Here is a 1,021,062-nt window from a genome sequence, read left to right as displayed (position 1 = left end):
CGAACTAATATAGATTGTACGGGGACAAATGTGCCCTCAGAGTAGTTCGCCAACATTTATAAGCGTGCTTTATATAACGTGATGTATTAGAATTGTACTAATCTGACATAACCGTAAACGTGTGCCATGATTTGCTTGTTTGAAATGTTTTAACTTAGCATAACTTTAGTGGAGGCTTCGGCCTAGTTGCCTTGTCTCACGGTTTAGATGCTCGTGTTTTTCTAATGTGCTAATGAAACGTGTATTCTTGCTTGAAGCTGTACTTTTCCAGTGGGATCGGTTCACATGCTTATCTTTAAGGTTTCGTGCCAGCCTGGCATCTTCTTCTTTGCTCCAAGGTCAATCTGCAGGTGCAGACAATGGAAGCTCTGAAAGTGAGTTAATTGGTAAAATATGTTGCAACTTACGTTCCCGACTCCAAGGATAATGTATGCCTAGGTAGAAGCTTGTAAATTGTTGTTTTTGATTGGACAATTTGAAGCCAACCTATGAACCCTCGAATGGAAGACCCTACTGGATTTGAACTGTTGTTTATTTAAACCTGGTGCACAAGAAGAAAGCGGCCATTACCCATTGCACCCATTGAGGACATTATTGCCCATTGCAGCCATTATGGCCCATCTTGCCGACCTCGTCATTTTGCCATCTTCTACGATGCCAATTGATGTTCGACGCCATTTTGAATGAGACTTTGATGCTTTCTCTAATCGAGAGAAAGATACTTTAAGTAATTCTCGCCCTAGAGACTTTAACTTTGATTTGTCCCTTTGCATGAAGTAGTAGTTTTGTCCTTTTATCTTGCCGCTGTGAGGCAATTGCCCCGTCCACCCTGCCCCTTTGCCCCCGTCCCATGCTGATCGAAACCGGTACCTGTGAGACGAAAACTTCCTTGAATGCTGATTGAATTTGGTAAATATGAAAGGAAAATGTACAATTGCATTGTGTTTCTTTTAGGTAACCAACTGCTGATTTTTGATAAGAGCCCTAGTTAGGAGTTTTTTCCAAATTAATGTTGCTAAATTGTTTTTGCATGAAATCCCACATGCCGATGCTAATTTGATGTTAGATGAGGATTCATTTGTTGCACGATGCAATTTGAGACCTTGTTATGCTGACTAATGTATGCAATTAGCTCATTACAGATTATAGTTTTAGTGGTTTGCGTTGCTATTATCGAATGCATTGTTATTCAAATGCTGCATAGATTGCATCTTTTTCGCCGTTATGGACAGCTATTAATGTTCATTTACATATATCATTTGGTGTTGAGACACATTTATATCGTGCTAGCTTTGTTAATATAGGGAAATAAATTCATTAACTTTGAATAAACTGGTGTAGTTATTCATGGCCGGAAGGTCATAGTTCGCCGAAATGTTTTCTGGATTAATTGTGAAGTGTTATGTTGATCAGGGCATTGCTTATGTTCGTTATTGATTATTGATTTGATTAAATTGACTAATCTCGGGTGAAGAGAGCCCCACTTGGTCAAAAGATTCATCGACCCAAGAGCGTCCAAATACAGGTAATTTATTAGGATGGAACGCTCTATCAGTAGATGGTAGCAGAGGACGGTTTCGCCCTTTGGGACCCCACTCGAGAGGTAACGGTTTCGCCCTTTGGGACCCCACTCGAGAGGTAACGGTTCCGCCCTTTGGGACCCCGCTCGAGAGGTAACGGTTGCGCTCTTTGAGACCCCACTCGAGAGGTATATGGTGTTGAATTAGATTTTTCTTGGGTAAAACAGATTGAGAGAATGATGATGCCCTAAGTCCCCCGCGACTTTCCCGGGATCTCGGAGCTTGCGAATGGAGAGAATGGAGGTGTGAAATCGGCGTTGGCGGTACTAGTGACGGTATGAGTGAAGTCAGGGTTTTGCGCTTGCACAGCTTATTGCCGCAGATTGTTTGAAAAGGTTGCGAGGATTTTAGAGAATAGCGGAGGTGCGACTCCGAGTGTGAGAGTAGGGAAGTCGTCGAACTTCATGTGCATGTGGCGCTTTGTGCAGAAAAAGGTCCACGTGGTTGTTGTTGTTGAGACGGGCCCTGCGAGGTCAAGAGACTCCGCAGTATGTTGAAAAGTGTATGAGACACTTGTTTTATGTTGTGGTCTGGTCGGTTTAATAGGTTGACCGGGCGTGGTCAACGAGTCGGTACGTGTGTTAAGGGAGTGAAAGAAAACTTCGACTTCGGGCTTTGACAAATTCTAAGTGCACTAGAATAGATCACTGACAAGTTGAGAGCAGAGTCTGCGGGTCAGAATTTGCTTGCGAAAGTGGGGACCGAGAAAGATGGAATAACTGCCGAGGCTAGTGAAAAATCCCTAAGGTCCTGAAGCGATTGTGTTACCCTTCCTGTAGTAAACCGACAGATCTGTTTTATTATTATTTGGTTGCTCGCGATACATGCTAGAAGTTGTTACGAGAGGAGCTGAGTGAAGGAGGACAAGCCGCGAGGCTTTGTCAGCCGCAGTGTGTGTGAGTGTGACGTCACTAGGAGCCGTGCTGGGATAGGTTGGTTGCAGAGAAGGGTCGCGCACGGATTGGACGCAGTCCGTGGGGCTCGATTGGAAGGGGAAAGGCAAGCGAAGAGTATTCCGGGAATTAAAGTCACTTATTGATTACAAATTTTGTGAAATAAAAGACGAGAAAATGAAATTTTTTAAAGCATTAAAGAGTGCGATGAAGGGGGAGTCTTACATTAAAGCGAGCTTAGGAGAGGAGACGCCACCCGAAGGTACACCAGCTTACATTGTAATGGAGGAAAGGGGGGTAGCTCCGTGCCTTTGGCTAAAGCAATGGCACAAGCTGACAGAGAAACATGGGAGCGTAGCGTTCCCGATCCATGGGACATTCAATATAAGGATCCTAGAGAATTTGAGATTCGCGATGTACGACATGAAGGTACCTCCAAGGCCAGCACAGTTTGAGGCTCTAGCGGTTTGGGAACTAATGGCTAGACAGCAACAGCAAAAGAAGTTCTAGGCCAGGATAAGAAAGGTAGAAAAGACACTAGCGGACGCTAGGTGGGATAATGCACAGAAGGTGTGGAGGTCAGATATATTGCAGGGGATAAAATTGTTTCCCGCAATTGCTAAGGAAGAAGAGGCGACAGGCAAGAAAGCTACCTGTAAGACAAACAGGAGGTGTTCCAAAGATAGAGAAGACGAGTTAGAGGATGAGGAGTTCATCATGCAATTGCTGAACGACCGTCCACCACCTTATGCAGAGAGTGAACAAGGTCCAAGTACCAGTTCTGCCCCTCCGGCACCGGTACAGAATAATGAAATTCCGAATTCAGAAACGCCATCGGGATCTAAGGACCCGAGTTTACTGTTCACCCCGCAGATACCGCAGGTTAGGAGAATATATCCAGATGTGCCTATATTGAAAACAGCAGAAAATTATCAGCCGCAGGTCCCAAGGTACTACAGCAGTGACAACAGTACGGGAATGATTCTAGATCCAACCGTAATGGGAGTACAGAATGGTCGCAACCCAACATTGGCACAAGCTGAATCAACCCAGTTTTTGATGCCTCAAAAGCAGATGCAGGGGGGAACCGCACATGCTCAGATGACAGGGAGTCAGACGGGCATGCCGGCAATGATGACCCATAGTGTGGGAATGAACATGCCTCAGAACCTGGGGAATGGACAGAACCCAGATGCGATATCCCTACCCATTACTGTAGGTCCACCGGTACCTTTGTACATTCAGCCTAACTCAGGTATGAGCGGTCAAGGATCAATGGTGCAGAGTGGGACGGAAAGGAGGTGCATAGAAAACACTCCAGAGACAACTCCGATAGCGGCTCAGCCAACTGGATCTGGGTCCTTGATGGAGTTTAGTCCCATATGTGCTCAGTCAACAGTGGTGAGGTCGAGTCCCCCACTGATGATACCTCTATCATCGAACACTGAAAAATTGCCGCAACCATCAATGGCAGTCGATGTGAATGCTACACTGATGGGGTTGAATGCGCAACAGCTGACACAGTGGTTCAACAGTCTGAATTCCACACAAAGCTCAGCTAGTGGGAAGGGAGAAGACTATCTGAATAAGGTCAGGTTGAACATGGAAGCAGAAGAATTGGTGGAAGGGACTATGGGTTTGAATAGGTTAGAGTCCTACTCGGAAGAAGAGCTGAGGTATCTATGTCCCAGGATTACGAGAGAAGTGAACAAGGTACATAGAAGGTTGCAAGAAATAACTGACAAAAACGGGGTTGAGATAGACAAGACAAAACACTTGAGCAGGAGCTATAGATTGGATTTCAGGACCACAGGCTTTGAACACATGAGGTCAGCAGGCATGAAAACGCACCTTAGAGAATTGCTGCAGAGTGCACAAGTGTGGAGGTGCTTAGACAAATGGGAAAGCAGATGGGCAAAGAAAAAGGAAAAGAGGAAAGACAGTGTCCCAGAGCACAAGGAGAAAAGACCACAGAGTAGTGATGCAATAACCATGTTACCAATGAGGGAGACAGCAGGGGGGAAATTAATATATGTACCGTGGCACAGGAGCGACATTCAGTCTTTTACGGATGATTTTCCCAAACTGAGAGAGAAACCGATTGAATGGTATCAACAGACTGATAGGTTTGTGAAGCTTGCAAAATGTCTTTGGGAAGACCTGAACACCCTCTTTGAGATTGTGGTTCCGGCAGATTTGTGGGAAGACTGCAAAAGGGCTGTAGGTTGGCCGACAAGTGAACCAGAGAGAGACAGGGATACGGGTGCACCATCACCTATGGTAATGAGCTTGTACTATAAGGTGATTGAGCATTTGAAGACGAAGGTTGCCGCGAAAAATGTGGATTGGCAGAAGATTGATCGAACTGCCCAAGAGGCTAAAGAGTCGATTCATGGTTACTATGAGAGGTTGTTGAAGGCGTTCAAGAACTACAGTGGCACGGAAACAATAGAGGCGAAGGACATGCTTCATTTTGTGTTTAGATTTGTGGAAGGGCTGAGACCAGAGATAAGTCAGATGATAAAGACGCATTTGATTTGTTGGCAGTCGAAACCGATTGATGAGGTGTTGAATTATGCGAAATACTGTAGCGACGAAATTGAAGTGAAACAGAAAAGGTTGAAAGAGAAAGTGATGATGATGCAACTTAAAGCAGCTCAGACAGGTTTGCAAGGGTTGCAAGGGTTCCAACAGCAGATACCGCAGCCGCAGCCGCAGCCTCAGCCGCAGGGAAATATGGTGTTTCAGCCACAGGCGAGAGGCAGAGGCAGAGGAGGCTTTGGGAGTAATGGTCCGGATTTGAACACTGTTGCGATTCCGAATGGTGTGCAGGCAATGAAAAGGGTGATGCCGTGTCACGTGTGCGGAATCGTCGGACATTGGAAACGCGAGTGCCCGATGGTGGTGCAGGAAGGTGCAGTTGTTGGTCAGCAAAACAATGATGTCAATGCATTCCAGACAATGAGGGGACCGAAAATGAGAGGTCCAAACCCAAATTTTCAGACCATAAATAAGCTGCAGGGATTACAGCCCATGCAGCCGCAGCAGATGCAGATGCCCCGTATGCAGATGACGCAAATGCAGCCAATGCAACAGCAGTTTCCCATGGTACCTAATCAGCAAATTCAAATACCTTTGGCACCAGTGAGTCAGCAGCAAGTGATGGTTCCTCCACAGGTCTCGAGTCAGGTGATGAATACAAATGGCACAGTACAACAGTTCCCATTACACAGTGAGAATGGAATAAACAATGTATGGGAGAGTGAAAGTTCAGATGAGGAGGGAAATTGTGTGCTTGCAGCATCCTTGGAAGTCGATCAAAAGGGTCCATATGTGGAGGGAAGAGTTATGGGTCACCGTGTGTCATTCTTGGTTGACACAGGAGCCACACGTTCAACTGTTAGGAGCATTGAAGTACCAAATTTGCCACTCTCAGGGAGAACAGTTCAAGTAGTGGGAGTAGCAAACAGGCACCTGACGAACCCAATCACAGATCCAGTACCAGTCAGAATTGGTAACTATCAAGGGTCACATAATTTTGTGGTATGTGACTCAAGCCCGATAGCACTGTTAGGGAGAGACCTATTGTGCAAATTGGGATGTTCGATTATGTGTTCGAACGATGGAATTAGAATTCAGACGAGCAGTGATGGGGAAGAAGAGGACAGTGTAGAAGGGGATGAGATGGAAACTGTCGATGAAGAATATCCTCTGATTAACCTTTTTCCGATGATAACTGAAGAAGATATTCCAGCTGAATTACGGGAAACAGTCGGAAAGGAAGTTTGGGATATGACAGGAAAAGAGGTGGGATTGGTGAAAGGAGTGGAACCAGTGAAAGTGACCGTAAAACCCAATGTAACCTTTCCCCAGACCCCACAATACCACATGGCACAAGACACCCTCATGAAAGTCGCCCAACTCATTGACGAGTTTGTAAAACAGGGAGTACTGAAAGAAGTGTTAAGCAGTCCATGTAATTCACCAATCATGGGACTAATAAAGCCGAGTGGAAAGGTCCGAATCGTGCAGGACTTGAGGAAAATAAATGACATCATAATTAAATGCTGCCCTGTAGTACCGAATCCAGCTGTGATAATGTTTCAAGTCCCTTGCGATGCCGAGTGGTTCTCAGTCATCGACTTGTCACAAGCATTCTTTTCGGTGCCTCTTCATGAGGACAGCCAATTTCTCTTTTGTTTCAAATTCTTAGACAGAGTTTACAGTTGGTGTCGAATTCCTCAAGGGTTTTCTGAGTCACCGTCAATTTTCAATCAGATTCTAAAGAAAGACTTGGAAGCGTTAGAATTGCCATTCGAGTCAACCCTAGTACAGTACATTGATGGCTTACTGATTGCATCTAAGACAGAAAGTGGCTGCACAGCCGACACCATTGCTCTACTGAACCATTTGGGAAGGAGTGGACACAAGGTGTCTCCTTCAAAGTTGCAGTTCTGTCAGAAGAAAGTGAAATACCTGGGTCATCAAATAGAGAAAGGGTCACGGAGAATAATGAAGGAAAGAATAACAAGTGTACTTCAAATGAGTCCACCAAAGACAAGGAGGGAGGTGAGGAAGTTTTTGGGGATGGTGAGCTACTGTCGCCAGTGGATTCCCAACTTCTCAACTCTAGCAAAGCCTTTACTGAAACTGACCCAAAAGGATGCCTTGGATGAAATTGAGCTGAAAGGAGATGAAATGGATGCTTTTATTGAATTGAAAGAATGCATGTGCAGGGCTCCAGCTTTAGGTATGCCTGATTACACAAAGCCTTTCACATTGTTTTGTCATGAACGTGATGCATGTTCTTTGTCTGTCTTGACCCAAGCCCATGGTGGCATAAACAGACCAGTAGCGTATTTTTCAGCTACTTTGGATCCGGTCGCAGCAGCACTGCCAGGGTGTTTGCGCGCCGTAGCAGCAGTTGGTATCAGCCTCACTCAGAGTGAAGGTATAGTGATGGGACACCCATTAACAGTCATGGTCCCTCACTCAGTTGAGATACTTTTGACCCGCTCCCGAACGCAACACATGACTGGAGCAAGACTCACAAGGTATGAAACAATAATTCTGGGCTCACCAAATGTGCAGCTGAAAAGGTGCACTACGTTGAATCCAGCAACCTTGCTTCCCGGTGAAAATGCTGAAATTGAGAACGCTGAAGACGTCGAGCACGACTGCCTTCAGGTGACTGAATTTTGCACAAAACCCCGACCTGATATTAAGGATACTAAGCTTGATAAGAATGACCAAATTGTTTTTGTTGATGGGTCATGTTTAAGAGATGCATTGGGAATATTGAAAGCAGGATATGCTGTATGTACTGTAACAGGTGTCTTGGAAGCGTCCTGGCTTCAAGGAGTCTATTCCGCACAAGTAGCAGAGCTTGTAGCCCTTACAAGAGCATGCCAACTGTCTACATTGATGAAGGCTACCATTTACACTGATAGTCAGTACGGGTTTGGAATTGTGCACGACTTTGGGCAACTATGGTCACAGAGAGGTTTCCTGACCTCTTCAGGGTCCCCAGTGAAAAACGGGGAGAGAATAAGGGAATTGTTACACGCCATTCAGATGCCAGCCGAAATTGCAGTGGTAAAGTGTAGTGCTCATACAAAAGGACAGGACTATGTTTCCCTGGGAAATGCATATGCGGATCAAGTCGCAAGATTTTGTGCCTTGAACTGTATATTGCTCAGGGATGAATGGAATTTGATAAGTGAGCCAGAGCTCGAACCAGCTGAAGCATTTGCCTTGAAGGTCGTGGATACAATGGATGAACTAAAAGCATTACAGAATAGCGTCATGGAGGATGAAAGAGCTTCCTGGATTAAGTCACAATGTACAAGGAGACCAGATGAGTTATGGGTTTCAAATGAAGGAAAATTTGTTTTACCAAATAGTCTCTTATCGCAGCTAGCGCGGTTCTATCATGGGCAGGCTCACCTAGGGAGAGATGCCATGATAAGATTGTTCAAAACTGATTGGTTTAACCCCAGATTCCGTCAAGTTGCAGAAGCAGTTTGCCATCGTTGTGTCATTTGTCAGCAGATGAACCCAGGAAAGGGAACGGTTGTGAACGTGAGCCACATTGGCAGGGCGGGTGGCCCGTTCAGCAGAATGCAGATGGACTTTATTGAGATGCCTGTGCATGGAGGTCTGAAGTATGTGTTGGTGATTGTGTGCATTTTTTGTCACTGGATTGAAGCATACCCCACACGTAGAAATGACAGCCTTACAGTTGCAAAACTATTGTTGAGGGAGTTGATACCACGTTTCGGATTCCCGATCTCTTTAGAATCAGATAGAGGAAGTCACTTCAATAACGAGGTGATAAAGTTACTTTGCGCAGCGCTGAACATTGAGCAAAAACTGCATTGTAGCTATCGCCCTGAAGCCTCAGGACTCGTGGAACAAATGAATGGTACACTGAAATCAAGAATGGCGAAAATATGTGCATCGACAAATTTGAAATGGCCTGACGCATTGCCTTTGGTGTTAATGTCAATGAGAAACACCCCTGACAGAAAGACTGGATTGTCCCCGCACGAAATTCTCATGGGCAGGGCCATGAGACTTCCTGCAGTTCCCGCAAACGCGCTTTTGAATATTACAGATGATATGGTGTTAGACTACTGCAAAGGTCTGGCTGACGTGGTTCGCTCTTTCTCTCACCAGGTGGAAGCAACCACCTTGCCACCGATCCAAGGTCCAGGACACACACTGAAAGCAGGTGACTGGGTCGTGATAAAGAAGCACGTGAGGAAGTCGTGTCTGGAACCCCGTTGGAAAGGCCCTTTCCAAGTGATCCTGACGACCACTACCGCTGTGAAGTGTGCGGGAGTTCCCAACTGGATTCACGCCAGTCATACAAAGAAAGTGTTGTGTCCCACAGATGAGGAATTTGAAGCGCTGAAACTGCCAGTACCTGATAACAAAGTGCCGAGCGCTGAGACAGAGCAAAACAGAACTAGAAGCGAACAGGTAGAAATAGAGGAGAGAGAAATATTCTCTGAGGACGTAACAACCGATTCACTTGGGGAAGACCAAGGAGAAACCTCAGACAGCGACGAAGCAGCTGAAGGCAACAAAGAGCCTGAAGCAGCTGAAAGTGACCAAGAGCCTGAAGAAAGTAACGGTGACAAAGGGCTCGAAAGAGGTGAAGAAGCAGGAGAGCCTGATCAGAGGAGGGCTTTCCCAGAAGCAGACGGTACAGAAAAAGAAAAGGAAAACCTGATTGACTCCCCAGAAGGAGGGGACAAGGCAGAACAGAACGAAACTGTTCAAACTTCTTCAGAAGAGATCGCCGGTCCATCAAGTGGACACAGTGCAAAGAGAAGACCAAGTATATCACCAGTAAAACTAAGAACTAGAGAAACGTTGAACGACAGTGAAGGGCCAAGAGTGAAAGAGAAAAGAAAGGAAGTGTCTGTCGTAGTGCCAACATCAAGTGAAGAAAAAGACTTGGCCAAAGAGGAAAGTACCAGTGAGGCAGAATCAAAGAGAGATGCAAAATTGAAAAGGAAAAGGATACCAAACAGGAGATATTCCGGTCCAGAATGGGCATATGTAGTCAATGACGATTGGACCGACGAATTTGTATCTCTTAGCCTCGAGAACGAAGAAGAAGAGATACCAATAGAAAAGAAAAGTTTTATGGACACTGTTGACTGAAAAACTGATAAATGACATTGCTTGCTATAATCTAACGTGATACAACCAGCTGAGACATTGCTAAACCGGATGAGACATTTGCTAACTTGATAAGACTTTGATAACCTGATTGACTCTTAAACCCGATTTGAGACAACGTTGCTAACTGATAAAAGACTGAGTTATTGCCGAATTGAGACAAATGCTGCTAACCGATAAGTGACTGGGCTCCTGAAGAAAACTGTGTGAACATTGCGCTCGTTCAGCTTTGTAACTAATTGCTAAATCGTTTCTTTTATAAGTGCTTCTAGCTCTCTGATTCTATACAGATCATGACTAAGTACGCTACACAAAACAGTAGAGTGAAATATTGTAAATATGCGTGTATAGGCTTTATAACTGCATGTGTACTAATAATAATGGCAATAGTGCTTGCAACGCGTGGTAAGGGTGAGAATGAGAAAATTGATGCTTCTACTTCTGCTCCTGTTACTGTCACTGAACTAACCGCATTGAAAAGACTAGAATTAGATGAGAGACACTTGCATGATAAGAAGGAGCTTTCGTATAATGTTTTCTATCGCCTACTAACAGAATATGTTGAGACTATGGATGCGAAAGATTGTTATGTGTGTACACAGATACCGACATCGGTAACGGAAGGGGTGACTTATCACCACATGCCTCTTCCATATGGGATTACATGTAGTTTAGTAACTTCTAGGTTTTATGGTCAAACTAACATACAGTATTTTTATTCAAATTATGATGTGACCTTTGCATATGTTCCTATAATAACGCAACTAAGCCAGATTGCTAAAGATTGGGATGCTAAAATAATGAGGGAATTTTTCGAGCCAATGCAACCTTTTGAAACAGCTCACGCTCATAGGGAAAACCTTACCTGCTCGCTCTCTGCAGTAGAAATAAGCTTTTTAGATCGCACAGATGATAGAAGGGCACAAATGAATGCGAAATTAGAAAAAGAGCTAAGTAAGAGGACTTCAGTAGATAATTATGCTTTTGCCGCAATAAAAACACAAGGAAGAATAGCTTTAGACGCTTGGCATGTAGGGAAATTTTGTATATATCGTGGTGAATCTTATTTTGATAACATTTTCGTGGGAGAGAGTGAATGTAAACATACGTTTATCTTTAAGGCCAAATGGACATTCATGCTGAACGGACTTGACCCTGTCATACCTGGTGTATATTACATTTGTGGGCATAATGCCTGTTATCGTCTTCCAAAGGGATGGTGGGGGAGATGTTATTTGGGTATAGTGTTCCCAAAGGTTTATCAACTGGATGACCTATTGGTGATTCCAAAGACGCCTGGATCTCATCGTATCCAGAAAAGAGAGACCGCAGCTGCTGTGGTAGGAGATATATTTGGAGCCATGATTCCTTCATTGGGAGTTGTGTTGAATTCCATCAAAGTAAGAAAGTTGTCTACTATAGTGGATAACATGTTGACAAAGTTTTCAGGTGCTATAATCCTGATGGATGCTGAACTTGCAGCGGAAAGAGCTATGACTCTTCAAAACAGGCTTGCCCTAGACATTCTTTTAGCAAAGGATGGCGGCGTTTGCAAAATGCTTGGTGCGCGTCACTGTTGCACGTATATACCAGACAACAGTGTAAAGATTAAAACAATGCTTGCAAATCTAACAAAAGAGAGTGCAGACTTGAAGGAATTGAAAGAACCAGGAGTTTGGGAGAAGGTTGGAAAGGGAGTTGCTTCAGTGGGAAATTGGCTTGGTGGCATTTGGAATGGAATATTACTAAAAATAATACAGGGAATACTAATAGTACTAATTTGCATCTTTGGGATTTGGGGAATAAAGAGGGGAATACTAATGATCATGGCAAGAATTAAAAGAAGGAAGGAAGAGAAAATGATGAAAAGAATGGCAGAAGAATACAAGGCAAGAACAAGGGGAACTAAAAGGCAAAGAGAACTGACAGAATTTTAATGGAATAAAATTTGTGGGAATAGTTTTGTGTGATGACAAGTAGTCATCAGAGGAGGGATTGATGACGCAGAAACGAAGGTTTTACATTTATTAGCGCATAAACGTAGTGCCGCAATAATCAAGTGTGACTTTAACCGAACTAATATAGATTGTACGGGGACAAATGTGCCCTCAGAGTAGTTCGCCAACATTTATAAGCGTGCTTTATATAACGTGATGTATTAGAATTTTACTAATCTGACATAACCGTAAACGTGTGCCATGATTTGCTTGTTTGAAATGTTTTAACTTAGCATAAATTTAGTGGAGGCTTCGGCCTAGTTGCCTTGTCTCACGGTTTAGATGCTCGTGTTTTTCTAATGTGCTAATGAAACGTGTATTCTTGCTTGAAGCTGTACTTTTCCAGTGAGATCGGTTCACATGCTTATCTTTAAGGTTTCGTGCCAGCCTGGCATCTTCTTCTTTGCTCCAAGGTCAATCTGCAGGTGCAGACAATGGAAGCTCTGAAAGTGAGTTAATTGGTAAAATATGTTGCAACTTACGTTCCCGACTCCAAGGATAATGTATGCCTAGGTAGAAGCTTGTAAATTGTTGTTTTTGATTGGACAATTTGAAGCCAACCTATGAACCCTCCAATGGAAGACCCTACTGGATTTGAACTGTTGTTTATTTAAACCTGGTGCACAAGAAGAAAGCGGCCATTACCCATTGCACCCATTGAGGACAGTATTGCCCATTGCAGCCATTATGGCCCATCTTGCCGACCTCGTCATTTTGCCATCTTCTACGATGCCAATTGATGTTCGACGCCATTTTGAATGAGACTTTGATGCTTTCTCTAATCGAGAGAAAGAGACTTTAAGTAATTCTCGCCCTAGAGACTTTAACTTTGATTTGTCCCTTTGCATGAAGTAGTAGTTTTGTCCTTTTATCTTGCCGCTGTGAGGCAATTGCCCCGTCCACCCTGCCCCTTTGCCCCGTCCCATGCTGATCGAAACCGGTACCTGTGAGACGAAGACTTCCTTGAATGCTGATTGAATTTGGTAAATATGAAAGGAAAATGTACAATTGCATTGTGTTTCTTTTAGGTAACCAACTGCTGATTTTTGATAAGAGCCCTAGTTAGGAGTTTTTTCCAAATTAATGTTGCTAAATTGTTTTTGCATGAAATCCCACATGCCAATGCTAATTTGATGTTAGATGAGGATTCATTTGTTGCACGATGCAATTTGAGACCTTGTTATGCTGACTAATGTATGCAATTAGCTCATTACAGATTATAGTTTTAGTGGTTTGCGTTGCTATTATCGAATGCATTGTTATTCAAATGCTGCATAGATTGCATCTTTTTCGCCGTTATGGACAGCTATTAATGTTCATTTACATATATCATTTGGTGTTGAGACACATTTATATCGTGCTAGCTTTGTTAATATAGGGAAATAAATTCATTAACTTTGAATAAACTAGTGTGGTTATTCATGGCCGGAAGGTCATAGTTCGCCGAAATGTTTTCTGGATTAATTGTGAAGTGTTATGTTGATCAGGGCATTGCTTATGTTCGTTATTGATTATTGATTTGATTAAATTGACTAATCTCGGGTGAAGAGAGCCCCACTTGGTCAAAAGATTCATCGACCCAAGAGCGTCCAAATACAGGTAATTTATTAGGACGGAACGCTCTATCAGTTATGAAAGAGTATGGTGACCACCCGTTGGTAAATTTCACGGACTGCCCGTAATTTCGCCCTGCCATACGTTGTCCGTGATGAAAGGCTTAACCAACGGCATTTGTCCATAATTTTAGCCTTCCACCAAAAGGACAAGGGATGGCAGGGCGAAATTAGGAGCAGATTAGTTTCCCCAGCTTGTTTCAAAGGCAGGGAGTCTCCTGTGCTCCGAGGGAGGGAGGGGCAGACAGATAAGAAACAGACCTTCTTGCCAGGGTGTCTCCTTCCCTAAAGAAATACAAATGAGGACAACTAGGTAAATCTGCAAATGCAAAGGGGCTTGAAAACCTGCATTGACTTTAACCAAGGGAGTCACTTGAACCTTTCTGATGGCAAAGGTATTTTCTTTTAGAGAGGTACTGTAATGGTGTTCCAAGGTGAGCGGTGGAGTGTGTGGTTTTAATGGAGTGTTTTAAAAATTGTTAGTACTAGTTATAAACTGTATATTATTCAAATCTGTATTTGAGAAGCACTTTTTTATCTAGCCAAATGTATTTGCGCATTTTTTAGCAGCCTATATTATGAAATTGTATTTATATAGCACTTACTACCCCTGACAAGGCGTTGAATGCAAGTTTAAAATAAGGACTCACATACTCACAGTTCTTTCAGGGACTTCAGTACCTTATAATACTAACAAACATTGGCAAAGCCAATAGGTCTCATCTACGCAAGAGTTATTGGCTTTGCCAATGTGTTTTAGCCATGTTATACACCAGAGTAGCTGCTGTTCAGCATGGTTAAAAGTTAGTGGCATAGTGGTGTGGAGTAGAGTGGCATGGGAGCAGTGACGTAGAGCCCAGTGGTGCACAGTACAGTGCAGTGGGGTACAGTGCAGTTGTTTAGAGTGCAGTGGTTTAGAGTGCAGTGGCATGGAGTAGTGTGGGACAGAGTAGAGTGGCATAGAGTGCAGTGGAGTAGAGTGGCATACAATAGAGTGGAAGAGAGTGCAGTAGTGTAGAGTGGTGCAGTGGCATAGAGTGCAGAGTAGGATCGCGTGGCAGAAAGTGCAGTGGCATAGTGTAGAGTGGTGCAGTGCAGAATATAGTGCTGTAGAGTGCAGTCGTGTAGAGTGGAGTGATGCAGAGTAGAGTGGCATAGAGTGCAGTGGCGTAGAATGCAGTAGTACAGAGTAGATCGGTGTACAATATAGTGGCGGAGAGTGCAATGTTGCAGAGTAGAGTGTCAGTGCAGTGATGTAGAGTGGCACAGAGAGCAGTGGCGTACAGTGCAGTTGTTTAGAGTGCATTGGCGCAGAGTGCAGTGGCACAGAGTGGCATAGGGTAGAGTAGCATAGAGTGCAGTGGAGTAGAGTGGCATACAATAGAATGCAGAGAGTGCAGTCATGCAGAGTGGTGCAGTGTCATAGAGTGCAGAGTAGACTCATGTGGCATAGAGTGCAGTGGAGTAGAGTGGTGCAGAGTGGAGTATTGTAGAGTGGTTCAGTGTAGAGTATAGTGCCTAGAGTGCAGTGGCGTAGAGTGCAGTGATACACAGTGCAGTGGCATAGAATGCAGTAGTACAGAGTAGAGTGGGGTAGAGTGCAGTGTTGCAGAGTAGAGTGTCAGTGCAGTGTGTAGAGTGGTACAGAGAACTGTGGCATAGAGTACAGTGGTGCTGAGTAAATGGCAGTGGCATACAGAGCAGTTGTTTAGAATGCACTGGTGTAGATTGCAGTGGCATAGAGTGGCATGGGGCAGAGTAGAGTGGCATGGAGTGCAGTGGAATAGAGTGTACTGGTGCAGAATGTAGTAGTACAGAGTAGAGTGGTGTAGAGTATAGTTGCGGCCAGTGCAGAGTTGCAAAGTAGAGTGTCAGCGTGCAGTGGTGTAAAGTGCATTGAACTAGAGTGCAGTGATCAGAGTGGCATAGAGTGCAGTGGCGTAGAATAGATTGTTTCAGATTAGAGTGCAGTTGCATAGAGTGGAGAGGTGCAGGGTAGAGTGCAGTGGCATAGAATGCAGTGGCACAGAGTGCAGTGGCATAAAGTAGATTGTTTCACAGTAGAGTGAAGTGGCTTAGAGTGGAGAGGTGCAGGGTAGAGTGGAGTTGCATAGAGTGGCATAGAGTGTGATGGCATAGAGTAAAGTGGTGTAGAGTGCCGTGGCATAGCGTGCAGAGGTGCAGAGTTGATTAGAGTGACGTACAGTGTATTAATGTAGAGTGCAGGGGCATAGAGTTGAGTGTTACAGAGTAAAGTGCACCAGCATAGAGTGTATTAGCTTAGAGTGCAGTGGCGTACAGGGCAGTGTTGCAGAGTGGCATAGAGTGGACTTGTGCGGACTAGATTGGTGTTACCTGGAGTGGAGTGGTATAGCGAGCAGAGCGCAGTGGTGTAGAGAGGCGTAAAGTGCAGTGGCATAGAGTAGAATGTTACAGAGTACAGTAGAGAGGCATAGCGTGAAGTAGCATAGAGTGCATTGGCATAATGTGGAGTGGTTCAGAATGGTGAAGAGTGCGGTGCAGTGGCATGGAGTGGCGTAAAGTGGAGTGATACAGAGTAGGGTGCAGTGGTGTGGAGTGGTGCAGAGCAGAGTGGAGTGGAGTATGCATGGTGTGGTAACACACTGCCATTACAGACAACACATTTTTGATCGAAATGACCATTAGATTTGCACAGATATACAGTTTTTCAAATCAAACTATACTGTGTACAGACGATGACGTATGGAAATTGCATCACCTAATGCAAGGATTTGTTTTAATCATATATAGGTATTTGTTTCCAGCACAGTTAAGAATTGACAAACATGTGCTTCATTTGTACTCCTAATTCTGATATATTCTGAAGTTTATTTAAATGTTGTCATGTGATAGAAAAAAGTCTTTCCTAACCCCAGTATCCAGAAAGATTGTCCCATAAATCCTTTCACTTTGAAGTCAGAGAAAGAAAAGTAAACACTAAGTTCCCACCAAAGACAGAGCCTGACATTTGACTTTTTGTCTTTTAATGCACAGCAAATGTGATGAGATAAGGACAAGATTTACATGCCCGTTTACAGAAAGGGAGCACTCAGAAGGATACTGTAAATAAGGTTTAGGCAAGGGAAGGGATGATTTCAAGCTACACAGCCTAAAACAAATAAAGCCAGCAAACTGAAAACAACAAAATGTGAGTTACAAACCACAAGGCCAATGGCAAGCAACGGGTGGAATGCATTCACAAGGAAGCACTATGAATGTACTTAAAGTGACATCCGTGGGATACTTTGTGGGGAGTACAGTATTTTAGTCCAGTCCATATCTTGCAGATGTTTGGCTGCATCAATCACCCAGGTAGTATGACGAGAAGACCTGGAGTGGTTTCCATATTGCAGGAAAGGTCTGTACACCCATTCTATCAATTTGACACCAGTTCCTATGGTGCGAGCTTCTGGCACACCTCTTGTAGGGTTAGTGCTAGATGGCAGACATGAAATAGGGCATTTAATGATTATTTGAGGTGGTTCTAAATAAGGAGTTGACCGGGGTGAAGATGGTAGTCTGCCACAAGGGTTTGGAAATTTAGTAGCTCGCTATCCAGAAACAAATCCCCCAATTTTAAAATACCTGCAGCATGCCACTGATGGAGTTGCTCTGAGCACAGCCATCCTGTGCGAGTGAGAAGGCTTAGCAAAGGTAGTGCAGGAGCACAGTTTTCTTTTGTGTAAGTGAGTTTACAGGTTATAGCAAGGCAAGAGAAAGCTGTGCATGATAACTAGCATAAGGGTAATTACCTTAAGGTTTCCCAAACTGTTTGCCAGGGGTTTTAAAATGTTCAGAAACATAATCAAAATGTTTCTCTTCAAGAAAGATTGGGTCGATTTGGGTAGGGGTGAAGGCATTGTAGCAGTACTGAAGGGCATTAATTTACTACTGAACAAGGACGTAAAGTGACAGCTGAATGTAGCATACCAGGAGGCAATCACAAAAAGACCACAATGAATAAATAGTGCTATGTTAACAAAGAGTAAATAAATACACTGACAACATAGTGAGGCATGGCCTCTCTTGCGTGTGTTTGTAGAACTGATGTTTGTTCTTGAATTTTTTTCCTGAATTTTGACCCTTTGTTCTGAATTTTTGTCCTGAATTTTGACCCTTGTTCTGAATCTTTAACAGTACTGTCCAGAATTTGCCTCAATGCCAGGTGGTCACCCTAAAAGAGGGGCGTGGGTCTGAAACAATATATTTGCTCACTGACAGTTGTAGATTCTAACGCAGGACCGGGGCATCTCTCTTTCTTTACTGAGAAAATGACAGCAGCCAATCAACATTAACACATGCAAAAATCCCAACATTCCTCTTAGTCCATATCATGCCAAATCTCAGGCCTGCTCTGCATATAAATGTCCCTGTCTTCTTATTCCTTCCTCTTTCTTTGCTGCTCACAGCCAGAGATAAATACTGCTCATGCTAATTGTTTAGTTATACTGCTTACACTATTAAAGTGTTTTATTATCTAATATACGGCCCTGGAGCGGCGTTTGAACAGTGCTTTGCTGGGTTCTCCACCCCCCCCCCCCCCCTTGGTTATTCACACTCTTCGTTGCGCTTGCTCGAAGCCCGATCCCTTAACTGCAGTACCTTGGATCATCCGCAGCGAGTGCTAACTCTCTTGCAATGCTTTTATTGTACAGAGTGTCCTGGCTGGGCACTCGGTGTGTGTGTGTAATTGAGTGTAACTGGGCTCCCAGAGAGGCCAGGCGAGCGCTGGTTAGAAAGGACTGTCCTCTCTCTATGGCAATGAACGTGCATGTGCGATGCGATCTCTGAGGTCGTTTTTCATTTAGAAGATCGGCTGAGTGCAACGTTTAGTGCTCCCACGTGTATTCAACCCCCAGAATGCCCGGTGAGGAGCAAAAACGATAAAGGGCTTTGCCCTAGGGAAAATATTGAGCAGGTGCTCCCTCCACTCTGAATTCTGGACATTTTGAGAGTTTTACTCTCTTGTTTGATAAGGATTTTCTCCTCAAGTGACCTGCTGGGGCTAATTCCCCCCTCCCCCTTTCTTGAACTCCTCCATAATCCTGTACTCTAAAATGGCGTATTACGTAGAAGAGGATGAATACTATCAGGAAGAGGCCGAAGTGCCGTATGAACATCAAATGGAGGCGATACTAGCACAGGCCCTGGGTCACCATGTACAGGAGTCTGTTAATCAGGCTCTGATAGAGGCTGTAAAACATTTTACTCAACCCAAGATGCGTTTTGGACAAAGAGAGCTGATAGGGCGCCATCTCTGAGACACTGGTTAGGGACTGTCAGACTTCTGATCTGGGCCATGCCCCAAGAGCCTCTATGGGACCAATTTCCTCAGTGGAAATATTAGCAAAGATGGCTATTTCTGTCCCAAAAGATCATGAGTATGGACCTGGGGTCTCGTTAAACTCGTCTGAGATTTTTCCTACTCCCTCAGTACCATGCTCTGAGGCACCTCAGTCCTCTGTTTCACACAAGACTCCGACTTAGCGTTGGATGAACCCAAACAGCAGAGTAAGCGAAAACGCCAGACCCATCATACCACGATGGAGACGGTGGTCCAGAAGAATTTATTCTTTGACCCTGAAAGTATAATTCTTCCAAGGTCTACAGAATAGGTTCCTTCTGTGGAGGTGGTACATTATGTGCAAGAGAGGCTTCGTAAAGGTTTCAATAAAGATGTGCGTAATACTTTATGCTCAGAGTGCCCCCATTCCTCTCTTCTCGGCAAGGTGGCTGATACTCCGGAATCGGACCGTAGCATGGCCATCTTCCTCAAGAAACTTGCTAAAGATCCTAAGAAAGGCCTGGATCGAGGCTGGAGAGGTTGCCAGGACAAACTGGTTGATGTCTCAGGCCCATCACTAAAATCCTGGAGCTGGCAGTGCACGCGTAAGATTCCAGTACACCATTGGATACTAAAGCTGTTTTGGAATGGGCACAGAGAGCAATATGCCTCCTCGGGATGCCAACTGTGCCATGTCCACAGAACAGTAAAAATCTTTTCTAACGTGAATAGACCCTAAACTGGTCAAAATGACCCCTTCAGAACCAGGAACATCAGCTAATGGTCTACTGTTTGGAGAAAAGTTTGTGAAAGATTTGGGCAAATATGTCTCCACTTTTGCCGCCCTTGACAAGGCTCAGACCTCTATGAAGAGGATGGTCAGTGGAGGCCTTTTTGCAAGGGCCAGACGCTATCGAGGCCGCGCGCCAGGCCGAGGATTCTATCAGACCTCTTCAGGCTAATTCCAGACAGGTCATGGCACATACCAAGCTATGCCAGGATTCTATCCCTCCTGAACAAGGAGAGGTTGTGGTTGCATCCACAGAGGCAGTGGTAGAAGTGGCTTCAACACCTCAGACATTGCGGCATCAGGTGAGAATAATTCCCTTTTCAGAAGTTATTCTGGGGGAGAGACTGAAATGGCATTTATATGCTTGGGAACAGATTTTTTAAGATCCTTGGAGCCTGCAAACAGTTTAGGGTTACAAACTAGAGTTGTACTCCCCTCCAGAGCAAGAAGTTATCCCCTATCCACTTCATTTTTCCAACTCAGAGAGCAATTTCATAGACAACTAAATCAACTCTCTGCTGCACAAACAGGTAATAGTAAGGACGGTTCCACACCCCACAGGTTTTGTCAGCACAATCTTTTCGGTACAGAAAAAAGGTGGAGGTTACCGTTTAGTCCTAAATCTAAAAACGTTCAACTCTTGGATATTGTATCGCCATTTCAAAATGGTGGGTATCCACCTGTTAAGAGATCTGTTACAAGAAAGAGATTGGTTTGACGGGTTAGATCTCAAAGACGCTTATTTAACAGTGGCAATTTTTGCACCGCATCATCACTTTCTTCAATTTTGTTAGCCAAATCTATGATAAGAGTTCACCTCCCATCCGTTCGTACTGTCCTCAACCCCCTGGTGTTTCACCAAACAGCTACGACCAGTAGTTCACTTCCTTCTGGAACAAGGTGTTCGTCTCATTATATACCTCAACGACATTCTGATCATGGCCCAAATCAAAGAACTGGTTCTATTGCATCTATCTTGGACCATTCAGATTCTACAAGATCTGGGTTTTCTGATAAACTCAAAAAAGTCAGTCACAAATCCCTCACATTGTATAGCATTCTTAGGCTTCCAGGTAGACTCTATCAAAGCACAGTTGAAATGACCTCCTCTGAAACAAACTTTGATCAAGAGAGAGTTACGGAGAGCCCTTGCCTCTCTGATTATATCATTAAGAACCCATGCTCGCCTGTTGGGGCTTCTATCCTCTTCTATCTAAGCAATATTTCTGCCCCCCGCACTACTGGGCCCTTCGTCATTTAAAAATCATGAAGCTTTGCAAGGGGTTATCTTACTCAGAACCGATTCTCCTGACAATCGAGGCCAGGACATAGATACTTTGGTGGCTAGATCACATGGATGTGTGGATTGGCAAAGCCATTTTTGCATCCTCTCCTGAGGTAATAATAGAATCAGATGCCAGTCAATGGGGATGGAGAGCTTGCTGTGGAATAGAGGAGACAGGGGCTGGTGGTCTCCAGAAGAGTTGTATCTCCACATCAATTGTTTGGAGATTCTAGCAGGAGCTTTCGCAATTCGCTCTCTCTCCCCACAAGGTCAGTTTTTGCATGTATGTTGCACGTATGGGCAAAATATCAGCAGTGCGATATATAAATTGCCTAGGCAGAACCAGGTCTCGCGTCCTAGTGGAGATTGCCTAAGACTTTTGGCACTTTTGCTTAGAGTACCAAATTTCAGTGACAGTGGAGAGCATTCCGAGACGCGCCAATGTGGTAGCGGATTGGAACTCTCATTTTTTTAAGTATAGCACCGACTGGAAACTTCACCAGTCGTTTTTTGACAACCTGATCAGACTGCGGTGAGTGCTCAACTGACCTTTTTGCATCACAGCTCAATGATCAGCTCCCACGATTTTACTGTTGTAGACCGGTATCCTCTAGCCCTGGGATCAGATGCTTCTCTCCAGAACTGGACCAATGGTCTCCATTATGCCTTCCCTCCGTTCTCCATGATTCAGAGAGTACTCTCTCAGGTGAAGAGACAATTGGGGGAGATAATTTCAGTGACCCCTTCTCTGGAGAGCTCAGTCGTGTTTTCTGGTGGCGATGTCACTACTGTGTGCTCCCCTGGTCCTACTCCCTTCCTTCCCATCCTTGCTCCTGGATCTGGAGGACCTTCCTCATCAACTGATAATACAGGTGCACTTGTCGCTCATGGCATGGAGACTTTCTGGGTTGGCAAGTAGTGCCAGGAGTTTCAAGAGAGGCTATGTTTTTCTTATCCCAATCTTGGTCACCTTCAACCCATAACAGATATGAAGCCTTCTGGAGACGATGGGTGGGTTAGTGTAATGAACAGAGTGTTGAACCCTTGGGGCCCATATTAGTATGATTGTCAATTTCCTTTTGGATTTGGCTAACCATGGTTTAGCATACAGGACCATTAATAACTTTAGAATGCTATTTCTGCAGGGCATCCTCATATTGAGGGTAAATCAGTAGGTGAACATCCTTTGGTTTGTAAGCTTTTCTGCGCGTCATTAGAATGGTCAAACCCTCTCAACCTAGATATGCAACGTTATGGGACATAGACATTGTTTTAAGGTTTCTGAGAAATTGGCATTGTGATGAAGAACTATCTGGTAAGCAGTTGTCGGACAAACTCACTGTACTTCTGTGTATTAGTTCATGTAGAAGTGTGTCAGATGTACGAGCTCTTGATTTAGCAGGTAGAGTGTTTACTCCTTCAGGAGTTTCTTTCACTATTTCCAAATGTGCAAAGACTGCAACTAAATCTATTTCTTATCCTGTCTTTCCCCTTAACCAAAAATTGTGTGTTGTAAAATGTTTAAAAGCTTATGAAGATTGCACTCTCGAATTTCACAGAGATGCTCGGGGGCAATTACTCATTTCATTACAAAGTCCATTCTCTCCTGTATCGTCAGCCACGCTGGCCACATGGATCGGGTGGTTGTTGGGAGAGTCTGGTATAGATGTTACCACTTTTGGAGCACATTTTGTGTGCGGCGCCATAGCATCCAAATCGTTTAGAGCTGGTTCTCATTTAGAGGATATTATGGCTGACGCAGATTGGTCTTCTGACAATACTGTTAGTTTTTTTTATCATAAACCTATTGTTGAAGTAGCATCTGCTGTGGTGGATCAGCTTTGAATTAGCATAATCAGAAGCCTCTGATCCTGCCATAAAATTAAAACAATTCCAGCTATTGCGTCAAGAATTTTCAATTCTGTTAAGGACACAGAGGCAAGGATTATCCCGTCCTTATTAATGCTTCTGTTCCAGATAATGTTTATAAGCAAGTGTGAAACTATGATCTATATAGTATATTTGATTTACATATATGGTAAATCCTCATGTAATTTATTTGTACCGTCCCATGTTTCATAATCATTACCAGTTGATTAGCGCATTTTCCTTTCATTGGTAGGATCAGACAATAAAGGCGCCTGAATAATCGGGAGTTACGCAGAAGACAATAGGCTCGCGCCAGTGTTCAGTCGGTGGCTTCAGTTCTTTATTCCTCATTGGAGTTTTGGAGAATCCAGTTTGTGGAGATAAGATTGTCATCTTCTGTTGTTGCAAAGAAAAAGGAAAGACTAAGGAGACAAAGACATTTATATGCAGAGCAGGCCTGGGATTGGGAATGATATGGACTACGAGGAATGTTGGGAAACATAGGTGGTCATTATGAACATGGCGGTAAACACCGCCCCGCTGGTGGTAACTACCGTCAACAGGCTGGCGGTTCAGACCGCCAAGTAATGAAGCCAATGAGAAACAAGTAGCGGTCTATCCACACACCACCATCTTTGTAGTCCCGACGAGGACGGAGAAGGACGCCCACAGGTCAGCGGAAAGGTCCTACCTGCCCACCAAATAATGAAACACAAGTCCGCCATCAGTTCCTGGGCGGGAACCACCGCCAGGCAAAGTGTGGCGGAAACGAACAATATAAAAGGACACGCTCACCAGAGGCACACACAACACGCTGACATGGAGAGAGAGTTGGAAACAATGCCAGTGCTGCTCCTTGCCATATACCTCCACGACCGTGACCGTCGACGTAGACAACAGTAAGTTCTGCAACCTAGTACACATGGGATGAAAGGGCAGAGTTACACACCTACCCCACTCACCCCACCCACCCTGCAACGCACTCCCAACCCCTCCCACATCCCAAGCCAAACATACCAATATAAGATGTACTTACCAGACACAAGGCAACAAAGACCTGCACCAAAGTACACACATGTGCACAACAGCCCCCCCATAGTGAAACGCTGAACAACGTCACAATATTGTGCCAACAGCACTACTGGGCACTAAAATGTTATTAGCACGAAAAAAAATATTGTCCAAATAAGGCCATTGGCCAGTCCATTGTAAATACCCTGAAGGGCCAAAATAGGTCTCCCACATGTGCAAGTGGTACTCTACTTGAAAGGGGCATCAATGGGAGCAACCAGGCACCTGAGGGAACAGGGGCAGGGGGTGGCGGGGTGGGGACTTACATCTGGAAGAGGGGTGCTTGGGCTTAGGTTTGGGAGGTGGAGGGGGTTTGGCCTTGCCCTTGGAAGGAGGGGGAGTGGGCTTGGACCTGGGGGTGGTAGAGGGACCTGGGCCAACACAAGGCTTCTTCCTCCCTGGGGAAGAGGCACGCGAATGGGAAGGGCGGACTGGGGCGGACTTGGACGTGGAAGGAGTGGACTGGGCAAGGGGAAGGGCACATTAGGGACGAGACGGGGTGGACCAGTGGGTTCGAACAGATCAATACGGGAGAGGAAAAGCTTCTTAGGGGCAGTTGGAGGGGATTTGTAAGCAGGTCTGGGAGTGGAGGTAGAGGGAGTGTTTGTATCAGGTGTAGATGTGCCAGACATGGATGCAGGTGCCTGTAGAGTATGCTGATGTGTGGTGGATGTGTGTGGTGTGAATTTCTGCAAATGTTTGCGTGTTTTGGGAGGAGGGGGTGGACACAGTAGGAGAAGACAGGCTGCCAGTGCACATGGATGTTGTCTGGGTGTCTGTAGGTCTGGTGAGTGCACTGCAAGTGTCTGTCAATGTAGTTGTTGTGAGTGCAGGTGTGGTGTCTGGGGTGCATGTCTGGATGTCAGTTGTTGTCGTGACTGCATGAATGAGGGCAGCAGCAGTGACTGAGGGTGCAGTGCATGTGGGTGTGCATGGTGAGGTGACAGACAGGGTGGCGGGAGGATGACAACTGGGGGAAGGTGATGTTGTTGTGTGTGCTTTGGTATGTTGAGTGTGTGCCTGCCTGTGGTGGGAAGTGTGGTGCTTGTGTTTGTCTGTGTGCTTCTTGTGCGTTGACGTGTGTGCATGGCTGTCTGTACGTGTGCTTGAGATGGGTGAAGAGAGTGGGGCGCTGGAAGGGGTTGAGGTGGTGGGAGGTGGGACGGAAAGATCAGAGACACTGGCTTCCGTCAAAGAGAAGGCCAGAGCCTGAAAAGATCTCTGTAGGCCAGACATAGCACCATGAATGCCTTCCAGGTATGCATTGCATTGCTGCATCTGGGATGCTAGCCCCTGGATGCCATTCACGACTGCCCTACAGAGATGGTTCTCAGGGGGTTAATAGCCTCCTCTGTGAGAGCAGCAGGGCTGACTGGGGCAGGGGATGAGGTGCCTGGGGTGAAGGAGACGCCCACCCTCCTGGGTGAGAGGGCATGGGCAACTCAGTGGGGAGCAACTGGGAGGGAGTTGATGGCATGGGTGGTGGCATAAGATGGCATAGAATGGGTGTGCCCAGTAGGGTGCACCACCACCAGGGAGCCACCATCGGAGAAGGTATCTGAGACACTACCTCCATTGGTAGTTGCCTCCCCCGTGGTACTCCCCTCGCCCTCCAACCCACTGGTCCCCTTGGCGTCGCTCAACTCTGCCTCCTTGAAACTGTGGGCTGCTGCATCCCCACTCACTGGTACCACTGCTCCCTCGCCAGATGATACTGATGTACATAAAGGACACAAGAGCACAGGGGTGGAGAGACAAAACAAGGAAGAAATTTGTCAAAAACAGGAAATATGTACATCGAAAACAGATGACATGTCGTTCCCTATGGCACGGCCCTTGTTGAAAGCCATGTTATCAACTCACATACAGTACATGCCAGACAATCTACGTCTGGGCAGTCACACATCGAACCCACATGCATACAGGCATCCGCCACAATCACACACATCTAAGGATGACAGACGCCAACTCACCTGCTCCTCTGGTCACCCATACAACTTGGCATACAGGGTGAAGGCCGGTGCCCGTTCCCCTGTGACCCGCGCCATCTCAGGGACCAGAGTCAGGACACAGCAGCACATGCAGTGGAGTACTACCCTGCACAGGAATCAGGAGTCATGTCAAGGGTCTGATGAAATGGCGTAGATACCGCAGCGGTGTACTCCGTCACCACCGGCTGCGATCAGGATTGGCCCAGGTTCTCCATTGACAACCATGTAATCCAATGATTGGGTGCACGGTGGTGAACACCCCCTTTCGCCATGATGACTAACGGAATGAAGTCACTTCCACTCCCTTATACCTGGATGGCAGGAGGCTGCCATTGTGCTACCACCACATCACCATAGCCTGGACAGGGGCCTCATCCAGGGGCTCAAAATCTCTGACCATAGTTGCTTGCTGACATGAGTCTAGGATCCTCACATGCACCCATCTTTGGAACTGTTTCCACACTGGGATGCCATTATTATAGAGTGAACTCAGCACACATATGCCTGACGGTGTACTGCATACTTTGCGTCTGTTTGTGTTACCTACGTGTCGCACGTACAAAGGTACAGTGACATCATGTGATGCAGGTGTATGTTGACAATAAAAATGTGTTCTTTCCTCCCCCACAGGTACAGACCCATGTGGCGAGGGAGGGCCCCATCTGTTTACAGACCTCTGGTTGATTTGGAAACTATGGAGGAATGTCACATCATTGTCACCTACAGACTCAATAGAGCTACTGTCCATGACCTTTGTGTGTTAATGAATCCTGTAATGACACCGGCTAATCGGAACCAGCATACCATCCCTACAACTGTGCAAGTGCTATCTGTACTCCATTTTTTAGCTACAAGCTTGTTTCAGGTGACAGTGGGCATGGGTGCGGGGGTCTCACCGCCAATGTTCAGCCTCATCCTGTCAAAATGTCTGGATGCATTCGCCCAACACCTGCAAACATATGTCCAGTTCTCCCAAAGGGCTGAACCTCCTGCCATCAAATCTGGATTTTATGCCTTTGCTAACATCCCACATGTGATTGGTGCCATTGATGGAACACACAGAGCTCTCATACCCCCAAGAGTGAATGAACAGGTGTACAGCTATCTGAAGAACTATCATTCCATGAATATACAATTGGTGTGTACTGCTGACCAGTACATTTCACATGTCATTGCCAGGTTCCTAGGCTCAGTCCATGATTCCTTTGTCCTGAGAAACAGCAGTGTACCACACTTGATGGAACAACTACAAGGGGACAGAGGATGGCTCATAGGTGAGTGTGTGTGACACTGGATCTGTACATAGCTGACAGCTAGCCAATGTGCATGTAAAGTCAGTTTATGATGGTCCTGTTTTGCTCACTTTTGCAGGTGATTCTGGCTACCCCAACTTGCAATGGCTCCTGACACCTGAGGAATCTCAGAACAGATGCAGAGAGGAATTATAATGAGGCCTATGGACGTACTAGGAGGGTGATTGAGCGCACTATAGGTCTCCTGAAAGCTAGATTTAATTGCCTCCAGCTCTCTGGGGGATCCCTGTGCTATGTCCCTGACAAGGTTTGTAAGATAGTGGTGGCCTGCTGCATGCTGCACAACCTGGCTGTGAGGAAAGTTGTCCCCCTTCTGGAAGAGGAGGGTGCTGTCCAACCAGCCCAACAACCTCAGAGAGGGGATGAGAGTGATGGTGAGGGAGAAGAGGGAAACCGGCTGATCCACCTATACCTCCAGTGACTCTAAGGTACTGTTCAATGATGCTGATGTCTTCACTGCGTAGTTTCAGTCTGACTCATGTAATTGGTAATGTGGTGTCTGTAGTCATTGACACTGTTAACTGATGACTGAAGTGGCATGTGCCAGGTAACCCAATGTTAGGTACAGTGTGACATACTTCAGACACTACAGTGCATTGACTCCCCTCCTGCAATAAAGGTATGGTTATGAAATCGACTGGGTAATGCATTCACACTCGCAATTTATATCTCAAAATGACGAGGGACATATGATTTGAGTGCATAGGTGTATTTGTTAAGTGACAAAATATACATATTTCATGGGACAGTGATAGGGAGGGGACACATGGTGCATATCCATACTCAGGTACATATGCTCAGCTGTTGGTAGCACTGGGTTTTGTTCCATGTGGCCATTGGTTAGATGGTGTGATGGCAGTAGCAAGTCAACAAGGGAGCACAGTGGCATACAAGGGAGACAGTTCAGGGCACAGTCACTTCCTAGGGGTGGGCTTGGTCTTGGCTGTGGTTTAAGTGGCATGTCTGGGTCTGAGGGCACGTTTGCACGGCTGGAGCTGGGCTGCAGGGGTAGGGGTGCTAGATTCCTGTGTGTCCTCTGGCAGTGCCACCAGTCGAGTAGCTGCTGCAGATGTAGATGGCAGGGCAGTGTCATGGCTAGTGGTAGGGGTGTGCAGGTGGGTGGAGGTCTCATACTGGCCGTGGTACTGGTGCTGCAGCACCCCTGCAATGGTGACCATGGTGGCATTGAGCTGTTTTCATTGCTCAATGGCCTCCTGGTGGTGTGCTATCTGCAGCCTGTGATTCTGCTCCAAGGTGGCCAGGATCTGGCCCATCCTTTCCTGGGTAGGGTAATTTGCTCCCAGGACCTCAGATAACACCTCTTGGGCTGCTTCATCCATCCTTTGGCCACCTCCCTGGGCCACTGATGTCCTCCCACTGAGCCTAGCCCCCTGTACCTGTGTCCCCTCCCCAGGTCTGGCAGTCCCACTTGCACTGGGCCCTTCATCATCCTGCCTGTTGGTGGGTGGAGGCTGTGGCCTCTGTACATGTGGGCCGCCCGTTTGTGGAGTCACTGGTGTGGGGTTGTTCGGCCAGAGCTGATGATGGTGGCTGGGTGGTAGGGCTGTCAGGGTATTCCTCAGTTTCCATACATCCCTCTGCACTCTTCTGAGTGGGGCCTCTGTCTTCGTTTGGGGTGCTGGCACTCCTTGGCGTTTCCGTCCGGGTGGCATGGGTGGTGGTGCCTGTGGGGGGGGGGGGGGTGAATGGACATGGGGACGTCAGGTACTTTTTCAGCAACTGATGCACTGCTCTTCCCTATTTTGTGCTTATATTCCCCTGTCGTGCCATGCAAGGTCCCTTCGTGTACATATCTTTGCATTTCATGGGGGGGTGGAGGTGCATTGTGGGTGCTGTTGTGCCACTGGGAATCCATGCAGGGGTAGGTGACTGTGCATAGGGGGCAGGATGGAGGTCTGTTTGTGGGATAGAGGGCATGCAGGGTAGTTGGATGTGGGTGTTGTGGACTGAGTAGAGATGGGGTCCTGGTGAGAGTGAGAGGGGTGAGGTGATACATGCATTATAGGTGGGGTGACTGTTAAGGTATTGTAGTAGACTTACCCGAGTCCAGTCCTCCAGTGAGTCCAGTGAGGCCCTCTGGGTGCAGGATAGCCAAGACCTTTTCCTACCAGTTGGTGTAATCGGGGGGTGTAGGTGGTGGACCACCACCAGTCTTTTGTACTGCGATGTTGTGCCTGGATTCCATTGACCGAACATTCCCGTGCAGGCGTACTGCCTTTCCGCCGTTGTAGGCCCTGGCGGTGGCTGGAGATTGCAGGATTTTTGGAGGTTTGTCTTTTTGGCACCATAATTCGGCGGTGTCCAGTCTACCACCGCTGGCTCTGTTCACCGTCGCCAAGGCGGTCAGCGGTGATTGCCGCCAAGTTCATAATGAGGGCAATAGTTTTTTTGTATGTTTTAATGTTGATTGGTGGCTGTCATTTTCTCAGTAACTAAGGAGAAAGCATAATCCTCGCCTCCGTGTCCTTGATTGAATTGAAAATTCTTGACGCGATAGCTAGAAATCTTTTTATTGTGTGAGTGGTTTTCTTTGTACTGTTACTGTGCCCTTAATGATAAAGCGCTAACAGATTAATTGAAATTCAAAACTGAAGGTGTTTGGCAAATTAATACCTTTAATAACTTGCAAAACATTAGGCTCCACAAGAAAGGCAGAGAGTGGTTAAGCGTTCAAAAGAAGAAGATTTATTAAGGTGGTCATTCCAACCTCGGCGGTAAAAGGCGCTTACCGCCAGACAGAAGACCGCCATAACACCGCAGCGGTCGAGGTAAACCGCCACGGTCATTCTGACCCACACTAGGCAAACCGCCAAAATACCGCCATCCACAAAAGTCCGCCACACCAAAGGTCAGCGATAAACTGGCGATGACCAAACCTCCACCGTTACGCCAACAGAAATACGCCCATGCCATTACGACCCACGAATCCACGCGGCGGTCTTTCAACCGCAGTATTCTATTGGCGGTACACACCGCTGCGGTCGAAATACACATACACCTACAAAACAGTACCACATTGGACAATTCGAAATACACACAACTGATACACATACACACACCACTCCCACACACCCAATACAATATAAAACACACACCCACAAACTCCTACGGCCAAAAATTTCGAACGAAGACCAGAGAGAGACACCACAGTCAACTACCAAACATCCACAGGCACACAATACCAATACCCACAGAACTTCCACGCACCTCACACAACACACCACTAAATAGCACCCCACCTATCACTACACACTCCACCCCACACATCATCCACACCACCCCATGGCACCTCAAAGACACCCCAGGTTCTCAGATGCTGAACTCAGGGTCATGGTGGAGGAAATCCTACGAGTAGAGCCCCAGCTGTTCGGGACACAGGTGCAGCACACCACCATTGCCAGGAAGATGGAGCTATGGAGCAGAATAGTGGACAGGGTCAACGCTGTGGGACAGCACCCAAGAAATCAGGATGACATCAGGAAGAGGTGGAACGACCTACGGGGGAAGGTGCGTTCCATGGTATCAAGGCACAACATCGCGGTACAGCGGACTGGCGGCGGACCCCCACCTCCTCCCCCCAAATTTACAACATGGGAGGAGCAAGTCTTGAACATCCTGCATCCTGAGGGCCTCGCTGGAGTATCTGGAGGAATGGACTCTGGTAAGTCTCATCTTCACTACTTCATCCCCCCCACCCCACCTGTATGCCAACTCATACCCCCATCCCTCGCCCCCTTCACAACTACCCCTTGCAAATGTCTCACCATCACAACCCACCCATCCCAAAACTTAGCCCTGCATGCGGCCCCAAAGCATGGACACCCATCACCAAAGCATGCCCAATGCACATACCCATCACCCCCCCCCAAAACACTGTCACAACAGCCCCCACAAAGGAATGCCAGCACTGGGGTACACGGGCACCCATTGCTCACCATTGGCACACACAGAAGCAATAACCATACTTTTATACCCCTGCAGGACCCGAACGCCAGGTCACCGCGCAGGAGGGTCCACAAATGTCCCCTCCACCCCCAGAAGAGGCCCACAGTGATGACAGCAGCTCTGTCTCCCTAGATCTAGATGACCAGCCCGGTCCATCAGGGACCTCTGGACAGTCGGTTCCCCTCAGACAGGCACAGGCCACAGCAGACCTACCCCCCTCTGGGAACACCAGCACAGCACCCACCCAGCGGGCCCATACCTCTGTCCCCAGGACACGTCAATCAGCGGTGTGTCCACCACTACAGGGAACCCAGGCTAACCCACCACCCCAACAACAACAGGGACCTGGGGGCAGTGGTAGTGGGCACACGGTCCAGGGGACGGAGGCCCAAGGAGACAGGGGAACTGGGAGGGCAGCTGTGCGACAGGGGGGGGACAGGCCAAGGGAACCCACTCTCCACGAGGCCCTCTCCTCCATCATGGGAGCATACCACCACTCCCAGGAGACGATGGCGACGGTCCTGGCCAGGTTTCAGGAAATCCAGCTTCTGCAGGAACAACAGTATATGGGGTTCAGGGAGGAACTGAGAAACATCAGTACCGCCATGGGTACCATCGTAGTGGCCCTGAATGAGTTAATCTCCACATTGCGGACCACTCTGGCACCTCAAAGGGCCCCTGACACTAGCATTGACCAAGAACTGGCTACCACCTCTGCCGGCGTTAGTGGACAGGAGGCCCCGACAGAAGACCAACAGGCCACCAGAACCCCACCCCCTGCAGAAGGAGAACCACCCCGCAAGCGGGCCCTGAGATCCAGGAAGAAGACAGAATAACATGTCAAGACCCCCGCCAGCAAAGGATACCGCCCTGATTGTCATCCCACTGTCCCACATTGTCACCCTGTCCAACCTTAAACTGCCCCTGCTCCACTTCCCACAGGCATTTGGACAATGCACCTGTGAACCTGATAGTCTGGACTCTGCCATGGACAATCCTCCACCATCACCCCTCACCGATTTGCAACCACCCATCCAAATTAGAGCACTTGAATAAACACACTTATTGCACATAAACAATCTGGAGTCTGTCTGTGATTTTAACAAATGTATTAGACATGACAGTGCCAACATTTTTATTCACATTGTTATGCCAACAAACCGCTGTCACACAGCTGTAGTCCATGGGGAAACTAAGCAGATGTCACGCAGTGGGGCCCACAGCTCTGAAAACGGAAGGGAAAGTCACAACACAGTTACCATACACTGGGGGAAAAAGTCAGTAGAGAGGTAGGAGTCTTTAAGTAAATGTAATATGCCGGTGTCTACTCTTACCTGTGTGTCACTGAAAGTATTGCTCTATTACTGTGTTCCTGTTGTCTATGTCGTCCTTTTCGGCTTCCTCTTCTTCACTCTCCACAGGCTCCACAGCTGCTACAACACGACCATCTGGACCATCCTCCTGCAGAAAAGGCACCTGGCGGCGCAAAGCCAGGTTGTGAAGCATACAGCAATCCACGATGATCTGGCACACCTTCTTTGGTGAGTACATTAGGGATCCACCTGTCATATGGAGGCACCTGAACCTGGCCTTCAGGAGGCCAAAGGTGCGTTCGATCACCCTCCTAGTCCGCCCATGGGCCTCATTGTAGCGTTCCTCTGCCCTGGTCCTGGGATTCCTCACTGGGGTCAATAGCCAGGAAAGGTTGGGGTAACCAGAGTCCCCTAATAGCCACACACAGTGCCTCTGGAGTTGACCCATCACATACGGGATGCTGCTATTCCGCAGGATGTAGGCGTCATGCACAGAGCCAGGGAACTTGGCATTAACATGGGAGATGTAATGGTCTGCCAAACAGACCATCTGTACATTCATCGAATGATAACTTTTCCTGTTCCTGTACACCTGTTCACTTTCTCTGGGGGGTACCAAAGCCACATGGGTCCCATCAATGACACCTATGATGTTGGGGATATGTCCAAGGGCATAGAAGTCACCCTTCACTGTAGCCAAATCCCCCACCTCAGGGAAAACGATGTAGCTCCGCATGTGTTTGAGCAGGGCAGACAACACTCTGGACAACACCTTGGAAAACATAGGTTGAGACAGCCCTGATGATATGGCCACTGTTGTTTGAAATGACCCACTTGCTAAGAAATGGAGTACTGACAGCACCTGCACTAGAGGGGGGATCCCTGTGGGTTGGCGGATGGGTGACATCAGGTCTGCCTCCAGCTGGGCACACAGTTCATGTATAGTGGCTTGGTCAAGCCTGTATGTCAGAATGACATGTCGTTCCTCCATTGTCGACAGGTCCACCAGCGGTCTGTACACGGGAAGATTCCTCCATCTCCTCCCATTGCCAAACGGACGGTGCCTAGGAAGGACAACAGTGAGCACAGAGTCAATCAACCCACAGGTACGTTCCCACAGCTTGCACACAACACGATTCACTATGCATTGAATGGTGTGTATGAGTGTTGAGGAAAGGCCTAGGTATGTGTGACGCAGCAGAAATTAAGCCATGTGGGCCCTTGAAATGGCGGCTGCCTGACTTGTGAAGTGTGACAATGGGATGTGAGGTCAATGCGCTGGCGTGGCACACCATGGCGGTAGGCGGTCGAAGACCGCGGCGCAAAGCCGCATTGGTTAACATTGAAACCTATGGGTTTCAGGAGCCAATGACGATGTGCGCCGGCGGTCGCGGTACGCACCGCCGCGGGCGTGACCGCCATTTTCTATCAGCTTAATCACTTGATACCTGATCTTCCACAGGAGAGGACCTACACTGCAAGTGCTGCTGTGACCTCGGTCTGGAAGAGACAATGGCTGCTGCGACTGGGGAAAGGGCCCCTGCCTTCACTTCTGAAGAATTGGAGAAACTCGTGGATGGGGTCCTCCCCCAGTATGCGCTACTCTACGGTCCTCCAGACCAACAGGTAAGTACACTGGGAGCATGCTTTGTGGGCAATGCCTGGGTTGAGTCGGGTGGATGAAAGATGGTGGGGAGGGGAGCGATTGAGTCATGCATCAGACGACAGATGAGAGCATGTGCCACATGGCAAGGGTGGGGATGGGGGGCCACTCACATCGAGCATGCAGAAGGTGATGACAATCTTTCTCTCCCTGTACATGTCACATAGGTCAACGCCCACCAGAAAATCGCGATTTGGTGTGCCATCGCCAAGGACGTCCGGACCCTGGGGGTCCACAACAGACGGGGCACCCACTGCCGGAAGAGGTGGGAGGACATCCACCGCGGGAGCAGGAAGACGGCGGAGGCTCTGCTGGGGATGGCCTCCCAACGTAGGAGGGGTGCCAGTCGTCAATTGACCCCCCTGATGTCCCGGATCCTGGCGGTGGCCTACCCCGATTTGGATGGGCGAGTGAGGACATCACAGCAGACACAAGGGGGTGAGTACACTCTCATTCTGGTGACTTTGCACGCTGTGGAGGTGTCTGGGTGGGGGAGGAGGGCTGTGGGTCTCCCTAGGCCAGGGCGAATTCTGTGCCCCCGCCCCCCACCTCTGTAGGGTGCCAAGTTCAGGTATCCATGGCCCTGTGTCATCTATGTGTGCAGTTGTCGTCGATAGGCTTGTAGGCCATGTCCCACGGATTGCGTAGTGGACCCCAAGTGCGCGGCATAGTGCAGGGGGCTTCTGTGTATGTCTCGTCCGCCAACGGTAGCGGTAATCCATGCACTCAACATGTCTTTATTTCCCCCCCCCCTTTTTTGTGGTCTTCCTGTTCATGTGTGCATCAGCATCATCAGGCGGAGGAGAAGTGGCATCGGAGCACGAGGGAGCTGCATCTCACATGGCCATGGCGGGCCATGCAACTGACTCGGATTTCACCAGTGAGACGGAGGGAGAGGGGAGCTCCACAGCGGGGACTCGTGCTGATGTCAGTGGCAGTGACTCGTCCTCTGAAGGGAGCTCCCTTGTGGTGGCGGCAAACATCCGTGCCCCCCGCAACAACAGGTACAGCCGCCACCCAGCGCACCAGCACTGCCCTCCCAGCAGCCCCTCAGCCTTCGCCCCGTGCCCGCTCACCCAGGAAGGTGGGCATCTCCTTTGCCCCAGGCACCTCAGGCCCTGCCCCAGTCACCCCTGCTGCCCTCAGTGAGGAGGTCATTGACCGCCTGAGGACCATCATTGTTGGGCAGTCTACCCTTTTGAATGCCATCCAGGGTGTGGAAAGGGAGGTGCACCGGAGTAATGCATACCTGGAGGGCATTCATTCGGGTCAGGCTGCCCATCAGCGATCGTTCAACGCTCTGGCCTCAGCACTGACGGCAGCAATTGTCCCTGTCTCTAGCCTCCCCCCTCCAACTTCCTCCACCCAGACCCAATCCCCAGTACCTCTGCCTATCCCAGACACACCATCAGACCAGCCTGCACACACCTCAACACCCAAGGGAAGCTCATCCAGACATAAGCACCACACATCACACAAGCATTCACACAAGCAACATCCACATGCAGACATACCAACAGCCACTGCCTCCACTGTGTCCCCCTCCTCCTCGTCGACCTCCTCCCTCCCTGTGATGACTCCACTCACACTTGCATGCACAACATCTTCAGCACACCCACCAGAACACTCCGCACACGTGCAGTCACCACCCCCACTACCATTTACACGTCCCCTGTGTCCTCTCCCAGTGTGTCTGTCACCCCCTCTTCCAAACCACACAAACACAAGCAGCCACCCACCCAACAGCCATCCACCTCACGACAGCCTCCAGCCCAAGCACCTGCACCCAAAGACACCAGACTTCACACTCCTACAACCACATCCTCTTCCTCCACTCCCATACCCACTACACCTACCCGTCACTCTCTTTCCAAATTGCTTTTCCTTGCCAACCTTAACCTCTTTCCAACAACTCCCCCACCCCGTCCATCTCATAAGACTGCAATCAGCACCTCAGCCACCACCAAACCAGGACCTATAAGGACTGTGGAGTCCCCCACCCTTAAGGGCAACAACTCTGGCGAGGAGCCAAGGCACGGCCAGCCCACCCCCGGAAAAGCACACAAAAGTTAGCAGTGCCCGGCGCGAGAGGCCACGGACACCAGGGACCAAAATCCCTACCCTGGCTCCGTCTGGAAGTGGGGTGCCACCTGGCACACTGCCAAAGGTGTCAAAGGGCCACAGACGACCAGGGAAGGGTGGGAAGGGCAGCACGCCCGACAAGTCCGGCAGCAGGCCAGCTGACCAGGAGTGCCCCACCAGCCCCCTCCCAGGTGTGCAGGAGGACACCCAGAGGCCCGGTACGGCAGCCCAGGAGGGCCCCGCAAGCCAACGGACAGATGGGCAGGAAGGCCCTGCCAGCCACATGCCAGGTGGCGAGGGACACCCATGCCTGGGCCGGACCCGCTGAACTGGGCCCTTTCAAACAAGCACCGCTGAACTGGGCCCTTTCAATCAAGCACCGCTGAACTGGGCACCGCCGTCTCAAGCACCGCTGAACAGGGCACCGCCGTCTCAAGCACCGCTGAACAGGGCACCGCCGTCTCAAGCACCGCTGAACTGGGCCCCGCCGTCTCAAGCACCGCTCCGCTGGGCCCTTCATCTCAAGCACCGCTCCGCTGGGCCCTTCATCTCAAGCACCGCTGAACTGGGCCCTTCATCTCAAGCACCGCTCCGCTGGGCCCTTCATCTCAAGCACCGCTCCGCTGGGCCCTTCATCTCAAGCACCGCTGAACTGGGCTCTTCATCTCAAGCACCGCTCCGCTGAGCCCTTCATCTCAAGCACCGCTGAACTGGGCCCTTCATCTCAAGCACCGCTCCGCTGGGCACCGCCGTCTCAAGAACCGCTGAACTGGGCACCGCCGTCTCAAGCACCGCTGAACAGGGCACTGCCGTCTCAAGCACCGCTCCGCTGGGCCCTTCATCTCAAGCACCACTCCGCTGGGCCCTTCATCTCAAGCACCGTTGAACTGGGCCCTTCATCTCAAGCACCGCTCCGCTGAGCCCTTCATCTCAAGCACCGCTCCGCTGGGCCCTTCATCTCAAGCACCGCTCCGCTGGGCCCTTCATCTCAAGCACCGCTCCGCTGGGCCCTTCATCTCAAGCACCGCTGGCCTGGGCACCGCCGTCTCAAGCACCGCTGAACAGGGCACCGCCGTCTCAAGCACCGCTCCGCTGGGCCCTTCATCTCAAGCACCGCTCCGCTGGGCACCGCCGTCTTAAGCACCGCTGAGCTGGGCACCGCCGTCTCAAGCACCGCTGAACAGGGCACCGCCGTCTCAAGCACCGCTCCGCTGGGCCCTTCATCTCAAGCACAGCTGAACTGGGCCCTTCATCTCAAGCACCGCTCCGCTGGGCCCTTCATCTCAAGCACCGCTGAACTGGGCCCTTCATCTCAAGCACCGCTGGCCCATTGGCGGAAGGGGCAGGCCCGCATCTGTGTCGGGCAGGGCTGCACGAAGCACTCTGGGCACTAGTCCCCCTCCAGTACCAGTGGAGACTGTTATCCACTTGAGAGACTGTGGCTTTGCACTCCCCAGGATTGAACAGTGGGCAACCCACCCACTGTAGAGACTTGAGAGACTGTGGCTTTGCACTCCCCAGGATGGCACAGTGGGCAAGCCACCCACTGTAGAGACTTGAGAGACTGTGGCTTTGCACTCCCCAGGATGGAACAGTGGGCAAGCCACCCACTGTAGAGACTTGAGAGACTGTGGCTTTGCACTCCCCAGGATATGGCAGTGGGCAACCCACCCACTGTAGAGACTTGTGAGACTGTGGCTTTGCACTCCCCAGGATGGGACAGTGGGCAACCCACCCACTGAAGAGACTTGTGAGACTGTGGCTTTGCACTCCTCAGGATGGGACAGTGGCCATGGAGGCCCCTCGTGGATCTGGCGTCGTGTACTCATGTGGCTGAGGTGCCCCCCCTTCCCTTCCCCCTGAGGTGCCTGTAGGTTTTCTATCTGATGCCCCTGCAGTGTTCTCTCCGTTGGTGTCAGGTATCTTGTGTGGGCCTTGCCCATGTGATTTGGGCCCAGTGGTCCACGGACAATGACAGCTAGAATTATCGGACTTTTAATATTTATGTATATATTAGTTTTAAATGTGTGATATTTTTATAAGGCAATAATACAATATATTTGACTGTTTATGATCTATTCCTTTTGTCTTTGCATTCTTTCGGGGGGGTTTGGGGGTTGTAACAGTGATGTATTGCTATGCATTGATGTGTGTGTTGTAGTGGGTGGGGGTGGGTGTGCCGCGTATGTGTGTCCCCGTAATATTTTCTCCTCCCCCCTCCCCTGTGTCGTAGGTGCAGTACTCACCGTTGTCTTCTGCGCCGGCGTTCGTGCTCCTGGTAGAGAAGCAGGAATACAATAGCTGGTAGAATGTGTAATTCGGGTTCCATGCTGTCCAGATTCCTCGTGTGGTGTATGGAGGTGAGAGTTTTCGGTTTGAAATGTCTGTTTCCGCCGTGTTTTTATCGGTGGGGCTACCGCCCCGGAAAAGGTGGCGGATTGGTGGGTTGTGTTAGGGTGGGCGGTACATTGTCTCCCGCCTGTCTGTTGGCGGTGACCACTGCGCTGTTTGTTTGTCCCGCCGTGGCAGTCGGAGTGTTAAAGTGGCGGTCTCTGTTGGCGGTTTCCGCCAGGGTCAGAATTCCATTTTTTTAACCGCCAGCCTGTTGGCGGGTTAGCCGCCGCTTTAACACCGACCGCCAGGGTTGGAATGACCCCCTAAATGTTAATTGCTTACAGAGACAAAGTTATCAAGTTAGTGTCAATCAATAATGAATATATGCAAGCACTAGTTAATATGAAGTTCAAATGAGTAAAACTCACAAAGGTAAAAGGGGAAACTATCATAAAGTTACCTCAATGGAACAGTTAAGCAAGATCAGTTTTCTCATAAAGAGAGTGCCCTACTCTGCTCCCAGCTGCGTGCACCATTTCTCTCTGAGCATTCTGAACGTTTTCTGAAGCATTTCTTCTCTTTTCTAACTTCAATCACACAATTTTAACATTTGCTACACCTGCACACAGTTCCAATAAACACTTTCCAAGATTAGCACAATGGAAAGAAAACATCTCACACGAGGGTGAAAGCAAATGACCATTGCTTTAATTAATTATGACTTCAGCTTTGCCTAGAAATAAAATGATCACCTATCATCAAGGAAAATGGCAATACTACGGAAGCCTTTTAAAATGCAAGGCTACATTAGATATTGGCAACTCTAAACACATATAGGATGCAATTATATTTGTGTGTCACATGTTAATGTTGATTGATGTAAATTAGGTAATATAAAACAAAATCCTTCAATTGCAACTGGAGGATTTTAATGCTGCTTCTTGGGGGACAATGCATTCTCTCGGTCACTCTTCGATCTTTTACTACTTAATTATGTAGAAGAACACGATTTTACAAACTGTATTTTATGTAGTTGACTAGTCATCATTTTAATTTAGTCTAAAACAGTATTTTGCTTGTGGTCCCTTTGCGTAGGCTGAAGATGGTATGTTGATTGTATGATAATTTGTGCAAGATAACAAATGGTAATGAAAATATAACACACACTTTTATACCTATATGATACATCACGCAATATGGTCCACTTTGCCACAGAGGCATCTTGGCGACAGGTAAACCGAAGTGATTGGGTTGTCAATGTCACCATAGCTCTGAGATGACATAAAGGCATGGGCCTAATGCATGCTCCTGCTGCCCCTGCGGCACAGTGGTACCCTTCAGGGTGCCCCCAACCAACCTAAGGCCTAAGAATATTTGTAAGATATGTGAGTCTCAAGGGCCCCTCACACATTCTGTAAGGGGCACCATCATTTTGAGTTACGCCACTGCCAAAATGACCATATTACGTATGTTACCTGTATTGTATGTATTGTTATATTACTTGTTTATTGTTGGGTAGGTAGATTGAAAGGGTTTTTTGTTCTTAAAGGGAAGTGTTTTCGAAGATAGTAAGTGAAATACTGAACTAAATTGTTTAGTTGAATGCAGTAGAAAAACAGAACAATAGTTATTATGCAACTGGGAATGTAGACTTTCAGAGTAAAACAACCATTGCCTTTATTTAAATACAATATTTCTGTAGAAGGGAGAGTTTTTTAAGCTGATCCTTTCATGGAGCAGCTACCAATGTGCTCTGATAGTAATTAGAAAGTTTACATGTTTTTACATTTGCTGAATAGAGTGCTATTTGAAGTAATTGACAATGTGCAGGGCCAGTGGAATGATGCAATTCTATGACTCCAGTGTGAATGGATTTAACCCATTTGCAACTTAATTTCCCACATGATTGTTAGATTTCAACAAAAAATATTATTTCTAGCTCAGTTGCATCAAAATAATACTACCAGAGAATGTGTTGCATGTGCCACATAATTTGCCTGCTCTTGCTCTAAAATGTAGATAAAAGTGCTATATAATTTAGTCCTCTATTCCCATATAATCGTGATGGCCCTGCCAATGGTAAAGCGCTGCAGATTTTTGGGAGATATAGTTATGTTGGTAAATCTGTCTTTCCCAGTGTGAAATCTTTTCTATATTTCACAGTTCTCTCTGAAACATGGATCTTCATACAATTGCATTTTGTTCTATCACCTCCCCTAGTGTTATGAGGGGCATGTTCTATGCCATAATATGCAAGTTTAGTTGTATCACTTTAATGTGACTCTTTAAAATTCCTTGCCATGGGTAATGGGGATCATTGTTGTCGATGGCCGGCAAGTGTTCAAGCACCCTCTTTTTTACTGCAAGAATAGTGCTGCTTACATATCTTTTGTTATAGGGGCATACTGATATGTAGATAACAAACTGAGTAATACAAGTTAGAAATTGTTGAATAATAATTGTGCCATTGCCATAAGGTACTTCACACTTTGTTTTTACACTTCTACTGTAGCAGCAAGCTTTACATTTGCAGCATCAAAAGAAACCTTTAAGTTCCTGATTCTGAGTATCTCTTTTGGTAGTTACATCATTGTGTACCCAATGGTCCCTTTGGGAGCGTCCTTTCCTCTTTGTTATGCTGGTCTTTCCATCTAAGATTTTATCCAAAATGGGATAACATGTTAATATATTCCAGTTGGGTTCTAGTATTTTCCTTACTTCACTAGATTTAGTATTGTGAGCCGTAATCATTTGGGTGACCTGATCCTTGTTGGTTTGTTTTTCACATCTGTTATCAAACAGGATCTGGTTCCTGTTGATGTGTTTTACAAGTTCAACACCTTTGATCAGGAACGACCCAGGGTAACCTCGCTCCTTCAACCTTCTGATCATATTTTCCTGTTCCTGTAAAGTAAAGTTCTTCTATACTGCAATTGTGTTTGGCTCTTAAGAGTTCTGCATATAGGATACTACATTTGAGAGTACGGGTGACCACTGAGTACATGAAGCTCTGCATTGCCTGCTGTATGTTTTTTGTGTAGAGTGGTCACCAAGTCTTTATCAACAATCTTAATATTGATATTTAACAAGGCAATACTTTATTTGCTAATATTGTAGGTAAAGTCTAGATTCAAATCATTTCTCTTTAGTTTTCGCACTTTTTTTTAGCTGACCTTTCTGTACTTCTTCATGTTATAAAGAGGTCATCAATGTACCTCAGCCACAAAACTGCTTGTTCCCTTTCTTGGACAGTGTCATCGGCGATAGATACTCGCTCCTCCCACCTGCCCATGAAGATATTTGTGAAGCTAGGGACAAAGAAGTTTCCATTGCAGTACTCCTCTTCTGTCTGTATATTGTCCCATTAATCATAAAGATATTGTTAGTAAATTAGCATCTGTCATTTCAAGAATTGCCTTTGTGCGTAACAGATAATACAAAGGTCCTCCTCTTAAGAAATGTCAGAATGCTGAGATGCCATGATCGTGACTAATACTGGTGCAAAGGGAACAGACATTAATGGTCATTAACAGGAAATCATCAGACCAAGTTAAACCCTCAATACCTCTCATGAAATCTTTTGTATCTTGGATTTAAGCTAATGCTAAATTCCGGGAGGTAAAAATCAACGTATCTGGAAGCATTTTCTAAATTGCTCCCACGTGAGCATACAATAGGTCTCCTTGGAGGATTGGTACTGTGTTTGTGCATCTCTGGCAACAAATACAAGAGTGGTAAACAGGGAAACTCTTTATGTAAATAACAATATTTCTCATGTTCCAATAGAAACTTTATCTTTCCAGTTAACCCATTTCCTCCAGTAATCTATGATACTCCTGGTATAGGTCTCTCTATTGATGATTTCATAACAATCCCGGTTACTTAGTTGTCTTTCTGCCTCTTTAATATACGTATCCTTGCGTAAAATCACAATATTTCCAAAATTATCAGCTGGATGAATAATTATATTTTCATCTCTGGCTAATGTATTGATAGCTTTCCTTTGATCTTATGTTAAATTATCATTTTTTGTTGCTTATCCCTTCTTAATTTCTTCAGATCTTTTATGGCTTTATCATGAAAGATATCAATTGCATCATTTTTTCACATTCTTTTTAATGAGTTATTTCACCAGTACAATATAGCATAAAAGGATAATGACAACATAACATGTTCATCAAAATTATTGTATGGCAGCATGAACTCTTCAGTCTGAGGAAAAGTCCACTGTGTGGCTCAAGGTGAAGATGAAGTGGGGCTAGGACGAATGTGGGCCACCACTGGAAAAAGGAAGAAAGAACATGAGATAACTGTGTGGTCCGAGTCAAGCGCTGGAGGGAGGGAGTTGTTCCATTATGTCATTCGCAAGTACGGGCACCTCTGCAACAGTCAACTTGGGATTGGGGTGAACTAAAATGGCAGCAAAAGACTAACTAAATTACAGTGTCAGAGGGTATTTATGTCAAACCACAAGGCTCTAAAGGGTGTGTTGTAGCAGAGGAGTGGAATTTGCAATGATGTGAGATGTAAGGTAGCATCAGGGGCCGTGTGGCTGAAGTTCAGTGGGAGGCCCAATTGGTGTAGTCTGAGGGGCTATAAGTGTACATAATGTGTCAAGTTGTGGGGTGCAGTGAGTGGAGAGGGGCAGGAAGGGATAGTCTGAGATTTGATTGCTCATGAATAAGGGGGAGGGCTACTGGCTTCTCTCATCTCCTCGCGAAAGTTTCCAGTACGGTATCCCATGCATCTGCAATGTGCCATTTACGGAGGCGGCGGGCCTCTTCGGAGTGAAGATTTGTGCTTTTGGAGTCTCCCCACCGAAGAAGGGTGTTTTTATATTTAATCAGGAGAAGAGACTAGGTGGCTCTCCAGTGTAGGGTAATAACTCTCTTGGCAAACAGCAGCACCAAATTAGCAAATCGGGCTCTAATGATATGTGTTGGCACCCTCTTATAGACCCCTAGAGCCATTGCTTTCCACGAACTGAGGTGAGCAAGTTTCGTAACGGATGCCAGTGCATTGTCGACTGTCTACCAATTGGTGGTTAGCGTGGGGCACTCCAAAAGCATATGGTGGAGATTTGCACTCTCTCTGTGACATCTGGGGAACATGAGGTTGGCAGTAGGGAACATGCAGTGGAGTTTTGCTGGGGTCATATAGGGTCAGTGTAAAATTGTGTACTAGATGCACTTAAATCATGCATTGCAGGAGCTTTTGGGAGATGAGCCGAATGTCTGTGCCATTTCCAAGTCATGTAGTGGCTGCCCAACGTCCACCTCCCACTGTTGACATAGGGGTGCCAGTGGTGCCTTGTACAGCCAGGTGATTAAGTGACATCCGCTAGCCATGGTGTATAAAGTGTGGATGAAAGCAAGAGTGGAGGGCTTCTCATCTGCTGTGTGCGCTGTAGCCTGCGGCATGTTGTCTATAGCTGGCCATGTGGGAGGAACTGTCTCAGAGTTATACCATGGTCTAGACACAGGTGGTCAAACATCAACAGGTGCAGGTATTCCATTGTTTCAATTGATCTGTCATGTCAGTGGGTGAGGGCCTCTGGCATGAATGCGCCTGGGAATTGAGGTAGCCCCTAGAGTGGGGTCCCAGCGGCATAGAGTAGGATATGACACGTTAAATTAAACATCCGCATCTGGCACTTGTGGCCTACCCACATGAGCAGTGTCTAGGATCATTGGAGTTTGACCGGGGGAAGGCAGTTAATAGGATCTGGCGAAGAACAGCTTCTGAAAGTGGACCATATTCCGTCATAATTTCACACAGATTGTTACCTGCCAACCAGCAGGACACCCACCAAAGCTGTGCTGCTAAGCAGTAGGATTCAAACAAAGGGGCTCCCAGCCCACCCTGCCCCACAAGTAACTGAAGTTTGGCAAGGGCTACCTGGTGGTGCTTATCATCCCATAAAAGTTCTCCCTGTATAATGCCTATTTTGTGGAACAATAACCTGGGTAAGTATACTGGGACATTCGTAAAACAATGCAGGAGAATTATCACCTGAGAACAAGTGATTTTTCGTCTGATCTCCAGTGGAAGGAGTTTCCAGAAAGGGATCTGGATTTGAGGGAGATGAGCTTGTGTTTCAGGTTCTCTTTAAAAAGATCGGCTTGGGAATGGTTAAGCTGAATTCCGAAGTTTAGGGTTATATCCCCGGCCCAGTTAAGGAGGTCACTCCCCATTTGAAGATGTGGGATTTTGCCCAGCTGAGCAGAGGCTGGACACCTTTTCAAACCCCAGAAGTGTGCCGTATATGAGGTCTGTGCCAACGCGGACATCGCAAAGGTTTACCAACACATCATCTGCATATAGAGATACCACGTAAACTCTCCCCCCACTGGGATTCCCCAACGTTCTCCCTTGGTCCTGCGGCACACGATGAGGGGTTCCATAGCAATGGCAAATAGGACTGGGAGAGGGGACAGCCCTGACGGGTCCCCAGCCAATTTGAAAGGGGGTGGAGATTAAGCAGTTGATTCATACTCTGGGGAGGTATAAAGCCACTTAGTGTATGCTAAAAGCCAGTTTCCTATGACCATCTTCGTTAGGACTTGGAAGAGGTATTCCCAGGATAGCATATCGAATGCCTTCTCCATGTCAAGGATCAACGCTGCGGCATGCGGGAACTGTAGCAGTGCCTGATCCATCACATGAAAGAGGTGCTTAATATCGTTAGAAGTGTTGCGACCGGGAACAAACCCATTTTGGTATGGATGCATAAGGTTGGATAACACTTGATGGTAATGGTCCGCAAGTATTTTTCCTAGGATTTTATAGTTGACTGCCATGATTGCTATGGGGTGATAGAACGATAAGTGTGTTGGGTCTCTTCCTGGTTTTAGTAGGAAGGTGATGAGAGAATCCCTAAGTGTGGGGATTAACATTCCCATTTCTAGTGCCTTGTTGTACACAGTTGAGAGTTTCAGAGCCAAATGGGTTGAAAAATTATCATAGTATTTGATGAGCAGACCGTCCATACCCAGGGATTTATATCGGGCCATGTCATAAATGGCTGCTTTTACTTTGGCCTCCGTGATTGGGGCATCTAGTTCCTCCCGTTCCAACGCTGAGATACTAGGGGAGGCGCGGTCAGAAAAGAGCTGACTGCCATCGAACTGTCTATTGGATGTGCTTGGTATAAAGCTGAGAAACAGGCTTGGAAGGCTTGAAGGATATTGTGTTGTGTATGGAGGGAAGGGCTTTGGGTCATTATTATCTCTGTGATTGTTGATACAGTGACCTCCTGGCATGCTAGCCACACCAGGAGGTGACCTTGAGTGTGTCCTGTGGAGTGTATCCAAGCTGTATATGCTGCAAAGTAATAGCAGAGAAGAAGCTCTAAGAGAGCAGCGTGACTGGTTTTGGTGTCAGTGAGGGTCGCCTGGGTGTCATGCATGATCTGACACTCCAGCTCCTTCAAGGCTAACTCTGTCTGGGTTAAGCCTCACTTTTGAGCCTTTGGTTCACTCCCACTATATTCTGGGTGCACATCCCCCATGTAGCAACCTTAAAGGCCTCTCATCCCATGGCACAAAAGGTGACTGTGGCATGGTTCTCTGCAAAATAATGGCTAATGTGTTCGAGTTGCATGTCTCTGAAGCTAGGGTCATAGATTATTTCTCCAGGGAGCCGTCCGGTGGGGACTGGGGTGAGTGGCATGCTCTAATCCATGTCTATGATGTGTGCTGCATGGTCAGAGATACTATGTTCAAGATAGTTGGAGTGTTTGAGTTGTGAGAGAATAGTGGGGGTACAGAGGAAGCGCTTGATGCAGGCATATACGTTGTGGGGACTGAATAGTGCAAATATTGCTTAAGTGTTGGTTGGTGGGGCCTCCAAGCATCTGACAGGGACCAATGCCTGACCCAATGTGTGAATTGCACAGGTTGGAGGTGAGTGGGTGTCTGTGGGAGGGTAAAGTGAGATCTGTCTAGATGGACATCTAGTATGGAATTGTAGTCCCCGCCCAGTAGCCAGGTGATATCTGGCAATTGCACCAGGACCCCGGAGAAAGTGGTCCAGAACCTGGACAGCTCTGTGCTTGGGACATAAGTGCTACCTAGGAGCACCAGAGTGCCATTGAGGCAGCCCTAATCGAAGGCATACCTGCCCCCGCTGTCTATAACCATAGTAAATAGTTGGAAGGGCGTGCCTGGGTGGATCCAGATTAGAGCTCCTTGGGCATATGTGGAATATGTGACTTTCCTGCAGGAAACATACATGTGCATGTTACTGTTTTAGTTAAGAGTTTACAGAATAGGGACGGCGTGCTGTGTGCATGCCCCCTGATGTTTAGGGTAAGGAATAGCAGCTGTGGGTCGTGTGTCATCTAATGGGAAAAGGGTGGTGCTTACAAGAGGGGCAATGGTTTGGCTGAGGTAATCGCCTCCACGCCCACGTCTGCGTGTATCTGTATATCAATTGCATCATAAATTTGATTTAAAAAAATGTAGATATTGGGTGAAAATTATTTGGAGGTGATAAATTACATGTATTACCCAATGTGTCAAGAAAATCTGGCAGGTTAATTTGGTTAATCATATCAGTTTTATTCATGCCTAACTCATGTAATGTAATAAGCATGTCAATATCCCCTATTGTCAAGTTGCTACTATCTTGTACAGTGAGTTCATTCTTTGATCATTCTTTGTTTATTAGGGGTATTTTATAAATAATGCCGTCTTCTCAATTTAAGCTTTTTGACAAATTGAAATAAATCAATAAGAGTTTCCACATAATCAAATCCCGTAATAGAACAGAAGGAAAGGCCATAATTGAGAACTGATTTTCCATTGTTAGTTAAGTCCCTACAGGAGAGATTGACAATTGTACTATCATCAGTCTTACCATCCATCATTTTTTCATTGATTGGCCCCTTTTGCCTCTTCCCACTGGGGCATGTATTGTTTCTGTACTTTCTTTTTTTTGCCCCTGCCTTCATTTTTTTTTCTCTGTTTGTTCCCCCTTATCCACTTGTAGCCCTTCCTCTTCCTCTCGTTGTTTATTATTTTCCGACCTTTTGTTAGTATTCTGAAAATGTTTTAAAAGGTAAACAGTTTCCAAGTTGTTTCTATGTGTGAGGTGTAACTTTCTGATGTTACAACGAAAGTATCTGTTTTATCCAGTTTCAAATTCAGTTTTCATCAGTGTTGTCAATGTTGGTGCAGATGGTCCTGTCAAATCTATTCTCTACATATAATCAAACCTGTGACCATATGTGTCAGAAATGGCCCTCTCTACAGGGTCACTCCCAAATGTTTTGCATTCCTCCTTCTACTGTTTGCAGGATTTTTGCTTGTTGGCCTTAGGACTCTGTGCACTTTACCACTGCTAACCAGCATAAGGTGCCTGTTCTCTCTCCCTAAAACATGACTTGATTGGTAGTTACCTTATTGGCATATTTAATGTACATGTTAGTCCCTTGTAGAATGGTATCTCATATACCGAGGGCCTGTAAATTAAATGCTACCAGAGGGCCTGCAGCACTTATTGTGCCACCCATTTCAGTAGCACTCTAAAACATGTCCCATGCCTGCCATTGCACCCGGGAGGCAGTGTCCCGCCACCATGTCAATGTGGCATTTAAAACACCTTGCCAAGCCTTCAACTCCCCTTTTTATTATATATTAGTCACCCCTAAGTTTGGCTCTAGGTAGCTAATAGGGAGGGTGCTGTGTAATTAAAAGGTAGGACATGTACTTTTTAGTTTTACATGTACTAGTAGTGAAAAACTTCCAAATTCATTTTTTCACTACAGTGATGTCTACCCTTCCCAAAGAACAACATTGAGAATTCCTTATTATTATATTTAATAAGCTGTAATTCCTAAACTAGGGGTGGTAGATAAGCCATGTTTGATATCTATGAACTTGTAATGATAAACCCTCTTTAATATTAAAGTTGAATTTATAATTACACATTTGAAAATGCCATCTTTAGAAAGTTGGCATTTTCCTGCCTTAGTCCTCTGTGCCTATAGCCTATCTTAGGTCACATGACCAGGTGTAACTGACAGTTGAGACTTTGTAAATTCACCCCAGACAGTCACTTAACAGTTGAATTAGTAGAGCCTGAATGGGCCATCAACTGACTTGATTGGGGAATGGGTTGAGCTAAATACAACCCCTCTTACACTGAATAGGCTAGACTCGCAATAAGCTTAACAACCCTGTATTGTCAGTACAGCCAGCTAAGGGCCAAGGCAGGGAAGGCAGGATAGTCCTAAAGAACCCTTCTGGAAAGGTTTCCCAAATTCCAGGAACAGGGCACCAGGGTACAAAAATAGGGCTGTCAGACCCACTCTTCAGTTCACTACTGGACCTACAGAAGGACTCTCAGAGGACTGCCAGCTGTCGTGACCTGCTGTGCACTCTGCCACATTGCTGCTATGCCTGGAATGACTGCTTTGCTGCCTGGGGCCTGCTTGAAACTTTCAGAGACCAGCCCTGCTGTAGAGTCCCACATCACCACCTGCACCCAGGACTTCAGAAGTGTCTCTAAGGGCTGGTTGGCTGGTTTCTTGTTCTGACAGACAGGGACATAACAGACTCCCACTATTTAAAACAGGCACCTGGACCCAGCCTGAGTGAGTTTTGAACCCCCAAAAGGCCTCCATCCATTCCTGGACCCTTGGTTGTGGTGTTAAAGATACCAAGGTGGCCATTTTCTAAAACTGAGGACTTGCTGTTTTGACCCTTAAGATTTCAAAATAAATAACTCCGCTTTTACTAATTGGATTTTGATGGATTTTGTGTCAAATAATTTGTTAAATAGTTCTTTTTTCAAAATTGGTTTGGGATTTTGCATTGTGTTGTGGTTTCACTATGTTGTTGTTGGTGTGCTGCATAAATACTTAACACATTGCCTCTAAGTTTAGTCTGACTTTTTTGTGCACCAAGCTACCTAGGGTTAAGCACAGGTTAAATTGGTGACTTTTTGTGGTTCACCCTCCAAGGGACTGTGGCTGTTGCTTGACTATGGCTTGCACCCCAGTTAACCAACAACCCAATTTCTCACAATATGTAAGAATCCTCCTAGTCTCATAGGCCTGAAAATCTCTTATAAATATACATTGTTTTCTTTCTTTTATTTCATCCTCAAGTATTTCAGGTCTTAATTCAAGTTTTTGCATAATTTGTCAATCATTTCTTTTTCAGGTCTTAGCTTTAACTGATCTTTCAAGATGTCAATTTCTTTTAGAAACATTTTGCTATCAGACCATTCATATTTTACTAGAATTTCCAACATGATTTCAGGACAGTAGATACAATTAGCTGCCCATTCCTTCAACATCTTAGGGCTAGGGGACTCATGTGATGGTACTGTATGTATCTACAGTCCAGATGAAAACATTTCTTTATCCAAGTAAATCTGCAATTAAGTCTTTTCCCATCACTTTGAAATTTCAGTTTTACTCATTTTTTCTAATTTTCTTAACATGTCATTCAAGTCATAACATTTAGGACCAAATTACATCTCACTACTCTCTTTCATAGGCATTCTCATAAATAGGGCCTGTGCTTCCTTTGTTCTACGTGTTTCTATGGCTTCAGCTATGGTCAGATTGTGTCTAGATTGTGAGAAAGAACTAGGTGTACTCTGCAAGAACACTCAAAAATATTGAGCTTCCCCTTCTGACAAAAACATCCAATAGTGTCAATAGTAAAACCCAATGAGGTGGGGAAAGCTCTGCTATTCCATAATACAATGCATGCAATTGACCAGATCGCGATTAAAAACATTTTGCACACATAAATGCCAGGGTAAGTCAGGGTGTAAACTGGAACCTATTATAGTAATATCCTGGTTCTGATTTATTGTCTTAAAGATATATAGAATACCATTATTTCAGGGACATAGAAACGTGAAGTCACTTTATACTTTCCCTCTTGGGATCATCCACCCATCCCCCAAAGCATTTGGTTCCCCGTTTTAGGAGAAAAGCTTGCATTGCAGAGTGGAGTGCCATAGAGTCGAGTAGCATAGAGTGGAGTGATGTAAAGTACAGTGGAGGAGAGTGTAGTAGAGTGGAGTGGTGTGTCATACAGTGGAGTGGTGTGTCTTAGAGTGGAGTGATGTGTAGTAGAGTGAGCGTCATAGACTGGAGTTGAGTGGTATCTCGTAGAGTGTTGTATAGTGGAGCACAGTGCCATAGACTGGAGGGGCATAGAGTGGAGCAGAGTGTTGACAGTAGAGTGTCGTAGACAGTGGCAGCTGGTGAGTTTTTAAAGCAGTAGGGCGTAAATATGGGGGAGGAGGGAGTTTGGTTTACCCAAGTGACCCCTAATGGGTTTGGTGAGATGCTCCCCATGAAAATAATGTGAAAAACATAAAAGGGGCAGATAACAAAATTAAGGCTAATTTTGATTAATGTACGAAATAAAATCTACTATTAGGTAACTATGAAAACACATATTCCCTTTTTAACTTACAAATAACTATGGTGGCTAATTGGCAATATAAGTAAATGACTTCACTGTGTCTGCTGTGTAACCAGGAAGTGAAGGTGCTAACCTTCGAGGTTGCTTAAAGGATTACTATTCAGTATGCATGGGCCTGGCTTTAGCACGAAACTGTAGTAAGTGGCTATATTGATTATTTAAATGACTAAGATTATTAAAATTGGTAGACTAGATGTGCTCAAGGGTTTGGAACAAGTAAGTGGCTTTGGTAAAAAAAAAAAGTTTATGTCTCTAAATTCAGTCCACGCTAGTGGATGATTGACTGAAATTGGGAGTGATAAGCTTACATGCAGAATGATCATCCAGCAGACAAAAGATAGTGCAGAGGGTTTACCACTTGCTGCTGATATTTGCCTGTAACACTGAATCTCGGCTATGTATTTCAAGAGGCCCATTCATTTTCCACAATGGACTGTTGCTCCACAAATAACTCATACTATACTAACTTTCAGAAAATATTAGTTGCATTATCTTTTTGAGGCTCTTGACCAGAATGTTTTAATAATTAGAAGAGAGCAATTGGGAGCCGCTAGGCCATTCTCTACTCACAAGCCTTAAACAACCTATAGTTGTATCCTGTGCTCACTCCACTCTGAAGAACTTGTTATTGACAGCGCAGTTAAGCAGTTGCAAAACATGTCACACGTCTGAATGCTCCTGGTCTGAGATTGGGCACCCTGCGCATTTTCATTTAAGCTGGGCAATTTAGTGAAAAACACACTACTGCTATTCATCGCAAAGTCAAGTGTCAGTTAGGAACTAAAACAAACGTTGTCCTCTTGTATTGAATCTTTCATTTGATACCACAAATCATAACTGCTTAATTGTGCAGTGAATAACAAACCATTTAGAGGGAGGTGAATTTTAAAAGCTGTTAAAAATGCACGGAAGCGGGTTGCCCACAAGGCCTAGCCTGTGGCCAGTCCCTGCAGCTAACCCCTAGAGGCAACCAACCCCATCTTGCGCTCAGGCTTTGGTCATGCGTAGCGTGGGGTTGACCGCAGGGTCTGGCTTTCAGCCAGGCCCTGCGTCCAACCTCCTGAAGACAGCCAGACCTCCTGCAGGCACTCAGCTCAATACTACCCACTGGCTTGAGCAGGCCATGGCAAGGGGGTGGCCACGTCCTGTTGCCAACTCTCTCCAGGTGGCCAACCCCTCACAGGCTTGGGTGAAATATGGTTGGCCTTCGAGCTACGGGGAAACCATCCCCTGGGGCCAAGTTTTATGGTGGGGCATGCAGCCCCCACTCCCAGAACCCTATTACACTTCGGGGACCAATCTCCTAGGGCCAAATGTAATAAAAAAAGGGGACGGGGCTGTGCGCCCCCCCCTCTCTGAACCTTATTAGGCCCCTAGGACACCATACTGTAGTGCCAAAAGCAATTAAAAAGGAGAAGGAGGCCCTACAGGCCCCTTCCCTGAACCGTACTTGGCCCCTAGGGCCCCATCAGTCAGGGCAAAATTCCATAAGTAAATGGTGGGGGGCATGCGGCTCCCCTCCCTGAGCCTTCTTTTACCCCATCCTCAGGGTCCAATATATATATTTTTCTTTTCACTGAAAAAACAAAGGTTACAGGGATGTTATAGTTAGGATCTGAATTTACTCGTACAAAACCATAGAAATTCAACAGTTATAGTTAGAGTTCTTTCAGGTAACTATAACTCGCGCCCTAAGATAACTATAACTTGCGCCCTTGTCATGCACAGTTTTCTTATCGAAAATTTTGTTGCAAATGTTGCAGTGATAATATCAAAGATGCCATACAACATCTAATCAATGATATAGTACGTGGAGTAATTAGCTGTGCATGGTGAAGGTGGGACTTATAGTTACTTTAGGGCACGAGTTATAGTTACTTGAAAGAACTCTATAACTGCTGAATTTCTGTGGTTTTGTGCAAGTAAATTCAGAACGTATCTGTAAAATCCCTGTAACCTTTGTTTTTTTCAGTGAATTTCTATGGTTTTTTAGCATAAAGTAATTGTAATTAGTATATGTTATTCCAACCCCCACTGCACACAGCCTTTGGCCATGGGAAAGGGGGATTGGTCTCAAGGCCTGGCATGCAGCGAAGTTTTGCAGCCAAGCCCTTATGACCACCCAAGCCACACACGTCCTTTGGCCGTGCGCAGCGAAAGTTGGCCACAAGGCCTGTCCCTGTCAGTGGATCTGTGAGTGGGTGCTTGAGTGTTTCAGTGAATCTGAAAGTGGGACTGGGAGTCTGAGTTGATCTGAGTGGGTGCATGAGTGTCTGAGTGGGTCCGTGAGTGGGTGCATGCGTCTCTGAGTGCATGCATGAGTGAATAAATTAGTGTATGAATGAGTCTTTGGTTTTTCTTTCAAATATTTTCTTATTCGCAAATATCTTGCAAATAATGCATGGACATTTGTGAAAATTCACAAATTATATCAAATATCACGCTTACTGACGCAAAAATATTTTAAAACCATAATTTGCCCCTAACTCACACCTATATCACACCCCAATTACAGTGCTTGTTTTTGCATGCGCATTTGCAAAATAAATTTGTGAATTTTCATGAGATATTTGTGAAATAATCACGAAGGCGCAGTTGCCAGAGATATACAAATTTGTTTTCCCTTTAATTTCTCAAAAACTACTGCATGGATAACCACCAAATAGGTGGAAGTACAATCTGTGTACCGATAGCTAGTTTCTGCAAAATGTGGTGTAATTCCGTCCTGCAGTTTGGGCTGCAGTCGTGTCTAAAGTACCTATGGGAATTAGCATGAGAAGCCCAACTTTTTTGACACCCCATTTATTTCAGCCCCGCTTGATGGATCACCGTGAAACTTTCTGTGCACACCAAGAATCACCACAACACTTTTGTGGGAAAATTTCGTGAAGATTCGTCAAACAGCGCCAAAGAGATAGACAAGTCAAAAAATGCATTTTCTATGGAAACGTGGTCCTAACTAAAAAGGGGGTATTTCTGGGTAATTCTGCCCAATTGCCAGGCTACTGATATGTCAATAACTACGTTCTCTACCCTTCCTATTCTTTATTATTAATTTTTTTCTTATGTCACAGGGGTGTTCTACCAAAAAATTTGCAAAAATATTTTGAAAGGTAGGTCCACCACTTGCACTCAGTGTTTTAACCTTCCAGAATAATTGTTTGGGTTAAGGTTTTATATTGTAGCCCTGATGAATGCCCTTGACCTTTTTTAGGCTACTAACAAATGGACAGAAACATGTTGTCAGGCAATAGTTAGGGGCATAACCTGGCATAATACCCAACTAATGACCCCCAGTGTAATACCTTCATGGTGTTGTTTTAATCATATTGGGGATACTCCTCTAATAAAAGGATACCTTTTGTGGTTTATCCTGAGATATTTTTAATTTCATCTGGACCAGAGTTCTTTGTCCGGTTAAATAATATCTAAGAACTCCCTCAAGAAAGCCCCACTTGAGGTTGAGTCCACCCTGGTAGTATCTTCTCCACAAGGAAAAATATTTTCAACCCTTCTGCAAAGCTTTAAAAGGCTGTTCTTTGATTACATTGTGGCTCCTACTATGTACTTTACTGCTGTGTGACACAAAACTATTTTAGTGAGTTTATGTGCACATAACAATTACATATAAAGAAAGTACAACAAAAAATAAATCTGCCCACAATCACTTTTCCTCAAAGGCATTTCATATTTTTACATAAGCCAGAATATAACATATCATTGTTGTTTCCAAGTCCTGCTTAGGAACATCCTGGGGGGATCCTGTTTGACTCAAAAATAAAAGGGTGATATTCAATGATTGTACTAATATGAATGGTGATTCTCCAAATTTTATTTGTAAGCCATAGCCATCCCTTCAAGCAAGCACACTGATAAAATCCCTACTGACCATGAAATAAAACCATGCATAGTCCAGTTGTTGGGGATGACCATTGTTTGCATGGTACCGCCCTGGAATTTTACTTTGACTGTTTATGTTGGGTGTTGAATTCTGTGCACTTCCTCCTGCAACCTAGTGGTCAAATGACTGTGCTTCCCCTTTCTACTTGATGAAATTTGCATCCCCTTGATTGGCATAACTAACTTATCTGTAAGTCCCTAGTACATGTTACCAAAGTGTAACAGGGCCTGTAAGTTACATGTCACAAGTGGACTACAGCACTCCACTCATTGTGCCATCCACTATAGAATCAATGTAAACATGACCGCAGGTTTGCCACCAGTAGCCTGGCTTTGCAGGTTAAAACAGGCCTAAACTCTCCTTTTAAATATAAATAAGTCACCCCTAGGTGCATGGTATTTAAAAGTGAGACGTTCTCACAGTGAAAAAGCCCTCAAAGCAATTTCTTCTGTAGCAGAGTTAGCTGTTCCATTGGAAAGCATCGGGATGCTATATTAAATGTAATATTGTCTATCTCCGCTTAGGAAGCAGCAACAGACTTCATGTTTGGACCTTTTAAAATATTTATTACAAATCCAATTCCTTGGCACAGTCAGATTTTGTAATAAATATTTTATAACAGGTATGCCTAAAGCCTTTACAAGCTTATTTGCATGTACTTCCATCTGTCAACCAGAAGCTGTCAGGGGTACCCAAGGTATACCAGTAGGGAGGCTGACATACAGCCAATTATAGTGGCCAACCTGCAGCATGACCCTAAGGTGTCACGCCAAGATGAGCTCAAGATCATTTTGAAAATCCTAAAGACTGAGGTGCTTATTTACAAGAAAGTGGTGCATCGTTGACGATGCACCACTTTTCTTGCACCCCCTACCGGTACCTAACAACACCATGGTAGCGCTGTATTTATGATACTGCACACCATGGCGGTCGTTAGGCCAATCGCGTCAGTATTTTATATGCTATTGTGGCCCTTAGCTGCACTAGCGTCAAAAATTCTGACGCTAGTGCAGCAAAGTACAAGGAGGCACATAGGTTATTATGGGTGTGTCATTTTAAAGCCTGCTTTGATCAGGCATTAAAAATGATGTTAAAAACCTCACAGTGAAATCTTTTAATTTTCACTGTGCCATTTTTGCGGGCTCCTAGCGCCGGAACGCCCCTCCTTGCATACATTATGCCTGTAATGTAGCGCAGAGGATTACAAAGTGGCGCAATGCATGTATTGCGCCACTTTGTAAATATGGCGAGGGAAAAATGCCTCCTTAACTCCACATTAGCGTCAAAAGAATGATGCTAATGTGGTGCAAGGAGGCGCTAGGGGCTTGTAAATATGTCCCTGAATTCTCACGAGAATTTAGGTTCTTCCAAGAACGGCTGCTATTGTGAGCACAGCTGGCTACACAAGCCGCGCATGCCGGATATGTAAAGCCTGTTTTTGCTTCGCTGCCTTGTAGGATGCATTCTGCCGGTTCCTGTCTTCCCACTGGGAGTCTCCCTGACCCGCGACCTTTGCCTCATAATATCACGAAGCCAGAATCCCTTCCGAGAAGACTTTGTTATCGACAACATATAAGAAAAGAAAAAGAGAGACACCTTACCAACAGACAACTGCGTTGGAATTAATGGCAATGTGTGCCTGTGCTGCGCAGTACGGAGCCTCCTACTTATCGTCCCAAGATCCTGCTGGCTGATTCTTGCCATTCCACACTCACGAGCCCCAGGCTACCTAAAACGTGAATCAAAAGTTAAATTGCTTGTTAAAAAAGATTCAAGTGAACACGATGAATAAGTAAAACAGTCGAGTTATAAGTAAAAGCAAATTAACTTGCTTAATTTTGGAGGAAAAGAACATTATTCAAAATCCTATATTGTTTTCCCAAGTACAATTGAAAGGGTTAATCAAGATTCTAGATGTTTTCATGGTATGACAATAATTCCTGAGGACGAATTCCCGTGGAGTCTGATTGAGAGAGAAGGTAATTCAGAGGGAGAGTTGCAGCAGGGTTAAAATGCTAGAAATCGTAAGCACATAGGATTTAGGGCCAGATGTAGCAAAGGGTTTTTCCCATTCTGTGTCAATGGGAAAATGTGTTCGTACATATGGCCCTTAATTACAGTGTTTCCCTTTTTAGATATTTCCCAGCTGCTGAAAAGACTAGAACCCTGAAACTAAGGATAGGAATCCATTAAGGTGGGAAAGAGTGAATAACTAGGTGAGACCTGTACAATACTCAAGCCTTGTGTAGGAGGCTGGCCATCTATGTAGTGTGCAAAGCTAGGCACACTGTGCAGGGGGTCCAGGCAACCACACATTGGTTTACAGGGTTAAAAAGTAGATCACCTAATGCTCCAATTTTTAAGGTACCTTGGTCGAGCAATTGTACTCACACTATCAATCATACAACTCACACATTCGAAGGAATAACTCAAGGCTAATTTATAAAAATTCTTCAGATTTTTATGTAAGTTTTAAGACCAAGACTATCAAAATTGGTAAGTACTTTTTGAGAAATGGATTTTTGAAGTTAAAAAGAAAATAGTCTTTTGTGCGTAATTATGCACTATAGAAATCACTCGAAAGACCCCTTTAAAAATGCATATAAAATCACACAGTTGTTTTATCAAGTTCTTCTTTTGCAGGTTGGTCGAGGTCATCGGTGGGCACACTGCCAGCTGGAGAAATCTGGGCGGCTCCCAGTTCTGGCAGGAGCAGCGTCAAAAAGTCTCTGGAGCTGGTGCAGGGCCACTGCGTGGGACCACTTGGAAAAGGTCTGTGCAGGTAAGTTTAGAGGTGGTTTCTTGGGGTCCCCTTGGAGTGTTGAGGTCGCCAGGGGTGTGGGACCCCAGGGCACAGGGTGGCTGGGTCCAGAGCGAATTGGTGAGCCAGGAGCTGTGTGCAAAGATGCCTTTGGACCTGGTGGTAAGTCACTTCAAAGGTCACTTGCAGGACAATGGGGGCTCTTTGGCTAGAGGTCTGGGGTGTTCCTGAAGTTCCTTGACTAGGGCTGCATCCTGGTCCTTTTTCAGCCCCAGACAGACTGCTTTTCCTGGTGTCCGATGTCAGCTGATCAGTACCAGAGTATTAATATGGCTCGGCCACTGGAGGGCGCTGTGCCACCAAACTTAGCACACTTGCAGGGTTGTCCTTGTGGTCATTGGTGTGTTGTCGGGTCTGGCTACAACTTCCGGTTCGGGAGTTAGCAGCCAGTCAGTGAAGTGACCCTCAGTGGGTTGCTGGTTTCTTCTTTGTTGCAGAGTGGTACCGCCACTCTGGAGGGAGTTCTTAGGCAATTGACAAAGCCTGGAGGTCCTCTGGGGTTCTTGAGGTCAGTCCAAGAACCCTTGGACAATTGTCAGCGGCAATTGTCAGGTCCTGGGTGCAACAGTCAGGGTTTGGCGCCTTTTCTTTGTGCAGCAGGTCCACACTTCTCGTGCCTTGGATAATCTTGGTGCTGGACTTCTTTGTGCTCTTCAAAACTGATTATCTGGGCTAGGGGTGCCCACTAAATACTGTATTTAGTGGCCATTTTAGGGGGAACCTGGTTGTGCCCAATGGGACACTTACCTTTGGGTGGCTACACCCACTATAGGGTCACTTTCCTATCCCTGATTGGCTATTTTTTCTCCATCTCAGATGAAGGAAAATGAAATGGAGTGTCCACCTTGCAAGCAACACCTTAGCGGTGGTGCATGCCAGGTGGGGCCACTCCTCCAACTATTTGTGTGGTTTTCCACCTTTGCTCCTGCCAAAAGTGGGGGCTTTCAAAGGGACTGGTCCTCCACTGCTAGCAGCAGGCCTGGGGGTCGAGTTTCAAATGTGGTAAGTCCTTTGAAGCTCGCTGCTAAGGCAGTGAAATTCCTGAGGGAGCAGGTGTTAATACCTCCACCCAGGAATGGCATTGTTCTACAAACCACAGAGACAGGGCTCTCCCCCAAGGCTTGTAGATTGGGTGTCTGAAGGTGGCAGACTGGATAGAACCAGTCAGTAATCATGCCAGGGTAGTTAGCTTTTGCAGGGGCCTCTAAGGTGACCCCCTGGGTACATTTAGGGATACATCCAATACTGGTACCAGTTCTGAGTTGTTTGATACCAAACAACCTATGGTTCAGAGTGGCCATCATGTAGCTGGGAAACTCGTGTTGGCCAGTGTCCAGCACATGTATTAAAATAGCTGCTCTGTTCACTCGCTATGTCCCAGGTTTGGCAAGGACACAGTGGGGGCATATTGCTCATGCAGCTATGCCCTCACATATAATATGGTCCACCCTGCCTTAGGGCTGTAAGGCCTCCCAGAGGGGTGTCTTACCCATATTAAAAGCAGTGTATGGTGGACAGGGAACACAGGCAGTGTGCCATGTCGAGTTTGTGTTTAAGCTTTGCACCAGGACACTTAGCCTGCAATGGCAGCGCTGGTTGCATCGTGATGCATGACCCTAGAGCAGAGGTCTTCAAACTGGGGTGCAAGCCCCCCTAGGGGGGCCTCAAGTGACCCCAGGGGGTGCGCCAGCCTCTGGCCAAAAGAAGCATTCTACAGATAACAGGGCTTTGTTTGAAGCAGAAGCATGTTATTGTATTTTAAACAACGTAACAGTACTTAAATGCAATGTTTAAATAGGTCTAGACACATTTAAACATTGCCAACTTATAAAATAATTGTGATAAAATCAGAGTGGGGGGGCAATGGCTTTTATTTTTCAACTGGGGGGCGCAACATTAAAAAATTTGGAGACCACTGCCCTGGAGGGTGGCACAATCAGTGCTGCTGCCCTCAGGGGCCTACCCATAGTACCCCATGCCCTGGGTACCTAGGTACCCTTTTACAAGTGACTTATAGTGGTAGCTAAGGATGTATTGAATTGTGCCAATGCATCACAACAGTTTTAGGGAAAGAGCTCTGGACCAAGGAACTTGGTGCTCAGGGGCCCTGGGCACTACAATTTCTAGGATACATCATACAGCAGGCAAAAAGTAGTGGCTAGCCATGTCAACAAGAGGCCATTTCTCACACCTTGGAGCAGGGGTTAGAATAAAACTGTGAGAGTCCCTTTGCAATTTCTTTAGCATATGTGTTCCTTTTCTTTCTGTAAGGATATACACAAGTATACCCAACCCCAACAGAGGATGAACAGACCAGGCACGAGAGAGACGATCTTCACAAAGACTGACCAGTTAAGGCAGAAGATCTCTGTCTATATATGAAAAACATTCCTTTTCCGTGTGGGGCTGACCCATTCTTGAGTGCTAATTAGTGTTATAACTGCAGCAGTCTCTGGGATGAGTTAGAAGCCAGCTTCTTTCTCCTGTCTTACGCCTACATGAATAGTTCCCTGAAGAGGCATAAACTTGTTCCCGGAGCTGATACAAAGGTCTTTGGTGTGGGAAGGCGTCCTGCTTCTATAGAAGGATGATACTCTGGACTATGCCCAGTAACTTATTTACCTTCAAAAGGGCCTACCCTTCACAAGTAGATATAGCTAACACATGAGCCTGCCCCACCTAGCAAGTCAGGCAAAAGGCGCAGGGGGAGAGGAGCTGCCTCCAGAACTGGTCATTTCCCTGGACGCACATCAAGGGTAGGCATATGAGCTCTGCACAAGGGAGGAGAGCTTCTGCATTGCTGGTTTTGGCAGAGAGTGATGTTGTGGGATTGATTATAGTAAAACACCCACAAAGTGTTGCAGGGGCACTCCCTGGGAACTTTTACCCCATTGGTTAGGGAGTGGTCAGGGGTTTCCTCCAACCACTGATCAGCACTGGGCATACCTGAGGCACCCACAGATCCCTCCTGTGAATACTATGGGACCTCTGAATAATCAGAAGAAAGACTGCCCTGCTGTATGAAGAACCCAAAGGAAGAATGGAACTGCTTGCCTTGAACCCAGGACCCCAAACGTGACTCCAGTGATCCGTTGGCTGACCTCCTGTTTAAGCTACTGGGATGCAAGAAGCTTCCAGATCCTTCTCTTCCTGCAACTAACCAGCTGACCAATTCCAACTCTACTGCTGGCCTCTGCTGGAGAGAGTCCCCCAAGGTTCTGGACACTTGTGTGTACTCCTCGTGTCCTCAAACCGCAAGACGTGAGACCTAGAAACTTTTTACCAACTTTCTGCCTGAAGAACTGATGGCAATTGGGATCACAGTTGAAGCCGTCAACGTCAGATCGACAGTCACCCTCAAATTGTTAGTTTGCTCCACTGAAGGACATGCGTCTTTTAGAAATGTTTCTAAGTCTGAATTTTAGAGGGATTCATTAACATCGATGCTGAGCATTATCTGATAAGCACCGAGGCCTTCCTGGACACAGTCTTCAGACTTCGTTTGGTATTTCCCACCTTTGTCAACAACCATACCAAGAAACCACTGTTCAGTAACATGCATCATTGTGCTCCTCTTTGGATCCAGCTTGTAGGTGATGCTGCTGGGACTTGCACTGTCCAAATCTTTGTGCAAACTCAAGTAGAAGCTGCACTTGAATGGATAGACCTTTAGTCCCGGGATATGTCTTAACATGAACAAATCAACAAAACATTAGTGACAGTGAAGCACAGTAGGCCCCACAAGAACGATGAAGAGTGTTAGATTTGAAAAAGATAAAGGTTTATTAGCAGATTAGCAAAGTTACACTTCAAAACACTCAAATTAATTGGGACTTAGTAATTGATTCATTAATGTATTAAATTGGTACTATTCATGCAATCCAAATTTGCAAATACAAAGGTAAGTCATTTAGGCCCTCATTCCGACCCTGGCGGTTTCAAACCGCCAGGGTGGAGGGCAGAGGAAGCACCGCCAACAGGCTGGCGGTGCTTCCCGGGCCATTCTGCCGCGGTCAGAAAAGGGGAACCAGCGGTTTCCCGCCGGTTTTCCCCTGGCCCAGGGAATCCTCCATGGCGGCGCTGCTTGCAGCGCCTCCATGGGGATTCCGACCCCCTTCCCGCCAGCCTGTTGGAGGCTGGCGGGAACGGGTGTCGTGGGGCCCCTGGGGGCCCCTGCACTGCCCATGCCACTGGCATGGGCAGTGCAGGGGCCCCCTAACAGGGCCCCACAAAGATTTTCAGTGTCTGCTTTGCACACACTGAAAATTGCGACGGGTGCCACTGCACCCGTCGCACCCCTGCAAATCCGCCGGCCCTATTCGGAGCCGGCTTCCTCTTTGCAGGGGCTTTCCCGCTGGGCCGGCGGGCGATCTTTTGGAGATCGCCCGCCGGCCCAGCGGGAAAGTTGTAATGACCCCCGCGGTCATTTGACCGTGGTGCGGTCTTTTGAAGGTTTCCGCCCGGCGGGCGGTGCCCGCCGCCCGCCGGGGTCGGAATGACCCCCTTAATGTTGTCAATGAAATGAATCAAGACAGGCAATAGTTCCTATGAAGGGTAATTCCCGAATTTGTTAAGTTAGAAAAATAAGGGAAATTCAAGAGAAGACAAGCAGACGGTGTCAGCAAAATAAAAGTCTCTAATGACAGAATAAATGAAAGATCTAGAGCCTGATTTAGAAGTCAGCGGAAGAGAATACTCTGTCACAAATGTGAGGGATATCCTGTCCGCCATATTACGATCCCATTCTGTCCTATGCGTATTGTGATATGGCAGACGGGATATCCGTCACGTTTGTGACAGAGTATTCCCTCCACAGACATCTAGATCAGGCCCGTAGCCAAGTAGAAGACAGGGATTTGCCCCGGAGTCTAACTCTTGCAGGCAAGTATTTCCACTAAGGAAGCTGAAAAGGGTATCTGAAACTAACTCAGCAATGTACAATTAAAATACATTCTCAACAATATGCAACACCCCCATGGTCTAGACTTTTCTAGTTCCATTAACTCATCATGCAGGTGACTCTCCATCTCCACAAACTCCACTTCTTCCCTCGTTCACTTTCTCCAAAGTTCATTTGTCACTAGCTCCCCTCCCTTAATATTTGACCTATTTCTTCCAGTCATCAGTTTAATTACCTTTATGAAAATAAACAAGCATATAGCAAGGATGGCAATGATTACTATAGGGGTCAAAATAGTCCACAAAAGTCCACTACCAGTGCCATCTACCAACTGCAGAATACCCCTTGCAAACTGGTGCAAAGGCAGTTTGGCCACAGTGATACTGTCAGTCCTTCTAGTCAAGCATACTTCCACCCAACAAGAAAAGATACACTCTGCCACTAATATGTAACAGAGCCCATTGCGAAAGGACATCACAACAATTTTGATTTGCATTTAATTGAAGGGCCCCCTGATCTCCATATATGGCTCAGGATGACAGATGCTCTCCTGCCCACATTTAACTGCTGGCAGGTGACGCAGCTGTGGCACAGCTATACTGCAATGACGTGGAAGAAGGGATTAAGCCAATAAGTTCCAAAGAGACATACCATTGCATCTCTCCCTTTATGGGCAGGACTATGAAAATGTCTGGCCATAGGGAACATCAGGGTTTTGGTTAGGACAGGTCTTCCATCACTCAAAACCCAAATCTCTTCCTGATTCTTCACAGAACCTGCTCTGACACACCTCTCTTGCTCTCTGGGACTTCTCCCTGTAGATTATTGATCTCCTACCATGTGTCAGGAGTAGTTAACAACAGGCTCCTCTCACCATCAACACAACATCATCTTCTGTTTCTCCTGAATGATCCCTGTTTATTGTGCAGGACTCAACTGTGCAGTATTTTGCCATCTGATCCGCATAGCGGTTTTAGGCTGTCACATAATCACTTCTGCCTCTGTGTGCTGCACATTTGACCACTGCTATTTCAGCAGGTACCTGAAATGTGTGCAACAAGTTCATAAAGTAGTTCCCACTTCTAATCAGGGAGCCAGAGGAAAACATGAAACCCCTTTGAGACCATAACTTCCCAAAATCAGTATAGATGGTAACTTTCAAATTGTTAGAGACACAGCAAGCTCTAGAAGAGTGGTCAGTTTGGCCACCTGTGAGAAGGATACAATCCACAAGTCAGAGGCTTCAATTACACCTTCTAAGGTGCAGACAGCATAGGATGCTTTCAGGATTCCTCGTCAATCCCTTAACCAAGAGCTGTATACAAACAACATACAACTGGGCTCTGATGTCTGGATAGTCAGGTCTTGGCTTGATACACAGTTCAGAAATGTCCAGGCAATCATGGTCATCCATTTCATCATCCTCCTAAGATACGGGCAAAGGCAACAGTGTGGCAGCGTTCATAGAAGTGCACTTCAGCAGAGTATTGTTCTCTGCGGCAAGTATCACTTACCCATAGTATGTAAGCCTGCTGTTTGTCATGTGCTGTGTTTCAGTAAGGGTAAGCAGGCTCTCAACAGAATGTAGAACCATAACTGAAAGCAGTAAACCCGCCACAAGGCCTTTACATTGCTGAATGCTGGCACCAACTGCTTTCACCCAGTAACTTTGCTGCTTTTCATGGGTCCATGGGTCTGTGTTAACACAGACAACGAGCACCTATCATGTTCACCACAGTACAGGACAAACAACTTGTCCTAATCTACCATTCCTAGAGCTGGGGCATGGCAGAGATGTTCTCTCAGCTTGAGTAAGGCACTCTTGCCTTTCTTGTCCCAAAGTATTCGATCTGACACATCTTTGTGTGTAAGCCTCTCTATCCTGACTTCTCTTTGCGTTGAAGGTGGGTTCATTTTCGGAATGGTAGAGATTCTTTCATGAGAGACCTTCCTAGAGCTTTTCTCAATTTTCTGTACCAAATATAGGACCTCTCTCTGAGAGTTATGTACTTTGATTAGGGATACTTTCTGACCATTATCTGTCAAGTGGTTCAGTAAGGCAATGGTGTCTTGTCTGCATGCATCTGCGGACATTGATGCTACCAATAGGTATTCGATGTATTGGACAAGGTCTCCAGAATTTTCTTCAGTATCTGATTGAAGATTGAGCTGCTTTCTGTATGCCCCTGTGGGACTCAGCACCATGCTAGAACTTTTGGAATCTGAAGTTGAAGAGGATCCTGCTTTCCTCAGGAAAAGCAATGGAGAATGCTTGACACAATTCAATAACAGTACACAACTCATCCTCATGGGATATTTGGAAAACTATAACAGCAGGATTTGGTACCACAGGACACAATAGTACAACAATATTATTGCTGCAGCACCACTATGGAGGCACAATCATAGGTTGAAAGGCAGGACCTTCGCCTTGACAAAAGTGTGACTACAGGTGAGGTTCCCCTGCATAGTGACTGATGGTGCAGAAACCTGACAACTGTCATTTCTGTTAATAGGTGAAATTTACTCTTACTATTTTTGCATGGCTTTGGCATGGTAGGGTGTTCCAGGTGGTGGTGGCGAGGTAGGAAAAGGAGTGTCCTTCTGTTATGGTTTTCCTGATGCGGTGTACTTCTGCGAGAGAGATCTGGGCTGAGCGTAGGGTCCTGTGGGGTACGTGGAAGTCGAGTCGCTGGTTAAGGTAGGCAGGTCCGGTGTTGTGGAGGGCTTTGTGTGCATAGGTAAGGATTTTAAAAGTGATTCTTTTTTCAGGAGGGAGTCAGTGCAGTGTGCGTAAGTGTTGTGAGATGTGGCAGTGTCAGGGTAGATCGAGGGTCAATCTGGCGGCGGTGTTCTGGGTGTTTTGCAATTTTTGGGTGAGTTTTTTGTTGGTTCCAGCATAGAGTGCGTTGCCGTAGTCCAGTCTGCTGGTGATGAGGGCGTGTGTGACGGTCATTCTATGCTTGAGGGGGATCCATTTGAAGGTCTTTCGTAGGAGGCAGTGGGTGCGGGAGCAGGTGGAGGTGACTGCGTTGATCTGATGGTTCATGCTGAGGTCCGGGTCCAGGATGATTCTGAGGTTGCAGGCATGGCTGGCAGGGGTAGGTGGGTTTCAGAAGGTGGGTGGCCACCAGGAGTCGCTCCATGCATTGGGTTGGGGGCCCAAGAGGAGTACCTCGGTCTTGTTTGTGTTGAGTTGAAGGCAGCTATCTCTCATCCAGTTGGCGACTGCTTTCATGCCCTCGTGGAAGTTGTGTCTGGCCTTGTCTGGTTCGTTGGAGAGGCAGAGGATGAGTTGGGTGTCGTCGGCGTAGGAGATGATGTTTATTCCGTATCTTCTGACGATGGTGGCTAGCGGTGCCATGTAGACGTTGAACAGCGTGGGGCTGAGGGAGGATCCTTGGGGCACTCCGCAGGTGGTGGGTGTGGGTTCTGCGAGGAGAGGGGCGAGCCTCACTCGTTGCATTCTGCCGGAGAGGAAGGATTGGATCCAGTCGAGGGCCTTGTCTCTAATGCCGGCTTCGTGGAGTCTTCTTATCAGGGTGTGATGGGAGACTGTGTAGAACGCTGCAGAGAGGTTAAGTAGGATGAGTACCTCCGTCTCTCTGTTGTCCAGTAGGTAGCGGATGTCGTCTGTTGTGGACAGGAGGGCTGTTTCAGTGCTGTGGTTTGAATTAAATCCGGATTGGGAGATGTCGAGGATGTTGTGGCTTTCTGAAAATGTGGTGAGTTGGCTGTTGAATGCTTTTTCTATGACTTTCGCAGGAAATGGAAGTAGGGAGGTGGGGTCAGCCGATGGTTGCTTGAGGAAGGGGTTGATCTTGGCGTGTTTTCAGTCATCTAGAAAGGTGGTGGCAGCTAGTGAGCAGTTGATGGTAAGGCAGAGCTTGGGGGCGATGGTGTCTGCAGCTCTGTTGAAGACGGGATGGGGGCATGGGTCTGTGGGGGCCCCGGAGTAGATGGACTTCATGGTTTTCAAAGTATCTTCGGTGGAGAGGGGTGTCCAGGTGGAGATTGTGGGTTTGTTGGTGTCGGTTGTTGGACGGGAGGGTTTGGTGCGTGAGTTGTCCTTGTTGAAACTGTCATAGATGGTCTTGATAGTGCGGTGGAAGTAGGTGTTGAGTCTGTCGCATAGGTCCTGTGAGGGTGGGATGTTCGTTGTCTCACTGTTGGGTTGGGCGAACTCCTTGATGATGTTGAAGAGTTCCTTGCTGTTGTGTGGTTGTGAGGAGATCCTGTCTTGGATAGACTTCTTTCTGGTGTCTCTGATGAGTTGGTGGTGTGCGGTGGTGGCGTCTTTGAAGTTGTAGTGGGCTTCTGGGGATTTAGTGTTTCTCCAGATTTTCTCAAGGCGGTGACAGGCGCGTCTTGATTCCCAGAGTTTGGGGGTGAACCAGCTGGCTCTCTTTGCGTGGGTGTTGTTGTTCTTTTTGAGGGGTGCTATGGTGTTGGCGCAGTCGGTGATCCACTTGTGGAAGGTGCGTGCTGCGGTGTTTGGGTCCTCGTTGCGTGCAATGGGGGTGCGGCGATGGAGAGGGCGGCGGAGAGTTCTATAAATCATTCAAAAAATCATCACTTGCGTCACTATCACTAGTCTTATCTTTCCTGTCTTCAATTCCACCCCTCTCCCAATTTCTTTCTCGCTGCTGCGTGTCTCTTTAGCGCAGAGTACATCCTTATACCCGCAATTACATTCTCCCTTCATTCTTACTGTTCTGCATTTTAGCTGACTTCCATTCAAATATGGACCTTTTTATTGGCTTGGGTCTGATATTTCTCCTTCTCTTTCACATGTGAGGCATGCTGCCATGCATTCAAAGCCTCATATTGTGCAGGGCTTGGTGGGAGTTTCATTCCATACAACACGAGCCTCAAATTCTCAATTATTCTCAAATTAAAGGTATCATGTGGGGGAAACTGCAACAACCCTACATTCCCTGTGACCTTATTCCAATGTCTGACTAAAATACACATGTGTACACCGATCTTTTCATGTAATGTGGGACCTTCCCCTGTGGAGGTACTGCCTCACTGTCCTACACAGTTATTCTTACACCATCACTAAACAAAGTCCTCAATTTCTTGAAAACTTTAATCTTTCCCTGAATGTGGTGCAACACAAAATTAAGAAAGCTTCACTTGAAATAACTGGCAGTTCTTAACACCTCACAATGTAATACACAACAGCACTAGTGCCCAGTCTCAGCTTGACACTACTATATCGACCACTCCCTTTTTGGCACTCACCGATGTAATGACCAATCCCAGCATGCCACACACACCAAACGACCAATACCTGCGCAGCACCTTATGATGCAATGCGCAGAACCTCACAACAGCACTCACACCACAGCGATTACCTTAACATAAGCAAATTATTAAAAATCAAAAATGAAGCAATGACTCTTGTCTGTACCACCAAAGACAATTCAAAGTCGTGGATCACTCTAGGGTAAGAATGAGCAATAACCCCCTTGTGGCACTAACACATACACACAATGTGAATTTTCGACCAGCGGGGAATCACTCAGACTAGTGCTGTCTACTCATCTGTGCAAAAGGATTAACCAAACACCAATATCAGTTAGTACATCATCATTACAGAAGTTTATTAAGTCATTATCTTTAGTGCGAATGATAGCGCTTCACGGCCTGACATCACAAACCTTAACAGAAAAGTAACAACTTAATATATGTCAGTAGCTGTCCTGGATTCTTAGACTATGATGAGTCTAATAACCAAATTTCAACTCTGCAGCAAGCACGTTTCTCTTCATAATCCCAAGCATTATACACAAAACAGCATTTTGAATCTCAACTTCAACAAAGGAAAAGCCCTTTCAGACCCAAAGGACACCACATGCAAAACACACTACCTCATCAAATCCGCAAGCACGGCAAGGAAGGTTTCCGCCCGGCGGGCGGTGCCCGCCGCCCGCCGGGGTCGGAATGACCCCCTTAATGTTGTCAATGAAATTAATCAAGACAGGCAATAGTTCCTATGAAGGGTAATTCCCAAATTTGTTAAGTTAGAAAAATAAGGGAAATTCAAGAGAAGACAAGCAGACGGTGTCAGCAAAATAAAAGTCTCTAATGACAGAATAAATGAAAGATCTAGAGCCTGATTTAGAAGTCAGCGGAAGAGAATACTCTGTCACAAATGTGAGGGATATCCTGTCCGCCATATTACGATCCCATTCTGTCCTATGCGTATTGTGATATGGCAGACGGGATATCCGTCACGTTTGTGACAGAGTATTCCCTCCACAGACATCTAGATCAGGCCCGTAGCCAAGTAGAAGACAGGGATTTGCCCCGGAGTCTAACTCTTGCAGGCAAGTATTTCCACTAAGGAAGCTGAAAAGGGTATCTGAAACTAACTCAGCAATGTACAATTAAAATACATTCTCAACAATATGCAACACCCCCATGGTCTAGACTTTTCTAGTTCCATTAACTCATCATGCAGGTGACTCTCCATCTCCACAAACTCCACTTCTTCCCTCGTTCACTTTCTCCAAAGTTCATTTGTCACTAGCTCCCCTCCCTTAATATTTGACCTATTTCTTCCAGTCATCAGTTTAATTACCTTTATGAAAATAAACAAGCATATAGCAAGGATGGCAATGATTACTATAGGGGTCAAAATAGTCCACAAAATTCCACTACCAGTGCCATCTACCAACTGCAGAATACCCCTTGCAAACTGCTGCAAAGGCAGTTTGGCCACAGTGATACTGTCAGTCCTTCTAGTCAAGCATACTTCCACCCAACAAGAAAAGATACACTCTGCCACTAATATGTAACAGAGCCCATTGCGAAAGGACATCACAACAATTTTGATTTGCATTTAATTGAAGGGCCCCCTGATCTCCATATATGGCTCAGGATGACAGATGCTCTCCTGCCCACATTTAACTGCTGGCAGGTGACGCAGCTGTGGCACAGCTATACTGCAATGACGTGGAAGAAGGGATTAAGCCAATAAGTTCCAAAGAGATATACCATTGCATCTCTCCCTTTATGGGCAGGACTATGAAAATGTCTGGCCATAGGGAACATCAGGGTTTTGGTTAGGACAGGTCTTCCATCACTCAAAACCCAAATCTCTTCCTGATTCTTCACAGAACCTGCTCTGACACACCTCTCTTGCTCTCTGGGACTTCTCCCTGTAGATTATTGATCTCCTACCATGTGTCAGGAGTAGTTAACAACAGGCTCCTCTCACCATCAACACAACATCATCTTCTGTTTCTCCTGAATGATCCCTGTTTATTGTGCAGGACTCAACTGTGCAGTATTTTGCCATCTGATCCGCATAGCGGTTTTAGGCTGTCACATAATCACTTCTGCCTCTGTGTGCTGCACATTTGACCACTGCTATTTCAGCAGGTACCTGAAATGTGTGCAACAAGTTCATAAAGTAGTTCCTACTTCTAATCAGGGAGCCAGAGGAAAACATGAAACCCCTTTGAGACCATAACTTCCCAAAATCAGTATAGATGGTAACTTTCAAATTGTTAGAGACACAGCAAGCTCTAGAAGAGTGGTCAGTTTGGCCACCTGTGAGAAGGATACAATCCACAAGTCAGAGGCTTCAATTACACCTTCTAAGGTGCAGACAGCATAGGATGCTTTCAGGATTCCTCGTCAATCCCTTAACCAAGAGCTGTATACAAACAACATACAATTGGGCTCTGATGTCTGGATAGTCAGGTCTTGGCTTGATACACAGTTCAGAAATGTCCAGGCAATCATGGTCATCCATTTCATCATCCTCCTAAGATACGGGCAAAGGCAACAGTGTGGCAGCGTTCATAGAAGTGCACTTCAGCAGAGTATTGTTCTCTGCGGCAAGTATCACTTACCCATAGTATGTATGCCTGCTGTTTGTCATGTGCTGTGTTTCAGTAAGGGTAAGCAGGCTCTCAACAGAATGTAGAACCATAACTGAAAGCAGTAAACCCGCCACAAGGCCTTTACATTGCTGAATGCTGGCACCAACTGCTTTCACCCAGTAACTTTGCTGCTTTTCATGGGTCCATGGGTCTGTGTTAACACAGACAACGAGCAACTATCATGTTCACCACAGTACAGGACAAACAACTTGTCCTAATCTACCATTCCTAGAGCTGGGGCATGGCAGAGATGTTCTCTCAGCTTGAGTAAGGCACTCTTGCCTTTCTTGTCCCAAAGTATTCGATCTGACACATCTTTGTGTGTAAGCCTCTCTATCCTGACTTCTCTTTGCGTTGAAGGTGGGTTCATTTTCGGAATGGTAGAGATTCTTTCATGAGAGACCTTCCTAGAGCTTTTCTCAATTTTCTGTACCAAATATAGGACCTCTCTCTGAGAGTTATGTACTTTGATTAGGGATACTTTCTGACCATTATCTGTCAAGTGGTTCAGTAAGGCAATGGTGTCTTGTCTGCATGCATCTGCGGACATTGATGCTACCAATAGGTATTCGATGTATTGGACAAGGTCTCCAGAATTTTCTTCAGTATCTGATTGAAGATTGAGCTGCTTTCTGTATGCCCCTGTGGGACTCAGCACCATGCTAGAACTTTTGGAATCTGAAGTTGAAGAGGATCCTGCTTTCCTCAGGAAAAGCAATGGAGAATGCTTGACACAATTCAATAACAGTACACAACTCATCCTCATGGGATATTTGGAAAACTATAACAGCAGGATTTGGTACCACAGGACACAATAGTACAACAATATTATTGCTGCAGCACCACTATGGAGGCACAATCATAGGTTGAAAGGCAGGACCTTCGCCTTGACAAAAGTGTGACTACAGGTGAGGTTCCCCTGCATAGTGACTGATGGTGCAGAAACCTGACGACTGTCATTTCTGTTAATAGGTGAAATTTACTCTTACTATTTTTGCATGGCTTTGGCATGGTAGGGTGTTCCAGGTGGTGGTGGCGAGGTAGGAAAAGGAGTGTCCTTCTGTTATGGTTTTCCTGATGCGGTGTACTTCTGCGAGAGAGATCTGGGCTGAGCGTAGGGTCCTGTGGGGTACGTGGAAGTCGAGTCGCTGGTTAAGGTAGGCAGGTCCGGTGTTGTGGAGGGCTTTGTGTGCATAGGTAAGGATTTTAAAAGTGATTCTTTTTTCAGGAGGGAGTCAGTGCAGTGTGCGTAAGTGTTGTGAGATGTGGCAGTGTCAGGGTAGATCGAGGGTCAATCTGGCGGCGGTGTTCTGGGTGTTTTGCAATTTTTGGGTGAGTTTTTTGTTGGTTCCAGCATAGAGTGCGTTGCCGTAGTCCAGTCTGCTGGTGATGAGGGCGTGTGTGACGGTCATTCTATGCTTGAGGGGGATCCATTTGAAGGTCTTTCGTAGGAGGCAGTGGGTGCGGGAGCAGGTGGAGGTGACTGCGTTGATCTGATGGTTCATGCTGAGGTCCGGGTCCAGGATGATTCTGAGGTTGCAGGCATGGCTGGCAGGGGTAGGTGGGTTTCAGAAGGTGGGTGGCCACCAGGAGTCGCTCCATGCATTGGGTTGGGGGCCCAAGAGGAGTACCTCGGTCTTGTTTGTGTTGAGTTGAAGGCAGCTATCTCTCATCCAGTTGGCGACTGCTTTCATGCCCTCGTGGAAGTTGTGTCTGGCCTTGTCTGGTTCGTTGGAGAGGCAGAGGATGAGTTGGGTGTCGTCGGCGTAGGAGATGATGTTTATTCCGTATCTTCTGACGATGGTGGCTAGCGGTGCCATGTAGACGTTGAACAGCGTGGGGCTGAGGGAGGATCCTTGGGGCACTCCGCAGGTGGTGGGTGTGGGTTCTGCGAGGAGAGGGGCGAGCCTCACTCGTTGCATTCTGCCGGAGAGGAAGGATTGGATCCAGTCGAGGGCCTTGTCTCTAATGCCGGCTTCGTGGAGTCTTCTTATCAGGGTGTGATGGGAGACTGTGTAGAACGCTGCAGAGAGGTTAAGTAGGATGAGTACCTCCGTCTCTCTGTTGTCCAGTAGGTAGCGGATGTCGTCTGTTGTGGACAGGAGGGCTGTTTCAGTGCTGTGGTTTGAATTAAATCCGGATTGGGAGATGTCGAGGATGTTGTGGCTTTCTGAAAATGTGGTGAGTTGGCTGTTGAATGCTTTTTCTATGACTTTCGCAGGAAATGGAAGTAGGGAGGTGGGGTCAGCCGATGGTTGCTTGAGGAAGGGGTTGATCTTGGCGTGTTTTCAGTCATCTAGAAAGGTGGTGGCAGCTAGTGAGCAGTTGATGGTAAGGCAGAGCTTGGGGGCGATGGTGTCTGCAGCTCTGTTGAAGACGGGATGGGGGCATGGGTCTGTGGGGGCCCCGGAGTAGATGGACTTCATGGTTTTCAAAGTATCTTCGGTGGAGAGGGGTGTCCAGGTGGAGATTGTGGGTTTGTTGGTGTCGGTTGTTGGACGGGAGGGTTTGGTGCGTGAGTTGTCCTTGTTGAAACTGTCATAGATGGTCTTGATAGTGCGGTGGAAGTAGGTGTTGAGTCTGTCGCATAGGTCCTGTGAGGGTGGGATGTTCGTTGTCTCACTGTTGGGTTGGGCGAACTCCTTGATGATGTTGAAGAGTTCCTTGCTGTTGTGTGGTTGTGAGGAGATCCTGTCTTGGATAGACTTCTTTCTGGTGTCTCTGATGAGTTGGTGGTGTGCGGTGGTGGCGTCTTTGAAGTTGTAGTGGGCTTCTGGGGATTTAGTGTTTCTCCAGATTTTCTCAAGGCGGTGACAGGCGCGTCTTGATTCCCAGAGTTTGGGGGTGAACCAGCTGGCTCTCTTTGCGTGGGTGTTGTTGTTCTTTTTGAGGGGTGCTATGGTGTTGGCGCAGTCGGTGATCCACTTGTGGAAGGTGCGTGCTGCGGTGTTTGGGTCCTCGTTGCGTGCAATGGGGGTGCGGCGATGGAGAGGGCGGCGGAGAGTTCTATAAATCATTCAAAAAATCATCACTTGCGTCACTATCACTAGTCTTATCTTTCCTGTCTTCAATTCCACCCCTCTCCCAATTTCTTTCTCGCTGCTGCGTGTCTCTTTAGCGCAGAGTACATCCTTATACCCGCAATTACATTCTCCCTTCATTCTTACTGTTCTGCATTTTAGCTGACTTCCATTCAAATATGGACCTTTTTATTGGCTTGGGTCTGATATTTCTCCTTCTCTTTCACATGTGAGGCATGCTGCCATGCATTCAAAGCCTCATATTGTGCAGGGCTTGGTGGGAGTTTCATTCCATACAACACGAGCCTCAAATTCTCAATTATTCTCAAATTAAAGGTATCATGTGGGGGAAACTGCAACAACCCTACATTCCCTGTGACCTTATTCCAATGTCTGACTAAAATACACATGTGTACACCGATCTTTTCATGTAATGTGGGACCTTCCCCTGTGGAGGTACTGCCTCACTGTCCTACACAGTTATTCTTACACCATCACTAAACAAAGTCCTCAATTTCTTGAAAACTTTAATCTTTCCCTGAATGTGGTGCAACACAAAATTAAGAAAGCTTCACTTGAAATAACTGGCAGTTCTTAACACCTCACAATGTAATACACAACAGCACTAGTGCCCAGTCTCAGCTTGACACTACTATATCGACCACTCCCTTTTTGGCACTCACCGATGTAATGACCAATCCCAGCATGCCACACACACCAAACGACCAATACCTGCGCAGCACCTTATGATGCAATGCGCAGAACCTCACAACAGCACTCACACCACAGCGATTACCTTAACATAAGCAAATTATTAAAAATCAAAAATGAAGCAATGACTCTTGTCTGTACCACCAAAGACAATTCAAAGTCGTGGATCACTCTAGGGTAAGAATGAGCAATAACCCCCTTGTGGCACTAACACATACACACAATGTGAATTTTCGACCAGCGGGGAATCACTCAGACTAGTGCTGTCTACTCATCTGTGCAAAAGGATTAACCAAACACCAATATCAGTTAGTACATCATCATTACAGAAGTTTATTAAGTCATTATCTTTAGTACGAATGATAGCGCTTCACGGCCTGACATCACAAACCTTAACAGAAAAGTAACAACTTAATATATGTCAGTAGCTGTCCTGGATTCTTAGACTATGATGAGTCTAATAACCAAATTTCAACTCTGCAGCAAGCACGTTTCTCTTCATAATCCCAAGCATTATACACAAAACAGCATTTTGAATCTCAACTTCAACAAAGGAAAAGCCCTTTCAGACCCAAAGGACACCACATGCAAAACACACTACCTCATCAAATCCGCAAGCACGGCAAGGAAGGTTTCCGCCCGGCGGGCGGTGCCCGCCGCCCGCCGGGGTCGGAATGACCCCCTTAATGTTGTCAATGAAATTAATCAAGACAGGCAATAGTTCCTATGAAGGGTAATTCCCAAATTTGTTAAGTTAGAAAAATAAGGGAAATTCAAGAGAAGACAAGCAGACGGTGTCAGCAAAATAAAAGTCTCTAATGACAGAATAAATGAAAGATCTAGAGCCTGATTTAGAAGTCAGCGGAAGAGAATACTCTGTCACAAATGTGAGGGATATCCTGTCCGCCATATTACGATCCCATTCTGTCCTATGCGTATTGTGATATGGCAGACGGGATATCCGTCACGTTTGTGACAGAGTATTCCCTCCACAGACATCTAGATCAGGCCCGTAGCCAAGTAGAAGACAGGGATTTGCCCCGGAGTCTAACTCTTGCAGGCAAGTATTTCCACTAAGGAAGCTGAAAAGGGTATCTGAAACTAACTCAGCAATGTACAATTAAAATACATTCTCAACAATATGCAACACCCCCATGGTCTAGACTTTTCTAGTTCCATTAACTCATCATGCAGGTGACTCTCCATCTCCACAAACTCCACTTCTTCCCTCGTTCACTTTCTCCAAAGTTCATTTGTCACTAGCTCCCCTCCCTTAATATTTGACCTATTTCTTCCAGTCATCAGTTTAATTACCTTTATGAAAATAAACAAGCATATAGCAAGGATGGCAATGATTACTATAGGGGTCAAAATAGTCCACAAAATTCCACTACCAGTGCCATCTACCAACTGCAGAATACCCCTTGCAAACTGCTGCAAAGGCAGTTTGGCCACAGTGATACTGTCAGTCCTTCTAGTCAAGCATACTTCCACCCAACAAGAAAAGATACACTCTGCCACTAATATGTAACAGAGCCCATTGCGAAAGGACATCACAACAATTTTGATTTGCATTTAATTGAAGGGCCCCCTGATCTCCATATATGGCTCAGGATGACAGATGCTCTCCTGCCCACATTTAACTGCTGGCAGGTGACGCAGCTGTGGCACAGCTATACTGCAATGACGTGGAAGAAGGGATTAAGCCAATAAGTTCCAAAGAGATATACCATTGCATCTCTCCCTTTATGGGCAGGACTATGAAAATGTCTGGCCATAGGGAACATCAGGGTTTTGGTTAGGACAGGTCTTCCATCACTCAAAACCCAAATCTCTTCCTGATTCTTCACAGAACCTGCTCTGACACACCTCTCTTGCTCTCTGGGACTTCTCCCTGTAGATTATTGATCTCCTACCATGTGTCAGGAGTAGTTAACAACAGGCTCCTCTCACCATCAACACAACATCATCTTCTGTTTCTCCTGAATGATCCCTGTTTATTGTGCAGGACTCAACTGTGCAGTATTTTGCCATCTGATCCGCATAGCGGTTTTAGGCTGTCACATAATCACTTCTGCCTCTGTGTGCTGCACATTTGACCACTGCTATTTCAGCAGGTACCTGAAATGTGTGCAACAAGTTCATAAAGTAGTTCCTACTTCTAATCAGGGAGCCAGAGGAAAACATGAAACCCCTTTGAGACCATAACTTCCCAAAATCAGTATAGATGGTAACTTTCAAATTGTTAGAGACACAGCAAGCTCTAGAAGAGTGGTCAGTTTGGCCACCTGTGAGAAGGATACAATCCACAAGTCAGAGGCTTCAATTACACCTTCTAAGGTGCAGACAGCATAGGATGCTTTCAGGATTCCTCGTCAATCCCTTAACCAAGAGCTGTATACAAACAACATACAATTGGGCTCTGATGTCTGGATAGTCAGGTCTTGGCTTGATACACAGTTCAGAAATGTCCAGGCAATCATGGTCATCCATTTCATCATCCTCCTAAGATACGGGCAAAGGCAACAGTGTGGCAGCGTTCATAGAAGTGCACTTCAGCAGAGTATTGTTCTCTGCGGCAAGTATCACTTACCCATAGTATGTATGCCTGCTGTTTGTCATGTGCTGTGTTTCAGTAAGGGTAAGCAGGCTCTCAACAGAATGTAGAACCATAACTGAAAGCAGTAAACCCGCCACAAGGCCTTTACATTGCTGAATGCTGGCACCAACTGCTTTCACCCAGTAACTTTGCTGCTTTTCATGGGTCCATGGGTCTGTGTTAACACAGACAACGAGCAACTATCATGTTCACCACAGTACAGGACAAACAACTTGTCCTAATCTACCATTCCTAGAGCTGGGGCATGGCAGAGATGTTCTCTCAGCTTGAGTAAGGCACTCTTGCCTTTCTTGTCCCAAAGTATTCGATCTGACACATCTTTGTGTGTAAGCCTCTCTATCCTGACTTCTCTTTGCGTTGAAGGTGGGTTCATTTTCGGAATGGTAGAGATTCTTTCATGAGAGACCTTCCTAGAGCTTTTCTCAATTTTCTGTACCAAATATAGGACCTCTCTCTGAGAGTTATGTACTTTGATTAGGGATACTTTCTGACCATTATCTGTCAAGTGGTTCAGTAAGGCAATGGTGTCTTGTCTGCATGCATCTGCGGACATTGATGCTACCAATAGGTATTCGATGTATTGGACAAGGTCTCCAGAATTTTCTTCAGTATCTGATTGAAGATTGAGCTGCTTTCTGTATGCCCCTGTGGGACTCAGCACCATGCTAGAACTTTTGGAATCTGAAGTTGAAGAGGATCCTGCTTTCCTCAGGAAAAGCAATGGAGAATGCTTGACACAATTCAATAACAGTACACAACTCATCCTCATGGGATATTTGGAAAACTATAACAGCAGGATTTGGTACCACAGGACACAATAGTACAACAATATTATTGCTGCAGCACCACTATGGAGGCACAATCATAGGTTGAAAGGCAGGACCTTCGCCTTGACAAAAGTGTGACTACAGGTGAGGTTCCCCTGCATAGTGACTGATGGTGCAGAAACCTGACGACTGTCATTTCTGTTAATAGGTGAAATTTACTCTTACTATTTTTGCATGGCTTTGGCATGGTAGGGTGTTCCAGGTGGTGGTGGCGAGGTAGGAAAAGGAGTGTCCTTCTGTTATGGTTTTCCTGATGCGGTGTACTTCTGCGAGAGAGATCTGGGCTGAGCGTAGGGTCCTGTGGGGTACGTGGAAGTCGAGTCGCTGGTTAAGGTAGGCAGGTCCGGTGTTGTGGAGGGCTTTGTGTGCATAGGTAAGGATTTTAAAAGTGATTCTTTTTTCAGGAGGGAGTCAGTGCAGTGTGCGTAAGTGTTGTGAGATGTGGCAGTGTCAGGGTAGATCGAGGGTCAATCTGGCGGCGGTGTTCTGGGTGTTTTGCAATTTTTGGGTGAGTTTTTTGTTGGTTCCAGCATAGAGTGCGTTGCCGTAGTCCAGTCTGCTGGTGATGAGGGCGTGTGTGACGGTCATTCTATGCTTGAGGGGGATCCATTTGAAGGTCTTTCGTAGGAGGCAGTGGGTGCGGGAGCAGGTGGAGGTGACTGCGTTGATCTGATGGTTCATGCTGAGGTCCGGGTCCAGGATGATTCTGAGGTTGCAGGCATGGCTGGCAGGGGTAGGTGGGTTTCAGAAGGTGGGTGGCCACCAGGAGTCGCTCCATGCATTGGGTTGGGGGCCCAAGAGGAGTACCTCGGTCTTGTTTGTGTTGAGTTGAAGGCAGCTATCTCTCATCCAGTTGGCGACTGCTTTCATGCCCTCGTGGAAGTTGTGTCTGGCCTTGTCTGGTTCGTTGGAGAGGCAGAGGATGAGTTGGGTGTCGTCGGCGTAGGAGATGATGTTTATTCCGTATCTTCTGACGATGGTGGCTAGCGGTGCCATGTAGACGTTGAACAGCGTGGGGCTGAGGGAGGATCCTTGGGGCACTCCGCAGGTGGTGGGTGTGGGTTCTGCGAGGAGAGGGGCGAGCCTCACTCGTTGCATTCTGCCGGAGAGGAAGGATTGGATCCAGTCGAGGGCCTTGTCTCTAATGCCGGCTTCGTGGAGTCTTCTTATCAGGGTGTGATGGGAGACTGTGTAGAACGCTGCAGAGAGGTTAAGTAGGATGAGTACCTCCGTCTCTCTGTTGTCCAGTAGGTAGCGGATGTCGTCTGTTGTGGACAGGAGGGCTGTTTCAGTGCTGTGGTTTGAATTAAATCCGGATTGGGAGATGTCGAGGATGTTGTGGCTTTCTGAAAATGTGGTGAGTTGGCTGTTGAATGCTTTTTCTATGACTTTCGCAGGAAATGGAAGTAGGGAGGTGGGGTCAGCCGATGGTTGCTTGAGGAAGGGGTTGATCTTGGCGTGTTTTCAGTCATCTAGAAAGGTGGTGGCAGCTAGTGAGCAGTTGATGGTAAGGCAGAGCTTGGGGGCGATGGTGTCTGCAGCTCTGTTGAAGACGGGATGGGGGCATGGGTCTGTGGGGGCCCCGGAGTAGATGGACTTCATGGTTTTCAAAGTATCTTCGGTGGAGAGGGGTGTCCAGGTGGAGATTGTGGGTTTGTTGGTGTCGGTTGTTGGACGGGAGGGTTTGGTGCGTGAGTTGTCCTTGTTGAAACTGTCATAGATGGTCTTGATAGTGCGGTGGAAGTAGGTGTTGAGTCTGTCGCATAGGTCCTGTGAGGGTGGGATGTTCGTTGTCTCACTGTTGGGTTGGGCGAACTCCTTGATGATGTTGAAGAGTTCCTTGCTGTTGTGTGGTTGTGAGGAGATCCTGTCTTGGATAGACTTCTTTCTGGTGTCTCTGATGAGTTGGTGGTGTGCGGTGGTGGCGTCTTTGAAGTTGTAGTGGGCTTCTGGGGATTTAGTGTTTCTCCAGATTTTCTCAAGGCGGTGACAGGCGCGTCTTGATTCCCAGAGTTTGGGGGTGAACCAGCTGGCTCTCTTTGCGTGGGTGTTGTTGTTCTTTTTGAGGGGTGCTATGGTGTTGGCGCAGTCGGTGATCCACTTGTGGAAGGTGCGTGCTGCGGTGTTTGGGTCCTCGTTGCGTGCAATGGGGGTGCGGCGATGGAGAGGGCGGCGGAGAGTTCTATAAATCATTCAAAAAATCATCACTTGCGTCACTATCACTAGTCTTATCTTTCCTGTCTTCAATTCCACCCCTCTCCCAATTTCTTTCTCGCTGCTGCGTGTCTCTTTAGCGCAGAGTACATCCTTATACCCGCAATTACATTCTCCCTTCATTCTTACTGTTCTGCATTTTAGCTGACTTCCATTCAAATATGGACCTTTTTATTGGCTTGGGTCTGATATTTCTCCTTCTCTTTCACATGTGAGGCATGCTGCCATGCATTCAAAGCCTCATATTGTGCAGGGCTTGGTGGGAGTTTCATTCCATACAACACGAGCCTCAAATTCTCAATTATTCTCAAATTAAAGGTATCATGTGGGGGAAACTGCAACAACCCTACATTCCCTGTGACCTTATTCCAATGTCTGACTAAAATACACATGTGTACACCGATCTTTTCATGTAATGTGGGACCTTCCCCTGTGGAGGTACTGCCTCACTGTCCTACACAGTTATTCTTACACCATCACTAAACAAAGTCCTCAATTTCTTGAAAACTTTAATCTTTCCCTGAATGTGGTGCAACACAAAATTAAGAAAGCTTCACTTGAAATAACTGGCAGTTCTTAACACCTCACAATGTAATACACAACAGCACTAGTGCCCAGTCTCAGCTTGACACTACTATATCGACCACTCCCTTTTTGGCACTCACCGATGTAATGACCAATCCCAGCATGCCACACACACCAAACGACCAATACCTGCGCAGCACCTTATGATGCAATGCGCAGAACCTCACAACAGCACTCACACCACAGCGATTACCTTAACATAAGCAAATTATTAAAAATCAAAAATGAAGCAATGACTCTTGTCTGTACCACCAAAGACAATTCAAAGTCGTGGATCACTCTAGGGTAAGAATGAGCAATAACCCCCTTGTGGCACTAACACATACACACAATGTGAATTTTCGACCAGCGGGGAATCACTCAGACTAGTGCTGTCTACTCATCTGTGCAAAAGGATTAACCAAACACCAATATCAGTTAGTACATCATCATTACAGAAGTTTATTAAGTCATTATCTTTAGTGCGAATGATAGCGCTTCACGGCCTGACATCACAAACCTTAACAGAAAAGTAACAACTTAATATATGTCAGTAGCTGTCCTGGATTCTTAGACTATGATGAGTCTAATAACCAAATTTCAACTCTGCAGCAAGCACGTTTCTCTTCATAATCCCAAGCATTATACACAAAACAGCATTTTGAATCTCAACTTCAACAAAGGAAAAGCCCTTTCAGACCCAAAGGACACCACATGCAAAACACACTACCTCATCAAATCCGCAAGCACGGCAAGGAAGGTTTCCGCCCGGCGGGCGGTGCCCGCCGCCCGCCGGGGTCGGAATGACCCCCTTAATGTTGTCAATGAAATTAATCAAGACAGGCAATAGTTCCTATGAAGGGTAATTCCCAAATTTGTTAAGTTAGAAAAATAAGGGAAATTCAAGAGAAGACAAGCAGACGGTGTCAGCAAAATAAAAGTCTCTAATGACAGAATAAATGAAAGATCTAGAGCCTGATTTAGAAGTCAGCGGAAGAGAATACTCTGTCACAAATGTGAGGGATATCCTGTCCGCCATATTACGATCCCATTCTGTCCTATGCGTATTGTGATATGGCAGACGGGATATCCGTCACGTTTGTGACAGAGTATTCCCTCCACAGACATCTAGATCAGGCCCGTAGCCAAGTAGAAGACAGGGATTTGCCCCGGAGTCTAACTCTTGCAGGCAAGTATTTCCACTAAGGAAGCTGAAAAGGGTATCTGAAACTAACTCAGCAATGTACAATTAAAATACATTCTCAACAATATGCAACACCCCCATGGTCTAGACTTTTCTAGTTCCATTAACTCATCATGCAGGTGACTCTCCATCTCCACAAACTCCACTTCTTCCCTCGTTCACTTTCTCCAAAGTTCATTTGTCACTAGCTCCCCTCCCTTAATATTTGACCTATTTCTTCCAGTCATCAGTTTAATTACCTTTATGAAAATAAACAAGCATATAGCAAGGATGGCAATGATTACTATAGGGGTCAAAATAGTCCACAAAATTCCACTACCAGTGCCATCTACCAACTGCAGAATACCCCTTGCAAACTGCTGCAAAGGCAGTTTGGCCACAGTGATACTGTCAGTCCTTCTAGTCAAGCATACTTCCACCCAACAAGAAAAGATACACTCTGCCACTAATATGTAACAGAGCCCATTGCGAAAGGACATCACAACAATTTTGATTTGCATTTAATTGAAGGGCCCCCTGATCTCCATATATGGCTCAGGATGACAGATGCTCTCCTGCCCACATTTAACTGCTGGCAGGTGACGCAGCTGTGGCACAGCTATACTGCAATGACGTGGAAGAAGGGATTAAGCCAATAAGTTCCAAAGAGATATACCATTGCATCTCTCCCTTTATGGGCAGGACTATGAAAATGTCTGGCCATAGGGAACATCAGGGTTTTGGTTAGGACAGGTCTTCCATCACTCAAAACCCAAATCTCTTCCTGATTCTTCACAGAACCTGCTCTGACACACCTCTCTTGCTCTCTGGGACTTCTCCCTGTAGATTATTGATCTCCTACCATGTGTCAGGAGTAGTTAACAACAGGCTCCTCTCACCATCAACACAACATCATCTTCTGTTTCTCCTGAATGATCCCTGTTTATTGTGCAGGACTCAACTGTGCAGTATTTTGCCATCTGATCCGCATAGCGGTTTTAGGCTGTCACATAATCACTTCTGCCTCTGTGTGCTGCACATTTGACCACTGCTATTTCAGCAGGTACCTGAAATGTGTGCAACAAGTTCATAAAGTAGTTCCTACTTCTAATCAGGGAGCCAGAGGAAAACATGAAACCCCTTTGAGACCATAACTTCCCAAAATCAGTATAGATGGTAACTTTCAAATTGTTAGAGACACAGCAAGCTCTAGAAGAGTGGTCAGTTTGGCCACCTGTGAGAAGGATACAATCCACAAGTCAGAGGCTTCAATTACACCTTCTAAGGTGCAGACAGCATAGGATGCTTTCAGGATTCCTCGTCAATCCCTTAACCAAGAGCTGTATACAAACAACATACAATTGGGCTCTGATGTCTGGATAGTCAGGTCTTGGCTTGATACACAGTTCAGAAATGTCCAGGCAATCATGGTCATCCATTTCATCATCCTCCTAAGATACGGGCAAAGGCAACAGTGTGGCAGCGTTCATAGAAGTGCACTTCAGCAGAGTATTGTTCTCTGCGGCAAGTATCACTTACCCATAGTATGTATGCCTGCTGTTTGTCATGTGCTGTGTTTCAGTAAGGGTAAGCAGGCTCTCAACAGAATGTAGAACCATAACTGAAAGCAGTAAACCCGCCACAAGGCCTTTACATTGCTGAATGCTGGCACCAACTGCTTTCACCCAGTAACTTTGCTGCTTTTCATGGGTCCATGGGTCTGTGTTAACACAGACAACGAGCAACTATCATGTTCACCACAGTACAGGACAAACAACTTGTCCTAATCTACCATTCCTAGAGCTGGGGCATGGCAGAGATGTTCTCTCAGCTTGAGTAAGGCACTCTTGCCTTTCTTGTCCCAAAGTATTCGATCTGACACATCTTTGTGTGTAAGCCTCTCTATCCTGACTTCTCTTTGCGTTGAAGGTGGGTTCATTTTCGGAATGGTAGAGATTCTTTCATGAGAGACCTTCCTAGAGCTTTTCTCAATTTTCTGTACCAAATATAGGACCTCTCTCTGAGAGTTATGTACTTTGATTAGGGATACTTTCTGACCATTATCTGTCAAGTGGTTCAGTAAGGCAATGGTGTCTTGTCTGCATGCATCTGCGGACATTGATGCTACCAATAGGTATTCGATGTATTGGACAAGGTCTCCAGAATTTTCTTCAGTATCTGATTGAAGATTGAGCTGCTTTCTGTATGCCCCTGTGGGACTCAGCACCATGCTAGAACTTTTGGAATCTGAAGTTGAAGAGGATCCTGCTTTCCTCAGGAAAAGCAATGGAGAATGCTTGACACAATTCAATAACAGTACACAACTCATCCTCATGGGATATTTGGAAAACTATAACAGCAGGATTTGGTACCACAGGACACAATAGTACAACAATATTATTGCTGCAGCACCACTATGGAGGCACAATCATAGGTTGAAAGGCAGGACCTTCGCCTTGACAAAAGTGTGACTACAGGTGAGGTTCCCCTGCATAGTGACTGATGGTGCAGAACCCTGACGACTGTCATTTCTGTTAATAGGTGAAATTTACTCTTACTATTTTTGCATGGCTTTGGCATGGTAGGGTGTTCCAGGTGGTGGTGGCGAGGTAGGAGAAGGAGTGTCCTTCTGTTATGGTTTTCCTGATGCGGTGTACTTCTGCGAGAGAGATCTGGGCTGAGCGTAGGGTCCTGTGGGGTACGTGGAAGTCGAGTCGCTGGTTAAGGTAGGCAGGTCCGGTGTTGTGGAGGGCTTTGTGTGCATAGGTAAGGATTTTAAAAGTGATTCTTTTTTCAGGAGGGAGTCAGTGCAGTGTGCGTACGTGTTGTGAGATGTGGCAGTGTCAGGGTAGATCGAGGGTCAATCTGGCGGCGGTGTTCTGGGTGTTTTGCAATTTTTGGGTGAGTTTTTTGTTGGTTCCAGCATAGAGTGCGTTGCCGTAGTCCAGTCTGCTGGTGATGAGGGCGTGTGTGACGGTCATTCTATGCTTGAGGGGGATCCATTTGAAGGTCTTTCGTAGGAGGCAGAGGGTGCGGGAGCAGGTGGAGGTGACTGCGTTGATCTGATGGTTCATGCTGAGGTCCGGGTCCAGGATGATTCTGAGGTTGCAGGCATGGCTGGCAGGGGTAGGTGGGTTTCAGAGGGTGGGTGGCCACCAGGAGTCGCTCCATGCATTGGGTTGGGGGCCCAAGAGGAGTACCTCGGTCTTGTTTGTGTTGAGTTGAAGGCAGCTATCTCTCATCCAGTTGGCGACTGCTTTCATGCCCTCGTGGAAGTTGTGTCTGGCCTTGTCTGGTTCGTTGGAGAGGCAGAGGATGAGTTGGGTGTCGTCGGCGTAGGAGATGATGTTTATTCCGTATCTTCTGACGATGGTGGCTAGCGGTGCCATGTAGACGTTGAACAGCGTGGGGCTGAGGGAGGATCCTTGGGGCACTCCGCAGGTGGTGGGTGTGGGTTCTGCGAGGAGAGGGGCGAGCCTCACTCGTTGCATTCTGCCGGAGAGGAAGGATTGGATCCAGTCGAGGGCCTTGTCTCTAATGCCGGCTTCGTGGAGTCTTCTTATCAGGGTGTGATGGGAGACTGTGTAGAACGCTGCAGAGAGGTTAAGTAGGATGAGTGCCTCCGTCTCTCTGTTGTCCAGTAGGTAGCGGATGTCGTCTGTTGTGGACAGGAGGGCTGTTTCAGTGCTGTGGTTTGAATTAAATCCGGATTGGGAGATGTCGAGGGTGTTGTGGCTTTCTGAAAATGTGGTGAGTTGGCTGTTGAATGCTTTTTCTATGACTTTCGCAGGAAATGGAAGTAGGGAGGTGGGGTCAGCCGATGGTTGCTTGAGGAAGGGGTTGATCTTGGCGTGTTTTCAGTCATCTAGAAAGGTGGTGGCAGCTAGTGAGCAGTTGATGGTAAGGCAGAGCTTGGGGGCGATGGTGTCTGCAGCTCTGTTGAAGACGGGATGGGGGCATGGGTCTGTGGGGGCCCCGGAGTAGATGGACTTCATGGTTTTCAAAGTATCTTCGGTGGAGAGGGGTTTCCAGGTGGAGATTGTGGGTTTGTTGGTGTCGGTTGTTGGACGGGAGGGTTTGGTGCGTGAGTTGTCCTTGTTGAAACTGTCATAGATGGTCTTGATAGTGCGGTGGAAGTAGGTGTTGAGTCTGTCGCATAGGTCCTGTGAGGGTGGGATGTTCGTTGTCTCACTGTTGGGTTGGGCGAACTCCTTGATGATGTTGAAGAGTTCCTTGCTGTTGTGTGGTTGTGAGGAGATCCTGTCTTGGATAGACTTCTTTCTGGTGTCTCTGATGAGTTGGTGGTGTGCAGTGGTGGCGTCTTTGAAGTTGTAGTGGGCTTCTGGGGATTTAGTGTTTCTCCAGATTTTCTTAAGGCGGTGACAGGCGCGTCTTGATTCCCAGAGTTTGGGGGTGAACCAGCTGGCTCTCTTTGCGTGGGTGTTGTTGTTCTTTTTGAGGGGTGCTATGGTGTTGGCGCAGTCGGTGATCCACTTGTGGAAGGTGCGTGCTGCGGTGTTTGGGTCCTCGTTGCGTGCAATGGGGGTGCGGCGATGGAGAGGGCGGCGGAGAGTTCTATAAATCATTCAAAAAATCATCACTTGCGTCACTATCACTAGTCTTATCTTTCCTGTCTTCAATTCCACCCCTCTCCCAATTTCTTTCTCGCTGCTGCGTGTCTCTTTAGCGCAGAGTACATCCTTATACCCGCAATTACATTCTCCCTTCATTCTTACTGTTCTGCATTTTAGCTGACTTCCATTCAAATATGGACCTTTTTATTGGCTTGGGTCTGATATTTCTCCTTCTCTTTCACATGTGAGGCATGCTGCCATGCATTCAAAGCCTCATATTGTGCAGGGCTTGGTGGGAGTTTCATTCCATACAACACTCGCCTCAAATTCTCAATTATTCTCAAATTAAAGGTATCATGTGGGGGAAACTGCAACAACCCTACATTCCCTGTGACCTTATTCCAATGTCTGACTAAAATACACATGTGTACACCGATCTTTTCATGTAATGTGGGACCTTCCCCTGTGGAGGTACTGCCTCACTGTCCTACACAGTTATTCTTACACCATCACTAAACAAAGTCCTCAATTTCTTGAAAACTTTCATCTTTCCCTGAATGTGGTGCAACACAAAATTAAGAAAGCTTCACTTGAAATAACTGGCAGTTCTTAACACCTCACAATGTAATACACAACAGCACTAGTGCCCAGTCTCAGCTTGACACTACTATATCGACCACTCCCTTTTTGGCACTCACCGATGTAATGACCAATCCCAGCATGCCACACACACCAAACGACCAATACCTGCGCAGCACCTTATGATGCAATGCGCAGCACCTCACAACAGCACTCACACCACAGCGATTACCTTAACATAAGCAAATTATTAAAAATCAAAAATGAAGCAATGACTCTTGTCTGTACCACCAAAGACAATTCAAAGTCGTGGATCACTCTAGGGTAAGAATGAGCAATAACCCCCTTGTGGCACTAACACATACACACAATGTGAATTTTCGACCAGCGGGGAATCACTCAGACTAGTGCTGTCTACTCATCTGTGCAAAAGGATTAACCAAACACCAATATCAGTTAGTACATCATCATTACAGAAGTTTATTAAGTCATTATCTTTAGTGCGAATGATAGCGCTTCACGGCCTGACATCACAAACCTTAACAGAAAAGTAACAACTTAATATATGTCAGTAGCTGTCCTGGATTCTTAGACTATGATGAGTCTAATAACCAAATTTCAACTCTGCAGCAAGCACGTTTCTCTTCATAATCCCAAGCATTATACACAAAACAGCATTTTGAATCTCAACTTCAACAAAGGAAAAGCCCTTTCAGACCCAAAGGACACCACATGCGAAACACACTACCTCATCAAATCCGCAAGCACGGCAACGCTCAACAACACATGATCAAAGACACATAATCCTACTTATACTCACAATCCTAGGACACCGCAACCACTTTAGGAACGCAGGAATTTTGCTAATACTCTGATCTGCACCATGGATTCTCAGGGACGTGGACTGGGCTAGGGAAGATTCTAACTGTCTCTGGGAAAAAATCTAGCTTTCTAAACCACAGCGGGAATCATTCTCTGCTACCAGATTGATGCAACAGGGAGTTGCACAATGGAGATCTTAATGGAAACTCAAGTATAAGCTACACTTGAACAGATGCACTTTTAGTCACATGCAGAGGCTTAACATGAATAAGTCATAATACATTAGTGACAGTGAAACACGTTAGCCCCACAAGAATGACAGAGAGTGATCTGAAACCCATAAAAGTTTATTAGCAGTTTTGAAATTAAGTCAGTAATTGGTTTATTAATGCATAGAATCAGTACAATTCAGAGAATTCAAAACAGTAAATACTAATATAAGTACCTTAACGTTGTCATAAAATGAATCAAAGCAAGCAACAATTCCTATGAGGGATATATTAATTAATATTAATCAATTTACTAGGCTAGGAAAATAAAGGATATTCAAGAGAGGTCAAGAAGGGAAAAAAAAGTTGGAAGGGCATTTGAAACTAGCTAACTCAAGAATGTACGATTGAAATACATTTCTCAACAATGTGCAACACTCCCAACAGTTCCCAGGGAGCCAATCGGGATCCAATTTTTCACAAAATCTAGGGTCGCCCTCTTCGCAGCCATTACATGATGGAAGTTTTCTGCTGCACAAATTAGTGTTAACTTTATATACGGCATAAAATTGTGATAGAGCGCAGCCACAGGGTGGCCTGCTGACAAATCTTTGGTGACCACTTTTTCTCCATAGACTTTTAGAAGTCAGAGATAACCTTTTCACCGGGATGAACCTGGTCCCTATACCCATCTGGAGGTCCATTGTGATCGGCCTTAACTTTTGATGTAGCACAACCGAATAATCGCAGTTGGCATTTTATACTTTTTGGAGCTATTTTTATTTAAACTTTAAAATGTCATATCTCTGGTTTTACTCGTTCTATTTTTGTCTTTCATGTGTCATTTTATTTATTAAAATGTACTATTTTTCCTCAATTGGTTTCGAAATTTTCTTTGCTCTTTTTTGACTTTATCACTGCTTATTATTTGCATAAATACTTTACACATCACTTCTACATTAAGCCTGTCTGCTCTGTGCTGCAGCTAGTAGGGGGTTGAACTCAGGTTAATTTTGTGACGTTAGTTGTTCACTTTGACAAGAATTATGGTTATTATTTGGGTGTGCAACCCTTCAACTAATACTCCAATTTCTTACAACAGTGTTTTGTGATTTATTCTGGCAATCCTTTTTTGGGTGAATTCTAATAATGCCAAGTTAGGAAGTGTGACAAATGTGTGTTAGCAATGGATACAAAAAGCGCAAACAAGGCATCCAGGAGTCTACTGTGGGAGGGAGTCACAAAGATTATTCAAAGACGAGGAAGGTGGGTGTCACTATCCCTTTCACTTATTCACCAATAGACCTGCCCTCATTGCTTCAGGTTAGTCAATGGCCACAACAGCCGCACACCTACTAATGGGTGCTGCTACCTACATTATAGCTTTAAGAATGGGGCACCAAGCATACCCTTGGCCTTCTGTGCAGAAGTATCAGTCCACATTTCCTAAAATACCTATCCAATCAGGAACCCAGTGTAATCTTCATCACCTCTACCCAGTGAAGTGGTAGTTACAGGACAGACAGCACACAATGTTGCTCTATTGGGGGCTCAAAAGGAGCACAAAGAAGACATGGGAAGTTAGGGAGAGTTTGGGGGAGGGGGTGTGACTCATTGGTACTGAGCCCCAGACCATTCCATTAGCAGGAAATGTGAGACAACTATGATTTCAGGTACAAATGCTGAATGAGCACAGTCTACTAGCGAAGAGCAGGACAATTGGTGAGGCACTTATGTAAGTAAATTGAAAAAAAGATTTGCAAGAGTCTTTATATTGATGTTTGGTCCGACTTGATAAAGGCCATTATGGTGTAATGTTAAAAAACAAAGGGAATAGATAGAAGGTGATGCTTGGAAATTACTGACAAAAGAAATCAAGAAATGGTTGCAAAACTATTTACAAGTAGTCTGTCATAATAGGTCCTCAAAATAATGTGTTAAAGATGAATGGATGGTACTAGGTTTTGGAGAGTGAAGGCAGCAAACACCACCATACAGTGGGATAAGTGGTCAGTAGGAAGACAGGGTTTTTATGGTATCTCATTCTTTTGACCCCCTCAATTTCAATTCTATTGCATTCAGTCAACAATTGACCTCTCCAATCAAAACGTTGCAGATATAGAGGGAAGGTTGAAGAATAAGATGTGAAGGGATCAAAGCATGACAAGAACTATGTCAGAATCAAAGAGTTGTGCTTGCGGCCATCTTTTTTTCATCATAAAGTGTAGGTAGGAAACCACTGTAGCCAATGTTTTAGTTCATGCATTCACAAGAAAGTATAGCAGCATCTCTTTACAGTTTTGGATTGATGAATCCTTGCAGTCCTTTCATGAAATCTTCTTCTGCACTGTCTTCTACCATTTGAAAAGGAAAAGGATGTTGAAGTGCTTCTGTGCTTGCCCACTATTGCATCCACATTTATCTGAGTCTCTTCAAACAATGAAGCTGCCTGTCTTCATTGTTAGTGGTTTTCATTATATGCATTTGGTTTGAGAAGAGTGAAACGAGGATTCATATACGTAGTTCTAGATATGAATGATGATATAGGTAGTTCTAGGCTATGAATGATGTGAAAATTAGATACTTATCGACATTGATGGATGAACTTGCCTTTAGCACTCCTAGAGTACTAACTCAAATAAATTCAGAACCAATTGCTATTAGAGCTATGGTGATGCAGAAGCACTTAGCATTAGATATCCTTCTTGTGAAGGAAGGCGGTATTTGCAAGGTACTAAAAGCCAAGAGATGATGCACCTTTATTTGAGATAACAGTCTTGTTGTTAAATCTTATATCATAACCATGACTAATAACGTTTGTGAACCTTTTTTCTTTAGAAGAGCATGGCTTATTAAAAACAATAGGTTTTTGAGTTAGTGAAATAAGGAAGAGTTTTAGCAAGGTTGGTGAATGCATCTATAATTTAATTGAAGGGGACTTTATGTATTATCCAAATCCCTGTGGGAATTATAATAATTTGTGCAATAGTTCTGTTTCTCTTGCTAAACTTTTCTTGATGTCTGATTAGAAATTATGGGTATAAAAAGTAGAAAAGACCATTAAAGAAGAAATGGTCTGAAGATTACAAAATGAGAATATCAAGGATCGTGTCAACCAGTTAAAGATGGTGGAGGAGAATTCCAGAAAAAAGCAGAAAGTGATGCAGACTGAATTAATTCCTCAATAATAAGTAAGTAAAATGCCATTTTAGACCAGATGAATACTATTTCTGTCACTCACTCATGCTTTTCCCCTACACACATCCTCTAAACCCAGGCTTTGCAAAGCATAAAGCTAGACTGATGACATAATGGTTTATTTCCAATGCAGTATTTGCCTTGCTAGTGCTGAACTTTCTATAGTACGAATGTTAGATTGCAACAAGTATCTTTCTCATTTGTTTTTTCTCAGGATCTGTTCACTGAGAGACCGATGTATTGCTAAATGTTTCATATTTTTTTAAACATCTCCAGATGACATAAACACAGAGGGGGTTGAATAATTTTAGTAGAATTGGGATGGTGTTTAGGTATTAAAGTAACAACAAGTATTAGCATTGTGTTCTGGTTTATTAAAGAAATAATATTTTGCTCACACCACGATAAGCTTGCACTATTAGTAATTTTCCATACAAGAATTGGGTATAAAGAACCACTTGTTTTTGGGGTGAGCCAGAAGACTTTGTTATTCTTCTAGGGGTGCTATTACTGATTTTGCTGCCTATTGAGACTTAGAATTGCTTCTGATTTCACATACTCTGTATAACTTTGCATCTGAGAGCCTTGAGAGGTAGTCTTGCATAATGATTACCTTATTATTTTAATGTTGAGACACAAAGTTATGGCCGTGAATTCATACAAATTATATTTTTTGTCATTATGCGTTATATTATGACAAATGCAAGCACAGATTTTTAAAAGCATGGAACTCGTGGCGGGGTTTGAGTGGTGATGCCACCTCTACAGTCTACTTCTATGACAGCTCTAGAACTGACAGTCGGACAGATCTCTACATAAAAGATTCTTTCAGATTGCATGTGAGCTGCTGGGTCTGCACTACATAATTTCACAGCTGACAAATTTGCTGAGCCGTTGTTTTTGTACATGGTAGATGCTGGTCTAAAGGAATCCATGCACCAAAAACTCTAGGTTACGATGGTGAGTAATTGTATAACTTTTTGCATAAACGGTGTTAGCCATGACAAACTGTTATCAATGCAGCTGAGAGTTGACTGATATATTTGAGGTCAGATGCATTACTACTCAGTACAGTTCTGTGACTAGTCATCCGTTGTGGTACAATCCAACATGGTCAGGGGTTCAGAATTCATCCCACTATTTGTGGCATGACAGCCTTCTTGCCTTGTCTACACTAGTCTCAAATCTAAAAAATCTAACCAGGTGAAACTGACTCTTTTTGTGCATATGGGGCTGCCAGATTTTTTCCTCAATGCCATGTGTACAACCAATTGATTCTGGTTGGTATAAGCAAATATTCACCAACCCAGTTTCATTTTAATAATTACCATAAAGTGAACCATTCTGGGTACAACAATGACATAAGCTAATAAGGAAAGGTGTGTTTTCCATGGTATACATATGTCAACTCACAGAGTTATATTTTCATGCCGGACGTCTGAGGATTAATATACAAAATCTCTGTTTATCTAAATCTAATTGAGAGGAACTGAACCTGCTTTAGTCATGAATCATTAAGTATTCAAGCAACTCTAGGAGAAATTGAGAACCTGAGTTGAAACACAAAGATGGCGGCTAGCCACAATATGGTGCAGCATTTCACTCACCAAAAATAGACTGAAGAGAATGTACAAGACACCATTGGCCTCTTTCTAAATGCTGTGGTAATTTTAAGATCGTGTGTAGACATTGTTTACACTCTGCTTTACAGTGACAGGCTAAGAGAAAACTCCACCCTGCCCCTTTGTTATTGTGCTAACAATTTCTTTCAGAAGGCACCAGCTCGAAATTGTGCAGGCACAACAGTGCTATAATGAGACTTGGGTGTAAAACGCAATCAAAGATTGTTACTGCAAGTTATTCCCCATTGTATTGGGAAACTTTAGGCAACAAAAAACGACCTGAAGCAAAGCTCAAAAAGATTTTTTCTAGGTTTTCTTGCGCCCAATTCAAGCGTGACACTCAGAATGAGGCATTACTTGTTTTTTTTCCTGTTCTTTTAGGGAGGAAGAAAAGTGGGGGCATTTGCTGGGGAGGAGAGGGGTCAGAATTCATCCTTGGATAGCATTCCATTTCAATTTTCAATAGGAAAGTTAATACTTTTTTTTGCAATTTATTAGATTATAAAATAATTCCATAGGAAATAACACAACTGTACTGATTCTCATACGCAACACAAAGAATCATGTAGGCAAATAGTGGAATACCAAGAATATAATTTGAAAAACGTGTAGTTACATGTGTTGATTTATTTCCTTAAGAAACAATATATACAATTGATACCATTGCACAACACTGCATCTGATAGCGTTTGTGAAGGTCACGTTTTGAAAATGTTGTAGCCGTTTTACAAGTCTTTAGTGTTCAAAGACACACCACAACACTGTGGTACCGAGTCGCTCTCAAGACAAGAAGCTAAAAGTAGTCCGCCTCCTGGTACATAAGGCCCATGTGAGTTACTTGTTGTCGGGCTGATCCATGTCCAGGTTGGCCTGATAGACAGCTGGCTTTGTGTGTTTTCCCCGCTGGACCTCGCACTGGCACTCTTCTACTATCATGACCACCTTCACCAGGGTGGTGAAACCAGTGCAATTCATCTGCAAACGCTGCATGGTGAACTTGGTTGGCAAACAGTGGGAGCAGAAGGTGTAAAGATGGTCTTCTGGGCCTGGAACATGGAAAGAGCTGCACTTCCCAAAGCACAGATTGTTCTCTACCACAACCTTCTCACAATTTTCGTGGACAATGCTCTGAAAATAAAAATAAAAACACATTCCTGGTTACTGTAGTTTACTGCTGTTTCAGCATTTTACTCATCATTTTACATGTTTTTGGTTTGCACATGTGAAGAGCCTTGGAGGTGTGGACTACACTTGTAAGCAAAGAAATCTCACTGCCCAATGGCCCAGCAGATTTCCAATGAGTACAATAACAAAATGTTTGTTGTCTTTGTGAGCTTTTGTTTATTCATATCGAGTGACATAATCGTAAAATATTTGAAGAAAGAATGTGTGGCCTGTCCACACACCTCCTTATTTATTTTTTGGAGTTTATGCAAAACTATTTGGATTCACCCACTACGTGTCACAAACAGCATTGTATCAGGGCCTGCAATGGCTACTGCACACCTCATAACAGAGAAAAGTAACTTGAGATATGCCAGATCTATCATGTCAACAGCCAGAAGGGGTCACACATAAAAGGTTCCCGAGGATTCTAGTGAGAAGCATCCACGCATCAATGAACCTCTAAAACAAATCAATGAATGTCTGCAGGAACCTCTATCAATGACCGGGTTGCCTCTCCTTACTGCACATGAAATCCTCCCCATGGACAGAGGCCTCCGGTTCTGGAGTAGTTGCCTCTAAGGGAGATTTAAAGGCATTTTAGAAGGAAAAGGTTTATCTCCAAGAAGGAGATCTCATCCGAGAGAGCTCAGGCTCTTATGAACGATCCTGAGAGTCACTGCAGCTGAAAGTACTGCTTTTAGCATATGTCTACATTAGTTATCCAGATCACTGCATTTCAATCAGAACTCTTGTCAGTCAGGGGTTGTTGTGAGAGCTGCATTGTGTGGTGAGGTTCCCCGCTTCCTTTGTTTAACTTCCAGAAATGTGAGACAGCTGTGCGTGCGCATATGTGGAAAAAATAATTTTAAGAAACAGGTGTGTTTTTGTCTTACAATCATCATTATGAGTTTAAAAACATCCTGGTGCATATATTATTTCTGGTGTTTTTGAACTTTACTTATAAACTGGGAAGAAAAATGCGTATGAAAATGCAATCATGTTTTTATTACTACTACTGCATTGTGTTTGCATCTGCAAGCACCAACCTCACAGTGGTACCTGGCAGCAGACACTGCGGTGAGTGTAATTTGACCTCAGCTGTTTACAGACGCAGTTACGTAAACAGGTGCTAATTGCATTTACGCCCATCTATGCAGACACGAATGGGTCTAAATGTAAACGATGCTGTCGGTAGTTGCCTTTGCATCGCACTGACACTGGCATGAGCAGCTCTAGAAGCTGCCATAGCATTTGCCAGCTAGCGTCTTCCAGGGAATCTCCTCCTCAAAGCATCTGAGTGACTGCCCCGCTGCGGGGCAGAGCTACCTCTTGGAGCTCCTTCCTGCTTTAATGGTGAAAAATGGGACCAAGTCATGAGGCTGTGGAGGAGAAAAGGCCTTCGTAAAAAAACTAGAAACCCAAATCAGGACACATCACCTCCTGACCGCCAACTGTGTCCCTCCAGGAAGGAATGTACATCTGAAGGCAACCAAAAATGCCAACAGTTGTGCATTGTCGTACATGTGAATTTGTAAGACTCCATTCTACATGATGTTCGAAAAGGGAGGTTGAATTCAGTCTCATTTTGAGCATCTAATTTTGGTTAAGTGGATTAGGCAAGAAACGAGCACTCTGTGCATTATTTGCATTACATTTAAAACATGTGCAGGATGTGAAAAGAATAGGACTAAAAGGCTTTCCGTGGAAAACAAATATGGATAAAAAAAAAATGCACGGATGGAGTGAGGTAGGAACGCAGCAACCCAAGCTCATTCTGCACTCTGTCTCATGATACCTCATCCTCCCATTTAGGTAGCGATGCTTTAGAAGTAGGGGCTTGTGGTTCTGGGCACTGTGTCTGTGGGTGTCCCACACCCTGCCACTGTCAGACAGAGCTATTTCCATTTCTGGACTGGCCTATAGGACAACCAGGCAGTGCCCGGCGGACTGGTCTGACAGGTCAGTGCGCGGTCGTTTATTTTAGAAGTTTGCGGGCCTGTTTTGTGGCCAGGTGGGCGTTTTTTTACTGTTGATTTACCTGACATAATCGCAGGCATTACCTGCAGCAAACGCAAATGCAAGCAATCTCCCATACTTTGCAAAATACCCAAATAACGTGTCCTCACACGTTCAAAACTGGACTGACTTGCAAGGATGGGCCACTGTTTTTTTTAGCTATCTGGTTCTCTCGTGGGGACACTTTTATTGTGCTGCCGGGGCATATTTTTTGTCCCAGTCCGACCATAGCTGTTTCCAGTGATAGGCCAAATATACCACCTATTTCCCCTTCACACAAACATCATGAGACCTAAAATAGTCAAATAGTCATATAGTTAACTGCCTAGACAGATGTCAGTACATAGTCAGTCCTACAAACATTGGCAACCAGTTGCTGCGCCACGACCCCCTCAGGCCCGCAGAAAAGGAAACACTTTACACAATTCTGAGGTTTAGGTTGCGTTAATGGTATGCAATTACGTAAGTGTAAAATCCGTTTGCTTGTGCTAAAATGTAGGAAATATAGCCTCGCGTCTGTCAGAAACTGGCAGTAAGTAACCACGGCTTGTTGCGCATATTTGTGAGAAACACGCTATAACCGTATTGGTGTATTTCTTGTTTTGGTGAAGTGCCGCCCACACAGCCCTGCGGCTACTTCGCAGTGCTGGTTAACAAAGGGAGGTTTGCACATGGCACGGATGTGATGCAAGATATTGAAGAGACAGTTGTCTCCAGTTCGGACACTACTACCTGGGCCGGGTAACTGAAAGCATGCCTCTCACTAGCCATGTGTTTTAAAGTGACACTTTAGTTGTTTTCAGCAGCAGACGGGGTGTAGTGCATTGTATGACAAAAGTGTGAATCTGAAGAGCTCGAAGCCGTTAAAATCTGTGACCCTGCTGTTTTAAACAAAAGGTGAGATTACTCATAAAACTAGGAGAGCAACGTTATAGGAATGTGAATATCTTGTAGGAATCGGGCCACTTTGTTAGAGCCACCCAATTGGCCGGACCACTTTGTTAACGCCATAATGGCACGTCATGTGTGTTAGGTTGTAGTATGATGTGGTATGGAATTGCATGCTATAGTATGCTCTTTTATACTATAGAGTGGCAAGCTTTTTCTATGTGTTACATCCTGTTATCTTTTTATATTATGTTATATTTTTGTGCTGCGGTACGGTCTGCCGCTGATTTAAAGATTGCTACGGGCAACTAGAAGTCTGCTTCAGTGCGCTTGGACACCGGGGAGAGGAGTGGTAAAAGGTGGTGTATACAGCCATCACCACGAAGATGGCGCTTACCTGGGAGAAGGGCAGCGTGCGGCAGTTTTCCTGCTGCATCTCCTCAGTCTTCACGGGCAGAGCCAGCTCCCCCGAGGCCGAGTTCCGCCTGAGCAGGAAGTGGTTCCAGAACTTCTTGGCGTTCTTCATGTTCGTGGGCTCCTTGTTTCTCCTCTCAGGGGGAGGCGGCGGGAAAGCGTTGCTCAGAGCATCTAATGGGATGTTTTCAGTGTCTGGCAGCCCCCAGTTGCCCAGGTTGCTTTCCAAATGAAGCTCGATTGGGGGTAGGCTCAGCCTGGTTTTTCTCCTCTCCCCTGGTGGGTGTAGGGGCTCGACCAGCTCTGGCTCAACAGCCAGATCAGGCCCACCCTGCTGCAGCATATCTTTGAAGGCTTCGGGCTCAACCCCCAACATTTCTATGCCTTGGCCCTCCCTCCCGAGTCGGACCTGGTCCTGGTAGGACAGCAGTCGAGCTTGTCGTCTCCTTTTGTCCTGCAGCTCTCTCCCCAGTTTACTGTCTGCAAGCCAGGCCACCACCAAAAGCTGAAACAGCTGCAGAAGCATCCTCTCTCTCTTCAAGGCCTCGGGCTAAGTGTGCTGTGGTGCCCTCGGGCCCTGTCTCTTTATACCGGAAGCAGCGTCATTGCAGCTGCAAGGAGTCCGCAGGGCAGCAGCTTTGGCACATTTACTGGAGTCCTCGATTATAAATAGGGATATTTGAGCTCATTGAACTGCCAGCTCGTAATCTAGGCGTGTGTGTATGTTAGGAGAAACTTTCAAGCCTCGGCCCAGGGGGTCATTACTTGGCGGGGCAGCTTGCAGAAGTTGTTGATTCGCCGTCTGGGAAAGAGGCTGCCCACCCTTGGGTGTGTATTAGCTAAATCAACAAATCATTTGCGGGACCCACGAGTGCGCATTGCAGACAAGAAGTCCTGACCATCCATGTGCTCAGAACTGGATAAACAAATGTTATGTGCTGCCCACCCCAGCTGTCGCACATAAGTCAACGCTTATATACTGAAACAAAATTTGCTTGTTCAAATTTAATGTATGTCATGCTAAAAAAATGTTTTCGGTTTTATATAGCGAACTAGGCCAAAGGACATTAGAGTGCTTTACCAGAGCACCAGATTACATTACACAAAGGGGGGATTACATGATTTTCATAGATTCACAGGACCTTGAGCCGATGTCGGTACTCGAACCTGGTTCTCCACTCCATTTGGGCCACAGCTCCTTTCTGTTGGCGTTTCGTTGTATATTATTTATTGTAAAGTGTCCATCCACTAACCCGCGGTGCATTCATATAATCACAAAAGTTGAGTTTGTTGTCACAAACGCCTGCATGCCTTTCAAACATGGCTGATTCAAAAAGCTTACATTCAGTAAATGTACAGGCCTGAGAGCTATCCAGCCCTGTGCGACACTATAATCCATAAGCCATTCTTTGGTGAAAGGTCAGCTCGCATAGCTCGGAAGTGACCCTTATTCGGATGGCCGGGCCCTCTTAGCTTGAGTTTGTTCATTTCCCGGCTCTGAAGTGTCGTCACACTCACGCAGCTCACTGCATTTCAGGGGTACGTTCACATTGGCCCAGCACTTCATCTTCTTTGTATCCTCATTATCGGCGGGAACCCGTCCAGACAAGGGCCTTAGAGCATGGACCACGCATTAGCATTAACTTTGTGGTTCAGGAATGTATCTTGCTCGTATTTATCTCAGCGACATCTCTACCACAATCATTAACTACGAGGCAGAAAAATACAATTTAAGCATGCCATACCTAATGTTATATCATATTTTTTATTCCTAAATTAAAACAGTCTTTTGAGTCGATGGTTGATCCCTCAACGAATGTTTCTCACACCACACAGGCCAGCGTTTCGTTCAAAATAAACGCCGTCGTAAAATTATGCAATCTTTACATCTGTTTCGAAATGTCCTGAGAACTTTCTGGGAGATGTACCTTGGTTCGCTTGTAAAAGTCTAACTCCGGCGTCCCCATAGGCACTAGATGAAGCGCCGAGGCAAAACGTCGAAAACCTTCACATAAGAGCTCCCCCCCTCCCCTCCCCCGCGCCCTGGCACTGAGAGAGCTCCAAAACCCACGTGCGGGATAAATCCGATAGCATTTTAAAGGTGGAATTTGATGTGGGATGCCAATATATCTACTGCTATGCATACCAACCATGAGCCTAACTGCATAACCAGAACACGAAATACGACACTGTAAGTTAAAGCACAAAGATAACAGCACACTTATCTTTGGCAAATTAAGGGTGGGGTGGGTGAGAAAGAAAAGACTGTATAGGCGTCATGGGCAGGAGTCAGTTGCGCCCCTTGAAACCAAAGAGGCCAAGCGATCTTTGGCCTGTGAATGTAACTGCTTCTGAAGCCTGGCCACATTCACCTCCGGCCCTCCTTGCATGCATGTCTGGTTTCTGGTTCTGGTGGACTCCTCTTTTCGTAGGCCTACCTTTACTCAGCCCACCCAAACACTGACCCCCATTGTCTGGAACCCTTCCCCGTTGCTGGGGCCCACTCCTAACTACGGCACAATGGGGTGCACCTTCCTGAAGTCTTTTGACAGGTTGTGCGCCATGAATTCTCGAAGCTCCCAGGAAGCTGCCCCAATCAAACCTTGACATCTACGCTTGTCACACAGGGTCATTCTGCACCCTGCTTTGTTAGCCTAAATTAGGTACATACATTGAAGCGAGAGATAGTACTCTTGTACAGTTCTCTGGTGGGACGAGCTATAAGCTTTCCCAAACACCAAATGATCAGATCAGATTTTCGGAATGATGCACTTGTTTGTACTATATGATCTACAAATACAAAGCAACACCCACTCTGGCTGCTAGGTTCAATAACATTCCCTACGTTCTCAGAAAAGATCCATCAATCTATGAGCCCACAAATTTTCAAGGACATCATCAAGCCATGTTTTTATTTGCCAGCAACCTCACTACATGCTTTTCTTTTCAATCCATAAAAAATAAAAACAAATGATCTGTCTACTATTTGATCTTGGGAAGACACCCACAAAACTCAGCTAAATCTGGGCACATTTGTAATAATAATAGCGCACCTGAAGGACCCATCAGAGCATACACAGTCTCTAATTGCACTTTTATACACTTGATGGCAAAAACATAAGAACTCTTAGCACAACAGGTTAGGGCCCGGATACCCCCAGTCTGGCCCATGCCCCACAATAACCCAAATGAGGCACCAACAGAACTCACAGAGATTGAGAGATTGGTGGGACAGTTTTTATTGCAAGCAAGTAAAACATACTTAGGTTAGATAATAGTGACACATCGTGAAGAATTAGGCACTCGTGAGAAGGAAACATCAGCAATAAGCAGTGCATTAAATGAATGACTAAATCATAAAAAATTAACACCAACAACACCAGAGGCTTTCCGCAATCCCAAAAGCCATTGGACCACACAAGTGTAACCACCTTCATCAGGGAGGGGCGGTCCCCGCCTCTCTGCACCCTTGTCCTTATCCTAGGGCACTGCCCTCCAAATATCAAACTGCCAGATGGGCTGCGATCAAGTGTGCCCACCTCAGGTGATCTGTGCACCCTAGCCCCCTAAGCTACTGTGTTCAACCTACGTTTAGCTCAGGACTGCTGGACCTTACCCTTTGTGCTATTCTGGGGAGTCTGCGTTGGAGGACACCTATGCTGACTAGGGGTGAATTGAGGATTAGAGATCCCACGAAAAGGGTGACCAGGGCAATAAGGTCCTTCGTCCTCCCCGCCACAAAACATCCCTTGGGAAAATGCCCAAATGTCCTTGATGAACAAATCTGTCCCAAAGTCTGAGAGGTGGACACCATCCTTAGGAAACATATCCTGGCCTCTCATCAGTTTATGCGCAATAATCCAAAGGTGACCAAGGCACAGCATGGACATCTCTGACTTCAGTCGCCTAATGGATACGTTGCTTGCTCCGGACCTGATATCCTTACCCCAGTTTAACGTGGAACAATGTGGGACCAAGCAATGCCCTCTTCCTGGAAAACCTTTGCCAGTTGTACACATTCCTTCAGAATTGCTTCCCTAAGGCCATTGTGGCCCAGTTTTACCAAGTCATTGCCTCCAAGGTGGATAACAATGAGGTCCAGGAGCTGGAGTCCCTTGCGACTCTTGGTTCCCTCACTCACTTGTTGCAGTTTGAGAAATCCGGAGGCCTCCCATCCTGCACCACTGGAAGGAAACATCACTCAGCGCTGCAGGCTTGGGCTTATGGAGCAGTTGTAACCTGTGCACCACTTGTCGGATGAAGGAATGGCCAACAACCCACATGACCTTAGATGGCAACTAAGAACAAGCATGAGCTCACAAAGAGAGAAAGAACCATGTTCCATTGCACATTCATTGCAGGTCAGGGCAAATGTAGCACTTGTAAGACTTTGAACACCAGCATCCTATTTTTTTTAACCTCCTCTGGAGACAGGCCTGCTCCTGCCACCACAGTGGCTGTGCCTATTCTAAAATAGTGTGATGAGTAACCACTCGTATTAACACCGGCTGCCATAAAGGCTGTATTCAAGACCATGACAAACTGATAATGTAATAGGCAGTCTCTGTTTCCGTGGATGAATAACGCAGAAGTAACAACGTCAGGTCGAATGGCCAGGTAAGGCTCTAAGCAAGCCACTGAACAAAGAAGGGAGTCCTTAGCTGCTCTGAGTTCAATCACTGTCCCCTTTCTCTCCTGATCGTTCTTGGACTTTCTCAACCAGATCATCAGCAACTACTCGCTTAACCGAACATCCTCCCCCTGTAGGTTCCCAGCAAAGTCCGTTCTAGAAGACCCCACCAGTTCTTTCACCCTGAAGGCACTGTAGAAGGCCATAGTAAATTCTGAAGCAAACAGCATGGTCTCATATGGAGAAGTGCAAACCTTCTGCAAGCTAGACTAGAGGAGTCCCAGGACATGTGCGCTGAGTGGATGCCTGCCATCTTTTACTCAACCCAATTACACTTTCTTAACGAGAAGGGAACCACTCATATCCTTTGCGCCCTTCAGTTTATCAAAGAACCTAATGGCTGAAAGATGGGCCTTCGCACAAGATACCAAACTTCCCTGCTCTCTGAGGGTACTCAGAAAAAGACAGAGGCCTCTGCAGTGAACATGTTAGGGAGATTACGTGAACGCAAGAAAGACCTATAATGTGCAAAACACTTTTCAGAGGAAATTCGCATGTGCTTTGTAAGTGAGGCAACCACTAAATCCGGTAAGGCGGGACTTCAATACTCCACAATTATGACAGGAACTCTGTCACCTTCTCGGCCGCCTGCAGATGGAAATCCTGAAATTCCTGCAGCTTGGAGCAAGATAAGGTATCAGCAGAGTTATTATGAATACCAGGCATATGCTTAGCTCGATACAAAATGTGAGATTTGAAACCTAATAAAACTGAATGTTTTAAAATTCTTAAGACACACTTGCAAGAAGGTCCCTGCCTGTTAATAGCTTCCACTACTGCCATGTTGTCAGACCAGAAGACCACGCTCTTATCCTTGAGAACCTTGGCGCACATGGTCACTGCCACTAAGATGGGGAACAACACTAAAAAGGAAACTTTCCTAGTGATTCCGCTGTCATGCCAGGCCGCAGGCCAGTTGCCCCTACACCATTCTGTGCCTAATATAGATAGCTCCAAACCCTACACTGCCTGCTCCATCTGTGAAGCGGCCTAGAGCACGATTAGAAATCAGGAGTGTAGGCCATATGATGGAGCCATTGAAATGTTGAAGAAAGTGAACCATATCCCCAAGTCTTCCTTTACCTCACTTGACAGCCAGGTATGTTGGTGTTTTTCTCTGAGGCGGGTCATTGCCCTTGCAATTGATAGCAAAAAAGGGCATGCTATGGGAAGGCCAACTATGACGTGCAGCTGATGGAAAGACACTTTCTTCAATGCCAGCACAGCGTCAATCGACTGCTTGAAGGCTTGAACCTTTTCAAGAAGGAGGTGGCACTCACTGGCCACAGTATCAACTTCAATACCCCACAAGGTAGAACACATGGAAGGACCTACTGTCTTGTCTGGTGCTATGGGCACCCACAAGTTCCCTAAAAAGGGCAGTCAGATCATGCTTGAGAGCACACCACAGATTCCGGTGGGCCCAAGACTAGAAAATCGTCCTGCTAGTGAATCACTTCTTTGTGGCTCGTGCATGATGTGGATATCCATTGTAACAGTGAGGTGAACTGCCCAAAGTATGTACATGACGAAGCACATCCCACTGGCATGCACTTGTCAGAATAGTAAGAGCCCGTAAATTGGGGTAACAAGAGTTTGTAGTCTTCAGGATGGTCTGGGGGCAGCCAAAATGCAGGCTCTATATCTGCTTTGGCCAATAGGGCCCCCTGGCCGATCTCGTGCAGCACAGCTAATGCTGGATCTACTGATGCATACCTAATTAAGCATAACTGTAGGCCAATAGCTTCATTCACCGAATAACCTGTGGGGGTGAAAGGTTATGAATCAACCTAAATTGCACTGGTTCCTTCTTCGGTATCACACCCAAAGGAGAACAAACAAAGAGGCATATTTACAAGCCCTTTGGCCACATTAGCGCACTTTTTTTACACTAATGTGGCGTTAGGTAGGCATTTCCAATGTGCCAATTTCACAAAGTGGCACAATACCCCCTTGCGTTAAATTATGTCTGTGCTAGGCATAATGTATGTAAGGGGAGGTGGCATTCCGGGGCCGGAGGCACCGAAAAAATGGCGCAGTGAAATTTAAAACATTTCACTGCACCATTTTTTGTGTCATTTTTAACACCTGCTCAGAGCAGGAGTTAAAATGACGCACCCATTATGTTCACTGGGCCTCCCTTTGCTTTGCTGCACTAGCGTCAACATGTTTTGACAATGTGTCACAATAGCATCAAAAATGTTAACGCTATTGCGCTAACGACGACCATGCTGCGCCATATTCTAAATACAGCGCAACCATGGTGTTGTTATGTGCCATCAGGGGGGTGCAAGGAAAGTGGCGCATCATCAATGATGCACTACTTTCTTGTAAATATATCCCAAACAGGGTCGGATTGGAATCATAATTAGGCCCGGACAGTCTCAAAAAAGTGGCCCACATTCCTGGACAGCGCCCTTTCATGAAATACTGAATGCTTAGTCTCACTAGACTCATTTTTAGAGAAATGTGACAGGGGCGGGGTTCCAGTGAAGCACACAGCTGCTATTGCTCCAGTAACAGAGAGGTGGAGGCCAAAGGCCACAAAATCACCTATCTCTGAGTAACCTCCTTCCAGCCCACCATAATCTCAGGGCGATTGCTTGGCAGGGGAGGGGTTAAGAAAAACACAATGCTGCTATTCTGTGGGGCTGAGGTGAAATGACCCAATGGTCACAAAACCACCTGCCCGCCCCCTCTCCTTCAGGGAGGCCCTGCATACAGCCATGCCCTTTATGTATGTGGCCCAGTGGGGATGGGGCCAGAGAAAAGAGATTGCTTCTGGGCATGGCCTTACCGCAGGGAGCCGAGGTGAGAATGGCCTGAGGGCAAGAGCAACACCTGGCCCCTAGCGAGCCCATCTCAGCCTTACCCCTTTCTTCCCATCATATCCTGAAGAATGATGATCGCCTGGCAGGGGAGGAATAAAGCAAATGGCATGCCGTTGGATGGTTGACAGAGGCCCTAAAAAATGTCCCACAGGTCACCTTTGGGCATCGGCCCATCGGCCAATGCCCGACTGCTCACCTTACCAATCTGACCCTGTCCCCAAAGTCTTCAAAAGGAGGAGAGGAAAAGGGGCTGTCTATCCTGCCCAAGATGCTCTCTTTGTTTATTTTCTTATATCCCGTAGCTTGATGCATGCGGGCAGACAGCAAATTGTTACAATGTGGGATGGGTACCACTCTGCGTGCAGGAATCCTAAAGCCAGTACAAAAACCCAAATACAGAAACTTTACTGTTTCTTTGCCCGGGTACAAGTTCAGCCATGGAATCAGCTTGGTAGTCTGGACCAGTGTGGGCAGCTCATAACTAGCTCGAGGGCTTAACTCCATCTTTTCCCTTCTCTTTGACTTCTTGTTGTATTTGAATTCTGGGTGAGAGGGGTGGCCACAGAAGGAGCAAATATGTTTGTATTTCCAGGATCCTTCTGGGTGCGTGCATACCTTTTTATTGAAGGCGTACCACGAGCCCTTCTTATTCCCAGTGTGTTGCTGGTTAAAAAGAGTTTTATGCGGGGTCTTGTTGTTAACGCTCTCTAACCATAGGTTGACCTCTGTCTGGTTCCACCCTATATCCGATCCTTCACTTTGGCCCACCTAAAATCTTGGTCATAATCCAACCACACCGTGCCCCAATACACATGGTGTGGCTTCAATATTTTATTAGAATAAAATTTCATTGAGGTCGTAACCTCTGGTTTCTTCTCTATCATAACTGACATATAGATGTCAAAACCAAATAACTAATTTGTGATTGTCTCTTCCATTTTGGGTTTCTTGTCTTTAGATGAAGCTTCTTTACTATCTTTATCTGTGTGCTCACAATCCCTTCCTTTGGCTATAATCGAGGAAAATATATCTACAAAATCACCTATCAAGTTTTTTTTCCTTCACATCAGCAGGTACATGTGAAGCTAACTTATCAGGTCTGGATAGCAAAGTGTCTCGACACCCAATAGCCAAGTTAGAAACAGAATCCACTTTCTCCGTGGCCTGATCAGCTTTCTTACCTGATTCTGTACTTGCAGGGCCCTTTGCCACAGCTGCTTGAGGTTCACCTGTCCTCTTTTGTTGGGAGCCCTCATTATCCCTGGACCGTGTCTTACTGATTGCCTCTATCTGTTTCTTAAGCTCCGCAATAGCTATAATATTATCTTTGGATGGGGCTATTGGGAAAGTTTGCAGAGGGGGTGGAGCTACCTTATCCACAGGGCTGGCTAGCTTGGATAGCAATTGGGCCACCAAGATCAACGCTTATGCAGTGGCATCCTGTGAATCTGCTAGCTGCCGCTGAGGGTGCGACAAGATCAGTGCAGAGAGGTGGACTGAGGCTGGGCTAATATTGCAGAATGTGCTGTAGAGCTCTGGAGCGCCTGCCTAATATCTGTCAAGGACACTTAAACCCCTTGGGCCTCAGTTGCGTTTGGTAATTGAGGGTGAGTGGCGGTTATTGTCTGCAGGGATGCAATAGGAATAGGCTGCTGAATTTAGGAACCATGATGGTCCTCCACTATGCCATCAACAATAAGCTGGTATGCTTGTGCAGCATGTTGGACCAAAGGGGTGGGTGCTACGGGGATATCAGGTATAACTGCTGTTGGGAGGGGTACCCCCCAACGTGTTAGAGGGGACCCACGCCTGTTTTTTGGCCCTGCACTTCAGCTGTGGAAAAGCAGCCCGGGGAGGAACATGGGACTACTACTGGCGATCAGCCAATGCAATGTTCTTCCCCCACTCAGACTCCGACCCAGAAACTTCTGCTTCCCATCATCGCCTAACTTAGCTGGGACCAACTTCAGCCGCTGGGTTAACTAAAAATCCCTCCCCTCTCTCTTTCCAACCAAGCCTCCCTTAGCAACCATTAGGCCAATGGCTAATCGATTACTGGGATCAAATACAGTGGAGGTGAGGACAGTCAAGCCACAAGTAAGTATACCGCTGCCCCAGCAGGTACAAAAAGCAGGTAAGTGCTGCCAGAAAATCTCAGGTGGCGAGGGATAAAAAAATGAAGAGGGGTGCCCCCCCAACCAACAAGGTATTAAAAGGAACAACAGCAATCCGTGAGGTGCACGGCTAGACTATATACATTAATGAAAAAAAGACACCCTTTTCCCCTCCGCTTACATCGTGTCTAGCTGATCCCAGTTCCGTGCCCTGCTAGGCTGGACGTCCAATCCCAGATGTGGGTACTGCAATTCCTCCCCACCAGGTCAAGAAAGAGGTCAGGACAAGGTGGTGAGTAGGGTGAGCTGAGCACTACGTTGATGCAATAGGTCACTGCCCAAATAGCGTTAATAGATTGAGGGAAATAAGTCATAATAGTGCCTTAAATGTACCTCAGTGGAGGCCAAGGCGCAGGGTTAACGTGCACAAAAATCCAGAGCTCCCGGGCCGAGTAACAAGGACCCAGGATCCGGAGACCGCCAGACAGCCCACACTCCCCCCACCAGCTATACGCAGACCGACAATCTTACTTGTTGGAAGAAGTTTTTATTAACACAACTTTAGTATTCTCCTAGCATAAAGTCATAAATCATTTTTATAAAAACATTACACAAATATTTACAAGTCATGAGATATCAAATTAGTGACCATAAATCTTTTTCTGACAGGATCCCTTCCTGTCCTGAACCACAATTGGACCACAAAAGTGACCCATACCTCACCTGTATCCTTAGGAGGGGCGGTTACCCTGACTACACCATTCCTTGTCCTCACTCTCAGGGTTCCGCTCCCCCTCCAAACACCAATCAGTCTCTGGGTGTAACAGGGCGGCCAAGAGCTGGAGCCCCATGGCCCCCCCCCAGCGATCTGTGCTCCCTTACCCCTTAATCTGGTGTGTACATCCGCAGGCTGGCTCAGAACTTCAGGATCCTATCCCTGGTGTCCTCCCGGGGCCCCAACCTTGGGGACCCCCCTGTTGTTTCTGGTCACTTTAATACCTCCATTTCCACGTAAACCTTTCTTCGCAACCTAAATTAAGGAGAGGATGGGTGGGACAACTGCGGGCCCCCGCAAGCTCCAGCCGCTGCGTCCGAAAGAAAAAGGACGAGCCTTCGTGGGAGGGGCTCTTAAATAGCCCCCCACCAGCACGCGGCGGCTGAAACCGGCTAGCGGCCAACGCAGCCGCTATGATTCCTCTGATTAACTTCCGCCCTCACGTGGCATGAGGGCGGAAGTCACTGTCCAGCCCCTCGCATTACCAGTGCGTAGGGGAGCGTCGGGCCTCGGTGGCCCCATCCCCTAACGGGCCGTGCTCCCCCATTTTGGGGGGTGCTTTACCCTAGGATCCGGAGACCGCCAGACAGCCCACACTCCCCCCACCAGCTATACGCAGACCAACAATCTTACTTGTTGGAAGAAGTTTTTATTAACACAACTTTAGTATTCTCCTAGCATAAAGTCATAAATCATTTTTATAAAAACATTAGTCAAATATTTACAAGTCATGAGATATCAAATTAGTGACCATAAATCTTTTTCTGACAGGATCCCTTCCTGAACCACCATTGGACCACACAAGTGACCCATACCTCACCTGTATCCTTAGGAGGGGCAGTTACCTTGACTACACCGTTCCTTGTCCTCATGCTCAGGGTTCCGCCCCTCCTCCAAACACCAATCAGTCTCGGGGTGTAACGGGCGGCCAAGAGCTGAAGCCCCATGTCCCCCAAGCGATCTGTGCTCCCTTACCCCTTAATCTGGTGTCTACATCCGCAGGTTGGCTCAGAACTTCAGGATCCTATCCCTGGTGTCCTCCCAGGGCCCCAACCTTGGGGACCCCCCTGTTGTTTCTGGTCACTTTAATACCTCAATTTCCACCAGAAGGGCGACCAGGGCCCCAAAAGTCTTTCGCCCTCCCCACTCGTGAAAAGATTGCGAGCAAAAAACCACATGTCATGAATGAACTGATCGGTACCAGCACCCGACAGATGCACCATGTCCTTGTGAAACATGTGAGGGCCCTTCAAAAGTTTGTGAGGAATGTTCCATATCCGCCCTGGACCAGGGCATAGTTTAGCCATTTCCGCGTTAAGTCGGCGTACTGAGACGTTGATTGTTCTTGATTTGATTCCTGTGCCCCACTTGCGTCTAGGCACCATGTGGGACCAGGCAATTGCCGCGTTTGGGTATTGTTTTGCCAATTTCGTGATCTCCATGAATATCGTTTCTCTCAGTGCCTTGCGACCCATTCGCACCAAGTCATTGCCTCCTAGGTGAATAATGATGAGATCCGGGACCTGGAGCCCCTCAAATCCTTTTGCTAATGTGACCAACTGTTGCAGTTGGGCGATTCCCACTCCGCCAACCCCGCACGAACGAAAAGCCACGCCTTGAACCATTCCGGATTCGGCTCACGGAGCTGTTGCACCCTGTACGCCGCCCGTCAAACAAACCAATGCCCCAAGACCTATACTACATGATGTGACATTGCACTGAAATTAAAAGAAAAGAGCATGAGGAGATCACACTTCAGAAACCAGTTTTGTGCCTAACCCAGGTCAGGCCTAATGTGCTGCCTGTAGCAATCCGATGACCACCGACCGATACCCTTCACCTTGGATACCGACAGGCCCGCGGTAGCCGCCAGGGCAGCTGCCCCGATTCGAAAGGAATGGGAGGAGTACCCTTGTTGATCAACCCTCATTGCCCTCAACGCTACCTTGAAGACGTCTAGGAATTGGCAGCGGGAAAGACATTCCCCATTAGCGTGGATGAACAAAGCAGAAGAGCCTGATGGTGGACGGGCAGAGAGGTAAGCTCTCATCAGTTTCACAGGGCAGAGGGGGGATCCAATAGCAGCACTAAGTGTAATGCACACTCCTCTTTTAAGCTGGTCCGTTTTTGACTTGCGCAGGACTATTGATAATAACTCTGCACTGACAACCACGTCACCCCACGGCAACCCTCCTGCATGATCGCCCCTGGTAGAGCCCACCAATTCACTGATGAGGAATGCCCTGTAGAAGGCTACCGAAAACGCTGCCAAAAATAGTGCTGCCGCGTCCGAAAGAAGAAGGACAAGCCTTTTTGGGGGGGCTCTTAAATAGCCCCCCACCGGCATGCGGCGGCTGAAACCGGCTAGCTGCCAACGCGGCCGCTATGATTCCTCTGATTAACTTCCGCCCTCACGCCTCGTGAGGCGCGAGGGTGGAAGTCACTGGCCAGCCCCTTGCACCACCAGTGCGTAGGGGAGTGTCGGGCCTCGGCGGCCCGTCCCCTAACGGGCTGCGCTCCCCCATGTTGGGGGGCGCTTTATCCAAGGAGGGAAAAAAAGGTGAGAGAAACCACCTGCTCGACCAGGTAGCGGCAACTTAGAAAATAATCGGGTAGCATTTGTACCAGGTGCAGGTAAGAGCTGGTACTGTTAAAGCTGAAACCTGCTCCTCGGGCTCTGGATAGCGTGAAAGCGATGAGAGTGGGAGTGCAAAAATGAGGTGTGAGAAAGTGCGGCAGCTCGCACAACAATGCATGGAAAAGATGAAGCCAATCACGTTGAAACCCACTCTTCAGGCTGCTAGAAAACAGGTGAAGGTGCCGACATATTGAAGATTCCCCCGCTGGGTCCTGGGTTCTGTGTGTGCTCTCAGTGTGCCTCCATGATGCTGTGCTTCAGAAAGGCAGAGATCAGGGGCAAGGTAACCTATATGCCACTGGCAATTGCGGCTGGGCGGGCGATAGGGACGCGTAAACAGCACGACTTTCGCACTTCCCATTGGCAAGGTGGGGTGATAGGAAATTGTCAGATGCTGACATGTGGCTGGATTGAGGAGGGCCACGGTGGTCCCGGATCCTAACCACCGTGCACCTCTATGGGTGGGGCATTCTGCCCATTTGTGAAATACCTATACCATAATGCTCTGGGACGACTGGTGCTAACAGACCAGAAGTGTGCTCCCAACTTTAGCCATAGTTTCAGGTTACTTTCAATGGAACTGCTACTGTTGACTAGTTGTTAGAATGCTACTGAGCTTGGGGAGATACATTACCTGAAAAACTTGAACACCCTTGCACAGCCAACTTTAGATAAATGGCTCCTTGCATGAAACGCTTATCAAAAGATGACCTGCACTGATGACACTCATACTTGGTGGTGAAAACTTAAAATCTATTAGGTCAAATATTTATGTGAACTGCATATACTATAATGTATTAAAATGCCAACAGAGTGCTCCCATTGTTTAAATGGTTGGTTGCATAATGGTCATTCCTAACACACACATGGCCCTTTGTGGATTCCTTGGGCATAATTTTATTTGCATAATTCTAATTATTTAATAAAGTACACCTCTACCTTGGGTTCGCTTAAGGTAGGAGTGGGCCCTGCAGTGGTAGGGGCAGCTAAACAATGACTGAAGAGTCACTTCGGGGCTTGGAAGCCCTCTGTTAGCCTTAAATCTGGGGCAAGGTTAGTGGGCCTCTTTATGCTTCTTGACACTACAGTCACGTCCTGCTCTCAGCATCCCTCTCTGTGAAGCTGCTTTTTTACCAGCCCCAATATTATGTGCTAGTCGTAGGAGGTGTGGTTTTCTTTAGATTTCTAAATTGTTATTTTCTATTTTGTGTTGCAGTTTAAGCACAGGTAGGCTCCTACTTGACATGGATAAATGTGGACACTTTTTGCATCCCGTATCAATTTCCATAGTGAAATCTTTGTCTCCGCCCCAAGTGTGACATTTTGGAGAGTTCTTGGTGCTGGGGGCCGGGGGAGCACTTATGCTGCTTTTCTAGCCCTTTGCTGGGTGTTCCATTTTATTGTCTATAGGCAGAGTGAAGATGGGCCTGCACTAGAGGTCAAAGTTATGGCCTGGTTGCCAGTCACCTCTCAGAAGAGAATCGGGGATCTCGACAGGAGCACCTCTGCCATGGTTTTCAAGTCTGCATAAGAGCTTACCTTCATCCTTGGTAGGGTAGCAGAGTGTTTAATAATTCATCTGGGTTCTTAATTTGCCTAAGGTGCGTTGAAATGCGCTACAAGAAAGAATAGTTGAGAAGCCATCCACAAGTCTACTAAATGTTTTCAGCTACAGTTCAGATATGCTAATGTTTGAATATATCACTGGATATCTTTCATGCATATACCATTGAACTGAATATATTTCAATCACATTGCCTACTGTTATTGTGTTCCTAACAATTGTGAAGTCTAATAAATACATCACAAAATGCTTTTTTTCTCAAACTACAAAGCTATCGTCTTGGGCATATTATTATTTTGTACTTAATCTGAGGCCTCTTCCATCCTTCGACTTCCCTCCTACTGGGCATTGATTGTTTACCACTACTGGGTGGACTCTTGGCGCATACCATCATCAGCTTGTGTAATGCCAATTTCTAAACATTGCTCCTATGCCAGTCCCTGGTGAACTCCAGAGCATATTGTAGTAAGTGCCTTGTGGAATGTTGGAGTGGAATGTAGAGTGTAGGATTATAGGGGCAGTTAGGACAAGAGCCTCGGCGTGAGTGGCGTCGCTCTTCGTACTTTGTGCAATCCTTGAATACACTCTGTTTTTTCTCACGGTTGTGTGACCTTCATTGGAACATTGGCAACGAGCAGAAGAACTTTGAGAGAAGAGTGACGCTGTATTTCATGGACCCTGAATTTACTTCATCTTTTTTCAGGGAGGAGATTTGTGTGGCAAGGAGTGTTTACATAAGCAAGGAGGACAGCCGAGGGTCATTCTGGTGTCTTGTGAAGCTGCTTGCGGTGGAATTTTGTGGCTCTGGTGTCTTTTATCCTAAAGGTAATTTGGACTTCTTTCATCACTCTCTCCCGTAGAAAGTGGCATATTGGAATTCTTAGAAGATGTATTTTGGAAAAGCGCCCCCCCCCAACATGGGGGGAGCATGGCCCCTTAGGGGTCGGGGATGCCAGGGGCCGGACCCTCCGCACTAGTTGTGTGCGGGCTGGCCAGCTGCTTCCGCCTGCACGCCTCGCGAGGTGTGTAGGTGGAAGTAGCACCCCGGGGGGGGGGGAACGTTGGCCCGACGTTGTGGCCATTCCGGTTTGGGCCGCCTGAACAGACAGGCATTTGTTACCACGGTAGCCGGACTTCCCAGAGCTGCAGCCTGTACCACTCACGGCACCGGATACCCCTTTCTTGGTGCCCATCCACCGCAGCCAGACTACGCACAGCTCCAGTCTGCACCACTGCAACGCAGCCGGACACCCTAGGCGCTGCCTGGTGCCTTCTCTCACGCCTGCACACCTAGGCACAGCCAGGCAGGGCCAGGACGCTCTTGGGCACACAGCACTTCTCTCTGAGGAGGAATGCGTTTTTGGAGGCCGTGCCTGGGGTGTGGAGCTGACAGCGAGCCACGAGGATTAGGAGACCCGGACGTGCTGGTTTGGTATTGCTGCCCGTAACTGGAATCCCCGGGATTGAATTACGTGCCGAGGTGAGTGGGTGCACGGAGGCTGGACTCTGTTTTTGGGAGTGAGCTTAATTTCTGTGCGCGCTCTCACCTGTGAGGCCAAACCTTTGTTAGTTGCTTGCTGGCTGGGACGCACATGCCCTGAAGCGCTTGTTGTCCAGATATTGGTTCCTGAGGGGTTCCACCAACTGTTGATGTTTTTCTTTATTAAAAGAGCAGCGAAGGGCCGCAAATCTTTTCCCCCAACTCTTGATGTTTTTCTTTATTAAATGAGCAACGAAGGGTCACACATTTTTAAAGTGTGCAGATCTGCATAGAACGGAGAAGCACAATATCAAGGAATGGTAGCGCAGTGGCAAGGTCTAGTGCCTTTGGTGCAGCAGCCTACCCCTGTACTGTGGTTCGAATCCAGCCAATGCCCTTAAAAAGCATTCGTACCTTATTTGAACAGTGTATTTATTTTCATTAACCCATTTTTTCTCTTGCACATCTTGTGACGGGCTTACACTATTCACATCTGCTATGTTGTTGTTTTAACACACATTTATTTTCAGGTGAATTTCCTTGTTTAACAGTGTGTTAGTTCCATCTTGTGACTGGTTAAAAATGGCACGAGGCCTTTGTTATTAGTGGAGTGTGAGTGTGAAATTACTTGTGTTTGCGGTTTATCACCAGCCTCCTGCATTATGACTTCTAATAGGGTTAGGGTGGGCAAGAGGAAGGGAAGCAATCCAGAGTTGGCGCAACTTTTGAAACTGGTCTTAGCAAAATTAGGTGATGGTGACTCAGATGGGGGGGGGATGCCCTTTCAGAGGGAGAGGACAGTGGGGAGGGCCCTTCCCGTCCTCGGCAAACAAACACGTGGCCCAGTGCGCAGATTTCCTCCAGTCAAGCGGAGGAATGAGAAGCAGGTCACGGAAGTCCAGCAACCCATGCCTCTCATTCGGTGGGTACAGTTACAACCCCCACCCCATAGTGGGTCCAGTCACAGTTGGGGCCGCTGTTCCTGCTACTGCTTTACCCTCCGAGAACATTCCTGCGCCTCGCTCAGGGGTGGTGTCGGCTACGCCAGAACCTGCGTTAGGGGCTTAATCTATGCCTGCCGACATACGGCGATCTCTAGCAGTCCTGGCAGCACTGGCAGCACCCCCGAAGGGGTTAACCGTCCAATCATCCCCCAAGCCTCAGGTGTTGGCACTGCCTCAGAGCAGGGGCAGGTCGCTCTAGCCCCCCCAGGAGCATCACAGGACCCAACTACCCAAGTTTTGTTGGCGGTCTCGCAGATGTTAACCAATATTAATACAACAACCGCCCCCTCCCCTACGACTGCTAGGGCTAACGATTCATTGCAGAATTCGGTTCAAGAGCTTAAGCGCCAGGTAGAGGCACTGGCGTTGGCGCGGAATGTTCCTTCTTTACAGATGACGACCGCAAGCCCATGTATCTCCCCGGCACCGGGCTCTCTGTCTCAGGCTGCTCCGGTGGAAAAAGAGAAGGGTAAGGTTACCGAACAGGGCACCATTGCTGCGAAAACACTTACATCTGCTCAGGGGACGGGAATGGACACATTGCTATCTAGACCGGGGAAGTTAGCTGCACATGAGGCTCCTGACATTAGAGAAAAAATATGGAAAGGTGAATTTGTTGATATGTTCAGCCTGATCAGGGCTAAGAGAAGAGATGTAGAAACAAAAGATAAAGATGCAAAAGCTTCATCATCTAGGGATAAAAAGCCAAAGATTGAAGAAAGCATTACAAATTGGTTGTTTGGTTTTAATGTGTTTATGTCGGTCATGCTAGAGAAGAAACCCGAAACAGGTATTGCTATGATCTGCTATGTAAACAAAATACTAAAAGCCCACCATATGTATGGAGGGAACGCTTGGCTGGAGTACGACAGGGATTTCAGGTGGAGGACCCAGCAATTGGTTGGGACCAGACCGAAGTAAATGTTTGGTTAGAATGTGTGAATAACAAGTTACCTAGTAACTCAGTATACAAGTGACAAAAAAGGCTCATGTTGGGCGTTCAACAGAAAGATATGTTCCCGCCCCCCAGTGACGTGCAAATTCAGGCACACCTGTTCATTTTGTGGGCATCCCTCCCACCCCGAATTCAAATGCCTTAAGAAGTCAAGGGATAAAGTTAAAGACGGGAGTAAGCCCAATGTCTAGTTTTTCCCTGCCTTCTCCCATAAAGTTAGATGCACTATTTCCTTGGTAAAGGTTTACCCAGTCAAAGTTTCAGCTGAACTGCTGATTAAAGGTTTTTCTCAGGGCTTCAGAATTCCCGCCACCTGCGTCTCCCCTTTGGATCATTGCAAGAATCTTATGTCTGCCGTAAGGAACCCTGGTGTAGTGGCAAAAAAGATTGGCAAGGAATGGGCGCGAGGCAGACTGGCAGGTCCTTTCCCTTTCCCCCCTTCAAAAGATTTTGTTTGTTCCCCCTTAGGGGTAGTACCCAAGAAAGATCCAGGTCAGTTCAGGTTGATTCATAACTTGTCGGCTCCTCAGGGTTCTTCAGTGAATGAGGCCATTGACCCGGTTCTATGTTGAGTCCACTATGCTACTGTCGACCAGGCTCTGGAGAAGCTAAGGGTTTTGGGGCGTGGTGCGCTGTTAGCAAAAACTGATATTGAAGCAGCTTTCAGGCTACTGCCAGTCCACCCAGAGGATCACCACCTCCTGGGACTCCAATTTAATGGAGATTACTTTTATGATAAGTGTATGCCTATGGGCTGCAGTGTGTCCTACAGCTATTTTGAACAGTTTAGCTCGGCGTTACAGTGGATCTTCACTAGGCGCACCGGCTATTTAAATGTGATGTATTACTTGGATGATTTTCTAGTTTTGGGCCCCCTCCCCCCCAGTCTGAAAAATGCCTCTGCGCTCTGCAGGCCCTAACAGCCCTGTTCAAGGAATTCGGGGTCCCAATAGCACCAGACAAAACTGAAGGCCCGCCACTTGCATTGCTTTTTTGGGCATTGAGATTGACTCTGTGGCTGGGGAGTGTCGTGTCGCCTTCCACTAGATAAACTTCAGGCATTTAAGGGGTCCATCAGAACTGTCCTGTCCCTTAATAAAGTCACACTTCACCAACTTCAGGTCCTGGTGAGACAATTGAATTTCGCCCTGAGGATCATCCCTATGGCCTGCCCTTTCTCCAGATCCATAGCTAGGGCCATGGCAGGTTTGACCGAGAAACACCACCACACCAGGCTGTCTGCAGAAGTTAGGGAAGATTTGAAGGTCTGGGATACATTCTTACAGGACTTTAATGGAGCTGTGATTTGGCCCCATCCCCCGGTAGCTAGCCTCTCCCTAGGCCTATTCACTGGCGCAGCAGGCAGCGTGGGGTTTGGCACCATTCTTGGTTCCTCTTGATGCAGGGCGGATTGGCCAATCGAATGGGTTAACTTGGGAATCACCAAAAATATTGCCTTTTTAGAACTGTTTCCCATCATTGTCGCGGTTTCTGTCTGGGATGGCATATTAAAGGACAGGTCTGTGGTCTTTTGGTCCGACAACATGGCTGTTGTAGAGTCAATCAATAGAGAGAAAGCTAGTTGTAGATGGGTACTTAGACTTCTTAAGCATTTGGTGTTACGGTGCTTGAAACTCAACATTACCTTTCGGGCAAAACATGTTCCGGGGGTGAATAACAATGCGGCTGATGCCTTGTCACGATCATTGATGCAGGATTTTCAGAGGTTCCACCCACAGGCATCGGAGAAGATGACAGAGTTTCCAACATCACTGTGGAAGATTGGTGTCCCGCATTCTCAGCCCTAGTAGTGACGTTGTTAGCTACACGCACAAGGGTGGCATACGAAAGGGCCTTCTTGCATTATAGACTGTTTTTGAAATCCTTGAATACATTAGATTGGTTTTCTGCTGAAGCAATCTGTGCCTTTTTACAACATTTAAAGAGTAATGGTAAACCAGTGTCTTGCGCCAAAGCTAACCTGTCAGCCATTCGTTTTTTCGTCAAACTCAGGAAGCAAGACTCTCAGCTAAACTCATTTGTCATTAAGCAGGCGCTAGTAGGTTGGTCTAAAACGGACGGTCCCAGGTCAGACACCAGGTGGCCCATAACCCCCCACTTACTGGAAAAATTACTGGGCGCAGTCACCGCAGTTACATCTTCACCTTTCGAGGCTACCTTATTTCCAGCGGCCTTTTCTGTTGCCTTTTATGGGGCTTTCCGCATTGGGGAACTGATAGGTGCCTCCAAGAGCGACCACGCGGGGGGGTCTCCAGTGGGCTGATGTTGTAATCGATAAAAATTCTACAACTATACAGCTGCGTAGGTCCAAAACGGATCAGTTAGGTAGCGGTGCACGTATTTGGCTTCGGGCAGCGCATGGGTCACTTATATGTCCTGTGGGCAATCTAGCTGCTTACTTGACAGTACGCCCTCTAGACAAATCCACTGCGCTATTCATACATGCAAATGGGGACTGCCTATTGCGCTACCAATTCGCCGAGGTATTGAAGGTTACACTACTGGCAGCAGGGGTCGAACCTCTGGGTTACCCCCCCCATTCATTTAGGATTGGTGCAGCTACTTTGGCAGCAGGGGTAGGTTTGCCCATGTCAGAGGTAAAAGCCATTGGAAGATGGGCGTCCAACTGTTACTAATGTTACATTAGACCTTAATTGGCGTAATCAGTGGTTATCTTCGTTATGTCTGCAAATTCAATATCGTTTCTCACGCAATTTTCCTTTATTACAGTAGATGGCTCCTCGTGTGGTTTGGGTCTTGGGGCATTCATTCGTTCGTCGGGCGGCCTACCGGTTGCAACAGCTCCGTAAACCGAATCCGGCGGCAAGCTAAGACGTGGCATTCTGGTGGTGCGAGGTTGGCGGCAAAGGAATCAAACAGCTGCAACAACTTGTAGCTCTGGCCCGTGGATGTGCTTGGCTCCAGTCTCCGGATCTCATCATCATTCATCTTGGTGGCAACGACCTGGTGCACATGGGGTGGAAGGCACTCAGGGAGACCATTTTTCTAGAAATTACAAAGCTAGCTAAACAATTTCCAAATACAGCCATCACCTGGTCTCACATGGTGCCACGTCGAAACTGGGGCCCAGGAATAAAGCCACGAACAATCAATGTGTCAGTTAGGAGACTCAACGTGGAGATGGCGAAGCTCTGCCCTGGTCCAGGCCGACTGTGGAATATCCCTCATAAACTGCTAAAAGGTCCTAAAATGTTTCACAGGGACATGGTTCACTTGTCTGATGCCGGTACTGACCAATTTATGGCTGATATGTGGTTCTTCTCTCGGAGGTTGTTTTCTGGTGGGGAGGGCGAAGGACCTTTGAGGCCCTGGTCGCCCTTGTGGCGGGAGAAGAGATACTAAAGTAACCTGAAGCAACAGAGGGGTCCCCAAGGGTTTGGCCCCAGTATAACAACAGAGATAGGATCCTGAAGTCCTGGACCAACCTGTGGATGTACACACCAGATTGGGCGTAGGAAGCCCGGATCACTGGGGTGGTCACGGGGCTCATGCCCTGGGCCACCCCGTTACTACCCTTGGCTGATTGGTGTTTGGAGACGGGGCGGAACCCTGAGCATGTGGGCAAGGAACAGAGGAAGCAGGGGTACCGCCCCCCCTAGGGATACAGGGGACGTCCAGTCCCTGTGTGGTCCAAAGGAGATTCAGGACAAGAAAGGATCCTGTCAAAATGATTTATGGTTACAGATGTAAATAGTACGAATTTCATTTGATATTAATTTTGGATTTGCAGTGAAAAGTTTATTAGAGTGATTTGCATAAAAATGATTAATGTATTTGATTTTAATGAAAGTATATAAAATAAATACTTCTTCCAACTAAATGATTGTCGGTCTGTGTATGACCGGTGTTGGGGCAAGGGCCTGCTGGCGGCTTCCGAGTCCTATGGAAAAGCACCCCCCCAACATGGGGGGAGTGCGGCCCCTTAGAGGTCGGGGATGCTGGGGGCCGGACCCTCCGCACTAGTTGTGCGCGGGCTGGCCAGCTGCTTCCGCCTGCACGCCTCGCGAGGTGTGTAGGTGGAAATAGCGCCTCAGGTGGGGAACGTTGGGCCTACGTTGTGGCCATTCCGGTTTGGGCTGCCGCGCGCCAGTGGGGGGCTTATAAGTGCCCCCCCCAAGAAGGCTCGGCCTTCTTCTTCTCGGTGCGGCGGCCTAAACGGACAGGCATTTGTTGACCCACCCACCCTCTCCCTAGTATTAGGCGGAAGAAGAGGTACTAAAGTAACCTCAAGCAACAGAGGGGTCCCCAAGGGTGGGGCCCCGATATAACAACAGAGATAGGATCCTAAAGTCCTGGACAAACCTGCGGATGTACACACCAGATTGGGGGTAGGGAGCCCAGATCACTGGGGTGGTCAAGGGGCTCATGCCCTGGGCCGCCCCGTTACACCCCTTGGCTGATTGGTGTTTGGAGAGGGGGCGGAACCCTGAGCATGTGGGCAAGGAACAGAGGAAGCAGGGGTACCGCCCCCCCTAGGGATACAGGTGACGTCCAGTCCCTGTGTGGTCCAAAGGAGGTTCAGGACAGGAAGGGATCCTGTCAAAATGATTTATGGATACAGATATAAATAGTACAAATTTAATTTGATATTAATTTTGGATTTGCAGTGAAAAGTTTATTAGAGTGATTTGCATAAAAATGATTAATGTATTTGATTTTAATGAAAGTATATAAAATAAATACTTCTTCCAATTAAATGATTGTCGGTCTGTGTATGACCGGTGTTGGGGCAAGGGCCTGCTGGCGGCTTCCGAGTCCTATTAAAAGGAGGTGTTCCAGAAATGTTGGTGTCTGACAATGGTGTGCAACGTACATCAGAAAACATTTCATTGTTCTTTAGGAAGAATGGTATTAAGCATTCAAAGGTGGCTTTGTATAATCCCTCTTCAAATGGTCAGGTGGAAAGGTTTAATAGAGTTATTAAGGATGCCAAACAGCTGGCGTTGAAATCAGGAATTTCTTGGAAAAAGTCTTTACAACGTATACTTCAGTCGCACAGGACAACACCCCTTTCGGTGACAGGGTAAATGCTTTTTGAGTTGCTGAGGGGAAGAAAACCAGCTATTAATTTTGTACCATGGTGGTTAATGGAGAAGGACAGTAAAACATTTGGTATTGTTCAGGATTGTGAGATGAGAAAGAGGGTGGAGGAACATCAAATATGTACTACAATGTCTCATGGTGGAACAGTAAGGGTGACTGAATTAAGTGGTGGACAGTATGTTCGGGTTAAGAAGCCAGGATTTGTTGATAAAGTGAAGCCACGTTGGTCGGAACCATTGAGAATCAATAAAATATTGAGAAATGCTGTACAGTTGGAGGATTGCAAAGTATGGAATTTGCGTTGGGTATCTGTGTGTTGGGAGCAAAGAAGTGGAGGAAAGGTCGAATGTGGTGAGGAATGTAATGAAGAGTATGATGGTTACATTAGGGATGGTGTGGTTGTTCAATGGGTGTTTGTGACCAAGGTAGATTCACTGAATGTAGTGAGAATGTTTCCTGTGGTTAAATGTAAGGGAAAGCTAGGAATGTTTGGTTTGCCGCGAAGTAAAAGGGGAAAGAAGACTGCAGCCTATCTGAAATGTTAGGTTATGGGCTGATAATTTATTTCCTTCTTTTCTCTAGAGTGTTACTTGCATAAACCATTGTGAACGATGCACTTTGCTTTGTTTCATCCTGATGAATTATATTATGTAGGGCTAAGTTATTAACATCTTATTTGTATGCTTTTTTAGTATTTCTTAAATGTTCCTTATTCTATATTATTTTATTTGTGTGGTGTATAAATATATTAAGAGGGAAGATGTGTGGTAAGTGTCTTGTGGAATGTTGGAGTGGAATGTAGAGTGTGAGATTCTAGGGGCAGTTAGGACGAGAGCCTTGGAGTGAGTGGCGTCTCTCTTCGTTCTTTGTACAACCCTTGAGTAAACCCTGTTTTTACTCACGGTTGTGAGATCATCATTGCAACACATATACTATAGTCAAGGGAAACCTGTATCTCCAAATGATGGAACCGTTGATATCTGGGTTCTGCCTATGCTCCTATTCAGTGATGTTTTAAGCTTTAGGGTAAAGAGCACTGAGTAGATGATAGGAACTATATTTGTGACCGCGCCTATTCAAGCACATTTCTTCCACGAGCATGTGCAAGCAAATGTGTGCTGAAACAGGCTTTGAAGTCTCTGTCACACATGCACTACCCTTCTCACATAGGCAACACTGAACTCCATTGCTATCGATCTAAATATCCATGCAGTAGTATTTAAAAGTTAAGCATCTTCTGTCACACTCCTTTTCGCTTCAGTTCATGCCAAGGTGCAGTGACAAGACATAATAGGAGCACAACACTGGTCCACGTGCATGACATCAAATCACTACCCGGATAGGCCGCGCAATTTTCCATCCAAAGCACTTGCATGGAGCAGTGTGCTCGCCATCCACAAAAGTACTTCAGTGCCACTCAGGGTTAAGAAGTGCTACATAAAAGTAACTATGGGACAATATGCGCACTATGCAATAATGAAATTACACATCAGAAATAGCAAGAGTAAATCAGGTTACAGGGATTCTCAACCTGTGGCCCGCACAACGCCGACTCAGAGTCCGTGATTGTTTAGAAAAATGAAATAATATTAGCAAATTATGAAAAACTATGCATGAAAAACCAGAATGTAAAACAAACTTTTAACATGCTCTGTAAACATAAAGGAACTGGAAAGCTGTTTTCCTTCCCTTGAGTCGTGGCAGCAGCACTAACAGAGCAACGATTGATGGCCTCAGCTGAAACATTAGTATGTGCTGACAACAAGAGGCGTTGTGTTAGGAGCGAAAAAGACAACGTGATGTTGCTAGAGTCTAGCATATCGCTTTGTCCTTTAGAATTAAAACCAGATTTTAATAAGTCCCAACCTTTCCATTCTAATTAAAATTTCTAATTGTAATTTTTGGTTGTGAGAAAATAATTAATCATTTGTGTATGTGTGAAATGTATACTTGTTTCTTTAGTTGTGTGTGTGGTTTCAGGTTCAGCTCTTAGAAATTGCCTAAACTGGGATAACGATTCAGTTGGGGTCCACAGAAATCGAAAGATTAAGAACCATATTAATAGCAAACGGAAACACCTTAAACAAACTCCATTTGACTAGCTGCAAATAGTTTCACTTGATGCAGTGCATTAAATGGGCCGGTACTGTCCGGTACTGAGTACAGGCACTTTTTTATTTTGAGAGGGAGAGTACCGGCACATCTCAAGAAAAACGGAATACTTTTAATTGGAGAGTACCGGCACTTCTCAAGAAAAACGGAATACTTTTAATTGGAGAGTACCGGCACTTCTCGGAAACAAGCAGGTACTCTGGCACAGAGTAACTGCACTTTAATTTTTCCATTTCAAGCACTGACTGGATGCACGCACAGCATGAGACTTTTGGAGATTTCACTGTATAAGACAGAACGGAAACGTGAGATCAATAGACCTCATCCGACCCCAAGTAGATATCAAAGGAGCCATGTGTCATAACGGGATCCAATTTTACCCATTTGTAACCGGTGAACTGGAATTTTCACCGGAGGCTTCCCTGTACGGTTTGTCAATGCGGAAAGGCAACTGTTTCTTCCCCCCTCTGGCCTGTGCTGTCTCCTCTCTTCCCTGGCGTCCAAAGGATGTCAAAAGTGACATCCCCCGCAGAAAGACAGCTGGCGATGTTAAGTGGCTCCAGGGGTCTGACAGCGTTGATACGTGAAAAGCGAAATGTAGGCCAGCTGAGAAACAGAATATTTTAGAAGCATTAAACTTCGGAAAATCAATGCCAAAATCATGAGAAGAAATCACTCTTCCGACCGCGACTACATCTTAAACGAGCCCATTAGTAACCAGAGCAGCCTTTTCTAAAAACAGCGTGTGCAGGACAGGTGTTTATTTATATATCACACAAAGCATCAGTGGCGAAAAAGTGTCACACACGGTATGGTTACCTTTCCTCGCTTGCGGACTCGTTGTGTCCAGGCGCAGCCCGTCCTATAGGGCGGAGGGGCCACGCCCTCCCACCTTTTGCCCCTCATGAAGAGTGTCTGTCAGGTTGAACAAAGGTCAGCCTGACAGACACTCTTCATTTTCAGCTCAGACAGCTAGGAGTGAGCCATGCACGATTTGCGCAGACTCCTGGCTGCCTGTGCTGAACTTTGCTGGGCTGAGGAGGTCACAGCTCCTATGGGCGTGACCTACTCGGCTCAGCAAAGGTGCCTGGAGGCCCTCCCCTGGGTGACGAGGAAAGCTTCACCCATTGACTTCAACCTGGGCACTTCAGGTTTAAGCCCTGAAGCGCCCAGGGCTAGTGTCAATCAGTGATACTTCGTCACAGAGGGGGGTGGGGTCAGCAGTCTCACTGACCCCATCCCACTCTGTGACAAGGCTGGGACTGCAGCATTCCCTCATTGGCTGACCTAAGGTCAGCCAATGAGGGAAGGCAGCAGTCCCGACCCTCCTGTGACCTCGAGGCTGAAGGTAAGTGTGTGTGTGTGATGTTTTAAAATGAATGTTTGGTGCGTGCGTGCATGTTTGAATGCTATGAGTGTTGTTAATGGATGTGCATGCGTGTGTGTGTGTGTGTGAAAGAATGAGTGTGTGTGATCTTTTAAAATGAATGTTTGGTGCGTGCGTGCATGTTTGAATGTTCTGAGTGTAAATGGATGTGCGTGAGTGTGTAAAAGAATGAGTGTGTGTGTGATGTTTTAAAATGAATGTTTGGTGCGTGCGTGCATGTTTGAATGTTATGAGTGTTGTTAATGGATGTGTGTGCATGCGTGTGTGTGTGAAAGAATGAATGTGTGTGAGCTTTTAAATTGAATGTTTGGTGCATGCGTGCATGTTTGAATGGTATGAGTGTTGTTGATGGATGTGTGTGCCTGTGTGCCTGTGTGTGAAAGAATGTGTGTGTGTGTGCTTCCCGCCCGCCCCCCCTCCCTCCTAAAGCTGCCAGCCGCCACTGGTTGTGTCACTAATTGCTGTGTGTGATGCACTAATGCAGACTTGCAGTGCCTGCGCTATCTCCTTTTGGGTGCTGTCCTTCATTGTGAATGCTGCTAGTTATAGCCGTCGGAGTCCGGCCTTTTCACTGTAAAAAAAAAAGGACTATTCTTAACTAACCGACTGCACCTTTTATTTTTAATTTACCGACTGCACCTATTATGGAGTTTCACCATTTTACGTGCAACCTTAACTATTACTTGGAGGAAGTGCTTACGCTCCTTTAGCACTATAGTGGCTCAAGATCGGAACCTTTGATGGCCTGAACAGATAAATTTTTATACGTTTTTTTCTTCAAAGTGAAAAATAGTTGTAAGATCTTAGTCAAAGAACCAACCACTGTGTAACAATATGATCCATCTATATATCTCACAATTCTACTCCGCAAGTAATGGGCACTAGGCATGTGTTAAGGTTCCTACTAATAGACTGCTTATTAGGACAGCATAACTTCACAATGTAGGGGACTGAGTCCTTCCACACCATCAGAGACTGTCGGCCCAATTCCTGGCTAGCTCACAGTGCCTCGCTCAAACCCTTAACCCTATCAGGGTGGAAGGTGATTGTGGCAACCTAAAGATAACATTCTGATCCCGAGGGGAATCGTGGAAACAGATCCTACTTTTTTTGTGATATTACTTATGCATGCCCAGGCCAAAACATAAGAGAGATACAAAATATGTTTTCAATACTTTTATTGAAACAATCATAGGCTTACGTAGAGAGAATGAGCTGCAATAATTAGGCAGATGAAACAAAGCAAAGTTACCAACATTGTGACCCCAGTGAAGAAAATGAACAATCCAATCATGGTAAATGGTTTCTAGATATTCCTTCATAACCCTAATCCAGGGGTCTCCAAACTTTTTAATGCAGCGCCCCCCAGTTGAAAAATAAAAATCATTGGGGCCCCCCTCAGAATGTTTCACAAATATTTTATAAAGATGGCAATGTTTAAATAAGTTTAGACGTATTTAAACATTGCAGTTAAGTACTGTTACCTTTTTTAAAATGCAATAGCATGTTTCTGCTTAAAACAAAACACTGTTATCTGTGTAATGCTTCTTTTGGCCAGAGTCTGGCGCCCTCCCTGGGATCACTTGAGGCCCCCCGAGGGGGGCCCGCCCCACAGTTTGAAAACCACTGCCCTAAGCCTATACAGAGAGCATAGTGGATGTACCCTCTGCCTTTGCCCAATCTAAGAGGTTAGCCTTAGCCCCCACCTGAAAAAGTGGTTCAGGAGTCAGCCTGTAGTCTGAATGGCAATCCTTTAGGGAAGCCGATGGATTAGTGCCAGCAGAGCTGCATTTCGAACACAGTATTCATCCCAGGATGGTCATGACTGGAGTGCCCCTCTGCCCCTTCTAGGCACATGCAATAATATGTCTAGGTGTTGGAAGCTGTCTCTGAACGGGCAATGTAAACATTAAGATATTTTGTACTGTGACCCTAGCCTTGGACAGCATACACTGATAATATGCTGAGAAAAGCTAACTAAAACAAGCAACTCGCACAATATATTCCTAGAATAAAATCATGCAAGCAGAGTGTAAAATGTCACAGCTAGAAAACGATGCAGCTAAAAAATATAAATGGTAAAGTATAAAACAAAGCTAGAATGGGGAACCTACCTAGGTCTAAGAGGGTCTCACTACAGGCCCTGTGTGCCATGCATGGATGCCTCTCTCCGTTTCACAAGGAGCTATAGAACACTCTTTAGGGCCAGTGGATAAGTGCACCTGGATCATGCTGCAGTATGTTGACCAGTGCAGTGCTAATTTGAGCAGGTGTAGTTGCTGCAGCACTTTTTTGGTCTGCCACAATGTAAACCACATTACTGTAGTCCAGTCTGTAGAGAAGGACATTTAACAGAAAGGACTTGTGCTCCATGACCAAGAAAAGTGTATGTTCACAGCATGTTTTTAACCAAAATGATTTTGTTTACCAGCAGGTGAGCGTGGGCATTGAGGGTGGTGTTATAGTAAAGAATGCCAAGCAGGTTATAGCTTTAGTTATGGATTTCAGGGGTGGGTCGCAGATAAGCTGTTATGGAATTAAGGCCCTGATTTATACTTTTTGTTGCAAAACTGCACTAACGCAGTTTCGCACCAAAAAGTTTAGCACTGGCTTGCACCATTTCTGTGCACCAGTCAGGCACCATATTTATGGAATGGTGCAAGCCGGTGCAAAGGGTAGGCTAGCATAAAAAAAAATGCCGTTAGTCGGGTGGGACTGGCGGTATGGAAGAAGGGGGTCTTGCACGAAAAAATGATGTTAGGAAGGTTAGAGTAAAAAAAAATGACTCTAACCTGCATAGAGTCATTTTCTGATGTAAAACCATCTAAACCACATGACTCCTGTCTTAGAAAAGACAGGAGTCATGCCTACCACCCCAATGGCCAGCACAGGGGACCAGGGTGCCCTGAGCATAGCCATTGCACCCAGCACTTAAAAAAAAATACTTACCTGAACTTACCTATACTTACCTGGAATGGGGTCCCCCATCCTCCGCTGTCCCTCTGGTGTGGGTGGGGGTGTCCCTGGGCATGGGGAGGGCACCTGTGCGCCTATTCCGTGGTGTTCCACCATGGAAATAGGCCAACAGGTCCCCTAACGGCTGCCCTGACCCAGGCATTAAAAAATGGTGCAAAGCTAGCTGTGCACCATTTTTTGACCCCTTCTTCCCCCGTGTGTGATTTTTGCATGGGAGAATAAATAAGGCGTTAGGGCCTTAGAGTAATTTTTTGCACGGGAACGCCTACTTTGCATCTCATTGACGCAAAGTAGGTTTCCACGTCCAAAACATGACTTCAGCTCCATAAATTTGACGCTAGACAGGTCAAGCGCCAAAGTATAAATATGGAGTTAGTTTTGCACCAAATTTGCGTGAAAAAAAATATGCAAATTCATTGAAAAACAAGTATAAAGATGCCCCTAAGTGTGGTGTTACTGTCTGAAAACCATATCTAAGAATGCCCATCTTAGCCCCTTTCAGGGGAAGACACTTTTGGTTCATCTAACTGTTTATTTCTATCAAATATCTACAAAAATTATTCTCCTCTTCCTTGCAGGTTATCCTGCTCTGGCTCCACTTTGACCATTAGTCGAATATTGTTGTCAGGGATACAGGATTTTATGCTGCTGTGGTGCCACATTATTGTTTTAGCAACTTTAGTGATTGACAGTAATGTGAAGAGGTGAGAGTTTTAAGCGTTGCACAGTTAAGAGGTCTGTCTATAGAGTGAAAGCAATGATCATGACCTGTTTTGTCCAAATTCCTAACAACGCCTTTTTCCACTAATGGTCTCCATATGTGTTACCAAACCAAGGAGTTAGTCAGGCCAGTTGGATGGTGTGGCCCAAAGCCAAAAGTTGTCTGACAAGTTAAAAAGCAGAAGTCTGCCTATCAGCCATTACACTTAATTCAGTTTGTCTCACATCCACAAGGGAACTTTTTGTCACACGATAGAACACCAGGCTTGGTCTTGTCGGGCTTCTTTCGCAAAACAGGCCTTCCAATGGTTTGTGATAACTTTTTCTATGATTTTTGCAAGTCAAGGAAGATTGGTTTAAGGTCTCAAGTTGCTCAGAGTAGCTGTGTCTAGGTTGGATTTCTTGAACTATCTCTGCCCTTTCCTTCCTTTCTTGACCCAAACCTTTTTGATAATATTTAAAATATTTAGTCAAAAGGCAGAAAAATGTGACTTGATAATGGCAGTGGGACAGAGATAGTGTGGGGACCTTTACGTGTAATCGATTGTAGCTCTGTCAATGTGACAAAATGAATATTCGAGAAAGTGGAAAGAGTTGCGGTTGGCAGTAGGAGGCTACACTAGGTTGCGCTGGGGACTTAAATTCAATTTCTAATGGTGTAGATTCTGTTAAGATAGGCAATAGCAAAGTCAATAGCCTTCCTGATCTTATGCAAGTGCAGAGCAGTTGACTTTGCCAGTGTTTGTCTTTAAAGTATCGTTAAAAAAAGTGAAAGAAAAAACATTTAACAATACTGGAAGAAGAGCAAGCACTCATCTTATGATACCTCAAAACTGTGCATTCCATTCAACATTTTCCATCTTCATAAATGACATGTTTTATTCTAATTTTTTTCACTCAGGAAACTTTGAATAGAATTTAGAAAGAATAAGGTAGTGTGAGAATGTAAGGGGAAATGCTTGCCAGGTCTAATATACTTTCAAAATTTGTTGTACAAGCCAATGTTCTAGACACTTACTTAACTTTTCCTCATCCAATAGTTCATATCTTAGTCATAATGGCATCTGCGGTCAAAATAATTCACAAATCTAGATTTTGTGAACCAGGACATTTCTAGACTGAATGCTTCGCTTAGGGTTGCAACAAATGTAAATGTGGCCTATATTTTGAGCCAGAATGTTCTTTCATGTTTTAATATGAAGATATGTTTAACAATACCTTCTCCTGCTACACAGTTCCTATGGATCAAGTAGGACTGCGTATCTGGTCAATATAATTGTCAGTGTGTAAGGGCTCAGTCCACCTGTATCACTAGGAAATGTTGACACGGTCCTTAGCTAGTTCAGAGTGCCCCTCCTGAACCCCTAACCATAACAGGGTACCTGATGACATCAACATCTTCAACATTACTACTCAGGTTCCCAAGGAAAATGTAGAAACAGATCTACTCTTTTACTGTCACACTGCACACCCAAGATGAGACACAAGAAAGATGTGAAAGTATTGTTTCAAACATTTATCACAACAGTGGTATTCTAGCGTAGACATATGAGCTGTGATTATTAGGCAAACTAGACAAATCATGGTAGCCAGCATTATGAAAATGGTGAAGAAGATAAACAGTTCAACAGTGATAATTTTATTTTGTTGGTACACTTCTATCTGTTACTACCTACCCTATTGAGAGCATAGTGGGAGTACCCTCTGCCAGATCAATTGGCATAGCCTACCGCCCCATACCTGGGTAAGATGTACCGGGAAACCAGGGAGCCAGTTTCATGTAGTGCAGACTATCGCCCCTTGCAGACTAGAGGTCAGAATCAGCAGGGCTGCATCTCGGCCACAGTGCACCGGGTTCGAGGATAGTCCTAGCAGAAGTGCTACTCTGCTGAATGTTACACAGAGGCAGTATTTATAATACAAGCACCGTTAGTATTTCACTGTGTCATATGTGCAGAGACGATGTGATGATATATCTGTAAATGATCAGCTGTCTCCATAGACAGTCATAATACTTAGGGAATTGCTTTCTGTGTGCTTAGCCGTTGGACGGAGTGTACAGACTGAACAGCAGCAGCGCTTGCCAGAAAGATGCTGCTTGCACAGTGATTTCTCAGTACATTATCACATGAGCAAAAAGCAGAGTAAAACATCACCATCAGAAAGAAAGACTAAGTTAAAATGTGTAATCTAAAATGGAGGCTGTATGCGGGCCCTGCTGCGCTTTATAACACTCCCCCTTTTGTGCACTCTTTTAGTTTATGGGCTGGCTTTGTACACCCTCTCAGAGCTGTTGGAAGTTTTATCCCAGTTTGAGAACACCTTGCCATTTGGCTTTTGGAGACTTGAGAGCTGGTCTCAATAAAGCTACATATTTTGGTTTTAATGAACACTTTGGATGCAGTGTATATGTTACAGTATCTAGCTATTCTGGTGATTGTGTAGTATATTAAATACTAGGAGGAGGAGAGTTCTGAGATGCAGACACTCTTATGGGGTCAGGGTGTATAAATGCATTTCTTGAGTGCTAACTGGATGGCTTTGGCTCTTTGGTAGTTGTGAATGGATTTCAGCAACCACTATAGGGGCCTACCAATTGAGGAATGTGGCCTGTGCGAATGACAATAACATAACTTGCAGGGGTGGTGGGTTGGAAAGCAGGGTTGATTGGGGCATTGTTGGGTTGTAGGCTAGCAAGGAGGGTGGTATGAGCTTATTGTTGAGAGACACTTTGGTGGTTTGGCCTTTGGTATAGCAGTGGATGTAAAGACAATGAGATGAAATAGGGGAATGGTGGGCTTTTTAGCAGATGTGGTACATGCAGGGCAAATGTTTGGTTTTACCTATTTAGGCCCTTTGAATTGATTCAGAGTTGGGAGTCCGAGGGATGGCCGGGTGTAAAATAGTTGAGGAAGAAATGACATAAAAAATCATAAAGGCTTTTAGATATGGCTTTATAAACCATGGGTACAGCGACCTATTGTGGACAACCAAGTCCAGAGAGCAACTAGTATCCCTCACTGCATAGCCAAAGAGTCCCAAGATAGGATCCCAATTCTCATTACATACATCCTTCCATTAGAAACTGTATGCAAGATTCCAAGGAAATTACAACCCATTCTGCAGTAAGATGAACGATCCTGAGCTGTCATCCCTGATATGCCCATCCTTGTACTCTGACAACCACGCTATCAAAAAAGGTTTATGGTAAGAAGCAAATTTCCTGCCCAGACAATGGAGAATGGAACAATATCATGCCAAAACAAAAGGTGTCTTTTCTGCCATTGCACATTTCTGATAAATTCAAGATGCCGTGTACAAGGAAGGACTACAAAATAAATACAAGATTCACCTGTTCTTATAACGATGTGCTATTTTTAAACATGAGTATAAAATGCACAGGTAAAGACTATTCTGTTGGAGAAATGAGAAGCCCATTACGTAAACGAATGAATTGCCCCTGCAGCACTTAAGGAGACCAGACCTAGACCAGGACTGAGCTCTGGGTGACCATCATCAGGACCTAACCACAGCATCCCACATCTAGACAATGCAGTACTCAAAGAAAAGAGACACCTCAGTGTCAGGGTCAGCAGCAAGGGGCCATTTGCTTGCAAAACTAACCATCAGATTACTCCTCCCCTTATTAACCATAAACAGTTCCTGCTGTGACGCAGAAATGAGAAAAGAAAAGTACTCACATTCACCTCATGGTAACACTGGGCAGAGCAAGGAGAAAATATCATAATATCATTTGCAAGGTGAAATGACTGATGTCGAATGTGGGGTGTTGGAAATGGTTGTTTCTGCAGGGTTATCCGCAAACCTTTTGCCTTTCTCCTCCTATTTTTCGGAACCTCTTTTGTTGGCTTTAGTACTCTGGCCCCTTCACCACAGCTAATCAGTGCTAAAGGGCATGCACTATCTCACCTACAACTTGGTATGATTGACTTACACCTGATTGGCACATTTCCCTTGTACAGTGATATCCCTTCTACCCAGGTCCTGTAAATGAAATGCCAGTAGTGGGCCTGCTGCGCAGCTTGCCCTACCCACAGGAGTAGCCTTTCAAAACTGTCTCAGGCCTGCCACTTCAGGGCTTGCATGCACAGTTTACTGCCACATTGTTCTGGCTCCTAAATTAACTTTCCAGACCTGGAACTCCGCTTTAAATACATATCTATCACCCCCTAAGGTAGAACCTAGGTAGACCCATGGGCAGGGTGCTATGTAGGTAAGAGGTAGGACAAGGTCCTTAATGGTGTAGCATGTTCTGGTAATGACAAACAGATAGCCCTTTTGGTTTCTCACTGCTGTGATTGCTACCCCTCTTATAGGTTTTCATTAGTAATGCTCTTGCATATGTCTAAGTTGTATTTTATGATCTATGGGGATTAGCGTGGCCATTTTTGGTATGTTTGGAATGGTAATGAGAAGTCCTGCTTATAGGTGTTGGTGTATTTTTTATTACCATTGTGGAAATGCCACTTTTAAAAAGTGGGTATTGCACTGTGCTTATGACTCTTGTGCTTTGCAGCCTGATTCCAATCCACATCTGGGGTAGAGTGACAGCTGGGCTTTGTGTTTACTTTCCAGACAGGCACTACACAGGAAGGGTGGAGGTGTAACAGGATTACATTTGCATACTGAATGGTCTTCCTAGGCTGGGAGAGGGAGAGGCGGGGCACACTTACATTTGTATAGATTGTGTCCTGCCCTCACACAAAGGACTTGTTTACCCCCTACCGATGTCTGGAGCCAGGGCTGGGGTTGAAGGGGGGTGTGGTGCACGTCTAAAGGTCCTTTGAAGTGCCCCTTGAGATCAAAGGCAAAATGAGTATAAGTACAGGGGTTGTTACCCATGGTTTTAGACACTGTGTGGACTGGAACCAGATGCTGCTGGAGGGGGCTGTGATGCTATAAGGAACCGCCATTGGACTGACTTGTGTTGTGCTGACTTGTGGTCTGTGAGCCACAAGAAGGACTGCCACTTACTTTGCAAGGCCCCTGGTGTGCTGGTCTATTGCGTGCCTCCTGCTCTGTGTGCCACAGTTGTCTCCAGGGGCTGGGTGGTGTGCCCACTTTCCCCTTGTTTACTGATATCTAGTGTGAAGTGAGAGCTAATATCTCTTCCTGGACTACTGCCCTCACTCTGCAGGGAGCGCGTGGTTAACGCCCCTGCTGTACCTGGCTGTGTGGTTGAGTTCATCACTGCACCCCTGAGGGGGGTTTGCGCTGTTCCCCCTCCGTTCAGGAGGGCAGGAGAAATGAAGGAGCACAAAGGGGACAGCTAGTCAGACTTTGTGGAGAATGCAGACAGAGTGTGCACTCCATGACAATGAATACAGATAGACCAAGGCACACAGAGAGGTAAAAGTTCTTCGATGTTTCTGGGACGCAAGTAGAGCCCAAGTATTGTAAATCCAGAGGTGAAGAGTAAAAGCGATGAATCCAAGTTGTTGATATGTTAGAGTCTTTATTCGCAGGTATAGGTTTGTGTCGTCTTACAGGAAATAGCCAACACGTGTTTCGTCACGCAAGTGACTTTATCAAGGCTGTAAAGAAGTAATAGAAACATACCGATATGTACAATTGGTCTGAAGGTATGTACTAATTAAGTGTTAGAGACATAGTGGTGAGCCCATAATCCGCTAAGGAAGGATGCATGTGCGATTGTAAACACGTGAGTAAGGTTTCATGCGGCATGGCACAGTATATGTTGTCGTAAACGCTAAAGACCAAGTGCAAGTTACAACAAAGACTATAATCAGTGATTTAGGTGTAGAGAACGTCAATGGTGGGTATTTGGTGAACCGAATATTGGTGAATTAGGTGCCAAAGAGATAAAGAAGCAGTGGTGACAGTGCTAGTAGAGTAGGGTTGGTAAAGCCAGGTGAGTAGGTATACACGAGGTATCCCTTAAAAAGTGGTAAAGAAATGGATAGAAAGTTGGGTACCAGATAGGAATACAGTTAAGATAAGAGAGGAACGTGCTAGGGGGTAATGATGGAGCTTGTGCAAAGGTACTCAGTAGTGAGACCCTACCTGGGCCCGTCCGGCCAGGTGCAGAAGACAGCAGTGAGTTCAGAAAGGCAAAAAATACGATGGTCAGTCCCGGGTGGGACTGCCGCGGGTGTGCGGTGATCCCAGTAGTCAAAAGGCTGGTGCTAACGAGGCCCTGATAAGCCCGAAGTATTGATCCTGGTTGGAGAAAACGTATGAATAAAATTACTACAGGTTGGGACCTCCAAGTAAGACTGCGTGTACAATCGAATCTAACGAGAGGTGTGACAACAGGGGAGGACCCAGATCCCAAATGTAACTGATTATGGACAATGCACACAGGACCGCCGTCAGATGGGTTTCAAGGTGGCTGTAAGGTGTTCCAGAAGTATGAGGCCGGGGCCCAATAGTGGCATTAATTACTAGCGTGTGCAGAGACCTAAGCGTGATACCGGGCACGTCCAACATAGTTAAAATGGAGCATGTCCAAGCTGGAGGCCAATATATAAATCGCCTCGAGCAATCATACAACGGTACTTAGTAATTTAAGTACAGGCGCACGCGAGAACCGCGTTTAAGCGGGACCGGAGTGTTGGTTTGTATGCCAATAGTTGATAATAAGTGGCGACGGGCTTGACTGCTAACAAAAGGATAACGGTCCAACATTGGAAGATCCCCCGAACAGTGGAAAAATGTTGAAAAGGGTTCCCGAATACCTGAAATTCAGTAAGGTAGCGTCCAGTCCATCACGCGAGGCGAGTCTGTATGCTCGATGTCGCGCGATCTATTTGAGCCGACTCTCGGTTAGAAAAAATAGAGGACGGACTGTTTTTTACAATGGTGTCGGGGTGGAAAGTAAAGAACACAGGAGAAGGACGGAAACTATGGCGGCCATATTAGAAAGAGAAAATTATTAAAGTCAGAGACAGTAAAAAAGTATGAGAGACGATTGGGAAGAAGGAAAGGTAACAAGCGATCAAGAGCAAGTAGGTGAATATTAGGCCTTAATATAATGGCAACAGTGTGGGGAAAGGTAGCGTATTGAGTGGGAGTTGGAAGTGAAGAATGGGATTGATGTGGTGTGTAAAGACACCCAAGAGGGTTGTGCGACGTACTGGAAAAAACTGTAATAGGGGAAGGTAGAGCTAAGAAAAATGGCCCGTTTATGCTATTCATCCTTAAAGGACACAAACTGTGATTCGGGCGTCACATTGTACAGGGTAGTGACTTAGCAGCACAACAGAAAAATATAGACAATGTAGAGGCGAAAGACAGTAGAAGAGTTGAAAAACACATGGTACTGTAGAAATGTTAGGGAAAGCAACCAGATGCTTGATAACAGCAATAATAGGATAACAACAAATTAGCGAGGTAACTTTGAGCTAGTGAGAACGTACGATACATAAGGAAAATATAGTCAGATGACAAGTGGAGCTGGTGCCAAAAATACATCCTAGGGCATTCTAAAACAAATTAGACAGAACAATGCAAATCAAATGAGAGAAAATAAACAGTGATGTATGTCAAAGAATACAGATATTTGTATCATTAGTTGTGAAAACATTTCATGCGAGGAAGTAATGTAATTCATGGTCGGTGTTAAGTCCAAATTCAACTGCACGGAGTTTGAGAATCCATTTGGCCTCGCACTTGCGGAGGTCCCTGGTTCTATCACCCAGTCTGGGTGATCCTGTGACCTGAGCAATCCCGTGGAATTTGATGTTAAGTATGTCTCTTTCCCCATGTGTGGTGTTGAAATGAACAGCCAGCGGGTATGCATTGTTGTTGTTTCTGATAGCCCTAATGTGTTCCTGAATACGTTCTTTGAGTGGGCGTATGGTACTGCCAATATAGATGCGGCCACATGCACAGATGATACAGTACACAGTGTATCTAGTGTTACAGTTGATGAAGCTCCTAACAGTATATACCATCCTGGTATTGTAAGAGAAAGAAGTGGTTTTGTTGAGAGCCATTTGGCATGAAATACAACCACCACATTTGAAGAATCCATTGGGTTTGGTAGGAATCCATGTTGAAGGGCATGTATGTGTGTGGGGCATGAGAAAGCTGGGGCATAGGATGTTCCTAAGGGTGCGTCCCCTGCTGTGAGTCATGGTAGGGTCGTTGTTGATGTAGTTTCTAAGACCTGAGTCTAGGAGTAGTAAATGCCAGTGTCGTTTGAGGATGTGGAGCACAGTTTTACTAGCAGGGCTGAATTGAGTGATGAAGGAAACGGGACGTTTGTTAGACGTTTTAGGCGTTTTTTTGGGGCGCCTGATGAGAAGCGAGTGTTGGTCAATAGAGGATACGCGTTTGGAAGCCGTTGATATAAGCTTGTCAGTGTACCCACGTGCTTGGAAGCGGCGTGTCAGATTCTTCAGTTTGTGTTTGAAGATGTCAGTGTCGGTGCAGTTTCGTCGAATTCTGATCATTTCCCCATAGGGAATCGCTTTGATTTGTGTCAGTGGATGGGCACTATGCGCATGTAAGATAGAGTTGCAGGCTGTTGGTTTTCTGTATAACCTGGAGGTAATTCTATTGTTGGTAGTGTATAGGAGAAGGTCAAGGAACTCGATTTGAGTACGGTCCGCCTTATGTGTGAAGGTAAGATTGTAGTCATTGGTGTTAAGGTGGACTATAAGTGTGTCAAGATCAGGGATATTGCCTGTCCAGATTGTCAGGATATCATCAATGTACCTTCCCCAAAACAAGATGTGTTGAGTAATGTGTGCCGGGCACTTGGACCAAAGGTGAAACTTTTCGAATTGCCCCATGTACAGATTGGCATATGATGGAGAGAATTTGGCACCCATCGCTACCCCCTGGCATTGTCGGTACCATTTGCCATTATGTAAGAACACATTGTTTTCAAGAACCAAGCGCGTCAGATCGAGGAGCATCATTGTGTGTTCGTACAAGGTAGCATCGTGTGAGATGAGAGTCTTTGAGAGCATCTCCAGACCCTTTTCCAGGGGGATTGAGGTGTACAGAGAACTGACATCCAAACTGACAAACATACAGTCATCATTCCATTCTATGTCCTCAAGTTGGCATAGGAGATCCCTGGTATCCTGAATGTAAGAGGGAAGATTCCGGACCATAGGTTGTAGAAAGGAGTCAATATACTCAGAGATGTGTTCTGTGGGAGAACCGATTCCTGAGATAATGGGTCTGCCTTGTGGGAAGCTGCCTTGTTTGTGTACTTTTGGTAGAACGTAAATGCAAGGTGCTCGCGGTGCTGTCACATAAAGGTATTTAAACTCCTGATCGGATATGAGACAGTTGTTTTTCCAATGGGTCAGTTTACTCTCGATTAGTGTGGTGATGTGAGGAAGAGGGTTAGTGTGGATTGTAATGTAAGCCCGTGTGTCTTCAAGTTGTCTGTTTATTTCAGAGATATAGTCAGATCTGTCCATCACCACTACGTTGCCCCCTTTGTCAGCTTCCTTGATGACTAAGTCTGTGCGTTTGGAAAGACTTGGTAGGGCTAAGATTTCTTTCTGTGTCAAATTGTTGTTACGTCTGTACGTGCACGTCCTGAGTTTGTCCTCGAGCTGGAAGAGGTCGGTACTGACTGCCTTGTAAAAGACGTCAATGCAGTTGTCAGGTGGTAGTGTCGGCATAAAGGTGGATTTAGGTCTGAGTCCACTGTTCAGATCCAAATTGGAAGGAACATCGAGTTGGATTAATAGTTCGTCCAGACAGTTGGAGGACAGTGAAGGGTTATCTAGTGAGAGTATTGTCTGTACATCTTGCAGATCCTTAATGGATCTGTTGCACGGTGGTGTTGGGTTAGGTAGATCCTTGTTGGGTGCTATTTTGTTGTGAAAGAATTTTTTAAGTTTGAGATTACGTATGAATTTAAAAAGATCAATGTGTATGTTGGTGTAATTAGGCGTGGAAGTAGGACAGAAGCCCAGTCCTTTTTTCAGAACATTTATTTCATGTATAGACAGACAAGCGCTAGAAAGGTTAATAACCTGTACAGAGTTATCTAGTGCGGTTGACGTAGCCTGATCTGATATGCTACTCAAGACTTCTGAGTTTTTGAGGTGGAGCGAGTTGTCACTCCCTCTCTTGTGTTTGTTGTTCCGTCTGAGCCCTCCCCTACGGGTGTGTTTCTGTTTGGACCTAATCTGTTGAAATTCTGCCGTATCCCTTTTCTGTATCGGCCTAGTTCCTCTAAAAAAGCATTTGGTTGGTGAGAGGCATTTGGACGGGTAGTGTTGTCAGAGGACCTGTCCAAGGACAAGCCCGTGCTGTCACTAGAGAGATTGGAGACGTCAGAAAGACTATCGGAGATGGACTCACCCGGAGTGTCGATTCTAGCCAATTTGTTGGTGGTTTCCCTATTGACCTGATCAAACTTGCGTGCAAATGTGTAAATTCTTCCACTACTATAGTCATTCTCGTCCCTAATGAGCTTTCTCATCTTTTTATCTTTTACATATAGTTGGTATCCATTCAGGATGTCTTTCATGATGGCATAGTTCTTATTGGTTGCTTCAGTAAGGTTGAGATTCTTGATCTCCTCCTCTAGTGAAGCAATATCCAAAAGTAATTTGTTTCGTTTTCTGTCGGCATGTTTAATGAGTATGTTAATCATGCCGAAAGAGGTAGAGGATATGAGATGTTCCCATTCTCCCAGTAGGTCAGGGTCTAAGTCTTCAAATGAGGGAAATATTATGACACGTAGTCCCCTCGGGACTTGTTTTATTTCTAAGTAACGTTTGAGAGTTGTAATGTCCCACCAGCGAGCTAGTTCCTGTTTCCTAAGTCTCTCTAGTTTAATTAATTTATGTTTAAGCCCCTCTTTGGGTGGTGCAGAATTGGTACTGCGTGTGGTAATTGATTTTCTTGAGAACAATTCAGCAGCCAAAATATCTCGGTTATCGTCAAAAGATGCCATGCCTAAGAGTTTAATGAAGAGTACGTCTTGGAAGTAAACCACAGCTGTTGGTGCAAAATGTGTTAAAGTTGGCGGAGTGCAGCTATACCACAATGGAGGCAAGACCAAGCCAGAGACAAAAAATACAAGGGTAGTGCGTGGTAAGAAAGCCGCACTTCCGTTCCGTTACAGTTCTTGTTTGAGCAAGAAAGTGAGTCCGATAAGAGAAAGAAGGTGCCACTCGGTCAGGTGCCCCACTACCCTGTTGGGCACAAAGAGTTGTGTACCAGGGTACACAATGACAATGAATACAGATAGACCAAGGCACACAGAGAGGTAAAAGTTCTTCGATGTTTCTGGGACGCAAGTAGAGCCCAAGTATTGTAAATCCAGAGGTGAAGAGTAAAAGCGATGAATCCAAGTTGTTGATATGTTAGAGTCTTTATTCGCAGGTATAGGTTTGTGTCGTCTTACAGGAAACAGCCAACACGTGTTTCGTCACGCAAGTGACTTTATCAAGGCTGTAAAGAAGTAATAGAAACATACCGATATGTACAATTGGTCTGAAGGTATGTACTAATTAAGTGTTAGAGACATAGTGGTGAGCCCATAATCCGCTAAGGAAGGATGCATGTGCGATTGTAAACACGTGAGTGAGGTTTCATGCGGCATGGCACAGTATATGTTGTCGTAAACGCTAAAGACCAAGTGCAAGTTACAACAAAGACTATAATCAGTGATTTAGGTGTAGAGAACGTCTATGGTGGGTATTTGGTGAACCGAATATTGGTGAATTAGGTGCCAAAGAGATAAAGAAGCAGTGGTGACAGTGCTAGTAGAGTAGGGTTGGTAAAGCCAGGTGAGTAGGTATACACGAGGTATCCCTTAAAAAGTGGTAAAGAAATGGATAGAAAGGATGAATAGCATAAACGGGCCATTTTTCTTAGCTCTACCTTCCCCTATTACAGTTTTTTCCAGTACGTCGCACAACCCTCTTGGGTGTCTTTACACACCACATCAATCCCATTCTTCACTTCCAACTCCCACTCAATACGCTACCTTTCCCCACACTGTTGCCATTATATTAAGGCCTAATATTCACCTACTTGCTCTTGATCGCTTGTTACCTTTCCTTCTTCCCAATCGTCTCTCATACTTTTTTACTGTCTCTGACTTTAATAATTTTCTCTTTCTAATATGGCCGCCATAGTTTCCGTCCTTCTCCTGTGTTCTTTACTTTCCACCCCGACACCATTGTAAAAAACAGTCCGTCCTCTATTTTTTCTAACCGAGAGTCGGCTCAAATAGATCGCGCGACATCGAGCATACAGACTCGCCTCGCGTGATGGACTGGACGCTACCTTACTGAATTTCAGGTATTCGGGAACCCTTTTCAACATTTTTCCACTGTTCGGGGGATCTTCCAATGTTGGACCGTTATCCTTTTGTTAGCAGTCAAGCCCGTCGCCACTTATTATCAACTATTGGCATACAAACCAACACTCCGGTCCCGCTTAAACGCGGTTCTCGCGTGCGCCTGTACTTAAATTACTAAGTACCGTTGTATGATTGCTCGAGGCGATTTACATATTGGCCTCCAGCTTGGACATGCTCCATTTTAACTATGTTGGACGTGCCCGGTATCACGCTTAGGTCTCTGCACACGCTAGTAATTAATGCCACTATTGGGCCCCGGCCTCATACTTCTGGAACACCTTACAGCCACCTTGAAACCCATCTGACGGCGGTCCTGTGTGCATTGTCCATAATCAGTTACATTTGGGATCTGGGTCCTCCCCTGTTGTCACACCTCTCGTTAGATTCGCTGTACACGCAGTCTTACTTGGAGGTCCCAACCTGTAGTAATTTTATTCATACGTTTTCTCCAACCAGGATCAATACTTCGGGCTTATCAGGGCCTCGTTAGCACCAGCCTTTTGACTACTGGGATCACCGCACACCCGCGGCAGTCCCACCCGGGACTGACCATCGTATTTTTTGCCTTTCTGAACTCACTGCTGTCTTCTGCACCTGGCCGGACGGGCCCAGGTAGGGTCTCACTACTGAGTACCTTTGCACAAGCTCCATCATTACCCCCTAGCACGTTCCTCTCTTATCTTAACTGTATTCCTATCTGGTACCCAACTTTCTATCCATTTCTTTACCACTTTTTAAGGGATACCTCGTGTATACCTACTCACCTGGCTTTACCAACCCTACTCTACTAGCACTGTCACCACTGCTTCTTTATCTCTTTGGCACCTAATTCACCAATATTCGGTTCACCAAATACCCACCATAGACGTTCTCTACACCTAAATCACTGATTATAGTCTTTGTTGTAACTTGCACTTGGTCTTTAGCGTTTACGACAACATATACTGTGCCATGCCGCATGAAACCTCACTCACGTGTTTACAATCGCACATGCATCCTTCCTTAGCGGATTATGGGCTCACCACTATGTATCTAACACTTAATTAGTACATACCTTCAGACCAATTGTACATATCGGTATGTTTCTATTACTTCTTTACAGCCTTGATAAAGTCACTTGCGTGACGAAACACGTGTTGGCTGTTTCCTGTAAGACGACACAAACCTATACCTGCGAATAAAGACTCTAACATATCAACAACTTGGATTCATCGCTTTTACTCTTCACCTCTGGATTTACAATACTTGGGCTCTACTTGCGTCCCAGAAACATCGAAGAACTTTTACCTCTCTGTGTGCCTTGGTCTATCTGTATTCATTGTCATTGTGTACCCTGGTACACAACTCTTTGTGCCCAACAGGGTAGTGGGGCACCTGACCGAGTGGCACCTTCTTTCTCTTATCGGACTCACTTTGTTGCTCAAACAAGAACTGTAACGGAACGGAAGTGCGGCTTTCTTACCGCGCACTACCCTTGTATAGAGTGTGCACTCCCATGGTGCCCCAGGGGCACAAGCAAACACCTGCTGGGGTGTACTCACCACTGCGACCCTGCCAAAGCCCAAGAAGGAGCTCCTTTTGACCCAGGGACCAGCACCGCTCTGAGTTGTGAGTGCCCCACTGGAGGAGGACAGAAGATCATGGCAGCTGGAGGACCAGGCCCGGCATGCCTGACTCGCCTGTAGGCGGGGCCGTAATTCCTCTGCTAGAGGCGCACACACAGGCCTCGCACGCCACCTCTGTATTCAAAGACTCAGAGAGCTCTCCCCACCCCCAGGGGAGCCAGATGTACCAGTACTTTTTGGGCCTATCAGTGAGTGCGAGCATCGGCCTCCTAGAACCGCCACCCTGATAGGGAGGAATCCACATCGGAGGCCCTGGTCCAGCTACTTCTTGTTACTGAGAGGAATTACTGAACGCCTCCTAATAGGGCGTCTCCGGCGGCCCATCATTGTTTTACATGCATGGGAGGTTAGGAGAGATCTCCCCATCACACTGGGTAGTGTGTTTGTGCGCCCCCTCCTGTTTGTGGCATACCTTTAGGGGAATTTGTATCTCAGTTAACAGGACGGCAAGAGAACATACAATAGAGGCCGTGTTCCTGCTGAGCCAGTACAGTACCGCATTTCTAGTAGTAGGAGAGCAGGCGGTCCTGAATCTGACACGAGAGATTAGCTTTTGGTACCATATACAGTGTAGAGGAAGCGCAGACCCGCTGCAACCTTCATGTAGGAGGTGGGGTTGGTGATTCTTGGAACATTTTATCACAGTGCTTCTGCCCTCATTATGTCTGCTGCATTTCTTTTTATGACCTGACTTATGCTATATGTCATGCTTGCCATGTTGGGGTGACATATATATTCTCAGGGTCTGCCTCATATGCAGAAGGGGTGTGTGTTTATTACTATCTGTGCAGTATAGGAAAGTGTAAGGAAATGCCTCCTTGGCATGGTTACCCCCTGACTTTTTGCCTTTGCTGATGCTATGTTTTGATTTGAAAGTGTGCTGAGGCCTGCTAACCAGGCCCCAGCACCAGTGTTCTTTCCCTAACCTGTACTTTTGTTTACACAATTGGCACAACCTGGCATCCAGGTAAGTCCCTTGTAACTGGTACCCCTGGTACCAAGGGCCCTGATGCCAGGGAAGGTCTCTAAGGGCTGCAGCATATCTTATGCCACCCTGGGGACCCCTCACTCAGCACAGACACACTGCTTGCCAGCTTGCGTGTGCTGGTGAGGACAAAACGAGTAAGTCGACATGGCACTCCCCTCAGGGTGCCATGCCAACCTCACACTGCCTATGCAGTATAGATAAGTCACCCCTCTAACAGGCCTTACAGCCCTAAGGCAGGGTGCACTATACCATAGGTGAGGGCACCAGTGCATGAGCACTGTGCCCCTACAGTGTCTAAGCCAAACCTTAGACATTGTAAGTGCAGGGTAGCCATAAGAGTATATGGTCTGGGAGTCTGTCAAACACGAACTCCACAGCACCATAATGGCTACACTGAAAACTGGGAAGTTTGGTATCAAACTTCTCAGCACAATAAATGCACACTGATGCCAGTGTACATTGTATTGTAAAATACACCCCAGAGGGCACCTTAGAGGTGCCCCCTGAAACCTTAACCAACTACCCGTGTAGGCTGACTGGTTTTAGCAGCCTGCCACACTCAAGACATGTTGCTGGCCACATGGGGAGAGTGCCTTTGTCACTCTGTGGCTAGTAACAAAGCCTGCACTGGGTGGAGATGCTTATCACCCCCCCCCCCCCCTTGCAGGAGCTGTAACACCTGGCGGTGAGCCTCAAAGGCTCACCCCCTTTGTTACAGCACCACAGGGCATTCCAGCTAGTGGAGTTGCCCGCCCCCTCCGGCCACAGCCCCACTTTTGGCGGCAAGGCCGGAGGAGATAATGAGAAAAACAAGGAGGAGTCACTGGCCAGTCAGGACAGCCCCTAAGGCAACCTGAGCTGAAGTGACTCTGACTTTTAGGAATCCTCCATCTTGCAGATGGAGGATCCCCCCAATAGGGATAGGAATGTGACCCCCTCCCCTTGGGAGGAGGCACAAAGAGGGTGTAGCCACCCTCAGGGCAAGTAGCCATTGGCTACTGCCCTCCCTGACCTAAACACACCCCTAAATTCTGTATTTAGGGGCTCACCTGAACCTAGGAACTCAGATTCCTGCAACCTAAGAAGAAGAGGACTGCTGAGCTGAAAAACCCTGCAGAGAAGACGGAGACACCAACTGCTTTGGCCCCAGCTCTACCGGCCTGTCTCCCCCCTTCGGAAGAATACTGCTCCAGAGACGCTTTCCCCAGGACCAGCGACCTCTGAATCCTCAGAGGACTGCCCTGCTCTAAAAGGACCAAGAGACTCCCGAGAACAGCGGCCCTGTTCACCCAAGACTGCAACTTTGTTTCCAAAGAAGCAACTTAAAGACAACTGCATTTCCTGCCAGAAGCGTGAGACTTGCAACTGTGCACCCGACGCCCCCGGCTCGACTTGTGGAGAACAAACACTTCAGGGAGGACTCCCCGGCGACTACGAGACCGTGAGTAGCCAGAGTTGCCCCCCCTGAGCCCCCACAGCGACGCCTGCAGAGGGAATCCTGAGGCTCCCCCTGATCGCGACTGTCTGACTCCCAGGTCCCGACGCCTGGAAAAGACTCTGCACCCATAGCCCCCAGGACCTGAAAGAACGGAACTCCAGCGCAGGAGTGACCCCCAGGAGGCCCTCTCCCTTGCCCAGGTGGTGGCTACCCCGAGGAGCCCCCCCCTTGCCTGCCTGCATCGCTGAAGAGACCCCTTGGTCTCCCATTGATTCCAATTGAAAACCTGACGTGTGTTTGCACACTGCACCCGGCTGCCCCGTGCTGCTGAGGGTGTACTTTCTGTGCTAACTTGTGTCCCCCCCGGTGCCCTACAAAACCCCCCTGGTCTGCCCTCCGAAGACGCGGGTACTTACCTGCTGGCAGACTTGAACCGGGGCACCCCCTTCTCCATTGAAGCCTATGCGTTTTGGGCACCACTTTGAACTCTGCACCTGACCGGCCCTGAGCTGCTGGTGTGGTAACTTTGGGGTTGCTCTGAACCCCCAAAGGTGGGCTACCTTGGACCCAAACTTGAACACCGTAGGTGGTTTACTTACCTGCAAGAACTAACAATTACTTACCTCCCCTAGGAACTGTGAAAATTGCAGTGTCTAGTTTTAAAATAGCTATATGTGTTTTATTTGAAAAGTATATATGCTATTGTGATTATTCAAAGTTCCTAAAGTACTTACCTGCAATACCTTTCATTTGAGATATTACATGTAAAATTTGAACCTGTGGTTCTTAAAATAAACTAAGAAAATATATTTTTCTATACAAAAACCTATTGGCCTGGAATTGTCTCTGAGTGTGTGTTCCTCATTTATTGCCTGTGTATATGTACAACAAATGCTTAACACTACTCCTTTGATATGCCTACTGCTCGACCACACTACCACAAAATAGAGCATTAGTATTATCTCTTTTTGCCACTATCTTACCTCTAAGGGGAACCCTTGGACTCTGTGCATACTATTCCTTACTTTGAAATAGTGCATACAGAGCCAACTTCCTACAGAAGGTTTTCTACTAAGTGCACTCATGATGATCTGACAACTGCTGGCTTAGCAGAGTATTACTGACGTCTGTCATTTTTGGTCTAGTTATTTTTATGCAACACCGTTTATTTTTATATAACTTATTGTGAAGTCTCCTTTTGTTGTGTATTTATTGTGTCACTGGGTTGTGTGTGTTGTGCAAATGCTTTACACATTGCCTCCAGGGTAAGCCTGACTTATCTGGCCAAAGCTACTAAGAGGGCGAGCAGGGGTTATCTTAGGTGTGTAGTTCCCTTGCCCTGACTAGAGTGGTGGTTACTGCCTGGCTGAGGTGCCTACCCTAGCCAACCAGGAACCCCATTTCTAACATGGGTGTTTGAAGTTGGAAGGACATATACTAAGGGTGTTCACATACTGTCACTTAGTTTTATCATTTTAATTTTCTAGGTCACTTCTGGGTCATTACATGCAGGTACAGTATAAAATAGAGCTCATTCCTTCAGACTGTGCCTGCTATCTTCTTGTATTTGCATTGTCTTTTCAGCTGTCAGTTTAGTTTACACCCAGCATAGAGCTTCACTTACTTTCTTACCTTTCCAGTTACCCCATGGCTCCTTCCTTGGATATTGTATGCTTGTTCCTTTTCCTGCCCTAACTGTGCTTTGTTCCAGGCTCTCCTCCTCAGAGATGAAGAGCTGGCTTCTGCTAAGATGCTTATACTTTGAACTGGTATTTCATTTTCAGACTCGCTGTTTCCGTCTCTTCCTATGAATGTGCTGTGTGTGTCATTGTGAAATAATACAGTCCATGCCACCATTAAGCATAAAAGGCCACTGTACTTGGACAGGTTTGTAAAACATTGAACTTTCAACAACATAACATAGCGTCAAATGTTTTGATCCATCATCCCATTTTTCACCCGCATTTCTCACATCGCACCAAGCTTTATCAGTGCCCCATACCTCGCCTTATTCTTTCCCTTTTCATTCACTGACCTCCTTCCATTCCCCGATCTCTCTCTCAATTACCCTACCACACTTCCTCCAATTAAGCCTTATTGTCCAGTTCCAAGAATCCCATGCCGTATCTTTCTTTGCCTGTGCTCCCCTAACCCACTCGATGGGTGGATATGCCCCATCTCATTCTCCACCCCCCCAACTACCACCATCAGGAAAACCTTGTAGAGCTTTGCCAGCCCCACCCCTAAAGCCTGTTGGTCACCAAGCTCCCTCCAAATCCTCTCATTCCACAGTTTGCTGATCATGTCACTCATTTCCATCATATAATAAACATTCCCAATTATTAAAGGTGTACCCCATCATTCCTGAACAGGCACTGTTCTTCTTCACTGATACCCCAATGGGCTATCACCTTAATGTCATTAGACATGAAAAACACCCTCATTGCTCTGTTGAGCTTCCTCCTGGCCTTGACAATGGGCACATGCTTAGGCATTCCTCTCCACTGATGCCTAGGTACAAACTCATTTACAGGTGGCGCAGGGCTCCTAATCATATCTATGAGGCGATGCAAAGCCACCTTGCGTGGCTTTGCATGGCCCCATAGATATGGAGTAAGGCAATGCAGAGCAAAGTGCTGTGTTGCCTTACTCTACATAAAGGGAGCATACCATGGGCTTTGCAGTGGGCTTTCCGATGCAAGACCCATGGGTTTTGACACATTCTCAGATTTACAAGAGTCTGTAAACATGGGAATGCGTCAAAACTGTGCACCTCCTCAAAGGGTCGTAATGAGGAGAAATAACTTTATTTCTCCTCGTTTTTCCCTCTTTTTGTGTGTGGTGCATTCTGCTGTACACACAGAAAGAGGAAAACACCTTCATTGATTGTTTTTTGTGCAGGAAAATGTCCCTTCCTGCACAAAAACAATTGTGGCAACAATGCAGGCACCATTCACCATGGTGCAAGGGTGTCTGCATTGGGGCTAGGCACCAATGTGTGCACCAGCGCATGCAAAAGGGACAGAAATGCACCGAATTTCGTTAATACAGCGTTTTCCTGCCCTTTCCTTTTGACGCAGGGCAGTGCAGTAAAGTGACATGCTGCCCTGCTGCAAAAACTAGTAAATGAGACCCTCAGTCCAAACCAGACATGTCCCCACAAAGCTCTTCTCAATCAATTGCAGATCCTGCTGCATGTGCTGCAATAATGTGAGTCCCGACAACTGAACCAGGCCATTCTTTCCCAAATGCATCCTGAGCATGTCCAGGTAACCCCGCTGTGGAACCAGCTTAGTTAGAAACTGTAACAAATTTCCCCATTGCAACCCACTCTTCCTCCACCGTATCACATCATACCTGCTAATGGACAACCCCAGGCTCCCTCCATAGATCTGCTGGTCCACATACTTAGCCACCCATTGTACAAAAGAGTGTCCAGCTGTCTAAGGACCATTCATGCACCCTACGGTGAAAAATAATGTGTCCCACCAGACGTGCTTTGAAGCCCCAATCCTAAAGGAGTGTGTCCCAAAAGTAGCTTGATCTTGCCCTAGTTTACTGAAAGCCATGCACAGCACTGACAACAACTGAAAGGCCATAACCTTTGACCCACCTTCCTGACAAAATATTGCTTCTTGCTTGCACCCTGACCAGACCTGAAATCTGCTCCGCTCAGCCACCGGGCACTCCTCCTGTCTCCCCCCTGCCTGCAGCCACATCCACATGCCACTTCGAGCTTGGCTCATCTTAGATTTCTGCAGCCAAATCCTCAACTGTCTCTCTTCTGAACGGATCTCATTATACAGAAAACTGCCAGTGCTGCGCACACCCCAGTAATTCAGACACCCTTAAAGCACCCAAAAAAATCATATCATACACAGTGTGAAAAATGTTACTTCAAAAACTTCATAACAACAATCCGGCAAAGCTGACATAATGCTCAGCAACAAATCAAACGTGATTGCCTCCCATGTGCTTGACCACCCCAGCCTCATCTCTCTGCCCCAACCTTTCAAAATCTTCTCCAAAATGTCATCCCGTGCTGGGTCAAAACCCCAGCATAACTTCCCATATAATGAAATCCCCTAACTTCCCCGCAATAATAGTGGGCAACAAACCTCTGTCACTTAAAGACAAAGCAAAATGTATCACTCTCCCTTCTCTGTCATTGTGATCCAGTGTCCCCAGCCTGTGTGGGTTTCCTTCAAATCTCTCAAATTAGGTCCAGGCCAGATGATAGCTTCTCCTTGTGGATTCTGCTAAAGACCTCTCCACCAGCCTAATCACTCTCTCTCTCTCCTCATGGTCAAATGTCTGTAGGTATTGGTGTCCTCTGCCCCCAGTGTTCGGCTGCGAAAACTTTGCCACTGTGAACGAGATAAAGAATTAGCTATATCGTTGTTCACCCCTGGGACATGCTTTGCCCCAAAAACAATGTTCTATCTCAAACAGCCCAGCGTAAAATACCTCAACAGCAGCAGCACTCTCAGGTCCCTTGCCCTCTGGCTGTTCACCAGATCGACTACTGTCATGTTGTCAACATTAAACATTACTAACCAACTCCCAACTCCACACTGACAAGGCCATCAAAAGTGGAATAAATTCAAAGAAGGCAATGCTCCTTCCATGTTGCAACCAATTCAGTGACCACCCCACCGCATCTGAAAATATCTGCACCTGCTAAACCGTGTTACCCTACAGAAACAACATAAATATACCATTAAAATCACCTGGAAAGTCTTCCAGATACACAGAACCACACGTACTGCCAACGGAATGCACACTCTATGATGAGGTATCAAAGCCCCTGACAACGCCAGGCCCAGCCTGCTGCAAAAGGTCAGTCTCCCTGCACTACTCTGCATGTGAAATTCAAAAACCCCAGCAACTTCTGCACTTTTCTCAACTCCAACCTCCTTTCCCCAATCACCTCACCTAAAAACTGCTGTATCTCCTTCACCTTCTCACATGGTAACCTCGCCACCAACTACTATGTGTCCTACTGAATTCCTAGAAATGTCAGGACCATACTGGGGCCTTCTGTCTTTTCTGGAGCCAACAGCACTCCTAGTTCATCTGCCAGCTGTTCAAAATATCTCAGAGCCCTGTGATGTTCATCTGACTCCAGACTGCCTACAAACAAAAAATCATCCAGATAGTGCAACACTTTGTAAATCTGGTGTGGCGATTTTTGGCTTTGTTGAGCCACATTAGCATTAACAAATGATGCTAATGTGGCGCAAGGAGGTACTAGGCACTCTTAAATCTGGGTCTTGGGTTGTGGTATGCCCTATAAGACAGGTTTATTTTGCAAGCCCGATTTTTAGTGTGTAATCCTTTGTAAATGATGCAAAAGTATTTGAATTTGATCATAGAGAGTGAGTGATTGAGTGAGTGAGTTAGTTAGTTAGTGGTGGCAATCATTTAGATCCCACTCAGCAGAAGCCAAACGTTGGTGCTTATATAAACCCTGCTTAGCCAATCAGTGAATTCTTCAGTTTTATCCCGGTTTAGAGCCGGATTCTCCAACTAGTAGCTCGCAAGCAACTGCTAGCTCTCCAGCTATTTGCTGGTAGCTTCCCTGTGTGTAGCCCAATCTATTCAATGAAAAGCTTTGTTTTGATTCTATTAGATCCATTTAAAAAAATGAAAAGAATTCCTTCAACAGTAAATTGTGTGTACTTTTGGAACTAGTAAGTCTGATAGTTAGTTAAATATATAGTTAAGACACGTGGTTAAATAGTAACTCATGCTGCATTGGCCAGTCTTATTACTTATGTTCTTTTCTTGGTGCCAGGTGGCATTGTGCATGAAACTCCTACTGCATGTTGAGGCATTCAAAAATGTTAACTGATAAAAGATTTATTTTTACATTTATGATGAATTGGCCTTTTGCACTCAAGCAATGCACTGAAGTGGTCACTGCTAGCAATCCTGCATTTACTGAAGTGGTCAGCCTTGTAAAACTAATAATTTGTTTTGGTAGCTGGAGATGATTTCTATTGAAGATAAATAGCTCCTATTAAAGTGAAGGTTGGAGAATCCCTGGTTTAGAGCATGGCTGGGCATTCTGTACTTTGAGTAACGTGTAAAACAAAGAACCAGTTTGCATGTGTGACAAAACTGTATTGGGTGACTGGTTGTCTTTACTGCATATTCACTCACTTCAGAATGTTGTGAGATTTATCTGTAAGGCAGCGTGCAAGGATATTGACAGCATTAGGCAGTGAAAGAGTAGACTCCAGATCTTGAATCCAGTTGTGCCTTTACCGGGAGGCAATGGAGCAAACAATGAGCATTGGAGAAATGCTGTTTTTTATCCAGACCATTGTTAGCTATACAGCTGCAATCATAATATTGTAACCAGAATATCATCTGACAGAAGTATTGGGACATATTTAAGAGCCCCTAGCGACACCGGAGCATCACTTTCAGTAATGCTCCGGTGGTGCTATGCCCTGTGCCGTATTTACAAGGTGGCGTTAAGCCGCTTTTTGTGGCTAAACGTCACCTTGTAAATACGGCCCCTTCACACGCAGCCCTTTGCGTGGAAGGGGTGTGCAATGGGTGTTGCTGTGGGCATGCCACAGCAACACCCAATGCATTTTGAAGCTGCCTCAGATTTTGGGAAATTTTTAAACCTGAGACAGTGCCAAAATCTAACGCCACCCCAGGGGTAGCGTAGGCATGGGGCAACAAGGAGAATTGCTTTCATTTCTCTTTGTTTTTTGCTCTTTGTATGAGTGCTGCATTCTGCAGCACGCATAGAGAAAGTAAAATGCCAGACATGATTGTTTACGTGTGGGAATGTGTCCCTTCCTGCACATAAACAATCATTCTGCAGCACACTTTGAAGTGCCAAATCGCCATTAGTGATTGTTTATGTGCAGGAAGGGACACCATCTTGCACATAAACAATCAATCCTCTCAACGCAGACATCCTTGCACGATGGTGCAAGGATGCCTGTGTTGGCACAGGCAGCTTAATTTAGCACCAGCGCAGCGGACAACCATATTCAATTAAATACGGCACATCCCTGTGTTGTGATAATGACGGAGCGCAGCACTGACAATTTTGGCGCAGTGTCACGCTCCATCATTTTCTTTTAACTATGGGCCATTGTGTCTTACATATCACTTACAAGTAATTCACCCAGTTGGAGTTTAATAATAGAAAATGTATACCCAAGAGAATGATACTTTTGTAAACCACATTTAGCACACCATGGGGCCTATTTACCAATCTATATTTACTCACATGAATTTTTAGCACTACTCCTAGGTATAACTTTACACTTTTGTATTTACATAGATTTACACTTAAGTGTAGATTTACACTTCTCCATCTTCTCAGTTCAGGGGTGGAGGCATCTAAGACTGAATTTACAAGTGTAAAGTCACTGCTAGTTACTTTTTACAAGTGTAAAGTCACTGCCAGTTACTTTTCACCTGTAGGTGAAGTCCTCCACTTCTGTGGCAGAGTTCTCCCTATGGGAAAATGTGGGAAATTTAATTGAGCATATTAATTTAAAAATATTGCAAATGTTTTATTGTGAAATATAACTATGATTTAAAGTAATTATTTTTAACCTACAACCCATAACATAAAATGTTACATCACATTGCTACTCCAAAGTAAATGTTTATTAAACAATTAAATAATTACATGCTTAATTTATTTGATAAATATACCTTAGAAATAAAGCAATCCATCCCTCCATAGCACTTCAATTAATAGTTAGTAAATTGAATAAATTATGTATTCAATTAATGTACACTTATAACATTTTAATATAAGTTTGAAATTTAATTTAGTGTTTTACATGTTGTATAAAAAGTTGTATTTTTTTTTAAGTACATACCTTCCAAACCTTTTTAATAAATAGTTTTAAATCCATCAAAAATGTATATAAACATTCAGGGGCAGATTTAAGGAAAGTGGCGCTACACCTAGTGCAGCAGCACTTTCCTTGCACTCCTTAGCATCCCACAGCCACTACCATGTGGCACCATATTTAAAGTACTGCGCACCATGACACAGGTAAGGGGCCAATAGCATCAGGATTTCTGATGCTATTGAGGTACTGTTCTGGGTTAGCGCCAAACTTTTGGAGCTAACCTTGAACAGTACATAGGGACCCATTGAAAACAATGGCATGCCCCCTTTTAACGCCTGCTCTGAGTTACAAATGCCAAAAAAAATGTCACAAAGAAATCTTTTATATTTCTTTGCACCCTTTTTTCGACCCTCTAATGGGGGAACTCCCACCTTGCATACATTATGCCTGTCGCAGGCATAATGTGGTGCAAGAGGTTACAAAGTGGCGCAATACATGCATTGCACCACTTTGTAAATCTGGCGTGGTGATTTTGGCCTCGTTGGGCCACATTCATTTTTAAAAAATAACACTAATGTGGCGCAAGGAGGCACTAGGGGCTCTTAAATATGCCCCTCGGTTGTAGTTTTTTTACTTACATATCTGTAGCTTTTAGATTGTCTCACATATGAAAACTAGTTTGTGGTGATGCTGTGCCCAATGACAGTGCTCTTGGCATCCTCTTGTGCACCGTGTGCCTCGTTTTCCATTTGTGGTTGCTCATCACCATAAAACACTAGTGTGATATATGTCATCAACACTGGGCATTAAAACTACACTACCCACAAAATTGTAGTGCACCATAGATCATACATGTGACATTCCTTTTTCTTCTCTGTTTTTTGCCTTATGTAGAGCAAATACATTTTGTACTTCTACAGTGTTACTGGTCCTGCACCCGTAGAGAGATGTCATGATTTATGGCATCAGAGGGTATCGGAAGCCAATTACGGTGGATGTAGAGTATCTCAATTGTGTTTAATTTTCACTGTGCATTTCAATATCAGTGTTTTTTTGTTTTTTTTGCTAGGACGGAAAATAAATGTGTCTAATGAGCGCTGCCATTTACTCAGCAGGACACCATGCCATTTCCAACGGAATTAAGATGATTTGGAGACCAAAGCTGTCTGTCAGCATCAGTTATCCATCCATAATTACAACAACAGGGGGACATTTTTACAGCCGTGGGGGTGACATCTAATGTATAGGGGCCAATTCCCAAAGGCATGTAAAACTACATGAAGTAGTTCTCATTTGTATAGTCATTCTTGCCTCTGGGAACTGGACCTACCACACCTGGAATGGGGATAACATTGCACTATTCATACACAATTAGTACAAATAGAAAGGATTGTGCCCTCTTTGTACTTTTACTAATGATGACATGGACCGTTCAGGGTCTATTCACAAAGACATGCACGAGTAAGTAAAATAACACTACTTTAGTACAGCATTCCTTACTCATGAAAGGTTTTGTGAATGGCCTCTAAGTCTTAATTTGAAATACATGCTGTACTTTACCCACTCAAATTAAAAAGCGCAGAAAACCACGTGTCTTAATAGTATTCTCCAACACAATTTGTAACAAATATAGTTACAGGATACACATACTGACGTACCAAATACTTTTTCCGCCCAATCACGTGATCAGCTATCTGCTAAATTGTGTTCTTTTGACTTTATTACATTCTGGGAGACTCTTTGGTTACTTTTGATGAATTCTTGAGAATTGCCCTGAGGAAGTTGTTAGTTTATGCACCACAGTGACGAAACATGTGTTGGCTACATTGTGAGGCTGAAAATAAACTGAAGGATAAGAAGATTGGAAAATAAATAATTTATTTGGATACATGGACTCTTCCTATTGAGATGCATAAATTTTGTTTGCTCGGGAGGTCGTTCTTACCTATATGGAGGCTTGTTGCTTTCATGTGAAGTGTTTGGCAGCTCCCTTCTCTCCCTTGAAGCACCAGTTATTGATATTGATTATCTCTATGTAATAGGTACACAGGTGTTGCGTCCTTTGAGTGTCTAGCCAGCCCTCTTTTTTTCCTATAAATGAAATGACTTAGTAGTACACAGGCGAGCCCATACATCCATCAATGCTTTTGTACAATATTTGCACATGCATTGGTTTAAAAGCCACAATAGTGACAACACAAAGTTACTGAACAGAGATTTTGCAGTCTTCAAACCATTATGATTTATGACATGTCACTGAAGATACACATTCACTCTAGTAAGTCATCAGTGTCATAAGAGGGGGGGTTTGTTTCCATCTGTACCAAGGAGCCAAGTCTTGCAATGTTGATTTGTCTCCACAGTACCTGGGGTTGTTTTACACAAAGTGCCCTGGGTGCGCAATGGGTGATTGTACATGCTTTGTGTGCCCCTGGGAACTTAAGTATTACAGAAGGGGCCGCAGACGATTATACAGCCACTTTTTTAAAATAGATAGCGCTGGTGCACATTTAGTGCCAACATGACCATCTGAGGGAGTTTCGTCATTTGCATGGGAGCGTGGTCCAATTCAAATGAGAGAATCTCTTTGCCTCTGAAATAGTGACAAAGGCTGAAAGTAGGTACCTTCAAACGTGGGATAATGGGACAGGGTATGCCTGGCAGTGGAATTAAGACGCATGAGTTGGAATCAAGATTATGCAGTCTTGACATTCAGCACGCTGACATTTAATAGTGCTGGTCACAGGCATCTGAGCACAACTTTGGACCCCAGCACTTATACTGTTTAAACAAAAGTGTGTGGTGTTGGCACTATATTTTAGAATGAACTGTGACACAGAATTGCAGTACTGTAAGAAAAGTTACTACTGGTGGTATGGTAGCATGTATCCTTATATTGGGCTTTGACGTAACGCAAACACAACATCAACATCACCTCATACGCCGACGACACTCAGCTGATGCTTTCCCTCACCAAGGACCCCACTGGCGCCAAGACCAACCTGCAAAATGGAATGAAAGACGTCGCAGAATGGATGAAACTCAGCCGTCTGAAACTGAACTCAGAAAAAACTGAAGTCCTCATCCTCGGAAACACCCCGTCCGCCTGGGATGACTCTTGGTGGCCCACGGCCCTAGGCACCGCCCCAACCCCCTCAGACCATGCACGCAACCTCAGATTCATCCTGGACCCGCTTCTCACCATGACCAAACAAGTCAACGCCGTATCATCCTCCTGCTTCCTCACTCTCCGCATGCTCCGAAAGATCTTCCGCTGGATCCCCGCCGACACCAGAAAAACTGTGACCCACGCCCTCGTCACAAGCCGCCTGGACTACAGAAACACCCTATGTGCAGGAACCACCGCTGAACTCCAGAAACGTCTTCAGCGAATACAAAATGCCTCCGCCCGCCTCGTCCTCGACATACCCCGCAACAGCCACATCTCCGCCCACCTGAGACACCTGCACTGGCTTCCCGTCAGCAAAAGAATCACCTTCCGGCTCCTCACCCACGCACACAAAGCCCTCCACAACAAGGGACCCGAATACCTCAACCGTCGCCTCAGTTTCTACACGCCCACCCGTCAACTTCGCTCCGCCAACCTCGCACTCGCCGCCGTCCCTCGCATCCGCCGCACCACAGCAGGTGGGAAATCATTCTCCTACCTGGCGGCCAAGACATGTAACTCCCTCCCCGCCAACCTCAGGACCACCCAAGACCACCCTGCATTCCGGAGGCAGCTCAAAACCTGGCTCTTCGAGCAGCAGTAACTCCCTTCCCCTAGCGCCTTGAGACCCTCACGGGTGAGTAGCGCGCTTTATAAATGTTTTTGATTTGATTTGATTTGATATTCAACGACAGACTTGACATGATATATGGTCACCAAACTGAGACAATATGAAATCTGGGATGTTAAAAAATATATTGCGTCGGCGTGAGCACACTGAAGACACAGGTGTAATAGTGGTACAGCTCCAGGATGCCTACCAGTAACAGCTGTACTCTAGAAATCTAGGCCCAAGTTTCAGAAAACTGATGCTGCATCCTATGCAGCGCCACTTTTCTTGCACCACATAGTGCCCCCCTACCACCAGCATGTTGCACCGTATTTAATGTATGGTGCACCAAGGCGCAAGGCAGGGGGAATAGCATCAAAATTATTGATGCTACTGATGTACTGTTCAGGATCAGCATCAAAATGTTGGCACTAATCCTGCAGAGTACATAGGGGCCCACTGAAAACAATGGTATGCCCCCTTTTAACGCCTGCTCTGTACAGGCATTAAAAATAGCCGCTAAAAATGGTGCAGTGGACTCTCTTAGATTCCACTGTGCCATTTTTGCGGGTCCCCCTAATGGGGGAACGCCCCCCTTTCATACATTATGCCTGGAGCAGGCATAATGTGGCGCAAGGGGTTGCAAAGAGGCGCAATGTATGCAATGCGCCATATGGTACAGAAAATTTGGTCACGTTGGTCCACATTAGCATCAGAAAAAATTACACTAATGTGGCACAAGGAGGCACTAGGGCCTCTTAAATCTGGGCCCTAGTTTCATTTATTCATAGTGGAAATATTTGAATCCCTGGAGAAAATGAACAATGCAAAATGCAAGGACTTTCAGCAGAAGACGCTTCAAAGGCTGAAGGGTGGTAGTCGGAAAGGCTCAGTTGTCATTTTACAAAATATGTTTCATAGCAATGTTAATGAATGTAAGAAGAATCTCCCCATCAGAAGTTGGCAGGCAAACACGAAATATGAATTCAACAGGGCATTCGACAGACATGGAGAAGTCATAGTGCTGTGAAAGAAAACTTGGAGGCCATGCAGGGTGTAGGTGTCAAGAGCAGGAAATGGAGGGACATGATGGACGTGACGTACATTTTGTGTCGGCGAATTTTATGTTTCTTTACGAAAGTGAAATACTGACAGTTGAAGACTACAAAAACATATAGAGCAATGCACAGGGAACGTGGCAGGCATTTCAGACCCATCTGCAAGAATAAGAGCAAAGAGCTTGAACGGTTACGGTACATTCTGCATCTGTTGATTGATTGAGGCGTTGCAGTAAAGAGAGCTGTCTGGGGCAGTAATTAGGTTTGACATACTCGGCCTTTTTAGATGCATCTTGTAACAGGATTGCGGATGCATGCGGGAGCGGTGTGTGTTTTATGGCACGACCAATTCAATTAAAGGACCGGGACACTTTACGCACATCCCCCTCTGTCCCCAGCCGAGGTGGAATCCTGTTACACGAAGCTTTTGGTTGAGTTGTCCGTGATCCCAGGAGATCTCACGGCACACAGTGAAATACGAATCCTCTCTTGGGATTAAAACAGAGGGAAGCAACTTTCCGTGCGGCCCTATACCAGCTGATCTCTGATGTGGAGACTTGATGTACGACCCAGGACTTCGCTTCGGTGTGTATTTCTTCCACTTCTCCCATGATGGCCAGTGTGTCTGCGACTCGCCCCTTTTCGAGTTTTTGTACATAGGTTCACGTTTTGTAAGGATGCTTGACCAACAAGACATTTTAAGGATTTGGGGGGCCCTGGGCCAAACTATTTTCGGGGACCCTGTTTGGAACAGCTTTGAATTTATGACCCACTTTCATGGCCTCTTTGGCCAGGTCACTGACAGTACACAGAGACACTCGTCCAAATTCTAAATGTGCTTCCATCTGATATTCAGGAGCAGCTCACTAGTATTACTGCAAATAATCTCCGTGACACCCTCTTATTTCTCATTTGTGAAGTTCTGGTTTGATATACAAGAAACCTTTTCAATGAATGTTGCATGAAACATAAACATGACTTTTGTCTGCAAAATGTTTATCATAGACTCTCACGCATCACCTACATTAAAAAATAAAGGGAAAATAAATGTAAAAGATTAAAAATAAATTAAAGGAAAAGGGTATTTAAAAAAATCTGTTCAAGATTTATTTAAGGTTATCAGGGCAAGACTCTCTAAAGAGCAGAGGTGGCTCTATCAGGCGTCCCCCTGAAAGGCTGGAACCTGGGCCAGAGTCCACCTGTATGCTGCTATGTTATTTCTGCTTGATTTTTATGTACTTACATTGTGTACAGTGCTATTTTCAACCATTAGGGTCACCGCCAGTGCTTAATTTGTAAATAAAAAGTTGGTGTGAGAATTTTGGGTGAAACAGGCGCAATAAGATTTGTCTTTGGAGTTCTCCACAATATGGTGAATAATACCCAGGGCCGGCTTAAGCACTGACGGTTCGCGGTGCTACAGCCCTTTTGGCAGTGCCGGATTAAACCCTGTGGAGGCCCATAGACAGTTGAAATTTCGTCTGCTGCAAATTATCTCCTAATACGTTTTTAATTTTACCACCCAACAATTTTAATAAACCAATTTTCTTATACAAAACCAAACATTACAAGCACTTAGTTTGCACCGAATTTTCAAACTGACAGCTGACAGAAGATGAGCTTTTAAGAAACAAACTGTTATGTTACTGATGTCTATGGTTTATGTACTTTAAGTTGTTAATGGATATATCACATTAATACAGTATTTTCTCCAGAGAGTCTTTAATGTAAAGTTTTCATTTATTTGAGTTGATTCATTGTTTTCTATCTTTTGGAAAAAATGTAAAAAAGCTTGATTGGAATTTTTTTTCAAGATAAAATCAATATTATTTTGACCTGTTGTCGCAGGGTGTAATGATATTTGTGTTTTGACCACTGACTCCACGTTGCACTTAGCCTATCAGCACACCGTCACATTAGTGACCACCAACTTCATTTTGCCTATTGACTTTATTTTAGCATTAGCACCGCCACGTTAAAAGCTGCAAGTATTTTTCCATGCTCACGTTATACAATGTGCTCATGTTTTTAGTCTGCATGTTTGCATGTTCTTTCTCACCAAGGGCTTAGGCTGAAAAGTAGGGACTACACTGATGTTTATGGTACAGCAGGGAACGGTTTTGTTGTGAGAGAGGGCAGCTTGGGATCTTGGCCAATTCCCAATGTGTTCTTTTCAAAACAGACCTGAAGTAGCCAGCATTTGTTTGTTTAAAGTATATTAAAGGCCGAGACCAGATGGACCGGGGAGTTACTCAGATCTCGGACATACTCAGGATGCTGAGGTGTATCATCCTTCCCGTTAGGATAATTGATCTCTCTTTCCACTATCTATTCTGGGATCTGGAGGTCTGATGCTGATAAGGAGGGAGATGATGCAGATTACCCAGGCCTCATGGTTATGCATTTTTAATTCACTGTTTGTGTTGCATTGTAATACAGATACATATATTTGCTGTGTATATTGCAGTGGAGAATCATTTGTACATGTTTTCATTTCATTGCTGTGACCATGTGTGCTTTCAGCATGTTAATCTCCTCTACGAACTTTGCAGAGTGAATTCATAAATGTATTTTTTAGACTAAGAAGTGCATTCAAGAGATTTTTGACAGTGCATGAGTGTTTCATCTCGGTCATTAGTGAAGCAAAACGCTGGGCCCCTAAAAGGAGTGGGGCCCATAGGCCGGTGCCTACTTTGCCTATTTGCAACCCAACCCTGCCTTTTGGAGCCTCCCCCACACATGACCTCCTTCTCCACAAATTCCCTCACTACCACTTTCCCCAAGAGTGCCCCTCATCTCTCCTAGGTCCCTCTCTGACATTTCTTCCATGATTTTTTAAAGTGCTTCTCATAGTTCACTCACACTCATTTTGTGATCTCCATGGTGCGCTATCTGCAGCAGGCACACTAACACTCTGTGCTACTTTATGATGAGTCAAAACTACCACTTAACAAAATTTGATCTCTCACTAGCAGTAACATTATTCAACAGTTTTCTTCACATTTGTATTGTGGACTGAAACTACTGGGCATGCCAGGAAGTTCACATGCTTTAAAACCCATAAGTTATTTTTAAACACAGCGCCCCCCACCAAAGTCAGCACCAGGTCCAGCTGCACTGGGGCACCACCCGTAAGCCGCCTCTGATAATGCACGTCTCAAGCCTTTAGTAGGAATTAGGTGCATCTTCTAGGTGGCACTCTAAGGGGTGTCGACTTCCCTCGCGTTATGCAGGCACTGGCCCTGCATCTAGACCCCGGATGTGGGTGGGGACTGGGGAGTAGAGATTGTTCTTCGACTGGGCAGAGTTTGTGGTAGTCTTGCTTGTGGGCAGCAATGATGCACTTTAAGAATGAATGTTTCAATGTATTTGTTTTTTTAATATGCTTTATTTGTGCAGTAGGGATCACCTTATTTAGAGCTCCCACCATCACTGTATTGATCCAAAGGAACTATCTAGCAAGGAATTGAGCCTATGACCTGCAGAATGTACACGAATCTAGGCAGTAGATGATATAATCTATTGACCTGTTTCACAAGTATTAGGACCTGTGACCTGATGGTTACACCATAATCTCAGTACTAGGCACATTTACCCACTGAGCTTTTTTACTGGAATTAAAACCTGCAAGCTACAAACAGATTTATGCAGTAACTATGTTAACCGGCTAAGCTGTTTTTTTAATTTAAGAGTTTTATAGGGTGCTACATGTAACATTGCTATGAAAGATAGGGCGGTGACGAATCTAAAGAAAGTGATTGGAGGGGAGAGCGTATCTAAACTTATAGGGCTGTTGCTGCGATTTCAGCCTTTAGCAATCCAGTAGACCCGTTTAGAAAGTGAGTTCGATTTCCAGGCGTTTCCTGCAGAGTTCATGATTGGGTTCGGATCTCAAGAAGAAGCACACTTGTGAGCCTTGTACTTCCTGTAATCTGTTATAGCCACTTAAAAGCTCCTTCTTGGATTAGTTTTGCAGCCAAGAAGGGAAGGAATTTGGCTGAGATGTATTGTGGAGCTAGATTTTACAAATATTTGGGCCCTTTCCCAAATTCTTTGTGGATGTTGCTGATCCAGCCTGAACTCTATCTCCAATTCTTAAGTCTGATGAATCTTTTCTGTCTTTGTTCTGAGGGACGAGGAGACTCACATCAATTTATTTAAGTTAATTACTGCACAACCAAATAGTCACACATTCAATCTCGGAGACCAACTTAAAGTTTCAAACAGCTTTATTATTTACTCGCTGAAAATCAAGAAAAGGGTTCGATGTTTGAAATCAAAAATCAAATTCTCTTGCCTAACCATTGAATCTAGATTACTAACTATTCTAATATTAGAGGGGTTTCAGAGAAAAGGTCAGCATAACAGAACTTCTGTCAAGAGAGAAGTGTGCAGCATAAAGCCACTAAATCTTCAAGAATTAGAGGTCTGTACCTCTGAGAGGTCCACTGTGCACAAACAAATTTTGGGGTCTGAGTCTTTTACTAACTAGTCCACACTTAGGGGGCCATTATGACCCCGGCGGTTGGTGATAATGTGGCAGTAGTACCGCCAACAGGCTGGCGGTATATATCGCCACATTATGACATCTTTTAGTGAAGTTGTTTTTAAAATTGTAAGTTTGAAAATTATACTTTTTGAAAGTGGGCATTTTCTTGCTTAACCATTGTGTGCCTCTGCCTGTCTGTGGAATACACATCTGGGTCAGGATGACAGTTGGGCTGTTTGTGAATTCACTCTAGACAGTCACACAAAGGTATCTGAGGTGTGTCCTGCATATCCTGATGGGTCTACTTGAGTTACAGTAGTGGGAGGAACTGACACTTGCACCTGAATAGGGCTGTGCCTGTCCTTACACAAAACAGTCTCCAACTCCCTAGAGTGTGTTTGGGGCCGGGCAGGAAAAGGAGGGTCTTGTGCACTACAAAGACTTTTCTTTGATGTTTGCCTACTTCAAATACATAAATGAGTATTAGTACTGGACCTCTGACCCCACTAAGTTAGAATCCTTCTTGACCAAGGAAATTCTGTCAGGAAGAAGAGCTGGATGCTGTAGAAGGGACTGCCATTCTGCCTGTTGCTTTGCTGTGCTTGCCTGCTGCTTGCCGCTTCTGTCCTGGGAGTGAAAGGACTGGACTTTGGTTTCTGAGTCATGATTTCAAAGGTTCTCCAAGCATTTGGACTGAGGTTGCCTCCTGCTAAGAAGTCTCAGAGACATCAAAAACGTAATCTGCCAGCACCTGGGTTCTCTTGCTGAGAGTCCTGACTTGCCAAGTGGTGCCAAATCCAGTTCCTGGGCCCTTGGAATTGAGTTCTAGTGTAATCAAGAAGAAACAAGCACATCAACTCCAGAGCGACTTCGGAACCGACGCTGCTGTCTGACTTCAGGCTCCTGCCTGTACCAGAGGGGTGGTCCCCGCTGCATGCAAAGACAGCGACAGACGCCACAGGTCCCTCGCTGCCGCAGCACCTCAGAATTCACACCACAGCATGAGCCCGAGTGCCATATCACCGATGTTAGTGACACCATACTCTGACTCTGCCGCAGCACCAGTGGCCCTGTGGTGTGATTGCGACACAGCAAAGTCTACGCCTCACAGTTGACCTGCTGGATTCAATGACCCTGTCCTGTTGTAATGAACCGACGCCTCACCCCCAACACTGCATCACCTACCCTGTAACCATAAGGAGCCAATGCCTCACCTCCCCTGCCTAGCAGTAAGGAGCCAATGCCTCACCACTCCGGTAGCAGTAAGGAACCAACACTGCACCAGCTTCAGCGAAGCCTCACCTCCTCGACTCTGTGCAATGTCTTTGTTTCCTCATTTTCCAAGGTACTGTATCTGGGATCCGTGTGACTCCATGACTGGCCCGCGCTTCCTCGCAAGTGGCATCGGACTGTTGAAAATGACTCTGTCAAGTCATCATGATAGCCCCAGTTGGAGTTATTGTGTTTCTAAGCACTATACTAAGATTTCATTTTTGAAAATGTGTTTCTTTGCTTGTGTATGTTGGCTCTTGTTTTACTCAGATAAATATTGGACATTTTTCTAAACTGGTGTGGAGTACATTTGTGGTGTTTTCACTTTATTACTCTGTGTGTGTGAGTGCGTGTGTACAAATACTTTACACATTGCTTTTGAGATAAGCCAGACTGCTCGTTCAAAGCTACCAAATGGAGTAAGCAGGGGTATCTTAGCTGTGTGACTCCCTTACCCTGATTAGAGTGAGGGTTCCTACTTAGAGAGGTTGTAAACCACTGCAAACTAGCGACCTCATTTCTAATACAGGATGTTGCACAGCACATCTGATTTTAAGTCTTGCCTACCAGACTGCACATGATGTCTGGCTGTGAAAAACCTATTGCAGACTTACTAAGTACTTACAGAGGCTTACAGCCTCCCTATTGCTTACCGTTGGTTACTTTATTGCCACTCTCATTTGCTTGCTTAGTTTGCAATGTCTTTCCTTGTCCTTGTGTTTGTCTTTTCCATCCTTACGATCTCTTTGGTTGGCTGACTTGTATCCTTCCACTGCTCATTTTTGTGGAGCCATTTTTCTTTTTGCTTATGCACTCCATGAGAGTTCATGTGTTTTCCAGCTCTCTTCCTCGTGTGTCCCACCCAAAATCCTCCAGCATTCTGTGTTGTTGTCACACGTATGCTGCTCTCTTGTGTATTTCCCCTGCCTTAGTAGTTTGTGTTGATCTCTCCCGTGTGTGCTACTTCCCCACTTTGCCCTCACCCTTGTTTGCTTCTCTCTCACCACATGTTGCTCTCTCTCACTTAAACTTGTGCTTCTATCATTCCTATTTCCTTTGTGTGCTTCTCCCCACCTTTGTACTGCTGTCTTTCTCATGCTCTGCTTTTCGCCTCCTCTCTCACCTGTCCCCCTCACTCACTCCTCTGTTCCCTTCAACCCTGCAGTCCTTTTGTAAAAAAATCAGCTTTTATGCAAAACAAAATCTATTTAGTTTATTTATCAATCCATGTGGCATTCACCATTTGGATTGGTAAATGAAAAACCAGTGCAAATGGCAGTCATTTCATTCCACTGGTTCACACATTTGAGATTATGTAAGAGTGTGCATGCATTACAATGCATATATACCAGGGGAATGATGCGGGCACCATTTCTGCCATTGTGCCTAGTTTTTCTTTTTTGGTTGATGCTGCACAGCATGCAAAAAGCATTTAGAACCAAATGTGTGACCTTTTGTTTTGCCACTCGCAAATTTGCGATCCGTTTGGGAATCACAAATTGCGAGTCGCAAAACAAAATGTACAGCAGTGTTAAGTACACTGTTTTAGATTCCCAATGGGGTCGCAAATGACCTACCTCATCAATATTCTTGAGGTAGGTCATGATTTGCGACCCCATGTCTGTGACTGCTGTTTAAATAAAGCAGTTTTTAAAAATAATTGCACTTTCATTTACAAAGGGGAAGGTCTTCACATTTGCGAATATGTTAACACCAATTTTAAATTGGTGTTAACTGAGATTGTTTTACTACTGCATTCATGATCACAAAAAATCATACATACCTTTCACATTCGGTATTAGGAACGGACACCCTCAAAACGCCCCTTCCTAATACCAAACCGCAAAACCCAAACTGCGATTCGGTAATAAGTTAACAAATCGCAAATTAGGCTTTGTACATCCCCAAAAACATTTTTATAGTCGCAAATGGTCCAATTCTGCACATCATCCCGTTTGTGACAAGAAAAATGATTTGTACATGTGGCCCCTTGCCTTTTCTCCTGGCACTGTCCAGTATTGTCTAAAAACATTGGCAAAGCCAATAGATCATGGAGGTGAGACTTATTGGCTTTGCCAATGCTGGTATTGTTTCTAAGGTTGTGATGAGAGTGTAGAATTACAGTACACTATAGCCCTCCTTGCATTTTTTATTTTTATGTGGGAAGTTAGATTATGTGCTCTGAAACCTCCAACATGTTTTTGAGTCTGGCATTAGACAATGCCTTTCGACTATACTAAAATTGTGTGTATAATATACATATTTAAAGAGGCTTTCAGTCAGCTCTCTTCATCCATCGGTCTGAGGTTGTGTCATTCACATTCTGTTTACATCCGTTACAGCATATAGCATGGGGCAGTGGTTCAGCCTACTTCAGTCACTGGATGAGTTCACTCGCAGTGACTGCATTTTGCTCTTTCACAAAGAGCACATCTGCACTCACTGTAATTCCCATCAGTGCCATGTAGGAGGCTGGCTCTCTATGTAGTGTGCAAAGCTAGGCCCGCTGTGCAGGGAGGCCAGGCAACCACACATTGGTCTATAGGAGTAAACACTAGACCACCTAATGCTCCAATTTTTATGGTAGCTTGGTCGAGCAGTTAGGCCAACCCTGGGGGAGTGCAAATCATTTGCAATACTCACAGCATCAATCTTGCAACTCACAGGCTCAAAGGGATACCTCAAGACCAATGTGTAGAAATACTTCAGATTTTCATATAAAGTTTAAGACTAAGATCATCAGAATTGGTTCAGTACTTTTCGAGATATGGATTTTTAAAGCTTAATAAAAGTAGTCTTCCTCTGTGTAATTACGCACCATAGGAATCAATGGCGGATAACCTTTTAAAATACACAGTAAGTCACACAGTTGGTTTACCAGGTTCTTCTTTTTGCAAGTTGGTTGAGGTCATCGGTGGGCACGCTGTGCTTTAGAAAGGTACCCTCCACTCTGGAGGGAGTTCTCTGGTGATTTGCGAAGCCTGGAGGTCCTCTGGGGTTTCTGTAGAGTTGTCCAGTTATCCAGCAACTCCTCAGCGGGGATTGCCAGGACCTGGGTGCAGCAGGCTAGGTTTGGCACCTTTTCTGTGTGCAGCAGGTCCATAGTTCTCGTGCCTTCAGATGTTCTTCGGATCTTGTTGTTCCTGGTCTTCTTTTGTCCATTGAATCTGAGTTCTTGGTCTAGAGCTGCCCACTAAATACTGTATTTAGTGGGCGTTTTAAGGGAAATCTGGTAATGACCAATCGGTCATCTACCTTAGGGTGGCTACACCCAGTAAGTGACCACTTCCGTGGGCAGAGGTCACATCCCTATACCTGATTGACTATTTACCTTCCATCCAAGATGGAGGAAAATTAAATGGAGAGTCCACCCCGCATGCAACACTTTAGGGGTGGTACATGCTTGGTAGGGCCACTTCTCCTGTCCTAGGCTTGAATTTCCCACTGTTGGCGGTAAGCTCTTTAAAGTTCACTAACAGGGAAGTGCACATTCTTGAGGGCAGGGGTGTTAGCAACTCCATCCTGGAAGGGCTTTGTCTTGTATCCCAAAGGGCTCTAGATGTACAGACTTGTGTCTGGAAATGGCAGGCTGGTTGGGACTGGCCAGCAACCATGCCAGGGTAGTTAGCTTTTGCAGCGGCACTTCTAAGGTGACCTCTGGGTACATTTTATATTAAATACAACACTGGTACCAGTTTGGATTTGTCATTCTGAGTTGTTTGTTACCAAACAACCGAGGGCTCAGAGTGGCCATCAGGTAGCTGTGAAACTCATAGTGGCCAATGTCCAGCACATGCATTTAAAATGGCTGCTCTGTTCACTCACTATGTCTCAGGTTTGGCAAGGACACAGTGGGAGGATATTGCTCATGCAGCTAATCCCTCACATACAGTATAGTGCACCCTGCCTTAGGGCTGGAAGGCCAGCCAGAGGGCTGACTTATCTATATTGCATGAAGTGTGTAGTGGACAGGGCACACAGGCAGTGTGCCATGTTGAGTTTCCATTTTAGGTTTGCAACAGGACACTCAGCCTGCAATGGCAGTGTGGGTGCATCAGGGTGAAAGGCCCTAGAGGGTGGCACAAACAATGCTGCTGCCCTCAGGGGCCTACCCCTAGTACCTTTGCCCTAGGCACATAGGTATCCACTTACTAGGGACTTAAAGCGGTAGTTTTGAGTGTATCCAGTTGAGCCAATGCAACACAACAGATTTAGGGAAAGAGCTCTGGCCCAAGGAATCTGGTTAGTAGGGGCCCTGGGCACTGCAACTTATAGGACACATCAACATCAGGCAAAAAGTGGGGGGCTAACCATGTCAAAAAGAGGCCTTTTCTCACATTGAGTATGTTTGGAGTAGTAGCACACAGCCATTATAGACAAATCATAGGCCCATTACAACCCTGGAGGTCAGTGATAAAGCAGCGGTAATACCGCCAACAGGCCGGCGGTAAAAAAAATGGAATTATGACCACGGCGGAAAAAGCCCACACAGACAGCCACTTTAACACACCGACCGCCACTGCGGTAGCAACAAGCACCACAACGGTAACCGCCAACAGCCAGGTGGAAGACAATGTTCCGCCCACTGTATTACAACAGGCCTACCCGCCACCTTTTCCAGGGCGGTACCAACGACATCAAAAGCACGGCGGAAACAGTACACAGAAGGCAAAGGACTCACCTCTGGAGACTCAAGGAAGAACCACAATGCCATGGAGCCCGAGTTGCACATCTTCCCCGTGCTTGTATGCCACCCAATGCACTACGAACAGCAACGCCGGCGAAGACTACCACGGTGAGTACTGCCGCCTAGCACACAAGGGAGAGGGGAGGGAAAAGAGAGTGACACACACGCAACACACAACAACCCCACCCCCAACACCATACACACAAACAGATGCAGTAACATTACATTTACATCCCGTACCCCTCAGGAATAATGCAAGGACAAAAGGAATAGATTAAAGTGAGTGTAATAAGATAAAATACTAGAAAATTGTGCTTCAAAATCAAAACAGTATATACATATATACAAATGAAGGGACACTGCCCAGTCGTCAATGTCTGTGGGCCACAGGGCCACAACACATAGGCCAAGGCCCCACTTGACTCCTGCAACAACACGGAGAGAACACTGCAGGGGCATCAGGTTGAAAATACACAGGTACCTCAGGGGGACGGGAATAGGGGGCACCTCAGCTGGAAGACGGTACAACACCACTGGTCCTGGAGGGGGCTACATGCCCTGTACGATGTCCTGGGGAGTGCAAAGCCACAGTCTCTCAAGTGGGTGGTTTGCCCAATGCTTGGTCCTGGGGAGTGCAAAGCCACAGTCTCTCTAGTGGGTGGTTTGCCCACTGCTTGGTCCTGGGGAGTGCAAAGCCACAGTCTCTCAAGCGGTGGTTTGCCCACTGCTTGGTCCTGGGGAGTGCAAAGCCACAGTCTCTCTAGTGGGTGGTTTGCCCAGTGCTTGGTCCTGGGGAGTGCAAAGCCACAGTCTCTCAAGTGGGTGGTTTGCACACTGCTTGGTCCTGGGGAGTGCAAAGCCACAGTCTCTCTAGTGGGTGGTTTGCCCACTGGTTCTGGAGGGGACCTTGTGCCCAGTGTGCTTCATCCTGGCAAGGAGGGGGTGAGTGAATGGCTTCTCCACTGGTTCTGGAGGGGGCCTTGTGCCCAGTGTGCTTTATCCTGGCAAGGAGTGGGTGAGTGGATGGCTTCTCCACTAATTCTGGAGGGGGCCTTGTGCCCAGTGTGCTTCATCCTGGCAAGGAGGGGGTGAGTGGATGCCTTCTCCACTGGTTCTGCAGGGGGCCTTGTGTCCTGTGGTGCAGCACTTGGGAAGTGCAAGGTCACAGCCTCTCACCTGGGTGTCACACCTACAGGATTTTCTGGGTCCAGGACGCACTACAGCCCATGGAGACAGGGCTACACACTGCCCGCTGGCGGTGATGGCTGCTCAGTAGTGGCAGTGGTGGTGCTGGTGTTGGGGATGCCAGTGTTGGGGGGAGGCTCCAGCTCTTCCCACTGCGGCTGCTGCTGCTGGCAGTGGTGCTGGTGGCGGTGCTGGTGTCGAGGATGCCAGTGGTGGGGGGAGGCTCCAGCCCTTCCCCTGCAGCCTTGGACGGCTGCCCACTGGGGCTGCTGCTGCTGGCAGTGGTGGGTGGCGGTGCTGGTGGCAGTGCTGGTGTTGGGGATGCCAGTGGTGGGGGGAGGCTCCAGCCCTTCCCCTGCAGCCTCGGACGGCTGAACCGCCATGGTTGGTGGTGGGGGCTCAGAATCAGTCCCAGAACCAGGTCTCCTGTCCTTCCTGCCTGCATGTGCAGGCCCCTTGCCCTTCCCCTTGGCAGCTGTTGGTGCCTCCTTCCCCTTCCCCTTGGCAGCTGGTGCAGGCACACTGTCAATGCTGATGGCTGGTTCCCTGGAGCCTCTCACACCTTCAGCAGCTGCCGACACTACTGTGGCCGTGGACTGATTGGCTGAGGTGCTCGCCTGGGTTCTGACCACCCTGGCCCAACGTGAAGGACAAGGAAGGGAGGGGTAGGGAAGAGGTCAACGGCGGAGAGGAAAAGCTTTTTAGGGACAGTGGGGCGGGAAGAGGGTGAAGGTTTGTGGTTGTAGGAGGTGTCTGTCTGCTGCTGTGTTTGGGTGCAGGTGCATGGGCTGGATGCTATTGTGAGGTGGATGGCTGTTGGGTGTCTGAGTGCTTGCGTTTGTGTACTTTTGGAAGAGGGGGCACAGACACAGTGGAAGAGGACACAGGGGATGTGTACATGGATGTGGGGGTGGTGACTGCCAGTGAGGGGTGTGTAGTCATAGGCATGATGGTGATGGGGGTATTGGATGAGGATGTAGTGCATGCAGGTGTGAATGTAGACGGTACTGGGAGGGTGCTGGATGATGAGGAGGAGGGGGACACAGGGGAGGCAGTGGATGTTGGTATGGCTGCATCTGGATGGTGTTTGTGTGAATGTCTGTGAGATGATGTGTGGTGCTTGTGTTTGTCTGAGCCACTCCTGTGTGTTGTCTTGGGTGCATGCTGGTCTGAATGTGTGCTTGGGATAGGTTGGGGTTGAGGGGAATGGGAATGGATAAAGGAAGTTGGAGGGGGGAGGCTAGAGACAGGGACAATGGCTGCCATCAGTTGGGAGGCCACAGTCTGGATTTATCTCTGTTGGGCCTCTATGCCAGAGTGAATGCCCTCCAGGAATGCATTTGTTTGTTGTAAATGGCCTGCCAGCCCATGGATGGCATTCACTATGGTTGACTGCCCAACAGAGATGGATCGTAGGAGGTCAATAGCCTCCTCACTCAGGGCAGCAGGGCTTACTGGGGCAGGGCCTGAGGTGCCTGGGGCGAAGGAGATGCCCACGCTCCTGGGTGAGCAGGCAGGGGAAACTCGCTGAGGGGCTGCTGGGAGGGCAGTGCTGGTGCGGGGGTCGCGGCTGTACCTGTAGTTGGGGTGGGCACAGAGGCATCTGCCACCAGCAGGGAGCTTCCATCGGAGGAGGTGTCACTGTCAGAACTGTCCCCTCCTGTCTCCGCCGTGGTACTCCCCTCGCCCTCTGTCCCACTAGTGCCCTCACTGTTGGTGGATTCGGCCTCATGGCCCCTGTGGGATGCAGCTCCCTCCGTCGCCGGTGCCTCTGCTCCTCCACCAGATGATTCTAATGCACATAAGGACAAGGTGACAAAATAAAAAGGGGGGGAGAGACAAAGGATACACTTGGTCAATGGAAGCAACAACACCATTGTTGGTGTACACAAGACACACACACACAAGGAACAGCCCTACGCACTAGGCAATGCACTACCAGTCACAATGCTAGTCACCAGCCCATGGACAGGAATACCTAACGCCAATAGCAGCATACCTGACACTCACAGACCCCTGCCCAGTAGTGGCTGCCTACTAGCTTGGTTGGAGGTGGTTCACATCATACCCTGCCCAATAAGGGACCTACCCTGCAATGTCCGGCCTGGCCTAGGGGCACCCACAGGCCCACATCCCCCACCCGGAGACCACCCCACCACGAGCAAGTAGTATATTGAGAAACTGTACTCACCCCCTTGTGGCTGCTGTGATGCCCTCAAGCGCCCATCTAGCTTAGGATAGGCCACCTGCCAGTATGCGGGCCATCAGGGGGGTCAGGTTTCAACAGGCACCCCTTCCTCGTTGGGAGGCCATCCCCAGCTAGGCCTCCGCCGTCTTCCTTGCCCAGCGTCTTAGGTCCTCCCACCATTTCTGACAGTGGGTGCTCCGCCTGCCGTAGACCCCCTGGGTCCGCACATCCTTGGCAATTGCACACCATATACCCTTTTTCTGATGGCCGCTGCCCTGCAGAAAAAGAAACATAGAAAAAGGAATCAGTCATACCGGCCGGCCTGTTACATTCATGGCCCATCATAGCCCTCACATCCCCTTATGCACATACATTGCCCACCATACATGCAGCACGCTGCCCAGAACCCTTTCACCAAGCCCCCCACACAAGGCCCTCACACACAGCACTCCATGCATCCATGCCCCTTGCATTGTGCTCACAGCGTACTCACCTGTTGGTCTGGAGGCCCATACAGCATTCGGTACTGGGGTAGGACCCCATCCACCACTCTCTCCAACTCCACAGCGGTGAAGGCTAGGGGCCCTTTCCCCAGTGATACGAGCCATGGTCGGTTTCAGACACAGGTCGCAGCAGCACTTGCAGTGTAGGCCCTCTCCTGTTGAAGGTCAGGTAGCAAGTGAGTGAACAGATAGAAAATGGCGGTCACGTCCGCGGCAGTGCGTACCGTCACCGCCGGCGTACATCATCATTGGCCACTGTAACCCATTGGGCCAAATGACAACCAATGAGGAGTTGCACAGTGGTACTCGACCGCCTCCCGCAATGGCGCACAACGTCAGCGGCATTACATCATTTCCACATGTCCATCCACACAGGACAGGCGGACGCCATTTCAGGTGGGGGGCAGGCCATGGCACCTAACTGCATCACAGTTCACATAGTCACCATTTGGGCCTATACAACAACATACTGTTACAGTCACAACATGCAATGCAGTGTAGTGTTTGGGAATGTGGTATACAGACCATCTGCTCCCCGTTTTGCCCCCTAGATTACAAACGATGTGGATGAATAGGAGTTCGAGACATCCCCCTGTGTACAGACCCCTGGTGGACTTGGCAACAATAGAAAACAGGCACATCATCCTCACCTATAGACTGGACATAGCCACAATCACAGAGCTGTGTGCCCAACTGGAGCCTGACCTGATATCTGCTTTCCATCAGCCCCCTGGGATCCCCCTCTTGTGCAAGTCCTATCTGTGCTCCAATTCTTGGCAAGTGGCTCCTTCCAAGTGACAGTGGGCTTGGCAGCTGGAATATCTCAGCCAATGTTCTCAATAGTGCTGACCAGAGTGTTGTCTGCCCTGATTAAACACATGTGCAGCTCCATTGTTTCCCCCAGGTGGAGGATTTAGCCACAGTGAAAGCTGACTTCTGTGCAAGGGGACATATCCCCAACATTATTGGGGCTATTGATGGTACACATATTGCATTTGTCCCCCCCCGAGAAATGAACAGGTGTTTAGAAATCGAAAGAGCTTTCACTCGATTAATGTGCAGCTAGTGTGCCTGCGGACCAGTACATCTCCCATGTCAGTGCAAAGTATCCTAGCTCTGTGCATGATGCCTATATCCCGAGGAATAGCAGCATCCCATATGTGATGGCTCAACTCCAGAGGCACCGGGTGTGGCTAATAGGTGAGCCCTGGTTCCCACCCAGTGTATGTTGGTGTATGGGGTGGGCCCTAAGGGTTAGTGTGTCTAACAGTTGTCCCTCGATATTTGCAGGTGACTCTGGTTACCCCAACTTCTCATGGCTACTGACCCCTGTGAGTAATCCCAGGACAAGGGCAGAGGAACGTTACAATGAGGCATATGGGCGAACAAGGAGAATTATAGAGAGGGCATTTGGCCTCCTGAAGGCAGGTTTTGTTGCCTCCATCTAACAGGCGGATCCCTGTACTATTCACCCAAGAAGGTGTGCCAGATAATCGTGGCATGTCGCCACAGGCTGCCACAGGCTGGAGATGGGCGTGTTGCAGTAGTGGACTCTGTGGACAGTGAAGATGAGGAGGCAGAGGATGAGAATAAGGACAACAGAACAGCTATTATACAACAGTACTTCCAGTGACACACAGGTAAGACACTAACTTCCCTTTGCATTGACAGTTTTGTATTTGACATTGTACATGGCAGGCAGATTCTCACAATTCTATGGCCACTTACTGTACCCTTTCACATCTCTATTTTCAGATAGCTGTGCCCCACTCTGGCACCTGGTGTGTTGACTGTAGCCAACTACAGGTCATTCCTACGTATACATTACTGTACAGTTGTATTGCAGTGTTTAAACCTTGTTAAACGAATACATAGTCAAAGCATTTGACATACTGCATACTTTTATTTTTTCAAAGGGTGTTTACTTCAGTGCTAATAAGTGGAGGTGTATGTGCAATGGGCTGGGTTGATGGTGGAGGAAAGTCCAGGATAGAGTCCAGTCTATTTTATCACAAGTGTATTGTCCAAGGGGGCAGAGGAAGGGAAGGAATGGCAGTTCAAGGTGGACAGGGTGACAGAGTGGAACACAAAGGTGACAATCAGGAGAGTCTTATTTCCTGGTGGGGGTCTTGGCAATGTTATCTGACTTCTGCCTGGATCGCAGGGACCGTTTGCCTGGTGGTTCTCCTTCTGCAGGGGGAGGGGTGCTGGTGGCCTATTGTTCCTGTGGCGGGGCCTCCTGTTCACTAGCGTCAGCAGAGGTGGAGGGCTGTTCATCGGTGTGGCTAGTGTCAGGGGCCGGTGGTGTGCCACTGCCTCCCTCATGGTGTTGGCCATGCCTGCCACCACCCCTGCAATGGTGACCAGGGTGGGGTCGATGTCCTTCAGGTCCTCCCTGATCCCCAGGTACTGTCTCTCCTGCAGCCGCCGGGTCTCTTGCAACTTGTACAGGATCTGGGCCATCGTCTCCTGGGAATGGTGATGTGCTCCCACGATGTTGGTGAGTGCCTCCTGGAGAGTCGGTTCCCTGGGCCTGTCCTCCCCCTGTCGCACAGCAGTCCTCCCAGCTTCCCTGTTGTCCTGTGTATCTGACCCCAGAACCGTGTGCCCACTGCCACTAACCCCAGGTCCCTGATCATCCTGTGTTTGTGGGGTGGCCTGGGGTCCCTGTAGTGGTGAACACACTGCTGATTGATGTGTCCTGGGGACAGAGGTATGGGCCCACTGGGTGGGTGCTGTGGTGGTGTTCCCTGAGGGGGAAGCTCTGTAGTGGTATGGGACTGTGCCTGGGTAACCGACTGTCCGGAGATCCCTAATGGGCCAGGTGGGTCATCCAGATCCAGGCGTCCAGAGCTGCTTTCATCACTGTGGGCCTCTTCTGGAAGGGGACTGGATGTTGCTGGCACCTCCTCTCCGGTGACACTGTGTGGGGGACCTGTGGGGATGTAAATGCAGTGTTATTGTTTCTGCGTGTGACATCTTGTGCATGGGCGTGTTGCCCTGTATGGTTGTGATTGCCCTGTCAGCTTTGCCTTGTATGAGTAGTGATTTTGTAGGCTAGGTGATTGTCTCAAATATGCATGCTTTAGTGATGGGTGTCCATGCAGGGCTGTGAGGGATGTCAATGCATTGGTGATGCATGCAGGGCTTGGTATTGGGATGGGTGAGTTGTGATGGTGGGGTGCATGTGAAGTGGTGGAGTGATGGAGGTGAGGGTAGGGGTGGGGGTATGTGGCGGCATGCAGGTAAGGGTGGGATAGTAATAGAGATTTGACTTATCGGAGTCCAGTCCTCCTTCTACTCCTGCCAGGCCCTCAGGATGCAGTGTTGCCAAGACTTGCTCCTCCCATGTTGTTAGTTGTGGGGGAGGAGGTGGCGTCCACTGCCAGTCCTCTGTATAGCTATCTGGTGTCTTGGAACCACGGAATGCACCTTTCCCCGTAGTTCGTCCCACCTCTTCCTGATGTCATCCCTTGTTCTGGGGTGCTGTCCCACGGCGTTGACCCTGTCCACGATTCTCCGCCATATCTCCATCTTCCTAGCAATGGATATCTGCTGCACCTGTGATCCGAATAGCTGTGGCTCTACCCAGATGATTTCCTCCACCATGACCCTTAGCTCCTCCTCTGAGAACTTGGAGTGTCTTTGTGGGGCTTTTGGTGTAGTGTGAGTGGTGTGTGTGAGGGTGTGTGGGGTGATGTGTTGAGGTGTGTGCTGTAAGGTGCGTGGATCATGTATGGGTGATGGTGTTCTGTGGCTCTGGTTCTGTGGGTGTTCTTGGTGCGTCTCTCTCTCAGTTGTCAATTGTTTTGAGTCATAAAGGATTGTGGGTAATGTGTGTGTGTGTTTTATAGTGGTGTCGGTGTGGTGTGTGTCAGGTGTGTGCAGTTTGAATTGTCCAATGTGGTGTTGTTTTGTATGTGTGTGTGTATTTTGAGCGTGGCGGTATGTACCACCAATGGTTTACCGCAGTTGAATGTCTGTCGCGATGATTCGTGAGTCATAATGTGATGGGCGTAGTTCTGTTGGCGTAACTGTGTGGGTTTCGCTACCGCCAGTTTATCACTGACCTTTGGGCTGTCGGACTTGTATGTATGTCTGTATAGTGACGGATTGCTATGTGTGGGTCATAATATGGGTAGCGGTAAACCGCTGCAGCGGTGGTATGTTGGCGGCAGTCAGCATGGAGGTAAGTGGGACTTACCGCAAATGTCATAATAAGGGCCATAATCAATTGAAATTACCATTACATTCTCACAGGCATACAGTTTTACTGATAAAACTATGCAGCGTACAAAGGATAATGTGTGGAAATCGGCATCACCTAGTGTACTGATTTTTTTAGATTGTATTAAAGTATTGTTTTCCACCACACTTCGAAACTACAAAAATGTGCTTCGTTTGTGCTTTCCTAATTCTGATATATTCTGAAATATCTCTACAGTTTATTTACAGACATATAATTGTTTTGTTTGCTGGAATAAAGCCTTTCCTTTCCGAAACTCCAGCAAGATTGTCACGTAAATCCTCTCACTTTGAAGTCAGAGAAAGAAAAATAAAGGCTCAGCTTACTCGGACAAACAGAGCCTAACATTTGACCTCTGTCTTCTAATGCACAGAAAATGTGACAAGCTAAGAGCAAAATGTCAAGGTCGTTTACAGAAAGCAAACGCTCTTGGAATAATGCAAGGAGCAAAGTAAACAAGTTATGCTCCACAGGAGGGACTAACTCAAGCTGTACAGCCTAAACCAAATAAAGCCAGCAAATAGAAAGCAAGCAAATGTGAGTTACAAAATGCAAAGCCAGTGGTGAGCAATTGGGGGAATGCATTACCAGGGAATCTTTCAGAATATTTAGTAAATTAAACAGTACTGTCTGGACCTAGGCTTGGACCTAATAGTGGAATTCACTACTGCTGGCATGAAAGTGGCAGAGCCTCAGCTGGAAAATGTGGAGGGAAGAGCAGGTCCGTGGGTACTGGAGTCTGCAAAAATATTAGCAGGCAATTGCAAGACAGATCACAGGCATACAGTTAATTAATGGTATTAATGTTGGCTGAACCAGTGTATGTGGCCCCTCAGTGTCTAGATTAAGGATTTGATTTTGCTACAGGAGAAGGTAAGGCACGTTCAGGTATGTAAATCACCTGATTGCTGAGGATTTGAGTACAAATGGGAGCATCCTGGAGCCCGGACCACCTTGTAGTAATGCTTAACCACCCTGTCTGGGATGACTCATTTTGCCACCCACTCTTTTCATCACATCCCAATTCACATCTTACTCAAGTCATATGGTTTCAGCTGGCCTGGGTACCTGATGTTAGCCTTGAGCTTGGGAGGCAAGCTGAATCCCTGAGGCCTGCAGAACACGCACCAAAGGCGTAACCCTGTGAACTGGAACCAAAAAAGGGAGCAGTGCGGTAAGGCTCGAACATACTTCAGTGATCAAATTCCTAATTCCTACATTCACGGAAGCAATACCAGCTTTCTTAGGAATTCATTTTCTGAACCTATATACTGCATCCCTGTACCTTCACCTTGTTTATCCATTATCCAGAAGAGCTTGGTGGCACAGCTGGTTAACAGTTCAGTGGGCGAAGCACAAGAAGCAAAACATCCCCTAAGTTCGACCAAAGTCCTAGTGAGTGTCATTTGGCAATTCACTGACTAATGAGTACTATAAAATACTCAATATAGTCCATCAGCCGGTTGAAGTGAAGATAATCACTCGAAGTTCAGCGCCCGGCCATGCACGGAGAATCAAATGGTGTGTAACAGATTCTTCTCATCGCTGTCTTCAGAAGTCCCAGCATATTGGAAAATGCCCAAATTCCTTATGAGTCTGTTTGTGCAGAGTCAATCTCGGTGACATAAAGCTGTGATGTCAGGTTCCTAATTGAAATATGTGCGACATTGCTGTAGCCAGGTGTATTCAAGCTACCTTTCACCTATTCCTGGCGCAGGCTATGTCTTGCAGATATATCGCACCAATTTCCTTGCGCCCCTTAGCGCCCCCTACCGCCACCATGTGTGCGCCATATTTAAAATACAGCGCACCATGGCGCAGGGTAGGAGGCAATAGCATCAACATTTTTAACACTATTGATGTACTGTACATAGGGACCCATTGAAAACAACGGGAGCCCCTTTTTAATGACTGCTCTGAGCAGGCGTTAAAAATACCAGAAAAAATGATGCAAAGAAATCTCTTAGTTTTCTTTGCGCCATTTGTCCGTCCCCCCCAACAGGGGAATGCCCCCCTCTTAAACTAAATATGGGCCATAGTTTGAAACTCACCTAGGCCCACCAAAAGGTAATAGCAGTGAGTTGTGTTGACACTAAGGGGCAGTTTTAAGAGCCTCTAGCGCCACTTTAGCACCGCCTTAGCGTCATTTGTTTTGCGCTAAGGTAGCCTTTTCCCTGCGCCATATTTACCAAGTGGTGCATGCATTGCTCTACTTTGTAACCCCTTGCTCCACATTATGCTTGCACCAGGCATAATGTATGCAAAGGGGGGCATTCTTCCTTTAGGAGGCCTGAAAAAATGGTGCATTGAAATTTAAAATATTTCGCTGCACCATTTTTTCTGTCATTTTTAAGGCCTGCTCAGAGAAGGTGTTAAAATGACGCACCCATTTAAATCAATGGGCCTCCTTGCACTATGCTACACTAGCGTCAACATTTTTTACTCTAGTGTAGCAAAGCATCACAATAGCATAAAAAATGTTGACACTATTGTTCTAACTACCACCATGGTATGTTGTATCTTAAATACGGTGCGCACATGGTGGCGTTAGAGGGCCACGGGGGGAGGGGATGCTAGAAAAGTGGCGCTGCATTGGATGCAGCACCACTTTTCTTAAATCATGCCCTAAATACTGTAGAACAGTTTACTTTGCATATGTTATTTTATGTGCTCAGCACACATGAGCTTAGCACAGTTGTATGTCTTAGCTCATTCATTTATCAGACTCAATCTCTGTGGCTGATTTCAGGCAGATTCAATCTTTTGTTTGCCGCTGCCACCGTCTCCACAGGGCTGTATGACTGTGACTATCTCAGGCAGAGGAAAGTCCTAAACTTTGAAACAGTACAGTACACCCAGCACAGTAAGTGGACCACAGCCAGTGAACTGCCCAGTCATGTCCCTGGAATTATGTCCATAGATCTATACAGAAGGGATGTGTCGAAAATGGTGGACTCCTGCACCCCTCAAACCTAGTTAGGAAATGGTTTCATCCTAGCGACATCAGAGGTGATATTTAATAAACGGGTGCAGATGCGCATGTTAGCATGTGTGAGCCGAGACCAGATGTTGATGTGTATGCTTTTCTGTCATAGAGGTCTAGATATGTGGGCTTTCCAATGCAGTCATCCTAACATACAACAATGGGAATGAGGATAATTTGCAGTCACGTGCCTCATGATACCTCGCATGCTCTGCCATCTCTGTGATAGAAGCACCAATGTCCTACATCCTGGAGCACATTCCCTGTGGCCTGATGGAGCTCCTCAGTCAAACTGATGTTTTTGTTCGCAGCGAATCATGGTAGCTGCTGCTGAATCGGACAACTCTGTCACGTGGCAGAAATAATGGTTGATCCACGGTTGCTGGACACGACCAGCCCACCTGTTGGGTCGCCGCGCTAGACCCCCAACATGACACTGGTAGGTGGTGCCTTTGCTGTGGTATATCTGGCATGATGTGATTGGTTTGGAAGGCTGATTGTCAGCCACACATGCACGTTGCCTGGACTGTAGCTTATATACTTGCTACTTGTCCTTCAAAGGTGGCTGTGGTAATTTGAGTTGGACTGTGCTGTGGAGGGCCACACATGGACGGTGCGGGGGCCAAGAGACTGCACACAGAGCCCTCTAGGAGCTGACATATATCATCCACCTATTGCCCCCAAGTCTCTTACGGCTCTTGTTATGCACCCCATCGCACTGTTTTTTTCACACTTCAGAAAGTCAAGCACAAAAGTCAGCAACATAAGGTAGCACTTGACATAATGCTCCAAGGAACACTGCAGAAACATTAATACCACTCAACACATGTCTCACCATGAAGGTCATCAACAGCAAACCCCAGCCATGCTGAATAATGCTGCTGCAGCCATCATACCTTTTGACTTACTATCTGCCCCACTGTCAGTAGCCTTGTGATGGAAGCCGTGGGTAACTTGCCTAGAAAATTACCTGTCTGTAATAAAGGAGACAGACTTGGCAACCAAAAACTCAATACTGCTCTATCTGGCTGATGAAGAAGTCATCAAATACTGACTTTGATTATTCTGGAACTTCTCCATTCCTTCTGTGCTGCCTAACTCAGACTACGTCGCCCACAGCAGGGAGAAGGGTGTTGAGCAAGTCACAAGGGTCAAGGGGCCAGATTTGAAGGGCCCTACCGCCTCCTTGCACCATACTAGCATTATTTTGTATTAACGCTAATGTGGCTCAGGGAGGTAATTTTTGCCATGCCATAATTATAAAGTGGTGCATTGCATGCATTGCGCCACTTTGTGACCACTTATACTATGTTATGGTTATGTCAGGCATAATGTATGCAAGAGGGGGTTCTGGCATTAGTAGGCCCGCAAAAATGGTGCAGTGAAATCTACAAGATTTCACTGGGTCATTTTTTACATCATTTTTAATGCCTGCTCAAAGCTCAAGTGACGCACCCATTTTAATCAATAGGCCCCCTTGCCCTTTGTGGCACTTGCGTCAAAACTTTGACGATATTGGCCTAATCTGCACCATAGTGCGCATTATTGTAAATACGGCGCACCCATGGTGTCGTTAGGGTGGGTAGGGGCGATTCAAGAAAATTGGCGCATCAGCACTGATGCCCCCGTTTCTTGTAAATATGCCCCAAGGTGTCAAGACTGCTAACAGAGTAATGCTGTTATTCACTCCTCTGGAAGGAATAGACATGACACTGGGGCCAGGTAACCACAATGAGCATTTATTATAGCTAAGTAATACAGCACCACCAGTACGGAGGCACAGAATTACTCCTGGGATCTGGTAAGAATGAAGCGCAGTCATGTCTTTTTTATGCCTGCCACATAGGAATGTTGTCAGCGGTCAGTTCAGGATGGGCCTGTTCCATAACAGAAAGATACAGTAGTTTTGCAGGCCAAACCGTTTATGCGTGAAGAGATTTTGGTGGTTTTTACGACCCTGGCGGTCTGAGACCGCCAGGGCTAAAGTGGCGTCCGTACCGCCAACAGACTGGCGGTACGGAGATCCATATTTCGACCGCGGCGATAGCGCCGCGGTCGCACCGCCGGGGCCGGCAGTTTCCCGCCGTTTTAGCCCCGGCGGTGATAATCCGCCAGGGCAGCGCTGCAAGCAGCGCTGCCCTGGGGATTATGACTTCCCTACCTCCAGCCTGTTTCTGGCGGTTTGCACCGCCAGGAGGAGGCTGGCGGTAAGGGGAGTCCTGGGGCCCCTGGGGGCCGCTGCACTGCCCATGCCACTGGCATGGGCAGTGCAGGGGCCCCCTAACAGGGCCCCGTGCAGCTTTTCACTGTCTGCATAGCAGACAGTGAAAAGCGCGACGGGTGCAACTGCACCCGTCGCACGGCCGCAACACCGCCGGCTCCATTAGGAGCCGGCTTCTATGTTGCGCCGCATCCCCGCTGGGCCGGCGGGCGTAAAGTAGGTTTGCGCCCGCCGGCCCAGGGGGGGGATGTTGTAATGGGCACAGCGGGAGTGCGGCTGCATTGGCGGCCGCATGGCGGTTACAGCTTCCGCCGCCCGCCAATGTTGTAATGACCCCCTATGTCCGCCTCAGATAGGTTTGCTCAAGTTGTAAAAAAAGGTCATGTACAGTCCTCCCTCGGAGGGATGTTGACCTTGAGATAGCTGAACTCCTCTTCAAACTGTCCGTGTTTCAGAGGCATAGCAAAGGTCCCTGCAGCCCTCGCGATGCGGGCGGCCCCCAGCTCCCAGGGGTCCCCTCAGCACTGGACCTGGCCTGAGTGAGTCTGGAGGGGGGCTCTTCCATGGTCCATGTTCTGTGCGGGCGGGGAGGAGGGGGGAGGACTTCAGTTATATTACGTCACTGCCATGGTCATACCTTTATCTGAGTGATCTGAGGTACCAGCAAGCGATGATCCCACCCTGGGTGCTGGGACAAGACAATGAAATGACAAAATGGTGTGTTCACCAGTCTGAAAAGTGAGAGAAAACCACAAATTACTGAGCGGAACCATATTCTTAGTAATGAAAAAAAATGGATTTCTTATTTCAATAAATATCTATTGTAACAATGATTACAATACAGCCCTGACACCACTCATTGCCCAGTTCACACAACCAAACCTTCACTATGAAAGGTTTATCCTCTCGCAGTCAAAGCAAATCCCTCACGAAGCCACAGATGCTTTTCATGCCTATCTTTATGGTTTAATTACTACATGCAAGCCTGCCTACACCGATGAAGAAATCCAAGCACAAATAATGCACGTTTGCCACTATTCACATTTGCAGAGTAATATAGCGTCAAGAAAATAATTATACTGCCAACCATTCTCACTCTTGGAAATTCACTTGAACTGATAGAAGTCTGCACTGGCAATATGGAGGCCTCCTTTGCTTTTCTCCCTCCTCAAGACTGAACCTGTTGAATCTGCGAGCAAACTGACTGCTGCAATGCACTATTTATTACTGAAGACACAGAACAAAACCTACGCATTCTGTAGTAACCCAGCATACCAACATTTCCTCTGCCTAGCGAAACAGAAGACATTGTTCGGCAAGGCAAATCATTTTGCTAAAATTTGCAGATCTTCCACAGGTGCCAAAACTCGACAGTGAAACGGCACGTCTACCACTCAAAAGTCTGTCAAGTGCTTAGAAGCCTGTCCTGAAGTACCCCGCAGGTGAATGTGTAAATCTTCGGCAACACTTCACCATTAGACATCACTGCCACTCTTGCCACAACAGTTGTGCATCACAGCCAGTCCATATCTCGCACAGAGGGAAACACGCTCATCAGCTGTGAAGCCTCTGAGTCACTGTGCCTGACACCGTTTGCTTTCGAAATGCAAGAATCCAATGTAACCTTTTCAACTGGATCATCAGTCTAAAAGGATAAGATATTGGCAAAGCCAAAAGGCCACACCCTCGTGACCTATTAGCTTTGCCAATGGTTTTTCACTATGCTGCACAGCATCCCTGATGCATTGCAGCATGGCTAAAGGGAATAAACCTAAAATAAGGGCGCTGTGAGGCAGCAATCATGTCATTTTGTAGGCATGCTCGCTCACCATTTATGATTGTGCCAAGAAAATACCACAAGCATTTTTTTTATTGAAGCGCTGGTTGGAGGCAAGAAACATGGAGGTTCAGGGTTGGAGGGAAGCAATTTGGAGAGCTTGGTTTGGCTTTGGGGGCAAGCAACAATGGCGGGGTTGGTAAAGGAACCAACATGGGGGTAGGAAAAAACACAGAGGTCAGGATGGGGAAGAAGAGCAGCTTGTGAGAGAGAAGGTCACAAGAAGGAAGCAAAATGGAGGACAGGGTGGAGGGGAGAAGCAGTGGGGCAAGACAGCAGCATAGAGCAGAGAGGGTTAGGCACATGCGTGAGCAAGCAATGCGGAGTATGGGGTGTGGAGGAGAAGCAACAGGTGAGAGAAAATAACCCACAAATAGGAGAAGCAACAGGAAGGGCGGGGAGGAAAAGCAATGAGCGAGAAAGCAACATAGAGCAAGCAGAGAAGTACATGGGTTAAAGAGAGCAATACGGAGTGCGGAGGGGAAAGAGAAGCACACTAGAGAGACAGCTGAAAAACACATGCACTCTTGTGGAGTGGTTAGGATAAAAAATGTAGTTCCCTAAAAATGAGCAGCGAAAAGACACAAGTAAATTAGAGCTGTTCCAAAGAAGAGGGAGATACAAGTTGGACAAGGCAAGTCCTTGAATATGTATCAACCAAATGAGAGTGATAGGAAAGCCAGGCAATGTGAGACAATGAGCGTGCTCCAAGCCCCTGCATGTTCTTGTTAAGCCCAAAATATGTTTCACAACAGACAGCTCATGCGCTGTCTAGAAGGCTTGACCTAAAAAGCACCATTATCCATACAAACAGTTAAATACAACCAGTTGCACTATGACACAGGAGCATACCATTCCATGTAAGAGAGCAGGTAGTGAAGTAAATAAATGTACTGGTGGTGGCAGGTGTCATTGAAAAGGAGGAAAGGCCCACCCCATGGGTATCTCCAATAGTAATTGCATAGAAACCAAGCCAGCTTTGTGAAGTCAGAATCTATGTGGACAAGCAGATGCTGAACAGGTCAATCAAAAAAGGAACATCACAGCATGCCAATTGTCAACTGCCTCATTGTGAAAAAGAACTTAGTAAAAGGATTCTTGAAATGGACCTCAAAACAGGGTTTCATCAGCTATGGCTGCACAAGGCATCTGCTTCATCCCTACTTTCTCCATGTATGTTGGCCTGTGTAGATATAACCATCTCATTGCTAAAATCTTAAGTGTGGTGGAGGTATTCCACAATTGCATAAAGGAAGTACTCTCAAGTCTGCAATGAATATTGCAATGTCATCCGGGAATATGCATTCACAATCAAACAAAATAACATCTGCCTATGAGCACTTTTAAACAGGATTAAAAAAGGTGGTCTCACTCTTCACCTCCAAAAGTATGAGTTCTTCAAGCCAGAAATCAAATTCTCTAGATATAATTTCACCTCAGAAAAAGCAGATCCTGACCACCAGAAGGCGTTGGGATAGTCACCTATTGTGGCCGGTCCAGTCAGCACTTAACGACAACAAAAAAAAACATTATGGTGGTCATTCTGACCTCGGCGGTAAAAGGCGCTTACCGCCGGTCAGAAGACCGCCATAACACCACCGCGGTCGCGGTAAACCGCCACGGTCATTCTGACCCGCAACTGGCAAACCGCCAAAAACCCGACATCAACAAAAGTCCGCCACAGCAACGGCCAGCGAAAAACTGGCGATGACCAAACCTCCACCGTCACGCCAACAGAAATACGCCCATGCCATTCCGACCCACAAATCCCCGCAGCGGTCTTTCAACCGCGGTATTCCATTGGCGGTACACACCGCCGCGGTCAAAATACACACACCTTTACAAAACACTACCACATTGGACAATTCAAAATACACACACCTTAGACACATACACACACCACTCCCACACACCCAATTAAATATAAAACACACACCCACATCACCCACAAACCCTTACAACCACAATTGCGACTGAAGGACAGAGAGAAACAGCACAGCATAGAGTAGACCATCACACAGAGGCAAATCACAACATCACCCACACAATTTCCACGCACAAAACACCATACACCACCACACTCACCACACTCTACAACACATACACCACCCCTCACCCCATCCACACCACCCCATGGCACCCCAAAGACACCCCAGGTTCTCTGACGCCGAACTCAGGGTCATGGTGGAGGAAATAGTTCCGGTAGAGCCCCAGCTCTTCGGGGCACAGGTGCAGCACACCACCATTGCCAGGAAGATGGAGCTATGGAGCAGAATAGTGGACAGGGTCAACGCTGTGGGACAGCATCCACGAAATCGGGACAACATCAGGAAGCGGTGGAACGACCTACGGGGGAAGGTGCGTTCCATGGTATCAAGGCACAACATCGCGGTACAGCGGACTGGCGGCGGACCCCCACCTACTCCCCCAGAATTCACAGCATGGGAGGAGGAAGTCTTGCACATCCTGCATCCTGAGGGCCTCGCAGGAGTAGGCGGAGGAATGGACCCTGGTAAGTCAAATCTTCACTACTTCATTCCCCCCACCCCACCTGCATGCCAAATCATACCCCCACCCTCAACCCCACCCCCATCACACCAACTCCTTGCAAATGGCTCACCATCACAACCCACCCATCCCAAAACCTAGCCCTGCATGCCTCCCCAAAGCATGGACACCCATCACCAAAGCATGCCCACTGCACATACCCATCTCCCCCACAAGCCACCGTCACAAAAGCCCCCACAAGGGAATGCCAGCACTGGGGTACACGGCCACCCACCCATTACACGAAATGGCACACACAGAAGCAATAACCATACTCTTTTACCCCTGCAGGACCCGAACGCCACCACACCGCCCAGGAGGGTCCAGAGATGTCCATCCCACCCCCAGAAGAGGCCCCCAGTGATGACAGCAGCTCTGTCTCCCTGGACCCAGATGACCAGCCCGGCCCATCGGGGACCTCAGGACAGTCGGTTCCCCACAGACAGCCACAGGCTACAGCAGACCTAACCCCCTCTGGGAACACCAGCACAGCTCCCACCCAGCGGGCCCATGCCTCTGTCTCCAGGACACGTCAATCAGCGGTGTGTCCACCACTACAGGGTACCCAGGTTGACCCACCACCCCAACAACAACAGGGACCTGGGGGCAGTGGTAGTGGGCACACGGTCCAGGGGACAGAGGCCCAGGGAAACAGGGGAACTGGGAGGGCTGCTGTGCGACAGGGGGGGGGACCGGCCCAGGGGACCGACTCTCCAAGAGGCCCTCTCCTCCATCATGGGAGCATACCACCACTCCCAGGAGACGATGGCTACGGTACTGGCCAGGTTCCAGGAGATCCAGGTACTGCAGGAGGAACAGTACATGGGGTTCAGAGAGGAACTGAGAAACATTAGTTCCGCAATGGGGACCATCGTCGTGGCCCTTAACCAGAGAGGCACCACATTGCGGGACCATTTGGCACCACAAAGGGCCCCTGTCACTAGCATGGACCAGGAACAGCCTACCACCTCCGCCGGCGCTAGTGGACAGGAGGCCCCCACACAACGACAGGCCACCAGAACCCCACCTCCTGCAGAAGAAGAACCACCCCGCAAGCGGTACCTGAGATCTCACAAGAAGACAGAGTAGGATGCCAAGACCCCGCCAGCAAACGATACCCCCTGATGTCATCCCACTGTCCCACATTGTCACCCTGTCCAAACTTAAACTGCCCCTGCTCCATCCTTCTACAGGCATATGGACAATGCACCTGTGAGACTGAAAACTGGACTCTGCCATGGACATTACTCCACCATCACCCATCACCGTTTTTACAATCATGTTCCTAAATTTAGCACTTTAATAAAATCACTTATTGCACTTAAAAAAACTGGAGTCTGCTTGTATTTTGAACAAATGTATTAGACTTAACGTTGCCAAAATGTTCAGTTACATTGTGATGACAACATACCACTGTCACACAGCTGTAGTCCATGGGCAAACAAAGCAGAGGTCACGCAGTGGGGCCCACAGCTCTGAAAACGGAAGGGAAATTCACAACTCAGTTAACAGGAACTGGGGGGAAACACAGACAGTAGAGAGGCAGGAGACTTTAAGTAAATGTAAAATGGCGGGGTTGATTCATACCTGTGTGCTACTGAAAATACTGTTGTATCACTGTGTCCCTGTTGTCTGTGTCGTCCCCGTCGTCTTCCTCCTCTTCACTCTCCACAGGCTCCACAGCTGCTACAACACCACCATCTGGACCATCCTCCTGCAGGAAAGGCACCTGGCGTCGCAAAGCCAGGTTGTGAAGCATACAGCAGGCCACGATGATCTGGCACACCTTCTTTGGTGAGTACATTAGGGATCCACCTGTCATATGCAGGCACCTAAACCTGGCCTTCAGGAGGCCGAAGGTCCGCTCGATCACCCTCCTAGTACGCCCATGGGCCTCATTGTACCGTTCATCTGCCCTTGTCCTGGGATTCCTCACTGGGGTCAGTAGCCACGACAGGTTGGGGTAACCAGAGTCACCAATTAGCCACACTCGGTGTCTCTGTAGCTGTTCCATCACGTAAGGGATGCTGCTATTTCGCATGATGTACGCGTCATGCACTGACCGAGGGAACTTGGCATTTACATGGGAGATATACTGGTCAGCCAAACAGACCACCTGGACATTCATCGAATGATAACTTTTTCTGTTCCTGTACACCTGCTCACTTTCACTGGGGGGAACCAAAGCCACATGGGTCCCATCAATGGCACCAATGATGTTGGGGATATGGCCAATGGCATAGAAATCACCCTTCACTGTAGCCAAATCGCCCACCTCAGGGAAAACAATGTAGCTCTGCATGTATTTCATCAGAGCAGACAACACTCTGGACAAAACCTTAGAAAACATAGGCTGAGACATCCCTGATGATATGGCCACTGTTGTTTGGAATGATCCACTTGCCAAAAAATGGAGTACTGACAGAACCTGCACCAGAGGGGGAATCCCTGTGGGTTGGCGAATGGGGGACATCAGGTCTGGCTCCAGCTGGGCACACAGTTCCTGTATAGTGGCTCGGTCAAGTCTGTATGTCAGTATGACATGTCTTTCTTCCATTGTCAACAGGTCCACCAGCGGTCTGTACACGGGAACATTCCTCCATCTCCTCGCAAGTCCCAGCGGACGGTGCCTAGGAAGGACAACATGGAGCACAGAGTCAAGCAACCCACAGGTACGTAACCACAGCTTGCACAGAACACGATTCGCTATGCATTGAATGGCTTGTATGAGTGGCAATGCAAGGCCTAGGCCTGTGTGACGCAGTACAAATTAAGCCATGTGGGCCCTTGAAATGGCGGCTGCCTGACCTGTGAAGTGTGACAATGGGATGTGAGGTCAATGCGCTGGCGTGGCACACCGTGGCGGTAGGCGGTCGAAGACCGCGGCGCAAAGCAGCATTGGTTAACATTGAACCCTATGGGTCTCAGGAGCCAATGACGATGTGCGCCGGCGGTCGCGGTACGCACTGCCGCGGGCGTGACCGCCATCTTCTATCTGCTTAATCACTCGAGACCTGATCATCCACAGGAGAGGACCTATACTGCAAGTGCTGCTGTGACCTCGGTCTGGAAGGTACAATGGCTGCTGCGACTGGGGAAAGGGCCCCTGCCTTCACATCTGAGGAATTGGAGAAACTTGTTGATGGGGTCCTCCCCCAGTATGCGCTACTCTACGGTCCTCCAGACCAACAGGTAAGTACACTGGGACCATGCTTTGTGGGCAATGCCTGTGTTGAGTGGGGTGGATGAAAGATGGTGGGGAGGGGAGCGAATGAGGCATGCATCGCACGACAGATGAGAGCATGTGCCATATGGCAAGGTTGGGGAGGGGGGGCCACTCACATCGACCATGCAGAAAATGATGATATTTTTTTCCCCACCCTGTCCATGTCACATAGGTCAGCGCCCATCAGAAGATCGACATTTGGCGTGCCATCGCCAAGGACGTCCGGACCCTGGGGGTCCACAACAGACGGGGCACCCACTGCCGCAAGAGGTGGGAGGACATCCGCCGCGGGAGCAGGAAGCCCGCGGAGGCTCTGCTGAGGATGGCCTCCCAACATAGGAGGGGTGGCTCCCGTCAATTGACCCCCCTGATGTCCCGGATCCTGGCAGTGGCCTACCCCGATTTGGATGGGCACGTGAGGACATCACAGCAGACACAAGGGGGTGAGTACCAGCACATTCTGCTATGTTAGCGCACAGTGGAGGTGTCTGGGTGGGGGAGGAGGGCTGTGGGTATCTCTAGGCCAGGGCGACTTCTGTAGGCTGGTCCCCTCCGTAAGGCATGGCCCTGTGCCCCCGCCCCCCACCTCTGTAGGGTGCTAAGTACAGCTATCCATGGCCCTGGGTCACCTATGTGTGCAGTTGTCGTCCATAGGCTTGTAGGCCAAGTCACAATAATTGAGTAGTGTACACTGAGTGCGCGGTGTAGTGCAGGGGGCTTCTGTGTCTGTCCTCTCCGCCAACGGTGTCGCCAATGCATGCACTCAACATGTCATTTTTTCTCCCCCCCCTTTTTTGTGGTCTTCCTGTTCATGTGTGCATTAGCATAATCAGGCGGAGGAGAAGTGGCATCGGAGCACGAGGGAGCTGCATCTCACATGGCCCCGGAGGGCCATGCAACCGACTCTGAGTTCACCAGTGAGACGGAGGGCGAGGGGAGCTCCACAACGGGTACCCGTGGAGATGTCAGCGACACAGACACGTCCTCGGAAGGGAGCTCCCTTGTGGTGGCGGCAACATCCGTGCCCACCGCTACAACAGGTACAGCCGCCATCCCGCGCACCAGCTCCGCCCTCCAAGCAGCCCCTCAGCGTTCGCCCCGTGCCCGCTCGGCCAGGAAGGCGGGCATCTCCTTCGCCCCAGGCACCTCAAGCCCTGCCCCAGTTACCCCTGCTGCCCTCAGTGAGGAGATCATTGACCTCCTCCAGACGCTCATTGTTGGGCAGTCTACCCTTTTGAATGCCATCCAGGGTGTAGAAAGGGAGGTGCACCGGAGCAATGCATACCTGGAGGGCATTCATTCGGGTCAGGCTGCCCATCAGCGATCGTTAAACGCTCTGGCCTCAGCACTGACCGCAGCCATTGTCCCTGTCTCCTGCCTCCCCCCTCCAATTTCCTCATCCCAGTCCCACTCCCCTGTTCCTCTGCCTATCCCAGCCACACCTACAGACCAGCCTGCACACACATCAACACCCAAGGGCAGCTCATCCAGACATAAGCACCACAGATCACACAAGCATTCACACATGCAACATCCACATGCAGACATGCCAACAGCCACTGCCTCCTCTGTGTCCCCCTCCTCCTCGTCTCCCTCCTCCCTCCCTGTGATGTCTCCACTCACACCTGCATGCACACCACCATCAGCCAGTACGTCCATCACCAGCACACCCACCAGAACACTCTGCACACGTGCAGTCACCACCCCCACTGCCATTTACACGTCCCCTGTGTCCTCTCCCAGTGTGTCTGTCACCCCCTCTTCCAAACCACACAAACGCAGGCAGCCACCCACCCAACAGCCATCCACCTCACGACAGCCTCCTTCACAAGCACCTGCACCCAAAGACAGCACACTTGACTCTCCTACAACCACATCCTCTTCCTCCACTCCCATACCCACTGCACCTACCCTTCCCACTGCTCCTAAAAAGTTTTTCCTCTCCAAAATTAACCTCTTTGCATCACCTGACCCACCCCCTCCATCTCGTAAGAGTCAAAACAGCACCTCAGCCACCACAAGCCCTGCACCTACAAGGACCATAGTCCAGGGCTATTGGAGTCCACCAGCTTCTAGGGCAGCAACATCGGCCAGCAGCAAGGGGACAGCCAGCCCACCCCCTGGGAAAAAATCTAAAAAAGGGAAGGGCCGGCGCGAGAGGCCAGAGACGGCAGCCCCCAAAGGCAATACCCTGGCACCGTCACCTGGCACATCCACAAAGGGAGGCAAGGGCCCCAGAGAATTGGCGAAGGAGGGCAAGGGCAGCAGGGCGGACATTTCCGGCAGCAGGCGAGCTGCCCAGGAGTGCCCCACCAGCCCCATTTCGGGTGTGAAGGAGGACACCCACGGGCCCAGGACTCCAGCACAGGAGGGCCCCGCAAGCGAAAGGTCGGATGGCGACTGAGCGGAAAATATTGGCCCGATCTGGTTCCCTGGGAACACATGTCAAGCACCGCCGAACAGGGCCCCGCAGTGGCAAGCACTGCCGAACTGGGCCCCGACGTGGCAAGCACCGCCGAACTGGGCACCGCCGTGACAAGCACCGCTGAACAGGGCCCCGCCGTGGCAAGCACCGCTGAACAGGGCCCCGCCGTGGCAAGCACCGCCGAACTGGGCACCGCCGTGACAAGCACCGCCGAACAGGGCCCCGCCGTGACAAGCACCGCTGAACAGGGCCCCGCCGTGACAAGCACTGCTGAACAGGGCCCGCCGTGACAAGCACCGCTGAACAGGGCCCCGCCGTGACAAGCACCGCCGAACTGGGCCCCGCCGTGACAAGCACCGCTGAACAGGGCCCGCCGTGGCAAGCACCGCTGAACAGGGTCCCGCCGTGGCAAGCACCGCCGAACTGGGCCCCGCCGTGACAAGCACCGCTGAACAGGGCCCCGCCGTGACAAGCACCGCTCCGCTGGGCCCTTCCTGTCAAGCACCGCTCCGCTGTGCCCTTCCTGTCAAGCACCGCTCCGCTGGGCCCTTCCTGTCAAGCACCGCTCCGCTGGGCCCTTCATCTCAAGCACTGCTCCGCTGGGCCCTTCCTGTCAAGCACCGCTCCGCTGGGCCCTTCATCTCAAGCACCGCTCCGCTGGGCCCTTCCTGTCAAGCACCGCTCCGCTGGGCCCTTCATCTCAAGCACCGCTCCGCTGGGCCCTTCCTGTCAAGCACCGCTCCGCTGGGCCCTTCCTGTCAAGCACCGCTCCGCTGGGCCCTTCCTGTCAAGCACCGCTCTGCTGTGCCCTTCCTGTCAAGCACCGCTCCGCTGGGCCCTTCCTGTCAAGCACCGCTCCGCTGTGCCCTTCCTGTCAAGCACCGCTCCGCTGTGCCCTTCCTGTCAAGCACCGCTCCGCTGGGCCCTTCCTGTCAAGCACCGCTCCGCTGGGCCCTTCCTGTCAAGCACCGCTCCGCTGTGCCATTCATCTCAAGCACCGCTCCGCTGGGCCCTTCCTGTCAAGCACCGCTCCGCTGGGCCCTTCCTGTCAAGCACCGCTCCGCTGGGCCCTTCATCTCAAGCACCGCTACGCTGGACCCTTCCTGTCAAGCACCGCTCCGCTGGGCCCTTCCTGTCAAGCACCACTCCGCTGGGGCCTTCATCTCAAGCACCGCTCCGCTGGGCCCTTCCTGTCAAGCACTGCTCCGCTGGGCCCTTCCTGTCAAGCACCGCTCCGCTGGGCCCTTCCTTTCAAGCACCGCTCCGCTGTGCCCTTCCTGTCAAGCACCGCTCCGCTGGGCCCTTCCTGTCAAGCACCGCTCCGCTGGGCCCTTCCTGTCAAGCACCGCTCCGCTGGGCCCTTCATCTTAAGCACCGCTGGCCCATTGGCAGGGCCGGATCTGTGTCGGCCAGGGCTTCACGAAGCACTCTGGGCACCATGCCTCCTCCAGAACCAGTGGAGTCTGTAATCCACTTGATGGACTGTGGCTTTGCACTACCCAGGATGGTACAGTGGGCAACCCACCCACTGTAGAGACTTGTGAGACTGTGGCTTTGCACTCCCCAGGATGGTACAGTGGCCATGGAGGCCCCTCGTGGATCTGGCGTCGTGGACTCAACTGGCTGAGGTGCCCCCCTTCCCTTCCCCCTGAGGTGCCTGTAGTTTTACTATCTGATGCCCCTGCAGTGTTCTCTCCAATGGAATCGGGTCTCGTGTGTGGGCTTTGCCCATGTGTTTAGGCCCATTGGCCCACGAACAATGGATGATAGCCAATATGGGCCGGACTTTTGACCTATGTATATATTGTTCATGATGTAATATATTTTATTTATATTTTCATATTTCACTTAACTTCAATTATGCTATAATATACTTCATTTTTAATGATCATTTTATTTTGTCTTTGCATTCTTCCGGGGGGGTTGGGGGATGTCACTCTGACTTGTTGCTCTGCATTGATGTGTGTGTTGTAGTGGGTGAGGGTGGGGGTGGGTGTGTGGCGTATGTGTGTCCCCGTAATTTTTTGCCTCCCCCCTCCCCTGTGTCGTAGGTGCAGTACTTACCGTTGTCTACTGTGCCGGCGTTCGTGCTCCTGGTAGAGGAGCAGGTAGACAATAGCTGGTAGGATGTGTAGTTCGGGTTCCATCCTGTCCAGATTCCTCGTGGGGTGTATGGAGGTGAGCGTTTTCCTGTTCGAAGTCTGTTTCCGCTGTGTTTTTATCGGCGGGGCTCCCGCCCCGGAAAAGGTGGCGGATTGGTGAGTTGTGATAGGGTGGGCGGTACATTGTCTGCCGCCTGTCTGTTGGCTTGTTTGTACCGCCGTGGCGGTCGGAGTGGTAAAGTGGCGGGCTGTGTTGGCGGTTCCCGCCAGGGTCGGAATTCCATTTTTTTGGCCGCCTGCCTGTTTGTGGGTTGGCCGCCGTTTTTACACCGACCGCCATGGTTGGAATGACCCCCTATGTGATGTATTAAAGATGCACTATTCGTGAAGACAAAAATGAAATTTTGTGACACAAACAAATCCACTGAGCTGTCAGTTCATTGCAAATCCTTCTTGGCTCAATCTGTTGTGCTTCAACAGCAGACTACTGAACAATGGACTCCTATGGCAGACGGCAAGCTCAAAGCAGAGGTTTTCTCATATGAAATGGAGTCAATTGTGAACCTATCAAGAATCAGACACTTGTAACTTTATCAGTATGGATACTGCTTCTGTGCATGCATGCATTACAAGGCTTTTAGCCTACTGTTCCAAGGTTCAGCAGCCAAACTACCCACACATGTTGTGAAGTGGATACTCCAGCTTCAAGAGCATTCATTCAAAGTGAAAGTTAAAGATCAAATGCAGGCACTGCTCATTTACAGAAGATAGGTTACTGCTGCGAGCAAATAGCATAGTCATACATACCTTGTTTATCCCTTGGATGGTGAAGTTAGCTCATGCTGGACTCCAGTTAATCATGAAAATAAATATGTACCTCCAGCAGAAAGTCTAGTTCCCTGAGCTGGATATGCACATTGAATGCACAGTAGCAACATGTCTGCTATGTCAAAGGACCACCAGAGCCACAGGCTCCAATCCACTCATTGTAGGGGCATATTTATGAGTCCCTTGCTCCTCTAGAAAGCTAATAGTAAACAGCCATGAATCCATGCAACAACAGCAGAAAATGTCATCGACAAAGTAAGCAGAAGGAGGAGGGTGAAAAAGAGTGACCTGGTGCTGGGGGACATCATATTGCTTCAGGACTGTCTCCAAGGCAGTTCAATCCGATTCCAAACCTCTGTGGTGGACCGTAAGTTTAAAAACATGGACCCTGGTCTCAGCTGTGTGGGGTATCACATTTATAACTAGAAACATATTTCATTTAAGTAACTTGCATACCAAGATGTAGGTGAGGAGGATTCAGCCAAGAGGGAAATCATCATTGATCCGGAACCCTTTGCTGAACTAATGCAACAGTTTGACAACATGGCTGTGTCTGAACTGGCTGCATCAAAACCCTGTGAAGTGAAAGATGTGACTGCAGAGTCTCAATCAGAACCAACACCAGCACTGAGCAATTCTGGGCCACATTCTAAAAGCCATCAGTACTTCCTAAGACCAAATCCCATACTGTCTCAGGGACCTTACGACTTAAGAACAACATGTGTGATTTTTTATTATGATTTGTGAGCCGCATGTTTGGTTGTTAGTTTCTGAATTCAGTGTTTGGGAGAAATGTAATGTCCATACATCTTTATAGCAAGGATGTGTTGACAGTGGGGAAGCAGACACACCCTCAGATCTACTTAGGACAGAGGTTTGGTCCTAGTGACATCAAAAGTAATATATAATAAACAGGTTGCACATGTTCATGCTTAGCACACATGTGCCGATACCAAATACAGATGTGTGCTCATTTCTGTTTTTGGGGCCAAGATGCGTTTGCCTTGTAGTGTGGTCTTTCTAACACATAAAGTTCTGAGTCCCAGTGGTACTTCTTCCACATTGATAGCTATGCTCCTGTCAACAGTGACCCAAGGTCTATGATTAAGTGACACTAAAGTGTTGCAATGCCAAGCACAAGAGCATCCGTGGAGGGGTGGACAATGATGACTTTTGGTGACCACAGTTTCATGATGTTACTTCTTAATGATTTTATTTTGTCCTCGAGTTGGGCCAATGTTAGGGCATCACGGCCTTATCATCACGGCAGGTGGGTAATTAGGCTCTAAGTGCAGCACAATTCACCACTTCAGACAAAGTCAGAGTCGGGGATTATGCATGGATTCAGAAGATGTTTTCATCACCAGCATAGAGGCCTAGCTGCAACTGGCACATTGTAATATATAGAACCAAGAATTTATTTTAGAACTATATAATCATCTGCTGAATATGGGAGGGCAGTGAGAGCGCCAGTGGTGGAGTTGTATCCTGAGGCACCCGCATACCACTCTAACAATTCGGTGTCTCCCAAATTACACCCCTCACTTTGCGGGAGCAAAAGGGTACCACAAAATTGAGATCCCCCTCAATTTATCTCAATCAGATTTCCCACAATTACTGGATCGGAGACCATGTTAAACCAAAATTTCATTAGGGACCTCCAAGAACATCAAAGTCAGGAAAATATGATTCATGCAATAATTGGGCCCACCGAATTATTGAGTTCTATATCAATGAAAAGTTAAAGGGTTTTATTACAGTGTTAAAAAATAATGTGGTGTAGAGTCAATGCCATGAAGACTATGCAGATTTTATACAAAATATACAAAAAAAAAATCAGAAAATATTCCAAGTCCAAAGTGGCAGCAAAGTTAATAGAAACAATAAGGATAGCATCACAAGCAGCATCTAAGTCTCCAGAAAAATCTTTTGTCTCACCCCCTCCAAATTGAGGGTTTTATTAATTATTCTTGCAAATCAGGGCACATGAAACACAAGCATCACTTTGCCTTAATACCTAGGTGAATGAATAATTATTCAGCACCATATAGGCCAATCTCATCCAAAGATGCTTCAACAAAATAAGTTATATTAACAAAAGTGTGTTATATCATTGAATAGCTCTCAGAGACTAAGCGTAAGACTTTGCAACATGATACAAGTTGCAGCTGAATTGTGGACGGTTCTTAGTAAGCAGGACAACAATATCACTGAAAAATAAATCTTTACAGCTGGACAGCTGGACTGCGCTTTTGGTGCTTGTGGAAAGAGGATGTGCACAGGGGGAGCACTAAATAGTTGACAGAAATGACTTCCATATTTGACAAGATGGGTTTTTCCACAGAATTGTGGCCTAGTTAACATACATCAGAAAAAGGCACTTCTACATATAATAGGAAAATTGTTTCAGAACCAGCTGTAGGAAAGTTCCATTGTTGGCATGGTTACCCCCACACTTTTTGCCTAGTGTTGATGCCAACGTTGATTGAAAGTGTGCTGGGATCCTGCTAACCAGACCCCAGCACCAGTGTTCTTTCCCAAAATCTGTACCTTTGTTTTCACAATTGGCACACCCTTGGCACACAGTTAAGTCCCTTATAAAAGGTACCTATGGTACCAAGGGCCCTGTGGCCAGGAATGGTCCCTAACGGCTGCAGCATGTATTATGCCACCCTAGGGGACCCCTCACCTAGCACATGTATACTGCCTTTGCAGTTTGTGTGTGCTGGTGGGGAGAAAAAGTAAAAGTCGACATGGCACCCCTCTCAGGGTGCCATGCCCACAAACCACTGCCTTTCGCATAGGTAAGACACCCCTCTAGCAGGCCTTACAGACCTAAGGCAGGGTGCACTATACCACAGCTGAGGGCATAGCTGCATGAGAAATATGTCCCTATAATGTCTAAGTCCATTCATAGACATTGTAACTGCAGTGCAGCCATACTGAGTATATGGTCTGGGAGTTTGTCACTACGAACTCCACAGATCCATAATGGCTTCACTAAATACTGGGAAGTTTGATATCAAACTTCTCAGCACAATAACCCCCCACTGATTCCAGTGTGGGATTTACTGAAAAATGCACACAGGGGGTATGCCACCTGTATTTTAGCCAAACTGCTACTGTAGGACTGACCAGTCTGTGCCAGACTGCCACTTTCAGACAAGTTTCTGAGCACATGGGGTGTGCTCTCGGTGGTCAGAAACAAAGCCTGTTGCAGGAACTGTAACACCTAAAAGGCTCAAACCTCGGGTTACAGTGCCCCAAAGTCCTCCAACTAGTGGAGTCCCCTGCCACCAGGACAAAGCCCAACTTTTGGTGGCAAGTCCGGTGAGAAAATTAAGGAAAACAGGGAGGTTCGACCACCCCAGCCAGGACCACCCCTAAGATGTCCAGAACTGAGGTGACCCCCTGCCTGCAGAATCCTCCATCTTGGTTTGGAGGACAGGGACCAACAGGATTAGGGTTGTGCCCCCTCCCTAAAGGGAGGGGGGCACAAGGAGGGTGTAGCCACCTTCAGGGACAGTAGCCATTGGCTACTGCCCTCTGTCCCCTGTAACACCACTAAATCCAGGGTTTAAGGTCCTCCCTGAACCCAGCTGACCAGATTCCTGGCGACCTGAAAAGAAGAAGAAGGACTGCTTAGCTGAAACCCCAGCAGAAAAGAAGAACGATGACAACTGCTTTGGACCCAGCCCTACCAGCCTGTCTCCTGCTTCAAAGAACCTGCAAAAGAACAGTGACACATCCAGCGGGACCAGCAACCTCTGCCAAGCTCCAGAGGACTGCCCTGCACCCAAAAGGACCATGAACTCCCGTGGACAGAGGCCCTGTCCAAGAAGAAAACAACAATTAAGGATTCTACCCTCACTCCGAATGCGTGAGTCCTAATCACTCTGCACCCGACGCCCACAGCCTGTGTCCAGGTGGCCCAACCAGCTAGAGAGGATCTCCAGGCGATTCCAAGCAAGTGCCCACCCTGGGTTCATCTCTCCACCTCTCCACAATGATGCCTGCAGAGGGAATCCCGAGGACTCCCTTGACCGTGAAGCTTCGGACAAAGATATCAGGCGCCTAAAGGCACACTGCACCCGCAGCCCCCAGGCCTTGGAGAACCCAACCTCTGGTCCAGCAACGTTCAGCTGGTGGCCTTCCTCTATGTCCAGCCTGTGGTTTGCCCGAGACAACCCCCTGGACCTCGCCTGCAGCCTCTGAGTGATCCCTGGGGTCCCCTCGTAGAGAATCATTGGAGACCCGATTTCTTGTTTGCACCTTGCACCTGGCCGCCCCAGTGCCACTGAGGGTGTATGTTTGCTGCCTACTTGTGGCCCCTCCAGTGCTCCTCTAAACCCCCCAGGTCTGCCCCCCGAAGTCCCGGTTACTTACCTCCCTGCCAATCTGAAACCCAGTGCCCCCAGGCTCCATAGGAGCCAATGTTAATTTTGTCTACACTTTGACCTCTGCACCCGGCCAGCCCCGTGTTGCTGGTGGTGGGTGTTTGGGGTTAACTTGAACCCCCAACCTGTGGACTTCGTAACCCCAGAGACTGGAACTGTAAGTGATGTATTTATCTGGATATCGATCTAACTTTTCTTCCCCCCAGGAACTGTTTCTGAAAATTGCACTGTCAACTTTTAAAATAGATTATTGACAATAATTCAGAAACTGTATAACTTATCAATTTCAAACGAAGTCATGTTAAGCATGTGGGAAATACAAAACTATTGAGGTACTTACCTGCAACTTGAATCTCGTGGTTCTAAAAATAAATTCAGAAAATATATTTTTGCTATATAAAAACCATTGGTCTGGAGTTAAGTCATTGAGTGTGTGCTTCTTCTATTGTCTGTGTGTGTACAACAAATGCTTTGCACTACTCTATGATAAGCCTAACTGCTCGACCACACTACCACAAAAGAGAGCATTAGTGTTATCTACTTTAGCCTCTGTTAAGCCTCTGGTGAACCCCTGGGCTCTGTGCACACTATGGGGGTGATTCTTACTTTGGCGGGCGGCGGAGGCCGCCCGCCAAAGTAACCCCGTCAGAACACCGCACCGCGGTCGAAAGACCGCTGCGGTGATTCTGAGATTTGCCCTGGGCTGGCGGGCGGCCGCCAAAAGGCCACCCGCCAGCCCAGGGCAAATCAACCTTCCCACTGGGATGCCGGCTCCGAATGGAGCCGGCGGAGTGGGAAGGTCGACGGGTGCAGTTGCACCCGTCGCGTATTTCAGTGTCTGCAAAGCAGACACTGAAATACTTTGCGGGGCCCTCTTACGGGGGCCCCGCGGCACCCCCTACCGCCATCCTGTTCATGGCGGGATTCCCGCCATGAACAGGATGGCGGTAGGGGGTGTCTGAATCCCCATGGCGGCGGAACCGGCGGGAGACCGCCGGTTTACCCTTTCTGACCGCAGCTGAACCGCCGCGGTCAGAATGCCCTCGGGAGCACCGCCAGCCTGTTGGCGGTGCTCCCGTGGTCGGTGACCCTGGCGGTCACCGGCCGCCAGGGTCAGAATGACCCCCTATATCTCACTTTGATATAGTATATACAGAGCCAGCTTCCTACACCAGCCATTTTATATTAGTCTATACATGTGAATTTGTGTGTTTAAATACATATTTCACACTAATAATGCTGCACAAAAATGCAAACATAAAAACAGGCGTGGCTCGCAGGGGTTAAAAGGGACGGGGAGGCGCAGAGCAGCACGAGGCAGGGGGATTTTAATTTTATAAAAAATAAAAATAGATTTAAAAAACTTACTTGCTGCACCCCACCGCGTCGCTCCTCCTTCCCCTCAGTTGGCACAGGCTCCCAGCCTGCCCTGCGGCCAATCTTAACGCTACATGAAAGCAGACTGGGAGCATGTGCCTGCTCTCTCCAGCCCGGGAACACAGTGCCGGGCGGGAGAGAGCACAGGCCCAAGATGGCTGGCCAAACACACATGCGCACTGAGGGGAGTGCACAATTCACTCCCCATCATCCCCCATGGCCCCACCCTTTTAACGAAGAAACAAAAATAAACATAGTTTATTATTGTTTCACTGTTGAAGGTTTGAAGTGGCTGCTGCTGGTGGGGGGCGGGGCAACGCTCTCCGACATAGCGGAGGAGATGCCGCTGCATAAAAATATTTTACAATTTATGAATCACATTGCCATTTCCAACGCACCAGCAGTTAACAGTACTTGTGGCTCTGTAGGCATTCGGGAGCGACAACACTACAATAAAAATGCATAATTGATAATCAACAAATGACTGAAAATCCAAAAAAGATCTGTTAGATAATGTATGTATTTCTTCACGCTGGAATTGGTAAATTGTTGCTCAGGCGAGAAATGTACTTACACTTGTGATTGCACAACCCATGGCTGAGCACCAGACCTCGATTTGGGACTAATAAGACCCTTTCTATGACTTTGATTAATATATTATTTTTCTGATTGTATTAAAGACATTCGAGTACACAACATATGCACAAATACACAATGAACTACGCCGGAGCCTAAGCACCGATTTGCAAATTATTGGATTTGACGACGTGTTGTTATATTAGCCATCATATGATCAAGCCTACAAAAGAGCGGGAGACTGTGGCCTTAGAGTAATTGGCAGAAATTACTGCTGTGCCCGACTGGCCGTGTTTGCAGTTACACTACTGCTGTGAAGGTCCTTGGAGTATTAGGTCAGCACCAATTTGTCTCCAACAGTTTAATGATTCGTGTTAATTAATGCCAGTTTGGTCTCTAAATATCGCTGCTATAATTTTGCGCATCATTGTGTTTGTGCTCACAGGCTGTCAATATGACTCAGCGGTTTGGTACTTGCAGTTGTTTGCAAGGGCAGCGCTTTGAATTGTCTTTATTAAATTAAAGAATGCACGTAAATATGTGGCTCCTTTGGCTCGCGCTTTGCCGGTATAGCCTTCAAGTACCTTAGCAACCACCTGTTTGTTTAACCCTTTTCTCACCTTTTAGAAAAGAAACAAAAAAAATCACAATAATCATTTTTATGATAAGTAAGCACTTACTGCCCCTCTTTGATGACCAAACCATTCTGTGACGTAAGTACATATTCCCTGGCCTATCATATACTAAACATAGTGAAGTCAGTTTGACAGTTTGTCGAAAGGTATAAATAATATGATGTCCATGTCGTGATATCTTCTCTTCGAACCATAACATCGCCTACGAAACGTTCCTTTGTGCAGACTCTTTGGCGACAGCCTGAACGTACTGCTTATCATTCTCATGTTAGACATTACGGGCCAGATCTACAAGAAAATGGCGCATCAGTCCTGATGTTCCACTTTTCTAGCACCGCCCTTATGCCCAGATTTAAGAGAGCCTAGTGCCTCCTTGCACTACATTAGAGTGATTTTTTTTACACTTATGTTGCCCAACGAGGCCAAAATCGCCCCACCATATTTACAAAGTGGTGCAACGCATGCATTACGCCACTTTGTATCCCCTTGCGCCATTTTATGCCTGCGCAGGCATTCTGTATGCAAGGGGGGCTGTTCCCCTGTTAGCGGGACCGCAAAAGTGGCGCAGTGGAATCTGAAAGATTCCACTGCGTCATTTTTTGCAGCTACTTTTAATGCCTGCACAGAGCAGATGTTAAAAGGGGGCACACCGTTGCTTTCAATGGGCTGCTATGTACTGTGCAGGAGTAGTGCCAAAATGTTGGCACTAATCCTACACAGTACATAAATAGCATCAAAAATGTAGTCGCTAATGCCCCTATCCTGCGCCATGGTGCGCCATATAGTAAACATGGCACACACATGGTGGCTGTAGGGGGCCGCTAAGGGGTGCCAGAAATGGGGCGCTGCATTGGATGCAGGGGCACTTTTCTTAAATCAGGCCTTTACTCCCCATAACGTCACCATGGTAGCACTGTATTTACAGTTACTGTACAGCGCACCATGGGGCACGTTACCAAAATGGTGTCAGAATTTATAGCACTATTGTGGTGCTTTTTTGGTTTAGCACCGTTAATTATGGCGCAAGTCCAGCAAAGCACTAGGGAGGCCCATAGGTTATTATTGGCACGTCATTTCATCTCCTGCGATGTGCAGGCATTAAAAATGGTGGAAACAATTATGCAGTTAAATCTTATACACTGTGCCATTTTTTTGTGATCTGCCTGTGGGGGAATGCCTTCTTGCATACATTATGTCTGGCACAGGCATAATGTGGCAAAAGAGGTTACAAAGTGGCATAATGCTAACATTGTAAATATGTTGCATTGGAAATGCCTACCTAACACCATATTAGAATTACAAAAATTATGCTAATGTGGCACAAGGAGGCACAAGGACCTTGTAAATCTGGCCTCACTTTGTTTATGCATCTGCTAACTTGTTTATAAAGCAGATGGGAAAAGAAAATAGTTAAAATCCTCTATATAATCACTTCTTTGTTGTCACTGTTTGAGTTCCCACTGAATATTATGCCTCTCAAGAATGGTAAACCACTCATAACTTTCTGACACATAAGCAATATAGTCTACAGGTTGGTAATACCCAGCCTTCCTTGTCCCAGACAGTGATCTCCTGATTGGAGAGGGTACGGTAAGGTGACCTTAACAATATGCCCTCTGAAGGGCCATTCTGGGATTTGCGGGCCCTTGGGAATATGTGAGAACCCTGTAATTTGTGTAAGATGTAACCTCACAGGAAGTGACAATTGACCATTAATTCCTTTGCATCTTTAAAGCAACTGCTAGTGGGAGAGCAGTGAATTCTAAATTTATAAAATACTCTGCACCTCTTAGATACTCAGGAATGGATCTTGGGTATGAGTTGTATGTGCAAGCTGTAATGCTCATAAACAATACATTTAATATTTTTTCAAGAGTCAATGATGGGAGTTTTAATTGAATCTTTAAAGTTTTATTTTATTATAGGTTTTAAGTCTTTCTTTATTAGTCAATTAAAATTTTGCCTAACAGCAAATGTGCGCATTTGCTCAGAAAGAAGCAGAAGCAACAGCCAAGTTCATCAAGTCTATAGCTGTTCTTTCCCTTGGTCAGATTTATGCATGAATACAAAAATACACAATTTACTACATAGTTTCATCTCAGATATTAGACAGGCAATCAAATTCAGACGATGAGGTCAGCTTCCATTGGGATGGCAACGTTTAACAAAAGACAGTACTACTGCAAGATATAATTAATACCATTTCTACATAAGCTGTTATAAATTACTATTTTCGCACTCGTCTTGGTTGCTGAAAGAAAAGACACTCATTTAAATTTTTTGTATGAATACACTTAGATCATGCCTTTCAAAACATCTCCACACTAAATCCTATTCATAAAAAAGCAAGTTCCAAATTAGTTTAGTAAGTTTTGGAATTCCAATGCAGGTCAGGCAGTTAAAAAGAATAAAATAATATCACTTTCTTTGTTATCATAAGACGTTTGCCTTATGCATAGGCCATGTAAAAGTTACAATAGAAATATTTCTGCTGAATTAAATCTTGTTGGAATTTGGCAATGTTAGCAAATCAAGCAAGTCAAGCAAATACGGGTCATGTGAAATTTAGAAAGGAAAATGCACGTTTAAATGCAGGTTTGGTTAGGCCTAGTTTTCACTCATGTGCTACTTAATTAAATGGCTTTTATTTTCTACTAAAATCTTTAACTCTACTCACCTTTTGTGGATCAGTAAAATGGCTAAACATATATATAACAATCCGTATAAAATAAGTTCATATAGGTTAAAGATATATTATGTGGAAATGCATTACATTAGGCAAACTAGGTGGAAAAGCTAGGGCTATGTCTCCCCAAAACTACTATGATTATTACGATGTCCACTAATTGTTTCCAGATTTGTGCATGATTCAAATTCAGATTGTCCGAGAGGTATCAAGCAGGACTTCAAGTTCCCCAAACCTCCCCTTATGCCAGTGAGAGCTAAAAATAAGGCATTTGGGCCCAGATTTATACTTTTTACCGCAAAACTGTGCAAATGCAGTTTTGCAGCAAAAAGTATAGCTCCGGCTTGCGCCATTCCACAGCATCTGACGGGCGCCATTTTAAAGGAATGGAGCAAGCCGGTGCTAAACTTGGGGTAACATCTTAAAAAAAGACGCTAGCCGGTTGGGGGTGTCGGTAGGGAAGGAGGGGGTTGTGCATCAAAAAATGATGCTAGCCTATTTAGAAGCAAAAAAATATGCCTCTAACCAGACTAGTGCCATTTCCTGGTGCACATCTACCAAAAACATGACTCCTGCCTTAGGAAACTCAGGAGTCATGCTCACCATCCCAATGGCCAGCACAGAGGACAGGTGTCCCCTGGACATGGCCATTGCACCATGTGCATGCAGGGGGCCACAAGTTAGGGCCCTCGATGACACCTTAAAAAACATTTACTTACCTATACTTACCCTACTTACCTGGGATGGGGTCCCCCATCCTCTGGTGTCCCTCCGGTGTGGGTAGTGGTGTTCCTGGGGCTTGGGGAGAGCACCTGTGGACCCATTCCATGGTGTTTAACCATGAAAAATGGGTCACGAGGTCCCCTAGCGCCTGGTCTGTCCCAGATGTTAAATAATGGTGCAAAGCAGGCTTTGCACCATTATTTAGCCCCTCATCCCACCCATGCATCATCTTAGCACGTGGGGATAAATAGGGGGCTATGGGGATAGCACCATTTTTTAGATGGGAACGCCTACCTTGCATCTCATTGATACAAGGTAGGTGCACGCATGCACAAAATGGTGTAAACTCCTATATTTTGATGCTCAATGTGTCTAACATCAAAATATAAATATGGAGTTAGGTTTGCACCGAATTTGCGTAAAAAAATGACGCAAATTCGGCACAATTGAAGTATAAATATGGGCCTTGGTTTTAGGCAGGCATGTGGCTCAATACGAAAAGGATACATTCCGGATCAGGTGAGCAAACTGCAAAGTGCTGCAGCAAAGAATTCGAAGCACAGTTTACAAAAGAGAAGAAAAGGCACCAATGTTCTACACGGTTTGAGTGACTGATACATGGCAGGCAGAAGCATCAAATACTGGACCACAGCTAGAACACCGAGAACCTAAACACAGCAATTACTCTCATTCACCATTTTTTAATAGAGCCAAAGAGATGAACTAATTTGGATATAAAGCAGAGATGGCTATAAAGGGCCAGCAGTCTGATGCCAGTGGGAACACAACTACCAGAAGTTATACTGAGCAAGTCACTAAATAAGAGGAAAGTAATATAGTATACTTTGTGCAATTTACACTTGAAAGGACAGGAAGTCCAGAAAGGTGGGATATGTTAGGTTGGGGAGAGATGATTAACTTGCAAAATGAAGCTACTGAAATGCCAGAGATTTGCAGTTTTAAAAAGAGAAGACACTTGCCAATATGCAAAGGGTCCAGAACCAAGCCACTTTCCTCATATTTAGCCTAAAGTGTAATTACGAAAATGCTCCTGTCCTCATGTAAATGTACTGGATTGTGGTTAAATGGATAATTGTCACACCAGCTGGCCCCAGCCATAGGCACATTGGTCAACTTAAGATCTTCTTGCCTACCCTAATCCCCCTTTTTGTGGTCCTCACAGTGCCTAAGTCTTCTAAGGTGGATTGTTTTTCTTATCACTTCTCAGGAGACTTTGCACACACAGAGACAGCATACGAGGTTTGTTGAGGATTGGGGACTATTATTCACCAAGCTCATTTTTTGGTGTTTCATTCCATAACCACCTTCTCTAAATCCAATCATTTTAAAAGCAATAACTAGAATGGCAAATAAGGTGCTTATAAGGTTTGATTAATGTGGCATACTGTAATTGAGGTCCAATTTCTTTGCCACCTTTTGGAGTAAGTCTTGACTGCTCATTATTGCCACCTTTGGAGAGACATGTTTCTAGAAGGGGGAACTCATCCAAATGAAATGCAATAGTCTTAAATTCTGAAAATATAATTTTAAACAATGGTCCAGACTGAAAGTAAAGGTCTCAAAGTATACTTTTTGCCTTTTTTTCCATTACATTAAAATATTGTAAGAGCTTAAGAAGACCCAATACTGGTAGCAACTGATGTAAAAAAAACATATTGACAGCAGGACCCCAACCAAATGGGAAATTCGCTGGGGTAAGCAAACACCACCACTAGATATGGCTGAGTGGTACATTTTGATCATAGAACACAGAGGCTTTCCATATAAACCTGGCATTACCACTTTATCCAAATATGCTAGAACTAAAGACTTGATCATCAGTGTGGACAGGTAAGACATGGTGACATTGTCATAGGAAGGGTAGTCTCTTGTCCTTGCCATCAGAGGCACTGTCACCTACATTTGGTCCAAGAGGCATTTTTAAGAGCTCCTAACGCCACCGGAGCATCATTTTCGGTGATGCTCCGGTGGTGCTATGCACTGCACCGTATTTACAAGGTGGCCACTTTTTGTGGCTTAACACCACCTTGTAAATTTGGCCCCTTTACATGCAGCACTTTGTGTGGAAGGGGCATGCAATGGGTGTAGCTGTGGGTGCGCCACAGCAACACCCATTGCATTTTGATGCTGCCCCAGATTTACGAGTTTTCATAAACCTGAGGCAACGCCAAAATATAACGCCACCCCATGGGTGGTGTTAGCAGGGCGCAACGATGAGAAATGCTTTCATTTCTCCTAGTTTTTTGCTCTATGTATGCTGCAAACGGCCGCACTCACAGAAAGAGCAAATCCCCATTTAAGATTGTTTTTGTGCAGGAAGGTGTCCCTTCCTGCACAAAAACAATCTCCCCCTCAACACAGCCATCCTTGCACAGTGGTGCAAGGGTTGCTGCATTGGCCCACATCAGCAAATTCAGCACTGGCACAGGGGGCAACACAGGGGTGCGTTATATTCTAATAAATACGGCACATTCCTGCGTTGTGAAAATGATGGTGCGCAATGCTGCCAAATTTGACAACGCGCACTGTCATTTTTCCTTAAATCGGGTCCATGGTTTGTAATAGCTGCCCTATTTGTCCAAACTGTATGCTCTTTGGCAACAACTTTTTGATCATATTCTTCTGCTCCCATTTTGTACAAAGACTGGGTGCCTTTACAACGATCTAAAATTTCAGTAAGGGTGTGTGGGAAAAAACACAAAAATGCACTGAATAATACTTTGAGTGTTAGGGGTTTCAACAACACCTATTCTCATTGTCTATTATCAAAACTGTAAAATGTGGTAAAGTTAGAGTGTTTGGAGCTTGAAGTAATGTGTGATAGTCTTTGATCTTCTACTTTATGAACGTTCACATAATCTCTGTGTTCTCAGTCCCCTAATCTGACAACATATGTGCACTTTGAATCTGGCTTAATGAAATAAATAAATATAAAAATAAATATTTTAAGGAGATGTCTCAGGAAAGTTTTTATTCACACATTTAGGAGCATTAAATGTATTTGTGCACATTCCGTTCTAGCATCTCTAAAAGCAACTGCATCCCTGAAGGTGCATTGTGCAGTGTCCTTCTTGTGCTGCAGCTCCTCTGACACAGCCTTGCAATAAAGAAAATCAAGCCACCAGGCACCTCTTTTAAAGCCCCACAGGGTTGGAAAGCTGAGAGAGGTGCACCCTGCCAAAATGCCCAGATGGTCTCGATGAGCATTTTGTATGTTTACCCAGAGGACAGTAAAGTCCAGGAAATTTCGGGCCTCATTACGACCCTTGCGGTCTAATGACCACCAGGGATGTGGTGGCGGTTGGACTGCCGCCAATGCGGCAGTCTGAGCGCCATATTACGACTGCGTGGGTAGCGCCTCGGTCGGACCACCATCATTGCCAGATTGCAACTTCACAACGCCTTAGCGGTGATGGCGGTCCTAATCCACCAGGGCAGCGCTGCTTGAGGATTATGACCCCCTTCTCCACCAGCGATTTCATGGTGGTAGCACTGCCATTAAAAGGCTGGTGGAGACGGTGTGCAGGTGGCCCCCCTGGGGCACCCTATGCACTACAGCATTGCCACTAGCTCTATTACAAGCTGGAGACAATGCTGTATACTGTTTCCCTCTGGGCCCGTGGGTGGAAACTGAGTTTCCACCCTCTGACCCAGCAGAAAACTCATAAAGGCTGTGACACTAGCGGTAACCTACCACTGGACTTTAGTGGACAGGCTTTTTCCGTCTGACGAAGTCATAATAAGGCCATATGTGTCTAGTCCACTATAAACTTGGAGAAACCAGCAAAACATGGAAAGGGAGACCACCATAAACTTTGGTCCATAGCTACACTGAGGCTGTGAGCTCAGTCGAGGGAGGACTTCTCCCATGAATCTAGTAGCACTGGACCATGGGTGCAATGTCTAGTGGAGGAGGCCACTTTCTCCTTGTCCTTGCAGTGCTGGACCAGGGAAACACCTAGACCCAAACTTCGGAGAGGGTAAACTTCAAATGCAAGAGGTGGAGACAAATTCAATGTAGAACTCAAAATGACTTGTAGGGCATCCCCGCTCTGTTTTTGTATATAAGGAGTATGTTTTTCTGGACATATGTGGCCAACTGTGCATTTTAAAGCACACCGGTCTGTACCACTGCCCTCAGCATAATAGCACTTAACAACCATTACAGAATCTTAGAGAGCTCATTCACAGGATTTTAGCAGAACAAATGATGAATGTAATATTTTGATATACAAGGTTGTGAAGCCCTCCTTACCAGATACCACCCTACTCCAACTTCATCCTGTAACTTTCTCCTCCTTTACAGACCTCCACCTAACAACTCCACTTTCCCTGATGCTTTTCTTGACACAGTCTCAAACCTTATTACACTATACTCCAATCTATGCATTCTTGGGGATCGAAACATTTGGTTTGACAAACCCAATATGACCCATCCAAAAGCTATCACCACTGGCCTACTCGCATTGAACCTACATCAGATTGTACACAATCCCACACACATCGCTGGTCACATCCTAGATGTCATTTTTGCTAAGCCTGAACTCGTTGCTATTCATAGCATCACACCAACCACCTGGTCAGACCACCATCTGATAACTTTCCGACAGACAACTCCACAAATCAACACACCCCACAACCACTTACATACATACACCTACCGACCATGGAGCAAACTCAATTTAGATCACTTAGAAACACAACTAACAGCAAACACAGATCTAGATACAATCAATTCTGTACCAAAACTTTATGAGTGGCTACAGGAAGCTTTTGATGTCCTAATACCATTCAGAAAAACTAAACATGACAAAAGAAAACCAACACCTTGGAGAAACACAGAACTTAAAAAGATAAAGCAACAAATCAGAAAGTTGCAGCGGACCTGGCTCAAAACAAACAACAGTCAAGACAAACTGCAGCTACACAAACTTAACAGGATATACAAATCATCAATCAAAAAAGCTAAAAAAAGATACTACTCAGACCGAATTCTAAATGCTCAATCTACAACCAAGGAATTTTATAAAATTCTCAATGAATTTCGAAAACCCACATGCATGGAAGGAAGTCATCCCACCACTCAAGATTTCACAAACAAATTGGCAACTCACTACACAACCAAGGCAGACACATTGGACTCCTATTTAAAACAGAAGAAAACCATCAGCGCCAACCCCTTTACTAAAATACCCTTTAAGTATAAACCATCCCAACCTCTACAGTCTTTCAAACAAATATCCCAGGATGAATTTATGGATTTGGTCAAAGCAAGCAGACCTTCTGGTTGCCCTTCTGACCCTTGCCCACCACAAATCTTCAAGAACATCCTGCTATCTACTTCTGCTGCCACACCTGTAAGAAGAATCATCAACAACTCTTTAACTTCAGGAACTTTTCCTACAGACCTGAAAAAGGCATACATACGACCATTATTAAAGAAAACAAACCTAGACCCGCAAGACCCCAACAACTACAGACCTATCACAAATGGACCTTTCCTGGGCAAATTGATAGAAAGAGCAGCATTCGCCCAGATGTCACAATTCATTGAAGACAATTCTATACTTTCTGACTTCCAAACTGGATTCCGCCCAGGAAGAAGCACTGAATCGGCACTCATGGCAATCTGGGACGATCTTAAAAACACAGTCGACCGAAATGGAGTTGCTGCACTACTTCTCTTGGACCTCTCAGCTGCCTTTGATACGGTTGACCATGACACCCTAACTCAAAGACTCCACGAAGCCGGCATACAAGGGATTGCTCTCGACTGGATTACTTCCTATCTCCAAAAAAGAGCGAATATCATCCACTCGCCCCCCTTCTCGTCCGAACCCTACCTCACAAAAACAGGGGTCCCCCAAGGGTCAATCATCTCACCTTTGCTTTTTAACATCTACATGATATCTTTACAAGAACTGATCAATGAGTTCCGTCTCACATGCTACAACTATGCAGATGACACACAAATACTACTTCAATTAGAAGACCCCAAAAACATTGAAAAGTCACAAATCTTCAGTTGCCTCAGAGCCGTTGATCAGTGGATGACCTGGAGCCATCTCAAACTAAATACCTCCAAAACAGAAATACTCATATGTGGTGACTGGAAAAAGTATGACCCTCTGTGCGTCTGGCCTCCCGATCTCGGACCACCTCCTCAATTATCCAAGGAAGTGAAAAACCTAGGAATCACCATGGATTCCAAGCTAACTATGAATACCCAAGTAGACAAATTAGCACGCACAAGCTTCATCACCTTAAAGACTTTACGACGCATCTTCCCCCACCTCGGATTTCCACACAAGGTGCAAGCTACTATCTCACTTGTATTATCCAAACTGGATTATGCCAATAGCCTCTACCATGGATCATCTCTATCTGTTATGAAAAAACTACAACGTATCCAGAATTCCTCAGCCAGGCTACTACTACATATAAAGCCGCAAGACCACATCTCCCCTGCCTTGAGAGCACTACACTGGTTACCCGTTGCCAGAAGATGCACTTTCAAACTGCTTTGTATCACCCACAAAGCTATACATGGAACAGGACCGCTTTTTATCAGAAAGAAAATTACCAAATACATCCAACAAAGAACCCTCCGCTCAAGACTGGCACCCCGCCTTAGAACACCACCATACAAGAAAAAGACTGTAGGTGGTACATCCTTCTCCGTCCAAGCAGCAAAACTATGGAATTCATTACCCCCAACTATAAGAGCCACAGATAACTTTCTTGTTTTCAGAAAACTACTCAAGAGTTGGCTCTTTCCTTCATAACCACCTTTTTCAAACAACTATGAACTGCATATGCCTATGTGGATAAATATTTTTTCAGATTATATGTATATTTCTATTTATTTATAGTTTCTTTGGAAAATATGTATTGCTACTGTCATAACAATAAAATACACACACACTCTTTTAAACCTGTCTGACTAAGTATTTTTTTACCCATGATTCTAATTATGTATTGTATGTGCATATGTGTGTATTCGTGTGTGTGTGTATAAATATATATATATATATATGTGTGTATGTATGTGTATATGTTGTTTCTGTGCTTGGCATGTTGTGGATCATTGCATGGCTCCTGGTTTTTTTGGGTTGTTATACTAGATATCTATGAATTTCTGCTCTCATTTTTCATCACTCTTATGTCATGTCTCTATCAAACTATCCTCCATTCTCACTCTGACTCATCCCAAATCCCTTCGACCACTTTCATCTCCTAAATATCTCTGCCTAAGCTCTTCCCTCCACCTCCACATCTAACTCACCAAACCTCACTCTACCTCTGTGACCTCCCACACAACCCTACTAAATTCTCCTGCATTCATCTCACCCTGCTACTATGCTCTCCCTAACCCTTCCACATACTCCTCCCCCCTCCACCCCTCTTTATTCATCCCAAGACTTTGGATTGAGTAAATGAAGGATATACTCCCAATTAACACTTTTAGATTTCTTTCCTCCTCCACCCCTCCATTACTCCAGTCAATCTAACTAACAAACTCTCATATCCGCAGCTCAAATTAACTCATAATAATACTAAAACTGTACTCATTATTAAATGATACTAATCCATCACTAATTCTTGTTGGGTTCCGGAGTAGCGTGCTACTCATCGAAAAGCGCTTCGACGCCTCGTCAGGGGTAGTAAGCGCTATATAAATACGATTACAATACAATTACAATACAATATACTTTGGAAAAGTATTACTAGTAGTGTGCAATGTATGGTTCTAGTTTCGTAGACAATTAGTGACAGTGATAAATGGTGCTCTGCTAAATACATACTGGGGCAGATATATTGGTCTCAACCTACTAGGCCTTCAAAATAAATGTAGAAGATATTTGGGTTCCCTCACCTCCCCCTTCCTGGGGACTTTTTTGTAAAATTGCAGCCAAAGGTACAGTTTAAGCACCTTTCTTCAGTTAATACTCTATTTAATGAGTTGAATGGAAATACACTAAAAGGACATCCTGTCACTAAGGGATTTCCAAAGCAGGGATGTTGGCTGTACTAATGTAGGAAAAGCCCAGTTTTGAATGATTTTCCAGAAGATTGGAGCTACACCACAGCTCAATAGGGAGAGATTTCCAGTCCTTCGCAGAAAGAAAGGAAAAGGATTTTCCTTCAATTTGTGCCCTCTTGATTTTAGAATGGCATAGGAGCTTGGTGGTCAAAGGGTTTAGTATTCTGGAGTGAATGCAAGAAGTAATATGGTGCCGAAAAAAGAGGACCTTTTCATGCAGTACACAACGACAAATGGACAAAGCCTTGCAGACTGAGCGTGTGGTAACAGGAAAGAGATGACAAGAAAGTGAGAAGAAATGGCATAGAAATGGAGCAGACTCAGATGAGGAGCTGGGCAGTGTTCTGAATGATTTGAGGGGCACCAGACTCAAAAGGCAGGATGTCCAAGATAGAGAACATTTCTATAAGTTAGGAGAAGATTACTGACTGTGCGACAGTTGTGAGAGGGGAGAAAATGGATGAGTGTGTAGTATATAAGAATGTAATAAAACCAAGTGGTTGAAAAATAATTATTCTGTTTTGAAAAGGAGAGAAGGTGCTGGAAAATGAATCCAATTTTTTTTAGCTGACCCAACCAGGCTGGATATTTGGCCTACTTCCACTGACCACCAAAGAGAACACCATACTTTACAAGATCCCTTAAAGAGGAGCACATGATCAGTTGGCATAAGGTTCTAATGAGTTTGTCTTCTTTCAGAAAGCAACTGCTAGCACGCAAGTCCAAAAATGTTCTTGACCAGATTGTCACTTAGGGAAATGAAGAGCTGGGTATCAATATGCAAAAGATTTCAGCAAGAAATCAAATGATTGTATAAATAAGACTAACTGGGAAAGATTAACATGAAATAGCGGAGGCCCAAGAAATTCCACGCATCAGAGGCTTAGTACATGATAGTAGTAGATGATCAGTGGACTATTTCAGACCTCTCAGATAGGACAGTACATCAGGGGAATTCTTTGAATTTCAGGTTGTATCGGGTGGTTCATAAGCACCAGCTGGGAAGCCTTTTCAAATGTGGCACCAAGATTAAGTAATATTAGTGCTGCTCTGCATCATTAATGGAGAAAGAAGCACAAACCATTGTTCAGTGCAAGAAGGCATCACTGACTGAATTTTGAAACCAACAATATTGCAATACAGAAATTTTGAGTTAAAAATATTGATTACAAACATATAGTTTCCCTACAATTTTAATAGTAAGTAAAAAATGGAAAAAAACATCATTTCATGCTAATATCATTAAAAAACAATGAACAAGTTTGTTTTTAATATATATTTAAAATAGTAAATCTTAAATGTTTTAAAATATTACAATAGGTTGTAAATTAAATAAATATAAATGTAAATAATGTTTAATACTATACATAAAATATACGTATATAAACACACACATATGTATGTGTGTATGTTTGAATAGACATACATATAATGTAACTCTATTATTAAAACTATATATTTGACATTATGTTGCATTTTTGGGGTTATTTTTTCAAACATACTACTACAGGAGGCATATATATATGTATATATAATATATATCTGTCTATGTCTACATCTATATCTATATCTATATGTATTTCTATATATATCTATTAATATTTATATATATATATATATGGATATACATATATATATATATATATATATATCCCACTGCAATGCGGTCAACAAAGCAGAGCTACTCAACAGCTGGTGCCAGCGTTAGGAGGCTGACCATCCGCCTCCAAATAAATGTTCCCAAAACATTCACGCTGATCGCGCTGCAGCACACCGTGAATCCAATGTGCACTTTATTTCATCAAACGGCAGCTGTCCAATGTGTTTTGACCTGACGGTCTTGATCACGGATGGCAAGTCCTATTTCCGTGTCTCATTATATACCAATTGTCCACTGTGCCTGTTATGGAGCATTATGGGAATCGCAGTTGAACAACAAATCTTGCAGTGAGAATCCAATTAATAACATGCAAACACAACTCGAAAAATTTGATGCCTCAGACTTTTCACAGTTACGGGGGAAATAGTTACCAATTAATCTGATTATACATCAAGAGGGCACTTGCTGTAATATGTTTAAACAAATTCTCAATTATCCAGTTTGCATTTCTCAAATTGGTGTACACCCCTCTCATAGAAAATCTAATTATTGACAAAGCAGACATTATAAATTGTGATGTTCGTGATGGTATAGTACCACTGTTCATCATACCATTAAATTCGATCTCTTGTAATTGCCTCACTACGTTTTGCAATTCAAGTAAACTTTTCTTTGAAAGCCCCCCTATTTCTCATTAAGCTTTCTGAAACCTAAAAGTAAACCACAATCAAGCAACAAAACATTCATCTATAATATTCAAAGTATAATTATACCATTTATCTAACTAAAAAGCAATTTTATACCACAATTATTCCATTACCACAGCCTCTGTTCCCAGCAATCTCAATACTATCACTTTGATCCTTTACAAATGGACAAACATTTCTTCATCGTTGTTAAACCGGAAAGGCGTTTTAGTCTGTAGCTGAATGATATAGCTTGGTTCCATTTGCCTCAGTTTTCGAGTTCTGTCTCCTTCCCTTTCATGTGCATGTATGTGAACTGTCATATTACTGAAGCACTTTCCAGTCTTTAACCTCATGTATTTGTAAACGTTTAGCCACTGCATAGCTTAAATCGGCATGTTTCACTGCCCTTGTATGCTCTAAAATCTTCTTTCTGAGCATGCATGTGCTACTCCCAATCTATTTTAGACCACGATGGCACTCAGTGGCATAGATCACAAATTTCATATCGCAAGTAATCCTGTCTTTAATCAGTGTTTCAGTTTGATCTCTTTTCAAAAAGATTTTCGTTGTCCGTCCGATATTATACGCTTTACCCTGATTACATTTACCAAAACTACTATTCTGTTCTTTAAGCCAGTTTGTCTTTGATTTCGGGGAAAAGTGACTACTAACCAGTATATCCTTGATTAATGGCACCCGTTCGCAATCAATGGTTTGTCTCCAGCAAGGTGGCCAATATCAGGATTCTCTTGCTATTAAATTCCAATGTTTCTGTAAAAGTCTGCATATCTGGCCACTTTTCTTAGTGTACATTGTGATCATTCTTGGGGAATTGTTGCTACTCAACAGCTGGCGCCAATGTTAGGAGGTTAACCGTCTGCCTCCACAATGGACAATTGGTATATGAGACAGGGACTTTTACATTGCTTTACCAGTTCTCATCCTTTACATCCACCTCTCCACTTCCACCTTGCCACTCTCCCTCATACTATTTTGATCAGATTATGCCCCTCTTACACCTCTCTCTTTTGGATGATATGACCTTGATCTCATCTCTCTCCATGGGTCAAAGCTACCATTGGTGCAGCAGTTGCCATGCACCGGGACCGAGAGCCCTGAGGGGTACATTTAACCCTGATAATTGCTCTTTTTTCCAACCTCAATGACTATGAAAGGGACCATTTTTCTTGCTTGCACTAGGGCCTATGGCATCCTTCATTTTTTAATGCTCTCCCATGGGACTCTTAACACCAGAGTTTTTGAAAAGGTAGCACAGTGGTGCGAGGCCCCTTGGTTTGTGAGTGCCCTGGCCAAGCGCTGGCCCAGCTTTTCATGTGGAAACCCAGGCATTCTTGCCAGTATGGGTGTCCCAGTGAAGGGTTAAACATGAGACTGACAACCTGCTTGACTTTCCACTTTCTGGAAGGGCAAAGGATTAGGACCCCTGTGCTCAATCACCCACAGAAGCTGCCATGCACGTGGATAGTGTATTCCTCACACCCACCAAAATCCCAGATAATTCATCAAATGCAACTCACAGCCCCAAGCACTGTATGGCACACTTACCTGACAAAAAAGCGCACCAACAACTCTATCATCAGGTCACCTGAGTTGCCCCTCTCATCCAATGAAGACTTCTGAAGAGAGAATAAATGCTTAAGCATAACGCATTTGCACTTTAATTAGAAGGAAAATGAAAATGGAAGGAACCCACTTCTAAAGAGAAAGAACATTCAGACCTCTTTACAGTCTAAAGTGGTCTAGCTATCTAAAGCCAGAGAGTCTGAATAAAGTGTCTCAACCTACTCTAATACATGAATTCATATAAACAACCAATGTTGTTTCCCTTTCTCTGCTCACAATGTCCAATAGGATTTTAGCAAACTCCCGAGAATAGGTGAATGCCCCATTCTCTCACGTCTACACAATGGCTACAGACACAAGTCCTTGAAAAGATACTTAATTCACTTTTTGCAGTTCAGACAGTTCTTCCCATGAATCACCCTTCCTTTTATTTCCTCTTCTCCCGGTGAGAACTTCACTATCAGTTGTTTAAAACAGAACAAATGCCTATTCACTAGCTAACAGAAGGCTTCTGGAAAGTTACAGCACCTGCACCCCATGCAAAACAACTGTTTAATGTGAAAACAGCCCTTTCAATGCTAATGTGAAACTTCAGTTAATATGGCATTAGAAGTTATGCTAATTGAGAATTTCCTAGCCTTGGTGTCAGAAAGGCTAGATTGTATTAAAGATACATAGGCGAGTATTATGCTCATCTTTTCTTTCCTTTAATCAACAGCAGCCAAGAAATAAAAAAAACTACATTACCAAGAAGCCCTGGGAAAAGAACGACTAACATACATCACAATGGAACAACCAATAGAACATTAAACACCATAATAATGATCTTGAATGAGAGCAACAATTCCTCTTTTCTTGTAAGAGTCAATCAAGATGAGGTCCAGAGAACAAAATCAAAACAGAACTCAAGGCTAGAACAAGAGTTACCAAATCCTTGACAATATCCATGAGGAACAGAGGAAGCCAACTCCAAAATCCAGGAGTAGAGAAAGAAAACAACAAGGAGGGATCCAGACGAGGAGAAGCTCTGAATGGGTTAAGTTGGCAAAGCATTAGTGGTTGAAGGCACTGGGACTTGTTAAAATAAAACCAGGGAGGGTTAATAAACAGTGGTGGGATAATACTTGCCTCCATGAATTAAATAAAATCTAGCCTTTCTGACACGAGGGCTAGGAAAATCTCAATTTTATTACAAGACTGGAGGCTCATAATATGCTTGTTAAAAGTAATGATATAACTGATTTAGGTGGATGAGCTATTGGTTTACAATAAAAAATTCTGAATGTGTCAACGTTTGACCAATCTGCAGATCTGGGAATATCATGTAAACCCGCCCCCACCCAGAAAGCCCCAGAGACCCCAGAGACAATCAGACCTCTTTGGCTGAATGGGCGCCAAAGGAATAAGTGTTAATGCCAGGCAGGGGCATTATCCATCTCACCCAACGGGCCAAAGTGGAAGCAGAAACAGGCTTGTGTGGTTTTTTAGAGGAAATGAGGAGTTGGGACATGGATGGAGATCCGAGATCTGCAGTTCGTGAAACGTACAATTTCAAACAATTGCTAACACACAACTTAGGCTGAGAAGGGTAAAAGGGTTAATGTACTGACATCAAATTAGTTTTAGTTTAGTAATCTGAAAGTTAACACCTAGAGATAAGGAATGTAAAGAAGATATGTCTAGTGCTTTAATATCAGAAAACACGTTAGAAAGACACCAAACACAAAAGCATGGTTAACTTTGCAGATAAATGCTTGAGAAATATTTTAGCACTGTTTGGCCATGAAATGAACAAAAATAAAACCAAATTAACATCCCACATGATATTATACTTGGGAACAGGAGGTTAAGTAAAACATTCATCTTTCAAAAGGTGGCAATGTTCTCAGATAGGGCTTCTATCCACTCTGACGTGTTCTGCAGAGATTGCTGATCTGTAGGTATTAATGGTGCTGTAAGCTTTCCCTTATGAAGCCAAAGAGGCTAGGAAGTTAACCACCAAGGTTACACTAGCTGAGAGTGGATCGGAACCCTGTCCACACACCATCTACACCAGATTAACCAGGCTGACTTGTAGACCTTTGATATGCCAGGGGCCCAGGGCTGTTAAAAGAGCCGGATAGCTTTCTCCAAAATTCCCGGGGTTCTCCAGGAAGTCCCAAAATCCTCCTTGCTATGAGGGGAAAAAGAGCCTTCTAGAAAGAGGTTGTGGCTTAGGCCCTGAAGGTTGAGAAACACTTCAGGAAAGGGAGGAATCCAAACCGGGAAATCCAAAGCCATATCTCGCAGAAATGGATACCAAGGTTGGGCTCGCTAAAAGGGGATGATCAGAACCAGAGATGATTGTTGTCTGAGAACATGTGGAATAACTCAGGCTATAAAGAGGAAGAGGGTTGAGGCATAAAGAAGAAGAGACTGAGGCAATGATTGGAAAAATGCATCTGTAGCAAGAGCCAGAGGATCTGGTCTCTAACTGAAGCAGGACAGTAGTTGGGAGTTGATGCGGGAGGCAAAAAGGTATATTGACATAGTGCTGAAGATTGAAGAAAGAGGATTGAATACTGAAGGATAAAGCCTCCAGTCGCTTGAATCATGAAGGTGTCTGGAAAACTAGTTGGCTATCTCATTCAATTTGCTTGGAAGATATTCCATTCTAACAAAAATGTTCCTTTGGAGACAGAATTCCCAAAGACTCTTGGCAACAACTGCCAGAGGTTTGGACCTTGTACCTCTAAGATGGTTTATGTACCTGAACACTGAAAGAGTGTCCATCAGTAGGTGGATCATGCATTTTGCTCTGTCTTTTACAAGTGTCTGTTTGGCAAAGTAACCTGCAAGCATTTCCAAACAACTGATGTGCAAGGATGACTCTTAAGAGAGCATGTACCTCCAGTCGAGAGTTGCCCACTTCTTACACCCCATCCTGTCCAGCTGGCATCTGATTCTAAGACAAGATCTGGGGAGGCAGAGAAAATTGTTGTCCTGTTCCAAGGCATCTAAATGATTAAGCCACAAGAGTTCTTCTCTGGACCTGGACTCTGAATCCAGACTTACTGGGTCCGAATAAGCCAGACCTTTGCAAAGATTACACATATTTAATATATGTAAAGCCTGATAATGTAGTGGACAGAGAAAGAAAGCTTGAATGAAGGAAGTTAGTAGACCAACTAGCCAAGCTAGAGATCTGAGGGAACAGTGGGACAGAGATAAGGTGTGCTATATCTTTTTTTGATTTAGGTGACCTTTCGTTTTGGAAGTTAAAGGATTGACAGAGAAGTGTCTTTTACAAAGCCCAGAAATTCCAGACGTTGAGAAGGAATAAGGGCACGTTTTTAAAAATTGTTGAGGAAACCCAGTCTTAAAAGCAGGTCTTGACACAGGTGTAAATGAGCGAGGAGACAGTTTGGGGCATATTTATACTTGTTTTGCAGTGAATTTGCATAATTTTTTTAATGCAAATTCAGTGCAAAACTAACTCCATATTTATACTTTAGCGCTAAACCTGTCTACCGCCAAGTTTATGGAGTTAAAGTAATTTTTTGGACGAGGAAACCTACTTTGCATCAATGAGATGCAAAGTAGGTGTTCACGTGCAAAAAATGACTCTATGGCCTTAGCGCTATATCTAGCCCCCCGTGCTAAAGTCAAGCATCCCAGGTAAGTATAGGTAAGTACAGGAAAGTATTTTATTTTATTTTTTAAAGTGACATTGGGGGGCCCTGAAATGGGCCCCCCTCCATGGCAATGGGTGCAATGACCATGCCCAGGGGACCTTGGTCCCCTGTGCTGGCCTTTGGGGTGGTGTGCATGAATCCTGTTTTTTCTAAGACAGGAGTCATGTGGTATGGATGGTTTTGTGTCGGAAAATGACTCTAGGTTGGGTGGAGTAATTTCTTTTGCCTCTAACCTGCCTAACGTAATTTTTTGGTGCAAACCCCCCTTCTTCCATACGCCAGCCCCACCCGACTAACATCATTTTGTTTTTACGCTTGCCTACCCTTTGCACCGGCTTGCACCATTCCATAAATATGGTGCTCGACTGGTGCACAGAAATGGTGCAAGCCGGTGCTAAACTTTCTGGCGCAAAACTGCATTAGTGCAGTTTTGCACCGAAAACTATAAATTAGGGCTTTGTGTCTTGTGCCATGAGCAAAAAATTGCCGAGGTAAATGATGAGTCTGACTCCCTGAGCCTTACATTGTTTGTAAATCAATAAGAGGCTGAAGAAAGGCAGAAAGGGGGTGTTTTGAAGTGGAAGAGGGATTTATCCCACTGAAACTGAGTACTGGCTACTTCCTGTAAGATGGGTGAACTGGGACTGTCAAGTAAGTGTCTAGGAGTTCAAGACCTCCTAACCAATCATCTTAGAGGAATAAATCTCTGAGTTGGAGAATGGTCTCCATCTTGAAGTGATGATGAACTACAAAATTGTGAAAACTTTCAAATTGATCTCTGGATGATTTTTTCTTTCTTTTTGAGCGACAATAAGATGGTACTGAGGAAACTTGAAAGATCGAATGAGGTTTGTTCGATAGCCTGCTTCGAAAGAAGTTATTGCACCTCCTCTTGAACTAGAAGGAACTGCTCTTGTGAAAAACAAAGAGGGCTGGGCTTGTGAAATTGAACTGGAGTCTGGTAAAGATCTATGTGATAACCCTGGATGGTTTGAATTACCCAGGGATCTGATGTGAGAGACGACCAAGCATTTGCCTCCTACAGGAGAAAGGCCAAAAATGAAAATTCTTATTTGAGTACTGATCTAGTTCAATTCGGTAGGAACGGCATGGGTAGAAATTGGGTTTGTAGTCTTGGTAGAATTCTTGGGAAGCCTTTATGGAGGGACTGGCCTTTTGGGGGGTAACGGCCAGCAAAGTGACTCCTTCTTTTGACGGCCCTGGCAGAAACCTGAGAAGATTTTTTTTGTTTTTTAAATTGGGCCTTGCCTATGGTAGTCAAGTTGGTAATATACTTTCTCATTTTCTTGATAACGGAGTCTCCAAAAAGTAGTCCATTGGCTTGGGGTTCCTCTTCTTTAGCTGTCAGGCTACTTAGCTTAGGGGCTATTTCTAATAGAAGGCTTTTCTCCCCTGAGAGATATATTCGTTCTTGTTATCCAACATACGAATAGCACATTGTGCTCAATTTGATAGGGTATCTGGGTCCACTTGTTCGCCCTCCACTTCTGCCTCCTCAACCAAATCCAGGATTCTGGTTAAAGAACCAACTAAATCCAAAATTCGGTCCTGCAGTTTGATCAGGGTCTATCAACCACTTTTTTGGGATCCTTGCCAAACTTGGTGAAAAATAACTACATATTGGGATTTTTGATTGGAATGTTAGCTACTTTATTAGGAAGGGAAGGGCAAGAGCATTTGGACGTAAGTTTATTTCTTGAAGTTGTATCTAGTGCATGACATAATGAAAAAGAGACATTATCAGAAACAGGTTCTGATTTGCATTCAGAACTTAAAGTGCCAATGAACTCTCAACTTCAATTGCAGAGCTAGCATTCCGAGGATGTCAGTTGGTAGCTGACTGGCTGATGGACAGCCACGCTCTGGTTGCAGGGCATCTACCAAATAAATATATATATTCTTCTTCTTACCTGTGTGGTGAACATCCATAACTCAACTCAAGATTTGGCGACGAGTTGAGTCAGTATGCAAGCACTCAAGGTGGCTGCGGACCCATTGTCGTCGTCGGTGGCCGTTATGGAGAGCTGGAATGGGGAACAGTAACGGGAAAGAGAAGGCAAAGATTGAGGGTGCATCGATCTACATTGGTAGCACTGTACAAACTCAATCTTTGAGTTTTTCATTTTTTTTTTTTTTTGTTGGCGAAGGAAGACATGCTCTTGTGCTGATACCTCCTGTGCGCATACTGTATGCGTCATCACACTGGTGACGTTCAAACGTGGGTGCCGCCATCTTGCTGAGGATCGTAGTGGAGCGCATACTTCAAACGTCATCATGCTGGCGACGTTCAAAAGTCGTGCGTGCCGCCATCTTGCTGAGAACTGTAGCGATGATACCCACACCATTCAACATTGTGTGTGTCACTATGCACATCATGCGTGCTGCCATCTTGCTGGAGATTGTAGTGGTGATATGCACATCACTGAACATCGTACAGTCTGTGTATTACGTATCACCCTGGAAACAGTGATACGCACACTGAACTAAATTTATTTCTTTAGAAGCGTGTCACCGTTGACATCGATAACAGCAGTGATACGCACACCAATTAACTTTGCATAATTTTGTACATCAATAATCCTAAACTTTTGTGTGGGCCCACCATTTTGGATGGGAAAAACAGTGGTGATACGCACACCATAGGACCTCGTATGACTTGTACATTATATTTGGCTTGACTTACAACTGTGTATTGTTGGCATTAATGTTTATGTGCACATTTACACATATTCCAATTATTAGTATTTATTAGTATACCACAATAATACATGTACCAGCAGTGATATGCACACTTGATTTCACTCTTGGTTTCAGTGCCAAATTCCAATCTACAACATGCAGTTTAATACCATAAACTCATCACCAACATTTGTAGAGCAACCAGGGGCATTATCTATAGAATGGGAAGATTGGATATCTATGTTTGAAACATATGTGGAAACATTAGGGGGTCAAGAATTTAATGCTTCAAGGACAAAGGCCCTACTTCTCAAAGCAAAGAATGTCAACACATTTTAAGTACTTACCAGTAGCTACAGCAAGTAATGGTGATCCAATTGAAGATGTTTATCTCAAGGCAAAGAAACACCTGGAATTCAGGTTTGCAAAGGAAATAAATATAGCAATGAACAGATATAAATGTTATACTCATTCACAAACTGAAGGTGAAACAATTGATTACTTTGTTTCAAAATTAAGAGAATTATCTTTGAAATGTAAATTTGGTGCCATGACTGATGAATTGGTGCATGATTAACTCATTCTACATTGTAAGAGGAAGAAAATTCAAGAGCCACTTTGGGCAGTCAAGAATCCATCTCTTAAGGATGCTATTGACATTGCGAAAGTTGTTGAACAATCAGAACATTGCATGAGAAAAATAAAATAGTAACAACAGAGTGTCCACAACCACAGGTTTTGACAAAGCTGAACCAGAAGTTGGGGCTGTTGCGAAAAGTAATAAAAATGTCTAAGAATTCAAACAGCAAACTAGTAGATGTTATCGTTGTGTAAGCAACATCCATACTGCAGAATGCTCAAAATGTTTAGCCATCAATAAAACTTGTTGAAAGTGTGGACGTAAAGGGCACTTCGCAAACTAGGTAGTTCCTAAGGTTCAGGGAAGGGTAGCAAAAAGGGTTAGTAAGGGGTTTTAGCATTTAGCGAAGAATAATGTGAAGGGGTAGTAAGACTGTTTAAGGGTTCAAGAAAGGGTAGTTGCAAGGTGTAAAAAGTGGATTTTAGGGCTTAAAGGGTAGTTTGGAATTTTAAGAGTTTAGGAATGGGAAGTGTTAAGGTGTACCAAGGGGCTATTAAGATATGGTTTGAACAATTAAAGAATCCATATAATAAAACAACTGTTAACATTCAACATTTTTTCAATTGTCTTAGGTAATAATGAAGGACACAACATTATTACTGTGCCACTTTCAACTCATCTTTATTGTAGTCAACATTTTAAAAGGTGACTCTATCACATACAACTGACCAACAATTGCCATACAAACATTTATTGGATGAGGTGATGGGGGTTTGGGGAGAAAAAGAAAAGCAAGGAGAATGAAAGGTTAGGGGTGATTGTTGCTACAGGCAGAATCAAAGAGAAAGAAAAAATTTCTCTTGCAGATGATGTCTGTGCAAAATTGTGTTACATGAAGCTCAATGCGCCCCTTTGTGCTCAAGTGCACAAGGTAAAACTGGTGGATCCTTCAGAAGTGCTCAGACAAAGGGTTACCACTAGCTTTCACTCTCATCCTCTTGATGGACAGCACCAGATGGAATGGTACAGCAGTGATTACTATTTGCTTGTAGGAATAATGCCCTTCTTCCACAGTTCTTCATGAGATCCTCAGATTCAGAGACCAGGACAGTGAATTCCAAAGCCTAATATAAACTGTCTTAGAAGTGATTCCCATAGTTCAGACAAATGTCAGAAGGAGGAAGCAAAAGTCCTACAAATCATTCTGTAATGAGACAGGCATGACCATTTCCCTCTATCCAGAAGCAGTTTGCATTCTGCCAAGAATAGCGTCTTCTTTGTATCCTGTGCATCTTCAGATAGCTCTTCTAGCCTCGATCCACAATCTCCACTATCTAATGGTATGGAGATTGAAAGTTTAGGAGAGGTATAAGAGGAACTATATGTAGAATTAACAACCTCCCCTGTCATGTGTACATTGAGGGGTTAGACATGATCAAAACATATATACAAATGGATAGACGGATTCTCTTCAGATCAGATGTGTGATGTGTGGTTAAGAGACATTTGTTTTGTTTCTTTCTGCAATTATTGTCCCTTTTTGGTTCACTCCTTATGAGTCATACAGCTTGAAAGTTCACTGCTAGTCAAAACGTTTTTAGTGAGAGTGACAATAAGATAATTTAGGACACAGCGAATTAGTGACTATATAGAAAAAGCCTTTGCAATGCTTTTTCCATGTTGAATGAGGGTGGATGGGTGAGTGGAAAGTCTGAGAAATGTTAATTTTATTAATTTTAATTTTATTAACTTTACATGTAAATATGTAAGAGAAATGTGGCCTCGGATGTAAAATGTAAAACCAAATACGATAAAATACACATTATTAAAGACAAAACCGTAACTGACGAGTTCAACTCAGAAAGGTCATTATTTTTGGAGTATACTGTCTTGTTGAGGTGCATCACCAATAAACTATGACCCCAAAACAAGTAGTATATTAGCTATTACCTGTGAGTTTATATTATAAAAGTAGTAGACAGGTTTACAGGTCTGGTTGTACATTTCATATATTTGTAAAATGTAATTAATTTTACAAAGTACTAGTTGAAATGGTCATATTTATGTTGCATAGTCCTTCTGTATTTGATTAAAACGTGTAAAATATGAGCTGGCTTATAGCCCATGCTGAGATGTTTGCATTTTAAATATGTGACTAACATAAGTAGGGACATTGCTTGGTCAGTATGAATGGGGGGTGTTAGCTTCAAATTTCCCGACAATCACACTGGCACATGATGTTAAAATAAATTGGGCCAGATTTTTAAAAAGTGGCGTGGAACCCAGTGCCGCACCACTTTTCTTGTGCCCCTTAGTTCCTCCCTAATGCCACAATGTGTGGGCCTGTACCTAGGATACGGCGCGCCATGGCGGTACTTAGGAAACTAGCGTAAACATTTTTGATGTTAGTGTGGAGCTTTGCAGGATTAGCGTAAAAAATGTTGACACTAATCCTGACAAGCCTATTGAGGTCCATTGTAAACAGAGGTGTGTCTACTTTTAACACCTGCTCTGAGCAGACATAAAACATGTTTTGGCCCCCTTAACATTACATACATACATTATGCCTGGCGCAAACATAATGTAGCGACAAAGGGTTACAAAGTGATCAATGCAGGCACTGTGCCACTTTGTAAATTTGGCACTTCGATTACGGCCTCATTGGGTCACGTTTGGTAAAAAAATGACATTAATGTTTCATTAGATGGCACGATGGGCTTTTAATTCTTGCCCCATTATACAATAAAGAGGGCGCACAAGAGGTGCTTAAGGGGCAGTGGAAAGGGAGAGGAGTGTGTATTGGAAGGGGCACTAAGGGGCAGATTTATGGAAAGCGGCTGCACCGAGTGCAACGCCACGTTCCCTGCGTCCATTAGCACCCCCCTATTGCCACCATGTGCGCACCGTATTTAAAATATGGCACACCATGGCGCAGGGTAGGGGGCAATAGCGTCATCTTTCATGACGCTATTGATGTACTCCGCAGGAGTAGCATCAAAATATTGGCGCTACTCCTGCAGAGTTCATAGGGCCACATTATAAAGAATGGAAGCCCCCTTTTAACATCTGCTCTTGAGCAGGCATTAAAAGTGCCGTAAAAAATGGCATAAGGAAATCTCATAGATTTGCTTAAGCCATTTTTCCGGCTCTCCTAATGGGGGAACGCCCCCTTTGCATACATTATGCCTGGCGCAGGCGTAACATAGCGCAAAGGTTTACAGAGTGGCGCAATGCATGCATTGTGCCACTCTGTAAATTTGGCACAGGGATTTTGGCCTCGTTGGGCCACATTAACGTCAAAATAAATGACGTTAATGTGGCACAGGGTGGTGCTAGGGGCCTATAAATATGCCCCTGGGTGAGAGAAAGTGCGTTATTTAGTGAAATAACCAAACAATTTTAAGTCTCTCCAAACAGATAGAAGGAGAGAGTGTGTGTGTTTTTTTATCTGTGTGTGTAAACATTTCTGGTGCAATCCGACAGACACCTCACCATACCGGACTGAAGGCACCTGCACCCAACTATTCATCAGAACTCCCCAAAACCAACCCCACCTCGTTGCGCCCCACAGTCCCCGCCCCTGTAAAGGCCAGTGGATTTACATGCTTTGTTTTGGAATTAGTATTTGTTCGAAGTTAAAAGTCCCGACCAGGCTACTGTGCTGCACTTTCATGCTGAAGGTTCCAAAAGGCTTAACAAACTGTTGTTGCTGTTGAAAGGAAGTTGATACGATTGCACACCTGGAGAATCTGATGAGTTTGCCATAGTCAGAGGCTGGCGCAGGCATAATGAGGCTTTGTGCCACTTTGTAAATATGGCACGTGGGAAATGACACTTTAACACCACACTTGTGTAAAAAAATTAAACAAACGTGGCACAAGGTGACACTAAGGGCATCATAAATATGCCCCTAAATTTACATTTACGCTGACTCAGCATTAGCACTTGCGTAAGGAATCAGGTTCAATTTGTAAAAAATAATCTGTAAGTGGGATCTCTACAAGCTGAAAGTTGTGTACACAGATGAAAGATAAGTATATATATGCACTGTTTTAAAATAACTTGGGGCCAGATGTAGCAAAATAACATTTTGCGACTTGCAAATAGCGAGTCATTGCGACTCGCTGTTTGCAAGTCGCAAAATGTTATGCAGAACGGTGTCTCAGACACCGTCTGCAAGTCGGTATGGGGTCGCAATGACCCACCTCATGAATATTCATGAGGTGGGTCGCAAATTGCGGCCCCATACCGACTATGGGCACTCGCAAACATGGAGGCCTGCTGTAGTCAGCAGACCTCCGTGTTCGTGACTGCTTTAAATAAAGCAGTTTTTTTTTTTTAAGTGTAGCCCGTTTTCCTTAAAGGAAAACGAGCTGCACTTAAAAAAAAAAACGAAACCTTTAGTTTCGGTATTTTTTCAGGGCAGGGAGTGGTCCCTTGGACCACTCCCTGCCCTGAAAAAATGTTTCTGGGTCCAGTCACAAACTGGAAGGGGTCCCATGGGGACCCCTTCCAATTTGCGAGTGGGTTACCATCCACTTGAAGTGGATGGTAACTGCAACACCATTTGCGACCGCATGTGCGGTCGCAAATGGTGTTGCATACCACTAGGAATCGCAAATAGGAAGGGAACACCCCTTCCTATTTGCAATTCTGAAATGCATTTTGCGAGTCGGTCCGACTCGCAGAATGCATTTCTGCATAGGAAAATGTGATTTGCAACTCGCAAACGGCAGTTTTTGCCGTTTGCGAGTTGCAATTCCTTTCCTACATCTGGCCCTTGGCTCTTAATTGAGATTATGGGGGTCATTCCGCCCTGGCGGGCGGCTGGCGCTGCCCGCCGGGCGGAAACCACCCAAAGAGCGCACCGCGGGGGTCATTTCAACATTCCCGCTGGGCCGGCGGGCGATCTCCAAAAGATCGCCCGCCGGCCCAGCGGGAAAGCCCCTGCAAAGAGGAAGCCGGCTCTGAATGGAGCCGGCGGATTTGCAGGGTGCGACGGTTGCAGTGGCACCCGTCGCGATTTTCACTGTCTGCTAAGCAGACAGTGAAAATCTTTGTGGGGCCCTGTTAGGGGGCCCCTGCACTGCCGATGCCAGTGGCATGGGCAGTGCAGGGGCCCCCAGGGGCCCCACGACACCCATTCCCGCCAGCCTCTTCCTGGCGGTGTAAACCGCCAGGAAGAGGCTGGCGGGAAGGGGGTCGGAATACCCATGGCGGTGCTGCAAGCAGCGCCGCCATGGAGGATTCCCTGGGCCAGGGGAAAACCGGCGGGAAACCGCCGGTTCCCCTTTTCTGACCGCGGCTTTACCGCCACGGTCAGAATGGCCCAGGAAGCACCGCCAGCCTGTTGGCGGTGCTTCCTCTGCCCTCCACCCTGGCGGTTTGAAACCGCCAGGGTCGGAATGAGGGCCTATATCTTTACAAAACTGTACCCATCCCAAAACCTGTTAGGTACATTGTTTTGTAATCTATTGTGCACTTATGTACGCTGAATATTAACTATAACCAATCCATAGGCTCACATAATGCCCCCCTGACTCTGTGAATTAGGTTTACATTTAAAACAATTGTAAAAATAATAAGATCATGGGCCTGATTACGAGCTTGGTGGTCAGCTTTGTCGATCGTCAGACCCGTGTTGATGAGACCGCCGTTAAGGTGGTGGTCTCCCAAGCGGCCCTATTACGACTTTCCCACTGGGCTGACGGGCAGGAATTAAGGTTCCCGTCCATCAGCTCAGTGGGAAAGGTGCGTCAGCATTGCTGGCGGCTCATAATAGAGCCGGTGACAGTGCTGCCGCTCACAGGGGGCACCATCACCCTTGAAATTCACACTGTCTTGACAGTGCACATTTCGAGGGTACTGGGCAAGGGGGGGGCTGCACTGCCCATACCATGCGATGGGCATTGGCAGTGCAGGGATCCTCCTGTGGGCCCCTGCACTTGTTCTCTGTCAGCATTTTCATGGCGGTTGAACTGAGTTCAGTGCCGCCCCCGCCGGAGATCCTGGAGGGGACAGTGGTATGTTGGCAGGACTGCGTGTCAACCTCATAATGTGGCATTCAGATTGCTACAACTGCGGTGGTTTGACTGCCACCAAGAGTCAGGCAGTCTGTTGACCTCCAGACTCGTACTAGGGCTCCCAATATTTCATGTTAAATTGGTTCAATCAGTGAGATTTTGTAATTTGCAAGGGCCATCACATTGTTCAAATGCACTGAAAGAAAGACATTCAAAGAGGATGTCAGACTTGATAACATTATTTGAAACACAACAGTGCCCTGTGGGAACCTGAATTCCCCAAGAAGTTACCAAATCACACGCTTGAGGCCACAAGACAGGGGTAACACCTCTGGATGGCTTGTCCGTGGGTTTGCCTCCACTGTTGGTGGGGGTCAGTATGGTGTGCATCAGGAAGAAGCTTCAGCGTGGGGGTATTACACCATTCCTTTATCAATGGCCAGTGTAGCGGTGATGAGTAGTAGTGAGATATTCTAAAGCAGATGAATGATACCAAAGTGGAAAGAAGCACATGTATTCTCACCCCATTTCTTTAATGTGCATATTTCAGTTGTGTGGGAGAGGTTAGAGACTGAAGTAATATACCTCTACTTTGGAAAAAGAACCCAGAGGTGATGGCAAGAACCATACTGCAAATGGGTAACAGAACGCTCTGTGAACCCTGAAGCAATATTACCTAAGAAATTTGGAAAGCATTTCCCTAAACACCAAAGTACTGCATTTTGGCCTAGTGTGGGGAATGAGTAGGTGACGTATTGTGAGTGAAAAACTGAAGAAATTACAAACTTAGGGGCCTATTTAAGAGCATTTAGCGCCACTGGAGCGTCACTATATGTGACGCTCCAGTGGCGCTAACCTCTGCTCCATATTTAGAAGAATGTGCAACGCCACTTTTTGTGGTGTTACACCTCTTTGTAATTATGGGCCTCTCTGATGCACTTTTCTGCGTCAGAGGGGCGTGCAATGGGTGTTGCTGTGGGCGTGCCACAGCAACACCTATTGCATTTTGACTCTGCCTCAGATTTAGGAGATTTCGTAAACCTGAGACACCAACAAAATCTAACACCACCCCAGGGGTGGTGTTAGCAAGGCACAACGAGGAGGAATACTTTTATTCCTCCTCGTTTTTTGCTTTTTCTATGCATGCTTTACAATGGGCCAGCTTTGTCGATCGTCAGACCCGTGTTGATGAGACCGCCGTTAAGGTGGTGGTCTCCCAAGCGGCCCTATTACGACTTTCCCACTGGGCTGACGGGCAGGAATTAAGGTTCCCGTCCATCAGCTCAGTGGGAAAGGTGCGTCAGCATTGCTGGCGGCTCATAATAGAGCCGGTGACAGTGCTGCCGCTCACAGGGGGCACCATCACCCTTGAAATTCACACTGTCTTGACAGTGCACATTTCGAGGGTACTGGGCAAGGGGGGGGCTGCACTGCCCATACCATGCGATGGGCATTGGCAGTGCAGGGATCCTCCTGTGGGCCCCTGCACTTGTTCTCTGTCAGCATTTTCATGGCGGTTGAACTGAGTTCAGTGCCGCCCCCGCCGGAGATCCTGGAGGGGACAGTGGTATGTTGGCAGGACTGCGTGTCAACCTCATAATGTGGCATTCAGATTGCTACAACTGCGGTGGTTTGACTGCCACCAAGAGTCAGGCAGTCTGTTGACCTCCAGACTCGTACTAGGGCTCCCAATATTTCATGTTAAATTGGTTCAATCAGTGAGATTTTGTAATTTGCAAGGGCCATCACATTGTTCAAATGCACTGAAAGAAAGACATTCAAAGAGGATGTCAGACTTGATAACATTATTTGAAACACAACAGTGCCCTGTGGGAACCTGAATTCCCCAAGAAGTTACCAAATCACACGCTTGAGGCCACAAGACAGGGGTAACACCTCTGGATGGCTTGTCCGTGGGTTTGCCTCCACTGTTGGTGGGGGTCAGTATGGTGTGCATCAGGAAGAAGCTTCAGCGTGGGGGTATTACACCATTCCTTTATCAATGGCCAGTGTAGCGGTGATGAGTAGTAGTGAGATATTCTAAAGCAGATGAATGATACCAAAGTGGAAAGAAGCACATGTATTCTCACCCCATTTCTTTAATGTGCATATTTCAGTTGTGTGGGAGAGGTTAGAGACTGAAGTAATATACCTCTACTTTGGAAAAAGAACCCAGAGGTGATGGCAAGAACCATACTGCAAATGGGTAACAGAACGCTCTGTGAACCCTGAAGCAATATTACCTAAGAAATTTGGAAAGCATTTCCCTAAACACCAAAGTACTGCATTTTGGCCTAGTGTGGGGAATGAGTAGGTGACGTATTGTGAGTGAAAAACTGAAGAAATTACAAACTTAGGGGCCTATTTAAGAGCATTTAGCGCCACTGGAGCGTCACTATATGTGACGCTCCAGTGGCGCTAACCTCTGCTCCATATTTAGAAGAATGTGCAACGCCACTTTTTGTGGTGTTACACCTCCTTGTAATTATGGGCCTCTCTGATGCACTTTTCTGCGTCAGAGGGGCGTGCAATGGGTGTTGCTGTGGGCGTGCCACAGCAACACCTATTGCATTTTGACTCTGCCTCAGATTTAGGAGATTTCGTAAACCTGAGACACCAACAAAATCTAACACCACCCCAGGGGTGGTGTTAGCAAGGCACAACGAGGAGGAATACTTTTATTCCTCCTCGTTTTTTGCTTTTTCTATGCATGCTTTACAATGGGCCAGCTTTGTCGATCGTCAGACCCGTGTTGATGAGACCGCCGTTAAGGTGGTGGTCTCCCAAGCGGCCCTATTACGACTTTCCCACTGGGCTGACGGGCAGGAATTAAGGTTCCCGTCCATCAGCTCAGTGGGAAAGGTGCGTCAGCATTGCTGGCGGCTCATAATAGAGCCGGTGACAGTGCTGCCGCTCACAGGGGGCACCATCACCCTTGAAATTCACACTGTCTTGACAGTGCACATTTCGAGGGTACTGGGCAAGGGGGGGGCTGCACTGCCCATACCATGCGATGGGCATTGGCAGTGCAGGGATCCTCCTGTGGGCCCCTGCACTTGTTCTCTGTCAGCATTTTCATGGCGGTTGAACTGAGTTCAGTGCCGCCCCCGCCGGAGATCCTGGAGGGGACAGTGGTATGTTGGCAGGACTGCGTGTCAACCTCATAATGTGGCATTCAGATTGCTACAACTGCGGTGGTTTGACTGCCACCAAGAGTCAGGCAGTCTGTTGACCTCCAGACTCGTACTAGGGCTCCCAATATTTCATGTTAAATTGGTTCAATCAGTGAGATTTTGTAATTTGCAAGGGCCATCACATTGTTCAAATGCACTGAAAGAAAGACATTCAAAGAGGATGTCAGACTTGATAACATTATTTGAAACACAACAGTGCCCTGTGGGAACCTGAATTCCCCAAGAAGTTACCAAATCACACGCTTGAGGCCACAAGACAGGGGTAACACCTCTGGATGGCTTGTCCGTGGGTTTGCCTCCACTGTTGGTGGGGGTCAGTATGGTGTGCATCAGGAAGAAGCTTCAGCGTGGGGGTATTACACCATTCCTTTATCAATGGCCAGTGTAGCGGTGATGAGTAGTAGTGAGATATTCTAAAGCAGATGAATGATACCAAAGTGGAAAGAAGCACATGTATTCTCACCCCATTTCTTTAATGTGCATATTTCAGTTGTGTGGGAGAGGTTAGAGACTGAAGTAATATACCTCTACTTTGGAAAAAGAACCCAGAGGTGATGGCAAGAACCATACTGCAAATGGGTAACAGAACGCTCTGTGAACCCTGAAGCAATATTACCTAAGAAATTTGGAAAGCATTTCCCTAAACACCAAAGTACTGCATTTTGGCCTAGTGTGGGGAATGAGTAGGTGACGTATTGTGAGTGAAAAACTGAAGAAATTACAAACTTAGGGGCCTATTTAAGAGCATTTAGCGCCACTGGAGCGTCACTATATGTGACGCTCCAGTGGCGCTAACCTCTGCTCCATATTTAGAAGAATGTGCAACGCCACTTTTTGTGGTGTTACACCTCCTTGTAATTATGGGCCTCTCTGATGCAGTTTTCTGCGTCAGAGGGGCGTGCAATGGGTGTTGCTGTGGGCGTGCCACAGCAACACCTATTGCATTTTGACTCTGCCTCAGATTTAGGAGATTTCGTAAACCTGAGACACCAACAAAATCTAACACCACCCCAGGGGTGGTGTTAGCAAGGCACAACGAGGAGGAATACTTTTATTCCTCCTCGTTTTTTGCTTTTTCTATGCATGCTTTACAATGGGCCCCTATGTACTGAAATTGTGGCGCTAACCCTGAACAGTACATCAATAGCGCCAAACGTTTTGAGGCTATTGAAGCTATTGCCCCCTACCCTGCGCCATGGTATGCCATATCTTAGATACGGCGCACACATGATAGGGGTAGGGGGTCGCTAAGGGGTGCAAGGAAAGTGGCACTGTACTGGGTGGAGAGACACTTTCCTTAAATCTGCTCCTTAGTCTTGACGGCTGCCAAAGCTGAGGAGCATGCTGAAAGACAAGCAGCTGACATGAAGGCTGGAGGTGCCCAGAGCAAATCAGTCATGAGTGTAAAAAGTAAGCTGAAGCAAAAGACTGAAGGACGAGGTCGCTGGTCTTAGGACCGCCATTTGGCGGTGGCGGTCATATCGCCAACATATGACTTTGGCGATATTCCCTACAGAATACAACCAAAGCACTCCTGCCACCGCCACTGCAGTCAGACCACAACAGACGACTGAAGGCAGCTGCAGGCCAGAAGAGAACATGTTTCCTCCGCACCACCATGTTTCCGCCGCACCACCATGAAAACCCAGGCAGAAACAAACTCAATAAAAGGAGACACTCACCTTCAGGAAGCCATACTCGTCCGGATCCACCAGTGAACCACAACTAGACGTCATCCCGCTGCTCGCCCAAAGACTTCAGAATCTTCGCAGACGACAGCAACTGTAAGTACACACACACTTACCTGTAACTGTTGTATATTTTACATTTTTGTACACTTACACAACATACCATCGGGAAGGGAGTGCGAGGGCGACACACACGTAACTGTGCACTGACATGCACACACATATAGCCGCACATACAACCGCACATACACAGGACACACACTACAGCCACCACACACACACACACTCACATCACTAACACACACTTATGCACAGAAAGACAGCACAGGCCCAGTCTCGCACAATACCACAATATGTCACAACCACACCACAACTGCACCATCATCAATACTTTGACAAGCTCCCACAATAGACACTACTCAAGGACACATCACTCATACAACACAACATAAAACCAACAGGGAACAAACACACACAATTACAAAATCACACAACCATACAACCTACCAATCGACACACACATCACACACATAGCACATCATACCTAACATACCAGCACAAAACAAGCACACTACCCAGTCAAAGCACACAATGCCATACAACACAAAAACAAACACATGTCTACACAAACACCATTCAATATCATAACAACAACATGTATCCTACATACACATGCCCATCATAGAGCACACACCCTATCCCTGGGAGTCAAAAGCACTGCACACATCCTCACATACTTCCCAAACAATACAGGAAGCACAAGCAGTACACACACACAAATACTGACACCCAACCAATGTCAGCCAGGAACAACTCTAACCTAGGAAAAGAAATGCAGGACAAAGATGTAACCAGGAAACCAACAACTGGTTGGCTTGATTATATCTGGTAAACATTAAGTTAAAAGTCGAAGGCCATAGGCAAGTCCATACAGTTAGGTTTGTGCACCAAAGGCGCATATTGGTGCCCCGAACTTGACTCCTGACTTCCATGTAACGTCCACAGGTAGAGGCATCCAGGGGGCAGGCACCTCAGTGATTATCTGGGGGGATGGCGGGGGTTGGGCTTAGGCTTTGGAGGAAGTTTGGGATTTGTCTTGGGAGGGGGTGTTTAGGTTTAGGTTTGGGGAGGGTTGATTCTTCTTGGGAGGGGTCGACTTCTTGGTGGGGGGAGGCCTTGTAGGTGGAAGGGATGGACTTGGAGAGGGAAACAGAACATTTAGGGATTTCACAGTGGGGGAGAGGAGTAGGGAAAAGGGCAAACTCCAAAAGGATAGATTTCTTACACACACAGGGATGGTCATAGCAAAAGGGTTTGGGTGTGGAGGGAGAGGGAGAGGTTGTCTGAGGTGTTGGTGGGGATGTCTTGGGTGCTTGTTTGTGGGAGGCATACTTGTGGGTGGTTGGTGTCAGTTGGGTGGGTGAGTGAGGACGTTTATGTGTTTTGCACTGAGGAGGGGTGGAGGTGCTGGGGCATGCAGTGGTGGGTGAGTGACTGTCTGTTGGGGTGGTGACTGCAGGTATGGTGGATGTGCTGCATGTAGGAGTGTCAGTGGTTGTGGTATCTGTGGGTGTGATGACTGGGGTGGATGTCTGAGGGTCTGCTGTGGTGCTGTCTGTGGGTAGGATTAGTGTGGTGGCTGGATCTTTGAATGTTGGTGTGGTGTCTGCAGGTGTGTCAGATGTGCTGTTTATGATGCTGGACGTGGTGAGGGTGTCAGGGCAGATTGTGACCGATGCTGTCTGTGCATCTGAATGTTGCTTGTGTGCATGCCGGTGGTGTGTCTTTTGGTGCTTATGTTTGTCTGAGCTACCTTTGGATGTTGAGGTGGATGTATGCCTGTCTGTTTATGTGTCTTGGCTGGGTCAGGGAAGCGGGGTTTGGGATTGGGAAGAGGAAGGGGGGGGGGCAGTAGACAAAGAGTGACTAGCTGCCATCAGTGTTGAGGCCAGAGCCTGAAAGGATCTCTGTAGGTCAGCCAGTTCACCATAAATGCCCTCCAGGAATGCATTACTCTGTTGGATTTGAGTCGACAGTCCCTGGATGGCATTCATGATGGTTGACTGATCCATAGAGAAGGACGTCAGGAGGTCAATAGCCTCCTCACTCAGGCCAGCAGGGCTGACAGGGGCTGGGGCAGCGGTGCTTTCAGCACAGAAGACACCCACCCTCATGGGTGAGTGGCCATGACCAACTGGGTGGGGAGCTACAGGGGGGGCTATGGTAGAAAGGGGGGTGGCAGACAGAGATGGTGCTGGGGTGATCTCAGATGGGACCGCCACAGCCAGGGAGTGTCCAATGAAGGAGGATTCGGAAAAAGATGAGGTGGATCTTGTCTCCCCCTTGGCACTCCCCTCGCCCTTTAGGCCTCTGGGTCCCTCAGTGTCTGTGGTATCATGACTTGGAATCCTATGGCCAGCAGCTTCCCCACTTGGCTGTGCCCCGTCTCCTTCACCTGCCAATGCTGATGCTGGAAAACAGAGAGAGAGGTAGGGTCATCACATTAATTTCATACACTTACATCACACTGTACGCATCATAAACATTAGATCTAGGTGTACGATGACTACAGGTAGAAGCTGTTTTGTGCCAACATTGTGGTGGTCATTATGACTTTGAAGACTGCCAAAGCTGCGGGCACCAGAAGACCACCAGTGCTTGGGGTCTTCCGCCCACCATATCATGGGTACTGCTGGATTTCCGCCACACTTTGGGCGGGAATCCAGCAGTAGTCGTGCTGATGGGCGGAGGCGCATGGGCGGTTCCACCACCGGCCCTGCCCCACCAAAAGGACACCGCCCGCCATATTATGTGCAATAATGCGGCCTGGCAGTGTCCTGATGGCGGGCGCTGCTAGAGGTGGAAGGGCCCCTTCTTGTTCCCTGCCGGATTACCTCCTCCCCCGACCAGGTAAGTTGATCGTCCAACAGGGGAGGGAGGTGGGAGGGTGGTGGTTGTTGTGGGTGCGTGTCTGAGGGGGTGTTTGTCTGCATGTGTGTATGCTTGTTGGATGGGTGTGTGTATGCATGTTTGGATGGGTGTGTGCATGCGTGTTTGGATGGGTGTGTGTATGCGTCTTTGGATGGGTGTGTGCTGAGGTGAATGCAAGTATGGATACGTGTGAGTCAATGCATGTATGTAAGTGTAGGTGAATGAGTGTATGCATGGTGCGTGTGGGTGTCTGTGTGCATGTATGCGGGAAAGGTTGGTGCTGTACCTAAGGGGGGTGCGTTGTATCTGGAGGGGAAGTGGGGAGAAGGCGGCGCTGTACCTGGAGGGAGGGTGGAGGGGTTGTGTTTGCAAGGGGGCTGGGGGAGTCATCTACTGGTGACAGGGAAGAAATTCCCTGTCACCGGTAGCCCTTCTGCCAGAGTTTTGTGGCGGTGCTACTGGTGCAGAAACCCTGATGGAAAGGCAGCTCCTAATACCGCCGGCAGTCTTTTCTGGACCGCCGGGCTGGAGGTGCCCATCTCCAACCCAGCTGGTCCGACCGCCATGGCGGTATGAGTGGAGATGTGGCGGGGGTTTGGTAGAAGCCAACCCGCCACACTCATAATGTGGCAGTCTTCATCGCCAGCCTGTTGGCAGTGAAACCACCACCTTTGCCCTGGCGGTCAGGAGACCACCAGGGTCATAATGACCACCTATGTCACACCAACATGCAATCCACACCCCTATATATAACAACGTCACACACCACCTAAGCCACCTATCTCACAGCTACAATACCATTCTATCAATACAGCTATCACACTAACCATTCATTTACAAGCTGACTTGGTAACATGAATTTGGGTCCCTATTCACAGCAACATTGTCAACCCAACAAACAAGCTATGGAAAATAGTGGTAACATTGATTTCCACATATCACATACACCAAATCTACACATACTTACAATCTGACCTGATGTCATGTTCCAGGAAAGGAACCTTATCATATGCTAAACACAAGACAGCATGTTGCATACAAGCCAAAACAATTTAATTTCACAGAGTTCACAACCTTCACAATTGAAAATTACAAACGTGCACCTTCTCTATTTGGCATATCTAAATTTGGAGTATGGTAGAGTCGAAACACATGTCACAAACACATGTTCCAATAATGTTGTAGAAAAGGATGATACTTACTTTGTGGACCTTCGCATCTTAGTCATTCTTTACCTGTAAACAAAGTCTTGTACACTTACAGGGCCTACCTACTTAGCCCATAGCATTTACCCACAGACAACTGCAGGTAGCATACCTACTTCTCAAATAAAACAGACACCTTTCATGTGCATAAAGGCCACATACAGTTCAATGTATCATGATGAGTGGCAATTTCAATACCCCAGTGTTTGAGTGGCAACATCACTATCCACACTTCAGACATGAGTAATCTTACATCTGTATAGGAAATTGTCAATGCCACAAACCACATATGAGGATACCATGATAGAGACATGAGGCAAGCCAGATGACTGACTACACATACCATTCCACCCACATGTTAAGGTGAACTACCACACCTACACCACAATGTAGTCAGTGCGAACAATTGGTTTCCATACAAAAAGCATTCAAAACATATTGAAAATAGCAAAAGTTAGTATGTTTAAAATACATCACAATGTTGATATATGGCAGAACCTTACAATGTACACATGATGTTGGCAAAAAACAGTGAAGAATGTACCTGTTAATAAGATGTCTTCACCTATTTAGCATGCCCACAACACGTTGGCCAAAGAAGTAGCTGTGTAACAACTTACCATCAAAAGTACATGTACATGGTACTAACATTCAGAGCTCTGATATCAATGTATGTGTTGCAATAGGAGTCTAGTAATACCACCATGGTTTCCATCATGTAGGATGTCCACTCTGATGAGACATTACTGGTGCCAATGTGTAGTTTTCACTTACCAATGGGGACACCTTCTAACAGTTCTGAGTAAGTTTAGGAAGTATGGCGTGTGGAATGTCAGATGGAGATCACAGCCTCACATTAAGTTGTCACTCATCTGAAACCTCAGTAATAGTAAGACTGTCTTAAACTTGTTGTCAGACTGTATGTTGCACATAGACATGGCTGGCATTAGGGAGCCACGAGTGGTGTGGCGACCCCAGGAGCTGGCCTGGATTGGTGGGGAGGTGGGAGCTGACCTCAGTGGGGCGCTGGGATTGGCAATAACTTACAAAACTTGCGATTTAAAGACACCTACTGAAAAGGAAGCAATTAAAATGTCAAGATATCTCTTGTGATTAATGTTTCTGCTAGGGAGAGAGATAGGAGTTTTGTCTAGTGGAAAGTTTTGACTCACCATAAAGTAGCGTAGAGGGTTAATATGCCTGCTGCAAAGAGCAGAACTATATTCTATGTGGATAGCTGAGTGGACAAGCGCTTTAAAACACCCTGCATATAGACATGGAGCAAGGGGCATTGGAATGGACAGAGGGCAGAGACCTGGAGAAATTACCATCAGGATATTCAGAGTATGGATCTGTAGGTGGCAAGGAGCAACCAGCAGGGTATATAAAGCAGCACAGTGGTACACGTATGACAAAGTCATGTGTGCATCATCATATGCTTTTGAACAGAAGGGATAACATAAGTGAATAATATGTCCCTATACACAATAAAATGTGCACACCTGTGTACCAGTCTGTACGGTTATGTGTTACTAGGAGATCTTTAACCTTTTGCACTTAACACATTGTCACAGCTTAGATTCTTACACATCATACACTGACCTGGCAGAGGGATGACAATGTGTTTAGTCAGTACCTACCCTCTTGTGGCTACTGTGCTGCCCTCAAATGCCATCCAATCCAGAGTAAGCCACTTTCAATATTCAGGCCATTGGGGGGTCAATATCCAGTGGGCACCCCTTCCTCCTTGGGAGGACATCCCCAGCTGGGCCTCTGCGGTCTTCTGGGCCCAGGGTCTCAGGTCCTCCAACTGCTTTTTACGGTGAGTGCTCCACCGGCTGTGGAACCCCAGGGTCCGCAATTTCTTGGCGATGGCACGCAAGATCCCATTATTCTAATGGGTGTTGACCTGCATGGATGACACAGAGAAGAGGAGAAAGTCATGTCCACATGCACCATACCAAAACAAGGAGGGTGAAAACAAAAGTTAGTGCACGTAGCCAAACACACACTTCCTCCAACATCCCCCTCTTTGTCAAATGACCATCAACAGTCAGGCCATGTGTGAGGGGGAGTCAGCAAAACAACATGCATATCCAGTACCAGGTGTTATTGAGTCATTCACATACATACTGGCATTGAAACATATGACTGGACCACAAGGATGTCCTTAAAAAGTTATAGGTGGACATTGCAATGTCCACCGCGGTTGTAACCGCCTACCGCCATGAGTTAGTGCAAGTAGCCAAACATACACTTCCTCCAACATCCTCCTCTTTGTCAAATGACCATCTACAGTCAGGCCATGTGTGAAATGGAGTCAGCAAAACAACATGCATATCCAGTACCAGGTGTTAGCTTGAAACATATGACTGGACCACAAGGATGTCCTTAAAAAGTTAATGCTGTAAAGTATTTTTGTGGATCAGGGTACATACATTACACACTACCTACTATGTATCAGGGTTCCAAATTGTTCTATGCACATGTTCACATGTCCATCTACTCACACACATTACCTTAATCCTTCATTCCTGCACATTTCATCTACATCATCATACACTCTACCTTTCAACCATTGGTATTGCATTGGACGTACCTGGTCCTCTGGTGAACCATAGAGCTGGTCATATAGGGGTAGGACCTCCTTCAAAAGCTTGTCCAGCTCTTCCGGAGAGAAGGCAGGGGCCCCATCACCTGTAGGAGTGGTGTGGTTGCTCCCAGAGGCAGTACACATCAGCTCTGGTCGTGGAAGTCTTGCTGGCAGCAGTGTCAGGAGTCAAGTGAAGGATTCAGCAGAAGATGGCACTCACATCCGCCACATACAGGACCGTCACCACTGGCGGACGTCTCCATTGGCCCCAGTCCGCCAAACGCAGCAATGTGTTCCAATTGCAATGTCCACCGCGGTTGTAACCGCCTACCGCCATGACGACATCTACCGGCGGAGTTAGATCACTTCATGAGGTCCAGTACAATACGTCAGGCAGCTGCCATTTTAAGGCTCATATATGTATGTTAAGGTTATGACAGGTGTGCCATTTACTAAAAATCATATCTATGATAATGTGTTAAGTGCTGGCTTTACGCTAAGATGTAGAAATGTGGATGTCATATTTAGAGGATGTGAAAATGATGTATTCTGGGTTATGCACATGAAACAGTATTGTCAGCATAGTATTGACAATCTGAACATAGTATAGGTGCAATAAATATGTGTCACATGTTAACTAAGTTGATGTAACTTTTACTGTCAGTGACATGTTTCTCCATTTAAAGAACATGCAAGGAGTTAGGGGATCTGAGTATAGTAACGAGTCAAATGTTGCCTAGCTATGTGCTGAGTACCACTTTTATTACTGTTTCATGTGACATGATGTAGATTTATGTGTGACATTGGTGTGATCATAGTATGATGTATAGATTGAGTCATTCACATACATACTGGTATTGTCCCACATAGTAACCCTGGCATGAGAAGAGAAAGACAACCTCCAGTGTACCGTCCACTAGCAGACCTGCACACCATGGAGGAGTGACATGTTATCCAAATATACCGCCTGGATAGGCATCCAATCATGGATCTCTGTCGTCAGTTGGAGCCAGATCTGATGCCTGCCATTGCCAATCTCAACAGCATACCTCCCATCATTCAAGTCATATCAGTGCTACACTTCCTGGCCACTGGGTCCTTTCAAACTACAGTGGCCCTAATTGCAGGGATGTCTCAGCACATGCTCAGTCTGGTTTTGAAGGCTGTACTGTCTGTATTGCTAAAACACCTGGACAGCTACATCACATTTCCCCAACTTGAGGATTTGGCCCATGTGAAGGCAGATTTTTATGCTTTGGGACACATTCCACATGGGTTGGAGTCATAGATGGCACCCATGTCGCCTTGGTACCCCAAAGTGCCAATGAACAGGTGTACAGGAACGGGAAAAACTTCAACTCGATCCATGTCCAAGTGGTCTGTTTGGCTGACTTTTACATTTCAAAAGTTTGTGCATAATGTCCTGGGTCAGTCCATGATTCCTTCATCATGCAGAAAAGCAATATCCCACTGCTGATGATGCAACAGTACACAGAGAGGGCATGGCTGGTTGGTAAGTCATATATGTCAGGTGTGTCTGTACCTTTTTTCCTGCTACCATATATGTGGGTGTCCAAGATTAATGTTTGTATTGGTGTAACTATTCCTTACAGGGGAGTCTGGCTGCCCTTGGTTATTGACACCAGTGAGATACCCCATCACGCCAGGAGAAGTCCGCTTCAGTGAGGCCCACGTAAGGACAAGACATGTCGTGGAGCAGACGTTTGGGCTCATGAAAGCAAGATTTTGCAGAATTGACAAGTCTGGTGGAGCCCTCCTCTACTCACCCTACAAGGTTTGTCAAATTATTGTTGCCTGCTGCATCATCAATCAGTACTTCATGTGACTCAAGGTATGTGATGTGATGGTACAAAAGAGATTCAGTGGGGTATTGGGGAGGTTATGCATGACATTTATTGTTCTTTTTACCACCATCAGAGAGCTCAAAAGTGGCTCCAAAGCCTATGACTCAGATATGCATGCATATTGTTCTGTAGAGTTCTGTACAGAACTGTTATGTACGTAGTGTAATGTTTTCAAAATGCACATTCAAAGTCACAATTGTACATATGACTTGGCAGTATAATGTATGGGTATCACTGTGGCCTATAACTTACGTTTGTCAAACACAGATTGCAGATTAACTGTTTGGCTCATCCTCATTTGGCAATATCAGACAGCGTCTCAGGCAGATGGGATTTGCAGACTGACATGTGAAGTGAACAAGAATTAAACCAGGTACTGTTTGGCATGAGATTTGTGGTATGTGAGTTCTATGTCCTGACTGTCACGACAGTGGGATAGTAGTGTCCTTTTCCACACTAAAGACCTCTTTTTTTTGGGAGATGGTGCCATGTGTGTGCTCATTTGTGTCCGACACATATCATAATGTGGTATCCAGACCCTCTAACATCATGATGGTTTTTGTTCTATATGAACCAACTCCGACATAGCTGTCAGAGTGTTTCCACTTTGCAAACCAATATGCATGTCTCTGAAGACTGACATAGGTGAGTGGCAAGCCTACAGACACTTGACCATGGTAAGTGCAAGGTTCCATGACTGGGGACAATAGTACTGACCTCTATCTGTTCATGGGGTAGGTCATTTGAGAGTTATGTTATGGGTATGTGATAAGGCTTTTGCTGATGATAAATTGAACCAATATGTTTGCCTCCTGGGATGGTGAAAGTCTGACATATCACTAACTTCAGTAGTCTGTGGGTTGATAGTGAATGACACCTATCCTGAAACACTGAAGCCCACAGCAGTACTTCACTATGTGGTGATTGGCATTCTCTAAATAAATATGTGGGGATGTACAATACAAGTGATTTGTGTAATTTATATATTACATTCTCAATGTAATATGTATCCAGGTTATACAGTACATGTGTGATGACTATGACAAATATTTTACATTAGAGAGGAACATTTTGCTACAAGAGTCGTCATACATGATAGTTGTATATGGTTGATACATCACACTTACTCAGGATCTGTGGTTAAGTGGTATTTATTGGGGAGTGCACAGAAAAATGAGTGAAATGAAACACAAATGACACAAAGTAAACAGTGAATGGTTTAGTCATAATGGATGAAATCATCAGGGCAGCTGCTACACCATTTGGACACACAAGTCCAGTGTCCATGCACCATAGGAAAATGGAGTTAGGCTTCAGAACAGTCAACTAGGTGTGTCCGTGGCAAGCAAGGGCAATCACTCAGTAGAGGTTTACTTCCTGGCAGTGAGTTTGGTGTTGGCATCTGCTCCTCCTGGATGTCTGGGTGGACATCCATGTTTGCGGTGGGTTCTTCTGCTACAGAGAGTGGGGTGTCTGACGCATTCTGAGGCATTCCTTTCCACTGGTAGGGCCTCAATTTCTCTAGCAGCAACAGATATAGAAGGGCCTGATGTTTCATTGCTAGTGGAAGAGGCCTGATGTTCGGTACAAAACCTAGGGTGGTATTTATGTCCCTCAGCACCACAGCAATGGGAGCCAGGATGGCATTTTGGGCTGGCAATGCTGCATAGCTTCCTGGTGTTAGATCTCCTCCATCATGGTGAGTACCTGGCCCATCATGCCTTGGGATTGTTGGTAGGCTCCTAAGACCTGGGAGATAGAGGCCTGGTCAGTTGTGTTCCTTGAAGCCCCTATCCTCTGGCCCACACCATCCCTCCTACATACCCTATGCCCATGTCCTTGTGCCCCTGGCACAGTGTGCCCACTCCCACTGGTGGCAGGGTTATCATTATCAGAGGTGATAAGAGGAGACTCAGGTACCTGACTGGGGGGCACACAATGGAAGAGAGTGTACTTGGCACACTGGTTGGGGGCAATTGTTGCCTGTGATGTGGATGCAACAGGGCTGGGAGGAGTCAATGTGGGCAGGGTGAGGCTGACAGTTGTTGACAGACCAGGTGTCCCCGATGTACCAGCTTCGTCCTCAGTGTCCAAACATACAGAGGTGTTTTCTTGACTGGGGCCTTCATCCGGAGGGGAAGTGGTAGTCTCTGGTGTCCTCTCCATGTTGAGAATAGCAAGGTTACCTTTAGGAGAAGTGGAACACACAGTTGGTGTAAGTGATACAACAAGTGATGATTAACTTTGACAACTAAACATATTATGTGAGATGCACACACTGTCTTTACATAATCCCCTGATTTGAGAATGACAGCTGCTTCCAAATCTGGGTTATAGCAATGTGGAACACATAGATTTGCAATTGCATCCACCATGCTCCAAGCTCCTAGAGTATGTTGGTGCTTAGATGACTACTGAGACCCTCATATCTTGTCTGAGTAAAGAAATGAAAATGTACATTTCTCCCCTAGAAAAGCGTATGGCATCATTGATTCAACTAAAAACTGAACAATGAACAATGGTGTCAGAGCTGGCAAACAGTATAGGGTTTACCATTTGACCTGGGCCTCTGCCTGGATGTACTGCAAGTGCAACCAGTTTGCCATTTATTCCCCTGCTCCCCACAGGTGAGTGTATGAAATTGTTAGGACGGTTTTCTCAAAGGCCTGTTTGGTAGGAGACCCAGCTGTAACTGTTTTGCTTGTAATGGTACTGGTAGTGAGCCATTGCATTTCTGTTATTCGCATGGGCTGTTAAACAGCGGTGCATTCAGGATGGCTTTCTTTGATTGTTAGTTTCACATGCAAGACATTTAAATTTAATACAGTGTTCTGGTTTTTCTTACAGGTGGAATAGTGGCTTCTGGGAGTTGTAGTGCTTCAGTTCCCAGTACTTCACATGCCATTCCCAAACACTGTGACCCCAGGTGAGTTTAATTGATACGTGACATGCCACAGAAGGGAAATTGGACATTAGGACAGAGGGGTGGTGGGTGGTTTGGTCATTGAGGTGGGGAAAGGTTATCAGTGAGCATACAAGACAAAACAGTTTGGTGACATGAATAGTGTAGTGACTTACCAGACCCCACTCCCCCAGGTATTCCTGTCAGGCCCTCAGGATGCAGGATGTCCAAGACTTCCTCCTCCAAAGATGTGAAAGTAGGGGGGGAGGTGAGGGTCCACGGCCAGTCTTGAGGACACCCAGATGGTGCCTGGTGGCCATGGAACTGACCTTTCCCCTGAGGTTTTTCCACATCTTCCCAATGTCCTCCCTTGTGCGTGGGTAACTACCTGCAGAATTCACCCTGTCGACTATCCTTTGCCATAACTCAATTTTCCTGGCTATTGATGTTTGCTGGTTCTGTGCTTCAAAAAGGAATGCTCTACCATAACAATTTCGTCCACCATGACCCTCAACTCATCATCAGTGAAACATGGATGTTTTGTGGGGACAAGGTAGTGGTGGAAAAGACAGTGAGGTAGTGAAAAAATGGGAAAACAACATTTTAGTGATGAGGTGTGGGTGCTTTGATGTGAGTGGGTGACAATTGTTGTGTATTGTGTGGTATAGTAAATTGTGTGTTGTGTATGTTGTGCAGGTGTGGGATTGTGCTGAGTGAAATGTGTATGGGGGCCTATTCTTCGTTTTTCTATCATCTGAAAACATGTTGCTTTTCCGTGGCTGCATGTGGCGTTTTAGTTACAAAGGATTGTGGGTTGTGTAGAGGTGTCTTGTGTAATGTGTAGGTGTGCCAGGTGTGTGGATGTGTGTCAGGTGTGGGGTATTCAAACTATCCAATGTGGTGTGGTGTTCTGACTGATGTGAAATCAGACCACCGCAGTTTGCACCGCTAATGGTTTTCTGCCATGGAAGAACCACTCTTGTGAATTGTGGATCATAATATGATGAGAGGAATTTTGTCAGGCTAGCGGTGCTGGTGGTGGAACCGCTTCTTTTCCATCCTCCAGTGTCTTGGTGGTTTCAGAAATTTGGCTGATTTGGCGGACTGAGCTGTGTGACTCTAAATAGGCGCTCAGATTACCGCCAACATGGCGTTTTTTTGCCAGCAGACACTGCAGCGGTCTTGCCAAAGGTCCGCCAAACTCATAATGACCTCCAAAGTGATATCCACATGTAAAAATAAGTTAAGGTTAAGATGTGGATTTGCGTTTCCACATGAAAGAACTTGGACAGATATATAAAGGCTGTGGGAAAGAGAACCATTTTGTGATGATGTGTAGAGTGAAGGAAAAAGGTAAGTGCGTCCTTGTGAGAAGGCAAAATGGCCGCCAGAATGTTGAAGAAGTAACATTCAATGCACATTTATAGCGACAGTAAAACAAAAGAAAGAGAAGGTACAAGCACCGATCCATGTGTTGCAGGGCACAGCGTCAAGTACCTGTTTACGCAGCTTAAATATGGCTGCTGATATGAGACTGATTTCTGTGAGTTACAACATGAATGCTCATCACAAAATAGTAAGTCAGTGTCCTTTGTTTCATGGTTTAGGAAAGCTTAAGACTATGAAAGTAAAAGTAAAAGAGGATGTCTGTCCAGTTGATCAGAGACTGTTAGAAATCGAGTGCCATAGTTACTAAAAAGTGGTGCAGCGCAGTGCTGTATCAAAATTGGCAGCGCTGCGTCACTTTAGAAACGCAGGGATGCACCATATTTATTAGAATACAGTGTACCCTGCAGTTTTCCCTTGCACTGGTGTTAAATTGAGCTGCCTAGCGTCAACGCAGGCCTCCTTGCACCATCGTGCAAGGATGTCTGCTTTGAGGGGTTTGATTGTTTATGTGTGGAAAGGTTTCCCTTCCTGCACATAAACAATCACTAATGGCGCTTTAACAATAATTTCTGGCATTTTGCTCTTTCTATGCATGCTGCAGAATGCAGCACACATAGAAAAAGCAAAAAGAAGGATAAATAAAAGAATTCCTCCTTGATGCGCCTTGCTAACGCTACCCCTGGTGTGGCGTTAGATTTTGGCACTGCCTCAGGTTAACAAAAACTCGTAAATCTGAGGCAGTGTCAAAATGCAATAGGTGTTGCTGTGGCACACCAACAGCAACACCCATTGCACACCCCTTCCACACAAAGGGCTGCGTGTGAAGGGGCCGTATTTACAAGGTGGCTCAACCCATAAAAAGTGTAAATACGGCGCAGGGCATTGCGCCACCGGATTGTCACAAAAAAGTGACGCTCTGGGGCACTAGGGGCTATTAAATATACCCCTGAGTCTCTAGTTGGTAGAGGTATGCACCCTGCCCAAGTAGGGAGCACAATCTGGTCAGGGCAAGTCAATTACAAGACATAAATTAGCCTGTGCTCACCCTCTTGTAGCTTGGTGCAGAGCAGGCAGGCCTAACTTAGAAGACAATGTGTAAAGTAGTTTTGCAATACACACATGATAATCACAGGAGACACACCACAAAAAGACTTCACATGTAGAAGAATAAAGCTAGTTTATCTGGTTAACGTAAGATCCGAACAATACAGATCCAATTTGTAAATGGTTAAATATTTGCATTGCGGAATCAAAGTAAAACAGGAATGATAACTAATGATGAGGTCGAAGAGGTGGTGCCAGGGACTCCTCAGCAAGTGTGCATGTTGATTCCACAGGTTAAGGTGATATCTTGGCTGCACTCCTCTCGGAGAGCAGATGAGTAATTCCTGAGCGCGGTTGCTAGGGAAGGAGGTGGGGACCGCAGGGAAATGGTGGGCGGCTGGGTCTGATCCTAGATGCAAGCGGCAGAGGTTGCCAGAGCTGCTTGGGGTGACTGAAGAAGTGAGCAGTAAAGGTTCAGCAGAGCTGCTCCAGTCGATCGAAGAAGCAAATGTCAGAGTTTGCCACAGAGGCTTGGGGTTATTGGAGTAGTGAGCGGCAAAGGTTCAGCAGAGTAGAGCAGAGTTTGAATGTCGTATGGGCTTGTTGAACATTTCCATGTTTTCCTGAACGGAAAGCCTTTCACTCTGGTAACTGATGATCAAGTTCTACTGACCATCTATGGCAATCCAAAAGCTAAGATTCCTCCTCGCATTGAACGATGGGGACTCCGATTGCAAGAATACAATTATATGATTGTTCACCATCCACAATAGGATCAGAATCCTGCTGACTACTTTTCAAGAGTGCTTATACAAGGACACGGTGCTCCATCCAAGAACGTTGAAGCCTACATTAATTTTAATGCCAAGTCAAATACACAAGCTGCAATATCGTTACCCCAAAATATCACTGCCACGTGCAAAAGTTAAGACATAATCACACATTAGTTGTGGAACTGACACACTCAACCTCTCAACAATGATGTGAATATCAAAAATACAAAAATGTCAAGGATGAATTGTCCATAACTCAAGAAGGAGTCATACTACGAGGGTCAAGAATCCTGATTCCAGAAAGTCTGTGATAGAAAGTAATTGAAGTGGCTCATGAAAGACATTGAGGTATCGTTGCTGTAGGAGGCCGGCTAAGTATATTGTGTGCATCTTTGGGTGAGGCACCTTGCACTGAGTCCAGGCATCCCTTAGTGATAGTGTAAAAGGTTCTAGATAACCAGAGCTCTCGAATGGTAGCTGTGGAGAGCAGCTGAGGCTTATCCAGGAGGGTGTACAGCAGTTGCAGTTACCACACAGGCCAGTAAGTGATGTACACATAGGAAACAACCACATCAGTGTTAGAAAAATAATGTATTATTTAATATAACACAAGCACTAGACTAAGTGATCTGTTAGAAAAATAATGTATTATTTATTATAACACAAGCACTAGACTAAGGCCCTCATTCTGACCTTGGCGGGCGGCGGAGGCCGCCCGCCAAAGTCCCGCCGTCAGATTACCGTTCCGCGGTCGAAAGACCGCAGCGGTAATTCTGACTTTCCCGCTGGGCTGGCGGGCGGTCGCCTTCAGACCGCCCGCCAGCCCAGCGGAAAAGAGGCTTCCACGATGAAGCCGGCTCGGAATCGAGCCGGCGGAGTGGAAGCTGTGCGACGGGTGCAGTTGCACCCGTCGCGTATTTCACTGTCTGCGCAGCAGACAGTGAAATACATGTAGGGGCCCTCTTACGGGGGCCCCTGCAATGCCCATGCCAGTGGCATGGGCACTGCAGGGGCCCCCAGGGGCCCCGCGACCCCCCCTACCGCCATCCGGATCCCAGCGGTCGGACCGCCGGGATCTGGATGGCGGTAGGGGGGGTCGGAATCCCCGCGGCGGTGCAGCAAGCTGCGCCGCCGTGGAGGATTCAATGGGGCGGCGGTACACTGGCGGGAGCCCGCCAGTGGTGCCGGTCCGACCGCGGCTTTACCGCCGCGGTCGGAATCCCCATTGGAGCACCGCCGGCCTGTCGGCGGTGCTCCCGCGGTCCTCCGCCCTGGCGGTCAAAGACCGCCAGGGTCAGAATGAGGGCCTAAGTGTGGTACATCTCCTTACCGGAGATATGGACTTAGAAATATTTACCCAGAAACAGCTAAGTAAAAGCATAAAATAACATGGGTACCTATGGAGGGGGCCAAACCATATACTAAGAAAATGGAATGTGAAAATCACTACCAACCCAAACTACCACCCAAGGACCCCCAGGACTTGGGAAGCACTGGAAAACCAAAGGTAAGTAAGTAGGATTCCCCAGGTACCAGTGTGCGGAGATAGTACCCCGGGTTAGGTATCCAAAGGATAAGGTGGGAAAGACGCTGTTGGTGTTTTCGAGTTTTAGGACCCTTCCCAGAGGACCCTCAGGAAACCTATTGGGACAAGGAAGGTTCAAGAGTGTCCTCACCCGTGGATACCCAGAGAAGTGGAGTACCTACACCAGGGAGCCCAGGTGCATAGGGTAGAACTTGCATCAGATCCTCCCTTTGAAGCCAAAGGGAACCTCGGTTGTCTAGCTGCTGACGTGACCCATGGACCAGGTTGTTGGAACTCAGATGTGGATTCCAGAAGAAGAGGACATAAGGAAAGAAGGGGCAGAGTCCAGACCACCCAAAGGTGCCAAGGCAGTGCAGGAGGGCAATGCCCATACTTCTAGGAGATGCTTTCCTGTTCGACAGTGGTCGAAGAAGTGCAGCTGTGGGGTCCAGGTGATTAAGAAGGATCCACAAGCTGTCCCACACCGGTGGTCAAATCACAGAGGAGTCAGTGGTCAGCAAAACCACCAGTGTAGTGCAGTACAGTGCAGTGTTGCAGAATGTTGGGGACCAGCAAGGTCACCCTTTAGAGTTAAGTCAGGGCCAGCCCTCAGCAAGCAGGAGAGCCAGAAGGAATCATTTGAGTCCCAGCATGGCCCTCTGGCAGCAGGCACATGGAGTCGCAGAGAGGCCTCAGCAGCACAGCAAAGAGGGGTGCCCACATCCCAGAAGTTGCAGAGAGGATGTCGTTCTTGGAACAGTATAGTGCTGGAGGCCGGGGCTTCATGGAGATAGGAGGTCTTTGGACTGAAGAGCCAGCAACCCTTGGCAATGACAAACAGATGTGGGGCACAGGGATTCCAGCCAGGCAGCTCCAGCAAGGGACCGTAGACTTCTTGGATGTAAAGAAGACAGGCCAGACCTCTGGAGAGCCACAGAGCCACCACCTGTGTTGTAGATCCTTGGAGAGTCCGTGGGACAGCAGGATCCTCAAACTAGTCATTGATGTTGAAGTGCCTGTGATGCAGGAAAGTGACTCCTTCACTCCAAGGGAGATTCCTTTTTGCTCTCCTAAATGCAGGCAGAGTCTTTGTGACTCTGCAGGATGCAGAGTCATGGAGGTTGCAGAGTCCTTGAAGTGCACAGGGGAAAGTTGTGGTAGGAGCCCTCCTACTAGGTGCAGTCTTCGGTCCCATTGACGTCCAGAAGCGGTTCCAGTGTCCATGTTGCAAAAGTGTCTTGCAGAAGAGTCTTCAGACACTTCCAGAGATGACTCCACAAATGAATCTGGGTCCTACCCTCAGAGGAGCCCTTAAGTAACCCAGGGAAGGGGTTGGACACTTACTGCAGTGACCCACCTATCAGCAGGGGTAAGGGACGTCACCCAGCTGGACTAACCAGTCAGATGCTCCCAGGGCCTCTGCTCATCCTATTTCCAAGATGGTAGAATCAAGTGACCACCTTGCAGAGCTCTAGGCATCTCCCTATGGGAGGAGCTGGACAGGGGGTTGGTCACTTTGTGTGGTTTCACACCAGTGTGGGAGATGGGGGCTCCTGCAATGCAGTCAACTGGTTTATGCAAGGGGGCACCAAAGTGGTAACCCCTCTCCTCTACAGGAAATCCTTTGTTCTGTCTTCCCCTCCTTGAGTTAGGCTCAGCAGCAGGAGGACAGAACAGTGTCTGGGGTCAGCAGCAGTACGAACAGGCATGCAGACCCTTTGAGGCTGTACAGGCAGACATGGGGATTCCCCTAGGCAACCCCCAGAATACATGGTATCATGCAACTAGCACTGGAATTGGTGTAGTTGCATGATTCCAACATATTTGATACCAAATAGGATTATGTTTGGTGAAACCATTGTGTAACTGGACCTCTCGTGTTGACCAGTGTCCAAAACATACCTTAAGATGGCTTCCCCACACTTACAAAGCCCAGGAAATTGAGTCTCGGGTTTGTAGGGGCACCTATGCTCATGCAGGGGTGCCCTTGCATTTAGAACCATGCACCCTGCCCTATGGCTGAAGGGATTACCTTAGGGGTGACTTATAGAGTGAGAGTTCAGTGACCGTAATATAAGGTAAACCTTATATCTGGGGTGAACAGTGCATGCACCATTCCACACAAGCAACACCCATTGCATGCCACTTCCACGCAAAGTGCTGCATGTGAAGGGGCCGTATTTACAAGGTGGCATTAAGCCATTGTAAATATGGAGCAGGGCATAGCGCCACCGGAGCGTCACTAGAAGTGACGCTCCGGTGGAGCTAGGGGACTTAATGATGCCCCTTCGTTAAGCAGAAAATGAAAGCTTAAGCTGATAAGAGGCAACATGCAAAGGACATCACATTTCAAAAAGATGATTGAGTGATTGCCTGACAGATGCGCAAATGAAAATCTGATGCTCCATATGATACTGAACTGTTCCAAGTGGTGTCTACCAAAGGACACACACTGACTGCCCAGCACCCTGGGAAGTCTGTTACCAGAGACGCTCCTTACTTCAGGCCTGTGATTCAACGGTCTTTCTTACACACTGGCTTAAATGTGAAGACAAAAATGCAGCAAAATCCAATTGGTAATAATAAACGTTCTACTATTCTGTGTGCCACATATCGTCCGGTAAAAATGATACCTCACTTGTGTGGACAGCCCTAGTTGCCACAACAAGAAATGGCCCAGAACACAACATGGACACAGCACATTTTTCCACTGAAACTGACCCTTCTTTTCCATTTTGGGTAACTGTGGAGTTTGGGCCTTACCTCAGTTTGTACTTGGGGAAACCTAACACACCTGATTAGTTTTGAAGACTAGATACCTGAGAACTCCAAATTGGGTTAACTTGCATGGATTTCACTATTTGTTTTTATACTCAGAATCCCTTGCAAACCTCAAACTTTGACTACAAAAAACAGATTTTCCCCACAGTTCTGTGACAGAAAGTTCTGGAATCTGTGGGAAACTCCATACTTCCTCACAGTCAGCATTCCCCCAAGTCTCCTGATAAAAATGGTGCCTCACTTGTGTGGGTAGGCCTAGTCTCTTTGACAGGAAACTGTCTAAAATGCAACATGGATACATCACATTTTTCCATTTAAAACTGACACCTTTTTTTACTGGGGTAGCTGTATATTATGGGCCTTAGCTCATCCCGCCCCTGGGTAAACCTAACAAACTTGCACATTTTTGAAAACTAGATACCTGGGGGAATCCAGGTGGGGTGACATGCGTGGCTTTCATCACACAACCTCAAACTTTGGCTAAAAAAATGTCCTCATATTTATGTGATGCAAAGTTCTGGAATCTTTGGGGAGCCATAAACTTCTCTCCTCCCAGCATTTCCCCACATCTCATGGTAAAAATGACACCTCCCTTGTGTCGGAAGGCCTAGTGCCAGTGGCAGGATACGGTCCCAAAACCAAGATGAACACATCAAGGGGCATATTTATACTCCGTTTGCGCCGAATTTGCGTCGTTTTTTTCGACGCAAATTCGGCGCAAAACTAACGCCATATTTATACTTTGGCGTTAGACGCGTCTAGCGCCAAAGTATGGGCAAATAGCGTCATTTTTTTGCGTGAACGCCTTCCTTGCGTTAATGAGATGCAAGGAAGGCGTTCCCGTCTAAAAAAATGACGACGACGCAAATGCGTCGTATTTATACTCCCGGGCAAAAATCACGCCCGGGAGTTGGCGGGTCAAAAAACCCCGCATTTGCGCCACTATTTAACGCCTGGGTCAGGGTAGGCGTTAAGGGGCCTGTGGGCTCAAAATGAGCCCACAGGTGCCCTCCCCTGCCCCCAGGGACCCCCCCTGCCACCCCTGCCCACCCCAGGAGGACACCCAAGGATGGAGGGACCCACCCCAAGGACATTCAGGTAAGTTCAGGTAAGTATAATTTTTTATATTTTTAATTTTTTTTGGTGGCATAGGGGGGCCTTATTTGTGCCCCCCTACATGCCACTATGCCCAATGACCATGCCCAGGGGACATAAGTCCCCTGGGCATGGCCATTGGGCAAGGGGGCATGACTCCTGTCTTTACTAAGACAGGAGTCATTTAAATGGCGTCTGGGCGTCGAAAAAAATGGCGCAAATCGGGTTGAGGCGATTTTTTTGCCTCAACCTGACTTGCCCCATTTTAAGACGCCCTAACGCCATTTTCCCCCTACGCCGGCGCTGCCTGGTCTACGTGGTTTTTTTCCACGCACACCAGGCAGCGCCGGTCTGCTAGCGCCGGCTAACGCCATTCCATAAATACGGCGCCCGCATGGCGCTTCAGAATGGCGTTAGACGGCGCTAAATTTTTTTACGCTAAACTGCGTTAGCGCAGTTTAGCGTCAAAAAGTATAAATATGGGCCCAAATTTTTGCACTCAAAACTGGCAATTTTTTTGCAGTGGGTAGCTGTGGATTTTGGGCCATTGCTCAGCCGGCACCTAGGGAAACCTAGCAAACATGCACCTTTTTAAAAGCTAGACAACTAGGGGGGGCAGGGGTACATGGATTGTGTGGCTCTCACTAGGTAATTTTACCCAGAATCCCTTACAAACACCAACGTTTGTCAAAAAACACATTTTTCTGACATTTCTGTGACATAAAGTTCTGGAATCTTTGAGAAGCCACAAATATCCTACCCCCACATTTCCCCCAATAAGAACGGTACCCCACTTGTGTGCGTGAGCCAAGAGACCACGACACAAAAAAACCCTAATGTACTATTTTGATAGATAAACAGTAGGGGACAACCAGGGGATTCCACGATGAGCGCCTTACATGAGGTTTTCTAGCCAACAATGTCCTGCACTCCTCAAACATTTTTAAACCCTCTACATGTAACAGACGGGTACTCAGAATAGATTCTGTGCTGTTCTTATGCACGGTGTTCTATGTGTACTCAGCACTGTACATTGAAGTACCAACAACTTTGACTTATGAGGTTGAATGCAATTTGAGGTGCTATAAACAGCACTCTGCACCCCATTCTTCCTTTGTATAATTAAGAATGTTGCACAGTGAGGGGACTACAGCAGCGGCCTCTCACGCTCTTTGTTCTCGAAGGAAATATTAACATAATCTTGTTTAGGCCTTGATACCGAAACCTAAAGGAGAATTCTATAAGCAGCAATATATATATAGATATTTAATCAGTAGCAACACGAAATACGTACAATTTAAACAATAGTGGTTCCCCTGATCCTCCCAATTAATGCAAGGTGCTACATAAGACCATTTTCAGCAGTCATTCCCACTTTGCTAACATATAAGATGAATAAAGGGTTATAAGACACAACCATGCATGCCTAAACAATGCATGCCTGAACAACGCGGTCGGAACCACGACCGCATCTTTACTATGCATGCCTTTACCACGCATACCTTTGCAATGAATTTCATTGTAAAAGCATATGTGGTAAAGAAAATGTGTGGTAAATCCTCCCGCCCTGCGCCCTAACACCAGCCACCCCTGCCCTGCAATGCACCCTGCCCCTGGCCTTAAAACTACCCCGCTCCCTTGTCCCTTAAACTACCCAACCCCCCCCCCGTCCTGAGCCTTAAATCTAAAAAAATTATCCTAGGCCCCTGCCCTTATAACTACCCAGCCCCCCCGCCCTGAGGCCTAAATCCACAAACCTACCCGACCCCACTGCCCTCCCTCCATTAAATCCACTCCAAAGAATTCCCAAAACTAAACGACCCCCCCACCCTGAGCTTTAAAGCTGCTCACATATCCCTGAAAACAACCTCCCCACCCCAAACTTCACTGACCCCGCCCCTGCCCTTAAACCTACCTCATCCCCCTGCCCTGAGGCCTAAATCTACTAAACTACCCCGATCCACCAGCCCCCTGCCCTTAAATCTACCCTGACACTACAGCCATGAGCCCCAAATTCCCAAAACTACCCTGACCCCCTGCCCTGAGTCCTAAAACCCCCATGCACCGCTAAAACAACCTCTAATCCCCAAACTACCCTAACCCCCCGCCCTCAGCCCTAAATAAAAATAAAACTACCCCACCCCTGAAAGCAAATCCAGCCCCACTTACCTCTCCCAATCCTTCTTCCTGCTCCCTCCTGCTTGCCCACCCATCTGCAAAGCTAGATGCTGCCTGAACCACGCATATGTGTACTCCCTTAACCACGCTTTTGCATATGCATGGTTTAGGCATATGCATGGCTCAGGCAGGAGTTGTTCAGCTTGCGGACAAACGGCACACGTGGCTGAGCCTGTGTAGTTTAGGCCGTTTCCCTGAATAAAGCCATGAATTATGTAACAGCCTTCAAGGATGATGCAGGCATAGACTGGTATTAGTTTTGTAATATAACATTTGAATAAATAACACAGCTAAATATGATGATATCTGTAAGACTTATGAAGAGTAACTGGATTTAAATCCGGTAAATCACTGCTACAAAAGACAATTTGTTTTCTGTTCTGTGACCAGACAATTCTTCCTTTGCCTGTGTTCTGCCACCTTCCCGCGTATGTGGAGACTCAAACACTGTGACAGAATGGTGGTTGGCAGTATCACTCACTTTTTTCCACCTCTCTTGTGTCTCCACAGACCAAAGAGAGGTGGGAGAAAGTGGGTGGCTTTGTACCTGCACCAGCTGCCATATTTGTCTATCTTCACAAGTCTTTGTAGACCCATGCATTGCAGAATAGAGCTAGGCTTTGGTGGCAGGGAGGAGCAGCGAAGTCACAGAGGGCAGTTGGAGGCAGGAGAGTGTTTTTTTTACCTGTGTGTGTGTGTGGATAAATGTAGATATTGATGGGTTGGATAGCAGGATACCAAGTACCTGGTTTAATATGGGCAAGGGAAAGTCTATTTGTAGTGAGTGATGGGGGTTGGGTGGATGGAGGCCAGGTATTTTATTAACTTTGGGAGGGAGAACACGTTCTGTGTGGCTCCCCCGTTAGTCCTCTGTTTCCGTATAGCTGTTGAAAGCAGTGGAAGATTATCAGTAGGACAAACATAACATACAATGATAGATGAGTATGAAGTGGCTAACAGGGGAATGAACAACAATAAAGTCAATTCGAGCTTCACTCTCCTTGTCTATTTGATGTCATTCAAAAGCTCTTAATAGAAAACATCCTTATTAATCACAGTTTCTCATCTACAGTTCTATATATATATTTTCATTTGATCTGCTGAAAATAGTGGTTTCACAATTAGCGAAGTGTGGGGGAGCACAGTGACTTCTGGGGAGATGAAGGCCAGCAGTTGCAATAATATTTTCTTCTTAATCCCTAAATTATTCTGTTTAATGACTAGTACTGTGTTGTTGATGCATCTTGAGCAAGAGAAAATAGCTTGCTGGGCATGCAGCCTTCTGTTTGTGATGTATGCCTCGAGGTTGATGGGTGTTCAGTAAGTGTTGTTGTTTGCAGAGTCTATCTTGGGGTGTGGGCCAGGTGAATCATGCTGCTAAGCACTTTTTGTTGGACTGGGCAGCCACATTGCTCTCAAACATTTCTTGTTGTGCAGGTTGTTTTTCAAAATCATATTTCAAATGCACAATAACTGTTGGAAGAAATTCAGGAAATCATCTTAGGTTCACCCGAGAAAACCTTTAACAAACATTTGTTCTTCACTTTCTGGTCCATTAGTGTGAGAGCTGTACATAAAGGTTCATTTACAGTTGAGTAAATCTAAACATGTACATTTACTCTTACTCTTTGCAGTAAATTTACAAATTCCATCTTAAGTGCAGACTTACATGTCTCCATACCCTGAATTCTGGGGGTGGAGCTTAACTTACAAGTGTGAAGTTACTCTCAGTAACTTTTCACACACTGGCGGAGATCTCAGCACCTGGCGCACAGATTTCCCTTTGGTAAATATATGGAACAGTAAAAAAATTGAACAAACATTTAAAAGGTTAATAAAAATAACTGTATATTACATATTAATTTAAATTATTTTTACATATTTATTTTAAATGTAGAATACACTAAAACAATGCTACAACACTCTTAAGTTAGAAACAAATATGTAATTAATTTAAATATTACATGACGTTAAGAATACTTTCTTAAGATTTATTTAAAAACTCTAAAGTAAAATGTTTATATTTATTTATTATGTAATAAAATTCACTAAATGTTATGTATAGAATTCATTTTTTTCCATAAAGTTAAAGCTACACTTATTTTAAAATGTTAAAAGGTTATTACAATATTTTATAATAGCACAAACATGATTTTTTATATAATGCTTTAACATTAAATTACATTTAGATATATTTTTAAAAAGTCAAAATAAAGTGATTTATTTTAACTTTGTTCCATATAGGGTGTCATTTTCCCTACCACCATTATTTTGTATTTGAGAGTGTAGCAGTATCTGTGAGTGTCCATTTGTAATGCTGAGCTAAAGTATGTGTACAACTGTTTTGGGTCCTTTTCGGCTGTAGTATCTTTAAAGGTGCACTTTAAGAATAGGAAGGGGCATATCTCTCCTTAAATATTTTATTATAATTATTTATTATTTTATGTTGCGCTTTTCAACAAACATACAGTGTGATATGACAAAGTAACATGGACATGGCTGCAAACACAATTACATAGGCTCAGTGAAGACAATAAGGCTGCAGCATTTACTTACTGTAAGAGTAACCAGGCTGTCAGCCTATGGCACAGTAAGTCTGATAAAGTCGTCAAATGTCTCTAGGACGACTGTGAGGTGGGAGTAACTTACTATATGTGTCAAATTGCGTGTTGCCAATATTTCAGTGTCAGGAAAGGGCCGCAGGCCCAGTGCATAGCCACACACCATCTTGCAAGCAGGAGATCAATAGCCATCAAACGTCTCGCACTCTCCTGAACCTCCGTGTCGCAATCCAAAATCACCAGCATTGAAGCAGGCTCCAGGGTTTCACCAGTAATGACCTCTAACTCCTGGAACACTGCGCACCAGAACCCATGCACACCTGGGCAGAACCAAGCCAGATGTGCAAGTCACGCTTCCCCTTCCCCGCAGCGTAGGCAATCCACACTGACATACAAACCATATCTGTGGAGGCAGGCAGGGGTGTGGTACATCCTACTGATGCATTTGAAATGCAAGAGTCTATGGGCACGATGCAGGCTGCCTTTTTGTGGTCGCAAATGGAAAAAATCGCTGTTTGCGACCCCAAAATGGTCAGGCACAATGTATCATCCATATTTTGCCGGTCGGTACGCAATTACTGACTTGCAAAATAGGGATTGTGACTCGCAATTAGGAAGGAGCGTCCCGAGGGTGTCCTTTCCTAATTTCAACTCACAGGGGGATGTATGATTGTTTTGTGACCGTGAATGCAGTCACAAAACAATCACAATTAACACCAGTTTCAAATTGGTGCTAACCCATTCGCTAATGAGAACCCCTTCCCCTTTGTGAATGAAAGCGAAAATATTTTTTTCAGATCAGGCAGTGGTGTCTCATGGACCACTGCCTACTCTGAAAAAATGAAAAGAAAACTTTTCATTTTTCTTATTGAAATGCATCTCGTTTTCCTTTAAGGAAAATGGGATGCATTTAAAAAAAAAATGCTTTATTTAAAAAGCAGTCACAGACACGGTGGTCTGCTGTTCCCAGCAGGCCACCATCCCTGTGAGTGTGGCGATTCGCAATGGGGTCGCAAATTTCAACCTACCTCATGAATATTGATGAGGTAGGTTATTTGTGAACCCTTTGAGATTCGCAAACAGTGTCATTGACACCGTTGTACATTTGGGTGTGCTACTCACAATTTGCGACTAGAAATAAGTTGCAAATTGCAGGCCAGAAAACATACAGTCGTAGATCTGGCCCTATGTCTGCTGTACAGTGAGATAGTCTTGACTACAGAGCAGCAATATTGCCATTGCTTGTCGCTGATAGTTATACCCAGATGCCTCTGCCACTCAAGTCTAGCTTTGGAGATTCTGGGCACTACGTGCTTCTTGTGCACATGCATAAAGTATCTCCACCAACAGGCAAGTGGTAGCTATCTGCAGGAGAGAATACAGTGTCAGGATCATAAGGGGGTTCCAGAATGTCATCCCCTAATATGCCTTGCAGTGTGTGTAGTGCCCTTTTGTAATGGAATCGGGTGAGGACAGTGGGCTTATCACCCCACTCCCGAGCCACCTCCCACATACACATGGTGCCACACTGAAACAAGTCCCCTGTGGTTCGCACACCAAGCTCCCCCAGTGCAGCTGCCGCTCCCCATTCCTGACCCATAGGGAACCACGAGCACCAAGCCAGAGGTATGTGCTATGAATATAACAAAGATCCAGCTTGTCACTCCAGGAGGTTCTGCAAGGAGTTTACAGTGGCTTTCAGTGAATCAAAGATACCTTCGCCCAGGCTGAGTGGATCATGTTGTAAATTTCTCAACCATGCCCACATTAATGGGGAAAAACTCCTTGATAGCGTGTGTTAGTTCCTCACAGAACACAGTGTATAATAATGAATATGGGGGAAGCTCCAAGAGAATGCAGGTGGCCGCAGAGCACACAGTTCCACCTCCAATAGCACCGATGAGTGCTCTGTTATGTCCGCTGTAGTGGCTTGGAGCACTGTACATGAGACTCGAGTGACTTCAAGATCAACCAAAAGTCTATGTGTGCATGAATATCATGTACAGCGGAGTAGTGATTATATCCTAATTCTAAAGGGGACCTATGATGCCAGATTTCTAGTAAGCCCACCTGGGCAGCTATCTCTGTAAGAGCTTGAGCAGCCACCAAATTAAGAGGGTCATTCTGACCCTGGCGGCCGGTGGCCGCCAGGGCCACCGACCACGGGAGCACCGCCAACAGGCTGGCGGTGCTCCAATGAGCATTCTGACCGCGGCGGTTCAGCCGCGGTCAGAAGCGGAAAGTCAGCGGTCTCCCGCTGACTTTCCGCTGCTCATTGGAATCCTCCATGGCTGCGGAGCGCGCTCCGCAGCCATGAGGATTCTGACCCCCCCTACCGCCATCCAGTTCATGGCGGGAAAGCCGCCATGAACAGGATGGCGGTAGGGGGGGTCGCGGGGCCCCTGGGGGCCCCTGCCGTGCCCATGCCAATGGCATGGGCACGGCAGGGGCCCCCGTAAGAGGGCCCCAAAATGTATTTCACTGTCTGCCTTGCAGACAGTGAAATACGCGACGGGTGCAGTAGCACCCGTCGCACCTTCCCACTCCGCCGGCTCGATTACGAGCCGGCATCCTCGTGGGAAGGTCGTTTCCCCTGGGCTGGCGGGCGGTTTAACTGGAACCGCCCGCCAGCCCAGGGGAAAACTCGTAATACCCGCCGCGGTCTTTTGACCGCGGCGCGGTAATTTGGAGGGCGGGATCCTGGCGGGCGGCCTCCGCCGCCCGCCAGGGTCATAATGAGGCCCTAAGTGTGTCATGCTTAAAGAAGAGAGCATGCGCACTTTAGCAAGTTTTAGCAGTGGTAGAGAGTACAGAGTCCCAAGGCCAACAAAACGAGATCAGCAAAAATGGAGGAGTAAGGCAAAATGTTTGGGGGAAGACTACACTAAAGCTGACAGATCTAACAGTTTACTACCCCTGACAATGGAGTTGGGTGTCCGCAGGTGTTCCTGAACGAGAACCTTAGTTGAGTATTCTAACTCTGTGACACATGCAGTTGTGATGGTGCACACTCAGGGGCATATTTATTAGCCCCAAGTGCCACCTTGCGCCACATTTGCAGCATTTATTTAGACATAAATGTGGCGTTATGGTGGTATTTCCCACGTGACATATTTTCAAAGTGGTGCAATGCTTGCATTGCGGCACTTTATAAACCCTTGCACCACATTATGCCTGAGCCAGGGATAATGTATCCAAGGGGGGGTGTTCCCCTGTTAGGGGGGCTGAAAAAATGCTGCAAGGAAATCTACTGTAATTGCCTTGTGTCATTTTTTTCTGTGCTTTTAATACCTGCTCACAGCAGGCGTTAAAAGGGGCATACCATTATTTAGAACAGGCCCTTATGTACTCTGCAGGTGTAGCGCCAGAGTACATCAATAGTGTCACTTAAAATTATGCTATTGCCCCCTACCCTGCGCTATGGTGCGTCATATTTTAAATACGACGCACACATGGTGGTAGAATGGGGACGCAAAGGGGGCTCAAGGAAAGTGGTGCTGCACTGGGTGCAGCGCCATTTTTCATAAATCTGCCCCCAGTACGGGCTTCAGTCACATCATATGGAGCACCCTGCCACATAGATGTGGGCTTTTATTTTCATTTATGGGTGGAAGGCTGCCAATGCCTCACTTTGTGGACAAAAACTACTTGTTTTTGTCTCAGTTGTGTCCTGGGAGAAACATCAAAACAAAAGGAGTCTCCTGCCCTGACACTTTCCTGTCAGACACAGGTAGCCTCAGAACCAAGGAAACAAAAATAGCATATCACTTGCGAAGTTGCAGAGAATTAAACAGAGTTTTAAAAGTACCTTTGACTAAAGCTCTGTATGTGTGCAAGATACGCAGGTGCAGCTCCTCTGGGAGGACATTGTGGGAGGCTCAAACATAGAGGGGAGAAGAATAGGTGAATGGTGGACTGGCCTGTGGAACTACTACCACTGAGCCTGGCAATTGAAGTGTAGCAGAGAAGTGTATAGATGCACTGGACAAACAAGAGTTGGCAACTTCAAATTTGCCCCAGTTTTACCAGTTCTGTGCTTGTTTGAGAGGCATCATTGAAGGCATGCAGGCATTGAATAAAACACCCGATATTCCGGTGATCAGTGTAGCATGAACTAAGTTTAGGCTACTAGAATCTTGCCTGCTCCTTTCATTGGCTTACCAGAATCGTCCCCAGACAGGTTACTTGGTCCTATGGGGCCTCTGACTATCCCTTCCCTCCACCCGGTTATTTTCAATTAGAGTCAGAGACCTTCGGTGGAGGTAAAGGTTTGCAGTTCACTAACATTTTCATAAAACATGAGATGTTCATACATCATCCTGATAGAAATCAGTCATTGGTATATGCCTTAAATCAGGCAAGAACGCCTGTGTTAATCCATCATGCAGTCATAATTCTGCGATCCAGTCTTAAACCTGTTTGACAGCACCATAAATCATCTTTGACAGCACCATCCAAAACTGGTTCTTATCTGTGCTCTGGACGTCAAGGCCCCTCGGGTTGTGCACAGCAGCTTCTAGCCTTCCCTTGCTATTGATGCATGACCTCTGAGGCCATTTTTGGCAGTACTCGGGTCGAAAGTGCAATGTATGCTTTCTGACTATCCCCTCTGGCTCTCTCTTTTCCCCCCGCAATGTCCCAGCTGTTAGGCATCCCAAGGACGACTGCTATGGCAACTCTTTCCTTTCCTACGATTTACCGGCTGCCCTTATGTGTTATTGTGCAGTTTAACTGTGCTGTCTCTGCCATGCGATGTCTGATTTGCCACTATCCCTTCTGGCTCTCTTCATTGCCCCCAGTGTCCCAGCTGTCAGGCCTTCCAAGAACTACTGGTATGGCAACTCTTACCTTTTGACGCTCTGAAGTATTGATTCTGTTTCTTCTTGCTAGCTGTAGCAGGTCCTTTCCATCCCTTTGCAAGCAACAGATGTGATGCCTGCTGTCCTGGTGAGTGTGGGTGGGTGGGACAAGATTTGCACTCAGCAACTGACCACTTATTCCCGGTCACAGTCTTTTACGCTTTTGGGGAGGTCACACCCTCCTCCTGGTATTTGTTCTTTCAAAACAGATGTCTTCAATCTGTGGGACGGTAGCCCCAGGGGGGCCGTGGAGACATTTGAAGGGGGGGGGGCAATCATTTCCCAACCTCACTTCTGCCTGGATTTCAAAATGGTTGCTCTTTGTTTTGTAAAAAGACAACCGTCCTGGACGGTTAAAATGCTTCAGCTGAAGCGCCATTCAGTGAGCTTCCTGTGCTGTGAAACTGAAGCTGGGCGGACAGCTAAACAAGCATTCCTGCCAGGGTGCCTGCTTGCCTGAAAAAAATGCAAATGTGCTCTGCGAGTTAATCTGCAAATGTTAAGGGAAATCTGCAAATGCAAAGGATGCTTGGGAGCCAGTACTGGTTTTAATTGAGTGAGTCACTGGAAACCTTGTGATGACAAAGATTTAGGGTCAGATTTATGGTAAGTGGCACTGCCCCCAGTGCATTACCACTTTCCTTGAGCCCCTTAGCGCCCTCGACTGCCACCATGTGTGCGCCGTATTTAAAGTCAGGCACACCATGGCGCAGAGTAGGGGGCAATAGCGTAATTTTTTTACGCTATTGATGTACCCTGCAGGAGTAGCGCCAACATTTTGATGCTACTCCTGCAGAGTACATAGGGGCTCATTATAAATAATGGTATGCTTCCTTTTAACGCCTGCTCTGAGCAGGCATTAAAAGTGCCAAAAAAATGGTACAAGAAAATCTCTTAGATATCCTTGTACCACTTTTTGGCCTCCCTAACAGGGGAGCGCACTCCCCCCTTGCATACATTATGCCTGCCACAGGCATAATGTGGCGCAAGGGTTTATAAAGTGGCACAATGCATTGCACCCCTTTGTAAATATGGCGCAGGGAAAATGCCACTTTAGCGCCACCTTAGCCTAAAAAAAATGACACTATGGCAGCACTAAAGTGGCAGCAGGGGCTCTTAAATATGCCCCTTATTCTTTTTGAGTGGTAGTGCAAAGAGTTAACAACCGAGCTGTGGAGTGTGTGCTTTTAATTCTAATTGTATTTACATAGCACTTACTACTCCTGAGGAGGTATTGAAGGGACAGTTATGTAAAAAAGGTATTACGTACGGTCCTGGTATTACTAAAATCTATATTTTGGAAGCAGCATTTTAGGGTAAAACTTTTTTTTTGCACATCATGTAGTAGTCTATCTTATACTGTGTATAATGCAAGTATAAAGTAAAAGCTTACATATTCACAGTGCTTTCGGTCACAAGCTGTGACCCCGTAGCACTAAAAATATACAAGTCACTATTCCCCACTGCACTAAACAAGATTTAATTCTGTGGCTCCCTGGTCACACACAGACCTCTGCAGTGCATTGACTAATAGAGGTTTCATAATGTACTACAGTGCATTTCCCACAGAGTAATAATTAAGTTGCCCGTTATTTTATATGTAGCTACCCGACAGTCAAAGACCTAAAAACAGAAGTCAACAACAGCAGCAAACTAATAAAACCAAGAGTAAATTTTTGCTAAAATAGAAGCGTCTGTGTTAACAATATTAAAACTAAAAACTTTTTATAAAAACAATGTGAAAGAAGATTAAGGGACACTCCCTCCCCCAGAGTTAAAGAAAGCATCCTACTTGGACCTCACCGTTCATCATTACTGGTTGTAAATGGTATGTTTTATTTATGATGAATGATATCCAGCAACCTTGGGTTCCATACAGCTGTAAAAGCCAAACCATCAGCATCCCATGAAATATAGCATGGTTCTCCTCAGATGCCATGCACTAAAGTTGCAGCCCACGCATTGCGGTCATTACACCCAGGGCCACTGGAATTATGCGATTGTGCAGCCGTGGCAATTTCCCCATAATTATAGATTTGCCACATTTACCACATAATCCATCATCCCCTGCATAATCTGTTGATTTTAACAAAAAAAATTTATAGTTCAAACAGTTTAAAAGTTACTAAAAAGCAGCGACACGTGTTGCAGCATAGTAGAAGGCCCTTTGCAAAGCTGGACTGGTCACCTTTATGGTTAGGCCAGTGCTGGGACCTGCAGCTCCCTCATCCTGTCACCAGTAGCAGCCTACAAGGAATACATGAGCCATCCCAGAGGAACACCATGGAGTCAGAAGCTGGCGAGGCATGGGGTGGTCAAAAGTAGGGAAATGTCTGTATGTGTGATGTCATATATGTGTTTGTGTGTGAGAGCGTATCTCCGTGTCTGAGCGACTGTGTGAGAAGGAGGCTGTGTGTACATGGGAGTGAATATTTATGTTCTTGGCCTGGTGCAAGAGGGTACTTACTTGTTCCAAATGCAACCCAAAAGTGACATATTTAAAAGGCAATTTTGGCACCATATTGCCTCTCCCTGCCATAATGCTGGCTCCTCTGTGACAAATGTGGGTATTCTAGACAACATGCTGGCTATCCCTGACATAATGGTGGCCCCTCAGAGACAAATTGTGGATGTCGTGAAGAATATGCTGGCTATTGATGATGTGATAGCCACCCCTCATTGACATATTATTGGCATTCTAGGGGACATATTGGATATGTCCTTTAAAATGGTGGTCCCTCAGTGACATTTGTATATTGTAGGAAACATGTTCTATGACATGCCAATGGACCACCAGTAGTGTATTGAGGGCATCATGGTGATATGCTGGCTATCACTAACATATTTATGGCCTCTTGCTGACATTGTGAGCATTTCAGGCTATATCCTAGTTCTCTCTGATATAATCGTGGTCCATCAGTGAAACGTCATGTGTATTCTTAACAACATGCTAGCTGTGCCTGAACAACAGTGGCTTACTTATGATGTACTTTGTTGACATTTGTGTTAAGCTACTGGTAATCTCCGCAGAATGGTGGTCTATTAGTGGAATTTTTGGGGGCATGTGTGGGCACACGGAGTAAAAAAAGTACAGTGGTACCAGTGACGCGTTGTCACTATCTTTAATTTTTGTTTGAAACCTTGTTAATGCAAATCATATGTAATCATTGGATACTTATATCCAAGTGTGGCTTTGTATTTAGAGTGGTCATGAATAATGATTTTCAAATCAATAGTTAACCACAAGTGGAAATTCCTTCTAACATCGAAACTGTGCCTTTGGATGTTAGATACTATGATATCTTACTCTTTTTCTTGTTTCAAGTGCCTAGTTAACATCAATAGTTTGAATAATGATCATTTCAGTTTTTTTAATCTGCATGAAAACGCTTTGCTGATAATTTCACTGTAAAATTATAATTACTTTTGTGCATCTGTGTCAAAGACAGTTTGACCTGCCTGGACGAGATATCCCCAATGCCAAGTCATGCTTCTGGAGGAAAATATGCTTCACTGTTATTGATATATTAGTTAATTTTTGATGTTTAGGCTCAATTCGAGACAGACCCATCCCCTCTACTACAGTTGGGACTCGAAGTTTCCACTAGCCCTTATTCTGTGCAAACCCCATCCTTTTTGTCCCAGCAGTAGCACAGGCTCTCACCTTTCAGAGGCAGGTGAACCTGCCATGTGGTGGTTTTTTACAATGTTCAGAGGTGGCAGCAGTGTGACCTGTGACTAACTTTGCATCGGTTGAACAGATCTTGCACAAATGGGAAAGCCTGCTACTTAATGGACTCCACTTCCTCCCTGCTGTCCTTTCAGTAAGGAGCTGTAGTCCCAAGCATAATGATCTTTAAAGAAGCAGCTGACGTTTCCTAAATCCTCCTCCCTTTTTGGAGACGGGGTTGCCCAAATTGTGACTCATTTTCAGATGCAGACATGTCTAACTTGTGACTATCTTTGACACAGTCCTACACCCTTGCCGCAACGTTCTGGAACTCCTAGCAGCCTATCAGAAACAGAATAGTCTGGCATATCATTGCCTCTAGACTTTTGGAGGCAGGCGGAAGCTCACTTGCAACTATCTCTTTACTAGCTCTCCCCATACTTTCAAGAAACAGACTATTCTTAAACATGATGGCCTCTGTTCCAGCCCTGTTGGCCTTTCAGGAATCTCTTGCTTTTTGGGTAACTTATCTGCTTTCAAAATTGGGTAGTATCTCTTTCCAGGATTACTGTATGGTCAGTGGTAGGTTCTTAGCAATAATGACTAAGGCCACTGATTGTTTGAGCCGTATGGGGAGTCCAACGAATGAGCCAATTTTGAGTTAGGATGGGATATGTTGTCCCACTAGTTACTCCATGTTTTCAGGGTCACCATATTCCAGTCCAAAAATGCATTGCATGATTTATAGTCCTAGTTCACTTACATTGAACCAGTTGGGCCTACATTCAATATGACAGAGATTTGTAGAAGTAAGCCTGAGCTGGAATTTGATGTTGCTGAGAACAATGAGGAGGAGTCATTGAAATACCTGGGCCCAGATTTAAGAGGACCTAGCGCCATTCCAAAGCCACATTAGCGTCATTTTTTTAACACTAATGTGGCATTGGAAGGCCAAAAACACTGCACCATATCTACAAAGTGGCACAATGCTTGCCTTGAGCCACTTTGTAACTTCTTGCGCCACATTATGCCTGCGCCATGCATAATATCTGCAAGGGGGTGCTCCGGCACAAGGGGTGGGGCGAAAAAATGGCACAAACAAATCTAAGAGATTTCTTTGCGCCCTTTTTATCTGCAATTTTAACGCCTGCTAAGAGCAGGTGTTAAAGGGAGGCCCCCATTGTTTTCAATTGGCTTCTGGGTGCTTTGCAGGATTAGCATCAACATTTTTTACACTAATCCTGCAAAGCGCTGGACTAGCGTAAAAATTATGACGCTAGTAGCCCTGACTACCACCATGATGCGCCATATTTTAAATATATAATGCACACATGGTGGCATTAGGGCTGCCTCTGAGGCGCAAGAAAAGTGGCACTGTACTAGGTGCTGTGCCACTTCTCATAAATCTGCCTCCTGGTGTTTGTATTCATGGATACCAGCAGTGAAAGCAAAAAACAAAGCTCCAACAATAATGACAAACATGCATGTTCTTGCTTTTAGCTTGTACACATTTGCTAATCATTGTAAAACTAAAATATTTTGTGTAAAATATCTTGCATTTAGTGCAAATCTGTAATTATTTCTGATATCCTTTACAATTTTCGACAGCAGCTTGGTTTTCGATATCCTGCAGTAGATTACAGAACTGGTTGATCTAAAATCCTTCTATTTTTCCTAAATTAAGGGCCATATTTATACTCCGTTTGCGCCGGATTAGCGTCGTTTTTTTTACGCTAATTCGACGCAAAACGAACTCCATATTTATACTCTGGCGTTAGACGCAGTTGTGCGTCGAAAAGTATAAATATGGCCCTAAGTCTTTGGTCCTATTTTTGTTACTGCCTGGATATGAAGCAGAAACGCACGGAGTGGGTCCCACTCGACTGTTGTTCTCAGTGCAAAATAGTACTGGCATTAAAACATTTCCAAGGTATATTCCTTCCATCATGCTATCCCCATGGTGATATACAACAGCCCAACATTTCTTTTTAGGGAAATGTCTTAATTATAGCACTGATGATGCACTGAGTTGGATATCCTATTGCTACTACATCCTTATACAAATGTAATTAACTTTTTTTTATTGAAGCCAGAAAATGCAGTGTCAGAGACATATATTGAACAGAAAAATTAGCCTCAGACAGGAAGTACTAAGCAGACTAATTACTTTTAAGACCCATTGATTTCCACGAAAACAGCAGCAAACTGTACTGAATTTAATAAAAGGTGAGCAGGGTTATAAGATAATTTGCACTGGGGCAATATGTTGTGCCAGAGTAATAACGTATTGGAGAATTTCATTAGTGACAGAGCGTAACCTGGCTGTGCCATTATGCCCCTTAAAACGTGAAATAAAAGGGTGGTTGTTTTTCTGCTTAATGAAAGGAAGTTTATTTTCATGGTGCACGGTAAAATGTGCAAGCCAAGTGCACAGATGAATGCAATGTTTCAAGTATGCCATATTTGATATTTGTTTAGAAGAATGTTTATGTTACAGTGTTTTAGAAATATTGGGGCATATTTATACTATGTTTGCGCTGAATTTGCCTCATTTTTATCATGCAAATTCATCACAAACTTAACTCCATATTTATATTTTGATGCTTGACACGTCTAGCATCACAATATTGGAGTTAGCACCATTTTTTGGATACGTGCACCTACCTTCTGTCAATAAGATGCAAGGTTCTCAGGAGAGAGTTCGTAGTGAGGCTGACCTATGTGGCAACCCTCGTCTTTGGCACGATGGCCTTCACAGCCGTAGCAGCCGATGAATTAGCAGCTGTGGCCCCAAGCTTGTTACTAGCAGTGGTTGGCGTTTGCCAACTGCAATCGAGGCTTCATACACCTTCACTCTCTCCATGGTCGGCTGTAGCAGCAACAGTCTGTTCAGCCATAGCTGACTGCTAATAAACACAACATTACCTGCACATCCTTAGTGTGGTTCACACCGGAACCACACAGAATAATGGGGGAACCTCTTCAAAGCATGGGTCACAACCGTCTTTGCTTTATGGAATAGTGAAGGATGTTTGGGTGCTCCTCACACTGAGAACATACTGTTTGTCTCCTCCTGGTCAGCCTCTCCTCTTTCAGGGCCATGCACTCTCCTTCCCTATCACAGCAGACAGGCAAGCAAGCCTCCAGGCACTTCTCACTGAGCCTCAGGTCCTGCACAAAAAAAGTGCAAAATGTAGGTAATGGCCCATCACCTCTGGGTGTCTGTAAGACAAATGCCAGACCTGGCTGTTCAGTGGCTCTTTAAGTACTATGTGGAGCACTCCCTTCCTTGGACAAGATGAACTTGGAACTGGAACCAAGAGGGGTGGTTTGGATCCCACTTTTGTGGGCATTTTACAGACATGGGTGTGGATACACTATCTAAGGTTTAGGAACCAGTTCGGTTGGTTCTCTTGCATATTTAATTTCTGTGCTGCTCCTTGGGCACAGCCTTTTTGCAAAGAGTTGGCTCTGATAGCAGGTAGCAAGAATGCTGGCTCCACCCATGAGTATCTAAAACATGGGCACAATGAAGTGTGAAGTTTCAGCACATGGCTTTCCTCATTCTTCCTGAAACAGCAGTTAGAGATGGGCAAAAAGACAGGCCTTCTGTAAAGACGTCCTCACTTTGAACAATGGAATCTGCAGCCCTGTCCCTCAACACTACCATCTACCAAATAGCAATGCTCAGAACTAATCAGTAGCCCTTTGCTAAGAATGCTGTCATTGAATTTCTCAGGGCAGACTTGTCTCCATTCCCCCTCACTTCAGTGGCTGAACCTCCATCCTCCAGCTGCAGCAATGCAGGCAATGCACATCTACTGCCTGTCCTCAACCTCCATCTATTACCCAGCTAAACTAGGGGCATCTAAAATGGATCCCACTGACCCAAATACTCAAACTCACACTACACAGAGGCCTGGTGTCATATATCTGCTATACACCCTGCACATATATGTGCTCAAACCACACTAAATTTAAATGCAAAGTTCAGGATTTCCCTACATAACTGTGGATCTCTACATGAAGGAGACAGTAGGCTGACTGTGAACACAGATTTATTTGATACACAGAAGGCATAAACAGTAGTCCTATGCCCACTATGAGAGCAAACTTTGGCCCATATTTATACTTTTTGACGCTAAACTGCGCTAACGCAGTTTAGCGTCAAAAAGTTTTGCGCCGTCTAACGCCATTCTGAAGCGCCATGCGGGCGCCGTATTTATGGAATGGCGTTAGACGGCGCAATCAGACCGGCGCTGCCTGGTTTGCGTGGGAAAAAACCACGTAGACCAGACAGCGCCGGCGTAGGGGGAAAATGGCGCATGGGCGTCTTAAAATGGGGCAAGTCAGGTTACGTCGAAAAAATCGTCTTAACCCGACTTGCGCCATTTTTTAACGACGCCCATCCCCCATCAACATGACTCCTATCATTGTAAAGATAGGAGTCATGCCCCCTTGCCCAATGGCCATGCCCAGGGGACTTATGTCCCCTGGGCATGGTCATTGGGCATAGTGGCATGTAGGGGGGCACAAATAAGGCCCCCCTATGCCACCAAAACAAAATATAAAAAAATAAAAAATTATACTTACCTGAACTTACCTGAATGTCCCTGGGGTGGGTCCCTCCATCCTTGGGGGTCCTCCTGGGGTGGGCAAGGGTGGCAGGGGGGGTCCCTGGGGGCATGGGAGGGCACCTGTGGGCTCATTTTGAGCCCACAGGCCCCTTAACGCCTGCCCTGAGCAGGCGTTAAAAAGTGGCGCAAATGCGCCGTTTTTAGCCACGCCAACTCCCGGGCGTCTCTTTTGCCCGGGAGTATAAATACCACGTAAAGGCCTGGGAGTCATTTTTTAGACGGGAACGCCTCCCTTGCATATCATTAACGCAAGGAAGGGGTTCACGCTAAAAAATGACGCACATTCCGGGAACTTTGGCGCTATTCGCCTCTAACGCCATAGTATAAATATGGTGTTAGTTGGCGTTAGTTTTGCGTCGAAATTGCGTCAAAAAAAACGACGCAATTTCGGCGCAAACGGAGTATAAATATGGCCCTTTGTGCGCTCCTCCAGGCTACAGAACAGATTCTGGACATCACATTAAACATGCAAAAAGATGATGGGAGGAATGCTGACAATTTGCCGTACCACTGGCAATTGCTCAGGGTAGCATTGGGACACATTGTTCTTTTGCCCAAAATGCCACCTCAGTTTGGACCCAGTCATACTCAAATCTGTCTTGACCCTGCTCTAAAAGGAACAGCCCAGCCCAGACTGCCAGACCAGCTCTTGCCTGAACTAGAACACAAGCAACACAAGTCCAGCTTTACCCTGATTGAGGCTCATCAGTAAGGTATAGCTTAGTTCCAGTGGCACAGTAAGCACAGGACCCACGTCTGGGCATACCCTTTCCACTTAGGGCGGTACACACAACAACACATAAAAGTTGATGGAAGAAATGCTAGCAATTTGTCTAACTACTGGCAGTCACTTGGGGTATAATTCCAACAAATTGTTCTTTTGCCCACAATGTCACTTCAGTTTGGACCCAGCCATGTGCAAATTAGTCTTGACCTCGCTCCAATAGAAACAATTCTACCCAAACCACTGGGCCAGGTCGTCCCTGAACTGAATCTTAGGAAGCCCAAGACCGGTTTTGCCCTCATTGGGGCTCCAATGACTCAGTGTGAGCACTGGACCCTCATCTGGCCATACCCTTACCACTTAAGGCAATATATCAAAAACACAAAAATTGATTGGAGCAATGGTTGTAATTTGCCTAATCATTGGCAATCATTTGGGGTCGCATTCCAAACCATTGTTGTGTTTCCCATCATGCCACTTCAGTTTGGACCCTATGAAGAGCCCTAAAAGGGTGAAACTGGTCCTGGGGAGCAGTGCATCAGCCTTTGAGGGTAAGGACTTCGAGTGCCAGAAGGTCCTGCACCAGGAAGGAGCCAGAGGAAGGTTCCACTTAATGCTACAGCACTATATAGCTCCATTGTTTATCCAGCAGCACCGGAGACATGCATCAGCCTTTGAGTCCAGAAGCCCTTGCACCAGGAAGGAGCCAGAGAAGGAAGGTTACATTTTCTGCTAAATCCCTATATAACGCTATTGTTTATCCCAATGAGACATGCATCAGCCTGTTGGGGGTATGGACTTCCTTGAGTCCCAGAAACCCTTGCACCAAGAAGGAATCAGAGTAGGAGGGTCCACGTCCTACTACAGAGCTATATAGCACTATTGTTTATCCTGCAGCAAGGGAGCCGTGCATTAGCCTTCAAGTCCCAGAAGCCCCTGCACCAGAAAGGAGCCACTTCCTGCTACAACACTATATAGCACCACCATTAATCTTGCTGCACAGGACGCGTGCAAGACACTCCTGGGAAAGCCCAGGTGAAGGGTGTGCCAGTCTTCACCTGTGATCGCCAGGCCAGAGCAGCCCTCTTGGCTCTTGACTTTGAGGCTTATTTTACCCACCCAGGTACCCCTGGATGGAAGGCATTATCAGTTGCATAACTTAACTTTTTTTTTCTCACCGCTTTCACTAGGAAACCCATCACTGTTTTCTGTTATATACCCAGACCTATTTAGACATTATGGGGAAGAAAAAACTCTTGAGTACTATAACCTCCAATAACCCAATAACACCACTTTAGACTCTTTTTTGGCCAGGCCTATGGGGGTCATTAAGAAGGAGATAGATCTAGTTAAGAGACACTTATCGCTTGAGTCTAACGAGTGACTAATCCCATGATGACAGTAGGCCAATTGTAACTGCACAAAAAGAGCCTTTTGAAGAAGAAATCAGTTCAGTGGATACATTCAACGATAACAACTGTAGTTCCATGGCTAAAAGGAAAAAAGGTCAAAACACTGTCTGTTCTAAACAGTTGTGCCAACTGGATCTTCAGTGAGACACTTATGAAAAGCACGAGGGACGTCCCTCGACCCAGTGCTCAGAGGGGGACTTTACCAATAATGTCTGAGGTGTGATTGGTAGCAAATTTGAGCAGGTAGTTGAATCTTGCCTAGCCCCCTTGGTGGAGAAGTTAAACCGGCTGGAAGCAACAAAAGGAAAAATAATTTATAAGCATAGTTTCTCTGATCTTCCACCAAGGCCTATCATACTAGGCGAGTCACTTGTTCAATTTGATGCTGTATGTTTATCGCCACCATCTTGAGGAAATTTCAACTCCTCAGGTAAACTCACATCTTTACACAATAGTGAAGCCCAGGGGGCGGTCAACAGTCTTATCATCAAGCGTCTTCAAAGGGCATGGCTAGTCCAGCCTGCAGCCATAAGGGGCAGCATTAACAAACAAATGAATCAATCCAATTAAAAAGATAGCAACAATTTACGTTTACGCCATTAAATTATTCTCTCCCTGAACATTTGCTCTTATGTAGTTGTTCTGTCTGATATTCTGTCTGATATTCCCCCTTTATCACTAATCATGGAAGAATCCAAGTTCACCTCCAAACTACAGTGAGCCATTGGTTAGCTAAGAGTACGAACATTTCTCATAGAGATTAAAGATATTTTCCACCTGGACAGTGAATTGGATCGACTCTAGTACCAAACAAATTGTCTGTGACTGTGTGGACATCACTTCTAAATATCCATATCTGGCACACCAACTACTGTCGAATAATTGAACCAACAGCAACTTCCATACCAACATCAACTTGCTGCCACTGGGTTTCTTTTATAGGCACCTCATATCTGTCAGTAATCCTCCATATCTATCTATTCAAAGGCCTGACTAAACAGAACCTGCACATGTTACTGTTTGAAGTTGTTTCTCCCCTTCTACTAAACTGGATGAATTAGATTGAGTGAATTATAATCCTGTCAGAGTTAAAGAGTCTGCACTGATCTCATAGGCTAACCTGGCACGGACTCGATCAACTGCACTTATGGGAAAGTATTGTTTAACGTTCTGTGTTGGAATTTTTCTATCTTTAAGTCCAAGCAGCTAAACAGTATTGGTCAACATTTGTCAAACAATGTGACATTGTCATGCTTCAGGAAACTTGGTCTATTGAAGACATTATTTGGAATGGCTACCACAGTTCCAACATCCCAGCTACGCTCTCTACCAACGACTGAGCTCGGGGCGGGGAGGAGGGTGCTAACCTTGGTTGCATTTCGGAGGTGTTCAAGGTTGAACCACTCATATTTACCCATACACGAATTCAAGTTTTCTGGATTGTATTACCCAATATTTTAAATTTTTATCTTATCAATTTTATAGCTCAATCAATATCTAGAACAAGAAGGGAGACGTTGATACCCTTTTTTGTGTCTTAACTGTTTTAAAGTATCGATCCCTTGAACTTTATAACCATTTTAATGTTATCTATCATACCGCTTTTTAAATTGGGATAGTGTGGGTAACACCTTAAGAGGCAATAGCAGGGGTATCAACTTACATAGATATCTGCTAGAATCTGTCCTCCTGAATACAGCAGAAACATTGGGGCACACATCTAATGAGAGGGCCACCTTCAAAGGCTAGGGACAAGGCACGATTATAAATTATGTATTCCTCTCAAAGCTCCTGTATAAGCTAGCCTTTTCTGGGGGGACTATTGGAAATTTTGTCAGCACCACCACCTAAATGAGATCTCATACTCCCTGACAATAGGCGCTGAATGTGGGATTAGGGTTTAGAGAGTACTGACAAAGGGTTGAGATTGAGATGGAGAGGTGTTCACTTTCCAACTCTTCTAGTTTCTATCATTAGAGCAAATGCTGATTTAACAAATTTGCTTGCTCAACCTCAATCGCTCCCCTTATTTTATTACATAGGCTTTCTTTAAGCTTAATATGTTTTAAGACCACATTCTAAGCACTGTTACTGCTAAGAAAAGCTCGGCCGCTGGATGGTTCATTAAGACCTGCAGATTGGCTAATAATAGGCTATGCTGTGCCCTAAATGGTGTCCCTAGAAACCAAGCCAGTATTATCAGTGCTAGAGCATTTTATAAGCTACGTATTAGGGAATGGAACACAGAAATTAAGGAGGAAGTCTGGCAAAACTTGATTAAGGCCTGCATAGACCGAGATTCTTATGCTTTTTGGAAATAGTTAACGCCAATAAAAGCAGGTGTGATAATTCAAATGGGCAGGGCACCTACATTAGTGCGGACTGAAGCATTTTAGCAATATGTATTCTCAGTTATGATGGTGCTGATGCAGTGCGGAAGGACCCCCTGACCTTCCCGTTAAATATTCACTCTTCACTTCAGGAGGTTGTGGATGCCATTATTGCTAGCCCATCCTTTAAAGCCCTAGGACCTGATGGGGTCCCTATGGATTCATACAAGTTGAACATCGAATTTTGGGGGGGCTATCATAACCAACGTTTTGAACACTTCCATTAACACTGCTATTCTAAATTCAAGGCAGACAGTCACAATTGTTCCAATGTACAAGGAAGGCAACAAACAAGACACAAGTGTAAGAGGTCAATCTTCTTAATTGACTCAAAGTTTAAGGTAGTAGGGTGCATTCACACAGGTCTGGGCCAAATAGAACAAAGTGAATAACATGGTGCACTTTGGAATCACAGAAGGATTGAGAACCCAAGAGTTATGTTTGAACTTACTCCTAATTATTGAAAAGTGCACAGCTGCAAAAAGAGTACACACATATCTTCCTTTTATGGACCTCAGTAGCACTTTTCAACCAGTCAACAAATTAAAACGTTAGGGTATTCTGTTAAGACAAACCTCCACCTGCCTTTTGTGAACTTTTTATGTGCCCTACATACTGGGGTGACTGCCTTTGCGAGGTATGGTTCAGAAGGGAGTGTACTGCACATTTTAGCCTAGTCAATGGGTTTTATCAAGACCGTATTCTCATCCCCATTTTATTTGTCTTGTATATCAACAGGTTGAGTGATATTTTATTACTAATGGCAAGGACCAGCCAAAGGTGGGATCCATATTTGTTCTGCCACTGCTTTATGGAGATAATGTTGTTTTAATTGCTTGTACCCCCAATGGCTTGAGAAGGCTCATTGATAGTTTTGACAAGTTTATGGACTACCTGTACCTCGAAACCAATATCTTTAAAACCCATTACATGGTCTGTGGTCATCAACAACACATGGTTGGATTTTATGTTTTTGGGGGTGACTTTTGACATGCGGAGTTCCTGGCTGTCCTGCATTCGCAAATGAGTCTTCATTTTAACTAGTCAGTATGGGCTGTTTTTGAGTTAGCTAGAAAGGTAGAAAACAAACCTGTATTACCTATCTTAGAAATGTACAAACGTGAGTGCATCCCAGTCGAGACCCAGTCGAGACCCAGTCGAGACCTATGGGCTGCCATTTGAGGTTATTAAAATTGTACAAAAATATAGCAGGAAGAGAATCTCTTTTGTAGGAGAATGCAACGATTCCTCCATCCACTTTTGCACACATCAAACTTCCACTCCTTCTTTGAATATCTATAGGGGAAATAAACAGGCCCATTTTAATCATATGCTCATTACAATTTGCGTGGCCTGTGATCCAATGGTTAAGTGACATTAAGAGCATTACACAATCCCTGTGCAGACCTGAATTGTTTAACTCTCCATATTCGATTACCTTATTTCTTCTTTTTATAAATGCATGCATTCCGTATCTTATGGAGTGCTCCAATGATGCCCCCAAAATAGGAGGGCAGAAGATTCCCTGCCTCCTATTTGCTGATGACACCTTGTTGATATCCCAAACAGCCACAGGTCTCACAACCCTGCTTTCGAGATTCATGGCCTTTTGTAACGACCATGGCCTGGAAATCAATCGATCAAAAACTAAGGTGGTCATTCTAACCCTGGCGGTAAAAACCACCAGGGCGAATGACCACGGGAGCACCGCCAACAGCCTGGCGGTGCCCCTTAGGGCATTCTGACCGCGGCGCTTTGGCCGCGGTCAGTGCAGGAAAACCGGCGGTCTCCCGCCGGTTTTCCGCTGCCCGTCAGAATCCTCCAAGGCGGCGCAGCATGCTGCGCCGCCTTGGGGATTCTGACACCCCCTACCGCCATCCTGTTCCTGGCGGTTCGCCCGCCAGGAACAGGATGGCGGTAGGGGGTGTCGCGGGGCCCCTGGGGGCCCCTGCAGTGCCCATGCCAATGGCATGGGCACCGCAGGGGCCCCCGTAAGAGGGCCCCGCTTGTATTTCACTGTCTGCATAGCAGACAGTGAAATACGCGACGGGTGCAGTAGCACCCGTCGCACCTTCCCACTCCGCCGGCTCGATTACGAGCCGGCTTCATGGTGGGAAGGTCGTTTTCCCCTGGGCTGGCGGGCGGCCTTTCGGCGGCCGCCCGCCAGCCCAGGGGAAAACTCAAAATACCCGCCGCGGTCTTCCGACCGCGGTACGGTATTTTGGCGGCTCCCGCCGGGCGCGCGGTGACCGCGTCCGGCGGGAGTCAGAATGACCCCCTAAGTGTATGGTGTTTGGGGATAAAAAAAGTAGGATGCGGCGCCCCATTTATTTAGAGGGCGCCGTATTGGAAAGAGTTGGCAACTTTGAATATTTAGGCCTGAAACTAGAAGATTCGCACAAGTGGCATTCTCATCTTCAGAAAGCAAATTTCCGTTTGAAACAACGGACGAGTGGTATTGTAAGATTTGCAGCTAGATCTCCTAGCTTTGCCGTGTCATCCGCAATTGAAATCTACAAATTACAAGCAAGGGGGGGAGCCCTTTATGGAGCCGAATTGTGGGGCCACTGTAATTTAGATGATTTGACAAAGGTGGAAAACTCTTTTTTAAGGTCCTTGCTAAGAGTTCCTTCCAGTACCCCAATGCTTCCCATTCGAATGGACCTAAATTTGCCTCCTATTTGCCAGATTGCTGCTCTCAGGCCTTTGTTGTTTTGGATCCGCCTGTGGTCATTAGACTCTCTTACTCCCTATAGATGTGGGCTAGTTAACCTGATGGCCAATAATACTAGTCCAAAAATCAAGTGGTGTGCGTACGTAGAAAGGATTTTCACACTACTTGGCTTGGGATCTTACTGGAAGGACCCGCTATCTATTCCAAAAAATGCACCACAGATACTAAAGGATGCATTCTGGCTCCATGTGCATCTTTCACAATTGTCTGTTGTTTCACCATCTTCCATGACGGACAGTTTCTTACAAATAAAATGCCATTATGAATCCGCGCAATATATGGATATAGTTCTCTCTCCACGTGCACGTGCATTGTATATTAGATTTAGGATAGGCTCTCTCCCTTTGCGCTTTCTAACACACAAATGGGCCAACACTAGCTGCACTTCGAAGATGTGCCCAATGGGTTGTGCCAGGGAAGAATCTATAACCCATGTCCTTTTCCAATGTACTGCATATTATAATCAGAGAGTTCGTTGGATTATCCCCTTGTGTAGGAAAATGGGTTTCAAGAACTGTCCACTGGCCTTGAGAATTTTTAAATCTGATCCATCCGCTCTAGTGGCTTGCTGTCTGGCAAAATATTTAGATTCCATCTGGCACTGTAGACTGAACATGCTTAAAAAAATAGAGGTAAACTCAACTATAGATGTGGGGAGTGGCTGTTGATGAACCCACTCGTGAATTTTAATGTAGGCACCTACTACCTTTTATTGCTTAAAGTAATTTTATGTCTAGATATTTTTTATATATTTTTTTAATAGAAACGTCTGATTATTTGTGATATGTCTGGTTAAGTTGTATTTGATTCTTGATATTCATTATGCAAAATTTTGCATTCTTATATGATCTTATAATATGGTTTGAATTTTTAAAGGGAAACTTTTTTATGTTTAATATATACACTTTTATTGTCTAAAAGTATTTTTTATGCTTAGACACCCTCATACTTTTAAATAGAAATGCTCTTTTTTTGTGATATGTTCGGTTAGGCTTGTATTTGAATCTTGATATCTATCACACAAAATCTTGCACTATTACACGATCTATAACATGGTTTGAACTTCCAGAGGGAAAATCCCCATGCTTTAATACTTCTTTATATAGTCCAACCTCTTATGTTTGAAACTTCTTGTACACAACTTGCTGCTTTGTAAAACTGTGAATTGTGGTGTGCTTTTATGGTATTTATTTTTATCGAAATAAAGCTAACGAATGAACGATTGTCAAAGAAGATGGCAAAAGGGATAAAAAAAAAAATTAATGTCCTTCTGCAGGGCATGCCACTGAATACAACGGGGCCTTATGTACTCTGCAGGGGTAGTGCCAAAATATTGGCGCTACTCCTGAGGAGTACATCAATAGCATCAGGAATTCTGACGTTATTGCCCCCTACCCTGTGCCATGGTGCGCTGTATTTTAAATATGGCACACACATGGTGATGGGTGGGGGGTGCTAAGGGGTGCAAGAAAAGTGACGCTGTACTAGGTGCAGCGCCACTTTTCCTAAATCAGTCTCTACGTTTTTTAAGCTTAAATGTTTACTGATAATTTTAAAATCACATTGCTTTTATCAACACAAACCTGCACTTTATTTTTTGCATATGTTATCTAGCCCCTTGGTGTGTTCTGAATTTGGGAGCATTTTAAAAAACGCCATTTGTCTGTGCAACTTGATGAATTTCTAAAAAGTTGTTATATGGTTGTGTTTAATCTTTTTTTTCTAAGTAACGTAATGTATTGTTTTTTTTTCTACTGTGCTTTTTTGATTGTTATGAAACAATCGACTAAAACTTATTGATTGATTGGTCCTGGATTGCTTGTGTTCCAGTTCAGGTAGGACCTAGCCTGGCAGTTCGGGCTGGACTGTTCTTATTTCAGCTCAGATGAGACTCATTTGCATATGACTGGGTCGAAACTGAGGTGGCATGGGTGCAAAATACCAATGTGCTGGAATGTGGCCCCAAGTAATTATCAGTGAGGGAAATCAATTCAAGCATACTGTTTATCACTTTTTTGTATACTTTAGTGTGATACCCTAAGTGGGACAGGTGTGTCCAGACGTGGGTCCTGTGCACACTGTGCAAATGGAATCAAGCAATAGCTGGCTATTGGGCACTAATAACAGTGAAATGGGGCTTGAGTTGCTTGTGTTTTGCTTCAGGGAGGACCTGGCCTGGCTGTTCTACTGGAGCAGAGTCAAGACTGATTTGCTTATGGTTAGGTCCAAACTTAGGTGGCATGTGTGCATAAATAACGATGGGCTAGGATGTTTCCCAAGCAATTTTCAGTGGCTGAGATACATTCAAGCATTCGATCTATCACTTTTTTGAATACTTCATTTTGATACTCTAGGTGGGAAGAGTATGCTCATATGTAGCTCCTGTGCACACTGTGCAACTGGAATCAAGCTATGCCTGTCTGATGACCACTAATAAGGGTGAAATCAGGCCTAGGTTGCTTGTGATCAAGTTCAGGGAGGGCCTGGTCTGGCAGTTGGGGCTGAACTGTTCTGCTGGATCAAAGTTAAGACTGATTTGCATGTGGTTAGTTCAAAACTGAGGTAGCATGTTGCACAAATAACAATGCAAAAAAGAACAAGTGATGGACGAAATGCTGAACAATGTCAAACATTTACCCCAGTACAGAGATCTGGGCCTAACTCCATCGTTTTTTTGCAACCCATGCCTTTCCTGTTTGGACCCAGCCATATGGAAATCAGTCTTGACCCTGTTCCCCATGGGAACAGTCCAGCCCGAAGTGCCAAGTCAGGTCCTCCCTGGACTGGAAACAAGCATCCTAGGACCGGTTCAGGGTATCACCCTTCATCAGCCAAGCTAAGTTGACTCCAGTGGCATGGGGAGCAAGAGACCCACATCTGGGTATACCCTTCCCACTTGGGGCAGCAAATGCAAAAAAGAACAAGTGAGGGACGGAATGCTGAACAATGTCAAACATTCACCCCAGTACAGAGATCTGGTCCAACCTGGGGTGGCGTGGTGAGTAAAAAAACGATGGATTAAACCCAGATCTTTGTGACTGGGGGTGAATGTTTGATTTGCTCTGCAATCCGTCCATCGTCTGTTCTTTTTGCACAAATAACAATGGGCTGGGATGTGGATCTAAGTAATTAACATTGGCTGAGATTAATTTAAGCATTAAGTCCATCACTTTTTTGTATACTTCACCTGGACATCACATTACCATGGACAGGCATTAACCTCATTAATTGACAAAAAATTAGTGTGACACCAGGATCAGAATAAAAGTCAGGATACCAGTTTCACATGCAGTTGTGCATTTAGGGCTTGGATACATGCCTGTGTACATACAAAGGACAGTCCCATTGTGCACAGAGTAGGCATTAAAAGGGGACCTACCATTGTTTTCAGTGCCCCCCTATGCACTCTGCAAGATTAGCGCCAACATTTTAGTGCTAATCATGCACAGTACAGCAATAGCGTCAAAAATGTTGACGCTATTGACCCTACCATGCACGATAGTGTGTCGTATATTAAAACCAGTGCACACATGGTAGTGGCGCTTCATTGGATTCTGCTCCACTTTTCTTAAATTCGGGCCTCTGCATTAAAGGCCACATCACTTAATACTGTGCTGTAAAACACACTATTTGGCTCCACTGTTTTAAAACATTTGAAGACTTAAAAAGTAACATGTTCATTTCCTGGCATTAAAGGTTTTATTAAAAATGTCATTAGTTGCTTTTCTTCAAAGTTAATTTTTTTTCTCACCCTAAGATTCGACCTGATTGCCAGTGCTGAACATGAAAGACTTGGATCAGCCACAAAAAAAGTGAAAAAAAGGATAGAGGCTGTATGCCGGTTCTGTTGACTAATGCATCGACTCAAGGAATTTGTATTTGACATGAAGGTCACAGGCTTGAATCTCAATGGGTCCACTCATTCTTCTAAGGTTCTAAAATGAGTCTGATTGAGCTGGGTAACAATAAACATGTAATGTCAGAGCCAAGAGACCCAGGGGTGAATTTGCACTTTACATATACTCTTGTTATATTGTGAAAGGAGATTTATGACATTTGGGGCATCAACAGTTGAATGCAACATACTAACTTACAACTAGTCAGGTCAGGTTATATGCACATAAATCCGAAGAGGATGGAATATGGAAACCTCTATACTTTGAGTAGTACCCAATTTCCTTGGGCAGATATCCATATGGTTTGCAACCTCTGTAAGCTGCACAAGGCCTCTGTAGAGTCTTCTCAGGAAACTGGTCAAGAAGGATTAAGAGAAACTGTGGGTGTTAGGAAAGAAAATGAACTCTTCTTAATTATTGACCTAGGGGAGAAGTACCAGAACCCTTCTTCTTCTGAAGCAGGTGTCCTAATCTGTAGACCATAGACCACCTGCAATACCAAGGAATACACCTAGGTCACACAAATACATCTATACATGGATTCGGAAATGTAACCCGAAAGCCCTCAGCCTTGAAAAGAGAATTGGCATTGGACACTAGAAAGATGTCAAAAAGAGAATTAATACCAAGAGGTGGACTGACCGCCAAAGGAGGATCAAGCCTGAAAGGTAGATTTACTTCAAAAGGAGAAATATGGCCAAGACAAATAAGAGCCCTAAAAAGAGGACTATCCAGTCTGGGTTGTATTTTAAAATATTGACCATACAAACACCAAACTGCATCAGTATCAACTTCAAAATATGAACCTTCAAAAAAATTGTTGGGGAAAGCATACAACAGGGGCAATAGATTTAGGGGCATATTTATACTATGTTTGTGCCAAAACTGCATCATTTTTTTAAATGCAAATTTGGTGCAAACTTAACTCCATATTTACATTTTGACACTTGACACGTCTAGCGTCAAAATATGGGAGTTTGCATCCTTTTTTGGATGCGTGCACCTCCTTTGCATCAATGAGATGCAAGGTAGGCGTTCCCATCTAAAAAATGGTGCTATCCCCATAGCCCCATATTTATCTCCGCGTGCTAAAATGACGCACAGGTGGGAGAGGGTCTAAATAATGGTGCAAAGCATGCTTTGCACCATTATTTAACACCTGGGTCAGACCAGGAATTAGGGGACCTGTGGACCCATTTCCATGGTGAAACACCATGGAATGGGCCCACAGGTGCCCCCCCCAAGCCCCATGATCAACCTCACCCACACCAGAGGTTCCCCCATCCCAGGTAAGTAGGGTAAGTATAGGTAAGTATTTAAAAAAAAAATTAAGTGCCATTAGAGGCCCTGACATGCCCCCCCCTCGCATGGCATGGCGCAATGAGGAGGAATACTTTTATTCCTCCTCGTTTTTTGCTTTTTCTATGCGTGCTGCATTCTGCCGCACGCATAGAAAAAGCAAAATGCCAGAAATTATTGTTTATGTGTGGGAAGGTGTCCCTTCCAGCACATAAACGATCGTTTGAAAATTACGCTCTGGCACTTCTGTGTGTGCTGCATTGTTCAGCGCAAACAGAAGTGCCAAAGCACCATTAGTGATTGTTTACGTGTAGGAAAGGACAACTTCTCACACATAAACAATCAAACCAAGGATGTCTGCGTTGGCAGCTAAATTTAGCGCCAGCGCAGGGGGAAACGCAGGGGTGCGCTAGATTCAGTTAAATATGGCGCATCCCTGAGTTTCAAAAGTGACGCAGCACGGCGCTGTCAAATGTGGCGCAGCACCATGGTGCACCACTTTTCAATAACTCTGCCCTTTATCCAGAAAGGGGAGACCATTTCAAATGCAGGAATTGTGTGTGATTTTTCTCGAGGGGAATTCTCAGCAGAGATACTGGCTGGTGACAGTATTTTCACTACTGGAATCTTGACATGGGATTCTGTCTATCTTGTAATCAGTACTTAACTGTTAGGACATCTCAAATATTTCCAGTCTGGTGTTGACCTTCAAGGTTTTATTTTAGGAGGGCAAATTAGCATGGATGTCAATTCACCAAAATGTCAGCGGTAGCAGAAGTGACATCACATGCCATTTTATCTTTACTTTCAGTCACACATACAAGCTTACACAAACACACGCTCACATAAGCACACTCTCACCCGCAAGCGTGCACACAACATACATTTAACTGTTTTTTCTTACTTATCTCAAGTACCAAGAACAGTCATATTCCAGCTGACTGTACTCCATTTTCTATTACACTAGTAGTTAATAATACATCATTCACTATCAGTGTAATAAAAAAACTGATTGAAAACAAGAAAGTGGAGCCCCAGCTGATGTCCATAAGGACGAGCTGGCCCTGTGTAGCTGGCACTGATTTTGCCTCCTCTGAGGCCACGGGTCGCAGTGGCAGTGCCAGGGGTCGCAAGGTACAAGCTGGAGGTCGCAGCTGCGACCCATGGAGACCCCTAAATGACGTCCATGCAAATTAGCTTCCTTCTTTACAGCATCTCCTGAAATACGTTGATTTCTGCACATAGCCAACCACAAATACATACCTGGAGAACATGGGTACACAAGCACAGAGTTCAGAGAGAAAAAGATCACAAAAATCTAAGTTAAGAAACATATTGACTTTGGTTTATTAGTGAGCAGCTTTAGTACAACAGTAATATTTGGCATAATAATAAAAGTGAAATATTTAATATTTGAGGTATTAGCACCACGAGACACAAACGGGGTACAACAGAAGCACCCAGTAGTTAAATATCCATCATTCAGTTAAGTATTAAAATAAAGTAAAATATTAAAATATATGCAGCAAATGTTTCCAGTTTCACTCAATTACGTTCGTTAAACACCGCTAGGCTGTATAATACTGATATATCAGGAACGCACCTGTCATGACAAACCAATGCACATAAACTAGGTAGAGCTCGCGCTCACACACCCTATAAAAATAACTATATATGTATACACGCGTTGAAGTTACATTTCAACATATTTGTATGCTGCCTTTAACTCAAAACCACAGATCCTGATTTGGCTAGCCAAGGAGTTACTTTTCCTAAATCTAACCAAAATCCATTAAGATGGCGGATGGGATATTTTCATTAATTACTCCTCTAACATCAGAATAAGGCAGGCGGCACTGAAAACGTGAGAACACCATTTGATAGAGAGCAAAACTCCTGCAAGGGAATGATTACAAATGGTGACGATATTGTTTTCTTAAATGAATGTTTGTTTTCAGCATTTGAATCTGGGTCCCTTGAGCTGTATTTATTGTTTATGACACAATATCCACTGAGAATATACAGATACATTCTAAAAGAAAAATCTAAATAGTATGTATTGAAGAACTAATATGAACATCTTCAAATGCAGTTGAACACTAGTGCTGAACGTAACAGAGCATGAAGGCATGATGAGGAATGGTGCTGTGTTCGATTCCAAACAAGCCCAGTTGAATCCTATCTTGGTGTTTTTCTGTACTACCACGGAGGAAAGTGGATGATTGAGTTGACTGATGATATTCTCGCTGAAGTGTTTTGAAGAACCAGAAGCAAAGGGTTACCATTCCAGAGCGTGGCTGGGAACAGAGGACCCCCTTCTTTCTTCTTTGGACAATGCTACATAGAAGTTTGTAATATGATAGTTGCTGAAAAGACAGTTTCTTTGAAAGGTAAAACATTGGTTGTTTTGTCATTGATTGATTTATGTCTGTGATTACAATACAGTGCGCAGTTTTGGTTAAAACTATTTTGTGCTGAGAATCTGCATTGTAGAAGGTGCTGTGCAGAATATATAAGATGCCTAACAGGGAAATGATTAATGAAACATGTGTTTTAGCTTTTCAGCTATGTAAAGTATTTCAAAGAGGGGGCATTGCGAAAAGTTTGACAACTTTGAAGGTACTTTCTTTGTATACGTTAATCAACAGTGACATGCGTGTGTGCATTTAAGATTTGTGTAGTTTTACGCTGTGTGGTTTTTAGATCTTACTGCCACGGGTAACTATGTTTTTTTAAAATAATTTTCCTGGCATATGCCTGTCAGACCTGACCCTAAAATTAACTTAATCCCTGTGATATGGTCACGGTGAAAGTGCACAAGTTTTTTTATTGTATTTTTTGCATGAATGCCATTTTTGACAATTCCCCGTTCCTAATTAGATATGAAAAGAACTGGGTATTTTTCTGTACTTAATTGCTCCACGTAGGCCTAGTTGTAGGAGTGCAAATGTTTGTGGTCACCCACAAGATTATATCCTTTTTTATTGTCAATGGCATTTCAGACACCCATAACCATTTTTGCACATCCACACAAACCAGTGTGGAAAATCCAGCCACCGTGCAGATTGTCTGCAGTAGTTACTGACATCGATATTTATACATATCTGTGATCTAGCACCTGTGTATAGATTATGTGATTTGTAGTCACAGATTACACTTTTGCAGCACATGAGTGAGGCTTAACCACGCTTTTGCAGCACATGAGTGAGGCTTAACCACGCTTAAGTCTGTGCACTCCAGTTTCAACTCTTTCTAGCAGCGGAAGAGTTGAGTTACTAAAACTTTAAAGAAGGCAATCTAAGCAGATTTAGGTGCATTTGATTGCTGACATAAAAGTAGTTGCTTGTAGATTTAAGAAGTGCCGATTGAAGCTATGGAATGATAGTAGACCTCGAAATAGTGAGATTGTCTTTTCTGTTTATTCAAAAACATCATAATATTCCCAGCTGTGGACATGCAGCACTTTCCGAGTTGACTGAGTAATTGTCTTTTGACAGAGCAACAAGAATGTTTCCTAGGTTACTCTAAAGTTTGTTATTATTTCACATATTTTAGTCTCTTCCTTAAATGTTCTAAATCTTTCATTCAAGTATTTGACTTGAAGAAGAAGTTTTCAGGAAAATTAATTTTTGGGACAGTTACAAGTTACAACCTGTCAACATTCAAATCGGTGGACAATATATATGACGCAATGAATATACGGCTTTTTTTAGAAATTAGCCTTCTATACCTCATCAACAACCAAAGAACTAAATCAAACAAATAAGATGCACAGGTTTTGATCCGACCCTTAACTGTGCAACTCACTGAAAATAGTCAAACACAGCAAACGAAATATATACATAGAACAGCATACTAAGTGCTCATTACAGGTGGTGGAATGTTAGCCAGAGCAATAACCCCGGATGAAATTCGTCCAGCCACTATTCCAAGCCTCTCCAGGCCAAGAAATAAAGGATGCGTAATCTCCAGGTCCAACAATTCCAGCCCTAGAGACAGCAGGCCTGTCTTTACTGTACTGTACTTTACTGCAGGCAGCCTCACAGCCTGATCCCTGGAGCAGTATGGGCAGAGCACTAACAGACACAAGCCCGCCCTTAAATTTAACATTCCAATGCAAACTGGCCCTTTCCGGACATTTTCTGACTGCAAAGAGCAATTTAGGAAGGTGTGCAGTTTTCAAACTGAAATTCTCAAGAAAAGGCCCCTAAACCTAATCATCATTGAATTATGGTGTGGGAATGCTGGCTTAATTATGGAATTTCGTCCCTGTGGCATAACCAAACCAAAACCCAACAAACTCATAATGAGGGCCTAAGAGTGAGCTGGTTTGACCCTTGTGCAGATACATTAATTGAACTACTTTCTAAATCGTAAAATTGAAAATGGGCCGTGAACAGCACACAAATTACATTATAAGTTCATACAGAACCCAAATATTAAAATACAGATAAAAGAAAATATGCCAAATTACTCATACAATTAACATGTAGAAAATCCGATGTTGCTAATAATTCCCACCATGTTAGGTAGGGAGCAGTTTTGGTTTGTGCATAGGGGCCGCTAAGTTGCAGCCTCGCCACTGCCAGCATTCAACACAAGGTGAGCTGTTCTATGCAACTTCGATCATCAGATATGTAAAGAGACAGAACAACAGATTTGTCTATTTTCCTTTCCGAGGTTTGGGCTATTGGCGATGCAAAATGCAGGTCAACCACAGGACAGGGAGTGGGCATCTGTGGGGTCAATCTGCGCATTACACCTGTGCAAGTGCACTTTTCTTTTCAGCCTCCTTCCCACATCCTCAATCCCTTAAAAATCATTCTGCGCATGCTCCGTGCAGTTCCCGCATGTGAACGATTGGAACCTGCTTGGATGATAATATGTTTTTCATCTGTGTCACCCTGGCCTATCAGAAGACAGAATAGACCGAGGGGGAAGAAGAGTCCCCTGGGTCTATCCTTATGGGGCTGTCAGACTCCACAAGCTCATCATGGTTTGATGGACCCGTTGGAAGCAATGTAGAAGAGCATGGAGAAAGAAATCTATAGATCACGGGGCATATTTATACTCCATTTGCGCCGAAATTGCGTCGTTTTTTTTTACGCAATTTCGACGCAAAACTAACTCCATATTTATACTTTGGCGTTAGATGCGTCTAGCGCCAAAGTCCATGGAGTTTGCGTCATTTTTTTGCGTGGACACCTACTTTGCGTTAATTATATGCAAGGTAGGCATTCCCGTCTAAAAAATCGACTCCGAGGCATGTGCGTCGGATTTATACTCCCGGGCAAAATTCACGCCCGGGAGTGGGCGGGTCAAAAAAAAAGACATACGGCTGCTTTTGTGCCGTTTTTTAGCGCCTGCAAAAGGCAGGCGTTAAGGGACCTGTGGGCTCTGAAGGAGCCCAGAGGTGCCCTCCCATGCCCCCAGGGACACCCCCTGTCACCCTTGCCCACCCCAGGAGGAAACCCAAGGCTGGAGGGACCCATCCCAGGGACATTAAGGTAAGTTCAGGTAAGTGTTTTTTTAATTTTTTTTTTGTGGCATAGGGGGGCCTGATTTGTGCCCCCCTACATGCCACTATGCCCAATGACCATGCCCAGGGGACAGAAGTCCCCTGGGCATGGCCATTGGGCAAGGGGGCATGACTCCTGTCTTTGCTAAGACAGGAGTCATTTCTATGGGGGTTGGGAGTGAAAAAAAATGGCGCAAATCGGGTTGAGGCGAAAAAATTGCCTCAACATGACTTGCCCCATTTCTTGACGCCCAAGCCCCATATCCCCCTACGCCGGCGCTGCCTGGTGTACGTCGTTTTTTTTAACGCACACCAGACGGCGCCGGCGGCTAACACCGGCTAACGTCATTCAATAAATACGGCGCCCGCATGGCGCTTCAGAATGGCGTTAGCCGGCGCTAATTTTTTTGACGCAAAACTGCAAAATATGGGCCCACATGTTTCCAGCTGGTAAGTTGCGTTTGCGTATGTGGTGATGAAGATTGTGTGATTTATGTATTACCAGGGGTAACGGGGATTCCATAGTGACCCAGTTGCTTGAACTTTGAATATTGTTTAAGTACTTTCCATTCATAACAAACTGCTTATTCTGAAACTCGTAATGTTTTAGTTATCTGCCTCTTCAACATTGCATTATCACAGGGTTCCAGCAGGCCTTACATTCCTTCTTTAGTTAGTTTTAGAAATGTACAACACATTACCACATACATGTGGGCCAATGCATACATATAGGCGCATATTTACACAGAAGTGGCGCAGCGTGCCACTGGGCCAAAATTCGTAGTGCCACACTGGTCACTTCTGAAACCCAGGGATGCACTGTATCTACACAAATACGGCCCACCCTTGTGTTTCCCCTAGCGCTGGCACTAAATTTATCTGCCAACGCAAGGGTGTCGGAGTTGAAGGGAATGATTGTTTATGTGAGAAAGGTGTCCCTACCTGCACACAAACAATCTACAATGACGATTTGCTACTTTCATGTGTGCTGCAAAATGCAGCACACATAGAAGTAGTAAATCGTCATTATTGAATGATTGTTAATGTGCAGGCAGGAACACCTTTCTCACATAAACAATCATTCATGAGGTTTTGCTCTTTCTATGTGTGCTACAGAATGCATCACACAAAGAAAAAGCAAAAACCAGGAGAAATAAAAGTATTTCTCCTCGTTGCACTAAGCTAATGCCACCGTTGGGGTGACGTTAGTTTTTGTTGCTGCCACAGATTTACGAATTCTTGTAAGTCTGGGGCAGTGTCAAAAACAATAAGTGTTGTGGTGGAACGCCCACAGCAACACCCATTGCACACCCCTCTGCCATAGAAAACTGCGTTGGGGGCTCATATTTACAAGGCAGTGTTAAGCCACAAAAAGTGGCTCAGCACCAACTTGTAAATAAGGCATAGTGCACAGCGCCACCGGAGTGCCACAAAAAGTGACGATCCAGTGGCACTAGGGGCAAGTAAATATGCCCAATAATATTCACTTTCTTAACTTAATATTGAAGCACTCATTGTGGGCATGTGGTCTTTGTACATTTCTACAGACAGAATGACAATAGGCCCTCACATTTTAGACCCTCAGAATAGCTTCCACGGCCACCTATAGCATATAAAATATTCATGCTACACGTTTCTGAGGTGGCTGAGGTCATGTTACAATGTATCTCTCTTTTTCACACCTTAGGGGACGATGCTCTTGGCTCTTCACTTCCTCTTGCTGCTGTACAGTTCAGTTCCTTTTTGGCCTGTTTTCATTGGTCTCTAAGTTTAATTCATGAGACCCCTGAAAGTTTTCCACATCCTCATTGGGAGCCCCCTTTTTTTGTAGTAAGGACCATATTTACAAGAAAGTGGTGCATCGGTCTCGATGCACCACTTTTCTTCCGGCGTCCCTGACCCACCTAATGACACCACGTTTGCATCGTATTTACAATACAGTGCACCATGGCGTTGTTAGGACAATAGCATCAACATTTTTGATGCTATAGTGGTGTTTTGCTGCAATAGCATCATACATTTTGACGCTACTGCAGGAAAGCATAGGGAGGCCCATTGATTAAAATGGGTGTGTCATTTTAATGCCTGCTCTGAGCAGACATTAAAAATTATGCAAAAACATGACACAGTGAAATGGTTTCAATTTCCATGCGTCACTTTTTCGGGCCTCCCTGCATCAGAATGCCCCCCCTTGCAAACATTATGCGTGGCACAGGCATCATTTGGTGCAAGGACTTATAAAGTGGCGCAATGTAAGCATTGGGCCACTTTGTAAATATGGCGAAGGAAATAGGCCTCCCTAACGCCACTTTAGCATTTTAAAAAAATGACACTAAGGCAATGCAAGGTGGCGTTAGAGGCTTGAAAATATGCCCCATAATTCCTTGTTTCTTGTGTAATGTGACAGGGCAAATGCCTCGAGATTTTAATGCAATTGTTTCGGAATAACTAGAGAGTTCAATGGGACATAAAAACAGGGGCAGAATCAATCACAATCCATGCATATGTCTCTGAGACACCAGCAGGTTGGAGCCATATGTATTATTTACATGCCAGGTGCATATGCTACATGTGATTGACTGTCCTAACCTTTCTGTCCCTTCCGTAGCACTGGCCTGTCATAATGGCCCTCAGTTTTTTCAAAAGGAGAGTTAAGATCCATATTACTGCAGCTTTGGTGTCCACTACAGAAGCCTACAGAAAATTGGATTCATAATTCTCTTAAACTTAAAATGACCAACTTGATCGACTAACTCACATTTACAAAAATTTGGAGTAAAAACCTATGTTGGAGCGTAGGGGGCACGCACTTACAACAGTGTTTGTGAAAACAGTCCTTACCTCCCCAGGTAGCCTCTTGTGACTTCACAATACCAGTGAGGTTATGTCTATGTAGTGTTACATATGCCTATGTGTTCACAGTAGATAATGTCAATTGTGAAACATAGTTGTGGCAGGGAATGGCAGGAGCAAAGACAGTGCTCGCGTCTCTCTCTTGGTATGCATACAGTCTTTGTGAATTTGACTCACAATTGTGAATTAAGGCCCATATTTATACTTTTTTTGCACCACATTTGTGCCACTTTTTGACGCAAAAGCTCCGCAAACTTACAAAATGCAATAGTATTTTGTAAGTTTGTGCCGCTTTTGCATAAAAAAATGACGCATATGCGGCGCTAAAAAAGTATAAATATGGGCCTACGTTTTTACTGTGTTTCAGGCTGTACAGTTGCACAGAAAGGACTCAATATATGATCTCTGCTAATGTCAGTGAAGATAGCTTTTTTTTTCAGTATTGCTCGCAGAATTCTGGCTGTCCTACATTTAGAACTGGAAGGCCTTGAATTTTTATGTCTGTGGAGGTGAGTTGTTAATGTGGATATTTCAAGAGTACCCCTTCTGACACGCCTTTTAGAAATTTAGGCCCGTATTTATACTTTTTTTAGCGCCGCATTTGCGCCGCTTTTTGACGCAAAACGGCGCAAACCTACAAAATACAATGGCATTTTGCAAGTTTGCGCCGTTTTTGCGTCAAAAAACGATGCAAATGCGGCGCAAAAAAAGGATAAATACAGGCCTTAGCTTTTCAGTCAAGTTCTTCATGAAAATGCGGAGTAAAATTCTCAGTTTTACCTTCTTTTTAAAATGTTTGCACAAGAAGAACCCTTAGTATGCTCCTTGCATTATCTGGGCTTGACGGCTATGTTTACGCAGTACAATGCGGTCACATGTTTAGGCCCCTCAAATTGCAGATTTTGCAGCCACTATATTGCGGGCCTATTACTGTATTCCACAGCCCTGTCGTTGAAGTGTAGAGAAGAAATGTAATGACTGAAGACAGAGATTGTTGTCTAAATAAACTAAGCAAAATATCTGCGTACGTTCGAAGGTAGATTTCCAATCTGCTTTGTTTACGATTGTCATGTACTGTACACTTAACTGAAGCACACTAACAAATTGTTTTACTTTTTTTTTTTTTTTTAGAAATCAGGTCTCATATGAGCCTAAATGTGATGTCAATTCATCTGATATTTAGCAACAAGCAAGGTGCAGGTGTACTTAATGGCTAGTTATATGCTGCTGTTCATATTACATTATTATAAGCCCACACCTCCCTTTTTCCAGAGTATGTACTGTGACTGACAACAATTTTTAGGCTAAGTTCTGGCCTTTGTGTATTTAAGTATGTATGTTTGTATAAAAAAACTCAAATGATCCAACCAGACTACTTCCTGAGGTTTCTGAAACATGCCTCAATCCCCACATTAATCTTACTTGGAAGAAAGATGAACTAATGCTTTGTGCTTACATTACTTGCTCTAATCCCAAAACGAGAACAATGACAGAGCCTGATTTTTAACCGAAATGCTTTGAACAAAGCTACAAATACACAACTAAACATATTTTGTGTAGGTGACCTCCGCCGGTTCTCAATGAATGTAAAGATCACAACAGTAGAATATGTGTTGCGTGAAAGGAAAATTACATTGGATCACGTAGAAAATAGCAGGTTTTAAAACTCCCCAACCCATTTCCGAATAATGACAATGGGGAAACTAGCAAATATTGCTTTGACATTTGAGACACAAAAGAAACATATCGAGACAATATTTGCTTTCTTTTTCAACAAACTGTAGATTTCTTCAAATACTAAATAAATATAATTTGAATATTGTACATAAAAAGTGGTGGTACGGTGTATTATAGATGTCCATTGCTTCCTGGCTATAATTTTCTTGTACAAATAAAGTTATGTCCTTTTCCCTTTTTGCAGTTCTTTGCTTGCCACTTTCCTCGCCTGTGCACCAAAACACAGTTTCTTCCTTTCTTTGAAAGTCGAGGGGGTCCTCGCCTCCAGTTTGTAAATGTGACGGCTTCGCCTCCATTCCACTCCCACTGGCTTGCGCTCACTTGATCATTCAAACCTGGAATGGAGCAGAGGAAGCTGACTTAGTTACCAAAGATAAAGAATGAAGCAGCTTGGCTGAATAACAAGAGTATCCTGCATTACCTCGAAAGCACTTCGTACCACAATTCTGCCATTTGTGAGCACGGTAAATAAAAATTATTATAGTATTGGGTATTCTGGTAAAGGTAAAGGCCGAAAGCACAGTTGAGGTAAAATTTCAGTGAAATTCCATGCCATTAGCAATTCACACAAACCAAGATGGTCAAGTTTCATTGATTTGAAATGGGGAGAATTGCATAGTTTCACTACTACCTAATATGCTTTGCAGAATTTGTTTGGTGGGGTGTTGTCGACTGTAGAGTGCACATGACCCGTTGAAGGAAAAAGCCTGCTGAAGAATGCTGGGCACTGGCCCTGAAGAGCTTGGTGGTAAATGCAGAGGCTCTTACAAGAGGACCGCTCCACCTTGAGAGTTATTGCAGCTTTTTGAGGAGTCCAGTGATGGGAGCCTTACGCAGTAACCCTGGGAACAGCCAGACTGCTGAATTCTTTATCAGCTGGAGATGATGTGTCAGATAAATGGAAGGCCTAACTATAGGGAAATTGAGTATATCAGGTGGGAGTCAAGAATGGCGAGGATCACAACAAAATGAGCATCAGCAACCTGATCAGATAAGAAGAACCATTTTAAGCATCCTTAACTGGGCAATGAAGGCAGAAGAAACTTTGCTGATCTGGGGAGGGATGGTCAAATCAAGATCAAAAAGAAACCTCAGTTTGCATGCTGTATTGAACATGCACGAGGGAACTGGGACAACTGGAATTGGTGGAGTATCAGCTGGAAGACCAGATGCAACTTTAGAGTTTAGCTTCAAGGAATTCCCACTAATCCCATAAAATAACATTCATTCTGAGAATGATTTGAGTATTGTCAGAGTATGACATTAAGGTTACCTTCTAAGAGAAACAAGAAGGATACTGATAGGTTGAAAAGAGTAGGGCTATGTGAATGGAGAGTTTATTCTGAAAGTAGACGTGGAAGGAAAAAAGGTCAAGTCAAGGAAACATATTAGGAAAATACAACAACCATTCAGGAGCCTTGGACAGGATACTGTTCTCATGCAGCTGGAAAGCCAGGGCTGCATTATACACACACACAAGTAAATACCACAAAAAGACCAAACATTAAAGAGTGGCATCTCAGCTCTAGTCACTAAAGTCTCTGTGCTAATCTAGAATAAAGGCAAAGAGCTACTTTCATGGCCTGAAACCTGACCTGAGAAGGGTCCAGAATTTATTGTTACAAAGAGCATGAGCTGGCAGTTCAATACTTTCTCTTCCACGTTGGTGCCAAGTGGAAGTAATGAGATGGTGAGGGTTGATGCTCAAGAGATTACTAGAATAAATATTTTGGTCCGTAATGTCACAGGCCCTAAGAGAAAAGGCACTGCTCTTGACACAGTAGCAATGAGCAAGAGTGCAGGCAGACTTGACTTTGGTGTATAAACGCATAAACCTTTCAACTCTGGCACTTTTGGGTGTAGATAGTGATATTCCCCATCTCCAAGAAAGCTCAGCATTAACGAAATAGAAAAAGAGATTGCAGAAAAAGACTCAACATGGAGTAATGATCCTGCTACTGCGAATGCTGCTACTCTAAAAAAATAAGAGCAAACATTTCTGAAAGAATGCCTACACACTTAAACATGCAAATGCCTAATTTTATGGTTCTTAATTTACCATCCGCATGAGGATAGAAGGGGAAGATGAAACGAATATTTGGTGATGCTGAGATCGTAATTTTCGATCTGCAGATCACAACAGAAGTCTTTGTGAGCGACACCTTGCTGAGTCATCTTGCCAGAGATAATCTGAATGGGGTTTATATTGGTCTGCTATAACACAGATTGCATCAGTCATGCGCTCAGGGCCAGATTTATACTTTTTTAACGCCGCATTTGCGTCATTTTTTTATGCAAAAGCGGCACAAACTTACAAAATTCAATTATATTTTGTAAGTTTGCGCCGCTTTTGCGTTAAAAAAATGATGAAAATTCGGCACAAAAAAATTATAAATATGCCCCTCAATCTTAAATCTAAGAATTGTTATGGCTATGAGAAGAAAGTAAATCTCACAGTTCAATAGCTCCTACAGAGGAGTGCAAAGAAACAATGGTAAATCCCAGCCTGTCCAATAAGCTTCAAAACGTCAAGGCCCTGGGTTTGTAAGGCCCAGCATTAACAGAGTTGCACAAACTGAATTAATGCAACATGACTGCTGTCCCGCATCCTCTTATGGATGCGTCAGGCATCTCTTCCTCGTTCCCCAACAAGAAGACAGAAATCTCAAGGAGATGAATTTCTTCAAAATGAGGATTAATCAGCTTCCAAGATGTAGGGTAAATTAAAGGGAAATTAAGGGGTAAGACACCAATATGTGAATGCAGCTGCCTGTGAGGATACTTTGTGTTAATGACGGAGGTAAAATTAACAAGAGAAAATAAGAGAATATGGGGCAGATTTAAGAAAAATGGCGCTACTATCCTCGCGCCACTTATTGCCCCAAACCGCCACTATGTGTGTGCCGTATTTAAAATACAACGCACCATAGCGCAGGGTAGGGGGCAATAGCGTAATTTATTTTTACGCTATTGATTTTCTCTGCAGGAGTAGTGCCAAAATTTTGGCACTACTCCAGCAGAGTACATAGGGGCCCATTATAGATACTGGTATGCCCCCTTTCAAGGCCTGCTCTGAACAAGCATTAAAAGTGCTAAAATATTTGCACCAATTTTTCAAACTCCTAACGGGGAAATGTCCCCCTTGCATACATTATGCCTGGAGCAGGCATAATGTGGCGAAGGGTTCACAAAGTGACACATTGCGTACATTGCGCCACTTTGTACATATGGAGTGGGGAAAATGCCATTTTATCATCAAAAAAATGACGCTATGATGGCGCTAGGAGCTCTTGAATACGTGTATGCTGAGTTTGCCTGACAAGCAGCATTGTCAGAAGCATTAGGAGGGAAACGTATTGAACTGACAGAACACGGCAGAAAACACAGAAAAGACAACAATGAGATTCTCAGTTTAGCTGCTCCAAATAAACCTGAGACCACCAAAAGAGTTTCTGGGCTCAAATTAAGCACTGGAGATTGGGTATGTGGCAAATAGGTCACAGGGTGTGTAAAGGGCAAACAAGGTACAAAAAGAGAAAGAACTTGGCAAAGAAAGGAATGACACATAGGTTTATGAAAACATGTTTACAGGGGGAGGAGACAAAAATGGCAAACAGAGGACACAGAAAGTAACAACGTTATTAAATGCGGCAAGTGAATTGCAGGGGCAGGGCGAGGGGCAATGAAACACAACAGGAACAAATGGAGGGAGAAAAAGGTCAGGGACGGAGCACATGGGTTACTGTGGAGAGGTAAAGGAGACAATGGGATAGAATGGGAACAGAAAGAAGGGACGATGGGAAAGGAGTCCACGCACCCTGGGTGGAAAGTCAGGGAAAAGAAGGCAAAGCAATGGGAGGCAGATGTCACAGAAATGAGTAATAGAGGTGGAGGGAGACTTTTAGAATACTGTATCGGTAGAGGGGACACAACAACAATGGTGAGGAGGTGGCAGAATTATAATAGGGAGAGTTGAGAGGGAGAACCTACTCCATATATAGGACAGAAAGCACACAAAAGAATGGAGCAGGGAAGAAGGACAACAAAGGGAACAGAGACTTACTCGTCATTGGAGTGTGAAAAAAGGGCAAACAAGGAAATGGAGGCCTGGTCCAGCGGGAAGTTGCATCAACCTGAAGCCAGGTCGATCGGCACGGAAAATGGGAGCTACACAGAGTAATGTAGGGCAAATGGAGGGGACACTTGGGAGAAGGAAGGATGAGCACACAGGAAAATGAGGGGAGGAAACAACAAGGGAAGGGGACAGGCAAAGAAAGGAGAGGCAGATCAGAGAAGGGGTGCTCAAGTTTCATAATGATGAGAGGCAAAGAAAGAAACAACTTCAGGAAGAGGGCACAAAAAGATAGATATTTAGGGAAAACTGGAACTGGAACACAGGGACTATAGTAGTAAGGACAGCAAAGCAAAGAAATACCAGAACATAAAGGAAGCCAGTGCAGAGTCAAAGAACATGACTTTGGGGGCTCATTCCCTGGGCCAGATCAGGCAGGTAAGGGTAAGGCGAGCACCCTGTAGTGAAAATGTGAGGTATATATTAGGGTTTTATGTCAGAATGTAGGTAACAAAATGTCACCCAACAGAAATATCTTGGCCTGAATATGGTTTACAAAAGTATTGCTCAATTTGGTGTAAATTGTCTATAATTAAATCATTAGGTTGAAAGTTCTGTTAATGAAATTTAGGACACAATATTTTTGTCAGACGATATTGAAGCCATGATTGTCTGCAACCATACCGCATGTGGGATGCTCAGAAAAAGAGGGGGAACATCTAGGAATGAACTGATGCAGCACCAGCCCTTAGAAAAACAATAAAGAACCACAAGTGAAATCCAGAAATGTTGAATATATCCCTGACTGTCCATGTAGCACCGTACAATGGTTTCCATGCAGCAGTCTACATTACTTATGTTTGCTCCATGCTTGAAATGTGAAGTAAAAATACAGTACAATAATCACCTATCCAGAAAGGCTTTCTTCCACTGAAGTCCCACAGCCACTCCATGTGGTTTTTATTGAACACACTAACCAGCTCTCCCAGGAACCTGTAAATACATTTGTAAAGCACAGCAAGTGAGTTGTAATGAGTATGGTAAATTGTTAAAAACTAAAAGATATCTCAGTGTTTTTCAGAGAACTTCATAAATCCTATGGATTTGGCTGAGATTAAGAAACATTTTATTCTATTAATAATTATTTGTTGATGTGTGGAGCAATGCAACAGCAGCAAATTCTATTGATTGTACTAATATGTTTTCATGTAGCCCTTGCTACCACAGATAAATAGCTTCGGCCTGATTCTCAAGCGTAAACTTACACTTCATAGTAAGATTACTTATTTTTGCGAATTCACAAACTATGTACAGAATTTTACAGCTCTGCACTCCCTATACTTATGAGTGTGGAGTTCACCACATCCAAAGACTCTGCAGGTGGGGTGCGGAACTCAGCACACAGAAGCATAGGGAGTGCAGAGGTGGAAAACTCAGCACTTAGGGACATATTGACAAAAAGGTGGTGCATCTGTCCTGATGAGCCAATTTTCTCTTGTCGCCCTTTCCCCCCCAACAACACCATGGTTGAGCCATATTCACAATACTAGGGTAAAGCGCCCCCCCAAAATGGGGGAGCGTGGCCCATTAGGGGATGGGGCCGCCGAGGTTCGACACTCCCCTACGCACTAGTTCTGCGAGGGGCTGGCCAGGGACTTCCGCCCTCACGCCTCGCGAGGCGTGGGGGTGAAAGTCGGATAGGGAAAATCGTAGCGGCTGCGTTGGCCGCTAGCTGGTTTCAGCCACCGCGTACCGGTGGGGGGCTATTTAAGGGCCTCCCCAAGAAGGCTCATCCTTCTTCTTTCGGTGGCGTGGCGACTGGAGCTTGTGGGGGCATGCAGCTGTCCCACCCACCCTCTCCTTAATTTAGGTTGCAAAGAAAGGTATAAGCGGAAAGTGAGGTATTAAAGTGACCAGAAACAACAGAGGGGTCCCCAAGGATGGGGCCCCGGGAGGACACCAGGGATAGGATCCTGAAGTTCCGATCCAACCTGCGGATGTACACACCAGATTAAGGGGTAAGGGAGCACAGATCAGTACGGGGCCATGGGGCTCCAGCTCTTGGCCGCCCCGTTACACCCCGAGACTGATTGGTGTTTGGAGGGGGGGGGGAACCCTGAGCGGTGTAGTCAGGGTAACCGCCCGTCCTAGGGATACAGGTGAGGTACGGTTCACCTGTGTGGTCCAATGGTGGTTCAGGACAGGAAGGGATCCTGTCAGAAAAAGATTTATGGTCACTCATTTGTTTCTCATGATTTGTAAATATTTGTGTAATGTTTTAGTAAAGTGATTTAAGACTTTATGCTAAGAGAATACTAAAAGTTGTGTTATAAAAACGTCTTCCAACAAGTAACATTGTCTATAGCTGGGGGGCTGGGGGTGTGGGCTGTCTGGCAGTCTCCGGATCCTATGATGGTCATTAGGACAATAACATCAGCATTTTTTACGCTACTGTGGCACTTTGCTGCACTAGCGTGAAAAATATTGATGCAAGTACAGCAAAGCACAGGAGACCCATTAAATATAATGGGTGCATCATTTTAACACCTGCTCTGAGCAGATGTTAAAATGATGGAAAAAAGGGTGCAGTGAAATGTTGTAAATTTCACAGCGTCATTTGTTGGGGGCTCTCCACAACCGAATGCCCCCTTGCATACATTATGCCTGGCACAGCCATAATGTTGCGCAAGGGTTTACAAAGTGGTGCAATGTATGATGCTTGGGCAGCACAAGGTGGTGCTAGGGGCTTGTAAATATGCCCCATAGTTTGCGAATTGCATTTTGTAGTACGTTTTGTGCTTCTAGAAAATGTACTACAAAATGCAGTTTGAGGCTCAGGCGTTCTTAAACATAATCTTATGGTTGTCTATTTATTGTCTTCTGAAACATGAGTGGCCCAGGCAGCCTTGCTGGGACTATGCTGAAGTGACACAGTAAACGTGTTTTTAATGTAACACTTGTTACTGCAATACTGACATTTTGTTGGTGTCTCTCTAATAGCTACTAACACATACTAAAGTAACAAAAAATAGTCCTGGCTGAATAAATCTTAGAAGGATAAAAGGGTGAATTGGCTGGGTTGGGGTCTGAAGTTGTGACTAACAGGTTGAACATAATTTTCAGCAGGAAGCAATTAAGTCACTGAGTGCATACCGAAAACTAGGAATCTAAATAATCACAATGGCAATAATATATACAGCAAGAGATATCACTGTTTCACAGGTATCTGTGACTTCCCAAAGAATATGAACATTTCAATTATGTGTCGTACTATTAATATAAAATGTAGGTTGTCTGATAGCAGATATATGATAATTTGTTTATGCTCTAACTGGCCACATCTATTGGGCCTAGTTTACAAAAGTTTTTTTGACCTAAGACAGTCTTAAGCAATGAAAGATGGCTCTGGTTTACGAGGGGTTTCCCCTGACTTAAGACAGTGCTGTGCCTCTTTTCTCTGCCCCAAAACAGTCTCAAAACTGTTTCACACCATGGAAAAACACAGTAAATGATGGCATATGTTCTGATCACTTGTTTTGCTTTAAGACCTAAGTCCCCCTCACATGCAGGAGCAGCTACACTTTGCTAGAGACAAAACTTGGAGACTGCGAAGCACAAGCAGCATCCAGAAGTGGATGCCAAGAGTTGTGAATGACTAATCAACTATTGAAACACAAGAAGAGAGTGTCGGGAGTGGCTCAACCCCACACATGCTCCCGTTTTGGCTAGAAAATCGTAAATACACAAAAGGTGTGGGGTGTAACTTGAGGGAACTGGATTATTAGGCCCGGTTCAGGAAGCGCTAGTTGGGCATGTATTTTCCAGGTAGGAATGGGTGTAGGAAGTGGTTGTGCATTTGAGGAGTTCCCTTTACGGACTGGGTGGTCTCATACACATTATAGTGTCATGCTTCATCATTTGACCACCTAGCCCCACCCAAGTAAAATGATACTACCTGGGCGGACTCAACCTTGTTGTTAAAAGAACTGCAGAGGGAGTGCTGAAATTAAATCTAGCTGGATAGTACAAGGGATCCAGATAAAGAATTGGTGAATAAAATTACCTTACAAATCACCTGTTTTGTTTGGAGATTATTTAATATAGGTGTTTGTAGGTAAGAATAAAAACCAGTGTAAGGACTCTGTTGAGAATGATGACTCACAGAGCCTAAAATTAAGGGACCAACATGTTTCTACCCTCACTAAGAGCTGGAAGGTCTGGGGCATTTGTCAGGGTCGGGGATCCCTATAGTACAAGGAGCCTAATAGTCCAGTTACCTCCAGTTACACCCCACACCTTTTGTGTATTTACGATTTATAATGACTCATCAACAAAAGCATTCATTGTTCGTTTTATTTTTGTGGTACTCTAAAATGCGAACTAGACCCCAAAAGAATGCAGCCAGAGTTCCCTGCAGGTTTTGGGGCACGTTAAGCAGCACAGGCCAGGGGGGGTACAGGTTGTAGTGTGAGTATCCTAGCTTCATCTTGAAATCCAAATTTCTCAAAGCAGCATTCCTGCAGTGTTTAGACTGCGGCCCTAGAGCATGGACCTCCCTACCAGATGAGGCGGTCTTGGCTCCTGAGGTCAACAATTTCAGGAACAAATCCACTAAAGTCTGATTTTATATTATCATCCTAGCATCCGTGGCACTGCACTTGCCAATTTAATTCCATTGCTTTGTCACCCACGGGCTCCAAGTGTTTTTCACTTTAGTATTACAGTGTTTAAATGTGATGGCATCTATACCACTGTAGTTAATTTCTGAAGTGCTCCCATTCACTAGACCCATGTATTGTAATCTTCAGTCTGAATCAAACTGCCCATTACTCACAGATATCTCTGGAGCTAAAGAGTACCACACAAGAATTTTGTTAAACATAATTAGCCAACTGGACAGGTAGTAAATGAAAATTAGATATGCTAGTGCTGATGGTAAAACTGCTCATTTGCACTGAAGTATGCGAATGACATGTTCTGGCCTCTTGCACACATTCAATCACATGCTTCTCTCAAGCTGGTAAATATCCCATCTTCCTTTACCTGAAAGTCTCTTATATGTAGAACCTGTTAGTTATATATACCTTGCTACACATTACTAAATATGGCAGCTTTTACCCATGTCCCTCCTCAATGCCACTGTTTAAATCTTCCCTGTCTATTGTGTGACTAAACGTGCTACATATATGTTTCATAGCAGAGTGTCATACATTGCAAATGTGTCTTTCTTATACAAAAATGCCTCAAGCACACCAAGTGGCTCTCTGCGCCCCTTAATGCCTGAACAGATATGTGCTCATCAAAACCTTACATTTTGAGCTCATCAAAACCTTACATTAACAATAATAAACCTGATGCCTTACCAGTTTCCAAGAACTGACTGGCTGCCGTAATTTTTTAGTTGAGCACAGGTTTAAAGCAACCAACAGCTCAAGCCTAGAGTTAGACGTTATACCTCACAAAAGAAACTGGTCCTCAGAGAATATGTCTAGGATACCGCTGTCCATAATAAGGATAAGAACTGAAGGGTTTGTGTGTGACAAAAGGAAATCTCAGGAGGGCTAGTCTCATGTCTATGGGACAGGCCTATGTGGATTTGAGAATAAAGGAGAATGTAAAAGATTGATTAAATCTAGGCTGGGGGGAAGCTCAAGAATGGGGCATCTATGCAGCATTGGTCAATATCATATTCACCCCATAGTCAACATATCTTTTTCTTATTAATTTATTAAGCGCAAACTGTTACCTGAAAGGCATCATGGCGCTAACAAGACTGTCACGTGTTATAAGCTAGCTCCTTCATAACACAGATAGTGTACAGGCATGTTTTAAGTGATTTACAAAATCACTTCACGAAGATGAAGATGAATACACGTACTGGCTCGTTGTCCCACACAATATGAATATTATACAATATTTGAAGTAATTATGAAAACAGAAAGTGTAGACGGTAATTCTCAAATGTATTCGTTATTGGACAAACAAAACGGATTATGCATATAACCTGCTCGTCAAATAGTGGGAAAACCTTATAAAAGTAAAGCGACCAAGTATTAAGCAAAACGTGAGCTGAAATTTATTTTTTTGAGAGAGCAATATTAGGCAGCTGACACTCCTGTTGATTGCTTTCATCGAGCGCTTAATAGCAGGAATACGTACTTTTGTTAAATAGCAAATATGCGTATTGCAGGAAGTCCTTTTTATTTGGATGGAATAATATTAATTATGATGTTAATCAGCAGGTGAGGTTTTGAAGCTATTACTTATGCATGTGTATCACATTTTACTGTACACCACAATAAAATTACATTTTGAATGAAACTATTGTTCTCGGTCGGAAGATTTTTTGGGATCTATCTTTTCCTAAATTTTAACACCTTTTACCACAAATACTTTACCTCAGAATCCTATCTGCACCCTGGTAGTCTTTTGAAATGAAAAACGTTTCCCGTTCACGTAAACTGCGTATGTTCATCATTTCTTGTGCATGCCTTGCTTTCTGGAATGAAGCCAATAGGTGGCAGCCCAACTCTATAAAAGACAAAACCCGGCGCGGTTCATGCTAAGGATACTTTTAGCATTTCCTATCACTGATTCAAGCACCAGATAATAGTGGCACGGTTCGGAATGCTTCGTGGTCATCTAGCTTTCTGGTGCAAAACAAAATGTATTTTCTCTGCTGAATGATGTGAACACTATGGCGCCGCCTACTGTCCTCGCATCATCTGTCGGGGCTTGCAAATGGACCGTTAAATTGATGCGCACAGAATGATGTTGTGAGCCACTTTGGCGCCCTTCCCTGGATGTCCTCCCGCTCCCACTCAGCATCACACTGCTACCACGTTTTTCATCCGGATATGGTGCCTTGTGAACATCAAGATGCAAATGTTTTCCTTTTATTTTATTTCACTGAAACTATGGGCCTCCACATTTAAAAAGCATGTGGATTAAGTAACTGAAAAATAAATTGCGTGTCCCTTACCGTTCCCGGCAAGCCCGAGCAGCCGCGCTCCAGGTGACTTTATGTTCCGTGCTGAGAAAATAGCAGCTGCTCCCATGACGGGTCCAACCCGATGGGCATCTTTTCATGTTGGCATCCTACAATACAATTAGACGGTTTAGAGTGCCTCATCAAAAAACTCTATTTAATAAATTATGGCGCACATATCATTCACAGAAACGACGCCTCTATAGATAGAGAAGAAAATTAAAAAGTGTGGAACAGTTTGGGCTCCAGTCACACGTCTTTTATGCACTGCAGACACCTTCATGTTTCATCTGTTACCGTTCCTTTGGGTGACAGTAAAAGTAGTAGGCGCCGCGTTCTACTCCCCCACGCCCTCGCAGACTTCGGCCTAACACTTCCGATGGCACACTACATTTAGCAGCTTTTAGCCGTTCAAAAGATTACGTCAGCGCCTGAACGCGAGGCTGCGTCGTCCCTGTAATTCACTTGCAAAGTCTTCGAGCGGTAAAAGCCTTTTCCCACGGGGACAACCACTGGGGGCAATACCAGGCTATATTAGAATCAATTATAAGCCATTTACTGTCTGTCTGGGAGTCAGTGTGTGGTCAGTGCGAAATGAGCAGATGGTTTCAGGCCTAATGCTGATGTATAGGTGTCTACTACGCACTAAAACACCTTTCATAATTAGAAACAATTAGCACCCAAACAACAGACTTAATAGCCGAGAACATCTGACAGAACAACAGAATGTAGGCACGCTGCCAGGGCAGACACATGCGCGCTCTCTGGGTAACCCGCGATGAACCTTTCAGCACAGTAAAAATACAAAACGGTTCAATACACAGAATTTAATCAAAACTACTCACCGAAGACCTATGTCTATAGTTAGCATGTATTTAAGAATTTGCAGGGGTTCATATTGCCAGAGTGAAAAAAGCATATACGACTGCACACATTCGAAGATTTCCATGTGTGTATTGGTGGCGCACTATGTCGGTAAAGCTCTGGGTGACGTGCAAGCGCACATGGTTTCACTATTTATGTTCCACTCCACCAATTTCACCCCTGCGCATGTTCCATGTTGTTCTCTCCATCGTGTTCTTTTCACCAGCAGGATTATTGCTCTCTGCCTTGTGTACTGCATTTTCTTTCCTCTTCCCACCCGCTTTCCCCTCCTGCTTCACCTCTGCCAGGTGTCACGCATCTAGGGTTAAACGAATGCTTTAGAGAATATTTTGTGCATTACCACAATGTCTGAAGTGAGTCACGCATTTAAGCAGCGGCGACTCCTCAGCTATGGTGGAGGAGTGTCACCCCCTGCCAGCAGCCTCAAAAGTTGAAAAATAAAACAATAATCAAGCAGGTTGATTATTGTTTTATTTTTCAAGTTCTAAAGGCTGAGCTCAGTCTTGGGGGTGGGGCCATCGGTGTGATAGGGATGGAGGGGGAGTGGTGTGCACTGCTATCAGTGCGCATGTGGGTAAAGTCAGCCATCTCAGAATGGCCAAACTGACATGCACACTGAGCTGTCTCCAACCCGAGCTGCATCTCCGGGGTGGAGACAGGAGGCACAGGCTCTCACTCTTTCTGGGAGTGCAATGCCAGGGCACTCAGGGCAATCCCGATGCTGCTCTCATGCTGCCGGCAGCATAAGAGCATCGTCTCGTTTGGCCGCAGGGGTTTGCGAGCCTGTGCTGCAGTGGAGGGGAGCAGACGAGCATCAATGTGGCAGGCAAGAGGTAGGTTCTTCTATATGTTTCTTTTGTGTTTGTTCATTTTTTTTTTTTTTTTGTGTCTGTTCCCCCCCCCCCATTCTGCCACTCTGCCCTGACACAAGTCGCTACTGCATTTAAGGTGAGTTTGGCTGACAGCATGAAATCGTCTTCAAGTTCAGGATGTTAACCTGTCCATGCCCCATGCTAAGTGCACTTTCTGTCTCCTCATTTAGATGCAAGATTGTACAGCCATGCCGGGGCGGTTCCTCCATTAGGGCGGAGGAGCGTCGCCCCCCCCACCCACCCATAGCAGAAGCTGCAACCCTTTCATCACAAAATAATTATTCCTTCGTGGTGGAAGAGGCGGGGCATTTTGGATGACAGCCACAGAGGGAAGTGCACAGAGCACTCTGCTCAGAGCGCATGTGTGTTTGGCCGGATGTCTAGGGGTGGCCAAACACACATGCGCAGTAGGCTCTCTCCAGCCCGGCAGAGAGCCTGCACAGGCTCCGAGTCTGCCTGGGAGTACCTTGGCGGGTGCTCTCAGCCAATCCCAACGCTGCTTTGAGTAGCATCAGGATTGGCCGCAGGGCAGGCTCGGAGCCTGTGCCTGCAGCTGGAGCGACGAGGGACAGAGGAGCAGCGCCTACGGAGAAGTTACGTTTTTTAAATTTCTTTCATTATTTTTTTAATTAAATGTCCCCTGCCACCCTTCCCCGCGCAGTGCACTCGCCCCACCCCTTTAAATAGCAGTGAGCCACAACTGAAGCCATTCCTCCTTAACGGGGCTTGTGCGCTGCTACTCACACCGAGTTGTGTGTTGTTAGTAGTACAGTCCATGCCTGCCACCAAATAGAAACTTGCCTTAGAGCCCGTACATCACCACACACTGCAACAGCTGAGGTGAGCCTTCTCTGATCTCTCTGAGAAATATATTGGACAGCTTAGCTAAGATGCCACAGACTGGCTCCAGACAATAAGGTTCTGAGTCAGACTAAAACACTGCTGCACTTTCATATTTGAGTGTTTGCCCCTCTAGACAGATACACACTTACTATTTGCTGGACAGAACTGTAGAAGGCTTCTTTCTGGCTCAGCCTGCCAGCCCCAAGCGCCTGCCCCTCTCCCCCTCAGCTTGTAGACAGACACGATCATTTTGAAACGGGTGGTAAATAGGCAGAGCTATCAGCTGGCACTTTCAAATTATCTGAGGAGGAGTTCTGGGCTTTTCAGAGCTAAACAACCTCATGTAGGTTGACAAACTTGAGGGACATCTCTGGAGTCACTTAGTTATAATAGTTGCCAAGTGACTGTTGTGTTAGATAACTCACCCAATCCTGCACCGGTTTTAGCATGCATCTCTTTGCACTTTAGATTCTTAAACTCAAATTCCGTATTTGAAAAGTCAAACTACAAGACCCAGATTGCAGTGAATGTGGACTGAAAAGACAGAACTGGCAAGATGTGTCACACATAATATGTGTCACACATAATATTTGTCACACATAATAAATGATCATTGTTAATCCAAATACATTCTGATTTATTAACACAAAAAGGAGCATCAGGAAATGTATCAGTTACTGCTGAATGTTATGGATTTCACCAAAGCAATGTAGTATCTGGAGACATTTGGGAAGAACACAGCACGTGTTTTAGTAGGTGGGTGAGGTGGGTGAGCAATTATTTTTTTATTAATTTCAACTTTTGCAATTAAATAAAAAATAAACATTTATTTACTGATCATCAAAGTGGAATTCACCATCTTGAAACAGTAAATAAAAAAATAAGGAAAATGGTGCCTGTGTCATTTTGTATGCTCATGAATGCATGGTAAATGACCAGAACATCACCCTTTTTTGTTTTTTTTTGTTTTTTGTTTTGCTTTTTGCCGATATTGCACAGGATCAGCAAAATGTTTTGGCAAAGCATAAAGGCCCAAAAGGTGGGTTCTATTGGCTGTGTAAATGCTTGTTTAAGATGTCTTTGATCTTAAAGGAGCACCTCGTGAGTGACTTGCACAATCACAAAACTGTCCAGCAGATCTCTTTATTGGTGTGATGGGGCGATTCAAGAGGGGTCGGATTGTGAGAAGTGGGTAAACCTAACCTTCGGCTTTGGAACATAGGTAGGATGTGCAGAATAAAAAAAAAAGATGTGGGCATGTGCAGGTTTGTTTTCTCCTGAGTGTGAGTTGTATATTTTTAGCATAATCGTTTTTACTGCTGTTGTTAGAATGGGTAGCACTATTAAAATTGGGCTCCTATGCATCTAAACACAACAAAAATCATTAACATTGGTGAATTATATTTTGCACAGCAGCTGATAATTTGTTTACTATTTTTCTTTAGAAATCTAAGGGCCTTACTTAGAATTTGGCAGATGGGGTGCTCTGTCAAAAAGTGTCCAAATAAGGTCCTTCGTGTTTTCTAAAGCAATAGGGTAATTTTTTAATCAAGTTATGCTAGAATTTCAATCCAGCTTTTTAATATTTCAAAGAATGTGTTGAATGATTTGCTTCTAATGACATGCCATGCCTCATAATTTCTCTACTTGCTGCATAATTTAATCAATTCTGTCTTTCTAAGGACCACCATTGCAGCATAATTCAGAAGCCCTTACTCTTGGTGAAGCCGAACGCGCCCCTGTTGCTATCCAATAAAGATTACCTGCGTTCCTGAGTTCCAAACCTTCCAGGAAACCCCATCACACTGAAATAGCCTCTGAGTCTCTTCTTCAAAATGCAGAAGCCCATTCAAATCCGTGGTACATGCCTTTGGGAAGGTCAGAATCTGATCCTAGGAAAGAAATGAACTGAGTATTTTAGAACAAAATCTAATTGAATATCAAAATTGTATCTCAACAAATTATGAAAATTCCATTTGATCTATGCAACTTTATGACGCTCCAATAAAATATTTCGATTGGAGGATCACTGTTTAAAATGACACTCTTCATGATTGGTGCCTGAAATCAGAAAAGCAGAAGTGTATGGACCTTGTATGTTTTGTTATTAACGTCTTCCAAAATAAAATTGTTTGGGATGTAAGACAGATTCTGATACTCTCGCCTTGCCACATAACAATTCACTGTAAATGTCTGATGTATAATACCTTTTTCATTTACCTGGACCACCCAGAAAAAAAATCTTCAAGGATTGCAGTGCTAAGCGACAGCAGAAAATAGAAAATGAAACATTAGGGTTAGGTTAAGCTGGTGGTCAAACCAGTGGATGTGTTACAAATGATTTCTACTGGATTCAACTCCTAGCATGTGGGTTTTTGGAAATCTAAGTGAACCAAGAATATTACAAACTATTCCAATTTGGTTTTCTGGCTTGCTATAGGTGCCTAATTGAATGTATATCACATCCTTCATCTTTGCTACTTCGGCCTGAACATTACATCAGTCACGACTAGTAATCGGCCTTGCCATGGCTTTGAATGGGATGATTTAGTAGTCTAACTACAGATCTAGCAATGTGGATGCTAGAGTGAAGTTGAAATAATGTTCAGAGTATATATAGAGGTGCAGTCTAAGTTGCTGGCAGATGAGTCAATGAGCCCCCCACCAGTATTTACAGCATTTACAAATTATATAATGGTTAGCTGATGTAGTGGGATTGAAGTAATTGGAGTGCACAGACTAACAACATATGTTGGTTTCAATATGGGCAATCTGATTTACCCATTAGTTTTTTCCGTGTCCAGATTAATATTTGCTAAACTGCAACCAACTCAAAGCGGTCAATTGACATTTCCATCAGTGAACATAGCAAATGAAGAGGCGTATTCACAAACTGCATTTTGTGGTACATTCAGTAATACTACAGAAGCAGTGCTACTCATGAATTACAAAACCAACATGCAGAGGTGTCTGTCCTCCTCCACCTCATCTATCTTTTCTGTGTGGAGATCTGCACCGTGACGTTTAGTAGTAAATGTGGGATGAATGGAGGGGAATGGCTGGAAACAGAAGCATATTCACTGCTAAATGAGAAGCGATATGGGAAGAAGTAAGGCTTAGTTATTGAAGGGCTAGGGAGGGGTTTATAGAAGAACATGCACCCACCTACAAAAGAGTAAGCCCATTGATATTTATAAACTGCATTTCTTACGTTACTACAGGAAAAAAGACCCAAACCAGTAGTAAGTGTTTTCCAGCCTGTTTTGGAGTGTGTACAGCACCACAAATGGCTAACCACCGGCACTGCAACTCGCTCCCAATGAAAATAATGAAGGCAGGTGTTTAAAAAACACAGGAAATGATGCTAAAATATATTAATTTTTTCTAAACTCCCTCTCTCTCTCTCTCTCTCTCTCTCTCTCTCTCTCTCTCTCTCTCTGTCTTTCTATTTTTAATAAAAAAATAAACATACCTTTAATGTTATAAAACGTAATTACATTTAAATTAATTCTACACATAGCATAATCATTTTAAATACATAGTAAATAAATATACACATCTTACTTTTGGTGCTTTTTAATAAATCTTAAAAAAAGATGTGTAAATTTAGTTAATATACATACATTAAATATTTCGTTCTGCTGTAGCATTTTTTATTTTTTTGGTACATTTAATTCAAATATATAAAACTAATTTATTACGTCTATCTTAAGCATATTTGTACATTTTTTTTAAACGTTACGAAATTGTAAAACTCTTCCCTATACTTTACTGTAGGAGATTTCTGCTTCCATGTGAAAAGTTACAAGTAGTAACTTTACACTTGTAAATTAGGCTTAAATCTTTGGTTTCGGGGGTATGGTTCTGTAAGCCTACACTTTGTAATACATTTACACTGGTAAATGGTGAATAGCCAAATGTAGTAAATTTACTGCAAAGTGTAAGAGTAAACTTACACATGAAGATTTACTCACATGTAAGTTTACCTTTGTGAATAGCCCCCAGTAGTTGTATCTAAAATCTGCTGTGTGCTAATCCAATTTTGAGGAATTTCAATATTAGAAATCAAACATGCTTTGTTTCTTGCTTTTTCTCTCTCAGTTGTGTGGAACCATCCCAGTGATAAACACAATCAGTATGTCAGCCTTTGAAAATGAGTTAGCCATAGAATTTTCATACCTTACTGCTAACGTATGACGAAGAAGCCAGGCCTGTCCTGTCTGCTTGCAGTATCTCGGTCTTCCTGGCAGAATCCACACTGTGCCTCTCTTGCCCTCTGTTGTACACCAACACCTTGGCCTCCTTGTTTAACCTGGAGAGTGGGGCGTCCTCCTCCACTCTAAGTGACACAAGCCCATGGTACTTAAGAAAAACACAAAAAGGAGCATTTTGACTTACTAATGCACAGAGGAAAAGGCAAATCAAGAATTTAAACCTTCAAGGAGACAGATTACCTAAATTTTGAGGTGGTGCAAAAATGGAGCAAATGCTTTTCCACCCTTTTTGCTACTAGCTTATTGAAGAATGAATCAATTGTCTTTTGCTCCTGTTCATATATACGTAGATATTTTGCACCAAAGCAAAAATGAATTAAAGAGATTCTTAACCAATTTAACAATATATATGAAAGATTTAGTTTTAAATCAGTTTAGATGTGTAAAAACATTTTTAACAAAGTAGACATTGGGAGACCAATTCACAAAGGTAAGCTTAGGCTTTAGGTCTAAATTTAGACCAAAATTCTAAGTTTATAACTTTTTGATATTCACAAAGGTAAGTTACGAGTACTATCTTTACGTCTGCCCCGAGTGCTGAGATTCCACTTTGCACCCAGAGTGGAATCTCGCACTTGGGCGGATCTCCGCCCTGAGTGCAGATATTCCATCCCTAGTGTAGACATAAAGATACTATTCGTAATTTACCTCTGTGAATACTGAAAAGTCATAAACTTGGACTTTTGGTCTAAACTTAGACCAAAAGTCTAAGTTTACCTTTGTGTATCGGGCCCTGGACCTATAAATAACGTTTGTCAAAATTAAACAAAATGATATTGCATTATTTATGACACATTCAAACTACCTTTGTGCCAAAATTTGTTTAATGTACTTGATTTTACACCTCAAGAAATATCAGTTTGTTCTGTATATTAATATGTGATCTAAGAGCACATTCCGTTTGCTACAGTTTGGCTGTGGTACAAATATTTATTATGTAGTGGAACAAACTGTGCTTTCTTAATTTCTTGTCATAAAAGCAGAAAACTTGCACAAAACCACGTTTGCTCCTTCTTCACACCAATGCAACGATTATGAAAAGGTCTAAAGGACTTTTGATTCCACAATTCAGAGGAAATTCGTAAGGAATAAATGTCATAAAGAAAAATAAATTGGGCAGTGACATTTATCAAATAAGTTGTTAAAAACAAAATATGTGGGTATTTACAAGGCAAAGGCCATTTGCCACATCAGAAATCCTAGATCGGGCTAAAATTTGCAAAAAATAGTATCACACCCTCATTTTAGTGCATCTCTTTTATGCCATGCCAGTGGAAATGAATGTGGCCCAATCAAACATTTAATTTGCAGCAAGAGTAGTAATAAATCAAGATTGGACCATTAGTCATTTAGTACCAGAGCAAATAGATCAGATTCTGCGTGAGCAGAATAGGTCAGACTCTGCTTGTTTCTGCATAGCAGTGCTGCCTCGCCTGGGTTGTCTCACCCAGAATTGTACTCTAGGGCATCACTACACTTGCCTGTGAAACTAAAATGCGCTCTCTGACCGCTTCTGTACCGTTTGTAAAATCATCTAACTTGCATGAAGAAACAACCTGTCATAAACCACATATGACATGTATATTGAATATTACATTTGTTACCATTGTTGAAAGAGAGAATGAGCAGCATGACCCACTCGAGGCTCCTCCAGTCTTGAGTCATGGTCCTTCTCCACACCCAGCAATGGTAATAAAGAGTAGAAGTGGGGTAGCCAAGAAAGGCTCAAACCAGTCTTGGGCCTGATGAATGGCTCTGGCTCAGCTCTTGTCCCATATGGAGTTATCAAGCCAAAAGAGATCTAAACCAGGTATTCCTAGCACAATTTTAAATAAAGAACCTGCGTTCAAATCCTGGCTGTGACACTTAACCATTTATTGTGATCCTACTCAAGACATTTTACTTAACCGTCTCCCATTTTGAATGAGATGCAAATCTGAGAGCATTGTCAGTCCATGACTGCACTGTAGAACAACTTCTCTTATGGGTTAATAGACAAAAATGTTGCGTCACATAGAATAACAATTTGGCCCCATATATGGAACCATGACAAACTGACATCTCTTGGCAGTGTGTCAGAGGATTGGGGTGGGCAAACTTCATGTATAAAGACTATTTTCTTAGATATGACTGCAGTGATATAATCTAATGTGCCAAAGAGAAGTGCTAGTGATCTATGTGCCAAATATTTCAATGCTCATTCTTTCACTCTCAGAGACAAGCCTGTGACGCGGCTTGGCTCAGGTGCAGCCTCTTTCTAAATTTGCTGGCCCACCCGGCCCCACTGAATAGCTTATTCAACTCTGCTCATCTGCATAAATGCAATATATTGACATATTAATATTGGTATTTGCACAGTAGTGGAACATTCATTTTACTTCCTGACTAGGTGGTGGAGGCTCTGGTTAAACCATCAAGTGCAACACACATTTGGAAAGATGATAGGCTGCTTACTGCGGTCACTTTAGAAAGCCTTATGACGTCAGTCACAGTATCAGATAGTCCCACTTGGTATTTATCGACGCCTGTGTGTGTAAAACACATTCTATGTGAAAGGGAAATGAAAGTAATAATAAAAAAGGCGTTCTTACTGTAAATACGACATCGGTTCCATTTCTAGAGACAGATGAAGGTCGCACCTGAAACGAAGGTAACATAGCAGATGACTGCATGCATGGTCTTCACAGCAGATAAAGTAGGCAGGGCATTCAATTATCACTCATAAATGATTTGGTAAACTGAGGCAAAGTAAATTTTCGAGGGACTGTCAGTATTTCCCCTCCCCTTTCCATCACTCAAACAATAATTTGACATGGTGTGCCTCTGATTCTCCCTCCAGGTACCAGTGGAGAAAGTAAGGAAGAACCAATGCAGTAAGGACCAGACACTGTTGTCGATAATATGATTACAGTGTAAGGCGCATGAGTGAAACCAGCCTCCATTTTGGAATCTCAGGGCACACATCTTGAGACATAAGCATGACAACAGGAGGGCTGTGCTAAGGACGCATGAAGTATTTGTTCCTCTTCTCCCTTCTTGCTCTCTAGCTTCCTCATTTTTTCTCTGACAACCACTGTTTGACCATCGCTTTTAATATAACATCAGTTTTCGCACCTGAAAGCAACGGCCTGAGGCAGCCAGTAGGTACTATTGACGTTATTCAAATACCAAGTAACACAGATATTCCAACATCTTCTCCATCTGTAGCAGGCCCGCTAAAGCTCCTTTCTTTTCTATTCTAGCAGTCAATCCTTCATTACACCCTCCCCATCCTTTTACAGAGTGTCTGCTCAGCGCTGCAGCACTGTATTTAACCTGCTTGGTGCAGGAGGCTGAACCTCTATGTAGTGTGCAAAGCTAGGCACACTGTGCAGGGGTTGCAGGCAACCACGCGTTAGTTTACAGAAGTAAAAACTAGGTCACCTAATGCTCTAATTTTTATGGTAGCTTGGTCGAGCAGTTAGGCCAATCTTGGAGAAGTGCAAAGCATTTGTTGTACTCACAGTATCAATCATGCAACTCACACATTCAAAAGAATAACTCAAGACCTATTTATAAAAATACCTCAGATTGTTATAGAAATTCTAGTACCAAAATTAACAAAATTGGCTAAGTACTTAAAGAGATATGTATTTTTGAAGTTTAAAGAAAATAGTCTTTTTGGGCGTAATTACGAACCCTAGGAATCAATAGAAAGTCACCTTTAAAAATACATATAAAATTGTACAGTTGAATTACCAAGTTTCTCTTTTGCAGGTTGGTCAAGGTCATCGGTGGTCACACTGTGCTAGCTGGAGACGTTCGGGCAGCTCCTGGGTTCTGGTCCGATGTCAGCTGACCAGTACCCAGGGTATTGGTACGGTTCGGCCACTTGAGGGCACAGTGCCACCAAACGTGGCACACCTACAGGGTTTGTCCTTGTGGTCATCAGTGTGTCATCGGGTCTGGCTGTGACTTCCGGTTCGGGAGTTAGCAGCCAGTCAGTTAAGTGACCCTCACTGGATTACTGGTTTCTTTGTTGTTGCTGAGTGGTACCTCCACTCTGGAAGGAGTTGTTGGGTGATTGGCAAAGCCTGGAGGCCCTCTGGCTTTCTTAGGGTCAGTCTAGTTGTCCAGCAGCTCCTAAGCGACAATTGTCGGGTCCTGGGTGCAACAGGCAGGGTTTGGCTCCTTTTCTTTGTGCAACAGGTCCGTAGTTCTCGTGACTTGGATCTTCTTTGTGCTGGTCTTCACTAAGTTCTTTGAATATGATTTCTTGGTCTAGGGATGCCCACTAAATTCTGAATTTAGTGGGCTTTTTAGGGGGTACCTGGTAGTATCCAATGGGACACTTACCTTTGGGTGGCTACACCCACTATAGTTACCACTTCCTGTGGGATTGGTCAATTCACTAACACTAACTGGCTATTTTCCTTCCCTCTAAGATGGAGGAAAATGAAATGGAGTGTCCACCTCGCAGGCAACACCTTAGGGGTGGTGCATGCCCGGTGGGGCCACTCCTATCCTTTGTGTGGTTTCCCACTTTTGCTTCTGCCAAAAGTGGGGGTTTGCAAAGGGGCTGACCATCTGCTGCTAGCAGCAGGTCTCGGGTCGAGTTTCAAAGGTAAATCATTTGAAGCTCCCCTCCAGGGCAGTGCACATTCCTGAGGGAGGAGGAGTTAGCTCCTTCACCCAGAAAGGGCATTGTTTTACAAACCAGAGAGACAGGGCTCTTCCCCAAGGTTTGTAGACTGGGTGTCTGGAGGTGGCAGGCTGGATAGAACCAGTCAGCAACCATGCCACAGCAGTTAACTTTTGCAGGGGGCACCTCTAAGGTGACCCCTAGGCACATTTAGGGATAAATCCAATACTGGTACCAGTTTGGATTTATCATTCTGAGTTGTTTGATACCAAACAACTCATGGTTCAGAGTGGCCATCATATAGCTGGGAAGCTTGTGTTGACCAATGTCCAGCACACATAATAAAATGGATGCTCTGTTTACTCACTATGGGGCATATTTATACTCCGTTTGCGCCGAATTTGCGTCGTTTTTTTCGACGCAAATTCGACGCAAAACTAACTCCATATTTATACTTTGGCGTTAGACGTGTCTAGCGCCAAAGTTCATGGAGTTAGCGTCATTTTTTTGCGTGAACACCTTCCTTGCGGTAATGATATGCAAGGTAGGCGTTCCCGTCTTAAAAAATGACTCCGATGCTATTGCGTCAGATTTATACTCCCGGGAAAAAATGACGCCCGGGAGTGGGCGGGTCTAAAAAACCCGCATTTGCGCCGGATTTTAGCGCCTGGGTCAGGGCAGGCGTTAAGGGACCTGTGGGCTCAGAATGAGCCCAGAGGTGCCCTCCCCTGCCCCCAGGGACACCCCCTGCCACCCTTGCCCACCCCAGGAGGACACCCAAGGCTGGAGGGACCCACCCCAGGGACATTAAGGTAAGTCCAGGTAAGTATTTTTTTTTTTTTTTTTTTGTGGCATAGGGGGGCCTGATTTGTGCCCCCCTACATGCCACTATGCCCAATGACCATGCCCAGGGGACAGAAGTCCCCTGGGCATGGCCATTGGGCAGGGGGGCATGACTCCTGTCTTTGCTAAGGCAGGAGTAATTTCAATGGGGGATGGGCGTCGTAAAAAAATGGCGCAAATCGGGTTGTGGCGATTTTTTTGCCTCAGCCTGACTTGCACCATTTCTGGACGCCCATACGCCATTTTCCCCCTACGCCGGCGCTGCCTGGTGTACGTCGTTTTTTTTAACGCACACCAGACAGCGCCGGCGGCTAACGCCGGCTAACGTCATTCAATAAATACGGCGCCCGCATGGTGCTTCAGAATGGCGTTAGCTTTGCGTCAAAAAGTATAAATATGGGCCTATGACCCAGGTTTGGCAAGGACATAGTCGGAACATATTGCTCATGCAGCTATGTCCTCACATATAATATAGTGCACCCTGCCTTAGGGCTGAAAGGCCTGCCAGAGGGGTGTCTTATCCCTAATGTATGCAGTGCATTGTGGACAGGGCACACAGGCCATGTGCCATGTCGAGGTTGTGTTTTAGGTTTGACCCAGGTCACTCAACCTGCAATGGCAGTGCTGGGTGCATCTGGATGCATGGCACAAGAGAGTGGCACAATCAGTGCTGCTGCCCTCAGGGACCTACCCATAGTATCCTGTGCCCTGAGTACTGAGATACCCTTTTACTAGGGACTTATAGTGGTGGCTAACAGTGTATCCAATTGTGCCAATGCATCACAATAGTTTTAGGGAAAGAGCTCTGGCCAGGGATCCTGGTTAGCAGTGGCCATGGGCACTACAACTTCTAGGCTACATCAGACATCAGGCAAAAAGTGGGGTCTAACCATGTCAAAAAGAGGCCTTTTCTCACACTTGGCTACCTTCGAGTTTCTCCATAGACTTTTGAACATAAATTAGCCTGCTGCTTGAATATAGCATCAGACCCCTATGAGAACAGGACCTGGTCGATAAATGTGGGTTGCATGCACGGAATAAAAGCTGCACATCTTTTATAACAATAGACAGGGGGTCATTCTGACCCTGGCGGCCGGTGACCGCCAGGATCACCGACCACGGGAGCACCGCCAACAGGCTGGCGGTGCTCCCGAGGGCATTCTGACCGAGGCGGTTCAGCCGCGGTCAGAAAGGGTAAACCGGCGGTCTCCTGCCGGTTTACCGCTGCCCCAATGAATCCTCCATGGCGGCGGAGCACGCTCCGCCGCCATGGGGATTCAGACACCCCCTACCGCCATCCTGTTCATGGCGGGAAACCCGCCATGAACAGGATGGCGGTAGGGGGTGCCGCGGGGCCCCTGGGGGCCCCTGCAGTGCCCATGCCAATGGCATGGGCACTGCAGGGGCCCCCGTAAGAGGGCCCCGCAAAGTATTTCAGTGTCTGCTTTGCAGACACTGAAATACGCGACGGGTGCAACTGCACCCGTCGCACCCCTGCAACTACGCCGGCTCAATTCTGAGCCGCCGTCCTCGTTGCAGGGGCATTTCTGCTGAGCCGGCGGGCGCTCTTTTGGAGAGCGCCCGCCGGCCCAGCGGAAATGTCTGAATGGCCGCCGCGGTCTTTTGACCGCGGTGCGGTCATTCGGCGGCGGAACCTTGGCGGACGGCCTCCGCCGTCCGCCAAGGTCTGAATCACCCCCACAGTCTAAATGTAGTAGAAAAGAAAAGGATTTCACAAACATCAACAGGTCCACATAAGCCCAGAAAAGGAGGAAGACAATAGTCAAAAACACAGACAGTTAATTTAGTGGTGACACCTCTATGAATTGTATCTTTACTGGCTACCAGTATTAATCTTACTTCAAGATAGAAAAACTAGATCAGAAGGCCATATATAACCATCTTAAATATGTAACATCAGATTAATAAAGCTCAATCAGGACGGTAATGTCTTTACAACATATTTTCCATCAGGAGCAACAACGATTTAATTTAAAATTATGGCAGCACTCGTGTCACAATCCTTAAAAAACCAAACCTCAAGCATGCATCACAAAGCAACAGGTAACATACAAGAAAGGCAGCTCATTACACCTGTAATTCTGTCAATTGTGTGGCTGAGATTAGGGCATAAGAACTTCAATGCCACATAGAAGAAAAAAGCCACAGTGTAAAAAGTGCTGTTGCATGTGCAGGGTGTGATGCTTACATACTGTTAAGTTTTGGTCTCTCAAATTGTACTCAGGTATCCTGAAACTCAAACACCTAATGTTAATTTATTTTATAGCCTCAGTATGTTCCTTTTATAACTGAGGTATTTAAAAAAATTTACCCCACATAATAATAATATTTCTATGTAAGGAAATGCCTCCTTGGCATGGTTACCCCCTGACCTTTTGCCTTTTGCTGATGCCAGTTATGACTGAAAGTGTGCTGGGACCCAGCTAACCAGGCCCCAGCATCAGTGTTCTTTCCTTAAACTGTACCTTTGCTTCCACAATTGGCACAGCCCTGGCACTCAGATAAGTAACTTGTAAATGGTACCCCTGGTACCAAGGGCCCTGATGCCAGGGAAGGTCTAAAAGGGCTGCAGCATGTCTTATGCCACCCTGGGGACCCCTCACTCAGCTCATGCACACTGCCTCACAGCTTGTGTGTGCTGGTGGGTAGAAAATGACTAAGTCGACATGGCACTCCCCTCAGAGTGCCATGCCAACCTCACACTGCCTTTGGCATAGGTAAGTCACCCCTCTAGCAGGCCTTACAGCCCTAAGGCAGGGTGCACTATACCACAGGTGAGGACATACGTGCATGAGCATGGACATTGTAAGTGCAGGGTAGCCATAAGAGTATATGGTCTGGGAGTTTGTCAAACACGAACTCCACAGTTCCATAATAGCTACACTGAAATCTGGGAAGTTTGGTATCAAACTTCTCAGCACAAAAAATGCACACTGATGCCAGTGTGGAATTTATTGTAAAATGCACCCAGAGGTCATCTTAGAGATGCTCCCTGAATACCAATCTGACTTCTAGTGTTAGGCTGACCAGTTTCTGCCAGCCCGCCACACCAGACGAGTTGCTGGCCACATGGGGAGAGTGCCTTTGTCACTCTGTGGCCAGGAACAAAGTCTGTACTGGGTGGAGGTGCTTCTCACCTCCCTCTGCAGGAACTGTAACACCTGGCAGTGAGCCTCAAAGGCTCACCCCTTTTGTTACAGTGCCACAGGGCATCCCAGCTAGTGGAGATGCCTGCCCCTCCGGACACTGCCCCCACTTTTGGCGGCAAGGCTTGAGGAGATAATGAGAAAAACAAGGAGGAGTCACCCACCAGTCAGGACAGCCCCTAAGGTGTCCTGAGCTGAGGTGACCCCTGCCTTTAGAAATCCTCCATCTTAAGTTCGGAGGATTCCCCCAATAGGATTAGGGATGTGCCCCCTCCCCTCAGGGAGGAGGCACAAAGAGGGTGCAGCCACCCTCCAGGACAGTAGCCATTGGCTACTGCCCTCCCAGACCTAAACACAGCCCTAAATTTAGTATTTAGGGGCACCCAAGAACCCAGGAAATCAGATTCCTGCAACCTGAACTAAGAAGAAGGACTGCTGACCTGTAAGCCCTGCAGAGACGACGGAAGACGACAACTGTTTTGGCCTCAGCCCTACCGGCCTGTCTCCTGACTCGAAAAACTACAACAGCGACACATCCAACAGGGACCAGCGACCTTTAAAGCCTCAGAGGACTGCCCTGAACCTAAGGACCAAGAAACTCCAGTGAGCAGCGGCTCTGCTAAACAAACAGCAACAATATTGCAACTTTTCTGTAACTTTCAAAGACCTCACTCTTCCTGCCGGAAGCGTGAGACTTCACACTCTGCACCCGTCGCCCTTGGCTCGAGATCCAGAGAACCAACACCACAGAGAGGACTCCCAGGCAACTGCAACCTTGTGTGTAGCCCAAGATGACTGACCTGGTCCCTCACAGCGACACATGCAGAGAGAATCCAGAGGCTCCCCCTGACCGCGACTGCCTGTAACAAGGGACCCGATGCCTGGACAAAGCACTGCACCCGCAGCCCCCAGGACCAGAAGGAACCAAACCTCAGTGCAGGAGTGACCACCAGGCGACCCTCTGCCTAGCCCAGTAGGTGGCTGGCCCGAGAAGCCCCCCTGTGCCCTGCCTGCACTGCTAGAGTGACCCCTGGGTCCCCCCATTGAATCCAATACAAAACCCGAAGCCTGTTTCGCACACTCCACCCGGCCACCCCTGTGCCGCTGAGGGTGTGCTTTGTGTGCCTACTTGTGTCCCCCCCAGTGCTCTGCAAAACCCCCCTGGTCTGCCCCCCAGGACACGGGTACTTACCTGCTGGCAGACTGGAACCGGAGCACCCCTGTTCTCCATAGGCACCTATGTGTTTTGGGCACCTCTTTGACCTCTGCACCTGACAGTCTCTGAGCTGCTGGTGTGGTAACTTTGGGGGTTGCCTTGAACCCCCAACAGTGGTCTGCCTATGCCCAGGAACTGAGACTTGTAAGTGTCTTACTTACCTCACAATCTAACCAATACTTACCTCCCCAAGGAACTGTTGATTTTTGCACTGTTTCTACTCTTAAAATAGCTTATTGCCAGTTTAACAAAGACTGTACATGATATTGCTCTAATTCAAAGTTCCTAACTTACCTGTGTGGAGTACCTTTCATTTTATGTATTTATTTCAAATCTTGAACGTATGGTTCTAAAAATAAATTAAGAAAAGATATTTTTCTATATAAAAACTATTGGCCTGGAGTTAGGTCTTTGAGTGTGTGTTCCTCAATAATTGCTTGTTTGTGTACAACAAATGCTTAACACTACCCTCTGATAAGCCTACTGCTCGACCACACTACCACAAATTAGAGCATTAGAATTATCTGATTTTGCCACTATCTTACCTCTAAGGGGAACCCTTGGACTCTGTGCACACTATCTCTTACTTTGAGATAGTATACACAGAGCCAGCTTCCTACATTCTAGTTATGCATCAAACCCTCTGTAAGCAAATATAGTCGTATTGGAACTAAGGCCCTCGTTTATCAACTGATTTCTCCATAAACACAGACTGGGAAAACCCTTTGATACAACAGACCCTAAGGTACAGGAAAGGTAGTTTGCACAGAATCACACAACACAGTCATACGTGACAACCTGATTAAACTTCATGTATCCAGTTATAGTGATCACACCCAGTTGAGCCCTTCTTCTCCAAACAGATATGACCTTCTTTTTAAGGGTTTTCAAAGGATGGAAAAATGAGTTGATTTACTGTCATTCGAATTTGTCTCATTACCTACTGGTTGCTAACAGAGATGAGAAGGAGGCACATTAGGACACTCAGCTATCTTAACCACAACCATATCATAAAACACCAATGAGAACTAAATGCTATTTTAGATACTTTGCAAATCAACTTTATTGCTAATGGAAGAGAGTCAGAAATATCAATGGTTATGTAATTCGTATGTGTAGAGTTTTGGGATTCACTGATATGCACAACATGGAGATGCGCAGTCATATTTTAAGGCTAGCAGTGTTAGTACTGCAGTGATGGCAAAAGCCAGATTGTTAGCCACCTATGAGGTTCTTTTCATAGTTGTGTTTGGCCGTCTTAAAAGTAAAGCCTTTTTTATGGGTTTTCCTTGTAAAGAAACACTTCAGAGGGGTGGATGATGGTGAACATTGTGGGATCCAGCTACTGCTACTTGGTTCACCTTTCTACTTGCTCCATTTTAAGGTCATCTTGGAACATTTCCTAAGCCAGAGTGAAGTTGATGATAAGGCACTGAGTACAGCATGATGAGTTTTATTAGGCTGCCAGTTATTTTGTCTAGTTCCTCATTAGGGACAGGGTAAGCTCTGACCAGAGATTATTAAGGCCAACTGCTGGGGAGGGTTGGGCAAAACATTGGTTTTGATCCTATTAGGTTTATTTTCAAAATTTCATGATTATGTATACAGACATATCAAGATTTCTTTCTGATCCCAATGCAGACAAACAAACTATCAGTTCCGTACAAATTTTCACACTCTCCACACTTAGGCCCAAATTTACAGCAAAGTGGCACAGCGTGGTGCTGCCCTGAAAATAGCAGTGCCACACCTCTTTTGAAACGCATGGATGCACTGTATTTTCACGAATAAGGCGCACCCCTGTGTTTCCCCCTGTGCCTGCGCTGAATTAAGTTGCCTGCTCCAACACAGTCATCCTTGCACCATAGTGCAAGGGTGTCTGCATTGAGGGGATAGATTGTTTATGTGCAGGAAGGTGTCCCTTCCTGCATATAAACAATCATTCATGGCGATTTGCTCTTTCTATAGAAAGACATAAAAAGAGGAAAAAACGAGGAGGAATAAAAGTATCCTTCCTTTTTGTGCCTTGCTAACGCCACCCCTGGGGTGGCGTTAGTTTTTGGCGCTGCCTCAGCTTTCCGCCTTCTTATAAATCTGGGGCAGTGTCAAAAGCAAAGGGTGTTGCGTGGAACGCCCACAGCAGCACCCATTTCATGCCCCTCTGACGCAGAAAACTGCATCAGAGAAGCCCATATTTACAAGGAGGCATTAAGCCACAGAAAGTGGCTTAACGCCTCCTTGAAAATATGGTGCAGTTGAAAGCGCTGCCGGTATGTTACTGAAAGTGACGTTCCGGGGAAGCTAGGGCCTTGTAAATCTGGCCCTTAATTTGTGAAGCCATCTTCCCATAATGTCACCTAGAGCTAAAAACGAGGTCACAGAAATGGACAAGAAGCAGAAGCACAGCATTTCCGGCATCACACTGTTTGCAAGAACACATTTCTGGCAATAAATTACAGCGCCAATATATTATTGATGATATCTAAATACAGCACTCAGCTCTTATTTTCATTCCTGGTAAGGCATAACCATGCATCCAATACCCCCAATGTTCCTTAGCTTGATTCCTGTTCAGCACCAACATAACTAACTATGCAAAGTAAACACAATTCAATATCTGCTAGTTGCTTCTGCATGGGGCCGCCCCAATCAGGGAGGCACCGCTTATGGCGACGGTGCCGGGCCGGAATGGGTGGGGGTCAGGAAGCGACAGGCTCCCCGGCCCCACCCCGTTACAAGGGTGCAGCCGATTGGCTGTGGGGCTGCTGTGGCCTCAGATGCACTTTTGTGCTTCCAGGGCCGCATACAGCAATGACGTCACAGGGCCGGCCTTGAAAAGATGGCCGCAGTCGGCGAGGACGTCTCTTGCTCGTGCTCGCCGACCGGACCAGGGCCTCAACGACCCTAAGAAGACCCCTTTTTTCCTTTTTGTCTTTTCTTCTCTTTGTTGTTTTTCTCTTAGATTTCACCAGAACGACATGTGTGGTGGAGACCACGGGAGCAGGCCAGCACGCCTCACGGGGAGCTGTACGGGTTTGAGCTGAGCTCACCTGACCCAAGTTTACCTTGGTGGCAGCTCCTGTGGGGCTCCTGGGCTGCTGGGTGAGCGGCGTTTGGGCCATTTTGTGTGGGGGAGCGCTGGGGGCCCTAATTGTCTCTGTAGGATAGGGCTGTGGGCCTGAAAAATTCCAGTTTTGCAACTGGGGGTCTTGATGTTAGGCATTTGGCTCTGGGTGTGTTTTCAGGGCGTAGGTTCTGTTTTGGATGGTAACTTTTTTGTTTGGATGGTTGTTTCGCTACAGTGTGTGTTACAGTGACCTGGTTGGTGTTTTCTGGACAAACTACCCTGCCTAGTTCATTATTTTAACTTGGGTTCCGGTCTGGCTAGGTTAGGGCGGTGAGGAGTTTCTACTAGTGTTTTCTGTGGCATGGCAACAAAGTGCTCACGCACAGAGGCGCTCCTAGAGGCCTTAATGCTAAGGGTGGATGCTATCAACCAGGCCATAGCATCCTTGAAGGCCCCGCCATCTTCTTCACGGAGAGATCCATGTGATCAGGCAGATAACCCCTGCGGGTGGGAGTTCCACCCTGGGAGGCATTCCCGTTGGCTCCAAAGAGGGTGCACGGGCAGAGGAAGAGAAAGGGGTCTGCTGAAGGGCGAGCAGAGGCCACCCTGAGCAGGTACCAGACCTCGTAGATTATCCTTTATTGCAGTCCGTGGTTAGTGCATCCCTGGTTGTGGGCGCCTGACAGCCCATGAGTGATTGTATGGGTCAGGTGGCAGCTCAGACCATGACCCAGGACGTTGTGGTAGGACCAGTTGGGACAGTCGTGGTTAAGGATACAAGTGTGTCTGACTGTGGGGAGACCAGTCAGTGGGATCTGGTAGGACGTTTGACTTCGGTATTGCCATGGCTGTTTGAAGAGGGTATGTTGCCTACTGCTTTGGTAGGGGTCCGTTGGCAGGGACTAGTGAGCAAGACACTATGGAGCGGGCTCGACATTTGGTTTCCCAACTAAGTACAGGAAAGGTAGCCATGGGTCCCAGGAGAAAGGGCTGGGGTCAAACAACAATGGGGGGGGGCACAGGGTGCCATGCTGCCGTCCTTGACTCCTATAGCGGGGGGCCAGGTGACTCCTGCTACACTGTCCGCGACACAACAGGTTACAAAGGCATCAGGTGTGTCCACGCAACAGTCGGGTAATGCGCCGGCAGTGGTGACCCTCATGGCGACGTCTTCTCTGGCCCGGGGAGCCGCAAGTTCAGGTACTGGTCACTCTTCTCCTCTTAAGGACTTAGGTGATGTTCTCTCTGAGCATGAACAGTTGGGGCTGCATGTACCGGTAGAAGTGAGGGAGAAGATTTGGAAGGGGGCCTACATTGATATTTTTGACTTATTGGTCGACAAATCTGATAAGGAGGAGGTGAACCGGTGCAAAGAGTGTGTGCATTCAAGAGGGTGTCGTCATGGGCCTCAGAGAAGGAAGGTTGAGGAGTTTCTGTCCAACTGGGTGCGAGCTTTCTCCATTTATCAGGCCATCTTAGCGGAACACTTCAGTGACTTAGGTGCCCAGTTAGCCTGTTATCAGAACAGGATCGTGGGGACGCATTATGAGTATGGAGGCACTGCATGGAAGGACTACGATAAGGAATTCAGGAGAATCAAGGCCAATAAAATGTCATTGGGTTGGGATCAGATACACATAATTACTTGGTTGTCACACACAAATTGCACTCAGGGACAGGTTCACCAGCCTTTTCATGGGATGTCAGGGATGGTCTCGGGCACTGCAGGAGGGGTTGGGGCCAAGAGAGGGGCCTGCTGGGACTTCAACCGGTGCACTTGCTCACGGTCCCCTGGGACCTGCAGCTTCAAGCATTGCTGTTCCTTTTGTGGCCAGGCCTCCCACCCTGAATTCAAGTGTTTCAAGAAATGCTGGGATAAGGGTGGCAAAAAACAAGACTGACGATTCAGTAGGCTATGGGCAAACTGTTTCCTTTTTCATTAAGGCTTCATCTCCTGTTAATCTATTGGCTATGGTCCCTTGGCTTAATTCTTACCCTAACCAGGCAGCTGCACAGGTTCTGTCTTTGGGTTTTAAAGACGGTTTCAGGATACCAACTCAAGGCCTACGTTGGCTCTCCCCATTGCAAGAATCAGCAGTCTCTGAGGCCCAACCCTGGGGTGGCAGGGGCAAAAATTCAAAAGGAACTGGGATTGGGGGGTGTAGCTGGACCTTTTGAGGAAATTCCCATGCAAGGTTTTGTTTGTTCTCCTTTAGGGGTGGACCCCAAGAAAGAACCTGGCGAGTTTATATTGATACACAATTTGTCAGCACCAAAGGAACAATCAGTGAACGGGGCCATTGATGGGGCACTGTGTTCTGTTAGGTATGCTCCTCTGGATCAGGCAATTGAGATGCTACAGGAGCTGGGGCCTGGAGCTTTGATAGCAAAGTCTGACATTGAATCCGCATTTCGGTTGTTGCCGGTCCATCCCAAGGATTTCTATCTATTGGGTTTTCAGTGAGAAGGAAGTATTATTTTGATAGGTGTATGCCTATGGCCTGCTCTGTGTCGTGTTCCTATTTTGAAATGTTTAGTACTTTCCTGGAGTGGGTTTTTAGGTGTAAGACACAGCACCAATGGGTGCTCACTACTTGGAGGATTTCCTTTTGCTAGGTCCCGCTGGGTCTAATCAGTGTGCTAGTGCGTTGGAGGTCTTTAGAAACCTCATGATGGAATTCGGGGTTCCGCTAGCGGAAGGCAAGACCGTGGGGCCCTGTTCTACGATTGAATTCTTGGGGATTGAGTTGGATTCAGTGGCAGGAATGTCTAGACTACCTTGGGAGAAAGTGGTGTCTTTCTCTCAAACGTTGCGGTCATGTTTGAGGGCGCAGAAGGTAATACTTCATCAGTTACAATGCATGGTGGGGCAGCTTAACTTCGCGCTGTGAATCATACCCATGGGGCGCCCCTTTTCTCGGTCTATTGCTCAGGCCATGTCAGGGCTGAAGGTCAAGCACCACCACACCAGGCTTTCCAATTAATTCAAACAGGATATGAGGATTTGGGAGACCTTTCTATGTGACTTTAATGGGAAGGTAGTCTGGCCAAGTCCACCTAGGTCCAACGAGGAACTGCGTCTTTTTATAGATGCAGCAGGCAGCAAAGGTTTTGGGGCCATATTTGGTACAGCCTGGTGTGCTCAGCAATGGCCTTTGCAATGGGTCCAGGAGGGCACAGTGGCTAACATCGGTATCTTGGAACTATTACCAATACTAGTGGCATTGTCTATCTGGCCAGAGGGATTTAGGAACCAGTCTGTAACCTTCTGGTCAGATAACATGCCAGTGGTGGCGTGCATTTATCAGCAGACAGCCAGGTGTAAGATGATCCTTAGGGTACTGAAAGAGATGGTGTTACTGTGTTTGAGGTTGAATGTGACTTTCAGAACTAAACACGTGCCTGGTGTCTTGAATAATCCTGCTGACGCCCTGTCCCGTTTTAAGATGCAGGTTTTCAGGTCTCACCTCCCAGGGGTGGAGGAGTTCCCAACACCCTTTCTGGACCATCTGTGGCAGATTGGTGCCAAGGAATACCGGACCTCATGGCAGCAAGCTTAGTACTCAGAACACAGAAGGGTTATCAGGGAGCATTTGCAGCTTATATTAATATCCAGGGTGGGGTGGTATTGTCTGCTTGTTTTGATGCATCTTCAGTCTTGGCTTTTTTAGAGTTAGAGGGCTGAGGTGAAGTCTAATGCATGCGCCAGGCGTCACACTGCTGCTAATTCTTTCTTTGCGCAACTGTGGGGGGTGCCAGATGGAGCGAAATAATTTATGGTGAGAAGAGCCCTTATGGGCTGGCAGCGGATCCAGGGCACTAAGCCAGACTCTAGGCGGCCCATAGATGCGGCGAAGTTGGGGGCCTTGCTAAGCGTATTAGATCACATCTGAACCTCCCCTTGGGAGATCGCATCATTTAGGTCAGCCTTTACCCTGGCCTTTTATGGGGCTTTCAGATTGGGTGAACTGGTGGCTAGGAATAATGGGACACCACTGGAGGGCTGCAGCTGGCAAATATTCATTGGCTGGAAGGATCTGGGTCCTTGGTGATCAATGTACCCCACTCAAAGATGGACAAAGATGGGAGAGGGGACCACATCCTACTGCGTAGAGCCCCGGGTAGTGCATGTTGTCCTATCCATAACCTGGAGGTCTTCTTAGCACAGCGAACCCTGAGGGGCATGGGTGCGGTTCTGGTACATGCAGCAGGCACGCCACTCACCAGGTACCAATTCTCACAAGTACTCAAGCACTCCCTTTCGGCCGTGGGTTTTGATGCCTCTGAGTTTGGCACTCACTCCTTTAGGATAGGGGCAGCCACAGCTGCAGTGGCAATGGGGTTTCCTGGAACAGCAGTTAGGAGAATTGGCAGGTGGTCTTCGGATTGCTACAAGCAATATGTGAGACTGCATATGCTTTGAGTTCATGTCCTTAACACTTTGTTTTTTCTGTAATCTTTGTAGATGCCTGTGTGTGACAATTGGTTGATGGCCCCAAAGTTCCTGTTGCACGCAGGAGCTGCTGGGATCACTGATGTGTGGGTAATTGGGCACTCTCATGTCCGACGAGCAGGTGATCTATATGTAAGGAGTGCCTTTGCGTCACACGCATCGAAGACTGGTTTCCGTATTTCTTTCTTTGGCTGAGGCGGGCTGCGGATCACTCAGCTAAGGACAGTTCTGGACTCAATGCTGCCCTCAGGTTGCTCACTGCCGAACATCATAATTTTGCATCTTGGGAGTAATGATTTGGTTTCACTAAGGCACCAGCGGCTGTTTGAGCTGGTAGTATCGGAGGTTGGATGGTTGGCAAAAAGATTCCCGCATACGGTTCTTGCTTTGTCGAACATGATCCCTCGTAATCTGTGGCAGGGCGGGCTCTCAGTTAAAGCCCTTAATGACTCAGTGAGAAGAATCAATAGCAAACTGGCCAAGTTGTTTCAGACTCCAAGGTTGGCTGTGGTCTCGCATGGTTGCATTCATGGAGAGGGCTTCTTCTTGCAGGACGGAGTGCATCTTTCTCGAATCAGTTATGAAATGTTTTTCGAAAACCTATTTGCTTGGTTGTGTCATCGTACTCGGTAAAGGGACCTTTGCTGGGGGGAGGCCACATTGTCGGTCAACTATGTGGGCCCGTGGCAGGGTGAGATCATGACTGGGCATACAAATGGGTACCTTTTGTTACAGGAACGGGGTGGCAAGCTAATTAGACCCTCCAAGGGGTGCTGGCTGGGAAGTGAGGACGACATACAGGGGCACAGGGGGTTGCGAGCAGTAGTTAGCATCTTGCCGTAGGGCCAACCGCCCGCGCATGTGCAGAAGGTCTGGAGCGAGCACTGGTCCTTGGGGGATGGAGTCTGAGGGTGGCAGGGGCGCCCGAGGTAGGTATCCTGGTGGGCACACGGGCCTCCTCTGGTAATACAGTTTGGGAAGGGATACGAACCACCTGACGGAGATCCTACCCCTGGGATTCATGGTGTGAGGAGAGGCAGGGACTGGGGGTACTAGCAAAAACAGTCATGATCTCATTCACAAGCACCAACATTGCGGTACACAGGAATCAACTGGTTTTTAGTCAGTGTCAGCAATTTGGATGTACTGCTAAGGCTACGCATCCATCGGAAACTCTTTAAATACTTTGTGAATGTGATTGTGGTTACTGCTTATCATTTTAATGATTATAATCAAATAATGTGTTGTCAACAATAAAAATACAGCCGGGGGTTCACGACCCCTAACCCCAAAAAGAAGTGTGGCTGAATTATAAAGTAGGCTTAAGGAATGGGCGGGGTGAGTGGTGGTTGGTGGGAGGAGGCCTCGGCGATACCCGGCCATATAAACATATAAACAATCTCCATGCCATGCAGGCTTGTCACATCAATAATGAAGATCTTCGAGATATTGCCACTTGGCAACTAGCACTCAACTCATGTACAGAACCGAAATTAATATTCTCCATCAGTGAAAATGTCTATGACAGGTGTCAATTTTTATTGGGACTATTGATTACACATCTTATGTCACTTTACAAACCTCTCCCAAACATTAGGTTGAAATAAAAACGTTGCTACCCAGGGGATCTAAGCCTAATTTCAGGCCCAGGCATACAGGATGGCACAGTAAATCACGTTCATTAACCCAAAGTCCATTCAGTGCTTTATCCTTCAAGAAAAAAAGTGACTTTTACAGTAGGGAGGTGCTATGGTGCATGTAACATTTTTAACCACAAAGCGTTCTCAGAAAAGTTCAGATATTATCAAGACTTACTACAGAGTTCTTTACTTCAATCAGTCAAAGGGGGTGGATGCCCGATAAGAACACCCAAAGTATTGTTTCAATATGATTTCTCTTGCTCTGAGTAGGAGTCAGACTCTGGTACTGAGATCTCAGTAAAATCAGCTCCAAGGTTCAGCAAGTCCAAACATCCAACACCCAAAACTGGAAGAGGGGCCCACATATGTAAAACAATTTCAGGGTGATAAAAGCAGGTTCCACAAAATTCCTCTTCTAGTTATTGGTGCTTGCTTTTGGGGGCTTCTGGTGGTCCAGGAGTTAAGGACCTAACTGGGTACACTACATCTTGAGTGGTATCACGGTGCTGTGGAATTTTCCAGTGAAATGTTCATCAATTACATGTGAAAACTGTGTGATGTACTGAAGTCATAGTATTCTCAGTACTTGGAAAAAAAGTACACAGGACATAAGATGTACTAGATTGCACAAGGTGCTAGATATATTTAGAGAAATGTCACTTCCAAATAATCTAGCGGTACTAGGTGGTATGTATGGGTATTGTGCCTTCTTATGATCTGTTTTATGGTAGAGCACTGCTTTTTTGTAGAAGTCTAGCTTCTAGCAAACATCAAGTGATGAAAGATACGCAGATGGAAATTGTTCATTCTGCTCAATTGAAACAAACACTGGACATACAAAATATTTCAACATAAAAATTATTTTTTAATATATATGAAGGTGAAGGAGGGCTTTCTTTTTATATCTTGCCTGTGACAGCACATGCACTGAATGCGCTCTTGCTTGTGATAGATATTGTATACAAGAAGCCTGAAGCCCACCCAGTGCTTAACATTAGTTGGGCCACTCTTACTCTTATTTGCAGCCTTCTGATTGGCCAGAATGTGCTGGCTTTACTTCCTCTTTTTTCAGCTGAAGAATGCACCAAGTACTGATTGCTTCAGTTTGATTGCTGTCCTTCCGCTGATCATACTGTCACTGAAGCACTACTTTAAGTTCTTATTCTTCCCTGTTGTCCTTGTTCAACCTCCTGCCATTTATAGCTATGAGTTCATATGGTACACACACTTCAAAGAAGCCCCTTTCTCCTTTGAAACACATGTTTATTGTGATAACAGATGTTATCTGCTTTTATTGCGACAACAAATTTACCTGCTTCAAAATGTGTTTTCACTAAGACATGGGCACAATTGCTTTCTTAATGTTGTGGGATTATTTGCTAAATATCATATTTTTTCTTTTTCACTCATGAGGAGATTAACTGATGTGCTCAGAAATTACAGGGGCGCTGTGCTGAAATCTAACAAGCATTTGCAAAGCCACAAGTTCTTGCCTTTGAGACTATTGGCTCTGTCATTGTCTTTTGTTTATGCTGTACACATGGGCATTGCTGACGTTGACAATGATTTGTAGCCATGCTGAATAGTAGTATGGCTGCTGTGCAGCATGGCTAGAAATAATTAAAAAAGAACTATGATGCATCAAGTGCTAATGCTCTTATAAAAAGAAAGCACATTAGCCTATGTTGCACCATAGCTCTTTTTTAAGTTAGTTTTAGCCACACTGCAAATCATCCGTGCTGCTATACAGCATGGCTACCAAACATTGCGAAAGTCAATTGCTCTCATAGGTGAAACCTATTGGCCTTGCCAGTGCTTGTTAAATTTTACATGCATACATGAAAAATCAAAGATGTATTGTTACTGAATCATTTCTGATCTGATATTTGCTCTTATCGCTATACTGGAACTGAACATTTATGTGACTTAAAACATAATACTGAGTAAGTGATGCATAGTTTATAGGTTTATAAATTCTTAAAGTTAGTGGAAATTTAGGGGCATATTTACAAGTAATCGGCATAGGGCAGTTCCAAGTGATTTTTGCTGTGCTGCCCTACGCCAAATAAAAATGGTAGAAATAAACTGTATTTACAAGATACAGGGGCATATTTATACTCCGTTTGCGCCGAATTTGCGTCGTTTTTTTTCGACGCAAAACTAACTCCATATTTATACTTTGGCGTTAGACGCGTCTAGCGCCAAAGTTCATGGAGTTAGCGTCATTTTTTTGCGTGAACACCTTCCTTGCGTTAATGATATGTAAGGTAGGCGTTCCCGTCTTAAAAAATGACTGCGATGCATATGCGTCGTATTTATACTCCCGGGCAAAAACGACGCCCGGGAGTGGGCGGGACTAAAAAAGCCGCATTTGCGCCGGATTTTAGCTCCTGGGTCAGGGCAGGCGTTAAGGGACCTGTGGGCTCAGAATGAGCCCAGAGGTGCACTCCCCTGCCCCCAGGGACACCCCCTGCCACCCTTGCCCACCCCAGGAGGACACCCAAGGATGGAGGGACCCACCCCAGGGACATTAAGGTAAGTCCAGGTAAGTATTTTTTTTTTTTTTGTGGCATAGGGGGGCCTGATTTGTGCCCCCCTACATGCCACTATGCCCAATGACCATGCCCAGGGGACAGAAGTCCCCTGGGCACGGCCATTGGGCAAGGGGGCATGACTCCGGTCTTTGCTAAGACAGGAGTGATTTCAATGGGGGATGGGCGTCGTAAATAAATGGCGATTTTTTTGCCTCAGCCTGACTTGCACCATTTCTGGACGCCCCTACGCTATTTTCCCCCTACGCCGGCGCTGCCTGGTGTACGTCGTTTTTTTAACGCACACCAGACGGCGCCGGCGGCTAACGCCGGCTAACGTCATTCAATAAATACGGCGCCCGCATGGCGCTTCAGAATGGCGTTAGCCGGCGCTAATTTTTTTGACGCAAAACTGCGTTGGCGCAGTTTTGCATCAAAAAGTATAAATATGGGCCACAGTGCTTTTCTGTCCTTTCCCTCTGTGCTGGAGCACAAATTGCCACCTAGCACCAATCCAGGCAGCCTTGCACCATGGTGCGAGTGTGTCTGCGTTTTCAGCAGGATTTCTTTGTGTGCAGGAGGGGACACCTTCCTGCACAAAAACAATGCAGTGAGGCATTTTTCTCTTTCCATGTGTGCTCCACCTCTAATGACTTTTCGATGTCTTGTGCTATAGACGGACGTTGTTTCGGCATATGTTCCTCCAGTGGTTTTGGGGTTTCTTTCCCCGTAGAGCGTTTTGCCTGTTTCGGGGTACGGCCTTCCTCGATATCCCTGGTGTGGGATTTGTGGGGCTCTCATGTTCATGGCTGGCCCTTGGTCGTCGTTTTCTTGGAAGTCAGGGCTGCCTTGTGGTGCTTTTTCTCAGGGATTTTCTCCTTCAAGATTTTTGGCGGTTTCTTTACCTTCTCAGGCCCTTTTTTCGATGTCCTTTGTTGTCTTCTGCAAGTGTTTTTCCTCAGCTTCCCCCTCAAGGAATTCGATGTCTGACTCTCCTTGGGTCGACTCTGCACCTCTTGCCTGATCTCCTTCGTCGCTGGATAGGCCCAATTCTTTCAGCGACTCCTGGTGTCTTTGCCTCTGCTTTGCTGCGTGGTTTTCTTTCCTCTGCTTCTGGCGTACCCTGAGGGCTTTGGGTACAAAGGCGGCGCAGGCCTCACAGTCCTCATCTCTGTGGTCCTTTAGAAGGCAGAGGTCGCGCTGGGAAAATTATGGTGGCAGTTCGGGCAACATTTAAATGGGGTGTTTTCCATGACCCCTACCTTTCTTCATTCTCCTGGCCCGCGTGAATACATTCGGTGTCCCCCGCCTAGAGATGTGTTCGGTTCTCTCATTGACCCGGTTGTTGTTGATTTCGGTGTTTTTTTCTTGAAAAACTTTCAAATTTCTTCTGCTCTTTTCAGGGTTGTCTCCAAAAATTTCAGAGCTCCTCCTTTGCTTCCAGACCCAATGGTGGAAAAAAAGAATATGAAGATGGCTACCACGCACAGAAACTTCCAGGGCACCGTCTGACGTCATGCAAGGGATGGACCAAGCACCAGCATGGAAAAGCTGGCGGAGACGGGGTGCCAGGGGCCCCATGGGGGTCCCTGCACTTCCCGCCAAACTCATAATCAGGGCATTTATCTCTCCCTGTTGTATTTCAGAACAAGCTTGTCTTACAGAGTTTTTCATCTACCTCAGTCCTCCCTGACCTCATGTGTCATGCTGTTCCGTCCAATTCCTATCCTTTGTGGTCCACTGTAAGTTTGGTTTCCTTTTATTTCTTATGCTTTTTAGTCATATTATGTACCCTATTGTACCTATCTTTCTAGCATTTGTTGTATATTTATTTGTTTTACTCAGTTCCTGGTTCCTCCTATTTCCATATCATATCACGTGAAACCTATACTCCTCGCTCTTCCAGTCCCATCTTTTTCTTAGGTGCTCAGATCCCTTTCCATCCTTTGGGGTGTTATTCAATAACCTTGATAGCGCAACCAAGAATTTCCCTCCCTGTGTTGCCTTTCATGTTCTATTTTCTATTTTTCTGGGGTTCTCCTCCTTGGAACATGGATAAGATGAAAGAAATTGGGTATCCTCTATCAAAATAATTTCAGAGACACTTTAAAATTAAATATGGTTTCTCTTCTCTCTAAAATTGCTACAGGGCTGGTCACCACTAATTTTGTCTCGGTGAGGCCGACTTGACACAATCAAAATGATTACTCTCCCTATGATTAATGCATATTTCATGGTACTACCTACTTAAAATTCCTGCAAAATATGTCGGAGGCTTTGATAAGCTTCTATTTAAATTTCTTTGGAATGGAAAATCCTCTTGCATTTCACTTCAGCGCCTTATGTTACCCAAATCTTCAGGTGAAGTCAGTTTTCCGTATTTCTCCCTGTATCACACAGCCTTTTGTATTAAGCAAGGCCAAGGCTTTTGTCCCAGAGCCACATCTGAAATTAGGTTTTTTGCTGGAGCTTGCCATGATTTCTCCTTTCTCTTACTTACATGTCCTTCATATGTCTCAACCTCCTAAATTGTGGACTCCCTCAGTCGTATCCCACGCTTGTTCCATTTTTAAGTCACATTTAACATTTCACCTTTCTCCGTCTTTGCAATTTTCTTGAAGTCCCATCTAGTACAACAAATGGCTCTCGAATAATGGCAAGACACTTTTCTAGCATCCTTGGTTTAAACAAGGCTGATTCCAGATTTCTAAATTACAAAATGCTAAAAACTTCCTCCCGTTTCAAACACTTTTCTCCTCATTTAACCTAGTCCTCAAATGTCTAAAACCACATCATCTTTTGGAATCACTTGCCGTTGCCACACTCAGTTCCCTTTCATCTTCTCCCACCCATGGTCAAGGTGCACAGAGTTCTTCTACCTTCATCACCAACCCACCCAAAGCTGCACTGATCTATAAAGCATTAAGACTACCTTTAACAGTCAGACCTAAATCCAAAATCAAGCTTACGTGGGAATCTGATTACAAAGTAGCAGGCCCATACACTTCTGGGGGAAAATTTGGGAGAAGATTCACACCACTGCACATCCTGACAGCCTCACTCAAACACTGTCCTTTTTTACAGTCAACTCTTTTTTACTCCAGCATCTCTTTTAAAACTAAAACTGCTTAAACAAGATACCTGTTGGTGCTGCAATACTTACTCTGACACATTCACACTTATGTCTTTTTCTGTGCTCCAATTTTTTTCAATTCTGGGTTCTTGTTTAGACAAGAATAGGAGACATCATTGGATTTCATACTCCCTTCCATGTTGTTGCTCAGTTTCTGGGTGGTCTGAGTCATTCCAGGCCCCATAATAAAGTGTATGGCATGTTGGTAGATCTTTTAATTGTGCTTGGTTTACAGTTTGTCATCCTTAATTGGAAATCTTCAGGGAACATTACTCTTCAACAGTAGTGGAACTTGGTTTGTCATAACCATAGACTAGATCAGTGCAATCTAAGTTCTACTGATTAACTTGCCAAGTGGGAAACACTTATTATTACATTGTTTCAAGATGTGTTTTAGGTTGCATATATCTTCCTCTTTCTCCTCTCTTCTTCACTCCTCCTTCACTCTCCCTCTCCTCTATTTCTTTTTTTTACTCTTTCAGTCATTCATTACTGAGTTTGTACTTACTCCAGACCTGTACTGAGACAAGCATTTGTAATCTTTTTTTGTCCACTTGTGGCTATGGCATTCTACATTGCTTGCCCTCTTTTGTCAAATATCACTTTACTGTTGGGTTATATTGTTATAATAATTCCTATATATTCATTTTATTACTTAATAAAAAATTATTAAACTTAAAAAAAGAGAAATAGATGGTACTCACCGTTCTGCCATTTCCGATTGCCCTGAGCCGAGCTTTTGGGCGCCTCTGTGTGTCGAAGTCCTTTGGTGTTGGTGTATCTCCTCTAGTGTGCACTGCTGTCTCTTTTGGGACTGGGAGAGGATTTCTTTCCAAGTGCACAGTACCAGGACGCGATAAGTGCCTGGAAACTGAGAGCAGTGTATCTGCACCCCACACAATATCCTTCTTTAGAGCAGAGGAATGTATAGATTTACATTCACCTAAAATGGAATCGCAAGAAATATATTGCGATCACTGAAGATTATAAGCAAACCATTGCTTTTCTGTATCAATTATCCTCACAAACCCACATATTAACTGAGATGTTATATCAAGCAGGTAGACAAGCCAATTGCTCTGAATCACGTTATCTCAATCTCAAAATCTCAAATCTCAAAGTCATATTTTTTGCCTTTCCAGCCAGCTTGATCCATGGCCAGCATCTAGCATCTATTTACTATTTTCCTTCCCAGATGGATTTTGCCTACGCACTGCCGTACTCTTTTTCTTGGCTGCTGGTCTGCTCACTCTTTCATAATTTCCTGTTATGATTTATTTGTTCCTACACTGCAAGGCTGATTAGCAGTTTTCTCTCCATATGACACTAAAGGAGTGGCTTCTTTCCACGTCCTACATTGTAAACATCTCTTGAGTTGGGGTAATTGCTGTTACCTGTTTAGTTTCCAGCTGTGTATATCGACGTGGGAAAGCCTAATTAAAAAACATTTGTAGTATAATCATGTACACCCATGAAGGAAAATGCTAATAATCATGTATATAATCATGAAGGTACCCACTGTTAATCATATATGAATGTTGTTTTATATTTGCTTGCAGTTTTCCATGGCATTGTATTAATCACAAATATTTCATTGCCTTGGCAGGCCCAGAGACATAAATCCTTCAGGTTGTACATTGCACATTTTCGAGTGGTGTAGCCTCGTTTTCAAACCTGACAACGGAAGCAGGATTTTGTGAGAAAAATGGAGCTAGTCTTGTGTATATGAACAATATCTTCCCTTCAAGGTCATCCTGCACATCCTTGGGAAGGAGATCCTGACACCTCCACATTAGATACGTTTTTGTTGAGAAGAAGACGTTTTGGTCATGTGTTAATACTACATTGACATGTATTGAGAGAAATTCAATATATAACTGGTTGATGTTACATGGTTTCTGGGTCTTAGCTGACTAAAAGTTTTTTTTCGAGAGCCTTGGTCAGTTGAAATAAAAATTATCATTGATCTCACTTTGCTGCTTCCTATTTCTCATTGAAAGTTTGTTGGAATTTGGGCTTCTCTATGTGTTGTGTTTTATTTTTAACCCATTCTTGTTTTTAGGTACTACATAATAGACAGCACAAGCTGCCTGTTGGCGAAAGCACCTGATGTCAACAGCCATTAGTTGGCTTTTTTGTCACTTTCATTTGCTTGCGTTTTATTCATTAGCCTTTGTGGGCTTTCCTTTCCCAACTTGTGTTTGTCCATGATGGAGCATGGACGCATTACTTGGGTCCCTCCACTAGGGTCCCTCCACTGCTTGCTGCTTACTTTTCAAGCACTACGTTTTCTTTTGGTTAAGCACTCCAAGAGAATGAATGTATTTTCTAGTTTTCTCCCTGGTGTAATTCTCTCGTCTGGATGCGGTCTGTGTTGCTATCTGTTACCCGTGTGCTTCTTACTGGCTCCATCCATGTTGCACACCCCCACATGCACTTGTCCTCCCCAGATTGCTGTCTCCCCATTTCCTTTTCCTCTTTCCGCTCCATGCTGCTCTTTCTGTGCTGCTTCCTTCCACCTGTGCCCTCTGTGTTGCTTCCCGACACTCGTTTCCTCCATATTGTTTCCCCCCACCAGTGCCCTTTGTGTTGTTTCCCACCACCCCCCCCTGCGCCTACAAAATGGAGTACTTTATCATCAGGAATGCTGTGCAGCATACTAACAACCATTGACAAAGCCAATAGGTCGCAAAGGCAACGCCTATTGGCTTTGACATTTCTTCGTTTTGCGGCTAACATTGCTGAATGCCATGCATATTGTTTACAAAAATACCGCCTTAGTAGAGTTAACTATAATAAATTCCCGCCTAGTAGACTAGTGTTTGTGTAAACAATATTTAGGTCATGATATTTATGTCAGATGATATTCTGTCAATATTCTGACATACAACTGTGTTGCTGTCTTACAACTGTTGTGCCCGTCAAGCTATTATTGCAAAAATTCAAGATACATTACCAGGTTAACTTCAGAATATTAGTAGAGATGCTCGTGAACGTACTGAATGAGTATTTTATAATAGGATTATTTTTATTGCTTTAATGTTCAATGTTTTAATGGCCATTTTATAATTGACATATACAATATGAATGAATTAGGGTTTCATCACAATGATGCTCATCCTGACAACCGTTGATCTATGCTTTTGCTCAGATTCACCCTTCACTGTCATTCCACTGACCTTTGCTTTCCTAGTGCTGCCTTCCTCGTGCACCAGTCTGCGCAAGGAATAGGGTTTGTGGGTCATTTAGGGTCAGAAAGATCAGCAAAGAAAAGAGGGGGAAGCAAACAATGAGAGGAAGAGTGTGGATGCAACCGGAACTCTCACTCTTCTTTTTACTTGCATACTGCACCTAATAAGATAGTCCCAAAATAAAAGATGTATAAATTCAGTGCATGAATTTCTAGTAATTCTGCGGCCTTGTCTTGGGGGCATGGGGCAGTCAGTGGCCACTAGGCGGTATCTATTGCGGTTTCTGTTGTTTATTACTGGGGTCCAGCAAAGGCATTGCCCCTGAACAGGAAAGCCAAGTTACTGCCTTTGGGAGGCAGTGATGAAGAATATTCAAAGTTTACCCTATAAGCCGATCTTCTCTGGCGTGATGCAGCACACATAGAAAGAGCAAAAAACGAGGAGAAATCAAAGCATTTCCCCTCGTTGCGCCATGCTAAAGTGGCTTAACACCACCTTGTAAATATGGCGCAGTACACAGCGCCACCACAGCGTCACAAAAAAGTGATGCTCTGGTGGCGCTAGGGGCTTGTAAATATGCCCCTGAATGTCTGCTAGTTATTTATTTGCAATCTCATACTTTCAAGTAAGTAAAAAGAAAAGTTACAATTATGATACAGGAAGAAAACAAACACCTGGGGCTGACTGAGATATGACCGCAATGTTTTTATTGTATTTATGTGCTTTGTTCTAGATTTTCTGTAAAATAGGGCATGCAGCCAAGGCTATCCTATGTGGATACTTTCAGGTGAATTTAAAGGGAATTTTGACTATTCATGTTTACTACAATGTGGATGAACGGAGTCACAGTCAAAGTGGCAGACAAAAAATAAACTATATGAACCTTGCCCTAACATTTGCTGACAGGTACAGTAGCTCGGTGTTCAACTCTAGTCAAGTTAGTGGGCTAATGTTCCGTTTGCTGAGTTTTCAGTGTTAAAATAGAACTATTCTTGTACCCAACAACACACCAGTCAAACAATAGTTTTAACCCATTAATATAAGTGGTACAATTTAAAGGTGCCAAGACCATTAGTGTCCAATTTAAAATTTCCTCGGGTGTTGGTAAACAGTATCCAGTCAAAATAATATTGAGGACTAGTTGACGACCAACTGATCTGCAATTTTTTCTTAACAGGGCGGATGTTGTAGTGGATCAGCACCCTTTGACAGATTCCTAAGGTGCAAGTTCTATAGCGGTCCAATCTCAAGAAAGGCCAGGGTTCTCTTAAGCCTGGGTACCCACAAGATGGGGCCACCAACTGGACCCCAAGAGTTCACCAGTACCAATAGGAATATGGGCTTTAGGGCTAGTGACTTACTAAGTCACCCTAAGTGTATGTGGCGGGTCGGAAGCAGTGGACTTTCAATAATTCAATGTAGGAACGTATGACTGCTCTGCATGACCCAGGCAATCTTTGTGTGTGACATTTGTCTTGGTCATAGGCAAGCTAAGTCACAGAGATCTCTTTGCTTCCAGGCAGCTTTGAATTCTTGTGTCATCCTTCAAGCAGAACTTCAGACAGCTGCACCTTGTGTAGTTCTTCTAATGGTCAGAGCAGCTCCTCTCTTCACAGGACATTGCAGACCCTTTTGTCACACAGGTTACAACAGCAATGTATGCCATGAAATAAGGCTTGGCCCGTTCAAGGCCTGCAGAGCAAATTGTACCAGAAAATGTAATCCTTAAAATCTGTATAATATTTATATAAAAAGTCTGCATTGTGCCCAGATAATGAATGTTTTCTGGTCTCTGAGGCCAAGTATTTATGTCACTGTAGGAGCATAGGTGGAAACACTGGGCTAATTAAAATTTGAGTCTCTCTCCCAGTGAGAGGAAAATGCATGTTCCTTGTTTACTTCTTGTGTTCACAGGCATCTGTTTAAGGAGTTTTATGCCATGGTGGCTAGAACAGGTCAAGGTGTAAATGTGGATTCAGCTGAGACAGAGCTCAAGAACACAGGAAGCCTAAACAAAACAAATGGACGTGGACTGCAATCTCCCTACACCCAATAAGCAAGACTGGATTTAGGAAGGCTTCTAAGCACAGGGACACATAGGCTGTCACCATCATTATGGACAAAGGACAAGCCACAGTGAAGCCAGTATCCTCAACAGCCAAGCAGATCGACCCCAAATTTGTCACCACTATTCTCTAGGTTATATCAAAGTTTGCTCAACAAATACATTACACCCACGCAATTCAGAAACATGTTAATAGGTAAGAAACTCTAGATACAAGCTCTCTCAACACATCCGAACCTACCAGGAGAAAAAAGAATCTAAAATGGGGGTCACATATTGATTCCACTTAGGTTCATGCCCAGGGAAAAATCTTTTTAAAAGAGAAACATTTCCCATACTCTAGATGGTGCAATAATGCACAACATGTGGAACCAGAAGAGTACTACAAGAAATACGTATAAACCTGGGTTACAAATCTGATGTGACCACTGTAAATCTTCTTATAGCCTGGGATGAGGGGACAGTAGCCACCCTTATAAAAATTGTGAGGTTCCCTTGGGTGACCCCTCTATAATCAAAACCTAACTCAACTGAAGATCACCACAGCAAAAATATGAACGCCTCCCCAGTGGATTTGTAGATTAACGATTTCACTGGTGACAAAACAAATGACAAACCAAAAATGGATAAACATATTCCTCCGTCTTTCAGGATCAAGTAAAGTGTAGTGCATAGCCATATGTTTTCTAACAGCTTTATTCCAGTGCCATTTGAAAACACTTCATGTCACCATTGTTGCATATATATTTGTGCAGTTGAAATTCTAATGAGAACGTGTCTCGCAGCATTGTTGGGTTTTGAAAGTGTGGAAACATCCCAAAAAGGATCATCCAGTGGGAACACTCATTTGTAGCTATTGGTCTGTGAAGGTCCTACCCTTTGATAGGCTATCATATTCCAAAGATGCAAGTACTTCACTACACGTTGATCTTCCCAGTCCTACTAAACCAGTGACCATTATGTGGTGAGTTACTACTGTAGTAATCTCAGGTGTAATTTGTCTTTGGAACCGGCTGAATCAATGCTATCACTTCCTGCAATTTCACCAATTTCTGATGCCACCAGCGAGGTGCACAGCGAGTATTTCGATTGCACTACAAAATGCAACAACTAATGAGGTAATCACTATAGAGTTTATCAGTACACCAATTAGCAATAATATTTAACTTAGGGTAATAAATTGAATTGAGGGTAATGCTTCACATAAATATGATATGAATGAAAGATGAGTAAAAGTAGATTAAATTAAAAGGCATCAAGGGTTATGGCAAGGGATAGCATCAGGATTAACAGAAAATAGTAAATATAATTTATTTTAATTGAATGTCATTTTAATTGAATTTCAAGTAAAGTAATCTAGTGATATAGTTAGTACTAGGGTTAGATTAAGCATAATTATTTGTTATCAGTCAGTTGACTAGATATGCACAGACAGGACTCACCCCTCTTCTATTTCTGACAAGCACTACAAAAATGCTGTAGTGGCAGGGTTTATTCTGTTTCTTTAATTGATTTATTTCGTTCAGAGTCTATTAAAATATGAATACAAGCTTCCTTCAATTATACATTCATCATAAAGGTGCCATCCAGAGAATGCAAATGGCATTGTGTACTGTAGTTGTGTTGAATGGATGCATCCATACATATTTGCTAAGGATGCAGAGAACCATTAGCGTTTTTATTGTCCTTATCCTTTTTCAGAGTAAGTAAATATGTGCTGTACATCTTTTTGTGGCTTCCAAAGGATGTCATCTAGTAATCTTTTTGTAGCAGGCATGTACTCCTTCATGAAAAGCTGACATCTATTGCTATTTAATTTTGTGTTTTGTTTCATGAAAGTTATTTTAAAAACTGTATAGGGTAATTGGGAGTTAATAACTCTATCACTGATCTGTAAATACTGTGAGGCCAGGGAATGGTAGGGAAGTTCTCTTTTGTGGTCCTTAATTGTTTGAGGTTGTACTATTTCTGAAATCCCCCTGTCTTAACCCCTGGTGTGACCCCGCCTCTGCCCATCACAAAAAGGTATTTTATGTTGCTTCCATTGTGTGCACTGGTGAATACTGCTGACGCCACCCCTAATGTGACTTACGTTCAAGGGTCTTTATGTGGGTGTAGCTCACCTGCAAACGTGTGGGTGTATTACAAGTGCTCACATTACTGGCTCAGCCTCTGCGGCCAGCTTTATTTTGTCTAATGTTAATGAGTACCGAATGTATGTATGTAACATTTCTAAAGCTAAAACCGAGTCAAAAAGGGAAAACAGCTCTTTACAGAGTCAAAGACAAGCATTAAGTCAACGAGTGATTTGTAGCAGAAAACGATCCCTCCTGCACTATTGCTTGTACTGCTTTGCTTGCTGCCTCTAGCTCTGGTATTCACTGATCTTTTTGTTTATTATGGAGGAATCGCATCCACAGAACCCTCTGGCAGATCCTGAGTCTTTGAGTGGTGGTTTCTATTTCATTTCAAATGTTGGGTTCAAAGACAAAAGTAGTGGGCATTTGGGAAGCTATTAGATCTGCTCTATCAAAACCCAGCAATCTGTAGAAAGTGTTTGAATAGTTGTGGTGGATTCAGTTTCAGTGGAAGCATTTTCCTCTTCAACGTAATGCCTCATAACACCTCTCTCATTTATTTACTGAAGAGCTGTAGCAACAGCATTTTGGCAAGAAATGCTGCATTTAGAAAGATGTTTAAAGGTACATAGTTAAAAGATAGTTTGGTGGATAATATTGAGAGGATGGCATTACTGGTACTGTAAGTCAGCAGTGATGAAAGACGCTGTGGGGCAGACTTATGAGAAGTGGTGCTGCACCCGGTGCAGCGCTACTTTTCATGCGCCCCTTAGCAACCCCTCAGACCACCATGGTAGCAAAGTATTTAAAATACGGTGCACCATGGCGGTAGTTAGGGTGACTAGCGCCATCATTTTTTACGCTAGTCCGGTGCTTTGCAGGAAAATTATTACCTTAATCCTGCAAAGCACCCAGAGGCCCACTGTAATTAATGGAAGCCTCTTTTTAATGCCTGCACTTAGCAGGCGTTAAAAAATGCCGATAAAAATGGCACAAAGGAATCTCACAGATTCCTTTGCACCAATTTACGACCCCCCAGTGCCGGAACGCCCCCTTGAATGCATTATGCCGGGCGCAGGCATAATGTGGCACAAGGGGTTACAAAGTGGTGCAATGCAAGCATTTCGCCACTTTGTAAATATGGCACGGTGTGTTTCCCCTTCCAACGCCACATTAGCGTACAAAAATTACTGCTAATGTGATGTTGGAACGGTGCAAGGCCAGCATAAATCTGGCCCTGTGTACATTAAAAAGCATTAGATTCATGAATATATCCTGCAAAATGTGCATTTATATGGGGACACTGCTGACATAGGGACACGACTGAAGGGCATTGGTGCACAAACACAGAATTGTAATGGGATTGGTTAATATCTCCTTCTTGCTTGAGAAGAAATGCTTTTTAGAGAAATCTGCAAAGAGAGGAGAGAGAGAGGATGGCTACAAGTCAGCGGGCAGCGAAATCCAGTAATAAGGTACAAGCAAATTAAAAGACTGGAGCCATAATGTCGCAAGGGGTGGTTTGGGTATGGCTAGAAGATTATGGTTTTGCTGAGCGAAAAAAAAAACTGGATTTTGGCCTGGCAATTTAAGGATAGTCATTTCATAGTTTTGAGGACTATGACAAGTAGTATGTACAGGGATGTGTTGTTGGCACATAACTAACCAACTTGGTGACAATAGAGACATCTACATCAGTGTTAGAATAAGTGGGTCTTATTGCTGAACCGTAGTAAGCTTGATCATCTGATTACAATGGATCGATCACATGAGGCTCCTTTTTCTAGCAAGGTGACCTGGCAGTCTCCATTTCACCATGGAATTGGTCCTCTTGTGGCATAAATTCAGTTTCTATTGGAGATTTCTGTCTTTAAGTGACTTGTATTGGTTCCTGTCTTCTTACACAGGCATCCATGGATAAGCATGCTCCTTTGTTGGCTCAGTGGCCAATGGTTCCTTTGGAGGCTATTATGTTTAGAAGCTTTGGATATCTAGGCTCCAATATTTGAGGCCATAAACATTGGTCGTTCAAAAACCATACTCTGTTTTCAGGCTTTTGATGTTGACATTTTTGGCATAACAATTAGGCGAGTGCTGTGTTTCAGAATCATTAATGACATACATTTAAACATCCATAACAATGACTTTAATTTTAGATTATTTCGAGTTTGAGAATTCTAAAGTTTTAGGGTTGATTGATTGATTTGGGGAGTTGGGCTTGAATTGCAGAGTAAAAGGTTCATCCTGTTTCAGCTACTTATGTGTTTTTATGTTTGTTATTTCTGTGCCAAAATTGGCACCTTGTTGCCAGAATTTATGGTGTTTCAAGTTTTGTGTATGGTGATTCTCCTTGCAAGCACAAGTGGAAAGGTTTTTCCTGAATCTTTATTCCAATTGCCTGGTCCTATTTTAGGATTTTGAGAAGGTACTGGTTCCCTGATCCCCTCAGTGCTGCATTCTTTGCTGTTATATGCTGGTTATTTGCCTTCAGACTCAGTGTGGCTTTGAAAACTGGGCACAGCTCGTGGCTTGAATCTCCTGCAAGTACTGCATTATATGATATAATTTGCAGGCAAATACTGAATAAACATCTGATGTTTGTCAGCAGTCAAGAACCAAGTAATAAAATTGTCTTCAAATCTTTATTTAATTGCAAAACCTGAATCAATCTGTTTTGTAGTGCCGAAAAGCAAACCCAATTAGTTTATCTATATCTGTGATTCAACCAATGCAAGGTCTTTCTGCCAGACAGCCTATCAGCTTCTACCAATCATTGGCCACTTGTTGAAAGATTGTCTCACTGCAAGGCGTGCCGTTACTTGAACTACAGATATGAATTATTATGAAGAGGAAACTCGAGTTTTCTAAGGGTTACAAGTGGATGATCATAAGTTGAGGACAGAACACAAGATTTAGATTGAAGTGGATTTTAATAATAAAATATAGCGATTGGCAGAATTAAGACTGCATATTATATGCTGACCAGGTGCCTTGAAAAAACGGTAAGGCCACACAAACATTTGTCGGCTAGCTGTGAAGATTATCCGAAGGCAATTTGAGACAAATAAACATTGTGAAGATACATTGATCAAATTTGTTTCTTTGTGTTCTATAACAAATGGATGGACTATGATTTAAATAAATTATTGGATAATTATGAAAAATATTTTGTTGGTATTCCAGCACCTCCAAATTGCATCTAATTTTATTGATAGTCTCATATGACCTGGTGCACTGCTCTCAAATTTCAAAAGCAATCAAGTGAAGTTGAAGGTTCTCTTCATTTATGTAGTTTTTCCATGAAAAATGTCCGTCTTTGCTGTCATACAAAGGAATCTGATGCTGAAATTAACAATCTGAATACAAATCTTAGCATAAAGCAGTATGGAAAACCAGTTAACATTACAATGACATCTCATTTAAGACATGCTGCTGGGTGACATGCACAACTGATGAACTTTTAAAGAAAAACATGGGAAATTTCCCACCCACACAATACTCGCAGAATTATGAAAAATTTTCCTCTGCAAAATGTTGGCAATCTAGCCCACTGAAAGTCTTTATGTAAAACAGGTTTTCGAGATTAGCACGATATATCTGATCTAATTGTTTTTGCTAATATGGGGCCATACCTTAAATGAAGTGTACAGTGGACATATAGTCACACTGACCTAGTTTTTCAGCTTGTTGTAAAGTAATTGTGTTAGTTATTGGGTTAATTAAATCAGAGAAGCCCAATGATACTAAGGTCCAGAGTACACGTAGACCGTTAAATTCCGATGTGTGAGCAAACAAGTGTTATCGCACATGTTGGAATTCTGAGTTCTGTGGTCATTACTGCACCACCAATAATTATACTAAGGTAAATTTGTGCAGATCACACCTGCCAAAAGTTACAGGTGTGAAATGCCTCTTAAAGAAAGCAATGCAAGTGTAATTTATAGAAGTAGGCACTGAACTCTTCATGTTACGCCCCATTTTCTGAAACTACAGTTATTTACTGCGCACGGTAAATATCTCACATTACAGTGTCTGTATTTATCAGGTACGGTAAATACCACACCAACATCCGCCCAACTTGTAATGAGGCCTGTGTTTTGACCTTCTAATATATAGGGCGCTGTTAGGATGGTAACAAAGGCATACATGTTTTAATCAAGCTACTTTGCTTGACTTAGCTAAAATCACTTTACATATTTTCTTTCTTTTGTATTCACTGCCTCTTTTTAGTACCGATCATACTAAAAAAAAAGGCAGTGAATACAAAAGAAAGAAAATATGTATTATTTTACATTACTCGTTGATTCAATTATCTGATCCCCACCAAACCTTTAACTCACTGTTTTCCCATTTCCTCTACGTCCCTTGTCCTTTTACCAGTCATTACTTATGAAGTGTAACCCAACTCACTGAGTGGAGGAGAAGCAAACTAGTGCCCACTCCAGTCTCAGTGGAACAGCGAAAGAAAGACTTGACAGTTTCAAACCAGGGTCCTTCTTTCACCACCAGTTGACAAACTGGATTTTGAAGAGGGGGCAGGGATCCTCCAGACTCCTACTATGATGTGTGGTTACCTATGCCTACACAGGGCCCTTGTGAACCCATTGCGAAAGGAGCACTGGATGGAACAATAACTGCGCTACCACTTTCTAGGTGACACAGTTAGGTTGTCTCCCTTAAACCTATATACCCTGTGTCTGTGTTGGTATTATGACATGAGACCAGACGCACAGTCCCTTGCAAAGTTGACAGTGACACAAGGGTGCAAAATGTGTGCTTGTGCAATCAATATTACAGATTGGGCTGCACAAGTGCATTTGACCCTTTCGGTAATAAGAAAATAACCGCGGAGAATCAGAAAGTAGGCACTAATGCCTGCTGCACACCTCCTTCCCCTGAGGCATTTCCTGTTATCCACCCTTTGAGAATTCATATTTTTTAAGAATCCAACAAGGGGTGATGGGTGTTTTGAACCAAATGAAACTTCCGCAGACATTTTGCTGCTGAAAGAGAGGTGTTGCTCTTCAAGATTGTTCTACCATGTTTTTCTTCCAATGCAGATCAAAAAGAATACCTCCTCTGGGGTCCACAATTTTCACCACGGCTTTTGTTCTGGTGCCAAGAACAGTATTCACAGGAGAGCTCAGCACCACTTCAAAGATCTCTTCGTCTTCCTCTAAGCCGTCGCGGTTAATTGCTATGTTCCACGTCTTGGTTGACACCCCTACAACAAGTAAACATTTCAATTACACGTTTAATTACCATTTCATTCAGCATGGTGAGGAGAAAAAAATACATCAATTAGCACGTCTGAAGCCGGAGTGGAACTGTCGTGCACCTTACCGGGCCCCCAAAGTACCAAGTGCCAGCCTGCTGTTCTTCTAGTCCCCGGAAGACGCTGCACGTGCTCCTTGGACAATGAGGCCTCGCACAAGCACGCGCTGGACAAAGAAGGCTGCTTAGAAAAGCCCGGTTTGAAAACCGAGGAGACCTGCCTTCCTTCATTTCAAATGTCAAAAACAGCAGTGGCTGGGCACCATTTGAGGCTCAGAGTAATCATCCCAGAGCTGCAGCAGATTATTAATTCGGGGGTGACCAATGAAACGCTGAACCAAATTGGAGATGCTGGAAGCAAATCGGTAGCTGAGCTCAACAAAGACGAACGTTTTAACAAAGCGGAAATGGCGCAGTTTGGACAAAATTAAGCATGCAACGTGTGCACAAAGCTTTATCATGCTAAAACAGATGGTCGGTGCTGCAAGGGAAAGAGATTTGTAGAAAGAAGGACACGCTTTGAAGGTCATTTAGTGAAGGAACAAGCAACATTGAAACATTTCAAGCATTTCAGAATTCAATTTTGCTGTTTTACAGTCCAGTAAGATGTGAAGCAAGGGCATATTACTTCCAAGTGTATCGAGCGAGGCCAGTACCTCATTGCCGCTCTACCCACCTCACTACAGCATTAGGGTAAATCAGAAAAGAAGCAACCATTCCATACTTGTCCCAAAATCATACATACCTGATTCTTCTGTGTTGCTATATTTCAGCCAAAATGCAGCATGCTGCTTTGTATCTAGTTAAGATCCCTTCCTTTTTTGTATTCTGAATCCTTCAGTTACATTTTTGTGCTTAGCTACAGGCAGCTTTATCTGTCTGAAAGACATCATGCCATTAATTCTTTAATAAATTACAATAAGAAACAGAGAGGGGGCTTTTGGTCAGTCCCCTTGAGACATTGGCGTTGCATGTATTTTCATGCTTTGCCATTTCTGGGCTGGGTTGTCTGCGAAGGACATGACTTTAAGAGGATGGTTGTATAGTCACATGTGTGCCCTCATTTGGCTCTGGTGATGAAACATGAAGTAGTCCCTTTGTGAAGTCTGCAGATGGGACTTGACCTGTATCATTTATTTGAGAGAAACTACGCACCACTAGCATGGGTGTCCACAAAAGGTTTTTTTCAAGGGGGAGGAGGGGTGTGGCATAATACTAACAGGGGCTGTGGCCGTACTAGTGCAGGCAGCATAACACTACAGCGGCTGTAGTGTTACGCTACACTGTGAGCCTGCACCACTCCAGGCTGTACCTAAATCCGGGAGGGGGGGGCAAGCACCTGGCCTTGCCCCCCCTTGCGGATGCACATGACCGCTAGACACATCTTATTTGCGCTTTGATTTGTTCTATTTGTTTGTCATGATACCAACTTGCTGTATTTTAAACTTAAACACAGGGTGCTACAACTTAGGCCCCACAAACATATTGTACCAACAGTGTTTTTAGATCTCTGAGCCTTCATCATCTTCTTGCACATACCTCTCACTGCCTGCACCGCTTCCTGTCGCAACTCTGCCTGCCCACACCACACCTTGCCTGCATTCAGGCCACACCACTCTGAATCAATACATCTCCTTACTTGTACACCTGCCTAACTCTACATCTCCACGTTCCACTCCCAGCCATCAGCTCTCCCTGCCCATATAGCTCCCAACCTGCACCCATCCAAGCCCTCCCCTCCTTCTGTCGACACTTCTCCTGGCCCGCTCCTCTTCTTTGCTGTACAGCTCCCTGACACAAACCCTCTATGCCACTAACTGCCTGTGCTTGAAACTATCTGCACCCAGCTCGCACCTTTGTCAGCTGACTTTGCCAGTCAGAACTCTCCAAGCCTGCTCGTTTTTCTCTGACTACTCACTTTTTCCCCTGTCTGCATGTTTTCCTGCTCATACCTCTACCAGACTTTATCTCTCTCCCTCAGCCGCAAAAAATGACGCAGCAGAATTGTTCAGATTCTACTGGGTAATTTTTGCAGTTCCCCTAATGGAGGCATGTCCACTTTGCATGCATTATGCATGGTGCCTGCATAATGTGGCGCAAAGTGGCTCAAAGCATGCATTGCACAACTTTGTAAATATGGCGTGGTGATTTTTGAAGCCTAACGCCAAATTAGTGTAAAAAAAACACTAATTTGGCACAAGAGCTTCATAATTCTGGGCCTAAGTATGGAAGTCAGTTCCCTAAAATGCCAGGGTAGTGGAAGTGACATCACATGCCATTTTAACCCAATGACATCGCAGGAAGTGATGTCAAATGATCTGTGACCCACTGTCACTCTCTCCTCAGCTGTCTGCTTCTCAGCTGGCAGTCTCTTTTATTCTCTATTTCCATGTTTTACTGAACTGGTGCTGTATTTTTCTCACCCTACCGCTCTTTTCTCCATCCCAACTGTCTTTCTCACTGATATCCTTCTAATATCCTTATATCTCACATATCTTCCACTTTCTCCCATGACCTTCTCATCTGCTCAGTCATTTTCACCTCTCGTTCACTTATCCCCACCACCATTACTCCCTTATCTCTTTCTTACCTGTCTCTGTCTCACTGTCCATATCTCTCACCTTTCCTTTTCCAATCTCTTTCTCTGTTTTTTTTCCTAACCCGTTTTCTTTTCACCACTTTCTCTCTTTAAACTGTATAACCACTCCCATTCTCATTTAGCGCTGTCACTTTATCACCATTTTCTCAATTTCTCCCTTCTTTTGGTTGTCATTTTCTCACCAGTCCACGTCCACACCTCTCACTGCTGTATTTCTATCATGTCTATTTGTTTGCGCCTCTCACACCTGGCTTCCCCTCTGTCTGAGCTTTGTCTCACAGTATTGTTTTCAGCACCCCGCTCAACTGTCTCCTCAGCTATCTGCTGCTCCTTCTCTTTGAGTTGAGTCTTTCTCACTAGTCTCTCACCTCACGGTTGTCTATCACCGGCTGTCCCTTTCTCACTTTTCTCACATCTGTCTTACCTTACTCATCTGTTTCCATCTGAATCACATCCCTCCTACTGGCATCCCCTCTCACTGGTCTTCCCCTCTGCCTGGATCTTGGCTGACAAATTGTCACCTGTTAGTACGTCTTTCACCTAATACTCTCAACTGTTAAACTCTTTCACTCATGTCTATATCGCTCACACCCGTCAACTTGCTCTGATGCATTTTTAATCCCTCTCTGTCGCTCTCTCTCGCACACACACACAGACACACACACCAACATACAATCAAAGCACATGCACACACACACACACACACATACACACCTATGCACGTCTTTGTATTTATCTAATTCATCTTTCTGTGGTGTCTCCCTGGTCTACCTTTCAATATTTCCCCTCATTGCCCCCTGTAGTCTTTACCCTCTCCCGCACCTCTCTCTCATTCTCTCTCCTGTATGCCTTGCTTCCTTCTAATGCTAGAGGCAGCAGGATGTGGACAGGCATGTTTTCACTGGGGTCCACATACCATATAGCTTCAGGGCACAGAAAGTAAACTTGGCTGCCTGCAGCCTTGTTTAACTTCCCTTTCTACCCATACCGACTCTGAGGCCAGGGGTCGCAGGGGGGGGAAGCCTAGGGTTGCAGCTGCGACCTCTGGCGACCCCTAAATGACATCCATGGCACCAAGGTCTGTGACTGCAGTATGGGGATAAAACTGTGGCATTCAGCTATCAGAGCTCTGTACAACTGCAGCAAAGGCAAAAAAGCCAGTGGCAGATCTAGCTGCTTGAACAAACATTTTGACTGAAGGCACGAGGCCTGAAACACAGATAAGCACCAGAATGTTGCCATAGAGTGATTGGTCAGGAAGTGAAGGCAGACCTAGAGCTGCAGCAAGATGCGGGTCTGCAGAATGGTAGGTGTTCCTTGCTGAGGGTGAGATAACATCTGCAGGTATCCCTGACATTGGTATGGCCATGCACAGAGGGGTCATCTCTGAGCTGGTGTGTCTTCACATCTGGTGTTATTGTGAGCGTTCTTGGCATAACATGGGCATCACTGGCAGTAGCAGACTGGGATGCCTTGAACAGGCAAGGCAGAAAGATCTTTGGGTGTCTCCACACACTGTGAAAATGAGCTCTGTGTAAGTGTGTTGGGTGTCCAAATGGTCAGCATTTGTTTACATGGAAGACTGCAATGTAGTTGATGCAACAAAGTAAACATCCTGAACAACCCAAGTTACCCAACATTACCAGATGGTAATTTCACCTCGGCTCAAATCCATTGCCCCACCCTGCGGTACTAACCTATGGCGAGATTAGTGCCCCAGCTGGAGTCAATGAGCTCAACAGCAGAGGCAATGTGCAGATGACATTTAATCCAAATCAAATCGTCACCGTTTCCAAGTGACTGACCTCCGTTCCACTCACAAACGTCCTCATGTTCTCCGCTAAGAGGTGACGGGGGCATATTTACCAGAAATTGTTGCATCGCTCCCGATGCGCCACTTTCCTTGCGCCCCCTGTAACCCCCTAACAACACCCTGGTTGCACTGTATTTACAATACGGCGCACCATGGCAGTCACTACCACAATAGTGTCTACATTTTTGGTGCTATTGTGGCTCTTTGCTGCACTAGCGCCAAAATGTTGGCACTAGTGCAGCAAAGCACAGGGAGGCCCATAGGCCAATACAAGAGCGTCACTTTAAAGACTGTAATGGGCAGGTGTTAAAGATGATGAAACAAATGGCGCAGTGAAATCTTGTAAATTTCACTGCACCATTTTTTCAATCCTCCCTGTGGAGGAACACCCCACCTTGCAAACATTATGTCTGGCGCAGGCATAATGTGGTGCAAAGGATTGAAAACGCAATGCATGCATTTAGCCAATTTGTAAATATGGCACAAGGAATGGCCTACTTAGTGCCACTTTAGCGTGAAAAAAATGACACTAAGGTGGTGCTAAAAGGTGCTACGGGCTTGTAAATCTGCCCCTATATGTGGGAAAAGCCCAGAAAGTGCAGTTGTGTACTATTCATAATCCAGTATTGAGCACAAACACCCTTGCACACTCATTATTGGATTTTCATCTAAGTTCAGAATGATAGCCTTTGTATTTAGTCATTATAATAAAGAAGAATTTGGTTGCATGCAGTGAATGGCACTAAATGGAGCCGATTTCCACCCCTAAAGCCTTTAAAGCAGCTCAACAACTGTGCCTTGGCCTGCCAAGGGTAATGTTTAGTGCTCCCCTGACATAATGCCCTGGTTACTTACCGGTAATCTTCATTACTCTGAGTCCAGGTCTTCCTTGTCACAGTATTTACTCAATGAGCTTTGGCCTCCATACAGAAACTCCCAAGTCAAACAAGTTAGCATACTAGCTTCCCATCCCTCCAATATGGTTGATTTTGCCTTCCCCCTTTCTTATATAGAAAGGAAGTCAATCCCTCTCACCTTCTGTTTTCCAAAGCATCTAACACAAAAGTGAAGTCATTCACAACAGGGCAGGGTGGGATGTTATCCCATACTGTTGAGACCTGAACTCGGAGTAATAAAGATTACTGGTAAGTAATCAGAGTTCAAGGGTCTCAAACCATTTCTCACTGTTACAAAAGTTACAACAACACTGTCCACCTTCCTGAAATTCCCTGTTCTGGCAAGGTAAACCAGTAAAGCCCTCTTCACATGGAATAGGTGTAACAAGGCCTCATCCTCAGACTTAGGATCAGGAAACAACACAAGCAGCACCACCTCTGCTGACCTGTGAAAATATGAAGATACCTTAGGTATGAAAGAGGCATGAGCTCTCAAAATCACCTTACCTGCCAAAATCCTCAAAAAAGTCTCAGACCTCAGGAAAGACCCCTACTTCCCAATTCTCCTGCCTGAAGAGATGACCACCAAAAATACTTTAAGGGTCAGAAATGTCAAGCCTACTGACTCCAAAGGCTCAAACAGCTTCCCTGCAGGGCCCTTAATACCAAAGGCAAGTCTCACGAAGGAGCTGCTGCCATTGGACTATGGCCCTCAATACGACCCTGGCGGTCGGTGGTAATTTGGGGAAAGGTACTGCCAACAGGCTGGTGGGACCTTTTCCCAAATTATGACATTGGCGGTTTGGCTGAAGCCAAACGGCCAATGTACCACTCTGTCCGCCACAGTGGTAATGGTCGCTGGCCTGGAGACTTCGGTCTCCAGCCAGGCGGCCATCACAATCCCACACTCGGGATTATGACCCTGCCTACCACCATGGTTTTCGTGGCAAGCATACCACCACGAACCATGGCGGTAGGCACTATAGGTGTCAGGGAATTCCTTCCCTGGCACTGATAGTGATCTCCCCCGTCCCTTTCCCATAGTCCTCCCTCACCCTCCCCTCCCTCTCCTTCCCCTGCACATTTACACACCCACACACGCACACATACACACTCATACACACACGCATACCCACATCCACCCACGCATGCACACATACATACCCACACACCGCAACACACACCAACATACATTGTCACACACAACCATTGACAACACACAACATACACGTACACTCACATTCAGTCATTCACGCACTCATTCAACGCGACTCACACCCGCATGCACGCATACAAAAACAGACACACACATCCCCACACACACACAACACCCCCACACACGCATACACACCCCTCACCCCCCTCTCCTGTCGGAGAACCCGACTTACCTGCTTGCAGGGGGTCCTGAGGCAGGTGACGGGGCGTGGCACTGCTGCCAGCAACAGCGTCTGCTAGGCCGTATCATTGCTCATGATACGGTTGGCGGTGTTTTGCTGGCATGGTGCTGCTGCTGACAGCAGTGCCACCTTACCGCCGTCCGCCGCCATAACCGTCAACGGTATTCCACCAGCCTTCTGGCGGAATTCCATCTACAGTCATAATGTGGGTGGGCGGCTGGTAGCCACGGCGACGGTATGTTGGCTGCCAATGTTGTAATGAGGGCCAATGTCTTTTAAAAGAAAAGGATTTTAACAATCAAGACACCAAAGGCTCTAGATGATCAAACAGAGGGATTTTAAATGCTCGAAGGGCTGTCCACTGAGCTCTAATAGTCGAAGTGGCCAATCACAACTCAAACCCATCTGACAACAAATCAAGCACTTTAATGGGTTCCACATCATCAGGGTCAAAACCCTTCTTCACATACCATTTCCCAAAATGTGCCTAATGCTTGGCATATGCTTTAATGTGGAAGAGTGTCTAGATTGCTGGGTTAAATCAGCCACCACAGTAGAATAACCTCTTGCCATCAAACTCATCCTTCAACAACCAGGCCTGAAGGTGCATTGCCTGAAGCATGGTGACTGGAAGCTGGGGACCCATCAGTGGATATGGGTGACATCGAATCTCCCACTGTGGCTGAACTACTAATTCTAACAACAGGGGAAACCACAGGTGCCTTTGCCACCCAGGAACAACCAGAACCACAGAGGCTTTGTCCATTCTAATCTTCTGTAACACTTTGGGAGTCAATGGAATCGGGGGAATTCATACCACAGCCCCTTCGGCCATGTGAACGACATCGCATACAGTTTCGTCCTTCTGGCAAGTAATACTTGTGTCAAATTGTGGAAGCTTGGCATTCTCCTTTGAGGTGAACAAGTCTATCCTTGGGAACCCAATCTTCCTTTGTAACTGCAGGAACACATCCTTCAAGGACAATGAACTCATCAAAGGAAACACATGACTGAGTCTGTCTGCTACCCACTTCTCCCCAGGTAAATAAATTGCTGTTAGAGGTCCTGTCCTGCCCAGCTGCAAATATCCTGACTCAGTCAACTGAGAGACTGGACCCTGCAACCCCCCTAGTGATTTACATATCTCATGATCACCCTGTTGTCTGTTTGGACCTGCCGTAATATACTATGGGGTATTGCATTCCATGGTTACTATGGGAATGAAGAGAGTCACCGGGGGTTCTGAGAATTCTTGGTGCGAGATACCTGGAATCCTCAGAGCCAACGGAGGTCTTTCTGTTTGTGGGCTCGGTCTTTTACCTTATCGCTTGGATACGGAATTAAGTCATCGTTCCTTTATATATTTCATCGGATGGTGTGATTAATACTTATATCGAGGACATACTACATTTTGGTACAAGGAGTGGGGCACTGTTTCGGGGAGCTCACTGATGAGAGTCCGTTTGACCGTTGGGCTTTCTTACCGAAGACTTTAATGCTGAGTGGGAAAGTATCAACTTCTGACTACCAACTGCTGTCTGCAGTGGTGAGTTTTTCCCCTATTTGTTCGTGCTAACTGCTGCCGTCTACCCTGGCTTTCTCATTTACTGCTTGATGGCAGTTCTTCATGCATACCAGAATTGTTTTGAAGCTACATTCTTCAGCTTCTGTTTTCGTCATTCCAGTGGATTATAGCTGGATTGCAACCCGACTATCACAAAGCTCTATTTCACTGCATGGCTAACTGTGAACTTACTTTTTCAACGGCTGTTCTTCACGCGCACCTGGATTTCCTTTTCACTAGTCGGGCGCTGGTGCCTCCTTCATGATTTCTTGAGTGATTAACGTACTTACGCTGTTGTCGTCATACGGCAACCAATTGTAATGGAATCATCTGTTTTACACCTGGAATAAGGAAAGCAACCTACAGAAGCACACTGTCGTCAACTAGTGGCCATTTTGGAAGTAATTTTGTCACTCTTCTTAGTACAAAAGTGTCTTGCTCGATTTAAGTGGCATTTACATTTATTATTTAAGATGGCATGCTCACAAGGAGTGGTGCAACCTCCTCCATTTTCACAAAAACCTGGAAAACCAGATATTAAGTGGAGAGACTGGCTACATATTTTTTAAAACTATATTGATGCTATTGACGCAAATAGTTTTACGCCTTCCAGGAAAAAGGCAATGTTATTTAATTACTTGGGAGTAGCTGGTCAAAAAGTGTTTGACAATTTACCGGTGGTCCCTGAGCCTGGTGTAGAAAATGTATCCTGGAATGTTTTTATTGAGGCAAAAGAACGTATGTTTAACCAATATACTGAAGACACTAGTGTACTACTTGAAAGGTACACATTTTTTAAATGTAAACAGGCAAGTGATGAATAAGTAGAGGATTTTATTGCAACCTTGAGAGTCTTAGCTTCAAAATGTGAATTCAAGAATAATGTAGATAAATACATCAGGGATCAGTTCGTGTTCACCTGTTACTCGAAAAAGGTGCAAGAAAGGTTATTAGCCTGTGGAAATCCCACACTGTTAGAAACTATTGATATTGCCGAGAGTATTGAAAGGTCCAATTTAACCATGCAGGTTATGGCGAATCACAATAATGATCAGGGCACTTTCTCAACAAGTTCAACTCCAGTCAACTACATTAATGAGGAACCTCAAATATGTGCATTTAGTAGACCGAAACCAGTATCAAAAGGAGGAGCACAGAAATTGTGTTACAGATGCAGTTCAAAAAATCACATAGGTAATTACTCGATGTGTCCAGCAATTGGGAAAACGTGTACTCAATGTAAGAAAGTTGGTCATTTTCACGCAGTTTGTAGGGGAGGCAAGAGTTCATCCAATAAAGTAAAGATTCACAATGTCAATCTAATGGAATATTCTAATGGTCTTCAAGAGTGCACTCAAAAGTTCTCCAATGTACTTTTAACTTTAGGTGATGATACAGAAAGTAATCACAGTGATGGTAGAATTAAAGGACCATTTTTCAAAGCAACAATTGATGGTAAAGACATTCTGGTCATGGCAGATTCAGGAGTCCCAGTCACTTTAATAGCAGATTCCACATTTTTTGCATTATGGCCAACAAATACTCAACTGATTCCAGCGGACATAAATCCCAAAGCTTTTGGGGAACAGGATGTGGATTTACTTGGCAATTTTCCATCACATCTGCAATGTCTTGGTAGACAGTTTTATACTAAGGTCTAGATTTAGCTAAATTAGGAATTTATATATGTCCAGGTCACACAGAACCTATAGCTTTGAGGGAAGTACCTATTTTACATTTAAAGAGTACTGGTGACATTACACAATTGATGAAACAAACTTTTCCAAAAGTATTCTCTAACACCATTGGCACTGTAAGAGGTTTTGAACATGATATAAAACTAAAAGAGAATTTCAAACCTGTAATTCATAAAGTGAGACAGGTTCCCATGAGTGTTTTCCCCAGATTAAAAAAATCTGTTAAAGAAACTTGTTTTTGAGGGTGTGATTATTAGTACGGACTCTTAAGAATGTGTTTCTCCGTTTGTGATTACCAAGAAACGATCTGGTGATTTGAGATTATGTGTTGACTTAAGATCACTCAATCAGAATATTTTAGTAGACTGTCATCCTTTACCCCGTATACAGCAAATGGTGGCTATTATTTGGGATTCTAAGTATTTTTTTTACCATTGATCTACATGCAGCCTATCACCAGATTGCTCTTGAGAAGAAATCACAATCGTTAACAACTTTTGTAACACCCTATGGAGCATATAAATACTTGAAACTTATGTTTGGTCTTGCATCAGCTGCAAGTGTGTTTCAAAAGTTGATGGATAACTTATTTAAACATGAATCTCATGTCCAAGCGTTTCAGGATGATATTTTGGTGCACACCAAAACCAAGGAGGAACATATGATCGTGTTGGAAAGAGTTTTCAATACTTTAGAAAAAAGGGGCATGGCGTGAAAATTGACAAATACAATTTTTTGGTACAACAGGTTGAATATCTTGGACATAACATTTCTAGTTCTGGTATAAGACCCAAAGAATGTAATGTAGAAGCGATTAGAAGAGCTTCTTCTCCCACTGACAAAGATACCTTAAGATCTTTCTTAGGTTTATGCGAATACCATGCTTGTTTTGTACCTGGTTATGCTCTTCAGGTGCAACCTTTATGCTCACTTTTAAAGAAAGGTACTAAATTTATATGGTCAGATGAAATTAATCAAATATTTGAAGATATAGAAAGCTTAGTTATCAAAGCTCCTGCGCTACAATCATATGATCCTTCGGGGAAATCATTCATTTATGTGGATGCTAGCTTGAAAGGCTTGGGAGCAGTTTTTGGTCAGTGGGTAGATGGCGCACAATAGTTCTTACCTCCCTGCACATATTTGATTGTAAGATTATACTCTTGCAGTTTTGATAATAAGCAAACTAATCGTGAAGAAAGACCTCCGTTGGCTCCTAAGATTCCAGGTATCTTGCACCAAGAAACAAATGGCTTTTAGCTACACAGCAAGATGAAACATTACAGAAAGTTTTCCATTTTCTAAAAGTAGGTTGGCCCTCAGAGAAACTGTTGTCACAAGAATTGAGATGTTTTGCACAAGTGTCAGCAGAATTGTCATGTGAGACTCAAATATGCCTTAGAGATTGTTTGTTTGTTCCACCGTCTAGTTTACGAGAATGTATCATGATAATGGCACATACTGGTCATTTAGGTATATCTGCTACCTGCAAAAAACTAAAACAGTATTTTTGGTAGCCAGGAATGGATAACTGTGTTTTGTCACTAGTCCAGAATTGAACACAGTGTATTGTGTCTGATAAACACTGGAAAATGTGTGATAAACCCCTTTTTCCAGGTACCCCTTCTGGAGGTCCCTGGGTTAAGGTGGCTATGGTTTTCATGAGACCGTTTGACTTGCTACCTAGACATCAAAGATTTATAACTGTGTTAGTGGATTATTTTTCTAAATGGATATACTATGATTTTGTAGACGCATCTAACTCCGAGTCTGCAATTGAGTTTTTAAGGAAGGTTTTCCATTTTGAGGGGACTCCTCAATTTATTGTCACCGATAACTGAAAGCATTTTGTGTCAGGAGAAATTAATTAATTTTTAGTGAAATTGAATATCAAACATTTAAAAGTAGCCTTGTATAGTCCATCTTCCAATGGACTTGTTGAAAGAGCAAACCGTTTCATTAAAAAAGGTGTTCAAACTGCTCTTTCAGCCAGTTTGGATGTGCAGAAATTTCTGGAAGAGAAGTTGTGGGCCTACTTGACCACTCATCATTCCACTACTGGGGTCTCTCCATTTAATAGTTTACGTGGTAGGGATGTCAGGACCAAGCTTGTACCTAAATGGTTAGAGTCTTCCTCTTCTATCACAAAGAATCGGACACCTATTTACTCAGATGTTAGAGATGTTGTATCGCATAGACAGGACAGACAGAAGCAGTACTTTGATAAGAAAAAGGTGTTCAAGATATCAACATCAATGATTGGGTTTTGATCAAGAAGCCTAATAGAGTGATGAAGGGGGAATCTAGATTTACTTGTCCTGTCCAAGTGATCAGAACTAGTAAGTCAGCTGTTTTAATTCAAGGGAAAGGATGGTGGAATAGAAACAGAGTTATTCCTATTACAGATGGTCAAGTGGATCTATACTTTAAAACATGTACTCACAAGGACACAGATTATTCTATGATGACCACTGATGTTACTCAGGAAATAAAAGTTCAGAACAATGTGAGATGTTTTCAAGGAATGCTTCTGTTTCTAGAGATATAATTTGTTTGCATATTCAACAACAGTCAGATAGTGATGTCAACTACAATGATTCTGTAGTCCTGGATGATCAACAACAGGAAGAACATAATTTGAATGAACGAAACAAGATCAAATCTGGAAGCGCAAGAACTGTAAGACTACCAGCCAAGTTTAAAGATTATGAATTGTATTAGTATTGAGAAATAGTTTCTAAGTCTTAGCAATTTTATTGAATTTTTTGCATATTATTTGTTTTATTTTTTTTTGTTTTGTTGGTTATGGAGGGAAAGTGATGTAATATACTATGTGGTAGTGCATTCCATGGTTACTATGGGAATGAAGAGAGTCACCGGGGTTCTGAGAATTCTTGGTGCGAGATACCTGGAATCCTCAGAGCCAACGGAGGTCTTTCTGTTTATGGGCTTGGTGTTTTACCTTATCGCTTGGATACGGAAAAAAGTCTTCATTCCTTTATACATTTCATCGGATGGTGTGATTAATACTTATATTGAGGACATACTACAGCTGCACATGATGATTCACCAATTGAGGGGCAATGTCAGGAGACCAATCTGTACTGCCTTCAATTCCCTGTAACTGGATGAGCAAGCCGATTGAACCTTTGACCATTTCCCCTGCGATGACAAATGTTTTGAGCCCAGCTTGCTGGCATCTGTGTTGACAATCTTGGAGGGCACTACATGGAAAATATGTCCCTTCAACAGATTTGCATTGTCCACCTACCAGCTCAAAATCTCCCTCAATCGTGCTGTCACCGGAGCAAACTCTGCAACCAGTAGGACAGTACGTGATCATAGGGTACATATGTAGGCGTGCCCAAGGAAGAACTATAAGGGAAGCTGAAATTACGCCTATGGTCTTAACCATTGTTTCACTGGGGAACACTGCTGTGCCAGCAACTCTCAAACTTCAGCCACTAGAGTCTGCTTTTGTTCTATTGGCAGGAATGCATTCCCCACCAATGTCCTGAAATGTTACCCAATGAAAGTCAAATCTTGCGATGGAGTGAGACATGATTTCTTGTGATTCACCTGGAATCTGTGATCCTGCAATATACTGCAGACCTTTTTGACCTGCTGCTCTGTCTTAGAGAAAGAAGAAAAAGAAATCAGCACATAATATAGATACGGAAAAACCTTAAACCCCTTTAAATGCATGATAAAAAATAAGGGGAGCTAACACTTTATTAAAGACACTAGGTGAAGAGCATAAACCAAATGGCAATACCTTGAACTGTTAATGCTGACCCTACACAGAAAACATGAGAAATCTCTGCAAACTCTGATGAACCGTGACCTGCAGCTACGCATCTTGTAAGTCCAAAGATGCTAGACAGTCCTCCTGATTGAAAAAGGGGAGAATGTTCTGAAGTGCCAAAATTTTGAACTTTACAAGGGGGAATGAACTGGTTTAACCATTTCTGATCTACCACAGGTCTGAATTCGCCTGAATGTTTTTCCACCAGACAGAGAATAGAATATACTCCCATTCCTCTTAGCGAATGCTGGACAGGCATGTGAGCCTCTTTTTTCCAGGAGCTTTTGAATTCCATCTAATAGGGCTTGTCTTTTCACTCGATTCACTGGACATGGCATTACCTGAAAAACATCTGGTGGGAAAGTAACAAAATCAATCAGGAACCCCTCCTTTACCACTTGAAGTACCCACTGATTTGACACTGTGCTTTCCCAAACCTTGGAGAACAGAGAAAAACATCTTCCAACCTAGATGCATACTTCTGCCATATATTCAGGGTTTTGTGGCAGGCTGAGAGGATGTAGCTCCAGCTTGAAACCAGGATTTATCAATGGAAGGGGCACCCTGGCCTCGCTGCCTACCATGAAAGAGCAGGTTGGACCTTGCCTGCCTGGCTGCCTCAAATGCCCTTTTATTACTAAAAGAATTCTGCCTCAGTATCTTCTCTGGGGGAAATTAGCTTGCGATCTTCAGCCGACTTCTTGATCATTTTGCACAAAGGAGGCAAAACAACTTAACCTCAGAAAAGGAAATCTTCATCAATAGTGCTTTCTGTGCAGCATCAGCCTTCCAAGATTTGATCCATAACTGGCTCTGGGCTGCATGGATGACTCTTCAGTGGATGCAGCCGCACCCAGGGAATCAAAAGAAATGTCTGATAACAGCCTAACCTGCTGTTCAATCATGGCTAGAGTAGGAGCAATGTTCTCTCCTTGATCTATCAACTCCGAAAGAGATTGGCAGTCCCTCCTTAGTGACTGAATGGCATAGGATGAATATGCCACCATCCCATTAGGAACATTTGATGCCGAAAAGGAAGTTTAACAGCAACATCCACCCTTTCATCCACTGGATTTGCAGGAGTGGCATTCTCAGAAATTATAGTGCCTAGGGAAGCTAATCCAGAGTCCATGATGGATGGCAGGAATTTTTCAGCAAACCTTTGCAATGGATACACCTCTTTTCCAAAAATCGAAGAAAGGCATGTTTGTCTGGTTCGTTCCACTTGTGCGCCACCACTTTCTTAGCTGAAGGATGTAGTGGTAGGGAGTAAGGCTCTCTTCTTTGATATTGTGAGAAAAAAATCCTCACTCTCCTCTTGCAAAACTAACTTTGGAAACTCTAAGGCCCATATTTATACTTTTTGACGCACAACTGCGCCAAAGCTGCGGACTGGTATGCGTAAAAAAAAATTACTCACACCAGGCAGCGCCGGCGTATGGGAAAATGGGGGTGTGCGTCAAAAAATGGTGCAAGTCAGGTCTGAGGCAAAATTCAGGCCTCAAACCGGATTTGCGCCATTTATTTTGACGCCCAACCTCCATTGACATGACTCCTGTCTTAGCAAAGACAGGAGTCATGCCCCCTTGCCCAATGGCCCTGCCCAGGGGACTTGCGTCCCCTGGGGATGGTCATTGGGCATAGTGGCATGTAGGGGGGCCCAAATTAGGCCCCCTATGCCACAAAAAGAAATCGGAAAAAAATACTTACCCGAACTTACCTTTACTTCCCTGGGATGGGTCCCTCCATCCTTGGGTGTCCTCCTGGGGTGGGCAAGGGTGGCAGGGGGTGCCCCTGGGGGCAGGGGAGGGCACCTCTGGGCTCCTTCCGAGCCCACAGGTCCCTTAACGCCTGCCCTGACCCAGGCGTTAAAAAACGGCACACATCAGGCTGTGCGCCGTTTTTTAAGGCCCACCCCCTCCTGTGCGTCAAAATGACGCCAGAGTATAAATAAGGGGCACAGGCCTTAAAGTCATTTTTTGGAAGGGAACGCCTACCTTGCATATAATTAACGCAAGGCTGGTTCCCCCTTCCAAAAAATGACGCACATGGTGGAATTTTGACGCCCGCGGGGTCGGGTGTCAAAGTATAAATATGGGTCAGGGTTTGCGCCGATTGTGCGTCAAAATTTTTGACGCACATTCGGCGCAAACAGAGTATAAGTATGCACCTAGGTTTTGCCTAATGTGCTGCAGGACTTCCTTCAATTCCAGCCCTTGCACATATCTCCCCTTAAGTTCATTATCCTCCTCAGTATCAGAGTTCGTAGGAGCCACAGCCTCCAAATGAGGATTTTAGGTGGAGGAACCGACTCCCTCTCTTGAAACACAGCAGGCACTGCTGCTTAGATCATTTGCTGTATTACAGCCAGAGCAGGACCTGCCTCTTGTGCCCCAGGCTCCTCCACATTGGGAGTCTTCTCTGTAGCCTTGCCACCAGTCTCCATATTGCAAGTGGAACAATGCTTCTGTAAGCAGCAACTTCCTGCTTATATTGTTGCTAGGAAAGTCCTCATGATCCTTCCAAAAGTGTCACAATCTCCTAGCAACCACTCCACAATGCCTTGGGCTCCCACAACGTCAAAACGTCAAACCAGGGAGCATTGCGACATGCAGTCAATAAAATCCATCTAGTGACTGCCCGCGAAAACAGCATAATGCGCTGGCAAGCGATGTCATGGAAACTGCCAGAATGCGCCCGCTCATATTGATTGCTTCCCCACAGGCAGTCCCTCAGTGTGATTTTGCCGGGCGGGAGCCAGCATTCCCCTCATTTGTTTCAAATGGGCAGAACTGATGCCCCCAGCCCTCCTGCTGAGTTCGCTGAAGCAAGATCTCACCACAGGTAAGGGAATCGACTAGGCAACAAAATTGTTCAATGGGCAAAACATGGCTGTAGCACGGTTCTGCCAAAACAAAAAGCACCAATTAACTCCAGTGAAAGTACTGGGTCTGCTAATGCAATACCTCAGCTTTGCTGGGTATTATCAATCTTCTAAAGCCATACCTCTGCCCCGCTACACTTACCTGTAAACTTGACTGAAGCAACACTCACTGTGTTTCACAGAAACTAAAAAACAGGATGTGAGTGAGGTTGACATCCTTTTTATATAACGAAGGGGGAAGGTGAAGTCGGCCATATTGGAGGGATGGGAAGATAGAACACTGACCTTTTGACTTGGGAGTTTCAGTAGGGAGACAAGAGCTCACTGAGTAAATACTGTAGCGAGAAAGACAGAGGAGGTAATGCTGTCTGGTCTTGGCATAATGAGGGTATCCTGGAATAATGGAGCTCTTCCCTAGCATATTGGAGGACATATATTAATGGTAGATAATCTTAGAATGCACTAAGCATGCTAGGCATTATAGCGCTCATAACTTGCATGATAGTGGTTCTAAAATAATGGTTATTATTCTTGACGTATTGTTGATGTTTGCATCCTTGGTGTTATGGAATCATTCCTGGTTAAAGTAACACTGACATAATGGTGGTCAGGGCTAAAGTATTGTTATTGGCCTTATAGTGCCTAGCCCATCATAATGCATTCCATTCTTGCCATATACAAGCTTCCTTGATATTATGAAACCCATACTTGAGAGTGGCCCATATTAATAAAAAACATTCTTGGCATATTGTGGGTGTAACAGGCATAACAGTAGGCAACCCTGGGATTACAGAGGCCCTCAACGGCCTAGTGATAGACATGGCACAGCAGTGATTTTTTGCATGCTGTAGTAATCCTTGGCATGATGGTCCCTCCTGGTGGACTGCTAGCCATCCATGGCATATGGAGGGAAGCTGTGTTATCACACTCTTTGATATACTGTGTGCATCCTTGGCATTAGGAAGACTACTCCTTGAATAAGTGTGGTGTCCTTGGTTTGCAATGCCCATCCCTGATGTGTGATGAAGACACCAGGACACGTGGACATACAAAGCACTATTTTTCCAGGTGTGACGGTAGCACATTTGAGTAATTGATGATAGTAGCAAACTAAATGCTTGGGGACCTAGAGTTGGATATACAAAGACATGGGTCACAAAGAGTGGTCACAAATTGTGCACAGATTATTTGTAACCTGACTGTGATTTTGCAATGCGATGTGTGTACTAGTAGGTTCAGTCTCACAATGTCCAGTATCAGGGGGTCCCAGAATTACCTATCTAATTAATTAGGCAGGTTGCTATTTGTGACCACTTGTGAGTGGCTACAGCATGGTGATAGTTTACTGTGTTTGCATTCTCAAATGGGAAACAGATGTTTTTAAAACAACACCTGTTCCTCAATGGAACAGGTGCTGCTTTAAAAAATGTTTCCCATTAGGGAAGACATTTGAAAGTGGTGTAATCTTTCCAATCCTCAAACATGCAACAGCTCTTATGTGAGCAGTAGCTCTCCTATCTTGGTCTGTAAGGCCTGTCTAGGTTTGCACTCAATTGCTTTAGATTGTGACATCTGTGTAACTTTTAATTTTCGCATTTACCAACATGAATTCAACATTTTGCTCTGTTCACCAATAAAGGTATAAGATATTTCATGAGTGCCACTTCCTATACATCTTTTTGCTACTTTATTTGAAAAGGGTGCTGTCACATATGCCTTCAGCCCGCATTATTTCCTAAAGTTAGCTTGCCGTTCTCCTTTTCTACTCGTCTCCATTAAGTTTCTGCATGGGATGCAGCTGTCATAATCATTAACCTAAGTTTGGGAATTGAATCCATGCAGGCCAAGATAACTCTGACCCTCACTCCTTCCATGTGGCCTGGAAAAGGAAGGTTGGGGCGTCAAAGTTCAGGATTTAACGGGAAGTACTGAGTCAGTATTTACCTGACATAGCATTGTGGTTTTGTTAGTGGAATATGACAGGTCCATCTTTAGATGTCAAAGGCAATTGTAGTCTTAGGCAGCCTTTACAGTTCTGTAATGCCACATGGCCTATCCTGTTCTGGTGTCCTACAGATAAGTAAAATTTATTACATGTAATTTTTAAAGATAGAGCGCTAGGTCACCTGCAGATTATACTGGTCCGGACTATGTGCAAGACTGACTATGCCTCACTGCTGCTTACATGTTCACTGCAGGCAGCAATCTTTTTTTGCTTGTCAAATAGTATAAATGAAAAGGCAAACACTTTTTGTGCTGTTTTTATTTACTCTGTTATGTTTTTTTAGGAACTCACTGACTATTAGGCATGTTAGTCAGCTATTCCAGAATTTATGAGACAGACTTCAAAGCTAGCTAAGCTATGCAAGACACGAGCCAGAATGGTTTCCGGTCGGTGGTGAAGTCATTTCTTCAGTGGTGTTAGACACTGCCTATCAAATAAATATTGCTGGTACTGCTTTTACCAAATGAATATCTTGCTTCCATTCATGACTGACAAAATTGTGCTCTTTGTGTGCTGTGATCACTTTTGTTTTTGTAGCAAATGCTGTACATGAGACATGATCATGTTTGGGAGGTCAGATGGAGGTCTTTGATTTGATTTGATTTCACAGACTTGAGCCTACTTGCACCAACCATTTTAGTCTTATAGAGCTGGTCCCTGACACTGCCAACCATCTTATTGGAAAACCTTACTCTTTCAATTGTCATGCTTGAGTTGTGTGATGGGGCAATTATTTGTTTCAGATTTTAGCTGTTCATTGAAAGTGTTCCCCAGTGGTGTTATGGACTACACATTCAGAGGATCATTTGTTTCTGATTCCTTTGACCATAACCATTTTAGAAGAATAGGGTTTGGACACCCCAAAGGATCCTTCCTCAAAGGTAATGTTTTTGTGGGTTCTTTTTGAATTTAGTTTTTGTCAGATCACTGTTCAATACATTTCTATGTAAGAATGTTGAATGAGCAAAGAGATACTGCATTGTGCTTTGAGTGTTGGCTTAGAATGCACAATGTGTTGGTTGCACACATGTTCTGCCTTTGTGAGTGTATGCTTTGGGTGCTTTATGGTGCTGGCAAGTGGTCATAGTATCTTGTTTCATCTTTTTTGGGCACCAGTGTTTAATCTCATTTAGTGATGTGGTAGATATTAATCGCATGTATCTGCTGGTATTCTATGTCCTGAATATTGCATTATGCTTATGTATGGCATGATTGTCCTATTTTTTAATGGTGTGTAACAAAACGTGTGTTACAAACAGAGAGTTTCTGTAGTTATATTAAGACGAAGGTTTGGCTCCACATTACTTATTTGTTTCCAGTAATTTCCCTTCCCCTAAAAGATCAGTGATACAGGTTTATTAACATTTGTTGTTTGGCATTCAAGCTGTTGGTATGAAGTGGACATCAATGTGTACATTTCATATTTTTTGCAATTCATATGTTTTAGGTTTTAGTTTTTTGTGTTTACATGGTTCTCTTTATGGCTGTTGTTTAGTGGTCTTTCCACAAATGTCTTCAGAAATGGCAGAGTTTTCCTCAGAATTCTCCCTGGAAAGTCATGGTCCTTGTGCCATTTGGTGACAGTGTTCTCATTCTCTCCTATGTCTCCACTGAGAGGGTGAGGTCCTAGCTGAATTGAAGGCCTTTTGTGTATGTCTCTAACTATAGCTACTGTTTTTCTTGATACAATTTTGTTTTGTGAATATTGTATTGTGACTTTTTTTAACAGAACAATTTGTTACGTTACACTACTGTTTGCCGGGTCCTATTTGTTCCTGGAGCGTACTTCCTTTTTTTTTTCCTTCTGTGTGATACAGAATGTCACTAGACGGCTCCTGGCACTTTGTGGCATGTATATGAATGACACTGATTAAGGCAATTATCCTCTTTCAGCCTATGTACTAAAGTTAATATTAGTGGTTTGCAACTATTAACCCCTTCAGTGTTGGCATGTGCTTCGGATAGTACCCGACCGCCTAGCACCCTCCATTTCCATGGAGAAAGAGGTAAGTTTCTCCTGGGAGGGAGGGGGGTTACTTAGAAAAAGAGGCTTTGGGGAAAAGGAAAGGGTTTCCCTTTCCTCCGATGTCTCTTTGAACAGTCCTGCTGCATGATTGCAAAGCGATCATTCAGCAGGAATGCCCACTAGAAACCAGGGATTTTATTTTTAAAAATGTTTATGTAGGGGAGCAGTCCCTTGGGAAAGGGTGGCTCCCCTTTGATGGGGGCATTCATTTTGGCTGTTTCTGCCCCCCCTTGGGGGCAGATCAGCCTCTTTATGTTAGGCCCATCTGCCCCAGGTGTGCAGAAAACCACTAGAAACCAGGAAAAGTTTCTGAATGTTTGGTGGTGGGGTGTTTGAGGACTGGCACATTATTTGCATTTGTGATCATACTGTTTTATTTTCCCTTTGTATTCTAGTTCAAATCTTTTGATTTATTTGCTGTGACTCCTGCTTGCAGTTTTGGCAGTGGTGGACCTGCATATGTCTTATGTATAATTTTATTTTGTTTTTCAGTTTTAGTGGAATATTGTTGATGCTTGCTGTGTCTGTTTATTACTTGTTTTACATTTTATTTGTTGTTGATGTATTTGCCAAGTTATTTTTATTAGAAAGGATCATGGCTAGCCACAGGATGACCTCTCAACACATTGTTGATATGCTTTTTGAATCTTCCTCTGACCATGATTATGAGACTGACTCTGCATCTGAGGCGGAAGAGGAAGTGCAAGATTCTGGCAGTGAATTATCTGTCCGAAAGGAATGATCTGATGATGAAGCCACTAAGTGCAGATGAAGTGCCTGTTTTTAGAGGAGGACACTGAAGTGCCAATAATGCAGCAGCCTGGGGCTGAAAGGTTTCCCATTGGAAGATCTGAACTCTGGGTTGCCCCAAACACGGTCCATCCGGTGATGCCTGCCTTTACTGGTGTCACAGGGTGTAGAGTAAATACTGAAAACCTTTTGCCTATAAATTTCTTTGAGTCGTTTATGGATGGTGTATTTTTGGGTGAGATTGTTGAGCAGACTAATTTGTATGCTGAACAGTTTTTGAGGGACAACAGTGCCAGACTTGGGCCACACTCTATAGCTACCTGTGGACTCCCACAAATCTGGTAAAGTTGAAATTGTTTTAGGGTTTAACTATTTTGATGGGCTTGAAAAGGAAGCCGTTGTTGTCTTTATATTGGTCTGCCAGTCCCTTGATGGCAACAGCCATATTTCCTGCAACCATGAGTCGTGATCGGTACTTGCTTCTGGTTCAGACGCTGCATTTTGTTGATAATGCTTTAGCGTTGCCACAAGATCACTCTGATTGTGACCGCCTTTTTAAGATTCGTCCTGTCCTTGACCACTTTGTAGATCGATTTTTCAGATATCTGTATTTTAGGGCTGTTTCGTTTCTAGGCAGTACATTCGCAGCAAGAGGGCACGTTATAGAAATGCGATGTATATGCTGTCTGATAGTAGTACAGGATATGAGTATAATTTCCAGGTCTGCATTGGAAAGGATTCCACTACTGAACCCCACCGCCCAGTTGTCCATCCACTCTTAGAATTAGTGAGAAAATTGTGCGGGAACTTGGTAAACAACTATTTAACGAAGATCACCATTTGCACTTAGATAACTTCTACACTGGTGTGCAACTGTTTAGGAAATTGTCCAAAGTGGACACTGTCACATGTGGCACAGTCTGCTCCAATCATAAAGGTTATCCAAAGGAGCTTTTGTGTAAAAAACTTGAGAGGGGAAAGTGCAGTGCCTTGTGTAATGATGAAATGCTAGCTGCGAAATTTGTAGACAGGAGGGATGTCTACATGCTGACTACCATCCATGATGAAAGTTCTTTGCCTGTGACTGTTTGGGGCCAGATTGCTGAATTGCGCAAAGCTGTGTGCATTTTGGAGTACAATAAGCACATGGGTGGTGTAGATAGAGTAGATCAGAGGTTGGAACCTTACACTGCTGCTCATAAGGCTTACGTTTGGTATCAGAAGTTGACTATCCACCTCTTCCATTTAGCAAACTTTAATGCTTTTGTTGTGTTCAAGAATTGCTATAGTGCGTAAATTGACCCAAAGGCAACAAGCTTGTACTTTTTTAGGTGAATACTGATGTGCACCTCAACTTTTATGTAAGCTTCTAAACATGCCAATTAGCAAAGCAAAAGTACGCTCCACTACAGAACGTGCACTTCTGTGTATCATATTGTAGTCCTTTCTCTAGCTATCATTGAACTGGGATATAGAATAAGTATCTAGGGACATTGAGCATAGGCACTGTCACCTGTATTAGTATAGTTAAATTAGTCAAAAGAAGTTTACAGAGACATATTTGCTGTGATTAAAAAAATAAAGATTGGTCATCCTTACTATAACACTGTCTCCAAAGTCTCCTTCAGCAAGATAGCTATAGAGATCACATAGTCAAAAAACATATGATCTGTGGGTGTTTCCTGGATTTTTTGCTACAAGATCTGTAATAAGTTTATGGGTATTACATACAATCTGTAGATGAGCTCTGAGTTTTCCTTTTCCAATACAGATATTATGTTGCATACCGTAGACAAATCAGGACATGTGCTCCATCAACACAGCATATGACTCGAGGAAAATTACCATGTATGTTGATGTCAACCTTGGTTTGTTGTATTTCCTGTGGTGTCTTAGAAAAGGCAATACAACTGCGAGATGTAATGAACATAAAACATGCACATGTGTGAGTACTGCCACACTTTTTTGGTTGTTTGGCTTTGCAGACAGTGAACATTGCGAGTGTGCTGGTGCACCCTGCAGGATACAGCATTGCTGCTGGCTTGACCCGGAGACAATGCTGTAGCCTGTTTCCCGCTAGGTCGGCGGGCGGACAATGAGATTTCCGCCCGCAGACCTAGCGGGAAACTCCGGCGGGTTGGTCGCCACGAGGGCAGCTCGCCACGAGGGCAGCTCGCCACAAGGGCAGCGGCCACCCTGTCAGGAGCCTGGCAGACGGGCTTTACAGACCGCCAAATTCTTAATTAGGCCCTAAATGTCGAATTTTGGCAGAGTATCTCCGTTGAAACATCTGGCCTCATTTTATACTTTGGCTTTAAGCAGCTGCAACAGAATCATTCTTGTTTATGACTATCACCCTCCTTGCCATCTCATAGAGCGCAGCTATTTTGAAAGAAACACAAGAAGACACCTCTTTCTATAGTCTGCACATGATTCCCACCAAATCACAGAATATTGATTCTCTAATAGAGAATAGCAAATTGTGGTTGCAATATAGCAATTCAGGATTCAGTCAACTTGCATCACAGGTTTTAAGAAAAGGAGTTTAAACACAGGATTTACTTGTTTTAGTGGTCACAAACCAGTTAGCAACTGGATTATGATTTGCAAAACAATATGTTGCTTGGCTCTAAGTTCTTTAGACATGGTTTAGGGCATCCTCACTCTTGGAGGTTGAATATTTCTACAACTGTTTGTGTAGATTACACCTCTAAATTGTCTGGATATTCCACTAACTAGTCTGGTTTCATGTTTTGTAGGAATAGAGGTAGGTGGTATCATGGTACTGAAATGTGGGCTTATGGTGCCATTCATTAGTGGCCACTGAGTTTTTAGTTCAATTATGACTAAAGAGGGATCACTGACATGATATAGTGTAAAAAAAATATAGTTGACAAAAATATTGTGTTAAAAATATTGTTAACCACAATATTGTGCTCCTATACTTATAATGGCAAGTACCAAAATATCGTAAAAAAATATTGTTTACCCTAATATCGTCCACAAATATAATTTCTAAAAAAAATAGAATTTAAAGTAGTAAATGTTAAATATTTTAATATAAAATTTAATTTAAAGTAAGTTAAATAAATCCACTATTCAATCCTTAATATAAATATATACTTATATATACACACATATATACATATATATGTTTGTGTTTATATAAATATGTATATATATATATATATATATATATATACACATTAACATAATTTACATAAATGTCAGTTTAATATTATATTAAATGTTTTGATATTTTAAATATATTACTATGATATATATTCAGAGTAATACATTTAAAATATAAAGAAAAGTTAAATAAATGTTTGTATTAGTTATGTTACACTATATATATATATATATATATGTGTGTCGGTATGTGTGTGTACATAAGGTACATGCACAACTAAACTATACAAAATATAAAAAAATCTATAAGAAAAATATAATAATTATTGTGGACAATAAATAAAATATTAAAAATGTAAAAATCCTGAAAACACATTTACTAAAACAACTGTAAATTTTAAAATACATTTAAAAATAAAAACAACTAATATAAAATATAAACCACAATCAGTTAATGTTATAAACTTCATTTTAACAATATTATGAAAATATTGGAGTTTCATAATATTAAATATGATATTCCCACTCTAGTTTATGCAACAGTAGGGAACAAATTATTAATAAATTGTTAATTAATTATTACTTAACTTCCCACCCTACTCCCCCTACAATCCTAGAAGCCTGCAACTGAAATATAACTAAAATAAATATGTATTCCATAGATTACAGAATTCACAATCATTAAAATAATTAACAATTATTAATAGTTAATTAATTACTATTCAATTAACTTCCCATCCTATACCCCTACAAACCCAACAGCCCACAAATCACATTTAACAAATCAGTACTGCGTAATTTACATAATAAATACAATTAAATATAATGTATTAAATAATTCATAATCATTACCTAATTAATTCCACCCCATCACCCTACAAATTTAACAACCCACTATAATACTATAAATTACTATTGAAAATTAGATAAAACTTTCTAAATCGCCTTAAATTGCCAGGAATATTTAAAATAAATTATAACATTTATATAAATAATAGTAACACATAAACTTAATATAACAACTAAAACACATTCAGATAACTAAAAAACAATATTTTTAACCACTATATTATTGAAAACGTGGATATTTTTTTTAACGATATCACTTACCTCAAACAGCGATATTCTATTTATATATCACGATATTTGTGTGACAAGGTATTTAATTTCCAATATTTCTGTCTCCCAATGTATTTATTACAATATGTTTGTCCAAACCCCACTAAAGAGATGTTTTGTTGAAAACTTGCCACTACATAGTTTCCTCTCTTACTATTAGGACAGCGATGGAGAAGGGGTGGGAGTAACAATACTCTGATTACTAGCTGGTAGTCCTCATTACAGTAACACGTACTCTTCCTGTCACCCTGCAAGGTTCTATGTTTCCTTCCGTGTGCAGTGCCTTTTCCCGACCCTTGTGGAATTGCTTTGGTAAAACAAAGACATCTGGGTTTTTATTTCATCAGAGATGGTGAAGCTTAACATATTTCAAAACGTACAGATCAAATGTGAGTGCTAGTTTTCGAGACGTGACTCATCTGCACAGTGTTACAGTGTTGACATGAAAGAAGACTGTGTAATGAGGTAAATAGCAAGTAATTAAATAATGTATCCCCTTAGTGGCTTCCATAATCTCCGAGAGGTCTGATGCCTCATGAGGCATTTTTAAGCAATAAATACTAATAATGGTGTAGCTGCACTGTTGATTTCACGCACTAATGGATAAAAGCCTGCGTTTGATTCAATTGCAGAAATCTAGTTTGTTTTTGAAGAAATGTAAGCCATATCTCAGTAATTACATGCAGGTTGGTTTGAAACATACTGAAAGCGGATTTTGATTGTCTGCAAGATGAGTGTTGTTTGTTATTTTGCCCACCAGGCAGATTCAATCTATCTTTTTTTCGGCTGTCACAGATGAGGCTTCTCATCCTGCATCTGTTTCTCCTACAGTCACATTGTCATTTCGAACTTGAAATCTCAAACATCATTGGCAAAGTGACAATGTTTGAGGAAACTCTGAATCCACACACAGGTACATATAGAGACAACCACACAGAGGCACAGACAGAAATACACAGACGTGCACACACATGCATCGACACACACATACACACATGAACACAATACATGACGTGATAGACATATACAAATTGCAGAAACAGAGGTTGTTTATTAAACCATTGCACCCTTTCGTGCGTGAGAAGGGGGTTCTTTGTGTACAATGCAGACATAAATCATCAGTGCTGAATTAATTAAAGGTCGGTGTGCAAAGACTCAGAAGATGGAGGAAACAGAGGAAAGGTAGGAGAGGAAAGTGACAAGTGAGACTCACAAGGAATGTCTTCAATACCATAGAGTTAGTGATGCAAACATAAAAAGTGCATACAATTTCAAATGAGACTTTGACTTGGTCAATCCCCTTAGAATTGTGAGTCCATTGCTGTCAAGTTCATCAAAAGAAAATGTTGACAAATATTTTAAAACTGGAGTAAACAGTCTATTAACTCCTAGTGAATGAATCTTCAAAAAAAAGATTTTGAATTGAAACAATATGTTTATAAATGTGTAGCCTAAATATTTTGGTACACTACACTTTTTCTCTATTGGACTCCTTCTTGGTGGGGTTGTGTTTACCTGTTAGCAGATGAGGAGGGAATTACTGAGTCCTTGAGACGTGAACAAGGATATGTTCCTAGAAGGTTAATGGAATGATTTCTCACAGATCTTTTTTTTGGATCCATTCAGACATTAGAAATTGCCTTTCAGCCAGCTGAAAAATGTATTCCACACAGAGGATCTTGTTAGTCTGGTTTGTTGATCTATTTTCAACATGAAAATTAATTTGGGTATCATCACCATTCATTTGGAGGATAACCTATTATTGAGGTATGAGCTATACAAGCAGCCACATAGAAACACTAAAGAGTGTGTAGGATGGAGAGGGCTCCTGTGGCACACCCCATGCGGCAGCAAGTGATGAGAATTCTACTCACTCAATCCAAAGTTGTTGCCAGCATTTCAGAAAAAATATTGGAGCCATAACAAAGCAAACCCAACAGTTGTGGCCCATATTTCAAGTCGACTTAGAAGGATGCTGTGAGCCCCTGTAAAATAGGTGTCTGTCTAGTCATCTCTCTTTCCCTTATATTGCTAGGTCAGGATAGGATGGAAATAAGCCCACAGTTGGGCAGGATCTTTGTATTAGCTGAATATTTCTTCATGAGGTGTGGGATGATGGTTTGTTTTACCGCGCTATGTGTGATAATAGGGTGAGAGAATATGTTTAGCACTTTGTGAGGTCCAATCCAAGTGATGGGAGGAACTACATCATGCATGCTGTTGAAGTAGTTAACGTTTTACCCAATGGATCTAAGGCCTGCAAAACTGCAAAAGTAAACATTCCCAAATATTTAACCTCTATCTTACATGCTTTTTAGCCATGCGACAGAGCCTTTACTAAAAATGTTTATCACTAATTTAGCACTAATGGATATTCAGTTTGGAAAATCTGAGATCAGAGTCTCAGCCTATGTTACTAACATTTTATGGCAGCCTGAAATACTTCTCCAACTTATAACACTGTTAAATAGGTTGTCGGAAGCTTTAACTTGACTGTCATCAAATGGAAGAATTCTGTATGTGTCCAACTAATAACTGGGGTAGGCATTACGATGTGTGAATAGGCAGGATGAGTTTCTGAAATTCATGGGTATCAATTGTGCAGTGTTTTTGAATATGACAATCAAGAATCTACATAAGAACCAGGTAGAAATGATTTAGAAATTTGTTAAGTACATTGTCAGGAGTAAGAAATTGTTAAAGTAAAATAGGCCTGTGAATCAGGGGCAGCCATAAGTAAACACATTTTATTACTAAAAATCCATGAGTAAGCCACACTTACATCTGCAGTAAGACATGACTACTAACAAGAGATGCTTTATGAATCAGCCTTTGAAATTCCAGAGTAATTCACCTAAGTGAGGAGTAAAATGTAATTACTCACAGCAAAAGCTTGGTGAATGAGGCTCAGAAAGCTGAGCGGCTGAGAAGAACTCTTACCATATCTATCTGAAGGTTGAAAATGGCAGAATGTTTATGTGAAAGTCAATTCTGAATCCCATCACTGCCAGTTGGAGAGATGTCTCCAGCATCAACTCTTTAACTTCAGGTGTGGTCCATGCACCTAGTTATGGATGAGAGATAGACATTTAAGGTAACAGTACTGTAGGTGAGCTCCAGGATTCCATGGTCAGGGATAATTGGTAAGTGAATATGGGCCAGTACAATAATTTCTAGTTTGGATGTGACAGTGAATTAGTCTTTCCATTCCCTAATGAACCCTGGGTTCTGGCAACTATCTCCTGACAAAACTAAACACCACCGTTTAAAGCAAAGATTCCATACTAGAGCCAAGGAAAAAAGTTGACACTGCAGTAGGAGGTTTCTAATCCCGAAGAGGCGCTAAGGGAGGAATATGGAACACCTTAAACTACAGTTTTGCCTTGCCAGTGTGCCTACTCCTTCAGAACAATGTTATGAGGTGACGGTGGCACACACTTAAGTTGGAAAATAATACTGTCAATGGTATTGCCCCACCATCCCATCTCAGGTTGTGTATGAGTCTATTTTATAAACTAATCTTAGAGAGATAGTTTGAGCTATTTCCCCTCTTTTGATGGTCTTACAGCACAAGCTCTGCAATGATGAGGCATGCTCTGCAATACTGGGTAATGCACTGCAACTCTGATATATGCATATGTACTGAAATTGCAAAAAAATATTTTGTGGACTGGAATTTTCTGAAATGTTCTGCGGAATTGAATTTTGCAAATAGTGGTTTGTGTTGTTTGCAAGAACTTTGCTATGATTTACTGAACTGTAGTGCACACTGTTTCATTCTGTGCAGTCTTCAATGGGGGGTAGTGAACATCAATACAGGTGAGCCATGAATACAAGCCCTATAATGTACAGAGCAGGTAAACATAGTGAGCACACCCATCCCCATCTTCCACCAATCTAGATTCAGGCAGTAGTGTGGGGTCTTGGGTCTGTTGGTGTTACCCTCGCTCTCAAATAAATAATCTTAAAAACTGAGCCAAAGTAGATTTTTATATTTTCAAAAACTATATAGACATGGGGCATAAAGGACTGATAGAAATATTATAATACATCAGAGTTTCGAGCAGTACTCAGTCACGTTATTTCTCTGCATTCACAGTCATGTATGTGGCCATCAGACAAAAGTGCACTGATAAAGGCTGATTGAATGCACTGAGGACAAATATATGTCCCACACAAATCAAGCAGAGACAAACAAACATAGGGGCTGATTTAAATGTTGGCATTAGTGTTGCAATAGTGACGGAGTATCATTTCTGCCAACCTGGAGGCCCGCCGCTGCCTATAAACACCTCTGACGGCCCGTCAGAGTAAGGGTATTGGAGTTTTGGCCAATTTGTCTTCCCGCCATATTTAGATAGGATGGACACATGGCCAGTATTCACTGCCGGTCACTTCCATGAAAAATGCGGCATAAAGGGCAGTGAAAACTTTTAAATGATACCCATGTGATGGGAGAATATTGACGGAGCCATCAGTCAGACTTACAATACATTTCTAGGAACAGTCGTGACACCGGTTCCTGAAAATACAACAGAAGTCTGCAGGAACAGCGTACCATCTAAATATGGTCCACCTACATTTAAATCAGTCCCATAGGGTGCTGCTACCTACCCTGTAAGAAATTAATATGAATCATAATTTGGTTGATAGAGGAAGGTATAACAGGTTTGTCCACTGTGTCCAATATGATTGATCATGCCCATACATGTTCATGCCATCATAATTCAGGGTCCAGGGAATTAAACAATATCAAAATTCTATGCCAGGCTGCTGCCATGAAATGCCAGTGTGCTAACATTATGGCCCAGATTCACAAAGTTTCTATATCTGGTTTGTGTTGCTTGTTTAATGCAGACCCGACGCAAAAAACATGTTGGTATTCAGAAACAAACGTAAATGGTGGTTTGCATTGGTTTGTAACCAAAAGTAACACAAGGCAGCACTGAGCTCTACCTTGTGTTACTTTGGTCAATGTGGCAATTCATGGGGGTCCATGGGCATTCCTGCACATCCACCCATGACTTTTGACAGAAATCCATGTCTACAAAAAATTGTATCAGGAGAAAAAGGGAAGCACCCAGTATTTCTAGGGTAATGAAGGTCAGAAATACAACAATGTTCCTAAGGTAATCATTTAGAAACATTCAGGACAATGGCAGGGATTATCACGTTCAAAACCAGCTATGACAACAAATGATTTTAAGGAATTCATCAATTTAATTGTTTTATACATAACATGAGTAGAAGCGCTGACATTCCACAAATGACATGCACGTCTATCACGCAGAAACAACCCGTTCCTTTGAGCTCAGTGTGCAAAACAAAACAAGACACCATTTGACGTCGTTAGCTAATCACTAGAAAAGAGCCATGTTTAAAAACATGCAGGCACTAAACAACCACATGTGCAACTGTTTTAAAAAAAAACAAGATTTTTTTTTAAAAAAAACATTTTTTTTATGATTCAGGCCCTCATTACAAGGGCTGCACGAATTTGTGCAAATGACCGTTTGCACTACCCCAGAAAATATTTGGCAGGAAAAACATTTGAGGGAAAATAATTCAAAATTCCATGTTTTTGCACCTGGGGCAAAACATGGCATTGCCATGGTGTCACCCTTTCCAGGATGAAGAACTCCAAATGTGTGGTAAAAGCACAGAAGACAAAAAATGAACCATGCACTGTAGGTATTCACCAGATGTGGTATTATACTAGCTTAATGGTGCTGGCGCATGGAAGGAAGCCCTTAGAGTTTGTGTACATTGTCATGTGCTTAAAAAATCAGGACTTTAGATAGCTAGTTATATACTAATGAGATTACCTAAAACCGTACCAGAAAATCATTGTCGATGACCAGGTAGAATTTGTTGATGTAAAAAGATATAGACCATTAAGGCAGCCCACTCCAGAATATGGCAGACCAGAATAGCTCAGACCAGGACCTTTAATTATTCCTGGCTTGTTAGGGGTTTTCATTTGGGCCACTCTGCTTAAAGGTGTAATCCTGGCCCATGGCATTACTTCTTCCGGCAGATGTAGGGCTTTCTCTTGCATTTATCATAGGCCACAATCTTTTCACAATCTGAAAGGCTGTCTTTCTGACTTTAGCATAAGGGTTGTGTGGTATTGGTGGATGTGCACATGATTAACCTCTTTCTTCACCATTCACACTGGTTGGCATGAAACTATTACATTGCGTCTCTCTGCGATGATTGCTCTACCAAGGAAGCTAGCAGTCTGAGCTGGTATACCTATCAGTTGTATGCATCCCTTTGACTCAATGCAGACACAACAGTCAGGTCCATCTTTAAACATTGCTCTTCCTTCACAAGGGACAAGCCAATTTAACAGCACAGTTAGGAATAATCTTACCCCTTGCACACATCTACTAATTCAGGTTTGCACCCAAAAATTCAGTGCTGTGCCACACCTTTAGAGGTCTCTTGGTGGATCTCATATTTACTGTTTATTTGAAAGCCCTTTACACTGGAAGGATCTGACTACAAGGTACACGTTTCATTTTAGAGTGCTAGAACCCGATCATAGACACACAACGTTTGAAAGAAATATCACTGAGTTATGTCACCCCACTTGATTAAAACAACTTGCAATTGAACTGGGCTGAAATATTTATGAGATTGTCTTCAGTGATGGGCAAAAAACACTTAATGACACAGATGTAATGTACACGTACCTGGATCAAACTGGATGAGCTTGGATGGACTCGAGGTAAAGTCTTCTCCATCTTTTGCAGATACGCCGTTCACCTTAGAAGGGATAAAATAACACTTTGTGATTAGCTAAATTGTATAACGCTTACGAAACTCCGTCCACCTATTGAGTTCACTGGTAGACATTAATATAATTAAGCAGGAATTCTTGTAATAAAAAAATCGATACAGACGAGAGAAAGAAATGTAAAATCATAAATAGAAATTAATCTGTAAACCGTCTTTGCATCTAATAGTTGTTTCTAATTTTACCAAATGCTTTTGGTTTAGACCACATAACATTAAAATATGATACTGTGTTCAATAAAATAAATAACAAAGTGATCAGCACTTGGTAAAGAAAGTGATTGGACCAGTTTTTGGGTTCAACCCCGATTGATGACAATACAGACAATTATTCAATCACAAGACATCATGATCCCGGTGATGGCAGGTGAAGTTTTAAGCAGGTGGATCTTAAAGCTTCGATCCATCTAACCAGCAACATGAACTTCCCAGACTGAGCCTGCTGTGATTCCCCAGTCAAACACAAGTGGTTCGACCAGAGAGTTCTGATCTCAAGGGACACCACTTAGAACTCTCTTTTCCTCTACCTACACTTGACGAATACTTCCTTTGATTACAGTATGAACTAAAACCTAGCATATGCGGGCCTTCAGCCTCAGGGCACCATAATGCTTCAGACTTTGTTTCCACTGGCAACAGCCAAGCCAGCAATTCATCAATGTCTAGTTCTTCTCCGCACCTTATGGTTAATGATTTTAAAGTAGTACTCATACAAGAAAATCAAATTAAATGCATCCTTTAAGATGTGTGTAAATACAATCTTCATAGTGCATCAAGCTAGCAAAGTAAATGACCCACTTTGTCACTTTTACAGGTCCTCTGCCCAAACAACTGTAAACAACCATTGGCAGAGTCATAAAGACTGGAGTTAGCTTGCAGCCTTTTGGCTTTGTCAATGCTTATTTTGTTTTGTCAGGGTTTTGGCAAAACAATATTGATGGGGAAACTGCTGGGCCATCATCAATGTAAAAAAGCAGTGATTTAGTCTCAAAAACATACATCGTCATAGTAATTCCTGGCACCTCAGGGAACTACTTTGTGTGCGGAAGTGTTCTTTGTGAAAGAGCAGAATGTCGTCACTCACAGGGAAGTTAGCCAGGGGCTGATGTTGGCTGACCAACTGCCCGATGCTGGATGCTGTAGTGGGCAGAAGACAAATGTGAATGACACAATATCAGGCCAATCAATGGATGAAGTAGGCTGGGTGAAAGTCCTTCTATGTAAGCATATTATAGATATGAGTTTGGTAAAATCACAAGGCCTTGACTCATGCTAGATCTAAATCTAGCACCAAACAAGGCACTCTACAACTTGATTTTTTTTTTTTAAACAAGAGAGACATCGGCTCCATAAGTAATTTTGTAAAGAAACTCATTAAAATCCATTGCCACTTTGTCTGTTTTCTTTTTCACAATACAGATGGATATGAGGGTGAAAAATCAATGTAGAAACCGGCAACTCCACGTGCCCCTTAAATACAAAATACCTTCCTTTTTATTCCCAAAAAATAAACTCAATATACGTTTTGTACATGTATTATGTGTGTTTGTGTATATGACTGTCTATATATCTTTTCTTAAAATTGTTTTATGAACCCCAAAATCACCAAAAGTGATTACCTTACACTAATCGAGTTTTTGATGCAAACATCAATTAAAGCAGTAAATACACAAATCAAGCATTTTCAGAAGTAATTCAGAGTAAAACAAACTTTTGGCAGTGCCAAGTGTGCTATTTCTGCTAGGTAAGCCTACTGCAGTGTCGTTTATGGATTTCCTCTACAAACCTTAACCAGCTGTCTCAACTCCACAGCAGGCTACAAGCTTAGAGCAACAGTTACATTAGAAATCACACTGTCTAAACTGGCGTCCATGAGGACACCAGGGTCTGGCTTTATTACATCCTACAGGTACACTTACCTGTTGCAGTGATGGGGTACAGAGGTGCATGTAGGAGAAGGATGCCCTCCATCAACAACATTGTGAATTTGGGCCTGGGTGTCTGCTTGTTGTAAAGATGGTGAAGACTCAACAACAATGCTGCTTTGTTTTAAGCCCCCGCCTGGTCCAAAATTGACATCCACGCAATGAGGAGAGACTGGTTCTTTATTGACGGTTGCTTAGCAACCCTTAAAAAGCCAGAAATGGGGTCACGACAGGCGTTTTAAACTTACATGCTTACGTAAATCACTGGCCGAAGAAGCATTTGTATTTGCACATCATAGTAGAACACGGGGAGTGCATTTCTTGTAAATCCAGTTAAGCCACGTAGGATCACCAACCTCCAAATCACTGCCTGCAGCACTTGTTCCACAGCCAGTGATGCTGTCCCCGGAAGAATTACAGGCTATGCTGAGCCAAACAGTCACTGATGCCTAGCATATACAGGGGAGCATCCAGCTGTAAAGCAACTAGGAATTGGTTCAAATGTTGCTTATTCGGATCCACAGGCTACAAACATGTTATAACTGTGAGCCCTAAGCAAAGTATGTCCAGGGACACCGATTGCCAAAGGTTCTGTAGCATATTCACCAATATCTAATACCTCTGAAATTCCTGAGGAAGACTATCTATTCTGCCAAAACCATGATCATTGCCCGCTCATCATCAGTCGCGGCTCACAGCTCTTAAAAGGGGCGGGGTGGGTGCAGCACGATGGGGAGGGGAAAAGGGAACAGGGGCAGGGGAAGTGGGATGGGGATACATTATTTTTTTTTTTTAAACTTACCTTAACTTGCCACGCGCCACACCTCCATCGCAGGCTGCAGCCACAGGCTTCCAGCATGCCCTGTGCAAATCCTGACGCTGCTTAAAGCGGCGTCAGGATTGGCTGGGAGCACCCAGTGGGGTGCGCCCAGGCAGACTGGGAGCCTGTGCAGGCTCTCTCCAGCCCAGCAACACAGCCTACTGTGTATGCGTGTTTGGCCAGTCCAAGACGGCCGGCCAAACACACATGCGCTCTGAGGGAGAGTGCTGAGCACTCTCCCTCAGTGCACATAACCCCCATGGTCCGCCCCTTTCAGAATGAAAGGATAGTAAACATAGTTTATTATCCTTTCGTTCTGAAAGGTTTGCAGCATCTGCTGCTGGCGGGGGGGGCGACAATCCTCCACCCTTATGAAGGAGCCGCTCCTGCTCATCACACTATTTGTCACTGTTCACAAATGAATGGAAGGGTATTGATGGCATGATATTTCTATGCGTCTTAATAAAGAGATATTTGTTGGAGCTAGCGCCTATGCAGCAAGTACAATCTTTACACTTAGAAGGGTCTTTTGTCTTTTGTTAGAGATGTTTAAGTTGAAATCAACACTTCATTCAAGGCACTACTGGGGGCATCGGGCGTTTCCCCGGGAGGCTGTAAGGGTGGGGGCTGCTTTTTTTAATGGGGGACGGTTTTGTATCACAGTAGGTAAATATTCCTGCTGCAAATAACGTGTGCTATGCAGACCACAGAACAGTATTTTATGCGCAATGCTCAGTGGAATACTGCTTTTGTCACAGAGATCCTTTTGTTACCATGCAGGTCATAAGTTACAACCCTGATATAGCACAGTGAGCTATGAACTGCCATCTAAGAGCTGCATGTAAACTGCACAATTGCTGATTATCCTAATTTTGCTAAAACGGTTTGTTTGGGTAGAAATACATTGTTACTAGTAAAGTCAACTCTAACCATTGTCTTACATTCTGAATCATTAATTTTTGCCTCCCCAGACCAAGCACTCTTTAAAAATCCCTACCAGTATGGATGACATGTGAATCCTACAACTTGTAGTCCCCTTTTTGTTATGTTACATTTTCTATACACTAGTTTACACACGTATGATTCATTGTCTCTGTATGTGTGTGTGAAGTTCTCCACCAAACTACGCAAGTAAGAGAGGCGCTACAAAATGAATGAAATACATGTGAGAGGGGCTATGGAGAAATTAGAAGCCCTGTTAGATGGTGAGTCACTTATTGAAGAGTCCCAATAAAGATTGCCGTATTCTGGTGCACTGTAAGGTTATAATTTAATATGCTTTAAAAACTGATACAATTGAATAGATACTGGAAATGTGTTGTAGAATGCACCATTTCTGATTTTTTCCCTAAATGTTCTTGGGGGGCAGAGCCCACAAGCCCTGTTGTAGTGGTCAGGCTCGCTCGCTAGGCACCCTATGGGCGCTGATCTGACAAAACTTGTCAGAGCTGCTTTGGGTTCTCAGTCCAGCCCTGACTTCAGTTACCTAAGGTGTGTGGAAAAACCATATTCTACTTGACCTCACTTTTGACATACTAGGTGCCACAGCTTCAGCATCAGGTGCGGCAGTAGCAGCCCACACACACCTATGGAGGAGATATTAGAACATGGATACTTTCCAGAAGGCTTTTTTCATATTTATTCCCTTACATGTGCCACTCTCTTCAGGTCCCAGTTTGAGTAGATCATGAAGAAATCAGCAGAGAAACGTTGTTTCCAGTTTATTAGACATGGTCTAAGACAGTGGTTCTTAACCATTCGGCTGCTGTGGATGACTACTGTAATCTGGACACCGCAATGTGTCATTATTGGAAGCAGGAGAGTCCCAGCCTAGGCAGTTTCTAATATTTGAAACTCAAAACAATACACAAAAATGCAAAAAAAACATGTTTACACCAAACAAATGCTCAAATATTGGAAAATGTACTTTAATTCAGAATCAAATTTCTGAATGCTTTCACATTTTCAACTTTGCTTCTTTATATATATATATATATATATATATATGGAAAATGTCACTTACCCAGTGTATATCTGTTCGTGGCATGAGACGCTGCAGATTCACATGCTGTGCATTATCCTGCCATCTAGTGTTGGGCTCGGAGTGTTACAAGTTGTTTTTCTTCTAAGAAGTCTTTTCGAGTCACAAGACCGAGGGACTCCTCCCTTTCGGCTCCATTGCGCATGGGCGTCGACTCCATCTTAGATTGTTTTTCCCGCAGAGGGTGAGGTAGGAGTTGTGTATATAGTAAAGGTGCCCATGCAATGGAGTAAGTATGTATGTACATAATGTGATTAAAAGTGATACATATTTACAAATTTACAAATGTAGAAGTTTTATCAACATATAATATATCGTTTTCATCAACTTAAAACGGCTACAGGCTCCCGGGGAGGCGGGAGGGTGCATGTGAATCTGTAGCGTCTCATGCCACGAACAGATGTACACTGGGTAAGTGACATTTTCCGTTCGATGGCATGTGTAGCTGCAGATACACATGCTGTGCATAGACTAGTAAGCAGTTACTCCCCAAAAGCGGTGGCTTAGCCTGTAGGAGTTGAAGTTGTTTGAAATAATGTTCGTAATACTGCCTATCCTACTGTGGCTTGTTGTTTTGTTAACACATCTACACAGTAGTGTTTTGTGAATGTATGAGGCGTAGACCATGTGGCTGCCTTACATATTTCAGTCATAGGTATATTTCCTAGAAAGGCCATTGTGGCGCCTTTCTTTCTAGTGGAGTGTGCCTTTGGGGTAAGTTCTCTCTTTGCTTTAATATAGCAGGTTTGAATACATTTCACTATCCATCTGGCAATGCCTTGTTTGGATATTGGATTTCCTGCATGAGGTTTTTGGAAGGCTATAAACAATTGTTTTGTCTTGCAAAATTGTTTTGTTCTATCAATGTAATACATTAGTGCTCTTTTAATGTCTAATGTATGTAAGGCTCTTTCGGCTACTGAGTCTGGCTGTGGAAAAAAGACTGGGAGTTCCACTGTTTGGTTTAGGTGGAACGGTGATATAACTTTTGGTAAAAATTTTGGATTTGTGCGTAGAACCACTTTATGTTTGTGTATTTGTATAAAGGGTTCTTGTATAGTAAATGATTGTATTTCACTTACTCTTCTAAGAGATGTGATAGCTATTAGGAAGGCAACTTTCCAGGTTAAGTACTGCATTTCACAAGAGTGCATGAGTTCAAATGGTGGACCCATGAGTCGTGTTAATACAATATTAAGGTTCCATGAGGGAACTGGTGGTGTTCTTGGGGGTATGATTCTCTTTAGACCCTCCATAAATGCTTTGATGACTGGGATTCTAAAGGGTGATGTAGAATGTGTAATCTGCAGATAAGCAGATATTGCTGTGAGATGTATTTTAATGGACGAAAAAGCTAGATTTGACTTTTGTAAGTGTAATAGGTAGCTTACAATGTTTTTTGCGGATGCATGTAGTGGTGAATTTGATTATTATGGCAGTAATAAACAAATCTTTTCCATTTATTTGCGTAACAATGTCTTGTAGTAGGTTTTCTTGCTTGTTTAATGACCTCCATACATTCTTGTGTAAGGTCTAGATGTCCAAATTCTAAGATTTCAGGAGCCAGATTGCTAGATTGAGCAATACTGGATTCGGTGTCTGATCTGTTGTTTGTGTTGAGTTAACAGATCTGGCCTGTTTGGTAGTTTGATATGAGGTACTACTGACAGATCTAGTAGTGTTGTGTACCATGGCTGGCGAGCCCAAGTTGGTGCTATTAGTATTAGTTTCAGTTTGTTTTGACTCAATTTGTTTACTAGATACGGAAGGAGTGGGAGAGGGGGAAAAGCGTAAGCAAATATCCCTGACCAACTCATCCATAACGCATTACCCTTGGAGTGAGGGTGCGGATACCTGGACGTGAAGTTTTGGCATTTTGCGTTTTCTTTTGTTGCGAATAGGTCTATTCGTGGTGTGCCCCAGCTTTGAAAGTAAGTTTGTAGTACCTGGGGATGAATTTCCCATTCGTGGGTTTGTTGGTGATCTCGACTGAGATTGTCGGCTAACTGGTTTTGAATTCCTGGGATGTATTGTGCTATTAGGCGAATGTGATTGTGAATCGCCCAATGCCAAATCTTTTGTGCTAAGAGACACAGCTGTGATGAGTGTGTCCCTCCCTGTTTGTTTAGGTAATACATTGTTGTCATGTTGTCTGTTTTGACAAGAATGTGTTTGTGGGCTATTATCGGTTGTAATGCTTTCAATGCTAGAAATACTGCAAGTAGTTCCAGATGATTTATATGAAGTTGGCTTTGTTGTGCGTCCCATTGTCCCTGAATGCTGTGTTGTTTGAGGTGTGCTTCCCACCCTACCATGGAAGCATCTGTTGTGATCACGTATTGAGGCACAGGGTCTTGAAATGGCCGCCCTTGGTTTAAATTTATAGGATTCCACCATTGAAGCGAGTAGTGTGTCTGGCGGTCTATCAACACTAGATCTTGAAGTTGACCCTGTGCTTAAGTCCATTGTGTTGCTAGGCAATGTTGTAAGGGCCGCATGTGTAGTCTTGCGTTTGGGACAATGGCTATGCATGAAGACATCATGCCTAGAAGTTTCATCACAAACCTCACTTGATAGTGTTGGTTTTGGTGCATGTTTAGTATTACATTTTGGAATGCTTGTACCTTTTGTGGACTTGGAGTGGCAATCCCTCTTTGTGTGTTGATTGTTGCCCTAAGTATTGTTGTATTTGACACGGTTGTAGATGTGATTTTATAGAGAACCCTAGCTTGTGAAGGCTTTCTATGACGTATTTTGTGTGTTGAAGACACTGTTGCTGAGTACTGTTTTTTATTAACCAATCGTCTAAGTAAGGGAATACGTACATGTGCGGCCTCCTGATATGAGCAGCTACTACCGCAAGGCATTTTGTGAATACTCTTGGTACTGTTGTTATTCCGAACGGTAACACTTTGAATTGGTAATGCACGCCTTGGATTACAAACCTTAAGTATTTCCTGTGGGAAGGATGTATGGGTATGTGGAAGTAAACATCCTTGAGATCTAATGTTGACATGTAGTCCTGTTGTTTGAGCAAGGGAATCACGTCTTGAAGTGTCACCATGTGAAAGTGATCTGATTTGATGTAAAGATTTAGTGTTCTGAGGTCTAATGTGGGTCTCAGTGATTTGTCCTTTTTTGGAATTAGGAAATACAGGGAGTAAACACCTGGACCTTTTTGATGATTGGGTACTAGTTCTATTGCTTCGTTTTGTAACAACGCTTGGACTTCTAGTTGTAACAGATTTAAGTGCTGTTTGGACATGTTGTGTGCTCTTGGAGGCACATTTGGTGGTATTTGTAGGAATTCTATGCAATAACCATGTTGGATAATGGCTAGGACCCACGAGTCCGTAGTTATGTGTTTCCAATTTTGGTAATAATCTGTGAGTCTCCCCCCCACTGGTGTTCTGTGTTGGGGGTTTGTGACGTTGGAGTCACTGTTTAGTTTGTGGGGTTTTTGGGCTTTGGAATTTCCCTCTTGTTTTAGGGAACTGTCTCCCGTATATTGTCCCCGGAATCCTCCTCTTTGGTATTGGCCCTGGTATGTGGGTCTGGCCTGTGAGGTAGAAGGGTCAGTGGTTTGGGCCCGAAACCCCCCTCTAAAGTGTGGCTTCCTAAAAGTGCCTCTGCTTGGTGGGGAGTAGAGCGCGCCCATGGCTTTGGCCGTGTCAGTGTCTTTCTTAAGTTTGTCTATTGCTGTATCCACCTCCGGCCCAAACAATTGTTGTCCGTTGAATGGCATATTCAGCACAGCCTGCTGGATCTCTGGCTTAAATCCGGAGGTACGTAGCCATGCGTGTCTCCGAATGGTGACCGCCGTGTTTACTGTTCTGGCCACTGTGTCTGCTGCGTCCATAGCCGACCTTATTTGATTGTTGGAGATGGTTTGGCCCTTCTCTACAACCTGTTGGGCACGCTTCTGGAACTCTTTGGGAAGGTGTTCAATGAAATGTTGCATTTCGTCCCAATGTGCCCTGTCGTATCTTGCCAATAGGGCCTGCGAATTGGCAATTCGCCATTGATTGGCTGTCTGTGCTGCCACCCTTTTGCCTGCAGCATTGAATTTCTGACTTTCTTTGTCGGGTGGTGGTGCGTCCCCAGAAGTTTGTGAGTTTGCCCTTTTCTGGGCTGCTCCCACTACCACTGAATCAGGAGTCAGCTGTTGCGTAATGTATACAGGGTCCGTAGGGGGAGGTTTATATTTCTTTTCCACCCTAGGTGTTATGGCTCTGCTCTTGACTGGGTCTTGAAACACCTGTTTGGCATGTTTTAACATGCCTGGTAACACTGGCAAACTTTGGTATTGGTTATGTGTTGATGACAGGGTATTGAACAAGAAGTCATCTTCTATAGGTTCTGAATGCAATGCTACGTTATGAAAACTAGCCGCCCTGGAAACCACCTGCATGTAAGCAGTACTGTGTTCTGGTGGTGATGGCCTTGCCGGGTAGCAATCCGGACTATTATCAGAGACTGGTGCATCGTACAGATCCCATGCATCTGGGTCATCTTGGCTCATCCCTGTGTGCGTTGGTGACTGAACCATTGGTGGTGTTGCTATTGGGGACAGATGTGGTGAAGCCTGTGGCGATGGCTGTGGAGAAAACTGTGGTGTTGTTTTTTCTTTGGCCACTTTTGCTTTTGACTGCATTTCCGCCTCATGGAATGCGAGCTTCCGCTTCATCTTAATGGGGGGAAGTGTACTTATTTTCCCTGTGTCCTTCTATATATGGAGCCTCCTCTGTGTATGGTCTGGCTCTCCTATCCCCAGTTCTTGTTCAAACCTGTGGCCTTGTAATTGTGAGAAAAGGCCTTGTTCGTCTGTATTGGAGCTTTGTTTCGGCTCCGAGGCTGGGTGTTTCGGCACCGAAACTTTTTCACTAGTCTTTTTCGGCTCCGAAGAAACCTTTTTGGCTTTCGGGGTACCGATTTCTTGGTGCCAGATCTGGTCGGAGCCGGTATCTCTGTGCTGAGTATTTTTTCGGAGCCGGTATCTCGACCTGAGTCGGATGTCTTCGGCTGGTGGGAAGCCTTTTTTGGTGCCAATGCTGGTCACCGTGCTTTCGGGTAAAGCCATGGCCTATCGGTGGTGGCGTCCCCTTGGCTTTCATGATTTTTGAGTGAGTTTTTGCCGGGGCTTGTTTACTCACGGTTTATTGCCTCGTCGGCTGCTCACTCTCGGGCTCGTCCGAGTCCGAATCTGGAATGGAGAATGTCTCCTCTTCTTCGACGTCGGGTTGTCTGGCCGGTGTCGACGCCATTTGACGTCTTTGAGCTCTCCGGTCCCGCAGCGTCTTCTTTGACCGAAATACCAGGCCTTGCACGTATCCTCTTTGTGTTCGGGGGACAAACACAGATTACAGACCAAATGTTGGTCTGTATAAGGATACTTAGCGTGGCATTTGGGGCAGAAGCGGAATGGGGTCCGTTCCATGAGCCTTGAAGACGCACGCGGTCAGGCCGACCAGGCCCCACCGAGGAGTGGAAGCCCTGAAGTTCTGCCGGAGCTTTTCTTTTCTTCGGTATCGATGTGCTATCACTAACCCGATCCCGAGCGCAAACAATACTGTCGAATTTTCCGATTGTTAACTAACTTTTCCGAACCTAAACACGGAGCGAAGAGGAACACGTCTGAACCCGATGGCGGAAAAAAAACAATCTAAGATGGAGTCGACGCCCATGCGCAATGGAGCCGAAAGGGAGGAGTCCCTCGGTCTCGTGACTCGAAAAGACTTCTTCGAAGAAAAACAACTTGTAACACTCTGAGCCCAACAATAGATGGCAGGATAATGCACAGCATGTGTATCTGCAGCTACACATGCCATCGAACATATATATATATATATATTTAAATATATATATATATACATACTCTATACATTTATTTATTTTAATCATATTTAATTTTGTAAAACAGTTGCAGACCCCTTGAAGAGGTCTAGTGTACTCCAGGGGTCCCCAGATCACAGGCCAAGAACCACTGGTCTAGGAGACTGATTGTCTTGTAGGGTTCTTCTTCTTGAGCCTCTACCTCACATAGATCCCATTACACCTTCTGTGAAAGGGCCTACGGTTAGAGGGCATTCTATAATCTGAGTCGTTTTATCCCAGTCCTGCTATGATAACAGCTGCCACAATCACCATAAAGTTGTTCACCAATAGGACACATTCGCATTTGATGGATGAAACTATTGCTTGGGTTTTCAGTTTCTGCCAAACAGCAATGGTTTTATTCAGACTGTAGAACGTAATGGAATACCAGAAGCAGGCATATTGCAAAGGTGGCATTCAATCACTCCAGGCAAAAGGCTCAATCTCTTTGTGCCTATCTGGAGAGAAAAAAACTTGTGTTCAGACCTATGTATGGTTCATAAGCTGCTAAGAGAGTTCAGTCTGCCTGGACTTCAACAAGTCATCATATTTACTCTACTCTGGTACTTCAAGAATGTTGATACCTCCTTATTCTGCTTCTTATGTGGCGACAATATTGCTTGGAATTACTAGACTTAAAATAATGTGTAATGGTGCATCTTGATTCATCCAGCATAGTCAGTTTAAGTCATTGTTATTTGGAAACAGTAGGCCAAATGCAAATGGCACTCCTTGTCTCCCTTAGTGATGCTACAGTCTTACATGCGTAAAGACTGTGACGAGGAAGAGTTAAAATCTGAGTCATGAAGAACATTGGAAAAAATCTGAAAGTGATTGAGGGTCTGACAAATCACAGAAAAGACGTATTCATCCAAAACACCAAATTTCATATGTGCCTATCTGAAAACTTTGCACTCTGCAAATAAATCACCCACACGGCCTACAGTCATGCATGGCTTGTGAGAAGCACTGCCTATCTAAAACAGCATGTTGATAATGTGCCAGTACCAACATATTTTCTGCCATTATTGTCATAGAAACAATTATTTTGCAGTTTTATTTTTTAAACCAGCTACACCCCAGCATGCCGTCATCATCATGGGTCACATCTTGACTAGCAGAGACCTCTTTCCTTGTGTAAAGTAACTGTTAAATGCAATCTGTGAGACAGTAAACAATAATTTTCTTATGTCAATTGTCTTGTATTGTGGAAATCAACTAGAATTTGACCCTTACACTGTAGTAATAAATGTGTATGTTGTTATTAGTAAAGCTGCTCCAAATAACATTTGTTCTTGGTCTTCCCTGCGCATTTAATTGTCAAAACAGCAATGCCTAATATCTAGTTAAGGTGTGAATGGATACACTTGTCGCAACCTGGCAGATGTTCAAAACTGGAACACATCTTGCCAACCCGAGTGGCAACTTTAGCTCTGGTGGAATGATCGCAAACACTCTTTGGAAGTTCCGTTATATTCATAGTGTAGCATGATTTAAAACACTGAACAATCCACAAGGATAAGGTCTGCTTCTGGACCACCTTTCTCATTTTAGCACTTGTAAAGCCAATAGAAAATTATGATGATCTACCTGATGCTCTCTCTCTCATGCACAGAATGAACAGCTGGGAGCTCTTCTAGGGTCCAGCTCGTGAAGTCTCTTCTACTCCTTAGATTGGTTAAGTGGGGCAAAGAAGGCAAGGGGAATGATGAACGGTCCCACGTGGAAGGGTGATACCACTTTAAGCAAAAAGAAGGTGCAAGTTCCCAGCATCAGCTCCTCTAGGAAGTAGTTAGTATATGAAGGGTGCACCAACAGTGCATGTAGCTCTCTGTCAGTGTGCCCAGAAGTAGTTGAAAGGAGAGGTACAGTCTTTGGCGTCAGCAATTTCAGTGAGGAAAGCTGCATAGGCTCAACTGCTGTGCACATCAAGAATGTGAGATCTAAATCGAATTCCCACTGATAAGGACATTAATAGGGGCAAAGGATGGAACATGTATGTGGGCCTCTTTAAAAAACGCATCACAACTAGTGAGTTAGTAACAAAGGTTGGTCAGGCAAACGTAGAATGGCAGAAAGGGGAGAGAGTGCAGTAAAGGGCAGGACAAGGTCTACCATAAAACCTTGCTGGGTCAAAGATAAAAGAAGCATGAAAATGTCGTCCATTTTTTCCTGTTGAGTTTCAACCTGATGGTCTCTGTACTAGGCCATTAACAATGATAAGGATAAATAGATTTGACAGTTGGGCATCTAGCCAGAGGAAACACACTCACTACTTCTTCAAGCAGATCAAACCCACTCAGTTGGTGCCACTCACTCTGAACCTTTCTTCAGAACCTGGAGCAGGGGAGATAAGGGTGGGAAGACATAGAGGAGACTGGAGTCCCATTTCAAGTGGATTGTATATTCCAGTGAGCCTTTTTGTAGAAACTCCAAAGTGCAGTAGTCATAACACTGTACATTCTTGATGATAAAGATCTAGCCAAAGTACACCACATTGGATGAAAATGCCTTCAACCATCTCTGGGTAAGGACACCATTCATGGGCTGCCAAATGGCATCTCTGACTTGTCATGTCTTTGGCATTCTGTGAACCCACCAAATGGCTGGCAGTCAAAGGGATACCCTGAGAGTCCAACTGCCTCCAAAGCTGCAGCACCTCCTAGTACAGGACTTGCATCCCCACACTGCCCTGCTTTTTATAGAACCACATGGCAATTATGTTGTCCATCAAGACCTGAACCACATTCCATTTGAAGAACAGAAGAAAGGCTTTAGAGACAACTAATTGGAGCAAAGCTCTATCAGGGTGCTGTGGTGCCTCTGTTCAGCCAGGGACCAAAGGTTCCTGACCGCCAACTCGCCCAAATGACCATCCCAACACAGCAAGATGAAGCAGCTGTCATAATGTGAGGTCTGGGTGGGGTAGGAAGATTGGTCTGCGACAGGACAGGTCAGTGTCTGAAGCCACCAGTCAGTGGGTGCTGCCCAAGTGTTAAACCCACTGCAGGTGTAGGTTCCAAAGTGGGGTCATGGATCTGAAGGACCAGCAGGATATATGAGGGCAAGAAGCCTCAGAACTATCTGCAGAAGAACCCAGGAGTGAACCTGAAACATCAAGATCAGAACTTGAATGTCCTGTACTGCAAAGGCAGAAAACCTTTGCATGTCAGTGTCCGAGATGGTCCCTATGAAAGGGGTCCTCTGTGTTGGCTGGAGATGGGACTTCAGCTTGTTAATAGAAAACCCGAGGGATGACAGGAGGATGACAGTGGTCAGCAAGTTTCCCAGTATTGACTTGTTGTTGAAGTATGGGAATACATGTATTATCTACCTGCAAAGGTGGGCTACAATCACTGCATTTACCTTCATAAACCTTGAGCGGCTGTGGTGATGCAGAAGGGCAGAATAATGACATCAAAATATTTCAACACCACCACATACAAAAGGAAGCATTTGTGGGATTGGAAGACAGGTACATGAAAGTACACATACTGCAAGTCAAGGACATTTTCCAGTCCCATGGATCTAGGGAGGAAAGTACCTGGGTCAGAGTCAAAATCTTGAACTTGTCCTTCCAAAGGAAAGAATCGGTAAGTAGTGGGCCGTAGCACATCTGTTCTTTAAAAAGTTCAAACTCAGAGTCAGGTTTTTCACCAAAAAGCCTGGAACCGTCAAAAGGCTTATCTTTACTTGATGCCTGCACAACACCGAAACAAAAATCTGTGATACACATTTCGGCATGACACCTGATCACAAATATGATTACAAAATTGGTGCCCAGGGCACTACATATAGAGTCCCTTGTGACCAGCCCTCAAAGCATATTTAGCTGCATTACAAAAGCTTGGATTGTATGAGCAAAGACATTCCTGAATTCATCAGGGATGGCCAGTAAAATCTCATTAACCATATTCCATAAGACATGCGTGTAGTGTGTCTGAAGGCAGATGGCAATTAGGGATCTTAGTACCAAGATGTCAGAGGAAAAGACTTGTATGCCAAGTGCATCAATGCGCTTTGACACTGTCCGCAGTAGGAGAAGGTTTGGGGTTTATCTTCCTGCTTGAAATATAGGCTCTGAGGAGTTGGGGAAAAGTCAGGAAGGCTGAGTCCCTAGGGGAGGTCTATCATGCCTAGTCACTACTGGAGAAGCAGAAAACAATTTTGACCAGGTTGCCATCAACTTTTCTATAAAACCTCATTAAAAAAGCTAGAGTCCTTAAGTAGCATACCCAGGCAAGAAATCTGTTCAAAGATTTGCCTTAGTATCCATCGTTGGCAACTGAAGATTCATAACTTCTGCTGCTTTGTGGACTGCTACCATGAAGCAGGCACACTCCTCAGTAGAGGGCCCCAGTGGGGAGTCCAATTTCATCTTAGGGGAGGCATAGGTCTAATTTAGGGACCAGCATCTGTGTAGTCAGGGGGTAACAAACTGTCCACCTCCTCGTCATTATCCTCATCACATGAAGCATCCTGAGCCTTTGAACAGAGTCAGAATCAAATCTGAACAGGGCCTTAAACCATAAAAATTTCCTGGCATTGGCAATAGGCAGGATTAATTGAAAGTTAGGGGGCTGTGCTTTGTTAATCTCAAAATGAGACATAGGCCTGGCACAGGTTGAAGATAACTCTGGATCGGAGATAGGCATCGAATCAGAGGTGTGCACACTAGAGCTGAGGCTGGCGCTGAAGCAGGATGAACTGTCAAGGCTGTGCAGGGGTTGGGGCACGGGGTGGTGCCGGTAAATTCCCAATGGGATCAGGCAGGACCTGGCAGGACTTACTGGCAAAAGTGCAACTGAAAACTCTGTGGTTTCCTGTTCCCCGAAGGAGCTCCAGAATGCGCCAGAATCATACTTAAAAGTTACGGTGTGACTTCCTTGGAGAACTGTATCTGCTGTGGGGTTGACAATGGCCCTTTGGACTCAAGCATGCTGGGACCAACTTCAGGCTGTGTTCGGAGTCAGACAATGGAAGTGGAGTTGGGTACGTTTAGTACCAACTGTACAATTTTTTCCTGTTGCAGGGGATGATGGCATGGTGATGAGTCAGGAATTTTTGAGTTTGTGAAGATACTTTTCTCTCTTCATTTTATTTTCAACTTTCCAGGGGACATCAACTTTGAGAGGGACCGAAACCTTGCATTGGAGTGACCCCATGACTTGGAACTTGAGCAGATCCTCTGCTTGGCACATGACCTGCCCACGCCCTAATGGTCTTCAGGTGTATCAGGGAACATTTAATGCAAGACTTGGAGTCATGCCTAGACCGCAGCACACATCTTGTCGCTATGCGACTCTGACATCTTCTTCCTTACACCACTGCACGCTTTAAAGTTTGTGGTCTATGGGCTAGACATTTTCAGTCGCACACTGTCTGGCAAACCACGTCTTTTATACTCAGAGAACATCGATTAAAAGCTGGGAGTGGAACTTCGAGTCTGCATGCAATGTAGACAAAGGAAGGAACTACTGTCAGTGATGAGTGGTGGTGTCTTTATAAGGCTCCATGTCATTGCTTACTTATGTGGTAGGATAAGCAACATATACCGAGGAACTGATAAATAATCTGTAATGCAAAGTGAGTAAAATAAAAAATCTACATTCAAATGTGTAAAAATAGTTTACTTTTCTTAAAGATGGTTGTTATAGTTTCCCAGTCATTGAAGAGTACATCATAAACATTTTGAAGCCTGGGTCTCGGAATCAGCCAGTCAAGGTCAATATATTCAGTTGTCAGGAGCACCAACAGGATTGGGGACATCAATTATACCAGGAGCGTAAACCAGTAAAAAGAGAGAATAGGTACTTTAGGTCAGGATAAAACCACAATTTAAATGTATGTGACTCCAAAACTGTAAAGTCTAGAGAAACCATTCATGCAAACTGGAATAATAGTGTTAGGGGACTGTCAATTGAGGACATCACCCAAACTCTTCTAGAGTCTAAGAAAGAATCCCAACCATTAAAGAATGACAGCCTCTGTCTGTAGTAAATGCTTCTCTTGGTTAGTGCACTGAGTATTCCATGAACAACAGTGTGCACATAGTTTCACAAGTATAACGCCATACCAGCCCCTAGGTACACACAACACTAGAGCATGAATAGAGGCCAATAGTGACGATGGTTGGAAATCAATTTTGACGTAACCCCTGGCCAGAAGAACTTCGTGCTCTGCTGGTGAATGACAGAAAAATCATGAAACAGCTCCACCAAGGAAAAAGCAGAGCATGGCATAAAATGTCAAACACAGACAGGATGGCCTAGTTGTCTTTTTCAGGTGAGGACTCTTTGCTCATCATAGAGTCCAGTGCAGGCAAATGCATGAAGGGAGATGACAGTTATTCAGAGAAATGGCAGATGATAATGTGTGGCTATGCAAGAGTAAAGTTACAAGGAAACTAGCCGGCTCAAACAATGCTCAGTGCCTCAAATAATAGAATTATCTTGTCACATTTTTTTGTAAGTAATATTACCTTTATTGCAATGAAGGCAGAGTCCTTTGGAGTTCCTGTTCTGACAATCTTCAAGGCCACAAGACCCACGTTTTCACACACCTCATAGTCATGCTGCAGAAATTCAACCTTGGACCATTTTAATTCCAAACTGTGAAGAAAAGACGAAACACTGAAGGTCTAAATTGAACCAAAACCTTTTTTACCTCATTATGACCAATCTAATCGATGTGTACTTTATTCAGTGCTAATATTTTTACCAAATACTTAGTACATAACTACACCATATGTGTCAGAAATTATTCAACTTGTTTTATGTTGGCTGTAGTTACAATTACCATATATCAAGTGAGTGCATTGCATAGTGGGACCATCTTCACCAATATATGAACAAATTACATACCTTTAAAAGTCACTATAATTGCCTACTGGTTGGTTCCTCTTTAAGAAATTACTGAATTGGTATAGGTGCCTCTTTGTAGGCTAAGGGCCTTAATTTGAGAAGAAAGAAACCTGTCACTCCATACCAGAAGACCATCCCCTCCTCTCTGAGCTGCCTCCTTATTTAGAGGCCATGTGTTTGTGATGTTCTAGATAGAAGAGCCACCAGAAACGTAATCAGTGGAAGAAACTTTTGGTATACATGGAGAAGATGAAAACTGCATCCTTTCTGTCCAGGATCCCCACTGAAACAATGGCAATTTAGCATAGACAAAAAAGTTAACTGTCCACTCTGCGAGGAGTACTAACACATGAGGGGCATTTGTTATGTGGGGCCTGGAAATTGACCTGTAGTTTGGGAGCCCATTTAGAAAAATAACAATTCTTTTTATATGTGTTTCAAACCCAAGAAGTTCGTAATCAGATAAGTAGAGTTTAAAGCATAAATACTTTGCAGTTTCAGAAATAGACAGTGCAATTTTCAGAGTTCTCTCAATGTTATCCTCTGGAGGAAAACAATATTCAGCAAATGCAGGGTTAACAATGACTTACGAAGTCAATCTCAGGGAGCTAAGGAGAGCACTGGGCACTGCTAAAGAGAGTACTGGGCACTGATCAGAACCACACCAACAGGTCACACCTGGCGGCACTGGGGCAGCCGGGTACAGAGGTGCAGTAAGGCATCTGGGGGCATATTTATACCCCATTTGCGCCGAATTTGCATCGGTTTGTTTGACGCAAATTTAGAGCAAACCTCACTCCAAATTTATACTTTGATGCTAGACCTGTCTAATGCCAAAGTTTTAGAGTTAAAGTCATTTTTTGCTAACAGGAAACTACCTTGCGACAATGAGATGCAAGGTAGGCGTTCCCGGGCAAAAAATGACGATATGGCCTTAGCGCCATATCTATCCCCCTGTGCTAAAATAAAGCACGAGGGAAGGGGGCCTTAAATAATGGCACTAAGCTTGGTTAGCGCCGTTATTTAACGCCTAGGTCAGGGCATGTGTCAGGGGACCTGTGGGCCTATTTCCATGGTCAGAGACCATGGAATGGGCCCACAGGCACCCTTCCCTAACCCCAAGGACACCCTCACCTACACCAGAGGGATGACAGAGGATGGGGAACCCCATCCTCTGGCGAGTAAGTTAAGTACAAGTAAGTATATTTATTTTTCTAAGAAGTACCATAGGGGAGCCAACTTGTGCCCCCCTACATGACACTTGGCCCAATGGCCATGCCCAGGGGGCATACGTCCACTGGAAATGGCCAATGGAGTGGTGGGCATCAAGACAGGTGTCAGGTCCATGGGGGTTGTGCATCAAAGGATGATGGTAGTCTGGTTAGAGGCATTATTTATGCCTCTGCCCATACTAGGTTCATCCTCTGATGCACAAACTTCTATTCCCCCTATGCCTCCCCACCCGGCTAGCATCCGTTTTTATGACGCTAGCCGGGCCTTACCATAGATATGACGCCCGGCTAGCATCTTGGGATGGCGCTAGCTGGCGGTATACTTTTTCACGCAAAGCATGAAAAAGTATAAATCAGGGCCCTGGTGTCCAATGGTTTCCTAAGGCAGTTTGGTCCTCGTGAAGACAGACTGCAGGCTCTGTCTAGGAAGCCATTCAGGGACAACAAGCAGGTAGGTAGTAGACTTGGGGTGCTCGGGACGTAGGAATACCTTTGATCCTTTTCTCCTGTGTCCAGGGCCGAATGATGCAGAGGTGTCTTTAGGCATCATTTTTTAAAGTCTGGGAGCACTCGCGGTCAGGTGAGCCTGCAGGCGTGAACCCATGGTGGTCCCAAGCTCTTAGTAGTCGGGGGACACTGTTGGCACTGGTGATTCACCTCAGCTAGGGTCAGGGATCACGGGTGCAGTGGTTGATGGAGATGTCGGATTTTCTCTCTCCACAAGCCTGTGGGAGAGGGGGCCTACGTTCAGAGGCTGCAAACATCTCCGGGAAGTCCAAGATGGGTGAGACCACACTGGACTCTGTCTCTGGGCAGCAGGGGACCAGCATTGGCACTGTTGGTTGGTATCACCTCAGGTCATGAACGTCGGGTGCAGTGCTCACTTCTGGTGTCGGGTTTCTGGGGTTCTGCAGAGTCTCTTCTTTGGAGTTTCTTGTTACAGGGCAAGTCTTGAGTCTTTATTGAAGGCTGAACTACTTGGCTTCTTGTGCCGGATCCTTTGATGTCAGCAGGTAGGCTGCAGGGGCTTGCTCCAAGTCAGCTTCTTCTTCTTTTCCTCTTCTGCGGGTGCAACTCTTATTTGACTGGATCTTCTTAGGTTGTCGAAATCTGAGTTCTAGGTTCAGGGGTGCCACCTAAATACTCAATTTAGGGGTTTCACAGGGAGTGCCAGCCGGTAGCCAATGGGCTGCCCACCTCTAGGGTGACTACACCCTTTCTATGGCCACTTCCTCTGGGAAGTGGTCATAACCCTAACCCTAGTGGCCTAAGTCCTTCCAAGTAAGATGGAGGAATTTGAAAAGTAGTGTCCACTTCAGCTCATCTACCTTAGGGATGGAACTGGCATGAAGTGGGCACTCCTAATTCAACACATTTTCTCACTTGTGCTGCCACCAAAAGTGGGGCCAGGACAGGGGGTGGGTTGGTCATCTCTGCCATCTGAAGAGACCTAGGTCGCTTTCCAAAGGCGGCAAGGTCTTTGAAACTCCCTGCCCTTGAATGTCCATCCTGTCTGGGAGAGGAGGCCACACCTCTGCCAGTGCGGACTTTTATCTCAGGCCCTCAAGAGCGCTGGCTCTCACATTGGGGACCAGAAACACATCTGTGGTGGCTGAACTGGTCAGGACCAGTCAGTCAGCACACTAGTAGCTGGTAGACTTTTAAATAAAGCAGTCTTTTTCTTGCATTTCGGTCACACACACTGCTGCAATTCAGTATTAGGAAGGGAAACCCTGAACACGCCCATACTTAATACCAGATCGCTATGTATTCACAGTTCCAAACTGCGATTTGGTAACATGTTACCGAATTGCAATTTGGAATTTATACATACCAAAATGCATTTTACCGGTTGCAAATGGCCTGATTCTGCAAATCGGGCCATTTGCGACAGGTAAAATGCATGATACATCTAGCCCCTTGTATTTAACCTTCCTTCATATCCAGTCCTATTACCAAATGATCACTTAGGCAGTATCATTGAACTGTACAAAATTTCAAAACAATATTAAAGATATTCTGCCCTTTAAATCAGGGATCACTACTATCAACTTTCCGCTAACAAAACATGGCCTCATTATAAAAGGCCCTTTGATTAGTCTGATTACTCCGCCACCTTAATTTATCCAAACTTAATACCCAAGAGTTCTGCTAGAAATGAAGAATTACAGAGGGCATAGGTAATTCTGTTCCGCATTTCCCATTATTCTTCAATTCTACCCATATTTCACACAGGGACTCCACCACTTGGCAGGTGCGGCCTCTGGGTGAAGGGAATCAGAGCCACATAGTGACTGCAGATATTGTAATTCTGTTGGAGCCATTAATTGCTTCAACTGCCCCCTTTGGACTTAAAAGGCTACTCGTTGCAAGGGTTTTGGGGTAATAAAGCAACTTCAAGGTGAGATGGGCTTGAACAAGGACCTCCTCTCCATAGCTGAATAGAATAAGGTTTCAAAGGCCACTATAAGATCATCAATTCTGAATTTGTTAGAATAAGACCATAGGAAGGGGGTCATAAATAAGCAAACAGTTAGATAGTTTATAGAGTGTTCACCTCATACTTGTGTTTTCACTTATCATTTCTGGTAGTGATGTAGTCTTATAGGTTATGGTGGTGACATGTGAATCACTGATCACCAAAGTGCATACATTTCAATTTTCAACAAATGGTCCAATGTAGTGTCCTAGGCAGAAAAACATACTCCTATTTTTGTCTGCAGCTGGTATAAACCCGGCACGTATACTAGAGTGTGATATAAGTAGCCAAACCAAAGAACTCCAGTGACTTACTTGTACCCTCTATGACCTCTTCCCAAAATGTCATATGGTACACTGGTCATGAGTAGGTGCTCTTCTCAGATTGGCAATTGTATATTCTGGGTAACTGCCAAAACCTTTGTGTCCTGCTTCTTTGATGGTTACAGTTCCCAATATTTGCATACGGAGGACTAGATGACGAACAGGCTCTGTTCGTTGTGACAATTATCTCACCTGATAAAAAAATCCAACACTGAGGTGTTTGAAAAGTATTGGATGCGATAATTACTGTATATTCTGAGTTTTTTTGTGGAATAACATGCAGATTTCGGTGCGCGCCACTCGAAATTCCACATAGAGTAAATACTGGGTCATTTCCTCATGTTAAATTCCAGCAGGTTCAACCTGTTACAATTAACCAAAAGTATGATCTTTACTGCACCTGGTAACTACAAGGTGTGATAGACATTACACCAGTTGTAAGTGTGATCACAAACAGGTGCTTGAGTGGGGATCGCAATTCAAGAAGGCACTTCCATAGTGTTTTGATGATTATGGCACTGACAAAACCATTAAACTGAGAACATGAAATAAGAAAATAAAAATAATTCCGACCTCACCGACTCTTTAACCAAATGGACAGAATTTAATGAATCATTATAAATAGAATCATTATATTTGAATATTGATGTGTAAATATCAAAATTTCAGTTACACTTGTGGGGGCCCAATTTTCTGCCTGAGGATTATCTCAATCGAAGACAAAATATTCCAGTCATACACCTTTTATAACATTCAGAAAACGTTTGATTTGAGAATTCAATGTGTCCCCTGTCCCTTCTAGTCTGCATTCAAGGAGCTAGAAGTGGTTACATTTTTGGGTAGTGTATTCTAAAGAGAAGTGCAGCCCTAGACTGCATTTGCAGACATGCGCACCATGCCTGTGTAGCCTCCTGCACAGACATGTGTGATGTGTCTCTGCAGGGGAGTGCACAGCAGAACCCAACCTCATGCTCTGTGTGCTTTTGGTCTAATCAGCTGTTGGAGGGGCTTTTGGCCCGAACTAGATTGGGAGCAATCCCGACAGCCCCCACCCTGAAAGAGAGGAGGGATACATGCTAATATCCTCCTAATGCAACTCCAGTTGCATTGCTTGTGTGTGTATATTTGTACCTCTTGCCAACCCCCCTTCCCCCCCCTCCCCCCGAAGGGTCTGATGTCAGGGAGTCAGTCCTTGAATGTACTCCCTGCATCTCCCCATGAGGGCAGAGTCGGACTGTGACAGTAAACAGGCCCAGACACCAAAATAAAAGTGCCCCTTATCAATGACTCAAACAGCTAAACAAGTGACTCATATTTGCAAATCGGGGCAGTTTTAAATTTGTGAAGATTTACTCTATAAGTGTTTTGTAAGATATGGAAGTCTGCGTGGATTTTAGCTTGCTGCAGGCAATGCTTAACATCAGGGAAATTAACAGTAATTCCTAGTCCCAGCAGACCATAAGACAGTTCCACAGCCAAATACCGATTCACACCCTAATTTATCAGACTAGCACTTCGGGCACCACTTGGTTGACCTACAGGCCAGTCTGACCTTGCATGTGAGCTCCGCGAAAGGTCCTTGCAACCCTTAATAGCTCCTCACAAAGAGCAAACACATGGCACACTAAATATATAACACCTTCCATGCAATGAACCTCCTGGGTGTCATCCCAAAACCAACATTTTGACAAATGGATTGATGTTGTGTAATAGAAGCCTGCATATAGCGGAAGGAGATTCACTATTTTCACTGGTGCATGTCCGATGCAATTTATGGAACACCCACATCTGAATCTTAATCCGCTGAAACATTCGGCATGCCTTCGGCATTACAGAGGATCTCTAAAACCCAGTGTGTCCCCATCTAGTGTAAAAGGCACTGTGTAATATGTGCAGTCAAAGCCTTCTTGTATTGTATAGTTTGCAAACTCATTGAGTCTGTTTCACAAAGGTAAACTTACACTAGGAAGTTTACTACTGTTTCAGTATTCAAAAACTAAGGGCCTCATTTACAAAGAAGTGGTGCGGGGCTGTGCTGCAGCAAATTTTGCAGTGCTGCTCTGCTTAATTTAAAAAACATAGGGATGTGCCATATGTACTACAATATGGTGCACCAATGTATTTTCTCTAGTGCTGGTGCTGAAATTAGCTGCTTAAGGCCAACGCAGGCACCCTTGCACCATAATGCAAGGTGCAGGAAGGTGGCCTGGTGTGTGGTGAACACCGACGGTGTTATCACCTTATACCAGGTCCAGGTATCCCCTTTTAGTGAGGTGTAGGCAGTGTCTGAGAAGCCAGGGCTCTCTGGAGGTAGCTGTGGATGAGCAGCCAAGACCCATCTAGGAGACTTTCAGAAATTATACAATAACCCTACAGTCACACAGCACTTACACACATGAAAGAACCACACAGTGTTTCAAAAATAAAGGTACTTTATTATGGTCACACAAATACTAAAATGCTGAATAGGCAATACTCCAATAGGAAGAAAGTAAACACACTATTATGTAAGCATTAGAAGTCAGTGATTATCATAAAAAGCAATAGCAAATAAAAATACAATAGGAAATAGTGAAGGCCCTAGGGGGCGACCAAACCATATACTAAGTAAGTGCAATGTGAAAAGCAGTCCCCCACCCAAGGAAGTGAAATCGGTAAAGGGAAGCTGGAGGAACTAGGAAACCCAAACGGTAAGTACCAGGGTGCCCCCCAGCGACCAGGAGAGAAGAGGTAAGTACCTGGTTATTCCCCAAACCAACAGGAGAACTTTGGAAAAGGGCTGTGCAAGACCCAGACAAGACTGGAAGAAACCAAGGTGGATCCTGACAGAAGAGGACCTGCAATAGAAGGGGGCCAAGTCCAGTTTGAGGTGGAGTGTCCGGTTGTGGCAGGAGCCACTACCTACCCTTCTGTGGATGTAGGACCAGGTCGACGTTGGATGATGAAAGTCAGCAGTGCAGCACAGGAGCAGAAGAGGAAGAGGAGTTCCAGAAGTGATGCAAGTGATGTCCCATGTCGGCGATCGTGATGCAGTTGGTCAGTGATGTTGGAAAACCACCAAAAAGCCTTGGAAAAAGCAAGATTCGGAGAAGAAGGTTTTGCAAGACTGAAGAGGACCAGCAAGGCCCAGGGGACTTGACCCAAGGAGGGGAGCCCGAGGTGACCCTCAGCAGCTGGGAGAGTGTTAATAAGAGGAGGCAGCCCCCACAGGCGACCCACAGGCAGCAGGCACAGGAGTCGCAGTGAGGCTCACTCAGCATAATTGGAGAGGAGTCCCACGTCGCTGGAGGAGCAGACAGGAGACTGTCCTTTGCAGGGAAGAGTGCTGGAGGCCAGGGCTACACGGTGCCTGAAGATCCCTTGGAGGAGGAACAAACAAGCCTTGGTATCTGAAAGAGTCGCGGTGCACAATGGTACTGTCCTGCAAGGAGAGGCAAGGGCTTACTGTCTCCAAAGTTGAACAGCTGGTTGAGAGGACCAAAGGGACTGATGCAGGATCCTTGCAGTTCCAGAAGAGAGAGAATCCATGCAGCTGGTTGTCATTGAAGTTGGTGCCTGAGGATTCAGGGAAGTGACTCTTTCACTCCAAGGGAGATTCCTTCTTGCTTCTTGTGCAGGGTAAAGACTCGTCACCCTCAGAGGATGCACAGCCAGGGAAATGTTGTAGTTGCTGGAAGGAGCCAGAGAAACAATGTTGCAGAGCGGAGTCGTCGCTGGAGTTGCAGATTCTCGGTTTCTGGAGGATCAAGTGGCAGTTTCGGTGGCCAGAAGATGAAGTGAATGATGCAGAGGAGTCCTGCTGGATTCTAGCATGTCGAATCTGAAGCCCCACCCAAGAAGGAGTCCCTAAATAGCCCTGGAAGGGGGACTGGTCACCTAGCCAGGTGATTACCTATCAAGAAGGGGCTGTGATGTCACCTGCCTAACCTGGCCACTACAATGCTCCCAGAGGCCTCTGCCCATCTTGGATTCAAGATGGCAGAATCAAGTGGCCACTTGGAGGAGCTCTGGGCACCACCCCTCGGGTGGGGATGGACAGGGGAGTGGTCACTCCCCTTTCCATTGTCCAGTTTCATGCCAGAGCACGGTCCGGGGGATCCCTGGACTGGTGTAAACTGGTTTATGAAAAAAGGGCACCAAATGTGCCCTTCAAAGTATACCAGTGGCTTGGAGAGGCTACCTCTCCTGACCCATGCAAAACCTATTTCCAAAGGGAGAGGGTATTGCCTCCCTCTCCCAATGGAAATACTTTTTTCGGCCTTCCTCTGACTGAGCTGATCAAGCACCAGGAGAACAGAAACCTGTCTGAGGGGTGGCAGCAGGGTGGGCTGCCCAGAAAACCCCAGAACATTGGTAGGAGCAATGCTATGTGTCCTCTAAGGAGCACCCAGAATGCATGGAATCATACAACCAATACTGGCAACAGTATTGGGGTGTGAGTTTGACATGTTTGATACCAAACATGCCCTGGTTTGGAGTTACCATTATGTAGCAGGGCTGTCCAGTACACGGGTAAAATGGCTTCCCTGCACTTACGAAGTCCAGGGAAGGGAAATGGAACTGGAGTTTGCAGGGGCACCTCTGCTCATGCAGTGGTGCCCTCACACACAGGTACCTGCACCCTGTCCTCTGGGCTAGGAGGGCCTACCATAGGGGTGACTATCAGTGACCTGTACTGAAAGGGTGTATGCACCTTTTCACGCAGGCTATTATGGCAGGACTGCAGACACATTTTGCATGGGCTCCTATGGGTGGCACAATACATGCTGCAGCCCATGGCGAACCCTGGTGCCCAAATGCCCTGTGTACCTAGGTACCATATACTAGGTGCTTATATGGGGGCACAGTATGACAATTGTGGGGTGTTCTAAGTCCTAAGCAACCAAACGTAGAGGGAGAGAGCACAGTCACTGGGGTCCCGGTTAGCAGGAGCCTAGTGAACAGTGTCAAAACACACTGACAGTAGGCAAAAAGTAGGATTAACCATGCCAAAAAAACTTTCCTACATAAGGGTGCCTTCATTGCAGGGAATGATTGTTTATGTGCAGGAAGGGACATCTATATGCTTAACATGTTCATAGGTCATTGCATAGCTGCTACTAGATATGTTGTTCCATTACATACTTATGAATCCCTGCTCTCGTGTTATATCACACTGATCAAATGTTTTATTATCATAAGCATTTCGCTATTCAAAAATTGAGGAAAGAAATAAATGTTAGAAAACTTCACATATTAATTAACTTCAAATATTACAAATCTTGATAGTCTGTGTTTATACAATACTACTTACTTTTCTTCTCATATTATTATACCCATTATTATATTCCTTGAACTATGTATTTACATCTCTATTTATTTAGTACTCTAGTCCTACTGTACTAGAGAAAAATAGAATACAAATAAATAAAATAAAATCTATAAAAAAATTCTAATTATAAATAAGTAAATTAAAGTAAAAAAAATAATAATGAATAAATACATCAAATAAAAATAAAAATAATGATTAAATATATATATATTTATTTGTAAAATTATAAATAAATAAAAATAATATAAATGTACTCTCTTGTAAGCTTTACTTTGTCTATCCATCACCCTAAGTTATGTCTCTATCAATCTATCCTCCATCCTCACTCTGACTCATCCCAAACCCATTCTACTAATTTCATCTCCAAATAACCCTACCTAAGCTTTTCGCTCCTCTTCCACATCTATCTTACCCCAAACCTCAGTATACGACTATTATCTCCCAAACAACCCTACTAAACTCTCTCTCATTTATCCCAACATTGACTCATCCAAAACCCCTCCTGCTACTATGATCTCCCTAACCCTTTTATCAGACTTTTCCCTCCTCCATATCTCCCTTTACTTATCCCAAGTCTCATCCTATTACTATAAACTCCCAAATAACACTTCTGGAATCTTCCCTCCTCTATCCCTCCATTACTCTAGTCAATCCAACTAACAAACTCACATATCCTCCGCTCAAATTGAACTCATAATAATACTAAAACTGCACTCATTTTCCCTATACTAATCCACCGCTAATTCCTCTTGGGTTCCAGAATAGCGTGCCACTCGCCGAAAAGCACTTCAACGCCTCGTCAGGGGTAGTAAGCGCTATATAAATACTATTACAATTACGATTACTAGTGATTTACTCTTGGTCTGTGCAGGATATGGTTTTATCCTCGCTACATTCACGCAGTTTCTCTAACCATAATCCTAACATTTGCATTGCCGGAAGTGCAAGTCTCTCTCTCTGGGGTGAGGCGGCTGACACCCCGCCCTGGCATCATGCACTTGAATCTGCCCTAGACATTCTTTCCGCTAAGCACTCTCAGAAATGTGAAAGGAAATGGGACAACGAATTAAAAAATATAAAGTTGCTAATGCGTGCTGGGCAAAGTGGAAATACCTAGAGAAACAACGTTATTTATTTTTAATAGATCAATATACTCCTGGACCAGTCCGCACTGAACGTGAACCCGAGTGAAATATAAAAGAAGATTTCTGTACTGCTGCGACAAAACCACTCCGCTTCTTCCGGTAGCTATTCTTTTTACTCTAATTCATACTCTTCTCTAGACCGTTAACTGTATACACACACACTATTGTATGAATTGTAAATAATGGAGAGAGAAGCATGCAGGCAAGCCATCCACACTGTTATTAATAGGCAACGCAAAACCTTACGTGCAATATTAGGAAATGTTCACCCAAACGTAGCGCAAAAATCACTTACTGATGTGATTGTACCTGCGATTGTAATGCCTGCAGGGACATCTAATGGCCACATCCTGTACTGCTGCAGCAACGTTTATTTCTTTTTTTAATTCGCATAACTATGGGCGAAACCACCAAATTACACAACGAGCATTGACATAAATAGCAGGTCTTGTTTGTTAGGCGCTAAACCATGCAAACGCAAGCATGCCAAATTGCACACAGATTATTTTGTGCCATGTGTTGTGTCGTGGGCCCTGGTGAACATCCTATAACAATAAGGCACACAGACACATAGATGAGTTACTGGTAACTGGCCCAGCGCACATGCTCCAGGCCCCTTTTATTGGCAGGGTCATCTAATTGGTGATGCCTGAAATGGATGGGTGTAGGGTGAGTGTAGAAGCCAGCCCTCACTAAAGTGGCTGGTAGAAACACTAGAACGTATCCAGCAGGACACTACATCTCTCCTAAACTTTATTGAATGAAAACAAACAAGTCAAACCTATGAAAAAGAATGAGAAATAAAATAAACACCACTGAGTCTTTTCAGGCAGTCCCAAGTATACGATGAGTGTACAGGCACCACTGGGGGCACATGGCATCACAGCACATTTCCTTAGTTTAACCTGTTGACTCGGCACGAAACGCAGTGGTGATGGAGTCCAGATCACTCAATCACATACCAGCAGGGATTCAGCCCACCTGGTCTCACGGTGTTGGAGTCTATTTACAAATTTCAATGTGAGTGCATTCGGAGCAGTGGGCGAGTCCACCTCAGAGATGTCTTTGAAGGCGCTCAGGCTCCATGGACAGCAAACCTGCAAATACTGAGGACCACATTGTACTCTCAGTACATTTCTGGATGGCCAGCCTCCCCCTGTGCCCGGGATGCCTTGTTAACCCCTGGTTGTTTTGCAGACCTACAGCTCCACTCTGTTGGTGCGATGCTCCTTAGGTGGTTAGGATGATGCACTTGGTAATGATGACAATCTTACCATCTAACAACTCAAGAGACAGGTGGCAATGTCTTGCTTGCAGAAAGGATGACTAGAGGGACTTTGTAGCTCGGCATGCGACGTTCTCTTCACAGGTACCTCTCTGGCTGCATCCTATCAAGTCTATAGAACATGACTCTAGGCCGGTCAATAGGACATGGGTTTTCTGGTTGACCTCTCACAGGTCCTGTCCATTCCTCCGGGATCTTTTTGGTGCTCCGCTCCCTGACTGGAGGGTTACATTTTTTCCATCTTCTTGTTTTCACTATAGAACGCAGCACTTGCGCTTTGAGACTGCACCGTAGCCTTGCTTGCTTCTGCCTCTGTTTTGGTTTGCTTGTCAGGGTTGGTCTTTGATGACGTTGGTCAGTCCACGTGACATTCTCCTGGACTGGGCAGCAGTGGTCATGTGGTTTTAGGGCTGCCAGAACGGCCTCACCCTTGGAATCATGCATTGTCTCTGCGCCATTTGAGCTTGGTGCTCTTTCAGACAGTGGTGGCAGCTATCAGCAGTTCCTTTGTGGGTGCCCTCAGCTGGCACCTTACACATCTGTTCCTCTTGCTTGTGGTGTAGGTCTTTCACCATTAGTTGTGTGCAGCTCACTCTTCCTGATTGCGGTGGCAGCAGACAGGTGCTAGGGGGTGCGTGCATGCAGCGCACAGTGCTCTTTGTGGCTTGCAAGCTGTCTAGCAGGACGTGGTATCTTTGACTTTGCTGCTTGGATGCCTTGGTTTCATTGCTGCAGCTGTGCTTTCCTTGGCTGGTCAGCTTTGGGCTTCCTGGGATTCTTTGTTGGGTTATCAGTCTCTCCTCTCCTGGCCTTGCCATTCAGGTATGTGGCAGGCTCCAGTGCAGGCTGTTCAGCAAGGTTCGTCTTACTCTTTTCTCATTGAGGGCAGGGGATGGCTGGTGCAGGTGCGGGTGCTGTGTGTGACTGTGTACCATTCATCAGGACTTACTCAGCCCCTTTCTCCTGTGAGAGCTATTGGGCCTTAGCGGGCAGTCTTTCTTCTAGAGGCACGCAGTCCTCTCAGTGGCAAAGTGGGCTGACATGCTTTCGCTTGGTCACTGGTGTTGCAGGTTCCAGGCAGCATGCATTGGCGGCAGGGTACCACTAAGGGGCGTCCAGTCCTTAAGTACTCCTAATGTCTGTAGTAGGCATGCTGTCTGATTAGCAGGGTCTTGCAGTGCTCAGGGGCTAAATAGTCTCTTTTACGGAGGAATTCCAACAGTCTGTGCTCCTTCCTGTGTAACTACTGAATGCCACCAGGGAGCATGCAGTACTCTCCTTGAGGTGGTTTGGCAGCAAAAGGACAATAGCGGGAGCCACACATTATTCATTGAGCCCGCCCCGGCATGTGCCTGAACAAGCTCTGCGCCCACTGTGTGGCGTTAGGCGAGGCCACTTCTGCATGGACTTTGATAGGTAAGGCGGGCTCAAGAGTGTTTGTGTGCCTTTTCATGTCTCGGGCCTCACCTGTATCTCTGTGGGCCTTGGAAGCGCTCCCACACAGCATTACAAACTACTTGGCAGGCAATGTTACTTGACTATTTTAGCCCCTATCAGGCCTATAAGCTGCTGACTCCTCTTGTGATTCCATGAGCCACCACTAGATGGTAATGCAGGTTGCTTGAGGGGGGCAGAGCTGTCTTCCTAGAAATCACAGGCCACGCGGTCGGTCGAGATGCTAATGTGGGAGGTGCAGGTGCGGGCACACTGACACTTCTCCCCGAGAACGGCAAAGTCAGTCAGATAACTGCAGCAGGATAGCACTCACCGTGGAGGCAGCCATGAGGAGATTAAACACTGGCTTGATAAAAGATGGAGGTTGCTTGGGCAGCTTGACCTCTGCTTGTGCTTAGGACATGCATTTCTAGCACTATTTTTTGTTTATGCATTGGGGTGTTCAGGAGTAGGTGAGGCAAATGTGGTGTAATGAGTAGGAGAAGGCTAGGAGAGTCATGTCTTTGAGGGGAGAGCTTCTGGGGGAGAGTGATGGTCAGGGCAGCTTGTGGACTTTGAATCGTCACATTTTAGTGCCCTGGCCAATACTAAGTGGGAATAATGAAGTGTGAGGTGCGTATTGCATCTCTCATATGAATCATGCCTATGGGTGGTTGAGTTATGCTATGTGGAGTCTTATCTAAAAATGTCCAGACAGTTGGGGATGTCAAGATATGCTGGATGGTCCTTTGATGGCTATAAAGGCAAAAGCCTCCACCAACTCTGCAGGTTAGCATGCCACCCATGAGTAAATGCCCACTCTGGATGTCCCTCTATGTAGAATGCAAGAATAATGACCAGCTCATCAGACCATAAGGCACATCGTGAAACAAGCATTAATCATGCTTAGTCAGAGTTTTTGTATAGCATTATTACTGAAACAGAAAATGAGCCCCAAAGCATTAAAATCACTCAAGTTCATCTGTTGTGGTGTTATTACAACACATAATAATGCTATACAAAAACTCTGACTTAGCATGATTAACGCCTGTTTCATGATGTGCCTTATGGTCTGATGAGCTGGTCATTATTCTTGCATTCTACATAGAGGGACATCCAGAGTGGGCATTTACTCATGTATTTTCTCAAACTCTTGGGCGACGACCACATACATCATTGCCCTTCATCATTTGTGATGTTTTTGGTGATGTCTCTGATAATCTAGAGCATGATGGAATCTGTGATACTATGTACAAGGTCATAAGAAATGTGTTGGGTAGTTTTAAGATTGTATGACTAAACTTAACTGATGTATGTGAGATCATACAGATTTTCTGTGGACTAGACTGATAACATTGATTACATTTTTTATTCACATATGCCCTCATTTAAACACTGACGGTAAAAGTCGCCTATTGCCATGGTGACGGCCCCCAAAATCCCTCCACCGCGGCTACCATCCATCCGCCAGATTATGAGTACTGACGGACTTCCGCCACAATAAGGGCGGAAATCTGGCAGATCAGACTGGCTGACGGTGGTAAGCTGGCGCTGCTATCGCTAGCACCGCCACACCAGTAGAATGCTGCCAGCCATATCATGACCTGTGATACGGGCTGGCTGTGTTCAGCTGGCAGGCGCTGCTGGCGGTAGCAGTGCCCCTTCCCGTTCCCTGCCAGATGACCTCCCCAGAGCAGGTAAGGTGATCGTCTGACAGGGGAGGGGGGTGGTAGGGTGGGGGGGCATGTTGTGCGTGTGTGTGTGCATGTCTGGAAGAATGCGTGTAGGAATGTGTGTATGCCAGCGTATGTATGAATGCATATATGGATGAGTGTAAGTGAATGGGTGTATGCATGGTGCATATGGGAATCTGTGTGCGTGTATGGGGGGCTGTGTGGATGAATTGGAGTGGGTGGGGGGCTTAGTGTTTGTTTGGGGAGGTGGGGGAGTGTATCTGAATGTCGGGGTGAGGGGTTACTGTATGTACCTGGGCTGAGTTTGGATGGAGGGGGGTGGTGGGGTTCAGGTGAGTGTTGGGGGGTAGGGGAGCCACCTACTGGTGACAGGGAAGGAATTCCATGTCACCAGTAGGGCCTATCGCCATGATTTTGATGGTGTTGCTAACGCCACGGAAAACATAGCAGTAGGCTGGCTCAGAATGCCAGGGGCGGTACACTGTCGACCGCCGGGCTGGGGATTCACCTCCCCGGCCCGGCAGCTCATACCGCTATGGCGGTATGAATGGTAAATTGGCGGGTTGGCTACAGCAATCCCGCCAATCTCATAATGTGGCGGTATGTACCGGGAGCCTATTGGTGGTACTACCGCACATTAAGCCTGGCGGTCAAAGACCACCAGGAACATAATGAGGGCCATAGTGCGTTAAGTGCATGGTACTTTAACAGGCCCTTAGATACTTGTTAAGTGAATCTCATAGGTTTATTATGATATGTTTTGACTACCTGTGATCATGCTATTGACGTAGCACAAAGCTTGACAGTGTGTCTAGTGCTAGTGATGGGAACAGACAAATACTATGATCATATGATAGTCCCTCGCTTGGTCACCACCTGTACCAGGGGATAGACCAAGCCATCCAAGTGGAGTACCTTTTTTATTGGGAGAAATGTGAGAACACTGGGTGGTAGTGAACATGTAGATTTCTGCAGATTCCAGAACGTTTCCTCACAGAAATGTGAGAAACAAGAGTGACTTTAAGCAAAGTTTGAAGTTAGACACACATTCTGGGTAAGAATACATACTGAGATCCACTCAAGTCACACCACTCTGCAAGGCCGTACTGGGCATCAGGGGTTTCTCTGGGATGATGGAAGGATGGGAGCTGCTTTTGTTACTGGGGGCCGGCTTTGTAGCAGTGCAGTAGTTTTATGAGCACTGCAGAATTCCTTGTATACCCAATAGTTTTCAGACAACAATAAAAGTGTTGAGATAACTCTGGTGTAGGAAGTTGGCTCTGTATGCACTATTTCAAAGTAAATTCCAGGCCAATAGGTTTTTGTATAGAAAAATATCTTTTCTTAGTTTATTTTAAGAACCACAGGTTCAAATTTTACATGTAATACTTTGAATGAAAGGTATTGCAGGTAAGTACTTTAGGAACTTTGAATAATCACAATAGCATATATACTTTTCAAATAAAACACATATAGCTATTTTAAAACTAGACAGTGCAATTTTCACAGTTCCTAGGGGAGGTAAGTAATTGTTAGTTCTTGCAGGTAAGTAAACCACCTATGGGGTTCAAGTTTGGGTCCAAGGTAGCCCACCGTTGGGGGTTCAGAGCAACCCCAAAGTTACCACACCAGCAGCTCAGGGCCGGTCAGGTGCAGAGTTCAAAGTGGTGCCCAAAACGCATAGGCTTCAATGGAGAAGGGGGTGCCCCAGTTCCAGTCTGCCAGCAGGAAAGTACCCGCGTCTTCGGAGGGCAGACCAGGGAGGTTTTGTAGGGCACCGGGGGGGACACAAGTTAGCACAGGAAGTACACCCTCAGCAGCACGGGGGCGGCCGGGTGCAGTGTGCAAACACTAGTCGGGTTTTCAATTGGAATCAATGGGAGACCAAGGGGTCTCTTCAGCGATGCAGGCAGGCAAGGGGGGAGCCCCTCGGGGTAGCCACCACCTGGGCAAGGGAGAGGGCCTCCTGGGGGTCACTCCTGCACTGGAGTTCCGATCTTTCAGGTCCTGGGGGCTGCGGGTGCAGGGTCTTTTCCAGGCGTCGGGATCTGGGAGTCAGGCAGTCGCGGTCAGGGGGAGCCTCGGGATTCCCTCTGCAGGCGTCGCTGTGGGGGCTCAGGGGGGGCAGCTCTGGCTACTCACGGTCTCGTAGTCGCCGGGGAGTCCTCCCTGAAGTGTTTGTTCTCCACAAGTCGAGCCGGGGGTGTCGGGTGCAGAGTTGCAAGTCTCACGCTTCTGGCGGGAAACACAGTTGTCTTGAAGTTGCTTCTTTGGAAACAAAGTTGCAGTCTTTGGTGAACAGGGCCGCTGTTCTCGGGAGTTTCTTGGTCCTTCTAGAGCAGGGCAGTCCTCTGAGGATTCAGAGGTCGCTGGTCCTGGGGAAAGCGTCGCTGGAGCAGTGTCTTTAGAAGTGGGGAGACAGGCCGGTAGAGCTGGGGCCAAAGCAGTTGGTGTCTCCGTCTTCTCTGCAGGGTTTTTTAGCTTAGCAGTCCTCTTCTTCTTAGCTTGCAGGAATCTGAGTTCCTAGGTTCAGGGGAGCCCCTAAATACAGAATTTAGGGTTGTGTTTAGGTCAGGGAGGGCAGTAGCCAATGGCTTCTAGCCCTGAGGTTGGCTACACCCTCTTTGTGCCTCCTCCCAAGGAGAGGGGGTCACATTCCTATCCCTATTGGGGGGATCCTCCATCTGCAAGATGGAGGATTCCTAAAAGTCAGAGTCACTTCAGCTCAGGTTGCCTTAGGGGCTGTTCTGACTGGTCAGTGACTCCTCCTTGTTTTTCTCATTATCTCCTCCGGCCTTGCCGCCAAAAGTGGGGCCGTGGCCGGAGGGGGCAGGCAACTCCACTAGCTGGAATGCCCAGTGGTGCAGTAACAAAGGGGGTGAGCCTTTGAGGCTCACCGCCAGGTGTTACAGCTCCTGCAAGGGGGAGGTGATAAGCATCTCCACCCAGTGCAGGCTTTGTTACTAGCCACAGAGTGACAAAGGCACTCTCCCCATGTGGCCAGCAACATGTCTCGAGTGTGGCAGGCTGCTAAAACCAGTCAGCCTACACGGGTAGTTGGTTAAGGTTTCAGGGGGCACCTCTAAGGTGCCCTCTGGGGTGTATTTTACAATAAAATGTACACTGGCATCATTGTGCATTTATTGTGCTGAGAAGTTTGATACCAAACTTCCCAGTTTTCAGTGTAGCCATTATGGTGCTGTGGAGTTTGTGTTTGACAGACTCCCAGACCATATACTCTTATGGCTACCCTGCACTTACAATGTCTAAGGTTTTGCTTAGACACTGTAGGGGCACAGTGCTCATGCACTGGTGCCCTCACCTATGGTATAGTGCACCCTGCCTTAGGGCTGTAAGGCCTTCTAGAGGGGTGACTTATCTATACTGCATAGGCAGTGTGAGGTTGGCATGGCACCCTGAGGGGAGTGCCATATCGACTTACTCGTTTTGTCCTCACCAGCACACACAAGCTGGCAAGCAGTGTGTCTGTGCTGAGTGAGGGGTCCCCATGGTGGCATAAGATATGCTGCAGCCCTTAGAGACCTTCCCTGGCATCAGGGCCCTTGGTACCATGGGTACCAGTTACAAGGGACTTACCTGGATGCCAGGGTGTGCCAATTGTGAAAACAAAAGTACAGGTTAGGGAAAGAACACTGGTGCTGGGGCATGGTTAGCAGGCCTCAGCACACTTTCAAATCAAAACATAGCATCAGCAAAGGCAAAAAGTCAGGGTTTAACCATGCCAAGGAGGCATTTCCTTACACAACCCCCCCCCAAACGAAAGAGGATGAGACTAACCTTTCCCAAGAGAGTCTTCATTTTCTAAGTGGAAGAACCTGGAAAGGCCATCTGCATTGGCATGGGCAGTCCCAGGTCTGTGTTCCACTATAAAGTCCATTCCCTGTAGGGAGATGAACCACCTCAACAGTTTTGGATTTTCACCTTTCATTTGCATCAGCCATCTGAGAGGTCTGTGGTCAGTTTGAACTACAAAGTGAGTACCAAAGAGGTATGGTCTCAGCTTCTTCAGGGACCAAACCACAGCAAAGGCCTCCCTCTCAATGGCACTCCAACGCTGCTCCCTGGGGAGTAACCTCCTGCTAATGAAAGCAACAGGCTGGTCAAGGCCATCATCATTTGTTTGGGACAAAACTGCCCCTAACCCATGTTCAGAGGCATCTGTCTGCACAATGAACTGCTTGGAGCAATCTGGAGCTTTTAGAACTGGTGCTGTGCACATTGCTTGTTTCAGGGTGTCAAAGACCTGTTGGCATTACAGTCCAGTTTACCTTCTTGGGCATTTTCTTGGAGGTGAGTTCTGTGAGGGCTGTCACTATGGATCCATATCCCTTCACAAACCTCCTGTAATACCCAGTCAAGCCAAGGAATGCCCTGACTTCAGTCTGGGTTTTTGGAGCTGCCCAGTCCAGAATAGTCTGGATCTTAGGCTGGAGTGGCTGAACTTGGCCTCCACCTACAAGGTGTCCCAAGTAAACCACAGTTCCCTGCCCTATCTGGCATTTGGATGCCCTGATAGAGAGGCTTGCTGATTGCAGAGCCTTCAAAACCTTCTTCAGGTGGACCAGGTGATCCTGCCAGCTGGAGCTAAAGACAGCAATATCATCAAGATAAGCTGCACTAAAGGACTCCAAACCAGCAAGGACTTGATTCACCAACCTTTGGAAGGTGGCAGGGGCATTCTTTAAACCAAAGGGCATAACAGTAAACTGATAATGCCCATCAGGTGTGGAGAATGCTGTCTTTTCTTTTGCTCCAGGTGCCATTTTGATTTGCCAGTACCCTGCTGTTAAGTCAAAGGTACTTAAGAATTTGGCAGCACCTAATTTATCAATCAGTTCATCAGCCCTTGGAATGGGATGGGCATCTGTCTTTGTGACAGAATTAAGTCCACTGTAGTCCACACAAAACCTCATCTCTCTCTTTCCATCTTTGGTGTGAGGTTTGGGGACTAAGACCACTGGGTTAGCCCAGGGGCAGTCAGAGTGAGTGCTCAATGACTCCCAATTCCAGCATCTTGTGGACTTCCACCTTGATGCTTTCCTTAACTTGGTCCGACTGTCTGAATATTTTGTTTTTGACAGGCATGCTGTCTCCTGTGTCCACATCATGGGTACACAGGTGTGTCTGACCAAGGGTTAGGGAAAAGAGCTCAGCAAACGTTTGCAGGACCTTCCTGCAGTCAGATTGCTGTTGGCCAGAGAGGGTGTCTGAATAGATCACTCCATCTACCTAGCCATCTTTAGGGTTTGATGAGAGGAGATCAGGGAGAGGTTCACTCTCAGCTTCCTGGTCCTCATCTGTTACCATCAACAGATTCACATCAGCCCTATCATGGAAGAGCTTAAGGCGGTTCACATGGATCACCCTCTTTGGGCTCCTGCTAGTGTCTAGGTCCACCAGGTAGGTGACCTAACTCTTCTTTTCTAGCACTGGGTAAGGGCCACTCCATTTGTCCTGAAGTGCCCTGGGAGCCACAGGCTCCAAAACCCAGACTTTCTGCCCTGGTTGAAATTCAACCATTGCAGCCTTTTGGTCATACCAAAACTTCTGGAGCTGTTGGCTGGCCTCAAGGTTTTTACTTGCCTTTTCCATGTACTCTGCCATCCTTGAACATAGGCCAAGTACATAGTCCACTATGTCTTGTTTAGGCTCATGAAGAGGTCTCTCCCAGCCTTCTTTCACAAGAGCTAGTGGTCCCCTTACAGGGTGGCCAAACAGAAGTTCAAAGGGTGAGAACCCTACTCCCTTCTGAGGCACCTCTCTGTAAGCGAAAAGCAGACATGGCAAGAGGAAATCCCATCTCCTTTTGAGTTTTTCAGAGAGCCCAATGATCATGCCTTTTAATGTCTTGTTGAATCTCTCAACAAGGCCATTAGTTTGTGGATGATAGGGTGTAGTGAATTTATAAGTCACTCCACACTCATTCCACATGTGTTTCAGGTATGCTGACATGAAGTTGGTACCTCTGTCAGACACCACCTCCTTAGGGAAACCCCCCTCTGGTAAAGATACCAATGAGGGCCTTGGCTACTGCAGGGGCAGTAGTCGACCTAAGGGGAATAGCTTCAGGGTATCTAGTAGCATGATCCACTACTACTAGTATGTACATATTCCCTGAGGCTGTGGGAGGTTCAAGTGGACCCACTATGTCCACACCCACTCTTTCAAAGGGGACCCCCACCACTGGAAGTGGAATGAGGGGGGCCTTTGGATGTCCACCTGTCTTACCACTGGCTTGACAGGTGGTACAGGAGACACAAAACTCCTTAACTTTCTGGGACATGTTGGGCCAGTAGAAGTGGTTGACTAGTCTCTCCCACGTCTTGGTTTGTCCCAAATGCCCAGCAAGAGGAATATCATGGGCTAAGGTCAGTATGAACTCTCTGAACTCCTAAGGCACTACCACTCTCCTAGTGGCACCAGGTTTGGGATCTCTTGCCTCAGTGTACAGGAGTCCATCTTCCCAATAGACCCTGTGTGTTCCAGTTTTCTTGCCATTGGACTCTTCAGCAGCTTGCTGCCTAAGGCCTTCAAGAGAGGGACAGGTTTCTTGCCCCTTACACAACTGCTCCCTTGAGGGTCCCCCTGGGCCTAAGAGTTCAACCTGATAAGGTTCCAACTCCATAGGCTCAGTTCCCTCAGAGGGCAGAACTTCTTCCTGAGAAGAGAGGTTCTCTTTTTGTTGTTGTGTTGCAGCTGGTTTCCCAGTTGTCTTTCCCTTTCTCTTGGCAGGCTGGGCCCTTTTTCCAGACTCCAGCTCTACTTTTTCACCCTGAGCCTTGCACTGTGCCCTTGTCTTGACACACACCAGTTCAGGGATACCCAGCATGGCTGCATGGGTTTTCAGTTCTACCTCAGCCCATGCTGAGGACTCCAGGTCATTTCCAAGCAAACAGTCTACTGGGATATTTGAGGAGACCACCACCTGTTTCAGGCCATTGACCCCTCCCCACTCTAAAGTTACCATAGCCATGGGATGTACTTTAGTCTGATTGTCCGCATTGGTGACTGGATAAGTTTGTCCAGCCAGGTATTGACCAGGGGAAACCAGTTTCTCTGTCACCATGGTGACACTGGCACCTGTATCCCTCAGGCCTTCTACACTTGTCCCATTAATTAAGAGCTGCTGCCTGTATTTTTGCATATTAGGAGGCCAGGCAGCTAGTGTGGCTAAATCCACCCCACCCTCAGAGACTAATGTAGCTTCAGTATGACACCTGATTTGCTCTTGGCACACTGTTAATCCCACTTGGAGACTAGCCATTCCAGTGTTAGCTGGAGTGGAGTTGGAAGTGGTACTTTTCTTGGGACAGGCCTTGTCTCCAGTTTGGTGTCCAGGCTGATTACAGCTACGACACCAGGCCTTTTTGGGATCAAAGTTTTTACCCTTGTACCCAAAATTGTTTTGTGAAGAGGCTCTGGGCCCACCCTCCTGTGCAGGTTTTTGGGGGCCTGAAGAAGACTCTTTACTATTTTTGTTTTTGGATGTCTCAACACTCTTCCCATGGGGAGGCTTTGTGACCCCTTTCTTTTGGTCACCCCTTGTGGAAGTCTTGGTCACCCTAGTCTTGACCCAATGGTCCGCCTTCTTTCCCAATTCTTGGGGAGAAATTGGTCCTAGGTCTACCAGATGCTGATGCAGTTTATCATTTGAACAATTACTTAACAGGTGTTCTTTCACAAATAAATTGTACAGCCCATCATAATCATTAACACCACTGCCTTGAATCCAACCATCCAGTGTTTTCACTGAGTAGTCCACAAAATCAACCCAGGTCTGGCTCGAGGTTTTTTGACCCCCCCTGAATCTAATTCTATACTCCTCAGTGGAGAATCAAAAGCCCTCAATCAGGGTTCCCTTCATGAGGTCATAAGATTCTGCATCTTTTCCAGAGAGTGTGAGGAGTCTATCCCTACACTTTCCAGTGAACATTTCCCAAAGGAGAGCACCCCAGTGAGATCTGCTTACTTTTCTGGTTACACAAGCCGTCTCAAAAGCTGTGAACCATTTGGTGATGTCATCACCATCTTCATATTTAGTTACAATCCCTTTAGGGATTTTCAACATGTCAGGAGAATCTCTGACCCTATTTATGTTGCTGCCACCATTGATGGGACCTAGGCCCATCTCTTGTCTTTCCCTTTCTATGGCTAGGGTCTGTCTTTCCAAAGCCAATCTTTTGGCCATACTGGCTAGCAGGAGGTCCTCTTCACTGAGGTTATCCTCAGTGATTTCAGAGGTGCTGGCCCCTCCTGTGAGGGAAGCAGCATCTCTGACTATCACAGTTGGAATCAGGGATTGAGGGTCCCTGGGTTCCCTAGTTAGGACTGGAAGGGGGGAATTCTCCTCCATGTCACTAACATCATCCTCTGGGTTGTCATCCTCAGAGGGGTTGGCTTTTTCAAACTCTGCCAAAAGCTCCTGGAGCTGTTGTTTGGAGGGTCTTGAGCCAATTGTGATTTTCTTTATTTTGCAGAGTGACCTTAGCTACCTCATCGTAAGATGGAGGTAAGGTGTGAGGTCGAGTTCCTCCACATTCACATCTGCACCAGGCATTATGTTTCTAAAAGTTGGAATACTTTTTAAGAATCTAAAACTAGTTCTAGAATCTAATTCAAACTTTCACAAAACTTTTAAACTCTAAAAGAAATGCTAACAGGGAATAACACAAGGCCCTAGCAGGACTTTAAAAAATTCAGAAAAATAGTACAAATTGCAAAAATCAATTTCTAATGACAATTTTTGGAATTTGTCGTATGATCAGGTATTGGCTGAGTAGTCCAGCAAATGCAAAGTCTTGTACCCCACCGCTGATCCACCAATGTGGGAAGTTGGCTCTGTATGCACTATTTCAAAGTAAGGAATAGTATGCACAGAGTCCAAAGGTTCCCCTTAGAGGTAAGATAGTGGCAAAAAGAGATAATACTAATGCTCTATTTTGTGGTAGTGTGGTCGAGCTGTAGGCTTATCAGAGGAGTAGTGTTAAGCATTTGTTGTACATACACAAGCAATAAATGAGGAACACACACTCAGAGACAATTCCAGGCCAATAGGTTTTTGTATAGAAAAATATATTTTCTTAGTTTATTTTAAGAACCACAGGTTCAAATTTTACATGTAATACTTTGAATGAAAGGTATTGCAGGTAAGTACTTTAGGAACTTTGAATAATCACAATAGCATATATACTTTTCAAATAAAACACATATAGCTATTTTCAAACTAGACACAGTGCAATTTTCACAGTCCCTAGGGGAGGTAAGTAATTGTTAGTTCTTGCAGGTAAGTAAACCACCTACGGGGTTCAAGTTTGGGTCCAAGGTAGCCCACCGTTGGGGGTTCAGAGCAACCCCAAAGTTACCACACCAGCAGCTCAGGGCCGGTCAGGTGCAGAGTTCAAAGTGGTGCCCAAAACGCATAGGCTTCAATGGAGAAGGGGGTGCCCCGGTTCCAGTCTGCCAGCAGGTAAGTACCCGCGTCTTCGGAGGGCAGACCAGGGGGGTTTTGTCGGGCACTGGGGGGGACACAAGTTAGCACAGGAAGTACACCCTCAGCAGCACGGGGGCGGCCGGGTGCAGTGTGCAAACACACGTCGGGTTTTCAATTGGAATCAATGGGAGACCAAGGGGTCTCTTCAGCGATGCAGGCAGGCAAGGGGGGGGCCCTTCGGGGTAGCCACCACCTGGGCAAGGGAGAGGGCCTCCTGGGGGTCACTCCTGCACTGGAGTTCCGATCTTTCAGGTCCTGGGGGCTGCGGGTGCAGGGTCTTTTCCAGGCGTCGGGATCTGGGAGTCAGGCAGTCGCGGTCAGGGGGAGCCTCGGGATTCCCTCTGCAGGCGTTGCTGTGGGGGCTCAGGGGGGGCAACTCTGGCTACTCACGGTCTCGTAGTCGCCGGGGAGTCCTCCCTGAAGTGTTTGTTCTCCACAAGTCGAGCCGGGGGCGTCGGTGCAGAGTTGCAAGTCTCACGCTTCTGGCGGGAAACGCAGTTGTCTTGAAGTTGCTTCTTTGGAAACAAAGTTGCAGTCTTTGGTGAACAGGGCCGCTGTTCTCAGGAGTTTCTTGGTCCTTCTAGAGCAGGGCAGTCCTCTGAGGATTCAGAGGGCACTGGTCCTGGGGAAAGCGTCGCTCGAGCAGTGTCTTTAGAAGTGGGGAGACAGGCCGGTAGAGCTGGGGCCAAAGCAGTTGGTGTCTCAGTCTTCTCTGCAGGGTTTTTCAGCGTAGCAGTCCTCTTCTTCTTAGGTTGCAGGAATCTGAGTTCCTAGGTTCAGGGGAGCCCCTAAATACAGAATTTAGGGGTGTGTTTAGGTCAGGGAGGGCAGTAGCCAATGGCTACTAGCCCTGAGGGTGGCTACACCCTCTTTGTGCTTCCTCCCAAGGGGAGGCGGTCACATTCCTATCCCTATTGGGGGGATCCTCCATCTGCAAGATGGAGGATTCCTAAAAGTCAGAGTCACTTCAGCTCAGGTTGCCTTAGGGGCTGTCCTGACTGGTCAGTGACTCCTCCTTGTTTTTCTCATTATCTCCTCCGGCCTTGCCGCCAAAAGTGGGGCCGTGGCCGGAGGGGGCGGGCAACTCCACTAGCTGGAATGCCCTGTGGTGCAGTAACAAAGGGGGTGAGCCTTTGAGGCTCACCGCCAGGTGTTACAGCTCCTGCAAGGGGGAGGTGATAAGCATCTCCACCCAGTGCAGGCTTTGTTACTAGCCACAGAGTGACAAAGGCACTCTCCCCATGTGGCCAGCAACATATCTCGAGTGTGGCAGGCTGCTAAAACCAGTCAGCCTACACGGGTAGTTGGTTAAGGTTTCAGGGGGCACCTCTAAGGTGCCCTCTGGGGTGTATTTTACAATAAAATGTACACTGGCATCAGTGTGCATTTATTGTGCTGAGAAGTTTGATACCAAACTTCCCAGTTTTCAGTGTAGCCATTATGGTGCTGTGGAGTTCGTGTTTGACAGACTCCCAGACCATATACTCTTATGGCTACCCTGCACTTACAATGTCTAAGGTTTTGCTTAGACACTGTAGGGGCACAGTGCTCATGCACTGGTGCCCTCACCTATGGTATAGTGCACCCTGCCTTAGGGCTGTAAGGCCTGTTAGAGGGGTGACTTATCTATACTGCGTAGGCAGGGTGAGGTTGGCATGGCACCCTGAGGGGAGTGCCATGTCGACTTACTCGTTTTGTCCTCACCAGCACACACAAGCTGGCAAGCAGTGTGTCTTGGCTGAGTGAGGGGTCCCCAGGGTGGCATAAGATATGCTGCAGCCCTTAGAGACCTTCCCTGGCATCAGGGCCCTTGGTACCAGGGGTACCAGTTACAAGGGACTTACCTGGATGCCAGGGCGTGCCAATTGTGAAAACAAAAGTACAGGTTAGGGAAAGAACACTGGTGCTGGGGCCTGGTTAGCAGGCCTCAGCACACTTTCAAATCAAAACATAGCATCAGCAAAGGCAAAAAGTCAGGGGGTAACCATGCCAAGGAGGCATTTCTTTACATCTGGTGATTAATGTGCCTGCTGGAGAGAGATTTGGGTTTTGTCTAGTGGCAGTTTTGACTCATCTAAGGTAGCACAGGAGGGTTAATATGCCTGCTGAAAAGAACGTGTACTAAAAAGATCACAGAACAGTATTTTATGTGTCTAGCACAGTGGAATACTACTTTTGGCACAGAGATCTTTTTGTTACTGTCCAGTTCATAAGTTACAATCATAATCTAGCACAGTGAGCTATGAACTGCCATCTAAGAGCTGCATGCAGCTGCATGCAAAATGCATGGTACAGTTAAAACAATATACTTTCCCAGTCGTTTATTACCCTTACTTTGCTAAAAAGGGTTTAAGTAGATATAAATTGATATTAATAAAGTCAACCTTAACCACTGTGTTACATTCTGAATCCTGAGTTCATGTTTCCCCAAGCAAAGCACTCTTAAAAAATGCCGACCAGTATGGTTGATGTGAGACCTACACCTTGTAGTTCCCTTTGTCAGGATTTTCTATACACTGATTTACACATGTACGATTCATTGTCTCCGTATGTGTGTGTGATGTGAAGTGCTTCAACACCCTACGCTGGTAACAGATGTGCTAAAAAACAAATGAAATACATGTGAGATAGGAGCTATGCAGTGATGAGAGGCAAAGTTAGAGGGTGATAGTGAGGGAATCATAATAAAGATTGCTGTATCCTGGTGCACTGTAAGGTCATCATTTACTATGTTTTAAAAATTAATCCAATTGAACATATAATCAAAAATATCGTGTAGAATGCACAGTTTTTAAAAAAAATTCCAACATTTTCTTGGGAAGGAGAACCCCCCAAACTCCACTGTAGCGGTCAGGCTCGCTCGCTATGCACCCGATGGGGCTGGTCTGACAAAATTTGCCAAGACTGCTTTAGGTTCCCAGTTCGGCCATGACACTCTGGAGTTTCTTGGATGTTTGACTTTCAGAAATGTCTGAGTTCAGTAAGTTTCTCCTAGCAGTGGCCTTGCCTAGGTCTAAACACCACTGCTACCCACACCACCTGAATGGACTAATTTTGATGGTGAAAATGTAATGTCTCCACTTTAAGTTTTAGAGCCTTTCCTTTCTCAGGAGCTAGGACCAGTCACACAAGTGAGGGACCATTTTTGTTAGTAGCAGATTGGGAACAATAGCCACACCACCCTGGATTCATCTACGTCCCTAGGTTTTAGAAATGCCCTGGGTTCACAGGGTTTTCTGCTAACCCATAGCCTGATCGTGCAGCCATTCACCATGAAATTAGGATGTATCCTTTCTTCGCCAGCCCATATTTAAAAACTACACCCTACGGAATCCAAAAGACTTTTTGCTTCCCTCGATGATGTGGATTCTCTTGACTCAGGAAGACAGAAAGAATGTTGGGGCTTTGGGAGTGAGGGCCAGGCTGAATGTCTGAACAGGGTGACCACACCCTATATTTTTTCCTAAAGAAAGGAAAAATATATGTGTAGTGTGTAGGAGGCAGAAAGACAGCTAGGCTGAATGTGGGGATATGGCCTAATGCCTGAGTAGGTCACTTCACCTCATCATTTTTTTACAGTTTCCCTACTAGATACCAGGAAATGTTAAAAAGAAGGGGTGGGAACAGCCTGCTTAGGCATCAGGCCATGCCTCTGTCAAAGAACAGGCTGTGCAATAGGGCTTATCACCAGTCTTTTTTCCTGGGCAGCAGAAGGACTATTGTTTCCCTTCTAGGTAGGGGGCATGGCCTTATGGAAAGCCGAGTTGCCCCGCTTCTTTTATTTTTTGTACAGTACTCTGGTGTCTAGTGGGCTTTCTGACTCAGGGGCTGAACATCCTCAAACTGCCTGCTGGGGAGGGGAGCAGAAAGACTATTGTGCCCTGCAGCAAGGAGAACTGCCCTGCTGCCTTGTTGCCCAAGGAAGGAAGACTGGACCTGCTCCTTGAACCCTGACCCACCAGAGCGACTCCACTGGCTAGCAGACTGGCCTCTTATTCAGAGCTACAGGGACATAACAAGCTCCTGAGACCTGCCCTGAATCTGCCCAGCTGCCCAGACTCAACTGGACCTGCCTGTGCCTTGGTGCTTGCCTCTGCTGGAGTAAGTCCTAATCTCCAAGAGGTCCCTCCCCCCAGGTCCTAGATCTTTGGCTGGCATCAGAGTGTATACCTCCTTGCCCAACTGTGGGTTTCCTTGGTTCAGAGCTGGTCCTTAGTGACACAACTCGATGAAGCTTGATGCAGGACTTTGCATTGCAGCACCTCGCAGCCCCTGAACGTCAGCCTTATTGGCACCAACATGTTACAACGCAATTTGACACAGGACCTTGCATTGCATCCCTCATTGCTCCTCATTGAAACCAACACAACTTGATGCAGGACCATGCATCACAACCCTGGCAGCTCCTCATAGCAACCGATGCAGTATGGTGCAACTTGACACATTACCTCACAGCTCTTCATGGGAACCAATGCAGTGCAACGCAACCAGATGCAAGACCTCACATCACAGCCTTCATAGATCCTCATAAGAACTGCTGCAGTGCAACGCAACACTCCACATAAGGTACAATTCTCAGCGGGACTACCTGGTCCATGTATCGGGGCTGCACTCCATTGCAGTCATCCTGAACTTGTGATTTTGTACCAGTCTGGCACGACCAGGTAACCAAAGTTGGCGCTTTTTGCATTTAGACTTACTTTAAAACTTGAAAATTGCACATCACCAGTTCTTCTGATTGGATTTTTGTTGTTTTGGTGTCAAATAATTTATCAAAATGTACTCTTTTCTAAATTAGTGTGGGATTTTTCTTATGTTGTGTTTTCACTTTATTACTGTTTACTTGCTGCGTACCTACTTTACACATTGCCTCTAAGTTAAGCCTGTCTGCCTTTGTGGCAAGCTACCAGGGTGTTAGGCACAGTTTAATTTAGTGACTTTTGTAGTTCTCATGACAGGGAGTGTGGCTGTTGCTTTAGTGGGTTAGTGGGGGTTGGGGGCTCACCCTCCTCAACCAAAAACCCAATTTGTTATACTGCTAGAGCAAAACTGTTCAGCCCATATAAGACAATCAGATGGCCAGTTCAGATTCAGAAAGTGGGTAATGGATGCAAATACTGGTCATGTAGCCAACAGTCAATATACGTTGAATGAAACGGATCATCAAACCAACTGTCAAAATATATTGATCTTAATTGCATTTCTATTTTTATATTTAAACAAAATACTTGACAAATGGCAAGCCAAGTAGGTTGCTTGCACAGCGTTTCATTAATTTGTTATTACCAGTGGAGTGCTTTGTAGATAATATTGTTTTGCAGCAGTTGCATCTCATTTACATGAGACGATAATGTATAAAACCTGCGTGGTACCTGAAGTCTTGATCTGACTGAATTTCAGAAACCAGGTTCTGAGAAGGAGTTTGGCAGGAGGCATGCACTATGGAGAGTATTAATAGCACACACTTACGTAGGAGCTGACGTTTACATATTTTGATTACACGTGACCACATTTTACTTCTCACATACCTACAATCAAGGCACAGAGAAAGAAATACAATTTTCCCAAAATAACACAATTATTTGGCCAGGTGTTTGAAGGACATCAATTATATTGCATCTCCTCCCCAGTGCTTCAAACACTGCATAAAATTGGACGTGGGAGAAAGGTGATAAAGACAGAGTTGAGGCCATGAAAAGGGAATGTAGGGAACACCGAAGAATTGTCTCATATAAGGAACCTAAACAGCACTACCTCTATCAGACAGATGCAAACAATAAGAATGAAATATAAAGGAAAGGAGAGAGCATATGCATTGATTTGTATATTTGAAACGTCTGTCACTTACATTTGAGAAGGAGCTTTATTTCCTCTAAGGTCCATGACTTGAAGCTCTAACCTATCTGAATTAATCTCCAGGAAGGGATCGATCACGTAAAGTATTGTTTTTCCATTTAAATCTCTCTGAGTGAATTGCTCACGAATAAAGCCACCTGCCAAATAATAAGAAAATATTATTGTAGTTGTTTTTCAAACATCCATGTGCAGCAAAAACTTTAAAGATTCTGATGCACAATTTGGAATTCGGTAATATAGAAACAAACCAAACGGTAGCCCAGAATGACGAAAAGGAAATGGGTTACTTATCTGTAACAATGGTTTAGCAGATTGAAGCTCCTGTATTTGCACATGCTGTGCATTTTTCCACCATATAGTGGTTGGGTATCGAGACTAAGGCCCTCATTCTGACCTTGGCGGTCGGCGGAGAGGCGGCGGTCGGACCGCGAACAGACCGGCGGTCCAAAAAATGGCATTCTGACCGCGGCGGTCACCGCCGCGATCGACCGCCACTTCCCCACTCCGACCGCCACGGCGGTCATGACCGACGGGCTGGAGTTTGCGCACTCCGGCCCGGCGGTCGCCCCAAGACCGCCACCCGTATCATGACCCTGCTTACCGCCGCGGTTTCTGGCGGTCGGGAACTGCCATGCAAACCATGGCGGTAGGCACTATCAGAGCCCGGGAATTCCTTCCCTGGCACTGATAGGGGTCCCCCCCACCCCCCACTGCCCCCCCGAGTCCTCCCCCCACCCCCTCCACCCCCCTGCCACCCCCCAGAGGTGGTACGAACCCCCTCCCCACCCCCACCCCGAAATGCACATACACGCACCCCGACATGCACGCACCCCAACATGCACATCTGCACACCCCCATGCACGCACACATCACACAACACCCCCCCACCCCCTCCCCTCACGGACGATCAACTTACCTTGTGCGTTGGTCCTCCGGGAGGCGACGGGAGCCATAGGGACGTGACCGCCGACAGCACACCGCCAACAGAAGACCGCCACACAGAAATGTGGGTCGTAATTCTGGGGGCGGTGTTCTGCTGGCGTGGCGGTGGAGGTTGACCAGTCTCCACTTTCCCGCCGACCGCCAGTCTGGCTGCCGGCGGTTTCCCGGCGGAACGCTCCCAGCGGTTGGAATGCGCACAGCGGCATACCGCCGCGGTCGGCGGTCTTCACCGCGGCGGTAACTCGGCGGTCTTGCGAAAAGACCGCCGAGGTCAGAATGAGGGCCTAAGTGTAACTCTAAAACCTTTTTCTGTTTGGCACTCAGTATAGACAGGCAGGAAGACTAACAATGAGGATTACTTTGGGCCACATTTCACCAGCATATAGTCGCCATCCGCAGATTTTTTTTTTCCTTTCATTACTTATTTTTTCATCAGCACCCCTCCTTCACCTAGGAGAAGGGAGTGTCACATGTGAATCTAGAAGAGTTTTAAGCTACAAAGATATTGTTACAGGTAGGTAATCCATTTCTTTTGTGGCATAAATCTACTCTAGATTCACATGATGTGCATCTACTATAGACTTGTATTAAATATCAGTGGAGGAGAGAGTTTGTGTGCGGATGGATGCAAAGAGCTGCTTAACAGTGTTTTGAGCTACTTGTGCCTTTCTCCTTGACTGCATAACTATACAATAATGTTTGATAAATATGTGTTGATGACCATGTGGATGCTGTTTATATGTCTTGTAATGATATATTACTGAGTAATGCTATTGCACTATTGTTTACAAAAAAGGACTTGCAGCCCACCCATTGTTTACCATTTGTTGATCTGAGTGTCACTCTTCTTTGTAACCTCCTAACTGGTGAGCACAGGCCAAGCGTCACTTCTGTTCCTTTCTGTGGAGCATAGACCAAGCACAGATTTATTCAACCTAATTAGCGCCCATCCACTTCTGTGCTGGGTACTATTTCTTTTACTCCATTCTACTCCCCCTGCCCCTGACTGGTACTCACTCCCTTCTCCCCCGCACCTCCCATGTTTTGTTTTCCCCTTACCACCATCCTCTTGCTGTCCATTATTCCTGCTTACCCTGTCCCAACATTTTGCTTCCCCCTGCTTTTTTAACATATTGCACAGTAGTTTGTGCCGGTGTGCGACATGGTTTAAAAAAAGTCCTATGATGCAGTCAACGCTGGTCATGTCATATTGCTTTTTTCTTGACTTTAAGCCAAGTTGCACAGCAACTCGTGCTACTGTGCAACATGTCTTAAACCCATTGACAAAGCCAATAGGCCTTGCATAGGTGAGACCTATTGGCTTTGCCAATGCTTGTTCCCTTATGAAGATTGCGTTTGGTATTCCTTGAAAGTCTTGAATTCATTAAAAAGAGCAGCATAATGCATATACAATCCATGTTGTTGATGTTCTCTTGGCTACAGGTACATCATTTATCTTTGTTTTGTGATATGCAGAACATTGTTCTGGCCTCTGCATTGCTTTAGTCTCTTGTAAGTAATGCATGATTTTTCTTCTAAAATATAGTGAGTGTGGTTGTCTTTATGTATTTGTAGGTATGGTATCTGAAAAGTTAGTCCTTAACTCTCATTCTAGCTGCAAAGAGAATTCTGTGAGGAAAGCTGTTTGTAAAGTGAGATGTCTTAAACAAGCTTTCTTCATTGGTTCAAAGAGTTGCTTCGTTAGTCTTACAAGTACCAGGCTGAAGTTTCGCACTAGAAGTGATACTGTGGATCTACTTTCTTTAACCCTTTCTTTTCTTTCTTCCCCCTTAGTGTGTGCACCGTGGCAGATAACTGTATGATTAGCAAGGCATCTGGCAGTTGGGATTTTAACAAGTACATCAGACATCATACAATAACGTCTTCAATCGTGAACTGCCACTGTATGTACTCTCAAGCACCACATAACAAGGCGTTTCCATCTTGTGGCATAACACCTATGAATAGTTGGTTTCTTTGCCTCCGTAATAATCCCATAGCACTGCAGGGGCAGATGTCTACATTAAAAGGCCATCCGGAGCCATGCTGCTAGGTTGAGGCTGGCACAATCTGGGTAACAAACATTTCTCTGGTGTTTTGTCAGTAAATATAGTTTATTTGGAATGTTAATTAGTTCTTCTTGCACTATTGTTAAAAGGTGCAAATACCATGTTTGGTATTTGTGGGGGTACCTCTCCTCATCTGCTAAGTCGGTCTGCTTCTATGTTTTGCTCTCCTGGTACCCCTGATGCATACCCCTTTGTTCTGTTGCTGGCCGTGTCCTTATTTCCTGGACTAGCTTTAGGAGGGGCTGGGAATGTATTCCCCTTTGTTTGTTGATGTAGAATATTATTATAAGGTTTTCTGTTTGAATTTCCACAGTTTGAAATGCAACTGGTGGCTTTACTACTGTAAGGAAATGGCTCCCTGTTGCAGTTACCCCCCACTTTTTGCCTGATACTGATGCAGACTTGACTGAGAAGTGTGCTGGGACCCTGCTAACCAGGCCCCAGCACCAGTGTTCTTTCACCTAAAATGTACCATTGTCTCACAATTGGCACAACCCTGGCACCCAGGTAAGTCCCTTGTAACTGGTACCCCTGGTACCAAGGGCCCTGATGCCAGGGAAGGTCTCTAAGGGCTGCAGCATGTCTTATGCCACCCTAGGGACCCCACACTCAGCACAGACACACTGCTTGCCAGCTTGTGTTTGCTGGTGGGGAGAAAATGACTAAGTCGACATGGCACTCCCCTCAGGGTGCCATGCCAACCTCACACTGCCTATGGCATAGGTAAGTCACCCCTCTAAAAGGCCTTACAGCCCTAAGGCAGGGTGCACTATACCACAGGTGAGGGCATAGGTGCATGAGCACTATTCCCCTACAGTGTCTAAGCAAAACCTTAGACATTGTAAGTGCAGGGTAGCCATAGGAGTGTATGGTCTGGGAGTCTGTCAAAAACGAACTCCACAGCTCCATAATGGCTACACTGAATACTGGGAAGTTTGGTATCAAACTTCTCAGAATAATAAACCCACACTGATGCCAGTGTTGGATTTATTAAAAAATACACACAGAGGGCATCTTAGAGATGCCCCCTGTATTTTACCCAATTGTTTAGTGCAGGACTGACTGGTCTGTGCCAGCCTGCTGCTGAGAGACGAGTTTCTGACCCCATGTGGCGAGAGCCTTTGTGCTCTCTGAGGACAGAAACAAAGCCTGCTCTGGGTGGAGGTGCTTCACACCTCCCCCCTGCAGGAACCGTAACACCTAGCAGTGAGCCTCAAAGGCTCAGGCTTCGTGTTACAATGCCCCAGGGCACTCCAGCTAGTGGAGATGCCCGCCCCCTGGACACAGCCCCCACTTTTGGCGGAAAGTCCAGGAGAGATAATGAGAAAAACAAGGAGGAGTCACTGGCCAGTCAGGACAGTCCCTAAGGTGTCCTGAGCTGAGGTGACTCTGACTTTTAGAAATCCTCCATCTTGCAGATGGAGGATTTCCCCAATAGGATTAGGGATGTGCCCCCCTCCCCTCAGGGAGGAGGCACAAAGAGGGTGTAGCCACCCTCAAGGACAGTAGCCATTGGCTACTGCCCTCCCAGACCTAAACACACACCCCTAAATTCAGTATTTAGGGGCTCCCCAGAACCTAAGAAACTAGATTCCTGCAACCTAAGAAGAAGAGGACTGCTAAGCTGAAAAACCCTGCAGAGAAGACGGAGACACCAACTGCTTTGGCCCCAGCTCTACCGGCCTGTCTCCCCACTTCTAAAGACACTGCTCCACGACGCTTTTCCCAGGGACAGGGACCTCTGAATCCTCAGAGGACTGCCCTGCTCTAGAAGGACCAAGAACTCCCGAGGACAGCGGCTCTGTTCACCCAAGACTGCAACTTTGTAACAAAGGAGCAACTTTAAAACAACTTGCGTTTCCCGCCGGAAGAGTGAGACTTGCTACTCTGCACCCGACGCCCCCGGGTCGACTTGTGGAGAACAATCACTTCGGGGAGGACTCCCCGGCGACTGCGAGACCGTGAGTAGCCAGAGTTGCCCCCCCTGAGCCCCCATAGCGACGCCTGCAGAGGGAATCCCGAGGCTCTCCCTGACCGCGACTGCCTGTTCCTCAGATCCCGACGCCTGGTAAAGACTCTGCACCCGCAGTGCCCAGGACCTGAAGGATCCGAACTCCAGTGCAGGAGTGACCCCCAGAAGGCCCTCTCCCTTGCCCAGGTTGTGGCTACCCCGAGGAGCCCCCCCCTTGCCTGCCTGCATCGCTGAAGAGACCCCTTGGTCTCCCATTGAAACCTATTGAAAACCCGACGCTTGTTTGCACACTGCACCCGGCCACCCCCGTGCTGCTGAGGGTGTACTTTCTGTGCTGACTTGTGTCCCCCCCGGTGCCTTACAAAACCCCCCTGGTCTGCCCTCCGAAGACGCGGGTACTTACCTGCTGGCAGTCTGGAACCGGGGCACCCCCTTCTCCATTGAAGCCTATGCGTTTTGGAAACCACTTTGACCTCTGCACCTGACCGGCCCTGAGCTGCTGGTGTGGTAACTTTAGGGTTGCTCTGAACCCCCAACGGTGGGCTACCTTGGACCCAAACTTGAACCCCGTAGGTGGTTTACTTACCTGCAAAAACTAACTTACTCTTACTCCCCCCAGGAACTGTTGAAAATTGCAGTGTCTAGTTTTAAAATAGCTATATGTGATTTATTTGAAAACTGTGTATGCTATTTTGATTATTCAAAGTTCCTAAAGTACCTACCTGCAATACCTTTAATTTGAAGTATTACATGTAAATCTTGAACCTGTGGTTCTTAAAATAAACTAAGAAAGTATATTTTTCTATACAAAAACCTATTGGCCTGGAATTGTCTCTGAGTGTGTGTTCCTCATTTATGGCCTGTGTGTGTACAACAAATGCTTAACACTACTCCTTTGATAAGCCTACTGCTCGACCACACTACCACAAATTAGAGCATTAGTATTATCTCTTTTTGCCACTATCTTACCTCTAAGGGGAACCCTTGGACTCTGTGCATACTATTCCTTACTTTGAAATAGTGCATACAGTGCCAACTTCCTACAACTACTCTATACACGGTATTTGGTATGTATTTGCTTCTTTCACGCATGTATGTTAGAGACTAACAAAGACAACACAATACCTGAGGTTATGTTTTCCAAGTAGCCATAATGTGGACCCCGTAAAATCCTGAAAATGATTTCTCCATCTTCAGTACCAGGGTAGGAGGCCTTCAGATCCTTGCTAGTGATGTAGATGCCATAGCGCTCATTTTTCAGCAGCTCCACAGTGGATGGATTCTGAATGTGTGCAATTCTTGGGGCACTTTTGTCTACACGGTCCACCTACATAAAAATACATAAATATATAAATGAATCACAAAGGAAGGAAAAAGCTAATTTTTTTCAGCATTGATCAGTTTAATTTAGCAGCTAATCTGGTGAATTTCACTAGTTGTTGAAGTGTAGGAGTATATACAAATTGAGTGCATTCAACCCATAAATGGTGAAGGAACATAGCAGTTGAAAAGCACCCAGTTCCTAAAGTGGTGTGTCATTGACTAGCATTAACACTCAGGTTTCATGACATAGACTAAAGATCTCTATAAAGCTACTCAACTCCTCGCCAGACTAGCTACATTATCACCGTTTATAGTTAACCAGATATGAAATTAGGTCATGCTATGCTTCGCCACAGCTTCTTCTAGCAAATTGTGGCACGACCACAACAACACCCATTGCACGCCCCTGCCACGCAAAGGGCTGCGTGTGAAGGGGCCGTATTTACAAGATGGCATTAAGCCACAAAAAGTGGCTTAACGCCACCTTGAAAATACGGCACAGGGCATTGCACCAACAGAGTGTCATGAAAAGTGACACTCCATGACGCTAAGGGGTCATAAATATGCCCCAAAATTTCTTATGGTGCGTTGCTCAAGGGTGATACACACCACAGAGCCGTATCCACTGAGATTGGCCAGCTGCTGGTGCTGCCACCTTAATAAGGCTGCCTCTCACAATGCACAGCCCAGCACCATGATGCAGAGGTGAGTGTGAGTTGCCCAGCGTGAGATTTGTACTGGAGGCATACCCTTATAGTACAAATACATATGCCTAGACAAACTCGGAACGATCACATGCTTTGGATCAGGGCTGGCAATTAATTGCTAATGCAATATCATTTTTTGGGGAAATAAAAAGTGTCCTTGTTACGGCTACTTGAAGGACTTGTTAGTTTTTTTATGAAAAGCCTGACCTAGCAGTTTCAGTAGATCAGGCAATGCATCAAAATCTATGGGTGTTTATGCTGATCCATCGAAGTAATCCCCAGTTACGCCTCCTTCATGCAAAATGTCACAAAGCAACGCAAACTAGTTTTTCCATTGAGAAAAGGGCACCTTTATAGTCCCAAATTCCTTTCATAGCTTAAAGTAAATACTAATGGTCTATTTTGTGTCAATGTTCACAAAGCCTTTGTAAATCTGGGCCCAGCTGACTCACAACACACCCTGTGGCAAAAGAGTCGAATGCACCTTTGCACCAGTTTTTCGGTTTTTGAATGAGAGATCCATGTCAAAAACTGTCTCTTGGGGTCAGCGAAAAGATGTTGCAAATCTGCCAACCCTTCTCAAATTGATAGCATTGCTTACGTAATGATCGCCTTGTGGTAAGCCTGTGAAAAGTCAAACAATATCGTCCATGCTCATCCAACCACCTCACTAAGGATACAAAGGTTTGGATTGGTCCTTGGAGGCTTAAAAACGAACTTGTGCAGCCAATGAAACGTAGGAGCGAATATGATGACCTAATGGACAAACCGTGGATATGAAGAGCCATGCTCGAGTACCATTTTCCACTCAACATCCTGTGATTCTGGTCAATCACTTAATTTCTAAGTGCCCAAATAAACAAATACATTTCCAATGTAATCTGATGCTCATGTAAAATCCTTAAATGCCCTTGGGCCACGTTTGCTTTATATAAAACTGCAAAAAGAAATGAAATAAATAGGACATTATCTAATTCGCCAGCATGGGACTCTGTGGATTAACTCATCCACTGCAGAGGCTTGTATTTAATTGTGTAGTCGAAAGTTCCCTGTTGGTCCTCTCATGCTTTCATCCTTTGAAAAGAACATCCTCCCGCTGGGTACCAGAAATGTGTCATCATTGTCCACGCACAGCTTTGGCAGTGAATTTAGAAACAGATGAATGTAGAATGTAGATACTACCCCATTACTGCATGTCGAGAAAGGTACCCTCTTTTGGGGCTCTAGAACAGCAGTTGAGTTAGTTAGACAAAATAACATGTTACATTACTCTCCCTTTGGTCAGACTAACCAGTTTTATGCCTATACATCTCAGATCTGTAAATGGCTACTTCTATAATGCACAGGGTACTTCTTTTCTGAATAAGAAACTGAAAGGTTTCCTGAAGTCTACCTAAAAGTCTGGTTACAACAAGTTGTGGCCAACCCTTCCTATACAATAAAGCACTGTTCAACAAATAAATGTAAACAGTATCAGCATGCTAAATGTGTATTCTTCTGTTTACTGTTAGTTCCCAAATGGTTGTGAGTTGGACTGCTAGCCGGGTGTAAACTCTGGATTTTGTGACTATCACCTACTGAAGTTTCTGAACTGCTGTATTCCTGTATGTTAACAGAAACAAGCAGCAGGCAGCGAATACCTACACATTAATACTTAAAACTCAAAGCTAACTTTCTAATTCACTTGCCTAAATTGTGATACTGTGTTACCCGAATGTGATTGGTAATTTTTAAGTTCATTGTTGGTATGTTGAAGATTGCCCCCAGACTGTGCTTGGTTGTTGCATTTCTGGCATGGTACATACCAGTGCATAGACATGGGGAAGGGTTGAGGGCGTGGCGGTCAGCATGGTACAGATCTGTATTACCATATGGGCAAACCTGACTCGTATCAAATGCCTAGTTGACCCGGTTTTCTGCTCAACAATAAATATCCATGCCCGATCACTTCCACACCTCACTCATGTGACTGTCAAGCCCTGCACCCACTGTCCAGAAACTGCCTTCTTATGACCACTATCATTGTCTCTCCCAGCCCGTGACAATGTGTCACTCTCTCTGACTTTTCGCTCTCAGCCTGTACTGCTTCACCATCTTGATTCCCTCCCCAGACCTCATTGACCCATCCTGCTTCTCTGTCCTTCCCTTGTTTCCCTCACTGCTGGCTACCATTTCAGAATCACAGACATTTTGATGCAGAGTCCATAGACCGCCCGTCCGGCTGATGTGGGTACGGCACCTACTACAGTAAAAAACACTGCAGAATTTCATGTCAGGAAAGTTTTGGCAGGAATAAAGAGTGTGTAAGTTCCAAACACCACAGCCCTCAGTTGACCACTGGGCTTCCTGTTCCATCCCCAGTTCCAGAGCAACCATGTGTCGGGACTAGACTGTTTTAAGCCATGTTGGGTGTATGTTTTCATCACTTCTGCTAAGAGCATCTTCCTTCCCTTAGTAAGAAAATAATATATTCATGTTACTCCAAAGCTTCACTAAGACTTCATTACGAGTGGTCACTTTATTCTGATGGGGCCGGTAACATGAATTATGAGATCCTTGGGGATACTACATATCTGCACCAGGAGATCCTGGTTGGTACAAGCAGCAAAAAATCTCCTAGTGAAAGTCAGCAGCAAACTATGGAATTGCTGGAGGAATGTATCCACAATTACCAATTCCCATGGTAATTCCTCACTTCTAAGTGAACCCTGAGGGTCCAGTTTATCATAGGCTGGATTTTCACTGCCCCTAGTGTTACTGGTGTCCCCTGTTTTGATAGCTCCAGGGTTGGAAAAATGCCGGCCAATATCATGGGTCACTGGGGACGATGTCCTAATGCTAAAATCCGCCTGTAGCCTCATGGTAGATAATTCTTATTTTGAGAAAAACTAGACTCTTGACCAATCCTGAATTTGTGCCTCATACTCCAGTGTCCAGGATTCGTCCTCTCTACATGTTTACATTCTCAAGCCCACTCTCACCCCTCTAATCTGGGAGCCATTTGATACCCAACATTCTCCATCGTGTCTTTTTCCTAAAATTTCCTATTGTCAGGATTCAAAGTGCCCCAGGTAGTGCGGAAAAATACATAAATGCAATCATGAAATCATAAAGCCTGAAACAGTTTCTACATGTTTAATAAAAACGAATTTGCGTCCGCTTTCGTGCACTTTATTTTCCTAATCTGGGGCTCAGGTGCAGCAACCATTTATAAGGGTAATGCTGCATGCAGCGATCTGATTATGTCGAAGCACTCCAGAGAGCGCAGCGAGTAGAAACACGGAGGCATACATTATCTTTTTGGACACAACTCAACTCCGACTCTGGTCACAGCCCGTGGTCAGAGGCTGACGGAAGCTGGCGTTAGTCAATCAGCTTAGAGGGCTGTGAAGGCAAGAGAGAGGCAACTCAAAGGGCAGAGACGTGGAAACATTTTGTGAATCCAGTTACCATGTTTAATTACTTGGCCAACGCTACAGCCATTCCATTCATCCACAGAACATTACTATGGCAGCCATCGCTGCCCCCGCTCAGCCCCCTCGTATATTAAGCACCGTGGCCCTGCACCAAAATCCTCAAATTACAATGGGACGACCATAAGCGGATAATACAAATCAAACTGGTGTCAGATGTGTTCCCTCTTCCTCCCCGGCTCGCGCCAGGCTCCTCAGCACCGTTGCGCAGCAGCTGGTGGATATGGAAATGAGAGACACCGCTGCTGGCTCCCTCGGAGCACAGTCCACCTGTGTAGACTGGGGGTGTTCCCTTTGTGTCTGAAAATGTTCACCTTTTGCCTTCCCCCCATATTTCACATCGACGCTTCCATGAGAAGGCGGTGTTTGTCGGGCTACCCCATATTCCACTCCCCATAAGGCTCACTAAGACACCCGTTTTGGGACGGGGGTCTCTAAATTGGTTAGCAAAGTCCTTATTGGAACGGAAGCAGCTGCGATCCGGCCCGGTGATGGGAGGAAGCTGCCAGCTCATTGCCAAGCAACACACACAGACAGTGGTGGCACGGTGCCCGCCATCCGGTGTGTCCTGCTTTGAATTCGGCGTCTTTCATCACTTAACAATTAGTGCTCGAATTTAAACACAACGAAGTTTATGGTGTGGACCTTCCTAAATTACTTTTAAAAAGCAAAGGCATGTATATTTCAAGGGGTGCTCATGCCACCTGGAGAAAGAAGCACTGACACGTGCATTGTGATTCTAAGGGGCACATTTACAAGAAAGAGGCGCACTGGTCCCGAAGTGGCACTTTTCTTGCGTCTCCCTTGTCCCACCTAACGATATCATAGTTGCGCTGTATTTACAATACGGCGCACCATGGAGGTCGTTAGGACAATAACGTCAAAATGTGTGACGCTATTGAGGTGCATTTCTGCACTAGCGTCAAAAATGTTGACTCTAGTGCAGCAAAGCACAGGGAGGCCTATTGATTATAATGGGTGCGTCATTTTAACACCTGCTCTGAGCAGGAGTTATAATTGACGGAAAAAAAATGGTGCAGTGAAATGTTGTAAATTTCACTGCACCATTTTTTCATGCCTTCCTGCGTCAGAACGCCCCCTTGCATACGTTATGCCTGACGCAGTCATAATGTGGAGCAAGGGGTTGCAAAGTGGCGCAATGCAATAATTGCGCCCCTTTGTACATATGAAATGGGGGAAAAGCCACCTTATTGGTGCCTTAGCATAAAAAAAAATGACGCTGTGGCGGCGTAAGGTGGCGCTAGGGGCTTGTAAATATGCCCCTAAGTATTTCCTGTCATATTCAAGAAAAAACACACAAAGAAAACAACAAGAAGGCTCTTTTGGTGTAGCAAGCTAAAGCAGTTCTGTATATCCTTGTCACAGCAGTCTCCACATATTAAAACATCTATCAGACACCATCACTTGAATTACACAATAACCACATAGTGCTAACTAAAGGTTGTAAGAGGCGTTTTATAAAATCTCTAATCCAGACTTCAGCAATTCTAGGCCAAGTAAGGCTGCAGGAAACAAGCGTTTGGGTCGCATGTAGCTAGTTGGACGAGTTATAAACTTTTTCTACCTTTGGTGAATGAGCACATAGAAAAGATAGTCTAGGGTTTTGGCTATTACCTCACAAATGCTGCTTGGATTCATTTGCCCACTTTTAAACACAGGACCTATTTTATGAGCAGTCAATGGCAGGTTACAACTGCTTCTTTAGAACAACACAGGAGAAATATTCTTTCTTTTTAGAACTGGTGGATATAATTATTCCAGAACATGGAGAAGTGTTCTCGATGTCAGCTTGCAATGAGATCATGATGCAGTAATCACATTAATTACTAGCTGTTGGCAGTGGGGCAGCATACGACACCCACGTTTTTTTTTACCACAGGTGTTGTTTTCACTGACTCACGCACATCGCTCTAACAATTATAATGCCATACTTTCAAGACTTCAACATGAAAATGTGCATGTACGTAAATGAAAATCCTTGTTAGCTGTCAAGTTGAAACAAAGAGAATGACTGCTGCTACTTGCCTGAATAGTGAACGCCACGGGTTCGCCTTGTACTTTCTCATTGATCAGGAAGCCTTGATTACTCCCGTCAGTGGCAACAAAGGTGAACCTGTCAATCTGAGAATCTCCTCCGCCATGTCTGTAGGCAATGTCCAGGTTGTCCACATCTTGCTGGGTGAAGTTGAGTTGCAGTAGCAAGGACCCTCTGCGGTGAAGCTGGCCGTACTGTGGGAGCTGTGCCAGGAGGAAAGTAAGGTTCTGCGGAGGGGTGTCCGGATCTGAGAGCTGCAGGAGCTGGGGGGAGATGAGGGCCATTGCACCTTCCATTAACCTTAAGCCCTTGTTCCTGGACACTGCGGGTAAGGCTCGGTCAGCCGTCTCCAGCATGATGTCGAAGGTCCCATGCTTGGTCCGCAGTCCATTGCTCACAAGAAATCTGACAAAGAGAGGCAAGGCATCCTTCAGCATGTGTTCATGTGTTCTTGTTTCACCATCTACAGAAATGAAACGATAATACACACCTTTACTCAAGGGGATGACCCTGTGGTGTATTTCAAGCAACCAGAGAGTAGATGGCTCATTCCCTTGATTGGACATAGAACTAGTCATCTGTTTGTCATTATAAGTCAGATCTCCTGGATCAATTATGCAGCCTTGACATTTTGTTTTACTCCTACATACATATGTTGTTCATTGCCTGTCCTGGAGTCTTCTTAGGTTATGTTTGTGAGAGTCACCCAAACTTGTAGCCTTTTATTATTTTTGGTTTTGGAGTGTTACTCTGCCTCTTTGTGAAATAAATACAATCTGACTTACCCTGAACCAAACTTAAGGAAATAATATACTTATTACAAAGGGAATAATGAATATGGCTACTGACAAAAGAACATTTTCAAAGAGAGTGACTAAGGTTATACTTTTAAAGACACAAGAGTCAAATGTAAGATTAAAATGTCTTTAAAGTGTGATTAATGATCTTGTCACAATGGCTTTCCCTTAAATGTGAATACAACTATGGCAGTTTAACATGCTACTTATCTGTAACAGCTGGTTTGCATTGTCTCTTTGCATTTCCGGATAGATGAAGCTAGTCCTATGACAGCTATTTCCTTGCTTCCTTTGGAACGTGGATGCCAGAGAGCAGAGGAATAAGCTGAGATCTGTTGGAGGGATGTGATCTTGAAAATTCATCACTAATACTGTTGCTTAATTTGCTAAGGCTATGTTTTCAAGAGTGGTTTGTTCTTGGGCAATTATCTGGCTAGTCTATCATTACATCATGGCACAGTGGGCAGGCTCCACTGTTGGCACAGTTACCTTTACAGAAAGTGTTCCCACTATGTCAACAGAAGCACTTTAAAAAATGTCACCTTAAAAAGATGCTTAAATTGGGCTGGTGGGCCAGCAGATAGGGCGGCCTATCCATTTTACTCCCAATGACACTTTACTTTTTCATGGAACAGCATACAATAAATGTGTGTATCCAGCTCCAATTTCTAGTTACGGGATAGAGAAGGGAATTAGGTAAGTGAATAAGACCTGCCCCTTCATTGTTATTGTGATAATGTACAAGAACGTGCTTGATATCTTTACAAACTTTCTCAGTGATAAACACCATGCACATCCAATTCATTGGACGACCAGAAATAATGGAGCACCTTTAGTAATCATCACTAACGTATATGTTATCTGCCAGAAAAGAAGACCCTTTCATGCTATGTAAACAAAAAAGGAGTACAATTAGCTGGAAGATGCCCTTCCATGGCAGCTGAGGCAAGTTAAAGATGCTTTTAAATATATGTTGTCTGAATGCTTCAGGGTGAGAGTCTGTTTATGTGAGAGAGAGTGTATATAAGTATAATGTGTGTGCATGTGTAAGTGGAGGTGAAAGGGTGTGTAATGTCACCACCGCTACCTCTGCCATTTCGATGAATTGACATCCAATGGTCATTCCCTTCCTAAAAGTCCCTCTACTGGTCCTTTAAACCTTCCAGCTACCACCCTATGTCCCTGTTGACATTCAAATCTAAACTCACAGAAAGCATAAAACTGTTTGCGCCACCCTTCATATCCCCTTCACAGATGTCACTTCTCTACAATTTGGATTTATTTAAGTAATTACTTTTAACCTAACACTAGAAATGGACTTAACCTCTAATTGATTATTTGATCTTCCACCTTGTCCAGTACATGAGCTATGGGAGGACCTGGCAGAACAAACTGTTAAGGATAGCCAGTCTGGCATCTGTACCTGTTCTTGTGAGTTATAATAGCATCAAGGTGTCTCATCCCCTGATTTGGGTAAACAGATTGAAAGCAAAGAGTCTGTTACTTACTACCATCAGACTTTTTACTGCCTCATAGCTGGCATGTGTACCTAGTTCCAGCTAGTGAACCATGACAGACTGCAGATAGCAGAGCTCTTTATGTGTCAGTAGCTACTCGGGCGCGTTACACAATTTCTCCCACAAGGAGACTGTCGTCTTGAAATTCGCTCTCCTGTTACTCTGATGAATTCGCCAAGGAGACTCTGAAATTGTTTATCGTGAAAAGAAGTTGCACAAAATCTGAAATCCCCTTAGTCTGGGTTTATTCTCTATAGTCAACAAAATAAGCACATGTGAAACAATGTGAAACTTCACATAGCCAGGCCACGGTAACTAATGCAAGATATTGTTCCAAGGAGGAATTTACATCCCTAGATAACCGTTTAAACATCCTTTTTCCCACAGAAACACGGGGGCATATTTATACTCTGTTTGCGCCGGATTTGCGTCGTTTTGTTTTTACGCAAATCCGATGCAAAGCTAACTCCATATTTATACTTTGGCGTTAGACCCGTCTAGCGCCAAAGATCTTGGAGTTTGCGTCATTTTTTAGCGTGGACACCTACCTTGCGTTAATGATATGCAAGGTAGGCGTTCCCTTCTAAAAAATGACTCTAAGGCATGTGCGCCTTATTTAAACTCCAGTGCAAAAATGACGCACGGGAGTGGGCGGGCCTTAAAAAATGACGTCCATCCGCTTTTGCGTCATTTTTTAACGCTTGGTCAGGGCAGGCGTTAAGGGACCTGTGGGCTCGGAAGGAGCCCAGAGGTGCCCTCCCATGCCCCCAGGGACACCCCCTGCCTCCCTTGCCCACCCCAGGAGGACGCCCAAAGATGGAGGGACCCATCCCAGGGAACTTAAGGTAAGTTCAGGTAAGTATTTTTTTTGTTTGTTTTTTTTTTGGCATAGGGGGGCCTGATTTGTGCCCCCCTACATGCCACTATGCCCAATGAACATGCCCAGGGGACATAAGTCCCCTGGGCATGGCCATTGGGCAAGGGGGCATGACTCCTGTCTGTGCTAAGACAGGAGTCATTTCAATGGGGGTTGGGCGTAAAAAAAAATGGCGCAAATCGGGTTGAGGCCAAAACTTTGCCTCAGACCTGACTTGCCCCATTTTTTGACGCCCAAGCTCCATTTTCCCCTACGCCGGCGCTGCCTGGTGTGAGTCATTTTTTTTTACGCACACCAGTCAGCTGCGCCGGCTAACGTCATTCAATAAATAAGGCGCCCGCATGGCGCTTTGGAATGGCGTTAGCCGGCGTTAACATTTTTGACGCACAACTGCGTTGGCGCAGTTGTGCGTCAAAAAGTATAAATATGGCCCACGGTCTCTTCAGTTCGAATGCATGTTATTAAGTTGACTTCCCTAAACAAAAAAAATACAGAGTTTGTTTAAACAACTCTCATAGACACCTTGATTTGGCCGTTTCCTACCTATTCAGCTGCTATCTTGGAGAACGTCCTATCATTAAACTTTAATACCTAATATAAAAAAGTGAATGCTTTTTGCAGTGCACTAGGTTCCTGCCAACTTATAGGAGGCTGTTTTTGCCACCTTGCTGACACAAATTCTCCATACTCTTTTTAAAATATGACTAGATGTTCCTCGGTACAAAGGGTCTTTATTTTTGCAGTTTATTGAAGGCTGAACAGTTTTTGATGCTGCTATTGAGAAAAATCTAAGTTAGACACCAAATATGTCTAACAGTAAGCATATTACTGCTTTTCCAAAGTTGGGCAAGCTCCTGGAAAACGTTACAGTACACATCAGCGAGGGTGCCTTTACAGTGCTGGTCAGTGGAGTTGCCTGGTTGATATGATAGCCAGCGGCATTTTCTCCATGAGGACGGGGGGCATCGCGCCCACCCCACTGTGAGCCACTGGTGAAAAACATAAAATGGCAATTAAATATTTTATTTTGTACCCGATATGAGCACTGCAGTGCCGCCATGGCTAATGCTCACATAGGCACATACCCCATGTTGCACTAGCAGAGGCATTACCTGCAGACCACTTACCATGTACTGACAAAAGACAATTTTAACTCTGCATTCATACAGGCACATCCTTGTTGGAGGCTGGCCCTCTATGTAGTGTGCAAAACGAGGCACACTGTGCAGGGGGTCCAGGCAACCACACATTGGTTTCCAGAGGTAAAAACTAGATAATCTAATGCTCAAATTTTTTAGGTACCTTGGTCGAGAAGTTAGGCCAATCTTGGAGAAGTCCAGAGCATTTGTTGTTCCCACAGTATCAATCATCCATCTCACACATTTGAAGGAATAACTTAACACCAATTTATAAAAATACTTCAGATAATTATATAATTTTTAAGACCAAGATTATCAAAATTGGTTAAGTTCTTTTTAAGATATGGATTTTTGAAGTTTTAATAACTGCAGTTTTTCGGTGCGCAATTACGCGCCATAGGAATCAATAGGCAGTCACTTTAAAATGCATATAAAATCACACAGTTGGTTTATTAGGTTCCGCTCTTGCAGGTTGGTCGAGGTCATCGGTGGGCACACTGTGTCAGCTGGAAAGGTTTGGGCGGCTCCCAGTCCCGGCGGGAGCATCACTGAAAAATCTCTTGGAGCTGGTGCAGGGCCACTGAGGAGGCCCACTTGGAAAAGGTCTGTTCTTGCAGATTTAAAGGTGGTGCCTGGGGGTCCCTTTGGAGTGTCGAGGTCGCAAGGGGTGAGGGACCCTTGGGGTACAGCTAGTTCTTTGTTGAAGGGCACAGGGCGGCCAGGTGGAGAGCAAATAAGTGAGCCAGAGGTTGTGAGCAAAGGAGCCCTATAGAGCTGGAGGTAGGTCCCTTTGTTGGTCACTTACAGGCTAACGGGGGCACTCAGGTGGTAGGTCCGGGTTGTTCCTAAAGTCCCTCAACTAGGGCTTCCTCCTGGTCATTTTTCAGCTCTAATTGAGCTGGTTTTCTTGGTGTCCAATGTCAACTGACCAGTACCCAAGGTATTGGTAGGTTCCGGTCACTAGAGGGCACAGTGCCACCAAGCTTGGCACACTTACAGGGTTTTTCCTTGTGTTCATCAGTGTGTTGTCAGGTCAGGCTGCGACTTCCGGTTCGAGAGATATCGGCCAGTCAGTGAAGTGACCCTCACTGGGTTGCTGGTTCTTGGTTTAATGTAGAGTAGTACCTCCACTCTGGAGGGAGATCTTAGACAACTGGTGAAGCCTGGAGGTCCCCTGAGTTTCTTGAGGTCAGTCCAGTGTCCAGCTCCTCCGCAGTGGTGATTGACGGGTCCTGGGTGCAGCAGGTCGGGTTTGACATCTTTTCTTTGTGCAGCGGGTCCACAGTTCTCGTGCCTTGGATCTTCTTTGGGATGGTCTTCATTCTGTCCTTTGAATCTGAATTCTTGGTCCAGGAATGCCCACTAAATACTGAATTTAGTGGGCGTTTTAGGGGGAAACCAGGTAGTGTCCGATGGGACACTTACCTTTGGGTGACTACACCAACTATAGTGACCACTTCTTGTGGGAGGGGTCACTTTCCTAAACTTAATTGCCTATTTTCCTTACATCTAAGATGGAGGAAAATGAAATGGATGATCCACCTCGCAGGCAACACCTTAGGGGTGATGCATGCCAGGTGGGGCCACTCTTCCTACCCTTTGTGTGGTTTCCTACCTTTGTGTCAGCCAAAAGTGGGGGCTTGCAAAGGGGGAGGCCATCTGCTGCTAGCAGGAGGCCTGGGGGTTGAGTTTCAAGGGTGGTAGCCCTTTGAAGCTCACCGCCAGGGCAGTGCACATTCCTGAGGGAGTAGGTGTTAGCTCCTCTACCTAGGAAGGGCATTGTTTTACAAACCATAGAGACAGGGCTCTCTCCTAAAGTTTGTATATTGGCTGTCTGGAGGCGGCATGCTGGATAGAACCGGTCAGCAACCGTGCCAGGATAGTTAGCTTTTGCAGGGGCACCTCGAAGGTGGCCCTGGGTACATTTAGGGATAAATCTAATAATAGCACTAGTTTGGATTTAATATTCTGAGTTGTTTGATGCCAAACATCCCAGGGTTCGGAGTGGCCATCATGTAGCTGGGAAACCTGTGTTAACCAGTGTCCAGCACATGTATTAAAATGGCTGCTCTGTTCACTCACTATGTCCCAGGTTAGGCAAGGACACAGTGGGAGCACATTGCTCATCCAGCTATGCCCTTACATATGATATGGTACACCCTGCCTTAAGGCTGTAAGGCCTGCCAGAGGGGTTTTCTACCCATGGTAAATGCAGTGTATGGTGGACAGGCACACAGGCAGTGTGCCATGTTGAGTTTGTGTTTTAGGTTTGCACCAGGACACTCAACCTGCAATGGAAGTGCTGGGTGCTGCTGGATGCAGGGCCCTAGAGGATGGCACAATCAATGCTGCTGCTCTCAGGGGCCTACCCCTAGAATCCTATGCCCTAGGCACATAGGTACCCACTTACTAGGGACTTATAGTGGTAATTAAGGATGTGTCCAATTGTGCCAACGTATCACAACCATTTTAGAGAAAGAGCTCCGCCCCAGAGAACCTGGTTAGCAGGGGCCCTGAGCACTACAACATCTAGGCTATATCAACCATTAGACAAAAAGTGGGGGCTAACCATTTCAAAAAGAGGCCGTTTCCTACAATCCCTAACAATGCACTCACAAAATATGGTGGCTTTCTTACCATTATACAAGCACACTGCTCATACATAGATACACAGCTCACTAAGGAGAAGCAGAGTTTGGACAGAGGATGGCATAGGAGACACAGGTTGAGTATCTGGTGCATCAGTCCACTACTGTAATCCAAAACTTTTGAAATAAGCTACGTGGAAGCCCGTATGTCCACTGAGGTTATCTAATCTCCTATCAGCCACACTTGGACTAGCACTACAGTTTATATGAGTATGATCTTTGTGGACTTTTGCAGGAAAGAGTCTTGGAATCAGAAAAAAGACCCACCTACCTTCTAAAAACAAGGTAGTGGATTTCTTTGTAGTGCAAGAATATGTAATAAAGAAAAAGAAAGAAAGAAAAATGTGCAGATTAAGTATAAAAGGCATTTGTTTAGATAAAAAATAAAATAAAAAGTAACGCTTCACACTAGTCTGCCATCTAGGAACAGTAAACAATGATAGAGTATGCAGAATACCATTTAAAGATGATGGCATGGTTTTGAAACTTACAGCAGTGATGGCTGGTCCCTCTGCATAAAAAAGTTGTGGTCCAGTAGCAATGGCAGCAGATCAGCTGGTACTCTCAGTATTTAATAAGACCAGTCTGCATTTGTAGGTGAGCTGTTGGGGGGGTGAACTAAAGAAAATATCTCATGATGTTGGATGTCTCTGGATGCCAAGTAACACAGACTAATCAGGCAACATACAGTTGCTCCGACCACCTGATATCCTTAAGACCAGCGGTTGTCTACTAGGCAGAGTCAAACATTGCCAATAAAGCCAATGGCTGAAGAGGGCTGTTACACTGCCCAGTTGCACATATGCTGTTCTGAAGAGCTGAAATAATATATGAAGGACACTATCTGATAAATAACTGAAGTGGTCATACCTAAAGCCCATTTTCTCCAAGCAAGATTATGTAATATGTTTTAGAAAGCATGAGCCTGGTGTGACAGCTAAAACAGTCTTTTGTGCAAACCATCAACACATAGTGCACAGGGAGCAGGAGGGCAGAAGGGTCCTTGGCTCACAGGCATAAGGCCTACAGCACTGGTCAAGGACACCACAGTCTTCTCCCGAAGGACATGGAACAAGTATGGTACTGCAATGTCAGCCAGTGCAAGCTTACTTCAAAGACATGGAACAAGTATGCTATTGCTGAGCCAGTCAGAGCAAGCTTCCTTCAACACATAAAACAAATGTGGTACTGTGGCATCAGTGCAAGCTTCATTTAAAGACATGAAATAAATATGGCACTGCAGGGCTAGTGCAACCTTCCTTCAAATACATAGTACACGTGTGGCACTGGAAGCACCATTTAATGCCTCCTTTAGATACTGTGAACAAGCAGTGTTAGACATGGCATCCTTGGTGTGGTTTCCCTTGACTTTTTGCCTTCTGATCTCCCACTCACACTGAGCAGGAGATCTCAGTCAAAGTTTCACCTTCAAACATAGTCGTTTTTCTGGAGCTTTTTCTGTCGTCGTCAGGAGAGGCTCGTCGTCAGGCCAGGATTCTATGCAACATTGCCAGCTTGGCTTAGTGCATGCTCCGGTCAACTCCTAGAAGTCTCATCGATGGACAGAAGCTCTGGAGCTTCAGCTGGATGAACCTGAAATTCAGGTCGGGTCGTGGTTCAACGTCAGAGGCTTGACTCTCGTCAACAGGTTGGTCACCTTAAGGAGCTTTCTTCCAAAGTTGCTCCAAACATCTGAATCTTCTTCCAGAGGTACTCCTCTGGGTCTGCAGTGGTCCACAACACCAATCCAAGGGTCTAGAAGCTCTGAGATTGTCTTTGAGATGTTGGGACTATGTCTGCCAGAATGCACCTGGCAAATCCTCTAATATCCAGCTGAAGGGCTCCTCTTAGTGAGGATGATGCAGGTGAAGCTCATTTAACCAGTTTCTTTCAGGAAGTCCCCTCCTTCACTTCTAGAAGCCAAGCACAGATCTTAGAGCTGTAGCTCCTCAGTGTGCAGTCATGCAGAGTGCAGTCCTTTGGGGTGCAGACCAGAGTTTCAGCAGGGAAGTCCTTCTTCTTCTTGTAGTTTCAGACAGGGATCTGAGTTGCGGGGTATCTCTCCAATATTTATTCTGTGTTACTGATCTGGCAAGCAGGGGGGCACCCCTGACCAATGGGATGCAGGGTGCCAACCTCTGGGGTGACCACTTCCTGAGAAGTGTGACATAAATCAATCCCAGGAAGCACTATTCTTTTAAATTCCACTGGTGTGGCTAAATGTCTTTAACACTCCCCTTTCAGCTTCTCTGCTAATCTAATTACTGAGGCTAACATCTGGCTGGGGTGGCAGGAAGTGGGGATGAGCCTGTGTCCTGTCCCAACTGTCATCCCCTCTTTAAAGCAAACAAACTCAAATGATAGATGGAATGCGGAACCAATCAGACATTCACCAACTATCACAGATCTGGGCTTAATCCATCAATTCTTTGACTCACCATGTCGCCCCAGTTTGGATCCAGCCATACGCAAATCAGTCTTGACCCTGTTCCTCATGGGAACAGTCCAGCCCGAAATGGCAGGCCAGGTCCTCTCTGGACTGGAAACAAGCATCCTGGGACCAGTTTCATTGTATCACCCTTCATCAGTCCGGCTAACTTGATTCCAGTGAGAATCCAACCCAATCCACTGAAGAGTCAATGCACTTCTCACCCTCTGAACTCCTCTGTGGGAGACAACTTCAGTCTTTACTTGAAATGGCATTGAAGCACTGGAGGAACACAAAAATAGGAGCAGAATATTCCAGAGCATACAATGTTCATTAAAACAGAGCTTTACGTCAATTTTGGAAGAAGGTTAGACATTTGTTAAATTCTGTTCAAAGTAGGTACACAACCTCCATGACTGAAAGGCTAAAGGCCAAGGGGCATAATCATAAGCCCCTAACACCACCTTGCACCACATTAGCGTCATTTTTTGTACACTAATGTGGCCCAACGAGGCCAAATTTCCCGCACCATATTTACAAAGTGCCAGGCATAATGTATGCAAAGGGGGCGTTCCCTCATTAGGGGGTGGGGGGGTGAAAAATGGCGCAAAGAAATCTAACAGATTTCCTTGCATCATTTTTTACTGCACTTTTAATGCCTGCTTAGAGCAGGCGTTAAATCAATAAATCAATAAATCAATAGCATCAATAAAAATGACGCTACTGCCCCCTACCCTGTGCCATGGTGCTCTGTATCCTATATACGGTGCACACATGGTGGTGTCAGGGGGACACTAAGGAGCGCAAGGAAAGTGGTGCTGAACTAGGTGCAGCACCACTTTACTTAAATATGCCCCCAAGTGTATTCCTTAGGAAATACAATTTTGGTGCCTTTGCTTTCTGTGGAAGAAATTATTGGCTAAATGCAGGGACTGTATCACATTAGAGAACAAATAATGCAAGTGAGCTATAAGCTAATATAACATCAGCTTTGGAACGTTATGTCAATCTGCTAAAAAATAAGAAGACCCTTGATGATTCTAGGTCCATCACTGACTTCCTACCTAGTAAGATATTCATCTCTGTATATAGAACTAATGCCCACTGACATCCCTATTTCAACATTAATACTTATCTGTGAGAATTTACAGGATAAACAGATTTGTGTACGTTATTAAAAAGAGTACAAGATTTGTTTTCAGAGAAACCTCAAAGAACAAATCTTATCTAAGATTACATTACCACTCAGCAATAGATTATAGTACTTCAATGACCGTATATACTACCAGTGGCAGAAGAAAGACTGGAGAAAGAGGTAGAGAGAGCATGTTGATGGATAAAATACTTCAACGTTATAGGAGTGCTTGCTGATCCCCAGTTGTGCTAGCTTCCAAAACACTTAGCAGCCTTTGATTTTGTACAGATGTCAAGATTGGTAATGCTGTCACTCACTTTGATACTTATCCCATGCAACAGGTGGATAAGCATATTGAATGGTTGGAACATGTCGCATATTTGTCCATTATATATTTGACAAAAGGGTACTTCAAAATTCCTCTTACACAGTTGGCAAAAGAGTAAACAGCTTTCCTGACTCCTTAAGGTCTGTACCAATTTACCGTTCTGCTTATTGGCTGGCCATAAAGTGGGCAGCAGAGGAAATATTATTTGTTGGGAAGGGCCTTTACTCTTTATGAATATTATGTTCCCTTGGTGTGGTCGGCTTATCAATACAATACTAATTCCTGTATTTTTAAAAGGTTTTTAGCGCTCCAATATTTTTCGTTACAGCATGTGCTTAGGGAAGGATGATTATTAAATAAAATTGATTTCTTATCATGAGTCCCCTCTCATGCATGGCTCGATCGATTATCCTATGGTGTAGAGGTATGTGAAAGGATCCTTATGTGGGACTGATCGTGAAAAAATAGATTTTGCCACTTAAGATGGGTAAAATGAAGGGAAAAGTCTATACAATAGAATCATATAGTAAGTATTAGGGGTGCTAACCCTTCGCTGGGAATGATGGCACATGAAAACAAGTACTGGAGATACTTTCACAGGACTTCTGAGTCACATGGATTTAAGGATGCTGTGAATTCTGAGATGCAAGGGGAAGGAGAGGAGAACAGAATCATAGACATTCTAAAAGCTATGAATAACTCCCACGTTCAGGTACCTAATGGTATTCCTGTTTTGTTACTGAAAATGGAACCTTCTGAATTGGATAAACTACTCAAATCTTTCTCTAATTGCATTCTTTCGAATTGTATTCCCTGATTCTTGGAGGGATAATCATATTAACAATTTGTATAAAATGGTGACAGATCTGTATCTTCAAATTATAATCCAATTCCCTTATGGAAGTCACAGAAAAAGTTTTTGCTAATGTACTTTTATCTGCGTTAGTAACCTGGTTTTACCTGTCAGCCAATAGGGATTTCAACCCTCCCGTACTACAATACACAACATCATATGGCACCAACTTTTATGCGAAGAATATGTAGAAAAACATAGAATGAAACTATTTGCAGCATTTGTTGATTCTATAAGAGCATTTGATCATGTTGATCATCTTAAAAATGCATCATTAACTTATAGGCATGCCTGAGAATTTGTTATATCGTATAATGAATCTTCTGACTAACAACTGGGTGTGTGTCTATTATTGGGATCAACTAATGAATTTTCATTTAGAATTCCTATTTTGAATGGCTTAAAACAAGGATGTGAATTACCCTCATTATCAATATCACTATACTTGTTAGATATACCAAGGCACATCAAGTTGTCTCACTAATTTATTCAAAAATTAGGAAATTAAGAAATGTCTATTTTGATGTATGCAAATGATTTGGTCTTGATGGATCTTACAACAGTTGGATTACAAAGGCAACTAGATGCAATAAATGTTTTTGCAAAGTTGCACAACTTACTGTTAGTGAAAAGTAAATGAAGCGCTCATGGACTAACGGCTCCATGAACATGGCATTTTAATCGAGAAAGGCTTGAGCTCATTAAGAGACTAAGGAGAAAATGTGGCAACTTATCATGGTCCAGCCACTGTAAAAACTAACTACCTGGTTAAAGCCAGATCTGTTGGGTTGGGCCTTCTTCAGTTTTCAGAACTTAAGGAAAAAGAGACGTTCCCTCCCTAATGAATTTTACACTGCAAAAATCCCTACACCTTACGCTATCGCATTATAATCACCTATTGCGCTGTAAAATTTCACAAAATAAAATCCCAACTGCAGAACATATATTTTGGTATTTGACAATCAACTCCAGAGGAAATTTTAAGATTACAAATGAGGATGGTTGCAATAACTTTTTGGGCCTCTATTCAACTGCCTCATTATATTTATCATTTGACAAAAAACCCATGAATCGATATTGAAAAGATTAATTCTGGTTGAATTATCAAATGGTATTGAGGTAAAATGTTCACTCACTAAATTAGTGTGTCCCTACTTTGTCTAAAATCACTAGAAAAAAACAACCTAGATGTTCTAAATGAAACAACTTTGACAAGAGTGAAATATGGTTGAAAATGATAGCTGAACAAAAATATGTTTTTAATGATTTATCACACTGTGTGACTGTTAAACGGCCACACTTAAGTTGCACTTTTGTAAGATTACTAGAAATTGAATGTTATTTAAAATCAAATCGGTTTTTTTTGGTTAGAAGATTTTATAAGAATTTCATGTATGGAAATCTCAGTATTGGTGAGAATGTGTGGATGGGTGATGAGATGAAAAATGACCCTGTGGTTTTGAGTTTTGTGCAGCAGATAGCCAAAATTCAAATAATGTACGATCTTTTGGTCAACATGAATAGCTCAACAAGAACGATTTTAAGACCTGTTTTTTGTAAAACTGGACCTGCAGACCTCTTCAGAAGCTTTGTTTTCGTTATTTTATCCACAAAAACAGTTATTATTTGCTATAAGCAATTTACATGTCTCAAATGGTTTATTACATTGTAATTGCTTATCATATTTGATTGTGTATAGTAACTTTATGGCTAACATTTCTGTCGGAATGCAGAAATAACTAAAAAATGGAGAGAACTGTGCTTTATCTTGCCACAGGTTTGAGTCATAAATTTGCATTGAGAGTTTATGTGCCTGCTGCAAAGCACATCGTGTAAAATGCCGATCATGGATTTGTGCATTTTATGTAGCTAGAAAAGTTGGTTACTGCTTTTGACACAGACATCCTTTTATAACCTGCAGTTCATAAGTCATAATCCTTCTTATATAGCTCAATGAGCTATGAGCCTGCACCATGGAGCTGCACAGCATGGGATCGGAACATTATGGCTTTTTTCTCAATCTGTCGTTATTCTAGGATTGTTAAAAACGGTGCTTGGGTAGTAATAAAGTCTTATTAGTGCAAAAAATCCCAACAACTGATTTACGTTGGAATTCCTGACTTTGAGTTTGTCCCAACCATGCAGTCTAGACAAATAATATCTATTTGTATGGACGATATGTGACTCCCACACCTTCAAACCATCAAAGGCTTATGTTACATTTCCTTTACATTTATTTGCACACTTGTATCACTTTGTGTCTCTGTATAATGTGTGTGTCTAATGAGCAGTTATAAAATAATTAAATTTAAAAAATAAATAACCAGTGCTATTTAAATAATTTGTATAATTACCCATACAGATAGATATAGCAGACATTCTTAAAGTGCATTCAGATTTCTTACATACAGGGGTTGAAAAAAGTCAAAAACCTGCCTGTAAGTCATAAATTCTCTTAAGTACCTGTGAAGTGATAACAAGCGGTATGCCTTTGTTTTTTTCCATAGCATTAGCATCTGGGTGTTATGCTCCAGGTAGTTCTCAGCGAGGATGATATCTGAACAAAAGAAGGGCTTGTGTCCCTTTACAAGAGTCCTTTGTTTAGGGCCCAGCTGGAAGTGAAAATATGAAAGTCCCCACAATTCCTGCAGGTTGGTGCACCCAACCTGGAAATCAGACAACGCACAGGCACTGTTCAATGTGTTGCAGTGTCGACATATTACACCGGCAAACGTAGGCATATTTCACTGTGGCCAACCTGGATCCAGCTCAAAAACAGCTGCCAGGTCTGTGATCCTGTTGGATACACCTTATTGTCTACACTGCCTCCCAGCCTTGTCATTACTTGATTTTTTTTTTAGGTGGGAAGCAGGTTGCCTGTCTATGAGGTGCACACACCGTATTCTGTAAAGGACTGTAATAAGCAAGTCGATGAGGAACTAAGGATGTAGGTTCGGCAATAAAATGATCCTTACTAAAAACACAATTACTCAAAGAAACTACAAAGTGAGCCATTTTTACTGATTATAATAAGTAAACCTATGGATGACAGACCTTAACTTTCAGATGCCAACTATTATGACAAACGCCCTTAATTTATTTCCCTCGTGCACCAATGGAAGCCAAGTCTGCCATCCTCTCATGACGAACCTTGAGGGCAACTGTCAAGGTTCTACAAAAATAGCCGCACGGCTTTGCAACGCCATTGCTCATGCTCTGAGCGATCTGCAGTTCCATGGCAATCGAATTGGCTGCAGGAAACGCCATCTGCCGTGGAATTTAAAAAGAAGATGCAAAAATCCTGAACAAAATGGGAGAAACATTAAAGGGTGCCAGCTCATTGCAGAATCAAGCCAGCGTGTCAAAATGGAGGCCATGCGCGTCCCCTTTCATGTTCTCCTGGCAGCACCTGATGTCAGGCCTGCTAATCACTCGGTGTCATCTGTCCAAACACGCAGTGCAACATTTCCCTTCCAGACCAGCAGCAGCAAACAATGCTGGGAGATTCCTGACTAGGAAAAGTGCATTAGTGGAACATAAAATCCGATCATTTGAAAGCCTATTAATTAATGTTGTTCCTGCTGTTCGAAACGGGTGCAGAATGCGGCCATGATCGCGCCATATTAACAGCCCCGGTCTCTGCCAGATCTGAACTGGCAGAAATGTTAATTAAACGTGTTAAAATTAACAGACCTTTGTCTTAGAGGACTTTAATCATATTTTCATTAAAACGGACATTCCACAATAGTTTGGATCAATAAGTGTCTTAGACAAAGGGCTTTACGTTGCAAAGGTTGGTCTGGTTTGATCAGGTGTGGTGGTGATGAGACCATATGCGCTGTGCGGAAAGAGAAAGCAAGACCCCGACATATTGCAGACACGAAAGACAAAACACTTCTGTTTTATTCTCCTATGGATGTCAATCTTCCACATTCTATTTTGTATGGAAGGGAACGTCCGTCATCTATGTAACTATTTCTCAAGTCGCGTTTCCGGATCCACTCAGTGGTTATTAGGATAATACGAGATATCAGACTTTCCAGCAGAAGCAAAACCATTTTTTAATCTTTTAATGGTGGGGTAGAGTAATCCTCAAGCAGGCACGCATTCTCACAAGTCATACACGGGTAAACGTGACTGCCCCAGTTGGGAACTGACCTTTCAAATAGCTGATGAACATGCTGATCTCAGAAATTCGACAGCATACAGTGTTTTCATGAGATGCCCGCATACTACAGGCAATTTTACAAATAGGTTTACACCACTTCCTCACTCTAATCCCTTAAGGCTTTACACCTCAATGAAGTATTACATTTTTTGCATATAGGCGTGAAATTCTCTTTTTTTCTTTTTTTTCCATGTAGCATTTGGGCATATTTTAGGTCTTATTTTGTCAGATTGGTTATGGAAATCGTACCACAAGCCTTTAACTGTCAGGTACATGTATATTTAAAAAATATTATAGCACGTGTTTAGCGTTTGAAAAATTGCGTTTGATTTGCAATTCCAAAATCTTGATATACAGTTCTTTCTGAAACCTGATTAAGTTGACTTTTTATGTCCTAAAAGCATATCTTTGCTTTTATGAAACGTGAACATACTCATGAGAACCTTAAACAATGAAATTGAATTTGGAATTTAAAAATCGCTCACTTTTGTATTTTTCCAAAGTACCTTTAACATACCACAAATAAGACATTATGGCCCAGATTCTGGTAGGAGATAGGCAACGCAGCACAGCCCCCAAAGTTGCTGGGCTGCGTTGCGTGACAAGGAGAAAGCAGGCGAGTGCCATATTCTTATAGAAAGGGCACTCTCCTCCCCTTTCCCTAGTGCAGGCGCTGTTTCAGCTGCAGTGCGCCACGCACACACCTGAACGCCATAGTGCTAGGGTGTGTGCGTGAGTCTAGCATAGGTTTTGACCAAAAAGGGTATCCTTCTTGTAAAAAATACTATGCCAAGACGAGTGCAAATACTTTTCCCACTTTGTATGTGTTCTGTACAGTGCAGCACACATGGAAAGCCAGAAAAGCAGGGAGAAATAAAAACATTTCTCCCTTTTGTGCCTTCTTTTAAAAGGCATTAGTTTTTGGAGCTAAACCCTTTCATCTGATCTTTCAGAATAGAGTTTTGCCTCAAAAAGCATGGTTGTAGCACGGGTATGCTCGTGTATCGCCCAAAAAAGTTTAGCGTAGCGTTAGCGTTAAAAAAGTAACACTAACTCATTGCTATAGCTTTTAGAATCTGGGCCAAAACGAGTGCTAAACGTCTGCAATTGCAATTTGTTCCATTTCTTGTTATTCTATAAAATGACGTATATATGTTGTCCAATTCGCACAATCTTTTGATTACCAAGACAAGAGAGGTCACACATACTATGATGTTATGTGCCACCGCTCACAGCACAAATAGGAGCTGTGTGACCCAGATTACAATTACAGGGCATATCCTATGTCTGTTAAATTCCAGTTTGCGACTAAAGTGTAAAAACAATTAAGGCACAAAAGGCCATGGGCCAGATGTAGCAAAGGGTTTTACCCATTCTGTCTCTATGGGAAAATGTGTTTGTACATATGGCCCCATATGTACTAACAGTAGTGTTTGTGTGATTCGTTATACTAATATACTAAAGTGTGTTTAACCCCTTTTGTGATTCCAAGTGGGTCACAAATAGACCTACTCATGAATACCAATGAGGAAGGTCTCAGCTTGAAATACATTGGGAATCACAAAAATCACAGGTATGGTGGCTTGCTGGGATCAGCAGACCACCATGTCTGCGAATGCTTTTAAATGAAGCAATCTTTTTTTTTTTTTAATGCAGCCTGTTTTACTTAAAGGAAAATAGGATGCATTTTTTTTTTTTAATGAAAAGTTTTCTTTTAATTTTTTAAGAGTAAGCAGTGGTCCTTGGGACCTCTGTCTGTTCTTAAAAAATATTTTTTTAACCATTCGCAAAGGGGAAGGGGTCCCTTGGGGACTCCTTCCCATTTGTGATTGGGTGACCACCAACTTTGAGCTGGTAATAAAGTGTGAATGTTTTGCGACCGCATTTTGGTCGCAAAACATTTGTTTATGCCATTCAGATTCGGTATTAGGAAGGGACGCCCTCAACACCTCTGTCACAAATACCGAATTGCGCAAACCAAATAGCTACATTCCAAAAAGCATTTTTCTGGTCATAAATGGGCCGATTCTGCTATTCGGGCCATTTGCGACCAAAACAAATGCTTTGTACGTCTGGTCCAGAACAAGCACAACACAAGAATTTGTCTTCCATGATTTGTGTCAGGTAAAACCTGCTGCAATTTGCCGGTGCAGATTGCACTCTATTCCAGTTTGGGCAGCTCAGACTAGGTGAAAACATATGCAAACAACATATACACATCCACTCTATGCAATTCGAAATAAGTAGCAACTTGGGCAATCACTAAATAATGCAACCCACCCCCCACCTTGAGGTAGAACATGCAAGGCAGACAGCACCGCTTCTAAAACATGGAGTTGTGGTTGCACATCCAGTTTTCAGACCAGCCCACAGCTCTCTTCTTTGTCTGGGTACACATGATGAACGGGCATTGTCCAGAGGTCACGACAGAAGCAGGTCTCACCTTTGCTTTTCATTACTCATTCAAAATACTCTTGGCTGGAAAACAATGTAATGTCAGGATGAATGATGAAAAAATACCTAAAGGTACTTATCCAGCTAACAAAACTGTTGCAGGGACAATAATTGTATGACACCTGTCCCAGTGTCATAATTATGATGCTAGAATTGATGCTTCTTGGTATCATTTAACAGCTTGAAATACACCCCATGTTGCAACATCCTGTCTGCACTTAATAGTCTGAGCCTTTCTGCATTAAAGAATGCAATGAAGTTTAATGCTGGCCTTGCGCCATTCCAATGCCACATTAGCGTAATTCTTTTTACACTAATGTGGCAGTGGGAGGGGAAAAATGTCATGTCATATTTACAAAGTGCCGCAATGCTTGCATTGTGTCACTTTGTAACCCCCTGCGCCACATTATGGCTGTGCCAGGCATAATGAATGCAAGGGGGCGTTCCGGCGCTAGGGGAGCATAAAAAGGGCACAAAGGAGTCTATGAGACTCCGTTGCACCATTTTTATCGGCATTTTTTAACACCTGCTAAGTGCAGGCATTAAAAAGATTGTCCCATTGCTTACAATGGGCCTCTGGGTGCTTTTGGAGGATTAGTGTCATCATTTTTTACGCTAATCCAGTAAAGCGCCGAATACAGGGCTACCATGATGGCATTAGGTGGGTGCTAAGGGGCGCAAGAAAAGTGGTGTTGCACTAGGTGCAGCGCCACTTTTCATAAATCAGCCCCTTAGTTCAAAGGTAATCACAAACAGTTGGAAAGTGAAAGAGGAAAATGGAGGGAGGGTGGGGGTATTTATTTTGAAAATAGAAAACAGCCCTCAAATACAGTGCATGGGTGCATGTATACATGTGCACAACAGGAAGAAGGAAATGTAATTTCATCAGTTAGTTAGGCCCGAAAAGCTTCCCACAGAGCATCAGTGAATGAAAGCAAGACTTCCTTAATTTTAAAATGATTGTATGGCCTGCAGCCTAGTAGGCCAGTTCGTTACCGCCGTAGAGTATAATGAGATAAGAGTCTCCTTACCTTCCCAAATGAAAGTGCAAACCTTATAGAGAGCAAATTTAGTCGTGATATTAGAGGCTAAGAACACTGCCTTCTGATAGAAAGGAGAAAGATAATAAGTAGTAAAAATGTGAGAGGGGAAGAAAAGCATTAACCAGAGTGGTGCAATTAAAGACTGACGTGCTGTGCGTTTGTTTCACCTCTAGTTGTAAAGGGAAAATTATTCTGCCATTTTGTGGCTGAGTCTGGTAAATTCTTCCACGTGATGGGTGAGCCTGGAAAGGGACCAATGATTAAATATCATTTTTATTTTAGGACGTTTATCAATGTGCTCCTGGTGACATTAACCTTAATTCAAAAACAACCCACTGCGTACAAATCATTTTCAGTCTTCTTTTTTAGCTTCCATGGATACAAGTGAGGATAAGTTAAATATAAATTTTTGATCCAGCTGCACATCCCTGGGTACGTGGGAGAGATGCATATGAATTTAGAAAAGACTCAAATAAATTGCAAAACCTTTGTTACAGACAGGAAACTAGTTTAGACTCACGTGCTGTTCATCGGCTATGAAGCAGTATCCCCCCTCGGGTGGGAGGTAAGGATCACACAAAGGACCAAATACATGCTTTTACACGGATTGGTCTGCTGTGGCCTCTCTCCTTGACTGCACTTCCACACGGTAGTGTTTAATGAACTTGTGTAGGGACAACCAACATTACTTAGAAAAGATCGTTGGGAAAAGATAACAGGGAACCATTTTATTCCTTGTAGAGTGTGTTCTTGACTTAATTAAAAACATTTTCCTGCTAAATTAACACAATTCGATTGCTTCTAAAATTTGTCGGGACAAAGTTCAATTTGTGACAGTTTAAGCTTGTGATTGAGTAATAGAAGAGATAAAAAATTGTTGTGACTGGCTTCTTAGATGTTTTTCTCTCTTTGTAATAACCTACAATGCTCATCTAGTGTTTATATGCCCCTTTCACCTTGTGAGGAAGGCTCTTTGAAAAGTACAAGCAGGTGTATGATTTAAGTGATACTTAGGTGAAGTTTTAGGATTTCTTGGCAGGACAGCTTTATTTAGATGTGCTACAAGAGCTTGTCGCTCATTAACGCTCCATTATGATGTGACTGCTGTAAGAAAGACAGCTTTAAAAGTAAGGTGTTATAAACTTGGCTTATGCATGGTTTCAGAAGATGGCTACATTAATGCACCAGGATCTACATTTAAATGACAGTGTGATTATGGCAATGTCTAGGAATGTTTTGATCTGAGAAGGAACTGGTAATTATTTTGTATAGTCACTGTAAACCCTAACCTTTAAAGTAACAGAAATACTTGGTTGATACATTCCTGACACTGGTAAATCTGGTTAAAGCTACATGTAAATTCCTCTTTCCCTTAAGCGTGCTGCCAGCACCGCAAAACACTTTATAAACAGCCTTGTTGCAGGGTTTGGGCTGAAAGGATCTATTTTGTTCTAATAATGTTTGCCACTCATCACAACGAAATTGTACCGTGAGTGCTTTACTTGCATTAAGGATGTGGAAATATGCATCTTTTTAGTCTATTCTTGCCCACTAGTCGGTTTCCTGCAGCAATGATTGCAATGATGCCTATTTGGATGCTGTTTGACATGCTTGTTTACTGGATATAGATTAACTGTTGGTGGGAAAATCTAGTTTTTCTTTGGGTTGTGGATATATGTCATTTTCTCTACCACCTTTGAACTTGTTTTAGGGCCAGCACCTATCTACTGAAAGAATCGATCTGTTTGCGACCAACAAAAAGCATTTCCCTATGTACAAATCCCTATTTTGCGAGTAGGTATGCAGTTACAGACTTGCATGACAGGGTTTTTCGACTCGAAATTAGGAAGGGGCAATCCGAGGGCATCCCTTCCTAATTGCTACTCACAGGGGGATGTATGGTTGTTTAGTGATGGTGAATGTGGATGCAAAACAATCACAGTTAACACCAATTTCAACCCTCGCAGTTTGCGATTCACAAACATATTGCAAATTTGGGGGCATATTTATACTCTGTTTGCACCGAATTAGTGTCATTTTTTTTTACTCTAATTCGGTGCAAAACTAACTCCATATTTATACTTTGGTGCTAGACCCCTCTAGCACCAAATTTATGGAGTTAAAGTCATTTTTTGAAAGTGGAGACCTACTTTGCCTTAATGAGATGCAAGGTAGACGTTCCCGTGCAAAAAATGACTCTATGGCCTTAACGCCGTATTTAGGGGTATATTTATACTCTGCGGCATATTTATACTCTGTTTGCACCGAATTAGCGTCATTTTTTTAACTTTAATTCGGTGCAAATCTAACTCTATATTTATACTTTGGTGCTAGACCCCACTAGCACCAAGGCCCTGATTTAAACTTTTTTTGCACCGCATTAACGTCATTTTATGACGCAAAAGTGGCGCAAACTTACAAAATATTGGCCCTTATTTATACTTTTTGCTGCAAAACTGCACTAACTCAGTTTTGCACCAAAAAGTTTAGCACCGGCTTGCACCATTTCTGTGCACCAGCCGGGCACCATATTTATGGAATGGTGCAAGCCGGTGCAAAGGGTAAGCTAGAGTTTAAAAAAATGACTTTAGTAGTCGGTGGGGCTGGCAGTATAGAAGAAGAGGGTTTAGCACCAAAAATGGCTTTAGGCAGGTTAGAGTAAAAAAAAAATGACTCTAACCAGATTAGCGTCATTTTATGGTGCTAAACCTACCATGCCACATGACTCCTGACTTAGAAAAGGCAGGAGTCATGCCTACCACCCCAATTGTAATTGTAATTGTAATTGTAATCGTATTTATATAGCGCTTACTACCCCTGACGAGGCGTCGAAGCGCTTTTCGATGAGTAGCACGCTACTCCGGTACCCAACAAGAATTAGTGATGGATTAGTATAATTTAATAAGGAGTACAGATTTAGTATTATTATGAGTTAATTTGAGTTGCAGATATGAGAGTTTGTTAGTTAGATTGACTGGAGTAATGGAGGGGTGGAGGAGGAAAAAAATCCAGAAGTGTTAATTGGGAGTTTATCCTTCATTTACTCAATCCAAAGGCTTGAGATGAATAATAGGGGAGCGGAGGGGAAAGAGGATGTGGATGGGTTAGGGAGAGCATAGAAGTAGGGTGAGAAGAATGCAGGAGAATTTAGTAGGGTTGTGTGGGAGGTCACAGAGGTAGAGTGAGGTTTGGTGAGTTAGATGTGGAGGTGGAGGGGAAGAGCTTAGGCAGAGATATTTAGGAGATGAAAGTGGTCGAAGGGATTTGGGATGAGTCAGAGTGAGAATGGAGGATAGTTTGATAGAGACATGACATAAGAGTGATGGGTAGATAAGTGTGATAAAAAGAGAGCAGAAATTCATAGATATCAGGAGCCATGCAATGATCCACAAACATGCCAGGCACAGAAACAACATATACACATGCATACACATATATATATATATATTTATACACACACACACATGAATAAAACACACATATGCACATACAATACATAATTAGAATCATGGGAAAAAAATACTTAGTCAGACAGGTTTAAAAGAGTGTGTGTGTATTTTATTGTTATTGGTTTAGTTTCTGTAAAATGAGCATTTTGGCCTACCCAACCGGAGTATTTTCTACGAGTATGTCAGTAAGTGTTACCTAGCATGTTTTATACGCCCCGTTTATATTGTACAGTAAGAGTACGTGATGGGCCATGGGGTAAAAAACGTCTCCAGCAAACCTTGTGTGCCATTGGCAATGTGATTGTTACTAGTGCGTCTTTGTGGATATGTCCTCGTGCTTCTGAGCATCAACAACGCACCACCGGAATCGGCGGTAAACGCAGTGGGGTCGTTTGGAAAGCTGTCCATCATCGTGGTAAAAGGCGGGGAATTCCTTTACCTACTTCGAGGGTGGGCGGGGCGTGCCTCAGCGGGCGGAGCTTACAGGTGCTTTATAAAGGGAGAAACCTTCTACTCTGTGTCTCCAGCAGAGGAAGATAGAACCTGCGCGTCACAGTCAGATACAGATTACGCTCTAGTACATCATCAGTTCACCTCCAGGATGGATTCTAGATCTTTTTCTGCTATGGGATCTCTGAGCGCACAGCCTTGCTTTATCTTTGTCAAGCCCAAGAGTTAGGGTGGCTTGTCCTTTCCAGAAGCTGAGCTTCAACTGCGGCACCTGCTACGATTATATTTGTAAGTGCTTCTTTTGAGGTTTAGTTTCTGTAAAATTGAGCATCGTGGCCTACCCAACCGGAGTATTTTCTACGAGTATGTCAGTAAGCGTAACCTAGCATGTTTTATGCGCCCCGTTTATATTGTACACTAAGGGTACGTGATGGGCCACGGGGTAAAACGTCTCCAGCAACCTTGTGTTCCTTTGGCAATATGATTGTTACTAGTGCGTCTTTGTGGAGATGTCCTCGTGCTTCTGAGCATCAACAACGCACCACCGGAATCGGCGGTAAACGCATTGGGGTCGTTTTGGAAAGCTGTCCATCATCCTGGTAAAAAGGCGGGAGTTCCTTTACCTACTTCGAGGGTGGACGGGGCGTGGCTCAGCGGGCGGAGCTTACAGGTGCTTTATAAAGGGAGAACCTACTACAAAAACGATTTTGGGTCCCCTGTGCATGGCCATTGCACCCTGTGCCATGTATGGGGGCTCATTTCAGGGCCCCCTATGGCACTTTCAAAAATAAAATGCACTTACCTGTACTTACCTGGGATGGGGTCCCCCATCCTCGCAGTCCCTCTAGTGTGGGTGGGGGTGCCCCTAGGGCCTAGGGAGGGCACCTCTGGGCTTATTCCATGGTGTTCCACCATGGAAATAGGGCCACAGGTCCCCTAACGCCTGCCCTGACCCAGGTCTTAAAATATGGGGCAAAGCAAGCTTTGCCCCATTTTTTGACCCCTCCTCCCTCCCTTGCACCATTTTTACATGGGAGTATAAATATGGTGTTAAGGCCATAGAGTCATTTTTTTGCACGGGAACGCCTACCTTGCATCTCATTAAGGCAAGGTAGGTTTCCACTTCCAAAAAATGACTTTAACTCCATAAATTTGGCGCTAGACGGGTCTAGCACCAAAGTATAAATCTGGTGTTAGTTTTGCACGGAATTATAGTAAAAAAAAACTGATGCTAATTCAGTGCAAACAGAGTATAAATATGCCCCTTAGCGTCAAAAAATGAGGCTAATCTGGTCAGAATCATTTATTTTGACTCAAAACCGCCTAACGTAATTTTTTTTTAAGCTAGCATAGCCTTTGTACCGGCTTGCACCATTCCATAAATATGGTGCCCAGCTGGTGCTAAAAAATGGTGCAAGCTAGTGCAAAACTTTTTGGGGCAAAACTGCCTTAGTGCAGTTTTGCACCAAAAAGTATAAATAAGGCCCTTGGAGTCACAAAACAATAGGTCATACATCTGGCCTATAGACCTTTAAGTAAGCCCAGCAATCCGATAGAATAATAGATAGAATAAAGGGTGGGGACAGAATCTGCAAGTGCTAACTACCTTTCATACTGCAACTTGTCTAGGAAGTCTCAACCCCACAGAAAAAAAGAGGGTAGCCATACCTCTGCAGTCACTCACAGGAAGGGCTCCACTTTGTTTTGTTTTTTGAAGGATGGGGCCAGGCAGCTCTGCATTTAAGAGTATCGCTTAGAACTTAGAGCAGCTCTTTTAACAAACTATTTGAAGCCTCCATGTTGGAAAGTCACAAAATGTTATGCAGGAGGGTTGGGAGAGGGCTGTTGATTGAACAGAAGTGCCTAAATTGTGGAACACACCACCCTACACTCACAGACCTCTCCTTAAGGGACATATTTTGAGAACCTTCTGGACCTGGGGACATGGGAGAAACTACACCGGAGCTATGCTCAGCTGGAAGAGAGAAGACACCTGACGCTTGCTGAAAGAGACTCAGTGACTTCTGACGTCTGCTGCACAGATGGACCCAAGGACTTCTGACTCCCAAAGGAAAAGAGAACGCAAGGGCTTCTGAATTCAACAGACACTCAGGTACTGACTCCCCTACACCTCTAGGGACATAAATGGATGGGCCTACTGGGGGTGAGCTATGGAAAGTTTCCCTAGATCTTTGGTGCACTGCTTCTGTATGTGTGTAACCTCCAAAGGGGGGAGGGGCGGTGAAACCTGCTGACACATGGGTACCCTGCAAATGGTCAAAGGGAGGCAAGTGCAGGCAGGGAGGCTACTCTGTCTGAGGGCTGTAGGGTGCTGCTGGAAGCACCATCGGGTTGAAGAGGGCACTGGGACCCTAGATAGAGGACAGACTCTGGCAGAGGACCTTGGGGCAGGAGGCAGGCTCTGAGCTCCCACTAATTGGAAGGGCAATTAGATTTACTATTGACAATCCAAACTAAGCAACAACAGGGAAAGTGCCGGGCTTCAGAATGGTTAGATTTCCTATTGCAATCCCAGCAAACAACAGTAGGGAAATTGTTGGACTTCTGAGGAGTTAGATTTACTGTTCCTGCTTGACTCTAAGCAACAGTAGGGAATGTGTTGGATTTGTAAGGGGTAAGATTAAGGCCCTCATTATGGGTATGGAGGTCTTATGACCGCCAAATGAATACCCTGGCGTTCAGACTGCCAAGGAACCGACAGCTCTGCCAGGATCTTGCAACCCGGTGGCCTGGAGATGGTGGAGATCCTAATCCACCAGGGCAGCGCTGCAAGCAGTGCTGCCTTGGGGATTACAACCTTGTTCTCCGCTAGCCTTTTCATGGCGGTAACACCACCATGAAAAGGCTGGCGGAGAACAGGTGCACTTGGCATGAGCAGTGGAGGGGCCCCCCTGCCCAGCACCATCACAATTTACACTGTCTGCTTTGCAGACAGTGAACACTGTGAGGGTGCTGGTGCACCCTGCGGGCTACACCATTGCCACCGGCTTGATTACAAGCTGGTGACAATGCTATAACTGTTTCCCACTAGGTTGCCAGGCGGAAACCAAGGTGTCCGACCGCTAGCCTAGTGGGAAACTCCTAATGGGGCCGGAGGGGAGCTAGCCTGTGTCACCATCCACCAAACTCATAATGACCTCCTTAGTGTTCCCAATCCAATGCAAGCAACAGTGGGGAAAGTGTTGGACTTCAGTGGGCTTAGATTTACTTTTCCTACTCCAGCTTAAGCAACAGTAGGGAAAAGTGTTGAGTTTCAGAGGGGTTGAATATACCATTCCAATTCATAATCATTTAAAAAAACATTTAAATGCCTTACTACATAAAATTATTAAAACACATTTAAAATAAAAGTATGTACTATATACATTTAAAAAGAATAATAAAAAGTACAAAATAAATTATCAACTAAATTATTTAAATGCATTTTATTAAAATTAATTTCCCTCCCTACTACCCAAAAAATCACAAACCAAGAAAATATAAATAAAACAATAATACAATTAAAATACTACTTCAATTAAAATAGAAAAAAAATAAATCTAAACTAACTTTTCAAAGTAGTCTTATTAAATATGCTTATCAACACAATAATACATAATTTAAAAAACAATTTACATAATTAATTAACATAAAAATTATTAAAAACAATTATAATTTGCATAAACCCAGCAACGTGCTAGTAAAATATAAAATACTAATTAAACTATATAAATAAACCATAAATTAATATCTACAAAATCATCTTAAATAAATAATAAACAAACAAAAGACTCACATAGTTAATAACAATTAAATAATTAATTTACATAAAAAAATTTACAATAAAAATCAATACTTTATAATTTAATTAACGTCCCACCTTTACCCCCTACAAACCCAACACTCTTCTACTATATTATAAATCACTGATTACATTTAAAAAAAGTTACACATTTAAAGGTACAATTTATATTAACAAAGTATAACAATTATACTAATAATAATACCAACACCTAAATATTAATATACTAATTAATGCATAATAAATTAACTGAAACAATATATTTATCACAACTATATCAAAGTAAATGGTATTCTATACAAACAATATTCTTAAAGACAATATTATATATAAAAAACTATATTGTTACCTTTAATATTTATTTTTGTAGTGATGTTATGTATGACATGATATTCATGCCACACCAAATTTCTGATTCGATATTTGTGTCATTCACCACCACCGAGTTTTACAATCCAGTACGCCCACTAAGGTGATTAACATTTTGCGATGGCCTGAGATGTACATCATGTACACACTCTTCTGATAACTTCTATGAAAACCAGGTGGGGCGGGTGATAGCCAGCTAGGTTGGTATTCTTAGCGTATGTTTTTTACGCTTCTGGTGCAGCTGCCCTTTTTTAGTGTGTTCCAGGTAACCAAATACATATTTCTACATATGTCAGCCTAAACTAACCGCAGTGTGGACACCAAGGTAAAAACTGTGGCCAGCAACCAGAGAATATACCTCTCCAGCTTTCAAGGAACCCTGAATTCATAGTACTACCAGAACATAGAGTTTAATGTCAACCAACAAAAATATCAACTGTAGGACACTGAGTATCACTGTATCAGAAATGTAAGTATTAATTGGTAAGTATAGATTTACTAGTCTTAATGTATACCTATGTACCTTGCTAAAATATATTTCTTTAGGTTTAGGGTTAAAAAAGGGGTGGTAATTCCAGCCTAACTTGAAATAATTCACTCCATAGTACTGAGCACAGAAAAAAGTGGACATGGATTTTCCTGTCTGTGTTTATGGAGAGAGTGCCATGGTTATTATGGGCATTCCCCACCCATCCATGTGCCCCTGTTGTTGTGGTCAGCAAGAGCCGGGGAGAATGTTTGTTAGAACCTTCAGGGTATTTAAACGTGGCAGTAAAAAAAGTAAATCTATTCTTACTTTCATAAAGTTACCCTGATGATGTTCGTAGATTGCAGAGTCAGCATCTTTCTACATGGTTGAATTTTTGGCTTCAATATTCTGAAATATAGTTCCTGAAACTTTTAAAACTGCAGACTATGGCCCTCATTTTGAGTTGGCTGCCGCCATAGGGATGACCACTTCGCCTGACCTATTAGGTGTTTACTGCTAGGCTGATGGGTGGAAACCGAGGACAGCATTGTCTCCGGCTCAAAATGGAAGCAGAAAGTGAACACTGCGATGGTGCTGGGCAGGAAGACCCCAGCACTGCCCATGCCAAGTGCATGGGCCCCCCTGTGGCCCCCTGCACCGTTCTCTCCCAGCCTTTTCATGGCGGTGAAACTGCCATGAAAAGGCTGGCAGAGAACAAGGTTGTAATCCGCAGGGCAGCACTGCATGCAGCACTGCCCTGGCGGGTTGCGATTTCCACCCTTCGTCAACCCATCAGGATCACCGGTCCCGGCTGAGACAGTGGAACCCTGGTGGTCTCAATGCCAAGATATTAATGTGGCGGTCGGACCGCCGTAGAAGCGGTAGTCCTGACCACCACCACGAGCCTGCTGGTCTTAAGACTGCCAGCCTCGTAATGAGGCCCTATATCTTTGGTTGTCACATCCAGCGTTGGCCACTAATGGTTAAATATAAGATAAGGGCCCCTCAGCTAGTACACTGTTCAGTGACAGCTGGTGTACTGGCAACAGGAGACAAGATAACTTATTGAGGAGTGCAACTTCTGTGTGCTAGCCATTCTTCCCCCCTGGATTCGATATACGCAGAGAAAAACTTGGAGAGTCACACTGGTTATCTAGCTGTAGAGAGATGAGAAGACCCGTCTGCCTGTGAGAAGAGCTGGACTGAGATTTCCAAGAGGAGCAAGCTTAAGTGTGTGTGCAGATTTATATGGCGCTGCTTATCACCTATGAGGGTATCAAGGCACTGCCCATGTGCACGAGGAGAGGCACCAAACCAGATACCCAGCTCCCGAGTTGGTCGCTCTGACTGCTGCAAACAACTGCAAACTAGCAAGAAGGTTGCCCGATCCTGCTGCTCATAAGAGGAAGTTCTACACATGGTTGAGCAGCTGAGTCACCACATTCACAAATCAATAAGCGTGAACCTCATTTTTTTTCCCGACCTACTCCACGGTCCTAGTAGCCTGTACTTTCCCGCTGTCAGCTTCAGGTACACCTGGAGTAATCCCTCTTCAACCTGCAATGAGGTAATAATCCTGTTGATTGCAGGTGGGTAGCCTGTTTTTTTAATCACTAAAGCCTTCTCTCTAGCTGCTGTGACTGGAAATATCTCTTGTCAAATGAGCAGTCATCACTAACCCTAAACTGGACTAGTTAATAATGCTTACTGGTGGTGCTGGTGACTGCTATTATAAGTCCTCTGGTCACATGGCTGTTCCTGCCATCATAAAATTGTGACTGCAGCAGTTGGATGCTGAGATGCAGACCTTTGCCATTCAAGGTACCTAAAGGGCAATTATTGGGGATTGGAAAACTTGCATGGAAATTGTCCCGCACATTGAATCGAAATGGGCCCTTAAATAAACTCTGGATTTAAGTGATTGGTCTGTGACACAACTAGCTGTGCACCAATTAGATTAGACTGTGACACCTAGCCGCGCACCAATTAGTGACCAACTGTGTCACCTAGGGCATCAGTTAAAGAACTAAGAATTTTCTTGTGGCTGAGGCCCTTGTTGTTAGACCAAACCTAGGGGCAGATTTACTAGAGACTTGCGTTGTCCTTCAGTGACGCAAGTAGTCAGAAGGCAATGAAAACCCTTAACTGGGATTTACTAAGCCACACAATGACACTTTCTGTCACTTTATGTGGTTTACTAACTACAAAGTTACACAGGGCAGCGCCCAGAGGTGCCTTGCTTTACTTTGTGTCATGTAGATGTTACACGGGTGGAGCATGAATGTACCCATGCATCAATCCATGTATTTTGATGCAAGCCCAGATTTACGAAAACTTGTAAACCTGGGTGTTGGACCTGGCCCTTTTGGCAGGGCCATCCCCAAACTTTTTACCTCCTTCCTCCTATATTTTTTGACAGTTTTTTGTTGGCTTTAGGACTCTGGGCCCTTTACCACTGCTAATCAGTGCTAAAGTGCATATGCTATCTGTCTAACTTGTATTGGTGATTGGTTTATTGCTGATTGGCATATTTGATTTACTAGTAAGTCCCAAGTAAAGTGCACTAGAGGTGCCCAGGACCTGTATATCAAATGCTACTAGTGGGCCTGCAGCACTGGTTGTGCCACCCACCAGAGTAGCCCTGTAAACATGTCTCAGACCTGCCACTGCAGTGTTTGTGTGTGCAGTCCTGCACTGCCAATTTGACATGGCAAGTGTACCCACTTGCCAGGCTTAACCCTTCCATTTTACTACATGTAAGGCACCCCTAAGGTAGGCCCTAGGTAGCCCCATGGGCAGGGTGCAGTGTATATAAAAGGTAGGATATGTACTGGTGTGTTTTACATGTCCTGATAGTGAAATACTGCCAAATTCGGTTTTCACTATTGCAACGCCTATCTCTCCCATAAGTCAACATGGGGACTGTCTTTAAATATCTTTTAAGTACAGTTTCCCATTAGGAGCACATAGAGATGTGGAGATGTGGAGTTTGGGGTCTCTGTATTCACAATTTAAAATTACATCTTTTAGTAGAGTTGGTTTTTAGATTGTCTGTTTGAAAATGCCACTTTTATTAAGTGAGCATTTTCTTGCTGAACAATTCTGTGCCTCTGCCTGCCTGTGGAATCCACGTCTGAGTCAGACTGACAGTTGGGCCGTTTGTGAATTCTTTTTAGACAGTGACACAAAGGGAACTGAGGAGTGCCCTGAATACCCTGATGAGTCTCCTGGGCTACAGTGGGGATGAAATAGCTGACACTTACACCTGAAAGGGCTGTGCCTGTCCTCACACAACGCAGTCTCCAACCCCCTGGAGTGTGTTAGGGACCAGGCCTGGGCAAGGCAGGATCTTGTGAACAACAGAGACGTTCCTTTAAAGTTTGTCTACTTCAAAGACAGAAATGAGTATACGTAGTGGACCCAAAACACCAGACTTTTAGAATACTTCTGGGTCAAGAGGAACCTCTGCCAAGGAGAAGAGCGAAAGAGCTGGAGGAGTACTGCCCCTGTGCTGTGTGTGCCTGCAGTTGCTGCTTCTGCCTTAAAGAGGACAAAGACTGGACTTTGCGGTGTGTCCTGCTTGTGAAGATTCTCCAAAAACTTAGACTAAGCTTGCCTCTGTTGTTAAGTCACAGGGAAATCAAAGACTTTATCTGCCCGCACCTGGGATCTCTTGCTGAGACCCCTACCCTGCCAAGTGATGCCACATCCAGTCCCTGGGGCCTTGAAAGGAGAAGCTGGAGAACCCAAGGTGAAAACTCCACACACCGGGGCCGAGCAGCAGAAAAATCAACACAGAGCCTGCACAGCGGCTGAAAAATCGACGCATTGCTGGTAAAATCGGCGCATTGCCAGCTCAGCATGGATTTATCGCTGCTGTGCGTCTGAATTTTTCACACATCGTCCCTGGGCATCAAAGCCTGCAACATCACAGAGCAGATCGGAGGCTGCTTGTCTGGAAATTGATGCATCGCTTGCCCGGTGGTGAAAGAGTCAACGCACGGCCTGACTTGCCAGTAAGGAATCAACGCATCGCTTGCTTTTCCAAAACATGCTCACCCTGCGGCTGTATTTTTGACACATACCAGGTACTTTGTGCTAAAACAGCACATCCATTGATTTCAATGTATTAAGAATCTTTTTACTTTAAACATTCATATCGTTGCTTGTGTATATTGGATTTTTGTCGTTTTGGTCTTGTTTGACTTAGATAAATATTGGCTAAATTTCTAAACTGGTGTGGAGTCCTTTTGTGGTGTTTTCACTGTGTTACTGTGTGTGTTGGTACAAATACTTTACACACTGCCTCGGAGATAAGCCTGACTGCTTGTGCCAAGCTACAAAGAGGGTGAGCACGGGTTATCTGAGCTGTGTATCCCCCTTACCCTGACTAGACTGAGGGTCCATGCTTGGACGGAGTGGAAACTGACTGGCAACAAGAGACCCCATTTCTAACACTGGGTTTGTGTCAAAATGGTTCACCCTTCAACTTTATTTCTCCTCCTGAATTCCACTTTCAAAGAAGGATATGGCTGCAAGGATTGTTTTGTGAAGTATGGTGTCCCTTCCTGCACAGCAATGAACCATGAACGTTTTCTTGCTATCACAACTGCAACATCGATAACAGTTACAGATTTAAGTCCCTTGACTCATGCATATTTTGAAAGAACATCTTTTTGCCCCTCACTCAAGTGTATCTTTTTAATTAAAGTTATCTCAGACTTGGCTTGCTCCAGCATTTATATAAACATATTCCTTTTCCTATCCCCCTCTCCCACCCTAAAAGCATTCCCTCCTGACTTCACTATGAACATGTTTAAGATAGATTTTTGTGATTGAGCTGGTTCCTATGTTAATACTTTAATTCACTTCAATTTTGTTCCAGCAATAATTTCTTTAAATAAATGCAACTGAGTAGATTAAATACTGAGTAAACTTATACATCAATTATACCTGTCATCTATAATATTTAGAGTGTCCCATGATTAAGGATCTTACTGAACCATTAACAATAATTTTCACATTTATTCTGATTCTGTTTAATACTCTGAAGGCATTCCTAGACCTCTGACAACTCTTCAAACCTCTGACTAACCAGGGACTAATCTAAGCAGCAAGCATTCTTCCCTCGTCATGCATGAAAAATAAATCTGAAAATAAACTAAAAGAAAAGACAGCTGCAATCTTCACCAAATTTGCCTTTCATGTATTTTCCAAAATGTGTTCCCTAGTTCTAAAATTGTGAAAATATGCGATTATAGTGCACAGTGGGCCTTCTTTATTTAGCATTTGGAAGGGAATTCTTTGGCACTAGCAACTTAAATATTTGTTTGCTTTTCACAGGAGACTGAAAGAGGAGTGTTACATAATGGATTCATAAGAAAATCTGCCATAAGCATGTTGGCCACTGACTCCTTAGGAATACCTACAAACCTCGTAATGGACTACCAGGAGTGGTTTTCCAAATCTTCAGCTTTTCTGAACTAGTAGCTTCAAAGCCAGATCTGATTCTAATTTTCTCTTCAGGTATAGAAATTCCAGGCCCAACATACTTCCTCAACTGCAAAATTATTCTGAGGTGTGCTCTATTTTTCCCTCCAATCTTTTTTATATCTGCCCCAGATATGTTTTTGTTGTATCTTGCATTTTGTTGTTTTTAATGCATTTTCTATATGATATTTTGCAACAGCCCTCTCTAGGATTTATAATGTTTGCCTTAGCAAAGCTTCAACTGCTGTAGCCATCTTTCTGCTCATGCTTACCATGTCTTCTTGCTGTGGCCAGACCCTGCGGCCAACACCTCCTGCACATGGCCAAAGGCCATGAGTGGTGCGGGTTCACTCATTTGTCACCTTGTGTATGATGTAGCCTAAAAATTGTTAGTGCAAAGGGCCCCTGCTAACTGGGTTTCCTGGGTCGGAGCTCTTTCCCTAAACTGTTGAGATGCATTGGCACAATTGGAGACTCATTTAGCTGCCACTATAAGTCTCTAGTAAAAGGTACTTGGGTACTCAGGACATGGGGTACTAAAGGCAGGCCCCTGAGGGCAGCAGCACTGATTGTGCCATCCTTTATGGCCATGCATCCAGCTGCACCCAGTCCTACCATTTTAGCCTGAGTACTCTGGAGCAAACCTAAAACACAAACTCGACATGGAACACTGCCTGTGTGCCCTGACCACCATACACTGCATGCACTATAGATAAGGCACCCCTCTGGCAGGTCTTCCAGCCCTACGGAAGGGTGCACCTTATTATATGTGAGGGCAAAGCTGCATGAGCAATATGCTCCCACTGTGTCCTTGCCAAACCTGGGACATAGTGAGTGAACAGGGCAGCCATTTTAATACATGTGCTGGATACTGGTCAACACGAGTTTCACAGCTACATGATGGCCACTTTGAACTGTGGGCTGTTTGGTATCAAACAACTCAGAATGATAAATCCGAACTGGTACCACCTAAACCGGCATGGTTGCTGACTGGTTCTATCCAGCCTGCCACCACCAGACAACCAATCTACAACCTTGGGGTGAGAGAGCCTTCTCTCTAGGTTGCAGAACAAAGCCCTTCATGGATGGAGGTGCTAACACTCCCTCCCTCAAGAATGTGCACAGCCTTGGTGGCGAGCTTCAAAGGGCTTCCACCTTTGAAACTTGATCCTCAGGCCTGCTGCCAGCAGCAGATGGCCGCCTGTTGCAAACCCCAACTTTTGGCGGGAGCAACAGTGGGAAATTCAAACAAAGGATGGTCCCAATCTGGTATGCGCCACCCCTGCGAGGAGGACCATCCAAACTTCTCCAGCTGGCACAGGGTGCCCACGACAACCTCAACCAACCTCCAAAAGAAGAACTTGGTAAACCTACTGTGTGGTTTTTTATATGTATTTTTAAAGATTATCCTCCATTGATTCTTATGGTGTGTAATTACAAAAAGACTATTTTTTTAAACAAAAATTAACATCTCAAACAGTACTTAACCAATTTTGATGATCCTGGTCTTAAAAATTACATTAAAAAAATCTGAAGTATAATTTAAATTGGTCTCAAGTTATTCCTTTGAGTGTTTGAGTGTGTGAGTTGCAAGATTGATGCTGTGAGTACAACAATGCTAAGCATTTCTCCAAGATTGGCATAACTGCTCGACCAAGCTACCTTGAAATTTGAGCTTTAGGTGATCTAGTTTTTACCCCTGTAAACCAACATGTGGTTGCCTGGTTCCTAGTTTACCTAGCGTTGCACACTACAAGGAGGGCCAGCCTCCTACAGTTAGAGTATTTCAAATAATTATAACTTGTGCCCTAAGGTAACTATAACTCGTGCCATGGCCATACACTGCTAAATACCCAACATATCACAACACTCATGACATCTTTGACAACATCATTGATAATATCAATGTAATATTTGCAGTAACATTATTGAAGAGAAAACTGTGCATGGCAGGGGGGAATTTTCAGGGTGATCTGTCTAGTGGGGGTTGAGAAATGGGGGTGGTCCCAAAACGCAAAGTCCCCATGCATTTTCAATGGACTTAATTGGAATGCAGTACCATTAAAACTTCTGAGTTACACCCAATTTCGTGGGAAGCTAGATCTTCATCCAGAAAACATGATTTTTGTGATTTGGAGTAGAACCGTTCAGTAATTTTTAAGGAATTAATTTCAAAATATTTGTAACTCGGAATGGTTGGGTTCATCAGAGGCTTTTGAGAGTCCAGCAGTTGTCTAAAATCAAAAAATAGAACCATTTGTTTGGTCGCAAGGGCTTCTTTTCCAATCAGCTTTCATGCTCCTTCAGGACACAAGGACTAGGCCTTTGGTTGTGTGCGGTACTGAGGTTGGCTTTCTGCAGTGGTATTACAGACGTCCGGGCCACAAGTCACAGGCCCTATGGCCAACCCCACACCACACATTGCTGATTGCCATAGGTGGAGCAGGGTTGGTTTTATGTATTGTATAGTTACCTTAGGGAATGAGTTATAGTTACCTGAGATAACTATAACTATAACTAGTGAATGTCAGTGGTTTTTAGAGTTTAACACTGAACATTTCACCTAATTAAAATGTTCCTTAAACCTTTGTTTTTTAAGTGAATTTCTAGTGTTTTTTAACCTAAAGCGATATTTAATTACTATGGGGGTGATTCTAACTTCGGCGGGCGGCGGAGGCCGACCGCCAAAGTTCCCCCACCAAAATACCGCTCCGCGGTCGAAAGACCGCTGAGGGTATTTTGGGATTTGCCCTGGGCTGGCGGGCGGCCGCCAAAAGGCCGCCCGCCAGCCCAGGGCAAATCAACCTTCCCACGAGGACGCCGGCTCAGAATTGAGCCGGCGGAGTGGGAAGGTGGGACGGGTGCTGTTGCACCCGTCGCGTATTTCAGTGTCTGCATAGCAGACACTGAAATACTTTGTGGGGCCCTCTTACGGGGGCCCCCAGGGGCCCCGCGGCACCCCTTACCGCCATCCTGTTCCTGGCGGGAGACCCGCCAGGAACAGGATGGTGGTAGGGGGTGTCAGAATCCCCATGGCGGCGGAGCACGCTCCGCCGCCATGGAGGATTCTGCAGGGCAGCGGGAAACCGGCGGGAGACTGCCGGTTTCCCGCATCTGACCGCGGCCGAACCGCCGGGGTCAGAATGACCCCCTATATGTTAATTTAACCCCCAGCTACACAAGGGTTTGGTGGCTGGGCCTGGGCCACGGCCAGGCCCTGGGTGCAATTCCCCTCATGCAGCTAACCCCATGCTGCGCAGGGTGTTCAGTCGTGCATGGCGGAGGTCGGCCACAGGCCCAGGTTTAGTCAACCCTATTCTGCGCATGGCCTGTGGTCATGTGCAGTACGGGGTTGTCCACAAGGCCTTTGATCAAGCCCTTAAAGGCAGCCAACCCACTCATGCATGGTCTTTGTCAGCGGGCAGTTGGCCAGAGGGCCTGGCACTGGGGAAAAGCAGCTTCACTCCCTGGGCACTTTTTGGACCTGGGGCCCCCGTCTCCGGGGCTGACACAGAGGAGTGGGGACCTTGCCCTCCTTTGCTAGGCCGCTTTTTGGCCCAAAGGGCCTCATTCCCTGAGTTCCAGAAACATATTTAATGGGAAGGGGGCATGTGACCCCCCCCTCTCTGGGCTGATGTTAGCCCTATGGACCCCATTTCTCAGGCCCAACTCATATGTGAAGGGGAAGAGGCATGTGGATGGGACCCTATCCTGAGCCCAGCTCCTCTTTTAGGGGGAGGATAGCGCAGGGCCTCCTTCCTTGGGCAGCTTTTGGCTCATGGGACACCACCCCTAAGGGCCCGCCAACATATTTAAGGGAGGGGGGCACGCAGCCCCCCTCCCTAGGCCAATTTTGGTCCTGGTGACCTCGTTCCCTGGGTCTGGGCGCATATGTGAAGGAGGCGGGGGACAAGCGGCCCCCCTTCCTCGGCCGATTTAGCCCCAGGAACCATATCACTTCGGGCCCAGATGCTTATGGAAAGGGGAGGGGCACATGGACCCCTCTCTGGGCTGATTTTGGCCCCGTTGATCCTATCCCCCGGGGCAAGGCCAACAAAGGGTGGGTGCCCTGGTGCCCACCCCAGAGCACCAACCACACTTTTGTTTGAGGTCACGGTGGAGCTTCAAGGCCCCAGTGGCCCCAGCCAGCTCCTCGTATCCTGCACGAGCGGACATTTCTCTGGCCTGGAGGCTGTATTAAACATATGGCTCACCATGGTGCAGGTTAGGGACAATAGCGCCAACATTTTTTATGCTCTTGTTATACTTTTCTAGATTAACGCCAAAAATGTTGCTGCTAAACCTGAAAAGAACATGGAGGCCCATTATAAATATTGGTGTGCCTCCTTTTAACGCCTGCTCTGTGCAGGCGTTAAAAAATGCTGGAAAACATGGCGCAATGGAATCTTATAGATTCCACTGAGCCATTTTGCGGTACCCCTAATGGGGGAATGCCCCTCCTTGCATACATTATGCCTGGCACAGGCATAATGTGGCGCAAGGTGTTACAAAGTGGTGCAATACATGCATTGCCCCACTTTGTAAATATGGTGCAGTGAATTTGGCCTTGTTGAGCCACATTAGTGTCATAAAAATGACGCTACCGTGCCGCAAGGAGGCGATAGCCCCAAGCCAGTGTGGGCAGAAAAACTGCTATGGCCCTGAGGTAGGCACCCGGGGACATAGCATGTGAGCCAGCCCTGGAGGATGGGGTTCCTAGGGCAATTAATGGCTCAGAGAGGGGTCAATGAAGTCAAACGTGACCCGGGGAGGGGAGCTGCATGCCCCACCTTTACTGCACAGCCAGACCTCAGGGGATGGAGTCTCTAGGACTGATAATGGCCCAGGAGGTCCAAGTGCCCCTTCACCTTCACTGCGTGGCTGGGCCCTGAAGAAGGGGTCCTTGAGGCCGAAAATGGCCTGGGGAGAGGGGTGCTGCATCCTCCTCCCCCTTCACTGCATGGCTGAGCCACTGGGAAGGGGTCCCAAGGTCCAAAAACAGCTTGGGGAGGGTGGCAAGGCACACTCCTTCCAGCGAACTATAAATATCTTTACCCCCGGGACCTAGCCCACCTGGGGGGGGCTTAAGAAAACAAGCAAGGGAGACTGCGCTTGATTTTGTTTTTTTGCTGCTGATTCGCAGATCCTCCACAGAAAATCTTTTTTTTTGTTAAAAAAGGTTTTGGGCCTCAGGTGGGATCCCTCTGGGACTCCACCACCAGGCCTAAGGCGCCAGAGTATTCGTACCCTGCTCGCTTGTGTCTTTTAAAAAAATGTTATTTAGGACTCAGGACTGATGACAACACGTCCTGGTTGAGGTGGTGGCAGCCAATCAAATCTCAGTTTGAGATCTGTCGGGATCTGCAGAGCCACCACATCCATAGATATACAAAGTTTGTTTTGGCTTAAATTGCTCAAAAACTGCTAAATTGATTTACACCAAAATACAAAAAGCACTCTTTCCTGGACCTAGATCTAGCTTTCTGCCAAATTTGGTGTAAATCTGTTCAGCGGTTTATGCTGTACCTGTGTCTAAACTTCCCATGGAAAAATGTATGGAGGTAGCACGTTTTGGGACCCCTTTTTTCTCTGCCCCCGGCTAGACAAACCACCCTGAAACTTTCCATGCACAAACTAGGCAAAATGACCACTTTTCTGGAAAGTTTCACAGAGGTTTGTCAAGGGGCACCAGAGTTATTAGCAACACAAAAATAGCATTTCATGAGAAAACACAATCCTAATTATAATTATATATATATATTATCTAGTAGCTGTCACCACTAGGAAGTTATAGTTAGGACTTAGTTTCCATACATAGAGCGTTTTTTGTTTTGCCTATAACTTTTGCGCCGCTTGATGAATCTTCACAAAATTTTAAAAATGTATACTTTCGTCAGTTCAGCTGCTGTCTTGAAAGTTTCGGGGTGATCCATCAGAAGAAAAAAGGGGGATCCAAAACACGTTTTCCGCATTCATGTTTCCATAGTACCTTTAGACACTCCTACAGCCCAAACCACTGAACGGAATTACACCAAATTTGGCAGGAAGCTAAATCCTGTTGCGCAGATCACCCTTTTTGGTGGAAAACCGTTCAGTAGTTTTCTGAGATGTTAGAGTTTAAAAACATAGATATATAGGGATGCGGACCCGAGGATCTGGGGGAAAAGCAAGGCCCTGATTGGCTGGTCGCAACCTGACAGAAAAGTTGCAGTCACCATTTTGTTTGTCACATTGGCTTTGTGGTGGGAAAAGGAGAGTGCAAAAACACATAAGGGGTCAGGATACAGGTAGCCCGATGCCATAGGACAGAAAGAGCGGGTCCCTTAGGGACCCCTCATGTGCAAAAAATTGCCCAATTTTGTTTTTGTTCGATCTGCGGAACCACGGTTCCACGGGTGGAACCGTGGATCGGGATCTGTGGTTCCACTGATGGAACCATGGTTCCTGAGAAAAGTTGAAAAAAACAACCCCCACTGCATCCCACCTCCTGCTGCTAATGGCTGAAGGCCAGGAGGGTTGGTGTTCTGCTTTACTTTAGACTGAGAGGGAACGAAGTGAAAGGAATGCAAAGAATGCAGCACTCTTAGTCTGAGTAATGAATTTATTAAGGCATTTCGCAAGTTACATGAAGATAATAACGTGAGCAACATACCTGCAACTCTTAAATTAATCACATTATTAGAATAATAATGATCAAAGAAAATGCAATACATCAACAATTAATATAATATATATATATAGTGACTATGTATTCATGCATGCACACCGCAAAGCTAGAACTAAGAATTAAAAATGCTTCACCGGCATCATCCCTTGTCTGCCAGCTTCAGGTTGTGGAACCCTGGCCAACCCTGGACAAGAGAGAACTCCCCTGATGGGATTACTCTTTGGGCCATTCCCAGAGATGAGTTCCTTCTTCTCTCAGTTTTCAAGCTGCCCCTCCTAAAATACTTTAAACAAACTTAAGAGAAAGTTCTAGAAACCCCCCTCCCTTTGAGTAAGTTGTGAAATTCAAGCACTGGCCATAACAGGTCAGTGTTGAAAAAACACAGAGACTGGCCAGATCTCACGGTGTATTTCCAAGACCGAACTGTACCCTGCTCTACCATAAACATTCTTAGCCTGGTACATCCCTATCTACAATCCTCCTACCTGTTATGTTCCCTTTCCCACTGAGAAAAAGTGAAAACACGTCAGCAAGCTGTGCCCGGAGATATACCTGCACCACCAATGTGACGCCATTTGAAGCTAAGCTAAGCTAAGTACAAAATGGAGTTAGTGGTCACGATGGAACCAGTGGTTAAATACAGAGAGCATTACAGTTGGCCGACGGGCCTGGCCATTGGCCTGGCCATAAGCAGGGCCCTGCAGCCAACCCCTGCCACGCACGGCCAAAGGCTGTGGGGGTGCTGTTTATATTTACATCGGTAAGTGCTAAAAAACATAGCAATTCACTGAAAAAAACAAAGATCATAGAGATGTTATATTTAGGTTCTGAATTTCCTCGCAGAAAACCATAGAAATTCACCAGTTATAGTTATTGTTAACTCAAGTAACTATAACTTGCGCCCTAAGGTAACTATACCGTCCACCTGCACCATGCACAGCTAATTACTCCACATAATACATAATTGATGACAACTTCTATGGCATCATTGATATTATTACTGCAATATTTACAATAAAATTATTGATGAGAAAACTGTGCATGGCAGGGGTGCATGTTATAGTTACCTTAGGGCATGATATATATATATATATATATGGAAAATATCACTTACCCAGTATACATCTGTTTGTGGCATGTAGTGCTGCAGATTCACATGCTGCGCATAGTCGTCCGCCATCTAGTGTTGGGCTCAGAGTGTTACAAGTTGTTTTTCTTTGAAGAAGTCTTTTCTTGAGTCACGGGATCGAGTGACTCCTCCTCTCGGTGATAAGGAGGCGTAACGCCACAAAAAAGTGACATTGTGGCGTTACGCCTCCTTGTAAATATGGAGCAGTGCTGAGGGCCACCGGAGTGTCATGAAAAGTGATGTGCCGGTGGCACTAGGGACTCATAAATATGCCCCTTAGAGCTAGTGCGAAGGGATAACCTATCCTTCTGCACTGGAATATATGGTTCCTGAACTGTAAGTGCTTGAAGATCCCAAATAAAAAGCAAAGTATTTTCTATTAAAAAGCCACTTTCAAAGCAAGGAAAGGTGTTTTTGGAGGGATAATTCTTTTCAGCAATCCAAGAAAGTTTTAATAACAGGAACACAGAAAATAGACGAATGCCTTCTATTCTGCAGGTATGCTGCAACTGCAATGAGATGTAAACATTGGGAAGTATAAGCTAGTCCTGTATGCCCTAAATTAACTAAAACTATATCACAGGAACATTATTTCTTATACTGAAACGGAAATTGGATCTCTCTCTTTTGAAAAACAGTAATGCATAAATTGTTTCCATTTAGTAGTGAAGCAAGCACAAATAGTGGGTTACTAGCTTCCCTTTAAATAATCTTGCATTTGTGTGGGAGGTTACTGTACCCAAACAAGAAAGTAAATGTTATTTATTTTGCACAAGTAATTACAACTCTAAGCACTCAGGTGCCTGATTGTCAGATTCAACTGTTTGAGGTCTTGGTGTCTAAGTCCACCATGATGCTGTGTGAGGAAGTCCAGCCATATTGACAGTGGCAGCTGGTGACATTTGAAAGTGGTGGGGTGTAAAAGTTCAGGATGAGGGGTGTGGCGAGCAAGCATAGTGAGCAAGCCCAACAGTGCACTGACACTTCCAAAAGAGTATCTTGGTGCTGGGCGGAGATTTATATGACAGAATGACCCAATATACCAAAATCATACAGATTACAGTATAAGCGAAAAATAGAGCTCAACAGGAAAACCGAAGATCCATGAAGCATATTTACAAGCCCCTACCGCTACCTTGCGCTGCCCTTGCATTATTGTTTTTTACGCTAAGGCGGCGTTAAAGAGGCCTTTCTCCTGCGCTGTATTTACAAAGTGGAACAATGCTTGCATTGCACCACTTTGTAAACCCTTCAGCCACATTATGCCCATACCAGGCATAATGTATGCAGGGGGGCGTTCCTACACAGGGAGGCCTGAACAAATGGCACAGTGAAATTTACAACATTTTACTGCGCATTTTTTCTGTCATTCTTAACGCCTGCTCAGAGCAGGCATTAAAATGGCGCACCCTTTTTGATCAATGGGCCTTCCTGTACTTTGCTGCATTAGTGTCAATATCTTTGATGCTAGTGCAGCAAAGTGCCACAATACCGTCAAACATTTTGACACTATTGTCCTATTGACTGCCATGGTGCGCTGCATTGTAACAACGGCACAACCATGGTGTCATAAGGTGGGGCAGGGGCGGCGCAAGAAAAGTGGCACATCGAGACCAATGCGCCACTTTCTTGTAAATATGCACTCATGTTTTAAGCTGATTTCTAAACATGGCTACGGATGCTAAAAATCATAGGTGTCTGGGAAGGTGGTTCCATGTTTGTGTGCCCAGAACTGTGTGTGGTTGAGCCTGAAAGCGGGGATCTTAAGTAGATTGGCATTTGAAGACCTCAGTGATCAGAGTGTTGTATGATGAGTAACTTTGGTGGTTTAATATTTTGGTCCCAGCGCTCTGTAAGCTCTGAAAACCAATAAAATAATTTTGAACTGGCCTCTTTAATGCACTGGCAACCAGTGCAGCGTTCTCAGTGCTGTTGATGCAGAAGAGCGATGGGGCAAATTCAGAACCAGTCTGGTAGGAGATTGTTGAACCACCTGTAACTTCTGGATGGTTAGCTTGGAGAAGCTGTAATCCAGACTGTTGCTGTAATCCAGTCTCAATGTTATTAAGGCAAAGGCCACCGATTTTCTGGCCGCCAGTGGAAAATAGTCAAAAACCTTTTTCAGAGATTTAATGAGACCATAACATTTTCCTGCCACTGTGGTCACTTGTGGCCAGAAGGACAAGGCCTTATCGAATTTTACTTCAAGATTTCTGGCAACCTTGACCATAGATGGAGATGTTGGAGTGGAGTTAGGCCACCATACTGTAGGGTCAAAGGAATAAGATTTCCTGAGAACCATAATCTCCACCATATCGGTGTTGCACTTGAGATGATTAACATGCATTCACCCGAATAACCTCAGTCAGGCAGTTTTTAGAGCCCAGAGAGTTTTTGCTCAATTACAACATTCATTGTGTGTCGTTGATATAAGAGGTAACCGGAATTCCAAGCGAGGAGATCAATGTAATTAGGAGGTCATATTGGTATTGAATTATGCAGGGATAAGTGAGGAGCCTGGGGGTATCCCAGAACTGACCGACCTTTAAGGTGAGAAGAAGGAACCTAACATCAACGTTTGTCTGCGGTCAGAGAGGAAAGATTTAATCCAAGCCCAAGCTAGAAGGGAAATATTGCAGTCCTTGACGAGTTTCAGCAGTAAGTCCAGTGAGATGGTATCAACGTGGATACGTCCAGTAAAATCAACACTGCATTTTTTTCCTGCATCCAGCATCATTTTCAGCGTATCTGCTACCCCCAACCGTGCTGTTTCTGTAGAATGTTTTTGAGGTAAATCTGATTGTTTAGGATGTAAAATATTCACCTCTTCCAAGAACGTTTTGGTTGTGCATTGACCAGTTTTTCCATGATTTTGCTTAGGCTTAGACTAATGAAATAGGCCGGAGATTAGATAGAATGGTAGAATCAGGTAGTTGTTTTTTCGGTAGTGGTTTAACCACTGCTAATGTTCAGTCTTTTGAGACCACCACAGAGGAAAAAGAGGTGGTCAAAACTGCATTAATTACTGGATTTATGCAATCTACAACTTCGTGAAGTATACAAGGGAAGCACAGATTGTAAGGGGGTCCAGATTTACATTCTAAAATGGCTTGATTAGTTTGAGCTAGAGTAATTTTTTGGAAGGTTAACAGTGACGGTCTTGAATGGGGGATATAACTGTTGAAAGATTCTTAAAAGAGGGAGCACTTCTGAATCCTTGTTGGATTGTCCATATTTTTTCCTTAAACTATGCAGATATTTTATTGCACTGGATTTGTGATGGTGGCACCTCTCTAATGATTGCTTTTGGCTGTAGGAATAATTGCTCAGAGTAGGCGTTGAAAGGGGTTGAAAGGGAGCACCATAGAATACAATGGGCCCATATGTACTCCGCAGGAGTAGCACCAATATTTTGGTGCTACTTATGAAGAGTACATAAATAGCGTCAATAAAGATTACGCTATTGCTCCCTACCCTGCACCATGCTGGAGGTAGGGGGCGCACTAAGGGGTGCAAGTAAAGTGGTGCTGCACTGGGTGCAATGCCACTTTCCTTAAATCTGCCCCTAAATGTCTCAGTATGAGAATGGGAAGTGTCAGAAGGGGGAGGTGGCATGGAAGCTTTAGCACTTTTGTCAATCAGCAAATGTATATACGAATCATAAGTTTGCCTGTCCTCTGCCACTCCTCTGCCACTCCTACTTTTGCAGCACTACATCGTTCTATGCCAATGTGTTGTGTAAACATGAGCTAGTCATCTTGCATGTGCCTAAACTTTAACCTTTTCAATGCGGTCAGAGACCGCCGGGGTCAGAATGACCCCCTATATGTTAATTTAACCCCCAGCTACACAAGGGTTTGGTGGCTGGGCCTGGGCCACGGCCAGGCCCTGGGTGCAATTCCCCTCATGCAGCTAACCCCATGCTGCGCAGGGTGTTCAGTCGTGCATGGCGGAGGTCGGCCACAGGCCCAGGTTTAGTCAACCCTATTCTGCGCATGGCCTGTGGTCATGTGCAGTACGGGGTTGTCCACAAGGCCTTTGATCAAGCCCTTAAAGGCAGCCAACCCACTCATGCATGGTCTTTGTCAGCGGGCAGTTGGCCAGAGGGCCTGGCACTGGGGAAAAGCAGCTTCACTCCCTGGGCACTTTTTGGACCTGGGGCCCCCGTCTCCGGGGCTGACACAGAGGAGTGGGGACCTTGCCCTCCTTTGCTAGGCCGCTTTTTGGCCCAAAGGGCCTCATTCCCTGAGTTCCAGAAACATATTTAATGGGAAGGGGGCATGTGACCCCCCCCTCTCTGGGCTGATGTTAGCCCTATGGACCCCATTTCTCAGGCCCAACTCATATGTGAAGGGGAAGAGGCATGTGGATGGGACCCTATCCTGAGCCCAGCTCCTCTTTTAGGGGGAGGATAGCGCAGGGCCCCCTTCCTTGGGCAGCTTTTGGCTCATGGGACACCACCCCTAAGGGCCCGCCAACATATTTAAGGGAGGGGGGCACGCAGCCCCCCTCCCTAGGCCAATTTTGGTCCTGGTGACCTCGTTCCCTGGGTCTGGGCGCATATGTGAAGGAGGCGGGGGACAAGCGGCCCCCCTTCCTCGGCCGATTTAGCCCCAGGAACCATATCACTTCGGGCCCAGATGCTTATGGAAAGGGGAGGGGCACATGGACCCCTCTCTGGGCTGATTTTGGCCCCGTTGATCCTATCCCCCGGGGCAAGGCCAACAAAGGGTGGGTGCCCTGGTGCCCACCCCAGAGCACCAACCACACTTTTGTTTGAGGTCACGGTGGAGCTTCAAGGCCCCAGTGGCCCCAGCCAGCTCCTCGTATCCTGCACGAGCGGACATTTCTCTGGCCTGGGGGCTGTATTAAACATATGGCTCACCATGGTGCAGGTTAGGGACAATAGCGCAAACATTTTTTATGCTCTTGTTATACTTTTCTAGATTAGCGCCAAAAATGTTGCTGCTAAACCTGAAAAGAACATGGAGGCCCATTATAAATATTGGTGTGCCTCCTTTTAACGCCTGCTCTGTGCAGGCGTTAAAAAATGCTGGAAAACATGGCGCAATGGAATCTTATAGATTCCACTGAGCCATTTTGCGGTACCCCTAATGGGGGAATGCCCCTCCTTGCATACATTATGCCTGGCACAGGCATAATGTGGCGCAAGGTGTTACAAAGTGGTGCAATACATGCATTGCCCCACTTTGTAAATATGGTGCAGTGAATTTGGCCTTGTTGAGCCACATTAGTGTCATAAAAATGACGCTACCGTGCCGCAAGGAGGCGATAGCCCCAAGCCAGTGTGGGCAGAAAAACTGCTATGGCCCTGAGGTAGGCACCCGGGGACATAGCATGTGAGCCAGCCCTGGAGGATGGGGTTCCTAGGGCAATTAATGGCTCAGAGAGGGGTCAATGAAGTCAAACGTGACCCGGGGAGGGGAGCTGCATGCCCCACCTTTACTGCACAGCCAGACCTCAGGGGATGGAGTCTCTAGGACTGATAATGGCCCAGGAGGTCCAAGTGCCCCTTCACCTTCACTGCATGGCTGGGCCCTGAAGAAGGGGTCCTTGAGGCCGAAAATGGCCTGGGGAGAGGGGTGCTGCATCCTCCTCCCCCTTCACTGCATGGCTGAGCCACTGGGAAGGGGTCCCAAGGTCCAAAAACAGCTTGGGGAGGGTGGCAAGGCACACTCCTTCCAGCGAACTATAAATATCTTTACCCCCGGGACCTAGCCCACCTGGGGGGGGCTTAAGAAAACAAGCAAGGGAGACTGCGCTTGATTTTGTTTTTTTGCTGCTGATTCGCAGATCCTCCACAGAAAATCTTTTTTTTTGTTAAAAAAGGTTTTGGGCCTCAGGTGGGATCCCTCTGGGACTCCACCACCAGGCCTAAGGCGCCAGAGTATTCGTACCCTGCTCGCTTGTGTCTTTTAAAAAAATGTTATTTAAGACTCAGGACTGATGACAACACGTCCTGGTTGAGGTGGTGGCAGCCAATCAAATCTCAGTTTGAGATCTGTCGGGATCTGCAGAGCCACCACATCCATAGATATACAAAGTTTGTTTTGGCTTAAATTGCTCAAAAACTGCTAAATTGATTTACACCAAAATACAAAAAGCACTCTTTCCTGGACCTAGATCTAGCTTTCTGCCAAATTTGGTGTAAATCTGTTCAGCGGTTTATGCTGTACCTGTGTCTAAACTTCCCATGGAAAAATGTATGGAGGTAGCACGTTTTGGGACCCCTTTTTTCTCTGCCCCCGGCTAGACAAACCACCCTGAAACTTTCCATGCACAAACTAGGCAAAATGACCACTTTTCTGGAAAGTTTCACAGAGGTTTGTCAAGGGGCACCAGAGTTATTAGCAACACAAAAATAGCATTTCATGAGAAAACACAATCCTAATTATAATTATATATATATATTATCTAGTAGCTGTCACCACTAGGAAGTTATAGTTAGGACTTAGTTTCCATACATAGAGCGTTTTTTGTTTTGCCTATAACTTTTGCGCCGCTTGATGAATCTTCACAAAATTTTAAAAATGTATACTTTCGTCAGTTCAGCTGCTGTCTTGAAAGTTTCGGGGTGATCCATCAGAAGAAAAAAGGGGGATCCAAAACACGTTTTCCGCATTCATGTTTCCATAGTACCTTTAGACACTCCTACAGCCCAAACCACTGAACGGAATTACACCAAATTTGGCAGGAAGCTAAATCCTGTTGCGCAGATCACCCTTTTTGGTGGAAAACCGTTCAGTAGTTTTCTGAGATGTTAGAGTTTAAAAACATAGATATATAGGGATGCGGACCCGAGGATCTGGGGGAAAAGCAAGGCCCTGATTGGCTGGTCGCAACCTGACAGAAAAGTTGCAGTCACCATTTTGTTTGTCACATTGGCTTTGTGGTGGGAAAAGGAGAGTGCAAAAACACATAAGGGGTCAGGATACAGGTAGCCCGATGCCATAGGACAGAAAGAGCGGGTCCCTTAGGGACCCCTCATGTGCAAAAAATTGCCCAATTTTGTTTTTGTTCGATCTGCGGAACCACGGTTCCACGGGTGGAACCGTGGATCGGGATCTGTGGTTCCACTGATGGAACCATGGTTCCTGAGAAAAGTTGAAAAAAACAACCCCCACTGCATCCCACCTCCTGCTGCTAATGGCTGAAGGCCAGGAGGGTTGGTGTTCTGCTTTACTTTAGACTGAGAGGGAACGAAGTGAAAGGAATGCAAAGAATGCAGCACTCTTAGTCTGAGTAATGAATTTATTAAGGCATTTCGCAAGTTACATGAAGATAATAACGTGAGCAACATACCTGCAACTCTTAAATTAATCACATTATTAGAATAATAATGATCAAAGAAAATGCAATACATCAACAATTAATATAATATATATATATAGTGACTATGTATTCATGCATGCACACCGCAAAGCTAGAACTAAGAATTAAAAATGCTTCACCGGCATCATCCCTTGTCTGCCAGCTTCAGGTTGTGGAACCCTGGCCAACCCTGGACAAGAGAGAACTCCCCTGATGGGATTACTCTTTGGGCCATTCCCAGAGATGAGTTCCTTCTTCTCTCAGTTTTCAAGCTGCCCCTCCTAAAATACTTTAAACAAACTTAAGAGAAAGTTCTAGAAACCCCCCTCCCTTTGAGTAAGTTGTGAAATTCAAGCACTGGCCATAACAGGTCAGTGTTGAAAAAACACAGAGACTGGCCAGATCTCACGGTGTATTTCCAAGACCGAACTGTACCCTGCTCTACCATAAACATTCTTAGCCTGGTACATCCCTATCTACAATCCTCCTACCTGTTATGTTCCCTTTCCCACTGAGAAAAAGTGAAAACACGTCAGCAAGCTGTGCCCGGAGATATACCTGCACCACCAATGTGACGCCATTTGAAGCTAAGCTAAGCTAAGTACAAAATGGAGTTAGTGGTCACGATGGAACCAGTGGTTAAATACAGAGAGCATTACAGTTGGCCGACGGGCCTGGCCATTGGCCTGGCCATAAGCAGGGCCCTGCAGCCAACCCCTGCCACGCACGGCCAAAGGCTGTGGGGGTGCTGTTTATATTTACATCGGTAAGTGCTAAAAAACATAGCAATTCACTGAAAAAAACAAAGATCATAGAGATGTTATATTTAGGTTCTGAATTTCCTCGCAGAAAACCATAGAAATTCACCAGTTATAGTTATTGTTAACTCAAGTAACTATAACTTGCGCCCTAAGGTAACTATACCGTCCACCTGCACCATGCACAGCTAATTACTCCACATAATACATAATTGATGACAACTTCTATGGCATCATTGATATTATTACTGCAATATTTACAATAAAATTATTGATGAGAAAACTGTGCATGGCAGGGGTGCATGTTATAGTTACCTTAGGGCATGATATATATATATATATATGGAAAATATCACTTACCCAGTATACATCTGTTTGTGGCATGTAGTGCTGCAGATTCACATGCTGCGCATAGTCGTCCGCCATCTAGTGTTGGGCTCAGAGTGTTACAAGTTGTTTTTCTTTGAAGAAGTCTTTTCTTGAGTCACGGGATCGAGTGACTCCTCCTCTCGGTGATAAGGAGGCGTAACGCCACAAAAAAGTGACATTGTGGCGTTACGCCTCCTTGTAAATATGGAGCAGTGCTGAGGGCCACCGGAGTGTCATGAAAAGTGATGTGCCGGTGGCACTAGGGACTCATAAATATGCCCCTTAGAGCTAGTGCGAAGGGATGACCTATCCTTCTGCACTGGAATATATGGTTCCTGAACTGTAAGTGCTTGAAGATCCCAAATAAAAAGCAAAGTATTTTCTATTAAAAAGCCACTTTCAAAGCAAGGAAAGGTGTTTTTGGAGGGATAATTCTTTTCAGCAATCCAAGAAAGTTTTAATAACAGGAACACAGAAAATAGACGAATGCCTTCTATTCTGCAGGTATGCTGCAACTGCAATGAGATGTAAACATTGGGAAGTATAAGCTAGTCCTGAATGCCCTAAATTAACTAAAACTATATCACAGGAACATTATTTCTTATACTGAAACGGAAATTGGATCTCTCTCTTTTGAAAAACAGTAATGCATAAATTGTTTCCATTTAGTAGTGAAGCAAGCACAAATAGTGGGTTACTAGCTTCCCTTTAAATAATCTTGCATTTGTGTGGGAGGTTACTGTACCCAAACAAGAAAGTAAATGTTATTTATTTTGCAGAAGTAATTACAACTCTAAGCACTCAGGTGCCTGATTGTCAGATTCAACTGTTTGAGGTCTTGGTGTCTAAGTCCACCATGATGCTGTGTGAGGAAGTCCAGCCATATTGACAGTGGCAGCTGGTGACATTTGAAAGTGGTGGGGTGTAAAAGTTCAGGATGAGGGGTGTGGCGAGCAAGCATAGTGAGCAAGCCCAACAGTGCACTGACACTTCCAAAAGAGTATCTTGGTGCTGGGCGGAGATTTATATGACAGAATGACCCAATATACCAAAATCATACAGATTACAGTATAAGCGAAAAATAGAGCTCAACAGGAAAACCGAAGATCCATGAAGCATATTTACAAGCCCCTACCGCTACCTTGCGCTGCCCTTGCATTATTGTTTTTTACGCTAAGGCGGCGTTAAAGAGGCCTTTCTCCTGTGCTGTATTTACAAAGTGGAACAATGCTTGCATTGCACCACTTTGTAAACCCTTCAGCCACATTATGCCCATACCAGGCATAATGTATGCAGGGGGGCGTTCCTACACAGGGAGGCCTGAACAAATGGCACAGTGAAATTTACAACATTTTACTGCGCATTTTTTCTGTCATTCTTAACGCCTGCTCAGAGCAGGCATTAAAATGGCGCACCCTTTTTGATCAATGGGCCTTCCTGTACTTTGCTGCATTAGTGTCAATATCTTTGATGCTAGTGCAGCAAAGTGCCACAATACCGTCAAACATTTTGACACTATTGTCCTATTGACTGCCATGGTGCGCTGCATTGTAACAACGGCACAACCATGGTGTCATAAGGTGGGGCAGGGGCGGCGCAAGAAAAGTGGCACATCGAGACCAATGCGCCACTTTCTTGTAAATATGCACTCATGTTTTAAGCTGATTTCTAAACATGGCTACGGATGCTAAAAATCATAGGTGTCTGGGAAGATGGTTCCATGTTTGTGTGCCCAGAACTGTGTGTGGTTGAGCCTGAAAGCGGGGATCTTAAGTAGATTGGCATTTGAAGACCTCAGTGATCAGAGTGTTGTATGATGAGTAACTTTGGTGGTTTAATATTTTGGTCCCATCGCTCTGTAAGCTCTGAAAACCAATAAAATAATTTTGAACTGGCCTCTTTAATGCACTGGCAACCAGTGCAGCGTTCTCAGTGCTGTTGATGCAGAAGAGCGATGGGGCAAATTCAGAACCAGTCTGGTAGGAGATTGTTGAACCACCTGTAACTTCTGGATGGTTAGCTTGGAGAAGCTGTAATCCAGACTGTTGCTGTAATCCAGTCTCAATGTTATTAAGGCAAAGGCCACCGATTTTCTGGCCGCCAGTGGAAAATAGTCAAAAACCTTTTTCAGAGATTTAATGAGACCATAACATTTTCCTGCCACTGTGGTCACTTGTGGCCAGAAGGACAAGGCCTTATCGAATTTTACTTCAAGATTTCTGGCAACCTTGACCATAGATGGAGATGTTGGAGTGGAGTTAGGCCACCATACTGTAGGGTCAAAGGAATAAGATTTCCTGAGAACCATAATCTCCACCATATCGGTGTTGCACTTGAGATGATTAACATGCATTCACCCGAATAACCTCAGTCAGGCAGTTTTTAGAGCCCAGAGAGTTTTTGTTCAATTACAACATTCATTGTGTGTCGTTGATATAAGAGGTAACCGGAATTCCAAGCGAGGAGATCAATGTAATTAGGAGGTCATATTGGTATTGAATTATGCAGGGCTAAGTGAGGAGCCTGGGGGTATCCCAGAACTGACCGACCTTTAAGGTGAGAAGAAGGAACCTAACATCAACGTTTGTCTGCGGTCAGAGAGGAAAGATTTAATCCAAGCCCAAGCTAGAAGGGAAATATTGCAGTCCTTGACGAGTTTCAGCAGTAAGTCCAGTGAGATGGTATCAACGTGGATACGTCCAGTAAAATCAACACTGCATTTTTTTCCTGCATCCAGCATCATTTTCAGCGTATCTGCTACCCCCAACCGTGCTGTTTCTGTAGAATGTTTTTGAGGAAAATCTGATTGTTTAGGATGTAAAATATTCACCTCTTCCAAGAACGTTTTGGTTGTGCATTGACCAGTTTTTCCATGATTTTGCTTAGGCTTAGAGTAATGAAATAGGCCAGAGATTAGATAGAATGGTAGAATCAGGTAGTTGTTTTTTCGGTAGTGGTTTAACCACTGCTAATGTTCAGTCTTTTGAGACCACCACAGAGGAAAAAGAGGTGGTCAAAACTGCATTAATTACTGGATTTATGCAATCTACAACTTCGTGAAGTATACAAGGGAAGCACAGATTGTAAGGGGGTCCAGATTTACATTCTAAAATGGCTTGATTAGTTTGAGCTAGAGTAATTTTTTGGAAGGTTAACAGTGACGGTCTTGAATGGGGGATATAACTGTTGAAAGATTCTTAAAAGAGGGAGCACTTCTGAATCCTTGTTGGATTGTCCATATTTTTTCCTTAAACTATGCAGATATTTTATTGCACTGGATTTGTGATGGTGGCACCTCTCTAATGATTGCTTTTGGCTGTAGGAATAATTGCTCAGAGTAGGCGTTGAAAGGGGGAGCACCATAGAATACAATGGGCCCATATGTACTCCGCAGGAGTAGCACCAATATTTTGGTGCTACTTATGAAGAGTACATAAATAGCGTCAATAAAGATTACGCTATTGCTCCCTACCCTGCACCATGCTGGAGGTAGGGGGCGCACTAAGGGGTGCAAGTAAAGTGGTGCTGCACTGGGTGCAATGCCACTTTCCTTAAATCTGCCCCTAAATGGCTCAGTATGAGAATGGGAAGTGGCAGAAGGGGGAGGTGGCATGGAAGCTTTAGCACTTTTGTCAATCAGCAAATGTATAACGAATCATAAGTTTGCCTGTCCTCTGCCACTCCTCTGCCACTCCTACTTTTGCAGCACTACATCGTTCTATGCCAATGTGTTGTGTAAACATGAGCTAGTCATCTTGCATGTGCCTAAACTTTAACCTTTTCAATGCGGGTTACCTCCCTGGTGCGGGTCATGACCAGTGGCCGACACCAGGGAGGGGGTTAATCAATCCTCGGGTGTGTCGCACCCGAGGATTTATTTATTTATTTTTTGTTGGTGTCCCAGGGAGACACGGAAGCTTCCGTGTCTCCCCCCCCCCGTCCCCCACCCGCCCCTTTGTGGCGTCAGCACGCCACGAGGCGCGCTGACGTAACAAAGTTGGTTTCCCCATTGGAGCAGGAAGCAGCCTTGTGGCCGCTTCCTGCTCCGATGGGGAAAACGGCCTTCCCCACGTTCGGGAAGGCCTCGTAAGAAAGGGGAGAGTCTCCCCTTTCTTACGAGGCCTTCTTGAAAGTGTTTCCTGGCCCCTGATCGCAGCACAGCTGCGGTCGGGGGCCAGGAAACAGTTTCAGGAAGGCCTTGTAAGAAAGGGGAGAGTCTCCTCTTTGATCGGGGCCAGGAAACAGTTTCAGAAGGCCTCGAAGGAAAGAGGAGACTCTCCCCTTTCTTACGAGGCCTTCTGAAAGTGTTTCCTGGCCCCCGATCACAGCACAGCTGCGATCGGGGGCCAGGAAACACCACTAGATGCCAGGGATTTCACTTTGGGGGGTTGGCCCCCTCGGAAAAAGGGCCAGCCCCACCCCGGGGGCATTTTTTTTTTTTTTTAAAAGGTAGGTGCCCCCGGGCAAATATATATATATATTTTTTAAATAAAATAAATGGACAGGGGGTCTCCCGTGGGCAGGGCGACCCCCTGTGGGGGCAATTATTTTTGTTTGTTGTTGTAGGGTTTCCCTGGGGGCCATTTACTTAAGCCACATTACTTGAATGCGATTAAAGGTACCATTGCTCTGGCTTTGAAGAGTAACCCTATGCAACGTGGTCTATATAATGCAATGTTAACTGTTTTTGTAGTGCTAAGCCTCTAAGTGGTATAATACTGTTTGGGGTCAGAACTCAAAGGTCAGGGGTCAGAGAGTTGTGGAGACTTCTGGTTTTCACTGTGTATTTTAGTTTAATTTTCACTGTAGTTTTCTTGTGTGTATTAAAATACTTTTCTCTTATAAAGTAATGCACTGACTGGACAATGATCTTATTATTGGTATTACGGTGTAAACTGTATTCGGAATGTTTAATCCACCTCACTTCCTTGGGTAAACCTTGGACTGCTCTGTCCTGCTACCCTGAAAGGCTTAAGTGTCTCTTACTCACTCTTTACTTCAGTTATACTCATCCCACACTTTATTGTACGATGCGGATTTCTTTGCATACAGAATCCCACCTCTAAAGTACACCTAGGAATTGAATAATTTAATGTTGAATGCTACAGGCGCAATGTAGTATTAGTTTGAAAACAACGAACAACGGAGAGAAGGTGAATGTCCTCCTTCCTGCCTTGCTGTATTTCCACCTTCTTTCCCAGTGTATGGATGAATCATGATGATACACCAGGGGCCCACGTGCATTGCCAAATGAGTCATAAAAACATCCCCTTGAGTCCCATATGTGTCATCGTGTTCCATAAAATTCTCAGCTAAAATGATAAAAAGCTTTCTCTCTATCTAGTAAAATACACGTCGAGGGACTGAGTAGATGCTACATAATTTATAATAACATCAGTTACTGCGCATTATTCGAAAATAGTATGACCTGGGATAACCTTATTGGTTGTTATGGAATAGACTCGTTCAAATGATGAACCAGAATCATTTTTAAATTAAACAACATAGCAACAGTTCTCTGAAGTTTTAAAACAGTCCAAAGAAGCTTGTATAGTTTTGTAAAAGAAGACGTTATACAGCAATTTATCAGAAATAAATAACTTGAATACATTAGTGACATCCAAGCTCAAAATTTGAGGATTGTAAATACATTTTAAAGAACTCATGTATACATTGTAGAATTTTAAAGAAATACTCACATTTGCTATGTGGATTATATGTTCCAATGTAACTTTTGGTGACGAGAAAACTTGAATTCAGACCATGTTAAGAAGTAGTGTGTCAAGTGTGTCTTTTAGAGTGGTGAATGTATTTAGTAATTTGGCAGGTGAGTGGAAGTGTGTTGCAAACAACTAAGGGCCTCATTTACTAGGTTTTGCCGCAAGACTCACTTTGCTGCGCTGCACTGCGTCAAAAGGAAAGGGCAGGAATGCGTGGCTTTTAAGCAGTACGGTGTATTCCTGTCCTTTCCCACTGGCCTGCCACCGTTTTTGCAGCATGCAGCACACACAGAAAGAGGAAAAACAAAGAGAAATAAACATATTTCTCCTCGTTAAGCCTCCTCTGGGGAGGCGCACAGTTTTGATGTGTCAAAACAGTGTGCCTCCCTGGTTTGCAAAACCTTGTAAATCTGGGAATTTGTCAAAAACCATGGGTGTTGCATGGAAAAACTCACTGCAACACCCATGGGATGCATCCTTGACATAGAGTAAGGCAATGCAGTGCTTTAAGGCCACCTTGCCTTACTGCATAAAGCCACACAGGATAGCTTTGCTTCGCCTCATAGATATGACTGAGAGGCCTGCGCCAAGGAGCACCATAAAAGTGCCGCTCCAGCGGCTCAGGCCTGTTGCAAATTAGGCCCTGTGTGCGTAACAGCCGGTCTGTACTGCGGCCTTAGCATTGGGAGTAGTGGAGACTGTCTCTTAATTACTATTATAGATTTGTTGGGTATATTGTGGTGTGTGTGTCTTTGTATGTATGTAGCTTTTCTGTCTGGAATATGTTATGTGTGCAGGGGTGGGAGCTATGTCTTTGCTGGTATTTCTATAGTACATTTATACCATGCGTATGCTCTATTAGCGCTATGGACTGTATGAGTTGGGCACTGGCGCAGTGGTCTTGAGCTCTCTATTTTTTACTGTTTCATGATCCAGTGTCGTGTATATGTGTGTGTGTGTGTGCGTGCGTGCGTGTGAAAGAGAGAGAGAGAGAGAGAGTGAAATGCTAAGAGAGAACAAGCATTGGCATAGCCGATACGTCTCGCCTTTTAGATGTTAATACAGGTTTACTATTTTTCTTTTCTTTTTGTTATTGTTGTGCGTTAGTATGAAAAAGTAATGATTAATGTTGAAAGGATGTGCTCAGATACCAACTCTGGCTTTCATTGACATATATTTTATCCAAACCCCTAGTGTGACCTGAAGCTTCTTCTGTGTGTTTCCAGTCTGGAAAGCAACCTTGCAATAAGGCACATTTTTAAAACACAAATTTAAGGGTCGCCCCTTTATTTCAGTCCTTTAATATTGCGTAGAGGCAGAGGTTATTTTCCCTGGCCGTGTTAAATAAAAAAAAAATAAAAAAATGTGCATTCATTTAATTACAAGAATATAATACTTTTGAAACTGCCTTGCTTGTTTGTGAAGGCTGCTAGAGTTAGCAGTTATGAAACTACCTAAAAACAGAAAACGAGGATTTTAGGGGGCAAATAGTGGCACAGTGTTTTGGGAGGCGCCCGCCTTTTAAAAAAACTGGAAGACACTCTTTATAGCCTCTGCAGGTGCGTGGACTTATAAGCAGGGACAACAAGTGAGGCAAGCCCAGCATTGTTGTCTGGGAAAGCATTCTTGTAGGAACTGGAGAAGTTCTGAATTCACCGGCTTGTTTTCTTCTGGAAGAGAGGCAGACGGATACACTTGGTCTTGTGCGGCTCCTCACACCATTACAACGCTGTTTATATCAAAGCACCGATAGGGGAGGAAAAATCAACAAGCTCACGGCAAGTGTTTGCTTTTAAGCCAAAAACCAATTCGGGATTCCTAAAAAAACAACGCACACTGACATGGAGTCCCAGCCAAACAAAAACATTCAAGAAGGGAAGAAACCTGGCTGAACAGCACAGCACTCCCAAGAAAATAAAAAAAATAGTGCACCCAAAGTAGCCTAAATGGACAAAAGAGAAAGAGTACATGTAATACGGCCAATCTCCATGGGAGGGAAGAAAAAGAGGGACAATTAACACCAGTTACCCACACAAAAGCAAGTACTTTTGAAAGGCACAGAAAAGAACCAATAAAACCCATAGGCGTGCTCCACAATGTAGAAAATAGCATGTCTCGAAGAGACAGCGCATGTGCTGCCTAGGCGAGACCTAAAAAGGGGGAAAGAAGGGAAAGAGAGAGAGTGAGCGAGAGAGCGAGTGAAAGTGCCAGATGAACCAATTGTGCCGTAGAAGTTGATGTTCTGTGTGGCTCTTGTGAAGATGTGGTATTTCCAGTGCTTTGGTTGTCATTTCAGAGGCCCAGTTGTCGGTTGTGTCCCTTCATGTGATCCATGGTTGAATACACCGTAAGTGTGTTTGCTTACGATTGGCTATGATTTGAGTGCCCAAGGTGTGGATTTGTGTGGTCTCTTTGTTCTGTGTACCAATTCTGATTTGTACTACACATCACAGTGCCTATGGATACAGGGGGTGAAGAACTACAGATTGTAAGCAGTCAGTTTTGATGCTGGTGTGGTTGCGACCTAAGAACATTTTTTATAAAACACAATATATAGAGACAACAACGGGATAAATGCAATGGAATACAGTATATATGTGGTGCTGAAGAGTAACAATTTGTAAGTGCTTGCCTTAGACACTTGGGATTTTGAAGGAGGTGATGGATATTCACAGATGAGCTGGTGTCGGTCACAAAAGGGAACATTTGCATATACAGGGTGTTGGACCTGGCTTTTTGACAGGGACATCCCCAAACTTTTTGCCTCCTTCCTCCTATTTTTTCTGACCTGTTGTTGTTGGCTTTTGACCTCTGGGCACTTTACCACTGCTAACCAGTGCTAAAGTGCATATGCTCTCCGGGTAAATTGTACTACTGATTGGTTTATCCATGATTGACTATTTAATTTACTTGTAAGTCCCTGGTAGAGTGCACTACATGTGCCTAGGGCAGGTAGATTAAATGCTACTAGTGGGCCTGCAGCACTGGTTGTGCCACCCACCTCAGTAGCCCCTTAAACCTGTCTCAGGCCTGCCATTGCAAGGCCTGTGTGTGCAGTTTCACTGCCACTTCGACTTGGCATTTAAAAGTACTTGCCAAGCCTAGAACTCCCCTTTTACTACATATAAGTCATCCCTAATGTGTGCCCTAGGTAACCCCTAGAGCAGGGTGCTGTGTAGGTAAAAGGCAGGACATGTACCTGTGTAGTTATATGTCCTGGTAGTGTGAAACTCCTAAATTCGTTTTTACACTACTGTGAGGCCTGCTCCTTTCATAGGCTAACATTGCGGCTGCCCTCATACACTGTTGAAGTGGCAGCTGCTGATCTGAAAGGAGCAGGAAGGTCATATTTAGTATGGCCAGAATGGTAATACAAAATCCTGCTGACTGGTGAAGTCGGATTTAATATTACTATTCTAGAAATGCCACTTTTAGAAAGTGAGCATTTCTTTGCACTAAAAACTTGTTGTGCCCTTCAATCCACGTCTGGCTAGGTTTAGTTGACAGCTCCTTGTGCATTCACTCAGACACACCCCAAACACAGGGTACTCAGCCTCACTTGCATACATCTGCATTTTGAATGGGTCTTCCTGGGCTGGGAGGGTGGAGGGCCTGCCCTCACACAAAGGACTGCCACACCCCCTACTGGGACTCTGGCAGACAGGATTGAGCTGAAAGGGAACTTGGTGCATTTCTTAGAGACTCTTTGAAGTCACCCCCACTTCAAAGGCACAACTTAGTATAAAACAGGGCCTCTGCCCTACCTCATCAGACACTTGCTGGAGAAGAAACCTGAACCAGAAACTACATCCTGCCAAGAAGAACTGCCTGGCTGCTCAAAGGACTCACCGGTCTGCTTTTCTACAAAGGACTGCTGCCTTGCTGTTGGCCTGCTGCCTTGCTGAACTCTTGCCTGGCTGTAAAAGTGCTCTCCAAGGGCTTGGATAGAGCTTGCCTCCTGTTCCCTGAAGTCTCAGGACCAAAAAGACTTCACTCTTCCTCTTGGACGCTCCGTGCGCCGAACTTTTCGACGCACAGCTTGTTCCGCGGCAAGAAAAACGCCGCACACCGACGCTGATCAATGCGACACCTTCGGGACGACCAAAACTTTGACGCACGGCCTCGCAAGGACAACGCCGCCCGACTCCGCAGGAGAAATCGACGCAACGCCTGCCGTGAGATCAAAACTTTGACGCACGGCCTCGCAAGGACAACGCCGCCCGACTCCGCAGGAGAAATCAACGCAACGCCTGCCGTGAGATCGAAACTTCGACGCGCAGCCCCGCAGAACGACCCGCAGCCGGAAAACAAGCAGGAAAATCCATGCACAGACCCGGGACATCTGGTAATCCCCACGACCCACAGAAAGAGACTGTCCGCGCGCCGGAAAACGACGCCCGACTTCCCCGCGTGGAAAATAACGACGCAAGTCCGTGTGTGCTGGGGAGAAATCGACGCACACACCCCTTTTTCCACGCACCTCTTCCTTTGTGGCCCTCTGAGGAGATTTTTAACCAGAAACCAGGTACTTTGTGTTTGAAAGAGACTCTGTTTACTTTCTAAAGACTTAAGACACTTTATATCACTTTTCAGTGATATCTTTACAAATTCATATTGCATCTTTGATCGTTTTGACCTGAAGATACCCAGATAAATATTATATATTTTTCTAAATACTGTGTGGTGTATTTTTGTGGTGTTATGCTATGGTGTTGTATGATTTATTGCACAAATGCTTTACACATTGCCTTCTAAGGTAAGCCTGACTGCTCGTGCCAAGCTACCGGAGGGTGAGCACAGGCTGATTTTGGATTGTGTGTGACTTACCCTGACTAGAGTGAGGGTTCTTGCTTGGACAGAGGGCAACCTAACTGCCAACCAAAAACCCCATTTCTAACATTGGTGATCAGCGGTGAGGATAGGACTTGTGTTTGTGCAGTGACATACAGTAGCTAAGTATTTCACTACCTACCCACAGTTGAAGGTCAACTTGATTTTTCATCTTTTTTGGCTCTTGGTTCTCTGATGTCCTCCTGGATATACTATTGATATTTTGGACTTTGGATTTTGGTTTTTGCTGATAAGATCTTATCAAAATGGGATTGTGTACCTACTCATTCTTTGTTCGTACGGACCACCTCACTAAGGCTGACCTAAGGAAGCTTTGTAGAAAATGGGGCCTTCCTGTAGCAAGGAGATCTACTAAGGCGGAGATGCTCCATCACTACATAGTCTGGGGGGAGGAAAGATGGGCAGAGAGAGAGGCAGCAAGAAACCAAATGACTAAGTACCCCTCAGATGAGGAGGAGGACTACTCACATGAGGAGGAAGACTGCTCACATGAGGAGGAAGACTACTCAGATGAGGAAAGAGAACCAGTGGGAGATGAATGGCTCCTAGCTCTAGAGCGGTGTCTAGAAGAGCTAGATGAGCAGCTTGAAAGGGCTGAAGCAGCAAGTCTCTTAGCCCTGGAAGAAGAAAAGATTGCAGCTCAAGAGCTGAGCTGTAAAGAGCTGAAACTGGAGGCCGGAAGGGCTGAGTCCAGTTCAGATGGTGGCAGCAAAAATCTTGCATCCAGTACTGCTGAAGAAGGGCACAAGCCCAGAGATGTGGTGCCCAACTTGAAGAAGGGAGTTGACACACCCCAGGTGGTTCAAGGGTATGAGGTAGTTCCCGTTATGCACAGGGTCCCTGAGAAGGATTTGGGAACTGGCACAGGGAGTCATATTCCTACTGGGGGGAGGGACACTTTACTGACTCTAGCAGAGAGTGACAGAGAAAAGGGTTCCCCCCTGGTGGACGTCCTGGATATAGAGTGTAGAGACATCCCAGAAGAGTTTGGGTTGAGTGTCAGGGACAGACAGATACTGTCTCACCAGTCTCAGGAGGGCGAAGTAGAGTGCTTTTCCAAGGTTGAGTTACTGGGTGGTTGGGTGAAGGGTACTGTGGTTAATACATGTGAAGGGCAGAGTGATGTAATTGCTGGAGAGCATATGTCTGGTCCTTATTTTCCAGAGCTACGCCAACACCAGGTGGAGTGTGAGTTCTCTGACCCCAGGGAGCTTACAATGGAGGCAGACTTCTGGGTGAGTACCAGAGAGTCTGAAGAGGCATTTGGGGGTGCTCCTGAAGGGAGTGGTCTAGGTGGTTCCCAACCGAGTGTGGTGGGAAAGGATTGTAGTGTCCCAGGTAGGTCCCAGGTCCTAGAGGGTTCCATGAGGGAACACCAGGAGGGAAGCCTAGCCTGTACCGTAGGGCCACCTTTTGAGGGAAGCCCCGCAGTGTCAGAAGAACTTGGGGGGGTGACTGTAGCCAGCATCCCAACAGTTCTGGTGTCTGGCAGTACCCCTCATAGTGAGGGGGTGCAGAAGTCCAGACATATGGTTGAGAGGGGGTTGCAGACCCCAGTGGAGGACCTTGAGAGTCAGGGGACAGCTCTGAGAGCAGAGCCCCCCAGGAATGAACCAGGTGAAACCGTTTCTGGTTTGGGGGAAACCCAGACTCTGCCGGATGGGCAGAGGTCGGGAGACCTGCGCCAACCAGACTCTTGTGTGGCCCTTGGGGACGGTGTGTCCCTTGTGGGGGGTGAGAGTGCCCCCCAGGAAGTCCTGGCATGCCAGGCAAAGATTCAACCTCAGGGTGGTGACTCTGGGTTGGATACCCAGGTTCAGAGGTTAAACTCTGACCTGGTGGGAGGTAGATGTGCCTCCCAAGAAGTCCTGCTGTGCCAGGCAATTGTCCAACCTCAGGGTGTTGACTCTGGGTTGGATGACCAGGTTCAGAGGTTAAACTCTGACCTGGCGGGGGTAGGTGTGCCCCCCAGAAAGTCCTGGCGTGCCAGGCAATTGCCCAACCTCAGGGTGGTGACCCTGGGTTGGGGAACCAGGCTCAGAGGTTAAACTCTGACCTGGTGGGAGGTAGGTGCCTCCCTGGAAGTCCTGGCCTGCCAGGCAATGGTTCAACCTCAGGGTGGTGACTCTGGGTTGGCTAACCAGGTTCAAGGAATAAGCTCTGACCTGTTGGGGGGTAGGCGTGCCCCCCAGGAAGTCCTGGTGTACCAGGCAGTGGTCCAACCTCAGAGTGCTGACTCTGGGTTGGATAACCTGGTTCAGAGGTTAAACTCTGACCTGGTGGGGGGTAGGTGTGCCCCCCAGAAAGTCCTGGTGTGCCAGGCAATTGTTCAACCTCAGAGTGCTGACTCTGGGTTGGATAACCGGGTTCAGAGGTTAAACTCTGACCTGGTGGGGGGTAGGTGTGCCCCCCAGAAAGTCCTGGCATGCCAGGCAATTGTTCAACCTCAGGGTGGTGACTCTGGGTTGGATACCCAGGTTCAGAGGTTAAACTCTGACCTGGTGGGAGGTAGGTGTGCCTCCCAAGAAGCCCTGCTGTGCCAGGCAATTGTCCAACCTCAGGGTGTTGACTCTGGGTTGGATGACCAGGTTCAGAGGTTAAACTCTGACCTGGTGGGGGGTAGGTGCGCCCCCAGAAAGTCCTGGCGTGCCAGGCAATTGCCCAACCTCAGGGTGGTGAACCTGGGTTGGGGAACCAGGCTCAGAGGTTAAACTCTGACCTGGTGGGAGTTAGGTGTGCCTCCCAGAAAGTCCTGGTGCGCCAGGCAATTGTTCAACTTCAGGGTGGTGACTCTGAGTTGAATGGCCCAGTGCAGAGGTTAAACTCTGACCTGGTGGAGGGTCAGTGTGCCCTCCAGGAAGTCCTGGCGTGCCAGGCAATTGTTCAACTTCAGGGTGGTGACTCTGAGTTGAATGGCCAAGTTCAGAGGTTAAACTCTGACCTTGTGGAGGGTCAGTGTGCCCTCCAGGAAGTCCTGGCGTGCCAGGCAATTGTTCAACTTCAGGGTGGTGACTCTGAGTTGAATGGTCAGGTGCAGAGGTTAAACTCTGCCCTGGTGGGGGGTAGGTGTGCCTCCCAGGAAGTCCTGGTTTGCCAGGCAGTGATCCAGTCTGAGGGTACAGACCCTGGGCTGGAAGACCAGGTTCAGGGTGTCCCCCCGGACCTGGAGGGAGGGGCTACTGATAACAGTGCCCCTACCATGTTGTCTTCTGAGGAGGCCACTCCTAGTTGGAGGGTGCTGGACCCCAGAAGGGAGGGCAGGGGGAGGGAAGCCTCACCCCGGGCCCTAGTCCAACCTGAAGGTACAGGCCCCAGGTTAGAGGGCCAGTTGCAGGTTGACAGCCCTGCACTGGTGGAGGAATGGTACAGGGTGACTTCTGTAAGCACCCTGACCATGTTGGACTCTGGGGGTACCGCTCCAGGAGGGAGGGTACAAAGCCCCAGAGGGGAGGACCAGGTTCAGGCTGTCATCCCTGACCTGGTGGAAGGGAGAGTGGTTAAAGGGTGCCCAGCACCTGGGGCTACCGCCCCCCACTCTCCACAGCCACAGTGGTTGGAGAGCTTTGGGGCCTGGCTCTCATCCCTGGCAGCTGTCAGTAATCACTGTGGCTTGCTGTCCGGGTGGACAGAGTTATCCCTGGGGAGGGGACAAGTGTCACACCCCAGGGGTAGAGTGGGCAACACCACTGTGTTGGTCATGGTGGTACTATCCTGCTCCTGGGATACATCTGTGAGCAAAGTAAGGTTAGGTGCTGCACAGATGGGATCCGCAGGTAAGGAGAAATGTTCCCCATGGGTTGGCTTAGTGGGCCCTGAGAGTATGGACAGAGTGATCCAATTGGAGTCAGGAAGGCGAAGAACTGGAGCATGCCCCTGCTGTTGTGGGCCTGGGTCCTTGTTCTGTCGCCTCAAACAGGGAAGTACATCAGGATAGTGATTGTTCTCCCCTGGCTTTAGGCTGGTAGGGGGTCATGTTGGACCTGGCTTTTTGACGGGGACATCCCCAAACTTTTTGCCTCCTTCCTCCTATTTTTTCTGACCTGTTGTTGTTGGCTTTTGACCTCTGGGCACTTTACCACTGCTAACCAGTGCTAAAGTGCATATGCTCTCCGGGTAAATTGTACTACTGATTGGTTTATCCATGATTGACTATTTAATTTACTTGTAAGTCCCTGGTAGAGTGCACTACATGTGCCTAGGGCAGGTAGATTAAATGCTACTAGTGGGCCTGCAGCACTGGTTGTGCCACCCACCTCAGTAGCCCCTTAAACCTGTCTCAGGCCTGCCATTGCAAGGCCTGTGTGTGCAGTTTCACTGCCACTTCGACTTGGCATTTAAAAGTACTTGCCAAGCCTAGAACTCCCCTTTTACTACATATAAGTCATCCCTAATGTGTGCCCTAGGTAACCCCTAGAGCAGGGTGCTGTGTAGGTAAAAGGCAGGACATGTACCTGTGTAGTTATATGTCCTGGTAGTGTGAAACTCCTAAATTCGTTTTTACACTACTGTGAGGCCTGCTCCTTTCATAGGCTAACATTGGGGCTGCCCTCATACACTGTTGAAGTGGCAGCTGCTGATCTGAAAGGAGCAGGAAGGTCATATTTAGTATGGCCAGAATGGTAATACAAAATCCTGCTGACTGGTGAAGTCGGATTTAATATTACTATTCTAGAAATGCCACTTTTAGAAAGTGAGCATTTCTTTGCACTAAAAACTTGTTGTGCCCTTCAATCCACGTCTGGCTAGGTTTAGTTGACAGCTCCTTGTGCATTCACTCAGACACACCCCAAACACAGGGTACTCAGCCTCACTTGCATACATCTGCATTTTGAATGGGTCTTCCTGGGCTGGGAGGGTGGAGGGCCTGCCCTCACACAAAGGACTGCCACACCCCCACTGGGACTCTGGCAGACAGGATTGAGCTGAAAGGGAACTTGGTGCATTTCTTAGAGACTCTTTGAAGTCACCCCCACTTCAAAGGCACAACTTAGTATAAAACAGGGCCTCTGCCCTACCTCATCAGACACTTGCTGGAGAAGAAACCTGAACCAGAAACTACATCCTGCCAAGAAGAACTGCCTGGCTGCTCAAAGGACTCACCGGTCTGCTTTTCTACAAAGGACTGCTGCCTTGCTGTTGGCCTGCTGCCTTGCTGAACTCTTGCCTGGCTGTAAAAGTGCTCTCCAAGGGTTTGGATAGAGCTTGCCTCCTGTTCCCTGAAGTCTCAGGACCAAAAAGACTTCACTCTTCCTCTTGGACGCTCCGTGCGCCGAACTTTTCGACGCACAGCTTGTTCCGCGGCAAGAAAAACGCCGCACACCGACGCTGATCAACGCGACGCCTTCGGGACGACCGAAACTTTGACGCACGGCCTCGCAAGGACAACGCCGCCCGACTCCGCAGGAGAAATCGACGCAACGCCTGCCGTGAGATCAAAACTTTGACGCACGGCCTCGCAAGGACAACGCCGCCCGACTCCGCAGGAGAAATCGACGCGACGCCTGCCGTGAGATCGAAACTTCGACGCGCAGCCCCGCAGAATGACGCGCAGCCGGAAAACAAGCAGGAAAATCCACGCACAGACCCGGGACATCTGGTAATCCCCGCGACCCACAGAAAGAGACTGTCCGCGCGCCGGAAAACGACGCCCGACTTCCCCGCGTGGAAAATAACGACGCAAGTCCGTGTGTGCTGGGGAGAAATCGACGCACACACCCCTTTTTCCACGCACCTCTTCCTTTGTGGCCCTCTGAGGAGATTTTCCACCAGAAACCAGGTACTTTGTGTTTGAAAGAGACTCTGTTTACTTTCTAAAGACTTAAGACACTTTATATCACTTTTCAGTGATATCTTTACAAATTCATATTGCATCTTTGATCGTTTTGACCTGAAGATACCCAGATAAATATTATATATTTTTCTAAATACTGTGTGGTGTATTTTTGTGGTGTTATGCTATGGTGTTGTATGATTTATTGCACAAATGCTTTACACATTGCCTTCTAAGGTAAGCCTGACTGCTCGTGCCAAGCTACCGGAGGGTGAGCACAGGCTGATTTTGGATTGTGTGTGACTTACCCTGACTAGAGTGAGGGTTCTTGCTTGGACAGAGGGCAACCTAACTGCCAACCAAAAACCCCATTTCTAACACAGGGGGATGGAGGAGCAGGCACGTCAGCTCAAGGAATGTATTCACTAGGAGGGTAAAGATTGTGACCAAAACTCAGGACATCTGACAAATATTTTAGCTCTGGGAGCTCCGACAGGAAAAATAACATCAGAAATAACAGTCACGTACAGAGGTTTAATTAAGGTCCCCTCAAGCCTGCGTGACTGTCAGAAAAATCAGAAGCTCACACTATCCCACCCAATCCTGTTAACCAAGCTGCGCCCCTGAGTGCTTCCATGCTTATCTTTCTATTTTTTCAGCAGTGCTCTGAATCACTGCTTCTTATTAAAGTAAGACTCGAGGATATCCTGAAATGTGATCTCCTCACCTACAGTCCAAGCTCATAATGCTTCTTCGGACTGTGACATCGGGGGAGCTGTGTTTAGAAACAACTTATGTGTTTATGTGCATCCGCTGCAAAGTTTGTTGTGTGTCCGACAGATTTCAGGAAAGAATAAAAAGTCAAGATAACTCTGGGGATTAATGTTCCTGCTGGAAAGAGATCAAGATTTTGTCTTGTCGCAGTCCCGACTCAACAGAGGGTTAATATGCCTGCAGCAAGAACGTGTACCATGCTGATCAGTATTTATGCTCAAGTGTATTTATGTGGAAAAGTCGGTGGGTTAGTGCTTTTGTAACAAAGATCCTTTCGTAACTTACATCTCATAAGTTACAATCCTAATGTAGCACAGTGATTTAAGGACTGTCATAAAAGAGCTGTATGCAAACTGCCTTTCAATATCCTAACGATGCCTAAAAGATTAGTTTGGGTAGAAATACATTTTATTAGTAAAGCTAACCCCAACCACTCTGGGGCATTTTAAGAGTACAATGTGTGCGTGATGTAAAGTGCTCTGACAACCTACATTGGCATGAGCAGTGCTATTAAACAAATTGAATACATGTGAGAAAGGGTCTATGGAGAGACGAGGGGCGCGACTGGAGGGAATCTGTAAAGACCGAGGTCATTGGGGGGGCTGGGGGAAACGATTGTCGCACTGGGTGCCATTAGAGCTAAAGCCAGCCCTGGGGGGAGAGCTCTCCATGATGATGGGCAGACTTCTGCGGATGAGGCAATGAATCGCCACCCACCTTGCAGAGTTTGAAGGGGAGATGGTGCACAGACAGTGCTGTGTGTGCTCTAGGAAAGGCTGGGGCCCGATTTGAAACGCATGCCTCACCGCACACAGAATGTATGGAGTAGATGTGCTCCATTTCTCTCCTACCTTTTGTGAGAACGTGATTGTTGGCTCTGTGCTGCTATGGAGGACGAGACACATAACAGTACCAGTGCAGGCAAACAATAGAAAAGGCCTATGATTGAAAAAGCACAGGAGCTAAACTTCCAATATATTGTATTTGGGATAAGTAACCCATAAGGATATTGCTGTGCAGGACAGAGCTTTGAGAACACATAGAGGAAGGCCACTTTTTTATAAGATTGTGGTTGCGACTGGGAATATCCTTTTTGCATACAGTAGTAGAAGAGTACGAGATTCTTTAACCCTTATCTGTATTGACAAATAATTTATTATAAGGTAATATGGGTAAACAACGTTTGATAAAATCTCTACCTTTCTTGTCATACTTTAGGTTTGGAGTCAAAGGTAAAATAAAGATTAGGTTTACCTGAACGTATCTTTTGCAGGAGCTGCTTTGCTGCTGTGGACATAGCAAACAGTCTGAGCAGCCACGTCCATCTGACTGAAGCTGGTAATGCCAACTCCTGGATAGCTGACATACTCCAACTGTCCATACTGGGGTGGGGAAGTGACCTCGAACAGCAGTTCTTCCGGTTTATCCGTTCCATCAACAGCCAACAGTACATCAGTCGTCAACAAGCCTCTGTCGCCCTTTGACACATTAAGTGGTCGTGCAAAGACGGCAATATCCCCTGCAAGACACATCAGGGCATGTCAACAAAAAAGTGCATTTTATTTATCCTGTTTAATAAATGCTTGGGTGTTGCTTAGTATTACCACATATTTAAAATGTCATGATTGTCAAAGTTAAATTCGTTTTTAGTCTTTACTGTTGCTTTATCTACAACATAGCATTTATATTTGTGGAGTATTAGCTTACTGGGGAGAGGGATGAAGTCTCTTGGCACTACTGACAGATAAAAGATGTACACCATTACCTAAGCCAGTGCTGGTCAAGTTATCGACCTCAAGAGGATGCCAGGATTCAAATCTGTGAAAATAGGGTTGAATGCAGGTCACTGTGAAGGATGCTTTATACTACAGAGACACCAGATCTTTCTGGGTTTGATTGCTATACGGCACAACACTTAAAGGGAGCCAGATACCTGTTTTAATGTGTTCCCATGTCAACGCGGACTTCAATAAGTTAGGACTTAGTAACTGGGAGGAAACTAATCAGTTCTCAGCAAACAACAATACGTTAAGGGCCTGATTTATGAAAAGTTTGTGCCGCCTTTGTGTCATTTTGTGACATAAAAGCGGTGCAAATTCACAAAATAGAGGCCCATATTTATACTTTTTTAGCGCTGCATTTGTGTAGTTTTTGACGCAAAATCAGCGCAAACTTACAAAATACAATTGTATTTTATAAGTTTGCGCTGCTTTTGCCTCAAAAAATGACGCAATGGCGGCGAAACTTTTCATAAATCAGGCCCTTAGGCCCATATTTATAACTTTTTTGTGCCACATTTGCGTCACTTTTTGACACAAAAGCAGCGCAAACTTACAAAATACAATTATGGCCCATATTTATACTTTTTCAGCGCCGCATTTGCGTCATTTTTTGAAGCAAAAGCGGCGCAATCACAAAATACAATTGTGTTTTGTAAGTTTGTGCCGCTTTTGCCTAAAAAAGCGGCGCACATGCGGCACTAAAAAAGTATAAATAAATGGGCCTAAATACCTTAATTACTCACTTAAATCACTGTAAACTTCCAGTGTTGAACACTGGCAGAGCTGCTTTCGCTTTAATTTACATTGAGTGCAATGTGTGTCATTTAAACGTTAGCCATCATTTCAGCTCTACATCACATTTGCGGTTATCACCTTTATGCAAAAACAAGTAAATACTCCGCTCGACGTGCACTGAATTTAGCAGAGTGCAAAGATTACCAGTTATATCTTATGTTAGTATGTTACACTTGACAGCATCTTTTGCCATTTCATGAAATGTTCTCACTTTGTTAATCTAGAGCGCATGCTTCAAGAGAGGATGCTCTTATCCATGTACCCCCTTTGCTGCTGAATGCACACAACCAAGCCACATACCTTTGGTGAATTATTTTATAAATTATACGATATTTCACGAGGGTCAATTTTAATAAATATTATTTATAAAAGAAAGTTTAAACGTGTCAATTTAGAGTTTGGTGTGCAGTGGAACGGAGCACTCAAGAACACATCTGAACCCAATGGCAGAAAAAAACAATCTGAGGTGGAGTCTCTGTCCCAGTGAATTATGGGGTTCAGAGGGGCTTTAGTTTAGAAGTCATCTCCAAAACCAAAACTTCTCTTTAAAAAAAAAAAAAAAAACTTGTAACTTTTTTAGCCCAATAAGAGATAGCCAGTATTTGAAAAGCATGTGATCTACAGCTATACATGATGCAAGCAATACTCCAGGAGAGCCCAACAGGTGTCAGCACCATAACATTTGCTTACAGACCACAGAGCAACCGAGTACAACAACCATTTTTACACATTTGATCATGGCCTTTGGACTGACTGCATGGGAGGATTTTCCCACAATGCACTTCTACCACTGAATTTAATTTATGCACTGAAAACATGAAGCACAGACATTTCAGATGTGGTGTTCATCTTGAAGTTGGGGCTCTGTAACGTGTGGCTTTTAATCCAATGTAACGGAAAGTTGGAAGAACAAAGTGCCTTTGGTAGGTTGACACATTAGCACAAACGTTTTGATTACATTTTGTGGTGAAATAAGCTAGTTGACGACTCTGGGTGGTTGAGAAGAGGTGGCATTAGGACTGGGAACGTTGGTAAGACAAAAACAGTAAGAAGAAAAAGGTCTATTGACAGGAAATGGCAGTAACATATTTTGGGGACAGGAAGGCCCATGGCACATAATTAAGAAGAATGTATCATAGGACGCAAAACTAAAGGACCTATGTTAGATTTGTAAACATTCTTTATAAGATTATTTGTATTGCTCAGATCTAACCAAGGGAAATTCACAAGGAATAAAAACGCTCTTTAGAGTTGTGAGGAAATTTATGTGATGTTTTAAAATTAAATGATTGGAATCATCCAGTCTTTTTTTGTGTCCTCATTTGCCGTTTATGCTTCCAGGCTGACCTCCAAGATCTTTCTCTACAGGTGTGGAAGGGACCTGGGAAGATCGAGGATACTGAGCTAGAGGTCAAGGAGATGCTGACTACTGGGTATCATCCACCTGCTTCCACGTCTTAATCCTGTGTGGCTGTAATCATTGGACTTTCACTAGACCATCCTATGCCAAACCCAGATTACAAACTAGTTAGTTTTATGCCCTGCTTTCCCCTACGAACCACCTTATCAAGGGGCCTACAGTTTCTCAGCCCTTTTTATATTAGTTCAGTTTAGGTCCATTTTACAATCTTGTAGATGTTAGGGGTGAAGCATGGTAATAATTTAGCCAGTCTCTGTAGTGGATGCTATCAATCATAGTATCACTGAGCAACTTCCAAACAACGTTCACTGTATCGTTCCTTATTGTATCATTTCATTAGGGTTTTCTCAGACAAAATTCGCCTACCTCAGGCTTTACCTTATGCATGATCTGATAAATATCTTACAGATTTTCCCAAACCTAACACGTCTCAAAAAGGAATCTATAAATAAGCGGATCGAGGGACATGATCTATTAACTGGATTACTCGTATTACACCTTAATAAAGTTGAGATTACCATGGGCTGAAGTTATTTATTGTGGGTGAAAAAGAGGAAATCAGTAACTATCAACCTAAAGCTAAAATGAGAAGCATCATCTCCAAGAAACAGGATTGTAAACTTAGAAGTCACAAATAGATTTGGAAAATGGCCAAATTAAAAATGCGTTCAGTAGCAACATACACACTTAGGTGGTCATTACAATCTTGGCAGTGTGGCCCGCCATACCGGTGGTGGCGGGAAAACCCGCCAGCCGGCATGGTGGGCCACACTGCCACATTATGAACACCATGAGGGCTGCAATCGGCGGCCCTCACTCACCGCCAGGCTGCCTCTGTCAGGCAGCCTGGCGGCGGTTGGAATCATTATCCGACAGGGCAGCGGTGCTGCCCCTCGGATAATGATTCCTCAGCCTCCAGCCTTTCCTTTGTGGGTTTCCCCGCCAGGGAAATGCTGGAGGAAGGGGTGCACCGGGGCACCCCTGGGGGCCCATGCACTGCCCATGCACTTTGCATAGGCAGTGCAGTGGCCCCTGTGCAGCGCCCCATCGCGCAAGTCAGTGCCCGATTTTCGGGCAGTGATCTGCGCGACGGGTGCAGCTGCACCCGCCGCACAGAGGCATTGGCAGCAGCTCCATGTGAAGCTGCCGTCAATGTCCCAGCCAGGCATTCCTGTGGGCCGGCGGGCAGAAACAATGTTTCCGCTCACCTGCCCACAGGAATGTACATTATACGGCCGGCGGTGATCCGGGGGACGCTGGCGGTCAGTGGTTTGACCACCAGCATGAACAAGGCGGTTTCGACTGCCGTGTTCATAATGAGGGCCTTAATATTTATTCTGAACTGCAAAATGAGAATATTGATATCCATGCAATAACAGAAACTCGAATTAAGGGGAGGTCTAACTAGTTAAGAGCACAGTCCTCTCACAGCAATATGCCATAGGCAGCCACACTAAAAGCAAAGCATATTGGGGTAGTATTGCCTCCATATTATTTACCCTATAGATTTTAATCGACAATGTGACCCTTGATTAGTGTAAGAGCTAACGAAGCCTAAATGTGAACACAGAAAGCACCTGAAAGAAATTAATTTTTCTCCAGTTACAGAAAAATACACTGTACAGGAAAACCCTGCAATGTGAAAGTTAACACATATCTGCCTTATCTAAATGAAATTATCTTTTGGCCTACTTTCCCTTATTGAAGAGCTTGAATTAGTCCTAAATTCTACTCGTACTACCACCACCTTTTTTGATGTACTCACACTACCACCACCTTTTTCTAATTGAAGATGTTTCCGTAGAACACCATACCAGAATGATAAAGGATGACATGGAAAATCTCCCACATGTTGAATTCAACAGATCCTGCCAAGCATCCTCTTTCTGCAAGTACATCATACCTTGCAAAAATAAGCAAAATGTGACCACTCAACAACTTAATAAACATCTGAAAAACATATGGAGATTAGGGTACTAGATGAGAGATGGACCACTGACAGCAGAATATTGGAACCAAAAATATTATTTGGACAGACAATTGTGTAAAAAATATTTAGGACCAAAATATCAAGAAGGTAAGTGCACACAGCTAAGTATAGATTTGGTATGCTTAACTCCACATCCTTTAACCTTGAATATATATATATATATATATATATATATATATATATATATATATATATATATATATATATATATATATATATATTTATTTATTTTTTTAACTGAAAAAAAGAAAGGTTACTGGGACATTATAGTTAGGTTCTGCATTTACCCGTACAAAACCATAGAAATTCAGCAGTTAGAGTTAGAGTTCTTTCAAGTAACTATAACTCGTGCCCTAAGGTAACTATAACTCGCACCCCCCACCCTGCACTGCTAATTACCGCTTATATTACAGCACTCATAAGAACTGCTATAACTCATTAAAAATATAAAAGAAACATTATCACTCAAATTATTGAGCAACACACTGTGCGTGGCGGGGGCATGAGTTATAGCCACCTTAGAGCATGAGTTATAGTTACTTGAAAGAACTCTAACTATAACTGCTGAATTTCTGTGGTTTTATATGGGTAAATTCAGACCCTAACTATAACGTCCCTGTAACCTTTGTTTTTTTTCAGTTAATTTCTATGTTTTTTTTAAACGTATAGTAATGTTAATTACTATACATTAATCCAACCCCTGCTGGCATGGCCTCTGGTGGTGCGCAGCTGGGGTTAGCCGCAGGGCCTGGCCCGTGGCCTGTGGCCTGACCCCGAGGCCAACCCCTATAACCACTCAACCCTGCATGACCCCATCTCCTCAGACTGATATCAGCCCGGGGACTGCCCCACCCAGGTCCCAGTGTAAATATTAAATTTTTGGGGAGAAAGGTCTGTGTGGTGTCTCCCCCCCCCCCCCCCCCCCAGGCTGACCGTGACCCCGGGAATCCCATCCCCTGGGGCCTGATGTAAATATTTACATTTTTTGGGTGGGGAGCCGAGCAGCCCACCTCCCCAGGGTGACCTCTGCCCACGGGATCCCATCCCCAAGGCCTGGCCTAATATATATTTGTTTTGGCAGGGGATTCAGAGCACCATGGCCCCTCTCCCTCGGGCTGATCTCGGCCCCGGGGGCACCATCCCCCGGGGTCAGGCCATGTGACATGGGAGCCACCCAGGGCACTCAGTATCAATGCCGGGGACAGTGGGGGGAGCATGAAGGCCCCCTTGGTCCCAGCTGGCTCTCCACCTCCTGTGTTCTCTCTTCTCTTTTGCATAATTTATGCATCACTCTAACCCTTGAAAGGTTTAGCGTGACATACAATGTTTTGATATGTATATATATATACATATACATATATATGTATATATATGTATATATAGTCAAAGTGGAGGTACATACAGTAAAACATTGCTTATCAATAGAAACTTAATTTCACAATATTTTTGCCTTCAATATTATTAACACAATTTTTAGTCCCTAGACATTTTTGGTTCCAATATTCTGTCTAAACACCTCAGACGCAGTTAGGTGTCATGCTAGGCAGAGGAGCACAGTCAGCTATCATTTGCACTAGTTAACTTTGGTCCTCTCATACATAGAGAAGTCTCTTGTGGATGCACTCTCAACCACAGAAATGCTTCAGCATAGTCATCTTTAAGGAAACAATGGCAATGATGGATGGCAAATAGAAGACATCATTGTTTGTAATACTGGCTTGTTGATTGCCTTTGAATCAAAGGTCTACTAAAATATAACATTTTAGGTTGCAGATATGTTATATTAATCTGTAGGATAGCTAAAAGGATTTCAAACAAACCTGTTCTCCCAGACAATTCACAGCAGATATATTGCTTTAGACAATACAGAGTAATGTAGGTCAGTGCATAATCTATTGGAGGTTCGTGAAATGGGTATTCAGGTTTATGACCAAAAATACCCAGCAATTGTTTTTAAAGTTATGTGCAATAAAGAGGAATATGTCAGAATTCTGAATGGCCAGTTTTGAGCAATACAACATGGCTAAACCTAAGCAAAGCCTATTTTAGTCGTGGGTTAAGGTAACTTGAATCTATATATGCCCTTGTGTTGACTATTAAAATCCTCTGCTCCTGACAGCATGAAAAAAAGATTTTACACTTTCAAATCTACAAAATGATGAAGATGAATAAGTCTTTCTTTAGTACTGTATGTGCATCTTTGTTACAACTCTTTAACAGGGGTGCAGCTTTGGACGGTGGTGTTTGGGGTGTGACACCCCCCTAATAAATGTATTTTCTGGTACATAGTTGGGTACTGGTGCTTTCAGTCGGGTATGGTGATGTGTCTGTCAGATTAACATTTATGCACGCAGAAACAAAAACACACATATTCTCTCTCCCTCTCTGTTTTGAAAGTCTTCAAAATGTTTATTTTTCAAAATCGTGTGGTTTCTCTAACTTAGCTACCCTGCCAATACACTTTCCTCTCCATTTCCACTGCCACTTATATCTCTCTCATGTGCCCAGCTTCTCGTAAAACTTATTTCAAGATTATATGTATGTTATTGTTGGAAAACTCTGAAGTTAACCCCCCACCCCTCTCCCCAATCTTACTGATCAAGCTACGCCCCTGCTCCCTAATATTTGAGCCTGTGACAGTCTGCCACTGATGCTAGTTTAGATAGAACATCATCATCCATTAGAGTACACTTAGTGCTGTTTAAGAAGTCTTAATTAGTCTTGGATAACACCAGCACTGCCACTCTCATTTTTGCCTTGAAGCCTTCTACCAGGGCAATGACATGTGCCCAGAAGCTCAAAACGTTTATGCTGATTCACTCCCAAAAATTAACAATCACCAATATTCTGCCCTATCATTACCACAGAACAGCTCTTGACATTAAAGATCTTAAATGTCTGCCCCTTATAATTTGACCGTTACCACTGGATAACTGCTTCATTTTTATGATTTCACAGATGATCCTTCAACAGTACCCACATGCATCACCCCTGCCTGTGAACTAAAATCCTCATCTCAATTTGTACCTTTCTAATTGGATTATCTGAAACACTTGCATGCATTGCTCCACTTTGCAAACCCTTGCGCCACATTATGCCTGCATCAGACATAATGTATGCAAGGAAATCTAAGCGATTTCCTTGCTCCATTTTTTTGGGCACTTTTAATGCCTGCCCAGAGCAGGCGTTAAAAGGGGGCATACCGTTATTTATATTGGGCCCCCTATGCACTCTGCAGGAGTATAGCCAAAATGTTGGCGCTGCTTCTGCAGAGTACATCAATAGCATAAAACACTATTGCCCCATATCCTGCGCCATTGTGTGCCGTATTTTAAATAGTAGGGGGGCACTAAGGGGCGCAAGGAAAGTGGCGCTGCACTGGGTGCCGCACCACTTTCCTTAAATCTGCCCCTTTACTCTTGTCCCTTTTAACTAACCCAACCTTCTCCTTTACAAATTGTTCAGCTCAGTCCGCTATTTCCTAGACTTTTAACTGGGCCTTCCTCGTGCCCTACTTTCTCTGTAACACCATCTTGAATGTGGCTTAAACTCATGCCATGATCAGCCCCAACGTCACTTTATTTTAGATCATGCTTGGTCTGGAGGTAGGAACTGAGGCTGAAAATCGAGTATTAATCAGACATAGACATAACAGTGTCTTAGTCCTTGAAGGAAGATGGGTTACATTAAAAAAAGATGAAATGAAAATCTTGACACCAATGCTTGCATTCAGAATGGATTGTGTGATAGTTGATAGAGTGTCTTTAGTCATAATCATGGTTAAAAGTAATTGACAAAGAGGACTTTGTTGTTAACCATTTGGTTGAGGAAGCCCAAATGGTATAGAAGCAAAGGGATAATGGAAGCATAAGACTTAAGTCTGATTTAGAGTTAAGAAAAACCTAGGCCCTGATTTATTCAAAAGTGGTGCAGCGCAAGGCTGTGCCAAAAATAGCAGCGCCCGCTACTTTTGAAAAGGAAGGGATACACCGTATTTAGAGGAATACGGCACACCCAGTGCTTTAAATGGGCCGGTACTCTCCGGTACTGAGTAACTGCACTTTTTTATTTTGAGAGGGAGAGTACCGGCATATTTCAAGATAAACGTAATACTTTTAATTGGAGAGTACCGGCACTTCTCAGAAACAAGCAGGTACTCTATCACAGAGTACCTGCACTTTTATTTTTCCATTTAAAGCACTGGGCACACCCCTGCCTTTCCCTCTGTGCCGGCGCTGAATTGAGCTGCCTACTCAGGCATCCTTGCATGATAGTGCAAGGGTGTCTGCGTTAAGGTGATAGATTGTTTATGTGCAGGAAGGTAAACAATCTATAATGGCGATTTGGCACTTCTATGTGTGCTGCAAAATGCAGCACACATAGAAGTACCAAAGCATCATTTTGGAATGATTGTTTATGGGCAAGAAAGGACACCTTCCTGCACATAAACAATCACTCATGGTATTTTGCTCTTTCTATGTGTGCTGCAAAATGCAGCACACAAGGAAAAAGCAAAAAAAGAGAATGAATATAAGCATTCCTTCTCGTTTTGCCATGCTAATGCAACCCCTGGGGTTTCATTTTTTTGGCGCTGCCACAGGTTTACGATTACTCGTAAATTTGGGGCAGCATAAAAAGCAGTGTGTGTTGTGGTGGAATGCCCACTGTCACACCCATTGTGCTACTCTGTGCCACAGAAAACTGTGTCGGAGAGGTCCATATTTACAAGGAGGCGTAAAGCCACAAAAAGTGGCGTTACACATCTGTGTAAATATGGAGTTGTGATTAGCGCCACCGGAACGTCATGAAAAGTGATGCTCCGTTGGCGCTAGGGGCTCTTAAATCTGCCCCTTAATTTAATTTATTGATTGAAAAGCTAGAAGATCAGCGTGAAGTTTCGTAAAAAGTATGCTGTGGTCTTTCAAAACATACAACTAAATAAGCATTGAGGAGATGTTAAACATATGTGTAATATTGGTTTGAGTAATTGTTGCTTGCGGAGAGGTTGAATGGAAGTTAAAGGACGTGTCTGACTTCAGGGAATAGAAGTACAATTTTATATTGTGCTCTTAGAAGAGGAGCGCGGCAGAGGTATCGATTGAAGAGAGGAATTGTAGACAGTTTGATTATTGCAAGTTAACTGTGGATGGTAGATTGCATTTTAATCACATACAATAAACCTGTTTGAAGGATGAAATTAATCAGACTCAAAACGACAGAGAACACTATTGTCACTATTGACAATGTTGAAAAAAACTTCACTTAAAGTTGACTAAACATTTCAGTCACACATAAATTCTGATTTACATGTAGGGCTGCAGATGAATTTATAATTTGAGAACATCTGCAGGATTGACAGATTTTGAGATGTTCTAAATTTAGGATCAGGGGAGGCAAAATGCATCTTCCCTTGGGAGGCTCACAACCCTTTAACACCCTCAATTTTGTAACTTTGTTGACATTCAGCAACATTCACGATATTTTTCCATCCCGTTTTCCTACGCATATTAGCTTCCCATAAAGAAGTAGGAAGTTTGAAAATGAAATGGAAAGTTCCATTAATATCCCCATATTTAAAGGGGTTATAGAAGAAGTAATTTCTCTATCATGAAAAATATCCTTGCAGAGAAAATAAACAGTCTGGCGGATTGACCAGAATGAGTACACTTGAAAATGTATAACCTGCCCAGAATATCTGTGAATTTCCTTTTCTCTTTCCAAAACCAGACTGGGAATTGGACCAAAATGTTTATTGATTTACAATGTGGCCTTGGACCAAAAATGCATGCCACTCATGTTCAAGAACATGCATCTGAGACCCATTGGCATGAGTCAATCCTGCTGCAGTATGCATACAGCTGTAACAGTGGTACCTTTCTCCATGTCCTTGATAATAATGTAGAAGTGTAGAGCTGGGGAACGGTTGTCTCCATCCCAGAGGTAAAAGGTGACACTGTCTTGACTCTTCGATCCCATTGCTCCGGTGTGAACATATTTCAGCAGATTCATGTCTATGTCATCCTGAGTGCAGTTCATGCCTTTCTGGAGGGACACCCATGTCTGATGTTTCTAAGAAAATCACAAACAGTTTGAGTTGTAGTTTGTCATTAATAAATTGCCAACCAGCATTCTGACATCATGCCAAGGTTTCAAAAAAGCAAAGGGCTGGAGAAGCTATATTTATGGCATGTGACCTGAAATAAAAACAATCTTAGATTAAAAACATTTAGAACTCTGAAGTCCATGTTATAATGTTAAGTATTCAGGGTGTATTTGGAGGAGGCACTCAATCACAATTTATTCTCCTACTTTCCCCTTCAAGTGCTATCCTCCTGTTTCTCTGTGGGATTTTCCCACAGTGCCTCTCTGATCACCTTTCTATAGATAGCTATTGTGCATTTTATGCTGTTGTGTTTGGTCCACTGGCCCATTATACATCTTGTAAGAAAAACACAATTTTATTCATTTGAGAACAACCGATTAAACCTTTCCCTCCTAACACCCCGGGAGAAAAATGCTTTGCATGAAATTCCAAGATTCTGATTAACGAATGAAGAATTTGCAGACACGGCAGCACAAAGCCTCCTTTTCTGATAGTGGAAAATCTTCCATGCAGACATAATTTTCCACGTCCCACTTTGACTCCCAGGAATCAGGTTTTACCAGGGGCAAAAGCAGGATTTTTTAAAGGGGGTGATCTTCATAGCAATGGATGGCACTGTTGAAAACTCACATTTTTCATAGCTAAGGGAACTTTTCACACTCCGGTACCCAGACCCAACCAAGCATCTAGTGACAATCCAAGCTGGGGGCATCACCACTAAGCGCTTTCTCTCAGGTGATAAAAGAGTTTAAAGGCATTGTTTTTTTCGTATTGGCAGTGTAGCTCATGTTTCACAAACCTAACAGACGTAAGCCCAAATCAGCATGGCTAAATCTCAAATAAAGCAAAACTTAATAGCTTTAGCTCATAAAATCTATTTAAAAATTGGTGGTAAGCATACTCCATCACCTACGGCCAATATAATGGTTCACCTGCTGAATTTATATGCAAGCGGAACATAGTTTGGCATCAGCAGTGACTACTCTATCTCCGCAATGATCAAACATCTCAGACAGAGTAGGGTCATTGGGGAAATGGCTGTAAGTCCATCCGCCCAACTTAGGAACATGAATATATTGACTTTTTTACTGCCCTTCATCCCCAGGAAAAAAAGGTGGTACGAGGCTTTAAAAAACTAAGAATGCCCCCTCGGGATGGGAGATAACTCTCATGACAAAAGGGGCATTTTTTTTTCAAACAGAAAATTCAGCTCAGACTTTTCTTTTTGAAAATAAAAAAAATTTAAGTTTGACAAATGGCAAACTTAATAAAGCATTGACAGGAAGCGCCATGGCAGTGTTTAATCCCATGGCTTGAAAAAACTACAGCCAGCTTGTAATTATAGGTAGATAATGCTGCTTGGCTCCATAGGGAACATTTTCGCTAAGAGCATCTTCATCCATCTGCAAAGCTGGGAAGATGATAAAAACATCATACTGCTGGAGCAACCCGTTTTTAAACCAAATAGAAACCTTTGATAACATCACAGCATTACCTATGATTTTGGAGAAATATGTACTCTCGCGTGGTATTTCTACATAACCTATATCAATTTCTCAGTTGCATTTACCATGTGAATAGACCTACCCTGTGGCGAAAACTCAGAAATGTAAACATTATAGAGCCTCTCCTTAAAATTGTAGTGGCACTTTATTCTTTTACTTGATGTCACGTTCTGCTTAGTGGTGATCGTGGGCTGTCTCCAAAAAATGTAACAGAAAATGGATTAAAGCAGTGGTGCTTGTTCACTCTGTTATTACTTTCTTTGTACATTCAAAATGTTCTCACTGCACTGAATTAAAGGGGAAGGGAATGCCTCAAAGTTAGGTCATCAAAATATACCCTTGCTATTACAGGGAGTGCAGAATTATTAGGCAAATGAGTATTTTGACCACATCATCCTCTTTATGCATGTTGTCTTACTCCAAGCTGTATAGGCTCGAAAGCCTACTACCAATTAAGCATATTAGGTGATGTGCATCTCTGTAATGAGAAGGGGTGTGGTCTAATGACATCAACACCCTATATCAGGTGTGCATAATTATTAGGCAACTTCCTTTCCTTTGGCAAAATGGGTCAAAAGAAGGACTTGACAGGCTCAGAAAAGTCAAAAATAGTGAGATATCTTGCAGAGGGATGCAGCACTCTTAAAATTGCAAAGCTTCTGAAGCGTGATCATCGAACAATCAAGCGTTTCATTCAAAATAGTCAACAGGGTCGCAAGAAGCGTGTGGAAAAACCAAGGCGCAAAATAACTGCCCATGAACTGAGAAAAGTCAAGCGTGCAGCTGCCACGATGCCACTTGCCACCAGTTTGGCCATATTTCAGAGCTGCAACATCACTGGAGTGCCCAAAAGCACAAGGTGTGCAATACTCAGAGACATGGCCAAGGTAAGAAAGGCTGAAAGACGACCACCACTGAACAAGACACACAAGCTGAAACATCAAGACTGGGCCAAGAAATATCTCAAGACTGATTTTTCAAAGGTTTTATGGACTGATGAAATGAGAGTGAGTCTTGATGGGCCAGATGGATGGGCCCGTAGCTGGATTGGTAAAGGGCAGAGAGCTCCAGTCCGACTCAGACCCCAGCAAGGTGGAGGTGGAGTACTGGTTTGGGCTGGTATCATCAAAGATGAGCTTGTGGGGCCTTTTCGGGTTGAGGATGGAGTCAAGCTCAACTCCCAGTCCTACTGCCAGTTCCTGGAAGACACCTTCTTCAAGCAGTGGTACAGGAAGAAGTCTGCATCCTTCAAGAAAAACATGATTTTCATGCAGGACAATGCTCCATCACACGCGTCCAAGTACTCCACAGCGTGGCTGGCAAGAAACGGTATAAAAGAAGGAAATCTAATGACATGGCCTCCTTGTTCACCTGATCTGAACCCCATTGAGAACCTGTGGTCCATCATCAAATGTGAGATTTACAAGGAGGGAAAACAGTACACCTCTCTGAACAGTGTCTGGGAGGCTGTGGTTGCTGCTGCACGCAATGTTGATGGTGAACAGATCAAAACACTGACAGAATCCATGGATGGCAGGCTTTTGAGTGTCCTTGCAAAGAAAGGTGGCTATATTGGTCACTGATTCGTTTTTGTTTTGTTTTTGAATGTCAGAAATGGATATTTGTGAATGTTGAGATGTTATATTGGTTTCACTGGTAATGATAAATAATTGAAATGGGTATATATTTTTTTTTGTTAAGTTGCCTAATAATTATGCACAGTGATAGTCACCTGCACACACAGATATCCCCCTAACATAGCTAAAACTAAAAACAAACTAAAAACTACTTCCAAAAATATTCAGTTTTGATATTAATGAGTTTTTTGGGTTCATTGAGAACATGGTTGTTGTTCAATAATAAAATTAATCCTCAAAAATACAACTTGCCTAATAATTCTGCACTCCCTGTATATGCAAAGAATATTGGCACATGTACCTTATCCCCAAAAGTTTGCAAAACAGCTGGACTGTTTGCAAAAATATGCCATTAGCCATTATTTGAAGCTTAATATTAAAGAATGGGGTCAAGAATGGTAGAAAGATTAGTAAATATAAATGGTTTGTAGGGAGCGAGGAGATGGAAATTGTTAATACACACCCCAGTCTTGGGAACATTTTTTCCACTATCCTTTTATATGGCCGAGAATATTAACCATTTTTCAAGTAAAGTGATGACCCATGCAAATTCATTGTTACCTTTTTATGTGGCTACTGGTGGAAGACACTTTAGTAATATACTGTCAATATAGCATTCAAAATTCCCCCATACTAGTATATACAATTAAAGTTATAAATATAAACATTGTAACATTTTGCACAAAATGGAGGGTAAAATGTTAAAAAAGGCAATTTAAATACGATGGCCCTGAGTGAAGCTATCCACCTTGAAATGCACCTATCAAATAGCTATATAATGAGGTTTGTTGCAATCCTACGTTGGGGACACCGGCTCCTATATAGCATGGACAACACTTTAAGAGGTCTTTTATGTGCAGAGACTTTTGGACAGAAAATGAAGGGGTTACACTCTTTTAAAAAAAATTGCACTCTAAATTGAGTATGACCACTGTAAGTAAATGTCCCATTTCCAACATAATGATCACTTTAAATAGAGTATCAGGAGTAGCTCGATGAACTATGACATGTTGATGTTTATGGGGATATAGAAGATGGATGTTATAGTTTCCTCATGTATTAAAGCACAGCCACAGCATTATTTAGCTTGGAATTTAGAACACAGAATTTGTCGATCTACATTACTGATTTAGATGAATATTTTACTGTGAAATATAACAATAGGTCCCTGGAAAGGATACTTATCTGATCTTTGCATGGTTTCAATACAAGATCTTAGTCATGTGTTATTTGTCAGCCATATCTTGTACATAAATCATTTTTTTATTAGGTCGAGCCTCGACAGCGAGCATGCGCTGTCTGGTGACCTTTTGTTAGGGATATAGGCATTTTTGTCCTGCCTGCCGCTGCCTGCCACTTCCAATAGGTTGAAGGTAGTGTTGCTCTTATTGTGCTGGCTTTTAAGTGGTTTGGCAGCCAATACGTCACTTCCTGTATTTGGCCGAGGAGCACCAGCCAAGTACAGTTTACTTACGCCTCAAATATTTTTCTGTTGTTTGGACGGACTATTTTTCTTTGTTTCCTGCCTCTCCTGTTTGTCAGCACTCATGTTCACACGTGCAGTTAATTTTCCGTGTTTTCTTATCACTGAGTCCTTACTTTACATAGTCAGTAATAACAAGTAGTGTTGTGCCTCTGTTTTATACTTTTTTGTCGCTATATAAAACATGAAATCGACCTAGGATTGAATCCTCAGGCTCTCCCGGCACAGCGGGAAAGCCAATACTACAATATTCACAACACACAGGAGACCTTGACCCATAATGCTTTGCAAGCATTCGTTTTACAACACATTTGTGCCCATAACTCAGCCTGTGGGGCTCCTAGGGCAATGGGACCACCTCCAAAACATTTATAACAATGTGCTCTTTCTGTTCACGCAATCTTGTGGGTCACACTAGGAGAAAGAAGGTCCAAATATCATAACCTCTATCACTCAGTGCAAGCTTAAAATCTCTTGTAGTTGAAACTTTTTTTTTTTTTTACCTGAGAGGAATTTGTGTTATAAAGCCCTTGTTAGTGTTCTCATAATTTTGCCTGGCCTGCAAAGGTATTGACTTAGTTGGCTCAACAGGGGTATCTAGCTGCCACCACTGGTACTGCAATTTTTGCAAATGAATGAACACAATTTATTTCTGATAAAGGGTTAATTTATTCATGGAAACATAGCCCATAATGCTATGCAGGCATTTGTTTTACCACACATTTGTGCCCATAATTCAGCCTGTCCTAGGGCAATGGTACCACCCCCATAATATTTAGAATAATGTGTTCTTTGTGTTCAGGCAATCTTGTGGATCACATCAGGGCCCATATTTATACTTTGTTATGCACATTTGTGTCATTATTTGATGCAAAAGTGGCGCAAACGTACAAAATACAATTATATTTTGTAAGTTTGCACCACTTTTGCGTCAAAAAATGACGCAAATATGGTGCAAAAAAAGTATAAATATTGGCCCAGGTGAGGGAGGGGGGCAAATATCCTAACCTCTTCTACCATTCAATGCATATTAAAACTCTCTCCTAGCTGAAACTTTTGATTTTACAGCTTAGAGGAGTTTGCGTACTAAGGGCTTTGTTAGTATGCTGACAATTTTGCCCAGTCCACAGACGTGCTAGGCAACATGCTTCCTATATTGAAAGAATAGCACACTTTATTTTGCATAAAGGTTTCATAACACACTTTATTTTGCATAAAGGTTTAATGTATTCATGGAAACTCAGCTCAAGACCTGTGGGCCTTTTTCTATGGTCAGAGACCATGGAAAGAGCCCACAGGTACTCTTCCCTGGCCCCAGGGACACCCCCACCCACACCAGAGGGACACCACAGGATGGGGGACCCATACCAGGTAAGTCCCGGTAAGTATAATATTTGTTTTTCACCCGTTCAGGGGCCCTGACTTGGGGCCCCCTGCATGGCAATGGCCCCAATGGCCATGCCCAGGGGACATTTGTCCCCTGGGCATGGCCATTGGGGTGGTTGGCATGGCTCCTGTCTTTACTAAGAAAGGAGCCATGTCCATGGGGGTTGTGCGCCAGGCAGTGATTAATTTGTAAATAAAAAGATGTCGGAGCTCAAAGCTCTCCTCTTAACCACGCGGCTGCTGCAATTAAAAGTGCGAGCACATAATACTGAAGCAGGGTAATCCTGGAGCCACCTCGGGCCTCCTCAATCCATTTATAGCCACTTCCTGCTCCTTCAGTTCACTCTTGCAGCTTCCTGCTTTTCTCCTTTCTGACGCTTTTTCGTTTATCTCGTCCTCCGTCTTTCCCACATGTTTTTTGCTCGCAGTAAATGCTTGAGACAGAAAACTAAGCGCCGGCCCTCAGAAATAGGTGCCGGTGCTCCACACCAGAAACAAAAAGCACAAATTAAGCACTGGTAACAGGAAATGGCGTTACACTGCTTAGAGGCATTTGTTTGCCTCTAAACAGTGTAGCGCCATTATTCGGCACACAAGGTCCGGTTTCCCCTATGCCTCCCGCACCCGGTTAGCGTCCTTTACAAGGACGCTAACAGGGCATTAGCGCCGACTAGTGCCATTCCATAAACATGGCGCCTGGCCGGCATCCAGGAATGGGGCTGGCCGGCGCTTTACTTTTACATGAAAAACTGCACTAACGCAGTCTTGCGTGTAAAAGTATAAATATGGGCCCATGCTTTCAAGGGTCTGATTATATGATTACACTGCAATAATCGTTATTCTTTTTTATGTGATTATGCCCTCTAGGCGCTGAATATATTTTTATATGACCATGTTTCCTTCAAGTGCTATTTTTACTGTGGTGCTCTGTAGGGGCTGTTCAGACCATTACAGTCTAATGCTAATAGTATGAAGGAATGCACAAATGCAGCTAATTCCTTATAAAGGCTTAGGGCCAGATGTAGCAAAGTGTTTGCGCCTCGCAAACGGCGAAAATCGCCTTTTGCGAGGCGCAAAAGCCACTTTGCCATTCAGAAATGCATTTTGCGAGTCGGCTCCGACTCGCAAAATGCATTTCCGACTCGCAAATAGGAAGGGGTGTTCCCTTCCTATTTGCGACTCGCAGTGGGATGCAATTCCATTTGCGACCGCGTACGCGGTCGCAAATGGAGTCGCAGTTACCATCCACTTCAAGTGGGTGGTAACCCACTCGCAAATTGGAAGGGGTCCCCATGGGACCCCTTCCAGTTTGTGACTGGACCCCAAATTATTTTTTCAGGGCAGGGAGTGGTCCAAGGGACCACTCCCTGCCCTGAAAAAAAACCGAAACTAAAGGTTTCGGTTTTTTTGAAGTGCAGCTCGTTTTCCTGTTAGGAAAACGGGCTACACTTCAAAAAAAAAAAACTGCTTTATTGAAAAGCAGGTCGCGAACATGGAGGTCTGCTGACGACAGCAGGCCTCCATGTTAGCGAGTGCCTATACTCGCAATGGGGCCGCAATTTGCGACCCACCTCATGAATATTCATGAGGTGGGTCATTGCGACCCCATTGCGAGTCGCAGTCGGTGTCTGAGACACCGTACTGCATAGCAATTTGCGACTTGCAAATTGCGAGTCGCAGGGACTCGCAATTTGCAAGTCGCAAATTGCCGACTTGCTACATCTGGCCCTTAATGTGCTGCATGGCTAAATATGTATAAGGTCCCAGATGTGAGGTTTTCATTATCATTTATGTTGAAACATCTGTTTGTAACATATGGTTCTCACACTGTAAACAAAGTGCTGTATTTCCTTCTTAATCCAGTGAATGAAATGAAGTGTTTTAAACGTTTTTAATTTTTTTAAAGTATTTTACATTTTTATTGACCATGTTTCTGTATAATTAACAATGTGGATCTAATGGTAGATCTAAATCTTAATACACTGAATTAAATTGAATGAACTGTTGATAATTATTATGTTCAGTTTTGCAGCTGCAAAAAATAATTCAAGGGCAAAGTTGAAAAGTCATTTATAATACTTTTAACATTTATGACAATTACACTTTTAGAAAGTTTTCCTGACAAGTGTGCCTTTCTGTCAATGTGAATTGCTGCCCTTTGGTGAGATGTGGATTGTTCCCAACGGTGTACAAAGTGCTTGGGTATGGAGAGGTCAGGGGCGATTCCTCTATGAGAGTCATGCAATGATTGACCATTTTCTGTCCCTTGCGCTAGTTTCTTTTGTTCCCTCGTCACTGTGCCCAGTGCATAGCACACGAGGCGAGGGCTGGAAACGATGAGGGCGAAGTGGCGGCCTGCCTGGGAGTTACTTGATTGAATATCTCCACCAGTCACTCCACGTCGTAGAGTAAGTAAGCAGTTTTTTTCATAACAAAATACTCTGCGCAGGAGTTATGATTAAAAAAAACACACAATCTGTGCAGAGCTACATGATAGCTTGATTAATGGTACTCAAAAAGCAGACAGTGTGCATTCCAACTGTGCTGGGCAGGGGGCCCCTACACTGTGGCCCATGAGCATGGGCTGTACAGGGCCCCTCCCCTCTGGCCCCTGGCTTTCCTCTAGCCTTTTTCATGGCTGGGTGCCTGCCATGAAAAGGCTGGTGGAAAGTGGGGTTGTAATCAGCCGGGTGGCGCTGAGTTCAGCGCCACCTGGCTGGTTACAACCCCAACCGCCATCACCACATAGGGAATGATCTCCCTGGCGGGGACAGAGTTCTTTTGGCGGGTACCCGCCAAGGTTGTAATTTGGTGGTCAGACTGCCTGGAGTGTGGCCATCCGACCACCACTGCAAGGTTGGCAGTCCCAGGACGCCAGCCTTGTAATGACGCTGTAAGTCTCTAGAATGCAAACCACTTGTCACACTGTAGAATTTACAGACTACAGTAATTATTGAAGATAAGTAATGTAGTAAGATATGGGACAGTTTTTAATGTATTTAAATATTTCAAGACTACACTTTCCAAATTACTTTATAAATCTTTCCTTCTGAAATTTGCTTTAAATTACACCATTTGCTACTTTTTGTCCAACATTTTCTTGGTGGAGAGCCCCTCAGCTACCCTTTTGTCAATCGGGCTCGCTCTCTTCACTCATGACAAAACACACATCCACAACTTTTATGCCCTACCACTTTCAAATGTCATCTGCCACCACTGGGAAAGGTATTTTTCTTCCTTGAGCGGGATGGTATGGGGGGTTGTGCCCAGTCTGCTTCTGAGCTTTAAAGGGTGCCTTCCCTGTTACCGGCTGATATAGCTCACACCTTGACCTGCCTCCCTTTGTCTTCCTAGCAAGCTTGTCTCCACACCCAGTGGGAGGTGGAGCTGCCCCAGAACTCGTTTGGAGTAATCACGACAGAGGGTCTGCCCATTTTCATCGCCACACCTCTGAGTGGGCACAGGGTGCTCTGATCAGGGAAGGAAGGTTTCTGCCAAGTTGGATTTTGGGGGAGAAGAGCACTGTGGGTTACTTTACAGTAAGACACATAAGAAGTTCTGCAAAAGAGGTTAGTGTTACCCATGGGAACTTTTACCCTATTGGTTAGGAAGTGGCAAGGAATTTCCCCCACTCACAGGCTGCCTCTGGGCAGAAATGTAGGGTCAGATTTAAGGAAAAGTGGCACAGGGCGGTGCTGTGCCAAAATTGGCAGCACCAGGCTGCGTCAATTTAGAAATGCACGGATGTGCTGAATTTAAGGAAATATGGCATACCTCTGCGTTTCCCCCTGCACTGGCACTAAATTTAGCTGCCAACGCTGGCATCCTTGCAATATTGTGCAAGGATGTCTGAGTTAAGGGGTGTGATTGTTTATGTGCGGGAGGGTGTCCCTTCCTGCACATAAACAATCACTAATGGCGCTTTGGCACTTCTGTGTGTGCTGCATTCTGCAGCACACACAGAAGTTCTGAAGCGTCATTTTCAAATGATTGTTTATGGGCAGGAAGGGACACCTTCCCCCACATAAACAATCATTTCTGCCATTTTGCTCTTTCTATGCGTGCTGCAGAATACCATAGAAAAAGCAAAAAAACGAGGGGGAATAAAAGTATTCCTCCTCGTTGTACCCTACTAATGCCACCCCTGGGGGTGGCGTTAGATTTTGGCATTGCCTCAGGTTTATGAAATTTCATAAATCTGAGGCAGCATCAAAATGCAATGAGTGTTGCTGTGGCATGCCCACATCAACACCCATTGCACGCCCCTTCCACGCACAGTGCTGCGTGGTAAGGGGCCGTATTTACAAGGTGGCACTAAGCCACAAAAAGTGGCTTAATGCCACCTTGTAAATACAGCGCACTTCTTAGCGCCACAGGAGCGTCACAAAAAGTAATGCACCTGTGGCGCTAGGGTCCTAGAAATATGGCCCGTAGTATCTTCAGTGCCCTCCTCAGAGCAGTCCTGGACCTGCGAAGACCACAAAAAGGATTACCCTGCAGCCTGGAACCTGAAGGAAGACTGGGCCTGCTTCCCTTGAACCCAGAACCCCAGAAGTGACTTCAAGGGTCTGATGGCTGACATCCTATTTGAACTACAGGGAGGCAAAAGGTTTCTAGAGACCCTTTCCTGCAACTTCCCAGTTGGACCTGTCCTGGGCTCTGCTACTAGCTTCTACTGGAGTGCATCCTAATGCCCAAGTAGTGCCCTCCAACTTCTCAACCCTTGGACGATTGCTAGAGTGTTTTCTTCCTGCCTAAGCCTGAAACCTAGGACTTAGAAAATATTTTTGCTTGGACAACTAAAATAAAACCGGGTTCTACTTTTAAGACCATCTGCTGAGGGGGCATCCCAGGTTGGCCTGACTTCACCTGAGCTCCCTCTACTTTCTTCTCTTCAGCAACAAATCCAGTTAGGGGGACCTCGCAACAGCAGTATCCGGCCTTGTGGAGCCCTCTTCGGATACATTGGATTTTGTCATTTGGGTGCTCATTCAATAAAATAGTCTCTATTTTTCAAAATAAGTTTGTGGCTTTTCTTATGTCATGTTTGTTACTGTTTGATTACTGCATAAATAGTTCACACATTGCCCCTGACTTAAGCCTGACTGATTTGTGCCAAGCTACCAGGGGGTTAAGCAGAGGTTTATATATAGTGACCTTTGTGATGCACTCAGAAAAGAATTCGGAACATTATTTAGGGTGTAGTTCTCACCACTCTCAACTAATACTCCAGTTTCTTACATCTTTCTATTCCCCCAGCACATCCTTGGCTAAAGTGCTCAATTCTCACCACAATCATAGATTTTGTGCGTGACATCTTTCCCTCGAGTCTGGGCTTCCAATGCCGGACCCCAGCTGCAACTTTACTGCACAGAGACTATGTTAGGTGAGAGTAAAACCCAGTTCAAGTGATAAGATTTGTTTACAAGACCATTTTTACATGTGTATAAGAAAGCGAAAAGATAGCCTTGCACTTGGAATTTTGTTTGCACAGATGTGTGGTTATGGAAAAAAGTGAAAACATGAACCACTACAAAAATTATAAGAAGCTTTTGTTGGCATGTTATTATGCCTTCTGAGATTTCCAATACTTTCACAAAAGTTAAAAAATTAGATTATGGCATAGCTTCCAGTATTTCAAAATATCTGCATCTGGAGATTTACACATACACCAATATAGGAATGCTCAGAACATTCCGGGAGCACTACTAAGAAGTTGTGGCAGTCACAATGTATAAGGAAACTGCACATATGTAAGCATTTAAACATGTGTAAATGTACATTACATGCATGCATAGAAATAGTGAATTTGTGCATGTTACTTTTTTTTCCTCCAAGAGAATACATTTCCCCAATAAAGAAAGCGATTTTCCCCCATTCTGCCTTTTTTGGGGGTGCTTCTTTCCCACACCATCCCTGGATACTGATATACTGTTGCCCTTGGTATGAGTATTTCTCTGGTCATATGCAGAATGGGGAAGTATCTTGTAGATGTATGCGAATACCAACAGCCTTACAAGGCTGTGCATGTTTACCTATTTTGAAAGGCAGACCCATAGGAGCTGGAATTAGCAGGTAAAGGCGGTGCTGTAGCACCCCTAAAATAACCATGCTGGAGTTCAGAAGGCAGATGAGCAATAAATATGCCTTTAAATTTTGTTTTTATCTTGTCACATTTGCTGAGTGTTTAAAGACAAAGATCAAATGTCAGGCTAACTCTTCTGATAGTTTATGGCTTATTCTGTTACCATGGCTATTGGTGTTTACTTTTCTTTCTCTGACTGCAAAGTGAGAGGATTTTGTACCCTGAACTAATTGGCAATCTTACTGGGGTGTATGTGAAAATCTTGCTGGGGTATAGAAAGTGTGAGAGGAAAGGCTGTAGGTTGTCAATTATTTTCCTAACACAACACAATTTAAATAACTGTAACTGAACTATGCATATATTTGAAAATATATCAGCAGTTAAGAAAGCAAAGATGAAGTACATGTTTTTGTAATCCTGAAATGTGAAGGAAACAAAGACTTTAATAGGCTAAAAACTAATCAAGACACTTTACTTTGTGATGAGCAATGATAAATATTCACTGAAATTAAATTTCCACACATTGTCATTTGTATTTGTACGCTATATAGATTTATCAGTAAAACTGCAGGCAGGTCTGTGCAAATGTAGTGGCCATTTCATTGGACAATTTGCTCTCTGTTAATGATTTAGTAAAGTATTTGCAACAGTGTGCTCCAAAACACACCACTGGCTACATAGCACATCCTTACCATACTCCTGCTGAATGGCATGGCTTATTTGCTATCCTTATTTGTTGTCAATCAATCAATCATAGTATTTGTAAAGTGCAGCACTATCACTCCTAAGGATATCTGAACACTGAGGGTGCCATGTCTCTGTTGAAAAGTCACATCTTGAGTCTCTTTCTGAAGTCCACCAGGGAGGGAGCTGTTTGGAGGTGGAGGGGCAGGCTGTTCCAGGACTTGGCTGCTATTTAGAAGGAGTGGCGTCCGCAGCGGCTGTGATGATGCGGGGGTGTGAGCGAGGTTTAGTGAGGTGGAGAGTAGTTGTATTACTGAGACTTAGAAGCTCTGTTGATGGTTGATGTAGGACAGCCATAAGTTGTGGGGAGCCTTGTATGCGAGTGTGAGGATTTTGAATTGACAACTCTCCAGGACGGGGAGCCAGTGGAGGTTCCTGCGGTGTGGAGTGAAGCTTGATCGCCTGGGGAGGTTGAGGATGAGTCTGACTGCGGTATTCTGTAGAGTCTGAAGTCTTTTAAGTAGCTGGGAGTACACTGTGGCGTAGAGACTGTTGCCATAGTTGACCATGGAGTGCGTGACTGTCTTTCTGGTGTTGGTAGGGATCCATTTGAAGATTCAGCAGCGCAAATGCAGGATGTAAAAGCAGGAGGAAGCGAATGAGCTTACTTGTCAATTCATGGGTAGTTGGCAGTCAAGGATAATGCTGAAGTTTTGTGCGTGGTCTGAAGGAGAGGACATTGATCTGAGTTCTGCTGGTCACAAGCTGTGGTCCCATAGGGATGTGTTCTTCCAAAAGATCCGGACTTCCTTTTTACCAGTGTTTAGTTTGAGGCAGCTGTTTTTCATCCACATTGCTACGCTGGTCATGGTGTTGCAGAAGTTGGCTTTGACTTTGTGGGGGTCTTTGGTGAGTGAGAGGATCTATTGAGTGTTGTCGGCGTAGGAGACTATATTGAGTCTGTAGGATCTGACAATGTCTGCGAGGGGGGTCATGTAGATGTTGTACACTGTTGGGTATGCAGCAGGTGATATTCTTGGGTGTAGAATTGAAGGGAGCAGGTGGATGCTCTGCGTGTGGCCTGAGAGGAAAGAGGCGTTCCACTTAAGGGCGTATTGTTCAATGCCTATGTTGTGGAGTCTGTTGAGGAGAGTGTGGTTGGAGACTGTATCAAACGCTGTTAAGAGGTCCAGAAGGATCAGAGCTGCTGACTCACTTTGGTCGAAGAGCGTCCTGCTGTCTTCTGTGGTGGCGGTCAGTGCAGACTCCATGCTGTGACTGGCCTGGAATCCTGATTGTGAAGTGTCGAGAAGGTGGTTTTGTTCAAGGTAGTTGGTGAGCTGTTGGTTGATGGCTTTCTCAAGCACTTTGGCCGGGAAAGGGAGCATGAAGATGTGTCTGTAGTTTTTGAGGTTGCTCGGGTCGGAGGAGGGTTTCTTTAGAAGGGGTCTGACCTCTGTGTGCTTCCGATCGTCTGGGAAGGTTGTTGTGGAGATGAAGGTGTTGAGGATGTGGGTAAGTTCTGTGCTAATAGTGTTAACTCCAAGGTTGAAAAGCCACTGGGGGCAGGGGTCAGCGGGGTCCTCTGAGTGGATGGATGACATGATGGAAGCAGTGGGCTGTGTGGTAATCGGGGACCAGGAGGTTATTGTGTGGCTGGTGTTTGCTGCTTGAGAGATGTTGTCTAGGCTGGAGTGTCGAAATGGTTGTATGTGGTGGAGATCTTGCTGTGGAAATATTCTGAGAGGGTGTCGCAGAGTGCCTGGGATTGATGAATGGTGGTCAGGGCCCGCTTTAGGGTAGTGCGAGCGGTGCAGCCGCACCAGGTGCTGACCTGAATTGGGGGGGTGCTGACCTCAGGGGGGCTATGTTTAGCAGTAGTTTACTAAACTTGAGATTTAAAAGCATCTGCTAAAAAGTTCCTTGTGCGTCCAGCTTTCAGGAAATAATTAAAATGTCAAGATACCTCTTGTGATTAATGTTCCTGCTAGGGAGAGAGATCTGAGTTTTGTCTAGCAGCAGCTTTGACTCGCCATAAAGTAGCGCTGATGGTTACTATGCCTGCTGCAAAGAACAGAACTATATTTTATGTGGATAGCTGAGTGGATTAGTAAAACCAGCCTTTACAAACGCTTTAAAACAAATGAATGTATGTGAAAGGGGTGCTATGGAGAGATGAAGGACACATTTGCCGTGTGGTAGGGAGTGAATCCAAGGAGGTGGTCCTGGGGTTGGTGGTGCCAAAAAAGACTGTCGCACAGGGCGCCGTGGGCCCTGATGGTGGTCCTCGTGGCTATTAGGTTAGAAAATTCCTTGATGATTCTGAAGAGTTCTTTCATGTGGTTGGCTGCTGTGTCGATGCGGGCAGTGATTGCTGCTGTTTTTAATGCCTTGATGTGGTGGTGATAGTTGTCAAGGGCTGCCTTGTAGGTGACTCTGTTTGAGGGGTCCTTGGTCACACGTCATTGTTTCGTGAGTCGGCAGCAGTCGCGTTTGAAGTTTCTAAGTTCCAAAGTGGTACATCTCGCTGGCTTGGAGGTGTTGTTGGTTTTACCTAGTTTCAGGAGGCCAACTCTGTTGGCGGATTTGGTCATTCAGGTGGGGAAGTTTTGGACGGCCTGGTTGGGGTTAAGGTCTGCCGTGGGCTCGTGTTGTGCGATGCGTAGGGCCTGTGCCCATAGATTCTCGGTTACCATGCCCCAGCTTCAGTGGGGGGTGCTGAGGTGCTTGGAGGTGGTGTGCTGGGAATTGGAGATGGTAAAATGGACGATGACGTGGCTGGTCCAGGTGAGTTCAGTCACGTGGGTGAAATTGATTCTGTCACTAGAAGTCAAGATGGTGTCCAGTGTGTTTCCAGTTCTGTGCGTGGGTTTAGTGACTAGTTGGGTGAGGCCAATGTTGCTGAGGTTCTCTATGAGGGAAGTGGAGTTGGTGTTGTTGGGGTCACCAAGGTGGAAATTGAGTTCACTGAGTAGGACGTATTGGAGGAAGTCGATGGCAAGGGGAGCGATGAGGTTGGCGAAGGTGTCGCAGATGGCTGGGCGTGGTCCCGGGGGTCTGTATGCGACGGGTGCCTTGCATCATGGTGCTGGCATCAGTCTGGAGTTAAAAGTTCAGGTGCTCCATGAGGGGCGTTGGGTCGTCATTGGTGATGGTGCATTGGATGGTTCCCTTGAAGATGATGGAGATGCCCCTGCAATGTTTGTTGGTGTGGTCTTAGTGCATCATCTTGTAGCCGTCAGGGGTGGCCGTGGCGATGTCAGGGTTTGAGGAGGGTATTAGATATGTTTCGGTGATGAAGGCGACATCCAGGTCACGGGTGGTGATGGTGTCCCAGATTTCCATGGCGTGTTCAGCAGGATGCACCGGAGTGGTTCTTGGTTGTTCATAGTCTTCTGTGTGGTCCTTTGGTTGAGCGAGGGGAGTTCATAAAGCAGCTGTTGATGGGGTGTCTGATGTTCAGAGCCGGACGTTCCTTGGTGCTGTAGCGGTGGGGGGTAGGAGGACCAGGAGTCCTGGTGCTGGGCGCGGTCCAGGCATGGACAGGTGCAGACAGGCTTGCCTTTGGCGTGCCGGAGGTGCGACAGCAGCGCACCTGCTACACACCTCCACTTCGCACCCGTGCTGCGGTCTCCATTATATGTCCTGGGAGGTGTTGTAGTGGGAGGCCTGAGAGGTGAGAAGGCGGGAGCGGCAGTAGTGCGAAGGAGGCGTTGGCAGGGGCATCAACCGACACAATCAGGCTCAGGAATGAGGGCAGAGCTGTTGCAATCAGGCTCATGAATGCAGGCAGAGCTGTCGCAATCAGGCTCAGGATTGCAGGTGGAGCTGTCTCAATCAGGCTCAAGAATGCGGGCGGAGCTGTCAGCAGCAGGCAGGAGGGCCGTGGAGCAGCTGGGACTGGCCCAATGGGTTAGGCACTTCTCCTTTGTGTGACATTTAGGCTCCTTTGTGTGATACTTGGGCCAATATTTATGGGCTTTTTCCCAGGGCAGTGCAGCAAGTCACCTTGTTGCGCTGCCCTGCGTCAAAAGGCAGGAATGCATCGTATTTAAGTAATATGGTACATTCCTGTCCTTTCCACTGTGCTGGCGCCATTTTGGCAGCCTAGTGCCAATGCAGGCAGCTCAATACTGCAATGCAGTGTTCAAATGAAATCAGAAATCAAACCCTCCTAAATTGAGAGCAGATAGCACATTTCTAATCCTCGTGAACACATTCTATATTTGTAGGTATAATGATGAGCTAACTGTGCAGAATTTCAAACTATTATCAAAAATGTTCATAGCTCTTATCAGAATTCCGGTGTTGTTTTTTTCTAGCCTTGTAGCGCACTTCAGTTGGTGTCAACAGACTTAAGAGTTGGGTGCACAGTAACAGCCCGCTTAAAACATTTCGCAAATTAGCCCAATGCAGCAGGGTAAAAACACGAGCGGGAGAGAGGAGGCGTGACCAGGATGCGTGAAAGGCTTAGAGCAGGCGAGGAGATCTGCTGTTGGTCTGATAACAGCCTGGGAAGGCATTTAATAGGTGTTACTATGTTACAGCACACGTTGCTGAAATTTGCTTTAGTTTGCTATTTTCAAGGGATTTCATCTGGCTTCTATGCGTTTTAGACTACGAACAAAAGTATAAACGAAATGTGGTTGGACCCTTTAAAAGGCGGGAGAAGAGGCCACAATACTATGAACACATAAGAAAGTTGCCTTCTGACCATGTTCATAAATTAGTTCACAATATAAAGTACACCTCGATATACTGTTTATGCATGATAAACTAGTTTTAATTACACGTTGTATTTCGTTGTTTACTTTGCATCTTATTTGTTTCAAACATCAAATGATAGGTACAAATAGTGCAACCGTTTTTTATCGAAACAACACGAGGACACTAGTGCATCCTATAAACAGTGCAAAAAAAGCCACAGGATTATTTTATGGAGGCAAAGTCAGTCCGGGCACCGTATAGCGGATGCAATGGTGTGGAGCTGTTTATCGAGCACCGTGTTTGGGGTCACAATGTGCGTACAGTCACAATTCACATACATGTTTATATACACTAAAACTTTGTTATATTACTCTAGTTTTATGTTGTTTCGTTATCCAATTTCTGATGTTGTTTTTATAAAAACGGTTGCAGTATTTGTACCTATCATGTGACGTTTGAAACAAATATGGTGTCAAGTAAACAATGAAATAGAACGTGTGATTAAAAATACTTTATCATCCATATACAGTAGATCGAGGAGTACTGTATACTATGAACATATGTATCTACGAATATAGCCACAAGGCAACTTTCTTATGTGTTCAAAAATATGTATCAAAATAACAAGCAGATTTCAAATGTTCATAATTCTGCACGTCAATGAAGATATTTTAAAACCCTCTTTTAAGGACAAGAGGCAGATGACAGTGTGAAAAATCAAAAGTGTGCGGAAAACAAGTCACTGATAAAAACGTACACTGCTCTTCCTTTCACTTAACAAACAGAACTATATTATTTTGTTTCCTATGCAATATGTGAAGTAAATTAAGCAAGACAAAATATGTAGAGCTATTTATGTAGTCATTTCATAGACTTATAACTATTGCTTCAGGCCTTCAGCTATGCTTCTCTAGCTTTCAGTGCCATGAAACCTAAGCTGAACCTTAGACCTTAGACAAGTCTCAACAAATCTCACGTCTCAAGTTGCTTCAGACACTGGATGCCGGTTTAGTAATTGTAAGTGAGGAAGGGCCAAGACTGAATTTGATCAATTTATGTAGTGCGATGATGAGCAAAAAAATGACGGAATGGAATGTGACCGAAAGTCAGTTTCCCATAAAAAAGGTTGAGGACCCTGCAAAATGCAGAACACATAGAAAGAGGAAGTAAAGAAGAGAAATAAAGAGGCTTCTCCTTGTTAAGACTCACCTGGAGAAGTTTAGCATTTTAAAGTATTCCCTGTTCTACCACTAATGGTAAATATGGGAATGAGGCGAAATCCACTGGTGAATGTGTGGGAACCCCCACACTCCACCCATGGAACACCTCCCCAGGGCAGAGTAACACAAAGCAGCAATTTCCGCTGCATTGCTTTACTCTAGATTTAACAAGGTGGCCTGCCTGACTTGATCAATCTGATTTTAGTTTTTTCGCTCTTGCTGCGTGGCACAAGGGTGAATTCAGCCTTTCATAAATATGCCCCTAATTTAGTAAAAATGGTTCCCTGCACCTTGAAGCTGCTTTCAGGGTACACAATGCATGCTAAACAAATTCCTTAAAATATTAACATTCATTTATTTCCCACTCATGTGTCTGTTCGTTGTTCAACCTCATGTTGAACTTTCTGAGTGTCTGGATCTCTTGCCATGGGTGACTGTGTGCCACTTATGGACTGCCCGACAGCTGACTGACTACTGAGTCACATGGCTAGGTTTTCTGTATTGACATGAGAAAGGGATGCAGGGATAGTTTTTGCGTCATTTGATTTCCCTATAAGATTTTTCCCCCTTACATTTAGAATAAACATTGTTTGCTATGTAAGCCTTCATTCCTGGCACGTTGCAACTGCTTCTCCTGGTGAAATCTAGATGAGTAAGGGATTCCGTAGTGCCAGTTTCCCCCACAGCTTAGAATTCTGGTTTAGTTGTAAACCATGGGCTCATATTTATACTTTTTAAGCGCCGCATTTGCATCATTTTTTTAAGCAAAAGCGGCACAAAGTTGCAAAATACAATTGTATTTTGTAAGTTAGCGCAGTTTTTGCGTCAAAAAGCAGAGCAAACATGGCGCTAAGAAAGTATAAATATGGGCCTATAATTGTAAGTTTGTACCCCTTTTGTGTCAAAAGAATGACGCAAATGCGGCGCAAAAAAGTATAAATATGGGCCATGTTCGTCCTAGTTATCTTAAAAACGGCCAACTTACGGCAAAATGCATTGTTATAATATTGTCTATAGCTACTCATGGCATGGCAAGCTTCTTTCAGACAGTCCATCATACTTGTTCATCGTTGCTTCACTGCACATTTTCGAAGTCTGTTCCTCTGGAAGTCACCACGTGAGGGTGGGGTCAGTTACGCATATGTGGGGGAACTTGGCACAACATATTGCACAAATCTTTGTGAGTCTCTTAATACCTTTTATGAACCCTGGGCAAAAAGGAGTCTGTTTTTTTGCTCTAGAGTCTAGACGATGTTATTTGTGATGACTGTGGCCTCTCTAATTGGTCTTTAATTTTATAGTAATATTTATTAAGGCTACCAAGTTCACCAATGGCAGCTTTGAATTTGGTTCAACCTTTTCCAAGACTGCATTAAAGCCTCGAAACGTATTATTGAAAATCAGAATGAACATCACAGCCAGTTTATCATACCGAAGCAGATCACTCACCTTGATTTGAAGCTCTCCATTTTCAGGAAGTGTTTCAAATACATAAAAAATCTTTTCGCTTGGAGTGTCTTTATCTTCGGCTGAAAGCACCACACTGGAAATAAGGCATCTGTCTCCCATGTTCACCTCTATTCCGTTATTCCTGAAAGAAATAACACCTAATGTTATGTCATGTTTCTTCTAAAGCAAAATAGTGTGGCCAGATTTAATCTAATGCGTAAAATGTTATGCTGTACGTTATGCAGAATGCACTGCTTATAATTGTTTGGATTGTTAGTTCTGAGTTGCTCTGCTTGATGTAGACATTACTGACTGACTGACTTATACAAAGTACTAGAAATATGTGTGATTACACATCCTCCAAACGTGGTTGGAAAAGGTACATTGCATTGCACATCTTACATTTGTAAAGACAAACGGTAGCTCCTGTACTTTGTCATGTGATTAATGCTCATACCAAAGCCTTCTGTGCCCAGTACGAATACATTTGTAAACAATCCAACCCTAATTTTACACAGAGGCAGAATAGCTCCCACGTCCCTGGAATGTGTCTCCCACGAACCTGGACCTTCTGTTAATTACTAATCAGCGTTGATTCGTTGAATATGTCATTGCTGGATGGCTGACGCTCGAAGAGGAAATCAAAGCTGTATTACAGAGCTGGTGCTGTGAGGGCAAATAGCGTCCACATATCTTTTTACTGGTTTTAGTGTGAGTGGTGGTCATTGGAGGCATCAATGAATCTCCAGGAGTCCTGCCACTGTGAGATATTTGCGGAGGACTCTAGTTCTTCTCAGGGAGGAGGGATCCACAAAACGCCAACTCCACCAGCAGACATTTTGCCTGCTACAATTGTAGAGTGATATAGAAGCAGCAAAAAACATTGCTCGGTATATTATATCCCGTCCACTTGGCTAGAGAGGGATTACTTTCATTTATGTCTCTCTCGATAGGCTGTGCCATCTGAGGGAGTAAAAAGTAGGCAAAATTCCCCTGTGATTTCAAAGTTAAAGTAGTGGGAGATCAGCGGGGCTCAAGATAGCCATCTCCTAGTTGAACGCATTCATCCACTGTGCCACCTACCGGCCTTTATGAGCGTGCCTCGCAGAGGCACATTGACTGGTAGCATCTGAGGAGCTGCCTGGAGTGATAGGTGCTGCTTTGGCCACTTTCCATGGTTATAAGCACAAAAAGGTAAAGGAGAGGATCTGTGGCATGCAACACGTCAAAGCTTGTCCACTGTGCTGTCTTATGAGGTGCAGTGGCACCTTTTGGATGGCCTCAGTTGCTCTTGAGCTGCTGCCCCTCAGAGGATGATAACTCCTTGAGCAGACACAGCGGGGTATGGGGTAGCAGCAGGTGACCACACTTTCCACACTGAATCAATGAAACTGCTGAGGTATTGGGCCTTCGACCTGGATTGGAGGCTAACTTTTGGTTTTGGAGAACTGTCGCTACTAAGACCTCCACATCACACTATGGACCTTAGGCACCCTGATTCACACTCAGAGCTATTAATTCTCTGCATTTCCCCTGATGTTTGCGTTGGGTCACTTTAGCGCCCAGACTGAACAGACAAATGCGAGGAACTTGGACTGTCATGCCCGCCTGCGGAGCAGGCAACAGTTAGTACTACAGCACTGAGTAACTTGGACCTAATGGTTTAGACTAATTGGCTTGGACTTGGGACAACTGCTAGACACCTGGCCAACCCAACCTTTGTGAAGGCCAATTATCAGCATTGAGATCGGAGCTGTTTTCCACTGTTTCACTTGCCTAAGATACATGAGTGTTTGTTGTTTGGAGTCCAGGGACACCTTGTTGATGCCCACTATGCTGTCTACCTACTGTTGGAGCACATCATTTGACCTGCTAAAACTGATAGCTGACCTGGTGATATGGGATATCCTTCTTTCTAAAAGTCCTTGCAATGCTAATTAGTACTTCAACAACATCTTCTTGGCCATAGTGTAAGTTTTTTCTCAATAAAGGCATACAAAAGCTCACTTCCGTTGTGAGGTCGCTGCATTATCTCCTTTACTGCAGCATAGTTCCAGACAGTACATGTTGTGGAACTACATGACCCCTAGTGGCTGTGTGAATGATTGCCGTACTGTGTGTAATTCCCCAACTGAGTGTATGCTAGTGATTATCCATGGCTCAGCAGAGTTTTCTCTCGTCTGTAGTATGCGTTTGCACTCTTGGACCTGGTCTGTACAATGGTTTGCTATGTTGCATTGCTCACATCTTCCTTGCTCTCTGTGATTGCTCTACACTGCAGGCCCCACTCACAACTTAAAGCCTTACAGGGGAACTTCAGTGGAGGTACATTGACTATGATGTTCATTCTGACACTGATCCTCTCTCCCTGCTCCTCTGTGGGTGATTCTTTGGACTTAGGGACAAGCACACTCCAGGCTTTGTTAGCCAGTACGCCTCCAGGTGTCCTGCCTCATGATAAAACCCATCAAGTTCTCTCCTCCGAGGCTGTTGTGTGGAAGAACAAAGCTACTACTGGTAACAGGGATGAAGTGACACTAGAAATATTACTGAAGGAACTTGCTGTGATCACGTTAAAGATGGGGTTGCAATACATTATGGCAATGACAGGAGCGCTCAAGTCTCTGAAAATGGACCTGGCCTCTTTCCAATCTTGTCTGAACGCAACAGAGAGAAGGGTGATGATGATGGGCATGGGGTTGGACCACATAAACAATGGCCTTGACCTTGTATGTAAACTGTGGCTTATTCACCAGAAAACAATAGACTTGGAAGGCATGACCTCTAGATACAATTAGGCATCCATGGCAATCTATACTTGAGTATTATTACATTAGGTTTATGTCTCCTGCTGTGAAATGGATCTTCTTCAGGACCAGTACATCTGCCTCCTCACATGTCAAAAAGTAATTTTAGAAAGTGTTTCAAAGGGAAATTAAACATCTTCACAAATATGGCATTTTGTTTGTTGTGCTTTAGATCATAGGTTTTCTATGACCTGAGATTAAAGCACGAATTTCTTGTATTTTCCTGTGTCCTAGCTCATGATTCCCTCCCCAATTTCTGTTAAACCAACATCCCACAACTAAAACACCAACTTCACCACCAACTGAGATGAAACTTAATAACAAAATGCAACCAAAAAACTGTGTTGATAACTTTCCTTTGTCTACGCATCCATTCTCCTTCCTCGGGCCCCTAACTCCTTCTCAGTTCTGAGGCATCCTCTTGGCTTGTCCTGGTACCAACTTGTCATTTCATTTCTCTCTGGAGCAGCTGTGCAACGTATATCAGTGGCTCTGTCATTGTCCTTTTGTGTGGGAGGGTTCCTCTTTATCTAATTGTTGCCCTAAAACCTATAGGCCAACTTGAACTGCCTGCAAATGGTGCATTTTATCACCAGGTTGGTGACTGGTGACTTATGGGAAGATCCACCTCCCTTTGAAGTCCCATTTATAGGTTTTCCACCGGGGCATAACATATTTTTTTTACCAGATTCATCTGCGGTAGATCCTATAGCAGGATGATCTTGTCTTCTCTAAATATCAGTGGTGAGTGTTCCCTCGATTTGTGTAAGATTTCCACATTGTGCTGGCAAGAAGATAATTTACCACACTGTCCCTGGGACAAGCAGTCACCCTTCAACCTCAGGCCCATCCAATGAGCTTCTTTTAACTCTAATGGACTGCTCCCTCCTTGACCCAAAGAAATTGGCCGAACAGAGACTGAGCATATTACCAGATGTTCGAACCTTTTGCCTCCTTCCTTATGCTTCAGATTCTTCTTTTGTATCCACGTGCCCGATTCCGTAAATCCTCATACTGCAGTTGTAGCACCTACACTTGGTTGTCAAGAGCTCTAATCATCCTCAAATCGGAGGCACATGGTCTGTCAAAAAGTTCATTCAGAGTGTCCACTATTTTCATTATGCTTGTGCACAGCTGCTCCAAATTACATCAAATGGCTTGTATAGCTTCAATCAGGCTCCTTTTAAGTTCCTCCAACTTGTTGTAAATATGCCTTATTTTCACTCTGCAGCTCTTGGATGCAGGACTTAGATCACCTTTAGCGAGGCTTGATTCGTTCTATTTATCCATTATGGGCTTGGATAATGCTTCCATCTCTCTGTGTCTCGTTTGCATGTGCTTGAACCAGCATGAATACGTTTTCTTCCGTACATGTTACATCTATGAATGTTTCATTTGTTTTCCAGCAGATTCTGTAAGGCAGTGCGGCACGACTTTGATGACACTCCTTTTCTCAATTGTGGAATTTTTTCATCCCTCAGTGCTCATTCACCAATTGGAATCATTTTTTTATAGTAGTCATGTCTTCCCTCAGAGAAGTTTTAAGACAGGAAGTCATTGGAGGCAGCTGTCACGGCAGACCGAGACCGTGTGTGTAAGAACACTCCTTAACTTAAAGCGGCGGCCTATCTGCCACCCTTCCTAGGGCAAATCAAGTACCATCCCTGTAAGCCCAAGCTTTCATTATACTGTCTCCATTTGGCAGCTGTTTTCAGGTCCTCTAGTGTGTGAGAAAGGACGCATTTTGACATAGTTAGCCCCCCACTTTTTGCCTGGTATGTGATGCAGCCTAGAAGTTGGTAGTAACCAGGACCCCTGCTAACCAGGTTCCCTGGGTCAGATCTCTTTCCCTAAAACTGTTGTGATGCATAAGCACAATTGGCAACACCTTCAGCTGCCACAATAAGACCCTAGTAAATGATACACAGGAACCCAGGGCAGGGGGTACTACGGATAGGCCCTTGAGGTCAGCAGCACTGATTGTGCCACCCTCTTGGGCCATGTCTCCAGATGCACCCAGTCCTACCATTATAGGCTGAATGCTCTGATGCAAACCTAAAACACAAACTTGACATGGCCCACTGCCTGTGTTCTCTGTCCACTGTACACTGCATGCACTATGGGTAAGACACCCCTCTGGCAGGCCTTCCAGCCCTAAAGCAGGGAGCACTATACTGCATGTGAGGGCATAGCTGCATGAGCAATGTGCCCCCACTGTGTCTTTGCCAAACCTGGGACATACTGAGTGAACAGAGCAGCCATTGTAATACATGTGCTGGACAACCATGAGGAATCCACTCTAATCTAGGTGACTTCTGTAGCTGATAGAGCTTCCTCACAAAAATATCCTTCTGTGCCAAGACTGCCCTGACACAATGTTTCACCAAACTAAGGACAATGCTTAGCTAACCACATAACCTCAGCAGGTAAATCTCATTGTCCCATACTGTCTAAGCCATTCCCCCAGGATACAAAATGACCCAAACCGGAGGTGAAATCCCACTTGGTACCACTTTTTCCATGGCTGTCCTGAGGTCCTTGACTCTATGGTTTCCTTTAAAAAAAAACTATAGTTATCATTTTTTGTCATTTCATACATAGAACAGAAATAGTCCTGAATCTGGGGGTGTATTTAATCACAAAAACAGTACCAAACATTACAAGGATATTAAATTGTAGATAATGATGTGGTAGTGGCAGTAGCACAGACAAAAGGTAGAGAAGCATATACATTGTTATAAACCTGGAAATCGACACTGTGGAATGTGACCCGTGCACATGCATTAAGACCTCTGAAGGCTGTTAGGGATGGGGGTTACAATAGAAGTCAGGAGCTGGTCCTGAAGTGTCCAGGGTTAGCAGATAGTCAGTCAACAGTGGTTGCCAAATGTCATTTGGTTTGGAGGCCGGAGGTTGGAGCGCAGCCTACATTTCACTGGTGGTGTAGCAGTGTATGAGACTGCATCCAGGCGTTAGCCGTAGGTGAACATCTGCTACCATAATGAAGGGCAACCTTGCATTTAGCCAGGAATAGTGCAATGGCAGTGTACTGTTGTACACTGTTAAGTATGTCCTGCACATATCCTAGAAATGCAAGCAGGGGGTCTGGTTCCAGTGTTAGGTTGATCATCAAAGACAAGTGGCTGAAGATGTCTTCCCTAAAAGGTGCAATATGTACACATGTCCAATCCATTGGTCCAAAGTCTGCCCCATTAGTGTTATGTTTCAGGCAGCTAGACAGTTGTGTGGGGTCGAGCAGTGCTTGCATGGTGTGTGCGATGTAAGGCCTACTGAGAAATGTATAATGCAAGAGTTTGTGATGGTGACTGAGGGAGATAAGGCAGGTTTGGGCGCAACTAGCTTGCCATATTTTGCCGGAGAGGGGTCATTCCAGATCTGCCTCCCAACGAGCTCTAAGTCATACATCACGATTGAGCAATAGGCCTATGCTGGTATGGTATAATTTAGAGAGCCTAATCCTGTTACTGTCCGAGATCACAAAGGTAAACGGGGTGAACTCTGTGAGGTCCAGTGGGTACAAGGGGATCTGGTTGAGAAGGGCACTCTGAAGGCAGCTTACCACAAAGTGATCCACGTGTGTCCCTGTGGAAAGCCTGGCATCTTCTGTATAGAACACATGTCCATCTGGGAAAAGGTCCATGAGGGAATGTAGAGCAAGACGTGATAATGTATGCTGGACAAATTTTTCCTATTTTGGGGGAAGCCATTGATTGCTTGCCAATTGGATTGCAGGAGAGCAAAGGAACTCCCCTCCTAGTCTTGATTTAAGTTTCCACCAAGCCCAACTTGTGGTGGATAGGGTTTGGATATCTTTTTGGTTGTGGGTAGGCCGGCAGGAAGTATCGTGCTTAAGAGTAACGGAGCAGCTTGGTCTATTTCAGGCATGGAGTAGGGGTGATGGGGATCAGCATGGTACCAGTAGTAGGCAAACTGGCCCTGAGCAACCAAATAATATAATTGGAAATCGGGAACAATAAATCCTCTGCGTTTATATAGGAGCACCAGAGTATTCCATCCAATTGTGGGCAGTTTGCCTGTCCATTCAAGTCGCAATAGGAGCCCCCTCAGGATGGCACAAAAAGAGTTAGTGAAAGGGATGAGTATATTCAGGAAATAATGAGGGCACACAACCATTTTTATAATGGCAATACGTCCCATCACTGAAGGGGAAAGATGGGTCCAACCCTCCACCTGTAAGGTCAGTTTATCCACAGCCAGACTGTAGTTCAAGAAAAATCTTAACAGTGCAATTCTTAAAGGCTGCAATGTTATCCTATGGGAAAAAAAATAAATACTGCATACAGGTATAGTACAGAGACCTACGGGACCAATCTCCTGGACTTAAGGGAGGTATGGGGCAAGGTCCAAGGTAACACCAACAGGTCACCCCAGGTCGCACTGGAGCAGCCAGGTGCAGAGGTGCTGTAAAGAGTCATATGCCCAATGTTAGTTAATAGGGATTGGTCTGGTTGAAAAGAGGCTGCAGGTTAGGACCGGGGATAGAGTCAGGGTGAACCACCGGGTGGGCTCTGTTCTTGAGAATCTTGGGAACGTAGGGACACCCATGGTCATCTCCACCTCAGTTTGGGGTGTCAGGGTGCAGAGGGTTCTTAGACTGTTAGGTTTCCGTCACTAGCCACCGTTGCGGTGGAGGAGGTTAAGGACCGTGCTGGCATGTTGGCCCACTTTAACTCAGGCTAGGGGGCATGTCTGCAGTGATGCTGTCCAAAGTCGGGTTTTGCTGCTCCAGAGTTCTCTTCAGTGTTTCTTGGGTGCCGGCAAAGGTGCAGGAAGCAGCTCTGCTACTCCACAGGAGTTCCTTGTCCTGGGATGAAGTCTAGCAGTCTTCCCAGACGTTTGGAAGTTTCAGCAGCTGGAGGATAAGGCCTCTTTCTTGCAATTGTCAAAGTCAGCAGGCGGGCTGGCAGGGTTAGCTCTGAGTCCGTCACTGGTCTTCAGTTCTTGCCTTTTGTATCTGTGGAGTGCCCTTCTTCTCCAGGTCAGCAGGATCTGATTTCCTGTAGCAGGGAAACTCATATTGACCAGTGTCCAGCCCATGTACTTAAAATGGCTTCCCTGTTCATTTACTATGTCTAAGAATCGACAAAAGTGTAGTAGGGGTATATCTGCTCATGCAGTTATGCCCTAACATGTAATATAATGCACCCTGCCTTATGGCTGTAAGGCCTGCTGTAGGGGTGACTTACATATATTGCATGTAGTATTAGGAGACATGGGACACAGGCAATGTGCCATGTTGTGTTTTCAATTTCAGCTACACTAAGTCACACAGTCTACAATGGCATTCTGCATGTGCTAGGTGAGGGGTCCCTGAGGGTGGCACCATGCATGCTGCAGCCCTTGGGTACCCACTTTGGTACCCATGTCATAGGTACCAGGGGTATCATTTACTAGCGGCTTACAGGGATGCCAAAGGTTTTGCCAATTGGGGAACAATTGCACAGTTTTAGGGAAAGAGATCTAGAATTGGGGACCTGGTTAGCAGGAACCCAGTGCACTTTCAGTGAAAACTGCATCAATTGCAGCCAAAAAGTGGGGTTGACCATGTCTAAAAGGGGCACATTTCTACACCGTAGAGAGTCTGGGCTCCATGAGAGGGGAAATTTGCAAAGCAGCCGTTCAGTCACATCAGTAAGTAGAAACAGCTCAGACTTGGCACAATTAATACGGAGGCTGGAATAGCCATTAAATCAGACAATTTCGCAGAGTTGCAGCATCATGTTTTCCTTAGGATGGTGCAAAAATAACAAATTATCATCCATGTAAAACAAAAGTAGTAAAGGGCCAGGCCGAAACTGTAAGCCTTTGTGCAGATACTTTTCTTGTAGGTGGCATACCAGAGGGTCCATTGCTGGAAAAAAGAGCAACGGTGACAGGGGACACCCCTGTTGGGTGCCCTGGGTGGCTGTAAAAGGGAGTGATAGTGTCCCATTGGCCGTAAGTTGAGAATAGAGCAACATGGCCATGGATATAAAGCCACGTGGCATACCTAACTGGAGGAGCCATTGAGCAATTGCTGTTCGCATCTGTAAGCCAGACCATGGCTATCTTAGTGAGATAAGTGGCCAGTCCAGTGGGCTCCTCGCTTAGTTGAGAAAAATAGAGGCATGTATATTAACTGAGCAATTCAGTTTGGATATCTATGCCATCAGTCACCCTGCTTTCATATGCTTGTTGTAATTCCGGTATAAATGCAGAGTGGTCTGGCTAGTGTGCATCTCGGTCTTTCACCTTTGCCTTATTGGGGTGCCTTGGAATATTTACCCAAGTGATATGTTTCTTGCTCTGCCAGGTCGTGGAATTCAGTCAGTAGGGTAGTGCTTTTGAGTAGTCATGACTTATGAGGGGGCTGTGTGGCTTCTTTATCTAGGTTAGTCAGCTCTTTCTCAATGCAAGCCAGGCTATTGCGGATGTCTAGTATTACCACAGAGATGCATATGCCTCTGATATCAGATTTGAATGCCTCCCAAGGGGTGGCTTGTGACATGCCTGAATTTTTATTGAGTTCAAAGTATTCTATAATGGCGATGTGGAGTTTGGTTCGGAATTGCTCATCCTGGAGCGCCATGGCAGGAACACTCTACTGACGTTCAAGTCTATTCTTGTACAGTATATGTAGGGTCATCTTGACCAGAGCATGGTTAGAGAGGGTGAGCTGTAAGTGCGTGATTGAGTCTAGCCATGGGGTTAGAGTAGTGGATACAAGCCAATAAGTGACCAGTTGTTGTGTGGTGTGGAATGAAAATTGTACGCTGGCGTGGAAGTGTGCCCCAGGCACCAGGGGTGCCTGAGAATATAGGTATTGCAGATTTCATAGAGGATACTTTAAAAGCAGAGTTTGCCTGTTGGGCCAGGGGATGTAGTGTCTAAGTGAGGGTCTCGTAGCATATTGAAACCTCCACCCAGAATTATATGGTTGGCATCAATGTGGACCATCTGAGCCTGCAGTGATTAAAAGAGTTCTAGAGTGTCTGTATTGGGGGCATATACGTTGACAAGCAATATGTTTTGCCCGGCTAGGTTCCCAGCTAATAGTATACATCTGCCCCACCATCATTAGTAGAGATGGTGTGAGGGTGAAAGGGAAGACTTTTGTGAATCAATGTGCAGACCCCTCGCAAGTAGGAGTTATAACACAAAAAATGTTGGTTTGGGCCCCAGGCACTAGCATATGTGTGGTTAGTGCCCATGGGCGAGTGTGTAAACTGCAAGAAGGCTATCTGAGTGCCAGGTCTGGTGATGTACTGTAAAACTTGCTTTCCCTTGCGTGGGTTATTGTGGTCTCTGATGTTCCAGGATAAAAAAGTGATGTCTGTGGTACACTTCTCTCTGTCATTTACTAACTTGTATCAGGTATGATGCTGTGGTGTATGGGATGTGCATAGTGACACTGGAGGATGCAAAAAAAAACAAATGCAGAAAGCCCAGCTGTCATAGTGTCTCCACCCCATCCCACACCTAGCAGAAACATGCCTGTTGAATCCCAGATGAAATGACTATTTAACAAAATAGCCATCAGAAATTCCTATGTGGCGTACACCTCATTGGGGTAACAATGCCTCGGAGAATGGGCCCTAATGTGATAGTGTGCAATATAAGAAGAATGAAGATGGGTCGGATCCAGTGGTTCGTGACATAGACGTGTAGTTATATGGCAGCCAAATAGAGTTACATGAGGCGATGCAGAATTGTCATAACGGGGGGCACAAGGGTGTCATGGATAAGTGGCCTGTACCCGTGGAAAGCTTCAGACCGCTACAAATAGGCTGTCACTGGTGGTAGCTTGAGAGTCTGGAGGTGAGTGGTCTAGCATGCTGCGTTGAGATGAAGAACAATTCCTGTCTAGTTGTTTACAGAATGCAAGGGCAGCAGCTGGGCTGTTGTAGAAACAGGACCTGCCGTTAGTGTTAACACAGAGGTGGGCCACATACAGCATGCCATATCACAGGCCTAGATTTTGCAGTGCTGCCTTGGTGTCATTGATCTTGTGGCCTGCCTCTTGAATCGCCATCGTGAAGTATGGAAAAATGGAAACCGCTGTACCTTGCGACTGAAGTGGGCCCAGCTCTCTTGCCAGCCTTTTTTGTTGTAGTTGTCCAGCCGGTACAGGGCGGGGGCCAAGAGATTTGTGTGCATGTTCCACAACAAAGGTAGGCATGAAGTTTGGGTAGTCCACTATCACCAAAATGCGGATGTTGTTGGCGAGTCACCAGGTCTTTGTTCTTGATAGCTACTGTGCGTAAGCGGATTCTAATTTCTCCAATCTTGTGACATCACCATCTTCTAATCTGGAAATGCATCACTTTGTGATGTCTAGCATGCATTCTGTTTGTCCAGTAGTTCCCCCATGTGGTTGAGATGGCCACTGAGAGCATCAAACTGTGCATTTCAAGCCATCCTGGAGCTCTGCCATTATGGCTTCTACCCCAGACAGTTGTTCAGTGGCAGAGCCTCCTGCTGCCCCAGTCTCCATGGCATGCAGTGCTTTAGGGGTGTCAGTCACTTTAGATTTTTTGAAGGACAATTTGCATTGCTTGGGGTCACTGCGTACCATGTCTGGAGGGGAAGTATTGGATCTGGGGCCAATATGGATAAGGCAAAGGATGTCTCATTCTGCTTTTACAGAACAGCCCCAGAGGCTTGGGGGTGGTGTATGCCCATGGATATTGTGAGTGGCAGCCTAGTTGCCTCAGAGTATGTAGTCTACCAATCGGGCCAGAGGTGAAAAGCCCCCCAAATAAGGAAGGGCAGCCGCCATGACCCTCCAGGGGATAATGTCCTCGATTCTTATGGCCTGGCAATAATGAACCAAGGGGCAGAGGGCTGCAAGTATGACTGCATTTATGGAGAAGCAATGGTGCACCGCCACTAGGTGCAAGGCCATGTACAGTCTCAGCCTCGTTGCAGCATCAGGCATGGGAGGAGGCCACAGCGTCAGGCCTCAGTTCTTAGTGTCCACTGCAGGACTATGCCCCTGCCGGGCGGCCACATGTTCTCCAGGTACTCAATGAGTCCTCTGTACTGCAACATGCTGTTTGAATCAGGATGGCATCTGGGAGGCTGAGGGCAGCAGCCCTGTATAGCTAAGCTCAAGGCTCATTCGTGACGGCCTTGCCACAGGGTCCAGGGTGCATGAGACAGCTACAGGATGAGTCCTGCTGGCAAAGGGAGCAACAGTGATCACATTTCCAGATTTTACCGACAGTCACAGCAGCTACACGTTTAGGGAGCGTGGAGGCACATTTCAGCTGCATAATTTGTGTTTTCCAACCCATCGGAAAGTTTTTACTGGCCAGGTTCGCCAGAGCTTCAGTGATGCGTGGCCATTTTGATCACCGGTATGGCTCCGCCCCTTACCCAATGGTCTCCTTGGCCGTAACACCTCAGGATGAATCCAGCAACTTCACTGCCAAGGACCCACCGGACCAGCTCACTCTCTAGAAGGAGGATGCTGTGTATGTCTTTTTTGGATATCGTCACTACCTCTTCCACCCTGAAAGCCCATTACAAAGCTAAACAAAAGGCTGCCCTGAAAAGCCAAGCCTAAAAATCTGACTGACACATTACCAGTAGCTTACAGACAATACTGCTTAATCTCTGCACGTTTACTGGGTTTTTGAGTCCTGGCTCCAATGCTCTAGTCTCTGCCAGCCTTTCAAATGCTTCCCAATGGGAAATATTTTAGCCCAGTCCTTTTGCCCATCAAGCATTGTAAAAAAGGATAATGTTGCCACCTGTTCCCTCAAATATAGAATGGGTCAGCCCTCCTGCCCAAGGCTAGTTAGGAACACAACAGAAATAATATACAGACTTATAAGTAAATTAAATATGCCAAGCAGGGATAAGCCAACGTTACCATGTTTAGGGGACTGAACGCAAGCACTTTAGCACTGGTTAGCAGCAGTAAAGTGCACAGAGCCTTAAAACCAGCATAAACAAGGTCAGAAAATTGGGGGAGGTAGCAGGAAGTTGGGGGAAGACCACCCTAAGGCTGTCTTGTCTAACAATAACAACACATCCTAAAACAAACATCAATCCACCACCAAACAATATGGCCATATGTTTTTTACACAACAATACAAGTTCGACTTGAAAAAGACACATTTTTATTTTTTGATTTCTACTTGTTCAGCTTTTTCAACACTTTTATCCTGTTGGGTTCCTTTCTTTGATATAGCCCGTGGTGTTGCATTTAAAACGAAGCTTTTTTAGTGAAAATCTTTCATTTGGCAAGAATACCTGTCTGTATTTACTAAAGAAATAGAGGCCCTTCAAAAGGCTTTTTATGTTTTTTTAAAGTAATCTTAGTAAGAGTATCCTGGAAAACGGCGACTAAGGCATCATTGTTGTATTAATTCTTTTTACTCATGAGAGGAAAATGAAATCGAATTTACGGTCCGCTAATGTTGCAGACAAGAGTAAAACATGTCTCCAAATGTGCTAATACAGGCATGGGTACACAGAACTAAAAGATGGATAAACCTCACACGTTGATACTCATAATGTGTCAGAGTACAAGTGCAATTTCGAATTTAAATTAAAAAATAATGTATGCTGCACACCAGTAAGTAACTTCCTATCCGGAACGTCCATGAAATAAAATTATATTTAATAAGTGAAAGCTCAGTGCTGGTTGCATGATTTTGTATTTACATACGCTCAGACGATAGTTGATGAAGCTGGTGTTGGAATGAAAGTTAGACAAAAGAGGGCGAACCAACCACAAAACTGCATTCAAAGCCTGATGGTTGTATAACAATAGATCTGCGTTTTCATGTCGACCTTTGGGGCCTGATTTGAGAAAAATGGTGCTGCACACAGTGCAGCGCTACTTTTCTTGCACCCCATAGCGCCCCCCTAACGTCACCATGTGTGCGCCATATCTAAGATCCGGTGCACCATGGCGGTAGTCAGGGAACTAGTGTCACAATTTTTGATGTTTGTTCGGAGCTTTGCAGGATTAGTGTAAAAAATGTTGACGCTAATCTTGCAAAGCCCATTGAGGCCCATTGTAAACAATGGTGTGCCCCCTTTTAACGCCTGCTCTGAGCAAGTGTTAAAAGTGCTGAAAAAAATTATGCAAAGAAATCTCTTAGACTTCTTTGCGCAATATTTTCGGCCCTCCTAACCAGGAATTGCCCCCTTTGCATACATTATACCTGACGCAGGCATAATGTACTACAAAGGGTTACAAGATGGAGCAATGCATGCATTGCGCCACTTTGTAAATTTGGCACAGAGATGTTGGCCTTGTTGGGTCACATTAGCTTAAAAAAAAAAATGACTCTAATGTGGCACAAAGGGGCACTAGAGGCTCTTAAACCTGCCGCTTTCTTCTATGCCATTCAGTGCATGTATTCCCCTACACATTGTTTTCATTTATCTTGTGCAGTTTTACTTATGACGGCATTGGCCAAGGGACTTGTATGAGCATGAGATTACATTATCCTTAGAGGCAGATTTAGAAATGTGAAGCTGCACCTGTGTGCGTGTATTTAATATACGGCGCACCATGGCGATAGTTAGGGAGCTAGCATCAGAATGTTTGACTCTAGGTTGGCGCTTTGCAGGATCAGCGTAAAAAATATTGACGTTAATCCTGCAAAGCACCCAGAGGCCCATTAAATCCAATGGGAGTCTCCTTTAAAAGCCTGCTCTGAGCAGGAGTTGAAAGTGCCAAAAAATTATGCAAAGAAATTTTGTAGATTTCTTTGTCCCATTTCCCCCCCCCCCCCCAATGGAGAAAAGACCCCCTTTGCATACATTATGCTGGGCGCAGGCATAACGTAGCGCAAAGGGTTACAAAGTGGCACAATGCATGCACTGCTTTTTAAATTTGGCACAGTGATTTTGGCCTCGTTGGGCTATCTTAGCGAAAGGAGGTGCTACGGGCTTTTGAAATCTGCCCCTTAGTCCTTAAACACCTCTTCACAGTCATTACTCATGAGGTAGTTCCCACCCCACCACATGCCTAAAACCAGGAAGTACGAGTGAATATTTCCTTGGCCACCAAATTAAGGGTGGTAAAAGTCACAGCCAGCCCCAAAACCTTCCGAATAGGTACCTTCCTGGTATAAGCCCACTGATTCCAGCAGCTCTAGGGATGGGAGGCCAGGTCGCAATGACTGTGACAAAGGCATTAACGACTGAGGGCCTTGTTTATGAGGAAGTGGCAGCGCCACACTGCGTCACTTTAGAAATGCAGGGATGTGTAGTATTTACAAAAATATGGTACACCCCTGTGTTATCCCTTGCGCTGGCAGTAAATTTAGCTGAATAGCGCCAAGGGAGGCACCCTTGCACCAAGGAGCTAGGGTGCCTGTGCTGCAGGGAATGATTGTTTATGTGCAGGAAGGTCTTCCTTCCTGCACATAAACAATCAATAATGGCGATTTGCTAGTTCTATGTGTACTGCATTCTGCAGCACACATAGAAGCAGTAAATCGTCATAATTAAATGATTGTTTATGTATTGGAGGGGACATCTTCTCACACATAAACAATAATTCATGGCATTTTGCTATTTATATGTGTGCTGCAGACTGCAGCACACACAGAAAAAGCAAAAATGAGGAGAAATAAAAGTTTTATTCCTCGTTGCACCATGCTAACGTCACCCTTGGGGTGGCATTAGTTTTTGGTGCTGGCTCAGGTTTACAATTCCTTGTAAATTGAGGATAGCTTAAAAATGCAATGGATGTTGCAGTGGAACACCCACAGCAACACCCATTGCACTTCCCTTCCATGCTAAGTGATGCGTGTGAAGGGGCCATAGTTACAAGGTTTAACGCTACCTTGTGATTATTGGCGCAAGGCTTTGCACCACCGGAGCATGGCTAACAGTGGCGCAAGGGCCTCATAAAAAAGGCCCTGTGGGTAATGAAAATTACTGTTAAGTAACTGGAGTGTTATCTGTATGTCATATGTCCTCTTGCAAGTCATTACTCATTTGGAATTCCAAAGCAATGCTGGCCGATAATTACAAACTTTCCAAAATCACTACCACTGCATATGAAAACATTTTAATAAAGCAATTCAAATTTCAAACATCATATTAATAGAACACACCATGCATTCTTTATTGACTCCAAAACTGACCAACACTATCACCTGAAATTCCTACACCCTAAGTTCTGTGCTGTTTCAAAAAAGTAGGAAGTCATAATAATCCTTTCATAGTAGATCTCCATTAGGGAAAAGCCTTTATATTCAACCCAAGAGGCTGCTACATCTCTTGCTGATCTGCCTTGAATTATATCAGGAACAGAAATGTTGGAAATCCCATAAACTAATGAAACAGTATCTCTACTCCATTTCCTTTTGGAAATCTCAGAGGTTTAATTTCCCTGTTTACCTCCACCAACAAAAACAAACAAATGGTCTGTCTTCCGGAAATACTTGTTACCATCAAATTATACCAAAACTACTGTCTTTACATCCAAAGGAAAGAAGTAAGGTTTCCCTGGGGGCGTGGCTTGAGACCTTGTGGAATGGTTGCTTGAGCTGTGAGCTCCGGACTGCCATTGGAACCTCCTGATGTATACCCCCTAACCAACATGCCCATATCATGTAAATTTGGGCTAGGCGATCAGCGGAACTCCTCAAGCGACGACTGCAGACTTTGCAAAACTTAATGAAGCAGGAAAATGTGTTCCAACAATGACTCTTCCTCTCCTTTGTTTGCGGTGTATCTAAGATGGCGACAGTCAATGAAGATACGCTTTGTCTGTGATTACAAATGATGGCGCTTTTCCTCCCCGGTATCTACCATGTATTAGACTACTGGTGCTTTCTTTGTTTTACCTGCCTGGCTATTTAACTGCTACTCGTCAGAGAGGGCTCTGCCACTTCTAATAGATGTTCATTGCTGTGTGTACTCTACAGGAAGAAGGGAGTTTTAAAGCCTTCTCATGCCCAGCAAACATCGTGGAGCGACTCATGCTAGCTCTAATGAAGGCAACTGATGCTCCTAACATTTCTACTTAACATTGCTGCATACCACTGCAATTTATGCCCATAGATAAAGGCTTCCACCCATTTGTTACTGTGTTTCAAAAAGCATAATAAATACATGAGCATACTCTTCAGCTATGGTGGCTACTATTTTGTTTGATCCTGTGCTTCCTGGCTCCTATAATACTTGAAACCAACTTGATCTGCATTTCACATTGACTGTCATTTTGGTAAATGTCTGAATACTGCATTCTGGATATCTCGACAATTCTTGTGCTATTTGAGCTTTCAGTGCTAATAAATTACTCTTCTTAGCCCGTATAATCTAACATTTGCTGAGACTTTCTAGGAGGATTGTCTCTTCTCTTACATATACGTACTTTGCGCTCATGACCAGGTACATGCGTATTGGGTTGCTTTACTTATCTATTTGAAGGATCTGTTCTACTCAATCATTTCCTACTGGTCCTGTGACTGGTTCTGATATCTATCAATATGACAGAAGGCAAAAATAGAAAGAGTTGTGAAACTCAGGGCCTTATTTATACTTTTTGGTGCAAAACTGCACTAACGCAGTTTTGCATCAAAAACGTTTTGCACCAGCTTGCACCATTCTTGAGCACCAGTCAGGCACCATATTTATGGAATCGTGCAATCCGGTGCAAAAGGGTAGACTTGAATAAAAAAAAAATGACATTAGCCGGGTGCGGGTGGCGGTATGGGAGAAGGGGATTTTGCATCAAAAAATGACGTTAGGCAGGTTAGAGTAAAAAAAAATACTCTAACCAGCCTAGCGTCATTTTCTGATGCTAAACCATCCATACCACATGACTCCTGTCTTAGAAAAGACTGGAGTCATGACCACCACCCCAATGGCTGGCACAGGGGATTAGGATCTCCTGGGCATGGCCATTGCACCCAGTGTGATGTAGGGGGGCCCATTTCAGGGCCCCCAGTGGCACTTAAAAAAAAGAAAACGTACCTGTACTTACCTATACTTACCTGGGATTGGGTCCCCCATCCTCCGCTGTCCCTCTGGTGTGGGTGGGGGTGTCCCTGGGGCCTGGCAAGGCCGCCTGTGGGCTTATTCTATAGTGTTCCACCATGGAAATAGGCCCACAAGTCCCCTAACGCCTGCACTGACCCAGGTGTTATATAAATAATAATTATTCAATAATTATTTGACCCCCTCCTCCCCCTGTGCATGATTTTAGCACAGGGGGATAAATATGGCGCTAAGGCCATAGAGTAATTTTTTGCATGGGAACGCCTACCTTGCATCTCTCATTGACGCAATGTAGGTTTCAATTTCTCAAAAATGTCTTTAACTCCAAACGTTTGGCGCTAGACGGGTCTAGCGCCACAGTATAAATATGGAGTTGGTTTTGAACCGAATTTGCATAAAAAAATTATGCAAACTTGGCGCAAAACATACGAAAGCCACTGCAAGTCATCCAAAGCCAATCCACCTCTTCCGGAGTAGCTATATAAACCTAAAGCAGATAGGTCCTTGAGCACTGACACTATTATTTAACGTTTGGAAGCCTTACATGGCCTTGCCCAAAAAAACTAATGTGAATGCTGATGCAATGCATAAGGATCTACAAGCACTCCGTTCTGATTTTGTCACAGGATCACAGAAGCGGAATTAACGCCCTTGAGGATACTTCTACTTCAAGGAGGAAAGATCTTGATTCCTCATCACGTAAGTTTGCAGGGGAAACTTGTGAATTTTTGGCCTTCCGGAAAATGCAGAGTCTGAAGCTAAATCTTGCACTGATGTTTTGGAAGCATGGCGAGGGAGGGGGGGAGGTAATGTTTCATTCCCTTCTCCTTTGTGCGTCCAGCCAGGTTCCATAAACAATCCTGCGGATCTTCGAATCTTCCTTCATAATACTTAGTGGACAGACTTGGTAACTTTATATGAGTTTAACCGACAAGATGTTTTTTACCTCTGTTTTCTGTTCATATGTTCAATTTGTGTGTTTCACTTAGTTAATATATTTTTCACTTGAAAGCGTTTTGCAAAGCATAAAACCTTATATTCACGTTTCTAGTTATATGTTATTTAGCATTTAATACTTGCTGACTTACCATCTGCAACTTTTTATAGTATGTTAAATTGAATGTTACTTAGGGGGTGATTCTGACCCCGGCGGTACTAGACCGCCGGGGCCAGGGTCGGCGGGAGCACCGCCAACAGGCTGGCGGTGCCCCGCAGGGCATTCTGACCGCAACGGTTCAGCCGCGGTCAGAAGAGGAAAACCGGCGGTCTCCCGACGGTTTTCCGCTGCCCTTCTGAATCCTCCATGGCGGCGCAGCTCGCTGCGCCGCCATGGGGATTCAGACACCCCATACTGCTATCCTGTTCCAACAGGATGGCGGTATGGGGTGTCGTGGGGCCCCTGGGGGCCCCTGCAGTGCCCATGCCAATGGCATGGGCACTGCAGGGGCCCCCGTAAGCGGGCCCCACTTTGAATTTCACTGTCTGCATTGCAGACAGTGAAATTCGCGACGGGTGCAACTGCACCCGTTGCACCTTCCCACTCCGCCGGCTCAATTCTGAGCCGGCGTCCTCGTGGGAAGGGTTTTTGCACTGGGCTGGCGGGCGGCCTTTTGGCGGTCGCCCGCCAGCCCAGTGCAAAAGCCAAAATACCCTCAGCGGTCTTGCGACCGCGGAGCAGTATTTTGGAGGGGGGAAGTCTGGCGGACAATGGAACTGTTTCTATTTTTATTTCTTTTTCTGTTTTCTTATTTCTCTTCCTTTCCTCTCTCTCTCTTTCCCTTTCACTTTTGGTCTCTCTATATTGGGTCTGGCATACCCACAATTTGTATTTTCATTACTTTAAGGATTATGGGCCTGATTCTAATGTTGGCGGGTGGCGGGAGCCGCCCGCCAAGCTACCGCCGCTGAATGACGGCACCGCGGTCAAAAGACCGCGGCGGCCATTTAGACATTTCCTCTGGGCCGGCGGGCGCTCTCCAAAAGAGCGCCCGCCGGCCCAGAGGAAATGCCCCTGCAACGAGGACGCCGGCTCAGAATTGAGCCGGCGGAGTTGCAGGGGTGCGACGGGTGCAGTTTGCACCCGTCGCGTATTTCAGTGTCTGCTTAGCAGACACTGAAATACTTTGCGGGGCCCTCTTACGGGGGCCCCTGCCGTGCCCATGCCATTGGCATGGGCACGGCAGGGGCCCCCAGGGGCCCCGCGGCACCCCCTACCGCCATCCTGTTCCTGGCGGGCGAACCGCCAGGAACAGGATGGCGGTAGGGGGTGTCAGAATCCCCCATGGCGGCGCAGCAAGCTGCGCCGCCATGGGGGATTCAAAGGGCAGTGGTAAACTGGCGGGAGACCGCCGGTTTGCCTCTTCTGACCGCGGCCGAAGCGCCGCGGTCAGAATGCCCTGCGGGGCACCGCCGGCCTGTCGGCGGTGCTCCCGCCGACCCTGGCCCCGGCGGTCTTAGACCGCCGGGGTCAGAATGACCCCCTATGACTGCTGTTTAGTCCCTCAACGGTATTATGAGTGAGTATGTATACATCTTTTGTTTCCATACATATTACATTTTCCTCCATTTATGGTATTTTTTATTTCTGTTATTGAGAGTCTGTGCAATCAAGTCATCTATATTCTATTGGAGACAAAACTGACATAGGGGGTTATTACAACTTTGGAGGAGGTGTTAAAGTGACGGTAAGGTGACGGATATACCACCAGCTGTATTACGAGTTCCATAGGATATAATGGACTCGTAATATGGCTGGTGGTATATCCGTCACTTTACCGTCACTTTTGGGACGGATAAACACCTCCTCCAAAGTTGTAATAACCCCCATAGTCTATCTTGATCTTTTATGGGGACACTATGGCCCTCATTACAACCCTGGCGGACGGCGGTAAAATGGAGAAAAGTACTGCCAACAGGCTAGCAGTACTTTTCCCCATAATATGTCATTATATTACATTGGTGTTTTGACCCAAGCCAAACCGCTAATGTACCACAGTGTCCGCCACGGCGGTAACGACCGCCGAGTTGGAGACTGCAGTCTCCAGCCAGGCGGCCGTAACTAGCCCACCTGCGGGATTATGACCCCGCCTACCGCCATGGCTTTCATGGCTTCCTTACCACCATGAAAACCATAGCGTTAGGCACTATCAGTGACAGGGAATCCCCTATATGCCTTATGTTAATCAAAGTACTAATAGTTTGGTTGCAAAGTGGTGCACTGAAAAACCATATTAATGTGCATTCACTCTAGGTCAGCAGTAGAAACCCATATGGCATAGCATTTTAATTTTATGTTTGAGGAATTACATTTGTCATTATGTTGTAGTTGATGATGTAAGCTAACAGTTTGCATTAAAACACTATTTGATTTGATATAAAAAGTATTTTAAAAGTAACATGCAAACGTAGAGAATGTTGTAATATGTTAGAATTACATGAAAGGGCTAGCAGAATCTTGTTTTGAATTTGCTGTAACACGAGCACCTCTAGTAGCATATTAGTAATTAATTTAAGGTTTAGAGATGCTAAATATATATTATATGCATAATGAATGCACTGTTTTAATTCACTTGCATTAGCCTAAGTGAGGCCAGCAAGGCCCTGCTTCGTGACAGTGCAGAAAAGGTTTTGTCACTCTTGCCAAGGTGAACTTTACTTTCAGATATCGTTCCCATGGGAAAGCTAGATTGAAAATAGATATTCTATTGTTTTGTTCATAGAAGGCTTATTAGCTAAATCTTGAAGCCCAAACATTTAGCAACTGTGGAATATGTATACCAGTGCTTAATTTGTAAATAAAAACGTGCCGGTGCCCAAAGACCTCCTCTTAAACACGCGGCTGCTGCAATTAAATGTGGGAAGAATGAATACTGAGGCAGCGTAATCCTGAAGCCATCCCGAGCCCCTTCAATCCATATAAAGCCACTCCCTACCCCTTTAGCTCACTCTAGCAGCCTTCTACTTTCTCCTTTTGAGACGCGTTTTAGTTTTTCCCTTCCTCCGTCATTCCCATATGTGTCTTTTACTCGCCGCAAATGCTTGAGGCAGAAGAATTAGCCCCGGCCCTCAAAAACAAGTGCCGGTGCTCAGCACCGGAAACAACAAGCACAAATTAAGCACTGATGTATGCAATTGTATCAGATTTGCATGGAAGAGTACAGATGGAAACCATTCACATGAAGATCCTGAGAATTTTCACGGATGTTGCTGTCTGAACTGTATGACTGTTTGGCATTGTACATTTCACGTTTTGCATCATATGGAGTGATGAATGGACGAATTAGCTTGCCCTATAAACTTTAATATAGCGTTCCTCAGATGGATTTGCAGCACTCTAGCACCTTCCTAGCCTCAAAGAAATCCCTTGCAGATCTTCTCACTAGGGGTGTGCAGGGAGCTATGCTCCACTGGCAGAGGTGACAGAGTTTTTGGAACTCCGCTAGCCCCGCCAGCGGAGCATAGCTCAACTGGTTCGCACTGCAGCCCATAACTGGGCTGCAGTGTGCACCAGAGCAGACCAGAGGGAGTCAGTCGTGCTGAGACTCATTGCCATAGGACGACGGAGAGAGGAAGAGCCCTGGGAAGACCCAGGTAAGTCCTTGTCTCTTTTGTTGTTGTTGTTTGTGCACACTGTTCTGTGTGCCCAGCACACAGGGCAGGCCAGTGCACAACAGGCCTGGCAGCTTTTGCAGCCTACTGTGCTGGCCTGAATCCAGGCCAGTGCATTAGGCAGCGAAAGAAAGCTGCAGTTTCAGGCCTCTTGTGCACTGCACACAGGACAGGCCGGTGCACAAGAGGCCTGAAATGGCAGCTTTCATTGCCTAAAGCCCTCCTGAATGCACCCATGTCAGAAGTGCTGGCTGACCAGGTCCGACCCTGCTTTAGCTCTTCTGAGATCAGTGCATTAAAGGAGGACTCCGCAGGGCACCCAAATACGGCTTCGCAGAATTCCACAGAGTTTTCTTTCAACTCCACGGAATTCCATGAAGCAGAACTCCATTCACTCCGCCCGGACCTACTTCTCACTGCTTGCTAAACGTTTTGAACTCTGTGAGGTATATTCCTCTCTAGCCTTTGCCCTTTGAAATGCGTTGCTCAGATTGAGAAAGATTTATCCTTTGACCCAAAGAAGAAGACACTTGACTGAGCTTCTGAAACGCAGATGCCATCCCTTTTTACCTACTTTTTGACAACCTTAGTTAGTCTTTTGATTCCACAGATTTCCCTTTCCCATAGTCTTTTTGTCCTTTGTGTGCTTTTTGCCCACCTGTGCTTGTCCCAGCACATGCTAAATGGCTTTTCTAATTCATAGGGTTTCCCCTTGTCGAGGTTACTAAAGAATGCATGCTTACAACAAGGTAATTGACTAACAGAACTAGAAAGCGCATGTTTCGTTCTTTCCAGATTTTAATATTGCTCTTATGTGTTGCTGTCATCGAATATTTAGGGGCATATTTATCCTCTGTTTGAGCTGAATGTGCTTCAAAAATTTTGACGCACATTCGGCGCAAACCTTACCCCATATTTAAACTTTGACGCCCGAGCCCGCGGACGTCAAAATTCCTCTGTGTGCATCAGTTTTTGGATGCGGGAAACTGCCTTGCGTTAATGACATGCAAGGTAGGCGTTCCCGCCCAAAAAATGACTTTAAGGCCTGTGCGCCTTATTTATACTCCTGCGTCATTTTGACGCACAGGAGGGGGCGGGCCTTAAAAAACGGCGCACAGCCTGATGTGCACTGTTTTTTAACGTCTGGGTCAGGGCAGGCGTATGGTGACCTGTGGGCTTACTTCCATAGTCTCTGACCATGGAAGGAGTCCAGAGGTGCCCTTCCCTGCTCCCAGGGACACCTCCTGCCACCCTCGCCTACCTCTGGAGGACACCCATGGATGGGGGGACCCATCCCAGGTAAGTACAGGTAAGTTGAGGTAATTTTTTTTTTATTTTTCAAAGTGGCATAGGAGGGCCTAATTTGGGCCCCTCTACATGCCTATGAGCCCAATGGCCATGCCCAGGGGACAGAAGTCCCCTGGGCATGACCATTGGGCAAGGGGGCATGACTCCTGTCTTTGCTAAGACCGGAGTCATTTCAAAGGGGGTTGTGCATCAAAAAATGGCGCAAGTCTGGTTTGAGGCATGATTTTTGCCTCAAACCTGACTTGCACCATTTTTTTACGCACAACCCCGATTTTCCTACGCCGGCCAACGTCATTCCTTAAATAAGGCGCCCACATAGTGCGTAGGAATGGCGTTAGCCGGCGGTAACATTTTTGATGCAAAACAGCGCTGGCGCTGGTTTGCGTCAAAAAGTATAAATATGGGCCTTAGTGTTTTTAAAGTTAGTTCGTCTGAACTTTTTTGGAAGGTTTAGTCGTAATTTTATGGTTCTGTATCTTTATAGTCTTGTTTTGAAAATCATTTGTTACTCTGAATTTGTAATAAAGCCCTTTGAAATTTGTTTCAGCTTGTAGTATCATTCATGTGGCTAAAGGAGTCATGCTGTAAATTGAATTATGATTTGTCTAAGTTTTATGTCAGGTGTCTCCAAACCTTTACATGCTGGCTGAAAATATGTATAGACCTTGTCCTAGCATATATCCTGTGAAGAAAATATGCCACATTAAAGGCATAACCACAATAGGTGATTTAGGCACTCTCTCTAATCCTACTCCATTTTCTACATTACGCTTCACACATAACCTTTCTGACCTGGAGTTCTGCAACTTTTTAAAACTGAAAGGAGTTTTATAGAAATTTCTCATCATACATTCTCCCAATCTATCTTACTTACTGGGTCATGTTAGGAAATTAGGTCACTCAGCCTCAAAATTATATAAATTATTAGAACCACCTAGGACTACCTTATCCAACTGTAATAAAGAAATGGCAATCCCTTATTCCACACTCTCACTCATCTCATTTCACGGATGACTTCTGGAGTAAAATTTGGCAAGCCACCTTTAAGGCAAAGATTACACTGGCACCAGCTCAATCGAGATTTTGGTCTATACATGAGACATGATGGACTCCTTCAAGACTCCACACACTGGGCCTTGCAGTATCTAATATCTGCTGGCATTGCAAAGAAGAAACGGGTTCCCTCTAACACATGTTCTTTACTTGTAAATTTACATGCCCTTTTTGGGCTAAAATACAAAACATGATTGAATGCATCCTCATTGCTCCATTTCAGAATGATTTTTTAACAATCACTTTAGATCTAATGGCTAATCCTACACCTTTGACTTTACCTGGGAAAGATTTACTGCTACTGTACCTAATGCTCTGACTTGGTGCAAAGACTATTCTATTGGAGTGAAGGTCCACATCGGAAACACTTTTCAACAAACGGTGAAATATGTTATGTGCTACCAGAAGGACCGAATATGTGATGTCACAGAATATGTCTAGTGTCCGCTCTTTATGGGGCTCTCTTGATATATATTTGCAGAATTCTAAACCACCTTGAGTGGAACTTCAGTATACTGTCCATTTAAAGAATTTGACACATTGTTGTATTCTGTCGGTCCTTCTGGCCTCATTATACAGGGTATGCCATCCCTTCCACACCAATCTGATTCTCTATTTTGTTCCCTTTATCTTCCTTCTTCTCTCTTTCTACTCTTTACTCTCTCTGTTTCTTGTTTCTTTCTTAATCTTCCTTCTTATAGTTACTCAGTGCATTTCAGTTTTGAATATGTCCTTTTGTATGTTTAAAAAGCTGTTTCTATGTGACCTTTATTTCTTTTTAGGTATAATCCTCAACTCCTTGTATGATTCAATACAATTTTCTGTTATGTATGAGACAACCATATACGTCTGTTAATTTTTTCATGTTTATTATGGCTCTTTCATTTGTGGAATTTATATTCAATCCTTTACAGTCAACTACACTGTGTACCATTTATTTCTTTAATTAAAATTTGAATAAAATTAGTCGAAATCAAAAAAGAAATAAGGTTTCCTCCTGTAAGGAAGGATTGGGAGAAAAAGAAGGAAAGAAGATTTGTGTGGCTGAGGTGACAGCCACAAGAAAGACCACCTTTAATGCAAGCCACTTAACTTCTATCATGGGTAAAATCTCAAAGGGAAATCCTTCCAACACCTCAAGAACCAAGAGAAAGTACCAAGAAGGGAATAAAGGGCACTGATCAGGTCTAGAAATAGAGAAATTCCTCAATAGCCTAAATCCCAGACTTCCATTGTCTAAACCTCTCCAAGATACTCTAAAGTCTTTGATCACTGCCCATTGAACTCTTAACATTGCCACTTTCAAACCTTTATTGAAAATACGTAACAGATATTGAAGGGCTGCTCTAATCTCACAATCCATGGAGGAATTTTGTTTCTGTGAGCACCGTTTCAGAAAATTCTTTCAATGTCTGGAATATGCTGGCAAAGTAGATAGATGCCTAATCTGCCCCATTACTGATGTTAGATGATCTGATAACACTTCATTTTTTAGCCCAACCCTTTCAACTTCCAAACTGAAAGAGTTAAGTGGAGTAGAAGAAGAAAACTCTGGTTCACCAGTGGAGAGGGAAACAATGGAATGTTCCACTGAGGTAAAAGAGCCATTGACAGAAGAAGAGGAAACTTGATCTGCATGACCAGAAAGGGGACACTACCATCACTTCTCCATTTTCCCTCTGAATCTTAAATAAAAGCTTTGAAATTAGAGGGAAGAAAGGGAATGCATGAAAAATCTTGCAAGGCCTCTGAATCACCAGAGCACCCGCCCCTCATGCCAATGGAATTGGAAACTGCACACAGAATTTATCCAGCTGCAAGTTGTTAGGAAAGCAAACTGTTCCAAGAGAGGTTTCCCAAATTTGTGACATATCTCCCTGAATACTATTCATGAGAGACACAGATCTTGGGTTGTTAGACACTTCTGGCTCAAAACATCCACCTGGACATTGTACTTCACCCTATGTTTTTAACATAGATAGAAGGCAGTTCTCTGCCCAATCTATCTTTACTGTCACCAGATTCAGGGTGAAGATTTCAATCCTCTGTTGACATGTCATCACTACTTGATTGTCTGAACTAACACATGATGTTGTTTCAGAATGTCTTGGAAATTCATTAAGGCTTTCCGGATCGATGACAGCTCTCTCCAGTTAAATGAATGTAGTTTCTGTTTCCTACTCCATTTTCCCTGAGCTGTGTGATTTAACAGAGCCACACCCTAGCCTGCTATGTCAGTAAGGGCTGATACAATATAGGGTTGATTGGGATTCAATGGAAATGCCTTTGTTAGAGAAGATCACCCAAACTCCCAATAAGAGTTGGACTGAGATTTGTATTGTTATGGAATTTGCATATCATGCTCCACTGATGTCAGTGTCCAGAATTCTAGCAGATGAGTTACTAGAGGTTTCATGTGCAACCTTGCCCACAAATACTCAAGATGCCATGTACCCTTGTGTGCTACAGACTCTTGCTGATGGTTCTTACTGTTTCAGCAGATTACATGAGGACTGTCTCAGTCTCTCCACTCTGTTTTGTGGAAGATAGACCATTTCCTTATACATTTTGAATGGAGCCCTTATAAAAATCCTCTCTTGAGATGGATTCAGCTGTCATTTTGCATAGTTCAAGATAATTGTCTGATTTTTTGGGGACAATATGATATGATCTTTAATCCTGTTAGAACATGGGTACTCACAAACAATTTCCTACGGGCCAAAAGGTTTGGTAGGTGGTGTAACCGAGGGCAGCACTGATGCCTGTAGGGAGGTTGTGGTGGGTAAAGTGTCGGGGAGGGATGGTTTAAGGTAGGTTTAGAGGAAGCAAAGTAGGTACGTCTAGTGGCTGAATTGAATTGCACAATGTGGAACCAGAAAACCTGGGATCATTCCTGACTTTCCCACTTGACCAAAATATCTGATGCTAGGCAGTTGTTTATTTCACTGTCTCTCAGTCTTCTTCATTATCACATATATGAGGGCCTTAAAATACATGACATTCAGATGTGCACTGTACAAAAACATCTCCTATGATTGATATAATAAGATATACTATTGTTTATGTATAATGGCAACTCTGGCCATCCAACTAGTGCACGTAACTGATTTGCCTCTTAGTTAACATTTGGCATTGTTGTCTGGGTGAGGGGCAGGAGAATGAATGTTTCTAAACTCATGTTAGAAAACTATCACTTAAAAAAATACTTCTCAATGCACTGATATAATATGTTGTACTAAGTTGAAATTGGTATGCATGTTAATAAAATATTTTCTTTACTTCTGAGGAGGCCTTATCATGTTTTTACACATTTGCTACAACATGACTTTATGAATGAAGGTGTTCCCAAAGTTAAGCATTGCAGGACACCCTAGTCATTTCCTTTCTTTAACTGGAATAAATCTTTAAATACTTGCTTGCCTTTATATTTAACATATGTTTAATGTCACTACTGAGTCGAGTAAAAAGCTCAGTGTTGCTGTGGATCAGGGGGACGCAGGTAAAAGTTAAAAGGGTAGTACTTTTGGTATAATGGCATTAGAGTCTCCTCCTCTGACTTGGCTACCAAAAGCCAATCAACTAGGTACAGATAAACTTGAAGATCCCTGAGATAGACAAAAGTTATCCAAAGGAGCCATCATCTTTGTAAAGAGTCTTGGGGAGATCTGGTCCAAAGTTACAATACCTGGAACTGATAATGGATACCAAAAGTTCAAAACCTGAAACATTTCAGGTGCTCTTCTGAAATTGGGATGTGAAAATATAGATCCATCAGGTCCAGTGTTACCATAAAAACACATGAGGAATCCGCGATATTATCTTTTTAATGGTCTCCATTTTCATTGCTTTTCAAAAGGCGAAACATAGTATATCTGACAGCTTTTTGTAAACAGTACATCATTACTTGATAAATTGTTTCTCAGCGAGCATACAGAGAGTATAAGATAGGTTTTGACAAGGTGCTGTAGCAGTTACGGACCGTATCGTTAGTGCAGAGTGCTACATTAGTACAACTTGCAAACAACTAAATAGGGGAAAGGGGGGAGAGGGAGGTCAGGTTTGGCGATCCTAGTTGTTGAAATGAAGAAACCGGTCCAAATAAGTGTGAAACTGGTCCTTTATTGGAGCATCCCATCCACAGTACCTCCACAACTCTCCTTCTCTAAGCTCTGCCAACCTCCTTCTGACATTCCATATTCTACATGATGTCAGACTATGACATCACGCCAAGAGCAGAGCAAAGAGGACATTCTACTTCCTTTTACAAAGATTATATACCACACACCTCCCTCCTTTAAAAAAAAAAAAAAGTTTGCTCCCAGGAAACTATATACAAAATTTGAAATAAATCATAAAGAAATAAACTAATAAAATCACAGTGCAAATGCATACAACATTATACTTAACAATTACCTATAAATTTTACAATTGTATTAAGTTTCCATATTCTACCATCTCTTAACTTTACTGCATTTCTAAAGAGTTTAACAACCTCAAAAGGTCCTTGAAATTTACTTTTGTCCTTACTCAAAGTCGGTTTTTTAATCAAAATCCGGTCTCCAATTTTTACATCATATTCATGCACACCTTTCTTGCGATCATAATACAATTTCCTCTTTTGTACATTAACACTCTCATGTACATTCTTCTCATCCACTATGGGGGTCATTCTGACCCCCGCGGGCGGCGGGAGCCGCCCGCCTGGAGGGAGCCGCCATATGGCCGCTCCGCGGTCGAAAGACCGCGGAGGCCATTCTGGCTTTCCCGCTGGGCTGGCGGGCGACTGCCAGAAGGCCGCCCGCCAGCCCAGTGGGAAACCCCTCCCCACGAGGAAGCCGGCTCCGAATGGAGCCGGCGGAGTGGGTATGTGCGACGCGTGCAGTGGCACCCGTCGCGTATTTCAGTGTCTGCAAAGCAGACACTGAAATACAAAGTGGGGCCCTCTTACGGGGGCCCCTGCAGTGCCCATGCCATTGGCATGGGCACTGCAGGGGCCCCCAGGGGCCCCACGACACCCCTCACCGCCATCCTGTTCCTGGCGGCCGGAGCCGCCAGGAACAGGATGGCGGTGAGGGGGTCGGAATCCCCCATGGCGGCGCAGCAAGCTGCACCGCCATGGGGGATTCCCAGGGCAGCGGAAAACCGGCGGGAGACCGCCGGTTTTCCTCTTCTGACCGCGGCCAAACCGCTGCGGTCAGAATGCCCTGCGGGGCACCGCCAGCCTGTTGGCGGTGCTCCCGCATCCCCGGCCCCGGCGGTCCTTGACCGCCGGGGTCGGAATGACCCCCTATGTCTTGATCCATAGCATTCTTCCTCCAACATACCCAAGCGGGTGCAAGTGATGTATTGGCCTTCCGACCTCGGAAAAGATCAAAAGGAACTTTTCCTGTTGTGGAATGAGGAGTCATTCTATATGAATAAAGAACATTTTTTAAACCTTCTTTCCATTCCCTATTCTAAGCATTTTCTAGTTGTATACACTCTTTCACGCACCTGTTGAACCTTTCAACTATTCAATTTCCTTCGGGATGGTAAAGAGAACATCTTTTGTGCCTTATCCCAAATTTCCCCAAAAACTCATTCATCTCTCTTGAAACAAACTGCGGACCATTATCCGTGACAACAGTATTGGGAAAACCTTCACGCCCAAAAATGTCTTTGAGGAACTCTATTATTTTTTTAGTTTCCGTACTGTTACATATACCAATTTCAGCCCATCTAGAAAAATGATCCATGAGCACTATCAAGTAATTAACACCACCCCTACCATGTACCGGACCTACAATGTCCACCGCAATTTCTTGCCATGGTCTTATTGGCATGTCTCTTACACACATTGGAGGTACTCTTGTTTTATACACTTTGTCACTATTGCAACATTCAATACATTCTCTCACCAACCTCTCTACTCTCAAATCCATTCCCGGCCACCAATAATCCAGACGAATTCTAGCCTTTGTTCTGCTCATACCATGATGACCATCATGTCCAAGACTAATAATTCTATCTCTCAGAACCCCAGGAACTACCAATCTCAGACCTCGTAAAAGTAAACCATCCTGAAACGATAGTTCATCTTTCACCTTCCAATAGCCACCCAAATCTACATCCTTTTTAGTATCATGTGTCCAACCACACCTGATCCTCTCACACACTCGTTGCAAAACCTCATCCTCTGCAACAGCTTTCTTCCACTCATCCTGTTCTACAACACTACCAGTTACACTGCACACAGAAACATCCTTCAAACCATACATACTAGAACTTTCCTCAACAGTCGAACTCAATCTAGAGAGACAATCAGCAACTCTATTATACAAACCAAGAACATAATGTACAGAATAATCGTACTCCTGTAAACTGATCACCCACTTACTCACCCTTCCAGAAATAAAGTCCAACCCCCTTTTCATAAATACTTCTACTAGTGGTTTGTGATCAGTAAAAACTTCAAATTTCCTTCCCCACACAAAATTTCTAAATTTGTTAACTGCCCAATGTACACACAAAGCTTCTTTTTCTATCGTTGAGTAATTGAACTCAGGTCCACGTAACGTTCTAGAACAAAACTGTAAGGAAATGCCTCCTTGGCATGGTTGCCCCCTGACTTTTTGCCTTTGCTGATGCTATGTTTACAATTGAAAGTGTGCTGAGGCCTGCTAACCAGGCCCCAGCACCAGTGTTCTTTCCCTAACCTGTACTTTTGTATCCACAATTGGCAGACCCTGGCATCCAGATAAGTCCCTTGTAACTGGTACTTCTAGTACCAAGGGCCCTGATGCCAAGGAAGGTCTCTAAGGGCTACAGCATGCCTTATGCCACCCTGGAGACCTCTCACTCAGCACAGACACACTGCTTGCCAGCTTGTGTGCTAGTGAGGACAAAACGAGTAAGTCGACATGGCACTCCCCTCAGGGTGCCATGCCAGCCTCTCACTGCCTATGCAGTATAGGTAAGACACCCCTCTAGCAGGCCTTACAGCCCTAAGGCAGGGTGCACTATACCATAGGTGAGGGTACCAATGCATGAGCATGGTACCCCTACAGTGTCTAAACAAAACCTTAGACATTGTAAGTGCAGGGTAGCCATAAGAGTATATGGTCTGGGAGTTTGTCAAACACGAACTCCACAGCACCATAATGGCTACACTGAAAACTGGGAAGTTTGGTATCAAACTTCTCAGCACAATAAATGCACACTGATGCCAGTGTACATTTTATTGTAAAATACACCACAGAGGGCACCTTAGAGGTGCCCCCTGAAACTTAACCGACTGTCTGTGTAGGCTGACTAGTTCCAGCAGCCTGCCACACCAGAGACATGTTGCTGGCCCCATGGGGAGAGTGCCTTTGTCACTCTGAGGCCAGTAACAAAGCCTGCACTGGGTGGAGATGCTAACACCTCCCCCAGGCAGGAGCTGTAACACCTGGCGGTGAGCCTCAAAGGCTCACCCCTTTGTCACAGCCCAGCAGGGCACTCCAGCTTAGTGGAGTTGCCCGCCCCCTCCGGCCACGGCCCCCACTTTTGGCGGCAAGGCTGGAGGGAACAAAGAAAGCAACAAGGAGGAGTCACTGGCCAGTCAGGACAGCCCCTAAGGTGTCCTGAGCTGAGGTGACTCTGACTTTTAGAAATCCTCCATCTTGCAGATGGAGGATTCCCCCAATAGGGTTAGGATTGTGACCCCCTCCCCTTGGGAGGAGGCACAAAGAGGGTTTCCCCACCCTCAGGGCTAGTAGCCATTGGCTACTAACCCCCCAGACCTAAACACGCCCTTAAATTTAGTATTTAAGGGCTACCCGGAACCCTAGAAAATTAGATTCCTGCAACTACAAGAAGAAGGACTGCCTAGCTGAAAACCCCTGCAGAGGAAGACCAGAAGACGACAACTGCCTTGGCTCCAGAAACTCACCGGCCTGTCTCCTGCCTTCCAAAGATCCTGCTCCAGCGACGCCTTCCAAAGGGACCAGCGACCTCGACATCCTCTGAGGACTGCCCCTGCTTCGAAAAGACAAGAAACTCCCGAGGACAGCGGACCTGCTCCAAGAAAAGCTGCAACTTTGTTTCCAGCAGCTTTAAAGAACCCTGCAAGCTCCCCGCAAGAAGCGTGAGACTTGCAACACTGCACCCGGCGACCCCGACTCGGCTGGTGGCGATCCAACACCTCAGGAGGGACCCCAGGACTACTCTAAGACTGTGAGTACAAAAACCTGTCCCCCCTGAGCCCCCACAGCGCCGCCTGCAGAGGGAATCCCGAGGCTTCCCCTGACCGCGACTCTTTGAATCCTAAGTCCCGACACCTGGGAGAGACCCTGCGCCCGCAGCCCCCAGGACCTGAAGGACCGGACTTTCACTGGAGGAGTGACCCCCAGGAGTCCCTCTCCCTTGACCAAGTGGAGGTTTCCCCGAGGAACCCCCCCCTTGCCTGCCTGCAGCGCTGAAGAGATCCCTAGATCTCCCATTGACTTCCATTACAAACCCGACGCTTGTTTCTACACTGCACCCGGCCGCCCCCGCGCTGCTGAGGGTGAAATTTCTGTGTGGACTTGTGTCCCCCCCGGTGCCCTACAAAACCCCCCTGGTCTGCCCTCCGAAGACGCGGGTACTTACCTGCAAGCAGACCGGAACCGGGGCACCCCCTTCTCTCGATTCTAGCCTATGTGTTTTGGGCACCACTTTGAACTCTGCACCTGACCGGCCCTGAGCTGCTGGTGTGGTGACTTTGGGGTTGCTCTGAACCCCCAACGGTGGGCTACCTTGGACCAAGAACTAAGCCCTGTAAGTGTCTTACTTACCTGGTTAACCTAACAAATACTTACCTCCCCTAGGAACTGTGAAAATTGCACTGTGTCCACTTTTAAAACAGCTATTTGTGAATAACTTGAAAAGTATACATGCAATTTTGATGATTTGAAGTTCCTAAAGTACTTACCTGCAATACCTTTCGAAGGAGATATTACATGTAGAATTTGAACCTGTGGTTCTTAAAATAAACTAAGAAAATATATTTTTCTATATAAAAACCTATTGGCTGGATTTGTCTCTGAGTGTGTGTACCTCATTTATTGTCTATGTGTATGTACAACAAATGCTTAACACTACTCCTTGGATAAGCCTACTGCTCGACCACACTACCACAAAATAGAGCATTAGTATTATCTATTTTTACCACTATTTTACCTCTAAGGGGAACCCTTGGACTCTGTGCATGCTATTCCTTACTTTGAAATAGCACATACAGAGCCAACTTCCTACATTGGTGGATCAGCGGTGGGGTACAAGACTTTGCATTTGCTGGACTACTCAGCCAATACCTGATCACACGACAAATTCCAAAATTGTCATTAGAAATTGATTTTTGCAATTTGAAAAGTTTTCTAAATTCTTAAAAGACCTGCTAGGGCCTTGTGTTAGATCCTGTTTAGCATTTCTTTTAGAGTTTAAAAGTTTGTAAAAGTTTGAATTAGATTCTAGAACCAGTTGTAGATTCTTAAAAAGTATTCCAACTTTTAGAAGCAAAATGTCTAGCACAGATGTGACTGTGGTGGAACTCGACACCACACCTTACCTCCATCTTAAGATGAGGGAGCTAAGGTCACTCTGTAAAATAAAGAAAATAACAATGGGCCCCAAACCTACCAAAATACAGCTCCAGGAGCTTTTGGCAGAGTTTGAAAAGGCCAACCCCTCTGAGGGTGGCAACTCAGAGGAAGAGGATAGTGACTTGGAGGACAATTCCCCCCTACCAGTCCTATCTAAGGAGAACAGGGTCCCTCAAACCCTGACTCCAAAAATAATAGTCAGAGATGCTGGTTCCCTCACAGGAGAGACCAACACCTTTGAAATCACTGAGGATAGCCCCAGTGAAGAGGACATCCAGTTAGCCAGGATGGCCAAAAGATTGGCTTTGGAAAGACAGATCCTAGCCATAGAGAGGGAAAGACAAGAGATGGGCCTAGGACCCATCAATGGTGGCAGCAACATAAATAGGGTCAGAGATTCTCCTGACATGTTGAAAATCCCTAAAGGGATTGTAACTAAATATGAAGATGGTGATGACATCACCAAATGGTTCACAGCTTTTGAGAGGGCTTGTGTAACCAGAAAAGTGAACAGATCTCACTGGGGTGCTCTCCTTTGGGAAATGTTCACAGGAAAGTGTAGGGATAGACTCCTCACACTCTCTGGACAAGATGCAGAATCTTATGACCTCATGAAGGGTACCCTGATTGAGGGCTTTGGATTCTCCACTGAGGAGTATAGGATTAGATTCAGGGGGGCTCAAAAATCCTCGAGCCAGACCTGGGTTGACTTTGTAGACTACTCAGTGAAAACACTAGATGGTTGGATTCAAGGCAGTGGTGTAAGTAATTATGATGGGCTGTACAATTTATTTGTGAAAGAACACCTGTTAAGTAATTGTTTCAATGATAAACTGCATCAGCATCTGGTAGACCTAGGACCAATTTCTCCCCAAGAATTGGGAAAGAAGGCGGACCATTGGGTCAAGACAAGGGTGTCCAAGACTTCAACAGGGGGTGACCAAAAGAAAGGGGTCACAAAGACTCCCCAGGGGAAGGGTGATGAGACAACCAAAACTAAAAATAGTAAAGAGTCTTCTACAGGCCCCCAAAAACCTGCACAGGAGGGTGGGCCCAGAGCCTCTTCACAAAACAATGGGTACAAGGGTAAAAACTTTGATCCCAAAAAGGCCTGGTGTCATAGCTGTAAACAGCATGGACACCAAACTGGAGACAAGGCCTGTCCCAAGAAAGGTTCCACTCCAAACTCCCATCCAGGTAACACTGGTATGGCTAGTCTCCAAGTGGGATCAACAGTGTGCCCAGAGCAAATCAGGGTCCACACTGAAGCTACTCTAGTTTCTGAGGGTGGGGTGGATTTAGCCACACTAGCTGTCTGGCCGCCTAACATGCAAAAATACAGACAGCAACTCTTAATTAATGGGACTAGAATAGAGGGCCTGAGGGATACAGGTGCCAGTGTCACCATGGTGACAGAGAAACTGGTTTCCCCTGGCCAATACCTGACTGGAAAAACTTACACAGTCACCAACGCTGACAATCAGAGAAAAGTACATCCCATGGCAATGGTTACTTTAGAATGGGGAGGGGTCAATGGCCTGAAACAGGTGGTGGTCTCCTCAAATATCCCAGTGGACTGTCTGCTTGGAAATGACCTGGAGTCCTCAGCATGGGCTGAGGTAGAACTAAAAACCCATGCAGCAATGCTGGGTATCCCTGAACTGGTGTGTGTGAAAACAAGAGCACAGTGCAAGGCACAGGGTGAACAAGTAGAGCTGGAGTCTGGAAAAATGGCCCAGCCTACCAAGAGAACAGGAAAGTCAGTTGGGAAACCAACTGCAACACAGCAAAAGAAAGGGAACCTCTCTTCTCAGGAAGAAGTTCTGCCCTCTGAGGGAACTGAGCCTTTGGAGCTTGAACCTTATCAGGTTGAGCTCTTAGGCCCAGGGGGACCCTCAAGGGAGGAGCTGTGTAAGGGACAAGAAACCTGTCCCTCTCTTGAAGGCCTTAGGCAGCAAGCTGCTGAAGAGTCCAAAGGCAAGAAAAATGGAACGCATAGGGTCTATTGGGAAGATGGACTCCTGTACACTGAGGCCAGAGACCCCAAACCTGGTGCCACTAGGAGAGTGGTAGTGCCTCAGCCGTTCAGAGAGTTCATCCTAACATTGGCCCATGACATTCCCCTTGCTGGACATTTGGGACAAACCAAGACGTGGGAGAGGTTAGTCAACCACTTCTACTGGCCCAATATGTCCAACATGGTTAAGGAGTTTTGCCTCTCCTGCCCCACCTGTCAAGCCAGTGGTAAGACAGGTGGGCATCCAAAGGCCCCCCTCATTCCACTTCCAGTGGTGGGGGTTCCCTTTGAAAGAGTGGGTGTGGACATAGTTGGTCCACTAGAACCTCCCACAGCCTCAGGAAATATGTATATCCTGGTAGTAGTGGATCATGCTACCAGGTATCCTGAAGCTATTCCCCTTAGGTCGACTACTGCCCCTGCAGTAGCCAAGGCCCTCATTGGTATCTTTACCAGAGTGGGTTTCCCTAAGGAGGTGGTGTCTGACAGAGGTACCAACTTCATGTCAGCATACCTAAAGCACATGTGGAATGAGTGTGGAGTGACTTATAAATTCACTACACCATACCATCCACAAACTAATGGCTTGGTTGAAAGATTCAACAAGACATTAAAAGGCATGATCATGGGGCTCCCAGAAAAACTCAAAAGGAGATGGGATGTCCTCTTGCCATGTCTGCTTTTCGCTTACAGAGAAGTGCCACAGAAGGGAGTAGGATTCTCACCCTTTGAACTTCTGTTTGGACATCCTGTAAGGGGACCACTTGCCCTTGTTAAAGAAGGCTGGGAGAGACCTCTCCATGAGCCTAAACAGGACATAGTGGACTATGTACTTGGCCTTCGCTCTAGAATGGCAGAGTACATGGAAAAGGCAACCAAAAACCTTGAGGCCAGCCAACAACTCCAGAAGTTTTGGTATGACCAAAAGGCTGCACTGGTTGAGTTCCAACCAGGGCAGAAAGTCTGGGTTCTGGAGCCTGTGGCTCCCAGGGCACTCCAGGACAAATGGAGTGGCCCTTACCCAGTGCTAGAGAGGAAGAGTCAGGTCACCTACCTGGTGGACCTGGGCACAAGCAGGAGCCCCAAGAGGGTGATCCATGTAAACCGCCTTAAGCTCTTCCACGACAGGGCTGATGTGAATCTGTTAATGGTAACAGATGAGGATCAGGAGGCAGAGAGTGAACCTCTCCCTGATCTTCTGTCATCAGACCCAAAAGATGGCACAGTAGATGGAGTGATCTACTCAGACACCCTCTCTGGCCAACAGCAAGCTGATTGTAGGAGAGTCCTACAACAGTTTCCTGAACTCTTCTCCTTAACCCCTGGTCAGACACACCTGTGTACCCATGATGTGGACACAGGAGACAGCATGCCTGTCAAAAACAAAATCTTTAGACAGTCTGACCATGTTAAGGAAAGCATCAAGGTGGAAGTCCACAAGATGCTGGAATTGGGAGTTATTGAGCGCTCTGACAGTCCCTGGGCTAGCCCAGTGGTCTTAGTCCCCAAACCTCACACCAAAGATGGAAAGAAAGAGATGAGGTTTTGTGTGGACTACAGAGGGCTCAACTCTGTCACCAAGACAGATGCCCATCCAATTCCAAGAGCTGATGAGCTCATTGATAAATTAGGTGCTGCCAAATTCCTAAGTACCTTTGACTTGACAGCAGGGTACTGGCAAATAAAAATGGCACCTGGAGCAAAAGAAAAGACAGCATTCTCCACACCTGATGGGCATTATCAGTTTACTGTTATGCCCTTTGGTTTAAAGAATGCCCCTGCCACCTTCCAAAGGTTGGTGAATCAAGTCCTTGCTGGCTTGGAGTCCTTTAGCACAGCTTATCTTGATGATATTGCTGTCTTCAGCTCCACCTGGCAGGATCACCTGGTCCACCTGAAGAAGGTTTTGAAGGCTCTGCAATCTGCAGGCCTCTCTATCAAGGCATCCAAATGCCAGATAGGGCAGGGAACTGTGGTTTACTTGGGACACCTTGTAGGTGGAGGCCAAGTTCAGCCACTCCAACCCAAGATCCAGACCATTCTGGACTGGGTAGCTCCAAAAACCCAGACTCAAGTCAGGGCATTCCTTGGCTTGACTGGGTATTACAGGAGGTTTGTGAAGGGATATGGATCCATTGTGACAGCCCTCACTGAACTCACCTCCAAGAAAATGCCCAAGACAGTGAACTGGACTGTGGAATGCCAACAGGCCTTTGACACCCTGAAACAGGCAATGTGCTCAGCACCAGTTCTAAAAGCTCCAGATTATTCTAAGCAGTTCATTGTGCAGACTGATGCCTCTGAACATGGGATAGGGGCAGTTTTGTCCCAAACAAATGATGATGGCCTTGACCAGCCTGTTGCTTTCATTAGCAGGAGGTTACTCCCCAGGGAGCAGCGTTGGAGTGCCATTGAGAGGGAGGCCTTTGCTGTGGTTTGGTCCCTGAAGAAGCTGAGACCATACCTCTTTGGGACTCACTTCCTAGTTCAAACTGACCACAGACCTCTCAAATGGCTGATGCAAATGAAAGGTGAAAATCCTAAACTGTTGAGGTGGTCCATCTCCCTACAGGGAATGGACTTTATAGTGGAACACAGACCTGGGACTGCCCATGCCAATGCAGATGGCCTTTCCAGGTTCTTCCACTTAGAAAATGAAGACTCTCTTGGGAAAGGTTAGTCTCATCCTCTTTCGTTTGGGGGGGGGTTGTGTAAGGAAATGCCTCCTTGGCATGGTTGCCCCCTGACTTTTTGCCTTTGCTGATGCTATGTTTACAATTGAAAGTGTGCTGAGGCCTGCTAACCAGGCCCCAGCACCAGTGTTCTTTCCCTAACCTGTACTTTTGTATCCACAATTGGCAGACCCTGGCATCCACATAAGTCCCTTGTAACTGGTACTTCTAGTACCAAGGGCCCTGATGCCAAGGAAGGTCTCTAAGGGCTACAGCATGCCTTATGCCACCCTGGAGACCTCTCACTCAGCACAGACACACTGCTTGCCAGCTTGTGTGTGCTAGTGAGGACAAAACGAGTAAGTCGACATGGCACTCCCCTCAGGGTGCCATGCCAGCCTCTCACTGCCTATGCAGTATAGGTAAGACACCCCTCTAGCAGGCCTTACAGCCCTAATGCAGGGTGCACTATACCATAGGTGAGGGTACCAATGCATGAGCATGGTACCCCTACAGTGTCTAAACAAAACCTTAGACATTGTAAGTGCAGGGTAGCCATAAGAGTATATGGTCTGGGAGTTTGTCAAACACGAACTCCACAGCACCATAATGGCTACACTGAAAACTGGGAAGTTTGGTATCAAACTTCTCAGCACAATAAATGCACACTGATGCCAGTGTACATTTTATTGTAAAATACACCACAGAGGGCACCTTAGAGGTGCCCCCTGAAACTTAACCGACTGTCTGTGTAGGCTGACTAGTTCCAGCAGCCTGCCACACCAGAGACATGTTGCTGGCCCCATGGGGAGAGTGCCTTTGTCACTCTGAGGCCAGTAACAAAGCCTGCACTGGGTGGAGATGCTAACACCTCCCCCAGGCAGGAGCTGTAACACCTGGCGGTGAGCCTCAAAGGCTCACCCCTTTGTCACAGCCCAGCAGGGCACTCCAGCTTAGTGGAGTTGCCCGCCCCCTCCGGCCACGGCCCCCACTTTTGGCGGCAAGGCTGGAGGGAACAAAGAAAGCAACAAGGAGGAGTCACTGGCCAGTCAGGACAGCCCCTAAGGTGTCCTGAGCTGAGGTGACTCTGACTTTTAGAAATCCTCCATCTTGCAGATGGAGGATTCCCCCAATAGGGTTAGGATTGTGACCCCCTCCCCTTGGGAGGAGGCACAAAGAGGGTTTCCCCACCCTCAGGGCTAGTAGCCATTGGCTACTAACCCCCCAGACCTAAACACGCCCTTAAATTTAGTATTTAAGGGCTACCCTGAACCCTAGAAAATTAGATTCCTGCAACTACAAGAAGAAGGACTGCCTAGCTGAAAACCCCTGCAGAGGAAGACCAGAAGACGACAACTGCCTTGGCTCCAGAAACTCACCGGCCTGTCTCCTGCCTTCCAAAGATCCTGCTCCAGCGACGCCTTCCAAAGGGACCAGCGACCTCGACATCCTCTGAGGACTGCCCCTGCTTCGAAAAGACAAGAAACTCCCGAGGACAGCGGACCTGCTCCAAGAAAAGCTGCAACTTTGTTTCCAGCAGCTTTAAAGAACCCTGCAAGCTCCCCGCAAGAAGCGTGAGACTTGCAACACTGCACCCGGCGACCCCGACTCGGCTGGTGGCGATCCAACACCTCAGGAGGGACCCCAGGACTACTCTAAGACTGTGAGTACAAAAACCTGTCCCCCCTGAGCCCCCACAGCGCCGCCTGCAGAGGGAATCCCGAGGCTTCCCCTGACCGCGACTCTTTGAATCCTAAGTCCCGACACCTGGGAGAGACCCTGCGCCCGCAGCCCCCAGGACCTGAAGGACCGGACTTTCACTGGAGGAGTGACCCCCAGGAGTCCCTCTCCCTTGACCAAGTGGAGGTTTCCCCGAGGAACCCCCCCCTTGCCTGCCTGCAGCGCTGAAGAGATCCCTAGATCTCCCATTGACTTCCATTACAAACCCGACGCTTGTTTCTACACTGCACCCGGCCGCCCCCGCGCTGCTGAGGGTGAAATTTCTGTGTGGACTTGTGTCCCCCCCGGTGCCCTACAAAACCCCCCTGGTCTGCCCTCCGAAGACGCGGGTACTTACCTGCAAGCAGACCGGAACCGGGGCACCCCCTTCTCTCGATTCTAGCCTATGTGTTTTGGGCACCACTTTGAACTCTGCACCTGACCGGCCCTGAGCTGCTGGTGTGGTGACTTTGGGGTTGCTCTGAACCCCCAACGGTGGGCTACCTTGGACCAAGAACTAAGCCCTGTAAGTGTCTTACTTACCTGGTTAACCTAACAAATACTTACCTCCCCTAGGAACTGTGAAAATTGCACTGTGTCCACTTTTAAAACAGCTATTTGTGAATAACTTGAAAAGTATACATGCAATTTTGATGATTTGAAGTTCCTAAAGTACTTACCTGCAATACCTTTCGAAGGAGATATTACATGTAGAATTTGAACCTGTGGTTCTTAAAATAAACTAAGAAAAGATATTTTTCTATATAAAAACCTATTGGCTGGATTTGTCTCTGAGTGTGTGTACCTCATTTATTGTCTATGTGTATGTACAACAAATGCTTAACACTACTCCTTGGATAAGCCTACTGCTCGACCACACTACCACAAAATAGAGCATTAGTATTATCTATTTTTACCACTATTTTACCTCTAAGGGGAACCCTTGGACTCTGTGCATGCTATTCCTTACTTTGAAATAGCACATACAGAGCCAACTTCCTACAAAAACACAATGGGTTTGCGAATCAAATCATCATCCTCTTGTAACAACACGGCTCCCAATCCCTTCTCACTTGCATCAGTCATAATTACACTTTTTTTCTTGGGATCAAATGATTCCAAACACCCAATGGAAGATAAAAGAATTTTGATGTTTTCAAACTCTTTTGTACACGCATCATCCCATATAGATTCTACATTTTTCTTTAAAAGTTGACGCATACACACAGTTTTAGAAGCAAGATCTGGCAAACAATTTGCGTGAAACTCAACCATTCCCAAAAAGGACATCAACTCATCTTTTTTTTCAGGAATACAGAGATGTAAAATATTATCTACTAATTCTTTCGTAGGATGCAAACCTGTTGCAGTAATCTTGTGACCTAAATAATCAACCTCAGTTTCCTTGAAATGACACTTCTTCAATTTTAGTGTGAGTCCATGATCTCTGAGGATAGTAAGAACTTTCCTCACCCTCTCATCATGCTCAACCATGGTGCTTCCGTATATTAAAATGTCGTCCTGAAAACATTTGACACCAATCATGGAACCAAACAAACTATACATCAGTCTTTGGAAAACTGCAGCCGCAGAAACTAACCCAAAAGGCATCCTTAGGAATCTATAAGTACCAAAAGGCGTGATAAACGTGGTATAATCACGTGAATCAGGATGTAGCACCACTTGGTGATATGCTGAGGTCAAATCAAACTTCGTGTAGAACCTGGACCCACATAGTAAAGTGACCATCTCAGTGATATTGGGTAGGGGAAATTGATCACTAATGACACATTTATTGAGATTCCTCAAGTCCACACATAACCTCAGTTCACCAGATTGTTTCCTCGCTACCACAATGGGTGAGATCCACTCAGATGATTCTACAGGCTCGATGATTCCTTCATTACAGTCTTTTAATTTCCTTTTCCACATCCTCCTTCAACGAGATAGGAATAGGTCGCACTTTAGCCATAACAGGAACTGATCCTTCCCTTAATTTTATTTGATGAACATAATTCTTCAAGCAACCCAACTTCGAACTGAAGACTTCTTTAAATTCATCAACAAATTCTCGAAAAGATTCCTCTCTCCCACTACTTATTTCACACACCTGACCTAAAGTTTTTACATATTCATCTTTAACCATCACAGGAGAAGGAGAATTAGGATCCAAGATAACTCCTAAACCTGCCAACTTAACACACTGCCTCCCTTGACTGGAAAATAAATTTTCCCATAAACTGTGTTGGACTTATATACAATCTCCGCTTCAAAATATCCCCTCAGATCAATTACCTGTCCGCCATACCCACCAGGAACCAGATCAGGACTTTTCAGACTAACCCTGTGACAAAAATGTTGGTAAAAAAACTCATTAGAAATTAAGGTCAACCATGCCCCAGAATCAAACAACATCTCAGTTGATATTCCAAAAATAGTGACAAAATCCTTAGGATGTTTTTTCCTCTCTACAGTCAGAGAGACAGACAAAATGCAGTCTTCAACTGTCTTTACTGGAGTTTGATTGTTCGTGGACTTGCAACACTTAGCAAAATGTCCTTTCTTATTACAGATTCTACAGGTAGAATTCACAGCAGGACATTTTTTGTAAGTAGCAAAATGTCCCAAATTCCCACAACGAAAACACCGGGCATTCTTATACCTATTTTCTGCAGTTTGATCAATCTTCTCACTCTCACATTTAGTAAATTCTCCTTTCATTACAACTTTGTTTACCTCAACTTTCCTTTGTTTTTCTAACTCCTCAACACAAGCCAATGTATGTTCGACACCCTTGGCCAAAACAATTACTTCATGTAACGTTGGGTCATCTCTACTCCATAATTCCTGCCTAATCTTATCACTCGCACACCTCAACATAAACTGATCTCTAATTCTTTCTTCAATTGTACTACCAAATCTGCATGCTGACGCAAGTTTCCTAAGGGCTGTAATATATTCTTCAATACTCTCACCTTGTCTCTGTTCCCTCATCCCAAAGTGATAGCGTTCTAATATTGTGCTCACTCTGGGCAAATAATGTAAATCAAGTTTCTTAAGACAGAGTTCAAATTCATTGAGATCCGTAGCTTCTTCACCTGGATCCGGAAGATTCTCAAATATCTCTTGACCCTCACACCCAAGACAGTGCATAAGTAGTGCAGTTTTACGTTCATTTGTTAAATTAGAACCACAAACCCTGGCATAATGCAAAAAAGTCTTCTTCCATTTGGACCACCTTATCAAAGGCTCACCAGGTGTAGTTAAAAAAAATGGTGGTGGATTAACACTTTGCATAATGCCAACACAAAAATCACAAAACAAAAAAAAACACAAAAATTACAATAAGATAGAATATTATAACAGCATAGAACAAATAACCATAAAATATGTAAACATGTATGAAAATCAACTTCATTTAGTAACTGGTAGCAATAAGTCAAATTTCTCAAGGAACTAGCCCTTGTTTCTTCATAAAATTAGTACACCTCTGGTAATATCTGAAGAAATGTCTTGGTGAGATACGTTTTGAACTTCCAGTTAAGTATATAGTCTAAAAATTATATTTATTTTCCTTCAGCGGCGTGCTATAAAACGGCGAATGCGCGTTGAACTGAAGAACAAAAACAGGTGCGCGTGAGTTGATAAACACAAGCAAAAGCGCTGTTCTCTTCTCTCTATAGTTCTCCTTAATAAGTCAAATAAGAATCAACAACAGTATACGATTCTTGACGCTCTCCTGATCGTGAACGCAGATAGTAATGAACACGAAACCAGCGAAAGTGGCAAGCCGTGTTACAACCGTGGAATCCTGCTCGCGCTACACGGAGCGCAATTAAACTGTAAAAGGAAAACGTTCTTTCATTATGCCCTCCCGAGTATAACCACTCGAGAAACAAAAAAAAAAATCAAAAGATGGTCACACTCTCCTGAGCATGAATGTATATTGAAACTAAAAACTGAACAAACATGAAACCGTTTGTTCCTGGAATCTTGCTTGCGCTCCCCTGAGCGCATTTAAATCGTAGATAAACAAATGACAAATGTTCCCATTAAACAAAGCACTTTGCTCTGCACGAAACAAATCGATAGATGTTCACGCTCTCCTGAGCATGAATGTATATTGAAACTAAAACTGAACAAACCAAAACCGTTTATTCATAAAATCTTGCTCGCGCTCTCCTGAGCACAACCGTTTATTCGTGAAAACTTGCTCGCGTTCCCCTGAGCACAGTCAAATCGTAGGTAAACAAATGTTCCCATAAAACAAAGTACTCTGCTATCCCGGGAACAGATCAATAAATCTTCACACTCTACTGAGAGTGAATGTAAAACGGAAACGTAACGTAGTCCAGTTAATACCAGAAGGAAAATACACACGCTCAAAAAAACGCGTCAAACCGTAGTCAGAGCAAAAAAAAAATGGCTGATGAAGACAAAAATTAAAAATTTAGCAGGACAGAATCTTAAATCCACGATTCCTCGCAAAATGACAAATAGTAAAAACAAATAATAATAATAATTTTTTATCCAGATGGTACACATCTGCACAAAGTAGCCACAAAGAAGTGTTAAGATGCTCCAGAGTATCCCACCTTCGTCGCCAGTGTTGAAATGAAGAAACCGGTCCAAATAAGTGTGAAACTGGTCCTTTATTGGAGCATCCCATCCACAGTACCTCCACAACTCTCCTTCTCTAAGTTCTGCCAACCTCCTTCTGACATTCCATATTCTACATGATGTCAGACTATGACATCACGCCAAGAGCAGAGCAAAGAGGACATTCTACTTCCTTTTACAAAGATTATATACCACACTAGTGGCATTAGTGCATGGATTTGACGTTGAGTTTAGCATTCTGCAACTAGTGTAGTACACTGTGAGGCGGTGCCAAAGGTGAAATCTGGGTGGGTAGTCATCCCATTGATGTCGTCCCTGGAAGAAGGCATTGGGGCATCCAAAATACAGGGTTCCAGGCAGAAGGGGGATCCCCTTACAGTGGGAGGTTGTCACTGAGGATCATGTCTTTATGAGCCTGGACTGGAGCATCACAGAAATCTGAACCAGTTATTTGCCAGAGCCCACTCTTCTCCCTGTACAATGCTGTGCCCTCAGTATGACCCAGTGTTATAGGTCATGGCGCTAGTAGGGCCAAAAAAGGGGCCTGCTGCCATCCATCGTTGGGCGACAGCTTCGCGCACCAGGAGAAGTGTAAGATCGAGGAATCTTGTGGTGAGTTTAGCTTCCTCCAGCTGTGGATAGCCCCCTGGGAGGATTACATCCGGAGAGTGTTTCAGAGGCCAGTCTGTGAGCCCTTCTAAGATAAAGAGGACCCCAGATCAAAAAGACTATAGCCTTTGCATTTGCACATCATGTGGGCAGGTTGAGGTGGTGCCTGCTGGAATCATAATCAGGCTGGGGAGGCCGTAGGGAAGAATTCCTGCAGTTTCTGGGTGGTTAAATATGCCCTGTGAAGGACACATGTTTGACTAAATTTAAAATGTGCATTAAGAGGGATCTCTGAAGAATAGCGGAGCGCAGTCTGCCATTCCCTGTCATTAAAGGCCATGTGGAGCTCATCCTCCCAGATGGCCTGTAGAGTGTGTTTAGGGGGTTACTGGTGTGCGTCCGGAACCCCTTGTGCAGCCAACCATCTTCCATGCCCCATGGTGTGTAATGTCTGAACGGCTGCATGTGTGGGTGGCTCCTCAACGATCGGCCACCATATCCAGTGCAGAGCCAGTTGTATCCTACAATAGGTAAGGAACTCCCTGGTCGGGAGGTCCAGATGCCTGCTCAGAGCCTCAAAGTCAAGAAAGAGCCTGTCTTCGAACAAGCTACCAACAGTGTTCAAACCGGCAGCCTCCCAGCATGCTAAATTACCTGAGGAACTCCATGTTGGCTGAATTTGTAGACCTTTCAATGGGATGGCAGGGCACATGGGGCGCAATTTTAGTGTAAGTCAAGGCGCTATGCGTGCACATTAGTGCTATGCCTAAGTGTACGGTACATTTCAGTGGGGGACTAGAAGATGGGAATACAATATTGCAGAGTCACTTGCCATGCAGCTGTTCTAGTGTGAGTCCTGTTTGAGCAAGATAGTGATCCGCCAGCCAAAGTGTTGCCAACTGCAGTTGATCTGCATAGTAACAAGCTCGAAAGACAGGTGTATTTAAAATGCCTTGATCAGTGGGGAGGTAGAGTTGGTTTCACCGTCTCCCTGTGCCCCATATGAGGTCACACAAGAAAATACTGAGGTCATGAAAGACCTTCTTGGGAATAGGCAGTGGGAGGTTCACAAAGTAGTAGAGCAGGTGTGGCACCACCACTACTTTAGAGAGGGCCACCTGCCCAGCTATTGTCTTGTGAGGGTGGTCAAAAAATTGGCTTGGGCTCAGATTTTCCTTACTGCAGTACAAAGGTTGCCTTTGAGAATGGGGCCATTGAAAGTTTTAATGCCCAGATATTTAAAGAAGTGCGAGCCAACTTGATGGGATCAGTCCCCAGTGTAAATAAGTGTGGGGATGCATGTCGTCATAGTGGGAAGATGACAGTCTTTGCAGGGTTTTCCTTGAGCCCAGACAGGTCATAAAACGTGGTTAGCATGTGTGTGAGAGAAGCAAGATGCATGTGGACCGAGCCGATATTTATGAACATGTCATCATCTTAGAGAGAAACAATGTGTGTGGTGTTTTCATGAGCATTCATGCTATGCGCAGCCTGCAAGCCATGCTATAACAAATAAGAGTGGAGAGAAGGGGGCAACCCTGTACAGTTCCACAGCCTCTGAGATGTGTCACCTGGTCTGGACCAGGGCCGTTGCCTTCGTGTCCAAAAGCCGGATCCCTTCTAGTATGCGAGGACTCAAGGCAAAGTGCTGCAGGACCATTGGCATGTATTACCAACCTAATGTATTGAAGGCTTGTTTAAAATCAATAGAAGTGCATGCCACCTATGGCCAGGCCTGTGTCACCGCCTCCATGACCCGGTACAGTTGATGTATATTGAGAGAGGTACAGTGCCAAGGTACAAACCTATCGGGGGGTGAGGTCAGAGAGATGTGGAAATATACAATCCACCAGTATTTTACTCATAATTTTGTAGTCAGTAAAGTATGGATAAAAGATGGTAGGAGGCCACATTGGTTACATCTCTATTGGGATTTGGGATCAAGGTGATATCTGCCTCCCATGTGGTAGGGGGAAGGACACTAAACTGGAGGGTCTCAGGAAAAAGGATTTCCATTAACAGGGAAAGGAGTACCTCATATGTGGCATAAAACTCCACCGGTAGCCCATGCAGTCATGGCGTCATCCCTCGGGCTAAATACCTGATTGTCTGCCAGATTTCATGTTGTTAAATAGGGGCGTCAAGGTCTTGAATAACCTCCAGTGGAACATGAGGGAGATCCAGGCCAACCAAGAATTTTTGGAGAGCCTGTGCAGAAAGAGAGGGGACCACTGAATAAAGTTGCTGGTAATAGTTTGCAAACTCTGCATTAATGGCATTCTGCAAGTACGCCAAGAGTCCTGTGTTGTCCTTGACAGCAAGAATGGGAGAGGACCTCTTTGGGGGCTGAATGAGGCATGCCAGTAATCTACCAGGCTTATCCACTTCAGCATGTGTTGTGACCGCATATTTTGTTGCATCTAAGCATCGGAATCTTTCCAGTAGATCAGCATGTTCACTTCTCACCTGTTGAATGCATTAGGAATGCTCAGGTGTGGTGGAGTGGGTGACCCAATGCCCTGCAATGTTGATTCCAACTTGTGCAACTCGGCCATTAGAGAGGCCTGAGCGTCTATCGTGGTACATAATGTTAATCTCTGAATAACCACCTTGAATGCCTTCCACTCTGTTGCCCTGGACGTGGCAGTGTCTAAATGTTCATGAAAATAATGTACAGTGGCTTCAAGTATGGTTTTACAGAATGCCTCAGGTTCAAGCCATAACAGTTGTATCAACCAGGTGACCTCTAGGGGGGAGCAGTGGGGAACTCTGCCCTAAGTCAAATTCATGCACTGAGGAGTATGGGCCAATATGTTTTTCCCAGATAATCTATATTCAGGACTTGTGATTGTAAGAAGGCCATGCAGACCAAGCGATCTAAACGTACGTGTAAAAAAGGAGTAGGGTCAAAGCTGTGGCTATTGTGTCCTTCAAATTTCTACCAACCCCCAATGGTGAAGCCATTCTATAAGATCGTTGAATTGATCGTTGAATTGTGCACAGCAGGAGCAGCTGACAATGGGGGTGTGATTGGTTTAGTAGAGTATCTAAAACTGTGTTACAATCCCCCACCACTAGTATCAAATCAAGGTCCGCCCAGGTGTCAGTTGAGCAGAGAGGACAGTCCAATATAGGGACTGGTCAGAATCGGGGGCCTGAATAGATCCCAGCACCACAAGCAGGTTGTCCAACCACCCACTGGCATTCTTTATTCATTTGGTCACTTCTTATATGTCTTTTACCAGACAGAATACTCCTGTTTTTTTAACCAGAAATATCCTTGAGTAGGTGCCATTTTCATGGTCGTGCTCTGACAACCTCTTTACTCTTTTCCACACTTGCTCATCAATGCTTCAACAGACGCCTTCTGGTCATCCCTCTTTTATTTCTTGTATAGATTTTGCATATGAATGGGCCAGTTTCTGGAGAAGTTGAAAGGGATTCTATCTTGTAGCCTTTCTCCAGTTTTTGAGGGACCCAGGTGCCTTAGATAGATTGCTTCTAATTTCATGGGAGTTAGGAATCCTTCTTCCAACTGCCCTTCTTGACCACTTTAGCATAGTCATTATTGTAGTGAATTCCTAGAAGGGGAAGATCTGCTTTTGCTGTCAGGTTGAGAGTTGAATGATTTTCCCTTTTGTCTTTTTTTCCACCTTGATTATACTTAACAGTTATTTAACTCATTTGATTCAGGTCCACAGTTGGAGGTTGTAAGGAAGGGGCTCCCTACAAGGACCAACAACCCCAGGACAAGAGGCAGGTCCTTCTGTTTTGTGTTTTTCAGGTGCACATAAAATAATTTACTGTGCCTCCCACAGCGCGGAACCGCAGTTGGATCCTGTAAGGAAAGAGCTCACTACAAGGACTGATATTCCCAGGACAAGAGATGGGTTCTGCTGTTTTGCGTCACTTGAGCAGACATAAAATCACCTCTGATGCCTCGTGCAGCATGGCACACACACAGGTGCACTCTCTGGCAAGGCTGCGCCCGGAAGAGGCTGGGCCCCACCACTTTAGTCCTTGCCTATCCTGGAACTGGAAACTGAAATTTGAGGTACTGTTTGTCGTATGGTGTAGTTAATTGATCCACAGGGCCTACCCAAAATCATGATCCATTTATTCCAAAATGATGGTACAGGTTGTGTGTTTTACCCTTTTACTTTGCTTGTGGGCTTATTGATAATCTCTAACAACCGGTAAAGCATGTTTGAATGAGCAAGGCAGCATATGCTGTATCTCTAGCTTGCCATAACAACTAGAACCAGAGGACTTTTTAAGAACTAAAATTTACAACCAGTAGTTCGATCCAGAATTGACTTAGACCGTAATTATGACATAGGCGGTAAATGCCGCCTTCCGCCACGACGGCGGCCGCCAAAAGACCGTCGCCGTGGCTACCAGCCGACCGCCACATTATGACCGTAGCCAGAATTCCTCCAGAAGGCTGGAAGAATTCCGGCTACGGTTATGGCGGCAGATGGCGGTAAGGTGGTGCTGCTGCCAGCAGCAGCGCCACGCCAGTAGACTGCTGCAGACCGTATCATGATCCATGATATGGCCTGGCGGTATTCTGCTGGCGGACTCTGCTGCTAGCAGCAGCGCCCCATCCTGTCTCCTGCCAGAGGATCCCCTGCCAGCAGGTAGGTTGGGTGCTCCGACAGGGGAGGGGGGTGATGGGTGTTGTGTGTGTGTGGGGGGGGTGTGGGGGTATGTTTCTGTGTGCGTGAATGCGGGTGTGGGGCGTGTGGAATGCGTGTGTGCATGAATGGATGTGAGTGTGCGTGTATGTTGTGTTGTGTGAATGCGTGTGTGCTTGTAAGTATGTCAGTGGGTGTGGATGTGTGTGTGCATGGATTTATGCATGCGTGGCTGAATGTGGGTATGTGTGTGTGTGTATGCATGTGTATGTCTGTGTGTGTAGGTCTGTGTATGTCGGGGGTCTGGAGGGGGAGGGGAAGGGCATAGGAGGAGCATGAGTAGGGGAGGGGGGCGGGGGAGACCCCTATCAGTGCCAGGGAAGGATTCCCTGGCACTGATAATGCCTACCGCCTTGGTTTTCATGCAGTAAGAAAGCCACGTAAACCATGGCGGTGGACGGGGTCATATTTCCGTGGGCAGCCTAGTGACGGCCGCCAGGCTAGAGACTGTAGTCTCCAGCCCAGTGGTCGTTACCGCCATGGCGGTCGGTGTGGTACATTGGAGGTTTGGCTTTTGCCAAACTGCCAATGTCATAATATGGCGGTATATACCGCCAGCCTGTTGGCGATACTACCGCCACTGTAACACTGAACTCCGGGGTAATGATGACCCCCTTAATGCATAATTAGTGAAGTATCAACCATACATTTCTTTAGGTAGTAACTATGGGGCAGATTTTAGAGCCCCTAGCGCCACCTTAGTGCCGCCATAGTGTAAAACATTTTACGCTAAGGAGGAGCTAAAGTGTCATTTTCCCCATGCATTATTTACAAAGTGGTGCAATGCATGCACTGCACCACATTGTAAACCCTTGCCCCACACTATACCTGTGCCAGGCATAATGTATGCAAGGGCGGCATTCCCCCATTAGGGGGGGGCAAAAGAATGGTGCAAGGAAATCCAAGAGATTTCCTTGCACCATTTTGTTCAGCACTTTTAACGCCTGCTCAAAGCAGGCATTAAAAGGGGGCTTCCATTATTTATAATGGGCCCATATTTACTCTGCAGGAGTAGCGCCAACATTTTGGCGCTACTCCTGCAGAGTACATCAATAGCACCAAATAAAATGACACTATTGCCCCCTACCCTGCGCCGTGGTGCGCAGTATTTTAAATACGACGCACACGAGGTGGCGGTAGTGGGGGGCGCTAAGGGGCGCATAGAAATTGGCACTGCAACAGGTGCAGCACCACGTTTCTTAAATCTGCCCCTATATATTTTTAAACATTAGCACTTTCTATCCTGCCCTAGTGCATTCCAAACTTTTAATTAGATGTTACTCAGTTATAATGATCGCTTTGTTGATAAATCAATGAGACACCCGTAGATAAATGTTTTTTTTTCTTTTTCCTTACCTTCTCTAAGTAAACTGTCAGTTTATTTCAAGTTTAGCTTTTTATTGTTATTCTAAGTTGTTTATTTTTTAGCCTGGAATTTAGAACTAGACAGTGTTGTACAGCATGTGCTTGAGGCAGTAGTCAATTGTAACAAAATTACTGCATTGTTGTTAGCCTAACCAATAGGTTGAGTAGTAAATGGACACAAGGAAGCTAAGTGACAAACTAGCATGAGGACCTGTAGGTAAAAAAAAACCCCACCACCTACAAAACACCTGCACCATATGTGAAACTGACAACTTAATTGAAAATGCCAAACAAACTCTATATAACAATGTCCCCACTTGTTCGAAACCCCTAAATAAAAAGATCACAAGCTATTTCAAAACCCCCAGATACCAAAATGAAAACACCTAATCTACCATTCCCTGAGAAAGTATTGGTACTGATATAGATCATAGGGACTGTAGAACATCTTAATGCCTGAGAATACAAACTAATAGTTTAGCACTAGAACCCCTGAAATGAAACTAGATGTCGCAAGAGAAATCTTAAATCATCATGGCCTCACTTCCACGGGGGATGTCAAAGAGTTATGGAATACTATCAATCCACTAATATCTGAGACCATGGAATTAAAATCTATGCTCCAGACACTACACCAAATAATATATGAATCCAAAGTTGTTCCAAGGGAGATAATGGGAGAAGCAGTCACACTCCCTTCGATAGGAAACCTATGGAGCTAAGAAGAGAGCAGAGCTAGAAAAGAACATGCAAACAGGCCCTAGGAGGACAAAGACTGATGCACTAAGTTCACAATATGTTGGGCAAAGTACATTAGCTATTGTAGGTTGTGGATTACTCACTAGGAGTTATGCAACAACTCATAAAGTCACCTGATTTTCCACAGGCGATTTTTACATTAGCAAAAAGGCCTTCCCCCATTATGTGGCCCCTCATAGCATGCAACAAACCCAACAATCTAGGATACTACCACCACAAGATGGCCCGTGGGGCAAAATACGGTAGATATATGTTAAATTCTATCCTCCAGGGAATGGTTTACATGGGAGGTGTTCGGAACCTTTCTCCAGAGTCCAGAGAAAGTGTGGATTCCTTGATCAACAAATTGACTTACTGGATCAGAGAGTGGCACAAATGCAAGGATGTGATCTGTTCTAGTCCACCACCAACTTCTAATATCTTGTTCAAACCAAGCTCTCTGACCAATTCGATGCCAACGGAAGTCTACAGACACGTTGGTGTCAGTAGACTGACAGGAGATAAGAAATCCTATCCTCCAGAGTACAACTAGCAATGGCAATGTAGACATCTTGGCCACTGAATTTATGATAACAAGTAGTTATTATTGAATCGTATCCCAAGAAAAGCCTCTTAACAAGGTGATCATAAATAGCACCCACCAAGATTCCCAAGTATTAGATATTCTTACTCCATATGGAGAAGTGTGGCTGTGGAGAAGTGTGGCTCAATGGTTAGAGCGGCAGACCCTTGGGCTCAATTCCCCTTGACCAGATAATTCTCGACTCAGTGCCTAATCTAATTCATGGGTCCCACTCTGCAACTCTGGGCAATAGCTTGCTTAATCTCCACAACGGCCCCAACAGCGCTTGGATGCCTGGCTTCACCCTGGGGGTGCTCAGGAGTGGGCGCCTCACAGGGAAAAGCCAGGAGGGGTTCCATAGTGGTATGAGTACAGCACCTTGAGACCCTAACGGGTGAGTAGTGCGCTATACAAGTGCTAATTTACATTTTTTACATTTACATATAATAAATTATTATAACCTGGCAGAATATTGTGGGGCTGAAATCTAAACTCTATGACCACGAATGGGGCATGTTTATTGACTTTGCAGATATTATTCTGCTTCACAACACTTGGTCATTGGAACCAATGTATAGTCCAGGGTTCAAAACATTCTACATCCCAGCTGCTGCGAGTAGAGCAAGAAGACTGTATGGTGGTTGTTGGAAAAGCCCTTTTTGCAGGGCTATCCCCAAACTTTTTGCCTTCTTCCTCCTATTTTTTTAGGTCTGTTTCTGCTGGTTTATTGTCTCTGCGCACTTTACCACTGCTAATCAGTGCTAAAGTGCAAGTGCTCCCTATAGAAAATTGTACTGTTGATTGGTTTATCCATGATTGACATATTTGATTTACTAGTAAAGTGCACTAGAGGTGCCCAGGGCCTGTAAATGAAATGCTACTAAGGGGCCTGCAGCACTGGTTGTGCCACCCACATTAGTAGCACTGTAAACATGACTCAGACCTGCCATTGCAGTGTCTGTGTGTGCAGTTATCAACTGCCAATTCGACTTGGCAAGTGTACCCACTTGCCAGGTCTCAACCTTCCCTTTTTCTACATGTAAGGCACCCCTAAGTTAGGCCCTAGGTAGCGCTATGGGCAGGGTGCAGTGTATGTTTAAGGTAGGACATATACCAGTGTGTTTTATATGTCCTAACAGTGAAATACTGCCAAATTCCATTTAAACTGTGCAAGACCTATCTCTCTCATAGGTTAACATGGGGGCTGCCTTTAAATATCCTTAAAGTGCAGATTCTCTTTGAGAGCAGATGAAAATGTGGAGTTTAGGGTCTCTGAGCTCACAATTTAAAAATACATCTTTTAGTGAAGTTGGTTTTTAGATTGTTAGTTTGAAAATGCCACTTTTAGAAAGTAGGCATTTTCTTGCTTAATCCATTCTGTTCTCTGCCTATTTGTGGATTCCCCATCTGGGTCAGGTTGACAGTTGGGCTGTTCACACATCTCGTCTAGACAGTGACACAAAGGGGGTTGCGATGTAGCCTGCATATCTGGATTAGCCATCTGTGCTGGAGGGGAGGAGTGGTCACTCACACCTAAAATGACTGTGCCTGCCCTCACACAATGCAGCCTCCGACCCTCTGGTGAGTGTCTGGGGCCTGCCCTGGCCAAGGAAGGATCTTGTAAACACTGGAGACTTTGCTTTGAAGTTTGCCAACTTCAAAGGCAGAACTGGGTATAAGAAGAAGACCCAAAACCCCAGACTTTTAGAATCTTTCTGGAATCAAGAGGAACCTCTGCCCAGGAGAAGAGCTGAAGGAGGAGTACTGTCCCTTTGCTGGACTGGCCTGCAGTTGCTGCTTCTGCCTGAAAAGAGTGCAAAGGGTGAACTTTGCTGAGTGTCCTGCTTGAGAAAATTCTCCAAGGGCTTGGAGTAGAGCCTGCCTCCTGTTGGAAGTCTCAGGGACACCAAAGACTTCAGCTTCCTCAATCTGCAGCACTGGGTACTGTGTGTTTTGTGCTGTTCAAGAGGAGAAACCACGGCGACGCCACCATCGACGCCGCTGGCCTGCACCGTGACCTGCCGACACCACACGGAGTCGCATTGCCCCGCTTCGCACTGCGACCCTGGTCTCACTGACGTCGTCATCGGATAACATCACTGAGCCGCTGCTCACACCGCGACCTGTGGGCCCCGCATTCCAGCATCGCCTGCTCACACCGCAGCCTGGGCATCCCCGGTGACGACGCTCTGCTGACACCGGCGCCGCTGCCTGCACCGTGGCCTGTGGACACTGCTCGTGACGTACACAAAGCACCGTCCCATCCTGCACCGCAGCCCCGGTCCACCAACGCCAGCAGCATCGACTCTTGTGTCGTCACCAGGCATCCTGTCTGCACCGTCGGCTGTGGACACCGCTCGTGAGGGTCACGAAGCACCGTCCCGACCAGCACTGCTGGCTTGGGCCTACTGACGTAAGCACTTCAACAACGACGACGCCGCTGCCTGCACCGTGACCTGTGGACAACGCACGTCACACCGCCCCGCTTCACACCACAGCCCTGGTCTCACCGACGCTGCTGGATGCCGTCACTGAGCTGCTGCCTGCACCATGACCTGTGGGTACCACACGTTGCATCGTCCCGCTTCACACCGCAGCCCAACGCCATCCACACGGCGCACCTGACTTCATCAGCCTGGAGTTCGATCTGCAACGCGTGTGACCTCAAGGGCCCAAAGACTCCTGCACCGACTCTGGAACCGACACCTCGAAGTCAGTGACGCCGCTCTCCGGAGCTCACCGCGAGGATCACGAAGCCCTGCAAATCCAAGGTACTGTTTGCGGATCTTCCCTGACACCGTAGCTGGCCCGCAACGCCGCAGCCGGCCTGAACTGTTGGTTTTGTTGATCACGATGCCGTGATAGCTCAAGGTGGAGCTATCGACTTAAAGGAACTGTAGTTTTGCAGAATTCATATTTTTCTTAATGTATGTTGGATTTTATCGTATTTGGTCTTGTTTAATATAGATAAATATTGGCTATTTTTCTAAAACTGGTGTGGTGTCCTTTTGTAGTGTTTTCACTTATTACTGTGTGTTATGGGCAAATGCTTTACACATTGCTTCTGAGATAAGCCTGACTGCTCGTGCTAAGCTACCAAGGGGGTGAGCAGGGGTTATCTGAGCGGGTATCTCCCTTATCCTGACTAGAGTGAGGTTCCCTACTTGGACAGGGTGCAAACCGACTGCCAACTAGAGACCCCATTTCTAACAGAGGTCAAATGATTTGGGTGAGCATTACCATAAACTGCCAGACTAAGCAACTAAAAATAAACTCCCTTGACATATTAGTGCTAGAATTCTCTACTGATATGAACAAAAGGCTAGTGATCTTAAATGCTGACCACAGAAGCTTGACCAAATCAATCAATTCACCCACAGTAAAAACTATGTCAGATTATGTAAAATTGGAAACCAAGGTTGATCATATTGTATAGGATGAGATTTTAATACTTGTTTTGAAACTTCTACTCTCTTGAGTGATCTAACTAAAGACAGAGATGATTCTTGTGGCATTCCTAGACTTACTGCCCCCCACAAAACTATCTCACAAGATCAGCCTTACAAATAATCAATATATTATTAGCTCGTGGTCCCTGTGCTTGTAACAGATGCACCACCTCTGACTTGTTTAGAAAACCTACCTTCACCAGTGGAATTTACAAGAGTAAAATTGATTACTTTTTACTTGATATCCAATTATGGGCTCAACTAATATAGGTAACGGAAAGATATGAGAGTGATCAGTAGCCTCTTGTGCAACAATTCAAAGGGAATATAATTAAATCCAAGGTGGAGTTAAATGAAAAGGGAGGTAGCAATTTGCTAGTAACTAATAATAGGAAAAACATTTAATAGAGTAACATCATTAAAAATGACATAGCACTAGACAATATGTATAAAAAAATATCTTGTCCCAATACTGGTCTCCTTAACTGAAGCCTGCTTGCAAGATGAATCAATTATTAACATTCACACCAATTGTTTTACAGACCTAAAAAACAACTTTTTTATGAAAAACGTAGGTCCAAGAAGGACTAATAAGCCAGCAAGGGGTCAATGGTTTAATTCTGACTGCACAGCGGCCAAATCTACCCTGCTAGTATCCATTAAACAAGGGAAGCGACCTGATCTAGGCTTTGCTAGGGCAGCTGGTACGTAGACTCTTAAAAGAGCAGAACTGACAAGGGAAACATCCGTCTCGGATGACCTCAACGCATTACAAACTAAAAATCGAGCTGTTTTCTGGCACATCATATGCACCACAGGCCGCACTCAAACAAGGCATACAGAGACTCACATCTCACCCAAAGATTGGACTATTAATTTCTGGTGAATCTACAGTGCATATGATTAAGCCAAACAAGAAATTATTTCATCACTCCTTAGTGATGAAAAATATTGTAATGTCTCAGGTATCTGTAAGAACAGAGCTGGATTCACCAGATAGAGAATACTGCTCTACAGTACCTTCACCCAGTCAGACACACTAAAAGCTATTAAAGCGCAGAAACCAATACAATACCTATGAATTGGATAAGATCCCTGGAAATTTGATTCAGACAGAATCCATTGTTTGGGTCACATATAGCAATATTATTAGCAATGCCTTTGGGTCTGGAGCCCCTGTTCCCTCATTGTGGAAAGGGGCAGAGATAACCCCATTTACAAGAATGGTGCCAGGTCTGATCCCGCTAACTATTGGGTAATAAGTCTAATTGACAATATTAAAAAAATATTCTGTAATCAGGTATTGGACAAACTGACTTTCTGGGTAAATGGATAAAAACATGTTAACACAATTCCAGACCAGCCCAATATATCAAGTCTTCTGTTTCCTGATGCCATTAGTAAGATAGAAAGGAGTATGTGTAAAAAAACACATCCTTTATGTAATTTTTGTAGATTTAACAGCTGCCTTCAACATAGTTCCCAGGGTTAAACTTTGGAAGACTTTAAAGGAAATGGAGCTCCCATTTCTAATACTAAAAATAATTGTATGTCTTTACGAAGCAATTTTGCACATTCACTGGGGTGCAAATGGAGTACTCACTGAGCCTATGTTTTAGAAAATGGGTGAAACAAGGTTGTGCTCTTGCCCCAGTCCTTTTCCTTTTATTCATTAGTGGCTGCATCAAACTGTTATTGGGATGTGAAAACCTCTGTTTTGGGTAGCTTTAAACCCCCAGCATTTTTGTTTGCTGATGACACCCTTGTGGTGTCAACAACTTGAAAGGAAATTTATTTTTTTTAGAAATTTTCATTTATTCTATTCAATTCATAGTCTAATGGTGAACCTAAGCAAGACACAATTTATGACAATTAACCCTAATAAACATTTTAGGGGTTCCCTTTCTTTGGGAAGTGCAAGCTTAGAGAGGGTAAGAAAATTCCACTATTTAAGAGTTTGTTTGACAAGCTGAATATCTAGGTATCCCAAATGTCCAAGAGTATGTTGATTTTAAAATACAGAGTAGCGATCATTTCTAGATTCGCTGATAAAAAAATAATTTCACCCTGTTTCTCCTGTAATTTAGATGTACAGGGCACAGGTGGTAGCAGGAGCTACCTATGGCTGCGAACTGTGGGGAAACAGAAATGATGATAAGGTGGCCAAAAACAAATTTGTGAGGACCATTCTGAGACTCACACAGACTACTCCACTCATCTCAATAAAAATGGATCACAACCTGAACCTATAGGAGGCTAGATTAGATTACAACCCATTCTTTACTGGCTCCAGCTATGGGCATCAGAAGAGTTGGAAACCTACAGGATTTGCCCCAGAGATAGCCTACATTTTTCAGGCGCTATTAGATTATCACAGTTAAGTTATGTCTGACTGATTTAGGATTTAACAACCTGTGGGATGGTACTAGAGCCATTAGCTCATCTTCATTGAAGCTAGTCAACCTCCATTTTTAGGCATCAGAATGGGGGAAATGCAACAATCTGCAAGGCAGCGCACATTGACATCTCAATTCTTGGAAATCAAACTTCCCCGGATGTTTTGGTCACTTTTCTTAAAGTTTAGATTAGGAACACTGCCCATAGCTAGTTTTATTGATAGTTGGGTAGTGTCTCCACATAAGGCAAATCAATGTCCTGTAATGATGCCTTTGAAGCAGAGGAACATCTTCTACTCTTTTACCAAGCGTACGAGAAGCAAAGAAATTGACGGATACTCCCCCCTTTGCAGATTTTGGGAACCCACCACCACAGACTTGCTCTAAAGATATCAAATACGACACTGGAACTAATGCAGTCTTTGCAGTTGCAAAGTACATTGAATCAATCTTGTACATAATAGAAAGAATATTCCCACAGACAAACTGAATCAACTAAGAAATATGACAGGATAGTAATTATAATAGATTGGTTGATTGATTGCACAATTGCACCTTTAAAGTTAGCATCTTAGTGTAAGTCTAACCTATGGATGGATTGTCTTGTAATAAAGTATTTTATCAATAGTAAAGTCTTTACTAAGATTAACTAGGCTTAAACTTTTTACCAGTTGCTGGAGTTTTATCCCTTTTCTTGTCTGTATTTAACGGATGCCTGATCTTTTGGGGTTTGTTGTAAACTAGATGTATAATGAATTGTTGTTCATCTATGGGTATTTTATTTTATATCTAAATGTTGTAATAGCTTGCATATGGATTGTATCCGAAGTGACAATAAATTTTGACTTGGCTCAACTTATTTGATTTAAAGCCAGAAGTTGAGGTTGAGGGAGATTGAGACACTCTAGAAAGACAAGAAGGGCCATATTTATACTTTTTGACGCAAAACTGCGCTATCGCAGTTTTGCGCCAAAAAGATTAGCGCCGGCTAACGCCATTCTGAAGCGCCATGCGGGCGCCGTATTTATTGAATGGCGTTAGCCGGCGCTAGCAGACCGGCGCTGCCTGGTGTGCGTGGAAAAAAAACACGTACACCAGGCAGCGCCGGCGTTGGGGAAAATGGCGTTAGGGCGTCTTAAAATGGGGCAAGTCAGGTAGAGGCAAAAAAATCGCCTCCACCCGATTTGCGCCATTTTTAACGACGCCCAGATGCCATTTACATGACTCCTGTCTTAGTAAAGACAGGAGTCATGCCCCCTTGCCCAATGGCCATGCCCAGGGGACTTATGTCCCCTGGGCATGGTCATTGGGCATTGTGGCATGTAGGGGGGCACAAATCAGGCCCCCCTATGCCAAAAAAAAATTAAAACAATACATAAATTATACTTACCTGAACTTACCTGAATGTCCCTGGGATGGGTCCCTCCATCCTTGGGTGTCCTCCTGGGGTGGGCAAGGGTGGCAGGGGGGGTCCCTGGGGGCATGGGAGGGCAGCTGTGGGCTCATTTGGAGCCCACAGGTCCCTTAACGCCTGCCCTGACCCAGGCGTTAAAAAGAGGCGCAAATGCGGGGTTTTTTGCCCCGCCCACTCCCGGGCGTGATTTTTGCCCGGGAGTATAAATACGACGCATTTGCGTCGCAGTCATTTTTTTAGACGGGAACGCCTACCTTGCATCTCATTAACGCAAGGAAGGCGTTCACGCAAAAAAATGACGCTCATTCCTCATACTTTGGCGCTAGACGCGTCTAACGCCAAAGTATAAATATGGAGTTAGTTTTGCGTCGAAAAAAACGACGCAAATTCGGCGCAAACGGAGTATAAATATGCCCCCAAATGTTTCTTTTCTCTGAAGATTCTGTGGACTTTGATAATCTAATTTCAGCCCAAAAAACTTAGGGCCAGATCTACAAGAAAGTGGCACATCGGTTCCGACGTGCCACTTTTCTTGCGCCACCCCAGTCCCCCCTAACAACACCATGGTTGTGCCGTATTTACAATATGGTGCACCATGGCAATCATTTCCACAACAGCGTCACCATTTATGATGCTATTGTGGGGCTTTGCTGTACTAGCGCCATAGATTACAGCGCTAGTGCAGTAAAGCACTAGGAGGCCCACAGGCTACTATGGGCCCATCACTTCAATACCTGCACCAAGTAGGCGTTAAAAAAGACAGAAAATATGTTGCACGAAAATCTTGGTAGATTTCACTGTGCCATTTTTTGTGGCTTCCTTGCATGGGAACACACCCCTTGCATACATTGTACCTGGCGCAGTATAATGTGGCGCAAGTAGTCACAAAATGGTGCAATGCTAGCATTGTACCACTTTGTAGATATTGCGAAGGAGAATTGCCTCCTTAACGGCACCTTAGCATAAAAAAATGACACTAGTGTGGCGCTAAGTGGTACTCGGGCCCTAAGTATCTTCAAAAGTAATATGTAAAGTAGCATTCTTATGAGCATAATTTGTATACCTGTCTCTCAGGAATACATTTCTCTGATCTTCTATTGTTTCTCCCTCTGGCAAAGCCACAGCTCTTCCCACTTCAAATGAGATATCTGACATGATCTCAACCAGCTTTTTGTAAATTTTCAGTCAAAGAAGAACACCTCTCCCTCTGTTGTACTGCTTTACACAGCACTTTAAGTTCTGAAAGCATAGATTGACTGGTATATGCTCTATGTATGAGTGCCATCATGCATAGCCACATTAGTTCCTGCATATGTTTATTAAAACTGAATCTGTCCTTTTGTAGGTTGAGTCCTTGATCGTATTATCCTCTGCCATAGCAGTATGTACCACCAAATTAGCCACCAAGGAATCTATTGGCACTGATTCTGGACTTTTCTTCTCCATTATAGAAATTTGGACACAATTTGTGGAACATTGTTCCTGTCCAGATATTTTCATTCTCTTAGAACCACATCTATTACATGTCAGTGGACTGGTAAACTAGGCTTCTGAGATTTCACAAACTGCCTCTGTACCTGTTCTGTGGAGGCTAAAGGGAGGTCATTTGTAGGAAACCCCATGTTCATCCAGACTCTGGCCAGAATTTCTGGGAGCATCTCCTTGTCTACATATTTGCTTTTAGATTTGCTTCCTGGATGTCCTCTTTTTAACCTTTATACTCACTTCCAGGCGAGAAAATCTCTATCCTTCTAGTGTCAGGCTTTTAAGGACGATGCTGCATCCCCAACCAAGTGTCCAATAAACACTTCTTGAGCCATTTGGATTAGGATCTCTAGATCTCATTGACTTTTTCCTGTGATAAGAACAAGACCTGGAGCGAGAGCCACATCTAGAAACGGAGGAGTACAGATGCCTAGATTTCATATGATTCTTGCCTATGATAGCACCACAACTGCTATAAAGCTAATAGATACACATAAATAAGGCCCACAATTAGCCATCTGGCCTGGTCACATCTGTTTTAAAAAGAAACAAAAGTGCACTGGAAAAATGAAAGTAGGGAGATGCATATGGGTCCAAATCTCACTGCTTTCCATTGTGCATGAACATTCTCCTTACCTCAGCATGGTCAATTAAAGAAAAGTACCAGTTGCGCTTCTGTAACCCACAACTAGTGCAGCCCTGATCGAGTTTCCCCACTGTTTTCACCCCCCTTTATCTCTGGCACACCACCAACACTCGGGGAGAATACTCCTAATATAATAGGATAACCTAGGCACATCCACCTCCTCCTCTATGCTCCTCCACTGCTCCCATGTTGTACAAAACACCCTTACTTTGCAGGCACACCAAAGTTTCATATTGTAAATCTGCTGGGGGCCAAAGCCCAGCAAGGATCTCACCTCCTACCTCTTCATTTCAGTCCTTAAGACAGGAAGCAACCAGGAGGTCTAGGATCTGGATAAGGCTTATACCACCCCTAAATGGGTGGGCCAAAGTCATAGCCACTGCTACTTTCTGGTTGTACCTCCACAGTGAGGTGGGAACCACTGTGACAAGGGCATAGGACACAGCAACAATATACTATTCTACTCAATGATTTTTGTGGCATGGTATAGTCTGCCGGATTGCAGATATCACTGTAATTTTCATAGTATCTTACTTTTGCAAGAGGACGCCAAATTCCGTTTCATTTTTTAAAGATCTCATTAGAATATCATTCTCAGAAAAGCTTTTCTGCACTTAAAAGAACAGTTTTTTTCTTGTGAATACTTTACTGTTTTTCTTAAGGTTTTGGAGCTAATGAAATTACTATGCACTAAATTGTAATAGAAATATTTAAATCCTTTCTAACGCAGTGAAGGGGGTGGCAATTTACAAAGCTTTAAACAGGAGTAAAATACACTTAATCATTCAAAGATACGTAGTGTGTGCATGTACATCTTAAAGTATACGTGATTCACAGAAAGGAACAGATGCAGTGCTTAATTTGAGCAGGTGGTTTCCGGTGCCCGGCAACGGCACTTAGTTGCCAACACCGGCACTTATGACTGATGAAATCAGAGATGAACACAACAACTGTTTTTTATTAATTCATTATGAATTATAATAACTAATACCTGCTACACAAGCCATCCTTGTAGCTTTTGGGGCCTTAAGTAGTCTGAATTGTCATCCTGTAGGTGGTTATGCTATGTAGTTGTGTTCTGTCACTGGAGGCGAGGGCAGTAGCAATGGGTGATGCAAGCTGCAGTTGCTCCTGACCTTAGCCCAGGCACTTATTTATTTTTTTACAAATTAAGCACTGAAAAGATGTGCCTTGAAAGTGTATGAAATGTGAAAACAAAAGGCCTGATTTAGAGTTTGACAGACTGGTTACATAAAATGCACTTGCAACAAGCAGATGGGATATCCGTTGACAAATATCCAGTCCACCTTATTACAAGTGCTTTACATGTGCATAAAATGCGGTTATAATGAAGCAGACGGAGTATCCATTATGTTTGTGACCCAGCAATTTGTCCACCAATCTCAAAATCAGGCCTGAAGTCTCCAATTCATGGGTGCATTCCGCACATGAAAATTTAGATTTATAAAAGTGAGCATACCTAGGCCCATATTTATACTTTTTAGCACCGCATTTGTGTAATTATTTTACACAAAAGCAGTGTAAACTTACAAAATACAATTGTATTTTGTAAGTTTGCACCGCTTTTGCATCAAAAAGCGGCACTAAAAAAGTATAAATATGGGCTCTAGTGTTTCAGTGGAATGGCTACAGAAACGCAATGCAAGTGGGTCACCACATACAAAGTAACACTGTAGCTCTTTCTGTTGTTATAAGGTTTTTGTTTTGCTAAGTGTACCATACCTCATTTACAAAGCCTCTTAACATGACAGTTGGTCAAGTAGATTGTGTCCCTAGACATTTTAGCATTCTCTTATATAAACTGGCACACAGTCCTGGTTCTAGAGTGTGTAACCTTAGGTGCAGGGTCTCACATAGGTAACAATCAATAAGGTCGACCCATTAACCCTAATAACCAGGGCAGTTACAATGGTATCAAAAGATGAATTCACTCAGGAGAAGGGAAAAACAAGAAAGGGATAATTAAGCTCAAATCTAGCAAATACAGACAAAGAAAAGCTACACAAGTAAAGTGTTAGGTAAATGCATATCAATTTACAAATAACAATAACAGTGAATTATGATGTTGCAGTGCATATAGTATGATGTCAGTGCAAAATTGGGGACACTAAGGTGCAATATGATTATTAAAAAGACTTGAAAGGAATGGTAATGCGCTGGTAGTAATAGGCGCATTAGGAAACAAATCATATGGTCATATTTGAGAAATACTTTCAAGCATATCTAATTGATATTCAAATACTTTGTGCACCTGCTTCCAGTAGGTCTTGATTTCTGATGCAGCAACGGGTCTAGCTATCTTAATACAAAAGGCTCTGCATCATAGCATTAGTATATGCATTGATCCAGCCCCAGCTTGGCCTCCTTGATGCAATGCTGAGAGGAGGGGAACATTCCAGTGCAAAACACCTTTTGTGCTGGATAGTAAATGCCATGTGCCATTTTGTGTTGCTTGAGTTGCACTAACACAAAGTGTAGGAAGTTGGCTCTGTATGCACTATTTCAAAGTAAGGAATAGTATGCACAGAGTCCAAGGGTTCCCCTTAGAGGTAAGATAGTGGCAAAAAGAGATAATACTAATGCTCTATTTTGTGGTAGTGTGGTCGAGCAGTAGGCTTATCAAAGGAGTAGTGTTAAGCATTTGTTGTACATACACACAGGCAATAAATGAGGAACACACACTCAGAAACAATTCCAGGCCAATAGGTTTTTGTTATAGAAAAATATATTTTCTTAGTTTATTTTAAGAACCACAGGTTCACATTCTACATGTAATAACTCATTTGAAAGGTATTGCAGGTAAGTACTTTAGGAACGTTGAATAATCACAATAGCATATATACTTTTTACATAAAACACATTTAGCTGTTTTAAAAGTGGACACTGCAATTTTCACAGTTCCTAGGGGAGGTAAAGTAATGTTAGTTCTTGCAGGTAAGTAAACCACCTACGGGGTTCAAATTGGGGTGTAAGGTAGCCCACCGTTGGGGGTTCAGAGCAACCCCAAAGTTACCACACCAGCAGCTCAGGGCCGGTCAGGTGCAGAGTTCAAAGTGGTGCCCAAAACGCATAGGCTTCAATGGAGAGAAGGGGGTGCCCCGGTTCCAGTCTGCCAGCAGGTAAGTACCCGTGTCTTCGGAGGGCAGACCGGGGGGGTTTTGTAGGGCACTGGGGGGGACACAAGCTCACACAAAAAGTACACCCTCAGCGGCACTGGGGCGGTCGGGTGCAGTGTGCAAACACGCGTCGGGTTTCCAATGGATTTCAATGGGAGACCAAGGGGTCTCTTCAGCGGTGCAGGCAGGCAAGGGGGGGCTCCTCGGGGTAGCCACCACCTGGGCAAGGGAGAGGGCCTCCTGGGGGTCACTCCTGCACTGGAGTTCTGATCCTTCAGGTGCTGGGGGCTGCGGGTGCAGCGTCTTTTCCAGCCGTCTGGATTTTAGAGTCAGGCAGTCGCGGTCAGGGGGAGCCTGGGGATTCCCTCTGCAGGCGTCGCTGTGGGGGTTCAGGGGGGACAACTTTGGTTACTCACAGTCTCGGAGTCGCCGGAGGGTCCTCCCTGAGGTGTTGGTTCTCCACCAGTCGAGTCGGGGTCGCCGGGTGCACTGTTGCAAGTCTCACGCTTCTTGCGGGGATTGCAGGGGTCTTTAAATCTGCTCCTCTGGATACAAAGTTGCAGTCTTTGTTGAACAGGGCCGCTGTTCTCAGGAGTTTCTTGGTCTCTTGGAAGCAGGGCAGTCCTCTGAGGATTCAGAGGTCGCTGGTCCCAGGGAAAGCGTCGCTGGAGCAGGTTTCTTCTGAAGGCAGGAGACAGGCCGGTAGGACTGGGGCCAAAGCAGTTGGTGTCTTCTTTCTTCTTCTGCAGGGGTTTTCAGCTCAGCAGTCCTCTTCTTCTGTAAGTTGCAGGAATCTAAATTCTTAGGTTCAGGGGAGCCCTTAAATACTAAATTTAAGGGCATGTTTAGGTCTGGGGGGTTAGTAGCCAATGGCTACTAGCCCTGAGGGTGGGTACACCCTCTTTGTGCCTCCTCCCAAGGGGAGGGGGTCACATTCCTATCCCTATTGGGGGAATCCTCCATCTGCAAGATGGAGGATTTCTAAAAGTTAGAGTCACTTCAGCTCAGGGCACCTTAGGGGCTGTCCTGACTGGCCAGTGACTCCTCCTTGTTTTTCTCATTAATTCCTCCGGCCTTGCCGCCAAAAGTGGGGCCGTGGCCGGAGGGGGCGGGCAACTCCACTAGCTGGAGTGCCCTGTGGTGCTGGAACAAAGGGGGTGAGCCTTTGAGGCTCACCGCCAGGTGTTACAGCTCCTGCAAGGGGGAGGTGATAGCATCTCCACCCAGTGCAGGCTTTGTTACTGGCCTTAGAGTGACAAAGGCACTCTCCCCCTGGGGACAGCAACATGTCTCGGTTGTGGCAGGCTGCTGGAACCAGTCAGCCTACACAGATAGTCGGTTAAGGTTTCAGGGGGCACCTCTAAGGTGCCCTCTGGGGTGTATTTCACAATAAAATGTACACTGGCATCAGTGTGCATTTATTGTGCTGAGAAGTTTGATATAGCCATTATGGTGCTGTGGAGTCCGTGTTTGACAGACTCCCAGACCATATACTCTTATGGCTACCCTGCACTTACAATGTCTAAGGTTTTGTTTAGACACTGTAGGGGCACAGTGCTCATGCACTGGTGCCCTCACCTATGGTATAGTGCACCCTGCCTTAGGGCTGTAAGGCCTGCTAGAGGGGTGACTTATCTATACTGCATAGGCAGTGTGAGGTTGGCATGGCACCCTGAGGGGAGTGCCATGTCGACTTACTCGTTTTGTCCTCACTAGCACACACAAGCTGGCAAGCAGTGTGTCTGTGCTGAGTGAGGGGTCCCCAGGGTGGCATAAGCTATGCTGCAGCCCTTAGAGACCTTCCCTGGTATCAGGCCCCTTGGTACCAGGGGTACCAGTTACAAGGGACTTACCTGGATGCCAGGGTGTGCCAATTGTGTAAAACAAAAGTACAGGTTAGGGAAAGAACACTGGTGCTGGGGCCTGGTTAGCAGGCCTCAGCACACTTTCAAATCAAAACATAGCATCAGCAAAGGCAAAAAGTCAGGGGGTAACCATGCCAAGGAGGCATTTCCTTACACAAAGCCTCAGCAAATCTGGTACAAACTAGAAACATTATTCATATCCATTATCCATAGTGCAGTTAAAATGTCAAAGAGGAACTTATATTAATGGCACCTTGATGACCAGTATGCCAAAATCCAATTTGTTTGACTCTGTGGGCTTTGTCAGAATGCAGAATGCTTTCAGGGAGTCGTTGAACTCCTTCTTTTACTGCAGGATCACCACCATTTCAGCCTCAAGTCTGCATCACTTATTATCAAGCGTTTGGCATCGGTCGTTGAGGAGGTACTCCCGTTCAGGTACTCTGGCTCCTTTTTTCTTTGCCTCCTTGCTCTTTCCCTTTTCCCCCTCTTTGTGCCTGCCGGCGTCAAGGGTAGGCTCGAAGATTTGCCCCTATCCATGTCCTTTGGGCAGGACCAGTGAGAGTCTTTCCGTTTGTGCTGACCCTTGGTTGTCGAGTATTTGGACGTCAACAACGCCGAGGAGGTTTTCAGGCTTTGGGGCCTTTAGTTACCTTCTGCAACTTAGGAGCATATTTAAGAGCCCCTAGCACCACCGGAGCATCACTTTACGTGACATTCCAGTGGTTCTAACCTCTGCTCCATATTTACAAGGAGGTGTAACAACACTTTTTGTGGCGTTACACCTCCTTGTAAATATGGGTGGCTCCGATGCAGTTATCTGCATCAGAGGGGCGTGCAACGGGTGTTGCTTTGGGTGTGCCACAGCAACACCCATTGCATTTTGACGCTGCCTCAGATTTACAAGATTTCGTAAACCGGAGGCAGCGCCAAAATCTAGCATCACCTCCAGGGGTGGCGTTAGCAAGGCACAACGAGGAGGAATGCTTTTATTGCTCCTCGTATTTTTGATTTTTCAATGCGTGCTACATTCTGCAGCATGCATAGAAAGAGCAAAATGCCAGCAATTGTTGTTTATGTGCGGGAAGGTGTCCCTTCCTACATATAAACAATCATTTGAAAATTACGCTTTGGCACTTCTGTGGGTGCTGCATTGTGCAGCACCCACAGAAGTGCCAAAGCGCCATTAGTGATTGTTTATGTGTGGTAAGGGACACCTTCCCGCACATAAACAATCACTCCCCTCAATGCAGATATCCTTACACGATGGTGCATAGGTGCCTGCGTTGGCGCTGGCAGCTATATTTAGAGGCTTCGCAGGGGGTAACACAGGGGTGCGCTGTATTCACTTAATTATGGTGCATCCCTGCGTTGTGAACATGATGGAGCACGGCGCTGCCAATTTTGGAGCAGCGTCATGCTCTGTAATTTTCCCATAAATATAGGCCTAAATCTTTTTGGTGTCCCTCACTGACTTCTTCAAGGCTTCTGCCCTTTTGACGTCAATGACACTCCATTAGGCATCCAACTCACCCCTTGCACTGGCTTTGCTTCTTTGATGTTTTCCTCATAGTCCCTGGAGAGGCCCAGGTCCTTCACATATTCCTGTGGTCTATGGGTGCCAATCATGGCGTGGTGCACCATTCGTTGCTTCAAACTTGTCTTGAGGGTCTTTGGGACAAATTTGGTGCAGGCCTTGAAGATTTTGGCATTATGATCCATCAGGAGACACAGGTCGCAGACCTTATGTAGATCTCTCTTTGTAAACTTGTGATGGAAATAAGGGCAGAACTAAAAAGGGGTGGTCTCCATACCTCTCAGCTACCACTCTCCTCTGCATTGTCTGGCCACGTGATGTTTAGCAAAGGTGTCCCCTGTCAGGGTCCAGAAGACTCCCCTCCTTGATCTTCGGGATTTTCTCATGACCTTCAATGATTCTCTGAGTCTTCAGTCAACTTTTTCTTCCTTTTTCCGTACATTTTCTTAGATTCTTCAGAACACTTATTATGGCAGAAAAAAAGAACCTAAAGGTGTTGACCACGCACAGAACATCAGGGGCACTGCCTAACATCACACAAGGGATGAACTTATCACCAAATGGTGGTCAATAACGTCCACACACAAAAAACAGGGAGAGAAGAGGCGAGAAGACGGACAAGACACAATTCTGGATCCTACCACCCAATGGGAATAGATGCATGGAATGCGAACCCAGAAAAGGATTTGTGCCTCAAAAATAAGTATTCTGACGGGGGGAGTCTAGGAGATTGTTATAGCTCAGGCACAATACCATATATCTGTAGACAGGGATACCAGCTGCATCTTATCTGCATTTAACTTATACCCAGATATTTGATCAAATTTGCTAGAAAAGTGCTTATTCCCTGCCTGGTAGTTATGATATTTAGAGTAAGTATTGTACTGCCACCCACAGATATGTTAATGTGGAAGATATTGTCATGAAATCTGAACGAAATAACCTCTGGTGATTTTTGTATAAAATGAGTTTGTTGTAGGGAGCAAAAAACAAAGGTAAGAGGGGCAGCCTTGTCAAGCTCATCACTGAAACGGAATGACATTTAGCAAGGTATGATTGAGCTTAATTACAGCCATTTTACATTTATAACACATTAATGGTTGAGATAAAGTCGTCTAAAAAATGAATCCTAAACAGCATTGCAAACAAAGGGGCATATTTATACTCTGTTTGCGCCGAATGTGCGTCAAAAATTTTGACGCACAATTGGGGCAAACCCTGCCCCATATTTATACTTTGACGTCCGACCCCGCGGGCGTCAAAATTCCACCATGTGCGTCATTTTTTGGAAGGGGGAACCAGCCTTGCGTTAATTATATGCAAGGTAGGCGTTCCCTTCCAAAAAATGACTTTAAGGCCTGTGCCCAATATTTATACTCTGACGTCATTTTGACGCACAGGAGTGGGTGGGCCTTAAAAAATGACGCACAGCCTGATGGGCGCCGTTTTTTAACACCTGGTTCAGGGCAGGCGTTAAGGGTCCTGTGGGCTCGGAAGGAGCCCAGAAGTGACCTCCCATGCCCCCAGGGACACCCCCTGCCACCCTTGCCCACCCCAGGAGGACACCCAAGGATGGAGGGACCCATCCCAGGGAAGTAAAGGTAAGTTCGGGTAAGTATTTTTTTCAGTTTTTTTTTGTGGCATAGGGGGGCCTGATTTGGGCCCCCCTACATGCCACTATGCCCAATGACCATGCCCAGGGGACACAAGTCCCCTGGGCATGGCCATTGGGCAAGGGGGCATGACTCCTGTCTTTGCTAAGACAGGAGTCATGTCAATGGAGGTTGGGCGTAAAAAAGAATGGCGCAAATCCGTTTTGAGGCCTGAATTTTGCCTCAGACCTGACCTGCCCCATTTTTTGACGCACAACCCCCATTTTCTCATACGCCGGCGCTGCCTGGTGTGAGTCATTTTTTTTTACACACACCAGTCCGCAGCGCCGGCTAACGTCATTCCATAAATAAGGCGCCCGCATGGTGCGTTGGAATGGCGTTAGCCGGCGGTAAGATTTTTGACGCACAACTGCGTTGGCGCAGTTGTGCGTCAAAAAGTATAAATATGGTCCCAAATATCCCCATTCCCCATATCCAGTGCTTTATCATTATGTAAAATAGTGACTGCCACGGGTCATAATCCTGTATAGGCAATCTTCATCAATGTTTAGGGTCCTGTTTGAATGATATAGATATGTGCCCCTCTTTCAAGACCGAAACATCTGTAAGAGATTTTATAAAAAATGTTCCCATTAGTAATGACAAGTGATAAAGGGCAATATGAGGAACAACATTTCAACTTTTCACTTTTTAAGAAAAATACGGAAGCTGGGCCAGCTAGATGGAGCCTTTTGTGTACAAAGAAGACAATCACTGAGGTTATTATTAAATATTTTGCAAAGTTCATAGGAATCTCATCAGCCATACATGCCTTGGTGTTAGGATTAGCATAGTAGCTGGTTTCATTTCCTGCTTCATAAACAGTTGTGGTTGTTGTTGGTCCAATGTTACCATATTCAAAGTTGCTACGCAAGTGCCTCTCTATCTCCCAGGAGAACACGTTTTACTTCTACACAATAGTGATGTGTAGAATGTTTTACTCCTCTGTCCCAAAGGATCACAAGGTTTATCTGTATTGTTCTTCTTAGTGCCACTTCTATTTAGTTAACGCGGTTCTCACGAGACTCTTTGTTCCTATACCCACTTTAATAATATGTTGTGGACACACAGGAAAAGCAAATCTGTTATTTATGTGGAGCTATGCCCTCAATGCAAGTGGTGGAAAGCAACCTTGGTAATGCAATGGTGCTAAATGTGTGCCCATGCAATACTTATTATAGAGAAGACTGCACAAGCATCTGAGGTCACCTCTGAAGTGCCCTCTGGATACAATATGCACAAGTTGCCTTACCATGTAATGCGTAATGCAATGTTAAGGTTCAGAATTGCTCTGCATCAGCTGCAGTCTCACCCGGCTGGGCAAGCACCTTTTAAAAACTCAGAAGTTTTATGTAGTTGCAGCTAAAATATGCAGTTAACAACCTTACATATTGTATTGGACTGTGGCTATTATTTAAATAAATGTATGTGAGAAATTTTTAAAACCTGTTTTTCTAAAATACAATATGTGAGGGAGATCAGCAGCAAGAGTCTTTCTCTTTCATATGCAACACATGGATATAACTTGTTCATTCTTAATGATTTTAAAAGATTTCATGTCTGTGATAAATGATTCACAACTATTTGTAGATTTTATAATTTAGAATATGTCTACTTCCAAGGTTATTGTAATATTATGTTTTATTGATTTGATATTTGTGGTTTAAAGGGCATTGTCTCAAATAAACCTATTTATGAACCGAAACCCTGGATAGAAAATTCAAGCACAATTCTGGCTGAACCTTAAGGCACTTGGATAATCAAGCCTCTAGTATTGCATCCTTGCACAAACCCAATGGATATTATCTACATTCTAGAAATGTTCTAGTTTTGGCTTTGCAGTTTTGTACTATAGCACTGTAGGAGACGGGGACAGAAATATGGCTTTGGAGGCTTACTGTTTTATTGAATCGTGCCTTTTTATTTAATATTTACAGGGTATGAGTTCCAGGATGGAAAATAAATACAAAATAATATAGGGCTGGGCATGGATCTCAGGGCAGTAGGGTGGTAGTGGGTTGTCTCTTTCTTTCCTCATCTGGTCAGGCGTAGAATTGGTTTATTCTATCCGTTTTTTCTCCTCTCTTGCAGGTCTTATCGTTCGGACAAATCTCTTCATTGCTTAAAAATTACCATCACCAAATCACCGATTGGGGTGTGTCTGAACTCTCTATATGTTCTTTGTGCATTATAGGAGTGTTTGGGGGGGGCACCAAAGAAGGAGCCCGGGTGTTGAGATGAGAGGATTTTTGGTAAGTAAGGGAAAAAAAAACAATAAAACAACAATAAATAGAGAAAACAAGCAAGTGAACTTTTCAAGTACATCAAAGAGCATCCAATGCCCTTCCGGTTACCAGCTCTCCTCTGAATATAAAGGGGAGAAATATTCACCAGGGTGACCCACCAAAATGGCAGCATGCATTTAAAGTGCTCCAAGGCAGTTCCCAGTTTCTCCCTATAAGCCTTCCCCCCTTGTCCCTCACACTCACAGCCCAAGCCACAGCCTTCCTAGGCTGTCTGTAGGGTTTTCCTATCCTCTGCGACAAGCATAATGTATACAAAGGGGGCGTTCCTCCGTTAAGGGGGCAGAAAAAGTGGAGCAAAAGAAATCCTAGAGATTTCTTTGTATAATTTTTTCGCCACTTTTAACTCCTGCTCAGAGCAGGCGTTAAAAGGCGGCACACCATTGTTTACAATGGGCCTCAATGGGCTTTACAGGATTGACGCTAGTCCTGCAAAACACCAAACTAGCGTAAAAAATGTTGATACTAGTTCCCTAACTACTGCTATGGTGCGCCGTATCTTAGATACGGCGCACACATGGTGGTGTTAGGGGGGCGCTAAGGGGCGTAGGAAAAGGGGCGTTGCACTGGGTTCAGCACCACTTTTCCTAAATCTGGTCCTAGGTTTTCCTACCCTCTTCCATGAAATACATTGCTAAGCGCACATTTTTTCACAGGGAACACAGCAAATACAAAGGTTCTCTCAGTTCCACTTACATTTATGTAAATCGGTTATTTTTAGGAAATATAAAGACCATGGAAGTCACAAAAGTCAGAAAGACCGGATTGGCGTGATTCACATAATTTGCCCTGATAAATCTACATTACCACAAAAAGATCGTTTTAAGAATGTAAGGTATTTAAGAAAAGGATACCTTGTACTCATAACATTTCTCCCATTATGTATTAACTCAGAACAGCAAAATATACTACAAAATTAAATAACACACAAGGAGCAGGCACTACAATGTCAGGTAGACCCTTGACAGTTTACAAATGTCAACTAGTCAGTTTGTGGGTTTTATGTCACAATGTGCTGTACAGAAATATATTCTGACATAAATATAATTTACTAATAAGCAAGTTCACAAAGGAACTGTCAGCTATTATTCCGAAATTGCACTCTGCATAAAATGTCACATTATTAGAATACCTGTACCTACGCATTAAAACCACTCCGAAGCACCACCATCCTGGCAGGAAATGGCTGCAGTACATCTGCCGCTATGGCAGCTGAAAGCTGAGCAGGCATTCCTTTATGCCAACTTACCATTCTTATTGTTCTTCACAAACAAGTTCTTAAAGCAGGAAATGTTAGTCCGAAAAACTAAAATCAGTGGCCCCCGACATACCATCTGTATTTTCCCTGTGTTTGGGGAGTCATTGCTTCTTTTCCATGCTTGGCACTGACTCCCATGTCTGACTCCCATGGTGGTAAGGCTAATATGATTATGGAGGAACTCCCTGAAACGATTGGACTTCCTGGTACATGAAAAGCAGTGATTCTTGGATGGGCAGGTCACAGCTTTTGATTGACAGCTTGTGGCCGCACCAGCTGTCAATCAGCAAACATTCTAAACTGGCCAAGGTAAATGTGAGCTCGGGATGATGGGAGAACTGCTGTTTTTTGTCTGTTCTTCCATCTCGACTAACTGCCTCTAGTAATGCACAAAGGCAAAATCACCCTCTGGGAATAGTTAGAGGTTGGGAAGAGTATACATAGAGCAGTTTTTGAACCGAGGTGACATAAAGAACACTAAAGCGCTAAAGAGGCTTACATTTCATTGAATCAGAGAAACTAATCACGAGCTGTGATGTGGGTGAGATTTAATTTGTGTTTTATCTTGCTGTATTCTATCACCTTCAATTCACTCTCAGTTTTCTCTTATACCTCTTGATTTGGAGCAAAAGACTTGTCTCTTACCTGACCAGTTCTGGCTTTTCATCATTAACTGGAAGGATAGTCACTGAGAGGGTTCGTTCAACCATGTGCTTCCCATCGAAGAGCTGCACTGTGAACCTGTCAGCTAGGCTTTCGGAGTCGTCGTGCATGTACATCACATTCATTCCTGAAACATTGAACACAATACATGGGATTATAAGCAATTCGCGCACACTTTTGTGTTTATTGTCAATACCTTGACAGACGATGGCAGAGATTATCAAAAGCAGAGCAAAGACGCGTTCAATACATCAGTGCAAAATGTATCTCACACTGGTGGCTGGCAATGTGTAGTGATGGTCCTAATGCACTTTCCATTGAAAAGGCACTGTTTGATGTGCCTACAACTGCGGTCCATATGGATTTATCACCCCAAAATTTGGGAAGGACCACTTTGAGAAGAGGATAGAGACAAAACAACGTTCTCTACCTCGGCGGCATTTTCTCGTTTAAAAGTACTGCCTTTTGACCAGAGCTTAAGTGACATTTCACAGGCTAATTGACAACATATTCATCTTCAGCCGTTCCTGGTCCACAAATCTCACCTGGAAACTGTTCTCTGAACATTCTGTTTGGTGGACCTAGCAGGCAATCCTTCAAAATATGTTGTGGCTGCACCACAAGTAAGACTACACTAGGTTACACTAAGGAAAATCACACAATTTACCCACAGAACAGAAAGAGTGAAGCACTTCAAAATATACCCAAACTATATAATCGAAAATAGATCAGGACTTTTTTATTCAGTTAATATTGCAGCTTCAATGAGAACAAGGCACTCCTCTTTAATGAAATGTTATGGGATCATTTCCTAATAGGATTCCTTGCGGTTCAGCTCTACAGAGGGCATGTCATACCTTATAAGTGGCCTTGATTTCTGAGCGCACATACATCAATACTTTTTCACAGAGCCATGGAAAGAACTGTCAGTTTTGTCTGTGCAAAAAAACAAGGGCCCTGAAAGGGACAATCCTTAATCCTAGGAAATGAGTGCAAAGAGCAGAGAGGCATCGGTGGGTGTAAGGAATCTGCAACTATATATAGGGGGTCATTCCAACCTTGGCGGTAAAAGCCGCTTACCGCTGTCAGAAGACCGCCAACATACCGCCGCAGCCGCGGTAAACCGCCACGGTCATTCTGACCCACAACAGGCAAACCGCCAAAATACAGACATCCACAAAAGTCCGCCACACCAAAGGCCAGCAAGAAACTGGCGATGACCAAACCTCCACCGTCACGCCAACAGAAATACGCCCACACTATCACGACACACGAATCCACGCTGCGGTCTTTCAACCGCGGTATTCCATTGGCGGTACACACCGCCGCGCTCAATATACACACACACCTACAAAACACAGCCACATTGGACAATTACAAATACATACACCTGATACACATACACATACCACTCCCACACACCCAATACAATATAAAACACACACCCACATCACCCACAAATCCCCACTGCTACAGAATCGGGACCACGCACTGAGAAAAAGAGAACTGAGCACCCAGACGCGCATTTTACTTTCACCCAGCAATATTTCTACGCACTTCACACAACACACCAATACACATCACCACACTCACAATCCACCCCACACATCATCCACACCACCCCATGGCACCGCAAAGACACCCCAGGTTCTCTGAGGATGAACTTAGGGTCATGGTGGAGGAAATTGTACGGGTAGAGCCACAGCTCTTCGGGACACAGGTGCAGCACACCACCATTGCCAGGAAGATGGAGCTATGGAGCAGAATAGTCAATAGGGTCAACGCTGTGGGACAGCACCCAAGAAATAGGGATGACATCAGGAAGCGGTGGAACGACCTACGGGGGAAGGTGCGTTCAATGGTATCCAGGCACAACATCGCGGTGCAGCGGACTGGCGGCGGACCCCCTCCTCCTCCCCCAGAATTTACAACATGGGAGGAGCAAGTCTTGGCGATCCTGCATCCTGAGGGCCTCGCAGGAGTATCTGGAGGAATGGACTCTGGTAAGTGAAATCATCACTACTTCATCCCCCCCACCCCACCAGCATACCAACTCATACCCCCACCCTCACCCCCATCACATCCTGCTCCTTGAAAATGTCTCACCATCACAGCACACCCATCCCAACACCAATCCCTGCATGCGACCACAAAGCATGGACACCCATCAACAAAGCATGCCCACTGCACATACCCATCCCCCACCAAATCACCGTCACAAAAGCCCCCACACGGGAATGCCAGCACTGGGGTACAAGGGCACCCACCCATTACACGCTATGGCACACACAAATGCAATAACCATACTTTTATACCCCTGCAGGACCCGAACGCCACATCACCGCGCAAGAGGGTCCACAAATGTCCACTCCACCCCCAGAAAAGGCCCACAGTGAGGACAGCACCTCTGTCGACCTGGATCTAGATGACCAGCCCGGCCCATCGGGGACCTCGGGACAGTCGGTTCCCCTCACACAGCCACAGCCCATAGCAGACCTTCCCCCCTCTGGGAACACCAGCACAGCACCCACCCAGTGGGCCCATCCCTCTGTCCCCAGGACACGTCAATCAGCGGTGTGTCCACCACTACAGGGCACCCAGGTTAACCCACCACCCCAACAACAACAGGGACCTGGGGGCAGTGGTAGTGGGCACACGGTCCAGGGGACAGAGGCCCAGGGAAACAGGGGAACTGGGAGGGCTGCTGTGCGACAGGGGGGGGACAGGCCCAGGGAACCCACTCTCCACGAGGCCCTCTCCTCTATCATGGGAGCCTACCACCACTCCCAGGAGACGATGGCGACGGTCCTGGCCAGGTTTCAGGAGATCCAGCTTCTGCAGGAGGAACAGTATTTGGGGTTCAGGGAGGAACTACGAAACATCAGTTCCGCCCTGGCCACCATTGTAGGGGCTCTGAATCAGGTAGTCACCACATTGCGGGACACTGTGGCAGGACAAAGGGCCCCTGACACTAGCATGGACCAAGAACTGCCTACCACCTCTGCCGGCGCTAGTGGACAGGAGGCCCCGCCACAGGACCAACAGGCCACCAGCACCCCACCCCCTGCAGAAGGAGAACCACCCCACAAGCGGGCCCTGAGATCCAGGAAGACAGAGTAAGATGCTAAGACCCCCGCCAGGAAAGGATAACTCCCTGAATGTCATCCCACTGTCCCACATTGACACCCTGTCCATTCTTATACTGCCCATGCTCCACTTTCCACAGGCATTTGGACAATGCACCTGTGATACTAATAGTCTGGACTCTGCCATGGACAATCCTCCACCATCACCCCTCACCGATTTGCAATCACCCACCAATATAGAGCACTGAAATAAACACAGTTATTGCACAAAACAATCAGGAGTCTGGCTGTGTTTTTGTACTAATGTATTAGACATTACCGTCCCAAAATGCATATTTACATTGTGATGCCAACATACCACTGTCACACAACTGTAGTCCATGGGGAAACAAAGCAGATGTCACGCAGTATGGCCCACATCTCTGAAATTGGAAGGGAAAGTCACAACTCAGTTACCATACACTGGGGGAAAAGGACAGACAGTAGAGAGGTAGTAGGGGTTAAGTATATGTAATATGCCGGGTTGGAATCTTACCTGTGTGTCATTGAAAATACTGCTGTATTACTGTGTTCCTGTTGTCTATGTCGTCCTCTTCGGCTTCCTCGTCTTCACTCTCCACAGGCTCCACAGCTGCTGCAACACCACCATCTGGACCATCCTCCTGCAGAAAAGGCACCTGGCGTCGCAAAGCCAGGTTGTGAAGCATACAGCAGGCCACGATGATCTGGCACACCTTCTTTGGTGAGTACAATAGGGATCCACCTGTCATATGGAGGCACCTGAACCTGGTCCGCTCGATCACCCTCCTAGTTCTCCCATGGGCCTCATTGTACCGTTCCTCTGCCCTTGTCCTGGGATTCCTCACTGGGGTCAGTAGCCATGACAGGTTGGGCTAACCAGAGTCACCAATTAGCCACACACGGTGCCTCTGGAGTTGACCCATCAGTATGCTGCTATTCCGCATGATGTACGCGTCATGCACTGAGCCAGGGAACTTGGCATTAACATGGGAGATGTACTGGTCTGCCAAACACACCATCTGTACATTCATCGAATGATAACTCTTTCTGTTTCTGTACACTTGTTCACTCCTGCTGGAGGGTACTAAAGCCACATGGGTCCCATCAAAGGCACCTATGATGTTGGGGATATGTCCAAGGGCATAGAAATCACCTTTCACTGTAGGCAAATCCCCCACCTCAGGGAAAACAATGTAGCTCCGCATGTGTTTCAGAAGGGCAGACAACACTCTGGACAACACCTTGGAAAACATAGGCTGAGACATCCCTGATGATATGGCCACTGTTGTTTGAAATGACCCACTTGCAAAGAAATGGAGTACTGACAGCACCTGCACTAGAGGTGGGATCCCTGTGGGTTGGCGGATGGGTGACATCAGGTCTGGCTCCAGCTGGGCACACAGTTCATGAATAGTGGCTCGGTCAAGCCTGTATGTCAGTATGACATGTCTTTCCTCCATTGTCGACAGGTCTACCAGCGGTCTGTACACGGGAAGATTCCTCCATCTCCTCGCATGTCCCAGCGGACGGTGCCTATGAAGGACAACAGCGAGCACAGAGTAAATCAACCCACAGGTACGTAACCACAGCTTGCACATAACACGATTCCCAATCCATTGAATGGTTTGTATGAGTGTTGATGCAAGGCCTAGGTATGTGTGACGCAGATAAAAGTAAGCCATGTGGGCCCTTGAAACGGCGGCTGCCTGACCTGTGAAGTGTGACAATGGGATGTGAGGTAAATGCGCTGGCGTGGCACACCGTGGCGGTAGGCGGTCGAAGACCGCGGCGCAAAACAGCATTGGTTAACATTGAACCCTATGGGTCTCAGGAGCCAATGACGATGTGCACCGGCGGTCGCGGTACGCACCACCGCGGGCGTGACCGCCATTTTCTATCTGCTTAATCACTCAATACCTGATCTTCGACAGGAGAGGACCTACACTGCAAGTGCTGCTGTGACCTCGGTCTGGAAGAGACAATGGCTCATGCGACTGGGGAAAGGGCCCCTGCCTTCACTGCTCAGGAATTGGAGAAACTCGTGGATGGGGTCCTCCCCCAGTATGCGCTACTCTACGGTCCTCCAGACCAACAGGTAAGCACACTGGGACCATGCTTTGGGGGCAATGGCTGTGTTGAGTCGGGTGGATGAAAGATGGTGGGGAGGGGAGCGAATGAGGCATGCATCAAACGACGGATGACAGGATGTGCCACATGGCAAGGGTAGGGATGGGGGGCCACTCACATTGAGGGTGCAGAAGGTGATGACTCTTTTTCTCCCCCTGTACATTTCACATAGGTCAGCGCCCGCCAGAAGATCGACATTTGGCGTGCCATCGCCAAGGACGTCCGGGCCCTGAGGGTCCACCACAGACGGGGCACCCACTGCCGAAAGAGATGGGAGGACATCCGACGCTGGAGCAGGAAGACGGCGGAGGCTCAGCTGGGGATGGCCTCCCAATGTGGGAGGGGTGCCAGTCGGACTTTGACCCCCCTGATGTCCCAGATCCTGGCGGTGGCCTACCCCGATTTGGATGGGGGCGTGAGGACATCACAGCAGCCACAAGGGGGTGAGTACACTCTCATTCTGGTGACTTTGCGCGCAGTGGAGGTGTCTGGGTGGGGGAGGAGGGCTGTGGGTATCCCTAGGCCAGGGCGATTTCTGTAGGCTAGGCCCCTCTGTAAGGCATGGCCCTGTGCCCCCGCCCCCCACCTCTGTAGGGTGCCAAGTACAGCTATTCATGGCCCTGTGTCATCTATGTGTGCAGATGTCGTCCATAGGCTTGTAGGCCATGTCCCACGGATTGAGTAGTGGACCCCAAGTGCGCGGCGTAGTGCAGGGGGCTTCTGTGTCTGTCCTGTCCACCAACGGTGTCGCCAATGCATGCACTCAACATGTCTTTATTTTCTCCCCCCCCCCTTTTTTGTGGTCTTCCTGTTCATGTGTGCATTAGCATCATCAGGCGGAGGAGAAGTGGCATCGGAGCACGAGGGGGCTGCATCCCACATGGCCCTGGAGGGCCATGCAACGGATTCCGAATACACCAGTGGGACGGAGGGCGAGGGGAGCTCCATAGCGGGGACTCGGGCAGACATAAGTGACACGGACTCGTCCTCTGAAGGGAGCTCCCTTGTGGTGGCGGCAACATCCGTGCCCCCCGCAACAACAGGTACAGCCGCCACCCAGCGCACCAGCACCGCCCTCCCAGCAGCCCCTCAGCGTTTGCCCCGTGCCCGCTCACCCATGAAGGTGGGTATCTACTTCGCCCCAGGCACCTCAGGCCCTGCCCCAGTCACCCCTGCTGCCCTCAGTGAGGAGATCATTGACCTCCTGAGGACACTCACTGTTGGGCAGTCTACCATTTTGAATGCCATCCAGGGTGTCGAAAGAGAGGTGTACCAGGGTAATGCATACCTGGAGGGCATTCATTCTGGTCAGGCTGCCCTTCAGCGATCGTTCAACACTCTGGCCTCAGCACTGATAGCAGCAATTGTCCCTGTCTCTAGCCTCCCCCCTCCAACTTCCTCCACCCATACCCTATCACCTGTACCTCTGCCTATCCCAGACACACCATCAGACCAGCCTGCACACACCTCAACACCCAAGGGAAGCTCAGGCAGACATAAGCACCACACATCACACAGGCATTCACACAAGCAACATCCACATACAGACATACCAACACCCACTGCCTCCACTGTGTCCCCCTCCTCCTCGTCTCCCTCCTCCCTCCCTGTCACGTCTCCACTCACACTTGCATGCACAACATCTTCAGCCACTACGTCCATCACCAGCACACACACCAGAACCCACCGCACACGTGCAGTCACCACCCCCACTCCCATTTACACGTCCCCTGTGTCCTCTCCCAGTGTGTCTGTCACCCCCTCTTCCAAGATACACAAACGCAGGCAGCCACCCACCCAACAGCCATCCACCTCACGACAGCCTCCAGCCCAAGCACCTGCACCCAAAGACACCAGACTTAAGACTCCTACAACCACAACCTCTTCCTCCACTCCCATACCCACTACACCCACCCGTCCCACTGGTCCTAAATTGCTATTCCTGTCCAAACTTAACCTCTTTCCTACAACACCCCCACCCCGTCCATCTCATAGGACTCCAGTCAGCACCTCAGCCACCACAAAACCAGGCCCTGTGATGACAGTCTGCCATGGACTGTGGAGTCCCCCACCCTCAAGGGCAGCCAGTTCAGTACGGAGCCAAGGCACGGGCAGCCCACCCCCGGAGAAACACCCGAAGATAGTCAGCGGCCGGCGCGAGATGGTGAAAACACCAGGCACTAAAATCCCTACCATGGCTCCGGCACGAAGTGTGGAGACAGGTGGCACACTGCCCAAGATGGGGAAGGGCCACAGGCGAACAGGGGAGGCTGGGAAGGGCAGCACGCCCGAGGAGAGCGCCATCAGCCCAGCTGGCCAGGAGGGCCCTGCCAGACCCATCCCAGGTGGGCAGGAGGACACCAACAGGCCCGGTACTGCAGACCAGGAAGGCCCCGCCAGCCACCCGACAGATGGGCAGGAAGGCCCCGCCAGCCACAGGACAGGTGGCAAATGACCTGCACGCCATGGCCTGATCCGCTGAACTGGGCCCTTCATCCCAAGCACCGCTGAACTGGGCACCGCCGTCTCAAGCACCGCTGAACTGGGCAAGCACCGCCATGGCAAAGCACCGCTGAACAGTCCAGAACCGCCATGGCAAAGCACCGCTGAACAGTCCAGAACCGCCATGGCAAAGCACCGCTGAACTGGGCCCTTCATCTCAAGCACCGCTGAACTGGGCACCGCCGTCTCAAGCACCGCTGCACTGGGCCCTTCATCTCAAGCACCGCTGAACTGGGCCCTTCATCTCAAGCACCGCTGAACTGGGCCCTTCATCTCAAGCACCGCTGAACTGGGCCCTTCATCTCAAGCACCGCTGAACTGGGCACCGCCGTCTCAAGCACCGCTGCACTGGGCCCTTCATCTCAAGCACCGCTGAACTGGGCACCGCTGTCTCAAGCACCGCTGCACTGGGCCCTTCATCTCAAGCACCGCTGCACTGGGCCCTTCATCTCAAGCACCGCTGAACTGGGCCCTTCATCTCAAGGACCGCTGAACTGGGCACCGCCGTCTCAAGCACCGCTGCACTGGGCCCTTCATCTCAAGCACCGCTGAACTGGGCCCTTCATCTCAAGCACCGCTGAACTGGGCACCGCCGTCTCAAGCACCGCTGAACTGGGCACCGCCGTCTCAAGCACCGCTGCACTGGGCCCTTCATCTCAAGCACCGCTGAACTGGGCCCTTCATCTCAAGCACCGCTGAACTGGGCACCGCCGTCTCAAGCACCGCTGCACTGGGCCCTTCATCTCAAGCACTGCTGAACTGGGCCCTTCATCTCAAGCACCGCTGAACTGGGCACCGCCGTCTCAAGCACCGCTGCACTGGGCCCTTCATCTGAAGCACCGCTGCACTGGGCCCTTCATCACAAGCACCGCTGAACTGGGCCCTTCATCTCAAGCACCGCTGAACTGGGCACCGCCGTCTCAAGCACCGCTGGCCCATTAGCGGCAGGGGCAGGCCCGCATCTGTGTCGGGCAGGGCTGCACGAGCACTCTGGGCACCAGTCCCCCTCCAGAACCAGTGGAGACATGCATCCACTTGAGAGACTGTGGCTTTGCACTCCCCAGGATGGCACAGTGGGCAAGCCACCCACTGTAGAGACTTGAGAGACTGTGGCTTTGCACTCCCCAGGATGGCACAGTGGGCAACCCACCCACTGTAGAGACTTGAGAGACTGTGGCTTTGCACTCCCCAGGATGGCACAGTGGTCAACCCACCCACTGTAGAGACTTGAGAGACTGTGGCTTTGCACTCCCCAGGATTGAACAGTGGCCATGGAGGCCCCTCGTGGATCTGGCGTCGTGCACTCATCTGGCTGAGGTGCCCCCCCTTCCCTTCCCCCTGAGGTGCCTGTAGTTTTCCTATCTGATGCCCCTGCAGTGTTCTCTCCGTTGGAGTCAGGTATCCTGTGTGGGCTTTGCCCATGTGATTTGGGCCCAGTGGTCCACGGACAATGCCTGCTACAATGCTCGGACTTGTACATATATGTATATAAGTGTTTTTGATGTGTAGATATATATATATATATATAATTCAGCCAGTAATACAATATATTCCAATGTTTAGAATCATTTCCTTTTGTCTTTGCATTCTTCTGGGGGGTTTGGCGGGGGTAACTGTGATGTATTACTGTGCATTGATGTGTGTGTTGTAGTGGGTGAGGGTGGGGGTGGGTGTGTCGCGTATGTGTGTCCCAGTAATATTTTCTCCTCCCCACTCCCCTGTGTCGTAGGTGCAGTACTCACCGGTGTCTTCTGCGCCGGCGTTCGTGCTCCTGGTAGAGGAGCAGGAAGACAATCGCTGGGAGGATGTGGAGTTCGGGTTCCATGCTGTCCAGATTCCTCGTGGGGTGTATGGAGGTGAGCGTTTTCCGTTTGAAATGGCTGTTTCCGCCATGTTTTTATCGGCGGGGCTACCGCCCCGGAAAAGGTGGCGGATTGGTGTGTTGTGATAGGGTGGGCGGTACATTGACTCCCGCCTGTCTGTTGGCGGTGACCGCCGTGCTGTTTTTTTGTGCCGCCGTGGCGGGCGGTGTGGTAATGTGGCGGTCTCTGTTGGCGGTTTCCGCCAGGGTCGGAATAAAATTTTTTTAGCCGACAGCCTGTTTGCGGTTTGGCCGCTGGTTTAACACCGACCGCCAAGGTTGGAATGACCCGCATAGTCTCTAACAGATAATGCGTTGTCCAAGGTAAGTAACTTGTTCATCTAATAGAGACATTTAACTGCAGATTCCTTACCTTTAGAATAGATACCCAAGCTATAACCTTCTGGCAGTGGGCTGTGGACAAATTGTCCTCAAACTAAAAAGTCCTGTAGGACCGAATGGGAAAAATGCCCATCTCTGTGGACCTGAGTGTCCAGGCGGTAGTGCTTGGCAAACATGTGTAGAGATGCCCACGTTGCAGCCTGACTGACGTCTAGGACTGGTACACCTCTTGCTAACATAGTGGTAGCAGGTTTGGCCCTTGTGGAGTGAGCCCTCAAGGCGTCAGGAGGCCTTTTGGCCAGAGCGTAGCATATTTTTATGCAGAGAACGACCCAGCACGAAATGGTTTGCTTCTGTACTGCCTGACCTTTTTTGCTACCATGTACCCTACAAAGAGATGGCCATCCACCCGGAACTCTTTTGTGCAGTCAAGGTAGAACGACAATGCTTTTTTTTGGGTCCAGTCAATGGAGTCGCTCCTCTTCCTTAGAGGGATGAGGTGGAGAAAAGAAGGAGGGCAGGGTGATGTTCTGATCCAGGTGAAATGGGGTCACTACCTTAGGGAGGAAAGAGGTGCAAGTGTGAAGCACTACCCTGCCTGAAAACAGGGTGAGATAAGAAGGTTTTGACAAGAAAGCCAGCATCTCACTCACCCATCTGGCAGATGTTATTGCCACTAAGAAGTCTGTCTTGATGGTGAGCAGCCAGAGGGGGCAATTGTGTAAAGGCTCAAAGGGAGCGCACATAAGATAGGTGAGAACCAGATTTAAGTCTCACTGAGGCATGATAAAGGGTGGAGGAGGAAATGTATGTACCAGTCCTTTAACAAATCTATTTACAATAGGAAACTTTAATAATGAAGGCTGATCGGGCAGCCGAAGAAAAGCAGATAAGGCAGAAAGATAACCATTGAGAGTGCCCAATGCAGAGCCCTGCTTGGCAAGGGATAAGATAAAAAGGAGAATGTCAGAGTCAGAAGCAGAAAGAGGTTCAATAGATCTTTCTGTATAATAATTTACAAAGAGTTTCAAATGGTGGGCGTATACTGTCTTGGTTGAGGGAAGCCTGGCTGCCAGCATAACTTTACAGACTTTGGGAGGAAGGTCGAAGGCTGTCAACTGCCACCGCTCAATCTCCATGCAAGAAGGCGCAGAGTTGACAGCGTCAGTGGAGAGCCTTCCCCTGCTACTGTGACAGAAGATCTTTCCGAAGGGCAGCCTGATTGGAGGATCAAAGCTCATTTTCATAAGCTCAGGATAGCAGACTCTCCGTGCGTAGTCCGAAGCCACCAGGATTACTTGAGCCCAGTCATTCCTGTTCTTCGTGAGAACTGTGGGCAGAAGTGTCATGGGCAGAAAGGCGTACAGCAGCCCTGAGCTCCACTCATGATAAAAAGTGTTGTCTAGTGAGTGCCACCTTGGAAACTCCAACTCGCAATATTGCAGACATTGCATGTTCTCTGCGGAGGCGAACAGATCTAAGCAAGACTCTCCCCACTGCTTAAAGAGTCCTTGTGCCACTTCCAGATGGAGACGCCACTTGTGATCTCCTAGGCATGTACAGCTGAGTTTGTCCGCCCTGGCATTCAGAGAACCTGCCAGGTTTTAAAACACTAGGATTATGTCCTGCTTTTCCAGCCATGTCCAGAGGCGCAAGGACTCTTGACAAAGGGTCCACGGCCCCATATCACCCTGCTTTTTGCAGTACCACATTGTGGTGGTGTTGTCCGTGAACCCCCTCACTATCTTCCCTTTAAGAACAGGAAGAAATGCCTTCAATGCAAGTTGGATCGCCCGGAGCTCCACTAAGTTGACATGGAGTCCGGATTCCATCTCTGATCTCCACCTGACGCATCTGTCACTACTGTAAAATCTGGAGAAAGGAGTCTGCCCCTGACCCAATCACGGTTCATTAACCACCACTACAGATCTTTTGCAGCTATCTCCAAGATCTGAATCATGTTAGTGAGATTTCACTGATGCTGTGCCCACTAGAATTTCAGGTCCCACTGCAGAGCTCTCATATGCCATCTGGCATGTATTACTAACAGGATGCAGGAAGCCATGAGGCCCAGCAGCCTCAGAGTCTATCTCTCTGAAATCCAGGACAGAGGCCAAAACATTGGAATCATAACCTGAATATCCTGGACTTGCTGCTCAGGAGTATAGGCCCGAAACTGCACTGGGTCCAGAACAGCTCAGATGAAAGGGAGCATTTGAGAGGCAGTCAGGTGCGACTTCTGCATGTTTATATTGAACCCCAGTGAATGCAGGAGGCTCGCCGTAGTCTGGAGATGGGTGACGACAGCCTGGGGAGAAGGAGCTTTCAAAAACCAGTCGCCGAGGTAGGGGAAAACTGAAACCTCTAGCCTGCTCAGATGAGCTGCGACCACCGCCATGACCTTGGTGAGCACCGGAGGGGCACTGGTAAGGCCGAAGGGTAGCATGGTAAACTGTAAGTGCTCGTGGCCTTCCTTGAATCGCAAGTAGCACCTGTGGGCAGGCAGGATGGGGATATGGAAAAACACATACTGCCAGTCCAACGCTACTATCTAGTCTCCTTGGTCTAGAGCAGACAAGATCTGAGCCAGAGTGAGCATTTTGAAATTCTCCTTTTTGAGGAAGAGATTGATGTCCCGCAAATCCAGAATAGGGAATGTTTTTTTGGGGTATCAGAAAGTAGTGGGAATAATAACCACTGCCTATTTCTGATATCTGAACCATTTCTATGCCTCCCTTGGCCAAGAGTGTTGCAACCTTCTCACAGAAGCCGTTCTTTTGAGGGAGGCATTGGGGGAGGGAAAGACTGGAAGGGGAGGGAATAGCCCTACTGAATGATCTGCAAGACCCATTTGTCCGATGTTATGGACCGGCAGTGAGGGAGATGAAATTTAATCCTTCCTCCAACTGAACGTACATGGCCTTTCAGAATCACACTAGAAGGGCTTGGACACTGTAGAGGTGGGGGTTGGGTGGTGGACAACTTCTAGCCAGACCCTCTGCATCTGAAGGCACCACGATTCCATCCCCACAAAAGATGTTGACCTGGTGGAGGACGGTGGCTGGTCTGTGCATGGCATGGTGCCATACCCCTTCCAAAGCCTCAAATGGGGCAATAGACAGACTGTTGGCGAGGAGTCACCGAGAGGCCCAAGGACTTGGCCATAGCCCGGGAGTCCTTAAAGCGCTCCAGTGCCAAGTCTGGCTTTTTGCCAAATAGGCGGGACCTATTGAAGGGCATGTCCATGAGGTTTGCCTGGACATCACCTGAAAAGTCAGATATACAAAGCCAGGCATGGCATCGGAGGACCATCCTCAACAAAATCACTCTACCCAGCGAGTCAGTCGTATCCAAACCACACCTTATGGTTAACTTACCACATCTCTCCCGTCCTTAAATGCTTGGGAAAGAATGGCCCGCATCCTCTGGGACCTGAGGCAGCACCTGTGCCACCGAATCCCATAAAGTGTGGGGAAAGCGGCCCAATAGGCATGAGGAGTTTACCGACCTCAATGCCAGGCTGTTGGAAGAAAACATCTTCTTCCAAAGCTGATACAGCCTCTTGAATTCCCTATCCAGAGGTGCAAAAGGGAAGGCGCTATGGGATGTAGATGTTTGGACTACCAAGCTCTTTGTTCTAGGGTGTTGGGTGAGCAAACTAGGGTCACCTGGAGCCGGGTGATGGGGGCGGCCAATTGTCCTCTTTATAGGAACCCTTGTGCTGGGCTTGGATCACCTCCCCAGTAGGACATCAGTGAGGGCTTCATTAAAGGGCAACAGTGGTTCCAATGTGGAAACCCTTGACTGAAGCACCTCTGTCAGGAGGTTAGTCCTGACTGGCACCGTAGGCAGATCTGGGTCCAGGACCCCTGATGGCCTATGGACCATCATTGCGTACCATGTACCCTCCTGCATAGCCACTGTAGGAGGCGAGAGCAAGCCAGTATCTGGAGAGGTGTCCAGTCCACTGGCCTCTCCTAGTTCCTCATACCAGTCCAAAGGTTCCATGTGGGTTTCTGAGAGTCCAAAGACCACTCTCATTCTTCACCAGTGCCTGGCTGTTAAAGGAAATGCTCAGACATAGATCTGGCACCTGTGAGTGCCGTCTGTGCTGAATTCGGCATCATGTGACGCTGTTCCAGGACCCGATCGTCGGTGATAAGAATGGGGCTCGTGCCACAACTGGAAGCCAGTGGCGGCGGGAGCTTCGATGTCAGGAGTAGTGCCAGGGAAGGTAGACTGTGTGAGGCCAGCACCGTTCCGGATCCGGAATCGGATCCATGACGCCTCACTGAAGCCGAGGTCTAAGCGATTATACGACAGAACACCGAATTAAAAACAACTACTAACCTTAACAACGAGGTCGGAACACCGACCTCGTCCTTACTACTAATGATTTTACCACGAATGCCTTAACAACAACATTTTGTTGTAAAGGCATTCCTGATAAAACCATTACTAATAGGCACCATTCACCCTACATCCCTCACCCCACCCCCCCAACCCCACCCCAAAACCTAAAACCTCCTGACCCCCCACCCCCTCCCCAAAACCAAAAACGCCCCACCCCCCCAACCCCACCCCAAAACCTAAAACCCCCTGACCTCCCACCCCCTCCCCAAAACCAAAAACGCCCCAACCCCACCTCAAAACCTAAAACCCCCTGACCCCCCACCCCTCCCCAAAACCAAAAACGCCCCATCCCCCCAACCCCACCCCAAAACCTAAAAACCCCTGACCCCAACCCCCTCCCCAAAACCAAAAACGCCCCACCCCAAAACCTAAAACCCCCTGACCCCCCACCCCCCCCCAAAACCAAAAACGCCCCACCCCCCCAACCCCACCCCAAAACCTAAAACCCCCTGACCCCCCACCCCCTCCCCAAAACCTAAACCCACTACTTACCTTAGTCAACCCCTTGTCACCTGCGTCGTCCTCCTTCGCCAACTCCCTTCTTTGTACCTTAACCACGCATGTTCGTTGTTCAGAACATACGTAGTTAAGGCACAAAAAAACGAAGTCGTGGTTAAAGAAAGCATTGTTGCGCTTTCGTTAACCACGACTTTCGTAATAAAAAAGTTGTAAAAAAGGATGTTTCCCAGTCTAAGCCACCTGTGTGGAACCTGATAGTGCCTCTCCCGACCCCATGGAGCCTGAGGGTGCTCCAGCAGGGCCAGCTCACTCAAACACGGGGCACATGGCCTCATAAAACTCTTTAAGTTGAGTGGGGTCACTCCGGAGACCAGAAAAGGAGGAAGGCGCAGAGTCAGCCCTTGAAGCGGAACAGTGCCTGGAACATTGACGTTCCCGAATCGCCTCATTGGCCAACAGGTGTGGCAAAGTCGAAGTCCAGTTTGTCTTCTTCTGCTTCTTGTGCCTCTTCCCCAAGTGCCTGGAGGACCTTGAGTGGGATGAAGAGGACTTCGGTCTCCTGGAGAGGTCCAGTGACCTTCTCCTTGACCGTGACCGGGACTTCCAAGGAGTCGCGCTGGCCAATGTCGACTCGCGGTTCGCCATGAGCTTCAAGGACCACTCCATTAAAGCTTTTGGAGCCATGGCCCAGCAGTCAGAGCACAACTTCGAATTGTGGTCACGCTCGTGACACCATAGACATACCTCGTGTAAATCCGTCACCAACATGCTGTGACGGTAGATACCACATGGCTTCAATCTGGTCTTTCTCTAGGTCAACCTCGCACAGACACAAAAAGTCTCAACAAAAAGGTCGAAAAAAGACCATGATGTCACAGACAGCTGCAATGACTCAGAGGGTGCCACGCAGATCTGAATGACGCCACCTAATGGCGCACGCAATGGTATTGCTCAGCAAAAAGTTCAAAATTCCAAGCTGATGCCTGGAAATTCTAAAGGTAAGGAATCTGCGGCTAGAAGTCTCTAACAGATAGGTCAAATAGATAACATGGACAAGATTTTTAAAGCACAGTCCACGTGACATGGCACACTAATTTTCAACATCGCCTTCATTCTGCAGGAGTCAGCACTGCAGAAACATGCATTTGCACATTATGCTTTGTATGTTCTATTTTCTTCACATGAAAACATGTTTGAGGAGAAAAACCTTTTCTCTACATGGCCTTAAATCTGGGGTGTTCAGGAAAACTTCTTTGGGGTAATTTTTGTATAACGTTGGGGTGTAAAAAACATTGGGAATGTGACTTAATGCCATCAAATTTATACCTTTATGGATTTCACTGTAGTTTCCTAAGGTAAAGCCACTTCAACCATCCCCCACACACACCTCTCCGTGTTCCTGCCCCATCCATGCTTCATGTGGGGGTGTAAATGTCTTTAAATCCTGTTTCTTTTTTTGAGAGTGGATAGGTGGCCAAAATATTAAGAACCAAAGTGTAGGACTAAAGGAACCATTCTACAGCTTCGATGTATCAAAAAAAGGTAAAAGAAAGGGCATTTGCACTTTAAAAGATGGGGCAACATAAGAGTTTGGGAGTTTCTCCATGTGAATAAACATAGCACTCTAGAAATACACCCTTATTTTGTATCAAAATACTAAGGCCCATATTTATACTTTTTGACGCAAAACTGCGCCAACGCAGTTTTGCGTCAAAAAAATTAGCGCCGGCTAATGCCATTCTGAAGTGCCATGCGGGCGCCGTATTTATTGAATGACGTTAGCTGGCGTTAGCCGCCGGCGCTGTCTGGTGTGCGTTAAAAAAAACGACGTACACCAGGCAGCGCCGGGGTAGGGGGAAAATGGCGTATGGGCGTCCAGAAATGGTGCAAGTCAGGCTGAGGCAACAAATTTGCCACAACCCGATTTGCGCCATTTTTATACGACGCCCATCCCCCATTGAAATGACCAAAGACAGGAGTCATGCCCCCTTGCCCAATGGCCATGCCCAGGGAAATTCTGTCCCCTGGGCATGGTCATTGGGCATAGTGGCATGTAGGGGGGCAGAAATCAGGCCCCCCTATGCCACAAAAAAAAAAAAAAAAATACTTACCTGGATTTACCTTAATGTCCCTGTGGTGGGTCCCTCCATCCTTGGGTGTCCTCCTGGGGTGGGCAAGGGTGGCAGGAGGTGTCCCTGGGGGCTTGGGAGGGCACCTCTGGGCTCATTCTGAGCCCACAGGTCCCTTAACGCCTGCCCTGACCCAGGCGCTAAAATCCGTCGCAAATGCGGGTTTTTTAGTCCCGCCCACTCCCGGGCGTCATTTTTGCCCGGGAGTATAAATACGACGCATATGCATCGCAGTCATTTTTTAAGACGGGAACGCCTACCTTGCATATCATTAACACAAGGAAGGTGTTCACGCAAAAAAATGACGCTAACTCCATGAACTTTGGCGCTAGACGCGTCTAACGCCAAAGTATAAATATGGAGTTAGTTTTGCGTCGAATTTGCATAGAAAAAAACGACGCAAATTTGGCGCAAACGGATTATAAATATGCCCCTAAGGTTCTCTGAAGCTATATCAGTTGTTGGTTGTTAGAACGTGGTGTAGTCAATACTCTGAAACCAATTAATGAATGTTGGCTGATTGTGGCTTCTTGACTTATGTAAACTCTCGCAGAGATTTGACACCATTGTGAAATAAAGAACTGAACAAGAAGCTAACAATACCCATCGCAATTACAAAATAATGTGAAAATAGTATTGGGGAGAATGTAAATGAATAAATTATCTTGGAAGTGCTCCATTCATCATATTCACTGGGGGATGTTTTTTTTGTTTTTTTTTTTTACAAAATACACTGTATGAGACTCACGTTTGGTATTTACCTTCAACTTCAGCCACCAAATAGCAATGAAATAAGATGTTGCCAGATCAAAGAGCGTAAACGCAGGCCCAGATTTATGTTAAAGTGGTGCAGTGCCAAAAGTAGCAGTGCCAAAAGTAGCAGCGCCGTGGCAATTTAGAAATGCAGCGGTGTGCTCTATTTTGGGGAATATGGCGCACCCCTGCATTTCCTCCTGCACTGACGCCGAATTAAGGTGTCTAGAGCCAATGCAGGCATCCTTGCACCATAGTGCAAGCATGTGTGTCTATGTTGAGGGGATAGATTGTTTATGTGCAGGAAGGTGCACCTTCCTGCACATAAACAATCTATAATGGCGCTTTGGCGCCTCTATGTGTGCTGCAAAATGCAGCCAACATAGAGGTACCAAAGTGTAAATTTGAATGATCGTTTGTGTGCAGGAAGGTGTCCCTTCCTGTATGTAAACAATCGTCCATGGCATTTTGCTTCTTCTATGTGTGCTGCAGAATGCAGCACACGCAGAGAAAGCAAAAAACGAGGAGAAATAAAAGCATTCCTCCTCGTTTTGCTATGCTAACGCCACCCCTGGGGTGGCGTTAGTTTTTGGCGCTGCCTCAGGTTTATAACAACTTGTAAATCTGAGGCAGCGTCAAAAGCAATGGTTGTTGCAGTGAAAAGCCCACCGCAACACCCACTGCATGCCCCTCTGACGCAAAAAACTGCATCGGTGGGGGCCACGTTTACAAGGAGGTGTAACACCACAAAAAAGGGGCGTTACACTTCCTTGTAAATGTGGAGCAGTGGTTAGTGCCACCGGAGCGTCACGAAAAGTGATGCTCCGGTGGCACTAGGGGCCTTAAGTATGCCCCTCAATGCCTTTTGTAATTTCCTTTGAATAACATTACTCACTGCACAATAGAATGCCTATATTTCGAGGGGTATCACTGGATAAAGGGATGTATACAGATTCAGGAATCTCCCAAATGTATAATCTACGTCTGTTTTGGAAAATGTCTGCCTTGAATCTGGCATGAAAACTCTGATAAAGAAATGCAAGGATGGTGTTTGAAATGTGCATGATATATATGATAAAGTACCCCATCTATACATTATAAGTATGTTGGAGGTCAAAAATGAGTTCCATGACCATACAGAGGGGGCAGGCTGAAGATCTGAATATGCGGAGCCCACATTCAGAATAATCTAAAGATCTGCTCTTGTGGCAGCATTGATTCCTTTTGGCTAATATCTCACCCAGGAATAGAATGGATGGTACTGTTTAATACAGTGCATGCTTATGGGGCAAGAAGCAGTATGCTACTCAGACTTCAGGCATAAAACATTAAATATAAAAATTCTAGACACTCTTTAATTTGGCTAACCTTATACAAACAGTGTGCAGCACCAGCGCGTTCAATATGCTAAATACATACCATTTTTTAGATGATCCATTGAGAAGTCATGCAATGGAAGTCCAGGACTTTGATGGCTGCTGATTATTCGTTTGTAGCGTGTGATGTCATTGCCATAAACTCCATGCATAACAAGTCCGTGCTGTGGTTGCTCTGTTATTGTGAACATCAAAGGATTCCTAGGAACATCCACATCCACAGCATTTATTACCGCTGGGTCAAGTTCTTTCGCTTGACCTTCCAGAACCTGGAAAGGAAGAACAAAAATACAGTCTTAAAACTTAAGAATGGATTTCATGAGCCATTGTGGAAAATAGACTATTTTTACATTTCTTCCATTCAAAGTTCAGAATATAGTCAAACTTTCTTTTGTTTGACAGAGCGGTTTTCTGGACAGAGTTGTGCGCTAACTGTGTTTTGCCACCTCTTTATGATGATAAAGTTGCAATGCTGCAGTCACTGTCATGTTTTATTTACTTAATTACTTAATAATTTAAAGTACTGCATATCAGTTAGCAGCAAAACACTCTGACAGGGATTCATGGATGGAAGAGGAAAGAGTCACATTCCAGGAGAACAAGTCAGTCAATAGATTGACTGAGAATATTGATTGTAGCCTGCCGACTTGTATGCCGATTACCAATATGCGAGGGCAGTCAGTTAGGCTAGGAGGTAGACTAGTTCGGACAGTGTTGATGAGCCCTATTCTGTGTACCTGCTTTCTGAATAAAAGAGGAAAATACTTTAACCTGTATATCACTTTTCCTCTACAACAAGTTGTCGACGAGCGTGCTTGGGGCTCATTGATACCTTTTATCGTATTTTTGTGTTGAAGACGGAGGAGCGGACAGTTCAGAGGTTATTTAGTTGGATTTGGGGGATATTTCTTCTCATGAAGGTACTGTGATCGCTTACCCTCCGGAACTCGACTCTTGGTACATCTCCGTTTGTTTCATAATTTATTTTGAGGTTCCTCACACCGAGAATGCCGTTGATCTAGGAAAGCTATTCTGTTTCCTAGCAACTGTTGCCAAGTACTACTTCAAGCTTGTGCATCATTCGCTGTGCCCAACTTGCTTTAAGAACAAATAGTTTTGGTTGCTACTACTTCTAATTCCTCATGAAACATTGAATGCGCGGAGCAGCCATTTTCGATTGGGCTTGTAGAGCAAAGTAAGGGCAATTTCCTAGTGAAACTGGATATCAACGGCAGCCATTTTATGGATCGATTTCTTACGGAGGCCATTTTAAAGGTTGATTTCAGGAAAGAAACAACAACCATATTAAATGTGTGTCATTTATTTATTTAATAATTAATTTATTTATTTTTAATTGAAATTAACTTATGCTGGAGGATTTCAAGACATATAAGAAGTGCAAGTTAAGAGACTGTTGTATATAATAACAATAAAATAAAAAATAAAAACATATATCATTTATTACAATTACATGGCTCATAGTAACATTATTAATCAACCTGCGCTATTCTTAAATAATCCTGGTAAGCCAGTAATGAAATGGAAGAATTGGCACAGAGCATTTGAAAATTATCTTGGGCTATTGATGGCAAAAAAATTGATCCTGAACGAAAGAAAGCACTGATGTTTGGACTATTAGGCAATACTGGTCAAGAGATTTTTGATAATCTACCTGAATTTGAATCGCCTCCTGGCCAATTCATTCCACTTAATGAGTGTGAAGAGGCAGTTAAACATATGGAAAAACAATTTACTGATGAACCAAATGTGATGGTCGAGCGGCATAGTTTTTTCAAACGAAAGCAATTGGAGGATGAAACTATTGAGGAATACATTGCTTCCTTGAGAGTTCTAGCGTCTACATGCGAGTTTAATGAGATGACAGACATCTATATTCATGATCAATTTGTATTCCAATGTTATTCCAAAAAGATTCAAGAAAGATTGCTTTCATGCAGAAATCCAACATTACAGGAAGTAATTGACATAGCAAAAGGAATTGAAAGATCGCTATTATCCACCAAGGCTTTGACATTGGAATGTTTTTCTAAAACAGATGTGTATATGGTACAGGATCACAAGACTAAATTGGTGAACAAGGAAAAGGATAGCAAGTACAGTGGAAAGAAAAATGTACAATTTTATAGATGTGGATCTAGATCACATCTGGGTAACAATTCCAAGTGTCCTGCTATGGGAAAAAATGTGTCAAATGTAAAATAATTGGTCATTTTGCTGTTGTTTGTAGGAGCATAAAAGAGGGTAATATCAGAATTAATACTGTTGATGACTTTGATGAAGAAATGTGTGCAAATATAGTGTTAACCATTGATGATGATGGTTGCAAAAGTACATCAAACAGTTTTAAAGCACCACTTGGTTATGTTAGCATAGGGGGGAAAGAATTGAAAGCCATGGCAGATTCAGGGTCACCTATCACTATTTTAGATAAGAATGTTTTTGAAAATATGTGGGAAAATTTGGAGTTGGAAAAAAGTGATGTAAATCCAAAGGCTTTTGGAGAGTTTGACATTAACATGGTGGGATATTTTTGTGATTCTCTGAAATTTAAAAATCGCATTATAAATACTAATATTTATGTTGCAGAGAATGGCAGAAACATTATTGGTTGGCAGGATTTAGGTAAACTAGGAATAAATCTAAAACCAGGATTGTCAAATCCAATAATTCTTGGAGACATACCGGGCTCAGAAGTGAATAGTGTAGAGAATATTAATATGCAATTGACTCTTGAGAAAGTTTTGGCTGATAATTCTGAAGTGTTTGCAAATCACATTGGCTGTGTAAAAGGTTTCGAACATGAGATTAAGTTGAAAGCAACAGCCATTCCTGTCATCCATAAAGTTTGACCTGTTCCTCTTTCTGTTAGAAGTGATTTGAAAGTCCTGCTAAAGAAACTTTGTGATGAGGGGGTTATTGAACGTACAGATTCTTCTGAGTGGGTATTGGCTATTGTAGTTACAAAGAAAAAAACTGGTGATATAAGATTGTGTGCTGACTTGAGGTCTTTGAACAAGAACATTATAGTGGATTGTCATCCTTTACCCAAAATTCAAGAGATTTTAGCAGCCACTAATGGATCAAGATATTTTTCGTTGATTGATCTTAAATCAGCATATCATCAGGTTATGTTAAGTGAATCATCCAAAGATTATAAAACGTTTGTAACACCCTTTGGAGCGTAAAGGTATGTACTATTACCATTTGGCCTTGCATCAGCTGCAAGTGTATTTCAAAAGCTTATGGACTTTCTATTTAAAGATTTGGAAGGTGTTGAAAAATTTAAAGATGACACTTTAGTTCATGCGAAAACTAGTTTTGAACACAATGCTATTTTAAATATTGTTTTGAGGATTTTAAAGGAAAGGGGAATGACAGTTAGCAAATCAAAGTGTAAATTCTTATGTGCAGAAATAGAATATTTGGGACACACTTTGTCAGCTGAAGGAATAAAACCAAAAGAAGACTTGTTAAGGGCGATTCGTGAAGTGCCTGAACCTAAAGATAAAGATACCCTTAAGTCTTTTCTTAGTTTGAGTGAGTACTACTCTAGATTTATTGTGGACTATGCTAATTTGGTTGAACCGCTTAGAAAGTTATTGAGAAAGAAGGTGAAATTTGAATGGACAAATGAACAAGAATCTGCATTTATTAACACAAAAAATGCTATTTTAAAGGCACCAGCCTTGCAGTCCTATGACACCAAAGGGTGTAACAGAGTTACTGTTGATGCAAGTGCTAAGGGTATCAGCGCTGTGTTTACTCAAATAGTATTGGGAAAGGAGCGTACTGTAGTTTTTGTTTCTAGAATGCTTCGAAAATCCAAATGTTTTTACAGCACTATTGAAAGAGAAGCGTTGGCTTGCGTATTGGCTGTGGAGAAATTGAAGACATATCTGTGAGGTAATGAGTTTGAGTTAGTTACAGATCATAAGTGTAAGGAAATGCCTCCTTGGCATGGTTACCCCCTGACTTTTTGCCTTTGCTGATGCTATGTTTTGAATTGAAAGTGTGCTGAGGCCTGCTAACCAGGCCCCAGCACCAGTGTTCTTTCCCTAACCTGTACTTTTGTATCCTCAATTGGCACACCCTGGCATCAGGTAAGTCCCTTTTAACTGGTACCTCTGTTACCAAGGGCCCTGATGCCAGGGAAGGTCTCGAAGGGCTGCAGCATGTCTTATGCCACCCTGGAGACCCCTCACTCAGCACAGATACACTGCTTGCCAGCTTGTGTGTGCTGGTGAGAACAAAATGAGTAAGTCGACATGGCACTCCCCTCAGGGTGCCATGCCAGCCTCTCACTGCCTATGCCAGTATAGAAAAGTCACCCCTCTAGCAGGCCTTACAGCCCTAAGGCAGGGTGCACTATACCATAGGTGAGGGCACCAGTGCATGAGCACTGTGCCCCTACAGTGTCTAAGCAAAACCTTAGACATTGTAAGTGCAGAGTAGCCATAAGAGTATATGGTCTGGGAGTCTGTCAAACACGAACTCCACAGCACTATAATGGCTACACTGAAAACTGGGAAGTTTGGTATCAAACTTCTCAGCACAATAAATGCACACTGATGCCAGTGTACATTTTATTGTAAAATACACCCCAGAGGGCACCTTAGAGGTGCCCCCTGAAACTTAAACCAACTACCTGTGTAGGCTGACTGGTTCTAGCAGCCTGCCACACTCGAGACATGTTGCTGGACCCATGGGGAGAGTGCCTTTGTCACTCTGAGGCCAGTAACAAAGCCTGCACTGGGTGGAGATGCTAACACCTCCCCCAGGCAGGAGCTGTAACACCTGGCGGTGAGCCTCAAAGGCTCACCCCCTTTGTTCCAGCACCACAGGGCACTCCAGCTAGTGGAGTTGCCCGCCCCCTCCGGCCACGGCCCCACTTTTGGCGGCAAAGCCGGGGGAAATAATGAGAATAACAAGGAGGAGTCACTGGCCAGTCAGGACAGCCCCTAAGGTGTCCTGAGCTGAAGTGACTCTAACTTTTAGAAATCCTCCATCTTGCAGATGGAGGATTCCCCCAATAGGATTAGGGATGTGACCCCCTCCCCTTGGGAGGAGGCACAAAGAGGGTGTACCCACCCTCAGGGCTAGTAGCCATTGGCTACTAACCCCCCAGACCTAAACACGCCCTTAAATTTAGTATTTAAGGGCTCCCCTGAACCTAAGAATTTAGATTCCTGCAACTTACCAAAGAGGAAGACTGCTGAGCTGAAAACCCCTGCAGAAGAAGAAAGAAGACACCAACTGCTTTGGCCCCAGTCCTACCGGCCTGTCTCCTGCCTTCTAAAGAAACCTGCTCCAGCGACGCTTTCTCAAGGACCAGCGACCTCTGAATCCTCAGAGGACTGCCCTGCTTCAAGAGGAACAAGAAACTCCCGAGGACAGCGGACCTGTTCCACAAAGACTGCAACTTTGTCTCACAGGAGCAGATTTAAAGACCCCTGCAATCCCCGCAAGAAGCGTGAGACTTGCAACACTGCACCCGGCGACCCCGACTCGACTGGTGGAGAAACAACGCTACAGGGAGGACCCTCCGGCGACTCCAAGACTGTGAGTAACCAAAGTTGTCCCCCCTGAGCCCCCACAGCGACGCCTGCAGAGGGAATCCCCAGGCTCCCCCTGACCGCGACTGCCTGACTCTAAAATCCCGACGGCTGGAAAAGACCCTGCACCCGCAGCCCCCAGCACATGAAGGATCAGAACTTCAGTGCAGGAGTGACCCCCAGGAGGTCCTCTCCCTTGCCCAGGTGGTGGCTACCCCGAGGAGCCCCCCCCTTGCCTGCCTGCATCGCTGAAGAGACCCCTTGGTCTCCCATTGATTTACATAGGAAACCCGACGCATGTTTGCACACTGCACCCGGCCGCCCCAGTGCCGCTGAGGGTGTACTTTTTGTGTGAGCTTGTGTCCCCCCCGGTGCCCTACAAAACCCCCCTGGTCTGCCCTCCGAAGACGCGGGTACTTACCTGCTGGCAGACTGGAACCGGGGCACCCCCTTCTCTCCATTGAAGCCTATGCGTTTTGGGCACCACTTTGAACTCTGCACCTGACCGGCCCTGAGCTGCTGGTGTGGTGACTTTGGGGTTGCTCTGGACCCTCAACGGTGGGCTACCTTGGACCCCAATCTTAACCCCGTAGGTGGTTTACTTACCTGCAAAACCTAACAATACTTTACCTCCCCCAGGAACTGTGAAAATTGCACTGTATCCACTTTTAAAACAGCTATTTGTGTTTTATGTGAAAAGTATATATGCTACTGTAATTATTCAAAGTGCCTAAAGTACTTACCTGCAATACCTTTCAAATGAGATGTTACATGTAGAATTTGAACCTGTGGTTCTTAAAATAAACTAAGAAAATATATTTTTCTATAACAAAACCTATTGGCTGGATTTGTCTCTGAGTGTGTGTTCCTCATTTATTGCCTGTGTGTATGTACAACAAATGCTTAACACTACTCCTTTGATAAGCCTACTGCTCGACCACACTACCACAAAATAGAGCATTAGTATTATCTCTTTTTGCCACTATCTTACCTCTAAGGGGAACCCTTGGACTCTGTGCATACTATTCCTTACTTTGAAATAGTGCATACAGAGCCAACTTCCTACAGCTCCCATTACATGTGGTCTGTATGTAAATTCAATGGGCCCAGTAACAGAAGTTACCAGGCTCATTTGAACTCCAGAGGAAATAATTCAGTAATTGGGGCAGAAACACAATTCCAACATGTTATTAACCAACATTACCCAAAATCTCGCCGGAATTTCTGGAACCCTGGTAACCCCCGGGGAGCAAAGAAATATCAAGAATATTTATGGGCCAGTCATGAGGATCTCATGAGTGCAAACTTTGACGAATATGCTGACATCTTGTTGTATCCTGTCATCTGAATGAAACATTAATCTAACATTGCTCTACATACGTGATAAATCTCCACTCACTAGAAACACTAACCTCAGTGCACAGTACCATTGTAGCTCCTCTAGAGAAACTGAAGTAGCTCCTATAAAGCAACACTTCACAGAAAACTGTACATGCCTAACGCACACTTTGTTATTTTATCTTTTTCAAATGTGTCTGCCTATCTTTGAAGGCGCCAAAGAATCCATTTGCTCTAACTTTCACATACATATCCGCATAACTAGATGCTGCAAACAATGTGTTAAACAACAGATTCTCAGTCTATTTGCAACACAAACACTAGAAAGGTCTACAAAGTGCAACATTCCCTAAAACCTCTATCATAATATTGTGACATAGCAAAACATTTCCAATATGTCAATAACATTGATTTAATAATCCATTGAATAAGAAACGTTTCATAAGCACAGACACGGATCAATCAATCAATCAATCAATCAATGATTTATAGAGCACACTAGTCACCCGTTAGGGTCTCAAGGCGCTGGGGGGGGAAGCTACTGGTCGTAGAGCCAATTCTTGAGGTGTTTCCTGAAAGTCAAGAGGTCTTGGGTCTGGCGAAGGTGGAGTGGTAGGGAGTTCCAGGTCCTGGCGGCTAGGTGAGAGAAGGATCTTCCTCCGGCGGTGGTGCAGCGGATGCGGGGGACAGAGGCGAGGGCGAGGCTGGCGGAGCGAAGATTGCGGCTGGGGGTGTGGAAGGTGAGTCTGTCGTTGAGGTAGGCAGGGCCTGTGTCTTGGAGGGCCTTGTGTGCGTGGATGAGGAGTTTGAAGGTGATCCTCTTTGATATTGGTAGCCAGTGTAGGTCTCTGAGGTGGGGGGAAATGTGGTTGCGGCGTGGGACGTCCAGAATGAGGCGGGCAGATGCGTTCTGGATTCTTTGCAGCTTTGTTAGGAGTTTGGTTGATATTCCTGCATATGGGGTGTTTCCGTAGTCCAAACGGCTGCTGACCAGGGCGTGGGTGACAGTTTTCCTGGTTTCAACGGGAATCCATTTGAAGATTTTGAGGAGCATGTGGTGAGTGTTGTAGCAGGAAGAGGAGATGGCATTGACCTGCTGAGTCATGCTGAGAGTGGAGTCCAGGATGAAGCCCAGGTTGCGTACGTGGGTGGTGGGTGAGGGTGCAGATTCTAGGGAGGTGGGCCACCAGGAGTCATTCCAAGCTGAGGGGTTGGTGCTCTCTTGTCAGTGTTAAACCTGAGGTGGCTTGATTCCATCCAGCTGGCGATGGTGTGAAGTCCGTTGTGGATGTTGTCCCTTGCAGTTGTCGGGTCTTTTGTGAGGGAGAGGATGAGCTGAGTGTCATCTGCGTAGGAAACTATGTTGATGTGGTGGGTTTGTGCGATGTTGGCGAGGGAGGCCATGTAAACGTTGAAGAGCGTGGGGCTGAGGGAAGATCCTTGGGGGACGCCGCAGATGATTCTGGAGGCTTCTGACAGGAACGGTGGGAGGCGGACTCTCTGGGTTCTGTCTGAGAGAAATGACGAGATCCAGTTGAGTGCCTTGTCGCGGATTCCAGCGTTGTGGAGGCGTGTGCAGAGAGTGTGATGACATACTGTGTCGACTGCTGCGGAGAGGTCCAGGAGGATGAGTGCTGCTGTTTCTCCTTCGTCAAGCATGGTCCTAATGTCGTCTGTGGCAGCGATGAGTGCGGTCTTGGTGCTGTGGTTTCTGTGGAATCCGGATTGGGAGGTGTTGAGGTGTCTTCCAGGAACCGGGATAGTTGGCTGTTTACGATTTTTTCGATGACCTTGGCTGGGAAGGGGAGGAGGGAGATCGGCCGGTAGTTCTTGGGGTCTTCTGGGTCTGCCTTTGGTTTCTTCAGTAGAGCGTTGATTTCTGCGTGCTTCCATCTTTCTGGGAAGGTGGCTGATTCGAAGGAGCTGTTGATGATTTTGCAGAGGTGGGGGGCGATGATGCTATTTGTCTTGTTGAAGATATGGTGTGGGCAGGGATCCGATGGTGATCCAGAGTGGATGGAGGCCATGGTGGTGGCGGTGTCCTCTATGTTGATGGGGGTTCAGGTGTGGAGGAGGTGGGTGTTGCTTGGAGCGTTGGGTTCTTGGGTGTTTGTAGTCAGCTGGTGGGTCTGGGGTTTGAAGCTATTATGGATTTCTTCTATCTTTCGACGGAAGTGGGTTGCCAGTGAGTTGCAGAATTCTTGTGATGGCGGGGGTTTGTTGGAGCAGGTCCTGGGGGTGGAGAGTTCATTGATGATGCCGAAAAGTTCTTTACTGTTGTGAGTGTTGGCGTCAATGATGTTTTTGAAGTGGGTGGGGAGCCTGAGCAAGGAGCAAATGCTGTAGTACATATATTTACTTCCAGACCTTTTGATCTCACAAAGAATCTCGTTTTCATTAGCAAATCCCCACTCTTAAAAAGTATTAAACGATTTCTTAGGCACCCCTCTTCCAACAGATCATCATCAGGGAAAATATGCCCGGCACATCCCACATAATCAAAGTATCAAGCATATTTTTAAGAGGCTCACTGACATTGACCTTTTGCTGTACTCTTGTCCTAAGGCCTGTCACCATAAGAGATGGGGCCCACAGCAGTGTCTCCCCCCATTGCCTCTTTTCCACTAATGCTTCGCTGTCTCACTTATTGCACCGCTTGCAGCAGTGGTGTAACAAAACTGGAGTCAGGTCCCCTGCAAAACACATGGAGGGGCCCCCTTCCGGACTCATTCTGGCCAGGTGGTGTGCTGAGGGGGCCCCCTGGAGCTCAGCGCTCCCCCCACTGAGGGGCTGCGGGGGCCTTTGTTACACCACTGCCTTACAGCTTCTTGTCTTCGCTTACCCACAAAATGTTACTGATTCTCCTCTTGCCACTTTTTCATTGTCACTTCCATGTGCAATTCTTGGTTACTGTCACTGTCTCTTATATACTCTCTGCCCAAATGTATCTGAATTTCGCTTTTCCAGCTACCCTTTGTTCACTCTACATTTCAACCATGCATGATCATCTCTTTCATGACCGTCTTTTTGTTCACTATATCCCCCAACTCTACTTCTGACTACACCCCTCTCTCGCATTTCCTGTTCACATTCCAGTTAGATGCTCTCTTATTCTTGTTTATTCTTGTGTACTGCTTTGTGTTTTCTCCCCAGTTCAATCATGAGTAGCGCTTACTTGTGAGAGTAGTTGCAGAAGGGGGACTAGCATTCAGTTTTGGGGACCAAGGCCCATTTTCTGTCACAGAACTCAGCACAGAAGAGAGAAAAGCAGACAGGGGAGAAAGAAAATGTCGAGACAAATGGGAAACTGTGACAAAGGGAGAAAGGGTATGACAATTAATTTAGATAAAGACACGTGAATTGTATGGCAGTGGGAGTAAGAGGAGTGGAAGATTAGGCCTTGGTCTGTAATATATTGGGTTGAAGAGCTCATAGTTGAAAAAAAAAATCTATTGGCTGATAGAATGGTGTCCCTTTAAAGATTTTATTGTGGTTGAAGTAACTCTGGGGGGAATGGGTAGGGGGCTAACTTCCATTTTATATAGATAACTTTAGAACTGAAGGATCGCACACATAACAGGTGAAAGACACCAAAACAGAAAATGCTGAATGCTTTCCTTACAGTAATATTTCTTGCCAGGAACTCTGGGACTTCATCATTGACTGGGTTGATAATGACATAAAATGGCAACTCCACTGAGCGATGAGCTCCATCACTGACGTAAATCAGGAACTGGTCACTGGTGGGCTCAATCCGTATGTGTCTGGACTGCACATAGTTTATGTGCAAGCCCTTCATATCCTTCACCTGAAATGCAGCTAGTGAAAAGAAAATACATTAAATACATTAACAGGTAACAATGAAATAGATACTACACAACAGAGACTCTCTGAGTCACATGAATTTCAATGCATAAAGGAAAACTCAAATCGTGGGGATGAATGAAAGGTCATTTGCTGTAGTCAATAAGGATTCAGAGTTATTAGATGAGCAGAGCTTATATTGTGTTACGAATATAAAACTTTGGAGAAGTTGAGCAGTCAAAGAAACTGTAGCACGGTTATGCTAAAGAACTAGTGAGAAAGAGCGTGGAGGTGTGTTAAGAATATTCAAGGCAGTGACAGAAGATGGAGTGCCAGAAGGGGAGAAAAGAATGTCAGATTAGCTTATCTTTGGCATGCTCTGCTATCTAGATAAAGGGAGTACATAGATCTACTCCCTTCAGAATGTGACATGCACTGAAGGACAGGAGGAGGAATGCAGATTTTAGTCTTGTTTTTAGAAGATGAAAGATTGGAAAGCACCACATTTTGCCTAAACTTGGCCAAGCAATTCTTGTCTTTTATATAAGAATTTCCATTATGAGAATATACAATAAAACACTACTCAGGTTACTAATGAGTAAGTGGAAATTGGCTGTCGACACAGATAGACCTGGAAACTTGAATAGGAAAGATCTCTAAGCAATTAGCTTTTGAAAGGTGAAACTTTCTCTCTCTTAAACAACCAGCTTCAACAATCATAACATTAAAAATAAAATATGCATTTTTTTATTTTTGTATGTCTCAGGAGATATAGACAAGGACTAAGGGGCAGATTTATTGAAAAGTTGCGCAACTTGGTGCTGCGCCAAAATTGACAGTGCCGTGCTGCGTCACTTTAGAAACTCAGGGATGCGCCATATTTAACTGAATACGGCACACCCCTGCGTTTCCCCCTGCGCTGGTGCTAAATCTAGCTGCCAGCACCAACGCAGGCATCCTTGCACCATTGTGCAAGGATGTCTGTGTTGAGGGGTGTGATTGTTTATGTGCGGGAAGGTGTCCCTTCCTGCACATAAGCAATCATTTCTGTCATTTTGCTTTTTCTATGTGCGTGGCAGAATGCAGCACACATTGAAAAATCAAAAAACGAGGAGGAATAAAAGTATTCCTCCTTGTTGCGCCCTGCTAATGCCACTGCTGGAGGTGGCGTTAGATTTTGGTGCTGCCTCAGGTTTACATGATTTCATAAATCTGAGGCAGCGTCAAAATGCAATGGGTGTTGCTGTGGCACGCCCACACAACACCCATTTCACACCCCTTCCACGCACAGTGCTGCGAGGGAAGGGGCCATATTTACAGGGTGGCATTAAGCCACAAAAAGTGGCTTAACGCCACCCTGTAAATATGGCGCTGTGCTTAGTGCAACAGGAGCGTCACGAAAAGTGACGCTCCTGTGGCGCTAGGGCCGTATAATGCGGCTGTAAGACTGATGTAAGTCTTCATCAATGATAGCAATACAACTGGAACAGTTAATCCACTCTAAAACAAATCATCTTGGCTCTTTGGTAACTTCCTTATCACACGTTTCTCAGAACTACTATTGTTTCCTTCATAAACCCATTGTGTTCAAAATGTTAGGGATACTAAATAAACACAACCCCATTGCTAAATACATCCTTACATACTTAGCCATGCTAATGAATTGTGAAGGACTGAGTGCTCTGAAGATCTTTTTTGTTTCCTTTGTGATTTCCTAAAGAAAGGATGACTCCACCACGGTGCTAACCTGCGCTAAACATACTGTTAAACAAGCATTTCTAATGCAATGGGTTTCGCATTTGGTCGAGTTAGAGCAATTAGTGTTGTAAACTCCTAGGAGAGACTTTTCTTGCCACATAAATTGAAAATTAATGTAAAACAGTTTCACATAAGTGAGCCGATTCACATTGCCATGGCTGCCATGAGCATCAGCGATAAGGAGAGACAAAAAAGGAAAAACAAGTTTGCTCGTAGTCAAACGTATCGGCAAAAGTGCAATTATCCATGTAACAGGGGCGATGGCCAAGGCGGTAATAAAAAATCCCCAAGGAGGGACAAACGTAAACCATTTACCAATGTCATCAAAGGAGTTTTGAAGGGCTAGCCTACGAACGAGTGGTAGTGATGGGCATGAGGTGGGCGTTGTTAAAAGCCCAAATACATACCAACACGTTGGAAAAGCAGCGCTTGAGCACTGCAATGCTCGACCTAAAAATGTAAAGTGTCTTTTTGAGTTTCAGCAAAACACTAAGGGGCATATTAAAGAGTCCCAAGCGCCACCAGACCGTCACTTTTTGTGACGCTCTGGTGGAGCAATGCCCTGCGCCGTATTTACAAGGAGGCGTTAAGCCACTTCTTGTGGCTTAATGGCACCTTGTGAATACGCCCCTTCACACACAGCACTTTGTGTGGGTGTGTTGGGTAGTAGGCAATGGGCTACTTACCCCTGGGTTCACTACACCCCCTATATGCCCACGTGCTGTGGTAAGTGGTCATAAACCCTACCCCAGAGTTCCTGATTCTGCCAACACAAAGATGACAGATTTCTAACGTTTGTGTCCACATCAGGCAGTGCACCTTAGGGGTAGAACTGACCTCAGGGGTGGACACACCTCCGTGAATACTAAATATCCCACCTCCCCAGGTGTCAAATGGGCATTGGGGCAAGGGGGTCGACATCTCTCCTGTGGACAAAGACAGATCTGCATACCAAGGGTGGTGGGCTTCTTTAAAGCCCCCTGCCTTGGAATGGAGGTTTGCAGGTCATCTTGTTGGGTGGGGTGTGTAAACACCTCACCCAGAGCAGGCTTTGTGGCTGACCGCCCGAGAGCAAAGGCTCTCTCTGTAGGAGATCAGACTTGTGTTTGGTAGTGGCAGGCTGGCTAAAACTAGTCAGTCCCCACATAGATAGTTAGTAGGGTTTCAGGGGGCCCCTCTAAGGTGCCCTCTGGGCGCATGTATTAATATCCCCAACAATGGCATCAGTGAGGGTTTATTAATATGAGATGTTTGATACCAAACATCCCTATATTTAGTGAAGCCATCATGTAGCTGGGTAACTCGTATTGACCAGTGCCCAGCACATGTAATTAAAATGGCTTCCCTGCTCACTTACTCTGTCTGAGAATCAACATTGACATAGCAGGGGCATATTTGCTCATGCAGATATGTCCTCATATGCAATGTAATGCATTCTGTTTGAGGGCTGTAAGGCCTGTTGTAGGGGTGACTTACATATATTGCATGCAGTGTTCAGGGTACATGGCACACAGCTGTGTGCCATGTTGTGTTTTCACTTTTAGATGCACCAAGAGACTCAGTCTGCAATGGCAGACTGCACATGCTAAGTGTGGGGTCCTGAGGGTGGCACAATACAGGCAGCGGCTCTTGCGGACCCTCCTTTGGTACCCATGCCCTAGGTACCAGGGGTACCATTTACTAGGGACACATAGGGTGACCAAAGCTACTGCCAATTGGGGAACAATTGCACAGTTTTAGGGAAAGAGATCTGGCACTGGGGACCTGGTTAGCAGGAACTCAATGCACTTTCAGTCAAAATTGCATCGAGTAACAGGCAAAAAGTGGGGTTGACCATGTCAAAAATGGACACTTTCCTACACATTGCACTTATTTCGCAAGGAATACAACAGCATGGCTTAGAAGGTGGGGGCCCTTGAAAACAATGAACCCTGGTGGTCCCCCACACCAGTGGGGCTGCAGGCGTCTCTATTATGCCCCTGCCTTCCTCCAAAGTGTCAGCCTGACATTCTGTACTGCACTTAGAGAACCAACCACTAGCAAAAACAATACACAGCTGCCGTAGCTGCAATTACACATGGCAGACAGAAAATCCTTCCTGCACACCAAGTGTGCCAAGTTTCCATCTGCTGACGCAGAACCAGGTGACCACACCGCCACTTCTGTGGACCCAAAGTCTCTTTCTGGTGATTTCTGTCTGCAGATGTAACATGAAGGGTTTTAGTATTGTATAGTAACGGAAAAATGGTGTCAAGCTGCAGAGTTCCATCTAGCAAAATACCTTTGCTAATAACACCACCACAGTGCATCAATGGACACAGGCTACAAAACACCACCTAGTGAAAACTTGCAGTATTGCACATTTGAAATTAGGCGATGTTGATAACTAGAACTGCACCTAGTAAGGGCGTGTCATACTGCATCTTTGTAGTAAACCAGTGCTGCAGAATGACATCGTAGTGGACCTTGAAGTGCACCCTTGTAATTCCTCAATGAAAGCCACAAATACCACTGAATAATGGTATATGATACTGCAAGTACGCTCAGTTAGAGATGGTACCAGTAATAACAGCCGAAAATCTTGCGTAATGAACCAGGCATGGCACTGATTCTGCTTTTGTTAGCTTGAAGAACTGGGGCAGAGTGTATCTTTTGAAACGTGTAACAGAACGGAGAATGATCAAAAGTCTCACAATGTAAAACAAAAGTGGTTTTAATATTTCAGGTCCTGTGAGGGGGCGTTCTCCCGCAATAATAATGCCCCACATGTTGTATCCAATGCATGAACTGCAAAAGAGGCAGCAGTGGAACTACTGAGGCGTTGCTGGATGGGGCACAGAAGTGTGGTTGGTGTACAGAGCGGCAGAACCATTGTTCTTCAGTCATGTCCTTCAACTCTTGGGAAACAAATAGCACTGGCACACCAGCTAATAAGAAGACTACGGTGCTGTCATCAGTATAATCCAGTAATGCTTCGGAGCTGCAAAAGATTACCTAGTAACAACATGGGGCAATGTACCCCTGAAATTCAGCGGTGTTACCAGAAAGAACTCCAAGTAGTAAAATCTGTGGTACGAAGTCTTTCTGATCCAGTAATACCACAGAACACTATCTGTTGCCATCCTGGTGTAATGCACACTGATAGTTTAGCACTTTGCAGGCTGCGAAACACCACCAACTAATAATGTCTTTTGGTACTGATCTCTCTTCATTCATTGATGGTTCTGCAATCAAGTATGTGTTTTTTGCTAGGCTAAATGAGAACCAAATATGCACTGTGTGATTTAATCTACAGAAACACTAGTAGAACTATTGAGGGGGTTGGCGATGGGGTGGAGAAGGACAGGGGCCTGTAATGGTAGAACTTCTGCCTTCGAGGCATGCCAACTCTTGTCAAAAATATAGTCCTGCTGTAAAGGAGGGATCTTTAGACTGCAGTGAAGTGGGGATCTACAGTAGCTCAGCTCATTATCACTAGAGTGCTCTGCACCTTCAGGCCGGAACTGAACAGTGAGTGGGGTCATATGATGCACAGTGGAAAGAAGGCTGGAGACATAATTAGTGTGTCAAAAGGCCAAGAACAACTGAAAATGGAAGATGGCAAAGATTAGTAATTGTACAGTAAACCAAACATGGCACGGATGCTACATGGTCTTGAATCACCACAAGCTCTGGAGATACACAATACCAACAATGAAGTGAAAATGAAGGCACGACTCATCTTGCTGTTGTCTTTGTCTAGCAAAATTCAGCAGGGTTTGGCCAACCCAGTTTTGATGACAAGTGATTCTAAGGTGTTTTGGCTCTCTTGATGACCTTCATTCCACCACTCTCCAAAAACACGGATGAAAATCAGTCTCAAGAAATTTTGGAGGCACACACTGATAAATCAGGAACTTACTAAATTTCTCTTTGTTAGCGGTATTGAACTATTTGTTGTTAGGAATTTATTTTCATCACCGGTAGGTGAGCGCACTTGCCTTTTCCCTGAAAAGAGCAGTTAATTCGGGTGTTCTTCGCCGTAAGGGACACTAACTATGTTTTGAAAATATTACTGTTTACCACTAGATGCCAATTTATTCAGCACAGTGATCTCTTCTATAATTAGCATTTGGTACAGTTTCTCCGACCATAAGGAGTAACAAACTATCTTGTGCACATACTATTGCAAGCACATTGCACCTCTTGAGTGAGTGACAAAATTATTAGCTCTGTGATGTGAAAGAGCATCACTCTAACGACTTACCATAAAAAATATTTTTCTGGTCAATCATGTTTTAAAAATTGATACAATTTCTCGTAAAACCAACAACCAACACATTTCTGTTTTTCTCATAGAAAGTGCCAATTTCTGAATTATTTATTATATGTGTGCCGCTGACTTTCACACTCAAGATGGTCTTAGGCCGAAGCTAAGACTATTAGACTGTTTTGTGTGACAAGATAGTGCAGCAGGTTAAATTAGTCATGCTCATCTGATTTTTTCCTAATTGCAGATACCTAGAGATTCATTCAATAGTGATATATGACTCAAGAATTACCTATACTGAGGTAAGACCCCATATACTGTTGACAGTATGATTCATGTCAAATTGAATGGACAAAGGTATAATACATGTTGTTACACTGTAGGATGCTACCATCTTGTTGCCCTGATGAAGACACATCCCTCAAATAATTGAATTGGAGTCAAAGCATTGGCGTAATTAATTTGTTGGGTGGACATTTAGGCCCTCATTACAACCTTGGCGGGCAGCGAAGGCCGCCCGCCAAGGTTGTACCGCCGATCGGCCACCAATGCGGCCGCACTCCCGCTGGCCCCATTTTGACATCCTCGCTGAAACAGAGTTTCTGCCCGCCGGCCCAACGGGGATGTCGGCCGCAACATGGGAGCCGGCTCTACCCGTCACGCTTTTCACTGTCTGCCGCGCAGACAGTGAAAAGCTGTGTGGGGCTGTGCCTGGGGGCCCCTGCACTGCCCATGCCGGTGCATGGGCAGTGCAGGGGCACCCAGGGGCCCCGCGACTCCCCTTCCCGCCAGCCTGTCCATGGCGGTCTCTACCGCCATGGATAGGCTGGCGGGAAGGGGACTCGTAATCCCCTGGGCAGCGCTGCTTGAGATTTAAACCGCCGGGACAACCATGGCGGTAAACTGCCGGTCTCGGCGGTGCGACCACGGCGCTTCCGCCACGGTCGTAATCCGCAAGTTTGTACCGCCAGCCTGTTGGCGGTACAATCTCCAAAACAGCCCTGGCGGTCTTTGACCACCAGGGTTGTAATGAGGCCCTTAATGTGTAATCTACAAACCTAACCCAACATTGTGGTTAGTGTTTCAAACAGAAATGTGCACATAGACGATATTGTATCTGTTTACTTGTTTCCACTGTTCAGCTGTCACTCTTACACTTATGGAACTGATCGCTTGCGCTGCAAAGTCACATGGAGCATCAACATATTTTTCTAATGATTACTAAAGAGTATACATATAGATTAAATCTGTTCTAAATCGATTACATTGGCAATTTTGATCTATTCAAGTGTTCATTGCAAGGGCAAGGCAACCCCCTAGAAATGTAATGGTCCTTCTAATATAAATCTGAGGGAACAATTGTATACCTTTATCACTCTATACGTAGGTCCTCAAGAATACTGAGTTGCCCGGTGTTTCTCTCCTATGCTGGAGTCCAAGGTGAAGGCAAGTCAAAAGAAAAACAACCTTTACCACTGAGGTGAGAAGTGAAATGCCAAATACACAAATAATGGAGCCTATGCCTGTTCTCCACCTTACTGTGCAGCACAGTGCAGGGGGAGAGATCTAAGTGCGCATGTCGGTTTAGCTGTTCAAAGACGGCCAGCCAAACCAGTAAGTGCACTTGCAGCAGTGCCCACCACTCCTCCTCCCTGCTGCTGCTGTCCATTAGGATGGCCTGGCCTGCCTCCCTCTAACTCGGCTCAGCAAGGAAAATAAAATAATAATAAGCTGTTTTATTATCATTTTATCTTCCATGTTTTCACTGCTGAGAGAGCAGTGGAGGAGGAGCCGTCGCTGCGTAGGGTTACACGAGCCTGAACAAACATCAACAAAAGCAAAAGCTCCACCAAGAGAGTAACACTACTAAACCATTGAAATAATCAGCTTCTGTAAGAAATATTCCAGCATGCAGTGAGTTCCTAACTAGAGTCCCAAACATGTTGATGTGCTCTTTTTCTTATGCTGCACAGCTTAAACAATGGGTATGGCAGAATGATTGTTCCACCATCATTTGATGACAATAGTCCATCATGGTGGGGCAACCGGGCATCTCAGTAGACGAGGAGGATGAATGCTGAATGCAGAATGATGCCTCCTCTACTCCAGACATGATCTGCAGCAGCTGCCAGTCACTTCACTGTCTACTCCCCATGTTCAGTGACACAACCCTTCGGTAGACGTCACAGCAAGCTCAATGTAGTAATATTTTCTACTGCAGCAATACATCTTCAGTAGATCCAGAAAAAGCAGGGCAGTGTGGCACAAAGTGACACCGCTTTCTAAGGCCCTCTGGTGCTGCTACCTTCCCCTTCTGCAGTGTGCAAAAGGAGGTGCCACAGAATCTGCAGTTGGCAACAGTGCTGAATAGCATCACTGACAAACAGTTCTCATCAGTGTAGAGAGGGTGGTTCATAGAGTAAGCTAATCTATTGTGCCTACCTGATACCTCTGCACCCCCTATATAAGTAGTAGAAGGTTCTGCTATTCAAAGTGACCCCAAATGTTGGAGTTTTGGGACCATACAAAGGGCCTCATCTAAGAAAAGTGGTGCTGCATCCAATGCAATGCCACTTTTCTTGCACCCCTTAGCGTCACCCCCTACCGCCACCCTGTGTGCTCCATATTTGATGTACGGCATACCATGGCCATGGTAGGAGAAATAGTGTTTACTGTGCAGGATTAGCGCCAAAATGTTGGGGCTTATCATGCAGAATACTTAAGGCCCATTGAAAACAATGGTGTGCCCCCTTTTAACGCTTGCTCTGCACAGAGCAGGCGTTAAAAATAGCCACCTAAAATAGCACAGTGGAATCTAAAAGATTCCACTGCACCATGTTCGCAGCACCCCTAGCGGGGGAATTCCCCCATTGCATACATTATGCCCGGAGCAGGTGCAGGCATAATGTGGTGCAAGGGGTTACAAAGTGGCGCAATGCAGGGAATTTGGCCTCGTTGGGCCACATTAGCATCATAAAAAATTACTAATGTGGTGCAAGGAGGCGCTAGGCCCTCTTAAATCTAGGCCAATGTATTTTTGGTGAAGTGTATTGAGTGCCTTCCCAACACTGCACAAAAATAATGTTGACTGCCTATATGAGCTTTTATTCTAGGCCACGAACAGGATGAGGGCAGAACTGGAGCTATGGCTGAAAATAGGGAAGGGTGGTACGGTGGCAATGATTTGTAGTATCATTCAGTCTCCTAATGTGAAATTTTGGTAGAATGCTCTCATTGTCCCGATCCACAAAATAAAGACATACATTTCCAATGTGTAGTCCTACACTTACAGAATGTATATTTGTATGATTTTTTTAATCTAGTCATGAAAGTTTCAGGCATGTGCCAGGAAAATTGATGGCATTTGTAGATTTCTGTGCATACGACGTTTTCTTTAACCCTACATCTGCAAACTTTACATTAGAGAAAATGAGCATTTGCACAATTTGCTTTATTCACCTCAAAACCATTTCTCGATGTGAAAATATCCTTCTTGTAATACCCCCTTAAAATATGACATAAGAGGGGAAACTTTCCACACTTTATTAAAACAGTTAGGACCAGATTTAAGAAAAGTGGCGCTGCACTTGCCACTTTTCTTGTGCCCCTTAGCAACCCCCTAACGCCACCATGTGTGCGCTGTATCTAGGATACGGCGCACCATGGTGGTAGTTAGGGAGCTAGAATCAACATTTTTGACGCTAATTCGGAGCTTTGAAAGATTAGCGTAAAAAATGTTTATGCTAATCCTGCAACGCCCATTGAGGCCCATTATGAATAACGGTGAGCCTCCTTTTAACGGCTGCTCTGAGCAGGCGGTAAAAGTGATGAAAAAATTATACAAAGAAATCTCTCACATTTCTTTGAGGAATTATTTGGGCCCGCCCTAATGGGGGAATCCCCCCCCTTGCATACAATATGCCTGGCGTGACGATTATGGCCTCGTTGGGCCACATTAGCATTTTTTTTTAAATGAACCTAATGTGACGCAAGGAGGTTTTAGGGGCTCTTAAATCTGCCTCTTAGACCTACATTGTTTATGTTAACTTTAGGAGTGCGAAGTGACAACTTTATGAGTGTGCACTCCATTTACACTGCCCCCACATGGAAAACCCATTCCGCAGTCACACGTCACAGTAATAAACACAGGAAACTATTTTATCTGTGTTCCACATAACTAGAAAACATTATCAACTTTTCCTTTGACCAACAACTTTTCCCCGCATTATATTAAGGCAAACTATGTTAGGATGATATTCAGTAGGGTTGAATAATATCTAGAAAACTAGAAATGATCCTCAATCCCTGGACTGAAACATGAGTATATTGTAGTATCTGAAATATTTATGGGTAAACCTCTCAATACAACTCTTAACTTTGTTCCTCATGGGTAGCCAAGTCTGTTTTAAGGTGGAGCTGTGGAAACCCCATTCCTAAAATCCACATATCCTTCCTTCCTTCGGCGGGTCTCCAGTGATCAGTGTCTGCTCTTGTGGTCTTCAGTTGCATCTACCCTGCTTCTAGGCTCCAGTTCTAATTTGAATTTCGGTTTTACTTATATCCGTGGAAAAGCCTCAGGCATTAGTACATCGCCTGTGCAGTCATGGTGGTAAATGTGTGGGTAAAATGTGAGTTGAAACAATGTGTTCATACTCCTTGCCCCCCTTCCCCTCCCCAATTCATATGAGTTTGCTGTGAGCCCAAGCTACGTCCTGTATATCACTTCCCCTGCTATATTTTCTGAATTCTTGAAGCCATCACTTGCTTCTATTATTTATTCAGAGAACTCTTCAGCAAATAAAAGTTTCTGGAAAAATAATCACCCTTGTCAGTCGTTATAAAGAATTAGCTACGGAAACACGAAAGGTCATAGAAGAAAGTGCCACCGTTTTACGATTCTGAATGAAGAATGTTTATGGGGTGTTTGCAAACTGGAGTTGTATCCCGATAAATGACCATCCCATGACAACATGAAAGATCTTCAATTTAAAGGCAATTCTTACCTATACTTATTCCCATGTTGCTCTTCTCAAACCCCGGGGAAGGGAGGGTGTTTTCAATGTAGCCAAACCGAGGCGGAGAGAGCAGGATAATCTTCAAGTCGTTTTCTTCTGTGTCCGGATCTGTAACTCTCAAGTGTTTTTCAGTAATGGCGGCGGAGCCCCCTTCATCCACAAAGAACACGTTACCTGAATAAAACAATACAGTCTTTAGTGACAGAACCCATTACTGTGTGTCGCACCTGTCAATTAAGCACCCCCCCCCCCCTCTTCCCCAAGCCCCGGAGGGATGTGCAGAGACCCCTGAGTGTCTCATATATCAGATATATTCATTTTCCTGAATGGGGGTGGGAGGGGTGGGGGGGGGTCCGAAGCCTCAAGGCCCTGCATACTGTGGAAATCTGGGTTAGTGGCTGATTTCTAAGCTGCGAACATGGAAACCTGAAATCTGAAACCTTAGTTGAACCAAACGTCAGTGCTTAATTTGTGCCGGTGGCTGCAAGTGGTGGGCTCTAGCGCTTTTTTGGGGACCAGGACTTATTTTGGGGCTAGACTTTGGTTAGTTGGTTGGCAAACTGTACGCTTTCCTCCAAACTGTATCAGCAGAGTTAGTGCCAATACACCTCTGGGTAATCACGCGCTTTATACATATTTATAACATAACATTGACAGCAAAAGAGAGAAAGGCAGAAAAGAAGGGAGAGTTAGGAAAACTATGACAACGGAGAAAACTGGGATTAAAAGAGAACATGCAAAAGGGAGAGGAAGAGACATAAAGAACAGGGGCCCATATTTATACTTTTTGACGCTAAACTGCGCTAACGCAGTTTAGCGTCAAAAAGTTTTGCGCCGGCTAACGCCATTCTGAAGCGCCATGCGGGCGCCGTATTTATTGAATGGCGTTAGCCGGCGCAAGCAGACCGGCGCTGCCTGGTGTGCGCGAGAAAAACCACGTACACCAGGCAGCGCCGGCGTAGGGGGAAAATGGCGCATGGGCGTCTTAAAATGGGGCAAGTCAGGTTACGTCGAAAAAATCGTCGTAACCCGACTTGCGCCATTTATTTTCGACGCCCATCCCCCATCAACATGACTCCTATCATTGTAAAGATAGGAGTCATGCCCCCTTGCCCAATGGCCATGCCCAGGGGACTTCTGTCCCCTGGGCATGGTCATTGGGCATAGTGGCATGTAGGGGGGCACAAATCAGGCCCCCCTATGCCAAAAAAAATCATTAAAAAAAAATAAAAAAATACTTACCTGAATGTCCCTGGGGTGGGTCCCTCCAGCCTTGGGTGTCCTCCTGGGGTGGGCAAGGGTGGCAGGGGGGGTCCCTGGGGGCAGGGGAGGGCACTCTGGGCTCATTTTGAGCCCACTTGTCCCTTAACGCCATGCCTGACCCAGGCGTTAAAAAGCGGCGCAAATGCGCCGTTTTTAGCAACGCCCACTCCCGGGCGTCTCTTTTGCCCGGGAGTATAAATACCACGTAAAGGCCTGGGAGTCATTTTTTAGACGGGAACGCCTCCCTTGCATATCATCAACGCAAGGAAGGGGTTCACGCTAAAAAATGACGCACATTCCGGGAACTTTGGCGCTATTCGCCTCTAACGCCATAGTATAAATATGGCGTTAGTTGGCGTTAGTTTAGCGTCGAATTTGCGTCGAAAAAAACGACGCAAATTCGGCGCAAACGGAGTATAAATACGGCCCAGGGTGTCGCCAGAAAGAGGAATGAGATGGAATCAAGACAATGTAGCCTTGATGTTCAACAACCCTAGCATTATGCAAAACAGATGGTCAGGGTTGTAACTTCCTTTGGTGCAGCAGGTGCAGTGGCATCAGAACATAGAGCCCTGAGGGCCCGATGACAAGCTAGTTACGCGACTGTCCGTGGCAGGCTCCTATGATTTTTTATTTTATTTTTACAAATTAAGGACTGCCAAAGTGTGACTCAAATTCTAAATATTCTAAATATGTGTAATGTAAACACATGAATGACTCGTATCACAAGCCCCACAGACTGATGGACAGTCACAGTCTAATAAGTTGTTTCGAACTTCAAGGGACGATGACAGTTTTTTGTGGGTTCTGTCTCAAATATTTCGAAAAAATGATTAATCCAAACACACTAATCTTTCCCTATGGCTCGCTTCAGTAAAGTTCGTGATAAAATATCCAGATAAGCATGTATGGAAACCAAATGGACTTTCGGATTTAACAAAGGATCAGAAAACATAATTTGCAGATAGTTTCGCCTCTCAGTTCCCATTTTTTTGGAAACGAGGACATCTTGTGGCCAGGAATGGAAAATTATTTCAAATTTTGAGCAATTTCTATGAAAACTCCATGTTTGTCTTTTTAAGAATCTAGGCCCATATTTATACTTTATGTAAGTTTGCGCCGTTTTTGCGTCAAAAAGCGGCGTAAATGCGACGCTAAAAAAGTATAACTATGTGCCCTACTGTGCCGTTTTTCAGGCTAAAGGACAAAACCAGAAGTGATCATTTATCTGACAGCGGAGCGGTGTCTGATGGGTTAAGTGCCTGATCTGCTAGTTAAACTGTCTCCTCTCTTGCTGGTTTCGATGAAAACGTCAATATATGCAGCATTGCACTATCGAACTGGTTAATTGGTGAATCGCACTGGATAAGTTGAAATGTTTGTGTGTTTTTTAAGTGAGAGGAACAGCGGTGCGCACATTTCATGACTTCATAATACCCATTTATTCAAATACTGATGCATTTGCTTAAAAAGAGAAACACGTTAAATGAACACATTGGGGGTGATTCTGACCCCGGCGGTTCCTTACCGCCGGGGCCAGGGTCGGCGGGAGCACCGCCAACAGGCTGGCGGTGCCCCGCAGGGCATTCTGACCGCGGCGGTTTTGCCGCGGTCAGAAGTGGAAAACCGGCGGTCTCCCGCCGGTTTTCCGCTGCCCTGGGAATCCCCCATGGCGGCGCAGCTTGCTGCGCCGCCATGGGGGATTCTGACAGCCCATACCGCCATCCTGTTCCTGGCGGTTCTCCTGCCAGGAACAGGATGGCGGTATGGGTTGTCGTGGGGCCCCTGGGGGCCCCTGCAGTGCCCATGCCAATGGCATGGGCACTGCAGGGGCCCCCGTAAGAGGGCCCCACTTTGTATTTCAGTGTCTGCATTGCAGACACTGAAATACGCGACGGGTGCCACTGCACCCGTCGCACCTTCCCACTCCGCCGGCTCAATTCTGAGCCGGCGTCCTAGTGGGAAGGGTTTTTGCACTGGGCTGGCGGGCGGCCTTTTGGCGGTCGCCCGCCAGCCCAGTGCAAAAGCCAAAATACCCTCAGCGGTCTTGCGACCGCGGAGCGGTATTTTGGAGGGGGGAAGTCTGGCGGGCGGCCTCCGCCGCCCGCCAGACTTAGAATGACCCCCATTATCTCTTGTATATATTTATTACACAAACGAGTCCCTAACACCATCTGCATTATACTACTTCCTTTTCCTGATAATATTCATGCTGCAAAAATAAGGAATTGCCTTTTTCATTAGCCTCATTAACGCATAGTGTTCTGTAAGCTTGTTTAGTGCTTTGAAGCTATACTAATATGACAGAGTGCTGCAACACTCCTGAATAAATAAATGCATAAATAAATAAATAAATAAATAAATACAGGCATCGTTTTTCTTATTAGCGCATCTAAAATGGAGCAGAGTCCAGTGTTTACCGATTGCAATTGATGGCGGTTGGTTGTCCACAGGATACACAGTAATGTTAATGTCATAAACTGGAAATGAGTCATGATTTGGAATGGAAGGAGACCAAGGTCGCCCAATACAGCAAGCGCCACCATCGGCACCCGCCTCACCATCAGACACCACAAGGGTGATTGTGTCAAAGCAGGTAGTCAAGCCAATCTCTCCACCTGCATGCAAGATACGGACACGTGGTTAAATATGAGAAGCGATTTAGGAAGAAGCAATCCACCATTTCTAGTAACTGATCCGTTCTGCCAAGCAGCAAGGATATCTACTGCAAGCATACAACATAAACATACATTTTATATATATACAACTTTAAAAAACCAAAATGATCGCTAAACAAAAGATATTGAGCTTCTTGGATAAAGATAGTCCTCATTATTGTTTGGATTAATAACACATTTAGTCATGTATCACGCCCATCAGGACAAGACATGAGCCTTTCATGAACACAAAAACAGAGAAAATATAAACAAGTAATGCTACAAAAGTACAGGGCAATAGAATTCCCACATACAAATTTTAGGCCCATTACAAATTAGCTGCCAAGTCCATATTCCGATAAATTTGGGCCGTATCTCGCCAAATTGTCAATAATACCCATGTTTTTGGCTATATGTTCTTCAAATGCATAACACTCCAACAGCTCTATCCCCCAACTGAAAAAGATTGGTGGTCATCTACTAAGCCAATTTCAAGTGATAAATATTCTGGTTATTTTTTTATTTAATTATTTTTGCAAATTTATATTGCGCGGACATGGCCCAAAAGCATCAGAGCGTTTCACAACACATAGAATACAGAGTTACATTGGGTTACATTAATAGTAATTGAACTCGGACGTTTACATTAATGTATGCATGCAGGAATTACCACGAGAGACAGTTACAACAATAGGGTGCAGGACATGAACAGTTAAACGAAGCAGATCAGGGCGCATTTGAGAGAGTAAATAAGTCTGGTTTAGTGTGAATTAACCAACATAGGAGGAGCCTGAGATCCTTTTTGCAGGTTGCTAAGCAGGTGGTTAGAAGAAGTGAGGGAGGCAGAAAGTTCCAGATTCTAGTGGTCTGCCAGAGAAGGACTGATTCATGTATTGTTTTCGCCTGTCGGTGGTGGGGGTCCAAAAGCTGGGATTGGGCATTGCTGGAACCCCTATTTGCTCTTGAGATTTTCAGTTTCTCGTTTAGATAGGAGGGTGAGGAGGAGTGCAGTGCTCTGTGGGTGATGCAAGTGATTTTGAATTGGGCCCACGCTTCAATAGGGAGCCATTGGAGGGTTAGCAAGGCAGGGGAAATGGCAAATTTCTTGAGACCTAAAACAAACCATGCTGCAGCATGTAGTGTTTTTCTCAGTGGGCCTAGGGGAACTTTGGGAATGCCTTAGAGAAGGGCAATTCTATAGTCTAGTCTCGAGAGAACAAAAGACTGAACCACTGCTTTGCGGTCTTGTTCCAGAATCATTTGTCTGATACCCCAAAGCTGCCTAAGTTGGTGTTGTGCGCAGTTGGCCATGGTTGCTATGTGGCTGTGAAGATTAGGAAGATTGTCCAGGGTGATTCCGAGTGATCTGGCACTCGTGACAATGGCAGGGCAGCCTACGAATGTGGGAAGGTTGGCCAGCCACTCTTGCACATGCGTTTTTGCTTTCGGGGGTGAGATCAAAAGACATTCTGTATTAGTTGGGTTGAGTTTGAAATGTTTTTCAGACATCCAGTTTTGAATCTTTGAGAATGTATTTGAAAGCAGGACAACGTCCTCTGGGGGTGAGATTTTCAAGTATATTTGGGTATCGTTGAGGTAGAGGTGGAAGAGAATCCCAGAGTTTCTGAAAATCACACATAGTGGTTTTAGGTAGAGGTTGTAGAGAGTTTGTGAGAGGATCAAACCTTGGGGGACACCTTGGTGAACTCTGACTGGTCTCGAGAATGAGTTGCCCATTTTCACAATTTGGAACAGTTGGATGGGTAAGAGGAAAACCAGTTGAGGACCGTTCCTCCACATCCCAGGCATAGTTCAAGAATACGAAGGAGGTCATGATGGTTGACAGTGTTGAATGTGGATGATACATCCAGGAGGACCATGATGTACCGTAGTCGAGGATTCTATGGGAATCATCGACAATTTGGAGGATCTCAGTTTCTGTACTGTGACCCTGGCAGATACCTCATAGGAGAGTGTGTAGGAGGTTGTTTGTTTGGATGTGTGAGGCTACCTGGGACGCTACACAGCTTTCAATGACTTTGCCTAAAATGGGAGTGTGGAAACTGTTCAGGTTCTCTGGATCAAGAGGTTGTCTTTTTAAGAGCGTAGTGATTTGACCCATTTTTAGATGTTTGGGAAAAAGGCCCTGTTTAAGAGAGGAAATGACCAAGGTAGTCCATATTGGGAGTAGGTGTTTGGCAAGAGATTTACTGATGGATCCTGGAATTGCATCCTGATGATTGTTTGAGTGTTTTACTTTGGAGATAGTTTGTAGTAGATCCTGCTCAGAGATTGAAGAGAAAGATGGCCATGGTTGTATCGATTTGCATGGTAGAGATTCAACTGTTTCAAGGGAGTTGTTGATGGGAAGCGAAATATGGATGTCTCTAACTTTTTTTTTATCAAAGACATCCTCAAAGTCATTGTAACAGGCCATGGATGGCTTGGGAGCCAAAGTGGTAGCGGGATTAGTAGACTGTGCAATAACCGCAAGCAGGCGCTTTGGTCTATTCTTTGCGGAATTAACAAGGGCTCTAACATGGGAGGATTTACCACTAAGGATTTGCTCTTTGTATTATTTTTTGCTATGTGAAGCTTAGTCATATGCAGGAAGGATGGTGCTTTTCTCCATTGTTTCTCATATTTTCTGATAAGCTTTCATTCTTCATAAAGCACTTTAGAGAACCAGGGCCTACAGGGCTTTGGTCGGAATAATTTGCACTTCAGTGGTGCGCATTTGTCAATAAGGGATTCCATGCAGCAGTTGAACTTGTCAGTGGCCTCATTGATGTCAAGATGGGGTGTGATCCCAATTAGGGTGGGAAGGGCTGTGATGCCCATGGCTTCTGTGTCAAGTTTGGATGTGTCTCTAAACTATATTTTCACTTTTTTCGGTTGCCCATAAGTTTTGGTGAATGAGCTGTTTAGAGAGAATAGGATCTGCATGGGATCAGACGAGTCAACTGGAATGGGGTTGCATGTCTTTAGGTAGGGGGAACTGGAGATCCCCAGATACAGAATGGCGCCTTTGTGGTGTGTAGGTTTATGACAGAGTTGATGGAGATCACTGGCACTGAGAAAGCAGGTAACAGTGTCCACATCACTATTGCCCAAATCTCCCCAGTGGATGCTGAAGTCACAAAATAAGATATTGTTGTCAGAGTTGATAAGTTGATAAGTGAAGAAATCTATGCATTCCTCGATGAAGGTGTTGTTTTGACCCTGTAGATGGTAGGTCACATTCAACCTGAGGTTGGAGGTAGTGGATGTGGATAGTTCCACCAACAAGCTTTCGAAGACTGAAAGAGCCATTGGGATGGTTCAGCATCTCAGAGAGTTCCGGTGAATGAGTGCAGGTCCTCCACCATGTCTATCTTCCCGGTCGCTCCACAAAATAGAGTAGTTGGGAAGTTGAAGAAGATCAAAGGCATGGTTAGATGAGGTGTTGAGGCTTGTTTTCTGTGAGGAGCAGGATGCCAAGGTTATGGGTCAGGATCGAGTCTGCTAGCTCAAGACAATGCTTGACTGCAGAACGACAATTGAGTAGCATGCAGTTCAGGGAGAAGCTGTTGTCTTTCCTACTTGGCTGCTCCAGGAGGATAGTTGGGATTTGTATCAAGTTATAAGGGGATGAGCATGCGCTGAAGTGGTGTGCATGAGTTTTAATGCAGTCAGACATGATAGTGGAAATCTGGCAGCCCCCTACAGGAAGGTAGGAGGAGCGGGTAGCAGTCAGATAGGAGGAGGGGGTAGCAGAATTTGAAGTTGCATAACTCTTAAGGAGATGGAGTAGGTCTGTGTTGTCAAGTGGAGTTTGTGTTCTTTTGGGTCTGGTTAAGTGTCTGTCTCTGGGGATGCTAGAAAGGTGTGGGGGGAGGGTCCTCAGGGGCGATGAGAACAGGAGTGGTGGAAGACAGAAAGTCACTAAGCTGGAATAAAGCTGACATGAGGATGTCCATTCTTTGGGAGAGGTGTGAGAATGAGGAAAGGAAATTGTTGAAAAGGGCACACTTGTGTTCAGTAATTGTGAGAGGATTAGGTGAACTGTCAGGGATGCACTCTGCGGGGTTGGCGGGCTGAGGTGTAAGAGGAGGAAATGCACAGAATCATAGTGGGGCATTATTAATCTGTTTGAGCCTAAGTAGTATTATTGATCAATCCAACACAACATCATTCCCCTATAATTGAGAAAGACACATAGCTATTTCCCCGGCTACTCATAAAGAAGGAAAATTAGCAAACATCTGCTTTCTAACTGCACCAGCTGATTCACATCTGAGATATCCCCTACTTCCACCATCCCCGTTATTTATTTTGTCAATAGCAAAAGTCTTGGTTTCAAATGTTTTACTTTATATTTGAAAGTCATGGGAATATTGTCATCCAGTGATGGAATAGCAGAACAGGTCCAAAGAAATTTGTTGGTCTAACATGACCATTTCTCAGCCCATTCACACAAATCACCTTTAAATACCCTGATAGTCCCTGGTACCAATAACACATTTCAGACACTTCATATGATAATTAACCCCTTATCTGGATAAAATGTAAAAAATCCTGTGATAAACAACCTCTTATTTGGATAGAATTTAAAAAACCCTGATCAGAGATCCCAAATGTGCTTCATAGCTGCAGTAATGATTTAAATCTTGCGTTTCAAATAATGAACTGGTGTTCCATGCCTTGAAATGTTTATTGCTAAACATTAGTGGCTATAAACAATGACCACAAATAATGGATGCAGCATGCATACAAGGTATCTTACAATGATTTATCATATCAACAAAAGCTTGCTGTAATACAAATTTAGATTGCAGCTGTACCTTCTTAAAGAACCTGGGGCACCAAACTTGGGTAAAAAATTATTATTTTATAAGAAAATAATGGGCCTGTTTTAAAGTTTAGAGGGCAGCTCACTGTCTTTCATGGTGGCGGAGGTGTTTCCTCCACCACTGGTTAGACTTCTACCCACCATATGTAGAACACTACACAGGCTCTGTGGAAATCTTTCTGCCTTCTGAGGAGCCTCTTTTACAGACGCTCCTCTAAAGACACTGACAATTTGGTGAACACTGCCATGTTTCAGGAGGATGCTCACCAATTTTTTAGTTTTTCAAAACAAACTCCCAAATTGGGAGTTTGTTTTGAAAAACAAAAATAAATGGACATGACACCCTCAGAGTTTTCTCCAGGGTTTGGGGGGCATGTTTCTATATTTTCTGTTATCCTGGACAGAAAAAAAACACACCAGACAGTCCACACTAAACAGTGTGAAAGGTCTGATGTAAATACAAAGGGGTGCTGTCCAACTCCATCAGACCATTGGTGTAGGGTTTTCGATGATAGAGGAAGAATCTGAAATATGATTGAGTTCCAACAACCACCTATCCATGGAGGCCCAATAATAAATTGAAGAACTGAGTAAACCTCAGTACGTCCCTTTGCCCCATTCCACCCATCCACCCCAGTGGAGATAATAATTGCAGAAAGCTAGCAATGGCAGCATCAAGTCTTCCAATGAAAGATGCAGAAACTAATACAGACAGAGCACTGAACAAATAAAGGCATTTAAGAAAGCATGACCTTTTTATTAAATTAATTTTCTTAATTAAAGAGACTGACACTGGCGTATTGATTCAAGACATTCTGATAGCTGATCCTCATAGTTCATGTTAAATGATCTAGATACCTTGGCTGTAAGTAAAACCTCATAAATAGTTGGCTGTGCCTACAACCTTATATTCATTCTTCTGGGCACTGACTGCTAGTAATACTTAGGACTTATCGGTATTACATGTATATTCTAAACACACTCAAAATTCAATTGCTATTCACATTATAGTTACTGATGACACTAGGGGTTAAGGAATGTGAACTGAATATTTGTAGACAAAAGTTGTGACTCGTCCTTTACTCTTGCCGTATAAATGGGTTGAACAGCAACACATGTAAGAGTTGTCTCAAAACGTCTACACTAATATTGCCAAAACCAGTGCTTCCCAAACTGTAGAACCATGGCCCAATTTTTAGAATGACAAAACTTTTGCGACCTACCTAGGTTGAATTACCATGATATGGGTAATTGTTTTATACAACTAAATCGTTGTTTGGTAGTGCAGTCCCATGTACAGCAGATTTAAATTATACAATCACTATCAAGGGCCCTTTGGGCATTAAGAGATCCTCTGAGGAATGGAGGCATTGATTGCTGGGGACCGAACACACTATAAAAGTGTCCACTGATCAAACAAATTTGCAGTTATTGAAATCAGAAAGAGCACACTTCTAGTCAACTGACATGGACTTTGTTTTTCTCTATGCCTGACAAAGGTTCTCTATACTGGGACCCAGATATTCACAACGAGAAGTAGAGCAGGACATAGAGAAGAAGGTGGGAGAGAATTAATCCAGATCTGACTTTATAAGGGACTCTGACTTCCTTTTACAATGGTCAGTCTTGAGTGTCAAGACATTTGAAACACGAGAATATATTAACTCTGATGGCGACTCAGGTTCAAGCTTAGACCCTTTTCGACTAGCACAAGAACATTGTTATTCCTTCTTGGCTAGTGTTACATGCATCAAACAGGGAAGCTCAGCTGCTGGATTATCAGAATGTAGAAGTGTGTTCTAAAAAGCATTCTGATAAAGAACAGGAAAGTCAAGATATTAGACACGGAAAGTTTAACTCTCTGGCAGATATGATTGATTTATTGCACCAAGACCAGTTATAGTGCGCAAGTCTGATTCCAAAGAAGAGAGAAATGGGAGAGAAACTGCAAAGATTTGTAAGTTATTAGAACATGATGGACCAGAAAATAGAAGGCTTAAACAAAAGAGCCACTATTGATCTGAAACCTCTGGCTTTCCAGAGAAAATTCTGAAATGTCAGAGGTTCTACATCATTCAGTGTCTCCAGGGCTACAATTAGTGCCTGTTTTCTGATATGGCATGTAAAACAGTGCAGAAGGGAAAAGTGGTGAGGAAATACCATACCTTAAATTATGCTGGTGAACAAGCACATCTTATTCAAAAGCCTCTGAGTGATGTGGAACAGAGAATTCTGAGTATTTTATTAAGCTACTGAAGCCTAGGCCTTCTGGGCACAGATACAACAGAGGGTAAGGAAAGTAGGAAGGCAAACAGGTAGCCAGTCGGTTGGTTGTTATAAGCTTACATGATTGAATGTATCAATAGGTAAAAAATATTTTGGAGTATTAATGATAGAGTAGGAGAAACTGGTTTGTTGTCAAAGTTAAGGAACACCTGTCAGGTTGTCTTCCAAACAGGTGAATGACTTTGTCTATTAAAGGTGGAAGGGTAAACAGGTTTGGAATCCCGGAAGTGGTAGGATTGTGAGTGGGGAAATGTGAGAATAAATTAATAAAAGTGAGATATGGCAACAGCAGAGTCACATGCAAAGAAATAGTCAGTTAATGCATAACAAGAAATATAGAACAAAGTAAATATTTTATCAGTTAATGTGAAGTGATTTAATAATATATGAAAATATAGTTTTCATGACACTTTTCACAGATTCAAAAGCAGATATTATTATTCTCCAGAAGACGCGTTAGAATGGACTGGAGGTACATGATTATTGAAATAGCTGGATACTTTCAATACTTCTTATTTTCTAACACAACATAGGCAATCAGAGAAGTTCCATGCATAATTAACCACAGGGAACTGTTTAAACTGGTGCAAAGGGACAAAATAGGGAGGTGAATTACAATCTTATTAGAATCAGAATGAGAATAACTTTATTGAATACACAGTCAAAAAATAAAAAAAAGTGAGGTATATAAATATTTATTTGTGTACAATTTAAAACAACATACTACAAAATCTTATAGTAAAAAGTACAGTACAATTCAACGCATATACAGGTATGTCAAGTTACAAAGATAATACATTACTCAAAGTGCACAGTGCTTCGTGACCGTACAGCAGCCCTCAAACAGGAGCCAGCATAAAAACAGGACCCATCAAGTTGTTGCAGGTAATACAAAGCTGGGGTGCACTGCCTAAAATTCTGAGACTTCATAAAAGGAATGACATATTTGTTGGTTTTCTTTTTATTAAATTCATAGAAAAAAGTTAACAGGCAACATTGTTTGTCCAGATCTGCCATCACAAGGGCACAGGCTGGTGCCAAGATTGTTTTGATGTCCAAGTGGGAAACTGAGTAAATGCTTAACTGTGCCCACCCTAAATTCGAATAGTAGCCATCGTTCCCTGCGCCCATGTACACTAAACAAATAATTGGTTGGTGGTCTTTCGATGGTCAGATGCAAGTAAGCTGCAACAGTGGGCTTTAGCATTTCTTTATTTAATCTCTGAGACCCAGCTTGAATGGATAGTAACATTTGCATATGCTTTTCATTTATACTACCACTACAGCCAGGCTCAGAAAAAGCATGAGACATCCCAGTCTCCTGGAAAGTTTTCTTTACATAGGCTATCCATGGGATAGTAAGGCCTTTGTCGCAAGCCAAGAAATTGTTCTTAATATCCCTAGTAAGAGATGCCTCCTCAGTTCTCCAGATAGATAACCACATGAGTGGAAAGTGAGCTTTAATGCGATCAGCCATATAAGTCATACCCAGCTCCTCATGACAAATGAGGAGGGAGGGAGATAAAGGGGCAGAAAGAACTTTATTGCACAAACGATTTTCCCCCACCTGAATGGCTTCACAGTTTGCAATGCCCCATATCTCAGCACCATATGTTGCAATGGGGACACACTGCATTCCGTCCATCATTTGTGTTTTGCTTTGCTTTTGCCGCCATAATTGCGCAGGGTATGCCCAGACGTGGGTCCCGGGCTCACTATGCCACTGGATTCAAGCTAGCCTGGTTAATGAAGGGTGAAACCCTGAAACCGTTACCAGGATGCTTGTTTCTGGTCCAGGGAGGACCTGGCCTGGCAGTTCGGGCTAGACTGTTCCCATGAGTAACAGGGTCAAGACTGATTTGCATATTGCTGGGTCTAAATTGGGATGGCATGGTGAGCAAAAGAACGATGGATTAAACCCAGATCTGTGACTGGGGGTGAATGTTTGATTGGTTCCGCATTCCGTCCATCATTTGTGTTTTGCTTTGATACACTGAGTTACATACATTTGTAGAAGTGGAGAGAGAGAGCCTTCACCTCAGGGGATTGAGGTAGACTAAAAAGGGAGTCAACTACCCTGGACAGCTTCAACATGCGATGATTAAAATTAGGTGCTCATGAACCTTCTGCATCAAAAGTGACCCCTACATATGAAAAAGTACTTGTGCTTTGTAAACAATTTAAACCAACAGCATAGGGTAAGAGATGAATATGCTTAGGGCCACAAGCCATTATATACGACTTTGAAAAATTAGTTTGTAAGTCAAGACCAGCCATGAATTGGACAAATGGGTGCAACAACAGATGCCGTGCTTTTGAGGTACAAGCCATCAGCACTGTGTAGTCCACATATAGCAGTGTGGGAAGAAAGGCACAATTTACCTTTGGAACGTCAGGGGCGATGATGGATTAGAATGAGCTAAGCTCATTAACATACAATATGAACAATAAAGGTGCCAGCACACAGCCTTGCTGCACACCTTGGGAGATTTTTATTTCATTGGAAACTTCACCATTAGAATCTTATTAGAAGATGGGTGGCAGAAACTCACACTAGTGTGTTGTTTTTGTCCAATAATAATTGAACCCCACCATATCAGATCTGATGTTAGACCTGGTAAATTTCACTATGCTTGATATGGAGAGTAGATCTTTCCTTATTAGCAGATCAAGATAGTAAGGATTCTATTCTCATCACTTTCAGAGTCTTCTTTTTTATCAATAATCCCCAAGGAATTGTCTGGCACGTATTTAAGGCATATCTTAATGGTGCGTTTATCTCCCATACAATTCTGAAAAGAAAGCTTGAGGCAGGAGAACTGCAATTATTAGGACACTAGTTTATGCATTTATTGAGTGAATAGCCAGGGATCTGTCAGAGAACAAGATGAGAGAGCTTAAGAGATTATGAGAAAGGTCATAAATATGTAAATTACTAGTTATTAAATTAAAATAGGGCATGATTCACAAACTGCATTTTGTAGCACATAAAAAAGTATTACAGTTATACTATTCATGTACTATTACATACCACTAGAGATCTGCGTCTCTCTTATCTTTTCTGTGTGCAGATCTCCACCATGGAGATCCATGAACCTATAGATATACATTTTAGTAGTAGATGTGTGAGGGAGTACAGGGAGTGGTGGAAGAATGAGGTTTAAGTACAACTGAATGGAAGTAGTATACAGAAATGTAAGGAGAAGTTCAGTAGAGAAAAGCAAATACAAAACACACCCACAAAAGAGTAAGACAACTGCAATCCACAAAATATACTTCTGAATTTACTACAGCCCTAAAACTGTTAAAACAGGCTCAAATGTATTTCAACCAAGCCTAAGAGTAAGAAAAGCACTGTAAACAGTCAATCACTGGTAGTGCAACACACTCCCATAAAAAACAATGGAGTCAGGGAACACCGCAAAAGAACTAATGTTAAATAAATTACATTTGTTATATATTTAAATTCTATTTAAATTATACAAAATAACCGAACCACAGCTCTAATTGAGCCCCCAACACAAGAGCGGTGGAGCGAGGCACCAGTGGAGCACACTGGCAATAGAATCTGAAAGAGCCAAGCGAAATAAAAGCTGACTATTACCGAGATTGCAGCTAAACGTGTACATTTATTGCAGCACCATCATGCGTTCAGGCCAAAGGATGGCCTTGTTCACCTGAAATGGTACAATCAAACACTGTGATTATCAATATACATATTAAACATCAAAAAGGGATGTTAGTGTATACCACTGTAAAGAAAACATTGTTTACATGAGCGGGGTCTTAAAGAAATTCATATCACACTATCAACTTGTTTTTAATGGAGTGTCCATTCAATATAGCTAGCATGATTAATAACATGAACTAATATTGATATTAGTTCAAATTATGAATACATATTTCAAGTCATAAAAAAAGATATATTTGATTAGGTTCTTAAATTTAATAATAAGCCTAGTTTAAAAAATAAGTATGTAAGTTAATTAAATACATAATTCTAGCACTTTTCACTAAATAGTAAGTAAGCAATGCTAGTGAATATGAATTTGTAAATTATTGTTTAGAAAGTAATATTTATTTATTAAATTAATGGCTCCCAACCTGTGGTCCGGGAGCACCTGGGGGTTTGTAACGCCCCTTCAGGGGGGTTCGTGACTGCTTAGAAAATTAACATTAACAGATTTGCAAAGTGTACATAAAGTGGCTGAATATACAATTGAAAATGTTAGAACATACTGAAAATGTCAAAGAATTTGAAATTGGAGGCTAAAAATTAAATTAGTATCCCATTATTGATTTGTAAGAGCAGTGCAGGTGTATCAAGCAGAATATGTTATGGATGATGTGTGGCTTCAATTGACTTTAGAAAAGCTTGAACTTTCCTAATAAAATCAAACATTTAATTTTTTTATTTTGTGTGAAAATTGAATACAATGAGTTATCATTTGTGTATGTGTTTGATGGAATGCTTTTTTCTGTGTGTTTTGTATATTGTTTTGTGATATAAATCATCAAGAGATCTTAAACAAACAGCTATGTTATATAAATGAAGACACTCACACACGTCTTTAGCGAATAATGTTAATTCATCCTCAAAATCTGTATTAGGCATACATAAAACAACATTTTCATTGTGACATATAGCAGATTAATGATGGGAAAAGTATCTTCATTGTCCGTGCTTTTCTAAGGAAGTAAATATGGGTACGGTAACACAGCATGCATTGGGCTGAAGGTTAGAAATGCAAGACATCGAAAAAGAACATGGCACACCAAAAACAACCAAATAAATATACGGAGAAAGGTACCATGTACTCCAGATACGTTCTGGGAAAGATATCTGGGTTGTCATTTCTGAAGTCCAGTCAAACACCTAATGAAATGAGCCCAGATCATGGCAATATTATTGAGCCTAATGTCTTTACTTCATTAATTATTACCACTTACAGTCATATTTTTCAGAGAATACCTGCAAATCTAGGCAGAAAACAGCAGTATATTTCGAAATAGACAAAAACCAAGGCACGTCAAAATGTTTTGCAATTGTCTTTACTGATGACATGCAAATGAACAGTGAGGTGTACAATGCACTGCCAGCCTACTGACTTTAGTGAATGAACTGACAGACTATTAACTGTACAACACTGACACAATATTGATCAACGTTGTGTCCAGTATGTAGAATGTGTGCATGAATGCTTGCATGAGCATCACACCATGAAACCTATAAGTGGTACATGTACTTGAATCACTGGGGTTTCGATGGTGGGGCCTAAACTGGCTCCTCCATTGCAAAGTTTTGACCTAGCAGTAGTCTGCATAATGCAAAATGAGGGGGCTCCCCTGCAGAATGTGGTGGGGGTGCTTCTGAGTCTCCCATATCCCACATTCATTGGCGTTGGCTGACTTGGGCCAGTTTGAAGGGTTGGGGGGCCTGCACGGCAGGGGCTGCAGGGGCCTGCATTACACATTTGCTTTGCAGTATGTCCACCACAGAAATGCCAGGTCACAGTGGCAGCTGTCCCATCCTAAATAAAGAAGGGTGACCATCACTGATTTCCTTGCAAGACAGGACAAAGAAACAGCGATCCCTAAAAGCAGGGAGAAAATGCCCAGCAGAAGTGGCACACTGATTTTTGTTTTTCACAAACTCCTGCTTTGGAAGCTTTTTTTGTAAAAAACAAAAAAATTATTTCAAAAGGCGTATTTTTTATCATCCTTCTTTTTTCCTGTTTGAACCACTGTTTCTCTTCTTCCTCACCTTTCTGCTCTCTCTCTCTCTCCACTACGATCTGTGTTCAAATTTGCCATCTTTCTTCTCTTGCAACTTCCTCCCATCCTGCTTCTTTTCTTAATTATCTGCACTGTCTGCCTTTTCACATTTGAGTTTTTTTCTTTTTTTTCTACTGTCTTCATGTGCATTCTTGGTCTTGCTTCTCCATACCATCAGCTTATAGAGCCCACCTGGACTGTGTCTGCCTGGGCGACTCTTTACTGCCCCCACCACACACACTTGTAATACTGTACTAATCTATTCTGATAACAGCCTTGATTTCTAATCCTTATTGCATCCTAGCATTCTGAAACTGACATGAAGGTGAAATGGCAACATTATGTAAACTTTCGAAATAAAAAAAAACATGACATACTAGTTTACAGAGTGGGCTGCAGCCTAATGTGAGAAAAAACAGGATCTGCATGCATCTGTACACAAAAAGTTGTCCAGAATGCTACAGTTGAAATTCTAGGCTCTTGATGATATAACAAACAATGTTTCATTTTTTCTTTCGAAAAATACTGGATCATGCAGGAAGCAGATATGGCAAAATGTTTTATTGATATGCAACAGTATTCCAGCCGGAAGAATTCTGGTAGCAATAAAACAAACGGAGATCCTTAGTGGACCGCCCAATCATTGGAATGAAAGTGTGTAATGTAAGACGGAAAAACAAACGTCCTAGAGCATGATTTCAAAAGCACCCCTAGGCTTGTAGAGACCTGTGGGCTTATTTACAAGTTTTTGGTGCAGGACAGCGCCTCAAGTCTTCTTGCTGCTCTACCCTGCGTCAATAGAAAAGAGCAGGAATGTGTCGTACCTCCGAGATACGGTGTATTCCTGTCCTTTTTCCCTGACCCTGAACTGGCGCTCCATGGGCTGCCATGCGCCAACGCAGGCACCCTTGCATCATGGTGCACGGATGTCTGCATTGCAGGGATGATTGTTTTTGTGCAGGAAGGGGCACCTTCCTGCACAAAAACAATCACGAGAAGTATTTTCCTCATTCTATGTATGCTGCAGAATGCAGAACATAGAAAAAGGAGAAATAAAGGTATTTCTCCTTATTGTACCTCCCTTATGCCTCCCCTGAGGAGGTGTAAGTTTATTGACGCGTTCCCAATTTTACGAAATCTCGTAAATCTGGGAATGTGTCAAATGCCATGGGTGTTACGTGGGAACACCCACCGTAATGCCCATGGCACACTTCCCTGTCGCAATGTGAGGCAATGCAGCGACTTGCGCTGCATTGCCCGAGTCCATATCTATAAGGCCATCAAAAACCACACAGGTTGGCTTTAAGTGGCCTTGTAAATATGGCCCTGCAGTGTGCGCTGCTGGACCGTCACTGAAAGTGACATTCTGGCGGCGTAGAGGGGCTTGTCACTCCCACAGTCCCTTCCTGCCACCCCACAGACGCCCTTCCTGCCACCAGCCCCACACCACTCGCCAATGGCTCCCAAAAGATGTTTGCTATCTGCTCACACTTCCCAGTGAAACCTGCTCAAAGAGCCCGATAATTTGGGGTCCAGCATGTTGTTCTGCATTCCTGAGAGTTTAACCTGTAATCCCTGCTTTCTCACATGGAGGTACTAACCAGAATCATAAATTCTGGCCTTGGTATCACCTCACATAGATAATAGGGATCTCGTAATGGGGTCTTCACTGTCCAAACTCTAAAAGTAAATTAGTGGGTGATGATGTGTGCCGGCAAAATTGTGTGGGTTGGTGGTACATCATGGTATGTCATAGGTAATTTGTTTCTCTCATATGTAGATAAGATATATTTGACTAAAGCAGTTTAGTAGCAAAATTGAAGCAGAAAAGCATGCAGACATTTCACTATCAGGGGGCGCGTTACAGACAATGCTCCAGTGATGCAATCAGCGCATGCCACCATTTTCTAAAATCTCCAGGTCACTGTTGTTTTATGGAAGGGGCCGCAAATGCTTGTGCGACTCCTTATGTAATGCTGTTAGTGCCAGCGTACATATACCGCCAGCGCTATCCTAAGAGTTCTTTCATTTGCATGAGGGTGTGCTCCCAAGCAAATGAGGGATATGCTTTGTCTGTACACCTGTACTGTATTATGGTCACAGGGGAGGAGGTAAAGAGACCTAAGGAGGTGCACTGACCGTGCGCTAAAAAAAAAAGTTTTAATCAGTTAGCACCCTCTTCCCCCTCTCAAGGTATCACCCTGGAGCCCCCCCCCCTCGCCAGGTATACCACTGCATGCAGGTGCAGTCACTTACTGCCCTCCTTTGATGTGTAAGCAGGTGCTGTCTTTCACAAATGATCTACTCCTAGGGCAGGCATGGGTTTGCAGCTTGGGGCAGCATTTTGATGGAATTAAGGCGCCCTGCCCCAGTCAGCGCCAGGCTCCGCTTGCTAAAGGGAAACTGCAGTGCCAATAGGCCCTTACTGTAATATGGCCCTTAGCCACAATTGAAATCCTTTACAAAAGTACTGTTAAGGAATATCTGGGGCAAAGATGCTGCTAACTACACACTTCAAATAAAAGTAGTGTCACGACTTAAGTCCTGACAGTACAAAGCTTCCCAGTCACTGGTATATAAAGCATTACCATCATTACCAATAAAAATCGCCATCATAAACATGAGGCAAAAAAGGTAAAAGTAGACACCCATTGGTTCTGGCCTCTACTTGTAAGGTACTGTAGCACCGTGTCCTACTATCCCCCAGATATCCCCCTGTAAAACATAAAGCACTTCCGCAGTTTTACTTACTTGTGTGCAGGTAAGTCACAGTTTCTGAAATGACATCTGCTTGGGAGAAGTGATCAACAACAACTCCCTCTTTCTGCACCACCCCATAGTGTGGCTGCCGAGCAATCATGAACATCAGCCTCATGTCGTCGCTGTCTGCATCCGTGGCATAAATGTACTCAGAGGTGATAACTACTTCCGCTCCCTCCGGACAGTCGATGGTTGGAAGTAGACCATCCTTCATAACAGGAGGTTCATCATTCACAGGCAGCACCTACCACAAATCACACACGATAGAGAGAAGCATTTAGCAGTCAATGGTTGTTTTCAATACTTCCATATGAGCTGAAACACTATTTTGTAAAGTGATTGTTCCAAGACGTGGAATAGTACCAACGTAAAGAAGATAGCAAATTTACTGTAGTTATCATCTCAAAGACTATTAATGTTTAGCTGAGCATTCAGTTTTAAACTTTTCAAATACTAAAGAAAATATTTTCGAATGAGGAGAAAGGGAAAAGTTCTTAAGCATGACATCAACATTAAGGTATTGTTACGTTTTACTATGCAAAAGGTTCTAGTTTACAGAGGCATCAGGGGAGAGGAAAGAGTTTGATGTCACTTTGCAGGGCATTCCTGCTGCACAATCATGCATGGGGTCACAATCGTGCTGCAGGAATGACCCCACATAATCCAGAGATTTTTTTTAAGAATAGTGAGCGGGGCCTCTCAAATGAAAGGGGCAATGTTTTGGCCCTTTTCCTATTTTGAGGCCCATCTGTCCCCAGGGGCTGGGCGAAAACCCACTTGGGGCATTTCCTGTCACGGGCACTAGGCCTACTCACAAAAAAAGTGAGGTACCATTTTTCTTGGGAGACTTGGGGGAATGCTGGGAGGAAGGAAGTTTGTGACTCCTCTCAGATTCCAGAACTTTGCATCACAGAAATGTGAGGAAAAATGTGTTTTTTAGACACATTTTTCAAGTTTGCAAGGAATTCTGGGTAGGAAAATATGGTAAGAGCTACAAAAGTCATTCCATCCTGGATTGCCCTAGGTGTCTAGTTTTCAAAACTGTACAGGTTTCCTAGGTTTCCCAAGGTGCCGGCTGGGCCAGAGCCCAAAATGCACAGCTAGGGACATTTAAAAAACAAAACAGTCAGTTTTCAGTGAAAAATTTGATGTGTCCATGTTGCATTTTGGGGTGTTTCCTGTTGTAGGTACTATGCCTACCCACACTAGTGCGGTACCATTTTTATAATTAGACTCCCAGAAATGCTGGGTGGAAGGAAGTCTGTGGCTTCCCTCAGATTCCAGAACTTTGCATCACAGAAATTGGAGGAAAATGTGTTTTTAGACACATTTTGAGGTTTGCAAGGGATTCTGGGTAGATAAATGTGGTAAGAGCCTCATAATTCACCCCATCCTGGATTCCCCTAGGTGTCTAGTTTTTAAAACTGTATGGGTTTGCCAGGTTTCCCTAGGTGCCGGCTGGCCCAGAGCCCAAAATCCATAGCTAGGGACATTTAAAAAAGCCAGGCAGTTTTCAGTGGAAAAAATGTGATATGTTCACGTTTTATTTTGGGGCATTTACGGTCACAGGCACTATGCCTACCCACACAAGTGAGATACCAATTTTATCGGGAGACTTCGGGAAATGCTGGGTGGAAGGACGTTTGTGGCTTCCCCCAGATTCCATAACTTTGCATTGGAGAAATGTGAGGAAAATGTGTTTTTTAGACAAATATTGAAGTATGAAAGGGATTCTGGGTAGGAACATTTTGTAAGAGCTGCACAAGTCACCCCATCCTGGATTCCCCTAGGTATCTAGCTTTCAAAACTGTACAGGTTTCTTAGGGTTACCTAGGTGGTGGATGAGCTAGGGCCCAAAATCCACAGCTAGGCACATTGCAAAAAGCCAGTCAGTTTTCAGTGGAAAAATGTGATGTGTCCGCGTTTCATTTTGGGGTGTTTCCTGCTGCGGACATTAGGCCTACCCACACAAGTGAGGTACCAATTTCATTGGGAGACGTAAGAGAACACAGGATAGCAGAAAACATGTTACCAATTGTCTTTCTCTGCATTCGTGCCTTACAAAGGTAAGAGTGCGTAAGAAAGTAGTCATTTTGAGAAATGCCCTCTAATTCACATGCTAGTATGGGTACCCACCAATTCAGAGATGTGCAAATAACCAATGCTTCTAAACTGCATATCTTGTGCTAATTTTGGAAAAACATAGGTTTCCTTCATACTTATTTTTGCACTCTTTATATTTTACTGAATGAATTGCTGTATACTCTGTACACAATGATAACCCATTTCAAGGTGCAGTTGATTTATTGGCTCTGGATACCTCGGGTTCTTGGACCAGAACGGTCCACCTGACGCAACAGTATATTGCTTTTGAAAATCTTCCATAGATGGAAAATGCTACTGAAGGAAAGTGCCTCTTTTGACATGGTTACCCCCAACTTTTTCCCTGATTTCTGGTTTAATTTTGACAGAAAGTGCACTGGCTTCCTGCTAACCAGGTCCCCAGTGCCAGGTCTCTTTCCTCAAAACTGCACAGTTGTTTTTCCCAATTGGCAAAACCTTTAGCACCTTCTATAAGTCCCTAGTAAATGGGACCCCCTAATACCCAGAGCCTGAGGTACTAAAAAGGGTCCCTAAGGGCTTCAGCACGGATTGTGCGACCCTAAAGACCCCTAACCAAGCACATGACAGGCTGCCATTGCAGGCTGCATGTCTTAGTGCAGGCAAAAGTGAAAACACATTACACACAGCCTGTGTACCATGTCCCCAAACACTCCATGTAATGTTTGTAAGTCACCCCTCTAACAGGCCTTACAGCCCTAAGGCAGGATGCATTAAATTACATGTGAGGACATCTCTGCATGAGCTGATATACCCCTGCTATGTCTTTGTCAATTCTCAGACATAGTAAGTGACCAGGGAAGTAATTTCAAATACATGTGCTGGACACTGCTCACTACGAGTTTCCCAACGACATGATGGCTTCAATGAAGATAGGGATGTTTGGTAGCGAACATCTCGTATTGGTGAGCCCACCCTGAACCCAATGTTGGATTCACCAATACTTGCACCCAGAGGGCACCTTAGAGATGCCCCCTGAAAATCCTACCAGCTACTGGTGTGTTCACTTATTGGTCCTGACCCATTCAGCGCCCCCAGCCACATTTGTGTCCACGCCTCCCAAGGTGAGAGCCAGTGCTCTCGAGGGCCAGAGACAAAAGCCTCTACTGGGCACAGATGTTAATACCTCACCCAGGCAGGATGGACATTCTTGAGCGAGAAGCTACAAAGGCCTAGTCGCCTTTGTAAAACAACCGAGTCTCTCCAGATGGCAGAGATGACCGTCCCCACGTCCTGAACCCACTTTTGGCAGCAGAATAGGTGAGGAAATTAGACAGATTAGGAGGTGTGCCTACGTCATGTCAGACCCACCCCTAAGGTTGATGTCCTGAAATGGAGACCACTTTTTAAATTCCCCCATCTTTGTTTTGAAGGAATTAGGCCACTATGGTTAGGGTTGCAACCACTTCCCAGTGGAAGTGGTCATGTAAAGGGTGTAGTCATTCTAAAGGTGGGCAACCCATCGGCTGCCACCTGGCACTCCCTGCAACACACCTAAATTGGGTATGTAGGTGGCACCCCTGAACCCTAGAACTCAAATCCTGACACCCTAAGAAGAAAAGGACATAGAACAGGTGCATCTGCAGAAGAGGAGAAGCAGCAGCTGGCCTGGTACCAACCCCACCGGCCTGTCTGCACTCCTCAATGGACTCTGCATCAAACAACGCCTCGTCCTGCAGCTGAACCTCCAAAAGCCTGGGAGGACTGCCTGCCTTAAAAAAAGACTCAAGTCTCCCATGAGCAGCAGATTTGTTCTTCAACCAACTCCTGGGAAAAGACTCTGCAGCCCCCTGTACCACAAAGACCCCACACCCGACGTCCACCATCTGAGGTGAAGCAGAGCAATGGTGCCAGCAAGGTCCCCCATCTGTTCAGAGTCATAGTCCATCCTGATTTCACCCCTCCTGCACGCAGGCCCCCTTTCCAGCAGCCTCTGAGGTGAGAGAAACCCGGTGTCTCCAGCAACCACTGACCCTGTCGCTGCCAGCCAGAGTGGAAGTGGGCCCTGATGCCAACGTCATCACCCGACTATCCTGCACTCAAGTCCACTGAGGTTTCACCCCTCCTGGACTGCCCGACGATGCCTGCAGCTTCAGACCACAGGACCCCTCACCTTAAAGTGTCCCAGGACAAGGAAATCCCAAAGCCAAAGGACACCCCTGCATCCGTTGCCCGTGGACTTTGGAGAAGAGAACAATAGGTGCACCTAAGTCCCAAGCACCCCACATTTATGACCTACCTGTTGGTTGTCTCCGACTGGCACCCCCAGTCCGAGTCTGCAGCCTAAACCCATGGGGACCAATCCCAATTGAAATGCATTGGGCACACAACGCATACTGCACCTCTGCACCAAGCTGGCCCAGTGCCGCCCAGAGTAACCTGTTGGTGTGGTCCTGACCCTTGCCCAGTACTTACCTTAAGTTTCCAAGATTGGTCCCATGAGTCATCGTAAAGTGCTTAATATTGATGCATAAAAAATGTACTTACGTTACAACAAAGTTCTTGGGCTTAAAGTATATTTAAAAAGAAGTGTTATTTTTCTACATTGGTCACAGATTTATTCTTTGACTGTATGTCTCATTTATTGCCTCCATGAGTACAAAAAATGCTCAGCACTACCCTCTTATAAGCCTAACTGCTTGCCCACTCTACTATAATATGGAACATTAGTCCTATCAACTTTTGCCTCTGCAAATCAATTGGGGATCCACTGGACTCGCTGCATGGTAAACTTCTTTTTAGTGCACCATATAGAAAGCCAACTTCCTACAGTTACAGATGAAAAACGTAGACAGAAATGGCTGTTTTATTTTCAACTCAATTTCAATATTATTTATTTGAACTGTTACTTTCTATAGGAAAATTTTGAAGGATCAACACAAATGACCACTTGCTGAATTCAGAATTTTGTCTACATGTCAGAAATGTATAGCTTTATGGGATCCACCATTGGTTTCATACCCCACTCTGCCACTAACTGAAAGGAGGTTGAAAGCACACACAATTGAAAAATGGGGTATGTCCCAGGAAAATTCCAAACTTGTGCTGAAAATGTTGGTTTTCTGATTCTAGTGTACCTGTTTCTGCAAGGCATAAATGTGGTGATTTAAGCACCACAAACCCTTTGTTGATGCTATTTGCAGGAAAAAAACAGATGTGTTCTGCATCAATTATTTAAAAATTTTCCCCCAAAAACTAAATTTAGCTGTATTTTGGCTAATTTCCCTGTCCCCTCGAGGGGAATCCAGAAACCCTGGGTACCTTTAGAATACCCAGGATGTTGTAAAACAAGTGTGCACATTTGGTGTGAATAGCTTATCTAGACAAAAAGTTATCAGGGTCTAGGTGTGAACTACCACAAATAGCCAAAAAAAGGCTTAGCAAGACAGGGGGTGGGGAAGGCTAGGGGTTAAATAGAGCTGTGGTGGGTGAAGGGACAATACCACTAACAACATAAGTAAGCAATGCAATTAAACTGATAAAGTTTATACCAGGAAAACATTAATTGGTAACAAGCAATGCAATTAAAATAATAAAGTTTACATCAATAAAACCATTTTTCATAACCGGCAAAAACAATTAAGACAAAGGACAAAGAAAACAAAAAATGTCTTTAAAGTGATGATAATAAATTGGCACATTTGGCTACAAATCGTTTCATTATATAATAGGATTGAAAAACAGCCTTTCAACAAATGTATCCACAGAGGAGTCTACAGTTCTTCACACATTTTGGTGGGGCAGGGGCAAAATCCTCAATAGTGTCAACATGTTACCAAACCGCAATTTGGGTTTGTGAGTAAATACAAATCAGTATTTGGAAATGGCATGTTAAGGGCACCCCTTCCAAATACAGATTCTTTAAGTTATGCATTAAGGTTTTGAAACCGAAATCTGGTTGCAAAAACATTAATACTTCACCACCACGTCAGAGGAGGTGGTAACCATTCGCAACTGGGAAGGTGTCCACAAGGGGACCCAACATTTCTTGAACAATGGCTCATAGAATTAGAACATCCACACTGACACTGTCAGTGGAAGTCTTTGAAAATGATACTTTGGGGGCACAGTGGAAGCTCCATTCACAAAACATGTTTTCCCATGTTTGTGGGTGTTCAGAAACCTCTAAGGCTAGTCACTCACTTTACCAATCACTCAGTGGGATATAAAGTTATGAAACTGATCCAGCTGAAATGTTATTGCTACTTTGACATCACAATAATTATCTATATGTGACAATCTTTACATTTTGTTAATTGAAGTCTTAACAAATTTCCTGAGTGGTGGTGCACGAATGCCTATATTAAGGTGCATGCACTGTAGAATAAGGATTTTAAGTGATGTGGTATAGCCCTAAAACTCCAAGTATAATTAATTAATTTGATTTCATGTATTCCTTCATAATGTTAGTAAATAGATTTCACTAAAACAATGAATTTCTAAAAAGAGGTGTTGTAAATGCCAAATGCAAATGTTGATAATGCAGGTCTGCATTGTACCTGTTGGAGTGTATTAACAGAGTTATTTCATTTGAAATCTAATGTAACATGAGCACTGACGGAGCTTATTAATAATGAATTTATAGTTCTGAATGTTATATGTATCTTATTTTGCATGAATGGAAATGTGCCATTTTAATTCACCTTAGTGCTAGGCCCTGTTTCATAAAATGTGCAGAAAAATGTTAGTCATTCTTGATAACGTGTCATTTGTTTCATGTTCCGTTCCCATGAAACGCTAACTTGGAAATAGATGTCCTATTGTTTTACGCATGGTGAGCCTGAGAAAAGTAACCTTGAACCCAGTACATTGAGGAAATGTGGAAATGTACTATATACATTTGTTTCAACCCATACAGATGAGCTAGATGCATGCCTTTCTCATGATGGACTTGGGAATATGTCCCTATGTTGCAGTTCCATGTCATGCGATGGTCTTTGATTGAACAGTGAACTCTTTTGATTTATGTCGCACTGCTGATAGATGAGTCAACAAACCTTGTGGACTATAATATACCGTTTCCCGGTTGGATCAGCAGCATTCTTTTCAAGATCCCACCTGAGAATTATTTTCTAGATCCCATTGGGCACTTGGATATAGAGATCTCTCTGCCATTACCCTTCATTTTCAATATTTTGCAGAGACTTAAAACATTTCCCCTGACCCAAGGATAAGACTCTTGACTTAGCCTCTAAAATGCTGAAGCCTTCCCTTTTTAACTACATTTTTACTTTTTGTCCTCATGTGTTTTATCCCACCACATGCTAACCTGAAACTTGCCAATTTGTAGGGTTTTCTCATTGCCCGAGCTAGCTAACTTAGATGATTTTAAATTGTCTTCATGCTTAAAAGAATTTAACAGTGCTTGGTTTCAAATAATCAGATAATTCTGTTGATGTGTTGTATTGCTTTATTGAGTGTTAAGTGCTTTTGATGTTATTTCCATTAAACCTTTTCCGTTGGCTGGTGATTCTGTATTTGTATAGTTTTGTTTTGAACATACATTTGAGCATGAGTCTGTAATAAGATCCTTAATTATATTCTCAACTGGAGTTTTCCTTGTATGGCCAAATGGGTCATACTGTCAATTTGAATTATTGTCTGAGTTTTGTCACCTTACCTTTCTTCCCCTTATGCTGGTTGCAAAGGCCCATTGACCATGTTAAAAGCATAACTGGAAAATGCATTAGCAAAATTCTCCACACCCATTAAGGAAATTGCTTTACCCTTAAATGATATGCTCCTGCTAGGAATCTATTTGTGAATTCCAGGCAGGCGTAAAGAAAGTAAATCGGGTCATTGATGTAACATTAATGTCCTAATTTGTCTTTTTAAAACACAGGCTTTGTTTTTACACAAGAGCATTCTAGCTTCAATGGGGCCTTTTCACATAGAAATTTTGAGGAAAGTAAAGTAGTACTCATGTAGGAGTATAATGTACTCCCACCTCCATGAAATGACCCAAAAGATCTAAAATGACAACAAAATTAGGATATTTAAGGAGTAGTTGTAACATTTAAGACACATAGAAAAGATGGGGGCCTCTCTGCATTTTTACTAAGAGGAGTTGGACTTTTTAGGCCGATAAACAAGTACATAAAAAAGTACTCTTGTTTACCTACTTCAAATAGTCATAAATGGTTTTCTGAATGGGATCCATTGTCTTTAGTAAAGTCCATTTTGACTTATGTGCTTTTAGACACTGAGCAGATTAGGTTTAAAGCAACATATGATAGCTTCTTAAAGGGATATACTTTAGAAGAAGGATTTAATCAATATCATTGTATATATTAAGGTTGCAGTTAAAATTGTGATGTACCTTTACATATGAAATATGTAGGCACTCTTTCTGGGGAAATGTTGATTCATAAATAAATCAAATACCTGAAGGTACTGGGTGCATTAGACCTCAAAGAATCTATTTGTCCCTGTGCTGACAAAGCACTTTACAAATATATTTAGGGACAATCAACTTTTAATAAAAACCCAATTTTAATGCAATCACAATACTAATCAAGAGCTGGCAGGTCCTATGTACCGGAAATGTTCATATTCACACTTAGATAAAAAAGACACAGGGTCCCAATGTACGAGGCAGTATTTGTCACCATTGTTAGATCTCTCTTAATTTACCATTGTGGGTTAATGCACACAGGAACAGTTTGCCATTTTAATACAAGTACATGTGATATGAAACGGGTGCATATGCATAAATGCTCACACCTTAGTGGGTGCTGAAAGTGAGGTGATGAAAACTTTAATATTTAGAGTGTTTAAGTAAGGAGCATAAGGGATGCCCCTGCAACCATTGCTGTGAAAGGAATGCCCCTACAACCTTCGGGTGAGGTTTGTCAGGTCAAGGTCTTTGTTTCTCCATGAGGAATCTGAAACCCTTACAAAATTTGGCAGATAAGGTATGTGACAATTTTCAGTGGTTGGATGGAATGTGATGTTCTAATGTTTGTATGTTGGTCTGTGCCTTGGTGGTACAGCTACAATGTAGCTTTCATTGTTCATATTCTCTAGTATGCTCAGCCTGTTTGAGAAAAGAGTGGAATGATAAACTCAACAGATGAACATATTTCCACCCCTGTAATTACATGTATACATAAGACCCCATAAGAGTGATCTTGTGGATGGTTTCTAATTCGGCCAAAACACCAATATGGATTCCTACCGATGCATTCCATGGAAACAATGTCACATTTGCTGACGATAATAGAGCCGCCCCAAAAAAGAGGTTCATAGATGGATGCATCAGCAGAGGAAATGGACACTCAAAAAGGGGGAGCATTTATTTAAGCAGTAGACAATGTTTGGGTAAATTATTCAGCTGCTGATCAATAAGTATAAAGAAGATATAGATGCAATTATTTCTAAACAACAGTTTGCTGTTTTACAGATGATTTTAGGGGGCACTCAGTGCAGCGTCACTGTTTTTGCACCCCTTAGCATCCCCGTACCTCCACCATCTGTGCTTCATATTTAAAATATGGCGCACCATGGCGCAGGGTAGGTGGCAATAGTGTCAACATTTTTGACACTATAGATGTACTGTTCAGGGTTAGTCCCAAAATGTTGGAGCTAACCCTGAACAGTAAATAGGGGCCCATTGTAACCAATGGTGTGCCCGCTTTTAACTCCTGCTCTGAGCAGGCGTTAAAAGTAGCCACAAAAAATGATGCAGTGGAATAGGTTAGATTCCACTGTGCCATTTTGTGATCCCCCTAACGGGGGAACACCCCCTTTGCATACATTATGCATGGTGCATGCATAATGTGGTGCAAAGAGTTACAAAGTGGAGCAATGCATGCATTGCGCCACTTTGTAAATATAGTGCGGTGATTTTTGAAGCCTAACGCCACATTAGCTTAAAAAAAATGACGCTAATGTGGCACTTCTTAAATCTGGGCCTATGTTTCTTTGATAATTACATTTTTTTTTTATTCATGGGGATCACTGGGTCTAAATCTTTTTTGGGGGTTTATGAAAGTCATGCATCCTGGTCTTTAGTGCCTATAAACATGGTTCTATTGTTTTTATTTATTTATTTATACTTTCACATTTCTGGTGGTGAATTGTTTTTCAATATGCTAAAATTAGTTGTTCTCAAAATATCAAAAACAATAAACTGAAATAAACTGAACCGACTACTAGCATACCCAAATCTCCTTATGCAATCTCAGAGTTCCAATGATTTAAATTGCTTGGATACGATCACTGGAACCCACTCCCCAATAAATTACATTTTATAGCCTCTCTGGACACGCTTAAGGCACTTTAAATAAGCATCTTCTCCATAGCCATACCCCCCACGTCCCCAGGTACATTTTCATACTGTGATATATATTAATGTAGTCTCATGTAATGACACTCTCTTGCTAACATTGTTTGTTCTGTAGCTTTGTAACAAAAATTGTTGTTAAATATAATCGTTGTTGAAATGCGTTTGCTATTCGCCTATAGGTAGTTACATGAATATAAAAAAATTAAAAAGGAAGGCAAATGGAAAGAGCAAAATGCACATATTGGAAAACAATAATCATACAAAGGCAAAATGAACAACATTAAATAAAATGAGAGAAGCATTAGTAAAAGGTGAAAAACCTCGTTAAACAATGGTCAGACATGATTAACCACCTCTAAACAGTGGAATACTGCTGGTATAAGAAGAGGGTATAGAAGAAACAAAGAGAGAAGTCCAGATAAAACAGAAGAAGACTAATACACAGAATTGTCTACTATGATAAGGTGTGACTCATTTCTGGATATTTAGGAGTAAGTCACACATAATTAAAAACAAATGTTTGGAAATCAGGTCTTCATAGTCCACAATTTCCTACTCAAATAAAACACTGAATGCAGATGCACTGGCATTCCTGATCTTTTTTAGAGTTTGCTGGAAGGATACTCTGTCACATATGCTAATTGTTTCAAGAAGTATATGATTTACTGCTAATACCATCTGCAAGAACAACATTGTGTGATATCACTAACCTTGATTTGGAGGAGGAATTCTGCAGAATTTGTACCATCTGTGGCACTGAAGAGGACGTCATCGTACAGAGTTTCAGAACCATCATGTTGGTACCTGCAAGAAAGTAGTGCTCCTCTACATTACCATGTTTATTGTAGTGTGAAATTGTTTACTAAAATAAATTATAAGGAACATCATTGAACAACTCAACTAAATTGAAAACTGGTAATGAGGAGAGAAGATCACAGCACAAAGCCAGCTGTTTCCTAAATTGAATAAGTATCTGGTTGTATGGAAGAGAATGCATAAAATACTAAAGGGTTGGAAGACCTTGGCTACCTTAAGATGAGAGCAAGTGGAATGACATAACTTGGAAATACGTATTAAAACAAGATGTGCACAGCTTTTCATATTTAGCTACTATAATAAAAAATCCGTAACAAAGCTTTGACACTGTAAACTACAGCAGATGGGATCAGAATATAATCCCTAAAATTGCAGACAGGCTCTGTTTAGAATAAGGGAATTTTGTGAATTGTTCAAAATGCTACCAGAGATGCAACCATCTGTCCAAATAAAAGGACTTATTGGCGGATAGAGTAATTACCTTTGCTATGATGGAATACTTTACTCATGCGATGGCAAGGGTACTCTGCCACTATATTTAGAGGTTTCCGCTGCTCCTGAGGACATCTCTAGCATTTCCAGGAACCGTCACCATAGTGGTTCCTGGAAATGCATTGTAAGTTTGATATAGGCCTCTTCTAACAAACCTTCAGGTTGTATGAAAGGGTACTCCATTGTTGCTGCAATGGAGTACCCTTTCCACCAACATTTAAATCAGACTCAAAGTCATATGACATTTTTAAAAGCCTACTTCAAAGATTAGCCAAGGCAATGTTCACCAGTGATTTGTAGGCTGAAGGATTCAGTGTACAGTTTGGACAAGTTAGATATTACAGTCACAAGATTGACATCTTCCTATAGTAACAGGATTCAAAAGTGCTATTTATTGCATAGACTGTAACAGTCTTTATATTTTTATAATGTTTTAAGCTTACAGCTTCCATTCATGTAAATTTGCTTGGGGAAGAGTAGGAAATCCATCTTCACCATGATTTGCTATTTTTCGCGTGTCCAGAAAGGAAGTTTGAATAGGACCCATCAAGGACACCAACAACAAAAGGCTGAAAAATTACTGGCAGGGAGATATAAAGAAGTTAATAATGCGGCCATCCACTGCCACCTATATCAGGAATTTCAGGGGAGATCAGAACCGTGGTGCCTTCTGCACACACAAAGGCTAGGCAGTGCCTCCAAAACTAGCCTGTTTTTGCTACAAGAGAGCTTGGGTGTTATCCTGCCTCTCATGCTGGCTGTCTCATTGACATCTTTGCTCTAATCACCAAAGGAGGTGGCCAAAGCTAAGCTACAGTCTGAGTAGAAATACCACTTCAGGAGAAAAAGAGGCCCTAATTGTAAAGGTTAGCCCTTTGGGAGCTGACAGAGGGCTAGTAGTTGAAGTGTTATTGTGCCATCATTGAAAGTCTCAGGCAAGAGTTTTTATGGTATTGTTTTGCAATATACTTAAATGAGGTGCTGCAAAGGCAGAGTGTGTAATAGAGTGTGGGACTTTCTTTAGAAAAACCTGTGTCCCCTCACCATTCACTAGCCAGTGTCTACTGTGATAAAAAGCCCCACTCAAGAAATGTTGGAACACAACTGGAGTTGGAAGAAGATACAAAAACAGGAACCTACTGCTGTCTTCCAAGGAAAAGATGAAGGCCCTGGATCCTCCTTTCTCTTGTACACAAAACTTGAAGGTGCTCCTTAAGGGTCAGACCAACTGGCCTCCTATAGCCCCAGGAAAATAAAGAACAAAGAGGGCCATCTTCATGGAAGAAACAGCTGACTATTTTGATGTGGACTATGACTGTCCTTGCTGTGCTGGAATGAATGGTAAGCATTTCTCAAGGTGCTATTTTTAAGTTGTCCCTAGCACTGTTGGATCTTTAGGAGTGAGCAGGTAAAAATATTCAGGGTCCTGGAAAGTGTGGATTTAAATGGTTTTTCATCCTCTGAAGAATTATCACAAGGTCCTGTGGATACCCCATAAATACGCAACTTTGGTGGCCATGATTTCACTGTGTGTGTTGCTCAGAACATTTTGCCACTAGAAACAAAGGTTCAGTGGAACAACACAGAGGGGTTATACTGCTTTGTGAAGATTTGCCTGGTTGGGGATCCCTGCCTTCACAACTGACATATTTTGCGGTCCAAAAGTAACTAAGGGCTTGATTTAGGGTTTGGTGGACAGGCTATCCTGTCACAAATGTTGAATGGGGGTACCCTATTCATCAAACTCTTACTTCACCTGCTGTGGACCATATTTTTTCTGTAAACAGTGCCACTTCCTCTGCTGTCAGAAAGCATAATTCAATGGCCTGTCAAAGTAGGGGCTGTTGTAGTAAGGACATCAGATCGCCTACCCTATTTAGAGCATATGATCTGATGTATTATTTTTCTGCCATAAGCAGAAAAAATCTGGCTCATACAGAAGAAAAGGAAGCTCTTATTGTGTATAATTCATTAGTGTTTTTGTTTTTCAAAAACAAACTCCAGCTTTAGGAGTTTGATTTTTAAAAATAAAAAGAATGGTGCACAGCCACCTGGAAGATGTCAACTGTGCACGAAACTCGCAGTGCCTCTAGAGGAACAACAGAAACAGCGGTTCCTTTGAAGGTACAGATAACACAGTTAGCCAGTGATCACCTCTAGTTATGGCAGGTGACGGTCCATGTGAGTTGCAGATATAAGGTCCTCTGCCAAACTGATGGATGACAGGCGGCCAATGAACCATTAAATCAGGCCTGAGTCAGAACAAAGTAGAGTGGATTACCCCAACAATGAGATGACTTTGTCGACTACTATTTTCAAACTTCTCCTACTTGGAAAATATGAAATCAAAGCCCAAGGTTTCAACCAGAACCAGTATTCAAGGTACTAGATCTTAAAGAACCTTTCTCAGTCATCATCTCCTTTCTCGCTGGAGGATTTTAAGCTCTAGAAAAATTGCTAAGCTAAGTGATCCAGGCAATATAAAGGCTCGACAGCTACAGATTTCAAGTGGTTCCACTTCTAAGCTTTTGACACCAAAACTGAGGGTACAAGACCCTGAACTAATATCGCCTGCCATAGTGTTCTATTTTGCACCCCTGGAAAACTTTGATCTGCATCTGAGAGACAAAGGCCCTCATTTAGAGTTTTGCGGGTGGCCATCATCCATCAGGCTGGTGTAGGTCATTACTTATCCCACTCTGGAAGACTACTGCCTTTCATATTCAGAGATCTCTGCCAGCCTAGTGAAGATCTCTGTGCTTCCACATCAGCTCCTGTGCGTCGGGCCATCAGGGCAAGCGTTCCACCGGCCAAGCTGGAAGAGCCAGTAGGGACCTCGTGGGTAAAACACAACAGTTCCACCTGACTCCAAATATAGCAGGTGGACCGTCAGTGCAGCAGACAGGGTACTCCACCATGTTTGTGGTCAACCAAACTCTAAACAACCCTTAAGTCTAAAGCTACAACTGTTAAATAGAGTGAAGCACTTGATTTTCCACATCCTGCCCACTGTTGCAGTCAGCCTCAAAATGAGCTAGGGCTCATTCACCCATGCTCCTTAGTCTTTTGTTATTTTTTACTTTTCCTTTTTTTGTATTGGTGACGTTTGAAATTTACTTCAAAAATCATAAATCATAACACCTGTTCTTGTTCCTTGTAGCTTTTCGATGCATTTTCAGGGTTCAGCAGTATAGACTGCATTGGAGGAGTCCAATCATGGCAGATGTACTATCATATTGAGTTCAGCTCAGTGATGGTGTACAGGCATACATTTCAGATTTGAGTCAAATATATACATAATTTACATTTTTCTTGGACTGATACAGTGGACTACCTGCTCTGTTCAAGAACTCTCTTCATTTATGTCAGAAAATATTCTTTAGCCAATTACTAAGCTGAAGATACCTTGATATCAGCATCTTCCACTGCTATAAAAAGTGGGATTTTATTTTTGATGCGTCATTTGTGAATGGTTCAGTACTCTCCTTCATTAGCCTGCATTACTTATTATCTGCAATTAAGAAAAAAGGTCACTTGTCTCTTACAGATTCAAATGAAATATAAAGTCCTGACATCTAGTTGATTACTCTGAAGGATATAAATGCTTTCTAAAAGCTTTGTATCTTGGGTGTGGAACATAGGTGTCTCAAAAAGAAGTCACTATGAGGTTGAGCCAAATCCCATCACATTCCAGACTGTAACAATTGCAACAGTCTTGCAGTGCACCCAACATGGGGAAAAAAAGAAAACGGAAGAAACAAAAACTCTAGAATATAAAGAAAAAACACATGAAAATCTGTGTTCAAAATTCTGGCAGTCCCATTTGAAGAATCAAGCCCAGCCAGGGCTCCATGAGGTTGTATACATTCACTCGAACATCCCCTCTTTGTTACCTTCTGGGCCCAAAGTACAAGAAGGACTAAAGGCCATCCTCCTTCAGCAGGGACAGGGTATGGGTGACCTGCTTTTTATCTGAATTGTTCGCCATGAGAGTGCTAGAGCTCTAGGAAAGCGTGCACAAGCCAGCAACCAGAGGGCAGCCTAGTTATAGCAGGTTTGAGGGCGAGGACCTCTGAGCCTGTTTCACTTTGAGACTGAGCCAAACCCCATCAAGCTCCAGACAGTAATAATGTCCCCATTATTTATGTTTCACCTATGCTACAACAGTGGTCAAATGCCAAAGAGCACAAATGCTTACCTTATATTAGACCTGGAAGGACTGGGGTAGAGGGACTGATCCTGCTAAACTTGCTTCTCATTAAGCAGTATGCAGAAAGGAAAAGTGTTTTTTTGTGCACAGTGCTATGCATGTGTGCAATCAGCAGCCCCACTAAGACATATGTTAAACTGGTTGAAAAGACAACTAAGGACAGCTTCTCATAACAAATGCTCAATCAGCCAGTCATGTACAAAGGTGAGAGAGTAGGATCTCATCTTCTTGCATGGATCTACTGTGCAGAGTATTTTACCACTGCTCCTGCACTGACGTCCTAAGGTACTAAAAAAACAGAACTCTGGTTATTCCCAGCACATGTGTGTTCTGGTCTCTTGCTAACTTTTCCTGCCAATATATCGCTGCCACTAGCACTGACTTTTGCTGGCCAATGTAGCCACAGCATACCTCACAATAACAGTCAAACATGGAGGAGAAGCAGCAATATGAGGGCTACATATCCCCAAATATATGAATACAGCATTACAAATGTTGGTGTGCACCCCTCTTTAAAATATCCATTGTTACATCATTGTTAAGAAAAGAATACAGAGCCCAATGGTAAGGAAGTCTAGAAATTCCATGAATTTTGCTTTGTTAAAAAAAAGTTTGGCTGTTAATAAGTTGAAAATATGTAAAATAGGGGAATGTGTCACCCAAACAAAATAGAACAACTTGAATATCAGCTTGGTGGAAATATTTTAACACCTCTTTCATTGAATTTTGTTTGAAACAAATACATTTTGTGACAGGTTTATAAAACTGCACCATAAGTTCTTACAATTTTTAAAAGATAGAAATTATAAAAAGAAGAACATTGCTTTGAATTTAGAAAGGTTAGTGGTAGTTTGTCATTCAAGTCTACTATGATACATGTGAATCAAGAAACAAGGAAGGAAATCAGACCAGCAAAAGGAAGCACAGGGCAGAGAAAAATTAAACATTAGCACAAAGTGTGCGATGCAAGGTAATGGTAGCAACTGGTCACTAATTTGAAGGCGGAAAAAAGTGTAAACATTAAACAATAATGATGATGCTGGAGGAGGGGTGTGAGCAGTTTAATGTAAACTGCTAAGGAATGAGTGATATATAAGTATTCCCCATTAAAGCAAACGAGGATAATTAGAAGGGGGGGTGGAAGCCACATCAAAGACAATATATTAAGATAACTCTGGTGTACTTTCAATGGATTTCAGTCATTTTGAAATATTCCCAAAATTAAGAAAAACAGCCATATGAAACCTGGCTAACTTCCTTTTGGTGAAATATAAAAATTATAAAATACATCTTTGACAAAAATAGTATGTTTTGTGGAAAAAAATAAAACTGCATTAAAATAATTGTGGTAGTCTTTCTTTTATATCTACTGTGACCCATGAATAAATTAAAAAAGAAGAGTCTGAAAGAAGGAAAAGGCAAACAAGACAAAGTTAAGCTGGGGGATGGAAATAATGGATTGTGTGGTATTGATGAGGTAGTGGATGTTCCTGGGAGGGAGATGATGAGGAAGGTCGAGCAGCACAAATGGTGGTTTAAAGGTAGAAAGGATAGTGATAGGATTGCAGAGGAGGTTAATGAAAGAACCGTTGCGTAAAAGAAAAAACAGAAAAGAGGAATTGGGTTGCTAACGGGTTAACCCCCTTTAAAGAAACATAAAAAACAAACTCAAGAAAATAATCCTTTCTCAAGAAAGGTTTAAAACAGGTTGATTTTGGCAAACCGGTGAAACCGATTCTGGCAGAAAAAACTCATTGAACAAGGTTCAACAAAAGAAATCATCAGGACATTTTTCTTCAGCTTTGTGTCTTAAAGAAAACATTTACATGCATTTTCAACAATTAATATGTCAAGAAGTACCTGCAGTTTATAGAAAAAGCTGTGATTTAGCACTGTACAAAAGGTAGTAACAGTAGGTCTCAGGCACTAGAAATGTGAGGCCCTAGAATGTTTCTGTGGGAATGTCAGGCATAATTGTTTGGAGGACGCTGGGGTTCATTGTGTCTCCCAGGTAGTTTGCTAGAAAATGGTGCTCTAAATTATATTCTGTCTCTTATTGAAAGCTAATGTAACCTTTCAAGAATTCCTGCTAGAATTACTGAGTATCTATTTTATGCCAACTATGATCAACTCAGTAGCTACATCTTAGATTTTAGAGGCAGTCAATTTGTTATTTGGGATTCCTGGCAGAAAAAGCATTGCTATAGTCCCAGCTAAATTATTATAGGATACCCACTACTGTTGTGGGCAGTTCCTCAGTTATATAGTTGTGATTTACTCAAGGTCCTTTCGTTGGTGCACTTATCTGAGAGTTTATCTATATATCACTGCCCATCCATATGTGTAGTCTGTGTTTTTAGCAGATTTGCATATTCTAGTAAGAGACAGAAGAAGATTAGTGGTGGGTGAAATTATGCCTGTGCAACATTTATCACACCAGGAGTATACAAAATGTGTCACATCAACATCCTAGTTGACTTTTTACATGACAATAAACATACAAGTAAATAAACAAAAAATATATGACTCCAGGTAGAGGCGCAGATGAGGCCCATTTGTAGACTCAAGAGCACCAAAAGGTTGAACATATTCCCTTGAACACCCCTCTCTGCAACCCATTGTGCAGGAAGTACAAGAAAAGCTAGTATCCTTTCTCTGGAGTAGTAGGGAAAAGGGTATGGGTGACCTGCTCTTTATCTGGTTACATACCATGGACAGTTCATGAGGTCTGGGGAGGCCTGTACAAGTATGAAACCAGATGGACAGTCTTTCAGTCTGGTGGGGTGGAAAGTTCTGACCAGCACTGGCCCAGAGCCACAGCAGGCCTGAACCATGACCCTATACCTCCTCCTTCTGCCCATCGTTGTAAAGTGCCTGGGACAGGGCTCTATAGACCCCTGGTTGACCTCTCTGCTTTCCAGGGGTGGAAAGCTCTGGCCCAGATCAGAGCCCCAGCAGGCTTTATTGTGCAGTCCCCTGGGCCTGGGATCCATTTACCAGGCTGCTGTGCCATAAAATGCTGGGTTGGACCCTCATGCTTTGATGTGGTGGAACGCTATCACTAGGACCTGTGTCTGAGATCCAGTAGGCCTGGATGACGCAGTACCCTGAGCCTGAGCTCCACTCATCGGGTCACTGTGTTGTAAAGTGCCTTAAACAGGGCTACACAGGGCCTGAGAGGACTGGTCTGCTTTGCCCCAGTGGAAAGCTCTGACCAGGACCGGGATCAGTGCTCTGGCAGGCCTGGTGGTACAAGCCCCTCGGTCCTAGGCTCCCCTCACCCTCCTGCAATGTTGTAAAGTGGCCGGGAAGGGACTCTGCAGGCCCAGAGTGGCCTCCCCTGCTTGTTCAGGGTTAGAAGCTCCAACCGAGCACCAGGTCAGAGCTGCCCATTGCCTGATCTTCCGCAAGGCCAAGCCCAGGCTCCATGAACCCAGCCTGCAAAGTCCCTCTGCACTCTGATAGATCCTCCAAAGCCAAGCAGAGGCTTTTCAAAAGCCTTGGTGCGACTAGATACACTTCTTTAATCCTGGCCATCTTGTTCTCTCTATAAGGGCATGACATGCCGAAATGACTGCCCTAGAAGTCCTGATGAGGTATCATTTGAAACATCAAGCTAAGCCAGGGCTCAAGGAGGTCAGATACATTTACTCAAACACCTCCTTCGTCACCCAGTGTGCATGTATTATAAGAAAGGTTAGTGGCCGTCCGCAGGACTAGTAGGTACAAGGGCCCATATTTATACTTTTTGACGCACAACTGCGCCAACGCAGTTGTGCGTCAAAAATTTTACCGCCGGCTAACGCCATTCCAAAGCACCATGCGGGCGCCTTATTTATTGAATGACGTTAGCCGGTGCTGCGGACTGGTGTGCGTCAAAAAAAATGACTCACGCCAGGCAGCGACGGCGTAGGGGAAAATGGAGCTTGGGTGTCAAAAAATGGGGCAAGTCAGGTCTGAGGCAACATTTTGGCCTCAACCCGATTTGCACAATTTTATTTGACGCCCAACCCCCATTGAAATGACTACTGTCTTAGCAAAGACAGGAGTCATGCCCCCTTGCCCAATGGCCATGCCCAGGGGACTTATGTCCCCTGGGCATGGTCATTGGGCATAGTGGCATGTAGGGGGGCACAAATCAGGCTCCCCTATGCCACAAAAAAATTACGAAAAAAATACTTACCTGAACTTACCTTTCCTTCCCTGGGATGGGTCCCTCCATCCTTGGGTGTCCTCCTGGGGTGGGGAAGGGTGGCAGGGGGTGTCCCTGGGGGCATGGGAGGGCACCTCTGGGCTCCTTCTGAGCCCACAGGTCCCTTAACGCCTGCCCTGACCCAGGCGTTAAAAAACGGCACCCATCAGACTGGGCGCCGTTTTTTAAGGCCTGCCCCCTCCTGTGCGTCAAAATGACATCACAGTATAAATAAGGCGCACAGGCCTTAAAGTCAGTTTTTGGAAGGGAACGCCTACCTTGCATATAATTAACGCAAGGCTGGTTCCCCCTTCTAAAAAATGACGCACATGGTGGAACTTTGACGCCCGCGGGGTCGGACGTCAAAGTATAAATATGGGGCAGTGTTTGCGCCGATTGTGCGTCAAAAATGTTGACGCACATTTGGCGCAAAGAGAGTATAAATATGCCCCAAGGTGCTTGGCGAGAGCCATTTGTGATGTGGTCATTCTCCTCAGATGCTGTAAGGGCCCGGATGGTCCACACGAAGTCCATAGGGACCTGGATCCATGGCTTCCATCCAGCCCTACCCCAAGGGTCCTTTGGTGATGGTGCTGTGCTGGTGAGCAGACAGGAACGTGAAGCGGACATCCATGTGCCGGGCAGCCTGAATGAGCGATGCTCTAGCCTACACCGCACTCTGATATATTGGGCACACTTGATCCATCTAGAGATGGATGGCTTGGCTAACCTCCGCTTTTGTTTCAAACAACAAGCCATTACTCCTCCTTGAATTGTATGACTCAAAGGTCTCCCTTTTGTGGAGTTCCTTCCCTCTAGCAGAGCGTAGTAGAAGCAGCTTGGCAGCTTGCATGCCTTCTCCATACAGTGCATTTCTGCAGCAGCTCAGAATTAACTTTCCGAGGCATGTCCCACCACTGGGTTTCACTGTCATGGAGCAGGCTAGCCGGCCAGTGCCCTTGCAACCGACCAGTCCTCCCAACCCATCTGCAGGCAGCAGGGGGCTCCCCCAACAGGCTCAAAAGAAGTACAAGAGCCATTAGGATGGGCATGTGACTTTCTCCTCCCTCCAGCCCATAGAGGTACCTGGTTGATCCTGCTAGTAGCACATGCTTGTCTCAAAGTTATTGCCATGGATGTGTAAATACACACGTCTGGTACAGTGAAACTGGGAATGAATCATTTACTTTTATAGCTCAATCTGTTATTTGGATAACAGTGGTATTTCAAGAGCTAATACATGCTGATGAGTGCTGACCTTCAGGGATATGTGCATTTGTCAGATCAAGACCAATCTGGGCTCACCCAGGCTCTTTGTTGACAATGAATAACTTGAAGCTGATTGCAGGCCCTCATTATGGTGATGATACATTTGCATGCCTGCCCTATTAACTTTCAATGGTACTTTCTCTGATTACCATGGTATGGGGGAATCATGGTTGGATTCTGGATAATGAGTCTGTAAAGTGGCTACCACATCCAAGGAAGGCAGCAGGAGTGCAAATTACCCACTCCCAACTCAGGGAGGAAGTGATGGAAAAATAACAAGGAAGAACTCTTTCAAGAGCCTGTAATTGGAAGGAGTACACTTTAAATCCTTTGATGAGCAACTATTTCAGGCAAGACTGCTGCCAGCTCTTATAGTTTACATTAAGATTGCTGCATCTAAAAAGCTTGTAGATAGATCCTGGTTTTGAGCTGCCAGTCTGCCGCAAAGTGAGATACCACGTTTCCCAACCCCTGCATCTTGGCACCCCGTTGATGCTCTTGACTGAGTGACCTGTGAGGTCTGAAACATTTACTTGGAAACAAATTAGAGTGTTCAGAGGGGGGCAGTCCCCTGAATACTTCAGCTAGAAATAATGAAAGAGGAATCTGATTCTATTTTGTTTGTTTTTGGAAGGGGCCATGATTAACAGAGAGTTTCAGTGCATTCGTGTTCCTCAGCTAGAGGTGAAGTTTTTGGACGACACAAGATAAACCAAAATGAAAGCATTTGTTAAGAATGTTTTCAATAATCAAGAATGAAAGTTGGAGGTTTAAAAACAATCAGATTCTGTCAATCTAACAATCCGGTAGCATTATTCCCGGCAATCAGATTTTTAGAGGGATAAGTGGTATTCAGCAACATGAAATAGAGTACTAACAGTTCTGTGATGCCCATAGATGTCTGGGGCTGGATGGCCACTACACTGAATAGATCCTACCTTTTGCTAACAGGTGTGGATAACCTGCTGAACTCTGTTTGTGACAGGGATTGGGCAATGGTAAATGAGTGGGGCCCATGCAGTTCACCAAGAGCATTCAACAAAGAGGGAAGTTGGGTAGTCTAGGAAGGCAGATTGCCACCAGTTTACACCTGGCACCCGCAGGGTGCACTCCCTCTGCAGTGGAGTGCTGCAAGATGCTCTGAGTTGGCTGGGCAGGCTGCAAGGTGGCAGGTGGCTCTCCACTCTGATATAGCCCCCTAGCAGCAGCTTTGCTGTGTCCGAAGGCCTTAAAAGATTGACAGCCTCTGCACCCTTCTCCTGACAACTGCCCTAGTCCCTCTTGGGGGCCACTGAGGTGAGAGTCCCATACTCCCAGTGTAACTCCCAACTGGGGCAGAGACTGTGCTCATTATGCTTCAACTGCACCATGCCGCCATCAGGGAGACTCACGCCAGGCATCAGGAGACTGCAGCAATGCCAGTTAGCCACCTGACACATTTTCAAACATGGACCAAGGAGTCTAAAACCTGCTAGGGTAAGAGGGCCAATCAAAGACCTGTAGTGCAATGAAGATGAGGGTGGTCCACTGTGTCAGGGAGGTGGAGCATGAACGTGTTTGATAGGACTCAAAAAATGGTAAACTATGCTTTGGCATGGCGAAGACAGAGGAAACTCTGGTGGTAGTCAGTAGTGGTCCTGACATGCAAATAGGACATTCTACCTGGGTATGGGGCAAATGATTAATTGAACTATCTTGCAGCTGGTTCCCTCCAAAGCCATACTCAGGATAGCTGGTGTTGGGACCCCCAACCCCATTTTATCTGTTAATGCTGTGGAAGCACATGATAGGAGACTGTTTGGGCCGAACACTCTCAAACTATTCTCAAACTTTAAATGGGTAAGAAGTCTGGCTCGCTGGTGTGGAGCTGGGCATCTAATGCCAGTGCCTAGTGTGTCACCTTTAATAAACAGAACTCGCTCACACACACTCTTTGTATCGTCTGTAATCTACTGACAAATCATAGGCTCTACTGACCCCACTCTTGTAAATAATTCTTGGATACAAGAGACATGCACCTCTATTGAAATATGTACTTATCACTTATCCACCCATTCTGCACTGAGTGATCTCTATCTGACAATTTTTTTATTAACCTACCTGTACTTGCAAATAAATTGTAATAAGTACTATTTTCCTTGGTTCTTTGGTTCATCGATATGCATTTTTTTCACAAATATTTTGTATATGTTTCATAAGTGGACAGGTGTTTCATCCACTGATTAAGAAAGTGTATTATTCTAAATAAATTTACAGTGAACCACTGTTTTTGTTACTAATGAAGTAAGACACAGAAAAATGATTTAGTTTGTGATATCATTTAAAACAACAGACCTTAAATAGGAAAAATATATACATGTCCTAACCTAACTTTAGACGTCCTTATGTCACCCCATTGGATACTGCCTCCTTTCTCTACTGGTTCTCCATTGAGATGCACTACCCCATGCAGCGGTACTCTCTGAAGTCGTAGGGCGATGCTTTCCAGCTTTGTGTCTGCATCAGTGACCAGTATATGATCAGAAGTGACTGTGCATTCTCCACCTTCTTCCACTTTTAGAGGGTTTGTGAACACCTGAGAATGAAAATACGTGAATATGAAAATGTATTTACTGAAAAAAGATGGCACAATGATTCTTTATTTAACAAAATGGCCTCCTTTACTCCAGGTAGCAGCATATTGTAACTATTGGAAGCACAATTTCAGAAGATAATAGATTGTCTGAGAAACAACTGGGTTTAATAAAAAATAGTGACCTTCCACGAAGATAGCTGCAATACTCATTATGTGTTTTACTTTCTGAACCTAAACAACCGACTTCTGATATGAGATCTCAACCTTAGTCAAAAATCTAGGCCTTTGTAGAGCAATAAATATACTTTGTGAAGCACTTGGACACAAGATGCCATGAATTTTTTTATATATACTGGGATTTTCATATAGAAAAACTTGGTTGTATTGGGAAAAACATGAAATTGGACAGCTATCTCTTACCAGCTAACCCATAAGTATTTTACGGAATTTGCTAAATCGTGCAAATATGAGGCTACCAGTAAGAGGGCCTTATTCAGATAAGCTTGACCTATTTTGTTATATGCAGAAGTCTCCACCCAAATGGGAAATCTCAGCAGTCATAAAATTACTATTAGTACACAAAAGTGTAAGTTTACATTAGTGAATCAGGCCCCAGGGTGTAACGAGATATTTAAATTGTGCAAGACTTGAGGTCACTTCCATGACAGATAGATGGGGTGTACAATTATGTTTTTGTGTTTTATCCTTATTACTGCATCACAAAAGTTTACAGGCCTGTGGAACTTAATCAGCATCTCCCATATCAACAGACACAAATATCACATCAGTGAAATTATGGACACTTTCAAATCTTTTTTTCTATTTTAATGGTTTACTACATTCCTAAGTTTTAAAAATCAGTTCTTGTCCTAATAATCAGGACAGTTCAAACAGTTTTTCTCATTCACAAGTTGGAGTAAGCACAGCTTAGCAATATTTCACATAGAGCTAGAAATTGTCTAAATACCCTTACCACTTCAAAGACGAAGATTTTTTTTTCGATAAAACAAGTGAAAAGTGTGAAAGCACAAGCATCATGGTCTGCAATAGTTGTAGCCTACTTCTCCCAACTATCCTACTGGACAATGTTTCAACAATATGAATAAATGCCTAGTTACAGATTGAAAGACATATATTGCATTATGAAGGGTTCATTTGCAAGATGAAATTAATGCTAGCCCTTTAGTGGTGAAGTATATATTTAATGTCAAGTGTTTGAAAAAAATTGATATCTGGGGCCCTATTACAGATTAAAGCAGGTGTGCTGGATACAAACAGGGAAAGTGCACCCTATTATGTTGAATGCGCTGCCTCCAGGGCTTGTCCTGTCCTCAGGGCATCACATTCAAGAGAAATACGGGGCAGCTGTTTAAAAGCTGCTCAACGTTTCTCTGTGCAGGCGGCAACCAGCCTGCACTTTTAAGAGGGATTAGAGATCCCCTTGCAGACAGAGACTTCTTAAGGCATGGGCAAAGCGTGCAATTGCTTAGGGCCCACGCTTTCCAAGGGGCCTCCTAGAAAAGTGAGTTTCCTCTCTACAGGAGCTCTGTCTGTTTTAGTATCTTGTCCTCTATTCTTCTCTCTGACTACCTCTACTTCTTACTCTTACTCTCTTTGCCCAGACTAAGCTTAAGGACTTTTTGGGCCCCAGGCTAATAATTTTTAAACTGTTTTTCAGTGATCAGATTTCTGAAAGTTTGGCATCACGCAGGCTTGAACTATTGGACAATCTGTGGAACAATTCTACATTGTTCTGAATGAGGGCCCCCAAAATATGTCCTGCCCAGGGTTCCAGAAATCTTTAAGGTGACGCTGCTTTTTGGTGGCTACAGTGAGGTACTGCACCTGCCTGCTGGGAGGGGTCCATTGGACCCCCTTTCAGTCTTTCAGAGGGCTGCCTTGAGGAGGCGCACTGAAAGTGTGCCCCCTTTTTGTGGTGCACTTTCCATGGCCTGTAATGATAGCGTTGGTGCTACATGTGCACCAGTGCTATCTGTATTATACAAAAGGGGCTGATAAACTTATAGTGTTGTAAGGACATTGTGCATAAATTAAACAGTATAGTCAACATAGATTCTCATTTATGTCCTCGAGCGCTTCGATGCTAAGGCCAGAACGTGCTATATAAATCTCCATATACATACATACATACATACATACATACATTTACAGCATATTGATGAAAAGAAGCAGTGATTCAAATACATACCCAATACTTTTTTTTACATGTGCATGAAAAAAATGTGAATTCATGGGGCTCTGAAAAAGTAACCGTTATGTACCTAATGAGTGCTAAGTTTAAAATGTGCAGCGGAAAGACAGTAAAAAGCAGTGCACAACACAGAAAATTACTTGTTGCTAACCCAAGATGAACTTTGTTCAGGTGAGAAAATAAGTGCTCTTGTTCCAGGCATGAGATGGAAAAATGGCAGTGCAATCAGTCTCAGTTGAATGACAGGCTGGAGAGAGAGTAGATCCATTAGTCAGTTCCCTGGTGTTGGCAGCATTAAAAGTGTATTTTCTGCACTACATGAAGGGTAAGGGTAAATTAATTACCATACAATGAGCGAATCACGGCTGTATTGGCCATGTTTTTGACATGCTGTAGCATCCTCTAGCTTCCAAAGCAGCTTGGTAGCCTCCATATGAGTTCCTGTGGGTATAGTTGTATACAAGGAACATCACAGGGCATGTACTTCTGTTATTCAGAAACAAAGATGTCTGTAGGCTGCCTATGTTTCCTTCCTCTGAAGATGATGTTTTGGGACTACACTTATATTGTACTGAAGTGGCATTTCAAGTAGAATTCCTGAATTTAGAGGATGTTAGGAGATGTGCATCTTCACATTTATTCAAAATATGTTGTTCTCTTGGTTACCTAGTACTGCCTTACTGTAGTACAAAATATTTTCTTTGAAAATCAATCATTCAGGATTTATGAAGCGCAGCAAATCACCAGTGAGGGTCTCAAGGCCCTTTATGTAACCAACACCCACAACCAACTTGACTACATAAGAAAGATGTGACTACACAATTCTGTGGAATTCTGGGATTTGTCATTAAAATTTGAGGGAGATCCTTTGGCCTGATGTGTGCTAGAGAGATATCAGGACAATATTTGGCTGATTTCCCATCAGCGGTGTGCAAATGTAGCATTATTAAAATCTCTTGTCTCAAAAGGGCTGACTCCACATCCTCCTTGTTCTTGACATGCGGTAGTACTGTCTATTCCAAATCAGATACTGTGGCCCTGATTATGCGGTCTCCTGCGGTCGGGTTACCGGCTATGCGGCAGCCCTCCCATGGCCCCTATTGCATGTTTCCAGCTGGGCCAGCGGGCGGATACAGAGTTTCCGCCTGCTGGCCCAGCGGGAACAGCCCACAATAGTGACGTCAGCTCGTAATCGAGCAGGTGACAATCTTGCGGTGCATCAGGTGCAACAGCACCCGTCGCACTTTTCACCTGTCTGCTAAGCAGACATGAAAAAAAAGAGCGACAGGGCTGCCCATGGGGGGCCCTGCACTGCCATGCCAAGTGCATGAGCAGTGCAGTGGCCCCCATGGGGCACCCTGTCTCCGTCAGCTTTTACATGGCGGTGCAAAAGCCATGTAAAAGCCGATGGAGAGGGGACTCGTAATCCCCAGGGGGGTGCTGCTTGCCTTTGTGAGTAAGACCCTATGTGTTCAGGTATTTATCTAATTAATCTAAAAGTTGTGCAGCCTATTCTGATCTAGTTTCTATCATGGTGGGAGTGACTCAGTGACTATTTTGGCCCACACCTTATTAGAGCCCCAGAACGGCTAAATACATTACTGCTAAATGTATGTTCTGTACCCATTCATGCAAGTGAAATTCATTACCCTATATTAAATATTAAAATCTTGATGTTTTTTCACCACTGTGACTGGTTAGATCGGAATAGGCTTATGCCACTTTCACTAACTACATTATTTTTCGCTCTTACTATTCTGGTAAAAACAAGGTGGTAGATTTGCTAATTTTGTGAAACATCTGTTTACCGCTTCTGCAGTAGCACGTTCTTTTCTAAATTAGTCAGAGATTTTGTGTGTAAGGATTTCTCATAATGCATGCTCAGGTTATTCCTTCTTGCTACACTATTGGGAATGCCTCTACTTTTCTACAAGATTTCACTGTGGCTGTTAACTCCATTTGTACAATTCAATTGATTCCAATTGTCAAGGGCATTTTCACCTACATCTGAACATTGTGGTAAACATTTTCTTAACTTACAACATGCATTATCAAAGCCAATAGTTTTCACATTTGGCTTTGTCAATGCTTGTTGCCAATAATGTATAGCATCAGGAAAGAGACAAAAATAGAAAACAGCAAGAAATGCACCTGTTTGTTTATGCGTTGTTCTGTCATCATGCATGTGCATGTATGAATCAGTACACTGTGGCGATCCCAGCCTGGTGATGAATGCACACACCAAATAAGCTGAGGTGGGATAGCAACATGAAAAGTGCAGCAAGGCAGAGGCAAGACGGGGGAAGAAGTACACAGAGAGGAGGGAAAGCAAGAAAACACATAAACCTACATGGTGTGCTAAAAACAAAAGGAAGTAGTAGTTCCCTGAATGTAGGCAGTGGAAGGATACAAGTCACACAAACAAAAGGATGGTAAAGTAGCTTTGCTGTGGGAGGGACAAACACAATAACAGGAAGGGAAGCCATTAAGTAGGAAGGAAGATTGCAAACACTATATATGATAGTGATTCTTCGTTCAAGATAAACATGGAGACACATTGCACCCCTGAGCCAGCAATTTATTTTGCTAAAACAGAATGCAGAGTTGAGGAGAACACATATTTTCAGTTTAGATTGCGGGTAAATACATACGTTGAGAACGAGCGTATAACATTGAAAAAGGCAGAGAAATCCTGGCTCTCTCACCAAATATAATATCTCTGATAACACATCTCCATTCATGTCAATCCCACCATTATCTTTTTTAATTGGGATAGCAGTAAGCATCACTAAGAATACATTAACATTACAAACATGTAGTACACCAAACAAGTATGAAGTAACTTGATAAGAGAATACTTAACAGTCCCTCATAATGCAATGTCTGTGTCAGGGTGTTTAGTGATATGAGACTCCAAAGTACACAGGTATAGAGCAAAATGTTCTTTTACTACCTACCTAATTTTAGCAAATAGCATAATGGCTGTACACACCTCTGGTACTTGATTATCCACGGGTAAGATGGTTATATTGAAACAGATCCCATACAGTGTCCCTCCATGCTGGTTGCTGACAGAGAAAATAAACTTAATGTTCTGAATTTCAGGACCTACATCCTGTATCGGGGGCATGTAGGCAATCTTCATGTAATTCACAGCATGCTGTAAAAAAGTAGTAACACACAAAACAATGAATTAATAATATTTACACATTTAAAATAAAACAGGAAAAGATAAAATAGTCAAATAACTGTTCGCAAAAAATTCATAATTTAGGAGGAAAATCAGATTTGGGAAAAAGGATAGTGAAGAAGGTATTTAAATGTTGAAAGATTCAAGGTCTACCTAATTTAGGCCTTAATTATCAGCACATTTCCCCATAGACACAGAAGGGTAAAACCATTTGATACATCTTGCCCATTGTCACTTTCTAAATCAGATGGATGGCATTTCTGCCAAAATCTAAGTAACCATTTAAATCTAATATCAGATGATCCAAAATATCTAAATGTGTATTACAAAAATGTACTTACAGCACATTTAAAAACGTTTTTGAGAAACATTTAGACGAAATTTACAAGTGGTCATAATACAAAGCTATTTTAGAGCATATGAAAACGTTGGTAAACGCCGATTTGATAAGAAGGGGACATTATATTCGATTGTCCCCTAGTAAGAAATGTGGCATCTCGCAGCAGATTTTGTTTGTTGAAATGCGCTTATAAGCTACTGAACACATTGTTTTTCCTATTCTAATGAGGAGCTATCTCTCACACACAATATGAAACAAAACACAGTGATAATTGTGTAACATGTTTTCTGCCAGGAAAACACAAAACATAGAATGCTTTACTAGTATTTTCTTAGTTGACCATATTTTGTCACACTGTTCGATGTTGATTTAATTCTGTTTTCAAATGCTTGATTTTAGGAAACAATGTATGTTAGTTTTTTTTACTTTTCACAAAATTGTAGATTTCTTTTACTAAGAAAAAATGAAATACAGTTACAGTAAAAAATAAAGTATTGGTAACTGATTTATCATTTCGTTTTTATCAGATTTTGGGAACAATATTTGTGATGCCTTTGTTGGGCGTAGAAAACAAAGCAAACGAGGCTGCATGCCCATTCAGAAGGACCTCTGTGTTGAAGAGGGTTACACAGCTTTAGTCACATTTCAGGAACAAATGAGAAAAAAGTAGGAGGCAAACATGAAAGGCAGGCATCTCAATAAGCCTCAAGAGCAAGTATGGTTTAAGTGGTATCCTTGGTAGTGCTCTGGTTGTTGAGGAGAGAAAAGGAAAAGGTGATGTTAAGAAGAGGTCAAGCTTAGGTATGTGTCGAATGTAACAACCCCTGCAATAGAAGTCCACGAAACTGCATGAGAACCATGTAGTCAAATTGTTTATTCTGCTACTAGAGGACAGTAAACACGGTTACAATTACTCAGTAGCATACCATTTAATTTATGTAAGGAGTGGGCTCTCCCAACAGGGAAACCAGCTTGTGCAGAACACTGCTCATCTGCATCAAGAAGGCAGCACCACCCTTGCATGGGAAAAGAGATCCACTAATTCTTCTCATTGTGTTATACAGATTGCAATTTACTGTAGGGAAAAGGAGAGCCCACGTTGCCTTTTGCAGTTCTAATTCTGTGCTACTTTCCAGAAGGGGTGAAAACCCGCCAACACCCAGAGAGGATGCTCAAGAGGTCAGCTCTGTCAGCTGAAGAGACCAAACAGGCCCGATCTCCAGAGTTTTGTCAATTCTGCTTGGCACTGCAGACGATGATCAATTATGAACAGCATAGACAGGCTTTGAAAGGGGGTACTAGGCATGGTTTTGTGACTGTATAGTTAATGCAGGATTGTTTTTTGTATCCCATTTCTTGGACGTTTTGTGGTAAAATGTACCATTTACATTAGCAGAAAAACAGTGCTAAACCAATGGCCCCTATTTCTGCTTTCTTCAAAACTTTGTAGAATCCAACCACTTAAAACAGAGTAAAATTGGTTTGGTTCCTGATTTTGCCAAATCTGTATTTAACGCAGCGCTTTGAAGTGTCTTCCTCAATTTGATTCCATTCACCTAACAAGGGGGCAAATTTATGAAAAGTGGTGCATCATGTCATGATGCTCCACTTTTCTTGCACCCCCTAACACCAGCATTTGTGCGCTGTATTTACGGTATGGTGCACCATGGCGTACATTAGGGAACTAGTATAAAAAATGCTGATGTTAGTTTGGCACTTTGCCAATTAGTGCCAAAAATGTTCACGCTAATCCTGCAAAGTAAAAGGAGGCCCATTGAAAACAATGGGAGCCTCATTTTAACAACTGCCTTAGGCAGGAGTTAAAAATGACACTAGAAATGGTGCAGTGGAATCTAACAGATTATGCTGCGCCGTTTTTCTGGGCCTCCTAACGCCGGAACGCCCCCCTTGCATACATTATGCCTGGTGCAGGCACAATGTGGCGCAAGGGTTTACAAAGTGGGGCAATGCATGCATTGCGTCATTTTGTAACTATGGCGCAGCGTTTTTGCCAACCTAACGCCACATTAGCATAAAAAAGACGCTAATGTGGTGCAAGGTGGCACTAGGGCCTTCTTAAATCTGTCCCAAGGTACCATAATGGCTGTAAGCAAAAATAGTAACTATGTTTTCCTCTACTATACTATACCTGAGTAAAAGTCGTTAGCGCAGTGGCAGCATGGTTCTTCATCAATTTGGGTGCACTTTCCACAAAAACTATCTTACCAGCATCTGAAAGACTAAGCAAAGAGACTACAACTAGTTAAAAACATCTTTAGAAAAAAATACATTGTATTACCCAATTTCATCTACTGCTTCAAAACAAATCATCAACAAAAACTGCATTGTGTTCTGCTTATTTGAAGTATAATTGCATCCAATATTCTCTCCTGTATATTGAACGAATAAAAACATGTATTTGTATGTTATATTATATACCATAAATACCAAACATGACTCATACATAAAGGTATGTAATTTAGCAATTTACTACTTGATAAAAGAAGGTTCCCATTTGAGAAGACATTGGAAAGGGCAGGCAGTGGTCTTCTGTACCAGAGTCTTCTCCCCTGAGCCTGCACGAGATGATTTGCAAATGGGAAATATCTTTACAATTAAATATCACCCTTACCCCTACTTGGGTGTTGGTATCTGCTCAATGATTTGCAAATGCAGTTGTGGTCACAAACCATTGATGCATGTCACTATAAATCGAAGTTAGAAGAGAACTCCTCTTTCACGCCCCCTCTTGACTGTCATTAAGAAGGAGTCGAAGAGTCTTTTTTGTGAGTCGAACAAAATTTACTAACTCACTAAAGGGGTTTTTGGACATCACAAAATACTCATTTGAAGTCATGAACCTTGTGATTTTGTGAATTGCAGGGTTTGCAGAAGCAAAGGTGTTTTAGCTGCATCACAGATCAGATCCAGACAACCCAATGAAAGGCGTCATCATGTCAATCCTAATATAAAAAGGTAGATAAAGAAGGATTTCTGTGAGGCGAAATGTAAGTAACGCAAATCATCTCTTTAATGTCAGAAACATAGTTCCTCGTGCCTCGCATCTCACTCAATAACTTTCTATTGGCTTTGTGTATTCCTTGGTTCGAACTGACCTTTTCTGTAGTAGTCTTTAGAGTGTCTAAACATTCTCTTCACACTGCTCTCCTTTGGAGTCTCTCACTCTTAGATATTAAATCCCATTTTCTTCCTACATGTTTCTGAAATCCTCAGCCTGCTTTTTCTCACATATCATCCCTATTCTCTTTAGTAACATCTTGCATCACTGATATGGATTACCTAAGGGTTCTTAGAGTCCTTCTTGAGAAATCTATATGGTTTTGTTGTTAAATTAAGGACATGAATATAGAGCCTTAACGGGACCAATTTTAAAAGTAGTTTTTAATTACTGCTGGGTTGAAGATCGAGTCATTTAGGACATTACCATCTTCTAGGAATATATGTAAAGAGAAACATAAGTAATCACTCTGTAAGAAAATTAATTAAGGTTGCTGAACATATGTTTTTTTCTATAGAATGTAGCTGTAATGGTGACTTCAATACGCTGTGCAATAAAGCCATGACTGTGAACTTTATTTTAAAGGCAGGTCCTTGAATTTTTTGAATAACCATGATGCCCCACTCAGGGGTCGATCATTGTAACAAGGTGTCTTTTTTTGCATGGCCACTCCCATTTTTTTGCCGATTGGCATAGCTGTTTTTTTAACCCTGTACTTTGGGGGACTTCTGTACTGTCCACAGTATATGTGCCAAGACATGGTAAGACTGCAGAGTCTCCCTAAATATTCTACCTCTATTAGGAACCCCTTTGGCTTCTACTCACTGACAACACCAAAATTCACCAACACCCTGACGGTAATAACACTATATTTGAAAAACTTAAGTGTTCCAGACATCCAACATCTTAAATACTGCCTGCTCTAATCCAGAACTAGATGTCTAGCACCTCATGAAACTTGGGTCAATAACATAAACCTCGGCAGATTGAAACTCAAACTTTCATAGAATACTAAGTCACATGGATTCACACTATACAACAATCTCGACCCTAAGGAACATACCACAAACAAAACCAAGGCGGCTTAACACTACCTCCCTCTGCTTAAGAAAGTGAAACAATTTCTCCAAGAAAGCAACTTCAAAAACTCTGTTGAAGGCCTTGTGATCTTCCATCTGGATAGTGGCCATGCCTTGCTCATTTTCCAGCCATACTCCTCAATGACCCTCTCAAAACCATCTCCTTTCTACAGCATTTTTATTTAACAGCCTGAATAAATCTGACTAAATTAACCTAACCCTGATGGAACTCTTATGAGGGACGCACTTACAAGCTCCTCATCAAATTTAGTGAGAAAATGTAAATAGACATTGAATTTGAAACAAATAGGCAGGCTGGGTTTAGTTTTAGTAATTTTAAGTGCATCAGTTAGTGTATATTAATTGTAGGTTAGCACATGGCTAGTTTATTAGTGTAAAGCATATAAGGGCTGCTTGTTTCTTCATCATTTTGTATTTTTTGGTTTTAGAATATGGTCAAACATGGTAATGAAACTGTAGAGGCGTTATTTGTTTTATTTTGGGGTGGAAAATGTGTATTGGTAATAAAATATTTTCTACCTGCAGTTGCATTTATTCAGATCATTATTTTTGCAAATATTTAGTTTTCTAAGCAATTTATCATATTTTACTTTCCTTTTTTGTTTACTAGGCAATGTTGTTTAGAAAAAATGATTAATTTTGTTTTGAAGGCTATCAATGGATTTGATATGGAATCCTATTTTTTATTTGTTTTGCATTTTTGGAGGGGCCTATATAGTTTTGGTGAAGGAATTGGCTTGCTTTGGTGTTTTTACAACTTCAGAGCTGTGAGCAATTTTGTTTATTTAACAAATCTTATAGTAATGTTTGTGTATTTAGTACTCAAAGGTGCTATTGGTAATGTTTTTCACTATGCACTATGTTTACATGCAATGTTTTGCTTTTTTGAGACAATTTCATAAAATCTTCATAGTTATTCATATTTATGTTTCATTAAATGTGATATGTAAATATAAATCACAATATACAAATATACATATAAATGTAATATATATATATAACAATATATTTATTTGATGATACTGTGCTATATGTAGGGTGTGCAGATTTGTGTAGTTAACATTTAGGCAATAACATTTTTGTGTCACCATATTTTCAATCTTGTGACACACAACCAATGTCACTGAAGCAATGTACAGTATCTACAGAAAAGGGTCGCTTCCAACATTCACCAAAGATGCCTCTCCCTTCAAATGACCACCGTTGAAAATGATTGATGTGCTTTATATTACAGCCACTAGACTCAGCTATTGACATTAAATGAACTTATATACACCATTCAACAAATCAGTTAATGGTCAAGAAAAAATAATCACTTACCTGTAACAATAGTTCTGCAGTTAGAACCTTCTCTAACTTCACATGCTGCATTATTTCACTATCTAGTGGTTTGATTAGGAAAAATATTTTTTTGTGGGAGTCAACAACAGGTCTAGTCAGAACTACCACCTTATCACAATAAGCATATGCCCACAATGCCACATAACTTAGGGCCAGATGTAGGTACAAACCATTTTGCGACTTGCAAATTGCGAGTCCTTCCGACTTGCAATTTGCAACTCGCAAACTGGTATGCATAAAGGTGTCTCAGACACCTTCTGCAACTCGCTATGGGTTCGCAAAGACCCACCTCATGAATATTAATGAGGTGGGTTGCAGTTTGCGACCCCATAGCAAGTCTATTCACTCACGGGGATGGTGGCCTGCTGGAGACAGCAGACCACCATGTCCGTGACTGCCTTCGAATAAAGCAGTTTTTTTTTCTTTTTGCAGCCCGTTTTCCTTAAAGGAAAACGAGCTGCAAATAGAAAAAATACCGAAATCTTTTTGTTTCGGTTTTTTTCAGAGTAGGCAGTGGTCCATAGGAGTGTAAAGCATTCAAATATCACAAAACAGTATTTAAATAAAACACAGGAAACAGTTTAAAAATCCAAAACCAATTTATAAAAATAGATCATATTTTTATCTTTAAAATGACGCAAAAACGAATAAAATCGGATAAGGGGAACCGGAGCTAAGATTTTTTTAAATAATTATTGTTTTTTAGCGCCTAGAAACAAAAAGTGCCAATCGGGTCATCTGGTTGCACCTCGACCGGGGCAAAGCCCAAGTTTCAGGCCGACCGCGATGGAGCCCTGCTCGGCTACAGGCCGCAGGAGGCCTCGTTTAAAAGTTTACCTTCACACTTAGGGGGTCATTCCAACCTTGGCGTTAAAAGGCGGATACCGCTGTCAGAAGACCGCCAACATACCGCCGCGGCCGCGGTAAACCGCCACGGTCATTCTGACCCACAACACGCAAACCGCCAAAATACAGACATCCACAAAAGTCCGCCACACCAAAGGCTAGCGAGAAACTGGCGATAACCAAACCGACACCGTCACGCCAACAGAAATACGCCTACACTATCACGACACACGAATCCACACGGCGGTCTTTCAACCACGGTATTCTATTGGCGGTACACACCGCCGTGCTCAAAATACACACACTTTTACAAAACACAGCCACATTGGACAATTCGAAATACACACACCTGATACACATACACACACCACTCCCACACACCCAATTAAATATAAAACACACACCCACATCACCCACAAACCTCCACTCCTAGAGAATCGGGACCACGCACAGAGAAATAGAGATCCGAGCACCCAGACCCGCATATTACCATCCGCCAGCAATATTACCACGCACTTCACACAACACACCAATACACATCACCACACTTAGCACCACACAATCCACCACACACATCACCCACACCACCCCATGGCACCGCAAAGACACCCCAGGTTTTCTGAGGATGAACTCAGGGTCATGGTGGAGGAAATCGTACGGGTAGAGCCACAGCTCTTCGGAACACAGGTGCAGCACACCTCCATTGCCAGGAAGATGGAGCTATGGAGCAGAATAGTCGACAGGGTCAACGCGGTGGGACAGCACCCAAGAAATAGGGATGACATCAGGAAGCGGTGGAACGACCTACGGGGGAAGGTGCGTTCAACGGTATCCAGGTACACCATTGCGGTTCAGCGGACTAGCGGCGGACCACCACCTCCTCCCCCAGAATTTACAACATGGGAGGAGCAGGTCTTGGTGATCCTGCATCCTGAGGGTCTTGCAGGAGTATCTGGAGGAATGGACTCTGGTAAGTCTCATCTTCACTACTTCATCCCCCCCACCCCACCAGCATGCCAACTCATACCCCCTCCCTCACCCTCACCCCCATCACACCTACTCCTTGCAAATGTCTCACCATCACAACCCACCCATCCCAACCCCAAGCCCTGCATGCGACCACAAAGCATGGACACCCATCACCAAAGCATGCCCCCTGAACAGACCCATCCCCCCCAAAACCACTGTCACAAAAGCCCCCACAGAGGAATGCAAGCACTGGGGGACACGGGCACCCACCCATTGCACACTATGGCACACACAGATGCAATAATCATGGTTTTATACCCCCGCAGGACCCGAACGCCACGTCACCGCGCAGGAGGGTCCACAAATGTCCACTCCACCCCCAGAAGAGGCCCACAGTGATGACAGCACCTCTGTCGACCTGGATCTAAATGACCAGCCCGGCCCATCAGGGACCTCGGGACAGTCGGTTCCCCTCAGACAGCCACAGGCCACCACAGAGCTTCCCCCCTCTGGGAACACCAGCACAGCACCCACCCAGCGGGCCCATCCCTCTGTCCCCAGGACACGTCAATCAGCGGTGTGTCCACCACTACAGGGCACCCAGGTTAGCCCACCACCCCAACAACAACAGGGACCTGGGGCAGTGGTAGTGGGCACACGGTCCAGGGGACAGAGGGCAAGGGAAACAGGGGAACTGGGAGGGCTGCTGTGCGACAGGGGGGGGACAGGCCCAGGGAACCCACTCTCCACGAGGCCCTCTCCTCCATCATGGGAGCCTGCCATCATTCCCAGGAGACGATGGCGACGGTACTGGCCAGGTTTCAGGAGATCCAGCTCCTGCAGGAGGAACAGTATTTGGGGTTCAGGGAGGAACTACGAACCATCAGTTCCACCCTGGGCACCATTGTAGGGGCTTTGAATCTGGTAGTCACCACATTGCGGGACACTGTGGCACCACAAAGGGCCCCTGACACTAGCATGGACCAAGAACTGCCTACCACCTCTGCCGGCGCTAGTGGACAGGAGGCCCCGCCACAAGGCCACCAGCACCCCAACCCCTGCAGAAGGAGAACCACCCCGCAAGCGGTCCCTGAGATCCAGGAAGAAGACAGAGTAAGATGCCAAGACCCCCGCCAGGAAAGGATACCTCCCTGATTGTCATCCCACTGTCCCACATCGTCACCCTGTCCATCGTTAAACTGCCCCTGCTCCACTTTCCACAGGCATTTGGACAATGCACCTGTGATACAAATAGTCTGGACTCTGCCATGGACATTCCTCCACCTCACCCCTCACCGATTTGCAATCCACCCACCAATATAGAGCACTGTAATAAACACAGTTATTACACAAAACAATCAGGAGTCTGGCTGTGATTTTGAACAAATGTATTAGACATTACTGTGCCAAAATGCTTATTTACATTGTGATGCCAACATACCAATGTCACACAGCTGTAGTCCATGGGGAAACAAAGCAGATGTCACACAGTGGGGCCCACATCTATGAAATCGGAAGGGAAAGTCACAACTCAGTTACCATACACTGGGTGAAAAGGACAGACAGTAGAGAGGTAGTAGTGTTTAAGTATATGTAATATGCCGGTGCGTATTCTTACCTGTGTGTCATTGGAAATACTGCTGTATTACTGTGTTCCTGTTGTCTATGTCGTCTTCTTCGGCTTCCTCGTCTTCACTCTCCACAGGCTCCACAGCTGCTACAACACCACCATCTGGACCATCCTCCTGCAGAAAAGGCACCTGTCGTCGCAAAGCCAGGTTGTGAAGCATACAGCAGGCCACGATGATCTGGCACACCTTCTTTGGTGAGTAGAATAGGGATCCACCTGTCATATGTAGGCAGCGGAACCTGGCCTTCAGGAGGCCGAAGGTCCGCTCGATCACCCTCCTAGTTCGCCCATGGGCCTCATTGTAGCGTTCCTCTGCCCTTGTCCTGGGATTCCTCACTGGGGTCAGTAGCCATGACAGGTTGGGGTAACCAGAGTCACCAATTAGCCACACACAGTGCCTCTGGAGTTGAGCCATCACGTAAGGGATGCTGCTATTCCGCATGATGTACGCGTCATGCACTGAGCCAGGGAACTTGGCATTAACATGGGAGATGTACTGGTCTGCCAAACACACCATCTGCACATTCATCGAATGATAACTATTCCTGTTTCTGTACACCTGTTCACTCCTGTGGGGGGGAACCAAAGCCACATGGGTCCCATCAATGGCACCTATGATGTTGGGGATATGTCCAAGGGCATAGAAATCACCCTTCACTCTAGGCAAATCCCCCACCTCAGGAAAAACGATGTAGCTGCGCATGTGTTTCAGCAGGGCAGACAACACTCTGGACAACAGCTTGGAAAACATAGGCTGGGACATCCCTGATGCTATGGCCACTGTTGTTTGAAATGACCCACTTGCTAGGAAATGGAGCACTGACAGCACCTGCACTAGAGGGGAGATCCCTGTGCGTTGGCGGATTGGTGACATCAGGTCGGGCTCCAGCTGGGCACACAGTTCATGAATAGTGGCTCGGTCAAGCTTGTATGTCAGTATGACATGTCTTTCCTCCATTGTCGACAGGTCCACCAGCGGTCTGTACACCGGAGGATTCCTCCATCTCCTCGCATGTCCCAGCGGACGGTGCCTATGAAGGACAACAGCGATCACAGAGTCAATCAACCCACAGGTACGTAACCACAGCTTGCACATAACACGATTCTCAATCCATGGAATGGTTTGTATGAGTGTTGATGCAAGGCCTAGGTATGTGTGACGCAGTAAAAAGTAAGCCATGTGGGCCCCTGAAATAGCGGCTGCCTGACCTGTGAAGTGCGACAATGGGATGTGAGGTAAATGCGCTGGCGTGGCACACCGTGGAGGTAGGCGGTCGAAGACCGCGACGCAAAGCAGCATTGGTTAACATAGAACCCTATGGGTCTCAGGAGCCAATGACGATGTGCGCTGGCGGTCGTGGTACGCACCGCCGCGGTACGCACCGCCGCGGGCATGACCGCCATTTTCTATCTGCTTAATCAATCGATACCTGATCTTCGACAGGAGAGGACCTACACTGCAAGTGCTGCTGTGACCTCGGTCTGGAAGAGACAATGGCTCATGCGACTGGGAAAAGGGCCCCTGCCTTCACTGCTCAGGAGTTGGATAAACTTGTGGATGGGATCCTCCCCCAGTACGCGCTACTCTACGGTCCTCCAGACAAACAGGTAAATACACTGGGAGCATGCTTTATGGGCTATGCCTGTGTTGAGTGGGGTGGATGAAAGATGGTGGGGAGGGGAGCGATTGAGGCATGCATCAAACAACGGTGAGAGCATGTGCCACATGGCAAGGGTAGGGATGGGGGGCCATTCACATTGAGGGTGCAGAAGGTGATGACTATTCTTCTCCCTCTGTACATTTCACATAGGTCAGCGCCCACCAGAAGATCGATATTTGGCGTGCCATCGGCAAGGACGTCTGGACACTGGGGGTCCACCACAGATGGGGCACCCACTGCCGGAAGAGATGGGAGGACATCCGCCGCTGGAGTAGGAAGACGGCGGAGGCTCAGCTGGGGATGGCCTCCCAACGTGGGAGGGGTGCCAGTCGGACTTTGACCCCCCTGATGTCCCGGATCCTGGCGGTGGCCTACCCCGATTTGGATGGGCGCGTGAGGACATCACAACAGACACAAGGGGGTGAGTACACCCTCATTCTGTTGACTTTGCGCGCAGTGGAGGTGTCTGGGTGGGGGAGGAGGGCTGTGGGTATCCCTAGGCCAGGGCGATTTCTGTAGGCTAGGCCCTTCTGTAAGGCATGGCCCTGTGCCCCCGCCCCCCACCTCTGTAGGGTGCCAAGTACAGCTATTCATGGCCCTGTGTCATCTATGTGTGCAGATGTCATCCATAGGCTTGTAGGCCATGTCCCACGGATTGAGTAGTTGACCCCAAGTGTGCGGCGTAGTGCAGGGGGCTTCTGTGTCTGTCCTGTCCGCCAACGGTGTCGCCAATGCATGCACTCAACATGTCTTTATTCTCCCCCCCCCTTTTTTTGTGGTCTTCCTGTTCATGTGTGCATTAGCATCATCAGGCGGAGGACAAGTGGGATCGGAGCACGAGGGAGCTGCATCCCACATGGCCATGGAGGGACACGCAAAGGACTCCAAATTCACCAGTGGGACGGAGGGCGAGGGGAGCTCCACAGCGGGGACTCAGGCAGACATCAGTGACACTGACTCGTCCTCTGAAGGGAGCTCCCTTGTGGTGGCAGCAACATCTGTGCCCCCCGCAACAACAGGTACAGCCGCCACCCACCGCACCAGCACCGCCCTCCCAGCAGCCCCTCAGCGTTTGGCCCGTGCCCGCTCACCCAGGAAGGTGGGCATCTCCTTCACCCCAGGCACCTCAGGCCCTGCCACAGTCACCCCTGCTGCCCTCAGTGAGGAGGTCATTGACCTCCTGAGGACGCTCACTGTTGGGCAGTCTACCATTTTGAATGCTATCCAGGGTGTAGAAAGGGAGGTGCACCAGAGTAATGCATACCTGGAGGGCATTCATTCTGGTCAGGCTGCCCTTCAGCGATCGTTCCAGACTCTGGCCTCAGCACTGATGGCAGCCATTATCCCTGTCTCTGGCCTCCCCCCTCCAACTTCCTCCACCCATACCCTATCACCTGTACCTCTGCCTATCCCAGACACACCATCAGACCAGCCTGCACACACCTCAACACCCAAGGGAAGCTCAGCCAGACATAAGCACCACACATCACACAGGCATTCACACAAGCAACATCCACATAAGAGACATACCAACACCCACTGCCTCCACTGTGTCCCCCTCCTCCTCGTCTCCCTCCTCCCTCCCTGTCACATCTCCAGTCACACCTGCATGCACAACATCTTCAGCCACTACGTCCCTCAGCAGCACACACACCAGAACCCCCCGCACACGTGCAGTCACCACCCCCACTGCCATTTACACGTCCCCTGTGTCCTCTCCCAGTGTGTCTGTGACCCCCTCTTCCAAGATACACAAACGCAGACAGCCACCCACCCAACAGCCATCCACCTCACGACAGCCTCCAGCCCAAGCACCTGCACCCAAAGACACCAGACTTACAACTCCTACAACCACAACCTCTTCCTCCACTCCCATACCCACTACACCTACCCATCCCACTGCTCCTAAAAAGCTTTTCCTGTCTAAACTCAACCTCTTTCCACCAACTCCCCCACCCCGTCCATGTCATAGGACTACAGTCAGCACCTCAGCCACGACAAAACCGGCCCCTGTCATCACAGTCTGCCATGGACTGTGGAGTGCCCCACCCTCCAGGGCAGCGAGTTTGGTGCGAAGCCAAGGCACGGGCAGCCCACCCCCGGAGAAACATCCCAAGATAGGCAGTGGCCGGCGCAAGAGGGTGAAAACACCAGGGACTAAAACCCCTACCATGGCTCCGGCAGGAAGTGTAGAGACAGCTGGCACACCGCCCAAGGTGGGGAAGGGCCACAGGCGATCAGGGAAGGCTGGGAAGGGCAGCACGCCCGACAACACCGCCATCAGCCCAGCTGGCCAGGAGGGCCCCGCCAGCCCCATCCCAGGTGGGCAGGAGGCCACCAACAGGCCCGGCACAGCTGCCCAGAAGGGCCCCGCCAGCCACAGGACAGATGGCCAGGAGGGCCCCGCCAGCCACAGGTCAGGTGGCAAATGACCTCCCCCCCATGGCCGGAACCGCTGAACTGGGCCCTTCATCTCAAGCACCACTGCACTGGGCCCTTCATCTCAAGCACCGCTGAACTGGGCACCGCCGTCTCAAGCACCGCTGAAGTGGGCACCGCCGTCTCAAGCACCGCTGTACTGGGCCCTTCATCTCAAGCACCGCTGCACTGGGCCCTTCATCTCAAGCGCCGCTGCACTGGGCCCTTCATCTCAAGCACAGCTGAACTGGGCCCTTCATCTCAAGCACCGCTGCACTGGGCCCTTCATCTCAAGCACCGCTGAACTGGGCACCGCCGTCTCAAGCACCGCTGAATTGGGCCCTTCATCTCAAGCACCGCTGCACTGGGCCCTTCATCTCAAGCACCGCTGAACTGGGCCCTTCATCTCAGGTACCGCTGCACTGGGCACTTCATCTCAAGCACCGCTGGCCCATGAGCGGCAGGGGCTGGCCCGCATCTGTGTCGGGCAGGGCTGCACAGGGCACTCTGGGCACCAGGCCCCCTCCAGAACCAGTGGAGACTGTTATCCACTTGAGAGACTGTGGCTTTGCACTCCCCAGGATGTAACAGTGGGCAGCCCACCCATTGTATAGACTTGTGAGACTGTGGCTTTGCACTCCCCAGGATGTAACAGTGGGCAGCCCACCCACTGTCTGGACTTGAGAGACTGTGGCTTTGCACTCCCCAGGATGTAACAGTGGCCATGGAGGCCCCTTGTGGATCTGGCGTCGTGCACTCATCTGGCTGAGGTGCCCCCCCTTCCCTTCCCCCTGAGTTGCCTGTAGTTTTGCTATCTGATGCCCCTGCAGTGTTCTCTCCGTTGGAGTCAGGTATCCTGTGTGGGCTTTGCCCATGTGATTTGGGCCCAGTGGTCCACGAACAATGCCTGCTACAATGCTCGGACTTGTACATTTATGTATATAAGAGTTTTTGATGTGTATATATATTTTTGGGGCAGTAATACAATATATTCCAATGTTGAGAATCATTTCCTTTTGTATTTGCATTCTTCCGGGGGGTTTGGGGGGTGTCACTCTGATGTGTTGCTATGCATTGATGTGTGTGTTGTAGTGGGTGAGGGTGAGGGTGGGTGTGTCGCGTATGTGTGTACCCGTAATATTTTTCCCTCCACCCTCCCCTGTGTCGTAGGTGCAGTAGTCACCGTTGTCTTCTGCGCCGGCGTTCGTGCTCCTGGTAGAGGAGCAGGAAGACTATCGCTGAGTGTATGTGGAGTTCAGGTTCCATGCTGTCCTGATTCCTCGTGGGGTGTATGGAGGTGAGCGGTTTCCCTTCGAAATGGCTGTTTCCGCCGTGTTTTTATTAGCGGGGCTACCGCCCCGGAAAAGGTGGTGGATTGGTAGGTTGTGATACAGTGGGCGGTACATTGTCTCCCGCCTGTCTGTTGGCGGTGACCGCCGCACTGTTTGTTTGTACCGCTGTGGCGGGCGGTGTGTTGCTGTGGCGGTCTCTGTTGGCGGTTTCCGCCAGGGTCGGAATTCCATTTTTTTTCCCGCCAGCCTGTTGGCGGTTTTTCTGCCGCTTTAACACCGACCGCCAGGGTTGGAATGACCCCCTTAGTCTCTTTTCTGAAGATTTTCTTCAGCGGGACGAACCTGCCAGTCCAATCCGACCTCCTGGAGCCCTTCTGCGGATACGCGTAGCGGGAATCCTCGGTGGAGATTTTTACCTTCGGACTTAGTCTTTTTTTCGAGGTGAAAATCCTTCGACCGGGGTAAACCTGGATCTTGATCTGACGTCCCTGGAGCCCTCCTCGGATACGCTGGCTGGGAGGTCCCAGTCAACGTTTCACCTTCGGACTTAGTCTCTTTTTCTGAGATTTTCTTTACCGGGACGAAACAGCAAATCAGGCCAGGTCGCGGTTGAGGCAAGCCGGCTAGAGTTGCCGCGGCGGGTCGGTCCCTCTATGGAGCTTTTTTTTCAAAACTTCTCCAAACTTCTCCAAACTTCTGGGGCTTCTCCCAGATGTCCTTTTAAGGTTCATTTGAGGTCCACAGCTCACCCCAAGGGTCCAGAAGTTCTGAGATGGTCCTTGGGGGGTGCAGATTACAACTCCCAGAATGCACCTGGAACAAACCTTTTTGGCCACTGGGCAGTGGTCAGCTGGTTGATTTCTTCAGGAGTTGGTGCAGTCCCTCCTTGAATCAGTTGAAGCCAGGCAAAGTCCTTCTTGTGGTGAAGCCCAAGTGGGCAGCTGGTGCAGTCCTTATGAGTGCAGGTTCCAGGTGCAGGCCAGGGGTCCAGCAGGGCAGTCCTTCTTCTCCTTTGGTTCTTCCTTGTTGGAATCTGATGGGGATCTGAGGTGTGGGTGCAGGTCTGCCAGTTTTATCCTTGCTCCTGGGTGAAAAGCAGGGGGGTCCTGGTTCTCCAATCAGGTGCAGGGTCCTTCCCTTTGTGATGACCACTTCCTGGGAAGTGTGGCAAAAATCAATCCCAGGAGGAAACATTCTCCAAAAATCCATCATGGCTGAATCTGATTTTTGGAGGTTACATCCTGCTGAGCCCACCCACTGGTGTGGCTAAAAATCATAAACACACCCCTCTCCTGCCCTCTCCTAATCTAATCAAGGGGGCACCTAGTTGTCTGGGGTTGCAGGATGTGGGGGTGTTGCTGGTTGCTCCAAATGTCCTTCTCTGCCTTTGAAGACCAGTTTGGCAGCCCTCCCCCTTCCTGCCTCACCATCTGCTGAGGGGAGATTCCCTCCCACAGGCACATTCCTTTGTGTGAAGCCAGGCCACTTCACACCTCATCAAGGCAGCCTGGCTAGTCTGCCACAGGCTGGCCAATCAGAGCACAGCAGCAAAAACAATGCAGGGCTTAAATTGGCAACTTTTCAGGTTAAGTTTAAAACTCTTTACCTGAAAAAGTTATATTAAATCCCACAACTGGAAGTTGTGGGATTTATTATAACAATTAATTTGATACCAAACTCTTGGTATCCATCATTTAAGGGGACTTTAAAAATTAAAATAAAGTCTCACCATTCTAGCCTATGAAGGCCATTTACTAGAATGAGGGAAAAACGAATGTGGCTGTTTTTACCTCACTAGGGCTTATAAAACTACTTTTATAAGGTCCCTGCTTATAGTTACATGGCACCCAGCCCTAGGGGCACATAGCAAAAAGTGCCAATCGGGTCATCTGGTTGCACCTCGACCGGGGCAAAGCCCAAGTTTCAGGCCGACCGCGATGGAGCCCTGCTCGGCTACAGGCCGCAGGAGGCCTCGTTTAAAAGTTTACCTTCACACTTAGGGGGTCATTCCAACCTTGGCGTTAAAAGGCGGATACCGCTGTCAGAAGACCGCCAACATACCGCCGCGGCCGCGGTAAACCGCCACGGTCATTCTGACCCACAACACGCAAACCGCCAAAATACAGACATCCACAAAAGTCCGCCACACCAAAGGCTAGCGAGAAACTGGCGATAACCAAACCGACACCGTCACGCCAACAGAATTACGCCTACACTATCATGACACACGAATCCACATGGTGGTCTTTCAACCACGGTATTCTATTGGCGGTACACACCGCCGTGCTCAAAATACACACACTTTTACAAAACACAGCCACATTGGACAATTCGAAATACACACACCTGATACACATACACACACCACTCCCACACACCCAATTAAATATAAAACACACACCCACATCACCCACAAACCTCCACTCCTAGAGAATCGGGACCACGCACAGAGAAATAGAGATCCGAGCACCCAGACGCGCATATTACCATCCGCCAGCAATATTACCACGCACTTCACACAACACACCAATACACATCACCACACTTAGCACCACACAATCCACCACACACATCACCCACACCACCCCATGGCACCGCAAAGACACCCCAGGTTTTCTGAGGATGAACTCAGGGTCATGGTGGAGGAAATCGTACGGGTAGAGCCACAGCTCTTCGGAACACAGGTGCAGCACACCTCCATTGCCAGGAAGATGGAGCTATGGAGCAGAATAGTCGACAGGGTCAACGCGGTGGGACAGCACCCAAGAAATAGGGATGACATCAGTAAGTGGTGGAACGACCTACGGGGGAAGGTGCGTTCAACGGTATCCAGGTACACCATTGCGGTTCAGCGGACTAGCGGCGGACCACCACCTCCTCCCCCAGAATTTACAACATGGGAGGAGCAGGTCTTGGTGATCCTGCATCCTGAGGGTCTTGCAGGAGTATCTGGAGGAATGGACTCTGGTAAGTCTCATCTTCACTACTTCATCCCCCCCACCCCACCAGCATGCCAACTCATACCCCCTCCCTCACCCTCACCCCCATCACACCTACTCCTTGCAAATGTCTCACCATCACAACCCACCCATCCCAACCCCAAGCCCTGCATGCGACCACAAAGCATGGACACCCATCACCAAAGCATGCCCCCTGAACAGACCCATCCCCCCCAAAACCACTGTCACAAAAGCCCCCACAGAGGAATGCAAGCACTGGGGGACACGGGCACCCACCCATTGCACACTATGGCACACACAGATGCAATAATCATGGTTTTATACCCCCGCAGGACCCGAACGCCACGTCACCGCGCAGGAGGGTCCACAAATGTCCACTCCACCCCCAGAAGAGGCCCACAGTGATGACAGCACCTCTGTCGACCTGGATCTAAATGACCAGCCCGGCCCATCAGGGACCTCGGGACAGTCGGTTCCCCTCAGACAGCCACAGGCCACCACAGAGCTTCCCCCCTCTGGGAACACCAGCACAGCACCCACCCAGCGGGCCCATCCCTCTGTCCCCAGGACACGTCAATCAGCGGTGTGTCCACCACTACAGGGCACCCAGGTTAGCCCACCACCCCAACAACAACAGGGACCTGGGGCAGTGGTAGTGGGCACACGGTCCAGGGGACAGAGGGCAAGGGAAACAGGGGAACTGGGAGGGCTGCTGTGCGACAGGGGGGGGACAGGCCCAGGGAACTCACTCTCCACGAGGCCCTCTCCTCCATCATGGGAGCCTGCCATCATTCCCAGGAGACGATGGCGACGGTACTGGCCAGGTTTCAGGAGATCCAGCTCCTGCAGGAGGAACAGTATTTGGGGTTCAGGGAGGAACTACGAACCATCAGTTCCACCCTGGGCACCATTGTAGGGGCTTTGAATCTGGTAGTCACCACATTGCGGGACACTGTGGCACCACAAAGGGCCCCTGACACTAGCATGGACCAAGAACTGCCTACCACCTCTGCCGGCGCTAGTGGACAGGAGGCCCCGCCACAAGGCCACCAGCACCCCACCCCCTGCAGAAGGAGAACCACCCCGCAAGCGGTCCCTGAGATCCAGGAAGAAGACAGAGTAAGATGCCAAGACCCCCGCCAGGAAAGGATACCTCCCTGATTGTCATCCCACTGTCCCACATCGTCACCCTGTCCATCGTTAAACTGCCCCTGCTCCACTTTCCACAGGCATTTGGACAATGCACCTGTGATACAAATAGTCTGGACTCTGCCGTGGACATTCCTCCACCTCACCCCTCACCGATTTGCAATCCACCCACCAATATAGAGCACTGTAATAAACACAGTTATTACACAAAACAATCAGGAGTCTGGCTGTGATTTTGAACAAATGTATTAGACATTACCGTGCCAAAATGCTTATTTACATTGTGATGCCAACATACCAATGTCACACAGCTGTAGTCCATGGGGAAACAAAGCAGATGTCACACAGTGGGGCCCACATCTATGAAATCGGAAGGGAAAGTCACAACTCAGTTACCATACACTGGGTGAAAAGGACAGACAGTAGAGAGGTAGTAGTGTTTAAGTATATGTAATATGCCGGTGCGTATTCTTACCTGTGTGTCATTGGAAATACTGCTGTATTACTGTGTTCCTGTTGTCTATGTCGTCTTCTTCGGCTTCCTCGTCTTCACTCTCCACAGGCTCCACAGCTGCTACAACACCACCATCTGGACCATCCTCCTGCAGAAAAGGCACCTGTCGTCGCAAAGCCAGGTTGTGAAGCATACAGCAGGCCACGATGATCTGGCACACCTTCTTTGGTGAGTAGAATAGGGATCCACCTGTCATATGTAGGCAGCGGAACCTGGCCTTCAGGAGGCCGAAGGTCCGCTCGATCACCCTCCTAGTTCGCCCATGGGCCTCATTGTAGCGTTCCTCTGCCCTTGTCCTGGGATTCCTCACTGGGGTCAGTAGCCATGACAGGTTGGGGTAACCAGAGTCACCAATTAGCCACACACAGTGCCTCTGGAGTTGAGCCATCACGTAAGGGATGCTGCTATTCCGCATGATGTACGCGTCATGCACTGAGCCAGGGAACTTGGCATTAACATGGGAGATGTACTGGTCTGCCAAACACACCATCTGCACATTCATCGAATGATAACTATTCCTGTTTCTGTACACCTGTTCACTCCTGTGGGGGGGAACCAAAGCCACATGGGTCCCATCAATGGCACCTATGATGTTGGGGATATGTCCAAGGGCATAGAAATCACCCTTCACTCTAGGCAAATCCCCCACCTCAGGAAAAACGATGTAGCTGCGCATGTGTTTCAGCAGGGCAGACAACACTCTGGACAACAGCTTGGAAAACATAGGCTGGGACATCCCTGATGCTATGGCCACTGTTGTTTGAAATGACCCACTTGCTAGGAAATGGAGCACTGACAGCACCTGCACTAGAGGGGAGATCCCTGTGCGTTGGCGGATTGGTGACATCAGGTCGGGCTCCAGCTGGGCACACAGTTCATGAATAGTGGCTCGGTCAAGCTTGTATGTCAGTATGACATGTCTTTCCTCCATTGTCGACAGGTCCACCAGCGGTCTGTACACCGGAGGATTCCTCCATCTCCTCGCATGTCCCAGCGGACGGTGCCTATGAAGGACAACAGCGATCACAGAGTCAATCAACCCACAGGTACGTAACCACAGCTTGCACATAACACGATTCTCAATCCATGGAATGGTTTGTATGAGTGTTGATGCAAGGCCTAGGTATGTGTGACGCAGTAAAAAGTAAGCCATGTGGGCCCCTGAAATAGCGGCTGCCTGACCTGTGAAGTGCGACAATGGGATGTGAGGTAAATGCGCTGGCGTGGCACACCGTGGAGGTAGGCGGTCGAAGACCGCGACGCAAAGCAGCATTGGTTAACATAGAACCCTATGGGTCTCAGGAGCCAATGACGATGTGCGCTGTCGGTCGTGGTACGCACCGCCGCGGTACGCACCGCCGCGGGCATGACCGCCATTTTCTATCTGCTTAATCACTCGATACCTGATCTTCGACAGGAGAGGACCTACACTGCAAGTGCTGCTGTGACCTCGGTCTGGAAGAGACAATGGCTCATGCGACTGGGAAAAGGGCCCCTGCCTTCACTGCTCAGGAGTTGGATAAACTTGTGGATGGGATCCTCCCCCAGTACGCGCTACTCTACGGTCCTCCAGACAAACAGGTAAATACACTGGGAGCATGCTTTATGGGCTATGCCTGTGTTGAGTGGGGTGGATGAAAGATGGTGGGGAGGGGAGCGATTGAGGCATGCATCAAACAACGGTGAGAGCATGTGCCACATGGCAAGGGTAGGGATGGGGGGCCATTCACATTGAGGGTGCAGAAGGTGATGACTATTCTTCTCCCTCTGTACATTTCACATAGGTCAGCGCCCACCAGAAGATCGATATTTGGCGTGCCATCGGCAAGGACGTCTGGACCCTGGGGGTCCACCACAGATGGGGCACCCACTGCCGGAAGAGATGGGAGGACATCCGCCGCTGGAGTAGGAAGACGGCGGAGGCTCAGCTGGGGATGGCCTCCCAACGTGGGAGGGGTGCCAGTCGGACTTTGACCCCCCTGATGTCCCGGATCCTGGCGGTGGCCTACCCCGATTTGGATGGGCGCGTGAGGACATCACAACAGACACAAGGGGGTGAGTACACCCTCATTCTGTTGACTTTGCGCGCAGTGGATGTGTCTGGGTGGGGGAGGAGGGCTGTGCGTATCCCTAGGCCAGGGCGATTTCTGTAGGCTAGGCCCTTCTGTAAGGCATGGCCCTGTGCCCCCGCCCCCCACCTCTGTAGGGTGCCAAGTACAGCTATTCATGGCCCTGTGTCATCTATGTGTGCAGATGTCATCCATAGGCTTGTAGGCCATGTCCCACAGATTGAGTAGTTGACCCCAAGTGTGCGGCGTAGTGCAGGGGGCTTCTGTGTCTGTCCTGTCCGCCAACGGTGTCGCCAATGCATGCACTCAACATGTCTTTATTCCCCCCCCCCCTTTTTTTGTGGTCTTCCTGTTCATGTGTGCATTAGCATCATCAGGCGGAGGACAAGTGGCATCGGAGCACGAGGGAGCTGCATCCCACATGGCCATGGAGGGACACGCAAAGGACTCCAAATTCACCAGTGGGACGGAGGGCGAGGGGAGCTCCACAGCGGGGACTCAGGCAGACATCAGTGACACTGACTCGTCCTCTGAAGGGAGCTCCCTTGTGGTGGCAGCAACATCTGTGCCCCCCGCAACAACAGGTACAGCCGCCACCCACCGCACCAGCACCGCCCTCCCAGCAGCCCCTCAGCGTTTGGCCCGTGCCCGCTCACCCAGGAAGGTGGGCATCTCCTTCACCCCAGGCACCTCAGGCCCTGCCCCAGTCACCCCTGCTGCCCTCAGTGAGGAGGTCATTGACCTCCTGAGGACGCTCACTGTTGGGCAGTCTACCATTTTGAATGCTATCCAGGGTGTAGAAAGGGAGGTGCACCAGAGTAATGCATACCTGGAGGGCATTCATTCTGGTCAGGCTGCCCTTCAGCGATCGTTCCAGACTCTGGCCTCAGCACTGATGGCAGCCATTATCCCTGTCTCTGGCCTCCCCCCTCCAACTTCCTCCACCCATACCCTATCACCTGTACCTCTGCCTATCCTAGACACACCATCAGACCAGCCTGCACACACCTCAACACCCAAGGGAAGCTCAGCCAGACATAAGCACCACACATCACACAGGCATTCACACAAGCAACATCCACATAAGAGACATACCAACACCCACTGCCTCCACTGTGTCCCCCTCCTCCTCGTCTCCCTCCTCCCTCCCTGTCACATCTCCAGTCACACCTGCATGCACAACATCTTCAGCCACTACGTCCCTCAGCAGCACACACACCAGAACCCCCCGCACACGTGCAGTCACCACCCCCACTGCCATTTACACGTCCCCTGTGTCCTCTCCCAGTGTGTCTGTGACCCCCTCTTCCAAGATACACAAACGCAGACAGCCACCCACCCAACAGCCATCCACCTCACGACAGCCTCCAGCCCAAGCACCTGCACCCAAAGACACCAGACTTACAACTCCTACAACCACAACCTCTTCCTCCACTCCCATACCCACTACACCTACCCATCCCACTGCTCCTAAAAAGCTTTTCCTGTCTAAACTCAACCTCTTTCCACCAACTCCCCCACCCCGTCCATGTCATAGGACTACAGTCAGCACCTCAGCCACGACAAAACCGGCCCCTGTCATCACAGTCTGCCATGGACTGTGGAGTGCCCCACCCTCCAGGGCAGCGAGTTTGGTGCGAAGCCAAGGCACGGGCAGCCCACCCCCGGAGAAACATCCCAAGATAGGCAGTGGCCGGCGCAAGAGGGTGAAAACACCAGGGACTAAAACCCCTACCATGGCTCCGGCAGGAAGTGTAGAGACAGCTGGCACACCGCCCAAGGTGGGGAAGGGCCACAGGCGATCAGGGAAGGCTGGGAAGGGCAGCACGCCCGACAACACCGCCATCAGCCCAGCTGGCCAGGAGGGCCCCGCCAGCCCCATCCCAGGTGGGCAGGAGGCCACCAACAGGCCCGGCACAGCTGCCCAGAAGGGCCCCGCCAGCCACAGGACAGATGGCCAGGAGGGCCCCGCCAGCCACAGGTCAGGTGGCAAATGACCTCCCCCCCATGGCCGGAACCGCTGAACTGGGCCCTTCATCTCAAGCACCACTGCACTGGGCCCTTCATCTCAAGCACCGCTGAACTGGGCACCGCCGTCTCAAGCACCGCTGAAGTGGGCACCGCCATCTCAAGCACCGCTGCACTGGGCCCTTCATCTCAAGCACCGCTGCACTGGGCCCTTCATCTCAAGCGCCGCTGCACTGGGCCCTTCATCTCAAGCACAGCTGAACTGGGCCCTTCATCTCAAGCACCGCTGCACTGGGCCCTTCATCTCAAGCACCGCTGAACTGGGCACCGCCGTCTCAAGCACCGCTGAATTGGGCCCTTCATCTCAAGCACCGCTGCACTGGGCCCTTCATCTCAAGCACCGCTGAACTGGGCCCTTCATCTCAGGTACCGCTGCACTGGGCACTTCATCTCAAGCACCGCTGGCCCATGAGCGGCAGGGGCTGGCCCGCATCTGTGTCGGGCAGGGCTGCACAGGGCACTCTGGGCACCAGGCCCCCTCCAGAACCAGTGGAGACTGTTATCCACTTGAGAGACTGTGGCTTTGCACTCCCCAGGATGTAACAGTGGGCAGCCCACCCATTGTATAGACTTGTGAGACTGTGGCTTTGCACTCCCCAGGATGTAACAGTGGGCAGCCCACCCACTGTCTGGACTTGAGAGACTGTGGCTTTGCACTCCCCAGGATGTAACAGTGGCCATGGAGGCCCCTTGTGGATCTGGCGTCGTGCACTCATCTGGCTGAGGTGCCCCCCCTTCCCTTCCCCCTGAGTTGCCTGTAGTTTTGCTATCTGATGCCCCTGCAGTGTTCTCTCCGTTGGAGTCAGGTATCCTGTGTGGGCTTTGCCCATGTGATTTGGGCCCAGTGGTCCACGAACAATGCCTGCTACAATGCTCGGACTTGTACATTTATGTATATAAGAGTTTTTGATGTGTATATATATTTTTTGGGCAGTAATACAATATATTCCAATGTTGAGAATCATTTCCTTTTGTATTTGCATTCTTCCGGGGGGTTTGGGGGGTGTCACTCTGATGTGTTGCTATGCATTGATGTGTGTGTTGTAGTGGGTGAGGGTGAGGGTGGGTGTGTCGCGTATGTGTGTACCCGTAATATTTTTCCCTCCACCCTCCCCTGTGTCGTAGGTGCAGTAGTCACCGTTGTCTTCTGCGCCGGCGTTCGTGCTCCTGGTAGAGGAGCAGGAAGACTATCGCTGAGTGTATGTGGAGTTCAGGTTCCATGCTGTCCTGATTCCTCGTGGGGTGTATGGAGGTGAGCGGTTTCCCTTCGAAATGGCTGTTTCCGCCGTGTTTTTATTAGCGGGGCTACCGCCCCGGAAAAGGTGGTGGATTGGTAGGTTGTGATACAGTGGGCGGTACATTGTCTCCCGCCTGTCTGTTGGCGGTGACCGCCGCACTGTTTGTTTGTACCGCTGTGGCGGGCGGTGTGTTGCTGTGGCGGTCTCTGTTGGCGGTTTCCGCCAGGGTCGGAATTCCATTTTTTTTCCCGCCAGCCTGTTGGCGGTTTTTCCGCCGCTTTAACACCGACCGCCAGGGTTGGAATGACCCCCTTAGTCTCTTTTCTGAAGATTTTCTTCAGCGGGACGAACCTGCCAGTCCAATCCGACCTCCTGGAGCCCTTCTGCGGATACGCGTAGCGGGAATCCTCGGTGGAGATTTTTACCTTTGGACTTAGTCTTTTTTTCGAGGTGAAAATCCTTCGACCGGGGTAAACCTGGATCTTGATCTGACGTCCCTGGAGCCCTCCTCGGATACGCTGGCTGGGAGGTCCCAGTCAACGTTTCACCTTCGGACTTAGTCTCTTTTTCTGAGATTTTCTTTACCGGGACGAAACAGCAAATCAGGCCAGGTCGCGGTTGAGGCAAGCCGGCTAGAGTTGCCGCGGCGGGTCTGTCCCTCTATGGAGCTTTTTTTTCAAAACTTCTCCAAACTTCTCCAAACTTCTGGGGCTTCTCCCAGATGTCCTTTTAAGGTTCATTTGAGGTCCACAGCTCACCCCAAGGGTCCAGAAGTTCTGAGATGGTCCTTGGGGGGTGCAGATTACAACTCCCAGAATGCACCTGGAACAAACCTTTTTGGCCACTGGGCAGTGGTCAGCTGGTTGATTTCTTCAGGAGTTGGTGCAGTCCCTCCTTGAATCAGTTGAAGCCAGGCAAAGTCCTTCTTGTGGTGAAGCCCAAGTGGGCAGCTGGTGCAGTCCTTATGAGTGCAGGTTCCAGGTGCAGGCCAGGGGTCCAGCAGGGCAGTCCTTCTTCTCCTTTGGTTCTTCCTTGTTGGAATCTGATGGGGATCTGAGGTGTGGGTGCAGGTCTGCCAGTTTTATCCTTGCTCCTGGGTGAAAAGCAGGGGGGTCCTGGTTCTCCAATCAGGTGCAGGGTCCTTCCCTCTGTGATGACCACTTCCTGGGAAGTGTGGCAAAAATCAATCCCAGGAGGAAACATTCTCCAAAAATCCATCATGGCTGAATCTGATTTTTGGAGGTTACATCCTGCTGAGCCCACCCACTGGTGTGGCTAAAAATCATAAACACACCCCTCTCCTGCCCTCTCCTAATCTAATCAAGGGGGCACCTAGTTGTCTGGGGTTGCAGGATGTGGGGGTGTTGCTGGTTGCTCCAAATGTCCTTCTCTGCCTTTGAAGACCAGTTTGGCAGCCCTCCCCCTTCCTGCCTCACCATCTGCTGAGGGGAGATTCCCTCCCACAGGCACATTCCTTTGTGTGAAGCCAGGCCACTTCACACCTCATCAAGGCAGCCTGGCTAGTCTGCCACAGGCTGGCCAATCAGAGCACAGCAGCAAAAACAATGCAGGGCTTAAATTGGCAACTTTTCAGGTTAAGTTTAAAACTCTTTACCTGAAAAAGTTATATTAAATCCCACAACTGGAAGTTGTGGGATTTATTATAACAATTAATTTGATACCAAACTCTTGGTATCCATCATTTAAGGGGACTTTAAAAATTAAAATAAAGTCTCACCATTCTAGCCTATGAAGGCCATTTACTAGAATGAGGGAAAAACGAATGTGGCTGTTTTTACCTCACTAGGGCTTATAAAACTACTTTTATAAGGTCCCTGCTTATAGTTACATGGCACCCAGCCCTAGGGGCACATAGCAAAAAGTGCCAATCGGGTCATCTGGTTGCACCTCGACCGGGGCAAAGCCCAAGTTTCAGGCCGACCGCGATGGAGCCCTGCTCGGCTACAGGCCGCAGGAGGCCTCGTTTAAAAGTTTACCTTCACACTTAGGGGGTCATTCCAACCTTGGCGTTAAAAGGCGGATACCGCTGTCAGAAGACCGCCAACATACCGCCGCGGCCGCGGTAAACCGCCACGGTCATTCTGACCCACAACACGCAAACCGCCAAAATACAGACATCCACAAAAGTCCGCCACACCAAAGGCTAGCGAGAAACTGGCGATAACCAAACCGACACCGTCACGCCAACAGAATTACGCCTACACTATCATGACACACGAATCCACATGGCGGTCTTTCAACCACGGTATTCTATTGGCGGTACACACCGCCGTGCTCAAAATACACACACTTTTACAAAACACAGCCACATTGGACAATTCGAAATACACACACCTGATACACATACACACACCACTCCCACACACCCAATTAAATATAAAACACACACCCACATCACCCACAAACCTCCACTCCTAGAGAATCAGGACCACGCACAGAGAAATAGAGATCCGAGCACCCAGACGCGCATATTACCATCCGCCAGCAATATTACCACGCACTTCACACAACACACCAATACACATCACCACACTTAGCACCACACAATCCACCACACACATCACCCACACCACCCCATGGCACCGCAAAGACACCCCAGGTTTTCTGAGGATGAACTCAGGGTCATGGTGGAGGAAATCGTACGGGTAGAGCCACAGCTCTTCGGAACACAGGTGCAGCACACCTCCATTGCCAGGAAGATGGAGCTATGGAGCAGAATAGTCGACAGGGTCAACGCGGTGGGACAGCACCCAAGAAATAGGGATGACATCAGGAAGCGGTGGAACGACCTACGGGGGAAGGTGCGTTCAACGGTATCCAGGTACACCATTGCGGTTCAGCGGACTAGCGGCGGACCACCACCTCCTCCCCCAGAATTTACAACATGGGAGGAGCAGGTCTTGGTGATCCTGCATCCTGAGGGTCTTGCAGGAGTATCTGGAGGAATGGACTCTGGTAAGTCTCATCTTCACTACTTCATCCCCCCCACCCCACCAGCATGCCAACTCATACCCCCTCCCTCACCCTCACCCCCATCACACCTACTCCTTGCAAATGTCTCACCATCACAACCCACCCATCCCAACCCCAAGCCCTGCATGCGACCACAAAGCATGGACACCCATCACCAAAGCATGCCCCCTGAACAGACCCATCCCCCCCAAAACCACTGTCACAAAAGCCCCCACAGAGGAATGCAAGCACTGGGGGACACGGGCACCCACCCATTGCACACTATGGCACACACAGATGCAATAATCATGGTTTTATACCCCCGCAGGACCCGAACGCCACGTCACCGCGCAGGAGGGTCCACAAATGTCCACTCCACCCCCAGAAGAGGCCCACAGTGATGACAGCACCTCTGTCGACCTGGATCTAAATGACCAGCCCGGCCCATCAGGGACCTCGGGACAGTCGGTTCCCCTCAGACAGCCACAGGCCACCACAGAGCTTCCCCCCTCTGGGAACACCAGCACAGCACCCACCCAGCGGGCCCATCCCTCTGTCCCCAGGACACGTCAATCAGCGGTGTGTCCACCACTACAGGGCACCCAGGTTAGCCCACCACCCCAACAACAACAGGGACCTGGGGCAGTGGTAGTGGGCACACGGTCCAGGGGACAGAGGGCAAGGGAAACAGGGGAACTGGGAGGGCTGCTGTGCGACAGGGGGGGGACAGGCCCAGGGAACTCACTCTCCACGAGGCCCTCTCCTCCATCATGGGAGCCTGCCATCATTCCCAGGAGACGATGGCGACGGTACTGGCCAGGTTTCAGGAGATCCAGCTCCTGCAGGAGGAACAGTATTTGGGGTTCAGGGAGGAACTACGAACCATCAGTTCCACCCTGGGCACCATTGTAGGGGCTTTGAATCTGGTAGTCACCACATTGCGGGACACTGTGGCACCACAAAGGGCCCCTGACACTAGCATGGACCAAGAACTGCCTACCACCTCTGCCGGCGCTAGTGGACAGGAGGCCCCGCCACAAGGCCACCAGCACCCCACCCCCTGCAGAAGGAGAACCACCCCGCAAGCGGTCCCTGAGATCCAGGAAGAAGACAGAGTAAGATGCCAAGACCCCCGCCAGGAAAGGATACCTCCCTGATTGTCATCCCACTGTCCCACATCGTCACCCTGTCCATCGTTAAACTGCCCCTGCTCCACTTTCCACAGGCATTTGGACAATGCACCTGTGATACAAATAGTCTGGACTCTGCCGTGGACATTCCTCCACCTCACCCCTCACCGATTTGCAATCCACCCACCAATATAGAGCACTGTAATAAACACAGTTATTACACAAAACAATCAGGAGTCTGGCTGTGATTTTGAACAAATGTATTAGACATTACCGTGCCAAAATGCTTATTTACATTGTGATGCCAACATACCAATGTCACACAGCTGTAGTCCATGGGGAAACAAAGCAGATGTCACACAGTGGGGCCCACATCTATGAAATCGGAAGGGAAAGTCACAACTCAGTTACCATACACTGGGTGAAAAGGACAGACAGTAGAGAGGTAGTAGTGTTTAAGTATATGTAATATGCCGGTGCGTATTCTTACCTGTGTGTCATTGGAAATACTGCTGTATTACTGTGTTCCTGTTGTCTATGTCGTCTTCTTCGGCTTCCTCGTCTTCACTCTCCACAGGCTCCACAGCTGCTACAACACCACCATCTGGACCATCCTCCTGCAGAAAAGGCACCTGTCGTCGCAAAGCCAGGTTGTGAAGCATACAGCAGGCCACGATGATCTGGCACACCTTCTTTGGTGAGTAGAATAGGGATCCACCTGTCATATGTAGGCAGCGGAACCTGGCCTTCAGGAGGCCGAAGGTCCGCTCGATCACCCTCCTAGTTCGCCCATGGGCCTCATTGTAGCGTTCCTCTGCCCTTGTCCTGGGATTCCTCACTGGGGTCAGTAGCCATGACAGGTTGGGGTAACCAGAGTCACCAATTAGCCACACACAGTGCCTCTGGAGTTGAGCCATCACGTAAGGGATGCTGCTATTCCGCATGATGTACGCGTCATGCACTGAGCCAGGGAACTTGGCATTAACATGGGAGATGTACTGGTCTGCCAAACACACCATCTGCACATTCATCGAATGATAACTATTCCTGTTTCTGTACACCTGTTCACTCCTGTGGGGGGGAACCAAAGCCACATGGGTCCCATCAATGGCACCTATGATGTTGGGGATATGTCCAAGGGCATAGAAATCACCCTTCACTCTAGGCAAATCCCCCACCTCAGGAAAAACGATGTAGCTGCGCATGTGTTTCAGCAGGGCAGACAACACTCTGGACAACAGCTTGGAAAACATAGGCTGGGACATCGCTGATGCTATGGCCACTGTTGTTTGAAATGACCCACTTGCTAGGAAATGGAGCACTGACAGCACCTGCACTAGAGGGGAGATCCCTGTGCGTTGGCGGATTGGTGACATCAGGTCGGGCTCCAGCTGGGCACACAGTTCATGAATAGTGGCTCGGTCAAGCTTGTATGTCAGTATGACATGTCTTTCCTCCATTGTCGACAGGTCCACCAGCGGTCTGTACACCGGAGGATTCCTCCATCTCCTCGCATGTCCCAGCGGACGGTGCCTATGAAGGACAACAGCGATCACAGAGTCAATCAACCCACAGGTACGTAACCACAGCTTGCACATAACACGATTCTCAATCCATGGAATGGTTTGTATGAGTGTTGATGCAAGGCCTAGGTATGTGTGACGCAGTAAAAAGTAAGCCATGTGGGCCCCTGAAATAGCGGCTGCCTGACCTGTGAAGTGCGACAATGGGATGTGAGGTAAATGCGCTGGCGTGGCACACCGTGGAGGTAGGCGATCGAAGACGGCGACGCAAAGCAGCATTGGTTAACATAGAACCCTATGGGTCTCAGGAGCCAATGACGATGTGCGCTGGCGGTCGTGGTACGCACCGCCGCGGTACGCACCGCCGCGGGCATGACCGCCATTTTCTATCTGCTTAATCACTCGATACCTGATCTTCGACAGGAGAGGACCTACACTGCAAGTGCTGCTGTGACCTCGGTCTGGAAGAGACAATGGCTCATGCGACTGGGAAAAGGGCCCCTGCCTTCACTGCTCAGGAGTTGGATAAACTTGTGGATGGGATCCTCCCCCAGTACGCGCTACTCTACGGTCCTCCAGACAAACAGGTAAATACACTGGGAGCATGCTTTATGGGCTATGCCTGTGTTGAGTGGGGTGGATGAAAGATGGTGGGGAGGGGAGCGATTGAGGCATGCATCAAACAACGGTGAGAGCATGTGCCACATGGCAAGGGTAGGGATGGGGGGCCATTCACATTGAGGGTGCAGAAGGTGATGACTATTCTTCTCCCTCTGTACATTTCACATAGGTCAGCGCCCACCAGAAGATCGATATTTGGCGTGCCATCGGCAAGGACGTCTGGACCCTGGGGGTCCACCACAGATGGGGCACCCACTGCCGGAAGAGATGGGAGGACATCCGCCGCTGGAGTAGGAAGACGGCGGAGGCTCAGCTGGGGATGGCCTCCCAACGTGGGAGGGGTGCCAGTCGGACTTTGACCCCCCTGATGTCCCGGATCCTGGCGGTGGCCTACCCCGATTTGGATGGGCGCGTGAGGACATCACAACAGACACAAGGGGGTGAGTACACCCTCATTCTGTTGACTTTGCGCGCAGTGGATGTGTCTGGGTGGGGGAGGAGGGCTGTGCGTATCCCTAGGCCAGGGCGATTTCTGTAGGCTAGGCCCTTCTGTAAGGCATGGCCCTGTGCCCCCGCCCCCCACCTCTGTAGGGTGCCAAGTACAGCTATTCATGGCCCTGTGTCATCTATGTGTGCAGATGTCATCCATAGGCTTGTAGGCCATGTCCCACAGATTGAGTAGTTGACCCCAAGTGTGCGGCGTAGTGCAGGGGGCTTCTGTGTCTGTCCTGTCCGCCAACGGTGTCGCCAATGCATGCACTCAACATGTCTTTATTCTCCCCCCCCCTTTTTTTGTGGTCTTCCTGTTCATGTGTGCATTAGCATCATCAGGCGGAGGACAAGTGGCATCGGAGCACGAGGGAGCTGCATCCCACATGGCCATGGAGGGACACGCAAAGGACTCCAAATTCACCAGTGGGACGGAGGGCGAGGGGAGCTCCACAGCGGGGACTCAGGCAGACATCAGTGACACTGACTCGTCCTCTGAAGGGAGCTCCCTTGTGGTGGCAGCAACATCTGTGCCCCCCGCAACAACAGGTACAGCCGCCACCCACCGCACCAGCACCGCCCTCCCAGCAGCCCCTCAGCGTTTGGCCCGTGCCCGCTCACCCAGGAAGGTGGGCATCTCCTTCACCCCAGGCACCTCAGGCCCTGCCCCAGTCACCCCTGCTGCCCTCAGTGAGGAGGTCATTGACCTCCTGAGGACGCTCACTGTTGGGCAGTCTACCATTTTGAATGCTATCCAGGGTGTAGAAAGGGAGGTGCACCAGAGTAATGCATACCTGGAGGGCATTCATTCTGGTCAGGCTGCCCTTCAGCGATCGTTCCAGACTCTGGCCTCAGCACTGATGGCAGCCATTATCCCTGTCTCTGGCCTCCCCCCTCCAACTTCCTCCACCCATACCCTATCACCTGTACCTCTGCCTATCCCAGACACACCATCAGACCAGCCTGCACACACCTCAACACCCAAGGGAAGCTCAGCCAGACATAAGCACCACACATCACACAGGCATTCACACAAGCAACATCCACATAAGAGACATACCAACACCCACTGCCTCCACTGTGTCCCCCTCCTCCTCGTCTCCCTCCTCCCTCCCTGTCACATCTCCAGTCACACCTGCATGCACAACATCTTCAGCCACTACGTCCCTCAGCAGCACACACACCAGAACCCCCCGCACACGTGCAGTCACCACCCCCACTGCCATTTACACGTCCCCTGTGTCCTCTCCCAGTGTGTCTGTGACCCCCTCTTCCAAGATACACAAACGCAGACAGCCACCCACCCAACAGCCATCCACCTCACGACAGCCTCCAGCCCAAGCACCTGCACCCAAAGACACCAGACTTACAACTCCTACAACCACAACCTCTTCCTCCACTCCCATACCCACTACACCTACCCATCCCACTGCTCCTAAAAAGCTTTTCCTGTCTAAACTCAACCTCTTTCCACCAACTCCCCCACCCCGTCCATGTCATAGGACTACAGTCAGCACCTCAGCCACGACAAAACCGGCCCCTGTCATCACAGTCTGCCATGGACTGTGGAGTGCCCCACCCTCCAGGGCAGCGAGTTTGGTGCGAAGCCAAGGCACGGGCAGCCCACCCCCGGAGAAACATCCCAAGATAGGCAGTGGCCGGCGCAAGAGGGTGAAAACACCAGGGACTAAAACCCCTACCATGGCTCCGGCAGGAAGTGTAGAGACAGCTGGCACACCGCCCAAGGTGGGGAAGGGCCACAGGCGATCAGGGAAGGCTGGGAAGGGCAGCACGCCCGACAACACCGCCATCAGCCCAGCTGGCCAGGAGGGCCCCGCCAGCCCCATCCCAGGTGGGCAGGAGGCCACCAACAGGCCCGGCACAGCTGCCCAGAAGGGCCCCGCCAGCCACAGGACAGATGGCCAGGAGGGCCCCGCCAGCCACAGGTCAGGTGGCAAATGACCTCCCCCCCATGGCCGGAACCGCTGAACTGGGCCCTTCATCTCAAGCACCACTGCACTGGGCCCTTCATCTCAAGCACCGCTGAACTGGGCACCGCCGTCTCAAGCACCGCTGAAGTGGGCACCGCCGTCTCAAGCACCGCTGCACTGGGCCCTTCATCTCAAGCACCGCTGCACTGGGCCCTTCATCTCAAGCGCCGCTGCACTGGGCCCTTCATCTCAAGCACAGCTGAACTGGGCCCTTCATCTCAAGCACCGCTGCACTGGGCCCTTCATCTCAAGCACCGCTGAACTGGGCACCGCCGTCTCAAGCACCGCTGAATTGGGCCCTTCATCTCAAGCACCGCTGCACTGGGCCCTTCATCTCAAGCACCGCTGAACTGGGCCCTTCATCTCAGGTACCGCTGCACTGGGCACTTCATCTCAAGCACCGCTGGCCCATGAGCGGCAGGGGCTGGCCCGCATCTGTGTCGGGCAGGGCTGCACAGGGCACTCTGGGCACCAGGCCCCCTCCAGAACCAGTGGAGACTGTTATCCACTTGAGAGACTGTGGCTTTGCACTCCCCAGGATGTAACAGTGGGCAGCCCACCCATTGTATAGACTTGTGAGACTGTGGCTTTGCACTCCCCAGGATGTAACAGTGGGCAGCCCACCCACTGTCTGGACTTGAGAGACTGTGGCTTTGCACTCCCCAGGATGTAACAGTGGCCATGGAGGCCCCTTGTGGATCTGGCGTCGTGCACTCATCTGGCTGAGGTGCCCCCCCTTCCCTTCCCCCTGAGTTGCCTGTAGTTTTGCTATCTGATGCCCCTGCAGTGTTCTCTCCGTTGGAGTCAGGTATCCTGTGTGGGCTTTGCCCATGTGATTTGGGCCCAGTGGTCCACGAACAATGCCTGCTACAATGCTCGGACTTGTACATTTATGTATATAAGAGTTTTTGATGTGTATATATATTTTTTGGGCAGTAATACAATATATTCCAATGTTGAGAATCATTTCCTTTTGTATTTGCATTCTTCCGGGGGGTTTGGGGGGTGTCACTCTGATGTGTTGCTATGCATTGATGTGTGTGTTGTAGTGGGTGAGGGTGAGGGTGGGTGTGTCGCGTATGTGTGTACCCGTAATATTTTTCCCTCCACCCTCCCCTGTGTCGTAGGTGCAGTAGTCACCGTTGTCTTCTGCGCCGGCGTTCGTGCTCCTGGTAGAGGAGCAGGAAGACTATCGCTGAGTGTATGTGGAGTTCAGGTTCCATGCTGTCCTGATTCCTCGTGGGGTGTATGGAGGTGAGCGGTTTCCCTTCGAAATGGCTGTTTCCGCCGTGTTTTTATTAGCGGGGCTACCGCCCCGGAAAAGGTGGTGGATTGGTAGGTTGTGATACAGTGGGCGGTACATTGTCTCCCGCCTGTCTGTTGGCGGTGACCGCCGCACTGTTTGTTTGTACCGCTGTGGCGGGCGGTGTGTTGCTGTGGCGGTCTCTGTTGGCGGTTTCCGCCAGGGTCGGAATTCCATTTTTTTTCCCGCCAGCCTGTTGGCGGTTTTTCCGCCGCTTTAACACCGACCGCCAGGGTTGGAATGACCCCCTTAGTCTCTTTTCTGAAGATTTTCTTCAGCGGGACGAACCTGCCAGTCCAATCCGACCTCCTGGAGCCCTTCTGCGGATACGCGTAGCGGGAATCCTCGGTGGAGATTTTTACCTTTGGACTTAGTCTTTTTTTCGAGGTGAAAATCCTTCGACCGGGGTAAACCTGGATCTTGATCTGACGTCCCTGGAGCCCTCCTCGGATACGCTGGCTGGGAGGTCCCAGTCAACGTTTCACCTTCGGACTTAGTCTCTTTTTCTGAGATTTTCTTTACCGGGACGAAACAGCAAATCAGGCCAGGTCGCGGTTGAGGCAAGCCGGCTAGAGTTGCCGCGGCGGGTCGGTCCCTCTATGGAGCTTTTTTTTCAAAACTTCTCCAAACTTCTCCAAACTTCTGGGGCTTCTCCCAGATGTCCTTTTAAGGTTCATTTGAGGTCCACAGCTCACCCCAAGGGTCCTGAAGTTCTGAGATGGTCCTTGGGGGGTGCAGATTACAACTCCCAGAATGCACCTGGAACAAACCTTTTTGGCCACTGGGCAGTGGTCAGCTGGTTGATTTCTTCAGGAGTTGGTGCAGTCCCTCCTTGAATCAGTTGAAGCCAGGCAAAGTCCTTCTTGTGGTGAAGCCCAAGTGGGCAGCTGGTGCAGTCCTTATGAGTGCAGGTTCCAGGTGCAGGCCAGGGGTCCAGCAGGGCAGTCCTTCTTCTCCTTTGGTTCTTCCTTGTTGGAATCTGATGGGGATCTGAGGTGTGGGTGCAGGTCTGCCAGTTTTATCCTTGCTCCTGGGTGAAAAGCAGGGGGGTCCTGGTTCTCCAATCAGGTGCAGGGTCCTTCCCTCTGTGATGACCACTTCCTGGGAAGTGTGGCAAAAATCAATCCCAGGAGGAAACATTCTCCAAAAATCCATCATGGCTGAATCTGATTTTTGGAGGTTACATCCTGCTGAGCCCACCCACTGGTGTGGCTAAAAATCATAAACACACCCCTCTCCTGCCCTCTCCTAATCTAATCAAGGGGGCACCTAGTTGTCTGGGGTTGCAGGATGTGGGGGTGTTGCTGGTTGCTCCAAATGTCCTTCTCTGCCTTTGAAGACCAGTTTGGCAGCCCTCCCCCTTCCTGCCTCACCATCTGCTGAGGGGAGATTCCCTCCCACAGGCACATTCCTTTGTGTGAAGCCAGGCCACTTCACACCTCATCAAGGCAGCCTGGCTAGTCTGCCACAGGCTGGCCAATCAGAGCACAGCAGCAAAAACAATGCAGGGCTTAAATTGGCAACTTTTCAGGTTAAGTTTAAAACTCTTTACCTGAAAAAGTTATATTAAATCCCACAACTGGAAGTTGTGGGATTTATTATAACAATTAATTTGATACCAAACTCTTGGTATCCATCATTTAAGGGGACTTTAAAAATTAAAATAAAGTCTCACCATTCTAGCCTATGAAGGCCATTTACTAGAATGAGGGAAAAACGAATGTGGCTGTTTTTACCTCACTAGGGCTTATAAAACTACTTTTATAAGGTCCCTGCTTATAGTTACATGGCACCCAGCCCTAGGGGCACATAGCACACACCTTAGGGATGACTTATATGTAAAAATAAGGTAGTTTAAGACTTTGGAACTACTTTTAATTCCAAAGTCGAATTTGCATATAACTTTAATTGAAAAGCAGCCAGCAAGGCAGGCCTGCCTTTAAAATGACACTGGGCACCTCAGCAGTGCACCTATGGGTGCACTACCTATGCTGTGGTCCCTAAACCTACATGCCCTACCATATACTAGGGACTTATAGGTAGGTTAACTTAGCCAATAATAATGAGCCTAATTTGCATATCCAGTTTACACAGAGCACTGGCCCTGGGACTGGTAAGCAGTACCCAGGGCACAGCCAAGAGTCAGTAACCACCAGCACCTGTCCAAAAAGTGTGGGGGTGACCAGGGCAAAACGGAGGATTTTCCTACAAACACCATGAGTCAATGTAGTCTTCTTTTTGTGTGTTGGAAGAACATCTTACTCATTGGCCTTCTACTGATCTTAATTGCCTTTATGATCAAAATAGAGGCAGAATGGTTGTCTGCACCAGAGTCTTTGCCTTTTGACAAAGAGCGCTCCTTTTTCTATTATGGCGTCTTTGACTGTCACTTGTTTTTTGCTTTTGTCATCAAGGGCATTTTCTTCCCCAATGATTTTGAAGACCTTCTGGCTTCCAGAAGCTTTCTCTATAAGATGTTGAAGGCCTAGACATTTAAAATTTCAAAATGATCTTTATCAGCACTGATTCGGTGTACTCAATATCCATCAGCACTGAAACTTCACCATCTCACTCACCTTGATTCCTCAGATTCTATTTGTTCTTCTCATCTAAGTCCTCCACCCAATTCCTCAAAGGACCCTTCCTTTACCTAAGTCATAGCATAGTGCACCCATCTTTGATTTTTTCCCTAGTAGTTAAAGTGTTAGGGTCAAAGGCTGCACAAGCTCAGCACGTCAGATTTTAGCTGAGCAGCTTCTGTGCTTCAGAATCTACAAATAGGAAAAAGAATCTGACCATGGTGACTATGTCATGGGGCAGTGAGTGGCTTACACTCAATATCATAGGGAATTAATTTCAACTCCACCTGTGGTTAACAAGTACAAATCAAAGTTTTACCTCTACATACAGTTTCTGGGCCCAGTCACTATAAGGTAGCATAATGCACAGCATGGGAATCTACAAAGAGTCATACTGCAAAGCAAACATAAAGTCACAAACAGCCTGAAATATGCTAATTCCTAAAAGAAGGTTTTAAGAAACTAAGGATAATCAGCAGCTATAAGCGATGCAACATTGACTGCCATATTTATAAAATGATCCTTTACATATGGGATTTTGGTAGCTTATATTAGCCTTGGTAAGGCTTGTGGCAAGGTAAAGCATAGATTGAAACATGCTAGTGAAGTAAAGTCACACTCAGATGTTTAAAGAGTAGGATATTCTCAATTCAATTGAATGTCTAGACTGAAATGATCACAGCTCAAAATAAAAGAACAAAGTTATGACATTTTCCACAAATATTGAACATTAATAATGTTTATTTTTTAACTATGTTTTACAAAAACATTTGGAGTATTTTTAGGGGCACATCTATCAATCAAAACTCTTGTGCCCAAATTGGAATTAAAATACAGTGACAAACTAGAGTGCTTCTTCACAGAAACCTCTTATCCCTCAACATTTTGGAATGTATATGCTGTGTAACAGGGCCTCTTTCAACGTGGTTCAGTGGCATGATATTTATATATTGTTTACATCAATTAATGAAAATATTGTGATATAATATTACTGTTTGGGTTTTTCTAAACCAAAGAAAAACAAATGTATGCTGAACATTTGCACACCTTCACTTAAACTGACTGATAAAATATGGTCCATCGCCCACCCTCTTCAAGGCATAAGTACATTTGCGATCTCTTTGGCTTCTTATTATAACATAAAATTACCTTCAGCACAAAGTACTTTAACATAACAGTTACTGCCCCTATATATACGTAGAATGATAAGCCCATAGGTCTGTATTTATAGCAAGAGTGTTACATACCTGGATGAGGAAGTGAAGAATGGAGGTGTGATTATGGCGTAAGTGAGCTCCCTCTCAGGTGACTCTATGTCAATGAAATGTAGGTGCTTTTTTGTAAGAAGCACAACCTCAGTCTCTTTCAGCAACAGATGCCGAACAGTCCCTGGCACCTCTTTTGGAAGCTGGTTATTTACTGGAGTGATGTGCACAATTACAGCCTATGAGCCAAAATATTGTTTATGTGAGTCGAGTTACAAAACTTAAAACAAATGATATGCATGCTTCACTAACCATATACACAAATCATAAAAGCCCTATCTATGATGACAGATTTGTGCAAGTAGCACAGCATTCATGGGTGATGCATTCTCTGCTGCATTCCTCATACTTATTTAGGATCCAGGAGATGTGGTATATGCCTGCATTTGATTATCACCTGCTTTGAAAGGATCTGGTAAGGAGACTTGAAAAAAATCACCAGGCAACTCTACCAAACTGCAGACTGTAATTGTTCACGGTGTAACCACTGACACTGCAGAAAGTAAATGCATACATTTTCTTTTAAACCTGTTCCCTAAAACTGCCAGTCCATGCCATACTGAAATTGAATATTTTAGGAGACTCACACTTGTGTTTGTTTCATTGTATACCATGCAGAGCTAAATTTGTAGAGGCAGTTACAGATGGCGGGCAGAAGCAATCCTTTTTGGGCACTGGCACTTATATTTCATTATCAAAGTTAGACCCAGAGCAAGGGAGAGGAAATCAGAAAAGCGAGAAAGAACCAGGAAAAGAAAAATAGGAAATCTGTGACTAGGAGAGAAAGCAGGGATGAAGAAAATGCAACTGTGAGAAAAATAAACAATAGAGAAAGAGACATGATGTGGGATCAAGGTCAGGTAGCCATAGTTTTCAGAAACTCAGGAATTCAGGCAACATTGGTGGCAGGCTCTTGAGGAAAAACAGTGACTCCTGTTACGTACATTTTTACAATTAAAGCACTGATCCTATGAATGAGCAAATAAGTGCCTTCATTTGACGGTGCAAGGCCATAAAGTATTTCTGAAATCCATACACTATTTTTCATTTTACATCAATGCCTACTATTGGTCCAGTCTCTTTGTCTCTTGCTGAATAGTGTCGATGTTGGTGATTCTGGAGCATAGAGCATTGCCTTCTAATATCAGCTTCTGCACGCGGCCAACCATTTTGTGCTATCTTGAGCAAATCACTTATTCCCTGTGCCTTAAAATGGAAATATGCATAATGAAAATATTTGAAAGCTACCTCTTCAGTATGCTCTCCCAATTATATGTTCCTACAATGTTTGACATTGGATTCCAGTTTCTGTAATTTGGTGTCAACCACCTGCACCTCATCCTGTTCTATGTAGTGCACTTAATGCACTCTTCTACTCCTCAAAGACAGATCCATCCTATATCAAATTTCTAAAGTAATTTTTTCCATTCTAATCACTTTGGATAAGCCTCAAACATTGGTGAGTGTGACAGATTGTAAACCACATTTATTTTTGGCAGCAACCATATTTTATTATAATTTGATCCACAACTTTGGCAAAGCAGGTGCTCTTTTTCTTTGTATCTATATTCCCTCTCCCCTAATATGTGTCAGAGCTAGCCATCTCCTACAGTTAAAGGCTGTGTAATCTCATGCAAAAGAATGATGTCCTGCAGATGCAGGAAAAATCACTTTCCTCAAATTTACCATTGCCAGCACACTCCTTGTGCTTAGGCATGCCTACTTTACCTTGTATTCTAATGATTTGGAGTTTGACAGCTCAGCAGGAAACATATCAAGAGGACCCACAGATGGACCTCAAATGCTTCTTTCCTATAAGCTTAGTCAATATTCTCAATGTACCTAAATCATTTGTAAAGACCATAATTTCAAATCCTCCTATATATGAAATAGAGTACCTGTGGTTCTGAGAGATTGGGTAGATCATGGCTGTCAGACAGAACAAACTCAAATGTGTCTTGGAACACTTCTCCACCATGGTGACGATAATATATAATTCCATTGAAGAGGTCTCTTTGCAGGAAGCTCAGGACGGGGTAACCTGTCATGATCCAAAAGCATATGCAAATGATAAATGCAAATACATCTCTCATGATCATTGTTGAAAGTAGGCCTTGATATATTACCACATGCTCTCACATTTTCAATAAAAGAAATACATTGATTGATTTTGACTTGTTGGAATACATTATGGCCCTCAATACGAGACTGCCGAAGCTGCGGGCACCAACATACCACCAGTGCTGGCGGTATGTTTGGCACCACATTATGACATTTCTGCTGGGCCAGCGGACGGAAACAGCGTTTCCGCCCGCTGGCACAGCGGAAGAGTCACCACAACATTGAAGCCGGCTCGTAATGGAGCCGGCGGCAATGTTGAGGTGCGTCGGATGGAGCAGCACCCGTCGCGCATTCCACTGCCCATAATTCGGGCAGTGGAATGCGCGATGGGGCTGTGCACGGGGCCCCCAGGGGCCCCTGAGTCACCCATACCGGACAAACTGGCGGATGGGGACTCGTAATCCCCTGGTGGATTACAGCAGCCAGGACTGCAAGGCAGCAGGCTGGTGGCAGTCTGGCGGTATCAGCGGTATTACCTTAGCAGGACCAGCACGGTCATAATGTGGCGGTAAGTACCGCCAGCCTGTTGGCGGTACTACCGCCACATTATCACCACCCACTGGGGTCATAATGACTCCTTATATGTATTGCCAGTAAAGGACTGACATTTTGAAAATCAGCTGCATAATTATTTTAGAACATAATATTATGATTTTAGAACGTGTATGTATTTCAGTAATTTGTTCCCTTGATTAATTTATGACTATAATTCTGACAATATTTTGAATAGCTTCTCATATAAATGTATCAAAGGGCTGAAATTCAGCTTGTTTATGTATGCATGTGATTATATATATAGTGTTACTGAGCTACAAAGAAATAGAACAATGTACAAGAGCTAGGATTGATGAAATAGAGTATAGGAGTGCCGCAAGTGGTGGAAGAGAAGAGCAGGATGGGGGGAGCAAACTGGAGGAGATGTTTAAAATATTCAGGTTAAAATCACCAGAAGCAGGACAAGGAGTGGCTACCTCTACCTAGCTGAGTGGAGGCTGAAGGGGGATCTAATGAGGATTATTTGCTAAAATCACTTTCCTAGGAAGTTTAAATTCTGTAGCTTGGGTTGTTGCTGTGTAATGTCCTGAGTGTTCATTTGACAACCGTACTGTGCACATAACACAAAGACTAATTTTACTGTTGAGTCCTTGTACACAGGATATATATCAATAGATGACTGTGTGTTCCACAACAGGAACCTAAATACATAATTGTTTAAGAACTAAAAATAGCATCTGAAATCACTAAAATCATAAACAAATAAAAAACTATTAAATATAATTTGTCTATGAATGAACAATGTACCACCTTTAATACAACAAACATGACAAATAGAAAATTAAGTTGGTGACTATGATAAGATAAAAGATACAATATAATAATGTATGCAGGCTAAAGAAATAAAGATGTTTACCAAGGTGATCAGGCCCTGGCTTCTTCATGATTTCTCCAGCCTGGGATGGTTTTGTGATTTTAAATACTATGTAGTCATCACTGGAGTCCAGGTCTGAAGCTTGAAGCATTGATCCATCAATAAGCACTGTCTGGCCTTCACATACTTCAAAGGCCACATTAGTGACAAGGAAGGGAGGACTGTCATCCTTAGGAAGAATGTTGATAGGAAACTTGTGCCTGATACTGTGGCGGCCATCAAAAATTCGAAAGACCACAAAATCTTTTGAGGTATCACTATCATCATGATGGTAAAGAGCAACTCCATTTTTGATATCCTTCACCATGAACATAAAACCTTTTCCACCTTATAAAATAATAAAGATAAAATTTGTAAACGTGCACATGATATTGCTCTACAAAGGCATGACTACATATATGTATATATTTTTCATGGAATCCAATAAAACTAAGCATGCAAGTAGTTACAAAATAATGTTTACATGAAAATGTTTCTACTTAGGTTTTTATAGTATTGATGTATATTTAATCAGATGTCATCGCTGGTTAACTTCTCCAAATATAGCTGCATTGAACACTCATCTTGTTATGCCTTCTCTCCTGCGTCTCTCCTATCTCTGCCCTGTACCTATCCCTTTACTCCCTTCCAGTAGTTCTAGCTTCTCTTGGAGATAGAGAACTATGCAACCACATAAAGGCTTCCTCAACATTTACCATCCCTTTGATCCTGTCGCTTATATGATTGAGCCAATGGTTGCTCCAAGCCAGGAATTTGACCCCATGTTAATCCCGAACCATAGAGGCAGAAAGTAAATGCATTTAGAACTTAAAGAAGGCTTCACACAGATGAGTACAGACATCTTGGGATCCCTGAAGACTGACTGGGAGTCCTTCACCAAACACCCTGTTCAAGCTCAATCACATTAGAGTGAAGGACCAGAAGCAGATACAGGCTTGGATAATCAAACAAATGATGGTAACTTGAAAGGGGAAGAGATGCTTCTCCAGAGAAGAAGGAAACACCGCAAAGGAATGTTGGCATGTTGAATACAGGTTGCTGCAGGAGACACCAATCGAAAGCTTCAATGAATATTTGCTTGTGCTATAAAGCCAATTTTTGCTACTGGGAATCTGAGCATACTGCACTGCTCATTCTGAAGGAGATTTACCAGTCGATGGGAAACACCCTGGATCAGCCTCTGCAATAAGACATAACCAGCCATAATAGTCGGACTCAACTATGCAATCACACACCAGCAAGGCTGTGCCATCACACTGGTAGATCTCAAAATGTATATGCAATATTCTTTAATTCCTGATGGACCAATACATTTTTCATAACTTATAGTGGATATAATTGTGGATATAATTTAAAATGTTACAGTATCACACTATCGGAAACCATTAAATCAAAGACTGGTTGACATGGAAACCATTAAAATGTCATGTCCATGCTGTCCAAATGGTCCACTGGGACACTTTCTCATGAAGCATTTATCCGCTTTTTACTGGGCTTATATGAGTGGCCTTTATTGTAACCTCTGTAACACTGCATTGCATTTTAGACTCCCAGGAGCATATTTGCTAACTTTTTATGTGACACAGCACAGCAACCAAAATTGCTCAGCTGTGCTCCTTGAAACAGAACGAGCAGAAGAGAGTAATATCTACTAAGGTATGATGCTGTTTTCCTCTCTCCCTGCGCTGACACAATTCAGGCTGCCATCCACAATGTACACAACCTTACACCATGTGAGTTTTATCAAACATAGGTTTCGTACTGGAAGGTGAAACTTCCTGTACCAAAACTATGCATTAATGCTTTCCTATTTAGACTTGTGCTGTACAATGCAGCATAAATGTAAAGCTGGAAAAATGTGGATATTTTGTAAACTTCCTTCACAGTTACACCTGCTTTGAGGAGTTGTTGGCATTTTTAGCACATGTCCATGTCTACCAATGCTAGTAGACAGTGGTTTGTGTCCAAACCCATCAGGTTCCTGTCTACCAATGCTAATAAATAGTGGTTTATGTCAAAACCCATAAGTGTTAACATGGTAACATACATATATCACCAATGGAACGGCCCCCTAAAGCAAAGTAACACAAAGTATTTTGTACTACTTTGGCCAACTCTCCAATATCAATTCTGATTTGCACTGAAAAGTTAGTTACAAAGGACTACAAAGTTGGCACACAGTGTTAGTAAATCCAAGCCTCAATGTGAAAGAATGCCATGTAGTACTACTCTGCTAATGCATGCAACACAATTTATATGCATAACGACATAAGATAGATTCTACTGAAATGTTAGGCTGTGTGCTATAAACAAAGCACAATTCCAACAACACAGAAAAAATGTAAATGTTACTAGCACACTGATAAATAAATGTTCATTTATGAATATGTCCTTTATGTGAAACCACATTTGTTGCATAACAGTGACACACAATTTGTTTCTGTTTTCTAGAAGCTCAAATGTGTCCTCTGGTATTTTGTAAGAGGAGTACCTCTACCTCATTTATCAGAAGGTGGCTGTGAGGCACTGTGCATTAAAAGTCAACTGGGCCTTAATGTGCCTGAACACTTGATAGCAAAATGAAAGTTCTAAATATGAGTAGCAAAAGGAATATCAAATGTGTGCTTTTGAAATCTACGCACACATAATTCAGTTTCACCTCCTACAGTGATTCGTCCATGCTGTAAGCCATCCATGACGACGAGGCGCACTGCATTTATGTCATCATTGTCCACAATTTGAAACTGCTCCCATGTGATAGGCCGGGACTGGCCTTCAAGGAGATCTAAGCCTATTGAGAAAATGCAACCAATATTACTATCACAATACAAATGAGATAACAAGTAATTTTACAAGAAGATATACAACAAGCAATTAGACCAGCATAGGGAATGATGTACAAAACACTTCTGGGGTCATAAAATCACAGGATCTGTAACCACAAAAGCGTGTCTTGGGATGTACAAAACATCTTTTTATAACTCTCAAAGGTGGTCTTGTGACTTATTTCAAAATGCAACTCAGTTGGGGAGTGAAAGGAAAGTTGGCTCCTTAGTGTGAATCCCAATGACATTTATAAAATGTTTGTGAGTACTACTGCAGCTGCAAACCACCAATCAGATACCAGCACCTGATTAGGGCTAGTAGCTTATACACAAATAGGATGCTGTCCTTTAGGGACAGTTTGTCATTTAGGAATTGCGTGGAAAAACCTTGGGGAGCAGACAGTAGTCCAGAGGACCACTGTGTGCTAACCCTAATGTTTTCCGAAATGGAAAAGTTTTTTTTTATATCAGCAACTGTGTCTCTAATGGTGATGCCTGCTTGAATAAAATGTTACCCATTTGACAATGCAAACGCAGGGATGTCAATCTGCTGTCTCCTGCAGGCCACATTCACTGGTCTCATAGCCAATCAAAAAAAGGGTGCAAATTGTGGACCGCCTAATTAATATTTACGCAGGTCATTTTCTAACCTCTTGTGAATGTACAATTTGTGAAGTAACCTCTTCTTACTGTACATAAGTCGCAACTTGCAACACTGTTCACAAACTAGTCGGTGTGTAATTTGCACATTCGGGTTGGCAAACCGGGATTAGCGCATCGGTCTCAAAGTTCATGTTTGATAGAAGTTGGAAAAACTAAGGGCTTGATTTAGATATTGGCAGATAAGTTACTCAATCACAACGGTGATGCATATTCTATCTGCCAAAATCTAAATCACATAAGTTATAATGGGATTTAGATTTCAGTGGATGCAATATCTGTCACCGCCGTGACACAGTAACCCATCCACCACTATCGAACTCAGGCCCTAAGTTCACCTACATTGCTTCCTTAAAAATGTAATGTATAACCTGATCGCAAAAAAAAAAAAAAAATAGGAAGGAAAATAAAATGCAGTGAAATGTCAGAAAAGGTTGTTCATATTATGATTGATTCCTTGTGCAAATAGAAATAATAAAAAATATTTCACGGATATGGACAGTTAACACCACCACCAAATTTTGACTGGTACTCTAACAGGCGCCCTTTTTTAGGAAAGGGAAGGGGAAGAAGCAGAGGAAGGGAAGGAATACAAGTTTGCACTGGGTAAGCGACATAAAACTTCCCCCTGCACAGACCACAGTTTTGGAAAAATACCTGGAATTTGTTCCTACTACAAAACCAAACATCTTTAGCCTACATAGAGAGATGGCCGAATTCTTTGGAAAGATCAGGTTACAAACATACTTTTCAAATAAAGAACATTTCACAGATTAAGATAACGTGAACATGGGACTACATAAAACATCTACCTTTACACCTCCAGCAACAACTATGTCTCCATAGGTACTGGCTTTTGAAAGAGTAGTCAACAAGGAAATTGACAGCCTACAACATTACGCGAAGAAAACGTATCAGAATTTGACCAGTTCAGAACGCAAGGCATTATCGGAGCTCATTGACTTGAACACTGATGTTATAAAGCCAGCTAAACAAGGGGGAGCAATTGTAATGTTACCCATAATAAGGTACAGAGATGAATGCCTGAGATCACTAAACGACCAGAGAAATGATAAGACACTAGACAAAGATCGTATCAGAGACAAAATGGATGACATAGACTATATGGTAAAGACGGCATTGGAACAGGATTGCATAACAACCCAGGAGGCAGAATTCCTATCTGAGAAACAAACTAGGATCCCATATTTTTATATCATTCCTAAAGTTCATAAGAGGAGAATCCCTCCACCGGGAAGACCTATAGTTTCAGGTATAAGGTCTGTATTGGATCCAATGTCTAATGCACAAGTTTCTTTTTGAATCCACTGATGAGGAAAACACCCACATATCTATAAGACACTAAGGAAATGTTAGTATACTGGAAGGTATAGAATTTCATCCCGAAATGGAAATATTGGTCACCATGGATGTGGAATCCCTGTACATAAGTATTCCCCAAGAAGAATCTCAAATGGTCTCAGAATCCTTACTCGAATATGAGACTTAGGACTACATTACCCCTAAGGAATTCATATTAGATGCGCCCATGAAGCCCTGACAAGGAATTACTTTCAATGATAGGAACAGCAATTTTACCTTCAAACCAACAGCACTTCCATGGGCAATGCATTTGAACCTAGTATAGCTTGTCTCTTTGTGCATCATTTTTAGACCACATAAATTTTTGAAGATAATCCATACAGAGCACATACACACATGTCAAAAAGATACATCAATTATATCTTTATGATTTGGAGAGGAGATAAACAAACCCTTGTATTATTTTAACAATGGGCAAATAACCCTAATGTATTTCTGAAGTTTACTGTATCTTCCAGCTGCATGAAATAATCTTTTCTAGACAGACAGATTGCAATAACTTGTTAAGGTTCGATAGCTTCCATCCTCGAGACAGAACTTTCTTTTCATCAGTTTCTGCATCTCAAAAAGAACTGCAGGAGAAATGTAGGTTTTCAGAAACATGCAGACAAGTTGTCATTAAAGTTGAAACAGAGGATGTATCCAAAGAAGTATATAAGACAAGCCAGAAAAAGGGTGCAAAACATCCCTAAAGACGTGCTGTTCCAAATGGATCCTATGGAAGAAACAGACATGCTCATATGTGTAACTATGTACGATTCCTTGTCCAACATAGTAAAAAAATGAGTCAACAGGGATTGGAAGTTACTTTCATAGCTATCATTGAGATTTGCACTGCCTTTTTTTGCATTCAGACGAAACAAGACTAGCAAGGATATGGTTGTATATACAAGACAAAAAGAATAAGAACGAAGAAAGGATAATACAATCCATGAACTATGGAAAATCCCCATCGTTAAGGGCCATTTCCTAAGTGGGGGTTGTAAAGTGTGCACACTATCACTGAAAGGAAAGTCTGTGGATTTAGGTCTGAGAACCCCTTGGATTCTGAATACACCCACAAATTGTAATACAACTAATGGTGTCTACAGCCTTCAACTGCCCATGCAACCTTAGTTATACAGGAATGACCACTAGACAGGCCAGTGTGATAAACAACAAACATCAAAGCACAATAAGATGTGGGAAGGACAACACTAAGCTCACCAGGCATGGGACACTCTGATAATTATTTGAGATAGGTTACTTTGGAGAAGGTTTCAAGAAGTAGTGCCCAAACACTGAATAAATGACTCTACTACAAACAACGTTGGATTTATAGGTTGAGCACAGATACTCGGGCCTGAACTATGACATAACACAGACCACCCCTTGCTACATATCTGATTATAAGGTAGTCACTGTGCACTCTAGAGCACCTTGATTATGTTTCGAGCACTTCAAATGCGATTATTGGAGAGGGATACAGAGGGGCATATTTATACTCCGTTTGCGCCGGAATTGCGTCGTTTTTTTTGACGCAATTCCGACGCAAAACTAACTCCATATTTATACTTTGGCGTTAGACGCGTCTAGCGCCAAAGTCCATGGAGTTTGCGTCATTTTTTAGCGTGGACACCTACTTTGCATTAATGATATGCAAGGTAGGCGTTCATGTCTAAAAAATTGACTCCGAGGCATGTGCGCCGTATTTACACTCTCGGGCAAAATTCACGCCCGGGAGTGGGCGGGTCAAAAAAAATGACGTACGCCCGCTTTTGCGCCGTTTTTTAGCGCCTGGAAAAGGCAGGCGTTAAGGGACCTGTGGGCTCTGAAGGAGCCCAGAGGTGCCCTCCCATGCCCCCAGGGACACCCCCTGTCACCCTTGCCCACCCCAGGAGGACACCCAAGACTGGAGGGACCCATCCCAGGGACATTAAGGTAAGTTCAGGTAAGTCTTTTTTTTTTTTTTTTGTGGCATAGGGGGGCCTGATTTGTGCCCCCCTACATGCCACTATGCCCAATGACCATGCCCAGGGGACAGACGTCCCCTGGGCATGGCCATTGGGCAAGGGGGCATGACTCCTGTCTTTGCTAAGACAGGAGTCATTTCTATGGGGGTTGGGAGTCGGAAAAAATGGCGCAAATCGGGTTGAGGCGAAAAATTTGCCTCAACCTGACTTGCCCCATTTTTTGATGCCCAAGCCCCATATCCCCCTACGCCGGCGCTGCCTGGTGTACGTCGTTTTTTTCCACACACACCAGGCAGCGCCGGCGGCTAACGCCGGCTAACGTCATTGATTAAATACAGCGCCCGCATGGCGCTTCAGAATGGCGTTAGCCGGCGCTAATTTTTTTGACGCAAAACTGCGTTAGCGCAGTTTTGCGTCAAAAAGTATAAATATGGCCCAGAGTATGGTGTTTTGGTAAACTCTAAAAACAACCCGCTATAATCCTGCGTCATATAAAAGCCAATAGCAATGGCTTGTTTTCATTGAAGAAAGATAAACATTTTCACACCTTCACCCATAACCTTGATCCATCAATCAGTATATCTGATCATGATCTCCGAGGTGATGGGTATATAAGTCTAGATACCATGGGGGTCATTCCGACCCTGGCGGTCCATGACCGCCATGGCGGAGGGCGGCGGAAGCACCGCCAACAGGCTGGCGGTGCTTCCTGGGCTATTCTGACTGCGGCGGTAAAGCCACGGTCAGAAAAGGGGAACCGGTGGTTTCCAGCGGTTTTCCCCTGGCCCAGGGAATCCTCCATGGCGGCGCTGCTTGCAGCACCGCCATGAGGATTCCGACCCCCTTCCCGCCAGCCTGTTTCTGGCGGTGTCCACCGCCAGAACCAGGAAGGCGGGAAATGGGTGTCGTGGGGCCCCTGGGGGCCCCTGCACTGCCTATGCCACTGGCATGGGCAGTGCAGGGGCCCCCTAACAGGGCCCCACAAAGATTTTCACTGTCTGCTTTGCAGACAGTGAATATCGCGACAGGTGCCACTGCACCCGTCGCACCCCTGCAACTCCGCCGGCTTCCTCGTTGCAGGGGCTTTCCCGCTGGGCCGGCGGATGGCCTTTTGGCGGTCGCCCGCCAGCCCAGCGGGAAAGTTGGAATGACCGCCGCGGTCTTTTGACCGCGGTGCGGTCATTCGGCGGTAACCGCATGGCGGGCGGCGACCGCCGCCCGCCGCGGTCAGAATGACCGCCCATATGTTTTGATCATCTGTGCCTTAAACTACATACAGAATATATGAACTATGTTTAAAAGATATGTATATCCTCTGGAGTAGTCTCCTCTTCTTGTTCTCTTTTATGAAAAAGACACAAATTGACATCATCATTTTTAATTTTCTTTTGAAAAATATCATAATTGTTATCTTTTTTTGTGAAAAGCCTATTAAGGAAATAATGTCCCCAAAAGGAATTCAGTGCAAATTGAGAGTGATAAAGTCTGTTACATACGAATACAAACTAACTCAAGCTAGGTACTACTTTTTATGGTCCGTATTTACAGGTTTCCAGTAGACATCACCCCATGCCTCATACTTGTTTGTTTTTTGCACTATAAAACACATAAGAGCCTACAAATCCCAGGTGCCAATGGGACACACCCTTCACATGAACTATATAATCAGGTTTTCCTTTCATGGGTAGGATTACAATACCCCCAATGTCTTTGGAGTGCAAGTAGAGCGCAGCTTCAATTAAGCAGCACTTGGATTGTAATACTGGGAATATTCAACAGAGGGCCACGGCCAGCAAGGTATAGCACTCTAATCTTTTGCTGACAACCACGGGATACAGTCATCATGGGACCACATCAGTGCCTCATCTGAGACTGGCTTCATAATGGCCACTGGTGCCTCAACACTCGGCCAACGAGGCCACGGCAGGGGATAATAGGTGCAACCAATGCTATGCCCTTGGAGTAGTGAGTGACACAGGGTTGGGACCTTGCCTCTTCCAAGGCAGGCCAGGTTCCCTTGCATGACTTATCTACATTTTGCCTACTTTTAGGTAAGCACTGAGGGTGTTAACAGGACTATGAAGTGCTTGTTATTGTTGTAGTAAATTATGATAACTACCAATGTAGTACATAGATAATCTGAATGTTAAATGTTGTTTGTTTGTCTTTGTGTTAGGGGTGTACCCCCTCAGACTTTTGTGTCGTAAGAGATCTGTGGCATTGCGAAAAAAATGACACATTATGTACCATTGCTATTCTTTCCTAGCTTAGGATATAAAGTTACTTTTTCAAAAAAAGAGAGACATTATAAATACTACAGTACTCATGAGGCCCAATGTCACAGTGTTGTACACTAACATGTGCATGGTTTGTAATTAACACAAGTGGGGTGGAGTGCCCACAATAGCTGTTATACTCCCAAGAGTACGGATTATAGCTGACAATGTATTTTCTTATGGATACCATAAAGGAGCACAGGTAGGAGAGCCTTATACCTACTTATGCTCATTATTCCTCTACACATAGTTCAGGGAAGGCAGTGAGGACAAGGTGCCCTAAAGAAGGTCGAGCGACCCACAGGGTGTAGTAAAACCAGCTGAAACATGTTGGCAGATTAAGGATGCCAGAATCATGGTATTCATAGAAGACATCCTGATTCTTGTTTTTAATTGTGGTATGAGTTCCCACTAATAAATTATTTGGGTAAACTTGTGACCACTGTTTAACTCTGAACTGGACCTCCGCTTTTTGTCCAGAAGTTACAAATATAAAGGAGCTCCCAGGAAGTGGTTGAGGCCTCCATAGCGGTATTCACCAACTAGGGTGAGAAAAAACACCAGTAATAAAGTATGCCACCATTTGGAGAGTGAGGCATTTTTTCTAAATATTTTAAATATTCCTGAGAAATATGCCATTCAGACACATAGAAAATCCAGAGGCCTTTACACTTTTGGTGTCTGTTTGACTAAGTTGGGGGACATGCATTACCTCTCACTCTCTTGAAATTCTGTTATAATAATAAAAAAAATATGCGCAAGGTGCAAATGAGGAAATGAGGGAAATGACATTGCAAAATCATCTCCATCAAGCATAGTCAAAACACAATAAAAGGAAGACCTAATCTTATTACATTTGTCTACAATATTTATTAGTTATTAGAGATAAACATAAGAATTATTTGTGCAACTAAGTTGCATTCCTTAAAATTATGGAAGTGACATTTTATTAAGAAGGGGCCCAACTTCTTGCTGCGTAATAAGGTGTAATCATGGAACAGAATTGCAATGAAAATCGAAATAAAATGATGACCAGGAAATCCTGGATGGAGTTTAGATTTTTTTATAGTTTGGATAGGTGGATAAATAATGCATTATGATTTCTTAAGTTCAAGTATAACTGAATTATGGTCAGCGGGCTCACTACAAACAACTTCCAGATACGTTGGAGATATTGCCAAGCTTGAGGAAAATGAAATCCCAGATGAACCCATGTTGCCTAAACTGGGAAAATCAAATGTATTAAAGCCTCCTCAGAGGATCACTAAAATCATGTATTTTCCGTTTATCTTATAGATAGATTGTTGCAGGAAAATAGAAGTGTGACTAACATATTTTGAAGTTGTACATTAGTACCTGGTACAACCATTCAGATGTTTTGGAGCCGTGAAAAAATACTGTTACTTTGTAGGAGGTGCTAAATCATATAGAACTCATTTCAGGAGTCATACTTAGCAGGTCTCTGTTGCCTACATTACTGAGTTATGTCCTTCTTTAAGATTTCATCACCTGCAATGCATAATTTGGGTGTATAATTTGGGCTCTGCCTTTTGCAATTAAACATCTTCTAAGGGTAGTGAAATCCACTATTGTTCCCTCAGTGGAAGAGTGTCTTTTAAACTCATCTCAACTAGGGCGGCATGGTGAGCAAAAGCACAATGGATTAAACCCAGATCTGTGACTGGGGGAGAGTGTTTGCATTGTTCAGAACTCCGCCCATCATCCTTTTGTGTTGCTCAAATATTAGAACACATGTTCAAGTGCTCTGATGAAAGCAGTTTACCGTCTACAAGTGAACTGTAAGAAAAGACGTTTGACACTCCAGAAAATAAAGCTGCTTTTTCTCGACATGTTTTAGTACTATAATCCTACTGCGTTCTGTGAGAAAAGATGTATCCTCCTTGGTTCAAATCATTAAAATGTGTGAAACAGATCTAAAGTATGAAGCGATCAGTTCACATAGCGAATTACTGAGTGAATTTGTTAATTGGAGAGCTATACTTCACTTTTACACTTTGATCAGGCTGTATGGTACAAGACAACATTGTCAATTATTATATTAATTATGACATGCAAATTGTAATGGAAGCCATCTTATTAAAATGGTTACCAAATAAAAAACACAATTCTCTAGAATGCAATAATAAATGCTGGACAAAGTGTATTGGCCACAGCAAAGGTTGGATCAATCCAAAACAAAGATATGCTTGTTTACCTTGAATTCTGCACTATCCATTTCATAAAACATACATTATTTTAGTGAAACCTATGTAGCACTTTGTATTTAATTCAACAAAAGTCATGCAGCCCTGCCACATTTAAAGGATAACTGCTATTCGCAATGTACTTTATAACAAGTAGGTAGCTGGAAAAGCTGGCTTGGCTCTGACCTTCTTGAATCAATGTTGCTCAACTCTGATCTAATTCCTAGTGACTAATGGCTAGTAAAGACAGACTTTACTCCAACTTAATTTTCTATTATGTCTGGAGAATCAAACCACTGAAAAATCAAGAATTGTCAGTTGCAAAATTGTTGCTGAGCAAAAATGACATTGATAATTAAAAAAAAATCTGAAGATGGCGATCACATAGAGGGACATCCACGGTGGACGTCTGATGTTATAAGTGGGAGGGCAGGGCATCAAATGGTAACAGTCACCGATGCCCAACAACAACAAAACAACAATCATTTGTAATTCAATAGGTCTTGCATTTGTGAGAGTTAGAGCTTTTGGCGTTGTAAATGACAATGGGGGTCATTATGACCCTGGCGGTATAAGGCGCTTACCGCCGTGCAGAAGACCGCCAATACACCGCCACGGCGGCAGTAGAGTGCCACAGCTATTATGACACACATCACGGAATCCGCAAAAATTCAGACACCCACACAATACCGCCACACCAAAGGTCAGCGATAAACTGGCGGAAACAAATCCTCCACCTCCACGCCAACAGAAACACGCCCATGCTATTACGACCCACGAATCCACGCGGCGGTCTTTCAACCGCGGTATTCCATTGGCGGTACACACCGCCGCGCTCAAAATACACACACAACCCCAAAACACCGCCACATTGGACAATTCCAAATACACACACCTGACACACATACACACACCACACCCGCACATCCAATACAATATAAACACACACACCCACATCACCCACAAACCCCTACAACCTGAATTTCTGAGAGAAGGCGAGAGAGAGAGCACAGAATAGACAACCCCATCACACAGAGGCACACAACACCATCACCCACACAACATCCAAGCACAAAACACCACATACCACTACACTCACCACACTCATCACCACATACACCACCCCACACATCACACACACCACCCCATGTCACGCCAAAGACACCCGCTTCTCCGAGGAGGAGCTCAGGGTCATGGTGGAGGAAATCCTACGGGTAGAGCCACAGCTATTTGGCTCACAGGTACAGCACACATCAACTGCAAGGAAGATGGAGCTATGGCAAAGAATAGTGGACAGGGTGAACGCAGTGGGACAGCACCCAAGAAATAGGGAGGACATCAGGAAGAGGTGGAACGACCTACAGGGGAAGGTGCGTTCAACGGTATCCAGGCACCACATTGCGGTACAGCGGACTGGCGGCGGACCCCCACCTCCTCCCCCTCAACTAACAACATGGGAGGAGCAAGTCCTGACCATCTTGCATCCTGAGGGCCTCGGAGGAGTCGTTGGAGAAACGGACACTGGTAAGTCCAATCTTAACTATCACATCCCCCACCCTACCTGCATGCTATCACACACCCCCACCCTCACACACTCTCCTATCACCCAAACTCCTCACTAATGTACTAATAACACCAACTACACATCCCAACACCAAGACCTGCATGACACAACTAAGCATGGACACCCATCACTAAAGCATGCCCCCTGCACATACCCAGAACACCCCCCAACCATCAGCACACAACCCCACACACAGGAATGCCTGCACTGGGGTTCACGCACACCCAACCATTGCACACCATTACACACACACATGCAATAATCATGTAATTATACCCCCGCAGGAACCCGAAGGAACGTCACCACACCAGGGGGTCCAGACAACACCACTCCACCCCCAGAAGAGGCCCACAGTGACGACAGCAGCTCTCCCCTGCTGGATCTTGATGACCAGCCCGGACCATCGTGGGCCTCAGGACAGTCGGTTCCCCTTGCCCAGCCACAGCCCAACACCGAACTTCCACCCTCTGGTAACACCAGCACAGCACCCACCTAGCGGGCCCAAACCTCCCTACCCAGGACAGGTCAATCAGCGGTGTGTCCACCACTTCAGGGCAACCAGGCTAACCCACCACCCCAACAACAACAGGGACCTGGGGGCAGTGGTAGTGGGCACACGGTCCAGGGGACGGAGGCACAGGAACATAGGGGAACTGGGAGGGCTGCTGTGCGACAGAGGGAGGACAGGCCAAGGGAACCAACTCTCCACGAGGCCCTCTCCTCCATCATGGGAGCATACCACCAGTCCCAGGAGACGATGGCCACGGTCCTGGACAAGTTGCAGGAGACCCTGCGTCTGCAGGAGGAGCAGTATTTGGGTTCAGGGAGGAGCTCAGGACCATCGGCTCTGCCCTGGGCACCATTTTAGGGGTGCTGACGGGCATTCAAAAGACCTTGCGGGACACCGTGGCACTCCAAGGGGCCCCTGACACTAGCCACAACGATGACTGCCTACCACCTCCGCCGGCGCTAGTGGACAGGACGCCCCGCCACTGGACCACCACACCAGCACCCCATCCCCTGCAGACGGACAACCACCACGCAAGCAGGCCCTGAGATCCAGGAACAGGACAGAGCAAGATGGCAAGACCCCCGCCAGGAAATAAGACCACCCTGATTGTCCCCCCACTGTCCCACTTTGTTACCCTGTCCAAATCAGAACTGCCCCAGCTGTACCTGTGAGACTAATATACTGGACTCTGCCATGGACATTCCTCCACCATCACCCATCACCATTTTACAACCCCCCTTCATTTTTAGCACTTAAATAAACACCCTTGAAACACTTAAAAAACTGGAGTCAGTCTATGATTTGTAATTTTGTATTATCAATGACAGTGTCATAATGGGTTACCCATTGAAAGGCTAGCATACCAATGTCACACATCACAAGCCCTTCAAGGATGCAAGCAGTTGACACGTAGGTTACCACATTTGTGAAACTGAAATGGAAGGGGACAACTCAGTTAACAAATAGTGAGTGAAATGTCGGTACAGGGTAGAGGTAGACGTGTGAAAGTTAATGTAATGTTAAACCTGAAAATGTACTCACCTGAGTTTCACTGGAAATATTGCTGTATGACTGACTCCCTGTTGTCGTTTTCTTCTTCCTCAGCTTCATCCTCATCACTGCCCACAGGCTTCACAGACTCCACAGCTGCAACAACACCGCCATCTGGATCATCCTCCTACAGAAAAGGCACCTGGCGTCGCAATGCCAAGTTATGGAGCATGGAGCAGGCGATGATGATGTCGCACACCTTCTTTGGTGAGTAGAATAGGGACCCAACTGTCATATGTAGGCACCTGAACCTGGCCTTAAGAAGGCCGAAGGTGCGTTCGATAACCCTCCTAGTCCGCCCATGGGCATCATTGTAGCGTTCCTCTGCCCTGGTCCTGGGATTCCTCACTGGGGTCAATAGCCAGGAAATGTTGGGGTAGCCAGAGTCCCCCAGTAGCCATACACGGTGCCTCTGGAGTTGACCCATCATATTAGGGATGCTGCTATTGCGCAGGATGTAGGGGTCATGCACAGAGCCAGGGAACATAGCATTTACCTGCGAGATGTACTGGTCTGCCAAGCATACCATCTGGACATTCATCGAATGATAACTCTTCCGGTTCCTGTACACCTGTTCACTCCTGCGGGGGGACCAGAGCTACATGGGTCCCATCAATGGCACCTATGACGTTGGGGATATGTCCAAGGGCATAGAAGTCACCTTTCACTTTAGGCAAATCCTCCACCTCAGGGAAAATGATGTATCTCCTTACGTGTTTCAGCAGGGCAGACAACACTCTGGACAACATGTTGGAAAACATAGGCTGGGACATCCCTGATGCCATGGCCACTGTTGTCTGAAAAGACCCACTTGCAAGGAAATGGAGCACTGACAGCACCTGCACGTCAGGGGGGATTCCAGTCGGATGGCGGATTGGTGACATCAGGTCTGGCTCCAACTGGCTACATAGTTCCTGGATTGTGGCACGGTCAAACCTGTAGGTGACGATTAAATGTCTCTCTTCCATTGTCAACAGGTCCACCAGCGGTCGGTACACCGGAGGATTCCGCCATCTTCTCATATGTCCCAGCTGACGGTGCCTAAGAAGGACAACAGCGAAGAAACAGTCACTATTCCTCCAGGTATGTACCCACAGTCACACACAAGACTACACCAGACAATGAACCCTTCCTGTATGTGTGTTGAGTGTAGGCCTCTGTATGTGTGACGCAGTTGAAAAAGAATCCATGTGGGCCCCTGAAATGGCGGCTCCCTGACCTCTAAACTGGGACAATGGGATTGTGGGGTAACAGCGCTGGCGTTGCACACCGTCGCGGTAGGCGGTCGTAGACCGCAGCGCAATGCTGCATTGGTTAACATTGGACCCTATGGGTCACAGGAGCCAATGAACAGGTGCGCTGGCGGTGATGATGTGCACCGCCACGGACTTCACCGCCGCGGACGTCACCGCCATTTTCTATCTGTTCAATCACTAGATACCTGACCTTCGACAGGAGAGGACCTACACTGCTAGTGCTGCTGTGACCTCCGTCTGGAAGCGACGATGGCTGCTGAGTCTGGGGAATGGGCCCCTGCCTTCACTGCACAGGAGTTGGAGAAACTTGTGGATGGGGTCCTCCCCCAGTACATGCTACTCTACGGTCCTCCAGACCAACAGGTTAGTACAGAGGGAGCACGTTGTATGGGCTAGGCCTGGGTGGACAGGGCTGGGTGGAAGAGGGAAGGGGGCAGAGTTCATACTACAGTAAAGCATAGGAATAAATGGGCCACATGGTCAGAGTAGGGAGGGGGCCACTCACATTGATGGTGCAGTTGGTAATGACTGTTCCTCTTCCCTTGTGCATGTCATGTAGGTCAGCGCCCACCAGAAGAGGGACATTTGGCGTGCCATCGCCAAGGAGGTCCGGACCCTGGGGGCCCACCAGAGACGGGGCACCCACTGCCAGAAGAGATGGGAGGACATTCGCCGCTGCAGCAAGAAGACGGCGGAGGCTCAGCTGGGGATGGCCTCCCAACGTGGGAGGGGTGCCCGTCGCACCATGACCCCCCTGATGTTCCGGATCCTGGCGGTGGCCTACCCGGAGTTGGATGGGCGCTTGAGGACATCACAGCAGACACAAGGGGGTGAGTACAACCTCATTCTGCTGACTTTGCGTGCAGTGGAGGGGTCTGGGTGGTGGAGGTGGGCTGTGGGTGTCCCTAGGCCAGGGCGAGTTAGGTAGGCAAGGCCCCTCCGTAATGTAGGCCATGTGGCACTCTACCCCACCTCCGAAGAGTGGCAAGTTGAGGTATAGTTGCCCCTGTGGCATCCATATGCGCAGATTTCCGCCATGTAGGCCATATTCCAGAAATTGCATGTGCAGAGGCCAGGAGCACGGCGTAATGCATGGGGCTGCTGCGTCTGTCTTGTCCGCCAACAGTAGCGGTATGCCATGCACTAAAACTCTCTTACTTCTGTCTCTCCCACCCCCCCCCTTTTCCTGCTCTCCCTGTCCTTTTGTACATCAGCATCATCAGGCGGAGGTACAGTGGCACCGGAGCACGAGGGAGCTGCATCCCACATGGCCATGGAGGGCCACACCACAGACTCTGAATGCACCAGTGGGACGGAGGGCGAGGGGAGCTTCACGTCGGCCACCGGATCAGCAACCAGCGACACGGACTCGTCCGACAATGGGAGCTCCCTTGTGGTGGCGGCACCATCTGTGCGCCCCACTTCTACAGGTACAGCCACCACCTCCCCTACCAGCACCGCCCTCCCAGCAGCCCCTCAGCGTTTGCCCCGTGCCTGCTCACCCAGGAGGGTGGATATCACCTTCGCCCCAGGCACCTCAGGCCCTGCCCCAGTCAACCCTGCTGCCCTCAGTGAGGAGGCCATTAACCTCCTCAGGTCACTCACTGTTGGGCAGTCTACCATTGTGAATGCCATCCAGGGTGTAGAACGAGAGTTGCAACACGGTAATGCATTCCTGGAGGGCATTCATTCTGGTCAGGCTGCCCTTCAGCGAACCCTGCAATCTCTGACCTCAGCACTGATGGCAGCCATTGTCCCTGTGTCTAGCCTCCCCCCTCCAACTTCCTCCACCCAGACCCAATCCCCTGTACCCCAGCCCATCCCAAGCACACCTACAGACCAGCATGCATGCAAGTCAACACACACAAGTAGCTCAAGCAAACATAGGCACCACACACACCACAGGCACTCACACAAGCATCACACCCATACAGATACAGCGACATCCACTGTCTCCACTGTGTCCCCCTCCTTGTCTTCTCCCTCCTCCCTCCCAGTCTCGTCTACACACACACCTGCATGCACCACATCTACAGGCACTAGGACTCGCACCAGGACACCCAGCACCACAAGCCGCTCACCTGCACTCACCACCTCCACTGCCATTTACAGGTCCCCTGTGTCCTCTCCCAGTGTCTGTGATGCCCCCTCCCAAAGTACCCAAACGCCAGCAATCACTCACCCAACATCCATCCACCTCACGACAGCCTCCAGTACCTGCACCTGCACCCAAAACAGCTAAAGTGACACCTCCGACAACCACCTCCTCTTCCTCCACTCCCAGACCCCCTCCAGCTACCCATCCCAGTGTCCGTCAGAAACTGTCCATATGTCAAATTGACCTTTTTGCTCCCACCCCCCCCCTCCAATTCATCAGTCCCGTCGTAGCGCCTCAGCCAAAAAGCCTCCAGTACCAGTGGTGCGTGTTCCAGGATTTTGGAGTGCACCGTCCACCAGGGCAGGCAGTAGGACCCGGAGCCAAGGCACTGGCAGCCCACCCCCTGTAAAGGCTCTGAAATTGGAGAGTGGACGACGGAACCGTGTCAAGACTCCTGGTGGGACAACAAGTGAAATGGGATCGAAGGCGATTGGTGAGTCAGCTGTAACTCCAAAAAAGGTGGGGATGGTCCAGAGGAAGTCTGCCCAGCCTGTTGTGAGTGTCACGGCGGAGAAGTGCGCCATCTTTTCCGGCGGTCCAGACACAACCGCCAGCACCGTCGTCACTGGTCCAGAGACCACCGCCAGAGTCACAGCCCAGGAGGAGACAGGATGCCACAGCCCGCTGGCCAATGATGGAACGTCATGCCACACACCAATGTCCAGTGTGGAGATCATCATGCCACACACCAATGTCCAGTGTGGAGATCGTCATGCCACACACCAATGTCAGTATCAGAACCGCCATGTCAAAGCACCGCTGATCAGGGCAAAGACCGCCATGTCAAAGCACCGCTGAACAGGGCAAAGACCGCTTGTTAAAGCACCGCTGAACAGTCCTGAACTGCCATGTCAAAGCACCGCTGAACAGGGCAAAGACCGCCATGGCAAAGCACCGCTGAACAGGGCAAAGACCGCTTGTCAAAGCACCGCTGAACAGTCCTGAACCGCCATGTCAAAGCACCGCTGAACAGGGCAAAGACCGATATGGCAAAGCACCGCTGAACAGTCCTGAACCGCCATGGGAAAGCACCGCTGAACAGGGCAAAGACCGCCATGGAAAAGCACTGCTGAACAGGGCAAAGACCGCTTGTCAAAGCACCGCTGAATAGTCCTGAACAGCCATGTCAAAGCACCGCTGAACAGGGCAAAGACCGCCATGGCAAAGCACCGCTGAACAGTCCTGAACCGCCATGGCAAAGCACCGCTGAACAGGGCAAAGACCGCCATGGCAAAGCACCGCTGAACAGGGCAAAGACCGCTTGTCAAAGCACCGCTGAACAGTCCTGAACCGCCATGGCAAAGCACCGCTGAACAGGGCAAAGACCGCCATGGCAAAGCACCGCTGAACAGGGCAAAGACCGCCATGGCAAAGCACAGCTGAACAGGGCAAAGACCGCCATGTCAAAGCACCGCTGAACAGTCCTGAACCGCCATGGCAAAGCACCGCTGAACAGGGCAAAGACCGCCATGGCAAAGCACCGCTGAACAGGGCAAAGACAGCCATGGTAAAGCACCGCTGAACAGGGCAAAGACCGTGTAGGAATGAATGGACCGCCACATCAGGCATCCTTATCCCATGTGCAGCTGGGACAGTGACAGGACAGGAACTTTCACGGGGAGACTCATCCAGTCTGGGCACCAGTCCCCCTCCAGAACCAGTGGAGACCTGCATCTACTTGAGAGACTGTGGCTTTGCACTCCCGAGGATGGCACAGTGGGCAACACACCCACTGTACAGACTTGAGAGACTGTGGCTTTGCACTCCCCAGGATGGCACAGTGGGCAAACCACCCACTGTATAGACTTGAGAGACTGTGGCTTTGCACTCCCCAGGATGGCACAGTGGGCAAACCACCCACTGTAGAGACTTGAGAGACTGTGGCTTTTTACTCCCCAGGATACATCAATGGGCATGTAGCCCCGTCGTGGATCTGGCTTCGCATTCATCTGGCTGAGGTGCCCCTCCTTCCCTTCCCCCTGAGGTGCCTGTTTTATTTCTATCTGATGCCCCGGCAGTGTTCGCTCCGATTTTGGTCAGGTATCTATTGTGGGCCTCGCCCATGCATTTTTGGACTGTTGGTGCACGGACATTGTTGTGTACATATCTGCACTACTTCTTGTATTGTATATATAATTATGAGTGATTTAGAGATATATATCTGTATATTTTTGTATGACATGTATATTGGCACATTACAATGTTTGACTGAAATTCGCTTTGTGTTTTCTTTTTTCAGGGGGGATTGTGGGTTGTTAATGTGATATTTTTGACTGCATTGGTGTGTATGTTGTGATATGCGAGGGTGGGGGTGTTTGGTGGGTGTCCCCCTAACTTTTGCATCCCCCCTCCCCGTGTCTAGGTGCAGTACTCACCAGTATCTTCTGCGCCTACGTCGCTGTTGTTCGTAAAGGAGCAGAAAGACAAGGGCAGGTAGTATTTGGAGTTCGGGGTCCATGGAGTCGTCGTTCCTCGTGGGATATGTTCAGGGGAGCGTTTTCCCATAGCAAAAGCAGTTTCTGCCGTGTTTTTATCCACGGTGAATCCGCCCCGGAAAAGGTGGCGGATTGGCGGGTTGTAATAGTGTGGGCGGTACAGTGTCTTCCGCCTGTCTGTTGGCGGTGAACGCCGCGCTGCTTGTCTGTACCGCCGTGGCGGGCGGTGTGTTAAAGTGGCTGTCTTTGTTGGCGGTTTCCGCCAGGGTCATAATTCCCTTTTTTTGTCCGTCGGCCTGTTTGCGGTATTACCGCACCTTTTACACCGTCCGCCAGGGTCGTAATGACCCCCAATAATGTCTTTTGCCTGTGTGTTTTGGTCTGGAGTGTAGTGGATGTATGCCACATGCCACAGCAACCCTCCTAGGCCTGTCACTGCAGAAAGGAGGACACAAAAAAGGTCACCATCTTGAGGGTGTTTTTGCCTCATTCCCACTGATTGGCTGTGATACCCTAGAGATGCAGCCCTTTCTAATATGTTTACCTAAAGATTTATAGCACCAAACAAGCCACAAAGAGGCACCTTTGTGGCATTTAACCTGGATAAAGTGGGTGTCAAAATAGTTAAGAGCAAAGAAAAGGGAGCAGACATATATTTCTGTCTGTTAAATGTTTACAGGAATTATTCCTCTACATTGGAAATACCAGCCTAACTTTTAAAAACATTGACTGAACAGGAAACGTCAAATGTGTGCAGATTGCTGAAAGAGAGCTTCAGTGGTAGATGGACTGACAGGATAGGTTCCAGAGATGCGACTTCTGTGACCCTGGGTCAGTGTTTTAAATGGAAATACAAACGGGCTGGTACTCTGCATTCGTTTAAACCACTGTCTTGGGTTAATAGTCTTATGACAGACCTTGGCTCAGGATTGGACTCTGTAGAATAGATATGTGTACCTGCATCTCCTGGACCTTGTCTTGGCGGTGCCTTTTCGGCGCATACATATGTGCAGTGGCTGATGGGTTTGAAGTCAGAATAATCTCTGTGGGGGTGGCTACTCAAAATTGGAAGCCTTGGCCTTGCCATCTGAACAACTCAGAGTAGAGCGGGAAGCCTGGGTTTTGGATGATAGATACAGTCACAAATACGGCGAAAACGGCACAATGCACACGAGTCTAGCAACGCTTACCAGAAGCCCACTAGACACCAGGGATGAGGCGCAGGTGGATGCCTGTGGGTGGAGGAGGGCCTCGAACACGCTAGCAGCAGCGTGGGCGGGGGTCAGGGACACGGACACAGCAAGGTGGTGCTGCGGACGTGAGAGAGCGAGTGAGTAGGTCCAGAATCATGTCAGAGTATCTTGATGCCCACATAAGATAAATCATATAAAAATAAATTATATGGAATGTATTTACACAGTGGTCACCCTGGAAGCCTGGCATGGATCCTGCCTGTTTGTTGTCTTATACAAAAAAATACTTCAGTCACAACAACACATTTGGGTACAAGCAGTGGCTGGTTCTAGTGGCAACTGTTTGTGAAACAACAGTTCTCCTATTTAAAACACCTCCTGCCCATGGCATAGAGTGTTTACTGTTACTGTCCAGGGTTGACTTTGAGATGTAGTCCTTGAGGTGTGTACCCATATAAACAAACACACGTATATTCCTACAGACACAGGGAGGCATGGTGAAGCACTGAGGGGAACACCAGTAGATGCAGGAATAAGAAAATGGCCACTTGATAGGGTCAGAAAGATATTTTCTTGACATTCATTTTCCATGTTCATGGTAACCACGGCAATCAGAAATAATGCACAGAGTTTACATCAAACGATGCTTGGGAATTAAGTGGAGTGGTTGTATGAAGCCTGAGGTTGGAAGAGAGTAGAGCAGGTTAAATATTACTGGACTGTGACAGACAATGCGTGGATCATTCTACACAGGAGTCCAAAGGGTGATGGGGAAGCACTCTGCTCCTGTGACACCAACTGTTGGAGGTATATGAGGTGGTTCCTCCTCAAGCGCTGTTTTAGACAGCGCTTCCAGAAGTGGCAACTGCAAGGTCGCAATAGCTGTGAGGGGACTGTTGTCAAGGCCATGACACCAGTAAATTCTGAGAGGAGGAAATGATGGAGTTTGCTTCACTTTTGTGCCCTATGATACGCTGCTCCTCTCACTGTGGCACCCTTGTGCTAGCTTCTTTGCACTACAGGGTTAGGAAAATGGCTGCCTCTACCAACTGAACTCTATTTGAAGAGCCCCAATTTACATCCAAATGCTATTTTGCTATCAAGCTTGAGGCCATGAAGTGCTTCGGTCTGGAGTCACGACTCCTTTTCCACCATTTTGGAAACAACACCTTTCGCCATCTTCTTACCTGGAACTAACCTATGTGCCCGTTTGGTGACCCTCCAGAGGTTATCAAGAGCACATGCTTTCGCCTAGTGTTAAGCTCTACTCTAGTCAGTTGGTTAATGCACCCACTGCAGAGGTCTTGATAGAACAAGAATGTCACAGATTACAATCCTGACATAGGGGGTCATTCCTACCCTAGCGGTCCGAGACCGCCAGGGTAGGGGACCGCGGATGCACCGCCAACAGGCTGGCGGTGCATCCAGGCCCATTCTGACCGCGGCGGTAAAGCCGCGGTCAGAAAAGGGAAAACGGCGGTTTCCCGCCGGTTTTCCCCTGGGCAGCAGAATCCTCCATGGAGGCGCTGCAGGCAGCGCCACCATGGGGATTCTGACCCCCTTCCCGCCAGCCTGGTTCTGGCGTTTTTGACTGCCAGAACCAGGCTGGCAGGAACGGGTGTCGTGGGGCCCCTGGGGGCCCCTGCAGTGCCCATGCCAATGGCATGGGCACTGCAGGGGCCCCCTAACAGGGCCCCACATTGATTTCCAGTGTCTGCATAGCAGACACTGGAAATCGCGACGGGTGCAACTGCACCCGTCGCACAAAAGCAACTCCGCCGGCTCCATTCGGAGCCGGCTTCATCGTTGCTGTGGCTATCCCGCTGGGCGGGCGGGCGGCCTTTTGGCGGTCGCCCACCAGCCCAGCGGGAATGCCAGAATGACCGCCGCGGTCTTTTGACCGCGGTACGGTCTTCTGGCGGTTCCCAATAGGAATCAGCCCCATAGCCTTTTCACCTCCTCATCTCTGCAAGGTTGATGCAAATTAAATTATAGCGATATTGTTGAGAACAGCACCTGCTTTGCAGTGCTATGAAATTGCAGAACCTAAGCACTATATAAAAAAAAAAGTGATTTCCAGACTGCCCCAACACACACCAGTCAAGGAATCCTAGGGGAGAGGATGTTGCGTAAGGGCCAGAGCTCCCAACTTCAGAGCTGGGGAACACGGTTCAAGTCTCAGCGCCGGCTCAACATTCTGTGATTCTGGACAAATTACTTAGTCTCCTGTTGCTACCAAAAATAAATGTGTTCTTCTGCAATGTAACCTGTGCCCACGTAAAGCGCTGAAATACCTTTGTATCGAGTTCATGGTATATAAAACTGCAAAAGAAATAAATAAATAAAGCACTCCAGTACCTTTGTGTCGAGTTTGCACTACATGAAACTGCCAAAAAAATTTATAAGGAAGACATCACAAAGAAATAGCAAGATGCCCGAAAACGAGGAAGAAACAGCATACCGCCACGAGAGTGAAGCAGCAAGGCTAAAGCAAACAAGGAGGTATGGCGCAAGCGGCCACGGTAGCACAGGAGTTAACAAGCGGGAGAAGGGTGATGGGTGGCGGGACAAGCAAGAATACGGCATGGGAGAGAGCAATTTAAGCACTATAGATGAAGCAGTAGGGTGCATGTACAGTGCCCCCTAGCTCAGCATTGTAAGCACATTGACTCACAGGCGGAGGAAACCGAGAAAAAAAAGTCCCCCAAAAGGCAGATAAACATGACGAAGCATAATTATGCAGTAGTTAGTCCCTGTTCCCCCAGAGAAAAAGGAGGGACAAAGAGGCATGACTGACCACGCAAGGATTTTTAAATGACACTGAATAGAACAAATGAATTGGCGTTAAGTCCACAGACATAAGTATACTAAAAGTATACGAGAGACCGTACACTTACACTCGCCCTAAAAATAGAGAAACAGAGGACTAAGACGAGAGTTCCAGACCAAACCAGTAGATGGCAGAATAATGCACAGCATGTGAATCCAGAAAAGAATCAGGCTGCAAAAGTCTATCTCCACATTTTTTTTTACACGTTTCAGTTGAAACATCATTATCATTTATTAACAAATATATATATATATATATATATATATATAACATTCTGTTAATTTGAAATAGATCATTTTTTAATATCAATGTATACATTTTCAATACAAATATAACTATACCAATGTAAAAATGAATACATTAATAAAAATGTAAAAGGGTGCAACAGTTGAATGTAAAACAATTCTTTGATAACCATTTCGGTGATATTCTAACATGCACCATATATTCATGTTTGCACCTTTGAACTGAAATTTTGTAGGCTATGGTATCTAGTCCTTAAAAAAAGAGAAAATATTGTTCAGTAAAGCACCTTACAAGAACATATAATTTCCTTCAGCAGATGTTAGCTGTAGTGCTATACCATGTATGTACTCATTAGGTTGGTCTATTAACAGGCATCACAACATATAGCATTTTTTCTTGGACTGCACAGGGTACAATCTCTTTTCGAACATGCCTCATTAGGTGCATGACCTCTCACCCATGTTCCATGAAACTCGAGGAGCGATGGTATCTGCTGTTCGGATGGAGATATGTATAGTAATCGGAGAACTCCTTTCAAAGAACAAATCATGCACTTCAAACTCCGCCTGGCAAGATAATAGAAATCGGTTGAGGTCACAAGCATTGGAAAATACATAGCGAACAAAGTTTGACATAACTCGGACGATGTGTTCTGCCTGTGCAAATTCAGAAATCTATATGCTTGTAGATTAAGGTTCTACCTTAGAACAAATTGATAGAAACATAATTGGCAATTTTAATGACTAGAGATGAAAATTATGATGGGGCCTATGGTACTATTGGATGTGTTGTATCCAGGGTTGTTTTGCATACTGGCTGCCATGACACACACATAAATATGTGCACTATGCAAGATGTGTAAAGTTGATACAGTGCAAAATGTCACTTGCAAGGACTCACACAAATCCTGCCTCGTTAGAGGGTAGATGTTCAAAGCCATTTTACAGTTGTAAAACCTATGATTCACGTAATCACAGGGTTTGTGACCCAAAAATGTTTTTTAACTTATTTTGCTAGCATTCTGTAAAATGTTGCTGAATCACAAAATTGGTCTAGAAAGGCATACGAAATGGCTATCTGGAAGGGGCATTTTCAGGGCTTCCTTTCCACATAGCGATTCATTATGGGATGTATTAATGTTTTTGAAATATTTCAGACTCCTGAGATAGGGTGGTAACACATTCACAAAAGAAGAGGGGTCCCTTTGGAATCCTTTCCCCTTTCTGAATGTAAACCAAATGTTTGCTGGGGACTCTGCAGTGGTCTATAGGATCACCCCTGATACTAAGACAAGCTTAATTAAAAAGAAAGAAACTTTTTTTTAAATGCAGCCCCATTTCATTTAATGAAAACGAGTTGCATTTAAAAAAGTGCACTTTATTTAAATGCAATCATAGACATGGTGCTCTGCTTACCCAAGCAAGCCAACATCCAGGTAATGGCAGCCAATCATAGTGAGTGACAATTTGGAACTTACCTCATGAATACTGATGGAGTAGGCCGAATTGTAGTCCCATTACAGTTCGGAGTTTTGTGAACCAAGTTAGTGCACAGGTCTGTTCACAATATTCCTTCCATTCACAAAAAGTCAATGAGTAATTTGCAACCACTTTTTGTGCATGGAAATGTCGGTCACCTGGCCTTAAAATCATGAGCCAGAAAGCGTTTTATTAGACTGCTGGTGAACAGCTGAAAATGCAGAGTCCAAGGCCTCCAAGCACTTCAGATCTCCATCTCTACACTAGCATTCTCCTACTGAAAGTACCATTCTTAATGTACTTTACTCCAACATTTCTATTGGTGAACTGGGCTCGCATGCAGTGGTCCAGCACTCATACACAGGAGAACATTTCCTGGACATCTTCCAATTTGTGCATCTTTTATGACTAACAGCGGGGATTTATCTTTAAGTGCTTTGTGAATGCATGGGGGTGCCCGTTATCCCCTTTCTTGTCGTGCAATATGCAAGGAATCTCATCTTTGACATTGTTGGTTACAAATGCATTAGTGACTTGCAATGACACTTTTATTTATTGCATTTTTTTCATCACCACAAATCCTGTCAACTTGCGTGGCACAGACTTTGTGAAGGTGAAAAGGGCCCAGTATTTTATTATGCACTTCTGTACATCTCCACAGCCTTACAGCCACGAAGGTTGCTCAATTTGCATTTAATTTTGGTAATATAGACTGGAGGAGACAAGCAATACTTTTGCAGACTCCTGTTTGTCATATGTTCTCACACTGCAAATTACTATTAGTGGTTGGATTCTGAATTCTATGTTTTAGTTGAAATGTTAAAATTGTGGGCATTTTCGACAAAAACGAAAAGCTGATGGGTAGCATGCTGGAATAAACCTCAATAACTGTCAATCACTGGTTTCAGCCTTACTGGTCTTCACCACTGAGGTCCATCTTTCTATTTTCTTTAAAGAGCACTGATGGGTGGATGTCTAAATTCTCCATTACCTCATAATTTCTCCTCTCTGTGTGACTGCAGTTTGGAGGCTGGTAGGCAATGAGCATCTCATTCAAGTCCTTCCATGTGAAGGATGTCACTGGCTTTGTTTGATCGGACAGATGTGTGATGAAACCCTGGAGTGGTGGTTCGGTGATGTTGAGAACAAGAAGAGACTTTGGCGTTTCACCATCCTCTACGTCCAGCGCTGCTGTTGTCAGGGGAGTCAAAATGAACTGATCAACCTCCAAAATGAATGTGGCCATGAAGGCTGCACGTGGGATCTGATTTGGAATAGCCCCTTTGATCTGCACTGGTATCCAGGCGTGTTCTGACTAAAGAAAAATTAAAAAAAGTGATGAGTGAATTAAAAAAGAACCTTTTGAATGGTAAAATGCGATTGAAACGTATAAGTTAATAAAAGGTCGTGAATATATATAGAGTTGTATTTTACGAGCCAGGAGAACCCATTCTGTAATAGTTAGGAATTTATACAACACAACCGACAGTAAAGAATTAATGGCAAGGTTGTTGATATCAAAGTCAAAAGTAAACATACTACACACACACACACACTCACACGGAGAAAACACATCTGTCAAGCAAATATGTGCTTTATGGTTTCATCAAGAGGCTTGGCATTTTAAATTCGTGACCATTCTTGTGATGAAATGTGCTGTCTCTAAAACTGTAAAATACTTGCACTGACACAGTTGAAGACTGGAAACTGAAGTGAAAGGTTATTTTAAGAACACCTCACCCATAAAGCGACAAGATCAACTGACCCTTGAAAATGTGTCAGGACAACTGACATAGAATGCTTTACTTTAAAACATTCTACATTCGTCTACAATGCATGTGATTCCAAGCTGGAATGCACACACTGAATACATCACATTCCTCCCTTCCTTAATAATAACACTATAACTTAAATCTAAAACAAAATGATAAATGTTTATCAGCCATATATATATGTCCAAATCTACAATGTCGCTGTTGCAGGGTGCTCCTTACTGGAGCTGCTCTCCAACTAAACTTGGGAACTACCCAGGGGTCATTCTTTTTTATTGCATAATTTATGCGTCACTCTAACCCTGAAAGGGCTTTGTTTTGATATATATATACATATAAGTATACATATGTATATAGATTTTTTTTCAATTAAAAAACAAATGTTACTGGGACGTTATAGTTAGGCTCACATAACCATAGAAATTCACCTGTTATAGTTAGAGTTATCTCAAATAGCTATAACTTGTGCCCTAAGGGAGCTATAACTCGCTCCCTGCCATGTACAAGTTTTTTCCTAAAATTGATACTGTAAATATTACACTGATATTATGAAAGATGTCATCTGTGTCATAATCTGAGTGGTAATTAGCAGTGCATGGTGAGTGCACTAGTTCGGAGTTTTGCAGGACTAGTGTCAAAAATGTTGACGCTAATCCTACAAAGCCCATTGAGTCCCATTGTAAACAACTGTGTGCATCCTTTTAACACCTTCTCTTTTTTTCTTTTTCTTTTTTTCTTTTTTATTATTATGCAGTGATAACAACATATCCAATGTGTCACATCTGAGAGGTAAGCATTAATATCACATGAAATGAGTAAAGCATAGTTAGCAACAAAATCATGCACAGTATCTGAGAATACTGAGTATTCTCACAGTATCTCAAGGACAGGATTCAGGCTTCACTGAATATGATACAATGCTGTTGAAATCTGAACACTCCCGATGCGCACAATGAGGAATGAGAGAACTTTATAACAACAGGTAGGCTCAACTCAGAAAGCTGAGAAGTGAGAAGGAAAGAGAGATAAAGCGGGTATAGATAGAAGCAAAGGGGGAAAGATCAGAACAATCATGCAGCCGACAGTACGTCAATATTCCTGCAGGCCTTGTGGTATAGCATGGAAGGAAGGAAACCTTTTAACGCTATCGATAGGAAGCGCCAAGCCATCAGATGCCGCCAAAGTCCTGATTCTCCAAAAAAGCATGCAGCGGGCCCCATATGTCTTTCGGTCGGGAGCCCTCAGGCATAAGCTCCCAGTATATCATCAGCTGCTCTTGACAGAACGAAGCATCCCACAGCCACTCACAACAACGGGGAGTTCAGCCACGTCCATAGCACATGGCAACCCTGTGCTTGGCTAGCAACAACAGCAGCCCTATCAGTCTTCTGTGAGCAGCGGGGATCTCCTCCACATATCCTAAAAGGGCAAGCTTAGGAGTGTGCAGCAGCTCAGTATCAGTCATCTCCTCAATGATACGCAACACCCCTGTCCAGTATTCACGCAACTCAGCACAGCTCCAAACAAGGTGCGGGAAGTCCGCTTCAGGGACCCCACATCTCTCACAACGTGCGTCATCATGCAAACCCATGCTTCGTAAGCCGCAGGGCGTATGATACAACCGATGTAAGAACTTAAAATGAATAAGGCTGAGCCTATAGTTAGGGGACAACTCTTTCATATGTGCGCAGCATCTACGACACACATCATTAGAGATGGCTTCACCGATGTCTGCCTCCCAGCGTACTCTAGACCTCATCACAGACTCAGGTGACTCGCTCTGCATACAGGCATAAACCTTGGTGATAAGCCTGCGCGGTGACCGCGTCTGATGCAAGAGCTCCAGCGCACGGCACACCAGCGGCATCGCAGGGCATACCACCTATTCTAAGCACATATAGTCGGTTCATCGCAGTGTCACATCCATCACCGAGCACCACTTCAGATGAGATGACCTGCCCATCAGAAAACCAAGATCCCAAGGTGGTCAAGCTAGTCTCACAGAGAAACTCATGCACCCGGGCATCTCCCGACAGCTGCTTGTCCGCAACATCCAATACCGATATCCCCGGAGCAAATGGCTCACGGACATTAACACGCCGCAACAGTGCTTTCCAAGCCCTTGCCGTGCAAGCCACAGTATCAACCCTACGCAGTCTGGGTCTAAACGGGCTCCCCAGCGCATGCAGTAGTCTATCAGGCCACAAAGCGTCACTTTCAGGTGCCAAGTGTGGCAGATATCGTGTAGGGTACAGCCAGAAATGCGCAAAATGTGCCTGCGCACACTAATAATAAATCACTAAATCTGGGGCAGCCAAACGGCCCATCTCGAACGGAAGTGTTGATTTCTCCCACGGAATTCTGGGCTGTCTACCCTCCCAGACCAGCTTCACCAGCGCAGACCTAAGCCACTTAAAAAAACTTACAGTGAGAACAAGGGGTAGGTTGATAAACAGATATAAAAATGTTGGCTAAATAACCATCTTTGATATCGCGATGCGACCCGTCAGTGACAGTGGCATCGGGCGCCACATCTCCACTTCGTCCTCCAACCACGCAAGAGCTCTGCCGTAATTTGTTGACCAAAGCGTATTGACATCTCTGCTCAGCCAGACACCTAAATACCGCACCGGGCCATCAGCCCAGCCAATGGGATATTCAGAGGGGAACTGTGTCGTAGCCACAGAAAGAGGCAACACAACCGACTTGGACCAGTTGATGGTAATCCCGGAGAACCGTCCAAAACTCACTATTTCATCTAACAGGGTGTAAAGATGTCGCTGCGGATCACAGACATACAGGGCAATATCATCTGCATACATAGAAATTAGTATTAGCCGCTGCCGAAATGCCAATCCTCTATGATTGTGGTGCTGTCTCAAACGAGCAGCCAGCGGCTCCATCGCTTTTACAGAAAGCACCGGAGATAGTGGGCAGCCCTGTCAAGTGCCCCTAGCTATCAGAAAGGGGTCAGAAATGGTCCCTTTTACTCTCAACCAGGCAGAAGTTCTCGAATGCAGCAAACAAATCAGTTGGAGAAACCTGGAACTTGGTCCCACCCGAGCCAGCAAAGCAAACGTATGACCACCCAAGGGAGTCAAAAGCCTTAGTGGCATCTAAGAACACCACCGCTGTGCGGTCATCAGGGTCGATCATGCCATATACCGCAAAGTAGGTATGGAGATTGTGCAAGGAAGAGCAGCCCGGCACAAAGCCAGATTGGTTAGGCAACACCAGGGATGGGAGTAAAGGCTGTAATCAAGCAGCAATTACCTTTGCCAGAAACGTATTATCTATGTTGATTAATGAATAGGAGTCTCAACTGCGCGGGTCCTTCCTGGGCTTTAAAATAGTCACAATGAGAACCTCTCGTAGTGAGACAGGAAGAGCACCGGCATCAAGAGCTTCTGCATAAACCTCCAGGAGGTGCGGCGCAAGGATATCAGCATATTCCTTATAAAAGGACGATGTTAAGCCGTCCAGCCCAGGTGCCTTACCACCCAAACTGCGGATCGCCTGGACCACGTAGTCCACCAAAAATGGGCATCTAGATTGACCGATGTGAATTCTCAAACCACAACAAACTGATATCTGCAAAGTAATCATTGGCCGCCGCCGAGTCCAACCCAGGAGGTTCCGCATACAGATCCTCATAGAAGTGAGAACGCTTCTAATCTCATCAGTGCCAGAGTGACGCTCACCGGTTGAATCTGACAACTCTACAATATAGTTACTTGCCCACGGCTTATGGAGCATGTTTGCTAATGTACGACCAGCTCTCTCTCCCTTGCCTTATCTCCTCGCCGCAGTGTGCCTCCCCAGGAAGCAAACCTCGCGCAGCTCCGCCTCCTCATACTGTATCATCTTACTTCTCAGGGTGGCCAAAAGGTTGCCCGACAAGTCCGCCGCTAAGCGTTTTTCCATATCAACAAGCTGGGCCTCCAGCTCCACCAGCTGCCTCCTCAGCACCTTCAGCACTCCATGCTGCTTAGAGAGGCAAATGCCACGAATCACCACCTAAAGGAGGTGATCCTTTAAACGATCCATCTGCTCGGTCAAATGGACAAGCTTAGCATCGATGCCAGCCAGGCTACGCTTGAGATCTAAAAACATAGCCTTTACAGAGGAAGCAGAAGCCCCCTCCTCGGGAGGTGAATCATCCGCCAAATGGCCAGTAACGCTGCTTTTCTTTTTACTCCCCTCAAAGGTGAGTTTAGGCTGCTGATGGTCAGCCTTCCCCATCCTTAACGCCATCCACAGGTTAGCATCAATCAAATGCACTGTATAGCACCAGTATGGGCCACCCGCAAGGCAAGGCCACCAAGGACAAGAACATCATACAGGTACGTACTCCGATTCTATGGTCTTATCCCATCCAAGCCTGGAGTAGGGAACCGAGTGTCGGGCCCCCAGGCTGAGCCTGCGTCCATCACCACAAGACCAGTCACAGCCACATGAGCCAACTGCAGCAGCCCAGAGGGACAATTCCACTGCACCTCAGGGCCACGCGGCTCGAGTCCCGCTGCCTAACAGGCCCTGACAGTCGTCCACAGCCGGGCTCCAATCCAGGCTAAGGCACCGGGGCCACAGCTCTCCAAGCAGCCACCAACTTGCCACAAGGGGAGGGAGGGGAGTCACATCTCCACAACCCCCAGGCAGCAGCAAACTCCAAAAATTGCCCAGGAAAGAGAGAGACAAGCCGGAGAGGCCGGCCCCCAGCACTATTAGGGGCCCACACCACCGCAGGTGCCCGCGGCCCAACCTGGCTGCTGAGCAGGCCCCGCAGGCGAAAGAAATCAGGCTGCCGGGTGTGTAAGCTGGGGGGCGCCTCCCAAGCCTCCAACCCCAATTGCAGGAGCGAAAGTAAGGCAAAAAATCAAGGGGCCACTCCCCTGAGCAACCAAAGAGAATGTCCCGGCCGCGGCCAGGCCCACTTCCCAGCCGAGGCCCACGCTCACCTTGAGCCCGGCTAGGCCCGCCCAGAGACGCTGGGCCGAACGGCACACTTTCCACCGTCCAAGCGGCGCTCCGCCGCCACTCGCAGCCTCATAGAGCCTCCCTCCAATGCAACACCGGGAACGGGCGGCTGCTCACCAGGAACAAATGGAGGATTTATTCCCCCATGAGCAGAGCCTCAGGATGTGGCGGCCATCTTGCTGGTTGGGGCCAAAAAAAATGAAGCAAAGAAATCTCTTCGATTTCTTTGTGCCATTTTTTGGCCCCCCTAATGAGGGAACATCCCCTTTGCATACATTATGCCTGGCATAATGTGGCACAAAGGGTGACAAAGTGGCGCAATGCCTGCCTTGCGCCACTTTGTAAATTAAGCACAGTGCTTTTGGCCTCGTTGGGCCACATTAGCATAACAAAAATTATGGTAATGTGGTGCACGGAGGCCCTAGAGGCCCTTAAAACTGCCCCCAGGGTTAGGCCTAAATATTTATTTTCTTTTGGGGAGGTGGGCTGCACGGCCCCTCTCCCTTGGCCTAGATCCCTTTGGGTCCAGCCATGTGACCTGGGTGCCCTCCCCACTCACAATGTTGGGTACCACAGGGAAGCCTGTTTGCCCCTGCGGTCCCACCTTCAGTGGTAACCAGTATTGCTGTCAAAGAGAGGGAGCTGCTAAAGATGCAGCTCCCTCTCTGTGAAAGCAATGTTTTCTCTGTTTCCCTGCCTTCATCTCCGCAGGCAGGGAAACAGAGAAAACCTAAACTCACAGCAAGGGAGAGCTGTTTGGCAGCTCTCCCTCACCAAGAGCCAAATGTTTCCTGTGACTTGGCAGGAGCTGTTAATGCTCCTGCCAAGTCACAGCAAACAGTTAGGTCCTGGGAGTGGGCACCCCAAAACATATCAGGAGCGTGGTGACCCCCAGGACCATCAGTGGGCCTTCAAACATCAATAGCTCTGGAGGGGTGGTGGTCCCTGGTGGCCAGTGGACACAACAGAACCCCCATCTGTTTTAAAATTAGCCCCGGGGAAGTGGTGGTCCCTGGTGCTGCAGAGGACCAGGTGCCCCTCCCCAATCAATTTTGAATATGTGCCCCAGGAAGGTGTTGGTCCCCAAGGCTAGGGGGTGGGTCATGTGGCATCCCCACATTCAATTTGGAATATGTGCCCTGGGGAGGTGGAGGTCTCCAGGGCTGTGGGGGGGTGGTTCATCCCTCCACTCAATTTGGATGATGTATCCCAGGGAGGTTGCGGTCCCCAGGGCTGGAGGTGGGGGGGCAAGTTCTCCCCCCTCGCAGTTGATTAACATTAGTGCCCCGGGGAAGAGGCAATCACCGGGGCTTCAGGGGGTTGGGTGGCCCCCCTGCATTCAAAATTTGAAGTTCCATGGGACCAGATGCACCTGGGGGCTGCAGTTAAACAAGGCAGGAGCGTGCACTTGGGTTTTTGGGGGATTTTCATTGGATCACCAGATCCGCAGCGGCTCCTGCCAAAAATGTAAAAAAATATGCTTTTTTGCTATGGGGAAGCCGAGTCCCAACATGGCTGCCAACTCTTTTTTGTTGAAGTGTTGGCAGCCAATCACATCTCAACACAAGATAGAGAGGGTTTACTGGGCCTTCACATCCCTATATATTAAAAAAAATATATATATATATTTTAAAAACTACCAAAAGGGCACTTACTGGACCAAGACCTACATTTCTGCAAATATTTGATGTAATTCCGCCCAGTGGTTCGGGTGCTATTTCTGTTCAGAATCCCTATGGGAATTAATATGGGAAATTCACCTTTTTGACACCCCCTTTTCCTTGGTCCCCCACGTGATGGATCACCCTGAAACATTCTAGACACTAGCTGACGTGAGCATTGAAGTTTTTGGAAAAACTTAATGAAGATTCGCTAAGCTGCACCAAAGGTATAGGCAAGTAAATAAAACACTTTTTTAATAGAAACTAGGTCCTAACTATAACTACCTACTGGTGACCGTCAGTAGGTAATATATATATATATATACATATATATATATATATATAGCCCCGGGGATGTGGTAGTCCCTGGGGCCCAGGGATCAAAACAGACTGCCAGTAGCTAATATATATATATATATAAATATTAAGTTTCAGGGTGATCCGGCAAATGGGGAGCAAGAAAAACAGGTGCCAAAAAAGTGTATTTCCCATGTTAATTTCTAAAGAGATTTAGACACTACTACAGCCCGAACCGCTGAACTGAATTACACTAAATTTAGCAGAAATGTAGTCTTAGTCCAGAAAGCATGCTTTTTATTTTTGGGTATAAATCTGTTCAGTAGTTTTGAGAAATTAATGGAAATCCAAATTTGTACATCTAGCGTTGCGACGAAATCGCGAATACTCTCAAAGTTGTGCAGAGATCTGACTGGCTGCCAACACCTCAACCAGGAAGTGCTGGCAGACACTTTGGGAATCAGCTTCAGCCTAATCCCAAAAATGAATGCAAAAAAAAAGAAAAAGGGGCAGGGTACAAATACTCTAACTCCCTAGTCTTGATGCAAGGCAAAAAAGCATTTTTTTTAATGGCAAAATTCAAGGATATCTTTAAATTTAACTGTAAATTGAAAACAAAAACCAAGTACTGTCTCCAGGGCTTTTTTATTTCCAGAGGACCACCACTTCCTTGGGGCCACATTAAACAAATAAATAGGAGGGGCCATGCACCTCCCCAGGGCTTTCCCTTGAAAAAGGAAGGGGACTGCACAGACCCCCTCTCCTGGGGATTTCAGAAGCCCTGGGGACCACCACCTCATTGGGGCTAACATTCACATTAAGTAGGGGGCTGTTGTGGGCCTCCAGCCCCAAAATCCACCACCTCCCTGGGGCCAATTACTAATTAGAAAATAGGGAGAGCTGCATACAGCCCTGTGGATCACCACCTTTCCACAGCTGGCCTGTTGAAAAGAAAGTAGGGGGGCGTGCACCCCCCTCCTGGAGCCATTAATGGCCCTGGGGACTGCCAGGGCCTGCTCCTGCTATCTCCTGAGGTGCTCACCCCTTAGGAAATAGCTGTTTACTTTTCGCTGAGCAGCAGTTGTGACAGCTCCCACCAAGAAAAAGGAAACACTCAGCTTCCAGCAAGCGGGAGCCGTTGAAATCCTTCCGCTTGCTGGAAGCTGAGTTTTCATCTGTTTCCCGGCACTTATAGATATAAACAAAGCAGGTGCCAAAGTTGAAGCTCCACTCCTGTAAAGTATTATTCACCCTAACTTGTTGGCATGACCAAGTCAAAGTAAGTGTTTTTCTCTGCATTTCCACCTTTAAAAATAATTTGTAATCCTTGATGGAGGTGTTTACATCCTTGCTTTTTTCAAGCACAATATCTTAGGTAGTGACTGCAACCAGTGGGTTCTTTCTCGTCACCTGCTGCTCAGACCAGAGATCTTGTTGTCCCTTTTAATAACTACAGGTATGTAAATGGCCTAGAAGCCCTGCCCATTTGGCCCTGCCCCATATACATTAGTGGTATGCTGAGTTAGTAACTATAACCCGTGCCCTAAGGTAACAATAACTTGCACCCTCGCCATGCACTGCTAATTACCCCAAATATTACATCACTCATGGCATCACTGATAACATCACTGATAATATTAATGTAACATTTGCAGTAAAATTATTGAGAAGAAAACTGTGCATGACGGGGGCATGATTTATAGTTACCTTATGGCACAAGTTATAGTTACGTGAGCTAACCACAACTATAACTGCTGAATTTCTATGTTTTTGTGCTAGTAAATTTAGAACCTAACTCTGTAACCTTTGTTTTTTCAGTGAAAAAAAAATAATATATATATATATATATATATATATATATATATATATATATATATATATATATATATATATATATATATATATATCTTGAACTCACATACCTTTGAACACAAACTACAACAAAGGCTTTAAGATAACCAGGACTCATACTACTTCTATAACTCTCTCTGGTATTATGCTTTTTATTATTGTGACAAAAATCATTGTTTTTATGTTTGTCATATAGAAAACTTTCCTTATTGTCCTCATCATGTTGTGAACTTTTCTCATGTTCCTTTCTGCTCTTCATGATCATTCCTTCCTTTACATTCTCCCTATGATTCACAAGAACAACTCTATTCTTATTTCAAATCATTCCTTCTTTTGTTGTTTTTACTGCATTATGAAATACTTTGATAATCTTCTGTGTTTTTGTGAACTTTTACCACTTTGCACAGGTGCCCTAATTTTAACTTAGTCCCCTATTTTGATTTCCACATCTTTCTCTTTCTTCCTTGCATCAATTGTTTTCTTTCGCTGACTTAGCCACTTCTCACAAATTCTCCACTCATTAAATGAATTACCTTTGACATCTTTATCCCAATCAATCTTAAATAACTCAAAAGGAGACTTGCCAGTTGAAGTATGTGGGGACATACCATATGCTGTGATTCTTTTTTGAAGTTCTGACCTACAATGCATACAATTAACCCTTGCCACTTGAATACTCCCTTTCACATTTTTGTTGAATCGTTCAATGGTACCATTGGTTTTGGGATGATAAACAGAACAACTCATGTGCTTTATGCCACAAGATTCAAAGTAGTTACTAATCGCCTGAGAGCAAAATTGAGGACCATTATCAAAAAGAATAGATTTTGGGAAGCTTTCTATTTTAAATATGCCCTTAAAAATGTGTATAACATTAGATGGTGATATATCTTTTACATTTGAGTCTTTCACTCACCTGGAATATAAGCTTAATAGTACTATTAAGTAAGTTGTCTGGTGTTCACTCTGCAAAGGACCTACAATGTCTATTGAAACTTCTTCCCGAGGTTGGCTTGGCAGATGTCTGTATATCATAGGTGTCCTGCATGTTCTCAGAATGTTATTACTGCTAGAACACTCAACACACTCACTAACAGCTCTTTCAATTTCAACATCTATTCCTGATTAAAAAAATTAGCCATCATACTTTACTTAGTCTTCACAATTCCTAGAAGTCTGACACATGCTTGCCTTATCAATTTGTCTCTCAAACCAATAGGCATAATTAACATAGTCCTTCTTAACAAGTTGCGATTTACAGATAATCCATCTTTTAATAGTGACCACTTTTTCTCCAGTTTAAAAAACTTGCCATCATTTATTGCGTTTGTTACATCTACTAGTTCTAAATATTTACCTAACTCCAATTTTCATTCTTCCTCAGATATCACACCGAATGTAGCCTCACACACACCACCATCCTTTTTTCTCTCACATCATCTTGCTTTCCCTCCTGATTATATTCATCAACTAACCTGGAAAGACAGTCAGCTATAACATATTTTACACCTGGCATTTATTCTACATTAAACTTAAATTCTTGTTGTGCTATTACCCACCTTCTAATCCTAGCTGATATGATCTCTTTTTTCTTAGAAAACTCAACAATTGGTTTAGGATCTGTGCAAACCCCAAAGTCTGTGACCCAAACAAAATTTCAGACTCTTTAACTGCCCATAAAATCACAAGTGTCTCACTTTCAATAACCAAATTGTTTTTCTCAGAGACACTCAATGATCTAGAGGCACATGCAATCATCCCTTTCTAACCTTTGATCTATTGAATCAGCACAGCCTCTAACCCTTTGGCACTGGCATCTGTGACAATGTATGTTTTGCCAGCTAGAATAAAAGCGTGTAGCCAGGGAGTAGACTTTAAGTCATCTTTTGGGGAGGCAAATTCCCTCTGGCATGATTCATCCCACTCAAATTATTTCCCTTTCTTCAACAAAGTTTCAAAATGTAAAGATTTACAAGCCAAATTCTTAATATATCTACCATAATATTCAAACATTCCTAGGAGTGAACTGATCCCTTCCTTAGACCTAGGTGCTTTCAATGTACTTATGGTATTAACTAGCTCTTGCTTAGATCTAAAACCCTCTCCAGATACCCAATCTCCTAAATAACCAACTTCAAGCATACCAAACTGACATTTTCCCTTTTTCAATGTTCGACCTGCTTCCATTAGTCTTGCCAGAACTTCACGGACCCTGGTGATATGTTCTTCAATAATGCTACCAAGTACCAGAACATTGTCTTGGTAACACTTCACTCCTTCCATGTCCTTTTTCACTCTGCTCGTTATGTGTTGAAAAACAGAGGCCACTGACACCAGCCCAAATGGCATTCTTTTGAACTAAAGAAGTTCTATGTTACCCTGGACCAAGCAACAATCCCTGGATCAAGTTTGTAAAAGAGACCCTCAAAACAATGGGGATGTGAGGCTGTAGTCTGCCCCATGGATGCCTCCACAATTACCAAACTAGCCAACAAGAGCAACTAATGGCAACATAAAAAGAGAACACTGCAGGAACAGTCTACACTGGGCTCATTAATCAATACCTTTATTATAATGAAGAACACACTTAAAGTGGAGTAGTACCTAGATGAGATTGAACCTGTAGCACCTAGGAAGCTCTTTCTCCATTTCTGATATGTGACTCTCCCACTTCAATCATTTACTGCTAAATGGGCATGCAATTTATGGACAGCAAATCGTTGAGCATGTCCTTTTCCCAGCATATCTGAATAGTAGGAAGAAATGGTTCGTACCAGTGTGCCGAAACCTAGGTGTTAGGAAACATAAGGAGGTGATACAAATCCTGAAATCTGATACTACGCAATGCATAGTTTTAGCTTTTTCACAGTATTTGCTATTGATGTTGGGTATGATGCAAAAGTTGAGCTCCCAGCAAGCTGACCCTGGCACTACTGAGGTATTTTGTGTCCACTAAATATTACTCTCTTTAAAGATTACAGCACTTTACTTAAATTATGAGAATAATATTTAGCAATAAGATTTTAGTGTTTTACGGTGAGGTCTGCACCAATTGCTTGCTGTCACATTGAAATGAAATTTGTAAATTACATTTTTATACAGTGTTTAGGCTGGAAATATTTATTGTGTATTATTTTATGCTAGATTTTACCATGGTTGCGTTTTTAACTTGAACTTTTATGGCAATATGCCATAAAAGATTTGATGATGATGATGATGAACTATATTTTTTAGCAATCACGAATTGGGGACAACCATTCAGTGGCTTCTATGACCCCCTCCACCTCCAATCTTTTTAGCTCACAACTCACTTGATCTTGTAAGCCCAAAGGGATCGGCCTAACCTCTGCCACACTGGGAATTGTGTCCTTCTTTAATCTGATGTGGTGTTTAAATTGTCTTAAACACCATGTTTCCCTGAAAAAAATCAGGAAATTCTGAAACAAAATCATACTTCCTAGATTCAACTTCAAACTTCCTTGGCTCTACTTCCAGTATTTGAACCTGTGGGTTTGCATTCAGATTCAGCACCACTCCCAGCAGTCTTTGATGTGGCCAGCTCAATAGATTATCCCCTTTATCTGATACATAGATCTTTCCCAAAACATATCTTCCACCAATTCCAGACATGCCTCAAAATATCCCAACAGTTTTATAGATTGCCACTATAACCTCCTAGAACCACATTCATGACATTATTGTTTCTTTCATTTTTTTTGTATGTATCTTTCAAAATAATCGTCAAATGTGAAGAGGAGTCCAATCTCATCAAAACATTCACCCCATTTGTCATCACCATTTCGCTGGGATGTTCTTCATGTTCCTTCGATTTTCCCACTTAAAACAGTATTTCTTGTGAGACCTCTTTCACCTCTTTTTTCACATTCTTTCTTTGGATCTGTTTCTACACCATTTTAAAAAATTACCCTCTATACCACAACCATTGCAATATACACATAATGCTGGCTATTTGTTGGCATTAGCCTTGTGTCCATTTCTTTCACTCCTAGAGCATTCACCCGTAAACTTCATTTTTGTATCTTTGTCACTTTCTTTTTGTTCCACTTCACATACCACTTCTTCAACTTTTCCTGAAACAGTATCATTTTTTCATTTTGTGGAACTTAGCTCTGAAATGCATTTAAGCACATGATCTACTTTTTTAGCCACCAAAATAACTTCTTTGAAAGGTGTCTCATATTTTAACCATAACTCTTCTTGATTTTTATCATTCACGGTTCATAGGACAAATTGATCATGAATTCTCTCTTCTACCACAACACCAAACTTACAAGTTGCGGCCAATTTCCTGAGACTCGTGATGTATTCTTCAACTGACTCATCTTTACACTGTTCTCTCTTTCCAAAATAATATCTCTCCATTATTATGCTCCTCTTGGGAAGAAAATGCTGGTCCGTTTTCAATAAACAAACTGCACATTTATTTAAGTTTCTCTGCTCTTTTACACTTAACTCAGGCACATTTTCTAAAATTTCTTGCCCTTCACCTCTTAAACAATGCATCAATAGTGCATGTTTTCTTTCAGCACTCAATGTAGGTCCATACACTCTCACATAATGGCTAAACAATGTTTTCCATTTGTTCACCTTACTGGTGGTGCCCCTGGACTGCTTAGAAAGAACGATGGTGGCGTTACATTCTACATTTTCCTTGAAAAACAAAACCCTTCAATTACTCCAAATATAATAAATACTCTAAAATCAAACTACAGATTGTAATAAAAAATAACTATAACCTACTAAAGTTTTAAATTTTAAACACATAAACATATATATATATTTATGTATTTTTCTTTAAATGTAAGGTATGTGACTAAAATGTCTTAATGTAAGTGCATGTCAATGATAGCAGGCTGACAGGCTTTCCGATTATCCCACAATCACTATTTGTTAGAAATGGGGTCTTTGGTTGGCAGTCAGGTTACCCCCCCCCGTCCACGCAAAGACCCTCACTCTAGTCAGGGTAAAAGAGAATCACCCTCAGTTAACCCCGCTCATCCCCTTGGTAGTTTGGCACGAGCAGCAGGCTTAACTTCAGAGTGCTAGGTGTAAAGTATTTGTACCAACACACAGAGTAACTTAATGAAAACATTACAAAATGACACAACACAGGTTTAGAAAAATAGAACATATTTATCTAAACAAAACAAGACCAAAACAACAAAAATCCACCATACACAAGTCAAGTTATCACTATAAATGAAAAAAGAGTCTTCATGTAATTTTAAACACAACGCTAACACTGTTAGCGTGAAAATGTACCTTGGGTGCATCAGAAATAACCCTGCACGGGCGAGTGTGCGTCAAAAAGGGCTTGCAATGCGTCGATTTCACTCACAAGCGAGACCCTGTGTCATTTCTTCTTTAGTCGGGTCAGCGTGCATCATTTCTTCTCTCTGCAGGAGAGCGATGCGTCGATCCGGTCAGCACTCTCGGGTCCGGGCAGGCCTTGCGTCATTTTTACACACCCACTGGTGTTTGCGTCAGAAATTCAGCTGCACGATGGTCCGAAAACCATGCAGCGCGGGTTGCGATCTCACCAGCCTCAGTCAGCGATGCTGCGCGCCATTTCTCCAGCTGCGGGTGTTGATATTCCGGTCGCGTTTGCAGGCGAGCGTCGATTTTCAGCCTGTCCAGAGGCTCCAGGTGCTGGCAGAGAGAAGTCTTTGCTGTCCCTGAGACTTCAAACAACAGGAGGCAAGCTCTAAATCAAGCCCTTGTAGATCTTCACAAAGTCCAGTCTTTGTCCTCTAGCAAAGGCAGAAGCAGCAACTGCAGGATAGCTCCACAAAGCACAGTCACAGGCAGGGCAGCTCTTCCTCAGCTCTTCAGCTCTTCTCCAGGCAGAGGTTCCTCTTGGTTTCCAGAAGTGTACTGAAGTCTGTGGTTTTGGGTGCCCTTCTTATACCCATTTTGCCCTTTGAAGTAGGTTTATTTCAAAGGAAAGTCTCTCTTGATTGTGAAATCCTGCCTTGCCCAGGCCAGGCCCCAGAAACACACCAAGGGGTTGGAGACTGCACTGTGTGAGAGCAGGCACAGCCCTTTCAGGTGTGAGTGACCATTCCTCCCCTCCCACCTAGCACAGATGGCTCACAGGAAATGCAGACTGCACCCTATCTCCCTTTGTGTCACTGTCTAGTGAGAGGTGCAACCAGCCCAACTGTCAAACTGACCCAGACAGGGAATCCACAAACAGGCAGAGTCACAGAAATGGTTTAAGCAAGAAAAAGCTCACTTCCTAAAAGTGGCATTTTCAAACACACAATCTCACAATCAATTTTACTAAAAGATGTATTTTTAAATTGTGAGCTCTGAGACCCCCAACTCCATATGTCTATCCACTCCCAAAGGGAATCTACACTTTAATCATATTTAAAGGTAGTCCCCATGTTAACCTATGAGAGGGACAGGCCTTGCAACAGTGAAAAACGCATTTAGCAGTATTTCACTGCCAGGACATATAAAACACATTACTATATGTCCTACCTTAACCATACACTGCACCCTGCCTTTGGGGCTACCTAGGGCCTACCTTAGGGGTGTCTTACATGTGAGAAAAGGGAAGGTTTAGGCCTGGCAAGTGGGTACACTTGCCAAGTCGAATTTGCAGTTAAAAACTGCACACACAGACACTGCGGTGGCCGGTCTGAGACATCATTACAGAGCTACTTAGGTGGGTGGCACAACCAGTGCTGCAGGCCCACTACTAGCATTTGATTTACAGGCCCTGGACACCTCTAGTGCACTGTACTAGGGACCTACTAGTAAATCAAATATGCCCATCATGGATGAACCAATTACATCCACATTTTGTATAGGAGCACTTGCAGTTTAGCACTGGGTAGCAGTGGTAAAGTGCCCAGAGTAACAAAAACAGAGTCCAGCACACATCAACAACCTGGGAAACAGAGGCAAAAAGTTAAGGGAGACCATGCCAAGGATGGAAAGTCTACAACTAGTGTACCTATCACTGATGACTGTAGGATTAAATATGTTCATGCAAGTGTACCTGTCACTGCTTGTTATCTCCTTCAAACAATTACTCCAAAATCTGTTGTACGGTTTAAGTAGGCACTTACATGTGTGCCTGTCACCACTTGTGGACTCAGATAATTAATGTTTAAGCACCTAAGAGGTCGCTGTTGCACCTTAAAAAATATCCTCTTTCTAGAACAGTGGTTCCCAACCTGTGGTCCAGGGACCCCTAGGGGTCTGCGAAGCCTCTTTAGGGGGTCTGCGACTGCTCAGAAAATTAAATAATATTGACAGATTAGGCACTCAGCTTTCAGTAATGACTCAGTGGGGGGGAGGGGGCCGGATTCCAATAATGATTCAGTGGGGGTCCCTAGCTTCCAGTAATGCTAAAGTGGGGGTCCACAGAAGTCAAAAGATTGGGAACCACTGTTCTAGACTTTTTCCATAAATCAATACTCTTAAGATGGCCACCCGCAACAGAGTCAGCATCTGTTTTTTACAACCGATCAGCCTTGGTATGCTTTATCAAATGTAAAAGGGCAGTGGAGCTTGTTTTAACCACCCGCTTCTCTGTTTCTAAGGGTGGTTAGCTTGAACTTTAACTCAGCACTGCCTCCTCTTGTTTCCACAGCAGACCAAGCTTGTTTGACTCAGAAAAATGAAACACATATGCATTTCAACAGGAAACACCAGGCCTCACTGGATCACTGCCTCCTGACACATTCTGTTTCACTTCTGGCCACTACTGTGTGGCACCCTCATGCTCACTGCAGCGTGCTCTGCTCACTGCTTCGGGGGTGAGTGCTGCTTATAATATTGCATCTGCTCCCTTGTAATTAATTTTCTTTATCACAAGAGATCCAATTCTCATCTCCATGTTGAGGTGTTCTAAGTGGCCCGTTGTTGCCAGTACAAAATTGTAAAATAGAACACCTCACCCATAAACTGTCCAGAGCAACTGACCCTTGAACGAGTCAGGACAACTGACATAGAACGCATTACATCACAGCATTCTACATTCTTCTACCATGCATGCGATTCCAAGAAGGAACTCATATGCTGAATACATCAAATTGTCCAACATTTGAGTCCTGTGCTTTGCTATTACTATGATAACTATTAATTTGTAGAGCATCTTTCAAGTTAGAATCACCCTCATTTATATCAGCTTTCCCACTTACATTTAGCATTATCAGTCGTATTCGTTGTGAATTAATAGCACTATCAGCTAGTAAGTGGCCAGTGGTTCGGCAAGGACATTGTTTTTCTTGTTCAAAGGTGGGACTTTGAGATTGACAAGATTAAAGGTTAGCTCAGGATGGGCCTCTTCACCAATTATTTCTACTTAAATATATTTTGTTCTGTATAATTGACTGCCTTCTGATGACTACTTATCCACACTGTGAAGACAAGAGCACTTTTTGTTATAATTATTTTTTATTATTGTCTCCAACTGGTCAATTTTTCAACAAAAACTTGAACTGTTGCTTTGCCTGGAGCAATAAAAGAAACTATACTTGGTGTAGCTGGGCTACACTTGCCAACTTACAGTGGTAATTGCAGGGGTCACTCATGTTACTATTATAGAAGGGCAGGGACAGATCATGTATCTGTGCTGCTCCAATGTGCGGGTGTAACCCCACTAAAGGCAAGGGGCTGGCCAGTGCAGAAGAGTCTACAGAGCTGAGAGCACCTACACTTAGACGATGAGAGCCAGCATGGACCCCGAAAGGGAAGCCTAGCCCATTGTCAGAAGCTTCAACTGCAACTGAGACGCAGACCCAGATTTACTAATTTGTGCCATTGGAAAGTGGTGAACAGCAATGTCAACTTGCAGAAAATAACACATTGGTATTTCTTTCCAGCCCAATAGGAATTTTGCACTGGAAAGGTACTCTTTTTTAGCATATAGAGCATTTACGCTAATTAGCATCACTTTGTGTCAAGGGAGCATTACTGGGGCATTACAGAACACCCAAAGGGGCAAATTTAAGAGCCTCTAGTGTCTCATTGCGCCACACTGGTGTAATATTTTTCCACTAGTGTGGCCCAACGAGCCAAAAATCACTGCATCAAATTTACAAAGTAGCACAATGCGCTACTTTGTAACCCTTTGCGCTACATTATGCCTGAGCCAGGCCTGAGCCAGGCATAATGAATGTAAAGGGGGCATTCCCCCTTGTCGGGGGCCCAAAAAAATGGCACAATGAAATCTCATTCTTTTGGCATTTTTAACACCTCCTCAGAGCGGGCTTTAAAAGGAGGCACACCATTGTTTACAATGGGCATCGATGTGCTTTGCAGGATTAGCATCAAAATTGTTGACACTAATCCTCCAAAGCTCCGAACTAGTGCCAAAAAAGTTGGCGCTAGTTCCCCTAACTACTGCCATGGTGCGCCGCATCTTAGGTACGGCGCACACATGGTGGCGTGAGGGGTACACTAAGGGCCGCAAGAAAAGTGGCACTACCCTGGGTGCAGCACCACTTTTCTGAAATCAGGTCCATAGTTTTTAATGTAAACTCTGATTTCCTAACATAGCCAGGCTGTACTTTTTGTTAAAAAAGCACATCTTTGAAGCAGGCTCTAGCAAAGAAAAATGTTTCCATTTATCGAAAAACCCATGCAGTACGTGTGTTGATGCTCACAACACAGATACTGCCGTGGCATTGTTGTTTGTCCATAAGGTTTTGCACTGGATGGGTTTGAGTCCAGTACCTGTCTTATGCAAGACAGAACACACTTCTCTCTGTGTCACGCAAAGCAGCCATTTTGATCACTAGCACAGGAAATATTCACAGCAGCAGGGTAATCTATAGGTATCTGTGCTGTGCTGTGTTTTTACTGCACCAAATGGTAACTGTCTTTTTTATTACTAAACCAGTAGGGGGTCTTTTTTCTTTGTTGAAGTAGGACTGGTAGCACATTTTCTACCACACTTAAACGTCATTACAAAAGATAAAAGTTGCACAAAGAGTCAATGTAAATTTGGAACAAAAACAACTCCATATGGCCAGTTTTAAGCCAAGACTTTCTCGTGCAAATGTATTTCTTGGCACTGATTTTTTTCTTAATGCATCCTCTGGCTCATTAGGAAAATCTATTTCTCACCACACAATGCACCACTCTAGCTGGCAATGTTCTCCACAATGATCTGTAGGCTTTGCTCAACCATGACAGCCCAGCAAGCCTAGTATAGTAACATCAAAAAATCAGAGAACTCAAAGCAAAAAATACTGTGCTAATTCACAAAATAATGGCTCAGGTGTAGGATGACCAGATTCTAAAAAAAAAAAAAACGAGACAGGTCACGGACATAGAAGTAGGACTACAGTTTGCAACAACCATCGACATAAAAGTAGGACTACTTCACGGGTGTCATAGACATAGAAAGGGGACTATCACAACCTCTTCCACACATATGAAGAATTACAGATGACAAATCAGAGGTCTTTTATTGGCAGTAAACTTAGTTCCATTTTAACAGACTTTTCCTCAACATTTACTATAGTTGATTACTACCCTTGCCTTGAAACTCCAAGTATGTGTTCTTATTAAATAAGGCAATATACATATGCACTAGTCGTCGAAATTGGGTACTGATGTTTGCACAATACTGTTCCCATAAAGCACTCCCCTACATTCAGGACAGTTGACTGAAATATAAATAATTATTCTAATGTTGCAATAAAGGTTCATTTGAATAGAAATCATTTTTTATAATTAAAGAAAACCCTGCACCCTGGTGTTACATTTTAAATTCTGAGCTTTTGCTTTTGCACAATAAGCACTCAAACCATACTGCTTCCCAGTATGGATGACACGTGACTCTCGCACCTTGTAGTCCTCTGGCTTATGTAACATTTCTTATACACTGATTTACACATGTATGGTTGCTTGTCAGTGTAATGTGTGTGCAATGTAAAGTGCTCTGACACCCTGCACTAGTGTGAGTGGCGCTATAAAGCTCACTAAACTAATCTGAGAGAGAGGGATTGGGGAGACTTGAGGGGTATTGGTCTGTATTTAAAGGGTGGTAGTGAGGGAATTTGCGATGAGGTGGTCAGGGGGGACAACAAACACTGCTGTATTAGGTGCCACCAGCGCTAAGGATGGCCCTTCTCGCACCTCTGGCTTGTGCCTATTAAACTTTAAACAAATTGTCATTATTTTTTTTAGGAGGGGTGTCCAAACACAAGCCAAAGATAACACAAATCACAAAGAGAAAATGCTGCATTGGCATCGGAATACTCCTGTTGCGGGTCTTTTGCAGTCTTGCAGCTTCGAGGGTTGTGGCTGCTGAAGGATCTGATTCCTGGCTCGAGCAGCTCTGATGCAGATGCTGGGTCCTGGCTTGCTGATGTTGCTGGGTCCTGGTGTTGTTAGGGCTGGTAAGGATCACGCAAGATGGTTCCACTCCAGCCATGCCCCTATGCCTTTGGCAGATGCTTGACATTGAGTTCTGTAAATAGGCAGAGCAGGGTCACACAGGTGGCTGGCTGGATCTTCCTGCAGGCGGTAATCTCTGACTCCTGTTAGCAGAGCAGATTTGTGCTGGTCACTGGTGGTACCGATGAGCTCTTTCCTGATGACTGGCACAACTATGTTGCCGCTGCATTGTAGAACGTGTCTCTGTTTAAAGGGTTTCACTTCCCGCTACAACAATCACCTAAGTGACGTCATGACGCAGCTTTTGCAGTGATGGAAAGTGAGCATGCGCACATCTCTTGTACACCAGTGTGCATGCTCACCCACAATGCATCTTAAAACCAGGAGATTTATTAAAATATCCAGGAAATTACTCGAAAAATGGGACGTTACAGTAGTTTTGAGAAAAGTGTCAGGACACTTCTCTAAAATCCAGGACTGTCCTGGGAAATCTGGACCGTCTGGTCACCCTACCTAGGTGATCAATCAAGGAAGCAGACATTTGGGGTTGTGAGCTTGCCAGGACTCTACCTAGGGCCCTGATAATTAACAATACACTATTGGAATTGAGGTTGAGGTATTTCCCTGCAGGTGATAACATGTAAACTGTTACTGGTGTATCAAGACCCCGAGATAATTAATGTTGTCAAGAAACAACAGAACCAATAATATGCTTACTGCAGAGATCAGAAGCATGTTGAAATTCATAGGTTAAATTCCGACAGAGGCAACTCAGTTCATCGTTTTTAATCAGGGCAGGACTGGCCGTACCAAGCATGGGCATTTCCCTGGTGGGCTGGAGGCCAAGGGGTTGATTTTCAACTACAGGGGCTGCTCCCACTAAAGGCTTGGATGGGACACAGTAAACTTAGCAGCCAAGCCTTGGCACAGCCAAATGAAGCTGCCTGAGACTGACTGCACTGGACAACTGGGCAGCTAATCAGGGCAGCGCCCAGCTAATAAGAGGTTCTGAGGCCTGGTGCGTGGCATTGCCGCCTAGCTTCAATTCGAGGTCACTTTTCATGTCTTCACCAAGGAAAATGCTGCTTTTGTAACATGCAGGTGAAAAGACTGTCCTGCATGATTTTTCATTAAAAAAAAATATCAGTTTGAAATGTGAAGCCCTGCATTCACTGCATTGTGCGTGAGAACTATGCTCTCCACGTGAGCCAAGATGTCACAAGAGAAAGCACCACTCCTCTCACACAGGCAAATCATGTGCCCTATGGGGACGTGCCTTCTGGTGACGGCGGTAGGGGCGGGACGAGCCCCCTTTCAAAACTTTTGCGTGCCCGCTTCCTGGCGGGACGCGCCTTCTGGTGACGGCGGTAGGGGCGGGACGAGCCCCCTTTCAAAACTTTTGCGCGCCCGCTTCCTGGCGGGACGCGCCTTCTGGTGACGGCGGTAGGGGCGGGACGAGCCCCCTTTCAAAACCTTTGCGCGCCTGCTTCCTGGCGGGACGTGCCTTCTAGTGACGGCGGTAGGGGCAGGACGAGCCCCTTTCAAAACTTTTGCGCGCCCGCTTCCTGGCGGGACGCGTCTTCTGGTGACGGCGGTAGGGGCGGGACGAGCCCCCTTTAAAAACTTTTGTGCGCCCGCTTCCTGGCGGGACGCGCCTTCTGGTGATGGCGGTCCTGCGCCCGTCGGCGACCGGAGGAGGCTGGGCCACACTACTTTCCTCTTGGCACTGGGGTCGGTGGCAAGCGGTTCAACCCACCGTTGTCGTGAGGATAACACTCCGCTATAGGTGAGCAGTATTTGCACCTTTCTGACGTTCTAGTCTTTCCTACAAGGCCCCAGTGGGGTGGAAACAGGGTGGGAACAGAGGAGGCAAAGTGCCTATAGCAATAGGCTGACCAAAATACCTGCTGGACAAAAAGAGTCCAAATAGCCACGATGGGCAGACGGAAGGGGGGGTGCCCCTGGAAAAGGCTGGTAACAACAAGACCCTAGATGGATTTCTCCAAAAAGCGGTTGGAGCATTAGAAAAGGAAATTGAAATGGTGGAGCGCCATCTAACTGCCCCCCCACTGACGGGAGCTAATTGCCAATCCCTATCCCCACCGCAAACTCCAACACAATTCCTCCATCCACCCGATTTACAGCCTGCCCCGACAGCCTGCCCCGGCTATCTCACCCCTAATCACCCAAGAGTCTATTGAGGAGACCCAGGAAAATGCCACACAGCCATCAGGACTTATGCAGTCACTTCTAGATAGCTCTGCACCCAAGCCAGAGCATAACACAAAGGGTAAAAGAAAACGAGGTGAGGTAAATCTAAGGAACAAACGGGCCCGCATCTTGAGCTCCCCCAATCATGGCGCACCGATTCGGAACAAGGACTATATATTAGCTCATGCATCCATCGATGAACGTCCAGCAATTGATTATATAATCAAACACATAAAAGATGAGCTTTCCAAAAGGCTACACCCTATAACAACCCGTTTACAAGCCATCGAGGAGAAACTAGAAGGTTTTATCAAGTCCAAGCAGACGACCACCCCTCCCTCACCGGACTTGCAGTATTCTCGCCGAATTCCCCCCTCGACCCTACCAGGCAATAGCGCCAGTAGCCTCCCCCTACCATTGGGTATGAACCACAACTCTTCAATGAACTGCCCTGATCCTTTGTATCAACCAGTGAGGGCTCCAACTGTCAGGCTGGCTAACATCTCAAAAGTCAAGTGTTCTAAGACTGCCACTCCCTTTCCGAGGGGGAATGGAGGAGCTGCTTCTTCCAATAATATGGGAACTAAATCCTACAAAGATACTCCTGATCAGAACTATTCACCAACAGATCGGATGTATAGGGACCAAGGAACCAATCCAAGAACTTTAAATCTACCACGGAAGCCTGCCCATACGTTCTTGTTATCACAAGTGTCCCCAAACTCAAAACCAATTTTTCCAAATCATTCACAGAACTGAAAAATAAGGTCATTCATTGGTTGCATAGTAACGCCAGATTTGCATTCCATATGGTACCCTCAATATTAATGGTGAGGATGGTGGGTTGGGTGGGTCCACTTAAGAACTCCGGCACGGGGATTGTATTGTTGTCAATTTTGATTCACCCACCCTTGTTCAACAGCTCTCTTTGAATGTGTGCAAACCTAATCCTCTAGGGGGAGAAGTATCTCTGTGTAGACTCCAGGCTTTCTACCCTCATAAAGTTTCACCAGCTACCAAGGGGGCGCTAATGCCACCTAGAGGTTCTACTAGTTCCCAGATGCAGCTTGTCTCCCAATCAGGACGTAGCTCCCTTTCACCATCTCTATCTGAAATCGATTGACTAAAAATCAGCCCCGCGCATGGCCCACCCAAGCCTCAAGGAACTAGAAATTGGGACAAAGATTATCCTATAGCCGGAACTACTGAAACACAAGAAATAGGATTAGGCAGTCCTGAGGCTGATCAGATTTTTACCATAGACATCAGAGGCTCCACACTAATCCTCTCACCAGCCCAGATAGAACTCTCTAGGATGAATAACAGTCCCCCTCTTTCCCTCTGTGATCAGAGCATGGAGATCTGTACTTGGGGAGCAAGTAAGAAGGGTAAGGCGCATGAGATCAACCCAGCCCCGGATTTAACAGGTCCCAGTAACCGCGGGTCCACTCTACCTGTTTGGGCATTCGAACTGACTATTCCAGGCCCAACCCAAATGGGGCGAGTAACACCGTGGGTGATAAAGCAGTGGAAAATCTAACTGAGGCTAGTTTAGCTATGATTGAAAGGGGTATCAAACCTCCCCATGGCATTTAATTAGCAAGAGGGGACCCTACGGCCAAAGTCTCCCAAGATAAAATAGACGGCTTAGACACAGTTCTTAGTTGGAACATTGCAGGGATGGAGAATAAAATGAGTATCCCTGAATGGGGCAAATTTATAGATGAACACAAAATAAGCCTTTTTCAAGAAACGTGGGCATTGGAGCCCAAACATAGAATTGGCTTCAAAAGCTATTGGATTCCAGCAAGTAAGGCGAACTCCGGGAGGCCCTCAGGCGGGCTGCTCATATGGCTTAGCTGCTCCCTCAAATGCCGGGTTCAAACACTAGATATGGGCTGTCCCGATCTGATGGGTTTATCAATACCATCCCTTAAGGAGAAACCGCTTCTAATAATTAACATCTATAACAGGAGCCTGGGTAGCAAATATGAGTCAGACGCTTTGACTATTTTGGATAGTTTTCTTTCCTGTAAAACCTTCTCCCATTTTATTCTTATCGCAGGGGATTTTAATGTTACCTTCGAGCCCTATTTGTTGGTCCAGGAACTATATAAAGAAGAGGATGCTTATTGGGGTATCCCCCAACTGGTGTCAAGCAAAAGACCGAGAATGAACAGATTAACACATCAAGTTGTGGACATCACACTGGCACATGGTCTTCGGGCCTTTAACCTTCGTTCCCGCTCGGACTTTGACCTTCATCCTACTTTTAGGCGTGGAACCCAGAAGAGCCAGATAGATTATATTTTGCTTGATATTCGGTTGTGGGGTCACATGGCTGACATGAAGATTGTAGAACATGAGGAAAGTGATCATGAGCCACTGATTTTATCGGTTAGGAGTTTATTCCCTCTACTTGAAGCCCCTTGCCCCAAGATTCATGAGCAGCAGCTCGCACTGACAAACAATAGACGAAATGTCAAATGGGAATTTGTGAGCACTGACACAGGTACTATGATATCCGTGTATAGCCAGTTGGCTGACCATATGGAGCGTATGCCCCTGCTTTTAGAAGATGGCGAAGGGCTCATAGCAGCCCATACACAACTATTTAATTCTTTAAAATATCTTTTCACCAAAGAGATTGCCAGCAAAGAAAAAAAGAAGTGTAATGCAAGGTGGTTTAGTGCTGCATGCAGGGAAGCACAGCACAAACTATTGAGAGCTCTAGGAGGGGGGCCAGACAGATCATATAAGGCAAGCAAGGAAAGACTACAAACAGGAACTAAGTAGAGCCCGCAGGAGATGGGATGAACTCAGATGGGCTTCTCTTCTGGAGTCTGCAAAAGCTAATGATACCTCGAAATTCTGGAAACTGGTGGCAGATGCCAGTGAAGAACCTAATCGTTTGCCTGGTGCCTCAATACTCCCTGTAGAGTGGACAGATCACTTTGGTCGATTATATTCAGGGAATACAGGTGTTACTGCCAGGGAATTGAACCATATTATGACCTCTGAGACCTTCCCAATCAAATTCACCCTGGCAGAAACCAAGGCTGCGATTGCCTCACTGAAATGGGGAAAGGCCCCCGGCCTTGATAAAATCCCAGGTGACCTGTACAAGACAAGTCCAGATATATGGGCCCCATACCTGAACTTGGTCTCTAATGCAGTAGATGCAGGAGCGCCTGTCCCGAGCTCCTGGAAGGGAGCGGAGATAGTTCCCATCTTCAAGAAAGACAGCCCCTCTGACCCTGCCAACTACCGTCCTATCTCCTTACTTGATAATTTTCAAAAAGTTTTTGCAAAGCAAGTCTTGTTTCATCTTGAAGAATGGATTCTAGAAACCAATGCCATTTCCAATTTGCAAGCAGGGTTTAGGCCAGCAGTCAGTACCATAGATCAAGTCTTAAGATTCCTAACAATCAAATGGAAGACTGTGGAAGCAGGAGGGGGTAACCTGTTTGTGGTCTTCATTGACCTTAGAGCCGCATTTGATCTGGTCCCCAGGAACCAGCTATGGTTGACATTAGCCAACATGGGTATCCCAAATGGTCTCTTGAAACTTATGGCCCGACTACACGAGAACACTTATGCATGAATTAGGAGTGGTAAGGATGGTGATTTAACAGATCCAGTTGCCATTTAAAGAGGAGTCAGACAGGGCTGTGTCCTAGCCCCTACCCTTTTCCTCCTATATATAAACAATTGCATTAACTATTTAGCAAACTGCACCAATGACTCCCCTAAATTGGCCGGGAATAAAGTGCCATGCCTGCTTTATGCGGATGACACTATCTTGCTGGCCAAAACACCCATGGGAATCCAAAATCTGGTTAATCAGTTCTGTGTATTTTGCAGAGATTACGGGCTGGATATCAATGCTAAGAAAACAAAACTTATGATATATAGTGCCCCGAAAAAGAAGTTAAAAACAAATATAATGATGGATTCAGTCCTTTTGGAAAGGGTAACGGAGTACGATTACCTGGGCATTAGATTATCAGATAAGGGCAGCCTGGATGCAGCCATAAGGAAAGGGGCACTCATTATCAGCCAAAGAAGTGGAGTGCTAGAACGAAAGTCTAATACTGCAGTAAGCCCCCCTCTGATCCCTATTTCCGAAATCTACAAAGTCCAAATCTGTGCTGCCGCCCTATACGGAGCGGAACTCTGGGGTTCATAAAGACAACTGGACACCCTCCAAACTAAAGAAAACAATTTCTTCAGACACATATCAAGGCTAGGGAATGGGAAGGGCACGCCGATGCTTCCCCTAAGGTTAGACCTGGGTATAAATAGCATCAAAGATACAGCACGCTTAAGGCCACTTCTATTCTGGGTTCGACTATGGAAAACGGAAGAACTCGAGCCCTTTAGGACAGCAATCAAAGACCTTATACCACCTTTTCAGGGATGGGAAAAAGTTTGCTGGTTGAGGGAGATGAAATCAGCCTGGGTTAAGCTGGGCTTTCCCCACTATTGGGAAAATACTGACATGATTCCTGCTAACGCCAGATTGCTGATTAAAGAACGATACTAGGGGAAAATCTACGAGGAGTCCTTTCATTGTAATGGGCCAGGTCGGCTGACAGCAGAGTTTCTGCTGGTCAAGCACGAACCCCAGTCCGAAAACTTCCTGGACCTCCCCATACCAGCACGTGTCCGAGCCTTATTCCTTCAGTTCAGATACGGAACATTAGCAGTTAACAGCTTTACGGCCCGTTGGCCGACCAATAGTCCTAGGTCTGATAAATGCATAAACTGTCATTCTTGCAAGGAAACTCCGGAGCATGTCCTATTTTTTTGCCCCTTGTATAAATGCCCTAGAGTAAAGTGGATTATTCCCTTGTGCAAGGTATTGGTATTACAAAACCGAATCAGTGCCTACAGACTATGTAAATACGATACTTCCACGTTGATAGTAAGCTCTGTTTCTAAATTTCTGTCAGCAGCATGGACAATTCGTAGCAGGACTATTTTAGACCCTAGTCTACTGGCTGAAGAGAGGTCCAGCAGTTAGTGGACGAGGATTTTCTGACAGCTAGGGATTTTTACTATAATTATCTGTGTTGATTTATTTATGATATTAGATTTTATCCTTGTCTGTGTTTTTTACTGGGTTTTCTTATTTAAATCGAATCATAGTATCTTAGCACATAGCACCTTGCAAATGGTAAGATTTAATTCCCCCGAACAATTTACTCAAGACATGAGGCTAACTTTATGGTACCCTTTTAACTGTTTGGATTCAAATTTTCACAAGCACAAAGTATTTTACGAAGTTTTATGATCCATTTTCATGTATAACTTGCTCTAGAATAGTTTTTATAGGTATCATTAGAAAATATTTGGTATACTATCTGTTTTAAATCGATTCACAGTATCTTAGCACATAGCACTTTGCAAATGGTAAGATCTAATTCCCCTGAACAATTTACTTAATACATGAGGTTAACTCTATGGCACCATTTTAAATGTCTGGTTTTTAATTACTGTAAACACGAAGTATTCTACGAAGTATTATGAACCATTTTTTAAGTATAACTTGCTCCAGAATAGTTTTACAGGTAACACCAGAAAAGATTTGGTATGCTATCTGTTCCTCTTTTAAACTGCCTTGGTAAAATGGCATCCAACAAGCTAGTAGGTACCAATTGAGGAGTTTTATTTAACATTTGGTCCGTTGGACAAGCAGTGTAATAACTGTTATTGTTTCCCTCTTTTCGTGATGCTTATGATCTTTATTTTTTCTCTGTATGTATGGTTCATTTTTACGTTTTTAATGGTCTAATTTCGGACCGAATAAACTATATATATATATATGTGCCCTATGTACGACGTGATTTTGCAGTCGTAAATGGCGATTTTGGCCTTTTTCAACTGCAAAATGGCCTTTCCTAATGTACCATCCCTATTTTGAGAGCCTGCATGCAAATACTGACTCACAAAATAGGGATTGTGACTCGCAATTAAGAAGGGTCATTTCAAGGGCACCCCTTGCTAATTGCGAGTCGCAGTGGCATGTCTGATTGTTTTGTGATCGCAACTGCAGTCGCCAAACAATAGCAGTTAACACCAATTTCAAACTGGCGTTAACCCATTTGCAAACGGGAAGGGATCCCCATGGGACACCTTCCCCTTTGTAAATGGAAGCGAAAATATTTTTTCAGAGCAGGCAGTGGTCCGTCCCACATACCACTGCCTACTCTGAAAAAATGAAAAGAAAACTGTTCATGTTTTTGTCTGAAATGCATCCCATTTTTCTCTAAGGAAAACGGCCTGCATTTAAAAAAAAATCTGCTTTATTTAGAAAACAGTCACAGACATGGTGGTCTGCTGTCCCCAACAGGTCACCATCCCTGTGAGTGTGTCCATTCCCAATGGGGTCGCAAATTATGACCTACCTCATGAATATTGATGAGGCTAGGTAACTTGCGACCCCATTGGGAATCGCAAACAGTGTACTTGCCATTTGCAACTCCCAAACAGTTGGCAAATTGTGAGTCGCAAAATAAAAGACCATACATCTAGCCCAATGTTATAGATTACAGAACGTGAGGAATTGAGAGAAAGAATCAGTGGGCAGAGTGAAATAAAAAATAGTAGTATATAAGAAATAATGTGTTCCAAAATGTACACTTTTCCCCAATTATAAATAAAAAAAGGGGTGAAAAACCACTCAAAGCGGCCATGCAGTCGCAGAGGTCTCATGCTTCCCTTCGCTCCATGTCTATTCAGTAAAGGGGTTGGTCCAAACAAATTTGCCAGGGATGCTTTTGGCTATCAGTCTGGCCCAGAATCTCATTAGGTTTTTAAAAACAAGTACATCAAGTTGGGTAAAAGCAACACCTAAAATGTATAGCACATTGAGTAGTGGCTCACTATAAATACACTTCTAAGTACTCCGCAACTCGTATGCATTTACATCATGATCTGGATTAAAGATTGAAAGGTATGTTTTTTTACTTCATATGTTTCCTGAAATTAGCGCTAACGGATGTTGCACATTTACAAATTAGATTGATTAATTCAGTAAATACTTCATGTGTTATCTCTCTTTCATTCAGGTGTGATTAGGAGCTGCGGCTACGTATGCATGGTGTAATAGAAATGTGTGCAGTATTACCTTGTGTATTGTCTTGCTCCTGATGTCAATAAGGTCCAGCCTGATGGAAATGTAATCAGTGTCAGGTGAGGGAGGGTCAAGGTGCTCATATCGGAATCCGTTGAGCAGAAACTCTTCACAGCTGACCTTAAGAGAAGTCTGGATCTTCCTCAGACCGGTGGAACAATATCCTTTTTTGCACTTTCCATTGGTCCTGTGCTCTGCAATTCAACAGACATGTTCACACTGAAAACAACAATAAACTAATACGAGTTAAGCAAGCACATCTCAGACTCACTACTCTCAAAGAGTTCCATTCAGAATACAAATTACTTTCATGTACAGAAGTTTATCCACATTAAATGTACGTTTTGTTAATCAGAGAAAAAGTTAAAAAATTGCCAATTCCATCTAAATGCACATCTGTAACCAAAAGACGCCATCTAGATTAAAAGCTTTGAATGACACTATTGATGTACTGTGTGGGATTAATGCCAAAACTGCCCCCATTGCAAACATTATGCCTAGTTCAGGCATGATGTAGCGCATGGGGTTACAAAGTGACATAATGCGCCACTTTGTAAATCTGGCGTGATGATCTTAGCCTCCTTGGGCCACATTAGAGTGAAAAAAATGACGCTAATGATGCACAAGTAGGCATTAGGTCCTCTTAAATCTGGGTCTATGTTTCTCGAGGGGAAATAGGTGTTTTCTTCAAGATGTGCTCCTCGTCTATGAGAAGAATGATAAAGATGACCATGTGGTAAAACCCCAAACCTTTTTAGTAATTTAGAAATGTTAGGGTGCAACCTGTAAAAGGTTTGCAATCTGGAACAAACATGTACAAGGCCAACGGATCTGGGCTTAATTTGACAAAGCATGCAAACATATGCACACAAAATTTATTTTTCCATGCAACAGAATATTAAAGTCTTATCACCTGGCTTTATCAATGTTAGGTACTAAGGGTGGTGGTATTTGTGGTGGTAGTGGTGTTGATTGTATGATATCAGTGGTGATAATGGTGGTCGAATTTGCATTGTGGTGGTGATCGTGGTATTGCTGGTATTCGTAGGGGTGGCAGCATGGTGTTGCTAGTAGTGGTATTTGTGATGGTGGTATTGAAGCTACTGGTACTGTTGGTATAAATACTGGTGATATTATTTTGATTGTGTTTTTGTGGTGGTACTAGTGGTACTGGTGGTGGCTTTGTTGCTGATGGAATTGGTAGCGTGGTGCTGGTGATAGTAGTATTTCTGAGGCATTAGAAATAGTGGTGTTTGTGAAGGTACTGGTTTTGGGATTCGTTGGATTATTGATAATACTAGTGTTATTACTGGTGGTACTGATGGTGCGCAGCAATGGTGGCACAGATGATATTGGTAGTGGTTGTGATAATGGTGATGTGTGGTATTGTTGGTAGTTATGGTGGTGGTTTTGGTGGTGATATTGGTGGTGGCTTTATTGATGACAGTAGTGGTGGCACTGGTGCTGACAGCATTGGGGTGCTGGTACATGCGTTGACATCTGTGCTGGTAACAGTACTGGTGGTAGTATGATATTGGTGGTACTGCTATTGTGGTGGTATTGGTAGTGTGCTAATGTATTAGTGGTGTTTGTTGCATTGTTGTTGGTGGTGGTGTTATTGGGGTAATATTGTTGGTAAAGATACTAGTGGTGGTGATGGTGGTGTTGGTTATGATATTGGTGGTGTTATGGCATTGGTTGTAGTTATGGTACTATTGTACTGGAGGGGGTGTGGTACTTCTGTTATTAGCAGTTGTTGTAATGATGGTTTTGATCAACTGCCCACATATTAACATGTGTAAGTCTTGTATACACATTCCAGCTTGCTTCTTGCTTATCACACTGGGATGGTGTGACCTTAAGACTTCCCTTCATCGTGATAATCAAAAAGCTATTATCAGGTCGTGATAGTGTCAGGATGGCACCATGTCCATGACAAAAGCAGATAAATGGCAGCTGCAGTAGAAAAAGATAGGTTTCTGTATATAATACATGAATTATACAAATAATTGAATGTGACAAAAGAGTGATTGTTGTTTGTTTTTATTAGATCTAAAATAGTCCCCTATGCATTGCAAAGCAAGCACTTTATCGGGCATGGGGGCAGATTTACAAGCCCCTTGCGCCACCTTGCATATCCCTACCGCCATTTTGTTTGAAGCTAAGGTGACCTTCTCCCTGCTCCAGATTTACAAAGTAGTGCAAAGCTTGCATTGCACCACTTTGTGACCCCTTGTGCCACATTATGCCTGCATCAGGCATAATGTATGCAAGGGGGGCGTTCTGATGCAGGGAGGTCTGAAAAAAAGGCACAGTGAAATTTACAAGATTTCACTGCACCATTTTTTCCATCATTTTTAACGCCTGCCCAAGGCAGGTGTTAAAATGAGGCACCCATAGTTAACTATGGGCCTCCCTGTGCGTTGCTGCACTAGTGCCAACATTTTGACGCAAGTTCAGCAAAGAGCCACAATAGCGTAAAAAATTTTGACGATATTATGCTAACAACCATCATGGTGTGCCTTATTATGAATACACCGCAACTATGGTGTCACTAGGTGGCGATAGGGGTTGCAAGGAATGTGGTGCATCGGCATCGATCTGCCCCATGGAATGATACACCAAGCATCCAGACCATCAGAGAGTAATAATCCTCTAAGCTTACCTATGAAGTGACTGACAATGCCCCATGCAACGGATGAAAAGACTGATCTAAATAAGCCTAAAATTGAAGGGCGCTGACCTAAATCCAACCCTACATATATTGTAAGCAAGAGATATTGCAAATAGCTGCATTGTGAACCCAGACCTAAAATCCAGGGTCGGCACCGTCATAAGGCAAGGAAACAATGCATCCTCTCTGAGAAGTGCAAAATCACAAGAAAAGGCCGAAATCAAATTCAGTATTGAACTCCAAAGGGACAATACTTTTTTGGCTTGAGTCCTGAATATCCTTGCACCATCCCTGGGACAAATTAAATTCCATGCATACATGTATGTATGTACATAGTATTTCTGTAGCACAAACCTATCCAAAAGGCACTGGAGTGTTGTACATGGTCAAATGCATGCTTAAAGTCAGCTGGTAATAAGAGGGGAAGCTGAGTTGTGGCCGGTTAAAGCATTGTGATGTAGAGCTCTTTAATGAGGCGGGTCTTCAACTCTTTCCTAAATCAGCCCTGATGGAAACTGGGAAGTTGTTCCAGATCCTGGGTGCATAGATGGAAAAGGCCTGTTATCTTATTTTTTTTATTTTTTATACTTCTTTGTCTGCAGTCTGATGGTGTCCTGGCTGTGGGTGTACCAAAAACCACCATAGATGATAAGCTTGCCTGTAAGATAAATGCAGCTACTAGTTGTGATGGCTTTATAAATTATGCGGCTAGTTTTAAAGATGGTGTGGACTGGCAGGTGAAGCCAACAGTTTTCCATCAGGGTGGGGGTGATGTGATCATATTTCTTCATGCTCTTAATGAGAAGAGCTGTGGCATGTAGGATGCCTCTAAGAGGTGCCAGTATGGAGTCTGGGAGGCCATGGAGTAGGGAGACATTTGAGTTCATGAGCTTGAACAGCAGTTCGGAAGTTGCTTTCTAGAAGAAAGGGTTTTATGTTCATATGAAAAGAGTTGTTACTTGAGAGAGAGCCTGCTGTCCAGGGTGAATCCAAGTGATTTTGTATTAGTTGACAGTTGGGGTTCGAAGCCAAAGTTCATGTCATTGAGCCAGGTTTGTGCTGCATTGTCTGTTGCACTTGGTAAGTAGCAGGAATTATGTCTTGGTTGGGGTTGAGCATCAGGCAGGCGCTGGACATCCAGGTCTGGATGATGTTCAAGCAGTGTTTGAGACATTGGATGTGTGAAGCGGAGGAGACTTTCCAATAGCGTTGTGCATCATTGACATATTGGTGAATCTTGATGCTGTTATCTGTGAGCAAAGCACCAAGTAGCTAAAGGCTGAATATGGCAGGAGACAGTATGGAATCCTGGGGGACTTCTCATGTATTAGGGATCTTTTGTGACCTGGAGGTGTCCATTTAAACAAATCAATGTTGATCGGTATGGTACGAGGAAACCCAGTCAAGGACTTTGCTGGTCATTTACAACTCAAGGGTGCATATGAGTTTAGGATGGTCAACAATGTTGAAGGTAACGGAAAGCTCCAGCGATTTCAGGAGGCAGGGGTCATAGTCATCTGTGGTCAAGAGAGTATGGTATACAATGTGTAATGTCTCTGTGAAGCAGCATGATCGGAAGCCAGACTGAGAGCTGTGCAGAAGATGGTCAGCATTGATGTCAAACTTGGACTGCTTTTTTGATGAACTTGCCAATTAATAGAGGGTGGGAAATGGGATGGTAGTTGGCGACATCTGCAGGGTTTAGTGTAGGTTTCTTTAGTAGTAGGGGGATGTAGCACAAATCCCTACAAAAAGACCTGTAAAGGAGACTTGCACTGTTGTGATGCTTAGTTAAGTGTTGGATTATTTAAGAAAGGAGCTGTGTGATACGGTAGGAGAAAGGCTAATGTCTCTCTTAGATCAAGATGGCAATAAGCTTTTGATTGTCAATGTATACCTCCCCAATTAGAACTCCAGATCCACACTTAATGAAATGTATGTGGTGGGACTGGAACTACAACTTTCTGTTATGTCTAGTCTCAGCCTAAGGAAGCAGTGCCTGAAAGTAACACACGCTGAGTGCCCTTCAGGGAAGGAAAGGCTGGTACCATTAAAGAGTGCAGGTGTTGATTGGATTCAGGATGCAAGTGCATAGAGAAAGCATTGCATGGCAGAGCACTGTCAGTGAACTATGTTTCCCAGTGTGCTACAAACTCTCTCATTTTTTTTATATTGATGAGAAATATCATTGATCATAAGCTACAACTTTCCTCGTGGTAGACAGCATAATTGCTAGGCCGTCAAGTTACAATGTTGATGAAGCCAAGACCTCACTATTTGAATGTTAGATTTCAGGTGGCAAGATCTCTTGCTTTTGAGAGGATTGTACTAAGTACATTTTGGGTTACAAAGAAGTATCCTTAAGTCATGTGTGATTAAACACGAATTTTGAATATTTCTTCCATGTTTATTTTGAACATTAAAGTCTGGGTGAAATCTCTGTACACTTAAATACTGGGATTATATGTTCATCAAAGAGGAATGGGACTGATTCTGAAAAGGACATTACAAATGTATGTATAATAATAATACACACTGAATGCAAGGTATCAGATTTCAGTTAGTGTGAATATGTTGCTAAGAGTAGGGAACAAAAGTATGTTAATGGTGCTCTTTATGTATCAGTTCTACAGAAGTCTAATAAAAACTATTCTCATCTTTCACAAAAAGACGTATAGGGACACAGCTCACTAGATTTTCTAAAGATAGAGAGATGCGCGCTTGTAGGTGTATTTTGCAAGATATTTATGTTCTGTTGTGTTTGGTTTTCAGGAATTCCTGTTTACCTATCAAAACACAGATAGTTGGTTTTACAAGATGTTGCTAAGGTATATCTACCCTCAATAATAGTTACATTTTGTATTCCAGTGAGAAGTCACTTAAGATATTATTTTGTTTTGTAGAAGACCATTCCAACCTACAGCACTCCTTGGCCACAGAAGTAAAGAGGCCAAGGGTGGAGTCGTGTGTCTCTGTTTTCTCTCTTATCCCATTTCCCTTTCCATGTTTCCACCACTGGCTTTCATATTCAGGCATGTGTCATTCTGGACAGTTGGGAAAGAACATTGCATCTGTAAGATCTTGTGCAGCGCATAAGGTTATTGCAAACCTGTTGTCAATATACTGATCTGATGGTAGAAGAAAACTTTAACCTAATGTAAAGAAAGGAGCTGGAGATCCTACTTTAATCAAGGAGAAGTCTGACTGTGCAACAAATAGCAAGAGGACTAGTAATTAACTGCTAAACAAGCTGCACCTGATAGAAGCACATACATGTTTTTCTGAATAAAAGGCAGTCAGCCCACACAGCAAGGGTGAGACATTAGAAGTGTACTAGAGATTCTTACTGAGCACTCCAACAGTAAAAAAGAAGGCATCTAAGGGAAATACCGAAATTGGAGCCACAGCACTGTGGCAAATGTGGGGAAATAAAGCAGACACAGGGCCAAGGTGACAATGAGACTTGTCCACAGGAGTACAGTAACTTGTCATTTCTGCTAGGCTTCCACCAAAAAAAACCACTTAGCTACTAAGGGATCCAGGAAGGGAGCTGACCCCAACTTAGGCGCTCCTCTAAATGTACGATAATAATATCCTCCAGAGTGTGGAATGAGAGAGAAGGCGGATCCCTACCTATACCCAGATTATATGTGGATCTATATGTAGAGTAGAGTTTACACTAGAACAAGGTTGGAGCAGCTTTATGACTCTTATCATAGATGCAAAGTCCTTTCTGTAATAAAGGTTTAAAACAATTAATTATGTTATCTGCTTTTTAAATTCCTGAATAAATCCTCGCTGAGATAACTGTGTGTGGTGTCTGTCGCTGAACAGGCCACCAATGTGCCTGTCACTGTATCCAACTTCAACACAGTTAAAACACATCTGTGAATTATGGAGTATCACTTCCAAGAATAGTCTATCTTCACAGAAAACTAATGTGAATAACCAAAAATGCCCAACCCCATCTCAAACTTGAGATCACTAAATGACATAGGTAATCTTGACTGCGCCCTTGTATACGGTGTCTTTCATCCTATCAGTTATTCCTACTCATTTCATGGTGTTTTTAGTCTTCAAAGCCTACTCATCTTCTTAGAAATGTTTCCCAGGATATATGCTTTGGCTGCATATATGTCACTTCACACCACTTCCCCTAGTGACATTATCTCTCCATTTGGCTTCTCCTGCCACCTATTTAACAAATAACTTATTTTTTTATTTTTCTCTCGTCCTCTCCTTTCAGTCAAAAATCAATTGGTGATTCTCAACCCAGCCCCCATAATGGCCATACACTGTCTAATAATCCCTCTTCGGGAAAACAGAAATAATAAATATCACCTGCATTACTGCATTTATATTGTGCGCAACAGCATTGCATTTGACACAACCACAACCATTCAGTCAGCTATTCAGTCAACCTGTAATGGACTAGTCCACTTTGTCAGTCAAATTAATGTCCTCGTACATCATCATGATGGCCACTGAGTGTTGTTGCAGCATATGCAAAATATGAAAGCTTCACACCCATTTACAAGCTTACAGGTGCAAATTGTTGATCAATGCCATAGTCACACCAAACTTGAGAATTTTAAAAAAAATTATCAATAATTTTCAAAACAAAGGAAAAAAGATACATCATAAGGTAAAAGAATCAATGAGTTAAAATAGGCATAGTCATACCATAACAAGGCAATGATAACAGAGGAAAAAGTAGCAGAGAAAACTCACAAGAGCAAACAGCACCTGAAGAAATAGTGTGTATGCTTCATGTCTCAGTATGGATTTCCTCTGGTTTTCAAAAAGATGTTATTTCCACATTCTTTAATTGCTGCCCTCCGATCGTGGCTGGTGCAATGATTCTTGATGCCCAAGGCAGTAACATCATATTGACCTGCTTTTGGGTTCTGAGGCCTCATTATATGCCTCCAAATGCAAACTGACACTACTTTGTTGGTGGTGATTGCTTAGCATTGCCTTAATGTAGCACATGTCCTGCCTCTAAATCGAAGCTCTCTACTGCTTCACAACTTCCAAGACCTGTCTGCACCATGTAGGATCCAAGCCTTTATTCTGTTGCTACCACTCCACTTGAATATCATGCGCTCAGCCTGATACCCTCTATATAACTTCCCTATTTGTCTGCAATAGGCGTCAAATAGGGGCCTTCACGGGTCACAACCAATTGCAACCCCTGCCACTTAGCTTGCGACTCTTGTCCCGGCTCATTGATCCCAGTCATATCTGTCAGGAAAGGGCACAGTATATTCAGGTTAGAATTAAAATAATATCTCTAGCTTAAAAGCAATGGTGCACTGGTGGTGAAAGGGCTACATTATGCAGGTCATGTGCACTAGCAGCAGCCACTTGTGCACATTTATGGGTGGGGCAGGCCAGGAGGGGCCTTGTTGGGTGAAGGATAAAGCTGCTCATCAGTGACTGCCCTGCCATTTTGCATAGGCCTGCCAAGCAGTTGAAAGAAAATGTGTCCTTTCTGCGGTGGGGTCTGAAGCCAGCCCCGTGGTTGAAACTGCATTTCTTAGCTAATGCCCAACTAGGCTGTGGGGCTGGGCCAATAAATTCAGGTTGGGGCTGGAGCAATAGATTCAGGTTAGGGCTGGGCGCTGTGTGCATTAAATAAGCAAGAATGAATGGGGCGGTGGAGATTTGGAGAGAGGGTGAGATCTGACAAGGAGGGTGACCCTCCCTGCACCAGTGGCGAGCCTGATTGTTGAGGGCAGCTGAAGCAGGGTGACGGTGGGCTAACTTATGTGGAGTGGAGACCTCACCCTTACCCCCGTGACGACAGCAGTGGTGAGAGGCCAGGGGACCTGCATGATGCTATGCGCTCATCTGGAGAGAACGTGGGGGCTGCCTCTGATCCTTTCTTGGAGCGGGAGACAGATTTCAGCTGCCCGCTCCTGCCATGCAAAGCTGAGACAGCCTTCCATCTGGGCTTCTGCCCCGGGGCTACTGCCTCAAGGCAACTGCGTAGGAGTTTGTGGCCAGGGACGCCACTCCCCCCGAGGGACTGATAAAGACTACAGTGGAGGCCACGATTGAAGCGTGGCGAGCGGAGCCGGGATTTAAGAATCAGACCCTGCGTCAGGAAGCTGAATTGCTTGAGACCCCTCACAGCCCTGGGGTAGAGTGCAGAGGCCGCTCCTTGTACCAGAGCAGGGACTGGCGGTAACTGTGCTGTGCTCCTCTGACCTCCGGCCTGCGTGAAAAGGTTCATCCTCCCCCCCCCCCCAACTCCCATATGAACTTCGCTGCTCGATCTGCAGAGGAGGCCAGGTACGGGGGAACTGTAGACACAATGCCCTAAGGGGATTACTGCCACACACTGGCTGTGGATGCTGCAGCCAGCCCAAATTTGACAGCTACTCTCCACCCCTCCTGTAGTCATGCTTCGTGCCTGTGAGGACAATCACTGGTGGATCACAGAGTGGCCCTACATTTGACAAAGTGAGTAGCACAGTGGGCAATGACGAGATGGGGGTGGACAGACCAGAGAGAGAGGTGCAAAAAACCAAGACTGAACAACTTGCGACCTCCAAGGCCGGTGCGCAAAGGTAACCCCCCAGGAGAATCCCACCGAGGACGGAGAGGAGCTGCGGGGTCATACAGGTGCTCAAATCCTGGCCGCAATTGAAGCATCCAGTGCTGCAGTACAGGCAAAGAAAGACACTGTATCCTTGGACAATGGCCTGTTGCGTGAGGACCAGTGCACAGTGGCCAAGAAGTCATTAGCTATGGAGCAAGATGTGGCCAATTTCAGGAGGAGGTGGCCACTCTGAAGACTACCCTGACTGATCTTTCAGCTAAGTCAGCTGACCTGGAGCACAGGGCTGAAGGCGCAGAGGGTCACTCCTGGCACTGCAACCTTAGATTTGTTCACTTTCAGGAGGGGGTGAAGGGGCAGGCCCCAGAAAGTTTTCTGGAACACTGGATTATGGAGATCTTCCCTTCTGCCAAGCTGTCCCCCTTGTACGTGATTGCGCAAGCCCTTTGTGCCTTGACCCTGCAGCCCGGCGGGAGTGCTACTATGCACATTGATTGCAAGGATACTCAATTTCAGGGATAGATATACCATTCTGCTGGCAATCCGGCAATCTGAGCACCATACCCTTCCCACTTAGGGTGACAAAAGCAAAAGAAAAAGTCAGATGCTGAACAATGCAAACATTCACCTGGACTCAAGGTAGGTGAGGTGATTTAGGTCAGGATGAAGACACACGTTAAATTAGTGTTGTGGAATGTCTGCCGCCTCAACTCATGCATGAAGCACTATGGGGTGCAGACATATTAGCGCAGAGAAGGAGTACACATTGAATTACTTCAGGAGATGCACCTGATGGTGGGGAGACCCTGCGGGGTCATGATGTAGGTGGCACCACAAATTGCTTTTCAGGTTTGGGGATTTATGGCAGACACTGAGGGGAAATACTTCTTGTACTATGGCCTACTGGATGTAGTTGAGGTGTGTCTATTGAATGTCTATGGCCCGATTGTCGATGATGGCGACTCCTTCATGGGGCTGAAAAGGGAGCTGTTCATTATGTCAGGATCCCCTTGCTCTCTGGACTTCAATTGATTTTTAGATGACCAGCTGAACCGACATCCACTTTGTCTCCACACAAAACCGCACATGACCACTGCGCTGTGGGGCATGATGGAGCAGCTGCTTTGCATGGATATTTGGCATGCTACCCACCCTGACCTGAGGGAATACACTTGCCACGCACTCACTCATGACACATATAGCTGTCAGGATAGGTTTTTGGTGACGGAGACCCTGGTGACTGCTATACAGAATGTACACATACTGTGTTGGTTCCTCTTGGACCATGTTCCACTGCAGTGGAGACTGAGTGAAGCTCAGCAAAGGGTCCCCCTGTGGTGCCTCCTAACAGAGGCGCTGGGAGATGTGATTTATATAAGGAGCTTCATGAGGTGACTGCTAACTATTTTGAGAGTAATTGGTTGTCAGCGACACAGAGAGGGCTGGAATAGGAGACCCTGAAGATGATGACACATGGGGAATGCGTGTCCTGCATTAACAGAGCGTGATGCCATTTGGAGACTGAGCAGACAGCAGAGGAGAGAGTGCTGGCGGGCCTCCAGAGGCACATGCACATGGGTGGTGAGAACCGGGAGGTCTTCTTGAGAACACAGAGGCACATTGGGGAAATCTGGGACAGACTGGACTGTTTGATCCACCAAGATTATTGACAGTGCCTGCATAGTGAGGGCGACAAATTCAAGAGAATGCTGGCATGAGTCCTGAAAAGAGAGCACCCACCTCCGCTGATTCTCTCAGTGAAGCAAGATGATGGTTCACTGACCAACACACAAGCGGGCATCAACTCGCTCCTGTGCGACGACCTGGTGACTGTTTACTGGGCTGGCAGTTGGGGTGACGTGGAGGATTCTTAGTGGTTCCTGGAGCTCCATCTCCTCATGGAGGTTCAGCTGCAGGGCCTAGAAGAAGAGGTCTGGGTAGAGGAGCTACAGGAGGTGGTTCACTCCCTGGCGAGATGTAAGGCCCTAGGGCCAGACTGACCACCGATGGAGTACTACCAGACTTTTGTTGGACTTTTGGGACCCCGCCTGCTAGAAGTCCTTTAAGAATCCAAATGCAGTGGCTTATTGCCTCCATCTATGCATGAGACCCAGATTATCATTTTCCCTAACCTAGCAGTGACCCAACAGACCTGGGCTCGCATCGGCTCCTCCCTATGCTAGCAGTTGACACCAAGATCCTAGCCAAAGCCTTGGCAGTGTGGCTGGGTGGGGATGTGACTCACCTGGTGCATGCAGACCAATGAAGATTCATGCCAGGTAGAGGAACAGAGATGAACCTTCGGATGACCCTGCGTAGACTGTCCCACGTGCTGCACTTGGTGGCTCACTCCGACATTCTGGCCGCCGCTGTAACTTTGTATATGCAAAAGGCCTTTGCTACACTCAGCTGGGAGTATCTGTGGGAAGTACTAAGGAGGATGGGGCTAGGACCAGAGTTCTTGTCGTGGGTGAAATTACTATACAATCAGCCAGTGGTGCACGTGAGGAGTGGGAGTGTGATCTCTGAAAAATTCCCCTTTGAGCAAGGCAAGCGGCAGGGGTGCCCATTATCACTGCAATGGAGCCATTGGCAGTTCAATTACATTACAACATAGTTGGTTGTACACACCTCACCTCCCTGTATGCAGATGATGTGCTTGTTTATGTCACCCACCCGGGGAGCTCAGTACAGGTAATGTTTGACATCATGACTGAATTTGGAATGTTGTCCGGACTGCGAGTCAATAGGTAGAAGATGGTGCTCTTCTCTCTGGTGGACTGGTGCGCTCTGACTGGGTCGTCCCTCCCTGCGATGGGACTCCACTGGCAGTACAATCACTTCCGTTAAATGAGTATTCAGGTGGCCCATACTCTAGAGGCCAAATATCAACTAAACATGGGGAAGATGCTCAGAAACCTGGAGTCATCTATTTAATTTTGGAACCACCTGCCTCTGTCTGGAATAGACCAGGTGGCTTTGTGTCAGATGGAGCTACTGCTGCGCTGCCTCCTTGTTCTGCAGAACTCACTCTGTTGTATGCCAAAGTCCACTTTTACTAAGCTAAACAGCCTGTCATTGGTATGGGCCAGTAAGAGGATGAGGATGAGGCTGGAGATCCTGAAATTAGACACTGAACATGGAGGACTGGGTGTTTCAGATTTCCAGATGTACTACTTTGCCGGACTATTGCAATACACGGTACAATGGTGCACGGACAGCCAGAATGGGGAGAAAGCACTGTTGGTGGAGTGGGATGCTGGCACGGACCTTCCTAGGTATCTTATCTGTAGATCCAGGGTCCCAGATGGATGCCTTGCATTGTTCTCCAAGTGCCAGAGGGCTGGGAGCAGAGGGTCCGTATGTGCTGCGTAGGGCGCCATATGGCAGGTTACTGCCCCTCAGGTGGCTACCGTGCTTTCATCAGATCTAATTGGTGATGGACCTGACATAGTGGTATGGGGGGACTGTACTCAATGGTACCTCAATGGTGTCTTCCTTGTGTTTGCAGAAGCACAGGGCCTCTTCCAGTTAGGGCCTGGCCAAGTGATACAGTGTGTCAAATTCTCTCACACAGCGGGTGAGGCCTAGGTCAGATTCCCATGGAGCCTGGGGAATCACGAACACTGGAGTTGCTGCTGGACCCGGGTTCCTCAGACGGCATGATATCCCACTTGTGTAAAGCCCTGTCAGGTGTCCATGACAGATGGACGATAGATTTGCCTGAGCCTCATATGCAGGGGGAATGGCAATGAGCCTGTGCTCAGATCCAGGAGGTGGCCCTCAATGCGTGATAGAAACATACTCAATTTTACTACTTACACCACATGTTTTTAACAACACAGCGGCTACACAGGTATGATGCAACGCTATCTGATGCATGTCCCAGATGTGGTTTGGAGCCAGCAACATTCTTACACATGACGTGGGAGTGTTTCAGACTGCAGAGATACTGGGGGGAAATATTGCAGATACTACAGGAGACCACTCAGATCCGAATGGAAGCCTCAATTAAGCACTGTCTACTTGGTGTGCTCTAGACCTCCAAATAGAGAACCAAGATGAACCATAGGTGTGCCCCGCTGGGGTTAGTGCTAGCCAGGTGGTGCACTGCTATGCACTGAACCTGTCCCACCCCCCTGAGGAATAGAGGTGGCTGGCAGATATGCACAAATGGGGAGTAGTAGAGGGGCAGAGGTTGTGATAGTGCGCACTGTTGGGTATGCCTAGAAAGATTTGTAAAAATGGGGCACCATACTGGAGTGATTAGGTGCTGGGGTGCCCTCAACCCTGTGTGAGTCCCCTAAGGACCTGCAAGACCTGGTCCTGGAGGTGTCTGCCACAGTGGTGGAGTCGACACTCCCAAAGCCCCCACTCGAGGGAAGCAACACTACTTGGTTGAGATGCAGGCACCACGGCTGGTGACTAACCACACCCTGCAGGCATTAGTTCCAGCCCAAGGTGGGTGCGCTGCCCCCGCTCTCGTTGCCATCTTCCCACACTTTCTCTCTCCCGCTCCCCCATGTATGCCGGTTGTGGGTGTAGGGGGTGACTATGACTATGAAATCACACTGCTGCTGCTGTCACATGTTGATTCTTCTGTTCTTTTCTTCTTTTTTTATTTCCTATTATGGTTACTGTTTAATTCTTCGTTTTGCCTTTGTGAGATATTATCCTGGACTGATTTACCGCTAGCGAAATGCAGATGTGGGAAAGTGCAATTGTGAGTCAAACATGGTGGGTTTACTGCGCTATCCAGCTACTTATATTCAGCAATTCACATTATCCCCTAACCTGCCTGTATATGATATGTTATGTTAAGCTGCATTACCATTGATGATGCAAACAAATGTGGTATCCTGTTCATACTCATTAAAGACATGTAAAAAAAAAAGCAAAAAGAAGGTTCTGTAAACGTTGAATACAAATGTTAAAGCCCCCATGTGGGAGCTATAAGTATCATGGTGAGTGAGGTTTGCTTCATCTTTTTGATCAGAAATTAAATTAGTGGGAGGGGTGTAAAGGCATTAACAAATATCCCTGACCAATTGATCCATAGAGCATTGCCCTAGCCTACAGCTACACATGCCATCGAACGAAAAATGCTACCTACACAGTAAACATCTGTTCGTGGCATGTAGTGCTGTAGATTCACATTCGCCCTCCCTCCTCCCCAGAAGCCTGTGGCCGTTGTAGTGTTATATATTGTAAATATGTATATACATTGCATGGACATCTCTTCTTTTTACTATATTTATACATATACACTGGTACACTCTTCACTTTACCCTCCTGCGGGAAAACAATCTAACAAAGAACTCGATGACCATGCGCACTATAACCGAGAGGAGGAGTCACTCAATCTTGTGACTCGAAAATCTTCTTTGAAGAATAACAACTTGTAACACTACGAGCCCAACACTAGATGGAGGACTTATGCAAAGCAAAGCATGTGTATTTTCAGCTACATATGCCACTGAACATATATATATATATATATAAATATATGTATATATACATGTACATGTACACACACACACATATATAAAATAAATACAGCCCTACAACACATCTGAACAGAAGCTGTATCCGTGCTGAAATGATAATTCCCCACACCAGGGCACAATGTTCAATTTAAAGTCCCTGACCATGGTCCCAGGTCCTGTGTCAGCATCCATACAAGTGGTCCTAGCACAGCATTTCTATTGAAATCCAATATACATTTGTTCTGTGTTTTTTTTGTTTTAGCAGAAGAAGCAGTGACTCCGATTTTGTGTTAATTGAACATATCTGCCTTCAGTGGCAGACAGGGAATCTTTAAAAAAGTTTTATTCCCATGGTCAGCGAGGGCCTCAGTCGTTTCTGCACGCCCGGATCTTGCCCCTTGTTATACAATACAATATCGGTGTCTCTTTAAGACACAGAGTAGAACTTGTATTTAGAACCTTATTCTTGCTGCATTCTTTATGTGTATGGTTGGCTGGAGCAGGATTCTACACTTGTCAGTTTGTTCCTGGCTGGGAGGAGGGAATAACTCTCCAGCAGCTTGCATTTAAATAAAGGAATCGTTATACCACCCTGTAGTCTCTGGAGTCGTAACTACATTTTGGTGATGAGGATGGGATTAAAACCCATTGCTTTGGATAGACAGGACTTTGGGCCGGAAAGGAAGATTTTTGATTAAAGAAGGGCATGAGATTTTAAATGTTCTTCCTGAGGCGCATGACATGAACGCAGATTTGCCAAAGAGGAGAATATTGTTATGTCTAGGTACAAATTCTCTACACACCCACAAGAATTAGGTGAGCCAATATATGAAGACACAAGAACGGTTACAGGTAGGAAGAAACCCTTCTTTGAAGGATGCACTCAGCATACCCACAGTAGCCACGGTATTGGGATTGCGTATGAAGGAAATGTGTAAAAAAGACTTGGTGACTGGGAGAGATGAAGTATCTAGAGTAGATAAGAAGAAAGATCTTTAGGAGACCACTGCCGCCATTAGCTCTCACAGCAAACCGGTCGACAAATTTCATAAAGGGGGAAGTAATAACTCCAGATCTTCAAAAGTATGTTAAAAATGTGGCAGTGCTTTTCGCGCTGAAGACTTCAAGTCATGTTATGCGGTCAATAAGGAGGGTAGGAGGAGTGGTTGCAAGGGACTCATGTGCAAGGAAACCAACAAGTCCTTCGTAGCTGTCATGGAAGAACCAAAAGAAGACAGACTGGAAGATCGAGTGTTAAGTTTGTATCCAGGAGGAAACAATAAAGGATGAAGAATTAGGCCCAAAGGCAACTTTGCAGTCAACGGTGGAGAGGTTGAATGGATGATTGATTCAGGGTCTTTGTATACCATCATCCCTAAAAGTATGTATGCGAAGGAATAGTCACATGTGGGAATGATTGCCAACGATATTGAACTGAGGGGCTGTCAAGGAGAAATTATTGATATCTTGGTATATTTTCAAGTGCCAATTAAATACTTGTCAAGAGAGGTTGAAGGGAAGTTGCATATTGCAGAAGATGTGCCACCAATATTAGGTTGGGTGCACCAATTGTTATCATTCTGCATGCTCCCAGCCAGGTTATGAGTGTAGATGATATTTGTACTGATGCTGTGGTTGGTGAAGCGAGAGAGGTTTTTACAGAGAAACTGGGTCAACTGAAGGGATATGTTCACAAAATCATTGTGAAAGAAGGAGCCGTTCCTGTGAAGCATGGTTTCAAAAGGGTGCCTATGGTGGTTAGGAGTGAAGTAAAAAAAAAGTTAGAAGAAATTAGGATGGAGGGCATTATTGAGCCTCTGGCAGCATCAAACGGGATCTCACCAGTAATGATAAGAAAAGCTGATGGTCGGTTGACATTTTGTGTGTATTTGAGGAGTCTCAATCAAAACAAAGTTACGGATACCTTCCCTCTACCTAATATCAATGAATTGATCATGTTGCTTAAAGGAGGGAAGTTTTTGTTAAAAAATGGATCGGAAAAATGCTTGCCACAAGATCTGTTTACACAAGGAATCAAAAAATCTAACAGCGTTAGTCACTGTGGAGAAAACTTTTCAGTTTACTAGGATGCCCTTCGTGTTATCTGCAGCTGCAAGTATCTTTCAGTGAATGATGGCTAAGGTATTTAAAGGGCTCAGAAATGTCATCTTTTTTCAAAATGAAATACTGGTATTTAGTGAGACTGTGCAAGATCATAATTGTGCCTTGAAATCTGTGTTTTGAACAGGTTCCGCGATGCAATGCTCACCTTGGGAAAGGATAAGCGGAAATTCTTTGTGAAAGACTTTGAATACTTGGAACACACCATTTCGAGCGAGGGAGCTAAACCCAAGGAGGATTTACTTAGAGTCTTTGGATTGTCTGCCATACCTCAAGATAAAGACCAGTAATGATCTTTCATAGGTCTCATCGAGTACTTCTCTAAGTTTGTGGAAAAATTGGGGGGATGGCCAGCAGGATGGCCGACCAGCAGCTTCAGTCGAGAGTTCTCGGCCTGGCAGCTTAATCCTTCAAAATTCTACCACAAATACTGTTGCAAACCTGCTGTTGTGTGGTGTTGCAACTTACAGTGGCCAACAGGGACCGCCTGGGCTTCTTTGGGGGATCCCTGGCACTGCTGGGACCGTGTGTGCTGTGTAGGTCTAGGGCGAGGTGGGCCGCAGTGGAGGTGCACTGACAGTGCTGACTGCAAAATACGTGAGCCTGTGGTTGTGTCCAGAGGCCTAACGGAGAACTCACCAAGTGGGGTGCTGCTTCCTCATACCCAGCAGGTAGTGGACTAAGAGGCAGTTGGATCCAGGGACTGGGAAACACTTCTCATGATGGAGATCCCAGGAACTCTCAGCCCGCTGACGAGAGCTGCGGTGTGGCAAGGAGGCCACAGACAGATTGGGGTGGCTGTCGGCTGCTGTGCATCCTGATGGTGGCGACTTTGGCAATGGCCAGATTGAGTGACCATGGGGTGCTCGCTGCATTCGAGGATACCGGTGTCTCCTGGCCAGACCCACTGAAGGGAGCTGCAATGCAGCGTTAACGCCACATGCAGAAGGAGGATGCTGTTGGCTGCTCAGATGAACTGCTGCAGTGGGTCGCATATCCTGGCCACATCCTCCACCCTTGCCCACGAGGTCAAGTGGTGCATACCTGATTGGGAGGAGCGGCTTTTCTGATGGGGAGGCATGCGTGGTGGCAGGCAAATGTTGGAGGTCTGTCCTGGTGAGATCGGTGACTGGAACAGGGGACTGGGTGCATGTGGGTGCCCTGCCCAGCCTCTTGTGGACTCTCAAGGTACACAGCGGATGTAGCGAGTGAAGCGTGGTAATGGCGGCTGCTGAGGCTACCCTCAGAGGTTGTTGCAAAATCTGCCCTTACTCCCCCCCACCCCTGAGGTGGTGGCTTTGCTGCTAGGGGCTGCAGGGTGCAGCCGGATATCACTGGACGCACTCCTCGGGCTGTAGGGTGCTGGGCCTGACCTGGTGCACTGTTGAGCATGTGGAGCAGACTGCACTGGTGGTCTGTCCAAGTAATCAACTGGGTACACCTTTCCCTGGGAAGGACCCCCGGTACTGTTTTCTGTTGTGCCAGACCACAGCTGGATGGATACAGGGGTCTACACCTGAAATGCCTGGGGCTAGTCTGTGCTCTGCTGACCTGATCATTCCGCTATTTCTTTAGGCTACAGCAATTGTCACGAAGCCCACTTCCCTAGCAATGCACTTTTAGTCCCCACTGTTGGGGACAGGGCTGTGACCCCTCGCGGCCCCACAGGGCAGATGTGAGTGGAGTGATTATGCTGTACTCGACTTCTGGTATTCTTAGTGGTCCTTGAATTCCCCCTGGTTGAAGCTGCACTAAGCATCTAGCTGGAGATTGGAAGGCAGCGACAAACGAATAGCATCTGTCAAGTGGGTAGGTGGGTGACCCTGAAGGAGCACTTCATTGTGTGGGTACATTGCAGACCCCTATCTGACTTGGCGATGGGTAAAGACAGATTGCTGCGGATGGATGAACAGACAAAAATTTATAAATGTACAGCCACAGGTGCAGGAAGAGGCCCGTCAGTGGTGGTTAGTAGGGGTCTGGATGACCCACAGGGCCCAAATTTTAGCAGTGATCAAAGCCACTAGTGCCAATCTGCAGGCCAAAATAGACTCAGTATCTATAGATGTAAATTTGTTGCATGTTGACCTGCATAAGGTGGCCGAGAGATCGCTGGAGACAGAACAACATATTACAAAACTTCAGGGGGAAATAAAAACCCTCAAGTCCAGAGTTTCTCCCCTGATGACCCAAATGCAGTGACTCAAGTTGCAAGAGGAGGATGCGGAGGGCTGCCCCTGATTCTGTAATTTGCAATTTGTGGGGTTTCCCAAGGGAGTGGAAGAAACGTCTCCTGAACTTTTTATCAAACAATGACTCCGGAAAATACTCTCAGATATCAGCTTTGTATCTGTCTTTGTGGTGACAAGTGCTCACAGGGTCCTTGTGCCTTCACCGCCTCGGGGGGGGGTGGACACTGAGAACAATAATCGTCAAGATCCTTAATTACAGGGACCGGTTCACCAGCGGGGGGATCCCTCATTCAAGGACCACATCATTCGGATTTTCCCAGATTATACCCAACATGTGCAACAAATGCGAAAAACATTTGGGGGAGTGAAATAAAAACTGAGAGCCAGAGGGTTAAACTACATGCTGTTATTCCCCACAAAATTAAAGGTCATCCATGAGGGATGGTCTCACTTCTTTGTGACACCAGAGGAAGTGTAGGACTGGATGGACATTTGGGGAGATGGCAGAATCCTGGTGCTTCAGAGGCCGCTGGCAGGTTGACTACATCTTATTAGAGAGGAGCGGCAGGGAGACAACACACCGGCTATAAGAGAGAAACATGCTCAAACACCCAAGTACTGGTCAGACAGAACGGCACACTGGAAATGGAACAACAACAGTTGAAAAAGGAGGAAGCGGACAGTGGCTAAGAGGTGGTTGAGAAAACTCCAGACCTGTGTGACCAATAGCTCCTGGGACTGGGTGGAGGTAAAGTCAGGGTGAGGTTCAAATATGGGTGGGGAGACACGGTTTGACATTATTAGTAAGGATATCTAGCGGGAACTCCATCCATGGGTGGAGGAGCTCTTCTGTTTCACCCCTGCTCATGGTCCGTACAGCCATCTGGACAGATTTTTGGTGTTGAGAAATTGCGCTGTTAATGTGTTGGGAGCCTGGTACTTGCACCATTATTGCCGGAATAAGGGGTGGGGAGCCCCCCCCCCCCACCACCCCATGAGACACTGGGAGATCCAAACTACAGAGAGGAGATCCAGTTGGTCCTGCAGGGGTATTTTGGAACCAACTGGAATTGTATCCAACTGAGAGGAACAGAGTGGGATGCCTTGAAAGTGGTTGTAAGGGATGAAATCCTTTCCTGGTTATGTGACACCTGGCGGAGGCTGGAAAGGGATCTCCTGCAGATGGAGGGGAACCTGACCAGCCTACAGCAGCAGGCTGGGAGACAGAGAACAGCGGGTGGTGTACTGATAGCAGCTCAGTGCACCATGGAGAATATATGAGACCAGTTAGAACATCATACCATGAAGAAATACTGACAACACTCTCCACTACCTGTGCAAGCCAAGGGATTCAATTCTGGTATTTCTGGTTGTGTTGGATGACTTTGGGAGGGCAATAGGCACAAGACAGTGCTCTTCCCATTGGTGGAGCTGGTGGGGCATTTGAGTGAGGAGCTTCCTGAGGTAGGTCTGCCCCAGGAGACAGAGACATTTTGAAACCTGGCTGTGCAGATTGTCCATGGCTCAAGGCCCCATTATAACCTGAATATGGGGAATGTAATCAATGATGTACGGGGAGGAAAATGGGGTATTAATTTATGCTGCTGGGGCTGGTGTTGGGCCAGAGATGCACAGTGATAAATTCAATAACCCCAACAACCCCACCGTGACACAAATGGTTGTCGGATCTGAGTGAGAGGTCATTTGCTGAGGAATGTCATTTGAGGTGAGTACAGACAGACAGAAATGAGTAACAGGACCTGGAACTTTGGGGAGAGATGGTGGAGCCCATGAGTGAGGTGCCTGAGATGAACAACGGTTCCCTGGGGTCTCCCGCTTTGCTGTCACGTGTGCCTCCTTAGACATTGGTCAATGTGACCAACAAGTGCGGTGCTTGCTCTTGTAGGGGGAGGACTGGTAATCTTGACGGGAGTTAGACTTGTAAGTCCAGACAGGAACTACTGGTATTTGAACTGTGTGATCATTATTGTTGATACTGGGGCGATAGCCCCTACCCAGTGGGGGCTACACAAGACATTGTGGTTCTGAATATGTCTTTGTATCTGTTGTTGCTACAATGTTTTTTGTATTGGTGTTTTTTGTATTTTCTATAGAAAATGCTAAATAAAACAAGCTATAATAAAGTCAGCAGAGAAATTTGTTGAGAAGACTAAAAAATTGAGGTGCTTATTGAGAAAGGTGAGTGTGTCTGTATGGGGTAAAGCTCAACAAGAAGCATTTGATGGCATATGGAAGGATGTGTGTGAAGCAGGGATTTTGGTGCCATTTGATATCAGTTTGACCACCATCTTGACAGTAGATGTGAGTGCTTGTGATGTTGGGGCTGTTTTGTCCCAGTAACACCGAGGAATTGAGAAGCCTGTAGCATTTGCATCACCCTCCTTGACTTATAGTGAGTGCAACTACTCGATCATAGAGTGAGAGGCGTTAGTCATGACATGGAGTGTTGTGTACTTCAGGACGTATTTGAGGGCACTGAGTTCCTGTGTCCGTACAGACCACAAGCCTTTAATTAAGCCACTGACACCAGTGGGAGCTGGATAAGGCTCAGTTAGACTGGCGAGATTAGTGTCTAGATTAGAAGAGTATAGGTACAGGGTCAAGTACATTTCTGGTTTGTCGGAATGTTCAGGCGTCTATCCTTCATGTTTGTCACTAGATTGGTCTGCTATTGATAAAGAAGTTGCGTTAGCAAAAGAACAAGAAGGCGCTGTAGCATGGAGGATGGAGGTTGAGGCGCGTGGGTGTGGAGCTTTTACCTCCGAAGAATGGGGTGAAAGTATGGAAACTGATTAAGTCTTAAAAGCCATTAAACGGGAGATTGTTGAGGGCAGGAGGAGGGAGAGTTTAGTTTCTCCTTTTGTGACGCCTTATGTGAAAAGTCTGGATGAGTTGGCTTTGTGTGGCTAGAATGATGCTATCCATAATGATAAGTTTGTTCCCCCGAAGGGTCTGAAGGGAAAAATCATTGGTATTGCACACAAGGGGCCTTTGGGACAGACACTGACCAAAAGGAGAGTAAAGGAAAATTTCTGATGCCCAGGGATGGATGATCAAGTCACTCTGTGGGTGGAAAACTGTGGAACTTGTAGGGCAAGTGAGGAAGGGATTAAAACTGGTGTACCGACAGCTCTGGGTCATATCAATGATCTGGGTAAACTGTAGAGTATGGTGTGTCTGGAATTTATTGGGCCAGTGTCAGATGTAAGAGGGGAAGTCGGGAATGCCTTAGTTTTGTTTGATGCACACTTGAAATGGCTAGTAATCTAATTCATAAGGGATGTCAGCAACAAAAGTACTATTTCTATTCTGGAGAAAGTGTTCATGGAAGAGGGTTTTCATAGGTTGATCATGTAACCTAACTCACTTCACAAGAAATTAAGGCCCAAATTTGTACTTTTTGCCACAAAATGGCGCTAATGCAGTTTTGCGGCAAAAAGTTTAGCGCAGGCTTTCATCACTTTGCAATGCCAGCCGTGCACTGTATTTATTGAATGGCGCATGCCAGTGCTAAACTTGGGCTAGCTTCTTTAAAAAGACGCTAGCCGGGTGGGGGTGGTGGTAGGGAAGGAGGGGGTTATGCATCAGAAAATGACACTAGCCTGGTTAGAGGCAAAAACAAAATGCCTCTAACCAGACTGGCGCCATTTCCTGTCGCACAACCACCAAAAACATGACTCCTGTCAGAAAAGACAAGAGTCATGCTCACTACCCCAATGGCCAGCGCAGGGGACAAGTGTCCCTTGGGCATGGTCACTGCACCCTGTGCCATGCAGGGGGTCCCAAGTTAGGGCCCCCAGTGGCAAAAATATATAGAAAAACAATACTTACCTGGGATGGGGTCCCCCATCCTCCGGTGTCCATCTGGTGGGGGTGGGGGTGTTCCTGGGGCTTGGGGAGGGCACCAGTGGACCCATTCCATGGTGTTCAACCATGGAAATGGGTCCACAGGTCCCCTAACGCCTAATCTGACCCAGGCGTTAAATAATGGTGCTAAGCAAGCTTGGCACCAATATCTAGCCCCTCCTCCCACCTGTGCGTCATTTTAGCACGGGGGATATTTATGGGGCTACCATCATTTTTTGGATGGGAACGCCTATCTTGCACCTCATTGACGCAAGGTAGGTTCACTCATCCAAAAAATGGTGCAAACTCCTATATTTTGACGTTAGACGTGCCTAATGTCAAAATATAAATATGAAGTTAGGTTTGCGCCGAATTTGCGTCAAAAAATTAGGCAAACATGGCGCAAAAAAAAGTATAAATATGGGCCTAAGTCCGTTTTGAATGCTGTGAGATTAAACATTACTGCATAGAGCTATACAACCCCAAGCTAATGGTATAGTGAAAAAGTCTAACCGTCTGGTCAAAGGCATGATGTTGATGGTGATGCAAGGTGGATGCAATGTTGAAAAGATGGTGAACAACATGGTGTGGACTCATCGCACTACAGAGAATGGAATGACTAAGGCATTATCTTTAGAAAGCATGAGGGAGAGAAAACCTGGCAAAAAATAGCTTCCTGCATGGTTGTTAAATTGGGATGGCAGTGGGAAGGAGACCAAGCCTGGGGTGATGACCAAAGGTGTCATTGATGTGGGAGATTTGGTTAGGGTGAGTCATGGAAGGGTGAGTGCGGAATTATCCAAATTTTGGGGGCCATTTAAGGTGAAGAAGGTGTGTGAGGGATATGTAGAGTTGGACGATGGTGACAAATGGAGCCGTCACAAGGTTTTTTATATCAAAAAATGGTGGAAGCAAAAAAAATATTGCGAACCTCAAATGCTGATGGAGGATACAGAGTTCGCCGAAAGCCCAGGTAGGAGCATGTTGGGAGGAGAAAGTGGTGGTGGAGATGTGAGGAGCAGTGAAGGCGGGTGGAGTCTGCCTCAAGATGGTGATGGCAAAACACAAATCCAGATACGTCCGTAGACCGGCTCGCTATTTGGAAGACTACAATGAAGAACAGCGATTGTCGGGCATTGTGCCTATTCATTTGATGTTTTCTTATCCTGGTTCATAGATGTGATAATCATTTTTTCTCTTTTTTGTTTTATTTTTGTCTATGCTTAGTTTGTAGTTTTTGGAACAAAAGGGAGGGATGTGTTGTAAAGTACTGTCTCGGTGTCTCTTTAAGATACAGAGCAGAATTGTTATTTACAACCTATATTGGTTGCATTCTTTATGTGTGTGGTTGTCTGGAGCAGGATTCTACAGTTGTCAGTTTGTTTCCGGATGGCAGGAGGGAATCATGCTCTAGCAGGCTGCGTTTAAATAAAGGAATCGTTATACTTCCCTGTAGTCTCCGGAGTCTTCTACATCCCTCTTAGACGTTCCTGCACGCCGTCGCCACACCTCTTCTCCAGGGAGTACGAGCTATCAGTCGCTGTACAGACTGGAAATTTCACTACTACAAGACAACTTTCGGTTTAATGGTAATTGGAGGTGTAAAGCACTGTGTTATCTGTGTAATCTTAAAAGAGGATGAGTCTCTCTACAGTACAGACAGGGCCACAGTGGCTTTTTGTAGGGGCCGGAGACGGGTGAGAGCATGATAAAAAGAAAAGATGTAATAATCACCGAAACACACCGAGGGCCATCTATGAGAAAGGAAGGGTGAAATGAACAGGCCACAGGGGGAGAGAGTTGGCCTTAATACCTGGGACGACAGTGGTTGGCCTCAGTATCTAGCAGCTGGAAAGCAAGCTGGCTCCTTTCCACCATCTGATAGGAAAATGTATCTAAGTGTGCATTTAGAAGAAAGCACACAACCTGGAAAGCTAGAACTGTTGCCAAAGTTTATCAAACACGCCCATTTTTCAAGATCTGAGCTCTGGTCTACGTGGTTTCAAGGCGCTTAAAATACTCTAAGTGTAACTTGCAAAGGAGGCTTCATTGAGTATGAGGCACTCGTTTTCACACTATAATGCTGCATTTTGGTCAGGCAGCAGGGCATTTGTTTTTACAATTAATAAACCAGCGAATATAACGCAGGACGGCGCGGAATCCGTCGATGCATCTGTCACAGCTGCGCTTTGAAGCACATGGTATATTCAGAATGATTAGGTCCCTGGTTCAAAAAATGACACGTGATGCTTCTTTAACTCATTCTTCAGTGCAGGGCCTTAATGGTTTGTGCTACATGCATCCTCTACAGGTTAACTGCCAAAAAAGGAAAGGGTATATGAATCAGCTTTATATAATTAATTAGTTAATAATGAATCACTGTAGTATCCCTTTAACCTAGGTGGTTTCATTGGTAACGTTCATTAAATATGTAAAACACGAAAAGGGAATCAATATCTGCTGCAGACAGGCTTTTTTTTGGCCGTTACTTTAAATTACTTGGAACATTAGTTCTTGCGCTTCACTTTTGCTATGAGGTGTGCTATGTACAGGCGGGGAGAATACATTGTTCCTGCACCAGACAAGAGGCTGTTGGATATTGAAAGATGAAAAAATGCTGCCTGATATATGTGCACTTTCCATTTTCACAGAATGCACAAACGCCAACTCTCTGAAATGTTGCCGTGTTCAGCTACTATATGTGAAAATCACAATTACATTGTCCTATTCTACAGCCCCCAGAAGGGTAGTGAGTACAGGATTTAGGCTGCCTACGCATACGTTATTTATAAGTTCACTATTTCCAATCAAATTGCTTATTTTGTGGCTTGCTGTTTCTTCGAGGTTGGTCACATTTTTTCAGTTCTATGTGCTTTAAGTGGCACCATTTAACTTTGTGGATGTGGCTGGTGGATTGCATGTGCTTACCTTTTGGGCAGTCTTTGAACATTTCCTGAAAAATCACCATTTTAAAATGATTCAATGCTTTTCCTGATCAGGTTCTATTGATGTTGAGGTACATCAGCACTCCTTGCCACAGGGTCGGATTGGGAAGGTGGGCAGTCGGGCATTGGTCGATGGGCAGGTGCCTAAGAGTCCCCTAGTGACCGGTTTTTTTTAAACCCTCTGTCACCCGGCCCACAGAACCTTAATATCTTCGCCAGCCCCACACCAGGCCACTGTAATGGGAGGCAGTCTGACTGCCAGGGCAGGGACTTGCATCACTAGCCCTGCTGTCGCAGACTTCAGCTTGACCCCTGTAGGGCTGAACAGACCACCAAAAGCAGTGTTCCATCTCCCCAGAGGTGGGGATGGGAAGAATAAATCAGCCTCTGCTGGGGGGAAGGGGGTGAAGGGCGGTGAATGGGCAGGGCTCGGCAGTGTCAGGTGATACGATGGCCTTGGGCCTTCTTCACTTCAGCCCTCATTGCGTCCCCTCCCCTGAGGCCGTCCCAGAAGCTTTGTACTTTCTTTCTCATTCAGGCCATAGCCCTGAGGCTACAGTGGGCTTGAGAGGGGTGAGTGAGAAGCAGCCTCCCTAGGGCCAGTGTGTTTGCATAGGCCTAGCTGTAAGCACTCCTTGACTAGAGTTGCCAACTTTCGAACCTGGGAACTACATTGGAAACCCGCATTAGCTCAACATTCTGTGATTGTGGGCATACATTATGCCTGGCGCTACTATAATGTGGTGCAAGGTTTTACAAAGTTGTGCAATTCTTGCATTGCGCAACTTTGTAAATATGGCGTGTAGGAAATTCCACCTTAACGCCACATTTGTGTAAAAAAATGATGCAAATTTGGCGAAAGGTGGAGCTAGGGGATCATAAATATGCCCCGAAGTATTTTAGGCAGGTTTCTTCCTCAGTACTTGAAAATATACCTTTCGTAATCTACGTTTGGCATTGGATTGAATTTAAGACTCAAGGCTTTTTTGATTTGACATTATGTAACTTTGTCAGCTTGCGTCATTCTTTTTATGACTTCTTTTACACCCTTACCAGCAAGATTCTTAAGGTATTTCATAGTCTTCTTGTTATGTGTGTAGGAAAGTACCCTCTTTTTGGCATGGTTACCCCCACTTTTTGCCTGCTGTCAGTGCGTTTTGACTGTGTTCCCCGGGATCCCGCTAACCAGGACGCCAGTGACTGTTCTCTTTCCCCTTAAATTTGGTTGCTTAGGACTTTGTACACCCCACAATTGGCATACTGGTGTCCCCATGTTAAGTCCCTAGCATATGGTACCTTGGGACCCAGGGCATTGAGGCATCAAGGGTTCCCCATGGACTGCAACATGTATTGTGCCACCCATGGGAGTCCATGCAAAATATGTCTGCAGGCCTGCCATTACAGCCTGCATGAAAAGGTGCATGCACCCTTTCTCTACGGGTCACTGCAACAGGTCACTGTAACTTATCCCTATGGTAGGCCCTCCTAGCCCAGAGGGTAGAGTGCAGGTACCTGTGTGTGAGGGCACCCCTGCATGAGCAGAGGTGCCCCTGCAAACTCCAGCTCCATTACACTGGACTTCGTAAGTGCGGGGAAGCCATTTTATCCATGTACTGGACACAGGTCACTGTCCAGCTACATAATGGTAACTCCGAACCTGGGAATGTTTGGTATCAAACATGTCAGAATCATACACCAATACTGTAGGAAGTTGGCTCTGTATGCACTATTTCAAAGTAAGGAATAGTATGCACAGAGTCCAAGGGTTCCCCTTAGAGGTAAGATAGTGGCAAAAAGAGATAATACTAATGCTCTATTTTGTGGTAGTGTGGTCGAGCAGTAGGCTTATCAAAGGAGTAGTGTTAAGCATTTGTTGTACATACACACAGGCAATAAATGAGGAACACACACTCAGAGACAATTCCAGGCCAATAAGTTTTTGTATAGAAAAATATATTTTCTTAGTTTATTTTAAGAACCACAGGTTCAAATTCTACATGTAATATCTCATTTGAAAGGTATTGCAGGTAAGTACTTTAGGAACTTTGAATAATCACAATAGCATATATACTTTTTACATAAAACACATATAGCTATTTTAAAAGTGGACACAGTGCAATTTTCACAGTTCCTAGGGGAGGTAAGTTATTTTTAGTTCTTGCAGGTAAGTAAACCACCTACAGGGTTCAAATTGCGGTCCAAGGTAGCCCACCGTTGGGGGTTCAGAGCAACCCCAAAGTTACCACACCAGCAGCTCAGGGCCGGTCAGGTGCAGAGTTCAAAGTGGTGCCCAAAACACATAGGCTTCAATGGAGAAGGGGGTGCCCCGGTTCCAGTCTGCCAGCAGGTAAGTACCCGCGTCTTCGGAGGGCAGACCAGGGGGGTTTTGTAGGGCACCGGGTACACCCTCAGCAGCGCGGGGGCGGCCGGGTGCAGTGTGCAAACAAGCGTCGGGTTTGTAATAGGAATCAATGGGAGACCAAGGGGTCTCTTCAGCGGTGCAGGCAGGCAAGGGGGGGCTCCTCGCGGTAGCCACCACCTGGGCAAGGGAGAGGGCCTCCTGGGGGTCACTCCTGCACTGGAGTTCCGATCCTTCAGGTCCTGGGGGCTGCGGGTGCAGGCTCTTTTCCAGGCATCGGGATCTTAGAGTCAGGCAGTCGCGGTCAGGGGGAGCCTCGGGATTCCCTCTGCAGGCGTCGCTGTGGGGGATCAGGGGGGCCAACTTTGGTTACTCACAGTCTTGGAGTCGCCTGGGGGTCCTCCCTGTAGCGTTGTTTCTTCACCAGTCGAGTCGGGGTCGCCGGGTGCAGTGTTGCAAGTCTCACGCTTCTGGCGGGAAATGCAGGGGTTTTTAAAGTTGCTCCTCTGGAAACAAAGTTGCAGTCTTTGTTGAACAGGGCCGCTGTTCTCTGGAGTTTCTTGGTCCTTTTAGAGCAGGGCAGTCCTCTGAGGATTCAGAGGTCGCTGGTCCTGGGGAAAGCGTCGCTGGAGCAGTTTTCTTCAGAAGGGGGGAGACCGGCCGGTAGAGCTGGGGCCAAGGCAGTTGGTGTCTCCGTCTTCTCTGCAGGGTTTTTCAGCTCAGCAGTCCTCTTCTTCTTAGGTTGCAGGAATCTGAGTTCCTAAGTTCAGGGGAGCCCTTAAATACTAAATTTAAGGGCGTGTTTAGGTCTGGGGGGTTAGTAGCCAATGGCTACTAGCCCTGAGGGCGGGTACACCCTCTTTGTGCGTCCTCCCAAGGGGAGGAGGTCACATTCATATCCCTATTGTGGGAATCCTCCATCTGCAAGATGGAGGATTTCTAAAAGTTAGAGTCACTTCCGCTCAGGACACCTTAGGGGCTGTCCTGACTGGCCAGTGACTCCTCCTTGTTATTCTCATTATTTCCTCCGGCCTTGCCGCCAAAAGTGGGGCCGTGGCCGGAGGGGGCGGGCAACTCCACCAGCTGGAGTGCCCTGTGGTGCTGGAACAAAGGGGGTGAGCCTTTGAGGCTCACCGCCAGGTGTTACAGCTCCTGCCTGGGGGAGGTGATAGCATCTCCACCCAGTGCAGGCTTTGTTACTAGCCACAGAGTGACAAAGGCACTCTCCCCATGTGGCCAGCAACATGTCTCGAGTGTGGCAGGCTGCTAAAACCAGTCAGCCTACACGGGTAGTTGGTTAAGGTTTCAGGGGGCACCTCTAAGGTGTCCTCTGGGGTGTATTTTACAATAAAATGTATACTGGCATCAGTGTGCATTTATTGTGCTGAGAAGTTTGATACCAAACTTCCCAGTTTTCAGTGTAGCCATTATGGTGCTGTGGAGTTCGTGTTTCACAGACTCCCAGACCATATACTCTTATGGCTACCCTGCACTTACAATGTCGAAGGTTTGGCTTAGACACTGTAGGGGCACAGTGCTCATGCACTGGTGCCCTCACCCATGGTATAGTGCACCCTGCCTTAGGGCTGTAAGGCCTGCTAGAGGGGTGAATTATCTATACTGCATAGGCAGTGTGAAGCTGGCATGGCACCCTGAGGGGAGTGCCATGTCGACTTACTCGTTTTGTCCTCACCAGCACACACAAGCTGGCAAGCAGTGTGTCTGTGCTGAGTGAGGGGTCCCCAGGGTGGCATAAGATAAGCTGCAGCCCTTAGAGACCTTCCCTGGCATCAGGGCCCTTGGTACCAGGGGTACCAGTTACAAGGGACTTACCTGGATGCCAGGGTGTGCCAATTGTGAAAACAAAAGTACAGGTTAGGGAAAGAACACTGGTGCTGGGGCCTGGTAAGCAGGCCTCAGCACACTTTCAATTCAAAACATAGCATCAGCAAAGGCAAAAAGTCAGGGGGTAACCATGCCAAGGAGGCATTTCCTTACAAATACTGTTGCCAGTTTTGGTTATAGGATTACATGCACTCTGGGGGCTCCTCAGAGGACCCCCAGCATTGCTCTCACTAGTAATCTGGGGTTTTCCAGGCAGCCCGCGCTGCTGCCACCCCTAAGACAGGTTTCTGCCCTCCTGCTGCTTGACCAGCTCAGGCAGAGGAAGGCAGAACAAAGGATTTCCTGTGGGAGAGGAAGGTAACACCCTCTCCCTTGGAAATAGGTGTTACATGGCTTGGGAGGGGTAGCCTCCCTAAGCCACCTCTATGCTTTGAAGGGCACATTTGGTGCCCCCTTGCATAAACCGGTTCGCACCAGTCCAGAGACCCCCAGTCACCTGCTCTGGCACAAAACTGGACAATGGAAAGGGGAGTGACCACTCCCCTGTCCATCACCACCCCAGGGGTGGTGCCCAGAGTTCCTCCAGGTGGTCACTTTATTCTGCCATCTTGAATCCAAGGTGGGCTGAAGCCCCTGGGAGCATCTGAGTGGCCAGGTCATGTAGGTGACGTCACAGCCCCCTCCTGATAGGTGGTCAGCCTTCTAGGTGACCAATCCCCCTTATTGGGCAATTTAGGGTATCCCCCTCTTGGGAGGGTCAACAGATTCGACATGCAAAATTCCAGCAGGACTCCTCTGCATTGTTTACTTCACCTTCTGGCCATTGCGGCTGCAACTGGACCCTCCAGGAACTGACAATATGCAACTTCAACATTGTTTCGCCAGCTCTTTCCAGCAACTGCAAACATTTTCTGGCTGTGCATCTTCTGAAGGGAGGAGTATTCAGCCTGCACAAGAAGTAAGAAGGAATCTCCCTTGGAGTGAAGGAGTCACTCCCCCGCATCCACAGGCACCAACTGCAATGACGACCAGCTGCGTGGAGCTTCTCTCCTCTGGAGCTGCCTGGATCCTGCATCACAGGTGGCTATCTGGAGTGGTCCCCTTGGTCCTCTGCACCAGCTGTCTAATTTGGAGACAGTAAGCCCTTGCCTCTCCTTGTAGGGCAGTACCCCTGTGCACCGCAACTCTTGCAGCTACCAAGTGTTGTTTCTTCCTCCTCCATGTAATCTTCAGGCTCCGTGTAGCCCCGGCCCACAGCACTTCTCCTTGTGATGCACAGTCTCCTGCCTGCTGCTCAGCAACATGGGACACTCCTCCAGGTGTGCTGAGTGGGCCTCACTGCGACTCCTGTGCCTGCTGCCAGTGGGTTGCTTGCGGGGGCTGCCTCCTCTTCTTGTGACTCTCCAAGCTGCTGAGGTCACCCCAGACTATTCTCCTTGCTGGTGCTCTTCAGCCTTGCAAAACCTTTTCTCTAATTCTTGCATTTGCCAAGGCTTGTTGGTGGTACTCCAACACCACTGATCGAGTGCATTATGACTGCCGATGTGGGACATCACTTGCATTATTCCTGGAACTCTTGTTCTGCTCATGTGCTGCACTGCTTACCTTCTTCGTCCACCGTCGACCTGGTCCTGCATCCACAGAACAGTAGGTAGTGGCTCCTGCCACAATAGGACACTCCATCATGAACTGGACTTGGTCCTCTTCTTTTGCAGTTCCTCTTCTGTCAGGATCCACCTTTGGGTGCTTCCAGTCTTGTCTTAGTCTTGCACAATCCATTTCCAAAGTCCTCCTGTTGGTTTTGGGGGCAACAAGGTAGATACCTCTGCTCTCCTGATCGCTGGGGGTCACTCTGGTACTCACCTCTTGGGGTTCCTAGTTCCTCCAGCTTGCCTCTACAGATTCCACTTGCTTGAGTGGGGGGCTGCCTTTCACATTTCCCTTTTTAGGGTCGAGACTGCATTGCATGCGTTTGCGCCTGTGTTTCGCTTGCGAGACGCTTTAGTAGTTAGAAAAGGGCTCGGAGCCCCGTCCATGTCACGCCAGTGTTTTTCATTGGTTCGTAGGCTTGCCTGTTAATATCTGCTTGCTTTCATTAGTGGAAGGCATGCATACGTCATGCCTTTTCCGATGGTTAGCCCTCCTCGAGCGCAGCGACCAAGTACTGAAAACGTGCGAGGCTCGCTGTTTTCCGTCCGGTTTGTGGACTACTTTTTTATCTTTTTTCGCAGTGCGCTTTCCATGACATCGACCCTGCTACATAGTTAATTGCACTTTTGACGGTTATGTAGATAATTGCACTTTTGCCAATAGGTTTCACTACGAGTGAACTGTAGCAGCGTGATCGTGCTCTTTTTTTTCCATTTAATGGGGCAAGAAAAGTCCGGTTGAGATTTTCTAACTGCTAATAGCTCTAACTCGTAGAAATGCGAGACCCGTTGCATTGCAAACGCTTGTTTAGTATATGATTTGGCCCTCCCCTAGGGCCCTCACTATTTGCTATTGCTTTTATCAATGCCTATTGCTTTCTATCCTAATTACGGATTTCTAATGTGTATGTAATAGAGTGTATACTTACCTCCAGTTGGGATATTGCCTCTAAAGTATTTTAGTATTTGTGTTACTATAACGAAGTACCTTTATTTTTGTAACACTATGTTGTTCTTTCATGTGTGTAAGTACTGTGTGACTATTATGGTACTGCATAAGCTTTGCAGGTCTCCTAGATAAGTTTTGGCTGCTCATCCACAGCTGCCTCTAGAGAGCCCTGGCTTCCCAGACAATGCCTAAACTTCACTAATAGGGGATACCTGGTATAAGGTGATAACACCATAGGTGCTCACCACGCACCAGGCCAGCTTCCGACAATGTGTTTCATCTAGCGCATCAATGAAATCATCCAATGTCTCTATCCAAGAAGTCCATCTGTTGGCAATATTCCGATTTTTGGCTGTATCGAATGGTGGTGATGGTTTCAGGAAGGAGGCATTATAACAATTTACGGGATTGGTTAACACTGAGAATGAAGTTCTTTCCAATACTGTCTGCTGTCCAGTAAGACCCAGTTAATTCATGCCAGCTCTAAAGCTCTGTGATGTGCTGGCCTCTAAGTCTTCTTGGGCAGTCTGTGGAACTGTGACCCCTTACTTGATCTCCACTGAAGCCCTTGACTTTTCCAGAGACCTCTACAGTTGTTCTGAGTCACCTCCCTGCAGCTTTGGTAGTATGCTGCTACAGCTATGGACGACTCTGTAAGCACAACCGCACGCACTGCTTTTTGGGCCATTTCACCCAAAACTGTGGTATGATGACTCTCTTTAATTGGTTCTGGATCACTTTGCTGTTAGGCATTTCTTTGTACTGTATGACACCTAGTTGATCACTTCCTCGCAGCGCTTCTAATCGCAGAGTTATCTGGCATTTTTCTGTAACTATTTGTTGTGATTTCAAAACCTTCTTGTATCTGCCTTTAGCATTATCACTCCATATGATGTATTGCTTTAGATAGGGGTAGTAGCGTAGTACCCCTCTTTACGAATCTACCAGCAGGGTTTTGGCCAACGATATGTAGACTTCTCAGTGAAGCTTTCTTTATCTTCAAATGGTTCTGGCTGTCTGGAGTTGCGCTTTGACTCCACATACGCCAAATGTTGATTCTGTACTTCAACAGAGGCACAGGTGGCACGCTCAAGCAATTTGTTTGGACAACGGCAAACTCACTGGGAGAGCACTGTTGATCTTCGTTTACTTATCCCCTATTTTGTCACCAGTTGTAGTTTCTTCCCTAGTCTGGGTACCCACTAATGACTACACCACACAGAGCTGTGAATAACACATCTTTATTTGTCTGCGTGTAACCGCAAACTCAACATTCTAAACCTGCATTCACTTCACTACACTCTAACACTTACGTAACAGTTCTACATAGTCCATCGAGTCAAAAGGTTTCCGTCATTGCAAACTCACACAGCACTGCAGTATTGATCATTTGCATAGCAGTATTTTCAATGGGATTGAGTAGCAAATGTTTGTTTATAGAGTATTTCACTTATATCTGCTAGAGAAATTGCCACCATTTTGCTTGAGGTAACAAGCCACATGTCAAATGCGCCTGTTCCTGTGAAGGCACCAGGCCAAATGTCTTATGATGTCACTACCTGTGACATCATCTGAGGACAAAGGGCAGGTGATATCACATCCGCTTCCCTTGGTATTTTGGTCAATTGACGTCCATGCTGTCCTCTACCTCACTTCAATAGAGGCTCCTTTTGACATTGATCTAAAAATAATCTCCAACAGACAGAAGTGGCCCTCAGCCTCCCGTCCTTCCAAGGCCCTCAAGATTCTGTCATTTTCCCAGTGTTAAACATGCCCCAACAAATGTTATGAAATTTTGTGCGTCTGTGGTTTGCTCCCATTGAGTTACATTGGCCAGTAGTTGTAATCATGTCACCCTTAGCTATGCATATGTGCTGTGAAAACTATGTACAGTATGATTTAGTCATGATTCACAAATAGCTAAACAAATTGCAGAATACAAAACTCATAACTTGTCACAATAGTGACATTTCAAAAAAGTTTCCTCTGTACTTTAAACACTTCATTTGTTTTATGGAATAATATATGTGTTTATCTCTTGGAGTAGCCATATCATAGGTGAAAAGTGCACTAAGTATAGCAGGGACAATGTATAATCAAGGTGCACTGAACTGTATATACATTGACTAACAAACTTCTTTAGAGTATCTTCATAGATATTGTTCCTTGTCATACTATGTACCAGAATATCAGTTAACCTTGTCATACATACACATAACTAAAACGTGTTTACACTGCATTACATTCATGTTCAGTTGGATTTCCAGACATCCTTCTAATACTCATAACTGAAGTAAAACATGTCTTACTGGATCTGGGAAAAAAACTGTGAGGTTGATCACCACGTGGTTCATCTTTTTCAGGCTCTCCAATGACAACCTGCCCATGAGCTGGCACAAATGTTTCCAAGGAGGTTAGTCTGATGGCACATTCCAGAGTTTGTGTCTTGTCGTACTGGATACGCAGCACATTTTTATCAATCTCGTTAGAAAGGCCATAGAATTCATGGACTTCCAGAGGCTTTGAGCCCGGTGTTATAATATTGCAGTCAGGTTCAAGTAGCTTCACTCTCAGAGGAAAGGTTTCTGTGAATGTCTCTGTCTCTGTAAACCTGGAACCACAAAATAGATGCACTTGATTAAATGTTATAAAAAAATATATTGCTTAAGTAGTATCACACTTTCAAATATTATTTGCAACAATATCTATTGAAACTACTAGAATTACATTATTTAGGTGTTTGGCCATTAAGATACTCAGATGCCAATCCAGTCAACCTTTTCTTTGCAAGGTATCTTAATTATTAACAGATAGTCATACAAGTAAAATTCTTCTCTTCTCTTCACAGTGACCTGCACATTCAAGTAAATTATCACATTATAATTGCTATGCGATTTTGGGAAATTGCTAAGTCTTGTCAATGTCTTGTTGTAAATCAGCTGTTGAGTAACAAAATCCTACAGTATGAAGAACTCCTAACCAGACAGTTCATATCAGGGAGAATCGTAGCTATAATCTGAGACAAATGCAAAAACAACAAGTGGATGAATGGTATTGAATTTATCCCAACTACCAGCAATCGCTCAGTCGCATCCCAACCTATCGTTTTTCGCCCACCATACCTCCTCAGTTTGGACCCAGCCATATGCAAATCAGTCTTGGCTCTGTTCCTCATGGGAACAGTCCTCCCCAAACTGACATGCCTGGTCCTCCCTAAACTGGAACACAAGCAACCCAGGACTGGTGTTGCACTTGCTATAGGCTCTTCAGCCGGGTATAGGTTGGTTCCAGTGGTACAGTGAGCCCAGGACCCACATCTGGGCATATCATGCGCACTTAGGGCATTAAATACAAAAACAACAATGTGATGTATGTAATGCTTGAATTAATCTCAACCACTGGCAATCAGTCGGGCAGCATCCCAATCCATTGTTTTACACCCACCATGCCACCTCAGTTTAGACCCAGCCATATGAAGATCAGTCTTGACTTTGTTCTTCTTAGGTACAGTCCAGCTCAAACTACCAGGTCCTCCCAGAACCAGAACACAAGCAATCCAGGACTGGTTTCACCCTTGTTATGGGCTTGGTTCCAGTAGCACAGTGAGCCGGAACCCAAGTTCCTCTGACCTTTTCGCTTGAAACTAACACATAATAAGAGTGACAACCTTAATAAGAGCACATGTCCGTTCCTCACAAACAGTAGCACATACTTTATGGCCCAAATGACAGAAAGGGGCTATCGCATCCAAAGCACTGTCATGTAGTTGTGAGCTAGCCATCCTTAAATGTCTCTTTAGCACTATATAAATGCAACTACGGTGTAATATAATACAGTACAATGCAGTCTCTACCCTTGACAGGTGTACATTAGAAGGCATTTTTAAGATTTGAAAGAATCTGCAAGAGGTACATAAATACCCAATGCCCACAAACTTGCTAGTAGGGGGTTTCACCTACCTTTACAGGTATGACCACCTACATTTTAGAATGTGGTAATTCCACCACAGAGGTGGGATACCATGTTTGCAACTATCATTTGTTTGGGAAAATGTTTGCCAATCCTAAACCTTACGACTCACAACTGTGACTTTGTCTTCACAATACATATACTTGCACTCCTACTGAACTTATGTGTGAAAATAGCTTAGTAAAGTGGGCACTATAATGTCATATTTATTTTAATGCCCACTATTAAGGAGACGTCAGATGAACCACAGTCCGCCACTCACACATCAGTGGAATTAGTGTGCTCTGTGGTCTCAGATATTGCATTTATTCTTCATATTATGTATTTGGACATGATTCACCCAGTGCTTAATTTGTAAATAAAAACGTCCCAATGCCCAAAGCCCTCCTCTGAAACACACAGCAGCTACAATTACGGGGCATATTTAAGAGCCCCTAGCACCACCGGAGCGTCACTTTTAGTGATGCTCCGGTGGCGCTATGTACTGCACCGTATTTTCAAGGTGGCATTGAGCCACTTTTGTGGCTTAATGCCACCTTGTAAATACGGCCCTTTAACACGCAGCACTTTGAGCGGAAGGGGCGTGCAATGGGTGTTGCTGTGGGCATGCCACAGCAACACCCATTGCATTTTGACACTACCCCAGATTTATGAGTTTTCATAAACCTGAGGCAGCTCCAAAATCTAAAGCCAGCCCAGGGGTGGCGTTAGAGTGGCAGAACAAGGGAAATGCTATGTGCTGCATTTTTCAGCACACATAGAAAGAGCAATCACCATTGAAGATTGTGTTTGTGGAGGAAGATGTCCCTTCCTGCACAAAAACAATCTCCCCCTCAATGCAGCCATCCTTGCACTATGGTGCAAGTGTGGTTGCGTTGTCACGCGGCAGCAAATTTTGCACCGGTGCAAGGGGAAACACAGGGGTGCACCGTATTATTGTAAATACGCCACATCCCTGCGTTTTGAAAATGACGGTGCTCGATGCCCGCAAATTTGGTGTAGCAATGCGCACCGTCATTTTCATCTAAATCTGGCCCTGAATGTGTGAACACAGAATACTGAGACAGCGTACTCCAAAAGCCATCTCGGGCCTCTGCCTGCGCCTTCAGCTCAGTCTTGCTGCTTTCTGCTTTCTCCCTTTATGACGCTTTTTCGTTTTTCGCTTTCTCCTTTCTTTCCCATATGTGTCTTTTGCTTGCAGTAAATAATTGAGGCAGAAAAATAAAAGCCGGTCCTCAAAAATAAGTGCAAGTGCCTTGCACCGGAAACCATTGGCTCAAATTAAGCACTGGACTCACCTCATCTGTCGGATTTACAAAACTATTTGCACAAATGTAGCAGCAATTATGAGTGCAAAATTACGTTGATCATTCACAAAATATGAATTTGCACTCGAAAACAGGTTTACTCACATGAGAAATTACAGAAATACAGTGACATTTTACGTGAGTAAGGGGGTCATTCCGACCCTGGCGGTCATAGACCGCCAGGGCCGGGGACCGCGGATGCACCGCCAACAGGCTGGCGGTGCACCCAGGCCAATTCTGACCGCAGCGGTAAAGCCACGGTCAGAAAAGGGAAACCGGCGGTTTCCTGCTGGTTTTCCCCTGGCCTGAGGAATCCTCCATGGCGGCGCTGCAGGCAGCGCCGCCATGGGGATTCCGACCCCCTTCCTGCCAGCCTGGTTCTGGCGGTTTTGACCGCCAGAACCTTGCTGGCGGGAACGGGTGTCGTGGGGCCCCTGGGGGCCCCTGCAGTGCCCATGCCAATGGCATGGGCACTGCAGGGGGCCCGTAACAGGGCCCCACAAAGATTTTCAGTGTCTGCATAGCAGACACTGAAAATCGCGACGGGTGCAACTGCACCCGTCGCACCCTTTCCACTCCGCCGGCTCCATTCGGAGCCGGCATCCTCGTGGAAGGGGGTTTCCCGCTGGGCGGGCGAGCGGTCTTCTGGCGGTTGCCCGCCGGCCCAGCGGGAAACTCAGAATTACCGCAGCGGTCTTTTGACCGCGCTGCGGTATTCTGTCGGGGGAACTTTGGCGGGCGGCCTCCGCCGCCCACCGAAGTCAGAATGACCCCCTAAATCTCCCAGGAGGAGGTTGCCTGTGTTCCACGATGGGGACTGCTGGTAAAGTTGGTGAACACCCACAAGGCATGGGGAACCCAAAAAGCTTTGCAGCTAGTTTCTCAGCAGGGAAAAAGTACCCCCAACATTGAAGAGGGTATAAACGAAGAGGTTTTTTTCTATTCGGAAAACTGCACTTACTACATTTCTCAATGTGTAAATATTTGTAAAAGTGAGTACTTCTGGAAGCCCATGGCACTTGCAGCTCCCCAAGAGAGCTTCTGAATTTACTTGTGAATTCCATGAAAGCTGTAAATTATCCTAGAGAAGCAACTTTCATTGTGAATTGAGAGACCACAAATCAGGAAGTATTATATGTTTGTTTTAGGCTAGGCTAATGGAAATATTTGTCTTTTATATTTCCAATGTTTTTTCTTTTTCTTGTCTGTTAAAATATTTGTTCCTGACGTGCTCCTTCAACTTACACGCATTCCTTTCTTTGAAATCTGATGTCATTGGTGACCTGTCACACACACAGCAGTAGTACTCGTCGATCATTAAGATGTAGCTTGTATGTGCTGTAGAGTGGGAAATGCGTTTACATTTGCACTTGTTTGTTAATATCTACTAAGTTACATCTAAATGTATTTTCATCAAGAATTGACACACACTCATGTACACCCCCACATCCCCACCCATCCACACACACGCATTTCAGTACATTATGCACTCATATTTCATAGACTTATGGCTGTTCCTACACCTTGGTAAACAAAGTGTAAATTATGCTGGCATAAGTAATACCTATTGCAGGTACGGAATTATCACCTATCCATTGAAAAATCCTTCCTAAATCAAACCGAGGGGCATATTTATGAAAACTGGTTCTGCAGCTAGTGCAGCACCACTTTCCTTGCGCCTCTCTACCGCCCCCATGTGTGTGCCGTACCTAAAATATGGCGCACCATGGCGCAGGATAGGGGCAATAGCGTCATTTTTATTGACGCTATTAATGAACTCTGCAGGAGTAGTGCCAAAATATTGTCGCTACTCCTGCAGAGTACATAGGGGTACATTATAAATAATGGAAGGACCCTTTTAATGCCTACTCTGAGTAGGCATAAAAAGTGCCGTAAAAAATTACGCAACGAAATCAGTTAGATTTCCTTGCGCCATTTTTTGGGCCCCACCCCCTAACGGGGGAACGCCCTCTTTGCGTACATTATGCCTGGAGCAGGCATAATGTAGCGCAAAGAGTTACAAAATGGCGCAATGAATGCAATGCACCACTTTGTAAATATGGCGCAAGGATTTTGGCCTCGTTGGGCCACATTATCGTCAAACAAATAATGCTAATGTGACGCAAGGTGGCGCTAGGGACTTAAAAATATGCCCCCTAGGTGCATATTTATAGTTTTTTACACAAAACTGCTCTAACACAGTTTTGCGTCAATATCCTTAGTGCCTGCTAGCACCATTCCATAGCGGCAGCTGGGCCCCATATCTATGGCCATTCCATAGCGGCAGCTGGGCCCCATATCTATGGAATGGCGCATGCAGGGGCTAAGCAATGGCTAGCGTCTAAGAAAAATATGCTAGCTGGGGGTGATGGCAGTAGAGAAAAAGGCACTAGCGGGACAGAAATTACGCTAGCGGTTAGCCGCAAAAAATATGCAGCTAACCAGCCTAGCGTCATTTTCTGAGGCACTAGCACCCAAATATGACTTCTTTCTTAGTAAAGACAGGAGTCATGCCCACCACTCCAATGGCCAGCACAGGGGGCCAGGGTCCCCTGGGCAAGGCCATACGACGCAGTGCCAGGCAGTGGACCCCATGTCAGGGGCCCCCAATGGCACACCCTAAAAAAAAAATATATACTTACCAATACTTACCCAGGATAGGGTTTCCCATCCTGTGGTGTCCCTCTGGTGTGGGTGTGGGTGTTCCTGGGGCTTGGGGTGGGCTTTTGGGGGCCTATTCCATGGTGTTTGGCCATGGAAATGGGTCCACAGGTACCCTAACGCCTGGTCTGACCCAGGCATTAAATAATGGCGCTAAGCAGGCATAGCACCATTATTTGTGTCCGCCTACTCCGTGCGCGTCATTTCTGCGCAGGAGTATACATATAGCGGTAGGGGGTTAGCGTCATATAGTGGATGGGAAAGCCTACCTGCATCTAATTAGTGTAAGGTAGTTTGCCGCATCCACACAATGGTGATGACTCCAATATTTTGACGCTAAGCGGGTCTAGCGTCAAAATATAAATATGGAGTTAGCTCAGCACCGTTTTAGCGTCAATATTTTTGAAGCTAAAATGGCGCAAGCAGAGTATAAATATGCACCCAAGTGCCTCACATTTCAGCTACCCAAACTAGAAGCAACCTCTTTAACCACATAATTAGGGCCACTGGAATCATGCGATTCTGCAACAGCAACGTGTTTCACATAATTGTGAATTTGCTGTATTTGCCACATTATCCATCATCTGCTGCATAATGTGCATATTTTAACACAAAAGGTGTTCCTATCTCAAACGGGTCAAAAGTTTCTAAGAATCTGGTGATTTTTGTTGCTGTGCAGCTAAAGGCACTTTGCAAAAGTTGAGTGATCACCTGTCAGTTACACAATGCTGTATTTGGGAGTCAAACTAGCATTAATAAGGTGAATACTTGGTTCGGACAGTGTTAACGTGTGAAAATGACAGCATAATGAACTGATACTTATACAAAATGTGCTGCATTATGCCACATAATTCAAATCATTCCAACATGCAGCAGCATGTGTTTAAGGCAGATTTTTGTAGGGAGGTGTTGAACGTCCAAGGTAGCAGAACGGAAAACGCTACTCAAAACAGTGCTGCTGAACATTGAAAGTCGTTGTGGTAAATATCAATTGCACTTGAGTGACAAGACATAGTAAGAGATTTTAACTTTCACCTAAGGTGCTTGGGGGGCGTTGTCTATGCAGAAAAAGTGGTTTATATGGGAATGAAAACGTGTATTTTTTAGCAAGATTTTTATGCAAATTGGCTAAAAAGCCAGAGATTCTGAAGGCACACTCATGAACTAGCCAAATGCATTCCTGGCGTTTTAGACAATCTTGATCCTGCACATTCATTTTGGGATTTTCTCAGTAAAACGTAAAAAATTGTGTCAAATGGTGTTTTTTAGCACATTTTGCTACATTTTCTTAAAAGCCATACGTATTAAAGCCAATCAAAAAATATGGATATACCTTTATACTGGCCTATCACTTCACCACTTCTAGCACCTACTTCCTCTCATTACTCCGGCGTCAGATTTAAAGATCTTTATCAATATGATGATTAAAAATGTCTCTGCTAATCACGAAATAGCACATTAGCGATATATTTTTTAATTGTTTTATTTTACCTTTATTCTTTTACAGTCTGGTGACAGATGGCATGTAATACATTTGGTTCTCACTGTGCTAAGTTAGTTCGTCTTCAGGTGGTAACCATACAAATGAAATACAAATGTTAACATGGTCTTATTTTGTGCAATCAGTATACAAGTTACTTGTCTCTTAGATTTCACAATTCAGAGACAGCACATGCGAGTAATAGGCATAGAACATCATAAAACAAAATAACCATGCTTAACTTGCGTTGCAGGGGGAAAAGGGGTCAAAGACTGGTATTATGCAGAAGGCTGGTCGAAATTGTACAGGGGGCAGAAGATGGCGGTTGTGCATTGTAATATGAGCAAGAATGGTGCAGATGGTTGATAATGTGGGTGGTATAACCGAGAGAAGGGCTTCGCTTACGACCGGTGGCGAGTCCCTTGATGTTGTCTGCACCTGTTTGAGGAGTCTGGACAGGTACTGGTAAGAGGAGGTTGTGTCTGAGTGTGGACCCCAGCTGAGTGTGGAATGTCTCAGCTTAAGTCGAGACCCACTCTGACACTTCTACGGGGACAGGGCATAGTGTTTGGGTTGGACCTGAAAGGTTGTAATTAGCTGACTCCATTCTAGTGGCAAGGAGCACTTATTGAGTGCCCTAGTATTTTCAGTTTTACTTCTGCAGTACACAGCATTTCTGCAAATTCTGCAGCTTCGTGACAAGTAGTGCTTTTCTCCTTCCGTGGCTTTCATGTTCGCATTTTGAAAAAAAAAATTCAAGCTTCACCTTCAGGGGACTTGTCATTGTTGTTAGTCTAAAAAAACATAAAAACCCTTGTGTCGCCAACTCGAAAGGAGGTCCCAAAGAGGGCAAGTGACCTTCCTGGTATTCATTTAATTCCCTGTGGAATGGGTGACAATTCCTAACCCAATCAAATCCCCACGGTAATTAGGCCCATTCAGACTAGCGAGATCCTGACCACTCTTAAGTATACTATCTACTACTCATGGACATTGCCAGCATCCTACACGTCAACATCGTCCCAGAGGTGGACATCCTCATCAACATTATAACACTCTCTCTGACCTTCCAGGCACTAAGATATACGAATGGTGTTACCATAATTTTGGTTAGGAACAGTGCACTGTGCTTGAGCATTTTTAGGTCTCACCTGGACAGTGAATGCGCTGTCCCCGCGAGTCTATTGTTCTTAAAAGAAAAATAAATCTTAAAAGGAGCATAGAGCCCGCCATTACTTACCATTAGTTAGCTTCAGCATCACTCTCATTTCCATGCTTCTCTTTGGTCAGCGGTCACCTGGGTTTACTTCTTCTTCATATGTATGTTCTTTGGATGGAGCATGGGCCAAGTACTGATAGATTTCTTTATGTGTCCTTTCATTGCTCATGCTTGGTTTGAGCCACTTTTGATTGCTTTCCCTCGTAGCCGTTTCCTGGTTGTCATTGCTTGCCCTTATCGTTTCCACCCCTATGGCTGCCGTTGTTGTTGTTTGCCTCACTCCACCCTCCCATCGTAGTCAAAATAACTTGAATATTTATTTTAATTTTGTAAAATGCACTTTACCACTTCAATTAAAAAAGCAACAGACCTGGAGAATAAATAATTAATATTAGAATAGGGTAAGGGATTAAGTGCCAAGGTTTCCATGTTTTTGTACTAAGAAGGCGAGACGAGAACAATAAATACACAAACAACTTTGCAGTTCTTGTCCACCTTTTGCCTTAATCACCATCTCAGACTCTGCTAGATTGTGTCATCAGTGAGCTGAGCGCAGAGGCCTCCTTCTCCCACTCCAAGACCATGTGCTCCTGTGACAGGCATTACTTGTAGGCTGTGTTGAGCTTTTTTTAAATGACTTTCCTACCTGCTGTACAGCAGCTTTGCTGCTGTACAACATGGCTAAAACAGATTGACAAAGCCAATATTTCTCACATAGGCATTACCTATTGGCTTAGCCAATGCTTGTTGTTAGACTGACCTCACTATAAATGCACACTATAAACATCTGGGGATAGGCATCTCAGAAACACTTATTAGTTTCGGGTCAAATTTATGCTTACAGAATAAAGTTATAGTGTACTCAGTGGTAAAACACTTTTTCTGATAATTTCAGATAATATACTTCATAAAATGAATAAGGATTATTGTTACTATAAGGGAAAAGTAAGCACTTGTACTATAATAATTATAATTATTAACGTTAAAGGGTTAGCATTAATTGTGGGTTTGGAAACATTAAAATCAATTTAAATTAGATAAAACTACTTTAGAATTTGGGCTAGTGTTAGGGTTATGGTTAATGAAGAAACAAAAATAAAATAATTGTAGGGTTAATGGTAATATATTAAATAATATTATTAAATGGGTAGGGTAAACATAACTAAATAAATAAAATAGACGCAATTTAAAAAAGGTAAATGCTAGGGCAAGGATTAAATATAAATAACTTTTAAGACAAAAACAAAGGACTGGGCTACATTCATGCTAGAGAAGAGCACGAGATAGAGCCCTTCATCTAGTGCACACACTATATTGACACAACCCTTATCCTCACAATATCCTCACAATAACGTAATAACTGCAACTTGGTGCCATTGCAAATGTTCTTACATCCGTCCTTCCTTCCCACACTACTTGCACAAAACATGCCACACATTTGTAGATGTTCCCATCACACAGCAGAGGAATAGGCTGATAACTTGAAAATGTGAAATGCCTGTAAGAGGTTATATGCTTTTTATAACAAATATGGCAGCTTGAATGTGCAGTTTTTGGCCACTGAGCCCCCTAGCTCCCGCCTCCCAACATCCCTGCTTAACATATAGACGAATTCACCATCTCTGATGGCTTTCATTACACCTGCAGCCAGGCCATCATCAGGCTGAAAATTAAGGTCCTGATTAAGAGTTAGTCGGTATATTCTGACCTGTGCATAAAAAGCACGCAGGTCGGAATTACAAGTTGGTGGGTATTAAGTGCGTCTGATAATGATGAATTAATTAAATACCTCAAACTTTGTTAAATGTTGCCATGTCAAACCTGCCAAAATTTAAAGGGAGAAAAGCATACTGTATTTATGTAATGTGAATTTTGGTGTGTTAAACAACAAAAACTGCATGTTATTCCCCACCAACTCATAACAGATGCGATTTATCCCACCCAATAAATAAGGTCCCCTGTGGTATTGATATTTATCAGGTGCAATAAATAGCACCTAAACTCACAATCAGGGCCTGAGAAGTGTAAAAAATTAAACAAAAAAATATAGTAGCACTTTTCCATCTATGCACCAAGGATCTGAAACAACATCTTCTAATCCCTGCTTCCCAACACAACCGCTCAACTTGTAGGCAAGCTCGCCATTCCTGATCGCTTTCACCAAGGAGCGAACAACATATTCATATTCACAGAGCTGGTCCAATTTTGAACAGAAGTAAAGACCCATTTCATTAAAGACCACTACATTAAAATGCACAATACAACACAATAAGCAGCTACATCTCCTATTATTTTCACCCAGTACAGCGTCCGGGAGCCTTCGCTGCTAGATTTGTGCTATAAAAATACCACATACATACCTACTTACCCAGCAACAATGGAAAATCTCTCAGCCTTTGCTTCTTGAAACAAAAAACCTCAAAGTATTCAGAGACTTGAGACTTTTGTGAGTGTAAAATATTACTAACAAATATGATCGCTACACATGTATGTGCCAAACACCACTGAATTTGGAATAAATGGCAAATTAGTGTTTTCCTACATCCCTATATGTCTCCCTTTAAAAATGATGGTGATAATAATACCAAATGGCAGAAAAATTATTCTCCACCAAGTGCGAGAAATACTATTTACTGGTAATTTTGTAACCAGTATTTGTTTATTTTTTTTTATTAACCTATGCACCATTATGTCAGTTCATAAAAACAGAATCAGATTGAGTCAGAATCCGACCAGCCTAATTAATATTCATTAGGTAAATCGTAAAATGCAGCTTATTCCTATTGGCCACAATCACAGGGATGGTGGCCCTCAAGTCAAGTCAAGACAATGTCCATGATTGATTTTCAATAAACATTTTCTTAAACTTCAAGTCCCATGGACCACTACTTCCCCCCTAAATGTTTTGTTAACAATCACAAAGAGGAATGGATCCCAAGGGTACTCTTTCCTTTTCTGAATGGATTACAATTTGTCGGTTTGTAACATTTTAGTGTTGTGGGTGTGCTACAGCAGTAAACAATCCATTTTGTCAGTGGGTGCTGATGTGTTCACTTTAGTGTGAGATAGAATTATATCAGAGCAACCTACTGAAAAGTGACTATTACATGCTTTTCAATGTTATTCAAAGTGCATCTTTTTGTATTTATATTCAAACAAATCCTTGGAGTGGCAAATTCCACTGGTTTCCTTAACTTGCATGCTGTTCTCACTTGCATGAGTTGTCGTCTGCCTTTGCCGTAGGTACCATCGGATGTAGTTTACATAAACCCTTCCTTGACACACAGAAAAATTAAAGGGAACATATGATCTCAATATTTATGGTCTCTTCCTCACCCATGGTTTTCAAATCCATTTACCCCACTAATTAAAAGCTTGTGGAAACAGAAATAATTTAAATTTGTAACCACAATTGGAAAATATATCAAATAATAGTGAACAAAATATATTGTTCTTCCATTCAATGTGTAAATCATTCTCCAGTTCTTTGGTTTACGCCATTTTAGAAAAGTACATAAGCGCAACTTTCTAGCACAGCACCTTCATGTCATGTTTGGGCTAAAAAATGTAATATTTCACATATTTTCTTTTATTACAACAAAAAAATATAAGTATCTTCACAATATAAGGTCATATGGAAAAGGGTTACTTTCGACCTGAATATCATTGTAGACATTTTTATTATGGATTAAGACCCAAGTTTATGCATTAGTGTGCTCACGCAATTTAGCACTGCACAAGGGGGTACCTACTTTTGCTTCACGCTTACAAAAAACGTTAACAAGTTGGGGCCGATTCAGAAAGGCACTTAGGAATACTTAAAGTAGTACTTCTGTAGTACTTGAAGTTGTACTCCATCAGTACTATTCAAGCACTCAAATATACTTTTGCTAACACCCCTCCCCATATAGTTTGCAACAGTGTATCACTTTTGTAAGCAAAAACAAGGACACATGCTTATGAATTTTATGGCAAGACCGGAGGCTGTATTATGCGTTCTTTTCTCACTTTAATTTCAATATCAGCAGTCAAGAAACTACAACTCCCAAGAGGATTAGCTGTTGGCTAACCAATGGGAGTAAAACAGGAACTAGAAGTGAACCAATCGGAAGAGGACATAAACCATAGAGAGTACCCTTGACTGCAAGCAGCCCTCTTTTCTTGCTGCTCGCAGTCAAGATAAGTACTCTTCTTTGCCTTTCTAAGCATTTACTGTTTCATTTCATGTTTAATTACGGTTTATTTATATGCTAGCTTAGTTTTAACTGTTATTTGATTGCCTCTAATGCTATTCTGCTGTTGCCGCACCGCGGTTTAATTATTCTGGCCCCCCTGCCCCCTCATTTTCGTTCGGCCGCCATTTGCAGCTCGCGCTCCTCTGAGCGTTCCACTGCGCACTTCTTTTTCCCTGTTCGTCAGCGCGCGCTGCATGTTATACGCGTCTGACGGGGAATACTTACCGGCCTTCCAGACGGCTTCGTTTCTCTTCTTGAAGGCCTGACGGCCCTCTGTATTCTCACGGAGGACAGCGCTCGTGTTGCTGCCTCCGCCTACGCCTTCTCGGCCGAACTGTCTCCTAGACCCCGCCTCAGGGAGGAGCTTGGTTACCATTTCGGGAGCGTTTTGCTCCAGTTAACCCTTAGCACTCCACATTCGAATTTCCTGGCTACAGCTCATTCCCAGTGACTATTTTTTCTGACTTTCGTCTCTCCTTAAGATACTTTATCATTATGGAACTGGGAAGTTCTCCCTCAAGATCTGCCTCTGAAGAGGAAGATGAAATTTTCAGACAAGATTTAAATAAATTTATCCAGTCCTCAGTGAAACATGCTATGAAAGCATCAATGGACAAAATGTCAAAAAATATTGAGAATTCAGTTATGTCCATGGTGTCCAAGTCTATGGCCCATTCTGAGGGGGAAAGCAGAAAACGGAAATTATTTTCCTCTAAGACACGTCAAGGCGCTCAAGCAGAAAGTGAGCTTGCCTCACGCCAGACCGAGGACTTGGTTCCTCCCAGGCCTCCTTCTAAGGAGGGGATTTGCACCAAGAATACGACATCCCAATCAAAATGTAAATCAAAATTGAAACATTTAAATGCGCCAAAAAAGATTGTAATTTCAAAAATATTGGACACAGATGATGAGGACATGGACGATTTATCTCAATCTGACAATCCTGACGATACGTTTTCCCCATCTTCTCCTAAACGTGTTAAACTGGCGTCAGGTGGCCCCTCTACCAGTGTGGTTGATTCTGAGGGGGTTCCAATGTTTGACCCATCCCTAATCCATCATCCTAACTCAACAGAGTGGCTTCCTCTGGAGCACGTAGGCGATTATATCGCTTCCCGCTTACGTCTTCCTTTAGACAAACAGACGAGATCCAAATTAAAATCGGAATGTCCCAGGCCGTCGTTGGACTCCAATATTACAGTTACGCCAACCATTGATGACTCACTAATCACTTTCTTTACCAATTTTGGTAAGGATCCCCGTAAGGGAGTTGACAAAGCCTGGACTACGTGCCAGGACAAACTCCTAGACGTGGTAGGTCCTCTGGCTAGAATTTTTGATTGATCCCCTGGATCTTTCCCTTTGGACCCAGAGAGCCTTTTGCCTATTGGGCAACGCGAACTCTGCCATTATACATGAGAGACGCAAGGGCCTTCTACTCAGAATGGACCCTAAGTTGGCTAACTTGGCCACTCGGGACCCCGGCATCCACGCCGATGGCAAACTTTTTGGCGATAATTTCATCAAAGATCTTAGTCGATTTGTCTCAACCTTTTCTTCTTTGGATAAGGCACAACAAAACCTGAAAAAAGTATTCAACCAACGTGTTTTTTCCAGGGCCGGTAGAGGTAGGAGCCGCTTTACCGGCCGCACATACAGAAATCAAGGCTCAAGAGGTTATGCCAACTCCTTCAATGCCTATTCCCAGGAATTCAAACCCCACTTCTATCCACAAAGAGCAAGGGGTTTCCGCAACCGTGGCCAGCATTTCTCCAGACCGCCAAATAATCAAGGTAAGCCAACTTTCTGGCCCTCCCGTGGGAGGTCGCCTTTGTTTCTTTCTACAAAAGTGGAAGTCAATCTCAACAGACCCTTGGGTCCTTTCCACTGTTCAGGGATATCGTATCGAACTTCTTGCTGCTCCCCACCAATACTGTCTTCCTCCTCTTCCAAAATTTTCTCTCGAAATGTCCTCTCTAATCTCCTTAGAGGTTCAATCCCTTTTAGAAAAGAATGCCATCCATCTTTGCTCTCCAGGCCCTTCCGGATTCATCAGCTCTATCTTCCTCGTCCACAAAAAGAACAAAAAGCTGAGACCGGTAATCAACCTGAAATCCTTCAACCAATTTGTCATCTATCGCCATTTCAAGATGGAAACCATCATCCATCTCAGGGATATTTTGCTCCAATTCGATTGGCTAGTCAGACTAGACTTACAGGACGCATACCTGACCATTCCTATTCATCAGTCTCACAGAAAGTTTTTACAATTCCATTGGGATTCAAAAACTTATCATTTTTCCTCCCTTCCTTTCGGCTTATCCTCCGCACCCTGGTGCTTCACAAAACTTTTGAAACCAGTCGTCACCTACCTTCGATCCTTGGGCATCAGGCTAATAATTTATCTCGACGACATTCTGATCATGCACCAGAACAAAACCTCCTTACTGACGCATCTCCAAATAACATCCTCTCTCCTCTCAGATCTCGGCTTCCTGATAAACCACGAAAAGTTTGCTCTTTTGCCCTCTCAACAAGTAGAATTTCTAGGTTTCCAAATAGATTCCGTTTCGGCCGCTTTATTTCTCCCTCGTTCCAAGGTTTCTGCAATCAAAAAAGAACTTATCCATACTCTTCAAAAAGACACTATATCTCTCAGAACGCTCGCAAGGGTGGTCGGCCTTCTCTCCTCCTCTATCCAGGCCATCTTCCCAGGACCCCTTCACTACCGCGCCCTCCAGCGTCTCAAGATCCTTCATCTTCGCCGGGGCTTAGCCTTTTCCGACCTCGTCTCCTTGGACTAGGAATCCGTAATGGAAATCCAATGGTGGATATCCCATTTAGAGGCCTGAAACGGCAGATCCATCTTCCCCTCTGTGCCCGATCTTGTGTTAGAATCAGATGCAAGTCTCACAGGCTGGGGCGCACGCTGTGGTTCGATATCGACTGGCGGTACATGGTCCACAGAGGAGTCCCGATTGCACATAAATTGTTTAGAGCTTCTTGCAGGCTCCTTTGCGATCAGAAGCTTCACAAAAAACAGAGCGAGATGCTCCATTCTGCTTCGTATGGACAATATTTCAGCGGTCCGTTACATCAACCATTTAGGAGGCACCAGATCCAGACCTCTAGCCCTGCTGGCCAAGAGTCTCTGGGACTTTTGCCTATCCCACAATTTCTCCCTCATAGCCGAGTATCTTCCAGGATCGTTGAACTCCAATGCAGACTGGTATTCACGCCACCTCTCGGACTCCAGCGATTGGAAATTACACCAGTCAGTCTTTTGTCGGATAGAACGGAAGTGGGGTCCGTTTCAAATAGACCTTTTTGCATCCAGGCTCAACACCCAGCTTCCCAACTTCTTCAGCTGGCGTCCGGATCCGTTAGCTCTAGCTACGGACGCTTTCCTACAAGACTGGTCCAGATCCCTCAATTACGCCTTCCCTCCCTTTATCCTAATCAACAGGGTCCTAAACCAAGTCAGACGTCAGAAGGCGTCTCTTGTCCTATTGACTCCCTTCTGGCAATCTCAAGTTTGGTTACCACCCCTCCTCGAACTAGCAGTGGATTTCCCTACCTTACTCCCGACCTTTCCATCCCTCATCCTGCATCCCCTGGGTCGCCCCCACAATCTGATTCTCGACCAATCTTTAACCCTCTCAGCCTGGCTCATTTCCGGTCTTCCCAACAGTTCTTCGCTATTTCGTCAGAAGCTTCAGAACTCATTAACAACGCTTGGGCTCCCGGCACAAGGCGAGCCTACAAATCAGCATGGGCTCTTTGGTCAAGCTGGTGTCTGGGAAAATGTTCCAATCCCTTTTCAGCAGATCTAAATTTAATTATTAATTTCCTAGCCGCCCAGGCGGGCTTAGGGAAGTCATACCGCACAATAAATCTTTACAGATCCGCTATATCCATGAATCACTCAAACGTTGATGGCAATCCTATTGGGTCCCATCCCTTGATTTGCCATCTCCTGAAAGGCGTCAAGCTCTCTAGACCCCCTGCCGCCAAATATTCTCATATCTGGGACGTTTCTCTTGTGCTGAATCTTTTCCTTTCCTGGCCAGATAATTCATGTCTTTCCCTCAAAATGCTTTCTGCCAAGCTTTCTATGTTGCTATGTTTAATTTCTATTAAAAGGACTTCGGACATTAAGTCTTTAGATGTTTCTGCACGCCAGTTCTTACCTTCAGGTGTTTTATTCCACATTTCCAAACGCACCAAAACCAATTTACATTCCGTTTTCTACCCTTTCTTTCCTGACAGACCTAAACTATGTGTGGGCCTTTGTTTAAAAGAATACGAAAAAAGAACTGTTAACCTGAGAACGTCCTCTTCCAATCAATTGTTGATCTCCTTCCGCAAACCCCACAAGCCAGTGACTTCAGCAACTTTAGCCCGCTGGATTAAATGGATTATGTCCCTAGCGGGAATAGATACTTCTGTATTTGGAGCGCATTCTTCCAGGGGGGCCATGGCCTCTAAGGCTTTCGCCCTTGGGTCCAGTTTAGAGGACATTCTCAGGTCGGCAGATTGGTCAAACGATAATGTTTTTAAGACATTTTATTGTAAACCTGTTAGAACGGCTTCTTCTCTAGTTATTGACAAGCTTTGAACGCGCATAATAGAGCCTCCGGTCTTGCCATAAAATGTAGATTTTCCTAGTAATTTATGACGGAAAGTCTTAATTTTATTAAAGACACGGAGGCGAATATTATCCCACCTCAGTACCTTTATTAATATGTACTTTCTCTTTCCCTCCCAGCGACTCCAGCACTGCCTCCAGCTTCCGGATAACGCAGTTGGCTCAATCAGTTCCGTCTTCAAGAAGAGTCCTTTGGAAGCGTCATCACAACCCGTTCCGGATCACCTTTCACGGCCATCGCCATCTTGGCTCTTCGCTGTTGTTCAAGAATTGTGTGCCATTTCTTTGTCTTTGGCAATTGTTGGACTTATTTACCCTTTGTTTTATAATTCTATTTGACTGACTCGTTCAAGAAAAGAGGGCTGCTTGCAGTCAAGGGTACTCTCTATGGTTTATGTCCTCTTCCGACTGGTTCACTTCTAGTTCCTATTTTACTCCCATTGGTTAGCCAACAGCTAATCCTCTTGGGAGTTGTAGTTTCTTGACTGCTGCTATTGAAATTAAAGTGAGAAAAGAACGCATAATATTCGCCTCCGTGTCTTTAATAAAATTAAGACTTTCCGTCATAAATTACTAGGAAAATCTACATTATTTTGAAATATGCCTCACAGTTATTATACTGAGGTATTAGCTTGAGAGAAGCAACATTGTACATTATATTGAGTGTAGAAAGTAATTAGCGCTTATGTTTTGGTAAAAGTGAACGTTAGATCCTAAACTCACATGTAAACTTTTATTAGGAAACCCAGGACACGTCTTAGTAAAGCGATATTAGACTTTGGTCTTTAGGCAACTCTCTTAAATAGTTAGTTACTCAGACTTTCAGATCATATTGCAGACTGAAATTAATTTAGAAAGTAATTTAAAAGCAAGATGCAATTGTTGTGCAGGTATGTGATTTTCGGTTGTATATATATATCTCATACAGATTGCACCATGCTAGGCTTGGTATTGACACTTCTCTTCTCACTTTTGTATGTAGTCTCTACCTGCCTCCTTTCTGCTAAATCCCACCATCAGCCACTTTTTATCTTCTCAATGGAAGAGTTCTATGCAGTGTCTTGTAGTTTAACCAAGATACTTCCATGATTTTTCAGAGCTCCATCACAGTATGGCAGGCCGGAAACAAAGTAGTTTCCCAAGTACCCTGAATCTTTGGTTAACTGAACCCCTAGACTGCTCAAATTTGAGAGCAGATGCTTCCATAGTTGAATCACACTTTTCCATGTGTATAATAGTTGTATGAACAAACCAATCTATTCCCGAAAAAATACTGTAGAGTTCCTACAAGGTCTCATTTCCTTTACTACCCCTACTGACAATGATTAGGCTTTGGAAGTCAGAGTCTTGAATAGTTCTGGCTGTTGGTTCAGTTGTTTCCTGGCACCGACTTCAGTTAAATTTCTTAGGCGAGCTAAAGTCCTTTCCAGATGCAAGGCCTTAGCTTCCATTAGTGCAGAAGATGCAGCGGACGTAGGTCCAACAGACTTGAGGGGTCCATTTGCCCCACTTAGTGCTGCATTTCACAGTTCAAACAGCAGCCATTAGATCAATTTCCTTCGCTGCACTACGGCCCATGCCACACTGGCTACTCCACTGTCCAGATGCTCAGTCAGTTGTTGCCCCGATGTGACAAGGAACACAACTTCTTGGGCTGGCTCAGGAAAATAGCCCAATTTGTATAACTGGAAATATTTTTGGACCGAATTCTGTAGGACTTTTATTGCCAATTTGTTATTAAACCCACAGTGAATTGGTTGCTTCATCTGGTACACAGCAAAAAAGACTTATTTGCCTCACATTTTTATTAAATGAAAGTAGAGTCAATGCAGTAAAAATAAAAGAACCTGTGGGTTACCCAAGGAATTGAAACATGCCGTTGCCACTGCTAGCACACAAAAGTCTATCACATCAGGACCCAAACCAAGATGGGCTGATGTAAAGAAGTTGAACATACTACAGAAAACACAGACAGAGAACAAAATAGATATTATAATATGAATGTGACTATACGATGACCACTGAGGTGGTTATACTACAGACTATTTCCTAATGAAGACCCCTCAATTGGTTTCTTTGGGAGTATAAATACATTGAGTCCAATGAGGGGAATTGAAACATATGGGAAAACAACTCCCTTTTTCCAAAAGAAGAATAAAGACACTTCTCGGTCAACTCGTGTCGTTGCCCATAAAGAATCCTTAGAGTACCATAACAGTACCAGTTCAGGAATAGAGACTTGTCTATGTAGACCACATTTGCACTGGTTAAATATACTTTGCAAAGACAAGACTTAGGGGGTCATTCCGACCCTGGCGGTCCATGACCGCCAGGGCCGGGGACCGCGGAAGCACCGCCAACAGGCTGGCGGTGCTTCCAGGGCCATTCTGACCGCGGCGGTAAAGCTGCGGTCAGAAAAGGGCAACCGGCGGTTTTCCCGCCGGTTTACCCCTGGCCCAAGGAATCCGCCATGGCGGCGCTGCTTGCAGCACCGCCATGGGGACATCGACCCCCTTCCCGCCATCCTGGTCCTGGCGGTAAATACCGCCAGGAACAGGATGGCGGGAACGGGTGTCGTGGGGCCCCTGGGGGTCCCTGCACTGCCCATGCCCTGCACTGCCCATGCCACAGGCATGGGCAGTGCAGGGCCCCCCTAACAGGGCCCCATAAAGATTTTCAGTGTCTACTGTGCAGACACTGAAAATCGCGACGGGTGCCACTGCACCCGTCGCACCCCTTCAACTCCGCCGGCTCCATTCGGAGCCGTCTTCATTGTTGAAGGGGCTTTCCCGCTGGGCCGGCGGGCGGCCTTCTGGCGGTCGCCCGCCGGCCCAGCGGGAAAGTCAGAATGACCGCTGCGGTCAATTGACCGCGGTACGGTCTTTTGGCGGTTCCAGCCAGGCGGGCGGCTTCCGCCGCCCGCCGGGGTCAGAATGACCCCCTTAATGAGTATAAATATATTAGTAATTGAAAAATTACTATCTTGAAACCATAGGTTGGGGATATTATTATTCAAACATGTCACTCATTTTGTTGTAAGTTCGAAATAATGTGTGTAAATCTTTTGATGCAAATAATGGAGTGCAGAAGAAAATGAATAACGGTAGAAGATGAACAATGCTACAGATTAATGAACACAGACCCCTGCTCCCACTTTCATACCTGCTGTTCACAGATGAATATTGAGCATACGTAAATAAATGCACTAAGAGAGACACATATAACCTGTTGAGAATGGGCATAATAACTCATATTTACAAACAAAAAAGGTCATTTTGCTTTGTGACAAATATTGACAGTGTGTCTGCGTGGGTGAATAAATGGGTTGGTTGTAAAATACAGGTGCACTAAAATTCCTGAAAAAAACTGAGCATTTTATTGTGCAGAAGCAAAAGCCTCTGCCCATATTTAGACTACAAAAATTATAGGGGGTTAGGGCACAATATCTCAAGCATTTTAATATGGTTAAAGATGACACAAAATGAGGTGGAGGCAAGGGGCAGCCTCATTTCTTTAAATAATGTACACCCACATGCAAAAGAACCCTATCTGTCACTGTGAAGGGAACCAAGTGATGTGTGTTAAGGCCCCACAACACACACTGCACATCGCCTCCTGCCCATGTGTATCAGGCAGCACAGAACAACCTGGCTTTAGTCCAAGTTATCACCCAATCCATCTATACCATTCAATATAAAATGAAGCAAGGCATCTATCTGTATGCCTGTCTCTAGACTTTGCTATCTCTGCTATCTTTAGACTTTGTATGCTCACCAGTCTCCCCGTGTGTCAGCACAGTTGTGAGGCCAACTTCCCGAGGTCTTAGGGAACAAAGAACTTACTTTACGTTCAGTAACGCAGAACATATTTATATATGAAGTAAATGTACAATATTTTGTCCCCAACTCTCTCTAAGAACATCATTGTTAAGGGTCCCTCAAAGGAATTTGTGTACTTCAAACTAATATAATAAATTAACATAACCTGTTTCCTTTTGGAAACACACATTGTGTACAAATATTCAGATTAGATTCTACAACTTTAATTAGAACATTTGCTAATGGCAATCAAAACGTTGTTTTCTTCAGCAGGGCCCGAGGAATAAATGGAAAAATAAACATTCACCTTTCAAGCTTACCTGTACAACCTAAGCATAACTTCATCTTCATCTAAAATGGGGCAGCCATTATGAATATATTTAACTTCATCAGGAAGGAAATGACAATCAAACACCTAAGGGAAAAGAAACAAATGAATAGAGTGAAGTATATGTTTGACATGATTATTCAAGAGGCCACTCAAATACACTCTGCAGTGTTAGAAATATATGTATTCAAATTTTATCCTACACAGAGACGCTAACCTGTTCACTTCATTTATAGTTTATCAAACAATTACATAGGTTCAACTACTAGGTCTCCTTCTACGGTTATGTCACATGAGGTATCCTACTCCTATCATAATCTTTATATGTATCTAGTGTAAACACTGGGGAACCTTGTGTGTATGTGGTGTTTATGGATCATGGCTAGATAATGTTTATCACTTTGAACTTGTGGTGTGTCTATGATTCAGATATTATATTTTTTTCTTTTTCTAATGCTTATGGCTGGTGGGTAATGATACAAAATCTTTCAACTATTTCAATATCCCTAGATTGTACACTGATGTTACACTTGTCATTTTATATTGATTTGACAGGTGTTCGGAAGCCATTCATAAAGGTCTTTTTAAAAAAAAATCTTTTTATTAAACAATAAAACAGCCAATCTACAATAAAGCAAGCAACGATTAGACTGTCCATTGATTGGCCGCCATCCAGAGACCCAATTCTGTAAATAGCAAAATGAAGGGTTCACACAGTGTTCAAGCAACTCCCCAATCTGTTGGTCTAGTGTGGTCAAGGACCCATCCGCCCCCCCCACCCACACCTGGGCAGCTCCAAGTCATTCCATGGTTCTATAGGCCTCCCCACCCATCCCAAATCTTCTCCCATTTCTTGGGGCAGCCCCTGCTCTCATATATTACTTTTTCAGCGCTGCTGCACCAGTTCAGGTCCCTCTCCCAATCTTGTATCATGGGCGGGGACTCTGTACCCCATGTTCGCGCTATGTTTTGTGTGGCTATTATCGCTGCAATGGCTAGCCATAGTGCTTGCTGCCTTGACCAGTGTTCCTTCCCTGTCACATGCCATTCATAAAGGTCAACATTTTGTTCTTTACTATCCCATGTTGAATAGGCCAACCTATTGTCTTTCATTTTCAAGTTTATTAGTTGGTTATGAAGTGATATAATTTCACGCAATCAAACAACTCCATCACAGCCTTCACACAACCCTATGAGGTCCTGACTCACAGAGATGAGAATCATCTATTTCTAAGTTCTTCTCCCTTGTTTGTGACAGATATATTCCTTTGGGAATTTGCTTCACGCTCCCTCATCTATTTACTTGCAGCAGATTCCATAAGTACATCCATTCTAAACTGTGTTAGATACACAGAGGCCCGTTCAAGGTGTGCGATTCTAACTTCCTTAGAGCACTTTGACTAGTGACTCCTCAAGGAACTGCCACTCTGATACTCCTTTTTCAACCAATTGAATGTTCCTGTGAAATAGAAATTTCATTTTTGCTTCTCTCTAGTCGGTGAGTCATATTAGTAATGCATCTAAGAGACACTTTTGTGGATATTCTGTTTATATTTCTTTTAATACATTTGGCTGGTAGATTTTTGCTTAAAAGATCAGGACCATTTATTGGTGGCCCAAAAGCACTGGAACACAACTTCTATGCATGAGTGCTCACTTCTAAGAGAAAAAGTTGGATCTTCACTGCGCTGCAAAGACCCATGGTGTTGGCATCCCAGTGCCAACCACAAATACACTTGCCCACACATGGAGAACATCTTTACGTCTTCTGAACTTTTAATGTTCATTTTGGTGCAAAGACTGGACTTTCTGTTTTTTTAAAACTGTTTTTCTTAAAGTTTATTTGGCATTACATGTAAAAATATAAAGAAAAAAGGTCTTTTAAACCCCGCCCCCCCCCCACAACAAACCATGGAAAAGACCGGCAAACTGAGTCTTAGGCCCATATTTATACTTTTTTAGCGCCGCATTTGCGCCGCTTTGTGACGCAAAAACAGAGCAAACTTACGAAATACAATTGTATTTTGCAAGTTTGCGCTGTTTTTGCGTCAAAAAATGACGCAAACGCAGCGCTAAAAAAGTATAAATATGGACCTTAATGTTCTAGTGTTCAGTCTTTAAATTCTCTTGGGTTCCTTCTCCTGGCCTGGGAGGTGAAAGAACTTTTGCCGTGGCTTCCGGATGGGACTGCATTACATAATGCCTCTTCCACATTTTGGGGGCTAAATCTAATGATCCAGAGATGGGTCACCTAATCCTTGTCCTCCATCAGGCCTTGCCAGGGCCCAATATCTTGGCGAATTTGCCTGGGCATGCTCTGGCCTTATAGATCTGCTACTCAGCCCTCATGCATCAGTCTATGTTGGTCTCCCGCCTGGTCACTGTTGGTGGCTGCTCCCCATAGTTGAACAATGTCCTGCCTAGTGACCATTAAGGCAACGTTGCAAAAGATAAGTGTGTATCTGTCCAATGTTTGCTCCCCCCAACTTCCCAGCAGAACCACCCTGAGGTTGAGGTCTACTGGCTGTTCAAGTGCTTGTGATAGTCTGTTTTAGACTCCCCTTCAAGACTGGACTTTCCGAACTCATTTGGTGTTTTTATACAGAACCACAGCCTCAATAAAATCCATTGATTGATCGGGAATCAATCCAGGACTACCAGCATTACAGGTAGTCCATCTAAATATTGACTTAAAATTATGATCTGATTTTCCAATATGGTGGTCAAAAAATCTGATGGACAAAGATATCACAGATAAATAAATATGTATGTATTGTTTACTATAATATTGAAGTTTAAAATATTGTTCATTTAATTATGTAACTATGTTTTTTTTATTTTGGTGTTTTACTGTATCACATTTGTTTATATGTTATAATACATATTATGGTAATATATATTTTATAGTAATATAGTTTTTACTTGGTTTACTAGGGGGTTGGGTGGGTCGTTTCTTAAATTATATATTATTGCATGTTAAATGATTAATATGTTAATTATTTTATGCATTTAAAATATGCAATAATTTGAAGTTTAAGTGGTAATAATTATTATATCTAATTTGAATTTATTTTGGGTTGTGGGGATAAATGAGGTATTGTGTGGGCAGACAAAGGGTATCCCCCCAATGTACAAGGAAAGCAAGTGCAGCATCACAAAGAAGGGCAACAGATATCAAACAGGGCAAAATGTATACCAATGAAGCTCTCAAAGTAGGCCACATGCTGTAAATGACTGCCCATCAGCAAATAGGAGACAGTGTCCGTTTAAAAAACCCAATTGTTGACTATTGGGGTCCTAATGAGAAAGATTTGTGAGTTTTAGGACTTTGGATTCAGGTGTTCAGGGTTGTTTAGGTCAAATACAAGTTAATGTCAACAACATCCAGTGACAGAGACATACTTGCTAAAGGTGGGCTTCTGGCATCAAAGACATATGTGGATAAAACAAAGTTAATATTAAAGACATCCGGTGACAGAGATATATCTGCTAAAGGTGAGCTACTGACATCAAGGGAAAGTGCTCTTGTAAGTAAAAGCAATCTCCCTTTCGAATGAACCCTGCACAAACATTCTACTTATTGAGCACAACAATGCATGTTCCTTTCAATGTATGAATGGAATAGTGCACATTCATTTATGTTACTGAAAGAAACAGTGTTTATTTCTTTGAATTAGTCAGTAAATAGCGGTCATTTTGAAATAAAAACAGGACAGAAATTTGGGTAGATTCCATTTAATTACTGAATAAAACAATGAGGGTTCCCTTCATTACAAACCTTTTGATAACTGAAAAGTGCAATTAATTGTAAGTGTCCTCCACCGGTAGCACGCCCCTTAGATCAGAGTGTTACCTGACAGCAGGAACATCATCTACTTGGTTATCACAGAATGTCTTACTGGATCAAATACTGGGGAAAGAGGAGGACGTATCTGTTGTCAATTTAGTACTGCACTATTAACTTGTATAGACTAAGGGGGTTATTACAACTTTGGAGGAAGTGTTAATCTGTCCCAAAAGTGACGGTAAAGTGACGGATATACCACCAGCCGTATTACGAGTCCATTATATCCTATGGAACTCGTAATACGGCTGGTGGTATATCCGTCACATTTGGGACGGATTAACACCTCCTCCAAAGTTGTAATAACCCCCTAAGAAGAGCCCCAGTAGGTGTAAAACACCCAGATCCCCTATACTTGTGGCATTATGTAGGCTTGGAACTTCACAAGCGTGAACATTTGAAGAACATGTTGTGTGAAGGCCAATCTTTGTCAAACCTAAAGGACAACTTGGCAGGACAGATGCCCACTTCCAACCAGAATTGGGGCCGTACCCTAATGTTTTAGATGGATTTGGAAAATAACATTTTTAAATATGACCACTGGTCATGTCACTAACAAAAATAGTAGCAGCACCTGGTTACCAAAGATATTCTTCTAGCATGCCATAAAATCCCCTTAGAAGACTGTTGCAAAGACTAAAACACACATTCATACCCTAGTTAGTTTATTCTGGCCTGCAGATGGAAGAGAACTAAATATGTCAAGGCAAACATATGCCTACCATCTGACTAGAAGAACTTAGTGGAAATTCATACCTCCCCCTTTGCCACATACAAGCATGATCTGTTCCTCTTCAACCAAGTTAATATAACCTGGGACCAGTAGAATCAAAATATTTTATATTTATTTATATTATATTATATTAGTATGTAAACCACTAATCAGAGGCCACATTAAATTCCATCATCCCAACATCTGGAGTTGCTGCACTGATACAGACATTTGATTCTGTCATTCTTTCAGCGGAAGTGATGCCAGATCTAGGAAAACGGTTCACAGGTGTTGTTATAAATAACTGCAGGATTTATCACCAACCAGCAGGATCCAACCCTAATATCAACAGCCTTTGTGAATGCTTAAGTGAGACACTGGAAAACACTCTTAGGCCTTTTGATGGGGTAAGTAATAAAAAATAACCTGCACACTTGTTGAACAAATTCGGGAAAGACCCACAGGATGTAACTGGGTCTAGTCTACAAGAACTATTCTGGCCATTATTGTATAAGAGGTTTCTCCAAGTAACTGTAGCTTCTTAGGGTATGCTCATGTTTGTTATCTGAGCACATATAGTGGTCAGTTCGTGGCTTTGGCCATAAAATACCTTCAGGCTTTCAAGAGCAAACAGAAAACGTTGGATAACCACAATTACATCAGTCAGTTTCCGTGCTACGGAACAAGAGGCAAGCTACATGGATTTGTATTCATTAGGTGACCTGCAGTAGTATCAATTAGATGGTGGATAGTACATGTTTACATTTCAAATACATTTAATATTCCTGAGCAAAAAGTCCAGCTCAAAAAAGTCAAGAATTTTAATAATGACATTACAATACAAGTTAGGTCTGTCTATTCATTCATTATAACACTATTCCATATAGGTTTAAGATACAAATGTAAGATTTAAAAACTCATACATAATTACTGCATTTATTTGAACAGACGTGCAAGCTGTATGTAAAACGTAGTTTTTCTTTTAGTTTTACGTGTTTAGTAGTTAGAAGGGAATGTACAGATTAGTTGTGAAAAAGTTGCGCATTTCATTTTGAACATTTAAACAACAATCTTTGCCTTGTTTTAGGTTCGGAGATTTTACTGTAGTCACAGTATCTTTAAATTTGCAATCAGGGCCCGGGTGCACTTTACGTAGAAGTTCAAAATGGACAGCAAATCTGCTCCCAAAACCAGTTTAGGTTAGGAGGCTTAAAATTAGTAAGCCTAAAGCAGGAGGCAAAGGGCTTAAAACTGCAAAGCTTTGAAAAGTGTACATTTTTGAGTGCAGCTCTGAAATTATGAGTACTCAAAAGTTAGCATAAATATACGGTAAATGTGGACATAAGCCTACTTCCTCAAAACAATTTGTAAATCTTCATATGGGTGAATATTTACAAATCAGTTAAGTTCATAGATGTTCTAAAGGATGGGAGACAATATTGAACCTTGGGGGACTCCTGGCACATAGATGATTTGTCAGAGAAACTGTTGCTAATCTTGATTGTTGAGTCTGGTTTTCCTGGAAAGACTTGAACCATTTGAGTACTACTCCATTAATGTTCCCCCTTTCTGTGTGGATAACCAAAAGGGAGTCATGATTGACTGTGTTAAAAACAGTCATCATATCTAGAAGGATGAAGAGACAAGATCCAGTTTTGTCCATGATCTTGAGAATGTTGTTGATTATCTTCACAGTGGCTGTTTCTGTGCTGTACCGAGTTCGGAGGCCTGACTGGAGTTCATCTGGTAGTGTTTCAACACAGCATTCTAACAAATTGGCAAAGACAATTAGGACTTTGTTTAGGCATTAGAGGGAAAAAGTCCTGTCATTTTATTAATGGAGTGATATGAGCACTTTGAGCGAGTCAGGGACAGTCCCTTGGGATAAAGAAGAATTGATAATGTTCAGCCAGGAAGAGGCTATTAACACTTTGATTTCTATCTGAAGGGTGTAGGGAATAGGCTCCCATGGGTAAAAGGACAGTGGCAATGATGTTTATAAGGGCATGTAAATCCACTTCTTGAAATGTATTCCTCCAATTTTTTATGCTATGTAATTGTGTCAAATATGGACATAATCCACCACCCATTAATATATAGCACTCCGTTTCATCCCACCTGGGTTTTGCAATGTATATCAACACATTTGTACTTAATGAGTTTTCCTTTATTGTCCATTGAGAAAATATGTATAATAATTGTGCTAAATTAAAAGTACCCATGTGAAAAAGGCTTTGCATTACTGCAATTGCATTTTTATATTTGTTTTTATCCCCTTTAAAAATACATTTTCTCATGGTCACACCTATTTCCCTACACCCCAACAATTTATTTGTGTGTTTCCGTGATTCGTAGTTCATAACTCACATGTGCTTTCTTTCTATTTGCTGGTTTTATTTGTTTTAGGCTGCCCAGCTTGAGTTTGTCCTTTCTGTGGAACATAGCCTGTTTACAAAGGCCCTCTGTATTCTTCCACCAGTGCTCCTCTCTGTAAACAGGCCTTTAAATCCTGTTCTTATCTTGTCACATTTGCTGCGCGTTCAGAGACAGAGATCAAATGTCAGGCTCTGCCTTCCAAGAGAACTTAGGGTTTACATTTATTTCACTGACTTCAAAGTGAGATGATTTATGTGACAATGGTGCTGGGTACTGGGAATGTGCTGGATGAAGGGTGTATGTACAATGTTATTTTTTTCAGCAGACAACAAAATTTAAATGTCGGTAAATTAACTGTGAAGATACTTCAGAATATGTCTGAATTAGGAAGTACAAATGAAGCACATTTTTTGGTAATTCTATAGTGCAGTGGAAACAATTATTTAATTTGATCAAAACAAATCAATACAATAGGTGATGATATTTTTACACACTATCTTTTGTGCGTGGTATAGTTTTAGCAGTAAACCCGTATGCCTGTGCAAATTTCATGGTTTTTTCAAATGAAAATTTGTTGTCTGTAATGGCAGTGCACTACCATACCATGCATACTCCACTTTACGCCACTCCACAGTACTGTGCCTCTCTCCACCCCACTGGACTCCACTCTGGTCTACATCATTCCACTCTGCGTCACTGCAGTCTATGCCTCTCTACTCTTTAACACTCTACTCTATGCCAATACAGTCTATGCCACTACACCCTACTCTGCACATCTCGACTCTATGCCACTTCACTCTCTGCCACTCTACTCTGCAACTCTGCACTCTATGCCACTGCACTCTACTCTGTACCACTCCGCTCTACGCCAATGCACTCTAAGCCAATCCACTCTAATCTAGTCTGCACCACTGCATTTTATGCCACTGCACTCTGTGTCACTGTACCCTATGCCATTGCACTCTATGCTACTCTATGCCACTGCACTCTACCCTGCACCATTCCACTCTATGCCACTTCACTCTTCCCGGAAACAATCTGCTCTATGCCACTGCACTCTAAGCCACAGCACTCTAGTTCATGCCACTCTACTCAATGTCACTACAGTCAACGGTGCAACACTCTACGCCACTGCACGCTATTGCAATGCACTCTACACCACTTTACTATAAATCAAAGCATTCTATGTCATTGGACACTGCTCCAATCTACTCTGCACCACTGCACTCTATGGCACTATATTCTACTCTACCTCACTGTACTCTAAGCAATGGCTCTCTAAACCACTCTACTCTACACCATTCTACTCTACACCACTGCACTCTATGCTGAGGCACTCTACACCACACTATGCTACACCACTCCACTCTACAACACTCTACTCTGCAACACTGCACTTTCTGTCACTGAACTCTACACCACTGTACTCTGCACTGCATTATATGCCACTGCACTCTACTCTGCACCATTCTACACCAGTGCGCTGAAGGCCACTACACTGTATGACACTCTACTCTGCATCACTCCAGTGCCACCTGCCATAACCAATGAAAGACTCAAACCAAAAAAAATGTTTGTTGGAGGCGATCAGGCTGGCACCCTCCCTTACTGACAAGGACCAATTGAGATGATTTTTAGGTTTGATAGATTCTAAATTTGTGGACAGATTTGCACCAAAACACTTTAAAGACTGTAAAGAAATTATTCCGTAAAGGAAACACATTTATATGGGAGAGTGAACAACTAGAGGTGAACAACAAGGTGAAATAAATGTATAGTTCCATGTGTTGCCCCAAGCAAATTATCCTCCAACAGGTACTTCTCAAATGGTCTTTGTAAATAGCCAGGTATTGCAGATACTGGTTTGGCTTTTAAAAAAGAGAGATAACCCTCAGAAAGAGGCTCCATATATACTTAGAGACTTTAAGGAAATTATTGCGTAAAGGAAACAAATTTATATGGGAGAATGAACAACAAGAGTGCTTTGTCACTATTAAAAATGAGATTTGTGATGGAAGGATTCTCACTGCTTTCGATATAAAACTAAAATCCATACTAACGGTGGATGCTAGTGCAACTGGGTTAGGAGCTGTATTATCCCAAGTACATGGGTGCAGAGAGAGAACAGTGGCGTTCGCTTTCTGCACCCTGACATAAGCAGAGAGAAACTATTCTGTAATAGAGTGTGAAGTTTTAGCTGCAGAATGGGATGCTGAATATTTCAGAGTATACTTGTGGGGGTTGCAGTGTGTCCTACGTAGTGATCACAAGCCTTTGTCCAAAATGTTTTCATCAGGTGGAGCAGGCAAAGGGTCAGCAAGACTGGCCACATTAGCGGCAAGAGTATAAGAGTATCAATACAAGCTGGAATTTGGTCAAGGATGGAAGAATGTGCAAGCAGATTGTTTGTCCAGATTATCTCTTGGTTGGGAAGAGGTGGATGGTCCGTCAGTAAAAGACTGTGATACAAGAGGAGTGGTAGCCTCAGTTCAGGACGTGTAGAGAATGGTTTGGGTGATTTACAAAGTAGGAGGAAGAAATGAGGTCAGTTTGTGTTCTTAAGGAAGTCAGTAAGATGATTTGTAAAGGAGCTTGGAGGGAAAGCACATAAACTGTGTCAACGAGGCCTTACTTAAATGTGTTGGATGAGTTGTCAGTTTGTGGTGAGAACATAATAATGAGAGGTGACCAATATGTTCCACCCAGTGGGTTGAGGTTTAAATTGTTCAAACTAGCACATTAGGGGCATTTAGGCCAAAGACTAACTAGCAGAAGACTCAAAGAGGTGTTTTGGTGGCTGGGTGTGGATGGCCAACTGAAGGATTGGGTGGAGAGATGTAACATATGCAAGGAAAGTGGGAAAAAGCCTGACTCCCTGGTGTGGATCAACGCCAGGTCGTGCACAGCAATAAAGCTGTGCACGACCTGGCGCAACGCAACTTGGCATGTTTGGGAACACTTACAACATTGTATAAAACTGTATTTAGTATTTAGTGTTTTATGATTTGGTTTTAACTGTTGAAAGCTGATCATTTTATCTAAGAATATATACCTATCTCAACATGAGCATGTTAGCACATTATCTCGGTTTGACCTTTCAGAAAAGTTTATGCAACTCACTATGGACTGTAGCCCTAAACTAGTATGTTATCAGCGAGACGACCATGTTATACATTTTGTTGCATTAAGAACAAAAAGTATGTTTCTCCAGCTTCTATTATTTTTTAACATCATTATGATGGAAAGGCCAGCCTTTGAATTTTTTGCTCTTTTATTCCATAATATCACCAAATATCTAATTTGAAAAACTCTTATAATGCACACTGGGGTGATATCTGAGGGGCTTTATTTTTTGTGCAACCCTCAGTGCATTTGTACATTCACAAATCAGTTAAATACATGTTTTTTAGGCTTCAAGTATCAGCCTTTGGTGTTATCTGCTGTTTTTTTCAGAATATTTTGCAAACAAAAGACTGTCTTCCCTTTTGTGAGTCTCTTATAAATAGTTTAGTCAACTAATACTCACCCTAGAACTGTCCTTTAAGTTGCTCTGACTCTATAACTTTGATCTGACACTGTCTCGTTTCTCAGTAGGACGACATTGATTTCATCAATACTGGACCCGGGCAACATTACTGTCATCTAGTATGTTGTATAAAGCATTTGTTTATTATTTTAATGTAGTAAAATCTATTGCATTAAGAGTTTAGGAAAAGAAATCCACTGCATCAACTTCACCCAAATGTAAGTTTCTAGATTCTCATTGGAAAACAGGAGGCTCTACTATGCCATTCGTATGGGGATATCTCTGGCCAGAAAGGGGTAAGTGTCCTTAGAAAGGAACAGAAAGGAAAAGTGCAGCACCCCATCTTCACTGTTGGATGCATGAGGAGACGGTACCCCCTACAGAAATACAATGTTCTTTCAGACAGATGACCATCAGGGCCACCTGAATGCGAATACAACACTGGGCATAGTACACACCCATAACACAGAAAGCAACAGACAAAGGCACATACAACACATGTATGGAGAAAACAGAATTGATTGGCTTATTATAGGGTCGCACGAGTAATGCACCAGTGCAATAAATAATGTTTATGATAATTGCTGGACACTGAGTACTCATTTCACATACATATATAGAACTAAAAAAAGCAACAACAGACTGGCATGCATAGGGCAAACCAAATGGATAAAGCATGTACGGAACAAACAGATAGTCTCCACCTGAAGGGAGGAAAAGAGTAATGCAGTCATGCAGTACAAAACGTATAAGCCCACCATACGATATCAAGTACTCGATTCCACCCTATCCTACAGGTTTCTGAGACCGAACAGGAACATACAAATTTGCTATGTGAGATCAGAGAGTGTGTAGGAGCAATGTTATTTCAAAAATGGTCACCAGGAGACACTGGGTCAGAGTCTTGGGGACCAGGAAACAACTTGAAAAGTGTCTAAGGTTAAATCTAAATGTCTCTGGGGAACATTCCCCAGGTGAAAGGCCAATTACAGTGAGCTTCATTATGCGGCTGTGGGATTCAATGTATCTCCCTGGTTGAAGGGGCTGGAGTTAAGTCTTACCTACACTGTAGGTGGCAATATCACACCTCTACTGAGATGGCACAGATCAGTGAATTTGGATGGCACCCAATTCACTGAGGAATTGGTGGCCTGTGGCTTGCCAGGACTGAGGTGAAATGAACGTGTAGGTCCATGTGTTGCCACAAGCAAATTATCCTCCAACAGGTACTTCTCAAATGGTCTTTGTAAATATCCAGGTTTTGCAGACACTGGTTCAGCTTTTAAAAAAGAGAGATAACCCTCAGAAAGAGGCTCCATGTATACCTCATCTTCCAGTCGATTACCGTCAGCAAGAACAGCTATTTCTTGGGAAGGCAAGGTTTACAAAATCCAGAAGGGATTTGAGCACCACAAAAAGTTCCAAAGGTTATCTGACTTCAGGGATTGATGCTTCTTCCATGATCAGGAAGTACTGAGTGTAGTCTCTAGATCACCTGATTCCCCAGGCCAATACAGAGGCAGGAGCCAGTCCTCCTATGTCCATGTACAATTCGTTCCAGGTGGGGCCCAGCACTTCCTCTATGATACCTGGGTCCTTCCAATGACTTTAGACCATTCAGGGAGTTCTTGTGCACATGGTTGTGCTTAAGTTTACATGTTTCAGGACCAGTGCAATACTCTCTTTCTAAACATCTTCTTTTTCAACTCCTCCACTCCTGTCAGCCCTACCTTTGCATGGGTCTTGTAAAGAGTTCCCCGCACCTCTACTAGAACTGTGTTCCATAGTTTCAGTATCCTTTAAAGGTACCACCATTTGTTCTGCCACTCCCCCAACTCCATTCACATGTGTTGAGATGTTGTTTTAGATGTTATTTTCAGTTGGTGCTTTTAAAAATGTGATTGCTCCATCCAACACCCTACTCTTTCACTGTATGCCTCTAAACATTCCTGGTGCTATCCTTATTGTACTTGAAGTTTGACCTACTTTCCATTTATTTTGGCCAAAATGTTCTCTCTTACTATACATCTCACATGCCTACACGACATTGCCTTGTCACATTTGTTACCCTTTTTGAGATCACATAATGAGATAATCCCAAAACGGAAACTCCAATTTTTACTGCTCCTCCGGGTTTCTATTTCCAAAGTGCAGTCTTTGCAAATGGCTGCAATGAATGTGAGCTGGCACCTCCCAGACACTGGCCAGCTTTGCTTAATCAACTCCATTAGTTTTCCATCTGCATGGATCCATCTGCATCAGGGATATTTGCATCATCTGCAAGTACGTCTAATAATTCTATGAGCTCCTCTGTAATACTGTTAGACTACTACACCTCGCTTCTATTCTACTGAGTACTGTGGCCTCTAATGTGCTACTGCCATTTCTTATATGAAGCGCATCATAATTTACCAAGCAGACCCGGTGCTCAGGGACGCTCAATGTATTTCTAGGTCTTCATAGTGACATTGCTGATATCTAGGTGGTCACATCCAACACACAGTATTGGGCATAAGGTGCACTAGCTGCAGATTTTGTCAGTTCTAGTTGCAGGTTTGGTCAAGTGACGGAAGGGAACCGAAAAGTTGTAAATTGAGGTGATAATGTCCAGACCTTAAAGATCATGGGATCATGGTATCACTGTACCCCCAGCTTTAGCTGTTGTGTGTGAGCGCCCACCAATGTTTTGCTTTAGACAACAGAGGCATTTTAATGCACTAAAGTGAACCCAGCTATCTTCCATCTCAAGACTTTGGCTGTGAGGATTGGGGCAGAAGCAGAGAATACAAATATTTTGGAATGCTAAACAGCCCCAAGGACTGACCGTGCGGAGCAATGTACATTGAAGGAAAACATATGGTGGGTTACACAAGATAACTTCAAGAAAACTGAGATTTAGGAACAAATTGGGATTTTGCATTGCTCGTATGTTAAGACAGAGTGTACTGCTCTAGACATCAAAGAAGTTTGCAATACCCACAGACACACTAAGTTGAACAGCCCCAGATATGCTAGCATATTGACTTTTTATGGTTGCATAGCACTAGGGTATAGGACAGAAACAGGACCTGATTGGGGAACTGAAAGCAGCCCTGGCAAAAATGCTCAAACAGTCCTGCCTCCCTTCATCTTCTTGTGCAATCTCTTTCTATTGCCATTCATCCCTTCACTCTCTCCTTCTCTTCTCTCTCGTTTCTCCCTGTCTGATCACATTCTGCCTTTTCCTGTCACTCTTTTTCGTGAAGCATCCCCATGCCTGCTGCAATTAACCTCTGGGAACTGGGGAAAGTGACAGAGGCACCAGGAGCGACCCTGGGCAGTACTTGAGCACCCCCCACCCCCTGCAAAATACATGAAGAGGGGGGGCAAGCAGGGCTGGCTTTAGCGCTGGTGGCCCCTGGTGCGTCAGTCCCCCTATGATCTTCTTCTCCACTAATTCTCTCTCTACCACTCTCCAACAGTATCCCTCAACTCACCCTTACCCCTCTCTGACACACATTTCTTTTTTGAGGCGCTATTAATAGTTGACGCACAGTTTTGTGTTCTGCATGGTACATGTTCTTTGCAGCAGGTACATAATCCCTAAACGCTTCTTTATGATGAGTAATAAGTGCCACTAGACAAAGTTCAGATCGCTCACCAGCAGTAACATTAACCATCAGACTCATATTGACATTTTAAATGTTGCCTGAAAGCTGCTTGATGCACGAGCGAGTTCAGGTGCTTCAAAACCCATTCGTTTTTAAACACAGCGCCCGCACCAAAGTCACTACACCGGCCGTAGTGCCCTAAAGCCGGCCCTGCCCCCATGCTCCCGACCCAGTCAGGAGCCCTCGGGCCAGGGGCCCTTGCAGAGTGCTTGGGGGGAGGGAGGCCTGGAGCTCGAGGTGCCCACGCACCATATGGGGGGCATTGTTACGCCACTGCCCTGGGCTTTTAAAAACGGCCTCCAAGGACTTCAGCCCACCCAGGAAACGCCCAGTGGAACACTGTCCGGACCGGGGAACAAAAGACACCATTAGTTGTGGAAAAAGGGAAACTGCATCCGTTTAGTAAATAATATTGCACCTCATTACAACAAAATCCACACCGTGTTTGACATTGGTTCGAATTGTTTTGTAAAATTTGCATAGTATTGCAAAAGATATTTGCAGTTTGTAAAGATTCCAAAAGGTTTTCCTCTTCGGACAGATGTATGTATATTAATTCATCAGAGCAAAATGTCTCTTTTCCTGCAGGTAAAAAGAGCTTTGCGATAATTTGACTCTTTGCCCTTTCCCTAAATGTCAGGAAATGAACATTTTTTGCTTGTGTGGAATATAGGTCTGTCCTGATAACGAGGTTCGCGGCGACCAAAGAGACCGTGTCAAAGGCTGACCTCAGTCCCCCTTTCTTCGTGTTCTACTACAAGTGGGTACCTCATCCGTTTAATGTACTTAGAAAAACTAAGCACAATCACACGTGTAGTGCAGATTTTGGGGAATACTTTAAACAATGGTTATATTTCTCAGTTGAACTTAATTTGAACCATCCCCTGCTTTGATTATTTTTCTCTCTGCTTAATGAAACATTTTCATACATACTTCTCAGTTCTCACATATTGTAATTATACAGTACCTCGAAAAAAGCAAAGCCCTTCTGGTGGAGAGAGTGTCCCATCTGTTTGGGATTTTCCAATGTTTGTTCTGACTGTAAGCAACTTTAATAGTAGGTTCACCAACTGTAACAAGAGGGATCTAAATATTTCCCTAATTATTGTCTAGCCATGTTTATCCACTTTAGATTCTCTTTTAATGGCATGTTACAACTAATTTGTTTCACATTGAGAAGCAAACGCCTCTAATGACAGTAAATAAGATGAAACACAATATGTGTTTTCGCAGCAGAAGGTAGCTTGAAAGGGAAGCTGTTCCACAGTGGAAAGAAAGTGCTTTGCATTTCCCAGGCCGGTGCTCTCTCTAAACTGCCCGAGTGCTCCTGTTTCCATGGTCAGCAAGTCTTTAAGGACCAGCAAGCAAGAAAAAAAGCTCGACAAGTACCTTCAGCACACTGAATAATTTATAAAAGAAAAAAGTGTAGGGGTCCAAAGTTTTTCTTAGGAGCCCACCACCGTTTTGTCGATTGCCCAGGCTTATCAAATACCAAGGCTGCATATTCTTAATTCCAGCTCATGTGTCTTTTTTCTAAGTTCCAGCACACTACGGGCCCAATTTAAGAAAAGTGGAGCTGCATCCACTGCAGCGCCACTTTTCTTGCGTACCTGTTATGCAGAGCTTGATAATGAAATCATTAATGATTATTCATGTATCTTGTGTGTTGAAATTGCATAGAAAATGTAATAACGTAGGGCCATCAGTGTTCACGAAGTATACTTATTAATGCCTTATTGATATGAAATGATGAGCTTACATTTGATTAATGTAGTAATATGTCATATTGAGGGTTATGTATTATGTATTCGCTTTATTAATCGTAGGCCTTAACTTAGCGAGGTCTTGGCCTAGTTGCATGGCCTCATGCCACGATGTATTTCTTAATAGACTACAAAATGGCTGTTTGGAGAGTTAAATTGTGATTTTCCACTGTGCTGACCAAATGCTTGTAGCAAAAAGTCTTTCGCATGAGAACTGCTTGCTAGGAGATGATGTATTCGCTAATGCAACAATGTTTAATGTAATGTGTGTGAGACTGACTTTCCCAGGAGAGGAAAATGGCCACAGTGACTGGAGTATAAGCTGCAACAATATTGTTGCCTGATGAACGCAATGACGAGAACGGAAGACATGAAAACCAATCATCGACATGTGAACCATGTACTAGTAAAATAGAAAAATTGTAGATCTGAAGTTTTAGTTTCATTGGACTGAATGCAAGCATGCAATTTTTAAACCAATTAGGATGTGAGAAGTAGTTTTAGGAAATCTAACTTAGCCGGACTGCACTAAGAAGAGGACACCATTTGCCCATTTTCTATCTTGCTGAAAGGCCATTATTTTCTTGACTATCTTGAGAAGAGACGTGGTTATCTTTATTGCTTAAAGAGACTGTTGCCTTTTCTGAACTTTGATGCTGAAACCTGATGACTAGCTGACCGAACTGATGTCCTGAGGACAAAGACTGTCACAGCTTGCTAATCCAAACTGAGGATAGGTATGTTGACTAGGATTTTGTTTGCCATGTCTATTTGCTTTTGTTTCTAGGTACCAACCGCTATTTTGATAGTTAAATGTTTTTCCAAATTTGTGTTGACAAAAATGTTTTGCATGAAGCCCAAACACGCTATTATAATCTGATGTTAGTTAGGGTCCTCACTAATGAAGTTCAATACATGTAATAACATTTGATGTCTTTTCTTTGCTGAATCTAAATGTATCTAATATCGTTCACGCAGTTATTTTTGTTATTAATTTTTACTGTAACCTTAGAATGTGTAGTAGCTTAAGCTTTGATTAGATTGCGATTCTTTCGCCGCTTTAGTCAGCCAGTGTTGTTTCTGTATGTTTATCATTTGATTTTGAGAATGAGTTATGTGACGTTAGCACTGTTAATATCGGAAAATTAATATTCTAACTTTTACATAAAAGTTTGGTTATTTATGACTGCAAGGTCATGGTGAGTGCAAATTACTGACTCCCATTGATTACTAATGTTGTTGATTGTTATTGATTATTGATATGTATGTACGGGATACATGGTGAAAAAACCTTAAAGCGAGTCAAAAGGTTCATTGACCTCTTCGCGTTTCCTTGTAAGTTTACTTATTAAGGTCTGACGTGCTAACACTCCTTAGCGTCCCCCTAACCCCACCATGTGTGTCCCTTATTTAACATATGGCACACCATGGCAGTAGTTAGGGAACTAGCATCAAAATGTTTGACGCTAGTTTAATGCTTTGCAGGATTAGCGTAAAAAATGTTGACACTAATCCTGCAAAACTCATTGAGGCCCATTATAAACAATAATGTGCCACCTTTTAATGCCTGCTCTGTGCAGGCATTAAAAATGCCTCAAAAAATGGTACAAATAAATCTTTTAGATTTCTCTGCACCATTTTTTCAACCTGCATGATGCAGGCAGAATGGGGTGCACAGGGTTATACAGTGGCGCAATGCATGCATTGTGCCACTTTGTAAATCTAGCGCTGAGTTTTTGGCCTTCTTGGGCCACTTTAGCGTAAAAAGAATGACGCTACTGTGGCGCACGGAGGCGCTAGGCCCTCTTAAATCTGGGCCTACAGTTTCTTTCTCATATCACTCTTGTAGTTTTTTTTCTGCACCTGCCTTCTCCCTTGGTCACTGTTTTTCTTTGTTTCTTATATTCCTTCTTTCTTCTTTTTCTGCCTTTTTGTCTCTTGCTCTAGGTCATTTGACAATGAAAAATAAATCACAATGCCCAGGAATGAGTGCCCAGCATCTACAACCACCTGCACAAATTAAGTACTGAAAGCACGTCTTAATGCTCCCCTCTCACACCGAATACACAACGCACTGTAGAAGATTCACAAAGAAGTTACAGCTCAACACTATGTAACTTGTTCTCGCCACCTAATGATTAAAGTATAAATAAGTTTGAGAATCAAATATTTATTTCCTGAAGGTAGATCAACTCATAAAAAGATGGTATTCTGTGCTTATCTCTCTGTAATGAATTCCCTTACAATGTGGTGAGACGTTCAATGAACATGGTTAGAAAAGAGCCAAAGGCCTCATGAGTGGTAGGGTGCAAACAGACATATGCCCTCACTTACCCTTACTGAACAATACTTTAGGTCTCCCCCTGAATTACAGTGTTGACTGCTGCTTCAGGATGCACCGTGCAGTGCAAATTCTGTTTTTCAAATGTGGTGCCCTTCCCTGCATACAATCCGGGGGTGTGCCAATAGGTGGAGCTTCCAGTGTCACAATAATCATTACCACAGTTTTTCTCTCAATATGGTATTGTATTGGAAAACATATACAGTGCTTATTTCCCCTATGTGGTCACTGAAACACTTGTCTACAAGGGCAGCATGCTATGCTATGTTGCTGTGCAGTTGGAAGGTTGTTGTCTTTGTTTTTGATCCTATGTGGGAAGCGTTTCTATGTCATGAGTGATGAACACTGAGGTGCGGTTATCATGTTATGGATGCCGCACTTAGCAGTGGGCACCTACTTCACAAGTTACATTGCACTGCATAACCTCAGCAGTGAGTTTCTGGAGATGAAGTTTCTCTCCTTTGAGAATTATCTAACATGTGGAGACACAGGGGCGCCTCCTTTGTTAGGGGAGAGGAGCGTTGCCCCCGCCAGCAGCATCAGCTGCAAAACCTTTAAAAGAGAACGATAATAAACTTTGTGGCGGGGCCACGGGGGTGATGAGCAGTGAGCACACTTCCCCTCACTGCGCATGTATGTTTGGCCAGCCGTCTAGGGCCAGCCAAACACATATAAGCAGTAAGCTCTCTCCAGCCCAGCATCACAGTTGCCGGGCTGGAGAGATCCTGCACAGGCTCCCAGTCTGCCTGGGAGCATCCTGGCTGGGTGCTCCCAGCCAATCCTCACGCTGCTCTGAGGAGCGTCAGGATTAACAGCAGGGAGGCCTGTGCCTGCAGCCAGCAGAGAAGAAGCGGATGGAGCGGTGTGGCGCGGCGAGGGAGGTAAGTGTAATTCCTTTTTTATTGTAATTTTTATTTAAGTTCCCCCTGCGTGTGCATCCCCGCCCCTCCCATGCCCCATGAGCCGCTCCTGTGGAAATGTCCTTTAAAGCCTGCATGCATGCAGTTTTTGAGTGGAGGGAGAGGAGTCAGCTGAAATGCAACTCCGATAAGACTGAAATTCTCTTATTTGGGTCCCATCAAGTCAACCTGTGGGAGTTGAACTGGCCAGAATCATTACCATCCCCTTTACCACCAACCCTAGTGGCTAAAAATCTTGGGGGCAGATTTAAGAGCCTCCTTGCGGCACATTACATCATTTCCTTATGCTAATGTGGCCCAATGAAGCCAAAATCGCCACGCAAATTTCAAAGAGGCACAATGCACGCATTGTGCCACTTTGTAACCCTCTGCGTTACATTATGCCTGTGCCAGGCATAGTGTATGCAAAAAGGGCATTCCCCCTTTGCGCGGGGTGAAAAAATGGTGCAAGGTCGTGAAGAGATTTCTTTGCGTCATTTTTTTCTGCAATTTTAATGCCTGCTCAGAGCAGGCGTTAAAAGGAGGCACACCATTGTTTACAATAGGCCTCAATGAACTTTGCAGGATTAGCATCAAACTTTTTGATGCTAATCCTGCAAAGCTCCGAACTAGCATAAAAAATTCTGACGCTAGTTCCCTAACTACCGCCATGGTGCGCCGTATCCTAGATACCGTGCACACATGGTGGCGTTAGGGGGCACTAAAGGGTGCAAGAAAAGTGGCCTTGCACTGGGTGTTACGCCACTTTTCTTAAATCAGGCCCTGGGAGTCAAGTTTGATAACCTACTCTTTCTCCAACCACAGGTTTCTGCGGTTGTAGGTTACTGCTTTGGGTTACTTTGTGCCCTTAAGAAATTTCTCTTTATGCTGCCACTCCAATCTAGGAATACAGTGGTTTATGTGCTAATACATCTAGATTGGACCATGTTAAAGCTCTATGCCTAGGGTTTTCAGAAAGTCTGGTTAGACGGCTTCAGGCATTCTAGAACACCACCGCTAGTTTAATTTTGAGACTTCCCTGGAGTGGCTCCGTTTCCACCCATCTAAAATCCCCTCATCAGCTAGCTATCAAGATGAGGATCATCTTCAAATCTTTAGTCCTGATTTATTGCATGTTCTCTCTTTTGGGTCATCGCTATGCTTTGGAAAGAATTTTGCTTATCGCCCTTTGAGAGAGTTGCACTTGGCCAAGGCTGCTCTCGTAGTAGTACTAAAGGTCAGGTTGATGAGGAATTGGGTCGTTTTTCTCCTTTCTGGAAGCCAAGGCTTGGAATCAGCTTCCCTTTGAACTTCAAACCCTGGGTCTTTAGCCACAATTTCCTAGGAAACTGAAAACTTGGCTGTCCTCTTTTCCTTAACTTGTTTACTTTATGTTGCATTGCAGGCAGTCATCAAGGCCAGGACACTCCTAGGAGTAGCTGTGTGCTTTAGAAAATATTTTCATTAATTCGTTCATGGAACCTACCGCTAAGGCATGCATGTCCTGACATGCTTTATGGCTCATGTAAATGCCTTTGCAAAGATTTCATGGAATATAAGTGGCCTCAATGACCACTTAAAGAAAGGTGCAGTCCTTAAATTCTCCAGGCATCTTTCCCAGGCAGTTATTCCATCACAAAACTCAACTCTTTGGGTCACACTGTCCTGTCTTAGCTAGTTATGGCTACAGTAGGGGTTTCCATGCGCGATACGCGGAAGGATCCGGAGATGCTACAGTTCTCTTATGTAAAGCTTTCTCTCTGTCTGTCAGCCAGTTACTGGCTGATGGACTTGTGAGATATGTGATGGTGAAAGGACAATTGGAGATGAAGCAATGTAACCTCTTCAGTGCATATATCTCCTTCAACTATCCAAAATATCCATCGAGGACCTTCGAGGAGTGGTCTTGGAACACTAGGACTCATGGGTAAAGACCTCAATGTGGTGTTAGACCCTGTATTAGACTCCACTGAGCCAGGACAGCTAGAGAGCAGAAAACCTTCCGGCTAGTTGAATGGGCAGATTCACTGGGCCTATGTAATGTCTGTATAATTTGGCAGCAGAGTGCAGCCCATTACACCCACATTTCAGCAGCTTATGGAAGAATTTCTAGAACTGATTACCTCTTCCTCCTGGCTGCAGACGTGATGTGTACAATGGCAGCAAAAGAAAAGCTTAAGAAAACTCAGATCATTCCCCAGTTAAGCTGCATATTAGGACCCCCCGAAGTAGATTGTCGCTCAATCTGGTGTACGAATATATGGTGCCTCATTGATACATAATGCACACAATGCCTATTGCAAGAACAGAAGGCTTATTTGAAGCTTAATGTAGGCCCAGTGGAATCTATGGGGACACAACTCCATTGGGGAAATACTAGTCAACGCAGCCGGGTCAAATGTTTCTTGAAAAGAGATCAAGAGAAAAACCAACTACAGTCTGCTCTACAAGTGAGGATTCTCTTACTCAAGTTTGATTATCTGGCCAAGAAAGGAGAGAGAATTCAGTGCCAGCAAGGGACAGACAGGACCTTCCTTTGTCAATGATGTCAAGGAGAGGCTCAGCAGTACTGAATCACCTCAAATAGATGAATCTATGAATTGGGTAATACATTTTGGAGAGTACTGTACTGGTGGGAAACCAGAGTTGTTGCCTCAAGAATGATCTCTGTTGTACAGGTCTCAACAGGGAAAATATTAGGGTCACACCAGAGATCTCCTCTGCCTCTGCTTTTTAATATGGAGATTGATATGCCCAGCAAAAGCAAATTGCCTGTGAGCATTGCTGGCGCAGGGACCTCATTTAAAATTTCGGTTTACGGAAAATCAGACCAAAATCATCTGGGACATCCCTGCTGCCCTTTTTCTGTTCTACTCAGGTCGATGGATCTTTGATGTTGATGGAGATTAATCAGGAGCTGTGCATCACATTAGATTTATCAGAACTATTTCTAAATTTTATTTCAGTCAATAAAGAAAGTTTGGTATGAGCTAAAGGTTTTTTTTTCTTCAAAGCTTTCAGTAGTTCATCTTTATTAAGATCATAGAAAGACGTTTATTGGTCTCAATCATTAGAATTTTGTTAGAAATATCATTAATCAATAAGTAATCAATAAATCACAATACAAATGTAAAAGGTTCACTTGCTAAAGGAAAGAATCCCTGTCCTAGGAATGAGAATCGAAGGTAATCCATAAAGAGCTCTGTTTCGAGAGAAATAAAGTAGAGCTGAAGCTGCAATTTCAAAGGTCAGCTCAACAGTTCAAAAATCAATCAAAGCAGAACTCCTCATGAAGAGAGGTTCAGGAAACTTGGTATTGTCTCCAGCATATAAAAATGGCAAGATGAATAGACATTGGGTTGGCTCAGTTTTCATCTCAGCAGCAGCTTAGCTTACACACCTAGCCTACTCTAGTAACACACACTATTATAGACACACAAATTAAATGTTGTAAAACTTGTTGCTCTTCTTTCTTCAGCTGATCAATCAGCTTTTGACGTGCCCATGGGAACATGTTCAATCTCAGTCTTTTCACTGGAACAGAACAATCTTCAGACAGCAACTACCAAGGACGCAACTATGTCTTATTGTGTAACTATTTCATCCAGTTTCTCATGATTCATCCTCCTGTTCTTGACCACATCCCTGTGTGTGAGCCTTTATATCAATCACTATAAATAACAATTATATTCATCAGATAATAGTAGTCTTTAGAAGTAGAAACATCTGTAGGAACAGAAAGAAAACATTTTGTGCAACAACTATTCATTGTGAAAAACAAGTCTGTTCCTAAAGGTCAAGATCAAGTCATGTGTTGCTTCTACATTTGTTTAGATTTAGTTTACTATAATATGACAGTATCTTAGTATTTAAGGCAAAGTATGTTTAAATATTTTTGCCTACTGCAATTCTGCATTTAACACATGTTTTAATTAACATTAGCTTTGCATGTCATTTTAGCAATATTATTCTCGACAGCATGCTAGCCCCCTCATAGATGATCTCCTACCGGGGGCACTGAGCACAAAGGACAGCCTAGAACGACCATCACACCGGAGGAGAATGAGGCAGCTACAGTAGACATGAAACCAGGGAAGACACTCAGGCCCTGGTTTAAGAAAAGTGGCGCTGTACCCAGTGCAGTGCCACTTTTCATGAGCCCCTTAGCGCTCCCCCTAATGCCACCATGTGTGCACCCTATCTAAGATATGGCACACCATGACAGTAGTTAGGGGAACTAGTGTCAAAACGTTTGACACTAGTTCGGAGGTTTGCAGTGTTATCTTATAGATTTCTTTGTGCCATTTTTGCCCCCCCCCCAAATCGGGGAACACCCTCTCTGCATACATTATGCCTGGTGCAGGCATAATCAGGCCAAAGGTTGCATGCATTGCCCCACTTTGTACATTTGGCGCACCAATTTTGGACTCGATGGGCCACATTAGTGCAAAAACAAAATATGCTAATGTGGCTCAAGGAGGCGCTAGGGGCCCTTAAATCAGCCCCTTAGTCCGCACATTTTCCTGCTTGAATACTACAGCAAATTCAAGTCTACCTACCATCTCTCTCCCATCTCCTGAATATATATCTGGAAGCCACAGGGAAAGGCTGGTTTCCTCCTGAACTTCACTTGGCCTCCCTCGTAATCATTGACAAACCGGGCACCCTGATCTCTCTCATAAATGCAGAGATCAAGTTCTACACCAAGGTCCTGGATAATAGACTAGTAGAACTTGCTATTCCAGCTAGACCAATGTGGTTTTATGCCTGTTCACAGCACTTGTTACTCCATTTATAGGGTGCACATTGCTCTGGCACAGAGCCTTAGGCTTAGAGTCCCCACTGCCTTCATGCTCACAGACTTTAATAAGGCATTTGCTTCCATTGACAGGTTCTTCCTGCTCAGAGTACTTCACTGCACGGGATTTGGCTCTCGGTTTATCTCCTTTGTGATAGAACTTGATCCCCCCCACAGGCCTAAAGGTTAATTGGTTGAAGTGTCTCCATATCCTGCTGATGGGAGATAAAGGTATGATAGACTGGCAATCCCACTTTCTGTCTGCAGGTTTAGCTTCCAGCATGTGGAAATACACATTGAACTGGAGCCAGACTCACATGGACCCTTAATCTCACCCCATTAATGGCTCTAGCACACGAGGAGCTGAATAGCAGGTCCGACCTCCCTCTCAATATTCTTGACTGAATGGTGCTCTTTAAAATGATGGTCTTACTGAAATTTCTGTAAGTCCTGCAAAACTTCCCTTTACCGATCTCTCAGACCTAGTTTGTGGAACTGACAGCCAGGATACGTTCCTTTGTAAGAGTGAATCAAACCCACCACATTGTGATCAACGAATGCACCTAATTCACCTGTGATGGAGATATGGGTATAGCTGACCTTCGCTTATACTATTGGGCGCCACAGATTCAGATATTGAATGATTGGCTATGCGGGGGTTGTGAGGACCTGGTATTTCCTGGTGAGATTTTCCTGTTCAGTCACAGCAACATACTATGTCCATTTTATAGGAATCCCATCCCAGAAATTGTGCTGATGGCTGGCTCTGTGCTGGATCATCCATTTATCCCTAATTATAAATGTACCTGACATGTTTCAGGTGCTTAAGGAACAACGAGAAAGCTGCGTGGGCCATCTGGATTAAAGTGATTAGACGGATGCTAGCATGGCCCCCCAAAAGCTAGTCATTCCCTCATGGCTACAACATATACACTTTTACACTTATACCTTTACACATGAATAGCTTTTTCACATTAGCTATTATATTATAATACTTTTACACATTTGGAAGACCGGGCTGACCAGAATAGTATGTTTGACAATCATATATTTGACTGCATTTCCAAGAGGGGAAACAACATAACTGCAATGTTTAATTAGGTTTAGGCATGTGTAAACATTGACCATGTTATAGAACAATTGCTAAAAATTCTGTGGGGGGTGATCTTTTTTTTTACACGGGGGCCACAGTTTCAACATGTTTGAAGACTACTGCCTTAGGTGAACTGGGAGCAGTGCACACAGAGGGAGCATGATGCTTAAATAAACTGTGAAAAAAGAAAGGATGGCAGAGTGGACCAAAGATAGGTAGTGCTAGCGCCATGGTACTCTTGAAGTGGTGGGTGATATCCAAACTTTAACACTACTGATGGAATGAAAGGGTAAAACACGGGGTCCTATATTAGTAATACATGCACTTTGTTCCTTTGTCTCCAAAAGTTTTGTGGAACAGAGTGTGATGATAGGGGCATGACCTCTGACTGTCCTGGTGAAGTATTATCATATACTTAAACACGGTCAGACTTCAGGAACCTACCTGACTTGACTTGCTTTCACAACCCACTTTGAAGTGTAGTGATTAGAGTGCGGGATGACACAGTGCACTCAGTAACTGTTACTTTAAATGTGTTTGAACGTATCAGGATATATGATACTAGATGCATAGTGGTCCTAGAAATGGGGACACACTGATGCGTCAGTGACATGAGCGTGGAAAGAAAATGTTATGTCACAGCCATTTCTACCTGATAGGAGTTCATTTGATGGGTGCCATTACAAGAATTAAACTCACTACCTCTGATCACCATCACATTGTGTTATTACAGTCATTATTATGTGTGCCTCAAAATAAAGCAGGCAAGTAGGCCTGATTGCATGTTTGTATATTTGATGTTGTCTTATATGTTCAGACTGACAGGACAACTAGACAATAGCAATGTACTGCACGGGGCATACTCATAAGTCCTGACTAAAGCCCTTGATCCACAGTGGCCTAACCATGAAGGCTGAAACATGTCAACATGCAGCAGGGTAAAAGGGCACTTATTAACTGTGCCAAAGGAACCCAATATTAAAAGCATACCGGGGATTTCTTCAGGTATTTTAATTTTCAACAGTTGCCCTAATCGGATAAATATCATAAGTGCTCAGTGGAAAATGGTTGAGCCCGCCCTGGTTTATAGTGACCAGGTTGAGACCCGGTGATGAAGCATGATGCTAATATAGCTTGTGAGGGTCTACAAAAAACCCACTGAGAATTGATTACAGGTTTGGGTTCGTCCAGATGGAAATTCAATATTTAGGGTGATAGCATACCTGTATGTGGAATACAGTAAATTTAAACACCCTTGCATCTGATTCCACTTTCTCTTTTTATTAGTTAAGTACCATTTTCTTCCCTGATTGTGTTATGGTTGTGTGTTTAATATTTATGTAAAAAAATTCTTATTGGTGTTGTCACAAATTTTTATAGGATGGTATGTTTGTTTTTTGTATTTATGTTTATAAATTAGGAATTGCAAAATTGGGACTTGTATTTTTTCATTTGTTTTTTATCAGTTGTTTCTTAGACTTTCTGTAATTCCGTGTTATCCCCTTCTGTGCCGCAGACATAATGGTTACGTCCCGCGGCACAGTGCTCCTGTGCCGAGGACGTAACCATTATGTCCTCGGCACAGAGCCCGGAGGGAGCGCTAGCGCTCCCTCCGTGGGGTTCCCCCCCACCCACCCTAAGGCGGGGATGGAAGGGGAAGACCTTCCCCTTCCACCCCCGCCCCCTTCCCACCCCCCGTAATGACGTCAGCGCGCAATCGCACGCTGACATCATTACCCACTGCCGGTCGCACTGGAAGCAATTTGCTTCCAGTGCGAGTACGGAGAAACAGGTAAGTTTCTCCTACGGCGGGTAGGGGGTTTGGGCCAAAGAGGCACTGGGGGAAAGAAAGGCTTTTCCTTTCCCCCAGTGTCTCTTTGAGCATTCCTGCTGCCCGATCGCATTGCGATCGGGCAGCAGGAATGCCCACTAGACGCCAGGGTTTTTTTTTTTTTTTTTACATTGTGAATTGTTTACATGTTGGGGAGCGGCCCCTTGGGCAAGGGTCGCTCCCATTTGGGGGCATGTTTCAATGGCCATTCCTACCCCCCTTGGGGGCAGAAGCCACTAGACGCCAGGGATTTTAATTTTTTATTTATTGTATAGTGATGTGTGTGTCGGGAGCGGCCCCTTGGGCAAGGGTCGCTCCCATTTGGGGGCATGTTTGAATGGCCATTTCTGCTCCCTTTGGGGGCAGATCGGCCTATTATTTTTAGGCTCATCTGCCCCCAAGGGGGCAGAAGCCACTTAGACACCAGGGATAGTGTGTGTGTGCGTGTGTGTTAGTGGAGCGGGGGGAACCCCTTGGGCAAGGGTCGCCCCCCTTTGGGGGCACATGTACCAAGGCCATTGGGGGCAGATGGGCCTATTTTATTTAGGCCCATCTGCCCCCAAGGGGGGCAGAAGCCACGTAGGCACCAGGGATAGTTTGTGTGTGTGGTTTGTTTTTTGTTTGAGTGTGGGCCCTTGGGCAAGGGTCGCTCCCCCTGGGGACACACTACTAAAGGTATTTTCTGCCCTCCTTGGGGCAGATAGGCCTATTTTTTAGTAGGCCCATCTGCCCCGATGGCAGAATCCACTTAGGCAACAATTTCTAAATGCTTGATGATGGGATGTTTGTCAACTGACGAAGTATTTGCATTTGTGATATTTTTTTTCCTCCTTTTTGTAAAAGGTTCAAAGCTTTTGCTTTCTTTGCTATGGCTCCTTGCGGTTTTGGCGGTGGTTGACCTGCGGTTTGCATAGTTGCATGTTTTAGGTAAGTAAAAACAATTTACTCCAAAGGAGTATTGTTGCCATGCATGAATGACATGTTTGTAGGTGATGTACTAAATGCAGGTTTGTGTGAAATTGTCCTTAGATTTGTGCACAATTATATTTGTGTTGTCTTATTTCTAATTTGCTTTTCTTTCTTTCTTTTTAGTGGGATATCACTGGTGATTGCTGTGTGTGTGCAGAGTAGTTGCTGGTGATTCAAGCTTTTTCAGGCAAGTGAGCGGTATAGTTTTTGAGTTTATAACTCTTACTAATAAAGCTACACTTTATTACTTATCTTACACAGTGCTGGTTGTTGGTGGTGCATTTGTCCAGTTAATTTTCGTAGGAAATATCATGGCTAGCCGCAGAATGACCGCTCAGCAGGTGGTTGGTATGCTTTTTGAGTCATTGTCTTATCATGATTATGAGACGGACTCTGCATCTGAGGCAGAGGAGGAAGTGAGGGATTCTGGAAGTGAAGTTTCTGTCGGAGAGGAATCTTCTGATGAGGAAGCCACACTCAGTGCAGATGAAGGGCTTGTTTCAGAGGAGGACACTGATGTGCCATTAGTGCAGCAACCTGGGGCTGAAAGGTTTCCTATTAGAAGACCTGAACTCTGGGTTGTCCCAAACATGGAGCAGCCAGAGTTGCCTGCCTTTACTGGTCTCCCGGGGTGTAGAGTCAATACTGAGAACATTTTGCCTGTCAATTTCTTTGAGTTATTTGTGGATGATGTGTTTTTGGAAGAGATTGTTGAGCAGACTAATTTGTATGCGGAGCAGTATTTGAGGGACAACGCTGCTAGACTTAGGCTGCACTCTAGAGCTGCCCAGTGGATTCACACAAATTTGGAGGAGATGAAAAGGTTTTTAGGTTTGACTCTTTTGATGGGGTTGATAAGGAAGCCATCACTGGCTTCTTATTGGTCTACTAGTCCTTTGATGGCAACAGCTATATTTCCTGCAACAATGAGTCGTAATCGTTTTTTGCTTCTTCTTAGGATGCTGCATTTTATTGACAATGCATTAGCCTTGTCACGAGATCACCCTGATTCTGACCGTCTTTTTAAGATTAGGCCTGTCCTTGATCATTTTGTAGATCGTTTTTCAAAGGTCTATGTTCTAGGCAAAGAAATAGCTGGGGACGAGTCTTTGGTCCTCTTCAAGGGTCGTTTGGTTTTTAGGCAGTACATTCCTAGCAAGAGGGCACAATGTGGAATTAAATTGTATATGCTGTCTGAAAGTAGTACAGGATATGTGTATAATTTCCGTGTCTACACTGGTAGGGATTCCAGTATTGACCCCCCTGGTTGTCCTCCCACTTTTGGAGTTACTGAGAAAATTGTGTGGGAACTTGGTAGACGACTGTTCAACAAAGGTCACCTTTTGTATGTAGATAACTTTTACACTGGAGTGCAGTTGTTCAAAGAATTGTTTAGAGTGTACACTGTTGCTTGTGGCACAATACGTTGTAACCGGAAAGGCTATCCAAGGGAGCTTGTCTGTAAAAAACTTCAGTGCCTTGCAGAATGATGAGCTGCTAGCTTTGAAGTTTTCAGACAGGAGGGATGTCTACATGCTAAGTAGCATCCATGATGAGAGTACTTCCCCCGTGACTGTCTGGGGCCAGGTTGCTGAAGTGCGCAAACCTGTGTGCATTTTAGATTATAATAAGCACATGGGAGGTGTAGATAGAGTTGATCAAAGGTTGGAACCTTATACTGCTATTCGTAAGTCTTACGTTTGGTATAAGAAGTTAGCAATTCACCTCTTCCACTTAGCAACTTTTAATGCTTTTATTGTGTTTAAGGATAGGCCTCCAGAGTCAAAGATGACATTTGTGAAATTCCAGGAGTCAGTGATAGAGAGCCTTATGGTGGTGGAACAGGCCAGAGTTCCTAGAGAAGCAGTGGTGGAGGATGTGGCTAGATTGAAAGATCGAAACTTTGCTGAGCACATTCCTCCCACACCCAAAAAAGACTTTCCAGCTAAGAAATGTAGAGTGTGTTTTCGAAGAGGTATCCGGAGGGAGACTCAAATGTACTGCCCAGATTGTCCTTCAAAGCCTGGGCTGTGTGTGGGTGGTTGTTTTAAGAATTACCACACCCAGAAGAATTACTGGGAACAACCATCAGTGTAAACTCATGTCTGTTTTGTATTTTCATGTGTTCAGTTTCATGGTTAGCATTTGTCATGTACTTAGTTAGAGCTTTTGTGTTTGTAGTTTTGTAATTATTTCTAATTAGTTAGGGGTGTCATTGTTTAAAAAAAAAAAAAAGTGATGCTATTGTGTGTGGAGAGGGGCTTGGCTGAGGGTGTACATAGTGTACATATTGGCTTGCTGTTGGCTACTGCAACACACTGCCAGCCAAACACCAGTCCACACACTCCCATCAGCTGGTGTGATTGTTGTATCAGGCATGTGGGCGTATGTAAGTGATGGGCCCTTGAGTGGCGCTGTCTGTCGATGCGAGTGTTGTAATGTGCTGGGCCTGTGGCTGGCGGCGTGAATGGTCTTGTGCATGTCATGTATGAAAGGTGTGTGAATGGACTGTAAAGCGGTTGGTGCCTTGCCGTGGCTTTACAGCTCACGAGCTGTGAGTCTTGGTTCAGTCTTTTGGCCTTTCATTTATTAACAGTGCATTTCATTTTTGTAAAATCTCTTGTTAATAAAATGTGATCCACTGAACCATCACTCACCCTCGTGCCAAATCCAACAAGTTTGTGTGGTAAAAATGACAAAACCTGCTCTGCTGTAATCAGGCGTCGCAGCAAACCTGTGACACGCTAGGTGGCTCGGGTGGGACCCCGATGATGAAGCATGCCACCAACTTGGTTGGTGGGTGAGGGGTCTTTTTCACATAACCTAAGTGCGTTTCTTTTCACAATTTTAGTGTTTGGCACATCACAGACGTATGTGGACACATCAAAATGATATATTACAAAACTACCTGTGTTTGGGGGGGAGGGGGAACCTATGTTTTTGGTCCTGGGTGCGGCCATCATCTAGGGAAACCTGCCAAACCCAGACATTTTTTTAAACTAGACACCCCAAGGAGTCCAGGGAGGTGTGGCTTGCATGGATCCCCCAACATTTTCTTACCCAGACTCCTCTGCAAACCTCAAAATTTGCTTAAAAAAGCATATTTTCCTGACTTTCTTTTGTACGATCACCGCTCCAGCACAAAATTCCTACTCCCCAGCGTTCCCCTCAGTCTCCCAAGTAATGACACCTCACTTGTGTCGGTCCACAAAGCAGAGCCAGCCTAAAGATGTATAAAAGAAGAATATGTCCTTATCAACTCGCTGTGCTATCCCCTCTATCTCTACAAGTTTTTGGCCTTATTCTGTTGCAGGCACCTGGCCCACCCACACAAGTGAGGTATCATTTTTATCTGGAGACTTGGGGGAACGCTGGGTGGAAGGAAATTTGTGGCTCCTCTCAGATTCCATAACTTTCTGTCATCGAAATGTGAGGAAAATGTGTTTTTTTAGCCACATTTTGAGGTTTGCAAAGGATTCTGGGTAGCAGAACCTGGTCAGAGCCCCACAAGTCACCCCATCTTCGATTCCCCTAGGTCTCTAGTTTTGAAAAATGCACAGGTTTGGTAGGTTTCCCTAGGTGGCGGCTGAGCTAGAGGCTAAAATCTACAGGTAGGCACTTTGCAAAAAGCACCTCTGTTTTCTGTCAAAAAATGGGATGTGTCCACGCTGTGTTTTGGGGCATTTCCTGTCGCGGGCGCTAGGCCTACCCACACAAGTGAGGTATCATTTTTATCGGGAGACTTGGGGGAACGCTGGGTAGAAGGAAATTTGTGGCTCCTCTCAGATTCCAGAACTTTCTCTCACCGAAATGTGAGGAAAATTAGTTTTTTTATCTAAATTTTGAGGTTTGCAAAGGATTCTGGGTAACAGAACCTAGTTAGAGCCCCACAAGTCACCCCATCTCGGATTCCCCTAGGTCTCTAGTTTTCAAAAATGCACAGGTTTGGTAGGTTTCCCTAGGTGGAGGCTGAGCTAGAGGCCAAAATCTACAGGTAGGCACTTTACAAAAAACACCTCTGTTTTCTGTCAAAAGATCGGATGTGTCCACGTTGTGTTTTGGGGCATTTCCTGTTGCGGGCGCTATGCCTACCCACACAAGTGAGGTATCATTTTTATCGGGAGACTTGGGGGAACATAGAATAGCAAAACAAGTGTTATTGCCCCTTGTCTTTCTCTACATTTTTTCCTTCCAAATATAAGAGAGTGTGTAAAAAAGCCATCTATTTGAGAAATGCCCTGTAATTCACATGCTAGTATGGGCACCCCGGAATTCAGAGATGTGCAAATAACCACTGCTCCTCAACACCTTATCTTATGCCCATTTTGGAAATACAAAGGTTTTCTTGATAGCTATTTTTTACTCTTTATATTTCAGCAAGTGAATTGCTGTATACCCAGTATAGAATGAAAACCCACTGCAGGGTGCAGCTCATTTATTGGCTCTGGGTACCTATAGTTCTTGATGAACCTACAAGCCCTATATATCCCCGCAACCAGAAGAGTCCAGCAGATGTAACCGTATATTACTTTAAAAAATCTGACATTGCAGGAAAAAGTTACAGAGTAAAACGTAGAGAAAAATTGCAGTTTTTTTCACCTCAATTTCAATTTTTTTTTTCAGTTGTAATTTTCTGTAGGAAACCCTTGTAGGATCTACACAAATTACCCCTTGCTGAATTTAGAATTTTGTCTACTTTTCAGTTTCTGGGATCCAGCATTGGTTTCACGCCCATTTCTGTCTCTGTCTGCAAGGAGGCTGAAAGCACAAAAAATCTTAAAAATGGGGTATGTCCCAGTAAAATGCCAACATTGTGTTGAAAAATTGGGTTTTCTGATTCAAGTCTGCCTGTTCCTGAAAGCTGGGAAGCTGGTGATTTTAGCACCACAAACCCTTTGTTGATGCCATTTTCAGGGAAAAAACCACGAGCCTTCTTCTGCAGCCCCTTTTTCCAATTTTTTTGAAAAAAACGAAATTTTCACTGTATTTTGGCTCATTTCTTGGCCTCCTTCTGGGGAACCCACAAAGTCTAGGTACCTCTAGAATCCCTAGGATGTTGGAAAAAAAGGACGCATTTGGCGTGGGTAGCTTATGTGAACAAAAAGTTATGAGGGCCTAAGCCCGAACTGCCCCAAATAGCCAAAAAAAGGCTCAGCACAGGAGGGGGAAAAGGCCTGGCAGCGAAGGGGTTATACTGGGGATTGGCCACGCAAATTTCTGTTTTCCACACCGTTGTAATTTTGAGTAACGAGCCTATCAGAAGTCAAGTGAGCCTAGTCAGGAATCATTGGAGGTCACGCGGACGATCATGCCATTGCATTATATTCTCACGAGCGATGGCGGCAATGTTGCTTTGGATTAAAGGCCATTTAATTCCATGTGACCACGTTGAGGATGCTCATTTGTCAGCCCCTGTTTTTGAAGCTCTCATTGTTCTGTCACAGCAGTACCAGCTTTTCTGGTAGCAAGTAGCTCAAATGCTTGCTTTTCTGAAGGGAAAATAAAAGGGTAACTAATCTAGGTCTTTTTGTTGTGTTGATATTTTAAGAATCATTTGGCAGAGAACAGTAAGGATTTGTAATACGATGTGATTCATTCTTGAAAAAACACTTTTACACCATGAAGCTAGCTGATCCAATCACAATACCTACAATTAAGCCAGGCCTTTAAAACGTATTTGAAGGGCAACAAGTTAGTCTCTCTGTGTAATGAGACAGAAAGAGAATTCCAGAGTGTGGCGGCACATACAGAAAAATTGTGACCCCCCCCCTCCTTTTTCTTTGGTAACTTTAGGCACTGTCAAAAAGGAAAGTATGCCATGCAAGAACTTAATGAGCAAGTTGGGCATATTTTGGCACTTGCTTAGTTACGAAGGCGAGCCTATTCCATGTAGTGCCTTGAAGTCAATGCACAGAGTCTTAAATTCAATTCTGTACTTTACAGGCAGCCAGCGAGGGTGTTTCAACAAGGGCATCGCTTGTGATCTTTTGAGTGCATTAATGATTAACTGAGCTGTAGCATTTTAGATTAGCTGTAATTTATGAAGGAGTGAACTCGGATGACCCATATACAGTGAATTGAAATAGTGTAGCCTGGAGCCAATTAGAGCCACTATTACTGTTTTAATCCATCAGATGTAAAAAAAAAAAAAAAATGAAACATTTTCCTAAACTGTCTGAATAGGAAAATACCCTTGGAAAGCTCGGAGGAGAACTGAGATTTAGAAGTCAGTTTACTGTCAGTAACCACACCCAGGCTTTTTGCCAACGTTTAGGGGCGGAGGAGAGGCCCCATTTTCATAAGGCCTGTTTGAATCCACCCACAGATCGGTTTTGTTCTTGATAGCAATACTCTCTGTTTTATCAGCATTCCATTTTAATTGGCTGTTACCCATCCACTTCCAAATTTAGGCCCTGATTTATACTTTTTGGTGCAAAACTGCACTAACCGGTTTTGCACCAAACCGTTTAGCACCAGCTTGCCCCATTTCTGTGCACCAGCCGGGCACCAAATTTATGGAATGGTGCAGGCCAATGCAAAGGGTGGGCTAGCGTTAAAAAAACATGACGTTAGTCGGGTGTGGTGGTTGGTGGTATGGAAGAAGGGGGTTTTGCACCAAAAAATGACATTAGGCAGGTTAGAGTAAAAAAAAATGACTCTAACCTGCCTAGAATCATTTCCTGATGCAAAACCATGCATACCACATGACTCCAGTTTTAGGAAAGCCAGGAGTCATGCCCACCACCCCAATGGCCAGGACAGGGGACCAGGGTCCCCTGGGCATGGCCATTGCACCCAGTGCCATATAGGGGGTCCCATTTCAGGGGCCCCCAATGGCACTTAAAAAGAAAATACTTACCTGTACTTACCTTTACTTACCTGGGATAGGGTCCCCCATCCTCTGCGGTCCCTCTGGTGTGGGTGGGGGTGTCCCTGGGGCCTGGGGAGGGCACCTGTGGGCTTATTCCATGGTGTTCCACCATGGAAGTAGGCCCACAGGTCCCCTAACGCCTGCCCTGACCGAGGCGTTAAAAAATAGTGCAAAGCAAGCTTTGCACCATTTTTTGACCCCTTCTCCCTCCCGAGCACCATTTTTGCACGGGAGTATAAATATGGAGCAAAGGCCATAGAGTCATTATGTGCATGGGAATGCCTACTTTGCATCTCATTGACGCAAAGTAGGTTTCCACATCTAAAATGACTTTAACTCCATAAATTTGACGCTAGATGGGTCTAGCACCAAAGTATAAATATGGAGTTAGTTTTGCACCAAATTTGTGTCAAAAAATGACGCACATTTAGTGCAAAACAAGTATAAATATGCTCCTCAGTGCTTCAAGTTCTGCTTTTTCGGAGGGCAAAGTTTCTTCAAGATGCAGCAAAATCTGAGAAACATACACATACATAAACAATTTGCTGGGTTCACGCATGCAGTATGCCCCAGTGAACTGGGAACCTCTTAACCAAAAAGGAAGACAATGAAACCACTTGGAAAGGTCAGAGAGAAAGGAATTCATTCACTTGAATACTGCTCCTTTTAACTTTGATGCCTCAGCCTGATTCATCAAGATGTTGGAAGCCACCATGCTGAATGCAGCCGAGAGAACCTAGGGCATAAGGGAATGAGATAGCCCTTGTCATACTCCATCCTCAAGTCACACATGACTGTGAACAATGCTGATTCAGTGTTATGGCCAGGGCAAAAACCAGGTTACACAAAGTCCACATAACTGGACTTCTGAAGATGTTTTCTCAAGATGCAGGCTTCTAAAATGTTGGCACAACACAGCAACAAGGATATTGAGAAGGGTCATCTTGATAGATAGCTTCTTTGAAGGATTGAGGCACAATGCATTGTTCTGGAGAGGCATTTAGTAATGTCATAAGGGGCCCACCAATAACAATTTTTAACTGGTTCATCAGGGAAGGAGGGCAAGGGTCTGCAGAGATCCATATTTAATTCTCATAGCCAATTTAGTTTGGCACGCTGTATCTACTTCATGAAATACTGAGACGGATGTATCCTTAGGCACTTTATCAGTAGGTTCAAATTGAAAGTCTTCCTTCTTAATCCCTCATCTTATGACATCAATTTTGTCCAGAAAGAAGGTATTTAATTGATCACAGAGTTCTTTCAGGGGAGTCTGTCAGGTTTACGCAGCTTTTTTACTACAATGAGCACCTATTTCTGGTGGTTACATTGTCTGTTTAGTACACAAGCCTTGTCCCCCCAAGGTTGATCATGTGAGAGCATGAATTTTCTTATATGTTTATTAATGGTTTTCATATTAGTAATATGTGATGAACTAACATGTAAAACGAGAAAACTTTGAAAATGTCTGTTTTTCTGTTCTTGGCTGAGCAAAATTATATTCAGCTGTTGTAGTTATTTTCCATGATTCAAAGCTTTCTATAATAAATGATTTCAGGCTTGCGTAAACGTATCCACAGCTACCCCTAGTGGGTTGCGGTGTCATGTCTTACAAGGTCACATATTAACCAAGTGTTGCATAAGTTGAAATGTTTTATTATTTGAGAATGTTACTAATATCATCCTCGAGGATGGAAGTAAAAGTAACAGAGAAAGTTTCCTCCTTAGAACAAGATATGCGAGAGGCAGATGAGACAATGGAGTTACAGACGAGACGGAAGGAGAGTGTATCTACCGAAAGAAAATGTTATAGATAGCATAGGTTTGTCAAGTTTAGGTCATCAATTTAGTTGTCGCTTGGCTGAAATGAAAACACCCCATAGACTGACCAATCAGGAGTTGATTAGATTTTGGTATACCAACCTGTGTAGAATGATTAAGAGAGAGTTCATTGGTGAGTTTGTTCGTTCCGGACTCATTGTTCTTCAAGAGCAGACACGTTTCGAGAATAGCTGTCGTTAGGCCCAAACTGCTAATGAGATAGCTGATGGTGTCCTCAAGTGGAGGCTGATCATTTGCTGTTACTATTTTTGTGGTAATGTATGTTATTTAATGTGAGTTGTGTCTCTCTTGCTTTCCAGGTACCAACTGCAACTAATGATTATATTGCTGCACATTATTATTTTTTTATATGACATAATCAAGTTAAGAGTTTTTCTAAGTTTGTGTTTCTAAATTCTTTTCACATGAAGCCCAACATGTAATGCTAATCTGTGGTTAGTCAGGGAAATAATCATCTATCACTTATGATCTGGTTTGAAATCATTTGATGCTGAACTAATGCATTCTGCACCATTATTACCAGTTTTTGTATTATTAATAAGTGTGATTCTTCTGGAGATAATTTGTTTAACGGTATTAATCAAATTGAGATATATACATCAATTTAATGAGACGCTATTGATCTTATATGCTTATCATTTGTGTTTGAGAATTATCTTTGTGACCTAAGCATTGCTAATATATGCAAATAAATCTATGAACTCTTGTTACCAAATTGGTTTGATTATTGACTGAAGCTTTATAATATTGAGTGTTATTAATTTGTTATTGATTTATTGGTTCTCACAATTCCCATTGGTGACATCCCCTCAAACCTGTGTCGCTTCGATCCATCGTCCTCTAGCGCAGGATCCATTATTCGGTTTTGGTAATAGTTAGGATCTCATGGCGCGCTCGCAATCATGAAACACAATTTATAGTTAGCTTTAGTTAAGTCTTCATAGTTTCAACTCCATTGTCATTCTAGGCAACACAGTGTATAATTAGCGTTGATTTGCTCAGGGGTAAACTAGTGGGCCGGGTTATCCCTATCGATAATTTAGAGCTTAATTAGAGGAGCATGTTTACTAGAACACTCATTCTATCAATAGAAAAATGTTAATTTAAGGGCTCTGACTGAACTAAATGGTACATACAATGATTCTAGCAGTATTTGCTTGACTGCATCCAACTTCAATTTGTCCCATTGTTGAACCGTCATGAACTGTTGGTTATTCAAGTTTGCAAACCTGGTTGGGTAATGAAAATTGATTGAAATAATTCTTGAACCAGATGCAAGGGTTTACTTGTAATTCAGTCTGTGAGGTGTTACAGAACCACAATAAGTCCTAAATATGGTGTTGAATATGCATTGCTTTGTGAATATGTTGAGTGATGTGAAGGAACAGCATTAAATCCATAGACTCACTATGTTAACTGGCAGCCTTTAAGTCCTTCATGCAATAGATTAAATCCCTGATGATGATAAAATGGGAATAACAGGGAACCCACTAGTCCCCAAAACGTCAATAGGAACAGTAACATCTTGGGGATTTTGGGAGCCCTAGGCCAAACGTACTTTGGGGGCCCAGTTTGGAACAGCTTTGAATTTATGATCCAGCCCAGCGTTTTTATGCCTTCGGTGCTCAGGTCACTGACTGTGCACAGGCACACTCGTCCAAATTCTAAATGTGTTTACATCTTACATTCAGGGACTGTGATGTGTGTTTTCAATACTGTACCATAGCAGCAGCTCACTAATATTACTGCAGATAATCTGTGACAGTGACACCCTCCTACTTCTCAGATGTGAGGACCTGATTTGATCTCAAAGAAATATTTTTAATGGGTGGTGCATGCAACATAAGCACATTTCCCTCAAAAATATCTGTACAAGACTCTCAAACATCACCCAAATTAGAGGAAAACCGTATTTAAAACAGTCTGTTTAAGAATTATTCAGGGTCATCAGGGCAAGACTCAGGGGTCCCCTGAAAGGTGGGGGCCATGGGCAAGAGACCACTTTGCCCACGCCATAAAACGTCTCTGAATAGGAATGTAATAATTTAATCAGGTGGGTGACAGGCTAAGCTAATATTTCTTGCGCTGTTGTTATTTTTCAATTGTATCAGGTGCATATCAATATTATTAATAGGTTCCCCTAGAGGGGCTGAGACTCAAAGTCTGTTGTTTAAGACTGTTGACATCCTCCCTCCTTTTGGATGAGTTCATGTTGCAGTTTAACAGGTAACATCCTGCAGGAAGGGTGGCTTGAATAGTAGGGAGTAATGTATCTCATAGCCAAGTTTCAGAGAGCAACAAAATATCTAAATTGTAATTTGTCAAAAGGTCAAGTACTTCCGGCTTATGTTTCACCAGTGACCAAGTGTTCACGTATGCTACCTGAATGCTCATAGACTCCACTGTACTCTTTATTTTAATAAAATGTAGTAACCATGTATACGGCTGATGATTAGAATATCATTCAACCTCAAAGTGTTCTAAGTGTCTTAATGGATTGAAAAATTAATTACATCATGCATGGCACAGCAATTGGTACCAGTAGAATCTGCAAGTTGACCAGCATAGTGGCTGGCTCCTGCTACATTCCCCAGCCTATCTTGCCAAAATGTAATAATCTCATCAGGTCAGCTCACATGAGTAGCAATGAAAATAGCAGGCTTAAGACCAGGTAATATGAAAAAGAAAAGGTCAGGGGTCGTATTGAAACCTTTTTTGTATTAAAAGCTACTTATGTTGAGGAAAATCATTCAGAGCTACTAATAATATTAGAATTATAATACTGTCCACATCAGACAAGTTTACATGTTTGTTTTAAATATAACCTTTTCAGTTTTTGTAGGCTGGGCTACACACAGAGAGCTACTTATGGTTAGCTCGAGAGCTACTAGTAGCTCCTGAGCTACTCCTTGGAGACCCCTGATATATGCAGTGCACTTTCCATGGTGCACTTTTCAAAAGGTGCGCCGGGCCCAAACAGGAAAAGTGTGCCATATTATGCAGAATGGGCTGCCGCCAGGGCACCCGCAAACTGGTACTGACCTGTGGGAAGTGCATTCAAGTGAAATACACAGAGACTTATTCAAAATTGCTCTGTGTTTCACAGTGCAGGCGGCAACCCTTCTTGCAAGCAGATGCAGTGAGTAACTATACCCACCTGCAGGAGGATGTCTAGGTGGTCCATGGGACCCCCTTTCTCTCTCCCAGAGGGCTACCTTTAGGAGGCTCACTGAAAGTGCTCCAAATTTTTGTGGTGCACTTTCAGTGTGTCTCTTAAAGGCATGTTTGCCTCTGTGCCCACATTGGTAAAGCAGCGCAGAGGCAAAGTGATTCCTTTATTTTCATGGGCCACGCCCCCAAGCAAATGAGGGAATCCCCTCTCATGATAGCACTGGGGCTGCATGTACACTAGTGCTATCAGTACTACAGATGGGGCTGCACAAGTGTCTGCGGCCCCTTCTGTAATATAATTGTGTCCAGGGGGCACACAAAGTGGGCCCACACACCTGTTGCACACCGGGGGGTGCAATGTATAGTACTCCCTCAAGAGGCAATCATTCTTAATCTATACTCCAAGAACCTGGAAACAAATCCAACCAAAGGTCAGACCCATCTCATCTCTTTAGAGGTTCAGAAAGGAACTAATGGCACATCACTAAAAGAAGTACACTATCAACCATCAATTAGGATTCTCACAGCTCCCCATGCCAAATGATATTCTCCTGACTGTGTATTTCATTCTGAATTCTTCCTAAAGCTACTAATTTACCAGAAGCTGCAGATAGACTCAATATTCTACCAAACTGCATGTGGTAAAACTATGTAGTAACACGGTGACCAATATGTGCGATAGAAGCCCATTCATGGAGTATGTTTCCAGACTTGTGTATGGAAGTTATACACTGAATAAATCCATTCCAGGTTTTACTGCCTCTCAAAATCTATGCAGCTTGACTAACTGCATCCTTGGGTACTGTTAAGAGTGGTAGACAGGATCATAGGCAGACCACAAAAGTGCCTGCTAGTTTAATAATTGCCTGGTGGTTGTCTTGTGGTGGTGACTACACCACTGATACTTGACCTTGCACTCCCTGTAGCATTACTAGCTATTGCACTGTATATAGTATTATTCTGTACCAGAAATACCCTCAATTCTGCCTCACCTATAAATAAATCGTCCTTTTCTAAAACATTAGGAAACATTTTACATTAGCCCCACCACTCCTCTCCTACCCAGTCTCCTGTCCCTCCTATACAATGAAGAATTATGGGCCAGGTGTACAAAGCATTTTTCCAGTCGCAAACGGCACGTTTTGCAGATTTGGGCCATTTGTGACTAGAAAAAAGCTTTTTCTAACCTACAAATGTGATTCAGTAACTTGTTACCAAATCACATTTTGCAGTTGCTATTCAGTATTTGTAAGGGGCGTTTTAGGACGTCCCTTCCAAATACTAAATCAGTATGGTATGTATTACTGTTTTGTGATCAAATTCCAGTTGCAAAACAGCAATATTTTACCCCCAATTTAAAACTGGTGGTAACCCATACGCAAAGCGAAAGGAGTCCCTTTGGGGATCCCTTTCCCTTTGAGAATTAAAAAAAAATATTTTTAAGACCACTATCTACTCTTAAGAGCAAATCACCATTTAAGATTGATTTTGTGCAGGAAGGTGTTCCTTCCAGCACAAAAACCAATCTCCCCCTCAACGCAGCCATCCTTGCACTATGGTGCAATGGTTGCTGCGTTGGTGCACCGCAGCAAATTTAGCGCAGGTGCAGGAGGAAACACAGGGATGCAGACAAACACAATCAACAAGCATACTAACTCAATTACGCACCAATAATTTGTCAATGATGCAGCAGTTTCCCTGTAAATTTTCATATATATGTGTGTGTGTGTATGTATATATATCTTTAGTTGATGAATCTATTATTTCTGTGTGATCTATCACTTTTCATAGCAAATACTTAAATGGGTGAGTAAGGTGCAGATCCAACATATTGTCAAAACAGCTTATAAAGTTTGATGTGCATCTTTAGCTTTATTCGAATGCTGCATGATTTGGACACTAATACTCTGATGAGGCATTTCAAGGCATACAGAAACAAGGTGCACTCTCTTTAAGTCCCTGTTCTAATTTCAAGCACAAGAGAAAGAAAAAACTAACATCCGGCAATGCAAGCAGACATATTTCTCCACCGCCCATCTTCCACTTCGTGTGCAGTTTTGCTCTGTATATATTTGCACTCCAGACTTGTGTTCAATGTGAATGAGTAAGGGAGAAGAATTCTAATGTATATCACTATGAAATGAACATGCTTAAAGATCTGCCAAGTTGCACAAATCTAATACATAGCTATGGAATGATCCTGCTTAGCGATCTGCCAAGTTGAAGAGAATTAGACAATGTGGTCGAAAAGGGAAGATAGGATGAGAGCTCACTTCTATTGCTGTTAAAATGTACATCTTTGCAACTAAGTAATTTTTTGTATGTATGTTTTTCTCAATAGCTTCTGGTTCTAAACTCAATATTTGTTATAGTAGCAACAATCGACCGAGACAATCACACACACACTCGTTGTAAGCCCATCTCTTTTGCCCATGTTAAAGAGTTTGCTAATTAAACAAATTTCTTGATTAGTTATAGAATACCTAAGTCTACATGTCAATCTTATTCCTTCTTTCAATATATTGTGTATTTGAATTAATAATGACTTTTCAGCAGAACACCACAGCATCGCATGATTGCATTAAATTACTAAAAGCGAGTAAACCAATCTGGTTCTGGAATGCTCGACTATTTGCAAAGTAAGAGGAAGACCTAACAAGTTATTTCAATAGGAGAGGTGCTAGTTTGCGCCAGATTGATCCCGCTCCAGTTTTATTTGTCTTGACACTCTGGATGAACATATATGTGGGTTGTGCTGCTGAAGGTTAAAGAGCAGGCAGAGATAAACAGCAAATGATTCTGCACCTTAACTGTGTCTGCCCATTCCTCCCAAGCCCCAGGGCTCTCTCCTGCCACCCCCACCCCCCGACAGAGCATATAGAGGCAAGCTGGGAGGTCACCTTCCACTATGATTAGTTTATTGAGAATTTGTCTCTGCAACGGCTTGTTGCACTATATGTTACATATTCTCATCCAGAGGTAACCCATTGTCTGCAGGAGTAGCCAACAGAAGAGGGACTCAGTAGAGAGAGAAAGACCAATTATTATGAATTGAAAACTCCATAAAACATTAATTGTTTCATGCCACTGCTAAGTCACATATTTTGCTTTCATACTCATTTGACATGAGGTTTTCTGCTCCTCACTAACTCCCTACGCATCCATAAATGTAGCACTCTGTTTTTCTCCCATTTATCTTCCCCTGTATGTAAAGGTATATGCCCCAAACAGCATTATCATGAACAAAGTAACTGTGTGCATGCAAAGAGCAATGTCTGACTTATCATTAGACCCTGCCTTTCTCTGACTGGCAGAAATAACAACATAGCATTCATAGATCTTCTGCTCAGCACAGTTGTTCTACAAAACTGTCATGCCTTCTTCATGAAGACCTCAATGGTGGCAGAGGTCCTTGAACCCGGTCCAAGACACATCAATTTAAATTCTTTCAACAGTGATCTAAAGTGTTGCTATAAAAGGCAAATACGAGCTACTTCTGGTAGTAAAGGGCATTTCAGAGGAAGAAAGAATGAAGATCTGAGAACTTCCTTATGATTAATTTGCATCAAAATTGTAGAAGAGTAAGTTTTATGGTTCAATCCACTCAATACTGCAGCAGGGTGAGCTTTGTGTTTCGGCCTCCTCAATACTATAGAAGAGTGAGATTCGAATGCATAGCTTATTAAATTAACTCAAGAAGGAAAGCAGGGAAGAGGTTCAAGTCAAGGGAGGACCTACAAATTTTAATTGGTTGTTTATTTGTACATGTCTGTGTTCTTTTTCACGTGTCCCCATGCATTTGCTTTGTCCTGATGAGACCCCTGCATAGGCTAAAGGGCCAAAACGTTGTTGACTGTGCTCAGAACAGACCTAAAATTTGACTCTTTGAATCTAATGGGGTCACAAGCATGGACTTGAATTATCTTAGGTCATTTTGACTGTTTTTGGAAAGCTTTTTCATGTTGTAATGTATTATTGTATGTGTCATTTGAATATTATAGGTTCCACAGTTGTTTTGGGGCTTTTTCATAATCATATATGAACCTTGCACAAATATATTGGTGATCCTATTCTGTGTACTGTCGCATGACTGTGAATGACTCTGCTGTTGGGCTTTATGTATTCCACCCAGAAAGTCATATAATAGGGATTAGGTGGGGACAGGATGGGCCATCCTGCCAAAATGGCTAGGGGCAAAGCTGTTCCCTGTCCCACTTGTCATTCAAAAGGGCTTGCCTCAGCACACACAAAGGAACCTGATGCTAGATTTTTGTCATCTCAGATTTCTTTTGAGCCTTCAGAGGAGAAGGCAAAAACTTTCAAGAACCAGATATGGGAGTAGTATACGGAAGCTCCCACTTCAAAGGCTGGCACCAGAAATAAATATTCAACCCTCAAAACACCTCTTCAGAACACTCTTGGACCTGTGGCATTACAGAAGAAGGACTGCTTTGTTTCCCACAGGACTGCCCTGTCACTTCCGGCCTGCCTTGCTCCCCAGAGGATTGCCCTGCTGCTACAAGAGGGCTCCCCTGCTGCTTGAGGATTATATTCACCCCCAGAGGGCTGCCCTGATCTCTGAGGAGGAACAATGCACCTTCTCCCTTCATCCCACGCTATATCAGTGAATCCAAGGGTCAGTTGGCTGACATCCTGTCTGAGCTACAAGGACACTCAACCTCGAGGCCTCCCGGCAACTGCCCAGTTGACCTGCTACACTAGACCTGCTTAAACCCGCAACTGCACCTGCTTGATCCCTGCTGGCCTCTGCTCAAGTGAGTTCCCGAATCCCAAGAGGTGGTCCCCAGTCCTGTACCCTTGACTGGCATCAGCTGAGCACCCCCACTGAAGAAGAGTGACATCCTGAAGATTTTGCCTTTTTGTGACCACAAACAGGCCCATTTGTGCAAATACTCTGCTGCTCGTTATGACCATCAAACGCAAAGCTACTTCGTGCTACAGTGATTGCCAGCAATGCCCAGCAACACAAGATCTGCACTTTGCGCTACAGCAACAACAGCCCACCGTGATTGCCAGTGTGAAGCTCTAGCAACACCACCCACACCACCCAATTGGCTAGTCGCCCTTGAGTGACAGCCTATCTACTCTTTGTGCTGGAGCAATGACCATCCTCAATGCATTCCCTGCTACTCACGGCCTCCTCCACCAAAAGTGGAACTCTTTGCGCCGGAATGTGCGAAGGTAACCTTTTCATCTGGACTAACCTTGTGTCTGTATCTGCCTCATGCTCCATCCTGAACTTGTAACTTTCCCCTGGTCTAGCATGACTACATGCCCACAAGTGGCACTTTGTGATTTTTAGGCACTATAAAAACCTACATTTTTGAAATATAATATCTCCTGTTTTACTGATTGGATTTTTGTTGTTCTGCTATCAGTGTACTTATTCTAATATACTCTATTTTTCTAAAGTTTTCTTGTGTTGTGCTTTCACTTTATTGCTGTTTGTATGCTGCATAAATATTTTACATTTTAGCTCTAAATTAAGCTTGACTTTGTGCCAATCTACCAGTGGGTTAAGCATAGCTTACATTAGTGACTTTTGTGCCCCACCCAGAGAAGGATTGTGGTTGTGGCATGATTGGGCCCTTCATCTCTTCTCAACCAATAACACAATTTCTTACAAGCACATATTATTGTGCTGCATCCAAAGAATACAAAAACAATATCCAGGAACCAGTTCAGTCCTCAAAACCTCATGTAGATGTTTCCTTTTTTTGAATTCCAAACCCTACCCAAATAATGGATGTGAAGCAATGGACACAGGCAAAGACTGATAAAGATGAAGATACCTTCAAATCAAGCAGACCGATGCTTTCACTCCTTCACCTCATCCCTTGTTTTCACTTCCTAACTGTTCACTGTTTCCAACCCCTCAGCACTTGTCCTGCCTCTACAAAACTGTTGCCTTAATATTGTATTTTTATTGCTTAAATACAGAGGTATAAAAAATCTCGACCTGGTATCCCTCTTCCAACTTCCAACTCACAGCTACCAGTCTTATTTTATCACTTGACTTTCTTAGGCTACCTAATTTAGCTTGGGTTTATGTATTTCTGTGCAAAAATATGCAATTAGATTTTGAAAAGTAGACTTTCCACTGCCAGCTGTTTTTGATGATGACTAAGAGTAGAATTGGTCAAAATAAAGAAAGTTTTGCAGCCTGTAATAAGGTGTTCTTCATGTAATCCACTGATTCTAGATCTCTGTTTGAACAAAGGCAAAGAAACACTGATTACACTGCATAACATAAAGACGGTGACAGTAGTGATGGCTGGACAACCAATACTGAGGTCCACGGTGTAAGTGGAGAGTAGACACAACAAACATGAAGATGAGGAAAAGAGTCTTACCCACAATAATTAGAGATCTAACCTTCACTCATTTTCTAGACATAATGTAATGCCATGTGTGTAATGCCATGTAATCAGTGTGTCTTTTTTGTCTTCTGTCATATATAGGTCCAGAATCAGTGGATTACAACGAAGACCATACTACTATGGTTTGTGCAACTTTCTTTAGTTCCCCCAATTCTACTCTTGAGAGTGACACTAGCAGAGAGCATTATGGTCCTGAAGAATGCCTCCACACCTCTGCTTAAAGGTGATCATGTAGGCAGAAACATGTTTGTCCCTCCCATACCCGATTGACTTAACCCCCAAAATATCTATTTTTTTATCACCTACCCACTGGGGTCAAGACTAAAATGTAGTAGACACCGGGAGGGAGTTTTTGCAGCAATATTCTGCAGTTTGAATTTTTTCTTATACTCACACCACCACCATAGAGATTCCCCTCATATTTTGCCATCTACTCCAAAAGCTTCCCTCTCAAGAGGGTTATAGCCCACACCGACACCCTAGTTGGAGCCAGTGTGAGGAGAAGCTCTATGATGATGCATGTCACCATTGGGTGGGTGAAGGCCTTTGTCCATTAATATATTTGGACCAACATACCTCAGGAATACATTCTAATTTATGACAGTCAACTGGAAGTATCTAATACTGCATTGTTATGATTAAGTGGCATACTCTACAATCATCTTTCCCTCCTTATTCTCTTGTTTTATTGAAAATTAGTGTGTTCTTCATTTTAGGTACCTTTTCCTCAAGGGGAACTAGTGTTAATATATACAGCTTCCTCACGTTTTCTCAAACACAGCCATCTCCCAATTCTCAGCAAACACAGATAGATTTAAGGCCTGCAGAGATTCTTATATCTCTTTAAGCAATCAAGATTTAATATATATTCCTAAGGAAAAAGGTCATCATGACATCCATATTCATTGCATCAAAGATTCTTGGGGAAAATGTTATTCTACCTTGTAGCCTCATTCTGCAGTGCAGATCTATCATACATTTTGCTGTTAGTAACAGGGACATTCTCTAATTCATCAACTTTAAAAAGTCTTGGTTTTCCCTTCGCTGTACTACAGGGTAGTGCTTGCCTTTATGGGTCATTTCGGTTACTGAAGGAAAATGAGGTTGCCTCAATAAAATGTCAGATGTTCCACCACTGTGCTACTGGTACAGTGTAAGACAGGCTGGGTGATGAATGGGTATGTTTTATTTTGGCAATCAGTTTATGTGTGCTTACTCTGGTTGTGTTTCCCTTAGGCGCAGGGGATTGCTCTGTACATTTCTTCCTGTCTTTGTAGAAGAGTCCATTGCTTTCCACTACAAGAACCTTGATATCATTGGTGTTCTCTCTTGAGGATCACTCTGTTGGCAGTTAATCTGAAGACAAGAGTTTGCAAAATGTGCTACGCTTTACTCTTTATTAAAGTTACTTCTCCTTAATGCAGGCTCTGGTACAGTCATTTGAGAAAGTGCTACATTCAACATTCAAAATAATAACTAGATTCAATACTAAAATTGTATGTTAAATTGAAAGAATACATTTGAAAAAGGCAGCCTTGCCACACACTTTAATTAAAGTTGTTCTGGTCTATTAGGAGTGACTGTTTCACAGAGTTTGAGGGGTAGATTTACTTTTCCTTCACGCAACGCAATGCAGCAAGGCAACTTGCTGGACTGTGTTGCATTGTGTGAAAGGGAGAGGGCAGAAATGCTCCATACTTACAAAAATATGGAACATTTTTGTTGTCTGCTTGCACTGGCACACTACATGCTTCCTAGCGCCAACACAGGCACCCTAGTGCCATAGTGCAAAGACGTCTGTGTTATGGGCAGGATTGTTTTTGTGCAGAAAGAGACACCAACCTGCAAAAAATAAAAACCTTAGAGGCATATTTCTGAATGCAGCACACATGGCAAGAGGAATTTACGACGAAATATAAAGATCTTCTCTTCATTACACCTCTGTGGGATAGGTGCACCATGTTGAGGCAAACCCAGCTTTACAGTTCTTTGTTAATCTGTGTTTGCATCAAAATACATGGCTGGATGCAAGGGAACTCCCAAGCGCCAACCATGTAATGCCTTCGTGATGCAAAGAAACACATGGCAGCACTGTGTGCTGCGTTGCATCACTTTGTATTTACTAAACCACGCAAAGCTAAGCAAAAGGGCTTTGCATGGCTTAGTAAATCCTAGTTCAGGACTTGAGTTGCCTTGCAGTGACTTGCTTCGCACAAGGACAAGTCCTTAGTAAATCTGCCCCTGTTTAACTACAGATACCACACTCATATTTCAGGCCCTATTTACAAACAATTTGTGTGTGGTTGCATCACCTTTTTGGCACAGCGACGATGGAAAATGACAGTCGAGATTTAAAAAACCATGTCAGGGCCGATTTGCATTACCTTGCGTGACTCTATAAAAAAAGGTAATACCATGCAGCACCACGCACTGCATAGCGTTTCACTGTGCCGGGAAGGCTTTAAATTGGTGAGCATGGGCTTTCCCAGCCAGCCACCTATTTACTTTGATGCAAACCCAGATTTACTAAAGGCAGGAAATCTGGGTCTGACCCAAAATCTTGCACTGTCCCAGAGAGACCAAACCAGGAGAAATCTTCATTTATTCTCATTACTTCCTCTTTGCATGTGTGCTGCATTATGTAGCTCACATAAAAAGAGCAATATTTTTATCTCAACAACACACACGTCTTCTATGCTGCATAACCTGGATCTGCCAAAGAGTGAAGAGTTCTGTAAAGTGTTTGTTATAAGTTTCTCCACTTAAACTTAGGGCCTGATCCACAAAGGTAAACTTAGACCCGAAAGCTAAGGAACATATTTACTAAATTAACATGCAAGGCAGAGCAGCACGTCACCTTGCTGCACTGCGCTGTATGATAGGGAAAGGGCAGTAATGAACCGTATTTAACAATACATAGTGCATTCCTGAAATTTTCCAGCACTGGTGCACCTTTGCCTGCCCTGCGCCAACGAAGGCACCCTTGCACCATGATGCAAGGATGCCTGCATTGTAAGCAGGATTGCTTTGTGCAGAAGGGGGCAACTTCCTGCACAAAAACAATTCCGTGTGGCATTTTCCTCTGTTTATGTATCCTGCAGAATGCAGCACACATAGAAAGATGAAAAACTTGGAGAAAGAAATATGTTTCTCCTCATTACCCCTCACCTGAGAGGGTGTAGCAATTTTAGCACATTCCAAGTCTATCACTTATGGTACATCTGGGAATGAGTCAAAATCCATGGTGTTGTGTGGGAACACCCAAACACAACCCATGGAACGCCTTCTTAGGGCAGAGTGACACAATGCAGCGATTTGCACTGCGTTGAGTCACACCAGATTTATCAAGCCACTCAGGACAATGGAAGGTCACCTTGAGTGGCTTGATAAATCGTACTTCAAGGATTGCGTTGCTTTTTCACCCCATAGCGTGGTGCAAAAGCAATGCAACCCTTTCATAAATATGGCCCTCCGTTTAGACCTGAAGTCTACATTTAGAATTTAGATCTAAAATTAGACTTCAGGTCTAAACTTTGACTTCAGGTATAAGTTTACCTTTGTGAATTTGGCTCTCACTCTCTCTTTTTATATGATATTTCTTATGAATCTCCTTACATGAATTGGTGCAGCCGCTTGTCCATGTGTCTGCATGTCTGGCTCTCTACTTTTCTTCTTTCCTGCCGCCTATCTCTCTACTTGCTTGTTTCATTTTACAACAAATAAGGAGTAAGACAAGCTTTAGATGAATTTGCTGTTACCGCCAAATAGAAAAGTCATGACAACATTTTGGACGGATTACATAAAAAGAGGTGTATGGTTCATTTCATTTATTGTAGGCTGCACATTGGCTAGTAACACGTAGAACAAAGCTTCCAATTGTATTGTGTAAACACAAATCATGTGTTCATTCACCAAAAAATCTTTGCAGGCTTCTGTCAGTCAATGGCAGTGGTGAGCGAGTAACAGTTCAGCAGACAAGAGAGCGGCACCACACAGGTAGGTTTCCAGCTCCTCCACTAATGGCAGGCAGCAATCATTTCACCAAAAGCTGAAGTCCAGGTCACTTACCATCGATCAAAACATCCATCCAACTACTCCTCGGCTATTCACTATGATTGCAGGATAACTGCAGCCTTTTTGAAACTAAAACAATTTTTGTCTTATATTGGCACAATAGCCTCACTTATGTGCAAACAATTGTCTTGAAGTTTCGAAAAGAAAGTGAGCTCTAGACAATAATAAGTCTTCTCTCGCCATTTTCTGTCTGCTGCTCGATGCCGCTGCATTCGCTTGCTGTGCGTACTTGACACCGGTCCTGGTGGTGTAAGCATCGCACAGAGTGCCCGGGCATTTAAGACGGACAGGCAAAGACTCCCCGCACTAAAGGTGCCCCCGACCCATCACATAAAGACTCGGGCATGCCAAAATGCTAGCTACATCCACGGTGATCAGCACTTTATAGAAACACCTAAATAAATAAATAAGGCCTTGTTTTTAAACGCTGCGTATTTAAGGGCACGTCCTCCTGTTTCCTCAGGGGTTCTCAATACATCGAGAAAAAGAAAACACAACTAGAATAAAGCCTGAGCATGATCGGGGCATTAATGCACCACTTTTAGTTTTAGCTTTCGCTGTATAATTGGTTATTGATCAAATTAATAACACTTTGCTAGTGAGTTTTAATCAGGGAAATCCTGTTTAAAGGACCATGGGACCACATGTACAAATATTTGGAATTGGGAATCGCAATTCCAAATGTAAGAAACTCCATTGAGTTTCTTTTGCGATTCCCAGTGGCTCACAAATAGACCTGCCTCATTAATATTAATTGCAAAAATCACAGGGATGGTGGCCTGCTGGTGTCAGAAGACCACCATGTCTGTGATTGCTTTTAAATGAAGCAATCTTTTTTTTTTTAAACGCAGCCCATTTTCCTTAAAAGAAAAGAGGCTGTGTTTAAAAAGAAAAAAAAATTCAGTTTCATTTTTTAAGAGCAGGCAGTAGTCCATGGGACCACTGCCTGCTCTTAAAAACCGTTTATGCATGCATTCAGAAAGGGGAACGGGTCCCTTAGGGACCCCATTTAGGGACCCCTTTCCCTTTGCGAATGGGGTAGCACCAATTTGAAACAAGTTACCGAATCGCAGTTTGGGCTTTGTAGATCCCAAAAAGCATTTTTCTAGTCGCAAACAGGCCGATTCTGCAAATCGACCCGTTTGCGACTTGAAAAATGCTTTATACGTGCCCCCATTTTTACTAGTGTTATATTCAAGAGAGAAGCCCACTCCTAAGCTCTTTTAGTATCTATTTAAAGCAATAAATGACATATGATTGTCGCTGTCAGCCCACAAAGTGTAATGTTGAGGTACTTTCAAGAAAAAAGAGACAAGTTGAAATCCGAAATCTATCTAGACACTAGGTATACGAAGCTATCTGTTGAATCACTGCATCCCATGCTCACACTTGTGGCATTTTCAGAACGGATTCAGGCTTAAACTGGTTAGCTAATGCGCTGGTCTGTAGCCAAGACACGACAGTTTATGCACAATAGCACCGACTAGAAAAACCTTAGGGGCATATTTATACTCCGTTTGCGCCGAATTTGCGTCGTTTTTTTCGACGCAAATTCGACGCAAAACTAACTCCATATTTATACTTTGGCGTTAGACGCGTCTAGCGCCAAAGTTCATGGAGTTAGCGTCATTTTTTTACGTGAACACCTTCCTTGCGTTAATGATATGCAAGGTAGGCGTTCCCGTCTTAAAAAATGACTGCGATGCATATGCGTCGTATTTATACTCCCGGGCAAAAATGACGCCCGGGAGTGGGCGGGACTAAAAAACCCGCATTTGCGCCGGATTTTAGCGCCTGGGTCAGGGCAGGCGTTAAGGGACCTGTGGGCTCAGAATGAGCCCAGAGGTGCCCTCCCAAGCCCCCAGGGATACCCCCTGCCACCCTTGCCCACCCCAGGAGGACACCCAAGGCTGGAGGGACCCATCCCAGGGAAGAAAAGGTAAGTTGTGGTAAGTATTTTTTTTTTTTTTTGTGGCATAGGGGGGCCTGATTTGTGCCCCCCTACATGCCACTATGCCCAATGACCATGCCCAGGGGACAGAAGTCCCCTGGGCATGGCCATTGGGCAAGGGGGCATGACTCCTGTCTTTGCTAAGACAGGAGTCATGTTAATGGCGTCTGGGCGCCAAACAAAAATGGCGCAAATCGGGTTAAGACGATTTTTTTGCCTCAGCCTGACTTGCCCCATTTTTGGACGCCCAAACGCCATTTTTCCCTACGCCAGCGCTGCCTGGTGTACGTGGTTTTTTTTCACGCACACCAGGCAGTGCCGGTCGGCTAACGCCGGCTAACGCCATTCAATAAATACGGCGCCCGCATGGTGCTTCAGAATGGCGTTAGCCGGCGCTAATTTTTTGGGTGCAAAACTGCGTTAGCGCAGTTTTGCGTCAAAAAGTATAAATATGGCCCTTAGTACACCAGGGTCAAAGCATGTGCAAATAGGTGCAAACGCCCGTTGCACCTCACGGGCATTTATGCAATGCAAACCACATTCTGTACATCAGAAAACTCGACACATTTCTGCTGCCCTTTCTGTAAATGTGCCTTTTATGTTAGTGAAACAATTTCATACAAAAGCCAAAACTAGTGTCTTTATCAAACCGTGCCCTCTGTCCTTTACCATAAGTTAAATGAATACAGGATTGGGAAACGTGAGGGTAAGAACCTGTCATCATTTGCCTGGTATAGTATAGAGATATCAAAAACGACCAAGAAGTTCATCGTCAAAAAGACTCGTTGCCCACGTAGTGCTGACATTAACAGAAATTCATCTTACCTGGGGTGTCAGTTTCCCGACTCTCTGTGTTATCGGTTCATTCATCACAACCTCCACTTTACATGCATCTTTCTCACGTGGAAAGGAAAACTGCAGATCTTCCTGGGACAGGAACGCCGACTGTCCCTTCATTACCCTGATCCCACGGTTGACTTTAACAAACGATTGGCTGGAATAGGGCAGCACAAGAAAAGAGCAAACCGAAAGGAGAATCAGCTGGCCATTCCTAAAGGGCTTCATCTTTTTCAGGCAGTCCAGTGGTTTCTCCCAAGAGGGACAAACCTTTTCAGAAGAGCGAGTCTTTCTTTCTCTCCTCGTGAACTGCGTCAACACATCATCCAATGGCGGCCACTGGTCCCTCACGGGCAGCGTGGGTGCAGGTAGAAGAGCGCGCCCCTTTCCTTGGAACGTGAATAAAGGGCCCTTTCAGGAGGACGTTCTGTATTAATAAAAGTCGTTGATCAGTCCTGACAACGCCATATGTCATAACGTGCTTCTGAGTCCGTCAAAAAGGCCTTGGAACGCTGAAAAAACAGAAGCATACAGAACCAGGCATCATTAGAGGAACGAGTGTGGACAGAGCAGTCTTTCACCCTTGGCACAATGTCAAGGAACTGAACTCAGTCATCTGACCTGTCATATAGTGCAGCGTGTAGAAGATTTATTTCTGTTTCTGTATAAAAACATTACACAATTTAACTCAAACACTGGTCATCGAACGTCGCTAACAAGTTAATTGTGTGTGTTTTCCCCCTGTTCACTATTCAATTGTCACATACAGGTATCAGTCAAGATAGAGAGTTCAAACTTCGCATCTGATAAAATAATTTAATGTAAAACGCGTTAATATATTGAACAATTGCTTTAGTAATCTTTGAAGTGTTACATTATATTCCTAAAATCTGTTAAGGCTGTCGACTTTCTATGGACACTTCAAGAAGTTCATCTTTGGCACAATACACCAACAGCATACCCATATTTTCTGTGTATGTCTATACACTTAATGGCCTAAGCGAATAACCATGACACTAGATTTTATTACAGGGCGTCCTGTTCTTAGTGTATGCACCTCTTTCAGCACCGCACTTCTCTTTAAAGTTTGTTCTTGTTAAAGTCACATTAGCACCCTTTAATTCAATCGCCGAGGGAAGGAAATTGTTCACGTCTGGTTCCACTTTTCTTCTTCAATAAGACTTTGTCTTGCTTAGAAAGACCTTAAACACTTGATTTTTCAAGTCAACTCACCCGAGTGATTCGATTTGCCCTCGCCATCACTTTCTATGTATCCTGTGAGTATCCTGCTGGATGCTCACATTTCAAGTGTACATTTCAGACTCTAAGAACTATGACTTTGTTTCTTTCTCAAAATTTTATTTTCACTTGTTTTCTGTTTGCCTTCAATTAGTTTCATTCATGGTGGTATCCAGTAGTTACTTGAGTTTTTCTACTTCTTGCAGACTACTTGTATAAAACTATATATCTCTCTACATTTCAAGTGCTTTCCAATTACATCAATAACATTAAACGGGCGGTACTGACTTTGGCAGCAAGCAGAGAGGAAGAAAAAAGCGTGTGGACCATTATTAGAACAGATCAGGCAAAATCTCAAAACATTTCTGACGGGTGCTATTCTAGCTCCTCGCTGGTAATTTAGAGCTTTTTACCACAATATTACGAAAACATGATTCTGAAGGTGGTAATGAGTAACAAGAATGTTTGTGCACACACGTGCTGTTGCACTTTGTTAGGGTGTTGCTGTGGATTGGGTTTTTGTTGTGCTTTATGCTTCATTACAGTAATTGTATTTTGTTTTTACCGTTTAGTTGTGATGTGCCCTGTTATGATGTTTAATTGTATTGCTATTTATATTTTATTACATTGTGCTCAGTTGCTTACTTTAAATATGTCAACAAGTGCTGCTATATTAGCAAACAAAGGCTGCATATTCCTTGGAACTTCCTTTGGCAAGCAACCAGTTAATACTGCCTCCTTGGGTGATACAGTGCTGCTCCAGCTCTTCAACTACTTAATGCACAGTCATTCCAAAACTGTGACAGCGACTTGTGTCTTCTTACCTTTGCGCCCCCAGTGCTCACCTATGTGATAGCGCATCTAAACTCTCTCTCTTAGGGCCAGATGTATCAAAGGTTTTTATCCATTCTGTGTCTATGGGAAAAAGTGTTCGTACAAATGGCCCTTAGTCACTACCACATTAAATGGTCCGAACATTACTTAAGCAAACAGTAATGGTGGCCGGTGGAATTGGAGGAGTTTAGTGATTCCGCATTTCTCTTGCAACGCGGAATTACTAAAAATTCCGCTGCTCCACCTGTGGAATTAATCATCACTGTACCGGTTTTCAAACAGGGCTGGAAGAGGAAGCAGTCCCTTTATGAAAAAAAAACGACTGCAGATTAAAGCTTCTTCCGACCCATTTCTGGATACGAGGGTGCATTTTGTACTAAGAAAATAGCGCCAAATGCCCACTCCAGGCATTCGCAGCATTCTGCAGAATCTTGCTGAATTTTAATGGCATTCTGTTGAATTCTGTGGAATCCTGCCAATTATGTCCTCTCATAGTAATAAATAAAATGCCAATTGAAAAGAGTGAAGTTGTAGACATTTGAATACCAAAATGAAATAATTTTGAAATTAAGAAGTCTAGGTCAAAACAATGCAAAGAGATATAAAATTTACAGTAAATTATTTCAAAATTGTAGCTTAAAATGTATCAGTTTTTTGTTTGTTTTTTAATTTTTTCTGTCTCGTTAGTTGTGTGCCTACAGTCAGTCTTCCCCTCCTCAATCTTCACCTTGAAATTCCACTCATCTGTGTTACAAGAGTTATTTTATTTCCTTAATGTTTGTTTTATGTTTCACTTTCAGTCTCCTAATTCTGATAAAATAGTTTAGAACTTTAAAAAAATGTTTGGTTATTCAACTACAAATTGTGATTGCGAGGAAGAACATTCACCTGCTCCTCACAAATCCTCCTCTGAAGAATATTACAGCACATTCTAGACAGCCTATTCACCAATGGAAATTTACACCTAAGTAAACCTACACATATAAATTTACTGTTACACTTTGGGGTACATTTACTACTTTGGGCTATGCACCATTTCAGAGTGTCCATTTACCCCAAAGTGTAGACTTGCATATGTCCTTCTCCCGAAACCAGAAGCTAGAGCCAAATTTACAAGTGTTAAGTTGCTGCTTGTAAATTGTCACATATACGCAGAGATCCTTAGTAGAGATCTCTGCCACCATGATCGAGATCCCCTCCACTGTGGTGGAGATCTTCTATTGGGAAAGAAAAGGGAAAATGATTAATGTTTATTAATAAAATAAATCTATTTTATTTATTTACTTTCTGAATTATAACAGTGAAATATTTATTAAATATTTTTTATTTTATTATTATTATTTATTCACTGCTCTGCAAAAAAGCACCACATAAGGCTCTTGTTAGGATCCATTTAAATATATTTTCATGGATGTTGATGTGCTAATGTGGGAAGGGGACCACCAGAATTTTTTAAGTGTTGTGGGAGGGCTGCAGGGAGTACAGCCGCTCCCCAGAAATACTAAAAAAAAGAACCTTATGTTTCATGGGGGTCTATATAACTTCACCCCAGGAATGGTTGATCATTTTTTTTAACAATTGCCACACGTGGAGCTTTTACTCTCCAGCTTGGGAATGCAGGGGTTCCTTGTGGTTGGTTTTATGACTGCATTGTATGGCTTGAAGAGTGTACAAAAAAGAGTCTCACACTTGTTTAAAATTGTTTTGACTACAACTGCTTTATTTATATGTTTATCAACAGACATTACAATGGACCCTTGACAAAACCAATCGACCTGCCTTTTATATAGCAACAGCAACTTATCCTAAAAAACTTCTGAAATTCACTCAAAAACCCAACAAAGGTTAAAGTGACAATTGTAGTTAGGTGACATTTGTAGTTGCAACATTACATTTTAAACTAAAAATGAACACTGAAATTCACCAGTAATAGGTAACTGAAGTAACTATAATTGAGCCCTGAAGTAGCTATAACTCACGCCCTTGTAATTCACTGCTTATACCCTCACACAGCAAAAAACTCATGATATGCTTTATAACATCATTGATAACATCACTGCACTCATCTGAAATTACATTATTGATGGCAACACTGTGCATGGCGGGAGCGCGAGTGGTAGTTACTTCAGGGCTCGGTTACAGTCACTTCAGTAAACTATTTACTTTTAGTTTCATTGTAATGTTGCAACTGGGATTGTCTCCTAAGTATAACATCACTGTAACATTAAAATATATATATATTTCTCCTACTGTCACCAGTAGGTAGTTATAGTTAGGACCTGGCGCCATTTGACAAATCTTCACATAACTTTAAAAACTAGTTTGTCACTCACTTCAGGTGCTATCTTGAAAGATTCAAAGTTTCTGGGTGATCCGTCAAGCAGGGCTGAGAAAAAGGTGGATCCCAAAATGCATTTCCCTCTTGCAATTTCCCGTTGGGATTTTGAACATGACTACACCCGAATTGCTGGACATATAGTGCAAATTGGCAGAGTGAGGTTACAGGAATGGGAATGGAGTGATAGCATCTGGTTTCCTAGGGTGAATGTCCTGGGTATAGGTGGGACGAGGGCATGTTAAATATCACAAGTCGTAATAGCAGTAATTTCATACAGAGCTATTGAGAGGTTAAGACAACTACCAAGGCAATTCTTGCATTTCAAGGTTTAGAACATTAAATGCGGTAGGGGACAAGATCATGGCCCTTAATGATTGATGACAAAATAAAACCACTGTGTAAATATCATGAATGCAAAAATGTAGGGATGATGATGTTTCATGTAGAGCTACATGTGCTTAGGTTAAAAACAATCACTACAAATGTTTAACACAATAAAAAAACAATCATAAAACTTGTCCAAAAGTAATTAAAAAAGATATACATTACTAGCACAATGCCATTTTAACAGTTGTATATCAGGATGGTCCCATTTCAAAATTAATAGGTCAGGGGATTAACAATTAGCAATGCAATTAACACAAAAACAATAGTGAACCAAGCCCCAAAGTAACCTTCCTCATAAGGTATCCTTTTTTAAATGTATGAGTGTCTTACACCTCCTAATTGTGGACCTAATATAGATCAAGGTTACATAGTATGTGTAGGCATCAGCCAGATTACATAACAAATTTTAAACCCTCCTTATAATAAATGAGACTCTGTGATAAAAATGGTGGTCGCAATACTCGCATATAAAATTTACAGAACAACATGAAATGAATGGTTAATTAGCCAGCTTTTCCATCACATGGGCACTTCACTAAATTTCCTGACCACTCCTGGGTGTTTGGGAATGCGACTAGATAGTGAAGCACCTGAAAATGTAACCTGGTTAAATAAAATCTGTCCTGGGTATTTGGTACGTTTATCAGGTAAGCTTGAGTCCCCTGTTTCAACAATCCCAGATAATATCTATCAATAGTTAGCATAGTTCTTTTTTACTGTATTGCAGAGTACTAGAGGGGGCAAAATACTGATAAGATCATCAAGATCCTACAATAAGTTATTTACATACCGCATCCATTGTATTTTATCATAATTGTCAAGTTCTAGGCTAGTGGTTCTCAACCTGTGGTCGGGGGACCCCTTGGGGTACGCAAAGCCTCCTCAGGGGATCTGCAACTGCTTAGAAAACTAAATAATATTCATAGATTAGGTCTACAGCTTTTAGTAATGACTCAGTGGGTGGGTCCCCAGATTCCAGTAATGATTCAGTGGAGGTCCCCGGGTTCCAATAACTATAAAGTGGGGGTCCACAGAAGTCAAAAGTTTGGGAACCACTGTTCTAGTCAATCCCTTATGATGTCTCTAGTCATCTTGGTACTTTTTTTGCTCCAAATGCTGCATCATTTTGTCACTGTACAAGGTGAACAGAGTCTTCAATATGCAATACATCTAGAAATTTGTGGGTGATATAGGTTGGGGTTGAATGGGGTACCGCCAAAAGCCTACATAAAAAGGAATTTTCCTGTGTCTTGATCATTTTGCTATTGGTCATATCCCATACCGGTGTCTCATATAATGCAACTGGGAGATATTTACGTTTGAGCATTTTCAGCATTTCTCTAATGGGTTTGAGCTAAGTTTTTGAGCAAAATTAAAAACCATGAAAGAAGGTCTTAGAAATGTAAGATTTGTGGTTTTGAGCTGTGGTCTCCAGGGTCCCTTTTGTGAAAATAATAATAATATACGCAGGTAGCTAAAAGTATTCACTTGTTCAAGCTTCCGTCCTGCTACATAATGACTTTTACCCCTCTTTCTCCCTGCTCCACAAACATACTGTACGTGAGATGTTTTAGTGAAATTATGTTTTAAATCTCTGCCCTCCATAGAAGCTGCAAAATTAATCAGTAAAATGTGGGACGCTATTTGCCATCCTAGACAGCAACACTGCATCATCTGCGTACAGTAGAATAATTTGGGTGCCAACTCTAGGTGTGTCAGATTTTACCCTCTGAAGAGAAGTGTCCACCCCATTAATATCAAATAAAAAAGAATGGAGGCAAAGACACAACCCTGCCTGATTCCTCTTGTCACACAGAATGTATCCGTGCATTCCCCATTTTTCCTGAAATGTACACTAGTTGAAAAGGATGCATGCAGTTTTGAAAGAGGGCATACAATATCTGCTGGGGCACCAAGCTTCATTAAGGTCTGCCACAATTTAGCATGATTGACTAGGTCGAAGGCACTACTCAGCTCTGCAAAACAGAGATGAATGTGCCCCTGACATGCCATTATGTATTTGCTAATTATTAAATGTAGGTTAATGTACTCCTCCACTGTACCAATATATTTTCTAAAACCGTATTGTGAATCTGTCAATATCTGATTTTCCAGGGTCGATGTTTCTAGCCTGCCTAAAATCACCCTGCCCATAGTTTTGACAGAAGAATCTAATAAGGATATTGGGTGAAAGCACTTTGCATCTTCCTTGTCCCCCTTTTTAAATATGGGTACAATAATGCTGTCACCCCAAGTTGAAGGCAAATATCCTTTAGCCGCTGCATTAAAAACTAGGGTTAGTATAGGCATCCATAGGGATGTTTAAGATTTGAAAGCCTCAACTGGGACCCCGTCTGGACCCGGCGTTTTCCAAAGAGTGCTGTTTTCTAAAGCTAGAGTAACTTTTTCTATACTTATTGGCTTTAGGGATTTGAACGATGATGAGTGTGAACTATCTGGAAGTGAAGAGATATCTATGTTATTTGGACTAAACATCCCTCCAAAATGGTAAATCCAAGCTCCTGGATCAACTAGCACCTCCACAATTGTCTAGAGGTTATCCTTGAGAAATGGATTTAACAGTTTTCCAAAACATGGTGGAATCCCCATTTTCTGCAGCACATTCCAAGTTTGCCCACACCTGCTCTTGGAGTATGTTTTTCCTTTTCATTAGTGCTAACTTGTTGGCTCTTTAATATCTCCTCTATTTCTAGGAGATTGTTGTAAGGCTTTTCTTAGATTCTGGTTTTCTGTAGAACAGTGTTTGCCAAACCACCCATGACCCTTACTAGTATTAAAGCGATCCTTATATGGTGCTCTTAAGTTATCTACAATTGCTGATGTAATGTTTTGAAAAGCCACCAGAAGCCTGTTGTAGTTCACACCCCATTCGGTGCAGGTATTAAAGGCTTTAGGTTTTCCTTTACTACAGTATCTAGGTGCCTGGTTTCATTTTCTGCCTGCCCATTTCAAGCAAACACAATTTCTGGCCACAGTTTTAATAGGTGATGCTAATTTGTACCCCTTCATTTTGGTAATAATATTAAGGGTGAATTTAAGGATTGAATGATCTCTACGGGTAGATAGTTTTATCTTGAGGGATTTAAACAAATGCATTTTGTTCACTGAAATACTTATTTGATCAATGATAAAGCAACATCTGTTTCCATAGAACGTGGGTAGCCAGGCACTAGTCTCCTCCCTGTCCTGCTCAATTAGCTTCTCCAGCTTTAATCTATACATAACTTAATTTTTAAAGCCTCACCGTAAGGATCATGGGGAAAGTGCAGTTGTTCTAGCAATCTTTATAGCCACAAATTGCACTGTTTATGTGCTGGCATTTACTCAAAGTAAAGCCCACAAACACATATACATATAATCGGTGCCAGTATTCTTCTCAAACTAATCTAAGTCCTTTCTTAACGATCCCACAATTGCACGTAATGTACTATTAAAAACATTGTTATAAAAGTTAATCAGGATAACCTCATGTTTCTGATCAACAAGTAAAAACATCAATTGGTAGTAAGGGGAACGTGTGAGTGATTTCTTATTAACAATAGGGGCTAAGGTTGAGCAAAGCATCGCTAGGCCTTCCTGTGCTCTGCCACAGCCTGAGGGGCTAGCTGGGGTAAGTATAGAGATGTAGTATTCTACAAAAAAACTAAGAAAGACAAGTTTCTTGTAGGCAAGTTCGGTAAGCAGAGTTTATGATTCTTAGCCAGTTTGAACTCCTCAATTTATCTCACACTCCTGTGATGTTTCATGATTTAATTACCATGTAGCCTGTGGGGGTACTGGCCTCAGTTAACCTCCCCCCTTCACAAAGGTGGTCCTCTTGTGACACTTAGGCCCTCATTACGAGTGTGGCGGTCTCAAGACCGCCACTCTCACTTTGGCAGTCGGACTGTTGCAGACAGGGCGGTCCGACCGCCCTATTATGACCGTGGCAGATGGGCCACATCTGACCGCCGGCACTGGCAGGTTGCCACCTGTCGACAGCCTGGCGGTCTCGGTGGTCACAATCCGCCACGGCAGCGCTGCAAGCAGCGCTGACCTGGCGATTATGAATCCACTTTCGATTAACCTTTGCATGGACATGGGCAGTGCAGGGGCCCCCATGGACAGCCCCGTCACGCATTTCACTGCCCGAATTACGTTGCACCCAACGCACCACAACATTGCCGCCGGCTCGATTATGAGCCGGCATCAATGTTGTGATGAGTTTTCTGCTGGGCCAGTGGGAGGAAATGCTATTTTAGCCCGCTGGCCCAGGGGAAAACTCCTAATAGGGCTGGCAGCATATCGCCAGCATTGGCGGTATGCTGGCTGCAGTGGCTTCGGTTGTCTTTTAAAAAGACCGCTGAAGTCGTAGCGAGGGCCTAAATCCTTAGAGCAAGTCCCTAACCTTTCAGGCTCCTCCCGTCCATCCTGTTCATTTCACTAGGACAATGGATCAAGGCCCATATTTATACTTTTTTAGCGCCGCATTTGCGCCGCTTTTTGACGCAAAAGCAGCGCAAACTTACAAAAATACAATTGTATTTTTTAAGTTTGCGCTGCATTTGCGTCAAAAAGCGGCGCAAACGCGGTGCTAAAAAAGCATAAATATGGGCCCAAATCTTTTTGAAGTAATAGGTGGGGTGTGATGATGACAACCCTTTGTCTGATTTGCTTCTTGATGGCAAACCAATGGCTGACAGGCAGACTGATAGTTATGGTGGATTCTATCATCATATGAGCATGGTGCTGGACTAAGAGAATCATAAGATCTGTAAAAATACCCTAATGCCCAAAGAATGGTTCACCTGGGGGAGTCGCTGCAGCAATAAGTCCACTGTCCTGGGACTCCCAAGATTAATTATCTCCTGCCGATGGATGCCCAACCAAGCAACCCTTCAAATGTAAACGACTTCCTGGCATAGGTCCCCCTTCCAGCCACAGTTGTTTTTTAGCCAGAAGATTGACTTGATTTTCAGTGCCATATAGTCTTCTCTATTTTGTGAGGATAACACAGGGGCATCTTTTAATATGATTAGACCTTAGTTGTTTGGAGATTCTGCTCCTCTTGCACTGGGGCCACCTTCACCAGGGCAGGCTTCACAGTATTCTAGGCAATCGCTCCTGAATTGTGAGCCAAGTGATTTGTTAAAACCACAAGCTGGGACTCCATAGCGGCAAAGGGAGCAAAGAGGGGAGAAAGCGCAAGTTTAATTAGGTTCATTATGAGATTGAGATATCTTTCAACAATAAGATCCAGGGTGTGCTGACTAACAAGTAGCGATTCCATGCCCCAGCAGAAGGTTGCATGAGATAGAAATATATTTTTGAAGTCCCTCTGTTTCAGGCAAATGTCTCTTATGTGAAGCTTTAGAAGATCTTTGAGTGCTGCTGGTTATTTTATTCCGGGTTGATCCCTTTACTGTTTTATTTGGCTTCGAGCATGGGTTGGGGCACAAGTTGTCAGTTTCTTCTGCTGCAGAAGTCATGCTAATGAGAGCCCATGTGGGGGTATTCAAAGTGGTATAAAGTGTAGCGTCTGTCTCAGGATATAAGATGGAGATAGGTATCTGTGTGCTTTCCATTACCAGAGATGCATCTGGCGAAGCAGTGCCGTAATTCTGCGACAATTTTCTCTCTGACAATTCGATTTCTGTGTTAAAGACCCCTATGGCCCTATCCAGCATGTGGTCAATAGCAGTGTACTTTGCAGTTGTGTGAAAAACTGGCACCCTGTTGCAGTACCCTCCACTTTTTGCCTGGTTTCTGGATGCAACTTGGACTGGAGTGCACTGGGATCCTGCTAACCAGGTCTCCAGTGTCAGTGTTCTTTCCCTAAAAATTGCAAAGATATTGAGACAATTGGCAGTACCTTTAGATGCCACTGTAAGTGCCTAGTAAATGGTACCTAGGTACCTAGGGCTTGGGATACTAAGGGTAGACTCCTGAGGGCAGCAGCATAGATTGTGCCACCCTCAAGGGTCATGCATCCAGAAGCATCCCACACTGCCATTGCCGGCTGACTGTTAAGATGCAACCCTAAAAGGCAGACTCGACATGGAACACAGCCTGTGTACCCTGTCCACTACACACTGCATGCAATATAGTCACCCCTCTGGCAGGTCTTCCAGCCCTAAATCAGGGTGCACTAAACTGTTTGTGTAGGCATAGGTGCATCAGCAATATGCCCCTACTGTGTCCTTGCCAAACCTGGGATATAGTAAGAGAAGAAATAAGCCATTTTAATACACGTGCTGGACACTGGTTAGTATGAGTTTCACAGCTACTTGATGGCTACTCTGGAGCCTGGGTTGTTAGGTATCAAACAACTCAGAATGATAAATCCAAACTGGTATCAGTATTGGATTTATTACAAAAGGTACCCAGGGGTCACCTTAGAGGTGTCCCCTGCAAAAGCTAACTACCCTGGCATGGTTGCTGGCTGGTCACAACCAGCCTGCCACCACCAGACAAGATTCTGGAACCCTGGGGTGAGAGATCCTGCTCTCTGGGTCTCAGAACAAAGCCTTCCTGTGTGGAGTTGCAAACAACCACTCCCCCAGGAATGTGCACTGCCCTGCTAGTGAGCTTTAAAGGGCTTACCGCCTTTGAAACTCGACCCCTAAGCCTGCTGCTAGCAGCAGATGGCCATCCCTGTTACAAACCCCTACTTTTGGTGGGAGCAACAGCGAGAAAACCACACAAAGGACAGGAGGAGTGATCAGCCCCAGCTGGCGCCACCCCTAAGGTGTTGCATCAACGTGACCCCCAGTTTCATTTTCCTCCATCTTGCATGGAAGGAAAATAGCCAATCAGGTGTAGGGAAGTGACCTCTGCCCACAGGAAGTGGTCACATAGTGGCTGTAGCCACCCTAAAGTAGATGACCCATTGGTCACTGCTAGGTACTCCCTACCAGAAAATCAGATTCCAAGGACAAAACAAGACCAGCAACAAAGAAGACCCAAGGCTCGCGAACTGAAGGCCAGCTGCACCTAGAAGAAGCACCAAACCCTGTCTGCTGCACCCAGTACTTGACTATCACTGCTGAGGGGTTGCTTGGAGTTTGGACATACTCTACAAACTTCCAGAGGACCTCCACACTTCGAAAATCACCAAAGATCTCTCTCCAGAGTGAAGGCATCACTCTCACGCAAAGAAAGACCCAGTGAAGGCCACTTCACTGACCGGCTGCTGACCAAGGAACCGGATACTACAGCCAGACCAAACTCCACCCAATGGGCCATGAGAACAAACCCTGCAAGTGTGCCAAGTTTGGTAGCACTGCACCCTCCAGTTGCCAAACCGTGCAATAGCCCTAGGTACTGGTCACCCAGAGGGGCAGCCCACTCCAGACTGAAAAAGGACCAGGAGGAAGCCCAAGTTAAGGGACTTTTATAAACCCCAGGATCTCCCACCAGAGTGCCCCCACTGACCTGCAAGCGACACTCAACGTTACCTATCTCCTGTTTCCAAGGGCACCTTTGCGCCAAGCTTCTGTCTCACTGGTTCGCCCTGCACCCGGTGCCCTGTGCCCTGTAGATCCAGCTATGTTCTAAGGGTCTCCCACCCCTTGTGACCTCAACACTCCAAGGGGACCACCGGAATTATCTTTATGCCCACCCGTGCAGTGCTTTTCCAAGTGGACCTCCACAGTGCCCTGGTACCAGCTCCAACAACATTCTGCAGCTACTCCCGCCGAAACTGGTAACCACCCAAACTTCTCCAGCTGGTCCAGAGTGCCCACTGATGACCTCAACATACCTGCAAAAGTAGACATTGGTAAACACATAGCCTGATTTTATATGCAAGGGGCCAAAAATGTGAGATGATTCAGAAATACCCCTCACTCTTTTGAAGTAAGCTAGATGGAATAGGGTGGTGGAAATAATATCACACCCTAGACGACTTTACGATGCAACTCCCACTCTCAAGGTAATTAATACACAAAAGTTTCAAAACGAAAAATCACAAATATGGCTTCTTACCCCAGGAGAGCCGATGTTAGAGGTGTGGCCAAGCCCAGGCTTGTCTGGTGTTAGACAGGTGCAGACGGGCCTGCCCTTGGCCTGGGCTTTGCCTGGGTGTGGCTCGGGCACGTCCCACATGCGTCCCATACTGCAAGAGGCTGGTGCGTTATAAACGCAACGGTGTTCTGGCTCTGCCCCCTCCTCTTCGCTCATTGCAGCACCTCCAGGTGCTAGAAGTTATGGGCATTGTCGTCCAGAAGCGTGGATTGGAGAATGACAAAAGGGGTCTCAGCCCCCGAACTAATGCCACACAAGGGTCCCGCGCTGCAGGAGGCTGGGGTGTGCTATAAGTGCAGTGGTATTCCGGCCCTGCCTCCTCCTCCTTGCTCAATACAGCACCTCCGGGTGCTTAAAGTTATGGGCGCTGTAGTCCTGCAGAGAGGATTGGAGAATGTCAAAAGGGTCTCAGCCCCAGAACTAAAGCAACATACAGATTCCCGCACTGCAGGAGACAGGGCGTGCTATAAGCACAATGGTGTTCTGGCCCCACCCATTCCTCCAGGAGCTAGAAGTTATGGGGCAAAGATGAACCATGAACTTAGGTAGCACACTGGCACGTGAAAAGGAGGCCATCATCAGAGGAGGAGTGTGCATCCACAAGCATGAACGGTCCACCTACCCAGAGATGATAATCTGAGAGACTCCAGGCAGAAGCTGTGGAGCCTACATGAGGCATCCTTCTGGACATCATATGCCGGGAGAAGGTGAATGGCGGGGCTGCTCCTGGATGACTGCAATTTACTTCTGTGATGTCCTAAAGAACAATGGGTCCTGAAATTGCCACCTCACAATTTGAGAGGCCCCCACAGCAGCAGTACCTCAAGCTGCACCGAGGTTACCACTTTTCGTAGAGTAGGTGTCCATCTGGAAAATCATCAGCTGAGCATGAGATTCACCCCTAGTGCCTCTGCACTCTTAGGTTGGCTTCCAAATCAGTTGCCTGAGTAAGTGCACATGAATATTTTCCTGGAGACCAGGAGCTGATTGAAGGTCAGCAAATGCTTTCTCTGGAATTTAAAGAGATGTGGCAGAGGCTAGGCCAAACCAAGAGGCATAGGCTGACCAGCACCAACAGCTTTGCTGACCCTGTCCTGCTGGACTGTAGCCATTTCCACTTGTTCTGTCTCCCACCCTCTGCAACCAGTGTTATTGTGTCCCCCAGTATGCCTTGCCCCATTACTAAACCCACTTAATGTTGTTCAGATTTTTACATGGTGTCCAGTCCTGTCCCTCAAACCCAAATGCCTGTGCCTATGGAGGAACTCTAGGGGAACTTTCTGACCCACGTACTTGATGATAGCCTGGAAATGTGTAACTCAGTCCACAGAAGCATGTTGGACACTATCTCGGTTGGTGAACTGACTTTCACTTTTTGTTTAACTTTAGATGTTTATTTGAATATAAACATTACTTTTGAACTTTTTAACTTTGCTTTGAACTATTTATGTTTGGACAAAGTGATTACTTTTGTGTATTATCCTTATTTACATTGTATGTAGAGAGTATTATTATAGATTTATGTGTATTTGAGTGTGCTGCTGTATAGCTGTATGTTAAACGATCCACTGTCTTTAAGTCTTTAATACATTCCATTGCATTACTCTCATACACAAATCTTTATGGCTAAGCACACATGAAAAGATACATAGATGAAAGGTAAGTGCAAGTGATGTTTATTTAAAACATTTCACAATAAAAGTGGTTCTATATGTACATTGATAGTGCTTGGGTGAGTGATTAGAAACATTGGAGACAGATCTTATTACATTGTAAGAACCTGGGCCTACAAGCAGTGGGTAAATTGTTCCTGGAAGTTGTGGTAAATATCTGTGCCCAAGGAGTGGGTGGGTCTGAGGATTATCTATGTTTCCAGCTAGGCAACACTGGGTCCACAACAGGTTGAGACCGAGGTTGTTGGGGGTGTAGGTGGGCTGTTGGTAGGCTTAGTAGGAGGAGTGGGTCTTGCTGGCTAGTGTTGTCCCCCAGTTGACTGAGGCACATTTCTTGCTCATGCAGTTTGACACAAGAATCTGGGTGATATGACCAATTATAAGCATGGCAAAGGCATAATACCATACGCCCTGCTCTCATGACACAAGGATGATGTTCTTGGTGTAAATTCGCCATATGTTAGAAACATTTCTTAATTTTTTCCCAGGAATGGGTGGGTCACTCGCTTAAACTTAGGACATGTTCCTGGTTGGTTTTGATGTTGTGCATGCTCTACACCATTTGACCACTATCCCCCTGAACAGAGGATTCTTGTTGAAAAAAATGACCCATCGATTGCACCATGCCAACCTCCCTACAGGTGTGGATGTGTGACTGCCAGCAGGTTGCCCAATACAGAGTGAGATGACATCTGCTCCATTGCGGGAGGGAAATTGTTGAACAAGGTAGAAGTCTTCCTCACCATGTGTTTCTTTTGTCTCAGACGATTGAGAGAAGTCTGGAGTTGCATGTGCATTGGAGAGTGGAGGAGGGAAGTCAACATAGGTACCTGCAGGCTGAGGACTGCGTTCATGAGAGCCCTTTGTAAGTGCTATAGGCATCAGTGGCTTTGTAGGTGCTGCCTATTGACTTACGAACGTAGGCTTTATCTAGAAGGGATACTGCTGACCAGCTTTCATGTCTTTTTAGGGATGTGCGTTTGCTGTGAGCTATCACCTCCTTTTCTTCAGCTGGGGAGGCTGCATGCAAGGCACTTTGGAACAGGATAGGGTTTTCTCCCAGGACTGTATGCTGTAAGTGGAGGACTTATTGATAGTAACACCTCATTGTCAGTCTCTTGATCGCTAACAGCTAAAGAGAAAATAGTAATTTATATAGTAAGTTTGACATTAAAGATTGTGTATGCGCCTAAAACATAGATGTTGTAGAAACATAAGCAACAGAAGGCACTTTAACATAGATATATGGTACATTAGGCTATTATACATGTTTAGTTGAACAACAATATATACCCAAACAAATGAGATATTATAGTTTCTTACCTGCTCCTGCAATTCATGCTTCCTTTGTGGACGTACCACATGCCAGCTATTGAAACATAGTCCTGGAAGAAGGTGGTGGACATGTGTCCCTAGATCCAGCTGCTGATAAAAAAGCAAAGATTAACATCAGAATTGTGACGTGGGGCTAGGGAGAACTGTGATAGGTTGCTCAAGTTGTATCAAGGCTGAACAAAGTGATTAAATATGACTTGGTTTTTCAAATAGAGGAACTGGTCAATGGACAGACATTTCTTAGAAATTAGAAAAGATGAAAATAAGTTACACATAGATCTGGATAGTAGTACATGTATGTCAGACGTACCTGACTGGCAGATGGCAGATAGTTGAATTGATGCTTGCAGGGAGTACTCTGGTGTCACTTGATGCGTGGGATTTAGAGTTGACACCAGCAACCACCATAGTATTATTGACACTGTAGGTATATATTACCTACTGGTGATAGCCAGTAGGTAGTAATAGTTAGGGCCAATGTTGCCCATAGAGAGAACATTTTTTGTTTTGCTAAAAACTTTGACGCCGTTTGACGAACCTTTATGAAATTTCAAGACTACTTTGCCAGTCATTTCAGCTGTTGCCTTGGAGGTTTCATGGTGATTCATCAAGCCTGGGATGAGAAAAAGGGGAGTCCCAAAACACTTTATCCCCATGCAAAGTCTATGGGGATTTTGCAGTTTTTAAACATGGCTTTACCTCGAACCACTGAACAGACTTACACAAAATTTGGCTGAAAGCTAGATCTTAGTGTAGAAAGAGCCCTTTTTGTAAATTGGTGTAAATCTGTTCAGTAGTTTCAGAGTTATTAAAGGAAAAATATAGATATCTAGGGATGTGGATCCTTTGCGTATCTACCCATGGGGGATGCACGGATCGGGGTGAAAAGCAATACCCTGATTGTCTGGCCCAACCTGGAAGAAAAGTTGCGGTCACCACTTTGTTTCTTGGCCGGGCCCCCAGGAAGAAAACATAATAAAAGTATCCTGACCCCACAGGAGACATAAATGGGTCCCAGAGGAACCCTAATGGGCGAAAAATTCCCCATTAACATTATTATTTTTTTTGGGCTGATTCATGGATCTGAGGATCCACTGGGATGAACAGGGCGACCCTCAGCAAAAATCTGCGATAGATCCGCAAATTCTGAAGCCCGGGGGTGGAAACCTCAACCACTCACAAACCATAACTGCGCCCAGCCTGGTCGAAAGATGTGCGCAGCATGGGATGGGGCATGCAACAGGTTGACTAAAGGGCCTGGCCACTTAAAGTACGGTTTTTATATATTACTTTACATTGAAAAGATCATAGAAATTTAGAAATTCACTAATAAAACAAAGGTTACGAGGACGTTATAGTTAGGTTCAGGTTTTACCCATACAAAACCATAGAAATTCCGCAGTTATAGCTATATTCACAGTTATACTCATTTGAAGAAACTATGGGCCAGATATACAAGGCCCTTGCGCCTCCTTGCATCACATTAGCATAATTTTTTTAAGCAAATGTGGCTCAACGAGGCAAAAATTGCTGTGCAATATTTACAAAGTGGTGCACTATGTCCCGCTGTGCCATGCATAATGTATGCAAGGGTGGTGTTAAGGGGCCCACAGAAATGGTGCAATGCAATCTACAAGATTTAATTGCACCATTTCTGGTGTCATTTTTAATGTCTGCTCAAAGCAGGCATTAAAAGGACGCACCCATTGAAATCAATGGGCCTTCTTGCAATTTGCTGCACTATCGTCCACATTTTTGACACTATTGCAGCAAAGCACCACAATAGCATATAAAATGTTGACACTATTGGCTTAACGTGCACCATGGTGTGCCGTATTGTAAATACTGCTTACCCATCGTGCCATTAGGTGGTGGTAGGGGGGCACGAGAGATTCCTGTAAATCTGGGCCTATATCTTGTTCATAAATATGTATTTATACATGTATACACATATATATTTTTAGAATGTGAATAATATGTTACATATCCTAATATCCATACACATATTCAGAGACAATTATGGTTATTCAAATTACAATTGATCTTTCTGAAGATTCATTTGCTGTATGTAACAAGTCCATATGTTGGTGCATTGATTGGAGCAGAAGATGAAGTAGTGGGAGGTGGCACCTGGGCAGAAAACAGAGGACCTTCAAAGGAAATTATGACATGATATAGATGAGCATATTATAATCCATTTCAATTACAATATAAGTATGTGTTTAGTACATTTTGTCTCAACTTATATGTTAGAAATGGGTTTCTGGTTGGCTTGGGTTTGCAACTCACCCAGGCAGATCCCACCACAGTCAGAGCTAGTAAGTTACACACCAAAGATATCCTGTGCTCACCCCTGGTAGCTTGGCACAGAGCAGTCAGGCTTATCCTTAGAAGTCATGTGTAAAGCATTTGTGCAACACACTTGCATCAGTGACACAACAAATACACCACAAAAGAGACTCCACAGCGGATGATCTATTGGACGAATCTTCACAACATTTTCCAAAAATAAGTGGCCCAGTGATTCTTGGTGTGCACGGAAAGTTTCGGGGTGGCCCGTCAAGGGGGGACTAAGAAAAAGGAGGTAAAAAAATGTTGCATTTCCCATGTTAATTTCTGTAGGATCTGTCAAAACATCTACAGACCAAACTGCTGGGTGGAATAACACCAAATTTGGCAGAAAGCTAGCTGCCAGAAAGCAGATTGTGCTTTTTGTTAATTTCTGAAAATCCGTTCAGTAGTTTTTGAGAAATTTAGGGAAATTCAAATTTGCATATCTCAGGCCGTGAAGTATTCACAAACAAAGACAAGTTTGTGCAAGGAAATGCACAGCTCTGATTGGCTGCCAACACTTCAAACCAGGAAGTGTTGGCAGCCAACTTGGGGCTCGGCATCAGCCGAGTCCCAGTAAAAAAGTCAAAAAATAAATAAAAGGGGCCAGAGTAGAGACAGCCGGAACCCTTAGCACTGGTTGGGCGGGGCACAGAGGGAGTTTTTAAATTATTTTTTTTCTGCAAATTTGCGATATTCAAGGCACATTTTTTTTTTTAACATAAGCATTGGCTCCAGCGCTTTTTTTTATAGGCTCCTGAGTGGGCTGGAAGCATTAAAATGTTGTGTGGGGGGGGGCTCCCGGACTATCACCTCCCTGGAGCTTTCATTTTTTTAATATGCAGGGGGCCCCTGGCCCCACCACTGCCCTGGGGACTAGTACCTCCCCAGGGCTTTTTCATTTTTATATATGTGGGGAGGGGCGGGCCTCCCCGCTGCCCTGGGGACTGCCACCTCCCCAGGGCTTTGAGTGAAATATATGTGGGGGGCCCACGACACCCCGGGGATGACCACCTCCCGGGGCAAAGCTTAAAAAAAGGGAAGGGGGCCACCAACCCCCCAGGGCTTTGCTTTTAATATGTGTGGGGGCCTGCGCCCCCCTCATGCCCCAGGAACCACCACCCCCCCAGGGCAAAGGTTAAAAAAAGTGAAGTGCCCCAGGGACTACCACCCCCAAGGCTTTGCTTTAAATATATGCTGGGGGCCTGTGCCCCCCCCTCCCCACACCCCAGAAACAACTACCCCATGTGGCAAAGCTTTAAAAATGTGAATGGGGTCCATTTGGGACTCCCGCGCCCCAGTGACCAACACCCCTAGGGGCTATGTAAATGTTGGAGGGGGGCGTGTGGCCCCCCTCGTGGAGCATCTGATGGCCCTGGGGACCACCACCCCCCAGGCGGCTCCTGCTATGTCCCGGTGTTCCCACCCCCAGGACATAGCTGTTTGCTGTGGCTTGGCTCCAGCTTTGCAGCTGTAGCTAAGCCACAGAAAACTCTTTGGGTTTTGACAGTGGGACCTGTAAAGCAGGTCCCGTTGTCAAAATCTGAAGCTTTCATCTCTGTCCCCTGCATACATAGAGGAAACAGAGATGAAATGCTTCAGCAAGCAGGGAGCTGCTGTTAAAGCAGCTCCCTGTTTGCTGAAGCAATGGCACTGCGAAGGAAGCCTTAAGGCTTCCCCCACAGTGCCAGGTAAGGGCTATTTATTTAAAAAAATATATTTTTTTAAATACAAAAATAAATATATAGAGACCGCAGTAGAGCCCTTAATGGCTCCCCCAGGATCCCAGAAAGCCCAGAAAGGGCTAAAAAAAAAAAAAAAAAATGTAAACATCATACCTCAGAGTGAAGGTCGCACACCTTCACACTGAGCTTTGGGGGTTCGAGTCCAGTTGGACTCATTTACATTTTTTTTTAAACAAATGATTAGATATTTTTTTTTAAACAAATACATTTTTATTTTAAATTGGAGACAAATATCTCATTCTAGTATATTAAACAACAAAGCCTAAAAAACTCTCTCTCACTTTATTTACTCTATTTCAATCAATTCTCCCACTCACAGACTCACTCAGACACTCACGCACCCACCCACGGCCCCACTCAGACACTCACGCACCCACTCACAGGCCCACTCAGACCCTCATGAACTCACTCACAGTCCCAGTCAGTCCCTCACTCACCCACTCGGACCCACTCAGACAGTTATGCACCCACTCACACACCCACTCAAACATCACACACCCACTCACAGACCCACTGACACCCTGATGCACCCACTCACAGACCCACGCACATACTGACACACCCACTAAAACACTGATGTATGCACTCTCATACCCAGGCAGACACTCTAACAGCAACTCTTACACCCAGATACAGCCTCTCACACCCAGAGAGGTCGCGGCCAATTTCCGTCATGCATGCGCAAAGGGCTGTGCACAGTATCGGGATGGGTGGTTAGGGGCGTTGGCCGCAGGCACTGGCTGCAGGCCATCCCTTGTCGGCAACCCCTACTGCGCGCGGGAGTAGGACAAAGGTTACAGGGACGTTATAGTTTGGTCCTGAAGTTACTCGTACAAAACCATAGAAATTCAGCAGTGATAGTTAGAGGTTTTTTAAGTACTAAAATTCGCGCCCTTAGGTAACTATAACTCGTGCCTTCGCCATGTGTGAATACTTCCACTAGAAAATGAGGAATACCATCAGTGTGTAGATTCTGACCCAGGTGCAGGCAGAAATCTTTGACTATGGAGATATACACATATATTTCTTTGTGTGAATAGTAAACGTATTTGACTTAATTATACTGTAAACTGATAGAATTCTAAAAATGATCATCAACAAAGTACACCAGAAGCTCCTAGCAACAAATAGTGAAAAGATAAAACTGCAAACGTTATTAAATCACTCTCAACTTCAACTGCTGCCAACCTAATAACAATGAGCCCTCGAGCAATCATTAGCTTTAATAATGCTGTTAGCTATCAAAGTTCTCTTGGCAATGGTCTATAAGCACATGTTTGCATTCAGGTTTTTCTGAAAAATCTCTACTTAAGCAATTCACTCTCAGATAATAGTAAGTCTCTCAGGCCCCATCATGCCATGCAATGCAGAGAGATCAGGTTTATTGGAAGCATTGACTTCAATAAGGTATTTCTAAAACAGTGTCTCTTTGAGTTCCTAGCCGAAACATATTTAAATGGCTCAGCAGCTAGAGTCTATTTTGTAGAGGTTGAACACCCTAAAACTAGCCAATAATCCCACTACCCAAAGGAATTATCCGGACAATTTATATAATGGTTGACATGGGTCTATGTGGATGTAAGATATAAGTAAACTCATGCCAAAATGGATAAATCTTAATCAAAGTATTAAGGACTCGTGCCACCTCAGAAATTTTCCACAACCACTAGCGACCACTGGGAACTGGGACACTGAGGATTACAAGGCCAGATTGGGATTAGAGTGTATCTTCAACCATAGTTGCGGGTGGCCACTGCAACATTATATGATGCTTTGAGGTAATTCACTGTAGTGTCAGCAGATCATACTTCAGGGTGCTGGCTTGTCTGCCTGCACACGGGGGGAATGTTTACTATCCCTCTCCTGTAAAGGTCGGGCCAGCAACTCAAAACTGGAGTTCTTGCCTTTCTTCATCTATAGTGAGTGTGGTGTGAGAGTTCTACATGTATGTGTTCAATGATATGTGTATTGGCACAAGTGTCCATTCAACACTTGTTTTAAGTTATAGAACATGGTGGTTTCCCAGGCACTCTTTTTCTAAGATGGATGCAATATCCTGCTTTTTCATTTGTTAAGTGCCATCTTCTCTAAATTAGAGCTGCATTGTGGGTCTCAGAAACAATTTGTTGCAGAAAATGGTTTGCTGCTTTCCTTCTCCCTACGAACTTCACTGTTAGGCCTGCTGTCACCTAACAAACACAACATTGTGGCTTGACTTGCTGACACTACAACATAAACAACATCAACCGATTTGCACCAGTGTAGCTACACTGGCTACGTGGAAAATCCCACCAAAGTCAAGGCAAAAACAATTGATGTATTTCCCTAGATTGGAGGATGGTTTTGATTTTACACAAAACTTAAATTTAAGCTATCTCAGATATAGCCCCCTTGCTCTCAACTCAGATAATTATTAAGCCCCTCTAGTGAGTAACATGTAATTGATAGTATTTACAGAAGCACCTGCACACCAGTTCTGGGACAGTGTTCGCCAGAGAAGGGACCTTTAGAGGAGTCATTTTTCCAAACTATCAACTTTAGCTCACTGTGCTACTGTGAACTGAGCAAACAAGGAGGAGCTGAACTACTCAGCAGGATGAAAAGGTTACGGTCTGGAAGACATGACAAGCCCTAGGTGACCGAAGATCAGGATGAAGGCAATAGCAACATTCTATGCAATCCATGAGCCATTAGATATCTGCAATTCAGCAGCCCAGAATCACAGACCATTGGCATGTATCACTTGGAATCGAGAAGCTGCTTCTACACTTTTCATAATGACAGCTACAGTGAGTCTGTGATGTCCCTGACCTCCCCGTACATTTAGATGCCCATATATATACATAGTGGTTGTGTTCTAGTAGGATAAATTAGTCCACTAGAATCTAGAACTATTTGATTAATCCTTCACTATTTGATTAATCTCTCAAGCCCCTATGTTTCCAGAAATACCATGATTTAAAGTCAAAGAAAGATTTTAGGCCTAAATTTCAGCTCCCAATTGAAACTAGTTGACTCTTTAGATCTTTCTGTAGTAACAAATTTCATGAGTACCCCTATTAGCAGAACAGTAAACAAGAACCTGAAGGTAATTGAGAACACCAAGCATTGCTACATGGGGTAATATTGCAGTTTAGCATGTAAACACTATGGATACTTTCAAGATCACATCTATGCAAAGATACTGGCACCACAGGGCAGATTTAAGAGCCCCTAGAGCCTCCTTGCGCCACATTGGCCTCATTTTTATGCTAATGGGGCCTAACGAGGCCAAAATCACTGCACCACATTTACGAAGTGGCCCAAATGTGCGCTACATTGTGCTCGCACCAGGCATAATGTATGCAATGGGGGCGTTCCCCTTTTGGGGGGGGGGGGAAATGGAGCAAGAGATTTCTTTGTGTCATTTAATTCTGCACTTTTAAGGCCTGCTCAGAGCAGGCGTTGAAAGGAGGCACACCATGTGTCCAGAGATGCACAGCAAAGGCTGCACCTACTTAGAGGTGAAATATTTAAAAGTAACTGAGTTCGTTTTTTGAGGAAACGACATTGATCATGATGCAACGGGGCAGATTATTTGCTGGGATGTTAGGCAGGTGCGCTTCTAACTGTTTGTGACTTTAAAAAGGCTCCCTTGAGCCACTGGGCTGACGAGCTCTGAAGCAGGCACTGCATGCCAGTGAAGAGGTATTGAAACCGGATGATTAATGGCAGCATTTCCAGCACCCCGCAAATTTGTTCTCTGCTGAAGAAGGGATTAACCCAGAAACACATGTGTCCAGAGATGCACAGCAAAGGCTGCACCTACTTAGAGGTGAAATATTTAAAAGTAACTGAGTTCGTTTTTTGAGGAAACTACATTTATCATGATGCAACGGGGCAGATTATTTGCTGGGATGTTAGGCAGGTGCGCTCCTAACTGTTTGTGACTTTAAAAAGGCTCCCTTGAGCCACTGGGCTGACGAGCTCTGGAGCAGGCACTGCATGCCAGTGAAGAGGTATTGAAACCAGATGATTAATGGCAGCATTTCCAGCACCCCGCAAATTTGTTCTCTGCTGAAGAAGGGATTAACCCAGAAACACATGTGTCCAGAGATGCACAGCAAAGGCTGCACCTACTTAGAGGTGAAATATTTAAAAGTAACTGAGTTCGTTTTTTGAGGAAACTACATTTATCATGATGCAACGGGGCAGATTATTTGCTGGGATGTTAGGCAGGTGCGCTCCTAACTGTTTGTGACTTTAAAAAGGCTCCCTTGAGCCACTGGGCTGACGAGCTCTGGAGCAGGCACTGCATGCCAGTGAAGAGGTATTGAAACCGGATGATTAATGGCAGCATTTCCAGCACCCCGCAAATTTGTTCTCTGCTGAAGAAGGGATTAACCCAGAAACACATGTGTCCAGAGATGCACAGCAAAGGCTGCACCTACTTAGAGGTGAAATATTTAAAAGTAACTGAGTTCTTTTTTGGAGGAAACTACATTTATCATGATGCAACGGGGCAGATTATTTGCTGGGATGTTAGGCAGGTGCGCTCCTAACTGTTTGTGACTTTAAAAAGGCTCCCTTGAGCCACTGGGCTGACGAGCTCTGGAGCAGGCACTGCATGCCAGTGAAGAGGTATTGAAACCGGATGATTAATGGCAGCATTTCCAGCACCCCGCAAATTTGTTCTCTGCTGAAGAAGGGATTAACCCAGAAACACATGTGTCCAGAGATGCACAGCAAAGGCTGCACCTACTTAGAGGTTAAATATTTAAAAGTAACTGAGTTCGTTTTTTGAGGAAACTACATTTATCATGATGCAACGGGCAGATTATTTGCTGGGATGTTAGGCAGGTGCGCTCCTAACTGTTTGTGACTTTAAAAAGGCTCCCTTGAGCCACTGGGCTGACCAGCTCTGGAGCAGGCACTGCATGCCAGTGAAGAGGTATTGAAACCGGATGATTAATGGCAGCATTTCCAGCACCCCGCAAATTTGTTCTCTGCTGAAGAAGGGATTAACCCAGAAACACGTGTCCAGAGATGCACAGCAAAGGCTGCACCTACTTAGAGGTGAAATATTTAAAAGTAACTGAGTTCGTTTTTTGAGGAAACTACATTTATCATGATGCAACGGGGCAGATTATTTGCTGGGATGTTAGGCAGGTGCGCTCCTAACTGTTTGTGACTTTAAAAAGGCTCCCTTGAGCCACTGGGCTGACGAGCTCTGGAGCAGGCACTGCATGCCAGTGAAGAGGTATTGAAACCGGATGATTAATGGCAGCATTTCCAGCACCCCGCAAATTTGTTCTCTGCTGAAGAAGGGATTAACCCAGAAACACATGTGTCCAGAGATGCACAGCAAAGGCTGCACCTACTTAGAGGTGAAATATTTAAAAGTAACTGAGTTCGTTTTTTGAGGAAACTACATTTATCATGATGCAACGGGGCAGATTATTTGCTGGGATGTTAGGCAGGTGCGCTCCTAACTGTTTGTGACTTTAAAAAGGCTCCCTTGAGCCACTGGGCTGACGAGCTCTGGAGCAGGCACTGCATGCCAGTGAAGAGGTATTGAAACCGGATGATTAATGGCAGCATTTCCAGCACCCCGCAAATTTGTTCTCTGCTGAAGAAGGGATTAACCCAGAAACACATGTGTCCAGAGATGCACAGCAAAGGCTGCACCTACTTAGAGGTGAAATATTTAAAAGTAACTGAGTTCGTTTTTTGAGGAAACTACATTTATCATGATGCAACGGGGCAGATTATTTGCTGGGATGTTAGGCAGGTGCGCTCCTAACTGTTTGTGACTTTAAAAAGGCTCCCTTGAGCCACTGGGCTGACGAGCTCTGGAGCAGGCACTGCATGCCAGTGAAGAGGTATTGAAACCGGATGATTAATGGCAGCATTTCCAGCACCCCGCAAATTTGTTCTCTGCTGAAGAAGGGATTAACCCAGAAACACATGTGTCCAGAGATGCACAGCAAAGGCTGCACCTACTTAGAGGTGAAATATTTAAAAGTAACTGAGTTCGTTTTTTGAGGAAACTACATTTATCATGATGCAACGGGCAGATTATTTGCTGGGATGTTAGGCAGGTGCGCTCCTAACTGTTTGTGACTTTAAAAAGGCTCCCTTGAGCCACTGGGCTGATGAGCTCTGGAGCAGGCACTGCATGCCAGTGAAGAGGTATTGAAACCGGATGATTAATGGCAGCATTTCCAGCACCCCGCAAATTTGTTCTCTGCTGAAGAAGGGATTAACCCAGAAACACATGTGTCCAGAGATGCACAGCAAAGGCTGCACCTACTTAGAGGTGAAATATTTAAAAGTAACTGAGTTCGTTTTTTGAGGAAACTACATTTATCATGATGCAACGGGGCAGATTATTTGCTGGGATGTTAGGCAGGTGCGCTCCTAACTGTTTGTGACTTTAAAAAGGCTCCCTTGAGCCACTGGGCTGACGAGCTCTGGAGCAGGCACTGCATGCCAGTGAAGAGGTATTGAAACCGGATGATTAATGGCAGCATTTCCAGCACCCCGCAAATTTGTTCTCTGCTGAAGAAGGGATTAACCCAGAAACACATGTGTCCAGAGATGCACAGCAAAGGCTGCACCTACTTAGAGGTGAAATATTTAAAAGTAACTGAGTTTGTTTTTTGAGGAAACTACATTTATCATGATGCAACGGGGCAGATTATTTGCTGGGATGTTAGGCAGGTGCGCTCCTAACTGTTTGTGACTTTAAAAAGGCTCCCTTGAGCCACTGGGCTGACGAGCTCTGGAGCAGGCACTGCATGCCAGTGAAGAGGTATTGAAACCGGATGATTAATGGCAGCATTTCCAGCACCCCGCAAATTTGTTCTCTGCTGAAGAAGGGATTAACCCAGAAACACATGTGTCCAGAGATGCACAGCAAAGGCTGCACCTACTTAGAGGTGAAATATTTAAAAGTAACTGAGTTCGTTTTTTGAGGAAACTACATTTATCATGATGCAACGGGGCAGATTATTTGCTGGGATGTTAGGCAGGTGCGCTCCTAACTGTTTGTGACGTTGAAAGGAGGCACACCATTGTTTACAATGGGCCTCTCGCTAATCCTACAAAGCTCCAAACTAGCGTAAAAAATTCTGAAGCTAGTTCCTTAACTACTGCCATGGTATATCGTATCTTAGATACGGCGTATCCATGGTAGCGTTGGGGGGGGGCGCTAAGGGGTGCAAGAAAAGTGGCGCTGCACTGAGGGCAGCGCCATTTTTCCTAAATCTGACCCCATATTTTTTGTGAAAATGGTAAGTTTCACTTACCTACTGTAATTAGCTATTAATAAATGTATTTTCTTATTTGACATTACAGTGCTTTATGGATAATTAGGTCCTGATTTAGAATTCAGAAGGCATGTTACTCTGTCACAACGGTGACAGATATCCTGTCCTCTGAAATATAAATCCCATTATTTCCTATGGGATATATAGTTTGGTGGATGGGATATCCGTCGCTGTTGTGATGGGGTAACCCGTCCACCGAAATCTAAATCAAGCCCCTAGTGTCTTGTACGTTATTTCATGGATTATCCTTTATCTTAGTTTCTAATTTTGACTGCCTCATGTAATCTTTGACTGCACCATTATGAACTGCTCAGGAACTCGCAATATATGGAACAGATATCTAATTGTTTCTTAACAGCATTTATGGCCTGACAACACTTGCTGTAAATGAAAAAAATCTATTTAGAATGGCCTAATACACATGTAAGATTTTCCCTTTACCAGGGGAAGATATGGTAGAGATTCAAGAAGGGATTCTGTTTATTCAATTCATATTTTTACACCACTAAGACATGACTGGCTTCAGCTTGCCAAATGCCAGACTTGGAGAGGTATATTTCAGTGAACACGTCATGTAGAGTGCAGGGGACCAGACTTACTCAGCATCTGTCAGCTGCATCTGGGAGCTTCTCTGCATGCCTCTGACCCAACCTCTCCTGTTAATGTTCTTGCTTCTGAATTTCACTGGACAGCTGGGTTGGTGAGCTTCTAATCTTGAGGAAGGTCTTTGTTCTTGAGCAGGTGCTCACAGTAGATATCAGTCAAACGGGCCCGAGCATTGTGCACTAATTGTTCACAACTTATATTTTTTCAAGCATGTCGGAACTGACCATGCCTATTACTGCAGATTCTAACTTGTTTCTTTTTCCTGTCTTGATAGAGTCCACATAATAACTCTGCCCTTTCCAACAATGCAATATAAAGCCCATGTCTGATCCTGGAACCAGAAAACAAGAAAATACATCCAGATCTAACTCAAAGGAAGTCTACTGGCTTAGTCCTGGAGGTCAAACAGAGAAATGGCATCCTAACCTAATTGGTAAATGGTAAAACTTTAAACACATGATTATAGATGGATAAGTGCTGCACTCTACCCAAACCAAAAATATACTCAACACTTGGAGCCATTTATTCACAGACTTTCATTGTTCGGACATGCATAGATCTTAGGAGCTTTCTTATCTTACAGTTGTCTGCTATCATCCTAAGACTGGATCAAAGACTGAAGGGGTTTACCTTTGATCCTGCTGCTCTTCCTGACAGACCGGAGGACTGTCAGTGAAAAGCCCCCATGCAATGGCAGGAGTTGTTGAGTAAGCAATGGTAATATTTGCTGGAGCTTGTTGGCAACTGTCTCTCTAGAGACAGAAAGGAGCTGCCCAGTAAAACCCAGGAAAAATTAGAAGGCCTCTGGAGTTGTGAATTCACCTGAACATGTCAGACTGTTTCTGTGCTAGTATGGCACTGAACATAGGTTGCAGCACCTACTTCAAGTCCAGCTGTTGAAACAAAATCCCACAGCCACAGGTAGTCTTTGTCATCTCTGACTTCCTGACTTTCCCTGAGTGCTCAATCCTAATCTCGATGATTGGACCACAATATTTACTTCGTGAAATGTAACATATGTAGGTCATGATTATAAACTTCTGTCCAATGTTAGAGAAATTTCTTATCCTACCTCTTCCACAAGTCTAAATCTTTATGGATCCATAAATGTGAGATCCACAAGGTAGTCACAAAGGGCTCCAAAGTTACGGTGGTCTATAGGTTTGTAAAGACTAAGGGGATGACATCTTACTTAATAGCATAGAACATTTGGTTTCGGAAAAACATTATCCATGGTTGAAAGGACATAGGCTTCTTTACTTTCAGGCTAACATGTCTTTAAAAGAAGGCTACCTTGGCACTCCGGTATCCCGGGGACAATGTATCTTAGCAGATCTAGTAGATCATTCAACAGTGTCTCAGTAACATGTGCTGTCTACTCACAAAGAGTCTAGAGTAACTAGTCTCAAGAGTCATCAAAATATGTTTGACCATGACGAGTAGCAACTGAGACAAATTGGAAATTATCCAACTTTGATAATTATTGAAATTTGGCATAGTTAACAAACTAATCAGAAAAATGCCTAAAAATATACTAGAAGCCTAAAAATGTAGAGCTAGACTGTACCATAAGATTCAAGTATACAGTGACTTTGAACTGTCATACACCAAGGGCACCTCAGAGACTCCAAAAAGGTTTACAGCACATTAGACAGCCCTGAAGCTATCAATCATGCTCCTCTCTACATGCTCATTATTGGCTTTTTGAGGTGTTTACCCAAAATTAACCAAAGAATGAACCATGCACTCACTGGTCTACAAACAGCAGACCCGAACCCTAATCGTAAAGCTACTCTCATTATTTTTTTTAATGTAGTTTTCACTTCTGATATTCATTTGACTGTACTCACATTCTGATCTGTTATTAAAGTGTATTTGTTTAAAGCATCCTGACTGGACATTGAATTGATTGTGTGTGTGATAATCAACCGTCTTACACTTTATCTGACTAAAAACTCTTATACTGTCAAACCTTGATTGCTTGACCAAGTTACCCGGGACAGTTGTGGAAGCCTTAGAGACCTGACTTTGCCACATGCCCAGCATCCTAGTCAGTAGACAACATTTAAAGTCTCCTTATAGAAGCTTCTAGGTGGTACCTACAACTTCAAGATCTCCGAAATACCTTATACATGCAAATGAATTCCAACCTTACAATAGTGTCAACAACAGCAATCTTAGGATATGGCTAGTCTTATTTCAAAAAGCAACTGTGTGACACCAAACAACATGATGTGTCCAGTTAGGACAGTTGCTAGTGCTTCGCTTCCTGGAAAGATTAAGGACCAAACTCTTCCACTGGGAATATGACTAAGCAGCTGGTTTGTTGTTTTGCCCACTTATTCATATATTGGTTACTGCATGAGATACCCCATCAGATTGCATTTATTTCAGTTTCCAGTTTTATAGTGCATCAACATGAGATATTAGAGCTTTTTGCAAGTAACCGTGAGACACAACAGTATGAGACATGGTTGTGGGTCTACCAGGAGGGCAAACAACAGGTTAGAAGCAATTATGGAGTTTAGATGTAGAGAGTTCTTACAATAGTTGAGCTTAAGGTTTGTTTCCAGATTTTCCTGAGTGGCAAGATGTATGCAGTTGAGTTCTCAATCAGAAGAGAGTTCCAAAGTTTTAAGGTAGCTCTAAGAAAGCTTGATTTAGAGCCTTTGAGGTTTTAAAGTTGTGTGCTTGAAATGTACTGTGGTTTGACTTTTAAGGCATTTTATAGAGATGGTAAAAAAGTTGGCTGGGTGGGGCAGATGGTGGGTATGACTTTCATAGCATCAATAGCATCTTATTTTAAATCTTATCCTTCCTCTAGTGGGAAACCAGTTGTATTAATGAAGAATGGGCATGAAGTCGTCAGATTTTCTGGTGGAGGCCACAAGATGAGCTCTAGAGGAAAAAACTTCCTTGATGGAATCTAAGGATGATTTTAAGCTTCGGGTAAATATGGTGCCTCCAAAGCCCAGACAGGTTTAGATTAGTGCATGTGCGCAGCTGGCAATACAGTTGTTGAGAGGAATGTTTTGAGTTTCTTGGGATGGACAAGCTGAAAATTGGGTAATCTGCAATTTTGTTTACTTGTGGGATGACAGAGAGAGGGGCTGAAGGTGAAACCCTGTGATTTATCAGGCGTAGCTAAACATGGGTGAAAGCCCTCTTTGATTTTGTCAAGCAAAAACAGTCGAAATTGTTTATGTGTATGTGGGTGAGTAGGGTGATTTCAATTTTGGATGGACCCAATTGCAGGAAGGGGACATCCAGTGCTTGAGTTTGGCATAGTCGAGGTGGTATATAATGTATGTCATGTCTGGCTGATTTGTCAATGTATAGTTGTGCAATATATCCATATTCTTTGAAGGATATAATTGACCCCTTTAACACCAAATCTAGAGCTCTGGATAGAAAATTGAAGAGGACAGGAGCAAGTATCAAACCCTCTGAAGCATCTCAGGACATTGGGGCCAGCCAGATATGTGTTTACAGATCTTCACCGACTGGTAATGATTTGTTAAAAATTAGTCATACCAGCTGTGGACATGGCCGCTGAAGCCCACGCTGTGCGCCAGAGTAAGCAGATGCCTACCTAGGCCACTAGTGTCAAAGGTCACCAGAGGTTCGAGGAGACCGAGATGACAGGCATCTCTACCATCCAGATGGCCCAAACCTGTGTAGAAGGTCGTAGAGACTGACAAGCAAGGAGTTTACATGTACCATGAAACATAATATAAGACAAATAGGAGGTTTGTTCCTTCCTGGCTGTGTTGGCTTTCTGACCATCGATTCTCGAAAAAATGTATCTGAATTATTTACATTGTTCCTTATGTAAACTTTGACAGGAAGATGAGGAATGCCAATGCAAGTACACTACCTAGTTAGACATTTCCTTTTATTGTGTAACATTTGTATTTCCATATCCTAACACAAATATATATTCATTTGGATAGAGCAGGAAAATAAGGTCGGGTAAGGACATAGCTGATTAAGTAAACATTGTATGTCAAGATCGCTCACTGTCTTGCCTATGGCAAAGTTTGACGTTCTTATGTGATGTGTTAAAAAAAACCACCCACTATCTGACAGCTGAAGTAATTCTGGTGGCCGTGCATGACCTGAGATTTTTAAAGAAAGAGGCTGTGCGCTTTCTGCTTTTATTAATATGTCATTAATAATGTATATTCACATTTGCATCCTTTGCAGTTCGAACTGTGAAACGTGCCCAGCCGTGGGCGCCCTTGACTCACTTCCTGAGGTTTCGATTCCATTTCTGGCTTGTGTTCTTTCAGCCTTTCAGGAAAACAAAGGTAATCCTGTGAGACCCAAATAGTTTTGCACAGTTAGATTAGAGCCTGCACATGTATTGTCTCCTGCTAGACCTAGCAAAGTTACGAAAAGTTTATGGACATCCTCTTCAAAGCCTGGTTACTGAGAAGACAAGACTTAGAAGAGAAAGAGTTGAAAGGCAGAGTGATAAATCTTTTCAGACAGAATTACACTTGGAAAAAGTCGTAATGTATAAATCGTAAAGAAAGGTGAATAAGTGTCAAATATATTAACTTTTAGCAGCATTATGATTTGGCTTTCGAAGATCTTTCGAAGGTGACAAACGTGGAATCTTTAGTTGCGGATTGTCACCTTTGCAAAATGTCGTCTGCGTCGAAGTTTACTGAAATAAATGCATTTGGGTAAGGGGGTATATAGATTTTTGTTCTTCCACAATACCAAGGTTTGGGGTACTACTTCTCCCGATTTTTTTTTCTAAATTTCCCCAACAGTTTTTCATGTATAGAAATGGAAAGTATGCATGATTCATGAATGTGAAAACGTGCTTAGTTTATTAAGATGTGGACACAAATCTTTTTCGGTCAAAGAATTATAAATGGTGACAAACAGTGCGTTTTCAATTGCACAGTTTGTCCCCTTTGCAAAACAGACCTGCATACGAAATTAACTTCAATAATATGTTTTGTAAAAAATATATATGCTTACTTTTTTTTAACCTGAATCAATGAAGCTGCAGAATAAAACAATTGTCAACAATTTATTCTGGCATTAGAGGATATACACTTGCATTCAACAGATCATTTACATTAGTGTTCTAAGTTGGGAATCCCTAAATAAAGAGTAGCAGCCAAGAACACGCCATGCAAATTCCCTTTCTCGCGCACAATACTAACTTTGTGGGCATTCTTAACAGCTTACTCATGCTCACTCAAGCACGTGCCGTGATAGCACATAACTTATGTTCAAATCGACCTTCTATAGGTATTGATGAAAGTGCATGAAAATGCACACTTCAGATACATTATTTTAGGATGTACATGGGAACGGGTGCAAATTATGTAAAACACAAGGACAGTGGTTAAAAAATGCGATATTCATTCACCCAATCCATGAAACACATGCATAACATATAGGTATTGTTCCAAAAACAGGTAAGTTAGCAACGTATATGAACACCATCAACTTGTGCATGTAATGTACTTAACATGATACATACCTATAAGTATGTGGATTAGCAAACCGTGGTGATGTATGCATAAGTATGTGTGATATATGTATTGGATACATTCTGATTTCTTCCCATGACCTTTGTAAATGGGAGCCATCGTCTCCAATAAATACTGGATTGGTATGTCAAATATTTCCATTTTGGTGGATATGCTACCAATTAAAAACAAGGGAATTCCTCCAGCACATCCTCAATCTGACACGTAAGATTTTTTATATAGCCCTCACAGGAAACACAAGCACTAACTAAATTAAGGACTTTGTAAGGAAAATATTTATTGATGAAACTTAATATAGCGCAAACATGGCCTGGAAGCATTTAGGGTGTATTACAGTCCTTGCAAAAGGGAAAAATCAAAGATAAAAACAATTAAAAAAAATGTCGAAAATCATTCAAACTTCAAAACAGTAGATTAGACAACAAGTGTAGACAACTGACAGGCTGCAGGTGGATTATCAGTTGAGAATATTTACACCACAGCTTGAAAATGTATATCAGACAGGAGAATGTTGATCTCCTTTTTGAAGGTGGATAGACTGGAGTTGATGCGAAGCACAGGAGTTAAAATTCCACTGTCAAGTAGCACCTCCTAAGAAAGGTTGAGATGTGGTCTTTTCTCAAGTGTGAGTTAGAGGTTGTCCCCAAAAAGCTTTCATTTTTCAGCCAGATAGCTGTGGTTGCTGTGTGCACTGTTTTGTAAGTGATACAAGCTAACTTGAACTATGATCTAACTTCAATTAAAAACGTCTGAAGCATTAAGAGCACAATAGTTTTGTGGTTAAACATTTTACATCCAGCGACAAATTGAGCTGCAGCGTTCAGTACCACTCCCAGTGGGATGAAGTAATCTATGGATAATCCTGTGTGGAGCAAGCTGCAGTAATTGGGCATCAACAGAACAATGGTTTGAACTGAGGACTTCACATCCTGCATATGAATAAATTGCTTGATACCCCCAAGGAAATCTGGGTCATTGATGAGCACTCTTCACAATGGTATTGATCTGGGGTTGGAGCTTAAATTTGGTGCACTGAAAGGACAGCTGGTCTCCCTTCAGGGGCTGACCATGTCACCCTAAACTCCTGGAAAGCTGTGGTGCCCAGTGTCCCAGCTCTTTGCCCCCTCCAAGGTTGACTACCACTTCAGCTAGCTAATACAATCCACTTCTCCATTCCTTCCATGGGTGAATTCACCTCTCCTCTCTCATCACTTAAGGTATCATCCTTCTCTGTCTCCTCACAATGTTTCGGCTCCCAATGGTAGGCGATCCCATGTCCCTGCTCCATCAGAATGGATAACTCCCATTCATTGCACCAACAATGTAAGAATGCCAGTGATCTTGAATTGAGGGGCTCTACACTCCTCCTTACTTCTTCCACTATTTGTAGACTTGTTCCTTCATCCTCCCTCTTCTCCACTATGTTCAGTCATCAATCTTCTTAAGCTTGACAACCAGAGAGCTCTACTTTGGTCTAAAACTTAAAATGTAATTTCTTATTAAGCTTTTTTCTCTTGAATAGCCCTTTCACTTTCTTTACACATTAGTTGTTGTAGGGATCTGGTAGATTACTTTACAGTTCAATAAACCTCTGACATCAAGATTCCCTGAGGCTCTTTGCATTCCAATGATGCAAGTAAGCTACCAGTGTGGTGAGACAAGAATGACCGGTGCCACTGATAAAAAACAATAATCCAGGAATTAAGCTTCACGTGCCCCCTGATCATATAGTCAATGATGGTGAGAAGGCAATGTGCCAAGTTGCATGAGTCAAATTTGGAAGACATTACAGATTTGAGGTTGATCTTGGTGTCACTTGTATAGCTGTTGAAGTTAAGGGGAAAGGACTGGCTCAAGAATGTAAGGTTGCTCAGAGAGAAGTTAAGGCCCAAATTTAAGAAGCTCTAGCGCCACATTAGCATACTTTTTTTTACGCTAATGTGGCGTGAGACTTCAAAAACTGCGGCGCTATATTTGCAAAGTGGAGCAATGCATGCATTGCACCACTTTATAACCCCTTGCGCCACATCATGCCTGCACCAGGGATAATGTGTGCAGGGGGGGCTCTCCCGTTAGGGAGGCTGAAAAAATGATACAACGAAATCTAAAAGATTTCTTTGCGCCATTTTTAGCTGCATTTTTTAACTGGAGGCTGCCCACCAAACTCTTCCCGCCCTCAGATCGCCGGTGCGGCCTGAACCCCGCCTGCCCTAATAGGACTTCACTACAGGGCCGGCGGTTGAAAACAGTATTTTCGCCCGCTGATGCTGCGGTGAACCGGGCCTTAACATTAACGCCGGCCCGGCGCCAATATGGCGGTGCAGCGGGTGCAGCAGCACCTGTCGCGCATTCCACTGCCAGTAATTTGGGCAGTGGAAAGCACAATGGGGCTGTGCATGGGGGCCCCTGCCCTGTCCATGCCAAGAGGCCCCCGAGTCCCCCATTCCATCAACCTTTCCATAGCGGTGTGAACTGCCATGGAAAGACTGGCAGATGGGGACTCCTAATTCCCAGGGCGGCGCTGCAAGCAGCACCGCCTTGGAGGATGTGAATCTACTGTAACCGCCAGGCTGCTGGCTTGCAGCAGCGTGGCAGTGTCGGTGGTCTGACTGTGGCAGCTCTGCCACGGTCATAATGTGGCGGTCCCACTGCCAGACTGTTGGTGGTGGTGCCACCACCGTGAGTCTGGCGGTCATGCGACTGCCAGACTCGTAATGACCCCCTGAGTCTAGGAGTCTCATGTACAAAACAATTCCAAACGAGGTTTGTCTGTGACAGCAAAACAGGCTTTTACTATATAGTAATCCTATTTTATGAGTTTTCAAACCTTTACCAGCTCCTAAAACGGGATTGTTAATGAAGACTGATTCGCAATTTGAAAGGAGCTTGTTGTAGGCATCCCTTCCTAATTGCAAATCAGTATGCGATATGTCAGTTTTTTGCGACTGTAATCCTGTTTTAAAACATTGAAGAATTACTGACTCCCAAATTGTGGTGGTAATTAATTTGTAAAAGGGAAGGGTCTTTGTGAATGTAAAAAAATAGTTTTTGGGGGCAGTAGGAAGGTGGTCCAAGGGACAACTACCAACTTTCAAACACATTTTTAAATAAATTAACCCTTTTTCTTAACATAGTCACTTCTTTGAGGAAAACAGGCACAATTTAAGAAAGTTGATATAAAACAGTCACTTCACAGACATGGTTATTTGGTGGCCCCAACTGACTATCCCTGTGATACATACAGTCAAAGTAAGTAGCAATTTGCGATTTAACTCATTAATATTCATGAGGTTGGTTGTATTGCAACCCACTCCTAACAGGAATTTTGCAAACTGACCTCAGTTCCCCAAATTCAATACTGGCAACAAAAATACTGGTCCTAATTTGTGACCAGTATTTTGTGACCAGTTTTTTTGTACATCACGCGCAGGGTTTCTTCGGCAGAGCTTGATGCATGATAGTGGCAACTTGGCTTGGAGTGTTCCAGTTCTGAAGGGTGCATTGTAATAGTTGTCATGCAGGTATATGCTGATGAAAAGCATAGGATTGCCTTAAAAAAGGCCGCATTGTAAGGATTAGTTGGAGTGCTGGATTAGCAGGTGGATGTCACAAGTTCACCATAGTCTACCTGGGAAGGCAGAGTAAAGTCTTTGAGCAGGATCCTTTAGCTATGAAAGCAGGGTGGAGAAGTTTGATGACGAGTGTCAAGTTTGGACATTTCTAAAGTGAGGTAGTACTTAGGTCTTATTTTCTGAAGTGGCCAGTGAACATGCCATCATGGTTGCTTGGTTGCGGCAACCTGCTTGGTGAAATAAGGCACATGCTAGGGTTTCAAAAATCAAGAAGCAGAGGTCTTTGGAATGATAGTTTTATTCACAGCTGCCATGCAAGCTCTGACACTTTGCAGACAGCAATGTTTGTGGGATCACATCTATTCCTGCATTTGTCTTCTACAGTCAGATGTAACCCCTTGAAAGGAGCAAGCATGTCAGTAAAGCATTTGCTGGAGTTGCATTTCTGAAAAATGAGGATATGTTTATCAGGAACTCTGGTTGCATGTAAAGAGTTCAGTAGATTGAAGTGCAGTTTTGTCGTGCACGTAGATGGAGTCTGCAAGTCCGGATTTAATAGTTTCTTCAAAATACAGGGACAAAGTTGTGCTTTGGAGGATGTAGGATCCTAAAAGGGATACTGTGATGATCATTTTAAATAGTGGACATGTCTCAAAAAAACAAAGAATCCCAAAAGGTGAAAAAATGCATTGATTGTGTGCTTAGGTTCATGTTTATTAAGTTGCAATGTTTTCAGGTTGATAATGAGAGATGTAATCAAAGCCAGGCCCGAACTGTCAAACAAGATATTGCATTCATTGAGAGTGGTTCTTTTCAGGTGGTTGAAAATGATTATTAAGGAAGAATCACAGAAAACTTCCTGGTGAAAGACTTAAGAAGGGAAGATCTGTATAAATATAGAGTACAAAGGGAGGCGTCTATGTTAGGGTTGCAACTCATAAATATGTATTCACTTACTCAAAAGATTGAGATATTCTTTCTGTCAACTAAGTCCTCACCACCGGTTCTCTTATTTTTGTCATTTTAAACATTACTTTACAGCCACACCATAATTTTATTTTATAAACAACAACTCCAGGAATTTAGCATGAACTGCAATGTCTTTTAGAAAAGAGAACTGGAATAGGAGAAGGAGATACTCCCATCCATAGAAATTGGAGCCAGCAGAAAGGTGCATGACCTGGTAGGCACCACTCTGGGGTGAGCTGAATTTTTGCCAGGGCCAGCTATCTGCATGACCCATGCCAGAAGAGAACCCCCCCCAAAGGGCATGAAGATCCCAAAATAAGGAACAAGGGAAGGGGAAGCTTTAGAAAATAATGAAGGAGGCAGGGGAGGATGATCATCTGGGAGATCGCTACCCGGCCTTCTACCAATAGGGGAAGTGAAGCCAAGAATGTAATTGATGAGCAAATCGAGGCAGCAGCTGCCACCATGTTACCCTTAACAAGGTCCGGGATCATGTGGGGCACCCGAATCCCCAAGTATTGAACACAGGAGGGCTCACACTGGATTTGCACCCCACCCTCCAGGTCTATGGTCTTCGGCTCCATCTCCTGCAACAACGGAAATAAGCAGGATTTATCCCAGCTGAATACTAGTCCTGACACCTGGCCGATGTCCTCCAGTAACAAAGCAACCATGGAGACTGGAGTCCACGTCCCGCATATGTAGCAGGACAATGTCTGCGTACAAGCCACACAGACCAATCCTGATTCTGCTCCCCATGATAGGTATAGCAGGAGAGCAGTGCCAGGATTGCATGGGGAGCCTGTCCTGGTGTACCAGGGACTGTTGGTACACCAACACCATCGGGAAAAGACAAGTGCCCGGCGGCAACAGCCAGATTTGTTATTTTAATGTATTTTTTATTTTATTGTCACCCCACTATTCCCCCTTTGAGATTTGTGGCAGCCACCACTGGTTTTCAAGAGTTTGTCAATGTGCAGAGTGTAATCCTATGAGGGTCGATAACTCCAACCTTGTATCAAGAACAATTCTGTTTCATGTGGATGTACATTGTCGAGTCCTGACCTTGGTGCAGATCACAACTAGCTAGTATCCCAACCTTGTGTCCCATCAATTTTTGTTTCAAGTTCATGCAGTTTTGAATGTAATTCAACTCCTGTTATCAACCTCTACTCAAACATAACCTGAGAGTTTGTTTTGCTTCCAACCTATGTGCTAAAAGAAACCTATTTTTCTATTTTCTTGTGAATGTCTCTGATTCTAAAGATATGTAACAAGTGCTGGCTTCAGAGTGCTATTAACTGTAATCTATGTTCTGAGTTTTCTGTGGAGTGACTTAATTCTACCTAGTGTTTCCAGTTCTTCTTTAAGAGTTCCAGAACCTATAAGTGTGAAATATTGAAAGTATTGTATTGTAAACTGTGTAGAGACTTTATGCTATCCTGGGAATTGCCTCTTCTAATCATCTTCAGTGCATTGCTTTTGCACAATAACCAGAAATCAGAAGGTCAAGAAGTGATGACTCAGTTCTGCAGAGTAACGATGTTGCGGAGTAGAGACAGTACTGCAGATTTTCTCATTTATTATTTTGTCCCTTTGCCCTTTTCCCCTTCTAGAAGTTGTTGGTTACTAGGAGTACTATACATAGATTTAACTTCTTCTAGATTTGGGAATAGAGGGCCTAGCATCAACTCCAGTGTCATTCCTGCAGTTGGAATCAGGTTAGTGTGTGACACCAGCTGAGGAAATCAACAGATTTACGAACGTCCTACAGCACCACCGCTGCTCCTGGCCAGCAGCCCTGAACTGCCTCCATGATCCTGAATAGCTGACAGACACACAATGAGGTGGTCCTACCCAGAATTAATCTGTTTTGATTGCTATGGATCAGATGCAGCAAGACTGACTTAACCCTAAGGGACAATACAGGTTCAATGTCTTGCAGTCCATATTCAGGATTGCGATACGGCGATAGGATGACAGATTCAACGGATCTTTCACTGGCTTAAGCAATGAACTATACAGCCATTGTGTATCGTGGGTAGAAAGGTCCCAGCAGTGAGTGCACCATCATAGAGTTGGAAGAGCCGGGGGCCAGCGCACTCTGAAAGGACTTATAAAATTTAGATTGGAGGCGGTCAGTGCCAAGTGACTTTCCAGACACCACAGCAGAAATTGCACTCATGTCTCCTGGACTGAAGGGGGGCATCAATGTCAGCCCACCCAACTGGTGTGATCCTGTGGAGCTGCACGGAATCTAGGAACTCCACCAGGATGAGAGGTGGGATCCCCGGTGCTGGACGGTAAAGACCAGAATAGTAGGCCTTAAAGGCATCATGTATCTTGTGCTGGGAATTAAGGAAACCACTGTCTCAAGTGTGACGCGTTAACCCTGGTGCCTGTTCGGTGTCTCTCCTAGCCAGGGACGCCAATAGCTAACCCAGTCTATCGCCTTCAGCATTCGTCTTGGCGGAGTATGATGCAAAACATCAGAGACGTTCCAACAGCTGGACCTCCGTCTCTTGGAGTGTGGCCAGAGAGGGCAAAAGAAGAGGGTTGTTAGTCGCCTGCAGAACCGAATCGATGTAGTCACACTCAGCCACCTCCAACTAAGGAAGGATCATGGGCCAGACCCCAAATGCCGCCTGTATGCTCTCACCATGGAGCACCATGGAGCACCACCTTGAAGGCCTCCTATTCCACAGTTGGGGAAGAGGCCATGCCCTCATTATGGTCAAAGAATTCCTGGATCTTAGGGGCACACGTGTCAAAATGTGGGATCCTCAAGAACCAGTGAGGAGAGCCACCATGTGTGTATCAGTGAGAAGATTCAGCCCTAATTGACATCTGTTACCAGTAGACTTTGATCAGACAACTCTCTGCCAAGGTAGGCCGGAGCAGTGAGAAAGGGTCAAAGGGATTGAGAACAGACTATGCAAACCAACCTCGCATAAACCCTATGCATGGGGGAGTAAAAGGAGTAGAGCCAGACGCCCCGTGTTGTGGTGTTGCTAGACATCCGAAACCTCCCATTGCTTCAGCCAGGCCTGAAAGCCTGCTGAGTTAGCAACTGTGGGGGTAGAGGGCAGAAGCGGATGTGAGCAGTCCAGCACCAGATCCAGGACTGCATTAAAGTCACTGCCACTCAGCAATGTCAAGTAGGCCGACCAAGACAGTGTAAGAGAGAGGCTTTGTAGATATCTGTGTTGGGGGCATATATACAGCCTATCAGGATATGATTACCATTCAGGCACACCTCCATGAGGACATACCTGCCCTCCAGATCAATCTCCTGGTAAAGCATCTCAAGCAAGGTCCTGCTCGCACCCAGATGAGAGCTCCTCTTGCATAGGCTGAGAAATTAGTGTTGAAGACTTGCCCTCTCCACCTTTTCAGTAGTTTGATCCCCTCACCCCTAGGGATGTGAAACTCCTGCATCAAGGCTATGTGTATGCAGGTGATAGCGCTTGGCCGGGGTATGCATGCCATGGATATTCCAGGATAGGACATTGTATTTCTGAGGCTTGGACCCCCCCCCCAAGCAATACACCCTCTCCACATTCCACAGGGAGCCAACAAAAGAAGGGAGGCACACAAGTTGCAATGGGTAATAGGAGACCCCTCCAGGAAAGGGTTCAGGAGATCGCTTCTACCGGTTCAAACCACGAACACACAAAACAATCAATATAAAACAAAACAGAACAAGAATACTAGGGGCAGTGACGCAATGGCTTGCCACCCAAAAGAAAGCACCAAACCATCTCAGAAGAGAAGCAGGTTGAAAGCACAGCAGCACGAGGCCGCTCACAGTAAATGGCCAAGGAGGAGTGAACCAGGCAGAAAGAGGAGGCCCCAGCCCAGGACAGTCATGCCACCGGACCCTTCAGTACGTAGGATCCAATGACGAGAGGAGTCCAAGACGAAAACGAAATAGGCTTGTGAACGGAGGTCAAACCAGGAACATGAAATCATCAGCTGTTTGGGGGGGAGGTCACCTGCGAAGGCATGCCGTCATCGATTGCTCAAAGGGCAATGAAACTACTAGTGTCCAAGAGGGCTGAAGAAGGGACCAAGAAATCTAGGAAGGTCACCTACAGACGGAGAGGCGGCTGTCCTGTGCTTGCTTGGGAGAGGGCACAGTCTGATCTGTGGCTGGCCTGCTGGCTGAACCCTTGTCGACAAAGGTGACCAGGCTGCCCCCTAGTCGAATCTTCGGGTCCACCAAGGTAGTCAGGATAGGTGATAAGGCTTCGATCCAGTCCCAAGAATTCAATTGATTCTAGAAGAAAAAAGATTTACTGTCATGCATCACCTTGCGCCCAGAGGGGAACAGCAGTGCGTATTTAAAGCCCAAATCTCAGAGTTTAGATTTAATCCCCAGAAAGGATGCCAACTGGCACTGAAAAGACAATGTAAAGTTTGGGAAAAGAATAATGTGATGATTATCTCCAAGAAGCGGAGAAGAATGGTGGGCAGCCCAGAAAACAGCATATCTATCCTTGAAATGCAGCATTTTGGCAAATATGAGCCGTGGAAGCAGCACACAGAGGGGCGTGCCGGGCAGGGACCCAATAGGCCCCCTCGATGTGAAAGAATGGGTGAGACTCTCTGCATAGATCAGCTTTTAAATGACCCCTCCAGGTAAGCAACCATGTTGGGGCCCACACTGTCCTCAGGAAGGCCAATATTACGGACATTTCTCGCCAGTGCAAGACCCTTCGCATCCACAGCCTTCATCTCTAGGAGGAGGTACGGATCTTTGAGGTTCCACATCTGCTTCTGAAGATCGGACACCTGTGACTGGAGGTGCGCCAAGTACCGCTCCATGTCCAACCAACTTTCTATGATCAAGCCGGAGGAAGTGCAAAGTCTCAATGGCTGCCAGAATTAGATCCAGTTTATCTGCATTGAGAAATGCGCCAGGAAGGTCCCGGTCCCAGCTTCGGGACCGGGTTGAGGACTGTGTCAATGGCTGCAGCAGCTTCACTGGTCTTGTGTGCTCCATGGCACTGGTTTTGGCCACCCCGATGTGTTCCAGGTCTGCACGCCAGTACCAGCACTCCCAGGGGGACAGGAAGGTGCAAGGCAGATACCCACAGTCAGTCAGCAGAGATCCCCTAATGAGGGTCCCACTTACCCCACCACTCGAGCCCTCCAGTAGGGGGGGCAGCATGAGCATGAGGACAACTATTGGGGCATCGCTCCCAATGGTGATCAGAGCAGGTGTCATTTGGCCCAGGGGAGCAAGAAAGGTAATGACCCAAGCAGCAGCAGAAAAGGTAGCAGGCCAGCTCTCCTAAATAGGGAGCTACAGCACAGAGCCCCTGGGGGGTGCCTGACCATGTCCATGACATGGCAGGTGGGCGCAGAGCACCAAATCACAGTCTCCCCACAGGCTCCAATAGCTCAAACTGCCGTCCTCGCCCTAGCGGAGCAGGCAGAACAAAGTCAAGCGCAGAGGTCCAGCACAAACGCTACACCACTACCGCTGGAATGCTAGGCCTGTCCCATCTGCACACTGCCCAAGGCCCCCAACACGGCTTGAAGTAGTGCTCCTCTACAGAGTCTGCAGCACCGCAGAGATTCCGCTCACCTCCTTCCAGGCATCTGGCGGTCCCAGTAATCTGGAGATATCAGGCTTGGCGAAGACGGGCTAATCTCCAGCGAGCTTGATCTGCACGCCCCTAGTCCTCGGGGAGCACAAGCGATGTGCGAGAGGAAGCTGTTCAAGGTCTGGGGTCCCCTGCTGGAATGACATCTGCTGGCACCATGGACCCGTCTCTACTGATGCCGAGGGTCCGGGCCTCAGATGGGCAGATGATTTCACTGGATTAGGTGGCCAGGGCCCAGAGCACCGTGTTCAAGCAGCCGCTATGTTGCATGGCCACACCACACCTACTATGTTGATGAGGGTGTTATTCACATAGAGACCTTGATATAAGTATATTGAAGAAAGTTGTTGACCACCAGCCTCTCTAAACCTCTCAGGCCCAGATTTAAGAAAAGTGATGCTGCACTGAGTGCAGCGTCACTCGTCTTGTGCCCCTTATCGCCCCCCTAACTCCACCATGTGTGCACTGTATCTAAGATATGGGGCACCATGGCCGTAGTTAGGGGAACTAACGTCAACGTTTTTGTCGCTGGTTCGGAGCTTTGCAGGATTAGCATAAAAAATGTTGATGCTATTCCTTTAAAGCCCATTGAAGCCCATTGAAAACAATGGCATGCCTCCTTTTAAAGCCTGCACTGAGCAGGCGTTAAAAGTGCCGAAATAAATGACACAAAGATATCTTTTTGATTTCTTTGTGCCATTTTTTCAGCCCCCCTCCCCTAACAGGGGAACTCCCCCTTTGCATACATTATGCCTGGCGCAGCCATAATGTAGCACAAAAGGTTACAAAGTGGCGCAATGCATGCATTGCACCACTTTGAAAATTTTGCACTGTGATTTTGGCCTCGTAGGGCCACATTACCATTAAAAAAATGATGCTGTGGCGCAAGGAGGTGCTAGGGGCTCTTAAATCAGTCCCTCAGTTTCTTGCATACTGCAATATGGGAGACATAAGCCTGAAGGTATGTCTCTTTCCTCACTCGTTTCTATACAACACACAACCTTATAAAATTAGTAGAATAATTAATCTTATGCACTGAATTGCAGTTACAATAAATAAGCATTGGCAAAGCCAGTAAGCCTCGCCTGAGAGATTTATTGGTGCTGCCCATTTTTAGGGTAGATACTGCAAGTGCATACCCTAGTGCATGCGTCTCGCTTGCAAGACTCTGTTGTGTTCAGTAAAGGGATTTGAGCCCGCCTTTCGCTCACCATTTGTTGGTTTGCATGGCACTCTTCTTTACAGCCTCGTAATTCGTTAAGGCACGCCTTACATTATTACCGTTGCTCTGTGAGAAACAGGGATCAAACTAATTAATTCAGCTTAATTAGTGCCTGTCCGCTGCTCCCGATGTGATCGAGGTACTATTTTGCTCTTTTTAACTTCTAGTGCCCGACAAACAGAAGGTGTGTGACAAGCAAAAACATGCCCAGCAGGACAAACAACATTGCAAAGTTTTATTTTTTAAATCTAACTTGCTTTTTTTCTCGCTTCCACTCATGTTTTCATTTGATTTTGCTTGTGAGTGTTCTTCTCAAAAGATGCCAATTAACTTGTTCAAAATATTGCAAAGTGACAGCATTTCTTTATTATGTGTAATCTCTGAAATGATGCTTTAACACATAATCATGCAGTACACCCCAATCCACCCCACTCAAATCCGCCCCACTACAATCCACCCCAATCCAACACACTTTACCCCACACCAATCTTCCCCACCGTAGTCCAGTCCACTCCAACCCACCCTACTTCAATCCCTCCAACCCACCCCAATCTAATCTGCCCCACTCTAATACACCCCACTCAAATCAAAAACAATCTGCACCACTCTAAAGCAATTTGCCCAACTCCAATTCACCCCACTTTAATCAAAAACTATTTTACCACTCCAAAACAGTCTGCCCCACTCCAATTCACCCCACTCCAATCCGAAACATTGTGTCCCACTCAAATCCAAAACAATATGCTCCACTCAAATCTGCCCCACTCCAATCCAGAATAATCTGTCCCACTCTAATCAGCCCCATTTAAATCTGAAACAATCTGTCCCACTCCAATTTTCCCCACTTTAATCAAAAACAATCTGCACAACTCCAAAGCAATCTGCCTCACTCCAATTTGCCCACTCTAATCAAAAACAATCTGTACCACTCCAAAGCAATCTGCCCACTTCAATTCTCCCTCCATTAATCAAAAACAATCTGTACCACTTCAAAGCAATCTGCCCCACTCCAATTCACCCCACTCTAATCCAAAGCAGTCTCACCCAGTCCAATCAAGAGCAATCTCCTCCACTCCAATTCACCCCACTCCAATCCAAAACAATCTGCCCTACTCCAATCTAAAACATTCTGCCCCACTCCAATCCAAAACAATCTGCCCACTCCAATCTAAAGCAATCTGCCCCACTCCAATTCACCCAAATCCAATCCAAAACATCTGCCCCACTCCAATCCATAACAATCTGCCTCACTAAAATCCAATATGCCCCACACAAAACCAAAACAATCTGCCCCACTCTAATCCAAAACAATATGCCCCACTCCAAATACCCTATTCCAATCCAAAACAATCTGTCCCACTCCAATCTGCCCCACTCCAATCCACCCTACTCCAATCCAAAACAATCACAAATCTCCCCACTTCAATCTAAAACAACCTGCCCCACTCCAATCCATTTCAATGTGTCCCACTTTAATCCAAAACAATCTGCCCCAGTCCAGCCAGCCCCACTACAATCCCAAACAACCCACTCCAATCCAAAACAATCTGCCCCACTACAATCCAATCCACCTCACCCCATCCAACCCACTCCATCCCAATTCACCCCACTACAATCAACCACAATCAATCCCACTACAATCTAGTCCATCCCACACCAGTCCAATCCACCCCAATCTAGCCCAGTCCAATCTACACCACTCCAATCCTATAAACCTCACCTCAATCAACCACACCTCAATCCACTCCAGTCCAGACCACCCCACTTAAGTCCACCCCGCTCCAGTCCAGTCCACCCTACTCCAATACAACCCACCCCACTCATCCCACCACACTCCACCCATCCCACCCTACTCCATTCCAACTCACCCCACTCCAATCAAGTCCACCGCTATCCAATCCATCTCACTCCAATACAATCCACCCCACTCCAATACAATCCACTTTAATCCACCCCACTCAGTCCAGATCACCTTAATCCACCCTACTCCAGTCCAATCCACCCCACTCCAAACCACTTTAATCCACCCCACTTCAGTCCAGTACACCCCTCTCCAATCCAATCCAATCCACCCCACCCCAACCCAATCCTGTCCACCCCGCCACAATCCATTCCACTCCACCCCAACCCAGTCTACCCCACCCAATCCATTCCACCCCATCACACCCTAATTCACCCCATCACACCCTAATATCCCCCATCTCAATCCAATCCACCCCACTCAATCCAATCCACCCCACTCAATCCAGTCCACCCCGCCCTACCCCACTCCAATCAAGTCCATCACTACCCAATCCACTCTACTTCAGTCGAATCTACCCCACTCCTAACCACCTTAATCTACCCCACTTCAATCCAGTCCACCCCTCTACAATCAGTCCACCCCCTCCAACCCAATCCACCCCTCTCCAATCCAATCCACGACACCCCAATCCACTCCGCGCCAACCTAACCCAACCCAACCCAATCCACTCCACCCCAATCCACTCCATTCTACCCCACCCCAATCTAACCCACCCCAATCTACCCTATCTCAATTCACCCCACCCCAATCCACCCCATCACACCCCAACCCACCCCATTCAGTCCAATCCACCCCACTCAATCCAGTCCACCCCACCCACTCCAGTCCACCCTACCCCAATCCAGTCCAATTCACCTCATGCCAATCAAATCCACCTCACCTCAATGCAATCCACCCCAGTCCAATCCATCAATTCATACCAGTCCAATCCACCCAACCCCAATCAACTCCACCCCACTCCAATCCAATCCACCTCATTCCAACCCTTCCCATTTTAGTCCATTTCACCCCACTCCTATCCACCCCACTCCAATCCACCTCACTCCAATCCACCCCACCCCATTACAATCCAATCATCCCCGTCCCAGTTCAGTCCACCACACTCCAGTCCAATCCATCCAGCCTACCCCACTCCAATCCACTCCACTCCAACACAATCCACTCCTCCCACTACAATCCACCAAGCCTAATCCAATCCATCCACCCTAGTTCAATCCACACCACCACATTCCAATCCAATCCATCCACCCCACCCAACTCCAAACCACCCCACCTCATTGCAATTCACCCCAATCTAATCCACCACAAACCAATCCATTACACGCCACCCCAATACAATTCACCCCGCTCCAATTCACCCACTCTACTCTAGTCCACTCACTCTATCCCAATCCAGCCCACTCAACCCCATCCTACCGCAGTCTGCCTCACTCCAATCCATCCAGCCCACCCCAACCCAATCTACCCCACTCCAATCCAATCCACTCCACTCCAGTCCACTCTAATCGAATCTAACCTACTCCCGTACAATCTAATCCACCACACTCCAATCCAATCTAATCCACCCAACTCCAGTCCAAGCTAATCCACACCACCCTACTCCAATCCAATCTGCCCTACCCCTAATCCACCCCATCACTCCACTTCAAACCACCCACTCCAATCTAATGCACCCCACTCAAATCCCATCTCAAACCACTGACTCCGGTCCAATCCACCCCACACCAATCCACCCCACTCCATTCAATCCACCCCATTCTACTTCAATCCAATTCACCCCATTCTACTCCAGTCGAATCCACCCCACTACCCCAACCCACTCCAACCTGTTACACCCTACTCCATTCCACTCTACGACACTCTCTGTCACTGAACCCTACTCCCCTCTACTCAACTCTACGAAACTCTAATCCTCCTACTCCACTCTATGACATTCAAACAAATCCACTCTACTCCCCCACTCCACTCCAAACCTACACCCCACGCCACTAACTTTTAGCCATGCTGAACAGGAGCCACACTGGTATACAACATGGCAAAGCACGTTGTACAGGGAGTGCAGAATTATTAGGCAAATGAGTATTTTGACCACATCATCCTCTTTATGCATGTTGTCTTACTCCAAGCTGTATAGGCTCGAAAGCCTACTACCAATTAAGCATATTAGGTGATGTGCATCTCTGTAATGAGAAGGGGTGTGGTCTAATGACATCAACACCCTATATCAGGTGTGCATAATTATTAGGCAACTTCCTTTCCTTTGGCAAAATGGGTCAAAAGAAGGACTTGACAGGCTCAGAAAAGTCAAAAATAGTGAGATATCTTGCAGAGGGATGCAGCACTCTTAAAATTGCAAAGCTTCTGAAGCGTGATCATCGAACAATCAAGCGTTTCATTCAAAATAGTCAACAGGGTCGCAAGATGCGTGTGGAAAAACCAAGGCGCAAAATAACTGCCCATGAACTGAGAAAAGTCAAGCGTGCAGCTGCCACGATGCCACTTGCCACCAGTTTGGCCATATTTCAGAGCTGCAACATCACTGGAGTGCCCAAAAGCACAAGGTGTGCAATACTCAGAGACATGGCCAAGGTAAGAAAGGCTGAAAGACGACCACCACTGAACAAGACACACAAGCTGAAACGTCAAGACTGGGCCAAGAAATATCTCAAGACTCATTTTTCTTAGGTTTTATGGACTGATGAAATGAGAGTGAGTCTTGATGGGCCAGATGGATGGGCCCGTGGCTGGATTGGTAAAGGGCAGAGAGCTCCAGTCCGACTCAGACGCCAGCAAGGTGGAGGTGGAGTACTGGATTGGGCTGGTATCACCAAAGATGAGCTTGTGGGGCCTTTTCGGGTTGAGGATGGAGTCAAGCTCAACTCCCAGTCCTACTGCCAGTTCCTGGAAGACACCTTCTTCAAGCAGTGGTACAGGAAGAAGTCTGCATCCTTCAAGAAAAACATGATTTTCATGCAGGACAATGCTCCATCACACGCGTCCAAGTACTCCACAGCGTGGCTGGCAAGAAAGGGTATACAAGAAGGAAATCTAATGACATGGCCTCCTTGTTCACCTGATCTGAACCCCATTGAGAACCTGTGGTCCATCATCAAATGTGAGATTTACAAGGAGGGAAAACAGTACACCTCTCTGAACAGTGTCTGGGAGGCTGTGGTTGCTGCTGCACGCAATGTTGATGGTGAACAGATCAAAACACTGACAGAATCCATGGATGGCAGGCTTTTGAGTGTCCTTGCAAAGAAACGTGGCTATATTGGTCACTGATTTGTTTTTGTTTTGTTTTTGAATGTCAGAAATGTATATTTGTGAATGTTGAGATGTTATATTGGTTTCACTGGTAATAATAAATAATTGAAATGGGTATATATTTGTTTTTTGTTAAGTTGCCTAATAATTATGCACAGTAATAGTCACCTGCACACACAGATATCCCCCTAACATAGCTAAAACTAAAAACAAACTAAAAACTACTTCCAAAAATATTCAGCTTTGATATGAATGTGTTTTTTGGGTTCATTGAGAACATGGTTGTTGTTCAATAATAAAATTAATCCTCAAAAATACAACTTGCCTAATAATTCTGCACTCCCTGTATAGGCGAGACCTATTGGCTTTGCCAATGCTTGTTTTTTCTTGGTGCTGTACACCATCGAAGCAGATGCTGTACAGCATAAAGTAAAGATTTATTTTTTTTAAAAGTACGACAACACAGCTGCAGGGCTGTACCATTTTGTAGGCACGTGAATGGTTTAAATATTCATGCATACCTGTAAAAATGAAGCAGCCCTGCGACCACGCAATCGCACTTTTGTTTTTTGTGTTTTTAATTAGTTAATAGGGTGAGGTAGCGGCTCTGGGAGGGCATCAACATGGTCGAGGGTGTGGGGGGAAGGGCAGAAACACAGAGGGGGCAGGGGACGAGCAAGAACATGGAGAGTGGAAAGGACACAGAGGCACATGCGCAAGAGGCGAAAATTAGCACAAGTGGGACCACAAGGACACTGTTGAGAGAATGACGCAGGTGGCACTAAAGCTAACAGGCGAGAGTTGGTTGGACTGTTAAGAGAAAGCAATACTGGGGGGGAAGAACATTAGGAAGACAGATATATATAATAAATCCATCAAAACCAAGCCACTCACTACCAAAGTGGAAAGGCACCCAGTGGATGAAGAGATCTGCCACGTATGGCTGACATCTTGGAGAATTTTAATATAGTTTATCCCTACAGATTACGCTCTTGATCCCTGCCAGATTCAAATACAGACATCCTAAAGCATTAAAAGGTTACTGGAGAACAAAATAACTTACAAAAGGGATAACTGTAAAATGGAGACCATCGAAGTAGAGCTTTGTTTTCTCCCTCCTGTCTAGACCCACAAAATTTAGACAGGGGAGTTCACTAATTGCTGTATCAAGCAAATGAGGTGAAATTAAAGTTGTTGGTAATCCCCATCAACTCAACACACAACCTGCAGAGTATTGTATACAAGCTATTTAAGGTAATTCGGGTGAACTCCATCTCTCACTCACTTATACTTTATCCGTCCCACTGTAAAGCATCGCCAAAACATGATAAAAGCTAGGCCTGGGTGAAATTTTAATTACACCTGTGAAATTAACTTAATTCAGGAAATTTGTGTTCTGCTTGATACTTGAAATCCTCAAAATTATGCCATTCGCCTCCTCACGTATTTGCGCACCATTATTTAAAAAACGTGCCATTTGTGGTAAAAATGTTACATCGAATGTATGCGAAAAACAGAATGCGAAGCAACACCAATATGTATTTTTTAGTGTGTGTGTATCAAAGTGTCTAATTGTAGCTACGTTTCAGTGAGCACCTGTTTTTGTACGTGCCTGTTGAGCCATATATCACTTCAGAGCATCTACCGGGGGAAACAAAACATTTGATTCCACGCTTAGGGTGACCAGACGTCCCGGTTTTTAGAGGACTGTCCCGGTGTCCCGACGCTTCTATTAATTTTAAACAAATGTCCCGGTTTTTGGGACAAAGGTCAGATAACTAAATAAATGTCCCGGTTTTTGGGACAAAGGTCAGATCATGTAGGGAAGCATACGTAAAATATATATAACACAAACATAGGTATAGGCACACATTCACAAAGCTACGCAAAAAAAAGGGACAGGCCAGATATAAAAGTGAGAGTAAAGTCTTTAGTCCTCCTTTTATGTCTGACCTGTCCTGGCTTTTGCTCCTCAAAATCTGGTCGTCACCCTATCCACGCTCCCTTATGGAGACACCATCTTTAAAGTTGCATTTTGACGAAAATTACCAGCTCTACCACAACTAATTAACAAATCATTTCTCCTTGTGGGCTCTCTCCTCTACAATTGTTTTTCGTTCAACTATAAATTCGGCACCTTTAGAGCTCAGTTCCGTTTCTACATTCTGGAGATACATCTTCATTCACTCCCTCACTTCTAGTTACCTCAATCGCAGTCGGAGCAGTATTAGGGTGAAAAGTTCCCTAACGTTGACTCCTGCCAGTTTGCAGGCCTCTCTCCATTTTCATCACCCCTTGAACAAATAACTACACAAGCCTTGGCAAAGCCTATATGTATCACCTTTATAACGGGAGCTACTGACTTTTCCAATGCTTGTTTGTAAAGCACGGTTTAGAAAGTAAAATAAAAAACACTTAAACAATAATGAAGGAAATCAAACAGGTATTATATGGTATCTCAAACCTGAACAATAATTTTCAGTCTTTGTAAACGCTGTGGTTTATTTTTCAAATTTCAAGCAAGAAACTGAACCAAATTTAAAAATAAACTGTTATTTATGATCTGTCCTAAAAAACAGAGGACTAGTTGTATATTCTTAAAGGAACAAACCAATTGTCTGAGGAAGTCTCTCAATTTAAAGAAAAATGCTGGTCAATTTAAAGAAAAATGCTGGTCATTTACTTTCCACACAGCTCTAAAATGGAAAAAAATGCCACAAGGTGATCTGCAGTAGCCAGAGGACCAGATGTATGGGCCTACAGGAGAAAATACATCTGCCAATCACTATAAGTACAACTTCTGCCTCAAAGACAGGCTGGGAGAGCACCCCTCACCAAACACCACAAATGCTGCATTTTCTGGGCCAAGGCATGAGCTTTCAAGCTACATTTGGAAGGGAAGAAATAAAAGAAAACTAAACGGATAAAGGGCCTTATTACGACCTTGACAGAAGGTTTTTTTTCCATCACAAATGTGACGGATATCCCGTCCGCCGTATTATGATCCCATTATATTCTATGGAGATCGTAATACGGGGGACGGAATATCCGGCACATTTGTGATGGAGGAAACCCCTCCGCCAAGGTAGTAATTAGGCCCAAAGTATCATCTTTAGTCAAACCTGAAAAAAATATACTGGTTGCTGTGCTTTTACCGACAAACTGGGAGGGGTTTTGGGCTAAATGGAGAGTGTAGGGAGGCAGGCGTATGAGGTGTGAAGCACCAAATGTGGGAGAAGGCAAAAAGAAGCATTCCCTCCCATGAAATGCTCAAAGAAAAAGAAAACAAACATTTGCAATTCAATAGGTCTGGCATTTTCTTGAGTTAGAGCTACTGGCATTGTAAATTCAGAACTGGACTTTTCTTGCCATATAAATTGCTCAACCCTGCCTTATAATTTTGTCTTTTCCTGCAATGTTTTGGTGGTCACTGGTGGCTACTGTTAACAGAATGAAAAGTACTGCAAGAATTTTTGCCTTCATTTTCAACAAAGCTCTAATGAAGTTAACAATAGCAGAGCAGCCTTGGAAGATGTTTGGCCCCAATATAGGAGATAAGCAATGCCCTATGTGCGGATGTCTATGAGGGCTGGCAGGGAGGGGGCTTGGAGAGAGACTCCAGATGAGGCTCTGCAAGTTTCACGTCATTGCTTCTAGGTTTAGCTACATTCTACCAGAAAGGGCATATTGTGGCTTTCGTGAGCAGTGAGCTAAATGTTTAGGCACCGGGTTTTTCTTTAGTAAAATAAGCTTATTTTAGGAGCCAGAGGTAAACAAGGACAGAACTGGAATAAAGCCAAAACAAATGTCAGCGACATGGGAGGGCTTGGGAGGAGCAGAATGTGGCAATAAAACGCAGGCTGTGACCAGCCTAAAACACCCACAGTGAAAAGTGAGCAACCAAGAAACGACAAAAGTAGTCCATGACAGCAGCAAATAAAGAAACCAAAGTGGAATAATACAGTAATTGGTCACTGCTCTGAAACTGAAAAAGGAGGGAGAAAAGGGCAGAACTGACCACTAACAAGCAAGAAGTTTTAAAGGGCACTGCAACCAACAAATGAAATCACTTTAAGCCATAAGGAGTATACTAAAGGTATACACGAGGTTGAATGCTTACACTTGAACTAAAAAAGTATTTTCCTGATATGTCCCATTAATGGATTCATGTCATACAATCAAAAGAATAATAAAGAAGAAATGCTCCACAGGAGAAACAAACTCAATAGGAGGAAGGAGAGCACCTTAAAAAGCAGCAAATTAGATAGTCAAGAAAGCCAACAAATGAAAAGAAATGCGCTGACCCAAATCCCACTTCAAGAATTAGTACTGTACACAATAGGTCTTCGACTAACGAAAACTAAAAGCTGTCTTTTGGCAAGACCTAACAAGTTAGTGGGCAAGAGAGTCTCAGCTCCTTTTTCTGTGAGGAACGTGGTAAAATGGCTAAAGGTTGGCTGCAGGTGAGGGTTCTGGCTCTTGAACTCTCGTGCAGGCCAAGCGGGCAAATGTGATCAGAGATTTTAGCTTTATTGATTTTACATAACCATTGAAAATGATTAGAAATGTCAGATTGAATGTATTTTTGGTATCATGCTTACTATGAGTGTGACAGCACCATGGGGACATAATTCAAATGCATGTTTATGGAGCGAGATAAAAATGAAACACTTGGATTTGTATAGCACATCTAATCACCCATGAGGGTATCCAGGTGCTGTCCTTAGGGACAGGGAGATTAAGGGGGTTATTCTAACTTTGGAGGAGGTGTTAATCCGTCCCAAAAGTGATGGAAAAGTGACGGATTTACCACCAGCCGTATTACGAGTCCATTATATCCTATGGAACTCGTAATACGGCTGGTGGTATATCCGTCACTTTACCGTCACTTTTGGGACGGATTAACACTCCTCCAAAGTTAGAATAACCCCCTAAGTGATTTCCCCAGAATCACAGGATGTTGAGCTGATGCTGGGATTCAAACCCACATCCCCAGCTCCAAAGCCAGCAGTTCTGGCCGTTACACCACATCCTCTCTCTTTATGTCACATGGTCTACCTCCAGAAGTAAAAGTGTATGAACTGTGAAGGAAAGAGATAATACATTATTATGGGCTGATATTACTTTAGATTACATTGTTGTTAAGGAGTGTTTCTTCCCAGTACAAACAGTACAAAACCTATGCTAGAATTATGCACACACTCTCTGTATCTCTGTAGATATGGTGCTTCCTGCTCTCACTCTGTTATGCAACGCAGGGCAGCAACTCTGGGAGCTGTGCTGAGTTTTGTGACATCTTTATAAAGCTGACCTGTAGTGTTGATTTAAACTGTTTTTTAGCACTGCAGTTAATGCAAACATAATGTGATCTTCAGGCTGAAGCCCTGTTCTGTCCTGTCCTTATTTAGGGTAAGAGACCACAATATAATAGAGGTCACACACAGCAATTACCTGGTTCGACCATTTGTTGCTGCCTGAGTAAGTTATTATCAACACAGTGTCAGGTTACATTGGGAGTTACATAGATACATAATATGATTGTGGCAGTTGATTGAGTTTTTTACATATGGATGTTGGTTGTGAAATGTCCATGGAAACTACTGAAGATTTTGAAAAAGCACTGGGATGTTGTAATAGCAGGTGATGAGCACATGCAAACTTTGACTTGACTATAAGGACAGGGCCCAATGTAAGGGATAATTATTAATGTCTTCAACTTGATATGGTTTAGGTACACAGGCAGCTAATATAGCTACAACATTTACCGAAAGGTGCAGCAGGGCTCAAAATGGGAATGCATGCTCTACACCAGGAGAAATGGAATTGGGTGCTCGTGGTTAACTCTATCAACAGACTCTATGGGAGAATGGGAAAGGGCAGGGTGTTTCTCTACAAGTCACAGGACTGCTGGCCAAACCTGAGAGCCACTTTTGTTGATGGAGGTTGGCAGAAATTGGGGACATGTTCACGTCATGTTCAGGCCAAATAATAGCGGGGTATTTAATGATATTGATCTTGACCTTGACATCTTTACCCCTCTACTATTGCTGAACCTGTTCTTGCATCACCCTCCAGAAATCATCTTGGTGGGATGCATCACTGTGCTCATAGTAGTATGCAGTGCCTCTACAGTAAAGGTCATATCAATGCTGGAATTACACTGCCTCGTCTGCCTTTTCGGTGTAGGAGGGAATGCTGCCTTTGTGACCATTGCTGTGTTTGGGTGTTCCACAAACTCCAACTCTGAAATGGATACAGGTTTCTCTATACGGACATTTATTTAGCAAATGAACCAGTATTGGGTCTCTCACTGTTCATGTATACCCTTAGACAACACCACCACCCACACCTTGCCTCACTGAAAAAGGACACCAGTTGTATCTGGGGCACCCACCAAGAACACAGCAACCCACAGCAGTTACAAAGAGGTCAATAAGTTGGCCTTAGGAGACCTCAGCTGAATCTAGCAGCCTATAATCCAAAACTACCACTACGTACCTCAGCCCCTCATGCCACCGGTGACTCCAAACACAGCATTAACTTTATCAGCCGGGAAGCAGAAGAAGGTGAGTCAAAGAGGTTGGAATGACAATGCTTGTCCCTCGACGGTGAATCCAGGAGGACAACAGTGAGGACAGGTTAAGGCTAGAAAGCAGGGTGAAAATGTGGAGATGGTAAGTTAATTCGACTCAAATCACTCCAGAGGTAACCAGGTGTCTCATCTTCACATATGCCAGATGTTCATGGGTATCAGACCCCCATCCTTGAAGACTATTTAGCTAGGGAAGGAAAAATGAAGTTTTATGCATACAGGTGGGGTCAGATATGCCATGATGTCTGGTAAGAACCCTCAAGAAGTTCATGTGAGTGTCCCCTCCCAGGATAGCCACTGCATTATTGATCCACGTGAACAGATCATCCCTCTCACATTACCAGGTTTCAGAATTGTGTTCGTCGGCCCTGTCAGTACCTATTACCAAATTTCACCTCAATAATTCAAGATAGGGGTGACAGTTCTGGTAGTGCATACAGGCCTTTGTCCAAGTAAATTAATAAACGTAGGCCTGTGGTCCTCTAGTTGCTACAAGCGATATGTATGCAAGGAATTCCTTTGTATTACAAAGAGTCTCTGTTTTCTCATATGCTTGTGTGTTTTGTAGCATACCATGGTGTCCAAGTGTCTCTGGGTGGTGGGCAATTTAAATGTGTGATGAGCTGCACTCAGGATCCAGCAAATCAAATCCTGTAGAGCCTCAATGGTGTACTGCCAATGCTTTTAATGGCAGTTCACTGGAGATTTGTGATTGTCACAGCTGTGTTTGACAATGGCCAAGGCATAGAGTCGTGAGGGGCTTCAGTCCCCAGTTGGTGGGTGTGGACATGTTTCAACAAAAGAGTGCATCTGTTAAGAGTGGGACATGAACTTCATCATTGACACTTAAACACTTTTGTGTTTTCATTCCTGGTTTGGAGTGCAGATGGGGGACAAACGACCTATTGTCCATTATCCTTGAGGTAGGTTATGAGCTCTAGTGTGAGTAACTGGAGTCATTCTTGTAACTTAGAAACACCGAGAGACTGATCAGGGCAATTGTATTCCGTGTTTCCTCCGCAGGGGCCGAACTGAGACCATAACGGCATTAGCAGTACTCTAGACTCTGATCCCTCTGCAAATGACACAACGGTCCACAGGGGTTGTAGGAAGCAGGTCTGAGACTTGCGTCCAATTACCCAGTTACACTACGAAAAGGTGGGTGTGACGTGCATAAGAAGAGGGGAAAGAACTGCACTCTTTGATCATTGTTTCTAATTTGAGGCTCTTGTTTTGTTGGCCAACAAAGTATTATTTTGCTGTGAATATGAAGAATGAATATTTAAAGTGTACTTTCTCACTACAAATGTGTGGCATAAATACATTTGTTTAAATCCACCCATGAGCATTAAGTCTCAGTCATTGACATGTGGGGGGAGCTGAAACGGCATTGTGCGCATTCCCAGCCTTTACAATATGCGCTTGGTATGTTTTTCTCAATAGCACAAGTGTGATAACAGGATTTAGACTAATGTATGACACTTGAGGGAACGTAATAAGTCAGATAATAGTGTGGTATCCTAGCTCTAGGATAAAGGGGAAAGTACAGATGAACATTTGACAATTAGAATGAGCAGGGTGAAAACAATGGAGCATAGATTATTTGCTTTCAAGCTCAAGGGAAGTAAAGCACTGGTTTGCAGACGTCAAAGTGCATGGCATGCATGCATCTGTACGATGATATGTACGTCAAATGGAACGTCGAACTATCTCAAAGGGAGTAACTTACATCCAGTGGCCAGTACTTGAAAAGGTGCAGGGATGCCATCTTGTTTTCTTTAGGAGCCCGTCACCAGTGCTGCCACAAATGCCAGGGCAGCCGAGAGTATCATGGCTGCATCGTTTGATTCCACCTCATGCCTCTTTCTTGCACCTCCCTGCACGTCCTGTCTCTCCATCACACTCTTAGATTCGTTTTTTCTCCATTTCTCAGAGCTTTCCTATTTTTCTACTTCTCCTACTTTCACCTTTTTCTTCCTTTACCTCTTTTTCTCTTGGTTAGTATATGGACAATAATAAGGCCCTACTCCAAAATGGGCGCCGGTGCCCACCCCCTTTGGTAAGTAGCTAACCGTGCAGTGGTACAGTGCAGTCTCTGGGCCTCTAACACCCATGCATGCGTCGAGGGCATGGAACGGCTCCGAGTTCAGGGATAGCTGGGTGCGGTTTGACCCATTCAGCACCTGGCGGTGTTAGGACAATAAAGAAGTTGATGAAATATACATTTCCTACAGCCCAAGGAGAGCAACCTGCCTAGGTGCAGCATTCGGAAATCCGAAGCCAGGCAAACACTGTCTACACGGAGCTTAGAAATATTTCAAAGGAATTGGCATCCATCCCGGCATTCATCGGTCACACAAGGACACCTGGCAACCATGTTGCCTTCAAATATAGACTGTGTTATGGCCTCGGGATCCTAAACCCCTTTCTGTTAGTCCCAGGGGCTGGTTGATAATAACTAACCTAACCAAATAACACACAGGGCCTGCAAATGTTATCCCTAAGGGGTCTCTGCGACAGGAATACGAAATAAACGTGGAAGTATATTTTTCTTTTGAAACTGGATAATTCTGAGCTGCTATGGGGCTGCCCTGGTAGCAATACATAGCCAGGGAAAGATGGTTTCCATAAGAGGAACTTTCAGAGCGCATAAGGCCGGAAACAGCACAAACACTGAATACTTACAATTGATCAGGATAGTAATGAGTTTACGTGAACGTTACCCCAATCCCTTCCTTACTAAAACTGCACAAAATGTGTACTTTTCAAAACAAAGAGCTTGCGTTGTCACTTAGCAATTGCCTTATTTCCGATCTCTTTGAATCACTTGTATGTATCGCCGTTTGACGTCAAGCCCGGTTCTTTGTCCGGTGAAAAGTAAACACCCCCATCGTGGGTGCTTTCATGGTATCGTTTGGCTGTTATTATGGTGGCTCTTGACGGCTGCTTCACGTACTTCTCTAAACAGCAAATACTTAAAAACGCGCGCGAACATGCAGGTTCTAGTCTTCATGTCCAGCTTTTAACGTCTCCTGCGCGTCTACTCCAGCGATTGTCCAGCCACTAACTACAAACAAAACAGCCGATTTCCTCAGGCCGTTTTCCACTGACTTTTTAGTGCCTGCTTTTGATATGTGTGTGCCCATAAAGTACCTTAGTCATCCCTGTGGCCTGCTACTGATGCGCTTTTGAAGGCGGGCGCTCCAGAGACCACCCAGACACTTCGAGTGTGCAGGTCAACAACAAATCCGCTGTCAGCCCTGACCCACTGGTCACTGCAAGCCCAATTTATCAAGCGCGAGCTGACTACAGCAACAAAGGGGTCAAGATGTGCAAAGGCAATGTTTCCGCCGGACCATGGCCAGCTGAACCCTGCCTGCCCTGCGCTGAGATCTCTATTCTCGGTGCCTACAACAACCAGTGCCCACACGCATAACGGGACAAAGGGCTCATACAGGCACAACACCTAAACTTTATGTGATAAGAACTGGCCAAACCACCAGAGATGGGTAGATTCCCTCTTCTCCACGGAGCGCAGAGGTGTATCAATAAACGTCTTGCGCAACCGTTTAGGGGCCATTTCACACCTCCAGCACCAACCCTTGCACAGATACACGCCGACTTATTCAGTCTCACCAAAGTCACCTGCCAACACCACACAATAGGAAACTGCATACAGCCCTGCACGCTCAATACAGCAAGGTGACCAGGCGTCCCGGATCTGCCCGGAAGTTCTCGGTTTTTCGCCAGCTGTCCTAGCAGATTTCAGCAATTATGGGTCAGGTCCCGGTTTTCAGTGAGTGTCGACTTGAAAAAATGAAGGCACCGTTTTTATGTGTTCCAAAGCAGTACTAGCTAGTAGCTGTTAGAGAGCTATTCAAATAACATGTATGCTGCTGAGTATTAAAAGTGACTTTTTATTTATACCCCTAGTGCCTCGTCTGTGTTTCTATACAGATGAGCAGTCATTCTGTGCCCCTTGAATCATGTTGAATTAGTCCTTCATCTATTTTCCTCTATTTTTTCTTTTTTTTGCAAAATGTCCCTGTTTTTGGCTTTCGAAACCTGGTCACCCTAACAAACATACATGTGGTGTGCTCAAAAGAGACAAGCTCCATGTTGCTATCAGTAGGGTAGCAAGGATGCCATGGGACCTGGTGCAAGGAAAATGACCCCTGTGGCTGCCTGGCGTCGTAAGTGAACAGCTACTAGGGTTCAATGGGACTTTCAGGGCTCTGGGCTCCGGTGTCACTGCACCGATGGCTGCCATGACCTGGTCGACGTGAACTGCCTGTGACGCAATGTATAATGCAGCTAGTGACGACCCGCTTCCTGTTTGCCGGGTTCTTGCTCTGTGGTACCGATGTGTACCGCGCAGACTTTCAGGCCTAGAAAGTATTTTATATTGTAATTATGTCCGGTCCGTTTAAAAAGTGATTTCTATTATTTGCGTTTTCCCCAACACGTAGCACACAGTTCTCTGAGAAGCCAGAGCGGGCTGACGTTGGGAATGAGTAAAAGAACGAGTCACACCCGGGAGGTATCACATCCACTAAGCGCTGAAAGAATGTGAATCCTTTAATCGGTCGCCCAGGAGTCCCCCACTTACCTCGCTGTTCCATTAGTCTTTCCCTCAGATTCAGCCGAAAACCATCTGGTTGTACGGGCGCGCGGCGCCGCTCAGCGCCTCTTTATTCACAGTTTACCTGCACTATTAATCCCACAGCATAGAGTGACTGCGCACAGAGCCCCCCGCCCTCGTTATTCTAAGATGTGTCGCTAGTTGTTACTTTCAAACCAGGGAGTGGAATCAAAGGTGTGCTGAGTTCCTTTACTTGGTTTCTGCTCCGCGGTCCTATTTTTGGCTCGTCAGGTGTTACGGTCGCTTCAAGCGAGAGAGGGAGCATGCGCTTCTTTTTGTCCCTGTAGAGCACGAATCTCAAGCAATGTTGGCTCGTCACTGGCTCTTTATACTGAATGAAAACGTTCAGCAAAGTTCATTCAGGAAGTAGGTCCACTGCTTGCAGAGACTCTAGCCAAAGGCGACACCAAGCTTGTTCACATAGTGGCGGAGTGGGCCACTATGTGGCCCACTCCGCCACTATGTACTACATAGTGGCCGGAGTGGGGGGGGGGGGGCTTTCAGAATGTTATAAGGGACCCAGACTCTCCCATATCTCACAGATATGGGCTGAATGGGGTCCCCTTGAAAGGTCCCCACCACCAAGGTTTTGTGGAACCCTGCGCCACAGGGTCCTAGGTTACCACCCCCCACCCGGTAGATTTTGGAATTAATGCAGTGTAAGTTCAAAGCGATGTGTCTCAGGGTCACACAGCTGGCCACAATGGGAAACGGAGGTCGGATATTCCCCCTTCCTGCCACAAAGTCTATAACTCAGAAGCTAGATCAGTCAGGGCCAGCAAACGCCCTTCTTTCACAATGTTTCCAAGTAGTTCATCCTATAAAGCATAAACGCACGAAGAAGTATTCTATAGACTCCTGACGAACACTCGGGGTCCTGCATGTAAGTACAGTTCCTGTGCTAGAACTGCTCCAGCAGAGACAGGAGGAGGAAGTGTGCGCTTTATTCTTACGCCTTGTAAAAGTGCACACTTTAAACCTCTCTCGACACTGCTAGCTCCTCACTGCATCGCACCAAGAGGGCAACCTCTCAAGTTGTTACTTAAAGGTGTCCCGGTTGTGAAACGGGATCAATGGCAACGAACATACAGTAATAATAGCCGCAGACATCAAACTCCGATCGTGTTACAGAAGAATAACTTGCCACCATCTAATACTGCACAGAAAAGTTACTTACAGGTAGATGGGATCCCGGGGGCGCTGAGCGAGGAGCACTTCTGCTAAGGATGAGTTGCGCGAATCACTGACTCCGGATTTCAGTTTAAACGAGGTGAGTTAAAAAAAAATATCAAAGAGAAAGGATGTGAAATTCCGGACTCTGTGGACAGCCTTGCACTCCAGATGCACCGGGACGTGTTGTGTCTAACCCCCTGCGAGCGCGGGACACTGGCGAGCCTTCCGCAGAGACAAGGCTGCAGGATGTCTCGTGTCGAGGGCTCTGCAGCAGCTCGCAGTGTTTACTCAGAGCTCAGCCTCTTTGGCAGGCAGCCCCAGCCCCTCCGCGGCCCGCAGGAGTCTGTCCGGGACACTTGTTAATGAGCTCTGCTCTTCATCACTTCTGTCCCTGCTAGCAGCTCCTGCTCGGCTCCAGATAGAAAGAAGCCCACACGCCCCTAAAATATATATATATATATATCACTGAAAAGACAGCAATTTCAGGGACGTTATAGTTAGGAGATAGAATATCAAAAAAACGTACAAATTCACCAAAACACTGAGGGGCATATTTATGAGAAGTGCCACTGCACTTAGTGCAGTGCCACTTTTCTTGCACCCCTTAGTGCTCCCCTTACGCCACCACGTGTTTGCCGTATTTAAAATACTGCGCACCATGGTGGTAGTCAGGGGTACTAGCATCATAATTTTTTACGCTAGGCCGGCGCTTTGCAGGATTAGTGTAAAAAATGTTGACACAAATCCTGCAAAGCACCCAAAGGCCTATTGAAAACAATGGGAGTCTCCCTTAAGCGCAAAATGCAAAAAATGCAGATAAAAATGGTGCACAGAAATCTCAGTTTTTTTCGGCCCCCCTAAAGTCAAAAAGTCCCACTTGCATATATTATTCCTGGCGCAGGCATAATGTGGCACAAGGGATAACAAAGTGGCTCCATGCAAGCACTGAGCCACCTTATACATATGGCATGGCATTTTTGGCCTTCCAACACCACAGTAGCATAAAAAAATGATGCTAATGTGGCGGTGGAATGTCGCTAGGCTCTCTTAAATCTAGGCCTGAATCTGAATATACACTCCAATGGTTCACTGTGATTCTCCATTGCATCTATTCTAATTCAACCTTCTTCTAGTTTTTAAGTTGCAAAGCTTTCTCCGTTATGGCACCATAACTTTGGAATTCACTTCTTCCAGAAGTAAAAACATCTCCTGTCACACTCTTTCTAGGAAAAAAATGAAAAGCTATTCTTCTTTCCTGACATACTTCACTCTCCTTGTTCTAGTCTGATTATTCCTTATAGCATAGAGACTGTTTAGTGGGAATATTACCCTCACATGTTCCTATCTCACTGTTGTTTTCAAACCATGTCTGAACTCCTGTGATAGTTTTGTAAGGATCACTGCCCACCCACTGCCAGATATATGTAAACTGGTTTATCATTGAATATTATTCAAGTGTTCTTCAGTGGTTATTTAAAGGTTTTGGTGCTTCCTCAGGTTTACTTGATGAAGTAAATCTGGGGCAGCATCAAAATCCATAGGTGTAGCATGGGAAAACCCACCGCAAAGCCCATGGAATGCCTCCCTGGCGCAGAGTAAAGCATTGCAGCAACGTGCAGTGCTTTGTCTTACTCCATATCTATGAGGCCATTTAAAGCCATGCAAAGTGGCTTTGTGTGGCCTCATAGATATGGTTGAGAGGTTTGCCCTGCTGAGCATCACAAAAAGTGACGCCACTGTGGTGCATGCCTCTCATAAGTAAGTCCACCATGCCATAAGCTGATGTTCTTCCTAGCGCAGCCTATCTCCTACGGTGCTCTTAAGTGTCACCTGGTGGAATTTTTACTCTTACATAACCCTCTTACATCACACATTTCATATACCACTTGGCTAAGTAGCACTAACATATACAGCATTCAAAGCATATTCCAATACCACCCACCTCCTTCCGCAAAGATAGGACACACACACTATGAATCATCCCAAGGTGGCAAATAAGTGTTTAATAGGTATTTACAGGTGTTCAGCAGGTCTAAAGTTCATGCCACAAGTTGATGTTCTTCCTAGCCAGCCCTCAAAGTGCTCCTGATAGAACCCTCACACGCTGGGGCTTTGCCACGATATAAATTCTTCCAGATAACAAACCAGCTCCACGTACACATGCACACAACCACACATACACAGGCAACATTCACGTCACATTTAAGTAAACTTGATTGAAATGTGTCTTCCTGCACACTTTCTCGAGTATCCCATACAAGAGACTTCACTAGTCACTTTTTTAGGAAGTTTTATTAGGCTTAATCTGTAGGATCCTACTGCAGACGAGAACATTTAATATAACAATAACTTGAAAAAACCAAAAGTTTCGAAATATTTCCCGAATTTCATTTGATGCAGGAATCTGTAGGAGGTTGAGAAGTAATGAGCAACATCTTTTTTGGTTATATATTAATAGATCTAGGGCCATATTTATACTTTTTGACGCAAAACTGCGCTAACGCAGTTTTGCGTAAAAAAAATTAGCGCCGGCTAACGCCATTCTGAAGCGCCATGCGGGCGCCGTATTTAATCAATGACGTTAGCCGGCGTTAGCCGCTGGCGCTGCCTGGTGTGCGTGGAACAAAACGACGTACACCAGGCAGCGCCGGCGTAGGGGGATATGGGGCTTGGGCGTCAAGAAATGGGGCAAGTCAGGTTGAGGCAATTTTTTCGCCTCAACCCGATTTGCGCCATTTTTTTCGACTCCCAACCCCCATAGAAATGACTACTGTCTTAGCAAAGACAGGAGTCATGCCCCCTTGCCCAATGGCCATGCCCAGGGGACTTCTGTCCCCTGGGCATGGTCATTGGGCATAGTGGCATGTAGGGGGGCACAAATCAGGCCCCCCTATGCCACAAAAAAAAAAAAAAAAACACTTACCTGAACTTACCTTAATGTCCCTGGGATGGGTCCCTCCAGCCTTGGGTGTCCTCCTGGGGTGGGCAAGGGTGACAGGGGGTGTCCCTGGGGGCATGGGAGGGCACCTCTGGGCTCATTCAGAGCCCACAGGTCCCTTAACGCCTGCCTTTTGCAGGCGCTAAAAAACGGCGCAAAAGCGGCCGTACGTCATTTTTTTTGACCCGCCCACTCCCGGGCGTGAATTTTGCCCGGGAGTGTAAATACGGCGCACATGTCGCAGAGTCAATTTTTTAGACGGGAACGCCTACCTTGCATATAATTAACGCAAAGTAGGTGTCCACGCTAAAAAATGACGCTAACTCCATGGACTTTGGCGCTAGACGCGTCTAACGCCAAAGTGTAAATATGGAGTTAGCTTTGCGTCGGAATTGCGTCAAAAAAAACGACGCAATTCCTGCACAAACGGAGTATAAATATGCCCCCTAATTTGAGAGATAAAAAGCAACGCTCTTGCATTTTATTTAAGGTAAATATGTTGTTAACTTGTATGAGAGCTCATGTCTGCCATACAACTATTGTGTCGTTGCTGCCGCAAGCCCTGCAATGTGATCAGCTACTATCAGGCAACCACACTAATACAGAAACAACACAAATGATAAGGCCGTCCTCTTCATTTACATATACGTGCCAGTATCAAGGGCAGGCGGAAGCTGTGGGGGTGCAAATCTTCACTGTGAAACGGATCACCCTTTGCTTACAGGATTCCAGATTTGGGGAACTGTCACACTCTAAAAGTTTTGAAAAATATCAACCATTTTTCTAAGTTTTAGCAGACCCTTGACCCCATTAATTCATGGTCAAGACCCAGTGCTGTAAACAGGGGAGACTGGCTGTACTGAGTTACTGCACATCATTTTAAACGAGGGAATGTTTCCATAGGGTCGGAAGCAAGGTCATATTTTTCTACTTAAAGAAATAAAGTTATTTTTTCTCGCAGCTGCGACGAAGAGCAAATTACCTCATGTCAACAGGAAGATTGTTTTCAGAGCAAGAACCCTAGGAGGCAGCGACTTTTTTTCTTGAAACGAATGTTTTCTTTACAAGGTGTACTTTAAGGATGCCATGGTTGTAATTGTATGATAATTAAAGGCCCAGAGGCGCATCCAAAGTGTGACTGCTGCTGATTTAATGGGAACATCTGCAAACGACATGTTCCTAAACAAGCAAAAAGCACAGGGTTGTGTGGTGATTATAGACAGTTTCTTCCATTCATGGGTTCTGATGTGTAATCACAGGAAAGCGGTGCTCCGGGAAAATCGAAATGTAACACCAGGTACAACGCGAGGAGTGGTGAGATGATGGTGAGGTGAATCAAAGGTACAATTTTCCTGCCTTTTTAAGATTTTGCTCGACTGGATTTTTTGTATCGCTGGGACACATAAGCCTTCATTTTCCATTTTTGCACTTATGCTGCAGACCGCACATTACACACTTTGGAGGATGGCAGAGGGTCTGTGTCCTAGGCATTGAGGTATCTTTGAATTCATAATAATACTATCCACTTATATAGCCCTGATTATGCAATAATTACTTCAGGTAATTCCATTACTCTGAGTTATTTATTCCTCGTTACAGTTCTATACCAAATGAGGTGATCACATCCTTTCATAGACTCGTAGTCAATAGCCCTCTGTTAGTCTAACCCATGGGTACTCACAAACTTTTTCTCGGGGGCCAAAATTGCAGTATGGTTTGCGGCCGAGGGCCGCACTGAAGTGACAGCGGGGGGCGGGGCTTAGAGGGGGCGGGGCTTAGAGGGGGAACAACCACCCCACCCCCTTTTTTAAAACAATGCCCCTACCCCAGTAACACACACAGCGCGCACACATACAGCGCCATCTGCTCTCACCCCTACCCCAGTAACACACACAGCGCCATCTGCTCTCACCCCTACCCCAGTAACACACACTGCACCATCTGCACACAGCGCCATCTGCTCCCACCCCTACCCTAGTAACACACACAGCGCCATCTGCTCTCACCCCTACCCCAGTAACACACACTGCGCCATCTGCACACAGCGCCATCTGCTCCCACCCCTACCCCAGTAACACACACAGCGCCATCTGCACACAGCGCCATCTGCTCTCACCCCTACCCCAGTAACACACACAGCGCGCACACACACAGCGCCATCTGCTCTCACCCCTACCCCAGTAACACACACACACAGCGCACACACACAGCGCAATCTGCTCTCACGCCTACCCCAGTAACACACACTACATTAAAAACAAATAAATAAATAACCAAAGAGCCTTACCTGACTCAAAGCACTGTAAAGATGCCACAAATGTGGAACAGCAGGCAGGCAGGCGGGTAGCAGATGTGGAGCCGGTGACAGGAAGCAGACGACCAAAGCCCCATAAAAGTTAGCTGCAAGCGCTGACTTTTATGGGGCTTTGGCTTCCACGATCGTCAGGGCAACGCCATAAACAATGGCCGCCGTATGTAAACAGAGGAGGGCCGCGGGAGCATGCTCCTGCGGCCCTCTTCTATGTTTACATACTGCTGCCATTATGATGTGGCGTTTGGTGTGCGTCTCGCGGGCCGCCAAGCTAGGTCCGTGGGGCCGCTGGCGGCCCGCGGGCCGTACTTTGAGTACCGTTGGTCTAACCTATCCAAATCAACAGGACCCCTTCTTCTATCGTAATTGGGCTGCGCCTCCATTTGTTCGCCCTGTTATACCAAGTTATTCCCCAGCAAGAAAAACTAACCCGCAGATTACCCTCCCAAGAAAGGGCTGGTTAGGGCAGAAGTAAATGAGTGTGAGATGGAAGAAAGAACTGGAGTAAAGGAGTTATCGATAAGTAATTGTGGCATTACCTCCTCATTATCTTGCTACAGTCCTATCCCAAATGAGAAATGCCAACTCTTTAAGGCAAATCTGAGCAAACTAACGGCCTGAAATATACCAAAGAAATGACAAAAGCAGACAGCTAATTAACACTAAAGTGCTCACTATAATAAAGTATCCTCGCAACAACTCTGCTTCAGACCCACTGACAGAATTTTCTAACCAAAAATCCTGATAAGCCAACCCCAACACTGGATTTGACAAGTTTTCACAAAAGATAAAGGCAATACCCACATTGCTTTCCTGCAAATTTCCAAAATTGATGTTCCATGACCTTTCCAACCAAGAAGCAGATATGACTTGTGTAGACCTCTCCTGAATATTCCCATGACACACTTCTCCATGTGGGCCCAAGAAATCGCAAATCTAACCCATCTACTCGAGGACTGAATATAAGGCTTTCAGTCCTTTTCTGAAAGGGCCGAAATTAACAAAGTCTCCACTCACTAAAAAGAAGTGACTTTCTTAATGTAAATCAAAAGTGATCTCCTAAAATCAAGGGATTAGGTGACAGTTGATCCAAGAAGGAGTCAGAAACCAACTCAGGTAATATCGCCTCCTGACTCTCATGAAGAGGATAATCCACTTCAGACTTAAACATTTAACCAATTCTCAACATCAATTTTTCCGGAAATATTGTTAGAGAAGGGGATCTACAAGACAGAGATCATAACTCTCCCAAGTTCCCAGCTGTGGTAAAGGAAGAAAACCTTCCATGTCAAAAACTGTAAAGTAGCCGATTCCAGATGTCCAAGTTAGAAATCTGTGATGATTCAAAAACTAGAAGCAAATCCCAGTCAGAACCATTTTTCTCACAGATGGCCTCAGTACAGAAAAACTCCTTGGCAGCTTGGACACATAAGACTTAAGAGAAACTATGCACCCCCAAGATTCTCTAAAATACTTAATGGGTGGCCTTTGAAGTTCCAGGATGGAAGGAGAAAGGCCTAACTCGAAAATATCCTGAAAAAAAGAAATACTCTAACCCCTTCACATGATGCAGAATCTAATTTTGTGGGAGGAAATGTACAATTTTCTAAATGACTCCTCACGATGCACACATGATTGCAAGGTAGACTTCCTCCTAGAACTTTGGATGGTTCCTGCTAAGTTTACTGAAAGGCCTCTCTTCTAAAAACCTACATTTTCAACTTCCAAACTGTCAACCTGAGCTTGGATAGGGACATCAGTACCTGGAAGTGATGTAGATAAGGCGGAGGAAACAATGGAAGATCACATTCTTGAACCCTCCATATCTGTCGAAAAAGTGAGAACCAAGATGAGCAGTGCCATGAGTGAAAAGCCATTACCCCCAATGCCTTCTACCTCTGCATATTCATTGATATGGTGGGAATTAGAGGAAAAGGGGGTAAAGAAGACCAGTGGGCCAAGGAGCAGATATCTCCCCTCTTGTCCAGGCATCTACTTCCCTGTGACTGTAGCTGTATTTCTGGCACAACGTATTCTCCTTGGTCTCAAACAGGTCCAGTACTGGAGAACCCCATCTCCTGCAAATGGTGCTGAATCTTACTGGATTGCCACAAAGATCTTCAGATGACAGAAAAACCCTACTGAGTTTCTTTGCCACCACATTCTCCTTCCCCTTTATATACACTGATGCAAAGGAAACTAGACTTCTTTCTGCCCATCTGAAGATTATGTCTGACCTTTCCACCAGTGCTTGGGAATATGTGCTTCCTGCTTGTTCAGACAGGCTTTCATTTTTATATTGCCCGTTCACATGTCCGTTCTCACCACCACTGGATATTCAAGAGTCTGTGGGGAAAAGGCCGGGAAGGCCTGGCTCACTGCCTCCAATTACTTCCAATTTGAGGAGTTATTGATCATCTGGAAAGGACGTCTGCCCTGGATCTCTTGCATGTCCACTGTTGCTTCTGATATACACCCACTCGCATCTGTCTTGATAACTTTGGACTGGGAAGGATTCAAAGATGTCTCAGCTGCAGATGTAAGAGATTGAGACACTAGTTCAGTTCTTGAATTATTTCCTGTGACTTTGGAAAGAGAACATTCAGCTACATCAGAAGCGGATTCCAACATTTCAGTAAGTGGCATACGAAAACCTCAAGATCAAATCTAACAGAAGAGAATAGAAGATAAACACAGTTTCAGACAGCTCTCCCTACACCGGTAACCAACTTCTTGCTCTTGACATTTTCTGTCCTTGAAAGTAGGAAACATGTTCAATAATCTTCAATTTCCCTGACTCTGGAAGGAGAACCAATGGAATCAACACTTTTGAGAACACTGTCAGAGCTGGTTTTAGACTGAATGAGAGAACACAGAATTGAAAGTGATGATATTGTATGGCAAAATGGCATAATTTATGCTCGTCAACTTGATTGAGATGTGGAGGTAGGCATCCTGGAAATCCAACTTCATTTTAACTCCCCTTGTGCAATCAAAGGAATTATTCTCTGAAGGCAATACATTCTGAAATGAATCGTGGAGCCCCATTAGTTGACAAACTTCAGGTCTGGGACTGGGTAGTAAGCGGTAAAGGCTTTTTCCATCAAAAGCAGAATTGAGTACATTCTCAAACCTTGCTCTTCCTTTGGGACTGGAAGAAATGCATTTTTCCTGCAAAGATCATGTACTCCTTCCCACAGTGTCGAAACCTTTCTTTTGCTTTTGGGAAGAGGCCTAGACATGAACACTGTTCTGGAGGTTCTGAGCAGAAGTCTATAGTCTGGCCTTGCTCAACGGTATTCACAACCAAAGATTGATTACATCCTGACTCTGGACTATCCAAAAGTTTTGCAGACAACCCTCTACCAGGAGAGCATTTTCTGTAGCTACTTGATTGTCAGGAGCGCTGGATTTCCTGGTTAGAAGAATGTTTATTGGGATCTGTCCTCTAGTAATCCTTCTTGGGCTGAAACAATCATCTTCCTTCCCTTGACTGCCTATAAACATCTTGGGAAGAAGTCTTTATATTATTTATTGATCATGGAAGCAAGCTGCTTTCCAAAAAGTTGTACTCCTAAAAGGGAATCTTGAGCAGGACTGCTTTTTCAGAAATTTCTCCCTTCCAATCTGTTAGACCTGGCATCTTTTGGTGTGGTTTTCCCTGACTTTTTATTTTCTGACGTCCTGTTTTGACTGTGTGCTGAACTTTGTTTTTTGCTGGCTTGATGGCTCTGCATACTTTACCACTGTTATCCAGTGCCAAACTGCATGAGCTCTGTGTCTAAAACATGGTAGCATTGGCTTCTCCATGGTTGGAATATTTGATTTACTAGTAAGTCCCTAGTAAAGTGCACTATGTGTGCCCATGCCCTGTAAGTTAAATGCTACTAGTGGGCCTGCAGCACTGGCTGCGCCCCCTGCTATGGTAGCCTTTCAAACATACCTCAGGCCTGCTGTTGCAGAGCCTGTGTGTGCAGTTTAAACTGTCATTTCGACCTGGCAAAAACCTTCCTTTTAATTACATGTACAACACCCTTAAGGTAGGCCTGGTGAGCCATAAGGGCAGGGTGCCGTGTACTTAAAAAGTTGTACATGTACTTTTAAGTTTAACATGTCCAGATACTGAAAAATGCTTAAATTCATTTTTCACTATTGCAAGCACCATCTCACCCCTAGGCTAGTATGGGGATAGCCTTAAAACATATTTCAAGTGTAATTTCCAATTGGGAAACAATAGAAAAATGGACTTTGGTGTCACTGGACTCACAATTTACAAACATCTTTTGGCAAAGGTGGTTTTTAAATTGCATGTCTGAAAATGCCACTTTTAGATTGTTGTAGGGTAAATAAACTGGGGTACAGCCCTTCAGTCAGCAAGGCTAGGCCAAAATACAAGAAACACAGAAAAATTGCCAATACTGGGTTGACTTCGGTGTCATTGTTCTGTAGAAACTTGGTCAGAAGAACTCGGAAAGAAGAGTGGTTGGGCCGCTTACACGGCTCGTACATTGTCAAAAAAGCGATGTACCCTGCTGAGAATGCACACGGGAAAGAAGTACGTCTTAACGCAGAGTGTGTGATATGAACCCACTATGAACAGATTTACCTCCTGTTTTTCAGAGTATCAGTTGGTTCTGAGCCCTCAGGAGAACCCCAGAGTTGTGAGGGTTTGAAACGCGTCAACAAAAGAGCACAATCCAATGAGCACAAGTGCACTTGGATGGGCACACAGGGAGGAATCAAAAATGCTTTAAAAATACTACCCAGGTGTTGTGAAACATTTATGACTCAGTACTGTTAGCCTCTGGGCTTGGCTCTAGAATCAAGAGCTGAAAAAAGATCAATAATCGGTCCAGCTCTTTCTTTCTTATACATTTGTTCAGAACCTGGGTACCAAATGCTTTAGGTTCTTCTAGATGTGCTAATATATGTATTTGAATATTGTTTCGAATATTTGGTTGTTTATTGTGCCAAACAATTGCTCATTGTTTTGAAAAAACAGTATTGTCATTGTTTGTTCTCCCCTGATGTATGATGATTTATGTACATATTAAAATAATTTTTTTAGAATTTTCCTATTTAAACTGTGGCAGCGTGAATTCAGTTGCACTTCCACATACTTTCAAAATGTAATTTCGGTGAAATTTGTGGCAGTATCGGCAATTCTTTTGTGTTTCTGTTACTTTTAGAATGTTGGCATTTTTAACTTTAACCATCCTGTGCCTTAGCCTGCTTCCAATCCACATTTGGTCTGTATAAGCTTAGCTGAAAGCTACCTTTGTACATTCCATCCAGACAGCCATAAATACAGGACACTCAACTGCCCCTGCATTCCAGCTGCATACTGATGGTTCTTCCTGGGCAGGAAGGGTGGAGGGGCTCTCACTTGCACTTCAAAGAGTAGTGACGTGACCCCACACAAAGGACTGATAACCCCCCACAGACCTCCGGGCAGACAGGACTGCGCTGAACAGGAACTGGGGCACTTCAAAACCACTCTTTGAAGTCTCCCCAACTTCAAAGGCATATTTGGGTATAAGTACTGGGCCCCTGACACCACATACTAGGGACTCCTCTGGACTGAGGACATTCTACCAAGAAGAAGGATTGCAGGGCTGTCTGGAGGGACTGCCACTTTACTGTTTGCTCTGCCGGGTTGGTCTGGTGCCTGATACTTGTTGCCTGGAGTGAGAGGACTGGATCTAACTCTCTACATCCTGCAATCTAAAGTTTCTCCAAAGGTCTGACTGAGCTTGTCTCCCGTTTCTGAGGTCTCAGGACCTAGGCTTCTCTGCTGAGAGTCCTGCTTTGCCAAGTGGTGCCAAATCCTGTCCTGGGCCCTTGGATGTGAGTGTGGTGCTGCAACACAAGAACTGACACAATGACACCGGTGTGTCACTTGAAACTGATGCATCCCACTGCAGAAATGTAGCTTTTGCCAATGCCTGCACCGATGCCACAGGGACCGCTTTCCAACTGCGCGAAGCAACAACCCTGACTTACAATGCAGCCCCAGTTTGGCCAACGCAGCACCAATGCTTTGGAGCCAATACTCATTGATTCTGGGCATCGACGCATCATCGACATTGCCCGATCAGTAAAAGACGCATTGCCTGTGCTAGCGCGCCTGGTCCTTAGTAAGTAAGCTTACAAGTGGACGGGTATATGTCGATGAATCTTTTGAATCGCATGGAGTAGCCTAATCATGCAGTGATTACTGAACCAATAATCAAAATCAGAAGATAATATCAACCACTTAAAGAATCAATTAAAAAACACATTAGTCAAAATAACCATCACTCATGGAAAAGGTTAATAGTTTTTATTCCCTATTGATTACAATTCTAATCAAAAGTTAATTTTGCTTTTATTAATCAATCTTTATTAATCATCAAGGAAATCAGTATTCTCCAAAGAAAATCATAAGCAACAATGCAGTTCATAAGTCAATGATTATCGACGTTAATGGAGTAATTCAGCAATTCAATTCGTCAGTCATTGTCACTGTCAACGTCTTCCCTATCAGCCTACCTAACCAAGATTAGCATCAGCATGTGGGTCTTCATGCGAAAACAATTTAGAGAAAAACAGTAATTTGGAAAAATCTACCTAAGAGGGAATTTCTATAAAACAGCGCAGTTGGTACCTAGAAGAAAAGGCAAAAATTAGTCAGTCACATTTTTATAGCTGCCTATCCAGGATGGATCAGCAACAAGTCAGTCTTCGTCCCCAGGTCATCAGTGGTCAGCTACGGATCAGGCTCAAAGAGTATAAGCCCAATTATCAGCACTTCGGACAGCGTCTCCTGACGTCATCAACTTTCTCCTCGCAGTTCTGATTTCGCTCCCCTTGTCATGACTTTTTATTAGGGTCTCCCAGTTCGTCCCACTAATTGCTAATTGGTCAGTCTCGTCGGAAGTTATGACTCTAACCTATAATTTTTATTTACCAAATCTCTATTTCTGCATGGGCTTCAAGCCCCCCAAATTTGATTGGTCCTTCTTGTGATGAGAACATCATCCGGCTCTTCAGGCAACAAAATTGTTGCATACATAGTCTTTAGTCAGTGCCTCTATTGTTCAAGTCCTGGGAAAGTACATTTAGCCAACACATAATTGCATCACATTGTCTTCATCATCTCCTGTCCGCTGGTACACTGCAGAATGTTCTAGCAGAGCCGACTGAACTCTGAACAGTTCAAGGTCCTTTCTCCCGTTACAAGTCCTCACAAGGTTTTTCAAAGTCTCCATGTTATGAGCAAGCAGGGCCCTGCGAAACCAGGCCTTTGGTCGAGCTAATTTAAGAACATGGATTTACATAAAACATAGGTTATACATCCAGTTATGATATATTAATATGTTTTATGTAGGTCTTCTCATTATTGCACATCTGTTAATACACATGGTGACCACTCCCCGTGGTCACATTTTCGATTATTCATGTTATTTTCCAATATTAATTTCTCTACATGTTTTTCTCAATAATAATCACACATTAATCATTAGTAAATTTCTTTTAATTAACATATCCACTCCTTCACCTGTAAGCGTGAAGCATCTCTTCCTCTGGATCAATGCATCTTCACCTAGCATCGACGCAACAGAGGTACTGTCAGTGGGTCTGTGTGACTCCTGTACCCGGCCCGCGCTCTATCGCGGTCAGACTGCACTTTTGAATTTGCCCCTGTCCAGCTCAACCAGATAGTTCCGGTTGGAGCTATCATCTTCTAAGCACAGCATTTTGATTTAATATTTGGAAATTCATGACTTGCCTTATGTATGTTGGATTTTTGTAATTTTGGTCTTATTTGATTCAGATAAATATTGGCTATATTTCTAAACAGGTGTGGAGTCCTTTTGTGGTATCTTCACTGTGTTACTGTGTGTGCAAAAATACTGTACACATTGCCTCTTTAGTTTAGCTTGACTACTCTGTGCAAAGCCACCAGAGCCTGAGCACAGGTAAATCTTTAGTGGGTATCTTACTTGCCTGGAATAGGATTGTGGTCCATAATTGAACAGAGTGCAAACCTCTGCCAACTAGAGACCCACATTCTAACAAAATCTCATAACAAAATTTGTCTTCAGGCGAAAATGAACCACCAGCCACCATGGCTGAAGCCCTAAAACTGTAACATGAGACATAAGAATGAAATCTGACTTGAAGCTCCATGTTGGCAAGCACATTGGAACAGTCCTCCCTTTGCTGCACAGCTGCAGCTAAAGCATCAAAGTTCTGACAAGTGACTCCACCAGATAAGCATTATGTACCCTAGTGCTTAAGGTCAAGCTTAGGTCCCTCTAAGTCTTTTTTTAGAGCATATTCTGCTTATGTGTATACCACATATGAAGATGTACAGTCTTTCCAGTGAGATTTGCCAGCATAGATTTTGCCTTCTACTATGCTGAAGGAAAGAGTCTCCTTTTTCCAGCATGCATATTTTCCCATTGAATCTCAGAACCAACAGGTGATCTAATTATTTCCATTCTCTTAAAATTAGACACTTGATCTTGACATGCAACGGGAGAGCTGCTCCAAAAGAACCTGCATGCTGTGGGAAAAGTGAAGAAGCCTCATCTCCCAGCGTCTCCATCACTAGATCCCACCCCCCAATTATATCTGAGATGAGTCAGTATCTACTCCATTTCTTTCGTCCTGGCACGTTTTCCCTTTGTAGATGGACCAGCCATCTTAGGAGAGGATGTCCTGGGGGAGAAAGAATCATTTCCGCTTCTGTGATGCCTCTCCCTGCTCAATTTTCTGCCTCCACTGATTTAGAAACAGCTGTACATCTTGATCCATTCTTTCACTTTCATCCTGCACAGACTTTGCATTAGAAAGAGATCTTTCTGATCTGCTGCGCCCTCTTGGTGCATACTAGTCTGATGACAGCACCTCCTGATGTCTGTGCTTCTCTTTTCTTTTTTCCTCCACTGTTACTAAACACTGAACCAAAGAAAAAAGTTATCCATCCTGTCAGATAGGGAATAAACATGCCCTTGTGACAGAGATCATGATCTGTCTCCAACCCAAGTCTGAGGTTCACCTATAAGGGCCCTCTGTGTTTGGATGAAACAAGGGCTACCAAAACTTGATAAAACTGGTTCTCTCAGCCTACTCAGACCTGAGGGAGAGCCCAAACTAGCAGAAGCATGCATGAGGATCTTTCTTCAAAAATCCCTTACTTCTCTTTTATTTTTATTATATCTTTTTTGAAACCCTAGACACAAGAAAACTCCTGAAATGTCTTCAGATTGAGAGTCCAATGACGTAACCATCATAGCTCAAACAACTTCTCTTTTTACAAAAATGTCAATTTTGATCAAGATTCATTATAAATACTTTTGTAGTGTGTTCATGCAACTTACAAGTGTGGACACCAAATACCTGAAATGGAGGGATGCCTCCAGCCTCTTCTACGGCTTCTTATTGGCATCATTGCAAACAGGAAACCTCACCCAGAATCGCCACTTTGAGACCAGTAGTGCCCATTTTCCACCTCATGCCATAGACGTGTGAGACCTGCCATGCTGTATCTGCCTGTCTGCCTAAACACATCCTACAAGGTGTACCTCATTTACTTCCCTGAACACCACACAATAGAAGTAAAACAGCAGCAATCTTCTTTTCTGCCGATTTCCAAAAGTAAACTTGTAAGTCTGCCAGAAAGACATAAACAAGTATTTGCAATGCGTCTCGCGTTTGCTCGATTTAGAGCTATTATCGTTGTAAACTCCTAACCAGACTTCTCTTGCCACATAAACTGAAAATGAAAAGTAATTCAATTCCACATAAGGGAGCAGATTTAAAGCGCCATAGCATGAACATGAAGGTGACTAATCAGAACAAAATAAATGGTCCGGTTTTGCCTTTGCATAGTAATAAAAATAAAAACGAGCACAATCGCGCTATGTAAGACCTCGAATTCAGCAAGGAATTCATGGATAAACTACAGAATTAAACTGGTAGTTATGAAAAGGGCTCGATTACTGCCCAGCGAGATCGGGCTGCCTCCAAAATAAAGAGAAAAAGTAGTCCAGAAACCATTTGGAAACCATAGAGCCTCGTATGTTTTCAATAGTTGGCCGGTGCACTCAAGGAGGGCTAAACACCGGAAAAGGCATGAAGTAGCCATGCCTTTCACTAATGAAATCAAGTGAATTTTAAAAGGCAAGCCCATGAGTCAACGAAAGTGATGGGCGTGTCATGGGTGTGGTTAAATGCCCACAGAGAGATTACAACAGGGACAGAGCACTTGAACGCTCAACCCTAAAAAAACAGGGAAAAGTAATTAAGGGCCAGCCCCTCTATAGCAAGAGAGGTGCTTCTTTTCGTTTGAATAGGTGAAGCTAACAGGTGGCTAGTGAATAAGGACGGGTCTGTGAGAGGAGGCAGCCTCCTCATGTGATTGAAGACTGGAACGAGGAAGACAGTGAGGAGGTAATGCTCTTCTGCTGCTTCTAAGCAATATAAATAATATGTATTACTAGTAACCAGACTATTTGCATTCAGTACTGTATTGTTGATGGTAAGGAATTTTAAACATAAAACATGGCCTATTATCAGACTAAGATAAAATCTATAGAGTAGCACGTACGAATGCTAATACAGAATATACCAACTATCATGTTTATGAACCCTATTCACAGGTTCAGCAAGCTTTGGTACAGCCAAAGGCTCCGGCCTTGGTGAGCCAGCAATGGTTTATTTATTTATTCGAAAAGCATACAAAATTGAAACAAAACTTTAAAAGTAAAAAAAAATGTAAAGGCCCATGAGGAGTTTCTGTAGCCTCGCAACAATAAAGATAATAATAAATAAATAAGAGAAAGAAAGGTGATAGCAAGGAGAAACTGGTTCAACAGCCCGTGGCTCCCCAGCCCGGGTGCTTTGTTGAAAGATAGGCACATGTTATTAGGCAAAATGCAAGAGATCCAATGGCTGAAGGCAGCTGACCCATTTTACCATGCGGTGTGCTATGGTGCGGGGAGGCTAAATGTAAATAACTAACAAACCAATGGATGAGAGGGGTGACTTGAAGTGAACATGATAGCGTATGCACATGATAGGGCTGACTATTTACTCTGGATGCAAATTTTTGGTGCTAAAGTGCAGTCAAGTACTTTGGAAGGGCTAGATATTAACTAACAGTGAATAGGACTTCCTGTTAAAGTGGTATATTTATGGTTTGTGTCACGTAATTGGACATAAGTAATGTTCTTGAATTATCTGTCTTTAATACGAGCCAGACCAGTGAGAGGCAACCTCACTTCGTTTTGATGTGTTCTTGTCAATGCTTGTGTATAACTGACCTCAATCTGTGGCTAGTGTATTAAATTAATATAACTCAATCTATGGATTACCTGGTGCGATTAACCTTCACCCTGTAATTCCAGGTGGAGAAACACTAAGCCTGGTTTTACAAAGCATGATTCTTCACAACATAAAAACCTGGGTGGGCAGATGTATGCAGAGGGAAGGGCCTGCGGATAGAAGCACACATTAGCCCTCGCTTGCCTCATAAAGCACCCTAGGTGGGGTGTCCACACTCCCTGCGGCTTTTTTATGCACTACTGGCACTGCACCCCCACCTCAAATCTCTGCCCTTGAAGAAATGACAGCCTTGGGCTATAGATAGTGTATGACAGGTATCCCCACCACCCCACTACGGGAACCCCACCTGCAGCAGCATGTGTGTAAATTGCAATTGTCTGATCCCTGTTTAGTTGAAGTACAAAGAGTGGAGAGATTTTTTCCCGCCAAGAGTTAACTTTAGCATAGGCCAAATAACACCCTTTTTGGTGGTTTGTTGTGCAGGCCATGCTGTGTTCTGCTGATCACTGGAAGTGATGACGCAGAGCCAGGTATCATGCTGGTCTAGTCTTTATTTGGCATGTATATAATGGTCCTCATAGGCACGATGGACAGGAAGCGGTGCCCGGACTCCTTGTTGTGTACCTGTGAACATTCCATGGTACAGGGTCTTCCTGTCCTTGTAATGGTACAACAGGGTGGAAGCTCTGCTGCAGACAAATAGGCTTAGGTTCCTGTTAACTAGAACCCCAGGAGAGGTTCATCGTTGTTGGGTTTGGTATTGGAGGCTCTGATACTTACTTTTGGCAGCCGAAAGTCAGCCCTTAAATAATAATGGAAGTTACCAATCATCAACATCCACACACTTTGGTGTGATTGGCTGAAGCAGTCACCTTATGCACACCTTTGCCCAATAATGAACATTCTCCTCTCAGGTTTTCTAAGTACAAAGGCAAAAATCCTCATATGAGGATAACGAAGTATGTCTGTGCCAAAAAATATAATCAGTAAAAATAAAGTAGCTTAAACACTTGTTCAATCTTTTGGAAGTAAAACTCAAAATACTGAAGAAAGAACACAGAATGAGGGGTGTAGCTATTGTTAATGTAGCAGGTGAGTATCAACTAGGCTAACCCAATTATGTCAGGGTGACATTTTCTTTGCTTGCAACAATGCCCATGGCACCATTACTATGACACTGTACAGGACTGCCCCCAAATGACTGTGCGGTCAGCAGCAAAACTGAGAAGCTTTAAAACATTTTCTTCTAATGTAAACCCTAATTCACATGACGGATAAATGTTTCTTAATGGTTGTAGCTTGTGCTATGTAGTAATTGTGGTTTGGTGGTTGTTTGTGAATGCTGTTGAGTGGCAGATTTAACGAGTGTTGTGCATTATTCTGCGTCTGCATGTTGTTCATACAAATATGACTCACTTGCTTTGAAAATTGAAATTCTCGCTTTATTAACTTTTATGTTGGAAGGCGTAGTACCAGATTATCATTGTCAGAATATCATCTGACATAAACATTTACCCTAAATAAAACTGACTGAAACAACACCCTACTGGAGATAATAATAGAAAATTAGACCAAATGGGGCATACTTTTTTAAACGATATTCAGGATACTTTGTAAATGTCAGATGATATTTCTAGAGGCCATATGCAACTAGCAGGAATAGTCCAACAGGAGTCCACAGAACCCCCTCTGTCAGGGATCTCAATAATGCTTCTCCCCATTGGGACTGGAGGATCTCATGATGCTTTATTAATGAGCCCTTAAAAGTCAAAGAGGCCGCGGTCGCAAAAGTCATTCTCCGTTATGCATTATGATGTATTATGGATTGTGAAAGAGAAAGAGAGACAGAGAAAGAGAGCGAGAGAGAGAGAGAGAACGACTAAATAGGAATCCACATGGTAGTCTGAAGATTGCTCAAAATGTGCCTGCATTTCCTGGCTGGGGCTAGCAAATAGATCCAGCATGTGTGAACTATGCTCAGATGCAAGTCAGTAGCAGACTGTTGGAGATAATGAGAGAGCTGAGGCTTCATGCAAATTTCACAGGAAATGATACAACGTGCCCCTAAGCATTCACTCAGAAGAGAGGTTCTCGTCGCCAAGCCTCAGCATGTCAACATGTGACATCATTTAAATAACTCTCTTCAGTGTGCACATGCGCTTGAACCGTGAAAGGATAATGAATTTTCTTAGTGCATTTTCCAATTCGGAATTGACTTCATCCATTGACCTGCAAATGTCGTTATTTTGCAATTTTGCAAGAGCACGATTCGGTGTATATATCTAGTTCTAGCAACAGTATGACTGCATTAGTACCATCTCAACCTTATAATTTACCTAGAAGGTCACCACATATTTGTGTGCTGGTAGTCTGAGCACATACCCAATATTTTCCCCTTTCAACAGCTGATGGAGCTCTATAAAGATGTATTTACTTGATGTCCCCCAATTAATATTAACAGCTCTAGCAGTTCAGGTCAGACTTGACTTTCGCAAAGACAAAAGGGGCCCAATTCTAGCTGTATCATTGCAAATTAATTTCTGAAATTCACCAGTTACAGTTGTAAAGTGATTTAGTTATGCATAGTATAACCACAGCATGGTGTAATAATGTGCATGAGGAAATCCTGCCCTTGAGCAGGGGATGCTCAAGAACGTGTATACACATCCACACACATATTCCCAAACTTCCCTATAACAAATTCCACCTCTGGAAACAGGTAAGTGTTTTCTTGTCAAATTAATTTCCATGATGGAAATGGGAATAAAAGACTCAAAACTTGGTAGAGATGTACAGGAACGAGTTTCTCCTTTGGAAAAATTATTTTCACAATGGAAAGCAATAATAGACAGGGGCGGCTCATCTGCTATGGAGGAGTAGTGTCACTCCATAACACTCAGCTGCAAAACTCAGACTATAAAATGATAATAAACTGTATTTGTTTTCATTTTATAGTAAAAGGGGTCCGGCCATGGGGCTGTAATGGACGAAGGGGGAATGCACAGCACTCCCCCTCAGTGCACATGTATGTTTGGCAGGCTGTCTCGGGCTGGCCAAACACACATGCACACTGAGCTCTCTCCAACCCAGCAACGTAGGCACTGCGTTGCAGGGTTGGAGAGAGCAGACAGAGACTTGCACTCTGCCTCGGAGCACCCTGGATGGGGGCTCCGTCCAATCCTAACGCTGCTTTCATGCCTACAGCCCCATAACGCAGAGTTAGGATTGGACGCAGGGCAGGCTGGGAGCCTGTGCCTGCAGTGGACGAGCAGATCAAAGTGGAAGGCGCAGGCAAAAGGTAAGTTTTTTTTAATTCTCATTATATATATTTTTTTCGTCATCATGTCCCCCCCTCCAGCTCCCACACCTTCCACGGACCGCCCCTTTTCCCTCCCATGAGCCGCCACTGATAATAGAGTGTCTATACTATTGCAAAGATATTTGCACATAAACAGTTGTACACTTAGGGATGCACAACTGCCTTCGTATAAGTGTTGTTAGGAAAGCCCAGAACATTGCTAGGCACGCTAATGGAAGCCTGATACCGGCGCAAGCTTCAATAGGTTGGAAAGCATTCTTAAATCTAAACATTTTCAAAACTGCATGATAACGAAAGTGTACACACAAGAGTACACATTTCTACTATATTTAAGATCAGGCCGTATGTTACCATAAACTGACTTACTTTACATGGGCTAAGATGTACTTTTCTTTCTTTTGGGTGTCCTTAGAGTCACTGTATATACATTTAAAAACCTTGTTGTGTCGGCCTGACAAAAATCAGGCCATAGAATATATAATACATAATCAAACAAACATTAAACATTTGACTACATATAAAAAAAAATCACATACTGAAATGTAAAAGATTTTTGAAAAGTTCTACTGTCAAAAGAGTCGCTCGTAATTAAAAGGCACCCAGTAATAGAGTGCTGGTACACGGCCATGCAGTCATAAAAAAGTCCTAATATTTATGATAAGTGCGTTAGTGGCAACCCGGCTAAAGTGTTGTCTAGCTAATTACAAAGAAACCACAATTAGAATACTTTGTAAAAATCACACAAGACATAATGTTAAGAGACTCACGGGCATATTTATAATCCCCTAGCACCACCTAGCACCACATTAGCGCCATTTGTTTTGACGCTAATGTGGCCCAACAAGGCCAAAATTCTCACACCACGTTTACAAAGTATCATGATGCATGCATTGCGCCACCTTGTAACCCTTTGTGCTACATTATGCCTGCGCTAGGCATAATGTATGCAAAGGGGGTGTTCCCCCATTATGGGGCGCCAAAAAAGGGCGCAAGGAAATCTAACATATTTTTACACTACTCCTGCAGAGTACATCAATAGCGTTATGAAAAATGACGCTATTGCCCTCCACCCTGCGCCATGGTGCAACGTATTTTAAATACGGCTCACACATGGTGGCGGTAGGGGGGGTGCTAAAGGACGCAGGGAAAGTGGCGCTGCACTCGGTGGAACAGCACTTTCCATAAATATGCCCCTCAATGTTACTAAAATGCAAGAGATTCTAGTTGCAGATGTTAGGAAAACAATTAAATTACCAATAAAGTGCTCCCAATATAAAAAAATCCCTATTTACTGGTATAAACAGACAGCAACAACTATGTAACAGACTTTAGACAGTGCAATGACACAAACAGGTAAGGCAAAACGTTTGTCAGGAACCCTGTATTTTATAGTTGACAGTGCCTAGTAATCTGGTTACTCTCCAAGCCACATTTATTTATATAATGAAACCAATTTGAAGACTGGTTCAGAGTCGGTATTCATGGATTAAGTCAGAGCATGCTTACATTGTCTTATATCATGCGCGATATAGAGCGAACTGAGATGTTTGCTTGTGTCCCTCAGAAAAAAGGAGCAGAAGAACAACATGTGCATAAAATATTCCATCCCAGCAAACTCGCAACGGCAGGTGGGTGAGCTACTTCATCTTTTTTCCAGGTACTAGAGTACAATTTCACCGACAGGGTGCCTAATCTAAATCTGATATATAAAGATCTTTTAAGAGCTGGATAGAGCAGATCCAGACATTGACCTAAAGTAGGAATGGGTTTAAGCCCTACGGTGCTTTGGACGAGGTGATCTCGTCCAAGGCAGTGCTCCCCCTATGAGCCCCCCACCCACACCCCCCGGTCGTGGATGGAAGGGGAAGCCCTTCCCCTTCCACCCTGGCCCCTCCCTCGGCAATCCGATGACGGCCGAGGGACGCGCTGGAAGCCATTTGCTTCCAGCGCATCGAGGGAGCAGGACTGCAGGTGAGTCCTTTCCTCTTTGGGGGATGGGGGTGGGGGAAAACAGACACGGGGGAAAGAAAAGGGTTTTTCCTTCCCCTCGGTGCCTGTTTTCAGTGGATTCCTGCTCCAGGATCGCGGGCGGGGCCCGTGATCCTGGAGCAGGAATCCCCACTAGGCACCAGGGATTACCTTTTGTTGGTAGTTTTGGGGGGCGACCCCTTGGGCAAGGGTCGCTCCCATTTGGGGGCATTTCTTTCCTTTTTCGGCCCCCCTGGGAGCAGATCAGCCGATTTTTCGGCCGATCTGTCCCCAGGGGGGGTCGAAAAACCACTAGACACCAGGGATGTTTTTTTTTCTGCATATTGTTTAAGAGCGACCCCTTGGGCAAGGGTCGCTCCCATTGGGGGCGTTTTTTTCCTTTTTTGGCCCCCCCGGGGGCAGATCGGCCGATTTTTTGGCCGATCTTCCTCCAGGGGGGGTCGAAAAACCACTAGACACCAGGGATGGTTTTTTTTCTGCATATTGTTTGGGAGCGAAGCCTTGGGCAAGGGTCGCTCCCATTGGGGGGCATTTTTTTCCTTTTTCGCCCCCCCCTGGGGGCAGATCGGCCGATTTTTTGGCAGATCTGCTCCCAGGGGGGTCAAAAAACCACTAGACACCAGGGATGTTGTTTTTTCTGCATATTGTTTGGGAGCGACCCCTTGGGCAAGGGCCGCTCCCATTGGGGGGCATTTTTTTCCTTTTTCGGCCCCCCCCTGGGGACAGATCGGCAGATTTTTGGGCCGATCTGCCCCCAGGGGGGTCGCAAAACCACTAGACACCAGGGCTGTTTTTTTTTCTGCATATTGTTTGGGAGCGACCCCTTGGGCAAGGGTCACTCCCATTGGGGGCAATTGTTTTTTCTTATTTGGGCCCCCCCTGGGGGCAGATCGGCCAATTTTTTGGCCGATCTGTCCCTGGGGGGAGGGGGGCGAAAACCGCTAGACACCAGGGAAATTATTTTCTTTGTTGTAGGGCAGCGACCACTTAGGCAAGGGTCACTGCCCCAGGGGCAATAATTTTTTTAAATGTTTCGGCCCCCCCTGGGGCTAGCTAGGCCATGTTTTTGGCCGATCTGGCCCCTGGGGGGGTCGAAACCCACTAGGCGCCAGGGATTGTGAGGTGTGTGTATGTTTTGTGTGTTTGGGGGCACCCCTTGGGCAAGGGTCACTCCCCCAAAGGGGGGAAATTTCGTAATGGCTATCTCTGCCCCCCCTGGGGGCAGAGGGGCCTATTTTTGTAGGCCCATCTGCCCCCAAGGAGGGCAAAAACCACCAATACGGCAGGGATTGTTTTTTTGGTTCCCCTTTTTTTGTTTAGTGCTGGGGGTGCCCCCGTATGCCCCCTTTGGCAAGGGTCGCCCCCTAAAGTGGGCACAGAGCTGTTGGCCATTTCTGCCCTCCTTGGGGGCAGATCGGCCAATTTTTTTACACCCATCTGCCCCCCAGGGGGGCAGAATCCACTTAGGCACCAGGGATCCTGTGTGTGTGTGTGTGTTTTGTGTGGGGGGGGCGGCGGCACCTTTGGCAAGGGTCGCCCCGCAAAGGGGGCCCGTTAGTGATGGCCATTTCTGCCCACCTTGGAGGCAGATCAGCCTATTATTTTTTTTAGGCCCATCTGCCTCCTAGTGGGGCAGAAGCCACTTAGGCACCAGGGACAATTTCTAAGTTCTTGGTGGTGGGATGTTTGTCAACTGGCAAAGTATTTGTCTTTGTGATTATAACAGGTTATTTCTTCTTTTTGTTCTAGTTCAAAGCTTTTGCTTCCTTTGCTGTGGATCCTTGCGGTTTTGGCAGTAGTTGTCCTGCGGTGTGCATAGTTACATGTTTTAGGTAAGTGGAAGCGATTTACTCCAAAGGAGTATTGTTGACAGAGCCCCACAAGTAACCCCATCTTGGATTCCCCTAGGTCTCTAGTTTTCAAAAATGCACAGGTTAGGTAGGTTTCCCTAGGTGCAGGCTTAGCTAGAGGCCAAAATCTACAGGTAGGCACTTTGCAAAAAACACCTGTTTTCTGTCAAAAAAATGGGATGTGTCCACGTTGTGTTTTGGGGCATTTCCTGTCGCGGGCGCTAGGCCTACCCACACAAGTGAGGTATCATTTTTATCGGGAGACTTGGGGGAACGCTGGGTGGGAGGAAATATGTGTCTCCTCTCAGTATTCCAGAACTTTCTGTCACCGAAATGTGAGGAAAATGTGTTTTTTTAGCCAACTTTTGAGGTTTGCTAAGGATTCTGGGTAACAGAACCTGGTCAGAGCCCCACAAGTCACCCCATCTTGGATTCCCCTAGGTCTTTAGTTTTAAAAAATGCACAGATGTGGTAGGTTTCCCGAGGTGCCGGCTGAGCTAGAGGCCAAAATCTACAGGTAGGCACTTTGCAAAAAACACCTCTGTTTTCTGTCAAAAAATGGGATGTGTCCACGTTGTGTTTTGGGGCATTTCCTGTTGCAGGCGCTAGGCGTACCCACACAAGTGAGGTATCATTTTTATCGGGAGACTTGGGGGAATGCTGGGTGGGAGGAAATTTGTGGCTCCTCTCAGATTCCAGAACTTTCTGTCACCTAAATGTGAGGAAAATGTGATTTTTTAGCCAAATTTTGAAGTTTGCAAAGGATTTTGGGTAACAGAACCTGGTCAGAGCCCCACAAGTCACCCCATCTTGGATTCCCCTAGGTCTCTAGTTTTCAAAAATGCACAGGTTTGGTAGGTTTCCCTAGGTGGCGGCTGAGCTAGAGGCCAAAATCTACAGGTAGGCACTTTGCAAAAAACACCTCTGTTTTCTGTCAAAAAATGGGATGTGTCCACGTTGTGTTTTGGGGCATTCCCGATCGCGGGCGCTAGGCCTACCCACACAAGTGAGGTATAATTTTTATCGGGAGACTTGGGGGAACGCTGGGTGGGAGGAAATTTGTGGCTCGTCTCAGATTCCAGAACTTTCTGTCACCGAAATATGAGGAAAATGTGTTTTTTAGCCAAATTTTGAGGTTTGCAAAGCATTCTGGGTAACAGAACCTGGTCAGAGCCCCACAAGTCACCCCATCTTAGATTCCCCTAGGTCTCTGGTTTAAAAAAGTGCACAGGTTTGGTAGGTTTCCCTAGGTGTCGGCTGAGCTAGAGGCCAAAATCTACAGGTAGGCAGTTTGCAAAAAACACCTCTGTTTTCTGTCAAAAAATGGGATGTGTCCACGTTGTGTTTTGGGGCATTTCCTGTCGCGGGCGCTAGGCCTACCCACACAAGTGAGGTATCATTTTTATCGGGAGACTTGGGGGAACGCTGCGTGGGAGGAAATTTGTGGCTCCTCTCAGATTCCAGAACTTCCTGTCACCGAAATGTGAGGAAAATTTGTTTTTTTAGCCAAATTGTGAGGTTTGCAAAGGATTCTGGGTAACAGAACCTGTTCAGAGCCCCACAAGTCACCCCATCTTGGATTCCCCTAGGTCTCTAGTTTTCAAAAATGCACAGGTTTGGTAGGTTTCCCTAGGTGCCGGCTGAGCTAGAGGCCTAAATCTACAGGTAGGCACTTTGCAAAAAACACCTCTGTTTTCTGTCAAAAAATGGGATGTGTCCACGTTGTGTTTTGGGGCATTTCCTGTTGCGGGCGCTAGGTGTACCCACACAAGTGAGGTATCATTTTTATCGGGAGACTTGGGGGAATGCTGGGTAGGAGGAAATTTGTGGCTCCTCTCAGATTCCAGAACTTTCTGTCACCGAAATGTGAGGAAAATGTGTTTTTTTAGCCAAATTTTGAGGTTTGCAAAGGATTCTGGGTAACAGAACCTGGTCAGAGCCCCACAAGTCACCCCATCTTGGATTCCCCCAGGTCTCTGGTTTAAAAAAATGCACAGGTTTGGTAGGCTTCCCTAGGTGCCGGCTGAGCTAGAGGCCAAAATCTACAGGTAGGCAGTTTGCAAAAAACACCTCTGTTTTCTGTCAAAAAATGTGATGTGTCCACGTTGTGTTTTGGGGCATTTCCTGTCGCAGGCGCTAGGCCTACCCACACAAGTGAGGTATCATTTTTATCGGGAGACTTGGGTGAACATAGAATAGCAAAACAAGAGTTATTGCCCCTTGTCTTTCTCTACATTTTTTCCTTCCAAATATAAGAGAGTGTGTGAAAAAGACGTCTATTTGAGAAATGCCCTGTAATTCACATGCTAGTATGGGCACCCCGGAATTCAGAGATGTGCAAATAACCACTGCTCCTCAACACCTTATCTTGTGCCCATTTTGGAAATACAAAGGTTTTCTTGATAGCTGTTTTTCACTCTTTATATTTCAGCAAATTAATTGATGTATACCCGGTATAGAATGAAAACCCACTGCAGGGTGCAGCTCATTTATTGGCTCTGCGTACCTAGGGTTCTTGACAAACCTACAGGCACTATATATCCCCGTAACCAGAAGAGTCCAGCAGACGTAATGGTATATTGCTTTCAAAAATCTGACATTGCAGGAAAAAGTTACAGAGAAAAACGTAGAGAAAAAAAGCTGTTTTTTTCTCATCAATTTCAATATTTTTGTTTTTCAGTTGTTATTTTCTGTAGGAAACCCTTGTACGATCTACACAAATTACCCCTTGCTGAATTCAGAATTTTGTCTACTTTTCAGAAATGTTTAGGCTTCTGGGATCCAGCATTGGTTTCACGCCCATTTCTGTCACTGACTAGAAGGAGGCTGAAAGCACAAAAATCGTAAAAATGGGGTATGTCCCAGTAAAATGCCAAAATTGTGTTGAAAAATTGTGTTTTCTGATTCAAGTCTGCCTGTTCCTGAAAGCTGGGAAGCTGGTGATTTTAGCACCGCAAACTTTGTTGATGCCATTTTCAGGGAAAAAAACACAAGCCTTCTTCTGCAGCCCCTTTTTCCCATTTTTTTTTAAAAAACGAAATTTTCACTCAATTTTGGCTAATTTCTTGGCCTCCTTCAGGGGAACCCACAAAGTCTGGGTACCTCTAGAATCCCTAGGATGTTGGAAAAAAAGGACGCAAATTTGGCTTGGCTAGCTTATGTGGACAAAAAGTTATGAGGGCCTAAGCGCGAACTGCCCCAAATAGCCAAAAAAAGGCCTGGCACAGGAGGGGGAAAAGGCCTGGCAGCGAAGGGGTTAAGGATCTAGAGCTTGGCTACCTTTTTCCCTTTCAGATCGTTAAGATATGAAGCCAAAACCTCTCCTTTACTATCTGGCTGCTTTCCACAGTCATCCTCTTTGGACTGAACCAGCATTCTGGGCAGCCGATTGCTATCAAAGTAGTTGCTATATAATTGTATCAACTCAGTTTTTTTTCCCCATATTCTTACCCAGTATTGAAAGGGGTGTAATGCGGCATTCTGCTCAACAGACTTAGGCCCATATTCAATAGAAAATGACAGAGCGTGACGCTGCACCAAAATTTGCAGTGCTGCGCTCCGTCATTTTCACAATGCAGGTATGTGCCGTATTTAATTGAATGCAGCACACCCCTGTGTTGTCCCCTGCGCTGGTGCTAAATTGAGCTGGCTAGTGCCAATGCAGAATGCAACACACATAGAAAAAGCAAAAAATGAGGAGGAATAAGAGTATTCCTCCTTGTGTGCCTTGCTAACGCCACCCCTGAGGTGGCATTAGATTTTGGCACTGCCTCAGGTTTACAAAAACCCATCAATCTGAGGCAGCTTCAAAGTGCAATGGGTGTTTGTAGCACCCAGGCCTTGGAGAAACTGACCCCCGGTGCCTCAAAGTTCAGCAGGAAGCCCTCCTCCCTGTCCGACCGGTGGTGTGCCCAAGACACCCCCCTGGACCTCGACTGTAACCGCTGAGTGACCCCCGGGTTCACACCATAGACCAGCATTGGAAACCCGACGTCCTGTTTGCACCCTGCACCCGGACGCCCCTGTGCCACTGAGGGTGTGTTTGGTGCCTACTTGTACTTACGTGTAAAACGACCTAATATTTCTTCTCCCCAGGAACTGTTTCTGAAAATTGTAGTGTCCATTTTTAAAACAGATTATTGCCAATATTTCAAAAACTGTATTACTTACCTATTTCAAACTAAGTACCGTTGATGCCTGTGTGAAATACAAAACTTTTAAGGTACTTACCTGCAACTTGAATATTGTGGTTCTAAAAATAAATTAAGAAAATATATTTTTGCAATATAAAAATCATTGGTCTGGAGTTGTCTTTGAGTGTGTGCTCCTTCTATTATCTGTGTGTATACAACAAATGCTTTGCACTACCCTCTGATAAGCCTAACTGCTCGACTACACTAACACAAAAGAGAGCATTCGTATTATCTACTTCAGCCTCTGTTAAACCTCTGTGGAGCCCCTGGACTCTGTGTACACTGTATCTCATTTTGATATAGTATACACAGAGCCAGCTTCCTACAGTGTTGCTGTGGCATGCCCAGAGCAACACCCATTGCACACCCCTTTCACGCAAAGGTCTGCGTGTGAAGGGGTCGTTTTTAACGATTAACGCCACCTTGTAAATACAGCGCATGGCACCGCGCCACTGAAGCATCATGAAAAGTGATGCTCCGGTGGCGCTTGGGGCTCATAAATATGCCCCTTTATGTGTTTAAATAACAAAGACAACCCTATCTGCCCACGTGGACCTGTGTATGTATTAATATAACAGTTGCTCTGTGGGACTCATTCAAAAGTGGTATCTTCTTATGTGTCTTAGAAGGAACTCATAGTTACTCAAACTTATTCATTGGACGAAAATTAAATACAAAAGAAGACAAAACGCAGGACTGATATACTATGCGTCTTGTAATGTTTTGACTCCAATTAATTTTGGTATGATGAATAAGTCAGAGTAACTCTAGGTTCCTTCTAAGGCACATATGAAGGTACCACTTTTGAATGGTTCCATGGGAACAACTTTTATACTAATACATGCTCAACAGACTTAAGGACAAGCCCATGCCTTAAAGCACCCATTGAGGTCGATGGATCAAGGAGAAGTAGTTGACATAAGAAAATAATTCTCTGCCCTTGCCAAACACGTGGCCTTTTTATAGCCCAATAGCTCTGCTCCATAAAGCCCTTCCACAAGGGCTTGCGCTTGGTATGTCAGAAAGGCGGGCCAATCAATCTGCGGCCCTGGCTTTTGGCAAAACTGAGGGCTCCATTGGCATTCTGGCTCAGCCTGGCCTCACTTTTTAAAACCTCACTCCAAGATAGTCGTAGTGTTCTACATGATCTAAAGGAACTCCATATATTTTGAAGGAAAAGAGTACTGCTCTTTAAGATCATGTATATTGTTTTTAAGGTATTAACCTGAAATTTCTTAGCATCACGATAACATTCAGATGCCTTCAGTATCTTATACATGGTTAACTCAGTAGGTGACTGGAGCATAGCATCATCAGCAAAAAGCAAATTGCCATTTGTTGGCTCCCACAAAACAGGCACATAAAGGTTTATGGCCTACATATAACTGTCAACATTATTGACAAAAATATTAAACAAAGCTGGGACCAGAATGTAACCCTGCCTGACCCCGACATTGATATCAAAGTTACCAGTTACTTCTCCTCTCGAGCCATGTCTGACTGAAGACATATTACTGTATTGTTGTAGAGTAGTTTAATTGCCGATATCAATTTTTCTGGGCAACCCAAGGATAAGAACCTCCGCCAGGGGAACTCACAGTTATTGTGTCGAAGGCCATTTTGAGATGGATAAACGTCAAACGCAATTTTGATTTTTTAATACTGGTGTATTTCAGGCCAATATTAAATAGCTGCATTGCTTGTTCAGTTGTTTCTTTGTGCCTTTTCTAAGCATGCCTGTGAAGCATTGATGATCCTATTATCACATATTCAATTATACAGACGAGTGTGGAAACGTTTTGCATAAATTGTCCAAACTTCATCAAGCTGGGAAATTTGCTGATAATTGACAGGATCATTCTGTGGGCCTTTCTGATGAAGAGGAACTATTATGGCATTTTTCATCATACGTTTCACAAAAAGGTAACCCGAGTCAACTGTTTGACAGTTTATTTCTATTAATTTCTTCATGTCCATCTAGTCACTTTTTGACACAAACAAACGTTAATGGGATGTCCTCACACACCTGTCACCGGTCATGCTTTATCACTGAACTACTCCACGCTCTCTAAAACCATGGTTTGATGGAGGGCAGGCCTACAACCTGAGATCAGGGAGGCAATTTCCGTACTAAGGATCCATAAAACAAATTAAAACCCAATGTGGTGACCCGGTGTGGCTTTTACTTAACGGGGTATCAATTGGTATTAAAAACTGAGCCTGGAGTATAGGGGAACAAGTACTCCAACCTCATTAAAGTTTCAACATATTTCTGCCAAGGTAGCCAAGCGGCATTCATCAGGATATACCTGGGATCCTATAGAAGTATACACCACTTTCATACACTGTTGAAACTAATCAAATACTTGCTACGAACGTTTCTCTCAGGTTCTCTGGTCACCGGTAGAAAAATAGTATAATGTGTGTCACATAAGTATATATATAGACAAACTGGGACTTAACTTCCAGCATGCCCAATTAATATAACCACATAGGGTATAAATCTGGCAGTGCACTTGTGTATCATACACAAGATTCTCACATTATTCTTACCCACATTGTCAGCTGAACCCTATGGAGAATGGCCCCAGGGGCCCCTACAGTCACACTCTATGTCCAAATAAGGAATGGGAATCAGAATTAGCAGTAAAGCCTCCAGTATTAACAGAAACCAGTTGGTTAACTCTTTTATATCCTGACTTACTACACCAAGGTGATTTCCTACACGGTTCACCAAATGCTCGCAGCTTTTCCTTCGAACGATAGATTGTGTGTGTTGCATTGCCTTTATATATATTTCACTAGCCACACCTAATTGTGCCCAGTTCAAATTGGGAGCAGCTGTGTCCTTCTGCATGATGCACGCTGTTACCATTTCGTGGAGATCAGCATCAGATGATACTCCCTTGCGTGTCTTGCGCGTCATGTCCCAAGTGCTACTTGATCAGAAGCCGGAAGCTTGGAATTGTGTTCATGGGGGATGTGGTTTCCTTCGTGTGAGCATGGTAACATTTCTCTCACACGCATCCTGAGTGTTGTTCACACTGGGACCGCTGCTCATGGAGCATGTAGTTTTCATGCGACATGGTCACTATTGCATGCATGATGGCATCATTCCACACCTTCCTGCCTAGGGAAACCTAGTCCCATAACATACCATCCTAAATTCAGGCAACTGCAAAAAATGCAAAAAATGGGGGCTAGTCATTACATGCTTCATGTTCCTGCTCCTGAGCAGGAAGTGGACATAGGTATCCCTGGGAAATGTAGTGCTGGAGTGCGAAGGGTTTTGAAAAAGATGCTGTTATTAATGAGCAGTGCTAGACAGACACATTATTTAGCTCATGCTTGGCTTATTCTTGACTAACTAAAATCCCAACACAGCATCTATTGTGATCTATTTAAAGAGCTTCATGAGCGTAAACTGATGCTGCATGTAAATAATTGTAATGCATGCTACAATTGCAGGATATAAGTGAGAACCAGGAAGAAAGTGTTATAGCAGCCTACTGATATGTTGATGAAAGGGGCACCTAAAATGTACTGATCGCAGTTGTAGTAATGGTATCCCATCACTGGGACCCACAACCAATGTTTTTAGTTGGTGAACCCATCTTTCTTCATGGGCGAATAGTTTCTTTGTCACATCTGATATATTTGTTGCCTACTTTTCCAGTACTACCCATGACAGTTATTTAGCAGTGTGTTTTGATTCCAGGTAGTGTTATGTCGGTTTGGTAGAGCTCGGAGAAAGCTATTTAATTCTGCCCCACTTCCTGATGGAGTTGCCATTTTTGAGTTAGCAGTCAGGCTGCTAAACTCTCTTTGCTACATAAACACAATGTCAGCGCAGACGTGCAGTGGACACACACCACCGGCATGCTACTGGCACATTAAAGGCATGCCCATCAGCACCCATCCACGCCCAACCTTCGCCAACAGCCAGGACCCCTGATCCTTTTTTATTTAAGGTCAGTCATCCAGTATACAGTATAGTATAGTATAGTATAGTATAGTATAGTATAGTATAGTATAGTAAACAGTATAGTTCTTGATTCACCTTACCCTCAGACCCCTAACTGCTTCAACAACTTCCTATGCAATATCAGGTCTTTATCTAAGCATGCCACTGAACTCTGGGATCTGCCTTCTTCGTAGTGTCCAGATATAGGATTTCTTACTGAAACCTAGATTAGCTCCTCCTCCTTACAGGCAATCACACTAGCCCTTCCTGACAATTACCACTTGCTTAGACTTGATAGAGGAATAAAGATAGGAGGCGGATTTTCCATTGTTTATAAAGAATCAGTTAATATCTCCCTCATAGACAGTCAATTACAGACTGGGAGGAGGCATGTACTCTTAAAATAGAACTTACCCATAATGACTATTGGAAAGGTGCATTAGTATACCGACCTCCTGGACCCAAAAAAGATTTTAGCCACAACTTAACAGAATATATTACGACCCACGTTCTAATATCACAACAATTCCCTCTACTTGTCAATTTTACCTAGCATGGTGAAGATTCCTCAAATCATGATGTAGCCCAGTTTATTTCAGACCTATAACTTCTTGGTTTACATCAGAAAATCAATGGGCCTTCCATTGTTGCAGAGCACACGTTGGACCTAAACAAACTCCCAAACCGTGACCTTTGAGTCCCCTCTACCTCTCATCTGGACTGATCGCTCTCTGATCAGCATTCAGATTCCTAAAACTGACGATATTGAGAACACAAAAAGCAATGAGAGAGGGGAATCCAGACATTGGCAAAGAGTCACTCCAGACTCCTTCTCCAAGGAGTTTGTGTTCTCATTACCTTCTGAGGCTCAAGAACCAGACCAAGAGATAGGAGACTTTCATAAAGCATTACATTTGGATCATGTTGCACATCCCAAAGCTAGTACAAAAACTAAGCACAGAACACGTGCAGTCTGCTAGACCACCGAACTGCGCCAAGATAAATCCTTCTGTAAAAAGAAAGAAAGACGGTAGCACACAACTAATAATAGTAGTGACAAGTAAGCCTATAAATCATCTCTTGGATTGTACCACAAAAACATCAAAATGGCACATAAAACCTATATTATCAATTGAATTGATAAAGCTGACAAATCCTTCAAAGTGACTTTTAAAGTGCTGGATGATTTTATCAACCCACGCGCCTGTTACCAAGAAATTCAGGAATCACAAGAATTGTGTGATTCTTTAGCCGACCTTTTCAAAGATAAAATTAACCTTATCTACCAAAACTTTCCTTGCGCGCCTGATCAGAATGATATTGAACTTAACTTTATCCCCCCCCTTCAACTCTACTTCCAGCTTAGGCAAGTTCAGCTCATTTACCCTGGAGCACTCTTGAAACAGTACAATCTGTCTCTCCTCTGGGTCCATGCCCCCTTAGAATTGTTGCATTACTCTCTAATCAGCTGGCCCCAGCAATATGCTCCTTGTTTAACCTGTCAATAAATACAGGAAAAATGTTCCTGGTTTGGAAAGAGGCTCAGGTTAAACCCATACAAAAAAAAGGCCAATCTTGAACCATCTGACCCAATCGTCCCATTTCGCTTCTCCCTCTGTTAAGTAAAGTACTGGAAGGACTAATTAATAAACAACTTACAAGCTACTTAGAGGATAATATGATTTTAGAACCCTCCCAGTCTAGGTTCCATTCCTCACACAGGACAGAAACAGCTTTAAAGGTGGTCACAGACCACATTAGATTAGCTTTTGATGCGGACACGCCATCCATGCTTGTGCTGTTGGGCTTATCAGCCGCATTTGGTGTGGTGTCCCATCCTATTCTATTTCAAAGGTTGCACAACATAGGAATCCTGGGACAGCCCTACAATGGTTCTGTGACTTTCTAAATAACGGAACCCAACCCATGTCTCTGGGCTCTTTTAAATCCTGTACCATGCTGATAGATAAGGGAGTGCCACGGGGCTCTTGATTATGCCCTACACTTTTCAACATATATATTGCTTCCCATACCTAAACAAGCAGTTAAGAACCTTAACTATGAAAGAACAGATCCTATCCAAGAATCGACACGTGCTTCCATATGATGTGTCTGTTGAGGAAAGCTATTCCTTTCCTAAAACATTGGTACAGGGGTTTATAATCAGCAAAACTAGATTATGGGAATGCCTTATTCCCCTCTGCTAACGAGACATTACTCTCGGAACTTCAAGTTGTACAAGACATCGTGGCCCAGTTGTACAAGACATCGTGGCCCGTTTAATCTGCAATCGTCCCTCTTGTACGGCCTCAATACCCATTTTTAGATCCTTGCATAGGTTGCCTGTAAGGAAAAGAATAATCTTCAAGAACCTCTGCCTTACCCACAAATAACTAATGAGAAAAGACCCCAAGTACCTTACCCAGAAACTTAAACACTATTGTCCTGAGAAGCTTCTGCGATCCAGCAACAAAGCATTGCTTACTGCTCCTCATATTAAAAAGTTAAGAACAGATGGTAAGTCTTTTTCCTATTTGCCCCCCTTATACTGGAACAAACTGCCTTCTGACATCTGTACATGTACAGGCTACATCAAATTCAGGAAAATGCTCAAGACAGTACTATTCCAACTGTGTCTCTCCTCTATGCTATCTATTGTGTGCTGAGTTACCCCTTCCAGGGAGATTCTTGCCTGATATCAAATGAAATTAAGATTAACTTTCTGCACCGTCCTGCTCTACAGTGCTTGTTGATTCTTGTCTTTATCTTTCTCGTGGTCATATCTACATAGAATAAACCACAGGGGCAAGTGATACGATATATCACATTCTCACTTTTGCAGTTAATGAGTGATTTCATTATCCATGGATTCCCTGTCTTGATGTCCATTTGCTTAGTTTGTGAGGTAAAAGCACATGCCACACAGTTCCCACATTAGTAGTGCCCAACAGGGGCTTGATTACACCAAAGTGTAGTTTGTTGAATTATTGGTGCAGTTCTTGTCTGTACCGGCATATAACGTATTCATTTATAGGTAAACAAAGGGGGGAAGGTTTTTTTTTTCTCCACCTTTCAGTATCCTTTTGTATTTTTAGACAATGTTTTGTACTTTATTTTTAAGAGTGGGGTAGGTGGTCAGACATGCTATTATCTCTGTGCTAGAATTTTGGTTTACGTCAAGTAATAAATCTCTGGTATTGTTCCTTGCCCATTTCCGGGCTTTTCGTACAACATTCCTTGGTTAATTGCATGCAACCTGTTAGAAATTGGGTTTCTGGTTGGCTAGGGTATGCATCTAAGCCAGGCAGAACCCACCACTCTAATCAGGACAGTGCGTTACACATCAAAGATAACCTGTGCTCACTCCCTGGTACAGAGCAGTTAGGCTTATCTTCAGAGGTCATGTGTAAAGTGTTTGCCACAAATGAGCCTTCACACGTAGTTATATAAAAATAGACTTCTATATTGTATAAATCTCCCAGAATCAAAAGGATAAAAAAGCAACATGAATCATAGGTTGTTTATATAACACAGTTACTGACACAGTACTGGTTATTCTGGAAATGCAAGAGGCAACACAATAGTCAACATTCTATCAGATCATGTAATATTGTAGTACAGCCCATTCAGCAGTGTGTCACCATAAATGCATGAAAAATGCTGATTGAGCACATCCTGTAAGTATTGTGTCCATACTCATTGCCCTGATGCCCCCAAGACATCAATTATCACAAGCATTAGCGTATTAATACAACTGATAATGGGAAGGAGGATGCATTAATTACCAAGTAGCACTGGCAATACAGAAATAACATGGGTCCAATATAAGGGAATGGGGGACAGTGTACCTGCCCTCCTAATACACATTATACGGTACTTAAGGATTCCATGAATGGTACAGGAGCACCTGGGCTCCTTCTAGCTGTCTCAGGGTAATCAGGCTTTGTGAAATGCGGCAAGTATCATAATAGCCCCCGGGTGCCCCAGTTGAGGCCTCACCCCAGAGGAATGCAGCATGTCCCAGTGTACTCCACCGGGTATGATGCAACGCAGGGAACACAGGACCACACACATGCTGTAGGTGGGAACGAGGAGGCCTTTCTGGTTCCTCCCTGTAGCAGAGTAGAGGGGAGTGGCTGCCTTTGAGCACGGAGAACAGCTATCAAAGCGGGCCAGCTACTGTAGATCACTGCGGCCTGTGGAGCACTCACAGCATGGCTGTGCCCCTCTCCAAAGGAACTCTTCCTCCTCCTGAGCACTTGTTCCACCCAGGTGATGCTGGGGGTGCCTTCAACGTAACCCGTAGCCCCAGGGATGGCGCTTCCTTAGTTCCCAGTTGGGGCCGGGGTTACACAGCATGTGTCTCCTGGGTGCTCCTGGTTGCCCGGAAATGCATTATGGACAGTCATGCTGAGATGCACTGCAGTGACCGAGGTTGTTCAGGGTCGTGGCATCGCTCTTTCTCGAGGTGCAGGTGGCCTCTTCTGGTTCTGAGGCTTCCCTCTGGCTCCAGATGACATGGGCTTCCCCCTTGGCACGGCGGCACTAGCATAAAGGGGAGCACTAAGCGGTGATGGACCCCAACACTTGATCTCTCTTTTGACACAGTGCAGGCCCTGATCACCACCCACTGCTAGCCACAGGCTGAGTTACAAAGCAGTCTTCTTGCACTGGCTAACTAAACCACAGTACCATAAACATCACTCCCCGCACGCTGAGTTACAAAGCGCTCTCCTCGCACTGATCAAGTAAACCAAGGCACTATAATCAGCAGTCCCCATGCACTGGTTGTGGAGAGCCAAGGGCAGGCCACCAAATCCTGGGAGTCTATTGGCCAAAAACAGTTGACAAGGTTCAGCCGTAGCCCTTCCAGAACGGACACAGCAGGCAGTAGGCTAACACACAGAGCAACAACAAAGCAGCAGTCCCTCCTACCAGTCAGCACACAGCAGCAGTAGACCAACACAGTGATGTAGTGCAGAGTGGCAGTCCCTTCTGACAGCCCAACAGTCCTTCTTCCTGGCACAGTGTCCTTGTCCCTGCAGAATTCCAAAAGTGCTTTACAAATCACGGGGTCAGAGCTCCTGTACTTATACTCAAAAATGTCTTTGTTCAGCGGGATGACTTCAAAGAAACCTTTTCAAGTGAAACACAACCCTTTCAACCCAGGCCTGTCTGCAGACATCAGTAGGGGGCACTCACAGCTGTCAAAAAACAAAATAGGCTGTTTGTCACTACTAGGACATGTAACACATAAATGTATTTGTCCTATCTTTTACATACACAGCACCCTGCCCATAGGGCTATCTAGTGCCTAACCTAGGGATGACTTAAGTGTAGTAAAAAGGGAGTTTAGGCCTTGGTATTTAGTTTGATTTGCCAAGTCAATGTGGCAGTAAACTCTGCATGCAGGCACTGCAGTGGCAGGCCTGAGACAAGTTTGAAAGGCTACCTTTGTGGGTGGTGCAATCTGCTCATCAGGCCCACTACTAGCATTTAATTTACAGGACCTGGGTATATGATATACCACATTACAAGGGACTTACAGATAAATTAAATATGCCAAACAGTTTTTGCCAATTATACCAAGTTTTAGGGGAGAGAGCACATGCACTTTAACAGTGTTTAGCAGTGGTAAAGGGCCCAGAGTTCCAAAGTCAACAAAAATAGGGTCAGAAAAATAGGAAGATAAATGCAAAAGGTTTGAGGATAACTCTGCAGAAAGGGCCATTTCCAACCCAAGAAATTTCTCTTCTGGCATCTTTGTCTGTATTTCAAAGGTGTTAAGTGTGGGGCAGTTATGTCTAATTCTGAGATATTGCCCCACCAGAAGATTCTCATAAAGTACCCTCAGGTGAAAACTATGAAACAGTGTACCTTGGTTTGTATGCATATGTCAAGCATGTTAATAACAAAGTCCAAGAAAATTACTTTGTTATTATTTATCACAGATGGGAAGTTGACATACCTGGTGTTTACCCACTGGACAAACTCGTTAGTATGCTCATCATTGCCATGTCATACTACCAAGACATTGGGGGTGATTCTAACTTCGGCGGGCGGCAGAGGCCGCCCGCCAAAGTTCCCCCACCAAAATACCGCTCCGCGGTCGAAAGACCGCTGAGGGTATTTTGGGATTTGCCCTGGGCTGGCGGGCGGCCGCCAAAAGGCCACCCGCCAGCCCAGGGCAAATCAACCTTCCCACGAGGACGCCGGCTCAGAATTGAGCCGGCGTAGTGGGAAGGTGCGACGGGTGCAGTGGCACCCGTCGCGTATTTCAGTGTCTGCATAGCAGACACTGAAATGCTTTGTGGGGCCCTCTTACGGGGGCCCCTGCAGTGCCCATGCCATTGGCATGGGCACTGCAGGGGCCCCCAGGGGCCCCGCGGCACCCCCTACCGCCATCCTGTTCCTGGCGGGAGACCCGCCTGGAACAGGATGGCGGTAGGGGGTGTCAGAATCCCCATGGCGGCGGAGCGCGCTCCGCCGCCATGGAGGACTCTGCAGGGCAGCGGGAAACCGGCGGGAGACCGCCGGTTTCCCGCATCTGAATGCGGCCGAACCGCCGCGGTCAGAATGCCCTGCGGGGCACCGCCGGTCTATCGGCGGTGCTCCCGCCGACCCTGGCCCCGGCGGTCTCAGACCGCCGGGGTCAGAATGACCCCCATTATCTATATAACGGTGGCAAAGCTTAATGTTATCTTTGTATGGGTTTTTAGTCGCAAAAATGTGGTCAGTTTTGCATTAACACACAGAGAGGCAGGCCATGATATGCATATACATTCATATGAGGTCTAGAGTACTCGTTGTTTTGCCAGACAGGTGGGCTATGGAAACATGCTCTATTTCCTGTAATGATTCTAAAAAGTGATTTTTGGTTGTCAAGTCGCTATTTCTTTTTCATGGTTGCAGTGCAGAGCTTAAAGTGTGCTGTAGCAGTAAATATTTGTCTGTCAACTATTAGATATAAATGTTCCCTTGTCTTTAAATTTGGGTGCTCAATACACTCAAGTCTCGGAGTATGTACTCCTTAGGGCCCACCACATGCCTTTATTCTTTTTTAGGCCTAGCTTCACAGTGCAGCTGCTTCAAAGTGCACAGTAATTACAAAAAAGTTTCCCAAAAACAATGAGAGAGAGGCTCTGGCTCCTCCCCTTAGCTGGTTTTCACCCTAATATCATCCTGATTGGGCAGAATACTTGTTTCGCCACTGAGAGAATGCTTGTATTGTAGTCCTATTGATGCCAGAGAGGTTTCTCCACACAGAAGAGGGCCGATGTTCAAACGTTATAAAGCAGCAATGTGCAAGTGATTCACTGCATGTAATAACGGTATGTTATCAGTAGGTGTGCTGTAGTAAATGTATTTATCATTGCGGTGGCAACATAGTTGAGGCCACCTGTTTACTACTGACTGCACTTTAAATATCAAATCTTATTAAAATTAATAACAGACCTTTCTTTCTGGAAAACATGGGGAGACAGAGGAATCAACTGGTCTCATGATTTCTTTGACTGAAATGTCATTGTCCTACTTCCGTTCAGTCTATATAGTCGGTTTTAATTAATCTACATTTAGATAGTCTAGTAACATTGCCCGATAGATCTCCTGATAATATCATTAATCATTCTTTACTTCAAATATTAGGAGCTAAACCTAAAGCCTCCCTTATATATATAAAAATGTTGAATTCTTCAAGTGATTTAAGACCTAAAACTTCTTTAGTATCCCTGTGGAAAGCTGATATAGGTCACAGTTAGCCTACTTCCCTTTGAGATAAAGTATGCCTAAAAATACATAAAACTTCTAGAAGAACCACTCTTACTCATGTGCTATTTTCTGTTTATAATACTCTTCTTTTTACTCCACTTTATCTAAATTTACCACTGCTGCTGCACCCAGTTGTTGGTCTTCTCCATACACAAGTAGTGATCTAAAACATGTGTTGTTTTTATGCTCCAATACATTACTTTTTTGGCACACAGTTTGGAAGCACAATAATCTTATTTTTCAAACATTCAATCCACTTAGTTTCACTTCAGTATTTTAAGAAGCTTGCAAGAAGATTGGTATTTTGAATTTTACAATAATAGATTGTTGGATCTTTTGCATGTCATATTCTTCCAAAAAGACTACTACTAGCTGGAAATGTACATCTAACATCTCTTACAAATCCTGGTGGTATGCAGTATGCCATCTTCACCAACTGAATAGAAGATCACTGAATCAAATATAGTGCAGAACAGTGATTAATTGTGGCTACCCCTCATAACTTATCTAACTACTGCTCTAGTAACACGCAGACTTCATGATTGCATACATTTAAACCTCCGTGAATATTGTTGAATTTTGTTATACTCATTTATGTTTATATAATAGTATGATTTATATGCTTATTTGATTGTTATTTCAGATGCTAGTATTTATGCAGTACTGTTAGCTGTGCTGATCACTTTGGTTATGTTATACTGCATTGTACTTGTCATTTTCTCCCTTTAAACATCCCCTCCGAACTATTCCCCATAAGAACCTAAAAAAAAAAAAATAATAAGGTTGTTTTCTAGAGGATATTAACTATGATTCTTGTATTGTGTCTTCTTTGCTGTTTATGCAGTTGTTGAATTCACCATAAGTTTATGTTGTTAAAATAATGATGTGATTGCTTATAGCTTTCAATGTATAGTGTTACTTACCTTATCATAATAGAGCTGTTCTAAAACTTTAAAAAGAACATAGCTACACTTGCTAGGACAGTTTCACTAAAATGTGCAACATACAGCCTTTGTTAACAAAATGGAAATTAAAATGCATATAAATGGTAAATAATGCTAACGCATGATTGGGTTTTAAGCAAGTATAAAACAGAAATTGCATTTGTTAATACAAACAGAATGATGCATATAAACATGTTATTCTCAAAATCCAGCATTACTCTACCACTGCCATAGTGGACTACACCACTAACTATGGGTTTCTACGGAGTGATGTGCTACCCACCCCAAAGACATCTTCAACATATCACCAGGTATAGTATTCTCCATAGAAATAACTATATCATTTCAATAAGTGCAAACCACGGTGTGCATCCCTAACCATTATGCTACATGACCTAACGTCTTACACACTATAATGCAAGCACAAAAAGAACCTAAATAAATAAAAGACATTTCAAAACTTAAAGGCATGTTGCCCAAGGCCGACCATACTAATCTGGGTAGATTTCCCGACCGCAAATTAAGTTTGACCTCGAGCTCAAACTGCACTTTCCGTGTATTTGTCAACGTGTAGCCCGACACGAAAAATACTACCTTATCTTGAAAACAAAACATCTTTTCAAGTCGAAGAATGAAGGAAGCGCGTAAATACATCGGGTTCCTATTGCCAATGAATGCTGGAAATGAAGGTTACTGGTAGGTCACGGCCACTCTTAAACGGCTCTCGAAAATAGATCAAGTCTCCTGCCATTTAAATGGATCTCTTTTAAAAAAATGGCAATAGAAAGACAAAGGGAACTAAGTTAAAACTCACAATAGAATGCTCCAATTTCCTAACATAGGCGCTTTTTTGGCAACTTAGGCCCATATTTATACCTGTTTAGCGCTGCATTTGCGTTATTTATTGACGCAAAAGCAGCGCAAACTTTCAAAATACAAGTGGGGCATATTTATACTCCGTTTGCGCTGAATTTGCGTCGTTTTTTTCGACGCAAAACTAACTCCATATTTATACTTTGGCTTTAGACGCGTCTAGCGCCAAAGTTCATGGAGTTAGCGTCATTTTTTGGCGTGAACACCTTCCTTGCGTTAATGAGATGCAAGGTAGGCGTTCCCGTCTTAAAAAATGACTCCCAGGCATGTGCGTGGTATTTATACTCCCGGGCAAAAATGACGCCCGGGAGTGGGCGGGGCAAAAAAACCTGCATTTGCGCCTCTTTTTAACGCCTGGGTCAGGGCAGGCGTTAAGGGACCTGTGGGCTCAGAATGAGCCCAGAGGTGCCCTCCCCTACCCCCAGGGACACCCCCTGCCACCCTTGCCCACCCCAGGAGGACGCCCAAGGATGGAGGGACCCATCCCAGGGAAGAAAAGGTAAGTTGTGGTAAGTATTTTTTTTATTTTTTTTTGTGGCATAGGGGGGCCTGATTTGTGCCCCCCTACATGCCACTATGCCCAATGACCATGCCCAGGGGACATAAGTCACCTGGGCATGGCCATTAGGCAAGGGGGCATGACTCCTGTCTTTGCTAAGACAGGAGTCATGTTAATGGCGTCTGGGCGCCCCAAAAAAATGGCGCAAATCGGGTTAAGACAATTTTTTTGCCTCAGCCTGACTTGCCCCATTTTGGGACGCCCAAACGCCATTTTTCCCTACGCCGGCGCTGCCTGGTGTACGTAGTTTTTTTTCACGCACACCTGGCAGCGCCGGTCGGCTAACGCCGGCTAACGCCATTCAATAAATACGGCACCCGCATGGCGCTTCAGAATGGCGTTAGCCGGCGCTAATTTTTTTGGCTCAAAACTGCGTTAGCGCAGTTTTGCGTCAAAAAGTATAAATATGGCCCAAGTGTATTTTGTAAGTTTGCGCCGATTTTGCGTAAAAAAAACGACGCAAATGCGGCGCTACAAAAGTACAAATATGGGCCTTAGGGCCAGATGTAGGAAGCCGTTTGCATGGTGCAAACTGCGAAAATCGCAGTTTGCGCCATGCAAACTGCCTTCTGCGATGCACATTCACAATTTGCGAGTCGGTACCAACTCGCAAATTGTGAATGCGACTCGCAAATAGGAAGGGGTGTTCCCTTCCTATTTGCAACTCGCATCGCAATGCAGAATTGCTTTGTGACCGCGAATGCGGTTGCAAAGCAATTCGCAGTTACCACCAGTGTCACACTGGTGGTAACTCATTTGCAAAAGGGAAGGGGTCCCCATGGGACCCTTTCCCCTTTGTGAATGTTGGCAAAAAGGTTTTTTCAGAGCAGGCAGTGGTCCAGTGGACCACTGCCTACACTGAAAAAACGAAACCAAATGGTTTCGTTATTTTTTTTAGTTTGCAACTCGTTTTCCTTTAAGGAAAACGGGCTGCAAAAAAAAAAAAAAAAACTGCTTTATTGAAAAAGCAGTCACAGACATGGAGGTCTGCTGACTTCAGCAGGCCACCATCCCTGTGAGTGCAGGGACTCGCTATGGGGTCGCAAAATGCGACCCACCTCATTAATATTAATGAGGCGGGTCTTTGTGACCCCATAGCGAGTCGCAGACGGTGTCTGAGACACCGTTCTGCATCCGGATTGGCGATCTGGAAATTGCGAGTCGCACCGACTCGCAATTTCCGAATCGCAAATTCGGACCTTGCTACATCTGGCCCTTAATTCGCTTATGGGGGCGCCTTTTATTTTGGAGCTCAGGACTATTTCCTGCCTCAGTCCGACCCTGTGAGAAAGAAAGGTGGTGGAGGAGTATAATAATGAGAAAGACTGTCTTCTTGTGTAGTGTTTGTACATGCCATTCATTCTATTTTGTAGTTTTTTTATTTGAGGATGTTCCATGTGATGTTTCAATGTCTTGGTTTGGGTTTTATGTGTTCTCGGGTCTTTTGTCATGAAGAAGTTAAGTATCTATATGTGGCGCCTTGAGATGTCTGTGTATTAATGCTCGAAAAGTAGTCAGTTGAAGCCTGATTTCTTAGCTTTGTGCATCTTGTCATAATTTCTGCCGCAGGGCGTTATTTACCTGAGCACTAAACCTGAGGGTAACTGTAGTAAAGGTAACCTACATTAGGGCTGCCATTCTGGCTCTGATGCTAAGTTAGACCTTGCATCTGGGTGGCTAAAAGGTAACTTGTCACCCAATATTTCCACACATATATATCCCCACATTACAAGTTAAATCTCCTGGGATAGGCAATAAATATACAGACCATGAGTTGCCGGGTGGAATTCTGTATAGAATTCCTTATTCTACGGGGTTTAAGCAGGCATTTCCTACCTGCTCTTACTATGTGATAAAATACTGCAAAGAGGCTGGTGCAGGTAGGCAAAGAAGGGATGATGTGTGGAGTGTGGGAGAAGGGAGATAAGGATGTTGCCTATCATTGGAAAGCATTACATGCTTCATCAGTCCTTGGAATATGGTTGGACCAGAGT

General features: G+C 44.9%; 2 protein-coding genes across 2 annotated transcripts; both read right to left on the bottom strand.

Annotated features, from left to right (window-relative positions):
- Positions 1 to 93,231: 93,231 nt before the first annotated feature.
- On the bottom strand, positions 93,232 to 98,008 carry CER1 (cerberus 1, DAN family BMP antagonist). Its single transcript, XM_069238832.1, has 2 exons — positions 97,341 to 98,008; positions 93,232 to 94,000 (listed from the first exon to the last, which is right to left on the bottom strand). The coding sequence occupies exons 1-2, from the start codon at positions 97,881 to 97,883 to the stop codon at positions 93,707 to 93,709; spliced, it is 837 nt and encodes a 278-aa protein (XP_069094933.1). The 5' UTR covers positions 97,884 to 98,008; the 3' UTR covers positions 93,232 to 93,706.
- A 195,211-nt stretch (positions 98,009 to 293,219) lies between these two features.
- On the bottom strand, positions 293,220 to 977,286 carry FREM1 (FRAS1 related extracellular matrix 1). Its single transcript, XM_069238818.1, has 38 exons — positions 977,029 to 977,286; positions 930,652 to 930,753; positions 914,821 to 915,344; positions 861,876 to 861,970; positions 840,528 to 840,829; positions 805,561 to 805,760; positions 775,266 to 775,589; positions 773,254 to 773,362; positions 750,913 to 751,044; positions 748,236 to 748,580; positions 746,602 to 746,744; positions 744,686 to 744,882; positions 708,745 to 708,835; positions 706,058 to 706,225; positions 700,645 to 700,853; positions 688,010 to 688,103; positions 676,883 to 677,135; positions 661,003 to 661,200; positions 657,308 to 657,493; positions 646,116 to 646,312; positions 635,626 to 635,851; positions 616,496 to 616,640; positions 541,314 to 541,455; positions 520,928 to 521,123; positions 510,323 to 510,587; positions 442,273 to 442,687; positions 435,849 to 436,050; positions 429,733 to 429,877; positions 399,089 to 399,218; positions 381,845 to 381,917; positions 349,260 to 349,409; positions 337,556 to 337,794; positions 314,772 to 314,819; positions 312,086 to 312,268; positions 309,670 to 309,798; positions 305,301 to 305,416; positions 299,226 to 299,311; positions 293,220 to 294,581 (listed from the first exon to the last, which is right to left on the bottom strand). Exons 3-38 carry the CDS (start codon positions 915,058 to 915,060, stop codon positions 294,382 to 294,384), a joined length of 6,573 nt encoding a protein of 2,190 aa, XP_069094919.1. The 5' UTR covers positions 915,061 to 915,344; positions 930,652 to 930,753; positions 977,029 to 977,286; the 3' UTR covers positions 293,220 to 294,381.
- Between the last annotated feature and the right edge of the window lie 43,776 nt (positions 977,287 to 1,021,062).

Source organism: Pleurodeles waltl, chromosome 1_2 (assembly GCF_031143425.1).
Source record: "Pleurodeles waltl isolate 20211129_DDA chromosome 1_2, aPleWal1.hap1.20221129, whole genome shotgun sequence".
Lineage (NCBI taxonomy): Eukaryota > Metazoa > Chordata > Amphibia > Caudata > Salamandridae > Pleurodeles > Pleurodeles waltl.
This window is presented reverse-complemented; position numbering and strand designations above follow the sequence as displayed.

Excerpts from the sequence above, each read along its gene's own strand:
- CER1 (XM_069238832.1), bottom strand. The coding sequence starts at position 97,883 with ATGCTTCTGCAGCTGTTTCAGCTTTTGGTGGTGGCCTGGCTTGCAGAC. Across the intron at positions 94,001-97,340 it reads GCACGCTGCCCTTCTCCCAG|AGCATTGTCCACGAAAATTG; the intron begins GTAAGCGCCATC and ends TTTTATTTTCAG.
- FREM1 (XM_069238818.1), bottom strand. The coding sequence starts at position 915,060 with ATGAAGCCCTTTAGGAATGGCCAGCTGATTCTCCTTTCGGTTTGCTCT. Across the intron at positions 746,745-748,235 it reads GCCAGGGCCTGATCACCTTG|GTTACCCCGTCCTGAGCTTC; the intron begins GTAAACATCTTT and ends GGATCATGACAG. Across the intron at positions 706,226-708,744 it reads CGCTAACGACTTTTACTCAG|CATGCTGTGAATTACATGAA; the intron begins GTATAGTATAGT and ends ACTTTTTTACAG.